The sequence below is a fragment of the Tauraco erythrolophus genome, chromosome 10, assembly GCF_009769465.1.
Source record: "Tauraco erythrolophus isolate bTauEry1 chromosome 10, bTauEry1.pri, whole genome shotgun sequence".
In the NCBI taxonomy this organism is placed as follows: domain Eukaryota; kingdom Metazoa; phylum Chordata; class Aves; order Musophagiformes; family Musophagidae; genus Tauraco; species Tauraco erythrolophus.
The window spans coordinates 26,990,265-28,143,697 of record NC_141474.1 but is presented as its reverse complement, the minus strand read 5'-3'; the positions used below and the strand labels follow the sequence as shown (position 1 = coordinate 28,143,697).

Genomic DNA, 1,153,433 nt, shown 5'->3' with positions numbered 1-1,153,433 from the left:
AGAGCCCGCACTCCTTCTGGTGAGCAGCAACCAGAAGATGTTCCTGTGCCTGCTTAGGCACTAGGTAGATATTGCCGGTGGAAGTGAGAGGGCTCGAACAGTCCTGTCTCCTGTGGATGTTCACGTTTTCAGTGCATTTATTTACATTAGGGTTGTTTGTGCTGTATTATGCCTGATTGAACCAAAGTCTCTTGGAGAGCAAAGCGCTTTTATTTTGGCATTTTCACATGGAAGTCAGCCATCACCCCTATAAGGAGAGTAAGCAAGATTTATGATGGGAATATTGATTTCCTTTATACTCTGTTATAAAATACATCTAAGCACAAAAGACAAGCTAGACCTCTTTGTTTGCTCCTTTTTGCCATCTGATGTCAGGACTTGCTGGATAATTTAAATCATAATGCAGTGAGGAAGGCAAGTTGGAATTGTCTATACATCTTTATATGTGTATTTAAAAACCTTAGAGGGTGAGAGCTTTGCAAGACTGAACAGAACTTCCAGCCTGCGGGAAAGGAGAGATGCCTTTCCATTGGTCCTGTGGTACCTGTCTGTAGTCACTCGCCTACACCAGCTCTTTAATCTGCCCTTAACATGTTGTCGAGGCCAGGGCAGGTGTCTCCAGTGAAGGGAAAGATGCCTGTGCTCCTCCATTCCAGTGCTGCGAGACTGGCCAGATCAGGGGTTTGGGGGACATGTTTTTGCCTCTCTACTTCTGTGCCTGCCATGAGGAAGCTGGAGCAAAGATGAAGCTCTCGGCTGTCGTTACCAGACCTATATCCCATCGAGGTGTAGCTGATCAGAACACAACACTTGGGTCTGTTTTCCCAAATGCTTTGTGTACGTGGTTTGTGTGAAGCGTTAGCAGTGGTCACGCTGAATCTGCGAGCCGTGTCTGGCTCCTGCCAACGTGACTGACGCAATGAGAACATGATCAGCCCGACAGCCAAAGGTTAGTGTGTGATTAAATCTTTCCAGGATTTGAGTCCTGGTAATTCTGTTCCTTCACCTTTTGCTGCATTTATTATGGGTCTGATTTTTTCCAGAGTTGAGTTCTTTGGGGTAGGGACAACATGGACACAAAGTCAAATAATGATGTTAATAATACGGTGACTTTTTGCCATTTGCCAATTTGCAAAAACTTACTGAACACATCTAAGATAGCTAGCATTAGTAATGCACAAAACCCACATTTTCTCTTCTTCTCTTTGGATCTCTCATTATACATACGGCTTGACCTTAAAAAAAGAATAAGTAGTTTTTTCTTGGAATGGAAAATCTTTCTACTCTGGGTTTAAACTGAAAATAGAAGCCAGCTCAAAAAACAGAAATTGAAATTAATGATTGTTTCAAATGTTTATGTGTCACGGAGTGCTACGTGCCTTATTATGTCTTATTAGAAACTGTCAACAAAAAATAGAAATATCAGTTAACCTTGGAGTAAATTAATTTGGGAACCTAAGTACGTCCTTTTGTGACTCTCCTTAGTTAATGTGTGTACTATGAATAGAAAAATAACAAAATCGGGAGGATATGATTACTATAAAGTAATCCCACTAGGGGGTGCAAGAGAGTAAATTATATCTTGCATGAAAATGTGTTAAACTTGCTGAGAATCAGAATTATTCCTTGTAACCGAGCCAGCTCCAAGAGTGACTGAAGCTCAAAATGTGAAATATTGTCTGCTTGCTACTCCTCGGTCATGAGGGCTAAGACATCAAGGCAATTCTTTTAGGAAGTAGGCACTACCTGAAATAAAGAGCTTTATTCTGAATTGTTCACTTATGGCCTTTCTAGAGAAGTTTATGTTCTGTGTGACAAGGGGAGGACAGAATTATCCATGTTTACTTATGAATTAGAAATGTATATAGTTTTCATATGGAACTATCAGATACGTATATTTTTCTGAGACAGACAGAGCTCTTCTAGTCTTTTTTTAATTTGGAGATGCTGTGAGTGGCAGACATATCAAGTAAGAGGCATTTGATGTTTCAGTTTCTTCCTGTTCTGTTTTTATCGTGCTTAATTTCCATGCTATGCTTTGATGCTGCGCACCCATTTTTTAGCTGTAAACGCAGATTTCACGTATTGCGTGTGTTCCAACACAGAAAGAGATTTACTGGTATCCCATGCAAAAAAAAATTAAATTAAAAAATCCAAATATAATTATGCAGTGGCATTCTATTTTAATGAAAGTTACAGATGGATACAGCTTCTGCTATCCAATAACAGCTGATGTGCAGCCAAGGTGTATACTGTACAAACATGCTAACAGTGCTCAACAATTTCTGTGAAAATTAGCTTTTTTTCCTGCAGCAGTTATCGGTAAAGTAAATCTTTCTATTTTTCCTTTTGTTATTATTCTGTGCTTAGAGAAAGTCAGTCTCATAACTACAGCAGGGTTCATATACAATTCAGCCAATATTTTCCGTATTTATGTCGAACAGTGCTATTTGGAAAACAGTGTATTAAAAATGCAAAAATACCCCTCAAAAAGCCATTTATAAGTGAAGCGACTTGCAAATGCTTGCTGGATTGACAAAATTATTGACTCTTTCTAATGGTGCAGTGTCAGTCCGAGCCAGGTGTTTTGGCTGCATGTTTGGTGCCAGGATTCCTTGGTCAAGGGCTGCAAAGGGGTTCTGCGTGGAAAAGAGCAGTTCTTGCAAGTCTTTCTGAATACAAATATTTAATGAGAATCATGCAGATAATTTTGTGATACAATAATTGATTGATGTGTGTATGTGCATGTTTATGTGCGTGTACATGAATAACAGTTTCTGAACCTCTAGCTTTGTATGCTGTCAGAGAAAAGATAAGTTGAAATAACATAAGGGTCTGGCGTAAATTGAAGAAATGTGGGAAACTCAGTTAAAGGCTGAAATGTCATCTTCAATTCACCCCTGCTGTACTTAGTTATTGCAGCACACTTGGTACATAAGGTCACCCACTGTTCAGAGTCTTGTCTAAGAGAAGGCATTATTATCTGTGATGCGCAGATACGAGAGGATAAGTGAAAGATGATTTTTTTTTGGCCCAACTTTGGAGCTTTCCTGATTTCATGCAGTTTAAATATGTCTTTTAATGTTACTTTGGCAGTTTTATCCTTAACTGAGTCTTCCTTTTGGATTTTTTTGTTTGTTTGTTTACACGAGTTTGCAAGCTTTTTATTTTGTGAGCTTATTACATCCATGTATTTATGAGTCTGGGTTATCAGAGTCATTCTGATGACCAGCCCCTAAGCACTATAGAAGGGCCATCCTTTCCCTGAAGTACTTTAATGAAGATTCAGAATAATCATGCAGCTGGAGTTTCCACTGTCATTTGAGCAGGTTGATCCATGCAATATTAGCTTCTCTGGTTTGTGTTTGGTATGTGAAAACTCCTTGCAGTCCACTCTGTTCGGCGGCTGCAAAGGCAAACATGATATGGTCCAGAGGGAGATCTTCTTTCATCCACAACTGCATAATGTCTGGTTGGGCCAAGGCCTTCTGACAGCATTCTTAAGAGTGGAGTTGCCAGGATCAGTTAAGGTGCTTGGAGATCTCAATTTCACCCTGAACCTTCACACTGACATATACAAATTCTTTCCTGATTGTATCACAGAAGACTTTGAAGAACTTTTGTCCTGTGATTCTGGAGGCTCTTAGTGATGGGCAGCTCTTCTTTAAAGGTCAGATTGGGGTTACTGACCTTGTTTCCCTTAATCGATGAGAAAGGAAAGGCCAGTGGCTGGGATAAATGCCATGCCCTTGCTCATAGCAGAAATGATCTGAGAAGCCAGTAGCTGCAGTAGAAAGCCCAGAAACAGCACTTCATACATGCCTGCAGAACGTCTGTGCTCAACACTAAGACTGTTAAATGATGTCTGCTTTATCATTTATCAATTTCACACTTGATAATTAGTTTATCTTTTCATTTCTGTTTTAAGAAAGCCTGGCCTCCCATGTTCCTGGCAGCCTCTGTTCTTTCATGCTCTCCCCCATTACTGTCCTTCAGTTAGAGAGAGGTCAGGGAGGCAGGTTTGGTGTGCCACATAACTGAGTAGTTAGAAGAGTGCAAGATGAGGAGTGGAATGGGAAGGTCCTAAAACAGATCTGCCGCCAGTGAAACACAACCTTTTTTCCTTTGTGATGTTCGTTTTTGGGGCCCACTGCCTCTTAAGCTTTGCTAGTTCAGCTGCATGTGGGCTTTTCAAAACAGGGACAGAAGCAAAACAAACCGAAACAAATAATATAATTACCATTTTTCCATACTGGTCACAGGTTATGCTTACAACTCAAAATTAATACCTCTGCTCTGTAATTAAAAAAGCTTGTCATTTCTGCATGTTGTCGTTGAGCCAAAGAGTGATTTCAGGGGAAGTCATAGAAATCTATGATCTTGAACCACCTGGTATTCCGAGTTTTCAAGCAACTAGTACTTCAGATGGCATATTGCTGTGCAGCTATCATGGTCAGAGCTAAAAAAAATCAGTTTGAAAGCTCTTCCAGCTTTTGGCACCTAAATCCTTTGGCATGTGGATTCATTTAGACTAAATTGACAGTCAGATCAGCAGACCCAATATGTGCTTCATTAAGTGTTTGACAAAGACATGTTAGGGAGTAATCGGTGCACGAGACTGTTGATGTTTTCTTAGTAGTAAGTAGTGCAATGTGGTACATGATACAGTGTTACTGGGCATCCCAAAAGGTTAACATCTGTTATCAGAATTACTGTACAGAATATCCCGCTGTAGATATTGGAGAGGCAGCTGCATTATCAGAGGGTGGGGAGGCACTGGAACAGGTTGCCCAGTGAAGTTGTAGGTGCCTCATCCCTGGAAGTGTTCAAGGCCAGGTTGGATGAGGCTTTGGGCAACCTGGTGTAGTGAAGGGTTTCCCTGCCCCATGGCAGGGGGGTTGGAACTAGATGATCTTTGAGGTCCCTTCCAACTCTAACCATTCTATGATTTTATGATTATTTGAAATGTGGCTGAGTGGTAACCAACGGCGTAAGCTTACTTTTTAGCAGAGGTCTTTGAAACAGCATGATGTGGCATGGAGCCAGCATGTTTGATTTTTGTGGATCTATATTCCTGTTGTAATAATGGTGCTCTGTGGTTATGTAGAAAGTGAACACAAGTATTGTGGCTCATCTTTCAAATTGCTTTGCTTGTCCATGAGAGAATTTTTCTTTATGTGAATACCTTTTGAGATCATGGGGAGCTTGTTTGCTCGTGGTCTGATTATGTACCCTCGGGATTTGAGGGGGCGATTTCTATGTCAGTCATCACTGAAACATAAACATCTCCAGAAGAGAGTATGGCAATGTATGGAATAGCTCATTTCACAGTGGAAATGCAGAAGAATTCAAAACATCTTTCAGTAGGTAAGCAAATCCCACCCTAACCAGAGACAGATAAAGTTTATACGCCTTTGCAAGTAACTAAGAATAGCCACATTTAAAAAACAGTGTTGGGACAAGTATTTTTTCAGTGATTTTTCATGAAATAAAAAGATGGGAAGAGGTTGAATTTTGACAATATATGAGAGCTGTATGGGCTATATCATAGATCTACTGGGACATCATTGTGCAGGATGGTCACTTGCAGCTATGACCTTGGCTTTGGGGGACTTGACTGTAACTCTTCTAGGCAGCATGTTCACCTCTTAAGGAAGGACATCTGAGCTAGACGTTTAGGGAAGTATTCTGTAGACACTCTAAATGCATGTCAGTAAAGCGTTTATAGGCCACTGTCTAGATAGTGTCCTCTGTGATCCATTTCTGTACTGAAACTGCACATAGGATCACTGAAGGGCAGGGAAGGGCTATTTATTAGATGTAGCATCTAAATAAGAAAACATTGCAGTTTTGAAGTTAAGTGCCTTGTATTGCCTATGATTTGTAGGACAAAGCCAAGGCACAGATGGAAGATAGACTTGGAGAAAAATTTTTGGGATGAAGAAGCCAGCTTTGTCTTGAATGAACTGCATGAAATGCTGTTTCCTCTGAGATAAAGTCTGGGACTAAACAGCTACTTTGCACTTCTGAGAACTCCTAGTTTACTTACATTGCAAAATTCTAACATTATTTAGGATTAGTATTATCAGATTATTTATTTTTTTTTAAATAAAAATCCTAGAAGATTTTTGTAGGTAAAGAACTCAGCTGTAGTAATTGGCAGTGGAAGCTCTTCATTAATTAGCAGATTTTTTTTTAATTCTTATGTTCCTAAGTATAGTATCAATTTTCAGGGAACACATGGCAATCATTTGTATGTTGACATTCCTAGAAAAATCAGTTGGATACAGTGTAAAAGGAACATTGTCTAATATGCAGAAAATTATTTGTGGTTCTCTAAAATTTTAGCCCATTCTCCTACTGCTCAATCTTTCTTCCTGTTTTTTTTTTGTTTTTCTTAAAAAATATCATTTAAAATACTCTCACGATACTGAGTTTATGTGGTCGGTGACAGTATAGAGTACAAATTTGCCTATTGTGGTGGTTTTTTGTAGTTCCTCCTAGGAGAGTGGCAAATGATTTGTTATCTCCACTGAGCAAAGGTTCTGGATTAGACGTGTGGCTGAGGTTCCTGACACGTTTGTTACAAGTGAAGAGAACCTCCTGTCACACCTGTGTGCAAACAATTGTGTGAAGAGGTGCTCAATAGTATCTAAATATCAATTTGGTCTGCCAGAAGTGCAGCGTGAATTGGCAAGTTGAGATAAGGAGAGGATGATTACGTATCTGGATGGAAACACACTGATTGACTTAGGAAAGCTGGCTTAGTTCAGGGAAATAATTGGCAGGTGTTTTGCCCTGTTTGCTGACTTGAACAATGTAAGAAATGTTGAGAGCTTGTGAGATACCTATAAAAAAATCTGTACGTCATGGACTCCATGACCAGCACTCAATTCAAAGATAAATAAGAAAATGGCTTAGATAGAAGAGCCTCTACGAGGGGTTGTTAAGGAAGAAAAGTAGTTCCTAACAGGAGGAAGAAACTGAAGAAGAAAATACAAGGCTGTGCTTGAGTACACAAAGATGAAATCAGATGAAATGCCACGTATGAACATTTGCAGGGTGACTGAAGGAAGCCCCATTCAGTCAGGAGTAGCAGGAAGGCTTTGTTGAGTGCCAAGTTCACTTGCTGGAAACCTGTACTGTGGGAAAATGAATATGAAGGAGAGACGAAGGGATGTTTTGGCCTTGTGATGACAGTATGCACATTTTAATTGTTTGAAAAATCGCATGTAAATCAAGAGAAGCGAAAGCGATATAGGCTCAGTTTCAAAAATTATCAGCTTCTGAAAATTAGGTCTTCACACCCAGAAATAGAAATCTAAGGCAGAGCCCATCGAAGCCAGTGCACAGGCTGTCAGCCCCGTCGTTCCATTTGGAACGCCTTTGAAAACGGGAAAATTGTGGTGGGGAAGCAATAAAGAGCTCAGTTATCAGCTGCCTTTCACTTTGTCTTGTTGCCTACGTAGATGCAGAATGCCAAATTTCTGCTGTTTCTCTGGCATTGGCTTGCGTGGGTACACCCACCGCTTCCTTTTGCTCAGGAGACCGTGGGACAGAGGAGAATTAGGCCCATGGCCGCTTTCGGGGTGCGCTGTGCACAGAGGGTGTCACACAGCAAACAGGGACGCGTGTCAGCAAAAGGCAGTGTCTGGCGCTCTGCAGAGCTGGGCGTTGTAGCAGAGAAGACCTCGTCAAATCAAGGATTTTGTTAAGTGAGAATGTTAAGTGAGCCAAAAGCTACAAGAACGTTGCTGTGGGCCCCATCTGGGAAAATGCCACAGATGAGATATTGTGGGAGTATGTAAGAGGATAAGTGGTAGGAAAAATGATATCTCAACATATATAAATCCTCAAAAATACATGAGGGTATAAAGACTTAATATTAATTTCAGTGATATTCAGGGAAATTTTTTAAAGTGGTACCTCTAGGGGCTGAAGTAAATAGTCCCCCTTAGTATAAACGTTTGATTGAATTCCCAGTGTGCCAAAGTCAGTGGGTATCACTAGTAGTCTAGAGTTACATGAACTGAAATAATGATTGGTGTAATTGAATCCAGACCAGCACTTCAAGGAACAAGCTGACCATTTCTGGACACCAGGAAGGAAATCTTGCTTAGTGGGTGAGGTGCGTTACGGAAAGTGTTTGTTTTGTTTTGTTTTTCTTTCACAGATGTTTCAGGGGTAGATACCAAGTCATGGACTCATCTGTTGATGGGGTTCATTACAAACAATCCTCAGGAGATCTTGCTAACGAAAAATTAATGAAAGAAGGTGAGAAAGTTCTCACCTGTGTTAGTTTCCTAAAAACTAGCTAAGGGCAACATTGCAGCTCAGCCTATATCCCTGGTCAAGGGAATAGGGGTGCACTAGAACCTCTCTCTGTTACACCTCCTCATGAAGTATTTGTACATCAACATCTGGGCATAACACAAGGCTGTCCAGACCAACCTCAGAGGACTAGAGGGGACCTTGGCTGAAACCTCTTCCTGGTTTGTGCTGTTGGACAGCAACCAGGAGCTTAAATTGGTATGGGCCAGCAATAAAGAAACATTTGGGGAAAAACAGGGAAGGAACTATGGCTCTGAGGCACTGTGTTTGGGCACTAATTTTTAATTAATACAGTAATTATATCAATTTAGTTAGGGGAGCTAGACTGTGGTGCATCAGTTGCACTGTAGTGACTTTTCCTGTTGCTTATGAAGGGCAGCTCCACTGGAGCTGTCCAGGCAGTGTGGAGCCGTTCTGTGCACTAAGAGCAGCCATGCAGGGAGATCGTGGCCATCTAATATATGTTCACATTATGCTTTCCTTTCTACTGATTTTCACAGAGAGCAAAACTTTGGAAACTAGTCTTGAAAATGCTGTAGACAGCTCAAGATGCTGACCCAACATGAGAGGTATTTCCTCAGGGTATCATAAAGGAAAAAATAAAGCCCTCTCTGAAAGCCTTGGCAAAGAGAAGGAGAAAGATCTGAGAGAAATGTATTTTGAAGAGACTCCCTGATTTTAGCACTGGAGTGTCACGTACATAATCCAGAAGGACATCTCTTGTACCCAAAAGGGCTTCACATTCCTCCTTTTTTAAAGTCACATTCTTAGGTGGGTTATTTACAGTCTTTGCCTCCATGAGTGACATTATTGATAAATTCCATAGCCACTGCCAGTGAGGAAATGTGTAAGTTAAGAGAAACATTTTACATGAAGCCATGAAAAACTGAAATATGAAACCTTTCCTCCCCCTCTTTTTTTAAACCAGCGGTACAGAATTCCTCAGGCACAGGTCTTCACTGGAAATTTTCCAGCCTGAGCCTCATTATATGGACCATTACTGCATTACTGTAAAATCTCCTATTGATTCCAGCCATTGTGATCTGCTGGGAAAAACACCCTGTTCAAGGTTTTAATCACAGCTGTAACCTCCGAGCAGACTGGAAAGGGACACGGAGACAGAGAAGAACACAGATCATCCACCTAAAATGATCCCATTAGCACAGTCGTACCAGGCGGATGGACAGCTACGTTTCCAGCCTTGAGCGCCTTTGAGGCAGGAGAGGGGTTTATAATGCTCGTTCCTGAGCCAGCTGGTGATCTGCGTTCCAGGAGAGTCGCAGCTTGCTAACACAAGAGGATTGCTGTTCTGGCTATTCTGAAATCAGTGTCAGGAAGTAGATACGTTTTAAGAAGTGACTTGTGCTCTTTCCTGAGCCTGTAATGAGAGCAATTGGAAGAGCAAGATGACTCGTCAGAAAACATGAACTGCTAGATGCTGAAGGAGCAAATCTAAGCCTTGAATTTTTTAATCTCAGTTACCTGAGATAGACAAACGGGTTAAATGCACTTGTAATGTAGTTGCCAGTTAAGTTTTTCACTCATTCTGAAGATGATTGGAAGTTTTCCAAATCTCCCTTGTTTAAATGTACATTTTAAGCAAAAATGACATTTCAGAGGGTATGAAGAGATGGACTCAGGACAGGCATGTGTTTGCCTATGATTTCTCAATCTGTAGATGCTGAAGAGTTTGTCAGCAGTGAAACCTATGGGTTGGAGGGTAGAAAAGACTACCCTCACCATTGTAATGTATAGAGTGAAGAAGAGGGATGTTACATCTGACTGGCTATGGACTCAGCTCTCAGCAAGTGCTTTTCTCAAGGAGTTTTGGTGCCTGGTTCACAGATTGTAGCTGTCATGGAGCACACATCACAAAACCATGCATTATGAATGTGTCTGTCTTTTAACTCGAGGCACAGGAGCAGCACAAAGACAAATTAGGTTCTCCCTAAATGAAGAAATGGATGACTTTCTAAAGTCATACAAGACAAATCTCAGGCACGCAAAGCACAGGCACAACCTCTGGTGAAAGGCATGTGGCCTCAGTCCCTGCACTGGCTTGTCTGGAAAATCCTGGAGCTGTATTGCAGACCTTTCTGCAGTTTTGACTATAAAGATGATATACTGCGAAGAAGTGGGACTTTTGCACTTCTGATATACGTAAGACACTCAGAGCGTGTGAATGCTCCTGAACGAGTCCAGAATCCAAGACCCACCTGCAAGCTGCCTTTTGCTAATGCAGCCTTAGCGTGAGCACACTGATGATTGAAACTACCAACCGGAGCAAACCTGAGAGCAAAGGTGGGAGGAGTACTAATATATCTGCAGAAAACAGCAGTTAATTAGCTGACTGTGGTTTCTGCAACTTCTAGTTGTTCTTAACCTGTAGCAGCCTTATGAGCCTTTCTCTTATTAAGGGGTGACAAGGCCATCACCCTTGTAGGTATTTAGATGCCGTGATTTCTGTGGGAGTTAGGTGGCTCAACACTTTTGAGGCTCTGAGTCATAGTGCCTTCAGTTAATGGATTTCAGCTGCAAACCTTCTAGTCTGTTGCGAATCAGATGGCTATGCTGGCATTGGTTATAAATGAAACGCCTCATCTTTGTCAAAAACAATGCTTTTCTTCAGGCGTAGTACCTCTAAAATCTACCTGTGGATTGTTCCTGTCCTTAAGTTATTTCTTCTGTACTTCAGGGCCTGTCACTTGGAGAAACATCCCTACTTCTATTAGTCGTGATGAGGAATAATTAAGTCTGTAGCAAAGAGTCGCACCGTTTTTGTGGGATTTTTTTTTGCAAGTCTAGAAAATGGTGAAATATATTCTTTCTAGGCTCAGAATAGGGCCTAGAATCTCAGTAACCTCTCAAATTTCAAAAGCATTTACCTTTGCTTAAACTCTAGATGTGACTTCAGTTTTAATAAGGTACTTACAGACCTAAAATGAAAGTAACATTACTGTGATTGTTGGCTTTTGTTTAAATCTCTATGGAATCACTCAGATGCTGAAAGATTCCCCTATAGTAAAGGACATGTCAGACATCATTTTGGTTTGCGGAAACCTGAAAGTGGTATTGACTGGAACCTATGTACAAACAAAGGTAACCTGTCTAATCAGGCCCATTTTAAGCCAAAAGAGAAACAAAAAGAAGACAGCTAATATGTTAATATTTTATTTTTAAGAGAAGTGTGTTATGCATAACTGATTTGATGTAAAAATAAATCACTTTTAACTTGAAATACTTCTATTTGCTTTTCTGTGACAGGTTCACCATTTGAGGAACAGAGGTTATAAACTCTGAGATGTTTTTTGTTCCGTGCTTGTATGGCAAAAGTACAAGGTAATGTTAGTCCGTAATTAAGGCTGTTATGTATGATGATAATATAATCTAATCTATTCCTCACAGAAGACAGTACATATAATACTGTGGGTATCACTACATGCTCTGTCATGTTAACAAAAGTAAGAAGACAAATTTTCATTCCCAAATTTTAGTGAAGCTGTCTTTAAAGCAGAAATAAACACAGATGTAAGATTTTCCTTGTAACCACAGGGTTTATTTATACACCAGGAAACTTGTTGCTGTTTAATATTTGTTCAAAATCTTCAGTAGTAATTTCTACCATCTAAAGCCACACAATTGACAAGGAGCAAAACTGAACTCAGCCAACAGGCAATTTATGACTCTATTCTGTGTTTCTGCTTTCCGCGGGTAATAGCAAATGTCAGTGTGGATACACTCAGGAAACTCATCACTTGACACCAGAAAGAAGGGTGACCTGCCCCTTAATGGAAACCCTCTCCTTGCTGCTGACAAGTGGTTCAAGAAGCCGCTGGACTTCATCTTGGCATTTCAAATGCGTTTACCTTTGCTCGAACGGTCGGGCCGGGAGGAGGGAGGTGATTGCCACAAGTCACCACACAATGCCGTATCTAACATGTTTGAAGGGGGGTGGTAAGGTTTTGTTCTTTGGGCAAGGAAGAATAAAGCTCCTTTGGCAGCAGAGGAGTTGAGGCTGGACAGTCTTATGAACAACTCGCCAGGGCACAAGGTAGGATCAAAATAAAGTGACTTCAGGGGCTTGAGTGCAGACATTGCTCTCCTGAAGTGAGACTGTTTGCCACTGATAGCTCCTGCTGCCTGCTGATGCTGCCAGGCCCCAGGCAAGAAGTATATTCATAAAAGAATGTAAATTGGATCTCTTGGTATATTCAAGTATTTAACTCACTGCCTGTGCTGGTCAAAGTCACAGGCTTGGGCAAGGACTACTAGGAACCGCTGCTTGAAAACACTTTCATATAAGAACACCGTAATAAGAGATTGCTCTTGTTAAGAATGTGAGTCTTGACTACACTTTTGGTTTGCGTGGATCTATTCAGAACCAGGACTGGCCTTGAGCAGCCTTCCAGGGGTGAGGGATCCAAGCTGGGGTCAAGTTTTAAGTGAGATAGACAGTGTTATTTGTGAATAGAAGTTGTTTTAAGCTGTTCTAAGGAGTTACAGGGAGTTCAAGGAAGAGTTAAGCTGTTTGCATACACATAGCTAGAGACAGGATTATGTAGTTCTTGAATGACTGGTTTGATCAGCAATGCTTTACTTTCATGTTCTTTTGCTTGTCTTTTTAGAGAACAGAACAAAATGCTTTTTAAACATTCTCTTAATATTTCTTGCAACATTTTTAAACTTGGCCTTTTTCAGTATTTGAACTTAAAAACCAAACTGAAGTACCATTTGGTTATAAACTTCACTGTATCACTTCACGGCTATGAGAAAACACTCCCTAAACATGAATACCAATTAGTCCGCAGTTGTTTATAAAGTGCGTAATGGCTGGAGTAGGTTAATACGTTCAACAAATAAATGATCCACAAGGCAACCTGGCAAATGTGGGATAAAGAAAATATGACAGTTCAGAGTCTTTATAGAGGCATAAACACCAACTCCCAACAAGATAATCATAAATAATAAACTTCTGATTTTAATAAAAATGTGGTTTTGGAGAGATAAGAAAATATATGAATTTATGTTAATGTTGCTTGTAGCAGACATCACTATGAATATTAAGAAAGCGCAGCTTATATTTTAATCACAGTTGTAATTTACATTCACAAAATATTTTGTTCCCTATGGTCAACTAGAAGGGTAAAGATGTTACTTTAATTTTTCTAAATAAATAACTGAAATGAAATGTGTTTGCAAATTGCTATGCTGTTGGTGTTCCTCTAGGAAGTATTACCATTTTCAGGTAATTTGCAGATTCTTGTCTGGAATGGTTATTTAGACACTCTGACATTCCTTCTGTGTCTGGCCATGCCTTGATATCAGGGGAATATTTTAGATTACAACTATCCAGGTGCTCTGCTCCAAGGCAGTACCTCTCACTCAAATCTTTCTTTCTGAAAGAACATTGCTGCTTCATGAAGGGTGCAAGGGAGATGGTGAAAACCTTATAAAACCTGATCTCTGAATCTTCACTGTATCCGCAGAGAAATTTTTCTTGACAGGCAGTTTCTTGGCATTGACTGGCTGTCAGCAGGAGCAGCATATCTCCTGAAAATGTGAGAGTCCGGTCCCTCACAAGGAGTGGAGGAGGCTGTACTGAGACTTCTTGCATGACATGCTATACAAATAGTTATGAATTCATTCTAAACCTGTTTTTAGTCAAAATATGCTGAGCATTGTAACAGGATGAACATAAAGGTCCAATTCAAGTAAGTATGAGGCAGTATGTGAAATTCGTTAAGTCCTTGCTGATCAAATAATCATTCATTCTTCCAAGCAAATCCTGATGAAGTTGGTTACTGGTCCAGAAGATGAAAGCCTGTGCTCCCCTTAGCTTCATGCCTATGAGTCCTAGAATCTTAGTTAGAAAAAAGAGAGAAAAGATAACTGGCAATCTGTTGCGTACCGTATCTTTTTAGGTTCACATCATCTTTTCCCATGTTTCTGACCCACTAAAACAAACTAAAATGAACATGCCAAGAATTACAAAATATTCAACTGCAGACAAGAAGAATATGTGCACATTTTTTGATTGTGTGGTTTCAACATGTGCTTAAGCACTTTGCTGAATTTTGACTTAAATATTTACTTGTGCAGTAATTGAAGTAATTTTTGTAAACTGATACTTTAATCACTCTACTGTAGGACCATTCTCTGCCTAGGCCAAACCATATGTCATTATTTCATGATACGATGGATTAAGACTTTTTCTTGTCCTGTTTAAATGTCCCCTCGACAGGCTATTAAGAGGAAGGACATATGGTTATTTAATTACTGATTTAAAGAAAAGAAGAGTCGTCTTTCCAGATATTTTGTGAAAGAAATTTACATTTATAACACTATCCCGACAATTCCTTTTGCAGGCCTAGTTGTCCCCAGGTGAGTTAGGCAGGCACATGCTTCTTTGGGACTAGCAGTGTGTCTAGGGTAGGAAATAGACAGTTTTTAGGGTGTCTGGAAGCAGATTAGGAGTTAAGGACAATAACATGCCACACTTATGGGATAGGTCCCAAAAGGGACTAGAGTTCTTGGTGCTCAGTGTTGCACTACTTAAAATTGTGTTCTCTGTTCTGGGAATAGAGTACAAAAGTAAAAGGCAGGTGCTTGAGTTTTCTGTACATGTGCTAAAGAAAGTTCAAACAAGAAGCATAGAGGGAACTTATACTAGGCAATATGCAGTGCCAGTGGAAACATCTGAAACTTTGTCTCTTTTGTATTTAAGCAGTTCTTTGAGGTCTGCAGTCAGTGAACTTGGTGAACAAGGTTGCAAAGATGATAATACTTCCTGCATTTAGAATGCGCAAGGGGCAGGGGAGGGAACAGGACATAGTAGCCAAAGGCTTGTGTTGAGAATGTTCCCAGAAAGAAGGAATTTAGGTTAAATCTTGCTCCAGCTGAGAAGATTCAAACATCCACCTCCAACCTTCAATGAGAATATTCTTCCTATCAGCAAATTGGCTATTTTACAGTGGTAGCAAGGGATACCTTCTACAGCTCCAACTGAAAGTGGGCCAATGTAAAACCAATTATGCAAAAGTCATGGGGACGGAGAGAGAACAAGCAAGAGGAAGTCCATGACCTGATGGTTCGAACTGAAAAAACGAACTGTAAGGACAATATTAGTGTTTGAAAGGGTGGCCACAGACATACGACTCATTTGCCACTTGACACACAGATGCCTAAAGTTTTGCATTGATATAATCAAATGCAATTCAAAAAGTATCAGGGTATGAGGATGCAATAAACGAAGTCATTCAGGCATAGTAGAGTAGAGTTATATTATCATAGTGATTAATTTTCTGGACGTCAAAAGAGACAACAGAAGAGCACAACCGAGGGGACTTTATTAACACAAATCTGCAAATATGTCCATAGGAGGACTATGCTCCAGAGTTCTCAACAACCCCAAATATGTATCAGGTAAGTCAAACCTATGCTTTCTGTGTGCCAGGGGAAGTCCAAAAGTTCCTGACCTCATTGCTGGAAGCAAGAACAAATAGGCACTGATTAGACTCAAGTTAAGTGTATTTCACCTGAGGGCTCATTAACTATAAGAGAAAGGGAATTGGGATACCTTTTGAATGTAATAAAACATGTACTGTGAAAAAATACTGCCTTGATGGCAAAAAATGTATATAATGAGTTTTGTGCTAAAATTATGAAGATACAGTTTAAGAAACAAATTTCCAACAATTAACAAGTAACAACTACAAGAGTTAATGTTAAGATTATGTTTGCGATTACTAATATGGATACCAGGAAATATAGTACAAAACAAAAATGTAGCATAGTTCCAATGTATAATTTAAAGTTATGCTATAATTTGGTGTGATGTTGAATATAATCAGATGTCTGATTAGCAGATACAGAGATACAAAAAAACCCGTAAGGATAAGGGGGAAATGTTACTAAATAAAGATAAAGCTTAATATTGATATTAGGTGACATAGACACAAACACGTAGACTTAGAGCAACAAGTTTTTACTTTGCAGGAGCAACAAGATAGACTTTCACGAGAGAAAAAAAGTGAAATGTCCATTCTCAGATAGAGCCACTTGACAAAAACAGGAGGCAAACCCCAGTAAGATCTTCTATTTGCAAACAAGTGGCCTTTGGCATTTTTTTCTTCTCAATATGTAATAAATTAGACATATTAGCAGTCACACTTATTTTATTAAATGATTTGAGGTAGCCATAAGAACAAGAAGTGCTCAGGAACAAGGTCAAACACTATAAAGGAATTCATAGAACTTAAGCATCATAACTCTGCAAAAATACAGATTAGTAAATATGTAGACCTGGAAGATCTGCTGGTATATTGCAGGGTTTCAAAATACCTGGCTGTGTGATGGAGGTACATAGTTTGGTGGCACAGGCATAGAAATGAAAGTTTTATCATTAAAATAGGGAAGAGCTACAGGCAAGACACTCTCTGGATGCCTTTCTGAAATGTTTAGGGCTCAAGTATCTTTCTTTTTCAGGAGGGCTCTTCTTCGGTTGGAAACTGAATATTTGGCAACTTTCCACACTTACAAATAGTTTTGAAACTCCTTCCAAATAAGGATGAACCAAATCAACCTCTCTCCTGAGTCAATCAAAAGTGGTATTTTCCACTAAGTCCTGGTGGAATTACAGACAAGAAAGCTTAAGCTGATGCAAACCAAACTGTGTTTTAGAACAAGAAGTCCCTTAGGTAAGTGTAAGAAAATTCCTCTGTGACATTTAGCACATTACAGAGTCTAAAAAAGAGGCTTATTCTCAATGTATAGGTATAGAGAAAGTGTTTTTCTTGGTGGAATCGCCGTGTTTATTCGGATGTTGGAGAAATATGAAAAATGCTTTCAGAATTAGCATATGAAACGATTTTCCTCATGCATTTGGTTCAAGTGTTCAAAAACAAGGAACAAGACAAGACTGTTCATTATAATTTGTTTAATTATTGAACCATTAGTGCCAAAGATTAGGGACACTGAAGAAGTTTAGTAAATAAATGTACTGGGAATAGACATTATATGCTGATTACTTCATGCTGGCTATACAAAATACCAATTTAATGTAATGGAAGCTTTCATTTGGGAACCAGTTTATAGACAATGCCTAAGTTTCAAAAGCAGATAGCTGCCTGCTGAAAGCAATGTCAAAAGGGCAGGATATATAGATATAAATACCAAAATAGAAGAGCTGTATGAGTTATCATATTAGGTTTATGTCATCAAATTTATCTGTAGTGATGTAAACAGATAGATGTTATCATAGATAGAATTAATATATTTTGCCTTAAGACCTGCATCCTTTTTCAGTGATTCCAACTTTTTTTTTCCCCAAGAAAATTAAAATGTTAATAAGTATTTTTTTTTTCTGTGGTCAGCAAGAAAAACAATAGAGACATTGGAATTGCATAGATCATTCATAGATCAGTCTGGAACTATAATGCATCGTTACTGGAGAGAATCTATTATGGATAAAAGCAGAATAGAGATGGGTGTATATTTCATGATAGAACCATATACCAGACTCTATTCCAAAATTATGGTCTTAAGAAAGTGCATTTAATAATTAGGCTTTCATGAGGTACAATGAAAAAAGAATCTTTGGCTGAAAAAAGAACATTTAGACTACTAAAATAAATAGAAAGATCTCTTCAGGGATGAATGATGCTGAAAATAAGGTATATTACATTAAAATGCATACACAATAAGTTAATACAGATTACTTGCTTATTTGAAACACTTCTGGAAGAAAATAGCAACAGTAACTGCATAAAAGCATTTCAGACATGGGATAACATTTTAGTAATTAAGATTATGTCTAGACCGTCTAGTTATGATTGTTTTTTTTTCAGAGGTAAACCACATTAAGCCATTTAGTTGTGAAGTGCAGATTGTAAATATGAAACAACAGGGAAAGACTAAAATGTAAAGAATGAAATGAGCAGAAGTAGGTGATAAATATTGGCTTTGCTACTAATCAGGTAGTGTAAGTTCTGTGCTGCCTGGTTCATAGAATATTTTTCTCTCTGTATAATAAAGTACATTTTGTTGTGTTGGATGTCTGTCTAAAATGCCAAACAAACTGTCTTTCAGAAAAATTATATGGCACTGTTGCATTTCAATGTGTACTGGAAATCTGACAGGAATAATAAAAATCCCTAAGACAGGGAACTCAGCTAGGTCTTAAAGGTGTGCAGTGGGAATTGGTGTGCGAACCAGATTTCAGTTGCCCTTTGTAGATAACCTCTTTTAAGCCTGAACCTGTGCCCTTTATTAGTGTTTTTACAATCCACTTAGAAAAAATAGTAAAATATCTAATAAGAGAGACTTCCAATTGTTTGGGTGTTAAAAAGAGTAAAAGTAATAATGTGTCTTGCCTAGGAAAACAAGACATCAACAAAAGAAGAAATTAAGATGATGCTACAGGCTGGTAATTAGAAGAAAAATAGTAGGAAGAAACGCACTTGTAAAGGAAGATCATTTAAATGTCCATCTTTTGTTGTCCATGCTTGTCCTGTCCCAAATGTCCTGCTCCCTGCCTTGCTGAAAATGTTCAGCTTTTCTCTGAAATCTAAATTCTCATGATGAAAGTGAAATATTAACTGTATAATTCAGCCATATTTTTTAATTTGTAGAAAAGCTTAGGTGTTTTCTCTGACAGTATCAGATAAATGTATGACCTTTTTTTTTTTTTTTTTGTACGAGTCCCAGTCACAGGAGGTTACAGTATATTTTCTGCCAAAGAGACAGCTTCAGAGACTATCTAAACTTGCCAACACAGGGAAAGGCCAGGGTAAACAAAAGTTTCATGAAAGCAAGTGTTCATTCAGTCCATGCGCATACTAATTCTGGGGAGGTCAAAATTTGACTTCTTCCTACATCGGCAGTATTTTTTTAATATCCAGCTGCAAGTGTCTTTTCAGCACTAAAATGATTTTTAATGTAATGTTTCCTACCCTGGATGAAAATAGTTTTTATAATCTAAAGTGGGACTTGAGCCCGGTGTCCCAATATATAAAGCCATTACATTAACCAGCTGAGATGCTCCGTCATAAAAAGATAACTACCTTTACATAAATAACTCCTGACTATGCAAGCAGGGCTTGTCTTTGAAGGTGAGAGAGAACATTGCAGTTTGTTGTACTATATGAATGATAAAAATGATATTTATAGACCAGACTACAATGACCCAAGTGATGAGCACTGGGAGATTTACACTTTAAGGGGAAAAAAACTTTTTAAGAACTGACATCATCATCAAACAATTTGTGTTTCTCGGTGAATCCACAAGCTGAGCCTGGTGTTTTAATGACTAGAAATCATGAATATTAAACTGGAGAAAAGTTGACAGTATTTAAATGAGCATCATTAAGAGACACATAAATTAACAGGATTTTTAGTTCTTGTGGAACCGCCATTTCAATGTTAATTAAACAACTGGAGTGCTCTTGTGCATTCCCAGCAAACTGTCCCTAATGTGTTCTGCTGAATATCATTATGGGTGGCTGCCTTGCTGTTTAATTATTTTCAAGCTGATTTTTTTTCCCCGTTGCTGCAGTGGTTTTATGCTTGTCTTGCATTCAGAAGGTGATGGGGCTTAATCCCAAAGGAGTCTGTCAGTTTGATCTACATGTGGTGCTTATACTGAAATACCCATTTTTGTAACTAATAAAACATGCACATATAGTGTTGCTGCCTCACCCTGCTGAAAAAGCCCCACTATTGCCTGCACTATCTTTGTATGTAACAACCATTTGATGACTTACTGGGATTTTAGCAGTAGTTCTCTATCACAGTGGTAATCATTATTTATTCCATTCTGCACACGCAGGTGGTAAAGAATATGAATTTAGATATAGAGAAGGGAAGCAAAATAAGCATGAGATCTAGTTATTTTATAAATGTGAAGAGAAATGCTGCACAGAGCGCTGTGTGCTGTGTCTGTTTAGCAAATTCACTGTTCAGCTGTTCCTTTGCTTCTATCTGCATTATGTACGTGCACATCAGGAATTTAAGTAATGTTTCTTTTCCATCTTGGACATTGACCTACCCATCTCAGTACCCTGTCTGTAGGGAGAGCAGACTGTCCTTGATTCTCCTTTAATAGACCTTGCCTTGCCAATCTCCTGTAACTTGCTCTGCATCCTTCCCTTCCCATGGAAGCCAGCCCTCTGCCTGCCTTGCAGGAGTGTCTGCACCATGCTTGAAGGAGACACTCCCTCAGACTTTCGCATCTGTCCAGGCTCCATGTTAGGCTGCCTGCTCACCCTAAGGCAGACCACAAGGCTGTATGGACTCTTAGAATCCAAGACCACCTCTGCTGCTTAGGTGTTTGTCCATGTTACCTCTTCTCTTGCCAAGTGGTTGCCCATACTGTCTGCTCTCTCCAAGGCCAGGCAGATTTCCACATCTATCTCATACAGGTAAACATCTCAGCTAAGCTTATCAGGGATATTACAGTGTGCACTCTAATTGTGATGCTAATGCAGTGCCAGGCATCTACATAGACTCCATATAAAGGGGCCACTGAGGATTGCTCCAGCTCCAACCTGCACAGTGAAGAGGATGTGGCTATTTTCTGCCCTTTCTGGACTGCCTACGCAGAGCAGAGCAAAGAGTACAAATATTAAGCAAATGTCTATTAAGTCACATGCTATTGCCCTGCTTCCTTCCCTGCTACCCTGCAGCATCATTAGCACCAGAGGACACTACCTTCAAGTTAGGGCTATGTATTACTGAAACCCACTAAATCTTTCCTTAGAGGCTTTTAATGCATTCCTACACCATTTAACCTCAATTGACCGACAGCCTGGCCTACAGAATAGAAACTTGGATGGTAACATGACAAATTGCTGGCTGGCTAGCCTGAGTATCAGAAAGGTCTTTTTAAATTTCTGAGTTGAGGGAAGAAAAAAAATTCCCAGTTTTCTGTTTGGGAGAAATCAGACTGTTGGTCATGCTTCCATACCCTGTCCTGTTACTCTGTAACTAAGTATGGCCAAGGAGTGCAAGTGTTAAAAAGGCTCCGCCATCCTACACATTTGTAATGTCAGCAACTGCATATACACACCTCTTACTGGTAGTGACGTTCTCTGTGGAATTCGGCAATCCAGAGAGATAAAATACTTAGTGTTACTGTGTTGAAGTTATGAGAAATAAAGTAGATGGAAATTAAAAGTATGATACAATGCTCTGCTTTAGGATTATCTTTTACTCTGAAGAAAAGCTTTTTTAGCCAGTTTTCTGGGAAATATGACTGAACATTTGTTGATAGGGGAAAAGTATTTTGCATCCAGACCTCAATTTAATTAACTAAAAGTTGTTTCTGAATGTTTTTCCTTCCTACCTACTTACTCACAGTTGCCTGTATTAATAGAAACAGTTGATAGATGTCTTCAGGGGAACTTCCTATCTAATTAGTAGATTTTTTCGTACTGCATCTTGCCAATAAAAACAAAATTAAAATAACCAAACAAAGCTAATTATGTGGTGCTTTGAAATACCTGTCACATAGTTGAATATACATTTCCTCCTCCCCTTATTGTGCATTACATCAGTTAATAGGTATTTATAGATGATGTATTTCACTTTTTGCTGGAATGCTGTTGTGACATGTTTGTTTAGGAGGTGATATTGAGGTCCTTTATGAACTGTTCCTAACTGGAGAAATGAAGTAGTTGCAGTTCACAGAGTAAGCAATCATGTCATGCAAACAAGTTCTTGGCTTTATTTGTTTAGTCTCATATCCTTGGGGTTCCTTCCCCTGTCCCAGATCTCAAATAGTTGGTGACTAGAGATGTGAGCATTGAATGTAGCTCTGAAATAGCAGTGGGTGTCTGGATGTGAGATCTAACCTGGGTTAGATTTGGTGTGTGATTTAACCTTACTCTGGTTTGAGGCGATGAGAAATGATGCTTTTCACATGTCATCTCTTAGAAGGTGTAAAATAGTCCTTGATTTAGGATTTCAGTACAGATTTAATAAAATGTATTTCCTATATTCTCTCCAGATTTGTTCCAGACTTAATCAAAATTTAATGCAATGTGATATTGTTTCAATTTGGCTCAAGTTAATAACAGAGTTTATTTGGAGGTAGACCAGCTCTTTGATGAGTCACCTACTTAATGAATTTTTACCAACTTTGACCATTTGCTTTGGATTTCCTGACTACAGAGAGGTGGTCAGAGACAGAAGTATGCACAGTTAGATTCTATATTACATCGGGTAGTATGAAGCTCATTGAATACATACTGGATATAGCTGCCAGAACAGGCAATTATATTTAAGCAATCTGTATTGTTTCAGATTATACACTACAAGAAGCTGGCAGAATTGCAGACAGTACTGTGTTTTATTATTTTGAAATACTTGTCAAAGGAGGGGTGCGTGTGTCAATTCCTATGGCTATTTACACCAGTAGGAAGTTGTAAATGCCAGCAGCAAGTGCAGGCAGTTGCATGATGCTGCTAGTGCAAAGGCAAATAGCACTGTACTGGATGAAAATCTTGGCTACAGGTTTCAGGAAAGAGAATGACAAACCTAACCAGACACAAAAGCTGCCGTCAGGTTAGCCAGCCAGCACACCCACAATAATGTAGTAATCAAAGCAGGAGGCAGGCTTTCCTTTACACAGAAGTTCGTAGGAGGAACAATTTAAAGTCCTTAAACTGAAAACGATGTCTCCAGGGTCATGCCAAATGCAAATTCCTCCCACTGTTGAAGGCTGCAACTTACTTATGTTGAAGGGCAACGATCTTCCTCATTTACATATATTACAATGGCCACAGTGATATGATTCTGATTCATTAAATCAAATTTTACTTTTGCCTCGTTGGATTTCTTGGAAATATCTAGTATAGTCTATAAATTCCTGCCTTTCTTTTGTATGAAAGAAGAAATATGAACCTTCAAAAATGCATTTCATAACGAAGATAACGTGTCATCTTATTCTTCCTCACTGACTCCCTTGTGTTTAACTTCCCTAGGAAGTACCACAGAGCACAAGCTCTTATTCCTGAACACAAAGCTATATAGAAAACAGTTATTTAATTTTGCTGGGCCTGTAGCCTAGGATCAAGTACTGTTGTTTAGATGCTAAGTGTTTTACAGAGATTTTTCAGTGTTTCTGTGCCGGTTAAGTACTGCAAATTGCAGCCACTCTCTTGTCAATAAGGCATTATACAGGTGACTGGCTTTGTAAAAGTCATCATGGTAACAAAGACATTTACATGCCTATGACTCCCTATTGTGGATTTTTTTCTTTGCTATCTTTGAAGCTTTACTTCACCACCTGCACCTGAAGATTGTTCTGAAGATGCCTACAGGTTTCCCAGAAGAATACCGTATCCTAATTCTTGCATCTGCAAAGCTAAGACCATGTATGTTTCTGCTACTTTCCCTTCAGTTGATGATATATTTGCTACCTGTAATCTTTAGGTGTTAAAAGTATGGAGAGATTTTAAATAGATATTCATTGTAGACAGATGCTTACACTACTGAGCTTTCTGGCTCTGTGACTATAATAGAGGTGTAATGAGTCCTGTGTTCAAAATCCTGAGCACTATTGCACACAAGGTCTGGGGATTAGCTTGGTGGATGAATCCTTCTCTGAGTAGCTTTTAAGACTGGCCGCCTTGCTTCAACCAGCTGCTGATACAAGTTTTGGTTACTGAACAGGGAAAGTCTGAGCTAGATTATCAGCCCCACAGTGTATCTGTTCATTCATATCCATATAAATTCTGATTTTATGTCCTATTTTACACTCTCCATTCAGGTGTCAGTGATGTAGCAAGGTGTTGAAAACGTGGCCTAAACTCACCATCTCTTTGACCTTCTCCAGCAGACTTTAACAAGGTAATAAAATCAGGTTTTGGTACTCTTACTCTTCTGAAAGGATCTGGGGTAGCGTGCCACAGGCAAAGTGGTCCCTGGACATCACCAGTTGCAGCTCCATGCAGTTTATGATGCACAGGTACAAGCTATGCATGCTCACTGTCTCTGGCACACTAAGCAAGCCAGGCCAAGTTTTCCTTGGTGTGTAGGAGGAAAGGAGAAGGTTGCAATTCCGTTACTTAGAAAGTTGTTGCAAGCCTGCAGTGCAGTGAGATGGAAAGCTGGGAATGCAAAACCAGAAAAGCCAGCAAGCAATACAAGGGCCTGAAGACAGGCTAAGGAACAGGAAGTGTCCTGGGGATAGGAAACCAGAGGCTCAGGCAAGAGCTGAACCCTTCCTGTAGTGCCTGGTTTTGCTGATCTCTACTTCTGGACATGAAAATCCTAGAACTAACTGCAAACTCAACTAAACTAAACACGTGTCCAAATCAAACCCATCTGGGGGACTTTTCCTTTGATATCTCACCTCTGAACTTCTTGCACTGACGTGCTAATGGCCTCATTGACGCAGGTGCACTTCTGCGTGGAGCTACACAACGGAGCCTGCAGTGCGCAGGGGCAGGTGGCACCTTTGGGGCGGCAGTGTCGGGAGCCTGCAGCGCTGGGTGCTGTGTATCCAGGAGAACTCTAGTCATTTGCAGGAGGTTTGTAATACTGTGTTTTGAGACAAAAGGCTCCTGAGCAGCAGCGTGTAGCCGGCTCTCTATCAACTGAAATTCAGGTTTTCAACCAGCGGTAACCTGATACTCTTTGCTTCTGCGATTCCGAGCTGCTCCAGCACGTGCATCAGAGCTGTGCACCCAAAATCAGATATAAACCAGCTTTTCAAAAATCTTTATTTGTTCAGAGCTTTTTATGTTTATTTTTCTTGTACACAATGACGATTCTAGTTAAAATAACATTGCATCATTTGGCTCAGGTTACTAGATAATTGGGGAGTCTTTAAAGCGGATTTTCAAGTTGAGAGTAATGGAGACAATTTATAGTGGAACAGATGGTTGGCCTTCATTTGCCTGTTGACAGGTAGCGTGTTGTCAGCACTTCAGGTTGTTATCATACAGAGAACAGCAGTTCAGAATCTTAATTGGGACCCAAAAGGATATACTCTACAGCTTTTTCTGGGCATTTACAGGCACAGGAAGATGTACAAAAGAAAATGGGGGGAATGAATGAAAGCTGATGTTTAAATATGATTCAACTGCAAAAACGCTGAGTTTGTGTGTGATGATTTCAACGTACAAACCTTTTGATGAGAAGAATACAAAAATTGAGAGGATAAAAGAGGTCAAACAGTACTTCTTCGCATGCATGAGGTATTGCTGGGGTGTTCGCATCCTCACACAAGTGCTTCCTGTTGTAGTAACAACAATTTGTTACAGCAGGCAGAATAAACTGTGCATGCAGCTATGCAGGACACCTGGAAGAAATTTGGGAAAATGGAGAGATTTCTGATTGAAATTTTCACACTGTGATTTGGATGTTCACTATATCAAGCAGGAAGCAGCTGAAATCGCGTTCTCTGACGCAGCAACATTGTGATTACTTATAATGTACTTGTCCTAGCAGGAAGAATGTACAACACAATCTGTAGCACTTTTTAAATAGCAAAGTTTAGGTCATAGGCTCATAGGCTTGTCAAGCTGGTGAAGAGGGCTTTAAACTAGTTACTAGAGGCGGGGAACCTTAATCCATCCCACTCCTACCAGTTTGATGGCAGTGCCAGTAATAGATGCCTAGAGTCTGGAGAAGAACCATAGGTCAGCAGGAGAGCACCTGAGGAGCAGCAGAAAAGAATTCCATCCAGTTCAGCCAATAAGTCAGCTTCATTGTGGGCCCAACTTAAACGCCTCTGTGCAGATGCACGTAGCATGGGGAATAAAAAAGAGGGCTAGAGATATGTGCATGCCTGCAGGGCTATGATCTTATTGGCATCATGGAGACGTGGTGGGATGAATCCTGTGACTGGAGTGTTGGAATGGAAGCATACAGGCTCTTTAGGAAGCACAGGCAGGAGAGACAAGGAGAAGGTGTCACCCTCTATGTCAATGACCAGCTGAAGCACATGGAGCTCCCCCTGGGGATGGATAAGGAGCTGATCAAAAGCTTATGGATCAGGATTAAAGGCAGGCGACATTATAGTGGGGGTCTGCTACAGGACACCCGACCAAGCGGATGAGGCCCTCTATAGACAGATAGGAGCAGCCTCATGTTCACGAGCCTTGGTCCTCATGGGGACCTTCAAACACCCCGATATCTGTTGGAGGGACAACACAGCAGGGCATAGGCAATCCAGGAGATTCTTGGAATGTGCTGATGATAATTTCCTTCTCCAAATGACAGAGGAGTCAATGAGGAGAGATGTTATGCTGGACCTTGTTCTCACCAACAAGGAGAGCCTGGTGCGGAATGTGAAGCTCAAGGGCAGCCTTGGCTACAGTGACCATGAAATGGTGGAGTTGAAGATCCTTAGGGCAGTGAGGAGGGAGCAGAGCAAGCTCATATCCTGGAGTTCAGGAGAGCAGACTTTGGCCTCTTCAGGGATCTACTTGGTATAGAACCATGAGATAAAGCCCTGGAGGGAAGAGAGGCCAAAGAAAGCTGGTTAATATTCAAGGATCACCTTCTCCAAGCCCAGGAGCAATGCATCTCAAAAAAGTGGAAGTCAGGCAAAAAACACCAGGAGGCCTGCATGGATGAATAAGGAGCTCCTGGACAACTCAAACACGAAAAGGAAGCCTACAGTGAGTGGAAGCAATGACAGGTAGCCTGAGAGGAATACAGAGAAATTGTCAGAGCAACCAGAGATCAGGTTAGGAAAGTTAAAGCTATGATAGAATTAAATCTAGCCAGGGACATCAAGGGCAACAAGAAAAGTTTCTATTGGTACATTGGTGATAAAGGAGGAATAGCAAAAATGTGGGCCCTGGAAAGAGAGGGAGACCTGATAACCCAGGATATGGAGAAGACTGAGGTACAAAATTACTTTTTTGTCTCACTGACAAGGGCTCTAACCAGACTGCCCAAGTTGGACAAGGCAAAGGCAGGGACTGGGAGAATAAAGAACCACCCACTGCATGAGAAGATCAAATTCAAGACCATCTAAGGAACCTAAAGTTGCACAAGTCCATAGGACCTGATGAGATGCATCTGTGAGTCCTGAGGGAACTGGCAGATGACGTTGCTAAGCCAGTATCCATGGCTCATCTAATATTTGAGATGTCGTGGCAGTCCAGTGAAGTTCATACTGTCTGAAAAAGTGGAAACATAGCCCCCAGTTTTAAAAAGGGAAAAAAGGAAAACCTGGGGAACTACGGGTCAATCAGTCTCACCTCTGTGCCTGGCAATATCATGGAGCAGATCCTCCTAGAAACCATGCTAGGGTACATGGAAAATAAGAAGATGATAAGTGACAGCCAACATGGCTTCACGAAGGGCAAATCATGCCTGACTAGTTTGGTGTCCCTCTACGATGGGGTTACAGCGTTGGCGGATAAGGGAAGAGCAACTGACATCATCTACCTGGACTTGTGCAAAACATTTGATACTGTCCCGCATGACATCCTTGTCTCTAAATTGGAGAGACACGGATTTGACAGATGGACCACTCAATGGATAAGGAATTGGCTGGATGGTTGCACTCAAAGAGTCAACAGCTGCCTGTGGTCAACAGCTCCATGTTCAAGTGGAGAGCAGTGACGAATGGTGTTCCTCAGGGGTAGGTATTGGGACTGATGTTGTTTAACATCTTTGTCAGTGACATGGACAGCAGGATTAAGTGCACCTTCATCAAGTTTGCTGATGACACCAGGCTGTGTGGAACACGCTGGAGGGAAAGGATACCACCCAGAGCAACCTTGATAGGCTTGAGAGATGGGCCTGTGCGAACCTCATGAGGTTCAACAATGCCAAGTGCAACGTCCTGCACATAGGTCAAGGCAATCCCAAGCACAAATACAGGCTGGGTGGAGAATAGAGTGAGAGCAGCCTTGAGGAGAAGGAGTTGGGGGTATTGGTTGATGAGGAGCTCAACACGAGCTGGCAGTTTGTGCTTGCAGCCCAGAAAGCCAACTGTACCTTGGGCTGCATCAAAAGAAGCATGGCCAGCAGGTTGGGGAAGGGGATTCTGCCCCTCTGCTTTCATGAGACCCCACCTGCAGTACTGTGTTCAGCTCTGGGGCCCACAACATGAGAAGGACATGGAGCTGCTGGAGCGGGTCCAGAGGAGGGCCATGAAAATGACCTGAGGGCTGGAGCACCTCTGCTATGAAGACAGGCTGAGAGAGTTGGAGCTGTTCATCCTGGAGAAGAGAAGGCTCCAGGGAGACCTTCTAGCAGCCTTCCAGTACCTAAAGGGGCTACAGGAAAGCTGGAGAGGGACTTTTCACAAGGGCATGTAGTGATAGGACAAGGGGCAATGGCTTTAAAGTGAAAGAGGGGAGATTTAGATTAGATGTAAGGAAGAGATTCTTCATTCTGAGGGTGGTAAGGCACTGGAACAGGTTGCCCAGAGAAGTTGTGGATGCCTCATCCCTGGAAGTGTTCAAGGCCAGGTTCGATGAGGCTTTGAGCAACATGATTTAGTGGAAGCTGTCCCTGCCCATGGCAGAGGGGTTGGAATTAGATGATCTTTAAGGTCCCTTCCAACCCAAATGATTCTATGATTCTAAGGTTTGCATTAAGTGTTACAAATCAATCTCTGGGTCTTTTGTCCTCATAGTTTATTTTATTACGTTTAATTGCTTTATTTTATTTGGTGTGCTAAACTCCTTCTGGGAGGCTGTATTTTCAAAAAGTCAGTGGTTCCAAAGGGTTGAAATAAGAAATGCTTGTTTGAATAACGGCTGGGAAACTAAAGTATGTGCTGGCAGCAAGAAAGCTGGTGGTATGGTCCATAAGGGACAAATTTGTCTCATACATGCTGTTTAGAGAGATTCCCCTGAAATAGTGCCGTTATCCCTAAGAATATTGTCAACCTTTGCTCTTCAAATATTCTTTACCTCACACATCCAGTTATGAACTCCTTTCACAACTCATTATTATTATTGAGGGCTAACACTGTGCTTGGCCCGAGTCAGTAACACGTAATTCCTGCCTAAAGGGCTAACAAGCTATGGTGGACTGCTCTCTTTCAGAAATGAAATCAAAATCTAGAAGCAGGTCGCATCCCAGTTGTGATATTTTCCCAAGGAAGGCAGCTCAGTTAAGCATACAGCCAAAGCGTGATCTCCATCTGAGGCACACGATGCTATATTATTTAGGAATGGAGTATTTTAAAAAGCCAAAATCAGTCTCTAGCAACTGCCTTTTCAAATCTTGAAACAAAAAAGAAAGCAAGCAAACACTTCTAACACAACTTTGTTTTTAAGAGTAATGAGACATCAGAGGAGATGCTATTATAAAACTATTTGAGATTCCATACAGCAGTACAACAAACACCTATTGCCGCAGAAATTTCAGGAACATGTGGGAGATGCACGCAAGCTGGATTAGAAACAGAATGTCCTCTAGCAAGCTTCTTTTTCTCTTTCTTTTTTTTTTTTTTTTTTTCAGCAAGCCACAAATGCTACTTTCATCCTCAAAAAGGAAAGGGGGAGAGAACTTTACATTGGCTGAGAAGTGTGAGAAATTCACACCGCTGTACCTTGCCTTGCAGATAAATCGCTGAGCTCTGCTTTCAGCAAGCACTGCTTCCTCGGCTGGGCAAAACGACTGGACTTTTTTGCATATTTGTTTTACAGCAAGGTTTGGACATTCTCTGTTTCACCCTTGCAAAAGATTATTTTGGCCAAATCATGATTAAAAGGATATTTTTAGCTGGCTTCTACAGACAAAATGTCAGAGGATTTGTTTCTGAGTCAGAGATACAGCTTCTGTTCAGAGCGTTTCTGGAGCACTTCTGAGTCTCTGCAATATTACAGTGCAGTGTTACTGAGTTTACCGTTCTGTGCAAAATTAAGTGGGTGCTAAATATTGGACTGAGAGCCATAGCATCCATGCATGGGATCAGTAACACTCAGCTTCAGGCAGATGAGATGTACCATGAAATTAGCAGGCTTACTCATGCTGAAAGCCGTGCATGCTTAGGTGCTTTGAAAGACTGGAACCAATGTTGTCTTTTGATGTGCAGTACAGGTGTAATACAGGTAACAACACTAACAACTGGTCTGCTCCTTCCCACTGCTGCATTCATGTGTGCACCTGGAAGCTCATGAACAGTTTAAAAGCACCATTTATTTGTTCTCTTTGCTCATTCAGATGTTGGAGAGTTTGCTGAACCTGAACTGCAGAAATTAGCTGAGCTCAGGTGATACAACAGGAAGCAAACGAAGGCCTCCTGACCATGCCTGTGAAAAACTGGGTCGAGATGAATTTCAAAACTGCTGTTGATTTTAGGGCCTTTATTGGCCTTTGTGCCGTCACTGCTCTCACTGGGTGTGCCTGATAATATTAACCTCCTACACAGTCCTCCCCATCTGACAGAAAACTGCGTGCTTTGCAATCTTTGCCAAAAACATATTTAATCTTAGGCATCTCTAACAACTGTACACACAATGTGATGAGGTGAACAGCTGTAGAAGTGAGATGTATGGGAAAAAGAGTAATTTCTCTTTTATGCTCAAGAATGGGCTGAAGGATCTGTGCTAACACTAAACATGGTTATACTAAACCTCTGTCTGCTTTGGCTGATCTTAAGCATTTATTCTCTATCTGGCATTTTATCCTTTAAATTAATCAGCCTCAGCTGCAGAGGTATGAGCAGATGCTTGAACACTACCTTGCTGAGAGGGATAAAAACACGGACCTGGTGATATTTGACAGATATTTCAAATTTATCTCACCAAAAGTGTACCATATTTGTTTGCTGCTGAACCTCAGGGAGAACACAGAGCTCACAAGTATGCCAGGGCCCCTCATTTTGTCAAGGATAGGATGATAATACCCTGTCTGTAACCATCCAGCCCCTCCCAGCCGGCGCACAAGGGCCCCTGGCTCCCAGCTTCCTTGGGGAGCAACGTATGGCATCTGCCAGGGATGTGTGGGATCAGAGAGCCAAGGGCAATGCTTCATATGCCCTTGTTTCCCATCCTGCACTCCAGGCGAGCCAGGCACATTCTGTCCACAATTATCCCCAATTAATAATTAAGCAGTTTTGTTGGTTTCTTTGTGTGTGTGTTGTTGTTTTTGTTGTTTGTTGTTTTGTTGTTTTTTTTTTTTAAAAAAGGTTTCTCTTTCCCTTCCATTTTCTTTCCTCACTGTAACATTTTCTTTTAATACTGGAAAGCATTTCTTCATTGTTTGGACTAATTTCCAAACAGATTAAAAACTGTTGTAGCAGTCAAGCTTCAGTTCCTTCGTTTATTAGATTCAGAAGACAGCAAATTCCTTAAAACACAGATATAAACAATTATGGTAATGCATTCTGATTTTATAATTAGTTTTCATCACATGAAATATATAAGTTTGGGCTTCAGATTTTTTTGTATCCTCCTCTACTCCCAGCTCTGAGTTTGAAGTTCATGCATTTCTGTTCTCAGCCTCGTTCCCAGTCCTTGGTGGGCCATGTAGTAAGGGATAGAAACTTAACTCTCAGAGACATCAAAACATAAGAGAGAAGGTCACAAATGCTGAAATAGGAAATATTTTACCGTAAAATTGCATGTAGTATATCTGGTCATTGTTTTCATCATTAAAAAAAAAAAGAAAATTGCAGAAACCTTGGGATACCTTCTCAATATTTCCATTCCCGTCTCACAGTGAGATCAGAAAAAGAACCAGGTAACTCACACAAGCATTCAGAATCCAGGTGAAATAATTCACAAATGGTACTAATCTCTGGAGTAGGGGAAAGTTGCTCTTTTCACAGTGAGAGACAGAGGGGAAGTTTTTGCCTACGGATATAAATATGAAACTCTCAGCTACTTCATGGTGAGCCTGACCTTGCCCAGCTAGAGTCAGTGAGATATTTTCCAGTGACTTTTTTGGGCACAGAACCAAGCTGTCGGAGCTTTGCTGAAAGCTGAATTTGGACCCTTGTTGTTATTACATACAACAAGAGCTTCTTAATTTTTGTTTTAATTACTTTTGTCTTGCATATCCAGAAGGACAGGAAATGAGTTTTATTAATACATTGAGAGTGTAATGATCATTAAAGAATAAAGAAAGGATTACAGTATTCTGGTGCAGTCCTCCCACACGGAACCCCGAAACCTAATTGTAGCCCTTGAGGGTTTGAGCATTGCCCTGCTTAATGATAATTTGTGTCACTGCTCCAAAAAAAGCAGTGGCTGTTAGGGCAGAAAAAAAGCTCTGATGAACAATAGGAGAGATTAAATTAACATGAATGGGCAGAAGCCCCATGTGTGATCACAGGATCCATTAAGAGAGGTATTTCCAGGAGAAAAAGGAAAGTATTAAGACCATTGTACAAAACGCTGATGAGTTTTGAACAATCTCATCTGTATAATTCTCATCACTTACCTTCAAGGAAAACAAAGTCAAGCTGAAACAGGTGCTGGAAAGGACAGTGGGGTGACAAGGGGGAACTGGAGAGCCTGCCTGACAAGTGGGGACGTATCTATTCTGTGTATTGAAGTACAGCAAAGAAAGCCTTGAGCTAGCACCTGCCCAAGATAGTACATCCAGATGGTGCACTCAAATGTGGAAATAGCAGCATCAGTGTAGCCCTGAACCTCAACTGAAGTACCCTGCAATGCAGCAGTGCTTCTTTGCTCAGGTGGAATGCTGTGAGGAAGCAACTTTACGTCTTTCTAGAACAGGAGGTGGCTCTCGTGGAGGACAGCTTGCACAGCTCTTCTCCTTGGGTTGTGGCATGTCCTAAAAGCTTGACAAACCTACTTGAGTCAAGACTGAATGGATATAATTTCTCTTTTTATGAGGATATATACTGAATTGTGTGCACATATGCTATGAGAAGGGTGAGTGAAGAAGAGAGAGAGAAGAACTAGTCAAACTTGGGGTAAGAACAACTGCAATTAAACTGATCATGAAAACAGTAGGAGCTCTAACTGGCAGAGGAACAGTTTTACAGTGGCTTTACATTAAAAGTATTGAATCTGATTCTTAGTAGATGTTTGCTGCCTTCATTAGCAAATTAAAGAATGCAGTGGCCAACAACTGAAGCTGCATAGGTTCTTTGACCTTCCAGTTTTGTACCCTTGCATTTGGATCTTTGCTAGATAAAATAGTCCACTTGGAGGTGAGAGTTGTTCAAAATATGTCATGTTTCCTTGGTAAATCCATGTTCCCAGTGAGTGCCGGAATGCTCAGTAACTTCCTTGGGGCCAAGAATTCACAGGGTCTCCTGGGTTGAATAGTGGGGTCTAATATAGCCATTTGTTTTTTCAACTAAACACAAGTAACACCTAGCTCTTTTTTAACATGTTTTATAAGTATATCTCAATACAGTCTAGAAAGGATATCAGCATCTTGTAGATAAGAGAAATATTTTAATCAGCAGTCATGGAGAAGTGAAATGACACAGCTGTGGTTGCAGAGCAGGCAGGGAACAAAGAGCATCCAAATGTCTTGTGTTCCAGTTACGAAAGGCCAGTTGAAGCCAGTGGCTGATTTACACCAACTGGTTCTTGAGAGGGTAAATAAGGGCGCTGCACATCTGTGCCTTTTAAACATGTGTCTGCACATGTAGGAGGCAACTACAGTATTACCAACTACAGTTATGTAATTACTTTGAAAGTAAGGATCTACCTAAAACTACAGTGTTTTGTAGACCAAGTTCCAATCACCAGACTATGGTTCTGTGGTACAAAGGTTGCTTCACACAGTCAATGCATATGGCAAAAAAATACAGTGTGAAATTCTAAAAGCTTCGTTGAATTTAGTCAATGCACAATGTTGCCACTGGCTGATGTCTGTTGATGCCCTGAGATCTGTGCTAGAGCACTGGTTCAGTATGAACTAAATTATCTCCTGTATGAGTATGAACTGAGCTCCTGTCTCTCAAGTCCTCACTGGTCCTTCGTCTGATCTTGATTCATTTGTGATGGATCTGAATAGAAGTTCTACAAGTACGGAACATGACAGCTCCTTATCCGTGGCAGTAGACAATCCTCCACAAATGGCTCTTAGTATAGCATTGCAAAGAGCTGAAGCTCAGCTCATACGAAAAACTCATGTACGCATGTGTAGGGCGAGGCTTACAAGGTGAGTCACTGTTGTGCTGATGTGCATGGGGCAGTGATCAGGCTGGGGGACAGGACCCATCTGAGATCAGTGTGAAGGTATGCTGAACGTATGCCGTGCATGCTTAAGCACTACGCCACAGGCAGTATATATACATTTGTTTATTTTACTCTTCAATGCTGTTTATACAGACTAGAAGAGACGGAGATAGCGGAGGTTAAATATTCGGGGTGGGGATTTAGCTGTGTGGATCCTGTTAAGGTTAGTAGAAGTTGTACCACTAAGTCCCTTTGTGACGTTCATGACTAGTCAGTAACCCTTGTACTATGTGTCTTAAAAAGAGTTTAGTCATAAACAGCAGCAGCACTAGAAATAAAACATTTGATAAGTTAAATTAAATTTTTATTTTAAGGACGGCAGGTTCTGTTGTAGTTGCTGTTACGTTCAGAAGCTGAGAGAAACAAAGAGTTAAGGAAGAGATTAAGGTTTTGTAAGAAGTAACTTCTGTTTTCCTATTTGAGATCCTTTTATAAGCTTTATGATGCATCGGTTCTCAGTGTTATCCCCATGAAGATGTCATCAAATTCTCATCCTGTCCTTTTCCAAATATCTCCTGAGAAATTTAAGCCACCTTATCTACATGTTGAGCCCTTGGAACTGGGCTGTGGTCAAAGCGCAGCCAAGATATGGCTTTAACCTTGGATGTAGTCCTCTGAGGTCTTAGACCTGAGATGCTGTTTCTGTAACATTGGAGTGCAAAGTATTCTGACACGTGTAGCAGTGCATGCTGAATAGTTTGATTTCTTTCTGGTACACCACAGTAGAAAACAGGAGGGCAGGGAAAGCCTGTCTTTTATGCCATAAATTGAATCTCACTGGGATGTAGTGAAGTTGCAGACATCCTTGATCGATTGAACAAATTTGAATCCTCCAACATTGGAGCACCTGTAATTCTCCTGAAAATGCTTCACATTATAAAACCCTCTCCACTCCAAAAGCGGCTTTTGGAGTCACTTTTCCAGCAACTCTGTTCACCTGAGACAAGATAAGAGTTAAAAAGCCTTTCTACCTCTAGGAGAAAACAGTAGATTATCAGCCTTGTCTTCCTCAGAAACATGCAGGATAGAGGTCAGCTGAACCTTTATGTGAGTCAGGACTCATTTTCTCTAATATAATCATATTTTTGGTGATGGATTCAAAGCAAATTGCGCAGTACTTGCAGGGTTAAATCACTAATAATGATGTTAGTAGTGATCCGGTTGGCAAAGTATAATTCCCCTGAGATCACTTTCTCCAAGAAACGCAGCAGTGTGCTGTGGTGTTTTTTGAGCGGAAGGCATTATACCCTGATTTCCATGTGGATTAGGTGACCGCTTTCGCATCTAACCCTTTTTTGACACTTAAAGTTCATACAGCTTATCAGTGAGGTGATAAGAGGGTGACATTCACTGTTGTCTGACCATCTTTTGTCTTTATTTGTCTTCATTACCAGCATTCGGTAACCTTGGAGAAACAAGTTACAGCAACTATCAGTCCAGATGACGAATTTGCAAGCAGGCCAGGGTGAGAGCTGAAGAATCTGTTCTGAGGTGAGTCCCTGTTCCTCTTGAGTAATGCACCTTCACACACTTCACTCTTCAGGATGATGTGGCGTAGCAAAAAGGTGTGAAACAGGGAAATCCAGACCCAGGTAATTCAGCTCACGTTTAAAAGGAGGTTTTGCTTGTTGATTAGGTAATCCTTCTCTAGGAAATGCACAGCACCAACTGCTTTTCATGCTAGATTAGTGCTCCTGTGGTCAATTTGCTTTTACTAATGTCAGGGCCCCACGGAGCAGGTTCATCTGTCGCATAGCAACTGCTTCAGCAGCAGTGGAGGTAGCCATGCATAAAAGATTACACATGATGGCAGGGCACAAGTGTGAAGATTTTCAAAATTAGATACAATCTCAGCATGAATATGAACTGCAGAATTGACATGGAAGGATTTTTCCAAGTCATCAAGTTTCCATATTTATCAGGAAAAGTGATTTAACTGCAGTGCATGTAAAACGAAGAAAATGCAGAGGGCAGTCATTTAGAAAAAGCAGCAAACAAGCCAGTGTCTGTATACCAACAAATGTAAACAGAAAGCCCCACACAGTTTCTGCCAACTGTGAGGCCGCCTTCGGTTTCATGCTACAGATGCCCTCAGGAGAGGAGAGATCTACAGTATTTTATGTATGTTTCAAAAGGTCACACTCTAAAATGTCTCACAATCACCAGTAAGAGCAGGTGAGATAACTTACGTGACTTCGTTTACAGTGGACCTCCGAGCAACCTGTAAAGGTCCCACACCCTGCTCCGGGACTCTGCCTCCATCGCTGCCTTGTTCAGAGGAGCAGGGACATTTTTAGCTTTTACTGTTTGCTTGAGATCTGGCTTCTGCTTTGTCACACAGCTCTTGGACATTTCTTTTCAGACTACATTCAATCTTTTCTCTTAAAAGATGGACAGAGAGAGATTGATCGATTAGTTATTTTAAAAGTTGTATGTCAAGGACTGTGTTTTGTTGCTAAACGAGGTTTTTCTTCTCTGTCTGTAAAATAAAGCAAAAAGGAGAATTCAAAGATCTTTGTATTTGAAGTGCCCTGCTAATTTGACAGAATACTTTTGCAGGGAAGGTTTGTTTTTGTTTCATACTCTTCTGTATTCCCTCTTACTGGGAGGACAAAAGGCTCGTCTCACACTGCAGAATACTGTGGCTGATCCTTTTGTATGCAGGACTAGCAGACTCGCCTGAAACAGGAACCTTGGAGGTAAATCAGGCTAATGAAGCAGCTCAGAGAGGCAATGTGCACTATTTTGTATCCCACAATGATTTCAAAGTCAACACACATACAGTACCAAGTATTTTGTAGCCTGAGATACCTGTAGGAGATCCAAGGGAAAGCCGTTCATCTAGTCTCCTCAGTGCTTTCGTTTAACTGATAGCAATTAACTCTCTTTTCATAGTGAGGAACATAGGAACCATTTCACTCTTCGGATAAATTTTATCTAGGCAAGAAATTATATTATGACAGTTGCTCTCTGTGATGCTAAAATGCTTTTATTAGGACAATTACAGCTCTTTTTACTCTAGGCTGAAAGAGAAAGTGAAGAGCTAGCTTTGCTAGAGAGGAAGCAGTTTGTTAGCAATGGCCTTTTGCTGCAAAGAGATCAAGGTCTTCTGGATTAATCTTCAGATTATATAGATTTTCCAAGGATAAGACAGCTAAGTCATCCTCCGTCTCTGAGGAAGACAGCATTGTAGCTGCTTTGGCTAATCTAAGACAACAGCTTTTCCCTTGGAGGGTGTCAGTAATCCAAAAGATTGGTAGATAAAATAATTGAAGTTCTCAGGGGTTAAGTTTAGAGACTGCAGCCATTTTTGCAAGAGCAGCAGCTTATTAAACTGACAAAGCCACACTTCAGTACCCACTGGCCCTCCCTCAGCTGCCATCACAGTGTTACTTCCTCAGCACGTGTTTGGGGCATTCTGAGCAGAAAGAAAGGCAGGAGGAAAAGGTCTGAGTCTTGTAACAGCCAAAATTCTTCCTTGCCACATGTAAGATTGATAATATTGTACAGTTCAGCTGTGTTTGCCTACCTGATATATCAAAGCACTCTCTAGGCTGTAATGATGATGGGTTATCCTACTCTACACAATAGGAATGCTTTACTGTCCTCGTTTGTAAGTGGGAAACTGAGGCACAGAGTATTTAGCTGTCATGCTTCCCATCATGCTATAGGTTAATGGCATAGGAGGGAGGAGAATCCCAAAACCTCATATTACACCTTATACCTCATATATATACCTTATATACCTCCATTTTATACCTTAACCAGCCACAGCATGTTCTCTAGGACCTAATGCAGGACCTCTAAGGTCAGTAGCTGAGATCACATCATAGGCAAGATGATGTCAGAGATATCAATAATTCAGGGTGAGCTTGTGCCCGTAGCCTGATACACGACATAAAGCACACTCAGCCCGTGGACCCAAGGGCCCTCCATCCCTCCCTGCATCACAGTCTTTATGAACGAGCATGCACAACTTTGTAAGCCACAGCAGCATTTCATGTGATGTCTCTGGTTCTTGGGCCTCCCCTTGCATGCATCTCCACAAGGCACGGAGCAATTGGGCTGGGAAATAGAAAACTATTACGAAATCAACACTTTATTTGGGTTTGGTCCCCTGAAAGATTAAAGAGACAGATTGACCCAGAGGCCACCCAACAATGAGTCTTTTTGTGTTTGAAGAGCCCCATCATCAGCCTCCACTGTTTGCAGATATCTAACACTTTCAGATGACATTTCTGATAAAATATATAAACTAATTTTCAGCCTCTATCTTGCACGTAGACTGTCAGCTTTATAAGACCAGCCCTAGCTTTACTTAGAGCACATGTGGCAACCCCTATTTTTTGAAGCAGTCAAGTCCTTCCCTGTAAGAGAGTGAGCAGAAGCCTGCTGCCATTTTTCTGGAACTATTAATAGGAGACAGATCATCATCCTTCTTCTCTGACAGGAAGAAGAAAGTAAGGAAAGGAGTCATGTCTTTCTGTCTAGATGTATTTAAGTTCGTAATAATTATATTTCCACAACTAAAATCAAGTGTTCCTTAAACATATATACTGTGTACGAATACACACATATGTGCAATTTTAGTATTTACAATATGGATGGATACTTCCATTCCTCTTTAAACTGTCCTTTATTCTCTTCTAAAAAACACACATGAAGAAGAAAAATAGAAACTGTCCAGTTTGACTAATATATGGATTTACATTGTCCAATCCTGCCTCTAACAACAATCTGTGCCAGTTCCTGCAGGCGAAGGTGCCGTTATGCTGGCACCATGGGATAACTGTGGCCAGTCTTCCTTTCCTATCAGTCCTGCTAGGTGAAGGTTGGTGCAGGCTCTGAAGCAAGGTGCTTCGAAACCAATTAAAAGATAAATAAATTACTACTGTCACCTTGTATATACTGTCTATTTACTGCAGTGCATCTTTGGAGCCTTGGTTAGATAGCAGTACCAGAGAAAGCAAAATTATCAAGTTAATGTTTTTGAATTTGCAACAGCTCAATCTCACTGTGTCTCCTTTGCACTTATGGAAGGACAAACATAATCACAAAGAACTGAGTAGGGCTGTTAATCTGCTTTTTTGACTTTTATCATAACCTCTCTTCATCTTTTTTTGATGTAAATAGTCGCAATATCTGCACTTTCTCTTTACATTCAATTTATGTTTCCACCCAGTAGAATCAAACCATTTTATGTTACCTTAAAAAAAATCAATAGACTGGGTATGGTGCAGACACTAATGTTAATGTTTTTTCCAGTATTTGTGACTACTCCTGTTTATCTGTGATTTTATGCTTCAGCAAAACTGTATTCAGCTTCCAAACTCTTCAGCTGCAATCTGGTGGGCTCTGATGGAATTAATTATGATTTTATCATCTTTATCTGTTCTTAAATATTTACCAGTACACCATAATCTCTTTTCTGTCAAATACTTTACTCAAGACTTTTTAAATTTTTTTTTCTGTGTTCTTTAAATGTCTGACTGTATTAAGAGCACTACATGATATTACTATCTTTTCCTTACAAATATTTCAGATATAATGGTATGATCACTGAATTCTAATTGTGCAACAACTTGTGTTTTTTGATCAGCCTGGTTCTTTTTTTTTAAATGAAGTCCAGGACAATTATGATCCTCTTGCATTTCATGCAGGTGATGTATAAAACCAATAGGTTCTGAAAGAGAGTGAGTTAATCAGAAAGTATGTTTTTACTATATTTACCAATTAATGCCAAAGTAGTTTTGAAAGTGTAAAACTTGATCATCCTCTTTGATACATTTTTTGTTATGTGGAAATGTATTTACATATTTATCTTCTGTTCTGGACATCTAGTTATACATATATCTCTCTTTCTACTTCTTTCTTCCCACATTCCCTTTTCCCTTTTCCATCCTACTTACGTTACTGCTGTGGAATCCATCACTTTTCTACAGATTTTTTGCTGCTTTGCTGGATTTCCATGATTTACTCCAGTCTATATTATTTTGGAAAATTAATATCGTTCATTTTTAGGCTTTTTAATGCAAAAAATATAATTCAAGCACTATACATATTGTATAAAATTTGTTTCAGTACAGAAAAAATAGTCTCCACTTAATTTTTTTATTGATAATAACATTTCCTTGCTGGAAGGAACAATCAGCCTTTCCATTTTCTCTTCCTTTCTTTTCCTCATTATACCTTTTCAGATTAATAGTATTTTGCTATCACCTACTTTCACCTGAGATTTGATGTTTCCATTCCACTGTATATCCAGGCCTACAATTAGCATTTGCTAATTAAACCCATCATATTTCACTGTTAATAGCCACTGTATCCTTTTCCTTTCTTTGTTCAGATACAGTTTATTTTTCTTAGTCTGCATTGTTTAAGTACCATGTCGGGACTGTCTCAATGCAGATTCGGAGCCTTCATCCATCAGTGACAAACTGAACTGTTTGTTCATCAAAAATTTTTGCTTAACTCTCAGATACCTGAATGACTATAAGTGAGCTTGAACTTTTTACCTTTCCCCATCATCCCTCACTTTACCTTGGGGATTTAAATCTTGTCTTCAATGCCATCTACCTGGTGTAAAATCTGGCCCCCACTTCTCTGTAGTTCCTGTTTTTTCTGTATGCTCAAGGACTCTAACATTCATTTCATAACTCAGAGGCATTGTGGTAACCATTGCCGAAAAGATACCCAGCACTGGGATTCAAGCCTAGTTAGATGTGAGGCTGCCAGTAGAGACAACGGGAAGAGAAAGGCACCTCCAGAGAGCAATTAATTTTACCTGTCTTAGGCACATGCCTTAAGATGGGCGTGAACCACTGCATTGGCAGTATCTCTTCGTCTCTCCAGTGACTGCCGCAGGAGCTGAAGTGACTAGCTTAGCGTTGGTGTCCTGCCTTACCTTAGACGGCTAAAGCTAGGTGAGATGAATCCCACCCTCAGGTTCAGAGCATGACATCCAGAGATGATCCTGAACATGTTGCCTCATAAATCAGTCCTGTTGGCAGGGAACTAGCTGGTCCATTTGAGAAACAGATATTTAGTCACTATGTAGGTATGAAAAGACGCAGGCAGTCCCATCTCGGAGTGGATATGATCAGAATTGAGCAATCTCTACTCACCCAGAAGACTTCTGCTAGTGAGAGAATTTGCTGCTGATGCTGTAGATGATCAAGCCTTTAGCTCCCACAGTTATGTTAGGTTATTCAAGGACTCTGTGTACCTCTACATTGTAGCACAAAGACTACTGCAGTTTCCAAATGCAGGCATCTCATGCAGCTAACTTGTGTACCACAGTGACCTGTGAGAATAGTGTATTTAATCCTGCATCCCTTATTTCTGGTCTGTCAAGAAACTTCAAATTGATCTTCAAGCTTAATTTTATAATAACCCATAGGTGGTTTAAATATTTCAGTCAGTTCACCTCCTAATCACCTTTCCTTGAGGCTAAATAATTCGCATTTCATCATTCTCTCAGCTACTGTGTTAGCCTTCTCCAGTACATTAATCATTTTGGTTGCCCTCTGCTGTACATTCTCCATTTTATCTGCATCTGTCTTCCACTCTTACGACCAAAATTAGACATTATATTCCAAATTTGGTCTACCACCACAGGGTCTTATAAAGTAAAAATGTAGTTTTATTGGCTTTGTTACAGATATACCTCTTAATGTATACTAGCATCTTACTAACCTTCTTCACTGCTGCTGCCTGTTGAACTGAGAGTGCGGGAGCTGGATCAGTCAAATACACCCAGGGCTTTTCCCTGTTTCACGTTAACTACTTCATTACCAGCTCATCTATTTTTAGTTTTAGTGCATCTCTCTGTTAATATCAGTATCATTTACCGTGTGTATACTGGTTTTCTGTGAAGAGGAAAGAAGAGGAGGTCATTAAAATATGCAGTGAAGATATTGGCACTAATCTGTGAAATTTTTCTTGAGAACCTGGATGATTTAATTGGAATTTGTCTTTTTCTCTTCTACTTTATATTTCATATTTCCTTTATGCCCTTTGCATTTCCATTAGTGCTACCAAAACTATTCTATAAACAGCTATATCCTTCTGAGTTTCAATGAGCAGCCCTATTTTAGTGTCATTTGTATTATTTAATAAATATAGAGAAAAACCTTAAAAGGGATAGTCTGCAAATAGCACAGTGGGGATATAGTGAATATTAAAAATCCTGACTAAATTGCTACTCTGATGTTCTCAAAGATACAAACTCATCTTTTCCTTAAAAAAAAAACAACAAAAAACAAACAGAATAAAATACTCCCGTAACAAACAAACAAAGCAACTTCCCCAAACCACCAATGCATGCAACCTTATAGACAGATTTAGAATTATGAACCTTATGATAAATCAAGACACTTTGGATCAGTGTCTTGTACATTTTTAATAACAGAGTAAAACAACAGAATCAAATATCATATTAGATAAACAGAGGGGAGAATGGGTATAGCATACCTTTTTTTTCTTAGATTTCTTATTATTTTAATGATAGATGATTCCCGTTGTTAGTTTGTCAGTTTGGGACTTTGGAAATTTCAGTTCAGTTTGAGTTCGATTGAGTTCTGTTTCAGGGCAAGTCATGTCATTTATCTTTGCCTCAGTTTCTCATTGTTGACAGGTTCTCTGTAAATGCTGAACACACTGGATACCACGGTCATAGAGACCATATAACTAAATAAAGGTCTCAAATGACAAACCCATGTTAATCCCATTTTACCAGAAGCAAGAACAGTTTTTTTATGCAGTAACTAAACTTAAGTTGTTAATGACCAAATCCTGGAATTTGGTCATTAATCCTGACTGGCTTTAAATATGCTGGAGGGAAGGACAGAGGTAGTTTCTGGAGCAGCCACACATCATTCAACTACTTTACTTTCTGCAGTTATCAGTAAGGTAAATGCGACATCCCGATTTCTCAGGAATCCTTGGAAACAAGTGCAGCCAGAATGGTACAAAAAGGATTTACAAATCTGGCCCCAAAAATGTGGGCCAGAATTCCGAGGAGATTTATATTACGACTAGACACTGTATCCTGAAAAAAATATCCCCTGTCCTCTGAGAACAAAACTACTTCTAAGATTCTCAGGAAAAAATATGCCTTTTGCCTTGAAATGTTCCAGGTTGGTGGGATAATTTAGTCACTTGAAAAAGTAGGAAAGATGCACATGCAAAGTTTCGTACTGTCCACCTAAGGTCTTCCTCTGCTCCTTTACAATGTTCAGACTGCACATTCTGCTTTTATTTTGACCTGGGTACCAACATGATGTCATTGAGAACTATTTTTAATAGATATTTAATAGTTACAGGTATTTAATAGTTATGGAACAATTGATGGAATATGATGCATGACAACATTCTGGTTAGAAAATACCTGAGAAGTCCTGAAATTCTCTCCGCCTAAAATATTAGCCAATATTTTAATAGATATAAACTCAAAAAATGGATGCAAATATATCTGAACAAGCAATGCCCATGAGAACTTGACTCCAGTGTTTAGAGTCAATACATATGATGGTAATTATTTTTTCCCAGAAGGCAGTCAGAGGTAGGATTTCCAAACACAAATTGTACTTGCGTAATCCATTTAGCTGGGATTTAAGGATTAAAAAAGGAGTAAGAGAACGGCTTGGATGCCCATGATGTAAATACGATTAGATAATGAATCATTTCCTAATGCGTTGAGAAAATAAGATTAGACTGTTGTTGGTCACATGAACAGTTTTTCACTGATGACCAAATCCAAGCCTCTGAAAATAATCCATTGCTTGTCCTCGTCTTTTGCATCATATCAGGAATGTGTCCTTAACAATCATAATTTTAGGCATCAAGTCTGAATACTGCAGTTTTGTGTGACTCTAGGATACAAGATGACAGAGAACTGGTGGTCCACAGTTTACTGCAATTTCTGTTGCTAAGTTTTTGTCATTAAAGTTAGTTTATGAAGGTTAGAAGCAAGCTGAGACCACAGGAAATCACAGAACTCTGCCACTAGTTTCAATGCAGCCAGAGTTTACTTGGGAGTTTCCATGTAGTGTCTGTCCACCAAATAAGGTGCTGGACTTGAACAATTTATTACGTGATAACAACTAATAGTCCCGGAAAACAGCACTCACATTAGCCATCAACTAAACCTGGTGAGCAGAACCAGCAAGTGCTTTATTCATTGGGCCCCCATCTTTTATCCTTTTCAGGTTTCAGCTGTCATCAAACCCTTTTTTACCAAAGTAGTTTTAAATTACCACATTAATTTCAAAATCAAGCTAAGTTCCTTAGTAAGTGAACCATTTTCATCAGTATCTGAAAGAATTCATTATAAAGTTGATTCACTAAGAGCTCTCAACTTACTACATCAAAAAAACACCATGATTTTCACAATTAATTATGTTCTTACAGTAGAGGTTCAAAATATTTATTGAGCTGCTGCTATTGGGGATTCATGTAAAACATTATAAAAGTATTGCTGATTTTTTTTGGTAGTAATTTTTCTTCCCAAATATACATATGGGGTCAGCATGCCATGGGAGATCCATATCCAGCTGTTGTAAATCAGTACAGCTCTATTGACCTCTTCCAAGCTACTCTAATTCATAGAGATCTGACCTATTAAAAATCTTTATTTCTGCTTTTGCATGTTTATATCCTAGTCGGTCTTCAGAGATGGGAAAGTTTGAGATAAAGGAGTAGATCGATGTGAGACCAATTGTTAAAATCTTGATTGTGTTCATTGGTAGAAATAATGTGTTACCGCAAGGTTTATATAACACATAGTGCAGTGGGGTACCGCAACACAAATAAAATACTTGCTTTTCTCATCTAGCAGTGGCAGGGAATAAAGGTGCAAGACTAACCATACAGGGGAGAAGGGAAACAAAAAGAGTTTAGACAATCGTTTACCTAAATCCTGAGGGCTGGGATGATGTGTTTGCATCAGCCCTCTTTTGCTGATTCCTTTGTATTATTCTTATTTGTAAACAAGTTTTGATGTAGCTTCAATAAACTGTATTTGGCAAAACCAAAAGTATATTCTACTGAGTAAACAGGGAGAAAAGTCTTAATACGGTCTTGTTGGGTAAATGAAATGAAGCATTCCCTTCAAGATGGTCGGTGTTTCCTACTGCATTGAGCCTCTTGTTAAAATAAACTAACAGTTTCTAAAAGTTAGAAAATTGTACTCAGATCTAGTGAGCAGTTATCAGGGAAACCTGATTTTATGTTTGACATGGCCAAGTGACTTCACCAAAATAACAAAATCACTGTACTGCCGATGTCACCTGTACTCTAATAGAACTTTACTATCAGAGAACAGATGGGAGATACCAGTCCCAGAGATAGCCTAGAGGCTCCAGGTTGTAAAGATATTGGTTTAGACCTCTAAATATCCTTTTTCATAGGGTTTTTATAGTGAGGAGCTATTGCTTGTTCCAGTCTTTATTGGTAGCATGTTCCATATGAATCATTCCTTTGCTTCTGAAAAGCATGGCTTAGGGAAAGTTTGTCAGAGAAGAATTTTGGAGTATTTAATTCCTGCAGAAATTCCTCTCCCAGAATTTTTTCCTCCTTCATTTTTCTCCACCTTCTTTTTTCTCCACCTTCATTTTCATGGAAAGAGATGTTTGGTTCCAACAACTCCAAAAGCAGATCAATATCTACAAAAGTAATAAAACACCTCAGCAGAAGAACAGCAAGTGCAATTCAAGAGCGACTTGCCCCTGCCAGGAGAGCCTATGGCAACAGAAGTCTTGGCGAGGTGGATCACAATGGCACAATATCACAAACTCAACATTGACAGAGCGCAAAGGACCAGAGAACGGGATGCAGTGTACGGTAAAAGGCCTGATTTGCAAAGAGGAGCCAGGATTAGAGCTATAAATACCTTGCCAAAAGTGGTGTTAAAACAAGAGTTAACGAATCACGTAAACTGTGTGAAAAAACATTAATGTTTTCTTTAGGGTACTTGTTGCTCATGTTCTCCAGAGCAGCATTGTATGCGGCAAAAGGAAGGCTTGGAAGTCAAGTGCCCATGGAGACGGTAGATGTTACTTCACCGAGGGGGCCCCTGGATCACCAGCATAACTAAGAATACATTTTATCTTCTAGAGGAACTAACGGTCCTAACAGTTGGTGTGCAACAAAAACTCCTGGGTGGTAAACAGTTCTTCCTGACGTCAGTGGTGTGCAGGAGCCTGAACGTTGAGATCTTTTTCAGTAATGTGGTAGTGCACATTCAACTATGACATCTATATGCAGGCAATGTATCAATGTGTTGATATTCTGCGGAAGAGAAGACTTTGGGGAATTTGTTTAACTACTTGATGCCTCTGGGTGCCTCACGTATCATTTGGGCACATTTGTGTGCTCTGGCACTGGGATATAAACTTATAAAAACTTTCAACTGTGAGAGCAGCGTTTGCTACTTTGCCTCCGTGACTAGCTGATGCTATGGGCAGCGGTGTCGGAGCCTCGTTTTAGAGAAATTACCAAAGAACTTTTGGGTTGTTCAGGCTGGAGAGATGAGTTGTTCTGTCACAGCACTTTGTGTGAGGAAGTCACACTGTGCAGCAGGTGTGTTGCTATTGTTACAAAATATATTTGGGATTATCCAGAGTTAGACTAGTATGGTTGATCTAGGAATTCATCAAAATGAGCTTGTACCTTCCATAAAGGTTAACTTTGACTTGTACAAAATGCATTAAAGATGAACAGTCTTCAGAACTACGCTCTTCAGAATTTTACAGTGAATGAGCTACATGTCATTGATTATTTACGGAGCACTCCACACCATAGTAATTCTGAAGTAATATCAAGACATATGTATCCTGAAGCTTGTTGAAATGGAAAAAGTGTTACCAGTGATATTTTGTAAAATAAGTACAGTATAAAGGTCATTGTGGGGAGGTGTAAAATTACAGGATATCTTGGCCATGAAATTCAGTTGAAATAAGTTCAGAAATTATTAATCTCTCCTTAGAGTGAAATGATGCATTGGCAAATCTGCAGTGAACTGAATTTCACTTAGGTTTTTGTTTTAAGTGGAAAACTGAAGGGAAGAGAAGCCCCAGCTGCACAAAGATTTTCGATTTCACCATGTTCCCACAGAAGAACTGCAGTTTTGACAGGACTTCAGCTTCAACTGGCAGCACGTCCCATAAGAGATTTTTTCCTTTCCTTTCTTATACAAAGACAGCGTTTAGTATTGTATCTCTGTGTGTTTGCCTGGAGCAATCTAAGGTACTATGGCTTTTCTAATAGCAATTCACATTTGATTTTCATATTAAGACTATTCAAGGTTTCCAGTAGTGTTTTAGTTTTAATTTGACAGAAATTAATAAGTATAAGGAAAAAGATATCATACATCAGCACCGTACAGCAGTATTGCCACACTTCCTAATTCATTAGACAATAAGAATAATCTACCACTTCCAATTTGAACTCAGTAAAATAAACACATGTATATTAATGATTTTAAAATATTTCTGTTCAGTCAAGCATGTCTTCTTTATGCAGAATAGCATCAGATCAATAATTAGTTGCCATGCATTTTAATAACGAGAGTTTTTGCTTAAGATTGTTTTTCATAATTTTGCATTTATGTTTGACAAGTTCAGGAACTTGTCTTATTTGAAAGAAAAAATATTAACGCAGAAATTACTTCTCATTGTATTATTGCTTGCCAAATCTAATATGTAAATACCCAGTAGAACTCATCTTATGTTAATGGAAAGAGGATCATAGAGATCTTGTAGACAGAGTCTATTTGTCCCACTTTGTTCCACACATTAGTATTCTCTATGGTACTTAATTATTCAGTGTTTTAATTTTAAATTAAAAATAAATACTGTACATGAATGATAATTTGAGTGAAATGATAGGAAAACATTGTCACAATGAAATGCAAGATAAGTTCCCTTACAGTCTTCTTCTGATCAAAAAAGTATCCTGAAGAGCTACTCCTTATATTTCTTAAATTTAACTCCCTGCCATCATTATGGGTCTAAAGAATATGTATCAGTGACCAGTTATAATGTGGAAAAGAAAGCCAGCTGAAACCGTTGTATAGCCAAAGGCATATTGAAATTTTTATTTAATACTGGATTTATTACTTCTGTGCACATTTTGCAGAGTGTGAGCATCGCCACCTTTAGGTACAAAATTCATGCCTGGCATAAGAAGTAAGTTTTATATATGGGTTCTCTTTTGTCCTAATGGCTTTTCTCAAAAGAATTCATTAACCACAGGCTTAGAGCTGACAATTTTGCCCAGATTTGGCTGACCTAGAAGGTTGCTCTGACTGTAGTTGTTGGGCACTGTGGTGGACTGTAATATCGGTCTGAAACAAGAGGAAACTTTATTTCCTGCACAGAAATGACTTCAGAAGTGACGTTCTTCTAGAAAATGGCTTTTCCATTTGCACTAAACACAGTGGTTGAAAACAGAAACAATTTTCTAGGGAAGACAAAATGCTATGGATATGTGAAAGACCTAAAAAGTGACTGACTCTTTTAATTTGATACCAGGATGGAAATAAAGCTTAATCTCAGGAATAAGGAGCCAGAAACATCTACTTTCTAATGCACTTTGTCCTTTTGGCATGATCGTCAGTGACAAGTGATGCTGATCACTACCATGAGGTTGTTGCACCAATACCTCCCTCCTAATTCTCCTGCTATCACAATTACAATGACTGAAATACAACATGATCTCAGTGACAAACTTTCTCATTTTCCGTATGTATACAGTGAGAGAAGCAGTGCCTTTGCACGTCTCTTTTGAACATAGTATTTAGGTAGTTGTAGCCTTCTGTGTTACACTGAAAAGAACATTGATTTGGGTCACCTTTTGCTTAGAAATTGTATTTTTAAAAGTATTAATAAATTATTATTGAAAATAAGAAGTATGCTGTAGTTGGGAATACAGATGAATGCAACCAGGTATTAAATTGTATTGAAATATCTTTAATTACTTGCTACTACATTTGAGAACATCTTAAAAGTATCTTGTAATATAAATAAGGCTACAACTAGAAGAGTCTTTATGGGTCACTGTCAGGATTTCAGAATATTCAGCTGTAAATTTAGAAGATTAATAGAGGTGCCGATTCCTTTTCAGAGTTACCACATGCTTATTCTACAAAACCACACTTGTGTTTAGGTGACAGCACTGTTACCCAAGGTACACAGCCACCACACAGAGCTACAAGTAATGATCTCTATGTTAAACTTCTTGCTTCCATCCTCCCTCAGACTGCAAACCTATACTCGTTTGTAGAAGCAAACCTTATTTCACAATTCCTTTATGTCACTTTCTCCCTCTCAGGTACCTGACTTCACTAGCAGGCTCCACCTGCAGATAAGTGTTTCGTGACCAGGGACCTCTCTCTTTCTCCCTCCCGGTTCTGTGACAGTTACTCCGGAATGCTGTGTTTTCCTTCTATATTATGTGTGAAGATACTTTTCTTTGCTGTCTTTAAATTAGGTGTCATCTGCATTTTGCTTTGCTGGGGTTGACATCCTTTGCTTTCCCAGACAAGTTTGGACCTGGGCTGAGCTGTGGTTCAGTCACTTTCCACCTCATTCCCCTTTAATACATTCCACTTCAACTGCATTTTAAAACTCAGCAGCTTGTTAGATGCTTTTGTACTCGTTGCATTAACTTTGGGGAGTTTGGAAGAGGCCCTCAGCTCCAGCAACATGGAAAACACGTAAAATTACACATTGTTACTGATACTATAGTTCAAGTGAAAGTCTGATTGTTGCATTGTTAATTCACAATGGAAACAAGCAGGAAGTCCAATCCCCTGTTGTTGCTGGTGCTCAAATCATATAATCCTGTACAGTTATATTAAGCTCCATCTTACAGGCAGCTGGATTTCTTTTTTTTTTTTTTTTTTCTGCACTACTCTTACTGGAAGCCTACCCTAGAACATGTTTGCTCTTATGATTAGAAACCTTCTAATTTCTAGCCTAAATTTATTCTATTTATACTTTTTCCTTTAGTGTCAGCAATCACCCGTAGCACAGATTTCTTTTTTCACTCTAAGGTGTTTTCCATGTTAAACTGTTCATTGACTGCAGTAATTTTCCCTCTTCATCTTGCTTTCACCCCTCATTCCTCGTCTCAATTGTCCTTCCTTGTACCTCTTCAAATTTTTCATTCTTGAATCTGAGGAGCAGAATTATTCAGACTATTTCAGAGGAGGTGATGAGAGTTCCTTGTGCAGTGGTGTAAATTCTTTGGAAATACCTTCCTGAATACATCCTAAAGTTGCATTTGTCTTTTTGACAAGTGCATTACACTGACACCTCACAGTATCCGCAGTCATGGGGGAGCATGGGCTGGTAAATTCAGCAGCTACTCTGAGTACGCTGGGCAGATGCTCGCTATGTGAAGGGTAGGGATGTGGATATTTTTTGTAATAAATCAACACTTAACTCTTCACTTTGAAAAAATATCTGTCAGTTCTAATTGGTAAATTTTAATAGTTTGTAGGCTATAATTTAATAATGAAGGACTGGGAATTCTAAATGAAACAGAAGACAAGAATCAAAGCAAAATTCATGATAGAAAAACGTTACTGCCGAAAGTCACATTATCCAAACATTATTTTATATTTTAAAAATATTACCTGTTTATTATATGAGACCTGTGGTTATCTAAATAAAGATTCTTCTTTCTGAGCCAATGAACAAAATGGAAGGGTGTACTTGAAATGTCGAAGCATGAGATACTGTGTTGTTTTTTGCCATCTTGTTAATGGAAACAAGATAATTCTCAGTATAGGAGAGCCACATTTCTTCACCTAGAGGACAATTCAATAAAGAAAGGGATAGAAATAAGTCACTTACCTTTGTAACATATTCCTGTTAACTGGGGCAGCAAATCAATACCACAGGACCACGGATACAGGACATTAATAATTTTTTTCTAGATGTTAAGACAAGAATAGCCTTTTCAGTGGTACCAAACCAGGGATATAGCTGTGTACTAATAGAAAGATACTTAAAATTAAGATTGGATCTATGTATAATAAATAAATTAATTCCTATTGCACAGAGAAACTGTAATCCGAATTACCAAGCAGGGTAGGATTTCAGTTAGTTTTAAAATGAGTTACAGAAATATATTGAAGTGAGCTAACCATGTGAAATGGTGAATTCAATTTTGACTTGGCAGCTGTACCTCAATCCTGTCATTAGCTAAATCATTGATCCTGTATGTTTCAATTCCTAGATATGAAACCTGGGTATGACACTTATCTTCCATAAGGTACTAACCGTTACAATCAGGCCTCATCTATGCGTAAGAAATTGAATCGCACAGATATTCCAGTACACTGTACAAATATGAATATGGTACACCAAAATAATTCGGTTACACCCTAATGTGACTTCATTCTGACAACAGTACTCATATAAAGTCTACCAGGGCAGATTATCTTGATGATTATCTTGATGAAGATTATCTATCTCTATTTAACATGGTCTGTAAGACCATTGACCACAACAGCCATGCCAGTTTTGCTACGTAGGTGTGATCTTACCTTTTACATAGCACTTTGGAGGTTTAGACCCTCCTTTGGCACAGCATTTAATTGTGGGCTTAAGATATGTTAGAGTTCAGTGGTAGGTTTGCATTTAGACATAGGCTTAAGACAATTGCTTTCTAGTACAGAAGCAATGGGGTGTTTTTTTCATATATAGTCCAGAAGAATGAGTGGCAAATGATACATCATCCCCGTGCATATCTAATATACCTAATATGAGGAACAGACTGGATTGATATTACAAACACATATATTGGAAATACATCTGTTTTTCTATGAAACAAGAGCTCTCCCGTGGTTGAGACCACTTGAAATTTTTTGGTCTAGCTTTTGGTTTGATATAAATAAACTGGAAATTCATGGGATTGCTTTGAAGGTTAAACTGTGTGGCAGGAACAACAGGGTGGTTCTTTGTGCATTGCATAGGTATTTCCGCTCCAAAACCTGGAAAGCTCCAAAACTCTGCACCTTTCTCGGGATGAGTATATTCAGAGACAGGGCTATGCAAATGTGGAGCCTCGTGCTTTAACTTGACTGTTTGATAAGTATATATTCTAGAGAATTGTTTTTCTCTCTGTCAACAAAAACCCCATTAGACCTCACAATATGCTCTTAAGCTCAGACCCCTACAAAGTCAAAATTACTATGGAGAAGTGGATGGATTGCCACATCCCTTCTGCAGTTTCAATTAAAAGGCCTGATCATCAAATGAAGTCACACTTTGGGCTTTGCAGTGGGTACTGAATTGTCATTCACTTGCTAATTATGCAGTCTGTGGTGTTGGTGATTAGGGAGGAGGAAATAAAGGCAGAGTTTGACTGTGGATCTGAAAGTGAGCTTTCAAAGGTGATGATTAGAGAAACCCTCTTTTGACTTGCAAACTTGACACAGAGTCAGAGAAAGATTAAATCTGGATCCAGGAGCTTTGTTTTGATTGAGGGACATTTCCAGCTGCAGCTATGCTTTGCACTGTTAGGTTTTAGCCCAATCAATATGCATAGAGGGTGGGCCATAAAGAACTGGTGATATCAACTGCTTACAGGGTTAGAAATTTGCTTTCTGATCAGACATGCACGTTAGGCTTCAGTAAATCTGCTGTACTGAATCTGTGAAGCAATGCTTTTCAAATAGGAGAGCTATTGAAGTCAATAAATATAAAGAAATAGTGTTATACTGTATAAAGGATAATAACAAATTTTGGCAATGCTCTACAATAAATGTTCTTATGATATTGTTCCATTTCAGGTATTTTTACTGAGAGGAAATTCTGAAATTTCAAAATGGTAAAGTCTTCCAGGTATGGAAACAGAGTGATCAACAGGAAGCCTAAGATCCAAAACTATGGAGGTAAAATGAGAATTGAAGCCAGCTTAGAACTTGCAAAAGAAGTTAAAACAAACAGTAGGGGGTTTAGCCGTCAAAATTAGATGGCAGCAAGGAAAATAACAGTGAGGTTGGCTTGAGGGAGAATGGGTTTAAGCTAAGCATAGATGCTTTCCAAAAATGACATGATTTTGTGCCTCAGTGTTCAATTTGGACAATGGCTCTGAACTTGGATGGGGAAAAAAATGGTTTTATGGGAGTGAATTTGGAAGGATGGAAATGATGCCTTTTGAGATAGAAGTAAAATTCAAGGAGCGCTGTTTCAGGGGATCTGCGTGACAGTAGTCCGAAGGAATTGGCATTTGGAACTGCGTTTCTGCTCGAAGGATATTTAGGATCTGTTGAAGTAGAAGTGGTATGAGAAATTTTATACATGATTCCTGTATTTAAGATAGGAAAAAAACTGTGATCTAGTTAAATGTAGGCATATTTGCAAGACGTCAGTAGTATACAAGGCATTAGAGTGCTTTCGGAAAGAAGAGTAATAGAGAGCATAGCAAATGGAAGAAGTAGGATAACACACGGAATAGGTTTACCGAAAGCGGATTTAGTAGATTAACTTGATAATCTTTCTTTAGATTATCCTGATCTTTTTAGACAAAGAAAATGGCAATTGATGTGGTGTATATACACTATGAGAGAAACATCTGACATAGAGCTACATGGAGACTGGAAAAGATGAAGATTAGACCCGGAGTTGTAAAATAAGTAGCAACTGGCTAAAAGAGATAATAACAAATGATGCTGAAAGAGGAAATACTAGGTTAGAGGGAGCTAAAAGTGGAGTTTCTGAAGGCATAGTCTGGGGACCAATATCACTTAATATTTTCATTAATCAACTAGGCACAAAAAGAATAAGAACCTGTTAGAGAAATGTGCTGAAGGCTGAAGGTGGGAGAGATTGTCAATAGCAAGGAGGCTCACAGCATACAGAAAAACAGAATATTCTCAGGGACTGGGGAGTTATAAATGGGATTACATTCAGCAGTTCAAGCAGCAAGGTCAGGCAGCTGAGAACCAATGACAATTTCTAATATAAGATAAGGCTTGTTGGTTGGATTGATACAGAAGAATTGGACATATATTTGGCACTATTTCAAAAGAAGCATTTCCAGTTGAAACAGGAAAAAAACAATGCCCTTTAGAAGGCTTTAGTAAGACTTTTTCAGGAATGTGGTAACCAGTTGTAGCCACCTGTGTTTGAAAGAAAGAAATTCAACCTAGAGCAGGAGCAGAGAAAGGTGAACAGTTTGATGGGGGGAACAGGGATTGTGCTTTAGCCTACTAAAGGCTGCAAAGAATCATCCATAAACATGATGGGAGTGAAGAGGATCTTTTTAAGTCCTGACAGTATTGTTACATAAACAAATAGCTGTAAACTAGTCATCAATAAACTACCCTGTATTTTAGAAGAGGATTTCTAATGAAAGATACTAGTTTCTGGAAAAGCCTTCCACAGCAGCAGTGGGGACAACACGCAACAAGTTCTGTGATGGAGATGGGTACATGTCTGAGGGGTTCAGCAGCATGTCTGCATGTTGTAGCAACAGACTGGGCTCCGCAATCAGTGGACTCTGTCCTGTGATCCTGTTCTCATTCGTTCTGGTGTCACATTCATATAAATCCATTTCAGCTTTTAACTGTGAGGTCACCTCAGGTGAGCCCCCAGCACCACTGATCCAGAGCAGGGTTATGACGCTTCTGCAGGTGGCAGGGAGATTCTCCAGCCTTGGGAAACTGGAGCAGGGAGAAATGTGTTGCCTATACCCACTCCTTTGGCACTGAGAAACAGAGTGGAGGGAAGCAGTCAACTTTAATGCATAAAGATCTGAAAAGGAGCTGCTCATAAATAAGAGGTGGGTTTCTCCAGTTATTCTTTTGCCTAGTGAGACTATTGTTATTTTAATCCAAAAAGTTCAGCTGAAAATATTATCTTCTCATTGACAAAATGAATATTGTCCCCTCCCCCAGCCATTAAGGTTTCTGGTTTCTGCTAATATCTTTTCCATTTTCCGTATTTAATTTGTCTAGCAGAATGAAATAAAAACATGCTGACATTTTCAAGGAAACCAGATACTTGCCATGAAAGTTTTGATGGAAAATTTTCAAAGAGCCCTGAGGCTCAGGAGCTGGTTGCATCGGGGTGTGGCCAGCTAAATCTGCTGCCTGAATCAGTGGGGGCAGCGCCTGAGCATCTCTTAGACCCTCCGGATTTTCAGGTGATCACTTCTAAGAGGAAAGCATCTTTTACAGCAAGCCACGTGCTCTGGATGGCACTGACTTTGCTCTCGCAGCAGTTCTGGCTGACCTTGATGTGAGTGGTGCAGAACGCCGAGACGCGGCTGCCTCCACCCTTCCCTTCCTCCCCCTCGCACTGCAGAGGCACGTGAAAACTGACCACAGTGTGGCCCTAAATGTTTTATTTTTAACTTTTGCCAGACAACTCGTGTATCTAAGGCCAAACAAAAAGAACCAGAGAATGGGGTGTAAGTGCTTGTCAATGTCAGACCCAATCATTGTCAAATAGGGGCTGGATTCTGCAGCTACGCTGCGTGCAGAGCTCCCGTTTCCTTCAGTGGTGCTCTGAAGCCACAGCGATGAATGCCTAGAGAGATGGATAAAGGCAGGCAGACATAGATACAGACTGACAGAATCAACCCCCAGATGGAGGTTGCTTGAATTTATCAGAAATTAAGATGCTGTACTGCTTAAGAAAGAGTTCCATGATCTCATTAAGTCTCTTTTATGTCTCCCTTTTTATTTTATCCTCTTACAAAAATATGCTTTGTGTTATTTGCAGATTGAATTAGAGGAAAATTGTCCATGGACTAAATAAAATGTTTGCATTCTTTTGTACTAGCAAAGTCCTTCATTGAAGGCTTGTGTTTTTTAAAGGAGAAGAAAATGCAGTAGGACATAATAATGTCGTATATTCCAACTTGCTCTTGCAAATCAGGACTTCTTAATATTTTCCTTTTAAATAAAAATGAAGTGTTAATGGAATCAACTCACGCACAAACTCGTGCATATATATATATATATATAAAATCTAAATGTAATATATACATTAAAAAAATCCTTGCTGCAGAGAATGATCAAGCACCTTGTCAGCAATCCATATTATATTTGTTAATTTGATTCCTGCCAAAAAATCACTTTGTGAGACCTTCTGATTTGTTTCTTTAACGCTTGAGGCTCCTTTCATCTAAGCAATGTTTATTAACCTATTTCTGAAAATCAGCATAAGCACAAGCTATATTTAATCTGTTCTTTTCATGTGCTTTGTTGGGTTTTTTTTTTATATGGATTTTGTTTTGTTTTTCATTCCAGTGTAAGAATAAGAAACTGAGCATTGGTCAGTATTAAAAAAACCCCATTAACTCAGATAGTGACAACTGAAATGATAAAAACTGAGGTTTATTATGTTCATCTGTGTTCTTTAGGGAAGACTGATTCTGGTTTAATTCCAGGACTAATCGTAATGACAGCAAGAAAAGTATATTCACCTGAAGAATAATACTGTGACCTGATGACTGAGGTTTGGGATACTGTGCTCTACCCCTAATCTTACCAGTGTCCCCTTCTGCTATCTCGGATGGCAAATCTCCTGCCTGCATGCCTCTGGGTCCCCATCAGAAAGGGGGGTGCCAGCTTACTGAACTCCTCAGTTAATTTGAAATCTGCAGATTAAAAGTGTTATATCACAGAATCATAGAATGTTTTGGGTTGGAAGGGACCTCCAAGATCATCTAGTTCCAATCCCCCTGCCATGGGCAGGACTAGATATTCTTGTTAATACTTTCACACCACAAATGGACTTAAAACCCCAGTAACTAATAAACTCTGTAACTCCCAGAAACTAGATCCAGTTTGGAGATGAACAATTGGGATAATTTTTACATTGCTGGCAGATACACCTATATACACCTATGAGAAATCCTAGTCCCATTCATATGAATGGGATTTTGCCACTGAGATGAATGCATCCAGGATTTCACTCATACTTTTTAATATCCAGGCTAGAATAAGGCAGTGTGGAGATACCCTCATTCACCAAATGCTCCACCTTTGACAATATTAGAGCTGGATTTTATCAGCTCCAAGGAGTTTCCCCTAACAGGTTATGTGGTGACAGGTTTTGTCCTTCTCACAGCTCTGCAGCCAAGGATAAAACACTTGTCAAACATAAACTATCTCTTGTAGAATTTAATGAGGCTCCTTTTACCTGAGGTAAGGTTGTGGCTACAGAAGGAGCCACATATGTAGGAAGGAGCACCCCTGATATTCCTACCAGGACGGATAAAGGTTATTTTCCAAGCTGCTGTAAGAAGATGATTGTGGTAGTGAGACAGTCCTTATGAAAATGGTAATCTGAGAGCTGAAGCAGAAAGATACCTAAAAGGAGCAGGTAAGAAAAAGTTATTTTGATTTTTACCCTATTTATTTAGCAGAGTGGTTGGCCTCTGGTCAGGAGATGACTTTGCATCCCTTAGAGGGTCCTTCGCCTTACCCATCAGGGAGACAGGGAAAGCAGTGGGATTAACTTCTTGAAACTTAGAGACTGAATCAATCTCAGATTCCCTGAGAACCCAAAATAAATAAGGTTTCTCGAGCCACTCAGTTCAAACACATTCCTGAAAGATGTTATACCTCAGAAGTATGACTTGCATTTGTATACATTGGGAAATAGAGTGAGTAATAAATCTTCTTACTATTTATTGCTCTGCCAATATGTATCTTGGCAATATTAAAATATATGCATGCATGCTTATGAATTTTATTTCTCTTCAAAGGAGTCAGCTCCTTGTACTAACAACCACAGCTATGACTTGATAGACTCCTCTTTACCTGGTATGCCTATAGAAATCTCTGGAGAATTAGAATTCTCATTAGGTGCACTGGAAAACAGAATTTAATAAAATGTATGCCAAAGCTCGCTGTTAAAAATATGCAACTATAAATTGCATTTCTCTAGAAGTTTTGCAGTCCTACAGTGACCATTGAAGTCTTTTTTATTTATTGTACCATGAATACAGAACAGATAAAATTAAATCCTCCATAATCAATGGCTCCAATTTACATACGTTACTTGTCAAAGTGACTTTCTCTGGTTCCCATAAAATGCTATATAATGTGACATCTCACAAGTCTTCAGGAACATCCTAAGATGAATCTGAAAGATAAATATTGCAGTTGTGAGTCTTTCTGTCATGACTCAAATAATTTTAAAATTGCAGAGATGTATTCCTCTAACAATGTTAAAATTGTTCTAATGCAGGATAAAATGGTAGTTTTAGTCTCTGTAATTTTTATAGCAGCTTGTAATTTCCATGCATTCGTTACAATTCTTAGATCAGGAAATATTACAGGGGAAAACATTTTCACTGGAAAATCTGCTCTGCTGCTCATCTCCCCTGTGAAGAATATACCCAGTATTTAGAATCTAGGCAGGCTTTTATGAGTTGTTTGATGCTGTAAGTGTCAAAATTAGACCATTTGATTTGGATTAACGTCATTGCTGGAGTCTGCTAAAGGCATAAGTGTGAGCCCACCTCCTGATTTCTCCCAAAACATACTTTTACAAACACTGATGCACTTATTTGTATCTATTCTGTTCAGGGCCACTCACCATCAGGCTGGGAGATGTTTGAGAAACGAAATATCAAGAGTGAAAATTCGTGTCCTTTGGTTCTGCTTTGAATTGGTTTTAAGTCCCCAAATTATAAGAGCTATAATTACCGCAGAGGGGGTTTTAGAAGAAGCACTTGAGCAGTTAAAACCCTCAAAATGCAGGTACCTTAAGTGTACCAAGGTCTGACGGAGTGCTGTTGACATGTGTGACTATCATTAAATACACTGCACTGGAAGTTTGAGCTTGATTGTTACTGTGTACCACAGTGATCTTTTCAGGCTGTCTTTGGGTTAGGGTGCTGTTGTGACTGTAGCTGTGGTGACATGACAGGAGAAAAGAAGGTACTTTCTAGATAAACTGATTAAGACCATCCTTTGGGCTCACGCACAGGTCGGAAGAGGAAGAGGACAAGTTAGTGTACAGAGAGACCACTGTGAGGTTGTTGCGACAAGTCACGTTGAGTTTGCATCATGAAAGTGTCTACCAATATTAATGCCATGTCAGGCTGCACACCTACAGGTGGTATATCAAAACCATGTTTTTCCTTTGATTGAGCTGCTAAGATACGTTTTGGAGAGGTAAAAGACAGCCCAGAGGAACTCCTGCATGTGGTTAGGTATAGCATTTTGGCATATATGAAGGATGGTGCACAATGGTATTGCTCCAGGGAAGAGTTTGGGCAGCTCAGGAAGGAAAAGTCCCTGTGGAGACCTACCAGCATGCAGGGGAAGATTTTGGCTTTATATCCAAGCAGACAAACAGACAAACTGTTTGCTTGTCATGGGACTGGGCCAGCAGCCCTGTACTTCTCTCTCTGTACCTTTGGGAATAGCCTGGGTTTCCTAGATGGTAAATGGGCAGCTATGCTTCATGTCAGTGGTTGGTAGAGAGTTGTCTATGCCTCTCTGCCATCTTACGCATCTCCCTAACAGTCAGGAAGATAACTTAGAGAGGATAAAGAGGTTGTCCACAAGGCAAAGAGAGAAGAATCCAGAGGGTAGAATAAGGGACCACAATGACACATCCTGTCCTGCATCCTTCAGGCTTGAATTAAGGGTAGATGTGGTATCGCTGGTTACACCCGGCTGGAGGGAACTGGAACTGGGGAGTGAGGATGTTTTTCGCATTGGTTAGGGGATAAACAATTAACACTAATTACTTACATTCGCCATTGGGAAACATTTTGTAGTGGTGAAGCAGATTTTAAGGGACTTTTTTTCCGAGAGGTTTTTTTTACTCTTGCAGTTTGTGACTATCCTGTGTGCTCAATCCTGTTCTGGTGCCTGAGCGAGGCTGGTGGGAGATGGAGTTAAGACCAGACTCTCCATGAAGTCTTTGGCCCTTTCTCATTCTCTGGCTGCCAGGACTGGCTCTGAGACACAGGCCCCTAAATCACAAGCCTGGAGAGGAACAAATCTGTCCTAAAGCTGCCTGTGCCTTTATACCCTCGACCCTCTTTGAAGCAGAGCCCAAATAAACACCTACATTTTTCAAAGGCAAATTGCTGGAGCAGCAGTGTTGTAGTACCCCAGAGGCCAGCTGGACTGAGTGCTCAGCACTAAACCCAGCCTTTCTGTATGGCATTGCATCTTTTTAACTCATTCTCCCCATTCTTAATGTCTGAAATGCCATAATTAAAAATTAAAACAATTGGAGAACACAGACTTTCGAGCTAGAAACTTATAAGCCTCCCTCCCCTCTTAACATATATATTTTGTTCTCATAAAGAGCTGTTGGATACAGCATCACCTCAATTATAATGAAACAGCAAAGAAATTCCACATTGGGAAAGGTTTTCTGAGGGTATATTCTCAGTGACTGCTGAAGATTAAAAATAACCTTCTCAAGCAATAAATTGGTTGAGACAGTAACAGGACCAAAATCACAGTGAAATCTAGTAATGAAATATTAATGCTACCATGTTAAACTGGGAAAATAATAAAAATTCATTTTGCAGAGCTGCATAGATCATATTACTAGTATCCTGAGCTGTCTGGGTTTTAGTGTGCAGAGCTTTTTACTTGTGTCCTGTTCCTATATACAATTCCTATTAGCAGAAAAGATGACCAAACTCTTAAGTCATGTAACTGCTTCAGGAAAGCAAAGAAGCCCTGTTGGAGTACATGGCAGTAGCTCTCTAGAATTAGAAGGCATGTTGCGAGAGGCACAAAGAGAGCTGTCAAGTACCTGTCGCTTTGCTTTACTGCTCCACTAAATGGCCATTGTAGAGCTGCGGCAGACGTATGGGGAAATTTTATTTCTAGGGCAACATTATTTTGCGTGAAACGGAAATTAGATAAAAACTAGACGTAGAGGTATGTTTGAATTTCAGTTACTGCTTGATCTTTGTATGCCAAAAGGACCTCCCTTGGATACTCAGTCTAGCTGTGGGCTTTCTTTCAGGTCCTGGAACCTGCAGCTTTCAGAAGTCAGGCCAATTTAAATTGTGTGGATTTTGCTGCTTTACATAACCTGTTTGAATTAGGTAGGTTTAAAAACCTGTGAGGTAAATAGGTACATTCTGTGCACGCTTGTCCTACTGGCTTAGGCGGTAGCTTTAATGTCACAAAATTCAACAAAGTGGCAAGAGGAAGCCTAGCGAGGTCTAGCCACGTGGCATTAACCGTGCGCAGTGCTTTCTGGAGCAGAAGGGGCGGCTGATTCACTGTCCAACCGAGGTAACTCCATTTTATCCGCGTCCCTCATCCTCCAGCTTGTGTCAGCTACAGTCCCTTTCTGACACACCACAGAGCAGCTTGTGCATTACTGGCAGGGGCCACAGCTCAGCTGGAGGCGACTGCATTAAGCTCATACGTGTAACAAGGACTCTGTACGTTGCATTTCATAGTCCTGGTTTCAGCTGGGGTAGAGTTGGTTTTCTTCTTAGTAGCTAGAATAGCGCTGTGTTTTGGATTTACTGTGGGATTTGGTATGAGAAGAATGTTGATAACATACTGGTTGTTTTATTTGTTGCTCAGGAAATCAAGGACTTTTCAGCTCCCCATGTTTTGCCAGTGCGCAGGTGCACAACAAGCTGGGAGGGAATATAGTCGGAGCAAAGGACCCACAACTCCTATCTTAGGATTTAAGCTTAGTTTTAGGATTGAGGCCCAAATTGGCCAATGAAATACTCCATATCATGCAACGTCGTGCTCAGTATATAGATGAGGATTGGCTGTGAAGTTTGCTCTTTTCAGATATCTCTCTCTTTGGATCTCTTTCTTCAGATCTCTTTCTTTGGATCTCTCTTCAGACCTCCTGCTCTGCCAGGACTGTGGTTTCGGGATCTCTCTTCTTTGCAATTGCTAGCCGGCGATGGGACGGGTGTTGGTCAGCAGGTGGGAAGTGATTGCACTGCACATCACTTGTTTATATATATTATTGTCATTTTATTATTATTTTTATCATTATTACTTTTAATTTAATTCTAATTCAATTATTAAATTGTTCTTATATCCACCCATGAGTATCCTTCCCGTTTCCCCTTCAAAAAACCATGACATTCGTACAGCAGGTTGGAAGGAGGGTTATGGTCCTTGCAGTCAGACTGGCTTCCCATGCACAAGAAAAATGACTCCCAGAGGCACACTTGAGCACACTGAGGTGCTGAACAGAAGAGCACCAGTAGCTTCTCTTGGAAAGAGATGGGCACCTCCAGGACTGAAATGGCAGCTGGAGCACAGCATCCACCCCTGGCATAGCTGAGATGGGATCTTCAAAGGGGCACCCAAACCCGCAGGGACTGACCTCATGCCCAGGACAGACACGAAGGCCGTAACCAAGCTGCTCTAAGGGGAAGGTATGTAAATACCAAAGGCTTTTCTCCTGCAGAAATCCTGCTCCTTGCCCTAGGCCAGGGTCTTTCCTGATGCCAGCCAGCCACTGAGTTTCAAGGCTGAATTATCTCCAGGACATCACTACTACGCATTTTTTTTTTCTCTAGTGCCTGAATACTGTAGAGGTTTGCTCCCCTTGACGTCTCAGAGGAAGGCTCAGCCAAATCAAATACAGAGCTGCTTTGCTGCCTGCGTGCCAAGGATAAGAGAGCTGAAAAAAAATAAATTGCAGTGTCTTCCTAGACCTGCCTGCCTGTAAGCATCACCTCACAGCTGGGTCCCTCGGTGCACAGACCTCACTGGCCTGAATTTTCCTGGCCCTTTGCAGCAGGCGTGAGCCTTGCAGACCTGCCGAGGGGACACTCCGGGGTGACTTTGCAGAGCTCTGGGCGCGTGTGCCCTGGGATAGTGCCTAGGCAGGCTGATCCCATAGGCTAAGTACCAAAATGGAGCAGAGAGCATAATCTGTTTTAATGGATCCTTCTACTGCTGCTGAATAACTCCCTAGTTCGGATTACTTTTGCTGCGGGCATGATTAGTCAGCAATTGACAGGGCAGGGGGTCTCGGTGGGGAGTCCGTAGCTAGCTAAGAGTAGGAGCCAAACAAACATTATTTTTTGGCTTATTGGGAGAAAAACCTGCAGAGAGCAGAAAGTTGGTCCCTCGCTGTTTTCCTGGGTAGGGGTGCAGTCTAGAAGGCGATTTGACAAACACTTGAGGATGGTTGATAGCACTGGAGTGCAGAATAAACAAGGAAATGATACTGGATCCCAAGGCACAGGCAAAAAAAGAGACCTGCTAAAGACAGCTTAGTATCAGAGAGAAGAAAAGCTCCCTGAAACTGTGTGAAGTCAGTAAAACAGGTGTCTGAAATGATACACAAATAGTTCTCACCTCCTTCCACCTGAAAGAATTGGGCATGTTCACAAGATGCTTCTTCAGTGTTTGCCTTTGAATAATGAAACAAATTATAATAGCCAGTAAAGTTAAGCCATTAAGAGTAAATCAGTTCTGTTTACATCGGAAAGCAGCCTGGATTACTCCGAAACGCTGAAGCCATCTGTGGTTCCCACATCGATTTTCTTCTCCGAGGCACCGAACATACAAAATCAGCAGGTGCTTTGAGTGGTCTCTCAGCCACATGGAGAAACTAGATAAAAGCCCTCTGGGCGTCCTGTGTGTCTATGTGCAACCTCACCTGTGTGACACCTGGCTGTGCCCAGCACAGAAATAAGCACAAGCAAGCTTGGCAGCCTGCTGAATCGGCATATTTGCTGTGGAGGAGAAAATACTGCCAGGAAGCAGTGACCTGCCTCTTTTCTGTAATGTGCCAGTGTGCAGCATCCCAACAGGAGCAGCTTTGTTTTGTGCCAAGCACCTCTGAGACAGAGGAGACTGTGCCCAATTTGGTGGAAATAAAAAGCAACCTCCTCTTTTTGTTATTTGCTGTTCTTGTGGAAACTCTGCTTCTCCTGATCCGCTGCAAAATGCTGTTTTTGCTTTTCAGGCAGCTACAATTTTGGCCTTTTCAAGAGAAAATACCTGGTTAAGTGCCTCTGAAAGCATGGCAGCTTCTTCACCATGCCTGATGTTTCGTTGCACTTGACCCTGCCTTGACCAGGCAATGCCACAGCGCTGGTTCCATCCGAGGCAGCTTTCAGCAGCTAGAAAACCCACTGGCTCCATTTTCTCAATCAAGCAAAGTGGCAGAGCAACACGTGGCAGTTCCTGTGTCCCTCCTTTAATTAGACACTCTGAGAAGTGAGAACAGCATCAAATAAGGCAAGGTCCCACTATTAATAACTAGCAAGTGACTGTATATTTAGATACTTAAAAAAAAATCCAAATAAAAACCTGTGAGCTTAAGATTAGAGACAGAAAGTGCCTTTTATCTTTCTGAGCTCATTTGAACTCTCAAGTCAGGGAATGAGTCCACTTCAGAGGACCTCAGAGCCATGCCAAAGCTGGCTCTAGCCTTTGCATTCAGCATTGCTGAGACTGGTCACAAAGCAGACTGCAGAAGAGCAGCTGCCCCTTTCCTTCATGGAGCATTTACTGTGTTGGTTGGCGCAGGAAGAACGGCAGCGTTGCTGCCACCAAGGCCCTGGGATTGCCCAAGAGCTTCAGCCCCAGTGTCCTGCAGAAAGCCACGAATGGCAGCGGAGGATGTGAAGCAGGAATTCAAAGGTTAGTGTATTTTTTCCTCTAAGCTCTAAAGGAAGGAATCACTACCTTCTGAGATGGATAGTATCATTATCAAACACTGAGAGTTCAGCCCCTTGTATGGTGCCAAATCATCTGGACTTTCATCTTCTTAGCCCTGCACAGAAGAGAAATCTGGGTCTGCTAGTGCTTGGGAAGGGGGGTGGGGAAAAAGTTATTAAGGGAAAATTTTTGAAGCATAAACAAAATTTCAGCGAAAGGTTGTTCCTGCCATGACACGATTATAAATGAGGTGATCATCCACAAAGAACATTGTTTTTTGTGGCTTTAGCAAAATGATGCTTCTGTTCTAAGGGTAGAAGTAAAAAATTTACAAGGAGAAGGAGAGGGTTCCTTTAAAAATTCCAGATATTTTAATTAATGCCAATAGCATTAAAATATTACGGCTTGAGATGCTTATGAAAAGTCTCTTTTATTCATTAAATTTCCCAGACCCAACATAATTAGAATTCTTAACATTCATGATCTCTCAGCATTGGCTTCCAAAATTAATGGTCTGAGTAATTTCTTACAGCAGATGAACTGAGTTTCAAAATAAGTGTGTTGCAGTAGCAAACATCAGCTTTCTGTAAAGTCAGGAGGCACCATTCAAAGACAACTTTCGAGAAGGAAAACACCCTCCATTCTCTCTCTCCTGGATTTTCATATTTGAAGAGCATAATGAAGGATTGTAATAGCCCGTACTCAAAATTTAGGGAATCCCTGAACAGAAGCTGACTGCACCACTTGTGCATGCAAATCGTGCTTCAGTTTTAATGCCACACGTTCTTTCTGTCACACTCCTTTTAGAAGAGGTTGGCACTCGGGGTGAATTAGAAGGTCAGGTTAGCAAGGGATGCTGGTTTCTGCAGGTCCCTGCTTCATTTGCTGTGGAAGTTGAGGGCTGTGATGAATGCAGCTGGGCACGGGACGCTGTCCTGGTTCAGCCATTGGAATGGTACCCTGCAGATCTGGGTTCTGCCAAAAGCCTGCTCCGGGAGCCTGGGGAGGTTGTTTAACCCAGACGTTTTGCATGGGGTTGCTAAATGTATGCTGTTCGTTTTGGCATCCGCTTTCCAGAGCGTGGAGCATTTCCAGCTGCAGCTCCTGCCGGTGGGCTGTGAACCCAGGAAGAGCCACGCCGAGCTAGGAGCTGTAAAACCTGCTGCTTCCGACCGGGCACGGTGGGATCTCACAGCTCTTTCTGGCAGCCTCCTGATGGTAAGACTCAGGATCCTGGATCCCGTTCTCAATCCTGGAAAGCTGGCAGCTCTGATGGGTGCAAATCACTCTGCCCTTTCCTCTACATCTCGTCCTTGTTCCAGTTCTGTCTTTTCTCACCCCACCGCTTTGCCTGGCTAGTCCCGGTCCTCCCTGTTTGGGTCCATTTCCTGAGGCTCAGTCTCCTGCTGTGTTTAGCACCAGGCTTCCCACAGCTGCACCATTGCTCAGTCCCACTGTCTTCGCCCAGTCCATCAGACTTGTCTAAATATCCCTGCCTCTCTGTATGGCTGCAGCTTCTCCAGGATCCTGGCCCAAGCCTCCTTTCTCCTGGGCCTGAATGCCAGAAAACAGGTGATGCACCCACAGCATAGCGATGAGGAGCTGTGACCGTAGGCAGTATCTTACTCTGATCCTTCAACCAGGTGTTGACACGTATGTGGCGCGGTGAGCGGTGGCGAGCGCGTGAGGCTGTGCCATGGTGAGAGCTGCAACGGGATTTAGCTGCTCCACGCTGGGGTGTGGGTGGGATGGGGCTACTCCGTTCTGGACAAGATGAAGGACAAGACAAGCCCAGCAGGACAGCATGCTCAGAGATTTTAGGATTCCCACTGAAAAAAATCTTTGCTGAAGAAGTCGGATTGGATTTTTTTTCAAATGCTTTCACTTGGCCACACTTGCATAGATTTTCATGGCAGTAATGAAAAGACACATCCGTAATACAAAGGTCACAAGTCGACTAAATTCCTACTCCTCTACCCAAACTGTGAGGAGCCGTGGTGCATCTTAAAGAAGAGGATGTCAGTTCTTTTTCTCTCTTACCATTACAAAACAGCGCATTGTTCCCCGGCCTTGCCCTTGGGAATAGCTATATTGTTTTGGCTGAAGCTTTCCAAAAAATTCAGTCTGAGGCAGATGTCCAGGATGGAAAATGACAAGTTAGTGGTCAAAATATGACAGTTATAAGCAGCTGAAAGTAGAGTCTTGTAATTGGAAATGTCAGATGGTCTTGACAGTAGGCCGTGCTACCAGCCCACCAACCTCGGGAAGTTTGCTCAGGATTTTATGTGTAGGTAGGGGCAGCACGTGCACCTCCTGGTAGTCTCAGTAATTTTATACATGGCACAAAAAGGAATAGCAAAGTTTTCTGGGTGTTAAAGCATGGCACGAACTACACTTCTGCTGTTGGCAGCTTTGTCGTTGATTTGGACACAAGCTGGAGAACCGCCACACCGGCTTAGCACAACCCTGACACTACCGCCTGCCTCTGAGGCCAGGGGAAAGGCTCTGGAAATAGAGCAAGGACTGAACCTCCATCCACACCTGAGTTTCCCTCTAACCATCACTTCCTGAGTGGAGTTGGATTCCCCAACACTTGAGTTGCTAAACTGAAGACTTCTGGGGCAATTTTGTGGGGAGGGAAGGCAGGTCTATGCCCGCCAGCCCCTGCAAGCACTGCTCATGGTCTCAACATCCATTGTTTGGAGGTGTGGTGGAGCATTGGAAGAGTTCTGAGTTTCTATTCATCTCTTGGTCTGCTACATGTGAGTGACTGGGTTTGATTCTTACAGCTCTCTGCCACCTTTATTACTCAGCTATTTGACTTCAGCTGAGGAAAACTTCAGAAATCTCCAGTTATCGCTTGCACTTGAACCAGCCGGTCACTACCTGCCTTTCAGACACCTTCCCTGGAGAGAAATTCACCTTTCCCTGGTGCAGGGGCAACCATCCAGCCCTGTAGTCAGTCACTGCAGTTTCATTAAGTTTTATATTTAACTTTCCCTCAGCACCTGGGACCGAAGGAGTGTGTTAGTGTCTCGGAGCTGGAACACTACATTGAATTACCTTGTTGGTTTATCAGGTCATAATAGCAAGAGAGATCCCAGTGCTATAGTTAAAGAGTCTGTCAGCATTTCCATTATAAACCTCTTATTCTCAAGAGGTTTCAACTTAGATGTAAAAATCTGTTCCACTGCACAAACTTAGTTTATAACATGGCATAGAACAATATTTTATCTTTTAATATTGAAAATACACACAGAGTCAGTTCGTATTGATATATATATGTGTGTATCCAAAGATGTGCTGGTTTTAGGCAGTGAAAAACCTGTTCAGCATCTTCTCTTCTTCTTAATTTAGCTGACATGGTGTTATTACTCTGGCTATTTTAATAGATAAGATACTGTGGTTTGACAATCTTTTCCATTACTGGCACATGAACTTCTGTAATACATGTTAATATGATCACTCACAACTGCAGCAGAGTCACACTGCGGAGGAAACGTGAGAGGTTTGGCACAAAAGCCGCTTGCCCTCCTTTTCCTTTTGTTCTAGACACTCATTCAAGGACACTTTGCTCATGCTCTGAAAAAGCAAAGCAAAAGCTTTGACCAGCTGCCTGGCAGGAATGATTTGGCAAATGTATCATCATGATTCTCTCTATTACGGTCTTCCGGGCAAGAAGGCACCAGCAACTGAGGAACAGCCTCCTCCAAGGACCCCTGTCCTGCCTGAACTGGTCCCCTCAGGCCTTTCCTCCCCACCACATCCTGTCTGCCAGGCAGTGTGGGCAGGTGGGATAAAGGCGGTGGAGAAGGCAGCAGCTACAGGCCCTGGCTCTCCAGCTCTCACCAGGGCTTCATCTGATATATTTTTTGTTTGTTTCTTTAACCATATGTTTCTTGATTTCCTAGCAGAAAGCAGCTGGGTCAGCATCCTTCAGAGAAGCTGTGGCTGTTCAACTCACCTAAAGATCCAACCAAAGGACAACATGTTTGGATGAGAGGGTTTGAACTCAATGACAAAAAACATCATTCCCATCTGGTGCACGTGGCCAGAGAGCAGGGCTGCTGCAGAGGGTCCCTGCAGGGCGCAGTGAATTGTTGCTGAGGTTTTTCTTTTCTCCAGACATAGGCTGACACAGGATGGAAGCTCCTGCTCCCAAAGCCTCCACCCCTCCTGAGAAGAGGTGAAGCTTGCAGGACACTGCGCAGGATGAGCCATGCAGAGAGCCTCCCCAGTGTCAAATAAAACATATCCCCTAGAAATCTAGCTTTATTTCTGGACAAATTGCTCTTTATGTGTTCAGGAAAAGCATGTTTTTTTTCCAGCCTCTCTGATTTTGAAAACTTATGTCAAGGCACTTCATGCCCTGGAGACCCAGCAGTGCTCCCATTTTCCTGGTGTGGCTGCAGTGGTGCTACAGTGACTTTGAGAATACAATTTTCTGTTATACAGACTGCCTGGCTGCTTTTGCTTTCCATCCCCACCCACATCACATGTTCCTCGTTTCTTTCTGCTCTTTCTTTGGTGATGCTGCTGAACTTCAGACGTGGTTTGCTCAAGTTGGGATCCACTTTCAGCTGCTGCCCGATTGGTTGTGTTCATTGGAGGTGGCTTCCAAGTGGATTCAGGATTTTCTCTCTCACAGCTTTCCTCTCTCTTTTTCAAAGATCCACTTGCTTTTTGACACTTACCTTTGGACTCCCTTCTCACACACACACTTTCGCCCCTTCGACAATGCTCATTTTTCAGGACAGAGATTACATTTCCCCTAAAAACGCTGGCAAACATAAGGGCCATACAGGTCTGTGGACCAGCTGATAGAAATTCATCTAAATTCCACACTGATGGCTTCCCCTTGATAGCCAAGGCTATGCAGGCATGGCTGCAAGGCCATGATTCAGCAACTTTAACTGATTAATCAAGTCGCTTGATTTTTTATGCATGCAAGTGTGCCCAAGGCAGCTGCGTGAAGTCGGCGTCTAGTCAGAGTGTCAGCAGTGCTGAGGATGTCAAAGGGGTTTGTGATATTGATATAAATACATATGCGCGTCGTTTCCTGGTTAGCCTGTGGTTTTAAATCGTCTTCAGTGGCATTCGCTCAGCTGATAGAATCCTTTCTGCAAATTTACATGCACGTTGCACCTCTGATGCTGCATTTCTTAATTACGGATGCACTTTATCTGAGTTAAACATGTAACAGGCCCCTTAGCATAAATTATAGTCGGGGGGGTGTGTGCTGAGAGGACTTCCGAGCTGCGTGAGGGGATAAATACATGTTAAAGAAGCGTGTGCATCTCAGAAGAGCTTTAGGTAATCTTTTCACTTTCTAAAAAAACCTGCTCAAATTCCTAAGAACAGCAACCCAGAGCGATTGGCTGAGGCAGAGGAATGCTGTATCTTGTATTTCCTGCACACCCTCATGGTTTTGGGGATGTGCACGTAGAATTTCAGATGCTGATGGGCTTGGTAGCGTGCTTTGAGACAGCACGTTTATGGCTCTTGTACTGATGAAATGAAGTAGTAACCAGAGCAAATGTCACCAAGTTTTCCTGGCACCCTATTTAAAAAATGAAAAAAAGAGAAGGGCATCTGTATTTCAGGCATCACTGGTGTGGCTTCAGTCATCCTAAGGCTGCAAAAGACAACTTTTTTGAGCTGTACAGCCAGGGAGAGTGTGAGGAGCAGGTCCTGGGCTCATCTACAGCCCACGGCCACCGGCGAGTGCTCGGCAGTCTCAGCTGTCCTGGGGGGACACGGAAAAGGCAGGGGCTGCAACTGTACAAAGCACCTTATTTCAGTCTGCGCCATCTTGCTCATAGGTAACCGCGCATTTCACTCGCATGTAAAAGGTCCAGCGATTTCATTGCCTTTCTTGGCTGTGAGGATCCATATCCATCTCCCCAGTACCAGAGATCAGGATACAGGACTCAGTATCGTGTGGTTCTGTTAGGTGTAAAATGAAGTGCCCTTTTCAAATCACTATGTTCCAAAGAAAAGAGGAGGCAAAATTAGAAAATGAGTGCTTGACTTGAGAGACTTCAAAGGGATACAGGTATTTCTGTGTTAGAGTTATTTTTCATGGCAGCAGTAGTTGTTGATGTTTATTTTTCTTCATTTCAGTAGAACAGTGTTTGTTAATAATTCTAATAATAAAACATCCACAATAATTGCCAGATTTGCTGATTTTTTTTCAAAACTGTGGCTAAATTGAGTATTTAGAAAAAGACATTTCTTGTGGTGTGGTGTTTTTATGTTGTTTCTTTTTTCCCTCTTTCTCCCTAAACATAGACGACCTGGCTTAACATGATGGAGCCTGTTGAGAGCACCTCCATCAATGACTTTTTTCTGGTCAGGAAAAGAGCTCCAATACACTTTGTGCAATTTGCATTGGGAGCTGCAACAATTATTGCAAATACACCAATATAAAAAAACAAAGCAAAAATCCAACCCTGCAAGAACTGACTCACAGATGGACAAATTTGTTATTGTTTTCATGATCTTTTGCAATGTGTTTGCAGGTTTCCACAGCCTTGTTTAAATTCAAGCAAGGACCTTTTTGCACCAACTTTGCAGGATTTCATTTGTGAGTTGTACATTTAATTCTCCACAGCAGATGGTGATGTGTGGGTGTACTGCTGTATATTTGCAACAGATTCCTTATCCTACAAAATTAATTAAGTGTCTCATGTGCCGATTTAAAATCAGAATTGTATTGTTTGTAAAAAGCTAATTCTTGCATATCATTTTGTCGAGACCCGTGCATTCCAACAAAACGTGAGGGAAGAAAAGTCTGAACGTCACTTTAAAGTAAATAGCTCGTGGCAGCTCCAGTCTGTCCTAACGTACAGATCGAAGAGCCAACGATCTTGTGTGTTTCAGTGTCATTTAAATAAAATTCAGTATTTTGGGCTGCAGCGTCAGGTTCCCCAGATGTTGCGGTGAAGAAGGGTGCTGGGAAGGTTCAGTGACCCACAGCACAGACGAGGCCTCCCATTTAAGCCCCTTTTCCTTTGGTGGGTTCCTTTCCTCATCAGGGATTTAGTTTTAAATTATTGCTCTTTCAGTGGCATTGCTTATGTTCATTTGCAACGTTTAGGGGATTTTTATTTTCCTTTCCTCCTATTTGATCAAGGCTTGTGTCTTTATGAAGGGTTTTAGCAGCCACCCCAGGCCGCACATCTGGGTCTTTGCTGAATGGAGAACTTCAGCGGAGGTCAGGCACTTCCAGGCGTGACAGCCTCACGTCACTGACCACTCTGGCATCTTTGTGTGACACAGAAAATGGGGCTTCATCCAGGATGGGGTTCACATCGGTGTCCTTGGAGCGGGGGAACCCAAGGTCTTAATGGTTGTGGGGTTAAGCAGGTGGTCAGGATGGGTAAAATGAGGCCAAATATAGCTGTTTGCCTGCTCCTCCTGCCCAAGTGATGGCTGCTGGGCTGCTATGAGATGGGGCTGGTTAACTAGAAAGAAAATTTAGGAAATTTAGTTCCTTACTTTAAGTAAAGGATTGATGCAGGTGGTGCTGTGCATCAAACGGACCAGGTAAGACAACAGCCTGGACAGAGGGTCCTCACTGTCCTTCCCTTGTGCCATGGGAGTTATTAACAAAGAACTAAATAAAACCCGTCCCTCTTTTTCTTCAGACGCTGGAGCAAGGCTGGGTGGGCAGGAGCACCCCATGGCACCCAGGGCTGGCCAGGAGCCATCCGCATAGCTGCTACACGAGGATGCCATGCCAGACGAGAGGGGCTGGGTGCAGGGGCTGCCGCCTGCAGTGGGGCTGCACAGTAGCATGAGGGATCTCGAGGCTGGTGGCTGAAGTGTTTGAGGACAAGACATTGTTTTTGGTGACAACGCACCAGGGTCTGTCTGCCCTTACGTCCACCTCAGAGCAATGTGCAATGTTGGGCGGGGGCTTCTGCACGATGGCATAATAATGCTCCGCTTATCACATTCACTTATCACATTGGTTTGCTTTATATTGGGGGTGGGAAGGAGCCAGCCTTGGGTTGCGTTTGCCTGTAAGTAGCTACAAACTGCACTGTTACAAGCCTGCAGGTTTATTGTGGAATGGATAGGATAGAGGTTTTAGGATTTTATTTTTTGCTGCTGCCCAAGAAATAATTTACATTAAATTGTAATATTTAAGTATTTAAAATCTGAATGAAATTCAAGATGAAGTATTTTAAAGTCCTTTAAAAATGCTGGACTGCTGTTTAAAAATATCAGTGATACCTTAGGGGTGCGGTACACAAAGCATCAAACCTGGCGTGAAGAGCAGCTGTTGAATTGTGTATGTGTGTATCCATGTCCCCAGCTTCCCAGTTACTTCTACTGAGAATTTCAGAAAATCGCTAATCTGAAAGAACCAGTCTGATTTCTTGTCTTCAATTGTGGGCGAGTCAAATCAGTTTGCCTTTGTCCTTTTTGGTCGCTTTACTTCCTACAGTCCTTTCATGTTCATCCCTGGCAGATTTACAGGAAACAGGCTTTTTGAAACACAGGTTTGGGGTTTACGGGAATAGAAACAATTTAAGCTCAGAGACTCTTTTTGTAGAGTATGTTTCCACTCTCCTGATCACCTTGGTACCTGACTGCACTGCATCCTATTTGAATTTGAGCACAACATCCCACAATGTTTCTGGGAAAGGCCTCAGAAGTGCCTGTCGCACCAACATACGTTTTCTCCTGGTTATTGAAGGTACTACCCTAGTGACCTGGGATGAAAATGATTTCCTTAGCAGGGGGCCTTGGGGCTGCGCTACAGCAATGCCCAGGAGTAGCATCCAGGGGGTGCACGTCTGTCTGTCTTTTGTGTGTGGTTGTTGCTTTTTGTTTCCATCCTGCAGAAGTTCCTGTTTGTCCCCAAGTGATTTGCCCCCTTACAAGTTACTGACTCTCGATTGGATTGGCTCTATCACAGCTTCTGGGTTTAAGGAGTCAGTTATTTTTACAAGAGAGATACCAGATTAGTCTGACATGTCAGAGCTTTCACAAAGTTATGCTGGATTTGATCTCCTTTCATTCTGCTCTGCATGTACAATGAATTACTTCTGTGTAATGAGCTCTATCTGCAAGATCTCCAGGGCAAGGAGCAGATCTTTTGTGTCATCACTCAAACACCAGGCTTTACCTTATCTATCCACGGTCATTCAAGTGAAATGTGTAAGTTAACAGCCTCACCTGGCTCCTGCTATAGGTGATAGAGAAAGGGGCTCCCCGGGGAACCTTCTGGGTGTGCCTCACCCTATTAATCATCCTGAGGTTAATTCAAGGCACCAGCTCCATGTGGTGCATCCAGGGCCCCTGCCCAACCACCCCAATGAAAACCATTAGCAGCAACACATTCATTGCTACAAATTCAGCCATCACTAGGTAAGCTGACTTCCCAGTTAAAGAGCAGCTCACTGGTGCCCTGACAATGCCAGCGTCATTTTCAACACGCTCTCCCTGCTCTGTTCATTCAAAGCCCATTACTGTGCCCAAGGTAGGCTGAAGTGGAATATAAAGTGAATGCACTTGAAAAACCCTCCCCCAGGTGATTTTCCATTTAGGCAGCAGGCTTGCTAATTGCAGAAAGAGTGATTACCCTTTCAGGAAAGAAATATAAAACTTGATTACTTTGAATGAGTGTTAGTGAAATTTGGTTCTGATCCCAGCTGGGCAGAAATTACATTTCAGTAAGCCTTTCTAAAAACTCTCACATGGGATCAGTGTAGCAAACCTGTGTAGCCTGTCTGTGACCACTTTTATCTAGCACACAGTTGTGACACTCTCAAAATAAGGACTGAGCTTTACAGACCAGATCCTTAAAACTGGCAGAGTCCTTTCTCTTGTGGCACACGTGTACATGAGCTTTCATACAGCTCACATCAGCTCACTAGCACAAGCAGTATGGAATGGAGAAATAGGCACCTTACATGAGATGCAGATGATCAGTAAAGAACCTTTAAGTGAAAGCAAGGAAGCAACTTGGATCAAAACTGCCCTCTCTGAAGTCAACAGCAAAATGCCAGTGTGTACAGTCACATTTGTGTCTTAAGAGCATCCAGAGTGCACGGTGATTTTCATCTCACTACTTTCCTGACAGTGCAAGGTACAGAGACAGGAAAAAAAAAAATCAGGCAAGGAACTTAAATGCTCTAATGTAGAGTGCTATTTTATAAACAAATGCTCTTAACTATGATTCTTTCTTAAATGGAAAGGGCAGTGGTTTTTTTTTTTTAAATGGGCTGGTGCATGTTACACTATGTTTTAAAGTGTATGTATATATACAATCAAAAATATGTGTATATACATATAGACAGAAGGATGTTTTTCAGTGCTGAGTCCTTAAACAGAGCAATAACTTGCGCATTTTACTATGGAATGGTCAAGTTGATTTAAGGATGAATTAAGCAAGCTGTACATTTAAGAAAAAACTCATTCTATGGCCTGAAATTAATTACTGTAACCAACATGGTAACTTAATCTCACAAAAACATGAGTTTATTAATAGGTGAAGGAGCTGAAGAACACACAGTCCATCCAGCCTTCTGATAGTTTTCCTAATCTCAGTTATGAAATTCAACGCTGCAGTTTTACAAGGTACATATTTCTCAATTAGGGAATGTTACAGAATATAAACATGAAGTGAATTTTTGTATTAATGGGATTCAAACAAGTCAACTGAAAGAAGTATCAACTCCACTTGTAATACATGGTGAAAAGAATCCAATTTGGAATGTGATCATATATACTGTTGTACAGCAGATATGTACACTGTTTCATATTGCATGACATTCATAGCATATTCATGGAAAAGTCAAACTTAATGATGGCTTAAAATTTGCTTGCTACTTTTAAGTGTCAATATTGACTGAGTTAATATTTTCATTGTGTAAATATACTGTATACAGTAGAAATCCTTCAGTATCTTCCACGTTCAAATAAATAAAGTTACAGTTTGGTAGTTGGTGTTCAACATCGTGAATCAAATGCCCGATTCTTTCTAACCTTCTGGTGGAAAACCAAAAAATGAATATCCTCAATCTGGTTTGACTAGCATGCTTCTCTCGAAGACCTTGCTTCTGAAGTCAGACTCTAACATCTACCTCATTTGAGGTGCAGCTGGGATTACTGAAACATCTGAACACGGTTAAAAAGGTGGAAAGTCCATAGCCATTCTACACACTTTCATTTATTGTCTGGACAATTAAAGTACAAATAATTCAAACACAACAAGGTTATGAAAAAAACATTTACAATACTTTCCCTCAGAAATGATCTAAACTAGCAAGGTTAACATGAAGTCATTCATTATAACTAAAGTATACAACTGCCTGGTCCTAAGAAAGATTTTTTAAATTATTATTATTATTCAGATAGTAAAACACATCGTAGAGAAAAGATTCTGACATGCCTTCCCCACTAATGCTTAGCAAATGCATCAAAACTTTCCCAGCAAACTGCGCTCATTCATAGCAGATGATGTATAAAGGTTTCCCTGAACATTGAATGAGTGTTCCTTTAAACTAAAATCTAACATTGTTAAAGTAAAAAACTGATAAAATTATGATGCAGCCTTTGCTTTAGTTATTTGTCTACTACAAAAGTTTGCCTCTTCAGTGTGAAAAAACAATACTTAGTCTACATGCAGTTAGTGGGTATAGCATGGAAAAAATGCACAAAATAAGCACAAGTTATAAATAACCATAACGTTTTATTACCATTAAGACTAAACTTGTATTGAAAAGATTTTATATAACAAGACAAGAAAAGCAATAGCAAATTTAACTATCAACTAGATTATGCATAGCGAGTAACTGTTTCTAGTACTCAGGGAAGAGCATGACCCTTTTTTGTTTTAAATATATAACCGTACAAAGCACAAACATACTAAAATGATCAGTGCACTGGACATGGGAGAGCACCCCCTCAGTCATTTTGTTCCCTTAGCTCTGTTTTCCCCAATCTGAATTACATTAAAATAAAGACCCAGTTGTTTTCTTTTCTACTGTGCAGTAAGAAAAAATATTCACAACAAACATGACAATATATCAAACAATATTTCTACACAAGTTACCTTGATACCTCTGTCACTTAAGTATCATAAGAAAACATTTTAAGACATATACAAACAAAACTAGCAAAGTGTTACAACTTATAATAAATTAACCAAAAGAAAAAATAACTTTATATATATATATATTTATATTATATATACACATACACACACAACAAAATGACACAATAATATGCTTCTTCCCATAGTTTAAGTAAACAAATAAGTAGACTAGCCAAACTAGCTATATTTGATTTTGGCCATATGCATCACATCGGCAATTAAATAAATAAGTGTTTCAAGCAACATAAACAGTGTTCCAAATGTGCCAACACAGCCCAATTATATTAGCTTGGGCTATAAAGTGAATTTGAAAATTCTTAACAAATTTAAAGCAAATGTATTTTTTCTAAACACATTACATTTAACTATGATACTAAGATATGTAAATAATTTTGTAGCACCTACTGCTCAAACCAAGGAAGTTTTTGATCAAAAAATTAATTTTTTTAACTTTTGTTCTGCTGATATCCCATACTGATGACTTAAAGAAAAACCGTCTTGCAACTCATCTCCTTGCTTTTGGGTTTTGACTGTGGGTAACTGCGTGCCTGGGAAGAACACTCTCCCGTACTGTATTTAATATTTTTATTACATGCTATGAAAAGATACGAAGATCATCTGTTTGTAGCCCATCCTTCAAAAAACAATCTACTAATCCAGTTTAAAACACACATCTTGATCTCTAAAAAGTTACCAGTGCAGTATGAACATGACAAAGTTGTCAATTTCCCCTAAATTAGCCAGTCAAAATATTTTTTTCTCAAATCCAGATTCTCTTGTAAAAATTCTTTATATTTTATAAAAATAGATTTTTCTTGAAACCCATTTTCAGCAAAGAGACCACCTCTTTGGCAACATTGTTAATGTTATTTAAATTGTTATGTCATCAGGTATCCCCCGTTACCCCATTCCCTAACAGAAGACTGTTTAGTTCACATGATACAAAAGAAAAAAGGAAAAATAAAAAAAGTTGCAAAATTATGTTCTTCTTTTTGCAATTTTTATTGTTCCTCTTTAATTTATGTGGGGGGTTTACCAATCTGATTCAATCAATGTTTTGAAAAAAAGAAAAGAAAACAAAAATCGTTTTTCTCGCTTTTAATCCCATTAGTTTGTAAAAATTGTTTTTTGTTTTATTATTTTTTCAAATGAGTGAATGGTCATCTTAAAAAGACCCACCTTCAAGGAAGGTAGTAAAACTAGCTGGCCGGGTAAAAATCCCTGCACATTGTTATCTATGTATATTATATTCAACAACGACAGCTATGAAAGAACATTCAATGCATCAAAGGTTTTTTTTTTTCTAAGCATTATAAAATCCTTTCCTGTTCCTCACAGGATATCCAATGTTTTAATACTTAGGCAACACTGGCTTATAAAGTCCATGGTTGAATATAAGCCTTGAAGAGTTTTTTTTTGTTTTGTTTTGTTCGTATATATATTTATATATATATATTTTAGTAAGTAAGGATATGAAATTCAGGATTTGTGGGTTTTATTGGTTTTAAAGGAAACTTGCAATACTCTGTCTCCTAAACGGTATCCATTAAGGCTGGCAATTGCCATGGCAGCTTCGTCGTAGTTGGTCATGGTGACAAAGCCAAATCCCTTGCACTTGTTGGTGTTGAAATCACGGATCACCTTGACATTATTGACTGCTCCAAAGGGACCAAACAACTGCCACAGCACACTCTCATCCGAGTCGGGAGACAAGTTGTAGACGAAGATGCACCATCCAGTCCCGGTGTGACCAGGGATATTCATTCCGACAAGGCTCGTCATACCATCAATTGTGATCGGAGAAAACCTACCAAGTAAAAAGAGTGGTCTATTCTAAATATATCTCTTGCCACAAGCTACATGGAACCAAGACTTTAAAATAAATAAGCCAATGTTCATGAAGGTTCTTGACCCTATCCCTGGAAGATGACTACATAGCCACCCCTGGTCTCTTAACTCCTACTTAAGTGGAGGGGAGCTATACTAAACCAGACCAAATGAGGGCATAAATGCATCTCCTTTCAAGGATAAGCCCTACTTAGATGTATACAAAGATCTAATAAAAGAAATGCTTAAGGACAATCTAAGTCAAAAAGGGCCTGCACATGCTGCTATGATCATGAGTTCATTTAAAAAGGCCACTTATTCCCATCACTAAAATAATACAGTTTCAGGGCAATGGAGATCTAATGATGTACCTCTTACTAGTTTGCAGTGGAAAAAACCAAACAATTTCAAGGCTTATTTTAAAGATTAATATGAAATGTCATTGTCAGGACTCAAACCTAACAGCAGCCTCTAAATCTAACAGTATTTTTAGCTAAGAAGAGATGTCTGGAAGTGCTAGATTTTAATTCTCCTCCTAACATAGTCTGTAATTGACATACATTGGGAAAAAACCCAGTCAATAAAGAAGTCCTAAAGCTGGCCACATATTAAAGAAGATTTATGCAGCAATTGCAGAGTAAGTAAAACAGTGCATAAATATAATTAACGAGCGTGCCAACTAATATCTTCATACTGTGAGACTGTGTCCATGACAGACTCTTAGGTTCTTTGGATAGTCAATGTGGAGAGACAAGCTCCTGGAAATCTAATATAGCACCCTAACTTCCCCCCTGCATAGTCTTTCGGGACCTGTTTTCCCAACTGGAACATATGGATTGGGAAGCTAAAGCCAGGTAGTAAGTATGTTTATGAACACAAACGCATCACAGACTAACAGGCTGGGCAGGATCTATGGATGTCATCTGATCAACCTCCTGCTCAAAGCAAGGCTAACTCCTCAAATTAGCTCCTCCTGAGCTCTGCAACTGCTCATGGCCTTGCAGAGGGAAGTTTTGAAAGTCTCCAAGGACAGGAACTTCACTCCTGTGGCCTCTGCTCCAGGGCTCCACAACCCTCACTGTTAATGATTTACACCCTTATACTCAACTGAATTTCTCCTGCTGCAACCTGTTACTGTTGAATCTTGTCCCTTTCCAGTCGACCTCTGAGAAGAGCTCGGCTTCGATCTTCTTTATAATGCCCCTTGTAGGCAGCTGAAGACAGCAACGAGGGGCTGAACTCTACATTTGCCTTTCCTGAATTTCACCATGTTCCTCCAGCTTGTTAAGGTCTCTCCAGTGCCAGCCACAGCCAACAGCACAGTGACTGCCCCTGCTCCCTCACCAATTCAGTGTCACCCGCTAATGCAAGGAGGGCGCGTTGCAGCCCATGACTCACGTTATTAATGAAGATGTTAAGCAGTATCAGCCCTCAGGATCAACGTAATTTTCCTTTCATCAGTTTGGAAAAAAAATGACATGCTTTCTGAAGCTACACTTTGGGATATGTTTTAAAATAACAACTGCACAGAGGAAACATCTTAATAAAAATCCAGTTTCACATGTACCTACAATATGATGAGTTTTAATACCAGAACTGAATAATAATTCTTCAGGATTTTCTAAGTAATGACTGAGGGAGTGAAGGGGGGGAGACTCGGAGTTGCTGAGTGAACTCCGGTGCTCTCCAGAAGTTCTCCTTTAACACTCGTAATACTTCCGCACACATTCAGCAATCTGCACAATATTATGCAGGGTATATTAAAATAACCATAAAAGAAACTGCACATTTGATGGCTGCTCACCAGTCTGTTGACTCCTGATGGCACTTTATATCTATATTCAAGGAAAAAAGAGACTTGGAATATACAACTTAAGCTGAGGAACACCACTGGGGTGTAGCTGTGCTATAAATGAGCAGTTCAAACACGCTCACAGTGTTGGATCCTCAGACATACACACAGGTTTGCAGACGGTTTATTAAAAATACGTGGCAATTTTCCAACTGAACTTCACTTCTGCAGATCCTGCTCTCAATATCTTCTAGTTTCTCCCCCGCATACTGAAACCAGTAACATTATCGTAACAGTTCAGTGTGGCTCTAACCCATGGTATTTCCCCAGCTGCTGAAAACAAAGACAGCAGGACAAGACCAATTTATACTGCTGCTTCCACCATACGCGGATTTATAATTAAGGTGGCCAGGGCTGAGAGCCTGTACAAGCCAACAGCTTCCACTTCTTTTGAAATTTGGAAGATGGGACTTTAAGCCCATTCCAGACAAGTGCCAACTGTGCTACTAATGTACATGAGCCGGCAAACCTTCCTCCTCTACAATGTTTAAATTTAACATGAATTACAACACTAATGTACACACCACCCTGTAAGTGATGTCATTGTACAATCTGTACAAAGCAGAGCTGTGCATGTCACAGTATGTTATAAAGTTCTGCATTTTTAAGGAATGCTGCACTGATATAAAAGGTTAAAGTTTCATATAGTTGACTGGAGAACAGCTTTTCCCTGGAAACCTTAGGAGCTATGCCACTTTCAACTCTTAATGCACCACAGGCACAGGAGCTGCTGCAAATCCAAGAAACTAGCACAAGCATATCCACACAAATACAAGGTAACCTATTGCATAAGCAGCTCTGCTACTAGCAAGTGATCCGAAATCAGTGTCAATAAAACCTTTTTTCCACATCAGCACATCTCATTTTTTAATAGTACCATGTAATTAACATGGGGAAAGAACAAACCGACCTCCAAACTCAGGAACGCTACACTATGGATATTTCAGAGGCAGTTTCAGAAATTATCAGTACAGTATTTTTTGTGTGACCCTACGCCTGTAAACACAGGGTTTGCTAGTGCAAGTACAACTTTGTGATTCACTAGGAGAAGACAACAACTAATTTAACATGCCTACAAAACTGCTGTGAGTTAAGACTAACACTGCAGACTCTGAACATGAAGAAAGTAGACGCATAAACTACAATGATGGGTAACTCTCCTCTTTCCCTCTGCAGGTCATAAGAAATCAGAGCTCAAACCCCCACGAGTCTGGACTAAGCCCTGTCTGTCCTGCACCACATGTCAGTTTGATTCCAAGGAAAGCAGCAGCAAACCCACGGAAAACTCTGGGAACAAACCCATCCTTCTGACACTGACGTGTTCCTGACAGGTACGTGAGGCTGAGAGTTTTGTCATGTTTTTGGCAATGTATCAAGAAACAAACCCGAGAGGAGAATGCAGGAGAAGCAGGGTGTGATAAAATCAGGTGGTAAGTTCTGACTCATCATATATCCACCACCACTAAGGCGATTGCAGATGTAACAAATGTAGTAATGAACAGCAGAAGTGGTGCTTCTGGGAAGATACACTGCCTCTGTTTTGACTATTGCTTTTGTAAGCAGTTTCAAGATTTGTGATCTGTATGATAGCTACCATAGCAGTAGTTGTAACCCATGTTACTGTCCACTACTAGCTAGTGTAAAGATATACTTACCATACCATTTACAGGATAAGCTTTAAAAAAGCTCAAATAATTTTCAAGTGTGGCGAGTAGAGCATTTCAGGAGATTAAGTAGTATTTTCTCATCTTAATTGTGGGGGATGGTTGGACATCCTAGAGTAACATCAGGAATAAGACTACACCTTTACTTTGCTGTAAGGTTCCCTTGCAGTGATGTGTGCCATTAGGAGAAACACTAACAACACGTCAGCTCGTTTTAGCTATCAGATGAAACATTGAGCGCGCTCATGAAACAGCAGAAACGTTTACACATCAGCTGAGCTTTGTCACACATGCGTGCACATACATACGAACACACAGAGCTATTTTAAACAAAAAACACGTCTCAAGCACTGAGAAAATTTCAAAGTATTAAACCTGTAACAAAAGAAACTTAGGGCTGATTGAGGTGCACACAGCTGTATTTGAGTCAAAGTTGTGAAGCCAGATGTAGGAGAAAGGAGGTCTTAGAACTGAGATTTACACAACAGCAGCATAATTCTGTTTGCGACTTAAGTCTTCCATTATTGTATCAGAATTTAATCAAAAACTTAAGTTTTAATAATTCTGGAAAAAGCACCATTTAGCCAGGCAACTGACATTTGAATGCTTGTAGCTGTGGCACCTAAACCATTAGAGAAGCCCACCTGTAAATAAAAAAAGGTTGAAAGAACCCACAGAATTTGCATGTGTGGCCTTTAAAGTAACAAAACCAACTGAAGTCCAAACTTAAAAAAGAATTTGACATGCTGGTGGAAGAAAATAAGGAATTAAAAAAAATAAAGTTAGTGAATTAAAAAAAATAAATTGTAGCACCAATCTGTGCCAACACGGACATCTGGCAATCTGTGGAATTCTAATTACCTCTTTACGCCATAGGCCATATTAAGCAAATTGTCCAGCCTGAAAAGAGAAGGAGGGTCTTTGGGTTAATGTCTCACAGATGGCAAGATCGCTCAATGGAACTATTATTAATAGCGTTCCATTTTCAAAGAAGAAACGTTCAACAAGTTTCCCACACATCTAAGGAGCCTAACAACTCCCGGCCTGCTTTGTTAAGTCTGGGGTTATGCTTAAGGTTCCACCGCAGCATATAAAGCCATTTTTAACCTGTCTTAGAGAAAACCTTCATTTCCAAGGTTTGGTTTTAGAAAATCCACTTCTGATTTGTCTTTTTCAGACAGTATTCGTATGAAATTTTTGCAAGTAATTCAACTGTTCGCTTTACATTTACAGTTAACTTGGAAATAAAGTGTTACAGTCCAAAATTGCTGGAACTGGAAAAGGTCTTGATTTTAACTGCTTTAACATAATACATTCTCCCTATTATTTTACATATTTTTAGTAGTAATCCTTCACAATACGTCAATCTAAATGACCACCAAAATTTGCAGAATATAATCATCTGCTTTCCATGGGAGCACAAAAAAATCCCTCTATCCATGGAATGATTCAGTGATAACTTCAATGGACACAGCTGTGTGCCGAAGACATAAAACCAAGTGTAAATTTAATGTAGCCGATGACTTTTTTTAATGATCTTAAATTCATCAGCACTTTTCATCACTGAAAAACTAACATTACTTTTGACTAAGTCTCTAAAGCCAGTATGCAACACAGTTATGCGAGTATGTCAAAGCTTTCTTTTCTGAAGGCAGGCTTTTTATTTGAATGCTAGGTTGCCTCAAAATTATTATCAAATATGAAAGTAATGAGAACATCATGTACTGCTAACTCTGGCTTATGTATCAGATGGAAGCAGTATATTCAGAATGCAAAGCATAAAACATCCCCGAAAGTATCTGAAGAATCACACCAAAGACTAACACAGGGTCTCTTTATACTAAGAGCAGATATCTCAGGCTAATAAATTTAATGATACTGCTGCTGACTGGAACAGACTCAGCTTTTTTCCTGCTACCAATCCACTATCATTAACATCAAAGTCTAAGCTGCATCAAAACTGTAATAATCTAGCAGAAAATAAAAGCATTACCAAAAAAATGAGAAAGAACAGGATAGTCACTGCTTATTTGATTATCAGTGTAACTCTATTCTGTCTTCCCTTTTTCTATGAGCCTTCATAAGATCTGATCATACAGTACTTCAGCTGTTTTAGTAAATACAACATGACTATTGCTGTCAGCAGATTTTCCTCCTCATTCTCCAGGAAAGAATATTTAATTTTACAAAGAAAATCAGGTCAGCCTACACAACTAAAGCATGTTTTCCTGTGCAGCACCTGCCCCACAGTGTTGCTGCTGGTGGAACTTGAGTTCTTTTCCAGGTAATTACCTGAATCTCTGAGCCTGGTGGTGAAGTGGTCCAGGGTAGCGTCTGTTGGGAGACTGATACAGCTGTGAAAGGAGTGCCTGGCTTGTTTTCTGGCTGGGGTTATTGGCAAACTTCACAGTAATTGGTTCTGTAGCACCACTAGGCTTCTGGCCATTTAGTCCCTTTATGGCTTCTTCTGCCTCTATTCTCTTATCAAAACGGATAAATCCCACACCTCGAGAAACCCCTGCAAAGTAAAAACACACCAACAGATGAGTATTTGCAGGAACAGCCTCATCTATGTAATGAGCAATGTTGGTTTTGACTTCACAGAACACATCGCTTGTAAATTAAGGCAAGTCCTATAAAGAAAAACACTCTTCCCTATCTGTGTTCTCCGAAATCAACCCCTACCATAGTTCCTGTAATGATTTCAAGTAAACAACATATTCTCTATTTTGAGATCTCTCATTAAAGCAGCAGCAGTTATGCCTCCGAACAGCTATGCTTATGAAAAACCAGGTTCTGCATTTTTACACTGAAAGTCACATTGTCTTAAAACCCAACGGCCAGCAAGCGTTTAAGATTTCGGTGTTTCCAGAAAAACATGCATATCTCAAGAAAAGTTTTCTTTTAACCTGTGACTTGATCAACCAGAATCCGTGAGGTGATGATGCGTCCATATTGTGAGAATAACTGCTCTAATTCCTTCTGGGTCATTGTTTTCGGAAGGCCGCTGACATACAAGTTCGCATCTCTGATCGATGCTGAACTTGGACGGGCATACGACACCTACGGATCAGAAAGAGGGAAAGGCAGATTAGTAAAATAGAGCCACTCTACATTTTAAATTGACAGATTACTTTCTGTTCTTTCACAAGCAATAACCCTCGAGTTCAGATGCTACCTGTTCTGCAAAACCAACAAAGCCAGGAAAGGCTGGAAGAACAAAGGAAGAGCTAAAGAGACCTTAAAAGCAGACACAAGGTTCTTTAAGTGCAGGCATAAAATAACTATTGTTCAGAGGTAGATTAATGTGTAACTTCCCACGCACAGCTTTGTAAATTTACCCCTATGGGTTGTGGGTGTATGGATGATTTACTGTAACCAACATGTAATAACCTTAGCACATACATAGCACCCTGACGTTCCAGTATGGGTCGTGTTTTTTAGGTGTTCCCCCCCCCCTTTTTCTTTCTTCCCCGCCCCCACCCCACCCCCCCCAAGCATCTGAAACAGATCAGGTTATTAGGTTATTCGCAAGGTGATCTTTTGTGCTATCCCTGCGTTTTGACCCTAAGCTGGCAAGATCTGTTCTGGATGAACAGCAGAGTGCTGGTGAAATTAGACTAAATGAACATCTGCTCAGGGAACCGTATACTGACACTCATTGTCGTATCTGCAATTCATCACGAGAAGTTCCCTTGCACTATAAGCCCAGAACCAGACCATAAAATAATATGACCAAGCCAACAAGAAAATCTAGCTGAAGCACTGCATGTATGCTGTTGGAAGATTATTAAATCAAGGCTCTCAACTGCTTTTCTGCCCATGAATCAGATTTATAATTATATGTGCATAAAAAGCCTACTGCACTTCTAAAGTAATATATACATCTAGAATACACGCATTCAACATAATAAAAATACTTCTTGGATAAAGTGTAATGGCAAGTATTCAGCACAGATCATGAAGAACTACTTTGCAGCACATCTGAAATAGCATCAGATCCAAACCTGAGTATTTTGCTCTTCATCTTGATTTATTTAAATATAAACAGATCAGTACATTCCTGCATTATGTCTTAAAACATGTCTTGAAAGGAAATGGGGGGGTCCCATCATGAATACAACGCATTCAACAATTGCATTCCCCTCTTCCTGTGCCTTAGCCCAAACACAAATGATGTCAAATGGATGTCTTTATGTGTTTTATGTGTCAAAGAGTTGTCTTTATGCACTCCACACCTAAAAATAGATGTTGACTCAACATGGAAAATGATGTGAATGACTAATATTTGCTTCCACAATCTTCTCTGCATAATAGCAGACAAACTCTAAAGATTCTAGATTTTAAGCTTTTTGGCAACTTCTTTATAACTTACATGTTTGTACATAACCTTTTAAATCTAACATTTACAGAGAAGGCTAGAGAGAGGAGGTGGAAAAATTTAGGGAAAGAAATGTGAAAATGAGGTTAGATAAAACATTTGCATCAACTGAGGCAAGCTCAGGCACCGCACAAACGCACAAGTTGACAAAACGAGCAGAGCACCTGACAGTGCTGAAAGGCAGAAGGATACTGGGGCAGAAACTATTCTGTGCCTCATCGATTTAAGACCTCAGAGCCCATGAGCTCCTGATGGGGTGCAGAGTTTAACTCAATCGCTGGTCCCAAACACCCCTCTGATGCTCCAGGACCAGAACACACACAGCACCGCTTGGCTTTTATGTAACTAAGATCAAGCCAGGCGCTTGGGGATACAGGGATAACCACATTGTGCTTTTACCTGCAGATACCATGCCAAAAAAAATCACTGGTTTTGACTATGCTTGGTTTGACACTCTTGTATCCATGGCTTCTCCCTTATACCTACACCAAGGCATTCGGAAAAGCCGACACTCTCCATGTTCTGCAAATGCCTTAAACCTTGAGAGGGTACTGGAAGGGTTCAGACACTTAGAGTTTAACCTACTTTAGGAATAACAGTTTAAAAAACACTTAAGAGCCCCTCTGGAGTGGGGGTAGGGACCTTACCTATTCCTCAAAACCGAGAGCTGCAAAATTAATAAAGTTCCTGGGAAAAGAGCCAGGGGTTTCCTTTGGGTTTTCTCACTCTGGTACATTCATTAACCAAATGCCACATTACAGGGAAGATGAAAAGTATGGGATATGCAAAAAACACAACTTCCTGGAGCACCAAGTGCTTGACAGTTTTTATATATATATACACACACCCCCCCTTCTACATATAGAAAATGCTCTGCTTTTGTAGGCCATGCAGACAGGCAGTGGAAGGAGAGACTGCACACACAAAGCCACCAACACACAACGCATGTACACACCTACCACCTAATTTTTATTTCCTCCTGCAATCAAACACTGAGGTTGCAGGGGAGCCTGGGCCAAAGAAAGAAGCTGCCAAAAGCAACTCAGCTGTCTTTAACATCAAGGAGAAAAGGTTGCAAGCTGAATGGACTCAAGGCTGGTCATGTCAATTATTTATCTGCTTTTGAATCTTTTTCATCTTCCCTCTCAGGTCAGCCAATGACAAATCGATCGGTTAGACCACGCCATCCTGCTTTCAAGCTACTATTCAGTTAGTACCGAGGACGAGATGTCTTCCCGTGTGTATTAGCTATCAAAGGAAGAAAATGCCTACCCTGACCTTCCATCAGACCAGAGGCTCCTTGTGCGGTGGAAGTTAAAATGGGAGCCAAAACCAGTTTCCATTATCACTGAAAACTGCAAAGCACTGGGTGAGGACGCTGTATTAAGTCTTTATATTCATACTTAAGAATGATACAAGTTTTTTTTGGCTCATGGCAGTGTTAGTACCCTATAATGAAACAGTGTCCTGAAAAAGAAAACATGGAAATCCAAACCACCACAAGAAATTCAAATAAATGAGCTGGAGAACACCAAACTACTGTTTGACCCAGGCATTTCTCAGCATTAAAATGTTTGTCCATTTGTATGACGGTTGGGGGTCGAACGACGGTGTTATATTTCACAGCTTAAGATCATTTAGGAGTTCTTCGGACAAATTTGCAAAGACGATAATAAAACATTGTACAATTTGTTTTATGGCTTGCTGGCCTCTGATGTTAGTTTCTATAAATATACATACACACTAACTGTGAAAAACATTTGCTAGGATATTTCTCATCTGACATTGAACATTAGCCTGAGTACCAGCTTCTCTTTAGTATAAACAGCCATCTCCTCCGAGTCTGCACCACTGCCTCCCAATGCTACTGCAGAGTCATAAGGTTCAGCATTTTGTATCTTCCATGGTAATAGGCATTTTTGTTCAGGAACACAGAAAATATTTCTAAGTTAAAGTAATTATCTTCCCTATTGATTTCTAATTCTTTTCCCCACATAGAAAACTTTTCAAAAAAATTCTAACCTCAAGACTCTTCAGAAGGTAAATTGCAGTGGCCTGGTCTTTCCAAGTCAGAGCCCACAGCAAAGGCACCCAGCAGCATGAACACAACCCATCTGTCTTACAAAGGCGAGGTGCTGAATGTGCAACAGCAGCCATTTAAGCACTGATGCTTAACCACTTCACTGCTGCTCATCGAAAGAGATGCCTTCAGCTCATCTGCTAGTCCTGGACTTCTCAAACATTAAGTCCATTTCTTGAAGCTGCTGCCTAAAATTATTATTTTTATGGAGCAAGTCAGAATAATCTCAACTCTCAGCTGCTCTGACGAGGAACAGCATCATCCTTCCCTGAAACGATGTGCTCCGCCAGCAGAGCCACCCTGCCCTGGTCAAAACACCTGTGACAAGCAATCTAGCATCTTACATCTTTCGAAAACAAAACTTCTCCAAGGAGATGTCTGTCTTGCTCTGCATCTAGTGTTACTCACCTGGGGAACGTGAGATTAGTCAGGAGACTTTAATGAGAGCACGCTGCATGGTAGCACAGGCATCCACAGGCCACTGCACCACCCCACCGATGGTACCTGCAATTCCTGGGACACCTCTCCAGCCACGAGCAGGTAAGGTGCACTTGGGATTAAGTGACTCCCTGGGCAGCTTTCAAAAAAAATGTTTGTGTAACATTCAAAAATACTAAACTTCCTGCAGACCTTAGTAATTCTGAAAGACTTTGCCTTTCTCTTGGCATGACATGCTCCAAGATGTAGGATTTCCTGTATGACTTTTGGGGCGAGTCACTTTGGTTTTTTTTCTGCCTGATGTCCAAACATGTAAAACAGGGACAACCCTTCCTTCACTCACTGCCTCTCACTCCCTTGGTATACACTTCAAGTGCTTTAACGTGACTGCTCAGAGAGCTTCACATGAGCAAACAAGCACAATCTCACTTGTTTCACACACGTACAAAACCCAAAGTAAAATCTGCTTAACACCAGAAGATGAGCTGTGGCCAGAAAAGATGTTTCCCCACAGCCACTTCCAGGCCCTCGTCCATGCCCTAGTTTTGTGCAAAAGCACAGATTTAAGAAACCCTCCTGTGAATGCTACGTGCTTTGTCAGAACAATAACACACAAAAACTCTGGTCCAGAGGCTGCAGACCAGAAGCGGAATATTTTCACATCCGCTGCTTGCACTGCTTTGTCCTTTCTCTTCTCCAAGCCTGTGGCTGGGGGGTGGAGGGGAGTGACGATGCACTTTACCATTGAGCAATTCGATGTCATTTTTCTGGGATTAATAATGATTGCAGGTAAGACACAATGGCCTATCCCCATCATTTCAGGAAAGACATCCATAGATAATAACCTGGAAGCACTCTGGCCATATCAAGATCAGGGCTAAGAAACAATTGCTCCAGCTCTGTGGAATGAAAAGGACTCATTGGCAAAACTGAAACAGTTAAAACAGAAATCCTGAGTAAGAGAAGATGCACAAAACTAAGAGGTAAAGACTCTTTGGTGCCTGCTGAAAGCAGCAGAGCCAAATCCAAACCTTCAAACACAGCACTGAAAGGTCCTTCGAGCCGCAGCATCACTACAGGTGCAAAGGGTGGAGGAAGACTTGTTAACGAGCACTACAGAGTCCAAAAGGTTATGCAGACAGAGGCTCCTGAAGAGTGAAAACGAAGTACACTAAAAACACCACAGACCTGAAAAGCCTCAGCCTGAGATACCACACAGCAGAACAACCCATCACCTTAATTTTAAAAGCAACTAGAGAACAACTACCCCCAAATCTGCAGCTTGCAAATGCCTGTAATCAGGGCAGGCATTTCAGGGAATGAAAGGGAAGGAAAGGAGCACGTACCTCTTTTATACCTCCACCCTCCACAAAGCTTTGCTGGAGCTCTGGGGGAGACACAGCCGAGCAGGTCTGACAGCAGCCCACGGCCGAGCACGAGGGGCACGGCACGCGCTGCATCCCCAGATGCAACAGGGGCCCAACGCAACCGCATACATGAGACAAACACAAATCCTTCTCTGCCACAGTCCAACATGCTTGGCTCCTCCCAGCATCTCCCACCCACCAGACCCTCCATCTCCTCTCCTTCACAGAGCCATGAAGCCCTCTCTGTGCCTCCCTCCTCGTATTTAATTTTGCCCAGCTCCCCCACAATTCAGTATCCCCAGTCTCTGTACATCCTCCCCTACCACCCAGCCTTGCACATCCCATGCCTCTGCTGGGAGAAGCGGCTGCAGGTGGTGGCTGGCCAGCTCGGCAGCAGGTAGCCCCTGGGAGGCTACAGGAGGAAAACACAGTGTTTTCAGCAGAGTATCCCACCAAGGGCACCCATCACCAGAGCTCTGCTACTGTAACTATCACCAAGCCAGTACTTTCTGGCTGCAACTCAAACTGTTGGGTTTAACTCCCCCTATCCCCAGTGTTTTGGGACAGGGTGCAGAGGACACAGCTCTTCCCCATCACTCACTCCTGCGGCTTCCTCCTCCTCCCCCCCTTGTGCTTCCCATGCCTCCTTCGCTCGCTGAGCACGACTCGAAGGCAATCTTTCTGACAAATGACTTTGTAGGACGGAGAAGTCTGAGGTTGCTGTTATTTGGTTACCCTACAGTGTCACGACGGTTTGTAGTTTTGCAGACAATTACAAGAATTAACATGGACAGATTTAGAGCCTGAAATTCGTAGAAATATCTGGCATTTCGAAAAATGACAGAGAAACCAAGATAAACAGCAGGACCTTTGAGCAGTAATGTTACTGCTTTACTTCCAGAAAACCCAGGATTACTTTCTCCCACAGCCCTATTCACTGTATTTTTATACTAGGACCATCCAGTCCTATCGATCAAAACAGGAGTGTAAAGCAGAAAAAATTTTTGAACAATATGAAGTGCCAAAATAGCAGTAGCTATATTCCATGTTATTTATCCATTTAGCTGAAAATTAAAATAACTAGAGAAAAATCTCTGACCACAGAGGAATGATCCTATCTGTTCAGTATTTCATCATCCAATAGATTTGATGGATTTAAAAACCAGACGGCATCAAGGGCTCAGAGAACCCAGATCCCTTCTCCCCTCGCTCAAGACGCCAGTCTCCACTCCAGCAGTGTCTCAGCATGTTACCTGCTCCTGCGAGGGAAAGAACAAACAAACCTATTTCTCAGGCAACAGAGAAAAAGAAGGAGAGTGGGACACAAGACTGCACTTCAGGGGGTCACCGGCTCTTTTTAGATTTCAAACTTCCTTTCAAAACCCTGTTCCGCCCTTGTTCCAGCATCCCCCAACACGAAGCCAGGACACCTGAATCCCCATGTAAATTCTATAACGCTTCCTTCACATCCTTTCAGACGCTGCGCTTTTTTCCAGGGCAAAGCAGCACGGTTTAAACAATCTGTACCCCATGCAGCACACATCCTATTTTCTTTCTGATATTTGATGCAACTGAATTGCCAGGCAATCTTCAGCAGCAGCAGTGACCTTTCATGTGCTTTTATGGATGGGCAAATTTAATTTCTAAAAATAGATTCAATTTCTGGAATATATATTTATTTCAACACATGCCGTATCTTCCCTCATTCTAAGCTGTTTTGTAGAATTATGTCAAGCTTTAGCTGTAAAAATAAAGTGAAGCCTTTCTCCCTCACAAGATGATGATGCTACGAAATGGCGTAAATAAAATATGCACTAGGATCAGCTGAGGAGGAACATAACATGTACAACCTCTTACCACCGAACGTGGAACACTTCCTTCAATGCTCTCCCCAAACAGATATTCTGTAAATAGTCACCTCTCGACTTTGACTTGAAAGGGCATCATTGACTTAAATAAAATGCACATAAATATTTTAGCTGCTGCGGTGAAAAGGGATTATTTATTGTAACGATGAAATAATAAAAAGAACATTTCTTCAGTTATTTTAGTCCGCACATCTGAGAGCAGACTGTGCCTCGCTGTTTTGCTGATCCTGCTATAAAACCAGTTCCTCCTGTGACTGCACGGCTGTTTCGCAAGGCATCAGGAGAAAGAGAACATTAAGCTGCTGCGGAAATGTTACAGAAGTGAAAAGAACAGGATTTGAGGACACATGCAGAAAAAATACATGCATTTTTAAAACAGGAATTAAGCCTTGTGGGGTCAAAAAATGAGTGCAAATATGACCCCAGAGCCAGCTCACGCCCAGTTGAGGTGCAAGGGACAGCGGAGCCCAGGACTTCTGAGCAAGAAGATGGGACACGGCCAGCAGGACCAAGGTGACCTTGGCATTTGGGAGTAATCTGCCCCTGTAAAAGGGTGTTCACAGATTATTCATTTCAACTCTCCATCAAAACAGCTCCCAAACGAAAGGTACCCAGAGAAATGCTACCTGCAGGGCTGTAGGCTACCTGGCATACGTGGGCAGAGACCAAGGTTCAGTCTATCCGTCAACAGGACATTAGATTCATTCTCAGGTACAAAAAACACTCACGAAGAAAACGGAATAAAGAAACGCTCAGTACTTTTCCAACTCAATGTTATTCTAGTATTTACTTAAATTTTTTTTAGCCTAAAAAACTACACGCCAAATTCCTTCCTGTATGTTCTTTTGGGACAGGCTTTAATGCACCAGAAGTGCATTTTTAATAACAGCAAAGGGCATCTAGCTAAAGTATTCAGCTCTGATAATTAAATATAGTATTTCTAGGAATTAAAATACTTCAACCTTAAAACGAATCAAAGCAAGATGCTGGAATGTGGGGTGTGGGGGCAACAGGCAAGCTAGGAGACAATCAGTGCCGAGTACAGTTACTTATCGCTTTGCAACCCTTTGCAAACAAGGGACAACACGGGCGCTGTCGGGAGCAGTAAAACCAAGATTCACCACTCAGCGTCAAGACCGGGAAGCCTCCATCCCCATTCCAGTATCAGGGAAGCAGGTTCAATTTATTAAGGTTTCTAAGAGCAAAACATAATTAAAAATACAGAAAAACCAAGGGGGTAAGGTGAAGTAATTGCATGCAATTCTGCAATTCAAAACTGGGTTGGAAACTGTCAATTAGATGTCCGTGTGTCCAAAGCTTGGCTATTTGAATAGAAGTCTACCTTGAGTTGGTTTTAGTCAACTGTATAAACACTTACTTGAAAACATTTTTTTTTTTTATTTTAAAAAGCCTACACATTTCTTCCCAATCACTGAAGAAATTACGTAGCTCCTGTGCATGTGGGTTAGGTCAATCTCTGCTTATTATTAAATTTCAGCAGCTTTCAAGATCCCAATAAAATATTCTGTATTCCATAAAAGTCTATTAGCTATTAACAAGCATGAAATAAACCCAAACCTAACAAACCACTTGTATTTGTAAAATTCGAAGTGAACTGAGAAAAAAAATAAAAATAAATTTTGCAAAGATAATTTCAGCATAGGGACTTCCTAGCTATACATGATAAAAAGGAAGGTAAAACAGTTAAATTTTGCATGTGAGAAATGTAAAATAGTGTTTGCAGTGGGTTTTTTTGTTGCTTATGTTTCCTTAACCCTGGTAGTGCTCTGACTCCCTAAATCAAGAAAACAGGCAAAGTGACCTAGGTACTTAGGACAAGAAATATAGCACCTCTGCTAATGATAAATAGTGTTCAAAATATGAAAGTGTGACATTAAAAACTGATCTAGATTTTTCAAGTTCCATTGAATTCTTAATAAAGTATTTAGAAGACAGGTTAGTACTTTCAAAGTACTATGTTTTTCCTGATAAGGTGCCTTTAAAAGCAATCTGGAGAGCAACTTACTGCTCAACTTTTCAATGTAAGCAGAAACTGCTGAGTCCGAGCATGTATTTCCACCTGCAGCAGTAGATAAGACGGTAGATTCTGCTGCTTTGCCTTACATATTCCTGTAAGATTTTCTATTTAACTCTACAAAACCATGCTGTGAGCATTTTGATATATGGCCCACGTACATATCTATGGGATGGAACCTCGTAGGTTTAAGGGAGGTTTGGAAGTAGCCTTCTCTGTAATCCATGCAGCTACTCCATCACTTTCGTAACCCTCAGCTCAGGATTTCTGCTCTTTGCTAATCAAACAGAGGAAGGAAAAATTTGCTTGAAACAAACCCTAGAGATGCACAGAAATTTAACAAATATTTTTTCTTTAGGGAATACCTCTTTGTCCAAATCAAAACCTTTAGTGAGAAAGGGTAAGTACAACTAGAGTACTGACCACACGGTATCTTTTTTGCAAGACATGAAATCACTGATATTATTTGTACCAATGTTTTCACAAATAAAAATTCTATTTTTATATTCTTTAACATTTGTGGCTTTGAAATATAAATTAAGTACAGAAGAAAAATTAAGAAAATGATACAAATCCAAAGCCAACATTCAAATACGATCAAAGTACTTTCAGATAATTTGAATCAGATCCGCTGTTTGTTCCCCTTCGATTTTTCGATTCACATTCCTTAAGCTGTACTGTTTGTCAGAATTTGGGATGCGGACATCTTCCACAAGCTGTTTCAAAAAAGCTTTATCAGCCATGCAGGAAAAAAATGTGACAGTGTAAAAACTTGCTTTTCTTGTGAGACCACTAAAGAAGGTCGTTAAATAACTAATGGTCTATTACAACAATGAAATGAGAGACTTGAGTGGGATCTCTAATCCCTCCAGCTTTTAAAAGAATAAATCAAACTAAGGATGGGGAAATTGAGAAAAAAAATAATTTTGAGAAAAACATTCTAACTTGAAAATCACATACTTTCAACTCCTGATAATGACACAAGTGTCACTAAAAGAAAGCTCCGTTTCAAGGTATTTCCCTTTAAAACACAAGAAAATATGTAACTTACTAATACACCATCACATACTTATCCATAAACAGAGGTGAACTGTACCACAACGGCTGTTTCATTCCACATTTAAGCCTCACTACAGTGCTTCAAGGAGCTTTCTGTACTTCCCCCAGTAACAGCAGCAATTTCAGAGAAGAGAGATTTCATCTTCTGCGTCTTCCCATTGTTCCAATGAGGAGCTCATTAGCTGAGTGCCCCTTACAACGGAGATTAAAATAGTGATGAAATGGCCAGAAGCCATTTCAACCACTTTCTCCACTTCCTGAACTGAGCAGAAGGTGTTTTATATCATCTTACCTTTATGGTTTTGGTCTGGAGTCTGAGTCCATTTAAAGTGTTAATGGCTTTCTCTGCATCCTTTGGATCAATATAGTTAACGAATCCATACCCTAAACTCTGCCCTGTTGAAACACAAGAAACAAAGAAAAAAGGGCTCAGTATTATTTTTTCAGCATAGGAACAGCTTCCAAGAGTGGGAAACAATTTTCTTACACTGTTAATTTCATCCCTGCTTTCCTCTATGGTCTTTACACCATTTCATTATGTCCTTAATACAGTGGAAGCCAGCACAAAAATTTTAAATTGCTGCTCTGAAGATCTTATTTCAAAAACAGGAAGCAAAACCCCACACCTTGCCTTCCCCAGGAGTTTACTGAAAAGCACACATGAGGCTTGGCAGCAGCAGAACCACATAACAGTTTTGTGCCGAGTTCTTAACAAACCTAACTGGCTGACCTGCCAGAGCAGTAACAAAGCCACCTCTTAAAAAAGATTAAAAAACCACACACACAGTTTTGCTACTGTTTATAAACGAGTTTGTAAGTGTTTTAAATGTAAAAATTAGGGAAATGTTTTAAGGCTAACCTTGAAGCAGCTGCCAGAAACAGCCAGCCACCTTCACATCTCGTGTTATTGCTCAGTGAGCAGCCGGTAAATAGGAGGAGAAAGGACAGAGCAAACTGCAGCAGGGTAAGAGACAGCAGCACGGCTTTCCTCCGAGTACCAGCGACGATGACAAAACCAAACCCGCTGCTGCACGCGGGATGGCAGGAGCCCGCTTCAGCAGCCAACAGCATCTCAACAGCTTCTGTTTCAACAGCCAGGTCTGCCTCTGCGTTTGCAGTGGAGAGGAGAGCTGGTTATCAGTGGGCTCAGTAAAAGGGAGCTGGAGAGGCCGTGCTGCCAGCGCCACGGATACTCCTGCACCAGCACGAGGACAGCGCCGTGGGTCTGTGCCGGGCTGTGAGAACCCGCTCCAGAGGCGCCTCTTCCCGACTACCAGTTTTGCAGCATCAATTCTATTAATGCGACGTGACAGACAGTCCCTTCCAGATCCCTTCCTCCTCGAGCCTCCTACTGAAGTTATTTTGCACGTTTGGAAAACACAGCAGTTCTGATGGAGTTTTTTTAAGGCACATACAGTTAAAAACATACAAGGATGATCAAATTTCAAGAACAAGCAAGCCCAAACAGGCAGGCAAGCAGTCCTGTATTTCAGCCAGGCTCTTTCTACAGCCCCTCCATGTCTCTGGAGAACAGCAAGCCCAAAAGACAGCCTGCCTCTGGGTGCAGACATGCAGTGGATCTGAGCGCTCCTGCTCACAGGCAGGAAAAAAGGAAGCAAAACGTGAAAACCCCTGCCAAGGAGAAGGACAGCACTTGTGTAAGAGCATTTCTATCTGCAAACAGTGACCCAGCTCCTGCTCACCAGGAGAAAGCGGAGGTTGGGGAAGCAGCTGCACACCAAGTGCCTTGATGTACCCTGGAGGCACGGATCCTGCCTCCCAAGCACAAAGCTTTGTTTCTTTGTCTCCTGGACTACAAAAAAGCATCTGTGTGTTTCTCAAAGTCAGACGCCACCAAAAATACAGCGTTTGCTGTAACACAAATACAGGGAGAGCTTCTGTCTTACGAAATCATATCAAAGCACTGAAAGCTGCTAACTATGCAATGGAAGACTTTAAAAATCCAAGGAAACACCACAGTTCATGCCTAAAATGCCCACATGCAGGCATAAGGGTAAGAAATGGCTGTTTTAAACTGCAATATATCCAGGGAGCAATTCCATCCAATCAATTTAACTTCAGAAAAAAGTATAACATACCCAGTCTTCCTGGAGAGCTGAATTAATCTCAACAATAATAGTCTTACCCAAGTTACATGACATTAACCAAGAACAAGCTGAAGCCTGACTGAGCAAGAAGCCTGGAGGAGAAATACTGTAAAGCTACTTTCCATGCCATGCCTTCCTCCTGCTCTTGTCTACCTAAGATATTTTAAACAGCCCCAATCCCTGTGCCTCTGAACACATCAAATCCTTAATACATTTAATCCTAGACGGTCTTAGGCAGAAGGAAGCCATTCTCTAGGAATCAAACCTCTTTTTATAGAGGATGGGACACAAGGATCAGGGCCTGGATAACCTGAGTTATGTGGGGGATATACGTGTGTGTATATACACATCCACACACACTTGTGCCTGCTTTTCCCATTAACCATGTATCAATCTTCAGGAGTACACAGATAACACAAGTAGTTGACACAAGGCCCTGAGATTTATGTCAGTCTGTCTGAACATGGTCTTCCATGTCCAGTTGCTGTTATTCTCAAGGCACATGGAATGACCAACCTCTAAAATATGTACAATGATTTTTAATCATCTCCAATACGAACATTCCTACTTCCACCAATACTTCTGCAAGGACAAAACTACTGATAAACTCAGACAATGTAAGTTGTAGGGAAAGGAAAAGAATGACATGAAAATTTCATAGACCATTCACTCCTTTCCTTCGACTTCTCTAGTGTATTCAGATTATTTAGATATCATCTCTGATTCTAACTACCAACTGGAAACATAAGTAAATATTTTCCCCAAGGTGAAGGATAAGGAGTACCAACACAAAGCTGTTTGTATGCATGCCTGCAGAACCTGGCTTAAAAAGCAATTATATGGTCATAAAATTTTGCTTAGAGTAACAGGTACACAGAAACACAATTTCGTCGTGGTAGTATATACTCCTGAACATCATGAAATAATATAGAACTTGAAATAGAATTTAAGGCCTGTTACTCATAAGCTATTGGTTGTGATTTCACATCAAGTATACTAATTCCTATATTGGCTGGATTATACTCTCACAAAAAAGTTAGGACAGGTCTACTCAGCATCCTGAGCATTGACTTTGTTAATTTAAAAAAAACTTATCTTGAAATCCCTCAAACTCCACTTCGCAGCCTACTGAAATCTTGGTGCAGCTGTTTCCTGCAAATTCCTGTTGCTGTTTTCCACCACACACTTCGCTTTATACCAGTGAAGCTTAAAGAACAAAATCTCTCTTAAGAGCTCGCCACTTCAGAGGTATATTTTGTTTAGTTTATCTTGTGTTTTCAAGCATCTCCCCTAAACACCAGCATTTAATGGAGACAGACACCCCCCCATTCTCAAGAAACTGAAGAGAAAATAAACCCAGAAAAAAATAATTTGTGAAAGCCTTTACGACTGCTAGCATACATCGTAAAGTTTTAGTGTGCTGAACATTTACAGCTAAGAAACAAAAAAGTTATGTATCCAGCTAAAAATATTATTTTCAAATTACTCTCAAGAGCTAATACACCTTATGTCAGGCAAAACACAGACTCTGAATATGAAAAAAAATTGTTACTGGCAGAGAAAGAGGAGAAGGATTTGTTCCAGAATACGGTGAAGCCGTATGAACTTGCTGTTTTTTTTCTCCACCATGTAGTCTTATTGCATGTACTCGAAAAGGGTAACATTTCTTTGGACGCAATCTGGCAGCACGAAGCAAGCAGCTGGACCTCTCAGTGGGATCCCACACAGACACTGAAGTTCATTCCCATGCTACATTTCCCAGGAACAGCACCGTAAATAGTAAATATTTTCTGTGATTTGGAATCCAATAGTTCATCACATGCTGCGATTCAGTAGGGCAGGCAAGAGATATTTCTAGATGATCCTAAAACAACACCTTGTTATATCACTATTACCATTGCTCTTTCTGAATGTTTCGTCTAGCTTGCAGAAAACGTGTAGTGGACCTCCTACGATCTGGTAAGGAACAGGTCTAAATGCAAGCAATAAAAGGGTTAAAAATTATCAAAGATTCTACAGTTAAAAATACAAGCCACATGCAAAGCCAAGCCCAAGCTGGTAATGTACATATTTCATATTTTAGAAGGTTCCATTTCACCGAGTTGAAAATCACAAAGATTAAAACAAAATACAAAAAAGAATATGGAAAAATCAATATATTCTGTTTATAACATCTATGCATGCTATCCAAAAGCCTGCAACTGTGAAAAAGGCTGTACCAGTTAAAGACCTGTACCTGACTTTACTCCCTTTGTAAACCAACCTACTTAGGCCAATTCCATACTTAAATTAGGAGATAAAGGCAAAACAGAGAAACCAATATAAATTAGAACAGAGAAATAGGAAACAAATGAAAAAAAAAAATATCGAGAAAGAAATCTCTGGCTAGTGAAGGTTAGAATAACAAAAGCTGCTTTTTTTTTGACTATGGAAAAAAGATCCCTTAACACTCATGCTGACTCATCAGCAGATAGTAACAGCACAGAGAAAACAGATGTGTTATGTACACCTGAAGAAGCTGTATGAAGTTCTAACTAGCAACCCAGGTGGATGTTAAACAGGAGCTCCTAAAATTATACATTTAAATGAGATGATCTGGACTGCTTGCCCAGAATAGACTCCAAAAAAGCGGCAAATGGCTCTCTTGTGATTTTCAGTAATTCTTGCAGCACTGAACAAGCTCCAAGAGCCTGAAAAGACAATTTTGCACTGAAATTCAAAAAGGGAGGACTGGATGACCCAAGCAACTACAGTCCATCAGTCTAATGCTGAGCAAGGCAAAATTACAGAACATTCGATACTGGACTCTAATAATAAAGAATTAGAGAGGGGTAATAAAATCAATGTCAATCAAATTAGGTCTATGGAAAACAGATTCTGTCAAACTAATGTGACATCCTTCTTGATGAGATTACAAGTTTGACTTAAATTTTAAGAATGTCAATTTAATAGTATTGATATACTTGGTCTTCTATAAAGTACTTTATTTGATACTGCTTATTAATTGACTAAAGCAAAATTAACATGGCACACATTAAATGAATTAAAAAAATAATCAGCCAACAGATCTTTAACTGGGGACTGTGAATAGGAAATCACCAGCAAGATGTTTTCCTACAGATCTCTCTCAGGAAATACATCTTGGCCCTAAACTGTTTATTTCCATCTATGAGTGGAAAAAAACCAAGCTCCTTGCTCCTGAAGAGCACTGACAGCAGAAAGATGGGATGAGAGGATAAGAACAAAGAGGACAGAAGGTGTAAAACAATTTAAGCTCCTCCGTAAACAAATACATACGTTTAGACAGCGCAAACCCAAGATTACGCCTCAACAAACCAAGAACTGTGGTATACTTTCCAAATGGGAAACAAAGGACTCGGATACAGGATAATCAACCACATCTCAACCCTGCAATGCTGCCAAAAGGGTTAAAACAATGCTTCTTGGCATAAAAGCCACACACTTGAAAAGGGGAAGAAAAAAAATCACAGCTTCTGAGCTGGCTGCATGCTTCAAGGCCAAAGAGCTGTGCCCAGTCCTGGTGCATGTGCTCCAAGAAAGATATCGATGCCTGGGCAGTGGTGCCCTAGGAGCAGACTACAGAACCGAAAAACTCTTTTTAGTTTAAAGATGGGGGGTCAATCTGTCTACCTGATCAAAAAAGTTTAAGCTGAACCTTAGCAGTACTACATTAGTACTCATCTGAAGTACAGATCCATTTTTTTAATGTTTATCCAGCAGATAAAATATGAAATTATGTATCTCAAGTCCCATTGCTTGGTGGTTGAAATAAGAGAAACCAGACTAAAACAACAAAGAAAACGCTATTTTTCTTGGGGAAGGCGTTTGTTCTGCTTTTGATGTTGAAGGTGATAGATTATTCTACCTACCTACCAACCATTTTGTCAGCTCTTCTACCACTGGAAATTCTGAAAGCTTAGATTTTTTTTTTTGACAGCCATGCTCTAGCTCAAGCAGGAATTAATCCAGGGAAGGTTTTGGCAAGATGTGTTAAATGCTCAATCTCTTCTACTCCAAAGCTCCACAGCTCCACTGTTCCTGCTGGTTGTTCTCCACACAGCTCCTACTGCTATCATTCCCACAAGGAAAGCAGAACTACTTTCTCAGACAAGTTTGAAGGCTTGCTATTGCTGGAAACTATTCTAAAAGCAACTTATAGAAGAGTATAACTTTGAACTGTGACCAGGTAAGTTAAAGTTTTTAAAACATCCCTTTTGCTTGAAAATAAATCACTCTGGAATGCAAAGTCACATTGAAGGACCTACAGTCCCCACTATAAACAGTCACTCATGAAAACAAGCACAGAATGGCACAGCAACAACACAAACTGCCTTAAATTGTGGTTTTGTTGTCTCTTGCCCAAACGTAAATCCAATTAAAGCTGCGCGCCTGACAGCCGTAGCACAGATGCAACTGAGCACTGATGCCTTTCTCCGACAATCCTTCCCTTCAGAAGTAGGCCACGTCTGACAGCTCATCTCCTATTAGCCAGGCAGAAGCCGTCAGACACTAACAGCCTTCAGTCAACTCTGGGTTTGGGACCAAAAGATAAAATAACACTCGCTGTGAGTTCTCGGAACCTCCCAGATCCAACTTTTGCCTCTTCCAACTTCAGCGAGCATTTCGGGAAGAAACTGGTGCCAGGGTGAGCTTCTCCCTACTTAAGCAGCTGAGCTTGCTGTCCATCTGTGACTCTTCCAAGCAGACCTACACACGCTCTTCAACCCTACCAAATGACTCTCAGGAATTGGGGATGCTCGTAACAAATATCACCTATGACCAGCTGGCAAGCAAAGCAGTCAGAGAGACAGGTAAGAGAAAGACTTGTCATGCTTTCCGTCTTCTAAACAACAGACACAGAAGAGTCTGACTGACACTCGAGATAAGCCCTGCTCCAGCTGGTAGTCCCATTTCAGAGCACAACCCTGTGAGCCTCCAAACCGTTTCATCAGCATTTTAAAGACGTTCCTGGAAGGACAAAGAATGACTGCAACTCGTATGAAAAGCTGTATTAAGCAAGGGCTTTTGGAGGTTACATCAATATCCTTGAGAAGATACAATCAAAACGTACAAAGAGGGTCAAGTAAATTCCAGCTTCATATTTTTGTTGTTTCCATGACAGTTACCAACAAATAGAGCTGTTTACCTGAAAAATGAGGTAAGCCATGAAGGGAACATTCAGATCAAGGCAAAATGAGATCTGATCATGAGACCAGTTCAAACCCTGCTCCTTGTCTGATGCTTTTTATACCAGTAACGTCAGTCTCATTCACCCTCCACCCCTTTATTATCAAGGAGAAGCACCTGCTGTCAGCCCAGCAATGCATGCTGCAGTCACAGCAGAAGCAAACCAGGAGGGAAGCAGCTTCTGCGCACAGTGCTCCTAAGACCCAACAATTAAGCTAAAGCTGTCATTGTCACAATTCACTGTAATCTAGCTATGAAGGTAACTTCTCCTGTGCTTCATGCAGTTCTTTATCACAGCATCCATTTAGTCTCCAGCTTATTTAGAATGACCTCTAATATTTGTACAGACTAGGGTTTAATACATGTTGTCCACAAAGAGCAAGAAAGCATCCTTCTGTTATTACAATACAACTACCACTTCTGCAAGAATCCGTAGAAAAACATGTAGTCTCTCTCAAAGCAAAAACAAGAGAAGGATGAGTGGTAAATAGTTTGGCTTTTGCCTTTTGCAGGAAGATGACTGGGTACAAGTTTTGTTTGGGAACTCTCCATCAAAACACTGTATTTTGAGTGTCCTTGTTAGTTCTTTTGAGAAGATCTCTCTTCTAGATTAGGACAAGTCAGCTGTATTCAAATACAATCCAATCTATAGCCCCAGATATTCTTTGATGCTACAGTGCACCAACAATTAAGGAGCACTACTTACCCTTGGTTAAGAACAGTCATCAGCAATATTTCAGCATCAGTATACCCTTCTTCTTAAGATCCTACCTGAGAGGAAAGCCAGGTTCCAGGCTTGCACTGGGATAACCTTATAGCAGATTCCCTCCTAAAAAACATGTTTGTAGTTCCATAAGGAATAAGGAAATCTGAACCCAAAGCTCAGGGAGAACCCCTCTGTGTTCCACAGGCTGAAGCCCAACTCTAGCCAGAGCACCTGTAAAGGCATACATGCAGACACAAACCTGCTCAGACAGAACTTGATTCCTCAAGCAAAAACTCTTACCCTAAGGCATCAGAGCCCTGGTCCCCAGATAGCAAAGGCTGGGCCCTCCCCATAGAAAGCCTGCAGAGAGAATTCCTACCACTGCCTTAATCCTGGCAATGCCAAAGAGACTCCAATAAACGCTCATTTGCACAGGAGACAGGCCTTTTTGGGGGCTCAAGGGGAGTCATGAGTTGCACAACGAGCTCCCACGGCAGCTCTACGCACACAGGATTTACTAAACTCCAGTCCAAGTGGAAGGAGCTTCTTCGCACCAAGCCTTCTCCAACAGAGATGCTGCTACGTGATTTAAAAAATCCCCCAAAGGAAGCCCTTGCAAACAGTGTGCTACATCCCACGTAAAGCTCTCCCTTGGGGAGAGGATAAGAGAGGAAAAATGAACGAGACATACAGACACCACTCACTCAATTTTAATATCTGAATGGGAAGTGCCAGATACCATGACAACAAGTCTAGAAAAATAAAAGGAATAAAAAAAGTGTTGCCCAAAATCTGAAACAAATCCTATAAACGTAGCTAAAGTGATTATGCTGGAGAGGTAACTGCGATCCCAGGACCTCCGCATCTCTGGAAAAGAACCACCACAGCCTCAACACAGAAACCTTAAAAACACAGTAAGACTCCCAAAAACCCCTTAAAAACACAGCAAGACCCCCAAAAACCAGCAGCAAAATCCCTACAACAGAAAGTCATGTCATTCAACCAGCACCTTGCCAAGTTAGGAAGCTTGGCTTCACCAGGCAGCGCCAGGAGATCATATGAATTTTGTCTTCCTCTGTACTTTTGACAAATCCCTTAATGCAAGGCTGTGTAATTTAATGTCTTGATTTTCAGAGATGCTGAAGCAGTAGCAAATCTCACACAAATTAAATACCAATTGACAGTGGCTGCTATCCTTCAAAATTAGACACAATAGTGATTCTCATTTTGGAATAGCCCCACACATCAACCCAAAACCAGAATGAGACGGACCACACTTTGACAGAACCTGCTGCTGCCCAGCACCACTAGATCCTTCCAAAAATATCCTACTACCACAGAAGTTTTGAGAGGACTTTCAAAAAACATGCAATTACTCTGTTTTAAACTTGACCATAACAGCAACATAAAACGTGCCTACTCTCGCAAACAGCGCCTCACAGTCTCTTAAAGGCTTCTAGCACTTCATATGTTCTGCATCTCACCTGAAACAAGACTTGGCTCTTCCCCACATACTACACAGTTTTAACAAAGTCAGCTGTGTAATTACTGTACTTGGGGACACAGACTAATCTGCATGCAAAGCTTAAGTGGCAGTTCGAGGCAGATGCTGCTGACTTGGCTGGAGTCTTCTGCCATTCCCATTACTGTAGCACGGAAGCGTTTTATCTCTGTAACACACCTTTCCTCACACACCACTGAGGAAAGCACTTTTATTCCTATTTTAGAGAAGAGAAACTGAAAGGCATCAAGATTCCCAGGGTGAACTTGGACAGAGTAAAACAGTCACTAGAACAGGGACCTAAAACTGCATCTTCCTCACCCTAAGACAGTAACCTTATTGAACCATTGTGAGTCATGCTGGGCTGGAGATACCTTGTAAACAACATACACGTTTCATGTTGCAGAATATATTATTCTCCTTTTTCAGTTTTGTTTTCCTGCTTTTATGAAGTTTCTTTAATTTAAAACTGGATTTTAAGCATGGGTGTTCATACTAGTTCAAGCAATTGATTAAGCATGTTTTCAGAAGCTACTGCTCCTGACATACATAAGACAATTGCATTCCATTTCTGAACAAATATTTGGATTTTCCCCACCCAGTTGACATCTCTTGCTTCCCCTCTTTTCATCTTCTCCTCCCCCTTCCTTCAAGGAGCACACAGCCTCTGAATTAGCAGCTGTTCGGAGAAGAGCAAGGCTGCACTCCTCCCCGCTTTGTCCCAGAACAGAACAAGGACTGTACTATAAAAATTCAGTGTTCTGGGGACAGGCATGAATGGACAAGAAACAGCCATGACTTGTCTATCTCAAACAGAAAATTCAACACTGAAGAGGAGACAAATTAAACACAAGAATGCAGACATTACAAGCAAACAGGCTAAGTTAAAATAATATTCAATAATAAGAAGTGAAAACAAATAGACCTAGGAAAAAAAAGAAATATATACCAGCACAAAAAAAACCAGTAAGCAGCAGTGTGGAAAGAAGTCTGCAACAGGAATTAAAGAAGTCACTGCATTAGATAAAGCATGCAATATGGGGTAAGAAGCCTTCCACATCCCAAATAGCTCAATGTCACATCATGGAGGGGAGATACAGCACTGCTGGACCAACGGTACATAAAGAATGGTAAAGACTGCACTCCACTGTAACAAGAAATGTACTGGAGATAACTAAAGCAACAAACTGAAGGCAAATTTCAGCAACCACCACATTTTTAAATCAAGAATGACTTCAGGCTTGAGAGTGACCTCAGATTCATGACTAGAAGCATCTCGTGTTAAAAAATTTAACCAAAGGATAATGTATTTTAATAGTGACTAAAAGGAGATGCAAAACCCTACAGATTCTTCAAATGTGTATAACTCGACATGAAATATTAAGAGTGTGCTACTTAACACTGTTACTCATAAGAAAAGATGAAATCGAGAGAGTAAAAAATTACACGGTCCAAAGCCAAAGAGAAAAGGCACTCCAGCAGAGTGAACCAGTAGGTCACGAAAGAGGTACATGCTTCATCACAGCAGACTTATTTTCCCTTCCTGCATCCCACTCCAAACACTAGAATTTCTGAAAATTAGATGAAAGTGGATGGCAACTAAAAAAACCTAATACTGAACAATGGAGTAGAAACTGAAAGCAAACCAAAAGAAAGTTATTTTTCCACTGGTCAGGCTTCAACCAAAGGGACACTAAGTTCAGATAACAGTGATTCCAGACTGTACCAAGTACACAATTTTGGTGCAAATGTACCAAGCTTTTGCGCAAAAGGGATGTCAGGCACCCAGAGTCAAGGCTTATGAGAAAACCCACTCCTCTAAAAAAATGATGGTACTGAGTGGTGGACTGATGGGGAGAAGAAAGGCAGAAAGACAGAAACCAGAAGAGAGCCTGTGCACTGATCAAGGTTCCCACTTTTGTAACGGGTCAGAGAAATGCACATGCAGAGTGAAAAGTCAGTCGTGGCTTGAAGAAGCAACTTGGTTTACAAGAGAGAGATTTTTGGTAGAAGGCCAAGAACATGCTCTGTCACTGAGGAGAGCTATGCACACAAGAGGAATCAGGACAGGAAAGGTACAGCCAAGATAAAAATCCAACCTGGAAGCATTTTATGTGGAAGCAGTGGCAGTAACGTTTCCAGTCTAAAGGAAATGAGAGCACATAAAACTGGAGAACAACAAGAGTTTGTTTTGCAAAACAAGAATATTAAGTAGGACATAACCATATACTGCAGCAGCAATATCTGAAATCTGGTTGACTGCAAACTCAAAAAGCCCTGGTAATTTTGTCATTAAATGATTTAATTCAGCAACATTTAAGGTTTTGTACCTCAGCCTCTGTCAAACAACAAAAAACAAAAGCCACCACAACACTAAGAAATTTCACAGTAATTCTGAACAATGACTCAGAATACCTATTCTGTCTCATAAACAGCCTACTAATTAAACTCTTTGAGCTCTACTAACCAGTTTTTCCAATGCACAGAGGAAAGTAATTTATTACAGACCGGAATACAAAATTTAATATTAACACAACCTGTGTCTGCAGCATTTTTAATCTGATCAGTGAAAACATAAATAAAAGTTGCAACCTGACAGCTAAGAAGGTTAATCTGTAATAGTTAGATTTACGTAGATTACTTCACACAGCATCTGGAAAGATGCTGAGAAAAGTAAAGCCACTTTATCTTATTCCAAAATGCACTACCTAAAAAAAGTTTGCTATCCATCAATACTTAAACTGCAGTGAGCCTACTTAGCAAATTTGCTTCAGCTTTAAGACAGAACTTTCAACTTTAGAACAAGAGCAAGAAATTAAGTATGTTTCAAATGTTTGTAACACTCCTTTTTAGGTACCTGCAGGTAATAGAAGTAACGAAAACTGCTTAAAGGAGAAAATATTATGACTTTGTGTGCACGCACTACTTAGTTCTCACTAAATTTCTTGATAATTTTGTTGAAGAGAGTATTAGTATGAATATGCTCCTCAATGAGTTTTCTCCAGACTGAAAAGCGAATCTTTTCCTTTTGAAGGTGACAGATTTCATCTGTATGAGCCAACACCTTCTGCTGTGACACTATTCACATGCATGGCTCTGGATGTACCACATGTAGATGTCACAACTACAAGCCATTCTTGCTCTAACCACCACCAAAACCAGCACAGGTTTTATTTAAAAAAAGCTTTTCACAATATTAAACATGTAGGTGGTAAAGAGAGGAGAGGGAAAACATACCTATTTTTCCCTTTGTTTCCAGTTTGGCAAAGTACCTAAACATACCTAACCTGGAGCAATTAAGTACACAATCCTACCAATAAACAAAAAACAAGTTAACAAAGCAGCTATTCCAATGTAGGAGAAAGCACACAGGGAAAAAAATGTTATCAGTCAAGCACCCAAGCTGTTCATGTTTGGGGTTGTTTTTTTTGGTTTAAGACAAAGTAGCTTTCAGAGCAGGGAAATATTTAAAGAAAAATTAGCTAAATGAGAGAAAGATGCATTGGGTAAATAGAAATAATAGAGCATGTAGGAGAACAAGGGAGTCTAAAAAAAGGAACTACTGGAGAACACTTCTTCCTTGTTACATGTCCTGTCTTCTCATGCCCTACCTACCATCCTCACAACAGGGAAAGTCAAAACATCCCCCACATCCAACCAACAGCATCCTAAGGAAGCGAAAGGCAGCCTCATTTTGTGAGTCCTCGAATGCTGTAGCAAGAAGCCGCCTGTTGATACCCAATTTAAGGTGCTTTAAAATGCATGTGAGCACAGAATTATCTGTATAGGGCAGCAGGCACATCAGACCTACTGCAGAAACAGCAGCCCCTCTAGTACAGCAACAATTAATCATACCAGCAATGCTGCCATTTGTTTGCTCGCAGGTGAGTATGACGCAGCTTTTTGTCCATCTGCTTTTGCAACACCCCTTAAAAACCATCTAACTGAAAAAAGACCAGTCTGGGCTCTTGTGAATAAAAATAATACAAGCATTCAGGTTTTTTTTTTCTCCCTCAAGCTGATATATTCCACTGATTAAACAGATGCTGTAAAAGTCCTAAGAACAGCAGTACTGGGTCAGAGCGGAGGTCTGCCTAGTCCAATATCCTGTCTCCAGCAGCACCTGCAAGTCAGTAACTGAAATTCCTAGCAAGGACACATAGAAGCATCTGCAAAGTCAGTGACAGATCCTGCCCAAAAAGACTGGAGAACAGCAGTTGTGTCCAAATCCCAGCAGTGAGTCAAACAAAGCAGAGTCAGCGAGCAAAGGCAAAGAAATGGACTCGAGCTTCAGTGACATGCTGCTTTCTTCCTCTTTCTCTACTCTTTAGAATAAAAATCTCAGAGATGAGAGGGACCACAAGACTGTGGCATCACAGAAATGGGAAACATGGCACCTGGGTAAAACCTGTCTAAGACAAGCAGGCAGAGATGCAGAAGGGCCTGAACAAGACTCAGGCTGCACCACCACAAATGGTCTAAAAAGTCAGGCTGTAGTAGCCCATCCACAACAGCTCCAGGGACAAAGCGCAGGACACGAAGCAGGGTGCTACGGAAATCCAAAGACGTATGCTCGTCTCTTGGCAAAGGCTGAGCATCAGAGCAACTTCCAATAGCTGACACATTACTGAGCAGGTTGGCAGTGCTGACTGTAAGCACACAATTGCCAGCAAGCTGCATACAAAGGTTGCTGGAATCCCAATTCAGGCAGCAAGAGAAACTACCTTTTAGGCAGGAGAAAAGACTGGATTGTGAGTATCATTAGGGACGTGCAGGTGCAGAACACAGTGGTAAATGCCCCTCTACATATATTCTTGTGCATAACAATATAAGCAGAAATTAACCCCTCTTAACTGTAAGCCAAATTAAGATGATAGTTTCAAAGCATTGGGATTGAACCTCTGAAGTTTTCTGGAAGCAAAGGAGAAGGAAAGGATTTAAAGCCAGGCGAGACCTCCATGCATTAGATATTCCAAAAGGAACTTTGCCCTCTACAGACTGCATTTCACTTGACAAAAAGATAGAAAAGAGGTTGGCTTGATCACATAAATGGGTTCTTGCTGACATCATAGTTAGAATAACCCTAAAACCAAAAGAGATCTGAAGGATGGAGTCCGAGTGGACAGAGTCTGAAGAACTACTTTGTTTCATCAGTATGGGGACTGCACATAAAACTGAGCTAGTAGAAAAAAATAGGAGTGCTAATTGGCAGCAGATCCCAATACTGATCTGAAGGTCTCAGGTTGACCATTCCCAGAAGTCAAGGTGAAGATCTTGCAGGGCTCTTCTGGCTGTAGAAAAAGGCACCTGCAAGCTAGAAAAATCAAGTGATGATGAATCAGCTCTGCAACAGAAAAGGGGCAAGAACTTCCTGGCTCACAGAGTCTGAGAAACAGTTACTGCAGTCAGTAATCAAATCAAATAATCCCAGTTATAAGTTAACTAAACACCATCTGAAAGCCAAAAAGAAACTTCCAAAGCAGTGTTGGTAAAAAGCAGTCTTGTGAAAAGGAAGGGCAGGAGGTAGGCCACTTTCAAAACCATTTAGACTGTTTTTTACACAGATCACTTCTGTTCTTGGACAAACTGTCTAGCAAGAGCAATGGGGAGATGGGCAGAGGTGATGGTCACAACACAGTCATGCTGCTTGGTATGGCTGAAGGGCAGGTGGTCTTGAGCAGCAGGGAACGGACAAATGCTGGGAAAGTCAGCCTCAGAGCCCTGTCAGGCATCCCCTGGAGTGCTGCCTACTGCTGCCCCAAAAGACCCCTGCCTCAGCTGGATGACAGTGCACCCTTAGTGGACACTGCTGCCAGTCTCCCAGAACTCTCTCATTCCTTTCCTCCCCTTTCTCCTTGTCCTCTTTAGGCTAAAAGGAAAGAAAAATGGTTAGGGACAGAAGCAGCCGTGCACGAGTGCTGAAGCAAAGGGTCTGTGCTTCTAGAGGGAAAGGCAGAACGAGAGAAAAAGGACAGACAACACACCAAGTTATAGGCTGAGTGTCTTCAGATGGAAGGGTTCCACCAGAGCCATTTCACCCAGCTGTTCCCTGACAGACAGTTATCGTCAATGCAGACGGAAGGACAAAAGGAAAGGAAAGAAGGACATTCTTAAGACTATCGAAGGACAGAAAGAAGTCTCAGGCTAGAGACTCCTTACCAGGCACACTAAAAAAGCCTCATAAATCACTTCATATTTGGAAGTCACGATTTCAGAGGTGTCGGTGTGCCTGCACTGTTGAGGAAAACCACACTGCTAATCTGTCCTCACTAGACTTGATGGGAAGGTGATGTTATTTACTCAAACCAAGCAGCTACAACCGTGAAGAACAAACTAAATATGCATTAAAGGCATTTAATACACTTCAGAACAAGCTCAGGATTGAAACCTCTGAAGTTAATTAGAAAGCTCTTTCACAGCACAAGGGTCATGCCTACTTGGTTTCTGCCTATTTGCCCCAACGCTCATTCCAATTGCTTTTTCCAATAATCAAGAAATCAAAATTCTTTTGTTCACCAGCAGAGTATGCACCAGATGACTGCAGAGAGGCGACAGAGAAAATGACGGATGCAAATTTGACCATTTTCTTTAGCATTTAGAATAGACAAATCATACCAACACGTTTTAGAAATCCAGCATTAAGGCACTTACTCCTATTTCTGTGTTCCCTCTCCCACAATGCTAATGAATTTAGTTCAGACACTTAATGCAAACATTGATTCAGATAATCAATATTTGGGGATTGTCTTGAATCTGCAGCCCTTAGAATAGGATATGCAACACTGAAATTAGGCTTATCTCTGCTCAAGAACAGAATATACTTCAGGAAATAAGAAGCTATAAAAATAACTAGGGCACTAAATTAAGATCAACTTATCAAAGGTCTTTAATAACATTCAGAGCCATATATTTTAGTCTTTTAGAAAATAATTCTAGATTTTAGGTTTAAAAAAACTCTGAAACATGTCTGCTTTTTCATGTCTTCTAATATTTTATTCTCTGCATGCAATTGGAGGTACCAAAGATTATAACCAAAAACTGAAGCATGCTCTGTATTCCATCTGATTCACAAATTTCTTTTTTTTTTTCCAGCCCTACCATGTTATTTTAGACTTCTGCTTTTCCAGGCACTTGACTTTCATTTGTGGTTACACTACTCTGACCACTCTTTCCTCACTGCATTTTGACCGTGCGCTTAACACAAAGAAGTAACTCCCATTCAAATCTCCTGTACCCACTAAAAATATAGTGAGGCCAATACACAAGTAGTTTCCTGAAAAACCTAAGGTAGTTCACTTAATTTAGCATTATTTTACTGACAAAAGAACTCTAGCAGAGTACTCTGCTGCATAAATATTTTTGCTATTTCAGCAAATACCAAGTCTTTTGCTTTCAAGGAAGTCAAATGCAGAAGACTGCACTGCTTCTTACAGAGGTTCCCTACACAGCCAGTTTGAGGGGCCCTACTAAATGTGGCCTTTAAATGGTGTCACACCAAACACCAGAATCATATTTGTTTTGTAAATAGTCAACACTACAGCACTTAAATTGAGGGCTGGTTTTTCTGTTCTGAAGGATTGTGTTAATTCTCATCTACTACTGAAGTAAAGCAACTGCTGCTTACACTCAGTCTAGTCTAACAAGATCTGTACCAAATAAGTGACCGGAGATCAGTGACTAGTTAGCACTCCTTTACAGAGAATTACTAAAAAACCCTTCCAAGTCAACAAGGGAATAAACTACCTCTACAAGGTATTTTTCTCCTAAACCCTGTTATTAGGTGGGCTTATGCCATGAGGCATGAGTGTTTACATACTTTCTAAACAGTTTATAAGTCTTATCTAACATAATCCCTACATTCTATAATCCTATCTGTTTAATATATTTTAAGTGGGGAAAACCGCTGGAACCAGTAATATCTCAAAATGGAAGGCACTTTCAAAGCACAATCAGTGAATTGGACATCCCATGTAAAAGTAGTTTATGCTCAGATTAGACTTTCAGTTACTTAGGATCAGGTAACTTCATGCTGGGTTTCACAGTAAGCTATATTTATCTGCATATGGGTCATTTTTTTTCTTCCAATAGGAAACACTTTTGCTACGTCCTTTTAAAAAATTCTCACAGAAAACAAAAACCACTGGTAGTCTTAGAACACGTATTCACTGGAAATTTCATGTACAATCTGCAGCTTCTAAACAGAAATAGCTGGGAACTATTTCCCTTGAATAAAAATAAGTATTTCTCCCCATGACAAAGCAGCACAGTTTTACTAATATTTCTGCAATTTCTAACCTGAGTCGTTCAAACACAGATTTAACTGTGCAACGGCTACCTATTGTCATGAACTATATTACCAAAAAGTCTCTTGCCTATGATTAAATTTAACCATTAATTCTGTTTTTGCTTTGTGTCTTTCCATTATGATGAGCTTTCAGAGTCCTCCTTTGACCCCAAGATGGGCACCATGACCCATAGCTCATCTACACTATCAGGTATCAAAACCTCCCATTAAAATACACGAAGCTTTGCTGTTGCCCACTGCAAACAGTGGGCTGATACTAGATGATGTCTGCTTACTAAAGGAAAGCTTAAATAGTGTTTTCCATAGAGCCATACTGTTGGGGTACATGATCATACCTGGCTTCCTTCCTTCCTGCCTCCTAGGGTCATAGTGTGCAATTAATAGCTTCTGCTCCTGAGGATACAGGCCTTCTCCATCCACTGCTTTCAAAACAGCTAACAATTCTAGATGCTGAAATTAAGGCTGCTTAATTAGACTCCCAATTTCAGGAAACTCCGAGCATGCAACCTCAGAACAGCACATTCCAGACAGAAACACTGGTTCATTGTCAGCATTCACTAAGCACTCTTGGTTAAATAAAATACAGGTCTTTGCTTTTTACAGCAGCACCTTTTCTGTATGTGCTGGTAAGCTGCTTGTTAGAGAGTTAGGAAAAAATTATTTTTATAGAGGGCAGACAAGATCAGCTTAACATAGTGTGGACATACTCCTGGACCAGAATGGGTTCATGATGGCTTGCTCAGAGCACAGGCTGAGCACCTGCCCCAGGTCAGGAATTTACCAGTTTCTATGGAGAAATGAGCATTGGACACTGCTCACACGGAAAATATCTTCCTGTACTCTCTCATCATGCTGCATTATTTCTGACTCTGCCATTTTGTTAGCTTTTGGTTTTTGGATCATACGGCTGAACATCTAAAGAGCGACAAATGGACAATTCATAACTTCTAGAGAGGATTACAGGTAAAACAGTCAATATTTCTTTCTCTTCTAAGATGTGAGAACACACAGATGCTACTACTCTGAGTTAGTAGCTTGCCTGTCCTGGATTTTCACTGGGATCATCAATATTCATATTACACTTACAATGCCACAACTATTTCTGAACTGCAGTTTAAATCTATTATAAATACCTGAAATTAAAATGAAAGACAGATCTTTGTGCATAATCTTAAAGGAATTGCAAATTCAAAAGGAACAATTCAAAAACAGTGTTGCATTTCGGGCAGAGGAGCAATGAAGTTCCTGATTATGCATGCAAAGAACATCAAATTGTACCACACCGCAGGAATATGCAAACTCTGTCATAAGTTAAGTGATGCACAGAAATCCTGCATCAATAAATATTCTGCTTTACAGTGCACCTGGATTGTTCCAAGACACAAAAGATTTGAGATGCAGATCATTTGAAGATTCGGAGATGTAAACTCCTGTGTAGATGACAGAGAAACAAAAATGTAACTCTTAAGAGCTCACCTAAGACTGCTAAATCAATTAAAAAAAATTAATAACAAACATCCCCTTCTCCCTCACACAATCCATGTCAACAAGGACAACACACTTGGCCAGCAGCAATTACAGTGTCTGACGGACACTATATTGACTGGACCTTTTGTTTTCAAACACAGGACAAAACAAGTTCAGCATTTCTTCTCTCAAAGTTTCCCGATTAATTCAAGCCCCCTCCTTCCCCAAGTCTCGAAGATATTTATCACTGGCTTTCTTTGGACAAAATAAGAATTAAAGAGTATCTGCAACATTATATAGCTTAGCATCAGTCGTAAGTGCCAAGCCTCACGTCCATCTGAAGCCGTAGTCTTCCTCCGTGAAGTCATGTCCCTTCATCTAGCACTGCTCTAAAATGTTTACACCATTTAGTTTTTTTTAACTCAAGTTCCTTCTCATTTTTTGAGAGCAGCTGATTAAACCTGAACGACTGGGTTGTTGGACGAAATATGCTGTAGCTATGAAATGGTACAGCAGGGACCAGTTTCACTGTTAATTTAAAATGCTAGAATTAATTAGGTAGTGTAAATGAAGAATTTAATAAGCACACTTTACAACCACAAGTTCTGCTTTTATTAAACAGCCCTGCCAAATGAAGGCAACTATCTTCAGTCTGTTTTTCCTTGTCTCATTCCCTTAAAATCTCTGTAGTGCAAAAAAACATTTTTTCTATTTCTATTGCAACCCCTCCCCCATAATTAAAATGTATGCCTGACTTCCATCTCTTCTTTCAAGTCATTAGCATTTTTTAAAAATGCTACTGTATATCCTGCCTGTTCCGAGAAGCTACCAAACAAAACCGAAGTTTACAGTTTTGGTTTTGAATACCAAATTAAAGGCTGTCTTAGAAGCTGTCATTTCTATTCAACTCAGTACAGTGTACTACCAAATTAGCATTTTTTTTAGTAAAGGAATATGCTTGTTTAAACATGTGTCTTTCCAAAGCGAGGGGTAACATCACGAATCAATTTTCTTAAAAAACCCTACTACTGTTTTAAGACTGCAAAAAGACTTGGAGCAGATGATTATTCCTGACATATTGTTTAATCCATTTTAAAATTAATAGAAGAGTTCAGATCAAATTCTCTCAAAAGGATCCTGTATGTTTAACAGACTTTGTTTAGCTTTCAACTCATTGAAAAAGGTATTCTGGGAGCCTAAACACTATTTCACAAAGTCTGTGCAATTCCTTAACAGGACAGGGGAAACAGTCTTTTACATGAACCAATTCAATCTTACCTAGCCTCAGAAATGTATCTGAAATTTTCTAATATAGTTTTGCCAGGGTAACTATTTAATGATGATTTGGTTTATGACCTATTTCTCTCAAAGCGTTCTCTTTCTGTAGCTGACTTTTTATTCTAGCTTTCCTTCGTTTACCTGATATTCTACCCTATCAAGAAGGAAAAACTTACTATCTATCAAGACAACTCCTATTATTAATGTAAAGAGCTCCAACACTTGTTTAGAGGCGTACTAAACCAGCTCACACTTAGCTGAGATTTATGAAAAACACACAATTTTGAACAGCAAAAAACGAAAAAAATCCAAGAGTAGACGAACCTGAATTTTTTCAAGCCTTCACTAATTCAGCAAGAATACCTCAATAATTTCCTGTTTCTTCTGCAATACAGCTTTCACTGTCAAAAACCTACACTGATTTTTAATGGGAAAAAAGCAGAGAAGCCCTGAAAAGCCAGCCATTCCCCTAACAGCCTACCGGCATACTTCCACCCCTTCCAAAAAACAAAAATCCAGAAAGCCTTATGAAGAACACACTTACATGACAATCCGGAAAGATGAGCTGGGTATGACCTCAGTGCATTTCCATTTTGTTACTCTCAATGTTCTAAGAACCTTTAAAAACACGGACTGCTTCTGGCAGAGGACTGCATTCGATTTACTAACTCTGAATTCAATGTGAGGAATGAACACGCATCCTAAAATTTAATAATGTTGCACAATGCCTTGATAACAGGCTTGAAAACCTTGGCAGATTAAATTCTGTTTTCAAAAATGGCACAGAGGCTTTGGAGGACAATTTTTTTGTGAATTTGGTTCTTTTGTACTTCTATCACTTCTTAAAAAAACAAAAACACATAGGCTCCTCAATCACTTATGGATAATGTCTTCAAAGCATCTGTGTAAGGTTTTAAGGAATGGTTCTTTTAAGTATTTTACTGATTATAAAGCTTTCTGTACTTCGCATGGAAAGAAAACGCATAGGCAAAAAAACTACCCAAGAATACATCAGAAGATCATATAGCAATTTTTCTCACATCTTCAAATGCAGAGACAGAAGCCTGGAGATGGAATAAAACAAAGAATACTGTTTCTAGCTGATGAAGTAATGGCTCTCTGTCCAAAGACAGCCAATTCTCTATTAAAACAACACTGAATATCTGAAGTCTTGAAATTTACATTGCAAGGAAATTACCATGGATTTGAAGGATATGGGAAGCAGAAAAGTTCCTGAAACATAGGATCTGCCATGATTAAAATACAAGCTAGGCACACTAGATTCCTGCAGAGGGTCAGGTATCCACTTCTGTCTGAAATAACTGAAGTAACCTGTAGTTTAATTTCTCAGATTTTTTTTCAGACTAAAAGAAAAATCAATGGTATGGAGCTAAACTGGTCTGGTGGTAGGTATCAAGGGTGATATGTCACACTGGAATACTGGGCCAGCTATGCTTATAAAAGAACAGGACTTTAGTTTTTTGCATGGAAATTTTTGGAGCCAGAGGTTATAAGCAATCTGTTTTTCTTAAAGTAGGAAAAAGTAAAGAATAAATAAAAGTCAATTCCATTTTTCAATCTTCTTCCTTTTAATACCCCTGAAGCTGTGGCCTAATCAGAAGATATATTGAAATAGATACATCATGGTCAACGTGCTAAAGAAAGCTCTGCTGGACTACTCTTCTGAGGACTTGAGCTGCCCTGCAGCTACTGCCATTTGTTATATGCCTTGTGTTCAATCAGAACATTGCTATATGTCAGGAAGTAAATAAAAAAGAAGCACTGCATGTTTAAAAGCACTAAGTAGATCATCCTAATGCTGTCGATACAATGGCTGCCAGGCTGTTGTGGAAGTAGGTAGGAAGATCTGCATTCTAATTCCTCATCTTTACATGGTGTGTCTTTCCACAGAGCGCACACCCAGGTTGCCAGGAGTGCCTGAGAGAGGAGATAGCTCCTTTTCTGGAACCCTTTCCTTCCAAGGCTGCTGCTCTCTGTGCTAAACATAACGGCGCTGGCGATGCACTAAACTGCAGTGAAATTTCAGCCGTTCCCCACCTATATAGTGCGAGTAGACACACAACCTATAAAACTAACCTATAAAGCAAGCTATAAAAGTTGATTGTTCATCCCATCATCTTCTTGTGCATCAGTGAATTCCTGGCTGCAGCAGCAAGGACACAGAGCCTGCTATGTGCTAGGTGCAGCTGCACCCACCCACATCTCCTCCAGCCACAGGACAGACATCTCTCTCCTCTGGGAGGTAATAACTCTAATGGGAGGTTTTTCTTATTCTGAAGGCACCTACTAATGGATGCCTCTCCACGCGGAAAAGGATCACAGCAAATTAAACAATTTTAGGCAATGTAATCTAGAGCAGTGCCTCCCAACTACAGATCACTGTAGCTGACCATTCCAAAATGCCATGGTGAACAAGGTGTGATGGGCATGGAGGACCATCTTGATCTTACAATGTTGTTAACAGGCAAAAGTTTGATGAAGGGTATGGTGAGGGTCAAAAGACAGTCAGAATTCAGAATGGTCAGTTGGCTCAAGCCATTTACACTGCCCTCCTACAACTTAAGTCAACATTAAATGAAACTCAGAACGATCAGGAAAGTAATGCCATCCGAGCTCTGCTGCAAGAAGCTGCAGTGTTACACGTGTGCAGACTGGCGATGTTTGTACTTCCCCTCAGATCTGCAGGAAGGCTGAAAGATGAGGGGCTTCTCATACAGTTCTTCTAGATCCAGTGTGCATCACTGAAAACTAAAGGTTTACTATTTGAAGAAGTTTACCATGGTATTTGCAGTATTCCCTGTGCTAAGCACTTGCAATGTACGCACTGAGGTTTTGCTGACCCCAAACGTAAACTGACCCTGATGCACGTCAAGTCAACAATGTGAAGGGCTTACCTGTAATTTTGTCTCTCACGAGCTTGCAGGATTCAATTTCACCAATGCTCCCGAAGAGACTCCTGAACTCCTCCTGGGTCATGTTCTGGGGTAAATAGTTGACTATGAGGTTGGTTTTGCTGTCATCTGTAGCAGCCCCTGTCTGCATGGGGGAAGGGCAGTTTCTACTGTTGCTGGAGGGTCCATTGGTTGTATTGGAAGTAGGGCCATTCGACACCTGAGGCTCCATGGTGCTAATTATCTACATGAAAATAAGAGAAGGGAAAAAATACACCCTTAAGTTTCATGGATACAATAGCTATTTTTAAAGATACTTACAAACGAATGAGTAGGTAGCATTCATGGCCAATTTAGATACTTCAACAAAAAAACCCGGCTTGATTCCTCTGTTATTGTTGCAAAGTAGGTCATGCTAGTCTTTGGCTGTGAGCATATACTAAGATGCAGTCAAAAAACCTTTTTTTGTTAATGCGAAGCTGATTCCTGCTTTCATCACGCAGTCGTTTTCACAAATGTAAATTTAAACCACATAAATTTAATTATAATTTAAGGTAATAATCATAATTAAAATTATAGTTCCATTAAATCAGATGAAGTAAGTGTATGGCTCTATATGAAAAGGTAAAATATTTTACCTATTTAATAACTGTATCACAGAGCGCAATGACAACAACATTAACCAGGCACAGTCAATCTGCAAAGTGTTGTCATTCGGATTGCCTTCAATTAATAAACTCAGTGTCCCCAGACATACCATTTACTGGTTCCAGTGATGACCTATATTCTCCAGTTATATTTTCCACTAATGAACTAACATCTCTTTAAATAATAAAGCCCTGGATTTGCAATCTTCAGAGATACAAAGGTCTTCAGATATTTACTGGAATCAAAAAGGTTTAATCAGAGAAAGGCTTATCAAGCACAGGTGCAAGGCTGGAATTTTAACAAGCACTTCCATCTTGAAATGCGAAACTCCAATTTTCACAGAAGAGACTCAAATAGACCTTTCCAAAAAATGACAAATAAGAACCCAGCCTAGCAAAATGCATGCAGGACAGTAGCTCCATTGTCACCAGTGCCACCAGTCACGTGAGTAAAGCTGCCTGCATGTTTATCTGCAGCCTGAGGACTGAAGAATGCAAGTTTTCATCCAAAAACTGCACAGGCAAACAAAGAAAGCAGAAAAACCTGGGTACTTCAAGCCTTTTCCATATAGGTATTCACCTCCACTACAGGTTCCAGCCCACCTTCACTGTCACCAGAGCTGACAGGAGACGGACATGGCCTTAGCCTGAAATCTGGATAAATTAAAGCAATGCAAATAGTGGCTTTTGCTGCCTACTGTGAAGTTTGTAATGTGCAGCTTCGTTAGTGTCTCAAAGAGCATCCCGCGGATGGGCTCAGCCTCCCTTCTTCAAAGACTCAGACTCAATGATGCTACTGCTGCCCCAGGCAAGAGACTCCACTGCCCAGGGACCAACGGAGGGAGAACCGAGGGCTGAGACACCGCTCTGAACCTTGTGCTCATCTGATCCTGTAATTACTATAATTACTCAAGACAATTTGCTTTCTTTTTTAAATCCAGGGAGGTACATGTTGTGACAAATTAGGCCTGTAATTCAGGAGAATGGGGGACACGAGAAAAGGTGTGTCTATTCTCTAAAAATCAACTGCATGAGGATGGCTCAGACTCTAAATAGGTTTTATTCTGCTCAGTTCTATTTTTATTTAATTTTTTAAAATGGAAATACTTTGGTGTTAGTTTAATGCCTCATTTAGGAAACAACTCTTATCAATGGAAATAAGTTTTGAATTACCATTATTTTATATTGCCAAGCCCAGGAACAGCTACTTGGTTTAGCAGTTTTTAAACAGAAAGAAGCCTTGCCACATCATGCTTCACAGGCAGGCCTTAAACTCCAAAACAGAATCATTCTGAAAATAAACTCCACAAAAGCAGTATCTTCCTGAAAGAAATCAGCAGGTCCGGAGCAGCATCCCCCTTCCCATCCCACCAGCCACATGGCACTGAGCACCACTGACACCCTCAGTAGGGCTGTACCAGCCCCACACGCTCCTCCTACAGGACTTTCCCTTTTGCCCGCTGTCAGCCATACTTCCTTTTTTCCAATCTGATTTCATACATGTATTTACTCACACACACTCCTAAACGCTTCAGATGCTGCTAAATCTGTTTAGCTCGGGATTCCAGCTGGAAGAGCATCCTTTGATCTCTGCATCCCCATAACCCCCAGCAAACACCGATGCCAGCTCTAAGCTTTGCCAACAGCCTGCTGTGGGCTCGGGGTGTCGCACCCCAAGGCAGACGTGCTTCAGCTGAGCACAGTGTGCTCACATATACTGTATGTGCATCGACTTCATTAAGAACAGGGGGAAAATTCCAGATCTGGCAGTAAGACAGTCAGAAGATGAGTGAAGCAGCCGACACGGTTAACTGCAGCTTTCTGTGTGCATTTAAGTCATCTGACCATATCCTTTCCAACATTAAAAACTCACAAGGTAAACTGCAATTTTAGGGATGGATCCTGCCCTTCTAAACCCGACAGGAATACCACACCGCTGGTTTCAGTTACAGCAGAAGCAGGACTTCAGCACAAAGCACTGAGGAAGGTACATCACCTATTATTAGCAACAGAAAAAGCTGTCTATAGTTCCCCACAATAAACAATAACCCTGCCATCTTTTAAACTCTGTGAAGGGAAACAAAATTCAAAACTGGCTGATGTCCTACTTACGCATTCTGCACTCTTTAGTTACATTTTCAGCACGCTTACCTTCCACACCAAGCAAACAAACAGAATTCAACTCGGATATTTAACACGGTCAGAACATCAAGAGTAAGCTGCTCTGTAAAAATCTGTTCTTGAACAAGTAGATCTCCACATATAATTCTTCATCAACACATCTTGGCACAAACTAATGCTGCACCAGGTGCCAGGTTTACTTCCTAGTAACCCTTGCTCAACTCCAATTAGGTTCTCCTTATTTTTCAATAGCAGAAAGGAAAAATCAAGGCACATTTTTGCCCTTCAAATTATTGCAAAGCTGTAGGTTACCAAAAATCGATTTGCCATATAAAAAAGAGATAATGGACAGAGAGAAGCGCTGAAGAATTATTAAAAATGTTTCTGAGAAAGTATTTCAGATGTAATTTTTTACTGCATAACTTGAAGTCTCCATTTACGGAGTGATTTCTGTGCAAAAGCAGTTATGTACCAGAGCCTGCACTTGAAGCTCTTACAGGGACAAAGGACACTACTTAGTTTAGCTGTACATACTGATTCACATCATTAGCAAAGACTTAAATTATTAATGGTAACAAAAAGGTAAGTTCTAGCTCTAGGTCTACCTCTCCTTTCCAAACTGTCCTCTCCCCTACATGTCTGTAGCTCAAATCCACTGTTCAGTGTGCATGTACCGGGGCAGTAATTGTTGATGACTGTTTTTAATATTACAAGTTGTTGATCCCACATCAGTCAGCACATTTTACATACGAGTAATATTATGTATTCTTTGAATAGATTTCAACAAGCCATTCGTCTTTTTTTCTTCTTGATCCACACAAGATTTAGATTTTTTTTTAATTCAATATTTATCTGTATCATAATAAGAACATTTTTGAAATAGATATTCTAATTTCCTGGGCGCACACATAGCTTTCATTATAGTTTTAATTACCAGTAATACCTTTTTTAAATACAAGAAAGTATTGGGCTATAATTCAATTCTACAAAAATATTAAAGGAGGTTGTAACTAAACTCATCAAGGGCTTATTTGGATGAGCAAAACAAATGTGGAAAATCCAGAAGTGACTTAAACCCAATGTTATTTTTTTAAACAAAATCTACTCTTGTCCCTTGAAGATTAGTTTTATGCCTCTATACGTGCCACTTCAAAATTAGCAACATATCCATGCTTCTGTAGACCTTCTCTGACCCAATTCAGACAACTACTACTGGTCTTGAAATAATACAGTAAAAACATCATGTGTGATGACATTCACATGCCACTGTTATAAAGAGGCATTTTGTCTTGGCTGATTGTTTTGTGTGGGTGTTTTTTTGGGGGGGTGGGGGCCAGGGGGCAGCAACTTGCCAGACTCCCAATACTGCAGCACCATGTTCTGTATACAGGATAACAGTATCTTTGAAGAAGAATAAATTGCAGTCACTGTTGATAGACATCAATAATTTAGCCACCGATAATTTGAATATTCTATCTTTAAACCCTGAAAAAATACTATCTGTGACAGAATTTGAAGACTGCAATTTTTTTAAGTTAAAGGCAACCCATATTTTAAATTCTGGATGTATTTCATCAGACTGCTGCTTTTAAAAACGACTTCTTGGTGTACTACTTTTCTCAGTATGGTAATGTATCAGCAAAGTACGAGGTATTTTAGTTTGACAGATTTCACAAATAAATGCTTTGCTGCTTGGAAAGACAGCATAAGCTTTACCAGTGTTTTGCAAAACACTGCTTACCAAAAGCCTTGGTATAACCCCTCCTACAAAATATCAGTGACAAATACCCATTATAACACTCCTACATTATGAATAATGTTTCAGAAATGCTTCTCTGTCATATCTTAATATTTTTTCAATTAAATTAATTTCAATTTATTCCTGCTGAAATATTAGCTCCAACAATAATGCAAAGAATACCTGTATGTATAAACACAACTATTACAATGCTTAAACAAGCTAGAGTAACTGACATTAATCTTCAGTTATTACAGTAAATGTGACATCCATCTACTATTAGAAAGCACAGCTAATGAATCATTTAGAAAACTACCCACAGACTAAGACGGTCTTATCTCCCTACTGCATGCATAAACAATAGCCAATGGCTCGATAAATGTAAATATACATGCTTTATATTTACAAAATTTGTTCTCAGCAGTCTAAAAGGTCTGCATAAGACTATCATGTAAGTACACTGAAGGAGCTTGTGTTCAGCAAATAATTAGCACCCATTCTTGTTATCTGAATTACTTATACTCCACAATAAACAGAAGTTAATTTGATATGTATGGAAAAACACAGGAACAATTAAGAATCTTAAGCATAAGTGTTATTTATAGGCACATATATATTTACTTTATTATAGAGAAGTATTTTCGAACATACCACAAGCAGTCTTTTCCTAAAGTAAAAATCTGAAAAAAAATCCTAAAAACTACAGAGAATTCACACAGACATATCCATTTTGAGGACTCCGAAGTCAAAAAAGTTATCTATGAATAATGAACTGTTCACAGCACCTAAATGCCAAGAAAAATGATCATGGTAAATTACACCTCATGAAGAATTCATGAGGTCTAATTTTATATTATTTCTAAGTGTTCATTAATGAACAAACTCAGAACATTCCCCCATAAAAAAGAATTTAGATAAATAATGCAAAGCTCTTACTTTATCTAAAAAAGCTCTTTAATTAGCATTGCAAGTTGTTTGCTTTTACAAGTGAAAACAAATGGTGCCATGGCAGAGGTCCCAAAGCCATCTCCTGAACTCGACAACAAAAGGAAAAACAAACACCACCTCTCAAAGAAAATAAACAGAGATTCACAAAGGTTTTCCTTCTATAATGAGAAATAGACTTTAACTCCTAGCATATCTGCTCGTCTGAACAGAAGTCAGCATGACAAGCCTCAGCTCCTCAAGAACTTTTCTGCAGGTGAGAGAAGCCCATTCACAGGAGCTGCCCACCTGATCCATCCACAGCCCTCCCATCCGCTGATGCATACATGAATACTCAGGCCAAAGCCAGAAGGATGGTCCACAGGTATGGAGTGGAACATGCATCCAAGACCAGGTTGCTCAGCCCCAGACCAGCAGCCGCATGCCCCCAGCCCACCGTCAGATGCAGCCACCACTACTCACTTCAGGGGGATTAAGCACAGCTCTGCATTTTTGCAGAATGAGGCACTGGATCATAAAGTCTTCAGGACGGATCATGTCTTTTTCCCATAGAAGCATTAAAAATAGTGCTTTTAAGTACTCATCAGTTCAAAACCACAACTCCAGCCAGAGTGAGAAGTAAGCACACCTGAACCTCACCCACACCTCAAGGGCTTCTCTCTCAAGCGACCTCAGGAGGCAAACGATGCTCTGAGTGCAGCTCTAGTACAGATTTTTTTCTCTGTAACACAACTGTCAAATTTCACTGTCAATTACATTTTTATTAAAAGCTTATGTACTGCACAACTAGACCTTGCTATTATTTACCTAATAAATACATCATGAACATGAAATAAAGGAGGAAAATGAAGCTTTTGAGTAAATCTGCCTGGAGGCAAATCCAATATCCCAGAAACAAATCATTATCTAACCCTCCCTGTTTTGACATGCTACCCGCTCTTATGCACTTTTACACGCTCCATGTTTACCTTCCTTTGAGTAAAAGTCATATTTAGTATTTTAAATATAGGTATAGCTGAAAGTCTCAGAAAACTAGTAGTGTCTGGCTCTTGTGGCAGGGATACAGTCTTCTTACAAAATCTTGGTTTTGGAGCGCACCGCGCTCAGGTTGAAATGGCATCGAAGCACTTTCAGCAAGTTCACATTTATGGGTGCCACAATAATTGTGCACAGCACACGAATGATCCAAACGGAGAAGACAACAAATGCATTCATTTTAAGAGGCAAGTTTCACTTCAAATAAAGAGGAAAATTATTTTCTTTAATAGCTAAATTTATCCTGATCTAGTCCTTTATAGGCTTTTGCGTGAATACACTAAAACAAAATACTGTCCCCAATCTGCAGTGAAACGAATGCAAAGTTTATTGGCAATATTACTTGTTACCACAGCAGTGCCTGAAGGATGTAACTGATATCAGCACCAAGGTGTGCTAGATGCTGTACAAATGGGTAGTAAGGGCAGCGACTGCCGCTGTAGCAACACAGTGACAAAACAATAGAAAGGCAAAACCTGTTATTTTTATTCCAAGTTTCGCAAAGGGAAAAAATCAAACCAGAGAGGAGTACCTAGGCAAACTGCTGAAGTTATACAGTAAGCTGTGACAGCTCCATAACACAACACTGTATCCTCAAACCTGGCCCAATGATACAGTCACCACTCCTAAAAATTATTTTCAAAAAGCAAAACAGCATTATGATGCACCAAATTGCCTTTTCTGTTTCAGATAAATGTCATCTGTTCCTATGAATTATGGGCTCTACAGTTTTGCATTTGATTTCAAGTACAAAAGGGAATGGGGCAAGGAAAAAAGCAGACACCAAAGTAAGCCACAACCACTTCAATGTCAATAACTACTCAGAAATACATGCCCACTAACCACACACAAGTGGAACAAAAGGCATTGTATGACAAGCTTTACACACATCTTACTCTTCCTGCAGGTACTCTGGGGATGAGAAATTGGAGGAGAACTACAATTAGCACACATACAGCACTCCCCAAAGCCCAGAGGAAACACACACGACTAGGGAGTAGATGCATGGACAAGCACTCCATACACAGTGATTTCTGGGAAGCATGACAGAAGTGCTACACTGCACATTTGGAAGGACAAAAACATTCTTCCAGAAGCAGAATATAGTTATAGCTCTATCGTATGTATTAGCTCAACTCACAGTATTTGAGGTTCTTTATGAACTTCTACTGGGCATCATTTTCAATCACCATTTCCAGCTTCTTCGCCTCTTGTGATGACTATGGAGAGACTATGCTTGTTTGAGACTTCAGAGGTGTTCAGCTCTATTCTCCAGTATTCTCCAAAGATCTTAAAAGTCCACAGCAAATGTGCTCAACAGCACTAACGAAACAGTAAATGGGGAAAACTAGTATAATAGCTGGTCACAGAAGCTTCCTGCTACTCCTGTGTCAGGGCTATCCTTTTCACTACAACAAACATTCTCAACAGCCAGCCAGCTATCCCTTCTTTATTTAGACTAGTTTCACTAGAATTTGTTTGTAATAATTCCTGCCATTAAATGTAATATACATATGTAGATATGGGAGAATACAGCCTTGACTTCACCGCATTCAAACAGCACTCTAGAAGACAGCTTTGGAGAGAAAGTCACCAAAGAAAACATCCAGAGAGGAAAAACTGGATACATCCCTAGTCTATTAGATGGGTTACACAATTAGCTCAGTTTAAAACCCCTTACAGTCCTTTGAGTCCCACACACCACAGACCATAACAAAGGCCGGTGGCAGGGATATGTCCTACTTCTGTGCCGCGACATGGCCATCAATGGCTCCTGCCCGTCCACATCCCCAGGGGTCACTGGCCACCTCCGCTCAGAGGTCCATATAGTTTTTAAACTCGAACAAAGGCAACACAGTCAGGCTCTGCCTTCTGAAGGAACATCTATTCCCTCTTCAATCACCCTTCTGCCAAATTTGAACCAGACAACTCTGTACCTAAAATTCTACAAGGGCTTTCTTTTATTTATTTCATCTTTCTGGATCGCTCCTTATTCCCTCCTGGTTTTTCATCTGGATCTACTACTTGTTCTTTCAAGATGGATATGAAGGCCAAAGGAGTCTGAAAAAACAAACAATCGCAACAATGAGATCTTAGATTGATGCTCCAAGCCAAAATTTGATGAAAACATTCTCTTTCTTCATGGATTGCATTTTATTAGGCAGATATCACAAAGACAAGAGGTCTCTCAGTGACTGTCTTGTCCCTCTTGAAAAAGAGATGGTGACTAACGAAAGCCATATTTAAAATCCATGCTAGCAGAGTGATTAAAAAAATAAACACCACTGAAAACATTAAGTGTGAAAGGTTAGAGAGGGTTTCTCAAAAACGCAGATACTAGAAAATAATAATACAAGAGCATGGCAGAGACCAACACCTAAGACATCCTCAGTCTAAAGGACATACAGCCTAAAAGTACACTGAAACAAAAGCAAAGGAAATTGATAAAGTATTTTCACGTTTATGGTTGCTTTCTGAATTTTATTTTTAGCTCAGAGTTTTGTTTCCTAATCATTACCTACTTGGTTAGTTTACTGACTATATTACTGAGTTATATATTACTAACCTATAACTGAATTATATTACTGACTTGAGAGCATGTATGCTGCGCTGTGTACTGACGCACAGATTCCCACGGGTACGTACATGTTCATTTAAGAAGCAGACAGCTGCAAGTCTTCAGCTACTGTAGACCTGTCACAATTCCACTTTATGTTTTTCCCCCTTAGAAAATAATCTAGAATCATTTGCAACCTGAGAGTTTAGACAGTATTACAAGCAATACTGAAATCTAAAAACATCTACTTACCAGAAGGCAAAGCAAAGCTAGGACAGAGCACGCTCTCTGATGCCTAGGAACATCCAACCCCCCCACCGCTGTTATTTCTACTGAAGTTCTAGAAACAAAAGCTACAATTTTCAGAAGCCCTTAAGCAATTTAAGATTCATTAATGTTCACTGCAATAGGATTTCAGCTCCTAAGCCGTAAGTTGTTCTTCTGAAAATGTTGCCCATACATTTTTCATGCAGAGACAGGCTTGTATTAGGCAGGAATGGATGGCTTAGCAAAACACATGCCACAGTGAAGATATTTTAATGCTCTGTCCTCAGTAGTACCTTAATGAAGACACACTGGTAAATGCAATTAGGGAACACTAATCAACATGTGTACATCTTAACCGCTGGCAACATCATCTCTATGGATACTGCTGCTTGCATGTCTACGAGAGATGGACCCCAAAATAGGACTTAGCTGAACATCAGTTTCTAACTCCATCATGAGAAATGTTAGCTCACTGCAACGTCACAGCGTATCTCAAAACTGAACTGGACTAGTAATGAACAAAAAATTTACAGTTTTTCTATGATCTACCTGTAAGCCTACAGCCCTGTACCACACTAATGCTGCTTATGAAAATAATCTTTTCACGAAATATAGGTATTCTTGCTTCTGTAACGTACCTACGGTAGACAAAGTTACAATCAATTAATTACTCCAAAGTAATATAGCAATCAACATCTTCAAGGCCATGAACAGACAGTAAGAATTGAAGACTTGAGAAAATTCTTGAAAAATGATCAGACATGACCTAGTATGCAGAGGCAGATATTTACTCTGATGGTCTCACAAAAGGAGTATCCACATAATGGCTTAAACAAGAGTCAAGTTTTAATGCACAGTATGGGATAAAATGTCTCAGTAATACTTAAATTCGAATGATCTAATGCATAAAAGCATCTATGCTAAGCTCAAAGACCCATTATCATAAATTAATAATGTATTATTCATCAGTAAAGGACAACTATCAAGTACACAGGCTTGTATCTGTCTCAGGTCAGGCTACCAGATCCTAATGGTTTATCCTGGACATCAACTCTGAACACCAAGAAAATACAAATCCTTCAAGATCCCTCTTAAAAACGAGTAGATCTCATGGCTAAGATACTCCTGGTTAAAACAGTTCTGCTGATGCACACAGCAGGAGCCTGGCCACCCCCAGCCCCTGCTCAGACACCAGGGCTTGGGGACAGGGTGGGACCCAGGCCATCCTGGCTTTGCTGACTCAGAACCCACATGTTACATTTTGCTTAGATGTCAAAAGGCAAACAGAAAAACAGGAGCATTAGAGATTACTAAGCAGAAATGTCCCAACAGCCTAAACACACAAGAACAGCTTACCTGAGTATTAAAGAAGTCAAAATAACCAAGTCATTGTCCCTTCTGTTGGCTAGCTTTCCCTTACAATCCTCAGCAGTCCTAAGTAGGCTTTTTAAACTTGGAGCTGGATTCGCTCCATCCATGCATTTCACCTCGAAGGAGGACAACTCACCATGACAGAAGTGACATTGTGCCATTATTGAAATCTAATGTATCACCTAAGCATCCCTGACCACAGGGGCATGCAACCTTGGTGTCCTGGTCCTGCCTGGTGTCAAAATGCTGGAGGAGAATATGGCTCCTCTATCAGCCGCAGCAGCCACATATAGCTGCAAAGCCTCTTGATAGCCACAAAGAACATCACACAAGTAAAGTTCATTTTTGCATATAGCAAAGACTAACAATGGAAATTAAGCTCAACAATTTCTACCCCAGTGAACATCTACATTTGTGAACACTTCTTTCAGTAGTTGGGTAATGACAAGCACAGACAATAAAAGAAGGATTCTAAAAATATACTACTCTTTCCTGGATTAGCGTGTCTACAGTTAAATATAAACTGTGCTCTATAAATTATCAAACACAATGTCAAATTCTGAAGTGCACTCTGGAATCTCTCATAGAGCACACGAAATACAGAAAATGATAATTTTATCCTGGCCCAGTTAGTCTAAAGAACAATACGCTGCTGTGCCAGATCATGGAGTTAGTTCCCATCAATGGTCACATTAAAACCAGCCACAGCCACGACCGTAGTTGCGCACTGAATTTTTCAGGACCCTCTGCATCAAGCAAAGAGATTAACTCCCTGAACAGCTGCTCTCACAGGAAGGGAATCAACAGCAACACTGCCACAGTATAGCTGGCACACGCACATTAGGAAGAACTTCCAGCATTCACGCTTTCTGCTAAAAATCAACTTCCCCCTACTCATCTACTGCCAGTAACTTCATTTGGAACAAAGATATACGGGGAACAGTATTAGAACTATTTTTATTTAAGAAGCATTTGTTTACATGCATTATTACTTCCACAGCATCGTGACTGTGCCTTCTGCTCTACAGAAATAACTGGATGAGTCTTTGCCCACAAGTTCTTCTGCACACAGTAAAGCAAAAAGTCACCGACCACCATTCAAAGACTACAGACGACCAGTAGAAGTAAATACAAGTACAGCAATTAACAGCCACATTTATAAACCTTTCAATCAAGATAGAAAAACTAAATACCCCAAATATCTCTGATGCCAAATGCAGAAAGCATTAACACAGTGTAGTGACTTAAACACTGGTTCTTCCATGCTGTTGAGTCATGAATTAAATATATTACCTAACATCAAATTGCTGATGGCTATGGGAGTCTGCCTGTCAGTTTAGAAGGACCGAGAAAAGGCATGGCCGCCTCCCTAGGTCAGCATTCGATTCAGTAAAAGCCTTCCTTATTATTTTGCCCATGGTTTACTATGACCACCTCAAACCAGAGCTACTATAGACAGGTTGATTTCACCACACCTTCAGCACATAAGACATCAAGAGTTTAAATTAATCCACATATTAAATGAAAAAAATGTCTAATGTGACATCTTCCAAGGAAGTTTAGTCTAGCAAAAACAAGTCTCAAAGTCAAACATCACTTTTGCTTTTAATAGCAGTAGAGAAACAGACTTCTGGCAACTGTCCCGATCTGTACCAGGAGAGACAAGGGGACAGAGTCAGTTCCTGGAATTCAACATCCTCACTGGGCAATTAGACACTAACGTTATTAGATGAGTCAGATCTATCTTAAATTATCTATCTTAAGCATTGCTGTCTTTGCTATTTTTCCAGTATGCAACAACAAGAAATTCCTAAGGTGAGGAAAAATAAGGAGGACAAGCTTCTTTCACCCCTCATGTCCCTGCAATAGCTTTTCAACAGCACTCAACCTGGGAGTAAATACTTCCTAGCACTCAGAAAAAAACAAATCAGCTACTCCAAACAAGCACACATGCAATTATAGGCCAACACACCGGGCCCAAGCGCAGTGCGGTTACCTGCTCCAGCAGCAGTCTTTTGGTCTCTACATGGAGGATCAGATGGGACGTTCTCACCAAACATCCCTCAGGAAACAAAAAACAGAGGGAGCTGTTTGGTTTTTCCTTCCATGGCTCGGTGAACACACCCGGGTACGCAGCGGAGTGGCTGGATCTGAAGGACTTACACTACTGGAAAGGCTCCAGTGGCATTGCTGCCCTCTGCCAACACCGAAAATCACTTACGTGGCCAGCGACGCACTACGCGTGGAACCTTCTTGAAGCACTGCGAATGACAGAACCACCTCCCATAGCCATTTGCGTCTGTTTTGAAACAAACATACATTATGGTACCGCCTTTACTTCCAGCGGTTCTGAACACTGAAATCCCATCTCACACCACCACCCCGATTCTGAAAATACTGGTGCATGGCTCCGGACCAGGAAAGATACCAACTGTAACATATGAGAGGTTTTATAGCAATAAAAAAATTAACATTAGAATAAAATTAATTAAACTAAGCTTTTTTTCCTAGAATTCAGGGACATAATTTCCCATCATAACAGCAACACTGACGCAACTGCGTGTGCCTTAGCAACAAAGGCATACTACACAATTTTATATACATCATGACTCTAAATACTGTCAAAGCCAGGCTTGTAATTCACTGTGCAACTAAACCACTTCCAGAGAGGATGCACAAAGGTTTTGCTACCTTTTTTTCATTATTTTTTATTAATATTCTATCTTTTCATCCCATTTAATTAATGATTCCTAACTGGTTCGCACAGCTTTACCAACTTTTACACATTTTCTTCACTGTTGAGGAAGTCCTCACATAAGACACAGTCAAGGGCAGTACAATAGGTAAGACAGACTCTCAGCTTCCTCCCTACTTTTTCGGGCCCTACAAAAGTGATAAAGCATTAGGAGCTTTGAAATGGTTCGCGAAAAGATTATAGTGACAGAAAATAAAAATCAACCTAACACCGGTTCTATTGAGCTCGTTGCTAATCAATTTATGCAAGCAATGTAAATGCTACAAATAAGACAATGTTAGGTGGTTGCAAAAATTAATTGCATTCTTATTATAATCGCATCTGAAAGTATTTCATTTCTAACACTGATGCTCCAATGCTACTGCAAACTCTGTCTGAATACTTAAATAAGTAAACAACAAACAAAAGGTCTCATCTTCAGTGCCCCAAGCTATCATCCAAAACTGGTTATAATTAAAGGCGTGAACAACAGAGTAACAAACCTGCAAAGTCAAGGTTCTGAGAAATTAATGGGCATCACACCACTGCACCAGTTCAAATTTATCACTCATTATCTCCCCGACTAGCACAGTGCTGTTTCACATACTTGTGCCTCCTCTTTCCTCCAAGCCTCTCCTGCCTTTTCTAGATGGCTAATTTTAGACAATTACTGCCTCTGACACATTGAGACCTTTTCTCCCTCCTTTCTTCTTCTTGCTGTAAAGCCAGTGACCTACAAAAGCCCCCTGCACCTAAAATATTCCAGTATTTTAGAAAGTAAAGATTGATTGTTTGAGGGGGAAAGCAAGCAAGCAGTCTTTGAATATTCGTTTCTCCAATGATGTCACTTTACGTTATCTCAAATGGTTAAATGTACTCAAATGCTAAGGCAAGGTACAGTCTCCATTAAACACTATTTTTATTAGAATTAAATCTGTTGTACTTGTTGAGTCGAAATGTTAGCCTCCTCTTTGCAAAATTATTTAGAAAAAGACAAATGCACCTTGCTTTTAAAGTTACTTGGAAGTCCTATGCTGCTGGTAACTGGACATTTACACAAACAATTGGCAAGTATTACATTATGCAAACGCCCTTTCCCTTCTCATACAAATCCAAGCATTTTCCCTAATATCCATTCAAATGAGAAGGGAAAATACACATGCATGAACACACACAGAAATACATGCATACCCATCTCTTCCTCCATCCTACTCGGAAAGAAAAAAGAGCAAGAGAGGGAGAGGAGTGAGATGGGGGAGGGGTGACTTTCCATCAGATTAGCAAATTTTGCAAAATCTGGCCTATCCTTTACAGAGGTCCCATGCTTTTTAACATCGCCTCACTTGCCGAAAGATTGTTTGCGCCCACTTCTCCCCAAAAACCCCAATGACATTGAAAAAATACTGCATTGCAGTATTTGCCAGTGCATCGGACTGTATCCAGTCAGCTGTCCCACAGACAAACAAATGTACATTTTAATGTGTCCAGGCATGTAAATGAGTTGTCTAGTGGACACAGACTGCCAAAACAGACAAGTGGATTTGTCAAGTTATCTGCATCTCTCTCCCTCTCACTGTAATATCCTCTGCCACTGCCCATTTCTTGCCTGGGGTGTTTGCTGAAATTGTTTTGGAAGTGCAAGTTCCCAAAGAAAACAACAAATTCCCCTGCCAGAACACAGCACACAATCATACTTTATTTCTTTTGAAAAACCTCAGGCTGTGGAGTGGCTCTAGGTTATATACCAACAGTATGACAATTACACATGGAAAATAACCTGCGTTTAATTAGTACACTCCCAGCATACCAAGTAGGAAGGTTGAAGAAAAAAATTCACTGTAACATAGAAGATATCATTTCAAAAAAATAATGCATTAAATATATGTAAGATTAATGCAACCGGATTTTCTTTCAATAGAGTCACAATATTTAATAGGACCAAATAAAAATGATGAAGACTATTCCAAACCCATTCAAATGGGATTTTTAAGTATACCCCTTCTAGCTCATTGTAACCATCCTTTGTCAAAACAGTTCCGGCTCACTTTGAGAGAGCTCAAAAACGCAAAATTAATCAAGAGGAAGAAAGCGAAGGAGGCAACCAAGCCAGTCAACAGTGGAGAAGCATCCCTGTATCTAACATGGGAACTCGATTAGTAGAGTACATGAGGCTGGATAGGATTTTAAACTGATGGCTGGTATTCACACTGCATCAATATCCAATTGTAAAATCTCATCCCTTCTCACTAGTAAGTTCACCAAGACAACAATTATTTTTTTGTCATGTCTGAAGACAACTACATTTTCTCCACCTTTTTGACTCAATAGAAAGAGGTTTTAACATTTTATCTATTATCCATAGCAGTCTGAATTAAATTTCACTAACTTAGTTATTTTTCTATACGAGGATCTACAATGCAATCCTTTATACGCAAAAAGAAAATGTCACTATGTACATGCAAGCTGTAATCATTAATATTATCTTAAAACAAAGAAAAAAGGAAGATCAGGGCAGGAACACGTGCGCCATACAACAAGGATTACATTATTTTTAAATCTTTGTAGAAACACCAAATTGAACAGAAAATGAAAATCTAACTACTAGCTGATGACTCTTAAACAATGCAGCTGTGTATAATAAAAGGCACCCTTATTTATTGTCGTGACTAAGTTAACAGATTTAGAACACAGTATCTCTGTTTTGGACAGAAGAAAAATTATTTTACTCTCACGTACAACTGCAATGCATGTCAGAATACATCTCTACACATGCACAGTCTGTAAAACACAGAATTTTACACACACACCCTCAAGATTCCCCCCTCACATTGTAAAGCAGTGCAGTTTTCAGAAGGCCATTCAATTACTTCTCCACAGAAAGGATTGCAGCAGAAGCAATACTTAAAACAAAGCAAATTAAAAGGGAGATTTAATTTCCTTTTATTCGTATTTAAACTAAGCACTACCATTCCTGCTTGAATTTGCATTCAAAGTAATCCTGCACTAGAGAAAGGAAGTAAAAAATCTGAAAATGTGAAGACAGAAAGAAAGGCGTGTTCTATATTCTTGCTTTGCTTCTCTTGTGCCTCCTGATGTGATAGATGAGCATTTTCTGAGCAACCACATTTTTATATCTTTTACGCTACCGTCTATCACTTACTAGTCTACTACGCTTTTTTAACACTTCTAGCACCAATAGCCTTGTTTAAAGATGCACTTCTGCTATTTCCCACTATTGTTTGCCACTACAATAAGAGATCATCACAATTAACCAAATATTCAGCTGCAGTTTAAAAAGTAAAGTTGCCACAAGGAGCCTGACACTGGAAGTGGGTATTGCTCCAGCAGATACATAATAGACTGTGGCTAAAGGTGGGGCTGGGGATGAAGGGAAGAATAATCTAATTATTTTCGTAAATTCCGCTCAGCGCATAAACCCTAGGATATGGTGAACTCCCCTGAACTGATTATTCTGCCATATAACCATCTGATTTTGTAAAAATACCAATATCACTTAACACAAAATCACTGCTTAGGGTAAATTCATTCTACCTACTGTTCTCATAGGGACATTTGCTGGAAAATTCTAAGAAATGATTTGCAGAAGCTATCAGCTGTGGGAGTTCACTATTATACCTCTGTCAACTTCATTCAATATAATTTACATTTTTTTTTATACTGCCTCACAGGATTCCTTGCAATTTTTTGCACGTACAATTTCACAGCAGGGAGGGGGAAGGAGGGAAAAAAAAGATAGATAACCCTCTTTTGCAGAGGAGAAAGAACAGATGCTTAAAACCAGATTTCTAGAAATCACTGTAAGCCTGAGCCAGAAATGTAATTAACACCTATTTATAAAGAATAATTAAAGTTGTGACTGCCACAAAGAACAGCAGAGATAATCGAGGTAGCCCCTGGTTTGGGTTTTTTTTAGATTTTTTTTTTTTTTTTACACTGTTTGCAGTATTCCCACATGATTGCCACCTGCTCCCCCACTCAGCTTCCCCTATGCTCGTTTCCCCGGCAACCTTTCATTGGCTTTTCCTCCCAGCTATCGCTTTCAGTTCGGCTGCTCAGTCTAATCTTATTTGTTTTACACCCATCAAAACAAGCAGCCAGACAAAGACAATCCTGTAAGAATGGGAAAAGACCGTCGCTTTGTTTCCCCGGTTATAATAAATATCCGCGGCAAAAGTCTGCAAAACGTTAAATTAAGGGGGAAAAAAAGGGAGGGGGTGGGGGACACCCACACCCCCACACCCCCCAGCATCCCGTGGGGCTGGCAGGAGGGATGGGTATTGTGCGGGTTCGGTCCCAGCCCCCACCCCGGGTCGCCCCGCTCGGCGCAGCCCCGTCCCCGGCAGTTGTATCCGATCATGCCATTTTGCACAATCTGTAAGGAAAGCACAAAAGAGGGGACGAGACGAGCACGTCCGGGCTCCTCTGCCAGGCGAATATAGGCTAAAAATAGAAATACTATTTTTCACATAAATGGCTTCGACTTCTCCCGGCATTTTAAAAAAGCACAAAACAACACGGCTCCCCCCCAGCCCCCACCCCGGCACGAAAAAACACACACCCTTCCTTCCATCCATCCACCCATCCATCCTCTACAGCACCGGCTCCATAGGAAACGCAATACCTGAATTTTAGAGGCGATTATTAGGTTTGTATTTAAGGCCGGTGCGATACAAACGGAGATTAAAAGGCATCATCGGCCGCCTGATCCAGGCACATGCGGTATCACGACACCGCGACTGTCAGCAGAGACCATCCTCGCTCGACTGAAACGCAACCTTCAATGGAAACGCCGTCAAGTGCCATCGCAGCTACATACGTTAAATAGATATACAGATGTACATGCACACACAGGCAGGCATATCCCATTAAAAAAATAAACAAGGCTCTCTAATTTTATTTTATGACTCACAATCTGCCGCCCCGAACAAAAGAAATTCGCGAGGCACGCGAGAAGCGAGACAAAACCCCACGAGCAGGCTCTCCCCGTTCACTTACCATTTTCAAGCCATTCCACTCCATCTGTGATCACAAAGATGGACCCTTACAGCCCCTCACAGAGTCAAAAGCAAAAAGAGCGTTATGTAAAAGCTGACATTCCTTCTTACAGCGCTGCTGCCCAACGATGCAACAAAATCGACATATACCAGGCGCTGCAACACATACAAGCCTCCTCCTCTTTTTATGAGGTCATGACAGGAAACTCTTTGAAATACAATATGCAGCATTTAGTGAAGCTCATATAAATCACCCTCTTTTAAAATTACCATACCTATTGCGCAGTCCACCAAAAGAAAATTACCAATCTCCAGGCTTTTTTTTTCACCCACCCCCCCATACCCGCCCCCCCTCCCCCCCCCAGGATTTTGCTCTGCATTTGTATCTCCAAAATGTCAATGTTGAAATTAACTCCCCCCCCCACCATTACTTAAAAAAAGCCTCTTCTTCCTTTCGCATTTCAGTTAGCCACATACCAGCCTTGCATTAGAAATGAGCTTTTTTCTTTATTCTGAGAGAAATCGCAATTACCTTAAAACGACAAAGTACATCCTTTATTAAAGGATACGCACACATTAAATATGAAAGAGAGAGGGGGGGAGAGAGAGAAAGGGAGAGGAGGGGAAAAAAAAGGAAGAGATCACGTACAAACAAATCAGTAGCAGAAAACTAAATTCATGTGAAAACACAGACTGAGAATGATGCAGATTCGGGGAAAAATCTGTATGTTAGCTTCTACATCTACCTCTACATCAACCCGCTACGATCAGATTTTAAATCTACTAATACCTACCATAACCATTCTTAATGGCAAATATTGGGTCTTGAAAGGCTTCAACTCTTCTACAGATTTGCTAAGGTTTCAGGGAATTATTTTTATTATTTTTTTTTCAAAGATCCACAAAGCACAGTGCTAGACGTTTGTGCAGCGAGAATAATAATAATTATAATAAATAAATATTTTTTTTGTTCTCTCTCTCGGATTTTTTTTTTAAGGATGAGGTCCCGCGGTCCCCGTGCGGCAGCCCCCGGCGGCGGGCGGAGCGGCGCTGCGCGGCGCGGAGCGGAGCCCCTGCTGGAACTGGCTGCCGGCGTCTCCCAGTTACATCCATTTATGGGACCATCTGTCAGCGGCGGGCGGGCGCTGATTGGCCGCGGCCGCGCGGGGAGGCGTTGCGACATCAGGTGCTATTGAAATTAGCCGCGGCCAGATTGACAATGTTAATGATTTGGTGACCTCTACAACAACAGAGACCAGATTTCTGAACTGCTGCTTGTGTCTAGTAATTAAGGCCCGGTTGAAGAAACAACACGCATCCCTGTATTTCTTTTTTTAAATTTTTTTTTAGTTTTTTTTTTTTTACCTCTTCCCACCCCACCGGCACAGGAGCCCTCGGCCGCGGCGATGTCATACCTCGGCCATGCTTCAGTGCCTACATCTTCTTACCTCCTGCACACCCGGCTCCCAGGTCCGGCATATTTTAACTACCTTATCTTTTTCGACAGTTGCTTTCCGGAGAAATGCATATTTAATGACCTGCCTCTAGGCTTAAAGGCACAACAAAAGCACTTCGACGTGCATTTAAAGCTGATTTTATTTTCAGGTACTATTGATTTTTATTATCAACTCATCTCTCCTTCGGCCCCTGTGAAATTTTTTTTTTAAATACATATTTTTAAAAATGGATTTGATATTGCTGCCACTTGACGCGGTCTAAGGCACAGCAGACATCTATTTACCACAGTGCTTCCCCCGAACGACAGTAGCATTTCAGAATTATTTCACCACCCCGCTTCACTTTTCTTCAGCTCTCCAGGAAATAAAACAACGGCGAACTTCAGGCATTTAAAAGATTTTTTTTTTTCCAGGCTTAGAGATGAACGTGCTTAACTTAACAATGCACACTCATTAATCCTCTGCTCACTGCCACTGACAAACTAACAAAACTTCCATTGCAAACGGCAATATTTTATCCTCTCCCGACCACGGCAAGTGTATTCAAAATTCTTGCAAGTTAGGAAGCATTCATTTCTTTCTTTTACTTGGAGTAATTTTCCTAGAGCATGTTCTGGCCAAAGTAACAAGGCATGGCATCCTGTAACTGCAACTAACCTTGCGTTTACATTCATCTCAACTAAAGCAACCAAGTACTACTCTATTAACATACGTAAGAATCATTTAATTCTACCACTCACATTCATTTCAACAGTCAAATAAGTTTTTAAAAATTTCAGTTAACATTGCAAGCATTTTTAAACAGAAGAGCTAAAAACGGAAAAAGCTAGGATGGGCCATGTTACCAGCTCACTTAGCTCTTGCCTGGAGAAAAAAAACCCAGCTACAAACCACCAAAACCATTTTCAAAAATATGTAATCAGATAATTATTGTTCTAGAAGTTTTATTTTTTTAAAAAGAATAAATATATCCTCCGAACTGCTAAGCTCTGAACTGACATTCTGTACATTTCAGATTTCTTTAAACCATAGACACGCTCAAACACACACACAGACTAAATACACCAGTAAAACACATGAAATGTAGTAAGCTTTAAAAATTTAGCTACAGACAGACTAAGCAAGGAGAAAAATCGCATTTAAAAGACACCATACAATCTATTTGTGGAATGAGTACTGAATTCAATTAAAATATGAACAATGTAAAAGGCTGTAGAGGATTTCTCTCACCACGCATCGTTTTGAGCACATTTGTAGCTTGGTAAAAACTAGTAAAGATTAAACTAGCTCATAAGATAGATTTCCTAACTCAAATATTAAGTGAGCTATTAGACTGAACACACAGGCACCAAAATGCTACAAGAGCCAGTGTATTACCATACATTCTCCTGCAAATACACACCAAACATTAAAGTTAGATTTGTAATGCAAATTTTTACTTAAGGTCTCTTCAGGGGTTAATAGCACCGAAGAAGGCATCCAGAAATTATTTTTAAGTCTTTTCAACTTCAGCCTACTTTGCTACTAGAAATTCGTTATGCACATCAAAAGATTCAGCCATTTTTCTGAAACAATAATTGCACGCTGCTCCTCTAAAAAAATTAGCTATCTTATCCATCTGTAAATCCAGGTACTCTGCACACTGACCACTTTCCCCCAAAGCACCCCACACATGCAGTCTTTACGAGGAAGACTAAAACAAACGCTCAAACGTCCTCAGAGGCCTCTCTGTAAAGACAAAGGCAGAATCCTATTGTTGAAAAAGTCAACCTTATTCTCGTGTTTCCAGTAGTACCATTTATCTTTCAGGGTAAGGGACTGACCACCACATCACGGTTGTGACACATTTGTAAAGCATCACATTCTCAACACAGTCTCTCCAGCACCAGCCAGCCAGCCCCTGAGCAAAGCACATTTTTAATGCAATCTTCCATCCCCACAAAAAGAAACTTGTCTTAAACAGCTAATCCAATATCAAAATGAAATCACAGGGTTGTTTCCCAGCCCCCCCCCCTCCCTCTCCTTACCATAAATGAGCAGTTTCTTGACTCATTAATGACAGTTTCCCTTAAAAGAAGTGATCTCATATCACTGAGCCCCTCTCCACCACGCATACATCCCAAAGGTTGCGGGTATCTTAGCATCAGTAGCCGCTAGCAAGCTCTCTCATACAGAGCCCAGATGGACTATACCAGAAGCCAATTCAGCGTTAATAACTACCTACTCTGTGCAGTTTAGAAGCCTTACGTGGCATAATGTCCTAGGCAACAGCAGCCGATTGAAACCGCAAATAAAAGACAACCCAATTCTCCAAAAGCATCAAAAGGAAAAAAGAAATTGAAGAATGATATTTTTTAAAAAAAGCTCTTACTTTCATAAGATGAAACTGAATCCTTCACAAACATATGAAAAAGGAGAAAAAACAGATGCTGCCCAGAAAAAGTGACAAAATATTACCTCATTATTTAACAAAGCAGCATTAAGCGTCCTGCTGATTTCAAACATCTTGCCACAGATTTTGGTTAAGAGAAACAGAGAGAATCCTTTGCAAGCCCTCTGTCTGCAAAGGGTTCTTCAATTTTCTTGCGCACAACAGAATAGTCAATATGTTATTTCCCTAGAGTTCGCACATTAAAACATCTAGTCAGTGAGCTGAATTTTCCCCTTATCACACTGTAGACTCCTGTTATATGTACTGCTCTCTTTGCAAGATTAGCCTGCCCCAAACATGGCTGTTGTTTAAACTATTCTTTAAAGTAACAGTTCACTCCATAACCACCAGGTGGGCAGTGTACACAGATTCAAGTAACCATCTTAAAGATTTTTCTTGGAATAGCTGCTGGTTGTGATATACAGCATAAACCCCCCCCTGCACTTAGCAAGCAGGTGGAAAAAAAAATATTTGTATTTTGCACTGCTTTGTGCCCTTTCCTCCCCAGAAGCAAGCCCACACACAAGAACTCTAAAATCACTTAACTTTTACCTTTGATTTTTTTTTTTAAAGGGACCTTAAATTTTATACAGGAGCATTTCATTCAGCAAAAATGAACTAAATGATAAAACCCAATCAGTTCTAAGAACACAATGTAATTAAAAGGGAAATCACACCCATAGAAATGGTCTGTACTGCAGAAAAAACAAAATTAGCATTAAGTTCAGCACAACAGTGTTCTTTCATGGAAACAGAAAATTCAGCATGTAAATAATTCACATGGGGGTAGAGCCTGTTGGAAAAAATGAACTATACCTTCAAGCAAATTTGAAGACAACTTGATAAGATACAGCTGTGACATATTTTGGCTTAAATATGCTTATGAAAACACTGTTGCACACGTCAGAGCACAAGACTGAAATACATGGAAAGGGTACAGTTTTCAACAGCACCTAAGTCTCTCAAGTTATCAAACTGTCTCCAGTCCTACATGTCTACAGCTATTTAGGGTTCTTTTTGCACTTTATTTAAGGTCAAATACCTCAAGGAATACTTTTACTACTATAAAAAAATTAATTCACTCAACACTCTCCAGCAACACCCAGAGGCCTGAATGAGACCAGGATCTGTGTGTCAGGTGCTGTACAAACATATTTGCGAAGTTATTTCATACCACAGGACTTAGAAACAATATTTACAAGACTGAAGCACAAAACAGAGGTGTGAGAAGGAACAATAAGCAAAGAGCATCACATAATGTCTTTACCAGCTGGGATGAAATGCTGGATAACTAAGGTATTTCTGGCAACTACCTGCACTGAGGCAGAACCTAAAAGGTTATTTACTGAAGTTAAAGAATAAAGGCATTATACAGACAAGGGTTTCTTCAGATTTATCACCTACAAAGTACCATCACCTAATTCTTTCATTTATAGCAATCCTTGCTGAGTAAGTATATGCAGAGTAGTGATTTTCTTTGTTGGCCTTTAACTAATATTAAAGTGATGCAGTAATGACTTAACCTTCTTGAATATGTATTGAGTTTCAAGTCATCCCTTTTTATATAAGGAGAAAGGTTATTTGCATCGATTTCTGTTTGCATGAAATAAGCTTATTTTCTCATTCACCATATGCCTTGAACACTAATTAAAAGTGTCACTTTCTTCTAATGTAAAAACGTAATCATTTAGTAAATAAGTACTCTTGGCTTTTTGGTCTTTGTGATAATTTATTTAAGGACTTTTTATGTCCAGGTAACTTCAGTGCTTTGATTACAACACACTCCTCTGATTTAAAGAGAAGTGTTTTGTAAATACACTTTTTTTTTTACTAAAAAGGAAAAAAAAAATCTAGAAGTGCATCTTTAAGGACCCACACTCCTCTTACCCCGAGGCAAATCCATCCAATCAATATGAAACCATTCACATGCCACCATCTGCCAAGCTGTAGAGCAATGTGGCTGGAACAGACCTCTTACAAAGCAGCAGTGGTCTCATTTTCAGTCTATTAGGGAAGCGCCAGAGCTCTCATGTGCAAGGACACAAAACTCCAGCTCAGACCCTCTCACACCAGTTTCTCTGTGCACTGCTGCAGAACTCCTGTAATTTTTGCTGCTTGAGTTTTCACACTAATCAGAGCAAGACAGAGGAGAAAATGATCAGTAACAGCCCTATTTCACCACAGTACAAAATAAAGAATTCAGTTTAATTCTACCCTAATATGATTATAGCAAACCATTTAAATGCTGCTGCCTGCAAACTACAACCTGGCATTTTCCATCACCTCATTTTCCACTCTTCCAGACGACTAAACATTTACACCTAGAACTGTGTTATTCTTTTCCAAGACATTTTTATCAAAGTTAATATTTAATTCTGATCAAAGAGTATTTTGGGTTTTGACAGATGGGAGCTTGCAGGAGGATGAGGAACAAAGGAGATGCATGTGAGAGTAAGAGATGGATTTGAACCACAAAATGATTTAATAGAAGACAATGGGCTGGGAAAGGACATTACACAATGCGAGCACTAGGGTTTGCCCTATGCAGTAATTCAAGAACCTCAACAAAAAGTCTCCAGTTCAAGATATCACACCAACACTATCTTTAACACTGAGCTCACACAGAGCCTTTTCATCAGCAGATCTCATAATAATTTGAGATATCCTCCACCATCTATACCACTGGCAAATTCACTGCATGACTAACTAAAAAAGAGCAACAGAAAAAGGGAACATGAAGGGGCACAAACCCCTTACGAATGTACAGAGAGAGAAGAAAAACTACTTTAAAGCCATCCACGAAATGACAAGATGTGAATAGCTAAACATGCAATTCAGCCATGCTGAAACTCACTCTCAAGTGGAAAAGCTAGAGACAAACTGTTCACAGCACCTAATCCAAGGTCAGATTTCAGGAAAGAGAAAAAGAAAAAAACAGTCCAATTAAGAAGACTGCCCTTCTTTGCACGTGTGCAGGAGATGGGATGGACCAGGGGAGCAGAGGGGAAAAACAATGGCTAAACAGGTTATTTACCTATACAGTAAGGGTTTTTCCACTGTTATTTGAACAGCTTACAATCAAGTGCATACATGAACAGCAACATAGCTTGTTTAGTTACTTGAATACTTTTAAAAAACAACCAGCAAAATAGAACACCCTACCAAGTGCCCTGTGGAAATCAAGCAGGAGTGGGTGGTCGAGACTAACATTGCATGACACTGAAAACATTCTTCTGGCAACTGCTCTTTAAGGCTAGTGAATTCATATATTTGAGGAAAAGAGTCATCAAATTTTTAAGGTTTCAACCCTACAACACACTACAGCCATGATAATCAAACCCTACCCACAGAAAAGGAAAGGTTGAAATACCATACAATTTTTGAGGAAGCAGTAGGTGAAAGATGACTGACATGGTTTGGAGCTTTTATTAGTTTCTTTTATTTGATGATCCTCTCAGGAACACAGAAACCTGTCCCTGCCTCCTCTTCTGCCCCTGCTGTGGACCCCACTGACCGACTGTGCGAGCTCTGCTGCTGCTGCAATGTACCTTCTGGTGTGCTGAGACTCCTCCTGATGCTGGGGAAGTTAAATATGCCACAGATCTACCTGGAAAAATTATCACCATTTTGATCTGTGCCCAGAAAGAAAAAAAATAATAAAATCTAACAAGAGTAGTTAGAGATCTAGTCCCTTAAAGAAGCCTGGAAAGAAAAGACACTAGATGCAAAGCCAGATAAAAACACCTCCTATATACTTAAAACCCTAAACGAGGAATTTAGACATATGAAGCTTAGGCATGTAGTCACAGTTCCCACAGAAATCACTTCAGTTGCTTTTGCACAAATATGTTATTTAATGTTGCTTGCCCACTTTCTTTTCATGCCTTATGAGATGTGTAATTCAGATGCTGCATAGCTGCTCTAAGTATCACACACCAATTTTCCGAAGATGAGTGTATCTGCAAATCCCACTAAGGATACTTATGTTTGAACACTGGGAGACTGGAACAAAACTCTCCAGGGCACACCAGATCACAGAGGTAACAAAATGAATAGATGTAAATAGCTCTGATGGAAAGAGAAGTCTTAGTGATAGGAACCACATGCACATTTTCAAAACTGAAAGCTGGGCACAGTTTTGAAAAAATCTGTGTCACTAAACACAGATTTAGGCACGTTTGTGTGTCAGTGAATAACCTCAAAGGTTTCCTGTCAATGTCAGGGTACAAGCCAACCAGGGAGGAGGTCCAGCATCTCTGCTAAGATGCAGGAAAGGTTTAGAGAAGATGATTCAGCAGCTTCCCAGGGTGCCCAAAGGCCAGCAATGTCCCTGGCACCTTGGCTCCTCACTAATGCTTTGCAAAACACATCATCCACTCAGTCACACAGTACCCTTTGTCTGGCCAACTTTCAATACATATTGAAGAACCTACAGTCAATATTGCAAGACTGAAAAGCAAAACGCAGCATATATGCTAGGCAAGCGTGTTAATACAGCAGTAAGAGACATCAGTAATTCTTCTCTCCTCTTCCCAGTTTTCATTTTTTGGCTCAGGAATGTACATTTCAATCCCCTGATTTTGTTTCCTTCCTTTTAAATTTAGAGATATTAAAACTTGTATTCAACATCAGACATTCTAAATTCTACAGCTGGCTTTCCTATCACTCCAGGCAGGATTCAGTCCTACCTACAGAGAGTTAAAACATTTCTACGTTGCTGTCAATTTTGTATAATACAGTTAGCAAAGTTTCAACTGAGCACAAATGAAGTTTTCAAAGATTTATGACTGCATTTTAAAATGTATTTACTTGTAAATAATGAAAGGACTTAGACAACTGAAGAAGTCTAGACTTACCAGAGAGATTTACATGAGTTCAGCCATTTTTAATGTGCCTATGTATAAGCACAAAAACCCTCGTAAGAAACACAGAGTCTTTCAACCTAATTTTAGAAAAGTAGATGGATTTGCTTTAAACCAATCTCTAATACAGTGTGCTATACGCCCTGCACTCAGGCCAAATAATATCAATAACAGGAACAAAGATAAAAACCTGAAAGAGGGATTAATGTGCTGATGTTTCCAAGCTTTGAGATAACAATCAGAAAAAGATCTGGGGAAGAGCGTGAGGTGGCTGGATCAGAAAAGAGGTACATAAGGAATCAAAGGAGACCAATGAGCAGCATGCAGAAGGGTTACATCTCCTGCAACTTGCAATTACACACAAAGGATGCAGAACCAGAGAAGATGCAAAAGGGAATAAAGACAATAAAAAGTGTCAAGAGCTATTAATTGTCCCCATTATTTTTCGTTAGAACATCTGGCACTTACAAAAAATATTTTAATAACAGTAGGCAGAATGTAAATAAGTATTACAATTTAATATATAAAAAATCCCTCACAATTACATCTGGGTCAACTCTATCATGCAACCTATCCCCAAAGCCAGAATGATTAAAAGGAGAAAAAGTTTAAAATGGCTTAACTAGATAAATCAAGGTTGCCTCACGTTGCAAAGCTTACGCTTGTATTTGCAAGTCTCAAGACTTCTGAGAAGCTTCCTGCACACATCTTTTATTCTACTGCTGCTGAAGGATACCCCAAAACTCAGGGACAAACAGCTCCCTCATGAACACACCTCATACCACTCTTCAGTGTACAATTTAGATTGCAGAAATTACAGTTTTATAACAAGGAGAACTAAGAAGGTAAAATACAGAAATGGTAAGAGGTAGAAAAAGCAGAAAAGATGCAACATTTAAGAAAGGACAATGCTAACTCCAAACTGACATATAAGCAGCAAGAGGCTAAAGTCAGACACCTACAAAAGTAATCTGTGGCTCCTCATCATGTTCTCTCTACAGTTCATGGAGCTAACCTTGGGATCTGGACAGCTCTGGTCAGGAAGCCCTAATGTTTTCCTACCCAATTCTCAGGTTTCCATGTGCATGTAGGGTTTTCTTTAAACTCCTCTTTGCAAAACTTCAGACATATCTTAGCAGATAATTTTTAGTTTCCTTTAAACTAGGGCTGATGAAAAGCAATGGGTATTTTTAGCTTTTTGTAAAAAAATAAACCCATTCAAAATATGTTAGTAGCTATAAAAAACTGTTTGAAGGCTAAACTTCCTAATAAATAACTTTGGTTACAATTACCAAGCAATACATACTTGGTGCTTTGGTTTCAAGGGATCTGTACAGCTGAGCTGGTCAGCACCCAAGAGCAAGTTTACTTCTGCTCTGAACTGCCTCTTCCACAGCCACGGGCAGTATTAATCACTACTTCAGACTGACTTTTAATAAAATGGGTAGTTAAGAGGTGAAGCAGTAGCCAAGATCCTTTTGTTTTTTTCCAGTCTGTGGCCAAAACACGGACATGAGAGGACAAGCTCTACCAGTCCTGGTGCAGCATGGATGAATTTACCTCACCTTATTTCCTTCAGTTTCTATTGCCTGGATATTTCACTTTCTTCAAAATATCAGATAGAATACAGGTGCGCACCATAAAATTATGTGGCTTGGTAATGGAAGTTTCAGTTCATGATCATTTAGGTTAATGGCACTATTTAAATTTAAGACAATTAAACTATTAACCAATTACTCCCACTGACCTCACTAGTAACTGGAATATGGTCAACATTGAGAATGAGGCCCATTATTTAGATGCTAACATCTGTTCAGGAAGCCACCTTCTTCCACTGGTTTCAGAGACTATCCCAGGCTGGTGGATGATGACATGGCTTTATCTATTCCTACCTGTGTCACTTCTCAGTTGCCATATGCTAAGGCACAAAGAATTTGATGCTTAGGAAACTGTTACTAGCAAAGAGCACGCCTCAGCAACCCAGATTTTACTTTGTACACACCAAATATTTTCTTTTGCTCTTTCCACTGGCATCAGCCAGGACTCAGTTCTAGACTCCCGCCTTCATCAAGAGCCACTATACACATGGCCTGTACCCATGACACCACAGACTACCAAAGCTTCCATGATAAAGACTGCAGCTCTGCACATGTTGCTGAGAAATGCAAAATTTCCAAGTACCCAACTCCTTGAATCTCTTCGCTTGCTGTTTCATGTGGAAAGCAGGGCCAACCTTTCCTTCTGTATCATAAGATCATAAGAGTATTTAAAAAAATCTGTCAAAGCTAGATGCTACTGCACATTTCATAAGCTTTTAAGTAATGAATGAAGCAAAAAACCATCTTGCACATACAGTCACATCAACTGCATAAACCAAAATAAGACCAGATATTAAAAACGAACATCGGGAAAAAATCAATGTGTAAGTGTACACAGTAATATCTTTTTCCAAATGCTTCCACAAGACCTTGAAAGAAGTAATTTTAAAACCACTGCAATCAAGCTTAATGAAGGCTTTACTTTATTCAGCTATTTAAGAAATCAGAAAAAACTTTGCAATTTCTACACAAGAGACTGCTTGTAAGGTTCAGATTAAGATGGACAGGCCAGATGCTCTGGTGTACCCAATTTGCTCATCAGCACTTTCTTATCCTGTCCACAAGCTCAGCCTCACCATTCTGTTAAAGCATGACTGCTGAGCATCAGAGCTGACAGATTAACAGAAAGGAGACAAAAAGGCCCATCAGCCAACGACAGTCCCATACCACAGGAAGATCCCAAACGCATCATTCAACACTACATAAGCAACATAACTTGGCAAAATTTCAAACAGGTTTCCAGGAGAATGATCTGCAGAGAGCAGCATGAGATCCAAGGAGTCATGCAAGGATAAAGACCTGGGGCCATGCCACTGCCAGGTGTGCTTCTGGGTCCTCAGAGCACTGATCTGTCCCACTTGCAGCTTCCACCCACACCCTTGGTCCAGGTGGTCCATTTAAGCTTAGGGCTGGGGCACAGAAGGGAAGAAAACCAGCCTCTCACTTTGTAAGCAGACTACTTCACCCTTGAGAATGTGGATGGAAAAACAAGCAGGCTACATATCTCCAGTTGTAATCTCCGATAATACACCTCTGAAGTATAGGGCTGGGATTTTTGACAGTTGTAAATATTTGTAGAACACCACTGGTTAGATGCACTGACATGCACAGACCCAAAAAGCGTGTGTCTGTACTACACACAGCATCACAGATGATTTAACTATGTAGTTCCATAAAGGGTAGTTAGTTCTGGGTGTTAATAACCCTGATTCAGAACTCTGATCAGCAATGTACTCATTAGCTAGACCATCTGCGTAAAGGGAACAACCTACACTGTCACAGCACACGGAGCCTGGGGCTGATCTTCCTATCTTCCCCCACATATCAGTAGAGGACAAGAGGAGAGAAGTCTGGCATCAGTTTCTTTCCTTTCAACTGCCAGAGGAAGGTACCTGCAATGGAAAACAAGCTTGTCACCCAGAAGACCCAATCACATTGCCAGCTGTGGGAAATGTGGAGAGGCAACTTCTCTTCCTCCTAAGGTCCCACCAGTGAAGTGAGAAATTTGGCTGTCCTGTTAGCATTAAGATGTCACAGGACTCTGACTTACTGGGAAGGAAAGGAGAGGCTTCACAAATCATGTGAAAGAGTAAAACCTCCTGATATTATTCACAGTCAGTGTAAGTTACTTGATGGACTGGAAAACACCCAGCATGACATGGAATCACATCTCAAATATACAGGATTTGTTGCTTTTGATCTTCTTGCTCCTTCCTCTGTAGCACACATCTCCTAAGACAAGCTGCTACACACTGCCCAGTGGACATTCCTGCAGGTTCTTCCCACCTACACACAGGTCCTACTCAAGACTGACATGCCTTAGCTGAATACTGCAGGAGCAACCCACACAGCAGATTAATGCAGGTCAGAGGGACAAGACAGCAAGGATACACCCCAGCACTGAGTGAAACATGCAGTCATGTCCAAGACATCTTTATGCAATTCAGGTTTAGTACCATCTTTTCTCTAGGCACACCATTCTTCCAGAATCTGCTTTTCTGGCCAAATACCACACACTCTCCTGAGAACAGAAAAAAATCAAAACAGACCACCCAAACCAAGCTGCTCAATGTCCTACTAACTTCAGGAAACACCATTTTTTCCTTCTCTACCCATCTCTTCATCTTTGGTTCCCTGACCACTTTCATCTATTCTATTTATTATTTCCTCTGGCTGCTGGCGTGTCAAAGTGCAGATGCAGAGAGCAAAACTGGTGCTGCTGCAAGCTCTCCGCTTACGTGAGAGCCTGAGAGGAGCTCCAGTGAGTCAAGTACAAACCATAGCACGGAGCACTGAGCGAGAGGAAACTCACAAGGATTGGGATTTGAATGACTCTTCCAAGACATAATTAAAGCTGATATTTTCCTTAAAGTGGTTAAATTCAGCAATGAGTACATTAACAGAAGGGCTGGTACTGCAAACACCAACAGACAACAGGCATCTCAATTCAACCAAAAAGTAAATTGCCTGGATTATGAGATGCTACCCAGGATGTCAGTAAGTGTATACAAAGTGCTTTATCTCTTCTCATCGTAGCATGGGAGAGATAATCTCACATATATCAAGGCTGCTAGCAGGAATCTTGTCCCATGGAAACAACAGTTCAAGATTTCAGCATTCAGTTTTGCTGCTGTGTGACCCCCTTCTATCTGAAAGGATGAGCTCAAATTAAGGCTTTTCTTGCATGTTTGATTTTGCAAAGCTTGTAGTAGTTCAGCATCTTTGAAACTTCCACCTTTTTGTCATCCATTCAAGACTTGCCAGTGGGTTAGAAAGCTATTAAGCAGGGAACACACAACCAAGGGACAAGCAGGATAGGATAAGGACTCTTCTTAGAGAAGCAGGAACAAAACCAACCAAAAGCTATTCACAAACACAACTACTTGAATGAAGAGCAATGACACAAAATTGTTGGCAAGTGACAGACCTGGGAACACGAGTCTGAGCATCAGACCAGCTTTATATCAAAAATTTTTAAGCAAAGCCTGCTAATCTCAGATCTAGAAACAGCAACAAACTCCAGCAAAGCCATGGGTGCTTACTACAGCTCTACAGCACAACCTGAACTGGAGCATGTCTGCACATCCCCCTGAGCAGCATAGCTGCCAGCGTCCTGCAAACCCATAGGAAACTGCTCACAGCCAGCCACTGGCTAACTAAACCCTTAACAAACCAAAGCAGATGAGCTGGGGTATTGTTCCTGCCATAATACGGCACACATAAAGAGGTGAGGCAAATCTTCTGTAACCTACAGCTAGCTCTACAGCAGAAGGTGGGCTTTAGGATCCTGTGCCTGGTAGAAGAATCCTTCCAGGAATATCAGATTTTGAAATTTTAGTGGGCAATGCACACAGGAGAGGGGCAAGTTTTCTTTGCCCCAAGGGTTCCAAGCCTTCTCTTTTGACCTAGAAAGCTCCTCCAATAAAAGTATTTCTATTAAACAATAACCATTTTTATATAGCTCAGAATTTAGGGTTCCATATTAGTGGAGAACAACAGCTTAGCCAAGAGGAGCTTTGCAGAGGTTACTGCAACTAAATAAGGTGACAAGGATGTCAAAACACATCAATTGTGGTGTAAAAACACTTACTAGGAGAAATTTGGAATTATGCATTTGTAAGAAAGTAAAGACAAAAGGATACACAGTGAACATGCTTGCTAGCAAGGTTAGAAAATCCACTGCTTTTATCTTACCCATAAGAAAGCATCAGCACATAGATATTTATTTCGTAGCAAGGCAGCATGCCTAACTGAAAAAGACCTAAAAACCAAGAGCAGACAAACTTGAATAACAAGCTGCAAAGACTCTTTAGCTATACATTGTATGGAAGTATGGAAGACAATGGTTCAAATAAAGTCAACTGTGTTGGAAATAGTGCATGAAATCCCAGAAGTGACAAAACTACTAGTCAGTGAAGAAAATGAAAGGAGCCAAGTGGAAGAAATCAATCAAGAAGAAAAAGTAAGCTTTTTTTACATAGGCAGGCAAGGGGCCAGACAACATAAGATGGACACACACGCAAAAAAAACCCACAGAGTAGTACGGCTTTAGCTAGAAGTACAGCAAGTGATAAGTTTGATAATAAACTAGGAAACAGGAACAGATTTGCTCCAAACTGCAGAATGACAGCAAGCAGCAAGGGGTGCAAACAATTTTTCTTGCACAGAAAAGAAAACCTTCTAATGCAAATGGATGAGCTGATTAACAAAGCTTGCAGAGACTGTTGTGAAAGACGGGTGAATGGAGAGAACCCGAGGGAGACACTAAGAGCATGTAAACCAAATCAGGGAGCAGCTGACTGCATTCAGAAGGAAGAGGCTATAGGAGCACTTAGACGAAAACAAGAGTATGACCTAGGCTGTATGAAGCGCCAGTAAACATACTGAAGTGGATGGCAATAGGAGGCATCTGTTCAATGTATTCTTAAACTGGAGAACTATCAGCAGTTCTACCAATAATACAAATTATTATTATTACTTTTTATAACCGGGGGAAGCACCAGAACTTTTATTTTCACTGAAGTCATACAAAACTCACATAGAAGCTACACTTGTTTTTCAGTACTAAAACCCAACTGTTGAAAGGTGAGAAAAATCCTTAATTTATGGAAATCCCAAACCCAATCTCCCACGCATTAACTTTAAATCATTTTGGAAACAAAGGCTGCATATTTTCTCATTGCAAGGATACAGAAGTACATCACTTTTTAAAAAATACTTTACTATGTCAATGAAATTGCAGATGCTTCTGTGCACTTTGGGGACTTCAAACACTGCATCAATTATCTGAATAAGTAATGAAAAGACATTGTGAATAAAATGGTTCACCAAGTCTGGTTCACAAGTCAATTGCTTTTTGAATCCAGAAATATAATGTAATATTTGACATGTTATTTCTTTTCACGAGAGGTTTAGAGTTTTCTGTTCTTCTATGCTATACTTGCTGCAAATAGTTTGGGGAGAAAAACAGTCAAATATAAAAGGCTGCAAGAAGTATAACATACATTTAGATTCTCCGTTATAACCCTCTTCCTGCACAAAAAAAAGCACTGAAACCAGAACTCTGAAGTCCCCCCCCCTTGAAGGGGAAACAAAAATCTCACCAGCAGTTCAGGCCAGTGATAAGCACTTTAATGCTTTAAAACTCAATCTTTGACAAACTGGACTGGGTCACAGCAGAACATGAAATGTCTGTTTGTTGAGCTATCGTTTCCAAAGAGTCTCTCTTACTGGCACCTGGAAACAGAGCAAGCATAAGGCTGATTATCATTTCCGTAACCCCCAAGGAAAACTATCATGCAAGATGTTTGAGTAAGAGCAACGCTGTTCGAAGGCAGCATTCATAAACAGAACAAAGACTAAACAAAAGGCTAAGCAAGTACATCATAATTAACAACTACAACCAAACTTTTAATTAAGATATGTAAGAAAAAAATCAAGGAGAGCTAATTAAAAAAAACACCAGCATATATACTTTCTTAGGAATATCTGAATCAGTACTACGAAGTAAACAGGCTAATTGGAAGTGACCACAACTATTTTGTCACTGTTTCCGAGTTCAGTCATCATTTTTCAGCCTGCTCTTTAATCCTACATCTTGCTTGCACTCCTTTGTTGCTTGAATGTAGGATTCTTCCACACAAATTCTTCTCAGTAAAACTGAAGACAATACTACAGATTTAACTTTGTATTACAGGCGCATTTTGTCATCAGTTTTGAGACACTCTTTTCTGCCCAGGACAACACTATTCTTACAGGGCCAGAATTATAATTATTAAACACTCCCCCTATACATCCTAAACAAATCTTCAGTTACTACAAATGAAACCCGACACATGACTACATAAAGAATGCTATACTCTGCATGTTTTTTCTTTTTTCCAGGCATCAAGACCAGTACAAAAAAAATATGATACTATTTCACACAGGTTTTACTGTTAGGTATGAACCTCCCCTTAAGGCCAAAAAGCAGTTACAGATAATAGGAATCTAACTGGCAGTATTAAGGTTTTACTTCTTTCCTCTTATATACTACCCTTCCATGAAAATACATCCATTCTCATTACTTTTGCCATTCTTCAAAACTGTTACCAGGCTGATTTGAACAGTAATAGTTAGTTAATGCTGAAAGAAACAAGCAAAGAAAAATGCTGACACAATCTAGAGTTATTTAAGAACTTATTTGCTACACACCTATTTCTAGAAAATTAATAAAAAGCTGCTGACTCACAGCTGTAATAACACCAGGTATACCTAAAGTGAAAGAAGTATAGGTAAAAAAGGAATTCCCACCCACAATCTCAGAAACAAAATGATTTGCAGTTAATAATTTCTGCCTCTGCCCAACACGGTGCTGGCACAAAACCCAATGTCCTATTGAGATACAAGTCAACTGCGTCTGGTTAGTAAAATCTTAACAGGAACCATCTTTCAGAAAGTTATTTCTGCAGCTATGGGGAAAACAAAATTCTATTTTAATAAAATATGCTCTTCCATTTAATAGAAATTTCAGCTATGTGAAACCAAAACTCTACTTGCTTTACAATATGCTCTTACATTTAATAGAAATTGACAGGTCTTTAAAAAAATACTGTGTTCTGGTGTATCACTACATATTAGCCCAACATAACCCTTAAAACTACCCAGGAAGAGTTCACTGCCCAAAGCAATATTTTTCCCATGTGTGTTTTTTAAAGTCAGAGGCTGCAGGGCAACCACTGGATTGCTGTCCTCCTTTCAGACCATGATGACTGGAGGCTGTCACCTTTTTTCCGCCACAAATCCAAGGTATCCTGAATCAGTAACACAGTCTTAACCAATGCCACAGCACACATCTTTAAAGTCATTAAACTCCTAAACTTGAGGCATTTCTTTCTTTGTACAGGGAAAAAAACCCTACACATTACAAGTCCTTCCTGTATATGGCCAAAAGAGTTAACTGTTGTTTCAAAAATCCTTTAAAATTTAGATTAAAGTGTACATGGCTGTGTCTTCTACCTCACTAGTAGTGCTGAATTGGAACAGTGCAGGAATCTCCAGTTATTCAGATCATTTCCAGGCTTCTCCAGTGCCAGAACTAGACATGCACTTTCTAGTCTACATTTTTTTGTTCAATAGGTGGAGTAAAGCAAAAGGCTTATTTCTGTGCAGAGGCTTCTTCCTCTGCATGGCAATAAGCCTCACATTGTAATTGATTTTTTTTTTAAAGTCTTTTTTTGGTATGATTTATCTTGACTTTTTCCTAAAACAGTTAAGAATATTAACAGCAAAATAAATGTAATAATACTCTAACATCTTCCAACATTACCTAACTTAAAAATTTCATGTACTTTTCATCGTTTAGGCTTCCTTACTATTTCATGTCACTCAGTGTGGATAGTAAAATTAGACTATCAACTTCATTTTTGCTTTGAATATGTTGCAGGTTCTGCTCCTCAACCACAAGAACAACATTCTCATTTAGGGCTTCCAATATTGTTCTAGAGCTTTTAAATAAAAAAAAGGAACCACTTCAATTTTATTAAAAAAATTCTCAACTGCTCTCCCTGGCCTTTTTTACAAGAAAAGGCCCAGTGTTGGCACAAAACTAAACCTCCAATGTACCTGTTAAATACCGTTATGTGGCCTTCTACTAATACAAAGAGACAAGAGAAGCCTTAAATGGTGCTGAGGGTGCCATTGTGTACAATGACCTTCCAACTAAGTCAGTGGGAGACCTGCTTAAGAACCGATAAACAAATTGAACAAGTAATGCAATACGAATTATCCCCCTCTTGCTTCGGTGAAATTTAAAACATGATTTATCACTGTAGGCAGCCCTACTTCCAAGTCTCCACAGGCAGGAGGAGTCTACCTCTTATTCAACATGTGGCATCACACTTAGAAAACACTCAAAGAAAATATTTAGAGAGATATATTAAAAACATGTTCACTGATAACGCTTTATGAATAGATTTTTTTTTGTATTATAGGGAACAACAATCAAACAGAAGTTTTAAGCGTATCAGAGTTACCCTTTTAATAGCTTGGAATACTTAATATTATCAGTCCACTGCAGGAAAAAAAAAAAACCAACATCGGCACAAAACCAGTACTAACTTCCATAGTAAGTATTACGCAATTAAAACTGCACTATCATGGGGAAAAATTTTAATTAAACACACCTCAGTTGTGCTAATCACAGCAAACTAGATTGAGCCTGAAACTCAAAATCGCCACCACGCATATAGATATTGAAATAACGTGAAGCCACTCGCACCGAGTCGTTACACCGGCGAATTTAAGCTTTTCTTTCTGGATCTTACACCTTTGACGCAATCACGCCCCTACAGCTACCCGGCCATTGAAGGCCGAGCGCTGCCCCCCCGCTCCCGCTGCCCAGCCCGGAGCGGGGCCTGGCAGGAGCGAAGCGGCACCGGGAGCGCACCGAGCTGGGAGCGAACCGCTGCGGGGACTGGGAACACGGGGCAAGTCCCGTGAATCCCTTTTCCTTCCCCAAACCGCTAGCTTACAAAACACCACGCCAAACTGCCGCTTTTTAAAATAAACATTTCTCCAGAGGCGGAAGAAGCGCGCCTGCGGCGGGGCGGGGCGGGAGCGCGGCGGGGCCGCGCCGCACGAACCCCCCGCCCCGGGCGGGCCCGAAGCTTCGCCGGGCGGAGACCCGCCGCTCGCGCCCGGCGCCGCTCGACGCCCGAGGATTCCCCCTCTGCCGCCCGAACGGCTGAGCGGGGGGGAGAAAGGGGGCAAAAGGCACCGGCGCCCGATCCCGGAAAACCACGTTTTCCCCCCTCGTTTCAGGAGCTGCCGGTGCCGCACGAACCTCGCTCCCGCGGGCCCCCCCGGCAGCGCTTCGCGGGGCGAAAAGGGGGGAGAGGGTGTTCGGGGGGGGAGGGGGGGGGTGTCTCCTCACCGCGCCTTGCACGCGCATCTTCCGCCCGGCGAGAAGCACGAAACGCGCGCGGCCCGAGCAGCGCGCGACGACGGCGGCAGCACGTGGCGGCGGCGGCCACGGGGTCTCCCGCGCAGCCGAACGGGGCGCGCCGCGGCACTACGGAGCGGCGTGAGGCGGCGCCGCCATCTTGGTAGAGGCAGCGCCCGGATGGAAAGGGACGGAGTGCCCGGGGAAGGGAATTTTATCTGACGGCGGGGCGCGTTGCGAAATCGGCAGCAGCTGGGGGAGTTCGTTGGGCAGGTCAGGTGGCGAGGGGCCACCTGTGTGGGCCGGCGAGCCCCACAGAGGGGTGCCCCCCGCGGGGGGGGTGGGTGGAGGAGAGCACCGGGGCCGGGGAACGTACCCGGCGGGTCTGCACAGCTCCGCTCCCTCCCGCGGCCGCGGCGCATCCAGGTGCCTCACGATTTGAAAACGAAAATAAATAAAGTGCAGCAATCAGGACGGGATTCGCAGTGATTTCCTGCTTGGAGGTGCTTCCTCTGGTTTTGACCAGGTCCGTGACCCTCTCCGATAAAGATACACGAAGGAGAATTTTTGAGTAGGTTAAAAAGCCTCTTTTTCAATCAATGCTCAAGGAAAGGATAAGATGATGTGACACAAATGTATGATCGTGTGCCACAAATAGAACATTGTGGGAAGCTTTCCCTTAAACATAAGCTTTGTCCTATATTTTTTGAAACAGTTTATTTCCTCACTGTGTAGGTCATTCTTAGCATTAGGCTAAATTTAGCTGAAGATGCACCAGCAGCAAAGACAGACTGTCTCAGAAAGCTGAATTAGACCCACAGTCGCAGCTGCATGGCCTGGTCAGGAGGCTGGATGTGAAACTATTTACATTTTTATTGGCTCTTTCTCAGGGATCTTGGTTAAAGGTAACAAAATCTCAGCCATTTAAATACCTTGTGTTTAGAGAATTAAAAGTTTATAGGGTGGTTTGCCTCTCGTGCTGCAAGCCACGTATACAACTTGCATTAATTTCAAGGGTATTTCTACCACAGAGTGAGGAAAGACTGTAGCCCTAACATCTCAAGCCTTTTGAAGATCTGTACCTGAAACTTCAAAACAGTGGTCTAATCTCTGCTTCCAGTAAGGACGGCACAATTTGTACTTGTTTATGCACTTTGATTTTCAGTTCTTTGTGTATAAATTTAGCTGTGGGTGGAGTATCCTCAGCCAGATTTCTCCCTATATGCTATACATACAGAATGAGAAAGACATACACGATTCTGTGTTAGATTGACAATGAATTACATTTGCTAGAAAATACTGGATCAGAGCCATCTGTTTCAGAAATTAGCATAGCAGCAATTTGTTTGTTTGGCTTCATCTGCCTATTAGTTTGGTCAAAATCCTCTTGTTTCAGAGACACTATCACACAGAGAATGGACCTGTGATATACTCTGTGCAGGCATCCCCTAAAATAAATTATTCTGAAAAGCAGAGATATGAAATGCAATTGTCAGAAATCTAGACAAAGCTAATTTTTTTTTTTCCTGGAAACAGGTTTGACTTTTTCAGTGCACTCTATCCTCTTATATTAAAAATCATCTACCCCTAAACAGTGTCCTGAGATCAAAATACTTTCCTCTGAACCAAAGTAGTGTCTGTGTACTTGTAGGTGTGCTGTATCTTTTCTTTCTGTATATAGTGGCAGAATTATGGAAATCCTTCCTGACTACAGCCTCTACAATTTTTTTTTTTAAGAGGCATTGATATTCTTAAAAATTGAGAAGTCAGGCTCCAAACAACAACAGTCAAGTAAAGGGCATCAATCCATTAAATGATAAGGTACCACCCCATTAGACAACAGCGTTTCTAAAAGCAGTTGACTTTGAAGCCCTGTATACTTAAAGAAAATGACATCTCTTGCATGGCTTTTTTTATTTGCAGTGTACTGAGTCTGCACTATTCAGTATTTCAGTTATTTGCCTTGATCTTTTTAGTTCTCTGGAAAAAAAAAAGATTTAAAAATTCTACTTAATACTACAAAAATTTGTATCTACCGTTTTATAGTTCCTACTGGGTCTGGTTACAGTGCAAATATTTCTCCACAGGCGTAGCAAAAAGTCTACGTTGTTGTACAACTAATGATCATTATGTGGCATTTGCTTGATGATGCAAGTTTAGATTCAGACGATATTCCTAACTGCTCTTTAAAAATGTAACTGAAAATAGTCATAGGAAAGTCTTCTGTGCTCTGGCAAAGTGTAAAGCCTGGTACTGGTATTCTGAAAAGAGAATTCTAGGTAGATCTGCTCAAATTTGAAATGTGAATGTTTCTTACAACCGAGTACTGCTAACGCATGGTTTAGATACGTACTACGCAAAGTAAAGGATTTAGTTCATTTTCATGTTACTGCATATCTTAGTTATGTGACAAAACCAACAACAAAAACGCCTTCTAAAATAAGAACTTACGTTTCTGCTTCAGAAAAATGAGTCGGATGTTGTAGGCAGTGAAGGTGATGTGAAGTCTCGACTCAAAGGATGTGAGTGCTCATTCTACACATGAATTAGAAAGGCACCTGTGTTGCTTTGTCTGTGTGCATCTGTCTCTACCTGAGCATCTAATTCACGTTACTCCTCCCACAATCCGCCCCATTTCTTTGTCTCATCTGAGCAACCAACAATAGGATCTCCAGAAGTTTAGAAACCTGGACTGAATGGGGGGGGCGTGATTGGCTGCTGAGAAGCGGCTCACCTAGTTCACTGTTAACATCGCAACACCTAAAGCAGAATTTTGCTTGTGTGAGCTTGCGGTGAAACAGCAGGACTGGCTAAAGTCAGATGGTGACAAAACCTGATAGCTTCACTGTGCTGTTAGAGCACAGTGATGAAATTGCCTCTCCAGAATATAGGATTCTGAATCAATATATTGTTAATGCATGCCACTGTTTTTAGAATAAATAGCAAATGTTGTCAGAGGTAAATATTTATGTATTTGTAACAATGGAAAGAGTATGAGAGCTTTTTCAAGGTAAGTGTAGAAAGCCATTACAAAGCTTATCTTCGCAACTGACCTATAAAAGCCATAAACACATCAAAGGCTTTGAGGACATCAGATACGGACTTTAATTCTTCATGCAGTCAAAACTCCCAAGAAGCCGGTGTCCAGGATCACAGCTCCAAGTATGCTCAGCAGTACTAATGGAACCCAGACTTACTTGGGCAGCTTCATGCAGAATTTTCCTTTAATTCATGTTACAATTTATTAAGTAGTGATTTCTTGTAGTGATTTTGTTGTGGGTTTTTTTTTTTAATTGCTGAACGTAAGGCAACAGAGTCTTTTAGAATAGGATTTCTTGGAGATTTTATTACTACAGAATAAAAAACTTTTAAAAAATGTAGCTGAAATGCTTCTGCTTCAAGACAGCAGCTTTTTGTTTACAGTTGGCAGGTTAAGAGGTTATACTTGTGTCACAAGTAAATACAGACAACATTTCTTCCAGGTAAAGATTCCAGGCTTTTGTTGCCATCTCAGATTTTAGCGGCAAGCAATTTTTCTTATCTTTTTGTCCAGCTCTGACCATGATGCATTTAGTCAGTCATAGTGCTATTAATTTTAGTTAATGTGTCTTTTTGATTTTTTTTTTTAATACAATGCAAAGATGTGCTTTACTATAAATACTTAACAAGTCATCCAGGTATCATAAGCTACCAAATACAGAGGGGATGAAAACACCGGCGGATCCCACTGAATGATTTAGCCTTAAGGCTCCTGCAGGTGTTATTTGGATTCAGAATAGTAGGAGTGGGGAGGAGGAGATAAATAAAACATTTGTTTCAGAAAGTAGGTGACACTGACAGAGCACTGATTTAAGACACAAAGACTCGCAGATTGGAAGAATGTTGTTCAGAAGGGAGGCTGGTGAGGAACACCCAACACCAGCCCCCCAAGTGGTGCTTCTCAGCACAGTTCTGCTTTTCTTTCAACTATTATTGCACCTTCTGTGAAGTGCTGTGCATAGTTTAGGCCGTGACTCCCACTGATGGATCACAGTCACTCACACATGTTTTTACACCACTCATTGAATATTTCGGTGAAGGTCTAATCTCATTTGGATTTATTACGATTTATCTTGGATTAAGCATTTATCTGCTAAGGATTATGACCTATACTACGAGGTACTGATGAACCATCGGAGTTCAGGAACATCTGTGCACATTAGAATGAATCAGCAGTATTATTTTTTGACACAGACTTCACACGTTATCTTTTTTCAATCAACTTTGCAACTTTCATACAGATAAGTATCTAATTTTCATTTAATACGGGCAGTAACCTGGAAAGCTTTTAGCATCCAGTAGCAGCAAAGCTGCATTTAATTAGCAGCAGCTTAAAAGATCAGGCCTCAGAGCCACATGACTTCGTATTTGCTCTGCCTTCCACAGTCACTATAACATCATTGATTTTTTTTAATACCAATTTAAATATCTTTCCTTCTTTTTGAAATGCATTTTAGTGAGTATTCCACTGCTACCCCAACTTTCTACTTTTTCTGATTTGCACAGCCAGGAGTGGAAAAAAAACAAGGAAAAAGAACAAGGATACATTGTTTTATTACTTTTCTGGACTTTTAAGATATTTTTCTTGTTTGAATAGGTTTAAACGGCCTCCTTTGTTGATATACATGGTGCTGCACCTCAGGAAGAGTATTGGATTTCTCATGTGATTAAAAGAAGTTGGTCTTTGGCTTTAGTTTGAGGCAAAGCCAGCAGTATACGCTATAGTTGCCCCCAAATAGGCACCTAGCTATTTTCATGCTCAATAATTTTGGATATTTATCATATCTTAGAAACCCCATTTTATGCCACTTCAGTTGCACAAAAGTTAGAGAACTCCAGTGGCCACTTTAATTTGTATGTTTGTAAGGTTTCCTTACAGCTTGAGTTTTTCCTTCATGATGATACAGCACAAAGAAGGTTTAAATACTTTAAGGCAGCCTTTCATAATAATTCATAGTTTCATAAGGACTTTGGCTATGAAACCGCACAATTTAATGTGCTTGCACACTCTTCCTAAAGGAATTAGGAAGAAAATACATGGTTCATTTCCAGTATACATTTCTACTATTTGCTAGATACTGTCACATTTAGAATGTGCAATCATGTAACAGATGACTACACTGTAGTATTATTGTTCATTTTGAGGATTGCCTGCAATGTCTCACTTACAGTAGGAAAGTAACTGTAAAGAGATGAACCTGAGGTTGTAAGAGGACGCTAGTTCCAGTATGTCTGACTTCATTAAATGGAGTAATGTAATTAAATTTTGGGCTTCGTGAGAACAGTTCAAAATTCATATTTCTTTACAGTGTTGGGATATAGCATGCTTTGTTACCAGTTTGCATCACAGTTTCTTATCCAATTAATGTCCAGGATCTGCAGACTTACGGACACAGCAATGCGTGTGAAACCATAGCTTGTTTTTCAGTTATGCAAGGAAAAGATTCAGCTCATGAAAAATTAGATGAAACAGAAGGCTGAGTAATGGATGAGCATAGAAAAGAATTGATCTACCATAACTAAAAACATTGCTGAATAAGCTGTAAAGAGACATAAAGATAAAATTATTTTTCAGTACCTTTTCTGTAAAATATCAAATAGAAAACCATCTAGATTCAGAAAAGAAAGGTTCCATGATACAAGGAAATTCTTCACCCACTTTCTCATGAGTACATGTGCAAGGAAGGAAAAACAGTAAAAGGTATTTTCTGGTAATAGGATACATTAACTCTGCAGTGGAATTGAGGATCAGCATGCACAGGATATCAATCTTAAACCTACTTCTGAGGTACAAGGATGAGGAGGACATGTTAATTTACTTTCTTTTGACATCAGCCCAGAACTACACATGTAAACTGAGAACCCTTAGGATAGGATGGATGGCAAAGTATAACTTTGAAAAGACTCGGAATCAGGGCATCATTCTGTTGGAAGGGACCTTAGTAGGCTTTCTAGTGCAAACTTGTGTTCAGAGCAGAGTCAACACTGAAATCACATCAATTTGTTTAGGACTTGGTGCAATGAAGTTTTGAAAACCTGCAAGGATGGAGTTTCCCCAGCCTCTCTTGGCAACCTGTTCCAGTACTTAATAGTTTTTTCCTTATATCCAGTTGCACCTCAGTAATGAGCCTAGCTCCATCTTTTTGGTAGCCTCCTTTGAAGTATGGGCAGGTTGGGTTTAGGTATTTTGGAAACTGTCTCTTCTCCAGACTAAACAAACCCTCTCCTCTCTGGCTGTCCTCAAAGAGCAAGTGCTCCAACCCTCTAAACACCTCCGTGCTTATCTGCTCAACGTTCTCAAGTTTACCAGCATCCTTCTTGTACAGGGGGCCCCAAAATTGCACATAATATTCGAGATACTACAATAGCCTGAAGAATACCGATTAAAAGGGGATGACTACATCTCTCAATCTACTGTCTATTCACCTGTCGATATAGCAGAATGTGCTGTTAGCTCTCATTGCTGCCAGCACGCACTGCTGGCTCGTTTCTAGTGTACAACATCACCAGGACCTCTATGTCCTTCTCAGCAGAGCTGCTCCTCGGCCAGTCAGTCTGATCCTGTACCATTGTAGGGGGTTGCTCTGTCCCTGGTGCAAGACTTTTCATGTGTCCTTGTTGAGTTTCATGAGGTTCCTGTCAGACCATTCCTCCAGCCTCTGTACATCCCTCTAAATGAAAATTCTGATCTTGACAGTGCTGATGGCATCTCCTTGTTTGGTGCCTTCTGCAAGCCTGACAACGTTGTGCCCTATCTTCTCCTCCAGGCCACTGATAAAGATATTCAAAGGTGTAGGTCTAAGGGTAGACTCCCAAGGAACACCACTTGTAACCAGCTGTCAGGTGGAGTATGAATCATTAGCCCGTTGTGCCTGTCAAGCTACATTTTCACCCATCTAGCAGTCTACCCGTCCACACTATGGTGTTCCAACTTGGATACAAGGGTGCTGTGGGATAGCGTGCTGAAAGCCTTGCTGAAGTCAAGGTAGGTGACATCTACTGCTCTCCCTTTGCCTGCACATCTTGCCATTTCATCACAGAAAGTAATTAGGCTTGGTCAAGCATGGCAAACCTTGGTAAATCCATGCTGGCTACTGTTTCTAATCACTTTTCTTTGCTTTCAGAAATGGCTCCCATGGACTTGCACCATTATTGTCCCAGAGAATAAGGAGACACTGACTGGCATGTAGTTCCCTGGATTGTCCTTCTCGCCTTTCTTTAGCATTATGGGCTTTTGAGTAGATTTAAGTGTGAAATCAGTCTGTCACTTCCCAGTTAAGAGATTTGACATAGTCCATAGTTATACACTCCCTCTAAACTGGGACTAAAAAGTCTATAAACAGTTACTGATCTCCACATGCTACTGGGGAAATTTTCCAAGATCAGTGACAGCTTGGGAATCACTGGCATTTTAAAATTATAGATCATTGCTTCACTTTTTTGGCATTTACAATATTGCATTATGGCAATGAACGTGCTAGATGTGTGTATAAAAAACCAAAATGCTTTTAGCATTTTAGTATTTTTTGTTTGAGCAATATTAAAGATGGAAATGTCCTGATACAATTCAAAATAATGGTTTTGTTTATTAAAGACATATACCCATTAAGATGAAGTTAGGGTGAGAAAAATGCTTGTTTGTGTGAAAATAGTATCTGCTTTCTCAACAACAGTATCTCCTGAGGTTTCTTTGATACATACCTGATTACTTTAATGACTAAACCAAGTTTTAACTCCTGTTAACACTGCAGAATGCAGACAGTTATAGAACAGTAAAAAGCATTTTGCCCTTCGAAGTCATTGTCAACATAACTCTGTTATTTTTTCATTCTGGAATTATTTACAGTGGAGAGGATTGATTCCAAGTCGTTGTTCTGTGTAGGGATTGTCAGAGCCTCTGTGGTCAGTCACTGAACTTCCATTATAATTCAGGAGGAGCTGGGTGCTTGCCTGCAAAAGGGCACAGGTACCTGAAAGGAAAAGGTGTGTTTATACGTGTTAGTTAACACGTGCTAAAATCACCTCTTTGCTGGAGAAGGCAAAATGTTTGGAAATCCCAAGCTTGTTTTATGCTGCCCGAGGCAGGACGGACCTCATGCTGTTAACACAATGATTCCTCCAGCTGATGAAGGATCTGCTCTGATGCATTCTGAAGGATGTTGCATATGCCTTGGCTGGAAAAATGATGTTTTCGATGTATTGGTCAAGGATAGAAAAGAAGGGGAAATGGTGGGAATGGTGACTCTGGTGATCTTTAGAGAAAAAAATAATGCAAATATGAATTGAAGATGAGTTCCATATACTTCTAGGTGTAAAACTAATTAGCAGTCACAGAGTTCAGAATTTATCAGATTTCTGCACTACAAAACCAGACATTTTAAAAAAGATTTAAAAATTTAGTAATAAAATTATCTAGCTGTTAATGTTTTAATGCAAAAAGTATGTCATACAAATATTGTTAAATCTGAATCTGGAAAGAAAAAGCAAACATAGCAAACGACAGGCTGATTTGAGCTAAGAACCTTGAATGCAAACTTAAATTATTCAAGATAGAACAGGTTTGTTTTGTTTCTATGACGGCATCATTTCATCCACAGTCTCTCATGACGTGAGTTACATAAAGGTACGTATTTTGCCTTCTCAGCCTCTTTCAGGGAATGATTTGTGATTACTTATCTAGGATTAGGAGTACAGAGACTATTTCAAACGTCTCTTAAAATATGTGGTATTGCAAACAACGGATATAAAATGAGATTCACACACAGAGCTTTGCTGGTGGCCAAGAACTGCGTTGCAATATGCCGGAAATCCAAACATCCTCCTACTCCCAGAGCCTTGCTGACAGATCTACAACAACTTCTTTCTCTTGAAAAAGCTACATACAGAATCAGAATAAGAAATAGAGAAGCCTCCTTATTCTGAGAAACTAATGTAATCTATAAAATAGAAGGCTGAAGATTCCTCATCAAGATGAAAATAAGATTCCTTTTTGAAAATTTTCCAGTTTCAAGTAACACTTCGACTATCTAAACTGCCCCCAAAACCAGAAAGAGAAAATCTTGTCATCCTTGAAAAAACAACAACAGCAAACCCTTAGGATTAGTGTCATTGTTTGCTTGTAGAGCCTTTTAGACCTACAAATCATTGGGCTTCCGCGTAAGTACCGGGGTGTGCATTAATGGAACTTGATACAGAAATAGAACCTTCGTTCAGCAGATCCTCCTTTGTTGAAAAACCAATTAAAAAAGCAAACACAAGGGAATAGAAAAAAACAAGCAACTTATACAGGGATGTATTTTTAAACAGAGCATACTTTGCAAGAAGGGCTGTATTAGATGCTACATATTTTAATTAGCTGTTTAGAAAATCAGGTTGACAGTGTCCTTTAATTAGTAGATATTGACTTATTCCACGTGTATTGTGGCATAGTGAATCTTATTAAGATAAATGTTTCTCTCTGAAGATATGAAAAAAATTCACTATCATTTGTTTGCTTACCAGATTGCTCACCATCAATACGGCTGCTATTTAAAATGATGAATTTTAGTCACATATTTAATTAGCTAATAGCTGATCTCACTGTAGGGTCTTGATCCTCCTTACATGTGTTCTTTCATCCTGAAAAAGTCTTTGGTTGTATCTTGTTTTTGAAGTCTTCGTTTGAAATTGTCCTTGCTAGCTTCGAATCTGAAATGCAGTAAATTACATTTTTAAAAGTAAAAATTATTGTGAAAACATTTAAGGTTTCGAGTATAGTTTTATAGCTACTGTTCATTATAATATATTGCTAGAGGCTATGAATTCAGAAAACACTAGAAGTTTTTTAGAGTTAGCTTTTCCACTCTTCCTGCAGATATTCCCCTATTGCAGCAGATATTTGGTTTGTGAGAAAATTATGTGGACTTTAACTGGGTATTAACTAGCTTAAGATGTCAGTGCGCGTGTGTACCACCGCTTGGTATGCAGCCTCCTCACAGAATTCAGGCCATTTGATGGCTGTAGTTGGAAAGTGCAGCAAATGCACTTGAGCCTACAGTGTGTCAAGGTAACTATTTGAAAACAAAGTGTCCTAATAATGTTCACATGAAAGACAGTAGAGCTCTCACGGACATGATTGACTTGGAAGAGGACTTCTTGGGGTATCCTTTAGCTGTTCACACTGCGTGACAAATGGTGCTTCTCAATCCCTGTGGATTACACCAATGCATAGAGCGATGTTCAAGGGAAAATACCACGCTCTCTTCGCAGAAGAGGTACTACATGCCTGGCCTCTTAACTTCTTATTTTCCTTACAATTTGCAGCTGAATGTCATTCCACCAGTACAAAGAAGATAAGCAAGAAGAAAGTTAATAAAGCAGAATTTTCTGTTGTGGAAACTGCATTTGAATGGATTGCAATGGCAGGTATGGTGTCGCCGAATGGAAACAATGCTGGAGATGCTGCAGAAGCTTGAGGCCTTCCTAGGAATAACACGGAGGCAATCTCGGGGGGTTAGGTGAACCCAGACTGCCATCCGTTGCACAACATCTGAAGAAGTTCTACAAGGTGCATTTGTCACTGAATTTGTAGCTACGTGAATGTGTGTGTACCTGTCATTTCATTTCTATTAGTTCGTCTCTCTCTATATATAAAAATATATAAATATCCCTGTTACTTGTAAGTGAACTTTCTTTAAAAGGACACTTTGAAATAATATATGGCCGATGATACGAGTTCCTTGGAAACTACTGTGGGCCAGATGGCTCAAAGTCAGAGAATTTGCTGTGTGAAAGCAAAGGGCGTGAGGGTGCCTAGAGCTCCACAGTGATGTGCCACCAAATAGGGTGGAATATCCATCAGGCTGTTTTTTCTACTTTCAGTCTCCTAACATATGCTGAACAGTGATCAAGCTTCAATCTCTATAGAAAACTGGCTGTGTTACTTAAAGAAAAAGTATTGTCTGACCTCTGGAGCATGTTATTACTAAAAGAAGGGCATAATTGACTTTTTGGATACACAGTTATTTGTTCTTGCTGTTGTTGTCCCATAACAGCATGGATTATAAACCTTATATCCTAGTCATGCAGGCAAAACTCTCTGTTACCTTAGCCCTGCTGTTTAATTAGCTTTTACAATTGGACATTGTTTATATCCCAATAAATGTTGCCTGAGTAAAGACCTCCCCTTAACCAATTATACCAGATGTTTTTCTGTGAAGGTCCTAATTAAATGGCATCTATTCTCGTGTTTGTTTTAAATCCTGCCTACCGTGTAAATCTCTGTAAGAGTGCAGTGCTGCACTGGGACACTTTACCAACATCTCTGACACTTTCTGGTTCACTGGCAGGTTGCAGCTGCTCCCTGCAAAAGTTCTTGCTTACTGTATGGGAGGGAGGTCCATATGGGTCAGCTTGAGACTTGGGAAACCGCGTCAGTGTCTTGCTCTACAGTGGCCTTCTCGAGCGATGCTAAGTCATGCATGACCCCATCAGGATGCTGTAACTTAAGGTGGCTGATGGGGTTACCACCGAAGTGTCCAATTCTGCAGTTTCCAGTACAGAATTTTAAGCAAAGGTGGAATTTACTTGGAAGTTCTCTTCTGTAGACATTGTTAAGTTGCAGATACTGTGTCTGGTTTGTGAGCAACTCTGCCACCCATTCTGATTTTGGCACAGTTTCAGGAATGGTCAAAGTTAGCTGTCCTAAACAGTGCTGTGCCCACTCCTTAATCAGACTCCCAGTATACTTGAACTTCAATTCTCCTGTATAACAGAACATTACTTTCTGGCAGGTAAGATTTTAAGTGCTTTTATATTCCAGGTGCTATTTCTAAGAGCTGATTCCTAAGTTGCCACCACTTTTGTGAGTGCTTAGAATATGAATTGGAAATCAGCTTCCTTTCTCTGGTACAGCAGCTGACATCCTAAAGCAACTCAATGAGTTCCCAAATGTCATATTTCAATGCCATGTAAAAAAGTAGAAGGAGTGAGAGATGTATTAATGGGAACACTGTCTCACTGTCAATCCTTATGGGCCAGAGGATTAAGAAATACAGTAAGCTCACCTGTGCTTCACCAAATACCCTCATTTAGAAGATAAGCATGGTATATAACTGCATTTTTTGCTGTTTACTCCCTTCATCCAAAATTCAAGTCATTCCGATTTCATATTAATGTCTTAATTTTGAAATTGTCCTTGATTTCAAGATGGATTAGGTAGTAATTACATTAAATTAGTTCTGCAGTTTCTGACCAAATACATATATACCTGCTCATTTCCTTAAGATCTTAACTGAAAGGATTTTTTTTCTTCTATAGGACTGCTAACTCTTGCAGGGAGGCGTAGAAAGTTTGCATGCTGTGAACGTCCCTGAAGCTCTAGAACGCAGAAGAAGATGTTATGGATGCAAACTTTGAAAAGTTCACCTAATTTTTTCTGCAGACTCTGTATTCCAGGTTGTGGACAGATAATCGGGTGTGATTATGTTTTACGGAATATCCAGTTCCCAGCATTGCTAGTTATAACGAGGGAAACAACTTTGGTAATCACTGTTCAGGAATACCTAGAATTTTGTATTACTTGGACAAAATATAGAGAAATTAAAGAAAAGATGCTGTGTGTTTCATGTCTTCAAAGACATAAAATAGTGATTTTAAAATGTTGTTATGAATGTGGTCTTGGTGTAACAATTCTCTAATGACTCTAAATCCAGATCTCTACCGGTCCCAGGATGGTCAAGCTGGAGTTTGCATGGGCTGCACTAATTCCTGATCATCTTCCTAAACATCGCCAGTTACAATGTTGTCCTCAGAGGTGTAACAACTTTCCTCACTTGAGTTCGCAGTATTTTGCCGTAGCAGACAGTATTTAGGACTAGATTCACCAAACAACGCTATTTCCTGTACTCTTGAGGGAAGGTGGTTGGCCTTGGTAGGCTTCATATTTTACTTTATTCTATACCCAGGATTCCACAGAGAATGGCTCTAACATGCTATTGTCCCTTTTCTAAGCTTTTAGAGTGCTGCTACGGGCTTGAGTTTTCCTCCTTGTACTGTTATTAAAGGCCAGTGTTGATAATATTTTGCATTCCAAGGACTTCTTTTGGTGGCTCTGCATGACTTATGGAATAACTGGCAAGCCAGCAGCGTTCCTGCACAAGTACAGTGCAAAAACAAAAATAAAGGTGAACTAGGACCTTGATGGCTGATAGTCTCAAACCATCTAGTGCATTGAATTTGAGCCCACATGTGAACTCAACTACCAAAGGCGATCTACCTGCAGTCTCTGAATTCATTCCTTGGATTCTCTTAAAAGGAAAAAAAAGATCATTGTTAATCCATGTGGCTTACATTGGCATAGATCTATTTCATTCCTGTCTGAGCACTCGTAGGCCTTGTCTATGATAGGAGAAAAAGATGGTTCCTTGCCACTTGACATGTGAAAAAAAATCCTAGGGAAGGCAAGTGCACATTGGGGTGAGCCAGCTGTTTCCCATGATCTGCTAACAAACGTGAAAACCAAAAATGGCCTTTCTGCACTGGGTTTTTATCGCGTATTAGTTGCCATGTGTTAGCTAACACAAGCTTATTGCAGTCTAAAGTAAATTCCTGCAATTTCAGTTTACCTCCTCTCTCCCAGCTGCACCATGTAGTGATTGTCTCTCAGTGATTTGCTGCTCCTTTTTCTGTGCCACTGGAACCTTGAGGAAATTTAACTGAAAACAAATCATGAATTTATTTTAAAAGTATGGAACTTAACATGGTTCCTAAATCCATTATGAATTCTCCTTTCCTCTAAAGAATTAAATTTCAGTTGAGGGCTCAATATCAGCTTCAAGACAGCAAAAATTTGCTCAGTTCATCCCAAATTAAGTTTTGATTCCACCTCCCTCATCTTTCCAGATGTTCAGTAGCTACATTTAAAGAATTGTAACAGAGTAGATGCTAAAAAAAGATTAAAAGGTAAAGCAGAATTATAGAGTTTATAGAATATTAAAATGCAACGAGTGAAATGTGTCTGTATATATAAATATAGGGCAGAGTCTGGAAAATGTCCATAATGATACAGAAATATTAATGAAAAACTAATACTTAAATAATTTCCAATCACTATATGAAAACATCACACAAGCATATATTTTAATTTCTAAGCACAGGTGTAGTAATCACTGCCACCAGGACTGTATCAGGGTCATGTAGACCTCTTGGATCCATCTGCAAAGTAACAGCATATTGAGCAGCTACACAATTAGAAACTGTTTGAAAGTGATTTTACCCCTGAGGGCTTCCAGGGAATTGCAGGGTTCCAGCGTAAAGGAGTTCTTTGGGTGCCTTCAGCCTGCCTCTGAATGGCACAGGACAGTTATTCTCACTTAGCATTACACCTCAGGTTTGAAATTCCTAAACTGTCTTGATCCACATGTTCAAATCCCAGGAGAACTGACTCAGCCTCTCATCTTTCCCAGATAAAAGTGCACTTTTACATGCGTATACCTTTCTGATGTGAACCTAAAAATGAAGGTTCTTTATTTTCTGTAAATGATTTTAAATACTAGTTTTGTAATAGCGCTTGCTCCTGTCCTTGGGCCACATTTCTTTTCCATTCTGCACCCAGGTGGCTGGCACTGATCTTTCCTTCCTTTCCTAGTCAAACGCAGGGCACAAGTGCACACTGGTGAGCCCTCACCAAAGCTCTGCCCTGCTTAAAGGAACAGCGAAAGAGCAACAAAGTGTGTCTGAGACAGTGCTACGTGTTGGCCATCCCCTGCTTTTACACGCTTAAAAGTGCTATGGAAGAGCGGAAAAGCAAGGCAGCATTCAAAATCCTGGAGTCACAAATTGCTCACCTTCTGTACTCAGTGTGGTTGTAGTTTACAGATTGGGTTCCTTCAGGCTGACAGGTTCTCTGTGCAATTACACAATATCGATGCACATCCGTGAGGACAAGTGTTAGGAACAAAGAGTTCAAAATATCCATAAAATGTAAAATTAAAAAAATATTTTCAGGAGTGAAATGAGATGATGCTTTGCCTGCATGGGAACAAATTGATCCAAGTTTTGTGATCACGGTGTCTCAGGTTTCATATCAGTTATCTCGGCATAACTTTTTGATTGTTTCTGAAGTCATGCACAGAATGAGGGGAGACACAATTGACCTTTCCAAACTTGCTGCATTTTAATTTTTCCTATGCTTAGAAAAATACAGGAAAACCCAAGAGGTAATATTATTTTTGTATAGAACATCTGAAGTTATCCTAGGCATGTTCAGAATACATTAAAGATACTGTCCTGACACAAGGAATTTACAATCCACTTTTAGACATTACATAAGTAATGAGAGCAGTAAATGCTGGCAGAAGAGAGAGAGTGGTTCAAGGTTACAATCATAAGATTACAGCATTCCTCCACTATGTACCATGTTTGAAAACTCACTTCAATTTTGCTACCTCGATCTAGGCTTTGGTTTTTCATTTTGGCTCTCTTTTTTCCTTTGTCAGATTTAATTTTCTGTCTGAATCCACCAGACATAACATCCTGGCTACAAACTCTGATCAGATTTTTTTTTCTTTTTCTTTTTCTTTTTTTTTTAATTTTTAATTTGGATTGTACCGACTCTGCTTGCACAGCCAACATGGATGGCCTGTTTGTAGCAGAAATATTGTCATGGCCTTTTCTCTGACAGCAGTCGAAGTTGAGGTACCAACAGAACATATACTTTATTGCACGCGCTACTTTATTCTACACAGGGAAAGTAATGCAAAAAAAAGTAACTATCTGATTTCTACATAATTAACACCTGGATTTTTAAATCCCCACTTTGAAGAACCACACCATACACCACACCACATAAGTGGTGTGTGAAACACATGCAAAACTCGGGTTAATACTCTATCTTCTCATTCTCATCCAGCCTTAACAGTCACTTAGAAATGATTTGTGAAAAATCAATAATGCACCTTACCGGCTTTTTTGTAATGTGTAAAAAAGGGTGGGCTCTGCCAATTTTTTAAACACACTGAAAATATCAGGATGGTAAAATCGGATTTTTATTGATTTTCTTGGAAGATCTTTGGGGTTTTGACAGATATGTATTGACAGCAGCCACCTCTAGTTGAATCGAAAGTATTGAATGTGTAATGCAAATCAGTCTATCTTCAACATATTTGAATTATACTCATGTTAAAAAAAAAAGTGATCAGAAATCTTTTTTCCTTTCAGTCTTTCCTCTTGTGGTATTATGCTTTCTCATGTTCTTTAGTCACCACACAGTCTTGCGGGCTGCAGATGAAAGATAAACAAACAAAAAATGGAGCATCTAATGTTTAAAATACAAGCATATATAAAAAAGTAAAACACACTCAAGTTCTTATAGATTATAAATACATAGAAAAATGGCACAAATATGTATTTAGAAAAATATTTTTTCTAATATTTGTAATAGAGTTGTCATTCACATTAATTTTTATGTAAATTTACCTAAGCTGATGATTCATAACTGAATTCTTGCCTAATCTTCCTGGTTTTGGCCAGCGTTTCCATTTTTATTTCCATTGCCTCAATTTATTTTTATTTGTTTATGTAATCGATTTCAAGAGTCTGCCCTAGAACCTGGAACTAACTGCGAAAAGAGAGGCCCTGCTTCAAGTCAGTTTCAGCCCAACACAAGAAGTGGATGAAAAAGACAGATCAGGATAAGACACCACGAGTCACCATGACAGACAGTAATCTTGGCACACAGCTGACTATTCATTATCATTCCTTCGGCAGACATCACAGCAGAGGAGATTTTTAGGGAGGGATTTGAAGGAGGAAAATTAGGTGAGTGGGAGTGAGAAGCAGCGGCGAGGGAAAGCAGGAAGGCGCTGGTTTGAAAATGTAACAAGTAGAGAGTTATTACTGAATGAAAAGTGTGGGGGAAGACGTCGATTTCTCTATAGGATCTGAAAAGCTGATAGGGTGGGAATAAGCTGTAAAGAGCTACAAAAGCGAAGCGGCTTTTGCTTGCTAAGATGCTGAAGGAGGTGGGGGACACACTGAGGCAAGGAACATGGCTGAAGCGACGACTGCGCAGATAGCCAGGGCAGCAGCGTTTTGCAATGGTGCTCTGTTATTCTTCGGAGTTTTGTGATGTCCAAAATTAGGTTATTAGCTTTGGAAGGGCAGGGACCAAAGATGTCTTTGTACTAAAGGGCATCCTAACGTATTTCCAGGTGCTCTAAAAATGCACAAATAAAAACGAGCAACTACTTCTCATGGATACTGTTTCCTTCGTTCTTCAGCCTTTATTCTTCAAGTTACTCCATTCAGTCATCTTTCTATTTTCAAAAGAACTTTCTATATGAACTTCCCAGTTCTCTCATGTCAAGTTATCTTACTGTTTTTGTAAAGACTGCACATCATCCATATTTAACACCATTTCAGCTTGGTGAGGTGACTGTAACATAGCATTAAACTCAGATTAAAAAAAAAAAAAAAAAGAGTGGCATTTCTAGGTTTTCTAAGTGTGCTAATTCAGAAGAGCTACTTTGACTGGGAAAAGTGCTTTCCCCCAGATGTCTTGGATTTCAATAGACCTTATTGCAGCTATCTGAGTTGAGTTAATAGAATGGCAGTTAGATGCAAAAGGCCTTTGGATTAGTATTTATGGTCACCATAGCAGTGAGTCTCAGAGAAATGTGAATAAAGATGTCACCCGAAGAACTGGAATGGAAGGTTTCTCCACAGGCACTTAATTCTTAGAAATTTACAGATGAAAAATGCTATATGAGTATTAATAGACAGGAATGAAATATGGATGAGGGGACACTGAAGCTGGAATAGCAAGTAGAACAAAGGGAATAAGGGGACGTGGGGACATGGTAAGAAACCAGACTAGAGCTGCAGACTTGGACAGAACTGTCGAAGATCTATATTAAAAAAAAAAAAAAAAAAGAAAACAGCAAAAAGGGGAAGTTTAGATAAAGGAATGAAGAGGTGAGTAATATGAGAAATTATTTGAAGGAGGGCTAGGATGCGACATGGCTATCAGGGAACCTAAAAGAAAGGGGTTGTAGCAGGATACAGGATAACCAGAAGCAAAAAAGCATCCTAGCTACTGATACAGATACAGTAACCTTTTCACAGAGGAAGAGAAAGTCAGACTTGGTAACGGGCTAGAAGTAAAAAGGAAAAGAAACAATCAGGTTTGGGTTTTGTGACAGAGAGACAGGTAGGAGGTACTGTAATGCACGTACACAGAGAGATTCCAGGAGAGAGTGGTTTTGTCTATGTTAAGCCTGAATCGGTGATGATGATGTTTCTCAATGGATGTGCAAGAACATTTAATGTAACAGTCAGCCATGAGATTTGAACGGACAGAAGAAAAAGATCAGAGTACATGCAGCATATAGCAAAAAGGGATGTCTCAGGGTCATTTGACCAGCAACAAACAAGGCAGAACACAGGGCTCGGGTGATCTGCTAGCCTGGAGAAAGAGTATGAGAGAAAGGACATGAGGGGTGTGTGTGGTGTGTGTGTGTGTACTTCCCGTAGTTCACTGTCAACAGCGAGACAAATCAGCCTTTGCTGTATGTTCGTGACCACCTATAGTTTATGAAGACTGCAGAGGGAATAGTATGGACAGTATTTTTCAGACCTTGGACGTAGATGGTCCTCGCTGAGCGAAGAACAGTGTCTGCCCTCCAGTACTCTGTGCAAGGGCGTATCTTCTAACCCCATGACAAAGCCCCCTTGGTATGCCACTTTAGACAGGTATTCCATCAAGTCATTGGCAGAGGAATGTGACTAAAGTAATACTGAATTAGCTTATATAATTCTAAAGTAAGATACTGTGAGTAAAGAGAAGTAGGTGGAGAGAGGCCTAAGTGCCACTGAAACAGAAACAGCAAAAGGGAGAGAAACCACGAAAATAGATGTTGCAAAAATAACTAGAGAACTATGAACTGAAAGAAGAATGGACAAGGCCACAAAAACCAGGGAGAAAGGAAGCAACTGACCCTACAGAAAAATCCAGGCGTGTAGAACCTGCAGGTATTATCCATGTGTGTCTTGTTGAGAGGAATTGAACTGGAGCAGAAAAGGCACATATCAGATAAGAAGATTAAGAGGTAAAGTGATGTTTAAAGAAGAGAACTTTAGATAGAGAAAGATAAAATTTCACCTGCCTTCTTTTTTAGGCTTGGTGTGTTTCGCTGACTAGTCATTGGTCACTTGGAAGTGGTTACATTATTTTACTAGCTATAAGGAAGCAAACAATCACACAGTCCTGTCCATTGCCATTGCTTAGCATTGCGTGCACACTCCCTGTTTCACAGTCTTAACAGCCACTCAATTTGGGGTGCATTCACCCTCATGTCTGCCTGTGTATGCAAATATACATGATTCGAGGTCTTGAAGCTTGTAACACTGTGCTTGTCCCATGGCTAGCCTCGCTTCTGAGAGCTTGGAGTTTGTTTGCATTAAGGACATGCAATGCAGCTTCCGTTGCAGCCTTGCATTAGTGGGACACGCATGATCAGCCCCAACCTGCTGGGTCTCTTGGGAAGCGTCCACATAATTACCCCCTTTGCACCAAAGACTTCACTGCTGTATTTGCCACATGGTGAGTGTCACCCAGCGGGCCCGCAAACACATGCGCACAGGAACCCTCCCGTCCCCACGAAGCATCGCTGTATTTGCCATATGGTCAGGCTCACCTGCTAGGTCTGGGAGAAGGAGACAGACGGGCAACACTCACGCACATAATGAAGCTCCCCACTGGGCTGCCTTAAGACATTAAAAACAAGAGTTGACATAAGTATCACATGATCAGACTCACCTGCTGGGTTTTGGGGCAGGGCGGGGTAGTCTCACACACACACACACACACACACACACACGCATTTGCCGCCTCTGCCCAAAGGGTACCTCCCTGTAACGCCTGTCCCCCATGTCGGTGCGTTAGGCTGGAAAGCAGAACAGGAGGGATTCACCCCCTTCCCCACCGGGGACACAGACCCCTACCCCGTCAGGCCTCCCTGCCCCAGCTCCCCTCCGGGCTGCAAGGCTGTGATTGCTCCCTGCTCTGGGTGGATGAGGACATCACCTCCATAACGAGCCTCTCCTCCCCGGGGGCCTGTGAATACCGCAGAGCCAGACGGGCCGCCCCGCGGGCGAGGAGCGAGGCCCGGGTGGGGGCTCAGGTAACCGGCGACTGCCCCGCTCCTCCGGGGCGCTGCTGCTGTGATTACCGCGGTAGAGACAGTCACCGGGGAGAAGATAACAAGCGCTCCTTCCCCGGGCAACCAGCGATCGTAAACACCAGCAGCGACCGGCGCTGCCGGGGAAGGCGCCGGCGGGTCCCGCCTCACGCACGGCCGATCCCGCCCCTCACGCAGCGCCGCCTGCCCGCCCGCACGGCCGCCCCGCCCGCGAGCACAGAGGCGGCCGCCGGGCTGGGCGAGGAGAAGAGCGGGCGCTGGGTGCCCCGCTGCTGAGTTCCGGGCCCAGCCAGGCTCCCTGGGGCGCCGGGAAGGCTCTTCCGGGGCGCCGTCCGTCAGCGGGGCGCTCCCGCCGCCTCCCTTCGCTGCGCCGCCATGGCGGCCTCAGGGAGGGAGGGAGGGAGGGCGGGGGGGGGCGCGCGCGGGACTCCCCTGGCGGTGACGTGTGTTGCCATGGCGACGCTCAGGCAGCGTCTCGCTCCGTGGGGGGGGTGGGGAGGGGGGAACGACAACAAATATGGCGGAGAGGAGCAGGACGGCAGAGACGGGTCAGTGCCAGTCGCAGTCGCCTGGGCGGGGGGAAAGGGGAAGAACCCCGCTTCTGCAGGGGCTTCTGGCAGTGGAGGGGGCCCGCCTCACGGCAGGGTGCGGAGGACGGAGCCCTTCTCCCAGGGGAAAGGGAGGGAAGCGCCTCCGGGCCGAGGGCACTGAGGTGGAGAAGGGGCCGGGGCAGGGGCCAGTGCCCAGGCTCCGGGCGGGAAGCCCCCGCGCAGAAGCCCTTCCCTGGGGGATGAGGAGCATCTTCCAGGGGGCGAGATGGCCGTGCGGAGTGCCCCCTCAGGCAGGGAGAGCGGGACGAGCCGCCAGGCACTCCCGCCCGGCTCGAGGGGGGATTGCTCCCTTGTGGGGAGGCAGGTGAGGCGGCGAGAGCCCGGCTCCGCCAGCGAGCAAAGCGCGGGGGAGAGCCCCGGTCGTGCCGAGGAAGGAAGCGGTGGTGAGGAAGGCTGCGCTGCGCGCCCGCCTCCCTGCGCAGGGGGCAAAGGTGGCGGCGGTGGTGCGCAGGGGTTCCCCTCACACACGGAACCATGGCCTGCTTTATTCGGGATGGAAAAATAACGTATGAAGTCACGCAGCTGGAATTAAAACCGCACCGCAAGGCCGACAGCTCGGGGGTGACCCGCGGGTGCTGCGTGACCTGTCCCGGGCGGTGCAAAGAGCCCGGCGGCTGCTCACCTCACACCCGGTGCCAGCGTTAGTTCTTCCTACTCAGGATGTATGAGCAATGGCTCTGGCTGTGTACGGGAAGATGTTTGTCTGTGAAACTAAAGTTTTGTGTTTCGTCATCAATGAGAAGGGTTCTGTAGGTACAGGGGTCTTTCCTACTGTAACAAAACACAGTCAAGGTCTTTTTCCAACTCACGTGAAAACAAAAGCCCCCCAGATATTGTGAAAATTAGGTATAATAACATTTGGAGGATGGAACAAAGATAATGTCAGTTTTCCTGAATATTTAATAACCCACAAAATCATACATAAATTATCTGGGTTCCTGGACCGAAAGTTCGTTTTCTTAGCCTGCTGTGTTAGCTGCTCTGCATGGCCTCAGAAGTGGCTCCAAATGAAGATGCATTATCCATAGAATTGATTTTGGGTTTTTGGGACACTTAAGGTGGAAAAAAATGATAAATATGTGCGGTGCTGTTGTGCTCTGGGAAGCAATACTGCGAAGGCTACATCTAAATGAGGTGGCCGTAAGATTCTTGAATTCCCCATGTTCAGCCATGCTGTTTATGAAGCCCTGAAACCACACTGTGAAGTTTATTATACATCGAACTTACCTGTGAGGCAGGTGATTGTTTTCATCCACTGTGTTATGCAGCACTACTAAACACGCCTGATCAGCTCTGCCTGCGCTGTGAGACGGGAAATGAATCTCAAAAGTGGAAAGAGTGGCCGCTTGGCTTTGTCAGCTTTCCTACCTGCTTCATCCACCTATGCCTGTGCTGCTGTCTGTAACTTCCTTTAACACACCACATAACTTTCCTACTATTTCCAGATTAGCGCATAATCTGACTCTCATAGTGTGTTCTCTGCTATATTGTTTAGATCTGCAGCCTTGCAGTATTTGCTTCTTATTCTTAACCTTTTCCAGAATTTTTTCCACATTTAACTGTTGCAGCTAACTAATCAGTGATTTTCTCATAAATGTTGTGTTTCGGCCTGTGTTGAAATCATGTTTTGTTGCATGTTCCTGATACATGTCCGCTGAAGTTTTGCAATGCCTGTTTGGCTGTTTCGCAAGTCTTAATTTGCAGGTCCTTCTTTTTCTGAGAAACGGTATGAGTTAAAAATGCAAAGAACCACAAAGATAGGAAAAAGACCCAAAACTTTCAGAGATCAGTGAGGCTTGGCAAGCAAGCTTGTGTTCTTTCTTGGCCCATTTTTAAGAAAGGACATGGAAAGTATTCTTCCTAAATATTATCTGATACTGTATTGTCTACATCTAAGATGCTTACAACCCCTCTGAACTCAGCTTTGAAAATATACTGTGTCAAGAGGTTTTGTATGTTAATTATACTTTATGGAAAACATACCTTTTTATAATAATTTTTCATTAAATTGATCTCCTAATTCTTCTAAGAAAGTAAATCTTTTAGTCTTTCTTACACTGGTACTCATAATTATTGTTTCCATATATAAAAATCTTTTTATATTTCCATTCCTTTTTCACGTAGATTTTTGTTTCTGTAGTAGTTTTTGCAAATTTTCAATTTTTTTTTTTTAATTTATTTTATTTGGGAGGGCGATAGGACACTCAGGATTGCACAAAATACTTCAGAAGAGGGACTACCACCAGCTTTTATTATACTGTTATGCTCAGCATTACTTTCTGTATCATGGTTTAAGCCAATCTGTGTGTTTCAAATGAGATTGAGACTTAACATGGGAGGTAGATTATCTCACATCTGTCTGCTGTGGAGTTCATAATTCTGGTGCTATCCTCTCTGGACTAGGCAGACATCTGGTCTAATCCATTAAAATAGTTTCTGTGTTCTGGTGTTTGGTTAGAGCGCTGCAAATCAGCTCGCTTTACGCTGGATTAATCAATCATTTTGCTCCTTAGTCCTAGCTGGTTTCTCAGAACTGCTCAAATCAGCTTTCTGCAATAACCTGTAAGTTTGCAGGCTTCCCTGGTTGGGTTTCCAGGCTGAAGCCTTCATGTCTCAAGGTGGCAATCCAAATTAAAGGCAATTTAAATCTTTACGAATGAAGTATGGAGGAGAATAAAAGTGATTAAGACTAGTTAAGTTACTTTCAGGAGCTTCTTGGTTGACTTCCAGTTGTTCTGCTCAGCTGACCTCGATGTCTCAAACCTGTGGAAGATACAGGATATAGCAAGATGGCCAGTTTAGTTAAGTTTCTTTAAAAACAGATCAGTGTTACTTTTCTAATTCTCTAGCAAAAGGACCTCATTAACTTGTCTAAGGAAGGTCTGGGAGTAGGTCAAGGTGACTACAGAACGCCTGTATTTGCTAATTTTTTGACCCATGAGCCAGATGAAAATGTTTAACTTTTCAGACATGGATCCAGCTAAAATTTCACTAGTTATCTCATTCTCCCCAGGTCACTCTTCTAGGGATCTATATTACCTTCAGAAGGCTTGCTTCCAGAGGCCTGAATGATCAAAGGGTGCAGGTTATCTCTGAGTTCTGTAATAGTTTTCTATCTGAGGCAGCTGCGTATTAGCCTGGATTGACAGTTCTAATATGTGTTATTCCACAGTTGCTAGTCATTTTGTGGATATTAGTATTTCTGGTATTTCATTGAGTCATTGTCACTGAAATCATAGTGAAAGCAGAAAAAGGCATTTACTCACAGTGCTGGACAGGATATAAATATATGTCTGTAGACCAAAGATCCTTGTTATCGGAACAAAGATTTCCTAGCTGAATGTGTAGTTTTTCATGTTTATTTACATGCCATGATAGATACCTTGCAGAGTGATATTAAGTCAGATTTCATGTTAAGAATGGTTAGAATTTTTGAAAGCATTTGCAGCTGGGCTGACCTGGCTTCAGGGCGGACAGCTTCAAACCACTGCTGATTGCTGAACTCCCACTCCAAGTTTGGGTAGTAATTAACATTTCTAAAATACTTAGTGCTGAGGTAATTATTTCAGAGATCTACATGTGGAGGGCCCAATTGAATAGCTGTGTAAATTCTGCAGTGTTTTCTAACTGATTTTAATACGATGGTGCAGAGCTGGACTGTTTTGAAAGATAGCTTTTGATTATTCTTTCAAAAAAGAATAGTTATTCTTTAAAAAATGTTTAATCACATATGACATTAACACATTCTAGTATCAGGAACATACTGCTTTCTTTTAGGTGGCCTTAGTTATTAAATAAAAAGCCGAATTAAATAAGACAACCTCATTTATTTGTCTCTGAATATAGGCCTTTTTGGTAACTGGAACTTCTCATTCACTGGCTTTATCATGAGGAAATTTAAAATAGGAGAAATCAGCTAATTACTCTAAAAATATTATTTAATCTTGGTCTTTAAAATAACACCGTATGTCAGTGGTGCCTCAGGTCTTCCAGGCAAATTTATTTTTTTCAATTGAATTGTCTTTTCTTAAATTATTTCTGAATTTTCAAGTATATATAAAAAATATATCTTATTTGCTGGTATGCACTACTGGCCTGTAAACATAGCTGAATTCTAGTGTTTGGGAAAAAACGTTGCAGTCTTCATGCGGAAAGGGATCTGCCCACTGTATCCTCCTGACAACATGCAGAGATTTCAAAAGTCAGTGGAAAACTTACAGTGCTGGGCCCAGACTTGCAGATATTTACACACCACAAAGAGCTATTTACAGTTGTTTAGAAAATGCTGCAGGATCTATTTGTAAACAAATTTAAAATGTGTTTTGTTCAACAAACACATTTGCCAGAACTTCCTGAGAGGTTGGTACATTTTAGCTTAAGCAGTTTGAAGTCCAGGGGATATTAGAGAAAGGTTTGTTAGTAAATTTGAAGCACTTTGTAAGACCATTAACTACTTCAGTTTTTACTACTTAAGTTGAAATTATATTTAGAAATTAGCTATAGTTGCTGCAGAAAAATATTATAATAATCATTATACTCTGTTGCCAGTAGGCTGATATTCAACTCATTTCCAACTTTTTCAGTTATCTAGCGGAAACAATCCCCACTAGAAGAAGAAATCACTGAAGCAGAGCTGCTACTAGATTTTTGGTACTTAGAGCTTTGATCATATTTCTGTTACATAATTTGCCATATAAGGAGACCTGAGAAATACTAATGAAGGCTTTATACAGCCAGAAGATGTAATTTCAGAAAAAGAAAGAGACAGGAATGTGTTGGATATTCCAGTTGCCACTTAATGGTTTACCATTTCCTAGCCATATTTCTAACATTTTTTTCTTTGACAAATAATCAAAGCTTTTGAAAGTTACTTACCTCAAGCCTCCCAATGTTTTTTCTTTCAGTGAAGTTCAAAGCACCCTACTAATTATTAGTGCTTGCGAGAGGAGGTTTTTGAATTTGTAAAAGGCAAAATGAGACATATTGAGAATTTTAATAGGTTTTATACTGAAATTTGTAAAACAGAAGTTCTTGCAAGTTTCTTTAGTGTTGCTGTCACTGTATTTAGTAGGCAGAAGTCTCATGCAAAAAAACAGATCAACCTCAGAATGCATTTCTGCTTTTTGAAGTTGAGCTTTATAGATCCAGTGCTCATTAAAATAATTTTTAAAGTCAGCTTCCTGTGTTAAAATGTAACTGGCTTGATCTCCACATGGGGCCACTAACATAACTGGGAAACTTAGATCTGCAGGAGAAGCCTGCTTTCCAGATGACACACCTAATGACAATAGCTGTTAGCTTTCACAGAAGAAATGGACAACTTGTCTACACTCAGAGATTTTCCTTCCTCCTGTGTTCTTCTCTCCTCCAGCAACACCTGTTTAGGGACAGAAGTAGTAGAGTGAAATGACTGCATAGTCATCTTTCCCCCTTTTTTTTTTTTTTTAATAAAGACCTAGGATACCCTGATAACAGAAAGCACCAACTCCTGGATAAACGAGGTGCTACAGGACGTGGAGAGGAGTTTTGTACAGGCATTTACTGCTAATGTCACTCAGATCCAGCAGTGCTGCTTCTGCTCAGCAGTGGTGCTGCTGGATGCAGCCTGGCTCCAGCAGACCCACCTAGGTGCATGCATTGTGCTGCGTCACTCTTGTTTGTGGAGGATTAATTGTGCTGCCCTTTTCCAGAACTATGTGATTCTATAGAAATCAGCTCAGGTTTCTCAAGTAATCCCCCAGAGTAGTTGGCATGCAGAACCTCGGTGCAGAATTGCCTTGTTTAGATCTCATTGTACCTGAGATAATAAGTTCTTCCAGGCTCAAGGTGTGTCTGCAATTAATCTACAACAGAAGTAAACCAATTTACAAGTAATCGAGAGTTGGTTATGGGTACGCATCTATGTGTGCCATATCCCGGCTTCCCTCTCACTGTCTTCCTGCAACTCATCATTTTCTTTACATTGCCACAGAGGCCAAGCCTGTCATTTAAGAAGTGCAGTATTTTTTAACCTTAGATTTTCAAATATGTTTTGGTTTTTTGAAGTAATTTTACTATTTGTATGTCAGAATGGTTGGGAAAACACTGCTCTACCAAAATAACAACTTCAATTTCATTTTGTCGCAGGCTGTGCAAATTCAAAGATGTGGACTTTAGTATTAAATCCAGGGCCCTGATCCTGCAAACGTTCGTAGATATGAAATTGCATTGAGTTTGATGTATGTATGTGTACAGTAAAATGTTTTCGTGATTGGTTCTATTTTAGAATAAGTAATGTGTTAAGGTTAGAGACTAAAGTCTATACAGTCTGATACATATGTTTTCTAATTTACGCAGGTATCCCTGTTCTCTCAATATGGTTAACTGGCTGATTTCATAGATTGATTGTGGCAAAAATCAAGTGTAGGAAAGGGGATGGAAGGAGAAAGTAGTTGTCTTAAATTATTGTTATTAAATAAATAAGCTATCTAGCTGTATTTCGTTTACTTGCTAATTCATAGAGATATTTACTTAGCAGTGGATCTCACAATCGTGAGTGAAAACTGGCAAGATTTTGCTTTTAGATACTGTTTCATAACTGCCTCGAAAAATGTATTGAGTTTCAATCTTCACAAAAGCAAGTGAAACGTCATTTTCTGTGAATCATCAGAGCAGAGCAGCAGGAATCCATTCCAAAGAAAGCCCAGCTGGATTCATTACAAGTCTACTGATATGTTTTCATTTGCAATAAGCAGCAAAGTTACTGTGCGATTACAGTGAAGTTTAGAGCTGGGCAGCACCTATCAATTCACTATCATGTTTGCATGCATATGTGATGCAGATGAGATAGTATGATGCACTTGATTAATGAAAAATTCCTCAAATAACCTATACAAATCCAAAGGAAGCAGCAGCATTATTTCAGGCAAACTGTCCATGTAAAACAGAATTGCAAGATAAACTTGTCCCTGTACTACTTACCTATACCTGAGCTCTGTAGTAGTGCAGAATAACAGATGCTTGGTAACTACACAGAATACCAATATATCTGCTGGTTATTTTATTTCTAAGCAGTAAAAATAATCAGTAATTTGATCTCAGAGTTTTCTGCATGTAAGCCTTCTTGTAGGTAGAAATTTGCCTTGTGTTCTGAATATTTGAAATACTTTGCATGTGTTTCATATTACTATAAATATTGTATCAACATTTGCTTAGTTAAAAGACTGCTGAATATGGTGTATTTTTGAGTGGTGTTCTCTGTAGTTAAATTCCTGTTACGTTGCTGATGCAAGAGAGTTAATAGACCAAGTTTGCTTTGATGACATTTTTATGTTAGAAAACAGGAATTCTGAAACAATACGTAAACCTTTTGCTATGCAGTACTTATACTTTGTGAATAAAATAAAACACGGCAATGATCTAATTATTTGACATGAAATACTAGGTTATGATAAAGTGTTCCTTAACTAAAGAGTAAATTCAGCAATGTGAGTGGGCAGTACTTGGGTGGAAGAAATTCTCGATGGCTTAAAATATTGCTTTTTGGAATGGACTGTTTTGGAAAGTAGGGGGAAAAATGCTGTTCTCCACTAGGAAGTTAAAGGAGTTGTTTCAATGAGTAATTATAATTATGGCAGTAATTAATAGTGTAATTGATTTCAGGAACCTCAAGGAACAAATTATTCCAGAAGTGGTATTAAAATCCCCAAATTATTTTAAATATGTAGTAGTCAAGAGGATTTTAACTCCTTAACTCCAAAGTGAAGAAATTAACTGCCTGAAACTACTGTTGACTTAAATTGACTGACAGAAGACATGCCTACCTCTAAACAAGAAGTAGATAGGAAGCAAGGGTAAATCTTTAAATTGCACATATTCAAGTGCCAAGGAAAAACAGAAGTTCAACGGAAAGAAGAATGCATGAATTACGGTGCGCAACATGCAGGATGTAAATCGTCAGTGAACTAATGTCGCCCAGTTTTCACACATCACACTCAGAACAATCCCCCAGGCAGTTGTGGCAGTGTGCAATTACCTCTCTTCCAATCTTTTGTGAAGTAAAGGGTGTTGAAGAGAAAGATGGTGCTATGCAAAACTGCTGCTGTGTTTCCCCACGGTGTTTTGTGCTCTGTGGAGCCCTCGTGGAAAGCCTAGTTTCCCATAGATAAGGATTCATTACCAGCATAAAGATGTTAGTGGTTGAGTCAGGAATTGAATTCGCGTCTCCTGAACACCAAAATTACTCAGTCATAATCAAATACGTCTTCTTGCTTTGTGCATCCACAGCGGATTTACAGTAGTCACCCTTCAGATGTCACAAAATCAGAATACCTCTGAATGGTGGGTGTGATGCAGTACCACAGCTGGCCTGTGTTGAGGCTCACCAGGCTGACTGCTTTTGGAGAATACCTGAGAATGAGCTAAAAGCCTGATCCAAATTAGAAGGCGCAGCTGTATTACCTCAGTGCTGAGCCTGAAATAATGTCCGTGATATAGCTTATTAGCTCAGCTGCAGCATCACAGCTGTAGCTGGCTCCCTTTGGCCTTGCTGGGATCACAGCAGATTAAGTTCATCTCTTCCAAAAGATGGCATAGACATCTCTTTAAATAAAGGTCTGCAAAGCCCCTGTTCAATCAGCAAACATATTAAGACATTAAAAGTACCAGGAATTCGACATGAAAGGGGTAGTTTTCATAAACAGAAAAAGCACTGTTTGTATGTTTCTTACTTGATCTTCCTGATACTCCCAAAAGACTTCCATAGTCCTTCATACTTAGTACTTTTAGGAGATGCCGTTTGTGGGCAAGCATTTTGAATGTGATAGTCAGGACTGGGGAGTAGGAAACTGAGGACAACTGAAATAAAGAAAGTCTTAGCCTTTTGAGAAAGCTGAAATAAACTTACTTCTCTGTTACATCAGGAAAAATTATTGCTTATTGAGTGTTTTTCAGTTCCCCAGCTGAGAATCATTTGGTCCTAAAGAAAAGAGACACACAATGTTGTGAACTTACAGAGACTTCAATTTTATTAGTCATTGAAGGCTACATAGTCATGAGTCAGGATCATTGCATTGGTTGCTACCTATCAGATGTTTTAGTTGCATTTAGCTTGCCTCCGTGTGTTATTTTTAATTTAGAAATTTATTCTGTCATGATTTCTTTCAGTTATGCTGCCATTAAACCAATTTTAATTATACTGTTCTTGTAGGATAAAGACCACCTGATTCACCTAGTGCTCGCTCCTGGTTGGGATATCATAATCTGACTGTTGCTTAATCATGTCTTGTGCTCTTAAATCAGAAAAAAATATTTATTCTAGAATATACAGTGCAGATTAAAAAAAAACAACATGCAGGAAGAAATGTTCTCCTGAAAACAGTTTTAGCAATAAAATATGATTTTACTGCCTAGGAGGGAAATGGTCAATGTAGTCTGTAGGCCAGATCTCTCTTGCTTTATCAGTGTAAGTATAGATTAAGTCCATCTGTTTCGTACCTTCTGTGTGAAACTGGGAGAATTACACATGGAAATTAAAGTTTGATCTGCACCAACTGTAACTAACTGAGTCAATATCCTTTGGCTGGTGCTATTTCTTGAGGTTGTTTGGAAATATCTCTTAGTAAGCGTTTTGCAGGTGATCATTCTGCATTTGAAAAGCTTGTCAAAGAAAGGTTTTTGAAAATACATAGTATATACATGTGTCTCATTAATATACCTGAAAGTTCAAGCTAGATACCCTGCTTTTGTTAAATCAATACTTCATACCTGAGGCAGCTGTTGAAACATGAATTATGCCGAGCATCCATATGTATATATGGATATATACATTGCATATACCCATGAACATTTCCATTCCCTTCCTCCCACTTTCTCCATCCTCCCCCACATATAATACAAAACCAGGTATATAAAAGCTTATTTGTTTCAGCATTAGGTGTCATGGGAAATACTTACAGCATTTTAAGATGGTACCAAGGAATACTAGCCAGTGACTTCAGCCACCAACCTCTTTTTCCAGTTTTGTGGGTAGAATCATGAGCTTTCGCCCTTACCTGACATTTTCTACCAACTACAAATCCAAACCCTGCAATTGTTTCCTTGTTTTGACTCGGTATTTTTTGCAGGTCACATGCACCCTGGTTTCAGCTGGCACAGAGCTAGTTTTCTTCTTAGCAGCTGGTACAGCGCTATGCTTTCGGATTTAGTGTGAGAACAGTACTGATACTGCACTGATGTTTTCAGCTGTTGCTCAGCAGTCAAGGACTTTCAGCTTCCCATGCTCTGCCACGTGCAGGGGAAGATGGGAGGGAGCACAGCCAGGACAGCTGGTGCAAACTGACCAAAGGAATATTCCATAGCATATAATGTCATGCTCAGTATATAAACTAGGGAAGTTGGCTGGGGCCGGCAGGATTGCTGCTCGGGAACGGGCTGGGCATTGGTCAGTGGGTGGTGAGGAATTGTGCATAACTTGTTTTCTATATTATTTTATTATTGTAGTTGTGGTTGTTGTTGTTATTCTTCTTTTCCTGTCCTATTAAACTGTCTTTATCTCAGCCTATGAGTTTTTTTTCTCCTCCCTATCCCATTGAGGTGGGGAGTGAGTGAGCAGCAACATGGTGCTTGGTTTCGTCTGGGATTAAACCATGACAACATGCACTCCTTGTCTTTGGGAAATCAGTTGCTTACAGATTTGAAAAACACATGGAACCCTATGACAGGAAGTTTTGCCCATTGAAGTTCTGTAGTACCACAGAAGAGATGTGCTTTAACTCTTCAGTTCTTTTCCTGCCTCAGAATCCCTAGGCACAGAATTTCCTCTTGCTTGGTAGGAAAACCCCTAAAAATCTTTTGCTGACCCAGAACTTGAATTCCTATGCACTCTTCAACTGGTGTTTCAGCATCTCCTGTTGTTCATATGCAGGCCTAATTCTCCGAGCCATCTCTTGTCTCCCAGGAAGGATGGGCTTGCTGATACAATTACATTTTGCAGATGCAACTCTGAGGACTAGTTATGCTCAGTAGCTATTATTTACTCTTTTCTCTTCTTCTTGGTGATGTATGTGATGCATCATATTTTTGTTCACAATTTATATGTTTTATGCTTTGTTTGATCTTTTTTTTGTTTAAAGAAGTATTGCTACTATAGCAACTGTTGCATCATGTGATATCTTTGATATATATCTTCAACAAAATACTTGTTCAAGGATAAATCTGTGTATCAGATGAAATTCACTGATTCTTATAACGTTTTTAAATAAGCATATTTTTAGTTATCATATTTGACACTACTATTATTTTCAGTATTTTTTTTTTCATTTCTGATGATGCATGTCTTGGTGGATAGATTAGAGATTTTAAGTACAGTAAAAAAGAAATGGATATTATTTTTTTATTGCTTACTGAGTTCAAAGCATTAATTGCTTTTTTAGTTACTTGAGGAAAAACTGTTCGTACTTTCTTGGATGTTCTGGGTTTCACTAAAGTGATACAAAAAATTCCATTGCTATTTGTTGCCTCTGACAGGAAGGTATACCCTTCGAGATAGCACATATTGAGATAATAGATAAATATTCTTGAAGTAAAGCTTGAAGTTATGCTTTTACATTAAAGGTTGGACACAAATATTGCATATGTAGAGAATATAAGTCAAGGCAAATTGACTTATTTTCTTTTCCTGTAAACTCATAAGTCAATGCAAGCAATCACTGTTCAGAGCAGTATTTGTCTGGCAGATATTGTCTTCAGTTCAATGTTCTTCACTATATTCTGAGAAGGAGCTATAATTGACCTTGGGTTGATAATTGTATCTCTGTCTGGATCTAGTTTTTTTGGAATGGACTGGGCAGTGGAGATTTCTCATAATCTTTTCATATGTGATCAGCCAGTAAGTTGATGGCTTGGTTTTGGGCTAAGAACTTTACATACTTTTTCATTCGTACTTATCTTTGGGCTGCCTGCTGTCTGCTCAATATCAGCATTCAAGCAAAGTGCTCTTTGTGGTACCACCAAGCCTTTTGTAGGGACTCATTATGCCATCATCACTGGTCATTTTGCTTTGACATGTTTACATACGAGAACAAGACTTTTTCCACTCTCAGCTTTGACTGAGACACACATGCAATACCTTGTGCTGGAGTAAATCAGTTTGGATATGTATATCTAAAGAAGTATGAGGTATTTGGGTGAACTTATGCCTTGTAACCCGAAAGAAAAAGCGGATGGTTCATTAGTCAAGGAATTGTGTTAGGAAGGTGGTGTCTTGCAGCTTCTATAGAAACAGTAACTTGTGCAGTAAAAGTAAAAAAAAAAATCCACCAAAACCCCCAAGAAATGACAATGTTTGTTTCCTGTTTATGCAATCTACCACAAGCTTTTTCAAGTCCATAGCAGTGAGCTTGCAGTTTATTTTTCCTGAGTACTTTCAGAACCTTTGCAAAGCTCAGAATTTACCTGATAATCTCTGCTAAACCTGTACTTGTCTTTTATTCTGCATGTTTTCTTGGATATGAATATCTTCTTGCAGTTCGGAGACAGACTCTTGACAACCAGTCTGTTGGTTGAACTGTAGGAGGAAAGTAATTGAAGAGACAATTACTTTAAAGATGCTTTATTTCAAATTGGATTTCTAAACAACAACACGACGTTACTATTTTTAAGAAACAGACCAAGCTGTATGAGAAAACTGTCTGTGATAATCATAATTTTCCTTGTTCTGCTTGACCTTTGAAATAGGTAGTGGTGACAGTATGGGCACAATACCTGAATGTGAGGCAACAGGTGTGGTTGATACCACCATGGGTATTTTCCCAGACCCTGGGATTTGTAGTCTTAACGTAATTTCTTCCGTTTCTTTTCAGATCACAGTGACTGTGAATTAAGTGCATTTCAGATTGACAACACTCTCTGCAGTATGTTTAGTTTCTCAGGGTCATGCCCAGTCCTTGCTGCAGGATATGTGTCTGTAACGATCAAAATGACAGTTGTGTTTTCTTCTTTTTCTTAGCATTTTTTTAAGCCAGTGGAGCTGGAATTCCAAGTTCCTGTCTGCTGCTGCCTGTAAGATTTTTAGAATGGCCATAGAGCATTCAGAGCTGATAGCAGAAATAACAAGTCTTCCTGAATATCAGTGCTGCTGAAGCCTAGGGACAGTGATGTAAAAGCTTTTGTTTAAAAAAAAAAAAAAAAAAAAAAAAAAGAACAAGAGAACATCATAAGCTATGAAGACTATAGGTTTCTGCAAATGCAACTATAAAAAAAATTTACCAAAATTACACAGTTTGCAGTTTTCTGATTGATGAAGAAGACACTGTTATTGGCATATTCTCCATAACTGTTACTGGTCCATGAAGTGAGTTGAGCGATGTTCATCTTGTTATATTTAGGAGCTAATAAGAGTTGCTGTTGGTCATCTGAATGAATTTCTGTTTATTGCAAACTTTGCTGAGAGTTCAAATTCACTTCTTTGTCTGGATTTACAATAACAGTGCTGCTCAAGGCTGATGAAGCTCTTTGCTGGTGTACTTGGAAACTTTTCTTGGCCTCTCGATGATGGGAATCTGGCCACTGTAGAAATTTTCAGTAACAAAATGTATCCTAATTTTGTTCTAAAATAAGGATCTCATAACAGAATAAGTTAAGAGGCATCTTGATGACTTCTGCAAAGTTCAGTTACAATTATTGTACCTTTTCATGTTACCTTACCTTTCTAATTGGCTCTCCTTGTTAGGCAATAAGTCTGATGATAAGAATAATGTACGTTTTCCAGGCAAACTCACCCTACATTTTTCTATGTCTGTTTTAATGCAGCTGTGCTGTCCTACCTAATGTAGCATGAGAGTAGCTGCCGGCTGCTAACTACGTGGATTCGGAAGTTTGTCACAGCTGGAAGCTGGGCTCGTTGTTTACCCATTTCAGAGAGTAACTATTATTTACTAAAGAGGTAGCTTCCTCTAGAAACTGCAGTTTTTAAAGAAAACGTACCTAAATTTGCATTATGTTTATGGTAGCAAATACTGATTTCATCTTTGCCTAAATGAAGAAAATGTTGGCTTTATTCTTTGAACTTAAGAACAGCAAGAAGCTCTGGAAGTTTCCAAACCCATCCTCCTAGGAATCCCAGTTCCCTGTAGCTGATTCTATTAATTTTCACTAGTTTGATGTGAAGTATATCCACGATGACAATAGTGATGAATGCAGATACCAGAAGACTCTGTCCAGGTTTTATTTCAAAATCTTATATACTTACAGAGATTTCAGACACCTACAGATTTTATACCTGATGGAAAATTACCATTAAAGTTTAACACTGTGGTAAAAGTAAATCCTAGGGATTTGCTGGAGTCTCCAGGAGTTTAAGCTATGAAGAATTAGAATAAAATAGCTGTGTGTCTTACAACCTGTAAGAAAAATAATTGACAAAATAAGACCTACAGTTTGAGAAAATGTCTTTGCTAAGTTACTTTTGCCTTTGCTTCTTATCTAACCTTTTTTCAGAGGAGAATCTGATCTCCTTAAGTGTAATGTGCAGGATGTACTTCAGTTAATTCTCTTCTTTCCCTTTCAGTTTGTTTCAGATTGAAGAACTATTTCCCTTCCCCACAAGGTTCTGTCATACGTCCTTGCCTTCAGTCAGGAAAACCTGCTTAGGGCTCCCCAGTTGTGAGGACAGTGTCTCTTCACTGGCCAGAGGACTTGAGGCACAGTGTAACGTAGTTCTCTCCCTCTGAAGATGGCAGTGTATTCTGAGCTACCCTCGCTGCACCTGCTGCACATGCAAGCGTGAAGCCACGTCTTGTAGTCTGGTCATACAGCAGTGCAGGCTCTGTGTCAGCCCGTAGTCTGGCCTTTTCTTCCTCACCCAAGGAGAACACGCCGGGAGGGACATAATGCTGTTGTGCTCCATGGTAACGTGACGTTCAAAGGCTGCAGTTTTGCATGTTTAGAGATTAACTAAGGATGAAACAACTCACAACATGACAACAGCACATTCTGAATATTCAAAGCACTGTATAACAAAGAACATGCAAGGAGAGGTTAATATTATTGAATGACTATGAATTATAGCCTATTTGATGATTTTATTCTCAGTCATGAATGGCCCCATTAGGCCAGGAGGAGCAGATGGAAACTTTTTGGTAGGACACAGTTACTTGGCAGCTTCCTTCTGCGTCACGTAAAGACTCCATTGGCAGATTTTCTAATTTGTCAGTGAGGTGGAAAGGGAGATGTAGCTCTGTCTTCTGCCTGCTTTTCCTACGCTGTCTTGTGGTGGCAGTGTTATGAATGTCATCTTTTCTAGTTTCTTCATCTTTATCCTAGCTGTGTTTCCCAGCTATCTTTTAAGAATTAAAAGAAGCCTATTACTTTTAGGCAAGACTTACAAGTGAGCGTTTACCAGGAGGGGTTAAATCTTCTTACTGCTCTACTCAGTTGACTCCCTGCCTCCCATTCTTTCGCTTTGGTCCCTGGCAGCTCATGCATTCATGGTGAGGATCTGCCAGTTTTCCCTGAATTTTTCTTTGTATCCTTGATTCCATGTATTGGATTACAAATGATTAACTTGACTACCTGCGACAGGTATATGGGGACTCTTAATCAAAGTGGCACTGAACTGAAACTGAGGAAATAGTTTTCCTGTGGCTGCTGTTCTCAATTACAGGTCGCATGATGCAGAGGGTGGAATTGCATCAAGTGACATGATCATGGCCATGCAGATGCACAGATGCCTCTTTCAGGTCTAGGTTTGCCTCTTGTGTTACGAGCCTTTAAGCGAATTGTATCCGTGTGCTGCCAAACTCTACAGGGTGAAAACCATCTAGCTAAAAATATAAGTAAGTAGTGATTTTACATTTAGAGAAAACAGTTTAAATGCTGCAGATTTCTATCTGTGGGTAATTAATCAGTCTAAACCAAATAACTTTGAGGTTGCAAATAGTAATTTTGCTAAAAAATAACAGCATGCATTATTTAATGTCTAACTTTTTGGATTATGATAAGAAAAGGTCTAAATTATCTTTGTTCTGTTGTAGTACTTCTCAAAGAGAAAAAGTTTCAAATTTCTTCCCTGGGAAGACTAGGGATTTATAGGCCAAGTGTTGACCTGGATATACATATTTTTTCATCTGGGATTTATACACCTCTGAAAATATGGGTATATAATAGAAAGCCTGACAGACCCTTTAACTGTGGTGTCGCTAACACATGGATATAATTTGTTACCTCAGCCAAGGTGTTTTGCCTCAAGAGGTGGAATACATTTATGTATGGAAAGGTCAGTTTTAATTAATAAGCTGTTTTCATCATTCAGGGCCAATATGAATTGCTTGTAACATTTGTGTGAAATAGTTTTCGATATAAAAATAAAACAAATTGAGCTTTTTGTCACATTCATCATCCCCCGTAACCCATTTAAATGTCAAAAAATCAGTACAGACCAAAAGTCTATTTCTAGAAGCCTTAGTAGCCCTATTCATCAGAGTGAAATAAGATATTATCATCCCATTATTCCATCACATGCCTTCCACACTTGAAGACATACACATTTCTTCTAGTTTTCTGTATCACAGGAGGTAGTTTTTCTGTTGTTAAATGTTTGTTGTCCAAACAGTAAATAGTGAAGAAAACGCTGAGCCAATGTCAGAAGAATAAACAGCCAGTTATACTATTGTGTATTCCTTTCACTATACTATAATATTAATAATTAATATCATATACAAATTTTAACTTTCTTGTACATTTCTCAAATAAAAAAAATCACTGTTCTTTCATCCCTGTTGGGAAACAAATTTTTGCATACCGCAATTTGTTAGACAGTATAATTTGACTGGAAGGACAAAACTTTCAATATATGCACTACTGATGTGTTTTGACAAAAATCATGCCATTGTATAGAAAATTTATGTCCTCATATATTTTATTATGAAATAAACCCCACATTTATTTTTTTTCTTTATTTAAGTTCCTTTTCTGAGTTTTGTTTCCTAAGCAAGCAAGGCTCAGATAATCACATGCCTCCATGAGTGTATGTCTCTCCCTTCCAATAATTTTCAAATTTCAAATATGAGTGGTACTTAACAGTCTCAAAGGTTCTAAGTTCGTTTAAGATGCATTAAAATAGGCAGTGGGATAGAGGAAAAAGATCCCATTAATGCCTATAGGGGGGAAGATGCTGCTGAGGATTATGATGAGGGAAGATGCTGCTGTGGAGTTCCATTCTGGGGAATCCATGCAGAATGCATGTTTTAGAGAGCTCCAGTCAAAAGAAGTGGATCACCTGAACATCAGACTAGTGCATATGAGAGTGTTCAGCCACAGGAAATGCTCGTGCAAGAAACCAGGCTGTGTGGTTTGTTACTTAGAGCAGCTTTAACACATGATGCCATTGTTATAACCAAATCCTAAAATAAACTTTGAAAAGAAAGAACTCATTTACTGGTGGATATGTTAAATGATGCAAATTTCATGTCGTGTAGAAAAGCAAGCGGAATATCATTCTGGTTTTTTTATAGTTTTCTGTTTTAGGCTCATGCTTTTTTTTTTTTTTTTTGCTTTTACTGTAACAGGTAGTGCCATAGGAAGTGATGATATCATAGCAGGGAACGTGAGCAAGTACACTGTTCTCCCAGCTGGTTATTGTGGACAGCCTAAAAAAGGCCATCTTGTATTTGATGCCTGTTTTGAAAGCGGTAAGCATTTTCAGCATTATTTTATGTTGCAGAATTGTCAATATATTAACACTTTTAACTGTATCATTCATCTTTATAAAAACCGTCTGAATTCTAAAGAGGACTTGCATTAAATAGTGCGAAACTCACTGATTCCCTTCAGTCAGAGCATGACATAAAATCAGACCGGTCCAATGTAAAAAGAGTTGTGAAGTTTGTTATTACCTGCGATATACATTTCATCAGGCCCATCTCTTACCACATGTAGACACGTAACTGGACTTTATTATATTATTATATACAGTATTTGTAGACTACTAATTGAAGATGTAGTATTTAAAATATGCTCTTTTAAAATTTAATTTGGAAGTTTACTGGGGGAGTCAAGCTCGTTAAGTGCCAAGCCCATGCTTGCACAGTTAGAAGATTTTACAAACATGTACATGCGGTCTTTAAATACATTTCTTTACGTTTCTTGTGGCCTAATTCTGTACTGCTGAGGTTAATGGAAGCTCTGCCTCTGATGTCAATTAAACTTTAGGAAGCTACTGCAAATTGAAAGATAAATTATTTTTACAAGAATTATAGGTAGCATATTAGTTTAACAACTGTTTTTAATCAGGTATGTTTATATGCATGAGGAGTATGTAGGTAAATAAATATATATATGTAGTGTTGTTTATATATATATGTAGCTGTGTGTCTCCAGATTTTTAGCTTAAATCTATTATTACTGGCTTACAGACCTACAGAGCACTGTTAAACACCATATGTACAAAAGGCATTTGGCAGAATAAACTATAGTTTTCAGCATGGTTTATGTGAGAGGTGCTGGTAATGCCAAAACTGCTACAGTGTCTTGTAAAATGAGATTTTTATGAAGAGTTGTGTCCCTCAGGGTAGAATACTGGCTGCCAGTTCCTGGGTAAATATTAAACTGAGTTATTTAAATCCTTTGATTACATTACATAAAAAGTGTAAATGATGCGGTCAATAATAAAGACTGTATTATTTTTAAGGTATGTCTCAAGGTTTAGACAATAGTTATGTATTTTTAAAAATACTTTGAATGCAATTTAAAAATAGTTATGGTTTTATGATTTTTTGTATGAGAAAATGGCTTATGAAATTAATCAGTTGGCCAAGCTGAGAAATTTACTTTATTGTGTTAAACTGCTCTGCAACGAAAAGGATCAGTAGCAGTCATCAAATTATTTGTGAAGTAGTATGAATCATTGCATGATGCCTTAATTCCAGTTTTTGAACAATAGAATTAATTATATTTTTAAATTAAAACGTTTACTCAGTTCAAAGGTAATGTTCATACTTTATATACTTTGACAATAACAGCATGTGAGAGAGGCAGATGCTCTTCGAAATACTGTGTTTATTTATATTGTAGCATGACGAGGCTGTGATGTTGCTTTGTGTGTTCAGACACCTTCAAAATACAAACATGGATAAAATTAATACCTTAATTTACTTTCTCATGATGACGATGTATTAGCAAGAATGATAATCATGTGTACACTCCATATGTGAATACACTGTGTCTTTTGTTATATGTCGGCCAAGTAATCGCTTAGAGTACCTTAACTGGTCAAAGCCAATTAACTGACTATTAGTTATTTTATGAAATTGTTACTAATGCCAAAATCTATCCCCTCCTACTATCCAAACCGTAGTATGCAACATTTATATAGCAGTGTACTGATGCTTTTTGAGTACCACCTTAAAATCAGCAATATCCTGTTAGAACTGCCTTTTTCAAAGAACAGGTTATAAAACTGATCCCACCTGGAGTACTGCATCCTGCCCTGGAGTCCCCACTACAAGAAATACACAGAGCTGCTCGAGTTGTCCAGAGGAGGGCTGTGAAAATGGTCAGAGGGCTGGAACACCTCTCCCATGAAAACGGACTGAGAATGGGGGTTGCTCAGCTGGAGAAGTTTCCAGGGAGACCTTATTGCAGCCTTTAAGTATGTAAAGGGGGCTTACAAGAAAGATGGAGAAAGACTTTTTACCAAGGCCTGTGGGGACAAGATAAGGAACCGTGGTTTTAAACTGAAAGAGGGTAGATTTAGATGGGTTATATGGAAGAAATTTTTTTCAATGAGGGTTGGTGAGACACTAGTATAGGTTGCCCAGAGAAGTTGTGGGTGCTCCATCATTAAAAGTGTTCAAGGTCAAGTTGGACCGAGCTTTGAGTAACCTGTTGTAGTGAAAGGTGTCCCTGCCTGTGGCAAGGGGGATGGACTGGATGATTTTTAAAGGTCCCTTCCTAGCCAAACCATTCTATGAAAACAGGTCACATATTAATTTTATAATAATTCCAAGTTAGTCTTATCTTATAGACCTAAATATACCTGAAGGAAATAAGCTATTGGGATATGATTTATAGATTTTTCTAAAACTTGTGCTTTATCTGTTATGATGATATTGTTACTAACATATGTTATTGAAATCCAAGATGCCTCATGTTTATGAGGTATTAAAGGTTCTTTACAGTTAAGTTCTGTAAGGATTTATTAAATCTTTAAAAATAAACCAATGCAATTGAAACTCACAATAGTTACACTATACAGTGATTATAACCCTATATCTAATGCAACTTTAGTAGAACTTTTGACGTTGGTTTATATAACATTTTCACTGCAAATGATCTTGGTCTTACTGAAGCTATGTTAGGAAGGAACAAAACTGGCTGGACAGTGATACCCATGGAGTACTCGTGGATGATTTACTTTCAAAATGGAAGTTGTGTTAAATGTGATTCCCTAAGTGGCTTTCCTCTCTTTGGTTGCATTCTTTATTTTCTTGAAAGATCTGGTTGATAAAACTGGAGGTTCCCTTCTAGACCTATTTTTCAATGACTATGATTTTATATTGTAGAAATGGAAGTAAATACCTGTCAGAACAGAGTATTAAACTTGTAGAAAGCAGGAAAAGGATTAACACATATAGAAAAAATGCGTTTTAATATGCTTACATTTTTGTAATGTTATTTTATTAAATAGTGTTGACAGCTATGAATTTGTTTGAGACAGACAGGTGTGTTTTTATGTAATCTGAAAACCAATGTCCAGTTTGCTGTTTCGAAGTGCCTTGCTTTCAAAAAATCTTAAAAAAATAGAATTGAAATGGGCATTGGGATTTCTTTTTAGTCCACTCTGTTGTTGAGAGCCAAAATACACTATTTTTACCATCCCTGACAGATATTTATCTACCTATCCGTTTCAGAGACTTTCAGTGAGGAAAGTTTCAATACGAGCAGCAATCCATTCTAAGACTGCAATTTGCTCAATATAGGAAACATTTTCTTCTATGTAGAAATGTTCTTACCAAAAATGCATTAATTCTTGCCCAGTCCTGTAAGCACAGAAAGCAGATTACTCCTTTCTTCTCTGACTTAATGGAAAGCTGCTATCATATCTTTCCTTGGCCTTTCCCTCCTCAGGTTAAATAACTGCTATTTTTTTTTTGAATAGTTCTTCAGTGATCGCATTTTCCAAATTTTCTACCATTCTTTATTTCCTCTGGTCTTTCTCCTTCTCCAGCTATTCCATGCCTTTCTTGACAGGCAACGATCCAAGGTGAACATGATACTCAGATAAGCTGGTGCCAATACTATGTAGAGTTTATTACATGACATGCCTTGCAATCTATTTGCTTCTGCTATGTGACAGTCCAGTCTTTTTCACAATAGCACAGTGCTGTTGACTTCTACAAAATTTATGATCCCTTATAATGTCCAGATCCTTTTCAGAAGAAGAGCTACCTAACCAGTTTGTAGCTTGCACTCAACTTACCTTTAGTGAATCTAATACTAATGAAAGAATCATTGCTGTAAAATAGATACAATTATTGAAAATGAAGAATGGTGGTTGAACCCTGTATCTTATAAATAACAGACAGAGGAGTGAAGGAGAGAGAGAATTATCAACTTGTGAGTATGTCAGGAATTTGAATTTGTGTTTCCTGTAGTTCAGCTAGTGTTCTAACTGGAATCTTCCTTGTTATTTTTATGAATATTTAAGAATATATACTGCCAAAAGAAACTTTTTACATTAATTTATCATTAGCAAAAAAGAAACTGATGAAAATCCAGATTTCTTGCATACCACAACATAATTTTTGGATAATGTCAATTTTTACAAGAAACATGACTTAGTTTCAGGAAAAAAATGGAAGCACAGTTGTCTACGCACAGAACCAATTTAAAGGAAATAAATGTCACATTTGAAAAGTAAACATTTGGTCAGTTGGAATTACTTTTCCTATTATTCATTAATGCATTAAATTATTAACACAGTTTCTGTTTAGTAGCAATGCAGTGCTGTTCACTTCTCATCCTGTCTGTTCTGGCAGGACTGGGAACTTTGCAGAATATAGTCTTTCAGGGAGAAGGATATATTCACTCTTGCCATACAGAGAGGTCCTTCCTGATTGAGTCAGACCCAGATGCTGATATAAAAATGTTCTTCAGGGAATCTGGTGTCTTATACTCAAGGTGAATTGGTATTTCAGGCGGCAGCCTCTTATGTGTTGTGGCTAAAATTTCTTTTTATTTGCTTAGTCATTTTTTCCTGTACCAGATGTTTTTAGAGATGATACCTCCAGTGCTGGAAAACATTTTTTATTCTGGGAACTTACATAATTGCAGAGCTTTGTTTCTGCATGAGGTAACAATTATTTTATTTATTAATTTTACATGATACACACGAACCCTTTCACATGTATTTTGCAAAGTGGACAAAGAAAACATAAGGCAAATGTCTCAATCCTTAAAAAGAGACCAGTATTTTTATGGCACTGATGCCAGTTCAACCCTTTATGCAGAGTGCCAGTCTAATCTTCTGGCTCTGCAAAAGGGAGGATGAATTTTGACAATGATCCAAAAGCATGGGAACTTCAAGGATTATGCAGGCTGCAAAAATGTCGTTTATGCCAGGATTCAGAGAAAATAAATATAGCTGACAGTTACATCACTTTTCTTCCAAGCCCAGAAGTATGGCTGAATAGGCTGGAACACAATGAGTTGTATCAGAAACACAATCACAGTTGTCCTGTAGCTCTGAAATGGACCACGAAACATCAGAAGCTCTTGGTCATGGATATTTTTCTTTGTTTTTGTGTAAAGATTGAAATCTACGGATTTGAGTTTATGCTGTCCTGTGAGAGCATTGGTGATTGACTAGATTCTCCGAGTGTTTGAAGCAGTTCGAGTTCAGGTTCCCTGCACACCCATCACACATAAATCCGGAGAAACCTCAAAGATACTGGATTCTTGTGGTAGTCTAGGGGGTGCTATCGGACAATACGGATGACTTGCTTTTTAAAATATCTCGTCTTGGACTGTCCAGAGTCCATCAACTACTGTTCTACCAGGATATGAAGCATGGCTCACACTGTTGTGCATTCAGACTGTGTTTCCACAACCACTACGGAAGTATACTGTGAAACAGTCTGTAAGCAGCACCTTCCACTCAGCAACATCTTCACTGCAGTGCTCATCGTGCTTTGAAAGGACCGGAATTCCTCTGAGCTCAGAATACACTTGTGCCTACAGAGGCATCCACACCTTTTTTCTCATTGTGCGAAGACTGTTTGCTGGGTGTAGCCACAAGTCGCCTTCATGGCTCCGTCACAGATGCCTTCGAGATGGGCTCGAAATGGCTATAGCTTTTGCCTCCCCAGGCTCTTGATGTAGAGAACTGGCATATGAAAAACTTCTACTGACACTGCTGGCTGTGGCTTCACTGAAGAAAAATGCAAGGGGATTTCAAATAGTGTTCCTTTTGTTTGGTATCTTCTGGCTTGTCAGTCACCACGGATGTATTGGTTGTTCACTCTGGCCTGTGCATACTTATGGATTAACCACAGTGCCCTCTGTCTTGCCTGGTAGGATGTCATAGGGAAGATGGGAGGAAGCTGGAGCGAGGTGGTAGACTGTGATGTGTTGTGAGGATGGTTAAAAATCCCAAGCTCGACAGTTTCTGCTGCGTGTGGCTCAAATTGCTTGTTTTGTAATTGCTTCTGAGGATTGAAGGAACAGCGTTGGCTCACAGAGGTTCACAAATCTCAGCATTTATACTGTTAAATACAGTGGCTTTTTATAAGGTTTTGAAAATACATATTTTGGCTTGCTAGTCAAATATAATGCTGTTTAAATGTTAAAAAATACTGTGTTTCTTGAAATTAGAAATGAAGCTGCCGTCTGCTTTTATTCTCGTTTCAACCAAAAAGTGGAACTCCGCCAAGAGTCATTAAATCTTCTATCCTTTGGATGAATTCTTATTTTTTTTATGAAAAATTGTTATGATTGGGTAATTTGTGTGTTGTGGTTTATGTTCAAAAGATTGTAATTAAAGTTTTGTAAAATTTTAAATTCAATTTCAATTACTGTAAATCTCATATTATTATGTTGACTGATGTACCACCACCTTGCAGTGAAGATGATTGACAAACATTAGTTTGTCTTTTCCTACAGAAAGAAATAGGTTTATAAAATATTTTGTATTAGAAACCTGATGAAAAAATTCAGTGCTGATAGCTTGCAAATGATATTAATCAGTTGGAAACAGTTAAGATTTACAATGTATTAAGAGATCTCATGTGACTGAGAAGTACTCTCGTATCATTTTTGTTAAGGTTTTAAATATCTTTCTGTATTTTAAAAATAGAATAATGTACTTATAAAACACTTTGTACAACACTCAAAATTGCAGTAAGTGATTGTAATTCCGCTGATCTCATTGTAACCACTTACAGGCGTGAAATAGGCCATTGAGCTTTACCATGAAAGATATCTTTGGAACAAAAGCAAAGATAATATAGGATGAATTGCCCTTTGGGGGTGCCTATGTCCCAGTTGCTAAGACTTGACGTGTAACTTCAGACAGCAAAAATTAGGTGAGATTAATCTTATTTATGATTAAAAAAATTGTGTAAAATTTGAGTAGCAAAACATTTTCTGAAATGGACATTTTTGTTTGTAAAAAGTTTAAAAATGGAAACTAAGATGATACAGCAGAACAATACCATTAGCATTATGTTCAAAGGAAAACTGAAATCCGCCCTAGGAAACAGTTGCATTTTGGCCATCTAATATGTAAGTGTAATATGCTTCTGAAAGTGTTAAACAAGCTGATCCTGCGTGTGTTTACATTCAGGTGAAGTACCCTTCTTCACCTTGGTTTCAGTGGTGTTACTATGATATCCTGGAACAGGAATAAAGCAATACAGGCGCATGTAGTAACAGCACATTCATAGAAATAAAAAGCGCACAAAATGTTTAAAGCTATTTTCTTCCAGTGTAAACACTTTTAGTTGTAGACTAAACTGTATTTTAGAGCAAAAACTAGTTGTTATTCTAAATTTCCTATATTATAATGTGCCATATACAGCTAGAATCACTAAGTCGGGTAGACTCTTTTGGCGTTCACTTCTATGAGAATGCTCATGTGCAATGTAGAAACAAAAGAAATGAAGTAAGTACATTGTTTCAGTAATGATGTCTGTTTTCAGCCTACTTTTATGCCACCAAGATGTGTCTGATTAACGAAACACCTTATTTTAGTTATTTCCTTATTTGTTGACAGTAATTTGTGCTGTATTTCATGTAAAGATATTAAGTGGTTATTGCCACCAGTAGGGATAATCTAACAAAGTTTCCTTTTCCTGAAAATGTCTGTTCCCAGTTCGGAGCAGCGTTATTCTATCAGAGTATCAATACCTTTACACTACTGCAAGTTAGAAGTCACCAAAAAATGAAGAACAAAAGATTGATTTTTTGTTTTGTTTTGTTTTTTAATGATGACCCTAGGCATAGATTAATGGATGTAGCATGCACAAAGTGGTATCAGTTAACATATATGACATTACTCAGATGTCTCAAACTCCGGAAAAAGCATGTGAATGATTTATGGAATTGATATTAATCTCTTTCCAGTAAATGCATTACTAAAGTTACATGGGAAATTGATGTTACTGCTGTAATGCCAAATTAATTTCTTTCTTGCTAGGTCAGCATTGCAAATGGAACTAAATATTAACCTTTTAAATATCTAAACAGAGTAGAGTATGGAAGACATTTTTAGGAATGGGGGAGTGCTTTGTGTTGATATGATACCAGTTGAAAAATACAGCATTAGTCAAGTATCTTAGCTTGTGGGAAATAGATATTGATGACTTACAGAGCTAATGACAATGCAAGAAGAATTAGTATAATAGCATCAGTAAAGAATTAGAATGTTAATTGTAGTTGACGTGCTGATTATAATTTTCACAGTCTGTTTATCTTCTGATTATCATGCTACCTTCTTCAAAACCTAGCCTTTCCCTCCTGCCTCTTACCACATGTTTGCATTTCCACAGCTAGTATACAAGCACTCATGTTGATTTGCTGTTTGAATGACCTGAAAGGGACTGGAATAAGCAACTGGAAATGGAAGCAGAGATGTCTTAGGCTGGATAATTTTAAGTTCAGAGCAGATTTTCAACAGCATCTGTGTGAGGAACAACAAAATAGAGTAGGAATCCTTAGTCTGGAAAAGAGACAACTGAGGAAGAATATATTAAGAGATCTGTAAATTCATGATTCTTAGTCAAAATGTCAATGAATATGAAACAGTGGTTCCCTGTCAGTTCTCTTTGTACAAAAAATAAGGGCCATCAAATGAGACTAGCAGTTGACACATTGAAAGCAAACAAAGGAGAATGGTTCCTCACATAGTGTTTAATTAAGCTGTGGAGTGTCTTCCTGCAGGATGCGGTGGATGCTAAAAATTTACATGTGTAATGCTTTCAAGCAAAAAGCCCAACTGACAAGACCAGGGAAGAAAAATCAGTTGAGAGCTACTAAACACGGACACCATCTCTGACTCAGAAGGTTCATAAACTGGACATTGTAAATTGAGGAGTTATTCTGGGGAGGTATCTTCAAACAATTGCTTTGTTCCCACACTCTTCTCTAGGGATCCACTTCTGGCAGGTACTGGGCTAGACCTTGATCTCGCCTAATAGATATATCTGGTTGAATGGTTAATCACTTTTAGTTCATATGATAATCTTTTAGTATTTTATAAAAATAGATTACAAGTTATAGTTACAAGCCAAAATTAACATCATGCAATAGGAAGGAAAATCTTACCTTTACTGTTTCCATTCCAACTAATTTTCTTAGGAAGATAGTGATTGAAGATGGTGTACTGTCATTAACAGCAGTTGTGCAGAAACACACCCAATGCAGATCTATCCTTAAGATTTTGCAGTGTCATTCCTGTTACTTACATTTCCATCAGACGTTCAGGTTTTGGTGGGTTTTTTGTAAGCTTGCTTTTTGACAGAGAAGGAATTTAAAAAAAAATCAACAACAAATACTTTATGCAAAGTTGTCTGAGGATTTTGCAAATATACCAGGTTCTGAGAAAAATTTTCCAGTTTCCATTTTTCTGTCTCTGTTCAAAATTTTCCATCTGGAAAAATGATAGAGGGAAATACAAGAAAGAATAGCAATGTCCTGGCCAGTGTGAAGGAACATTACATTACACTGAACAAATATCCTTATCTGAATGTACAATCACTGAAATAAATGCAGCTGTGTTTATTTCAGCATAATCAGATATATTTGAATATAAAATCATTGACATAAATGCAGCTGTGTTTATTTCAAACTGCACATGTTAATATGAACACCATTGTGACATCAGTTAATCACTCATGAATGTATAGAGGTATGTATAGGGGCACAACAGAGGCCTGTGACAGTTGAAAATATGAATATATGAAGAAAAAAATCCAGCTGAGTTTGTGCTTTACCTAAAAAAATTATCACAGCATTGGAAGTCACTGATGAAAAGATGCAAAATTCTTTTTACATAAAATCCCTGGATTTGAATAAATCTGTAGTTACTCTATAGTAACAAGTGACCTGTTCTTCAGTTACTGACTAAGGAAATAATTGCTTTGAATAATTGCTTCTTAAAATAGAGAATCATGTTAGTTTTCAGTGATTGATAGGTCCAGGTCAATCTTTTCTGATGGGCGCAGTGCAGACCTAAGCTTTACTTTTGGATTTTTTTCTGATTTTGAGCCTTAAATATAGCTGCCAACCACCCTTCCAGAATTTCATCTTGCTGGGTTCTCAAACCCAGGGAAAATACAGTGAAGAGCAGTGCCAGTAGAAAAATTTTGGTGTTTATTTTGTTAGGGATGCTTCTCCTTGCTGTTTCCCCAGAGTAGTTCTCTGCCTTCGCTGTCCGGTTTATATCCGTAACCTCTGTCTTTTTAAATCAGCCATTTGGAACTAGAAGAAATTGAGAAGTGTTCTTTACCCTGCTTATGCAGTTGGTGCTGTACAGATTATTAGAAGGAATGGCTGTACTCAGAATAACAGATGAAGTGGCATCAGAACAGTAAATATTTTGGAGCTAAGAGGTATTGGAAAGGTTTTATATTCATCTGGGAGAAGCTTGAAATATTCTGCTAAGACTAAATAGTGGTATTTTGTTCAGTTAGTTCAATAACCTGTAATATTATCCTTGTTTCGCAGAACAAAGCAGCACAAAAGACATGGGTCTTGACTGCCTAGCACCTTTTGTAGTGAATTTCAGCTGTGTGAAATGAGTGCAAAATGGCTGAGAAATGTTGAGAGTGCTTTGCATCAGTTTCATATGAACCAAATGATGAATGAAACTTAGGAAATTTCGTATCTTCTATTATGTCTACTAGATTTGATCAAACAGCGATGTTATAAAGAATAAGGGCACAGAAGGCAGGGGACTGAAGCAGAGGAAATACGTTTGAAACGTCTGCGTCAGGTGCTGCACTCAAAGGGCCGTTGGTTGTGTCGCCCAGCAGCGCGGTGCTGCTGCTTCTCTGTCACTGTGCGACGTGCAGAGTGTGGTGCTGCCGATTGCTCCGTGCATGGCTTGGGCAGCACTCACTGGCACAACAGTGTTTCTTTTACTTCCCTCTCAACTCCAGATAAATGAATACCTTTGCATGATCACATGTCAATATTTTTTTATTTTAAATGAGTTGAAGACAGGGGAACAGGCTGCCCAGAGAGGCTGTGGAGTCTCCATCCGTGGAGGTATTCAGAACCTGAGTACGCAGTATGGAGCAACCTCCTCTCCCTGACCCTGCTTTGCGTGGGGCGGGTGCACCAGACAATCTCCAGAGATCCCTTAGAAATCACTTAGAGGATTACCACTTTTTTTTTTTTTCCTCCCCCCTGAAATTAGAATACACTTCAGATAGATTCTGTTCTTGTCATTGTTCTCTAAATTGTTTTAAAATTCTGAACTGCCTGCTGTTCCAAAGTTAACAAGCCAAATTCAGATCTTTGTTTGTTTGAGCTGCCACTGTAATGCAAGAACAGACAAAACACTCCGAAATACATAATGGTCTGTACTTTTAAAAGAATACTGGTTGAAAAACATATTTCAGAAGAGGTGTTTCTGCATAAACTAAAAGTATGTTTTTTCTTGGTCTGATACTCTCTGATTTTAAGACAAAATATTTTAGAATATTTTGCTCAGTCTAACAGGAATTTGGATACAAGTTACTAAGTGGGAAACATGCAGAGCTTCATTTTGCATTTATTGATTCTGTTTACTAACCTAATTGCCTTCTAGGTTCAGCCTGTAGCATGCTAATTTTGATTTAGTGTTTGTATTTCTGAAAACAAACGGGGAACAAACCATATATTATCACTGTGTGTTCTTTAGACAGCTACTGGAATTCCAGGATCTACTACAATAACATAATGTGAAGGTAAATTACCATAATATGTTCAGGGTTATTACTGTATTCTAACAATTTGTGGTAGAACCACATCTCATTTTCTTTCGTCTGAAACTGTAAGATGACTTTTTGTTCATAAGAAGTATGATTTATTCTGTTTTTTTTAAAGTTATCTTTTAATGTTTATTGTTGCTACTGTACTATATTATGAATAATTATTTTTTTGCCAGGTTAAACCATGACAGTAGCCTTTTCTAAGACTGTAAATGAATGTCACATACCTGATGTGAGAACTTTTAGGTCTATTTCATGAATGCAGTATAAAAACATATAGACCTAAGGAATAATACGTCTAGATTTTTTTTTCCTTTCAGTATTTTGTTGGTCAGCTTAAGAAATTATGTTCCAAGTGAGTTTTGAAATTATTGACTAATTTTTTTTTGAACTTGTGTTCCTTTTTTGTCTTTCTTCTTATTTACAGTTTTTATTTACTTGTATTGTTTTATTTATGTAATGCTTTACGTATATTTTTCATAATACTGATAAGTTGTACAATGAAATATCTTCAGTGCTCTAGCGATCATATAAATGCACGTATACCTGCACTGAGCTGACAGCCACTTGTGTAGGGACAGTCAAATTGGATTGCAGCCTAAAATGTCTTGAGGCTGGATAAATACGGAGATGGCCAGTTTGCTCTGAGTTTTGTGCTGTTACAAATACATTGCTGTCAGAATAGCAGAGCTAGCTAATTTGTGCCTTAGCTGGGTAAGGTGACGTTTGATGATGCACTTATTCCTCTGAAATGCATTGTAGATGTACTCCCTACTAAACACTAAAGTTAAGACAAGGAATGGAACAGCAATGTTATAATTATTTTATGCTTTCGTCTGAAAAATAAAAGTTAATAGCAATTTGAAACTTGATTTTTGGTTATCACTGTATGTGTTTCCTGTGGTTCTTCTGTTTCAGTAGCTTCAGGATTGATCCATTCTCTCTTAACCAAAAGACTTGTCACCCTCCCACTTGATTATCACAATGTTATCCTGCCTGTTATTTCTCTTTCCTCTCTGCATTTTTGTAAATGTTGTTGCTGAAGTATCCTCTTTTGTATGTTGAGAGAATGTTGAACCCCACTTCTTGAGCCTGTACATTGAATGCTATATCAAATTAAACCCTGTTTTCCTCATCTCTAGGACTCTATGTTATCGGCCTTCCATTAGCATCTGTTTTATTTTTCATTATTCCCATCTGTGGGCTCTTCTTCATCCTTTTGGATTTAGTGATCCACTTATTTCCTTCCCTCATATTTGCATTTGCATTTTCATCAGTAAACATTTTGGTCCCTTTTATTCCAGTCATGGTTTCCCATTTTCGTGTGATTTCCTCTACAAATATCTGTACTATTCCTCCTTGAAAGATTTTCTTAAATCTGTCTTCCCAAAACTCTTTCTTTTTTTTTTCCAATTTATATATTTATTTATTGTTTAAAGGAACTGGAATCTGGAACTGTTGTCCTGATGTTTGATGATTATTTGTCCTTAATCAGTCTGCATGTTCTTTTTGACAGGAAATGTTTCTTACCAAAAAACTTCAACAGTGCACTTTAATTTTTCTCTCAAGCACAGGAGATCTATGTTGACAGTTGCCAAATCTTCAGTGCATGGTCCAGTGTGGAAATCAGTGGAAAAATTTCTGCAAAACTATGATTTCTGTTGGCTTTGGGTCAGATCATAAGCTTGTAAAACTTTCTATCAATTAACAGTTATGTGGCAATTGGGAAAATGTTCTGTTATTCAGCAGGCCAGAGGTCAGTAATAGTGAATGCTGGAAGAAAGATAACTGATTAGATGGCACGAAAATAAGAACATTCTGGGTGATTACAATCAAGTTCAGTTAAAAGTGTCTGTCCAATATGTCTGTAGTGTAACAATCGTTACGATGTCAATATACTTCTTAGGATGTGAATACATGGCTTCCAAGACATCTAATTTTATTTTTTTTTTAGAATATTTGCGTAGTTAATAATAGCTTATGCTTATAATGTCTTACTGCAGGAGATTGCCGTGTGCTTTACAAGGTGCTTTTGTTTTCATTTTATAGTTCAGAAATCTGAGGCTCCCAGAAGTTAAGAGCTTCAGTGTTGTACAGTGGAATCACCATTTGAAGCATTTTGACATTATCTCCTTTGAAGTACACTAATTGGATTTAAGCCCATACCTTTGATTACTCTTTAAAATTGAACAAAGTATGTGTCATCCTGAATCATGGTGGATAGGATGGACTTTTCTTTGTAGGGTGCTATTTCAAAGTCTGCCATGCTTCAACAGATATTAGGAATAATAGATATTATTTCAGATATAACATAACAATAACTGATATTATTTCAGCATCACAGGAAAACTTGAATACTGTTGGAGAAATTGTGTTAGGTTATCTCCACTGACTCAAACTAATGAAGAATGAACCAGCTGAGTAAAGAAAGAGTAGGGAGAACAAGCACTGTCTTTTACAACCTATTCGGTTTTGGCTAGTCTAACCTAGATGAGGAGATAAGGAATATTGTGTGCTTTGAGAGTCCTGTAACAAGCTGTGTTAACTGATAATAATAACTGGAAGACATTTGTTAAATTGTTGATTCGTATGAGAACGAATACTGAAATCAGAAAGTTGTGTTACTATAATTCAATAATTGTGATTTAGTCTTTATGTAGCTTCATAGAGATAGCAAATATAGGCTAGTATATTTTAGCAAAATAAAATTCCAAAGTGTATGAATTAGAAAATGTGGAGAAAGTTAAATATAGGCTGATCAATGCAATCCAGTGTAATTTTACTGTGGATGAAAGATATAGTTTATGAATTATTTCAAATCTTGCAGAAAGATTTCAAGACCAAGAAAATCTAAGCAAATAAAATAAACTTACTTATTGTTATTATTCTTAATTAACATGTTTTAGTCCTACATAATAATCTTGTCTTGCAGTAATACAGAAAAAAAAAATTATTAGCCAATCATTACTCCATTTTTATTATTGTTTGCCAGATGATAGCAGAAAAATGTTGTAATACAGTTTGTCTATCATTATGTCAAACGCTTTGCAGAGGAATGTGAAGACTCAGTTGCTTATAAGAATACTAGCCAGTGTAATTGTCCTGTAGTATGATACACACAGGTGGTGCTACCTTGAGCCATACAATTTTAGTGGAGTGTGTTCAGGCTAAGGTCTGCTTGCGTGGGTTCTGTTTCAGGTTGGGTTCTAGGCCTTATCAACAGTAAGATGCAGCAAGCAAATGCAAAAATAATAAACTATTTCCATCCTTAGAGTGGACAGTGGGTCTGCCATTTCTCTTGTGAGTCTGGGATGTTCAAAAGCAAAAGGTCCTTCTGTTGCTGACTTCCTTGCACATCAGCAGTAGGACAGAAAGTCATCTTTCAGTCACAGAGGTAATGCTTTCGTATCAGTCTGGTAAAAACATGAAAATGAAGACAAAGACTTTGTAAGTTCCTGGTTTTGAAGACTAGCTTTTGAAAAGTATGTCTATTTGTTTAAATCTTGTGACATATGTTAATAAAAAGTTTTTCACTATTGGTAGTAACATTTTAAAATTGTTCTACTAATACATTAAATATCTGCATTTTTATATCTAAGTAAATAAAAAAGTACATGTTATACAGTTGAAGAGCTAGAATATTATGAAAATTAGGAACGATGAATAATTACTTACTCTCTTAAGGTGATAGTTGTTATGCAACTACTTGCACAATGTTTCATAATGTGATAAATCTTTCTGACGCATTTAATAGAGAAAAAGATTTTGTATGTCGTAAGGAATGTGTTGTAAAGTGCATGCGTATAAATTCAAACTCAAAATTGAAATTAACCTTGGATGTATTTAAAGAAGTAATTTTAATTAACCCTTTTATCTCATAGTTAATATGCTTTATATGCTAAAAGACTTATATTAATATCCCAGCCGCTTTCTATATGAGAACAAAGACTAATTTTTAAGATTAGATTTAGGTACAAAATGACCTCGTTGTCGATTCATTGACAATGTGTACTATTAGAAGTACGACACAGTATATAATAAAAGTAGTGGGCTTTATTTTTATTTTTAATTGAAAAGATTTGGTATCTCTTTGGATTCTTAAGTAAATAGAGGTAAAGTGGCACCTCTTTTTAGAAATCCAGTAAGACTAATTCTGAATAGAAGTAGTGCTGCTAAATGTGTATGTATGTCACTGCTTTTGAATACTCAAAGGCTACATTTGAACTATGTAATTGACCAAGGTCACTCCACCTCCATGAGAAACAATGATACAGCTCAACAATCACTGTATTGTGATTTAAGTACCAATTGCTTTAAAAGTACTGATTTGTATTCTGGTTTTGTTGACATGATTGTAGGAAAATTTTGCCTGTTTTGAAAATCTACATCTTTTTTTTTTTGATTTTTGTTCTTTCAATTTGGAAAAATATGATCCTACCAAACACAGAGACAGTGAGAATAAATTTGGAGATACAGTCAAATAAAAAATATTCATTTTAATCCACCTAATTAGAATCCTAAATCAAGCTTAACTGGATATCTTGATAAAGTAGAAACTTCTGGATATCAAAGAATTACTAGAAGAGCAGAAAAACTATGTGATGTGATTGACCTTGTCTATTAATACAGGAACATGCAGACCATATTTTTATATAGCCCAAACCTCCCACTTAGCTCACCATCCAAGGTTTTGCAAATAGCTTATTGACTCAAATATGCCTCTGACTATACCGTGCACTTCAGCCTATATATAGACATGAGTAATATGAGAATAATTGATCTGCTCGTGTCTTACGATTTCTTTCTTAATGCAGAATAAACATCACAAAGGTCAAGGCAGCTCAGCTGAAGACCTGCTGAAGGGTAAAGATTATGTATCTCCTCATTAGGAACAAACTGGTATCTGTAAGACCAAGTGCTTCCTGTCTTCGCAGGTGGATGGAGATCAGACCTGCAGTATGACGGAAAGACTCAGAAAGAGAAGCAGAGAATGTGCCGATGAATAGCGAGGCCTCACTTCCTCTTCCAGAAGCTCCGGGTTTCCTGTTAGCCTAGTGAGAAGGAGCTTGCCCCTAGTTTGTGAATGTAGTCCTCCTCCTGTCTCCATGTCTTATATCCTTCCATCTGTCTCTGGGTTCTCTGGCTCCCATTAGTTGCCTGCTAATATAGCTGCAATGTAAAGAGCTGTTTCAGGATGTTTCAGCTGTAGTAATTCCCAGTTTCGACAGTCAGAAAGGCACTGGTTGTGTTAAGACTCAGTTGGCAGAGGTGCCTTTTTTTTTTTTTCCACTGTAGTGGCAGCATTTGGTTGAGAATTTGGTTAAGGAGAAATGAGACTTAAAATAATAGTTATGTTTCATAGGACTTTTAAAGTCACAGTTTCCTCTGGGTTTTGTGTGTTGAAGATAAAGGTGAAAAGTAATAGCAAAAGTAAAAGAGAAGGTATGAGATTTTGTTGGCATGGGGGAAAAGGGAAGATCTGAAATCGTTGGTTACAAAGGCTCTCCTTTGGTATCCTCTCTCCCTTTCATGAGGAGTTGTGAAGGAGCTGAATACTAAGGGCGTGCTGAGAAGGATCTACCTGGTATTGTGAGTTATTTGATTGACTGTAGCACTTAAAGTGTCCCCACATGGATGTTTGTGAGAATCAGGAGATGTTAGGGAGAATCAGAGAGGAAGTTTGGAGATGTCTTTTACAATGTTGACTTGATGAAGTTGCAGTTTTCTGTTTAAACACATTGAAAGAGATGTTGTTTCATTTGTGCCCTGTCTGAAGGGGAACCACAGAGCAAAGTGGAACTGTCTAGAGGGAGGGGAGATTTAGCCCTCTGTTGCAAGCTGCTAAGCCTGCTCAGAAGGGAGATGCTTTCAGAGCACAAAGCGGCACGGGCAGGCAAGTGAGGGTGAGGGTGCAGCAAGCAGGGAGGCTGGAGAGCCTGGAGACTGCAAAACTGTTGAGAAGTACAAGGAACAGATACAGGGTTGGCCATAGTGGTGATGGTATTTTCTCGGGGATCCAGTGGAGGCTCTCTAGAATTTGTTTCAATTCTAGCAAGTTCACTGAGTGGGAATAAAGGCAGTTGTGGGAACAGTACCTGCTTGCAGGGTCGCAGTGGATAGGGGAAATCTGTTTTGATTTTTTTTTCTTCATAGTCCTTTTGAGTTTTCTTTATTTAAATCCAATAAATCTAGATTATTATATAGTAAAAAACTCTGCTTCTTGCTTAAAAGCTTTATTGGCTGTTTGGAGTACTCACTTATAAGAAAAAGATCTGGGCAGTTCAATTTCAATAATATGTCTGACTCAGATTCTCATCCCATCCATCTTAAATCCATTTGCTTTCTTTAATCATAGAATCATAGAACGGTTTGGGTTGGAAGGGACCTTACAGACCATCTAGTTCCAACCCCCTGCCATGGGCAGGGACACCTTCTGCTTAATCACCTGCATGCCCTCGTCACAGTTCCCAGGCTCGGTTTGCTTGTAGTTTGCGATTTGCACTTTTGGGATACCGTATGTCTGAAATTACATTCCTCTTGTGACTCGAGAACAGGTGGCTGTATCCAAGAGGACACTCACTTGTGTCCTCGCTACCTTTTAACCAACTCGAGAAGTTTACTGTTAGTGAACTACAGTGTGAGACTGTACAAGGATGGAGAAAATGCATTTGTCACACTAATGCTCTTCAGTCTGTTGCTTAGCAGACCAATTTTCGTATGTCTCCTAAATATGCGGAATCAAATTACTTATGATCATTGTATAATTAATGAAACCTGAGATTTTGGGAACATATGACAGACATGTAACGACTCACGCCCTCCAACCGAGCCATCACTTTGAAAGTAGTTTGGTGTTTACATGGCTGGAGACATGACTTCAGCAGCTTGGTTCTGCAGAGAAAAAAAATGTTAGAAAACGAAAGCTCGTAAAGGAAAACTGCACATTTTTAATGTACATAGTAATGTATTTGAAGGTAGAAATATATCCAAATGTCTACACATCTATGTGTACTTTAGGGATATAAATGTGTGTTTTCATGAAAATTCCTGTTTGTATGGATGTAGCTATTTTACAAATAACACTCAGCTGATAAATATTTAAAATTAGCATTTAATGTTAGCATAATACATTGAATTGTAAAGAGTATGTCTGTTGCAGAGTATGTATTTTCGTTGCCGACTGCCTCTTTGTAACAGTCTTCTCCTCGACTTCCTACCTTGCCCTCTCCTTGCCCTCCACTCTTCCCATGTTGTAGACATCATTTGCTGGTGAAATCCTCACTTTGTGTTAACACAGGGAGTAAAATAATATGTTGATAGCTTGGATTCCTGTTGGCATTCTGATGGTCCCTGAGTAGAGAGAGTGATGTGCTGTCACTCTTGCCATAACTGTCCAAGGTTGAGAATTTTATTACGTCTTTCAAATTGTCTTTTTTCTTTCATCTGAAAATGAAAATAAGTTGAATAAAATCCAGTTTACGTTTGAGCTGGGCTGCATGGTCACTTATGTATATAAAATTAAACTTGATTTCTTTTTCTTCCCACTTCATGATAATTGTCATATATGACTTTTTTTCCTCTCTCTCTTTTTTTTTCTTTTTTTTTTTTTTTTTACTGCCACAGTTTGGAGGGAGAGCATTAAGTTAAATTAATTTGACTTTGGTTGGCAAACGGTAATAGTGGTACTTTAACAGCTGTTTGCTTTCCTGAATCGTCCTTGGTGCTGGAATTGCTTTTGTGTCTAAACAGCAAAATGTGTTTATAGAGCTACGGAATATGGAGATAAATTCCGCCTGTCAAGCAGATATTGGGGCTTTTTTGTGCTGTGCTTCTGGGAGTGGATCCTGACCACAGTGCTTTAATTCCAAGCTGCGTGTGCCTTTGGACATCTTACAAGACTGTTCATGGAGCTTTTCTGTTTGATTTATGACCTTGCCTGTATGGGCTTCTGATCAGATTTTATTCTCATTTAGTGAAAGAGGGGCTAATTATGAAAGTGACAAAGATTCTTTCATTGTGCTAAAGCTTTTTGAATGACAAAAAGGGGGCTTTAAATTAAAATGAACTTTAACAAGGCATTTTCATATTGAAGTGATACACACTCTACTACTGATAGAGTAATTCATTTTCAACCCCTTCTGATTCTATAAACACATTGTCTCACAAGATCAGTAATTTTTTACCTCTCAGACTAATGAAGAGTGGATGGTAGACCAATGAATTATCTTTTTGCAGAACTGTTTCGTCATTCTTAATTTTTTCTTAAATATCAAAGAAAGGACAAAAGGCTGTGATTTTATTGCATTAATATTAATAATCATTTATCTGCCAGAAAAACATTTAAATATCACTTGACATTTGCAGAGGAAGATTAATGTTTAATTTACTACAAACATAGAAATACTTTGAAATAAAAGGAAATGCTTCTGAATTTGGCAGAATGAAAAAAACCAACAAAATTAAGACAGACATTCAGATATAATAAAATATTCTAACCGTAGCAGAAGAAAAAGACATGTTGGTGCCGTCTAAAATGTCAATATTTAAATTATCACTTCTGATTGAAAAAATAACATCAACTAGATAGTTTTTTAAGGTCTAATTTAAGCTTTAAGTAAACAAAGATAAACGAGGGTAAGCAGTTTTCTGTTATATCCATGTGAGTACAGTGAAGAAGTCCTGCTATAAAGTCTATCAGTCTTATAAAAGCAAACCAATGTAAGGTATTTCCTTGGTACTGTGTAATTATGTGTCGTGTATTGGAGTAAAGCTAGGATATAACCAGTATTGACATTTTGTAGCTATTGGTAAGACTGGAAGTCAAGGAGGGCTTCCAGAATAGGCTGGTGGCTGGAGGAAGGGAAATAGCGAGGCGCAGCCGTCAGAAAATTGTATAAGTAAAAATACAGGAACAAGTTCCATTACCTACAGACGGATCAACATGCTGTATAATAAAGAAAAAAGTACGGAAATCGCCTTGTTCTACAAAAGCACGTCCGACTAGGAACTACAGCAGAGGAGCAGGTGAACAGTGAAGTTGTGTATCAGTCTAATCTGATGGAATAGCTAAAAACGTACCCAGGCTGCCTGAAAGTCTATCTGCAAATTTTATCATGGAGATGGTAAGATTTCACTTCTAGGCAATGAAATAACGGGATTAATGTATTGAATGCGAATAACGTTTCTAGCCCCCAAACTGTCTTTGTGACTAGATTGATAGTGGCATAGAGAACCAAATTCGGTTTCATAATAAACTAAAATAAGACTGTTTCTTCTGCAAAAGCTGTATATAGGACAGATATTATTCAGATCCAGTATTTGTTCTGAAAGTCTATCCTTACAGTACTGTTGTTCGTGGAAATTTTTGTATAAGATACAGAAGGAAAGTTTTAGCTATAAAATCAGAAATTTATTAGTTAAAGAAGGTTTCATCAGGATCCATTTCAAAGAGCAAGATTGCTTTCTAAGACAATACCTGGAGCCTTTCCATTAATACTCTTCTTTTTCTTTATGATAAAAAACCCCAAATTTAGTTACAGCTCTAGTGACTTTGGAGAGGTCCTTGAGAATGTAATTTAACTATAGGTCTCCAGACTGATTGAGGTTTCCATCAATTAATTTTCCTTAAGTAGCAGTTTGTCGTTATGCTATTCAAAGATTCCCCTGGAAAAATGGTGATTCTGTGTAGCAGGCAGCAGACTAGGCCAAAGGCAGAATTGCAGCGTTACCCTGTAGTCATAAATCAACTGGAATATCCTCACTTGTAAGATGAAATGACTGTGTTGCCTTTTGCATTACAAGAATTCTTAGGGTCTTTGCAAAACAGTGACTGTATTGAGTAGGAAGCATTACATAAGTAGGGCTACTGTAGTGTGCTTAGGAGTAAAGAATATGCAGCTTTTAACATTTTTAACCTTTGCAGAGTGTTGCTTGCACACCCGTGATGTCTAGGCAGCAGGTAAACAGAAGAAAGTTTTACTTTAGAGGCTACAGGTAGCAATGAATTCAGTGCTGTACATTGAGCACGAGGCCCTCTCAAAGTAGGTATTAGAGACACGTTTCTCCCTGTTACACACCAGTCATGGTACATCCCACCGTTGCTTATATTCCCTGATCTGCCTTGGTGGTTGCTTCCGTGGTTAAGGCTGCAGACGTTGTTATAATTTATTTATTAACTTATTAATTATTTATTTAGGATCGCAACCATTATATGCTAAGTGACTTCCAAACAGAAATTTCCCCAAATGCTTTTTCTTTAAGAGCTTTGCTTTGAAAAATGAGATAAATACACAGTCGTGAGATACCCATTTTGATAGCATGTATTCTTTAAAGAAAGCCGAGTTTCGTGACACTAATGCAAAACCTCTTTGTATTCTGATTTTCCTTTAACAAAGGTTCACTGCCACGGATAAATAACTGCCCATCTGTCATTGGAGGCCTTTGGGGAATTGATGAAGAGGGAGCAGAGAAATCAGTAGTCGACTGTTTTTGTGGGGATTTGGTGGTTTTGGTGTAGTGGGTGTGCAATGGCCATCTTAGGACATGGGCCTCTGATTTTTAAGCGTTCTTGACACTCCCTACTAAGTTGATGCATTGCTACTTTACTGCTGCCAGTGTCTGTATTTACATGATTTTGTGACTTTCTTTGGAGAATTTATCCTGCAGCCTTGGACTTTACTGGTATTTTTGTAACTCATAAGAATCTCACAGGTGAGGGAGAAGGAGTCAAGAGACTGACTCCATGTTTTCCATCCTTTGAAATTTCCCTACAGAGTGAAAATTGACATTTTATTCTTCACAGCTCCAGGTTTTTAGGTCCTTTAAATGAAAGCATCAGTATTTATTGATAAGGGCAATTTTGAAATAAGGCTCTTTGGCCACAAGTGATTAAGTATCAATCTCATTTGATCAAAACTATTGAATTCCTTCAGCAAGATTTTATTATATAATTTCTTTATACATGTGTAAGCCTGCTGTTTACACACTGATATTTGTAGCATATTGGGATATCTGTTGCTTGTGTATTGTGCTATTTTGCTCATTTGTGGCAATGATGATCACTAAATCTTTAGGATTACTTGTGGCTGGTTTTCATTGTGCTCTAAACTGGGATCACCATTAAGACTGCTCCTCTTAATGAACATAAAAAGACATAAAAACATCACAGTTCTTCCAGTTGCTTGTGTTGTCTTTCTAAATGTTATTGTTTACTCTTCCAGATTATCTTTAAAGGGAAGTTGCAAGTGATGTAAGTAGGTGGCCTTTGGGATTAACACATGCTAGAACTTTAAAATTATTTATACTGTGAAATCTGTAATAGTATCCTTATTGCAGGAGGAGGCTCAAAAATACTGCTCAATAAACTTTAATCCCTGTATTCCTCTTCCGCCTTGCCCAGACATTCAAACACCAGTGACCAAGAAAAGTATTTTTTTTTTCTGAAAGGAAGAGCTCATCCTAAAAGTATCCATTGGTGGCACTGTCCAGACTACTAAAATATGAGAATATTTTTGTAACTGTTTTTAGTAAAAGAAAATGAATCACAGCATTGCCCCCCTCAGCTTTCTTGTCTTCTACGTTCAGCTAATAAATTTAAGCTGGTTTATGCCTCTTTCCTTTTTCAATCGATCCTTCTTTCTTAAAGGTTTCCAGTTCCCTTCATTTTCTGTGTGAAAGAGAATTCTTTGGCTTCCTTAGAAATGGCCTTGTACCTTTTGCTTCATTCAGAGGCTATTCCCACAACTTTCTTTTAATCTAATGATTCAGATTAGCTGCTGTGGGTGATAAATTCTGCCTCCTACACTAATTCAGATAAAAGTTTTAATTTATAAAACTCCTGTGGGTGTTTTAGTCTAGGCCACACTGTTCATTAATTTTTCTGCAATTTAACTCAAAACAAAGGAATTATAAATTTATTCATTACACTTGTTTGAGACCACTGAGAAACAGATAACTATGGGCAGAATGTCCTTAGGAAGCAGGTCTAGTGCACCTTACGTACATCACCTGTGAGGACAAATACTGGAAAGAGTGAAACTGAGACTGTGATCCTGAAAAGGTGTGGGAAATCAGATTGTGCTCTTGTTGTTATGAATTAGAAGCAAGACCATTAAAATCAATATTGTGACACCAAAAGAAATAGGATAGTTGGAAAGGATGAGAACATTTATAAGTTTTGGATTCACTGCTGTACTCCATGTCATTGCTGAATCATTTGGTAGTGAAATGAACAAACAAATGGAGACCCATAACTCTTATCTAGCCAAAAGATGAATACAGTTTATTTTAATGCTATATTCACAGATAAACAAGAAAACTTTTCAAGCTAGAATTTTCAGGTCCTGCCAGTCACAATTAGATTTTGTCACATTATCTAATTACAATAAAAGCTCAATCAGAATGCTCAGCCTCTATAAGTTACGCGTTAATATGTAAACCTCAGTTCACCCTTTCCAGTGATGGGAGCTGGCCTTTTACCAATTGCTGCTAAGAGCTAAGATAGTCCTGGTTCCTGTACAATCTTTTTCACAAAAGCTACTGATTTACTGGCCTTTGGATGTTACCTTTGGTAAAAACTTAAAACATAATGGAAATACAGCAATTTCAACTTGCTTATTTGAGAAGGGAGGATAGAAAAGAGACTACGAATACCAGTCTGAAGCATCCAGCTTCTCAAGCCATGTACTTTTGAAGTGCTTTGCCTGTTTGATAGTCTGGAACATTTCTTAAAAGTGATTTGGGTTTTGACTGAAAGATGAGTCATAGGCATTGCTATTGTTTTAACGGAAACATCAGGTTCTTAAAAGAATATTATATTGTTGAAGAGTATTGAGGTTTTTTTCCAAAACCTTGATTTAATTGTAGCAATATAGATATTACTTTGTATTGCAGAGCTTAATCATGTGTAATTTTAATAATTTGAAGTATAGTTTAATTTACAAGGTGTCCTATATGTGTTTTTTATGGTATTGTCTTTTTATTCAAACCGTGTGCTTTGCAGTTTCGGGAATCCTGATTTGACATATGCTTTGGGCAAAGGGCCAGAAGATGATGCAAAAACAGTCACAGGATTTCAGAGATCATCACTATTTCATTAGATTTTTCCTATTTAAAAATCAAATGCTATTTTGAAGTTGTTTAGGACTTCTCACCAAACTATTTCTTATAAATTCTTTCCACAGACAAAGACCATAAAGCCAGTGGGATTTACAACTGACATTCTTAGATGCGCTTCTTTCAGAAGATATCTAATCTTTCACTCAGGAGAAGTTTTTGCAGATCTCGGTCCCTGTAGTTCCTGTTCCATTTAGAATGTATCAATAAAATTTCTTTGCAATATCGTCTCACAGTGTTTTGTGATCTTTAAGGATGAATTCCATTGAGGGTATTCCATATTCTACATTTCATCTTATTTTGCGAAATACAGAATTGCATGAAATATAGATTAATACTGTTTGGCCATCTTGGACTTGATCCCAGGTTCAACTGGTGAAAATGATGTATATTCCAATCTGTTCCTTGGTTGTTTTTGTTTAAAGAATTTGTATAGATTGAAATGCAGCTGCAAGTGTATTAGTGATTTTCTATTGCTTACTTGTCAAGATTTTTATTGTGTGGATGAAAAATAGTATTTCAAAACCTGGCAGCATATTGACAAAAACAGAAGAGCACTTTGTGTAATTCTCTTTTGAAAAACTACCTCTTTTAGAGACAGAGATTGCTTCAGCTACTTCCATTCATATGTATCTTGATCAATAGATTTATTGATAGCTTTTAGCCAAGATTTAATTCTTTTTTCTCCTCAGTTCACCATGGTGCTCACTTTTCTGAATTAAGAAAGTAGAATTAGGCTGCTGTAAGCAAGGCATACAATATGCAAGTGCTCTAGGTGTAAAAGGAGGCATTTGACCTTTTGTTGCTAATCTGTGACAGGTGCAGGCTATTTTCTTCCAAATGGTGTTAATTTTCATGTGCAAATCCACCCCCTGAAACCTGCATTCTATGTATCCACCACAGGGGAATTGGTGGTCATCATGAGTACTGTAATGGACAGCTGAGGGGGATAATCACTGATAGTTCAGCACATTCATGCTCGCGACTCAGTCGTTTTTAGTGCACTTCTGTTTTCACTGCTTATTAGGGAGGCTGAAGTTAGTTATTCATCGCTGGACAAAAAAAGTGTCTGAGAAAGTTCATGTGCAGGGAACAGCACATTGTTACAAATTAGTTTCCTTTACCATTTCTGGCAAACTCATTACAAAGTAATCGCGCCCCGCGCTGAAGTGCACTTCCTCTGGGACCAATAACTGTAAATAAGGAGGGCTGCAAGCTGGCTGATAAGTTGTTGTTCTGAAGATAACGGTCCTTTTTAGCAGAGTGTTTGACCTTTTTCTTTATATTGCCTCAGGCTTGTCTAAGACCCTCAAGGTCTATTTTTCATCTTAAAATTCTCTGTAGGAAAGCACAATGTGTGGTTTAAGAAGATTTTAGGATTGCTTAACATATCTATATTTTCTTTTCTATCGTTTTTATGATAATTGTTAGAATGCTTAGTCAGTTTAGCTAGCATTCTCTTAAGCAGGTTTTCTTTCTTTGTGTAAAGTACACTTTTTATTGATGTAGGAGCAATATGCATTAATATTTTATGAAGACTAAGTGTATGTTGCATGATTAATAAAAGAGTAACATTGGGCTTTTTTCTGACTTTTAAAGAAACTTGAAACATGCTATTGACCCCTTTCTCTATTCACATTTTGAGAGTATTGCACTAAATATTATTCTATAAAGCAGTTTAAGCAAATATAATTAAGAATTTCAGCTTGAATGATTAAAGAATACTATGTCTCTTCTCAGTATGCTGAGAGTATTGAACAGAACTGTGACTGAAAATTGAGCGTGTCTTAAAAACAAACCCCAAGGCTGAGTGAAAGTTGGTTTATAGACATTTGGGAATTTGATTTGTTCACATCTTCCCATCAGTTTAAAAAGATCTGTGCTAGTATTTCTGTAAAGTAAAATAATAATAGAAAAAAAACCCACAACTAATTTCAGACTGCAGAGGAGAAAAAATCCGTAATGTTTTGTAAAGTGCTGGCTACTCTAATAAATTGCTTCTTTTACTTTCAAGATATAGTCAGAAAGCCATTTGGCAACCAAACGGGCACCCAAACTGTAAAAACCAAAATTTAAACAAGAAATGTCTGAGAATGCTAGTAGGTTCAGATCTTACTGCTCATAATGTTGTTGGGCTTTTTCCCTTTGCAGATCACATTACTCAATCAGTTCATTAATTTTACATGTACCTTAAATAACACTATTAATATCTCATGTTTTATAATGTTAACCCCCAAATAAGATGCTAATTGAAAAGTTATGGAGTGATAATGCTTTAAAAAATGTTGTATAATCTCCTAGATACAACTTCTATATTTATTGAATGGAATGGTGATGATTTCATGCGGGCATGAACCCAAAGTAAAATAAAGCAAAGCTGATGTTTTAGTAGCGTGAGACTTTTTTTCTCTGATTTTCTAAAAATGTGCTTAACTGATATGGTTATGAACAGACTCACTGATATCACAAGTTACCAGACTAGCAATGTGCACAGAATAAAAACTATGCACGGAAAGGTTTTTACAGGAGTTGCTTCAAGACTGGAGACTATTGGTAGGTACATTATGCAAAATTGGTGCTATCTAGCTTTCTCTTCAGTTTATCATTATTTCAGCATAGAAACTGTCCACCTCAGGTACTGTAAAGCAGAGTCCATGTATTGTGTAATTGCACAAAGGTTTGTGTGACATAGGAGGAACTTACTGTTTAACCATTCGTTAAACGGTTTTCTCTCTTGCTATGCATTTAACAAAAAAAAAGGAAAAAAGACATTTTAAGAAACCTTATAGAACTATTAAAATAAAAGCAGTTTAGAAGTTGTTTGTACTTAAGAAAAAATACTTATTTTGAGTGTTAAAATATTAAAATGGTATAATTGCTCAATGGAATAGTGTAATCAATGCTTTAATTCCTGTTTCATAGTTTCTAATGGATTTCACTGTGTTACCTGTGGTATTGGAATATAATTCTCACTCATTAGAATAAATCTATTTCCTATTATTGTAGCAACATGAAGGCAGTATGTAGAATTGTTAACTTTGTTTATGAGATTAACATTGGGAAGCTTATATCCTCTTGTGGACACCAAAAAATGTTTTTCAGTGGCATTATCAGTTTTCTACAAAGCATCTCTTGAAGCAAGGAAGTGTTTTGTTCTTACAGTTCTAGGCTTCTTTGTACCAAAATTGCTGTCTTGTTTAATGACATTGCTATGTGGGTTGAAATTAGGCTGACAGATTGTGAGCAAAGGCTGTGATATTACAAACAATAGTCTATTGAGCATGAGGAACTTGTTGAATTGGTTACCGAAGGCATTAGTGTTTGGTCCAGACTATTTAGCATCTGGAAGACAGAGAAGGAATAGTGTGCGAATGAAATGTACAAATGATACTAAACTGCACATGGCTGCAGGTGAGTATGGCAGCTGATGTGTACTATGAAGGAGCCCAGTAAGAGGCAGTTCTGTAGGCAAAAAGTAATAAAGTGAGACACAATTCACAAAAGGAGAAAATACTGCATCAGGAGGGAGGTGAGTATTCAAATCAAGTATTACAGATAAAGAGAGAAAAGAGTATTGGGAGTCCCTGGGAATCATGTACGCAATGATTAAATTGTTAAGAGTTCTGCTGTATTTGAGATGGGTTTATAGGTTTCCCAGAGCAGACTGGCTTGGAGTGGTTCCAGCGTACAAGCTCTTCACCATCAGTGGTTTCACTAACATTGGTACAATTCTCCAGTGCTAGTTTAGGGATTCTGTGGACACTGTAAAGTAGTTCCGAGTGGACTATCTGTCCCCTATACAGTTCAGAACAGTTTGATGTTGAAAAAGAAGCTGAAATGTGCAATATGTCAGAAATCAAGGTCTTTTTTTTCCTTGTTTTTGTTTATTCACTTAATAATATTTTAGTTTCCTTTGCCTTGCAGTACAACTTTTTCATGATCTTTGAACTTAAAATACAAATTCAATCGAAATTTGCACCTCTGGTCTGTGCTGCAGATAACTTAATCCATATCTGGAATTGCTGGGATCATTGGGAGGCATGTATACCTGTCAAGCTGGATCTGGTCCACAGTCTATGTTCATCCAGCCTGCTGCTGTCTCTCTGGACAAAGCTTAATGTGTGGACACTAAGAGTCACTTCAGCCTGAGCTGTGCATGTGATGCTGGTGAATCATCCAGAGAGACCTTAAACTGTAACCTGTGAGGCAACTGGAATCCAATTTATGCAGCTGAACAACTTGGACCACCTAAATTCTGAAATACATTAGAAATATTATTTTCCCAACAATGTCATATGTTCATGACATTTAATGAAAAATACAGTAAACCCAAGTCCTATAATTAAGTGTATTATAAAGCAATAGCTTGATTTTACCACTCTTATTTACTTTAGATAATAATCTGTAGGAAATAATAGTTGAAGATTCAAGTTCTGTTGTTGTGAATAGCAGTGATAGATTTGACCTCCGTGGCAGAAGGTGCATTTAGATGAGTAGAGGACTTAACCTAAAGTCAGGCAGATGTGGTGGGTTGGTCTTGGCCGGCTGCTAGATGCCCACCCAACAGCTCTCTCACTTCCCCTTCTCAACAGGACGGGGGGAGAAAATAAGATGAAAAAGCTCATGGGTTGAAATAAAGACAAGGAGATCGCTCAGAGCGTGCCATCACAGGTGAAACAGACTCGACGAGGAGAAAACTAGTCTATTGCCAGTTAAAGTAGGTTTGGATAGTAAGAAACAAAGAGAAATTAAAGCAACACTTTCTTCCCACCCTTCTGTGTTTCCCAGGATCAGCTCCACTCCCCCCACAAGGAGCAGCACAGTGGGGGCTGTGGTTGGTCTGTAGCCATCCCTCCCTGCCTCTCCTCCCTCCACACACTGTTCCCCTGCTCCAGCCAGGGCCCTTCCCACCGTCTGCAGTTCCCGTCAGGAGAGCCAGCTCCAGCACAGGTCCTCTGCTGGGTACTGGTCCCTCAGGAAACACCCACCTGCTCCAGCCTCGCTCCGCAGGCTGCGGAGGAGTCTCCGCCCTGGCACCCGGAGCACCCTTTTCCCTCCTTCTCCTCCAACCCTGGTTCTCCTCAGACTTCCTCACTTCTCACTGCTCGTATGACGGTTTCGCCCTTCCTCAGACACGTTTTCACTGAGGTGCCACCACCTCCGCTGAGGGGCTCAGCCATGCCCAGCGGGGGGGCTGTGGCGAAGCCGGCTGGAACCGGCGGGAACGGGTGGGAACTGGCACGGGGTTGCGCTCTCCTCAGAGAGCTCCGCGCTGCAGCCCCCCCTCAGCCACCAGCACCTGGGCACAGGCACCCCTTCGAGCAGATGACATTATTTATCTTGGCAAAGGTATTCTAGCTGTACAATATTACTGGTGGGTTTTTTTTTGTGTGTTTTTTTTCCCCCTTAATATTTCAGATGCCAAACGTATCCTTCAGGCAAGTGTGTAGGAACAGATTGTTAGCACGAAGCGCTTTTCTGCAGAGGGAATCAGTGAGGAGAATTTTCTTCTGAAAAGAAGAATGTGGGTAGGAAAGTAGAGGATAACATTAAAAATAGGGAAGATTAAAAACGTTCAATGAGTAAAGCCAGAAACAATTTAGGATAAAGAAGAAATCCTGCAAATATAAGAGTCGAAAGTGGTTTTCTGCTTCTTTTCCACCGCAGAACGGCAGATCAGCCGAATTTTGCTGCTTGTGCTTGAACTGAGTAGCAAGTGACCGATGAACAGTCGTATTGACTGAAATGGGACTTGCTGAGGGAATTGTTTAGCTCAGATAGCGTTATAAATAACTACTTAAACCCAACAGTATATATCCAACCCAAAAATATATATCTAAACCCAAAAATATATCTGAAACCATAAAACCAGGTCATCTTACAGTGCTATTTTTTTGATAAGTGTAATCTAGCATGTAAGCTAAAGCATGGTCCTGTCTTACAAGATCTGATGAGATGGGTTTTGGGTTGGATCAGGAAAACGTGAAGTCTTATTTTTGTGTTGTATAAATGAAATGGACAGTCTAAACCCCATCTTTAAAAATCTTGGCACGCTTCAAAGGAAAAATACCAATTTAGCAATTTAAAAGCACTTAGCAAGTTTTCCCAGTGCTGAACTTCATTTCTATAGCTAGTGTGGTGGTTGCTTGCTGAATAATGCCATAGGGGACAATGTAGCTCTGACTATATTTAAAAATATTATTCCATGAAATTCACCAGGAAAAAGCTGAGGCGAAATCTTACAGCCTCACTTGTGTCTTTGGAAGGAGTTGATAGTGGCTGCAAATGGTAAAGTATGAAGATAGCTTTTGAATCACAAAGGAAATGAAGGCTGGGCCATCTCTGGGGAGAGAGGGTCGCTCTGAGCACCAGCCAGAGGGGCCAGGTGGAAATCTGGGGACTTTTTAATCTTAGAGGTGCTTGAACATGAGCAGCAAATGGAAAGAAAGGAATCCATACGAGTGGGGGCTAAAAGGGGTGCGGAGACACTATCAGAAAAGTAAAAAAAAAAAGAAAAAAAGGAAACAAAAGGATATTAGGACACTTAACTGGAATAGTCAGATAAGAGAAGACAAAAAGTCAATTTGATTGAGTAATAAAAATCCATTTTGTCTTCTTTTTGGTGTATTCGTATGCATGCAGCTTTCTAGTATGTGTTTTATTTTGTAACTATGATTAAGTCTTTTAAAAATAATTCTGAACTGTTGTGAGGCTTATTATACTTATATGTTTAAACCAACAGAGGTAGAAGTTTTAAAAACTCTTTTTTTGTGTAGCTCCTGAAGAGTTTATCAGCTATTCATTAAAAAGCTTTCTTTTTCTTGGTAGGTAACCTTGGGCGGGTGGACCACATCACAGAGTTTGAGTATGACCTGTTCATTCGACCAGATACCTGTAACCCACGCTTTCGAGTTTGGTTCAACTTCACTGTTGAAAATGTAAAAGAGTCACAGGTAAGTGATACTAAATTAGATAGTGTGATAGCTTTAAAAATTGCTTACTCCACAATATATTTTCTTAAACAAAAAAGATGACATCCAGGGTTTGTAAGTAAAAATTTGCTGTAAAATGTATTTTTGTTATTTGAATTTTTATAAGTAAAAGCAGGACCAGCATGACTGGATATCACCACGTTTTTCAGCTATCCAAGACAGGAAGTAATTACAAAGACAGTATAATGTTTGCCAGCTAACAGGAGTTGTATTAGAAATGGCTGCTATATATTGTGTTAACACATACAAACCAAATATATGTGTTAATTTATGAAATAGAAGTCCATCATAGCTGTTGAAATATTATCACTCAAGCCTTCGTTTAATACATGTAGAACAATGAGGTATTGTTGCATACAGGCGTTACTCTAGTGACTTGTAGTCGAGAAGGAGTTGCCTGCCAATGCGTCCTTTGTGAAAGAGAAGGTCTTAAAGTAAGCCAAAAAAAAAGTTATATACTAACTTTCACATTGTCAAATCAAAATAGATTGAATTTCACTTTTTACATATACTTTGCATTTTATTCTAATGTTCTGTCTTAGTTTATCATAATCAGACTGTCATTTTCACTTAATGGAAAGAAAACATACTTAGTAAGAGAAAAAAATGCAGAAGCTTGATATTTGTATTCCTAAGAGACTAATATTTTAATATCCACCACTGTGCCGTTCCTGTTACAACTAGAAATCATGAAATTGTTTATCTATCTTCCTGGAGCCTGATGCTTTATCAGACAGACCCTTTCCCCTGCTGTGCCTTACTCAACATTGATCAAATTATATAGTCATGAGATGAATGGGAATCTGTCTCAAGGAGGCAAAGAGATCTGGTAGAAAGATACAATATATATCTAGTGCTTACAGGATATTTGTTTTCATGGTTGTCTACATGAAAGAGAATGGTTTCACTATTAAGTTTGACTTGTGAGGTCTGCTTTTATAATGTGTGTTTCTATAATCTTTTCTTCTCATCTCTCCAATTTCCGTTAAAATGAGACCTGCACGAACGTAATCTAGTCTGGAACCTTTTTTAGGTCTTTGTACTAGCGGATGTGGGCAATATTAGTCATTGCAGCTCAGCTATATTAAATGAATGTTAGAAATTGCTACATCAAACATACTGTGTAATCTGGTTTGTGCATTTTGATTATTTTCTTTTATGTTTTACTAGAAAATAATAACAAGGAAACCCATACTGTTCAGTATTACTTAAAAATGTAGCACTAAACCACAAGTAACTTTGACGACTTTATGTGTAAAAGTAGATATTTTAATAACTCTACGTAGATAATTACTTGTATAATAGTGTATTTATTTTTGATGTATCATACAGGTGATGTGGGAGCAAGGCAAATCTATGCATTTATATATCCTAGGTCTGGTTTCAGCCATTTGGATGAGGACTCAAAAGGAGCAGCTACTTTTATTAGTTTTATATATTGTCTGTATCTCATTGTTCCTTCAAATTCTTAAACGGCTTTATTTACTTAGATTTGAAAATATGTTGAAGATTTTCTTCTTACTGTAAGGATATCTCCAGTTTTGCTTCTAAAACTTTCTTCCAGTTTTTCACACTAAAGCCTTTACTCACAAAGAAATTTATTTCAATAGTATCATGAGAAAAAAAGAAACCTCCTTTCTTTACCTGAATTAGAAATCGTCCATTTTGTTTTTTTCCTGTTGCATCAGACCAATAGTTGACACCCAACGGTAGACAAAAGGATAAAAAACTGAATGAAACACACAGTGTAAAAACAGCAGCCATACAAATACCAGGAACACGTAATTGTGCTGTTTGTATTTAAGATTTAGGTTTCAGTCCTACTACTGGATAGTAGTGCAGTTTTTACAATATGTTTAGTGTAGTGTTTTGTGTTAGTAATCTAGTGATAAATGAAAAGAGAGACCTCTTAGACATTCCTGCCAGTTCCATGCATTATTGTTCTGCAGAAAACAGTTCTTTTACATTCCACTTTTCATTTTCTTAAGACACAGAGCTTCACTTCCTATGTCTCAAAACTGTTCTATAGACTCATCTCACTTACAATGTTGCTTGTTTTTTAGCCTAAAGATTTCCTTTCTTTAATCCCACTATTCCCAGTTACAATTCTGCTTAGTAATAGCCCCTCTTGGTGCAAATAAATCCTCATCATCCTTGGCTAACATTTATATTTCTGTAAATTATAACATTCCTCATCATTTGTGGCTCAATCTAGCTATCATGTTTGGTTCTTTCGTCCCTATATCCATACAGTACTTTACCTTTAAGTATTTTTCTGCTTTGGGGCCTTTGGACTTTCATCGTTAAGTGAATCTTTCCAGCCCTTTGATAATTAGCCTAGTTTCCCGGGGAAAAAAAGCTTATATGATCACACTGTCTACTCGCTAGCCTAGGCTTTTGTGTGGCTGCTAATCTTTCTCATCTCCTTTCTCCATCAATAACCTCTTAACTCTGGCCAGTTTCAACAATAGTGAACAGGAATTCCTCTAAGTTTCAGCAAAGCAGGCTGCCAGATGGGCAAGAGACTCATCTGTGTTCCCACTGGCAGAAAGGCTCTAGGAAGAGAACATTTCTTATTAAACATCAGAGAATCCACAGAGGAGATACACAGCAGAAAGTACTCATTGGAATTCGCATTTTTAAGATACCAGAGAATCCAACCATGAAATTCAAATCCATAGCACTTAGTACTTTTGTTTCTTACATAACTTCTTTTTTTAATTATTATTATTATTCCTCTTCCAGTTCCTTCAATATTTCCTGTACAGTGTGGAACTAAAGCTTAATGGACAGTTCTGAGTACGCTACCATCCTAACTTACAGAGAAGGGACTCTGGTCCTTTTGCTCTGTTACTGTCTCAGTATAGACAGCTGAAAATTGCAGCAGCCTTTTGTTGCTCTATCACTGTGGAAGCTCGTGCCTAATTTGTTGTTCACTATCCTACACAAGTCTTTTTCAGAATTATGGCTTCCTTCCTCTTGTTGTGTACATCTTAGGTTGCTGTTGTGCTTTAGTAGCAAGGGCAGGTAATAGAGCTAAGTTCTGCAGCATAGCAGTGAGAGCCCTAATCTTTTCAGAATCATTTTTAGAATTTTATGATAAACTTAGTTTTTTTTCTGATATTCACTTCCCTGTGTTAGAGTAGAACCAGTAGATTTATTTATTTTTTTACTTGGAATTTGGTGAATTAACTTGTTCCTCTTTATGAATTGGACCTCTACGTCAGACATTTTGTGTTGTCAGTTTTATTTTATATTTCTTTAGCATGGAAAAAAATCAAAAGAAATGGCTAATGGATTATGTTTATGGGAAAAAGAACCATCATATCAGATACCTGTAAGAAGAAAAATTTGGTCTTTTGGTCTCCGTATAGGATTTCTGACATGCAAATCAGTTGGTCTGATAAGATCTGAGCTGTGGATTTTTTTTTGTCGTTTGTTCAGTGGATTCACTTAACACCAATATTGGAAAAAAACAAAAAGAAACTGATATGTTATATGGAAGGACTATAATCATGCAATGATTGCACTTACAATAATCATGAAAGGGAGAATGAAGGAAATAGGATTTGCTGTGGAACACATGGTCTCATGGGCAAAGCCTCCAATTTCTCTAATTATATACGTGTCACAGGCTGCTGTCTATTTCTGGATAATGGTCTTTATTGGGCAGGGTTTGTTTCCTATTAACTTCAACCATGGCCCTTACAACTATTCACAATTTTGCTAAATTCCTTCTCTGTGGAACCGGAAATTGGATGAACAAATGTCATCTCCAAGTTGCATTTCAAGTATTTTAAACAGACAGTGCTTCAGGTGCATGATTACTTCTGAGCTAGAATGTCTTTAAAGGTGTTAGTAGCAGCAGTGATTCATTTGAGATTTGGGGGGAAAAAAGAAATGCATGATAAATTATAAAAATATGCTAGTAGAGCAATATTAGAGGATTTTACAGGTGAAAAGAAGAATTTTTTCTCTTGGGGGCCATAGCCAGAAATTCTATTTAAGTAGTTGACACTCACTGTTCCACATACTGTAGCCACACTAGAAAAAAGATTATCTTTATCCTGGAAAATTTACTTTTGAGGAATGTGAGACAAGATAAGAGTTGAATGCAACAAAGTGATGAAAGGATTAAAAATATCTGTAAGGATTTTAATTACTCTAACAAATAGCAACCATGTTATACTAATAAGTTATGCACATCTAAGCAGCATGCTATATTCTGTATATATATGTACCCTGAACTACTTTGCTGTCTGATGAATCATGTTCAGAAATGGTATTTTCACTGAGATTAAAAAAAGAATTTCCAACAGAAGCGGTTTCCTAATAGTGCCAAAGTTTGTTCTGTAAGTGTTGATAAACGCATTTGGAGTTCTTCATCACAAAGGTACTGACAAAATACACCAAGAAGGACAGAGGAGAAGAATGGCTGTTTGGCAGCTGGGATCTGGTCATTACTTACAGTTAATAAATCCGCCCAGATTGAGGTTATAATCAAAGAACCAAATGTTATTTACTTCAAAGGCATTCTCTCTGTTACTTCAGTTGCAGTTGGACTGAGGCTAGAACTTTGACTCGAGATTTTTATTTGTTGTTTTTTTTTTTTTTTTTTTGTTGTGTATGTATATGGATCAGGAAAAAGAATAGCCTATTCAGAAATTTTAAGAGGATGCTAAGGTAAGAGATAATATCATAGGTGGACATTATTATGAATGTATGGAGCTATCATTATAGAGTTTTCTCTTTTTTGTCCTAAACTATTTTGTAAAATAAAAAAGGCTGTAAAATCTCTGCTGTCTTTAATCGATTAGATTTTCAGAAACTATTTATTTTTGGGAATGAATTTTATGGTTTGTTCAGGCCTCTTATTACTGTCCTAAAACAACCTGATCATCCTTAGCGGACAACTGCTTCTTTGTGATGTTACAGCTGAGATGATTGTTCAAATGTGTGAATGATATGTGTACAGGGTGAAATAATGTTTTTTTTTATACCAGTTAATAAATTCTGGAGAAGCAAGGATGAAGAAAAGAAAACAGGCATGATTGAGGTACTCAACCTCTTTTTATGGCCTAAGAACTCATTTTCTGTAGTCAATTCCTGCAGAAGCTGCCTCCAAAGTAAGATGGAGTAAGGATGACACCCAAAGCAGTCTAAAGCTGGAAACAGGCTACCTTTTTACTTTCTTCTTCTTAAGCAGACCTTCTTTACTGTCATTTGGTAATTTAAGTTACTGGTATCAAGATGCTCTATAACATCTTACAGTCTCTCCAGTTTCTTGTTTTAGAAGACAGATATTTTCTTTCCTGTGCGTTAAAGGCTCTATTGCATTTACCTAGCTCTAGAAAAACACATATAAAAGTGCATATGTTTTTATGAAGGAGTACAGTTCTGAAATTTTGAAGACTTCCGTAAGGCTTTTTTTGACTTGCAGTATTTTGTAACCAATCTGAAATACATATTTTCTGTAGTGTGTTTCATTACACATACCTTCTTGCTAAATTAGGCATGTCATTCATTGTTGAGTAGTTAGCATTAATAATTTATTAATCCTCTTCTGGTCAGCTCCTGTAATCTCTCTAAATAGCTCTTTATAATAATTTATGAGGAGAATCACTGGATTATTTGAATTTTGACTGTTTAGGGAGCCCCCAGCTGTTACTCATCTTTATGTGATCTTTTTGTGTTAGTTTTCAGTGTGATAGAAAGATACCTCTACCTCTTCCTGTATTTTGCTATTTTATTCACCCTTTACACAGGTAGACAAAATCTAATCTTTTTCATGTACCCGGGTTTTTTTTTTGTCATACAAATTTATTTTTTCCTACCTTCTGATACTTTTCTTGAAAATGATCTAATTTTAAGAGGTTCAAGTTACCTATGCACTGCCTATTCAGGCACGTTTAATGAATCAAAATTTAGAAATTTTAAATTTGGCAGTTTTTTGATTTTTATCCTCCTTACAACCATTGCAGTGTAACACAGCAGAATCTTACTGGGATTCAGATTAATAGTGGTGTGATATTGTTTGGTTCAAATGAGAATCTTTAAAGCATAAGACAAGGCCTGTGTTGCTGGAAAGATAAGCTTTAAATTTATATTGTTCTTATAAATCTTACATTCTTAAATTCTTAAATCTAAATTCTTATGTTCTTATATTCTTAAAGAAGGATTTTGGTTAGTGTTTAAAAGAAGCTTAGTATCTAGCATACTATAGAGTTTATTGTACAAAAAGGTACAGTGTTTTTAAATTTGCTATTTATAGAAAATGTACACACGTGCCTAATTCCTTTTCTCTCTTTTTATGTGCTTGTTAAGTAATAGACAACTAAAATTAAATTTAATTTTGTATGAAAACTTTGTGGCAGAAATGTATATCTATTGCTGTTACTGCCAGTAATGTAAAACATGGATGTAGACATAAAAGAAAAACTTCATGCAAATAAACATGGGGTAAAATAAATGTAAGAACTCACCAAAATGAGTGAGGTGTAAATTTATCTCTGCTGCTGAGTAATCTACTACTGAAGAAAATTAAATATTTATATTTAAATTTCATGCAAACTTTTATAGGTGGGTAGTTTAAAGCTTTTTTTTTTTTTTTTTTTTGGCAGGAATAAAATTCTCCAATATTAAAAAGAAAATGTGTCTTAAGACTAGAAAGCTTTGAGATTTGAGCATTTGACTTCTCGAAGCTTTTGTCTAAGTGACTTTATCCTGTCAAAAGACAGAAACTGTTGTAAAACAAGTATCAGGTGACTAGTGATGTAGGCAAATCTCTGCGATTGATTCCTTTTCGTTCTGCAATAGTCTCATGAATTAGGAATCTGAGTAGAATGCATTTTGTTTAGCACAGAAGGTATGAAAATATCAAGAAATACATGTAAATCCAGAAAACCAGAGGTTTTGTGGATAACTTTCTGTACCAGCCCCTATATCAGAACAGTATCACTCTGAGCCTGAATTTGGTGTTTTTTTTTTTCTTTCCTCCCTAGGGTTTTTACTTCTCTAAATAAAAATAATGATTCTATCTAGCAGTTCCCAAATAGGCATCTATTTGTCAGTATTTGTTTAAGTTTCTGTTCCTCAGTGATATTTTGAGTATCTGGTATCTCTGAGAAACACTGTGGATACTCTTCACTTTTACATCTGCTATGACTTTATGTATGGCAACTGGAGGGGAGATATTAAATGACAGTTTTCCAAGAAATCTGGCCCTATTCCACAGATATCAAAGTCTAGCCTAAGTATCAAGCTGACTTTGTTTGAATTAGCAGGCTCTGTCTTCGTGTTGCTGTCTGTCTATTTGGTTGAGTAAAATGAAATTAATTTTAATTTGTTCGTTGGCTCTCAGTGATGAAAGGTCTCAGCTCCTCTTTCTTCAAGTTCGAGTTTCTGTGCTTTTTTTGCTAGCTCATGTGTTTGAAATTGAGGTCCTTCAGTGGATAATGACATCCAAATTTGCATCTGTGTCTTAAAAGCACTTGGGCCATTCCCCAAAAGCCATAAAGGATTGAATGGCTTTTGTCATCCCACATTTCCAGCTCACATTGCCATTTTGACTTTAAGATGAAACTGTAAGTAGCATCACTGCTATAGCTTTTAATTCACTGCTTACCATAATTGTAGTATTGATTTAGTTAGATCAGTATCAAAGTTTTATTTATTTCAGATGAGAGTGATGTTTTTCCTTTGTTCTTAGATACCAAATAGTGGGTTTCAGTTCTTGTGGGTGCACTTGGTCAAGGTTTAAATTTTGATAGTCATCTAAGGCCACTGGGTTTATCAGTGATTATCATTCAGTTTTATTTTGCCTTGGAGAAAGGCATATACTGCAGAAGTGTTGAAGTTCTTTTTTTTTAAGCAAGATTAAAAAGGAAGTGAAGCTTTCTTGAAACATTTTCATCAGGAAAAAAACAGTTTCTTATGCAGATAAATAAGTTTAATCTGAATTAGAGAATGCGTTCACTGAAAACTCTCTAGTGTTTACTAGCAAATATGACAACAGTTGAGGCAAAATAAGAGTTATGTGTTTGTGTCCTTTGGGATGTATATTTCAGAATCTAGAAGCAGCAAAAATTGAATTTTCTGTTAGTTCTTGCTTAGTTTGATGACATCACTGTATTCTACGATGTTGCACTGAATATACTGCACTAGCCAGGTTTCTCAAAGATATACTTGAGTGTATATATGTATTTTATACATACATGTGTGCATACATATGTATCTCTCTGTCTTGAAAACACAAGAGGCTGAGTTGAGTGCGTTTGGACAGTGTCTTTTAAGTAACTGTAGTTAATACAGGGCAAACAGACCATTTTTTTTTAATATATCATATGCCATTCATCTTGAAAAAAAGGGAAGAAATAATGGTTGAGCCAGATTCATGATGCAAATTATGTAAGATCTTACGGTACCATAGCATGGGGTAATATGGATTGATTACTTTTTATAAGAGAAGGGCTCGAATTATCTGATGTGTATTCGAAGCCATAATGGATTATTTCAAAGGAGCTTCTGAACTTTTTAAAAGTAGTTTCACTCATCTCTGTGTTGAAAAGTGGTACAATTTTGTTGTAAGTCAAAAGTGTGTAGGGTTAGATGATACGTATAGTGATTGCAGTAATTATTTATTTACTGAGGAAGCCATATGAAATGTTAATTAAATAAGAAACAAAGTGATGACATTTAAAATAGATTGCATGTTCTTCTCAACATTTAAAAAAAGAAAAATCAATTGAACATACTGCAGATTTGAAGAAAAATAATTTTGCCATTTTGGAAACTTGTGTCTATATTGGTCATGTATAAAATTAGGTTTAGAAATGATGATTCTTCCAAGTTGGAATCCTTTCAAGTACATATAATTTTATTTTGGATCGATAATTCAGTTGTGCTTGGAATAGATTGAAGGTGCATGTGAAGCTTTGGTAAGTGCAATATAGTGTGCATCTCCATGAAATTATCCAAAGCTGTCATGACATGTATCATCCTTGAAAAAGTAATGAATACAGATAGTTTAGTAAACATAGACAATATTCAATGTTAGCAAAACAACTGCTGCCCTGATGAAATATTCTCCCTTGGCAAGACAGTGTTAAATTCACAAACTTTTTCTGTTCCAAATGTCTCTAAGAACATTTTAAATGTCAGTGTTTGGTAATTATTGCATGCGTACTGTACGTTTCCGATTTAACCCTGGCTTTTGCTTACAGGAAACTAATGGCCAGGTGTGTTTGATTTCCTATTATGGTGGCATCTGTCACTCAAAGTGTCAAAAATACGTTATAAATGCCATAAACAAAATCAGCACTCTGATGATCTTGATGTCAGTGATGTGACATGCTTGCTTTTCTTTCAATTTAAAAACTTTTTTATTTATAATTAAATACCCCCTTTTTTAGTTTCAGTGTTAATTTTCTTTCTTGAAAATTTGGTTTTGTTCTCCTTTTACTACTGAAAAGCCGTTACATCAAAATGTAGAAGCACAGAACTAAAGTAAAAGAAAAAAAAATTCACATTGAAGAGATGAAGATGAAATATTTTCAACTTTCCTGCTTTTAGATTTATTTTTTTTTTATCTTATGCAGAATATTCTATATTTCAGCCATGATAGGTTGAGATACAGTGCAGAAATTGTTGGAACCTGAAGATAATAACAAGTTGAAATAATTATCAGTTAATTCATGTTACTGAGGGAGGGAAACTATTTGCTTTTTAAATGACAGGGCAGAAAAAGTGAAGCTAGTGCTGAAAAATTGTAGAAAGTTGTGGTTTTTCTTGCCACCGAGGAATTCTAAGAATGAAAGAGTAGTGATATTTCATAAGAGGTAATTAATTTGGAATAAGTTGGGAAAGAGCAGTGAAGAAGCCAGTATTCTGTCTGCTGGTTGTGGTTGAGTGTATTAAGCATATGGCTCCAGTAATCCCCTATTCTGCTATGAACTGGTGGTGGTGGAACTAAAGAGCTAGATCTTGGAACTCGTTTCCTTCATCGTTGTTGTATCCTGCCTGTGATTTTAATGTATGAAGCCACTATGAACCTATTATTGGGTCATTGTGCATAGAGTGTCTCTAAGTATCTGATACCTTACAATAAGTGAAAGAAAAAGCAAACTTGAATTTTGATGGTGCAAATGAGAACCAGAAAATAGGAAATTTAGTATTGAGAGGATAAACAAATTCCTGAAGGTTACCGTTGTGCTGTATTATAGGCAATAAGACCCTTCTGCTTTGCTTCTGTGGAAGCTGATGATGGAGCAAAGGAGCTGTGAAGAATAGTAAATCTTTCACGGATTTCAAGCGCCTGTAACCTCCATCAGAATCAGACATCGAGTGCCACAAAGATGTGGGATTATTGTGTGTTGTTGAAAAGATTACGCGTTTGAGAAACTCTTAGGCAGCGTGGATTTGTTCTTGTGTTTACCGACTAACAACTCGTTCTTAATCCCAGCCTTCAGCACATTGTTCAGTGAATTTCTTGGACATCTAAATGTAACTCAGGGCTTGCCAGTCCAAACCGTGTTGTTCTTGGGTTGTCCAGGAGAATCATGAGTGGCTCTTAACTGAGCTAGCCCGCCTTGGTGAAAGGTAGAAACTTATCTTCTTTAAAGCATATAGTGTCACAATACTGTTTATTCCAGGAGATAGCCAGTGGCTCCAGAACATGGAACTGGAACTGTCCTGTGACCCTGAAGGGGACTAGTCTGATAATGAAAAGATGGTGAAAAAGCAATTCGCTATCATTCTTGCTGTGACTGCCCTCTATCTGGGATCCTCATTTGTTCTTCCCATTCTCCCATCAACAGTCGCTGAACTGGAGCCCATCTTCTCACTTAGGGCATTGTCCTGGTTTTGGCTTTACTGTAAAAGTAAAGAGGTGGCACAGCAGGTCTGACGAAGGTGCTTTCTAGTCTGGTATCCTAATCTACACAGTGGCCAGTAGCTGATGCTTAAAAATATGTTAGTAATAACTAGGAAAGTATAGAATAATCCTTACTTTTAGTTCCCGTGTCAATGGTAGAGGCAGAACTGACCTATGCATGCTGCACAAGTGACAGGAAAACCCTCATGCCCTGCAGGCCAGCCTCACACACTGCCGTGTTCTGGTACCACAGAACTGTGAGTTCCCACCAGTTTAAATCAGGTACAGGCTGTCAGAAGTCACCAGGTTCATTGTAGTAGTTGCCTCCAGATTGCTGGTTTTAACAGTAATAGGTGGACTCTATGAATTGTATCATCGTGGTCTAATCTGACCATACTTTTTGTGATCTTGCAGCACTGAGTTATGCAGCTTAATTACACAGTTTGTATAAAAAGTACTTGTCTTTTTTAAAAAATATGCTGGTTAATATTTGATATAATTTTTGTGTTATGAGAAATAATGAATAATTTTTATTTGCTCACTTGATTTGTGATTTTATAAACTTCATATTTCCCCTTAGTCATACAGTTTATCCAAGTTAGTGAATTTTGGTCTATTTAGTTTCGGTTTCTACACTCCTCTCATCTCTGCCTAGAGAAGCTTTAAAAAACCTGGATATGCCTTATAGTTACCAGTAATTTTGAAAGGCAGATAAAGATATTTTCTAGGAAAAAACAGATGTACAATGGCCTATCAAATTTAGTTCTGTACAAAAGGTTTGGGTTTTTTTATTTTTATTTTTGCCTTTAGGATCTGAAAATAGTGTTTGTCTGGTTTATGGCAGAATGAGATAGCATATCGCCCATTGATGTTTCGAGGGAGCAAAGTTCCTACAATGTTAAATGCCCCAGAAAATCTGATCCTAATCTCAGTTACATATGCTGTTCTATTGCTATACTCCTTATAAGTATATGCTTAATTTATAGAATTTTGGCGGTATCACGCATTAATATACACATTTTTGTTTTTTTAAGGGAGCAAAGAAAATTAAAAAGCCATGGTTTGTAGAAAATTCTTCAGCACTGTGTAGGTGACCCGAGATATTACAGTATGTATAGTTAAATCATTGCGTTTCCTCTAGCAAAAAAGATTTTAATCTTTCAATTGAAGAGGCTGTGAAACGCTCTGTAAAATTAGTGTGCAATTTGAGAAATTAAGAAAAGCAACGCAGGGTTTATAGATTGACCCTCAAAAAAGAGCTGCTGTATTTTTTGTACATAACAGCAGGATAAACTGTGCACAGTTACAATAATTGAGCACAGTTACACCAGTTTGGGATCTGGCCTGTAAACCTTAGGTAGGCAATATCTGCTGTTACACCACAGCTCATGATGGCTCTGATAATTTTATTTTGTATTGAGAAGCTCCATGAAAGCTTCTAATTTTCATAGTAGCACTGCCGTGATGAACTGTAGCTCATTACTGTAAACCGATGGCAGCTGTTAATACTATTACAGGCAGATACTTTTTATTTAAGGGAAACATTAGCCAGTAACTGATAGATTTCTGACACAGTATTACATAAAGCTTCCTGTTAGGAAGGAGAGCAAAGAGAAATGGATTTGAACCCATTAGTATCAGAATTACGTGTCAAAAAGCTAGAGCAGAGTTCAATTTATTTCTGCAATAAAGTGTAAGCTAGAGATTGACTTGACAATTATTTTACCTTACATTGCTCCGGTTGTTCTGAGATGACTATTCCAACATCAAATCATCTTGTTTGGACATCTTTTACTGAACAGCATGCTAGTCTAAATATGCATTATGTTATGTAGGAGCTAAAACTAGGAAGGTTTTTTAAGTAGAAATGAGTTTTTTATTACTGTTTTTACTAAAGGATGCATATACAGTGGAACATATTCAGTATGGATTTAAAACAACTGTGTGTGTTTCTGCTAAACCCGGTGTATGTTGTTGAATGGGGTTTACATTGTCATTGAAAGGATAATCTTTTTGAAGCATTTAGTAGCTTGCTATAAACAATATAAATAATCTGCCCCAAAAGATTTGTCTTCTCTAAGCCAGTTGTTGCTTCTGTTTATCGGTCTATTTTTTCCCTAACAATTTTCTGAGATAAGTGTCAACAAATGAGACAACCATTTCTGTATAATTTTAAACTTAGAGAAGAACATTTTTGTCAACATTTTTGCCCATTTCATATATATAGCCTCCAACTGAACACTGAGGTCCGTGAATTCAGATCCTTAACCTTGGTCATGGTAACAGACTTTTATCGAAATGGCATATCGACTATATTTTTCTTGTCTTGAAATGATGATTCCCTACAAAACGCCTATTTAAATTTCTAGTTGTGTAGCATAATTTTTTCGAAGGGGGTTGTGTTCATTGTCCTTGTATTACCCTCTGAAAACTCACATGAAGCTTCACAGAAAACATTTAATAAAACGTTTATAAGTAATGTATTACACCAGCGTGCAGATTCTCCTAGCAGGTTTTCATACGTCTTCGCACACTTTAATGCAAGACCATGTCCGACTCAGGGGTGATGCAGGGAAGCTGAATGCTGCTTGTGTTGCGTCTTGCTGTTTGTTCGTATTCCGGTCTTCTGTGAACTCTGTGGGCAAAACTAATCCCAACATCAGAGGACTACAGAGTATTGTGGGATGCATGATAGGACATGATTGCCCCTGGAAATTTGACATTGATGCCAAGTACCTCCAGTGTTAGATTTAGAATCGCCTCAATAGCCAGATTAAATAGAATATCCTTCCTGGCAGGCATGTGGAATGGCAATTCCATGGGTTTGGAATAGCCAGGATAAAACTACAATAACTGTTCCCTGTGGGTTGTCTCTATCCTATGGCTGCAAAAGGACCAAACAAATTCCTTTGAAGCAGAGGTTAATACAGCTACCTACCTAGGTAAATTGCTATTTTACATGGATTCTAGCTGGTTTTATCACAAAACTAATTCTAGTAATATATATTTATTCTATTGATTTAAAACCTGCTCATTATAAAAATCAGCCTATAAAAAGAGGCCTTCTATATGCAGAAAGAGAATTTCTTTTTGCCAGGAATTTCTCATGCATAAATACAAATGAATATTCTAAATGTAAATGTTTGGCTAGATTATTCTTCAGAGACACATATTGATTTCAGTTGTCACCCTTCAGTGAGATTTAGTGTAGATTACTAGGAAATCTTTTCAAAGCACATACTAAAAAAATGTAAAATATGATTTCTTTGACAGTCAGTGAAAAGAAACAGAGTATATGTTAACAGAGTAACTGTGTTTACTCCATCTTCACCAGTGTAAGAGTCTCCCAGCTTTTATAAAACTAGCTCATTTGATGCTTTTAGTATATGGGTCCATATTGTGCTTGATGTGGTAGAAATGATGTTTTCAAATTCATAGTTTAGCAAAAAGCGAAGCTTTGCATTTCCTGATTTTTCTTTACTGATCTAAATGTGGAGTTGTGGCTTTCTCACCGCAGTGGGAAGTACTGCATAATTTTGCAGTTTAGACTTGTAATGCAAGTAGTGTGAGTCTCATGGTAAGTTGTGTGTGATGACCAAGTTTAATCCTAAAATATGTTCCATTCAGCTTTCTAATAAACCTGAAATTCATAAATTGTTGAATGTTTACAGTGGGTTTGGTAATTATGGATTGTAATAATTTAATACTTCAGTGGTTAAATCCAAATATTGTTCTATGTATAAGATATTTTTCCCTTTTTTTTCCCTTTCTTAATTAGAAGGAATAAAATATATTTCAACAATTCAGTCAGACTGGAGGGTAACCTATGAAGAATTTCTTTTCACAAACTATATAATTTTCTAACTATCTAAGAAAGTGTCAAGACTGTTAAATCTTAACCACTTCTGTTTGTACAGGAGATTAGAGAATAAGAGAATGTTCTTAGATTAATTGGAAAGAACTTTGCAAAACATGAGTATCTGGCAGAGCAGTTTTTTTCCCAAATAGTTGTCAGAAGATTTAGTTAAATTCATTTGAATTAAAACAAAGACGACCCATGCAGTCGCAAACATTTTGATTAATAGTCTTTCACCTCTCAGTTCTGCTAGTCACGGTCGCTTGTGTAGTCAGTCTGTTTAGTTTGCAAGTAACTCATAGGGTTTTATATAAGAATTGCAATAAATAAAATACAGTCATTCTTAAGTGAAGGTAAGAACTAAAAATATGTGACACAACCGGGTAAATGCAATATCCCATATCAGAAAATAAGACAGAAAACAGCTATAATATGCTTAAAACGAATGCTGCTCTTTGTAGGTCGGCTGTATTTTTAAATGGTGCTAATCATGTGAGAAGAAATTAAAGAAGCTATTTTAAAACTTACATAATATTTTTATGTCTTGTAAGCACTGTTAGTTATCAGTGTTGAACTACTTGATATAGATGAGTGATAATAAATATCAAAATAATCTGAGAATCCGTAACAAATTATATGAAACAGCTACAAAATCTGAACAATTTTTGTTTTCTTGGCAGTGTGGTATTGTTAACCTGCATTAATTTGTTTTGTAAATGGCTTAAAAACTATTAATGTCATCTTTACTTATAAAGTACTGTCAATAAATGTTTCATTTAAGAAATATGCTTTAATATACAGGAGATGACACTAAAATATTGCTGTACATTACTGTACTATAATAAGATTTAAATAATCATTTCTATCTACTGCTTTGCTTGTTCTGTAGGTAATAATAAACATATAGACTTGGAAGCAAAACTTGGCTTCTGTTCTTTCAAGGGAACAGTGACGTTTGTGGTTGCATATGGTTAGTAGTAAAGTTAAAAATATTAAAATGATACACCTATGTATTTGTATTTTCTCAAAACATTTGGGACCATTTGCAATTCGTATATTTTTATGATCTCCCTGCGATGTACTTTAAGGAAACAAAGCAGAAAGACTTTGGGAAAAATACTAATCTTTGTGGTGAAACTGGCTTTATAAAAAGCCAAACAAGCAGAGGCATTTTGACGTAATTTTCTCCTGCCTTAAACAATCCTAATTTTATCACTTTGCCAAACTGTATTCCTTTGCATGAAGTATGTGCATGAGATACTTCTGAATTTGCATTTTCATTAGATTTTGCATTCAGCACCTAATGCCATAAATTTGTTTTTGAAACTCTTTAATTCCCCTGAGTGTTCCAACATATTGAATGCTATTTGCTTTGTATTATGTTGGCAGCAAATCTGCAGTGAAAATGCTGTCAATATATATTCATAGCTAACATTGTTAACTAAAAGCAATATTGTTTTTCTATTGTAAGCTGTCACAAATGTTTGGCACCCTGTTGTGTAAGCCAAAAAAATGTCAAAGAAAGGAATGAATGTTTTTGAAGAAAAGTGCAGTGATAGTGTCAAGTTTTCCGTATTAAAACACGTTCCTGTTTGTACAGACCTTTACAATTTGTAAAACTGTGTTTTGTAGTAATGTAAAGTTAGAATATGTGAGAACATGCAGGCTGTTACAGATATTATGTTAGATGGTAGGAGCGCAGTAAGCGATACAGCCATTTTACTTTCCAATGTAATGTAATGCTTATCAGGTTGTAAAATGTATTCTACCAAACCAAAAGATTATTTCATTAGAAGATGTACTATATATGTGGAAAATTAATGAAAAATATTCTGCATTTTTGCCTGTTTTTGAAGATGAAGTGTGTAATTAACAAGAACAAATGCAGCTTTTAACATTCTCCTAGGGACTATCCTTATCTTTCTGTAAGTCACACTGATTTTGTTTATTTAAATTTATGTATTCCTTTTGCCAGTCATTCATTCTTTTCTAATGAAACTGTTATATTTTTATATCTGCATGCTATTATAAGAATGTCTCAGAACAAAGTATTTCAGAGAACTTCTGTGGGGAGAAATGTATGTAAGAACAAAAAGAAAAAATCTCTCTACCACACAAATAACCCTGTTAGTGCTACTAAAAATGCCCATAAGTTAAAATAAGACAAATGGCAATCTTTTGTGATACTATTGCAAACAAGTTAAGCCAGAAAACTTTTGACTTAAGCAACGTAAATAGAAACTTCTAGATGAGGCAGTCAAAACAGGCACAATGAAGTTCCCTTGCCACAAGATGACTTTGGTCTCAGTACAGAATTCAGCTGATAGCAACGGAGGGCACTGTGAAGGCCTCAGCCCTGTGAATGGCTCTCACTGAAGTATCAGAGCTTCACAAGATACACATTTTCCTAGTACCCTCATCTGTCCAAGGTAACAGTTCTCTGTATTCACTTAGGTGAAAAGACAAACCCATTTATAGTGCAATACTGGAAAACCCAGAAATATTGTCATTTGTGACACTTTGTGTCAATCTTTAGAAAACTGCTGGTTTATGAACTTAGTGAATCATAACATGTTAAATTTAGGAAACGTTTTTGGGAAGACTTTAATGTCTTGGATGTTCAGTGTAATGTCCAGAAAGAAACTTAAGTATTCTAATCCACTGCTCAAATACAATAATCGATAAACCTGGTTGACCACATTTTTTTATCCAGCAGTATATTGGTGGTGTACTTTGGTGATCCATATTAATGTGCATTATCTTCTATGATTTTGCACATATCCCAAATACATACCAACTGATCATACTACACGCTGCCAATAATAATTTAGTTTTTTGTTGCAGCTGATTTCACCCCTCTGCGTCATAATAACCTTTTCTGCTCTCTGCACTGATAAATTCGCTGCTAGGGGAATACAGGTGCCACAAGTGACCAAGAGTACTGTGTTCAGCTCTGGGGACCCCAACATAAAAAGGACATGGACCTGTTGGAGCAAATCCAGAGGAGGGCTACGAAGATGATCAGAGGGCTGGAGCACCTCTCCTATGAAGACAGGCTGAGAGAGTTGGGGTTGTTCAGCCTGGAGAAGAGGAGGCTCCGGGGAGACCTTCTAGCAGCCTTCCAGTACCTAAAGGGGGCCTACAAGAAAGCTGAAAAGGGACTTTTTACAAAGGCATGTAGTGACAGGACAAGGGGCAATGGCATTAAACTGAAAGAGGGGAGATTTAGAATAGATAGAAGAAAGAAATTCTTCGCTCTAAGGGTGTTGAGGCACTGGAACAGGTTGCCCAGAGACATTGTGGATGCCCCATCCATAGCAGCGTTCAAGGCCAGGTTGGATGGGACTTTGAGCAATCCGGTCTAGTGGCAGGGTGTTGGAACTAGATGAGCTTTAAGGTTCCTTCCAACCCAAACCATTCTATAATTCTAATTCACAAAGTCTCTGTTATGGACTCATTATTTTCAAACATTTTCTGAGAAGTGCAAAATGATCCAAGTTTCTGTCGACTTTAGTGAGATTTTGGAAGAATTAGCACCTTGGAAAATTGGCCCTTATATTCCCTTGCACCAATCTCTATACATTCTCTAATGGACTTTCAAATAAGATTGTGTAAAAATCCAGAGATTCCTGCAGTGATAATGAAATGATTTATGGTGGTATATGGAATATGGAACGATAAGACAGTGTCATAATTGTAGTATATGCTACAAACATCTGAACATTATGAAGCATTTCAATGTAAGTATCTTTGACACTGTTTTTCTTTTTATTGTCTCCAGTGAAGAAGTAGGAGAGACATTCTTTCTGTTCCTGTTTAGAGCCTAGCTCTCTGGAGTTACCTTCCTGTGTCCATTCTGAGAATACACAGGGGAGTCATCACCCATAAATGCAGTACTTTTCTTTTGTGTTCCTCCCAGGAGAAGAGCTTCTGTCAGTCATTACTTTTTCTTTCAGAAACTGTAAATACAATAGATGCCTTAACACAAGTAATGTGAGGCACAAGTGACAGAAATATCGAAGAATAAAGGCACATACTGATGGCTCCCTTCTAGCTGATGTTCATGCCTTAGTTTTACAAACAGGGTTTTGGATATGTGCCAAGTACTTTGAAAGATTTTCTAGTGAAAGAGATAATATTTCTTATTCACTGCGTATGGAAAATGTTATTGCTTTATGTGTCTGTTTTTACGCTGGATGTATTAGACATGTCTTTTACTCCCTTCACATCCAAAAGTCATTCTAGATGAAAAACAAAACCAGTCGAATCCTGACATGGACTAAGGGGACAACTCGTCTATCCTGTGAGATTCACGTTAATCACTAGAACAGTGTAAATGACAAGATCAAGAAACAAGGCTCAATTGCAACACAAGCAAGGAAGACAAAGATGGTTTCATATCCACAGTTTTTATGGTCTTACTAAGTGTGATGAGTAGCAAATACTAGACAGTTTTTAGAGAGTACATCTAAAGTGAATATGCTACATCTGTCATGAAAATCAGAAACAGGAGAACCCAGCATTCTGTTAAGATGGTAAAGTACAAAACCCTGAGTGTGCCATTTCTGCTAATATACTTTTGCCTGTTCTAATAGCCAGTGTGGTCTAACTTGGAGACAGAGAAGTCAAACTTGGACTCATGCTTCACTAATGGGAATGTGAAACTTAGAGAGGAATTCTACTGATGATTCCTAAAGGTGGACATCTACAGTGTCCTCTCAATAAAGAAAGTAAGAAAGGGTAGATTCTGATTTTTCTCAAAAGTAAGAATGTCATTAACTATACAAAAGAGACTGATCTAAAATTAAGAAAGTGACACCTTTGCATAGCCACTTTCATTACCAGAGCACGAATATAAAAAATCCAGAAAAATATTTTCCTTTTCAGAAGTTATTCAGCACTTGGAATATGAAGTTAGTGCTGAGAGCCTGTCCCACTTTAGAAAAAAGAAAACAGATTTTTAAATCACTTAAAACCTTGGCATATCATTTCTAATGAATATGTTTGGGTACTATGGTAGTAAAGAGGCTGAACTAGCTGTAGGCATTTCGGACTCATTATACCTCATGTTCTACACAGCTTTAGCTAGGTAACGTGGTTTTCCTGAGTTCCCCACTAATGTGCAAATTACGTTTTTTTGCCTTTTGACTCCCATATTCATCCTTAATTATCATAAATAATAAAAAAAAAAGCTGAAATACACTAGATTGGAGGTATTGCTTTCTGAATCATTGATTGGCATTACCTAATAAGGTCAGGGATATTTATAAATATTTTAGGTGAACGTCCAGCACATGCAAGTCTTAGAGAGAACATCTTGCTCCTGTATTCAGGATTTTCTAGATTATTCCAAGAACTATAGAGTGATTGATTCTAATGTGCATTAGAGGCAATTCTAATGTGCGTTGAGAGGCGATATTCTTGGACAATTACATTCACAGGTGAATAGTATTTTTTAATACAATGAAAAGCTTTAATATTTTCAAAATAACTCACTAGATAGGGATTGCTACTATTGAACAGGAGATAGTACTGCATCATACGGACAATTGACAAAATGGACGAGTGGTTTTCATCCTTAATTTGACTCTTTCTAGCATTGTTTGTCTTAGTTTGACACAACAGATTTAATCATGAATATATCCATTTTCCACAAAGTGTCTTGTGTATTGAATCATAAAATGTTTAGCTCTTGTACAGGTGTGGAATAACTGCGCAGCTCATCCTACTGGAAAGCTTTGGTTTTTTGTGCATCATTGAGGAATGCACCTTTGTAGAGTTTTCAAAAGTGTTTTTTGAAGCTTTAGAAAATGATGTGTCATTTTAGTTAGATATTTATAATTTCTTGCTATTGTTAGAGTTCTTTTTCATTATTTACTTTAACATGTACTATGCAGGAGAACCTTCTTTGCCATTTTACCTTTTTTTTTTGCTGTTGCTTTGTCAGATATGCATTTGATGCTGCAGGAAGAATGAAGATGTGTAAAGCGAGTTATTAATCAGGCACAAATCTTTGTTTCTTTGGCATTTGCACATGTGGTTGTGTAAACACTTTTTTTCCTTCTGTTACCCTTATATGAAATAGAATTGTTTCTTTTTTGTGCTTGTGCATTTAGACTTTATAGATGATGAAGGCCTGTTGTTTGTGCTCCTTTGAAGAAGTGCTGTCACAGAAAGGAACAAGGTATTTTTTAACTTTTTCTGTTAGCCAGAATTATGCTTACCCCTGCTGAGGAATTTATATGGAGGACTCCTCCAAGATGTGTTACCCATTTTTTCTACTAGAAGGAATGACTCAGAACTCTCCCGTGGGTGGCTATTGTAACAGTGGAGCATGAAGACTGGGAAATTAATAAAGTAAATAAGAAAGACAGTAAATATAGACCAAAACATCCTCATTTACTGTTAGAAATAAGAGAGGAACAGTATTAAGGTACATAGATGAAACAAACCAGCACTTATCCGTGGTGAAATCTATAAAATGTCTTCGATTGCTCAAGGGATCTTTAGACATAGCATTACTTTCTCTATCTTATGGATGACTTGACCACCTTCACTATGAATTTTTCATGATTTTCCTGACCCAGCAGCTCTTGCCTGTGGAGAGAGTAATACAGTATTGATTTGGGTGTTAGGTTTCTGCCTTTTTTGCCACAACAGGATTTTTGTAGCCTAGAAACCTCAATCCCTGATTACTCATTAGAGACTTGAACAACTTTTCTTAGATCTGGAATGTAAAAGGAGAATCACTTGGTTACTTTTGTCATAGGTAGCCTTTGTAGTGGAATTTCAGCTCATCTCAATGATAGGTGGTGTTCTTAGACTTGCCTGACTGAATGGGCACTGCTAGGCCTTCAAATTGCAATCAAGATGTAGTCTGTTTAACAATTAGTGTGTTTGCAGCCGAATTATACTGGTGGATGTGCTTATTTTGAAGCAAAACAGTAGAATAAGTAGGGGTGTGTCCTCCTGCATTCATCTGGCATCGATGTCTTAGTGCCTTACTTTCTGCGCCTCTCAGGTGTATTAGAAAATTGAAGGGAGGCTATGATGTTGCTATTTCTCATTTAAACTTTTTTTTTAAATAAAAAAATCCATATCTTACATCCTCTGAAAACTTACTCTCAACATTGCCATGGAAACAAGATTTTTAAAAGGAACTTAACTGAAATTTAGTAGCAGTTTTTATTTCTTTGTGATTCATACTTCATAAAAATGCAAATGTCATACTAATGCATGTTTTACCTTAATATTTTATACTACCATTTAGTCTTAATTGGTCTAATGTTTTCCTTAATTAAATTCTGAGCTTCTTTGAATGATTTTAAAACTGTACTATGGACCTATCAAGCTTTAAATTTTGACTCTGTGACACACAATTTAAGATACTGTCACAGAGGAAAATCAATCATTTCAACCTGTAATCACAAGCACAACAAAAGATTTAAAAATCCTTTTGTACTGACTGGAAATTTTTTGGCCTTTATAATCTTTGTTTCTGGTGAAGTATCCCAGCAAAAAGCATTTTATCATTTTTATTTCTTTGTTTTTCACTAACTATGTGAAGTTGTTTAGGCAATAAATTATACTGCCCTCCTAAATAAAGCTTTTATTCATAGTTCTCTTAAGAAGGATATTTTGATTATCCAAAGCCACAGTGTGTGCATCGGTATGCACATAGCTTTATATCAACAGGTGTGAATAAACTACATTCATTTAACATTTTATTTGCATATAAACATGCAGCTGTTCATAATATTAGTTCAAAAACAAAAAGATACCTGGTATTCTCATCTGAGTCCTTATTTGGTCAGACGTCACATAACATATAGCATTTTGCCTTTTGAAAATGGAAATTAAGACTGTCAGAGAAGGGATCTCATTGATCAAGACTGAAATACAGGGGTAATGTCGAAAGGCGAGCTTACATGACTCGTTTTCAGTGTGCTCAGCTGAAAGAATGCTGAGGTACAGCCTGAGTATAGCTGTACTTGTTTAACTTTAGCTGGCTTAAAAAAGGAATTCAGTTAAACCAGTATACAAACTTGTGTTGACAATCTGATTTAAAAATCTGAGTTTTATTTATATAATTTAATAAAGACCTGATTTATATCAGGCATAAATTCAATTAAGAATTTCCACATAAGGCTTTGTATTTTTAAAAAAAGCTTTATAGTCTTGCTTTTATGTAAAACACCGTAGTCTTCAATATAAACAAGGTCCATCTTTGTTGAAATCATATAAATTCTTCCAAGACAACCTGAGCATTACATATCATGTTCTTGTATTAGGAACTTACCTGATCAGGAGTACTTGAAACATCCTGAGTGTTTATTGCATCATTCTAAATATATTGGGGAAAAGCTAGATGTTTATTTCAGGATTCATTGTTGTAATAAGGTGACTTTTTAAAATCTATTTTATTACCATTATTGAGCAGTTCACTTGGAAAAATATGAATAATATTTGGAGTAAGGAGAAAAATCAAAATGCACATGCTGTGGTCACCTTCAATGTGTAAACTTTTTTCATGATGAAAAATAAGAATCCTAAATTTTGCAAAAAAAAAAAAAGCTTCCTTCTAAAAAGGAAAAAATGTATTAAGTTAGAAGATGGTCGCAGCTATATCTCCTGTTTTTAAAGAAATATGCTGTTCCATTTGAAGGAGATTTATATAATCCTTGAAAATATTGCCACAAAGTGTTTTGAATTTAATCTTTGGTTTTGAAAATACAGTTATCAAAAGTTTTCCAACAATGCTTTTTTTCACTGAAGGGAATTTTAGATTGTTGTTAATGATTCTCATGGATAGAGAATCAGCATCGTATTTGTGAAAAGTTAGGAAGCCAATGACTTTCTTTATTCTGTTTTGGCTGTTAAAAGAATTAAGGAATTATATATTGGAGCCTTATACAGTAAGCATCGAGTACTTTCATATTTTTTAAACACCTTTGTATACATTCTATTCTATATTTACATGAGCAAAATTTTGAAGTTTATAGAAGGTGGAAATCAATGCCTTTAGCTCTTCGTTACATACCATCTTGTGTTGTCCACGCAAAGTAACTGCTGAGTTGTAGCTACTGATTCTTTGCTGGTGTAATGAGAATCAGCCCACTGTACCATGTTGTTGTAAGCAAGAAAATTTGTATCATTAAGAAAACATATTGTTACTGCCCTTCACTTTCAACTACAGCTCCATGTTAACTGTTTTAGGCAATGAGGTGCTGGCAAGACATCCAGTTAAAGCCAGTGTCTTTTTTACAACTGTACTCTCACCTGTGAAGCCACTGTAGCTTGTGTCCCTGGCATTAGAAAGAAAAAAATGATGTGCACCATGTGCACTAATGGCCTCATTCAAAAATTGTTACGGCTTCCAGCTTGAGCAGTATGGATGATAGATCCATCGGCACTGAACTGTAAATGAACTGCATTTTCACTTTTTATTGTGTTTTTATGTATGTTTGGAACATGTAAGGCAAGCAGAACAAGATTCATGTAAAATTATGCTTTACTGTAGAAAAAGAAATGTAGACACAGAGAAAATGCAGAAATGTAAGATGACTTCCACCTTGATGACTTCATTTTTATTAAGAAACTATTCTTAAATATTTTTACACCCTTTATCTTCTTTGTACATGCTCAAGACTTACAGACACGTGTTGTCCACCCTCTGCAAGCACCTTATTCTGATTAAAAGGGTCATGGATGTATTTAGAATGATGAAAAGAGTCTGAAACTATATTTGAAGCTAAAATTTATGCAAATTTTCACTGAGATTAAGAAACATTAAATATTTATAAAAAACTTCTGGGTAAGAGATAAGTTTTCCCATCAGGCAGTGGTTGTATGAATTCGACCACTCGGTAGAGTCCATGGAAAAATGTTTTAGATACATTTGTAGTGTTTAGTGAAAGTGAAAAACAAGTATGTTTATTGCTGAAACTGTCAATTATTTAAATACATTAACATATTAAACAAATATATCATCACTGCCTATACTGCAAATGCGTTTAAAAGCTTAGAAACATTTTGGTCAGGTTCCCAGGGCTGCCCACTCAGATTTAGACGAGTGTGTATAAAAGCTTTCTTTTGTAAACATAGCAAGTCCTGCCGTTTGAGCAGCGTGTTTGCCCATTTTTGCATGCTCAGCTCAAGTGTATCTTTCTGAAGACTAATGCTTGACACTCTGGATCGGTTGTACTTAACACAAGAAAAGACAAAATTCTTCAAAACAGCACAATATTGAGGAGCATGCACACACGCGTGCACTTACGGAAACAGTAGTGGAGAGCCAAAACACTGTATTTGAAAAGTAATCTGATCTGAGTTTTGTATTGGAGCAAACAAATAGAAATGTTTCACAATGTCTTTCTCTACAAATACCAGTATTAGTATATTAATACACTAATAACCCCACCTAACTGACACTATCCCTATGTAAGTTACGTGTACTGTGCTACTTGCAATGTTCAGTTTTTAATTTTTTTAAGTCACTCTTATTCCTCTCTCTCTCTAAAGATAAGGAATATTTTTCCAAGTTAATGAGATTCCTATTGTACTTAAATAAGATACATATTCACTATCTTTCTGTTGTTTTAAAATATAATTGCTATGGATGTGTTCAACAGTTTGACTTGAGTTCTTCATCCTGTACTCCCTAATTGAGTGAATAAATTAAAAATTGGTGTTTGCCCATAAAAGAGTGAATGACCAGACCCAGTGCTTGATGTCAGAAATAAAACTGTAAATGAACATAATTATGTTTCACCTTCCTATTTACTTATTTGTGTGGGCATAATCATCTAGTTAGTCGTATGCAATATAGTGTTTTAAACAGTTTAATTTGCACTTTGGTTTTTAAGAAGAGAGGAAGGCTAAAAGAAACATTAATGACAATGTTCAATTTGCAGAACATCAGGATAGAAAACACATTTCTGACAGTTTTTTGGTAGCTGTACTTTATTTAGAAAGAACTTCTCAACACAGAAAAAGAGAGATCATTTTGACTTTAGGTGGCGGGGTGTTATTCCTACATACATTTATGGTATAGTATAACAGTTGTAATGATGGTGTATGTATGGTATAGTATAACAGCATGATATGCAAAGGTATCTTCTGTCTGTATTGTTCAATACACTTCTTTAAAAACAACAAACACTGATGATGGCTACCATTTTTTTTAAAATAAGGCATATTATAGAGTTAAAATAACTTGCCTTTTTTTTCCTTAAATTTACATAATGAACACAATACTCTTCTATTTTGACTGCTAACTGCATGGAAAACGGAATGCAGTTCATCCAGCACATTGCTTGTTATAATTTTGCATTTTGCAGGATTGTTTTTCTTATCCCTAGAGTAAATCAGCATTATATTCATGATTTGGGTAGGCTTATTGAACAGTAAGCAGTTGCTTTATCTCCATGAGGGATTCTACTATCCAACAGCAAGATCAGATAGGAGAATAATTTGGCATTTCTACACAGGAACATTGTATTGCTACTGAATCAAAAGAAAACTTATGTGATTACAGACTGTTTTGATATACATCAAACAAAAAAGTGCTAACTGTGGAGAAGAATGTTGTATCAATTCATTCTAAGCTGAATCAAATTAAACAGAATGATGAACAGAGAGGTGTGCAACAGAAGATTTTGATTTTAAAAGGTTAACATTTGAGAAAGCAGGGAAAGTAGGACATAATGAGAACTTACTTAGTGGTCAGTGGTTGAGCATCCCATCACCAGGCTGCCCCCTGCATCAAATATACAGAAGTAAGACAGTGCTGGGCAGGAAAAGAGCTGAATTGTTTGTTATCACAAATTCCCAGATTTAGCCAGCTAACCTTTAAAGTGAAGTATCCCTTTGGGAAACCTGTTCCAGATGCTAGTCCTCTGAAAGTTAGAGGCCCTCTAATTTCTTAACTAAATGTATTTATAACCACTTAATACTCGTTTGTTCTTTTGTCAGTATTATTGAGATTCACCAGCAATTCTGCCTTCCTACTGCTTCTTTCTTCTATGCATTTATGAAGCACAGTCATATCCATTTCCAGACTTCCTTTTTCCCTGCCAGAAAGTCAGGCCTTTCAATCCACTCTAAAGATATATGCCTTCTTCTTTCCTGCTTACACACTTGCATTCATAATTTCTTTTTTCTCTTTGAATCATTCTATCTTGAGCATGCATGACAAGAAAGGAGACAGTTATTTTTTTATATTTGGTCTGAGTCTTTCGCAATTTTTTTTCTCCTTCCTTTAGATGCAAGTTTCTGATATTGTTTCACTTTTAAGTTAAAGATATAGGAAGTCTTTTGAATATTTGAACTGATAAGCTCTTCAGTAAAGCTGACCTCAGTAATTATTTTCCATAATTTCTCAGCATATGCGCTTTTGAAATAAAAGAGGCTGGTTGCTAATCTGTTTTCACATATCTTTCTGCTTACTCTGAATGGAAGTAACTTATGATTACTTTCCTTAAGGTATTTTTGTGACCACTCTTCTGTAATACATCGTTTACAAAATACATTTCTGTACCTGTATAGATTTCCTACTTCTGCTTCTACCAGTATTGTTATTCATACTTCTGCTGTTCATTTAGTACTTATTATATTCATGTTTACATGATATTCCTATGCCTTACAACCAGGCCTGCCGTAGTTTTAAATTATAGCTCTTTTTATCAGCTATTTGGTCTCAGAAAGTTTGCACTTTTGGAGCTCACATGATGTCATTCCCACTTCAGATACCCTGTCTATGAATATCTAACTGATATCCCGAAACTTCCCTCAAAATACCAGCCTTTGAATCATATTTAATGTTTTGTCACTCTTCTTGTGGTGACTAAAATAATTCCATTGTAGATCACTTTGTGTCTGCTTCTTCAACTTCTTTTTTCTTGTCTGGTGGATTTTGCTGCGATATATCCTTGCAAGGAGGAGGCAGTGTTACTGCCCCTGACATGAAGAATAGTCAGTGGAATTTTCCCCATATCCAGCAGAGTTCACTTTGCCCTGTGTCCAGCCACCGTTGTTCCCAGTATGCAGACAATTTCTCCTGTCTTGCTCCACTTTGAGGACAAACTCTTGCTCCACAGTTAGTTCTTTCCAGTAAGAACCCCTGTTTGCACAGTACATCCTCATTCTACAATTGATGTCAGACTCGGGATCTGACTTCTCTGATTTCAGGTGTTTGAATTAGTTTTTATTTTTATTGTTGTACTTTGACTATCATCCTCATTCCTTGCTTGATACACATACTCTTCATTTCAAATTATTTTAACATTTAGTTTTTTAATGAAAGTAATGAATAAACATATAATGACTATTACTCCTAAATGTTGTAGAAATTAAAGGAGTTACCAGAATACTGAAAACAAGAAATGTTACACCAAAAAAGATTATATCTGAAAGCGAGTGATCTTATTTTGGCAGTACCCATATAGTCCCACAAGTCCACTAGTTCAGGTTTGTTTGTATGCATTTACTGGCTCACATAAAATAGGTGTAAATTTGCAGTTTCTTAAACTACCTTAAAGCACAAGAATTCTACTTCAAAGTTGAAATACAGTGTCAGGACTGTACAAAGAATTGTCTCTGCCAAATATTTACTTTAGTTTGATCAACATGTTAATTCTTTACTTCCATTAATATCAAGTATAGTCTCAAAATCATAAGACATAAATGAGAATGTAATGTGCGTAAATTGTGACCTCTTATTTTCCTTGGATAACCCCTGAGCATTGAAGCACTGGAAGAAAAAGAGCTATAAGGTTGGTTGCCACAGAAGTGTTATTTCAGGTCTCAGGTTATTACTCAGCAGGAATTTTATCAAACATGGGAAATCTGTGGAATGTGTTTCTTTCTCATAATATTAAGTTTTAGGTGAAATTCTCTGTGTGAATCCTTTGGGACAACATAGATGCATTTTAAGCATTAACTATTATTAATCTTCTACTAAAATTCCTCAAAGTCTCTTTCTTTTTATACTGTAGTGCAAAGCAATTCACTAGTACTGTGCAGAAAGGTGACCTGAGTAACTCATAAAAGGTTGAGCGTGGTAATGTTATAACGACTGCCAGCATTTTCCATTTGGTGGTTAACAGCTTGTCATGGATTAATAAGTAGAATATTGATAGTCAAAGGTGAATATCATAGCAGATGCATGAATATAAAATATAAATAGATGTGCTATATATTTATATAAATCTAAATAGCAGTGCTTGTTTAGCTGCAGTATTAGACAATGAAAAATATTTTTTAATGACATGGGACACAAAACACAAAAAAAGTAAAGATATCACAGTCTGAAAACTGGTATTTCTGCCTACCCTGTAATTGTGAAGGCTGTATTCCTTCAAGATTTTTAGTCCTAAGGACAATTTAAAGAGTTTTAGAAGATAGATACCTTGTGAAAATATGCACTGCTGCCCAAGGATACGATATGTTTAATGAGTCTATATGGTGTGCTTGGGAAAGGGTGTATCAAAAATGTGCTAAAGGTAAAAAACTTGACTGCCCAGAACTGTTAGCGAAGTTTCAACTGTGTTCTATTAATAAAGATTTAAATTTTGTTATAAATGTAGCTATTATTTGCATGACCTTTAAAGTTTCTTAGAATAATAATAACCAAAGATAAAAAAAGACATATTAAGTGATTTTTTTTCCAAAGAGCCAATGGAAATGACCACCTCTCATCAGAGCCAAACATACCTATAACAAAACAGAATCAAAACAAGAGAGAAAACTCCAGTTTGTGCAGCAGCAGCTCTACGCTTGATAGTAACATTATACCATGCTGAAATGTTGCATGTTTCTGGTATCATCCATCTTATTTCCTCCAAGACTGAAACTCAGTTTCAGTTTGTTAATCATAGAATCATAGAACGGTTTGGGTTGGAAGGGACCTCAAAGATCATCTAGTTCCAACCCCCCTGCCATGGGCAGGGACACCCTCCACCACACCAGGTTGCTCAAAGCCTCATCCAGCCTGGCCTTCAACACTTCCAATTGTCTCTCCAATTTAGAGACAAGAATGATATGTTAATGATAGCATTCAGTGATATGTTGACGATTATTTTGCCAGGTGGTTTTTTTTAACAGCTTTTTTATTTTTTTAAGCTAATGGTAGAGTTCAGAAATTCCAAAATTCTGTACTGCAAAGGAAATATTAATTATTTTAGCTGTAATTTCACTGGTAAAAAATAGATGTTTTGCAATAATGAGTTGTACCAAAATGATTTGAAATCTACATTGTTCTTTATTTTAAATAGTTCCTTTAATGTAATATTTATTTAATGATTAAAATGTGAAATAAATTTCTTTTGCAACAGCAATGGCAGGAATTTCATCAAATTCACAAGATTTTCGTAAATTTAGCCCACAGCATCTCTGCTTGTGAATGGCAGATCTGGTTTTGCCGTATGAACAGAGTGCAAGATGCCATGTAAGGGTTACAGACTTTCTATTTAGAAAAAAGGAATTTTTCAGGAATATAAAAATAGATTTTATTGCAGGTTATCATTTCTTCAGGAAGGAGATTCTTATAATTTCTGAAAAGGTGGATTTTCAGCACAAAGGACTTAATCATATTTGGTCCAATGAAATTTAATGTTACGGTTGAATTTATAATTTGATTTTCATAATAAAATAAAGCTAAAGAAAACCCTAAGGAAAGCAGTAGCATTTTAATACTAATTGTTAGGAAGGAGCAAGAGTGGGATGCTCCCTATGGGCTGGGGACCTGGGAACTGAGGATGGCAAGAGAAGCAGGAGCAGAGATCTCGTTGATGAGGGTGGCAGGGCAGGCCTGGGGATGGTAGCCAGGTTCAGTCAAGTGTCCAAATTACCGTCCAAATCCATGGTGACAAGCCCATGACAAGCCTGAGAGTCACCACCATGGGTCAGGGGCCAGGTCAGTGAGGTACGTGGCCAGGCACGGATGTGGACGTCGTGCAGCTCAGGCGAAGGACAAGGTCGGGAGCACGAGCTCCCATGCAGCTCCGGAGCAGTGCAGGCCACGTCCCTGCATCTTACAGCCCTTTCCCCAGCAGGCTGAAGTGAGGTTGCACAGCAGCACCGCATCAGGTCTGGCCTTGCCCGTGGGCAGCTAAAACCTTTCACAGGAGCACAGGGGTGCGTTTTGGGCCCCACCAGTAAGGTTTTACTCTTAACTAGGGAACAATGTCAGAAAAAGTAGTGCATAAGCAACAATACCTTTTTTTTAATTTGTCTTTACTCAGCTTGGAAAAAGCATTCAGAATCTTAATGTTACGGACTGAGTAGTTGAGAATAATTGTAGTTTTTATTTTTTCTAATGCTGAAGGATTTTTACTGTCATGTACTAAGGGGCCGTATAACTATATTATTAGAAAAAAGTAAATTAACCCTATTATTGGGGAAATAAGGAAATGAATTCCATCCTTTTAAAAAGGCTGACTTTATTCTTTCCTGTTTAGATCAGCAGAAAGTGGAAAAATGAAGTAGTGGTTTTGGTAAAACTGTTTGCAGAAGCTTTGGAAAGACACACTTAAATCCAGAAGTGTATGCTAGTTGGATATGACAGCTTTAATGGCAATTAATAAATATACTTGTGAAAATTTCAGCATTTTTTTCTAAAAAAAAACAAGTCAGGAAAGTGCCAGAAAATATGAAACAACAATCCCTGTAAACAGAGTAGTAAAATAAGGGTAAGAGGATAACCTTAGTAAGCATCCTGGAAAGCATTATAAAATAATGGAACAAAGTTCAAGGAGACAGTGTGTGTATCAGTAAGGAAACACGGACCAGTAGGAACAGCGATTATACACTTCTTAGTGAACAAGTGTAGCTACCGTTTAGTTCCTGTTGCAATAATTAGCAGACAAAAGCAGCAACAGTAATAACAAAACAGCTAAGAAAATATGGCCAAGCACTTTACTAGGTGCTTTCATAATATTATTTATTTCTTCCAATTTTTATATAGGTATAAAACAATATATGTAATGTAGTACATAGAAACTCCAAAGTGAAAACAGAAAACATGTATGATTTCCAATGGGTAAATATAAAAAGTTAAAATAGTTTGCAGGATATAGAATGAAAAATTACTGATCATCCACAAACAAAAAATAATTACAAGCAAGATAAAACTGCTCATTAAAGAACTGCCAGGTTTGGTGATAAGTCTAATTTTATTTGGCAATTTTATAAATGATGTGGGGGAGGAATAGACCTTGAATTACATTCTTGCATTGTACTAAGTTGGAAAGTGCTGTATATTAATGGGGGCAATAATACTTCAAAGGTACTGCAAGATTTTAGGAATGTGAATATAAGTAATAACATTATTCTAGTTTGGATAGAACATGAGAGTATAAAAATTAAAAGCCCTTAAAAGAAAATTAAACCATAAAGAAAATGTTGACCATATATTTAAAAGCTGAAAAATGGAGACTTTAGAAACAAACACCAAGTGATATTTTTGCTGAACTTAAGCTACTGATAACTTAAAAGACAGGGATATATTACTTTTCAAGGTTGCATCCCTTTTGAAACTCTTCTTCCATTCTAATAAACAATATTCCCTGGAATTTAAAAAATATTTATTAGATGACACTGTGTTTCATGATGCAAATTACCGAGGTATATATGACATTACAAGGTGAATTTTTCTCCAAATTTGATGGGTTGTTTATATCTGCAAAATTGTATTCCTGGACAGTGATACTATCCTGTCTTTGATTCTGTAGGGATTTGTACCTTGATTAATTTTAAAATAAGCAAGTCTACTCCAGGTAAATAATGAAAACTTAGGAAGTATGTATGCCTTTGTAGGATCGCCTTTGCAGACTACTGTCTGCAAAAAATAGACCTGTACTTTATACCTGCAAAACTATGAGTGTACTAAGTTTTATGGAGTGCAAGCTGACTTCATTTTTGCAGAATTTTAAGCAATGCCTGCATGTATGAACTTTTCCAATTTTCCTTTTAGAAGGTGTAGAAAGAGTGGGCAGACTATAGGATGACATTGTAAAATCCTCTAAGATTCTTGTAATGGGAAATAAAACATTTTTTAATATGAAATGAACTGATTTGTGAAGCTTGCATTTCAGCCCTATGTCGCATAAGTAATCATTTAAGAAACATTTATTAATTAAAAAAATTAAAAGAAATTTAGCTAAAAGATTAAATAATACCAAATTGCATACTACATTTCAATTTTCAATTTACTCAATTGAAATATAGTATTACATTCTGCTTTTATTAAAGGAACACATGTATTATTGGTTTACTTCTTTTATTGTTCTGAACATTTACTACTCTAAATATATTATCTTACAAAATTTTTTTTCTTCTACCTGCCTCTCATTTTCCTGTTGTATTTTGTTGCTTTTAAGGTCTTTGTATTTTCCACTACTGAACAGTGTTACATTTTTTAATTCAACTCACATATTGCAGGATATTCTGAGATTGCAAGAATTTTACACAGTGATCCTGATCCTGCAAACCACAATATATGTGGGTGACTCAAGGATGAGAGATTCATAGAATCATGGAATCATAGAATGGTTTGGGTTGGAAGGGACCTTAAAGATCATCTAGTTCCAACCCCCCTGCCATGGGCAAGGGTATTCTCCACTAGATCAGGTTGCCCAAAGCCTCATCCAGCCTGGCCTTGAACACTTCCAGGGATGGGGCATCCACAACTTCTCTGGGCAACCTGTTCCAGTGCCTCAACACCCTCTGAGTGAAAAATTGCTTTGTATTTTGCAATTAATTTATTCAGTGGCCCAGCCTATCTTACACAAAATGACTGATGCTTTCTTTACCTAAATCCATAAATTGTAAAGAAATTGTCCCAGTTGCAAAGAAGTTGTTTTAGTTGATAATTATCTTCATTAACAGAAAGTTCCTTATTTCTTCTGTGTATTTGTCTAGTTTCAGCTTACCATTGGGTATCATCATGTCTTCTTCCGTTAGAGAAAATAGCTGTTTATAACTGTGTGGCATTTTCTAAAAAACTTCAGCCACAACATCCATTCTGTTTTAATAAAAATAAAATTGCTTCAATCTCTTTTTAATTCCTTTATTCCTTGTTTGATTAGTAAAGAAGATGGAAAACTTGCTACTCATATTGTGCTGTCACAATTCCAGAAAAATTCCAGTCTCTATGCAAGAATTGTGACTGTATAGCTACACTTCTGACTTTCGAAAACAGAAATGCACATTTGCTTTCGTGCAGTTGGGCACCTTTACTGAGTCTTTACTCCTTGGGCAGAAAGTATACAGTGCCCTCATAACATTATAAAAAATTCTTATCGTCTCACAGTTTTGGATCATATTTATATCACATGACCTAAAATTTAAGGAAAGATTTTGAAACATAATTATATTTCCATTTGCATATTACATGTGTTTACAGATATCTATATTGTGTTTTCCACCAAATGGCACTAAAGTTATCATGGCTTAGTGAATTGGGATTTTAGAATTGCAGGACTATTCATTCCAAGGCAGTTTTGTGTGAATTCTTTTATATTCCAGCTCATGTTGGTAGATCAGTAGATTATTATTTAATTAGTACTGCCAGAAAGACTGCTGATGGAGATATTATTCTCTGAAGGTGCAAATGAAGTCAGGATTCTGATCACTGGTGAACATGAAAGCTTCTGAGACTCTCTTCAAAGATAAAAGTATTGACTAAATGTATTGACTAAATATATTGACTAAATTACATTTTGGTTTTTGTTTCTCATCTTACGGTTTCCTACTGTTGTTAGATAATGTAGGTTGTATTTCATCTGCTAAACACATACATTAGTAGTGGTGGACTACTACAGTTGTAACGCTAGGCTCAAAATACATGTCAGTCAGACCTTTTATGAAACAATTGACACTTAATTTTGTGGGGCTTAATTAGGTTCCTGTGTTTCACAGTCTAGAGTTATATACAGCATTTTAGCCAGAAGACAGCTTTGTCCAGGATAATGGCACATGAAACCCCCTTCCAACCATGTGTTTGGAATACTCTCATGATTGCCTGTCTTGTCTGAGTATTCTTTAACTATATTACCATTCACTTTAATTTCACAGGAAGAAGGCTCTCTATTTGAGAGTCCTTCTCTCTCTGCTCCCTCGTGTTATGTAAACCATATACATATAAAATGTAAAATTACAGAAGATTTGGTTCTAGAAAAGATGGATGTTCTAATTAATGCAATTCTCAACAAAAACAGAGTTCTCCTTTTGTGTTATGTAGTTTAACTCGAAGTGTATGCGTGCTTGTGAATATATAGCTGAGAATTACATGTACCAATAATCGGCGTGTAAAACAAATAATGAAAGCACTAAAAATTTACTTTTCAAAAGGTTTTATTTCATGTCTTTAACTTCCTTAGCAGCAATTTCTTTCAAAATCCCAGTACACTGTAGTGATTATCACAGAATGTTCTCAACTAGTAGAAAAATTTGTGGAAAATCTCCCATGAAAAAGAATGCCTCCCAAATGCCAGGTCTTTGCCACCACCAGAGACAGTCTCCAAGACTGGTGTACTTGAAATAATGAGGAAGTGCACATTAAATAATTGTGGATTGAGATATTGATGTAAAAATTACTGGCAGAGCAAAAGCGATTTCTGTTTGTTTATACAAACAGTCACAAAAATGTTAACTGTGGAAAGGCAGCTCAGAATACATAACTAGTACACGTATTGCAGGCAGTTGGTAGAATTACTACTTCAGTTACAAACAGGCATACGAGGGGAAGTAGAGTCTTCTTTTTTCAGTCCACTGAATGTGTCCAACACTGAAGCTGAAAACTTTTCCTTTCGTTAGTAGAAACAGCAGCTCACATGTTCTTTTCTCTTTAGGCCCGTATCTGTTAGAAGAAACCAAATAATATTTAGTTATAGACATAAAGAGAATGCCAGGCAACCTAGCATTCACAGGGTAGGAAATTCCATAATTAAGGAGTTCAGGAGAGGAGGATGTCCATAAGACTAAGCAGGCAGAGCTAGCATGCCTGTGGGACTTGCTTTCAGGACGTGCTTTGGAAAGGTGTGCTTCTGCAAAAGGTTATGCATATACGTTACGTACTACTAGTAGTCCCACTGAAGTCAGTATAGAGGGTAATAAGGCTCTGCCCAGTCTGTAGAGTTAATCAAGTATATAAAACAGTGATTTACTTACTCAAGCACTAAATACATGTAAGAAAAGAAAGAAGGAGGCTGGGATGCAACATAGGTTATGGTTTACAGTTGCTTAGTCTTACTTCTTGTACCTTTCTAGAGTCTTTTGTTCTTCTTTAGCATTTTCCTCTTAAATGATCCTTTTTCTTTGCTCTTTTCTGTTTACAGTGTAATCCATTTCATTTTCACTTTTCTTCCCTCGAGCACTTCTGAGCTCTCTTCTACCTTTGTCCTCTTTGACCTGGTCTAACAACTGTGTCCTAGCCTATTTCCCAGCTAAGTGAGGCTCAAGGGTATTTGAATTCGATTTAGGCCCATCTCTACTCCAACTACAATGTTGCTACAGTAATACCATTACGTCGCTAAGATACTGTATAAGGCAGCAGAACATGGCTAATAAACGTTATTTCTTTTCTGGACAAAGTAACTTGTGCATTGTTGTAACTGAAGTTCAAGGAAAGTACTCTGTAATTTGTAGATTCCAAGCACTGTGTCATATGCTGTAAAATGATCATTTGACTGTTCTTTTTCAAAATTGATTCCCTGTAAGGGGAGAAGGTGTGGTGGTTTTGGTGGTTTGGTGTTGGGGTTTTTTTTAATGATTCATTTAAACTTGACACATCTTCGTGAATGCTGATGCACTAGGGATGGTATTTTTTCCCCATCTATGTTCTTGCCAGACATCTTTTGTTTGTCTCTGAAGAGGAAAGATTCCTCACAGCAAACTGTAAAAGCACTGTGATTCTTCTTGTTTAACAAAAGAAAGTGTTAGGATGCTTTTTAAGTTTTTCTTACAGTTAAGAAGTAGATGGCTTAACTTTACTCTTTATACAAAACAATTCTGAAGTGAAACTGTTGTGTGAAATTCAGTGGAAAATGAGGTATAAATTCAACAGCAAAGTCTCTACAGTTGTAAAAAAAAAATAAATTATAAGTTTTATGATCGGAGAGGAAACAGTAGATGCAGTATAATTTTGATTTAGCAGAGCTTTTGTCCCTTTTAGTAATAATATTATCATGACCAAAATGTAGAAGTACAGTATAGATGAGATTGTATTACAGCTGGTACAATATCGCTTTGAAAGCTTTCCAGAGAGTGGTTGTTAATGGTTCAGTCAAAACTGTGAAGAAAGTATAGGGTGGGATTATGTGGCATTCTATTCCTCATTAGACTTAGATGACAGAATTATATTTCTATGTGATGACACCACTCTAGGAAAGATTATGAGAGACAAAAACAGAAGTCAAAATGATCTTACACGTGGAGAGTGGAAACAGCATCCTGGGATGCATAAGCAGAAGCATAGCCTACAACACGTATGGAGTAATTTTTCAGCTCTTCATAGCATGAATGAGGCCAAACTGTAATCTGTTTTGCATATTTCACTTCAAGGAAACTGCGGATTGACTGGAGGCAGCTGAAAGAAAAGCAAAGAGAATGATCAGAAATATAGTAGGTGATCTGCAAGGAAGAATGGAAGAACCTAAGGTTGTTAGGAAAGAATACTGGGATAAAACAACAATTTTGAAGTATGTGTTGTCACTTGTGGTTGGGACATTCAGTAACGGACTTGAACTGTTGCAGCACATTGGAAGCGCTGAAGGAGGATTCGGAATAGGTATTAGGTAAAGGCATTCAGCTGTAACGGCAGTGAATCACCAGAATGGCCTGCCTAGGAAAATTATAGTGTCCATCATTAGATATCTGAGACATAAATTAGACAAGAACCTGTCCAGAGTGGCAGAGGTAGACCTGGTTCTTCAGAATGGTAGTGGGATGAAGCGAATGACATCTGAAGTAATTTGCCTTCGAACAATGCCTATTTTCTTGGTAAATCAGACTTTAATTCATGTTACATTTGTACTAGCAGGAAAGAAGCTGAATCTTGATTTACATCTTGATTACCTCCTTTACCTTCTCATTACCTAAGGGAAATTAAATAGTTTGCATTAAAATTGGCTTGCATATCGAACAGTGTAAAATATTCACAATGAAATATGTACAAACAGGAAACTGCAACCATACTTGCATTCAAATTAGCACAGTTTCACATACTCCTGTTGACAAATGATAATAAGGATTAGTTTATGAACCTTAATCCACATGTGGAAACCTGATTTATGCAAGTAGTTAGAATCATAGAATCATAGAATGGTTAGGGCTGGAAGGGACCTTCAAAGGTCATCTAGTCCAACCCCCCTGCAAGGAACAGGGATATCTCCAACTAGATCAGGTTGCTCAGGGCCTCGTCCAACCTGGCCTTGAACGTCTCCAGGGATGGAGCATCCACCACCTCTCTGGGCAACCTGTTCCAGTGTTCTACAACTCTCATGGTAAAAAATTTTTTCCTAATATCCAATCTGAATCTACCTCCCTCTATTTTAAAACCATTACCCCTTGTCCTATCACAACAGGCCCTCCTGAACAGCCTCTGCCCATCTTTCCTGTAGGCCCCCTTGAGGTACTGGAAGACTGGAGTGAAACTACTTGCTTTTGGGATAACTAATAAGTTCCAGGATTAGGATATGTTTGGAAGCAATGCTGCTAAACTTTGGGGCCCACTCAGCAAGGAATTTGAGCTTATGCTTAACTGTGCCCAACATCAGCGTAAGTCTGTTGTGTTGAAAATGATGAGTATACTTTACTGGGTAAAGGCCAGAATATGCATCATCCTGGTTGAACTCTGTCTCATTTGACCAAGAGCTTCGTTTGTTATTTTCTAAATATGAAAATCATGATGTATATTAAGATTTGAGATAAACAAAGCATATCAATTTCTTGAAAAAATGGTGCTTGGCATGTGAGCCCAGAAGTTGGGAATAAGGAAATTCAGTACCTCAGTTTCACTGATAATAAAAAGAAGACAGTAGTACATACTGTGTTCTGTAAGTATCATACACATGCCTGTGAAATAGTACATGTACCATAGATGTTGCTATTAGTAACTGTTAACTTATGTTGCTATTTCTTAACTGCTACTTCTTTTGCACAAATAACTCTAATTTGGAACTGTTAGTGCTGCTTCTTTCTGATTAGATTTGAGGTAATAACCATGATGATGTAATATACCTAAGTTCTGGGGTTTTTTTTTGGTGAAATATAACAACTTACTGAAGGTCAGTTGAAGAAATATTGGTATTTGTTGCATTTAACATAAAAGGAACAAAATAGTCTCACGACTGTAAGCGTCTAAATTAAGCCCATTGGCAGAGAGATGAAGGTTGAGAACATACATGTATATCTATTGATTTAAATGGCTCTTACTGCCAAGGCATTACAAATGAGACTGTCAGGGTAGCAGCAGAGTACGTCAGCAATATCAGGCAGAGCAAGGAGACTGGGACAAAATTATTAATGGACAAATCTTATTTAAGAGCTAATGTAACTCAGTTTTCTTTCAGTGTTAAAGAATGAAAATATGCAACCTATAATTTTGAGTAAACATGATATAGTCTTTTTAAACTGTCGCTAAAAATGAATCAAATTTGGGGAATATTGTTTCTTGGGTAAATATGTTGCTATTACATAGATCATTTTTTAAAAATGTTTTTTTGGAGGCCTCTGCCAAAAAGACGTGTTCTACTTATATTAAAGTCAGTAAGAAATGTGTTTGTCCAACTTAGAATAAAATCTATGCCTTTGCCTTCAGTTTCTTATGCCTATTTTTTTTTTTGTTTCTCTCTGTTTTCAGGACTCATCTTCCTTCCTTCAATCAGTCCTTCTAGATTCAAACCCCTCCTTTTCCTCCCTATCTTTCTCTTTGCTTTTAGATCTGTTTAGTTCTCTCTCTTTTGCTTTTTCCCCACTACTACCAAGTTATATAGGTTTTTAAGTTGCAGTAGCGTAAAACCTAATTGCTTTCTATTTAAAAGAAAAGGAAAAAAAAAGAGAAAAATTCTAAAGCAAATCCACTAGCCTTGAAATAATTTTCTGAAACACACAAGCCGTTATGTTTTTAGCCATACAATAATAGACATACTTTCATTACGGATGATGCTAAATTCTAAGGGCTGTGCTTGAACTATTTTTGTGAACTAGGTTTTTATCTTTAGATTTTTTCCTTTAAAAATGGGATTTTGTTCTCAGTTCATGAGATTGGAAGTATTAAACTACACTTGTCCTTGATTCAGATTGCTGCTTCTTCATGGTCCAAATTGCCCTTCATGCAGAGCTGAGCTTGTAATATGTACTCTAGATGCTGAGTAAATGCTTTCACTGGCTGTCCCTGGCTTACTTACTCAGCCAGTCTGAGTCACCTTCAAAACATCAAGATTATGTGTATATACACTGTAATAAATAACCACCTGCACTGAGGTAATGCAAATTGAATTTGGTGAAATATGGCCTATTATATTAAAATTTATGTTTCTATTATAATTTTTATTGTATGAAACAAATTTGTCCTGTATAAAATTACTGAGAAAGAAGAACTGTATCCATATATAGGAAAGCTTATCTTTTCTTGGGAACTATTTAATAATAGATTCTTACCGTGCGCATATCTTCTAAGTGCCTATTTTCTTCTGCCTCCTCTTAAAAATGCATAGCTGGATTTTGTCGTTCTTAAAACAGGTCAAAGAACTTAATCATAATGTACTCGTGAACATATTCTAAATATAGACGGTTAGAGAATTGGGTTCCTTTTGTACTTGAGCCAGTTATTTTATAAATAATATCAACAGATCAGAAATACACCCAAAACATATACATTAAAGGAATTCCATGACAAAATTCAGCTGTTGGAGTATTTTAATTCTGGATCTGTATGAATGGTGACATGCTGAGAATGAAGGTGAGATACAGCGAGAACAAAAGGACTTTGTAATGCACAGTTTTGAAGTTCACACACCTTTAGTGCTGCTACTGGACTGGAACAAGTTACTTAGTGAACTGCATAACAAACAGTCATTTTCCTGACTGAAAGAATAAACATTAAAGAAGAAAATTTGAAATCAATTGGTAAATATGCAGGCACTAAATTAGCCTTATTTCATGCTAATTCAGCGTTATTGAATTCATATTGCCATCCATAAAAGCTGCCTCTGCTGTTCAAAGTAGCATCCAGAATATCTCAATTAGCAATGTGTTAACCTTTCGTCCAGGTTGGCTAGCAGAGTGAAGCTAAATAGATTAACTATCAAAAAAGGGAAATAAAAATCTAAGAACAAAAAGAGAAGTTAAGAATATTTTCATTTTTGATAGTAATTTAAAAAATGTCAGTAGAATGGACAAAACAACGTTAAACCATGAGCATTCCTAAGTCTGATAGTATATGTATTTGTTTTTTAAATGTTGGAACTAGTCGCGATATTGGAAGAATTTTAAAAATGTTTGGAATAACAATAGGCCATACTTGGTCTTTGGCAGTGTCGCCTTCTTAGTTTTAACAGAGAAACAATATATATGAAGAGGATAAAATGCTATTCCAGTAGACAAATGGGAATTTTAACAGTTTATTCTGGTCAGTGTTTCAAGGTGACTTAAATAAGCAAAATACAGCGATGGTCCGTTGTCATATGCTGTGTCATAAAGTTATTACTAATAGAATGTAGTTTTAAATGAAACCGTGTAATGACAAGCAAAATTAATGTTATAATCTGGAGTAGTTACCTGAAGAGGCTAGAAAGAATTATTTTCCCTTTTTAATGCATATTTTGTCTTCTACATCATTATTTTTCCCTCTCTCTGACACTCTCAGCTAGGCTGATGTCTTCGTTTCTGTAACATGTTCAAAGTACTCCAGGTTAAAGTGGTCACGAGATTTAGGGGCCAGAAGTAGTTTCTCCTCGGGCTATATTGGCAAAGGGTTTTTTGTTTTTTCTTTCTAACTTTTGTGTAGTTAATATGGTGCACTTGCTAATAGAATTTTGGCATTTTTACCTCTTGCTCTTAGAGACCTAAAAGACCACCTTTGTGTTCTTATTCTTTCTTTTGCTTGTGGCTTGTTACAGCATGTGGTCTTTAGAATTTTAGACTATAGACTTTAAGGTTTCTGTTGGGTATTAAGAAGTGTTTTGAGGCCCATATGATGTGCTGAGTACTTAATACGTGGGTTATTTTGCATTTAATATCTAGGATTGCCAGCCACTGAAAGGAATTAGAATCTATGATCTGAACCTTCATTTCTATAAGAGTGGCAACATTTTTCTACTTAGTTAAAATTCTAATTCAAATCACATTTGATTAGTTAATAAAATGAATCCTTCTGGTGATATAGTTTATAAAAGCTAGGGCTAAAAGTAATGATCACTCATGTTTTTAGTCTTTTAGTTGTGATTTTTAATCTTTTGGGTTGGGACACTAACTCTCTGGATTTGAACTCCTTTTATCTTTTCTTCTGTATTTTGTGAGTTAATCAATTCAATACTGAGATGTTCTTTTTTTAGTAATTGTTCTCAGCTGGATTCAAATATAAGAAACTATGTGTTTGGGGTTTTTTTATCACATGTAAAAAGCACAACAGGAAAGACAATCTTTGAGGTTCCAACAACATATGCAACAGATGCATATTATAGTGTATTTAAACCTGATTTTCTTGTTAAATATAGCCTAATACCTGTACTAAGTATTTTAGTAGTTTATGTACTAAAAATATACTATATGTCATACAAGATAGGTGATGTTTCAGTTATTGCCGCTATTGATACCTTCACTCTTGAATCCCAAATTTTGTTTCAGGCTTTTTCTGGTGCAATCTGAATATGACATTACCATTTCTTTTCTCCTTTACTCACTGATAGAAATTGTGACCATCATGAATGGAGGGACCATATGCTGCTTTGAAAAGGCAGCAGGGACCATGGAGGCAGTTTATAAATGACCTGAGTAAGGCACGAACAGAGACCAATTAAGCTAGTTAGGAGGCTGAAGGTTTTGGACAGTGAGGATGCTAAATTTGATTCTCTTTGAAAACGATAGAGGATAGAACTAAAAATTAGTACAATTATTTTCTGTCTTTTCGCCTAGCAACTCCTTCTTCCCTTGCAACAAAAGTATGGTTTGTTTTTTCTTTTTAATATGGGACAAGGATTTTGACAATGGAAGTCAAAAAAAAAGCCGGGATGGGACTAGTGGCCACTCACAATATGGCTTTTGTCAAAGAGGAAAGTCTGTGCACTAAATAATGTATGTGCAATTACCACATTAATCAGGCTGGTCAAAACAGGTGATCCAGTGAATATCGTTGTGCCCACTGTCATTTAATGCTATTCACCCACGTATCTATTGTAGCTATTCATTTAACACCACAGGTGTGCCAAGTGCTTCGCAGATAACGTGGAGATGAAGGCTCCTTTCGTAGAGAATTTGAATTCAAAGTATCCGGAATACAGACTGGATGCTAATAAAATGCAGGAAAATCTGAGTGGCTTTTTTTAAAATGATACTTTAGTTAATTTCTTGATCTTTATTTAGCTTTTGAGAGCTACTTTGGGAATATGTTTTAGGCTTTTTTGAGTCTCTGGAAAGTATCCAATTAGTGAGAGAAGACGATGCAGCCAAGGAAGGGTTTCCAGATGTAAAGGGTGGAATGAAAAATGCCACAGAAGAGAGCAAAGGGACAATTTGAATACAAAAAGCATGCAGATGAAGACACAAATGGCTTCTTATAGTTACTATTATTTCTTTTATAAATGCCAAAAAGAAATAGTAAATTCAGTATTCTCTCTCTATTAATTATATACAGTGACAAGAAAGGGAAAGATATAGTGCTGACTTAAATGCAAAGGGAAAAATCGTATTTACAGTTAGGAAGACATGTATTTTAAAATAAAGAAAGCTCCAGGAATAAAAAAAGAAGTATTTCTGCTAGGGAACATCTGAGTTCTCTTAGAGAGCCTTAGGCATACCATAACAACTATCTTTATAAAGAAAATAAAGTTTTGATTCCACAGACAACTACCTTAAACTTCATACTGCCATGTGTGAATAGGGTTTATTAATTGATTGACTGCTTAGTGGTTGCGGTTGTGGAATTAACCCATTATTCTCTTTTCCTGTTCTGTAAAACTGTTTTTGCCCCCTCTACACAAAGTATGAAACAAGGTGACAAGGGCTAGGCTGCTGGTGTATGGACACCATGCAGTCATTCAGGCTGACTGGCATCTTACCGTTTCCTTGTGCTTTCCCGTATGTCTGCCTCTATCCGTTGTCTTGTGTCCTTAATGCTAAAAGGACCTTTGACCAACGCCATTTCTTACTCTTGATTTTGAGCAGCACCCAGGAAAAATAAGAGATGCTGATCAAGGTCCGAAACTCCTAGACATTAAGATAATATCAGCAATACACAACAGTAGCAAAATAATGTGAAGAATGTAGATTTCTGCTTTACCTAGATAAATGAAACAACAAAACATGGTGTATCTGAAGTGTACTGCACGTCTAAGTATCTCAACACACTTCACAGATTATAGTGATTCATTGTAATTGCATCATGATATTGCCATTATATTGCAGTCATGTTATCACTTCTGTAATAAACATTTATCTTAGGAATGTTTGTGTGCACCACATAATTAGCTCTAGAATAAAGAGTGCTAAACATGAGGTGTGATTCATTAGAAGAATGATAGAATTTGATTTTTAAATTCTAGCAATTTATTTTAACTGTTACTTGTTAAAAGTGAAAACAAACAGTGAAGTTTTCCTAATTGCAAAACTGATATAAAACAAGCTTAAGTAATGATTGAAAGCTAGTATTTGTTTAAATATTAGCACAATTAGTTATTGTTGAGTTTTTAATTTCATATCACTGAGAAATGTAATTAGTAGGTCTAGATCTGCTATATTTATGATTCCAAGTAGGACTGTTTGATCTAAAGTCTTAAATAAGAAAGCCCTTTATTCATCAAAAAATAACCTAGAATAACAATTTTAGCCATTATCTTCTTACCTGAATCTGACCTTTAATATCATTCCAAAAGTAGTTTTGCTATAAAGTATTCTAAAATTAAAAAAAAAAAAATCCAACCTGCTAACAAGACACCAGCCATACAAAAGGAAGCTGAAAAATCTTTATAAAAAAATCACTGTAGCTTAAAAGCAAAATATACTGTGTATCATAAGCTAATCACTTCATTTTTCTATTCTGCACAACTTTTGCCTTCTGAGGTTTGTCTGCATAAGCCAGTGTTCTTACTCTAACTTAATTAGCTTGGTTACTAGAAGAAATATAATCATATTAGCTCCAAGAATGTTTATATAGCACTGACTTAGGCTGTGAGGACAGCACCCATGGCTTCTGAGACTTGGGGTGTCGTTGATATATAAAACCAAAACAAACAAACAAACGAACCCCTACAAAGAACAGGAAGACAGAAGTAAATGAAAACTATTAGGCTTGCTTTGCTCCCGGCACCTGAGAACTTCAGAAAAGTGCGTATAATGTGAGTCTCGTGATGCAGTACAAGAATATAAAGACTAAATAATATTCAAACATTCATCTTATAAAAATAAGAATAGCAGGATGAAGATCCAGATCGAATTTGTACCTAAATCTCCAGGCTTACCATGTTAACCTTCAAGGAGCCTGTGGAGTCAGGGATATTCTGACAGTGATTGGGAGAGTCGCAAGTCTAAGAACAAGACTTCAGTAGGAAATAAGCTGCAGATGACCCGTAATATCTGCACAAATACAGGCAAACTTCTACGTGACAAAGGATAGGCATACATCACTGAACAAAAATTCATAATTTTGGGAATTGCTACTAGAATTCGTAAGTAAACAGTCTTGGAAGCTAACCACCACGACAGTGATCCTAGTTCACCAGCACTGAAAAGATGCTCTTGCTGTTCTCTTTAGTAGGAAGAAGGTGGATTTGCATCTGTGTAGGCTTGAATAGAAAGTGTACTCAGGCATCTCCTTTTTTGTTGAACATTTAGCAGGTATTATGCAGGGAATTGTTGACATTACCTGCTCAATGTCTAATTACAGTTTAAAATCAAGGCCTCTGTATCAAAGGCCTGATCCTCTACCTGCATGATATTTAGTAAGGCCGCTTGGAGGTTTTAGGTACTGTTCACCTCGTTTCTGACACCAGGTTACTTGGATCAGAGCTGGTTATCCAGATTCTTGGGCAAAGCAGTCCTGGGAGTTTGTACATTGAGAACATTCAGGTCCCTAGAGAACTTTTCAGTCAAAAAGGTGTGTCTAACAAGTTTCAATAGCTTGTATTTCCTCTGAATTGGATTTTAGATTAAAATGTGGACTTGAGCATCAAAGTCTGCCTAAGTACTTTTTATACGTTTTTGGGGATCTGGGCCTAAACCACTCCTGTTATAAACTGGCTTAAATGAGCAGATGTTTTTACAAAAGTGTACTGTGGATTCCTCAAAGGGTCAAAAAATATTTTAGATAACATAGTACTTCCAGTTTATTTCTGAAGCTCGGGCATATTTATCCTGACCCAAATTACTTCTTCACAGATATATAACCATGAGAAGGAGTAGCCTCAAGGTTACTTCAATTATATTCATAGTACACTTACTCAAAAAAAAAAAAAAAAAAAGGTTATGAAGCCTGTAGAACTTATTAATGTTTCAGACCAAATACATAATTTCATATTAATCCAATAGAACCACATGTTCTTAACTCATCACACAAATTTCTTCTTTGGGAAGCTGACAGTGTTAAAAGTGTCATTTTTGTGATCTCAGGTTTTTGAAATCAGTGCAAGTGATTGTAGATTGAACAAATTAATTTACATGCCTTTTTTTCTGTGCAGCTTTTGGCACTATTTCTGAATGGTGTGAAAGTTGGAGTATACTTACTCTTTGGTTATACAGTGTCCTATTTGGTACACTGGTGCTGAGCTGCCTGAATTTCATATCAGTTTGGTGGCAACTGCTGAATTAAGTGTAATTATATACAAAATGTTTTCCATCAATAAGAATATTTTAGAGCGAGGCAGGGGAGGGGAAATATTAATACATATGTAATATCATATTGTGCTGTATATTTCTGTAATTAGCTATTTTTTTCATTATGTACATACATGTTTTCAGAATATGATTTCATAGAAAAGCCACACACTTTCAAGTTCTAATGTTATGCAGAACAAAATATTTATTTTTTAAGATAGTTTGATAAGAAAAGAAATTTTAAGCTTAAACCCTAAGTTCAAGGTAAGATTATTTTGAAGAAGATTTAATCTTGTTATTAACGGGGTTTGTGTGGTTGAATTGTGTACAAACGATGAAATCCCAAGAAAGTTAATTAGAAAGAAGTAGTACAACCACAGCATCTAGACTGATAGATTCTGAGAAACATTTAAATAATGATATTATAGTTATACATTATAAAAGATTCCTGCAACTCTGCATTAGTATGTATATATACTAACATATAAACTAGTATATAGTATATATACACGCATATACTAATTCCTAATATATCTATCTACTACTAATATATATACGTAGCATTTAGATTAGTTTGCACTAGGGAGAATATTTTTGTAGATGGTGAATCACAACTGAGCTTCATTCCACTTTTGCCTGATCAAAATATAACGCTCGTAATGAGTACATTTCCAGATCTCAGTTTGCATAGCAAGAATGATAGCTTGTGTTTACAAAGACTTTTAAGGATAGAAAGGATCTACAGGGAATGCAAGAAAATGACCTAGTTACTTTCAACACCTACAAAAGGCATCAAATAATGGCCGGCTTTTTGCAAAGAAAGTTCTTTTCAAAATTAACACCTATCAGCAATAACATTTTTCTACAGTGCTTTTAGTCATTGTAGTATTTATCTGCAGGTTTTAAAATTGGTAGTCAAAATTGAGTACTCTGTGGCTTTATAGGAAAAATAACTATCAGCTCTTTACCAGTTATTATAGGTTAGTCACACTAGAACTGAATATATATCAGAAATCTGACCAGGAAGTGACCTATCCAAATAATTTTTGTCTGAGTGTAAGTCTATCCTGTATTTAATTTAAAACTCTACCCACTTTTCTGAAAAGATGAGATCATATATTCTTCAAAGCGATAAATAGTTGTTTACTCTAGGTAACAGCAGGGTTTATTTCTCATAATATTTTTTAGCATGAAATGACACATGGTCATAATGCTAACTGTCGTCTTTCGTCAAAGATTTTCAATGTTATGTTCTCCAAGTAAATCATTAATTTAAAACTTAACTGCTAGAGACTACTAGGTCTCTAGTTTTTAATTTTGCGTTTTTCAAATGAGTCCTACACTTAAGACTAAATTTTCGTTACTATGTATATGCTTAAGTACCATAGGAATCTTGGGTTTAGTTCGAAATTATCTTACACTTGTTGCAGGAGCAGCACTAGCAATCAGACTACTGATTTGAGGTCTTGGGCCTTTACGTGACAGCTTGTACTGTTTCAGCGTAGCTTGCTACGGAATGTAACTGCTGCCATTTCTAACTCTTTGCAATTAATTTAAAAATTCTTTTGCTGTTAATGCAAATAATCACTTACTCTCGATCCCCTTGGCAGAGGAGAACATTCTCAAAAGTATCTGCACTTATTTTGGCTTTGCCTCGTGCACTTTTAATACAGAGGGCCAGACTGTGCCAGATGAGTATTCTCTTCTTTCCTATGGTCCATGTAAATTACATTTTCTGTATCCTTCTTGTCTTGTTAACATAGTATCTGCTTTTATGGAGACAGAAGGAAATAAGGGGCAAAGATAGAAGAACTCTGTGTTGCGTCAGCCAAAATAAATAGATTTGATATAGAGGAGGGAAAATGCCACAATTCCTGTGAGGTTATCTCCTATTTTGATTCATTTAAGTCTAGAGAAGAGTGGAAATTGTGAAAAAACATATCTGAATCATCAAGTTGGCAACGAATAAGAAATAATGGTCAATGGCCAGTACGTATTTATCAAAAAACTATCTAGAGAGTCCAGGGTCAGAATTATATCTTAAACTCACCAAATTTCATGCTGAAAGAAAATAAACTCATGAAACTGACTTAAAGTGTTTAGTCTTTATATCAGACTGGTAAATCTTTTGGCATGTTTGAAAAATAGAATATTAATCTATTAATTAATAGATTAATTAGTCTATTAATCTAATTAATATCTGTAAAGCTGCAGTTATTAATACGTATTGTAGCATAGTAGTCACACAGGTGATGATAAAAAGCTTGCTAGGTTTGAAATCAAGTGTTACTGCTCTGGTGGTTTTGTGGTGTTGTTTTTGTTTGTGTTTTTTTGTTGTTGGTGCTGTTGTTGTTTGTTGTTTTCTTTTTTTTTTTAAGAAGAAAATAACCTCATCTTCTTTGGAATTGGTGTCTGACTCTGAAGATATTTTTCCCCGAGGAAATTTTTACTAACATGTGAGTTAGTCACTGGAAGTAGTACTCAAAGCTTTGAATATAGACCTTATATAGTTTTGTTTTCTTTATATATCTCTCTCAATGTCTGAATGACTTCAGCAAAGAACAGCTTTCTCAAGTGGTAGGTAATTTTTGAGCTTTTAGATCTGTAGTGTTGAACATTATTATTGTGATTTGAAAGGAAACATAAAACACAGATGAAGATCACAGTGACAAAGAACATAACAAGTAATAAATAATGAAAAGGATAGGTGTTCATGTCCAGCGAGATGGGGAAACTTTGGCATAGGAAGAAAGACCCTGAAAAAAAACCAGGGTTGAATCAGGTTGCTTTATGAACTGAATATGTATATAAAGTCAAGAAGGATCTGGATAAATTGGAAATGCTCTAGAGAAGAGCCACAAGAATGAGTAAAAGATTAGAAAACAAGCTTTGATAATGAGCTTTTCAGTTCAGTAAATAAAAGTATAAATAGAGTGACTGGAAATTGAAGCTGAGATGAATTCAGAATAGAAATTATTTATGACTGTTAGGTTAATTAGTGTTGGAATGATTTACCATAGACTGGTTTGTTCTCCATCACTGGCAACTGATGGATGTTTTCGTCCTAAAACATATGCTTTAATTCAAAAAAGAATTAGTACATGCCTGTATTATACAAAAGGTTAGATTAGATGATCACAATGATCCCCTCAGGCCTTTAATCTATAAATTTATGAAATTCTCCAGCTGCTTTGGTTGTTCCATTGCACTAGGTCCCTGCTGTTGGCCACTGCATCTAAATGTATTGCAGTATGGCTCCACTTATGTGTAGCTGCCAAGGGTGTGAATCTATTGGAACATATATCTAGAGCTTATCTCTGTTATAAACTCTTGTTTAAATTGTTTTTCTTCCAGTAAGATAAACAAAAAGGCTTCTTTCAGGAAAGAAACTCATGATTAGGTAACCTATCAAGTATTGTCAAGGTGAAGAGATACGCCTGGAAATTCTGAGAAGTCATTCGCCACACCAGACTATATTCCTTCCTGAGATAAAGTACATATATGACTAGAAAGCCTATCCTAGGCAAATGCCAAAAATAAAAATGTGTCATTATGTGAATACAATGGAAACGAAGCTTGCAGGACTATAAGCTCTCAAATTTGAGAATATAGTAGTACTTGATCAGCAGAAAGTCAGAAGACATATTTATTGTGTTAGGTTCCTTCTCTAGAGTTTTATGTCTATTCCTTTAAAGCAGCTTGTATTAGCCCCTTTCTAGGGGTCCGGACTGGAGAGACTGAAAATGGAATAAATTAAACTGAATTGTAGTTTCAGGCTGACTAGTATCATTTTCTCTTTTTTTTTGACACTTCAGCAAGAGCCTCACTACTGTGTGTAGGACATTACAATACCATACCCATCTTCCCCATAACTATGTGAGTCCTCTTCCGAGTTCCAGGGGCCATGTTCATCTTAGTCATTTGTCTTGCTCTTCGTCCTGGTAGCAATCCCTTTGCAGACCCACTTATAGTCTCTGTCATCTCATCTGGATCATTGTCTTACTCTAAGGTTTAGTTTCCATTTTTAGCCATTCCCATTCAATCCTCACCAACCTCACATCTCCTGTCTTCCATGCAGTTCCTTCTCTCAACTTATAGCAACATTCTCCCTTGCTAACAACATTTGTTTGCCCAGGTGGTTCCACTTGCCTTCATGGATTATGGCCTTTTGTATCCTCTTTCAGTATATCTCTTGCTCATGGACTTCCACTTCAGGTCTCACTGCTCAACCACACCTAATCTCCTCACCTTGGTTCTCATCCAATATCCATCTTCCAGGTTATCACCCTCTAACTTCCTCCCCTGGTTGTACTGCTGCAGCTTCCACTGTGTTGCAATTCTCTGATTCCTGTACTAAATTACTACTTTGGTAGTCAAGTTCAGGTCATGTTTTCTGTGTTTAGCCTTTGGAGCTTCCCTGTAGACAGAAGAGGGAGCTTGGAAAGCACAAGAAAAAGCACTGTCTTTTTCCAAGCAACAGTGCTTGGACCTGGACAAGTGCACTTTACCTATGATGTGCTAGAGCATCCTGCAGAGAAGGTCTTGTGCATGGCTGGCGTATGATTTTGGCTTTTCTTTTGTTGATCCTATTTGGACTGTTATTTTTACACCTATGACCTGCCCAGTTTGGGGTAGCTTTTAAAGGGCATGGCAAAAGGTGATTCTCTGAACGAGGGATTCTTTGTGTCTCCGCCTCTGACCTCACTACCTCACTGTAATAGCAAATATCAAAGGAGACATCGCTGAATGTTTTATAGGACTTCAGTGTTCCTCTCTAGCCCCTTCCACAGGAATGTTTAAAATATTTTGCCTACAATTGGCAAAAAAAGTAGCCCCATTTAAACTCAATGTTTTAATTTAGTTAGAGTTGTAGGCAACTCCAAAGCTGCTTGAAGAAAGAGAATTAGAATTGAGTAATTAACAGCACTACCTATCCCACCAGTATATCAATATATGCACGCTATTAGAAAAATATTATTCTCATGATTGAGAAAATACTGAAGCTATTCAGAAGAATTTTTTTTTTTTTTAAAGTGGGAGCAACTCCAGTAAGATACTGCATATCTGGTGGTGGTGATTTGTTATTGTTGACACTTGCATTCAGAAACAGCATATGCTTTCTTAAACCTAGCAATTTTTTGCAAGAGCAGCCCTACTGTAGGAGGCTCTTCAGTCTTTATTTGTTGCAAATCAGCCAAGGAATAAATCAAACTCACTTGCACAGAGCTGGAACTCTTCTTTCAGATGTCTCTTCAGTTCTTTTACCCGAGTTATACTTGGCAGTTTTATTCAGCAGAGACTCTAGTATTTGAGAGTAGTTTTCCACGAATGGAAACAAAGTCCAGTCATCTTACATGGATCTTTTTGGTTAAATGTTCACTTACAGACCTTGTGACACACGCTCATTTTTATTATACTAAAACCACTTAGAGCACTTGCTTCCTATTGCATTAAAAATTGTAAGCTTTATACACATCAGCATGCAGATGAAGAAGTTTATAGAGTTGATTTTGACTTCTTTCGTGTCCTAACTTGTAACTTAGTTTGAACCTGCTTTGTGAAGTTGACATGAAAACGTTCCAGCCTGGGCATAAATTCACTCATCAGCATTTTACCATGATGATTGATGGTAATGGACAAGACTAATGATAATTTACTTGCCCGTCAAAAGAATTTCTCACTTCAGGCAAACGGGCAATTAGAACTTTGCAAGGCTGACTTAACCTTAGTTATTTGCGAATTGGTTCACTTTTTAATGTTCTATGATAGCGTTTGTCTTATTTTTAAAAAACCTATGTTTGCAACAATTGCTGCATTTGAAAATTGCATTTCTCTGTAGTTGTTTCTGTCTTTTGAATAGGAGCTATTGCTTTCTGTATTAACGTCCTACTGAACACATTAAGAATATTTTTCAAGACTCTTCAAGTTACTAGGAAAATATCCATGGAAAATGGATAATTTCTTCTTTTTAATACCCTTCTGAACATACAGTTTTGGAAAACTTCTATGTTTTTTGTTCAGTCATTTAATACAACACTGTTTGACAGCACTAAACCAAGAGAAAACTGTAGAACTTGTTGGCTGATGTATCTGATCTATAATGGCTGTAATATACAAGTGTTACTACTCTTATATTAGTAAAAACTCACATTCTGAAAATTTGGCCCTAAGTTTAATGCCATGTGGTGAAATAGTGATTCGTTACAGGGTCACTGGCATTGAAGTGATGAAAATGTTCTCATGCTTCCTTTCTACAGAGATTTCATTTTCACACAGTTTTATTTCATAACTAGCTGTGTTCTTGAATATGGATGAAATATCCATACTGGTGGTTGGTGGTGGCTGGATTGGAAATATCAATTTTGACCGCAGGAATACGCCTGTCAAAGTTGCTTGGATCTTTTTATTAAATGTCCTTGGTAGTCCTAAAACTTGTCCTACTTAAATGCCTCAGTCCAAAGTTTAGACTTCCATTCTGGACGAGCTGTCCAAGCACTCTCTGTACATCACACTCCCTGCCCCTCTAAGTCTCTCTGGAAGGCTATGCATCCCATTTTAAAACAGTTTCTGAGAGGGAATGGAGCAATGGATGACCCTACAGAAATGCCTGTCTCTCTCCACTCCTCCAACCCTGTACTTTTGATCACATCTCTCACCCTGGCCCTTTATTCAGACTGTATCCAAGTCTTGCCATTTCTTCCTGTGGCACCTGTCACAGATGTTCTTTCCCCTGTACATGCTCTTAAAACTTTCATGCCACATTCTTTCCAACTGAACTGCTGTAGTTTGAGTATATGGAAGATGAAGGCTGAATTTAAGAAGCCACACTGTTGTGTGTACACACCTTATATGAATTTATACAACCAAGATGTACCCTAAACAGAACCCTAGTGGATCCACTGCTCTGTGGACATTCCCATATTGCATGCCCTAGGAGAGACCATACCAGTGTTCTGCTTTGTCTTCTGTCACTTGTTCATGTTTAATCTGAGTGAGGAATTAAACTCCTCTTCCCTGAGCCAATCTTGCAAGAGTCTGGCCATATCTTAGCCAATAAGAGCACATTTTTATTTACGTGCCTGGTGTCACAGTCTGAACAACTTGGAAGGACTAAAATATCTCCTCAAACCCTCAGATACAAATCTTGCAATAATAAAAATTCCCCAAAGTATGAATGCTACAGAAAGGAAGTTAGTCATTTTGCTATTAAGTGCTATATGTAAAGGACAGAAGACTGACTTTCCGGGAGGACTAACATCTTCTTGACAGATACAATTGGCTGATTTTGTCTATTCCCTACCTTAATGGATGACACCTGTAAAAAAAGTAAATCTATTTTTAATGGGATAGTCTGCCTAAATGACCCAATTTCAGGAAGAGTGCACTTTCATGAATATTTATTTAATATGAAAACACTAAAGTAAACTCGAAACTACATTCTATAAATAAAAACAGCCCAGAGGGTCAAACGGTGATAGACTGTATGATATGAAAGCTAATTTAGTACTGCTTTATGTACTATGCTAGCAAAACAGATCCCAGTGTGTAGCTGCTGCTCCCAACAGCAGTCAAGAGGCCTTCTGTTACCTTTGCAGAGGCAGCAGCAGCTTCTGGGTACCAAGGAGTGGCTGAAGCAGATATCATGTTTTAAACATGTGTTGTCACAGTTTGCTGTGAAAAAAAAACATTTTTTTTTCATCCTTCTACATAATTCTTAACATCCGTTGTTAGTATGGATTGCCTTTCCAGTTCTGAATATGTTCAGACAGGAGGTGCTTTTCAGAGGGCATGTAGAGACAAGTCCCTGGTCAACCTCCAGATTCTCGTTAGTCAGTTTAATTCTATCTCGATGTTCCTATTTAGTGCAGACTCTTTGCTGTGGAAAAACAATAAGCAGTGTCCTATAAGGTGTCCTTAGGAGGTGAAATTAATAGCATTCAGCAGCATTTGGGGATATGCAATTATCATGTTCCACATACCTATGACTGTATTGACAAAACAACTGCCGTAGTGAATCTGGTCTTACTCAGCTCCCACCACAATCAAATGAGTTACGCTGGCCTATCACATCATGTTTATATTTTCTTAGACTGGACATTTTTGTGTGCAGTTTATTTCTAAATATATTATAGCTGTAAGATCTGAATGTTAGAAGGATCTAGGGCTGGGCCACTAACAACTGTCATAATATGCACTAGAACTAGGTATGTCCCCTTGTGTCTGTTACGCTTACACAGGAGAGGAAGTGATATAGATAATGAGAAGATCAGCATTAGAGCAGAGCAAAGAATCCTACTCAGATATTTATATCTCTTTCAAATCAGTGTACAGAATCATTTAAAATAACAATTATTTAAATAATTTTTATCATAAATCTGTATGATGTATTGTAGCCAGAGAGCCAACGTATCTAAAGTCTTTATCTTCGCTCAGATTATAAACAATTATATTTATCACAGTGATTCCTCTAAAATTTCATAATTTTTTAATGTAAGGTAGGCTCTTTTTTATATGTAAGTGCCAACATACCTCATACATGACCAATGTTGAATTTGAAGCTTTATTCATTCAATCACATGTAGTTAATCTTAAGATTTCTCTGCTGTCTTTCCATACAGTAATATACCTCCAATATGGAATACTCAGCATTTGAGGCTAGGCAACATGTGATATCACTTCTTTTTTTATTTAAGCAACACCAAATCATCACTTTTTTGGATTTAAAAAATACCAGTTTGAATGACAACATTTATAGGAAGTGTGTGAGAACTGCTTTCCTACATAGAGACAAGCTATAGCCAAACCATCTGGTTCCAGTGAGACAGTAGCTCCTGAACCCACTAAATTCTTGTAGGTTCTGTGTAGCTGACTGGCCTGGGAGCCTTTCCTTGCAGAAAACCAAGATATTGCCAATTAGGTTATCGTTGGTAACTTACTGCACGCAAGCTAAAGCCCTTCATAGTATTTGTGGGAACTTGTCAGCTGCTGGAGCCACTTTCTCACGGGAGACTGCTGAACAGATTCATTTTGTCCTTCTCAAGCACCAGTTCTAGCTCAAGCTATTTCATTATCCTCATAAAGTAGCAAATCTCATCGTTTTTGTCTTACCTTGAGGATGAAGAATATTTTACACACTGTTGTTCCCCACATTTTAAAAATTGCAGGAGGTACAGGAAGAAGACACAAACATTTTGAGAGCTGGAGAAAATGCTTTATAGTGGGAGATTTAAATAGCTCAATCTGTTTATCTTATCAAAAGAATATTGATAGGTAGCATGATTACAGTGTGCAAGTAAATTCACAGGAAGAGAATACTGGATATTAAAAAGCTTTTTTTTTTTTTTTTTTTATGAAAGCACAGAAGCTTGGTAGAAACTAATGCTGGCATCTTAGACCAGAAAAAAACAAGTTGGAGTGAGGTGCAAATTCTTACTGGTAGGTATCATTACCTACTGGAGCAAACTCTTAAATTGGGACTCCATGTCTTGTAGTATCTCTGAAATCGGATTCTATACGCACTGGCAAAAGCCATGTTGCTGTACTCAATCAGAAGGTGAGTGGCATGCTTACTGACCTACGAGCTGCAGGAAGCTAGCCTAAACATTTTACGAATACTTCTGGCCTTACCCTTTAGGAAATCTATGAGATGCCAAAATTCTCTTCTGTTGGAGACGTACTGAGACCACATACTGAGTTTGTAAAAACACTTATGCACATGCTGAACCTTAGTGGGTTCCAAGATACTTAAAACTGGGGGGGGGGGAAAAAAAAAAGGAATTTATTATTTGCCAGGACTTTTAATATAATTTTCACATGACATTTTGCAGCTAAGATTCTCTTGCTGAGGTTCACTGCGAGTCTGCTCACCTCTTGCAGCTGGTCATTTGCAGAGGGTCTTGTTTCTTTGTTTTCCCCTAGCGACATGCATTAAAAGAAAAGACAAAATACTCTTTGACTCCACTGAAGCCAAAGACACTGCTCCAGCAAGCTGTAACAGGGCGAAGATTTCACCCTAATATTTAGCTAATGTTTTTGTCTGGATATACACTATGCCTGTACTTCTCACAAAGATTTTAAGATTTTATTGGTTTGCAGGTGGAAGGCCTTGGAGTCCACAGTTGTGAATGAAAGGAAGGGTAGATGATGAGATTATCTCTTTGAATACAAGAGGGATTGCTATGAAAAATATTATGGAATCTTATTTTGTAGCATGCGATAGTTTACTTATTGTTTTATTGTTGTAAAGTCATGGCAGCACATTATAATGTGGGACTTTGTAAGAATAAACTGTGTGTGGGAGCATCTGGTATGTCTCTATACATCTTATGAATATTTTTATTTAAAAAATCAATAAAACAAGATAGTGACTCTTTCTTATTTTACCAGTGTGCAGCTTTTTCCTACATTGCTGCCAGTTTTTGATTTTCAAGTCCCTTTTCTGCATCCTTTCTGTCATACATCCTAATCTCCCTTTTTATAACACCGTCTCAGAGTGATTCATTTGTGACAGTCACAGAAGCATGCACTCCAACACCCACATGCAGGTAAATCTGCTGCGGTGATATATTTTAATTACAGATTTAGTCAGAAGTAATTAAGGTTTTATGTCACAGGGATAGCGGAGAGTTTTAAAAATTCATGTGGTTTCAGTCTTTGTGAGCGCGCAGTTTGTGACACAATGGCTTGCAAAACAGGAACGACCCCTTAGTGCTGTTAGATTAATTAATAGAAAGAGAATAAACTTAATGGAGCTAGAAAAGTGCAAAAAATTGTGTTTTTTCCACTGTATATCACACAGATGGAATGGTCGTCCTGGGATTGCGGCGGGGGACAGTAATTGCATTTTAATTACAGTGCTGATGGCTTCTGCTTCCTACCAGATGGAAGGGCCTTTTAAAATAGAGGCACAATAGCAAGCCTCTGCTTATTTTCTCTTCTGATGCTGGCTAACATAAAGTGACACGAGACAAAAGCTATTATGGTATGGTTTGATCAGAAAGACTTTATTCAGGGCTATAATACTTTCTAGTATGAAGAAAATCCATTCTTTGCCAGTATTAAAAAGACTTTTCTTCTGTCTAGAAACTAAAATGAAAATATGCAGGGAACTACCTACTACTTTTATTAGTAACAATCACAGTTAATCACGTTGTTGCTAGGTTGACAATACTTGCAGAAGGAAGGATAGACAACTGAGACTTCCTTTGTTTAGAACGTTTAGCGGAGATGGTTCTCAGGGTGGCACTATACAGAGCAAGGTGTGGGTAACACTGAAGGTAACAGCTGCAAAGTTTATTCTATGATGTCCTTTATTTTACAAATATTGTTGGGAGTTAGCAAACATGAAAGTGCTGATTATTGAGAAACTGATGTTGCAGAGAAGGGTCAGATCTGTAAATAGTGTGAAAATTACATTCAAAGCCATTAAATTGCATTAAGAAGCATACCTTTGTAGATGCACATACAGTATTCATAAGTGAATAAATGAATTATATTTAATAATATTTCACCTTTTTGTCATAGTCTAACTGCTTTATATATTAGTTTTCTTCAGCAAGATGCCCTTCCACTGTCATTGAGACTACTTTGAGACTACAGCCTCTGTTATTTTTTATTGTAAAGACATATATGAGAATCTTTTATCTATGCTTTGAGTCTTAAAGAAGTGCAGGTAGCAATAAATAAATTTGCTTCATAGTTAATGTATAACTGATTTATTAAACCGCTTCTTTGTGCCAAGAGTCCCTCTCTGTAATTTGTATGTAAGAAATGCAGTGGGTACCAGGCAATAATAGTAATATTATTTAATACTTGTAATAATTAATAAAAATTAGACCATTGCAGCTCAGAAAGATATGACTTTTAGTGCTATGCTGCCAGCAACTCAGCTGCCTCCCGGGCAGTTTCCAATTAACCCACTGGAGTCATCTCCATATTGTCAAGGATTTATGCTCAGAAAAGACACTGAGCAGGCTGCCCAAGTTGCATGCTTGGAGAATGTGAAAATGGAGAGAACTGGGGTTCATTTTATCCGTTCTCTAGCTCTGTGGGATTTGAATGCAGTAATAGTGGAGAATGTCCAGTTGGATTGTTTTTGATAAAAATATGTTTGCGTAAGCGTTTTTACAACCAGTATTTTTGCAGGCCATTAATACACTCATCATTTTCTTCCATAACAAATTCATGTCTAAGTTTTCACTACTACAGTCCAAAAGGTCACTTTGAGTATTACATGAAAGGTTCAAAAAATGAATTAAAGAAAAGCCAGTGAAAACCAAGTAAAACATTTAGTGCTTTCCTCACTTTGGTCTTCATGAAATTGTAATCAGTTAATTTTTTGTAATTAGTTAAAGTGGAAGGGCTTGCATGCCTTTTGGAAGAAGGTCTCAGAATTCTGAGTGGTCTTGACAAAACTGCAGGAATGGTTCAGTAACTACAAGACTTTGTTGTTAACTAAATGTTAACAACAAAGTTAATGTTAACTAAATGTTACTTTTAGGAGGGTGAGATAAGTCTTGAGTACAAAATGTAAAGTCACTGGGAGTTGTGCCATGTGAAAGGAGGAGGGCGACAGAGAAATAAAAGCTGAAATTGAGTTATTGTAATTGAATGGCAAAACCAGGAGAAATTTTTCTGCAACGTGTAACTAGGAGTGTTGTGTTTAAGATATGAGATAATTATTACAATCGACCTCAGGCTGGTGATGTTGAAATGGACATCTCTTGCTCTGGGTTTACTTCAAGGAAGATACAGGTAACTTGATGAAGGAGAGCAGTCTAAAGATAAAGTAATCAATGTTTTTTCAGATCTTCATGTCATAGGATTTTACTCGTAGCAAAAGATTTAAATTGGATTGTAAAGGGTTTTTCTAACTACAGGGATAATTAGTGAATGGAACAGACTGTCTAGGTTGTGAAGCCTCTTTCATTAGAGACTTTCAAGATATTCTCATAATCTAACGATGTGTGGTCAAGATGAAATCACAGTGATGTGAGTGTGTGGGGTAAATATCTGTAAAGAGTAGTTTTGGTCTATGTCAGTGTATACTTTGTCAGTGTTTATTATTATCTCTAACGGTTCCATAATTACCTCTTGTGGTCCTTTACTGCTCTGCATTCCTTATGGTTCTTGCTTATTTGGTCTTGTGTTCTTCCTCTAATTACCTCTACATTTTTAAATTTCTGTAAAAATGTAAAACAATGACAACAAAAACATGCTTCATAGGAGATAAAAAGCATGCCTTATATGAGATATGATATTTTCCAGTATTGAAAATGGTATTTCCATTGGGAGTTTGTGAAAGTAGTATAAAATGTGAGTTTCGTGCTCAAACAGCTTAAAATGCGCACACAAATTTTTTTGTACTTCACATTAAATTCAGAAAAACACTGGTGTGTTGAAGAAATCAAGAGAAAAACTACAAAAGTAATAAGGAGATGGCAAATAATTATTTGCTGTAATAGAGTGAAAGGTCTGAGGCTGTGGTACAGCAAAAGAAAACACTCTGAAAGGTAGAAATAGTTAAGCTGCCATTAAGGTTAGCGCATCGTTTGGTTAAATGCTCCCCTGGGTAAGAATTAGTCAAATAATATCTAAGATTGGGAAAGGTACATGGTGATACCCTGTAAATATTTAAAAGCTAAAAACCGCCAAAAACATAAGGGAAAGAATTTTGAGACAGTATAGGAAACTATTAAAATCTAATGGAGTGAAAGAAAATACTACCTTTGTGCAATATCAGGAAGTTAAAAATATCCAATTACATTTGAGGATGAAGATTTGATCATGAGATCAATAGACTTCAGAACAGTTTTCCAAGAGTAGTGGTGCATAAAAACATAAAGGTCATAGTACGAGGTCAGAATAAATGTCCATCTATAACAGTCTCTTGTGGCCGTCAGCAGATGTTTATGTTGGAAATTAAAAACAAGATGAGAAGAAATAGAAGCTACACTGCTTAACATTTAAAAATCAAATCCAAACATTAGTGGAAAAAATATTGGAAAAACAATGCAGCACTACTTGTGACAATGGGGTACACCATCTAACTGTTTTTTCGTTCTCCAATTTCAAAACGCCAGTCTTAAGACATGTGATTTCAGCTTAAAAATACTTGAGTGAAACATGTACTCTAGAATGCTCTAAGAATTGTTTTGGGGAGTCATCATGTTAGTATTGGGTGGTAGAGAAGACCACAACAGAGATTATTGCTCATTATTCCAGTATCTATGCCTATTTTTTACTTTTATTTGTAGATCTGCAGTTAAATACATCGTGCAGCTTCTCTGGAAACAACAGTAAAAGTATTTGCTAAGTTTAGACTTTTTACAAAAGAACAAATAACAGTAATTATTAGTATAAGATGAAATTTAGGGTAGTCCTGTATAGGAATAATTCAATAAAATGCATAGTAGTTATTATGTTTTTTCATTGTGAAATTGAGGTTTGCAGTGTTATTTGCAAAGATCTGAAATGACTAAGACCTTCCTAATATCAAGCTCCTTATCTAAAGACATTTTTACCAGTACATTATTTCTGATATTAAAATTACAAAATTCTATCACACATTATGCACAGACTAGGGGACGAAGATGGCTTTAAACATTGAAGAATTAATGTACAGTTCTTTATGTGAAATTTGCTCCTAACCATCACAACACTCATAAGTGCTTCGTACGATAAATGTCTTGTGTTTTCAGATATATGCTTTTATACCGAAATAATTATGATGCTCTGGCCTCCTAGATTTCAAACTATAAAATTGTCAGTTTCTTTTTATTCCAGGATAGAGTGCAATTGCAGAAGAAATATTTAGATCTCAAAGGACCATTGCAATATTAGCAGAGATGCTGGACATTTGTATTGAATATCTATTTAAATTGTTCATATTATGTTTAAGTTATAAATAATAGAAGATTCTTCTAGATACCGCAGAAATAGGTGCTATAGGAATTAGTAAAAAGAAACAAATATTTGACATGTGCATATCCATATTTAGGCAAATTGATGATTTCTGGCACTGTTATAAACTTCTACATTGCAGAGAAAGTTTGCCAGCAAGGAACAGAAGGAGTATTGACTTTTCCTATAATGACATTTCTGTCAATTATAAACTTGGGAAATATTAATCTAATTGAAATAATACCGCTAAAAGAAAAATACAGTTAGTGGTTTTTTTTTTTTCTGACAGTTTAATGGTTCACAAAAAGTGAAGGACTTAAAACACAACAGTATTACAGAAATTAATTGCTAATATTATAATAATTCACATGAATATTGTTGAAAAGTATTAAAAATATCTATTTACCTGTTTAAGCTTCATCTGACAGCTGTAGAAGTAATTTATTTTTTACTACTAAGAAAGTAATATAAATAAATTATAGCGAAATATATGTATGATACTTATTAATTTATTATCAAAACACATGTCGATCAGCAATCTATCATATTCAAAATTTTGTCACAACACAATAAAAATGGCAGTAACCAAATTAAAATGGGATTCACCTTCCTGTCATGTTAGGATTTGCCAAATGGAAGAAGGAGCATTCTAAAATAGATTACAGTATTTAAATTGCTGTTGCTGTTTAAATTCCTGTTGCTTTGAGATGTTGTGAAAGGGCGGAAGGTGGGGGGAAGCCGGGGATGCTCAGCACCTGGGAAGCGCAGGATTTCGGTGCAGAAGGCCGCTAACGAGCGGTGACAAAGGGCGGTGCTTTGCGCCTTGTTTGGCCTCTGCCGAGATAACGACCTGATGTTGATGCTTTTTCTTTGCAGACACAGAAATGAACTTTGGGGCATCTGAAAAATGTCCTACCGAGTGCTCTTCGCCCGAAAGGGCTCCCTTCAGCATTCGCGGGTTACATTTTCGTAGCGGTCTGCGAAACGACGCCACAAAGGCTTTATCGCCTTCTTTTGTACTGATTGTCTGAGTAATGGTCGCGCACAGACTGGGAGAGACTGTCCTTTAGGCTGAGTTCAGTGAGTGGCTGGTTCTTCAGTCAGGTAGTTACTTATGTAAACTGGTAGCTTACTTGGTCTTTAAGAGAGCTGTTAACCTCTAAACGACACGGAATTATCTTTATTGTTTTGCCTAATGCCTTGCACGATTTACTGAAGATTTCTTGGGGGATAGACTGAAGTCTTCTTTCTCTGCACCGCGAGAAAATCGCAGAGCTCCTTAATGACTGCATATTCATTTCCATACAAGCCACGCACGTTAGGTCGCACGTTTGTAAGAGGACTAGCTTGTGCGCCGCAGCACTCAGTTTCAGTCCCAGCATTGCTCCTCTTGGTTTACCTTCCTTCTTGGACGCTCACAGGAAAAAGAGAGGAGCATGAGAAGGAAGCCTCCTGGAAGCATAGGGCGCTAAGGTCAGCGCAACAGGGTGTCCAAACCTGGATCCTTCTCCTGCGTCAGGGCACCTCTGCATTCATGAAGGGAGACACAAGTTCCATTTTAAACAGCTGCTGGATGTGGTGAGCATTAACAGTTCATACTTTTCCTGACAAGTGATCTGAAAATAGGTTGAAGTGTAACGTCTTAATGTCTAAATATTACTAACAGCGCCTGACTTTTGCTCGAGGCTGCTTTGGACCCAAGAAACTGGTTGGCTGACTCTTAAATATTAGGATGGGCTTTCTGTGCTGTAACTGTATTAGATTCAAGGGAGGGCTGAGGTGTCTAAAGCTTGATCAATTTCTCTGGAGGTTCTGGATCTGACCGTGTGACAAAAATTGTACCAATAGTGAAAGATTTACAAGGAAGAAAAATATTTGGTGCTGCTTTAGTATTTACAACTTTCTCTTGAGAAACGGGTAGCATTCGCAGGCAAAAAAATGCTTTTTCTCCCTGTGGGCGGGTGGGTAATACCGATGGAATTTGGGTCTTGTTGTTAACTATAAAATAAAATTACCCCCACTCCAAATTCTTTGCCATATCCCATAGCTGGATGTTGGAAGCAGAGCTCTTTTGCAAGTGGCACGCTGTGATTAAGATCTGCACACACCCTTTACCATGAGTCTTGCTGTTAATCTGGGTTTTCTGAAAATATCGATATGCTTGATTATCTGTCCCTGTTCGGGAGTTACTTTTCTGTAGGTTTTTCTAAAGTGCAGTTCTTACTCCGCGCTCTGAAAGAACTTTGTGTAAGGATGTGTGAAATATGTTCGTTTGATTCGTGTCAATATGGGACAATGGATGGATGTGCAAATAGGTGGCAAGGAGTAGGGTGTGCTTATTCAAGATAAGTGATTGTCTTAGTTTAAGATCTCTGTGAAATGCAAAAACGTAAACCTGCGAAATGCCTCATGATGCTACTAACCAGGAGCCCCAATTGTGAAATGTGTTCACCTGATACATGGCAATATAAAACAATGTTAGGGTCGCATAGTGAAATATGACCTTTTTTGTATATGTAACCTTTAACCATTCTGTTCGTTCTTGTATAACCGTAGTCCTAGAGAAAGCAGAATGGTATGTATATAGTTCTCGCTTCTTGCAAAAGCCACCTAACGTTTTGGTTTTTTTTTTTTCTCTTCTTCTTTTGCTTTACTGCCAGTTGCAAGGTGTTAGACAAGAGGGGCCTAGGGGCCTGTATGCGCTTAATCTCTAATCTCGCTTAACCACTTTTAAATTAGCTTGCTCAAGCCATGTATCTGTAAGTTGCATAACCCTTGTGTAAGATAAGCAGGAGCCAAGATGGACAACAAGGATGGTCCTGATGACTTCGCAGAGCAGAGTCACGATGACTTCGCTAGTTTTCTGGGGAGGTGAAAAAGTCATCACGAGGAAGACATACAGCCTTCATCCCTGAGACCCCTACTCACGACCACCAGGAGACACTGCGCACGCGCAACTGGGGGGGTTAGGGGTGGAGACTATGGAGATGACTTCTCTGAGCCCATTGTAATAAGACCACCTTTTCTCGGAAATAATTAAGAATATGTATTAGTAAAAGGAATATAAACCAGAAATAAGAACTATATGGTGTGCGTCTTGGTGGAGCCGAGACTCCCGGCGCACCCATCGCTGTTTGCTTGCTTTTATTCGCCTAATAAATTGTAAACTTTAATTGGAGTTCTGTTTGGGACTCACTCATTTATCACAGATGCAAAGAATATTAGAAGAGAATAGTTTTAAAAGAACTGGTACTTCTGAGTGGTATGTTATAGAGAACTGTGTTCCACTTGTAATGGCAGCATTAACTCCACTCTTGCATCAAACACTTGTGCTTTTGGTATAAAAGCATTATAAATTTGTTTTTCCCCTTGTCTGTGTAAAACGTATTACTGTGCTATGGCTACATGTTGTTTGTCTTTATTATCTTTATCACATAGTAAAGATAGTATAGCAGTTACACAGAACTGTCTCTCTTTTCCAGAAATGTGTTTATTTAGGTATTCGTTTACAAGTTCTCCATATGTTGATTCATCACTGAGGCAGGCAACTCTTCTGTAAAGGAGGCCTACATAAATAATACTGTAAATATATAAAAGACATTTATCAGAGAGTAGCTAAATGAACCCTGCATAATAAGAAAATGATAAACTACTTTGTATTAATTGCTAAAAGCAGTGATTCTATTTGACAGAGCACTGAACTGAGACTCAGCAGATCACATTCACTGGCTAGAGCAAATTTGCGTATCAGCTTGCCTCATTTTCCACATCTATATAATGGGAAAAATGTTATTGACTTTGTAAAGCAGTTTTAAGATTTAATGCTGAATAATGCCATATAGGAGATATGTATTGTTTACAATCTACTGAACAGAGAAATACAAAACCAAAGTGATGCTTTGTGTCTAGAACTTGTAAGAATTTGCAAACCTTCAGGAGAGTGCATTCCAGATTTACGGCCTTTAAAAAGCACTGATAGAAATTTTTAGTGCATAGACCGAGGAATCAACAATAACAGGGACCTCATAGCTATGATGTTCATGATAGGACACAGAGAGAGGACCATAGCTCTGTGCCAGTGCTCTGAATTGCTTTCAATTTATTCTTCAGTCCAAAAAAGAACTGTTCCGTTACATAAATCATGTTTAACTTCTGAGAGCTTCTGAAAGTTTTAAGTGTTGGCTACATTTTAATGTGGTTGACCTATGGCAAAGAATTAAGATGTGCATGTCTGTATATTAAGCACAGTGGTTATATTGCTTATTTGAGAAATAAAGTAGTCAGTACATAGGTAAAACTGCTTAAGAAGATATTAAAGCTTCTTACTTCATTGTTTACTATTGGTACTCTGATCCCTCATTACGTTGCGCAGGATGAGTATGACTGTGTGTGAATCCTCTTACAGTATCTTCTCCAGCATTACAGGTGCAATATGTCATTCTCTTTTCCAACAATTCTACATAGATTTGGTTCCAAAAGCCTATTCCCTGAACAGACCATCAGGTCCATACCAGTCATTCCCATGTCCTAGCCCATTCAGTCAGGGTGGTTATTTAGAACACCTTCCACAGCACATCTCAATGAGCTTGATGAGCACAGATGAAATAGAAATTATGATTATGAAAGGCCATGTAAGATTTCTTTCATGCGCACAACAGCTTCATTACACTTTGACACTTCCTGTTTGAATTCTTATCTTCCTGAGTCACTTTCTAGACCAATCCATCATCAATAGCTTTCTGGTGTGATTGCCTGAAGATGTGTACACGTAGGTTAGCTTCTTGAAACACAAAATTTGAGAAATATAAGTAAAATGAAGTCTGATTAAAGTTCCTCTTAAAACCAAGTGTGCTAATTTAGATAACACTCTCCCTACTTTCAGAGTACATGCCTCTTTCAATTTTTGTTTTGGTTGATTAATCAATGTCTTCTTAGAAAGATCAATTACTCTTAAAGGAATATGTTTTATTAAAGACAATTCCTAAGGAAAAGGTCTAATAATTCCTTACAGAGAAGCCTCTTTTCAGTCACACTTTTTGTGCACAGAACTATCTGTTTTTATCTCAAAGGCTGTGCATGCATTTACACTACATGGCCAGAGTATTTCTTTATGCTTCTGCTTCTGTTCTTGAGTATCTCAAAATCTTCCCATCAAATAATATTGACATGAATGCTTACAGAGGACCTATTCAGCTGTGTACGTGAACTCATGAAGATTATGCAGAAAAATCCACTGCATAGTCGTATTAGAAACAATAGAGATCTGGGTCTTGTGCTCCAACCAGTAGGACGTATTTCCTCATTTAGCTTATGAAGGTACTAGGATTATTTAAATCAATGACTTGGCATCTCAGTCTGAAGGCTGGGAACAAGGATGTCTCAGCTGTGTCTGTAGACTCTGTCACTGGATTGCCATAAACCTTTTTCTGCTTCTATTTTTTTTTGAGGCCCAATAAGTTAATGCTTCTAGTCTTGAAAAATTTTAAACAGTAATGTACCACTGGTTTAGTATATAAATAGTATGTATTGGGTGTGTGTGTGTTTGTGCCAATTGATGTGTTATATGGAACATCAGCAGGCCGCACAAAGTGGTTTAGCACTCGCTCTTAAGAAGTACCAATTGCTATTGGTTATCACACAGTGAAGCGCAGCACTTTCCCTCTATGCTTAGTTTTGACACTGAAGTAGAGAACAAGACAACAGTTCTGAGAGAAACATGTCAGAGAACATGTCGGAGAACTTCTGACAACATGTCACAAGTTGGCTGTGTAATTCACTAGAGAGAGAGGCACAGAGAGAGAAGGTTTCCTCTCGTTTTCGGAGCTTGTACCTATGTGACCATGTTGGCACCTGAGCCTGGGTTTAAGTTCAGACTTAGGCCTAGCGCTACTGAGTCTCCACCAGCATGGGGAGGAGAGCTGCGCTGTCTCTTTCTGCATGGTGCATCATTGACAAAAGCGATTAGAAAGTTCAACTGCAAACTTTTTTTTTGGTGTTTCAGATGCAGCCAGGAAGAACACAACTTGTCATTCAGACTTCTAGAAGGCTATGTTCACATGGCTAGCAGTAAGGGTAATTATGTCTTTAACAGTGATGTAAATGGTTAGATATGGGCATCACTGAAAGACAATAAACATGGTACTCTACAATGCTCTATTTGCCGCCGTTTTTTACTGTGCAGCCATACCCTGAAAGCCACCAGAAGACTGCTTATAGCAATCAAGAGTTACTCTTCACATTGTAAAACATTGGAGAAAAAATTTAAAGCAAAGTTGTTTCGTTGAAACAAAGTGGGAGTGCGAAGGAGGAAACTTCCTGTTGCTTCAAGATGTTGTGAAATACATTACATTTCAAAATACTGCCATCTTTTTCATATTTTAAACCTACTGAAAAAAAAGAACACTGAAGTTGGAGTATCTCACATTTAGAAGTTAGACTTCCTGCAGTTTTAATTTAACTGTGTGACGGGATACTGCTTTGTCCTACCAAGGAGGAAAAGGTTAAACCATTGTTTTTCAGAGATGATTATTTGAAAGCCTTAACAAGACTGAGAAAGTAGGGATTTACAATCAGGTGTTTGGTGGGGAAGGCAGAGGATTAAAATTGTATGGTGTTCTACTTTTAGAGTTCTTACAGTGAAGGGTTAGTCAAGTCTTTGAGACTGTGAGGGCTTGATGATGGTGGGAACTCTTGTAGAGATAGGAGAGTTTTCTGTCTTGTTAGTGGTGAGTCACTTTAGAGTTACCATAAAAGACCATAATTGGTAAAAGGAAAAGATACACAAAATGGAGGTAGGACAAATACTGGATATGGACTGCACCTCTGAAAAACACGAGGACTAGTTGTGAGCTGCTGTGAAACTGGAGGGGTTGCTGTGCTGTGGGTTGCCCATGCAGCCTTCCTGTGAGCATACATTGTTGTATAATCTTAATCTCACACTGCTTTCACATAGAAGATCAGAATTTAATGAGTAGTGATCCAGAATTTTGTTTTATCATGTTCGATGTGTGGTCCCAGGCTGCAAGATACACTGTTTACTATACGCTATTTAAATGCTGTGCTGAAGGCAGAGCAATTAACTTCCTTAAGGGCTTTTCTGTAGCATTCCTTGTGGTAAGATTGGAGGGTCTTACCATGTGAAATAAATTGCCACCTTAATGCATGTTTGTTGAGGAGGGACTTTTTCTGCTCTCAATAGACAAACGTCAGGCATATTGCATATGTCTAGTTTGAAACATCTGAGACTTGATTTCTTTGAGTACTCACCAGTAGACAATACTTCATTTGGTATAAAGTTCCTATTTTCTTCAGATGCAGCTGAGACTATTCGGCCATTCTGCAAATCTCAAACTGAAGAGCTGACATAAATAGGGAGCACCTGTGAGAATCTCCTGTTTAAGTTGTTTTCACTGTGTTTGCAGTTTCTGGTAGAGAAAAGCATTATGTGTAACTGTGCTTTATAAAAGTAGGATCTTGCGCACTCCTGCTGTCATGTTTAGGCTCAGATTTAGAATGCTCTGAGGAGGCAAATGTTTAGAATTATTTATGACCTTTTCAAAGTTGGGGCAGGTGATTAAAATTATGGAAAAACTTTCAAACTTGCTTAACAATGTAGAAGCCCAACAAACAATGTAGAAGCCCAACACCCATTTTCAAAAGCACATAAATTGCTTATGAGCTCAGGAGCTTTCAGAAAATTACTTTCTCTTTTATTCTGCAATAAAGATGATGAAATAACATATATATCATTGTTGAAGGACAAAAATTCTAATTTGAAAGTTATCTGCATGTAATTTCTAACAATACTTCAAAATTTAGTTGAAAGCTATTAAAGAAACATAGCTGAATTAAATAAAAGCAATATATCTGCCTTGTGAACAATATATATTTTTTTATCTATTATGTAACAAAATTGAATCTTTAGAAAAAGTGAATACTTTTCAAGACAACATCATTAACTTTACTGCTGCTAACACCATTAAGAAATTTTCGGGTTTATATTCTTACCTAAATGCTAAAATAAATCAGCTTGTCTGAGAGAGACGAATAGTTACTTGACTTGGAAAAATAACTTTGCAACTTGTAAGTGTAAATGAACACCTCGTACCATTTAAAACTCTATTGAATGTATTACAGGCAAAGGTGTACCTGGCGAAGACCTATTAGTACAGGCCACCCTGAGTATAACAACACAGCAGAGTTTCAAACTGATTATTTCTTAAATGGCTGCATGTAATTTAGTGTATTAATATCGATTACTAGTAACAGCTTAATATAAAGAAAATATATAAATTGCTTCTCAAAACCGCACAGCAAAGCATGAAATAGTACAGGCAATATCAGTCGTGAAGCTGAAGAACATTTTCTTAATTAGTAACTAATTCATGTGATGCATAATGTAAAAATGTGCTTGATTTTAAATCTCTTTCTATATTTTTTTATATATTCCAGATTTCATATGCTTGTCATTGCCTTTAAGTACTTCTGTTTGCTGTAGTAATGCTTCTCTGAGGTATTTGAAGAATATGCTAATATAGAGTAAAGTGTAATGTTTTATCATGAAATAATAAATTCCATTAGCATAATGCTTAGTTTGAACCACCTTTTGACTGTGAATTGACCTGAGATCTCCAAACTCCCTTTTGCAGTATCTTTCTGAGATTGTGGTACTGATCTGACTACTTTTGTACTTTTAGTCTCTTTTAAGTTTTGAAATGCAATCAGTAAATCAGCTATACAACGTAGCTGTAACTAAAGCTTTTCAGAAAAATGTAACAGAGCCTGATTCATCTGGTCTGCCTTCTTACATGATGTCAGTCTTGCATTTTATCTGTTAATGATAAACTGATTAACCAAAATGTATCATCTCTTGAAAAAGTATCTGATCGTGATATCAATCAAGATATCAATCAACAGAGGAAATTATTACTAGATCTGGTAATTTCTTTCAACCTTTGCTTATTAAAATAAAAAAAAAAGATTCAGTTTCCTAAGAACTGTTTGGCTTCAGTTTCGGATACTTTTCTATCAATTGCTTAGAACAAAGTATTTATTTTTCCTTTGGAAAGGTTTAATATGCTGTATTTGAGTCACTTTTCTGCCCTTGCCTATACTGACAAAGTTGTGCGTGATAAGCCAGAGAGCAATTTCATTGTAAAGCAGCACTAACTCCCTGTAAGAGCTGTGCTTAAAGCAGATACCTTATGCCTGTTCCATAGTGGAAGAAGCTATGTTGGATAAAGGCCAGAGTATAATGTAAAACCGTTTGTGCGCGGAGCTAATGCACTGTAATTCACACTCTGTGAAATGACACTTTAGCAGTAGGGTGACTTCTTGCTCTATGCTTGTGTTTAGTCTCTTTTAAATCAGAAGTACTGAGCTCCGACAGTTTTAGTGTAAGGTACTTCTAACTTCCAAATTACTTTGGGAATTCAGTTTCCAGCACGCACTTCAAAAAAGGAACACTAGAATTCTGTACACAGCACAAATATTGGGCTTTCCAGTGTCTTATATAGAATTAAAGGTGTAGCTCTTCTTTTATTCTTTATTTACCTGTCAAGAGTCAAATTTGCCCCTTTGCAATGCTGTACAGAGTTCTAATGTTAAACTTTTCATCCAGTACAAACTCTCAGTGTTTCCTGGGTCTCCAGTTTCGATGCTAAGACATATATAGCAAAAAGTTTGTGTTCCTTATGAATTTTTATACAGATAAAACATTATGTAATTTGATATAGGCACATGAGCCAAAATAGATGATTCAGTTCACTTTTGTAGCTGTCCTGTCCTTCGATTTATTTGTTTGTGTAACCTGTGAATTTTATTAGCAGATGTATGGTGAGTGTGTTCACCATCAGGTTGTACATCAATCCTTCCAACGCCTCTCTGAAACTGCTGAGAGGTTTCCCAGAGTGTTTACCAATTGGGAATCACTATCAAGTTAGCAGGTTCCTAGCACATCTAATATATGATTTACTGATACTCTGTAAGACCAATTTTAAAGTTAGTTTCATGCAGTATGAATTGAAATAGTTTTAAAAAGTGTAAGCATATTACATGTGAGATTAACACAATCAACCACACTTTCAGATTAAAATAATAAAATCATTTTGGACAAGTCTCGTTTTTCATAAAATTAACTGACATATTATTTATGTTCTCTCATTTAATTCTTTATCAATTGAATCCCTTCTCAGCTTTTTCCTCTAACCTACTCAGGATTGATGGAGTCAACCTGGGTCATCTGCCTTGCCCTTTATAAATATCTTCATGGTCTTCTAAGACTGTAAGAATTTAATTCCCCCCCCTCCCCCAAACTTCCAGATTTATTAAAAGCAGCATCCAGTGGTAGAAAACTCCAGCATCTCTTTAAGTCTACTGATTTTTATGAGTAACTGACTGAAAGGATATTTATCCGGAGTAATTATGGTTTAACACTCTGAAGCACAAAAGGTGAATCAGTTAGATTTAGTTCAGTTAGATTTAGGCACTTCAGTTAGATTTTCAGTTCAGTTAGATTTAGGCAAAACTATACAAACCCCAAGACTGATTTCAGATTGTCTGGTCATCATGGATTGTACCGTGTTCTTTTCAGCAGTATCTTCTGTCACATTCAGAACTGATTGCAGACCTGAATTTCCTTATAGTTCTCTCTACTACAGGATAATAGAGTGACTTCCAGCAACTCCATCTAAGATAACAAATTCCTGTCACATGTTCTGCAATCTCTAAATCTGCATTTACAAGATTTATAATAGGCAATTGTTAATTTTGTTTGCTGCAGCCAGCTTGCTGAAGAGAAATGGGAAGAAAGAAAATAAATTCAGCATTTGTTACAGGGGGAAGAAAGTGAAGGAAAGTACACTTTGACTAGTCTTTTATCATTGAGTCTGCTGTGCTTTGGCCTTAGCATCATTCATTCTCGTCCTGAAAGCGATCAATCTTCTTTTTGGACGCCATTAAATTCATCATGTCTTTTGCTCCTTGCAGACCATTAGGAAATTACTATAGAAATATAGTTTATAACATTACTTACCCATGCAATCCCTGCAATAAAGTTATCTTCATACACAGGATGAACATCTTGACTCTGTGTTAATGGCAAAATCATAATTTCATTTAAGTAGGGAACGTTTTTTTCTCAAAATCTTAATTCATTGCCAGGCCCTTCAGTTTTCAAGGAAGAAGAGAAGATTGTCCCCTAATGAAACTGAACTGACTTTTTTTTCTTCTTCAGATGGAAATTGTAGTTGCCACTGACCAGTCTTGAGCATACTTATTTTTCTAAAGCCTTCACAATTCACTGGGAAAAGTGTTGCTGCAGCAACATTGTGTCTCCCTAAGGTAAGGTTAGGGAGCCAGACTGCAGAGGAAGCCAAACAAGAATTCCAGCCCTAACTCTTGACTTCCCCTTTCATGACTTCTTTATTTTGTGTTTGTACCTCAGCCTTGACAGAAAATTGATCCAGCCTGTTAGCCCATGGCAGTGGGCAGATTTCAGTCAGATGTGGAACATATAGGGGGGAAAAAGTGTGGGAAAAATTACAGTGGCAGAGTTGTATTGCTAGGTTTTGATATAGAAAATTTGAATATCAGCAGGTGGCAATTCATGTATTATTCTCATTGGAAAAAAGTTGAATTAATCAATTTATCTCAGGTGTAATCACTGATTTCTCATTACGACCAGGCGTATTACACTCTCAGGGCTGAAACACTTTATCTCTTCTCTGAAAAGATTAGTTTTTTTTTTTTTAATGGAAAAAAAGACATGTATGCCATATCAGGTGCCGGATGTGTATTATAGTACATTTAGAAGAGAACATAATTTTATTTTAAACAATGCCTTTCTTAAAATGATTTTGCAAACATTAGAGGCCCTTAATGAGTTAAGTGCTGGAGTTAAGTACTGCGCAAGTGCTCTGAGTCACTTTGTGTATCTTGGCAAGAGCTCAGGCAGAATGCTGATTATCAGAACTGCGCTGAGACAAGGGATGCTTTTTAATGCTAAGACACAAGTTTAAACTCCTATTACCATTTAAAAAATGTTGAACTATCTTTAAACACACCTGAGGAGTCACCTTCCTAAGCTAGGATTCAAATTGCATTGTAGTCAAGTCTGTTTTTTACGATACTGTGTGCATGTGCTTTTTCTCTCTGTTCTTCCCCCCCCCTCCACTTTTCCACTATGCATGTTTCTGTTTTATTTTGGCATTAATTCCGCAGTACTACTCAGACATGCTCATAGGAGCCCACGCAATGTGGGGTAGGCACTGCAAATTGCACAATCAAGTCCATTAAATAGAATTGCACTTCCATAACAAAATATGACAGCTGTCATTTAAAATCAAGAATTCCTTTTCCCAACAAGCATATTTTATTCTGAGACAACATCAAAGAAGATCTCTCATCAAAAAAAGAAAGATAGAGAATATAATGGAGGTTATTTTAATCTAGTTTAATCACCTGAACAAATAAAAGGCTTGGGTATGAATTGATTTGTATGTTTGGTGCCACAAAGGGAAGGAAGACAGTTCCTAGCAACTGACCCACACTTCTGTGGCGTTAAATTTGAAAAGTAAAATGGGCTTTAGAATTTTATTTTAATTATTCCATCTGGTTTGTACAGAAACTCTTCTAGACTAAAAACTCTGTACAGCATAGGCTTAAACTTCTACATGACCATTTGTGCTGTGTTTGGATTATTGACACATATTCCGGCACTGAGCTGTGCCTGATTATCTGCCAGAAAATCTAAGATAATCATAGGTAGAACTCAGAAAGTGAGCTTTCCTCTGCATTTTGGCCTTTTCATAAATAAAGTAATTCTGAAGCTCGTACAGCAAAACTCATAGGTGGACTTCCAAGAATAGTCAGTGGCACTTTTATTCCTTCCTATGTCTTTTATTAATAGCTGTTATGAAATGCGGATTATATTGGTAATTTTGCATAGGTCTATATGCTTTTGATGGAAGGCAGCAGTCTAAAATTTTAGTGGTGAGATTATGTGAAAGAAATTAATACATGTGTAACTCTGGCAAGTTTGATAGGAATAATATAATATAGTAGGCCAAAAGGATATATGGGTGCAACTTGCTAAAATGGTAAAAAAATTAACAGTAAAACCTCCTCAGACAGAAGCAGAAAACCTGTCAGACGGTCTGTAGGACTGAAAAATATTGGTGGTATAAAGAGATAAGATGTTAATAGAGAAGCCAAAAAAAGTTCACGATGAAGGAGGTTGCAAAGTTACCACACCAGAATCTACGGGACTCTCAAGCTGAAGTTTCTGTAAGCTAAGTTTTAAAAGAGATCCGTAAAATAGGTAGTAATATTTTGTCAGAGATGATGGAAAGGGATATGTCAGATGTCTGTTAAATTGTGAGTGGCACAGATAGTTTTACTGAATTCTGACCATTCTTTTATCCAGCAGCGTATTTCACAGAGCAAACAAAGATCCTGGGGAATGTGTTGCTACAACTTGTTTGAAAGTGGGTTTTTGAAATGATTAGACAAATTAATAGAGGACAAAGCTTTCCTGGGCTATGAATAAGGTTGTCTACGTGTACCCACTTGCCTCATGAAGTTCCCAAAGTGCTGACTACTGGAAGCGTACCTGGATAAATACCATTCTATACCTGCCCCAAAATACCGTTTCCATAACACCCCCTGACAGAGAGGATGCCATGGTAGATGGACATCAGTTTGATTCTGTCCTGCTCCTGCTGTGTTATGTTTACAAAGAACCCGTGTTACAATGAGAAAAGTGTGTTTGAAAGACTTCAAATTCTGAGCAATGAGTTACTGAGTCCGGTGGGGTTTCTGGTGTGTTATTACTAGCAAGACTGTGAGTTAAGATGTTTGATAAGACTACATGTAATGTTCTGAAATGAGTAGGGAATTCGGAATAAAATATGCAGATGATAATAAGTTATGAGAAATTGAAACTGCCAGTGAGGGCCATGGCTTATTCCAAAGATCTTGAGGTCTAGTCTGAGGTCTTCAAGCAAATCTCCCACTGGACGACTTTTTGGGATGTATTCCACAAAAAAATGACATTATTTCTTCAGCTCTTAAAAGTTTACCCCGAAACTGTCAAGTAAAACTGGTCTGATTTAATTGTATTAACTTCAGTGGGATATTTGCCCGTGTGAGAACTGTGCTATACAGATCAACTCTGTTAAGAGAAGGACATTAGTTATTCGACTTTCAGAATCATGATGGACTTGAATGTCTATTTGAATCTCTCTGAACAAAAGACAAGGTGCATGTACTGCTGCTACATCTCAACCTGTCTATTTAAGAGCTTTGTTTTACTGAGGCTTGCTCTGGTCGTCTGTGCTGGGGTAATTTTTACGTGAGTATGTGAAGAAAAGTTTTATCATAGGTTATGCATAGAACTGGCTCACAGTAGCAGAGTTCATACCCTTAGTGGCCAGGGTCTGATATGAAAATTGGAATATGAATTGACAAGTCTTAGGAGAGAAATATTTAAGTTATAGAATTTAAAGAACCTTTAGCTTTCTTAAGTAATAATTTATGTAATTATAAAACATCAACTGGCTGAGATTAGGAAGAAACATTTTGATTTAGTTTATTTTTTGAGATATTCACTTCATAGAGCTACATAGTTGTTTTTGTCACTCTCCTCAGTATTAAATTACATGTCTCTAAATGGTGTGAGTTGGTTGCATTTTCCTCAGCCAGGGCCTTTAATGTGGATGTTATTGATTCATGCTAAAAGAAGGAAACAATGGAAGGCTTCTTCAGGATACTTGAAATCTGATCAATTTTTTGCTTTTAAATTGGAAATACAATATACCTATTACTCTAGGATATGCGTCTCTAAGTGCAAGCGGTTGGAGCATACATTATAATTTCCTGTTTTATTTGAATGTACAGGCTCAGCATCCATATTTTATATTTTATGGATGCTGAGGCCCTCAAGTTCAGTGGGCTAACATGGCAGTTTTGAGGTAGTAATTTATGTTGCAAGTAAGGCATTACTGAAGCTAAATAAGCGTTTCACTACTAAGTTTATCATGCATATTTTTAAAATTAAGTACAGTTCTAGCACATGACGAGTTTTTAGAGCTTGGTCTGAATTCCTATAACTTTCTGTCCAATATTAATGATATCCTTGTGCATATGATTAATATGCATATAATTAATAGGTAAGTGACAATAGAAGAAGAAGGCAAACAAAAATTGATTTCTTCAGACACTGTCTTAGGACTGTTGGAACGTATTTCTACCTTTGTTTTGATTCAATTTTAACCACTAGGGGAAAGAACATTTTTTTAAAAAAACATCTTTATAATAAACAGCTTTATTATGTGTCATGCGGGTAATGAAGTGGGGAGAAATATATAGTCAATACTGAAGTATTCAACTCTAAATTTCTGCTTTCTCTGAGTCATCACCTTCTCATACTCATGTCTATAGGATAAAATGAGATATGCTTATTTTCTTTTCCACAGTTACTTCTTTTTTACACTGAAAGCATGAATAGAAATCCATAAAGATTTTGTGAGGGTAGAAAAAGATATTTAGATTTCAGTTATTTTTTTGAGTAACAGACTGCAGGTAGAACTAGCAGTTACAAATGACCAAAGGGAAGCGAAGAATGAGGAGTGCTCAAGTGCCGAAATACATAGCTGCTTCTGCCTGCCAGGAATTAGGAAGTAGGTAGGATTTTCTTAATCTTGCATCCTATAAGCAACTAAAAACTGAAAGTTGTTGTTGGCTTTTGCTACTGTGGGTACTGGCTGGGGGCCTTTGTAGACTTTTGGTACACCTCCTTTGGTTGCAGGTTCTGGCTGGTGTTACAGGAAGGGGTATGTATGTGTCTTTTAGGAGTCTAGTGCCCTGCCGCACTGGGAAGAGTGATCATTCTCAGGAGGGAAAACACTAGTTCTTGTCTTGGTTCTCAGAGTCCCATGTTTTACAGATTGCTACTCAAGGTGCCATATTTCATTCATCGTAGCTTGAGAATGTTCAAGGTATAATATAAGTGAAATAAATAATGTGTATCTTTCGTTGTATCACAAGGATAGCATGCATTTCATTGCATGTTCCTACTCATTCTATAAATTTCTGCTGATCTTTGTTTAACTGCTTCCTTTATCTGTTTCCACACAGCTGCCAACCTTCTTTCATGCTGTTCCCTGTGCTTGTTTCATACTCATCCTCTCTGTTAACTCCCTGCATAACCATTGTTCTGGTCCTCCCAAGCAATGACACAATCCCTGCTGGGGAAAGTTGCACTTAGTCCTGAAAGCTGGACAGCCACCCTCCTTGCTTCGTTAATAGGCTTACAGGTTTTTATAATCACTTTAGTAATAAAGAGGAATTTTAATTTTCCTTTAAAATACAAAAACCATAAATGATTAAATATTAAGCAAAGAAATTATTTTTAGACAGGTTTTTCGTCACACAAAACCTAGAGTTCGTTATTCACATTAATTAATGACACTATTAGTACCTAAAAAGGATTGTAAAGACTATAGCATCCGATTCTGTTTTGGATTCTAAAGTGATATCATCCAAATATTGAAAGGGGAGCACAGACTTGTGTGAGTGACTATAAGTCAATTCATCTTAAAGCACGTCTCTTATTAAACTTTCAACAGGAACACTAGTAATTTGTACTAATAACTTCTATTTGTATTAGAGATGACCAAACTGCGTAAATTAGGAAGTAAATGAATAAATGGAATAAATAATTTGGAGATATTGCATTTGGTTGTGTACTTTATTCTGTAATTGAAAAGGGTATTTTAACTTAATCGATGATGATCATGCACCAGAATGTGTTTTGGAGTGCACCTTGTAAGAGATAGGATACCTGAACAACAGGAGCACAACCTTCCTACAGCACAAACGGGCAGGGCAAGGACCATTTTTTGATCTTTGTGACTTTCAGGATATGTAGATTACAAAATCTGAAAAAAGAAGAATCTCTTATCCTAAGACTCGTTTGTTCTTTTGCAATTTACATCTTCCTTCTCCCCAGTTAAATCTACCAAAATCTTCTCACCAGGCTTTTACCTTTTTGTTTCTGTTTCCATCGCTTGAATTGACAACGATTTGGTTAGAATCACTGCCAGTGTTTGGACCTCAGAGGTGTAGGATGCTTTAACTTCATTTGCAGATTTATACCTCCGTCTCCATTTTACCTTGTGCCAGAGACATCTTTCCCTCCCTCAAAAACGTTTAGCTAGACTTGTCTACCAACAAAATGTACTTATATCTTGAACAATGCAACATCAAAATATATGGAAGCCAGTTCTACTCTCAGTACCACTGTGGGAATAACTGAGTGACTTTATTGAGGACAAAAGTGCCGATCTACTGTCATGAACTGAGGGCAGGATTTGGCTTTTTTGTCTTCTGTTTCTTCGGTTTTGGAACTTTTATTGAAAGTATTCCCTGTTACATTGCCAAAGTAACAAAAAGAGGTGCAGTTTATAACTTTCACCCTGGTTAACTTAGATTTTTAAAAATTTTGTTCTGCCAACGTGTGCTTTGTACAGCAATGTGATGTATTCTAGGACTTTTGCCGATATAATATACGAATGACTTAATTTTTTAAACTTTACTTGTGTTTGTAGTTGAAATAACTGCAGTAGCAGGAACCCAGCATCAGACAGATAAGTTGTTCAATGAGTCCTTTGTCCAATTTATGTAATTTTTTCCATTTTCCCAAAGCCTCTCCATTCACTGCACTCTGGTATGTATTTGCACTAATTTCTATGTAGCAAGTTCCCTTTTTAAATAAGACAACTCAGCAGTTTAATCAGCACCTTATTTCATAAGTTTGCTTCCCTGAGTGAGGAGAGTTATTTCTTTTAAACACAGCAAACATTTGTAATTTTTTTCTAGAATAACTACGATTTCTGTCGAACTCATGTGTTAGCCATGTATGTACAAAATTCTGTCCACGAGCCACAGAACTGTCTGAGCAATAGTTATTTTAAACAAATAATTTGTTCCATTATATTTTCTATTTTCACCTTCTTTTGCATGATTGTTTTATTCTGCCACTTTATTTTTTGCTGGAAAAGAAACTATAGTGATAGAATTCCAACTGTCAGCTATGCATACTTTAGCAAAAATAGTCAACATTAAACTTCTTTCAAAATTTTCCTTCTGAGAGAAATAATGTATCTAAGTCCCACAACGACATTTCAGCTTCTTACCATGTGGCTGACACAATGAGTCTTATCTAAGAAGAAGAAAAGCTGTAAAAAACACTGTAGAGTTTTCTTTGTTCATGTTTGTGTTTTGAATAATAGGTGGCAAGACATGTTTGACATAAGACTGCGGAATGATTAGACTGAGGATTTGGAGCGCAGCTGCACTGACGATACTTGGCAGCCTTATTGACACATTCTATTGCCTCAGGCTAATGATTCTTTCAGTTTTTCAGTCATTTCTTGCCGTCTGTTTAGGGGGAAAGGACTTACTTGGACCTACTTTTGAGCTGGGTTTGTGGTGAACCCAAGCGAATGGCTGCAGAGTTGACCAGCCTGCTTCTGGCAGCGAGGAGAAACTCTTTCTCGCAGAGCCAAAGGCCGTACGCTTGCGACCTGCCTGAGGTTTAACAGATGGATTATTTACCAGGTGGTCGGTAGCTGCTTTTTGCTTTTTCCACATTTGACTCAAGTCATCCAAGAGTGTGTTGTATCTGCCAGTTTTACTACAGCGCCTCAACCGCTATTTATGAGATATGCTCAGGAATGCAGAATTATCAAATATTTGCCCACCCACATTATCAAATGCTAAGGATACTTACTTTTTTCCTCTTAGCTGATTATTTTCTTTGCCCTTTCTGTGATTTCGGTTTTATTTCAACTGGACTAAGGTAATCTCTTTAACTGCCTCGCTTTTGCATAATGTGATAACTTGCTGCTTCTAACATATCCTGAAATAATATTTCTGGTAACCCTTATCTTGGAGAGGAGGAATACAAGAGCCCACAGTGGGCCTCTTTTTACTGCTTTGCATTAGGATAAGTTGTTATTAGGTCAAATATCATATTTCTATACAAAATAACCAGATTTTCATTTCAGTGAATCATTTTCCTTCACAACCATTCTCCAAATCTCATTGAAATTCAAATTAAATGAAAGAACATATTTGAGGTGTAAGAAGCATTGTTCTGCCAAGATACGGTTATTGAGATCATTGTGCTAAAGTACTTATAACCTTTGCAGCCCAAATGCTAATGCAGTCCATCAAAGGTGTGACTTGCCTGGGACAATTTCAGGAAGCTGTATTCCCTACATCTCTATTCGATGCCTTTCTGTCAGTGTAGCCGAGCACAGCAAGTGCTATTGCTTCATAACGTGGTTATGGTCAGGCCTCCCATCCTGGTCATCTGGACACGACGCAAATAATGTTGAACTAATATTTCTAAGAGTAATTGCTAATTAATAAATTGTTTAATGGATTATTAATTATTTTCCACTGTTAACTTTTCTGGCTGTCTGACATACCTTGTCCACGTGAATTTTATAATCTGGACACTGTCTTTGGTACCTGAGATACCTTCTGGGTAGGCAATCAGCCTGTGTTTGCATTTGTGATACCTGTGGCTATGCTGATCGCGAGGCCACTGCTGAACCAGGGAGAGCACTCTTAAAAATAGTTGTCTTATGCCACGGGGCACACGCATATGACATGTTCAATAGAAATCACAACAACTTGAGAAACTGCTATTGCTGGAAGAAATGCAACTGTTCCTGAGGTAAGCTTGTGTCATTAGATATGTAACTCGTATTAAACATCTCATCATTGCTGTTCTGTAAAATGATTTTTACTCAGCGGTCACAAATAGAAATGTCAGCTTTGCAGGAGTTTGAAGCTTTTTCATTCTCTTAACTTTGCGCCACTTACTTAACCTAAATGTTTGATCTAAGTCCTGACTTTTATGAGCAATTTCGAGGCCATTTGGTCTAATCTGAATTTTAGAGAGGCAGCTGTGCACTGTTGTGTGACAGTTCTCACTGAGCTTTCCTGCCTCCCTGAAATGTTGCCATCTTTAACGTCTGTAACTGTGCAGTCATCTGTGACTGAAACTTTACCTGTCCCTCTTCAGTGACGTGGGTTATCCTTTAGCTTGGGAATAATTACACTGGAGGTAATTTTGTTTTTCTGCGTGTAACACTAAGTATTTGAAGATTCTCTTACAGAATTTTCGGAGGCTCAGACTTTTTTTGATAACTTCTTCAGGTGAATTCAATCAAACTTGGATTGTTTAAAAGCAAAACTTCTTTTTCTGATATAATCAAAGTATAAAATTATCTTTCAGAAACATTTCAAATCCAGATTTCAAGATGTGAATTCATCTGTAAAGTAACCTTAGGGATTTTTTTTTTTTTAAGGAAATTGTTTTCATTGTTGTAAGTATCTTCCAGAGAGAAATTAAAAGAATGAAGACAGAGAGTTTTATACTTCTGCTTTTAACATATTAAAGCTAAGAAAAATATTTTAATTTTTTTGAAACAATGAAACAGACTTGTTTTTCATAAATTACATGAACCTTTTTGTGGTTGTAGAGGGGTTAACACTTGAGAGCAGAGACTTTTATTCGTGTACCTAGCATTTGAAGGTCTCGGAAGTCTAACATGGCTTCGAGTTTCAAACAGTTTTAGTTAGAAGCAGCAGCACTTTGTGTATAGAAATCATGCTACAGCTGGTTTACCTGTTTCTAACAAAAGGTAATGACACGAAGACTAGTGTTATCCGCTGGTCAGCTCTTGGAAAACAATCACAACAAAAAGCATTTTTCTTCTTCCTACCTATTGCTTGGAGGAGTGAGAGGACTGAAAGAGAGTCTCTGTTACCCTCGCCCTTTCCAATCACGAAAGAAGGAAGGAGAAGTTGGACAGATGTAGGAATTGAAGAGCTTTATTGGGCTTTATAGCTCTATTGAGAAATAGAAGTGATGATCTTTGAGTGAAGTCGCTTCTCCGCTCTCTTCTTGTATATAGACTGGGAACTGTGGGAGTACAGCTTAGGTTTCAAATACCTTTTCATTGATGCATTCACACACCAGAGATACCTATGTTATCTACAGGTATGGCAATTTCAGTAACTGTAGCAGGATTGATAATCTGGTCATACCATGCATGCTTTGCATTTGCCTAATAAAAACCCTGTTCATTCATCAACAAATACTGTCAAGGGTAACAAACAAACTAGATTTTTCAAGATTTCCAACACTTTTATACAACTCATCTTACAGCAATATTATTGAATTCAGTCATTTACAAAGAATCCCAAAGTGGAGATGTTTCATACAAAACAAGTGACGTGCATATAACTATTACACCTACTTTTGAAAGAGGAGTCTGCCTTTTTTTGTTGCTGTTGTTGTAAATACCTTCACTTGTTTGCTCAGAAGTATCTGACAGTACATATTACAAACCCTGAAATGTCAAATTTTTGATGCATCACTTCCTACTTTTAGATATTGTTATTAGCTGCTGTTAAATAAGATAAATTTTCAAATTGGGTGTTTGCTTCCTCTCCCCTCAATCTTAATAAATGAGGTCAATAGTTGAATAGTGAGAAATACTTTCTTTCCATTGTCATGTTTTCTTATTGTTACCAGTCACTGAAGAATATGTAATGAACTAAGTGTGTATGAAGAAAAAGCCTCACCTTTAGTTGATATCAGCAGGAATCCTGTTGGCTTAAGCCAGAGTTGTGTTTCATCTGATGTATCTTAAGGATTGCAAAGGGAAGTTTGTTTGTCAATATTGATTTTATTTGAGGTTTAAAACATGTTTTAAGTTCCCTAACACAAATATGATCTTGGAAAGTTTAAACTTAACTTGCCTGACAACCTTTTAAAGATATCTCCACATTTTTATACTTCAATCAAAAAGTTTCCATGGTTCCTTTATTTTCCAGATATAAGATTTATCTTCATATTATAGCCTTGCCCCAGTGAAATTGTAAAGACTTGGGAGTATCTGCTGCAGAGCATTTTGTCACTTTTGTAGCTATATAGCTAATTGTAACAGGCGAAGAAATGTTAGGTGACTTATTTTCACATCATTTATTCCTCAAATTGCAGCTAAACAGTGCCTCATACATAAAAAACCCAAACCAAACCAAAACCAGAAAAAAAGCTAAAATAATATATATTTAGATGCAAATTAAAAATCCATTTCCTAATTAGAAATCAACTTTCTGGTCAAATGACATTTATTATATTACATTACATTAAAAGATTAAAAACCTGCCTCAGTTTCTTCCTCATGTGGTTGAAAACAGAGTTAGTGGAAGCACCCTTGCCATGAACATTCCTTTTTCTAGCAGTCAGTCTCCTTTGAGGAATTAGATGTAAGATTAATTAGATTTAAGGTTAAGAAATCATCTAGTGTAAGACATTCACAGAGCAGAAGCCTGCCACATTATAGAAGAGATTAATTTAGCCAATTTTACTTTATTTGGTAGAAAAAACCTTTTCTCAGTACATTGTTTGGAATAAATTTGTTTCAGCATTTGAAGAAATGAGAATTATTGTTTGAAGAAAGGAGAATTATTCCATCTCAAATCTTGAGAAGATATAACTCAATTAAAATAAATTTATTATGTAACAGGATTACCTAGGGGCCGAAATGTAATCTCTTTAATTATTTTCCTTTTCGTATCTCATATCCCTTCTTGTATTATTTAACATGTGAAGTGGCATAGACTGTTGCATTTTTTTTTTCAGAACTAAACAAAAAAATTATACCTTGATTTGCACTGACTATAGCATGTCATTTAATGAGTTTAGGATATTTAAACTTTTAGAAATTATCATTACAATGATAGCTTCAAAGAAGTAGCTAAATATTAAATCTCACTAAACAGAATTAAATTAAGTCCTTTTAATACAACACAAAATATTAGTTAACTTGAAATTAATGATCTGAACCAATCATAATATATTGACTAAACTGAGAAGAGAGAGGGTTTTTTCCTACCATTGAACGATGGATGTGCCAGAGCCACTGTAATTATATGTTGAAACTAAAGCTGTGCTGAGATTTGAAACCACATGTGTTTTGTTACAATAGGGCATGAAGAACTTCCGTGGAAATAGTTTATATAAAAGTCTCATGTACTTTTACAACAGTGGAAACTTTAAAAACTATGTACTGTGCTGACAGGAGTAAAAACTTTGCAGATGTGTATCTTCCACAAGAAAGTCCTATATTGCTGGGGTTTTGACCAGTTAATTATTTGTAAAATATTTTTTTTAATGTTTACTTAAGATAAATAGCCTTATTTTAAAATCCTCAGTCAGTAGTGTGCTATGATCCTTCAGGGCACCGTGTGTGGTGTTACTCACAAATACTTTTCTGCGCTTCCACAGTGAAATTATTGGTAATTTCTGGTTTCGTATTTCTTTTATGGGACAAAAAAAGAGCATTGCAACATGCTTTTTAAGAGATTAATGCTTTTATTCAGTAATGGCCATATCCTTGAGTCCTCAGTAACTGAGATAGAAGAAGGGAGGACTACAAGATTTGTTTGCTGTGTGAAGTTGCATAATTATTGTGTGACTAATGGGAAGAATTGTGCTCAGTAGGACTCATTTCACAAAAATTGGACTTTTGTACAGTTTATTTACTCAAACTGAGTTAACTTGCCCTGGCTTTAATGTTTGCCTGAAAAGCTATTATGTCTCATCTTTGCAGTGCAAGTTACTATATTACAGTTGATACAACATGTGCTTTATGTATTTTTATGATGTCAGTCAATGTTATGGAAAGTTATCTGGAAAGATTTTAAACCTAGAGGATTCTGCCTGAGGGATTGTAGGAAGGCTACTGATGGCAATACATTTGGAAGGTCATTAAGAGGATTTCAAGGATTAAACCCCCTCTTTTTGTCTGGGTGGAGATTAGTGGAGGAACCCGAACCAGTGGGCATTTGGTGTAATCGAACCTGACCATGGAGTTCCCATTGTGTTGTGAAGGCAGCTGGACAAAAGGGAGCTTAGTGCCGAGCCTGCCTTGGCTATACTGGGCCTGACCCAGCCACAACAGGCTGCGTACAGGCGGGGCTCATGAACACTGGAAAAACCCCCAGGGCTTGGGGACGGAAGTATGAAGTCAAGGAAGAGACAAAAGAAGGCATTATTATATGCAGATTAGAAGCCAAAGCTTGTAAGGAAAGACAGAGGATATGTATATATGGATTAAAAATAGGTTTAGTTAATTTTCCTCAAATGCCCTTCTCATTTGTACCTTTCCCATTTTGCAAATCCAAATTCAAGGTAAACAGGACAGAACATGTTGCAATTACATGAACAGTACAGGAGAAGCCATAGAAGCAAATGAGATACTCTGGTTCTTGTGGTTATTGACTCAGTAAGTACCAAAATTCATTTCCTCATGTTAAAGATCATCTGTGATGGGTGGAGAGATGGAGAAAGTTTGCCAAATCAGGAGTTTCACAAAGGAAACTACTGAGGGAAGTGCTAGAGAGTCATGGAAAGGTATTTGAAACCAGAATATTCTGGAAATAAAAACATCAACTATGATATTGAACACAAATGGCTGAATATGGCTGTAGAATCATAGAATGGTTTGGGTTGGAAGGGACCTTTAAAGATCATCTAGTTCCAACCTCCCTGCCGTGGGGAGGGATGTCACGGACTGCCTGTATCTTCTCACAGTGGGTCACAACCAAATGGCTGTTGCAACCACAACGTATCTCACAATCAGAAGGCTGATCCAAACTCGCTGCTATCTCAATCCAACAGAGAGCTCCAACTCACACTCTCTCAGGGGATCCTACCACTCCAGTCTCCAGAAAGGAACTGCCCCACTCCCTCTTGGGAGTGCCCCACCTTTAAGCCTCTCATGAGTCACGTGGTCTCCGGCTGACCACCGTGACTCGCAGCACCTGTCTCAACAAGGCACAGGTGCTTCCCATGTAGCAGCCAGGAACTCCCCCGACAGAGGGACACCCTCCTCTAGACTACATTGCTCATCTCCAGTGGTGATCTCCAGTGGTGGGAGTTAAACAGAGAGGATCAAGCTATTTAGGATGCTCTGCAGTAGCCTGTGCACCTGGAGATGTATTTTTTAGGTAGTCTTTTGGTTCTCCTTGTGATCTCTGGCTATCAGTGAACATATCTATCAGAGAGAACAGAAAAAGGACCTCTCCCTTCCAAAGTCGTCTTCCCAAACTGTAGCTGTGTACAGGTTTTGCATAAAAGTTCATTTCAGAAAAAAAGGTTGAGTATCTCAAGTTTTTCACCAATATAAGTTAGTCTGAAATATCCTTCCCTTCAGTCTCTCTTCCCCCTTCAAATTGAACTGAAACAGTTTGAATAGTTTTTTATTTAACATCCTAATAAAATGTTCCCTTTTGGAATTTGTAGATTAAACCTCTGTCATCTTCTTGCTTTCAGATTTTTAAAATTCACAATGTTCACTGTGAATTTAAGATGGGCAGTCCCTCAGACTTCTGTATCTGGGGCACTCAGATATTTTTTTTCAACAAGGAAGTCCGGTGTATCTGGATTATTGGGACAGTGATGTAGCTGTCATCATTTGCTGACTCTTTATCAGCACATTTTGTGTGTCTCCTGCTGCTGAAACTTTATCTAAAGCTTAGACACATCCTAAAAAGGACAAAATTTTAAATGGAGTATAGCTTCACCTTCTTGCTTAAGCTGGATCAGTGAAATTACGGTACTGGCCATTTAGCTGAAGGCTACACTGTAGAATGCGAAGAACTGTAGGCACTGATGTAAATATAGTAGATGTTAGTATATTCATATGTTAGTATGTATTTATCATCTTGTCTTTTTAAACTGTCCAGAACAGACCAGCCTGGCTGCTGGTGTTGTGTTCTGACATGGAGTGAAAACTTTAGCAAATTTCATGTGAAATTCTGTAGACTTTGTGACTGTGAAGGAATTCTTAAATATCTTCTACCTGGAAATGTTTTTTTTTTAAAATGCATTGTAAAAAAAACCCTTGCTTTGAGAAAACTGTTTTGTGAAAATACTGAAAACCTAAACTGATACTTGTAATGGTACTGATAATACTTAACACTATTACAGATAAATTCAGCCATTTCTAGAATAAATGTGTTTTTTCCATGAGTCTTCTCTCCAATTATACGTGTAGTTTCAGCTCATATTACAACAATCAAAGTTACTGTGAAAGGCTATCAAAGGTGACAGATCTGTTCACATGATTTTCTAATTGAAATCAATATAATCTTTTGGTATGCGCTGTTGGTAACGTTCAATGAAAAATATCCTGACTTAGGTTGGACGAGTAAATAACTAAGATTCTCAAACATTCCTCATTTTAGAGTATGCATTTTTCTTTGTTTGCTTAATACTAAAATCTATCAGCTAAACAATCACTCCAAACAAATGCTGTTTATTTTTTCTCTCTTTTTTCCTACTGTTTCCTGATATTTATGTATATGAAGCTGTACTACTATCAAAAAACTCGTAACCTACAAAACTAATGAAAATGGAAAAATTCTCAGGGGGTAGAAAAAAGCTTCTGTAGGAGAAATAACATGTATTTGCTTTTGGAATTTGGCATCCAAGTTCACTGCCATCATATTGCTGTTCTATATGTTTAAAGTGAATTTGTTATAAAATATGAAAACTGTTAATTGTTACTTTCACAGTCAGACCTTGACATTTACGAAATAGTGAACTCTAATTTAGAATGGATGAAGATGTTAAACTGTGAATGTTTCTTCTTCAGATATCACTTTTTTTAATTCTATATAAAAGAATATGTAAGCATTGTTTATTGAAAAGACTTTCAATGAAACATAGTGACATTGAAATTAAAGTGTAAGGAAACTATTGTTTCATCTGTACCAGTCCTGTATTATTGCAGGACTTCAGCTTTGTCTTATGGAGGCAGTACGTTGTTAAACTTCATTTTGAAACTGGTTAGTTTTTTTTTTTTTGCCACCTATACTTTTATTGGAAGGCTGTTCCAGATCTTGACTTATTTGAAAATTAGGACTTTTGAAAATTTTCGTATGAATGGTTTACATTAATATATTCTTAAGCAGTTCTTGATAATGACTTCTGTGGTGTATGCATGAACAGAATTATAGAAAAGTTAGGTTCCTCTGGAGATCCCTAAAGCAGCTTCCTATCCAAGACAGGACTAACTTCAAACTTGGGCCAAGTTGCTTGGTGCCTTGTCCCACAGAGTTCTGAAGACATCCGAAGACGGAAGTCCACAGCCATGACCTGTACTAGTGCTTCAGTACTCTCATTTTTGGAGACTTTTCCTTTATATCTGGCTGGAATTTCCCTTGGTGGTGTAACCTGTGACAGTTGTCCTTAGAGCACACGTAGTTTGATAGTTCCTCTTTCACCATAAGTAGTTACACCTATTTCAGCCGGTTTAGTACTTGTAGGATGTGACACAAAACTATCTGATGATGATATACACAGATTGATCGAGTTTACAAGAAATGTTGTCTCTCCATTATACCTCTCTTAATCCAGCGTTACGGAATGGCAATTGGTATTTGTCTGTGTTTTGCTAGTAAAAAGCTTGAAATGCGAGGGCTTTTTCTCTAATTAGTAAAGATGTGAGTACCCCTTATGCATTTAAGAGGGTAGTTTGACTTTGAACTAGCTCACAAAATAAAAATCTAAGTATTTTACACAAGCCATACTGAGATGTGTGAAACTAAAGGATTGTCTGTTACATCCAAAAACTTGATGAGGATTTCAAACAGAATTGACGCAGAACTATTGTTTTAAAATAGCAATGATGCCTTGACAAGCAGCCTAGAAAACGTAATGGATTTTAGAACAACCCTAGTCTGTTGATGTATTGATTTTTTTATTATTATTTTCTAAGGCTTTGTAATTTATATATTGAATGGAAATCAAGTATTCTCAATGATATTAGTATGACTTTAGCCATTTTAGGTTTACTTTTTCTTTTCCTATGCAATAGGTAAAAACATTTTAAAGGGAAATAAATATTAGAGAAACAAAAGTCTTTCATACAGTAGGATTACACCAAAGTGCCTGCTAGAAGAATGAAACAATTTAAGACATAATTGAAAAATAAAAATGAAAGACACTTTCCATAGAATAGTTAGGAAATAATGTTCATGGCTTTGGAGTATACGAAGCAATAAACGGCTTTCACGGGTGATTAAATGCTGAAACGAAGCTAAGATGTTTGATCACCGTGCAAGTAATTTATTTCAACACTATGAAACATGATTCCTATTATAAGACGAGATAAAAGAAGATACAACAATATTTTTCTTCTCTTGTGAAGGTCGGTTAGAACAATTAATAATGGGGAAACCAGACGGCTCAAGGAACAGGCAATGGGCTCAAGACTGCTCTTTTAAAAGTGGAATATATCAATAGTAAATAGCCATTAGCATCATCTGTTTTTCTACCATATGCAAAGCCAGTTTTATCAGTCCGTTTCTCATGGAAAGTGTTTGCAGCCTCAGAAGTCACCATTGTGGTTGGCACATTTGGTCCTGTTTCAGCAAAAAGACTAAAAAATACATTGACAGTGTCAACTGAGAGTGAAGTAAATTAATTTATAAACTCAGATTTGTGGAATTAGGTGTGCACAGTTGCCCACATATATTTGCAGACTAACAGACCATGTGTAAACACAGATGTATTCCAGGCTTCAGTTCATCTCACTTAAAAATTTTGGCTCGTATCCTGTTTTCTTTTGGGGATTTAACTGTTTGAAAGTACTCTTTTATACAATTGAGTATCCAAATACCTGAGTAGTGTAATACAATAATAACCACGAAACTTCAGCACCATAAACCACATAGCTTAAGATTGACAGAGAGATATATACCTTTATAAGGAAACCTAATTGGGGGGGATGTAAATCAAACAGTAAAAAGGTTAAACTTAAAATTCCAAAGCCTTTTGCCATTATAGATGCTGACAATAATTTAAGAAATATCTTAATACTGTGTATTTTATATGATTTATATTACTGAAGAACTCTTCTGTTGAACTTTCAAAATTACAGGAATCTCTCCCATGCAAGTAATCAGGACTGTGTGTGGAATCTTAATGGGCAATTTTTTACACAGTCATGTTACTACTCTGTACTGGTAATTATTCTACCATATTTGCATACATAAATATCTCTAGTCAGTAGGAATGTTCTTTTACAGGAAAATGTATTAGAAGGACTAACAGATTTCCTCCACCTAATACTTTCATGGTGCAAAGGAATAATTTGTCTTGTTTTTGTGTAATTTATTGTCTTTTAGTTTGCTTTTATTTTAAATATGAAATTTCTTTATGCCTCCTTTACTTGTACTTTAGTTGCAGAGATCCCAAGGTTATAAATATTGTGTGTTGTGTTTATTGCTATGACTTTTCTAATCAGTTGAGGAGGGACTAGGATTTTGTATGTCAAAACCAAAAGTTTTTTTTTAAAGGGGGATTTTCTCCAAAGCAACAAGTTTTGACACTGACAGTGAGTAGCATTTAGCAAAAAATTGATTCCGTAGTCCAGAAACCCTTTTATTCTGCAGATTAGATGTTTCATTATAACGGGAAAGACAAGTTTTGCTTAACCCATAGGTCTGTATTTGGAGTGACTCCTACTTTGTTCATTTACCTTATCCTGATAAGTATCAGAGCCCAAACTGTTGGAAATAATTTCTTGCATCTTTTCTGTTCTAAAACTTAGAGTTACTTAACATTGACAATGCAGATAATAAAGCTATGAGTGTTATAGGTGAGACATAGAGTAAAAACCTTTGATGTGGAATACGGACTGCTTCTGAGCATGAGATCCAATCTGTCCTCAAAGACAAAGAATAAGTATGATAAAGGGAATAAAAGCAGAAATAAGCTTAAAAAAATTAAATCCCTACAATGTCTTCCTCTCATCATCTATTCTCTTCCTCTATAACATTCTAGATGTAAACAAGTACGTGGCTCAACCTTAACCTCAGCAGGCCAAAGTGATTTATTTTGTTTGTCTTTTCAGGTATACTTAGTGCTTTTCATTGTGTTCGTATAGTTCTTAATTTTCTGTCATCTCTGGCCTTGACAATTTATCTGTATGTTGTATAGCAATGACAGATTCTCTCGTTAGGTTAGTGCAGGATTTCACCTTATTACATCTCAGTGATTTGATCTTTCTTTTTTTTTGTTTTTCTGGATTAAATGACATCAAGTGAAAGATGTTGGAGTAGGGAATGTAGGCTTACCTATATGGTATGCAGAAATATTAACAAATTCTAGGAGTGTGCTTCTACTACAGGTTTTGAATTGTGTAACTCTGGTATTCACCAAGAGGGAATGTACAAAGCACTACCTCTGTAATACTTGTAAAATATTAAACAAACTTAACCGTATGAAAATATTCAAAATACTTGCAATAAGTTTACTGAAAGTTTTAAAACCATCTTTAATCCAATTCTCACTTGTTCTCAAGGCTGAGATAAAAGTAGAAGCAGCAGTTTTCTAGATTCAGTTCATATGACAACAAATTTCTACCTAAAGTGTCTCTTAGTGCAGCTAGTGATTGCAGGCAAGTTAATATGTAGGCAATTGGTCATGGATTGGGAAGGTATACTTGCATCCCCTACAGAGAGATGTGTCATTTGCACAAAAACCTTAGAAAGAGCAGTGGGCCACTCAGACACTTACACTAGTTTCCTCGAGCCCAGACTTTCACAGGGTCCTGGAGCGGAGCATCAGGGAAGATATTGTAGAAGAAGGGAATCCTCATTGGCAAAATGCTGGTGGGAAAGAGCAAACATTTAGGCTGTGTGTAGCATTTGACAGTTTGATTGTGTTGTATTTGCAATTGCCTGACACTAATTTCTACTGGGAATCTCAGCACTGCAAGAGCGTAGCGTTGCCACACGCAGAGCAGGGCTTTCAGCGAAGCAGCTGCTCCTGGAACGCTGTTGTGCCCCAGTTCTGGTTTGGTGGGACTGGGCTCTAACGCTGTGTTCAGGTTCCCGCGGCAGATTAGCATCTCAGCTAGTTTTAGTGCTCACGGACACCTCAGCTTTCAATTCTTCCCTCTAGCCTCTAAACAAAGATGACATTCATACTTGAGGAGCTCTGACATTCAGATTTATTATGAAATTCTAATTGGTAATGACTATTTCTTAAGAAAAAGTAAAATCCACCAAAGAAATAAGTAAAGAGGATAATAGTGCAGCGCTGTGATGGTTTAATTAATGTTGGGCTAACCTTAGGATGTCGTAAATGTCATTTTCTGTTGGCTACATTCAGGCTGAGCTGGGGTTTTAGCCCACAGCTATGTGCAGCTGGCGGGTGGGCAGAGCACTGAGACTGTTCTGCCCGAGGATCGTACCGCAGGACTCCAGTGCGCCGCCTTCTTTTCCCAACGCCCTGTGGCTCAATAGACGTTTTATTTTCTTCTTTTGTACTCGTGCTGTTTCCCAGTAGCTGCCCATGGCTAATGCAGAAGCTGGCAGATAGGCATGCTAACGAGTCTGAGTATCTGATAGAAGTAGGTATGTTTAGTTATAATATCTAGGTTAGCTGGTGGTGTTTTTTTTTGTTTTTTATTTTTCCTGTCTTACAGAGCTCTTCATATATTTGGTACCTAATAATAATACTTACTGTTACAGCATTTACATTTTTCACAGCACTGTACAAACATTGTCTAATTTATCCTTTCTGTCTCCTGCAATACATATATTGAAGTGGCAGTTCACGTGAAAGTTTGGGTCCTCAGGGCCTTCCCTTATGCTTTACTGCTTGCCCTCAGAGAGCTGTATTTACCAGAATCCCCCATGAATCCAGTACTTCTCGTTTTAAAAAATGCTGAGCTGAAAACTGAGATCGTGCACAAATATTCTTATTTTCCCATCTTTATCCTGCTGTTTTACATGCTCTACGATACGCTTTTTCTCCAGTCTTTATTTCTGATGCATCTTCCCACATGAAACCCAGACCTAATCTCTAGTATTCCTAGTTGATACTGCATCAGTCAAAATTGCCCCAACCTGGATTAATCTTTGCATGAACTCTAAACTTTGAGTTAATGCAAAAACCTGCACAATATTTCTTCTGGTGTAGCATTGCCTATGAGACACGGAGAGGATGACAAGGCTTTTTTTTTTTTTTTTTTCTGGATGAAGGCAAGCTGCCATAAGAATCTCTGTGGATCAATAAAGCACAATTTATGTAAATCGCAACAGCTGTCTCCCTTAAATTAAACAAATGGACCTGGTCCAGCAGCCAGTGCTTTAGCAGCCCTTTCTATTTCGGGTCTGCAGTAAGTTTCTCTGAGCAATTGAGAACTATACTCTCGCTTCACCTTCAGACTCTGGCAAGTTAAGAAATGCAATTGCCTGTTTTTTCTAGTTATCTGTGGCTTAGGTCAAAAAGTACCTTCTGCAGTATCATTTGGATTAATCCATTCACATTTTCCTGTGCTGTTTTGCCATCTTATCCATAAACCAGGTCTCCAAACTACAGTAAAAGTTAATACAAATGCATGCCATTTCACTTTCATTACTGTTAGGGACAATACTAGACAGACCCATCATATTTGCAGCTCTTGTACATATGTTCAGTTTGAAATTTCAGATTTGATTTTAAGATAATTGTATTTTCATGAAAGTGCTCACAACTTCAGTTCCATTTTTGCAGTAAAATTATTTATTGTACTGTTATTGGAATAGGGATTATTGTAATAGCACTGAAAACCTACCAGCTAACAAACAGTGAATCTTTGAGGTATTCAGTCATTTTACATAATATGCAGAAGTAAATTTATGTAGCGTTTTCTTGCAAATTGTAGTAGTTTTCCAATTATTTTCTCCCCAACTGTTTCAGAAAAGTATTTTAAAGTTTTTATGAAATGCTAAAAAAGCCTTTAATGTTAGAATAGAAAAAATTTAAAGCCTTACTTTACCATGCCTTTTCTTAGGTAAGTGGAATACAAAGAAGAATGTTTGTGATATGACTGGAGAAAACTTGAAAATGTTAAGTCTGTTACTTAAATACCAGGTGCCTAAAGCTTTCTAGTCTTTCTGAAATTAATGAGAAGTAAGAATATTCATCCTCCTGAGGAGAGACGACCTTGTAAGAGTAGTAGGTTTGTGAGAGGGGGAGAAATCAGGTTGTTTGCTTTGGTTTTGTTCTTAGCACATCATACTGCAATGTTTTATTTCCCTGAAGTGAAGAAGACTATGTTAGACCACTGCCAACATGAAAGCTCAGTAGGAATTTGAAGGTACAGAATGGTGACTTCCAAAGAAAGATTTGTCAAACTCAAAAATTTCCAAAGAAGACTAAGACAGGACACACTAATTGCCTTCCAGGGTTGGTAAAAACAGTATCAGAATTTATGATTTCTCTGCTGAATTATGAAATACTTCTGTCATCTGACAGCTGAAAAATAAAATCAGTATTTTGTGAAAACACAAATTAAGTCCAGCCCATTTTGTAGCACTAACCATTCCTGGAATCTGAGCTCTGTCCACATCAAAGCAGCCTATGCCATCTGTAGCATCAAGAGATTGGCGCTCTCGCTTTCTGAAATAGAAGTAACAAACCAGTTTTCCTTTAACTGAGGCTGATGAGGGTTGCTCCCTGCTACTGTACTCCTACTGTACTCCTAGAGTTGTGACAAAGACCTAAACAAGGAAAGTCTCTCCATTCCAGGTTCCCGGTGACTGTCTTGGCTTTTCTGAGGTTGGAAGCCAACCTTACTCCTTTCTTTTTTTCCCCTTTTCCTTTTTTTTCTGGTGACATGTTTCTGTATCAGATCACATCTAGTGATGCTCTTTATAGTCAAGCAGTGTTTAGTTTACTATATCTTATACATGAGGCCGTTCTTGGAGTCTCTTTGAACAGTTATGTACTCATTACTGTTAATTTATAGGTTTCAGACCCAAAAAGGACTAAGGATATATGTAAAACTGACATTACGATCTTCTTGAGCTGGCACTCCTCAACTCAACTCGAAAATCTCTGCACTGTCTCCTAGTAACAGCTTGTTTGGAGCTCAGAAGACTTGCTGAATTCAGGATCTGAGATAAACCTTTCTCGTAGCCCATTCTTTCTTGCCCTGTACGGGCAAGATCCTGTAATTAGAAACGCATTGGGAAGCAGGAATGAGTTTGCTTCTCCCTCCTGACGCAGACTATTTCTAAGAAGCAATGTGAATGTTCTTCTGTAGCTATCGATAAAGACATAGATGAGATGACTTGTGTCTAAGCATGAGTAAGGGTGACCTTGAAAGTCAGTCTTATATGACACAGTAGATATATGTTAAAATAACTAAGGAATATATATATTTAAATAACTAAGGAATATATATATTAAAATAACTAAGGAATATATATATTAAAATAGTAAGGAATATGTTACAGAGGATGAGAAGCTTGGTATGTCTTGAAAACAACCTTCAAAAATGCAAAAAACATAGGAAAAAAGAAAGACAGAAATCACATAAGACACAGAATCTAGGGCTCTGCTATTGCAGGAAACATCATAAAACTTTTAAACTCCATCTTAAAATAAACTGAGATTTTTCAAATAATTGCTTAGAGTGTATATTTTTGTGCTTTCAGAACAGAATCGTATGAATAATGAAACAGAAAAATGTGGAAATATTATTAAAGCTAACAGTAAAATTGCATGTATGCTTAATATAAAAATATGTCGACAAAGAAAAAAACATTGATTATTCTTATACAATCTTAAATAGTTATTAAGGTGCTCAACCTTTTAATAAAGAACTAGACTATTTTTAGAGCTGATGCAAAGTAACAAAACCCTTTAACAAATTATTCTTAGGAGATTGTTAGAGTTTTAATCGGTTTCTTGTACTTAAACTCATTTTCCCAGCATGGTGTACACTATCTGTGGGAGCTTTTCATAAGAAATTCACACTATGATTAAGGCACCAGCTATTTCAAGTAAAAACATTGTGAAATGTTACTATTGTTTGGGCAGTTGGAACTGAAATGATTGAGTGAAGGATGATAGTTATGCTGCAGGCTAATTACATGGCTAATGTCTTTACTTTACATATCAATAGATGCTTCTAGAGATGAGCAATAACTGAGACTCCATTATCAGTCCAATACAATGCACTTAAATTAGCCGCCATCTATGAATTCTATTAAAATAAGAGCTGGCTGGTGCTGAGTGATGTTGCACTTGACACGTTTTTTGTTGTCAGTCTGTAGATGGTGCATATGGCATACTAGGGAGTTTTGACACAGCCAGAGAAAATGTTTTTACAATATTTTGCTGTTAACTACGTATTGATTAAAATTACAGAATTTTTCACTGAAGTATAAGATCAAAAAAGACCATCAGAACAATGGAAAAAGGCATTAGAGTGGAATGTTACCTTTGCAAATGCAGTAAACTAGCAAGGCGTTAACGCTGCTGACCAAATTTTCAGCTTTAAAGTCAAAATGGAAGAGGTCATCCAATATCTGAAAGTGCTTGCCATAAGTTTTTATAGATGCTTCAGGAGTTATTTTACTTGAGTAAAAGATTTAACACAGATTTTACATTCCGTAAGATATTGTCCCTTTGGCATTGCCACTGATTTCAGTGTGTGTGGGAAAAATACACAGGAATGTCATACACGCAATACATAGATTAAAAAGAATTAGGTTTTGCTGACAATGTGCTGCTCCTAAGTGGCAGCTTAACTGTTTAAAAGCAAAGATTAAATAGGTGGGATTAATTATTAATTTCTATTAATCACAGAGTTCTTATTAGACTATCGTTTTTGCCCCTGCCTTCTCTGCATTTGGACAGCACAGTGCTTATCATGTGGGATACTTCACATCTTTTGACAGTAATGTTGAAGCCAATGGTGATATCCAGAACTGATGAATATCTGGTGACAGCAGGCTTTTGTCACCTACTTACACAACACCTAGTCTCTGATAATATAAAATTTATAGACCAAACTACCAGTCTTCAATACAAATATAGTTTTTGCTGTGTAGTATAGCTGTGTAAGCTAGAAAAAGCATGAAGTATACAGTCAAATTTCAAAATGCTTTCTAAAGCAAACACTCAGGAAAATAGTATCTAATTAAGTGGAATCAATTTACAGCAAATGCTGAAATTCGTTAGACTTCAACCCCTTGCCTTAAAAGTGAATAAAAAGATGATGGAAGTATCTCAGATGTGTTTGAAGAATGAAGTCTGAGTGTTTCCCTTGCTACTCATGATATTGTGCAGAAAAAGGAGCATGTAAGAAAAACCAATCAAAATAATTCCTCCATGGAACTGCACAAAGCAAGGAAAGGTATATAGAGTGAGGATACACAAATGATAGACAATTATCATGAACCTTTCCTTAAGGAAAAAACCTGAATGCTACGTGCAAGAGAAGAACTACTGTATGTGCAGTTTATACATTATTGTTTAGCTGAAATCTTCACGTAAGACTGCTGGAGCTGAATGATGGTTAAATTATCTTTTTAAATATATATTATGATTAATTCTTGCACTGTGTTTTTGCTTTTAATGCTATAATAGAGATGCTTCAAGCAGAAAGGCTTCAGTGATGTTAAACATTTGTCTGTTAAATATTTGCAGTTATGATCATCTTGTTTCACTTATGTGAGTTGATATTAATATCAATTGATTTCATTCTGTTGCTTCACATCAGTTGTATTTAAGAGATTGATTTTGTTTTTAATCAGCCTTGTGTCATACTTATAGATAAATATGGCCTGTTCATGTAAGCTTCCTTGCCAACCAGGATGCCCAGAGCACAGCAACTTCTCTTGAATACAAAATTGCAAGCATATGTTGCATCCTTTACACTGTGCCTAAGTCTCAGGTAGCAGGTAAATGTGAATAACTTGCAGTATAAATGTCAATGCAGGAGTAAATGCAGAAATATTCCTTATCTGTCTGTATTTTTGTAGGCATAAAACTGCATGCATAAGTCTGAATTGAGTTACTTTTTTCAGTTTTGTCTAAAAATCTATGCAAAGGCAAAGCTTTCTGGTTTTATTTTGCTTGTTAAGAAGGGTAGAGCAAATTTTTGGACTTCCTATGATTGCATTCCTAGCAAAGACTATCAATACATTTTTTCCAACAGCTCAAGTAGAAGTATTCCAGCTTGCCACCAAGTTGGAAAAGATCTCAGTAACAGAATGAGAACAATTTTCCAACTTACATATTCCAGAGGGAAAAAAAAAATTGTGCCACTCTGGCAGAAATGATTATACAGTAATTTATTCAACAAATACTGTGATTGATTTACCAGAAGAGCTAAACAGTAGACTAAACAAACCTTCTCTGAGAAGATACTACAGTATCTCCTTCAGTCAAGATTGGTATGCCTTCTCAATACTTGTTAATTTTTGTTAGAAAATCACTTTCCTAAAATACAGCAGCGTGCCCTTCAACCTACAGCTATTAAAACTTGCGCGTCAGCTGCTCTTTCATAACACAAAGGTGTCGTACGTCTTGTCCAGTTGCATGTTGAAAAGTTGCTCTTAAGTTCTATTTTGCCTTTAGAGCAAGATTTGCATCTGGATTTGCCTCTTCATTTCACTGGTTCGTCTGGGAAGTGCATAGCAGAGGTGCTCCAGCCCTTGGATCATCTTTGTGGCCCTCCTCTGGGCTCTCTCCAACAGCTCCTTGTCCTTCTTATGTTGGGACCCCAGAGCTGAACTCAGTATTCCAGGTGGGGTCTCACAAGAGCAGAGCAGAGGGGCAGAATGACCTCCCTCGACCTGCTGCCCATGCTTCTTTTGATGCAGCCCAGGACACGGTTGGCTTTCTGGGCTGCCAGCACACATTGCCGGCTCATGTTGAGCTTCTCATTCACCAGCACTCCCAATTCCTTTTCCTCCATGCTGCTCTCAATCCATTCTCTGCCCAGCCTGTACTTGTGCTTGAGACTGCTGTGACCCATGTGCAGGACCTTGCACTTGGCCTTGTTGAATCTAATGAAGTTCACATGGGTCCACCTCTCAAGCCTGTCAAGGTTCCTCTGGATGGCATCCCTTCCCTCCAGCGTGTCCACAACACCACACAGCTTGGTATTGTCAGCAAACTTGCTGAGAGTGCACTCGATCCCATTGTCCATGTCACTGACAAAGATGTTGAACGGCACTGGTCACAACGCAGACCTCTGAGGAATGCCACTCGTCACTGGTCTCTGCTTGGACATGAAGCTGTTGACTGCAGCTCTTTGAGTGTGACCATCCAGCCAATTCCTTATCCATTGCGTGGTCCGTCTGTCAAATCTGTGTCTCTCCAGTTTAGAGACAAAGATGTCGTGTGGGACAGTGTCAAATGCTTTGGGCAAGTCAAGGTAGATGATGTCTCTTATCTACCAATGCTGTAACCCTGTTGCAGAAGGCCACCAAATTTGTCAGGCACGATTTGCCCTTAGTGAAGCCATTTGCCCTTAGTTGAAGCCAAACACATTCCTGTCTGTTCCTTTCCACACCTAAGTAAATTGTCACCACCAACCTGTTATACAGCTGTGAGCAAATTCCTGGCATGGATAAGAGTTTTGGATTATCTGAAATATTTTTGAAAGGTAATGAATTCAATATGAGGCTTAAATTCGTCTGAATTGATTTTCTGACAACATTACCAACGATGTGCATTATATAAGTTTTAAGTTACCATTTTGTTGTTGTCCTTTCCACGTCACGCATAGCTGGACAGTATTATTGTTGCTACTCTGGTAAGCAATTATTAGTGCTCATTTTTTTAAAGGGTGCTATACTTTAAATTTAAGAACAGATTAAATTTTGCACGTACAAAAAATTTATGCGCTATATTATAGCCTTCAGATATTGTCATCCAAGCTACCAAGAACAAACATCCTCATCATAGTGGTGACTATCCTCATTCTATGCATGTAGCAAAACTCTTCAAATTCATGGAAGAAAAAGTCGTGGTGTTCCAGATCAGAGGTGACTGCAGCTAGCACAGTTTACATCCGCCAGTCTAGTAGAGAATTTGCTGGTTTTGTCAAGAGCTGCCCAGATACCAGAATTCTCATGCTTTGTCTAACAACTTTGAGGATCACTTCTGTTTTTTCCCAGTTCCATTGCCACTGGGCAATATAAGATTACCTTAGCCAGTAGCTGAATATCCATCGCAACATCCCAACTCAAGGGATTTTCTCAGAACAGTTTACTGTGATAAAAGATTCAATCTTTGCTGTGTCTCAGAGCAATAGAGATAGCTCCTGGCCAGTTTCTGGTTAAAGCATCCATTTAATGACAGACAACAGCATAGCAGTGTTTTGCATGAACAAGCCAGGAAGTGTCACATCAGCTCCTTAATGCAAAGGGGTGATTTGTCGAGGGAAATAGTGCATTTTCTCACAGAATAACAATATCTGTGATTCATCTCCTGTGCTTTAGAAATACATTGGCAGGTCATGTGGGCAAACATTTCTCACAAAGTCTAAAATAGACAGTCAAGGATTTGATCTTTATGTCTGTGTCTGATCAATGGAATTGGCTATTTAAATGCCATAAAGATCTTTCTTGCATTTCTTACATTTGTAATGCTCCAGAGCAAGAAAAAGTATACGTTTTTAGGGACATACTTTTCTAGCACCATTTTCAGTAGAATTAAGATCTGTCAAGGCATGGCTTTTGTCAATGTTAGCTGCAATTTTGGTGTGGCAGAGTTCTTGCTCACTGCTCTCGGTCCTCTAGGCTGAACAAACCCAAGTCTCTCAATGTTTCTTCATATGTTAAGTTCTCCAACTCCTTAATCATCCTGGTGGCCCTCCATTGGACCTTCTGCAGGTTCTCAGTGTCTCTCATGAGCTGGTGGGGACCAAAACTAAACATGTTATTTCTGGTGTGGCTGAACAAGTGCTGAGCAGAGTGGGACGTTTATTTTTCATCTAATTACACATTTTTAAGAATCCTGTTTGTTGGCTAAAGCTGTGTATACTGACTAGCTCTATTATAAACACTTGTCATCAGTAAATGTTGAAGGTGCTTATGTTATAAGAAATATTGTTACTGCTTTACAGACGGGAAGCTGAGGCATACCATGGTGAAATGATTTTTAAAGGTCATCTCACACATCGAGTCTGGGAAGCATGCAGGTAGTGGATCTCTCTAAAGTGTCACACAGAAAAAGTACTAAATCATATGAAAAATCAACCAGTCTTGTGATTCTTTATAAAATAATTTCTTTTTAAAAATATCTGATGCAGATGTTCACTGCAGAATAGCCTGAGATCACAAGTTGATCCTTTTGCTTCTGGTGCAAGTTACTATATGAGTTGCTATCATATCAGATTTACTTTGTCTGGCCTCTGTACTTACAAACCCACTATTTAAAAAATTTTAGCAAAGTATCATCTCTCTCAAAACATGTTATTCTAGTATCTAAGAAATCAATTGTGACAATTTAACAGTTGCTGCAGCCTTACCTGTGTCTTAAGGATGTATACAGTGTATTCCACAAACTGCATTGATTCAAGGTTAGAATCTACTTTTATAATATACTGAGATATGAAAAAAAAAAAAAGAAATATCTACATACAGTTCTTCATATGATTGACTGTAAAACTTTACTTGGAATTACCAGTGTCAGTTGGGTGAATTAATTCACTTAAAATAGAAACAAGTCACGTGGATTATAATAAGATTCTGAATGCTTTGGAGACAAGTGCTGAATGGAGCTTCACCCTACAGAAATATACTTGTCTACCAAGAAATAATTAGTTTCTGACTGACCAGAACTCAGCCTTCTGGACTGCAGTGCTATGCAGCATGTGAAAATGAGCGCTGAACATACGTAAAACCTCAGATGTAACTCTACAATATGTTTAATTCATTGTAGCCTATTTCTATGGACTGTGAGCCACATCCTCTTGCTTCCTAATCTGGTAAAACATAAACACCAAAACCAGTGTCTGTGAATTTCTGCCTTGCCTTTCTTTTTCCCATTGTATTATTCCCAGTGAATCATAAATGATGTAAATTGGTAACGTGGATGAGTGGCTGTAGTTTACAATGCTCTTTTAGAAGTCTTTCCCTAGGTCTTCTCTCTATGTTTTTTGTCTCCTTTCCAAGCACTGATGGGCAAGAGGCATAAAATGTCCACTCAGCTCCATTTTTAAGCTGAACCATGTTTTCTGATGTACACATAATTGTGGTCGTCATCATCGTCATCATCAAGAGGAGCTCTTCTTCTCACAAACAACACAAAAAGTTGTTCCATTCCTAATGGAAAAACTATTGTAACTGTGATGAGAGCCCATGACCATCATGTCTGAAAGGCCAGATGACTACTTACTTAAGCAAATTGAACAGAATTTCGATTAAGGAGAGGAGAAAAACAATAGAAAGTTACTATTGAGGGTGATCACATGTGAAAAAATACTCCATTTGGTGAAAATTATTTTCATTACATATAAATGTATCAGACTCAGTAAGATGTGTATAACGCTTCAGAAATTAAGTCAGCTTGCAATGATTGAAACAAATAAATAAAAATTAGTATGCCTTTCCTATTAATTAAATTCAAATGAAAAATGAATAGTTATAAAAGTGAACATTTTTTAAAAATCTATGTTGTTAAAGAAAATTTTATCTGAACAGACTACAGACATAGGAAGTTTGCTTTCAAAACATGATACTATTTTTTGCATTTCAAGTTTATTGGAACTGATTCCTGGAGGAAAACTCTTTCTTGGCTGTTTGTTGTTCACTTGCTCCAAAATAATCCGTTTGTTTTAGGTTATGAAGGTCAAAGAAATTATTGAGGAGAGGACGTGAGGTGTGCCTTATTCAGCTGTCGTAGGGTGCTCTGACAGTCTCATTTACATGGAGAATTCATCTTCCAAGCAGGTTAGGGATTGTTTTCTTTTTTTAACAGATGTACTGATACAATTGGTGTAGGAGGGAATAAACAAACTATTAAGCATGAAAGGGTTTTGGGGCTCAAAAACTTGTTTATGTCCCACCCAGATACACCACTTAGCTTAACAATATATGTCATCTCTTTCTTCAGGGCTTGTCTTACACTCTTAGACCATCACAACAACAGCAGTCCTAGGAATGTGCTCTTTGTGCCTTCCCCCCTAGCTCAAATTATGGAATAATTTAAAATCATTAAATGAGTTAATTTAGTCTTAAAATGCGGAATTCATGTGATAAACCCTGACAACACGCCCCCCCTGCTGCCCTAGGGCAAAGGCTGCAGCAGCCATCTCCCATTTAAATGTAGCGTGATTACTTCTACTTAGACAACATTATCTTAAATCTCTACAATCTCTTTAGAGTTATTTAAAAACACTTTGAACACAACCATCACATATATGCCTAGTGCCAGCTATTATTAAGAATCTATTAAAATAAGAATCATATTGATTAATAATTACTTTCTTGATTCATAGTTACAAGATCTGGTTCCGAGTATGATACTGCTGCTTACTAGATCCTAGGAAGCAAGCTCTCCTCTCTTAGGTTTCAAGGGGAGTCCTGACCCTCTGATTTACTGTCTTTTGGCTGCCAGAGGCAGCCCTGAGGGCAACACCACCTCCCCAGACAGATCACATTTACCTGTAATCTCAGGCTTTAGCCCAAGAGTCAGGCTTGTTGTTCTCAGGGTGTTGGTACAGCCATAAGTGCAGGTGCTTCTTCTGAAGAAGTGACGTTAAGTAGATGAAAGAAGGACTATGGAGACAGGTTTTGTGTGGGCAGGTTGCAAAATGACTGCATCATTGGCAGAATGTGCCAAAGGTATTATTTTATTCATTTAAAAAAACAAAAAAGAAAGCAGCCCAATGCTATCTTCAAAAAGAAGTACAGAGATTAAAGGAAAAAGAAAGTCTTTTCATTTTGCCATTACAGGGTTATATGCAACTGTTTTGTCAGAAAACCTCTATTATATTTTGTATTATGGTACATATGTCTATGTGTTATAAACAAAGGACAGTCATGTGGCTTTTCCATACTCAAAACAGGGATAAAATCATTAGTCCATACTCATATTTCTACACTCTAAAATCTTACTAAAAAACTCTACTTCAGAAATATATTTCGACCGGACGAAATTATAATATAATTATCAATTTGTCTCTTTACGACTATTTATATTATCCTGTCTTTCAGCCTGAAAAATCCATGTGTTTCAAGGGATTTAGGTCTTCAGGGATGTCAGTTGTGACTGGAGCTTAAAGAGATATCTATCTGTGTTTAATTGCCTTACTGTTAGGCTTTAATATATGACTACTGCAGGACAGGACACTAACTAGAAATTGATTTATTTCTTTCCATAAATAAAAAATGCAAGGTGTTTTGATATTTTTGGTTTTGCTTTGCCCAGTAATACAGAAAAGATGAACACTTGTGCAAAACAGCATAGAAGACCAGCTCAGAGGCAGGAGGAAGGATGTAATACTATACATAGTGCTCATTAGCAGTATTGATAATTAGTTCCTTACTGAGTATTGTGTTCAGCACTTAAGTATGTGAGAATATTGTTTCCCAATTTTTTATTAGAATAACGATATTTTGTACTAAACCATCTCTTTTCATCCAGTATTTCAGAGGACTTTACAAAGGCAGGTGACTTATTCCCTTTTCACAAACAGTAGATTAGGAAATGTGTCTCTGGCTTCCCTCTTACCTACTGTTTTTACAAGAGAAAGATCTTTTCTTAAACTTAAGTGTACAGTAACATGCCATGACCTACTTTTAAGGGATGCTATAACTTTAAAGCCTGTATAAACTGATGAGAGCACGTAAAAAGAATTTCCATGATTTTTTTTTGGAGTGACTAATCTTTCCAGGAAAGTGAAGTGAATTTGTGTGTCTTGTCGTTTTGCGCAGCAGAGAGGACTTTATGGCATAATATTTCAAGAATTTTCCTGCTAAAAATATTTCTGCTCATTGTTATAGTAAATAGTGAAATAAACAGTGTTCAAATGGAATGTCTTCAATTACAGAGTACATTCCTTAGTTGCTTTTGTGCAATTTTCGTGTATGTGTAGAACTGTTTAAAAACAAAGAGGTTACATTTATGGTACTCTGTATGGAGAGAAAGGCTTTCGTAAGAGGAAAGACACTTCTGTAATGAAAAGCATAACTCCTGAACATTTAAAATGTTCCTCTGTTTAATGTCTGAACTGACGTGCGTGCGTAAAATTAATAATTACTTGAATTTTGAACAATGAACATACAGAGAAAATTACAACATAACAATGGAAAACCATGCAAGCAAAAGTATCAGCTAGAAGAATAATAGCTTTATTTGACAGTGTTTTGACATCATTGATGTGCTGTTGTCACTAGAGACCTTCCTTTCTGTGTTTATGATATACTATTTCAATCCATATTATCCCAATAGAATCACAAACATTGAAAAGATCTGATGTGTGATAGTCTCTCGCTAACGTGTGAGTTGACATGTTGATTGTTCTTTCATAGCTGGGACTTGTGAGAATTCTGCTTAAATAGTGTTCACCAACACTAAAAACAGATGCACAGTTGACAGAGGGGATACAGGTGTTTTGCAAGTGGTTAGCATGTAAAGAAGCAAAGTGGCTTATCTACTCCATTTTGTACAAAATGAACAAAACCAAGTGCAAGATTAAATGTACTTACAGCAGTTCCTGTGTTAAACTAATGACAAGTTTATCATCACAGTTTAATAGACTGATAAGACAAATCTGTGTCCAAGAGACCTCTTGTAATCTAAAACTTGAAGGTTTCTCTTTTGAGAAATGCACGTAATGGTTATAATTGTGCCTAATTTTTATAGAGCTATATGAATGGATTTTTTTCCCCACAAGACAGACACTCATCAGAACAAGCTGGTTTGGAAAATGGGAAACAGGGAAGCAGGGGAAAAATATTCCTTGGGAAAAGGTAAAAAAATTGGTGGCTACTGCAACTGTCAACCAAATGGACTAATCTCTCTAGGAAATCTATTTCTTGGCAAGCCTACAGGTTCGAACTGGTAGTATGTTGTGGTCTGCAGTTCAGGTCTGCTTATGAGAGATAACACGCAGGGGAAGGAATCTTCCTCTACTGTCTCTCTGTGCCACTTCCATTTTCCTTTGGCTTGTTGGCTGTGTGCAGCAGTTTCCTCCTCATAGTAGGCAGACTGGGACACCGTGTAACAGCTGTATCAGGCTTGTTAAGATTTCTCTTATCACCACATTAGTAACTTTACAGGTTTAGGTCTGGGTACAGTGTAGTGCAGGAGGCTCTTGGAGAAACACGGGCTGGACAGGAGGGAAACTGCCAAGACCAGATCAGCTTCCACACAGGTGCCACCTAAAAAAGCAGTGAGAAGCAGCATATATTATTGGTGGAACAATTCAGTGTAGAATGACCCCTGAAAACAGACTATTAGTCTTTTGCTAATCTCTTCTGCTGTCATCTGTAATCTCATCTCAGGAGCCCAAAAGCACTATGATGAGAGAAAGCAGTGAGGAAAGATGAAGTGTTCTTTCTTTCCTACGAAGCCTAATGAGTAAGGACTCTTCAAGTTTATTATACAGCATTGGTTGAATGCAAGAAAACACGGGTTTCGGTTTGCCAACTGCACACTTATAGGAATTTCCATATGCAGTGATAAATTTTGCAGGAGTTTCTTTCTTGGAACAAATGTGTATCTCCAGTTTGTAAAGAAATATACTTCTTAAAGCTGCTGTGTCTTGGCTTTATTTTAGATACTTTTCTTCATCTGCCAAATGCTTCTTCTTTAGCTTACCAGCATGGATTAAAGGTATCAGTATATCTGAGGAGGAAGGAGATGATTTGGTGTGCTAGCTACATATTGTCTCTGGAAAATGGGCTCCATTTCTTCATTTAGTTCACTAGTTACTATGTTTCTGGTAAATATTTCAATCCTAGGCATAAAGCAGCAGATGGGAATAAAAATTGTGGGTGCCAGGATGTGTGGGAGAGGAAAGGACTGTTAAATTATGAAAGAGAATGCAGTTTTCAAAAGGAATAGTCTTTGTGGGGAAAGAGGTAGACTGGACAAAATCGAGGGCAGGAGTTAGAGTGCATAATGAGAGAAAAGAAAGATATGAAAGAAGTGGGAAGAAAGAGGGAATAGCAGACTCCAAAAATCAGTTAGAAAGGTTCTCCATAATGCTATGGAGGAAAGAGGACACACAGTGCAGACGAGAAAGCAAACAGTGGGTGGAGAGCTGTGCTAATGCTCCTAATCTGCTTCTCATGTCCTTGTTTGTTCTCAGCGAGCTTGTATCTTTGACACTGTACCATGGAGACATACATAAAAATGTTTTTTTTTTTTCAGAGACTGAGCCTCATAGATTATTACGGGTTAGGTAATAACCCAACAGTCATAGTAAACCAGGTTTCCACAACTTCACTTCTCAGATGGTTAGAAATAGTCATCTAATTCTCAGCCTAAATTTATTCATGGCTGTTTTCTACCTATTCTTGCTTTGAGATTTTCTTTAGTGTAAACCTTTGTTGCCTTCCTTGATTGCCAATTTCCCTGATATATTAATATACGTACAGTTTTTAATTCCTCATTTTTCTAGTCTGAGCAAGTCATGCTGAACTCCGTGTGAAAGTGGCTGTGCTCGGCTGCCACCCTGGGTGCTGTAATGACCCACCGTTTCACGGTTGCTCTGTAAGAGCTCCCTTAATGGCAAGCAGTGCGAGTTCAATCCTGATCCGCTGCCTTTACATGGCCTCTCCCTTGGTAAAGCTCTTACTCCTGACACTTCCTGACATCCTATATATAATAGAAATATAACAGGAGCTGACAGTTCATGGCATTATAAATAAATACCTCATACTGTGAGTGGTACGCAAATGTTGTATTCCTTTAAATTGCAGAAGATGAGGCTTTTAGAGTATGTTACCACTGGTATTTTATCCTGTAACAAGGGGCTTAGACTGCAGGCTAGGGAATGTTAAATAAATTTCTCAAGCTCTAATGACATCTGTTTTTTTTTAAACAATGTTGAATTGCAACTGGTGACCTTGTCTTTGCAGTCAGTGCAAAATTTATTTTACAGTTTCCTTTACCAGCATTAGTAAAGAATATGTTGTGAAGAGGGAATAAAATATGCAGCCATCAGTGTTTAATTTAAATATATATATGTTTATCACGAGTCTAATGAAGATAACTTCAACACTCAAGAACCATTTAAGTGACAATAAACAAAATAGTATCTGATAATATGCCTTTCTGTTCATTGACATCAGCAGAGCTAAATCATATTTTAAAAAGTACCAAACAGAATTACCTATGCAGGCTAATTTTAGTCTGCAACGCCAAAATTTTCCTCTCTTTTTTTTTTTAATGACAACCTCTTATTCTTCTCAGAGTATTACTGCAAGCTACTTTAAGCACCCTATCATTAATCCTGAAATATGTATACATCTTCCTGTATTGTTAGTCAGATGAATGTGCTGTAGCTCTTATGATCACCTGAAGAAAATTACAACTTTGAGAGAAATATTTATATTGTAAATTTGCAAAATCTTAGATGATCTCAAGTACAAATATATAATTGCCTCCTATTACAGATAAAAGGATGTGATTTTCAAAAAATACCTCCAGGAACTGGTGAACAAATGGTACCAAAGTTTGGATTTGGGTTTATGCACCTAATTTGTGTAGTCCTTGAAATCCCTCCAGCCATTAGGGGTCTGAAGTCTGGTAGGTACCCGAGGTTTTGCCACTAAGGTTCTTTCTGTGCCTTCAGTTCAGTGCATGCCCAGAGCTGCCTAAGTCATGTGCAAAGATGTCCGTTCCCGGCTTCTCTAAGTTCAACTCATATTCCGAAAACAAGCGCTCTTTCAGTGATTCTTTCATTGAATTTAAAATGGAGGCATGTATCTTCTCTGAGCTCCAGCTCAGCACTAAGTGATCCTAGGGGAAGGCATGTCCTTTCAATACTGCCAATGTTTAAAGTTGGCTCTTGTTTCTACGCTTCCCTGGTTTCACTATGGACTCCTTGCTGAGAATTGCTAAGGCACGTAGCCTTTCCCAAGATTTTTTTAGGCAACCGTGTCTTCTACCTGAGGTTCATGTCTCCGCTCCTTTGGTATGGCAACTCTAATTTCATAGCATCAAAGTCTCTTGGTGGTCTCAAACTTCAATTGCATTTTGAATTTCAGGGCAAATTGTGTGCCCAGCTTTCCTAGGTGTCTTCCAGTATCTCAGACATTACAACAGGGGCTCCTAGGCAACAGTTGCATCTAGCAGTGCTTTACATTTGTAGCTGCTAAACTGAATTAGAAAAGACCATTTTAATTGTATTCAGTACTCTCCAAATATCCTTTTCCCACATGAGCAGATGCTAAAATTATTCTGTGGCTATCTTGTAAATCACTTTTCTCAATCTCGGTCTCTTCTGTAAATGATAAATAAAACTTGTACCTGAAAATTACCCTTGATGCTTTAAAAAATCCCCAAGCACATATGCATAACTTCAATAAGTAAATACTCTGATACTTATTCTACTATATATTTCAGTGTTACAAGATGTGGTGATGCTATTTTTATTAATTTGATAAGGAATCCTAGTAACTTGTTGGGAAAAAAGCATATTACAGTTTTAGCTTTTCTCTTCTCTATGATGCAATAGATCTGTTCAGCTCTAGCAGATTTTTTTATAGTTTTTATTGAGACAAATCCTGAAATCTTCATTCTTTCCTTCCTCAGGACAATCTCCTTTTAACTTCAATGAGATAATGAGAATTATGCTGCTTTGTAAAGTACTTTGAGATCTATGGTGAACAAGATTTAAATATTATTGAAAGGGAAATTTGGTTGAGTTTAAATTAAATAAGGAACTTCAGGATTCAGTTTATGGATATTGCTAATTTTTTTTTTTGCCGTGCACTTCTTTATGCATTCGTAAACTCTTCATAGTTTTGTTACAGTGTGTAGCGAATTACCCTGCCTTCATATAGAAAAGTGTAGGAGTGATAGTTGTGGCTGGCCCTGGATCAGGGGCTATCCTCCTGCTCTTGTACACAATCTGGCACTTAATGGATATATTTGCTTGCAGAAGTACTTGTTTAAATAATTTACTCTGACATGCGGCTGCAGTATTACAAGTAAAATACAGATTCTTTATTTCATCTTAAGTAAAAGCTGCCTTGAATAACAGTTTATTCTATTAGCTGGGGCCAGCTAGGTCGGAGCTTTAATGGAGAAGCCCAATAAGGCAGCTTACATGACATTTTCAGTTTATGAACTTGGTCAAATTTATGAAACATGAATAATGTTGCTTATACAAATAATAATTTCATAAAAATACAGGCATGTATTTTGAGAGAAAATAATATATGAAATGGAAATAAACATGGAAAAAATGTAATCATATCAGTTACTTATTGATTTTTATTGAATTAGTCATATCCACTACTTAAGCATTTTGTAATCCACTAGAAATGCTTTTATAGTGTAGAAATTTCATTTTATGAGTTCGACATAATGCAATCAAAGCATTTAGGCTAACATCTTCATACTAAGAAATTTCATCCTCATATTATTTTACAATTCTTTTTGATTAAGGGTTATCTTTCTAATGTAGCCATGTAGTTATACAGAAGTATCTTGACAGAAAATACCAGTTATGTAATAGCATAGTATTTATCATTTACCAGTGTTCTGGGACTAGAAAATAAACTTGTGAAAGAATATGCTAAATTTAAGTTAGCATTGGAATATGTCTTGACACAAAGAGGATCTACTGTCACTTCCTTTGAAGTTCATGGAATTCTTATCATTGACTTAAAGTAAAATCAGTTTGGCACTGAAACAAATTGTATGAGTTATTTATGCTTCTCTCTCTCTCTCTCTCCCCCTCCCCCCCCCCCCCCCCCCAAAACAAAAAAGAAGAGGGAACTAGAGAATTAGGGCCAGCCAGATCTGGATCATACCTTACAAGAAATTTCATACTGTCAACTATTTAGGAGAGGAGGAGGAAAGTGGGTGTACGGGTAGGGTGGGCTGGTAGCTGTAGGGATGTGTGTGATTCAGGTCTGAGTGCAGCAGCCAAAGAGCTCTGCTGTAACTGAGGAGGAAAAGGATGCACTAGTAACACAGTGACGTGTAAGTTCTGTTTTCAAACTTATTTTCTCTAGCATTGTTGAGAGGATTTCCTCATGTAGGCTAAGGCAATATCATTTCTTTTATGTCTGTTATACTGATATTGCACTGTCAGCTACTTATTGTACAGTCATTTCAGACTGAATGAGGTGGACTGAAAAGGAAAAATTGGCTTCTTTTGAAACAGTTGAAACGGGTTTTCTTCAGTGTTGCCTTAATGTCAAAATAGTTAAATTTAATACGTGATGCAATAATTGATTGCATTGGGTTACATAGACCAAGGCTGGAAGACACTCCAAAACCTGTTTGCAACTGCCCACCTGTTGGCAGAAACCTTCCATTTCTGCTCTCTAGCACAGCTCCTTTAGGGAGTGATGGTCTGAAGAGCTGGGCTTTCAGGTACAATAATTCTTGTAAATGTACATTTGAAAATTTCTAGATACTTAATGTGTTTAACATTTCAAACTGTATGTTTGCAATATTTGTGGAGGCTGTAATTCAAAGTGTATTGGATTCCTGTGTGCTTATTTGCAAGAATTTGATTAAGGATTGCTTCAACGTCTAACTTGCAGGCCTGTAAATTATATAAGACACTTTATTTCTGTCTGTCACTGCATCTATCACAGATACGGTTGACTGGGTCAGAATTCCTCCTCTAGCCATTGACAGAGAAGCTGCGTTTTGGCTACTACGGCAGATCTCTGTGTACTTAATTTCGAAGCTATTGTGTCCCAGTTGCAACTTTTATGTAGGGGAAAGCATCTGGTTTCTTAAAATGTTCTGGGCCCACTTATCTGTGTGATGACTCTTTGGAGGTCAGATGCAAGTATCAAAGAGATCTTTCCTCTTTCTTGTTTTTTTTTTTTTTTTTTTTTTATATATCTGCTTTGAATAAAACAAAAGGTGTAAGATGTCAATATTTAATGAAAAAGAAGGAACACTCAGTCAGTGTTGTCAAGGAACAACATTTTGTAAAAGGAAAAATATGGCTTCATGGGGTAAACACCACCTTTTATAGGTTTGAAGGATCTAGTGACAGTGGGAGCTTTGCATAGAGGTACTTAATATTTGCAGGACAGAAAGCTTGGTCTGCAAAGTCTCTATGCATGTCTTCAGTCACTTGAGAGCAAAATAGGAAACAAATAATCTGAAGTACATGTAATTACAGTTATCCTAAAATTCATCTTTTTGTGTAGAGAAACAGAGGCAAAGATATTGTTCGAGAACTAAGGCTAGTGTAACTTTGTGAGGGCTGTTCTATATTGCATTCAAAAGTAATGCCTCTCCATCTCTTTCATTAATATATATTTCAGCATTATATTTAAATACTATTTTAAAATTTAAATAATTAACATACTTGAATAAATTTAAATCCAAATATTTGTACTTTAATATCTTTATTTGCTCAACCTGTGTTTTATCTCAAATTTTAGGAAATCTATTTAGCCCTCAAGAAATTAATTTCCTGTTCCTCAAAGTCTTCCATCTAAAATGAATGCAAATAGGAAATCATCTTGAAATGAGAGAAGGTTTACCTTCATGTACCCAAGGCAGCCAGTACTTTATGCTCAAATAGATTTTTTACATCAACACAGCAGGTAGCTGAGTGTACAAACGAGCAGTTACCTGGCATCTAATCAGTTGCTGTGTTGAATTTCTGGAATCCGAAGTTTTAACAGGTCAGCACACACTAAATACAACTTCAAAAATTTTCTTTATGTTTCAACTTAGGAGGTCCGGGGCACAATACAGGTTCTACATGTAAAACCACATAAACTTTATTCCAGAGCTTGATAAAATGAGGGCAAGTCTTTCCATTGGCTTGGATGGACTTTGGATTGAGCTCAAAATGGGTATTTTTGTTTAAATAAACAAGAAACATATGGTAGACAGCTGATTCTCTTTCTGTTGTTTGTTCAGTTAACAGCTTCTTTAGAGTCACTATATTTGTTATTGGAGTATATAGATTAGGGATGAAATTAAATAGTCGTCAAATTGCCCACCCAAATTTGTTCAATTCTTCGAGTAAATTAATCCCTTAGATTGATGACCAATATATCTTCATTCAGAATATTCATCCTTCCACATCTAGGCTACTTTCCAGAGAGTAGGGCATTTTATTTTCCATTAATAAATTCAGCTACTGAATCATTAGAGGTATTTAAAAAGAACTGTTAAAAATTCAAAAATCTAATTGCACATTATGTGTTATTTAGCAAATATTTATTTAGCTCCTACCAGCACAATTCCTTTTTTTTTTTATATAGTTTGCTGCAGGTGGGATATATCTCTTTTTCTTTTATCTACAAAACATGGAAGACTTTTCTCTATGAAGAATGCTTATTTCTTATTCTTTTCTTGCCTATGGGTGCTATGACAATATGGTGTTGGTCGCTGATAGTCTTCTTCTGAAATATATTCTCATTTGCTCAAATATTTCCACGTCTACCAGAATATTTAATCACACAACACGTCTCCAGTGATAGTGGCTGTAGGCCACTGTGTTTTACTAGGTGGATATTTTTCTACATGGAGAAGGTGGCAGCTGTTGTCCTCCTCCAACCTGGTATGGCACTTTAACTGTGCCAGCAGCAGACTGAGGCCTGCTCTTAACCATCTTTATTCACTTTTTTGCATTTGTGCTGTCGGGACATTTTTGTTTTGTTTGTAGAACTACTTCATAACTCAGTCAGCTTTGCTTTCTCTTCTCTTGCGTTCTTCTCTGTTGATGTTTTTCATGTATTTTTTTCTCGATCATTTCTTTCTAGTCTCCATTTCATTTCAGCAGCTCAATGCCATTTAGAAAGACGCTGCACCTTTTGTCTGTGTATGTCATACCAGCTAAACCTATTGTCTGTTTAACTTCTTCATCTTCAGTTTCCCTTGTCCCTTTTCATTCTTTCTTGTCCTAACGCTTCTGTCTTCCTTCCCCCTCTCTTCCAGCCTCTCGGACATGTTGCATTTCTGGCTGCGCATTTCATACTGCATGCAGAGACAGCCGACCTCTGCTTGCCACAGCTTGCAGCACCACGTGGCTCCCCTTTTGTGATCACTTCAGAAAACCAAGCACTCTTTGATGTATCGGGGGGGGGAAGTTTTACTGAAATTCCTTTAAACATGCAGACATCCTTACTGTCTTCCATCACTGCTATTTATCATATTGCTGACACATGGATGGAAGCGTTTTCCTTTTATGTTAAGCCTGGGCTATGCAAAGACACTGGAAGGCGATATATACACCGCTGCAGCTTATGTCAACAGTGAGGTATTTTTTACAAGTTTGAGATATTACCACTGTTAAATAAACCAGGATAGTGATGAGGATGAATAAAGTGAAAGATGTGACAGCAGCTGTGCATTTTGATAAGGAAAAAGATAACACAGGAATTCTGTCTTACAACTTAATGAGGTAAAATGTGTATAGCTATAATGTCTGATGCCATGGTTGAGATTGGACACCATGGTACATTACTTTGCAATGTATACATTTACCAACCTATAGAAAGTCTTTGCTTTGTCTTCGCCTTGTCAAAGGCATTTGTGACATATGTCTGCATAAAGAGGTTTTAGACAGGAATAATGCACAGGAAGCTGCCAAAGACTGTGCAAATAGTAAAGCTAAAGCATTCATCTACTTGTATTTTGGTGTTATCCTCCAGTATGACTTTGGTGTTGATATTTATGGCAGCAGGATGATTTGTGCTGATATTGCTTCAGCCTGAGACAAGATGAGGGGCTTAGACTGAAGGAGAAACATAAATGAGTATAAATTGGGTTATGGTTTTCGATTTGTTTGTAAATATGTTAATGATCTAATTCAGCGAATACATCGTGACTAAAAATGATGCCTACACATAGATTCCTCCTGACAGCCACAGTTCATGTTTGTATCTGCAAAGTGTACACCCCTGTCTGGACCAGTAATTATCCTTTTTTGAACTTCTCAGAGCTGAAACACGAGTGCTAATTTAAATACTTATACTGCTTTGTTTTCCTCTTAAGATCACACCCACTTGAAGAAGAGTTGGGCTATGACTGTTGAGAATCTGCTATATCAAGCAGTGTAAATTTTTAAGGGATGTATGTTTTGCCTTTCACTAATAGAGGCAAGTTACCAAATTTACTGGAATGTAGATAATTTTAAGAGATGAGGGGTATGTTTCTCTCCCTCCTATACCTATATTGATTTATTGAATCTATAAACACTCTTTCTTTGTTGAAAAACGAATATAACTCGTCTGTATCTATTATCGGCAACAATACAAAGACAAGCAGAGGCAAAGTGCTCATAGCCAGGTGGAAGTCAAAACAAAACTGTCCGGCAAAATGAGGCAGCTCGTACCGCTCATCAGCAAGCTTGACCCCTGGGCAGCCTGAGAGGCAAGTTCGTCAAGAGCTCACTTAGGTGCAGCTGACAGGCTGCTGGAGATGTGACTGAGCAGTCTCTGGGGACACCTCTGTCATGGTTCCTGCAAGGTATTTGCTAGAGTATGGGTCCTGCAGCTGCCAGATGGGCTGTCTAAGGTTATGTGGACATGGACCTTGGTGTTAGAGCAACAATAGAAAGAAGGTAACCTCACTGGTTTCCCTAAGAATCCACACAAACAGCAGATTAAACAGATTAAATAGCAGATGAAACCTTAATGTTTACATTATTATCCATTTTTTTTTGGTCATTTCATCAATGTTTTTCTTCTGCCAGAGTGATTTGAGTCTGAATTTCAAGCTATGCTTTTGTTAACAGCACTGATATAGGTATAAATCTTGGATTGATACAAGTGCATACTCCTGTATACATTTTATAATCTTCTAACATATTTCTAAAGCTTTAAATATGTGTTTAAATGAGATTATGAGAATTTGTCAGCAAGTGGAGTTTCTCCAAGTGAAAGTAGTGGTTATTCTGTGTATGTTTTGCTACGAATTTTTATTCAGAGATAACCTGAGAGTTTGGAGAGAAGAAAAGGAGAGAGTTCAGTTTAAAATAAAGAAATACGTGGCAAGTCATTGATGTATTCCAGTGGCTTAGGAGAGTTGTATCTCCCTTAAACCTTGCTTTTCTGTGATGCCTATTTAAAACCTGATAAGTGTTCTGCTTCGACTACTGCCTACCACGATGATCACAATCATCTTGTCACCTTCTCTACCTCTCCATCTGTCTATATTCCTCTGTTGTCTTGCAGATGGTAAGCTGTCTAGGGCAGGATCTATGGTTTTTTTCCTATGCTTACACAGCATCTAGTGTATAGCACTTGGGACAATGGAGTCCTGGTCAATGACAAAAACTATAAAGTTTTATGATGATATGGCAAGTATTATTGTCAACTTCTTATCTGTCAGAAAGTTCAGTTATGTAAATAACTAGTTTCCCCACGAGTTTTATCAAATATTTTACGTTGTTGAATTATTTATATTAAACACATTGTCTTACTTACCGCTCAGCATAAATTTAAAAGATAATTTTAGCAAGGAAAGAAAATATTTATGAAGAGAAACCAGAGGCAGAAATAAAAGTGATAAATTAATGAAAATATCCTGATTGTGGCAACAGTCTAGATGAGAATTATCTCTTATGTGAGAGGTTATTTGATACTGTAAGGATGATGTTGTGTCCGTATACATTATTGGTTTGCCCATCTTTGCGATCCATGGTACAGCCTGGGAATACTGGAGGACAAGGGTGTTCTGAAAAGATTTTGAGGGAAAATTACCTTAAAGTTCAATAACCGGTGAGGAACAGGAATATAGTAGTGCTGCTGAGAGGTGTTAATATCATTTCAAGTTTCACTGGGGACTGTAAGAGCAAGAGGGAAGAAATCAGGGGCATTTAGGATGTAATAACAAGGAATAACCTTTAAAGAATTGCTGCAAGATAGAGGTAGCAGAAGCAAACAGAAGAGTCCATGGGCCTGAAGCAAAGGGCTGTTCATAGCAAGGGGTGCCATTTTTGACTGCAGAAAACTATAGACTTGCCTCAGGGAGAGGTCCCTCATGGGACAGGAAAAGGTTGTAACAGGTTATTTCCATACTGTAAATATCATATGTCAACTCTGTGTTGGATCTGTCCTCTGCTAGTTTATGTAGAGTAAAATGTAAAATGTCAACAACACACTTCCACACAGTTTTATGTCACTTTCACAAAAGCAACTATTTGTAATAGTTAGATTGGTAAGAAAAACTGAATTATAAATGCTTAGCTAACAGTGATCCAGAAGATTATTACCATGGCCGTGTCCCTGGAATCTTATTTTTAGTGTGGATATAATTTTATTCTGATGTTATAGAAAATACTAGGAACTTCTGTATTTTACAAAAAAGATTTATGACACAAATTGTATACTCATCTTTATATGGTAATATTTTGGAAATTAATATGGGAGAAAATAAAGTGGTACTGATCAAGTAGAAAACATAGAGAATGTGTTTGTGTGAATCATGAGGAATTGTCAATAAGCAGAATTACCTTAAAAACGTTGTCAGTATGGACACATAGCTTTGGTGTGTCATTCTGTACAGCTCCCAAGTCCTGTATCCTACTCGACTATGAAAAGTGGTCGTGCTTTTATGTCATTATCCCAGATTCTTGCATGAGTTTTCTATCTGTTGACTTAGACACTAGTTAAAACAAAATAAGAGGCCCCAGCATTGAATATGGTCATGAAGGCTTTTGGCTTAGAAGAGTGTTGTCCAAAAGGCAGGATCATCTTTAGTCTTCATAGGAGCTGTTCCAGACAGTCTTGCTTCTGGGTGGGACATGGAAGACTTCACAGAATTGATGACCTCATGACGTCATTCTTGCATACTCTACAAATCTGACTGGAGTCTTGTGATCAAGCATATTTATTTTTGTGTGTGCTTCTTGTTCTCTCCTCTCTTTTCTGATTGTTTTCACAACTACAGACAGAGCACAGTTAAAAACATTAATTACTTACAGTGGCAGACGTGAAGAAGAAGTTGGATAATATACTAGATATTGCTATATTTCAATTATGAAACTTAAGTTAAAGATGGCAAATAGGTGAAAAACTCAGGAATGCTATACAAGGCCTTTGCATAGCTCTTAGGCTTTTAAAAAAAAACCAAAACACAACAACTTTTCCTACAAGGCCTTTGAGGAGATCTTAGACTTTTGTCAAAGGCAAACATCAAGACTACACTGATGAAAAGCGATGATTCCATCAAGTTCCTTGATATATGTATATAGCATTTACTGCACAACGTTTGAGAAAAAAACAAACCTGGCAAACTCAAAATCTGCTTACCACAGACACAAACATAAAGCAGAAGCAAATGTTCATATTGTAGCAGATAACTGGTCAAAAAAGATGGAAGAACTTCAACATGCTTCTGTTCGAAAAAATCTGAAAGCTCCTGAGACAGCTTGAAAACAGTCTCTGGCTGTAAAATTAGTGGTGTTATACCATTCTGTAGTGAAGACGGTCAAATGCTGTCAAACTACATGAGAAGAAAATCCTCTGTCACTGGCACAAACACTTCAACAGTTGTACGCTGTCTGCCTGAAGCTCTAAATGAAGTTCTGCTGCTCCCCACATAGGAGCAGCACTAACTTCCACAGCAGTTTCTTAATGCTCTTGTGTAGACATCACAAGGTGAAGCATCAGTCCTCAGTGATATTCCTCCTGAAACACTCAAATGCAGAAGGCAATGCCTGGTCTAAAAGAAGGAGAAAAAATAATAAAGTTACATTTTTTATCCAGCTTATAGGGTAAGAAGAAAATTTGTAAAGAGTTCAAAGACACAGAGAAAACGTCTGCCTCTGGAAACAAATGAAAAAGACCACTTGGTGCTGTTTGAGTCATAAAAATATCTTTTTCTCTAGCTGCTGGACAAAGTTCTTTCCTTAGCAACGCCAGGCATGCTATTGAGTTTGCTGCATTTCCAGTCAAATTAGCTTTTGATCTAGGTAAGGCGCAGTCCAGATTACTTTTTGCAATCAAATATATCTTAAAGTGAGTGCAACGGACACACTACAGCTTTATAAAATTTGTTTCAGGAGGTTTCTGCACAAATTACACTATCAAGATAGATACCTGAATGCTGCTGGGTTTTTTCCTTTTTTTTTCATCTTATTTCTCAGCGGAGTGGTAGCAAATATTTTGGCCAAGATGAAATGGCAGGAATTTTCACTGTCCAAATGGCAAGTGCCATGTCTTTCTATCACTCTCATCGAACTCCTGTGCTGTTAACAACTGCGTGATTCCTCTGGAGACAGCAGAAAGCAGTCGATTGTGGAGTTTCCCACTCTGACACCTGAATATTGAAGGCCACGAATTTGCTGTCCTGCATTCTGCTCATTGCCAGCGATTGCAAATTCTTGGTGTGCAGAGACTCTTGGTGGCATGCACACTTGAGAACATGGAGTGTGTTATTGCTGTCAAGTTTCTTGGTCTGATGCTGGCACAGCGAAACAGTAGCTCTGTTCCAGCTTTGCTCTGGTGAAAAGCAGGTGAAATTAAAATTGGGAACTGACAAAGCAATACTGCAATCTCCCGACAAATTCTGCTGCTGCTTTGGTAATACGCTGTCCGACGCTGTACCTTTCTAATCTTTTTACACATCCAGGATATTTGGGACATGATTTGGAGAAATCTGCCAAGAGCCAATTCCTTTGGTCATTTAATGTACAGTGAATATCACAGAGCAGTGAAACTTGGTAAGGATGCTCTTCATATACAGGAGCAAAGAAATCTCCACCAAGATATTTAAACTATAAGGAATTACTGGACCTCAACGATAAACACTAATAGGAGAGCAGAGAGGGTTTTAAATATTGGTCCATGGATGTGTCTAGGTTCTAGGCATCACTCCAGGCTGCTCTGGATTTTGCTTCTTGATTCACAGGAATCTCAGTTGTCACAAGAGGCTGCTGAAGCATTCATAGGCGATATTTATTTTCTTGTAGGGCTTGTATTTTTGCTCTTTAAATGAATAGGCTGCCCAGGGAGGTGGTTGAGTCCCCATCCCTGGATGTGTTTAAGAATAGGGTGGATGATCTACTTAGGGATATGGTTTAATGGGGATTAGGGACAGTTGGACTCGATGATCTCTAAGGTCTTTTCCAACCTAGAAATCTATGAATCTATGAAAAAAATAGAAAAGGCATTACACTCATGCTTCACTTTTTCCATCAGTGAATTGCAGAAGTCCTAAGAAAGAAGCATAAAGAAAGAAGTCCTAAGAAAGAAGCATTTGTATCTGGGATGGTTTGATGATTTGTTTGGAAGTTGTGTTATGATTAATGTAAATGATCTGTACAATTCCTCTATTGTTGAGGAACTGTTCAGAAATTTTCAGTCATAGAAACTGGCAGCCAGGACCAATCTGATTATTATGTTTATTTCTATGCTATATCTACCCAGCATTGTTTTTCAGAAACGTTCCTGAAGTGTCTCTGGTTAGAGGCAGAGATCTGGAGAAGACAATGTTCTTTGGAACTGAAGGAATAGATTCTGTTTAGGATATCTCCTAACACAAAAGAAAGAAGATGACTTGGAGTTCTTGAGGTCCTACTGCTTTTATCTATCCTTCAAATTAAGGATGTTAACTTTTGTTAGATTTATGGAAAGACCTGAGCTGCATATGGAGATATCTTTTTCTCTAATCCTCTGCCAAGTAATGCCAAAGGAATATATCCATCATTAAGCACTAAAAAATGTTTTCAGATCATCATCAGGTAAAAGATTTGGAGAAACCTGGAATGTACTAATGGTCAGAGCTCAAGTGTTGGTGCAACTTTACTGTTAATTTGAAGAGAGATTGGTCAAGTGGTAACAAACAACACTATATGCCAGATTTATAAAGGAAAGAAAGAGTATGCATAGTTGCTTCTTCTCATTGTGAAGAAGCAGTTCAGCTATGAAAGCAACACATTTAGAAGTGGATATCTCATGCTTCAACTATCTAGAAGATGCATTGCTCTTCTCAAATTATACAAGGAAGCAGTATTTTCATCAGGCCCCAAATTGATGGTCAAATGAATTCAGTTAAAGTGACTGTTCAAATAGATATCCCAAGCACCCAAATGGACATTAAAGGAATAGAGTCATCCATCATTAAACCATTTGCATCAGAGAAACATAAAAATTGATTGTTTGGGGCCTCTCTTGCATACTTGCATACCCAGTATTCTGGGTCTTTTTCTAGGTAGGCTGATTCATTCACCAGCTCAGTTCACACCCGGTTGCTGGCTGTGAGCCACTAATAATGGATTACCTATGCAGTAGCCCTCAAAGAGAAAACGAAGATAAATTTTTATCACCAAAGCAATTTTGACCCTGCTGTGAGTATGTATTTTATGATCTTTTGTTCCATGCTAGAGCAGAATCCTTTCTCACATGGAGGTTGTAGTAATGAAGACATGTTAGGCAAGTAGGACTGCTGTGGGCTTTTCCCCCCTAAATATGACATCATCTCCATGGATGATGAGGGCCAAAATACTCTGAACTTAAAATCTGAAGATCTAATTTTACTGTATAGGAGGTTATAAATCTCTTCCAAAAATGGTCGAAATTGACCCCAAAGAGGATGCCATATAGATTCGTTGAATAAATCTATTCGTGCTCTTTCTTCCTTCTTCTCTACCTCTGATGATATTTCAAAATAAAAGCTACCAAGTACAGCCTATTCACATGGCATCAAATCAACATATCAGGAAATCGGAAAATATGTATTTTACTTCCAAATTACTAGTCCTCTATGATTTCTTTCATGCTCAAACTTTGCAAATAACGCAAAATAATTTGTATTTTTTTCACATGTAGCTACTTACAAGTTTCCTCTGAGAGGCAAGGCAGCCCCCCCAATATATTGCTTTTTGTTGTTCCTGAAATCACTCAGTGCTCTGACTTCACCTTCAAAATGGGTTAGCGCAGTCTTCCTGAAAGTGATGGTGTGATTAAATTTCCAAAATATTTTTTCTGTTCCTGACAACTGTTAATGAGAAACAACCATTAATGAGAAATCTGAGTCCAAACTGGGACCACAGGTGACTATTCTCTCTCACTTACAGTACACTGCTAGCTAAGGAAAAGTTATTTAATTGGTTCCTAAGCACCTCATTTTTATGAGTGGGGCTTAAGTGCTGAAATATAGGAACATACATTTCCTTGTGCTTGCTATCAGCACAGTAGCATATAAATGTAGTTTAGAGAAAATCCTAGAAAGCTTCCTAAATTCTTCCTTCTTTGAAAAATGGAAGGCATTATCCTGTAATCTTTATTTTTATCAGAGAAAAAAGTTTTTTTAGGAAAAGCACAGTACTAATTTCTCGTTTCCTTTAGTGGGAGCTTCACATAGGTGTGAAGGAAGAATATGTGATTTTTCTAGGGAGGGGTTGTGAAAATAATGCTTAAAAACTCAGGAGATGTGAGTGCTGGGGTCTAATATATAGTGATACTTCTTAAAGAGTAGTGTAGGAAACTGAATTGATATTGTATTCCTGTCATGTTCATCTTGATACTTGTAATCCTCATATCATTACAGTTTTTATTTCTCAAAAGAAAAAAAAAGAGTAAATTGGAATATCTAGATAAAAAGTATATTAATGATTGCATGTATTTAATACAGATATTATAAAAAATCCATGCAAATTTTATTTAATGTTTCTAATGGTTTAGCATAATATCCTGAAAAACATGTTTTTTCTTCTTCTAAAGGACAGTTTATCAGAGGAAAGAGCCACAGTGAACATTCTGTGTTTTAACACTAGTAACTGAACTTTTGATAGCGTAGAATTGAGCATAGCATATGATGTAGTTTCTGTTACTAAGAGATGAGAATCCTCTTCCTGGCAGCTGGCTTCTTGAGGAAAACCCACTGGGTATTTAACTCTGCTTCCTCTCTCCGTATAACGGCCTATCTTACAAGTAATCTTTCTCCTTTTATAATTATTTGTTTAGTTTATTTAGAAAAAAAACCTTCTGAAGTCCATTGATACTCAATAAGCCTGCACTATCCTACAAAACAAGTGGGAACATAGTTCTTTTGGAAACTCCTATTTACGTATTTTTAGGGATTAAATACAGATCACCTGGAATTTCTGGGGAATAGTACTTATTGTAGTGTGTACTGTCTGTCTTCTAAAACTTCTTCATAAGTTTTAGAATCATAGAATTTTTTAGATTGGAAGAGACCTTGAATATCATCAAGTCCAACCGTTAACCTAGTGCTGCCAAGGCCACCACTAAACCATGTCCCTAAGCACCACACCTACACATCTTTTAAGTACTTGAGAGAGTTGAGTTTGTTTAGTCTGGAAAAGAGAAGGCTTCAGGGAGACCTTCTAGCAGCCTTCCAGTACCTAAAGGGGGCCTACAAGAAAGCTGGAGAGGGACTTTTCGCAAGGGCATGTAGCGATAGGACAAGGGGTAATGGTTTTAAACTGAAAGAGGGGAGATTTAGATTAGATGGAAGGAAGAAATTCTTCACTCTGAGGGTGGTGAGGCACTGGAACAGGTTGCCCCATCCCTGGAAGTGTTCAAGGCCATGTTGGATGGAGCTTTGAGCAACCTGGTCTAGTGGAATGTGTCCCTGCCCATGGCAGGAACGTTGGAACTAGGTAATCTTGAAGGTCTCTTCCCACTCTAACCAATATATGATTCTATGATTCTTGCTCCAGGAATGGTGACTCAGCTTGTTCCAATGCTTGACAACCCTTTCTGTGAAGAAATTTTTCCTAATATCCAATCTAAACCTCCTCCCGTGCAACCTGAACCCGTTTCCTCTTGTCCTATCGCTTGTTACTTGGGAGAAGAGACTGACCCTCACAAGTTTCTCTCTGCAAGTCTTCTTTGGTCTCTACCTGCAGCCCTTCTGGAGTATAGGTACACAGACCAAAAGCCAATCCAAATATTTAAGACTTCGTCAGCTTTCAGCAGCAGTGGCCATACTTGTTCTTGACATTCCCCACTGCTTCAGACACATTTTGGGCCCATAAGGTGTATCTGTGTCGTCAATTAAGGGATACTGCAGAGCACATTTCAGTATTCAGTTCTTTGTGCTGTCAGTGATGGTACTGTTTGAAACAGGAATCGTCTGAAGATGTAAGAAGAGCAAGGTTTAGAGGGACAGGTGATATGTCAGAACAATATAGCTGGAAAAAAACACACAAGCTGTCTGACATACAACTGTCTTGCTTTTAAAATTAGATATAAAAATAGTTGTGTTACATAATACAGTTAAGGTGGGGAATCTCCGAAAAGGCAGAAAATTCAAAGTGAAGGCTGACGTTCTGTCATTACTTTGTCCTCCTGTATGTGTCTTTTTCACTATAATGTAAGTAAGTGGAGTATGAAGTGTCATCCTCCACTTTGAATTTTTTTACTTCCGTCAGGTTCTGTCACAACTCTACTGTATCAGGTGTTCTTGTTGTGGGAGTGCAGGAAGAACAAATGGCAGAAGACCTATATAGCAATTCTGAAACACATCTGTGTGAATTGTACAATGACACTTAGGCTTGACGAGGAGAGTAAAGAGATCAGGTTGTAGAACAGAGTTCGATAAGGAGAAATTATTCTGTCCAAGCACTTCCTCCTTTGAAAAGATCTTAAAAGGACTTTTAGGGAGGAAGAAAGTGAATTGATGCCCACAGGGAAGATACAGGCTCTTAAATTCTTTAAAACTGTAATCATCCTTTTATTAGGAGTTGGACTGCTGTGATAGGATCCTAACCCATGGTTCAGTCTTGGTGGCGTGACTGCAGCACAGATACTTCTAGTAACAATAATCAGATTTGTGGAAGGCACTGTGGTAAAAAAATTCCTCCTCCTAAAGAAGATGAAATAAGTGATAAAAATAAAGTATTAAACAAAGGAAAATTATGGTGTTCTAGTCACATGAACAAACCAAAGAGATCAAAAATAAAACTGTGAAATCAATGAGACTTTGTCCTTTCATAACATTAGTTTTGTACTGATGAAATTTTACTGCCTTCTGGATAGTTCTTAAACTTGTATAATTTTAAAAATGTGAGAAAATGGGTCTTTTTTTCACTTTGATTTATATGTTTTGGTTTATGTTTTAGGGACCATTTTTTAAAACATATTTGACACAATTTGTCTTTCACATGCTGCTTTGTTAATGGTAGTCTTTAAAATGTGACAATGCTTGCATTTAAGGTTCCAAACATGTGCTTTGTATACTGAAGTCAAATGGGAGATGATTCCATCTACCATTGATGGGAGCTGGTATCTAGATGTCCTCATCAATAGCAGTCGAAATAAAGACGAGATTATGGCTTACAATAAAAGCTTATGCTAATGAATGAACTTCGGTACTCTAAGGTGCTAAATCTACTTGCCAAAAAAGGTGTCATAAACCTCTTCTTCTTCCAGCCAAAGAGAAATGATAGAACAAGTGAAAATTAACCATTGTATTTTAAAAGCACTTTATCCACCACACACACACTACACATAAAAGTAACTGCACAAATAATTTAAATGTTGTATCTATTAAATGGCTGTGTATCTATGGCACAATTTTCTTTCTAAAAAGCAGGAAAAGCCCACAAGCCTTTGGCAAGGTATTTTAGCTCCTGATTCTTTCTCTCTTAGGCTTATGTAGCTTGATCTGCCTCAAAGGTCTTGTTCACTTAAGTGTATGCTGTGAATTATTCTCTTCCTATGTGGTGTGTGTGTACCATGTCTCACCCACTCAAAGGAAGAAAAAAATGTTTCCTCAGGAATCAGTATTTTCTTCAAAATGGTCATTTTCGTACTTTACACACCAAAAAAGGCTATAATACCTTCTTACAAATACAGTAATTTTTTGTAATTTTAAAAGAGAGAAAAATAAACTCTGGGTGCCATCTGGTAGGGTACAGGAGCTGCAGGTAAGCCCACTAATAATACTTAATGCTCTCATAACATGCTGTGTTTTCAGCACTGTAGGCATCAAGCGATGAATTTTCAGAACATTTCCTGTGCTCAAGGTAAATGTTGCTAATCTCTTTAAGGAATCTTCTTGGTCTTGCTGAGAATAATACCTGTGTGCTTGCCAGCCCTGGAACCCCTAAAATCAGCTTAATATTGCATTTGCTGAAGTTTGTTCTTTCTTTGTCCACTCCTCCTTTTTCCTGCCCTTTTGACGAGCTCCGACTCTGCTTCTTCAGACAACCCTCAGTGCAAAAAGCAGTTGAGTTAGTGGTTTATTTTTTCTGAGAGATCTGAATGAACACAAGGAAATGATAAGGTCTCGTCATGGCAGCTTTCCTTACAACTGTCCAGACATTGCCCTGTGGAAATACTAAATAGTATTCCATGCAGTTTGTTATGGTAGTAAATATACATACATATTTGACAGACTGGAGTCCCAGTGTGTGGCTAAGTTCACATTAGCTAAAAGAGACAGGCAGCAGTAAGTGTAATATATTGTTAAAATTGATGTTCTAGCCTGTGACCGTGTTTAATTAATTATTTGTATCACACTAGCAGTATGTTTAGTGTATAATTAATTACCCTGGAAGCAGAAGAGTGAGGAAGAACAACTTGAAAACTGGTGGTGAGAAGGTTCCTGGCATATGATAGTTAGGCTGATTCATTCTGTCTGTCTTCATCGTGGAATCTCTTTCAGGGTTTTTGATTTTAAATAAACAAAATGAATCGCTATGTGTTTGCTAAAACAAATTCAATGCATCCCTTGCTCTATGTGGGACATTGCATTAGTCCCAAGTTAGTGCAAGATGGATAACACGAGTGCATGAAGTTTTTTTGATCTCTGCGTTACCTCTTAGGCAGGAAAAAGATCAGCTCGTATTCAGTATCTGTCAACGCTCCAAGCGGATGTGTTACATTTTTCTCACTTCCCAGTATGACAGACACTGGGACTGTGGCTGTGTCTTGGTCTTTCTAGTTCTGGCAGCTGAATTCTAATACTTGCTCGGGGCTTTCTCTGACAAGTACGCTCTTTGGTAGGGATGCAAGGAGCTTCCTCTGCCTTTGTGCTTAAAAGCGCTGCAGAGGCAGCTCTGTTGCTGCTCCCTGGGGCACATGGACAGCGGAGCAGCCAGGAGGGAAGGCAGGCTATGCCCTTGCCTCTCTTTCTCTCCCTTGATCTTTGTGTCAATTGACTAAAGTTGGTGTAATTAGGGGAGCAGGGTGCACCCTTTCCGGAGACGTCAGCCAGTGCACACTCAGTGGAAAGACCTGCAGGGGAAATCAGCGTAGCGCGGCGTTGACGTTTCCTCCAGGAGTGCTGAACACACACTGTGCGATCTGGAAGACATGAACCTGCCGCCTGACACGTGCCTGCTGAGGTATTAGGAGAGTAAGTATGGGAAAACAGACCCTTGTGGAAAGATACGTATTGCAAAATACACGTATGCTGGAAACGAAAAAAGGATGACTTGAACATCCATGCTCAGTCTAGCAGGACTACTGGAGTCAAGGAAAAATACCACTTTAAAATGTGCTGTTAAATTTTTTTTTTCTATTAACAATAGGATCCAAGTAAATTAAACGTTGATTTTGCTTATCCCATTGTTTTTCACTGGGTTTACCTAGCTTGCAAATCAGTGTCAACACTGGGTGAATGAGTCTATGGTGATGACGAATCACCACACACACATAAAACGTGACATAAGAGCAATGTGGTATGTAAGATTCCTACTGGTAAATGCTGCCTAGTTTTGTCACTTGCTTAATGCTACTGAAATCAGAGCAGTAGCATTAACAAGTCAAGTCAGGCATAAGTTTTTCTCTCTCTGAATAAAGATCCCTACAATGCTTACACTCTCTAAATACAGGTAATTAGAGGCTGTGGTATAATTCTTTTCTCCCTCGACCTAAAAGCAGTCACAAGTCACTGAAGCAATTGGTTACTGTCACATAAAACTAATAAAATGTGTTGAGCCTATAGTGAGATTCTTATCTTGAATACCCTTGCATTTATTTGAGTGGCCAGATCTTTACCTTAGTTCTTAGTCTTTTTTTAAAAAAATTTTTTCCTTAAATGGCATAGTATCATGGCACCTGTTATTTGGAGGTGAACATCAGCAGGTGAAGGGAACAGTTGTAATAATGTCTAGAGAGTAGGCAGGAGTGGGACACTAATGCCATATTTTAAGAGGTGGGGTTTTTTTTCTCTGTTTTTTTTTTAATTGTTTGGAGAATAAAGGAATCTATGCTATTTCCTTTGCTTATAATTCACTCAAATGGGTCAATGCTTGAGCTAGTTGTTGCTCTGAAATTACAATGACTGACTATAATTAAGAACTAATTTGTAGTCATAAAAAAGCCAGATAAGGGGCTATCCACTTCATGAGAGATGAATATAATCAGGATAACTGGCACAGCTGGTGGCCATAGTCTGTCCTCAGTGAGCACACACAATTCCTGTAATTTGTTACAGGACTTATGTATCTGCCTCAGAAGGTGAATACTTAAGAATATTTCCTTTAGATCAATGATTTGAAGGATTTAAGCTTACAGAGTGTGGGAGTGGGGCATGGGGAACATAGTGCAACCATTTATTAATTATACAGCATTAGCATTCTGACGGATGTCATGTAAATTAATCAGGTAGATGTGTTTTGGTCTGCTAGAAAAAGTCAAGTTTGTTTCAGAGGAATATCTCAATGCTGAATGTGCCATTTTATACATGCAAGCAGGAATTGACTTTCGGCTCAAGCCATTCTTCAGTCGTATTTTAATTTCTGGACTTATTTTCCTTGCTATCAAAGGCAGACCTAGAAGCAATACCCTGCAACCTTTTCATCTGTGATATTCAACTAACTTCTGTATGAAAACAGTCAGCTTTGGTTTTATTGCAGAAAATATATCTATAAAACCCTGTTAACTGTTTTCCTTATGCAAAACAGCAATTATGACCTCTTTGACTTAGCACTTATTCTACAGAAATAAGCAATTGCCATTTGGCTCTATTCATTTTGTACTTTGTTTCACGCTTTCTTAAGATGTATCAGCAGACTTTTAATTATCCTGCAAATGATTCTATTAAGCATTCTCCTTGCATATTAAATGCGGAAGACATTGTTTTGAGCTTCCTTTGCCTCCTGTGAATAGAATGTGGGCAGACATAGAAAAATCAAATTATTTTACTAAATGAAAACAACCTGAGCAGAAGAAATCATTTTGAATAATGACAGCTTGGGTGAGAGTGTCACCATTTTCTATCAGTTTGCTCTGCATCACATAGGAGCTCACTTGATGGAATGTTAAAAAAAAATGTGTCTAGTAAAAATAAGCTGTGACAGTCTCTAAGTAAATGTAATAAATCAGGAGGATTTTCAAAGGGAATAAAAAGTGTCATTTATGATGGTTACAGCTCATACGCCCACTATGATTCCTGTACTGGTACAGTTTATACTCTCCCATGGTAGATAAAATTATTACTTGATCTGTCAAAATGGAGTGACAAAATTTTTGTGGGTAGACAGCTTATTTAAGAATAGTAAAGTTCTATTGTGTGTTTGCTATTCTAACTCAAAGTACTGTAGAAAACAAGAAATGAGGGAAAGCAATCATTGTTCAGAAAGTTGATATAAAACTGGGAAAAAAGTTTAATAGCAAAAATCTTAATGTTTTACCCATAGGAATGTGGAGAAATAGTAAACATATTTTCATCTGAAAAGTTATTATTTCAGTAGCCTGTGAGACCTAAATTCTAGCATATTTCCTGTAATATAACGAATTGATAATTCTCAGAAAAAGTTTTCACTCAGCAGGAAGTGAGCTGGATTAATCTCTCTGTTCCAGGTGTTCACAACTGGATTAGATCCAAGAACTAACTGTGATTGCATAGTGCTAGCTTGGATTTGCCAGACACCCATACGTGATCAGGACATTCAGAGGTTGGAATATTTATGCAACCTCAACAGTAAATGCATGGACTGGTGCACTTCCTTGCAGTTCCAGTGAAACTTGCACATAGGCAGAAAACTGTCTGCTCTGAAACTTGAAAGTGTGGGCATAAAATGGACTCCCCATCATTTTGTTAAAGACCAAAGCTTGCTTCGCTTCCAAGAGTGTTTAGAGAGATCATACGTTAGATTTACAAATCATTGTCATTTACAGAAGTTCTGCTTTTCTGCTTTTTTGAACACATAATCAAAAAGTAACCAAGTTCTCGTGTTTAACTGTTCATGCAATTAAAGGCATCCAATACCCGCAGGCTCTTAAGGCAACTTGAAAGTATCTTATGGCTAGAACTGAAGTCAGAAAGGTATCAAAAGAAAATGAAGTGGGGAGGAATACTCAGACTTTGGGATGGGTTGTGAAGGAACATAATGAATCTGCCATGATTTAGAGCCTTTACATTCTGATTAGGTGTCTCAACTCCTTGAACCCACCATGAACTACAGCTGAAGTCCAAATAAAGGCCAGACATACTCTTCTGTACCCTTTTTTCTCTGCTTGCACATTTCAAAAGAAATGTTATGGAGTTACACTTCCTGTGCTAAATGTGGAGTTGAAGTTCTGTGCTCTCTTGGAAAAGGCATTTAAAAGATGAATGCATTTGCATATTTTCTGAAGAAATGATCACAGTTGAAAGGAAAAGATGATTCTGACATGAGGAGTAAGCCCCACATTTCAAGCTTGTTACTAATTCCTCATTACCAGATCCCACCAGTTCCCACAGGACAACTTAAACCCCAAGTACTCTGGAAGGAACATGGTTTTAAAAATTTTATAGTGACTGATCTGTAGTGAATAGAAGTGTATCTTCACTTACAAACCAGCTGCTTTCTCTCTGGCATGGCTAGTTATTGAAGCTACTTGCCATTCACACAGCTACATATAGCATTCACATGGCTTTGGTAAGGGAAAAGGGGAGTCGAGAGAGAGGAAACAATCTGAATTGTGAAACTATTCCCTTTTCTTCAGATGAAAGACAAGCTGTAAAGAGAGTATCTGGCTTTCCAAAATGACTAGTGAGACATGGCTTTGGGGCTACCTGTAGCAAAATGAGCTGATTTTCGGGGACTTCAGCTTGCTTCTGCTGCTTTTGTAGCTGCAAGAATATTTGTTACAGTGCCTGTGGCAAGTACAGTCAAATTGGACCTTTCTCCATGAAAAAAACAGTCATTCTAGGAAAAAAAAAAAGTTTCGTTGTACCAACAGAAAAGTCAGCATATTGTAGTCTCACTAGGTGAACAGCAAAATTCATGACAAAAGTAAGCAGAGGACATCAAACACACCATAGATTTTTTTTTCCCAAGAGCAGAGTCTTCTAAATATAGATTATAGTAATTTACTTTCAAACAACTCATTTTCAGCATCTGACATATTCATTAACCCCAGGTAGAAAAATTATTGTGGTGCATTAATTTTTCACCAATGAAGACATTAGTCATATTTGCAAGTATCATTAGTGTCTGCTACCGAGGTGGAAAAGTCTTACTGTCTCTCTCCAAATGGAGGATGCATTAGAATGTTAACTAGGGTCTGCTGAGTTCTGTGGGTTATCAACCCTTGCACACTTTTATGCATTGAATTTTAATTAGACTTTTCTAAAAGTACGTCATTAAGAGACATGTTTTATAAGTGAGTAGGACAGATATGTAATCCTTTAGTAAAATAAGGTAAAATGTACAAGGATTTAGTGTAAGTAGATAGTTCTTCTGACAATATGAAGGGTACAAGTTCATATATTAAACTGCATGTGTGCTCAGCAATTATAAGAAGGAAATGAGATCAGAGGTGTTATAGTCCATCGAGGGGGCAAGGGAAGAGGGTGTCACAGGTGCCAACAGCAGCAGGTATCTAGAGGGAAGTGAAGTCAGAGGGACTTGGATGTTTTTCTTCCCACAGTGTTATGATAAATCCTTTACACAGTACGTTCCTAAAATAAAGACTAAGTATTGGAAAGTGTCTCAGAACGATTGGGTCCTATCTTTCTTAGATGCTTTTCTGTACATTCTTTCTACTATATGCTCATTAAGTCTTTTATTTTATCAAATCTTTATTTAAATTATTTTGCTTTGGATTTATCTATGACCTATTTTTTTAATCCTTCGTGAAATATAATAGTCCTTCTTCTAGCTTTTATTAAAGACATGATGAAAAGGAGAACAAATTGAAGCAATGTTGCTCTACTTATACTTTTCCACATTAAAACAATGCTCAAATTTTATTCACTGATGTATAAGATTGTATATCTCTACGGTGGCTAATCTTTCAGAAGTTTTTTTTATTTGTAGAAAGGTGAATGCTTGTATTCCTGATATGACTAAATATTAGTGAGGAGCCAAAGGGACCTGGCATTCCTTTTAGTAATGCTTGAAAAAAAATTTGAATCAATTATTCTGTTTCCCCAGCTCCTTCCCATTTTACTTGCAATGTCCAATTTCCACTTAAGTCAAAGAGAGCATGGAATAGCTCGATGCAGAACCTGCTGAGGACAGTCAGCAAGTTCACTAACTTCACTTCAACATAACCACACAATGGAAACCGTACCTGACAGATGTATCAAAGATGTGACTCCAGGTCGAGTTGGAAGGAATTAGTTGGATAGAGCTTATGTTGAGAATTTTGGACAAGGGTTCTTAATGTTTATTTACATTGGATAAACAAAGAGAAAAGCTAGGTCACAAGTAGATGTGAGTATTTTTTACTGTATCATCATTTCTGCTTTTGTATTTAATTTCACACTAAGATGACGGTGCCTCTGTGGAAACTACATAAACCATGACAGCTTTTGAGGCTACCTGTTCTGAAGAACAGTAAGGGAGTGAATCTCTATGTTTAAATGTTAGAATTGGTAATACGATTGGGAAGTGAGGCAGAAATGCCGTTTAAGCTTCATATATTAAAATAAGAATAATCTTTTTAGGGCTTTGTTGCATTTCTTATGGGCTTGCCTTGATTGTAAAAACTCAGTTTAACTGGTATTTAATTTTTAAATTTTTAATTAATTAATTTAATCCTAATTTTTTTTTTTTAATAATAGTAATAAATCTCATTACTGATTATATTAGTAAGGGAAACTTTGGTCCAAGCTTGCTTGGTTCAAAATCCTGTTAAGTTTTGTACATATGAATGATTACTTGATCTCGTAATTACGTGATGTTCATACAGAATGAATAGTTGAATAGTTTCAGATGTTACATGTCTAATTTCAGTATTGTAATTTGGATGTTTTGGATATAATAATAAGTCCATATATGAAGTATTTATATAAATATTTTTATAATGCAGTTTTTCCCATGAAAAAAACTTTTTGGGTACTAGAAAGCTAGTTGAATACTTAACCATTGTACAATTTAATTACACCTAATGTTGTTTTTCTGGCTTTTACACAATACAAAATCTATGTATTGCATTTTCATTTGTTTGTCTTTGAGCTCAGCCGTGAAAAGTTATTCTCATCTCTAGATAGTTATATTATTTAAGCACTTTTTGTTTTGATGGAAATTACTTTTGTAGGAAGAAATTTACCGCTTTGACTGCGATCAGGGCCACAGCTCAGTCTGTAACATTCACTGCTGACATGCCTATTTCCTACCTGTCAGAATGAAATACTAATGGTAGGTCCTATCAATTCTGACATTGCTTTCTTATTTTTTAGAACCAAGGTCACTTTGCTTCAAGTTTACATTTGGCATGCAAATAGAAATGAAACTATAAAAAGGATTATTATTTTTTTTCCAGCAAATTTGTGCTGATCGTGTCTTATTTTAATATTTTTTATTTCAAGGAATAAAACATTTGAAAAATTAAGGTGATATATAAGGCATTTACCAGCTGGAAAACCGCAAAAAGGTGCTTTTTCATTTTTATTATTAAATACACATGCAAAATCAAGCTGGCTAATCAGCTGGTTCTTTTCTCAGCGTCTATGTTATTGCATTCATATTTAAATGAAGCATTTGAAAGGTGTTTAAGGACTATTGTCTAACCCTTACAAAATATCTGTTCACAAAGAGTCTAAAGAAAGCTTTAGTCTCTGTAGGAAAGGGAAACGATGGTCTTTTAGGGAAAAAGACATTGCATTTCTCTTGAACACACCAAGGGAGGCTTGCATTTCAATTCCCAAGGCCCGTTTTTCTCCGAATCTTTGTTCTTTAATCATAATTTTCATTATTGTCTGCTTAGTATCATGTCCTCTTTTTTTATACTCAGAAGTGAGAAGCCTTGTTTATGCTTCTGAAGACTGGAAGAAGAGCACCATGGGAAACCGATGTCCTCGTTTTATCTGCCTGCTTAGCTGTAGTACAGGCAAAGCTTCTAACATTACACTGCCAATGACCTCTATCATATTTTAATGGACTCTCTCTTTGGGTAGCCCGAGAGAACTAATTTAGCCTACTTGAAGTTGTTATTTTGGGGGAGAGCTTTCTGGCAGTTCTGTGTTTCCAATTGCAAGTCTCATGAACTTATACAGAGATCAGTGTTTCATTTAGATGATTTTGTATATGATTTTTCTAGGGTTTCTTTGTTTGTTTCTTCTACAAATTAAAATTCTGAATCTTTAGCCAACCGAAATAAGGCTACTTTAGCACTGCTGTAACAAAGACTGCCTTGTCATAAATTGGGCAATATAAAGGTTTTCTATAACAACCTTTTTATTTATTGCGAAACTATGAAACATTGTATTTCTGTTGTTTAGAAACATCAATAAAAGGAGTAGTTTTCATGGTATCAAACAAGCTGCTCTTGTGATGGAAATTAAACATCACAGCACTTGGAATTAGAGTCTCTGGAGCATCAGGATGACCTTAATAATAGGCACTCCTATGTAGGTTTTGCAAGGGAAGGGAGTGGCTTCTAGACTTTATGCAGTGTGCTCAAGTTTAGATCTATTCCAGTTTGCAATGGTAAATTGATAGAAAGCTGCAGAACACCACTCTGTTTGGGATATTCAGAAAGAAATAGGTTTTGTAAACTAATTGTCTTTCATGCTGGATAGGACCATACATACGTGTTCCTCAGTTATGCTCTTTGCAGAGCCACCACATCCTTATCAGCTTCTCATAGGAAGTAGAACTATTTAAAAACTTTCCAGAATATAGGTGGTAAGTTTGGTCTGGTGGTCACCTGTCTATTCGTTATTCATTTGTTTCGTCTGTCATCATGCTGCTGCTACATGCAGTGTTTGATACTGGTCGTGTTGCTTATTGCATTAATGTAATTCTGATTTTACTGTACTTGCTAGTCTCCTCCCTCTTCTGCCACTAGATTATATGTGTCAAAGCAGGGCTATATTTCGGAAGGGTTAAATGTGTTAAATATTATTTATTTTTTATTTTTGCCAGTAACAAACAACAAGTAATAATGCATAAACATAGGCAAAACTGTTAAGTTGTATTTACCTTACTACTTATACCATCTTATATGCAATCTGAGCAGTTCCCCCTCCCATGGAGTAGGAATATAAATGCATTCCTACATTGTAGAGCATTGATGAGTAAGTCAATACCTATAAGACCTTTAAAATGCTCATAGGGAAGGTTCAGAAAAAATGCAAATGATTAAATAATTTAATAATGAGTATTACTACTACTGCAGACTGTATGTCTTGCTTGAGTAAAATGTAAAACAAGCCAGGATTTTTCAGTAACACTGAATTCATACAGACCCATATCATCACGTTTTTTGCCTGTTTATTGAATAAAACCAGGCAAAACCTCCACTTTGGGGGCAATTTTTGTTACACTCAGGATGCTGATGTGTGGCATAATTTCTGCAATTTCATCCTTATTGCAGAAATTTCTGCATTAAATTTTGACTTGCGCTTTATTTTTGTTAGTATCAAAGGAGATTTCCTGGGCCGGAGAAGGCAGAACAAGAAATACCTGTTATCATCATCGCTTTCGTTTTTAACAGTCAGTGGGACTTTGTGCTGCTTTATGAAATCGGCTTTGCAATACCGTAGAAGTCTGGTTGCCAGAGTAGACAGGGTATTTCAGCAGACATTTGGGTCTAGAAAACAGCCTGACTACTTCAAAATCTCAGATTTTTCTTTGTTATACTGAGATTTTTCTGATCTCAGGAATGGGAGAAAGTACGCAGGGGTGTAAGGATGCAATGTTGGGTGAGGCCTGCCCTTAGCACCTGGTATTTGAAAACCCTTCAGAAAGATGCTTAGTGCCTCCATCCTTCAGTGTCCCACCTCAGAAAGAATATTTCAGAATTCTGGAAGACACTGAATTCCTACAATAGGACATACAAAAATGTATTTTGTTTTTAGGGAAAACTGATACAGCTCATGGTCTTTTCTGTGCTATTTCGTTATGCACAATTTTTTTTTTTTTTATATGAACTCAGTGTTATTCAGTGGCAGTAGGCTTGCAGGATGAGAGAATCCGTGGAAGTCATGTAAAGGACCTTTTTCCATTTTGTTGCTAAAGAAAAGGTCTCAGATTGTTCCCCTCTTGGGTAATAAGCCAAAAGCTTCTATTGTGACGGGTGTACTTGGCATTGTATCTTTTCCCTTTCAGACAGAAAGGAGTAGACTTATTTATCTAATCTGTCAATCTAACCTATGCATTTCTGATGTACACATTTACTAGAGGTCTGAACACTGTTTAGGCTGCTCTGATTTATGGAGAGTTCTCGCTGATATATGGCCTTGATGTTCCTCCTCTTCTGTAGTTTAGCTGTCGGTGGCTCTCTTTTGACTGTTATTTGTTAAGTCTTGTTACTACTAGGCTCTAATTATAGCTCCCATTATTTTTAGGAAAATGCTGAAATACAAGCTCAAAAAGGGTTTTAGAAGTGCATAAAAGAGAATTAGAGATGTGATAAGCACTCATCAATAGGCTACTGGGGCTTTTCACTTACCATCATTCAAATAATAATTAGAATATTTAGATGCTAAGTACAGATCTGAGGGAGAAAATCAAATAGACTTTTTTAATGTATGTATAAAAAAATATAATAAAGATTTTCACTTGTGTAGGTTCATACACAGTATGGAGTTATGTATGTTTTACTTTTGTTTTGCAGAACTGTTCTTTACAGGAAGTAATGCTTTTTATAGTAAATGAAACTGCTAAATATGGATAATGTAGGAGTCGAATTGGTAAAAGACCTGCAGAAAGCTTGTGTATTTAGCTGCAAAAAGGAAAGGGACAATCTAAATCCTTATGGTAGGGACAGTCTAAATCATTATTTCAAACTGATTTTGACCATAGACAACTGTCAGGGAGAACTTTTAGAAACGGCATAAAAGAGAGGCAATTTAGTAATGAAAATAGAGTAGACTACAGTGGTGAATAAATACTAAATAAAAAGTTAAATTAACATTTTCCAGAAATATCTGGGGCAGTCACCATTATGCACCATGAAAGCCCATGTTTCAGGATCGGGAAGGTTGCATGAAAGTTATGCAGTTAACTGTGGTTGCAAAAGTTCTAACTTTGCAAGGATGAATCCAATTCTCTTGCAATTTCTTCACAAATATTCCAAGCAGCAGACATGCCACTGCTGTATTGGTGGTAAGACCCAACAATTTACTATGAGATGTTTTAAATTCCTCTCTTACAAAGCATTTGATTTTTATAACTGAAGCCTTGCTCTCTCATGACTGTTGACTCTCCATGAGGCTAATTCTGCAGTAAATATTTTTTCCTTTACCAATATAAACGTTTCTGATTTCCTATATATCTCGCCCCCCTCTCTATATGCCTAGTGATCTTCCCTATAGATCCCTTCTGTTTGGATAACTGTGTGCATCAGATGGCAAATAGTTGGCTGCTGGTTTACACGTTGCAGGGATCAATCCTCCACTGATAGGGCGAAGGACTGGATGACCTAAGATATGTCTTTCATCTTTATTTTATCACTGCAAAATGCAAGTGGGCGTGCAAATCCTAGCTCTTTGCCAAAGCCATCTGCTCAAAAATATTATACAAACAGACAAGGAAGGTTTAAACTAATTACAACTTTTGTCTGTTTATGAAAATTATTTGCTACTGCAATCATATATCTGGACTTTCCCTAGTTGTGTCATCTTTTTAAATCAAAAGATCTAATCTAGGCACAATTTGAAGATTGTGAGTATTTTTCAGTGATTTGTGGATGTCCCCCAGTCAGGCAGGAACACCAGCAGATTTTCTGATGGCCAATCAGTTCAAAGTACTCTGCACAAAGACTGCCCGTGTTTTTCCATAGAACATCATAGACGGCAATATGGAAGCCCTACGTTAGATTTTTTATTATACTGTTGCCCTTGACTTGCTTTTACACTTTAAAAGGCTGATCTCTAGGGAAGAGCTAGGATTCACACTGATATACAATTTTATCTGTGGCCTAGGAAACTCTTTACATGCACAAAATGTATTTTATCTGTGTTGAGAAGAACAGTTCGTTCCGTGTGAGCTGAAGAAATGTTACTGAGCACAGCATACTTCCAGGGGTTCTCAGCAAACCAGAGCAGAATGGTCCTTTTGCACTGCTGTGATCTCTTTCTCCCAAGTGCTCCCTCTGTCCCGTGGGCTGTCCGATCTCCTGATTTACCAAGAAATGCTTATGCAGTGAAGTGTATGATCTCCTTAACTGGGATGAGTTGTCCACTCTCTTGCATTGCTGATCTGTGCTGGAAAGCCATACTCCATCCTCAACATTGTAGAAGCCGGATAAGGACTGCTGCCTGCCTCCATCCATCAGGTCACAGCTCAGCCTGAGGCTGTACCATATTATTGCTGGCTTTTTGGGTGACAGATGGAAAGCCATAAGCTTTGTCACTAAGTGTTGCCTGAGCCAGTAACAGTTGTATGTGCAGTTCAGGGTGTTGGTGTGTTCAAAGTTTTATTTGTGTGTTTTTGTTATGTTTGTGTGATATTGTAAAAAGAAAAAAAAATCAGTCTCTTCACTGGTTAGAGAGAGGTCCCTTTAAAAAATGGTGTAGAGGGAAAAAGCAAGCTGTTTACATTGTATTTTTTGTTGACAGGCAGTTTCAGTTTCAGGTTTTTTTCTTTATAAGCTTTTGACCAATTCTTTATGCCTTTTATCTCTGCAAGTGGTAACTGCAAAAATATTTTTAGCCATATATTGTTTTAGAGGTACCAGCTCTGCCGAAACTGTCCTCTGTATCTACATAAAAGGCAGATTGTTTGCTCACAGTGTGTGAGCTGAGAATTTGATCTCACTTTTAAGACTCTCTAAAGTAACTACATCAGTTTTCTGTTCCATCAGTCTTTATTTCAGCATGTAGAAATCTTCTGCTTTCACAAGTTTTATATAATGGTGAAACTACTTATTCTGATTTATGTGTATGCGTGCTGCCGTTTACTTAGTCCTTAGTCTCATAGAGGCTAAACTGATGAGCAGTGCTAAAGGCTGAGCTGAGTCCAGGAGATGAGAATATTTCCTTAGAATGTGTGAGGTTGGTTCATTACAGAAAAAAACCTGCCATATTTAAGTAATTATTGGATTTTTTTTAGCATTGTATTAGTGTATAATTAACAATTTTCAACTAGCTTAATAAACAAATAACAATTAAACTTCCACATATAGCTTCCTTTGCAAAGTTACCCTGTCACACATAACTAGTGGGTTTGCTACCACATGCTAGGAATAACGCTGCTACAAGTTTAATGAAGCTAATGGTTTGTCTGTCGCAAGAACAACATACCATTCATATAGATACCAAATACGGTGTTGGCTACAGATACAGATGCAGTCCTGCATTGCCTTTTACCAGACTAGGACAAGTAAGACACATTACATTGAGATTTACAGAGAATTTTAGAGTTGGTGAGCGCTTTTGTCTTAAAGTCTAATGAGGAGTATTAACTGAATTTGGAGAGGAGTCACTGCGCTGCTTTGGCATCTTAGTAATAATAATGATGTATCATCCTTATCTTCTGCAGGTTTCATGTAAGTCAAATATTATTCAGCCTGGACGTTCAAAAGTTCTAAGCAGCAGCTTAGGTTTCCTTGGCTGTAAACAGTTTTAAGAGCTCCAGACTAGTGTGGCTGAAATGGCACTGTGGGCAGGGCTGTTTGTTAGTATTCATATTATGAACTGGTGAAGCCAGCTAGGCACAGGGAATGTTTTCTGCTTGCATTGGCGCAGTTATGATGGCCAAGTAGACGTGAATCTACTTGAGGAAGGAGCAGAAATTTCACTCACTGAAGCCGTTGTAGGCAAAGACTATATTCTACACAAGTTTTTCCTGAGCTAGTGCTACCCAAGGAATCCTCTCCCTAGGTGAGACAAATTATAAGGCTGGCCACACCATTTTGTGAATGAGCAGTCCCTGGTACTCCTTGCATGCAATGCATTGATTTCCAAAATTGCAGTTCTGTCTGGAATTTGCAGCTGCTGAGATTGTAAGCTGGGGAAAGCAAAGGAGGGGAAGCCCAGGAGCCAGCTGTGAGACCGCTGCAATGCTGCAGTCATGGCTGAGTGAAACTGCATTTGTGTGCGTTTCATGGTAGTAACACAAAGGACTGCTGCACTAAGAACCCTGAAATTAAGGTATTTATCTGGCTTTATTCTCTTTTTAATTATAACTAAATAAATTCAGAAGCTTATGTAGATACTTGCACAGACTTTAATGCATTGGAAATGCATTTTGATGGATGTTTCCTTAATAAACTGATGATAATAACTTTTTTATCTGACATCAATGTTTTCTCACCTTTACTGTTCTTAAAAAAATTGAATTATTTTGGAAAGAGAAGCTTTTCATGATGGTTTTCAACACAAATTGTCTGTATTATTTCATGTGCAAACTTCAGCTTTACCTTTTTGACTTCCCTGTACTATTTTATGCCTTATGACATTTGTGTCAGATCTATTTTTGTTTCACAATGCAGGCTATATTCTTGTACACTTCAAACTGTATGTCATCCTTCTATGTTAAAGAGAACTGGGCAGAGGTTAGGATGCTATCATTTTCAGGCTAATTAAGTTCCAGCATAATCATTATACATAGCCTATATTTGCTTATTAAATATAAAACTTACTTTGAGCAGGAGCTTGGATGAGATAACCTCCCAAGGTTCTTCTGACCTGAATTTTTCTGATTCTATGAAAACAAAGTTGAAGGTGTGTGTTTATTGTAGAATGAAAGGTTTCATTGCCTAAAATTCTGTTTCTGAGAAGTCAGAGTTCATTGTAGAACATTTTGACTCCTGGTAACAGAAAATGAGATTTCCCAGAAGAAAACTGTGACTCTAACATGGGCACAACTAAATACTACATGCTTAAAATTCCCATTATCCAGCATCTAGGACCTCCATCCTGCAGAAAACACCTGTTCTTTTCAAGGCCATGTAGTCCACAGAAGGCAAACTTGTTTTTCTCAAACGCAGTCCTATCCTTTTTAAAAAAAGATTGAATTGAAGTGGAAGACTATAATTTAAAAATAAAAGTCCCCACAGTTGCAGGTTGTGGAGAACTCATGCTGTATAAATTTTTTAGAACACAAATATTTCAGTGGCTGAGTTGATGGATGAACTTGGCAGCCTGTCCTCAAACGATCTGGGATTTTTAGAAAAACAAAAAACAACACCCTTAATGCCAGGCTCTAAACTATATTTAATAAAAAATAGAGCTGCATGCAATGTGCTTATTTTGCTGTTTTGCTATGAGGCCCATTCCTGCATTCAGCCATTAGCTTCTACCTCATTCCGTCAATATCCAGGATAGGAGAGCCAATAAGCCACCCGGGCTGCCTTCAGGAAGATGCATAGGAAGGAGAGAAAAACAACTACAACTCAGCCATGACTGTCTTAACTCTTTTTCCTCTGGGTTGGCAGATCATGGCTATTCTCTCATTTGATCTAGAGAGCCTAAAAACTAAGTCAAACATCATCAAAACTCTCAAGACAGCAGCCTAGCACAGGGCTACTATGAACGTGGTATTTGTATCCAGCTGTCAATGAAGAGAGAGGAGCTTGCATCCGAGGTGGATAAAAGGTTTGTGGTCGTTCTATGCTTAACCTCCTCTATGCGAAGTCCAGGTAGGTCATCCTGACCACGTAGGCAGGAAGGGCAAAGGAATACAAACAAGCTGGGAAGATAAAATGGCCTCTGTTCTTCATAGAATCATTTGTATCTTGTTTTCTAAAGCCTCCAAAGGTGCACGTCACCTGGCATCTATGTTTGAGGGAATATATACAGAGAGTCTCTGCCTCTGCATCCAAGCCCTTGCCCAATAACATAATTTATTGTTTTCCGTACATGAGATTCCACAGAACTGACTATATGAGAACTATTAAAGGTCCATCTAAAATGGTATAGTGCAATTTAGGATAAGATTATAACTATTGAACTTCAGAGTCTTCTCCTGCATTTTCTATTGCTTTTAAGATCGGGAGATAATAGAGAACAGTGCATGAAGCAATGCTTTAGTAAATATGCAGGAAATTTAAAGTCTGGAAACTGGTCCTTTATTATGAATCCAGCTGTGCAATAGTTTACTGACTTGGTTTCCTCCTTTCTTAAATTGGTCTGTGCCACAGGCAGTTTCAATATAAAAACATACACAGCTGGCAATAAATGAACATGCTTTCTTCACTGCACCAGTTACAATATGTCAAATTTTGTGCAGTCAATCAAATAATGTAAGTTACATAGCTTTGTTTACTGGAGAGTAATATGAACTAGTGCTCCATGTCATTACTCAAAAATAATTAGAAAAAAATAGTTTGGCAGGGGCTTGGGGTAAGAAGAAAGCAATTTAATTTCTCTACAGCTTAGAGTTCGTGCTCAGTTAATTACAGAATCATGGAATCACAGAATAATTGAGGTTTGAAAGAACCTCAGGAGATCTGTAGTCCAACCTCCATCTCAAAGCAGAGCCGGCTCTGAAATCAAACCAAGTTGCTCGGGGCTTTATCCAGTCGAATCTTGAAAACCTCCAAGGATCGCAATGGCATGACCTCTCTGTGCAGCCTGCCCCACTGCTTGGCTGTCCTCATGGGGAAAAAGTTTCTCCTTCTATGCAGTCAGATCTGCTGTAATTTCAATGTATGTCAGCTGTTGCTCATCCTCCTGGGATATACCACTGTGAAGACCATGGTCTCACTTCTGCAAAATGTCTTTGTTGGCACAGAAGTCTTCAAGGGTCCCCATGAAGCTATCTCTTCTCCAGGCTGAACAAGCCCGGCTCCCCCAGCCTGTCCTGGAGCAAATGCTCCAGCCCTCGATCGTCCTGGTGCCCCTCTGCTGAACTTGCTCCAGGTGATCCATATCTTTCTTGTGTTGGAGAGGCCAAAACTGGACAAGGGTTGAGTAGAGAGGGAAAATTGTTTCTCTAGATCTTCAGGCCACGCTCCTGATCCTATGGCCAAGATGCTATTCTTTGCTGCTTAGAGACATGGCTGGCTCGTATGAAGCTTGGTTTCTCCGCAGTCAGTCAGTTCCCAGCCTGTGTCATTGCAAGGGGTTGTAGGACTTTGCATTTCTTCTTGCTGAGTTTCGTAAGGCTCTTGTCTGCCCATTCCTCCAGCCTGAATGGCAGCCCTGCCCTTAGATATGTTGACTGGTCCCTCAGGTTTGGTCCCCTCCATCTGCAAAATATTGCTATGCATTTCCAATGCAGCCACATCTGCTATATTTAGTATGGTAGGAATAAACTAACACAATATAGTCTCAGTTTTTTGACTGTATATATATATATTGGTTGTGTAGTTGTAAAGATATGGAGCAGAAAGCTTAATAAAACTAAACTAAATCATGCCTACATCTGACATACGTAACAAATATCTTTGTGCGTCAAATATCTATTTTGTTTGGGTTAAATTCTAATTCTTCCATCATGCTGGCCACATTCAATTACATTAGGACCCCTCTGCATTAGACATGCTGTTGGAAAAAGGTAGATACACTACTATCTGTTTCCTGAGTATGTTACTAAGTCAGTACATTGGCTGTAAAATGTATGATGATGTCCATTTTACAAATGAGTATGAAAACTCAAAAAATAGTGGTTTGGTGCAGAGTCCCATGGGGCTGGAAAGGGAAGCCAAGTCACAAGTCCTATTCCACCGCTCAGGCGTTAGATTAATCTTTTTTCTGGCAGCTATTTAATTCAGAATAGATTTAGATCAGAACTTTTGTTTGAACACAGTGGCCGTTTAATCATGCCAAAATGTTTCCACTGTTCCCATTTTTTCTTTCATTACATTGTGTGCTAAAGAAATTACAATCAGCAAAGCACTAGAACTATCACCTGGCTATCCTGAATCATAATGAAGTACTGTGTGGCATTTTACTGTTCCAATTCCTGATTTGTGGTTAAGTTTGATATGCAGCATACTGAATTCACATTATTGTGTAAATATTCTCATTATAAGCTATAATTTGCTTTTGATCTGAAAAGGTCATAAACATGCCATCGGTTATTTCAAAGTAGTATATAACGATTCATTGTTTTTTTCTCCACTTAGAATGGGAGGTATCTGCAGTAACTGTATGGTAATGGCTGGCAAATGTTGACTTTTATCAATGGCTCGTGTTCGCTTCACGTCTTCAGCTCCTACGCATTATAGCAGTGATTGCTGTTTCTGTTTTATTCTATGGTGGTTTAGTATTATGCCAGATATGGTACTTTGCATAATGTTATCAAATTCCTACTATTAGGCCTTGGAAAATATTCAGCTCAGATTCCAAACTACTTTGAAATAATGGTAAGTTTAAATCTAATTTGCAGTCAATCGTTCAAGGTCCATAAATGATTGTCAACCATCAATTTCATGTATCTTTAATTCTGTTCTGAAAAACAAACATTTGCGTTTTATCTGCTTCCTGTCCTATCCCAAAGTCCGTTTTTCACTTTTTCTTGTTTTACTATTCCTTCTGGTTCTGTCACAATCTCTCCATGAAAACAGAGTAATGACTGGTACAGAGGCTTTTATGAGAAAGCGATTTAGCATCTTATGAGCCTGAGAGGAGGAATTTGTACTCATACTGAGCCAGCAAGTGAAAGAAGTAACAGGTGACTCCTGTGTCACATAAAATCTTGATGATGGGGGGGTACTGAGGCAGCAAGAACAGAAAATAGTATTTTTGTTATTTTGGTTCAAGCTTGCAAATTATAGGTAAATACTGCTTGGAATTGTCCCAAATCTGAATGCATACTCTATGATAAAATAGAAATGAAGAACAGGATTTTTGGGGACATGGCAGAAGCATGAATCTTTTGTTTGGACTACTTAGTTCAGTTTAATTAGCCACCCACATCGCATGTCTATGCTGAGACCTATGAGATTAACCAAAAATTAGCCACTGGCTAGGACTGCTGAAACCTACCTACAATTCAGGATTTTGCACTACTGCAAGCAGAATGCATTTCACTATTTGAGCTCGCAGAGAGGAAGCACTTGTACTTTGGGTTCTTCCCTGAACTGCTATGGAAATGGAAATACCAGATGGCAGAGAGCAGAAGCCCATGCAGAGCCAGCAAGCTGTGATGGGAATCTGAACCCCAGTGCAATGTGTGTGCATTAAGTGATACCTCTGAGTCAAACTTCTAAGTGAGTCTGTGCAACTCATGGCTTTCTTTTTTTTTATGGGCCTCTTCAGGCTGCATGTTAGCTGTCAACCTTTTCATTTTGGTGTTGTTGTCAGTACTTTATTGGAGCAATTCGCAGGAACAAATGCACTACATAATTCAGAATTAAGAGGTTTGATGATTAACTTGGAGTTTAATTTTGTGACTTTGCTGTCCTGCTGGTGAAGTCCATCCTCTATATTTAAAGAGTTTTTCTGAAGACCATAACATGATACGGCATTTATTAATTGCATTATAGGAGTATCAATAAACCCAAATCATAAATGAGGAATGACCTTACTGATGTCTGATGTTGGTGTCTCAAATCCAGTTGAGTTGTCATGTTAGCTGAATACACTGGTGCTATCTTACAAATCTTCTACTCAGACATTTCATTATATGCCTCTCAAAATGTATAGGGAGGTGATGAGCAAGGATTTTGGTGTTATTTGAACTCTCTTCATACACAGCGGCAATTGACGGATGCATTTTTCTCCACCATTGTATGCAGAAAGGAGCAACGCTCCCTTTCCTTTTCCAGAGTATGCTGAACAACAGGTTTTGTGGCTTAAGACAACTACTTTTATGCAGGTTTCTCCTGCAGCTTCAGAATTTTGATGGAGTCTTCAGGACACTGAATTTACTCCAGCCAAAGATGTTTTAAAATCAGAAGCAAATCTATATCTAAGAAAAGTGCCTCACTAATTGTTCCTTCATCAATTGAAGAAAAAATATTCAGGATTTCTTTCACTGCATCCTCAACATTTCGATGATAGAGGAATGGGTGTATTTACTACGTAAGTTAGAATCATAGAATCATAGAATGGTTAGGGCTGGAAGGGACCTTCAAAGGTCATCTAGTCCAACCCCCCTGCAAGGAACAGGGATATCTCCAACTAGATCAGGTTGCTCAGGGCCTTGTCCAACCTGGCCTTGAACGTCTCCAGGGATGGAGCATCCACCACCTCTCTGGGCAACCTGTTCCAGTGTTCTACCACTCTCATAGTAAAAAATTTTTTCCTAATATCCAACCTGAACCTACCTCCCTCTATTTTAAAACCATTACCCCTTGTCCTATCATAACTGGCCCTCCTGAACAGCCTCTCCCCATCTTTCCTGTAGGCCCCCTTGAGGTACTGGAAGACCGCTATAAGGTCACCCCGGAGCCTCCTCTTCTCCAGGCTGAACAGCCCCAACTCTTTCAGCCTGTCCTCATAGGAAAGGTGCTCCAGTCCTCTTATCATCTTCTTGGCCCTCCTCTGGACCCTCTCCAACTGGTCCATGTCCTTCTTATGTTGGGGGCTCCAGAACTGGACGCAGTACTCCAAGTGAGGTCTCACAAGGGCAGAGTAGAGGGGGAGAATCACCTCCCTCGACCTGCTGGCCACACTCCTCTTGATGCAGCCCAGGACGCGGTTGGCCTTCTGGGCCGCAAGAGCACATTGCCGGCTCATATTGAGCTTCTCGTCCACCAGTACTCCCAAGTCCTTCTCCTCAGGGCTGCTCTCGATCCAATCACCACCCAGTCTGTATTTATGCCTGGGATTGCCACGACCCAGATGTAGGACCTTGCATTTGGCCTGGTTAAACTTCATGAGGTTGGTACGGGCCCACCTCTCCAGCCTGTCAAGGTCCCTCTGGATGGCATCCCTCCCTTCCAGCGTGTCGACGGCACCACACAGCTTGGTGTCATCGGCGAACTTGCTGAGGGTGCACTCCATGCCACTGTCCACGTCACCGACAAAGATGTTGAAGAGGGCCGGGCCCAACACGGACCCCTGAGGGACGCCACTCGTGACCGGTCTCCACTTGGACATTGAGCCGTTGACCACTACTCTCTGAGTGCGGCCATTGAGCCAATTCCTTATCCACCGAGTGGTCCATCCATCAAACCCATGACTCTCTAATTTAGAGAGAAGAATGTCGTGCGGGACAGTGTCAAAAGCTTTGCACAAGTCCAGGTAGATGACATCCATTGGTCGACCCTTGTCCGCCGATGCTGTCACCCCATCGTAAAAGGCCACCAAGTTGGTCAGGCACGATCTGCCTTTGGTGAAGCCATGTTGGCTGTCACCCACCACCTCCTTGCTCTCCATGTGCCTTAGCATGGTTCCCAGGAGAATCTGCTCCATGACCTTGCCAGGCACAGAGGTGAGGCTGACCGGTCTGTAGTTGCCCGGGTCCTCCTTGTTCCCCTTTTTAAAAATGGGGGTTATGTTCCCTCTCTTCCAGTCATCGGGGACCTCGCCAGACCGCCACGACTTCTCGAATACAATAGCCAGTGGCTTGGCAACTTCATCCGCCAGTTCCTTCAGGACCCGCGGATGGATCTCATCAGGTCCCATGGACTTGTGCACCTTCAAGTTCCTCAGATGTTCTCGAACCTGGTCTTCAAGTACGGTGGGCGGTGGTTCATCCTCACAGTCCCTGCTAGTTCTTTCCACAGCTTGGGTGGTAAGACAAGAGGCTTTACCATTGAAGACTGAGGCAAAAAATTCATTGAGTACCTCAGCCTTCTCTATGTCCCGGGTAACCAGAGCACCAGTATCCTTCCGGAGGGGGCCTACATTCTCTTTGGACTTCCTTTTGTCCCCTACATACCTATAGAAGCATTTCTTGTTGCTTTTTATATCCCTTGCCAAATTCAATTCCTTCAGGGCTTTAGCCTTCCTCACTTGATCCCTGGTCACTCTTACAGCTTCTCTGTATTCCTCCCAGGCTATCTGTCTCCGCTTCCACCCTCTGTAGGCTAACCTCTTCATTTTCAGTTGGTCCAGGAGCTCCTTGCTCATCCACGCCGGCCTCCGAAGTTATAGCTGAAATTTCTAGACTCTATTTGCTGAGCGTTGTCCAGGATTTTAGTAATAGTGGAGATCAAGCAGAGAAAGCCCAAATTATTCTGGCAGACTACTCTTGGCATCAGTTATTCTGGAAAATCTTCATATGGCTCATAAAAATCCATTTATTTCCACTATTGTCTCACGTGATAGAAAAATCCACATAACATCCTTACCCTCAGATGTTCCTTATATATCCGGCTAAGAAAGTCTGGTAGTTCCTTGTGACTGTTCATTATTTCTACCTCGACATAGAAGTCAGTTAACAAAGAACATTCACTTTTTGCCTTACTTTCAGAAAAAGAAACAAATTATCTCCCTCATTTACATTTATATTTAATTCATGAGAGATCTTGTCTTTTTTCTGAGGACCAGGGAACAGATTTGTGTCCAGATAGATAGTTTACCAGTGTCTGCCTTTGAAGGCCTATTAATAAAAATGTGGATATATGCCTTCCTAAGTCTGTTTGAATATGCCTTAAATATGTCTTAATCTGAAGATTTACACTTTTACTTTTAGACCAACAGCATACAAAAATAATGAAAATAGTAATTTGTAAGACAATTTGCTAGTAAAGGAAAAGAGTTTTGTATAATTAACAAAGAACACAGGAACCGTCAATTTTTAAAACTTTTGCCTACAAATGCTTCTTGGTAATTGCATAACACTGAAGAGAAGCATATTAGTAAAATGGATTGCGGGGTTTTTTTTGCTATTTATCGTTAATGATAGATCTATATGTAGACATCCTTTATATGCCAAGCTATTTCTAAAACAAGTGCTTGCTTTTGTAGGAAAGACACATGATGCCCAGGGCTGAGGAGCAGGATCATGTCAAAATATCCCAAAGTCAGCAGGAAATTCTTTTCTAGTTAGAGAGCCTGCACAAAGCTCAACATTTCAGTAGTGCCTCATTTAATTCATGATACAAATGAGGATTGAATACTGCCTGGAACTACACGTAGAGCTTGCAAAGTCCAAGAAGAGGGAGAATCAGAAAAAAAGGTTTTGTATAAGCATAAAATTGAAGCTGAGAGTAAGTTCCTGTCATGGTTTGATGTGGAGGGGGGGTGGTTCTGGTGGCAGGAGAGGGGTTTTGCTCCCTGTGACCTCCCTGGTTTTGGAACCGGGTTAGGCTTAGTTCTGGCCACCGGATCAGACTGCCATCCCCCTCGGGGTTGAGCCAATAGGGCGCCTCTGCGAATTGCCCTATTTAAGTCAGGACAAAGGAACCGGAAAAGGTGCTTTGCCCAGGATCGAGCAGAGAAGTGAGGAGGGCACTGCCCCCGCTCCCTGGCTCCCAGCCGGGCAGCTGCCTGCGTCGGGCCGGCGCCGCCCGCGGAGAATGGCGGCGGCGGAGCCAGCTGGGGAACTCGGGGGCACCCCACTCCCGGGGTGCCCACTGGGCTGAGTTCACCTGGAGAGGACTGAGATCTGAGAGAAACAGCTGCATCGACAGCAGGTCAGTGAGGATGGAGCGGGAGGAGGTGTGCCAGAGCCGAGTTTCCCCTGCGGCTGATGGTGAGATAGCAGGCGGCCCCCCTGCAACCAGGACGGCCTCGGTGGAGCAGAGACCCACTCGCAGCCCGTGGGGAGAAGATGCCTGAGCCTGAGGATGGTCGTGTTGGGGTGCACGACAAGGCAGAGAGGCATCTGGAGTCTGCGTGACGACCCACGCTGAAGCGAGTGGCTACAGCTCCCTAAGTACCCGAGACTGTGGTAAAGCCCACACCGGAGCAATCTGTGGGGAAGGATTGTTTCCAGTGGGCTGGACTCACGCTGGAGAAGTTTGTGGATTTTTCCTCGTGGGTAGGGGATCCATTGGAGCAGGGGAAAAGGTGTAAGGACTCCTTCTCCTTTAAGAAAGCAGCAGCAGTAACAGCACGGAATGAACTGACCTGCACTCCCCCAGTCCCTGCCCCCTGTGCTGCTCGGGGGGGAGGTAGAGCCGGGAGGAAAAGCGGGGGGGGGGGGGGGGGGGGGGGGGGGGGGGGGGGAAGGTGTCGGTTTTAAGATCTGGTTTTGTTTCTTTCTGTCCTCTCGAGTAATCGGTTTTTTGTTTCCCTTTGTCCTTCTAAGTAATCATTAATAAACTGTTTTGCTTTGAGAAAGCCCTGTCTGTTTTGCCCAGGACCATGGTTGGTGGGTGCTCCCTCTGTTCTTGTCTCAACCCTCAGTCCCTTTGGGTTTTTTTTTCCTCTCTACTTTACTGGAGAAGGAGAGACTGTGTGAGTTTAGTTGCTGGATCAGCCTAAAACCACGACAGTTCCCTAACATTCAGGATAGAAGAAGGTGGTAAAATTTGTTAAAAAAAGCCCTCTTTCTTTATGCTTAAACATGCTGGTTAATATTCTAGCCTGACTGAAGTCAGGAACAAGCTCCCACTGACATCAGTGGAGCCGGGATTTCACACTCTGGCTGAGGGAAGCCGTAGATCTTCTTTATTTCCATCTTTCTTTAGAACTCTGACTCCAAGGAGCTATTTGCTTTGCATTTGACTTTGCCCACGGGAGATCTGCTTTTCAGTTCAGTAGATGTAGATCAGTCCCTTCCTGCCACTGCCTCACATGAAGCTAGGAGGCTTCCCCTGTGTGCGTGTGTGTGTGTGCAGGTGCACCCGAGAAATGGCAATTTTTTCTTTTATCTTTCATGATTACGTCAAGGGGAGATGTTTATAAATGTGCTATTTTATTTTTTTTTTTTAAAGATGTGGTGTTCTGAACCAATATGTCTATTTTAACATTAGTCACCATCCTACAGATAGTACTGCCAAGTGACTACAGCCTATGACAGAGCCCAGCAGAAACCACCACTGTTGGGAGCCTGTGGTGGTTGGCCTTTATGCTCAAGAGCCACAGAAGAAAGTGGTACGGGAGCAAAACTCTAGGTTTTGGTTAATTGATTATATGAATGATTTATAAAAAAACGTTCATGAAGGTTAACCCCCTGAAAGTGTTCAAGGGACTGCCAATATCTTTCAAGGCAATATTTGTCCTAATAACAAATGAAGAAAAAAAAGTAAATCTGCACTTACCAAACTTTCCTTCCCCGTCTTTTCTGCCTTTCTCTTGCTTTCTTGCTTTTTGCCTTTCCTCCCCTTCCTGCTCTTTCTGTTTTCACAATGGCAAATTCCTTTTTTTTTTTTTTTTGTAATTCCTCATTTAACATTTTGTTTGTGCATGATGTTGCCTTTCTGTTTAGGAAATACGAAACAGTCAGTATTCCACAGCTGCAAAGTTACTACTGTCTTGAGGCTGACACAGAAACAGATACGGAGCTATAGTCTGTTTAAATGGAGATTAAAATTTTATGTAGCAGTTAATGGTTAACTGGGGGTAAACGATCCAAAATTACCCAGCAGGGTCTTTGTTGAACAGAAACACTGCTTAATGTCCCTTGTTTACTAACAATCTGATGATGAGCGAGAAGACATTTCTTCTTGTATACTGTTAGGTCTACAGAGAAGCTAGGATGTGCTACTTCGGTGCAGTGGCAGAAGATGAGGGCTATTGTAAGGTGCCCTGGACACAGATTTACTCTCCTTACTACACCATATTAATATTCAGAATCTATGACCACGCAGTGAATCACAGAATCACAGAATCACAGAATGTTAGGGATTGGAAGGGACCTCAAAGGATCATCTAGTCCAATCCCCCTGCCGGAGCACCACTGGAAAGTGCTTAACCTTCCAGCTGATAGAGACCTAATAAAGCTGTGATAATTGCAATATAATGCAGCCTTCAAAATGTCAGCTCCCCGACTCCTGCACACTGCATGAAATGTATGAAGACCCACACTTTCGTTTGCTAGTTTGATCACTCAGAAAAATTACCTTCCTGCCCACAAATGTTCATCCACATTCTGGACATCAAAACCAATGCAGATACTGCTTTAACGATAGGAGGTTGGGAATGGGCTCCTGGTTTGGGGAAAAATTTCTTATGGCCCTCCCTCCATGCCTTTGGAGTAGGAAAGTCTGGAGGCTGCATCCTGGTGCTGCAGCTGTTGGAATGAAAGAAAGATGAGAAAAGGACTGGGAAGATGTGGTAGCAAACTGCATCTCCTGGATTTGAAGGAGAGAGGTTGACATGAAGAAATGATCTTTAAAGCAAGCTGATTTGTTTTGAAAATTTTACATTAATGGGCACTTATGAATTAAGGTTATTGTAGTTATCTAACTATGGTCCAATTTAGACACCTTTTTAAGGACATTATTTCCCACATAGCTTATGGAGCTTAGTATCGGCACTATAATATCGGGAAGAGGTAAGTATTGCCAGAAAGTACTCCAGAGCACCTAGGTCAAATGTTTACAGTTAGAGATGGTGATGAGCTGTTTGCCATTTACTATTTTCTCTAAATGAGAGGTGTTTTGTCCACCTCTGAAGATTAAATACAGTCTGTGACTGGAGTACAGCATATGAAATAGTAAGATTTTTCCCCTACTTTCCACGGCAATCCTCCTAAGTTATCCACAATATAAGACTTCAAGCAAACGAGTAGCAGTTAAATAATCTGCTATGCATTAAATGTACAGATACTGAAAATTAAAATCCTTCTTGCAGCATGCATCCCACAAGGTTTAAAGATTGTTCTGTAGGGAAGAGTGGGAAGGCAAATGTCTATCAATGCATTTTATATATGCTACCTGTGACAAATGTTTCATAGAATTGAGGAATAGAAGGAAAAAGAATCATGGGGAGTGAAGTGAAGTGCTGCTTGATTTCCATGCTTGTAGATCAATTTAAAAATTAAAATGGGGAATATCTGACAAGTGCTTTAGTTTATGTGATAATAACTACCAGAATTTTCTGTAAAATTAGATTCATAACGTACACAAGTATTCTGAAAACTTGGTAAAAAATTACAAATAGCCACTGATAAAAAATTCAAGCGTGGGCAGATTACATTTCAAGGCGACAAGCCATTTTGCATTTGCTGGCAGGAGCTGGCATCTGTTTTTAGATGTAACATCTCAGTGTAGCTGAAGAGCCTCTCAGAAAGAACGTTGCTGGGAAGAGCTCCAAGCGAAGACAAAGCCAGGTTTGCAAGATGTGGAAGTGAGCTAGCATTAGACTTCCACCACTCAGCACGACCTACTATGTGTGTAGTGAGCTCAGCGAGGTACAGAACTAGTTCATATTTGGCAGAAACAAAAGTCACTTGAGCTTGAGGTTGTCATGATCTTTTCCAAATAGCTCATTACATTTGCAGTTTCCAGGTGGGCTGGATTAGTCTTTAGTCTTTATTACTGCTTCTTGGATGACTGGGATTTTCCCCTGATGTTCCTCAGCTTGACAGTGTGTGACAGTTCTGGCATTGTCTTGGCAAAATCGAGATCTGGCAGAGAAGTGCCTGAGCTAAGGAATCGGAACTCATGCTACATGGTGTCTTTACTGACACCACACTGTTAAACTGCTCAGAAAGACAAGATAACACTTTCTTTTTCTTGGCCTTGTTGCCTTGATCCAGTACTCACATGCTGAGGTGGGACTGTCAGAGCCCTGACAGCTGGCGTGATGACACACATACATGCATCTCTAGAGCTTGTTTTTCAAGCTAACTCCTCAAAGGGGTGAGGATGTGAATGACAGTGTCTGCCAGGCTCCACTGTACCTGAGTCAGCACCAGCTGTCTCCAGCCAGAAAGCTATCGGTGATCGTTTGTTCTTCTACAGGCTTTTCCAGGTGCAGTATGTGGTCTTCCACCTTGTGCCTATGTCCTGGGAGAGCCAGGTCATGAACCAGCATAGTTTGGAAACAAAATTGTTGGTGTATTATATTTGCTGAATATTCAACTGGTAATAAACCTACCTTAGTCCTTGAGAGATATTCATTAAGAAGACTCTTTGGAATGATCTTGTTTAAATAATGTGTCGTTCATACAAATGCAAAGGAGATGTAGAAGGCATCTTACTAATCACATCGTAGTCAGCAGCCAGTTACAGCAACAGCATAGTGTAGACAAGATCCTCCCTGACAACGGTATACAATTATCTCGTCTGGTATCTCATCTTTCATTATTTGAACATGTCCAGGAAGGCATGTTCCAATTGTGTGTCACCTGCTGAAGGCCAGTCATGCATAACCAACCCAGAACATGAAGTCTTTAATGGCTAAGTGAAAAGAGAGCCCGAACTGTTGATATTCCAAAGATTAACACACATGCTAGCGGTCATTTTCTGGTTTTAGCATGACTACTGTTCACAGGCAACCTTGTCAATTTGCCTGGAATTGTAGTATTTAAAAGCAGAAGAAGCTGGAGGAGTATTTATAATGGGAAGGATGATACTGAAATTCTAGCAAGCACATCGCTGACCCAAAGTCCAGGTACTCAGCTAGAGGTGTTCATGCTTTCTCAGTGATGCAGATTTCTTTGAGAGAGGAGCTTTCTGATGGCACCTGTTGTATCTAACATCCGTAGTCTTCAGACTCTTGCACAGCTCTCGACGTGGCTGATGTGAAAGTCTGACTATGTTGTGAGCTTAGTCTTTCCTTTGATGCATTTATAAGCTTACACAGATGCTGTTTCAGTATGCTTTTTTTGGCTGATATACGCTAACCAAACACAACAATCCTTTAAGGAATGTTGAATTTCTGTGTTTGTTTGGTTTTTTTTTTTCCAGCCATTTCTAGCTCAGCTAGAAGTTATTATAATTTTTTTTCCTCTTGGATTTTGTCTACCAAGATCCAAAGAGGGACATATTCTCATGCCAATTAGATTTTTTGTCATTACAGCAATTAATAAAAAGACTGCAACTAAAAACATTGATCAGTTGGTTCATCAAAGTGATAGGTGGCTGAGACTCCTACGATCTCAGACTTCAGTATCCAAACAGTAAAAAAGTAGCTCAGACAGGCTTTACAGAAAAAAGCAAATTTAGTTCAAGTGTTTTTCATATCCTTGTGAAGCACTGTTATCTGTTCTTATAAAATAGCTTATTGAGAATAATATCTCATTTATACCCTATAGAATGTGATGAAGGCAATTTGTTAGTTGTAGTGTAGTGGGACTCTACTGAAATAAATCCACCGTATCATATATCCTGATTACTTTTGTTTTAAGTGTGTTTCCAAAGAGTACTTTTTAAAAAAGTTACTTAAAAGCATGCAAGTGATCAATGTTTCTTTGATTCTAGCTGCCAGATAGTGAGTTAGGCAGTTATTTTTTATCTAAAGTTTTCAATCTGCCCATACAACCTAGAAAATGGTGTTTGTGATCAGGGAGTTTCACCTTGGAAATAAAAAGCAGTCTACAACAATACTGGAACACATTTGCTGAGCTGCAAGAATTCTTTACTGGCTATAGACTGTCCATAAGAAAGTATCTAATTGTACTAGACACACTTTGGAAACTTTCCCAGAGGAATAATAGATAAGTTAACGGAGCACTTTTTAATTTTGCAAAGTGCACTCTTCCTTATAATTTACTTAATATAGAAATTTAATGTACTGCAGTTTACTGAACAAATTACATTTTAAAGTATTTCAGAGTTAGCTTGAAAGCTCTGCTTTGGTAGCCAGTTGGACTTATTATTTGATTATCCAGATAAGGACAAACAGTAACAAAGTTCTCTGTCTTAAGTGGTTTCCAGGGATTATCTCTCAACCATTACCACTGTTAAATGCAGAATTCAAATTCCCAGAGAAAAAAATAAAGCAATACAGTAGTGCTTTCCTGCCTCTGCGCTAGTTAATGCTTAGTTTTATTTGACCTAAGTCTGAGAGGATTTCTTATTTGTTCCATAACAGCTTTCATAAATGAGCTATACCTTTATGAATAAAACTTAAAGGTGTAGGAAAATCTAGGAATGCTAGAAATTACTATGGCCAGAGTCAAATGTCCTCTTTGCATGGACTGCAGTCCAGCCGACTGAGAGTTTTTCCATTTATTTGCATGAAACATCACCAGAAAGCACAAGTCTGGACTGGAACATATATATAACTTGTTTTCATTAACCATTGTCATAGACACATGATTCATCATAAGTGATACTTCTGCCCGCCCTCCTGTACAGCAATCATGTAATTTAAAAATCCCCACAATTTGTTTTTAAAATTATGTTATGGTTTTGTTGTCAAACAAGAGGTCAAATGAGTGTTTGTACTTGGAATGACACAGACTGGGGCATAAATCATCGTAGGCTCCAAAGGAGCTCATTAAATTCCTTCATCTGTTACATGAAGGAGGTGTACCCTTCTTCAGTGTCAGAAGTAGAATTGTGGGTAAAAATCCTTATTATGGAGGTTTTGCTGACTTTTAGATGCCCTGGGATGGGTGAAGAGATCACTTGGGGGAGAGACTTATTTAAACTTTATGAGAAGCCAATGCAGAGAGCAGAATGTGAAGTGTTCTTGAAATCTTAGCGGCTAAGAAGATGCACTGCTGCGTACTTCACTGTTTGACGTTTCCTGTGAATGGTTTCTGTAACAGGAGGAGTCCTAGAAAAGACAGGGCATCAAACAAAAGGAAGTATGCCTGAACCTTTTGGTGTCTGCTACTGTTGCCTTCTGCAAATGGGAGTTTGAAGTTGCGCAGTGGTGGCAGCACCTGGGAAGAAGTTCATGGGATGTGGGAGAGGACAGCACGAGGGCTGGGTGAGTGCAGTACATGACAGAAGACTGCAGTTAGCAGGCATAATATTAAACAAGCTATTTTTTTCTTGAAGCAGAAAAGGAATGTTGTCAAATTGGGCCAAAGGAGGATTGTTACTCCTACAGCTCTTTTACCAACTAGCAGAGCGGAGAGGAAACTACTAAGAATGAACCATGTTTAATGTTTTCTGTGACGCAAAGATGTTGAATTCTTAGAGTGAAATCAAGTTATTCCTGGCTGGGAGAGGGGTGTTGCTCATGTACTAATAAGTATTCCAAATGCACGTGATCACTGAAGTAGGTAGGCAGGTTTTCTTCAGCACTCAGAACTGGGCAGTGCTGCTGTCTGCGGATAGATGATGGTACGCTTCAGAGTGTGAATAGCTCTTTGGTGTGAGACTTGATGGCTGTAGATGAAGAATTAGATTTTCTTCATCTGGCATATAGCTCGAGATAATCTCAGAAAAGTATTTTATGTTTCTGCTTCTTTGAAAACGTATATGTGCTGTTTGCTTTTAGCTGAAACATATAATGGATAAATCAGTAATGGCCTCATGAGATTAACATTCAATTAATGGATGATTTCCTCTATACAGAGATTTTTATTAGCATTATAATTACTGAGAATAATTAGTCATAGAAGTCTATACTATCATCAAGTTGAAGAACATGACCTGGATCTAATTAAAGCTAATGTGAAGAATTGGGTTTTGCGTTTTGACTAGGATGGCAATGCAAAACTCCATGCTCTTGTGAAGTATGCGCTTCAGTGACATCATGTGGTCAGGACACACTTTGTTTCATTGAACGAAAGCGTTTTCAAAATCTAAGGAATGAAGACATACTGCTTTTCTGAAACATATGTATGTGAAATGTGAAGACATACCCTATGGCTATGGCATGCCAATCTGCAGACATCAAAGATCACTCAACGACACGGACCTCCTGGAAACCTTCTGGTGAGAAATTAGAGAGAAGCTGAAAAAAACATTTTTGTCTCCTAATGTGGTTCTTCAATTCAAGTAGAAACTAAAACTCTTCTTCTAGACCAGGGAATGGCCAGCTGGAGAAAAGCAGCAGTCTATTTCCTAATAGTTCTTCAGAAATGTGATTTTATAATTGGAATATTGGAAGTAATTTCTGCCTACATTTGTGGATTGAGTTAAAAACATAGTTAGATACAGCAAGTTGTTATTACTCACAGACACGAAGAAGATATTAAGGTAAAGATCATCATTAATTTCCCTGTAATGACTAATGCTTTTTATTCCCAGAGGTCTACCACTTCTTTGATGAAATACCTGCCAAGCTTTGGCTCACTCAGGGTTTCTGCCATCTCAATGAAGCTATGCTTGTACTTCTTTCAGGGAAAAAAAATCGTGATTGTGTTGATACAATGCACATGAAGTTGTTACAAAGGAAGTAAGATGAACAGATACATATAGTTCAGATAAAATCACTGTCCACAGTTGAAACTAAACCTTTTTTTTTGAGGAGTTTTATTCTTTACCTCTATTTATTTTTTACCTCTAGCAAATGTTGTAAGAGACAGTCTTCAGCCTGTGGGAAGTAACAAGAGATTCATGGAGAATGATCTCACAAATAATCCAGTATGTAGATTTAGTAGGCAGATTGACTTTTTGTTTAGCAGCTCACATTCCAAGCCGTTATGCCCACTGAAGTTGATTGCAAGGAAATTAATATATCCCATATTATAGTGGTATATATAGAAAAATTGTCTTAGTGTTTGTTGCTTCTTTCAGTTTTTTTCTTTTGATGTGCACGTATTTGATACAGACTATCAATTGTTTTCATAGATGAATGGTGGAATGAAACCAACTTTAAGTCTTTCAAAGATAATCACTTTTACATCCAGAGAAGGTTGACTTCTATCTTTAACTTTTATATTAGCATTTTTCTTTGAATTTGAGGATATAATGTTGGGACTGGCAATTTGAATGAATTTTGTATCATTCTGTGTAGGTTGCTACTGCCGCGGGGTGTTAGCAAGTGTATCACATATCCATTTAGAAGTTTTGAGAAATTGAATTTTAAACATTTTGTCTCTTTTCTAAACAACAATTGTTACCATCAGCTATTTTTTCTGCTGTGTTTTTCTCACAGATCTCTAAGGAAAAATTAAGATTTTCAACTTCTGTGTATCAAGACAGAAAGGTCTGAAAGACAGACTTAGATGTCTAGAAATACCACTCATGAGTATTTGATATTAAAATCTACATGGAAGTGGTGGAATGAGGGGTGAACAGATTTGAAAGCTCACAACCCAGTAAATTCTAAAAATCTGTTCTTTCTTTGTTTAGATGGAAATTTCAGAGACTTGATAACACATCAACTACGAGATAAGCTGGAGGTGTGAAACAGTTCAGTCTATTTCCTTTCCTTTTTTTTTTTTTTTTTACAACTCCTCCTTATTTATTCAGGTGCATTTGCAGTCAGAAGCCTCTTATCAAATGTGTGCTTATAGTTGAAAATGACACACCTGCCCAGTATCTATGGTAACAAAGGCTCTCTTCAATCTCAGACTTCTTGGTGCTTTTTCTGCCTTTTTATGCCCTGGAAGAATAGGTAATAACAAATATTTTTAACAGTTTGTTTTAATTTCTGTTGTCATTTCTTTGTAAATTTTCAGCAATAATCCGAGCGTCTTGCCACTGTAAGCTTTCTCCAGTGATTATAGTGGTTTGGTCTTTTATGATGATGCATAGATCGGGTTTTGTCCTTGAAAATCTGAATAAAAATGCAAGAAATGGTAAAATAAACATTGTCTTTTTAGAAAAGAAGAATGCCAATAAAAGAGTTATTATAACATGTATACTACCTATAAGAGCATCAAAGAATTCTGCTCTGATTCTGATAAGAAACTGCAGATCTATAGAGAAATTGCTTTAATCAGAATGATAAATAAACTTTAGTCCATTTTTTATTACGGACAACTGATCCAATGTACTAAGCTCTTTCCTCCTGTTGAAATTAATGAAAAGGAGGGTTTAGTATCTCACAATCTCAGTTAGCTTGGATCATTCTGCAGTGAATCCACACACCATGGAAAATAATCGAATTAATAACTTTCTCTTTATTTATAAACCCTGACAATTAAAAAACATTGAAAACATAAGGTCTGTTTTCCTCTTAAAACCTCTCTCACTCTTTTCAGAGTTGTAAGTACAGCTAGTATTAGCTAAAGGAAAGGGCTTCAGTACCATCTGTTTTGCCTGTTTCTGAGATTCTTTCAGCAAAATCAGAAGACAGCCTGGGCATATTTTGAGTTTAAGTGGTATTGTTTGTACGTTCTTTTAAATCAAGGTGAAGAGACAGGTCCCCCTGTGGAGTTCAAGAATCACTTAGCAAACCAAATCCTTGTCAGAAAACATAACAATATTCTTTCTTTATAGTGCACTCTATTCAAGGCTGCCTTTCGTAGGACTACCTATGACACAAGGCTGCTGTTCTTCAGTTCCTCCTGCTCTCCTATTTCTCATTTGACAAGCACTTTCCAGCAAGTGCAAAATCCTTCACTTCTAAGAACAGTCTTTCTACTAAAATGTGACATAATCCTCATCTATTTCCTACTTATGAAACCCACAGACCTAATATACTTCACAAAGGTCTATGGGTCAGATTTTGTCCCTAAGAACAGTCATGTAAATCTCAGTAAGTTCACTGAAGTCACTGTAGATTTACACTTGTGTAGCAGAGCAGTGGTCTGCTCTTTTTGGGACATAATTCTTTAACCACTACATCATTTTAATACTGTAGTTAGGAATGTGGTGATTTATTATTTTGTTCTCAATATAGCTCATCAAATTTGGATACACAATATGCTGGGATTTGCATAATGTTTTAAGGAGGGAAGAGTTTCTGAAACAAAATTACTGAAATGTATGGTTTAATCTGAGCCTATAAAGAGTTTTGCAGATGAAGGTGAATAACTTGGTGCAGCTGTGAAAAGAAAATCAGTAGAGGGATCCAAAGAGTAATATGGACAAAATAGCTGGCTGGGAGAACAAACTTTGCAGCAGTTTCTTGAACAGCTATGAACTGAGCAAGGATATACTCAGAAAGGTCTGATAAGGGGTACTGGGACATTAGAAATGCAAAATTATGACTGAGGGGATTCACATCTGCAAATAGCCTCTAGCCTAGCACCTTAGACACTCAGCTGAGAGATGGAAGGAAAATTTGGAATCTCTTCCCCATGTGACTTCAGGGCAGATGGAGATACCCAATGAAGATTTTCCTGAGATTTCCCAAGTTCTAGGACCAAGATCGAATAGACTTTAGTTAGTTAGTTAGTTTCTTAAGGCTAAAGAAAACTACTTTGAAAACAACAGACCTTCTAACCTACTTTTGTTCAGCTATCTGGTTGGAAAATCAATTATTTGCACATCTCTGTCGCACATACTAGGTTTTTATTTCTTTTCTACTGCTGAATCAGCCTTCCCCATTGTAACTTGTTTTTCGAGCATGTGCATGGTTTTCAATTGTATGCAATGACTATGGGGAGAAAGATTAGGGCTGGACTGTGCTTGCATGGAGTTGGGTGTGCCTGCACCTGGACCTTCTGGAGGAAATCCTTAGCTGGAAGGCAAAAATTGGACTTCATGATGTCAAGGTTGTAGCACTGTCTTTAGTGATGCTGCTTCTCTTTCTCTGGTGAGCAATTTAGGTCATGCCGTGGCTGTTGAAGGCAGAATAGCTCAAGCAGGGGAGCATGGGTATTTTGTTTGTCACCTATGAGGAAACGTCTCTGTTCTTCTATCCAGCCTGTTCTTCTTCAGACGTGAACAACATTGATTACCACCTGATGTTTAACACCTGGGATTTGCTGATCTTCAATGCTTGACCTTTGTGTGAAAGTTGACCTTCAGGATTGTAGAACAGAGATAGTTTGTGCAAATAGTTGTAGGTGAACGTGCGTATGTGCGTATGCACAAATATGTATATATTGAGTCTGTATATATTTTTGTATCTATATATATATGGACTGCACTTTGTCACTCTTGTTTAGTTTCTACTTTTGTATTACAGAGTCCATGAAGGGTAGGGATAGCAGGGAGCAGAGGTCAAATATATTAATGGGATTGTTTAATGTTATAAAAGGATTACGTTTTTCAAGGTTATTCTAATATCCTAGTCATAGTATCATCACGGTGTCTTCATGTAATCAAGTTATGCTTAATAAATATAGTGCTGAATACTCAAAATTAAAATGAAGATGGAATAGGAGAGGAAGATTGTGATAAAGAAAGTAAAGTTGTCATCATTATTTTATCAAATAATTTATACTGAACAATGGTGAGGCTCCACACAGGCTCAGTGGCCTTGTGCACAGAGGTCATCCAGAGATAACACGTCCTTCTCTATCACTTTCTTTCAATTATCGGATTGTTTTCAATTTTCTTACGGAGCTGATACGCATTTTAGAAGCTGTGGGGCTTACTGCTTGGAGGAAGATGAATTGTCTTTATTCAAAATATGGAGTAATAGAATAGCCCACGTTGGAAGGGATCTTGAAAGATCATCTGGTCCAACCTTTCGTGGGAAAGGGAGCTTATGAGATTATCTAGCACCTTGTTCAATTGCATCTTGAAAACCTCCAGTGATGGGAACTCTACCGTGTCACTGGGGAGGAAATAAAACATGAAGAGCTATCCAGTATTCCCCAGCTCTGAAGTGTGGGTGTAAATATTCTTTCTTGAAAAAGCTGCTTGAGAGAAACTCCTCCATTCTTACTCAGTCCTTTTCTATAACCAGACAAGACAGCAATCCACAAAGAAATTTGTAAGGAAGATGAAAATGAGTGGGGAGAAGCTGAAGGCTGAGAGAACAAAGGAAATGATATTTCTAAGGGAAGAGAATGTGATTGCTTGGGAAATAATTAGACTTGTTACTTAATAAATAGTGTTTCTTCTATTTATTATGCAGTTAGAGCTTGTTTGGTGTCTATGAGGAAATAATTGATTTGACTTTTAACAGACACTTAATGAGTTATAGAATAGCTTAGAAATCTTCACGCTGTGAATAGAATTGTTTTCACAGCTGATTTGTGAAATTTGTGAAGACAGGCCCAGAGTTCAAAACCAAAAGTGAACTCCTCCTACATGGAAGGTTTATTTGGATCATTCTTCATGCTCAGCCCACTTGTAGCAATTGGATTAAACCTTCAAGATTAAATTTTTCTTCCTAAGCTTAGGGTGTTTGAGCCCGAGGTGCTGTTGTGAGTTTCCCTTTGAAATTTTGTTTTACAAGTAGTTTCATGGTGATTGACAATATCATATCCTGTTGCACAGAAGAAAACGAGAGCACGCTAGCTGTGTGTGGTGCACACTAAATTTCCGATGGATGCAGAGAGCCATGAATTTAAGCTTTGCTATATAAATTTATCTTGGATTATTAACATGTTAATAGCACATAGAGTACAGGGTTTTTTTAATTACATGGAGACTACAACATGCAATGAATACTTTTGCTGCATTTCTACTCCTCTTTCGGCCTCGTTACTTTAAACAGGAGGAGTGAAAAATCTGTTTTGCAGGCTCGAGGGCTTAAATTTCACTGGGGAGAAATGTGACTGTGGCCATTTACCAGGCTGTGAGTAAATGCTGTTTCATTTAAAAGTAAAAGGAAATAATATTTTCTCCCTAACTCCAAATACAAGGGAAAAATTGGATATACAGTCTTTAAAGGAAAAGTTGGGGTTTTTTTAGCCCCTCCTCCAAATTGATCGACACTGATTTGTAACTGATTTGACTGTAAATGTTGGGAAATGCCTATAAAGACTGGTTGCTTTTGCAGCATTTGATAAGAGACTGGTGAAAAGATAAATGAGAATATTATTTTTTCTATCATTATCCGGTATTAATATGTTGCACATGATTTTGTAAATGTTACACGTCTCTATAAATATATACTTTTAACCATGAGAACAGATTTTGCCAATAAAAGGCAATCTCTTTCTAATGGAACTAACAGATTGAAATATGGGGTTTTTTGTTCCCTCCATTTTAAAGGAAGCCAAACATAATGCAAGCGAGGGATACGCAGAGTTGAAGAGGCTGACGGAAGGCACCGGTGTTTTCAGAACGCATACGACGACTATAAATACCATAAATGCCAGTTTTACTCACTGTGATTTATTACTTTTATTGCTGTAGCATTCAAGAACCTGAAGACCATTGTGCCCAACGCTGCTCAGACTCGTGGAGGGTATTTGCATAGGCTGGAGACAGCTCACATCTTGGGTCTCCAGTCACCGAAGGCATAGGGGTATCCAGTGAGTGGGAACAAATCCAGACCGTAGAAAGGAAGCACACATTTGCAGCAGGTGGGGCACATTCAACATATCTGGAACAACTGACTTAGGAAATAATGGACTTCTTCATCATTTGAAGCCTTTCATAAACCTAATATCTTTTGTAAAGATACAGTATTCCATCAAAAATTTCAGGTTTGATCAGAGTTATGGGGTGATATGTGTGCCGTGGAAGGCTAGGTAATCTTTTTTACTGCAAAGCCAAACATACAATTTCTATTGTGTTTGCAATCTGAATATATCACTTAGTCACCCTTCTGTAACTGTTCTTCTCTTCAGAATAACCAAAATTTTCTTTTGGGTAAGATGAGGGCCAGAATAAATGTAGTGGTCCAGCTGGTGGGTTACAGATAACACGATCATAAAAATTAAAGTTATACTTCAGGTAATTAGGAAGTTTGCTTATTCTATCATTAATTGTGCAGCTGTTTAATTTAAATATAATCTGATTCAAGATGTTAAAGTTTACTCCAAGCTGAACGCTACTGTTTTCCCTGCAGTCTGCAGCATTTTGTCAGGGAAATATAAAATCTGGAAATAAAAGGAAAACACTATTTTTTGTTCACAAAATTACATGTTATGCCTATCCGTAATTTTTTTTAATAAAAGGAACTTGAAGTAATGCAATTATTTCTACTGGGAAAACCCCTCAGGAGCAAGTTGTACACAGTAATTATGATTTTAGACTGAGCTGACATCTTTACTAAGTTCTGCGTTATCTTACCCTATATTAAGTATGTTCAGTTTTTGAAGTGGGTGTTTCAAATGTCTTCTCTTAATTATCACTGTGTAACTGAAGAAAAGTACAAACTTACAGCCCCGTAAATGTGAAGACTGTTGATTTGGTTTGTTTTGATGTTGTTTTTCACATATAAATCATATAGACACATCTGCGACTGAAATGGGGAGAAGCCCCCTGGTGTTATCTTATTTCTTAATTGTAGGCTCTCATTTTCTGAGGCGTGTGTTGACTTGGTCCTTTCCTTGTCGTGCCCTCCTCTGTTGTTTACTTGCTTATTTACTGGCAAAGCTGCTTATATTTAAACCTATTTAGGCAGAGCAAGCTTTAAAATGTATGTCAGATTTGTTTTAATTCAAGAAAACATTTTCTTTAACGGCACATGTAGGCTTGCTCAATTTTATATTTTTTTACCTTTTTCACACTAGAGTCATAGAAATGCCTCCTCCGGATAACAGAGGGAGGCAGGTGTTACTGAGAATAGTCTTTGTGAAAAAGTGGAGCCATTATTAAAAATATTTCAGATAAATGCCAGTCTTTATACTTTCTGATATTTAACACACATTTCAACTTTTTCTACTCGAGCATCTGTGGTGTGAAGGGGCTCTTTGAAACGAGCCAGTAGGATACAATCCAGAGCTGCTTCTGCTGTTATGCTACTAGTCCTGAAGTCCCAGACTGAGAAGCCCTTGAAGGATTTTGGATCTAAGTTGCATATTTTTCACCCCGCTATCACAATATTAGGAATAAAATCCTGTTGCACCGCTTGTGGTTGGATGCTCTTTCACCTTAGCACTTAGTAGTTTTTCAGAGCTTTCCCCTTGATCATTGCACAATACCGTGTGTGCCACTTCATTTGCAAATATACTTCCAAGTTTATGAAGTAGATACATTTTTACCACTGGCGGAAAAAGTGAAAAAACAGTGTGGTTAAAGCAGGAAGGACTAATGAGAGCAACGGGAGAAAGCTGATGCATTGGCAATGAAGCTGCTCTTCCCTCTCTTTTGATTTTCTTTCCTGTTTATCCATTATCAGGGATAGAAGAGTAATTGCATTTATAAATAATGTTCCATTTGATGATCGCAGCATTTTACAGATATTAATTAGTTAAGACTAATAATAACAACCTGGGAAGACAAGTTAGTGCTACTATTTTTGGTTTGCAGATGAAAAGTGAGGTGTACAGAGGTCGTATGATTTGCCACAAGGTTACAGAATGCATCAGTGTCAGAATGGGGACTGAAAGATGGGACCCAACACTGCCCCTTTGATAGTGCCCAGTGACAAACCAGCCTCAGCTCTGTGTCACGAGTTTGAGAAAACATTTTTCCTGCCATGGTATCTTGATTAATCGACTCTTGCTTGGCAGTGCATGGATAGCGGTGTCTCAGAGTCCCGGTATCCTGTTTTGTGAACCTTTTAAAGGTCGTCTTCTCCATTTTGCACAGTTGTCATATCCTGTCATGGTTATTTCGTGACTAAGTAGAAAGTATGTTTTGCATCTTGTTTAAATGCACCAAATAAAATGGTGAAGTGTGAAATGCAGGTGAATGAAAAGTGAAGGTTGAACATCGTACATAGAGCTGAAGAGAATCTTCCAGATGTGATAAATTCGTGTCTTTAGATGATTTATGTTGCAGTTAGCTGTGCATCCAGGCAGAGAAAAATTAATAGAACAGAACCTCAAAGTTTTGGAAAACAAACAGGAGCTAAAAGTATTTGGAAACACAGAAACTGTTTTCCAACACAACAGTAATTTTAAACAATTCAGTCCTGATGATCAAAAATATTATAAGAAAGCAAATTCAGAATACTCCAGACCTAAAGAAGCCGCAGGAATTTCCAGAGGTTTAAAAGGATCATCTTCTCCAAATATTTCTAAATATGTTTCTAGATAAATTTATAGTAAATTATGATTTTTAAAAATTAATCTTAACACATATATAGGATGAGAGAGTCATATAAGAATCATATGATCTGTGAGTTTCTGAATAATCTAAAAATATGTTGTTAAAGGATAAATAGAACTTTCAGAAATAGAAGTCAGAGTACAGTGCTTTCAATTTTAAGGCGTATGACTGTGCTATAGACACCAAATTCAGAGATGCATTCTGCCTGATTTCAGAAACACTTAGAAACATTATGGTGCATGCTGCTGTGTATCTGCTAGACAAGCTACCACAAATATGTAATGAAGTTTGTGAAATGTTGAATACTGTGAATTTTCTCATTCTTCTTGCATCTGCAAAGTCATTTAGTGCATCTCTTGCATTATTTAGAATTACTCATATCTGCTTTTTTCCAGTTTTGATTTGTGAAGCTTTTGGGGGGAGGGGGGGGGAAGATAAGACTGGACAATGTGCAAAGAACATCTCAGTTTACTGACTAGTTCATGAATAATGACACCCCCCCCCCCCCCCCCCCCCCCCCCCCCCCACCCCCCCCCCCCCCCCCCCCCCCCCCCCCCCCCCCGTATTATTTTTTTTAATATTTGTCTTTCTAATTAATGTAGATAAAAAATTAAAACCAACCTTTCCCTTATAGATAGAAATATTAGACTGGCATACTTAATTTTCTGCATTTATAGGCATTCTTTTCATACAGTCTTCTCTGTGAGTAATGTTGTGGTCACTCCATGGGATTTACATTGTGAAGACTGCACTTTAAAACGGATCAAATATATTTCACTATCTGATATTTTAATGTGCTCTTCTGCAAGCCATTTTGCTTTATCTGAAAATTTAGTACTATTTAAAAGTTTGTATGAAAAAAGAGAGTCTGTCCCAGTGGCGATGGGATGGTTAAACGAAGAATTAGCAAGAATTAACAAAGCATTACCTGACCAAGCACAAAAAGCTTGCCTTTGGCTGCATAGTGCAGGCAGAAATCTGTAGGCAGACATCTCGATGCACAGTCAGGTTTCACTCCTCCTCCTCTTGGACCCCAGGACTGTGTGAATCAAACTGCCTCGTGCCTTTTTTCTAGACAGAGAGTTTTACCTGGGTTTATTCAAGGAGCTTTTCCTCAGGCCTCCTGGTACTTACAGCAACGATACTCTCGAGCCTGCAGCCATACAGAATCTGTAATAAAAAGAATGAGACACTAGGTATGGCCCTGGGAATTTCCCACACTGTAAAACCGTACAGGCAGATAGTTGTAAACCCTTGAGAAAACACTTGTGGAGGTTTCTGCAAATGAATCCTACAGGCTTTGTGCCACTGTACTTAAAACTTACCACTGGGAATAACACCGGAACTGGTGTTTTCACCCAGACTGGAAACCACCATTTAAAGTGTCATAGTACATCCTTTTTCTTGGTAGCACCTTGAGCTGTTTATATTTCTTTGAATTTGTTTGTTTTCATGCTGCTGCAGACATTAATTTAAAAAAGTATTAACAGTTGCTGGGGTTGAGGAAGGGTTGAGGAAGCCGGGTTCTTCGTGGCTTGAAGGATGCAAGGTTGTTTTTTGACTGTAAGGTAAATTTGCTGGATGTTTGTGCTCAAATTATCCACAGTGAAACAGTTAATAATAGTAACATCAGGGAGATAAAAAGTGCAGTTCTCGGACCTTAGAGTTATCACCTCTACTCATTTGCAGACCGGGAGGATTTAACAGTGTGTTGGATTGTGCTCTCTTCATATTGTTGTTAAAAGTCACAAAGGAGGAATACTTCACTGTGGTCCTGCTGATTTTGTAGCAAAGGGGTAGAATCACAGAGCGCCTAAACACCGAGGCCAGGGCAAGAACGACAGATTGAGTGAACTGGAGTGAAAACCAGACTGTAACACATCTCCCTCTCCCACATGTTTCCCTTCTCCCTGCTTCTGGGTAACTTTATGAGAGTATTTTTAAGGTAATTTAGGAATGTGCCTGAGTCCTGCCTTTTTGGAGTAAAAGTTTTGCAGCACTTCATACAATGCTGGACCCCTTACCATGGGACTCCCATTTACATCTTTATATTGTCTTACAGATATGGCTAAACCTATTTTTTCATTAATTAGCTTGTAAGCTTCTGTGGCAGGGACCAACTCATTGTTATGTTTCTGTACAATGATTAGTCCAATGGGATCATTGCTTATTACTCATATCAGAGCCAGCTTAAGTTCACAGCAAAATTGAATTTTGTTGCCCCTGGGAGAGCTCGCAGGGTCAGTAAGGTTTTTGAGGGGATATGGTGTAGGGGACATGGAGGGCTTTCAGTGTTTGGAGTGTCAATATGTTTGAAACGATGATGAGATATTTGGGGATGCTGCAGAATAAGGCTGGATTATTTCACCTATTTATTTCTCCACCTCCCTTCAGCTTGCCCTCTCCTGCTGAAAAGCAGGGGCCTTACTTGATGCCCTTTGGCTCACAGAGGCAATTTGAGGCCAGACGTAGAGATGCTGAACGCTGGCCCCTTCTTTGGCTGGCTGGTGAGGATGAAAACACCCCATGTGTGATGTCATCCACAGAACTGATGCTTTCTAAGCACAGGAATGTAAGCAAGGCACAGAAATATGTCACACACCACACTGACACACAAACTCTTGAAACCTACATGAGGGTCTTCGTAGTATTGTTACTGCTCCTTTTTGGGCGTCTGTAACTTTGCACAAACCAGCTCTGCAAGCAGCGCATGCATGGCCTAAAAGGATAAAGTAACTATTTGTTGTCCAACAGATGCACAAAATGGCTACGATTTAATGAGATACAAGGCTACTACGCATTAGCATGCTCACTGCTTAGAAGGGTCTTTCCTGGGCAGCAAAATCTCTGCAAAAGCCAGGGAAAGCCTCTGTGGCTTGTTGGACCTCCTCCTCGGTGTTGCTGAGTTGCCATCTTCCACCTGCCCAGTGTGGACACACCATCAATGACAGCTCTTGACTCTCAGCTCGCCCAGTGACCAGAGTACTCCTGACTAAACCCTCTATTTTCTTTTCTTTTTTTTTTTTTTTTCATTTTAATTTTTTATACCTTTCCCTACTGGTGTTTTTCTGTAATTTTATCGTTCTACAGACTTTCTTATTGCTCTGTCTCATGACTGCAGCAGTTTCCTGAGGAACTGGATGGCGACAGGAGCTGAGGCGGCTGCAGACAGTACTTGAGCTTGGCTGGTCTCTAGCGTGGGCTGTATCACAGCGTCACACAAGTGTAGAAATGAGAGCTGTGTTGTGTGGGTCAGCGAGTTGTGGAGTGAAATGAAGGTGGAGGAGGAATGGAAACACGGCAATGTGAGCCTGTGTCATGTTTTGCAGACTCACAGGGAGGGCCCAGCAAGTGTGGCATCTCGTCCTACATGTCACACTCCTTGACAGTATAACAGCAAATAGGGACTGTGAGATGAAAGCCAAAGCAGAAACAGTATGGATCATACATATAATTCTAGTGGAGCTTCCAAAACTACAACTCTTTCAACTTTTTTGTTGCTAAGGAGTACAAAACTATGACAAATGTTAAGGTGACTGCGGCAAACTGCGTTATCCATAGTCATTCAGATAGGTCACTTGATTGTGAAAGAAAAGATATTGTCTTTCAAGATTTAACCGAGCTAAAATAATACATCTGGATAGGAAACATTATTGCCAAAAATATGCGAGCTCCTTTCTTTTGTTCGGGAAAAAAATATTTAAAAGCTTAGATGAAAAGGTATATGCTTCTCCATGGCTACTGATATTTCAAAACTACAATATCAAATGTATTTAATACTTTTTCATCCCTATATAGTTATTTCATTGTTTTAAGAAGAAAGTGAGACTGTCTTAGAAATATCTGGTAATGTAAAATGTAGAGTATGACCAAGTGTTTTGAACTTTGAGAGTGTGTTATCCTGTCCAGCTGATAATGATAGTATGAACTTACAGGGGCACCAGTCTGACTGAAGATTAACAGAAAACAAAAATAAATATTTGCTTTCACTTATTGCTCTTTTCATAATAGTCTGCATAATATAGCAAGATAATCGTTACTTATAGGCATGTAACCAGAATCTCAATCATTTTTCTTGCAATAATACTGATGTCTCAGTTGGTCAGCCTTTGAAACATGAAGATGATGAGGCATGTCCATGGGATAATTATCTTTATATCCTGCAGTAGAAAGGATCTTAAAAAATGTTCCATCTATAATATTTTTTTGTTGTAGGTTAAGTGAGAACTGCCCAATTTTAATCTTATAATTCTCTGAGAAGAAGAAGACGGGTATTATTCAGAGTTGATTAACTGTTGCTTAGGATTCTATCACAATGCTTCGAAACTTTTTCTGTCTCTGATGCTGTTTAAAATCTGATCATTGCTTAACTTTGACATAATTCCTTAATTAAAGGATAGGTTACAACAAGATATTACAATAAGTTTTTCTGTCAAAAATGTAACTCATCTGAAAACAAATCCTGACAGAGTGTAATGGAAGGAAAAGGGTTGTATTCAGTAACAAGTGTTGGATTTCAGAAAAGAAAATTACCATGGCATGTAGATTTCCATGCATACTTTTGGAGTCTTCAACTAGGGAACTGTCAATCTTCAATTCTTTTTTTTTTTTTTTCCTCCATTTCTTAAAGTTTGTGGAATTTATGTCCATTTATATCTTCAAATACATCAAGAGAAAAAATAGCTCATTCAGTAATGCATGTAAAAAACTTTACGGATTTATTAAAAGAAAAGATAGATTAGAAAGTTTTCCAAATGATCATAAATCTGATTTAAATAACATATTCAAGCTTAAGGTAACTAAATTTAATACCTGATAGTAGTAGAAATGCACATCTTAGAGAAAACATGACATGGTAAGTAAAATCCTGTTTACTGGAATTATTAGATGTTACAAATTTTTCTTCTCGTGTCTCCTTCAAGTCACTACCCAACAGGGTGGCCTCTTACCTCTCCACATGTAGAAACCTTGCAAGTTCTGCGTACTCAAAACTGTGACCTCCATTTCTACTAATGAGGCATTGCTCTTCACAAACTAATGTTCTAGCTGTCATTATTTTAGTTGTCACTCCTCATTTGTTTTTATGAACATGACTCAACAAGTCCCAAGCAATGTACTTGTGCAAAATGGTGCCAAAATGTAATTGAAACATGGCAGGGTGTAGTAGAACAACACAGCTTCCAAGATGCTATAATTAACTTTGACATGCTAATAGTTATTTAACATAGAAAATGTTCTCTTTCTGATATAAAAAAATAATTTGGAGAGGGGTGGAGGATGACAGAAAAAAGATGACCTTTTCTAAAGGCACCCACTCTCATCTTGCAAATTTGAAACTATAGTAAGTTGCAAATGTTCCCTGCTTCATAAAGGGAACTTGTGAGGAAGAAGCATTAAAGCATTAATTTCTACCTAAATATAAGGCGTGTTACGTAGAATATAACCAGGAAAAACTCTTGGTAAATGTGAGCCTTTTGTCTGGCTAGAGCATATTAATGGGTTAAAGGGAAAATATGCTGAGCCTGGGATTTTGGGGAAATTGTAGCTAATTTGGCTTTGTTTGAGTTTCATCGGGTTTCCTTGGAAGACTGTCTACACAGTAGTTTGTGCATAAATGTCTCGTGGAGTGGTAGGGGTTTTGCTTTTACTTTTGGAAATACCTTGCAAACTCAGCTTGTTGCACATTTTAATTATCAGTATCTAATTGATTACATGCATGAAGAGAATACGCAATTTCTTTTTCTCTCTCCTTCCCTCTCATTTTTTAGTACAATTTAGGCAGATATCCATACGTAAGATCTGTTTTCAGACTATGTATTTTTAAGAAAACACAACTACCAATAAAAAGTCTACATTCCTACAAGTTGGAAGATAGTGTTAGAATCACGTTATATAATGATAGAAAGGGTTTATGCAGCATTTATTTATACATATGTCTGGATCTTACTTTGTATGAGAAAAATAACTGAATGCATTGGAAGTAAACGAGTATCTAATTAAGTATGGTTCAAACTTCTCTGGTGAGAAGCTGATTCTCTTTATAGTGGTGCTTAAACCCTTATCTCTGCTCTATGACGTCGGACGTTGCCTTCTAGTTGGCAGCAAATGAGAAATTTCAGAGTAAACAGCTCCAAGCAGGCAAACATGGTAGACAAACTCAGTTGCTGCTGCAGTTCTTCTGTGTAAAAGCTTCTGAGATGTGATTAAAGTTGAAACCTGAATGGAGATAAAACAAATAGGCCTAAGCTCAGTCTAAAAGGTAAAGCAGAAGAGGTTTATTTATTTTTAGGTAATGAGATTACTGCTTAAATTGCATTTCGTCTCATTATGGGACTGTTAACGTCTGTTACTCTTTTTCTGACATTAAGTTACCATATACTGCAGATTCCAGCTAATGACTTTTTGAGGGAGACATTTAGGACATTTCCTAGGAGAGGTTATATTAATTTTTCTACTGCAGAAAAAGATGGAAAGTTTTTGTGAACATACCAGTGAGTTAATTTATCTGATTAAGGATTAATTATGATAACACGATCTCAATGATTAGCTACCTTCAATGTAAAGTTTGACTTCATATATTACCGATCTCTAGATTCAATAGCTTGACCTGGTATTGACCTGATGTTTTGAAAGTACATTTTTTTTGACCAAAGTGGGGGCAATTTTATTTGGGGCCAAATTCTCAACTTCGATTCATGCTGAGTTGTATTTTTTTTTTCAGTTAAATTTTTTATAAAGTGAATATGACTGTTGGTGTACAAAACCATAATTTACCAGTAAAAGTGGTCTAATCCCTATGTGCAAATTTTATGTTGAAGAGCATGTTTTGCTCACAGATGGACGATTTTTTTTTTTTTTTTTTTAATTTAAGAAAAGAAATCTTTTATACATTGAAGTTCATAAAAAGTGAACTGACCTTTTGGCCCTTTTTATGGGAGTGAACCATACAGCTTGAACACTTATTAATCCCTTTGTAAGTGATATGACAGAAATCTGTCACAAGAGGTCGAAGCATGAAAGTAAATTAACGTTTACACCAGATGAAACCATTCCTGGTTTCCTGATGGGTACTTCAGTCTAGCAGACAGCTTACCTTTCATATAAATAAAAATACATATCATATGATAGGACCGTCAAAATATTCTGACAAATCCAGTGGTTATAGCAGAATGTCATGCCAAGGCACTGAGCTGAATTTTGACATTACAGCCCAGATTTTGTTTTTATGGAAAGCAGGAGTTTCTATTTTTTTCTGTAGTTTATTTCTTTCCTTTGGATTTACTCATAGACAATCATTCCATAATAAAATGATTATCCATTAGTAAAGCTGAGGGAAACAAGACAATGCTGAGACAATAGCAAATTTGTTAATAACCCCCGCAAAATCTGTATTAAGTGTCTAGTGAGTTAAACACTTTCTATTTAAGAGAAACAGAACACAGCTTCTTGACATAAGAAGTGCATTTAAAGGAAAAAATGTCAAGGAGGAAATCTCTATGTTAATATGACCCCATTTAAACGCACCACTTTCATCTCTGTAAATTCTAAACCACCAATAAGTTGCAAATTTTCATGCTTCCTAATAGGACTTGTGAGGGAGTAACATTATTTCTACTCATGGGTATCTAACTGATCAAGAAAAACTACTGGTAAACATAAGCCTTTTGTCTGAGTTGGGTATTAACGGGTTAGAGGAAAAATGATTATGCTCTATTTAAGATTTTTGGACAGTGGAGTTTTTTGGTTTGTTTGAATTTAATGTTAATGGCAATGATGATGATATCTGGTAATGATTTCCTTGAGCGTACTGAATCTATATTTTTCAGGATTGACCATACAGTCTAAGATGGAATAGACTTTCATTTAGCCGAGGACATGTAGCCCCGTGTACCGAGCCGAGCAGATATGATATCTAATTGAAAAGAACAGCTATGTGGCTGAGAGTAATGGAGATTAATTGGATTGGTGTTATTGCTAGAGAATTGTTTGTGATAAATTTTGCAGTTATTTTGAATACAATAGGAATATGAGTCTGGATTATAATTGGCATGGGGTTGAAGGATGTCCCAGTTTATTTCTCTCACTATTGCATTTTTCCTCCCTAAATTGTTTGTGCGGTGTTGGGTTTTTTTGTTTGTTTGTTTTTCTTACCCCAGACCAGCTGTTTCTTTCTGTACTTAGTTTTAGGAATTATTTAAATACTTGACATCGACTTCTGTCAATGTGTAAAGAGGTTTAATGCTGCTTAGTAAAATTTTCCCCTATGTATACTAGAGCTGCAACTGGCTGGCCAAATAAGATTTGCTCAAGTAAGGATTTCAACCTGGAACAAAAATGCAGCTTTAGCATCTTCCCCAACAAAATCACATTTAATATCCTTAAATGATTCTCTTATGTCAGTTTTGATTATACTACAACTACCACACAGTTTGAAATATGGGTACAATAATAATATGTTATATTCATAAAATATTAGAAATTATCTGTAATTAGTTCTATTTGTAATTTAAAATATTAAGAGAATAAAACAGTGGATTTTTTTTTTTGAGCAAATTACATGTAAAGAATGACTGCAGCAATATCATTAAAAGGCAGGAAGCTATATCATTGCTAATCAATCTAGAGAGCTCTCTGTCTCTTACAGATGTCAATACAAATTAAGTGCTAAAATAATTGTAGTGTAGGCTTTCTCATAATTACTGTTGTTCATTTGGTATGTTGTGCAAAAAAAGAAAAGAGGAATTCGCTTTGCAGTCAGCAGCCGCAAATCTCTAAGGAGAAGGAAAGAAGATAGCAGAAGGCTGATAGTCATCCATCATTCCTGACAATTTCACAGCCTAGAATAACTTGACAGAGACCCAGAACAAAATGTTGTTGAGAATTGAATGCTGCTAAGCTGAGTGAATTGACTTTCTGATGTCAAAGCAGGACCTGCTTGAAGTGGCTGATGATTTTTCTTTTCTGATTTCAGAAACGTTGATGTTTAAACTGCCTTGTGGTACGAATGCTCTGAGCAGATTTGGAAACTGAAGAACTGTTTTAAAACTTTCTCTCTCGATCTTTCCAAGGACTTTATAGGATAATATGATTCCTGTCAGGGTGGTGGGTTTGAATCACACTTATATTAAAGAGGATTTGATCTGTGCATCCTCTTCCTCCAGACAGTCAGAAGCAGGCGTAAGGAATCAGAATTGTTCCTAACATGTCTTGAAACGAGAAATTTTTGACCCTGGCTCACGTCATCGCAATTTGTCTTTGGGGCTGTACTAACCACTCTTTTACTAGCCTTGGGAAGGTGGGTGCGGTTTGTCTCTGTGCAGAACATGGGAAGGAATTGACCATATTTGAATCTCCTTTTTTTTTTTTATTTTTAAATGAAACATTCTTGCATTGTGTTTAGAATAGGTGCAAAATATCTTTGTTATAACATTAGAAGGATGTTAGTTGTTACATAGTTTTTAAGTAGCATTAGTATACAAAGGGAGAATTTTCCAGCTACTTATTTAGAAAAAAACATGATATGGAAATGTTCCTAAATTATTATAATTAGACATTTATTTACCAATAAATATTGCCAGTTTTATCTACTATTCAAAGACTAACCTTCTAAATTGCTTGCAACCATTAAAATTCATGAAGAACACAAACTGCAGGGTTTAAATGGAAAAAGCTCTTCTTTATAAAAGACGTGCTATATCTTAAAGTGTAAAAGGAATGGAATGTAAATAGGACGTGTGGGCTAAGCACGCCATCACTGATCAATAATGCAAAAGGTTTAGCAGGTTTATTTGTAAACCTAACAGCACAGATTTAGTCAGAATGGGGCCTTGTACTGTACACGCAGGTATTTAAAGGTTAGGAACAAGGAATTTCATTAGCCTGGCACATCCTTTGCTGTCATTCTCCAATCTCTTTGAATTTTTTCCAAATGTGTTCTAACATTTCCGTTGTACTTAATTTTTTTTTTTTTTTAACTAATGGATGTGTTAGTGCAGTACTAGTACGGTGCTTCATTGCTAATTGAACTTCACTATAAATTGTCGTAAGGAACAGACATTTTCAAAATGCCTTGATTCCCAGTGATGATATTATGGCAACTATCTTTATGTTAATACAGTTATAGCCAGTATAAAAAGGTTATAGTATCAAGCCTACTAGCCTGCAACATTTTGCCCGTTTCCAGTTTCCTTAAAAAAAGTACCGCATGATGCCTAATAGACTGAGGCATAGATCTAGTATTTTATGGCATCCACTGCAACCTTAAAGCAGCACTGAGAGACATAAAACTGAAAATTGGCAAGCTAGTTTTATTGTATCTTGGTGCTAAAATAGAAAAAAACAACACCACCTTATGTAGCCTGATGTGGTCCCTTCCCTCTCCCTCCTCCGTCCCTTTCCTTCCTCTCACCGCAAGAAAGAAAAAAAAAAACTTAAGCTTTGCTGAGAGTTAAAGAATAACAATTAATAGAGAAAAAAGCTAGACGTTCTCTCATTTGAAAGGATAATTGCATTCTGCATTTGTCTAGAGGTCTTACCTAATCAATATAGTCTACCCAAGAAGAGGTTTCTAGGGATAAAATGACTGTCATTGTCACATACTCATCAAAAGTTATTTCTTTAAATGATATCAAATATTTTGTCTCTCATTTATTCTCTTCTTTTTCAATAAACTGGATCTGAGAGCTTCACTGAAGGCTGTTTTGACTGAAACTCTTGTATCTGATTTACTGACAGTTATGTTGTAACTAGGTAGTTATAAGCATTTCTGTGATGTAGAAACTTGCAATAATATTTTTTTACAGGGACGAAATATTTAAAAGAATGGATATATTTGAATTTTTATATGGATGTCAAAAAGAATATTTGTGTTTTTAATAATTCATTATTTTCATGTACTTTTTGGGTTTAGGTTGTAAACCAGAACTTTTCATATTTCAGAGTTTTACAAATGCTTTTCAAGGGATCTGAAGTTGTCATCTGTCTGACAAAGATATTTTGTTCAAGATATTCATCATTTTGTGACGTTTGTGTTTTGTTTACACTGCTTCAGTAATTCACTTCTGGGACTAAAACTTGCTTTTGAGGTTTAGGCACACTGCAGGATGCCAAAAAAGCATCAGGTTCTTCTGCATTTGAGAGCTTTTGGGCCATCAAGAGATCAAAAGCTGCCAGAATCAAACCTGAGATCTGCCATTATAAATAAGGCACTGACAATTCTTATTGTGAGAGTCATCCCAGGGGTGAAAGAAGCGAAGAGAACTGAATTACCCTGACTTTTTTCATAAGAAAAATCTGTATATGTAATGGTCTTTGGGAAACTTGTGTACATATAATAAAACGAAGTCTTCCATAACACATTCTGGTGCTGAAGTGACCATTTTATCTCACTTAAGCATCTATCAAGATTAAAACAAATCTTAGAAGCCAGTCGTTGTCAGCAATACCAAATTCTCAGGACAAGAGCTGCCCTGGTTTTTGACTATAATTTACTCAGCTAATCTTGTATTTACATACAGAAATTTATGAGATGCAAAGAAAATATTTTTATAAACATTCAAACAGATCTTTTAAATTTATCAGACTGTTTCTTTGGTTTCCATTGCATGCAGATACAGAGGATAATAATTTTTAACCAATTCTAATAAGTGACACAGGTTGTCTTAGCAAAAGTAAGTAACTAGAGTAATTCTAGTGGTTATGTTTGTAATAAGAAACTCTTCCTTTTCCCTGCATTTTAGAAGAGTTTTTAAAATAATAAAGCTGTTAATGTGATTAAAACCCTGAAGCTATTTACGGAATTCTTCATATATGTTTATATCTGAATGCCTTTCAGTTTTTCTGCTTTTTTTGCTGTTGGTAAGGACATAATGCAAAACTACTATAGTTATGACGTTAAAACTTAGCAATAAGATCATCCAAGCAAATGTCTAGAACAATGTTATTTCAAAACGATCTATAAGAATTGTTCAATAAAGAAAATGTTCCTTATATGTATAATTCAGCTTTATCTTTATTGATTTGTTCATATCTTTAATAGGTTTTAGAATCGTCAGTGTTCTAGTAAAATATGTAATCTGGTTTATGGTTAGGGTAATAGAGTTACAAACTTGGACAAAATTTTAATCTATTCTGCAAGATTGTCTTTTTTTTTTTTTTTGTCCTATAGGCATGCATTTTTCAGTCAATTACTTGAGGAAGAAAAGTCTTAAAGCATGAACTGTGAGGAACAATGTGAGAAAGGGAATTGTTCTCTCCAAAAGAGGGTACCTGACTGCCATACAGTTTTGGAAGATGGGCAATTTTTAGTAGAGAAAAATCTTCCTGGTCGCATTTCTATGTCAGTGGTTCATAAAAGTTTCCATGGTATAGACAAATAATATTAAACTGCTTTTATACATAAAGAAGCACAAGTGCTATTTGATGTGAATAGATGATTTATCTACAGATATTAATCTAGTTTGTGGTGTGGACAGGTTCTGCTTGTTGTGCTGTAATTGTCACCTGAGGAAAGAAGGTCCACATTCGGGGAGTCTTTGGTGATGAAGTTTGCAATCCGTGCTGTCACAGAGGGCGAATGACTCAGCTTTCCCACTCTGGGGATCTTAGCAGCTGGGGTGAGAGTGTACTATTTAGATCGCTTTGATTTATGCCAAGAAAATCCCTAATGATCCAGAAGTAGGGCAGTGCTAAGCCATGTATTTTAGCCTCTTGAGACATGCTGTGAGCTCCTCTTGCAGCTGACACCCCAAATCTGAATCACCATTTTATTTCTCACAGTCACATTTACAGCTTAAGTCTTCATTCCTGGCGTATCTAAAATTCCTCTTGAATTCAGTGCCAAGTGCATAGGAGCATAGAGGAGCATTCTCCTGTTCAATGGGTATTTGTGTTTTGTTGACAGAGTGCTGGCCCAATTTTGTGGGAAATCTCTTGTTATTTTCAGAGCTCGTATTAGAATTTCTATTTGTTGGAAGTCTTCTACTCATGCCACTGCATACACTTCTTTTTGTTCGTGTTTCCCTGTCTCCCTTTTGATGAGCGAGTTCCTCCTCATGCTTTGCCACCAAAGCAGTTCTTGCGGACTTTTGACTTTGTGATACATAGTTAAGGCTGGCTGTTGGAGCAGTGTTTATGATGCGATAACTATAGATTTAAGTAAAATCAAAGGAAGACTTGTCATATGCATTGCAGTAAAAAAAAGTGTGAACTGCATTAGTGTTTTGGGAAGCTATGCTTAAAGTTTAAATGATACTCTGGAAAGCTAAAGATGATCAGCTGTGATTACTATGTAGGAAAACTGAGAAAAGTATCTTCAGATGCAAATTCTTTTGCTAATAGTTTGTATTTTCTGCTGTTACGATTTTAAAAGTCTAAGAAATCTGAAAGGAATTATGTTTACATATTGTTTCCAAAAAACCTCTTGAGTCTTTTCCAACAGGAAAAAATTGAACAACATAAAGTGTGAAAGATCTTTTGCAGCATTATGGTTAATATTGAGATGTTGTATTAAAATACTATGTTATGAAGCAATGTTATCGATTTTCACATTTCCCCAGAAGGGTTTTCAGCAACTTTGAGTATTCCATCAAACCAGCATCGTAAAGAGTGCAGAATTTACCTGTTAAAATGCACATGCATTTGTAGGAGCCTCATAGCTGTAGTCTACTGTTATTGTTGCTTTGCAGAAGAATAAGCAACCATTAGAGATGATGTTTTCTCTACCAAGAGGGCACTTTGAAGCAGATTTCCACACTAGCTTTTGGAAGTGAGCTGAAGTAAAATCAAATCTGTAAGATATTGAAAGGGGCTCTGGTCATATATGATATGATTTATTTAGAGAAGATGTTCAGCACTGTACCATATTTATCTCCTTTTGGAGGCTCATTTTGGTGGAAAATTACCAGAGTTTGTGCTGAGACTTGCTCAGTATCTGAGCAATGTTTCTTATAACTTAATATAAAATAATAGTTTCAGCAAAGTACCTTATACTCAGTACTTCAAAGCCAATAAAGATGAGCGATCCATTTTCACATTCCTTTTATTCATATAGCATTTCAAATTGATTTACATAAACTAACAAAACAATATTACACTTAAAGTTGATCTGTAACGGTAATAAAAATGTTCCTGCATCCCAAAGTTGCAGAAATGTCACTTCCAATCTGCAGTGATCAGTTGCTAAGGATAATTGTGCCTATGGGATTTTGGCAAACCCAGCATCTATTTCCCATACTGCTAGACTGTCTTAAATCCTGAATCGGAAATCCACCCTTATTCAGGGAGGAAGTGTGAATGTTCGCTTAACTTTGAGCCTCTAGGAACACTTAAAAGAGAGGCTAAATATTTATGTGTTTGAGAGTTTTTCTGAATACGAATGTTCTTTTATCCATGTTTAAATCTCAGTCAGGAAAAAAGACGTGAGTTTTACCTTGGCATTTGAAAACGAAAGGACCTGGCTGGCTGGACTGCAGTTATACTGCATTCCCCCGTGGTGATGCATTATTGTTGTTTCCCCCCCCGCCCCCCCCCTCAAGTTGGGGTCAGTGCCAGGGAGGAATGACACTGGTGTTGCACAAATACTGCACAGGGCACGTGGCTTCAAGACACTTAACTTTCCTGTTGAAATTCTCCTAGTTCTTCTGTTTTAGCTGTTCTGTTCATGACACTGCCAAAACGTGTTTATTTCCCACGTCAATCACCTTTGCAAACAAACAAAGATCATCCTTTAAACCTACCATTCAGCATTTCAGCCTCAGAATGGGATTTTCAAAGCTGTGAGGACATCTCATATACACTGTTCTGGTTGGTGAAGGCAGTTCTGAGATCTCATTCTATGTGTCAAATAGAGGAAAATAGCAGGAACTATATCGGGTTTTCTTCTCCTTACCCTTGGGTTTTCTGTTGAAGCTCAAAACTTTGAATAGTCTGTTAGTACATGAGTTGGACACTTGGAGTGGAATTCAAGGTAGTGAAAATTGAACATACAAGAAATAGTGCTGAAGTACTGTAGAAATCATAAGCAGTTTTTTCAAATCAATACCGCAAGCTACTGGTTGTCAATGTTAAGGTTCCCATGTACACTAACATATCGATTACGTTTTCTTCTAGAAATCGGTGAATTATGTGAATGTTGCAGTATTGCTAAAGGATGCAGCTAGAAAGAGCAGAAAAAAGTGTTTAAATTCTGCGGTAAAAATAGAAGGGATTATTAATTTTGCAAAGGAAAACAAGAGCATATATGCTATAGCAATATCCCTTAATTTAATAAAATTTGTAACATATAGTTTATATTTTCCCACAAAAATCTTTTTTGGGATGTTTTTTTCATCAGCACTGCAGCTACTCTGGTAAGAATCTAATTCCAATTCTGTCTAAATATAAGGGAACCTTAGTATGGGGAAACCTTTATTCCATTACTATTCATAACCATGCATGGAAGGCCATAGAAGGTTCAAAGGTTTTGTTGTAATAGCAACCAAAATGCTTGAATAAAAAAAAAAAAAAAAAGAGAAAATCAAGGGCCTCCGTGAATAACCTGGACACAAAGCCCATCTGTGCTTAGTTAGTGGGGAAGTAAACAGTGAGGTTTTACATGTTTGTAAGGCTGTGATCCCAGTAACGTAACCAGGACCGCTGGTAGCTATAGCTAGTGGTTGTACACATCAAAATGTCTTTGTTTTTGCAACCCATCAGAGAACACTGAGACAAATATATTGGTGCTGATTTTGAACTCTCCATATATTTTGTCTTTCTTTCTATGTTATCATCTCCTTCTTTTCCCCCATAGGTTTTTCCCACAAGCTCCATACAAACAATAGCTTTTAACTGAGAAAAATGCCAGCTGCAAAATCCAAAGTAAACAATTGCTGGAAAAGCTTCATCCAAATCTCTCCCTTAACAGGGCTTTCTTTATCTTCCTTTTGCTTCTCACAAGGACCTACACTTGAAAAGGCTTTCTCATTCTCATCTTCCAGCCTGAGTATCAGATGGATTGCTGCCTTTGTGTTTACATGCTATTTTAAATGGTGATTATTACCTTCTGTGTTTTCAAGGGTTGACCAAAATCATGATCCGTACAAATATCACTGCCACTCTTTCATTCTTAGTGCCACTCTCACCTGCTGTCTCGCAGTATTTCTGTGAGAGTGTCCAGTATTCAGCACTCCACCTGCATGCTTTAAGCTTGAGTAATTACGGTTGTACATCACTTTGGTATCCATCATAAATGTCTAATTTGTGGTAAGTGTATCTCATGCCGGTAAGGGGGGCTTTGACTCCAGATCATAGGCTGACCGTTGTGCTTCATGAAGGGCCTAGAAAAATAGACTTTACAGAGAAAAAATGGGTGAGCAGAACACCTCCCACAGAACTTAGTGAGTGCTTGCCACTTCATTCTCTGGTCTTTAAGAGGCATACTTTATGTCAGTGCTCATAAACATGGGCTTTTTTTTTTTTTTTGCAATGGTTCCCTATAACCATGATGTGGTAAACCTTTCCCAGTCGTTTTTCCCCTCTTTCCAGGTTCCTCTCATAGTTTAGAAGCCTCCTGCGGCCCTAACCTTTGAACAGGATTTGAGCCAGAAGACGTAGGTGATAGCATTATCTTTTTGAACCACTAAGAATATGTAATGATTCTTACCATTTTAGAGCCTACCAAACTTTGCAGCATTCCTTCTCACTGGCTAAATAATTTTATTAGGAAATGGAAAACTTAAGTCTTTTCAGCTGCTTCCTACTTGAGGGATGTAAGATATCAGCAAATTTTGCTAACACGTTCCAGAACAGCCAGCTGTTACTATCCACCTGCAGCCATAATATTGATTGAAAAGAATATAGAACCTAAACATGCATAGCTTCTGTAATTATGTAGAAAGAGTTTATACATGACTCTACTTCAAATGTCATCTGGCAATGGCTGTAACATGGCATGGAATATATTAGGAAATAATTCAGGTAGCTGAGAAAGTCGCAGTGAAAGACCATGCACTGTTTCCTTATTTTATGTTTCAACTGATTCCTGAAAATGTTGCCCATGCATATGGAGAAAGTCGATGACACTACCAACAGGGTTCAGACATCCTGTCAAATATAAAACAAAGAGTTGCTCACATGTTGCTGTAGCTCTGCAATTTCCTGGCAATGTAACTACAAGTGGCTCTTTTGCCAAAGACTGCGTATGTATGAAAAGATAGGAAACAGAAATTAAAAGTACCTTTTTTTTTTTTTTTCCCCCCAGAGCTGATTAAATAAAGATGCCTTTTTTGGCAAATATTTTGACCTTTTGCTACAGAGAATGGAGAAACTTTGGCAAGAATCTTTCAGCTTAAAACCTGTTTTAAATTCTCTGTAGCCTGGTTATAGGCCTTGTCAGGACCTTTACTATTTTCTTTTTGATGAATCGACACAATACAATATGTGCCTTCTGACAGATTTGCAGTTCTGTTGGAGATTTGGCCCAAGGCAGCAAGGAACGTGAGTCTGTCTAATTACACCACTGCTGGCTTTCTAAACAGACATTTTTGAGTTTCCGGTTGAACGTTTCAGATTGTTGATGTTCATGTGAAAAGTAAAAACTTTAATAGAAAGTTAAATTCTGATGCACGGGAGGGTGTTGAACAACAAATTTGCCATCTTTCCAAGAACAGTTGAATGGGAAATTTGGAGTGACTCTTGCCTCACCATGTTTAAGTCCAACACATCATGCACGGAAGCTGGATTAGCGGTCAGTCCATGGCATGACACTGAACAGGGAATAGCAATTCCTCTGTAGATCCCTTTGAAAGCTTTCTGCTAGAAGATGGCCTCTCCACAGTATCCCCCCACCCTAGACCTAAGTGAGATAACGCTGATGCTGACAGTAAAATTCCAAATGGGAAACATTGCTTTACACAGGTGTTAACATCTCCTGTGGATTTGTGCTTAAGCACATTGGTTTGGAGGCAAAGAAAGAAAAGCTAAGCAGAGCAGATGCCTAAATTGGTAATTATTTACAAAAGTATTTTTTTGTCATTAAGATACGGTTACACCCCGTTAACTGAAAAACACTAAAACAGCTTATAGGTGCTGGGCTAGCGTGAACACCAAGAGTATCTCAAATACACAGACAAATACCAGGATAAATGCTAAGCTCATTTTATAGTTAGCATAGCAGCATATCAGAGGTTTACTGGATTAAAATCCTTTGAGTCTTATTTTAATGCTGCTCTTTGTAACATCCCAGACTTTAGCATTCCTCTCTCTTAAGTAACTAAATGAAGAGCTCTACCAAGGGAAAAAAAAATCCTCTAATTCACAATCTGCAGACCATTTTCTGCATCACTTTCCAAAGACTTCGTTACCTTTTAAAGACTTGACAATTTCCAGTTAACAAGACACAGGTGCAACCGATTAGCAAGTCTGGTGGAGCTCTGGATGGTCCCTGACATCCTCTCTCGGTAGGTGAGGATTTATTTTCCCCTCCTGAGCATCAGCAGGTTTCAAAACTCCTTAGCGGAAAAGAAAAAGGCTAAACGCTATCAATATTAAAAACTTTTTCCATTTGGAAGGACATGTGTTGCTACAAAGGAAAAATAAAATATGGGTTATTTTAAAATGTTAGCAGTAATGAATGATTTAGATTTTAAAAGGTCAGAAAAATGAGATTTGTGAGTTTTCATTGGGGATTTTGCACAGACCTCACTGTTATATTTCTTTTTTCCTTCAGCATTGGTAACAGTTGCAGGTGACACTTTTCCCTCTCCATTTTGAAGTACCTTCAGTATAATTTATTTTTGTATGGCTTTTGCGTAAGGTGCTTTGTCAGGAAAGATCCAAAGACCTTCTGACACAAATACCAAAATGCAGCACTTTTTTTTTTGTGAGAAGGCAGCGATCCCACGTTGCCAGTTTCTCACATTCAGAAATGGTGACTCAAAATCTCACAAGTCGTGAGAAGTTAATTTTTCTTTTCTTTGTAGGTTTGTTTTTTTTTTTTAATGGGATGCAATTCTAAAATAGATCTGCCCTTTAAAGGGATGAAAACTTACATTTGTAAGAGAAAGGATTTTTTTAATGGGAAGGGAGGGAGGAAGGAAGGAAGGAAAGGCTAAACAAGATTTTTAGCAAAGGCCAGAACCCAGCTCACAAAAAGCTGCAGGTTTCAGGAATTCACGGAACACTAATATCTGAAGTATGAGCAGGAGAGGAAATAGAGACATCAAGCACTGAAAGTGAAACAAAGCCCCATGGTATCCAGGACCTTAGGATCTTTAATGCTCACTCAGAGCACAAGAGCTGAGCCTTAATTTCAGCTGAAAGGTCTTGGTATCGCTACTTAGTGCCCAGTTCTCTTACTTTGGCTGGTTAAATGATGGAATTTTTCCTGCCTGACTTCAAACAGTTGATCCCCAGGTACTTTTGCAGCTCATAGTGAAGTTTGTATCGTACTTGTAGCATGCAGCATTATGCCCTGAATTGCCATTATTGTGCTATTATATGTTAAATACATTATATAATTGTTAATATTTAATGTGCATGCTACATCAATATTAAGAATGCCTGACACTTCCTACTGAAAACTCTATTTTCAGTTAGTTTAACTTCTCATACTTGTAATGATTTGACACAAAATTTTCTGTGCCAGCTGTCTGCCTCAGGCGGAATTTTGTGGTGTTCTTTGGTTTGTTTGTGTTTTTTTTTTTCTCTTTTAATGTCAGCCAAAGCAGCTCAGCTATTCCTGAGATATCAGCTAGGGAAAACCATGCAAAATAAACCCGGCGGTCTCCCTGAAGGGGCCTAGTGTGTCCTTATCCTGGGAGAAGGCACTTAACGTTTGGCAAAGGTGTGACTTTTTTTTCGGATCCCTGCTTCAGTTGGTGGGTTCAGATGGAAAACCTGCCAGAATGTGGGTGAACAATGGATGTTTAAGAGATCACAGTTCACCCTGTGCTCACACAGACCTGTGGAATATGATGTCCGATAGGACCAGCCATGCTCAATGCCTTCAGCTCCAATCCAAAACCACCCTGATGTGTGTTTGCCTCCCAAAACTAACAGCTATTTCCGCCCTAAACTTCTGGTGATAAGGTAAAACACGTGGCACGTTTCAGCCGTCTTTTCCCCTTGTGTTCAAGGTTCATCTTTACCTTGCTCATGCTAAAAACACCGGGCATCCCTTAACATCCTAATATGTTTTTAACTCCTGAATAATTTTGCAAAGAACTATTGGGAAAAGCAGATTCGATCAGCAAAATTTAAGAGTAAAGACAGGACCAAGCCTTTCCTCACTTTTCTGTCTGAAGGATTTGGCAGCAAGATGCCTCCAAGTGCATACTTACTGCACACATTATGGAAAGAGGACATCTTCCTTCTTCTCTCAGTAGGCATGACATACTTGCCTTGTCTCGTATTCTCCAACATCTGTCTCAGATCTGGCAGTCCATGTACAGAGCCTGAGACTGTAGCAGTTGTCTTCCCTCATGGTGTGAAGCCACAATACATCCTGATGCATCCCCCCAAACACTATGGTTTGACCTTGGTGGTGTCCTGAGAAGCTTTTCTGCACTGTGCCTCTTCCACCTACCCAGAAGCTGCAGATCAGTCTGTCACAATAATACAGTAGATGGAAAATGTGTCATAACCGAAGTGAAATCACACAATTATCATTTTGGATACAGCATTAGTTTGAATATTGCTTATTTCAGTGGTACTCCTACCCTCCAAAATGCATGTAAGTATTGTTATTGTAAAGATTTCTGCCATTTTCCTCTGGATTGATGCTCTGGAGACCAGAGCAATTTCTAGGGAATTTGTAAGTATGTTTCATCTAGTTTTATTTTCTTAACTGCACACTTCTTAAAAAAAAAAAAAAAATTCCTAGTTTTTTTCTTCAGTTTTGAGTATCTAAATTATATTTCTCATTAAATGCCACCAATTGTACATCTCTATAATTCATAAAAAGATACAGAATAGTGATAATTTTATTAAAGAAGTGTTTTAATGTGCATAGCGTATATCTAGTCCTGTTGCTCTTTTCAGTTTATAGCTGCTGCATTAAAGAATGTCAGTATAGACAAAATTAGACTGAAAATGAGATTTGTTCAGCAAATGTTTGATTGCTGTATCACAACCTTTTTATGGTCGCATTCAGTTCAAAGATGTTTGCATACCTTATGGAGCAAGCTGCATGATTTTCTGGCTAAGGTGTGTATACTGTAGCCATTACATTTTTGCACACTTCACTGACCGAGCAGCATGGACTACTGTAGCTATCACCAGGAATTCCTGACTGAGTTCAGCAGCTTATTTGAGTGCTTCGGTTTGTGTACGTTATTACTTCAGTGGCGTGTGTTGATAAAGTTCTGTTCTGTGCTGTTAAATTTTTGGTTCTGCCAATCTAGCTACATACCATGCTGAGAGAACTGCACGGATTGCTGAAGTGCTTTCCTCCGCTCACTCAACATGAGTGGTTGAAATGTTAGAATCTGCAGTGTTTTGTTAAATGAGCTGCATATTTTTGTTTTTATATACGTTGCTTACCCAGTTGTGTACATTTGCCCGACTCATTATACAAAATAAGCTTGATTGGATAAGAACATTCTCTACCAGCTGTCTGCTCTGAGTCACTGTGTAACAAAATTAGCAACTTTCTCTTTCCAACAGTGGCATGATTGCATCCAAAGTTTAAGGCAATTGGTTTGGAGATCTTTTTGTTTCATTCACTCCATGCGAACATCAAGATTAACAAACCAATTTGTTGCAACTTAATTTGTTTTCACAATATGAATGGAGTTAAGTAACAGAGGAAAAACTCAGTGTTCTAATACAGGAAAATGCTTCCATGTAAGAGTATGGGATATAGGCACTTTACACATAGACCTAAATATAATTATCTGACTTAGAGCCATACGTTTTAAACATGAGAAGACAGAAAATAACAAGAGACCTCCCAAGATGGATATTTGATCAGATAAGCAATATCCTAAATACTTAAAACTGCACATATAACATTTGTAAATGAAGTTCATGTTCTCATCAAAGTTGTAAAAATAAGCTCGTCTCATGACCATTTGAAAATCTCAAAATACTCCATAGACAAATACATGAAAACTTGTTGCGGACTACTGGCGTCTCAATCTTCGGGGATCACAACCCAGAAGGTTGTTGTGATCTTCCTCGTATATCAGAAGGCTTTGTCACACTCACTCCAAAGGTCCTTGTCACAACTAAAGGCTTCCAACAGAGAGCTTCAAGATGCTGCTCTCCAGGGGCTCCTATCACTCCAGTCTCCAGGAGGGAACTGCCCCACTCCCTCTTGGGAGTGCCCCACCTTTATTCATCCATGAGTCACGTGGTTTCCGGCTGACCAACGTGACTCACAGCACCTGTCCTAACGAGGCACAGGTGCTTTCTATTGTAGCAGCCAGGAACTCCCCCAACAAAAACTCATGTACAGAGATATGCAGTTTGCTCATTAACGTTCATACAAACTTGGATTAATATCTTTAAGAAAGCATTTTTCTCAATTTACTAGTTTTTTGAGTCACTTCCAGTAAAACCTACAAGTTATTCTTAGATTTTGTTTGACTAATTTGCAGAGTTTGCATACGTAGCAGCTTGTGCTCCTGTTTACAAAATCTTCAGCACTACCTCACCTCGAAAAAACTTTCTTAATTTTTTCTTGAGTACAGAGGTACTTAATTAGGGCTATATAGTTTACCTGGCTTCCTACCTGCCCCACATATAAAGGTAAATGTACCTGGCTCCTGTCGTCAGTGTCCCACTGCTGGTTGCTTTCTCTTTGGTGTTATAATTCACCGTTATCTGAGCAGACTGCCTAGAAGGTTGAGATTTGTTTTTGCAAAATTTTACATATGAAGCTTAATTGATCTTATTGCTCTAGTCAAAATTGTTTGATTTCATACAGTGGCCATTTAATTGTCAGACGTCTTATGATGAACCATTATTTAAGAGTGTAAACATTACAATAGTTTGCTCTAAAACCAAACGTGAATACTTAGGGGCAAATATCATTTTTAGTGGTCTGTCTTCAGTGATACCTATGGAAAAGAAATTTAAAGAGAGCGATACAAATGGAATGTATTAGTATATCCTGGAACATTATATAAAAATTAATTTAGTCCTCATATTTTGTTGTTTTCTGTGTACATTAATGTTGAGTATGAAAGAGTATGAGAAACCAGATATAGTGGATTTAAATTCTGAAAAGTAAATGTGCTACATGAGATGAACTAGATCAACCTAGACTTTCTTAGCAGAAACAGAATAAGTAATTTGCATAAAATTACTTACAGCAGACAGATGGTAAGGAAGAAAGTTTTATCTCTGTTTTCTCTTTTCTTCCCCCAGCATGAATTTACTTTTATATCAGTCCATTATCAGTAAGGATCTAGATTTTGCTCTTCCTTTGAACTGCTAAATATCAACTGCAGTTTCCCAAAGTTATTAGTGTAAACTAAGATGAGAGTTGGACTCTTTTCTTCTTCTCTATCATATTCAAATGAACAATGGTTATGTGCAATTCCTGCTGTGTATGTATCCTGTACAGTTTTTGCAAAGGAAAGTTCTTCCTTTTGCCAAGAGAAATGAAGAGAAATATTTTTTTCTTTGGGGAAAGAAAATCAGAAACCTTTATTTCTTCCTGCTGCTGTGTGAGGCCTAAGCATGTTGAAGACGCAGCTAAGAAGCTTTAAGAGATGAAGCTGTTCGAAGGTTTTCAGGAGGATTGCTACTCTGTCTCCCAGCTTTCCACCAACCTCTCTAACACTAACTTAGCAAACTGGACTTGCTTTTGTGTTTTCAGATCTGAGTAACCTGTTTCTTTGTATGGCTAGGATACCTACTGAAAAATCCGCATACTAAATTCAAAACATGCATTTCAAGTATATCACTGCAGTGGAAAACAATATGGACTATTAAAATACTAGGAATAGACAAGATATCCATTATCTGAAAACTATGGAGAGTAACAGCAATTCATAAGATATGCATCTGTTCCATATATTTTCTGTGTATATTTTTATGCAACTAGTATATGCAATGCACATATAAACGCTTTCAAAATTTATACTTGACTTTTTTTTTCCTTTTTTTTTCCCCAGAGAGTGATTTTCAATGTTGTCAACTTCAGTAAAACAAAAAGCCTCTATAGAGATGGCATGGCTCCAATGGTGAAATCCACAAGCAGACCAAAATGGTAAGTTATCTGTCAAGTCTTGCTTAATGAGATAAAAGTGTTTTACTTGGCATTTTCTTGTAGCGAAGACCTCATGGCTCAGGTGCGCTTTTTGGTAAGAGTAGGAGAGAACTTTTATGCAAAAGCAGTGTTGTGAGGATAAGTTCTCTTTGAAGGAGATGGACAGGATGAACTCCGGAGGCCCCTTCCAGCCTTGCTCTGGTGGTGTGCTGTAGTGTAGCATGACTGAAGTGATGTCCATTCAAGCAAACGGAACTTTGGCTTGGGTCAAACTATTTTTCAGTGACAATCTTACCATCCAGCTGTTAGCACAGTCCTCTGGCCCAGTTTTGGCCTGTGTCAGCTAGCAGTCTCCCAAACAAAGGCTGCATATGAGAGAGGGAATGGGCCTGGAATGGTTCCGAATGGCTTTTTGCATTTGTTCTCCCTGTTTTGGGGTGGTTGGAGTTTAGTGGAAGAATGTGACCTCTGCCATGTGAATTGACCTCATGTACATCAGCAGTGTCTTGTCTGCTTTATCTGAGACAGAAGAAGCCCAAACAACCTGGTCACAAGCCACACAATATATACAGCACGGAAGGGCATGCACATATGAAACACATGAATACCCGTATAGATGGTACACTTTCTCAAAGCAAATGTAATGAAACATCTACTGTGAATAATAATATGTAAATCTAATGAGTTCTGATGCTTGCAGGACTCCCAAGAACTGTATGATTCGCTTTTCACTAGGAGGCTTGTTTAAATATGGATAGTAAGGTTAGGCCATAAGTGTACTGTAATGTATTCTTGTAAGCCTTTGCAGCTGCTACTTTTTATTGGTTAATTAATAATACATTTGATCAATCTGCACATTATCTGAGCCTTTTAAATATATCTTTCCTGAATACTTCAACTGTAACAAAATTTCCATCCACAAGATGTTAATTTTTGGTGGTCATAGGGTCATTGTTATTGTATGGCTTCCTCTTCATATGACCAACAGACAGCCATTTGGCTTTTTATCTAGATAGTCAGGTCATATGGACAGAACTGTCTCACAACACAGTTAGTAGATGGAGTCAATTCCAGCTCAAGAGGAGCATGTAATAACATTGAAAATTAATTGAAAAATCCATTGTGTTTAGTGTTTTTGTAGCAAAAGTCATGTTAATTCTGTGTTTACTATTTAACTTCAGAAAAATCTTTTGGAGCATTTCAGGGCCACATTTATCAAGCATACTTTAATCATCTTTCCAAACCTTTTCCTTCTCTCACTGGGGTCTGGTATTTGCAGCTAAGTATATGTGTGTTAAGTTTATCTATAAATCAGATATTGCTTTCATACAAATTTTATGCCTTACTTTAGTTTCAAATTAAAGTGTAAATCTTACAAAACAATGCAAAATGGGCTTTTTCTAGAACATATAGGCTCCTTCACTATTTTTAAAACAGATTTCTCTTGCATTTCCCTGGAGATCTATTTATTTTTGTGTTTTATATTTTTAGGGGCTGTATTTTGTTCCCATGAAAGTGAGGAATGAATAACATTGCCTGAAGGCAGGCACAGTGTAGGCAGCAGGTGCTGAGCAGCTTCCTTGTACAGGGCCACCGCCATACTTTAATCCTGTTTCAGAAGTTCTAGCAGTATTTTTTTTTTCTTTAAAAAGATCATTATTCTATTAAGGTATTTTTAATTTTTTTTTAATAGTCTGTGTGTGAAACCATCTTGCTGTACTTTGAAGGTGCACATTAATTCATACTGTTATCAGAGACCTTAGTGATGTTGGGGTCTACTCAGTATAATTTTCTGTCTTGATGTTAATAGGAGTTATGCATGTGTTTTCCAAGTGGGAAAACACATACACTATTTTTGGATATATGCTTTTTATTAGAGCTGTCTTCCATTTGGATTATGCCTTTTGCAATTACCTTTGTATCTGTTTCCATGGCATTCTAGTGAAACCTGCAAACAGAATTTTCTCTTTCTCTGTTTGCTAAAATAGGATTTTCTGGTACTTGCACTTCCACATGCAGCATACAGGTAGTTGTGGTCCTTGAACATGAACAGGGCAGTATCCAGCTGCATCGATCTGATCCAGTTTGATGCTTTGTGTGAATTAGTCTAGTAAGCAATACCAAATCATTCAATGCTGCAAAAGTGCTGAGGTTTACACGAGGGTACTGGGGATTCAGAGTTGTGGAAGAAGACTGTTGCAACTCCCCACCTTGCATTAAGATTAAAGTCAGCATAGCAGGTTAGTGGGTATAATGTAGTTAAATTAGAAAATGATATATTAATTACAAAAAGTTGAAGAAACACAACAGGTTTTAAAATCAAATTAGAAGGAAGAAGATTACCAGGAGCCATGGTCTGCAAATATTCTGTAACAGAGATCAGTCCTTCATCTCTGAACTCTTCTGTACTAAATATTTGAGGAACTCATTATTATGTGCCTGCCTGTGGAGGCACGTGATCCATACTGATCCATCCATCCCAACTTCCTCTGGCCACGCTGATAGAAGCAATGCTGTGTAACACATAACTATTCCACTCTGTTTTTATACAATCAGGTTTCAGTTTTAGGGTGATAAAGTGTCTGTTTTCCCTTTTGCACTTGAGAGATGGAGGTACATTATTCCTCTTAATAACAGATATTCAAGCCTGAGTTATGCCCTTTTGAATTGAATGAGAAAGTTCTCACTGTATTCAAGATAGAATTTGACCATACCGCTTGCAAAATCCTGCATATAAAAAGTAGATTGGCCTCCAACAACTGCGAATTTTAATGTTTGTTTTGAATGAGGTTACGTGAACATGGCTTCGAGCTTTGCAACATTTTGTGAGTTTGATTCTTGACTGTGGAACAAATCATTGCCAAGTGCTCTTGAAGTAGAGAGTGTGTCAAACACAGATCAACGTTTTTGACCTGTATTCTCTTGCCCTGTGGGGTAAGATCTTTAAATGCAGTCAGCATCAAGGTTCAGCTCAGTGTTACTGATGTAAATGGAGTATATCACTGTCATCAAAGCAGTCTGTGTGGACACAGATGTTCTGGTGTTGACATATTCTTCTCTTTTGAAGTAAGGCCAAACATTTCCAATAATGAGCTACTTAAAAAGAGGAAGCAGTATGCTGAAGGATAAAGAAAAAACAGATTTCATGCTAAAGATTATTTTTTAAAAAGAAAAAAAAACCCAGAAAAATAAATTCTGCTTAAAATGATATTTATTTTCTTCATACATGGTAATGGATTTACTGAATATTCTTTGTCAGAGGGATAGAGCAAAATAAAAAGCATGAAGTGGGTTAAGTTCTGAGTCCCTCTACCCATTTTTTCTGCATTTTTATTGTCGTACTATGTTGACACTAAACAGTATAGGGTTATGTCAGTTGCATCAGTCAAATTTCACTGCAGTGAATCACAGCTCATATGTAGAAAAGCAATGTTGTGTCACGTCATGTAACATCAGTTGCACTCTATAGAAAACTGGACAAGATGAAACTCAAGATTTATTTCTAGCCAGTGGAATGTGCTGCATCTGATCACTTAGCATTTTTCCTTAAAATTAGCTCATTATTTGGAAGTATTACACCAAGATCTAGAGAATTAGTGTTTTTTTTCTCAATAATGACTACTATAAATATAAAACCCCTTAATTACTATGATAGAGACCTGTTCCGTTTTCACTGGGTCTTCTTCCTTTGTCTCATTTGTGGAGGTGAAGAATTTGAGGGGAGATAGACTTGAGGAAATTAAATTTTTGCTATGTTTCTACCGTAGTCGTCTTTTTCTTTGCTGCTTCATTTAAGTGAAACCAAATTTTGTTGCAGTTTCTTAATCATGATTTCACACTAAAAGCTCTGTCCTTGTAAGGTATTCATAAAGCCTTCCATGTGAGCAGAGCAGTGGAAGACCATGTAAGTACGTATACCGTACTGTTATATTGATTGCACGAAGTTTTTCCAAGTTTCTCAAAGTGAAATAGAAGAGTGAGTTGTTTGAGAGGCAGCAGATTTTCCAAATGATAAAGTGAGCAAATATTCCCTTTGGGCAGAGAACAGCTATAACTCTTGATTATTCAGTGAGAGCATGGCCTCATTGGGGACATTAGTTTTTCAAATTGTGCTAATCTTTAAAAAGTAACAACTGGCCACTCATCACCTTAGGTATTTCAGCAAGATCATGTGCAAAACTCTAATTAGTATTTATAGAACAGCAACTCCTCCCCGTAGAATAGTAGCAGTAGCTGGCAAATATCTGGTTGACACCTGTTAAGTCTTCAGACATCCATTGTGTTTTATTCTGCATTTCAAATGAGCAGAGAGCAGCAGGTGAAGTCCCCATAATTAAGGGATAAAGGATAACAAATAACATGGCTCTTGAGTGGATGAGCACAAGGTTAAAGGCTGTTCTGCGGTTGTGATGCTGTATTTCAGGAATTGTTTGTTTGTAAGTAATAATACTAGCTAAAATATTATGGAGCCTTCAGCATATGAGAGAGGATTTATGTCTAGATTTACATGTGTTTTGTTTATTATGTCAGATTTCAAACTGCTTCTTGGCAAAACAGCTATTTTCTTCCATGTCTTTTATCTCTCTGAGCATTGATGGCTTTTAACTGGGTAGCTGCCTTCCCCAGCAAGCACTCCACTACCTCTGTTGCTATAACATCTACTGTTAAATACTCACAACACATTGCTTCCGAAGCGTTTTTCTTTTCCAGTAAACCTGGGAGTAGAGAAAAACTTCTAAGTAATTAATTCAAATTTGAATCTATATGTATCTTGGTAAATATTGTCATGATGAGGAATTTTGGTAGACATCGAGAAAAGCAATGCAAGTTTTATGAACAATACTCCCATATGTTCCATTCATCAGAAGAGGACAAGACTGAGAAAATCTGAATTTTGAGTAGCTAAAATGTGATGATTCTTGCCAAGTTTCTTTAACATTTGTGTCTACAATGCAGTGTTACAATCACTACCATGTCTACCAGGCTGCATTATACATTCAGAGACTTTCAGCAGCATTTTTAGTATGTATTATATATTTTTAGCCATAAGATAAGCTGTTTGTGAAATGAGCTGTCATTTGTGGTGAAACAGTTTGAGAATAAAGCACTAAATATATATATAGCTTGCTAATCTGAAAGACTAGAATTGTTTACTATAAAATAAATACCAGGCTTGGGTTAGTGATAACATCACCTGAATTTAGGTAAAGAGGATGAACAAGATGTTATCATTACCTGATTCCTTCCTTGGCTTATTTTACAACTTTGGCTACTCTCTGAAGTTTGCTCCTTTGCCAGTTTTATAATGTGATATGTGCTTGTGCTTGCTTTCCTGAGGGATCTGGTGAGAATGCTTTTCAAAGTTCAGAAGTATTTCCCGTGGCACAGGTGCGTGTTGATGCACTCTTTGCCAGGTGCAGATCTGGCTTCTCAGAGCTGCTCCCTCCCTTGTGCCAGTACAACTCTGCGTAGGACAACCAGTCTAGGAGCTGGCCCAGGTTAAGAGCAAACTTTAAAGGAAGAGAAAGGCGAGTTAGTCTTGGTCTAGTTCATCACATGGATCCAAAACAAGAGGGAGGTGGGACTAAGTGGCCGGAGAAAGGTCAAGGGAATGAGGATAGCAGGTGCCAGGAAAATGCCTAGAGAATTGTCTGTGGAACCACAGCCTCCATTTCAATAACTTGTAGCATTTTATTTGGAGAAAATAGAGAAAAAGACATTGCAGCATTGACCTTTTAAAATCCCACATTGAGTGATAAGCAGGAGTAGTTTTGTCTTGGTCTTACTGCAGCTCTTTGGAAGAAAATAAGATGTTTTTAGACAGTTTTGAGGTTGGCACATGTATGAAAGTAAAATAGCTGCCTCTGAAGTCAGTCTTTGGGTAGATTAATGTTTGTGTGAATCTTGTGAAATAACAAAAGAAACAGACCTAACCACTCTGCAAACTCATTAAAAAATGCACTTTCTTCCCCTTTCCTAGTCCAGCAAAGGTAGTTATTCCTGGGAATATAGAGTAGGTTACATGTCACTCTTCCCAGCAACAGCTTTTGTGGAAATAGAGAAGAGGTTATATTCTGCTGACACAAAGCATGAACTAGATCCCCAAACTAATGTGTTTGTGGTGCAAACTAAATGGGATTAGTTTGTGGCAAGAAAGTTAAATTTTATTGACTAGATACTTTACTGGAAATTTAATTCATGGAATTATGTTGGAGAAAATTAGTAACTAGGAAATTTAAATAACATAAAAGGCAAATGAATTTTAGGATTTGAAAAGAAAGTAATGAAGAAGATCCAAAGGACTGCTAAGCCATCATTTAAAAACACCAGCTATTTTATATGTATGTTTCCTCATGATATTTCTGGCTGATCTCCTATAAATCAATTTATTTAGATTACAGCAGAGTCAAAAGGCTCCAGCCAGGATCAAGACTCATTGTGCTTAGTGCTGTGGAAACAGACAAACAGACAAAGTCCTTTTTCCAAAGTTGTGAAAATTTTATGATTGATTTCAGTAAGAGCAAAGTTAGGCCAATACTGAGCACTTCTGAAAATTCCATCCTTAAAGATTTATTCCAAGCAGTAACTGTTTAAAAAATGACATACTGCTTACATAAGAGTCTAAATATTTGATGGTTATAGTATTTACATCTGAAACACCAGAGGCTATGTGCTTTAATACCTCAATCTGTTTCCCATATACTCTGTCAACATGAGTTCCCTGCATTGATTGAGGGCGCTCTGTGATCCCTAAGGTTGTATTCATGAAAGGTTACCCTTGGTACTACTTTATTCATGAAAGGTTTGAAGCACATAGGAAATGAATGGGTCTGTTCCTGCTGACTATGTTTTTGTTATCTATAAATACTTAATTACTGGGATGCTGATAAGAAATTCAAAATCTTAAAAGATGCTGTTGCCTGAAAATAGTTCTCTCGTCACCCAGGCAAATCACACTGAAATTTGCAGTTGGGAGGTTTTGGGGCAGTTTAAAACAACTGAATTGTAGTTTTTCCTGCTATAGTCTATGGTATTGAGTTTAACGGCGTCAAAATATGATCAGAGCTGTGCATTGCATCCCATCGTGAAACAGGTCATTCTCTTTCCTCAGGTGATGGGCATTTGGTGGAACTGATTGCATGAAAAGCGTTCACAGAACTGGGTCCCTAACCTTGGCAGGTTTTAAAAAAAGTGTATAAAATTGAGGCTTTTTCCCCCAAAATGAGTCTGTAAGTTAGATAAATATGGGCAGCACTGAACTCAAAGCAGAGTCAAACGACCAAGAGGACATTGCAGCTTTTCATTGCAATTTTGTACTTTGAACTAATGGAGCGAAACAGAATGAAAATCACCTCTGTTAAGAATGGCATTTATCAGCCCTAAGTGCTTAGTACTAAGAGCCCTACACAGACAAAGCTGAGTGTCACCAAATGTACTTGAAAATCAGAGTGTTAACACAAGACTACACAAATAAGAGCCAAAAACTGTAATCAGAAAATGCAACATCTCTTTAAGAATGTTTTAATAGTCTGAAGAGTGCTAGAGAAGTCGAATTTAACCAGATGTAATAACCTATGACATAATGTAATTGAGAATGCACCAAGACGCAGCACAGTCAGGTTAAATTTTGGCTTTCCTTCATTTAGACTTGCAACTTTAAAGATCTTTCAACATACGATTTTAAAAATACATAGTACTGTTTAAATTTACATATGACATAAAAGCATAGGATGCGCAAATATCAGAAATATAATTCTAAGTAAAGTTAGGACTCAAGTATCCAGCCTAATATTTTTAAATGTTTGTTTGAATCACTAACAACAACTTTTTCATTCATTCATTTTCTGTGAAGAAACAATATTCAGTGCAGAGGAAAAAGTAATAGGAAGTATTTATTTTGAGCTTCTGATGAAAGTGAGACGGTTATCAGGCACCTGCCTTATATTTGAAGTGCAAAATGGTAAAAGCCAAAGCAATGAGTTCAATTTCTCTTTTAATAGAACATAAAATAGAAGACAAAAGCATTTTGCTGTACTGTGGAAATTGAGAATTGTAGAGAAAACAAGCAGTAAATAAGTATGGCAGGTGGTAATGCAGGAACAGAACATTAAAATAATAGGTGCCACATCTTGAACTTTGTCTCATGGGATTGGACAGTTGTGTACAAACTCAAAATACAAAATCCTAATTTTTATGCTGTGATTACTAGGATTAGGTTATGAATTAACTTCTGTATCATATGTCACTGGCTTGAGAGAATTAAAATTTAACCATAATAGAATAGAGATAAGATCTTTCCTGCATCTCTAGATGCTGAAGCAGTGGCTAAAGTTTGTTTTTCAACTACTTCAGGTAGGATTTTTGAATTCTGGCTTGAAAGTGAAACTTCGTCTTCCTGCCTCACTATATTAAGCATCTCTGAGATTGAAAACCTAGCAAGAGCTCTGCTAGCATGATTAGAAAATATCCAATATTTTTGGCAGCAAATACTAATTCCAATCTTTCTGTCTAGTACTGCTCAGGCAGCACAAGGATAACTGGCTGTCAGATGCTTTGGGTAATGTAAAGGTGAGGCTTCAGGCTCCCAGTGGAAAGCTGGCAGCTTTGCTGCCAGTTCCCTGCCTCTTGAAAATAAGAACTGTGCCAGGGAGGGTAAGAGCTGTGCTGGGTAAGAGGGTACGGTGTGCTGGCTCTTGGCTGGAGCATCAGCCCTTTGGAAACTGTGAACCGTTAGTACAAGTTTGAACAATACAGCACTTTCATGACTGCTCTTAAACATTCGAGTTTCTCTACACATTTCCTCTCTGTTGCTTAGTAGAATCATAGAATTGCCTGGGTTGGAAGGGACCTCAAAGATCATCTAGTTCCAGCCCCCCTGCCATGGACAGGGACACCCTCCACTACACCAGGTTGCCCAAAGCCTCATCCAATCTGGCCTTGAACACTTCCAGGGATGGGGCATCCACAACTTCTCTGGGCAACCTGTTCCAGTACCTCACCACCCTCTGAGTGAAAAATTTCTTCCTTATATCTAACCTAAATCTGCCCTCTTTCAGTTCAAATCCATTGCCCCTTGTCCTATCACTACATGCCCTTGTAAAAAGTCCCTCTCCAGCTTTCTTGTAGGCCCTTTAGGTACTGGAAAGCTGCGATAAGATCACCCCGGAGCCTTCTCTTCTCCAGGCTGAACAGCCCCAACTCTCTCAGCCTGTCTTCATAGCAGAGGTGCTCCAGCCCTCAGATCATCTTCATGGCCCTCCTCTGGACTCGCTCCAGCAGCTCCATGTCCTTCTTGTGCTGGGGACTCCAGAGCTCTGTTGGTGGACTTTAGGGCTAGTACTTACCTGCCCCGGGTCTCAGGGCAGCCGGGCTGAAGAGCCTCCCAGCACCTGTAACGGAGCCCCCAGCCCCGGGGCTTACCACAGCGGGTTGTGCAGAGGGGCTGCAGGTGAGCGGTGCAGCCCAGGCGCAGCTGCGCGCCCTCAGGGCGTTACGTTTCCTGCAGGTGTGCAGGTGGTTGTTAAAGAGGCGCTTGTGGCCGCCCCTCTCCCCCAGGCAGCGGGCAGGCTCCTAGGCGGGCGGTGGGCTCCGTTTTCTCTGCCTGGTAAGTGCTTCTTCCACCTTCCAAACCCTGACAGCATGTGAGCTCTTTAACTGATTTTTATACTTTTAACGGTGAGTTGTGCATGGCAATTGTTAAACATGATGACAAAGAAGCAATAAAACATTTATTTCAGCTGAACTGCTTCATTTGAAGCAAGATGCCCTGTGTGGGCCCCGGGGTGAGGGCGAGGGGCTGCTCTCCCTCAGGCACTGCCTTTCCCGCCATGTGCTGCTTAAGCTTTGCCTGGTGCCATTTTGCTGCTTTTTTTCCCATTTTGTGCACTTGCACAGCCACTTCTCTGCAAAGCTCCCGAGCTGGGAGAGAAAAGGGTGGGTGCTGGTGAGAAGAGGGCCCGGGGTTTGCTGGTGTGCCCCGTCCCCGTGGAGGCGCCAGCAGGTGTGTCAGTGGGTTGTGGGTGTTTGCTCAGGGGCCGTCTGCCCCCGGACATTGTGGTTGAGGGAATTGTGTTGTGAGAAACACAGCAATGAGTGGGGAAAAAAAAAAAAGTGTCCTATCAGCAGCTCAAGAATTAGATTTTTGTTTGACATTAGTTGTGTGCTTTTTAAGGAATTGCGCTGGCAATCTGAACTTGCACTGAAATGATTTCAAGTGGCAAAATTAGTAACTTCCAAAACTGAGAATTGCTGTTGGGATTGAGGAAGAAAATTGTCTTTGTGTTAGCTTTTTTTTGGAGACTTCACTGTTGTTCAGCCTTTTTCAGGTGGTGTTGTAAAACATGCCGTATTCATTCTGTGAAGAGTTTTGCAAAATAGTTTATTGGAAATGTGCGATACCCTTCAGCAAACTTACAGGAAAGGCAATTGCAGCTCAAGACAAAAAGAGATTTCACTTAAAAGTATAAATTCACCATAAAAAGAAATGGAGGAATATCCAAGTTAAAAAAACTTACCATGTCTTTCAATAATTGATAAAATACTCTCCTAATATTTTTCTCACCATAGTTAAAAAGCACTAGTACCTCATAGCTTTGAGACCAGCAGTGATATAATAATTCAGCTTTGATAAAGAAAAGATTTTTTTCCCTACCTGATATTCTACTGTATAGTTTAATGCTCTTATGGTTTTCTTTTAAATGTTGTTCCATCAGTGGAGGGGAGTCATGCAGCATATGTGTGTTTATGTGTAGTTTTTTATTAAACATAATTCCCTGGGCTCTCCTGAGGGACTGTTGCTATCCTGGGGCTGCTGCTGGATGAGCTTGTGATGCAAATCCTGCTCAGAAAGTGTTTGGCTCCTTTGGGCTAGGTGAACTTGAGGAATGACTCAGCAAGGGGAAAAGTGCGGCTGCAGGTGCAGTCAGAAGGGCTTCACCTTCACAAGCAGCTTCTGTAGCTAAAAGCAAAGTGAGTCAAGGTAAGCAGGGAAGGAAACGTATTCAGATTCCTTAGGTGTTAATCCCTGCAGGAAAAAGCTCCATGCTTTTGTTAAAGGGAGGAAAGAAGGGAAAATACTGTTTGTGTACCTGGTTAAATGAAGGGAGCATTGATTCAGGTGGGAGTCATGGATATAAATATCCTTTTCTAAGTAAAAAAAAAAAAAAAAGCCTTGTGTTGTAGTGCTGTATGTCACACTTCTTCAGCATATGTGGTTGTGTTAACTGCTACATATATGTCTGAAAAATACATAGGCTTTAAAGCCAGTAAATGACATGCAATCTTGGCCTTTAATCATGTACTGAGAATGATCACCTGGAGGAAATTTCCATTGCTGTGCAGTTGCCAACTAAGAGTCTTACTTGGAGTACAGAAACAAGGGGAGAAAAGGTATGAGGCATCAGTTACATAGAAGAAAAGATGAATAGCTTTTCTTTTGAAAGCATTTAACAGATAGATGTAATCCTGCTTTCCTGCCATTATCTCTATGAGTAAGCACGGATCTGGACATTTGTGCATCAGTCTGAAAGGGAGCACTAAACTGCTGGTCTGCTGGTAAAGAGGCCAGGTGCAAAGGGTAGAGTGCATGTCAATATTCAAGATGTCTTAAAGCAGCACGTAGGAGTCAGTCATTGTGCTTTTCTATTTCTGTAACTGGGATCTACTGAGAGTCCTTCTCTCAGACCCACTCGAAAGCATTCCCTCCTGCCTCCCCTGTATGAGATACCTGTACACCAGGAGTTAGCACCTGATCTGTGGCTATATTCTTTGACGAGAGTCTCGCAACACAGTGAAAATGAACAGAGCATTCTGGATTTGTCATTTCTAGTAGTCGTCAACTTGCATCTGTGTATATGAAAGTATAGAAACCAATAACTTAGATGAATCATAAATGTCTGGGATGTGTGTGTGCGTATATGTTTGTGCGGGGGATGCTCCTTCAGTTTGTTTTATTTTCCTTCTATTTTGGCAAAGAATTTCAAGCTTACGCTAAGAGGCTGGGCTTCAAAAACATATCTGAATAGAGGAAATGAAAGAGTGGATAAAAATGGAGAGAAAATAGTAGCCCAGAGTGAAATGTGTGACTAACTCTGTGTTTGAGGCTTCTGGATACTAAAATTACAGAAGGAAATAAATTACATGTCGACTGCATGTTTTCCTTCTACTCTTAGAGCAATAGAAACCAGGATGTCTTCTATATTAAGTAACAGTGAACCATAACCAAGTACGGGAAACTATACTTCAGTTCTTCAAAGACTCTTTTCTCACTGCACAATAGAGCACAGCATTTACATTCACAGTACTGCCACTGTGTGGTTTCCCCTGAAATTCTGCAGGTAAGGAAAGCCATTCTCTACCAAACCATCAAGATGCTCAAAGCAGTGTGTAGGTGTGGGAAGGAAGGGGATGGCAGTGAAAATTGCATGGATGCATTTCAAAAAACTTATTCTCTTGTTGTGTTTTTGGTTTTAGTTTTGGCTTGCTGTTGTTGAAGGAGAGAGGGATTTCACACTTGTGAAGTTTCTGCCCTCCAAATATATGTCGCCAGCACAACCTAGCATTTCAATACCTTAATGCTTACGGTTGAAACTGAAGGTTTCTACTTTGTGTTTCAAAAGTTGGTACACAATTTCAGGTTCAAGCCAAACTTGTTATTAGAGTTTCTTTTTAAGGTTTTAGTTCTTTGAAAGCAACAGTGCAATGAAATAAAGATATATGTCCACTGACAGAATCTTGTGCTAACATAAATAAAGGCTGTTTATAGCTTTAATTTAACAGATAATTAATAAAAGCTATTACTCTTAAAGGCACCAGAAATGTGGATTAAGGTTTAGAAAACTGAGATACTTTATGGCATACGCACCAGTGGTGTGTATTTTCAGACAACACTTACGAGTATCACTAATACGTTCTGCCTGACAGCGTAAGCCATGTGCATCAGTAGTTAATGGTCACTAATGCCTCAATAAAAGCTATTTATTGGAATATCTTTTTTAAGAATCACCTTTAAGTACAGATATTTGTTATTTTGAATTCTAACTTCAAAATGCACTTCCGTACTTCTTATTTTGGTATCCAAACACTTTTGGTTTGAGGGAGGTGGGGGGGGAGGGGGAAATAATTAAAATGTCACAAAACCCTCTGGCACTTAGTAACACAATGCAGTTATTGAAGTCAAGTTTAAAGAGTTTTAAAAAATACTTGAGGTCAATTTTATTAAAATATAGCATCTTTTTACTGTACTAGTGGTAAATGAGACCCAAACCTGGAGTTATTGAACTGTACTTATTTTTTTTACCTCCACTTTCTGCAAAGTTGTGCTGGATGTCTTCCATCTTAGTTTCAAACTAAACAGCCATGTTTTTTGAGGTTATAGTAAATTAGTCTTTTTTAATATTTAAAGCTGGAAAACAGTGAAACATAAATTTATCTTAAATTTTTGTGGCATATCTGAATGTGACTACATAGGCCAGAGTCAGAAAATCTGGAAACTAACGACAACAGCTGCATGTTTGACATTGTTTGGCTTCTACTCTCCTCCTCCTATTTTGTGTTGTATTTCCTTGAATATAAGATACGAATGTCAGAACACAGTCCCTTGAAAACAAGTACGGTATGTTACAGATGTGGAAATTCAGCAGTACTCAGAAGTTGAAGTCATGTATTCAGTTGCCCAGTAATAATAAGCTAATTGTGAAGTTTTTAATTGCAAAGGAGGAAACTCTTCTTACTTGGCTTAGAAAACTTCTATAAGAAATAGAGGAAGGGAGAAAAGAAAGACTGCTGCTTCAAGTGATGGTACCACGCTTGGATTGCACAACAGGGCTGAACCTCTGGCAGTGCTCCCCAGCCAAATAGCTAATAGCTGCCTAGAACAGGCGTACAGATGAAAATGATTGCCCCGAGTGGATAAAATGAAAGTCAACTGAGGCAGAAGGGGGACTTTAAAAGTAAATAATGAGACCTTGGCAGGTTTTGAAGAGATGGGGTGATTCTGCTTGGGTTGTGTGGGGCGTAGAGTGTGAGAAGGCTAATTTCAGGAATTCATTCGGCTCAGCCAAGGCAGTTATAATGTTTCGTTGTCTTCTGCTCCGAGTCTGATCCCAAGATAGAAATATAATGCTTAACTAGTGTTTATTATCTCATTTTGCAGGAGGAGAGATAAAGGCAAAGGATAATAGATTTTTTTCAAGGTCATTGTAAGGATCAGCTTTGGAGCAAACTCAGAATTTTTTTGTTCTACTTCCTTCTCAGTTCAGTGATCTGAAAGCAACAAAAATCTACTACCAAATTTACTACATTATACTGTTATATTGTTACCTTAAAATTTCATCTGGCACATAGCCTGGCTGTAAGCAGGTCCAACCTGGGTTTGGGTATTTACATATAATTTTTTTTTTTAAGTTTTAGAGAAAATTTGAAAGATTCCAGGCCTCTAGAGTGCAGAATATTGTTTGCTTTGTTTCAGAAGTGTGTTACTGTTCCTAGCAGAATTTAGCACACCTTTTTAGTTACGAAGGAATATTTGTATTCACATATTCTTATCTGAGAGCCTCTCGTGATATTTATATGAAAGTTATCCACTGCTAGATTACTGAAAAATATCACCCTTCTATCACCTCAGAATACTTGCATGACTCTTTTTGGTGTGTTTTAAAGCTGTCTAAAAATATACACAGACACTCCAAAGAAAGCAACAAAAAGGCTTCCCATAAGCTCCAGAACAATTAAACTCAGCGCTCCTTTCTAAATAAACCATGTGCTGGGTCAGCAGACCCCACAAGAGGCAGCCTCTTTAGACCCACTGTTTGCACGATTTTCTGCTGTAGACCTTCTGCACAGATTTGGAAGCTTGTCTCTGCTCTAACTGCCTAGAAAACCTGCATGGTAGTGTTAGATTTAACTTTCAGAAGTTTTCCAACTAGGTTTGAACCCCTGAAATGAAGGTTTGTAACACAAAGGTTGTCATACCCTTTGTTGAAATGGTGCCCCTATAATGTGGCATATTAAATATTTAACATAGTTTGCAGCAGATAAAAAGCAATTTTGTTTAATTTTTCCTAAATATTAATGCTATCATGCACCTTAATCCTTTCATTATAATAAAAATTTGTTCAAGCTCATTCTTATTAAACAATCTCTAATTTAGAAGGATATGGATGTTTTGCTTCTGATCCTAATAAGTAATAAGGCCAAAATGCCATTGCGAAGAAAAAGAGTGAGAGCTGGGAGAGTGTCTTCGGTATTATATAGGGAAGAATTATAGGCTAGAGATTTTTATTTATTTATTTTACCCAAGGACACCAAAGACAATGCCTCTCTCCCAAGTAACCCAGCTCAAAGTTTTGGGTCAGTTGTCAAGAAATGAAATGAAATACCTGCAAAACACTCAGTGAAATGACCTGGAAAATAATTTATAAAGAGGTTGCCACTCATTTCTTAGGACTATTTTTTTCCTCTGGTTCTCTGATCTGCAGGGGGAAAAAAATAAGAAAAAAATATTTCTCTATTGGAATTAGTTTCAAAGAAACTTTTCTCTACATCCTAGAACAAAAATGTAGTTGTTGATTATTTGTAATGCTAATTAAAGATGTGTTCCTCCAAACACTTACAGTTAATAAGGTTACTGGAAGCAATAAGCCCTTGATACAATAACAGATGTTTCCCATAACCCAAATATCTACATCCAAAGATAGCAGTGAGGTATGCTACACATATGAACATTAACAATGAAAAAGAAACAACTTTAAGGCAAGTTTGTTTAGAATTTTGATATACTTGGGTAATATTATACTCAGTCCAAGTACATTCATGTGGCTTCATTAATTGCAGTAAAACTACAGCTGACAACAGGGGTGGGTCTGGCTTATTTTTGTACTGGATCCAATGTCTCTGTTTTGAAAATTCTTGGCACTTCTTATCCTTCTTTCTCTTATCTAATTCTAATTTACACACACAAAAAGAAATTTCATGCATTTGCTTCAAAACTGTTTTCATTATTATGCAGCTTCTCTCATGGAATGTCTGTTTTTTATTTCTAGTGTCCACAGCCCTTCAGTTGCACAGCAAAAAATATTGCTAATTTGCTTGTATACAAAGAACTTTATTGCACTTGCAGTAGATGCATTTTTTTTGTTTTAAAAAAAGTTTCTTTTAATTATTAATCTGATTAAGAGAGTCTTTGCATACTTCTTAGGCCTGCTGAATCCCATGTTCGTTGATTTTCTGAGGCAATACAACTCATGCGCAGAGCAATTGTGTAGATGTTTCTGTTGAGAAAGCAAAGAATGAACCTGCTATATAAAGAACTGAGTATAGTAGTTGTGGGGATTGTGAATACAGTAGTTCAGTACTTGTTTTCATGCCAGTGTAAATCTGGAGAAACCTAAATCTGGAGTTATTTTAGATTTACATCTCTGTAAGATAGGCTGCTTACCTCTGCTTCATTATGTTATAGGATATTGTGGTCTCAATCCAGTGAAGTGCTTGCTTAATCTCGAAAATGTAAGTAGTTTACTGAAGTCAAAGTTGAGCACAAGTTCCAGTGCCTTGCTGGATGTAGGTTTTTCCTCTTAAATGCCAGTGATGTACAGATAGTCATCAACTGTATGTCCTACTTGCTTCTAATCCAAATACCTGCATCTTAGATATCCACTGCCCAGGTGAGGTCAGCACCCATGTGAAGAGCAGCTGGCTGAGGCCAATCTAAAAGCAGATAGAGATGGGATTGGACATAGTGTCAAATACTCCAAGTATGGGAAAGTACTTCTAGTTTAGAAAATGCTTCTGGATGGTGGGCTGCGTGTTAAAAAACACCTCAGTTTGCTTTCTTCCTTCACTGAACATCTAGAAGACTGTACTCACTTCTCTGGTTGCGTATCTGCCAAGGAAGGTTGTTAGTACCTTCGCAGCTTCTTTGGCTGTACCAAATGCTGAAAATACTGTTATGCTCCTTTCCTTGTGTCCTCAGAAAATACCATGAAATTCTAGGCTTAATCTTACAGGCCAAACAGTGCTGATGGTAGTCTTAAAAGTTTGCCATGTGTCTTGACCTAAGATAATAAACTGAGACAGTCTTTTGCAATTGTCAAATTGACAGTTCTCATATCTTATGTGGTCAGAAGAAGCAACGCTCAAGCTGATAGAAGATGGTTTCTCAGCAGGGTTTGTAGTTTTGATCACTTCTAGTGGAACAGATGAGATGAGTGAGTAATCTTACTGTCCTCTATAGCGAAATGGAGAACTTCTGTCAGCAAACATGATGAAAACCGGTAAAAACTGAGTGGAGAAAGAACACAAAGTAAAAAGACTTGTAATAGTAGGAGAAAGACGGCAATATTGTAACAAATCATCAGTCCTAACAGAAGCATGATGCAAACCAGAAGGCCAGCCTCTGTGAAAATGCATATTTGTTCTTTAGGATCCATAGCAGTCTCTTGTGATGGATAGTCAAATTCCCTCTGAAATCAATAGGGAGATTGTTTTTTGTCTAGTTCTGAGAAAAAGAACAACTATGTGTCCTTCATCTAAGTGGAAAATGCAAAGAGTGACTTGAAGTACCTGTAGATGAGGCTTATGAAGGTAATTCATGATTGTCAGAGATACTAAGGAATAGTAACAAACTGATTTAATGAGGCAATCCTAGAAATCCCATGCTGGATTTCTTATTGTAAGTTCTCAAAGTAAAAATTCTCAGCAATGAGATGTATTAGCCTGAATGGTCTGGCAAGGGAAGTGGTAGGTGTCTCACGATGTAGAAGATCTGATGAAACACTGCAAAGTGGGATGTAAGGAGGAATCTTACAAAGACAATGAGAGAGACTCCCACAGCTTTAACCTTTGTCCACGTGTAATTCTCTCCAGTTGTTCAGCTTTACGCTGGTGTGAATATAGGAGGTTTTCATCCTAGTCTAGACCTCTGTGCAGCAAAACACACTTTCCTTGAAAGATGCTATTAAGGGCTTCAGGAGATTATTCATTTCCTTAAGGTCATACGCTACACTTTGGCCAAGTGCTCTGCTAGATCAGTGACGAAGCTGTGTGCGTTTTGTCTGTAAGTGTAGGAGATGATTAGCCATGATAACTAGTTTCTTAGTCAAATTAAAAAGGGATGATTTCAAGTAAAACTGCAAATGGTCATGCGGGCTGTGTCCTTCTGAAGAAGTCTTCTGCCATTTCATATCAACAAAACTCAGTCTACCTTTTGCTGAAATCAATGTATGTTTTAGCCAGCAATCAATGATTGTAAAATTCCTCAAATAAGAGCTGCAATAGAAATGCTGCTGCTTTTGCAGTGCTTGTAATATTCTAGAATGCTTTTACACAAGAAAGAATGGAAGGATATTGTTCTGTGTAGCCCACAGTAATGACAGACAAATGAAGAGAAATACAACATATTAATAGTATAGTGAAACTAAGGATTTGAATCTAAAAGTGAAATTAAGATTTTTTTTTTGTTTGTTTGTTTAATGACCTAACTAAATAATTATGGTATATCCTTCTTTTTGGCATTCATAGTTTAAATCCTGTACCAGAGATTGAATCTGGTAAATCTCAGAGGCTTCCCAACTGTCAGAAGATACCTGGCAAGATTAGAAGAGAAAGATGGCAGTAAAGAGGAAGAAATAAGTTGACTTTAATGTTACATGCACACATACTAACTTGACTTAGAGTAGATATGGAAATTTGGGCCTAAGATATCTCTCAATATCATTAGAGAAGGGAGATTTTTAATGTTTTTCAAATAAAAAAATGTTCTTTGTTCTTTAAGTTCATGAAGATTTACAAAAGCATGGCTGTGCTCTGCTTATAATGGAAACATGAATTTCACAAACCTTTCAGTGGAATGGTAGAATGTCTCTTATATGCATGCCTTTCTTCACAAATATCAAGTTTAAAGGAATTTTTCTTGAACCTTTAAAGATCTCCTGAGTCACAGAAAAATAGGTAGCTACAAAACTCACAGCTTAGTACATGAAAAATTTTGAAGTTTTTTTTGAGTATTACTTGGCATATCAAAAACTTTGCACTGGTAATTGCATTGTCAATCATGTAGTGTCCCATTGCTAAAGAAATAATAGGTTAAAATCTAGCCATTCTTTTCTTCTTTTTTTTTTCCCAAGGGATACAAAATTGAGTTTATAATGAGAAAATAATACAAATGATTCCTCACAAGAATTAAACATTGCATATCACACAACAAAATTACCATAAGTAACAGTTAAACCCTGAATTGTGCTTGAAATATCTGCATTTTCCAGCTTCCTACAGTCTTTTTTTTTAACTCTTTTAGCTACGCTAATGCCCACTGCATATAACTTGAAACCTGCAGAAGGATTATCGCTGGTACAAGCTGATGCGCTGTTGATGATCTCAGTTTGCAAGCTGTTTAATGTTAAAAGTTCTACTGAAACTGTCAGTAGAAAGTCTATGAATAATTTCAAAGGCCCTCCCAAGCTTATCTGTTCTCTTGCTTCCAGCATGCTGCTTTTAGTAATGAATCTACCAGATTTGTAGTGGCTGCTTGGCTAGTGGAAAAGTGACTTGGAATCAGTTTCACCACAGCTGTGTAAGATGGAGAGAGATGCTTCTCCTTTTCGCTGCTGGAACAACTACCACTCATTCCTAGTAGTGCTGAGACTCGTATTTCAATAGACAGTGGTGGGAAAAACATGTTCTACGTGTATGTGTGAATGTGGCATGGTCCCCAGATTTCGATCTCATTGAAGAAATCAACGTTTCTTCCTGGAGCCTAGTTGACTTGCATGGTTGCTACAACCCCCAGGGTGTATTTGGGTGTGCTTCTATGTATGTGTGCATACCTGTGCTGCTTTAAAAAAAATCTGGTGATTCTTTGTGGAGTACGTAAAGACTAAAATAATTCATTAGCTGTTTGTTTGTAAAACTTATTTAGTACTAAGAGTATACATGGAAGTGGACTTTCTGCTTTATTCAGACATCATGTGGTTGGATGCTTTATGCTTTTCAGTCTGAAATAGGGAATTTCTTTGCAGAAAGATTGTGTGATGGCAGTGGTTGGCCCAGACTTTTAACTTTTTTTTTATGGAAGTTTTTAAATACCAGTTGATCTCCTAAGATATTTGCAAAAGTAGCTTGCAAAAATCCTTGTGCTTTTCTTAATCTGTTCTCATCCAAACTTGAAATAGATGGTAGGTTTGTTCTAGTATTGAGGAGAGTTTAGCAAGAAAACAAGAGTGTGATGATTAGGATTCAGTATTTCCCATAACAAGTCATTACTTACCTGATGTTCAAATCTATTTGGTTTTTGTGGGTTTTGTTTGGTTCCCCCTCCCACCTTCTAGGAAAAGAAATGATATCTAATGAAGGTTATTATTGAAAAGAGTTCTTTGAAATCACTCTTACCTTGTTGGGAAATGTCTCAGTCAATGGAAGACTTCAATTAAGAAAAAAGTGAAAAGTATGAATGGGCAAATATTTTTAGCAGGCTTTTTAGGGTTTTAGGTGATACTCCAGTAACAAAGAACTAAAAAAACCCAACTCCTGTAGTTCTTGGTGTGCAAAATTCTTGTTAGCTTAAAAGAGTTAGGTCTACAAGTGTAAAATAAGCATTTTAAGTAAGATTTGTAGGAGCATTACTCAGTATTGAGGCAGACTGTTTCCTTTTTAGTAAAAGGGTGGTGCAGTAAAAGGTGATCTACTGTTGTAGAGCCTTTACTTCTGGTACTTACTATGGCACCATGGCAACATCGGAATTAGACACAGAAAATGGGGCAAGCAGCCCAGTAGAATATAATGAAGAGTACGCAAACAATGTGTACAGAAGAAATTATTAACAAGCAAATACTGTAGGATTCTGGGGAGAAAGTGGGAACACTGTGGAGCTCTTCTGGGAACAGATCAAGTATGGGATTTGTCAGTAGGAAATGCAGTACCTATTGAAGAAAGAATACATTATCCAGGTTGGTAAGAGGAGTGGGAACGCTAAACTGCTACTGCAGAGTAAGTGACACTTGTAGGTTGGGAAGAGTTAGAGACCAGATAACTTTTAGAATCCATGAAAGCTGCAATTTCTTCTAGATATAGAGAAACAATAATTCACTACTGCTCTGCCTGTATGTTTAATCAGCTGTGTCCTAATTAGGTCCTTTCATTTATTTTTGTGCATCTGTCTGAAAGAAGAGGCGGTTACTCACCAGTGTTTGGATTGCAGAAATGCATAGGTACCTTGATTTTGACAGACTGCAACTATGAGGGATAAAACAGTGACTATACAATTCCAAATTAAAAACACCTGATGAATAGTGATCTGAGACACCATGATCATATCTGAGAATTCTGCAGTCTCAGGTTATGAAACTATTATGGGAAATGAGATTAATGCAAAATCATAGGCATGCTTGCGTAGGAGAAGTAAAATAATGAAGATCACAGCAGACTGTTGTATTTTCATTTTTGACCGTGTTTTTTTCTCACAGGAGGCATTTATGTGCCTTGTTTCAAAGGGTTTGTGTACACCTTGCAAATTTACTTCAACAATGTTGTTGATTTTTGTTCCCCAGCTGTTCTGGGTAGCATGGGTATCTTTGTACCACCTGTGCAGCTGGAGATCCTTACTTCAGCTGATTGCAGATTGCAGGTTTAGATGGTATCAAATTAACCCTATGAACTGCTTTGGTTATTCTCAAATCAACCTTATGACATGCATGTCAAAATTGTTGCAGCTGAACGTGTATGAGCATGTGAGGATTAAGGTGTTGAGAATGCTTTCCTACCATTTAATCTCAAAACCAGCCTGGAAGACATTGATTATGAAATTGATTGATCCCTCTGGTGTGAGGAAGTGATAAGGTGGTGAGACACAGACAGCATAACAAGTTTTGTGCATGGCAAATATGTTAAGCTTACTGCCCACTCCTACACTGTGAGAATTGTATTGCTGGTGTGACAGCACTCTCGGTGCAGGCCTGGATTTGATTCTGCAGTTGATCATCTCATTTTCATTGCATTTTTTGCCTCAGTCTTCTCTGAGAAGGTGTCTTAAGCCTCTGGGACCTGTTTAGAGACAGGGTTCAAGGACAGCTTCCAGCAGTGGATGAAGATTCAGGTGGGGATTACTTGAGGGAACTCAACCCATTCAGGGCCATGGGGGCAGATGGGCAGCCTCCAGGGTGCTCAGGGAGCTGGCTGATGTCCTATAGAAGCCACTGTCTGTCACCTTTTAAAGATCATGACAGTGGGGAAGGTTCTTGGTAACTGGAGAAAGACAAATATTGTATCCATCTTCAGAAACAGCCAAGAGGTCTACATGGGGAAGCACTGGCCAGCTGACCTCACTTTGGTGGACCCTGGGAAAATCATGGAACAGGTTCTCTCCCAACATATTTCTGGGCGTGTGAAGGGGAAGGTGTTTGGATGCTTAACCAATCTGACTGCCTTCTATGATAAAATAAAGGGATTTGTGGATAATGGGGAAGTGGTTATTGGCTTCAACTTTAATAAGACTTTTGGTATGGTCTTTCAGAATATTTTTCTAAGTTAGAATGCTTTGTTCTGAGTATTTAGACAATTAGATAATCTACAGGCACTAACTCAGGTATTTGAATGTAGAACAGACTCCTAAAATATCTAAGGGAATTCAGTCAGTAGTCTCCAGAGAATGATTCCAAATTCTTCAGAATGTTTTCAAGCGATAAAGTCAGCTACTCTTTGCAAGGCTGCAAAGCATAAACAGTACTTGAATTTTATTTATTAGCAAGGCCATACAATTTCATTTTTACACATGGTATTCAAGCCAACAGAAGATAATGAAGAGTATGTATTAGAACTACAATAATTGTGTTTGTTTAATGGTAACACTGTAACATTAAAACTCCTACTGATTATCCCTCTTTATTAATAAATAATTACTGGGTTTGTTGTTTGTTTATGGTAATACCCACTATATGCTAGGAGGTCATCAAACACTGAAAATGACAATCCCTTTGTTCATGAGGAAATTCAGAGCTATGGCTGAGGCTCTACTACACTCCTTTGTTACTCTCAACAGCTTATTTTCAGTATACTGATATTATACTGTAAGGATAACTATGCATTAAAATGCTATACAATATATATCTGAACCAAACTTTAGATTCTTAACGTAAGCTTAGGTGGTGACCTTTTGTTCTTAGTATATAGCCTCCTAAGCCTTCCCAACGTTTCTTTCTCAGTCTTCTAGGGAATTGTGTGGTTAAACACACAGCCCAGGAAGTCAGAAATTTGCTCTGTTTGCAGTAGTGAGAGTGTACGGATGTATATTAGCAAAAAAAGACAATAACACTTCTTGCTATTACTTTGCTTTTAATTGACATTGATAGGTGACTAGCCTATGAACTGAGATGTCCAGAGGGCTAGAGGAGAAGGAAGTCTTCTTTGAATCTGGAGCACATGCTCTTGTCCTCCTTAAGGAAGTGGGCAGGGGCCAACTGGGAAGGTGCCAGACACTGTTGGTCTGTTCAGATGTCCCACCTCCCTATACAATAGCTCCTGAAATATACTTTCTGCACAGGCTTTCTGCCACATCAGTCTGTTGCAACCAGTTGTTTCTGATAAACTGCATTCCATGGGGATGAGGATCAAGTCAGACAAGTATCAAAACAACTTCATTCTTACCTTTTCCTGGAACTTATGGGTGCAGGGCATCATTAAAGGGCAGCTATGCAGTTAGCAACTCTGTCCTCTAAAGCTGACATACCAGCACGTTTACAGAAACATTCTAGAGCGCACAGAGCTGTTGTAAGGACTTACAAGCAATAATGCTGGAGAGGGTTTTAGGTTTGGATTGGGAATTTGTAAACTTCCATTTACTTTTTCTTTCTGTTTTTCATCATGCTTATCAGAGCACTGGTAATGAGAACAAACTTGGGGTGACTTTACTGTGTTACAGTGCTGTATTTTTGCCTTACAAATAGTTGCACTTGGGTAACAGAGGATATAATAGCGAGCAGAACTTGACCTGACCTAAGACAATAATTCCTGGGGAGTTGCACTAAAAGCAGTTCCATATAAATCAAGACATGGTTGGATCCGGTTAGAAAATAACTTTTTGTTATCTGATTTCACATGCTAGATGGATTAAAAAAAAATGGTGATTTGCTGAACCTGACAAATATTGGTGAACATTGCACTCTCTTGCCTTAAAAGGCAAGAGCAGGGGAATCAAACCATGAGAAGAGCAGGCAATGTTTTGGAAGGGTTTAAAGTCCAGAAGGGGTTACACTGGAACCATACTGGAATATGTATGTGTGTGTATGTGCTGAGTCATTGACGGAGGAGTTGGTGAACATCTACTGCTGCCCACTTCAGGGACTGCTTCAGCCCCTGCCAGAGCTCTCTCCAGCCCTGGGGCTGTCAGTCATTCCAGCCACCCAACCCTGCTCCGCTCGCTCTGCTTGTGGTTCACAGCTGCTCAGTGTAGCGTGTGGAATCGGTACCTGACAAGTGCAAACAGCCGTGCTCGGATGGCAGGGCCTGGGGGTGTTGGGGGAGATGGAATCCTCATTACGTAAAACTGTGTTTCTTTTTGCACGTGTCCAGTGCCGTTTCTTAGCTTTCTGTCAGTTTGGTTTTTGACTGTATTCATCATGTCGTTACATGTTTTGGTCTAGTGTGTGTGTTGTCTGTGTGTGAGTTTGAGTTTGAATGTATTTTGAGATGTTTCAGCATGAAAGGTTCTGCATAAATACAGAACTTAAAATGGAAAGCTGCATGAATATAAGATGTTAAAATTTTATAAATGAATTATGTTGAAATAGACGAAGAGAAAAGGTGTCATACAGCCAAAGCATATAGTATGAATGAAGGCGCAACCCCTACCTCTGCATTTGTGTGTGAGCTGTTACAATTTGATTTTTTTCCTTTTTTCCTTTTTCAAATTGCGTTAGCAATTCCAGATAAACACTTAGTCTCAAAAGAAAGGCCCTTGACATTAAACGTACTGAAAGGTCATTGAACAGTCATAGCTTTCTTTTAATTTTAAATGCATTTATCCAAGAGAACTCAGCACTGATGCAACATCTGCTTTTCAAAGAGACTCTGTCTTCTCGCTGAGCTGACCGAGGTTTACAGAGGTCAACTGAAATGCCTAAGGTCACCCAGAGTGTCAGAGTAAGGGGTGGGTATCTGGAAAACATACTGAAAAAGAAGCCTAGTTTTTTTTTCCCAGAAATTACAGGATTCTCCTTTAAACTTCTAGGTAAACACCAATGTTGTTCAGAAAAAAAAGATAGGAATGTTAAAGATGGCGACTCCTGCTGTGTTGATTACTATTGATACTGCGAGTTATTTGTAGAGGATTCTAAAAATTCCTGTCTAGAAAAATGAGCAAGTTATATATTGCAGAAGCAACAAACACTGTTAAGGCTGACGACTGTGGTTACACACTGCTTTTTCAAATTTGTTTCTTAATACTTTTCCAGTGATTGACTTCAGTTAAATTACACTGTCTAAACTAGCTGATGAGCACACTTATAAAATCATAGCTATTTTAGGAATGAAAGATCCTTTACCCCGTCATTCAGCAGTGAAGTAGTATGCAGTGACGACTATGATTAGCAGAATACATGCATTCCCACAAGGAAAAAATGTTACACTGAGAATGAAATACAATTTTAGCTTTGGAAACCTGTACAAAAACGTTCGCAATATTGTCGTGATATCTTTTTCTTTCATGGTTTTTACAAAATTTTACAGTCAGAGGTTTAAAGTTTCACTCAGTTCAGCAAAGTAAAATGAAGAAAATACAAGAGGTTGTTTTAGATGAGTATTTTGCAGAAGTAAGTTCTGCTGAGGAAATGTGTAGTCTGTACAGTACGTTTGTGGTAAAGAACTCTGAAGAATTGCTGTGGATTAAAAGTAATTAATGGATGATGAATTTTATTCTGTATTCTGCACATGCCGCAAACTCCCATTGACTTCCATCGATGTGGAATGTTGAGATGTACAAGGAATGCAAGTTATAAAACTTAGTGTCAAGGGAAAAAAAAAAGAAGGAAACTAAGTGGTGAGTTACAAGAAGTAATCTTGACTATTAGCAAATAGGGTTGCTAAGGGTAAAAGCAAGGAACTGTCTTCCAAGTAGTACAGTTGAAAGAGCATGACTATATTTCACCTTCATTGTTGACAAAACAAGCATTACTGTACTCTGACAGAAGTGTAAGAATGCATAGATGGTGTCTTTTTAAGGTCATCTGGAAAGAGACAACATGAGGAAGTATACATGGGAAGTACTGGTATGCTTCTATTGCAGCACACCAAAGAATGATCTTTTGAAATGTGACCTTTTCTGAAGGTGACTGATGCATCCATTGCTGGCTTTAACTTATTCTGCCAATTTTCTGATGTTTCATTTGCCATTCAATCCAAAAAAGTTTTGATTTGCCAGAGAAAACAGAATGGTTACTAGAAATCTTGTGATGTGTGTGTGGTGTGTTGTGTGTGTTTGGTTTTTTTTGCCCCTGGAAAGTTTGTTACCATGCAACCCTGAGTACTGGAGTACAGGGGTGAAACCCCCCCCCATTATTTCTCAGAAGCATTCTAATGTTACTTGGTGGGATGTTTTACAATCTTGTTAAACATTGCAGTTCTGCTCTGTATTTTTTCTGCTTTGTCCAGTAAAAGGCTTGGCTCAAATCTTTTTCTTCTGCTTTCGAACTGCATGTATGTGTTTGAAAAACAATTTTGCTGAAGTAAAATACAAACTGATCAATCATACAAACAAGACAAAACTCCCACAGAGCACATGGGGAAAAGAACAAAGATAATTTTTGTCTGTCTAGTTAGAATTTTGCATATGCTTGATTATATCTGACAGGTTGTTTGTGCCTTTTAGAAGATGAAAAAAGATAAATAAATATATATAAAAGGATGGAGAGAGAGAAAGAAAGAGGTGCTGATGAGTACAATAGCAGTGCTGATTTTCATACATTTGGGGTGCTGACACAATTCATGAGTGGCAAAGCAAAGCAGGCTAAGTTGTGTTATGTTGTTCCCTGCAAATGAAGATAAATGCCTTGTTCTTTATCACTCTGGCTTATGTTCCCGAGAGAAGGATTTTAAAAATGAATTTTTAACTTTCTACTCTTTTTTTATTTGTATATGTATTTAAAACATAAAGGAAGTATTTGAGGATTGCAGTTAGTTGTAATGCACAAAACTTTGTTGGGCTCCAGCTATGTAATTCTCTGAAATACTGTGACTATCCTGGAAAAGACAAAAAAAATAATAAAAAAAAGCTATTCTTTCTGTAATATGTAGACCTATAGGGATGGTGAAATTTCTGCAGAATGTGAATCTAACATGCTTATGGGAGCAAAATCATAAAAAGATTTGTCTTCCTTTGCTGTAGTTAAGATTTGTAAGAAGACAGAAAATAAGTTTCAGTACCTGATTTACCATATGGAATTACACTGCTAGATTTCTTCTGTCTCCACTGAAAATTATACCCACTTACCATGGCTTCCGTAGTAGCGAACCTCCTTCATTATATTCGATTTCTGTGTTCCCGTGAAAACCTTTTCTATTTTGGTTATGTCTTTGTTTGAATGTATACCCATTAAAAACAATGGAGAGTCCAAATTTTAAGCAAGTACAAAGAAATATTGAGTAGGTGTGCTAGGAACAACTGAAATATCATATGAATTTTCCTGAACAGTTATGTATGAAAACCCATCCTGAAATCTTATCCAAAGCTCAAAGCAAAGCTACTAAAAAACCCCAAACTATCTAGATATAATGGTCTACTACTCTGCCCATCCACCTCAGTCTAGATCTGTGAAACACTTCATTTTACACTGTATTCTAAACCTCGAAGTACCTGAAGTTTAAAGAAAAGATAATTCTTGATGGAAAGTAGGAATAAGTTGAGAGAATTCCATGTATATTGATGCCTTATTAGGATGTGTTAAAGGAGCAGACTGTGAGTGAGGCTTCACTACAGGAATATATCCAGAGAGCTCAAAAGGACTGACTGAGTGGTCTCTGGGGAAGGGAGAGCAGATCCATGTAGTTTACTGAAAAGGAAAGATCTGAAGTGAGAAGGAAGACATGTAGAGTTCTGTTCTTAGATATAGAAAGATAGATTGAAGAGAGTTGTGTGGAAGCACGTGTTTTGTGGTGGAGGGTAGTCATGAGAAGAATTGCACAAGCATTTGACCAATGGTTGGGTGTTAACTCTGAATGTCAAACCTGTTCACGAATGCCTAATGAAATGAGTTTTATATTCAAAAGAAATTGCTCAGACTTGTTAATATTTGATGGTAGGAATCCATCCATGTCTAAGTTCATGTGTGGCCCACTTTGTATGCTTTAGGGGAACATATATGGTAAGGCCAACAAATCATAGAATCTTAGAACGGATTGGGTTGGAAGGGACTGTCATGGGTTGGGCCGCTCCGGCAACAAAACCCAGAGAAGTTGTGGATGTCCCATCCCTGGCAGTGTTCAAGGCCAGGCTGGACGAGGCTTTGGGCAACCTGGTGTAGTGGAGGGTTTCCCTGCCCATGGCAGGGGGGTTGGAACTAGATGATCTTTAAGGTCCCTTCCAACCCTAACCATTCTATGATTCTAACGAAACCCTACACAGTTGCTCACTCCTCCACCCCCAGGGATGAGGGAGAGAATCAAAGAAGAAAAAGAAGAGACCTGGGGGTTGAGATAAGAACAATTTACTACTACTGCTACCAATATATATGTACGGATATGTACAAGGGTAAATATATACAAATGAGTGTTGTACGGTGTAATTGCTCACCACCCCTTGACTGAGGCCCGTCTCTTCCTGAAGCTGCAATCCCGAAACAGATAAATCCCGATACCGCAATTCCAGATGAACGGGAGGCTCAAAAATAGCGAGAGAGAGAGAGAGAGAGAAAGCACTTCAGAGTCTGAAAGTGAGAGTCCCGGAAGGGCAAAAAGCCCATCTTTACGGCTGTCCCTCACTTTTATACTGGGCATGACATTGCATGATATGGAATACGAATTGGCCAGTTTGGCCTCAATCCTAAGTCCAAGTACAAATCACAAGGGGAATCGTGGCCCCCTTGTCCCAGCCATGCTCCCCCCTTATCCTATTGTGCTCCTGCACACTGGCAAGAACACGGCAAGCTGAAAAGTCCTTGAGACCCCAGTGCCAACCACAAACATCAGCTTGCTATCAACATTCTTGTCAGAGCGAGCCTCTGAGTAAAACCAAAACACGGAGCTCTTCTAGCTGCTAAAAAGAAGAGCTAACTCTGTCCCAGCTAAAACCAGGACAGGGACCTTAAAGATCATCTAGTTCCAACCCTTCTGCTATGGGCAGAGACACCTTCCTCTAGATTAAGTTGCTCAAAGCCTCATCCAACCTGGCCTTGAATGTGGATCCCTTGGATGTGGTATCCACAACTTCCCTGGACAGGTTGCACGTGGTTCTTCTCATTAGTGTATGCACTGAATTTCTGCAGCTTGGTGAAACACATTTTTTTCTCTTCTGTATGTGATTCTAGGGATATAGCCGTTAAACTTTTCTGCTTCCCTGAGATTTATGTTGGTCCTACCATCCAACAGGGTCAGTAAGTGTCCCTGTGCCCTCACTGTAGCTGCAGAAGTTCTGCCCCTCCCTGCCCCAGAGGAGACTTGCAGCATTAGATGGTTCCTTGCCAGTATGTGTATCCAGGGTGCTCTTCAAAGAGAAGTTGCCAGTGCAGATGAAAAAAACAAGTACTGCTTGTGGGAGTATTCATCCCCCTCTTGCTTTAGGAGGGAATGTTTGGCAGTGTACTTGCCCTGTGCCCATGGCCAAACTCCTCCCAACTGCAAATCTTCAGACCTGCAGAGAACCTTCTGCACAGTCCAGCTGTCTGAGCTGCAGGACAGCTACCTTTTATTCCTGTGCAGAGATGGAGAGATCTGGGTGCAGAGACTCCTCGTCTTCTAGAGATCAGTATGATTTAGAACTAGCACATCTGTGGCAAATAAATTACTCTATATACAATAACCTTTGGTTTTGTAGAGCCAGCTAAAACACAGGCAATTGAATGTGAAAGAAACTAATTAAGAGACAGTAGACCGAAGTAGTCATCACTGTAATTTCTTTGGCTTCAGTAAGCTTATTGCATGGATGAGTTTTATTGGAGTTCTTATTACTAATACAGAAAGTATGGGCAAAGTTAGGAGCTATGAAGTCAAAGCTGTATTATACCTGGGAATACTGTTTGGGATTTTCACCAAAGGCTTAAAAGAGTTAAACATAAAACTTCTCTTTTATTTCTTTTACATTTGGGGACTGAATCTTCTTGAACTTTAAAAAATATCCTGGTTAGTCAAGTAAGCCAGTCACTCAGCTTCTGAGAAGACAGAGTTCTCGGACTGCTAGGTGGTATACTGAGGAAGCTCTCATGTTAGTGTTTCTCTGAATGTTAAGTAATCTACATTTTTAGCCTACTTGCTCAGTCAGAAAAGGATGGAAGAAGCTGTTTTGTGCAGCTGTTTCTATTACTGCACTTTACATTTAAGCGACACTGGAGAGTTCATACCTTCCTCACACTGAGGAGGCAGAGTTCTTCTTTTCAGGTTAACTGGTTTGCCTCTCCTTTTGGTTTTCCATCTAACTGAATCTGTTTATAGTATTCCAGAAATGTATTTTGTGGATGCCTCACAAACAGAGCGTTAAACTCTGCGCATGAGCTGTTCTTCTGTGCTGTGAGCCTGAATCTTGATTTCCCAGACCTCTAGTCTAACTGAGGGGATGCATCCCTCCCATATCAACAGAAGACCAGACTCCCATAGTGACATGCATTGGGACAGATAGGATAGTCTTGGTATTGACAGGTTTCACTTGGGTCAGATCTGGCAAGTTTAATTAGAGTTTAGTCAGTTTGGAAGCCTAAATGATGTTGAAAACCTTGGAAATTTGATGTTTAATTACCGTTTGGGGTTCTGGGACTGAGTGATTTACTTAAGGTCACAAATAGAGTAGAAACAAGAACTGAGCAGAGAATTCTCAAATCCCAGTCCAGTGCCTTTACCATTAATCCTTATCTAATCTGGTATCCTGTGATCTAGGTTTCCTTCAGCCAGCTGCTTTCATCAAGTTGTTAGTGTCATCCTACACTGGGACAGCTGGCCAGAGTTTAATGCATAAGTGTCATCTGCATACTTCTCTCATTTATACCCATGGCCTTATGTGATACCCACTAGCAGCTCCACATAAATACAGATTAAAAAAATGGGAGAACGGTGTCTGTGGACCTCAAAGAAAAGAGAAAGTTTCTGATCAGAGGTTTCAGCTTGAAAGACAGAATCAAACTTGCCAGAGTTAAGTGCTGTTTATTTAGATAATAAGAAATTATCTAAGTTTCCTATTATCAGGAATCAGTAGAAGTCAGAGTTTAATATCTCACAAAACATCTGTGTTTCATTGTTATATGTGCTATGGAGAGATACAGGTGAATGAATTAAGGTACTTGTCCATAGATCATTACTGACCTGTGTGATTTCTGTGCTATTTGTAAATTTTAGCTTGGCTAGGGAAGGCTCAGGATAATTTGCAAGGAAGTAATTTTAAAGTGATGTTTTGAGTAATGGGATGTAAAAAAAATTAAAATCAAAAGTATCAAAAGAATGTCTTTTAAATACTTAAAATCCAACCCTGGTATTTGAAAAGAAAATGCTAAGCAATAAAGGGGATGAATTTCCACACAACATATTGCACAGGAAATTTGCACACACAACCTTTTATTTGTTTAATGGATTTTCTGTGAACATCTCCCATTAAATGTTTGTAAAACTTCAGCCCAAGAAATTTAGCTATGGAAGGGAAAGCATTTATATTCATTAGATGAGAGCAGACTTTTTGCTCATGATTTGGGTGGAATTTTAAACGATTAATGCAGCTTAAAGTAGTTAGGTGATAGGAATTTTCTAAAACATTTTATCTGAATCTAATAAGCCCTCTTGGGGATACAAGAGCTTATGATGCATATAAGGAAATGTAGAACCAGTTTATTAAAAACACATTTCCACTTACTTTAATGATGATCTTCTATTGTATCTTAAGATTGCCAGGTATTTTACCATCTACTGCAGCCAGTCTGTAGAGACGAGAACCATATGAACCTCTTTATCTGAGAGGCCCATTCCTTTATCATAGAGATTGGAGCTGCAGTTTACAAAAGATGGAATGAATTCAGGAATGTATTGTAGCCAAAGTTCAGGAAATCCTTCATGGAAACTTAAATTGAATTTGTCTACTGAGGAGCATTTTCTTAGGAAGTATTATATAAAATTTTAAATGAAACCAAAAACATTTCAGTTAAATTGTAGTTTCAAAATTAAAAATGAAGCATTTTTTACGACTTTGATAAGGTAACTATATGAATGCTGAAGGTAGCTGTTTACTGAAATTTTTCAGAGAAGAGAAATTCAGACTTGAGATTTGTCTAAAATTAAATCAAGGATTTTTCCAATTTTTCACTCGACTTTGTAGTCTTAGAAATATCATTGTGGATGACGAACAAATCCTTTACTGTGTTTATAGTGGAAACTAAAGTGGTACACTTGCTTCTTTAGATCATTAGTAAATCAGACTTTGCGGAGTCACTATCACATTATTCAAAGCCAAGCTCTCTCCTGGATGGAAAAATAGTACAGTAGAGTCTCAATTATCCTGGGGTAAATTATCCAGCTGACGGATGGGAAATAGGCTGCAGGTACGGAGATGTTCAGTCCTGGTCTCAGTGAGTCAGTCTGGCACTGCTGTGTGCAGCGATGACACCGGCTCAGGTGCCAGCTGGGGGAGGTCTGATTCAGCATTGCTGCTGACCTCTCGTCACTGTTTTATTCCTACTGTGTCATTCTGCAGCCCGATAGACAGTAAGGCAGCAAGATAAGCATTTGTTCATCTAAAGTTGGTTGAATATCTTTCAACGTCACATTTACTGTGCATTTCTGACCTGCCGGGTATCACTTGAATGAATTTATTTGAAGAACAGATTTTATTGAGTTCAAGAGAAGCTGAAATTTTAAAATTAAAAGACAAAAAGCATGAATTTGGTGAATAACTATTCCACAGATGTTTATACAATGAATTAGTCTCTAGTTTAGTGTACTAGGTCTATGTATATAGTAGAAACTCATTCCCAGGATAACATTACAGTGGACTTGTGGCACTCTGCGTTGGTGTGTAAGATTTAAATGATGAGTATGCTGGAAACTCTTCCCATAGCAGGTAATTTTTCAGTGATTTAACCAGTTCTTATCCATGACCATTACCACTATGCTGGTAGAAACCTGTAGCCTTGACATAGCCTGAAACTATGTAGAATCATAGAACAGTTTGGGTTGGAAGGGACCTCAAAGATCATCTAGTTCCAACCCCCCTGCCATGGGCAGGGAAACCCTCCACTACACCAGGTTGCCCAAAGCCTCGTCCAACCTGGCCTTGAACACTTCCAGGGATGGGGCATTTACAACTTCTCTGAGCAACCTGTTCCAGTGCCTCACCACCCTCTGAGTGAAAAATTTCTTCCTTATATCTAATCTAAATTTCCCCTCTTTCAATTTAAATCCATTGCCCCTTGTCCTATCACTATATGCCCTTGCAAAAAGTCCCTCTCCAGCTTTCCTGTAGCCCCTTTAAGTACTGGAATGCTGCAATAAGATCACCCCGAAGCCTTCTGTTCTCCAGGCTGAACAGTCCCAACTCCCTCAGCCTGTCTTCATAGCAGAGGTGTTTCAGCCCTCGGATCATTTTCGTGGCCCTTCTCTGGACCTGCTCCAGTAGGTCCATGTCCTTCTTGTGTTGGGGACTCCAGAGCTGAACACAGTATTCCAGGTGGGGTCTCACAAGAGCAGAGTAGAGGGGCAGAATCACCTCCCTCGACCTGCTGGCCACGCTTCTTTGGATGCAGCCCAGGATACGGTTGGCTTTCTGGGCTGGCAGTGCAGATTGCCGGCTCATGTTGAGCTTCTCATCAACCAACACTCCCAAGTTCTTTTGCTCTGTGCTGCTCTCCATCCATTCTCTGCCTAGCCTGTACTTATGCTTGGGATTGCCCCAACCCACATGCAGGACCTTGCACTTGGCCTTGTTGAACTTCATGAGGTTCTCACAGGCCCATCTGTCTAGCCTGTCAAGGTCCCTCTGGATGGCATCCCTTCCCTCCAGCGTGTCCACAACACCACTGTTGTGGAATAATAATCACCTCTCTTCTTCCAGCCAGTCTCTTTCTGGTCACAAGGATTTGCTTTAATGTGGCTGTAAATTTTTTGAAGGAACATTGAGCTGAATGCCACAGAAAATAAACCTCTGATACAATGCAGTTATGCTTTGTTTCTCAAAGAATATGCTTTAGATCAGAAACTAGAATAATTTCTTCTTTGTTAACGTGCTCTATGATCAAGACAGGAGAAACAAGACCAACATTTTGGGCTTTTAAATTTAACTGCCAGTCGCATCAGGAGAGAATAGGAAGGAATTTGCAAGGTGACATGATCCTGTTGTTGAGCCTCCATATTTCAGATCTGCATGTTGTGGTGAAGCAATCCTGTGCCCAACGATCTGCTGCTTGAGGCGGCATTCGGTGATGCTCACCTTGCTGCATTGACTCCCCCGGTTGGTACGGTGATGACGTACGGCTGGCAGCACGGTGCGTCTGCTGAGGCAGCTGTGGAGGCAGATGTTGGGATGTGACAAAGTCTCAAATTCTTCTGGACCTGTCATAACAAGGATGGATGTTTATAGGCAGGATACACAGAAAAAGTGAACTTTTTTTGATGGGAGAGGGTGGGGTAGGAGGGATAGGCTCCGAATACTTGTTTGAGGAAGTACCCCTCTACTTATTCAGTCAAAATACTGAAATAGCAATTTTCAGGTAATCCCTTTTCAGTTGCTATTTATTTGGGTTTGAGTTGCCTGCTTTGTAGGCATAGCATGTGTTTAACAGGTAACCCATGCAGAGCAGAATTGTTCTTCAGTTTAAAATCAAGGGCAAGGGGTGTTTTGTGTTGGTGCTGCCCCCTCCGCCCTCTTTAAAACTTTATTGAAAGGCCATCCACTCTTTGGATGGAGAGATTTCTGCCGATTTTTCGCTGTCAAACTGTGTGATTCTAAATGTCTCCTTGAAATATACTCTGAGTATTTTTTCGTAGGTGCAGATGCTTTTAAAAACTGCCTTAAAATAAGTGCAGAATGAAGAAATTGTCTGCCACCAGATGAGTGAGACTTGGCTGGGCTTCTCTCTTCCGTTCATCTACATACGCACACTTCTACAGTCATCATAAAACCATCATTTCTATGGCTTGCAAGCACCTACTGCTACTCACAAAAATGCCTTGCTATTGTGAGGCCGTGGTGAATCTTTATAGCCACATAGGGTGTGCTGTGTTTAGTTCTGCTTCTGGTGGGGATATCTGTGCAGGCAGCCTGAAGGAGAAAGGCTGAACCAAAATTCACCTACACTAATCTCCTGGCATGCTGAACAGAAGGATGTTGTTGCGAAAACTATTGATATGGAGGCAGAGGAAAGGTTTGCTTATCCTTAAGAATGAGGCAATGAACTATGTTCAGGAGCCAGCAAAGTCTGCCTTTAGGTAGGGGATGGTAATTTATGGCAATTCTATAGCTTGATAGCAAATTGAAGAAAAGAACCTGAAAGAGGTTTGGTTGACGATTCCTGATTCTCGCTTTATGAAGTCACATGAAATAAATATGCTCATTTGAAGAAGTGATGAACCCATAGAAGTAGAAACAATATGCACCATACAAGATCCAGATTCACAACTCCAAATGCTCCTTTTCTTTACATTCCAGCATCCCAGATGGCAGATCCTCTTAGGATGGTTTAAATCTTTCAGCATGCTTACTGAATTGGTTTATATTTTTTTTGGTCTTCCCTTCACCATCTCCTTCTCACTTAAAACCCCTTCATTTAATGAGTATCTACAGGGTCACAATGGAGAATGAGCTGACAGGATGAATGACAGTGAACATGTACAGCGTAAGAGACTCAACTTCAGTTTGCAGCCTTGTTAGCATACAGTCCATAGCATCTCTAATAAAAAGTCATTATAGCTCTCCAGGTTTTTCAATTAGTGTTTTAATTTCTTGCTCTACTTATTACTTTATCACAGCACGAGATGTTACTCTGATTATCTTTATTGTAGCATATTTAATAATAAAAACCAATGCCTTAAATTCTATTCTGTAGAACAACTAAAATAGCTAAAGAGGGAAAAGTGTACTTTTTGTGGGTTTTAACTGATAGTTCCACTCGTCTTGATTCAAATAGAACAAGCAGAGGGTCAGTTCAGGTGATCTAGGACCTACCAGTCTGTTTTTATCAGATAAAATGGTTGTATTTTTTCAGTCTCAGAAATAATTAGTGATTTCATCAAATCTAATCAAAAGGCAGCATTTATTTTAACTGAGGAAGGATTTAGTTGTTTCATACAAACACAAGAATACCTGTCACCATTTACTTTCAGGTATACTTGACACTTAGACCAAGGGCATCTTGCTTTGTTTCTTGGAAAGTCAGCAATGTGTACAAGCTTTTTCACTTAAATATCTCAAGGTTCATTTCTCACAAGTAAGAGTTATCTAGTCCTAGTGTTCTGGCCGCGTTCCAAGCCAGCTAATTATATTCTTCCAAAAATTTCCCTCAAAGTTCCAATTAATTATCTTCACTTCCTCTTCTGAAGTACTGTCATGTCATGATGTTTCTATGAAATGCCTGATAGTGTCTTGCATCTAAAGTGGCTGTGTTTTGCTTATGAATGAAGAGTTGCTGTAGATAAACGGTCATATCCACCACTAGCATGTGTCAGCGTGATCTGCTAATTATAGGGAAGGTATTTTAAATAGCAATAGTGAAACCCAGTCTAAATATTCATGCTTAGAGTATAAAATGAGATGTGAGGCTTTTCCTCTTTTCACCAGACTATTTTGTATATTAATCTACGCTCTAAAAACTACGTTCTTGTTCCTTACTCATTGTGAGTATCTTCACTAATAGTAGAGAAAAGCAGGAAAAAACCTTCTATAGTAAGGTAATTGATACCAGCATATTTATTGCTTTTACACTTAAAAAAATGTGGTTTTGATACACCATTAAAATACATCCCTGCTAATCAAGTATTCTGATGTTGCCAAGGTTCCCATTCCTCTCAGCTACTGTTGAAATACAGGGGTTATGAACTTTTAAAAAGGCAATAATGAGAAGCGTGGGTTTTTTTTCTTCCTTTAGAAAAATGGTTAAAACACTTCTGATTAAAGAAAAAAAGGTTCAGAAGTTTGATATATTAGCTACTTAAAAATCCTTCAAAATGCGGCTTTGTAGGAATTATTAGGTAGATTTTAAGCAATATTACAAATATTTTCCTGGACGTTCTGTTTGTGCCCATAGCTACTTCCAAAGGATGACAAAATGCGAGTGATGGAGAAGATAAAAATACTGGGATGCTGGAAACCCTCTGTAGCTTTAGGAAATTATTTCACAGAATCAATATTGCATTGTGTTGAAAACGTACTGGAAAGTGAGTCAGCATCTTGAATTTCAAATGTTAGAACAATAAACTATAAAAATCAGAATATAGCATAGATGTATCTCTTTTTCTACAAACCACAAGTGGAGATACATGTCATTTCAAGGTGTTGATGTGTTGAGTAGGTATAGTTTCTTATCGCATCGGCTCTACATTAGCGCAGTCCTGAGCAATATTTTGTGACGTGAGTGTATGTTTAGTTGAAAGAATGAGTGGAGAAGAGAGGTTGTTGGAGGGAGATACTCTTCGCTGTCTTTCACCTGCATATTGATAAGCTGGCTTGGAGGTATCTTTCCTGTTTGTTTGCAATTGCATATTCTTACTAAATTGTTAAATTGCAGCAGAACATCTTGTGTTGCATTTTATAAATTCACAGCCGCTCTACTTAAATACAGTTCTCACCCACACAGAGTTTCATTTGCACAAAAGTCATAGCAGCAGAACATCAGCAGTTCCCACGGAAATGACAGCCCAAGCCTTTAGTTCATAATATTGAAAAATTTCCCGAACTTGCAACGTTTCTTGAGGGAATGTCAGAGTTGGCATACATTTCTGCCGCTTTTCTCTAATTTTTAACCTGTTATTACAAATGAAATCTTGTAGGGCTTTTTAACAGGTGGTTTTTGCCTGAGAGTACATGACAGAAGTAGAAAGCCAGGGAACTGTGATAAAAATTAAACTCAGCAAATCTACCCAGTCCTGGTGAGAATGCAGCAGGGAATAACAAATCCTCAGTGAAAAGAGCTAAAGATTGCTTAATTAAACAGGGTTGCAGAATTAGATTTAACTTTAAACTTGAAATTTAATGAATTTCTTTGGTGAGGAAACTGTGATGACTTCTTGAATGTCATCCTAGAATTTTTTTTCCAGAGCTGGCATGAAATGTCATTGTGTTTTGCTTTAAATCAAAGAAGTAATTGCTTATTTCACACAGAAGGCTTCAAATTCTTGGGGAATAGGTTTTTACCCTTACATTTTGAAATTGTCTCAAAAAGAAATATTAATTGGTGATTAGAGACTGTAACCCACGATGAAAACACATAACAGAAAAGGAATTAACATCTTTGTGGGTTGTGAGTACTCAGTTGCTGCACTGATTTGAGCTGGCAATATTTAACATAATTGGTTTCCAAAACCTGATGTAACAGCAAATTTCACAGAAGATTTTGGAGACCCTCGAAATCAATGACCGAGATTTTATAAAAAACAGTTTAAACCAGTGGAAGTACTATTAGGGAAAGAGAGAGAAACTCCTTGAAGACAGGTTTGGTGCAAGTATTTGAAAGTAAATTTGGTTCCTCTTGTCCAAGAGGTTGGATCTATGATTTGTTGTCCCTTTTGCAACTCAGGAACTGTAGATTCCCTTACAAATAATAATTCTAATAATAATTCTACCACTTTATAGCCTATCTGGTAGAGTTTAGAAATGGATCAAATTGTGTTAATTGAATTTTCATGAATTAACCCAATGGCTTTATGGTTAAACATCAGAAGATATACCACGTGTAGGAGGTAAGCAGGGTTAAGTCAGCTTTTAATATCTTGTCACTGTCACCGGAATGCCCTTGACAATTGTCACCTCTCCAAATTTTTATGAACGTGAATCTCTACTTCATTTTTCTCAAAGACCGTGACAAAAAGTTTTAATGCTTTGGAATTCATGGTTTCAGAGGTCCTTGGCATAGATCCTCCAGCAAAGGGCCCTGAGGCACTTTATATGAAAATGCAAAAGTGGTGCTGACTGGGGATGTGGCAAGGCCAAGGTGCCTTAGGGAAACGATGGTTCAGTGCTTCAGCAGGACAACTTCCCTTGGATGATGCCAGTTAAGCTGTAGCTGTCGTTTAAAGTTGCCATCCTCTGGATTGCACAAGCAGGAATCAATCAGTTTCTTGTTTTGCATTATAAATAAAAATGGATGTTGGTGGTTGTGTAAATGTGCAAAGAAATTCCCCCAAACCCAAAACAACATGTAGACAATGTTGCTTGTTTCCAATAGTGGCAATTATTTCTTGGGCTGTTTCAGGCAGTCGCCTCAGAAGTTCCATGTACCAGATGAGTTAAACTAAAGCCACCACTTTAAAACCTTTATAGGGCTGTGAAATATTTTTAAATTAAGGCAGTATCATATCAATAAACAAGCGTGTAAAAAGCTATAGTGTAATCAGGTTTATTGTTTCATAATAGGTTTATACAAATTATGAATACCAGAGTTTTATTAATGGGACTTTTAATTATCCACTATAGTGAAGAGTGATGTAAAATATCTAACAGCTCTGCTAATTAATATGGGGATTCAATGGCTGTTAATTAAGGGCAAATGGGACAGGGCTAACACAATCCGCTTTTGACTATGATGAATAAAAAGTCAAACCAATAGCTTATTTCCAAATTAACATGATTGATAAAAAGTCAACTTGGAGCACAAGTCATTCATCCTAAGGGAGCTGCAATTTTAATGTTTAGATAAAACAAAAAAGATGATGTCTGTGGGCCTTGAAATAAAAATAAAAGCTGCAAAAAGCTTCAAAGGGCTAAAATACAGATTTGTAGACTTGCTTTTAAATATATAACTTTGCAAAGATTTTAAACACAAGTTTCAAATGGTTGACCACATGCAGGAAAGCAAGTAATGAACAGACAGCAATTAGAAGAGAATTGACTGCTATGATCACAGAGAGACTGATAAACCAGTTGCTGGCAAGTTGCTTCTCCGCTATAACCTGTCTTGTCTTTTTTTTTTTTTAATGTAAAGTGCTGTTAAGAATATCTGATATATAGGGGAAAAAAAAGTCAAATAATGGATAACTTTGCTAGAATATATTAGAAATTGCTCTTCATTCATATGTCAGCTTTATTTAAGTCTACGAGAAAGGAAAGTGATCTGAAAAGACTCATTGTGCACAAAGTTAAATCTGGGTATGTACATCCAGAAAAAAAAGCCTCTGAGATAGAATCTGGAGTTTTTGGTGGTGTGCTTACGTGGCGTAGGCAGTGTATGAGGCTGCTGAGGCAGTTCAGCGACGGGTATAAAATAGCATGCATATCCCTGAAAATAGCTGTTCTGGGAGCCCCTGGTCAGAGATTCACGGGCAGTTGTCCGGGATCAGTAGTAATTCTGAGCATAGCTGTGGGACTTAAATCTTTTTCTCTCCACCTGTTCTTTTTGCCACCTTGCCTAGGACAATGGGGAGCCAGTGCCACCTGCTCAGCTTCCACAGTTGGTAGCCATCTCTAGATATCTCGTGCCTCCTATCTCCTCTGAGCTGACCCGTTTAAAAAGCTGGGATGCTTTTTGTATGTATTAACTTAGATACGTTCGTGTGGGATGGACCAAGAGTTTTCATGTAGCAAGTAAGGTCTCGAGTTTTATTTGCCTTTTGCTTAAGGAAGTTAAAACTTGTATTTCCCACCACGAATATCTTACTACCAAGGTAAAGGCTACTTTGTTTTGGGATTGCTTCCTGCTGCCTTTTTACAGAAGTGGTGTGTAATAGGAGCAGTAAGTACTTAGGACAAGAAGTCAGTCAGATGTCTAAACAGGGTTTCCTGAGCAAATACTTAGGGCAAATTTGAGCCTATTAAGAAAAAAAAATACAAAAGCGTTCAAGGTTATAATTGAAACATGCAGGAAAATCAGCTACAGGAAAACAGGAAAATATTCTATCTTTGAGAAACAGAGAGAGGTGTATGTACGCTGTTTGATGTAGAGTGAGCATAGTTTGCATAGCTGAATAAGAACTTGTATTGGAAGAAATCTCCTGAAACATACTGCCTGGTCCACTTCTATCTCAGGCAATTATTTCACATAACCTTTTCACAATCTACCACATTCCAGATTAAATGTAGGCTTTTTTTTTCCTACCTTGGGAGGTTGTTTCTGTGCTCTAATTCTCTGATGGTTAGAAACCTTCTAATCTCTAGGCTAAACTTATCCATGATCCGTTTATTCTGATTTTGTTCATGGCTGTTTGTTTCTGGACCAGCACTGACTTTTAGGTTGATTTCCTCCCTTGAACAAATGTTTTTATCTGCAGGCTTTTTTTGACTTTTCTAAACAAAACAGTTGGTACAGGTTCCTTTCATTTGATAATATGTCCTTGTAATGTGCTTCTCTGCATCTTTTCCAATTCACTTTTGAACCCAGGGGTTCAGATAGGGCCTGGTCAGTGCTTTATGCGGTCCTAAGAGTATTTTCTTAATCTCCTCTGGAAATGTACATGTTGACACATCCTACCTGTGATCATATTTGCTATTTTTGGAAGTTTATCTGTATCACTCTATATTGTCTTTTTCTTCCTTGCCTTTTCAGTTTGCTATAATTCTGGCTTGTAATAGAATTTTTTACCAGTGTCTAGCTGCGTAGCCTTCACTGCATTGAATTTCATCATACGTCTATTACTTTACTTCTTGAGGTTTTCTCATTATTTACTTGTGATAACCCAGTCTTATGTGTTGACATTTTCTCCTTTTAGTTGTTATGAAATTCCATTGTGTTTTTACCTTTTTTTTCAGTGAATATCATTATGTGAAAAGCTTGATTGTTCTAATAACTTTCATTTTGATAATGGTACAGCAAACTTTTAAATTTTATCACTTAGTAAAATTTAACTGTGGGCAGTGGGCTTAATGTCATAACAAGCATACATTTGCTGAGTCAATAGTTGCTATGGTATTGTGAAAAGATACTGTTCATCATACAGGCCAGGAAGTATGTATGAGCCGTTTGGTTTTTTAAATGTCTAGCTTTTATTATTGCCAATACATAACAGTACATATATGGAAAGCTATATTGGCAATAACATTTTCTTTAATTAATTTTTCCATGAATGAATTCTTATTAGAAATTCATTCTTACTACATTGTATTATGTTGTGATGCACTTTGGTGAAATTAACTCGAAGAGCTGCTCTTTGCAATTTCAATATTCCACTGGGTTTTCCATTCTAGAAAACTCATTATTATACATGTACAAAGCTGAAAAGAAACAAGAGAGGCATATTGTGTGAATAACAGTCAGGGAAAAGAGACAGCTGGCATGATAATTTTCTAATAAAGCTTAGAAAAGGCTGCTGTGTCTTGAAAAAATGAAAGAGTTTTAATTTGAGTATTCCTTTTGTTTGGATTTGCTTTGTACTAAAAAGTTCTGAATCCTATTCACACCTTTTATGAATATTAACTGAAAAACAAATATATCTTGTCAAGTCCTTCTACTTGGTAGGTGCAAAAGAATCAGTGGTGTGTGTCCAGAGGGGGATGGTGTTTCTTGTTCTTCTTATCTGCTCTTATTCTCCTCCAACCAGACTGTACAGTTTGAATCTTGATAAATAGAGATCTTCTGAATCATGGACAACTTATTAACACATGGAGGCTTTAACTATCTATGTGCCAAACTGCAGCCTCTAATAAATGTTTGTAAAATTCTTAATTCATTCCACGTCTAAGATTGTGACCTTTGGAGGCTGTGTCCAAAAGCCCACCATGAGGGAGCCTGTGGCACTGGGCTTTGTTTTAAGAAGATATTAGACAGCAGTCATAGGAATTAACATTTCACCTGTGACCTTCCAAGTCACATAAATCTTGTTATTTGTTTTTTTTCCAGATATGAAACTTTGAACGCTAGGTGTTACCTTCTTATAAGCTTTAAACCAGATTTTTTTTTATAGAAGTATTTACATTTAATTACAAAACTCACACTCACAGTTTAGAAGGCAAATTAAGGTGAAATTTAAAATTAATATGAAGGAGAAAAGTAATCTGTTAAAGTGAAATTTGAAACACCAAATTCTGTGCTCACTGCTACTTTTCAGCAGTGGATTGCCAAGACATTAGGTAGCATTCACTGAACTGCATTTGTGGCTGATCTTGCATTTTGTGAAGCTTTTAGAAACGTAATGAATACAGTTTTGAACACATTTTTATAACAACATTTTTAAAATGTGTTAGTCCAATCAGATATTTTTTCTGTTATTCCTTAGCTTGATATATTGTTCTAATGTGTTACCCTGATACTAGATTGTCCGAACTCTTCTCTGGTTTAATCCATTCATCCTTTTTATACAATATAATGTTATTGACATTAATGAAGTTACTGCTAATTTATGCCAGTGAGAGAGAAAGGAATCAGGCTCATTATATCTGGTACCGCGGTTCATGAGCAAATCAGTTAATTGCATTCCATTAGCAATTAACATAGAGGAATATGAAATACTAATGTTTTGTAAACTGCACATTTAATAGCCCTTATTCTCAGTAACCATAGGACTGCAGGTGACAGAAACAAAGGTCTCCACCTATAGATGGAACTTTTGCTCCTGTTAAAAAATACACTGACAGGGTTTTTGAAAACCACAGTACATAGTCACAGAGTATGTGTCATTGATATGAAACTCAAGATATTTATCTGACATTTAGTTTAGTGATTAAAATGAATTATTAATTGTTCCCTTTTTTCCTCTTTCATTAAAACATAGGTAGGATAGGGTTGGCTGGTTAACTTGTTGTTTTATTACATTTTAACTCATTTTTCTGTTCAAACTCCTTTCATGAGCTGTATGTATTGCAGTGGGTTGCTGTTGCTGGGTTCAGGTTCTGGAACCCTAATAGACCCAGGGTTGTTTCAGCAGATTCAGTGCTACAGGTGAGAGGATATACCAAGAGGGTCAATCATAACTACATGCCTGCTCCACTGGAGGCAGAGATTGAGTGACCCAGCAGGAAGAAATCCTAATGATACAGTCAAGAGAGTTCAAGTTAAGAAATCTTTCAATTTCAATCAAACACTACGGGCTCTGTTCTGTTGGAGCTGGTTGGAAGCTCCCTGCTTAGAACTGGAGTCAGAAAACACTGGTATACAAGGTAAACAAACACTGGTTCTATTTTTTCTTGTCTTGGTCTGCAGGACTAATGCATACAGCTTCTCCATGTAGACAAAGAACTTTTCGTTACATTTAAAAATGCCATTTATACATTTTTTAGATTTTTTTTTTAGCTACATCTATTCCTTCATTTCATTCTATCTACTGGCACAAAGATTTTAGTTGGGCTGTGATTATACCAACTTTTATGGTATTGCGAAAGACATGAGTTTCACTTGCAAGAACATACGGTATTTGAATACAAGTCTGCTAGGGGGGTGGCTTTTCTAGAAAGCCATGTCTGGGGGACTGTCTTTGAGAGAATTTTCTTTTTGCATACTCATTGTGTCAGTAAACTTCATGTGAGAACATGCTTTGTGGCTGTTTTTGAATAGGTATGTTTCTAAGCCTCCTATTCATTTGATGTTGAGATGTCTGTCAGCCCTAGAGCCATTTCCCTATCCATTTATTTCTCTGTTTTTCATGGTCAACAATTTCTTCATTGCTGCACAAAACGAATCCTCAGACATGTAGTGTGCGTTGAAATCATAGAATGGTTTAGGTTGGAAAGAACCTTGAAGATCATCTAGTTTCAACCCCCCTGCCACAGGCAGGGACACCTTGCACTACATCAGGTTGCTCAAAGCCCCATCCAACCTGGCCTTGAACACTTCCAGGGATGGGGCATCCATGACTTCTCTGGGCAACCTGTTCCAGTGCCTCACCACCCTCAGAGTGAAAAATTTCTTCCTTTTATCTGATCTAAATCTGCCCTCTTTCAGTTTAAAGCCACTGTCCCTTGTCTTATCACTAAATACCCCTGTAAAAAGTCCTGCTTCTTTCTCATGAGCCCCCTGGAAGGCTGCTAGAAGGTCTCTCTGGAGCCTTCAAGTCTCCAGGCTTAACAGCCCCAACTCTCTGAGCCTGTCTTCATAGGAGAGGTGCTCCAACCCTCTGATCATTTTTCTGGCCCCTTGTCTGGACTGCTCAAACAGGTCCATGTTCTTCTTGTGTTGGAAGTGTGTGCTGAATGCAGCACTGCAGGTGGGGTCTCATGAAAGTGGAGTAGAGGGGGAAAATCCCCTCCCTCGACCTGCTGGTTATGCTGCTTTGGATGTGGCTCAGGACGTGGTTGGCTTTCTGGGCTGTGGGTGCACACTGCTGGCTCATGTTGAGCTTCTCATCAACCAACACCCCCAAGCTGATTCACCCGCTAATAGGTGATACAGTTTTAAATTACAGTGTATACAATGCATTTGTGAAATGCAGGGTGTTTTTCAAGATCAGTGAGCTTTTAAATTTCAGTTGTTTCCCAGTGGTGAATATGTAGAGATCCTTTGAATCTCAGAATGCATTAAAAAAACCCAAACGGGTTTATAGAAGGATCTGTTCCACTCAATCAAGATGAAACAAATTAACCCGTTAGTCCTAGGCCTTTTTCCTGGAGTATGTGTTTGAGTAAAGTATCACATAACTGACATTACCTCTGTGTCATCTCCCATTGATAGGTGAAATAAACTGCCTTACACAGGAAGGTTGGAAACGCAGTGGGTATGAAACTGCTGTGACATCTAGTTCTGGGATCATTTTGGTTATTCCAATTGTTTTCATGAACTTACAGTGGTGCGGGGTCGTGGCTGCGACATATTTGAAATATGGGGGACTCCTAGCTTCCCTCTTAGAGAATTCTCATCTGGGAAACATCTTCATGTAAAACAAGTACAAGCTTTTCTCCAGTGTCCCCCTTGAATGACAGTGGATGAGGCTAGGCCAAGAAAGAAAAGTCACGGCTGAACATTGAATGGTGCTTGACACTTCACAGAAAGCACTTGTAGCTGAAGTAATGGTGTACCCAACGTATTTCCTCCTCACTTCATGGCTTTGCTATTTATTGCTACCCTAAAATCAGGGTGTGAAATGTGTATTTAAACAGTGTTCCTTTTTTTTCCCCCAACTAATTTTGGTCTTTGACTTTGAATGACAGTTTATCTGTAAATTAAGAACAAGTGTGAGCAAGAAGGAACGGATAGCCCAGGTGACAGGTAGCAGATACATAGTCTTTCATTTGTAGCTTGCCAGTTCAAATTTGGCTCGGGTCTTTATTGACAGAAATTCATTATCATCTGATGGTTGTTTGGGAGTCTGTGTGAAGGGAACTGATGGTATTCACGTTCAGAAAAACAACAACAAAAAACAAAACCTGTCACAATTACATTCTTTTTTGGCAGCCTCTGTGAGCATGAGGATCAACTTCCCTCTGACATCTTAAAGCAGTCTTTCCAGATTAGGCTTCAGGCGAATTGGCAGGATGATGTGGAAATTTGCAGACACTGTCCAAGTTTTATCTCTCCTTTGTCTAATCAAAGGACCTTAAGCCTGTAAATGATTAGAAACAGAAGTGGCTTTTCTGTGGCCTCTATCTCTTGCTTTTTCAGGTGCCCAAAGTACAATTGCTGTCCTGTAATTACCAGAGAATACAAAGCATTCGCGGCAGCTGAAAACAGATAATTTGGATGAGCCACTCTAGCTTCAAAAATATTCATCTGAGAGATTTGCTTTTGGGCAAATGTGAGTCCGTTCAGGCAGACAGAAATGTAATGGAGTCATTTTTGTCCCTCAACCTTGTCTACAGTTTGGTAAATTTAACTGCCAAATGCCAACAAACTGCCTAAATCTTGTAGCAAAGGTAGAGACCAAATATCTCAGCAAAGCATTTTCTGAGTGTGGTGATATTTAACTTAATTGGGAAAGTGCAGTATGTCAATACGAGCTTCTCCCACCCCACTCCTCTGTCAGGCAGTCATACCATTTTAGCAATACAGAAACCTTCAACCACTGAAGGATGTGCCAGCCAGAAACCATCACTGCCAACAATTATATGCTAGATGTGTGTGGGCAATAACATATGCATTTAAAAGTCCTGAAAAGAAGGTATGCATGGTTCTTAGCATTTTATCTTGTCTTGAGTTTCAGTGTCTCCCTAAAATTAGAATTAATTTCAAACAGCAAAAAATCTCTGGGAACAGAACATGTAGGAGCCCTGTGATGAGCCGGGAGATTTTTCAGACCACAATTTTCTTACTCTTACAAGGGAATGCATAAGCAGAATTGTCCTCATTACTCCTTTAAATAATTAATGCTTTCAGTATATTTCAGGCATTGATTATCTGACTAGTTGTTAATGGACAAAGCTAGAGTGTCTTATGCTATTTTTCTTTTATTTGTACTTGAATTCTCTAATAACCTGAGCATATGTTGATACACATGTAGGTACCAGAAGTAGGATTTTAGTGGTGACTGGAGTGTGACATGACTCATCTCCAACATATAAAATATAGACAAGATGTGTATTATAAAGGCAGTTTTAATGCAAAAAAAAAAAAGAAGAGAAATAGTGACAGTGTGCAGGATATTTTTATGCTTGTAAAGGAATGAAAGTGAGGAGATTCAAAAGGTTATTGTCTTTGATCTACTTCAGCATTTTTCTATTGTATTTCTAAGAATGTATTTCATTTGTGGTCCAGCCATTCAAGATCTAGTTTAAATATATTTTTGCTCTTCAGTAGCTCCCACCTCAGGTTGCTTAGGTTACTAGACAGAGCCGCCCTTTAAATTAGTACTGAGGCCAGGATAGGAGGAGTGAAATATCATAGGCCCAATTTGCAATTTATACAAATGAACAAAATCTTATTACTCTTGTTATATACATGTATACACTTAGTTTGGCTTTTGTGGATCAGATGACTGACTCACTCTTTGGAACTATTGTATACTATACCCATTGAAGGAGGTAGATTGGCTTGATGTCACTCATACGAAGAAGGTAAATTTGTCCATGCATTGCCTTGTCTTTCTGGTCTGAGTACTGAAAAAGGCATTCTCCAGGCTGAACTGGGTTATACAATGTAGTCATTAAAAGCAAAGGATACTCTGTGGACTACTGTGTATGTTTTTACCATCTACTTTCTTAAAAGGTGACTGCCCTTAGCACAGGTGCAGAGAAGGTCAGGGAAGAAAAGAAGAATCATACCACAAGAGCTTAGTTTGTTTATTCTAATAAAATGAAGTCTGAGGGTGAATTTTACCCTATAAACATATTGTAAGATTGATGTCCAAGAGGGAAAGTCGTCATAAAACTAAAAACAAATAGGTAACACGGTCAATGGTTGAATTTGGAAGTTCCTTAGAAGAAGGTTTTTGAACACTGGAGGAGAGAGGTTTCGAAAGAGCCTTCCAGTAACAGGGGAAATAATTCTACCTTGCTTTTTGTTTGAGACAGTTGCAAAATGGTGTAGATAATTGTTAACTTCAGTCATTGAAACTTGACTTAATAAGTCAGTGAGATTTCTAGTCAGAAGGTCTATAGGCCCAGGATGGGAGAACAGCTACTGCGTTCTGACTCCTGTCTTCTAGCTGAACAGCTTGATCAACAGGTGCTTATTTTTTCTTTCATGGGTTTTACTCCTTATTCTGGTGTGAATCTTAAATACAAATTTCTAAGATCTTGTCACAAGACAAGTTCCTTTCAGTCTCAGTTGTTCTGTGGGCAGAAACAGTATTTGCTATCTTGCTCTGGCTGTGGCTGTACTTGGGTTCCCCAGCTGCAGAACTTGCAGGTCTTTGGGACCAGATTTCCATCAGGAGCATCGCAGGTCCTGTGACCAGAGCTTCTGTGGTGCTGGTGTAGCTATTGGCCGCTTGTTTGTTGTGAAGTGCTAGGTGTAGATGTGGCCGTTCTGTCTGTTTTTCCTTCTCCCTTTCCTATCGTAATCAAACAAGTACTGTGCTGTTTTTAAGGAATATCTATTTGCTTGGGTTTAGCTCTGGTTTTAATGCCAGAGTCATTTTTAGCTACATGCATAGCAAAGAATCCAAATTAATAATCAATTAATAATCAGCATTCAAATGCTATGTAATTATCTATCGTGTTTAAAGGTTTTGCATGTGCTGTAGATGTTCTACATTTTAAATGTAATATTTTTTTGTTTTCTGTTTTTTTGTGTGTTTTTTTTTTCCCCTCCTTCCCTGAACTTTTTGGATAATGCTAATGTGCACTAAACTGAGATTTTTACATCTCACATTTGCTTTTATTCTACAGTTGTGCCATATGTTTGCAAAAGAAAAGTCTACCTTTGGAACTCACATAAATATGACAGATTAATAAACTTCATATATGGCTTGCTATTGGAGCTGTAAATTAAAACCAAATTATATTCAGATTGTGTCTGTATATTACTGTTTGAAAGAATCATTTTGCCAAATATGTTACAAATTATGCAATTTGTTCTGTTGCTAGTAAAACTGCAGCTACAAATACATTCCTTGAACATTTGACTTTTAAAGCCAGTGTATTAAGAGGTTTGTTAGTATCATTTATGGATAACACTGAGCATCAGCCACATAACTGGGAGTTATTGATAAACATCTAAACCTGTAAATAAAATGCGCCTGCTGTTCTACTCTGCTGGCTTTGATTGGAGGCACAGCATTTCTCCAAAAGATTGCCTACTTGATTTTACACCACTGGATCAGATCATTCAGTCAGTCACAAGCTCTCTAGTATTCCTTTGTGGTGGGCAAACAATAGGCATTTGAAAGCAGGTCTAGTAAAATGGCAAAGCTGTATCAATTTCGTCATGGTATTCATTGGAAAACTAATGTTTATATGTGTCTCATTTTATGTAAAAGTCATTTTTAACGATGGGGTCTGATCAGTATGTTATAGTGATCTTTTTATTACCTAGATCTTTATTATCAGGATTGCATATGAGATTTAATCAGAAAAATATAATTCCTGTTTGCTCCTAACTTCACCTAAAGGTGTCACAGAGTCATCACTTTATACTTACAAACAAGTGATCACAGTTTGCACTTCTTACATGAACAATCCTAATGAAATCCATCTGAGACCACTGAGTAGGTGCAAGGACTTCCATCTATTCAAATGTGATTTAACGTAGGGTATAATGAATTTTGGTTGTTGACAATTGCAGTAAGTTTTCCCACTCTATATGATTGTATTTGTGCAGGAACTAGTTTAAAAGCTATATGAGCAAAACTTGAAACCTTTTAATGTTTGTTTTTTTTTTTTTCTTGAGAGAAGATTTAGTTTTTACTAAATCTTTACTCACTCACTGGTCAACACAAGCCCTTCTGCTAGTACTGATAGTATGGAAACCTCTCAGCTTTCTTGTCCCGGAAAAATGAAACTCTGTCGGTTGGGTGCTGCAAGATTGGACCATGTACTAAGCCCTGTGAGAGGGGCAGTGATGTTAGTTTGCAGGTGGGGCATGGCCTGTTTAGTGGGTCTATTGCTTGTTGAGGTGACACATCCCCAGCTGCGAATGGAGAACCCGGAGCCTCCCTCTGGTTCCGTGACTTTGGCTTTGCTGTCATAGATAAGTAGTTATTTCGGCGTTAGCGCAGACGGCTGAAGAATCAGCTTAGCCATCTGTGACTCGTGTGTTCGGTTACATATTCAAGTTTGATAAAATCTTGTCATTCTTGCCTTTAAATGTAGTTAGCTGAAAGTATTGAAGTAGTTTTGTCTTGTTCTATATTGACCACAAGGTCATGGACAGCAAGATGTTAGCTAAGTTGATTCCTCCTAGTTGTGGCCAGATATTTTACAATTTTGTAGTTAAACAAATCTGACTAGAGAGAAAGGGAAGATCATTTCCACACTTTCATTCCATGGGGACCTTTTAGTCCTTTGTCCTGCTGATTTCTATTTTGAAAATAAATTGGAAAAGTCTTTTAGAGGGAAGACTTTAGAATATAAAGCCTTTGGGACTTTCCAGTTTGAGAGAAGCGTAGCTTTATTTGCCTTTAAATAATAAAGTTTATTTTTTTCTGTTTAAGTATTTATAACTAGTGAGACTGGGGTTTACAGTATGTAGTGCAGAATTCCATTTTCCAGAATGTCCTATTACTTTTTAATTGCTTTATGCTTTTAAAATGTGATAATATAGAATGCTTAATCATTCAGATTAATGAAACAATATTTGTAGAACAGGCAACAGCTTTCTGTGAAGGTTGGTTTATATGTTGTGTATCTGACTAGCAGCTGTGCGTCTCATGGCTAACCCTTTATCCTGCAAATTGAAGAGGGAAATAAAAACTGTATTAACTGAATAAAGAAATACACTTCTTCCTCTGAATTTTCACAGTGGAGCTTTCCTCCTTGTCTGATAATGTTTGTGAACATTTTTTCATTGATGGTACTTTTCGTCTTAATCTAGCAGTCTCAAAGCACTTTATTAAGTTTAATTAAATTTTTATATTACCTTAAAAAGTGAGTTTTGAAAAATGTTATTTGGGGAGTACTGTAACCAAGAGGTCATTTCACAAGATTATTACCACTCTGAAGCACTGCTGAGATTTGGCTTTCGGTTCCTCTACCTTTGGTTCAAATGTAGGAGATGGAAAAATAAAACCAAACAATTTGAAATGTCAGAAATCAAAATAAGTTACTGGAACTAGCAGAGTTCAAAAATACAATAATATATTTGCAGTCTCACAAAACATCATAATGTCGATCCATTTTTTAAAGGAGTGTTATACTGTGAGAAGTCCAAAACACTTAGTTGAATTGAGTTTTTCAGTGTCAGTACATGAAGTTGTTTTGCTGATACACAGATGTGTAAATCTATCTTGTCTGCCCAGTGGGCAACTGTGGATAAAAATAAGTCCCAAAATACAGGGAATAAAATAGGTGAATCTTGAGTCCAAGTGATTTCCTCACAAAATTAGCATATAGTCTCGGGGCGGGGGGGGAGGGAAGAGAAGTTGCATTCTGGATGTTGAGTGCTTCATTACCTTTTTTTTTCCCCTTCCCCTAGTCTCCTGTTCTGATTTGCACTCTTATTCCCTGATCTGTATCTTGTTTCTCAGGTAGCGAAGTTGGAATCACAGTTACAGGGTCTCCATACAGCCAGTGTCCATACAGCAGCAAACACTAGGTCTGGATAACCGAATGTATCACTTGTGACTCATCTATTTTAATGCAAAGGTGATTATTGATGAGAAGTTCTTGGCTAGTAATTTGATTAAAGCTTACTCATTATACACACATCCATCCTCCTGACTGGGCCCAAAAAATGTTTCAGTTGGCGGCTTAAGCCAAGCTCTGCTCTGTTATTGCACTGATGCTATGTGTGTGGGATGGAGTTTTAAAACCATATCTGTATGATTAATGATACAAAGGAAACCAAATCACTGTCAGTGTCGATTTAAGCCACTGAGTCACCTGATCTCCTCCCTTGGACTCCAGAACAAGTTCATAGTTATCATCTTCTTGAGCTAAGAAATAATAAATAATTTTATTACTGTTTTAATGGGGGCTTAAACTTTTTGAAGGTGGAATGCCCAGCTGTGTGGTGATTTTTTTTTTTTTTATTTTTTTTCCCCTCTTTATTCTACCCACCTCCAGAAGTGACATGTGCCAGGAGGCACTCAGTGTGGGGTTACCCCTCAACCTCATGGTTAGTGTCTCTGTTTAGCTCCTTATTCGTGCTGAACTCAGATTCTGGTGGGAGCTGCTAACTCCCAGAGATGCTACACCTACCTGCTCCTTGTCCTGCTGTTGTTCAGGGTCCTCCCATGTACTGGCGTGGGTGCGTGGGGCACAGACTGCACATCCCTGATTTAAAACCTGATGGAGTTTTCATTAGTGCTTTTCAGACAGAATATCTTGAATGTTTCTAGACCTCAAGCCTGAGGTCCGGAATGAAACGGTTTTCTGAAAGTCTAGTCCTAACTTTGTCAGTGTTTGTCCTTTATCAGAAGACACCACCTCGATTATCATGCGGTTCGGAAGGGACCTGGGACTTGCGTGACGCGAGCGGCGTGATTCAGACGGCACACGGCGGGTGCCGCGCGCGGCGCTTCCGCAGCGCCTGCCTGCAGCGGGGAGAAGAGCCTCGCTGCAGAGAGAACAGATGCGTTTCAGAGCCGCCCGCCAAAGGGAGTATATTATGCTCCCTTTTTAAACTTTCCCAAACACACACCATCTGTTTCACACTAGATACTTACAGGGTTTGATCAAATTAGAAGTCATGCTGAAAGGGAAAACTAAGGTTAGCATGGACAGCTTTCTTAAAGCTACAGGAGTCACAGCTCTGTTGCATTAAACCTTGAATATTAACGTCAGTAAACTGGATGAAACATTGCAGCTTAGTGACATTGCCATTTGCATGTGTCAACTACAATCTCAATTGGAGTAATATTTGTAAAAGTAAAATGGAGAAAATGTCCTACAAAGTGACAGCAGGAGAAAACAAGCCTGGTGGACAGTATGAGTGGCTGATAAAAATGAGGTAAAAGTACCGAAGCAGATGTTGACTAGTTCAGAATAGCTGCCGTTAGATATGCCTGACTGCAGAAACAGCCTCTGAAAACACGAGTTCAAAAATCTTCCTGCTGGCACAGAACAGTAGGACCTAGTCCCAAAAGCGGCGCTGGGGAAGTCACCTAGCAATCATATGACAGTGACATGAATGAAACCGGGACAAGCAGAGGAACTTCAATATATTGCAGTCAAATAAGAATAGTTTTTGTGGTTGGAAATGAAGAGAAGAGGTGGAGGCTTTCAAAGTCAGCAAGGCAGCAATCTTGCACCTGTTTCAGTTCTGAGGCTCTGATTTAGTTATTGCCTTGTTCAGCATTACAAAATGTGGCTTGCATCGCTAAGGTGGTGAGACTCTAGGAAAATTCATCACCTCGGAATGTAAAGCTTGGCTCCTTTGGGTGTGTTTCTTTTTAATAGCTGTGCTTGAGTTTAGGTGCAAGATCTTAAAGTGAAGTGTCTTGAGCCAAATCCAAAGTGAGTTTCCTGCCTGTCCTTAACCCCTGCTCCGTGTTTGCTGGCAGGGGCTGGATGCCAGTGCATAAACCCTGTGGGCAAACAAAGTTTTACCTCAGCTTCAGTGTTTTGCACACAAGCTGCTGTGATGCCATAGACTGTGGATGAGCTTGGTAGGCATTGCAAAGCTGGGAGGAACCCTGCTCAGCACTCCTAAGAACCTGGGCCTCAACCCTTTGAGGTGAAAAGAACCTGGTACGAGTCATCTCCGTTTCCTGAGGCTAAATGGTGTGAAACCTCAGATATAACTGAAGAAAGCACCATCAAAAAAACTTCGGTTTTGCTGCGTTAGAATTGTTGTAGTTAAATCTGAGGCATAATCACAAAGAACATATGTCACAAATTATCATGTTTTAAAGTGTTGTGTGGTGTATTTGAGACAATTCTAAAATAGAATTATAGACATATAAAACACTTCTAAAATGCCATGGAAAAGGCTGTGTTGAAGACTTTTCTGAGCCATCTAACAGTGGGAAGTAGATGGATTTTTTTTCTCTTTTGAGCATCCAAGATCCAGTTATCTCAAAAATGTTTATCTTGCATCAAAATAAAGTCTCTACTTATATGATGGTCCTAGAGTTAACTGCCAGATGTGGATATTTATTTAAACCAAACTTCCAAACTCTGTAAAGCTCATTCATAAATTCTCATTGCAACCATTCATTTAATGCTTATTTTAGTAAAAAAACCTCCTAGTTTAAGATATGCTTTTAAACCATAAATGTTTATATTGGCCCCTTGGGCATGAGTGGGACACAGCTGGTAGGGCATATTGGGAATAATATTTTGATTTGTTACTCTATTAGAATATTGCTTGCTTCTTTCTTTTCCCCCCAAAAAGACGGGCACAAGACATCTTGCAAGTTTTTTTTTTTTTAAATTACATACCTAAAACGTTTTAACTAAAACAGGTAGATACAAAGGAGATTGTTTTTCTGTTCACTACACTTTTTGAAACTAGGAGGCATTGCAATTTTCCATGCAACATCATGATTATGTTCCTTTAGAAGATAGCGTTTTTCTAAAAATTAATTTGCTTTTTAAAGATCATTTCACAAGCCTACACTGACATTCCACGTAAGTTAGATACTGCCAAACCAGATAATCTATATCACGAAGTCTCTATAATATCTGCTCATAGGACTTTGAAAGCAGAGCTGCTGGAGTTATTTCTGGCCTATGGGCTAAAGGAATTTGGACTAGCAATGTTGTCAGGATAGTCTTTGCTGATTAGAAATTAATTTTCATCTCTTTCCCATGATAAATTTTGTACACTTTCACATAGGCATGATCTAGAATGTGTAAATGTTATAGTGACGTGATGGAAAAAGAGATTGGTGAAAGAACCGCACTCTTCTGTCAAATTTTTATCTTTACCTTGAATTATTTTTGAATTAACCTTTCTTTTAATCTACAAGCTTCTTGCTTGAGGCAAAACAGTCTTTACTTCACAAAGCCATCTGCCTGGTTTCAAGACTTTCATATCAATGGACAGACCTAGAATAAGGCACCATGTAGCTATAGGCGATTTGACAGGAGCTTTGACAAATTGGAGATAAATTACATGAACATAAAGAACATACCATTGAGTGCTGAGTAATATACTAATTATATTTTTGTGCCTTATAAGTGAGAGACAGATAAGACAGAAGGCAAAGTCACCAGTCACACTAGTTGGGAGATGCACTGAGAACATTGCATACTTCATCGTACATTCTGGAAGTTTGAGTTTAAAGCTTTAAGAAAAAAAAAAGGTGTTTATCAGGCTAAAACTTTGTCTTGAATTTTTGTATACATCAGATAAAATAAACAGATGGAGGTTAAAGCAGGTTCTCTCTCAGGCAGCAGTACCTGCATAATAAAGTGTAGTCCTATTGTTGATATTGTTATCACTTAATTTTTAATACTACTAAAACTAAGATCAGCTAGCTTGTGCAGCAGTAAAACCTGACCTTGAATCTAGTGCAAAATATGTCAATTGTTCCTAACATTTTTGTATGTCTTAGGAGTGAGTGTGTGCCCTAGAATCTGTTTCTGAAGGGTGGGGGAGAAAATACGTGTGTTGTTATCAGAGCTAAATAGGAGACAAGCCCCCCCAGTCTTCCTTCAGAACAAGTGCAGTGTTAGTGGGGTCAAACACAATGGGTCAGTGTGAGCTGTTGTGGTACCACTGGTGGGTTCAGTAGGACATTAGAAGTAGCTGGTATGAGATGGGAAGTGTCTGAACTGAAAAATGTTAAGATAAAGATTGCAATACAAATGTAAACAGAGCATATCTGTGATCTTCACATCACCCATCCTTTGTAGCTGGGCAAGTCTTGTTGTGTGTTTATACAGCACCTTGCACAGTGAGGCCTGAGTCTGTAACGGCAGCTTCTAAGTGCACATAAATAGCAGTAAGCATTTCTGTTCCTTGCTGAGCAAATTTAACTAAGAATGCTTTCTTCAGAAACGCAATATTGAGTGAACAGACCATGAAAAGTGTCACTGGGACTTTTTCTGTCATCTATCAGGTTTTAAGTGCTGTTCCTATAGTACTGGGTTTGGTTGTAATGTCTCACAGGGGCACTTTTCAAAGATACACCCTGTTTTTATTTGCAATTAGAGCTGTTATCACTCTCCTTAAATAATGCATTTCATAATTTAAAGCACACAGGGAAAACTACACAAACATGAACTAAAGTGTATCTCTACAACGCTCCTGCAAGGAAGCTTAAAATGATGATATTATTATTACTTTCATTGCTAAATCAATGTACCAAATACAGTAATCAAATTTTAGATAGGGGTTACCAAAAGAGTGTTCACTGAAAATTGCAGTGTTTGACATTGAGTTTGTTTATTATTTGCTAAGCAGTTGGCAAAACATTAAAAATACACCTATTTTTACAATGCCTTCCAAATAGTATACTTTTACAAGATCTGTAAATTTTGCAAGCCACTCTTACTAATTTTTAGGACAAAATATAGTGATGGAGTAAAATGGAAAGAGAATGAAGACTCCTAAGCACAAGTACAGTAAACATGGTATCCAGGTCCTTATCCAAAGGTTGCTAGGGACAAGGAGTGTTCTTTCACTGTTTTCATAGGGATTCAGATTTTACCTGCTGAGAAAAGTTAGAAACTCTTTATTTAGAAATGGTGCAACATCTTACAAAGCATAAAAGAAGAAAAGCATGCGTTGGGATCCTATCTATCTCCTGGGCACAATGAAGGCCTTTTAACAAAACATTGCTTTTTAAATGCCAAAGACTTTTGAAAAAGTGCAAATTTGGATGCAAATAGTCTGAAAAGCTTCTTACTTGTCTTGATGGCAATTCCACGTATAACCTTGTCTTAGAGGGGGGAGAATACAAACAGCAGCATTATTCAAATATGAATAAAATATCAGAAGCTAGACTGTTCATCTCTTCACAAGTGTCTCACCTTTGTTAAAAAGAATTTAACTTCTATTCCAAGATGTGTTTTGTAATATATTGAGTCAGCGCCTAATTTTGTAATGCTTACCTGAACCTCATTTCCACACTCAATGTTCAGTAATTTTAAGCAGCCTTTTTTTTTTTTTTTAACTTGAAAAAGACTTTTGATGCTTGGCATGGAACTTGCTTTCTAAGATTCTATGAAATATATTGAACTGATCAGAGTTCCCTCAAGGCAACATTTCAAATACTGTTTTGAAAAGCATTCGTAACAGCAGACAGACCTCACGTATTTCAGTTCCCATAATTTGTTTCCTTCCTTAGTACTTGCCCCTCGGATCTTACAGCTTCCATGCAAAATCTGAAGGTGCTTTAACGGCCATCACTGTCAGTGCTTTCCATGGACTTCCGTTGTGTTAGGTTAAGCTACGTTTACCTATTTTGCAAACAAATTATATACTGCTCAGTGCATATTTATCTGGTATTTCTTGTACTTACATAAATAGATCAATTAATAGAATAAGAAGTCCCAGAATTCCTGTTCCTTGAGGAAATATATCCTGACTTGCTGAAATATATTCTCACCTTCTCAACAACCAAAGCAGTTTAATTAGCCAAATGAGTGTAACTGCCTTCAAGAGCATAAAGAAAGGACTTAAACCAGAATTTGGGCAAACTTCATACTGGAGTCAGTGAACTTGGTTTTAGTAACTGCTGTGTAACAAGGATGTGGGAAAGGAGCTTAGGGTTCAATTCCATATGTGACAAAAATTTGTGCTAAATTATCATACATAAATATTGCATTGCTAGCAAACCTAGATTATTGCAATATATGGGAGTCGTAAACACCTGTTTGGTAGTTAAGCTTTTTAAAGCTATTTCCCTTTCGTTCTTTTAAAGTTAATGTGATCACAATGTTCTTATCTGCTCTGGCAATAGCGTTCCAATCTAGATCTGCATTTCGCTGCCATGGATTGTACTTAGGAATGTCTATTTCCATCGCTCTTCAGCCTGTCAGTGTTATTCACTGCCGTGGCCTCTCATTAGGCAAACCCAGCATCTGCTGGCCCCAGATGCTGATCTCTAGGAAGAATTTTTCTGATGGTAGCATATGGACTTCAGAATCCCTGTCTGCTTTACTTCCTCCTTGGGGTGTCTGCCTCTACTTCTTTACAAGAAGCTGATACAATATTAGTGTTTTCCCAGTGACTGCTTGTCCCATTAGTTTCTCCTTATATGTACCAGCCTATGCTTTCTTTATACTGCTACTTATGAACGAATAGAGAGGTGGTTAGTGGTCGGAAATGTTCTAGCAAAAACTACAGGGTCTTCATAGTAAACCACACCTAGTACCGTGTGTTACTGTTCTCTTACAGCATCCTAGGATGTTGACTCTGGCAAAATAGAACGCTCTTTTCTTCGTCATGACACTGGAATAGCTGGGCAGTCTGACAGAGGATCTATAACAAAAGGAACTGATGTAAAAATTACTCCACGGATCTGAATGTTGAAAAATAAAATTCCGACTAATATGCTGCTAAATTAGTGAAGTCATAATAGAAGAATAAGAGATGTGTGAAAGGTACTGTCGATTTATACTGAAGGATGCTAGAGAGCAATTTTTCTAGAATAATTTGTTTTATGGAAAGTTTTGCTGAGTTCAGGCTGATTCCTTTGTAACTGCCATCATTACCACTGCAGTGCTGTATTTTAACAACTCTCGGTTTTGTTACGGCTGCGAACCTTTCACAGATTCTTTGTCCTTAGGATGTTAGACATGAAAGGGAGGCAGTGTCATGCTGTTCATGAATTCTGGGTGCCTTGATCCTTGATCACTTTCTTAAATCATTAGGGGGAGGTCCCTCTGGGAATTATCGAAAGTCTCTGAAGAGTCACTTATGAAAACGAACGTACCTCTCACTGAACATACATCACTTCCAATCCTGTCTAGAGTCAGGCTTCTCTCTGAAATGTTTCTGAAAGTTAATCAGTAATCAGGGCACAGATTGGCACATGCTGCTGGGCTTTGAAGCTATTCCTGTCATACGATTTGTCACATCCTTAGTAATACTTTGAATGATTTTCATACATACCCTATTAGGCTTTCTTGCTTAAGGACTTTAGATTTCAGCAAAACACTTGACAGCACCCAACTGTTGGATGTTTTTGAGAGTTTCACATTAGTGAAGTACAAGGTTACCAGGTGCCACTTGACAGCTCCAATTGACTGGAGGATGGAGAAGCGGGTTACACTGCTTGTCTCTGTGGTAATATCACTGTTGGGTAGCTTTTCCAAACATCGGTGCATGGCTGGATGCTGTTAGATTGCACCCCAGCTAATCTTTCCCTTTGCTTGACAGGAGACATCTCAGTCTCCTATGCCATGTAGACCTCAGTACAGTCGCTGCCCCGGAGTGGGCAACTAGTTTTATTATGATGTAGTGAATTTTCTTCCCCAAATGAACGGATGTAAATCACAAGAGCAGTTTATTATTAGATTTGGTTGATGTTTCTTGATGAAATGATTTTTCTTGAAAAAGAAAGGAGGATTTTTTTAAATGAGTGTTTTCATCTATATGAAAGAATCTACCACCTTTTTCAAGAAAAGTTGTTAAATTTTAATGAATATTTTTAGAGCCTTACAAATTTGATTGCTCATTGTCTGTAAAAATAAATTTATAATGCTTTTATTTTTAAGTAAATTTTGCAAGGAATGATGGATATATTTTAAACTGCTTAAGGAAAAATTTAAATACCTTTAAAATTAGAAAAATAATTTCCTCTGATCTAGTTATAGTCATTCATCTTGGGTAGATTCTGTGCAGGCTTTTTTGCTACTTTTTTTTTTTAATTTCAACTCTAATTTAGAAAAGAATCTAAATAAAAATTATAAATTATTCTAATGAGAAGTCCAGTGTTCCTGTATGTTTAGTTCTTGAATGATAGTCTTGGAATGAGTAAAGGAGTCCTACACTAACTGGAAAATCTAAGTAGTACTGACTGGGGAGAAGGTTTCCTCTGGGTACAGTGAATGAAGGGGGGAAACATACTGAGAACTCATCTGAATGTAATTCTGTGATTAAGACTAGTTTTTTAATCATGTAATGCAAGAAGCAAACTGGGATGGGATGAGAAAACAGAAAATTTCCCTTGAATGATTCTAAATATTATCCTTCTACCTCACCTCTTCCTTAAAGAGACCAGAAGTTGTTTAGGATTCTTAAGATGTCAAATAAAAATGTAGCTAAGGAAAGCAAAGTGGAAAATAACACAGCTTCAGCACAAAGATTTAGTGGGGTAGATGGGTGTTTATCCTCCTGCAAAATTTGTTACAATATATGTTAGCAGTACAAAACAGGGGCTGATACCCAGACTACAGTAAACCATTTATTTAAGAAATAGGTTCCAATTCAAATACAAATAAGTAAACAACCTCATTCCTTGTGGTCCTAACTCTATGCTGGAAAAATAAAGTTTCAGCAGTATTCTTTTGAAATTTCAATTTTAACATTTCCACGTTTGTTTTAGACTTTTATGTCCATTTTTAACAACATAAAATTGAAGGAGCAGTTGAGACTACCAGCTGTATATTAGTGTACGTGATGATTCTAACATAACTGAGAAATCAAATTAGATTTTAGCAAACTCCAAAGTTTTAGCCATTTTTCACTGTATTTACTGCAATCATCTACTCTCACTTGCTGTGTATACATGTATGGGGTTTCAAACTATTTCTGGCAATAGAAACTGAAATTTTTTGTCATTAATACAACTACTTGTCTGAAATAAATTACAAATACCATTACTAAGTGGCAGGGGAAATGTTAAATATTGATTAGATAGTGTTTGATCATTTAAGGGGTCAGTATAAATAATAATAAAATAGTAAAAATGGCTATATCTTGCGGATAAATTTGAATGAATTTTTGGATCTGTTCTAACATGTATAATGTATCACTCATTTACATCCACTGTGAAAACATCTGGAGAATTTCTTAAAATATTTTAAAGAAATTTATAGCTAGATCTGAATTTACTGGCCACTGAACTGATCTGATCTAGCATGCTCTGTTATTCTAGTCCTTTTGCCACTTTGGGAGGAAAACTCTCTGATGGGTTCCTCTCTGGTCAACCCCTGCAGGAATGTGAATGAATATTATAGAAAGAGAAAATATAGAAGCATCTGCAGTGGGGTTAGCTGAGCTCTTATTGAGAAGCACATTTTTGTGCCAGACAAGCCAGAAGTTGAAAAGGGAATATGTGGTACCGTTTCGTATCACACTCAGATAAGGAGATTGCCTTCCACAGTTGTGTAAGATGCGTTTACTGAAGAAATTATTCTGTAAGGAAATAACTAATGGGAAACAGACCTGCAGTGGACATAAGAAATATCTAAAGATGCTCTTGGGAGGAACTTTCAGCTATGCAATCCTAGCAGATACAATTATAGAGGATTGTGAAACCACATCTGCCAACTGAAATAACTGGCAGTGAACAAAAGACAATGAGTGAAAGAAAATAACCATTGGCATGGTTGTGAAACGCATTATCTAGTCATTTCCAGCATCTGTAACAGCAAGAGCATTCCTGTTTTATTTGTGGAAGCACATGCAAGGTTCAAATTTGATGGTACAGCAGTGAATGAATTTGTAAAGTTTGATATTATAACTTTACAATATTGTAAGATATCTGAAAAGAAAAAAAAAACCACAGATGTGTTTTGTGTAGTGTCTAGAGTCACAAAAAAAGACTTGTGTACTCTGAAACGGGTTTTCATTTCTCGTTCATTCCCTGGAGTGTATATAGAAGAATGATGACTGGTGCAGAATTTTACATCACTGGTTAAATCTGACCTGACCTTGTCAAACTGCCAGGGTCACTTTCTCTGCTAGAAGAACCAGCTTCCTCACAAATAATAATAATAAAAAAAAAAACCACAAACCCAAACAACCCTTCCAGTAACACCTTACCTGTGAGCACATTAGTTTTCCTTGTCTTAAATGACATACTGTAGCCTGAGATGAACAGGACTACTGGTAATACAGGTTTTCTGGAAACACTAACCACAGGTGTGTTGGTGGGGAAACCAACCTGATTTGCTTGCACCACAGTGACCTTCATAGGCAATTGTATTGGAGCAGCACACATATGACAAAAAAAGAATTGAGGAAGGCCACATCAGTTCATCAATCAGAGAGTGTCTCCAAGAATTGGGACCATTTCTCTGAGTGTTCTACCTGCAAATGCATCTATGTCTTATGCTAACTACTTGCCACTAGCAGGCCAGGTAAGTCAGTATTTAAAGATGATTTATGACATCAGAAGCAAACACGTGCTAGGAAAAAGAGGTTCTCTGCTAGGCTACAGCTTAATCTCATGAGTGTGTCTGTCTTTCACAGAGAAGTGAAACACGTGAGCAAGCTCTCCTAAATTACAGGCTAATCTACTTTCCAGTGACTCTAAAATTTATTACTGAAGTACAGATAGCTGTCAGCTATTAACTAATTAAAATGTTGGGATTAACCTAAGGTATGCTGTTGCCCAAGCTTTCAGCGAATGAGAAAGACATAGAAGAAATAAAATGGACGTTTAGCTGGTACTGATCTAGAATGGAGTTCTCAATTTAGGTAAAATATCTGATGACTTTACATGACACACTTAACTTCTGAAAGCTTCTAACTATTGCATATGAAATCAATTCCTTCACTATAAGTAAAATTAGTGTACCACCTTATCTGAAGTAATGATGTTCTTAGCAGGTGGAGTGGGGATCTGATTCTTCTGACTTATAAAAGCAAAAGTAATTTACAATATCCTGTTTTTTACCAGCGTCAGTAGGTGAGGATTGCTTCACCCCCACCCAATAGATATGGAATAGTTATTTAATTTAATGTACTGTATATATGTGTATATCTAAAAATATAACTACACATCAATCTATAAAAAGGGAACATTATGAAGGCAGCACAATCACCTCTGTGTAAACAATCAGAGTTAAAGATGTTGGATGATCTTGATCTGGACATCCCGTTGCGTACAGGCATAATATCAGACTTTTGATTCCTACCTGGCTCATGAGCAGATCAAAGGCACTTTCATTTGACTGGCAGCACGGTGCTTCTGAGGCAGGGATTGTGGGTATCTGAATGCCCGTCTCTGAGACACAGATATGCAGGGGCTGAAGTTGCTAAGCCATTCTGGTATCTGGCTGCAAACCCAGTTTGGATGTTTCACGGTGGAGTGAAATGGCTATGCGGCCATTGTCCCTGACTGGCCTTAAAGGGCAATCTCCTATCTTTAAACTGTTTCTTGGCTAGCTGGCCTGTTTCCCTTTTTCTTTTTTTTTTCCTTTAATGCTTTAGGTCTGGCTCTTGTGTTCTACCTTCAAAAGGCTTCCTCTTCCACAGTGCTTCATCATTGGGAAGAGAGAAATCAGGAGCATGGGAGAAGCAGCTTTTGACTTATTTTCCAGATCAGCAAGTGAACCTAAGAGGAAAGCGTGACTCTGACAAATTGGAACATGAATCTTTGGGGAGTTTAGTTTAGGTTTTAGCAAACTTGTGCAGAGATAAACAAACTGTGATTTTTATGAGAGTGTGTAATCTGGTCTGAATTCAAACAGCAGTCAAATGAGCATCTCTCAGGCTGAACATTCATTGCAGGAAGTTTTGGCTTAAATTGTTAACTTCAATATAATTTCAACAACTGAAAACCACTCTTAGTGGGTAAGGATTCAAGAAGTTTGAAAAGAAGATGCTGTCAATCATACCTTTAATTCAGCTAGTTTTGCAGCAAGGTAGAAACTAGCATAGTACATTTTAAAATTAATTATTTTCTCTCATTTAATGGTTGAGTCTATTGCCCGTTCAGTGCTTTTAGCACTGCAATATATAGCTATCACATTTTTTTAATACTAAAACAAGATTTTGGTATTTTAATCTTGAAAAGATGAAATGTTTGTTCTCTATTTCTGACTTGATGTCATCATGCTTCATTGATAATATAACTAATTTCTACAGAGAGTAAAAACTAAAACATAATGCTTTCAAATTAAGGCACAAGGAGAGGAACAAATGAAATTCTTAAAAACAAAGGGCTTCCAAAAAACATATGCAAGAAAATACCAAAACCTGGGTTTTATATAAACAATCATTCTAACTAAAATACTACTTAGACTTTTCCATTACGTTCAAGTGAGTCTTTAAATTTCATGTGCTAATTGATATTCCTGGATCCATGTGGCAAAAAGTAATTGGCTAGTAACATATTAGCATCTGGAATGGAATGCATTTAGGAAAACTGGCAGCCCCTCGTCGTGTGTCTGAGGGGTGTTGTAAAACAAAGTTGAAGTTCTACATTTTGCCTAGAAAGATGGGCAATTGAACTTCACTTTAAACTATTGTATTAATACCGCAGTGGAACTGTCAGTCAGCCAGCCAGACATATTAACCAAGTAAGCCATAAATTCCACAAGAACTTGCAATTGTACTTTTCAGCTTTTTACTTGTAGATTTCTTAAAAGTTATTGCTCTTCTACTGGCGTCTTCCCATGTACATAAAGGTTCTGTCAGCTTTGACCTTCAAAGTGGAATTTTTCCAGATGCTTTCTATCACTTTCTGAAGCTACTGTGCATATCATGTGCACAGTGCAGCCATCATCTATCAAACTCGTGTCACTATGCATTGTTCCCATCTACTGCCCAGTGTCATCCTGGCACTGAAGTTTTAAAAAAAATACACATTCGACTTCCATTGACCTGAGTTTCAAATTCATATCTAGAAAAAGCCCTGGTACGAATTAGTCATTGTGATTGTTGGCATTTCCATGACATGAAGGATTTTGTCACCACTAGCCACCCTCACTGCTCTGCTTTCTGGAAGTGGTGAGTCTGTTGACCGGATAGACTGCATGGCCAAGTAGGGAAAGGGCTTGTGCTTACTGCTTCTTCATATTACCAGACATACACCTGCTGCCATGGCTTCTGAGGTCTCTGTTACAGGGCTGGTGAAGGAAGGTTGTTACAGGCCTCCAGTATGTGTGAAACAACTGATTTTCTGTACCGTGTTACATGACTATGTCTTCTAAGGAGCTTCTTGTAAGGTGGAAATAGACTATATTAATACTAAAGCAGAAAAATGTACCATACTATTATTACCAGTCATGGTGTGCACAGGTCATGAGCCAGCCTTTCAAAAAACCCCATAATATTGGCTGAAGAATCATGAGACTGAAATTGTAATAATTCCATGATGAGAAGGGCTTGATGCTAAGGGGAAGGTGGGTTTATGGAGAGCCCCCAAAGGGAGATACAACTTCCGGAATGACAGGCCCATCCACAGCGTGCCATCACTGCTGAGCCTTCCCACCAGTTCCCAACCACCGAAGTTCTTGCTTGATCTTGGATCTCTCCTCAAAATCCAATTAGCTCTCTTTCTTACTTCCTTACTCTCCGAAAAGGAAAGGGAATTGATAACTTAAATTCAGCTAAGGTTAAGGGCTTAGTGCCTAACTCAGTGCCCCAGGTGTGTGTTAGCCTTTCCTTGTAACCTTGCGTATGAGAAGCCATACTGAATTTTGGTACTTAATACCCCTGTTTCCACCCCAAAACTTCTGTGCTGCTGTTGTCCTTCCTTCTGCGCTGCTGCTATGGAGTAGTTTAGTGTTTAGAACACTTCCTCTGAATATAGGAGACCTGGCTTCAGTTCCCATTTGTATTTGAAAGGATTTAAGATCTCATTCCTGGATGAGGTCTCCATCTAGAGCTTATTTTGGAATAGAAGGGAGAATAACCTTCTTGCCTATCAGAGCTTCTCACTTTTTTCCACGAAGTGAGTGAACACATCCCTTGTCACTCTATGTTGCTGTAGAGTAGTAGAATGGCTTAGTTTCCAGTGGTTTTGTTCTGATTTAATGACCTTTCAGTGCAAAATGCAAAAGAGTCTTTGGGAGCAGGTAGTGGGATATAGATCCTCATTGTAGGTGAGTGCTGTCCCAATGACTAGCTCTGAGAAACTTTGTTTCCATTTTCTTTTCTCCCCCTTCTTGTAACTGAATCAACAGAAAACTGAGTCTCTTCTCCCTGTTATGTTACCCTATAAGTGGCTAATGTCCTTTGAGGTGTGGGTTGAGGTCTCTTTGGACAGGTGGGATTTGGAAGCAAGCCTTGCATGTCCTGGGTGTGAATGCTGTAGCTACGGTGCCTTTCCTCTTGATGAATTTTGTGGGAAAGGGCTTGTTTGGGGATCACAGGAAAGAATGCCAACACAGGAGGCTGATACTGTGCAACTCAGAGCTCAGAGCCTGGCTTCTGGGCTTGGCCTCCCCTCTTCCTACCGCGTTTGGTGTTGGCAGTCGATGTGCTTCACTCCTCGTGTTAGCAAGTGGTAACGCTGTTCTTGAGCACCAAAACCCTTGGATAAGATCCTCTTTCTAGGCTTTTGCTGTAGATCTGTAACACCTACTTCTTTTTTGGTTTAGTCTGTGTTTAAAATAGAAATTTTATTGCTGAAGAACAAGTCTTGTGTGACTGCGTTCTGCTACCCAGACACTCGTTTGAGCATTTCTGTAGTAGAATGTAAATTTGGAACACACATGCGTAAGCAATAACACATTAGTAATTGCTTAATAACTTATTAGAGTTGAGCTTCTGTTGGGGCACTGGGGAGAAGCTACAGCCAATTAGTAGTAGGAGGGCGGTGGAACAAAGTTAAACTTTAAATTATTGCTGGAAAGGTGAGCTGATAAACTTTAGTCTAAACTAGTGTATTAGCATTACAATGGAACTATTAACTCCGTTTAAAACATTAGTATGACAAATTAGTGCTTTGATCGTGTTAGATATAACCATATTCATTTGTTTAATTAAACAATTTCAGCTTCTCGTGGTGTGGGTCATTTTAAAAAATGTTTAAAATAAAATTAAACACATAATTAAGCTGACAAGAGATAAAGACCCTTGTGCAGCAAGTTGAAGGCAGTTAATTTATAAGGAGCCTGGTCCCTGAAGGCTGTGTAGTTTATTAAAGTTACTGAGGCAGAGATGTGATAAAATATTTTATGTAGTGCTTTAAAGGCTAAATTGCTCTGACACTTTTAAAGTCCATGGGATACAGTCAATTAGGATGTCTTGTTATCATGTTTTTCCCTCATAAAGTAATCTAAACAAAATCTGTGGTTAAACTGATAATTTCTTAAAGTTTCCACAGTAACTTTTTCAAATATTTCACTGTGATATGTGTAATGGCCCTCATGGGTCAATCTAGTCGTAATAAAGCTCATCTGAAATATTTCGTCTGTCCTAAAATGACAAGGTAGAGATGGTAAACTAACCAGGAGACGGAGTGAGGTTGGAAATCGGGTCAAAACTTAAACCCACCTGGTCCTGCAGGTTTCCAGGTACAATCCTCTCCAAATGTTCTTGGAGTTACCAAAGCAAAGACCTGTAAAGGTGCTGTAGGAGGGGCAAATAGACTTGTCTTGCCTTAGATGTCTGGAGCTGGAAGAATACTGGTTAGGTATTTTATAATATTTTAGTCTGGAATTGAAAATAAAGTGTGCTAAAATGCCTATGAGAAAACATGCGTTAGATAATTAGATAAATAGTTACATCAATAATGTAATTTCTTTTTACTAGCTGAAGAATCTGTTCACAAATTTGCAATCTGCTTTCTTGTAGGGTTAGAAATATAATTGATAAGGTATTTGCAGTACTGAAATAGTTACTTTTTATGTTTGAGAGTAGGCAAATGTATCAGTTTTCTCTCTGCTATTTCTGAGGACTGAAGGGGTTATTTCTCCTGTCCCTTTTAATGGGATATTTCCAATTTCTGTTGCTACTGCCTTTTAGCAGTTTTATGTCAAGTCTATCCTTGATCTTTATCAAGGTCACAGGAGCAGCTACTAAACTTCTACTGGACTTCAGAGAGTTTTTTATATAACCCTCAGCTTCTAAAATAAACAGGAAGGGGAAAAAAACAAAGTAACAAGCCATATTGAGGAGAAAGGTAAAGAAAGCCACAATAGAATGAGGAGAAAGGGACTTAAACAAACAAAACAAACCCCTTCAAATGTATCCTTGTTTTAAATGGACAAAGATTTCCAAAAGATGTATCACTTCAAGAGAAATTGAGTGAGGTCAATCCTTAGCTGCCACACTCCTGGTCATCTCCCCTCCTCAATGTGTTTCTTTTTCATCTGACAAAAGTTCTCGAAATTCCAAGTCCTGTCTTTGTCATGCAGTGTGGTGTGATATAGGGTCCCCATTTACAATTTACTGAAGCATGGGGCATGCTTCCTTTTTTATTATATGCATAAATGGCAAAAAAAAATTAACACAAGTATATTTGCGAGCATCTTTATCAAAAACATCTGATCAAATAGAGATTTTTCCCTGGATTTTTGCATTGTCTGTGTCCTAGAAGCACGATTTAAATTGAAGCTGTAAATTTCTGGGAGTTTAACCACTTGTCTATAACAGTGAGGTTTGCAACTGTCAAAGCCACGTTGAAGAACTGCAGCCAAATGCTCCATTATAAAATATCCTTATACAGAGAGAGGGAGTGTTGTGGGTTAGGCCGCTCCGGCAACCAAACCACACCCCCCCCACACCCCCCCCCAAGTCGTTGACTCACCCTCCCCCAGTCCCAGGGATGAGGGAGAGAGTTAAAGGATAAATGGGAAACCCATGCGTTGAGATAAGAACAATTTAATACAGATGATTTAATACACAGTGTAGATGCTCACCACCCCCTCGTATGCGAAGCCCGTCTCGTCCCGAAGCTGCAATCCCGGACGAATGCGAGGCCCCGAGATAGAGAGGGGCAGAGAGAGAGAGAGTACTCTGAGAGTGGGAGTACTGGGAGAGAGGGGGGGAAAAAGGCAATAGAGCAAAAGTGCAGCAAGTGCAAAAGAGCAGAAGTGGCGAAAGAGCCAAAACGCAAAAGCCCTTCTGTCCGGCTGACCCTCACTTTTATACTGGGCATGACGCTGCGTGATATGGAATACTAATTGGCCAGTTTGGCCCTCAATCTTAAGTTCCACCACAAATCACGAGGAGAATTGTGTCCCTCTTGTCCTGGCTATGCTCCCCCCTTATCCCGCCGTGCTTCTGCACTCCGGCACACTGAAAAGTCCTTGGAGTCTCACATCCAACCACAAACATCAGCTTGCTATCAACATTCTTCTCAGAGCGAGCCTCTGAGTAAAACCAAAACACGGAGCTCTTCTAGCTGCTAAAAAGAAGAGCTAACTCTGTCCCAGCTAAAACCAGGACAGGCAGCGACAGGGTTCGACTGCTCAGAGACGGGTTATTGTTTGTTCTGTGAGCAATGAACCAAAGCAATGTATAGTTCTACATCTTTTTCTGAAAATTTTCATGCTTTGTGTTTTAAAACTAATATCAGATCAAGAGTGCCCAAAATTTGCTACTGCATAGAGGCTCAAGATTTGCTTCTTTTACATGTTTTAGGGCAGGCCTGTCCAACACTGAGAGGAGAAAGGGATACATAATTGTGTGCTAATCTTTTAGGGGCAAGAAGACAACATGCAAATGGATTGACAATATTAACGTAGAGCTCCTGCCAGGTCTTGTAGCCTGTCTTATTCCAGATTTTGGAGATCTGCATTGCAGATCTGAGGACCAGTCTTAGATCACAGAAAAATAACTAGCAATAAGTGATTCCCAAATGAATTTTTGCTGTGTCTTCACATTATTCAGCTTTCTAAATTTCTATTACGTTTGACTGTAGGTCAGTTTTGATTTATCATTTCAACTACAGTTTCTATGTGAATGTAAAAAGAATAACAAATTTTCTTCTTTGTTATTTCAGCGTGATAAAGAAAAAACTCCTTTTGACTGAAAATTTCTCACTAGTTAATTATTTTCAAGTACTCTGTGAGGTTGTATCCACTAACCCATAAACCAATATTTATGAAAAAGATTATTATACCATACTTAAAAAAGATGTATGCAGGACAAACAAATTGTTATGAGTAAATTTCTTTTTGTTTAGCACAAGAATTTTGAAAGCATTGGAAGTTCATACTTCAATGCTTCTGTGTTTTTTCATAAAAATTGCTATTGCAGATGAAACTAAATATTCAATGTCTGAAAGTAAAGGGAGAAATTTTGTTCACTGTGGGATAATGAAAACTGAAAAACAATTATGCTTCTGCAATCAAGATCTCAGCTACAAATAACTAATTTCACTTCTTTTCCACTGCTCAAAAATATACTGCTTATTGTTCTTAAAATATTTATATGTCTTTGAATTATTTACTGAGCAAAGGACGCTTGCACTCCTTTAACATAGAATGAGATGAAAGATTATTTCGTGTCAACATAACAGGAGACAATAATAAATCCATAATGCAAATAATATGCCTCAGAAAAGAGCTGTGTATTGTTGGTATGTGACTAGATTGCAGCTGGGCTCTACTTTACGGAAATACTTTTTCTAGCAGAGTGGAAACAATTGCTTCAAGTGAACAAAGTAATCAGAAAAGTCTTTTCTGCATTTAGGTTCTTTTGAAGATACTTGAGATAGTCACCTTGCACTAGTTGTCCATTTGATTGCTGAGAAGATGTGAGGATATGGAAACCAGCTAACGATGAATAAAATTTAATTCCCCCCCCCCCCCATTTCCAAAGATGTGGATTTGTAATATTAATGTGAGCAGTGCGAATTCTGACCTTTTCTGTCGTTCTGTTTGGGAATAGTAGCTGAGCTTTCCCATTCCTGTCTGGCCATGGGCCATTGTTCTTTCCTTCTAATTTTCTTCACTTCATAAATTTTCACAGATACTGTCTGCTTTAATTTAAAAATATTGAGGAAAAACAGCAACAATGAAAACCATTCCTAGGGGAAAAATTAAAATAGAATCAAGATACTTTTATGTGGAAGTACTTGTGGTGAAAAAAATTTTCTTTTCCATGTTTTTCCCTTCCTTGTTTCCATATGATGTGCACACTCTTCTTGCTCCAGCTTTGTCCTGGCCTGTGATACTCATTTTCTGAATGGGAAGAGCTCAGCACGCAGGCAGTCCTAGACTCACGTATTTGCAAAAACGTTTACTATCAGGATGTTGCAACTGAAGATTTCATTTTCCTCTTTGCCTTTAAACTGCCATATATCTGAATGTCATTAAATACAAATGGGAATCAAACTGTTGCTGTATATGCCTTGGAAAGTCCCTCCGAATTTTAGAGGCTGTATAGAATTGTCTTCATGAGAACGTGAGAATTATTGAATTGTCTGCAGTCTCAACCAAAGGCAAACAACTACACTTTGGCTCTGATTTTGCAAAACTCTAAGTTTTAGAAGTAACTCCTCTTCCTCTTGTTTATTTTCAGTGAACGTGTGAATGGCCATACAGTCTTCCATAGGTATCTATTTGAATTATTTTTGTGATGGAATAGTGGATAACACTGTTACAGAATTCAGTTTGGTATGCTGAGAGTATGGCTTGGCCTTACCTATTGGCCTTGCAGCACTTCCTTCCATGATAATCTAACCCAGTTAATCTAATGTTTTTACATCTCCAGGCTCATATATGAAAAGTTAGCTATATTTTTAATGCAAAACCTAAATATAATTCTGTATGTCTTTCAAAACATTGAACCATATCCAACATAGAAGTTAATGCTGTGGAATAGAGCGGGAGTCCAGCCAGGCAGCTGTCTCTCAGAGCTGGCCATTTAAAGTCATTCGTAGGTGCCCAAAGAATATGTTTTCCACATGGCAGTTTCCTTCTAACCTGAGTAATGACGATTAACTACTAAAATTTTGAAATATGGGGCAAAACAAAATGCAAGAAAAAATTATTATAGAGAGAGGGTAATGGTCATAAATGTTTTCCTTGTGTTTCCTCCAGAAAGGCCCATGAATGGAGCCTCAGACTACATCCTGCTGTCACTGAAACCAATTAGATTTTTTGCATTAACTTCAGTAAGAGCAAATGCAGGCCCCTGGAGATGAAGATTTCTGTCAATATAGTATAAAAACTGTTTCATTTCAGGTCATAATGGAGACAGAGATAGGATTCTGTCTTCTAATCTGGTGTAGGATTTATATAATGGAAGGAGAAAGGCACTTTAATCTGTGGGTTAAAATGATTATATTTTGTGTCTTCTAAAAAAAATCACATGGGAATTGTTCATTATAAAACTATTGAGATTCTTTCCTGTACTAAAAGAACAATCATATGATCTTTGCAATTACTGATTTGTGTAGTCAAAGAGTAGCTGAAGCATGTTTTTTCTTTTCTATTGTAAGAAGAACAGACACTTTAATGATGCTGCCAAAAAGTTTTAGCTTTTTTGGGGGGATCTGAAATTTGAAATGCAATAGACCTACACTACAGTCCTTCATCATTCAAGTTGCCCTTTTAAATCAGTGTGAGTAAAGATCATCTGCATAAATTAGAATAGCAAGATATGGCAGACCTATGAGAAAAGATCTACGTGGAAATCATAAGAAAGCTTAGTAGTCTGGGCTTTTCTGCTGTGGTTCTCACCCGTAAAAGTAGGTATGTTGAATATTTTTAAATATTAACAAAAAATAGATGATGCTCTGAAAACAGATGTTTTCGAATTCCAATATAGCTGAAGCATTTTGTGCAACAAATATGCTAAGCTTTTTAAAATTCAAATATGCTCTAGAAATATTTGAATTTGTGATGTTTTTCTGTGTGGATTTTTTCACTATTCTCTTATTATGGGAATCTAAACAACATTTGCGTTGTTGATTTAATTTTTTTATGGGAAACCATCAAGCAGCTGATTATTCAAGTGTAAAATTCTTCATATGGCAATGAAACAATTCATTAGAGAATTGAAAGGTGTGTATGGATAGTAATATTTTCCCTCTGAAGAAATAGTTACCGTTACGAACATATAAATAAGTTATTGCCCTGCAGAAATAAATCTGAAGTTTTTATTCTGTCTGTTGACAACTTAAAGAATTTGGGTTTAGATATCCTCCTAATTTTGTGATTTATTAAATAATATACGTCTTTAACATCTGTGAACTTGAAGAAAAAAAAATCATGTGAAGATAGCAGGAATGTAAATAAAAGTTCACAAAAGTTATTTCCTCTCTTTCAGCACAAATTGTGCATGGTAGAGGTTATGCAAAAATTTAATTCTGCAAAAGCTTTTCAAGTTTTCCTTGCCTATTTTTCCTCTCAAATCAGGAGCAAAATTAGGAAAAAAAACAACCTCACAACCCAAATATTTATGTTCAATAAAAATTCTACGTTGCTTTTCAAAGATAATAAAGCTTTTTTTTCAGAGAGGAAATAGGTACTCTGCAGCAAGGCCTTGGCAGCTCCCTGTAACTGCAACCAGAAAGTAGTAAAGTTCTTATTAGTGGTGCTGATGCTATTTGTTAGTGGACAACCAACTGATCAGTCTGTTAAAACAATTTCTTAAATTAAATAAATAAGGAAAACTGGAAAGAATTGTCAACTTTGTTCTTCAGTTGCCAGAGTTTCCAACCCCCTTGGCTCCGTAGCAGCCAAACAGGCTGCCAGTAGACCTTCAGCTGTTGTCTGGTTAAAGAGAGACTGAAACCTGGAAGCCCTAGAGAATGTCAGAATCCTGCTGACCTGGGAGAAACCAGCACTATGAGCTAGTAGCAAAAAAAACCCTGATCTTTGGAGTCGGTAGATGGGCAAGAGTCCACTAGAATGCTACCTGAATTTTGCTGAATGTTTAGAAATTGAACAATTTCAGTAAAGTGCCTGTAACTCTATGTTCAATTAAAAACATATCTGAGATTTTTCTGAGCAGCTCTACTTTGATGTATGCTGAAGCACTAGAAGTAGGGATGTAGTACGGTGGAGTATCTTATAAGGATGTTATTTTTATGAAATAAGCTGTAATAAATCCCTGCTGGATCCTCTGTGGACAGGTGGGGCAAAAACCTTAACACACAGAGGAGCAATTTCTATTGTCCAAAGCTGATGGGAAAAACTTGAGTCCATTTTGAAAAATGTGTCTAGAGGATGCTGATAGTGTACGCTGGCAATCTGCCTGGTTTTGCTTGTCAGATGAAAAACAGATACAGTGAGTGACTGTAGAATAAAAGAACAGACAAATTCAATATAGGTAAATTTCAGCTGATGGACATGAGAAAAAACATAAAATCCTAACTTCATGTAGCTGTGATGATGTCTTCTGATCTTATCCAGAATGTTGTGGAGTAAGGTGTTACAGTAGGTAAGTCTCTGAGGGTGTCAGTTCAGAGCTCCATCATGGTTAGAAGGCAAATAAAATGTTAGAAATCAGTAGAAATGGAAAAATAACAAAATGCAGAATATCATTACGGTATTAGTTGGAAATCCACAATCTGCCTGAACCTAGACAATGAGCAGTTTTCGCCACCCCAGCAGTCTCCAAAAGGCTGTAATAGAACTGAAAAGGGTTCTGTGGAAGGTCTAAAAAGATAAGCAAAATGTGGAAGAGTTGCTGTATTAGAAATGATTAAATAAATGAGGATCTCTGTCTGGAAAAGAGAAGACCAATGGAGGTTATGATAGTAGCCTATAAAATCATATAGAGTGCAGATAAGGCTCATTCTCTTTGTGGTATCTTGTTCAAGAGCCAGGAGAAATCAAATGAAAGTAGTAGGAGCCAGATGAAAAACAAATAAAAAGACGTGGATTTCACGTAGTGGGGAGTTGATCTTGCCAAAAGAATGATGGATGCTAAAATTTTATATTGGTCTAAGAGGACACTGGGCAAGTTGATGGTGGAGAAATTCACTAAAGGTTAACTAAACACACAAATATCATAGCTGGTTCAAGAAGTCCTTATGTTGAAAATAAGTGGAGCCTGGGTGAATATTAGGGGAAATATAATTTACACAGAATGTTAGGGATTGGAAGGGACCTCAAAGGATCATCTAGTCCAATCCCCATGCTGGAGCAGGACCACCTAGATCAGATCTCACAAGAATTTATACCTGTCTTGTTTTTGTACTCTTCCCTACTTATCCACTTATGGCCATTCCTGGAGATAGAATACTGTGCTTGAAGGGTCTTTAGTCTCACTCACTTATGCTCTTAACTGCTTTGCAAATTTACCTGAATTTGAGAAAATGTGTACTCTGTCTCCTAAAAAAAGGTGTTAAGTACTTCAGACTTGGAATCTGAAGTCTAAGCCCAAAATGCAATTTCTGACCTTGATGTGAGCTTTTAAAATATGGATGGGAACAAAAATTCCCCAGTGGTAAAGATAGATCATTATAATCAAATCAAAACTGCCTGAAGGTGCAAAATATAGGAATATAACTGCAAAACAATTCAACACTGATTTCCCTTTGCCAGTTCTACTGTGGTCGTTTGCAACACATTTTCAAGAACCCTATATAGAATGAAGAGAAGGGACATTTTATGTGATGCAACTTTTTAGTTCAGAATTGTCCTGTAAAGAAGTCACAGAAATGCGCTGTAGATTAATGAGCAGAAAATCTGCAATTTATGTCAATGATGTGTCAAGTCAAGTATACACTGCAAGGCATGTGGACACAGACACGTATTTCACCGTATCTGGTGGGCCAGGTGCCTGTAGGAAACTTTGGAATAGGGTACTGCTTCCATTAACTTTATTGTTTCCTTCCATGGTATGTGTGTGGTTTGTTGGTTTTTTTTTTTTTTTTTTTTTTTCCTTAAGCTTTTAAAAAAAAAAAAAAGCTCAAAAATGCTCACAAAAGTAAACCTGGATCTTGACGTTATTCTGATGATTTGACACAGGAAAAAAGTGGAGTCTAGGAGAGGGGAATTATTGGTTATAATCCTCGTGGTGGGTTTTGTAAATTGGTTATGCTTGTTTTGTAATTGCATTATACGAAGTTCAGAAATTATTTTTATAACTACTTAAGAACTGAAAGTTATTGACAACGAAGAATACCTGAATGTTAAGCAATATATGTTATTGTAAACAGGAAAATTGGAATTCCAAATGAATCTGAGGGCCAAAAAAAGCTTTTCCAAAGCTGCTTTATTATTAAAACACAGGATGTAGGAAGTAAAACATGGATCTTGGGTTCTCATCATGTGCAATGTGTTAGTGCTATACTGGATATAGCCAGTATGTGAATGTGGAGCTGGCCATGCAGCCATGAAACCCCTGCTGAGAGACTCCAGGAGTCTTCCTAGCTGGAGATCGCAGCAGTGGTTGCAGGTGGTCTGTAAGGAGCTGGTCACGACCCCTCTCTATTGCCCATCTCTTCTGGCCAGAGACTTTAGATTCTCTTAAGCACAGTTTTAAAAACGAGTACAGGGAGAGTGTTGGTTTTCCCTGAAAGCAAGTGCAGCGTATTCTGCAAGAATGGTGTGGACTACGGAGAGCAGAAAGGAAAAAATATGTGTGATCAGGAGTGGAATGGGCCATCTGTGAAACAACATCTCTTATTAAAATAACTTTCTTTTCTTAAGGCACGAGGCTTGAATTCATGAAACAACCACTGCCATCTTGCAGTGCATCCTGGGCAGACACCACACGATCTGTCTGCTCCTGCTGGCAAGTCAGGAGAGACCAGGCTCTTGGTTAAGACAGACCCATGTGGGAGCCATCATACTAGATCTGGGATAATTTTGTGAAGGGAAAGGTGGCATAGTCTATGGTTCTTGTTGCAGGTTTTTATAGAAACTGCTATGCCAGGAAATAAAACCATAAATATTTCCCATGTCTTTAATTCATAGCTTGCTACTTATTTCCCTGTTATTCTCTGAGGTTGGATGATCATAAGGTAAAGAATCACTATATAATCCTATTGTATCCACAGTTTCTTTCAACAATCCCTGTTTTAGACAGTTGTGTAATGACTTTCCATTCATTTCCACTGCTTATTAGGGAAACCTTTTCTTTCGACATCCTTGAAGCATGGCATGCTGTAGGTATGATGGGATATCTTGTGCTGAGAATCATTTTCCCCTGTAAAACTTTTGAAGCATTATAGAATCTAATTTTTTCTAATCAGCACTCTAGTTTCTTGTGGGCTAAAATTAGGCTTCCTGTCTCTGGCATGCGAGGCGTCAGCCTGTGTGACCTTCAAGCTGCCATCCGGCCTTGAAGTGCAATTTTTGCATCGGGAAATCTCGAGGCAGCAGCTTTACCCTTATTTGCAGTAGCAGCAAGATCATCAGAAACAGTCAACTGAGCAGCAACGGCAGGCGTATCGCTCACGGGAAGCCATGTTACCGTGGTGCACAGAAAGCTCTCCAGTGCTGAAGTGCCAGCGTGAAACAGGGCTGATCCTCCACTGCTCCGTGTGCTCTTGCAAGGTGACCAGCCCGGAGGGTCTGCATGAATATTAATGGGTAAACTATAGAATGATGAAGAATCAATAGCTTCATCTGCATAAGGATAATACGCATTCCTTATGCATTGTAGAGCTGCTGCACTACAGCGTCTGAATTTTACTTACACACTAAACTCATCTACAAGCTCTCTCCTTTTGAATTATGCATATATTACACAGCCTGTTGCCTACAACAGATTTATGACAATCTCATTGCACCTATGCAAATCCTTTTTGGTTTTAAGCATCAAGCGTTTAATATCTTTTCTCTACTGAGGGAGAAAAATTGTTGTGCAGAAATGGGTACAAAAAGGTTTTATTACTCGCACTATACGCTGCTCTTACTAACTTTCTATCAGTTCCACATTGTATCTGGTCGGTTGAATGACTGTTTTTGCGACACTCTCGGCACTTTGTTCTCTGCTGCTGCAAAATAATATTCTTTGTCCTCGTTTTCTTTCACATACCAAGCACAGCAGCTGATAATAACAGAACTGAATTTACAGCTTGGTATTCAGCATTTTAGGTGATTTTAATTATGATGGATGAAGAAGAAAAATGGCCAAAACATGCTTTCAGTAGTGCTGAGCAAATATGACATGGAAATGATACACAGAGCTTATATTACAGATCTGTCAAATTACCCAAGGATAATTTGAGTAGCTGGCAGATTCCCAGCTCATCAGTTCAGTAGCACAGGCAACACATGCTGGTTAGTTTTGCTTGGGCTTGACGTATAAATGCCTGACCATCACCAGAGCAGCTTAATTGATAATGGACATCTGATTTGAAAATAGGTGTGTACCCCTTTAAATGGTAGCTGTCGCATCACATCACGTCACATCACATATGTCATGTCATGTTCCATTAAATCGCATTATATGCTGGCATGATGCAAGATGACATGATGAGGGGCTAATGTAACGTGACAGCTAATACCTGCGAACAATTGGAGTGGTGGGTATCGGATCCGAACGTGTGCCGGGCTTCAGCTGAGTGTCCGTGCGAGCGAGCAAAGTCTTTACCCAAGGATCGAGCTTTTCTTCAAAGAAAAGCTGCTGCTTCAACTTTAGCAGCTGCCCGGCTCCATATTTATAACCACTAGTGGTATATTTTATTTTTTATAGAGTGACTTATGGCGCCTTAAGGGACGTGCAGAGGGAGAGATTAAGGTCTGTCAGAAAACGTGCAGAAGTTTGACATATATGGCCTTCGTTTCTCAGCTCCTGGCTCATTTTAGGTGTCAAAGTACTCTGGTGATTTGCCTAATATGAAAACTTAATTTATGGGTCAGATGAAGCCTTGCTTAATGCAAGAAAGTTTAGCTGAGTGATCTACTAGAAAACGTTCAGTGATCTGCAGAATGTGCCGCACTGTTTTAACGATGGAGTCGAGTTTTCACACGGTGTTTGTGCAGCACCCTCGGGGACCTCCGCAGGTGAAATTACGGAATATGCAAGAGTGAGTTATGACTCGAGCAAAGGCAGCGGGGAAAGCACAGGACGTGCAGCTTCCATTTTTCATTGCCTGCACTACATTTGCAGCAATGTCAGTAACATAGACCTTGGGGAATCGGAGTCATTGCTGAATCACAAGGGAAATTTCTCGTGTAGCTCTTCCCAAATATTGATTGTTAGGCAATCTTTGAAACCTGCTATGTAAAGAACTTTTTTTTTCTTGTAGACTGCAGGGATGCAAAGGTTTCCGAGTTAAACATAATGCAAGATAAAAAGTCTCCTAATTGGTGAGGTTTTGCCTCAGGATTCTTGTTGTTGCTTTCTGCACTAAGTCTCATTAAAACCCTGAATAATTCCTATGTCGTGCATTATATATTTAAAGAACTGATTGGGTTGCGGTGTGTGATTTTGTGGTTTTTTTTTTTTTGTCCCCAGTCCATTCTTTCTGGACCTTAATTTAATGGGAAAAAAGAACAGTCATTTTCTGGAACTGCCATGGCAAGATCATTTAGAGTATAATTTAAAAACTTGGAAAAGTCTGCATCAATCATGCATGTACAGTAATTGCTGTGATAACTGTTTCTGGGCGCTTAATTATTATGAAACATTAGGACTGTATGTCCTTTTGTAATCCTTCTTGATAGCCTTTTAGCTTGCACCATATCTATGTCATATCCTCCACTTCATAGAGTGTGTCAGTCTCTGAACAGGTAAGTCCTTTCGAATGCTCTTAAATTCTAGTTTCCTTGGGTACTTTAGGAACAGCAGAGTGGTCATTATACTGAGAATAACCATTTTTCAACTAATTAGATTGATTCTGATAACTCTCAAAATGTCAAGACTTCAGCTTTCTTGAGTCGCCTATGGGAGATGCTATAAATTGACAGTGATCATTAATTACAGATTTTCACCCCTTGCTGGGGTTTACTGTAATGGGGTCTCCTTAGGATTATCTTTGAGTTACTTGGGGTCTGCAGCTTGTGCAGAGTGCAGCAGGCCCTGCTTCGTGCTGTACGTTAGGCTGAATGTGTGTTTGTCTTGAGTAAATTCTGTGTGAAATTTTAGACTCGTTACTTGTGTAATCTTTTCCTTGTTGGCTGTGCAAGATTAGGCTCACGAGTTACTATTGCACAGCTTAGGAGATGTACTAATTTTAGAGTTACTGAACTCCAGCCTCTCTTAAAATCAATGCAACTTGATGGGGGAGCGAGAGGAGGGGTATTCCAGGTGCTGCCTTTGGGCAGTAAGATGAGAACAGCATTGATGTTTTAGGATATCGATGTGCAGGAAACTAAGACTTTCTTCCTGTATCGTTGCAATGATGGAAATCAATTGAGGTGCTTCCTTGCTGCTACGTTCAGAGGGGGTAAATTCTACTGAAGAGTCTGGTTCTTGTGTTACCATTTGACTTAGCAGCCCTGAAAGCCTGGAGCCAGTGAAGATTGGACTCTTTTCCGGTGGTTCATTAATTCAAATGTTTTTATTCTATTGAGCGTGACTGGTATAATTTGTTAATTTAATCCATTTATTTATTTATTTTCACTTTTAATTTGTTGTGTTCCTAGAGACTATGGTTTGTGGATGCATCAAATAACTGAAAATATGTTATCACAGCTGTTGCGTTACAGCATAAACAAAGAATGAGAGAACGGTGGCTTGTTATTTTGAATATTCAATAATTTTAAAATATATTTAATTTTAAATGTTCAATTAGCATAAATACCAATAAATCCCTTCCAGGCTGTAATGCAGGACATACAGGCTGTATAGTATTTGAGTTTACCAGTAGAGATACTGACATGCTGTTCTGGTTCATATCACCAGCTATGTATTATCTGTCCAGTCTCCGGTACATATTTCTTCTTAGTCACCACAACTCTACGAAAGCTTGCCATCCCTCATTTCCACTCTTATCTGCTACTGTACAACTAGATCTTGCTTCTTGCTGTGAATCAGATTTGTGTCTGGACCATCATCCTTCTCTGCAGACACTCTGAAATAACTGGTTTATGATTGTCACTTCAGTTCTGGCTTTTATGCGTTTTCTATTCGAATGGACTTCTCCCTGATCTGTATGTTCTAATTCTGCCTATTAAAATAAGGCAGTCACCTGAATATCTTATTTTCTTTCAACCTCTACTGGGCCCTCTAAAATGCATTTCAAGTTTTTCTTATTCTGCAAACCAGTATACGTAGCATATAGATAGAGGTGCAAAATCCAGTTGGAGGCTGTTCATAAGTGGTGTTCCCCAGGACTTAGTACTGGGGCCAGTTCTGTTTAATATCTTTATCGATAATTTGAACAAGGGGATTGAGTGCACCCTTAGTAAGTTTGCAGATGACACCAAACTGGGCAGGAGTGTCGATCTGCTTGAGGGCAGGAAAGCTCTACAGAGGGATCTGGACAGGCTGGATTGATGGGCCAAGGCCAATTGTATGGTATTCAACAAGGACAAGTGCTGGGTCCTGCACTTGGGTCATGACAACCCCATGCAATGCTACACGCTTGGGGAAGAGTGGCTGGAAAGCTACCTGGTAGAAAAGGGCCTCAGGGGTGTTGGTTGATAGTCAGCTGAACATGCGCCAGTAGCATGTTCACTTGGCCAAGAAGGCCAAGAGCGTCTTGACTTGTATCTTCTTCCCAGCAGAACTAGGGAAGTGATTGTCCCCTGTACTCAGCACTGGTGATGCCACACATCAAATATTGTGTTCATTGGGCCCCTCACTTCAAGAGACACTGGGATGCTGGAGCGTGTCTAAAGAAGGGCAATGAAGCTGGTGAAGGGTCTAGAGCACAAGTCTTACGAGGAGTGGCTGAGGGAACTGGGGTTGTTTAGCCTGGAGAAAAGGAGGCTGAGGGGAGACCTTATCACTCTCTATAGCTACCTGAAAGGAGGTTGTAGCAAGGTGGGTGTCAGTCTCTTCTCCCAAGTAACAAGCAGGAGGACAAGAGGCAACGGCCTCAAGTTGCACCAGGGGAGGTTTAGATTGGATATGAGGAAAAATTTCTTTACTGAAAGGTTTGTCAAGCATTGGAACAGGCTGCCGAAGGAAGTGTGGCAGCCACCATCCCCAGAGGTATTTAGAAGACATGTAGCTGTGGTGCTTAGGGACATGGTTTGGCGGTGGACTTGCCAGTGCTAGGGTAACAGTGGGACTTGATGATCTTTAAGGTCTTTTCCAACCTAAACGATTCTATGATTGTACAATAGACAGTAATATGTGGAACTTAACTGTTGAATGAAAGATGACACTGTAAGTGATGTACCGAGCTAAATTCTACTGCTGTTGACATGCATGCGAAATAATAATGCAAAATGATTCTCTTTGTTTCAGTGGAATTACATTACCCTCTGGGTAGGGAGGGCTGAAGTTGGCCTACTGAATTATTTTAATAGAATTGTTTTAAAGACTGTCTCTTCTACCTCCAAGTCAGTAGTCTGCGAGTGGAACTCCATCTATGCTGTTAACTGACTTCACCGTGTCATGGTTTTGTTATTTTGCCTTCCATGTATTGTGTTCCTACAATAGCCTGAGCTCCAGTTCAGAAGGGAGTTTGCTTTGTCAGTCTGTATGTTGACATAAGAATTCAGAAAGCGAGCACTTTGGGCCAAATGGTCTTTTCCTGTTCTGATGTTGTTTCATGTTCTTCATCTCAATTACAGTAGGTCCTATGGAGATAACTGTGCAGAGGATCGCAGAAGCAGTGGGATAATGATGAATGCGAACGGCTGCCAGTAGTAAAAGCCCCAGGTGATGGGGATTTGTGCAGTCTACAAGTGTTCTGTTTCTAGACAGTAACATTTATACCAGTGATTACCAGGAACTCAGGTGCTTTGCTATGACTGTTTATAACTCCAAAATTATTAGCAAAAGAGTGCAATATCTAAGCATTGTAATTTTTAACTACTTCTGTACTTCAGTTCTAAAGCACAAAATCGTAGCGTTCATGCTTTCTTCGTCGTTAGTTTCATAGTTTGTTACAGTGTAGTTTGCAATTATCTCTTTTTTTTTCCTACTTGAGACATGTAAGGTCATAAATGAGTTACAGAACTGTTGTTCCTAAATTGAAGGCATGGATGTGTCGTTGTTCAGCAACTTAAGAGGTCTGTTCTAGCAGCATCAGTATGACACTGGATTTTTTCATGAGATGTATCATTTCATCGTAAAGGACTTCAGTCTAAAATATGATACAGCTTCCAATGTTAGTTACAATTTACTTTGCAAAAGCATTTTCTGTATTGGCTGAAGGCTCAGTAAGAGAGGGGAAAAAAACTCAGAATGATGCATCAAATTACAACATAATTAACTGAAAGTGGAGTTATGCAATGTATTACATTTTATATCTTTTACAGTAATGTTACTGCTTTTAACCGTGAAAAACATCAACCTAAATGCTATTATTTTTCCCTTAAAATAAGGCTTTTTATTTGAACCACATTAACAAATGTAAGTGATCTATAAGTGTCCTAGTGCGTTAGTATTTTTGGTGTAAGGCCTTAAAATTCACCACAGAATGCATAAAGATTTGTGTTTTGTCATCCTGACAGGAAGTGGCTTAGGCTTGATCTAATTATTTATTTGGAAAAAACTGTCTTTTTACATTCTCTGCATATCCCAGACAATGCTATTCTTGCATCTCTCCTTTCCTACCCCTGGAGGAACACTTGCCACCTCGCCAGGTGCGTAAAAGGACTGACTGGGAACAGTGGTTTTACCTGCTCTGGAGCTGCAGATTCAGGGCACATCCAGCTTTGCCCATGTAGCCCTAGGTGGATATGGCTGGTAACCAGGCGGGGAAGTTGTACTTCTCTCGTCGGGAGGAGGAGTAGCTCCATCTTACCACCACTTCCCCAGTATGCTGGGGAGGTGTGGGCTGCCTTTGATGAAGTCGTGCACAAATTTGCTGATTGTCCCTTCCGTACAGTTCATGGGAAGTCAGGAGGCCACGTGTTGAGCGATAAGGAGAAAGCAAAGTATAGACGAGCTGCTCATTCATACCGCGTCCTGCCTTCTGTTGTCTCAATGTTGCTTGAAAGCTGTGGAGAAAATAAGCAATGAGGATTTCACTATGTAATGAAAATTTAATTATTTTGCGTATGCAGAAAGGGGATAGGTTAAAGACTTAAACATTCGAGTATTTAATTTTGCAAACTTGCTGCTATTTTGACATTTCCTTTATTTTTCTACCCATTGTGCTTGTCCATGGTTTCCCATGTGCTCTCTATGGTACACAGCCTGTCCAGAATGGTACTAGGCATCTGTGCAAAATTGCAGACACTTAAACACAGCTGCTGGAGTGTTTCCAGCTTCTATTATTGGTCACATGCAGAGAATGACAGTAGCAGACAAAGCACCTCATGCAATCTTTCGTTGATTCACACAAATGTATGTTAAATGTTTCTCTTCAAATGCTAACTTTTTGTTAACTGGAACACAAGCATCCTCCTAGAATTATGTATATGTAGTCAAAATCAAGAACATCCTGAGAAATAGCAATTTATTCCTGTGCTGCTTTTTATGTTTCAGCTGTAACACTCTGGCTGTGATGCTAATGCTTGTACACGTGTCATGGTACAACACGAAATTGCTGTAAGATACTATGTCAGTTTAAGTTGTTTAAATGAGCTAGTAGTAGGGACTGTGTAATGAGCTGATCCACAAAAACTGAAAGTATAAACACAAACAAGTTAAAGAACCTTTCTTACATTGTCTACTCAGCGATATAGTGCAGCATGTATACAAACGTGTTCATACACGAACAAAACTTTTAACAGAAAGTGATTAAAAAATCTAAGTTTATAATGAGGCCTGAGAATTGTTCCTTTGTTAGGGATGTCAAGGAAGTTGCTTCTGCTTTTAAAATGAAGCAAATGCGAAGTTAAGTGTAGGGAGGAATACTTGACAATTCTGCTGCCACCTTTTGATCATATCCTGTAGTTACAAGTAGTAGTTAAAAATCATTTAATCCAGAGTATTAAAGCTGGAAAAAGTATATACCTCTATAGGGGAATAATTATTTAATCTTTTGAGGCAAGAATTTTAACTAAGCAGGTGGCCATCTTGGACACTGCACTTGATATATGGCTTTATTAAGCAGTTTTACTCAAATTGTGTAATAACTTATGTGTTTAAAATGATAGGACTGATAAAAATGATAAATAAGTAATGAATTGCAGCTATGTTCTATTCATTTTCTCAACTTATCAGGTCTTTACTGTAATACATTTTTATTAAATATAGCTGAAATCAGGGTTGCCCACCTTCTCTGTCATTGAACGGATCTGGTGCTCTTGCTCTCTGCTTTCCTTGAGGTTGCTTGGAGATTCCTCAAGTGGTTGCAAGTCATCTCTTGGGACTAGCATGTCAGCATCGCCTCTCGTATTATATGTGAATGTCCTGTATATCAAGACTGCATATGTGTGTCAAATTGTGTGATGAGGCTTCTTCTTGGATGGACACACATCCCAGTCTGGGGAGAACGTCTCCTTTTTAAGCAGACGACTTGTGCATATCCAAGCCTATGATGGTGTGTAGTACTAGTGTGCTGTGCTAAAGCATTAGATAGCTCACCCATCCCAGAAATTTGAGCCCCCAGTGGCCTACTCAGTTTGTCAGAGCTTGATGTGAGGTTGGACATAGTGCCCACTAAATTATGGGTGGGTTGGTTGGTTTTTATTTTTTGTTTGTTCGGTTGGGGTTTTTTTAGGTTTTTCGAGGCTTCTGAAAAAAACAGATTCTGAACTTAATTCAGATAGCAGGTATTGACTGCCAGGTCTGGTACTCGTTTCTTGGTTAATCTTTAGTGTTTTTCTAAATTGCCAATCCATAAAGCATAGCGTGTTGTGCCAGAAAGATGTTTTATAATTAGTTCTTCAGGGACTAAATAGTCTAATGCTATGGTGATGGAGGCCATGTAAATAACTAGCTATATTAAAGAAAAATATTTTAAAAAACGTTCATTTGAAGAATGATTTGAATATTTGGATCTGTTGCCAGTAGGGAGATATTATATTATTATACTATAAAGATAATTTTGTAATAAATGAACAATCTTCTTCACAGTAAAATTCCTTGATATGAGAATATGGATCTATGCTTCACTGAATCACAGGCCAAACTCTCTGCTACTATGCAAGACAGGGTTATCCTGGCAGTACAGATGTTTAAACTTGCTAGAGAGCTACTATATCTTTTTCAATTTTAAATTTATACAGGATTAGATCAACGAACAGGTTAATGTTGAGATTAATCATCTCCTTGGGTTTAGATCAGTGTTTAGAGTAGAGGGTAGGTGTGAGCCACAGCTGTTTCAGAATAGTATGGTTACAGGAAAGGTTTGAGGGGCTGCTGGCAAGGAGGATCGTGGCAGGAGCAGAAGCTGCCTGAGAGACCTGTGTTTGAATCAGTGACCCATGCTTGAAATGTTTGTTAGTACGTTAACAGGCAGAAATGTGTGTTTTCCAATTCCTGCTAAGAATGGGAAGTAAGAACCTTGGAACACTGGAAGTTATTTGTCAGGAGCGATTAGCAAGAGCTGAGACTTTATAGGAAAATCATTTGAGAGGGAAGCCATGGTCCCCCCTGCAGACAGGTCAATTATGGAACACTACAGCAGCAGCAGCATTACAGAGATGGTTGTGTGGAGCCCAGGATTCATCACTGTGGTTAGCATTATGGGTAAATAGTGTTGTTACTAACGAATGTAAACCTCTCGTCAAAGCTAAGGATTGCCAGTGCGGGCGAAATGCAGGGAGGGAGCTCTGGAACAAGCTGGAGCACTCTGAGAAAGAGAGGTGGAATCTGGTTCAGAAGGGCTTTTGTTTTCAGGGCACATTTTCGCCACAGTGCATGAGAAATCAAGTTTGTAATTCCCGATAATGGGTTATGCACCTGATTGGTAATAGTGCAAGCAAAAATATAAAGCACAGAAGTGCTCAAAGTGCTCAATTATTTCATAAGACCGCCTCGAGAACAGATTTTGCTCATTTGCAGCTGAGTTGTTTGTGCTTGTGTTTATCTCAGATACCCATTACACTTTCATTTACACTGTGACAGTGTTTGGCTGTGTCTGATTCTCACCAACTAAAGGCAATTAAAACTGCTGGCCCAGTGTCACTTGTCTCAAAACATGCTCAAGCATAGTATGATTGCTACATCCTTGTTCTAAGACTGAAATGTGTGTATGTTTAATGGTTTCAGCTACAGTCTGGAATAGGCTGATTACAAAAGAGCTAGCTAAGTGGAAGTGTTGAAAACAAGATGAAAAATTAAGCGTGATGTTATCATCTGGCTGTAATGATACCTGCACAGAGATTTCTAGAGATGAAATAATATAGAACTCATTACGGTGAAGTGTTGACCCAAATGATGTACATGCATCTGATTTCAACACATCTTCACCCCCTGGTAGTTGTCCCCTCATGATGGAACAAATGCCTTAAAAGCCAGCAAGGTAAGCTGCTAAAACTCCTAAGTACCAGTAACTAGACTGTGAATGCACGGTGATATTTTATTTGTCACAAAGAGATGATGAGATGGAATTTGAATGATGAAGCTGAGACACGAATGTATTGAGTCTGGATTATTTTTGTTTTTATTGAAGAATAATGTGTCTCTAAGTGAGTGTCGTGGGTTAGGCTGAGTTCGGCAACCAAACCCACGCAGCTCTCCCAGTCCAGTAAAATGGAGAGGAGAGAAAAATGTAATAAAAGAGCTGAGGATCGAGACAGGAACAGAGGAGCACCCACCAACCACGGTCCCGGGCAAAAGAGGCTTTTTCTTAATGCAGAACTATTTATTGACAGCTACCTAGAAAGAGAAAAAGCACACAAAAACGGTTACTTAAGAGAATAACGAGAAAACAAGGCCAGGTCTTAAAAACACCACCACTCCCCCCTCTTTGCCGCCTTCTTCCCGGCTCTACCTCCTCCCCCCAGCGGCGCAGGGGGGCAGGGAATGGGGGAGTGCAGGTCAGTTCATTCCAAGTTGTTACTGCCGCTTCTCTTAAAGGAAAAGGAGTCCTTACACCATTGTCCCTTGCTCCAGTGGATCCCCTACTCACGGCGAAAGCGTGAATCCTGCCCGCTGGGGGGCAAATCCTTACCCCATCGGATTTGCCCCAAGTGCGGGCTTTACCAGCCCTGGGCTTTTAAGGAGCTGTGGCCACTCGCTCTGGCGTGGGTCATCAATAAACTTTAAATGTGCTCCGGCGTGGGTCGTCATGTCGACCTTAAATGCGTCTCCGTACAGACTCTGAATGCGTAAAACGCGTAAAATGTGTCTCTACCTGTGCCCATGATTCACAATAGTCTCAGGCTCAGGCATCTCTTCCCGACGTGGGTCATCCACTGGTTGCGAGTGGGTCTCTGCTTGCTCCACCGAGGACTTGTTTGAAAAGGGGCTGCTGCTGGCAAGGGGGACTCAGCCGCGGCACACGTTGTTCCGTTCCATCTTCACTGACCTCTTATCTGTGTGGCCGTTTCTCTTAGATTTCAGTCCTGTCTGGGTGAACTCGGCCCGGTGGGCGCCCCGGCAGCGGGGCTCTCCCCGAGTTCCCCAAGCGGCTCCGCCGCCGCCATCCTCGACGGAGCGAGCCCGGCCCGGCCCAGGCCGCCGGGAGCGGGGGCCGTGCCCCCCTCTCCGTCTCCTTGCTCCTGGGCACCGGCACACACCTTTCCGGTTCCTTTGTCCGACGTAAATAGGGCAATTCGCAGAGGCGCCGATTGGCTCAAGCCCCGAGGGGGACGGGAGTCCGGTCTGATGGGCAGCTTCTGCCACCCGGACCTCCCCCCCCACTTCAAACCATAACACTGAGAAATGAATGACACAGCCCAGAAACGTTCAAGGTAAACTAGGCCAGCTGGGAGAAACCCTGATCATGAGGCACCTTTTACCACTTCCTCCTTCTGTACTCCTTTTTAATGTTTTTGGCTTGTGCCATTCTGCTCGTTTTCTGTTGTTGTTGACCCATTTCTCACATGTTAATTTATTTTCTAGTGACAGGACTGAATGGGCTCAGACCAGTTTGGGATGGGGGAAGGAGAATACAACATGCCTAGATCCTATGATAGAGCATAACTGCAAGGCCTACCAGCAGGATAATGGTATCCCCAAAAGTTCGCCTGCAGCACTTGAATTATGATCTGCAATTTCCAAAAGGCCATGCCTTAAAAAGAAACGTTGCTTTGCCTCACCTGCTCCAAAATGACAGTTGGGTGCCAAATATATACTGCTTTTAAACTGTCATTGGTGCTGGTGCAGCTTTGGCACCTACACCAACTGCTTTGCTATTGCTAAGAAAGGGTAAAAGTCGATAACCTGCTACAGCAAGAGTTGAGGGGGTGAGATAACTGTTGACATAAAATTTTATAGCCACAACTATGAATACATTGGTCTTTTCGGAGTCTTCCCTTGATGTTCCTGTTCATCAAAACTTGTAGGAATATGGTTAACTTGATAAGCGTGCATTTAAATCCCAATGTGATTTAAATATGTTTGTTCTATTGTGCAGAGTTGGATTGAAAAGTGACGTGTATTTTGTTATGCAGGCTCAATTTAACAAAGTACTTAAGTATGCCAAACAGCCAGCATCTGGCCTGTGCTTGCACTACTTTAGTAGCTGCCCCAAATGAATGATTTGGGGCATTCCAAACCTCTGGCATTCAGTACAAACTTCAAATACCAGTGAGACCAGACTGGGTTGACTATAAAACAGCCTGGACTATAATTGTCTAGCTTTAATGAAACGATCAGAACTCTTACTTGTGGGTGACAAAGGTTTTCTTTTTTCTTTAATGAGTAAAAGTGTCCACTAAAATACCTTGGTCATGGTATTTCTTAGTTGTGACCCTTTATTCTTTCAATGTATTCGTAAAGATGAACAGAGCAGGGGTAAATGCACTGCCTGAACCAACTTCCTTATTATCTTTGAAACTGTTTTTTTTCCATTCCAACTCTGTATTTAATACCAAAATTTTATTTCTGGTTATTTAATGTTAGTACATATAACTTATTTTTTCTACAGCCGATTTTGCTTTACCTGTCTTTATGCACTGACATTAGGAATGTTTCTCCCACGTGTTCGTTAATGAAAGCTCTCACAGCCTTCACATTGAAATTATTTAGCTCAATAGATGATGACTCAGATGTATAAACCACTTGTTTCTTTCCTTGCAATTACCCAGCTGCCAGGCCATAATAGGATCATTCCCTGGGATGTTTCATCTTAGCTTTATACCCTACTTTGGCAAAATAGCCATATCGCTTACACTATACTTAATTTCTGAGAATGCAGCTACTAGATGAGTCATTATAAACTGAAAGTCTTGCTTTAGGGCCTCTATAACTCTTGCCAAATCTTTTTTTTTTTTTTTTGGATATGAGTGTGTGTAATCCAGTGAGCCAATCTATCAGCTGCTTCAGATGACGTAACTACCTCAATGTTAAGGCTGAGCTTTTGAATCCGTTCTTCATCATGAAATTTCTTTTTATTATGAAGTATTAGAATAGGCTCACAGTAGAAATCTCTTCTGAGCAGGGCAGCACAGCTTCAGTCATATCAGATGTTCCCAGCCATGTATGTCATACTCATCATTAGTCACCTCCACAAGCTCCTGCTTGTAGACAATAGCTAAGTTACTGAGCTCTTAGTATCAGAGACATCTTGCTCAGCTTGGGAAAGAGTTGAAAGTTGTATCACTCTCCACTGTCTCAGCTTCTTTAAGAATCTTCTCCCCAGTTCACCCCAGCTTGGTCTGTCTGCTCCTCCATCACCAAGGAAGCAGGAGGTCTCAAGTGAATTCTGGAAATTGCATGCTTGCTCCCAAACGCCTCATCTCCTGTTACACATCCTCATTTTCAAGTGCCAAAGACATGTATTCTGAGAGAGGCAACTGTGTCTCAAAGTCCACAGCCTCATTAGGTGATGGCAGAAATTTGTAATGGAAGCTGCCTCTCTAATATCCCTGGGTAGTGTAATATGATTCTGCCGAAGCTTTGACTTGTTGCTTTTTCAGAGTAAGATTTGATATACTTGCTGGATGAGATGTGATCAAAATATTTTTTTCTCTTACTCTAGTAATCTAATTGTCGAAATGTAACATGACTCCTTTTTCTGGAGCATAACATCCAAATTGGCATAATCCGTTTGAATAGAAACTACCAGTTATTTCATATAAGGCACAAGGAACTTATGACTCCAATTTTATTGATTAGGGAGATAAATATCTACTTTAATATGTTCTTGGAAATTTTGTTTAAATTATATGCTTGGCAAGCCAGCATTTTATTGTTATCATTTTAAACTACGTACTAACCCATAGAGAAACGTGGAGGTAGTTGCACATTATTCTCAAACGTCCCTGTGAATTTTCACACATAAAAAAGGGCAGAGATTTGTGAACTGCAAATCTATATGATTTGTCTGGTGTTTGTAAATGAAAAACAAGACAAATGATGATCTCCTGGATTCTTTAATTTTCTGTTGTAAGTTACATGCGGAATACATTTAAATATAGAAATATGAGGGGAAAGGATGAATTATTTGAATACCTTTAAAATGGCTACAGTGGCAATAGTTTTGCACAGTGTCTGTATAACTAGATATGACAAAGGCCATGTATAATGTATAACCTGTTGGGGGTTTTCATCTACAGACTGCTGGTGCAAAAAAGTGATTTGCTTGCTTTTCTTTCTTGCGTGAAACTGTTGTTGGCTTCTGTCTTATGATTTGGGAGCTTTAATTTTCATTTGTTCTTCCCAGCAGTGCCTTCCATGCTATTGCTTGAACGGACCATGGCAAATACTGCAGAAGCACTTGTGAGATTTTCTCTATTTCTGTCTTTCATTTTGGCCCACTGTCAAGGTTAAAATCCTGATTTCATCAGGGCCAGGATAATATTTTACCACGCGTGATTTGGCAAGGTGAACGTGCTTTTTAGAGAGCTTTACATTTAACTAACAGTGGTAACTATGGCTTTGTATTCTTTTGTCATGGTTAATTCAGGAACCGGTTATTAGCTTGGCCAGAGGAGGAGACCGCTTAGGACAGACTGCTTAGCTAGCAGGTCACGCTGTGGCTGTCATGTAAATAAACCCTAATGGTATCTTCACACGTATAATTTTGTAAATAAAGGCTGTAGCACAATGGATGGATATAAGGGTGCTGAGCTGATTTCTTCCCTTTTCAGTGTTCAACTTTTCCAAGTTGATGCTTTTATGAAAGGGGTGTTAGGAAGACAATGTGCAGTTGGGAGATATGAAATGCATCTAAATAAAAAACTTGTTATTACTTCTGTTTGCAAACCAGTGACTTAAGGTATGAAATCTCGTGATTTTGTCTTTGTATGGCAGAGATTGCAATACCAGTAGTAGTTCATAGTATAGTTTTCCCACTAAAGCTAGCAGCTGTGTTATCCACCTCTCCTAGTCTCAGTGAGCAGCAATAAAGTGTCCCCTTGCTTAGAGATAGCAGAAGCAGTAGAAGCCACTGCAGGGAATGGCCTAGGCTGGACCTTACAAAGCCTGAGTCAATACCGTAAGATGGGTTTTCCTGAGAATGGCGGAAGCCAGAGTTCCCTGTTAAAACTGTCTGTACAGGCAGCTACAAACAAGGAGCTACACAAAGAATGGAGAACATCTTCATGTAGACTCGAGGTGATCTGTAAGTGGTTCCAGAGTGCCCGCCTGGAAAGGGGACCTATCTTCTGCTTAATGTGAAAAATTAGAATTAGTATTGGCTTTAGATGATGCAGAACGTGTCAGTAACTAGAAAGAGGCAACTGGAATCTGTTTATTACACACGATTTTGGCATTATGATATTAAAAAGTGTATTATCATTGCTATGTTGATGGAAGTCTGTGAGCAGTCAACATCACTGATTATCAACAGTTTCGGGGCATAAATATATGCCTGAAATAAAAATTTGCCCTCGTTGGATGGGACACTAAAATTATGTTGAGCACTAGTGGCATTGTTGCCTTTGCAGTTTGCTCCCAGCAAGCAGCGGAGAAAATCAGGACTACCTATATGTTAGCAAAAGGTGAAATGCTGACCAGCTGTTATCGCCATTTGCAGGGCTGACTTCTGAATAAGGAATGAGTGGGAAAACCACCAGTTAATGGGGCGGGCTGGACATGTGATTAAAAGAACTGTGGGAATGTGTTGGTCAAATAAGTATGGATGGGTGGTATAGGTATGAGAACATATAGTTTAGTTGCTACCATACATTCAAGGTGCACCATATGCTTTCTCTAGATGTTTAGCCAAGTATGCTGGCACAGCTTTAAAAAGAACATGAATACATGGACAAGGGTTCATGTGTAGGTTGTAGATGGGATCACAGACAGCAGCTCCTGTGGCATCCTGCTGCTCGTGTGCATGTCAGGCTCATGAAGAGTCACTGAAATGAAGACTTCCCCCATTAAGACGGTGCTGGATGCCTCTGTGAGACAAATTGGTTTGACCTCACCCTTGCTGTTTGCTGACCAGCTCCAGTGTGGGGTTTAAAGCAGTTTTGATCAGCTTCTGCTTGCTCTTTGCATCTCAGGTAGACTTCCTTGCTTATTTCTCTGGTCATTTTACGTTCTCATAAAACAACAGCACCTTAAATTGAGAGCGCCTGCCTCCTCTGAAGCAATAAAAGTATGCGAAGGAAGGAAGTGTGTTGTAAAAGAAACTCAACAATTCTTCCTCCTAACAGCAGCACTAACGGTTGTTGCTGTAATTAAGAAAATGGCATAGTCTGTTTTTGTACAATAATAATCTCCTGCTGCTGTATAAGTGTTCGAGAATTTATTTTCTAAGCAGGAGACATTGATCTTGTGGCAATGTTCTGTTGCCATAACTTTGTTTACATCATAAAGGAAAAATGATAGATGTAATAATTTAATTTATGGCACTAAGCAGTGTCAATTGCTCACTCTACCAGTATTGATCTACGGCATTCTGACTGGCTTATGCATCAGACCTCTTAAAGTTTCAAATAATCAGAGACCAAAGTCAAAGTAGAGTTTGGTGAGTTGTCGCGCTTCCCGATTGCAGTTGACTCATTGATTGCACTTTTTAATAAAACGGTGTGACCAATGAGTAACTAGTCACTGTGAAGTTAGTTTTTAACAGACATCACATGGTGTAAGAACCTAGCTTTTAAAATAATAATTAATAAAATATTGGAGTGTGTGACTGCAATTCTTCCCAACAGTTCTTTTAAATTGGATGTGCTTGGATTCTCTTTAGTTGCAAATATCCATATGGGAAGATTAATTTTCAGAAATAAGATCTTTGAGTTATTTTTATTTTTTACATTTTAGTTTGTATGTATGTTTTTATACATATAATCAAGGACTTCTCTTGAGGCTATGTGGATATCCATGATCTATTGAGAAGGAAAAATAATTAACGCTAAAAGAATATGCAATCTTACAATAAGCAAGAGTTATAAAGCATGAAAAAGGAAGTGTAAACCTTTTTAAGGATTTCAAAGGAGTAGTCTTCAGTATTTGTAAATTCAAATTAGTAGGTTCTAAAATTAGTGAAAACACTATTCAGATAAAGTTTGTGTTTGAATGCAGCTGTGTGGGAGCATTAACCTTCATGAAGTTTTAAATATATTTGAAAAGAAAACCCACCAAAACTAATTATACACCATTTTACTTCCCACCAGCTTCCCTGAAGAATGAAGAAATTGCCCTCTTAAGGTCCTTTCCTACAGTTTATTCCATTAAAAATAGATCTTTCTTCTGCACAACAGGAAACACTGAAAGCCTGGTTTAAATTTTCAGGAAACTCCCTTTATTTTTGATCCTTTGAAATTGTAATGTTAATACATTTTCAATTAAATATGAACAACTCTCTGTGCATCTCAGCATGAAACACAAAGGGATTTTGGGACCCTTTCAATTACTAAAGCTTGAAGATTTTTCTTAATTATTTAACTTTTACAGTATTTCTTTTTATTTAAAATAAAAGTTGTGCTGTTAGACTCTTTCTAACACAAAGACGAATATGACAGTGTTCTTTTGCCCTGTCAAATAATTTGTAATATAAAGTATGGATGGAATTTTAAGACATATCTTTTTACTGTAATGATCTTTTGATATTGCTTTTAGTATCTGCATTGCTGTCCAAGATTAAAGCTTTTGTTTGTTCCTGAAAAAAGGATGAGGACTGAATCAAAACTAATAAATATATGTTGAGTTATGTCATCTGTAAATGAATACATTCATTTGGTTGCCACAAAATGACTTGGACGTCTAACCAACCAATTTGGGTAGTCAGGATCCTTTGTACAATGTCCTGTCTAGATCTGACACTGTAATACAAAGTGTTGATGAGCGAGAAAAAGGTGTTTTATGTGCTGCAATGTCTAAATATGACTTTATGTGACAACGGTTCAGAGATAACCTCAGGTTGACAGACAGTGGCTATATGTTGTTCCCCATCTGTGAACAGCAGAGCATAGAGAGAGCAGATAATACTTAAATACAGGTGACAGCATCCGTAACAAATCATTATATTTGATGGATACCATTTAACAGTTACAGCTTTCTAACAGTCACATGGAAGACACAACGCACTAATAACACCTCATATGGATTTTTCACTTCATGCTCTTAAAATGCTGTTTCATTAAATAGCTGTCACCTATATAGCTGAGTAAAGCTGGAAGTTCAGGGTGCTGCATCCACCTAATTTTTACTTCTCAGGTTGTGGCAGGTGTTGCAGAACAGCCCTCTGTGGATGGATTGTGCGGATTTCTGCCTCCCATTTTTGGAATTATTTTCCTACAAATGGGAAAATAAAATGCTTTTGCTCTCCTTGTTTTGTTTTCTCCTCTTAAGAAACATATTCTGTTGCGCTACAGAGATGACCAGAATTCAGTTTTACTCATGCTGGTGACAAGTGTGTCCATGCCTCTGAAAAGGGTATCAGTTACTGCAACATCAGTGCAAAACATCATGTAGATTAGTTTTGATCTTTCATAACAAAATGTCTGAGAGGTTCTATTTGTCATTTTCTCATACATTAATTTAAAAAAAAAAATAATCCAAGACCCTGAAGAATAACATAGACATATAAAACAGTGATATCTAATGTTGTTCCCAATACTATTCATCCCCACTTTTTTTTATGTAGCATTACGTCCAAGACGGTCCTGGGACTGCATCACCTTGTTAACCACGGTTTAATTAAGAATAGAGGTAAATTGCTCCAATCTTGGATTTCTTAACTGTTACTTTAAAGCTGCATATACAGCCAGTAGCAAGGAATTTGATTTTCAATTAGAAAGCTGCATTTCTTGTGCTGAAATCAGTTTTCAAAATCTGTAGGTGTTCTGTAAAGGATTTATCTTTCTGATCTTAGAGGACTAGGGGTGACAATCATGACAGTGGTATTGGAGCTTTGAAGTTTTTCAGATTTTAATTGATATCTGTTGTTTTAGGGATTCTCAGTAAAAGTCTGTTTATCACATTTAGTAGTAAACTTTATTACCATACATATCCCATTCTCAGAACATGGAAAATACTGTAGATCTGTTTCACAAAGACAAATGTTACTGATATTTTAATATAGCCTTTTTTTTTGTTTGTTTCATTTAATGGAAAAAGTACAGAGCTGGCAAACAATTCACTGTGGAATTGAGAGTTTTTGTTTCCTGGTTCAACAGCATGTTTCATGTTGTCTTAACTTTTAACTAAATGAAAGTGACAGTATCTGAATTATGGGTTGGTTGATTGTGGAGTATGTGGATTTTGTGGTCGGATATTCTGTCCTGCCCAGATCTGTACGCTGCTCCCATTAACAAGCATTTGAGGTTTTCGCCAAGTATAAAAGGTTGTTAAGCGAGGTACGCAGTCAAAGTAAAAATTACATCATACTTGTTTGCTTCCTCTGTTTCAACTTGTGGGAATAAAAATCCATTTGTCTCCTGCTTTCATAAAGGTGGTATTACGCTAAGCAGGATTGAATATCTTCATTCCTCACCCAGCTGTACAGCAACAAGTTGCGTGGTTCTGTCCCAGCGATCAGAAAGTCACAGTATTTACGTGTGATTTGTTAAACGTGTTTCACTGCTCTTCAGGAACACACCCGTTGGAGACAGAGGGAGCACAGAGGGCATAGCGGCTCCTTGGTGTAGTCCACCAAGGGTTGTGAGAATAAAAGACCCTATTTGATACTTCATAGACGGCTCATGGAACAAGCAACGTGAAGATATGGTGTGTTTTTGTTGAACTGCAGTACTGGGTCAATGCGACAGCCATGGGATGCATCGTTATGCTTTGTATGATACTTTTTAAAAAAGAGTTTATTCTGCTTTCTAATAGCCCAGTCTTCAGATAACGATTTTTTTGGTGTGCATGGCTGAGGTCAGGTAGTTTCTGGAAAAGATGCAACTTATGGCTGGAAGCGGACTGTAAAATATGTTGTTTGTTATTTTAGCTGTGTAGGTCTGCAGGAAATCTAGAGGGACATATAGGCCCCGGGCTTGAAAATGCACATCTATTTCAGTATTCGAATGGGCTTCTGGAAATAGGAGCACCTACCCTAAGAAAAGTAATCTCATGGAAATGCTTGTAGATAGAAGTGTTTAGGGGTTACCTTAATAGCATGAAAATATGATTTGTGGTATTTTCTAGTTACTTTTACACTCGACTCAACAACAGTTTATTTTTCTAAAAGTTTACAATCTTTTTTTTTTTGCCACTGAAGAAGTAATTTTTGAAGTTAAACTTCAAATAAGCAGTTTTGAAGACGTTTTAAAGATAAGACAAAAATAAATACTAAATGCAAATGTCCTGTGAAGGCTGTGGTCCTTAATTAAACGTTCTACCTTAAGTGGTGTTTTTTAAAGATTGGTTACTGTACTTTTATAGATCACATGTGCTGAATATCCTTGAGTTACTCTTGAGAGCTTTCATTGATGACAGTTTGGTTTAATTTAGCTACCACTACAAAGAGATTAGGTTGTCAAGAAGATACCGTTGGAGGCTTAGGGATTGCTGAAATCCTTCTGAAATGAAAAGTAATATACACTGTAACTTTCTTTGATAGTTCTTTCACGAAGAAACTGGATGAAAATCAACCACAAGGGAACTTCTGTTTTCTGGACAAAAGAGAGAAAAAAATTCTTCTCATGTTTAGTAGTTAATGAAAACTATAAAAAAAAAAAAAAAAAAATCCCCCAAACCCCCAACCTAAAAAAACCCAACACCCAACTCCCCCAAAAAACCTAAAAAGAAAGAAGAGGGGGCAGGGTAGGAAGCTGCAGCTACTAACTTAACTCTTTAATGCTGCAAGGTACAATTTTTCTTTTTCTTTCTACTGTAATAGGCCACTCAGACTTCTGTTACTGTAGACTGAGAGTTGCAGTCTCTTATCTAAATATCATTTTGCTCATTTCTGTCTACACAGGTGTGACCGTCCAGGTCTTTGCTCAATTAATTTCTTTGAATTGTTTTTCAGTCGCTGATGCAATGTAGTCATTGATATCAAGTCAAGCCTAAACCACAGAAGCGTATTGTTTAAGGAAAAGGTTTTTCTGTTCTGTTTAATGTAGCCTACATTTTGCCAAAGATGAGAAAATATGAAGCTTGTACAAATATTTTTGTGTGTCTGCTTTGCAAAACACATCCATAAAATAAATCACACAAGTAGTCAATGTACAAAGCTGAAATGTAATCTGCATCTTTGCTACTGCTGCAAATGCCACTGGCTTGATTCTTCTTTTAGATGTAATGTGAGTTTAGAGAGTATGAACAAGGAGGAGTTGGTAGCTTGAGAAATGTTGTTTCATAGAGGAGAGGAAAAAAGTGCAAGACAGAAGGCCTTCCCGAAGTGTCTGGTCAGTATTGACCACTTCTCTGGTAGAGGAAGACCCTTGCTAGAAGATAGAGTCTATCCTCTAAACCCATTTAATGTGGGACTCTGCAGAAAGCTAACACTTTTCCCAGCTAATGTTGATGATTTTGATAGGACAGAGACAGTCAAGGTAAAAAAATGTAACCGTTTTATTATTAAATTGACTTAAATGAGGGAACCCAACACCGAAATACTCTATATAGTTTCATTTTCTAGGTCTCCTTTTAACCAACATGATTCATCTGATTCATCTGCATGTGTAACTGAGCACGCTTTAACAGGTATGGTCACCTCACTTTATTTGGGCGCTCTCAGTTGCCAGTGGGAATGTGCCAGGAAAAGCTGTGAAACGTAAAACTTTCTATAATTTTGAGAAAGAGATTGTCAGTGGTATATATTTCTGTCCTATTACTAAAAACATTTTTAAAAGGTTAATGTCATATTTCTAAGGCAAAACTTTTAATATTTGTTAGTTCTAGCTACAGTAATTGTAAATAATGAGTATAACTGAATTTTCCCTTTTAGTTTTGTTTTCGCTGCTTATATTTTTCTGAAGAAGTCTGAGTCATTGTCCTAGTGCTAAAATAAGCATAATCCTTGTTCTCTCATAAAGTGTCTTGGATTCAAAATAATCTATTTTAGATTTTTGTTTGATATTAATTACTCTTCCACAAAGTAGTTTATTCTGTTTTTCCACCTCAAATGACTTTTTATTGTACTGTATATGAATTCAGAATAGTTGCAGTTTTCCAATATACAAACCTTAATCGCAGACGGTTGTAATTAGTTTGACCTCACAGGTTGACCTTGTGCTGTGCCCGGACCATCTTCGGAAGTGGCAAATATGAAAACTGGGCTCCTTGTTCACGTAGACAGAGTATTGTTTTGGATGCAATTGTAGAAACACAGTGGACGGTTGGAGGGTTACTGAAAGTATGAACTTGCAATTTCTGACAATTTTTTGTAATCTCTAGTGGTTTTATCTGTCTTGGGCAGTGTTTTAAAAGCTGTTTCACAGAAAATTGTTTACAGCACTCTGTATCTTTTTTCCTGAATAGCTGCGAATCTTTAGTTGTATGTGCTGTTAGCCATCTTGTGCAGTGAGCTGCATTATCTTGTAAACATTTTGCCTTTATCCTGTGAATTTCGGCAGATTGGTACCAAGCAGCTATAATTCAGCTGGCACAGTTTCAAGTGAACTGAATCATAAATGACTATGGAGAGTTTTCATTTTCTGTAAGAATGTGTGGAATTTGCCCACATAATCCCAATAACCTAATCTTCTCCTGCCATAATTCTTTTGCTCCTTTGTCTCAAAAGGAGCTCACATGCTTGGAAAAAGCAACAAAAAAGGACAGTAGTCCTCCTTAAGTATTCAAGGTAGTATAGAAATGCCAATATATTAGCCATCTATAGAGAGGTAGCTAGTTCTGTCCTTGACTTTGACAGTTCTCTTCTTATGATTAATTCTGAGATTATTTTGTTTTGGTCCTTTTCAGAGACTGGCTTAGATGGGTGACTTATTTATGCTATGCCAGGCAAGAACAGCCAAATGCTGGAATACCAGTTTGTAGATAATATTTTTCCAGGTGAGGAACTGCACTTTGTATTTGTCTGTGGATCAAAGAAAAGCATCAGAATGCAGGTTTATTTAAAAGTAGCAGCGTTGAGCTTGAAAAAGTAAACTTGACCCATCATAGGGCTACGTTTTTAGCTCTCTGACTGATTTACTGTAAAACCGAACAGCCTCTAAGTTTACTAACCTGTAAAACGGCATGGTGTAGTTTAAGCCTGCGTTTTCCAGCACGATGTTTGATCTTGATCTGTTCACCTGAGCAGTAGCATTTGAAGTCTCTGTGGGCTGCAATTCGTATTAAAACGTATGGGGGGCTGGAGGAAACACTGTAGGATGCAGTGGCTGGTGCGGTAGCTGTCTCGATTTTAAACCCCTGAACAACACGGGAGGTGCTTGAGAAATTCTTTATTGTAACTGCAACATAAAATGAGCCTTCCTCCTACATAAGGCAAATCCCAAATCTCTCTGGAACTGTAATTGACTCAGAATGTGATTAATGTAACTTAATTGTCTTGACTGTACATACATCAGGCACATCACCACCATCTGAGTCCGGGGTGCATTGGATCGCTGTCTAATTTCCAAAGGTGCTTTAAAGCATTTCAACCTCTTTGTCTAGACACTGACACCTTTTAAGATGAGGAATACCATGTTCAGCAGGAAGACAGAAGCCCTTGTTGCACCTTGTTTATACCAAAGATCTGATTGCTGCCTACAATACTTTAGGCACATCAGAATGGCATTTTCATTCATCGGCTCCTATCTGAACTGTCACTTGCAGAAAAATTGAAGAGACTGAAAAAACCTTCTTCATTTTTAACCTGAAATGAAAAATATATTAAAAAAATTGTCCATTAATGGACAGCAGCACATGGCAATAAATTGCAAAGCTACTCTCTGATACAATCTTAAAGAATAAAGCAGAGGTACAGTTGATTCACTTAGTATTTCTTTGTGTAAGCTCAGCCATAAAGTTTGAAACTGAAAGTCATTTTTCAATAACTAGTGATTTAGTTGCCTGTCCCTCCCTCTTCCAGGTCATTAAGTAGGTGGCGATGTGTTTTTGTTTGGTTTTAATATGTCTGTGCAATAAGAATATAGTAGATTTCAATCTTTTATCAGTTTGCTCCTGAAATGGAGTATAAATACTTTGCACTGTGAGATACAGAACAGTATAGGGATTCAAAGAGGTGACAATATAGGCATATGAATTCAAATGTATACACGTGTATAGATTTAAAAGAACATTTGAATTTTGACAGACAGCATTAAAGACATGAAATTCATGGTTACAAGTGAAATGTACCATATGTCCTCCAGCACTTAGACACAAAGAGCACATTAACAGAGTAATTAAAGGGCACCCCGTTGTGGCTAGGTGGTGGAGGACATATGGTGTTATCATGACTAACCATGAATTTTGAAGTTCATATTGGTTTTGATCATAACCTTGCTCTTTGTATGTAATATACTGTCATTTCTGTGCATTAGTAGATGTTTCAGTTGAGTTGGATGTCTCGATTTCAGTACAGAGTTCTGAAATTGCTAGCCTGACAAATGCATGTTATTTGACAATCTCCAATTTTAATCTAAAATGACTTAAAACATTAGGGTCACAGAACATGGACTATCTGATAAAGGGACAGCACATGTATTTGTAGGTTTCTTCTGTTTCACACTTGTACTTCCTTATTACTGGTGCAAAAGGCAACATGACACGGAGACACTTGGAAAACGCAGATTGTTGCGGCCAGATTCCGCAGATTCCACCTCCTCTTGAAAACAGAGCAACTCTTTTTGTCTCTGCCTCTTTTGTCACTCATAGCAAATATCATGCAGCCAAAATTCAGCTGAGAATTTTGTTCATGATGTATAAAGTAAAATGGGATCTACTTTGCATGACTTCGGGTGAAAGATATGCAGCTGGAACATGACAAAAACCTTGATTTATCTGGGGACTCAGAGTTGTTTAGGACACTTTATTTACACAGTTGAATTTCTAAATATAGCCATCCTCTGGAAATGTAAGTATCTAATAGAGATATGAAATCTGTGTATAAATAAGCCTTTTGTCTTTAAGCAAGCAGAACAACTCTGAAAGTTTTATTCTTAGACAGCAAAATCAAATCACTGTCTCAACATGAACTAATAGTTGAAAGCACACATTTGCTGTGTTTTTTCACCTGGATGTAGCTGATCAATGTGAAACTTGAAACTGACCTTGGGGAAACTACAATGAGGTGATGAGTACCTGGCTAGATTTAGGTCTACCAAGATTTAGGTCTTAAGACACTATTTGCGGCTGAGATCCTTGAAACTCATGGGTAATGATAGAGGCACTAATCCAGTGCCAATTCTGGAGGCACCAGTTTCCACTGACAGACTCCTAACACCTGTATTTTTGATGTGCATGAACACACTGAGCCAGTTTGTGACAATAGTAAAAGAAATTCTTGTCAGGTGTTAGTTTGGCAAATGTCCTTGAACCACTTCCAACCCTATAGTAAAGCACTATTTTTCTCCCTCTTTTTCCCTAATATCTCAGAAATTAAAGCTCTCGGAATGTAGGAAGATGAGAATCTTTTTTTCACTCCTCCTCCCAGAGTTCTTTGAAGTCCTAAGTAATCTATTTTCAAAACAAAGTTCCACTTTTTATCAAATGCTTAAACTTTCGTAGTATCAGAGACATCAGCTGACCCACAATATTTCTTTTCATCCAGTGAAGATCTCTTGTAAAATATACTTACATTGCAGGGAATGGAGTCTGGAAACTCACTTTTAGTCATCAGGCTGGAGGCAGGGAGTTACTCATTCTCTGAGGACATAGAAAATACAGATTTGGTTCCCTCAGACTGTTCAGAGCTTTGAATCTAGTGCCTCCTACTCCCAGTGTGAGTAATCCAACAATTACACTGCTATAGAAAAGTGGAGCATCAGCACCAAAGAATACAGTCCTGACCATATTCGACTTTTCAAGTGTCTCTGGGAGACTTTAGAGAGGTTCAGGTAGTTTTATGGTAAAATTAGAACATGGAGGTCCGGCTCAGGACATCTCATGTCTAACTGCAGAACTTTGAGTTGTCCAATAGTTTTTGGTGTCTTCAAGGTTAGGTAGCCCAGAAAAATCAGTGGACTGGAGAGTTGCTGAGCACTCTGGTGGGCTTCAGATGCATAAATGAATCGGATTTTGTCTTCATAGCCCAATTCCTTCCTGCTCCATTTGGGCAGAGTTCTTAGCACTCATTGCAGCGGGGGATGAGAGCAACTTACCCCAAAAGATAACCTGTGTCTGGAGAGGTGGAAGATTTGAATTGAGATACACTCAGGCAAAGAAAGTAATTGAAAATGCGTTTGACACTCTACATGTCCTGTACTCCATTGAGTAGAAGGTGAAACTTCATCCTTAAGTTTATTCTCATTTCAATTTTGACTAATAAAGGTGGTGTTAGGTGCCCAATTCCAGAACATGTCTAACCATTACTGCATTAATTGTTCAGGAACAAAAGAAGATAGAAAGATATCTCATATTTTTGAAATGCTAAACCAATTTTCTCTATGCAGTGTACTTCTGCGTTTGGTAGTGCTGTCAGCTTCATGCTGTGTCTCATGATGGGAACTGAACTAACAAGTTTTCAAACTGTTATGTTGCTATTAATCCAGTTTTCAGTCTTTTATCTGAGTGGGTGTTAAACTCACCATCTTACATACAAAAATGTTTAATTTAGCTGTGGGATATTTTTTTGTAGAAGTTAGAAACTTGCCTAGGCCTAGAACAATTATAGTCTGTAATATCTGGGTAAGGCAAAGTAGCCAACTGTAACCTTTAATTAGGTTTGGCTTCAGAACATTGCCAAGTTAGAATCTGAATTCAGACAAGTGTCCAGATCTCCTTCTTGGCACCATCTTTTAATATCTGTGAAAGCTTATTTTCAGCTTGTTATGCTGTTAGCCCTACATGCTCCGTTACTGTTAGCAGAAGTTGTACAGGCAGGATTCATTTCTAAAGGGTTGTTTTAGAAACTAACTTTGCTGGAATCAAAATTTCCTCAGTCACCAATTTTTATTGATTTCGTCTTCAAGGCTAATAAAAAGAAACGTGCATGTTAAAAAAAAAAAAAAAAAGCTATTGTTATTAAGCCTTCCAAATGAGGGGGAAGACTTTTCTTGGTCTTTATGATGTCTCATCCTTCTTGGATTTTCATATACAAAAATTAAAAAGTAAGCTCTTCTGGGCTTGGAGATAGTTATTTCTGTCTGTGCAGTGTTACACTGTGTTTCTATCTGAAAAGAGCATATCTTGAAAAGAGAAGAACTACTTCATGAAGTGTTTTAAAAATAGAAGAGAGGTTTTTCTAAACCTGGATTTTATTGTTGGTTTTTAGGAAATATTTCTACAAGGTTTCACTAGCTCAAAATTTCCTAGGTTGAGAATGGACTTCTGGCAAGCAGATTCATATCCCAGGGACTGGTTGTTGAAAATAAGGAAGACGTTGACTCAAATACTTTGTTAGCGTTATTACAGCTGGGATATCGGACCAGAGCCTGTTCTGCCACATGTGGGAGTACCCATTGCCAGGCTCTTGGCTCTTTTGGGAATGTCTCTCATGCTGGTTCCCCAGAGAGGATTTGTTTAAATAGGTATTCTATTCATTTGGTGGGAGTGTGACTTAAGTCTCTCTGCACTTTCGAGCCATTGAGCAATGAGCTTCTCTTGTATGTTTCCCTCCACCTTTGTTTCCTGTGGAAAAAAAAAAAGAAATTGAAATGTCTTGGCTCATGCATAGGTTTAATGGAAAGTGCAGCTTTTCAAAAGTCAAAGAAACAATTTCATATTTTGTCATAGAAATGACCTCTTAAAATGTTTGTATTTCTGTCAAACTACATGCCTTTTGTTCCTTAGTATTCATAGCTCTTTTCTTCAGAAGTGATTTTTTATTTTATTTTTTCCTACTATTGTTACATTGCATTGAGCTTTTTTTTGTGGACAGTAATACATCTTTGATAACCAATATGGACCAATATTCTTCCGATCCAGAAACTGGCTAGGACGTAATGTCTGTTTTGTACCTTCTATCCTGGCTGTACTTGACATAAACACTCTGACATCAGGTGTTGTCTTATTCTCTTGCTCTTTCTGGTTTTTGCCTCCCACCTTCCAATTACTCAAGCCTGTACTGAGTTTTCTGAAAGATTTTTGCTGATTTTCATTTTTTGTATAGAAAATTAGGAGTAAAATGTAGTATTCTACAGCAAATCAGCAGTGATTCATTTGTAAATTATTTGTGTAGTTGACAGTCTAAACACATAAAAATGGAAAAACTGACATAGATAACTTCAGGGAAAACGCTATGTAGAAAACAGCTCCCTGTTGAATGTGCAAGGCAGTGGTCAAGGTTATGCTAGTTGCGTATTTTGCTGATCCCAGGGTCTAGCCAGGCAGAAATAAAGCACAAGGATATCTTCAGGATGCCCCTTTGATTTAATGCAGAAATATGCTGATGCTCTGCAATGTTTCATCTTTGGGATTTAATCAAGGACATGAAATCTGAAAAACAAATAATGTTTTGTTTAGGGAAGTTTATTTTAGAAGCTACATTTTTTTTGCTTTAAAAAGGCCGTTGTTTTTTTTCCTTCTACTTTTCCTTTTTGTTGAAAATGGTTGTGGGGGTAAGTCAAAATCTTATGGGAAAAATAATCATGCTGAAACGACAAAAAAGCCTGGTTTCCTCTGGTCGTGGTGGCTTTTAACAAGTAGGGCAAATTTCAGCACTACTGAATTCTGATGCTGACTTTACTTTTTTCCTGATCTCTGTTTAGGGAAGTATGAGAGACTGTTTTCATTTAGTAATGAGATGTGATTGAAAAAAGTAGCCTTGTTAGATTATTATCACTGGAAGATACAAAAAAAAAAAAATAATGGAAGTGTTCATATCTTTTGTTTCATTTCTTTTTGTGCAGTTACTCAATTGCAGTATTCAACCTACTTGCAAATGCAAGGAAGTCTATGTCAGAAAATTCAACCCTTTTACACATAAGTTCATTCTCCCCCCGACCCCGTTCCATTTAAATTAGTGCCTGAAAGTTATTTTTAAGTCCTTTGTATCCTTTGGAGTATTTATGTAAGCTGTCAGGGAACCACCAGCATTAGAGAAACAAAATGACTCCTGCTTTGAACAGAATCCTAAAAATCCAACAGAAACTTTACAATTGCTGTTAAGTATTCAAATACGGTTGTTTAATGAAGATGTTAGCAAGTGATTTTTTTTAAGCAATGTGTCACTTTAACATCACTTCTCTCAAGGTAACTGTTTTTACAAAAAGGAAAAAAAGGAGTTGTAAATCAAAATCTATTTGATAAAGTACGCGTCAATGGGAATTGAGGACACACTGGCCCAAATTTTACAGCTCAGGTGCCTGGACTCTTTCTTAGAGATATGTTCTGTTAAAAGCAAGGATCTGATCCCAAATATCATACTGAAGCTGCGTCAGGAGTTCTGTGAAAGGTATCAAGTCTCATGTGCTGGCAAGTGTCCAACACGTTTACCTTCACACATGGGTCCTTATTTTGCAGCGAGGGTTCAGAGAGTTCCCAGTGAGGCGAAATACCTGGACGCAGCTATAATTTTACTTTAGGCTTCTGACTTTTTTTGCTTATGTTTTTTGAAAGTCCAAGTGGGAGAAGTGGTGATGTACTAATAGCCCTAACTGTCTTGTAGAACCGAGCTATGGGCCTGCTACTATATTTCTTTAATTTTTGTGGATATCAAAATATGAAACACTGTTGAGGGGATATAGGTAGGGATATATTTAACATTGGAGGGGATACAGGAAGCTCTGCTACGTTCATACTGATATAGGATAGTTTACCCAAATCTGCACATTCCTGTGTTTGCATTCAGTATTTGAAGGTGCTGGTAGTGTATCCAGCTTCTCCCCGTCTGAGGATTTGCCACTGAGGCATCAAATCACATCCTTTTAAAAGCAGGGCTGTATGGTAAGACCCGGTTGCATGTTGTACAAACGTATCGCACCGGCACTATCATAGTGACACGTGGGGCATTAGGAGACTAACGTTTTCTCACTTTTTTTCTCTCACATCCTGACAACCTCAGCTCAGTTTAAACCTTTGTTTATGTAACTCCATCATCTATCTCAGATATCTCAGCAAGTGAAGCTCACGTTCACAGTATGTTGTCAATAGGACTCTGATAATACATATTGAGGATTGAAGACATAGGCGGCATTTAGGAAAGCTGTGACTGAATCCAGGCAATGTTCAAGATTATTTTCAGCCTAACGTTGAATTTTTCCCCTCCAAGTCAGGGTTTACACAGCCCTACATATTAATTTCATTGCGTATATTTGGGAAGCAAGTCAGATACTGCAAGTGAGCAATGAGGGTGAAATATTGGAATAACAGTGATATACCATTTTTTTTTTTTTTAAAACATCTATTTATAGAATGCTTTCTTCTCTAAGGATTAGGGGAATAGAAACTGGGATTTCTTCCTGCTCCTTGATGAGTGTTAGTGAAGCATGTTTGCTAACACAGTTTGACATACAATATATTTCAGTGTTTATGGTACCTTATGGTATGGTACTCCTGGTACAGCACCTTATGGCATTTTATTTAATGTTTGTGAAGTTTTCTGATTGCTTCCCAGATAATTTATTTTTATAGGCAGCTAGCTTTGTGCACTTGTATGGAAATGAAGCTGAAGCAGGATGGCTTTTTACATCTATAGAATTTCCGAAGTGTTTAAAAGTAATAATACATTGTTTAGCTGCTCTTTGCTAACAGACATGCCTTTAATTTGTTGAAAAGTTGGAAAATTCTCATCTAGAATAGTTATGTGCTTTTAAAGGAACATAAACCCAATAAAATACCATAGACATTTTCTTAGCTAGAAATTTTAAGAATTTGATGTTCTCACAGTCATTTTCAGTCCATGTTTCCAAAATAACATTTTCTTTTTCCTATTTAAGCCATGAAAGGTGGTCTCGACACAAGATATAAATGTTCTTTCTTGCTATGCATCGGTAAAATGTTTCGTAGTTGTCTTTCTGGCTTTTGTTTATATGTGTCTGTTGGTCTTAGTGTACAGTTCACCCCTGTAATTCCTATTCGTTTGCTGCCAAGTAAAATTGTGATTCCCAGAGCCATCAGCACCTCTGGCTTTATAGAACCTTATTTAAACCTCAGTTAAAATCAAATATGAAGGAACACTGTTTTGTGTTCTGTGGTTTTTTTTTTAATCTTTCCCACATACAAATTTCACCATAGTTAACCCTATTTTAATTTAGAAAGTACTTGCAGCATTGCAAGTAGGATTATTAAGATTGTCCTTTAACTGAAAACATCCTATAAAGGTGTAAAGCATAGTACAGCCTTTTTTTCAGCAGATGTTTTGCTGTTTCATCACTGATTTTAATTAAAAAGCATGTGCCTAGCTATTGTATTTTGTATGGTCCTGTCATGAATACAAGTCACTTTTTAAACTCCTTCACCCCTGAGGAGCAGATGGTTTCAAAAGCAAGCCTTAGTGCGACAGCATCCAACATCTCACTGCTTTCATTGTTCAGAGCCTGCCCTTGTTTCTTGTGGCATGCTCCCAGTGCTCCACCCAGCCAACTTTTCATTTCCTTAATTAGAGTAATTTCTTTTGCTCGTCTTGGGAAAGTATATTGGAAACCACATCAGAAATCATATTGAGCTAGCTTAGCTTAGTGCTAAAATATTGCTTCCTGTTTATTTTTCAAAAATTATTGCTATTCCTGTTTTTCCTTTGCTCCAAAGGAAAAGATTCTTTAGTAATTATCAATTTTATTCATTATATTCCAAATTATCGGCAAGATTCATAGTGAGTCTCAAGAGGTAGAAGATGGTAAATGTAGGTGAACAGACAGGAAAGGCAAAAAAGGGGAACTAAAACTAGTAATCCCAAAAGTAATAAAATGAGTCTCTCAGAGACAATAGGTTAGACGTTGGAATACAAAGAAGTATCTTACGTTTCCCTCATTCCAAACATACTTCGAATGGCAAAATAATCTCCTCTTCTATCCTTACAAACTGATTCCAATTTGTTAGTCAAAGACTGTAATGAAATAACACAAAACACAGTCTTGTTCCACTAAGCAGTTTGCTACAGTGTTATTTTATTAATTGTATTCAGACTGCATGAACTTGTCAGAATGTTAAAATTCCTAAGGATAGTTTGCCAACATCTATCACTGGATTAGAAACAGCTCTGCAAAACCTTCAGCAAAGCAGATAATATTCCATCATAAAATCAATAAAACTAAGCATTGTCAGCATAGTGCTGACAGTTCCAGCTAAAACAATTTATAATTTTTAAAGAAGATATATTGTAAATAGAAGATAAGAGGCTTTTTTCTCTTGGTCTGGCTCAAAAGATACAGCCAGTAAACAGAACCCAGATGTAAATATTTTGCTACTGTTTTTTGATCAAGCCCTGCTTGGTCTCTCTCTCTGTACCCAAATATTCCCTACCCCAATTTTGAGTTGCGTGGATAGAGCTTATCTTTTGTGAACGGTGCAGCACGCTATACCGATCACCTTGCGAATTCCATTGACTGCACAGAAGAAAGAGTCCAAGGGCCTATTTCCTCTCCTCCTTCACTGGAATAACTACTTCTAGGAAGACTGAGAAATATCAGGGGAATAAAACAATATCTGCACTCATAAGAATGCAGAAAGTGCTGCTCTCCTAGACACTAAGAATATCATGTACCACTGTGGTCATCTGGTATTGCTTCTCACAGAGAACAGATTTGAGAGTAATACTCCCATAAATTCGCAGTGAGTCTGAAATGTCGGTCTGGGTTGTAGTGTATCTTCAAGAAAGACTTCCAGTCTTGATTTACAGATGTCAGGTAATAGAGGGGGGAATAACTAAATCTCTTGGGATTTATTTGTTTGATTGTTTTGGGTTTTTTTGTTTGTTTGGTTGGTTTTTTTTTTCTGATGGTCTATAATCATGTTTGAAAATGTTCACCCTGGTCTTTGTTTGAAATAGCTTAGTTTTAACTTCCAGTCTCTGTCCTTTGTTAGCCTTTACTCAGTTACAGTTAAGTTACGAATGAAGCCTTCTTCTAAATGGGGTAATGTAACTCCTAGGCACCTTTTTGGTAAACTAAACAGACTGTTTCTTTTGCAGATGTGTCTAACAGTAGCTACTGCAGACTACATAGAACTACCCGTGTATGTGGGCGAGCTAGCTTGGGTACTTTTAGTAATGTGTCCACTTGGGCAGTCCGTGTGAGCTCCTAGGACACCCATAAATCTGGATAGCTTCTTGGGCTTTTACTGCTGCCTGAGCATGACTAGGCTATTTACCAGTGTGCAAAGCTAAAGCCAATTTGTGCATGTGTACACTCTCCAGTATCAGCAAGGGCTGTGCTGTAGACATGCCCTTTCAGTGAGAGACATATGAAATACAATTTTCTTTTGAAATTTTTTATTCTTTCAACATCTATTTTTGAAAGGTGGCTATCCAAAGTTTGTTCTGTCTGGTGGTGAAGACCTGAACTCATTACCTGTATGTGATATCTATTCTTTTTTTGCCATTCCTTGTTTGTCCATTGAAGATCTTAGTACCACAGTTCTTTCGTCCTGCTCAGTATCTCCTTATTCTAGAGTAAAATAACTTCTGTGTAATTTACTGTTTCTTCTTAGGTCTAAGATGTTGCATTTAATATTAAAATCCACAGTTTTGTCCTGCAGAACTGGTGTTTCCAACATTCAGAGACAGAGTTTTGAGCTAGATGGACCACTGACCTAACACAATGACATATTGTGTTTTAAAAAATACACGTACCAGCGATTTCTCCATATCATTACTCTCAAAGTTTGGTATCTTCTGCAGATGTTACCAAGCACATTACGATGTTTTCTTCTAGTTTATTGGTAAAGCTGCCAAAGAAGAGTAAATTTCTATGGGACCCACACTAGAAATATTTCACAGAGTAATTCTTCACATACAGAAACTTTTCTGGCTCCATCAATGTAGTCAATTTAATTAAAGAAAATGGAGATTCATGACATTTGTATAGTTCTGTTTTCTTTCCAAACATTATGTGAGAGGAAGCCAAATACAGCACGTTGATAGAGTGCTTGTCTTTGCCCCATGAAGGATACATCCTCACACCAGGACATACCCAACTAGCTGCAGAAAGGAATGCAGTACAGTTACTTCCATGTGGAGCTGTCCCTAACCTCTAGCCTTCCTGAGAGGTGGAATTTACTCTTTTACTCTGGTCAGTACTTTGGTCAGGCACACTGTTTCCAGCACCCAAGTTAGGATCTCTGTAGCCGTAATTGTTACCTCAGGGATCTCTTAGATGTTTTGTGTAGATGCCCTTAAATTACCTGTGCTCTGCAAATTGTATTATTCACTAGAAATTATCACATTGCTTTCTCCCTTCCTGATTTTTGCATATCTACTGTATGTTTATCTGTGGATTGTACATGAGAAGTAAAGGTCAGTTGCTCAAATCTTTTTGCACTTCAACTCTTTTCATAATACTTTTATTGACAGTGTTATAAGTATCCTCAGAACCTGTTCCTGTTCGTTATTAGTGATTGGACACTAGTTGGGCAATTTGGGTGAACCTGTGGTCTGTTCTAATGCAGCAGCTCTTACACAAACATATACTTGCTCAGCGTCTTTTTTTTTTATCTGTAGTTCATGCCATTGGATATTTGGCCCATCTGGAAGACTAAATATTTGTAACTGTGTTACACCTTGAAGATTCAACCAGATTCTAGAAAGAAGTGTGATGAGTCACTCAGTGAGAAATCCATCCTCTTGTTTGGATTTTGACCATAACTGTGTGCAGTTGTAATAATTTTCTTCTGCAACTTAAAGGCTTATTTTTCAAAGCATCTTCGAACAAACAGTTGGGAGCAATGATTTGCCAAACTGTAATTAAAAGGAAATAGACTCATTCGGAGAAGTGTAAACAATGTGCTAAAGATAATAAAAATAGGCTCCTTAAACTGATCAGTCTTGAACCCTGAACAGAACCTGAGTTTGCAAAGAATTTAATTGCCGGGGTGAGACCCAGCATCTCACAGGACTATGCATTTAGTGTCCTGCAGTACCGTGCAGTTTCTATGGGTTTGCCAACAAATTCATGGATTTTTTTTGTCCTCAGCTGTATCAGCTCCCTGTTGCTCGTTAAGATACTTTGCCAGGAAATTCATGGCATTTTTAGGTCTTCAACTGTGTATTAATCAACTCCCTGTCGCTTGTTAACGTACCTTCTTTTTTTCCTATCTATGATCACAATTTTTTCTTTACAAATAAAATTTGGAAGTAAAATCTTAGCCTACCCAAAACTAATGTCAAAACACACTTTTTCTTAAAAGCAAAGCAATAATTGAAGCGGTGGATTTCTTCTAACACTGTTCTCAGAACAACTTTGCAGAAGCTGTTATCTGGAACCTGAGAACTGGGGGTCTGTATTTTCATAGTGAACCCTCATCTCATGTTTTCCAGTTGTCTTCTCTGATCTAAATTCTTTGTTAACAGCTTCCAGTAGTTTCATGTATTTTCGTTCATCTAAGTAACCCCATCAGATGCAAGTAGCGTATCGGAAGAATAGAAATACTTTCCAAGCATGCAGGAATGAGTTTAGGAAAACCAAGGCCCGTCTGGGGCTGAATCTGTTGAGGGACATAAAGGGCAGCTGGAGGTGATCCTTCTTTTCTGCTAAGCACTGGTGAAACACACCCAGAGTGCTTTGTCTAATTCTGGGCTCCCCAGTACAAAGACAGACATAGACAGCTCATTCTCACAAAGATGATTAAAGGACTGAAGCATTTCTCATGAGAAGAGGCTGATACAGCTCAGACTCTGGTGGGGAGAAAAGAAGGCTTGGGGTGTGGGGGAGGTGGATCTTAGAAATGTCTATAACTACCTGGTGACAGAGACTAGAGAAGACAGAGCCAGATTTCTCGTATTGGTACCTAATGGCAGGACAAGAGGCAACAGGGCCACAAAGGGAAATTCAGGAAATTCTATGAAATTCCGTGTAAGTATAGGAAACAGCTTTTTTTAATGGCTAGGGTGGTCAAACACTGAAACAGGTTGCCCAGAAAGGTTGTGGAGTCTCCATTCTTGGAGATATTTAAACCCCACTGGACATATTTCTGAGCAACCTGCAAAGCTGACCCTGCTCTGAGGAGGAGGTTGAACAAGATGATCTCCAAAAGTCCCTTCCAACCTCAACCATTCTGTATTTCTTTAAAATCTAGGAAGAAAAAAGAATGAGAAGGAGAAGATTTTCTTGGTTAGACTAACAGCTTGCTATTTAACTTAAAATATGTACAGTCATTTTTCTCTGAATCACTTTTATAATTATTTTGATATATTTTGTCATGTATTATCATTTTGAAATATTGGCTCATTCAGAGACAATTTTTTTGTTTAAAAAAATATGTCTCTTTGTTATATTTCCAAGATGTGTAATGAAAACATGAAAGAGAAAATTTGCCTATGTAGTTTCTAAATATCTTTTTTATTTTCTCGCGATAGGGAAGAAATCTAACTATCTTATAAGGAAATATCTATCAATAGGTTATTTTTTCTGAGTAAAACTGTCAGACACCTATGAGGCTTTTATCTCATAATTTATTTCTATATTTAATTTTTTATTTTGTACATTTGTTAAACATGAATGCTGGGCTTTACAGAAATTTTTAAATTCAAATGCACTAATGTAGGAATATTAAAAATTGAAATATTTCTGTAGGCGTACTTTTGACATAGACTTTATAGGATTTTATAATAGGATAGAAGTTTCAACACGTTATTTAGGAAACTGTACACTTTTGACTGGAAATGAAACTTTTGTGGTCAATTGCTGGATAGGCACAGGTGTAGTTTCCCACTGGGTTTCTCTACAGGCCAAACCTGTTTGAGATGCTCTTTTAGCGATTCACCACCTTCCTGCCAGTATGTTTCCGCTCTTCTCTGTTTCTGCACATATTTTTGAGATGAGGTTATAAACTGACAACTGAGGTAGTTTAAGGGGTACTTTTAGGTGTTTTTTTGGGGTGTGGTTTTTTTAATTATTTGTTTGGTTTTAAGCTCTAGATCACTTTACTGGTTAGTTTGAAGTCCAGTCCTACAAACAGATGGAGGAAGGATGTGGTTAGAGCACCTTAACTTGACTGTATAGCTTGATAACTCAAGTCATAGATCACACTTTAATATGATTTTTTTCGGGTTTTTTTTCCCTGTAAACTGTATGACCCTGTGTGCGTGTGTGTATAAATCTCTTGATAATCTTATCTGAAGAAGAAAAAAACGTATTTCAATTTTTCATTTTTATTGATGTCCATCATCCAAGCTCAAGTCTGCGATTTGTTAATGATGTTGAATTGAAGTGACCGTGGAAAGTGCTAGGCGATGGTCAAGCCTCATTAAAGTCTGGAAGTTTAGCACTCAGTGTAAATGGCACCCTTTATTCAGGGAATCAAGCTTTTTCTATTTATTTTTATATTCTTGTTTCTGTCTGTCAGTTAGTAGTAAAACTACTTGAATTTCCTTCTGTAAGACGTTTTTTTTGGTGGAAAATAATGTGGATTAAATATTGTCACTTGCTGACTAGGAAACATGAAATGAAAGGGATACTTTCCCTTTAATATCCGCTCAAGATAAAATTTTGGTTTTCTACATCATCTCGTTTTGATAGAAGATACTACTAGTTGTCCTTTTGACATTTCTGATTTAGAATTTGTGTGATTTTTTTTTCATTTTTATCAGAATTTTTGTTTCAACTTTGTTCTAAAAAAGAGCAGAAACTTTAGTCAATATATTAACCTTCTTAGTTAATAATTATGTTCTTATAGAGTTATTACTGACTGTATAATTGAAACAGTGTCGAAAACTGACAAGAAACCTGATCTCACCATCAGAGAATTCCCCTTGAACTCCCCTTGTACAGCCTTCTGTCTCATGAAGAAGAAAGGCCATTCAGGGCATTCTTTCTTTTTATAATTTATTCATCTATTTATAAATTCTAAATGTCATTGCTTGGAGACCAGCTTTAGGATTTGGTGGATTTGTTTTGTAAACCTTGACACTTCAAGGTTTGCATTACTTTGGTGGGGGAAATGTATTTGGCAAGATTGGTGGTAACAGTATTTTCTAATCACAGTGTTACAGAAATTGCAGTTTTCCAAATTCTTTTGCTTACAATGCAATAATTGCTTATCTTGCTATGATGCACTGCGGTACCATATGTGTAATGCAAACACAAGACTGTATCATGGAAGAAATCCTTGTAGCGTGAGCTATCTAAGTAGCAGGAGAACTTGGTTTCTGCCTTAGACTGTGTTGGATTTTGTTCTGCTACAGCAATGAATTGCTTTCTGCAGTCTTGGTGTGAGGATAATATTTCTGAAAGTATTTCCTTGCACTGTATTTGATTATCCTATTTCAGTTCTTCAGAAATTCATAAAATAAAAATTCTACATCTTTGATATAAGCATATTCTAACCCTGTAGAACTACTTTCTCCTGCAGGTTGAACACAACCATGAGGTCCACAATCTCTGTTTTCAGGAAAACACTGATAAAAGAAAGATGAGCAACAACATCTACCGTTATTACTGATTATTGTTATTCACACCTGCAAGCCTTCTGAGTTTGTGAAGGTGACTTAGGTGGAACTGAAGTAATTTTTGGAGCATATTAATGCGGAGTGTTACTATCTGTATTCTTTTCCGGGTCACTGTCTAAGTCATTCCAAATACCTTCAGAATGTCTGGATTTGCCTACTAATTAGTCCGAATCCAATATTCATCACATCCGTCTTGATGGGATTGGTTGAAAATCTGATTAACCTTCAAGTGGCGCAGTTACTAAACATGGATTCTTTTCTGGCTGATGGGGTAATTTCCCTGCTATATATATTTCTTGTTGCTTCAACATAGAATTATTCCAATGAGATACCCAGTCTCAGGCTTCTTTGACCTTAGTTAGGCACATTATAAAAATCTAAAATAAAAGTAAAACTATCATTTTTAATAGAAGAAAGAATATTATTAAACAAAAGGAAGACTTTTGTTCTTTTGAGGGAAGATATGAGGCTGTAAAAATGCTTGAAGGTTTTTTTGTGTCTTGTTCTTATAAACCTATTAATATGGTTCACTAAGATTCATCTTTGAAGGGTCTGATCATGCTATAATAGAAAACCAGCTGGAAGTAAAAGTGAGTTTGCACACGGTGTATGGGGGTAGCAGGACATTTCCATTAAGCACACTGAGGCCCATTGAAAGCACAGTCACTGCGCTACAGTTGGACCTTTCAGTAAAATCCATGACTAAAGTTACTGGAATATTCTGTTCAAATATTCAAAACTGGAAAAATACTCAGAGCAAAGATGAGGATAAGGTCTCTTGTATGTTCCTGAGCAGACAAATATGAGTTCTGTAAAGCTTAACAAAACTCGAGTGACAATGCACAGCTCGTTCAATAAAATCACTACAAATATTGTAGTAGTGTAACGGCAACATGCACTTACCAAGAAATGTTCCTAAAACAATAAGCTGCTTTCAATAAACGAGTCTTTAATATCTCTAAGCATTAGAATATTTAATTTCAATTTTGGTGTTGTGATGGGGAAAGTAAATTAACTTGTGAAATTAATCATTTTATTTTTAATGAAAAAATATAAATACAGAAGCAATTTTCTATCTATAATATTACTTGAGGGGATGATGATTTATATTAAAAATACTATTCTGCTGGAATTTCTGCTGCTATTTGAGATGATTTAATTTGTGTCATTTGCATATGAAAATATTCAGTGAACTAGCAGCGAAATAACCTTTATGCAATTCTATAATAGCATAAAATACAGTACATTACACTTTCAGTTTTTAAGAATAAAATACTCCATCTAATTTTGCAAAGAAAATGCTTCATATAGGTTTTTTTTTAAAAAAATGTTCCAATACACTATAAGAACCTGTATCAGATCTTCTGTGGCTTTTTAAATTAGCTTCCAGAGGCAGAGGTGCATCCTGTATTTTGTATGCTTTCCAGTAAGGTTGTCTTCACAGCAGCTCACATGATCTACTGGGGATGGACACGGTAGAATGGCTCCAACCTCTGTGTTATACTCCTATTGCATGTTTCTGTGCTCTTATTGAATAGACATTTTCTCTAAGGACAGTTCTTCACTGTCAAAGGAATGTCTCCCTAATAAATCAACAGGCAGCGTTCTTCCTTAACGCTCTCTCTGTTCTATCATTGAGGGCTCTCATTGAGAGCTGATTAGTGCCATTAGCTGCAGAAAGGGTGGGCTCAGTCTCTCTTTCATCTTTAGTTTATCTTCACTAGGGGCACCTCCCTTGTGGTAAATGGATTCAGAGTGTAAGACTTCCCTTGGAGTGGGCCAAGAAAGGGGTTCAAGGGGTGGGGGGAAGCTGCTGGAAATACTGAGGAATGCCCTTTCCTGTCTGATCCTTATATGAATTGGGCATGTTATTGTAGATCCCTAAATAACTCTTAAGAGTTGTTCTAAAGCTTTTCCTGAAATGATTCCTACTTAAATGTACTATATAATGTGTGGGTTTTATGGATGTATTTCAGTCTGCTCTTTCATCCCTGGTGCATTAAGCAAATGATCCTGGGTCACCCAATGTTCGCAGTGGTATTCTAGCCGATGTGCTGTTTTTCCTTCTAGTTTAAAAAATATTCCTAAAAAGAGTATTTCTGCATTCTGAGAACTAGCGGCTTTAATCATTCCAAAATTGTATTTCCTATTTTCTGTAGTCTCTACGCTGGTAACAGAACCCAGGCCTATCATGTTGAGTCAGATCATGCACTGGCTGGATCTTACTGTCTCATCTTCAGAAAGCTGCTGTAGGTTTCTGACCTCCCTCAGCAGTCTGTCATGTAGTCCTTCCCCATCATGTTTATTAAAAACATCCACTTTCCAAAAAGTTGGCACTCTCTTCCTGTGTTTACAGAAATTTTCCCTAAGCATTTGGCCTGCATTTTAATTGGCTTCTGGAAGGTTTTGTACGTCGTTCCGAGGTGCTATAGCAGCATCTTTTCCTTAGTGACAGCAGTGAAATTTTGGTGAAGGCCAAGATGAAACAGTGTGAGATGAGGAATTCGTTCCTGCTCCTCTGGCTCTTTGAGCATGACTATCTCAGGACAAGTGGCTCAAAGCAGCAGAGAAAAGCTTCCTCCTTCTTTGACCTCATTGCCCTTTGTCTGTGAGGGCTGGCACATCACCCAAATCTGTGCTGAACCCGTGGGGTGAGCTTTGGCTGCCATCACTGACTTCCTGAAATTGCTGTGAGTTCCCGTGGGAAGTCAGCAGCTATCCCTTGACCACTGTCCCCACCTTACAGTAATGTTTTTTGTTCTATTTAAGTAACCCCCAAAAGAGTAACTGTCCTGTCCTTGTAAGTTCTCTTTTCCCCCTCTGCACACTTTGTAGCCTTGAAATGGCTCCATTCCTCCTTTTGGAGCTGCTCTAAGTTCACTTGCAATATGCAGTATGTGTGATCTCCTCCTTTGACAGTGCCAAGCATTAGGTCTTCTCAAGGGCCTGCTAGTCTTCATTACCTTGCAAGTTTGCCCAGGACTATGCTTAGAAATAGAACTTTATGCACAATTTTATTCCTGTTGCTTACTTTTAAAATGCTTATATTTTCTTTTTAGATAGTTATGTCTTGAGAAATTAAATCTTGATACATTTCAAAACTAGTTGTTGTTTTAGCGTTTTATTCTGAATAAGTCACAACTAAGTGTTTCTTCTGTGCTAATTCTTCCTTATCTTTATGTTGCCTTCTGAATAAAATCTATTTTGAGTAGTTTAAGTCATTCTGAAGTTGCATTTTTACGTAAGCACACTTACAGCCCAACTGTATATAAAAATTATACAGTTTTAGTTGAGTGCCTCATAGCACTTACTGCCTTTATTAACAGCTATCTGCTTCGTATTCTCTCTATTCTGTAAGTTCTCCTTCACAGTAGAATGAAGAACAGCATTCAAGAAGCAAGCACCGTGAACCCAAGAGTTTTTAAAAAAGAATAATCTTGAAAGACTGGACAGACACATATGCAAATGAATTATAAGGAAAAGTACTTATTTTTTTCCTTCAACTGTCAGGATAAAATGCAAGAAGAGATATGGTAGCTCTATTCCGATGTTGATTTTATCTTACAGAAGGGTTTAGCTTTGTGGCACAGACAGTTTACCCTCTGCATAGAGAAACGGATCAAGAAGCCTTCTCCTTTCTCAGCTTTTGACAAACGAGAAATCAAATCAAAAGATCTATTAAAAGACTAATTAGCTTGATTCACCTGTACTTTCTCAGAAAAGACACATACGCACAACAAAAATGTATTATCGCTTTCAAAAAATATAAAAAATGAGTGTTTGTCTTCTAAAAATAAAAGTTAAAGTGCCATCTTCTGTACTGACTTTGTGGAAGTACTAGACTTTCAGTACACGAGTAATACAGTTCTGTGTGGGATCACATCCGTCTACTATTGTTGCTGGTAGAAGAAACCTTACTTTATAAAGTACTTTGTACAGCATCAAAACGTCTTCAGTGTGTCAGCGAACCCAGAGTCGTTGTGTTTCCCTCTCAAGAGTGACTTGTATCAATTTCACAGATTAGTCATGAGTGAGGTAGAAAAATTATCCTTGAGAGGGCCTAGAGGAGACAAAAACCTCTTACCAGCTTTATCTGGCGTGCCTATAGTAAAACCTGAACTAGCCTGAAGAGTTCAGATTAGAAGTCTGAAGAGTCTGCTGAGAAGAATGAGTAGTTTTACAGCCAGTCGCAAAGTTGACACCTCTTGAGAAAACTCTCAGGACCCAACTGCCCCTTGTATCAGTATCGCCTTGTGATTTTAGACAGGCTCTAGACAGAAGACTTTTCTTACCCCCTAGACAAGTGGCCTTTGGAGGGCCCAAGATGTCCTCAAGGCTCCTCTCTAGCAAGCTTAGAAATCAAATTATTTGTTTTTCTCTGAGTTGTCCCCACCTTGATGTTCATTGCCTTACAAGCCAGTACTGCAATTTCATAGATTTATTGGTCTGAGTGTATAAAGCTCCGTGTGTGTGTGTGTGATTGCCAGATCCAGCACCTGAGAGTTCCCTTTTTTTATAAGAAAGGCTTACCTGTTCTTTCTTCTTCATGCCTCGGGTATAACATTTTCTTCTCATCTAAGTCTTATGGATTTCTGTAAGATATGTGTTTTGTTTTAATACTTATTGTGACTCTCTTTTGTGTATTGATCTTTATATCTTTACGTGTATGTTTTGGAATTACTGTGACTAGCAGATTTCCTGAGGACAAAATCTGAAATCCAGGTTTATGTGCCAGAATCATAGTCTTGGCCTCCAGAGTGTAAGCACGCGCAAATCTTTTATCTGAACTGTAATAGGGCCCACAGATCTCACTGTAAAAGTCAACTTTTTGTAATATCCTGCTTAGTCAGACGAGGGAAAGTGGGCCCTTTTTGATAAAAATACAAAAAAGCAACATGTAGCTACTTGAGAGAGAACATCAGCAGGCCAATGCTTTTTATTACCCTTGTTTTCTTTAAGACTGGCATTAGGCAGAAGGATTCAACAAGGTTGCCAATAGTTCTGGAATGATTTCCATCTGTGGAACTTACTCAGTGGCCAGATGCTGATAGCCAGAGCAGTGCGGTTGTGAATGCTGAATGTTCGCTGTGTTTTTAGTGACAGTGGAGCCGTTTGAGAGGAGATGACAAAACATAACTGGTGTATCCTGAAAGGCTTGCATCAGACAGATACTTTCAGTGTCACATATCTGGCATTTGCTGGAATACCTTTTCTAATGGGTGTCACTCACCATCTATCGTGTGTGTCACTGAGCGACTCTTTATGCCAGTTCTGTTCCAAAAGCTGTTGCCTGCTGCTCTAGTCTGGATGATGGTAGGAAAGAGAACATTTTAATGCTACTGGAAAGGGAGGTACAATTATTTTTTGCCATGGGATAGTGTTTATTTCTGTAGAAATTCCAGGTAGATTAAAACCTTCCAACTCCTGATGGCAGGCCAAATCTGTTACTTGTTTACTGTCTAAATACACATTATGCAGGGACTTTATGCCCCTTGAAGAATGGGACACCAAGCTATCCTTTGTTTTCTCAGGAACACTGAGATGGTGGGATGACCAGGCCAGGAGAAGGTACCACACTGGGTCAGTTCAGCAAACAACTCAAGACTCAGAGACCAGAAGCTGTGTGTGTGGGTGTCCTTCCTCATAGACATAGTACAATATTGCTTGCATTCTCACTGCATAGAGCATGTTACACGTGCTTGCTACTCGTCAGCGCAGGCAGATTGGAAGGTAAAAGGCGTTTTCCAATCCAGTGGAGGCTACTGTGTTTATGGTTCGAGGGTCTTGAGGACAGTCCCAAAAGCAATAGGTTCAGCCCTCCTTGTGTCCTGGCTGGCGTTGCTGCTTTTCTGCAGCCTCGGCCCTTCAAGTAAAATAAAGGAATCTGGCCATCTGTATTTACACCCGTTCTCTCCAGTTCCCAGAAAGCTCTTATATTGCTTATATATACAGTACTTTAATTATATGGAAATTCACTAGTCACAACTCCAATGAACAACTTTTCTTATATTCAAATGAATAAGATGCTGATGGCTGTTTCTTTGTACACAGCAAATGGTACTTATAAAAGCCGTAGCAAATCAATGGTATAAGCTGATCTAATTACTAATTTGTTGCAACGGCTATTCCCGTACCTGTCATAACACTGTGTATTTAATTATTTTTTACCCTAATGCAGGTGTGTTTTTTGGGTCTTACCTCTAGGTAGGAAAACTGTTTTTGAATTTTTCTGTTTGTTTTGTTTGTTTTTTTTTTTTTTTTTCTGTTGTTGCAGGGATTGGTGGTTCTTTTTTCTTTTCTTTTTCCTTTGCAGCTGGTAAAACTAGCAGCGACTAGCATGTGTCTAGTGATTAAGACTTTTTCTCTTTGTAATTGTCAGATTGATTGGGACAATTGAATGATAATGAAAAACAGCTTGTTCCCTCATTTCCAGAGGTGACACTTTCTGCATAATACTGCAAAATATAACAAAAGGGTTTTCTTGGACGCTGCTTAAAGTTAATTGACAGCATCTGTTGTTTGGAACAACGGAGAGAAATAGCATTCCCTTGGCTCTCGGGCACGTTACTCAGGATTAGGCACTGTCACGCCAGCTGATATCTGAATACACTGTATCTATCCACAGGGTCTTAGCTGGGCTTCCTCTTATATCAGGATTCCTCTTTATACACAGCTGAGTTGAAAAAAATATTTGCAGTTCATTAAATTAACGATAAATATCCTGAAAAATGTATGGTCTTCATTAAAAAACAATGGATAAGTCAAATTATAATAAACAGTGGGGTATGATAATAATATAATAGTTACAAACTGTCTTTTTAGAAGCATCTTCTATTTCAAAAATCTAACAACAGACTTCCACTGCCATTTTATAACTGCTTGGGGTCTACGTATCTAGAACAGCAGTAATCACTGCAGGCGCAACGTTTGTTTATTCTGGCAGATAAAATTCTAAATAGTTTTGAGAGCATGTGAAAGAAATTTTCATTCTGCGTTTCTCACCAAAAAAAAGATATCACTTAATTTTACTCTTAGATTGGCTGTACGTGTCCTGAGAGCCTGAATATCATTAAATATGTACATCATTTTATCTTCGGGCAAACTGTTACTTCCATTGCTGCTCTTTAGTCAGATGTGCATTTTTCTTTATGAGATTTAATATTTCTCTTTTAAAACATTGATCAGTGTCCAAAGTCACTTAAGACCAGTGGAAAAATCAATAACTAACGCCGATTGGCTGACTTGGAGGCTGCTGCTGCAGCTGATCACCAAGAAAGCGGTGATTTGATTTGATTTTGCATTTTCAAGTCATTCCCTTTCTCTATACTGTCTGTCAGTAAACTTCAAAATTGCCAATTTGAAAATAAATGAACATGTTTTACTGTTTGCATCTGTTTCTTTTACTTTTTTTGGTGCTTGACACAAAATGGCATACACAAATATTAGCCTTATTATGGCTTAGATGGCTGCAGGTGTGTGGCGAACTCCAAGCTGAACTCAAGGTCAGATACTTTATGATGTAAACTCTTGAAGTCAAGATTTGTGTTTACACGGAGGGTTCATCAATCAGAATATGTTAATGAGCCAGTTTTGTCATGCAGTTCTGGCAAGTAATTTGATGTTTTGCTGTATTACTCTTATAGTGAGCTCAGTATCATCGACAGTCAGATACTGAACTGATTGTAATCGGAACCAAGAAAGTTTTTCATATTTGTGCTGTAACATACAATGTGCTGTAAAGTAAGATGTTCTCTATAGTGTATAAATTGCCTTTTTTCTTTTTCTAGTCTCTTTAGATATTGGTACAATTAACTGCATTGAAACAGAACTAGCTTTTTGCTGAGATTTATTATTCTGTTCTCTTTAACTTTGGTGATACACTGCATTTTATCGTTTGTGTGTAAAAATAGTGCTTTGGAGAGGAAAGGGACTAAAAATGCTAAATATAATAAAAGGCTAGTCATACTGTGTTAAATTAGTTGACTTTAAATATGTCTGATTTTATGTATTTATATGTCTACACATGTGGCTGCTCCTGCATAGTGTATATGATAAACCTTATACTAATGCTTATTTCGTATTTATAAATAGGAATAGCTATACTTGAACTGTGCTGTGTTCTGCTTCAGAATTAAGCAAAGCTACACATGTGAGGATTGTGTTCTTTTCAATATCAACTGAATTTTAACACTTGTTGTAATATAAATGATGCAATATGCACATCTCTATTCACTCTACAGCAATGGATCTAAATGATGTTTTAAAAAGAAACTGTAAAGATATTAAAGACTTATACTATGTTGATGATGCTACTACAATATTGAGAAATATAGATTTAGAATTATATAATTTGAAAGTCCTTGATGTAGTTGAAAAATATCTTAGTGCCATAAATACTGATATGAAAGTTCAGGAAATATGTTTCTCCCATAATACTTTCTCTTCTCTTTTGGACCAGTTAGGGCTGATCTCAGCAGTGTCAGTAATTATTATTCTGATGACTTGCCCCTGAAAGGCATTCACTTGTACCTGTGGGGACAGAGAATCCATTTGCCTGGCGCCGGGGAGTCGGAGGCACAGGCTGGCGCCAGTGAAGAGAAGGGAAAGATGATTAATATGTCTTATAGATTCACTGCCTCTTCACTTGTCCTAGACCTGCCAGTAATTCCACTCCCCTGTGGTTCCACCTTGATCACAGATAATGGAGGCAGATTGAAAGTTTGAAGACACAAGCCTTTCTCTCCTCCTGAACTGACATTACTCACCCAGGCTAAATGAGCTGTACAACCACCGGCACCTGCCTATGGGAAGGCATCTCAGGGCACTTAGCAGTAATGCTGCAATAAAGCAGCAACTGTACTCTAATTAACCAGGTTTCTTTTCTTCCCTTTTTTTCTCCCTTCCTCTTTTCTTTTTTAACTGCACAGTAGGCTGCCATTAGCAAGGCTATGATATTGCAATGGAAACAGTAACACAAGTGTTCCTTCACCTCTGCAATTTATTATAACATACCTTTTCCTTTTTATTTCTTTACAGAAATAGTATAATGCAAGGTTATTTTGTACCAGCAAGGTAGCTGTAGCATTCTAAGAAGTGAAATTATGAATGCCAATGAAAAAAATAACTCTGTAAAGAAAATCTGTTAAAAGTATTCTTACACAGGTGTATATTTTTAAAGCTAAACCCCTGTTATTTAACAATTTATTAAGCTACACTGGACTTTGTAGTACCAATGTCAAAGTATAGCCTCAGAAGACCATCTTTGCAAAACAGCTTCTAGCAGAAGTATATATTTGAATGTTGGTAAGAAAATTAGCTTTATTTTAGAGACAGTACAGCAATAGCAGAAAACAGGGTAGTTAGTTTCTAGGGGTGTTTTTTAGGTGATGTGACAGCATACAGGAAAATACCACATACATGTATATATGCCCCGTTTGCATCTTACTTTTAGATAAATGCCTTATTCTGAATCAGATTGTTAGAGATAAAATGGCCTTTTTTCTTTCCGAAACCAGACTGAACAGAACATATAAAAAGGTTTTGCAGTGGGAAAAGACATTGTCTTATAAAGTCTCCAGAGAGATAAGTCGTAACAAGAACCTCTGAACATAAGCTTTTTTGTGTGTGTGTCCACAAAGTATTTTGCTGTGTAGTTCTCTGTGTCTGAGGGATTGAGCGTTTTACAAAAGATATCTGGTGTTTTAAAAACTCTTTTATTTCTTGGGAGAAAGCCTGACAATTCTTAATGGACACAGTAATTTCTGTACACCTTTGGCTTGTTCTGATTTTGAAGGTTTGTAAAAGCAAATCTCTGTTGTGTAGGCAGTGCATAACCATTTCCATCAAGTTAAGCAGCGTGTTGGATGTAATTGCACTTCTAATACACATGCTCTAAGAATCTGTACACAGTAAAATGCATTCCAGTTAAAAGAATAGATCCATATCTTCTAAATGCTGAAGAAGACTAAGTCTAGCTAGAGAAGTAAATTCCAGAACTCAGCAGATAGTCCTCTTTCATATAAGAAAAGTGATACGATTTTTAAGTATCTAGGGTACTATTATGAGTAAGGAAGAGAAGAGGAATAAATAAACAGAGTAGTCCAATATATTTTCAAATGCAGTGCAACCAGGAGTATAGATCTCAAGAGTAAGGTTTCTTTAGCAGAATAACTACTAGATACTGTATAAAATAGGAAATGTTTACATATTACAGGGTCATAGAGAGTAATTTTGTCAGCAGCAGAGAATGCTAAATCTATTAAAAAAAAAAAAAAAAGCAATTCTCTATGTCATTGCTCATCTTATGTTGCCACTGGGGAGATATCAGTTTGAGAGTGACCTTTGAACTTCCAATTCCTGGTCCTGCTAGCTGGCTTCTCGAAAGGATTATCTAATGCAGCACCAGGGGCAACCATATTAACAAGGAGAGAGAATTGGGGTTATTGTGAGAAAAAACATGGGTCATTCAGATGGAAATTCTGGGCTCAGAAGTTGTAAAGGTCACCAAGCTGATTATGGGTAAAGGTTGATTTATCATAACAAATAATGGGGGAAAGTTGTAATGATTTTTCAGGGGAAAAATCCTAGTAGTTTTGTTTTTCTTTTTTTTTTTTTTAAAAAGGCATGGCATATTAGAGTTTTGTTATTAGTTTATGCCCATTAAGAACTTCAGACAGGTATAAGACAACTTTCACTGGTCTCCTAGGATCAAGGATTCTATGCCCTAAAGATTCACACGAGAGTCTTCAGTAAATTACAGAACCTGTAAAAAAGGCTGTTATCTTTTTAAAATCAAAACAAAAGGAAGCACCTGCTCCTTTTGAAATTAAGATTTTTTGTTGTTGTTACAGAAGCAGTTCCCCGATGAACTTGTAATTTTAAATATAATAGGTGAGATAATATATCTGGTTTAAGTTATCTTAAGAGATGGAGGTGTTATCATTTAAAAGGAGGAGATCAAGACCTGGAAAGATGAAATTATTTTCAAAATGCCATGAAAGCAGCACATGAGTAGAGCTCAAGACTGAAAACAGGTCTTCTAAAGTCCATTCTATGACTGCAGCTTTGCCTTTTCAGCAGGATCAGGTGTGTGAAAGATGCTCAGAAATGCAGTCACCGATTCGCAATGGTCGACCTGCAAATACCCGTGAGCTATTGAGAAACAACCTGTGCTTTGCTCGTCACGTTTGGTACAGAGGCTTGTGTGAGGGTGGGTTTTTTTGGTGTGGGAACCATCTGCACAGGGTGCACTGTAGGCTAATGAGCTATTTTAACCAAAGGAAGATCATTTCATGATTAGCTGTTTCAGTTGCCAAAAAAAGCAAGGATATTTCTCAATTTTGGAGTAATGGAGAAGTGTCATTTTTCTGTTTAACCAGGCCTATGCATTCTTGGAAAAGAAAATAAAGCAATGTACACATTTAAGTCTAAAAAAAAATTGTTTAATTTATTATTTACTATTTTTTTTTCTAATATTAAAGTATTATTTTGAAGTTCTTAATTAGTTCTTTATTACGGAGCAAAAAGAACAACTGATGATCATCGTTGTAACTGAAAGTACTGATCTAGAAAAGGATGGTAAATCCCACAAACTAGCTGGAAAAGTAGGGTTTGTTACTGCATACTTAAAAATCGTTTACAAAAGGTCAAAAAAATCCGCAGGATGGAGCAATATACTTATTCAGTATGTCTAATTTATTTCTTACTGAGTTGGAGGAATGGGCTTCCATTTCCTCATTGGATCTATATAGAGCACACGTGAAAAAGAGAAAAGCCAAATATGTTTCTAGAATCTACATAAATTTTCACAGTATAGTTTGGCATTTTATTACTGATATATTTAGAAAAAGCATAGTATGTCATTTTTTGTGCTGGCAACTATAAACTCTTACTTCTGGGCATAATGCTTACTGCCATGAGCAGTCTCTCTGATTTACTACGGCATGCAGTTCTTTTAGATCAGCACTGCTAATGATAGCAAGCATTGCACCTGCTGGTAAATGTTTTCAGATTTGGAATTTTTAATAATGTTGGATATTAGAAGACTAGATGTTAAGTTTAGATGTATAATTTTGTACACAGTGCCACCTGGAGAATTTGGGAATAAGGTTTCAAATATTGGTTTATTTTTGCTTCAGTTTTGCCTCATATTTATTCAAACTATGTGGGCTTGTTAATGAGCTTTCTCAAAGTCCTCTGTGTGTTGGTACTGTTATCATTTGGTATGTTAACGTTTTGCCAGTTGCCTGGTCTAGAAGTTGTATCTTCACAAGGATTCTTGTGTGAGAATCCTGCCTGATTCCAGTTCTTGAAATGCAAGTATAGAAGTGAAGCTGTCAAAGTCTCTTTGGAGCTGCTGTCTAGCTTTGTAAGTTTGCAAATGTTTATGGTTTATAAGATCCTATGTTTTGACTTCTGAATTTCCTGGGTGCTTGAAGATCTATGACTGGATTTGTCCAATGTGCTTCAGTCATGGTAATGTCAGTAGCCAAGTCCTATACAATGGGTCCTGGCAAGACCTGTCAATTGAGCGTTCTTCAGCCTGTTGTGGGTGGTGCCTGGTTTGATGAGTTTGATCAGAGTACGGAGAACTTTCTAAGTTTTCCAGAAAAAAAGTATTTATATGGTAGAGAGAGAACAGTATCAAGATCTCCCAGTGCAGGTGACCTGCACTGGGCTGCTGAGTCCTTTGTTACCCAACAAATCTAATTGCTTTTAGTAAAATAGAAGCATGTATATAAGAATAAAGGCTGTTCCTGTCCAAGCTGAGCCAACAGTAGATCGATTCATTCCCCCCCTGAAAGTAGACCTTTTAGACAGAGATGAGAATCATAAGAGGTCTCCTTCAAGTAGGATGAGTGTCCTAACTACTAACATAACTACTTACATAATGCGTAAATGTGGCACTGCCACTCTCTCCGGTGTCTGCATGTTGGAAGAAAGGAATATTCTCCAAGTCTCTGCTTTGGGTTTGAAGTCTTAATCCCATTCAACCTTTTAGGGCCACGAATCCTACAAGGCAGGAGGTAACTCCTTGCAACACCAAGGTTTACTGTCCTCATGGTGCAAACACTGAAAAAGGCTGCCTAAAGAGGTTGTACAATCTCCATCCCTAGAGTTTTTCAAGACCTGACTGGTTAAAGCTCGGAACAACCTGGTTCGATCTCAGAGCTGACCCTGATGTGAGCAGGAAGTTAGATCTGACAACCTCTTGAGATCCCTTCCAACCTGAATTATCTTCTGGTCCTGAGGAGGAAACCAGATGAAATGCCCCTATCCTTGGCATTTTCTGCTGCCTCCTGTTCAGAGATGCCTGACTGTTTTTATATAATAGACAGGGAGCAGGTAACATTCATTCAGATTCCAGAATTTTTTGTAGAATTAATGTTTTGATAAGAATCTCTCATACAAAACCGCTTTGATCTTACAGCTGTACGAAGTACAATGGAAGAAAAAGTAATTGTAAGCTTTCCTGCTTCATTGCAACTCTGGGTAGATTTGTGGAAGCCTTCAAGAATATCTGTCCCTGCATTGAGCAAATGTAGGCCTAGATTTTAGGGAAGACTTGTTCTGTTTACGGTTTACGTCAAGGTCATAAGGAATGTTTGAGCTATGCATATATTCAGCATGAATTGTTATGGTTTTGAACGATTGTTGTTTTGAGAGTTTGACTTTTTGACTTTATACTTACACAAATATTTTGTAGTGGTGACGTTCTCAGGTCAAAATCTCTAATTTTAGAAGGATATTATGGTAACATGAAACCGCAATAAACAAATACAAAGCAGTAAGAAAAATAAATGTTTTTATTATTTTTCAATCTTTTTTTTTTTTCTTAATTTAAAAGATAGTTTTTAAAGGTTCTGCAGGTGATTCACTCTCACACCATAAACAAGATACTCAGGGAATTTTTGTATTCTTAGTAGTTATCATCTTGGTATTCAGCTTTGTCCATAAAATTTTATCATTCTGCAAGAGTACTCTAGAGTAGACCAAAGTTGGTGAGGCTTTCATAATACAGTGTTACCATTAGATGGTCCTATTTTTTAAATATAGTTGTAATCAAGGAGCTGGTAGATAACTTGGTGTTTGAAAAAGATGAAACTTAGTCAGTATAATGCACGCTTTCCTTTGATGATGATAAAATGCACCAAAAGCCCTTCTCATTCCCTCCATGGAGCAAGTTGGGGCAATTTCTGTGGTCTCTAGGTTCTCAGTACAATAGGATTCTATTGACCAGGGATGAGAGAAAAAAAAGAGAATGAAAGTAGGTTTCAAAATAACATATATAAACTAAACTACCCCTTTCTTTGTAAATTTGCACACCTACCAGAAATGTCATGAGCAAGTATGAGGATTTTTAAATTGCTTTTTATTTTTAATGTTTGCTATACTGAGAAAAAAAGTTTCATTGACTTAAATAACGGTTTTCCAAAGTACAGTAAGAGCCATCTCTTAAATAGAGAGACTTGTCAGGATTTTCTCCAGCCCCACTTATCCCGGTCTAGCTGTCTACTCACAGAGTAACTGAACTGATAAGTGTGCTGCCTGGGTAAAAAGGCTGGGCTGTTACCCCAGAAGTGAGCTTCCTTCATCTCCCAGTGTTGCCAACTTCCTTTATGCCAACACAATTTCCCCTGAAAGAATGTTCTGCTGATATCTGCAGGATCCTCTCACAAAGTCGTTTGTTCTCTTCATTTCTGGGATGTGAGGCAAGAAGGGGAACACAGAGAAGAGCAGGCAAAAATTAGCATTCCCTCTTTCTCACCATGCACATGGGTTATGAGGGCAAGGTAGAACTTACCTGTGTCTGTAATCCTTGTGTGGATTCGTTTGTTTCTGTCTGTGGTTTTTACGCAGAAGGGGAACATATGGTCCTAGCTCCCTCACTTGTTCGGAGAAGAATGGCAAAGCAGAAAATTTAAACTGCTTCAAGTCAAAGCCTTTCATAAATTAAGGCTTTTATATTCTACTTCTCTGACTGGCATAGCATTTTTCTTTCTGTATGTTGTTTTGGTGTGTTTAGTGGCTACATGTGAGAGCGGTGACATTTATATAAAGTGAATCTATTAAATTCTTTATAATGAATAGCATGTAACTGTAAAACATATACGGTTTTCTCATTTTGCCCTCCTCTGGGAGACTACGACAACATTTTGGCAAGTAGGAGTAAACAGCTTTGTGTTGGCACGCAGTAAATTAAACTGAGTAATTAAAATCAATAGCAAAACACTAGCTAGGCAGAAAGGTCATATAACACAACAGAAAACTGTTGGGTAGCATATTGCAGGAAATCAAAATAAATTTCTGAACTTTTCATTATTCTTTACACGCCTGAAACTGGTCTTAAAAAGCTGGTGAGATACAGCAAGCTATTGATAGAGACAGGATCATTCTCTGAGTTGGAATAAAAATATTTAAATGCTAATATATGAGTGTTTTCAGGCTACAAGGCTGCCAGACGCAATGGAATACAGGAAAGAGTTTAATTTTACTACTATTATATAAACGTTCGTTTAGGTTGGCTTAGTGTTTTGCTTAGTAGCACCTGTAAGTACTGAAGTCAGGTTTGCCAAGCACCAGTCACTGTCAGTACAAGCATCACCTGTAAGGTGTTTCATGTGCTCCTCTTTCAGTTCGGGTGGGGGACATGAGAATCAAAATCTTCAGATCCCAACCAGCAATAGTCCCAAAGTGAACAACTACCAAGGACCGTGCCCTAGCAATTTAGGGGATACGCCAAGTTTTAAGCTACACATAAGGTCTTCGCTCTGATTGTGAGGTTTGAGTAAATGGATAATGCTTCTGATTTTAGGATGCTCTTCTCAGTTGTTGCACTTCTCTTATGGCCATGTCTTCCAAAAGAGAGTTTGCGGAAGGACTTTGCTTTTTTTGCTGAAGAAATGTGTTACGGTGGCGGAAGGAAGTGGGAGGAAATCATGAGACACGACTCTGGAAAAAGTGGAGATGTAAGATGAGTCGTTTAGGAGTGTTTGCTTGGGAGAGACTGAAAAAGAATCAAAGGCACAGCTAACCTCCAACAAGTATGCTCAGTTGTGAAGTGGATTATGGATTAAAGGTGGTATGTTTTACAAAATGAACTGGTTGAGTTGGGAAAAGCAGAAGGCTTTAAAGCCCTTGAGCTCTTCTGGCTGACTTGTTTGCTTTTTCCATCTATTGTTCTAACGGGCAATGTTACTCTGCCTTTCTTATCTCTCTTGAATTTGCCAGCTCCATTAGCTCTCTCTCAGGCAACTGTCAGAGAGACCTTGTGTGTCATCATGCAGGAGGTATGAAATTTTGCCTTTGTAAGCCTTTCCTTAGGTCTTTGTGTTTGGATTTCTGCAACACGGTTTTGAGGAGCTTACCCTGATTGTGCAAATCCTGGGACACTATGTGGCTGTAACAGCTCTCAGCTGATCAGTGTTTTTTGTGGGGTAAATGGTGAGTTACAGTGTATTTATCTGACAAGTCAGAGCCTTCAGGCACTGGACAGATAGTTGTGAAACAAAAGCTCTGGGTTATTGGTGTGTGCTCTTCCTGAGGTCATTTAATTTCCTGTCCAATTTTGTAATTTTAATTTAAAACAATACTTTTTGGTGTGGGTTGTTGTTTTTTGTTTTTTGTTTTTTTTTTTTTACTGCATCCATTTATATTGTCCGTTTTGAATTTAATCCCAGTAATTTTAAACAGTGATAGGCAGTTTTTGTACTGGTTGTCTGTGAGATATCTGTGTCCTGTCGTTTAAAGCCACACTGTATTCTAATAAATGAATGCTAGAAACTGGTTGAGAGCAGCAACTGTGCAAACTGATCTATCATTTAAAGTTGTGCTCAGATTCGGTTTGCTTGAGTTATGGGAATGGCTTGGCCTTTTACCCTATTCCCTTGAGAACATGTGTCCACATCCTACAATCAACACAGGACGAACACAAACCAGGCGCTCTCGTCTCCTGATGGGAGACTTCAACGATCTGGAGAGCAGGAATACTGCAGGTTCACATTATCTGCATTAGCATTACTGTGTGTGGAACATGTGTTATATCTGCTGTAAATGGTTTAACTAGCCAGGCCCTCAGAGTTAATGAACATCAAGTTTAATGTTTCTGAGACAGAGATTCAGAAAGGAATATGATCATGATCAGATGCAGTTGAAAATGCTATAAGACATGATATCTATCATATTTTTTCCCAGTTCTAATCCAGGTAAATGTCTTTAAAGAGCTTTTATTTTGATTATATTTTCGTTTTTAGAGGTATGGGACTTGAAATAGTACATGTAGATATTTTTGTGTAAATACTGTATGAAAATACATACAAATAATTATTGTTCTTCTGTTTTCATATGTTTTAATGTAGCATGTGAGATCATTTTTTTAAAGGTAGCTGTTAACTTTTAAGACCTTTCAGTATATATTTTTCCTATGCTTCAATTTTTATAGTCATTAATGGAATAGGAAATGGCATCTACCTTCCTGTCTGCTAATGCTTAACCCTAATTTATGAATCCTATTTAAAACTGTAGTTCCCGTTCAGCAGGACTGTGCATCTGCGTAAAGCTAAGATGACGTACAACCATAGGCTAAATGAGATGGATGCAGTCTTCTACGAACGTTTCAAACCATTCTTTAACAGTATGTTAAGTAATTGCTTGATGTAATTTTTTTAATTAAGTGCATGTATATGTGTATCAAATTTTCTCTGTTATTACAGTGAAAATACCTTACCTTTTATCTTGCTTCACTGTTACAAGGCTAACTTTCCTAAAATGCTAGCCATAATAGCTAACACACACGTATACGTATACATAACACCTCAGTACATTCTTGTCCCATTTAAAGACCAGAGGGACAATGTTCGATACATGATATAGCCTGAAAAAGCAACAGCTATGAAATTGTGACTCCTGCTTGAAAGCCTTTAAATATTTAAGGTTATTACAACCTACGTTTTCACCATTTGTGTGTTTAACTTGATAGCTGTATAAATTATATGTCAAGTACTCTTGCAAACATTTTCTACAAGTGTATTGACAAATGTCCTGTCATTCTCCTGGAAATACACAGTATATGGAGCATTTTGAAAACAATTTGCTTATAAAAGTTTTTGTATCCCGTATGTTGTTTTCTCTTATTTGCATCTGCCTTTTTATTTATCTAAGCATAAATATTACTGCTTCTTGACACTATTAATAAGATTTTTAGATGCTTTCTTTCAAAATCTCAGTCTTATTGCAATATAGACTCTTATTTTTAATGTGAGTGCCAGTCCTACAAAGCCTTGTCTAGAATGGAAGCTAGCATTTGGGGCAAAGCTACAGAAATGTGAAAAAGCTGAATTCCTGAGACACATGTAAAATAATCCTCTGGAAACCCTACCTCAAATAAAAGTCAAATGTTGTGACAGTCCTACTGGCTTCTCTGTAGGTTAGTATTTTGTATGCAGGGTGGTCTAACCTGCTGAGGGTAGTAGTAGCGTAAAAGCCTGAAACAAACTGAGGAGCATTATTGCTACCTACTAGTATTTCGTTTGCAAAACAGAAAGACAAAGCTGATAGAATTGATAGTATTTTGGTTTACATAGAGTTTTCACTGAAGTCTTCTATATATGACTTGATATTTAAATTACGTTTTAGTTAGTGCTTATCAGTGAAGGAAATTTTGAGAAACACGGAAGGCTATCCCAACATCTTGGGATCTTTTCTGTATTCACCATTGGAGATGGTGACCTAAGACTCTCTTTTAGGGTTTAGTCTGTCCACTTTTTCCTCATCTGAAATCTTACGGCATCGCGCTTGTTTCACAGTATTAGAAATATGTGATTGTGGGCCTGGACAAGCAACTGGTGAAGCATCTGCTTAGATAATCTCATTGATTAGGCTCTGGCAATGCAAACATTTGAACAGTGATTTTAAGAGTAACCTCTCTGGAGCCTTACAGTGTGTGTGCCTAGAAATCGTTGAAGGCATATTTTTTGCGAGTGCATATATGTCACCTGGAGCTCAAACTGCTGAAGATTTGCTCGGAGAATCTTTGAGGGGCAAAAAGGGGGAAGGATCTCCTATTGTTTAAGCTGATATAAATTTCCCAAGAGCACAGAACATTTTTTTTTTCAAGACATAAAGTTGTGCATTGCATTAGCGATCGCTGACTTGTATAATGTGAGTCCCGTTGCATTTACCGTTCATACTGCACTCTCACGGTGTATCAGCCTCTCTGCTGACCTGTGAGCAGTGTGTACATTCTCTCGCTATGTTTTATAACAGTCTAAAGATGAAGGAAAGTGTTTAGAACTTTGTCATTACAAGAGAATGTGAAAAGTCTTTCAAGGCTAAACAAAACTTTGTGTAATTTAACAAAATGTCCTACATTTCCCTTCCCTTCACCATCATGTCTGGTTATATTGCAGAGGAGGGTAAAGGAGGTAATGTTTTTGTAGTCTAAACAAACTCAGCACGGTGAAATGGGACAGTACTTTAAAATATGCATAAGGATTGCAGTTGCTCCATTTTGTGACACTGACTGTTCAGGTAGGGAAAAAAAAAAAAACAAAACAACAAAAACAAACCACAGACTTTTCCTAAAATGAATATATTTTTAAAGGGCTATCAAGAAAAATGATGCTGGAACTATTATTGTGAAAAATTGGAGTGGCCTGGTTGATATCGCGCATACAGTTTGGAAAAACAAGATTAGTGCAACACATACCATTTTTCATTTTCTCCTACCTTCAACAGCACCGATCATTGCAGCATCTCATTTTTTAACTTTGTGTTTAGGATGAGAAATCCCATGTGTGTACAATCACTTCTGGCTGCCTGGTCCCCCTGTTCCTAGCTTTTTCCCTCTGCTTGCATGTTTCCGTGTATACTGTAAATAAGTGACTGAGGGGGCAGGATACTTAGCCTCTTCTTAGACCAATACTACTCCGTGGGTCAGCAACTAGGAATGTTTGAAACGAGGGAAGGAGGGAATTGTGTTTTATTTCCCCTGTAGACTGAGGCCAACACCTTTGCATGGGGTTCATCTCTATTACCCAGGGAAGAAAGCCTGCGTACGTTAGTTCTGAGTCAGTAGGAGCTGGCAAAAAGACCTCTGTGAATGAGATAGCAAAAATTTAAGTAATAGGAAAAATCTTGGATTCCCCCCCATACCCCCCTCATTAAAACAAGAATTTTAATGCCTAGGTGGCCACCTGTGTGTACTTTTCTTGGGGCTGGGCTCAGTGGGGAGAGAGATCAAGATGGGAGTTGGGGGCCCAGGGTATATGCAAAGCGGTAGCGCTTGGCCTGTGTGGCCGAGTACTCAGGTCCTGTTGTACACGGGCATTCGCTTCCATCTTTCGAGAGAGGGGCTTCCCATATTTGTTGTTCTTCTTTTAGCTAAGAAAACCGAGATGTTTCCTTCCAGGCTTCTCTTCCCACCAGCCCGGTGTTTAATATGATAGCTCTGAGTGCTGTCCCTGAAAGGGATAAATGAAGGACACAAAAGGCAGGTCTGCCCAGCACAATGGAAGTTGAGCTCTGGAAATGCAGTGCTGCCATTGCAAACAGGCCACATGCTGATGTGGGGAATAAATAGGAGACCTACATGCTCTCCGGGTAGCAGGAGAAATGCAAGCATGCTTGGAGATAGTTACTCTGCAACACCCTCAAGAATAGGGGGATGTGATAAAGTAGTTTTTTTAACGGAGGAAGGTGGAAGGAGGAAATATGGAAGAGCTCATGGAGGACAATACAGAAAAAACTTGCGTATGTGCGAGAAGTGTAGCCTGGGGAAAAAATAAAAAGTTTCCAATGCTCAATTTAAATTATTTGCCCTCACGTTGTTGCATCTTGTACATGTTTTAAAATTATGTGCTTTCATGCAAAGAAATCAGGTGATTCTACATTATAAATCAGTCTTTATAGCAAACAAGGTTCTGGAGGTACCTATCAGGCTTGTTCTTGTCTGGGAATAAAGGTGAGGTGCTATCAGAGATTGAGAAGATGGGGCAAATTGATTAATTAAAAACTAGTAAATCATCAGCCTCACATGATTTATGCATAAAAGAATTCTGAAGAAGCTTAGAAATGAATTAGCTGAACTGCTAACAAAGGTATGCCTCTCATTAAAACCAAGCTCTGTTCCAGAGGGTTGGCGAGTATCTGGGGTTTATCCTATATTTAGACCAGTAAGCATTACATCTGCACACTGCAAATGGTCGAAACAGGAATTTAAAAGGGAATAATAAAACACCTGGAAGATCACTATGTGAGAGGCTTTAATGAGAACAGCTTCAAGAAGGAAAAAATCGTGTCTCACTACATTGCTTAGAAGTCTGAATCTGCCCATGAAAAGAAATAGGAATGGCCATACCAGATCAGAGCAAAAGTCCCTCTAGCCCAGCACTCTGCCTCTGACAGTGCCTGGTCACAGCCCTGTGGGAAAGAGAGGAGAACAATAAGGATAAGAGAACCCTGTTTCCCTGGACTTGATTGACAGCGATAAGAGCCAGGTTTGAATTTGAGGGGGTCACTGCAAACATGCTGGCATCGTCGCTTTCCCAGAAACCTGGGAAGCCAGTCCTGAGCTTACCAGTGCTCAGAGAATTTTCCCCACTCACAAAAAGGTATCAGATGGTAAAATAAGCAATGTTTTCATAAAAAGGAGAAAAGAGGAGTCTGAGAAGCTAGATGCTCAAAGTAACAATCACCAGTTCCTGAGGTATGATTGTAACAATAGTCTTTTCATCTAACAGGGCCGCCAGGTTGTTTTCACCTGCTTTCCTTCACAGTTTGAGATTAACAGGTACTGCTGGCTGGCGAAACCCTTCTGAGGCTGTGCTAACCTGATGTGATGTGGTTTTGTTAGCTGCTCCTCGCTCCTCCAGCCATGTGTTTCCCTGCAACCACACATACTGCTTCTGCTAGCCCCGACTCCGGGTGCTCTGCAGTCTGGGGTGCTCTCACCCGCTGTTCCCGTTAGCTCCTGCCCCTCAGTTTTGTCGTTTCAGCCTTTGGAAGAGTAAACACAGTGCTGAGAACCTGGCATAGGCTCTCAGTTCATAGGAGAGGCTTACGCAGCTTCTGATGCTCACGCGTCTTGCAAAAGGCTTTAACTCAAACCTCCTTTTATTCCTCTTTTTTATTATTATTATTTATTTATTTTTAAGGTGTAACCTTTGTATTTTGGTGCTAAATTGCTCTTCCTGGGTTGACTAGTTAGTTGGCCTGGACTTTCCTACATACTTTCCACATGATGAATTAACTCCCTTTGTAACAGAAATGTCCTTTAAAAATATAGTTGCTCTGTGTGCCAGAAGATGTTGTTTCTGGTTTGGCCACCAGTCTTTTCTGGTTTTCTCCTTTCGATTCCTTCAGATGCTAAGGTGCCCTTCCCTTGGGAATTCCTGGGAATGTTTTCTCACCTTTAGGTTTTAGCTACCAGGCTCATGAAGCGAGCTGCCTGACGTAATGTATTTTGACTTTTTAAAAGCTTGTGACAAAGTCTGTCACAAGACACGGCTACAAAGGCTAAGTAGTCACATATGGTGCCAGGGCAAGTATCATCATAGATCAAAAATCGACAAGGAAACAAAAGGACAGAGGGCTAAGTGGTCAGTTTTCATCACAGTAAAAGGCTAACAGCTGCATTCCTTGAAGTTACCTATCAGGTCATATGCTAAATATATTTATTAATGATCTGGGGAGAAAGGTGAAGAATTAGGTGGTAACACTTACAAATGATGTAATTACTTCAGTAATTTAAGCCTGTAGCACACTGTTAGAAACTTCTGAGTGATCTAAACAAGTCACTCAGATGGATAAAGAAGGCTCAGTCCTGATAAATGAGAAGCTAATATGTGGAAGAAACCACACAAAAATCTTATCCTCTAACTGAAGGGAAAAAACTTGAACATTGCTGTTGGCAACTCCATAGCAGAAGCGATTCGAGATGCTGTTATGGTAGAAAAAGTGAACAAGGTGCTAGAAGGCGTAAGAAATGGGACATTAAAAATGAATTACTGAACTCAGTCTTCATTGTATGGAGACAGAGGATAGGATAAAGCATAATATTATGGGTAAGTTTGCCCAACTAACAAAGTCTGATCCATGATGACAATTTCCTGTTTTCTTTTGTCTTTACCCTGCTCATACATCATCTACTATCAGAGATGCTCTGATCTTTATCAGGAATAATATACGTTGGGAAGGCTAAGGCTTCCAGAGGGTTTCACATCTTACTACGGACAGCTCAGTATCAACCAAGCCACAAGTGGAAAAATCTATTTCATGTCCGTTCTCCTGCCTTTGGTAGTTAGTTAAATTACACATCAAAATGACATAAATTAGCAATCTCAACTTTGTATTTAGACTCTGAAATCATCAACATTTTAAACATGGATTTCAGAATTCAGATGTTACTGAAATAGTTCCTCAAGTTGGGGCTCTTATGAGACTTATAAATTATTCTTGCATACAGAAGTCACCTGAGACTAACCTAAATGAAGTTAACATAGATTTTAAAAATTATTCTTGCAGAAGAACAGGGAGTGGTGGGAATAGATGAACAGATGGGAAAGGGAGAAGAGGAGAGTGAAGAAAAGGCTAATTAGGTAATTGAGGCTAAGAGGCTATTAGAGCTGACCCAGTGGTCTACTGGTAGTGCAGTTCAGGGACTTGAATTTGGGATTGAGGTTCTCTCATTCCCAGGCCGACATGTGCTCCAAACGTTACAAGGACTCAATTTTATAGCCTGTATGATCCTGTAAGTATGTGCTTCTGGTCAACATAATCTGGAGGGATTGTATGTCAGATTATAGTGGAGACAGGAAAGAACAATGGAGTAAAATGCTGAATTTGGACATGAAGACATTAAAATATTATGCCAATGGGTAAATTGTTTAGTGAAATTCTTTTGAATTCCTTTGAACTGGCTGTTGGAGAAAAATCTGACTGAAATAAATGTATTTTGAAGAGATTCTGAATAGGAATAAACTTTTTCTCACTGGGCAGCCTTTCCTAAAATTTGTTCAGTAAACGATTCTCTCAAGCATGTGGGATTTTAGCACAGATAGTAGATAAGGGAAGGCCCTAAAAGGTCATTTATTCGAAGTCATTCCCTTTTCTTGTTTCTGGCGAATTTGAAGCTGGTATTCTTGTGGTGTGCCAGTCTTGTTTCCTTCTTTCAGTCTCCTAACCTATCTTCCTTTCTGATTCAGTCAGTGATATGCTTTCTTCTGCTTTTTATATGCTTATTTTCTCTCTGATGTCAGTATATCCAAACTTTCTTCTGAAGTTGTCAGTAGACTTGTTCTATTATGGGCAGAGAGGCTGGCATGTGTCAAAGCTCGGACAAGCATTGCTATGTGGTTTTCAGATTTATATGCTGAGGTGGAGCGTTTCTTGTCCTCACCTCTTTCTAGTACAACGTTATTCATGCTGACTTAATTCATTTAAATCTCTCCACTTCTTTAACAGCATTTGTGGCTACTCTTTCTTAATGCTTCTGTAAAACCCCTTACTTTTCTGCATGTTCCAAACTTTGGAACTGCAGTATTGTAATGTTCTGAGACACAGTTTCTTCCCTCTTTCCTTAGCTTGCCCAGTGTTTCTTATCACAAATTCTCATTTGCCAATGTAAGTTGTTGTTGTTGTTGGGTTTTTTTTAATTTTCTTGACCCTATGTTTTGGTTTTCCTCCTAGTAGCTGCAGTTCAGGACAGAAATGCTGACTCCTGCATCCTTCTCTTGCATTCATGACATCTTCAGAGAATCACAACACATGCATGGCTAACTTTAATGTTTTCTTTTCTTGTTCTAGTATTTTCATGGAAAGTCAGCTTTTCTTCCTCTCTTTCTCCTTTCCTTTATAAGTGCTGCATAGAGATGTTGCTATTGAAGCATTACATGGCTGGAACACCTGTGGTCAGTAGGCAAATCATATTTCGACAGCAGAAGAAATCAGCACCATTCATTATCCCTGCAGTTTAAAAGAGAGTTTCTGTAGAATAATTGCAGTATTGGAACTGTGGCTTCAGCGGAAAGTCACTGGAGCTTGAGATTTAGCGACTGGACAGAACAAGCAAAAGATGGAGGAAGGAGTATAGCTTTGGTAGACAGGAGGGAGAAAAGAAGGTAAATTGGCTGCTTGTCCGCTGGAGACTCTACTTGTACTTGCTGTTGCAAAAGATTTTGGATTTTGATATCAGCTGGCAGCTCCCCTAAGACGTATTAAAGTGTTTTGTCAGAAGAGGGCACTGTGCCAAATCTGGACCTTTGTGAACATGGTTTATGTTTCAGGGAGATAGATGAGTGTTGAGTGATGGACAATATTGAATCAAACCTCCTCCCACAAAAACATATTGATGTTTGGAGAATCCAAAACGACGTTCCTCTCCATTTGGTGGAAGTAGTGTTGCCCTGTCTTATATGAAGCTGCTTAAAAAGTTGTTCAGTCATTAAAAAATTTATTTCTTCTCAGCTCATGATTCAGCAGCCCTCTTCTTCATAATGTTATGCTTATTCTGGTGAATTGAAGGATGATGATTTCATTTCTGCCAGCAGAACCCAGGACCAGGTTTTCAGCATTGCTTTATATCTCATAATCATGAGATAATCATACTAGTAGAGACCTTTCCATACTGCTTCACTGTGCTTCCCACGTGGTATGGCCTTTCCTCAGCACTTCTTGTCACTTTTAGGAGCAGTGGCTTCCACCAGTTCCCTCTGGTTTCAGGTAGAATGGTTTCATTACATTTTTGTTGTTGATATTATCACAGGACCTAGAAGACTGGCCCGTGGGCAAGGACCACATTTCTGTGAGGTATTTTGCAAACATAGGACAAAGGACATCTCTCGCTGCAATGTTCTATTTATTGTTTCTCCTCACTACTGAATTTTACTTGTCAGAACACTGCACTCTGTTGAAGATACAGTTTTGTTGAAAACCTTTCTTAGCAAGTTCCCTCTGAATGTATCCAAGCACATAAGAAATGTGGAGAATTATTCTCATAATGTTTGCACATGCAAAACTGTTTCTAGGTTTTGGCTATCAAGTTCTAAACCAATACCATTGTACTTTCAGGGTATCTTTGTTATCTTAGTATCAGCTGATGGGACTGATTCTTCTGGTATGTAGGTCTCAAAAAAAGTTAGACTAGCACTGATGCAGGTACCCAGTACTCATGAAGTTTTACCATGTTTATTGCCAACATTTAAAATGCAGATTTAAAAAAAAATGTTTAAATGTGCCTTTTCATTGATTAAATATTTGATTACTTTTTAGAGAAAAAATAATAAAAAATCCAGTGTTTTCCTCTTGCATTTGTAGAGAATGCAGAGAGCGTACAAGCAATCTTTGAACAGTTCACTATTATTTCAATTCCCTAGCAATCTTTATAGAGGTTACTTTGTTATTTCAATTAACATTAGCCCTTAGAAGATGTATGCTTAATGTGTAGATTTCCTGATTTTTACTGAAGACATTGAATTACGCAATATTTTTATTTTTGTACTTAAGAAGAAGAAAACGGGTATTGGCAGAGGTGGAAAACCCTGAGGTGTGTAATGGACTGCTAAAAACAATAAAAATATTTGGAGAACATTCTAATACATATTAGCAAGAGTAAAAGCAGGACTTATTTTGCAGTGTCTGAAACTGAGTTGGCTGTGCCAAAACCCATTCAGTTATCTGTAAACAATATTTAACACCATCTGACATATTCACTGTCACTCCATGCTCTGTGAATCAAATATAAAATTATGTGCAAGAAAAAACCCTACAAACTTATTTTGTCACAAGTAAGCTAGGAATTTTGAAGATGGTCAGCTCCACTTGTCAACGAGAATAAGGAAGAAGAAAAGTAATGGCTTAGACTAACAGAAAAACAAGTCAGGAAGGCCTTCAATTTGGAAGTGCTGCCTCCCAGAAGAGGAGTTTGCAGTGCATGATTAACTTCCTTATATTTTCTCTAGAGTTTGTTGGATTTCTCACGGTTAATAAATAGGGACATCCAGCTTTAAGAAAAAGGATTGAACACTCAGAGCAGCTAGATCTAGTATTTTGGGTAGTGTCAATAAATACCTGAAGGTTATTTCCCAAAGTTGAATCGGAATCAGGTTTTGTGCTTCAAATGTTTTTGAAATTTAGGCTTAATTTCCTCTGAGGTTGTTCCTCGGTCCCACCCCTTTGAATCACATATGCAAGCTTGGAAATTTGTAACATTGTTATGTCCCTCCATCTGCAAATTGATGGCAATCGAAAATGATCACCACCGTGTGTCACCACAGCTACCACTACATGGAAATCAGATTCACTTGAGCATTTCTCTACAAGTCAGATCACCTAATTTTTCTTTTGGCCATTGATCGTTTACAGCACCTGCAGCTTTTTGTTTTTCCTCCAAAGATCATCATTTTACTTTGGAGTCTACTGATTGTGATATGTCTAACCCAGTCCCGTAGAGGCAAGGAACTGAATAATTACTTTACGAGTGCCATATTAAAAGCGGTCCAAGGACTGTTTAGGCTGCTCATTAAAGTCATTGGGAATTTGGCTGGACGAGAGCTCCCTGATTTGGTCATGCGACAGGGGATGGAAAGTGCTCCAAAGATTGTTATTTTCTAATTATTTGTGTTGTGCTACCACAAAAGGGTTTGATTAGCACCCTTATGTGTTTAAAACTTAAAGAACAGATGCCACACAGCAGCACCCCTGCCATCCCCCCAGTGTTTTTTCCCCAAAGTCTTGATTAACTTCCAGTTTTCAGAGAGAAATAAGGTAGCAGAGAAAAAAGCAGAACAGATAATAAAGTTTGCCTTTAAGATCAAAATTATGGCCAAGCTAGAGTTGAAATTAAAATTATGTTCAAAATAAAAGTGTAGTTCGGATAAAATTTTCAAAGCTCAGCTATGTGTAATACACCCCACTGCTTGTTGTAGTAGCAAAGAGTAAAATCCTGGGGCCTCTGAAGTTATTAGTTTTTTGACACTAGATGAGGATTCCAATTTTCTTTTTTTTTTTCTTTTTTTTTTTTTTTTTTTTTTTGACTGGCAAATTTGATCTTATTGCATTCTGCCAAAACAGACTAAATGCCCTGACTCCAGACAGCAACGTAGCAGATGTATAGGAACAGACAAGCGCGTGTACGTTCACACTTGGAGTAACAAATCTGCTGGGCTGGGAGTGCTACCTTGTCAGATAGGAGAAGACACTCGAGCCCACTGGCTCCAGCCTTTGACTAGCACTGGAGAGTCAAAATAGAGAGAAAATCTTCACTTCTGTGCTTCCTTCTTCCTTTGACAGAAAGAATTTTGCGTTTATCCTTAAGACTAGGCAGACTGAATTTGTTTTAAAATTATGTAAAGTATCAAGCTTCGTTTCTGTAAATATATTTCTAAAAACAGACTGGAAATTATTTACTTGCACGTTATGCTTTCCGGCTGTACTTAGAATTGGCGTGGTTCTCCTTTAAATAACCATTCAGGAGCACTGAAATCCAGGCAGTTGTGTATCAATTAGCAGGGTGCATTTCTTGGTGTGAGCTGCCTGGAAACGCAAAATGACAAATCTGAGCATTAAGCTTTCTACCATCGTTTTCTTTCCTACCTCTAACTACAAATCAGCTTCATTGTGACTTACAGTGTAAGAAGTTGGTGCGTTTCTGCAGATCCATGATAAGATATTTTTCTTTAGGAAGAAATGCAGTTAGGCTGTGCCTTCTGAATCTGTCCCTGCCAGGCCCTAGATGCATTAGTATTCCACTGGCAGCTGCCTGTAGGTAGGAATATTGTTTTTGTCCATAACCAGAGGGAACAATCAGACTAAGCCGTTCCCCGGCTATAAACCAGCCAAAGTAATTTGGTTTAATTTTAATTTTTGTAATAGCTTTAAATTAATAGGAGCAGCTGCTGCCACAGTGTGTGGGTGTCCTTTTCCAGAAGGCATAGAACAAAAAAGGGAAAGAGTAAACAATAGTGCGTCTAGGACACAAAGGTTAATTCAAGAACTGAGCAATGTCTTTTCGTTATCAAAAACTCAGTTGGTGATATCTAGCACTGTGTCTCTTTTCTTTCTTTTTCCTATCCCTTTTTTTCCTTTTTTCTTTAATTCCCTGATAAGATCTCAATCTGATTAAGCCCCTGTGTGTAAAGATGTGTTGTTGGTATCTAAACACTAACTCTCTTTCTCTATATGACTCACAAATAGATTAGCAGTGACAAAGTGCTAGGAGAGATAAAAATAGATTAGCAGTGACAGGAGTACTATTATAATTATTTTTGGAAGATACGGTTTGAATTAAGAGTTTGGGCACTTTCTGCCCTGAGAGGGTGAATTTAAACCTAGGAACTGAGGATGGTTTCTGCTGTTGTGTCAGACACCAGATAGTGAAATGTCAATACCAGATGTCCTAGACATCAAGATTAGCCATAATAGCCAAATGCAGCCATAAAGTGATGTGTCAAAGTGGATAATAAAACAGATGCTTAGCTTCTATAATGAAGGGGAAAGGGAATGAAATATCAAAAGTGCCTTTAATACATTAACAAAGTTGTCTTCAACTTGCTTAAAAGTAGAAAGTTATTGAACCAAGGAGAACTATGTGTCATTTAAACATTAACTATCAGCAGATGAATTTCAATTAGCATTAGCGTTTCTAAAATCCCGAATTTCCTCCTATTGGTCTCATTTTACATGAATTTTTTATGGCATAAAGTGAGGCTTTCCCTTTATTATTTCTCCCATGCTAATTTGGAAACAAATAAAGTTCAACAACTCAGCAACATACTGTTTAAACTTGCATTACGGTTTGAGGACTGGGAGCTAGAATACATTTACCCACTGCCATATCATCTGCTTGATTTGAGATCAAATGAGGGATGTCCTATAGCACTCCAGAGTAAGGGCGAATGATAGAAACTTGTTAAGATGCTGGAGAAACCGATTAGGCTAGGGTACTGCATGCAGACGGCTGGTGGCAATTTTTCCCTGCTGATACTTTTTAAAAACACTAAAATAATTGTTTTTCTGCCCTTCACGTTTGTGGCTTGAAGATAATTTTCAGATCTTTGTGATAAGCAAGCACCTTATTTAACAAAAAAACCCTGAAGTAAATTCTTGAAGCCCTGAATGTTCAAGAACCAGGGCAATAAAAGGGGCAAATAAAATCTTATTTCAAGTCTAATTAACTGCATCACTGGCTCTTTATTGTACTTTTTCAAGAACATCTCAATTCCTTTCTGTTTCTCTTTGTAGCTCCTGAGTCTTGCTGATCAGAGTCCTTAACTGCTGCTAATTGGCAAACATGTACTTCTGCATAATGAGAGGGTTTTGTCCTCTATTTCATATTAGCAATGAAAGGCCAAAACTGATGCTCTGCAGTAGACCAGCTTCTCGGAACGATTACAAAGAGGCACATTGCTACTGCTATGTCTGTAAATCTTATTATGCTTTCCCTCACCACGATCCTAGTTTAGCTGAGATCTGCTCCAATCATTAGATGAGATCTGTTTATAATGTTGTGTAATTGAATCAGTTAGAGTCTGCAGGACCATAGTGTTTTGTTGCCAAACATGACTGGTAAGTTAGTTACATCAAATTACGAGTGCATGGCATGACTAGAGAATCTCCTGTCTAAATAAAGCTGGAAAATCCATCTATGAAATGAAAGAAGAGTACAAACAGAAATATTGAACGTCTCTAGTCCATAGAACAAGTGTTTGACCCACCTGTGAAATGTTACTCGTTTCTGTTGAGAAATAACAGAATAATTGAAGTTGGGTGAAAGATGTCAGGCAGACATTTGTTATTCCTTAAACAGATACCAGCTTGATAACAATGACATAAATGTCTGTATTATAATTATTTACCACCACGTATATTCATTTTTATCTTGTCAGCACTATAAGCCAGAACTCTCGAGGAGGACAGCAATCCAATTTGGAACGGGACCAAATACCCTTTTCTCCTTTTGCTTTCTAATTTAAGACCAGGTTATTTTTCCATACATGAAGTTTTTTGTTTGTTTTTTTTGCGTTTTATTTTTTATCCTCAGGAATTTATCTTTTCCTCCATTCATCGGCTAGGTGTTGATATATCCCCTGACTATTAAGGATAACAAAAATAACAAGATGTCCTGAATTTTGGTAACAGGTCTGTCAATGTTGCCTTATACCGACATTCCTTCATTAATTACGCCTTGCCTCTGTGCTGGTGAATTAGGCCCCTATGAAAGGATGTAGCCACACTCCAGCCAGAGGTTTGACTGGTGCCTGTGTAGTGGTGTGAGATTGCACCAGCTTGATAGCGAAGCAGAGGATAACTTGACCGCCTGTGCATCCTTTTCACTTCCTGGGAGTGGGTTTCTTGAGTTGTGTGATGCTCTCCCGTGCTATGGTGACTCTACCAGCTTGGGCACCTGAGAGCGCTGCAGTCCCTGTGGGGACAGGTGCAGCGGCACAGGAGCTGTGCCGTGGAGGTGGTCTGCATAAGTGCTCTGAAATGCAGGCTCTGGGATCTGCTCGCCGGCTCCTGAGCTATTCAAGCTGTTGCACTTCATTTGCTTTAGAGGAAATGTGAATCTCACATAGCCTTTTTGTTCAGATTTCTTATGCCAATGTATATATATGTCAACATAAATATATGGCAATGTGTATATATGTTGTTTTTGGTTTTTTTTAGGCAAAGAATACCCTCTAAAAACGTGTATTACTATCGCTGCCCAGACCACAGGAAGAACTATGTCATGTCGTTCGCTTTTTGCTTTGACCGTGAGGATGACACTTACCAATTTGCTTACTGCTACCCCTACACCTATACTCGCCTTCAGCACTATCTTGACAACCTACAAAGGAGGAACATGGACTACTTCTGCAGAGAATTGCTAGGACTCAGTGTGGTAAGTCATAGGCATGCTTGCCAACTAGCAGGCTTCGTTATGAATGTCTACCCTTAAAGGCTTAGAGGGTATAATTCATCATCCCTGCTGAAGTACGCACACGCACATATTTGTTTTGCTGCCAGCAATGACACGTGGGGTAGAGTACCTGTATGCTGAAATACAGACAAATGCTAATTTAATTTCACATAAAATATTTCCTTTGCAATATGCAAGGCCATGCTAAATTCCCATTTAGGATCAATTCACCTGTAAAGACATTAAAGGATGAAACTGAAACAGCTTTATTGAAGAAATGTGGGTTTTGGACTACTCTGTCCATTTGTCTTTCTGGAAGAGCTTTTCTGTTTGGAAGGTAATACATGTCTTTGGAACTAGAATATAGCTTTTCTTGGTAAAATAATGTAACACATACACAAACTATCATGTTTACTCTTAAAATGTCTGGTTTGGAGATTTGAAATTTAGAGGGGTTTAGAGGTCTCAGCATAGATCCTAGTGGCTACATGAAGATGAAATGTGATAGTTCTGGTGCAGGAAGGAGGGTTAGTGGTAAGGCTGAATTTCTACTCCTTTTGCTATAACCTTTCTCTGAAATGTTGTCTGTCCTGAGGATTTGGAAAGCCTGGTTCAGCCACACCCGTATCAACTCAGAAAATAACTGAAGTCTTGGGTTGTTTGTTGTTTTTTTTTTCCCCCTTTTACATTTTCAGACTTTATACTGCACTTGTCCCACATTCTTAATCTCTTCTCTGAGATTCAATTTGATCTAAACTTGTAGTCTGTATGTGTCAGAAAAAGAAAGCTGCGATTCCTATGAAGGCTGATCCCAGCAGCTGGGGCTTTAAAAAGAATCCCAGTGTATATTGTGAAAATCAGAATAAAATCATATGAATAGCCTGCACAGGAATAAATAAAAGGTTTCTAGCATTAGAGCACGCCTTTGAGATCCCTATGATGGCGTAAAACTTGGAGGAAATATTAATTTATGGTGAAAATATTAATTTATGGAGAAGAGTAAAAACAGAATTAACAAAAGAAAGTGTATTTAACCCTTTTATCAGTGTTTTTTAACCCTTTTGTCAGTTAAGTGCAGTAGTTGTTCTGAAGATAACAATTACATATTCCTGAAACAGCATTAATTATTAATCATTCCAATTAGAGGGACAAACAATTATAAGGGAAAGGGGTATTCAAAAAATAAAAAAGTAAAATCTTCAGAGGGTGGGAGGAAGGAGCACTATCATTTTAATGTGTGTAGAGTTTTAATTATTAATCTCAGAGGACAGAGCTGTCATTAATGCCATAATGAAACTGAATTTGTTTCCTTTCACTCCGAAAATAGTGTATAAACAGTCACATTTGCATATTCATCAAAACCCTGATCTGACTGATTAAAACACTGAGATAGAAGGATTTGTCTTTTATCTGCATTTTGACAGACAGAGCTATACGCTTAAATCTTGTTAACAATGTGTTACCAGTAGTTGCTAAATAATATTTTTCATATTTTAGTGAACTAAACAAACAGATGCCATTCAAAATGTGGCAGGAAATGTGCTGTGTATAAGTCCTGATTTTAAATCTATATGTACACACACAGTATGTTTTGCAGAAATTGGTATGGTAACATTTTGCAGCTCACCATGCTGATCTGTATAAAAAGCTTCTGAATCAGGCTCATGCTGCAATCTTTCTAAGTAACGTTACGATCTCAGAGCGTTTCTGGCTTTTCTCCACACACAACTGTCCTAGAAATAGCTTGGTAATTTAATGTCTTTGCTGAGCTTGAATAGACAATTTCCATAAGTTCTCGGTGAGTTAAATATTTTAACATAGAGCTTTGTTGCTATCATACATCTTTAAATGGTGAAAAACAGGATCCTTCAGTCTTCACTGCACAGTGCTTCATCAAAGCAGAAGCTGGCTGTACTTTAGAGAATTGCGTGCCATACAGGATAGACTTAGAGCTGAGAAAGCGAGCTCTGGCCCTGCTCTGGCCCCTTATGTAAGATAAGAGGAATCAGATTGGCATAAAGAGGTCCTTAAAAGCTCTATTCTTGGCGAAGGGATGATACCCCTGGTAGCGCATGGCGAAAGGTAACTTAAAGGTGCCGTCTGAGGACAAACTCTGAAGTCTTCATGCTGAGCAGGGAGCTGAGGCAGAGGAGCATGCCAGGAGAAGGCTGCGAAGTGTCTGTCGAGCTGCCATGCAGCCACCGATGCCCTCAGGTTCATTCCAGGGGAATTTTACAGCTCCTTGCAGCAGTTTGTGATTGCGAGGATGGAGAACGGTTTGAAACAATTTCACTTCTCCGGAATTACGAAGTTTTGAGCCGTGCCTCTTGGAGACAACAGCATCTCGCCACAGATCTTTGGGGTTTTTTATTTTTCTTTGTAGTGGGACAGTAAAATGCAAGTCAAAAGAAACGATGCTTAGATGATTACTCCTGAAGGCTTTCTGAGTGCACATTTTGCTGCATGTAATGTTTTCAAGGCAATCTAATTTCTAATCTAATTTCATATTTTCTCTAAAGAAAGTACTATGCCTCCATTAACTCCTTGAATACTTTCACTAATTCTATGAAAATTGAAAGCGAAATATCAGTATGGGACATGTAATTGTCATTAGGATGCAGAATGGCAAAGCGATTCAGAGCCAAATGGCAAAGATTCCCATTGCCAGTGTGAATGGATAACTTAGCTGTTCTATTTCTGACCTTTTAATGTTTATATTCTTTACTTCAGAGAGCTATCCCAAAATCTAGATGTGCCAAATGATCTTGAAAATAGTCTCTCCTGCAAGCTAGCTATGATGGTCACCCAGGTATTGTTTAAAATGCTGTTTTCATTCTGCCGTTTTTGGCCTTAGGTAACTTCAGACTTTCTATGGTTTGTCCCAACAGATCACAAGTTAGAAATCTGAGAGCATTTTTTACAATTGTAAAATTAGTTTTTTGCATGTGTGTGTCGTCTTGGCATATATTATGCAGTATTTTACAGCATCATATAATGAATATTTTGTTTATATTTCTATGAAAATATAACCACAGACTCAATTTACATTTACAGTACCTATTTTATGATACTTACACAGTTTCCTATATAGTAACAGTTATGTGTTTCATTATAAATGATATTTCAGAGTTGGCAAAATTTTTGAGTGTGTTGTCATTTGAAGGTGGTAGTCTAAATTAGCTGCGTGTGCTTGAAGTGTGTGGACAGTTGATGAGAGCTGTAGCCCTGCTAGTATTCCACTATCACACACAATAAATTAAAGGAGTTTCAGTGAGCCTGGCTCAGCTCCTACAGCCCTCTTTACAAATCGCCACTGGCTTGGCAATATTTTCATTACTCACTCAAAAGAGAGCCAGGATTAATTGCAGACAGATACTTCCTTTCACCCCATTAGGCAATGGTGCTTCCAAATTACACTTGAGGAGAATTGCAACTGCACATACAAACCACAAGCCTCAAAGGGACTTCCACAGTACACAGAGACTGGAATATGGAATTCTGTTAAATTAAATATTAAACATACATATTTTAAAACAAGAAGGCAATATGTCTAATGTAGAGCTCTGTAAGCGAGCCAATGTCTTAAGTCAGACATGAGATACTGAGTGAAACAGATTGGAACACAAGGTGCTTCGTTCTGACTCCATGCCACTTTGGTGTATGCTTTGAATTTATGTAAGCTACTCCTCGTTTATGCTGGTATCAGAGAGATCAGAATGAGGTCCTAAGACTGAAACTGCACACCAGATGTCACATTGCTGGTTCATTGATCAAATATCCCTTATTTACCATCTCAATAACTGGATACCCCAGTAAAAATAGTTGATGAGTTCTACTGATATCTACTGGTTCATTTTTAACTGCTCAGTTATGACTGTTTTAAAGCAAGAAGCAAAGAAAATAGACAATTTTTCTAAGGTTAAATTGCCCATTTCTATGTTCAGCGTTAGGTTATGTAATAACAGTTCTATAAAAGAAAAGTATACTCTTTGTCTTCAAAAAAAAAAAAAGAAGTTACAGCCTTCAGTGTGATGTATCATACCTTTGAAATCATGTTGGTATCAGATTCTGCACTTTCCAATGGATCCGACTGCAACTAGGTTGGAATGTCATCTAAATGCAATTTGTGGCAGTATACTTGGTCTGAAAAAGGCCACAGAAATAATGCTTTAAAAAAGTAAACCAAACTCCTCATTTCTTTAAAATGTAAAAGTGCACCTACGTGTATGTTCAGGGTACATTCTCTTTATTCAGTGGTGTATCTATTTACTCCTATAGGACTGCTGTTTCTGTAGCATTCATAATGTGGATGTCATCCCAAAACTGAATGTGAGATTTTAAATGTTCCTACGGCTATTTTCTTAGCTGGGTTGGAGATCAGCCGAAGCAGAGTTGAGCCTAAAAATAGCACCGCCAACAGTACTTTTTGCAATAAAATACAATTTATAGTATATAATAGCACAGTATGCTACCAGGGAAATTATATAAATAACATGAAAAATAACAGGGAACTATTCTATGCCATCACTTTTAAGGAAAATGTCTTTGTTAGAATTTAAAGGAAGCTCTGGGAGATAAACTGGCTTGTGGGAATCATAGACAAGGAAAGATGGGCCAAACTATGTTCCTGTTGAAAGTTGCCATCTGTCTGTAGGATATATACAAGTGTTTATGGTAAAAACAAGAAATACTTTGGTTTAAGTTGGCAGCAATATATATTTTTAGAAAAAAACACAAACTTAAAATCATTATTTACAGTTGATATTATAAAGTATCTGCTTCTTAAATTCCAGGAAGAGCACTGCTACAAATAGTAAAGTAATTTTTAGAAAGATTTGCATAAATTCTTGTTTATCTAACTATGAGTAAAAGGTTCAAATCTTAAGTCAGTTTTGCAGCTCACATTTTATAACTATCCTTGTCAATTTAAAAACTCTTAGGGGTAAAAAATGCTTGGAACTTCACAAAAAAGAAGCTTTGAGCATAAAGAATCCATTGAGTTAAGAAATCACCTGCAGAAAAACTGTTATGATCGACTTTATAAGAAGAAAACCTGCTGAAAGGAATGACAGTAATTGAATTATACGTGGTGGTGTTAGTCTACACAAACCATTTTCCTGCATAGGTCTCAAGTTTCAGCCTTTCATCCTATAGCCACACGGGGAAACCTTTGGAAAGTCAGAGACCCTTCTGAAGTTTTCACTGGACTTTCTGTATCTGTGCAGGATGGCCTTTTGCTTCACTGCTCTTCCGTTTCCATGTCAGGCTCTTCATCTCGCCTTTGCTCCGCACTTGTCCTTCATCTGGCATGCCCTTTTTTTGCCTCAATCTAACCTTCCTTTTTCTTTCTGTTTAGTTTATACTTCCCTAAGCTCACGGCGAGAAAGAAGTTGTGGCATTTGTTTGCTGCTCTTATGTTACTTACTCTGCTTTGTTCTTTCCCATTCATTCCCCTTATTTGAGTTCTGAAGGGAAAATCTGAAATAGCTGTTAAGTCTTTTAAATACCAGGACTGCACAAGGTCATGTTCTCTTCTGTGCACTCGATATCCCCAACTCAGTGCCATTTAATGTAACTTCATATCGTGGTCTATGACCTGTCTTCCCTGTTTTTATGTTTTTTGTGGTCCTTATTTGTTCCGTCCTCTAATATGTACACCTGCATTTCCAGAGAAGCTGACATAATATGTGACTTATCCACACTTCAAACTGGAGATAAAACATTAATGATCCAGTCAGTTGTTCTGACATACCTGAAATAGCACCCAAGTGCAGGAAGGTATTTTGGGGTCTGAACCCTTGTTTCATGGCAATGCCAAACTTCAGGTAAGAGGCAGATTTTACTCATTCCTCAGCGCTGTCTACAGCTTGGCTGGATCCCACACAGATCAGCGTAATAGCTGTAATCCCAATAGGAAACAAACTGGTTTTCTCCACGCAGTCAGTTCAGCCTTCAGATCTGGGAAAACTGCCTTTGATTACTGCACCCTAAGCTTTTGGAGACAGGGAGCACCTATTTTGCTTTCTGTCTCTAGTGCCTTGGTCACTGGAACTCCTTTTTTCGGTTGGTGCTTGGGAAATAACATAGTACAACCAATTACATTAAAAAAAGCAAGTCAGAGGTCCTGTATATACACCAATGTAAAGTTTTTTATGGTTTTAAAATTCACCCGGTTGCCCTGAAGGACATGCAGATGTTTTCAAGATATGAATGGCCCTTAGAAACCAGCGAAAACCTTAGAATGCATTCATTCTTCTTTCACTTTCATTTACAGAAATCTGTTTTCCCTCTCTAGTAGCACAGCATTAAGCAATAATTACCATGTTGATAGTGATGCTGAATGTACTTGCATGTAGGGGAAATCGTGCTATGTGGAGCTATTAGCTACATTTGCCCCGCAGCACTTTACTGCATTGACTCTGCTGGGATTTTGACTATGTTTGAGTTGGTTTCTTTTTAGCTCTGCTGAGTGGTGACTGTGTAAGGCATCTGTGGGGCTGGAGTTGTATTTTAATCTGTATTCTTTGACTGTAGACCCAGAAGATGGTTAGCCTGGCCCAAATTACCTGTAGGGCTGAGACCTTGGGTTTGAATGCTTATCTAACAATTTTGAAATCTGCTCAGTCCAAAGGATTTAGATTCATGCCTTTTAACTTAACCAAAGAGCGAGCTATTTATTGATTTAACTTTATACTAACTATATAATGTAAATATAATGTATTAAAATCTCTAAATACCTTAGGCAAAATCTCATTTACATAATTTGTGTAACCGAGCATTGTGGCTCTGATCCAGCAAAACACTTAAGTGTAGATTTAAACTTAAGCATGTTAAATAGTCCTGTTGAAGTCACTGGCACAGTTCACGGAATCAGGTTAAATGTGTGTAAAAATGCCTTTAACCTCCAAAGTCAGAACAATCAACGCTTTGCAAAATCAAGGCCTGGTGCCCTAATGTTTTGCCGTTATCTTGTACTACCACTGTAACAACATGACTACACAATAAAAAATAATAAAAAAAAAATCCTAGACTTTAAGCCCAGATTCTCAGTGTTTCCATCCAAATCTACTTACAAAGTAAAGAGGAGTAATAATGTTTTCAGTCTTATATGAAGGTAAATGGATCTGGTTATTGGTTGACTTATATTTCAGTTCTTTTTAAATATTTCTTTTAATAAGCTCCCAGGGGCTTGCTTGTCTAACATTTCACATTTACCTGCAGCACACTGACATCACTGAAGCTGAAAGCTAAATTAGATATCTGGTTTTGGATATGGAAAGAATTTACTTGCCAGTCATTGATAGCCAATGGATTTGGCTGGTGACTTCATTCACTACTTGTAGTGTAAGAATAAAACAAATTCCCAATGAGGTAGATATGGTTTCAAATAGCTTTCCAGTACTACAAAATTCCCGCCAGACAAGATTTTTAAGACCTATGTGTAGGACTGCAAGCCATTTACTCCTGCTTTAAACATAATGTAACAAATAAAACATTCAAATATAAACAAACAAAAATATTTGTCATGTTTGGTCAGGGTTTGACTGAACCTTTCTACGTACCTTCTTCCACCCTCCCTTCAGATTCATCTTCCCTCTTGCAATGGTATATAACTAATAAATAATACCAAAATAATTCAACGAATGGAAAGAAGTGTCAAATTTGATTTAAGGAAGCATTTATTTGTCTGTCACCTCATTTTTGTATTTTTCATTGCTTGTCCACGTCTAGTTGGAGGAGCTGGTTCAGGTAATGTATTCTGAATCTTTTTTGCAGTTCTCTATAAATATGTGGAATGTCTGTGTATAAAGTGAATACCACCACTGCTCTGCAGTCTATTTTGTAGTGTAAGAGTAAAGGTGTGTACTTGAGGCCTTCTGCATAAGAGATCCATGCTAATCCTGGAGTTCTCTGTCCTCGCCAGACGCGTGTTCAGTAAGACTTTATCTCTGCTGTCCTTAAGCCGTGAAAGCAGAAAGACTCTAAAAATAAAGACTTCAGCTTGTATGGCAGAAGGGAGTCTGGGATATATCTTTATATCACATAGGAATGAGAAAATAAAGAAATAAGAGAAGGTTTTGATGCAGATTGTAAGATAATGTAGATCAAGGAAGTGTATTTCAGGTGGCCCAAGCTGGCTAAGTGCATCCTTACTGTTGACCCCAAGTATTTGAAATATGTACTTGAAGAGAAGAACTAAGGCTCATGACAAACTAATGGATTTCTGGAATGCATGACTGGGAGATATTGTACGTAGGCTGTGATCCGTTCTTGATTGCAGTGTGGTTTTAGTGGCCCTTACTTTTCTGCACTGATAGGGAAGTATTTTTGAATCAGAATAGTGCAATGAAGAAGGACATCAAACTTACATGTAACGGAGGCTAGTGCCATCCTTGTTTTAAGACATTGTGTTATGTTCAAACATATTTTAAGATCATAAGATCATAATAGTACTGAAAAAATAGAAAGAGTGTGTTTCTAGAAAATGCTAGCTCCTGTTGAAGTGCTGCTGTTATCCACAAATACCGAAAGCAGTATTTATCTTTGTTTTGAAGACAAAATAGCATACAAATAACATGAGGAGACAGGAGCTTTTTGATGTGAAGCAGTAGGCACTTAATTGGAAACTGTTTTTTCTCTTCGTAGGAAATATACAGCTTATTTAAAAGAGATCTTACATGGCAACTAATCATATTGGTATGTGGAAAGAACTGCATTCTCTGATAAAGATCCTTTTTTTCATGTTTTCAAACAGCAGCTGAGCACCATACTGTGGCAGCAGAGAACAATCTGAGAAAATGAACACAGATTGAAAAGGTCTCAGTTACATGAAATTTTCAGTGGAAAAATAGTCAGCCCTAGGCCCACAGTCAGAAGTTTTCACTCAGATTTCCTTGAATTGTGGGCATACCTTTCTATAGAAAGCGTTTGTTTTTCTGAACTACTTTATCTGATGTTTTAATAAATGTGTAACATGGAGGATGACAAAGGAGATACAATCCATTTCAGAAATTTTTCATAAGTATGCACAAAAGAAAAATAAATTTCAGAAATCAGTTTTCTCTCTTTATTTTGAAATTCCCATTAATTGCATCCCATTTTGCACTTAGTCGTAATTAGACAAATTTAAAGACTGTTACTTTTACAAAATCTAAAGACTTCAGGATTTTATAATACGTATATTTCTTTTCCATTTAGTTTTTCTGCATTAAGATAGATTATAATAATACATTAATATTCATCACGATGTTTTGAATCGGCTTCTTAGTCAATAAGTAACAGTTACACATTTTTAAAGGATTGTTATTTTGTGTTTTTTTTTTTTTTAATGGAAGTTGCTTAGAATTAAAATATTAACTAGTAGTCTTCATATGTATAAAAGCTGCACATTTGCAGCATAGAATGAGGGGAATGTCTTATGCTTATCATTAAAGAAAACTCAGCTTTTTAAAGAAATTTTACTCTGATAACCTCCAAAATATTGCATAAATGTCACTGAGTTAAGGTTCAGAACATTGTTCTGACTGTAGTGTCATTTTATAGGGAAGGAGACTATTGCAGAAACCTGGATCATTTAGAAGCAGTTTGTGGTAACGACTTTGCTCGTTTTCCGAGCTCAGCCACACCGAACAGAATTAGTTTGTGGAGAATTTCATGTCAACATTGAGGCACCAACTCGCTGCAGGACCATGGGCAGTTCACGTGATTTGTCTCCTCGAGGCGCTCACACAACAATGTTTTCACGTAGTTTTGAGAAGCTGAAAATACAAACTTGGTGCGTTTTTTTTCAGAATCCTCGATACACAAAATTGAAGCCCAACTTTTGACAGTTACATATCAAAAAGAAGTTTAATGTTTCAGAAACTAGGCCCCATTTGTGACTGCTGAGCTCTTCAAAGTATGGCCCACAGTGTTCAAGAAAATAATTAGAAATGGAGTCTGCTATTTTGCACAGTTCATGTGATTCAAGACCTCAGGTCTGTTTTTCTTATTTGCCTCCTGAGAATGAAAAATGGCCAGTAAGGTGTTATGTCTGATGGAAAATTTATAGGAATGTCAGAGATGACTGATTAAGGGCACTTTATACGTTAACAGATGAAGACTAAAACAGAGGTTGACTGTACTGTGTTGGAAAAATAGGAGATATTTTGGCAATACAGCAAGGCATGTCAAGGTTTGTCTTAGACCTGGCCAAAGATGTTAATCCTAGCAATGAATATTTCAAAATCTGAAAGGTAATGGGTAGAAAAAGAATAGTATTACTGCTTCCAACAGGGTGCTCAAAAGTATTGCATCTTCTTTGGCTACAGCGAGTGGAAAAGCGTATCCTCCATATTGCCCTGCAGTCCTCTCTAGTCCTCCATATTCCTCTCTAAAGCTTAAGGGAATGGTCTAGATCTTTAGCATGATCCAGGCAATCAAGTTATCAGCATAAAGTACTTTGGTGTCTTCTGCATGAAGACTCTCTCTTCTGATAAGAATTTATGACATTGTAAGGTCCCAGAGAACTCATAAAACTGGTGGGTTTTTTTTTTGTTTAATCGTGGTGGCCTCTTCATCTTTACGAAGAATCCAGAGAGTATATATCCTCACTCCCAAGAGAACAAACTGCTCAGAACGCAGATTCTGGCAAAAAGAGTATGTGTTTCAAAGGGGTACTTTTCTGCTGTTTTAATCATCCTTACAAGATACTGTGGCAGCACCAGATTTGCCTTCAGCTCCAGCTGATTTGGAAATCCTTCAGAGCTTTAGGAATAAAACGGCACATGTCCTCTAGATTTCTTTTATAGAAATAGATAAGATTTTGTAACAGCAAATAACACTGCAGAGCTGAACAAAATTGTCCTTCCCATGAATGAGACTTGGATGCACTCAGACCAAATAACATTGTGGACTCATACTACACAGGCTTGTAGAAAGGAAAAGGAAAAGATACTATATTCTTCATGGTCAAATAGAATTCCTATACGTCCATCTTGGCTGAAATTCTCATTAGCCATGGCAACCAATGAGAGAAACACACAGCAACAGATAACATCTAATTTAATGCTGACAAAGAGGTCGGATGCATTGATCTGTTTGGCAGAAAACTTCATTCTTTTTCATTCCTATAATTCGGATTTTCTCATTACTGGACACAGATGGCAAAACATAGTTTTATTAACTATAACCATTTGTTTTGCAGTTCATCAATTAAATTCCAAAGAGTACAGAGACTAGTTTGTACTGGCCGTTAACAAAAACGAGTTAGTAGCTAGAGCTATACTACAAATGGCTATAGATGTTGCATATAGTGCTTGAAGATCATTTGTTGCTATGACAATAACAAAGCAGAATAGCTGTGGTCTCTGAAATCTCAGATTTTTCATCTTCCTAGAGAAATACAGGTAAACAAAAAGTCTTAGAGAGCTGGAGTTCCTTTAGAACTACAATGAATTTATGTATGTATGTTATAAAATAAGTAAGCCACTCTCTGCTCTTTTGAAAGTTAAGTGAGAAAAAGGAAAAATGAATGGATTGCAAAGCTCCTGGACAACTACCACCTCTCCTGTTATCTACTGGCAATGTCAATATGAACTACCAAGTAACTACCAAGAAAAATAAACTGATGGTTCCTGTATACTTACCAACCATCTCCAAAACCTCCAGTATCAGCAAAGCATGATTTTGGTAGAAGAGAATGAGGACTGCATGTCAAAATCTTTTCCTGATCTCATGTATTTTTCCTTTACCTAGTAAGAAGTGCACCTGTGTATGGCTATCACCCAGCTGGCTTGAACTGGTAATTACCTAATTAAGATTTAGGCCCTGCCTACAAAAGGTGGGCCATTTCCTCCTGGCTGTGGGAGATGTAACAACATCTTTGGGGTGCAGCCTGGCCTGGTGAGCAACACCTGTGTTCATTTTTTAACATCTAGGGAACAAATTGAATTCTGGAAATTATTTCCACCTTAGTTTCATGTATTTCCAAATAATGGCACAAATTTCCTGACATGCTTCGTCTGAAAACTTACTGTGAAAGGAAGGAAGTTCTCTCCTGCAACGATTGCCCACAGAGTAGTTGTTCCACAAACCCTTTTCGTAAATAACCTAGAGGAGTGACCGTTTTTTATATCTATATATTTTTAAAAATGCAGATAACTCTCTTTTCTTTCATACTGTCACAAATTATTAACTTTACCTTCTATAGTGCTGTATCACAACAAAAGATTTACAAAGATCATGGACTGGTGGTGATTAACATCCCTAAACTACTAGCTCACAAACAATAACTTCTTTGATTAGTTTCAGAAGTTGCTGAATGTGGTTTGAAATCTGCTCCATGTGCTAGGATGCAGGATAGCCTGTACTCTTGCCAACAGCACACAGTACATAAGCTATGGGAAAACATCAGAGAGGTGTCTTTAACAGAACAGGGAGCCCAAACGCACAAACAGGACAATTCAGAACACTGGGCTTCTCTGGGAATTATCATCACACACCAATTTACTAGAAATAACAAAAGTGTTTGCATTTTGAACATTTTCTTTCTTCGATTCAAAAATACTCCATAGTGATTATAAGGCAATGATCAGAGTCTACTGCATAAAAGTAATGTGTTGTGATAGTAAACTGCTAGAACTGGTGACCTGTCATCAGATCTCACTGACCACACTTAACTTGCCAGTATACCACTGATGGCAGATGTATTTCAACAATGATTATGGATAGAATTCCTTACAGCAGCTTCATACTATATTCTGTATGCTGAGAATACCCATCTGCACTCCTGTTTGCAGCCAACACGAATATGAAATTTTACAGCTTTTGTTCCAGGGACAGTCTGAGTTAAATCTCTCTAGGAGACACTTTCACCACGTCACAGTCGGGTAAACTGATTCTATGTTGTTTACTCGAATCATCCCGGATGCCAAGAGAATAAAACAATTCTCACGTTAATAGATAACTATAGCTGTGATTTCTTCTTTTCAGATGTCTGTTGTATTTTTTATCTCATTCTAACATAGAAGAAAATTGTTTCATGCCCATCTTATTCTTTTGCATCTTAAAGCATTACATGTAGATGTATCCTGATTTCGGAAGGTCATTTGTTACAAGTTTAAAGATGCTATCTAACAATAAATGGCATCTACTAGAATGGCATGAATTTCTATAAGGAAAAATACGTTATAATTTTCACATTTTCTGTCTTCCAATCAATACTATTTGAACTATTTATTGTTGCTAATATTAGAAAACGTCTCCTCTGCTTTCCTTTTTCCTTTTTCCTTTTATTTTTTTTAAATCCATAGGGTATCTGAAAGTGTCACAGTCAAACTGAGTATTTCATAATATTGAATTCAGTTTCTATAAAATTATTTGTCAAATAATTTTAAGTTATTTCACTATTATCAAAACTACCTCTGTTGTTTCTTTCATTTCTCATGACATCTACACTGAAGCGTTGGTTACAGTCTCATTACTCTCTCTCCATCAAAGTTACCTTCCTTCTGAGTATAGTGTCTGTTACAGAGGCAGCAGTGCAAGGAGATCTGATATCTGACCTCTCCTGTGCTGTGTTTCATTACAACAAAGGTTCTCCTAGATTACATCTAAAATGTTTTCCCAAAGTTGTTCCAGAATTCACCAAATTATTTAATTATCTGATTCTTTTCCTAAGCTTCTGGCTAGTTTTGAGAGTACCATTCACTTCAAAGATTCTAGAAAGGCTTTAGACTTCTGCTTTTGCAGAACTAAATTCTTCAGGTATCAACTTGATTTATTATCTGATTACGTGATTTCAACACAGATCTCTACACTTAATACCAAAAAAATCGAGAGAGAGAGAGACACAAAAGGCTTCAGTAGCACTTTGTAGATACATGCTGCCTATCAGTTGGGTAAATCCGTCGGGGACCTACTGGAGTATTTTATGTGCGTTGTGTGGTGTTAGGATTGGCTTCTGTTCTGATTTCTTTGGACAGAAAAGTTCTGACGTATTTTGTTTTTCAGCAGAGTAACCATTCATTTGTTTTTACTTACTATTTGGGAGTTTCTCAGAGTGGCGTGTGTACAGAGGCAACCCCGCATAAGAAATGTTAAGGTTGTGTAGAAAGAAATGCCTATTTCCTGTAAAATCACTATGCACCTTACTGCACCTCGAGTTCATATGATTTGATATGGCAGAGAAAACAGGAGCTCCAGAGCCATGGGCAGGAGTAAAGAGCAGGGAAAAGCTGGACTTAAGTCTTTGAGAAAAATAGATGAGGTCACCCAGTTACCATAAGATATGTGTAGATATTTTCAGTAGCTGTTTGTCTTTCAGTGTCACAAATGAGCTCATGATGACATACAGCCTTTGAGCTTGCTTAGCATTCAGGAGACACTTATGACAAATAGGGTCACGTAATGATGATGCTTACCAGATTTGGGAATACGTATTGCTACCATTACTTCAGAGGTCAGTTTTAGCCTTTTGAACTTCAAATTAGGGTCCAATCATCTTCAATCGCACTGTAAATTTTGGGAAAGTGTCTGTGATGAATGAAAGATAGGGAAGACTGTTTTTTGGTTTGTTTTGTTTTTTCCCCCCTATATATTGGTAACGTTGGAGCTAAGGTTATTCCTTTTCTTTATAGACAATGAACGACTGTGAAATACAAGGGCCTTAGAACAACCGTGCATATCAAAACTTGCATGTGACCATGTTGGTGTTAAACAGGATTGAAATATGCAATACTTATCTTGATTCTGAGACTAGATACTAATACAGGTCAATCATATTTCATGGCAATAGTTTCAAAGGCAATTTTTAATATTTTAATGTCTATAATCCTCTGCAACTTAGCTAAGAAATGCACTCAGGAGTGTCTTTGTTCTGCTTGAAGTCATCTGCAAGTTCCTAGTACACTTAGTGAACTTTCACAAGAAAGGTGATGCTTGAAATCTTGCAAAATTTTTATATAGTGGGGCATTTCCAGAATGGATATGCAGTTCCTAATAATTTGTAGTTTATTAGTTTAAGGCATCTGTTTTAATAAGTCCCAAACCAGAATTATTTTTCTCATCCTGATCTGTATTGAAGACCTCCAAGCATGTCCCTTGGAAGAAATAAAAACAGAAAAAAGCAACTATTGGAATTCAGGGATGCTAGAAAGGGGAAATATCTTACAGTCACATAATTCAAATACCTGAAAAACCTCACTTAAATCTAGCTGCCATTGTTAAATTTCTGTGCTCCTTGCAAGTACATAGTTGTTCTGGAAAGAGAAGTGCGTGCATTTGGTTTCATCCATCACAGAGCTCAGAGACAGAATAATGTTCATTCATGATGTTAATCTCAGCACAAGAGTTTATGTTGAAATGACTCTATAGAGGATCTATTCTCTCATCTATGCAGGTGCATAATTCTTTTAATGGGTGGTGCATATACTGTTGTAAAAGACCAGACCCCTTTGTATTAAAATTACATGCCTGGGATTTTAACATAAAAACTGAAAAATCCCACTGTGCAAAACTGACTTAAACTCAATTTCTCTCTCCCCCTTTTACAATGTCAAGATGCCTGAGTGCTCAAGTGACTGAATAAGTACTAAATATTTAATGCATGGAGGTTACATTAACTGAGTCTTTGATCTGAAACTTCTTAAAAACATTTTAAAAGCCCTTCAAAAATGGGTTAGTATTTCATTACAGTCACTTAAAATAGATTTATTTTATCAAAACATCCTGTCAGAAACCCCAAAGCTGTGATTAATAACCTACAGCATTTTGAGTAAAGCATCTCCTAATAATGGTTTCTCAGTGTATCAACAGATTGTCTGTTGTGGGTGAGAAATAGCTGGTCCTGTTGCCTCTGCCTGGCACTTGCATGTATGCCAAGTTTCTCTGCTGAGAATTTGAGCAGGTATATACTTTAGAATCCACAGAGGATTTGATTCTATTCAAACAGAACATGTCTCATTTAATTCTAAGATTAAATTAATTTTTTTCTTAATGGAATAAATTTAGTAGGGTAGTTTTGTACAGATGTTTTTGTATAGTAATATTTACAAGAATTTGGGCAAGAGGATCAATAATTAATATTATCTTGGGAAAATCCTGCTTGTTTTTAATTTGTACAGCGTAATTTGAGAGCATCTCTGGCTGTGTCATGAGTCTGTCCTTTAGAATTTTTTCATTGTTCAAGGACAACAAACTACAGTATGATAATATTGTGTGAGTATCTGCTAGATGTGTACAAGACAGAAGCATACGCAGACAGGTCTTTGTAAGATGAATTTCTACTGCTTCCAGCAGACCTCTCGTGAGAGAACTTGGCCTACCCAAATCTATCCTCCCTCCTCCTTGCAGATTTCCTTCTCCTTGGCTTTGTGCACCTCTGGATTCCACTCTGAAATTCTTACTGTTGTTTTTGCAACACAACACATTGTGTCCTAACACAACACGAACACACAACTTCGAATCTTAAATGGCTACTCACAAACCACTTGGTCACTCTGGTGATGAATTTTGAAATGTAGTTCTGAGTTGTGAGATTTTAGCTCATGCCCATCATTTCTGCTTCCTAATTCATATCTGCTTAACTGATGAAAAGGAAGCTGAAAAGATCAATTTAGGAACTGGTCTGTTACTGTCTCCTCAGGAATTAGCAGACTAAAGCAAAATGTTATGTGTATTCTAGGATAATAAAGGAAATTAAACACTAGATTCTGAGCTTAGTGTAGGATCATATGTAGTCATACACCATTTTTTCTCAAAGCAAAACTTAAGGGTTTCTTCTCGAGTCTCCCACAATACTAGTGAAAGGTGCATGGCTACACCCTCAGGAACCACTCTGAAAATACATTCCTTGTTTCTTAAGGGAAATGCGCCTTTGTCAGTGTATGGCTTGTGTCGAAGATGTTTTGCATATAAAAACCACGTGTAGATTGAATCCTGTTCTATAAAGCAAAGCTGGTTTTCTGTGGAGTTCTTTTGTAGTACCAACATTAAAAGGGTTGTTATAAATAAAAGTGGAATATAATTATAAATGCCCTTCTGAGGAAAAAAAAATCCTTGATTACCTTTGAATTCTTTTGCCCTTTAAAAAGGTTATATTTAACTGGTTCAGTTTCTTACTTGATGTTTCAGTTCCCAAGGGAAATCAACCTCCAGTACGAACTGTTTCAATTGGGTTACACGACTTTACTTTGTGTCTTGCATTTGTTAACAGACAGGTTATATAACACTGCAGGCTAAATATACATTGCTCTGTTTTCAGCTGCCATTGGTACTCCTGCATTTGGAGGGATGACCAGAGAAGTGAGAAATGCTTTTCAAAAGTTCTGTCAGACTTAACCCCTCCTGATAATAGCAGAAGTTGCTTGGAAGTAGAAACTTCAGGAGCAGTGTGAGGCTATAAATCTTTAACTATAAAAATATATTTAATATTTTGATGTGCTACCTATCATCCATGGTTTTTTTTTTTTTTTTTATGACCAAATAGAAGTGGGTCAAATTCTGCCTTATTCCCCATGGCATAAAATCTGTGGAAGCGCTATTGACTGGAACAGAATTTCTTTGAGTTACCGATGTTGGAACTGTGAAAGTAATTGGAGCAAGTGTGTGCTGCCTCGCTGAAATGCAGGAGGCTGAATTCTAGGGGGATACTTTCTATTTCTAGGTAGTTTGGTGTTGAACAGCTTTAGATTCATTATTCTTATATTTCCATCAAGTAATGCTTTCCTGATAGAGGAGGAGATGAAAGGACCTTTTAAAAAAATATCAATAACAAAAAAGAAAGGAAAGAAAAAGGGATTTCATTCAGGCTTTTTTTTTTTTAGTCACTGATCAATAGCCCCACGAGAGTGCCATATTTAGAGAAGAAAGGCAAGCAAGCAAGAATCTTAACTAACTAGCAGGAAGTAGCTGGTGGTGTTCAGGCAACTGATAAGAGAGGAGGAAACATTTATGCTGAGAATCAGCAAAAACAGGAACATGCTTTACCACTTGGCTTATTTCATTTCACAAGTCCAACATACTTTACATGGGCTCTGGAGATATATTTAGACTAGTTTTGTTAATTGCATGGCATAACATTTGGAACGGAATGGACAGTGAGATATAGCAAATGATATTTTGATTCAGTGTACTCTAGTGTTTGTATTTGAGATGATATATTCGTGGCAGAAATAAGTTTAAATTATTGTAGAGATTGGCAACAATCTGTATGTCCCTTGTGCTGTAAGGTGACACACTGGAGGTATTCATCCATTGTTGTTCTGGCAGATAATTCCTTCCAACAGGCAATGATGTACATTTTACTATCATTTTTGCCTATATAAATTCAGAGAGCGCAGCTAAAGCTTGTTATGTTTCATTGTTGGTACAGCTTATGTGAATAAAAAAGGACGTAGGATAAGGCAACATGCTTGTATTGCAGAGCTGGAGAAAACTTGAGGGCCTTATTTCTGTGTTGACTTGATTTTTTAATTTTGTTTTTTATTTATTAAAAATGCACATTCTACCCAGAATGATTCCTACAGATTTTTGGAGCACTGCTGAATAAGAGAAACTACCTATAGATTTCTTTAAAGTCACCGGTGCTCTTGGCAGTCACCGGTAGTTTTGCAGTCACCAGTAGTTTTACAGTCACTTAGTGATTGCAATTTTCAAATAAAGATTTTTTTAGTGACTTTTTAGTGTTTGATTTAAAAAAACCCAAAACAATTACATTGAATTTCAATATTTCATAAAAGAACAGTATTAAAAAAAATTCTTCTAGAAGACTTTTTTTTGTCTTCGATCCCACAAGTTTATTCCTTTTATTCACTGAGCATGTCTTTTCTTGACTTGCTGAATAAACTGTTGTACCAAATCTTCTGTGTGAAACCCATACAGGGACAGATTTATATTACTTAACTCTATCAAAAGCTTTTTTTAAGTATTAGTGTAAATTGTTTACATGCCTCTTTCTGTAAATTAAGTTTATTTAACGTTGCTTAAGAGGCAGAAATAAATCTGTCTCTACCTTCTCCATCCTGATTTACTGTATGCCTGAAGTTATTCTATGTTCAGTGGTTAGTGGTTAGACAGTGAAGTTAGACTTCCAAGAGAGTCAGGAATTTTGAATTAAATTTGCAGTTCTGGACTTGTGTGTATTTTTAGTAAGACAATGGCATGCTTTGTAGGATTTTTTAATGTGATTCTGTTAATATTTACAAGGGAAGTTTGAATTAGAATTATGAAATGTTCACTCTGAGGCACAATGGTGTAATCCCCTTCACAGCCACAAAAGTTGGGTTTTGTTGCTCATGCTGCTTTGCATATGACCATGTATCATGCAATAAATTGATTTTCCTGTCTACTATTCCCATTTTCTTAAGCCTTCGTATTCCTGCAGAGTTGATTCTGCTGTTCCTTACTTGTCCTATATTAATTTCTTTGTCATGACTAACTTTAGGTACGACACATTTTTTAATTCTTAGCTTAACCATTGTTACATTTTAAAATGTGGTAGCTCAAAACCCTTCTTGATTACTTTTTTTCCTTTAGGGAAATTATTTTAGCTCTTTAGGTTCTGAGTGTTTTTTTTTTATTCAACAAACTGTTGTAACAACTGTCTTTGTCAAAGAAACTTTTCAACCTTCGAAAGATGGGCCTGTAATCTTTTATGCAGGACTGTAGCAGCATCCAAACTCTTTATTGCCTTTAGCTTCTCCCCCAGCTTTCTGCCGTGCCAGCCAGTGTTTACAAGTTATCCTTTCTACTATTCAGCATCACCCAAAATCAATGTTGCCTGCTTATTCCCCACTTGGATTTGCTGCCTTAGCAGACCATGCATCCTGATATGCAAATTACTTCTTTGGTTTTCGTCAAGCTTTTGTGTTTGGAAGCAGAATTCTGCAATTTATTTCAGAAGTAACTAGTACAATTTGCTTTTGTTCTACTTTGCTTAAAATTGTTTGATGCTATTCAGGGCAGTAACTTGGGAACAGGAGCTCTTACCCATTTTTATTCTTCATCATCTTAGTTAATATTGCTCTAACATTCAACCCAGCGTGTATACTCTGTGGTTTCAATGCTCTTTGCATCAATGTCAAGTTTGTGTGTGTGGAAAAGATCTCCTAAACTTCCTAATGCAAAATGATTTTATTTGTGGGCATATGGGAGTTAAACTTTCTTTCCCTTACAGTTTTCATTAGAGAGAGGCTTACTGGTACCATGGCAGAATGCTCAAATAAGCATTTTAATGTTGAATAAAGGTCAACACACTGGATTTTGAAACCATTAATCCTTTTGCTCTTAAAACAGGCAGAACTTTTACAGACTAAATAACGCATTAAATAGTGGACTCTTAAAGTTCTGAAGAGAAGAAACATACCTTCAAATTACCAATTTAGATTTCTATAACTTTTTATTTTCTGTTGTTTTAAGCTAAAAAAAAACCCCAGTTCTAGTGGGAAAGGATGTTTCTGAGTTCATAGAGCTATGGAAAAAGAGTCCCCAGTGTATGAAAAGACCAGGTACACTGGAGACAGTGCCAGTACTTTCAGGCTGCAATAATTATACCAGTCTATGGGTGTAGAGGCCCTCCTGTTCAGAGGAAAAGAAGTTCAGGCTCACTTTAAATGTATTTCTGGACTTTGAACAGTTGTGGCAGCCCTGTAGGATGTCACAGACTGTTAAATTAAACTGATATTGCCTTGTGTTGAACTTTTAACCTATGTATGACTGAAGCCTGTCTTTTGGGAAGGCATCCAGTCTTGATTTCAAGGCATCAGGAAACAGAGTACCTACTGCTTCCTTTGGTAATTTGTTCCAGTGTCTGATTGCTCTTACTGTTAAAAACATAAATCTAATTTTTGAGTTGGATTAATCTGGGATTATATATTTATTTGTTTTCCTCTGGAAGCTATTTTTTTTACTACAAGATTAACAAATCTTTTTTTTTTTTTTTAATGGGAGGGCAGGGAGAGGAAGTTGATGGTAATGCAACAGACTCTTGCTTCAAGATACCTTATTCATCCCTCATGTATTTTCTGTGGCTTCTTACTGTGTCTATTTCAATTTTTAAAAATCTTTTTAAAAATAAAGGTTCTAGATTTCCATAATTTTATTCAGCTTTACAAATACTATATTTGGAAAAAAAAATGAAATATTTAATCCTATTCACTGCTCCCTGAACAGAACATGCAACGATCTCATTGCTGGCACATTTCAGTGGGGCTCATGGAATCGCAGGAGTGAGAAGGACCTTTGGGGAATCTTGATCACCTTTCCTGCATGGCAGGATCAGCACTTATTCTGGACGGATTTCTGTGTTATTTCTGACAGCTTTTTCCAGGAGTATTCCAGAACTTCCACAGACAATCTGTCTTCTCTACACTTCAGTGCTTCTTAGTACTTGACATTTTTTTTCGTAAAATCTAGTCTCAGTCTCCCTGGCTGCTCTTTAAGGCATTTATGTCTTGCCCTATCTAACATCAGCACAAAGAGCAATTCGGCAATTTTGTGGTTTTTTTGTGGATTTTTTTGGGGGGAGGGATTTCTTTTAATTTGTTCTGGTTCTTTGTGTTTTTTCTTTGTTGGTTTTTTTTTTTTTTCTTTTCTTTTTAGCAACCTGTTACTTATATCCATATTTCTTTTTCTTCTTTAACAACCCTAATTCCTACTTATAGTGATATTTTCTAGGCTATAAATTTCTTCTGGATTATCACTAGTCAGTCATCATTTTTTGGAGGTGCAGTTCCTCAGACTGGATGAAATAATGCAGCTGCATCTTACCAGTGTCAAGTAGAAGGATTCTTCTGTGACTTGCAAGCTATACTTAATTTACTCGTTGCAGTAGGGCATTTGTCTTTTCTGGAGCAGCATGATATTGTTGATTGATTATCCAGCTTGTGATCCACAGCAACTTCTAATTTTCTGCAAAATGGCTACCAAGTCAGTGGTTCTCCATCCCAAGCAGTTAATTATTCTTGGCTAAATACAATACTTTGCATTTATCTCTACTGAACAAGCACTATGGCTTCCAAATCAGATCTTTAAATTCACTAAGGTTATTCTGAATTCTCTTGTCCAACGAATTTATAATGCCTCCAAGGAGGATATTGTTACAGCAAGTATGTTTGTAGTGCTATTTTCTAGGTCATTAATCAAAATACTAAATGCTACCAGACCTAGGAGAGTCTCACAGAGATTCTCAATTTGAGATATACTTTCATGTTGATAGGAACATTGCTAACCACTTCCTGAGTATGATTTTCTGAATCAGTGTTGCACCCACTTTGTACTATTTTCCTCTGAATCATGATTCTATGGTTTGCTTAGAAGATTGTTATGTGGAAGAGGATCAAAAATAGTCCTAAGTACACGTGACATCTGATGCTTTTCCTCTGTCCACAAGGCCTGTTACCCTATCAGGGAAGAAAATTAGATTGCTTTGATGTGATTGTTCTTGACAAATCTATGTTGGATGTTATACATGTTCTCATTACCTTCCAGGCGCTTACAACTAGTTTGGCTATTTGTTTCAGTATTTTTCCATGACTCGAAGATAAGCCGATTGACCTACAATTGTCAGGCTTGCCTTATTTTTTTTTTAAATCCTTTTTAAAGATAGATGTTACACTTGCCCTTTTTTGGTCTTCCAGTTTCTCCATTGTTCATTTTAAGTTCTCAAAGGTAAGCCTTAGTGACTTTGAGATTCTTAGCTAGCCCTTTAAGTACTGTTGGATGAAGTTCGTTAGACTCAGCCTGTTTAAAAACATCCACCTTACCTAACTACTCCCAATATGGTACCTTCTGTATTCGAGGCTCAAGTCTGGCACTCTGTCAGTGATCTTAGTTGTGATAGCTGCGTGATTGCAATCGACTTTATAATAAAGACCAAGGTGCAAAAAAAGATATTCCTTGGTCTTTTTTGGCATCATCCATCATGTTTCAGTCCTTTCTTAAGGAAGGAGTGGACTAGCCTTTTCCTTGATTTCTCTTTTACTGGGGTATCAATAAGATGATTTTTATTATCCTTCATGTCTCTTTGATGTTTTCATCTCATCTTATGCATACTCATTTGGATTTTTCACATTTATCCCTACCAAATGCATGGTTCCTTGCTGCTGCTATGTCAGTCCTTGTTCTGTAGGTACAGTCTGTGTTTTTATTTATAAATGTATAATTTCGTATTTCCTTGCATCTAAATCACACAGGGTTGGAACTGGCCCAAATAACATAGTGACCCAGTTTCTCTTATTAACCTGCCCCTCATCATCATTCAACTCTCCAGCTGTCTGTCTCATCCATAGATGTCAGCTGTAGTACATCCACCTTTCCTTCTAAATCCTCAATTAAAAGATCGGACAGTGCTAGGGTAATACCTGTTTTTATGGATTTCTATCAAAAACATCTGCATTACATGTTAATTCTTTAATTACTAATTCTGTGGAATTTCCTTTAATTAGCTCTTCATGCATCAAACGTAAGTGTTATTGAATTTATGGAATTCCCAGTTTTTAAATCCTAGTGACATTTTGAAGTAAGTCAAAAGCTTCATGAAATTATTTCTGCAGAAATCAGTGGCATATTTTTGTCTACACTGAGATTTTTAGTTTTACAGAAATGGGAATTAGCTTTCCAGAAAGAGAAGTGACAAAAAGGTAGGACAGAAAGACTAGATTAGGATGAGTAAATGAGTAATACAGTGATACATGAGAACTTCCATTTTAACCATAAGAGAATATAGAACTTTATTTGTGAAATGGGTAAAAACCAAAGAGAGAACAAGAAAAAGACCCCTGCATGATCAGCTTCCTTTCAGAAGCAGATTTCCTTAACGTCTGCTCTGCTAGTTTTCCTGTTCTTTAGGCTTCTCTGATACAGACATGCAAGGTTCCACCAAATGAATGTCCTTAAGCTTACATCTGCAGATTGCCACAGGAAAACCCCTAAACCCACGGAGCTCAGCTTATTCCTAACCTTTGAATCTGATCAGTGCTTTGGATGGTGGCTTCCATTGTTTCAGTGACCACACTTCATAATGCAGTACTATTGCTTTTGACGTTTGTATTGAATGAAGGGCAGACTCACAAAGGTCTATGATTGCTCATGGATCCAAGCCGGATTTGCGAGCCGTCACCAGCCCTGTCCAATACAATGGTATGCATTGACAATTATGATACTAAGTGCAATGTGATTGTTTATAGATCATTTCTTGATTTAACCAATTGAAGTAGATTAGATGTAATACAACAAATAGAAAGAGAGAAGAAAAGATTTGATTAATATGGTGAACTAATAAGGTAGGCCGTTTGCTTACAAGGAAACCTGAAGGTTAATCATTCATACTCTAACAAAAAAAATCAGACTTTGTGAGGTCATATTATAGTTAATTGGAGAAGGCAAATTCCAAGTATGAGAGTCATTTATTACTTATGTGTAGCCTTGTTTATTATATGACTAGATCTGACTTGCCAGTTAGGATTTCCTCATGTAGAAATGCATTTCGCTCCATATTTGGAGGATGGCAGTGAATGTGGCTCTGTCACATTTCATTACTTTAGACTTTACTCTGTTTCATTTCAGTCTGCAGTAGGACTGCTTCTGAAATGGGATTATTGACCCCTACCATTGATCATGCTGCCCCGGTGCGTGTGTGTGTGTGCAGTTAGTACTACTATCAAAATATGAACATCTGAAGGTAAAAATAATACATGATCTGCAGTGTAAATAATATCTATGGATCTTTCCTTTCTCTTTCTTTTTTATCCTCCTTTTTTTCTGAGACTAGCTTAGTCTGTCAGCAGGATGAAAGGAAAAATTGCTACACTTGTGCTAAATTTCCCCTGGGAAAGTAAATTATGGACAAGCCTCCAAGGACAACCCAGAAAGAAAGGGATAAGATATTGATGCGCACTGTACCTCTCACTCTTTCTTCCTTGTCCCACAATTGAGCACTCCTTCAATGAAAAGTTACGAGTTCCTTGTTAAATTGAATTTCTCTCCTCCTTGTCTCACAATTTATTGTGATGCTGAAAATTTTATAACTTGGTAAAAACTGGCAGCAGCCTCATTTGTCCCCACAAAAGGCTATCCGGGTTTGAATAGGTTTTGAAAAAGAGCAATGAATGCTCACGCTTAAAGACCGATAGTCATGTCAGTTCCCAGTTTATAGGAACTTTTTTAGTTACTGTGTTTTTTCATCCATTTTAACTGTTGTGCTTTTGAGGATGGGCAGATTGGGGAGGGAAGGCAGTTGAAAGAAGACTGGTAGGGAAGAAGAAAATTTTGAATGGTGAGTGAGTATCATTGTACCACTATCACTGTAAGCATTGTTTGCTGATTTGTTTAAAGAGGTACTGACAAACTTTGCCTCCTAAATTTCATGCTGCAACATTTTGGTGGCCACCAGAACCTCAAGGGACAGATTTAAAAAGAGGTTTTGAGGATTCATTTTTGAGTATTTTCATGGATGTTTTGGTTGATGATTCCCACGTTGATAAGCATCCTTCTTGTTTTTACTCCACTAAGTAAGGCCATGTATCTTTTTCTCTGTCTGTGTTTCAATAGAGGATAGAAGATGGGAGATGTTAGATTTAAATTTTGGTTCATTTGATAGTGATCTCTTTCTTCACGGAGCCAAAACCCATGAAATGCTGGAATTGTTCCACCGAAAAAGATGGGGAGGGAGGGATGGATTGGTCTGGTTTCATTTCCGTATACTTTGATCCATCAGCATTTGACTCCATGATGTCCTGGAGCTCCCATAACTTTGCTTGTAGCGTGGCTCCTTGTGCCATGTTTGTTACTGCTTTCAGATTTTCTAAAGATTTCCAGGCTTTTCTTGAGGGTTCTCAGATGAACTAATGAGAACTGACTGGTGTTTTAATTGTCCACTACATTCTCCATCTGTCTTTGGAAGATTTGCTCGGGGTACTGATGAATTTCAGCCTTCACTGACCTTTCACAGTATGGTGGGGTGTGGCTGCATGTTGGTCTGAGACATAGCAAAGATGAGTGCTGTGAAAGGACTGCTCTTCTGAATGTGCAGCTGGAAGTGAGATGATGAGATTTCCTCAACCTGTTGGGCCCAATACCATGGATGGCCAGGAGCAGTGATCAGTAGACTGTTTGGCCATTAGAAACAAGGCTGAGTCTCTCAAAATAGAGACATCTTTTGAGACTGACATCTGATAGCTTTAGATGTTCAGCCCTTGGTGTGGTGTGGTTCCTGCTGTGATGTCATGCAAGCCACAGTGAAGTTTTGAATGAAAAAAGAGCTTCTAATGATTTGTGAAGATACACAGTGAATGGCATCTCTTGTATCAAATCTAAATGTTGGAAAGGAATCGCCTTGTTTTTTTTCTCTGGTAGCTTTCTCTGCAGTCACGCAGGGTGCTTGATTCCATTGAAAGTGAAAGCAGAAAGACTGATATGCTGCATGACATTCCAGTTATAGAAGAAAAAAAAATGTAGCAGATTGACAGGCCAATAAAAACACACAGAAGGTTTTTCTCCTTTCCAAGGATACATATGCAGCAATGAGGAAAAGGCTGAGGAGGGTGAAATATACATGATTACATATAGACACACGCATGTATATGCATATGCATGTTTGTATGTGGCTATTGCACAGACAAACATTAAATCAACAGGTAATGATGTGTGTTCAAAGCATCCTTTTTGCTCATGTTAGCCAAAATATCGGGATTTTCCCTGTTCGTCACCATACTTTAAGGTAGGCCTCCCACTGGTGTGACGAATGGAGCAGAATTTCTTCTGTGTGAGTTGTTGTAAAGGAGAGAAGCCCAAGCTTGTTGAGCAGAAATATGAGTGACATTTTGTTTCTGTTTCTGTATCCTACAGTTGTAGGATAAAAAGACTGGGAATGGGAGAACACAACGAGTTTAAGTTATGAAAAGAGTAAATACTTCTAAATGTTTAAGATGGAGTTATGCATATTAATCAAAAAGTTTATATAAGATGGTGAAAATGATCTTGACTTTGGCAGTTAAATGATAGAATACTTTACATTGTATTTTGGATTCGATGTGGTAGTTTGAGCTCATCACATGAAAAAGGCAGTGGTGGTTTGGATGAATTGACCCTCCTGAGGATGGCTGCTTGTCTGAGGTTGCAAAGATTTGAGAAAACGATGCCGGTCTCAAGTTAAGTTGTGGCTTGCTTTCATATGGCAGAAGATTGAGGATTGGGTCATTTTTTTTTGCCACAGAGGTAGTTCCACCATTTGCATGGTCCTGAAGGCCCATTTGATATTTTTGTAAGAACATGCAGTCTGGCCTGTGAGAAACTACTCAATGTGCACGTACAAATCAGCAAGTTCAGATATTTCCGATAGCACTTTCTCAGGCATTTTTCTTAATCATCTGTTTTCTGTGTTGGATGTTAACCAAACGGTTTATTGCAGTCAAGATGAAGCACTCTAACCAAGATGCAGTGGCTATGGTTGTTTTCTCTGTTCGTATAGCACTGTCCCTCTCTTCAGTCTCCTCACCAGCTTCTTATCCTTATTGCTATCTAATCCAGCTCTGCCTTTCCCTCTTTCTGCACCAGGGCTCCTCAGTCACATCACTGATCTCTCTTACTGATTGTGCCTGACTTATTTTCTACTCTGACCTGAGTCCAAAGTGGTAACTTAGTTGGTGATTGTCTTACTCCTGGCCTCCTCGATGCCTGCAGAGCCTCTGCAGGTAAGCAGAGGAACAGAACCAGGACAAGTCCCAGCAACTCTAACACCATTTGGGGTAAATAATGAGAATGTAGGAAAACCACACTGGGAAGGAAGACAAAACAGCTCTGCCTTTGGTACATAACACGATTTGTAGCTTTCCCGTAAATCAGTTATTTGCACAGTTTCCCTTGTGACATGTAACAGAATGGAGGCACCAAGGGAAATGTCACCCGGTTGCTGTGTATCCTCTCCCTTCTCTTCTGTCTTTTATGCTCTCTTTTCCTCAGGAAGTTACTTCATTGCCTGTAGTCCTGTGAATAATGTAATATTTACCTGTAGGCAATAGAGAAAAGAGGAGGAGGGGTGAATAATGGAATGTCTTTGCTGGTATTTGAGTGCAGAGTATTTTTGAGACTAGAAAAACTGGAGTGGACAGTTCGCTAAAGGGTTGGAATAGCCAGGTTTAAGAGAGGTTGGAATATGGAATGTGTGTGCATTATGAGAGAGGCATGAGGCATAACTGTTAGAAAAGACAATTTTGAGAATAGTGCCTTAAATTATTAGAAATAGCACTTCTGGGTGGAGCCTGTAAATAATAGCAAGACAACCTTTAAAATTGCTGAATACTCTGTCCAAACATTCTTTCTAAACATGCTTGGAAATGTTGGACTGCCAATAACAAATAGTAAATACCCCTAGTGATACATGCGTTATGATTGCTTCTTCCAGTTAAAGACTACATTCATCTTTACATTAAAAGGATGAAAGTTTTAGTTATTACAATATGAAACTCTGTATTTCATATTTGATACATTAGACACATCTATACCTTGTATGTCTGTACAAGTATTTTACCATGAGTAAAGATAAAATAAGTATTTGGATTCTACTGCCACATGTTTGGGTTTTTTTTTAGACGACGTTGACTCTGGGAGTACCTTTCAAACAACACTTTACTTTGCTAAGAAAAAATATACCTCTGTGTGTTTTCTGTCTCCTACGAGAAAGAAAGGAGATGACAAAGATCATGTATCTGCTCTGGCATTATACAACTATAATACAAGTAAAAGGTTTTTGCTCTCTGTATTTGCCACAGCTTTTCTTGCCCAGCAGTTAAATCACCCTTTTTTCTTACTTTTTTTTCTTTCTAAAAAGGACAATTATTGTATCTTCTATTTTCTTTATTCTTCACTGTTGTTTGTGAGCCAGGGAGTTATTATTATGCAACAAAAAGTACACGTTTCCAGCACTGAGATTAAATAAGCACGAGAGAAATAATAATTGATGCATAAACATAAGTTCTGTTTATTAGCTAAACCCATCTTTAAAGACTTTGAAATACTTTAATTCATACTTTTTCTACAATTGTTGTGTTGAAATGTTGATAGTTTATCAAGAAAGTCTTTGAAGATGATGTATTTTATATTCATACGTAGAGCCACACTGTGCATATCTGTATGTGCACAGCCAAGCACCTGGGAGGGAAGGTCCTGGATGTAGGTGGAGCAGGGATCACCTGAGCCTGCTGCCTTCTAAGTTTCTTAACTGGATTTGGAAGAACTTTTAATTGCTCTCCCACTTTGATACTTTTGGGAGAGCAATCCTTCCTGGCTTTATTCAGTCAGTGTGGTTAGTGTGGTTAGTCAAGGAATGACATTTAGTCTATAATACTCTTTAATATTCCCTGCAGTGTTGAGGGTGTATATGTGAACAAGCTTGAAGGAGAAAGAAATATAACAGTTCTTGCTCAAAACGTGTTGTTCATAAGTACCTTCTCAGCCCTTTTCCTAGTGCTTCTCCCTCAGAACACTTGATGGATTTCTAGGGAGGTGGAGGTTGAGAAGAAATGATGCTGTGTGATGTGCAATTTTTCATTATGCTAATAGGACTTCTTTGCTTCAAGGTACTTGTGTGCCATGTCAAAGAGCTCAGTAGCTGCTTTTCAGTGTTTGACTGTATGCACACTTACAGAATTGTGTTCATCTGAATGCTACATCTCAGAGAAGAACAGTGAAGTTAAATAACTTTTTCTTTCCTTTTTTTTTTTTTTTAACAAATCTTTTACACTGTTAAAGTGAATAAGTTTTGTCATTGACTTCAAAAGAATTGCCAGATATCAGCTTCCAGACTTGCCTATGGATGAAGGTGGTGTGATTTATTTTGCTTTGTTTGCTTTTACATTTGTCTACAGAATTCAGAGTCAAACAAGAAATACTGTCCTGTGACTAAGTTCTAAGGAAACAGCAGATGTCAGTTTTCCCAATACTATTCTGTTGACACCCAATCTGAAACCTGCAATATAATTTGCCAAATTGTCAGGTATTCTCAGCTATACTGGACTTTCCCAGAAGCTGCAAATATTTAGCATCATCAGACCTGGAGACAGTTGTCTCCAATGAGCTCCTGAAAGGTGAGAAAATAGCGACGAAGTTCGAGTACGTTGTGACTGACAGTTTTCGGTTTGCTTTCTAAGTCCCTACGTCTGCAAAAATATATGTGTGCACAAACATTTACTTAGGTTTTGTGTATTGCACCAATGTGTTCCAGGAAGCGGATAGAAATACATCATAATACAGACGTAATGTCATCCTGGGCTACTTAAGCATCAAAGTCAACGTCTGGTACTGTTGCGTGCATAGAGAAGCCAAGGTCTCAAATGCAACAGTCAAGTCATTTTGCTAATTATTAGAATTGGTCTGTTTCAGCCAATCAAAAAATGGATTTCATTCTCCAAAACCTATTTTCTTTGTCATCAGCAGTGCCAAGTCTCCTTTTGCCTGACTGGGTTAAGAGCCAAGCCGCTCAGCTCTGTCAAAACTCCGGCAATTCTGTGCGGGTGCCAAAGCAGAACTTGCTAGTCTCCAGTCAGCTTTACAGCCACAAAATGCCGAATGAACGGGATGCAAGTGGCAGCTGAGGTTCACAACTCAGGATCGCAGCTACTGAAATTCCTCCTGATTTCAATTTTATACCTTCAAGTCCCTTTTTAGACAGAGTCCCCAGCGATGTAGCTGATGCTGCTGTCAGAGTATAAGCTCTGTTAAGCCGAGGTTGTTTCTTTCCTCACTTAAAATGGCACGTACCTATGCGACGCCATAGTCTGAACAGGTTACTTCTGTGAGGACTTTCTCAGGGTCCTATACGATCATTCATCTTTTAAACAATAACAGTGTGAATATTTGTTCTCAAAGGATGCCTGCACTGTACAACCTGCATACCTTTCTGATTTCTGAGCAAATTTTGGAGTACATCACATACTGCATGCAATGTGACTGCTGTAACATAGTTTACATTCGGTATCCAAATGCGATCCTTGGAGCCAACTTCTCTGTGCTTCATTGTCCTGTGGCACATACTGTCTGTGTCAAATCCTTTGTTGGGCTGCAGTCTCTTAGGCTGCACAATTTGGCAGCCTGGGAATCCCTAGGAGCAGAGGAATATCTGAGCGACTTATCTGGCTTGTGCCTCCATTCCCTCTGCTGCGTGTAGTCATACACTAAATATTTCCAATGCTTACAGTGGCTCAAGAGTCTGCCAGAAGCTGAGCCAGACCCATAGCGTGTCCCAGGATTGTGCTTATAAGACTAAAGGAGAGCCCAGGAGAAGGTAGTGTCTGTTTCCCTCATTGTCAGGTGAATTGTATATGCCACTACCAGCATCTTGAAAATAGTCCATTTAAATTTTAGTTGCCAAATCAGGTGGGTGTCAGTGTAATCAGCTCTGTGTTTACCCTAAACAGTGTGCGTCCTTATTAGTGCCTTTTCAGTCCCCTCAGACATGCTGATATTGATTGAATAAACACTAACGATAATCTCAATCAGCCATAAGGCATGATACGCACACATACTGTAACCTCGGTGTTACTGTCAATAACGCTGGAAGATTTCATTTGCATCGGTATAAACATCACAGTGTGGTTTTCTTAATCTGTCTCAATATCTCCTTTAGTGCAGTGCATGTTCTGATCATGTTCTTCTCTGTAGAAGTCAGGTATCTGTCCTTTGTATTTCTGTTGTTCGTTTCACAAAAGTATCTCAAAGCACCGTGTGACTGAGCAGCCGTTGAGCCGCACGCAGCCACACCGCTCTGGTCAGGACAGAACGTACAGTATTTTATATCCAGATGAAATTGCAGGAGCGAGTTGAGATCGGCAGAAAGTACCAGACTGTGAGTTTGGCTTCATCACGTTCCTATTACAAAAACAGCCTGGGCATCTTTAATTACAAGAACGGTCAGGACTATGATTCTTGGATTGCAGATGAAAGATAATGTCTTGTACTTTCTAACACCGTTTCACAGATGTAGTTCTGACTCATAATAGTGATTGGAAAACAGTGACCTGCTGAGTCAGAAGCGTCTTTAAAGACAAGTTTATTTACTCGTGTTTCCAGTTCCGTTATGTTTATATTGCACTATTAGAAGGCTGCGTGTGAACAAATAAGATTGCAGCTTTGGTCAAAAGATGTTAGAAGCTAAGGGAAAGGCTCAAATAAAATGCGTCCATATTTTCTTTACTTAAAATGTCTTTTTTTTTTTTTTTTTTCTGGAACAGCGCACAAAATGCCTGTGCTTTAAACGCCGAACAGAGCATGTGAGCTCTGTTCCCTTCTTCCTGATGTGGGAAGTGCTCCCATCCATGTATGACCAAGTGTATAAGAAAAGCAGAAAGACAGAGCAAACATGATCGGTTTTCTTCAACTTCACTGTTTGCTATCTGCCTGCCTTTCATCGTTTCTTTATGCAAGCAAAAATATTTTGTGAAGCATAAAGCCCTGTGGCAAATGCTAATCTAACCAACAATCAAGAGAATAATTGTTTTGCAGGGAATATTCTCATTCTGTAATAGAGAGTAAAAGCCTTGCAATTAAGACAACAGAACATTAATAACACACATTTATCATTCTATATGAGCTTATTATTTCCATTCCTTTGCAAATAGTTCTAATTTATATAACATTTCTTACAAAGCTGTATGTTAATGTGATCTGTATTGCTGTGTTAGTTTCTAGAAATATTTTTAGCATCTTGCAGTATATACTTCTTTTCTCTGGATTCTTTGAAGGACAGAGCGCAACCTTGAAATCTGTGAAACGTACTCTTAACTGAGTCTTTCTAGCTTGATACTCTACTACGCTCTTCCTTAAGTCTAAGAGCTGGATTATAGTTTCCCTTTAAAATAAATCGAATCCATTCATTTTCAACTCAGTGTTAACAGGCTTCTTCCTCCTACACATCTCTTTTTGTCCTTCATTCTCAGCCTTGTTTCTTGCCCCCAGCTGGCTGTTTATGCTTAGCTGTTCTGGCAGTCCCATGCTCTTACAGGAGAATCTGCGCCTTTCCAACACCGTCCCATATGTCTGGGCTATTTTTCCTTTCTTGGTCAATCCAGCTAAGTTTCCATACTTAGTTCTCAGGCATAATCCCAATGTTGCTTTCTCCTTTGCTCTCTGAGACAGATGAATTTACTGGGAACGAAGCCATGGCTTCATACTGGTGTGTCGGCTAACAAGCCACTGGCTGAATTCAGAAAGGAGAATCAATTGCATATGTTAAAATGCCATTGCTGCTAGTTTGCAGATGTGAGTACTTAATACAGAATTCTTCCCAAAAAGTTGGCTTGGTTTCGTTTTACTACACTCCTTATGCATTGCTCCAGTATAAAACTTGTGGAGTTACCACCGTTCCTCAATATGTATTTTGGGCATAGAAAGCTGAATGGTGGTGGAATGGTTAAAATACTGATGGATTTTATTCTTAATAATCTTTTTAGCAAAATATATTTTTTGTTATGTAAATACTGAAGACTTGAGTGTCAAAATATTACTTAAAAATATTGTAAATCATGTATGTGAATGTGGTCAGCATGTAACTGATTTTTGTGTCTCTGTAGCTGTTGCAGTTTGATGCAATTCTCTGACTGAGATTAAGGGAATGAGCATGTGAATAAATTACTGATATTTAAACAGAGGTGTTGATTTGCAATGCATGAGCTGCTCCATAGTAACTGCTTATGTGCATGCTCTGACCTGGTGATAAATGGAAGATACCGTCAGCTACTTTACATCAGTTAAAGTTCGTTCAAAAGAACAACTCTTCTTCAGAATGACTTGTCTTTTCCCCTTAGAGGGTATTTGCAGTGAGCTCCTCATGCAGCAGTGCTGTTAGAAACAATATAAAAGATAATCAAAGACAAAAAATTGAGTTAGAAGTGTGAGAAAAATATTTGCTTATTGGATCTAGAATTACAGTCATCATAAATTGAATAACTTTCTCAACATGGTTATTGGCTTTGCAGAGTGAAAAGTGTGCAACATCTCTGAGATCAAGCCTTTCTATTTGATCTTTCTTCCACCTGTTTAACTCCACTTTTTTGGCATTGTTTGAGATAACATTCAATTGTTCAGAAGTGTTTTCTAGCGCTGCTTTAGATAACCGTGAGTATCTGAGGCATTCGCTTTGGGCTAGCAAATATGGCAGAGATCTACGGAAGACTAACATCCTTCCAAAATGGCAGTGGGAGGCTCTTGCAGTTATGCTAAATTCCTACATTTGGGAACTAAAAATAATCCTGGCTGCATAAAATGCAAATTTATCCTCTATATATCTCTTGAACTTGTGACACATTCAGACTGCTTTGAGGCTTTGGATATCTATTGGTCTTTCAAACTAAAATGGAAAAACAATTTGAAATAATTAATCTGAAATATATTAACTTGTATCAGAAAAACATTCTATCAGAATTTTTTCACCGGTTTTACTCTGTTCACTTAGTTGGTTTATTCAGTTACCAGTGGATCTGAAGAATTCGCTGCTTTTCTTAACCAGTGTTTGTCAGCCCTCTATAGACTGCGGATACAGGCAACAGTCTTTAAGAAACAGTTCTTAAAGTAAAAAGTACTTTCTAACAATCACTAGTAACCTCCTTTTAGTGTTCTATCTTAGATTCCCAGACCAGTTTTTCTAATTTCAGTCTCTGTGTAAAGCCTTTCGCCAGGGTGCAGAGTGAATTATAGGTGGTTCAGTAGACTTTCCTTCGCAATTAGAATTATTTATCCAGGTGTCCTGTCCTGGTTTCTATTGCTTATCACTAACTATGCACATATTCATTATTTCATACATTCTTATGGTAAAATAATGTGGAATTTAGATGTCATCCCACAACAGAATTTGAAAAGAATGAAGATATGCAAGGAAAAAAAGATGTCAGAACACAGTGTTAAATTTTTATCAATATAACCATTTAAAGGAAAAAAATTAACTCAAAGAATAAAGGATTATGCCTCTAGACATGCAAGTGCTATATCAATATAGAGACTGAAAGAAGAGGACAGGAGCAAGGGGTGTGTATAGTTTTCTTTCATTCGTTTTTGGTTTTTGTATCTTCAGAAGCCTGAGTTCAAATTTGGGTTTGACAGTGAGATAAATATAGCAAATATATTTTTTACTTTCCTTTCCGAAACCAAAACAAATGTTTTGCTCCAGGGTATTTTTTGGAATGTACAATAAATCAGTAGTAAAAAGAAAAAAATATTTAAACGCTATCAAAGTGTTCTTAAACATCCTTTGCCATAGTATAATGGTATTCTAATGCTGGCACATAATGTGGAAGGAAAATAGGACACTTAGGGAAAGTAGCTTCTGAGATAAATTTGATGTATTTATTTTGGAGGGAAGAGAGAGAGGGTCTTATGAGATTGTTTTATTTTAATGATTTGAATTTATGATGACAAATAATATTATTATTATACAAATGTGATGTGAGACAGTTATTTTTTGTGCCCCTCAGAAGCAAATGATGAAACTCGTGTGGAGACAGATCCTTCCTCTGTTGAACCAATGGAGGGTTTTTGCAAATGAAGCAATGGGATTTTGGCCTTTTTTTTTTCTTTTTTTTTTTTAATTAGAGTGGTGTCAAGGACTCATTAGACAACTATAAGTAATTTCATTCAATCCGATGCCAGTCTAACCAAAATGTAGATAAAAGTGTTTTGGGTTCTGTGTTTTTCCACTCATTTTTTATTTGAGCGGTTGAAAATTTTTTGATATTGCAGGCACATCTCTAATTTGGTCTGTTGTTATAACCACCACATTTCTGGCTAAAGGAAACAGAAAAAGCTTCACTAGGAGCTTACATACTGTTGGGATCTGGAATCATTGCAAATTAAATGGTGTTATATAAGTTTGCCCTTCAGAAATTTGCTTTGGGAATTTCTAAATCCAAATAAAAAAGTCCTTTGTTGCCAGTTAATGGAAAAGTTGCCACCAAATGATATAACGTACATGCTGTTAGGTATTAGTGCACAGTCTCCACAATGTTACTAGGGGGCTCGAAAAGCTGGATTAGCTATCTTTTGGGAATTAATTTGTTTATATCACTAAGTACGTGGTCAACCATACAGCCGTGTGATTAGCTGCCATGGATTTCTGTTGGCACAGTATCACTTGTACTCTGTCATGTAATTATCGCGTTTTAGACAGGTTAGCAAAGGAGAATTCTTATCCTGTTGTTACTTATTCTCCACTATCTTGGAAAAAAAATTACCTCTCACCACTTTATATAATCTCCCATTACAGAAAGTGTTCTCTATCTCAGAAAATACATAAAGACCGGATTTTGCCCTCTGGACGCCTGCAACTTAGTGGTCAATCTGTAAAGCTCCTGTTAAGTAACAGAGTGACTTCTCAGTATTTCTTTGTTCTTCATTTCTGTTCCATTTTAAGGATCTAAGTATCTGAGTAGAAGCAAAATGAACTACAAAATGAGCCATTGCTGATACTTTCATTCTCTGAAGTCTGGATTATTATAACTTTGTTTGGTTTTCTCACGTATTATGGGCAATTTGTCAAGTAGATAACATTAGCAGAACTGTAGTTTTAAAACACTTCTGATCACAATCTATTTGGCTGCAGTAGGAATGTGGAAAAAAAAATTTAAATTGGTTATTACCCTGAGTGCAATTTCCATATAAAAAATTCCTCTTAAAGTCAGACAGAAAAATGAGAACTTAAATCAATGAGAAGGTGTGTGCTGACTATACAAACATGAGGTCTCGTTGGTTTCTGTGTTATTTTCTGTGGAGGGTAAGAAGGATCACAGCCCATTCCCTTGCAAAATAATTGGTTCCAAATTACTGAACCTGCTCTGTCCCAGTGTATGAACTGCCTGCAGAAGCCTGGGGCTTGTTTCCTGCAGCAGGAGGAGGGAAAGCAAGGACAAAATTGGCATTGGTGATTGGCCAAACTCTCATCCCTATCTACATAGTGTCAGGAAGACCATGTTTGAAACTAAAGCTTTATATACATCTGTGTTGACCTTGCCACCTGTTTTGCATAAAACGAAGTCCTCTCAAGTGTGAATTGCAATCTTCTTTAAAAGGACAAGGTGACGTCTAAAGAACAAAGATATGGACTTTAATGTAGGACCTACGCATTCAGCTATTTGCTAATTGCACTGATCACAGGAGTATCCCGAATATATGGTGTCCAGGGCTGCCTGAATTCTATAGCATATTGTGTGTACAGTATTCTGCACAGCCTGGCAAATGTTAGTGAATTCAGTAGCACTTCTGTGGCAGTAATGACATGTAACCATCTGTGATTTTGCACCTGCAGAAGCCAGTGTCAGCTGTTGAAGTTCAGCAGCCCTGGCTTTGCATGAATTTATTGCCAAAAAACTCACTCATTTACTAGCCATGGAATTCAGATAACCCTTTCAGTGAACTTAAAGGTCTTACATATTATATAGCAAAACAGCACTCCAGAGAGAAAATCTCTACCAGGCTGCCTTTCTTAATAAATCCTGTTTGTACACTGTAGTGCTTTCATAGAGTAAATAAGAAGTTTATATAAAACTAATAGCACTGCTGGTACTGGGACACTGGTTAGTGCTCCCACTGGTACTGGGGCCTTTTCGTGCAGGCGTGGTATGAATGCAGGCAGGGAGACAAGCTTGCCTTTAAAATGTAGAAGAGGGAAAAGGTAAACAGAGGCACAGAATGGTGAGCTGGCTTTACGGGCTGTACTGCAGCACCATGGGGAATCCAGGAGCAAAATCTCTCTCTTGATTTTCCCACCAGTGCTTTAAACACTGCTTCATACCATCTGTCATGAAAATGAACAGGATAGGCTGGCTTTCTCCAGCTTGAGACTGTGGTAACGGGCACTCACATTAAATGATTTTATATAACTAACCTCAGAACAAATACAAACTTTGTTTATTCTGCTAACAAGAGAAGTAGTTCTATGAAATGGGAACAGATCTCAGCTGTTTCTTACCATAATGTGTGCTGAGCTTGGTATTTCTCACATGACCACTCTGATTCATCACAGATGTCATTGCATTGTTTTCTATATCCTTTCACAAAAGACTTTTGTGGAGATATGCAGGCTTTATGGTTGGCGCAAACACCATCATCCTTTTTGCTTAAGTCTTACTGCGTAGGAAAACATGCTTTAACGAGATGAAAAGGATGGTGGGACTGTGGAACGTGTGACCTGGCACATCATTCAGTCTCTGTGCCATAAATATTCAGTATCATAAAACCTGCTCTCTGTAGAGAGATACATAATTATAATTTTTAGTTTTCTATAATGAACATGACCCAATTCGTTATTTGTTAAGTTCTAGCTCATGGGACAAGAGCTTTAGATTTTAAGGTGGACAAAGTAGTAAAAATGTTTTCAAGGTCTTGCTAACATTTCCAGTCTTCAAAACACATGGGAAGTGTCAGAAAAAAATGTCTAGAAAAGATTTTCTGGGAGGAACAGACGTAAGAGGTTATTTTAAACCAAGATATTCCCATATTTCGAGTTCTTCCAACATGCTAATAAAGTCACATGAGATACAATACAAATCTTATTTTTTTCACATTTTTCTTTCAGTGGGACAATTAAAAGGTTCAAAGACAATTATGATTTTTTGAGTAGTGAATGAATCAAAAAATATCAGTTGCAAAAATTGGCCTGATATAATGGCAGCTTCCTACACGATAACAAATGTAATAGCTTTGCCGGACTTACTGACATCAGATAAATGATCATTTTTCCTAATTCTTGCATTATGTGATTTAAAGAAGAAACATACATTGCCAAGAACACACAAAATGAATGAATGATTTTCTTTATCATAGAGGCTGGGGGGAAATCAATTTGTTTAATAATAGCTTGGTAAAAAATGATAATGGTTTAAATGATGTTAGCCTTTGAAGCTGTGCTATTTCAGCTGCAGAACAGGAAATGATCTATAGCCATTGGAGGAACAAACAATGTAGAAAGGAAGAGCTGAGAGAAAGCCACAACTCTGCACTGGGAAGACTCATGGAAAGTTCATTATGAAGAATTCACATAACTTATTTTAAATCTGTCTCTGTTCCTTAAGCCCTAATTAGATTGTTTGCAGTGCAAGATATTAGGCATAGAACTATTAAAATATAAAGGGTTTTGTAAATCTATCAAAAGAGGAACAGCCCCCTCAGTTTTTAGAATAAGAAAAGTCAGTCCCTCTCCTTGTATGCCATAGTATCAGTGCACTTACATAAAGTATGTTCACAGACTCACAAGATTGGAGGCTTAATTAGTAGTCAACCTTATTGATGAAAAAACTCTTGTTACTAGCAGTTAAGAACTGGATCCTACTGATGATTTGTTTCTAGTTATAACAAAAACTTTTTTGTGTAGTTATTAGACAGCTTCTTCTCTACTTTGCGAAGTAAAGATCCTAATGGATGCGATGAGTATTTATAGATTAAACAATAACAGTGCATAACTCTGGGATCAATGTACTTAAGGAAAATCAATAACAATAGTGAAATCTCAATATGGCAGCATTTAACTGGTAGCTGGTAGGGCCGGTGTCTGCCACACGGAACATCTTCAAGACCAAACAGAATTTTTTCTATGCTTACGGTATGGCGGCCATTGTTTTGCAAGTGGCTATAGGGTAAAATGAAAACCACACTGTGGTATTGTAAATGTATTTATTTGGTAAGAATGACATTATGACTTTCAATACTACATGGTCTTGTGCTGCATTTAGCATATTGAAACCATGTGCAAAAGCCCAAGATCTCTACTGCGTGAGGGAAGTCAAAAGTCTATGTAGCTTGCTTTCTGAACACAACTTTCTTATGATAATTTAAATTTTTAGTGAAGGCTGGAACAATATGGTTTTAAGTACTTCAGCGGTCTTAGTGTTTGCTGCTAGTTTTTCTTCTGTATGCAGTAGTGGACAGTGTTTTCTTGATCTGTTTCTTCTGTTAAACAAGTTAGAGAATGTTTTGGTATAGAGCTTTCTGGACCAGCCTTGCTGTATTTCACTTTGTTTGCTGGTCTTTTTGTTTGTTTCTTTTTATTCTCCATAGCCCACTTTACTTATTATCTTTTGTAATCTGGTGTCCTTTTCATGTTCTGTACCATTTCTTACTGTGTTTTAGGTCATTGAAGTGCTCATGATTTCATCAAGTTTGTCTCTTACTAAAATGAGCTTACTTCTTTCATGCTGGGATAAATTGTACTCGTGTCCTAAATAGTTTTTTTCAACTATCTTGAATGTCTTTCCTCTTTACGCTTGCTTTCAACACTATCTAACCCTGCATTTCACTGAAGTTATTGGTCTTGAAAGTAGGCCTTTGTCTTTATTTTACTCTTCTCTGACTTTCCTTTCTCAAGACTTGTTAGCTGTCCCCTTTCACTGCTCTCTTCTTTCTTGTAGGTCATAATCAAAACCCAACTAGCCTTTCTCTGCTTAATCTCTCCTAGTCCTGCTCCTTAACAAAGCTATTTTGTGAGGTTTCCATTAGTTGACTAAGATTTCTTATTCCTCGTGCTTATTTCCTTTAAGTCTTCCGTTAGTACACACATGCATCTCAGACTGATGTGCTGTTTTCTCTTTTGGCTATCGTGGGACTCCTGGAAAGAAAACCATCTGAGTGCCTGATTCTTTTCTGTTAGCTCCTAGACTTTCATGTCACTTGACATGATTACACGATTGGCAGAGGCTAGGAAATAAGGTTAGATTTGGGAGTTCTCATTTTTCACGATGAATATGCACAATAATTGAAGTAACCTAATTGAAACGGACAAAGAAGAAATAAGATGTTGGGCATTTTTTTTTAATAGGCAAAAAAACCTTAGTTGCTGACTAGCTATCTAATGCCAGTGTAAGCATTGTCTCCTAGATGTAGCTCTGTTTTAGGTAGCAATTTCATCCCCTCTTCCTCTTGTATCTCCTACAATGGTTTTTGTGTAACAAGATCAATGGTCAAGTTAAATCAATTATTACCCACTTCTTGTCCATTCCTTAAACACTTCTTAGTCATTTGTTTTGACAAGGAAGTCAACAGGCAAATAGCTGAATTTATTCTTAGATGCCATGTAACAATTGGAGGGTAAATCTTTTGCTCATATTTTAAGCTTTCCTCAGTCCTTTACCACAGGACAGAATTATGGTCATTCTCTGAGTCATAGTTATTTTAGATGAATAGTGCTCAAATAGAATATAAAAATAACACTCTGAGAGATAATGAGGTAATTGGAAAAAGTTAATGCAATGCATTTGAAACAAGTGATCCACAAAATATGGACAAAATTGTTTCTTGACATGAGTCGTGCAACTCATCAGACTGCTAAATATCTAGGTTTCCTTTTAAACATCTTCCGAATTTACTAAAACAAAATTATTATATTTTTAACTAAGACATGTGCATCATTACTGTAATACAAACCTAGCAAAATAAATTCAGCTGGCCAGTCGCAGGGCAGAATCACGAACTACCTTTTATTTATTGCCTACACAAGTTTTTAATGTATCTGCTAAGTAAGGTTTTCAACAAGAAGGTGTGGTGAGAAGAGGCTGAGATATACCCCCAAAAAATGCTTTCTTCCATAACGCTGTCAACATGCACTCCCAATGAACACCAAAATACATAGTTTTATGAAACCTTTCAATTTTTTAATAAGTCAAAATACACTTTTCTGACAGTATAATTGCTTTTCATAGTGGGCCTTAAATCTGCACTACTATAAAAGAATAATGCTACAGTAGATCATTTGTGAAAACTTAATGAAAACTGAGTTAGTGAACCTTGGAGTCAGTAGACCTTGAAATTCACTTTCAAAAACTAATTTGCAGTAAATGTATGAGAAACATATTTAGACATGATAAACTTTCACTCATCTCTTAGCTAGGTGCAGAATTTTATCTTGATTAACTGATTTTTCTTTTAATTAATCATTCATGTAGGTAGCCAGGATGTTGTGAGTTACACTTCCATTAGTGACATTCATCCAACAAGAGCAAAATTATTATTTTTTTCTTAGCTTGCATAAATAATGTAATATGCCAAATCATAGTATTTCTTCGGTAGCCTTCACTTTGTGTATTTTATCTATCAATAAAGATCCATGGGCTACTCTGATTATGATTAGAGCAAGTGAAAAAACATAAAATGTGTTGCCAAACATAACTATTTAAAAGCTCTAATATTAATTTTATGTGAACGTAAGTGCTTCACACTTCTAGCAATATGTACGTGAAATGTAACAAACACACTCGAGATGTCTCATGCTCTTGCTTCATCCTCCTGCTTCCTCTGTGTAATTTATGTAGATATAAGTTAGTTGCAACAGTTCAGCCCGTGTTGAAAGGAAATGAGAAGGGAGTTGCGCTGATTTCAATGGGAGATCCATGATAAAGAACAGCACTATTTGGTGATACCAATCTATTTTCCATTAAACAAGAACAGGTTAGCCCAGAAATGTTTGGGTTTATGAGTTATGCAGCAATGCACCCTCTTAAATTTGAGTTTCCTACCTCAGAAAGTGAACACTCAGAAGTGTTTATTTAAAAACATAGTGAAATATGCAATTTAAATTCTTTTATCTCAGCTTGCTAGAGCACAAGGCAAAATACTCTGGAGCTTAGTTCTCTGAGTGGCAACTGGACACAAGTCTTCTGTATTTCCTTCTAACTGCTAATTCCTCAGCTCTTTCCAGGACTTCCATCAGTTGCCCCTGCAAATTGCAAAGCATGGCATGAAGGTTTTGCTAGTGTCAGTGTGGTTTATCTCTGGTTCACTATGAACAGGTTGCAGACGTGTTACATGGGTTTTAACACTATGAAGTCACTGTTCTTGAAATAAGAATAATGTTTAAAAGGTACCAGGCTGATTATTTATTTATTTCAGCTTTCAAAATCTCTTTTGTAGTATATGAAAGAAATTTAAGCTCATAAGACACTGGAACTCCAGGCTTACAGTCCAATAGATGTCCATGGCAAACTTTCTGTGCAGTCTTTTTCTCAATAGCGTTTGTAAATGTAGGAGGGTGCAATCATTGGATTACCAAAGAGAGAAAGAGAAGGAAGGCACAGATATGTTAGTTCTGTTACAACAAAATCAAGTTCAATTTAGCTTGGCTCACTGATAAATAGAAACAACTAGATTTTTATTTTATTATCTGATCCATTGCAAAGCTTTCACTTCTGATAATAATAAATAATAGTGAACAGTTACACAGCCATCGTTATCAATAACTCAGCCCTGCTTGAAGTTGGATAATATATATTTAGCCTGATATTAAAGATGGAGTAAATGAGATGAATGCCTTTCCCATAGTCACAAAGGAAGATAGTATAAAGACTATGCTGTTTCTTAGACCCATTCTTCATCCACAAAGGCTTCATGAATTTCTTGGTTAAAGCAGAAATATGTTCTAACGTACTCTGGCAGACCCAGACACAACAGGTAATTTTCTGTTCTGCCATGATTCCATGCATCTGAATCAGTTATCTTGAAATCTACTGATAGAACCTAAACTTTTGATAACCGTCTTCTAATTCATAGTGTCTTAAATTTCCACTTGGAAATTTCTTTTTAGATGCTGACTGACAGTTCTTCCACTAGTTGATGTAGTAATGCACTCTGATCAACGAGTGTCTTGTGCCCCTGTTTCATCACAGTTCTGGGAGAGTGGTTTGTAGCCCTGTGGTCCACTCCTGTTCCCATTGAAGTCAGTGACAAAATTCCCTTGTACTGACAGGCAACAAGACTCGATCGCTGGGTCCAGGCACACAAAAAGGTGAAGGTGTTTACCTGTAAAGTACTTCCTACCTGTCACTTCCTGCCTTTAAGGAAGTGAAGAGCAGCTAGTTTACTGAAATGAGATTGAATCATCACTGAGTAAAGTAGTTTAATATTTACACAGATAAAACAATACAGATGCAAGTCTTTGCTTTGTAATTATAAAGAAAAAATCAGGTGCACACAAATACATTACTGGCCAAATCATTTAAGTGTTGAGTGTTTCTTTTTCTTAATTGGATAGATAATGCCCTAATCTGTTTGGTATTGTTTCACTTCTCCCTATCAGTCTTTTAAAAATACTGAAATGAGGTTATCGCAGAATTCCAGATTTGCCCAGCTTTGTAGTCCAAATATAAATTGCTTAATAAGAGTGCTTTTCCAATCATTGTTCTTTAATTGGCTCAAGTGGAAATAAATGACTCATGTCAGTCGCAGTCATTGTAAAACGTTTCAACATAAGGTATGACAGGGTGATAAAGTGTGTATTATTGAGCAGGATATGTTTTAAATGTCAGGTATCAGCAGGAGACCCAAGTGGAATCCCTTCACAGGCTGCCATGGAACTCTTCACCCGCTATTGCTCACAATTACCAGTATGACCCAAAACTATTTGTCCTATGAACTTCTTTGGGTGAATATTAGAGCTTTCTTGTTTTCTTAATTACTTGGTAAAATAATAATTAAAAGAATTGCTAAGCTTTTTATCTCTTGAAAAATCTAGTTGCGAAAGAAGTACTACTTTCTCATGAACTGAAGTTAATGAAGAGGCCTTCCCATTTGATTAAAAAAAAAGAAATTAACTTTCTCATAGGGTACTGATTTATCTCAAAATACTTTTTTTGTAATGCTTACATATTATAAGCAATTCTTAATTAATTATTGTGATTATATCTATTAATATTTAGATAGCACATCATAAATGTATGTATCAATCATTGAAACATCTAGAACCCTTCAAGCTTTACAAAGCTGAAGACACACTTCCCTTGGCTGGTTGCTGCTGCACCCAGCTGGAGTCTCTTATGTGAATCCCAGGAAAGAACCAGTCCTTGACCTTGACATCTCTGCTTCTAGAAGCACATGGAAGAGAACACCTTCTCAGCATGCACACAATGAAGCAAATTCAAAACCTGATGGGATGAAAATAATGTCTTTTATCAATTTCATCTATTTAAACATAGTTTCAAAATACAAAATAAAAACTAGTTAATTATTTGGTCTCCAATACATCACAGCAAAGAAATGGGATTATAGCCTTAATCATAGAGGTGTTTGCTGTCATGAACCGGGGTAAATTGCAGAATGTGAAGTGAAGAAGGAGTTTTTTCCTATGAGGAATATTGGTTGGCACCTTCCTTGTAGGCACAGGGGAGGGATAGTGCAATATGTATTGGTTTTTAATCTTTCCATTTTTAAAAGAGCAACAATCCTGGCATTTGTACAGCACTATTAAATTGCAGTTGGAGAGCTTATCAAACAGTTGAATATGCAAAGCATCCTTTTACGGCTACCTACTTCTCCTGCTGTCTCAACTTTAGAGTTATTGAGAAGCCACCTGAAGTACAGGGCGTTTTTACTGGGTTCTTTGACACAAGTAATACTGACACATCCTGGAAATCCTTCTGGACAGTGTCAGCCGCAACATGCAAAACTGGCCTTTAGCTGGTTTCTCTTGCTATTTGATCTGGAATTTAAAGCCTTTATATGTGGCATATCTCAGAGTTAGAATAAAAGAACAGGGTAGCACTCAGTGGGACTAGCAATAGGGAGGAAAGCAGTTTCCTGAGAAGTAATGAGTGCACTCGGATCCAAACTATGTCGGTGTGATTCTGGATATAAATACTTTCAGTCCTAACTTAAGCTGTCTGAATCATCCCTCTAGATCCAGGAGCCTAGGTTGCAGGTGTGGAAATTAAGCAGCTTGGTTCTTAAAATAGGATGTGTGAATATGGCCTAAGTGCCTTAAAGGCAACTCATTTTTGTTCGTCACTGCTAATTGCTAAGTGAATTTCAAGGTTCTTCGTTGTGTTAATTACAGGATACTAAGAAATCCTGGAATGAATCTCTGTGAATTCAGAGAGCATTGCTATCACTGTATACTTCAGTCTTTAATTATGATAAATTTACAATGGGGTTGCCTAATTTTAAAACTTCAGTTTTTAAGGGGAAAGAATATAGAGCCAGCTCCTGTCCCTTATACAGCAGTAAAGAAAGCTATTACAGTATGCCAGCGTTATACCAGCCTGACTCATCCTTCAGATGATCAGCTTCATTACAGATGAGGACAGATGAATCTAGTGTGGAGGTGGTGTTTGGCTCACATAAGAGTCCCACACCGCTGCAGAACGTCTTCTCTCTGTGCCCTACATCCACTGATGTACATAAATAGGTGGCTAACTCATATTTCAGGATTAGTTCTACTGGAGTTGGAAAACACAAAAGTACTCAGTTTTCTCTGCTGCAAGAACCAGACATTGAAGAACGGTTTTGGAAGACAATCTGCTTTGTCTTGGGATGGAGGGAATCATAAATTTTAATTACTGTGGAGAAGACATTTCCAAGAATTCACCGAAATGGTCTGTGGCCGTTCGTTCCTAAAGACACATGTACAAACAGAATCAAGTAAGATAAATAAAATGCTGACCAGCGATATTACTGACATTGCAAGTTTTCTTCCAAGTCGTTCAAGGACCTTTCTTATCTAGAAAGTCTCAGCTACATTTCTCAGTAAGTCTGTAGGCCTGTGGGTCAATTAAAATTATGTCATTAAGCTACTGTGGCAAAGGAAAAGGATCACTGCAAAATAAAGCCAGATTCTAGCATATTCCGTGATAATAATGAGGCCTGATCTTTATTCCCTGTTTTGAGCAGCTGAGTAATAAACCTTGTTGAGACTTTGCTTGATTGATAGATGGCTTCTATCCAGTGACTCCAGATAAGACAGTAGGGGAAAAGCAGCACAAAAACAAAAGAGGAAAAAAATAAAACTGATCTCAGGCTGTTATGGTCTGATGGCTCAATGTGCCACTTCGTGTCTGCCAGCATATTGATTCTTTGCATTCGATAGCACTAAACTGGCACTTTTACCGACTGAAAGGGCAAGATCAGGAATGACAGAGCAGACGGAGTTGGTGCCTAGTTTCTGTAGCTCGGAGGCAAACAAATAGCATGGCAATGGTTTACTTTTGATAGGGATAAAAGAAACTGGTGAAGTTGATCATTGGTTACTAACCTTGTGTTTTACAGGAAAACCTTTGAATGATTTTCTGCTTGTTGTTATTCAGCTCTACAGAGATATTATAATGCAGAATGAACTTACAGGGTTCTCTGTGTGAGCGTTATCGGCAAGTTTACCAGATGTGTGTGTGCATGTGGTGGTGTTAGGGCAGAGAAAAGTGTTGTAAATCAGTATTTTCGTATAAAAATAAAACACAATTAACAGTATATTCTGCACAGATTAGTCATTGTGTTTGAAAGGACAAAGAATGTAGGAGAAAAACAATTAATGCTTTACCAAGTAAAACACAATTTACAGGAAGAATCATGTTTGAAGTTCTACATGATTAATATGGATTCAGTCTCCCTACATATACAAACTCCTCTTCCTATCACTAGATGTCCCATGCATGGAGAGAGAGAGCAGAATATTATTGAGAGGATCTGCCATGTAAATGACACCTCGTTTTATGTTCAGGAGTTGTAGATGTGAGTGGAACACTTGAATAACTTTATTTTGATTTGTATTGGGTTTTTTGTGTGTGATTTTAATTGGATGAATGTTGATTGGAAAATGTGTTTAGATGGCTTATACTAGAAACTGTGCTGTATTATTTACAAGAGATGATTCCTATTCCTGGATTTTGAAAGGAAATGCCTTTATCTTCCAGTTACACATAATGATTAACATTCTCTCTAAAGATCTTTGAATTCTTCCCAGCTTTCCCCATGAATAGTTTAGTGTGCTGCTTAGAAATGTAGTAAACTCTTGAATGTGTAGTTGTGGAAGATGTAATCAGGGCTGAGATACATACACATGTCTGAAAAAAAAACATTCCTCAGATGTTGCAAGCAGTCAGATTTTACTATAAATGAGCAATATTTAGCAGTGTGCAGGGAATAATGTGGGAACATTACAGAAGGCTGTATTTCCTGTGTGTGGGTTAGTTAAAAATTTAATGCTTTATGTAAGATGAAAGGCACTGTAGGTTTCTGAAAGGTTATATGCATTCACTGAGCCAGAGAATAATTATAGCACAGTGAGTTATAAAATTGATGTTTCTATGTTCAGTTTCATTGTCTTCTTGTAGCCTGTGTCTTAATGGATTAATTAGCCCTCCATTAGTGTGTTTACTCTGGGAGGTGGAGTAGTACCTGCTTTCATTTATCTGACTTGTTTTTTAACTCTTTTATGAAACTTGTTTTTCATGCAGTCATTTGATTGTGAAATTTCCATTTCCTAAATGGGTAAAAGGTGAGGGGAAGAAGGAATAGGTATGTCATAGTATTTCGGATTTGGTTTGTATCCAGTTTGCACTGGATCTCTTCAGAAGTCAGAATTTTGTAGAGTTGCCGATGCGGATATTTAAAAATTAGCTTGTATTTTATAACAAGGAATAGATATATGTAAATTGGTTTACATTTTTGCTACAAGCGCTACCTTTATTTATCTTGCCACACTCTTTCTCTCACTGACTTAGTCACCTAATGTTGCTTATGACTACCAGCTGCCGGGTTTCGTATGTTGATCTCGGGAAGTTGGTATCTGCTGTTTCAGTCTATTTCTGCCTTGGAAACCTTTGAGGACTTTGGACCTTGTTGAGATGATTGCTTTTTCCCCTCTGTCCGTCCTTCCAGGAGAAATATCATCAGAGTGAAATTATCAAAACAGCTGCCTGAGTATTGATTCAACAAATACAGCCAAGGCTTTAAATGAGCTGTAAGAGTAGCAGATCTAAAAACCTCCAGCGCTGGTCTGCTTGTACAGCGGCACCGTCTCCACTCCTTTTTCTGTATAAATATGCTCGGTAAAAAGATGCAAAGAATTCCAGTCTCTTCTCAGTGATTTCGTCTATTTATTTGTATGTGCTCTTTCTGGTTTTTATTTCTGGTTGCTGATAATATTTAGTGTTGATGTCAAAGTCAGTCTGTGAATCCTACAGCAACTAAAATTTCCTTTCCTTCATGGGATGAAATAAAGACTCGCAATAAGCTCTTGCTGTACCAGTTGCTCGAAACCAAGTCTAGGTTTTCTGCACACAGTTCTAACATACTGCACTTACAACTTTCATAATATTGACATTAATTTTGTGGATTTCAGTTGTGTGCTAAAATAAGAGGTTTGAGGCAAGACTAGATCATGTAAGGGCTGATTACACAAGGAGAAGCATTGATTGCTTTTACAAGCTTTCATTTCTGCCGGGGAGTGAATCTTCTGTACTTGCTATACATCAGAAGCAGCATTACTTGTCCTGTGGATAGGTAATGGCCATAACATGGTTCACTGTGTGACTGGTAGAGCAAGGATGAGTGATGCCTCTTGCACTTTTCCAGGCACTCTTTGGAGGAACACACGAATCAGCTGGACTCCTTTGTGGGACTTCTGGGACCTTTCTCTCCTTTTCTGCACATCCCAACATTTTGCAGATACGATCAGTGTACAGTGTGAAGGAAGCTATAATATTGTATTTGTTTTAATCATATATCAATATTCCTCCTTTAAAGTAGACAGGCTGTTGATAAAGAAAGAAGCATGTATTCCATTATTTCTTTAAATAACAAGAATGAACTCTTCAGCACAAGTGAAAACAGACCATATGCCTTCCCTTTGGGTATCCCTTGGCACTGAGGTTCTGGCATCACTCTCCTTCATGTAGAAGCCAGCAAAAGATGTTTAATGGCTTTCAGACTCCGAAATGAGTTCTGCGGCCATGTGTGTCCCTCTCCAGTTGTCTGAGGAGATGAGCTTGAATTACAGCTCAGCCACTGCTGCCAAGCACTCTCCATTATTCCAGCAGACCAGGTTGCCAAGCAGGATTTATGGTCCTTTTAACTCAATATCAGGCGATGGAGCAGCATTGTGTGATATAGACTGTATACCAGAGATTCTTATCAATGGAACAGGACTGTTTAAAATCAGGGAGATAATCAAGTCTGTAACTATTATATTGGTAATTGGCACCACTCAGAACATAGTTAAACATAAAAGTACGAACTAGGAATGTAGAAGAAATGACTTTGTTTTCACTATAGATTAACGCGTTATGCAGATCATACAAATTGCTTTCACATTAAGATTTTCTAACCTCCTTCTTTGCCCTCTGTTCATGAAGTTTTGAATATGCCTGCAATACAGTAGCTCTTGTGATTGGGTGCAATCTTGATAATTACAATTGACTATTATTTTTAATCAGTTGCGATCTGAGGGAAAGCAGGCTTGTCTGTTGCTAATAGCGATGAAGCTCTGAATATATTAAGCTTTATTTTTCATTCCTGTGAACAAAGAGATAGTTATACTATAGAAGTAAACATTTACTTTCAGGTCTAAATGAAAAATTGTTTTCTTCTGTGATATTCATAGTTTAAGATTCAGTTTTAGCTTGAACCAGAAGTCTATCTTTTCAGTTATTTATAGCCAGGAAAAAAAAAGAGCAAATCATTTTAGAGTGGTCTACATATATTTGCAGAAAAGATAAGCTATATAACTGCCTATGCTGTTGTATCTCTACTAATTTGAATATAATGAGCAAACTCTCACCTCACAAAGATTGGGTCCTGGGGGTTAACATATTAGCTCTATCTACAGTGCTATAAAAAATGTCATTGCCATGCAGCTAATTATATTAAATGGTTACAGATATAAAATACATTGGAATAGTTATTTAATAGGCAGGAAAAATTAAACGGCATTGCAGTTATAATTTTCTTGATTTGTTTTTTCAAAATATTACCGATTTCTGAGATTTTTTGAATGCACTTGCCAGCGATACAAATAGCACCATTGACCTTTAGTGCAAGCTCAAAAATACCGGCTGTAAAACACAGGTAAATTAGAACATAGCTTATGTCAGTATGATTACAGTATCTTTGTACAACCCAATAAAAATTAGAAACAATAAAACAAAAAACAAAATTTGCTCTTTACTGTTCTCCAGAAAGTATTCAAGCAAATTATTATTTTGTGATAAATAACTGCTGGTGGATTTACTGGGTGTTGGACTCAGCTTCGAAAAACAGCTTATCCAGTGAATCCTTTAAAAATCTCTTTCTTTTCCTGTGCCTGTGCTAGATACAGGCTCTAATACTTTTTATGTTGTATATGAACCTGCTCAGATTTTTGGTAAGAACTCCTATCTTGTCTTGACTATCATGAATACATGTATGTTTTTCCTCTTCTATTTCATCTTGTTGCTTGAGAACAAAGGCATTGCATTTACATTACGAGGCAATCTAACTAACGGCTAAATTAGTGGTATTCAGAGGATATCAACTAAAGCTAAATTTGTATTGATGTTTACAATTTCCATTAAATTTCTGGATGACTAAAGAAACCAATTATTAAGCTGAAATAATGAGACCTGATATTCTTGTCTTATTCTACCATCTCAGACTGTGCTGAGAGAAATACTATAGAAGTCATCCCAAGTTATGGAAAAAAAAAAAATAAATCAGTGGAAAATACGTTCCCAGCTGTACTAAACTCTTAGATAAATAAAACATGACTTGAACGAACCTATACTGGAACTGCTTTCTCACAGCATTTTTAGTCAGTCTTCATAGTGTGTTCATGGTTTGCTAGTAACTCCATTTTAAAATCTGTCCCTTTGGTTAGTTTTAGCTGGATTTAAACTTGAACAAACCCTAAAATAACCTGCAAAGAAAGACCATTTTTCCTTCACTTTATTAGGAAGGGCCTCAGAGCTGCTCCTTTCTCTTTGCACTTTTCCTTATGCCAGTGACAAGTTGTCATCTATTAGGTTCAATTCGATGTTTGCCACCGTATCTGTAGGTAGCGGGTGCCTCGGACATTTGTCCATCCTAAATTGGATCCATTTGGCTGATTTGTTGGTATTTTTATTTGAAGCAGTAGGAAAATCAGATTCTTGGACTGTACACTTGAGCTGAAGACGAATATTTTCCCTGAGGAACTCTTTCAGGGATTTTCCTGTTTGGAGGGAGTGGGATTTGTTCCTCTATGGCAGCACTTCTTGGAGATGTAGGGCTTCATTTCTAAGTTTCAGATAGCCATTTTGGTCCTTTATGCCAGCTTTAATTTCCTTTCCACAGAAGTCTTAGTGGGTGAAGGATGCTATGTTAAAGGTGAACAGGCTGAGATTATACAACCTGTCTATAGATTTTGGAAAGTGATACAAATTTCTGCCGGGTGGTTTTCTTCTAGTTCCTCCTACACCTTCCAGCACATGGAGTGCAAGTGTCTGGAGTGCCTGCAAGTGCCTGGAGCACTGATGTTCAGCATGGGGATTGCAGGGGGTGGGATTATCCCCATCCTGGTGCTGATTCACTGGCAGAGATCCTTACGCGAGAGGATTTCCATCGCCGCCGCAGGCAGATCTGTGGGAAGACTTAGACCTGTGGAGATCTCTGGCTTTGTGCACACTATTCATTGTGCTCCTTTGACTTAAAGGCTGCTTTGGTTTGTGTAATTTTACAAGCTACTGAAGCAGGACCTATTGATATTTAAAAAAGAATTAAAACAGTCAGAGTATTGAGTATTAAAATGCTGTCTTTATGCAGTATCTACTTTTCATATTACAGCATAAGATTTTCACTCTACTTATGAATCCATTACATGTAAATGAATGAATACTATTGTTAATAACCATTTACAGCATACAGTGTAACAGCTCCAAAGGAGCTATTAGAGTTTACTGTATGCTGTGAATATATATGAAGAACAATACACAGACCTCAGCTAAATTGTAATGAGTGCATTGACATAACATCAGCTCTGAAAAGAATCTAAGACTCCATAGTATGTGAATGGCAAAACAAAGAAATTCAAAGTCCAGACTCTTCCTCTTTAAATCACCCAGCTACAGTGCCGTGTTATGGGTATCATTACTGGGAACAGTTCTGTCGTGTTGCTTGTAATGGAGTGGACAATGATTACGTCTTGTAGTAGGGATGGCAGTGTTTAGTTCACAGTGTCACCTGCTGTAGGGCTGGGACAGCCCTCACGTTTGGTTTATCTTGCATGTCAGCATGCAGTGAATATGGGGAGGTTCACAACTTTACATGTTTGATTTGGAGTATTTTAGGTAGAACGCAGCCTGGGCTTTGTGTAGGGTGTAGGTATGCGCACTTGTGCCAGAAAAGCATTACGAGAAAATGTTTGTTACACGTGTGTGCATGTCTCTATAGTAATGTTAGAGTTTTTGCAAAACCTTCAGTACAGATGCTGATCTGAGCAAGTGCAAACATGAAATAGGTTTGATCCAAACCATTGCAATATAAATTTCTTCTGCAATATAATAATACAAATCTGGAGATAATTTTTTAGAGGTGAAATACATTTGTCTCCTTGCTAACTTGATTCTAACACTCTTGTGACACACTTTATGGTCTGCTGCCTCGTCACTCGTGTGTTAGGGGACTGCTCACATGGAACTCAACAAGTGCTCACAAATTGCTTTAGCTGCTACATCCATTAGGCTGACCAAGGACTTGCGGTTCCTACTTTTTCAATTATCTTTTGTGTTTTAGTTTATTGCTTTTGCTTGTAGCTTTAATCTGTTCTGCAGGAAATGTACTGAAATTCTTCAATTTTCATTGACCTCACTTAGGAAATAGCAGAAATTGAAACCGAAATGACTGTCCAAATTTGGTGCTAATATTGATACCCTTGGTTTTTATTTTCATTTTCAGAGCTTTTCTTCCTGGTGATGTTCAACTGACTTTCCCAAATATGAACCAGATCATTGCTAGCTGCCACAGAGCTGCATGAGGAAGGTCACTAAGGTCATCCTTTAATTTTAGTTTCCTCTGAGCCAGTTGTAGCTCCTGAAACTTTCCTGAGAGCCAGGAGTGCTCTCTAACAAGCAATCCTTGTGATGCTTTCTTTTCTGAAATGTAGGTGGAAGGCAAGATAGAAAGCAAAGTTTTGATCTTTGGAGTCCAGACACAATTCTCAAAATGTAGACAGCTCCACAGGGTGATGTTGCCCACAGCTTTCTCACTGTCCATGGCTGTGTGTCCTGCAGAACACAGTCCTGAGCTCTCGTGGCTCAGTGAAGTCGATGGCAAAATGACGTTTAAAGTTTTAAGTAGAAATGATTTTCTGTCACATGGAAAAGGTGAAATTCTGCCTCTCATGAAGTCAGAACATGAATTAAACCGTTTAAGCCAAAGAAAGGAAAACAGAAGGCCCATATCAAGGGGAAAAAAAAAAAAAAAAGCAAATATCCCTCTGGTGCCAGGGATTAACTTCTTCAGGCCAGAATGTGAGTGAAATAAAGCAGCCTTGCAACAAAATTCTTGGCATAGGCAAACCCACACTTTTCAGTTTGGATGCCAGTTGAAAAGAAAAAGGTAAAAAATGTGCAGACAGAAACTTGCCATATTAGGCATTGTTTTTGTATCTCTGAGAGGCATCTCTAAAACATCTAAATAGTAAATTAATGATAAATCTGTTCTATGTATTTTCCTCAAATACATCGAAGGAGATAAATTAAAACTTCTCATCTCTTTAGCATATATTTCTGATAGAAAAGTATACGCTCATACCTTCATGCATTGTTGGTAAAGTTAAACTTTTTGACATGTACTTAAGGGTCAGCAGTCAAGGGCACTGATAAAGACCGACAGCATTATGAAATAGTATTGCCTCCATGGCCTTTCAACCAATGTTGGCATTGTACTGTGCTGGTACCCACAGAGTTTTAACAAATAGGCTGCCTGACAACATCAGAAAATCAACACCTTAAAACTTATACTCTATCTTCATAGCTCCTCATATCTAATCCCAAACTAGTCAGCTGTTATTTTAATATCTGTTTTCTAAGCACATCTCCTTTAATTAGGTCCTGTGCACTTCTTAGATTTGTTTTGTTGCCAATACTAAACTGTTTTCTGTATAGCAAGCAGATTCCGAGGCAGATGTCCAATCCTTTTGGATTTTGCTTACTGATTGTAACAAATTTATTACTTCTTTCGTGCAAACATAGAGCTAAATTCTTTTGTTGAGCAACAGACCTACACTAAGTATCTGTAAAACCGCATCAACACAGCAGGAGCTCAGAAGTGTTAGTGGTAATAACTTCCTTGGTACGGCATTTCTGTGCATTTTATTTCAGGTTTCTATTTTTTTCTCTCTTCTCTCTCTTTGGCCAAGAATTTGGCTCAAGCTTAAACTTCACTTCATTATATGTGCTTTATTCAAAAAGGCTCAAGGAAAATTGTTCAGGAGGCTTCTAAAACAAACCAAATACCCATTTGGAGTGTAAATCAAGTAGATATCAACAGAGAGTTAGAACTAGCAAAGGGAAGAGGTAGTGTATGAGAAGACTGGATTAACTTGGAGAGTAGTCTTTCAACAGATTTACTAGTAGATACTACTAGATACTAGATTATTGTAATCGTCAGCTGTCTGTATTATAAGGTCACAATCTACATCCATCATAAAAGATGTTAGGCAAACTTCCTATTTTGGGAGGAATCTACAACTTTTCTAAATAGCTAGAACCATTGTGAAAATCAGCTACAATTTATACTTATGCACCGTAAGCCTATACTGACTCTGTCAGACTAACTGCACATCCACAGAGTCATTCCCAATGCACATGCAGTGATTTGACTGGCTCTGTTTCAGGCTGGAGAGGCTCAGGAGCAGCCCAGTTCCCAGGGGTCACCACACTCCTTAGCACTGACTGTGCTCGAAGGGTTCATTGTCCGAACAGGTGAACTCAGCGAGCCTGTTGAATGCATATAGTTGTGCATGGGGTGTTTGTAATGTTGGGACCGTACTGAGCCCAGTCAGGTTGTGTTGCTGCCAAGCAAGTAACTTCCCCAAAGAGATAAAGAAGAAATGTGTCTTTTAGGCCATTCTGTGTGTTGTTTGTACATACTGGGAAGGAGGACAAAGCACATGCTTTTAACAGATACCAGGAAGAGTATTTGTTTGTTTTCACTTTGTCCCTATTAAGACACTCTCAACATGCCAGAGCTGAGAACCTTTAATTTATCACCTTCCTGTGCTTGGGGCTTTATTGCACTCATTGCTTAAGCTAATGCAGGTGCTTCTGCCTTGCTTTGCAGCTGGTTTTGCTATTACTGATGGTTGCAGTTTACATTTTTTTGCTCTGCCCCTGTTTCTTAGACACAGAAATTGTTCCTTCAGTTTATTTTGTTTGCATTTATCCATTCTTTATCATTTTATTGCCACTTCTCTGCTGTGACTCTGAAGCAAGAACAATTTTTATTCCCTCTGTCCAGCAAGCTTTAAAACTGATTCTCTGCATTACAGTTGTTCTTTGTTTCTTTATAATGCTGCATCGTCTGTTGTTTACAGTGTATTTACAAGCAGCAGAGAATTGATGCCTTTTGGAATGAAAGGCCTTAGTTCTTCCTAAAAGTCTCCTTATGCTTTTGTAAAGCAGTGAGTATCCTGATGATGTTAAAAAAAGGGAACATGATTATGAGCATGATGGAGAGGAAGAAAGCTGTCAGTCTAAAAATGCTTCCTCTTACTCAGCAAATCCTCTCTCCGTGTTCTGAATCGTCGTCTGATGGTAGTGACACAGAAGACTTCTAGTAATCTTCATTACACCTGTGAGTACTGCAGAGTCCATATAACTCTGAGAGCACAAGCTGGATTTTACTTTGACTCACATGTTTTGGTATCTACAGCTTCAATCTGGAAAGAATCTTATGCATGTAGGGAACAACTTTAATTATCAGTTAAGTATTTTCAGACATGTCTAAGGTAGCTCAGGAACCAAAATCTCTTGGCATTTTCACATCAATGGGATTTTATGGAGTTTTCCTTTGAAGACAGTAATCATAGTCATGGTGAATGTATGTTGTTTACAAACAATGCATATAGGATTGAGGCCAGGTATTGGATATTAGGAAAAAAATTTTTACCATGAGAGTTGTAGAACACTGGAACAGGTTGCCCAGAGAGGTGGTGACGCTCCATCCCTGGAGACGTTCAAGGCCAAGTTGGACGAGGCCCTGAGCAACCTGATCTAGTTGGAGATGTCCCTGTTCCTTGCAGGGAGGTTGGACTAGATGACCTTTGAAGGTCCCTTCCAGCCCTAACCATTCTATGATTCTATGATTCTATAACAGAAATTGTGTAGTGGACATTAACAGTGGACATTATGGTATAGATTCACGTTAAATTACATTGAATAAAGTAACATCAAGTTCCAGCCATTCTCATACAAATATATGAAGGGTAAAATTAAAATTTTACTGAAAATAATATGCTAATATGGAAATTAAGGTCATAAAATGAAAGGAAGTATGAAGAAACAAAACAATCAACTTAATATTAATTTTTTTAATAGTTAAAGTTACAGCTTGAAGACTCAAAGGGCTTTTCAGAGATGGAATGTGAGCTGCTTGCATTTTCATGAGGCCAACTTTAAAACAACGTCCTTCCTGATTAGCACAGTGAGCATCATTGCATTTAATTGGGTAATGACCTCTGCTTAGTGAATGTTATAAACTAGAGTGAAATTTGAAAAGAGGTACAATAGCAAGCTGCAGTAATCATGTTTCTATTGGTATTGCCAATTGAAGATCATGAAAGATAAACATTAAACCACAACATGTAAACAGTTTTTTCCCTGCAGAATTTGGGCTCAGACTGATCACTTGTCTCTCTTAATATGATTTGTCCTGGCTATTGAAAACAAGGACTCCTCCCTCCCCCTATATCTCTTCTAATGTAATTAGCATCTAGTCAATAATGTTCAGCATTTCATTTTACCGCTTTAATTAACAAATTCAATTTGTTCAAACCGCTGTGAAAACAAATTAAAAGCCCAGTGAATAAAAACCTCTAGTGCCAGAGATGTGTCTAAGGTGTTCACCAACTCTTCCTCTATTAAAAGACCATCTTTTGTACATTTTTCCCTTGTGACAATAACTGGGATTTTCAAAACTTATTCTGATTTTTGTTCCGCTGGAGCAAATTCAGATTCATCATGGCGGGGCTTGTCTGGATTTTTAATACTGAAAGAGATGGTTTCACACCCAAAATCTCAAGTCCAAGGAGCCGAGCGAGGCTGTCTTGTTGTGGTGCATGAGCTGTGCATGTTGAGCGTTTACTTTTAAGCCTTCCCAAAGGTTCATCTCTGCTCTTCAGCTCGCCTCTTGCTGGGCCTCCCTCCCAGTCCGCACCAACAAGTTGCAACATGGTTTTTTGGTGTAAACGCAGCAGAGTCTGTACTGGCCGCAGCCTCCTCCGCCGAGACAGAGCTGCTGCTTTCCGCTTTAAGCGTTTAAAAAGTGGGGTCTCCTGAGGCTGCAGCACCAGACACCTGCGCTGGTCTCACACCGCTCCCTGCGCATATGGACCGACTGAGGCTGCGAGCACCTCCCTGTCCAACATTGTCATCCTTTCATTTTATCCCCCCACCCCACCCCACTCGTTTTCTTTTGTAGATGAGAGCATTTACTGTACAAACATTAGCAGAGCTCTGGAAAGGTTGAAACAATACAGATCGGGTTTAATAACTCCTGTAAATGTCCCGCAAACTTGGTCAACAGACCGGAGTGTGTTTCTATGCACGATAAACACAAACACGCGCAGCCCCCGTACGGCTGTTCGGAGGTCAGCCTTCCCTTCCCAAAGAAGGTCACTGGCAACTGTGGGCTTTCTGCCAACATGCAGCATTTAGCTTTGCAATATTCATGCGATGGGTTTTTAATATTTACAGCTTTAGATTTGACACAGCTCTCCTTACGTATTCTGATTGCTTTGGCTTTTTCTGAGACCTTCCTGAGGTGGCTGTTCGAGAAACACGTTTAAGAGATTAAATGTTAGCTACTGAGCAGGGCTGGGGCTGGAAATCGAGGCTGCTGAGGTGAGTGTCACATCTCCACCAGCCGTGGAGGCCTCGTAGAAATTAGTTGGTTGCGATTTGTTTTGCAGATCAATGTGGAAACAGTGGACTATGCACGCCGAGTCCCTGCGGCGTTCCTTTGTTTGGATGCTGTGGTGTGTGACGCCACCGCCAAGTTTACGTTGTGAGTTTTCCCTCAGCTGGGGATCTAGTTTGAGTGTCCCTCCTTTATCTGTCTCTGTATAACTCATGTAACTGCAATATCAGTCAGAGACCTTTGAGAAATTTATTTAAAATTGGCTGGTGGGTACAGTGGTGTGGAGAAGGCTGACAGATTACAGGGGATATTTACATACATACAGTCACTTCTTCAGGAAGCCAGGCTGAAAAAGAACCTCGTTTTGCTGTTTCCCTTTGTAGTGCCCTGTGCATGATTTGCCATGTCTCAGTTTGAGAATGTGGAGCTCTTACTACTTAACTGAGTTCCTCTCCACTTCTAGCTGCTCTGAAATTCAGGAAACTGCACTTGAACATTTGAAATCTTTGTAATATGATCACTTCTAAGAGTGATCTAGTGTTAGCTAGAGATTTACCTGCTCTGTCACTGTACAAGAAAAAATGGTAGTATTTACTTCAAGCTGAAGTCCTGGAGGAAGCAAACCGCTAAACCCCAAGGTCTTATGATGAACCAGAATATGAAGTGAAAAGCATGATCATGTATTAATGTAAATGAATGCAAGAGCTTTCTGAGATCCTCAGTTGGGGGCTTTTAGAAAATTATTGTTCATATTGTCCACCGATCCCTATCTTTCCTTTAAAATTGCCGTTATAATATTTATTTATAATATTTAGTGACACATACTGGTGGTGTTGCCTGAGCAAATCTGTGTCCAAAATGATCTCTGCTTAGATATGTATAGCTCATGTCTGTCTGTCTCTCTCGGTTTCTTTTCTTTTCTCTTCTCTTCTTTTTTTTCCAAATGTAACTGCATGCCAAATGGTATAAATTATCCAACCATCTGTCCCCCTTCTTCAAAACCCCAAGGGAAAATAGATCTGAAGCGTAGCTCATTTTCACCAAAAATGCCAGTTGTAATCGATCCTCACTTTTGCATCCACTCAGCTTGTAACTGGCGGGAAATCCCATAGCCTTAAAATTTTTGGTAGCTATCTTGGACTCTTTAATTAGCAGGTGGCAGTTTCGCCTCTATTCAGCAATGGGCAGCAGCTCCTGGACCTTCTGGTCTTTCTTTCACCTCTGACCAGTGGAGGAGCTCCCCCTGCCTGTTACTTCTACAGCGTTTTTAAGAATTAGCTGAACTGTTCACATTTTCCTGATATTTTCTTTGAGATTTAAATAATTTCATCTAATTATATATCCCCCCCTTAATTTTCTGTCTTGTAAAATAATAATAAGGAAGCTGATTTTGCCGCATGAGACAATTTGCAAATCAAGCAGCCTTTACGTTATTTCTTGTCTGCTGAGTTTCTGCGCCGGGTGCCACTGTCTCACATATAGGTTTCCCCTACTCTGTCTTTCTGACGTGTCAGCTGAAGCTGAAATGCTAATTGAAATCGAATCGGCTTGTCAGTGTGGTGCCACCGTGCTGCTCTCCCTCCGGTGTGCTTAGCTGGTGTGTTCACTGACTGGGAGTTAGGAGCCTTTAATGTTGAGGGGTCAAAAGTACAGGTGAGATACTCTTTTTCCTACCACTGCTATGACATCGTGCCATGAGCCAAACTGGTTGAACCTTGTGGTCATGTGTAAACTTACTGTACTGGAGGCATCCTCCAGAGCCATGTCCATAGATCAATGTTGTGCTTCCCAATATGGTGAATGAGCATGAACAAAGGCAGCTGACCTGGGGACAGTTCTGAACTCCTGGAAATTTCTTCTTTTTAGCTAAGTTGTTATTAAATGGGGAACTCATCAGCTATGTTTCCACAGTGCTCTCTAATATATTACCTGCTCTTCTGATTTGAAGAGATATAGAGAATCAGATCTGAGATTAGAAGAGCTTCAAATGCAAAGATCCTTCAAAGATACCTAGCCCTGGTGGCATGACAATTTGTATATTATCACTAGAGCTCTACAGTTGAGGTGAAATGAAGTACATAGTCTTCCATACCTCATATATAAAAAGCTTTTTATCTTTCGAAGGGATCCATATGACTCATACCAGTATTCAAAATCTATAGAAGGTTGAAAAGTGTCCATGTTACGTTTGCAAAGTCACATTATACTTCTTGTATCACTTCAGGAATAAGGTAAAGCAAATAATTTATTTCCACACATTAGTAATAGCACTCATATTAGGTGAGAGCTTTTTTTACTGGGACTGCAGCCAGTATTTCCTCATTGTTGTGTTAATTTTATGTAGCAGTACATGAATAATACACCAACCACAGTACACGCTGCAAATTTGCTGTGGTCAGTAAGATCTGTCCTGACTGAACTCAAGGGTCTTAATAAACCATGTAATTCTGGCTTGTCCCCAGGGTGTACATCCCAGCCAGAGTTTTCATCAGTTTGAGGCTCATCTATTCACATTCCTGCATGGCTACATTTATGCCTACAGTCATCAAGCAAAGTATCCTTGCAGTTATGCACACAAATGCATACTGAGATGTTTTTTGAATTTGACTTCTGTTAGGTTGACACTGTGATAGGAGCTCAGTCATGATAAACACAAGTATATAACCAGACATAGAGAAATTCATATGCGTTTTGGTATGTGAACCTCTAGTATCCTTTGAAAATATTTTGACTCTGTAGAAAGTAGGTTAGCTGGAACTGTTTACCTTGCTACAGGAAGAATTTCCAGATAGCAATTTTTAGTAAAACTGTGGTCTTCGAGCTTATCTCAGTGTGACAGCTCTTCCATTTCAGTCAGATTATGATCTTTTCCAAAGTACACTGGATTGGTGGCTATCCAAGCATATGTCATTAGGCAAAAATGAAGGATAGATATTGAAAGGTGTATTTTAGCACTCAGGTGTTTGATGTTCTTTTCTAAAGAACTGATTCTGAAATAAATTTTATATATTAACCAAGCACACATAGTTACTGTTTTAGCGGAACTATTTAACTCTGGTATCCTGCAGATCAGGGGAGTTTGAACTAGATGATCTTTAAGGTCTCTTCCAACTCAAACCATTCTGTGATCCTATGACCTGTATCCTGTGCCCACTAACCCCACCGTGATAACCCAAATTCTTCCCCTCTATCCAAAATGTGCCTTGTGAGGTCTCCCAGGCAAAATAAAACAAACTTTGGCTTGTCTTGAGTTTTATGTTCATGATGGCTATCAGGCATTGTTGCCAAACAAAAGATCTGGAAAATGTAGAACTTGTTATCAGAGAGACACTATGTTGAATCTTTGCTTTCACTAACCTCCAGACTTCAGGAGGAAATTACCAATTATTAAGACTTAAGTTCTTTCAGATGTCACTGACCATCAAGTTCAAAAGCAGTTTCATAGGATCATGATTACACTGACAGATGAACTGATAATTTTGCCTTGCTTCCACAAAAGGCCAGCATTTCCTACAAAGACTGAATTTAAAATGTTCTCCAAGTGTTAGTCTAGCAAAATGTTTAGAATCTCTTTGCCTTCTGTTTGCTATCTGTGAAACAAAGATAATGGTACACCTCAAAGGTTTTTTGTCAGGCTTAATCCATTAATTTTTATAAAGTTACTTCCAGCTTCTGAGATAGGCACTAGAACAATGTAAAGTATTATTCATACTACTGTTATTTTATGAGTCATGGCAAGATGTTTCTTCCTCTTGATAAGAATTCCAATAAGATCTCATTTCTTTATTGCACAGAAATGATGTTTTAAGTTTTCATATTTCCTGAGGAGCAAACTACAATTGTTGAAGGGCCAGTGCATTTTAAAGGAAAGGTTCAATGTCCAATTCCTTTTTTGTTCTTTAACTGTGTTGATATATAATTCTAATCTGACAGGCACCCGAAGATTGATACCTTCCAATTACCTGTAGATTGCAATGTTAACTTAGTAATTTTGCATTTCTACAAGCTCAGGTTAATAACTACTGTGCTGAAGCTGAATAATTTATGAATTTTTTGGTCTTCCAACTTTGGAGAGATCTGTAATGACGCATTTCAGAAAAAAAAAAAAGAAAGAACTGATTACCTCTAATTGCTGTTTTATGAAGGTATCCATTCTAATAACTTCAACCTGGGTACAAAACGACTCAACAGGCACGTTAGATAAACAAGGACAGATGAGGGGTTGTATGGGCAAGATGATAATTCTAAACCAAATGCATTAGCATAAATGCAGAAATCTTAGCTTGCTGCTCGCCTAACCAGTGCCAGATTGGAGTGACTTGTAGCTATCACTCAGAGGCTGAGGAAGGTGTTAAGAACATGTTTAAATGAGAAGACGATGGCAGCTCTACAAATTTTGACAGTCAGTTTATCTGAGGCACAAGTTCCTTGCTCTTTGTTCTTCACCAGTTCCCGAAGGGCTTGATTTTCAGAAGTGCTGAGCACTTGCAGCTTCTATTGACTTCAAGTGGAGTTTTAAGTGTTCTGCACTTGTGAAAATCATGCCCAACTGGATTAGCACAAAGAGGTTTTTCTTTCAACATCAGCCAGAAATCTCTTTTCTTCCTACCTGACTTTTCCAGCAAAATACAGTTACTGTTTCCTAACAGGCAAAATTGTATTATTCTATTATGTATTTCAGTTCCTCAGTGTCTTAGTGAATATGCTTTGGACTTTTATTATGCATTTGTACCATTTCTCACAGAGTCAAAGAAATAAGAGATGGAAAAGACCTGCTAGGTCAGCTACTCCATGTCTCCAGTAGTACAGCATTGTTCCTTTCAATCCGTTTTCTTGTGTTTTGTCCCTCCTAAATACTGGAGACATCCTCATTTGAGGTTATAGTGACAAAGGCTGCACAACAGTTTATCTATCTTTCAAAAATGATACACATATTTGGAAGGAAAAGAAAGCAGAATATTTTTAATCCTCCCTCCAAATTGAGAAGAGTATTCCTTTTATTCTACAGGCAGTTTTCCTTTTCATATCGTCATCAGAGGCAGCTGGTGTCATTAGAAACAGAGGTGTAAACGAAGGATTCTTTGCAGATTATATTTTGATTTTTAAAAATAAGAATGCATAACAAAGGTGACCTTTATCTGTCTTTATTTCTGCTCTTTTGCTGTTTCATGTCCTTTCTCTCTCATGATTTCTGGATACTTCTCCACTTTGGCATGAGACCAGGGATGCAAAATACCCTAAACAATGCATTCAACAATGTGTTTTAGTTCCACATTCAAATGTATCTTTGGCCACCATGTTCCAGAGAAGTCGTTGCAATAGACCTAATGGGCCATAATTCTGCCATTAAATCCAGGCTGATGGTAGGAAGAAGTGTAGTCATTCCAGTAATAAAACTGACTGCCCAGTTCAATATAGGCTTTCTCCCTCCCCCATCTGCATTAAATATAATTATTGGAAGAACAATCTCTGGATACATTTCAATAAAATACTTTCCCATAGTACTGTTCTCTAGGGCAAAATCATTTGTTGTCTGTTTTAAAAGCCCTTAAAAAATAATTGTCTTTTGAAATTTTTGTAATTTACATGATGAATCTCTCTAAAGAAGTTTTCTCATAGTAAGATAATATTCACGTTCTTTAAATTTTCATTGTTGTGTCTATTTAATATATAGTACCTGAAGATTTTTTGCTTTTGTTATTATTAAAATGACTGACTAAAAACTGAAGGAGGAAGGTAACCTTTAATTTATACTCCTGCTCAAGCAGAGGTCTCTTTATAGTTACATTCAGGTCATTTTTTTTTTCCTGTGGATCATCTATACTATTAAATGGGTTTTTATTCCAATTTAGGAGACACTTCGTCTTTAAACCTGTACTACATTAACTTTTGTACATGGTTGCCCAGGCAACAATGTAATTGCATGAAACAATGGCATTCTCCTATGTACCATTTATGGCAAGTTTGCATTTGAAAAAACTTCTTGTCTTATCATCAAAGCAGAATTTGTAACCTTCTGACAGCTGAAGGAATGTTCAGGGGCCTTGATTCATATTCATTTTCCCTTGTAATTTTAATGGGTACCGTCACCTTTCATTTTCAGGGTATTTCTTTTTTCCCCCTGTGGTAGTTACTGTTTTACATGAAAATTCTGGAGCAGGCAGAAGAAACTGATTAAAAAATAGCTCCAAGAAAAGGCTGCAAGTACCATTCTTCTAGCTTGTAGCCTGTGAAATTGCCACTGTTTAATTGATCTTCTATAAGCTTATCTTTCCAGTGAGATGTACCATTATTGTACATTAATCAGTGCCTCCAGACATTATCACTGAGGTAACCAAGAGCTAATCAAGCAAGAATGGAGCTGGCAGACGCCAAGATGTCACGGATGCCTTGCTGTGTACGAAGTCTGTCAGAGTTTCAGCTTCCAAAGGAACCTGTTTTCGCAGGGCTGCAGACTTTGTATAACCTTGTCATAGCAATGGAAGAAGGGGCGAGCGCCCTGAATGTCAAATAGGCGTGCCACGCGGGGAGCCAACGCTCCTGGAACCCTCTAGATGGCAAACAACAAAGTGACACTGTAATAATAATAATGAATGATGCTATTTAAGAATAAACAAAATGTTGACATGTTGATTAGTTTTTACTAAATAGCAGTTTCCAAGGGAAGAGAATCAAGCAAAGCAAATTTACAGTGGAAAGTGTTCAAAATATATTAATCAGTCATTGTGAAGTGCCACTAGAAATTGCATTCCCACTTTTTAATTGATTTTATTTTATATATGCTCGTATAGAAAGAAACCCACAAACCTCTGAATTTTCCTGAATGTTATTTCTGGCAGCTAGATACCATTTTGGGAAAATAACAGAATAGAAAACCAATAAAGAAGTGTAGCAGATTCATTTAATCAATTTAACTAAAACTATGCTTATTCTTGCAGAAAGATCTATGTGACACTTTATCGTCAATTGACAGGATCTGTAATTCGGGATAGAACGGAGCCTAAATTGCGAAGGGAAGCAGCTGAATCCTTGTGTCGTAGGTTCTGTCATGTGACAACAGTTTCAACTGCTGGCATGTCTGAGCTGCTTCTTTCTTGTTGGCATGTTGATGCCTCGATGTCATCCTTCACATGTTTCTTCCTGCCATCTTTCTGGTGGTAGTGGAGAAGCAACTCCAGCCCTGGCATCAGCGAAGTGAGACTGTATTGGTGCAGGCTTGTTGGCTGCTCTGCTAGTGGCATTCATTTGTAGGATTTACCAAAAAGATATCCAAGGACTTGGGACCTACAACTGTACCTTAATTGTACCTTTTATTAGAGTCACAAATGATGCAATCGAGTGAGAACAAGGCTTTCCTCTTAAACAAGAGGATAAAAAGCGTGGCCTGTGCTTGGCTAGCCAGAGCTTCAAAGTTTGGTGTCTCTGACCTCCCTTTCTGCCACCTCAAGAAGCAGCCAGGTTTTCTCCCCACACATTTGTAACCCACTGATTTTCACGCAACTGCCAGGTGCGCTGGAGGAAGAGAGTCACTTCTGGCAGACAGAGCAAAAAACTCGCTGACACACAGTTTGACTTCTGAGGCTTTTTTTTTTTTTCAGATTTTAAAAAGTCACTGTTTTGTATGCTGGTTTTTTTAGTCAACTACCAAGAATTGTAAATTAAAGAAACATACTGTGAGAGCATTAATAAGCAGATTTTGCATAGTTTTCACTTTGTAATTCCACTGACTTCTGTTGATGTATTCAAAGTATAAACAGGTAACAGATCAAAATTTGCCCACTGAATGCATATACAGTAAATGTAAAACACTGAACGAAATTGCCTGCTGGCGTGCATCCACTGACAAAAAGGAGTTTTGCCAGAAGGTAGTTTGGCTCATTATAGCTAGTAATTTGATTATTAATAAGTGGAAAAATATTACTAATAGTTGCTAAGCTTTATTGATGACATTCTCAAAACTCTATTACTTCCATGGAGTGAATCTGTCAGTACTGCTTTACACCTCTGCTTGACTTCTGTGAGGGTCATATATTCATGATGGTTTGCAAGACCAAGGTCATTAATGAAGATGTTTTCTGTTGAGTGGGAGGGAAGGATTGGTTTTGTTTAATTAAAAAACCCCATGAAACCGAAATACTGCAGAGGGATAAATGTTTCCCTTTCTGAGTATAAACATCTTGGCATCACCTCACTGTTTATTTTCAAAAACTGCCTAAGTTTTGCTTCCATATTTATCTAACAGCAGGGGATCATTATCCTGTGACAAAGTTCTATTCCACTGACATTATCTCTTCATTAGAATTCATCCTTTTCTAGTTCTACGTAGTCAGCCTGTAGTTCCCACAAGTCCCATAAAGCAATGCACATTTTTAGAGGCAGAGGGAAGAGGGAAGGTCTCACAGACCGTTAAGAGCTGCTTAATAAGCAGCCTGGTGTGGAAAAGGCCGCTATTATTCTACATGGGCATATCTATGCAGAATTGCTGACGAGAGCCAGCCTCTGCCCTCCCTTACATCGTGCCAACTGACTCTAAGTGATGTGCCAGGCCAGGAGGGAGGGCACTGGTACGGTCAGGAAAATAAATTGCTTGTCTTCCTTAGGAGACGAGGAGAGGAATCGGCTTAGGGCTGTAATCACGCTACACTTGGAAGGTAGCGGGGCAGATAGAGGTAAAGAGCAACCTTGTAAGGTGCTCTGCAAAGCGTAGTGAATGTGCACGGGGATCATAGTCATGAATGGCATCATTTCTGCTGCTACGGTTGGTCACGCTGGTCTCCCACGACTCCTCTTTCAGAGGCGAAGGCACTCGCAGCTACTAATGCGTCTTTCCCTTCTCTCAGGAAGCATGAGCAGCATTATTCTGTTAGCCCCTTCACAACGGCAGATAAGCAGCCTGACCCCAGAAGTATATGTTTGGGTGTGTAAAACAAAAAACAACAGACATAATAATGTAGAGATGTTAAGGCCTTTGCTTTTGCATCATGACTTTCAGTAATCTATTGCAGTGAGACTTAGGCATCACTAAAAACGTTTTAATGTCTGAGCAGTGAGCATTAAGTGAGAATATTAAAGCAGATGTTTCAAACAGATATTAATAGCTCCATTTCCATGTCCTGGGTTTCAGTAGATAGAAATGTGAATAATCCTTCCTGCTGGTGTCGGGACATACTACATCTTCTGAACTAACTGGCATCTCTTACCCAAGGTCTGCCTGCAAGAGTAAGAGAGTTACATAGCTTGGCAAAGATGGTGGAACACTCAGCAGCTGTTATAAAACATCTTTTCCTTTATGTACTGCATTTCAAGAAAAATCACAGCAAATAGACGTAAATCTAGGAAAAATAATAGTTACGTGTTGGCAAGAATAGTGCCTGCTACTGGAATAATACCCATGTAAAATCCAAAGTGAAACTCCTAGCCATCAGGTGTAACAGAGACCGAAAGTACAGAAACACTCCCCTAAGATCAGAGCCTTGAATGCACATCAAGAAAAAGTAGAGTTCTAATTGTCTAACAAGTTTCAGATAATAAAGCATATGCTTCAGCATTAAATTATTTCATTTTAGGGATTAAGAGGAGACCAAAGGGACTAAACTTACCTGAACAGCTGTGTAAAGTAAGACTTCGGGAGTTTTTCCCATTTTGTTCCAAAATAAATGCCATTAGACATTGTTAAGGAAAGAACAATGAGAAAGATTGGTCCATGAGATTCATTAATTGTGTCAATTCCTACACTGGCATGATTTTTTTGAAATGGTTTCCTGATAATGTTTTGCCATGAAGTAGCGCATGAGGATGAAAGAAAATTCCCTTAAAAGTCCCTAGTCTGTAAATTAGCCCGTGTATAATTTCACTTAACGTTTTAAAGTGATGTTCCCAGTTCTGCTTTTCACATTGTTAGTATCTTCACTGTAAATTTGTTCAGATGTTCAAACCCTTTCTCTGTCCAGAGCTGCAAAAAAAGAAAAAATGGCAAAAGATACAAAAGCAAACTATTAGCAAGTTTATTAAATCCGGAAAGTGGTGTCTAATTGAAAAGTTTGCTAAATTTATTTAATGATGTGGGGCTACTGAGAGCCGTTATAACTTTATTGTATTGAATTATGCAATATCATACTCCATTGTCAAATGTTTCCTTGATTCTCATTAAGGCTATGATTCATGCTAATATTATATCATTTAGACAGGTTCCTCAAGCAGTGTTTTATTATTATTTGTTAATTTATGAAGCATAGTTTCAGTGTATCATCGTACTTTATAATATTAAGGAAGGCTAGAATATTAAACATCCAAATGCATCCAGACACTCAGGGATAAGTCAGCTTTTGTGAGACAGCGTGTGTGAAGAGACAAAGGAGATATATTACATGCCCCTCAGGAACATCTGACAGTTTTCCTAAGTGGTGCCTTTACTTTTACATGGGATCACATTCCTTTCAATTCTAGCCTGCATTTCAGCAAAACTATTGAATTTAGCTCCTTTCTCTAACAAAACTATGCGAAACAGGCATTTTGCAAAACTTATGTTGCCAAGGGTGGATTTGCTGATTTCTCAGTTTCTGGTGATCTTGTTCCAATCTTGACACTTCTAAATTGACTTCACAATAATTTCTGGATGCAGTAAATCTATGTATCTTTTTAAATTCGCTGCTACTATAAGCTATTCTTGGAACACAGATGTTATGCTACATGGATACAACCATGCTTTTACAGTGAAAGTTCAGATGGAAACTTTTGGGGACCTGGTTAAGCATAGGCACGCACACAATTTTCCGAATTTTTCCAATGTGGCATCTAGGACTTGTGTTCAGTGTTCATTTCACAGACTAAGTACAGAAACGTTTTGCTGATCAGTCAGCCCCTCCTTTAGCGGTGTCCCATACCCTGCTTGAGTTTCACTTGTACACGAGAACTTTTCTGAAGGATTGCATCCATCTTCAGTCTTCTCACGGTTAGTCTGACCTGCTAGAATTATAGTGGTTTCTCTCCTTCCCGAGGAGGACAGGCTTTCTTTTTCCTTTGGCATATGGTTAAGAGGTGGGATAGAGTCTTGAGGCTAAGTAGGCTGTCAAAGCTCTGTCCAGTTCATAAAATATAATTAGATGCTGAAAAAATATTAGTATTCAAATCCTGACATAAATACGGTGTGTGTTCTCCTATTGTTCCCTCTGGTTGTGTTCGTAATGTGTTTGCTGTGTTACGGAAGGTGTTTCAATGCTATTGTCTTCCGACAGCCATTGGTATGTTGTTGCCAGGTATTTACCGGGAGGGCTTGCATCTTCATTAGAGTTCTGAGACCCCCAGCCCCACTGAAAGGCACCACCTTGCCTCTGCGGAGTGCATCCTGTCATCCTGCAAACTTCAAGGAATCTTCAGCTGTCCTGGGTATTTGATTACCTGTGGCTTCTGGTCAACAAGTCAATTTGCTGAGCTACGAATCTCTGTTGGACTATTCCAGTTAACCCAGTTGTGGTTCTGACCCAGTGGTGTATTTATTTGTTTGCAGAAAGAGCATGCAGGAATGCAAGAGCAGGCCTGGACCTGGTCTGACAGGGAGAAATGGTAGGATGGTGACACATGAATTTGTGTCACAGGACTCTGCTTCTCATTCTCTGGTGTGACTGGGATGACTGGGAAGAGCAAGGCCCTCTGAGTTCCTGCTGGAGACACCCTTAGAGAGCCTAAAGCTCCACTGCCAAATGTGTATTTCCACTGCTTTGCAGCTGAGAAAGCAATTTGCAGTGCGGAACTGTTTAGCTAAAGTTTGGTGCATTTTCTGTGATTTCTGAAGAAAGGCATGAATTCCTGACTGCAGGCACATAGGAAGTCACTTGCCCTGCTCTGCATGTGTCTTTCTCTATTTTCTCACTGAATTTAAATCAAGATATATTTTTGGAGAAGCATAATTACAGAACAATGTGTAACTTGGTCAAATTTTTGAAAAAAAAATAAATCTTATGAATAGAAGGAACCAATTGACTTGAAACCTAACCACCTCACTGTCATAGAAATATTCATATTATATTCATAAATTGAAAATTTTTATTAAAATAATATATAAAATAGTATAGCACAAAAATGTTTTTCTCATAAAAAAACTTAATGGATCTTCCAAGGAAAGATCTGTACCGGCTTTGATCTTGTATGATGCATTTTCCTTTCATTTAAGGAAGGGAAATCTAAGTTTCTCTGCAAGTATTTGAGATCTTTGACTCTGTATTCATCACACAATGCCAAACAGTAAAGTGCTTCCAGAACGTACTGCACTGAACATAGTGATATTTGTCTTCCTTCAAACGCTGACTGTTCCTAAATTCTTCCAATTCCATTTGCTATGAAAGAGAAGTATTAAAAGCACAGATATTTTTTTTTTTTTTTTCTGTTTTCAAGTTCCCCATTAGTGGTCATTATTTTCCTGCTTTTGTCCTTTTTTTCCCCCTTGCAATTTTGCTGTGAGTGATTCTCTCTGTCATCTTGCCGTAAATTGATTAATACTGCCCACTGATGCAGTGCACCACATGGCTAATATATCAGTTAAATGGAAACAGCAAACACCACCTGCTCCTTCAGGCAAATGGCACTTTGGAAAATGGAATGTGTAATCAATAGAATTAAACCTTAAGCAAAGCACTGCAAACAAATCCAGGGGCAAGGTCTTCTTAACTCTGTGGTATGAAAGATTTTTCCTTTTTTTTTTTTATTTTTTCCCCAATGATCTGTTTGTCTTTCTTTCAGTTTATCAATTATTTTCCTTGTGATGATATATAGTATTTTCACTATAACTGTGATCATACAATTTGGTATTTCTTGGATCAAAGGTGATTTTTTTATTTGAAAAGTTTTAGGTGGCTCTGCTTCCCTTTATATGTCAGAGATTTACAGGACCAATTCTTGTCAATGGCAGTGATAGGTAATAGGATAAATCCTTCCCATTGATGGGGAGATGAATGCTGCTTGAATTTAACTTTCAAATCTGCTAGAGACTGCTTAGCATTTAGGCATTTGCCTTGTTGTGAGCACTTTAAAGATTAAGGATTTGAAGAGCAGATGCAAAAACCACAGAACTTTTCAGCTGATGTCAGAATGATCTTCCCCTAACAAATATTTTTTAGAAATAACAAAACTGATCAGCTTTACTTTCCCAGTGAAAGAGTAAAATTTTAAAACAGGTTTCTAAAGGGAAGGGAAATAAATACACAGGACAGAGTAAGAGCAGAGAACTCTTGCAATTTGCATAGAAGGAGAGAAAAGGATAATCTGTGCCTCAGATAATTTGTAAGTAACTTTCAGCTCCTTCAGGAAGGCAAATCATTGCTTGGGAACTTTGGGCTTCCTAACGCAGAATGTCTGGTAACTGTTTTGATTCAGCAAACAGTTAAGGAAAATGAACTTTGCCCTTATACATAACCTCCCACGGATGAGAGAAGGCTCTCGGGATACCTTCCATGATCAAGTAGCGCCAATGACTCCAGACACTTCATAAATCTGTAGATGAAAGCTCATGTAAAGCTCCTCTGATGCCATATTCCATACCTGTAAATTGCTACCCTTGGCAGATCTGCGGTTTATTTAGAGATATATTTTTGTCTCAGATAAAGCTTGTTAAAAACCCGAATAAGGCCAATGATCAGTACGTACCGAGTGACAAACAAGAAGTCAGCTCCGGTTACATGAGAATAGCCCGGGTCTGTCTCACGGCTGCTTCTAACAACTCACAGCAGACTCTATTCTCTGTTTGTGGTGTACAAGTAATTACGTTCTCGCTGGCAGGATTTAGCGTTTGGTTGCCAGGGCCCAAGCACCATGTAGCAAGTGTTTTGGTAATGAATAAAGACGGCAATCAGCAGCAACCTGAGAGCTGGCTGAATGAGACAATCTGGCGGGCACTGAGGGGGTCCTGCTGGCTTGCTCAGATGGGCAGCAGGCAGGGATGAGATAATTGATAGGAAAGGGTAATGAAAGGAAAGGAAGTGGGAGGGGGCGAGAGGAGAGAACAGATTTAGAAAATAGACAAAGATTTTGACCTTAAAGCTAATAGGCTACTTAGGATATTATTTTATAAAGACCAGGATAAAATGAGCTGGCAGCTGAATGTCAGCATAAAATAATCCTTTGTGTGTGTGTGAGTGCGCACGCACATGCGCTTGCGGTGGGCTGGGGAGGGAGGAAATCCCCATCTGCAGATCTTAGATGATTTCTAGGAAATAATAGAAAAGACAGGAACGGTTATTTGTAGAATGTATAGTATTGCAATGTTCTCTTACCTACGCAGCCTGCTAAAACACATCAAGCAGGTTTTGAAGTCAGGAGCTTAGAGGGGAGAAATTCAGGGCAAGAGAAAGATATGACTAAGACAAATTCATGCAAATATGGAAGTGTTTTGTATTTCGGAAATTTCAGTCCTCATTCAAGACATATTGAATTCAATAAAAAGAGTTCCACTGGTTTTTAAACACCTTGAACTATTCTGACTTTGAAAAACTAAGTGGATATTTGTCTTGCTATCACCAAAATGGTGAAAAAAACCCTACAGAAAGCAGCACATTTTCAATTGTGTGACCTGGAAAATGGGAGATTTTAAGAGTAACAAATGAAGCTGTATATACATTTCTTTGCAAATAAATCACTTTCTTGGACTGAACTCTTGCAACATAATTACTCTTTTAGCCTTCACAGGTATGGGAAAAAAAAAGAAAAATAAAAATCCCCAGATGAAATCTTTAGTTTCAGAAGTCAAACTCCTCCCAAGACACAATGACAGGTTTTGTGGAAGGAAGCTCTTTTCCTATAATTTTGCATCCTTCTGACACCAGGTGTGCTTTCTTGCAGCCTTGTGGCCATAGGAAAAGACTAATGTTTTTGCATTGCTGTTTCATTGGAGTTAAACATTTTATTTTTTTTTAAGAAAGAGCACAGAAGTCAAGACAAACAGGTAGGAATATGGCAGTGTGAACCAATTGGAGATATTTTATACTTGGCTTTGTTTAGATCTTCTTACAGACTTTTAGGATATATTTTTGCTTACTATTGACAAGCCCATCAGAGCCAGGCCCTTAAAGAGTTCTCTTCAGCAATCTGTTTCATTGTTTATTATTTTTGGTTTACTTTTTTTAACACATTATAGATTTTAATACAAGTATCTTCCCCTGACTTTCAGGTATTAGGTAGATTTCAAGAGGGTTTTTGGTAGCTTGATGACTCTCTATTCAACACTATGATTTTTTGTGTCATCAGGGCTGGAATCTTTCCAAACCTGGTAAGTCAGATTATCTTGATCTGAGGTAGCACTTCAATAGGAAACGTCAGTATAGGACATGGATTTTGATTCTGTAATTCATGCTCCTCTTCTGAACTTTAAATAAGCTGTTACAAAGTGCAGAGCAGTGCTAGAAGTTCTTGTCTTAGGGCAGAGGTACATCGGCACATCGAGATGTTTAGTATAGAAAATGTACTATACTAGATAGAGCTTAGCCACAAACGCACTTTTTCCTGCCCAAATTGCAAACAGAAGTGCTATCCTTCACTTTCTGAGATTTTGAAAAATTTCATAATGTGCTACTGTGTAGAGTTTATAGTGCACTGTTTTCTCAGAAATATGGAAACGTGGTAGTGATAAAAGAAATTATTCCATGTAGAGTTTTACAAAGTGCTTTGGGATTCTTTTAGATAAAAGATACTATATCAAACATTATGATAGGTAGTAGTTATCAATACCTGTCATATTGTGACTTTCTCAATCACTTCTGTTCTGCTTGGAGCAGTCTCAGGAAACTGTCTTTTAACCAATTTACCATAATTGTGATGTGACCCACATTGTACTCTCCTTTTTCCAAGACCTTTTGAAATATGTTATAGATGCTCTCAATGACCTTTCCTAAAAGCTTTTTAATTGAAATGTTGTCATACAGCTTCCATATTTAAGATAATTTCATATTTTGATGGCCTTCAAACACGAGTTGGAAGTATATTACAAATAGAGAGGAGGATAACGGAGTTGGTTTTTATGTGGGCTCTATCTAGTGCTTTGCTGGACCTGTCAGAATGCTGCATGGTCTAAGACACATGCCAGATTCACCTCCGTCTTTCAGTTTTACAAAATAAACACTGAGACTGCAATGACTTCCTGCAAACACTACAGCTCAAATTATACACAGAGAGGTGACTCGTTACCATACAGTATTATAAAGCATATTTGTATCAACTGCATCTTTACTCCATCGCGTGCTTGGATAGAGGGCTACTCTTTGCTGTCAGAGATGTAGTAGAAGTTTTGACTGGACTTACTGGATTATTGTTTTTCTGGAAGGACACTGTTGCCTTGGTTTGTATTTGTGTAGTGCTTAGCATAGGAGAGTACTGTCTTCTTGTTAGGACATTATGGTACTATAAATTATTGTTAAAAATAATAATTGTGGCCTGGGAAAATGAGTTCTATGACTTAATTAAAACTACCGTCCAAATGTTTATATCTGGTTGAGTGAATGCCTGTGTAGAGGCTTTTGAACTCCAGAAATACTTAACGTTATAAGCTGTAAGGTAGTTCAAATATATTTTCTTAGAAATGTGGATCCAGGAATATCAGTCAGGGCTCCAGATTGTGTAATTCAGATTCAAACAAGAGGAGAGGAAGCAACACACTTAGCAGTGGCTTCACCTCAAAATAAACATTCAAGCTTCTTCCTTTTGCACATAATACAGAGGACTATAAAAATCAGCGCAATAAGTAGGCAAGTTAGGAAAGTTATCTCCTCTGTTCTGAACTGTAAGTAGCTTGTAAGATAGTAAATTACAATATCGCTCCATGACAAAATATCCAAACTTCACTAAATTCAGAAAATATAGTTATTTATTATACTAGGGCAAAATGCTATATTACAGTCCAGAAATGAATTTATTCTTTCTGCAGATTTCTGGTTTATAATATTTGCAGTTTCCACCAGCTACATCTTTTGACCTTCCACATGTGAAGAAGCACAGAATAAGCAGCAAAGATCAGTCACTGCAGATAAAAAATCTGCACTGTTGATTAGACAAGAGAATTATTCATTGGGCCAGATTCTCTGTGGTGTAATTTCACTTAGCTGTATTGAGTTCATTGACTGATCTTTATTGACCTTATTTCTTTGACTTCATCGTGGGTATTCCGATTTACATCGGCTGAGGATCTGGCTCTCAGTATTTAATTTGCACTATAAATGATAGAAAGTCTTTTGAAATGGAATCTGCAGTGTAATTAATGAGAACTGATGCTTAACGTTGGATCCTTTCCCAATAGCCTGTTATGCGGCACTAAGCAGTATGGGCCAAGTACTGATTTCACATTTTTACGCCAAATTCCTATTGACCTCAACAGGAGTTTCATGTGAGAAATGATAGCAGGATATATCCTATTATTTCTTGAAAAGGTCAGTGTTCTGATAAAAGTGGATGAAGCTGTCTTTTTCATAGCTGTCAAGCAACTTGGCTTAATGTAGTCATGGAATCTCACCATGATAATAGGAATCTGGCATGCTTGCCTTGATACACCACACTGTAGCTAACCACGAGTCCTTGTGCTTGCTTTACATGATGGCTGAAATTCAGACTTTCTGAATTGGGTATTAGTTACTGGAAATGTGAGCAGCTCCAGTTGGAGGAAAATGTATGCCTCTCTCACCAACACTTATTAATCATTTATGTTAATTCTTTGCTGAGTTCCTACTCTTGGATTTCTTGTTCCGTGCATGAAGAAGGAAATCCTTGGGTAGATTTTTGGCTCTCAGATAATAGTAACGTAAAAACTACAATTCAGACACTGAACAGCATTAACTTGCAGAGAAAAATCAATCCATTTCTGCTCACACAACATTACTTCTACATCTGGCAAAGACTAATCAAAATATTCTCTGAATTTGCTATCGCTGATATTTACCATTACTACAGGTTTGTGGCACCTCCATCTTCTGTCTGTGATTTTTGTCTGCCTCTTGATCTCCCACATTTCTTTTAAGTGTGCTCAGATAAAGCTGTTTTGACTGTTTTCTGGTCTCTGCAAGGGGACTGCTTGTCCTTATAAACCACCAGAGGAGGGTAGAAGAGTACAGAATCAGAGCCACGAGAAGATATTTTGTGCCGTTTTTTCCCCTGCAGAGTGTTCAATGTGCTGACCTAGCCTAGAAGAGCACTAACCCCATCTACTCCAGCTTATAGCTTTCTCTATAGGAACTGATTTGAAGCTCAAACTCCTTCAGGCTCAGAGGCTGAGATATCTCTATGCTTTCTTCATCCCCTGACTTTCCATTTTGTCTTTCAGCTGCCAGGCTCTCACCTCCTGAGCCTGAGCCCATTGCTTGTTCTCCCTGCTACTGTGGGTCTCCAGGTTCTCCTCTTGCAGCAGTTGGTAAGGGCTCAGGCTTATTTGTCCCCATTTGGTGTCTTTTTGCCCCAGTTTCATTAGGACTCTGTATAAAAGCCTACTTGTTTTCTAAACCATTTTTTACGCATGCACTTTGGGTACACTTTGTGTGTTCCTTCTTAAGGTGTTTGGTCTTGCTTGAAGCTGAAGTCGTTTTGTTCTCTGCACATTAAAAGATAAGGATTCAGTGACTTCATAGCATTCCCAGTTGCTTCCCAAATCCTGTTTTAGGGAGAAGATTCAGGTGCTTCAATCCTATGGTTCTTGGTCTCCTTTAGTTTGCAATTCAGCTTCAAAGCTTCTGTGTCGAGAAAACCCTCCACATGAGCTCTTGGGAGAATGACGTACATCACGTGTAGAAAGGGCTGTGGGTTACTTCCTATGGCATTTAGAATTCTTGCCTTTCCTAAGAAAAACTCAAAAAGAAGTTTGTTGCATTATATCCAGAAAGACAGGAAAGGTCAGAAATTTTAAAACAATATTTAAGGGGTGTGGGGTTTTTTGGGTTTTGTTTGGTTTTTGGGGTTTTTTTTCGTTTTGGTTTTTTTTTTTTTTTTTTTGTAAGTATACATTCTGGGATGAAATAAATCACTTCTGGGGAAAAATGTCATTAATCTTAGTATCTCAGTTTGAGAATTGGAGAAGTGATGACCGATTTTGTATATTGTCTTCCAAACAGAATTGACACTGTGTGTTGTTGTGTGTTTGAACAGCTGATATATGCTACAAGCACAATTTCCCTAATATAAGTGGCTGGTTGATGAGGAACGCCATGGTGGAATCCTGGACTCAGGCTCATCTTGTCCACGTCACCAACACTGTACTGGGTCATTACATTACATAATATATTTCCCCGTTTGCCATTCATAGACGAAAAAATATGAATAGAAATGGCTAAATGGGAAGCCTTCCTGTGTTGTTATCATTTGAGAATGGAAGAAGGGAGGTGAGTTTAAGCTGGTTTTGTCCTGCATCTTCACTGGAAGTCCTTTGCATACTTTGACCTTCTTTATAGAACGTGGGTGCAAAATGGGAGTACATATTGTTAGTGAGCATATTGTGTTGCGATCTCTACCGGCTTTCTGGTTTGGGTTAAGGTATTGGTCTGCCTCTGTGAATGTTTACAGTCCTAACCAACCCTTTTTTTGGCATTTTGCGGAGATTTGCTCCAAGCTAGGAGCTTGATCTGGAGCTTTCTCAGTAATCGGTGAAGAAAAAGACACTACCAAAGTGAATTTGATCTTAGGTAAGCTCAAATGCTTTCTGGAGGTGTCTGTCTCTCCTTCTTAGCTGTGTAGGTTGCATAGGGTGACTTCACTCCTCAATAAGGTGCACCAATTCAACCACAAAAGAATGTGTCCTCCTTAACCTAATCTTGAGATGAGTGGATCTAAAGCACTATAAAAGAGAGGGAGCTGTTGGCAGGGTATTTCCTGGAAAGGAAGCCTGATTTTGGAAAAAGCTTCTGTCATCCGAAATAGCCTGGGATGTTTGAGGAGTGGTATTGTTTGGGTAAGACTTGATTTCTGACAAGCCATGGTACTTAGTGAATTTGTATTGCTTTATTATTATAAAAGCAGACTGCTGTAGTGAATAGCACAGAGGTTTCTGTATGGATGTCTTTTCTGGGAAACAATGATCCCATCAACTTGCCAGTATGACTCATGCTAAGTGTTTGAATCATTTTTATTATACTGCTGCTGATGGCTTGGAAAAGTCAAGTTTTGGTCATCATTTATTCTACATCTTTTATATTGACTGACTCTTGTATATCAGAAACATGGTCATTTAGACGTTTTTATGAGTTCAGGGAAAGATGTTCTGTGTAAATAACATCTGGTCAGGAATGGAAAGCAAAATGTGCACATATGACCTGATAATGTATAAGTATGATGGCTTTAAAGCTGTATTTGGTTTGTAGTATACTAAATCAGAGAACTGGATAAAAAGATTGCTCAGCTGACAGAAATACACATTATGATGTTAAAGGACTGAAAAGTTTTATTTTTATGCAGAGCTAGCTAGGTCCCAAAACACAGCTGAGAACTAACTGTTACAGGGTGAAAAAACAGTATAGCAAAAAAACTCCTCCAAGCAGGCAACCCCCCCTCTCCCTTTTTCTATTTCTTTTCTGTCATGAATTGTTTTCCAAATATTTCCATCTTGGTTATACAAAAGGTTAGGGGGTGAAAAATCAATTAGATTATTTTAAAGTAAGTTATTAATAGCCTGGCATTGGTTATATGTATATTGCTTAGGTAGCATAGCTGCACTGTGGTTTTTCAGGATTTATTTTTCACTTTACAGCTCTTTCTTTGTGCCATATTGCAACTATTTAACACCTCTTTCTCCAGGTATCCTCATAATTTATTTTATAAGTCTCAGCTATGCCTTAAAACTCAGGCTTCCTTTACCTTGAAGCTACAGCTAAGAAGGTTTGAGAATATTAGGCAAATGTGGGTTCGGAAGCTGAGAAGAAAATGGAGTGATTTCCCCAAATACTTGTTTTGCAGATGCTCTTGTGACCTGCTAAGGGTACACATCATAGAGACCTTGGTGTGGACTGAGCACCACTTCACAGGCAAAGTGTAAGCAAAAAGAAGAACTAATGAAGGAACTGATGATTTCCCCCCGCCTCCCATCAACACTCTGAATTCCAAATAATCCTGTTAAAAAGCAAAAAGTGGAAAAATTTGTCAGTTTACACCTGAAAGATCACATGGCTTTTGCAAAAGGATGCTATAATACATTATATTTAAACACTTCAAGTACCTATATATAAATACTAGCTTCAAAATAGCCAGAAGCATTTGAGCCTTTTTATCTCAGCATAAGCTAAATATCATAATGTCTCCTCTTTCCAATGAAGAAGGGTTTTTTTCACTTCAGTGGTACTTTAACCACTGCATTAGACTGCGTTTGAAAAACTCAATAATACACGTGAAGAAAAAAAAATCCAAGAAAACCCTACAGTAGATACTGTGTAGGTTTATCTTATTTCACGTTAGTTAAGGGTAAGGCTTGCATGTAGTCCCATTACAATCAGTGGGACTACTCCCCTTAGTACAGCAAGCAGGATTTGGCCCTTTGTTTGCGATTACACATTCTCTGCCTGGTCTGTTAGGCTGAAGGGTATAATAAAATTAAACTATTGGATTAGAATGGTAATTTCCAAACACAAATCAGCAAGGGAACATGATTACATTTGCTCTTGGAGGATAAAGTGAAACATTCCTATTTCTCTCTTGGTTTTTCTAGGCTGCTTAATGGAAAGAATTGTGCGTATCTGGAATAAAAATGTAAAAAATACAGAAATATGGACAGAAAAACGTGTTCCTAAAAAGAAGAAAAAAAGCCCACAGATTCTTGTAATCCTTCTTGACATTTAAATCAGAAACCATATTTAAAACCTACCAAAACTGTTAAGGCCTGCTCCTGAACAGATTTCATCTGTCTGGGATTAGGAATATCTTTTCTGCACAAATAGGTCTCTCTATCCAAAAAAGAAGCCACATTTTCTTTTCTTGATTAACTAGGATTGTGACTATAACACAATGTGTTCTGGAAGGGGAAATGAATTCCAGTTTCAGTTAGGCTATAGCTGTTAGGAACTTAAAAGTTCATCCATCCCTGTTTATCTTCGGAAGATGATGAGAGCATGGTTTACAAAACAAATGTTATTATTCAGTGGTTCCCTGTTAAAGCTGGTGTGCAGTAGTAAGAGCTAGCTTTTACAGGGCATCAGCCAAACTCTTGGAAATTATTGAAAATTGCCCTATTGAGTTATGCACATTTTGGATCCATCTCACAGCAATTTGCATTTCAGCTTCTACAAAATTCTTTGAAACATAACAAATTAATCTTCTGTGTTTTCTGTCAGGATAAATAGCATAAACCTCATTTAACAGACAAGCAGAACTAAGGCCACAAATGATTCATGCACTTCCATCTGCAGTTGGATATCTACCACCATTTCAGCCCTATGAAAACCATTTCCCCACTGTATTTCTGGTTCCTGTTCTTCTCACCACTGGTCCCTGACATTTCAGAGTCATTTGAACCATAATAGACTCTCGTATACTTTCTTTGCAACCCGTAGAAATATATCATACTACATTTTTTGCACAACTTTCCTTTTTAAAAAAAAAAACAACCCCAACTCTACCATGTATAAGTGTAACCTGCACATCTTTCAGAGCATATTCACTTCTGCAGAGCAATATAAAACCATCAGAAATGCCCTACTGAGTCAGACAGTGGTCTAACTCAATGTTCTGCCTCCCACAGTGGCAGCAAGAGATGCTGTATAGAGAGCGGATGAGCCTGGCCAGTACCTGCAGTTACTTCCCTTCTCGATCGTTTGGCAGCCACAAGCATTGGGTTAGGGATATGAGGGAATAAATCCCTGCCTATTCCCTTTAGGATCTCTTTACGGACCTGCTGTCCCTGAATCGTCTAATCTCTTTCTGAACTTGCCGATACTATCTGCCTCTATAGCCTCCTGTGGCCAAAAATTCAAGAAGTTCAGTGCCTGCTGTTTAAAAAATACACTTTTATCTGTTTTAACCCTGTGTTTCACTAGTTTCAGTAAGAATGATGGTTCCTGGTTTTAACTGTAAACTTGGTGAGTAACAGCTCTGTATTCTGAATTCATCTTACCCACTACCTCCAGGATAAACCTCGATCACATCTCACAGCCTTCTCTTCTCTGAGTGGAAAAATCCCAGCATTTTCAGAATGCCCTTATTAGGCAGCTTCTCCATCATCTTACTCGTTTGCAACCCTTCGCTGTACCTTCTCTTACTCTCCTATGTCCTTCTTAGGATGCAGAGAGCAAACACAGTACTCAAAACATGCACATTCACAAGGGTGTGTATTAGCAGCAAAATCGTTCTGGCTTGTATGCAATAGCTTTTCTTCTGGTTCCCAACATCCTGTTGGGGTTTTTTTGGCTGCCATTGTAGCAAATACAAGTGGGAACTGAATATTTGACATGGTTTTTCATAACATGCAGGGAGAGGAATGGAAAGAAGTAGTTTACTTAAGCTCTAAATTTTTCAGGATGAAGTCTTTAAATAATCATTTGAACACAAGCTGCAAACTGAGCCATTTGACATTTTTCTTGTTTTTTTACAGGTCAGGGATTTTCTCTGTTCACAGTTTAAGAAAGCAACAACAGCGTAGTGCCGATGGTGATTAGGATGGTTTATGGTTAATGCCAGTGGTTTATGGTTAGGAATGAACAAGAGAGTAGATTGTCTTAAAGAAGACTGCTTAAAGTAGCTTCTTTGCAGTTTATTCTTGTTGTTTTTCAAATTAACTGATATTGAAACTGGACTAAGATTTCAGAAAAGGAACAGAGAACGAGTAGAAAAATGTATACTCAGTTACAACGATACCCAAATGTTTTAAATACTGTCATTCTGGCAGCCTATGGAGGCCATATCAAACTCCTTGCAGACCAAATATAATTATAAAAATCTTCCCTTTGTCTGATACGCTGTAGCTGTTGTAGCCTTTTGGTGTGATTTACTTACAAGACAGGACATTTCGTTAAGGCAGACAGACACAGTAATGACTACAGCATTAACTAGAGATGTGGGTGGAATAGAGGGGACTGTGCACCAGCTCTTGCCCAGACATGAAGTCAGGACATGGCCACGACGTGCACCTGGATCTGGGAGACCCTTCTGGGCCTTGCGCAGAGATGGGCCCAGAGACGGACGAGGAGATATGGGGTCCATCGTGGTGAGCGTACGCTGGCCTTCCTGCAACAACTGGCAGTCGTGTTTGCTTCATCCTACACGCAGCTCAAGCTCATGCTTCTTGCCTGACCTAAGGAAGTGGGTTTAGGTGCCGAACAGACGCAGACTAAAAAGACAATCTTTGTCTCTTAGTAGTTTACAGAGTGTATTAAATGGGATGACAACATTTCTCAACCTCTCAGGCAACTGTGAAAGCAGAATTGCCCAGAGATCCACATACCACCATAATGGAGCTTTATATGTACTGAAAAGGATGGATACCTGGGTAGAAATTGCTGTTCCAGTCTCCCTTCAAAACTGAACAAACTAAATTTTATGGCAAATTTATAACATAAAGAATACTGAAAGTATATTTTAATAATCTAATATGTTACTAAGAAAATAAAAGGGATCTATTCATAAATGCATTTTCATGGCAACCCCTTTTAGATCATCAAGTGTCTTCCAGTGAAGCTGTACAAAAGAGACATACAATTGTCTCCCACACTTGCTAATGACCCCCAGTGAGATTCATCCTTCAATTTCTTTGTCATTAAAACAAGTAGGTAGTTTGTAATTAAATGCTTCAAAAAAAGAACAAGAAAGGAAAAAATTATTTAAGGCTTAAGTGAAGCTTATTTAACTGAATACATGAGTAATACTGTAGGAAGGAAACGCATACTTGATATACAGGAAAGTACCTGCGGAGTTTGCTGTACTAAAGACTCAACCTAATACAAGGGATGGTGGTGAAGTAAACAGATATGGTTTATCTAACAAGAACACAGCCTTTAGAAATCGGTGGGGTTTGTTCTCATTAGGTCTCTGGAATGTACAGCAACGTCCTTTTAAACACATCATGATGAAACTTACATTTCCACATAGTGTGTTAGGTTGAAAAGTTATATCATTATGTTCAGGAAATGGAATAGGCCTTGAAAGTCTTTTAAAAGCACATTGGGAAGACATTTTGTTGTTGTATGTAACAGCAATTCAAGTAAAGGTAACTGATTCAAACAAGGTATAAAGCAATCCTCTTACCTAGCTATAACCTACGGCATTCCTTAAGTCCTTCTGGAAAAAGAGTCAATAGTATGGGAAATACTTTTTATTTATTTGATACAGACAAATTTAGAAATCTCCCAGAAAAAGCCTATCTGCCACGTTTTCAAATTGCATGGTAATAAAGTTCCGAGCAAGGCAGTGCTCTCTGAGCCCCATTGCTGCAGTTGTGTAGTTAGGGGCATGATGAAGCACAACCTTATGTTCATCTACAGAAAAGAGTATTTGCTCAGCTCTGTCTGACAAACAGACCTGCCAAATGCAAACTGCCACGATACTTCAGTCCAGCAAGGCATCAGTGGAGTTAATGCATTCCAGCTGCAAAAACTGCAAATATATATAATGTGGCACATATAGAAAGGCCACTGAATCTTTAAAGGGAAACAGGCAGAGCTAATAGGTTTCTTTGAATATAAACATCAGTATATATTTTTGTGACTCAACTCAGCATATTCTATATGGGTTGTAATTTTAAAATTAGTGGTTGGAGGGAGAGATAAGCACCATCAATAAATTAAACTGTAACCCAGCGGTTTAGTCATGAAAGGTTAAAATAAACTTGCTTGATTGATTATGAATTTTAAACAGTTTTTCTTCAATGTAATCAGTGCTCTACCAATGTCATTGCTCATTAAAGAAAAGATTTTCATTCCAACGTTTGATTGAGGATGTTTTTTCTCATTTGCATTTTGCTTTCTACCGAGTAAGCATCTTGCCTTCAGAATTATTAGATTTTTCCCCCCCTTGTCTGTCCATAAAAGCCGTAAAGTGGGACGGAGCAGTGATTTAGAGGGATACTACATAAAGATTGAATGAAGATATTGACTACCATGCCCTAATGCAAACAGGGCTGCCTGATGGACTGCCTTTGACAGAATGATGGAAGGGGGCCTTGTGGCCTACTTAGCTGCCCTTCTAATTGGCCTTTATGAATATTTAATGAAATCAAGATGAAATTCAATCAGAGCTTTTACCTGCTGAATCTTCGGGAAAAAAAAAAAAACCAGATATTATTAGATTTTCCTAGCCCTTGTATACAATAAAACTGTACTGAAATGTCTGTGTGTTAGTCAGGTGGCTGAGATATGCCTTTTATCCAGGGACTTGGTTTCTTCCAAAGGAATTAACCTTTTTACCACAAAAAGCAGCACAATTTTCCATTTGCATGCATCACTGGTATTTTATTACTGGCACAGTATAACGTTTAAGCCATAAACAAGCAACAGCTATTCCCTTTGAAAACATACCCTTAGCAAATTCTTAGTCTATGCCAATTTGAAGCCTTTTAGGGAACTTTGAGGTCATATAATAGTTTCAGAACTACATAATGTTGTAGTCTAATATTTTGTGCCACATTGGTTGATGTACGAGAGAGCATTTGCACGATCTCATTTCTCAAATATAATCTAGGTTGCATCAATAATATTACATTATAGCAATGAGGTATAAAACAGTCTGACAGGCTCCTGCTGTAGTACACACTTACATTCATTTAAATGTAGATTTTGTTTTTCTGAGTGGAATGCCAGAAAAGCTTTTCATAGAAGCACAATGGACAGATTAATCTATAAATGGTAAATTCAACAGTGAAGAAGGTTTTCCCCACTTTTACTATTGTGAATTCTATCTTTCTCCCCCAAGATAAGCTGTTTATTCACAGTATGTTGCTTTTATGCATTTTCAATATCATTTTTTGGACAGAAAGGAGTTTGGTACTCAGAGATAAACACAGCGTGTTAATACTAGGCAATTCAAGAGTAAAATCTTACAGATGTGACTAAATAAGAACAGTTCAATACCATTATTTAAAGGCTTGATTTCTTTTAAAAATATTACTTATGTGGGCAAAAGTAATGCTCCCTTGGGTCTTTAATGCTGATGTCACCATGTATATAACACATTCTTGAGCAAGAGATAGGTGTATGGCATTATTAGGTGGGACATGGATGAATGGATACCTAATTTCCCTCAATTTTTAGATATGTGTAACTATTTCTTCCTTAACACATATACTAATGGTAATGTTATTAGAATTATTTATACAGGGCTGTGCATGGAGACTGTGTGATGAGCTCCCAGATCCTGTGAGAAGCTTTAGCCTGGTGCTTTACTTCTGTGTCTCTGGGCGGATATTAGGATTAATAGTAAATAATGAAATAGCATCCATTCTGGGGGAGGCCACGCGACTGTATATTCCAGCTTCTGGCTCCCACAGTGCTCAGTGGCAAATACTCGGGAGAAAGTTATCGGAGTGTATCCCTGATCCCAATGGGCTTCCAAGTTCTGAGCAATTTATGCCAGTAGGTGTTCCAGTCTCCATCATGGAGGCCTCCACAGGGCCTCTATGAGTTGCTGTAGGAGCTAGATATAGTCAGAATGTAAACCAAAAAAAAGTATAAAAAAAGAGAGTGATACTTGTTCCAGCGAAACCGAACAAAGTGGCAGCACTGGTGTTTCGGTTGGTGTTTCACTGAGCTGCACCTGTATTTATCTGGCGCTACTGTGGAGACCTGGGCTGAGCTGACGCTAAACACACTTGGCCACGAAGAGCCCTGGGGCAATGAGGACGCTGCTACAAAAGCACGAGGTTAACAAAAAGGTGTCAGCACTTTCCTGTTCAGCTCTTTCACTGACACTTCATCTTCTAATTGTATTTTTTCTTCTCCTTTTCAGTGGTGTGTGAATTGTAAAGCTTAGGAGTTGGGAATTCCTGAGCAAAGTCTGAATTCACACAGGAAAAGCAGTTCTCCCCAAAGCTCTGTTCCTTTAGGTAGCTCTTTACCCAGGGGACAGTCATCTAGTGTAAACAGCAGCCTACACCCTGATGACTAAAACCATTTTAGAAGCAAACTAAATGAAGTTATATCAGCATGTTTTGCTTTTTTGAGTCTTTTCAGTGTACACAAAAAAATGAAGGATGGATAAGAGAGTGAATGCTCATGCATGTATCTGCATTGATGAATGCTGAGCTAGGAAAAATAAACACTTGACAGTCTTTCAGAGGCTAAAGACTGTATAAACTCAGGTACAGAACTGGCAATGAAAGCATAAGGCTCTCTACATCAACCTTAGTTTGGCTTTACATGAACTGTAAAGATGAGACATTTGAGCCCAGCGGTAAGAGTAGTGTGTTCTTTGCATCTTATTGCCTGAAGTCCTTTAGTAATCTATCCATATGGAAGCTGTAGATAGCATGTATCTTTTCATACATCTGTGAAAAGAGTATGCACCAGACACTGAAACACGAAAATACTTACTGCAGTATTTTTCAAACTACTCAAATATTTTTTTGTGAAGCTTTGTTTAAATGGACTGTGAATAGTTATGCAGTGGATTTCCACATAGAGACTGGATTGCTTATTTAAACACAAGTTTTACTGATTATATTAAAAATAAAAGTAAAGTTTTGCATAAACAGGGTCAAAGCAAAGTGAATTTTGATGCATATACAGAGCACTACTTGGAAAGATAAGTCTACTTGCTTTCTCAGAAACTATATCCAAGATACCAGTAGCCTTCTGACTATGAAAGCCATTACAGTGAATGATAATTTTTGAATGTTTAAGAATTCTTTTTTTTTTCATCCCTCTGTTAAAATCAAAATTTATTTAACATCTCACTTTAGCGTCTCAGTAGTCTGCACTTGATGCCTTGGAGTTTCATCCAGCTTTCACTCTCGCCTGAACCCTTAACAGTGACCTCAGCAGTACTAAGGCAGAATATAATATACCAAGTGATTGATGTGGTATGAGGCTGATAATGAAGTTTATGTTCAAGTCAAATTCGGCTATTCATGGGAGATGCATTCCTTCTGATGTTGATCAGAAATGAAAGCAGATGCTTTAGATTTGGAGAGGATTGCTGATGGTACTGGAGGTGATGCGAAGGTGGTAAAGTACACCAGTGACTCTTCTAATATCCCAAAAGGTCTGAGATGAGTGAAATGTGTCCTGATTTAGGCTTAACACATTTCAAATAGAAAATTCATTTGTGGTGTATCTCTATGTATTTCTTCTCTCATTACTTCTTGGCAGAAACTTCTGTAGCTTTAGAAACCAGTGGTATCTACAAATCACGGATTTGATCTGAATCTCTAGTCACCCTGGGCAGAAGATCAAGTTGCTAATTGCTTCGTGGCTAGTTACCAATATGTGAACACGCAATAGAAATCAGAAGGGGTATTAGCTGATATTCTAGAAAGTGAATATTTGCTAACATTTCTGAAATCGTACACATTTAAAAAGAAATCGGTATTACTTGTTTCTTCATTTACAGATTTAGTGACTGAGGAGAACCAGGGAGTTACTTTAGAGGCCTTGGCAATGCTAAGAGTGGGCTCTGAGGCAAGAAGTTAATATGACTATCCTCTTTCTCTCCGTTCATCATGGAGCTGGAGGAAGACGTTTTAGGGCTCAGACCATGAAGGAAGGACTAGGTGGAGTCACCAAACAAGCAAGGGCAATTTATTTCCCAGGACAAGAAGCAGCAACAGCAGGTGCAGAGGTGGTAGAAGGCACCTCTCAGTAGCCAATGCAAGAGCCAGATGTGCTTTTAACAGCTTGTTTCACTGAGCCTAAACCACTTCCAGCACAGCTTTGACTGCAAAACAGTTATGATACTAACTTGTATCAATGTTTAGTTCAGTATCCTGTATCTAATCATGGACTCTAACAAGCAGAATGATAAATTAAGAGAATATATATGTATTCAGATAATAAATGCTTCATCCTTCCAAAGGTAATATGCCTTTTTTTCTATTAAAGAGGTCTTTGCTCCTTTATTTACAGAACTGAGGGGTGACTAGTGTCAAATTCTTAGCTATTGGACCCAAGATACTGAGATCTGCTCCCAGTTGTGTAACCGATTTTCTCTGTCGTCTTAGGTATACCACTCTTACCTCACTCCAAACATTTCTAAAACAGTAACCACACCAAATCAGATCGACAGTTCACTTCATCCTGTAACAAACACATCACTGGGAGTTCCCATAGTGGGCACTTATGGAATAACATATCTATAGCCAAATTTCTTCCTAAAAATATCAGAAAATGGTTAAAGTCTTACTTGAAGCATAGAGCTAATTCATCTATTTCTTTCTACCCAAAAGTAAACCTGAATGTTCTCATTAGATGTACAGGAATCAAATAATTCTTAAATCATACAAAGTTTTTCTTTACTGAATTGTGTTAGTGTGTTTCAGAGATTAGCTATGCATATTGTAAGAATTATTCATACAATGTTTTAAATGGTCAGCCCTTCTGTCTCATTGAGCTATCCTTGTCTCTCACCATTTAATAGTGGAAAACGGCAGTCAACTTCCTTCTTTCATACCATTACTTGCTGTCTGTCCTTTTTCCCCTCTAGATTAGGAGGCCCCAGTCTTTGATATATGCTTTGTTGATATAGAGCTATATGTTCACAACACTTGTTTCATCTGTTTCAAATAGTTAACGTGCTTTGAGATATAGTGACCAGAACTTAATGCAGCAGGTAAAGGAACATTTATAACGTCTGAAGTAGTATTCCTGTCTGATAATCAACTCATATCTTTATGCTTTACAGAACTGTGGTGTAGTTCACTATATGTAATACATTCTCAGATCATTTGAGGATAAATGCTACCTAGAAGCAAAGTACTGTGACGGTATTATCTGGTGCTTTGTGTGCCTAAGAAGAAAATTCCATTTCCTGGATCAGACAGAAATGAAGCCAATATCCGAGCCACTGTATTATCTATATACAAATTCAGAATACTCTGATCTCTCACCCTCAGAACATGACACAAGATCTTTCCTCAACTGATGTGGTATTAAGTTGATTAGAGATATTTTATCTAAGACTATCTTTGGACTCCAAAGCTCAGCAGTTAGAGCTTGTGCCCAATTTAGTTTAGTTTAATCCTGCCATTCCAGTAGAACTTCACCAGAGGGTCTTCTTTTTTTCACATTTTGTAGAAAATAGAGCTGTGCTGTAAAACAATATTTAATCCCAGCAATTCAATCCCAATCCAATTCATTTGATTCCGGTCAGAATTGCATTCAACAATGATCAGCAAACATTTCTAAAAACAAAGCAGTACGCAGCAAATACGTGATGCCAATAAAGAGGATGCTTTCACTGTGCATCGGATCTGAGACCTTTACAGAATTAAACTTCCTGGGTAGGTTATACATACACCTGTCTTCAGCAAACAAGGGAAAAAAGAAAGAATATCACAACTTCACAAACGGAAGGGATCAAGTTGACGTATTATCCCAAAAGCACAAGAGCTGAAGTGAAACACAGTTTGAAATGAAATATGAGACCTTCAGCTGGTATAAATCAGCTGATAACACCTGAAGAGTTGCCCCAACATCCTTGGACTGGGATAGGCCAAAAAATTTTGTGCAGAATTTCTGGCAAATTGGATTCTTTCACAGTAGCTATTATTACGAAGAGAAAAGGACAATTAAAGGGGAGGAGTGGCATGTTAATATTAATAATATAATATGAAACAATCAATATAAATTAATCCCAGAATATAGGGTATAAATGTTTCATTGTTATGAGTCTAAGAAGTAGGATGCAATTCAACTAGACTGCATAGGAAAAACAATTACACAGATGCATGTACGTTATTGCATTGCAAGGAAATAAATGAAAACCTTAAATTATTACTAAATAGCTACAATTCTTTCCCCTCCTTTTTTTTGTTTTTTCAGGAATAATGACTATGTTTACTTGCCAAAGGAAGGCAAATATGTATTAGACAGACTGCTGGTTCGGGACTGAAGCCTATGACAGTATCTTTAATAATATACAGTCTATTTAATATCCGCTTTTTTGTGTCCTGCACAACTTATAATTATTGCCAGCAGGCAAAAAAGGGAACAGTAGGGGAAAAGAATACAGCGGAAAAATCTTTCCTGATCACTAACAAATGGTATGAGAAAGATAGGCAGAACATATTAGAGACAGTGTTTGGATTCAAGTGAGTGGAATGAATTGTACATCTACTGTGAAGCAGTTAAACCTTCAAAAGGTTACACAAAACCTCCATTACATCACATGAGATGGAGGGTTTGTAAGATCTGAAAACCTAAAGCAAAACCAGTTTCAGCCTGCAGGCCCCTTTGGAGTCTGAACTGTGCAATTACAGGTGCTGCAGATGGTGGAAAGCTGAAGGCGCTATTTATTTTTTGGTGGCAGACCAAAAGTACTCACATGGATTTTTAAAAAATGCTTCCTATTTGCTTTAGTCTCTGTGTGCCCTCAGCAGCGCATTCTGTGGTTGCTTAGAAATGGACAGGTTTTCACAAAACTGACTCCAAGTTCAAGGGCCAAATTCTCCGCTGGCACAACTCCACCAACACTAACGGTGTTAAGCCAGCAGAAAATTTGGCTCCAAATGTTGTCTGATTGGATAGTCTGTCCATAGAATCCAAGAAATTTTCAGTACAGTTTAACTCAGGGTAGCTAGAACAGAGTCTGAGTGTGGGCTGTGTTTTTCATAGTAAAATCAGGACTAGAGATGCTCTAGGGTATGGAGTGGAAACACAACATTTATCTGTGTTACTCACCATTCACGTTTGGAGGACTTGGCTCAAATTTGTAGGAGCTCTGGAGTCAGGAGTTTGGCCGCCAAGTATTATTTCTACTCCCTTAATATAGACACCAGAAAATAACCGTACCGGGGTCTCATGATTCCACTGTGGAAGACTCCTCACATGACATTCCCAGCTGGTGAAAACTGAGACATAGTGACAGTGCTGTGATAGGGTGGGCAATCTGCAGTAGTGGCCTGTCTGTTCCGTGTTACATATATCCAGACCAATTTATTTCAGAAATACTGTTTATCTATTTTTTTTTAATTATTTTCTAAGGACAATGTATGTTGGCTCTCCATGCCATTACGTGCTTCAACAATTGATATTTACAATTTTTGAGTGCTTTTTGTTTCCTTTCCGACATGTATAATGAGATTTGATCTCTCAATATTGTCAAGTGATTTTGGGTGCTAGATATTTGTAGGAATTAGGATTAATGTTTAAACTGTGTTTAACTGAGCTAAGAAACTGAAATCTTGCTTCATAGAAGTTCAGACCACTTTATAAAGACTTAGGCTGCTAGATGAGCTCAGCATCTTCAAAACCTTGTTAGCTTTCATTTTAATTTGATAGTCATAACATGTACTTCTTACAGAACTAAAATAAAAATTGACAAAGATATTAAAATATTACCATTTATAAATTTATAGACAGTAACTGGAAGCAATTTAAGTGGCTGACATTGCCTATTTTAGCTCGCTGGATGCAAATGGGTGTGAACCTCTTTAATGTAGAGTAAATAAGTCCTCCAGTATAACTGACATTCAATATTTACTTGGAGAGACGTTTTGATTCCAAAATTAATCTCTACAAATACAGTTGCATCCATGGGTGGCTGTGAGTTGCAACCCATACTGTTTATTTTATTGTGCCTACAAGTCTTGTTAATGAGTTTGGCCCTATCTAGACTTATAATCTTGTCCCAGACCATTTAGAGAAATTCCGTTTCCTTTTCTCGCTTTAGTCCTGTACAGCTTTTCACTTCTGTCTACTGTTTCTGTGAAATTTCTCATCTCTGATTTCACAGAAGCAGAATAAATAGAGATATTTTGTTATTAATTTTTTTTTTTCACTGCTAGAGCAAAAAGCTCAGAAAATAATTTACAGAAATGTGGTAACCCTCTCTCCAACTAAAATCAGACACTTCTTCCCTCACAGTGTTCATACCAATGTGGACATAAACTCCAAAGGCGTCTTTAAAAGGACTGAAGTGAGAAAAGAAAACGCAGTGGTTTTCACAAGCAAGCCAGAGCTCGCTGGCACGCCCCCAGCAAATGCTTTCACTGGCACTGGTGCCCCATAAGCACTGAATTTGTTTGCTGATACCAGGCTGTTTATGCTTCTCATGTGAGGCATGACAGTAGCTCCTCTTCCTCACAGGACAAAAAAACAGGGCAAGACCAGTGCTAACACTGAGCATGTTGTTACCGTTACTCAGTACTAGATTTATTGGCATCGTATCTTTCAAAGTAACAGGAGGTAGCTCTAAACCATCCTCTACAGCAGCTGTTTAATAAAACTTCTCTCCACTATTTGCTTTCATATTTTAATCCCAAATCAATCAGATTAGGGAAAAAGAGCAGAAGCAGCACTACAGGGAATAGAGAACCACATAGACAGCAATGAGATGGAGAGCTGATTTCATACCTTTCAGCTATCGCCAATGTTGTTGACGCGCTGTCTAGCACTATGGGGTTCCAATTCTCCATTCCCTTCCTCAGCCAAGTCTGCTCTTTATTTTTCAAACATATCTGTGACTCCAGGAGAACATGCTAATCTGATTTTTTTATTGGGAAGAATTCTTCTCTCCTAACTTTATCGTTTAGATTTAAGCATTTAATACAAGCTTGTTGTCTAGATTTCTTCAGTAATACCTGGAGAAAAAAATGAGCATATCTATAGGGCAATATTTTCCATCCTGAGCTTGGTGTTTACGCTAGATAAGACTAATTGACCTTTGGAGGTGCCTGTTTCTCTTATTTCAAAAGAATCCTAGTTGACCAGTTTAGTTTTGATGCATACCCTTTAAAGAGGAGTGAGATGGATCCCATAAACTCAACAGACTGCCATTTTCAAAACACATCTCTAAAGAGAAAGTTCTCCTACAAGCTAACTGTTTGAGAGACTGTAGATGGCCCAGTAATTTTTTGTATGTTTTCCCTTCAGGTATTTATCTACCTATGCCTCTAGTTACAGGAGTTACAATTAGTTTTGTTCTACTATTTTTAATTTACTGATATCTAGTACTTCCTCACTTACTTTTGTAGTATTTCTTCTTCTTAGTACACTGACATGACAGACATTAATATCAATTCCTACACTAAAACTGCATGATAAAGTTACAGAACATTTGGGTGAAAATAAGGGAATTTGAGGGAATTATTTGAAACTCCTATTCACAACAATGAAGTCACTTCATGACACTGTCATTTCTTGCAGGGGCTTCATTTGCAAAGAGGCTTCCCCATCCCAACAATTACGTGGAAAAAATTAACATTGTCCCTGCTGTTTCTGACATGAAGTGCTTCCATGCAGATGGGGTTTTTTATATACAAGAGCAAGTATAACTGACATCAGGCACATCTAATTCTACTACAGTCTAGTTGTGTTTTAGTTTTCATCTGTCTCTGGAAGCTGGAGGTATGTGTGTGTGTGTGTACATATATATATATATTTATTTGGGGTTTTTTTTGTGGTGTACTTGTCCCTCATTGGTCAATTATGACTGTTCAGTAAGATGTAGCTATTTTATATTACCTTCTTTGTCTTTGTGTTTGTGAAAGCAGAACAATCGGTGAGGAACAGGTATAGTAACAAGTTGAGCATGTGTGGACCTGATGACTAGAAGGTTATAGTTCATTCTGTCAGAGTTTACTTCCCTCTGCCGTGTTCTCCAGCGTGGCTGAAGGTTTTTCCCCCAAAGCTGCGAAAACATCATGACAGATTTACCTGCATGCATCGTTGCCAAAAGTTTTTCCCAGTTAATGAGCTTACAAACTTTTGGTAACGGTGTTTTTAACACAGCTGTATTCAAGTACAGTAGGCTGCTTTTTTTCCTTCATCTTGTTCGGGATTTTTTTCTTTTTAAAACACAAACAACCTGGTTGCGCAAGACCTGCTCATGCATCTCAACTTTTCTGCTCGACTGTGCGACTAGTGCAACACAAATGAGCCCCTAACCTCAATGCTGAGCAGGGTGCTACAACATAGAGCCCCTGCAATTGTTATATGCTAGTACTAATGAATACAGGTGTCTGGCACAGGCAGCAGTGGTGGATTTCAAGCTACTGGAGGTGACGACTTTAGAGGCACAGAGAGAAGATCAGAAATTACAAAAAAAATTCATTCCAGACTGTTGGGAAGGACTCTTGTTTCTTTCATGACTAATTCAAAGAATTTGCCCTGTTGGATGTGCAGCAATGTTTGTATCAAGAGTTCTTCCTGTTCCTTCAGGAGTCTTGATCTCTTGCATTTCTTCAGATGTGTTCTTCAAGCTTTGTCTTCTCAAATAACTGAAGTTAATTGGATTTCAGAGAATAAACAGAGCAAAATGTGTTCAACCCTTAACCTCCTTTCCTTTTGCTATATCTCAATAGAAGTTATGTCCATTAATGCTAACTGGCTTTCTGATTCAGAAAACCATCCTTGTAGAATGGTATTACTTACGAGGTTATATTTAGTGCCATTTGAAATTAATCTCGCTTGTTTTGCTTGTTATTTCTGCTTATGTAATGTGATTTAAGTATTTCAAAAGTCTTTTTCCTATTTTTGGATTTTTCTTATTCTATAGCATCTCTTACTAAAGAGACTTAAACTAGAAATGAAAGTTTCTGCCTCCTTTTCTTTACTACTCCGTGGAGAATCTTCCTACCAAGATTAAGTTTAGAATACCTAATCCAGAAAGAAGCATCAGCAAACAGATGCTTCAGGGAAGTAGCTGCCCCCATGTGCCTTCCAGTCTTTACAAACTTTGGGGTGAAATTAATTTCACCGGATGACAAACCATAGTTGAGACCTTGTTCAAGCCACCAATTAGGACTCTTTTTTTAATGGCTAGTGTGTGAAAGGAAGCTCTAAAAGATGATTCATTCTCTTCTAAGACATTTGTCTGAGAGAAGTGAAAAGATTCATCCTATAGAAGTGATTTTCTCCCTTCATTGATAATAAAGAGAGCCAAGATGACTAGCTTGCACTGGATGACTAGTTTCTAAGAATCCAAGGTTGTGAAATCAGTCAGTCTTATGAAACATGGAATACTCACATGCAGTCTTACAAAAATTACACACAACCTTATCCAAATAATAATCCAAATTATTTCTGAGCAAGAAATATAGCTAAACTTGATTTAGGCAGCCTTAATAATACTCCAAGTTGTCAATGGCTCTGGCATGGCAGCATCTTTTTTGAGTGAGAAGACCAAGTGGTCCCCTTATCCCAAGCTTAGTCTCCAATGAACAGTTATCACTTGTTCAGCATAGCTTTCCAGATGGATTACAATGTGCTCACTATAAAGATGCGGGGTGGGGGGGGGGGGGGGAAAAGTGTTGTTTCCTGAACACGACTGAAGAATCTTGGCACTTGGGGGGCTGCCCTGACAGTCACACTGAGGCATGTAAGTCAAGAGGCTGGTCACCTTAGGATGACTTTAGAGTGCTGATAGTCGCCCAGAGCAGGAGCCTCACATGTGTGTTCTGAATTGCCCTCTGGATCAGTCTGTCTTTACACTGCTAAAAAGGGAGACTAGCCAGCTAATAAAAGCTCCTAAATTGAGTACCTAAATTTAGATACCGTCAATACAGCAGTACAGCTGAACTCAAGTTTCAACCGTGCAGGGATTCATCATTTTGTGTTCTGAAATTGCTTGCAATTTACGATCTAGGGATACAAACATTGAGACTTTGTGGGTCTTGATTCTAGTCGTTTTCTGAAGATGCAGATCTAGAACCATTATGTCAAGTGAGAATTTCTCCTGCAGTCTTTAAAGACGTATAAAAACAATTTATGAAATGTTTGTTAAAAATAGGTGCTATTTTTTCCATTTTATGCCCAAGAAACTTCTTATTGTTCAATTTCTTTGAGTAAGTATTTTAAAAATATCTGGTTGTAATATATTTTATGTGTACTTGGGATCAAATGCAATTTCTTCTTGGAGATTTATATGCAATTATTTTATCCAGGCTCCTTCCCGCTTTAGCCATCTTAACAGTGCCCAAGGTTACTTTAGACCAACATTGATAAAATTCTTTCTCTGATTAAAAAAAACAAAGTCTGATATCAAAACTCTACGTACACTGTAGACTTTCATTGTTATAGAGTCTTTATTCTTTTGGGTTCATAGGCTGCAGTCCTTGAAATATTGAATCATTCTACAGGTTTCAATATGTTGCTCACCAGCCTGGGTTGCGGCACCAAGGACGCTGTTGCATCTTCCGCAGCCAGGAGGAAATGGCCTGCCTCTTGTAGGCAGGATCGGTACCTTGAGTTGAGTAGTTAATTAGTAGTTCATTAGCTCAACTCAGTCCAGCTGGATAAGAATGATTGGTGCCATAATTCCCCCTTTTTGTTTTACCATTTTTTGTTTTCACAAAGACTTTATGGGTGAGCAGAGACCCAGCCCATTCATCCAACTCCAGCAGCTTCCCTCCCGCAAATACCACGTTGGGGCTTGCAGCTTTACCTTCTTCTCCGAAGGACTCTCGCTCGAGCTCCCGGCTCCGGCTCTTTTGGCTCGGGCTCCTTTGCAGCCAGGGCTCTCGGCTTGGCGAGGGAGTTGGGGCTTCCCAGGGTCTCATCGATGTATCATGTCGGGGTCACCAGTTGTCGCAGCTGGAAGGCTTCAGGCGGCTCCAAGCAGACCAATGTTCTAATGCAAAGGCTTTAGGCTCTACTCTAAGGAAGGCCCACACTCCTCCAAGGCTCAGGAGGAAATGCCTCACCCTTAGGAGTAAACGCCCTGCCTTAAATAGTCAGGAGTCACATGGTTTGCTAGATGGGTCAAGGCTATTGGTCACTTGACCATCCATCTCCCAGAGTGATTGGCTGAATGCTACAGCACCTGTTTCAAGGTAACTTTCCCAGTGTAACGAGCTACAGGTGTTTTAGTTAGCCTGCATAGGGAAAGAACTTTCACAGGATGCTGCAGCAGCCAAAAGGTTTCTCCACATCAATATTCTCTTTTCCTCTCTGCATTTTAAAAAGTGTTCCTATATGATCATTTATGGATGCCATTTGAATACCAACAAATTTGCAAATTATTCTAAAAGAAGTGGATGACAGGAGTACAACTATTGCTCAAAAGACTTCCTTGAAATTTTTCTGACTGTTATTTAAAAAAAAAAAAAAAAAGCTACCGTGGGTTTTGGAATCACCTCTACTTTAAAATATTTTGAAATATCCTACTATATATTATTGTCATTATCCGTATTAAGGAAATCATAGAACGTCTAGAACAGGTAGAGCACAGTGTGAGGTTTAGGTGGGAAACTAATAACTTACTGAAGATTACACAAGTAGTTTATGGCAAAACCAACAATAGATAACTGATATTTTAGACATGGTAACATCCACTTCTGATATAAGAAGTCCAAAGTATCTTGTGAAGGAAGAAGGAGTATTGCTCTGCAGTGAAAAAAAAAAAAAGCAGCAACAAGGATTGTTTCTGTTATTTTATGTCACTAAATCAGGGTTCTATTCAGGCTACATTGTTAGTAAAATTAAACAAAACGAATTATCAAAATCTGCATGACTTTTTTTTTCAGGAATTTAATGAAGTATCACCTAACCAGCCCCACCCACGACAAATCAACCATTATTTTAACAAAGCTGGGAAGCAGACGGTCAAATGATATGACATATTTAAAGTACAGGATTGAAATTGCAGACCTAGAATTTTAGCAGATTTCAGCACCGCTAATACATTTACTGGTATTCAATGTGTGAGCACGCTAAAGACAGAATATACAAAAGAATAATTCTGTCTCAAAGAAAAGGACCAAATAAAAATTACCAAAAAGATGTTGAATTTCTTAATTGGACAGTCTCTGCTGAGCTCCTTGTTGAACTGTTGAAGTAGACCATAGAAGATTCCCTTTCTAAGACAACGCTCCTGGTGGGGGAACTGAAAACTTGTGGCAAAGTGTTTTGCTGCCACTGGACAAGTTCAGGGAGGAGGAATTAAATGTTCAATGCATTGAGAAAGGGACTGCCAGCTGGGCCAGTCGCAGCGTGCCTGATTGTTCAGTAGGGCCTTCCCCAAGCCCTTGGCACCAAAACTCCTTCTAGGAAACGAGTAGGCATGCAGGAAGAGAGGGGTGCGGGAAAAACATTAAACACAATTTGTAACATGCAGAAGAGCTGAGAAAAGCAGGCAACTATTGTTAGGGAATGGAGCAGTGACAGTCAGCAGGAGACTGAGAAACACTGATCACTGCTAAATCTCTGGAAGATGTCCCCACTAAGCAGAATTGCCACCCCTGCTAACCGGTAGCAATTGACATTAAATATTGTGGAGCTGGGCTCAGTTCTCTCAGAGGTGTGCTGATTAAAAATGCCCTGATGAAATGGTGTGTACTGTAAGAAGTGGTACTTAGAATTTTGTCTTCATAATACTTTAAATTGCACTATATCCCTGCACGGTGTTTTGCCATTCTCCATTAAAAATAGGCAACTGACTTTCAAGTACAGAACAGCTGCAATACTCAACTGACTTCGTTTTGGGTTTGAGGATGCTCAGATATTTTGAAAAAGGCCCTGAGTTTTCACTGTTTGCTAGGTAATAATGAATTGTTTTTCTTTACTGTACCTGTTTTCAAACCTCGTCAGCATCTCTAAGCCATCTTCTTGTCTAACATAGATTAAAAGTTACGAAAAAGGCCAGAAACTGTTTCTCCCACGTCAGTGCAAGATATTATGGTTCATTTTTTTGACCATGCTGATTTATGATTTCACAGCAGTAGCTCCATTAAGGTCTAAAACGGGTTTTCACATCAAAAAAGCACAATGTTTAAAAATTCTTTGTATTTAAGGACAATTTAATGAAGTAGTTAAAAATTATTCCAGACTAAAAATGCTTTATGAAATCAAGAGAAAAAAAAAAAGGTAAAATAGAGGAAAACAAGGGGAAAAAAAATCAAAAGAACTCCTGATCATAGAAAGATGCTTCTGAAAAAGAAGAGCTCAGGGGGAGAGTTTTCCTTTTTCTGCCCTATTCGCCCAAATGGTTATGATGTGCCCTGCACTAAAATCACTTTCTTTGTACATTGGGGGATTTTTAGGGGAAATTGAAAAATACATAAATAATGATCTCTTTATTACTGAAGAAGGTCATATTTTGATTTTTTTACAGGAATTCAATAGAATCTTCCCCAATTCAGTAAAATTTACTACAGAAATAGAAGGAAAACATCAAATCCTGCTCTTGCATGAGCAGAGATCTTCTCTGCTTGTTGTGTCCTACAGTGCTCATGTGGAATGACCATGTCTTTTTCTGCTTCCTCTTCACTATGGTTTCTGAAGAGAAAAAAGCTACATACAAGGCTTAGACATCATCCTTCTGAGTTTTTATCTTGTCTTATCCCAGCCTTCCTTTTAAACTATGCACCTTTGGAGTAGGAATTTGTATTTGTCTTCTGCAGCCCCAGGGGTATGCTCTTTACTTACCGATTCAGATGAGGTTTAAATACTGTACGGTTAGCAAAGTGAATGAAACATATAGGACTGCATTGCCCTTAAGGAATTGTTTGAGATGACGGGAATTTCACGCTGCTCTCTCCTTGCAGTGTACTCTGATGTGTGGAAAAGAAAGGGTTAAGAGGGTGAAAGGAGGGGGAAAACAGTAGTTGAGGAGGGCAGGCAGGATTTACCCATGGAACAGGCTATAGAAGAGGTACCTGATCCTGCAGCGCTCTTGTGGAGTGCCGCAGGAGGCGAGTGGCTACCTGTGCTGTTTGGATGGAGACCATCTACTTAGGCCTGGCAAATATTTTGCAGTAGTATCTGTCAAGGACTGCTCCTTGTCCCAAACACTTGAGAGTTTTTATCCAGCATTGCAGTATCTGAACATCTTCTGCGTGAAGTTAATATCAGCAGCAATACCCATAATTTACTTGAGGGAAACAAAGATTTTTGCTTTTCAGGGAAAAGTAGTCTTCATGGGCTAAGATGCTGGGGATGATCTTCTGTGTTGTTTCTTTTATTGTTATTAATATATGAGATTCGGGAAAGAAGCTTGTGGAATCCTTCAGGGGCTGAAGGGGTCATCCAGATCCTGGTATAAAATTTCTCCTTTGAATAGTCCAAGAAAAACCTCAAAAACCCAAAGCAGTATTGACAGTCCTAAGAAAGAGTTGTCTTCAAAGCCATATGTGTTTTGTTTCTCTTGAATCTGTAGAGAACCCCCTGAGGCTTCAAAAGAGAAGCACAGTAGTGGAAAACATCCCTCATCCTCTCCATCACTTGACTAACTCACAGTGTTATATAGAGAAAGAAGGCTGCCTCGGGAAGAGGAGTGCTGGAAATCAATATTTGATCAGATCTACTTGTTTATTGACATAAAAGAATATTTCGTAGAATCATTGAGGTTGGAAGGGACCTTGGGAGATCATCTAATGGATGCTTAATGTCAGTAAGTGTTTTCTAATCTGATTGGTCCTTTTCCATGTACAAAAATGGTCAGAAGGTACTTCTGCCTCCAGGCAATGACACCAGCTACTGAGAGACTTAAGTCAGCTGCTTTCAGTGGCAGCTGAGAGAGAAGCACTGGTTGGCAAGCACAGTACCCACATCGAGACTGGTATAACTGGTTTTACATCTAAATTTCCTGGATGTTACATGATACTCCTGTATGGTACACAGCAGAATTCTTCTGCCCTAATACTGAGGTTTGTCCTAACAGTTGGCAATGCAGAGAATAATTGCCCGTGAAATGAGTCAAGGTGAAGTATGGCATTATTCCTGTGAGAAGTGAAATATTGGTAAAATGTGCACTAATCTTCAAGGTGGTTATTATCACATTAATTTAGTGTAAGACCTTTCTCCAGCTCTGGAATTCTTGTGCAGTTGGTATCAAAGTTCACAGGTTACAAACACCCAGTTCAGTAACTGAATGTTGGAAAAACATCTCTACTCTTGGAAAAAAAAAAAAAAATAATCATTATTTATTTATTATTGCTAATTGGAGATCCTGTTCCACAAGAGAGAGATGCATAGGTCCACCCCCCGCCATGATTTTGCTATTTTGAGGGCTTGTTGATATGCAGTTTGCTAGTGGCTTAGGTAACTCATGTAGAGTGTTTCTTATCTCTCAAGAAAAGGCTGGTGGCTCCTAAACTGCATCCCTCATTTTGGCTGAATCCCTCATATGACTGCTAGACCACACTGTTGCTGCAGTATGACCTTTGATTCTAGTGTAACCATTTATTTTTTTTTTGGGGGGGGGGTCTTGCAAACCCAGTCATAACTACTATGCTCTAACTTGGAGTAATGTCCTCTGTTTTGAGATATAATACTTGGGACCAGAAATTTATAAGCCCTGAAGGTACATAATTAGGTATTTTTTTCTTTTTAGAGCTTTATCGTGTTTCTTGTCACTGCAATATATATTTGCTTACAAGTAATAGTTAACTATAGTAGATAGTAATAGATAGTCCTTCTGTAATAGCCAGTCATACTCTAGGCATATTTCTCTACAAGTATATTACACATTATTCTCTGAATATATCTTCTCTGCAGTCAAAGCTGCACTATCAACTTGGGTAGAAATACCCAGTCTAGTTTTAAACTTTCTTGAGTATATATCAACAGGAAAGTAGCTGGAGCAGAATGGATCTCAGAATGGACTGGAAAACTTGCTAATGTCAGTATAGCATTTTCTCCAACAGGTTACAAATTATACTGTTCTTATGCTGTTGAGAATGGGGAATAATACATCTCAGAGCTATCACTGCGTATTTGTTATCAAGTATTGCTGTAGATAGGTGATTTCCATAACCCTATTCACACCCCATGGAGTCGAAAACTAGTTTATCAATGCATCTGTAATGAATATGTGAATGCTGTGGGGAGGGGCGAAACAGGACAGTGCTGAAAAGAAAGGAAAAAAAGACAAATACTCTAAGCTTTGGATGGTAAAATGCCAAATGATAACAGAATATTACATGTTTTGTTAACTGTGGTTTTCTATGAGTTGTTTAATATTGGGGAATAGAATAGATAAGCATATGTGAGGGAATAAGGATGAGGGGTAAAAAAGTGGGAAGAAAAAAAGAACAGGTTTGAAGAAGCAGGAAGTTGCTTGAAAATTGACTGTATAACATATGTATTAAAAGATCAAAATGGCTGTTGAAAGTGAAGCTGTAAATAGGAATCTTTAAGGGGGATTTTTTACATGCCCAGATTTTCATGGCTGTTTTCTCATTTCTGTGCCATCGCTCAGAAAAGACTGTTGGGTGTCTGGACATTCAGACAAGGTTGCTGTGCATGCACAGTAAATCCAAAATGTCTGACATGCATTGCTCTGACTGCAGGGAAATAACTGTACATTACAGGCTGGTTTGGAGGATGGGATTGCTTTTTTTCCAATTCATTGAACAAATGTGTTAAAGAACTAAAATGTGATGCTTTTGTGTTTCGCCAAAACTGCAGGGAAATCACATTTTTTCCCTTTCTTGTCATCAACACATTTTCTTTATTCATGTAACAGTAGGTGTCATTTTTCTTTAATTATGCCCAGCTATCATATGTTGCTTTTATTTGTTGAGGATGTTAGTTTCAGGGAAAATAATTTAGACAGTTCCATTTTTCAGGCAACAATACACTAAATCCTGTGCTTACAAATTGCAATTAGATAAGAGTTCTTCTTTCCACAATCAAATGTGGCAGTTTCTTACTGGAAAGTAATGATGAATCAAACTTATAGTGTAAAATAGGAAGATCAAAGCATTCGACGAAAATGTAATGAAGAAAATACACTTTTATGGCTTGGCATTTTAAATGTCCTCTGTTATATATCACCGTGGCAGCATACAATAGTGTAAGTCTTTCTTTGGAAATGAATACAGATTAACGCAGCCTCATTTTCTGTGTCAGAATTTACTTCTTACTGTGATGATATTTCTTCCCTCCCCACTTACCCCTCTCTTCCCACCCTCAGACCGTAAAAGTACTTTAAACATGTTTAGCCTGTCAACAAGCCTGCCTTTGCTAAAGGGTTTTGTAGCCTTTGGTAATGACTTCTAATTTACGTGACTAATTATCCCGGGATAAATAGAGATGAGGTGCTTTAGGATAAGGCTAATCTGCATGTCTGCTGGAAGCTTGAATAGAGCATTTTATAAAGATACAAAACTCAGCAATTCAATGAAATTAAGGTTGTGATAAAAGGCAGGCAAATTCAAAATGAAGGCAAATACTTCTCTTCCTAAGCTGCTGCAGTTGGATGTGAGAAAGATGCTTATGGCATGGCATGAAAAGAAGCATCAGCCCTGATTCTGGAGCTTGTTTGGATCTATACTGAAGCTTGAACATATTTTCCCTATGCTTTACACAGATATATCTTCATAAAGAATTGCATCATGATTTGCCTGTCTCTACCATCCATCTTGTCCCAGTTGTGTTGCCTGATTCTTTCAAACATAGTGGACATCCATCTACGACCACCTCGCTTCTGATTTATGCCACAAGCAGTGATGTATGTAATCATGTATAGACATTCAGCAAAGAACAACCTGAGCACAAAAAAATTTAGTCTAATGTCTCAACGCTGCAAGATGTTACCCCAGATAGAATGAACTTATCCTGGTAACAGAGGAAGAGAACGAAAGAAAGGAAGCATAATGCCCTTTCTGCTGAGCTGAGTGATTCAGTTTTCAGAAGAACTCTTCAATTTAGGACTTGACCTCCACAACACTATGCAGAGCAACGCACGAGTACTTCAAGAAGTCTAGTCTCATTTTCAAAAGCGATTTAAGGTTGCAGACTTCTCAGGATGCTTTTACAAAGTCAGTTGCAGATAGGTCTAGCATTGCTCTAAGCTAGTGGGACTCAGTTCAGCACTGTTCTGCACGTTTTATAGATCTGTTAGCAGCTCCTTCCCGTGCACGCATTTCTGCGTGACTTTACAACCGTAGTCGGTTGTCACCTGCAAGCTTAGAGGTGGGCAGTGCTAGACTGTATCTCATCAGGTGGACATGCCTTTAATTCTTACTGTGCACGCTGTTAAGGTCAGCGGCTTTAGCCACCTCATTTCTCAGCCTAAGATGTTAAAAAAGGCTGAACTTCCAGGATGTGCGAAATGGAAAAGTCAGACTTGTGTTTAGGTACGTACCCAAAATGTTGTCTTACTTGCTGAAATTGCTTTTGAAAACATGATGTCTAACTCTTTTAGGAGCCTACAATGCAGTGCTTAAGACATCTAGAGCTAACTCGCCCACAGCAGGGAGAATGACAGATTACTCAATTCCCTTTTCAATTACTTAACCACAGGATCATCACTCTACTTCACTCAAATTGTGGTATATTGATTTCTGTTGTGACTCAAAAGATTTTAATTTTTAATAAAAATGTAGCATGATATTCTCTTTATGTATATAAATCCAGAATAATCTGCCTTTTGCAGACAGGGTATTTAAATTGAAAGACTCTGTAATACCTGTAATGTTTATAAGGAGCTCTTCCTGAGTTCACTTAACCAGTACCCCCTTGCTTAGTTTCCCCACAGGACAGCAGTAATGGAAAAGCCTTTGAGGCCTAGATGAGAGAATTGTAACATAATGAACTTTTAAATTTCAATAACCCTTAACAAAAACTGCTAAAAAAGCTCCCATGGTACAGAATCAGAGTTTCAGAAAATCAGACGATGTAAATTACAGGGAAGTAAAAGAAAAAAGTTAACCAAAGCCTTTCACTCTTTCCTATCCAAGGCCAAATTAATAGTAACAGGTATCAGTTTTGGTACAGGTAAATACTAAAGAACTTGCCCTAAATTGCTTTTAGGCTCAGCATATTGACCCCAAACTCCATTGTACTGAGAAATGTAGTAACAACTCAGGTGAACAGATTTCCTTTGGAAATCCCAGCCCTGAGTTAACTGAGAAGTCAGGTGTAGCACGTTTGCTAATGCAACTCAGGCCACTGCTCCTTCCCAAGTGATCAGCATCTCTTAGAAACCCTGTGTCCAGGTAAAAGCTTTTATACCAGCAGTCCTAATAGTGGTGAAAAATTTCTAGATGTTTTTCCATTTGATAGCTTAACTCCAACCCTGAGCTTCCATGGAAAAGCAACACGGTGCAACTTGGCCTGAGTATTAAAAGGAAATTTCTTGGGGACCCTCTGTACTTTCTGGCACGCTTCCCAGGAAAGGACTAATCAGTAAAAGCCATTCTTCACTCTTACTCTTTGGCCTGTCCTCTGTGATCTATTTTCTTGACTAATCCTGTGATTTTTATCCCAGTCAATACCAAATTGCCTCTGTTTCTGGCTGCTCCTGGCCAGCCCTATAACGCTTAGCTCCCAGCAACATGTTGGGGTGAAAAGTGGAATTCTGAGCAGTTTCTGTTGTTCCAGGGGTCTCTGCTGAATCAAAGGACATTATAAGTAACTCAAAATACAATAGCGGCAGCTTCCTCTGTATTGGTAAATGAAGACTTTTGTGCAGATGAGGTCCTGCCTGAAAGATAAAATGCAGTAAGGTCAGTCTGTGCTATTGGTGTTGAGGTTTGTAGTCCTAAAGCGAAGAACCCCTTGTGACAAGATTTACAGTGACGATCTGTGAAGCTTTTTTTCGTTGCCAAAAGAGGGAGCTCTCACAGAATTATAGATGCTCTTGGTGATGTCCTTGCTTTTGCGATCTGCTCTTTAAAAAGCTCTGATTTTATTTTTTGTCTTACAAAACTTGGGGCCTTTTTGGTTTAGAAGAAAATAAATTTGTGACACAGATAACGTGAGCTGTGAGTTTTGTCCTCTCCAAGTTCATGATGACCTCAGGTCATAAAGAAAGAAAACAAGCTTTTCGTTTTCAGTTATACAGCTGGCTGCTATTAAGTATATGGTGTGATTTCATTAAATACCATATTTTAGAAATACCAAATTTAGAAATACTGGTGTCAGAAATAATGATCCTGCAAACTGGACAATACTGATTGCGCACTGAACTTCTTTTAAACGATACATGATTTTGTGTGTTGTAATTTGGGTTCCGTGCTGCTTTCTGTTTATGGGAGCTGGAATTATTATTTATGGGATCTGATTCACCTCTTAGCTATCCCAGAATGATTTTTTTTTCTACTGAAAGACAGTGTTTGAGAAGGATGCATAGGATCTTTCCAGTTTGTCTGATGATATAAGGGGTAAACTAGTGCTGGGTTTATTTGTAATCGCTTGTAGGGAGTCATTCAATAAATTTTGGAAGGACTTTGAGAATTACACAGCTTGTTACTGACTTTTACCAGTGGATTACGTTCAAAGCAATGAGAAAATACAGGCACTTTTATTAGTGTTTATCTTTAGGGAGAAAGCCTTTGTCTCGGGTTCTGCAACAGAGACTGCAACAAATAATGTTTACCAGAGAGACACTGTAAGTGTTGATTCATGGTTCACCCTTACCTCCTTCTGAGCTTGAACTGGTTAAAGGAATCTCTGGCCAAGAGAAATTACAAGTATTTTAGCTGATCTCTGCCGTTTTTTCTAAACCAGCACTGTTCCCCAGACTAGTTCCCTTTTGAAGAATTTCTTTTCAACCTAATGGCCTCTATGACTCTGTGGCTCCAATACCCCATTTGGTATTTTCTCTGTTTTGCACTGTAGCTCTCTTTTCCATTGGGATGTAGTTTGAGTGGATATGACAGCCCAGAGTTTCTTATCTTCACCCAAATCAAAGCAAAACTTACAAAATAGCTTAACTTCATGGGACTTCAAAGCCAATAATTGGGCAGTAGGATTTGAAAAATACTTTTATTTGATCATTTGAAATATTTTGCCTTACTATTTTTAAATGCAAATTTGGAGGCTCCAGCATGACCTGTTTTAGTGAGATTTTGGTGCTTAGGACCAGATTCTCAAAAAATTAAGGCATTTAAAAGACATTTGGGTGCCTAATTCACTCCTAGGTCGGCTGTTCTTGAAAATGTCACGTCCTAGCTCTTGGCAAGACTGGAGCTTTATATAGCAGGATTGTTGCATCAGAGTAAAATGCTGTTTAGAGATGCATATTGATGATTCGTTGTTAATAGATATTGTGTGAAAATTGCTGTGTGATTATTGTACCATAATAGCGGGGAGATTCAGAATAAGTGCAAGGAGTATCTTGGCTGAGATAGGAAGGATCACATTTAGATGATAACTTTTCTTTCTCTTTTCCATTATGTTCTTGTTGCCTTTTTGAACGCTATTAGTATTCTCAGTGCTGTACAGAAACATACGGGAGACTTAGGGCAGGAGCTAAGTCGACTGCAATAAAACTACATGATAAAACAGGAAAATCAACCCCAAAATAATATTATGCATTTTCTTTAAAAGAAGAACATTCAGAGTTAAGACTGAAATGGCCAAAATGGGTGTTTCTGACATTTTATGGATGTTCTGCATAGGTAGTGTGCCTCCAAATATTGGATGCTTCTATATACCATATGTGCTGCAATTCCTAAGCAATACAGCAGATGTTTTAGGTGATCAATTCAGAACTCACTGGCTTTGTTTAGATCTCCCCATTCCCAATTTTATGTGATGTGAATGTGCCTGTCATCATAAGTAGAGGAACAGTTCCATATTTAAAAATCTGTGCATAATTCAAAGTTGACACAGTAGCAACACTAAAACACTCCCCAACCTAGAAAATCTCATGTTCCTCAGAGTCCAAAACACCTAGTTAGGAAAAGCTGTGGCCCATAAAAGTTAGCTTTCTGTGGCTTGAATCAAAACTTAACTATTTTTTTGAGTTTAGGTTTATTGTATGAGGAAGATGAAAGCTGACAGTTCTGATTTCTTTGCTGATCAGAGGGCCGAGTGAGCTGGTTTGTTTGCTTATTTGTTTTAAGAAAATCTTCATCTTATTTCTATGTAGTCTTCTCCAAAGCTAGCTTCTTAATGACACCTTTTTATCTTCAGTCTCTTAACACTTTCTTCACTGCTGCCCCTTGCTTTGCCAGCTCCTGGTATACAAAATGTCTTTTCTGCCCTAAGATCATATTGTCTTTTTGTTGTTGTCGTCATTTTTTGTTTTCTTTTTTCAAGGAGCTTTTTAACAGTAATCCCCAATGATTTTACTTAGTTTTCCTATCATGTGGGCTGGAAATCTGTTCAGGCTTCATTAAAAAGCTCATTTGAAAATACTGATTCTATTGTATTGTCTGAACTGTTTTGCTTATTTATTTGAGGATCTAAAAAGACTCAAACTCTCATCTTTTTTTCCAGTTGTAAATGAGCACAGATAGGTATCTGATGGCTAACACAGTAGAGAGACACTCTTCTGGAACGGTCTGTGGGGAATAAACTAGCGGCACGGGCAGGCTGTGCTCCTGTGCCAGCCCCGCTCCTCTTCCACAACCTGAACCCGCAGGACCACGGCGGAGTGAGCTACATTTCAAAAGAAAAAATGTCCTCTGTCTTCAATGTCCAAAAGAAAAATTTAAGCTCACTGGGAACAGGAGTGAATCTGACATCTAATTTTGCCACTATAAATTGAAACATTTACATTTGTGTTGGTTTAAAAAATAAATAAAGAAAGAAAAATCCTGAAATATAGCTGTCTGACACAATAGAGTTCAGGGTAAGAACAAGTATAAATCTTCCTCACCTGTTCACCAATGGAAACTTTGTTCACCTTTACTGCAACTGTGAAATTGGTTTGAAATGATGGACTGATACTTCCTCACAAGTTACTCTTGACATACCAAAGCTCTTTTGCTAACTTAAAAGTAGGTACTCTTTGGGAAGCAAAATGCTTTTCCAAATGCAGTATGTAAATGTTGTTGTTAACATGTAGATAATTCATTCTTAAGGCTGGTATTCAATGGATGTTTGGAAACCTCTTGAATTTCTTCTAATAGATAAAGAACATAAATAAGGGCAATAGAAGCAGTTTAAACACAGAACTCTGTTTCTGAAAACTGGGAGTTTCAGAGTGACTCACAAATCACAGGTAAACATCCACATTTCAAAAATCCAAATTATCCAGATAAATGTATTTTCTCTAAAACCCAAAGAACAACTGCTTGACAGTAGCTTCATGACATAGTTACTACATTCCCAGTTAAATGTTTGTTACATGTACATAAGTAAATCTCAACTTTTGTCTTCTGGAGATCTGATCCTGAGAGACATGATCTGCCTCCTCTGACCGTCTCAGCAAGGGGAAGGGGGAAACTCAGCCTTTGGTTGGACTGAACCCTGAAGCAAATGCACATTCGTGATGCCAAATTAGCAGTTTCATATCAAAATTGGTTAATAGGGGATTTGATTCCCTTCTCTCTTAAGTCTCCATGCTTTGGGTGCTTCTCAAAACAGTCTTGTATTTGTCAGGCAACACGTAGATTTTTCACAAGTGTTTGTTCTGTGGTTTCTATCCACTATTTGATAGATATCAGATTGCAGGTCCCCAATGAATTGCTGATAGAACAACTGTAAAAGAGCGATAATTTGAAACAGTTAGTAACAAGGATAATGAAAAGAGGATTTCAGACCTCTTATCACTGTTCAGTGTATGGGACAAATGTTATTCCTTATTTTATTAGTCAGAATAACCTGACACGGGCTGAAGAGAGGAACAAAATAGTAATATTTGGATGGCCTCGTTTTCTTACGCAGATCTCCATTTGAGGCTGCTCTCAGGCAAGCTAATTCAGCTCAGTGATTTTGATGAACCTAACTTTTATTTTCTCCTTAAATATAACATGACGTATTATAGATGATGTATATCACTCTCTTCAACTGCTGTGAATAAAATTGCCTTTGGAATGGTTCTCGCAGTTTAAAGCACCTGGGAGAAAGCTTTGGGTTCAAATGCCAAATTTCAAAAGTGAGATAAAAACATTCAAATTTGGCTTCATTCCAGTAGCCTCCATTTTATTATTAACAACTCTAGAGACACCACCCATAGATTAAACATGAACAGAGAGCGTACAAAGGCAGGGTGAGCTTCGAAGTGGCTGTAAGGAGTCCCAGCACTGCCCTGTTAGTCTTTGGGAGTTTTGGTACAGGTTGCAGCCTGAGTAGACCATGGTCCAAGTTCTGTGGCTTAAGATGTTCTGAGCTAGGGATTTAGGAATGACTTTAGCATGCACCATAGAAAACTACAACAAAATTGCTTGAGAAAGTGTTGAGTCTATTTGGAAATTAAGAGTGTTCTTTTTACCTCCAGGATAGCTTGTGCTCATTGCTGCCATTTGCCTTCTCCAGACAGTGCTTTCCTGGGCTGTAATTAAATATGCAGGTTTTAGAAGAATGAAGATTGGGATGCTCTGAATCATTTGTTAAGTGACTATGACAAGCAGTGGCCTGTTTTGTAAAAAAACAATATTTTTTTTGAGCAATAGAAAAACTAACTCTCTGCCATGGATTATGAAAGGAAACAGACTCAAACTGAAATTAGATGAAAGCTTAAAATTAGATGAGATCACAAGAGTTGGATATATACATTTATATATTTGTCTGTACATACCAGATTCTAATTTAACTTTTCACTATTAATTTGAACACGTCTTGCCTGATACACAGTAAACGAGGAACTTTGCACAGTATGAGGGGAAAGATTTTCAGATAAAGTAATCCTCCTAAATTAAATATGAGAAAACACAATTTTTTCCCACTTCCGTCCTGCCAGTCCCTATTGCAGAAAAGTCTTTGGCTGTAATGATGCCTCGACAGCCAAAGCAGAACTTGGAAGGGTGGAGTTAGTTGCCTCCTTGCTGCAAATGAAAAAATACTGATTTTGTCCAGCTGTTGTGCAAGTCTTTGGAATTGGATGTTACCTCTCCTATTAGTTTGCATTCCCATAATATTAGCAGTTGGAAAATGCAGATGAAACTGGGCTATAGCACTTTGGCTGGATGGAGGAAATGAGGAAATAGGGAACAAGAGAGGAAAAGTGAATGTGACGGGACTGGAGGGCCAGTGCATTTAGAGCTGAAGATTAAAAAAGGAAATCGTCCAGCCTGGTGCATTGGAAATCTGTTCCATTGACTCCCTTCACACCGATTTCCTTTGGCTCCTTAAAGAGATGCTGCTTTAACTAGGAAATGTGTGTGCTGCCATGTTTCTACTGGTGACAAAATGCTAGCTTGGTCTTGGATAGGTGTGATGATTTTGAGTATTTTCTAGGTTTTTCTTCTGCATTTACAATACATAGCCTGTGTCAATTCCTTGTCTGTGAGCGTGGCACATGTATGCAGTTTTATAAATGTTCACTCCTCTCTGTGCAATGCAGAAGTCAACAGACGCACCTCTATATATACACACACAAGTGTTTATTTGTCTGTGGTTGTATATACATACGTGCAATGTATTTATGTGTGTACATATATACAATTATAGTAATGGTAAGTGCAAAACTAACTTTCAGAACAGAACAAATGCTGCCTTTTCCTTTTGAACGCTTGGACACACAGAGTTGTAGGTTTGAGACTGGTAGCTTTGGAATCAAATGGTAATGGCATAAATGGAAATCACTACAGAAAGATTTTGGACATGATATAGCCTGTAGATCTCATGCACACTATGCAGTCATAAAGTTCTCCCAACATTTACTTTGCTTTGTGTTACACAGAAAGTCCAGCTACTTGGGCTTATAGACAAAATGTTCTGTTTGCTTGTAGAGCTGAAATATGCTCTGTTGAATGTTTACATTTCTGAGATGTTTGAATGTGAGATACTAGAAATACAACCTATTATTGAGGCTTTCTTCTAAATAAAATGACATGCATTACCATTGCCTAGAAGTCACTCAGTTGCCTTGAAGTGTTGCCATCTTTGAGTGGAAAGGGAATGTATTTTGAGCATTTGCAGAATACCTTCAACCACTGGAACTGTGATCTGGGAATTGCTGTGCCGGGTTCTCACACAGCTCACCTGCATCTCAGGTGAACTCCAGAACCTTCAGCGAAAATAGCACCTGAGATAAACACGACCAGATAATTCCCACAAAATCAGAAGTAAAGGTAGGGAGCTCTTGGAGGGGGAGAGATTTGGGGTCTAGGGAATCAGAGAAAATGGCAACTAGAGAAGTTGTATTCTGTCTTGTTCGTTTTCAATGTGTTGCTTAATCACAGGAACTTTTAAACACACAATTCATAAGTTTTATGCATGAAAATGCAACCATTTTGGGGAAATTTTATATTCAGAAGGAATTTACTCGTGTTGCATCTTTTATATGTCTCTCTTCCTTGCATTTGTATTGCTGTCCTTATGGTGTGAAACCACAGGAGTCCTGTTTCTTAAAAGTTTATCAAAGATGTGTTTCTTCTGACTGGGCTCAGGTGTATTAGGAAGTGGATCATGTCAGTGCTGTAATTCAGAGCCTTGTTTTCCAGTTAGCTGCTGTCCTCAGCAGAATTCTAATACAGAGCAGGAGCCAAACTCAGTGCATACGTGCTGCTCCCCAAACAAGAAGTTATTTAACTTCTTGCAAAGAAGAGCTCTTCTAGTGAAGATTTCTTTTGTTTCAGAAAACTTCCCAGTAATTCCCTCAGAATTCTTGGTGGTTTTTTTTTTCTTTTTTCATAGAACGACATTTTTTTTCAAACCAGTATTTTCTTTGAAGCCGAGTGAGCTTCTCACGATCAATGTACTGGCTATTCTGGCATGATGACAGTTTGTTAAATTTAGTATTAGTTGACATGGAGAGAGTAGGACAAGTGCTGCTAGCTGGTAGGTAAACTACTCGAGTCAGATGCAGACATTGGAACTTAAGTTCCAGTTTCAATAAGTATTTAGTTAGTTATACACAGGCAAAGAAAGTTTGGGAGAAATGATCTGCTTGTCAGAGCACTCGTAGCTGGATGTAAGCAGCTGAAGTTCAGTCTCAAGGTCCAGATGGGGCAGAGCAGGGATCTGTAAACCTCTGGATTTGTGCCTCCCTTATTGTGTGATCAGAGGCTCCTACAATGCATGTTGTTTTAAAATCGCACATGTTGGGGGTTAATCTGTCTTGTCTGTTATCTAAAACAGCCCATAAACAATGGCTAGTTAGTCAATATCTCATTACTGGTATAGGTAGATATGCTTTGTTTCTAATTAAACATTCATTGAATGCTGTTGTGTACCCCCCTCAACAAATGGTGGACTTTCAAAGTTCATAATTGCTTTCACTAATGCTGCTCCTTTCCTTCGTGAGACCTTCAGTCAGACAGGAATTCACAACTAAAGAATGGCTGTGCAATGCCTAAAGCGATCTGCATCATGTATAGATTTTGGTTGTTAATGGCACTGCATGTGGTCTGTACAGATTTTCCTGCCCCTGTTTTCTATTTTTTTTCAAAATAAATAAATTTTAAAGAGAACAGTTTATTAGCTCCTGCTGCTTACTGTGTACTTTGAGACATAATCCACTGTTTGTGGCATTACAGTAATCTCTATAGGCATTAAGTAATTGATGTCACAAGCACAGGATTATAACCACGGCTCTGCAATTTACATAATAATACACCAAACTATGAAAAACCTGCATGGCGGTTTGTTACCAAAACAGACCCTTTAAAATGCTGAGTTAAACTGTGGAATGAGTAGATCCCGAACCCTTGTTGTGTAAGTACATGTGCTTCACTTCAAACCTGCAGGTAGCCACAGCCACTTTTTGTTAGTGGAACTACAAAGAGGCTTGATAACAACCGGATGTGGGGTCAGACCATGGAGAAATGGGGCTTATACTCTTCCTTCATTTCTTGCAGACCCAAAGTTTTTGGGGAAGAGCAGAACGAAACACAGACAAGGTATTGGCTATATCATCTTCTCCCCTCCCCCCCCCCCCGGCCCCAGTCTTCACTGGGGCAGAAACACCAGTGTTTGTGTATGTACTCCCTATACTCACACACTCTGCACAGGCTGCAGAGTGACTAGAGCACTGACTATCTCTGCATTAATTTGTCTCAACATTTCAGGCTTGAATTAACAAGGAGGATATTGGGACCTCTGAGTCAAGTTGCCAGTTGGGTTCAATAAAGTGATTGGATTTTCTTGCCATGTTTTGTCTTGGGTTACAAAGAGATTGCTGTTAACTAATCAAGGATGTCCTCTTACATGCACATCTGAGCAGATGCACTATATGTGCATAGTATACATCACCAAACCATAAAGTTGCTACGGATGTACCTTTGTGTTGCTTCACTGAGATGCTTGAGGATGCTTGTTATTTTACAGATGCAAAGGACAGAAAACTTAAGAGCCTTTTTCTCATCATAACTCTCATTGGCAAAGTTAAGGATCAGTTCTTTCCAAAGCAGTTTGTTCCTCCTCTCCTTCCTTCCACAGATAAGATAGTCTTTATGACTTTTCGTTGTGATTGTAAATATTTATAGTGAACTGATAAGATTTTTTTTTGGTTCCTAGTGGTTCACTAAGAATCTGGATACTATCTTTATGAGTGTTCCATATATAAATAAGGCAACTATAGACATAGCACCAGTAGTTGTCACTCAAGAATACGTGGAACAAACAGACTGTGAATTTGTGTGACCAATAAAACTGAGCATGCACGTTGCAAATGGCCTTCACTGTGCAGTAGCTCAGGTTGCTCAGCCTCCCATGGCTGTCGCTTTGGGCAGTGATCTGCTGCTTTTGGTAGTAATCTGCTCACTGAGGCTTTGGGGCTGTGACCTGCTACTGCCATAGGTACTACAGAGTGTTTGTCTGTGTTCCCAAAGATACCTCGCAAGCCTTTTCAATCCTTCCTTAACCTTCATTGTGTTAAAGTTCTTTCTAAATAGCTTTTGAGCACAACAAGACTGTAAGAACATTACGCCTGAGTGTTGTATTCTTGAGATAAATAGTTGAAGGGAGGAGAAGGAGAGGTCTTAGCTGCATGTTTGGCAGCATTTCTGAAAAATAGCCAAGTACCACGTATCCTTGCCACTTAGGTTTTGGGAAAGAAATACGCAGGTGTCAGATATTAAGTAGAAGAATATGTGAACTGGAGGGATGAGTATGGTAGTTTAATGGTTTGGTGCTGCCTTTCGTCATTTGGACTTGGTTTTGACTCTAAACTGGAATCGAGTTACCAGACATTGCAACAATCCAATGTCTGTAGAGGTCATTGTTAAAATGGTTTAAAATGCTCATTATAGCTCTTAGCATGAGCGATAATATATCCCAAACCACTTTATAAATGTTCTCCCACACCTATATTATCAATAATTGATTCCACAGAGTAGGCTACAGCAGATGCAATTTACTGAAATCCCAGTCAAGTGTCAACAAGCTGACTGGTTCATTTTACCATTATACCAGGAAACTTCAGCAGCTAATCGTAAAGGAAGTACAAAATGTGAGATCTTGCTTCATTATATGAACAAAAGTCTATGATTTCTGGATGGAAGGAAAATATTATTGCTTGGCATACGTGATTTAAAAACAAAAATTAAAAAAGAAGCTTTAAATCATCAAATTTTCCATGTTAACAGGATTTGAATAAGGAGCTTATTGAGGTCATTACTTAAATTGAGAGTTTCTCTTTGGGCATAAGTCTTGCACCCTGAAGGGAAGGAGGGTACAAATAGTGAAACTTGCATTTGAGAAATTGGACAGATGTGAAATGCTCAATGAGTAATAGCTACTTTTTTCTAACACCTTCCTTTATCAAAGCCTTCATTAGAAAGTTTTTCAACATATCGATTAGCCCTGAATATTTCTTAAACTGTCCAACAACAAACAACTAAAAGAAAGTTTACATTCCTCTGTCACAGAAGTTTATTTGCATAGGAGCAAAACACAGCGAGGTGCACAGGTAGCAATGCGAAAGGATGGGACACAGCCTTTAACCTCGCCCTCTCTGCATCCTCTCCCTCCTTCCTCCCCTCTACTGTAAATCCTTCCAGTGCAAAACCAAGGAAGCTTATGGTGATGCTTGTGGGCAGCCCTGTTGTGCTGTTCACACCATGCCAAGTTGCACACTTGAGATCTCTTTGATCTTTTTCTGAACTTTTGGGTTCTTTTGTGATACGATGTTAGAGAATAGCTTTCAAAAGCATTGACATCACTGAGCATGGCAATAATAAAGGCCATAGAAATGTGAAACTCACCCTTCAGTACATACTCAGATTTTTTTTATGAGAAGATGCACTGGTTTCAGTTACTCTTGTGTCAACACAGTCAGTTTATAGAAGAAAAGTGATAATTTAGATGTTAAAAGGAAAAAACACAATTAGTAACAAATTGTAGCAAAGCTTCCAGGGGAAAGAAAAAGTAAAAATCATGCACTTAATATCAATTTTAAACCCTCTGAATTGCATAATAGATTGAAGGTGGTAGGGAGAGACACCTGCTCAAACCACGTTAAAATTAGGTGGAAGAGATCAATAGCAGAGACCAGGCTGGGGAAAATACGTTTAGGAAGACAGTGTTCTCCTGTGGTCCCAGAGAGTCAATTCCAGCTTCTTGTGGGTGGACTATGGCAGGAGATGTTGGTGAGATGGGCTGCATGCCCATGTGGGTTCACAGCTGCAGAAAATACTGCCCGCAGAGTGAAGGCCATGAAACGATGTAAACCCCACAGGAGCTTTCTAAAGCTGAAGTTGATCTCAGCTCTGGGCTTAGGAGTTTTATATGGAGCTTCAGAGCAAAGCAGGTATAGATGCCCTTGCTGGCTAGAGAAACACCTGCTGGAGCGCACCGTCTCCTGGGAAACCGTCTCCATATCTGATTACCAGCTCTGCTGGATGTTGGGGGCTTGGAGATGATGTGCTGGGACAGAAGGCAGGGGTAAGGATATCTTTCGGATCCTGACTGGAGGAGGAGTGTGGGAGTAGGAAGATGACTTTATAATTGCTTTTTTTTTATCACTCTTTCTGACTATATTGACTTTCTACTTGACACAGCTTTGGCTGGCAAGTGAGGCCCAGATACATTCAGAATTAGATATGACTAGGCTCATTCTTACATGAGAAGAAAATCATCGGTTGCTACAGAAACAGCTCCATATCAGTCTCATGGGGCATCTTTGCATCTGGCTTTTTTTCCTTCTCTTTTGCTAATCTGTAGATAAGAGTCAAAGCAAGTGCAGCACATCCCACATCTATATAAAAGGTTGGAGGAACTCTGCAGAGAGCAAAGTGTGAAAGAACATCTTGTAGATAAGCTAAACTTAAATGAATGAGTTAATTTACACCCCCCTACAATTTTGTTTCTAGTTTTGCAAGTCTCACTGAATTAATTGAGGTGAAAATTAAATGACACCAGTTAGCAAATATTGTAAAGACCACCAACATCAAGGAGAGAAAGGAGACTCTCAGAAAGGGAGTTACTAAGAAAAATTTAGGAAACAGTCCGAGGGGTGAGTTAGAATCTGTGTTGAGAAAATTGCATATTGCGATGGAATAATAATCCAGACTCACTTTCAGGCAAGTTGTTTAACTTGACAAATGAAGGAATTAGTTAAAAATAAGTGTATATTATGGGTGAACAGGGACCATTCTGCACACTTCAGACCAGCTCACCAGTGAGGTTTTTCAACTGGTTTTCTAAAATGTAATGAATTCTTGATGCTTAGTAGATTAATATTTATCGAGTGAATTAATGCTTAATTTATTAAAAATTTGCCTTCCTTGTATTTTAATATGATTTATTACTCATCAGTGCTTATTGCATTAATTAAATACTGTGTTAATTTCGTGGAAGTGAGCGCTGCGGAGCCCTAACGTGCTGTAGGGACTGTGCCTTTGGGTAGTACCCAAACTGGGCGAGGTGGGCATGAATCACCAACGGCCTCTTCCTGCCTTTGTGCTTTCAAATAGCCAGCAAAGTGGAAATGGGGATGCTGCCCCTTAAGGGTAGGACAGGATTATAGCAGTAGAGATACTGCAGTAATACTGGGAATCTTGCTGTTTGCCTCTGATAAATGATGGCTGACGCTGTGGAAATCATTTTTGTGTTTCTCATGGAATGCCTTTTTGTCAACGTAGGTGAAATTCAGCCTTAGCGATATGGGAAACTGTCACCTCTCGCCCGACCAGGGACGATAGTCATTACATTTCAGTGCTCAGGTCGTAAGTAATTCTTGAGACAGTAGGTTGCCTGAAGATTTGGATAGTCCCAAGCATCTCTGCGGGGGCAGGTGTTTAAGAAGTGGAAAATTACTAAAGGCAGAACAAAAAGAGCCAGACGTCTTGTGAGATGAGACTTTCAAGAAATCTGTCAAAACAGGGAGAGGGTGATCATGCTAGAGGGGGGCAACAGCTGCAATTTGCATCTTTCAGCACTGAAGGGAGAAGCGAATATATATAAAGCCCCACAGCCATGATACTTCCGATGCAATTATTTTATTAATCTTTGTGACACTTGTAATGTCTCTCTCTTTAAATTCAAATTCTACTGCTTTTATAGCTACTCATAAGTGTGTCTGTATGTTTTTTTAAAAAAATCCATCTAGTTACTAGACTGCTTGCATCCAGCTGAGCCCTGGAAACAGCAGAGTGCTAGCCCCTGAGATCCAAGAGCAGGCTTGAATTTCTGGAAAGTGACTGGATCTGTAATCAGTGCATTTTTGCATGTTTAAACGCACAAATCTGGAATGCACTTTGCTGTTTCCTCCTCTCCAGGGCTTGGGTGAGCGTGCACAAACTTCCCTTGCCGAGCTAAATTAGAGAAACCTCTTCAAGGTCCGCTGAAGGTCAGAGCAGAGAAATTTTTTCTGTCTCAGTGCACTGGTCAGGCAGCAGCCACCGTGCTCCAGCCCAGAGCGTTCGGGTGGAGCCAGTGCCAAGAACCTGGTGGCATTTCAAATCCCTTGCAGCAGTTAGGTGTTAGATGCAAAAGATCAGTGCTGCTCCACTTGAAGTCAGAGAAATATCTTGAGCTTAAAGTTCAACACGTACACAAAGATTTCCTGGACCTGGAGTTAATTTGTTTTTTTCCAAGGCCAGCTTGAAGGCAGCGTCCAAACAAGAAAAAAGCTACAAACTGAACATCTGGTTTGTAATAATCTCGTTGTATTTCCCATTTTGTTTAGCCTATTCTATATGCCTTTTTTTTTTTCTGCACTATCAAGTTAAGTTATTTAGGTTTTTATCTAATGTTTATTTTTACTCTAGTTAATAGACTCCAGTGCCGCTTGGGCTGCATGTCTTTCTCTCTTTTCCAAATCTCTACATTTTGCAGCCTTCTTTGATGCAGGATATTTATATTCCACCTTTTTTCCCAGTAGAGAAGCTTTCACAGAGTATAGGCTTTGGATATATATTTTCTGCTCTAGCTGTTCATTAGATATACAGCATTTGGAGTTCCAGTTGTGCTGAGAAATGTAAGCAAAGCTTTTGGCCCAGTGGGTGCTAAGCCCTGGCATTTCATAGCTTTGTACATATGAATCAGGATTAAGGCACAGAATCTATATAAAATTTAGCTCATTAGGAGAGGTTTCGTCTTACGGCTCCCAATGGGGAGGTGGGTTCTTTGCTTACACTATCGCTTACTTTGCTTTATCTCTCCCTGGGAAAGGCACATGGGGTGAGCAGACCCCAGCAGAGCAGGGACTGCATTTCTGAATGGTTCTTGTGGAGGCGACGCAGGGCAGCAGCAGGATCTTCTCCTCCCTTTTACAATTACCCTGGCACACCTGGAAAAAAGTCTTGGCAGAGGTTTGCCTTAGTATTTGATAATAAAGCAAATGTGATCAAGCACACCATTAAGGTCATACTCGGAATGACTTGTCGGAGTTAAGAGAACAAGGAGTACCTATGAAAGCCGACAGGAATGAATTTTCTCACAAATATGATTTGCATTGTATGAGTTAAGGTACGAAAGGCCAGGAAGGTTTCAGAAAATGTGTTTTTTCAGCCTGACACCCCACTCAGCTTCCCAGCAAGCCACATTCACCTTTGGGCCTATAGCTCAGGTATATTGAGTGGATGATCAACTGTGTCCATACACTTTGGCCAGTGAAGCTTTACTTACAGAGAAATGAAGGGTTTAGAAAGGCATTTCATCAGTCATAATTTCCAAGGAAGAGCGTTCACGGTAGGGAATACCAAGTCAATGTTTCCTCCTCAAGGACTTTCAGCTGTCACCCAGGGAATACAGTGAATGCAGTGATGAGAATTAGATTAGAAAAAGATCAATAGGGCTGACAATAAATGAAAGTAACACAGACATTATTGAGCAAATTAGGAGAGAGAAATTAAACTGGACAGTATAAATCTTCAATGCCAGCTAGACACACTAATGTTGGGTAAAGTTACAAAGAGAAAGCCCTGATGGCAATGGGAAGCTCTTATCCCACAGAAAGGTGGAAAAGGATAATAATGGTCCAGGAGCATAAGGCTTTCAGTGGCAAGCCACAGAGAAGCAATGGTGGGAGGTAATCTAAGGCTGTGAATGCGAAGTAGGCAATAGCCTTGGCTACATGTTACAGGGGAAAGGCAAACTCAAACACACCCCAGCATCACCAGGGCATTAGTGGAATAGCTTGTTCCAGGCAAAAATATTTCCTAACCTTCTTGTAGTACAGGTTGGTTTACCCTGTGGAGGTTTGCAGCCCTTCCAGAAACATTCTTCTGTTTAAGCTTGATTATTTGCCATAATAACTCCCTGTATTTTGCTATCTGTACAAATATCCAGTGATGATCAAGTCTGGCAAGCTTTTGGGGTGAGGGATACCTGGTGGCAATGAGATCCATGGGCTGACTGCGCTCAGCATGAAAAGCAGCTTTCCTTTTATCAGTGTTGAGTTTGTCTAGATCCTCTCACATGTCTTTGAAAGGTTCACCCCAAGGCAATATAATTGTGTTTGATCACATACAGGCTATGAGTCAGTGATTGATATGAGTAAAGAACTTAGAGCTTCTTGTCTTGGTTCCTTGTCTTCTTCCCTGTGGAATCAGAAATCACTTTTATAAATATATCGGTCCATCTGTGCTTCTAGCTATCCATTTCAAGTATATGTTCCAAAAAAGAAATAGTAACACTTTATAAGTGCAAATAAAAACACATTAAAAGGACTGAGCAAGGGTGGTTTTTTTCTTCCTCATAAAGTACATGTGGATCTCATCCAAAAGAGTTACTGTGAGCCATGTAACTTGTAATTAATTCTGCTATAAATGTCAGAACACTTACTTTGCAGGTCTAAGCTGACCCACTAAAATTAGTCCCCTTTTAACAATTCCTTTTATAATTTGTTTTTCAGCAGAAACGGCAGCTTGACCTCCTGACAATAACCAGCCCTGGTAAGTGAGCTCTGCCGCACGGCTCTCTTCTCTTTTCTTAAAGAGATGGTTGTCTAAATGTGTTTTTTTCCCCGTCTCTGACATGCAAAATGAAAAACACTGTTCCCCAGAAAATCTTTCACGTAATAACAAGTGACAGCTATATTGTGCTTGGCAAAGCCCCGGGCAGTTATCCGTTCAGAGAGCTGCCTCTTCAGACCTTTACTCTATGAATTTGAGTGCTGATATTTCTTTATGCCTCCTGGGGTTACAGTTAGCGGTATGTCTGCAGGGCAGATGCCCTCAAATTCACAATGTGTGTTCCAGTATCACAGAAATGCAAGTTTGACTTTCCTTGGTGGCAAACATGAGCAGTTCGGGGAGTAAGGAGATGGTGGCCCTCTGTGCATGTGGTGGGAGACAGGAGGTCCAGGCTTAGGTATGGAGAACCAAGTGAGTCACGAAATAGTTAGGTAAAATTAAAATGCTCTAAACGATCTGCTTTATAATGGCTTTTGTCATTTGCCTATTAACAGGATAAACTACAACCTGTTACCCTGGCAAAGTGTTGGGTTCTTTGGCACAGTGAGTTTTGAAGGTCTCAGCGCTGTGATTGAAATGTAGGTCGTTTGAATAGTGCTTCTCTTTGATCTCAGCTCATAAGGCTGGATGGCTTTTAATTTATTGCTGTTTTTCTGGCTCAGTTTCTTTCCATTAGCTGCTACAGAAGTTTGCTGCCCACCAGCTTCAGATGTTCACTGTGCTTGAGTGGTGCTACCTTTTGCTTAACTTTTCCAGATTTTCAGGTGTATGTACATATTAAGCTTTCAATTTGGCTTTAACTGGGACTAATGAGTTCTGGCTTTAACTGGGAATAACGTGTTAGCACAATGAACAGGTGTTATGGGAAGTGAACAAAACATGACACACAGTTGCTTGGATAACAGTTTTGCATCAATAATTGTTCTGACACTCTAAATGTAGATATCATCTGTGACATGGTTTCTCCTTCACTAACCTTGTTAAAATAATAAGAATTAAAATAAGGAGGAGGAACACTTTGTTGGGACAGATGTTTGAGGCTATTGGCAATTGCATCACATTTTTGCATGTTCACTTTTCATGCAGTTTGCAATTATGTTAATGTATGCTCAGGGCACTTGCTGATAAAAGCAACAATACAGCGTGATACAGCCATTGTCGCTATTCTGACTGTAACTTCAAGGACGAACATGGCATAGTTTTCATTTTTCATATCTTCAGCATTCCCTATTTCTGGAGGAAAAAGAAAAAAGTTCTCCAAAGGTCTTAATCGTAATAAACATTCAGATTTTGGATAAGGGCATCAAAGTATACAGACTTTTTTTAATAGGGTTGAGGAATAACTTAATATGAGACTTCTCTGTAAAATGAATTTATGATACTTTCCTCATAATTTCAGATACAGTATTCACTGGAACAATGAAAGGGTTGACTAAGTTGAATTTGTGCATAGATGTGATCACAGTAAGTAGCTATCGCTTCAGATCTCTCAGTTTAATACAGCAATCTACTAAATCAACAGAGCAATTCGTTTGAAGGATCAAAACAGCTAAATACTAAACCAGCTTTCATTAACTGCGTAGGTAGACGTACTGCACTAAAAGCAGGGGGGGGGGAGCTTTCTTTATCATGCATTTTTTCTCAAATACAAGTTTCACCCTTCGATATTTAGCCAGTGAATTACAATAATTGCCTTATAGGAAAGAATTTAATATTTGTGCCCTGATTATATATTTGAGTTCCTACAGTTTTGCTTTCAGTAAAGGCATTTTGAAAAGAAGCCTGATGCTGGATCAGGCAAAACTTACCTAAGAGCCTAAAGCTGAGTTTTTTCAAAGACTTCGAAAGAGTTAGGCACTTAATTCCTAGTAGGAAAATGTCAACCTGTGGATTAAAGGGTCTAGTTTTGGCCCTATAAATACAAAACTAAAATAAAATAGATCATAGTCTTGAGGCTTTTCTCTGTCTTCAGAGATTCCAACTTTTAAATATTTCATCCTTTGAGTCCTAACTCTAAGATCTGACATCAACAGTCTGCTTTTACAAAGTCGCGATACTGTTTATGACGGCTGCGATCAGCCATAATCACTGTCATCCCTTAATTTACTGATTCAAATTAGGGACTGGGCTATTTATTTGCAGCTGTTAATCCTTTGGGACTCGTTCCTGTGCTCCACCTTGCCGCAGGCTGCCTGCCTTCATTTGCGGAGGAGGTCCCTCAGCCTTATTTATAGTACAAAAGTCCTCTGTGTCTCACAAGCAGTATCAGCCCACCAAAGCCTTATGGCTTAATTGTAAGAGCAGACAAAGGACTTCAAAACCAAAGGCGACCTCTGTGATTTGCACTCCTGTCATGACGAACATCATCTTTCTTTTGTGTGTGCGTGTGAAATTCTCAAACCAGTTTTTGTATGTTTAGTGAAGAATCGCTTGGCGATCCCTTGCAGGTATTACAACAGCTCTTCCCCGTGTGCCACTAAAAACATTTCCAACAATTGATCAGCCAATTAATGAGGTTAATTGCAATATAAAATAGTGCCATTAATGTCAATAAAGGGCTGTTGAGACACACGTGTCAAAACATTCAAAAGAGAGTTTGTGGGATCACAGAAACCTTAGTGTTACCTCTTGGCAGTCGCACTGTTCCCCTTGGCCATGGCTGTTGCACGATTTCGCAGGAAACACCGATGGGTAGGAATTGGTGCCCATTCCTCGTGCCCTGAATCCTCACCCTGCTCACGCTGTGCCCAGCCCACACTGCGAGGGTGACCCACCACTGCCTCTTGCCTTGCTCCAGGCAGATCCCAAACACCGAGCGATGCGCGCATGGCTCTGCAAAACCTGGCTGAACAGGTGCTTAACTTTAAAGCACATTTGTGTGTTAAACTGAACAGGTATAGATCATTAATTTGGAAACTGGACTGAGGGCACTCTCATGGGAAAAAAAAAAAAAAGAAGAAAAAGGCAGAAATGCAGAGAGTGAGAGCTGCAGCTCCAGCTACACATTTTGTATGCAACATACAGAGCTGACCTATTCCAGTGCTCCTAAGAAAACAGCTACGAAAAGCTCCATGATGCACCCCAAACTGGAGGAAGTCTTTGCTTTGCTGTGGGTCTCCAGAAACAGCCAGACACAAATGATGTATAAGCTGGGAGCGAGCCAGACTCCCTCATGCTCAAATATATTCCTTTGAAGCAACTGACACCCATGTAAAGCATGGAGGGGAGTTCACTGCTCTGCCTTACTGCTGAGGAGCTGGAGGAATGTTAAGTTGAATTTATCAGTGCTCTCACCACGCTCCTTTCTTCTTGCCCCTTGACATGTGAGTTACAATTAGACTGTAACGTGCTGTATGGTTCAGGGTGCCAGAGTCAGAGACGATGTGCGCAGTGGGGTGGGGGAAAGATGTTAAAAATTCATTAGTAGCTGGCAGGAACGTGCTGGCAGGGAGTGGGACATAATGAGGTGTAAGTTTTGGTAATTTAAATTTTCTTTAGACTTAGTTTTACCTCCGAATTTGATTCAAAATATTTCTTATAGCTGACTTTGAGTTTTAGGACAAAATCTTGAAGTGGTTTAATTTGGCCTTGCTGCACAAAGGAGCTGAAGATCTGCCCTTAATTTCAACACGATCATGTTCTGGTAACACTTTGAACAGGCATACACAGTCATATCATATTTTGTTGTAACCACCTGGTAATTGCAAATAAGATATCCCTGTTTCCATAGCTTTTCCATGGAGACAAAGCTTTTTGCATCTCCTGTGTTTACGATAATAATACAGCTTTCCCATTTCTCTTCTCAGTAAGGTAAGTTCATCTCCCACTGAAGTATTTTTTAATTATTGATACCATAAATGGAAGTGTGTTGAAAACTATTGGCTTTGAAAATAGCTAACATGTGATATTATCCAAGAACCATCAGGAAAATTCTTTTGAAATTCTCTTTGATTCAGCCATCCTCAGGGCTTTATCCTTCTCTACCAGTCTCTCTACTGCCAATTTAAAATAACATTCTCTTGAAATCAGTGCAATGTCAGGAGAAATTCATCAGCACCGTAGGTGCATGTTTCCCTGATGTATATAAACCTACTACATTTGGCAGCAGTAAATTGATTGCATTTAAAAAACCTGGGGTAGTTGAATATTCCATAGTGCCCAGCTTGGCTACAGCTCGGAATATAAAGTATTTCGAGTTTCTTTCAGCTCTGTTTTAGGTGAAATAAAGTAAAAGCTGACTCCATAATTCTTTCCTTTTGATTTACTCAGATTATCCTCTGACCACATTGGAGGTTTACATGCAGGGACGGAGTAAAATATTCCCAATCTCTATGGAGCGGCACTGAGATTTGATCAGAACTGTTAATGACTTTGTGTGTACTTCCGCCTAATATCGAAGCTCTTACACTTTTAAACAGGGGAAAAAGCTTGATTTTAAAAGTCTTTATCAGACTGATCTATGCGGTGAAATATTCTCCTCTCTTTAATATCGCCAGTGCTGCGTGCTCTAAAAATGTCTCCATTTCATTAATTTGTGATACACTGCTACACTGAATTCTTTTAAGGTGGCTTTAGTTTCTGCCATACATATTTTACTGTTTTAAATTATAGATACAGGACTGTTGCCTAGTTAATTTTCTCTGGTTAGGAAAATATATTTCTACTCTCCTGGCATTGCATAAAGTGATATGTGAGATTTGCTATATTTTTTAGCTGATTAAGTTTTGCATTTCTGCATATTACTGCTTATGAGACCTCAAGTAAAACTACGTAAAGGAAGGATAAGTTTTATGGTATATTTGAAAGTTTCATATAACTATAAATTCCACCACTAAGCCCCCCTACAAGACTTTTCCATTACCTTCCTGGATAGTCTGGCTATCTGCTTCTTTCTAATTGAAGCATGAAAATAATATGAACTCAAAGTCATGAAGCTATAAGACAGGTATTAGTAAAAATGACACAGAGTAATAAAACGTGACAGAAAGTTGTTTGCTGCTATAACTCAGGTACTATTTTTGCTAGTCCTTATTAATTAATAGTACATTGATTTTGGTCTAAGTATGTGTCAAGGGATAGCGTCTGAGTTTTTAAACAGCCTAACATAATTACTGTTCGTGTTTGTTAGTGAAGCTTCACGTGTTATTTTATTTGGAAAGGTGGTGGAGGAAAGAAATTACTTATCTTACCAGTAATAGTTGAGTCTTTTAATGCTCAGTGACGGATAGGAGTGAAACTATTTCTCATATCACTAAGACACTGGGCATTAGTCCACCCATTTGCCCATAGTGATGTAAAACAACCTGAGGGGACAGCACCTTATTGCTCAGCAAGGCAATAAACCCCAAATGGTTTGTTTGAACCCACAGTACAAGAATTTTTCCACCATACAAATAAAATATATATAAAGTCTTAGCTCAAAGTGAAATTCCCGTGTTGTTAGTCTTAGCTGAACCCTAAAACTACAGGAAGAAGTTTGTTCCAGACTTGAAACTTCAGCAAGATGATGTACTAACAGAGAACAGATAGAAAATATGGACTTTTTTTTTTTTGTGCCATGGGGTTGGTTTGAGTTGTCCTGAGGCTAATTAGGAAATTTGACTGTACCCAGTTCCTCATCTTCACTGCATCTGAAGAGCTGTAAGAATTTCCATTTGCTGTGATAAGGAGAAGTAATATTGTTGTTTGTAATTACTTTTTCCTGTAGATCAGTACCTTCCTAATTCTTACTTATACCTCTCCAGTTGCCGGAATAACGGCTGCAGGAATGCTACATACTCACTGCAAGGTTGTTGTTATTCCCACCATCTTCTCCCTGCACAGACAGTCTTCTCTCACAATGTGTCCCAAGAGAATAAGTTCACCCTGATCTTTCTGACTGTCTCCTGACCTATCCCCATCTGTCTCCCCAAACACCATCTATATCCATCTCAAATATCAGTTTTGAGATCTACTGAAATTACAGGGGTTTTTATCCAATAATGAAACTGGATTTTTTTTTCCATTTAGTTGCAAAATATTTACTTTTAGTAAGACTGTTTCATCCCACCTTTGCATTTTTAAAAAATGACCTTTTTTTGGATACATGTAGAATAAGTGATATTTGCGAAGTCAAAATAAGACTGCAGAGAAGATATTCTAAAGGCTAATCCATTACTTTTGAAGGAAAATATCAAGCTTTTCCACAATACCTTCTTATTATTCTGGGTCACCATGATGTTTCCATGCACCTTGGCATGTCCCTTTAATTGGATCCTTACATAGGAAGGTCCGGCATAGTTGCATTGAAAGCTGACATTTCTAACTAACTGACCTTTTCAGGCCCAGTGATACTCCTATAATGATTATCCTCTAGCATTGTTTGGACACAATACCACATACTTCACAGCACATAAAGAATATGTTCTTTGAGAACTATTCAAAATGCCCAATCTCAAGTTAGCAAAATGAGAAAATTGGGTGCAAACATTCATCAGAGTGTTATTGTGCAGGTATCGATTTGAATGCCCTTTCATTTCTCTGGGAAAAAGTGTTGTATTATAGAGCTCTAAATTAACTTCTGTTCTGTTTTTTTTTCCCCAGTAAGTATAAAAAGGTCAAATTCATTCATAAGGCTGAATAGATTTGCAGGATATAAGCAATAAGATAGCAATCAACCTTCAAATAACCTTTAAAGAGACAGTATCTTTTCTTATGAACGGTAATTGATCTGCTCATTAAGTCTCTGCATACTCTTTGGGGCTCACCTAGGCGAAAACGTGTAAGACCCGTGACGAAAGGATGTCAGTTAGAACAAAACAGGAATAAATCCTCATGTGGAAATATAAATATTTTACTGGTTTGGGGGGGCGTAAAGTTGATGAAAGGGCTGACATTGTGATGTTAATTCCTTGATTTGGCTGTTATAAGGCTGAGTGAAAAAGACGTAGGAAAGACCTCAAAGTGTGAATTTGGTATTAGGGAGGATGACGATGATAGCGTGTTCATACATGCCTGAAACCTGAATACGTCTTCACCTTCCCTTCTGGATTTAGTAGCTGATGTGGGAGGGTGACCACTTCAGCACGCCTCTGGTCAGCGTATGTACAGAGGGGTGTATGTATAGGCGAACTTCTGCAAGGGACCCTGCTACACATCGCAGCTGGCTTACCACCGTGTGTTGCAGTCCCTCTTTTAAGGAAAGCCAGATTGTCAAGCAGTGGCTTTCTTTGCACCCTGAGTGCTTTTTGGATGTATGGGGGCGTTAATCACCTCTGCTTACGCAGAAAGGAGACCTGTGTCCAGCTTGTACCGCTGATTCCCCGACGGCAGCCTGCTGTGACCTTCACAGGGTCCGGGGCCGTGTCTCTGCAGCTCCTCTTGTGTAAGCGAGAGTGGTTCAAGGGCTGCTGGAAATTTTTTCAAGGAAGCACTATCTAGCCACAGACTTGCTTAAAGAACAAGGATTGTCAGTTTAAGATACCAATCGGAAGATTAGTGTTCTGTCCATGTCCATATTTCATTTCTGCATGTAAATCTGTGTTATGTTTTTAGTATTATTTTTATGAATTGCACATACACTGAGGACTATCTGTGCATAATTGATTACAAGGAGTTGTCTTGGTTTTTATCTTTGATCAGAATTTTCAGAAGCAGCAAGTATCCCAGGTGACGAGGCTTTTATGCTGTAAATGTTTGCACATAATGCTTTCTGTTTTACTTCACAATGTGAGAATGAGCGTGTGGCTCATTTAGAGAGACTGAAAATGAGCAATTCTGTGCACAGGTGTATTGTGGTCCTTCTCTGTTTTACGTAAGCTTGAGGAAAACTTAAAATCACCTCTTTTTTTTCCTCAAAAAAACCCACCATCCTTTCTTGAATATCAGATATTTTAGAGAGAATGGAAAGCTTTCTTCCTTTTTAATGACATTTTAATTTGCAAGTGCATCTGTATGGAAACAGTCTCTTCACTTATGATTTTTTTTTTTAATTTATTTAATTCTTTGCTGAGTGACCTGAACAAGACTTAGTGAAAATCAGTGTATTAAACATCTAGAAGACAGGAACGGATTATATTGACACTGCAAAATGGAGTACAGTGCAGAAATGCATGAGCTAGCAGAGATCTGAATAGCAGAGCTCTTCAGCTTGCAGCAGACGCACCAGTGTGGGTCCAGATGCCAACAAGCCGTATTATTTGGGTGCTATGCCTGAGATTAATAAGCCCTACCAATCATTTTCTTTTTTTTTTTTTTTTCTTGGTCTTAGGGTGCTGTCATTCTTGTGCTGCTGAATTGCACCTGCGCCTGAACCTTTGCTTGTGACTTTTTTTTTTTTAACAGTCAGGTGCATACAGTTAACTGCTTCATTTCTATTTTAGTAGTACCCACGTATCCCAGTCCATGAGGATGTCATTGTGCTGGATGCACACAGGGTGACACCAAGCTGCCCCTGAATAGCTGGGGACTTAAAAAGATAATGCAAGGGGCAGTGGGCAGGAAACATGGAAAAAGAGTGTCAAAAATAAAATATTATTTTAATAGAATTGCATTTTATTTTGAGAAGCAGCCCGCTACTCTTTGTTGCCTTCTAGACTACCGTGCCTCTTTGCTACCTCTTTCCTCCAACCTCTGATGTTACAGAAAATAGCAAAACAGTGATGATTATACAGCTGCAACAGATGGGACTGAGGAAGAGGAGAGCTGGAACTGCACAAAGGACTTTTCTTTAGCTCATTTGTTTCTAAGAATTGCCAGTGGGCTCATTTTTTTGGTATGCAGAACATTTTCTGTAAAAGCAGTCAGCCAAGGTCACTGGGAAACCCACAAGAAAGGATAACCTAAAGCCTTTTTTATTATTTTGAGCTTGTAATATGAAGGCACAGAGGAATTTTTAGGAGAGATTTGAACGGGGAAGGTGTGATGGTTTTGTGAATTCAGACTGAAAATGCAGGATAGCCCATGGTGGAAAAGTGACTTGTTCATCACACAGCTCGGTGCAGTATTGAAGGGAGTTATCCGAGACGCTGCTAAGTGAGATAACGTGAGTACTGTTAGGCAGTAGTCTCACTGCAGTGTCCTTAAAAAGCAGGTTAAAGGAAGGTGAAATACTGTTTTAACACCACAGTCTGCTTCTGACGTCTCAGCTAGCTGTGGTGTCTGTACAAGACGCTGCACTGGACCGTGTAGACGCCGTGAGTGCCAGGACAGAGAGTGCTGGCAGAGGAGCGAGGCACGGGAGGTGAAGGCACACAAGGCAGCATGGGGTAAAGTCTGCAGTGGGGCCTGGGGAGGGCAACATAAACCAGAAAGTCATATTTGCTGGGCCATATGAATCAAAATGAAAATAAGCGTGTTTGAAACATGTAGGAGACAGCAGGAGATTATATTATTCTTGATGTTTTTATTATATTATGTGCCCTGTTACACAGCTGCATCCATGGTCCTTATCCTCTGGGGACAACTAGAAGGAAGGAAGAATTATCTGTAGAGACCCTGATTTTCCTGCCCATCCTCTGGGTAGCCTCAGAGCCGTGCTAACCTCAGTCATGCTGCTGCCATCTCCTACGCTAAACCCACCTGCTTGCCGTTCCTCCCAAGGACTGTGAGAGTATAGGGCCCATGGTTGGATGTAAAAGGAATCCTCATCCAGTCACTTAGACCTGCTGCAAAATCTGCTTTGGGATCTGACCCAGAGCACTTAAGTTGCCTCTTAATGGGACCAAACCCCTAATTGTTGTCAAAGGTTTGACAAACCTGGCACCGAGAGCAACTTCACACACTGCGTTAGTGTGTGATCCTGAACTGAGCCCCCTTGCTCCAGCGAGTGAGCTTGAATTTGGCTATTCAAGCACTAAACCAGCTTCTGTCCTACTAGAAAAATTTGTCTGAATGGTCTAGTTCGAGTACCTGGGGCAGCTGCTTCCAGCTCTGGGCTGGACCACAGCCAGCAGCACAGCCAGAGACGTTGCCATCCCTCTCCCACCGGCACCCAGGCGCAGGTGGTCACCTCCGCCTAGCGTTGGCTTTCCCACCGGCTGCGTGGACACTTGTGGCATCTCAACAAATGCCTCTGGAAGCAGGAGCCGTGGTGCTGCGCGCGTTTGTACCTTGCACAAATAGAGATGCTATATAATAGTGCTGCTACTAATAAATATAAACCGTATAGATGTCAGGTTGCCCCGAGAATGTATTCTCCCCACAAACCAGGCGGCTCTACCACGGTGTTCAGGAATTAACTGCAGGAGTATTACTCTCTTAAGGCTTTGTGTTATAGTTCTGTTTTCTTCACCTTTAACCCCACAATGGATTATGACCATACTTTCTCTTATAACTAAATGCTCTTCTGTCCTTTGACAAAACAGATTTGTGTCTTTTCATAGCTTTCTGTAGAGGGCTAATAATACATGGGAAAGCTTTACTGCCCACAGGAGACTTTGCCTGGCTGTAATAATAAGAAATGCTGTTGAAAAGTCATGATCAATGTTAATTCAGTTATTTTTCATTTTCTTTTTTTATAATGAAATCTTCTACTTTGTGCATTTTATCCAGTGCTACCCTATGAATTGCTCGTTGGAGAGAAGGGTCATTGGTTATAAAAATGAGTTCTCGTTGTTTGTCCTCATACAAAAATAACTGCAGTATTTTTAAATGATGAATTTAAGGGAGAAAAAGAAGTGGAATCTTGGATGTACAAAAGATGTAAATATTGTTTTCCAGGTTTTATGGTTCCCAGATGCCTCCTCTAATTGCATAGCTAACCCTGAGTTTATTAAGTTATTTTCCAGAGTCAAACTCATTTGTAAACATGTCAGAAGAAAAACTAAATTTAAAAAACCAAAACCTTTGGATTAGAATTCTGGAGTGATAAACAAACTAATTTAGAATGTATTTGCATGTAATTTACATGTGCCAAAATAGGATTGCATGTGGTTTGTAAATACAGGTCTTGAATCTATTTAACATTACAGAATAGGACAGAAGAAATTAATTGTAGCTTGAAAAAAAAGGTTAAAATAATAAAAAGATGGCTCAAAATGGCCCATGTTTGAATGTGATTCAATGTGCAGAAACTGGTGAGGAGAGATAAGCACGCAGAGAAAGCTGTAAATTCTAGCAGCAACATCTGTAGTAGTTAGAATACTATGTTTTATAGCAATCCCTTACCTCCCCCCATGGACATTACTATGACATGCACTATATTTATTATTCACTTCCTGCAAGAGATGTTTTCCTAGTACAGCCTTAAAAATAAGGTCTGTTTCCTTTCTTTTAATGTTCAGACTTGTTCAAAGACAATGTCATCAACTTCCAGTTGAAGCATCTTGGCCTGTTTTTCCTGTACACTTTGGCACAAGAGAACAATTTGTAATTATCCTTCTTGTTACAGTGGTACCAAAGGATCCATCAGCAGGTAAATCTCCACTTTGCTAGGTGCAGTCTCCATCTGGAGAAGACCTGTTGGTCACTGATGCCTGTGAATCTTCCAACCTTAGTAGACAAGGCAACTTTAGAGAGGGAGGAGAAGGTCATGTAAACCAATGAGGAGCGTTGGTGATGAGACTTCTAGAGCGATGCTGAACAGAGGCAACACTGAGGGAGTATGAGGCTTGGAGCAATGACCACATGGAGCTGGCAAGGTCTTGTCAGGAGTGTCACAGGTTCTCAGGGTGCAAGAAGATTCATGTGCTGGTTATTTCTGTTGTTGCACCTGCCAGAAGGAGGCTTTGACTGAATCCTCCACATTTTTCCACCAAAAATACTATATGTCAAGAGACAGGACAGAGGATACCATCTATGCCTGCTGCTTCAGAAATATGCAGGACAGAGGGAAAAACCATCTGTAGAGATCTGAGGTAGAGGGAATGACATGAGCCATGATAGATAGCAGGTCTTGTTTTGGCTACTTGGCTTCTGCTAGTGCTCTCAATGCTGAAATGAACTCTTGGCCTTGGGATTAAAGCAGATGTGGTTTTGAGGGAAAAGGAAATGCTCTTTGGACAGAAAGGGATTGAGTAAATCTGAATTGTAAGGATGGAATTTAGTAGTACTGAAATGCACTGCTGAAGTTACAGGGAAAGGATGCTTTACTGACTTTTAAAAAAATAAAATAAAAACGTTATGCAGGTTTTCAGGTTTATCTTCAAATACCAAGGAATATTTTCTTCAATATTCATAGCCTTCCAGCCCAGACTTCAGAGATGTCAGCAAAGCAGTCCTGCAATACTTAGAATGGTTAGGGTTGGAAGGGACCTTAAAGATCATCTAGTTCCAACCCCCCTGCCATGGGCAGAGAAATCCTCCACTACACCAGGTTGCCCAAAGCCTCATCCAACCTGGCCTTGAACACTTGCAGGGATGGGGCATCCACAACTTCTCTGGGCAACCTCTTCCAGTGCCTCAGCACCCTCACTGTAAAAAATTTCTTCCTTATATCTAATCGAAATCTGCCCTTTTTCAGTTTGAATCCATTGCCCCTTGTCCTATCACTACACACCCTCGTAAAAAGTCCCTCTCCAGCTTTCCTGTAGGCCCCCTTTAGGTACTGGAAAGCTTCTATAAGATCACCCTGGAGCCTTCTCTTCTCCAGGCTCAACAGCCCCAACTCTCTCAGCCTGTCTTCATAGCAGAGGTGCTCCAGCCCTCGGATCATCTTTGTGGCCTCCTCTGGACCCACTCCAGTAGCTCCATGTCCTTCTTGTGTTGGGGACTCCAGAGCTGAACACAGTATTCCAGGTGGGGTCTCACAAGAGCAGAGTAGAGGGGCAGAATCACTTCCCTCAACCTGCTGGCCACACTTCTTTTGATTCAGACCAGGATACGATTTGCTTTCTGGGCTGGCAGTGCAGATTGCCGGCTCATGTTGAGCTTCTCATCCACCAGCACTCCCAAGTCCTTTTCCTCAGGGCTGCTCTCCATCCATTCTCCGCTCAGCCTGTGCTTATGCTTGAGATTGCCCCAACCCACATGCAGGACCTTGCACTTGGCCTTGTTGAACTTCATGAGGTTCTCACAGGCCCACCTCTCCAGCCTGTCAAGGTCCCTCTGTTACTTGATGTAACAGGGTCCGTAGATCTCATCTGTGTCAAATCTCACTCGTTTTCAGACTTTGTTGAGAATAAGTAGAGATGTAAGGATTTCCCCTATGAATCCTGTGATTTTTTTTTTTTCTACACTGCCTTCATTTCAAACATTGTCTTTACTTTTTAGACAAGAGGGAGAAAAAAAAATAGGGGTGGAGGGGGGAAAAGCAAACTTCTTGAAGTAGGAGACAGAGCTTTACTGTGTATTTGCTACTCAGCATTTTGCTTGAGTACCATGGAAGAATATTTATTATCAAGGAGGAGTAGATGTCAGGAACCTTTCCATAATCTTTTCAGGTCATAATACTTCTATTTCAATATGCAGATAAACGTCTCTAAATATTTTCTTGTACTTCTTATCATTTCATCTTGGGAAGAAATTAATTGTAGCTTTAAAAAAAAAGTTTATTTCCCATTTGGCTATGAGCCATTTTGTATATCTGCTTTAAATGTTAATTATTAATTAGGATATAATCTATTTAAGTCTCTTTAGCTGTCCATTTCTTCTGAACAAGGCAGCTGAATGAAATAAGAACTAGATGCATCACTATATAGATGATAAATTAGCCTTTTATCCCAGGAGAAGACAATTTCTCAACACCAAGGTTGAGATATACCAGGGGCTGGAATGGAGGAGTCTCCCGGCTTCTGGCCACTTGGTGTTTGATACATAGCATAAATCTACTAAAATGGCTTTTATGCTTAAATCATTGGTAGTGGTGAAGCGTTGTTCCCATGGCCTCCATTCTACCAGAGTTATTGTTGCTGGTGAATGGACTTAGTGGGAGGTTGGTGGTAGGTTTTGTGGTTTTTTGTTTGTTGCATTTGAAAGTGAGGAGTTAGAAAAACAGTAGCAGGTGATATTAAAAAAATAAATAAATCCGACAAGTAATGAAAAGCTTTTGCACATATCCCAAGTGGAGCAAACCTCTTAAATGAAGATCAATTAAGCTGCAGCACTGGTATGTCTTGCAAAATCTGCTGACTTGAATTTGTTATTTTGGATTTTTTTAACATATCGTTATACAAATAAATGGCCTCTTGACAGAAAATATGTCATGGTTACCTTTATCAACTGAGTCCTCAGATGAAGCATGAGCCTGACAATTAGCACCAATGACCAGCTGTGAAAACAAGAGTTTATCTCATTTATTTAAATTTTTTTCCCAAATATTTACATATTTTATCTTTTATTTATTGCAAACTTTATTATTGTTTTCAACAGTAAAGGAGGCACTTTGGATTAAAATTTTGTGTAGTGTATATTTAGCTCTTTCTTTATTTGCCAAGTTAAATGCAAAAAAGAGCCCTTGTTTATATGAACAGTATCTGTATGGACTTATCTATACGAACAGTTGAAAAGCTGGGCATTAGATTGCACAGCTCATCAGTCTAGCTTCAAACCTTCTCCAGCAAACAGCTGAATGACTTTGGAAATCTGTAGTGTGTTCCTGAAACTTTAAATGATACCATTGTGTTGCCTGATGCAGCTTAGTGGTTCACAGATCAATGGCTGGTGAAGCCAGAACATTTTCTTCTGTGTTTTATCTGTATCCATTGTTCATAGACAATCAGTTCAAGAAAGAAACACTGTGTCCGTGCTGATATTACCTCCAAAAAGTTCGCCCACTGGAGCACAGACACTCAGTCCAATTCAGAGGCACGTGCCAATGTTGTAGAATTAAATTACAGATAGGTTTGTAATACTGCGAATAATATGGCGTGATTTCTTTTATTGTAACTTAAATGGTCCTGTGCTGTTGTGACATTGCTGAGAAGAAACATGCAGAAGACAGACACAATTGAACTTTTGTTCTCTCCAGGACTTGGGCAGGCAGCTCAGGCAGATGGTTCATTTGGAATCCAGAGCCAGAATACTTGCATGCTCCTGATTTCCTTAAAATGTGGCTGGCAAGAGTGATGTTCATCTGCAATGGGCTTACCTTGAATGATGAGATCCAGAAAGCAAGTCACTGCTCCCAGGATTATATTTCATTATACAGAAGCAAAAAGCTCCTTAAGATAAATGGATGCACTGCCCCAAAATTCTTAGGCAGTAGCATTGACCTAGCTTTTACCCCCAGGAGTGACATCTCAGAGTCATCGCAAATGTCTGCTCAGAGCACAGCAGCAGTCAGAAATGCAAAGAGTATTTGAGAATTTTAGGAAAATAAAGGACAAATAACATGTAACAATACACTGCTCTCAAAATTCGTGGCAGAACTAACAAAAGTACTGTGAAAGACAACAAGGATGATCAGTAAAATGACTTCCATCTGAAAAGAAATCAAGCAGAAATGTGATTTTTCTGGAGGCTCTGCCACTAGCGTAAATGGAGCTTGAACTGAGTTTGTAAAGTTCATGGGGTTTTTTGTAGTTAAAAAATGCTGCAGCCACTGCTTCATAACTGTGTTTTGAACCACATTATGATGGATAAATATAGCAATAAATGCAAGTTACTACTAGCCCACGGATCATAACAAGTTTATTTTCATTAAGGATGAAGAGAAAAGGACTGCAACCTGTACTATGGCTTGCTTGAGAAGGACTAAATTCCCACAGCTGTAGAAATTCTTAGCATATATTTGAACAGAAAATGTGCTTTTGTTCTTTTTTTCTTTAAAGATTATGTATTAATTGTCTACCTCCAAAACCACATCCCTTGACATGAAAGCAAACAACTTTAGCTAAAAATTCATTCTCATTCAGTGATACAATGAAGAGAGCATTGAAAAATGAAACTCAAATATTTAGCCCTAATGGGAATAGGGGACATGAATGACTGTCAAGTGTAAATAGAAGAAAGAGAAAAGAAAATAAAGGAAAAAAAAAGGAAACAAAAAGCATGAAGGAAAAATCTACATGGGCAAAACTAAAAGTTCTAGTTTTAGTATATTTGTTAGGATCTTTTTTACTCTAAATAGACTAAATCTTTACAGGTTTTAGTTTGTAATGATGATGCAGAAAAGGCAGAGGCATTCAGGTTTCTGTCACCTTGGGATGAAATGCTTTCAAGTCCAGTAATAACAGAAAAGGATGTTATTCTAATATCTATTAGGGATAAACACTCTTCAATCAGCAGGCTGAGACAGACCCAATGCCATTGCTAGTGAATGTATCTTGGAACATGGGGGGATGCCATTTTATTGTGCAAATACTCAAAAAGGAAACTAGTGTGACTCAGGTGAGCACAGAGTGGTATTTTGACAACAACCCCCAGGAAACTAATTGAAAGACTGATGGAAGTTTAGTTAGCAAAAGTTAAACACTAGTGAAAGGCAGTCAGCGTTTCATGAGAAAGAGGATTTGTCAAACAATTCATTTCAGCCTTTGAGTGTGTTATAAATTTGGTTGATATAGTTAGCTGCATAATATTTTTAAGGTGTTTGATATAGTGCCTTACAACTTTTAAAAAATATAGAATGTATTAGATTAAAGATCAGTCAACTGACACATCTCACAAATCACTCATCATGGGAGAATCTCACTTGAATAGGGCTCTTTTTAATGGGTTTCTTTTCACGGTAGTGGGCCCAATGCTATTTCTAATGATGATTTGTCGATGATTAAAACATCACTGTTGAGTGGTAAAGACAGATGTAGAGAGGTTAGTCGTACAGTGCAACCTTGATCTGGATCCACTCACACAATACGCATTTCAATAGAGCAAAAAACAGATTTCTGCTTCTTAAAGCCAGAAATGCAGCCAAAGCCTGCTTAATAGAGCAGTATTGACTGAAAGAATTTGGGACTGTGTTTGTCAAGTAATAACCTGGATGTAGCCTCTAAAGTTATACACCAAACCTAGTAACATTTGGGATTTTTTTTTTTCTGAGTATACAGAATATACACAGGGAAGCAGAATGGATCAGAATGTCAAACCTGTATCTCAAAATATTTTGTACCTCAATGTATGCTATTCTGGTGTCCACTTTAGAACGAAGGCATTGAAGTATTGGAAAGTTGAGAAAACACTTCAAAATATAAGACTTTAAACTCTGTTTAGCTTATCAAAAGGGAGACCTGGAAGATGATGCGATAAGCATTTGAAGGTAGGCTCTGAGTCTACTGATAGCATGTGTGTGTTTGGTCTTTCATACAGACAACTGATCTAAATTACTTTTTTACTCATATGTGGTTTACCTTTTTTATAGCAGCCTTTCATGCATGTATGTGTTCATGGAGCATAAATGAAAGATATACTCAAAGGCTTTAATGGAAGTTATGTCCCTGTGTACAGACAAAATAAGAGGTAAATTTACAAGCAAGAACATATTTATGGTAAAGAATTGTCAAAGATATTTTGTGTATCTCTCATAATCAGGACCAGAATTCCATAGCAACAGGCAAAAGTCTTTTGTACAGCATGATATGGACTTTACAGTGCAGTACCTACAGTAATAACTACACCGGATGGCACATGAGCTGGACTGGTGTTCTCCAAGGCTGGCTGAAATGATATGAACTTGCTTACTATCGAGGGATGAAGTCATTGCTTGCCTGAGTTTAGACTGAAGTAGGTAAATAATTTACAGCTTTGTTTTGCTCTGAACCTCCATATAATGCTCAGAAGATGTCAAAATGGGCAGAGTATCTGAGATAGATTTCTGGGAAGATATGCCCTTTAGTCAAAGGAGATAAACATATTTGAGTGTTACTAGGGTGTGATCAAAGTGAAAAGTTATTATGCTAGCAGAGAGCAGTATAGTTAGAAACGCTACCAAGGAGAAGTGGTAACAGCCAGAGTTTAACAGAATATGTGAAGTTTTGCTGTGGTTTCAGCACAAGAGTATAGCTCAGAAGTAAGCCCTCAAAAACTTGGTGTATTTTTTCCTGACTTCTGGGTGACCAATTGCACCACATAAACTAGTAAAAATATTTCATGGTGTGTTAAGTAAGGAAGACGTAAACAAGAGAGCAACATGGGAGTGAAGCATAATAATTTGCTGCTGAAGTACTGTGATGTTAATAGCGTTATATGGACAAATGGCAAGATGCATAGAAAATCAAAAATGGCTGGATCAGGCATAGCATTGAGCAGTCTATCAAAACTGACATTTCCGTTGCACTGCCTTCCTCTTCCACTTTGAACAAAGCGTTCAATGTGGTGAACTACAGCTGGAAATCTTTGGGCTGTGTTGCAATGTCCAAGAAAAGAAAAAGCTGTTGAAAGCATGCAGAGTAAGGAGTGAACAGAGCAGGCATGCTTCCGAAACAAAACCATCTTGCTCTTATTTCAGATCTGGAACCCTGACAGCATCTCACAAAAGTTAAGGATCAAACTAGAAGTGGGGAGCTCACATGGCTAAACTAATAACATGGAAGAAAAATGGTTGTTGTAAAATGTGTAAAATGAAGTTGAACGTTACTTTGCTGCCTTACAGGGCCTTTTTATTTGGGTGGTTGGAAGTTTGTGTTTCCCCTTAACAAGGCAAAAGAATTTAATGGCTTTATATTGTTTGGAGTTGAGTGAGTGCCTGCGGGCTTGTTTGATGAGAAAAGTGACGTCCTGAGGAAAGGTACAGCAAATTGCAAACAAAATCCTTATTAGTAGTGGCAGTTACCTCCTGGAGTAGGATTGATTTGGAATTCCTGTAAGGATAGTGCTCTCCTTGCTCAGCCAACTTGACAAATAGGAGTGTTTCTTAGTTCATACTCAAGTTGTGCTGCTGGTAATAGAATTTAAGTTTCAGATTCAAAACCATTAAAGCAAGGTACTGAATGTCACTATGCCTGAGAGATTCGCTTTAATCCCGACTCATGTTGCTCAAGCTCTGTTTAGATTAGCAAATTGCATGGACTCTCAGAAGTGGATTTTTGGAGCAGAGCAGTTGGTGCTAAAGACATCATGTCTATTCCATACATTTCTAAGGATTTTATGTTGGACCAGCCCTAGTCTGCTCTTGTGACTTGAATGCTTCTTGGTGGTTAGAGCACATCTTCTAATTTAATTTCCTCTGAGGGGAATCCATTTTGTGTGCTCCAGGATTGCTCTGTGATGTGAACCATAGCATGAGAAGGGCAGGTAATCAGGAGACTGGCTTCAAAATTTAAAATGCTTAGGATGTCATATGGAGGAACTAAATGTCTCGTTAACTTACTAGTTGTCAAATATATTTCTACCAAATTCCTTTTTAACTTAGGGCATCACTAAAATGCTCTCAAATTGAATTGGGTTTATTATTGTTTAATTTAGTGAGAGAAAAATCACTGTTAACAAAGTAAAATAACAGCTGTTACTGTAATGCGTCATGTGGAAAGGCAAGCGTCTTAAGTATTTGATATTTTATGTTTTGAACAATATTTAGTAGCTATTATCTCTGTTGCTGGAAGGTTGGACTCCTGCACTTGATAAACAAAATGGTGTTGATCTTCAGATGTGAAACCATTCAGAAACGCTATTAGAAAACTGTTAATGAAATATGCACTCATATTTGGAATTTCTTCACCTTGAAGTATAATTTACAGTTTTTAAAGGACCATTAATAATCAAAAAGAACCAGTTTTACCAGAATTAGGAGCTCACTAGCCGTCTAAGAATTCATACATTGCTACTCTGCAATTTGGCTGCAAGCCTTGAAAGTTGAATACAATATTTAAGACATCAGCCAACCATGAGATTTGCTACATGTATAAGTAGGTGTTCTGCAGCATCTCCCTACATTTCATCTTCTGTATGGTAATAACCTGCTGTGGGTGGATTCTTGAGCATCTGGAAACAGTCTCCCCTCTTAAAACTGGCAAAACAAGAATCTTAAGTCTTTCAGTTTTCTGACTGAATTAATATTGCACTTGTATATGCTGTGTTTTCTATAGCCCAGGAGGAAAACCATGAAGCATTGTCACATTTCATGCATCAGGGCTTGATGCACAGGGTATCCCAGCACATTGTGAGGCTCCATCGCCAAATGTATTTTTCTTCTCAGGAAGCGATTGACATTGATTGGTGCTGGAAATGAGGCAGTAGGTTAGCTGGTCGCCAGTCTGTTCCTCTAATGATAATGCTTTGTTTTTGAGGAACTCTCAGTAATCAGCTGATCTCACTTCAAGAAGGGTTTGATAAGTATCATTGACACTATCTTCTATGTATCTTTTGAGTTTTTCTACACGAATTATTTTTAGAGGTTTCCCTTTTATGAAGCACTTTTTTCTCTTCTACCTTTGAACTTCTATGACTTCTTATTGAACAGTATTAAGATTGTTTTTTAATTTGGCAGCAGTGAGATAAACAGTCAAAAATTTGATCCTGGAGTGGACTGAATACAATTAAAAGGTTTTTTGTGCTTTGTTATTCATTCGCCTGGTAAATTTTGATTCCTTAAATGGTCTGTAAGGAGGGAATTTATTTGATAGAATTCTGAAGTAAAGCCAAATAAGAGACTGATTTACTCCAGAAATACTATTCTTTTTAGCAGATTTGTTTGTACGACTTCTCACTTGGTAGCAATCATTTTCTAGTTAGTATAAACATGGTCCACCTTCCAGGGTTACTCTTCTCTTGTAGGTCTCTAGTCTTTTACACACTAGATATCAGCTTTAACAGTGTGAAGACCTTATTCAATGACACACCAAAGTCACTACCTTCTGAAAAAGCTGTTACATTAAAAATGTCTGAGAACATTTCTTCAGTTTCATCACAGCATTGGTCTTTTCTTCTCAGTGGCAGACTTGAAAAATTTGACAGGGTAACCTAACACTTCCAGACGGTGTTAGAAGAAAGATGCTCCTGTGCATAAGAAGGAGAAATAACATTACATAAACCATACTTTGTATCCATAAGCCTTTCAAGGTCTGGGTTATTTTTTGAATTTTAATGGAGAGTATGCTGAATGCTGACAAATAATTATTGCTAGCTTTGTAATGTCTTTTCTAGGGTCTATTTGTAAATCACACCACTCTTCTCGTATGTGAATGAATTTGCAGAAAATAAGGTAGACCAGAAATTTCCAGCAGTGGTGTTGGTTGTGTTCATTCCCAGAGCAGACAATACGAGGCCCTGGCAGGCCAAGCTGTGTTCCAGTGTGCCCCAACTGTTCCTCTGAAGGAGAAAAGCTAGAGGAGGAAGAGGGCAATCCAGTCTTTATGCCGTTCAGCCCCTGGCCTCTTCCCCTGAGGCCATCAGCAAGAGTGTTAGTTAGTGTCAATTGTGACATCGAGGAATGGGACTGGTGCCACAGATGCATTTGCTAAACTAGTCTGCCAGCAAACACTCCGCAGGTGGATATGACTTTCATTCACCATCAGCTTGGGCTGTGATGTAATGGCAGACCCAAAGGTAAAAGTTGTCTAATTTATTGCTGTTCCCTGTGGAGTCTGCACTCCTCCCGTATTCCTTTGTACTAAAAGAAATGGCGGAAGGCTGCGGTTCAAATGTTCCATTTTCCAATTTATTTCTTTCCCTCACTGTGATAGACTGCTCTGTAATAATTCGATATTGATGAGGATATTTTCTCAAAGGCATCTGAGGCTTCTGTTTTTCAGGGATCAAAGTAAGGAATAATCTGGATTTTTGCAAATAGATACATGACAACATTGATGTTGTATCTTCAGTGAATTGCAGAGTTAATGTGCTCCATCTGCTCCAGAGGCTATTCTGATACTAATGTGCTTTCACGCCTTAAAAAAGTTCGTGACCCAAATACAAACAAGAAATACAGTATGATTTTCCCATTTAGTTGTTGAGACATGCAAGGTTTTCTGGCCTACCCTAGATGTTCATGCCCTAGTTTAGCTTCACTCTTGTCCATTTTTTTCTTTTCACTCTTTTCTGCAGTCTCTGGCATTATTGCTTCAATCCATTGATTCTTTGGCTCTGGGATCACCAGATACTAAGGTCTCGTTTGTACTCCTCTCCACCTGTTTGAATGGCAATCAGAGACCTCAGCTGCCAAGCTCTGCAATATTTTGCTCAGTTGAGGATTGTGGTTGGCATCACTGCAGATTTCATTTAGTTATGCTGGCAGCTTTCACGCTACTGCTGGGCTTGCTATAGGTGCAGACACAGTGTCTTGGTCACTTTTTCTTTATACATAGTCTAGAAACATGTAAAAAATGTGCCCAGGCAAGTTATTCCTTCATCCAAATTTGCTTTATTAAACAGGCATGCCATTTTCAAGGTGGAGGCATGCAATTGCACTTTTCACTTGGCACCACGTTCTCATGCTGGCGGAGATGTTTGTGCTGCCCTTGGCATTCCTCCTCTATGTTTTTCTCTATCACTCTTGGGGTGGCTTTGGCAGCTGCACTGGCCAGATGCAAAGCTCTTGCCTCTTTTCCAGCAGAGGCATGTGAGGTCTGTGTAAAAAGCTTTCTGGCAGAGACTCTGCATTTTGCCTGGCTCTGCTTTGCTTCCCCAAGATTTGCTCTTCATCCCATAGATGTACTATTATCTGACCCACAAAGAAGCGTGAGGAATTCAGTCCTGTGGGGTGGGTGTTTGGAGAGAAAGCAGCTTACCTAAAGCACACAAAAAGCCCTACTAGTGCCTGTGTCTGTTCCATTTCTGATTTATAAACAGTTGCTTTGACATTTAATGAATTTGTCATCTTATAGCTTGGAAGCACAACAATACCATGCTCCCCTTTAGAAAAAGTGGTTCTGTTAGCAGAAAGATTAATGCCTGCTTGCAAGTACAGATTTTCTGATCTTTAATAAGTAGCGAGCTCATACTACAGATTTTCCCCTGATGAAGACACTTTAATAGTCTCTCTCTCCTTGGATGATCTGCCTGTTCTCGTAAAAAATGAAGGAACTTCTTATTTCACAGGATACTACCCTTTGTCTAATAGTTTGAAATTGTTCAACAAGTTCAAGAGTTACTGTAAGCATGCACACTCCAGGCAAAAAAAAAGGAGATACAGTTTTCTTCAGTCTGTGGAAATAGCCAAGACAAATTCAAGCAGGAATGTTATTACTGAGCTCTGCCAAGCTGACATTGTCCTGGAGCATTTCTGCTGGCAACAAGCAATATGCCTCGATAATTTCTCTCCAAAGTTAATTATCGTTAAGTGTGCCTTTTGTTAACAAATAATAAATATCCACTTTTGGAAGATTTTGAGCAAGTTAGTGAATTTGGTTGCCTAACACTTTACTTCAGGATATTTTAAATAACCAGGAAAAATTCTGGCTTCAGTCACTGTACTTGTAGGATAGAATAGTGAAATCTTGCACTCCTGCTAGAACATAGAACTTAAAACATTTTTATATGGAGCCACACAACAGTGGCAAAGGAGATACAACTGGGCAGCAGGTCCCCTAGCCTCACATGGGGAGAGCATTTGGAAAAGCAGGAAATATTCTGCGAGCCTGATGGTTATTTCTCTTTTGAGCACGAGAAAGACTTGATGGTTGTTCTCCTCAGTCTGTAAAATGACTTACTGTTTTGACACTCGGGATTTGGGTTGGAAATCTTTTGATGTTGAAGTTGGTTATTCACGAATGCTAATGGTGGTAATATTAGCAGTATACTTTGTAACTTGTCACTTTATAATCTCTGTTTTTATGTAAGAATCACTTGGGGTTTTTTTCACCTCTGATGATTAACAGGCAGAGATACATGACTCGTATGATGTGATTCAGTGTCAGACTCGGGGATAGCCTGTGGGAGTCACAGCCTCTGTCCTGGGCCTCTACCTAGTAAACTGCTACAGAAGTCTGTTTCTGCTCTTTCCATTTCCATTTTCCTAAATATTTTTGCTCTACCTTACCCATTGTGTTTTTATAGATGCAGACATTTATAGGGTGCCCATCACAGAAGCATTCAAGCTTCTGTGTAACAACATGTATGAATTACAACATGTAATGTAACAACATCATGAAAGGCAAAACCTTAACTCTAAATAAATAGTGCATACTCAACACCGTCTGCTTTACCTGTAAAAATGTTGCTCATACTGAAGTTTTGATGTAAAATTGTTTGATTTTTCTAAAGAAGATTCCTGAGGAAATCACTACTGCTGTCATAGAAAAGCCAAATCCGAGATGCCTCACCTAATGAAACCCAGAGAGGATGTTCATGTTCTGATGGACCATTAGGTGGAGCACTGTGTCCAGAGACCTTCACCAGTAAGGTGAAGCCAGAAGGCTGCCGCTGAGGATGCTGGGCACTTGGGATGGTGATTAAGGAATATTTCAGTTCACTCAATAGTTCTACTGTATATAAAGATCACAAGAGAATCGAGCTGTTGTGTTTGACGTTCTGAGGTCGTTGAGTTGCTAGATCACCAAGGGCTTCATAGTTAATAACCAGCACTTCAGTTTGCACCTGGAACGAGACTGGCAGTCAGCAGGAGCCCAAGAGCAGGTGCAATATGCTCTTGTCCATTTACTCATCCTCTATGGCAGACAGCCACGTCCTGCACCAGCTGAAGCTGCCAGATGTCCTTCGGGTCAGTCCCACATCACACGCATTGCAGTAGTCAAGAGTTTTACTTGCTATTTGCTTTTGTTGACTGTCCCTGCCAGTGTCGCTGCCTTAGCCTGTCAGTATAAAACTCCTGGTATAAGTCTGCATGTCTCCTGGGGAATACCCTTGGGATGAAGGGGACTTGTTCGGAGGTGGAAGTCTCCTATTGCATGTTGAATTTTTAGTTTTTTTCCATCTGATCAGAGAGCACGTTAGCTATCACTGAGGTCTTTTTAGATTATTATCTTCGGTGAATCACTTGCTCATCCTGCATTTTATCCATAGGAACAGTAAATTTCCTTTTATCAAGAAATTCCCTTAAGTCCCTTCAAAATGATATGTTACATTTTGTAATTAACTCCTTATCTTCTTTTTTCTTAAGCACCAAACTCAGTAGTGGTCCCTTTCAAGCTGAATTGGCAGAACTTGCTGTACTATTGTCATTCAGTTCAGGCTTTTTCTCTAATGGCAGCAGTCAGCCGAAGTAACATTTCAGCCCCAGCTGACTGTAAGGGTAGGTTATAATTTTCTGAACGACTTCTGATTGCGCTGTTTGCCTGCTTCATGAGACAGTGAAGAACATCAAACATGTCTTCATAAACATCATCAATTTCTATTTACAATTCTAATTGAGGTACCTGTTTAAAACTTTTGTGGGTAGGAAGCAGTATTGATCACTGGTTGACATTTTGAAGAAAAACTATGACTGCAAAACGGAATCGTTCACTCTCCTTAAACCAAACAAATTGGAATAGTGTTTGTTTATAAGAAACAAAGGAAAGACTGGAGATTATTTGGTGACCAATTTTATATTCATATTCTACGACTTTTGCTTTATTTTTTTGTCACAGTAATCCTGCATATCCTGATTTCTAATGATTTGCCTTTTTTATTTTGACTGTTTTTCAAATTGTTACTAAAAGGGCAGAGTTAAGGTTGTTTCTCCTGCTTTATTGTGTGGCTGTGTAGTTCCCTTCTAGTTGCAGCCCTAACTTGTTTTTTTTCTGGGCTTTTATTACTTGATTTTGGGGTGGGTTTTTGGTTTGTTGGGGTGTTGGTTTGGGTTTTTTTTGTTGTTGTTGGTTTTAATTGCTTGGGAGGTTGGTTTGTTTGTTTTAATAGCTCTGCAAAGTCTTGCAGGGTTTGTTTGTTTAGCCTTAATTTGCTGATATACACTCTTAAAGTCTACTGCTTTTTTCTCTATGAGAATATGAAGCCTTTGCTCTGATGGCAACAATGCCCTTTTTTCTGTAGTCTCAGGTTTAAAGTGTAACAAGCTCGAGTGCATTTGTTTGTACTTTAATAATATGCACATCCCCTATGTGCATGTGCTGCTGTTTCCCTGATGGTAACCAGGAGTGCTGTGAATCCTCATTCACCAATCTTTCTTTTCTCTTAAATGTCATAGCTGTCAGCAAAGGAGTGATGTGAAAAATATTAGAACAACATTTTCTAGATTCTTCTGTGATCTGCTGCTACTTTCTCTCATGCAGCGAGTGATGGGAATCATTCAGCAGGGACAGCTTAGAAAATGATAGCAGCTGAGTAAACCTGACTCATAGAATTAAATATCATGGATCAAATGGGCTTGTGCCAAACTTTCCCACTGGATTTAATGTAAGACTCTGACCCTTGCGGTATTACAAAAGTGGGTCACAATTTCTGTGCTTGTACAGTAGGTCTTTTGACATTTTGCCAGTGCCGGTATGTGCTATCAAAGGTTTTATCATCAGCTGCCAAAGAGATAACTACAAGTTTTGAATTCCAATAAAGAGCGTAATTGAATGGACTATGTCTCAAGAAAATAACAGAGGAGGAATGGATCATGGTGGGTGTTACGCCTCTGTGTTGCCATGAGGAAATTTGGCACCGAGGCTCAGCTGGAGACTAGATAGCAAAGTTGTCAACATCAGAACAGAGAGAATTTTATCCTTACATTTTGGAAGACATTTCAGTGCCCCTCTCAGACCTTTGCAATCACCAGTTTGAGGCCATTCTGTTGTGTCCGAGAGGTGCAGGTGGGCTACACTGGAAACATGGTTCATGGCTCAAAAGGGAGTCTTTCTTCTCTATTTTCTTCCCTTAAGTACTAGCAGCCTAGTCCTAGTCTTGATCATTTACCCCTCACTCTCCTAATTTTAATACAAAGATGTTGTGATCCTTCTGTTTCTTTCCTTTCTATTGGTTGTTCACAGTCCTCAGCCCTAAAGACCCGATGCCCATTTTTCTCAAAGTAATAATGGGGCTCTTCTCCACAAGCCCTCTGGTGAGGTAGAGCTGATGAATTTTTTTTTTTTTTCTGCAGTCTACATTTCATCTGTCTGTGAGACTGTAGCTTTGCATCTTTCCCATCTTGTCCACTTTGCTCTTCCATGGGCGTCTCACAAGTCGGTGAACCTGGAGCTCTCAGTGCAGTCACTTTTTCCCCTTCCCATATTAGTGGCATGGCAGCTTGTCATCATGGAAGTATTTATAGCGTTGCTAACTGCTTCACAGCCTCAGGTGGGGGATAAGAGAACTGAGAGCTAAGGATAAACCAGTGTTGGATGTCCATCATCCACAGCAGGTCTCAGTTCATCCAAGGCAAGAGTGAAATGATGCCAGAGGTACAGGGCCGTTTAATGGTGTGACAGCCAACATTGCAATTGGAGAAGCTTGACTTTTGTCCAAAATGAAACAAAATCGAGTCTTCTAAAATGGCGATAATCCTCCTGATATTACCAGGGTGATCCTGGAGGGGATCATTTGTCTGTGGGCGTGCTGCGTAACCTCAGACTGGTTGCACGCCAGACCCAGCCTCCCTTGCAGTTCCTATAACTCTTAATTCTGGCAGCACAGAAGTTAATAGTTTAGGAAAATTTTGCTTTTTTTATAATTAAGTCTGTGGAAGGTAGAAATCAACAGTACAGTGCGTTTTCCCAGCAGAGACCGTAAATTAATTAGGAGCAATTTGCTGTCAGAAACAATTTCCATAATTTTAAGTAAAAAAGCAGAAACCTCGTTTTTATCCTGAAGTGATTTAACTCCTGTGAAGATGAATTATGTGAAACTCTGATTTACCTGCTCCTGGCTCCTGGTACCCAGAATGATGTGGATGACGGTTCAGGTGGTGGTTACTACTGCTGGGGCAGAATTTCTGAGAGTGATGCTCTCTCCCCCCGCCGCTCAGATCTTGACCTTTTCATAACAGAATTGTCTTTGACACTTGCAAATTCCTGTCAGGAGATAATGAACAAATTGCAGTGCTAATCGAACACAGGCCTTTTCTAGGCTTTTGCCTGATAGTCACGCAGCAAAGGTCACAGTCTAACTAATGAGGGCTTTGGGTGATACCTACACAATATGTGGGCTTTTCTGAAAGGCCAAAATTTATGGGTGCCACTTGGGGACAATTCAGCTATCACAAGCATCTTAGAAGTACAGGAAGGGATGATCCATCCATCACTAAAGCCCCATTATTGAACTTAAACACTCAGCCTCATATGCATAATTGCCAGACCTTGGGCTCCTCAAAAGGCCTCAGTGTCATTATGATAGATCCTCCTCCCTGTTTACCAGGAAGAATGAACATGAGATGGTCCATTGTGGCATTTAGTATTTCGGCCCATCAGTATTTTAGGGTGATTTGCAGATATCAAGTCACTGGGATGCTGATTTAAATGAAGGGAACATTTGCAGAGTCATAAATTTGTCCTGTGAAGTCTATTATGTGGATACCTTTCTGCAGCTGATAAGCATTAAAAAATTTACTGCTTCACACTTGCGTTTTCTCCTTTTTTTTGGTAGCCTTTTCAGGTACAAATATATTTATTAGCCCTTTCTTTCTTTGCTGGTGTACAATTAAAGCAGTCTGACCTCTAGCTGCCAAAGGGTTCACCAAAATACATTTTAGAAACTGCGTTTTCCAGAGGATAAAATCTGCTGTATCATTAGTTCTTGCTTTAAAGTGACATGTACACTTTATTAAAACTGTTTCCAAATATGTAGGAATTATAGGCTAGAGATGAAAAGGCACTGGAAGATAAATTAGGGTACTATCCTCAAAATCTGCAAGTTACCTGCAGAATATTAAACCAGCCCAGGGAATGGTAATGCAGCAATGGTGCTCAGCTACTCTCTCAGTGCGCTAGCACCAGATTGTAATGTGAGCAATTACGTTTGGGCTGGTCCCGATCCGTTTCCATTGCATGCGGTCCGACGCTGTTTCCTCTCACAAAAAGGCCTGTAGGATTGCCATCTGCAGTTCAACAGCTCCTGCATTTCAGCGGCGGGTGAAGCGATCTCTGCGTATAGTTGATATATCAGTTTGCTCGAGCTCTCGGATGCTGTGGGATGTAAGGTGTGACATAAACCGATGTTATATAAATATTTTTGAGTTCTAGAAACGCAGACTATAGCAGAAGCTTGGATTAGAATTGACAGCATAATCAGAATCTACATTTCACACGACAGGGATGGTGCCTTGTACCATACAGTCTGCTAAGTACCACCCGGCGTTACTGTACGCTTCCACATCTTCAGAGGAATTACAAGATGTGAGTTTTGTTAGTCTGTGCACCTTTTCTTTCATATTTAATTAAAAATAGCTTCTTTCCATGTTTTTTTTTTCTCCCTTCAAATCATTACCTTGAAACTGTCTGTTTACATACCGACAGATTCAAAACCACCACCAGCTGAGGGTTTCTGTTTCAGCAGTGCAACACTTGTGAAATGTCTTAGCTCATAGAACTGCTGAAAGGCAATGAAGACACCCTCTCCTGGTCATCCACTGAATGCACCAATTTATTTTTAAATGAGCTCGCAAGTCCTATTTGTTTGCGTTTGTGTGTGTGTCTGTTTATTTAAAAACATGTTTGGAAATTAGTGCTCATTTGAACTCGGGCTGTGAGACAGTGACGTGAGACAGCTCTTTGAAACTCGCATCACTACGTGCGTCAAATGCCGGCTCCAGGTAAGTTGTGCTGGATATGATAAGCTGGATACACTGGTCCATGCAGTGAGAAGCATCCTGTGTAACAGGTTTGAACATTGCCGTCAAGACCAAAAACTGAGTGACTCCAGGGTTTATCTGTCCTTCAAGTCTTGTTTTAGGTTGTTTTGTTGTTTTTTTTTCATTCAGCGTAAGGTACCTTAAGCCAGCGAGATTTCGTTTTGAGTGCCTGTGCAATCTCCTCTCCAAGTAAATCCCATGGCCATTGCTCTTCCAGCTCACAGAGACAGCACCTGAAAGACCAGGTGTAACGTTTGTAGAATGATGGGCATGTCTGGGTTGTAGCAGCAGGTAAAAAGAAAAAGATCAGAGATACTTCTGCGCTTTGCTTTACTAATATCTTCTACTTTGTGGAACCCTGCACTTCTGAGGGAAATTGTCTGCCATGGACTACGCAGCTCATTTCAAAGGACATAGTCTGCTCTTTCCCATGCAACATCTGGCATAAACCCTCAGAATTGCTGTTGTGTGTATAACTCACCCTGAGTCAGACAGAATCAGCTGTTATTTTGGCACTGGCCATCCCATGATCTTGTTTGAAAATAAATACATAAAACCAAAATGAAAGCATGAAAAATCCGTGTGTCATACGTAGCAGGAGTGTATTAGTTCTGAGAAGACATTTCCAAGAATATATACGTTTTCGAAAAATGTATATACACAGTGTTGGGCACATAACGCGTTGCTGATTATACTTCTGACCACTTAGGCATTGCTCAGATATAATCTCTTTAGCTCTTCAAAGCATTCAGCATGTAAAAACCAGTTTAATAGTAAAACCTCCCTCATCTGCACATAGCCTCCACTTGAAGGTCTTCTTTTCAGTCTTCCAAGTGTATGTACTACTCTAGAGCTGCTGTTAGATCAACAAGTTTTGGTTTTAATTTAAATTTCCTGTTAGAGATTTCTTCAGCCAGAACGGGTTGAACTACAAAACATTAGATCAGTAGGGGACCTAGGATAAAAGGTTTGATATCTTTTTGCAAGAATCGCATGAGGATTTGGAAAATTCCTGGCGGTTCAGACCTGCCCTTTGCAAATGGCCGTTTCCTCGTTCTTGTCATGCTCCTGGTCCTGGACATAAGGACAGCTGCACCCTCTGGGGTTCACTGGGCTGCTTGTGGCTTTCTTCGTTAATTTGAACGGAACGTATTTGAGCTACAACCTTGCTACTAACCCCAAATGCTTCACTTACCTGTAAGCACAGACTCCTATATTTATTCCATTTGAACAGTGACTTCTTTGTGCGAGATGTTTTGATGCATCCTAATCTGGATATATTCTCCATATAATGTTCCTGCAGCCTTTTAGTAAACTTTTGCTAAACTCTTTCAGAGAAAACTTTTAGGAGGTTTGTCAAGGCACAGTCCAGAGCATATCAATGGACAGCATGGGTAAATCAGTGCTAGAAATCAGGACTGACAGACAATTCCGTGACTAAGAAAGTCATAAAACTCGTCTCCACAGTTGCTAATCCTCTTTCTGGTAGGTTGGCTTTTTGGTTGGGTTTGGCTTTTTTTTCCGTTCTACGTAAATCTTACTTGTTATTAAGCAATTTTAAGTGTTTTTGCCATGGGAAAGGAGAAAGCTTCACACCTCAGGCCACTAGGAACACACTGATCTCTTCCTGCAGATGTATGGGAGGAAATGTGTGAACTCTTGCAACGTGAAGGTGTTAAACTTTATCAAATGGACTCTCCTGTAACCTCTTGGAGACCTGCTGCTACCCATTATAACTGAAAAAATTTCCATCTGATTTTTCAAGTGGTTGCTGCTGGTGGGATTTAAATAGTAGGGCCCTCTGATGGTTCCATTTGAATTTGCTTTGAAATACCAGGTGGGTATTGGATTCTTATACGGACTGTACTTTTGTGTATAATAATGTTAAATATAGTGTGTTCTTAGCTTTGTCATATAATTAAGAATGGTATTTAGTTAAAACAGTTCCCAAACTGGGAAGATCATTGTAACTGAGAACGTGTGCAGCTGGGAGAGAGACTCAGTGAGGGCAAATCATGCACTTAGCAGTGTCCTATATATTAAACGTTTTGTGAAAGATTGGAGCTGGGGGAACAAATAATCCAAGTAAATGAGTAAAATTCCTTGTGCTGTTTGGGGGAGGAGATACTGTTTGGCTTGAATCCAAGAAAGTGCTGAGAAGCGTGTTAAACTTTAATGAGGTAAATAGTCTCATCTCTGTGGTGCAGAGCATTTAGGCTTAATTTTAGGCACAAGCTTAAGTTCTTTGCCAAATTGGGGTCTATAAAAGAGTTATGCTTTTGCATTTGAGAAGCAGGGATGATATCACATGACTTCTATATTTAATCACAACTACTGAAGGCAGCTGGGATTTTGAATACAGAATACTTAAAGCAAACTGTTCTTGATCAATCCATAGAGAAATACTCAGAGGGAGAAAAAAATATATACAGTAAATTTCAATAATGAACAATTTTGAGGAAATTGCAATCTGCTTGCAGACATTTGGAGAGCAGAAAGGAGGCTAAATTTGTTGAGTAAGTTACTTGCTGTGATCTATTCTCTGGGCTCTAATTAGAGGGAAGTGAGCAGTAAGGGAACCCAGAAAATGAGACTGTTGTGGACTGAAGTGCCCAAAGAGAAGACTTGACGTTGGAAGGAGTTTTTTTGAGTGGATTATTTTTCCCCAAGTATTCTTTAAATAGGAGGGGAAAAAAGTGGTGCTTTGAAGTGTTGGTTTGAAAGAAATGCTAACTGCATCAACAAACAGCATCGATGCTTGACAATTTTGACAGAAAACATTTGTGTTTGCTTTGGAATCTAAATCTAAACGTTTCCTATAAGAGTTAACCATAGTAGTGAATAGCTGACAACTTTGTAATTTTTTAACGTTAAGGTTTATTACTATATTACCTAAGTATTTTCATTGGCTACTTCAGCTCAGACTTGCTCACTGGTTGCATTTAGTTTACAGCACAGCAGATCGTTCTGCCTTTGAACACCTCACGTGACTGACAGCTGCCATGTGAAATATTAAAATGTAACAACTGCCGCTATTGTTTCTTCTGAACAAAGCTTCCTGCCGTCAAATGCGGGGTCATACCTGGAAACTATTCAATTCAAACATTTCCCTGATGAGGCCACCCCTCACCTCGTAAGAGATCCACAGCGACAGTCTCTTCACACTCAAAACTTGCTCTTCATAGTGACAGCAGAAACTCACTCATGGAGAGCAGAACTTTCTCAGGTTGGTGGTGAAAAAAAAAAATCTGTAGGAACACAAAACTCACATATCCTTCTGCTCCAAGCTCAAGGCATATTTCTTTAGCCTTATTTTCTTCAATACAAAGTACGGAACAGTAGTGTATGCTTATTAAAGAAACACACTACGAACTAATGAAAAGAGTAAATGAAACCTCTTCTCTCTTGTCACCAGTACTAGCAATCCAACGTAACCCATAAGCAGACAAGATGGCTCTTAGACACAGTTTTTCATGTCTGTGGCACCAGACTCAGGAGCTCCTACTTTACAGCTACAATGTGCTTGTATTTGCAAGCTACTTTATGCTTATTTTTAAAAAAGATAAATTATTTGTATTATTTTTTAAAATCTTTCCTATGCACTTAAAGCGTATGTGGTGGGCTGGCTGAGTGGTTTTTATTGTTTCCATGTCTCCTTGTAAATATAACTTTCATTCCCAATTTCCATAGTTTGTAGTGCTTCTTTTTGTGATTAGTACATCACCACTTTGAATTCTCTTATGGAAGCTCTTCTTAGACACAATTAATTGGACATAATTTCAGTACTTGTATCTTAATACTGCAGCTGGGCAAAAATGCAACTGAAACAGTTTCTCCCCCATGCAGGTATAAATCAAAAATAATTTGTCTGGAATTACTAGAGTTACTTCAGATTTTTCACAAGCAAAACTGATAGACTTCAGTCCAATAGTTCTCTGTTAATCAACTTGTAACAGAGGAAGTGGTGCCCGTTCTAGCTTGAACAGTCTTAGGCAGTGAACATCAGGACCTCATTCCTTCCTATTTCCTCTCTCTACCAATGACATTCTTGTTCGTGCCACTCACATCCATGTTTTTTCCTCTTGATTTCATTCATTGTATTGTAGCCTTGCAGGATTGTTCTCAGGGTAGAACAGCTTGTTGAAAGGTGTTTATAGTAACAATTACACTTACTCCAATCACTAAAGTGTAATCTTTATCTTAATAAAAAAAAAAAAAGGAGGGGGGGCAGAAGAAAAAATATACATCACAAACTACTCCAAAGTTCTGCTTGAGTTATTTTTCAATTACAGCAGGTGAAGCAGAACAAAATTGTTACAGCCATTTATTGATTGTGTTACTATCCATTAAGGTACAACAGAAGAAGTCCATCATATTGTGTAACAACTTAACTATTTAAAATAACAAAGGCTTCCTATTGTTTCCCTTTTTGCCATTATCCTGACAAATACCTTCTAGTTCTGTGCTGGAAATCAAATTCAGGAATCATAATGAAGAAATTCTGCATTCAAGTTGACATTATTTCTTTCCCTAGCTATTGAAATTCTTCAGCTTTTTCGTTGAAAAATAACTGAAGCAGAACAAAGGTAATGAAATATATTAATTATAGTAATAATGTTTTACTGAAACTGGCTGCTTCCCAAAGAGAGTGCATATATAATCATAAGAAGAGATTCTATCAATAGGTAGACGATTAACAGGTAATACTGTCACAGTAGTAATTTTAGCAGCTATGAACTATTCAGCCATCTAACTGACAAACCGTTTGGAGTTTTATGATAAAGAGCAAAGCTTATCATGTCTGCTAAGGTGGGTGGGTGCTCTTTGCTAGGGAGGAAGCCAGTGGAGTTGTATAATGAATGGCAGATTTACTGGCTGATATTGTAGCATTGAGCTGTCGGTAACAGCACACTAGAGGTGTGCTCTCAATTCAGCAGCAGAGAGGTTCATAAACCAGGTGTTAAACTGGAGCTTGTAGGGGTTGTTGTTCCTGATGGCTGGATACCGGCACCCAAAAGCAATCAATAATGATATATCATTGCAACTAAAATGCAGTTGTTATTGCTTAGTCTGCCTTGAGTCTGATGAAGAAACACAAGGTCTTGAGCTGGCTGCTAAAAGTTCCCTGTACATTTATTTTTGTGTACACGTGTATGCATTTAGTAAGCATCTCTACATCTTCCTGGCAGCCCAATGGGAAAGAGTTTCCAGACCTGTTTGCGTCTATGGTAAAAATGGGTCCCCCCAGAGAGAGGAGGTTTTCCCCATGTGACAAGGACAAGTCTCACTCCTAGCAATGCTGGTCATCACTGCTTAGAGAGAGGGGTGGGAGAACAGGGCTGCGTGCAGTGTTACCTCTTCCTGCAGGCTCTAGCAGTTTTTGCTGCATAGGATCAAAACACAATATATCAGACCTCTGTGGTGTTCAGTTTGTTTCATGTTTATTTTCATGAATTCTTACATTCACCCATGTACCAGCTTAAATTTCCTACTCATAAAAAAAAAAAAAAATCTTAAGAAAATGAAGATGACAAATAAGATCCCTATTCTACTTCTACCAATGCTAGTAAAGAAATTATTAGGACAAGAGCCAGAGTCCTTTTCTCCATAGTATTGACCATGTCTTAACCTCGTTGCCACCTCTCTTCCCATTTTCAGTTGTCAGACCATTCTTCCCTAGCACTGCAAATCTTGCAGTGTTGTGACAACTGCTAACATAAAATATCCATTGCCTGTTGCCGTAACCACGACTTCTCTGTTTGAACATACTCACTACACATAAACTTCAAGTTTCTTGTACCTACCTTCAAGTAAATTAGACTTTCTATTTTAAATGTCCCTTTAAAGACAAAGTGAAGTTGGCATTCAGACTAGAGCATGGCTTTGTTGTACAGTTATTTCTGTCTTAAAATCCCTAATGATCATTCTTGGGTTTGCAATCGTTGGGAAGTTTTGTTGCCAATTCTGGCGTCCTGCCCTGCTGTCACTGCATGTCTGTGCTCTTGTAGCTTTTGAATGTCTTTTATTTGACTTGTACAGTAAATACCTGTCAACCCCTGAAGTTGTTTCATCAAAAACCCCCTCGATCTCCATAATTGATGCTGAAACACTCGATATGAATACCAGTTGTGTGTGTCAATGTTCTTTAGGATCGGCTCAAGAAATGTTTGTGTAGGGGAATGCCTCCTGCATTTGTGCAGCTTGGCTGAAGATACACTGAACAAACATGAGTCAGGACTGGGTCAACACTTGCTGCCCTTTGTGCTTTGAGATCTTTGGGGTATTCTTTCTGAGCATATAAAGAGGTTGAAAAATAAACACAAAACACCTTAAAACATTATTGTGCATATATGTCTTATTTCTTAACATACTTCCATAGATGTTTGGCAAAATGGCACCTGTGCAACCGTCTTTGAGCCCAATTTGGGTCTTCCATTACTGCAGTTCCACTGACTGCAGTGCAAGTATTGCTGATTTACTTAGTGATGAGGTAATAGGTCATATATAACTTTGTTTCGCTGAACTAACAGATACCATGCAAATGTGACGTGTGATTACCCATCAGGGGTTAATTTTGTTCTCAAAGCACATTTGGGAATGTGTTCAGGCAGCACACAAAACGAAGGCTGAGAATCAAAGCAAGCAGGCTATCTCTTCCCACAGATCTCACAGCAAAATTTAGGAGCTGAACGATGCAACATGTGCATAAAAGCTTGATAATGTTGTTAAAACATATCACTTGAAATATGTTAACGCATATGTTGCTTCATTTAGAACTCTTTCAAAATACATAATTTGGCCCTTTAGCTTTACTCCCACCCAGCTCATTATGGCTCATACACCTAGAAAAACCTGTTCGAAATTCTCTGCTGCTCTTTCCCCAACACCAGTGTGACCTTTCTTTTCCACTTATGCCTTGTAAAGTCCTTTCCCTCTCTTTGTGTCTTACCCTCCAGCTCTTTCAATGCCCTTTCCAGTCTAGTGGTGGTTTATCCCACCAGCATTTGCAAGGGTGGCAGCCAGCTGCAGTCTGCCCGAGGCAGGATTCAGCCCGCTTTCATTTAAAACGTCTAAAGGTTTCCCATGGTTCAAATTTGCTTGATTGTCTATCTGTGAATAATTGGTTCTTTTTAAGCAGCAGGTTAGGTTGTTTGGGTTTTTTAATTATTTGTATCAAGATTAGATAAACATGATAACCGAACGCCATTGTGACAGAAATTGTTGGTCAAACAGGTAAATCAAATTTTCATATTAGTTTTACAAAAAGGTTTAAATTCAGGTAAGAGTGTACACACACATGCACACAAGCTGTATATGAAGACCAGTCTAATTTCTCAGTCCTAGTAGGATAATGAGCCAGTAGGTAGAATGGTATTTTCATTTGAATACTGGAGGAGAAGGAGATAAATCATTGCTCAGAAGTTCCTCAGATAAGGCAAAGTAACTCTTTTCGTACCATATTTTCAGTTAAATAAATATGACCTTTACACGGCGCTGTAAATTGGCCTTGAGCACACCTCTAGGTGGAATTACCTTCGATTCCCAAGTATCACATGCTGCAGGCTTCCACTCAGCCCTTTGTGCATGCAGACATATTACAATACCAATTTTGTAAAGTCTCCAGTTACTCAGATGTATGACCTGACCAAATCAGACTCTTTCCTGATTTCTGAGTTTCATATAATTTTGATCTTGCTAGTTCCCTTTCAAGGTCAAAAGCAATCTCTGTGCTTCTGGGAATGTTCTAGTTGCAGAAATTTTTTATGCTACTGCAGTTCGTAATTTTTACTAGAAATTCATTTGTCTCACCAGATATGGGGTGACTAGATGATATTGAACAATACCTGCAGGGAACAGTGTTCTCCATCAGTCTCATTTTGTGTAAAGCAGGGTAGAAACTTGTGGTTTAGTTATCACTACTAGACAGATTCCATGTGCAGTAGGGCCATGAAGCCTGAGTCACGAAATTTCGAAATACCAGATGCTGATCGTGGTGAAAGGAACTAAGATGCTCACTTGCTCTCTTGAACATCTGAGAGTGCCTATCAATGTGACCTGGTACAGAAATGTGAGAATACAGGGAAGAAAGAAAAAACACCTGTTACTACACTTTTCTGCCAAAGTCTGGCATTGAAAAGTTGAAAATTGGGTTGAAACAGGAAAGACGCTTCCACATGAAATCTTTTTTTGTGTTTTAGCAGTCTGTTTTCAGAGTTCGAACCTTGCTGGTTTAGCCTTTCCTTTTGTTTCCAATTCAACAATGTGGATGGATTGGATCTATTTACAACATTTCCCCACTTCTCTTTCTTGCTCCTCATCTTTGTAGTCTATAGTCTAACAGTATGTGAACAGCTAGAGAATACAAATAATATTTTAGTGTGAACTACAGCTCCATTTCTAATGCCTGGCAAACTTTTCATTTCTAACCCTACTTTCTGTATGCTGTTTAAACTAAAATACAGATAATACCTCAATTCTTGAAGTAAATTAAGTCTATATTTTGATAAGCCAGTAAGCACGACAGCTTATTCTTCATTTCCCCCACAACATATGGGGCCTTCTGTTTATTGTCTTTCACTAATTTTCAGTATTTTCCTTTGAGCTTTTGTCAGCAAAGGCATACACTTCCCTCTGCGGTTTGTATTTCTTCAGAAAAACACTAGGTGAATTTGAGTAATTTCCTCTTGCAAGAATGTATTTGGTTTGCGAGTTGAGGTGAATTATACTCTGCTGATTAGTGAAGCAAGTGCTGTGCTCCATCTGCTAGAGAATGGGAATGGGATATTTGTAACGTGATGGATGTTACTGTTGGGTGGATTTGTAGTGCTTTGGTATGACTAAGCTGTTCACCGGGGTTGTAGGCTGCTTCGTTGGGTTTGTTTTAAAGAGGACGCACTGACTTGGGGATAGGGAGCGTTGCTGCAGAATTATGGCTTCGTATGAGAACTGCAATTAATGTATTCAGCAGCAGGAACAAAGTTAAGGCATACTACCCTTATAACAAGATATTTGGAAAAACAAATGCAGAGAAATAGGGACTGATAAACACAGAATATGATTTCTCAGTTATACTTGAATATTCAATGCTAGATTTTTTTTCTCCTCAGAGAATTAGAGAAGGTGAAGATGAAATATCTTTTGCGCTTGTTGTGCAGTGTCTAACAGGATGTATCTATTGTCTTAGTTTGCTCAGAATTACCCATCTACAGTTTTAGAAGTCTTCTAGAATTTACACGTTCACTCATCCCAGGAACAGATAGGTATTTCAGAGCTGCAGAAATGCTCTGTGGCATTGTTAGGGCGGCTCTAGCGAATGCGTTCATTTATTTCGATAAGTGGAATGAACACCTGAAAACGTTACCATTCATTTCTTAACATACTTTCCCTTCCAACATGACCAGAGTGACTGTTTTTCAGCTTATTGAGATGACATAGTTATAACAAACTAAGAAGTCTCATAAAGACTTCCAAACCTAGGAAAACAAATTACAGTAGAATGGTGCAAGGACATCTTAGTAGTGAACCATGTTGAAATCTGCTGCTCTTTAGAAGTCAAAGGGACATATTCTGCTCTGAAGTAAGGCACTTGTTTTTCTTAAGGTCATACAAAACAAAACATTTTTTGAACAAATGTCAGAATAATACATCTGTAATGAAATGCAGTATTTACTCACTTCCAGCATTTGAATGTGACAAATCTGGAAAGGAAATCAACAGCTACTGCTCTTGTTAAATAGTCCTTTTGATATTACAAGTAAGTTTTCATTGCTGGACCCATATGTACTTTAATGATTCCTGGAAGTACTATGACTTGGCCCAAAGGAAAGCACAAACTTAATACTTTACTATGTGTGAATTAAATGCAGCTAATTAAAGTGAAGGAAAATTGAAAATAATTAGGCGAAATAAAAGCACTACTGTAAAGCTTTTATTAAATGCTTACATAGTGAATAAAGAATGTGCAGGAAAAAACAAACCTCTCATTCATTTACCTGAAAGCTGCTTACTCCAGCCTCCTGGTCGTCGAGCGAGGCACAGTCTTCTGTACCTTATATCTCCTGAACAAGAGCTCGCACGGGTCTGGTCCCTGTGTCATCCAGAAAGGTATCATGTATGAAATGACCAAATCTGAAAATGGGATTCCACTTGCCACGCCACAGAATGATCTCCTGCATGGATGCAACAAGTTACCTATTGAAAATGTTATGGATAACACATGTGCTCTGCCAGTTTAGTGAATGCTCAATGAACGCTTGTTTTCTTCTCTATGGAAGGTAAGAACTTATAACCTGCCCAGCTCCCACTGAGGTGAGTGAAAACAGGAATACATCCTACATGGGAGTAATAACTAAATAAAGACACACAATGCCAGAGAACTTGATGATGATTAAACCTCCAAGCAGAAGAGGTTAAACTTTGCTCACTCTGAATTTTTAAAAGATATTTGTGTTCATCATTTATTTCTGAGGACTAATGGCTGATGTATTTTCTTAGAAAAGTATTTTTAAGAAGTTATTTGCATGAAGAGTGTGTGGGTAGAGTTTCATGCTCAGATTAAGAGCAGGCAAGAAGTTGATTGACAGATGTGCATGGAGTCTAAAAGATCAGGAAGACAGGTGACCTCCTGGGTAAGAGCAGCATACGGGATAGCATTGTTGGGAGTCAAACATCATAGTTTGAATTTGATGTCAAGAAACTTCATTCAGAAGTCAGATGTTACCTAATAACCAGGTGAGACTTTTTATTTTGACAGAAATGTGAGAGTAAAAGCTAGGAGGAGACAGTAAACAGGCAAAACCGAGGCCAAGAATGTTGATTTTGAAGGCTTTGTGGCACTTGGGATGGACAGTTGCTTTCATGGTAGCTACTAGGAGAGATAGAAGGGAAAATTTTATTAAAAATTACTGTCATCTGTTCCTCTGAGGAACAGAGAAAGGCTAAAGAAAAGGGAGAGAGGAAGTACCAGTGTCTGGGGGAAACTGTATAAAAGACAAAGCAGACACATAGGGTAAGAGGAGTTACAGTAGATGAAACAAAAGTTGACTTGATGAAATTGAGACAAAACATGGAATTACGCTAAGTTTGAAATCATTTTTTGATTATATAAAACCTAAATATTTCAGTTTTTGAAAACAAAATCTGCTATTATTGTCCTCAGGACACCTCAACTTTTTTTTTTTTTTTCCTTATTTGTTTGTTCTGACTTGGAAATAAAATACTTGCAATGGCAACATTTCATATCCTGGATGGTATCCAGCTTTTGCTGCTTTTATTGTATTGTAGGTCCCACAGAAGGACTATATTGCTCTTCCAACAAATTACAGTGTGTTTTTTTCTGAACAAAACTTCCCTCTCCTGGCTTTGTTAGTGAGTCAGGGTTTTTACCCTAAGTGACCAACTGTTCTGTATATACCCAGCAGAACTCAGCGTTGCTTGTGATGAGGGTGACGGCTCTGAAGAGGGCTAATGCCAGGGATAACAATCTGCAAGAGTGGGCTTGGTGCTCACAGTGAAACACACACCGGGAAATATCACTAAATGCACTAGTTTTATATATTTAGGTTCATTTTCTGTTCTTACTTATGCCTTCATATCTCTTATTTTCAGGTCATTTAAATAAAAGACATGTGGTGGGACTCTATCATTTAAGCAGAATTGGTATTCTGCCATCCATGAAATTGCACGGACACCTTCAACTTATCCCGAAGTGCAAATTATGTGTATTTCTCTCCTTTAAAAAGTCAATGTGAATAAATGCTTAAAAATATGGGTCACAAAAAACATTAAAAAGGATCTTTTTTTTTCCCCTCCAGGGTTCATTTTATTATTTTGAGCTTTCCTCTCCCCCCTTCACAGCAAATACATTGAGTTGGATTGTTGTTGACTAAATAACAGGAGTATTTGACACACCTGCCATCAACTTATTGTTTCAGTCCTGCTATTTACTTCTGCTGGAGAAGCTTCTTTCATCTAAGCTACATCTGTACTTCCTAGCCTGTCCGAGGGAGCACGCCCAGGATGATGGCTTGATGTGTTCCAAGCCCATGACCAGTGTGACCACACAGCTACGTAGTGTCTTCAACTCTGCTGCCTGTAAACCCCAGCCGTGTCCGAAGGAGCCTGTTTGACTTCTCTGCCTGATGGTTATGTGACAGTATTCTTCCATGCTGCAGGATGCACATGGCCATGCTGCATTTGGGTTTACTGTAGGTAAAACACAGGAGGAAATATCTCACTATCACACTTCTTGTCTCCCCTAACATGCCAGGTGCCTGGATTCAAACGGGCTCAGGAATATACAGTGTAATTCTTGGGTTTTGCAGGACCAGAATAGTTCGACTGTTTACTGTAAGTTGTTTCCTTTATGTTAGCACCTAGCCAGCGATCGTGCCACAAAGTCTTTGTCAGTCATCCCAGGAGATTCCTGGAGTCGTCAGCTGGTCCAATACCCAACTTGAGCCAGGGAAACCTGTACTATGCTTGAGGGATGTTTCCCTAACCTTGAGGGACAGAGATTCCCCATTCTTTGTAGCAAGTAGCCATGGTATCTTGCAGCCTCAGGTCAGAGCAGTCTACTGATGTCTAAACTAAATAGATCTTGCTGAAATAAGAAGTCCGTTGCTTCTGCCCTCTCCGCTACAGAGAATAAATCGTTTCTTTCCTTTTTCAGAACAGACTTTTAAATGTCTAAGTTTGCTTTTCTTGAGACCGAACAACCTCACTCCTTCCAGCTGTTCACTGTGTGTCACCTCTGTAAACTTCCTTGCTCTCTCTTGGACTCCTTGCAGAATTCTTTCCTCGGTGCTCCAACTAAGGCCTTATAAATGCTGAACAAAGTGAGCAGATGAAATCCCACATTTGATATTTGCCTCATTTGTAAAGTTTGATGTCGTTGACTTGTGTTGAGTTTCTGATTTAAAGTATGCCACAGTTTTTCTTACAAAATCTCTCTCTCAAGTTGTCTTCTAGCCCATATTTGTTCAGTTAGTTATTCCTTATGTATAACCTTGTCCTTATTGATCTGTCACCATTTTTTCATCAGGCTCTTTCTCCAATTTGTCATGCTCATTCTGAATTTTAATCCTGTCCTACAATATTTTTGTGGTCTTTTCAGCTTGCTACCAATGACAGAGTGCCCGAAAATGATGAAAGGGGAGGAACAGGATACTCAGTCTGGATAACTTATTTCCTAATTCTGTCATTTATTATGAATTGTTTGGTATCTATGAAATGCTGTTAGTAAGCTGATGCCCATAGTATCAGTAAGATGTATGTATAGCTATTATTTCTTAAGGTACATTTTTTATGAAATATTGAACTGTTATGAAAAATTATGAAACACTGAAGCTGAAGGTGACAAACAATGGCAAAATACCAGTGTGGATAGATATTCTGGATTCAGCAATCTGAGCAATCAGAGTAATGCTGGCTGTTTGCAAGCCTGGAGTGCAGAGAGAGCAGTTAAAGCCTACAGAAAGGTTAGTCCCCAACTTCAAATTTACATTACTGTTTCAAAGATGGTGAACATTTGCAATTTAATCTGGAGTAACAGCAGCTTGGCTTCTCAAGATAAGAAGATAGTGATTCAATTAGCTAATGTGTGTGCCTACACTTAGAAATACTAGCCTAGCTTTTAATGATGTAACACCTTCCTCCACTTCTCCATGTAAGGTGACTTGCAGACATGCTTCTGCCTGCGGGGTTAGGATGTAAAATGGGATCTTTTAATAATCCCCAATGGCAGGACCTGTCTGCTCTGTGTCATCTAGGAAAGCTTGATTTGCTCTTCTGGGCCTGCTCCAGGTCTTGAAGATGGTGCAAGTTGGATTAGATTTTAACAAGGTAGAATAAGATGAATACATAACAAGACCTGATCCCATCCTTGTGTCGTCTGAATGTGCTAGAGTTGTTCCAAGCCTACTTGCTTCATCGGCTTTTCAAACTGCTGTTCACATACTGTTGGCTAAAAATGAACGAGGCAAAATTCATTTCCTTACTGGTTCTGCCTGAATTTATGACTATTGAGCCTCCAACTTTCAGTTATGATCTGTCTCATATATGTAATACCACATTTTCTGCAGGTGATAAGGTTTCTGTAACTTGTGATGAACTGCAGGCAGTAGTTTGGTTTATTTTGTAATGCTTCTTTGTGTGTACCTGAAAATGGGTCATTTTTCTCCTGCAAGAATCACAACAGGTATCTCTGCAGGGGGACAGTCAGCAGTTGAACTGCATAGGGAAGGAGAGATGCTGTCGTTAGGTTTACTCTGATTAAACTATTGCAGTAGCTGGAACGAACCTACCCAGATGCAGGCTCTAAGCTTGCCAGGTGAAAATTGTTCCTGAGAATAAATAAAAATGATGATGATGAAGATTGCCTCTTTAACACATATAGTGGAGGGAATGGAAATTTGTCGGTTGTGGGATCTGGTTTGGGGACTGCAGAGATCATTTCCTTGCCTGACCTTCATAACAAGAAGTGCCAGACTTCATCTTGTATGTATCAGACTGGCATTGGATATTAATCCTGATGGAAAAGGATTATGTGATTTTCACAGGCACTGAGATAGATTATCCTTTTTGGCCTGGCTGGAAGGTAGTGAGAGTCTCTTTTGGCAGATGCTGGCAGGGAGCAGTGTTCCTGGGAGAGCAGTAACCGGAAAAACCGAGCACAAACAGCAGCTCTGACTTGAACTGCCTTTTCACTTTCCAGCCGTTTCTGTTGTTCCAATGTGCTGCTTTTGAGGACTTGCTTCCTTGAGCAGGGGCAGTGGCGTGGATCGCAGTGGTACAGGCTTTGAGAACTCTGTTACCAAGCTCTTTGAAACACTGAGTAAAAACACCTCAGTGTTTTTCTCAGGAACTTTTGAGATAACATAGCCTTTAAAAAGTAGGCCTTTCACCTTGTTCCTAGCTGCCCATTTGAATGTTTTGGCCCAGTATTTTGATAAATGATGTTTTGTCCTTAGGTCTGGACACAACTGATGTTTGATGTTTTGCAGTATCATGTTAAGCCCTAGTAACTCTGCTGGGGTTCACACTGGATAATAAGACAACGAGTCATGTTTTTGCTGGTTTGCTATTCACTTCTCACCTCCATCTATCCTAGGGATCATGTCCCATCCTTTCACCTCCTCTGAGCTGCCTCCCTGAACTTCCCTGGTCTGTTCCACAGAAAATGCTGCTTCCAGGAAGGGGCAAGAATGGCTGTTCTTGCTGCCACAAGCTATTATCACACCATTGCTTCAGGGGCTGAGAGGTCTTGACCACCTACGTGAAAGATGTTTGCTATATAAGAGCTGGTCCTCATCTCCTCCAGGGTAGAGCAGTGGTTTGGGTAAGGGGTTCAAGGGTTGGATCCTGCTCAGTGCTCACCAGCTGCACTGTGCTGTACTGGAGTAATGATATGGTATAGATCTGTGTGGGGTAAACTGGTGTTGCTTCAGCCACTTCCTGGTGTATCAATTCAAAATAATTGAGTCATTCTAACTACAAATATGCTGTTGTGTTTTGTTTGGTTTTTGGTTTAAATTACAATAAAAATTTCAGTTGTACAAAAAACCTGCTGGAGAACTAGACTAAACCCATGGGCTTCCACTGGGACACTGCAGCCTGGAACTCCTTGCTGAAGGCCATGTAATTTGCATCACTTTCTTTCTTCTTTGAGTTTGTAGACTTAAGCAGTAAAAAAATAAATGAGCAAGTATGGAAGTTTTTTAAAAGTATATTTTAAGCTCTTCTATATTTGCCTTCTGACTAAGAAATTTCATACAGAGAGTATTTTTTCAGACCTTCCAGAGAGCAACTTACTCTTTCCTACAGTAGGTAAGATCAGTTTCTCCCCAGAAATGTACATTTTTCCCTGGTGCCATGGCGGGAACCTCACAGACTGGACACCTAGCTTTCAGACAGCCAGAGCAAAGAAAAATGAGAAAAAAAATCCCTCTCTCCCTGATGTGAAAGCAGAAATGTTTGTGTGCTATGTCAGTTGCTTCTGCTCGTTAGACCTGCAAACTGCCCAGTGAAAAATGATCTGAAAATAAATGTGCAGTGAGTCATTTTTTCCTTCCCTGAGTTATACCTTTAATTAATCTCAATCAGTTTACAAAATCCATTTTTACTCAGATTTAAAAAGCATGCACTTTGACAAATAAATCTAGTAGCATGTGTACAGTATTTGTGATTGTTGCTGCTTAAGACCTGTCAGCAAATATATCAATATTAATTGCCCAAGTTTCAATGAATTAAAACACTATAGTTTTATGTTGAGGGAGTTGAGCTCTTAAATTACTGTATTAGCTTTAAGCTGCTTTAGTGCAGTACACGGAGGCATGTCAGTTTAAATTCAAAAGTAAGAATTCAAAAAGTAGACAATAATTGAAGACAGCATACATAGGGTTATCTATTTTAACCCAGTTAGGCTTGCTCTTTGATTTGGTTTGGTTTTGGTTTTTCCCTGTATCTCCAAATCCCTTATGGCCCTAAGAGACTAGTACATAAGCAGCAGGTGAAGGTCATTAAAAAAATTAATCTATTTACTTCAGTGAAACCCAGGCTCAACTGAGGATATCACCTGCAAATTACAAACAAAACCAAAAACCAACTCGGTGACAGAAATGTGAACCAAGTTATGTATTTTATTACAAGAAGTGCAACCATTCTGCCTCCCTTGTCTCTGTAGTAGTGCTTTGTATTTCATGATATAAGCTTGCTGGGAGCTCTCCACATTTGTTACCTAGTTGTATTCTGACTCATTGCTGTTCCTGGTTTGTACCCATCGTCCCCATGTTTATGCAAGTTTGTGTTGCTGCAAAGAAGTGAAGAGTAAAACCCCTCTAGCTTGCATTGCTGCAATCATCGTGAACCCACTTAAGATCTCATTTAATCTCTTCCTTTCTCATTTAGTTTAGTCTTTACAAAAATTTGGAGCACACGTGTACATTTCTTCTCTTAATAGGGACATCTTTGTGACTTCAAGTTGTATTTTGCAGTACTCTAAAAATATTTTTCTCTCTGTTTTTGCATCTTTGCTAGCCATACTTCTGTTTGATGTTTCATCTAAAAGTTTCAGTGCGTAGACTCTGTAACCCCAAAGACCCATATCTCTCAGTAAGGTACTAATAGCTTTTTTTAAAAAAAAAAAAATCGCTTTGGGAAATATGAGATTTTCAGAATAATGTAGCTAATATTTACATAGCATGCTACTGAAAGTGTATCTTTAATGTTCAACAGGCAGTAATGAATTCTGGAAAACTAAGGTAAAGGCAGCTCAGCGTGCTGCCGCGCTGTTGGGAAGGCTCTTGTTCACACTGAGCATACCAAGAGCCTTAACTCAAACCTTAAATTAGTCAGCAGCCCCTTTCTCAGTTACACAGCACTGTAAAAATAGTCACCCAGACTAGCAACCAGCAATTCGACCTTATAATGCGCTACGCTAAAGCTAGTCATTGTTACAATGATCTCACTTTCTTGCTTTATTCTGTTCCCAGATTGTTGCGTGATAGCGATGACTTTTCAGGGAGATTTTTATTGCATGTGGAAGAAGGCGAGTTGGATAATACCCAGAGACTGTAGCAAGAACTCTCCCTAAACTCAGGTCTTTACTCATACAAGGGCATTGCTTTCTTTTGGGTGGGGATGAAAAGAGATTGATTTTAACATTGTGGATGTTTATCACTGGAAATGATTTTTAATGTGTCTTAGAATTCTTACCTGTCCATAAAATAGAAATTACACAATGTAAATAAAAGGTAACAAATATTCAGGCCATGCTATTGCTGAATGACAGTGGATGCTTTCAGTGGATTTTATGAATCCATCAGTGATAACCTGCAAATAATTTACTATAGTGTGCCTTCTGAAACTATGAGACTTTGTTAAGTAACATCCAATTAATGAGATAGCACACCTTAGGCAAAACATCTACAACATGTGCCACTCATCAATCGCAAAGACTGAAATCAGTCTCTAAAAATGAGACAAGTGAAAGGCAGTTACATGTTGTACGAGGGAATAGCATACTCCTTTCTATTCAAGGGCATTTCATCTCAGGGTGCTCGCTACATGAGCTACTTAGATATGGTATTTGTAAGGTTGCTTCATTGCATGACTTACACTACACACTCACTTGCCAAAATAGGCACACAAATCAGAAATCAGTCTAGCAGTCTGTCTTTTCTGTTATCAGGGAGTTTTATCACATTTTTTTGTGGACGTTACCTTCTGTATCCTGGCTTGGGACCAACAGCTACTAACAAAGTGCAGCAGATTGACTAAGAATCACTTCTCCTGCGGCTCACAACTAAACCTCTTGCTCTTTGAATCCTTTTATTGCTTCCCCGTCTTGCTTATATTAGCACTGAGCCTTCTGTCCCTGCTGTCTAAGTCCCACGTAATCCAAATCTTGTCTTCGGTACATCTCTGCTATTATCTCCTGTATCCCTTCTGCTTCGTATACTCCTCTCATCTCAACTTCATCATCATCATCATCATCATCATCATAACATAACCACCTGATGCCTTCCTGATACAGCTTTCCAAATTTTGTTTTCCTTCTTTAAGCTTATTTCTGAGGGGAGCCACTACCTGTTCCTGTGTCTCTTGCCTGCGTCATCTCACAGCCAGCCTGCTGTCCTGGGCTGTTTAAGTCTGAAAGTGTCAGCCCTCTAAATCTCAGCCTGAAAAGCACAGTGAGATGGAAAATGTGGCCTGAATATCTTTGTTAGTCATATATGTGAATCAGAGCTTTTTGTCCCAGCCATGTGAGTTTCTGGTAGCTTCAGTGGGCTTACTCATGATAGCAAATGCTACATTCAATAGTAAGCATTTGCAGGATCATCCTCTATGATTGTAATCCCTTTTAGATAGGGAATGTGTCAGCATTTTATAAAGGGATGTAAAGATGCGTGTAGCCCATGCAAACTCTCTGAAATTAATGTTGCTCCATCAGTGGATTACAGGAATTTATAGATTGCACTATCATGATACAACAGTGTTGGAGTTTAGAATTCATGAAGAAAGGATAGGAAGAATAAAAGGAGGAACGTCGTGTCAAATGTTTCTTGATACGGCATGATACGTCAGCTCTTTCTGTGCATATAATGTCCATTTGTTTAGAAATACTCTTGACAATAGAGATATCTCTGTGGTTTCTGTCCCAAATTCTAACCACTGCTTCTGTCTCAGACTTGTATCTCCCCAGTCTGTGTATTTGGGGTTTATAAGCATAGAGAACCTTTGCCTGTAAATTCCTTCAGGTGTTTCCCTGTGAACTTTAAGCAAGCATCAAATTGTTGAATTGTTTGACAGATTGAAAGAAACAGAACGAAGCTCAAAGGACAACAGTTCTCCCTTATGCAACCTAGAAAACAATACTATAAAATATTACATCAGCTGCTGGCAGCTATAGGTTTGCCTGCCCGCTAATTTACTATCACAACTGTTCCAGAAGCCTTTGTAATCCAGCCATTGCTATTTATATTCGTAATGATTCATTTAAGGACTCTGTACACGTCAGCAAAAAGTCACCAAAAAAAGCAAAATGAAGATTAGTTGGCTGAAAGTGCATAGAACAGAGAAGAATAACCCAACAATGGAGTTGAGATTAAGTTTATACACAGTAAATAACCAAAAAAAAAAAAAAAAAAAAAAGGAGGGAATGGGGAATAGTTTTCTTTTCAACTCATCATCTAGGAGCTAGAGCCTCTGATTTTGGCACTAGGCAGTTCCCATCAGAGGATATTAAGAGCAGGGGAACAGGTGTCTGGTGGCCAGGGAAGGAAATGAGAAGCCCTGACACCTGAATTGAGATCACAGACCTGCTCCTGCCTTTGTGTCTGGAGAAAAGGTATTAACGGCTTAATGCCTCAGTTCCTTTGCTGGCTGCAGTGGCACCCAATTCTCAGCTGTTAAAACTTTTTGCTTATTTATAAGGTGATTTTTCTATAGAGAACTGTAATGATGCAAGGCAACTTTATTATGTTCTGTGGAAAATGCTAAGTTAAGAAAAAACGATGAAGGATTGTGTAGTGGAGCGCAACACTTTTTAGCGTTGAGTCTCTAGGTCATTCTGAAGCAGGGATTTGAGTGGTGTCCCTTAGGATTTGCTGTTATACATGCTGAAATGATCAATCAAGGATAAAAAATGGACTGTTCTCATCTCATAGATCATTTCACAGTGAAACAGTTAAACTCCTGGCTGCTTTCTGAAAAACAGAGATCTGCATTAATAAGGTGACCTTATCAGAGCCACCCCTGGGGGGAAGGGAGGGAGAAGAAAGGTTGTGGAAAGAAAGTGAATCCTATTGTTAATCTTTTTTCAGGGAGATTTGGATTCCTGAATGCAAATTACTTTATATTTAAATTGTGTGAAAGCACAAAAGGTTCGTGTCTACAATTGACAGTTATTTCATTAGCTGACTCATGGAGCCTTGCAAATGGTTTCTAGTGTTAACTTTCCTTGGATTTGTTTTCTTTGTTCTTAGCAGATCTTGCGACGGTGATCATTTTGATTAATGTATTCAACGCTCTGTTTTACTCCCGATTCATGTTTTTTGCAGCAGTCAGCGTTCAGGCCCGGGTAAGGTGAGACTACAAGATGGCTTTAGTCTTTCTCCAGTAGTGCCGATCTGATGGGCTGGCTTCCAGCTGGAGATGAGAGAAGCATGGAGGCCACTGTAATGTATTTTGCATGGTAGTGACCCAAACACAACTTAAAACAGATTTTCATCATCAGATGTAGGATTGTCTCAGCCACATCCCTCTGTGACAGCAGACGGGCGCTGCGTGGGCTCTGTGCTGCTAGAATATCATCTTTGTTTTGCTGAGAGCCTCTCAGGGCTAGGTACGCTGGTTTGAGCCTCTGTTCAGATAGGTTTGTGGTTCACTGCATCCCAAAACTAGAGTTTGTGTGCTTGTCTCTCTAAAAAAGCTAGCATATTAATGGAGGTATTAATTTTGAGGGGAAGGAGAATGCGTAGGTTAAAGTTCATCCTATCTTGCTTCAGGCCCACCAATAGTAGGTGTCCAGCCCATGCTACATATTGAGGAACCAAGAATCAGTTTAGGAGAGAGTGGTTCTTCCTATCCCTAAATTGATGGGTGGTCTTTCCTCTGGAGGTGGTGGCCCTCCATTGGCCCCAAAGATGAGCTTCAATGAGCTGCTCAAGTTTTAGTATGCTGAAGTTTAGGGTAGATGCTGTCAACCCAACCTACTGAACTAGACTGAATAGCATCATCAAAGTTTATGCATCAATGTAACAAAATTGATGGAAATTGCTTGATTAATTGCCCCAGACACACGTTGATATGCAGACAAGTTGCTGGAGGCCTGCAAGCTCTTAGTGTCCTTTCCGTTTCTTCTTGATTTCTTTTACTCAGCACTACGTTATTGTTCTTTTCAGAACTTTTTGGCATTTGTTGTTGCAATCAATCTGCCGTTCCCTGCTGACACTTCTTATTGCATTGGTTTTTCAAAATCTTTCATCAGCACCTCAAGCATTACATTGTTCTTCAATCTGCATCAAGCTCCCAGTCCTAAAATACAAAGATCTCAGGGGCTGGGGCCTCAGTGTCTTCACAAGTCACTCGTCTCCATTACCCTTCCAGAGAGTTGCAGCTTCAGGAATCTTATCATGGAAAGAGTCCAGGACAAAACGCTTGAGATACAAAGGCAGAGCCTCAGCAATAGAATCAGAAAACGTTCAGACCTAATCACCTCTGTATATCATCACTTTGAAACTGTTGTTCATACGCAGGGGAGATGAACTCATGAGACAACTTTCTCGTGAAAATTTTCAAGCTATTTTCCATTTTTATAGGAAACTCAACATATAAAGGGTTTTCTAAGGTTTTTGGAAATAGGAAACTTGGTTTTTTTCAGGTTCAGAGCCTCGATTTTTTTTGTCCTAATTTTACATGGTCAACTGCAAAAAAAAAGGAAGAAAAGGTTCTGAGTGTGTCCTGGTTTCAGCTGGGACAGAGTTAGTTTTTCTATATATATTATAGACTATAAGGGAGGCTCTGAGAGAAAGCAGTGGAAAGGTAAGTTATTTTTTGCTTCACAAGTCTAAGTATTTTTCCCTATTCTCACTTCTGATTCACAACAACAAATATAAAATTATTTTTTCAGCCTTTTTTTTAGTAGACGTTTACATTAAAAAAGTGAAAGAGAAAAGCAAGGATAGATGGGAATGAGTATCAGAGAAGTATAATAGTTGATGGGCACTTGAGACTCAAGGGGAAGAGAATAACAGAATGACTCAAGCTTTGCCAATTCAAACGAAACAGCCTTGTTCATTTTCTTTTAAACTGTATTTTGAAGCAAAAAACTTTAAGCAAATATTCTTAGATAAAACCCCATCAAACTGCTTTTTCACACAAGATTTTCACAAAACATGAGCTTGGTTCATAACTGGATAGCTCTTCCAGCTGATCTGGAAATATTATTCTGATCTCTTTGTCCAAGATAATCAGTAACACTGAAAGCATACAGAGGTTCAACACACAAAATATTAAAGAGAAAAAAATACTTTATTCTGCTTAATTTTTGCTTTAAATATTTTTATGTCAAATGGTACACTTTTTGAACACTGTGACAGAGAGCTGTTACTTGTGAACAACAATTTCAATGTTTTTGGTTGAGCTTTAGCTTAACGTGTGAATTCCACGTCCTTGCTGTCACGAAATCTCCATTTTACCACTTTTGCTATATTGCTGGCATATGTCTCCAGCTGTCTGTTGCTGACATGGAATTGCTTGTGATTATCTGATGCTGAGCTGTTCTGCTCTGTTTTTGTGTTTTTAATCTCTCCAACAATACCTGAACATGCTGTGCAGATCGTGATTATTGGGGCAGAATACAGTCATCGTTGAAATTCACTGTCCCACAGAGAACATGGGAAATTCTTATGATCTTCATATCCAGCTTGAATGTGAACTAGATTTCTTTCTGATTTCATAATTTAACATTGCAGACTGTTGACTTATTGACTATAATGTTAGCATTTTCCAGATTGGCAGACAAATTGCCTTGTAGGAGTGTCTATGTGTATTTATATATCATCCAAAGGTTAAACTATAGAATATATTTTAATTGCCTAGAGATAAATTGGTAAATTATATCGCTAGGACCAAAACTTCTACACTTAGAAGACGAAAGTTAGGTACCAAAACCTGTTACTTTCCAAGTAACTAAACCACTCAGCAATACCGATTACTGATGTTCATTAAATTGCATCCCAAAGAAATAGCTGCAACTTTAAAAGAATTTTTAAGACAGAGAAATTCTAATATTCTTCTAAGCCTTCCTAAGCATGGAGTTTACATTGATCTTGCTATTTCAGCAAGTATCACAATTAAAAAAACCTTAAACATAAAACAATTAAAATGGGGCATTCATATATAAACTTTTTTTTTTTACTGTCCTAAACTCTGAAGGTGTAAAAACTAAAATCCCAAACAAGCCAAAACATGTAACGCACCGTAAGAGCAGCAAGTATGCTCGCTGAGAATATTTTGTCAAAGGAAACATAACCTTGGAGCTATTTGAGGCATTTAAGAGTAAGCCTAATTGTTACTTACATTTCATACTTCCCACTTCAGCAACACTTCTCCCTCTAGAATACAGACCCCTAAATAAATTACTGAGGAATAACAGCTTTCCCACAAATCAGCTGATTTACAGTAACTGCCCACTTATGTGCTTTTACAATTGGTAAACATGAGTTAATTCAAAGTAGTTTGCTCTCAGTGGAAGAAATACATTACCCTGCAGTAGCCTGGTCACCTACGAGTGGTGAGTAAGAAGTCAACTGGAGTATAACATGTTGAGCCTGAGACTGGGAGACCAATGCGTTCCTTTCCTGGGGGTTTTGATTTGGGGAAATTATGTGTGTCTAGATGAAGAAAGGGAATTTTACAACTGCAGACGCAGAGCAGGGGTCTGAACCCCTTCAGACAGATGGAGGAACCAAAGCCAGGCATCTCACTTGCCAGGCAAGGGCCCCAGTGAGAAGGTAATCAATAAAAGATGGGAGACATCACTGTGGTGTCCTCCTGGCCTTGCTGGCCAATTTTGAAAGCAGTCTCTCTTGGCCTGTGTTCTGAAAGGTGGTTTACATATGCCTACCTTCAGGTGAGAATTTCAGGCTATTAAAGAAAGAAGATGGAGGTATCCTTTTTCACTCTTGGCTCCAGGGAAGGATGGGAGCTACAGTGCTCTGTGCTATACAGTTTCTGTGGATGGGATTTTGGCAGCTTCCACACTAAGCACAGATGGTATTTGAGATCTTGTTCTGAGACAGCCCTGCAGGGTAAGCAATAACTCTGTGGGATTTCTTGGATTGTAAAGCTGCACATAGGTATTTGAGGTCCATTGGAGTCCTTTCTAGGTCCAACCTCTCTTTTAGTCCACTTCACAACAGAAGGTGTGAGCAAGAATGGTTACTGTCTTGTTCTTTTTGATTAACAGAGTTTGTTTAAAAATACTGTGATAGTTATCAGGAGTGATTTCAGCCAGTTTTGGAGAGACCATGTAAAATCAAAATATTTTGTGTCATGTGCAGTGTGTGAAATCAGTGAAAAGCCTCTGTGGGCAGTAGCTGATCAGGAAGGTATATATAGAAGCCCCAGTGTAATGAAATTGGTCTCTCTCACTTTTGTTAAATTATAATTGGTGTCCTTGTCAGTCATCACACTACGGGATTAAAGGCTGCCTTGCCCTTGGAGACTGACTATGCCTTTCATTGTAGACATAGACCCTCCAGGTCAGAGGCAAGACAGATAATGGCATCTACTTAAATGTCCTTACTTGTTAAGAAATCTGTCAATTCATCACTTTTCATAGCTGAAAATTTATCTAAACCGTTATTAGCTTACTTCCCAACCAGTTAACTCTTTCAAACAGTATCCTGAGCTACGGCACTGTGCTGCTTCTGAACAAAATTCAGACTTCTGTTGTGCTGTGGTCTTCTCTCTATTGTGTTTTTGGATAAAAACTGTGGGTATGCTTATTTATGTTCACTAAATACTGTGATATATTCTCAGTAGTGGCACCTTTTGCTTGTAATATAATCCCTGTTGTCTCTTCACATATCTTATCTTTTCTATTTTATTACCTTTTATATGTACTGGGAGATAAAAAGGGAACAAATTTGGAAAATATGGGCCATTCGGAAGAAATTCTGTGTGTATCATACCAGAGGATCTGAAAGATTATGGAAATATTTACACCTCCCTAAGATTCAACCTATACACCAAGACTGAATTTAGGGATGGACACAAGCCCTATTTACTCCAGCTGTTCTTAAAAGACTAGTTTTGCAGTACTTTCTGTCCTCTGAATAGTAAAACTAGTTTTGATGAATTTAGCAAAGTCTGTATGCTGCAGTGCCCCAGACACTTTATTTTCATTGACATTATTTTTTCATCAGTTTGGACTGTGTAGTATCTGCAGATGGTGTATGTTCAAAGTATTGGATTGCTGTGGTTTTGCATACAAACCTTATAAAGGAAAAGAAATACCAGACTGCGTGTACAAGCATCAAGATTTGATTATATGCAGGATCTAATCTTAATATCACACCATCCTCACTGAAAAGCGTTGTGAGAATATTCCAATTCATATTCTGAATGGTGTGTTTCTCTGCAGTCATCTTGCAGAATTCTTATTCCTACCAGGAGAATATCAGTATATTGAACTGAATAAAAATGTATACATTAAATTGCTTATTCAAATGTCCAGCTCTGATGTTGGTAGAGAGTTTAAGCAGGAGGCAATATAACCTGAGCTTTGTTTTATTGATACGAGATGCTAATGTGAGCTACAAAACAGGAAGGAATGAGAAGTTGTATAATACGCTGGAAACGTGAAAAAAATGCAGATTTTGGTTATTAGCTTTCACAGCTGTATTTGCATAGAAATATACTAACGGCTGGATGACATTTCATGTGTGAACTTGATAGAGCGTCCTTAAACATATTCATGTTAGAAGCGTACTTAAAGGGAACTTCGAACTCAAAAATTCCCGTCTTTGTTTAAAAAAACCCAAAACTATAGTTTCCCCAGGGTATTCTAGTACAAGATATTTCTTTATGAAACAAAGCTTGCTTTGTTATGAGCAATACTGTGACAGCCTATGAAGGGTCCTCCTTTCTGATCACACTTTAAAAAAGATCCTGATTCCCCTGAATGTTAAATGTTATTGCTCAATGGATGTTGCTCAGGTTTTTGTGGAAAATGCTAGCAAAGCATGAAGCCCCTTGAGGTTTCAAACACCTCTTGGGTTATCAGTTTCCTATGCCATTTTCTATTTTGAGGGAACACCTTCCTTGTAAGTGGGACAAAGACGAATGCCTGTTTTCTATGCTGTGTGAGACAAAAGGAATTACTCTTCCTTGAAGAACTAGATGAATTCCTGGTAGGGTCTGTCACAATTATCCCACGGTATGAATTTTGGGAAGTTGGGTGACAGCAACTCCTTCCAGTCAACATTTGCTTGTTGTGTGGTTGACTTTTTTTAAATTCACCTACTAGTGCAGACCAAGCGCAACTTCATTTGTAACTCATAAACGCTAAACACGTCTGGGTTTAGCAGAAGTGGGGAGGTTCAGAGTATAGTGAAGGGTTTTATATCAGTGAGCATTTGCACTTTCAGTTCCCAGCAGTTTCAGCATTCAGTTTGCCAACTATGAAGAATTGTGTTCTTTTAATTTAAATGTGATTATTAACAAGACACAGCTGAGAAAGGCACTTTTTTGAAATATTCTGAGGAATATTGCTGCTCCGTTACCTTCCATTCACCTTCCACAACAGGATTTTATGAGCTCACATTAGTTGATGTTCTTCAGAAGAGCTGCTGGTCCATCTCTGATCGTGACTTTCATCAGAAGTAGAAAACTCAGCCTTCTGAGGTGGGGAGATGTGAGCACTAATTCCTGGGAATATTTTCTAAAAACTCACTTTATACTGAAATATAGCCAGCCCTGAAAGGGATTAGGAAGAGTATGACAAGAGTACGAATTAGAAAGCACTGGGGTGTGAAAACACATTTATCTCTTCCCTCACTTACGCAATCCCATTCCTGCTGCTCATAATTGTCAAGAACCATCCAAAACAGCAAGAACCAACTCTAGAGCCTGTCCAGCTTCCCACTGAAATCAGGCAAGTGGCAATGTGAGAATGTGGAGGTACCATTCTGGAAAAAATGCTGCAGAATGGCTGCAGGATCATTTTCCCAGTCAGTATGAGATATAAATGCCAGTTCAAGACAGAATAGTGCTATGCAGGTGTGAGAATAGAAAACCAAAATGGAAATATTATGAAAAAGGGTCATTAATACCATCTTACTCAGAAGTTCTGTCTAAAGCATACCATAATCACAGGCAGTGTCTAGTAATGACATTTTTCACTGAAGCCCAAAGGTTACAAAAAGACTTTAGTCTTTGCCAAAGGAAAGTCACTTTGTCATCTAAGGTACAGAAGGAATCAAATTCTTGCAGTGGTGCAAAATCTACGTATGTAAAGCTACTTTTAGAGTCATATTAGTAAAATGTCTGTCAAAAGTTAGGGAAAAGTCTGGTTTAAAAATAAGAAGGGGAGAATCTTACATCAGATTTCCAGACAGAGTAAAAATGTATAGGCTGAAGCCATCAGTGGATGGTAGCAACAATACAGATCATTTGTGCTGCAACAGCAATATTGTCTTCAGAGCAGTTCTTGAAGATGGTTGCAGTACAAAAAGGACATGTTTTAAAGGTGAGTCCACGTGTGAGTCAGCTCAAAGAAAACGCCTTTCCTACTTTCCTCTCAGGCAAGAAGTTTATAGCATGGAAAACAGCATACTGCCTGAGTGCAGAAGACGGTATTTAGCAAGATTTTGAATGGTATACAGCAGGGTGGGAGCTGAAAGTCATGATGATTTGAGAGCCATTTGCAGCTCCCAGACAACCCAGCTTCGGGCTCCTGCTGAGCGAAGGACTGGGTGAGAGTGGGGAGGACGACTGCCTCACACCCAGGCAAGACAGCGCCTACTAGCAGCGCCTCCTAATTCCTGTTGACTTTCTGTGGGCACATTTAACCTGTAATTTGGAAAAGGAAAATACAGTCTGGCACAAATTCTTGAAGGGTTGCCAGTCCCAGATCTATCCATTGCATAGCCTGCCAGAATGGGAAAGATAAGTATCTTGCAGGCCAGTATCCACAGCAACAGACACTGGAATTTTATCTTTTCAATACATATGAAAACCCAAAGAAAATAATTACTTTTTCATTTTCCAGTTTTATAATAGTGATGATGACGTTTAGGTCAGGAATTTTCAGCAGTTAATGACTGTCTGGCTTTTTCTTTGGCCTTTGGAGAAACCCTCCAGCCAGTCATTAACAGCAAGGAAAGTGCCTTCTCCAGTGGTCACTTTGGCTTAATCATTATCTTTTCATGCTACAGAATATACCAGCTGGGAAATAAGTGTCTCCTATGCGAATGGACCCATAAACTTTTCCTTAGGTTTCATTTCATTGAAAGAATATTATGTTAGGATGTGAGAGTTTACTGTAAAAGATGATTGAGTGTTATCCTCAGCCTCAAGAAAGGCTGGATCACTCTCAGGAATTGGGACTATATAGCTTTGCAGTGATGCCTTTCCTCTTCTGAGGATGGTTTAAGGCCATAGATTTCAAAAGATTAAATCTTAAGAATTTATCTATGTAATCTAGGTTCCCTTACTATTCTCTTGTTACTGGAGTGCTTTGGCAGTTGTATGTGGACACAAATATCTCCTCATCCATCTTCTAGGATCATACAGGAACTGGACCTCTTTGTTTGTTTGTTTGTTTGAATTTTATATGTAATCATTGTGACGCTGAAAGCAGAGTGTGGTAACAGTGTCTTGAGAGTTAAAAAATATTTTAAAATCTAAAGGGTAACAACCTTCTGGAATGCCTGCCCTGCTCTGTTTGTCTCGCTAGCAGATTTTCCCCTTCCAACCACCCTCTATCTCAAAACACCTAGAAGCTTGTTCAGAGGAAGATTCATTTATAGCTGGAAATTATTTTATCTTGCATTTTATCAGAAGATAAATGAGAAAGTATGGAACAGAGGTATCTTCTGACTAGTCTACTGATCATATTATTGGTAAAAATTAACCAGATTATGAGTAGATCGTGTATGTGTACATACATAAACCTTTGAACAGTCTTCAGTTCTTGTGCATTGTTATTTGAGTTATTCTTTAAGCTTTATGACTTTAAATGCCACTGTTAAAATACAGTGTTACCTAAAAAAATAGTGACTATATCTTTCCTTCAGGGTGTATTTGAGCTTGAAAACAATTGTGTAAGAAACGCGCTACTTGGAGGATAAATAAATTCACAGGAATACACCAGAGTTTTCTAAGCCGCGTATCGAACGCGTAGGGATTCCTAGATGTAGTCCAGCGTACCGTGCTTGCTGAGTAAGTCAGGTAGCAGTGAAGCTCCTCCACTTGAATGGTAGAAGAGAATGGGAATTTCTTCATCAGTAGATTTAAAATCAATACGGTGTCCCTCGGGAGTTTGGTATTAAACATGGAAGTAACGTGACTGATGAGCCTAATTTTAATGTTTTGCTGTGAAGAGATTTAGCACCTGCATAACTATTATTGGTACTATTAGCTTCTCATTTTGTGTCTTCAAGTGAAAACACAGAGTGCACATCAAAACAGCAGGCATCAGCTTTTGCTTTAACACTTTTTTTACTTTTCAAGAGAAATAACAGCAGCAAAATATAGGTAGTGTTCCAGGAAACGGCCACGCAGGAATCCCACAAGGGCTGGGACTGTGCCTTGTGGTTTCCTGACTCTTGGGAGTGACACTTTTACTTTTCAAGCTGAAGCCTTATTTTTTTTTTTGAAAGTATGACAATCTACTTCTCAGCAGGGCTGTGTCGTTTCTAAAAGGGTGGACTTGCTACAGGATCTAAATCCAGTGAGGATCCAGTAATTCCCTTAACAATGAATTTTAAAATCTACACCTTTAAAACAGCTCTACATATTTAAACCTCAAGATAACCTCAGTGATAAACAGCTGGCTAACCACTAGTAAAAATCAGAACCGTCCAAAAGAAAGAGTGCCAATACTTGTGTTTCATTTTGTGGTTAAATGGATGTTTTCCTCAGCTTCACAGCTAACCAGTGCAGAGTATTTAGAGATTTTACAGCCAGAAGTTAACACCGTTCCTTGTAGGCAGCAAAGAAATGTATGAGATCGTTATTAATTCTTTAGCATTATAATGCCTTCTGGCTCGACGTGTGTGCTAGGGACCAAGTGTAAACACGCATTTATCATCCCGACCCTTAATCTGTTCCCAAAAACGTCCTTCAGTGGAGAACTGTGGAACAGCTTTTCTAAAGGATTTGAGACCTTTTATTGCTACTGATACAAAAATCTTTACAGCCTTTGCTGTAATTGAACCTTCAAATGCAAAATGCTGCAAATACCAGTTTAGAGTGTTTCTTTTAAAAAAAAAAAATCCGAAAAACAAACAAACAAAAAAAAACCACTATGACACTAGTTGCCTTCACGTGAAGTCTTTCAGTTTTCTTTCACTGGGGCAAATTACCCAGGCCTCCTTGGTACCTGAAGAGATCTTTCCCCTTCCAAGTCAAGGAAATTTTTGAGTCCTTAGCTTCTCTTCGGTTCCCCTGTTATTTCTAGTTTCTCCATTTTTCTGTGTTCCTTTCCCTCGACAGCAGTCTTAGATGTTGCTAATAGAATTCAGCTGTGGAGGAAATACAATCCTGGTAAGAGTCAGTGTACCGAATCCCTCACTAACCACTGAACTTAGTGGGACAAAATTGTAATTTTAACAGTGTCCGTGGAGTAATTCCAGCTATCAGCCCGTCCTGTCGCCTTTCCGCAGCTCCTTCTACCTCCATTGTAACATGAGATAGAGGAGAGAGGAGCACTACAGCAGCTGTTACTGTTTGATCAGCGACACAATCTTTGCTGGAATTTCATTTCCCTTGCATCCTAGCTACTAGAATACATTTGTCATCCATACTTTGTAGCAGACTTGGATTTGCCTGTAATTACACACCAGTCTGGCAATACTTCATTGTTAACATGAAGTACTGCCATTTAAATCCCCAATCTTGAACTGAAGTATTTGCAAAACTCTGTAATTGCTAAAATAATAAAGCTGCCATTATTGTATGGGAAGTTTACAGCTTGTTAACTTTAATAGCTTAACTATACCTGTATGCATTCCTTATGTTTTCAAGTGTTGCTTAAGAGACAGACAGACAGACAGACAGACTTCTGCTGGGCATCACTGTAAGTTTCTGATACTTTCACAGAATAGCTGACGCTGGAAGTGACCTCAGGAGGTCTCGAGCAGCCCCCTGCTCAAGAAGAGCCACTGGGAGCAGGTTGCTCAGGACCATATTCAGATGGCTTTAGGGTTGTCTCCAAGAACGCAAAACTCCACAAGCTCTCTGGGCAATCTGTGCCAGTGCTCAGTCAAAACTTTCTTTCAGGTTTTCCAGCGTGCGGTCTGTTCCCACGTACTAAGAAGTCTATAAAAGATAACTAGAAAAACCAAGTTCAGCGTGGCAAAATCCAATGCAATGGGTACAGGTGGTATTGCAAACACCTAGGGACGTGCAAACCAGAAAGGATAATATATTTTGGTTTCATTTTGTGTTGGCTTTTGTTGTGTAACCCAGCCACTCGCTCACCCTCCCCGACCCCCAGGGAATGGAGAAGAGAAATAAGTGGGAAAAAGGAAGGAGACTCATGAGTTAAGAACAATTTAATAGTAATATAAAGTTAAAAGTAATAATGACAAAATAATAATATGTGAATATATATATAATGATAATAACATATGCAAACAAGTGATGCACAGTATAATTGCTCAGTACCAGGTGACCAACACCTGTCCTGTCCCCACAAACAATCCCAAAAGAGGTAAGTCCTGACACCACAATTCTGGACGAGTAAGAGGCAGGAAAAAGAGGAAGAGAGAGAGAGACCTCGGAAGAGCATTCCTGGAAGACCAAGAAGTTCTTCCTGGTCAACCCTCATCTATATACCAGGCATGACATTGCATGATACGGATACTCCATTGGCCAGTGTGGCCCTTGATCCTAGGTCTAAGCTCAAATCCTAAGTTAGGAGCTGTGGGTCCTTTGTCCTGGCCACACTCCCCCCCTAGCCTGTTGTGCTCCTGCACACTGGCAAAAGCACGGGACACTGAAAAGTCCTTGATATCTCAGCACTAACTATAAACATCAATGTGCTATCAAGATTCTTCTCACAACAAATCACAGAATCAATCCAGAACACAGAGCTCTTCTGGCTGTTAAAAACTAACTCTGTCCTAGTCAAAACCGGGAGAACTTTTTGCAAACAGAAAACCAGTGATGCTTCTTTCTTGCTGTTTATTACTTGTTCTGCGAGTTATTTTCTTTTTTTTTTTTTGCCATTAAACAATTCTCCACATACTATGAGTAAAACCGACCTCAGCACTAGGAACCTGGGTAAGAGTTTGCACTGAACCACACGCAATGTTGCCACATTATTATTTTTTCACACAGGAAACTCAAAACATCCATACTCAGTAGTACACAGGTGTCTCCAAAAGCTTTGGAATTTGTGCTGAAAGTGGCACTGCCTCCAACCCTTGTTCTCACACACCTCTGCAGAATTTCACACCTCTCCGTGCTCTCTTGGGGGAGCACTGGGAAAGCTTTGAGTTCTTATAGCGTCACCACTGGACACTGCCTTTGGGCGCAGGTGGTTCCACGTTACCCTGATGAACTTCAGGTCAAGATGGTACTCGGATTCTGTGGGTACTTGGCGGATGAGCGTGGGGCTGTGTGTCGCGTTTGGATCTGCTCTCCTCCTCCTCCATGGCCACCGGCTCTCAGGGGCCTCTCCGACCCCTCCTCTCGGCACTGGCGGGCACTGCCCCGGCCTCGGAGCCAACTCCCGGTGTGTCACCCCCGCACAAGTCGGAGGCGACCTGTTTCTCTGGAACAGGTGTACGGAGTTTTGAACCTGGAAAAAAAGAGCTTCCCGGTGCCTTTACTAGGGACGAGCTTGAGCACTAGACCCCGGCGGGTGAGCGCCTCTGCCAGGACCCCGTCAGCCTGCCAGGCCGGGCGACGCCACGGCGGAGGCCCGGGGGCGGGAGCTGTCCCGCCGACACCGGTGCCTGGCGAGTACGAGCCGACGCCCCGCCCGGCCGTGCCCTCGAAAGCCGCTCGCACGGAGGCGGCCGCCCGCCCGCGCCAGCACCCTCCGCGCCGGAGGTGCGAGGCCGCTCCCGGGGAGCCGGGGCAGGCCCGGGCCTGCGGGCGGCGCCCCGCGGAGGGGCCGGGCGGCGCCCGGGGCCGCCGGAAGGGGTGTTCCCGCGCGGGCCCCGCGCGCGGGGCTGCGGCGGGGGCTGCTCCTCGCGTGGGCCGCCGCCTCCCGCCCCTCGCCGCTCGGCAGCCCGACTCGCGTCGCTCCGCGTTGGATTGCTCGCGCCTGCCCGGGGCTGGCGGCCGCCCGGCTGGCGGCGCGGCCAGGCGAGCTCAGCCGAGCGCAGAGGCGGATTTTGAGGAACAATAACAGCGCGGGGAGCGCGGGACCGGCGCGGCCGCCCCGCCCGCCCGCCTTCCCTCCCTCCCGCCGCACCATGTACGCCTTTGTGCGGTTCCTGGAGGACAACGTCTGCTACGCGCTGCCCGTCTCCTGCGTGCAGGACTTCAGCCCCACGTCCCAGCTCGACTTCGACAACCAGAAGGTCTACACGGTGTACCGCAACCCCGAGGAGGCGGAGGAGGACGACGAGAGCCCCGGCGAGTGGGGCGACCGCTTGCTGCTCCACAAGGCCCAGATCCTGGCGCTGGCAGGTGAGGGCGGGCCGGGCCGGGCCGCGGGGGAAGGAGGGGGGGGGAGGCGGGCCCGGGGAAGCCCCAAATGCCGCCCCCTCCCCGCTGAGGTGGGGGAGGGAAGGCGAGAGGGGGAGGGGAGGGGGCGGCATCGCGCCGACACATGCTCAGAGCCCGGGCGGCACATGGCGGGCGGGGGGGACGGAGATCCTGGGGGTGGAGGGGGGGGCTTCTCCCGCCGCTTCCCGCGGCACGGCGGGGCCCGGGCGGCCCCGGGCTCGGGTGGGGCGCGGTGGCGGGGATGGGGGGGGATCCTGCGGGGCGGGGGGGCCCAGCCGGGCAGCGCCGCGCTCCTGCGTGAACTCTTGGGCGCGGCGGAGGTTTGTTTTTGTTTTTTTTCCCCCCAAGTTTCTGATTTCATCCCCCGCCGCCGTGTACACGGCGGCGGGGATGAAATCAGAAACTTGGGGGGAAAAAAAAAAAAAGTTAAGGTTTTCATACGCGCTGTATTTATAGAGCCGTTTATGTACCTTTGCAGTTGAGCAGCACGTTGCCAAATTAGAAGGGTCCTGGTTTATATCCACTTTGTTAGTTTCTAAGTGACTTCACAAATTAGAAGGCAACAGTGTAGCCAGACCCTTAGATACCGCGCTCATTAAGCCTGGTTTTGCTACATTTGTTTCTTTTCATGCTTAATTTACGAATGTCTCTCCAGCTAACAGGACCAATTAAAGCGTATATTAAGACAGAAACCTGTATTTTGGCCATTTAAGTGAGTTCGGCCCTTGTGACATAGTAATTCTGCTATGTGTCCCCTCAAATGATGACTTTTTGGCAGCATGTTGCCTTGAAGATTTTGTATAGTTTCTTTGCAGCCACAGAAAGCATGCTGCCATAGTCAGAGTTGACATAGAAAGGAAGTTTGGTGTGTTTTGGAGCAAGTGGCCTTGCCCTATCGGCTGCTGAAAGACAGCGATGACCATTTGAAACATCAGTCTGGGTAGCAGAGAGGACATTGGGTTCTGATTCTGACTTTTCCACTTGGGGAGAAATACTGGTTGCGCCTATGTCCCCAGATATGTAATGGGCTTAAAAACTGTGCTGCTGCTCTCGAGTTCCGAGAAGGCAATGCTGAGTTTTGGTCTCTAAACAGAGTAACTTTTTAAATTTTATTTTTGTTTTTGAAAATAATAGTTCCTAAACCAGTTCAGCCTGGTCCATTTAGTCCTTGACTCAGAGAGGGATGTTTACCATTATCCAGTTTCCAGTAGTGGCCATAAATGGATACTTGGAAAGAACAAGAAACAGACAAACGGGTATGTTGCTTCCCTGTAAAGCTCTTCCAATTTCTGAATATTCACAACTCCAGGAGTTCAGGAGAACTAATAAGATATCCTACCAGAGGAGTGGATTCTCCTATTGTGTTTTTGTTGTCCTATGCCAGCCAGTGTTTTGTCAGTCCTGTCTACAGCAGAGTAGAACTGGTATATGAAGTACTTCTTGCAAGCTACCCGTCACATCCATGGAAGACGGCGCTGCCAGCTTTCAGGGTTTGCTTGGCCTCTTCTCAAAGACATCCCAGTTGGACTTCACCTTCCCCTTTCTCACTGGGGAACTGCAGCAGCAGTACCCTGTCTGTTCCTCATGTTCATCCCAACATAACTGAAGTGTTTCAGACAAATATTAATAGGCGTTTTGCTCACATTTTGAGCCTACCAGGTTGCCTCAGTTTTCCAGCAGAAAGCACACCTACTTTGTCAGTTCCCTTGTTCCAGGCAGAGTCTGTATGTACCTGAGAAGTGCTCTTCTGTACAGTTTCCCTTTGTTTCATCTCTCTTGAACCAGAACAAACCAATATATGCTGTTTCCTCCAGAGAGCAAGACTTGTTACCTGTCTTAGTGATTTGCACTAATTGCTCCCCAGAGATTTTAATTTCTACAGGAAATTCTCCTGCTGAGCCAGGTACACAAAGAAGCACACAGCCATCTTTATTACATCTGTCACATCTCAATATATCTGACTAGATCTGTGATTTGCATGCTTGGGAAGCTTCTCACCTGAACACCAAATGAATCCTTACTTCTGTTCTTCTTTCCACCCTGCACCATGTAAAAATACCACAATTGAATTAATCATTTGTATACAACGTATGTTTGCTTACTTTTAAAGTTGTCACTTCTTCCTCTCCAGAGTTTTAATTTGGATGTTTGTTTTTATGGTGGTTAAAATCTTCGGGAGAAAAGTTGGTGCTACGTGAAGACATCTTAGCACAACTTTCAGTTTACAATGACCAACTGTATTTTTACAGATTATGACAACTTTTTGTGGCAAACATTACAAGTCTGATGTTATGCAGACTGCTTGTTTAGTTTAAAAAATAATTTTACAAGTCTGCAGTAATGTTTTGCATACTAGTATAGGACTTTTCATTCTAAAGGATTCCAACCTACCTTAGTAGTAATGTAAATAACATGTATAAAGTTGGTTTTATATATAAAAATATACATAGTAAGTTGACTTTGAAGTTTTGGAAGTTACCCTTGCCTGCACAAGTTAGTACATCAGTGACTTTAAGGATTTACTGCTTCGGTCCAAGGATTCCCCATTAGGAACACGCTTCAGGACCAACATGGTAAAGATATTAAATTAAAAAAACAAACAACAAAAAGGAATAAGAAGGGAAAAGTCGTTTTTTTGAGCCTGCACAGTATTATTCTACAGTTTGAATGGTTCCCAGTTTTTGTACACTGATTTAAGAAGACTGCTCAAGTAAGCAAAGTCGTGCCTATTTATATATATTTTCATGATCAAACGGTGTCCGTGCAGTGGGTGTTAATCATAGTCTGAGAAACAGATCCACTTGGTTTGCCTTTCTAGCGACCTAAAAACCAGGAAGGAGTAGAGGAAGAACACAGATAAAAGACCCATATTAGCATCACAATTTTTTCTTTTGAAAAGAGTTTTCTTCTCCTATTTTGTTTAAAGAAATTTAGATACTTTTCACACTTTTAGCCTTGTGAAGCAGGAGTTCGCACAGGGATAAATACATGTCCGTGCCCATAGTACAAAGTTTTATTGGAGCGTTGGTTGTGTAAAGAGCTCAGGAAACGATTGTCCTCATTTGAGAGAGGCTTGCTCTTGAGAGAAGCAATGCTTTGATCCTTTGTGGCGCGGTTGGATGGTTGGAAGCCTGCACACTTGTGAGGAGTATTATTGTTGCTGCAGAGGAGAGAGCACTGCTGTAAAGGTATCACAAATTTTAAAAGGGAAAAAAAGAAGGAAGTGTTTTGGGCGTGCTCAGAACATCAAGTAATAATGATAGACCTGGTGTGTTGAGGAGATAAATACTGTTGTCTTTTAAACACTTCAGTAAGCAGTGATATGTAGTAGTATTACAGCAGAGTGGTAGGTGAACTCTGAGCAGCTGTACGCTTTTCTTGTGTCTGCGTGTAGTTGGGAACTGCTGATAGTGGTGGTGTATGTTGGTCTGGGAACCTTTGACTTCTTCAAAAGAACCCCTGACTTAGACAGTTGTAGACCTTTGAGCCATAGAAGGCATATTAAAAAGAATGTTTTGTGTCATAACAGGTGACTGATATTGTGTAGTAATAAAGGAATCATTTTTTTTTACCTCTTGAATGGAAAATACAGCTCAACAGACTAGAGTTTCACTATATAGCAGCTTTTTGAGGTGACATGTTAACGATTTGTCTTGTTGAGAATACAAAAATAGTAGACAGCTTTTCAGGAAGAGTTTGTGTCTGTCTTTCTCATCATCCACAACCTTCCTTTTTCCTTCTTTTGTATCCTTTCCTCAAAATGCTGGAAAGCTGTCTTTCCGGTCTCTCTTCTGGAAATGTGTGTGCTACTTGCAACTTTTTCACTCTTTTCCGATATAGTCACTAGCAGAATTTTGTCTATAAGCACGTGCACCTTATAGGAGCTAGCACGATCCTTAGGTGACCCTGCTGGAGCCTGTTCATGGTTTGCAAAGTGATGAGTATGAGGTGGAACGAACTGAGGTTCAGGGACTTTTTAAAGTTCACTACTTCGGGCTATGTTTGTTAACAAGTTAATAATGACTGTCTTCTAGTTGGAGGCACTTTCCTGACTGCAGTAAATAATTGTTCTCCCTAGCTGCTCTCCTCGAGGTTTCCCACCCACACAATCAAAATAAACACATCTCCATCAGGTTCTCACGGCAATTCCCTAGCTGCCACAGCAGACGTATTGCATCCATATTCTTCTTCTTCTTCTTTATAAAATGCTACGCTCCACTTCTTATTAATATAGGTTATGTAGGTTTTTTTAATCTTTAAAAGCCTTTACAGCTCATGGTGAGATAATTTTCTGTGTATTTCAAAAGGATGTAAAAGCTCTGTTCCCAGAACAATTTTGAATTAAATGATTCTAGGACTGAGTTTTGAGTAAGGTTGAGGGTTGATACACACTAAGACAACGAAACAGACTTCTGTGCTATGGATAGCTAATGGAGGAAAGACCCTTTTGTCAAGTGTTGGAATAAGTGAAAATTTACAAGATGAAATCTTGGATTGTATCAAGAATGTCGAAAATTTAGGTCGGGAAGTGGTCTTGATGTGTAACAATCACGTAAAGCTTTTGTTGGTATTTCTGTAGTCTCGTGCTTTGCTGCTTTGTGCATTTTTCCTTCTTGCGCTCTTCAGGCAGGAGTCAGAGTATGTAGAGCAGGTCCTAGCTGTGGCCAGTGTACCCGTGCTCTTTCCCATGTTCAAACATAGCGCACGTCACGTTCCCTTTCCCAGGGCGGTCTGTAGACTCAATGAAGTATTGTGGTAGGGACAGCATTTGCTAGCTCTTTGTTCCTAGAAAGCTCTAGGTCTGTCTTCCATCATGACATGTAACTTGTATGGTGTGTGACAGGGACCTGGGGAGAAATGGCATCAGGAAAAAAAATCGAAACACTTGCAGCTGCTTCTTGGGTGATCACAAGCGTTGCCTGAGCAAAGAAGTGCCAGGAGGAGGTTGTAGGAAACCTTCTAGTAGCAGTAGTGGTTCCTCACAGACTCTCTTTAGTTTGTTTGATTTGTATTCTTTTTTCCTGGTATAGTTCTGGAGTACCTGTGGATGAGCTTGTGAGTTGCTGCCCTTGAGCAGCAAGTCCAGCTCTTCCTGACCGTGCATCTGGTCTTGCCATGGGAATGGCCCTCTGCAGTCATTGAGAGAAAGTAAACCCAGCAGGTTAGGCAGAGCTGAAGTAACCTTGTTCGAAATATGATTATTTTATTTTATTTTTAAACTCTCTTCTGTGAAGTTTGAGGTGCATGGCCTACTTTGTCAGATACTTAACTGGCATGCTACTGCTGTGTTACCTTTTCACCAGGTGAAAGATCTGGCTGTATGCAGAGGTTCACCAAACCATTTTGTGTAACAGAGTAACTACATCACGCTCTTAATGTGGTCCTGAATACAAGTGTGGCAGTACTCATTGTCCTGGTTTAGCCCAGCCTGGAACTAAATGCCACACAGCCACTCACTCACCCTCCCCCACACCCGGGGAATGGGGAACAGAATTAAAGGGGAAAAAGGAAGAAGACTTGTGGGTTGAGATAAAAACAATTTAACAATAACATTAAAAGTAATAATGATAATATATGACTATATGTATAATGATAATAATCTATACAAACAAGTGATGCACAGTGTAATTGCTCACCACCTGGTGACTGACACCTGTCCCATCCTGGCAAGTGATCCTGAAACAGATAAGTCCTGACACCATGACCCGGGACAAGCGAGAGACCCAAAAAGATAAAGAAGGAGATAGCACTCCAAGAGTCCGAGAGAGAGAGAGCCCTCGGAAGAGCAGGAACGCTTCTTAACCAGTCAGCCGTCATCTATATACTGGGCATGATGTTGCATGAGATGGAATACTCCATTGGCCAATTTGTCCCTCAACCCTAAGTTCAAATCATAAGTTAGGAGTTGTGGGTCCTATGTCCCAAACATGCTCTCTCCCAGCCTGTTGTGTCCCTGCACACTGGCAAAAACACGGGAAGCTGAAAAGTCCATGATGTCTCAGCACCAACTGTAACATCAGTGGGCTACTAACGTTCTTCTCATAGCAAATCCTAAACTGAAATCGAAGCACAGAGCTCTTCCGCTGTTAAAAACTAACTGTCCTAGTCAAAACCAGGACATTCATAAACAATATTTAAAGCTAAATTTCACACTCATTTTGTGTTTGATCTAGGTCTGCTTTATTTTTAACTCTTTTAAAATGAAAGGTGGGTTCTTCCCTTCTAAATTCTCCTGTAGGTGCATATCTGAGATATGAAGGGCTTATACAAAGGCACAATTTTTGTGGTTTTTTTGTGTCATTTCTGTTTGGTGAGCATTGAAGTCTTAATGTGGCACATTCGTGCAAATCTTAAATAGCAGCAGCAAAAAAATTTTGGAACTTTTAAAACTGTAGCTGGTAAGTAGTAGCTTGGAGTAACCCTTACGATAGTGGTGATGGTTGTACGTCATCAGCAGGATAAAATACCAGTAAAAAGGTTTGAAAAAGCCGGGAATTATCTGTGCAAGAAGATTTTACCCTTATATTTAGTCTTCTCTTTTATTGTATCACTGTGCTTCTTTTCTGGAAAGAAATATCTTTTTTTGGTTAAACCCTTCTCAACTGACCTGCTTGTTCCTAAGTCGTATTTGCTTTTCACTTTATCCTAATAGTCAGAAGTTGCTCACTTACTTATTTTTATGACATAAAGACATACATATAACCTACATTGTTGATACTTCTCCTCGTCTTAGTACACACATTGCACCACATAGCACCAGTTATGCTTGTAAATGCTGTATAAGCTTAACTACGATACAGTATGAGCATGTATTTCAGGATTTAAATAAAATTGACTTCAAAGATAGTATGGTTATGGTAGCTATGGTAACTAACACTTACTAATTAAAATATGCTAAAATTTGCAGGGGAGCGAGAAGGGGAAAAAATGTAAGGTAATGTTTTTGTTTTCATAATTTAACAGTAAAACATTTTCTTTCCCAGTGGATTGCCTAAGTACCAGTCAGTCAATTATTTGCTTTTTTTAGAGAAACCCTTTAAAAATAGTAGAGGCTGAACCACATTGTAATTTTTGTATGTGAACTAAAAAAATGCATCAATCTGCCCACTATTTCTGTAGCAAGCTCGTTCTTTGGGCAGAGATAGTTGTGGAAGCTTCCTGGAGTGTTCCCTGTAGGCTGCTGCTTTATCTGCTGAGTAGCAGGTAGGCAATATCTCTGTGGCTTTGTGGCCTTTGTGATCGTGAAATCATACTCAGGGCTTGGTCCCAATATAATTTTACAGTATGATGCAGACGGACTGGTCAGGGCAGCCAGATTGACAAATTGTAGCTGTCATTGAGATTGATGGTCTCTTTAAATGAACTTTTGAACTTATAAAGAAAGAAATAGCTTTTATTATAAGTAGTTTTTTGTAAAATATTTATCATGTTCAAACTTTTGAAAAGTAAATCCCATAGTTGAGTTTCATATGTATGTACAGATGAAAGATTCAAAGGACAGCATTTTAATATCCCACTTGTTTTCAGGGTTTTTTCTTTTTAATCTAATGGTAATATTGTATTTGTTTCAGAAAGGATTAAGAGGGTTGTTCCATAATAGCTGTAATCCTTTGTGTTTGACATGTTCAGAGTATTGTACAAATATTAACAAATCTGCACAACACTTCAGTGGGGTAGATGGGGACAGTAGGATGGAAAGGTTGAGTCATTCAAGGTCAATATTTAAGTAAATATTGGATCCAGGATTAAAACTGTCCTCAGTCTTGTAAAGAGCATGATTTCCTGTTTCTCAGTGTAATGTCTTGTCTGTACTTGATCTTCCAACTCCGTCAGTTTCTACTGCAGACAAACACTCTTCTAATACCACTTAAAGTTAAATGGAAGAGAGAGTTTTGCTGACAAAGAATAATAATTATTTCTAGCAGAGCTTTAGTTTTGAATCGTGTTGCTTTTGGTTAATTATTTTTGCAGAGACTTTGTATTAACTTTTGAATTAAGAAATAGATTTCGTATTGATAATGGAAATTAGGAAAGAAGATATATTTGAGTTTTTCTTGCAGCACAAGTCTGACTTACATCTGGTCTAACACTCAGTGAATCTGAACAATCCGCTGATAAATGAGCGCATGCAGAAGGAGCATGTCACAAAATATGTGAATGTCTTCATGTACATTAGAAGTTTGACTACAAATGGGGGTCCACATCAATAACTGTCATTCCTAGCAATATTAAACTGAATATCTGTGTTGTTCCACTAGAGGAAAGAGTGTGCATTCAGATTTCAGCATTTGTTACTTCGGTAGCTGGCATGGTAGATTTGTTTTTGTGAGAGCAGCAGCAGGTCCATGTTTCATGAATTTACTTGTATCGTTGTATGGAATATTAATGAGGGAGAGCCCGTCTTGATGTAGGATTTCAGACGGAACTTAGAGGTAGAAGTTGTTTATATAATCTTTCCTCCTTTTGTAGGATAGGCTGCCCAGGGAGGTGATTGAGTCCCCATCCCTGGATGTGTTTAAGAAAAGGGTGGATGAACTACTTAGGGATATGGCTTAATGGGAGATTAGGGACGGTTGGACTGGATGATCTCTAAGGTCTTTTCCAACCTAGAAAATCTATGAAATCTATGAGTTTGGCTCCTTAATCTTTCTCTTCCTTCTTTAGTGCATTTGTACAGAGCAGATGTGGCCTCTTCTCTATGGTCCGGTCTTGATTCAGGCCTCTGGCACATTGTCCTTCCTACCTATCATCTCTAAACCTGTCAAGTGGTAGTTTAAGACCTTTCTATCTTGCTTTTTCCCAACTTGATTAAGAATTATTTTCACTCTGTTTGCTATTCTTTACTCTTAATTGAAATTCCCTTCACAAGATTTAACAACCTTTTTGGCCAGTTCCTCAGTAGCTCATCTTCACCTTCACGTGCTTATTGGCCCTGCCTGTCACAGCCTTACTTGATATGTTGTTCTCCCCTGACTTCTTTGCTCACTCTTCTTTTTGCTCTGAAGACATTCTTCTAGGCACTTGTTTGTGTGTCATTGTCATTTTCTCTTTCTGGGGAAGTGCTGCAGGACTATTTATTTTCTTAAATTTTTGAGAGTGATACTAGTCCAGATGATGGCAACTCTCAGCTCTACCTTTTTATTCCTAACTTTTCTCACTTGTATTTATTAATAATCATCTTCCCTTCCGGATCTCCTTACACAGAAATCTTTTTCAGCTTACATTTAAGATGGCTCAACATACTTTGGTCCATTTCTCTTGATTCCCGCCCCTCACTCTAAAATCATCTTTTCTGTCATTCCCAACCCGAAGTCCTCCTGTCTCTTACGCTTCATTCGCTTTGTTGCTTACACCCAGCTTCACCTTTCTGTCCAACTAAATACACTTCATGTAGTGTTTTCACTGTACCCTATGCTTATTTCTGTAATCTCTTTTTCTCTAGCCTTCCTACAAAGCCCTCCTCTAGTTTGCAAAAAAAAATGGAAAACAATATCATAAATATTATCCAAATCCTGAATTGATGGTGCCAGCCCCTAGTTGACTCCTCTTTTGCACACACCTCCCCTCAGTTGCATCAAGTTTGGTGGCACCTGTCCTCTTCAAGTAGATTTTGCATTTATGCTGCTGTCTGTTATCTGATGTTGTCTGTTACTGTCATTCTGAATTTCTTCTTCTTAGGTGGTGGTCTTACTCTCGTGTGCTACTGGCTGAGAGATGTTTTATGTGACACAAGAGTTTCTTCCTCTGTATCCTGAATATCTCCTCAGCCTGCAGGATCGTTACGTTTTCTGAAATCTCTTCTATTCTTCCTGTTAAAGTCTTTCTTTAACGTATGCATTAAATTAGAAAGTAATTTATTATTCTTTTTTTCCAGTTTCAAGTAAACTACCTGGCTTTTTTGTTGTTGTTGTTCTTTGTACTATCATGCTGTTTTCCTTCTCAGTCACAGCAATATTGATTATTGTTTATTTATGTTTAAGTGGCACTTAGGAATCCGTGCCTTGTGGTGCTCGGTGTGTGGATTTGTTTTGCAGCACCAAGTATACCTTTGGTTGTGGGTTTTTTTTGCTGTGGTTCTCGAGTGTCTTTTGCTTCATGAAGTGTAAGCAACATACAGGCTGCTGAGGCAGGTGACGTTACCTGCTCGGTAGAAGCAACCTGGCTAACCCAGTAGTGAAGCACTTCAGTGCAGCAGTGTGGGGGGAGTTTTGTACAGGTGTTGCCCATATGTGTTGGGTATATGCCTGGAAATGGGAAGGATGATGGTAAATTTTTTCGTCTGTCAGTATATCATTTTTCACAAGGGGTGGAATTTTTTTGAGGGCTTAGACGAAGGACGAATTTTGCTCAAGGTTCTTTCGTTTTATTACTGTGAGATTTATAGCATTGCCAAGCCCCTTATTTGGACTGATCCCAGACCTGCCATCCCTCATCCATTTGGAGTGCAGAGCTCTCTTCCTCTATTTTTCCAGCTTTTACTCCAAAGGTTGGAAAAAAAAAAATCAGCATTTGAACTGTTTTCTGAAGTAATTACTCTGTTCAGTCCGTCCTTCTAAATTAGAAAGTAAGGAATGTTTTGAAAAGACTTTGAGATTTCTATAGTTTTATTCTACATCCCACAATAGGGTTTTCATTTTGGAGCACTAACTTATTTCTACTTTAATTTCACGAACTCGCTTCCTGCCCTGTTAAAGTCACTTTGTCTGCCTCGGTTCCCTGCCCCTCTAGACTTAAAGCTGTTATGTTTTGGCCTGGATCCACCCATCCTGACACTGAAACGAAGCCCTGACTGAAGAAAACATTCCAGGAACAGTTTATCCTTTGCTAGTTGATATGGGTTCTCTAATGCAGGATTGCTTTTTTGGCTTTTCTTTCTTTCAGCACTGCTGAGGCCAAACGTCTTCCCAGCCGCTCTGAAATTTCTCAGCAGTTCACTTTCTTCTTACTACCCGAACAGCTTTGGTAGGTGGCTGCGTGGGGAGAGGTGCTATCGTGTGCTCAAGAGCCCCGTGCTTCAGTACCTTGTGGGGTTGACTGGCAAGATCTCTCCAAGTCTGACCTTTTCCTGGAGTACAGTTATTCCAGCATGCTTTATTCTGTATATCAAATCACAGAATACCGTGCTCTCTGTCTGGCATTATGGCTACTGTGCACAAAAGCAATTTTTCCAAATTTACCTGTGTCTTCCAGAATGTCCCTTTTTAAAGAACAGAATCAATGCCGTCCGTTCTTGCATCCTGCCTCTGCTCTGCATATTTTGTTACAAGTGCCTAATTAGGTGTGTTAGTGCTGGTTCCCAGTAGCGGGTATCGCGGAACCACTTACTGCACATAAAGGAGAAACAATAGACACAACTTTGTGACAATGTGTTCATGGCCACCTCAGGAAGGGTATGATTTTTAACTGGAAGCAAGATTTAAATGTCTAGAGACAAAGTTCAAACAAATGTTTCGGGTCATTACAAAACGATGCTTTGAGCTACAACGTTTCTGGGGCTGCCCTTCTCTCTCTCAGCCTGTCCAGTAGCTTCAGGCACTGAATTGCAGCTTGTCTAGCTGTTTGCTTCGTATCCTGGTTTTCTTCTGGCTCAAAATCGTGCGTGTTTTGCCTTTTGCTGGATTCTTCTTTTGTAGGCTCACATAACAACAGACGGAGAGTCCTAAGGACTGCTCTAAATGCACGTCCATGTTTCTCCTACTCCTCCCCCTGGTCTCCTCTCTCTCTCTCCCACCCCTTCCCAAATTCCATTAATATTTACAGAACACGAGCCAGTACTCCAGCATTAGCCTCAAATTCAGATTGAGATTTTTCTGGCTCTATCTGCAGCTAATGCAGAAGACAACAGAGATTAGAAATGTTCTTTTTTTTTTTAAAAAAAAAGGCCTTTTCATATCCAACACACTGGACAAATTGTGCTAGGTATAAATAGGCCTACAAAGACCAGAGCATATGTAAGAAAAATATTATATGTATTGCTGTTGGAAGGCAGTCAATTTGCTCATTGACTAAATTAAAAATTCCTGAACTTTAATTTATATAAAAGTAATTTTCACAGTTGTTCCTTCAAATTTTGTGTGGGGAGAAAAGACTTCCTTTCTTTAACTTACTGGTTCATTACAGAATAAGCAGTAAAATCAAAAATTCAGACAAAAAGATTTGCCGAACGTGAAAGTGAACCGTGTTGATAGTTGCTCTCCAACAATGTACAAGCTCAGCATTTGCAAGGAGGTATATAAACAAACGTTCACCTTCAGTCCACCAGTGAAGTTTCGCAAACATAAATTTCATAGGCAAGCTGAGAAATTGAGAGGGGATTGGAGAGAATAAAGAATTCAGATGATTTGTGTTGTTTTCTTTGACCCCAAACTAAGTTGTTTTTTTGTTTTTCATTTCTGTTCTTCAGTGCATAAAATGTGTTCTTAACCTTTACACATTGACTTTAAAATAAAAAGCCAAAATCAAAAGATAAATATTTCTGTTCTTCCAAATTGTTTTTATTTTAATGTTATTTTATTTGTTGGAAAGTATTTGCTGTCTTCCATAGTTTGCACATGCACTTACCCTTTTCCATGAGTGTTTCAAGACTTGTTTTTCCCTGGCCATGGGAAGGATGGCTAGTGTCCGTTTCCAGTTTGCATGGGATTCTGGCTACTGGTGACCTCAGCTTGTTGTCAGCAGATAATTTTTTGAACCATGTGAAGTAATTGGATTTAGTCCATCGTGTTGTGAGGCCAAGGGTTACTTTGGAGCATAGAAACTGATCTGCATTCTTCAAATGTAGGAGGAGTTCATCTGCACGTTCTGTGGAAGATGAATGGGCAGAGCAGCCTAGAGAAGCTGGCCCTGCGGTCTGCGTGTGCTGCTCTTCCTCTAAGGAATTGTGAGAATATATTTTAGCAGAGGATTCCTCAATCTACTGGATACCCCAAAATACAGAGTCACAGAAATGGTTGTGTTGTTTTGTTTTGTTTTGTTTTTTCATTCAATATGGATTTATTTATTCTTACATTTCTGTCCTTCCAAGAAGATACCAATACCCATCAGTCTGTCCTTTTGTCTGTAAATGTGTATTTTTTTTTTCTAAGAGCAGCTCTCTTATTTTGTTCTCTGCTCTCTGACAGTAGAATTGGGTTATCTCACTTTTCTGATGAACCTACATTTTCCAGATAAATGAAAACGTAGGGGTTTATTTTTCAAAACTGAAACAGTTGGATTGTCTTTTTGTTTTACTGGGATAAGCATCCGTGATGCTCTGGGGAATGGAGAATGATCTAAAATAAGCCTAGCTGTTTTCTGTTGTTTATCTGTTTCTTTTTGCATCTGTCTTAGTATTTATTGCTACCATCTGCATTTCATTTCAGGTTGTCTAATGTCTTATTCTGCATGTTTTGTGCCTGTTCTCTTTACATAGCCTTGGGCTGTAATATCACCATTTGCCTACCAGAGATCCATTTCTATCTGTAACAAAATGAATTGCATTCATCTGTGTAATTCATTTCTAATGAATGCCTTGCTCCTCATTAAACAGTGATTTACCTTTGTTTCCCTCTTCTACACTGTCAACACTAACCATTTTGAGGTCCTGTGGAGAGATGCTAATTTGAGAAAGCAAAAGTCAATGCAACTAGGCACTCACAAATGCCATCCTCGTTGGCACTTTCGAAAATATTCATGGGACGCTTTGTGAAATACAGTTTGCAGGTGGATAAGAGGACTCAAAATGTTTTCTTACTCATAAGCTTTCAATGTACAAATACAACACTTCAGAATTTAAATGCATTTTTCCTTGTCAGTGTCTTGAACAGGTAGCCAAGCTTGTCAATCTTTTAAGACCTTGTTGGCTTTGCAGGAATTTTACAGATCACAGGCACGGTTCGGGAGGCTATGCTCTTGCTACCCTGTCCCCTCTTCGCCTTTTCAGGAACATTAAAATATTTCAAACTCATTTTCAGAATAATTTTTTGAAATACTGAATTTTGAGATATGTTGGAATGTTTCAGACTTGAAAATACTTCTTTTTTTTTGCGAAATTCAAATATTAATGTAAGCATTTATTGGCTTTGTGTATCTAAAGGAAAAGGAATAGTACCATTAACTAATGAAATAGGGATCATATAGTGATTTTGTTACAGATTTGGTCCATATGCAACTTTTCTGTAATGCCCTTTCAACCCGTCCTGCAGCATCCCCGTTTCCAGCCCTCCTGCGCTTCGCAGAACAGCAGAATCTGCTGTGCGTGCACATAGATCTGTCCTGCTGATGGGTGGTGGTTAGAGTATAGGATGAACTACCAAGTTCATTTTCAGTTTAAACCTAAGCAGAGTTTGAACCGCAGCAACAGGTTATGAATATGAAAATACTGTTGGTAAGCGTAATTTAAAGCAATACAGATGTTTTTTTAGGAAGTTGTTTTATTTACAGCATCTTTAACTCTTATTTTTGTGATGGCACAAGCTACTCCTTGACACTTTTGATCACTCACACGAATTTAGCTTGGCATTTTACAATATTTATTCTTGTGTTTGGCCGGGTTGATCCTCTGTTGAAACTGCAGAATTGTCAGTGTGCATCAGTTGAGTTACACCATGGATTAATTTGATCATAGTATTATGAGGGGATTGAAGCATGAGAGGCTTTTTTTGGTTTGTTTTGGTTTTATTTTTTTTAACTGGTGCTGCCTAAGTCATGTAGTATTTGGAAGTAAGAACACTGATTAATGTAACAAAATTTTATCTTTAATATACATTTTAGAGGACAAAACTGACCTTGAGAACAGTGTGATGCAGAAGAAAATTAAAATCCCCAAACTCTCTCTCAATCACGTAGAAGAAGCTGGGGAGGTTACAGATTATGGGGAAGAAGATGTGGAGCTTAGACACAGTAAGGTACTGAAGTCTTTCCTTTTTTTTTTTTTCTTTTTTTTTTATTTCTCATCTTTCCTTTTTTTTTTTTTTTTTTTTTTTTGGAAGTGCTTGGGGCATATACAGATGTCATAGCTTAAGAATTCCAGGCCTGCTTTTGATCCCCTTGAAACACTGTGTTTGGTGAAATTGGGTCAAATTTTGTGTGGGGGTGGGGAACGGGTTTTCAAAACCTGGTTTATGTGCAATCGAACAGTTTCCTATTTATATTGTCTGCACAGTTTACTTTCCATTTGAGATTTTTGGAACAATGCTCTTCCACTTCGGCCCAGAACGCTTTAAAAGTCACCAGTTATATGAATGTCAAGCAGCTGTTCTCGGTGGCACTTGTGACCTATTGTGTGCTACTAGTTTGGAATTGGAAGGGGTGCTCTGAGGCTTCCCAACTACAGCAGTGGATGAGAAGACAAATGAACAGGACTACATCCCTCCATTATAACTGCCAGTTGTCGTTTTAGGTCCAGATGCCAGAAACCCACTATGTAAATGTATTTATTTTTTGATATCAAATGATTTCTTTAGAAGTCTGCTAACCTTCAGAATAAAATACTGCTCTGTGGCTTCATGTGTTTTGCAGCTGCAGGAATGATACTAGTACATTTCTTTATGGTGGGCCAGCAGTTTGGTTTGTTTTGGTTTGGTTTTATTTTTTTTGTTGTTTTGAACATACATGGAGCAGGCGTAACATCAAATAATCTAATTTTCTGCCACATTACGCATGGATATTGTGGTGTGGGAATTGATAGTGTCAGCTTCTTGTCTCTAACCTATGCGCTACATTTGCTTTCCTTGCAGTTGCTTGGAAGTTCAAATGCTTTTTCTAAATTTGGCCAATAAAACTTAGTGACTTTTTGCCCATACTGTCACATTTTAATACTGCTATGCAGGCCCCAGAAAATATGTGTGCTTTGATTTTTAGGGTTTGTGCAGATGACAAGGTAAATTCTGCTGAGGGTTCAAAGGACATGAAGCCTCTGCAATGCAGTACTGATACAGAAGGAATCAATTGATGAGGGATATAAGGCTGGACGATACATTCTGTCTCCAACTTCGGTGTTTTCAATTCCCTTTCAATGTTTGCTGGTAGTGTGAACTCAGTCACGAGCAACAGGCAGTTGGGTGAACGTGCTAGAGGAATAGTCAGAGAAGGTTTTGTCTCTCAAAGTGTGGGAAGGACAAGCCCTCTGTTCACAAAGCAGCTCTGTATGGTCTGCCGCTTTCATCTCTGATGTCCTTACAGGTGACAAACACAGCACATAGTTGATTATTTCTCTTAGTTATCAGAAAATCAGTTGCTGTCGGAAATCTAAATGTTAGGGGTAAACTTTGAAGGAAAAGAGATTCAGATCCAAATTTTTTAAAAAATAAATTATCTTTGTGTGAGGAATCAAGTGACCTATATACACTCGGCTTGCAAGTGTTGCACAAATGCAGAAAAAAGGCCTTTAGCTGCCTCAGAAGTTTGTATGTGCATTTAGCCGAATTACGTGTACGTGATAGTTATGATATATAACCACAAGAATCTGTTAGGCAAAACATTTCTGCAGGCACACTTTGTCTTGCTGTTTTTGGAAAACAGGAATGTTAACAGTTCCCAAGTCTGTAGAATTTTAATTTGTATTACATCTTGCTGCTTGCCTAATTTATTTGTTTTTTTTATTGTAACATGCAGAGACAAGATGGGAGAAAACAAAGTGAAGGTACACACAAAAGCATTGAAGCAGTTGTTGCTCGGCTTGAAAAACAGAATGGGATGAGTCTCAGTAGTACTTCCAGCCCTGAGGAGGCTTTTATGGAGACTTCGGAAGGCATGAACAACATGGACGATGCTGTAGTTCCTCGGATTTTATATGAAGAATTGCTGAGGAGTTACCAACAGCAACAAGAGGAAATGAGACACATTCAACAGGAGCTCGAGAGAACGCGGAGACAGCTTGTGCAACAGGCAAAGAAGCTGAAGGAGTATGGGGCACTCGTGTCAGAAATGAAAGAGCTCAGAGACTTGAACAGGAGACTCCAGGATGTACTGCTTCTAAGACTAGGTAGTGGTAAGTGCTGGACTTAAATGGGACTAGTTTTAATGAATTTTGCAAGTGTGATCAATAGTAGCGGAAACGTATTTGAAGAATAGCAGTGGTTGTTAAACTGGACATGGAATGTTAAAAGGGTTTTCTGCTGTGGCTGTACAATATGTGTCGAATTTGTATGCTATGTACGTCTGGGTTTTTCTTTAATGATAGTAGAGGTCTTTGTGCTGGTGGGGCTGAATCGGAGTTCCATTTTAAGCAGCTGTATTTTAAAGCGTCTCTGACCTTCCAGTATATGCTGAAAAATATAATAAAGCATCATCTGCAAAATATACCAATATGTTCCAGTTTGAAGAAAAAAAAAAAAAGAAGATAGAAAAGGCAGTGGAGTGCATATTTGGGCTAAAACTATTTCATTCTTTTCAGTTAGGGATTTTGCTTATTGTTATGTAAGTGACTGTGTTGCCTTCCGTTTTCTGCCCCCTCTTCCCATTAGTAGCTCATTAGAATGTGATATATTCCTGAACTTCTTAGCAGTGGCTTTAAACAGCCATGCTATTTGGAAAATAATGGATTGTTAAAGAATAATGAAAAAACTTTTTATATTAGTGTCCCGTTTATCAATACTTGTTACAAAATGCAGGTTTGTGTAATTTGGATTTAAATTTCAAATATCTTGAGTCAATTGCTGATTCGTTTTGGTTTACAATTATTTAACCATTATGTTGGAATAAATGGGAAAAAAAAACAAAAAACAAATAAAAAGTTCATCCTTTTCATTGGAGATGGTAATCTTGGAATACCTTCGACTATTTTATTAATTTATATTTATTTGCTATTAGAATGTGGTATTGCTATGTTGAAGATTTGCTTGGTGACTGAAACTTGGTTGAAATTTGTGCATCCAAACTTAGCATGCTGGTTTTTATGTCTGCCTTTGTGTATCTGGAAATTCTTGCATGTAAATTGGATATTGGCTCTTCTACTTGACTTGAACGAGTGCATGCAACTTGCATGTGGGTCCGAGTTACATTCACGTGCAGACCTGAACCCGAGGGCGCATGTGCCTGTGCAGCAGCATGTGTTAAGGTGTGCCCGCAAGTTTGGAGCCAGGTTCTTGAAGTAGCATCTGACGATCTAAACTGGGTGTTTGATTGTGAATGCTCGTCATTGTTACACTGTGCTTAATTGCAATGTCATTACTTATTATAAACGTTCTAGTTAACTTTTTAAATAAAGCTAAATAGGCAAGGTTTCCGCAGTCTGGAAAACGCGATGCGGTGCGCAGTAGATTCCACTGAGCTTTCTAAAATTTTCCTTGGATGGAAAGATGTTTCTTCATCTGCAAGTAGTTAGCTGGAATTTATGTGAATGGAGCACCAGCCAGATGTTAGTAAGCAATGGGGCTGAACAGCGTAAAATACCAATTTAGTTAGTAGACTTGACAGCAGTTTGAGTGGTGAGACCAGCAATGAAATGAAGACAGCTTCTGAATTCTGTCTCATTTCTTTCACTTTAAGAAAGAAGGGATGCACTTTTTTACTTGAGCCGGATCAAGAAAGCTTGGGAGGAAAAGAAAAAAAAAAGAAAAAAGAAACAAAACCTGAAACCTCTTTGAAAAAAAATGCTGAATCTTCTTTAAATACTGGGCTTGAATTTCCGTTGTATTAGTTTGGCACCTGCTTTACCACTGAAAATAAATCTCAATTACACTGAAGATGAGTTCTTCTAAATTAATCACGTACTTGGACAAATATTAATTACAGTTAACTTCCAAAAATTCCCTTGTTGTTATTACTTGTATGGAACATTTTGTGGATGACAAAGGTATTTGAATTTGGCCCTACGGGCTGTGTCCTTCACAGGGTTTGCGTTTTCTAAGACTCAGTGTATTAACCACTGATTACTCTTGGTTTTCCTTGCAGCCTCATTCACGGTAGAGAATTGAGCAGATTCTAAAAAGATGAGTACAAAATTAGTGAATTACTGGAAGGGGAGACCTCTTCAGCAATTTATAAATTAGGGAGTCTGATGACAGTATGAAAAAGTGCTACTTTTAATCAAGAAATAGATGTGTAAAGACTTCTTTAGTTGTCTTTACTTTTCTAGCTTCTAAATGAGGTATGTTTGGATATGTGAATAATCTGTGAAAATTGTTCAGAGAATAGATTACATCCTGAATTCATCTTGTTTCAGCGATCTCGTAAACCTAGAGCTTCAAATTACATGTAATTTGTGTTACATTGCATTTCTAGCAGGCTGGACTTAATGCAAACTAATTGCATTTCTGTTTCACCTTAGAGACTTGTGATTTCTTTGCATGAGATGACAGCTGTTTTGTGCTGATGAATTGCAGCTGTGGGAAACGTGTGCCTGTTGCCATTTTAAACTCGCAGATCAGATGTAGAACAGCCTCTCAAGCTAACATTCAGTCAAGTATTCAGTCTGCTAATTTCCCATCAATATGTTGATTTCAATGAGCAGCCAGAAGTCAATGTATTCTGCTTTAGACCTAGGCCTTCGTCTCTGCTACTAAACTTGAGCCACTCTTGTGGGAAGAGTGAGGTTCCTCATCTTCCACCTTCCACATGATGACACCGAATTGCTCTTTGTTTTAAAAGAGCCTTGAAAGCGGATACGGCAAATGACAGCAGTGAAATCAGTACTGATCCATGGGGATATACTGAAGCTTTTGTATGATTTGGGTATGCTGTTGCTCAACAGGTCCCCTCCTGGAGGAGGCAGGCAATTGACCAGGGCTCTAGGGACCAAAGCAGTGGGGGAACATGATGACTGTCATGGAAGAAGTTATGGTATCTCTCATCTGAGCTCCTGGAAGAATGTGTGCAGCCAAAGCCTCTTTTTCCTTGCCTACTTTGGTATCAGGAAGCCCTGGGATTGTAGGTCTTTGCAGTTTATCTTTGTTCTGTTGTATCTGAAAACATGCTTGCTAATTTGCCCTGGTTTTATCAGTGGACAGTAAGGTGATTTTTAGAGAATTAAATCACTGACTCTTCCCTGTAGGGTTAATTTTAAATAGTCCTTGGATTGCAAAAGATAAGCATTTTGATAACTTTTTCAAAAGTAGTTGTCTCCAGGGTAAGATCTGTGCAGTTTGTTATGGTTGTGTATGGCCAGAAGTAGTGAAGTTGTATCAGGGATAATGTTTGGATGGTGTTTGGTCCCTGATAAATACCACGTTTTCATGTTGCATTGCTAAGAACTAGTGTTGTTGTAGAGTCAGTATATCCACCTTCGTTCATTTGTGTTCGTTCATTAACACGCACACACACAGCCCCCCAAGTGGTTATTTTTAATCCCAGTTTAATTTCAGTGATCCAGTTTACAGTGTCTTGGGATTGACACCAGGATAGGGAGAAGTGGTATTTGTGTCTTACCACGTGTAAGGAATTACTCTTAGTCACCTTTTCTAGTTTTGTTTGACTTTTTGATGTAGAAGTCATCCAAGATTTCTATCAAGTACCTGTACAAGAAGTAACATATATACAATATTACCACTTCTCAGACTCCTGTTTTCATTCAAATTTTGGTAGACCATGTGGAAAACAGCTTGCTGCTTGCAAATGTATATTGACCACTTTATCAGTTAATTTATTTTGGCTTATTTACTAATTTTTGAGTAGTGTGTAGGCTAAGATGTATTTTCGAGAAAAAGAGGTGATGAAGGGAAGCCTCCTAGCTCTTCATCCTGCATATGAAGTTGCTGGCCTCTCAGTTATTGTGGAAACTTTACAGTCAGAAGGAGAAAGATTTTTGCAATAAAACATGTTTTCTTTTTGCATTCCGAAGAATTGTCTTTATTTTTTTTATGATCCTTATAACGTAAGTACTATCGTTGTTAAGCATTTAGATAGTGGCATATACGTTTGTATGTCCTGTTCGTCATCTTTAAAATAAGATGCGGAGCATGAGAGCTACAGAGAGGGGAAACTCTTACAGTATGGTGCTTGGCACACAGCTCTCATCGTTACGGACACGCAACTCCCATTAGCAGTGGAGGAATCATGTGGGTTGCATGCCTGATTCACAACATGCCAGGCTGAGAAATACAGTCTTTAGTAGGTGGTGAAAGTAGCTGCAAAGACTGCTTAGATTTCTGTTCAGGAAGAAAAAATTAGTAGAATTAAAAGAAGACATTTTAAAGTTTCTGTTGGTGACTTCTAAGCAAGCAAGCGAGTCAAGCATGAATTGCACTAGAGGTTTTTCTGACCTGCATAGAGCTATGGTTATTGTGGACTTTGATCAGCTGTTTTTCTTGAGGGAACTCCCAGAAACCAAATCCCATCTGTGTCAATATATTACTATAAACAAAACAGTAAAAGACTAGTAAAAGCATTTAAACTCAGATAAAGGTTCCCTTCTAGGAAGAAGGTGGTTTTACTTAGGTGTGACTTTCAAAGTGTAAGAAATCTCAAAATAGCATTTTATTGGAGAATGGGTTCTTATAACAGCTAAAAGTTCACTTCTTAAGTTCACACTGGCAATTAGGTCACTGCATCTCCTTGTCAGGTGTACCCCCACCAAGATGCGTGCAGGCTTCAGGTGGTTTAATGAATCCAGGTTTTTCCCCCAACCTGAATCAGTTTAGCAGTCTCGAGTTTAAAAAGCTTAGTTTGTCTTGGCTGTCCCATTGTGTATGCATGATAGTAGAGGTGCTTATTAGGATTACTGTGAAATGATATCACAAATGATATGTTTTTTCTGCTTTCTCTATTTGTGCCATGCTTGCGTTGCATATGAGTCTTAAGGCACTCTGTTGGTGGCACTTGAGGGTGGGGTTATATGAGTTGCCAAGACAACTTGTAGTTGTTGCTGAGTGCCAAGTGGCAGTCAGCTGAGAATATTTAGCTAGCTACGTAGGTGTAGAATAAGTTATAGGATAAATGTCAAACGCTGACAATGGAGGAAATGCTGATATCACTGTATAATAATCTGTAAAACAAGCTTCACAAAGGAGAAGGAATGAATGCTTGACTTGTTCCAGGTACAGGAACTGTTAAAGATTCGTGAGCTCTGGTGCCAGCTTGACTCGCAGGGTTAGATCAATGGAGGGCTTGGTCTGTGCGTACAAACACTGAGGAGGGTTGATGAACCCTGACAGTGACCTGATCATTGAATTGTCGTTTGTTGGAGATGTCAGGGTTGGGCTACCGAGTGCTGCAGGGCACTCAGCTCCAGCCTGGTACAATGTAGTTCTTACAGGTGGGTGAGTTTATCCTTGTAGTTCTTGGAAGGGGCTGATGACCGTGGTGTCCCGGGTCTCAGCTGGCAACTTTGCAGTGTTAACGAACCACCGTCCCTGCGTGGAACTTCGGTGACTGCTGGAGATTCTTGTGAGCCTAGAAACAGCCATCCATGATAGGCTCAGGGTCATAGCCTGTTCCTAGACTTCTGATGTAACTGCTGCAATGGCTGGAATAATGAAATACAGTTCACAAATTATTTTGTTTTGTTGTTCTGCCTTTTTAGGAACACTTTATAAATTTGATTGGGAAAAGCTGGTGACTGACAAAATAATTATCCTCCCTTGAAGCCTTAAACATATGCTTAGTAGTACTCTGTTGTTTAATCTGTGCTTAATTTTTGTTGATCACATTAAAAATAAAAATCCGCGTGTTGGATGGATCGGACAATCAAAATTCTAATTTATGTGTTTTTTCTTAACCTTGGATACTCTTTCAATGCATGATACTTTAGCATAAGTAGCGTAAGTCTGTTTCCTTTATAGCGTTTCTGTAGATCCTTGCTGTTTTTAATATACCTCTGTTACATCTAAAGAGATTTCAAATTTCTATAAAATTTTTAATTCTATATGGAGAATTTATATAATTATCCCAGTAATTTATGCAGGTTTCCTGCAACTATATAGTAATTCTTATGTGAAGATTTACTATGGTTACTTTTGTTTATAATTTCAGTGTCATTTTAACATAATTTCCGTAGTGTGCATTGAAGCAATCGTACCCGTCTCTGTAATTGTCCGTATGCTTTAAGAATAAAATTAAACATTTAAATTAAAATCAAAAATTTTAATGTTTATAAAGCAGAGTTACTTATCCTGCTTTTATTTATTGATGTTCAGAGGTAGATTTTGGTTTATACTCTTTCTGACTTTAAAATGAACATGACTGTTGTGTTATTTTATGCTAACCATGGATGATGAAGTGATTGATTCCATGTTCTCTGGGATGGCAGACAGCTCTCTTTTCTTAACTGTCTAGGACCTGCCATTGAGCTTGAAAAAGTAAAACCAGAATCAATTGAGCCTGAACCTGAGGTACAGAAGACCTTCAGTGAGGAAGCAAATACATCAACGTACTATCCTGCCCCCGTTCCAGTAATGGACAAGTATATTCTCGAGAATGGAAAGGTATTTTAAATTAAATATAGCATGAATAGTTTGTAAATGTCCATCAGGTGATTTTCATGTGGAATTTTCATGATATGGAGGGGTTTGCATGGTAGCAGCTTATATAAGCTTCCTCAGCTTTCATAAAGGTATGCTATTATGCTGAGGAAAATTATGAAATTACACAAATGTGAACAGCATAGAAAATTATCCTCGGTGATGAGAGCATCGAATGCTGTGCAACGCAAGGACTGTAATTGTTAAATATGCATGCACAAGCACATTGGCACAGTCTCCATTTGGTGACATACAGAAACCCACGGAGTGTAGACCGAGGTCAGTAACCCACATTATAAAGTCACGTTAGTCTATTTAACAAATTCTTTTTCCTGAGAGGTCTTTAATGTTGTTAATGTGCTGTAGTCATATTGCAGAGAAGCCTTCGTGTTTTGATTGGAGTCCAGTAGATAATTTCATGAACCCTGAAATGAAAACGGGCTCCCTTGAACCTGGTAGGAGCGTTGCCACTGATTTGAGCTGATGTAATACTACGTTACAGATACTTTCATACAGTTGGTGAAATACCATCTAGCTACAGTTTGCCAGAACTCGACTGATAGTGTTTCAGACTTCAGCATGTTTAACACATTGTCTGCTGATGTACCTAGGCCTGAGTTTGTACCTGCTGCCGTTATCATTGAATGAACATTATATTTCTTTTACAAAACTGTATGTCCCTCAGAATCGCCTATGCGGAGCCTGTTTCTTAGGATATGTATGCCTTCAGTACCAGAATCTGAGGACCTTTTAGGAGGAAATGTCCGTTTCAGCTTCGGCATGCAGTGGAATAGCATGAAATATTACATTTTCAGATTTATGTTACAAGATTGACTGCACAAGTGTCTGTCATTCTTGAAGATGAACTCGACATAATTGTTGAGGACAAAATGTACGTGAAAAATAGTATAATCTTGGCAGTTTGACAGGTATTTGGTTCAGATAGCTTTTCTTGCCTAATATCTTTAACGTATGTGTTTGCTTGTGTATTTTGTGTACATTTGTGCAATGAAAACTTAGCATATATTACCGTGAGAGTTTGATTTACCTCCTTTTTTTCTGCTTAAGGTCTGTGGGATAGGGCCTTTAGTATTTGTATGCAGCTTTTCCTGCACCTTCATGTCATCTGCCAGCTCCTTGGCATTTCTGTTGCTCAAGTTCTCTCTGTCTTTATAGATATTAATATCTCTTTGACTTTCTTTTTGTAGTTTTGGTATTTCTTTAAGTTTGCCTATTTACTGGGGCTTCAGCCAGCTCAGATGCAAGAAACATGAACTAATAATGTATTTAGAGCGTTGGAGGGTGGATTTTTCAGTATTCCTTATTTATGCCTTTTTTTCATTACTCCTTTATTGACTTGCACCACTGGAGTAGTTGAAGTACTTTTAGAAATCGTGCCTTTTGTGGCATCGGATTTGATCTTCGTAGGATTCTTTCAAAGCAGATAAATCTGTCCCCTCCAGAGGGAGAACGGAGTTTCCGAAAGAGCACCTATGGCATTCATTTAAAGAGGAGAATAGAAGAAGAAGAAGAAAAAAAAAAAAGAAAAGCAAAAAAAGAGTTCATCTTCTGAGATACGTTTTAGATATATTGCACCTGTTAGCACAGTTACAGTGGTGAGCATTGCTTTGAGTTTGCTGTTGTTTCTGTTGCATTGTGCTTGAAGGGCGATCCTGCAGTTGCTGAAATTGGGGGTAAAGTTCTCATTGATTTCATCAAGCCCAAGGGTCTGGCCCATGGGACAGCTCTTCCAGCAGGAAAGAAATGGCTTCTGAGTCTGGAGTACAGCAAGCTTCCCGCAGCTTTGGGAGAATAGGAAACAGTACCGAGCCTGTTTTACAGAGAGGTAAACTGAGACATGGGCAGATTAAATTCCTTGCCGTAACAGTGCTAGAAATAGAAAAAGAAAGACATAAGATTTCTGTATCTGTGGCTGTCTGTCACGTAGTTGCTGTTACCAAAGGTGTTTCATACCAGTGATAACTTTTTTGATAAATCAAGCATGTTCAAAAGCAGGTGATCTGTCTGAAACATAAACATTGACAGTTTTTGTTGTAACTTGTGTTCTTTTAAATAACTTAAAGCTAATGAATAATGTAGTACCTTCAGAGACTAAAGAATTTTTAGCAAAGACAAACCCTACTTTTGGCAGAGGGGAATCAGATTTTTGATTGAATACAGCAAGCTCTACAACGAATATAATACAGACATCCAAAATTTGGCTTGTCACAACATTCCTAATCTTAGATTTTTTTCTAAGTAACTTATACTAATTTTTACAGATAAGTTTTCCAAGACTGAAGCAAAAATAACTGGATCATAACTGTAATGTGATTGTTTTCTTAGCACAGACTACTCACTCTGATTGAAGTTGTCTTACAAAATATATAGAGAGCACCAAAAGAGTATGAATTTTTTTAGAGCAATTATGAAGAGGCTCGTCAACAGAGAAGGAAGGAAGGAAGGAAAAAAAGAAGTGTTCATGTTGTGGTTATTACTAGTTCCATTTCTGTCCGTTACGAAATCTAAATACCATGCGGACTTGTGAAAAGCTTCTTAGAATCCCTTTAGTGTAGAAGATTCTGCAGCAGAGTCAGCTTGCTTTTTATAGTTTTGTACTTTGGGGAAGTTAGACTTTTCATTTGGTTTTTATAACGTAGCTGGTAGCCAAACCATTCATATTTTTCTATTTAAGTTTTTAAACAACTAGTTGCTGTTGAAGGATGATGTTGTAATAAAAAAATTCTTCGGGTTATAGCCCTCATTAATAATTAAAGCAGGTTTCCATTTAAAGGAAGAATGGTATTTGGTTGAATACAGGCAGTAAAATTATGGGTATATAAAATTTTACAGTAGCTTTGTCCAATTTTCATTGCATTTAATGAGACTTATGTGATACTGTTCAGATCTGTATGGGTAGCAGGCACAGTTTATGTAATGCCACATGAAAGGAGTAAAAATATGAAAAACTAAGAGCAAAACAGTTAGGGCAAACAGAGTCTCCTAGTATAGTTTTGCCATAGAATTTTACTTGCAGGATTTTTTTTTTTAATCATTAGGAGGCAGTTAGTGTTTATTAAAGTGTTAGTGCTACAGAAGGAACCTCCATTAGATTTTATGAAACCTAAATTTTGGATGTAACAATCCAATTGATAACATATTTTTGGTATTTTGCACTTTTAGAGATTATCTGGAAGTGACTTCTATCTTTTTTCTTTCCAGTGAGTGAACTCTTACCAGTCATTAGAATAGCTAGGTCACGCATTAGCTCGTTATGGACGATGTGCAAATGTGGGTCCAACTGAAGGAAGTTCATCACCATGTGAACAAAGCTTTCTGTGTGCAGAGGCAGTTCAGGTGTCTGCACTGTCGTCTTAGGAGCATAGACACACAATTACAAAATGTTCTCCGTGGTTCCACACAGAGCCAGCATTTGCGTCCTGGTTGCACTTGTGTCAGACCTGTGCTGATGCCAGTGGAGTCATTTTCCTTGCTGTTGATTGACGGTGTCCTGGTTATCAGGATGATCAGCTCCAACACACACAGTGGCAGCCTAAAGATAACACTCGGATTCTCATCCTGCATTCATCTTAAGTCTGGAGCTCTGGGAATCTTGGAGCAGAGATACGGTATAGCTCTGTGGGAGTCAACCCAGCATAGTCCATGCTGAGCAAGACTAATAAGCACAAGTAGACTTGAGCAGCTTCCTTTTGGAGACTCTACAATGACTTCACACTGCATTTCCCAGTCCCCATATTATCCTGCTTTACTACTTCAGTGAAATATCTCTACTCCCTGTTGTCTGGATAATGGAAAGCTTGTGATGTTGCAGCAGTGGGTCATTGCCTCACCATAAAACAGTATTCACCTGGATAGATTGGTCGTACATGATAGGCAAACTTCATGATAGAATTGAAAGTTTTACAAATCGTCCAAACTCTCTTGGCTTCTGTTGAAATTGGAGCTCTCAAAATCCCTTCTCCCCCTTCTAGTTACTTCAAACAAGCAGGGTGAATTTTGCCAACAGATACAGGATACAGCTTAGGAAGTATTTCCCTCTCTACTGCCTCCGAAATATGCTTTGGTTAAAATCTGTTTAAGCCTAAGGGAAGCTTTCATATTGAAGACAATGTTTCAGCTTGCTCCTGAGTTAGGCTGGTGCAACTGCTTGGTTTATATGCTGTGCATACCTTTGTAATAGGATGTGTTTACTGTTTCCTCCTTCTATCTCTGTTCCTGACCATAGTCTTTTAGGACATAGGCTATGGCGGGGGGAGGGAAATAGAGAGTAAGAAGAATTGAATACAAAAAGGGAACTATATTATATGAGGTTGACTTGAACTCCCTGACCCACAAAGTTGGAAAAGTTTCAGAATTAGGGAAAATGGATTTGTTCAGCCCTAATTACTGTTATTATAGTATCTAATATTAATGTTCCTACAGCACTTGGATACTGTTGTGTGCTACATACCATAGATAAGTTGTTATTATTACTACCTTCTAGGTCCATCTTGGCAGTGGAATTTGGGTAGATGAGGAGAAATGGCACCAGCTGCAAGTAACACAAGGAGATTCAAAGTATACAAAAAATCTAGCGGTTATGATTTGGGGAACAGATGTTCTCAAGAACAGAAGTGTCACAGGAGTTGCAACCAAAAAAAAGAAAGATGCCGTTCCCAAGCCACCTCTCTCACCTCACAAATTAAGCATTGTCAGAGGTAGGTTATTTGAAAACTTTTGCTTCCTGCTTTGGAGTTTAACCATTAATCTCTGAGTTGAAAGATGCTTCTTTTCAGCTCATATAAAATTAACTGATTAAAAACTGTAATTCAAATTGCTATTGCATTGTGGAATGCATACGTATCCAGGAAAAGTAAAACACATTGCAATAGCTGTGCACAGCGCAGGCCTTCACAGCTGAAGAGTTGTTCATTGACTTCAGTAAGGTTCAAGAAGATCATCACTTTAAACCACTTGCAGGACAGGACTCTCAGCCTGGAGAGCAACACATTGTTTTGGAATTCATTTATTACATAATGATTTTTAAAATGCATATATTCCTTTTAGCAAGCCTGAGAGTAGCTTTGCCACATTCTTTCATCCAGAATGTAACCAACTCTGGCATGAGACACAGAAACCATTATAGCTGTGACTATAAAAATACGCATACTTTCAAAGGCAAGAAAGAATAGCGTTACCCTTTTAAGTGGAGAAAATGGAAATAGTACAAATTAATTGTTGCACTTGAATTGGAATTTGAACAGGAAGTGTAAATCTCTGACCTATCTGGCAGGAAAAATTGCAATGACACTTTCAGTAATTGCAAGCCTGAGTCCGTGTGTGTAGTACTTTGAGAGAGAGAAGGCCTTCTCCTTTTTTTAAAATGAATAGTGAATTTCAGTCCCTTTGTATCATCATACTTGTGTTTTGCATTCATTTCTGTCTCTTGGTATTTCAGTCTTCTTTTTAAGTCAGAACTGAGTCGGTTCCTCATGGAATACGTACTGAAATGGAATTTTTAGGTTTTGTGTCCATACTAAATTATAATAGGGCTGAAAGAAATCTCCGTATTTGATTTAGCTTCATTATTCTGCATTTTCGGTTCTTAGTTGCTATGTGCTCTTAACTACGAACTCTTTAGGAGCTGTGGTCATCTGCCTTGCAAGTACCATGTTTTGGAAGTAAGAAATATGATTCCTCTGAGTGTGTGTGTGTGTCTGTGCCTGTGTTGTGTGGAGAAAAGTTGGAAACTGATCTTCATACCGTCATCGTTTTGTATTCTGTAAGAAATGAGTAAAAGACATGGGATTTTTTTTTTTTAGTAATCTGCTTCAAGAATATAAGTGGAAGTGCAAGCTGTTCCATACTGATTTTCTAGTTCTGGCTGGGACCTTTTGGTACAATCCTAACGTGTGTAGCAAAGAATGGTGTACTGGCCGCGTAAGGAATCCACTCTGTGGCTGTGGCTGCCCTCGTCGCCTCCTAATGGGAGCTGGTTACCCGGATGCACGCTTACAAACACGCAGTAAAACTGAGTTATTTTCCACTGGCCCATCACAAAGAGCTTTCTGGTTTCCCTGCTGGAGGCTGTTGTTCCTCAGCTTTGCTGGCAAGGTTACTTACGTGAGGATTTCCTCTTCTGCTTCAATCAGGGCCAGTCTGTGTTGCTTGAGCCATTTAAATGATAGATTTCTTCCAGCTCCCCTTGGTTTGACTACAGTGAGTTTGGGAGTATGCTCCAACAGAAGCATTGTTAGAGGGAGATGAGGCCCTTCCCTTTCTTCTTTTCCATACCTTTACACTGTCCAGCAATTCAGCTCTTCCCTATTTCCTTGTTTTTCTGTTTTCTGTCATAGTTTTGCTTCCAACCTCTACCCACACTTGAGTTCTACCGTTCCATGCCCTGGTTTTCCATGTTTCTCTTTCCAGTGTTTATTTCACCTTGTCTTTGACTCCCTTTTTGTTACTCAAGACTGTACCATCTCCACTTGAACCAGTTAAACTGCATGGCCGATGTTTTAGGTGGCAGCAGACAGACTTTCTATATCAGCGATACTGGGTAGCACGTAACCATGGCTTTCCACGTCGTTGTGTCCTTTGCATTTGCGTCAATGTTAGCAGGTCTTGCCCCATCATGCCAGCAGTGTTTCCTGGAAAGCTGGAAATGATCAGATAAGTTATTACATTATGGATAAATGGACAAGAGACAAAAACAAAATAAAACAAATCACTAGCAAGTGGACAAATGGTAAAATGCGAGGAAGCTAGCGTTTACGTGGCCGATGACTTGAATCAGGCATCACGGATGGAAATAAAGCTCCTTGTTAGTCTTTGAGGTCTACTTGAACCTTTAGGCCAGTCAGAAATACGAAGGGGTGTCTGTATGCTTCACTAAAGCCAAAAGACAAAGAAGCAACAGAACCCCAAGATCACTCTTCGGAGTCCCTGAGCCAGTGTCCTTTTGTGGCTACTAAACTGCTATTTCTGCAGCCCCTCATAGAAATGGAAGAGAAAGAAGAAGAAAAAATGTGAGGATCATGAATCTGTCTGGGTCACACTGACTTTGAGAATCACAGCTGATGAATTAGTTTTGTCAAGTGATTCTTTGTTTGACATTGTGGCTAAACTAATAACATAGCCTGTTTGTTACTGGAAGTTCACCTTTCTAGGTGTATCTGCCGCAACCTGGGAGTATTCCTGAGATTGTTGTAGTACAAGTTCATGTCCTACAAACACACTGGGTTTCTTCAGGTTCTCTGACATGCCTCTTCTTGGGTGTCACATTTCAAACCATAGTTCACTGATGATCAGCGTTTCAGCTGCCAGGCTGCATACTGATTCATTTTATTTATCTTATATTCAGTACATCTTGCAACATAAAATTCATATTGTTTTGGATGTTGTCATCATTCTGTGGACACAAACTAACTTATTGAAAATAGATTTTTGAACGACAGCATTAACTCTTAATGTGTCCAATATCTCTAGCTTCTTAAAACTCCCTACTGCGTAGTATGTAATAAAGAAATTATAAAAAGTATTATGCATAAGCACTGTTATAAACCTTGCTAATGCAAAATAACCTTTTATAAAACTTCTGATGGGTTTCAAAAGGAACTACAAAGCGTGCATAGTACTTAATTTTCATAACTTTTTAATACGACGCATTAGAAATGTTATAAACCGTGTTAATTAAGCGATAATCTCTGTGGCTCTCTGTAGATGAAGCAATAAACGGCTACTGGAATAGATTACTCGGCAAAGCAGAAGGGAGTTTGTTTAATCAGTCTGGGAAGCCTACACAACAAAATCCATTGTCTTGGTTATGAAAACAAAAAACCAAACCTGCCTGTCACTAAGGAGTCAGATGTTTTGCACCACCTCCGATTTCAGTAATCTCTGCAGGATTCTGGCACCGAACTACCGACTCCGTGGAGCAGAATTGTCTCAACTCTCATTGCCCTCGTTGCTTTTGCAGTTATTACTATTGCCTGCGTTTTGTATTCGAGTGAAGTTCACAAAGTGTATTGTGCAAACATGCAAGAAGATGGTTCTCGCCCTGAATAGTCTACTGATAAAAGCAAAATACACCCAGAGTCAGGACGTCTGATAAAAATGCAGACATTAATGTATGTTGAACAGATTTTAAAAATAAAATAAATCAGTTAATGTCTTCTCCTGCTGGTTACTGTTGCTCTTCCTAACCATTATCATTTACCTACTGTCCTGAAGGTGTGATGGTAGCAGTGACTCACAGGGAACTGTAGATAACAACAGTTCTAGTGAGACTGTTCACCTGGGAGAAGATCCTAAATCTGCTGTGGAGATCTGGACAAATACAAGAGTTAGGCAGGCAAGACTGGCACTGTAAAAGGTTGCATTTAGTGGTATTTTTGTATAGAAAGCCTATTAATGTAGTCACAGCATAACTGGAAGTTGGTCATGCCAAAGATTCAAGCCTGGTAAAAAATCTTGTCTTTAACAAGATGGCCAGTGAATCAATGGGATATTCTGTTGTCTTGCAACAAATATGCACAGTGCTTACTCAGTGCTCTCTTGAGTAGTAGCCCAACACAGGGCTATATTCTTCTCTAAAAATGTCCTAATGGCTCTTTCCTTTTTTTTTTTCTCCCCAGAATGTTTGTATGATAGAATAGCACAAGAAACTGTGGATGAAACTGAAATTGCACAGAGACTCTCCAAAGTCAACAAGTACATCTGTGAAAAAATCATGGATATCAATAAATCCTGTAAAAATGAAGAAAGGAGGGAAAGTGCAAAGTACAACTTGCAATAAATTTTGGATTTTTAATAAAGTCTTAGTGTTTTACTTAAGTGTTGGTTTTTGATTTGTGTGACATTTTTGCTGATGGGAGAAGCTGACTTCAAGCATTACTCTCCTCCAGTAACTGATTCATTTTTTGAACAGTTCTGTCAAAAGCCTTTCTATGGTGTAACCTGCTTTAAAATAATGTAAGATATATCGTAAGTCCACTCACAATGAAACAGTGAATTTTCAAAGGTTTTTCCAATGAGTTGCAGTATGTTACCTGCAGTTCTGTATATAGGCTGTATTTCTGCGAACACCAACCGTTTTTGCCTACATTTTTGTTTTACTGGAGTTAGTGGATCTCGGCTGCAGTAAACATCTGCAGATGCTAGAAAGAACTGTACAAAATCCACTTTGCTATTGAAAAGAGTTTTATTGTATTTTACAAAGTGTTTTTCTGAACTGAAATTTTAATCATTTGTTTTTATAAATCTTTGTTTTGATCTCTAACAATATATTTGGTCGAAAACACACAAAGAATGCTTCTTTTTCACTTATTATCTTGTAAATAGATCACAGTTGCCATCACAGTTAAAGAAAACAAACAAAAAAACAAACGAAAAAACAAAGAACTCAAAGCTGAAAGTTGTAAAATCACAATAATTTATTTAAAAAAAAATCTAAAAGTAGTTCTTTTTCAGGCAGCGAAGTACTTTTCAGATTTCTGGTTATGGTACAAAGCTCTTCAGTATGTCCATATTACTGTTCTTGAAACACTGTCTGTTTAGTGTATATGTAGTTTAAAATGATTTAAAGGTTGCTGCACAACAAGATTATGTGTAATAGAAAATTTAGTACTGTTTCCTTTGAGTCCATAGTTTAACAATGGACACTTTTATAGCACAAAATTAAAATAATTTTCTACATTGAAGTTAGATTAGGAATAATTTGTTGTGGGTCTGAGTTATGCCTTATTGTCTGTAAGCGGAAGAAAATAACATGAAGTCTTGTTACAAACCTTGTAAGGTTTGTAAAGATAGCTTAGGGCCTGGACTGATCAATTTTGAGGGTTTGTTATATTAGTGATCTCAGTTAACCTTTCTTTTATTTCGTGCATATGGATGTGATTATCTACCTTTCAGGCTGTGTGTTCCTGAGTATCAGCATTTGTGTTTTTTTCCTACCACTGCACTTCAGCTTCCTTTGGATTTGAAACACTTAACCATTTAATATCATCTTCATGTAGCACTGGTATACCCTAATGGTAAACCTATTTCAGTGTCTTGTATGCACAGATAATTTGAACAGCGATGCAAGGATTCTTTAAAGGGCTGAGGTGGATGGAAGAAAGAGGGGAAGGGGGAGGAGGAGGCATGCTAGAACTGCAGTGCCTGTTTTGGAAGAGATGGACACCACGTTGTCTCTTCCTGAGCACCCCATGTGCTTAAGTGATGTCTTAATTCAGGGCATAAGTATGTGGTTTGCGCTCCCTAAAGTGCAATTTCATGATTGGCTTGTGCCAACCTAAGCACTCCGTGCTGCCGGAAGAGTGCACCCCGCTTTGACTGCTCGTGTCCCTGCGTTCCCGTCCCTTCAACTGGTACTTGTGGTTGCGCAGATGTGTCTGATCTCACTGATTTTCATGGTTCAGTTCATAAGGGCTGGTGCCAATAGGATGGAGTCAGGGAGCCTTCATAGCAAGGGACAGGAGGAGGAGGAGGAGTGTCTTTTTACAGTGGCTTATGCGTATTCTGAAACTGCATTTAACAGCCTAGCTTGTCTCCTCTTAATCTCAAAGTGTTCTTAGCTAGTGTTTAATGAAGTGCATAAATGTTTCTGCTTCCAAATTTGGGATGCTAAATAGCAAATTAGTGTTTATAATGGCAGTGTATGTATCCTTTTATTAATTAAAGAACAAAACAGAGATAACACTGAAGAAACACTTAAACGGCAAGTTCCCACTTTTCAAGCAGGCTTGTGAATGTACAGGTTTTTTTAAAGTGATACTAGGACAATCCACTAGTTTGGGGGAAAATGTCCCTGATTTCCTCAGTCTTTTATGGCTTTAGTACTAATGTGTTTTCATTGTAATAGATTCTTTAATGAGAAGATCATGCTGTACTTCTTAGAAGGTAAGCCTATTTGAGACAGCATTTTATGAAACCTCAGAAAAGCAGATTAGAATTTAATTAGAGTTAGGACTCCATCCTGGCCCCAAAAATCAGAGATTCTAAGTCTTTTCACAAAACCAGCATCATTCTAAGGCTTCTCCTTGACAGACTTGTCCCATCAGATGTTAATGCTGCATATTGCTGAAGAATTTCAGTTTTCTCTTTGGGGAAGGTATTTTGGAAGTCTTCATTCATTTGTTCCTGGAGTTTCTCTCAGCTCAGGTCCAGCAGGTAGTATTTAGCAGAGTTCAACAGGCGTATTTGGGTGGCACAAAAAGGTTCACTTCCCTTTGAAGTGTGATGTTGTTGGGACCTAATGCTGTGTCCTTTGGACTGTGCCACTGACATTTAATGTGAGCATCACTTGAAGCTTTACTGAGTTATAGTAAAGGAATAGGATGTATTAAAAGTAATGTACTTCTTTATTGTATTATAACTTGAACTAAATGTTTGGATTTCTGGAAATAAGCATTTGCTAATAATAAGCCAGGTTTGTGCACAGTAGTTGTAAGGCAGTATGCGGAGGGCTCCGTCATGGATAACAGATGTGTACGAATAGTATCTTTGCACTTATGTTTGGTCATTACTCTTGTCTTTTCCCTTCCCATGAACCCATATGAAGACCATGCAAGTCTTTTCCAGTGTGTGTGTTTCAAGTAGGCAAACGGGCCTACAGTTCTCGTGTGTTCCAGCATTACCCAAGAAAAATACGGATTTTAATGGGGTATGCTTTTCTGCATTGAAATACTGATTGATAAATTAACTGTGAATTTTATTTCACTACATTATACTGCATTTATGGCCAGTGCTGTTCTTGTTGGTACACTAATTCTTCCCTAATTGTGCCTGCTTGTACATAGCGTCGCTTTGTTCTTAATGCGTCTGCCATGAAGCCACCATAGGAGATTTTATGTGACAATGGCACCTACTAACTTTTCCCTCCTCTAGCTTAACTTCATACCTGTACATCATGTGAAACAGGACAGAATTTTGACATAAAATGAAGTAGGTTTTATTACACCCTGTAATACCCCTCGTTCATCATTCTAAGGTTTGTGCTGTGCTGTTACTTCATACTGTAAACCTGGATTTGTAAGTATCAGAAAAACACAAGTTTAAGAGGAACTGACTTTTTGTCCTGAGAGATCAGTGCATACTATTTACTTCTCTTTTTTTGATAAAAGAAGGAAGAAGGTGTTACGTGAATAATCTGATCGTTTGTTGCCACACATTGCTGCTGTAATTTGTGATACTCATGTCCTGAGCCATATTAAAGTGCTTCTGGCACTCTTGAAAGGGAGGAAGATGAGTTAACAAAAAGGGCTTTATTTTCTATTAATGATTTTATAATGGAAATGAGCTGTTATATTAAAGGAAGGAATCCTACCGGAGATTTTAATACCTCAGTCAAGATGTCTAGCCACTCAATTACAAGAAGAAAGCTAGTATTTGTTAGGGAAAAAAAAAAAAAAGTTCTGCTGTTACAGAACAGGTTTGAATTTAGTGATGCTTTATAGAGATGGGAGATTTGGTTTTGGTTTTGTTTTGGTTTTTTTTTAAATACAGCCAGACTAAAATACTTCTTTAGTCATGTCAAAGTTGAACTATAAGTAGAAGGAATTTAAGGTTGCATTTGATTAGCTGTTGAGCATTACTGTCGAAAGAAGGTGCAATCTCCCTGTGGGAGGTCATTTCTTGACACCGTACCTTTGATGCTGTGTCTGATAGATTACTACAATGCTGCTTTGTTGTCTTAAGCATAGATTATTGTCCTCTTGAAGTTTTAAGTAGCAGTAAATTTAACTTTTTTGGATTTAGTGGAATTGTAAAGATAATTCAGCTTCACACTTCCAGAGTGTATAGATCTTTAAAAATAAAGCTAAGTGCAGGTCATTGTTAAAATAATACTATTTTGATGCAAAACCTCAAAGGAGTGGGAATGTTCTGATTTGAGAACATTCTGTATTAGCTGTAGCCTCACTGTGCATTAGCTGCATTTGTAACTCTTGAGAAACCCAAACTTGGACTGTTTCTGAAAGGGAAAGCAAGGTTGTGTCATAATGAGCCATACTGAGGATTATGTCAATATTCCATCTTTTGGTGTGACAATGGCCAATCTTCTGAAAGGTATAAAGATGAAACTTGTGCTTCTTCAGAAGGAGGTGGTAGTTTTCGCAGTAGCCTTGAAAATATTTGTCGTTCTGTGCATGCCTTTAGTCTCGGATTGATGAAGTCATAACATCAATTGCTTAGACTTTATTGGTGTCATTTTTTTCATCGTAACATTATGGAACTGTGAAGTGATTCATACAACGCTGAGGCAATAAAAATGTTATGAAGTGCAATCATTGCATGTTTCATGCTCAGTAGCTAATTTTTAATTTCACCATCTTGGACACTTTTTCATCCCCTCAGGTTTCTGAAATAGGAAAGGAGAATCATTTGGTCTTGGAAAATGGGACCAGTGATTCAAGAAGGAATTAATTTACTTGATTGTTTATTTGCTTTACTTTTGCAATTATTGCTGCTGTTTATGTTTGAACAATAACTTTCATTCTGTGCATCAAATACCCACTTGTTCAGTCCTGCAGTGAAATCAGTCCTGTGGTTGTGATATCATTTGTTGACCATAAAGAGAAAAATACCTCACCTGTGACATCAGATTAAGTTGCACTGTGTCTGGATCAGAACAGTTGAAAGTGAGCCTGGGAGGAGAGGAAGAAGCTGAGCCTAAAGGATTTTTTTCTGTGCTGTCTTCTCACTAGAAAACTTCTTCCTACAAAGGAATTTATTTCCTCCACGTTTGGCAGAATAGCAACTTTATGTCCTTGTTTATTGATAGTAAAACCTTAACGGAACTAAACTCTTTATTAGTATGTGTATTCAATGCATTGGCCTACCTACTTTTATATAAATTTAGTCTTCAGTGATTTGAAATTAAAGAGTCATAGAAAATTTACTGAACACCCTAGAGACGGGTAGACTGGGGGTGATTTAGCCTTTATTGTAGTATAACAATTGCTAGAAGTCCTGTGAAATACAAGATAAGAAATTCTGCTTGTTGGTGCTTACGTGTCCTTTATAGTTAGCATGAGCTTTCATGCCTTTGGAGTGGAGAAAGATGTAGGTTTCATGGGATAGGCTGATTATCAGAAGAATTGACTGTGAACACCCTTTGGTGTTCACCCTGCTGTGTGTGAAGGATGTACTGGGACAGCAGTAGAGGGAATATGTCTTGATAGTGCCGTATCACACTGGTACCAGCCCCTTCCACATGAGACTCAGATGAATGAAAAAGCTTGCTTGGGAGAGTTTCATGTTCTTTCTTTCATACTCAAATATATCTTTAAAGTCTTCTGAAATGTTTATGTAAATCTTACTGAATTGTAGTTTAGGGTGTTTTTTTTTTAAAAAAAAAAATAATGTATTTTCATGTGTTTTCTATTTTTCTTGTATTAGCAGAATAAAGTTTCATGGGAGACATCTTTCTTCATGTTCAAGTTGGGATGTTAGCCCACTGATACTTGAAAACAGTCCATTTGGACATTTTACATCTGTGAGCCAGATACACCATGGTCTTCCCTTTCCATATGGAGCCCTCTGCAAGATTTATGGAGGTGCCTTTAGAAAATAATTCTCAAAATACGCAGGATTGGAGGAGGATAGGACAAAGCAGCTGTCTCTAAGTCAGTCTTCTGTATTTTCATTTCTTGAGGAGTCTTAGACTATGAAAAACTTAAACTCCTGATTTTCCATTTTTTCCTGCATTGTGTATTAAAATGTCTTGACACTTGCAGGTTTCTTTGCGTTTCCAAGGACAATTTCATCCTTCCAGGACCAATGTACACCGTAAGTTCTGCATTTCGCTGTACATCCTTACAGGAGTAAGCAATTGAGGATGTAGAATTTGGGGCTAAGCAAGGATGAAGGTGATGTTGTAGCATCACCTCTGCTTTGGAGGACAGTGCAAAGAACCACCCTCCTTGTTAGGACAGGATAGGTGTCTTTTCTACAGGTATAGTCCCCTAAAGGCAACTCATCCAACAAAGGTTCTTTATTGCCATGTTGGTAAATATGTGCCACTTCCACTCTGTGACTTTCCTAAACTTAAAAGGAAACTAAGATCCACTCAGCAGCAGTCGAATGTGGAGGAGGACCCTATATCTTGATGGTACAGGGAGCCTGAGAACAGGTTGTGGAGGGGTCACATAGCCCTTCTCACATTCCCACAGAGAATTAATACGTGCAATTTAGATGAAGTCAGTAACCAAACAGCAAAATCTCAAGCAGCTTGACTGGCATTTAAGGTTTCAATCAGTGAGAAGTTTTATTAATTAAAAAAGTCCAATTGCTCTTGCGTGCCAAGAATTTAACCTTTAACAAGTAGAATAATCAGCGTTTTCTTCTGCAGCCAGGGATCTCTATCCAGTGTGCTTACACAGCTGGATGTTTACAGATGTAATGTACCATTATTCTGTATAAATCTTTCCCTTCCATGTAAATCCACAAACTGATAATTTTCCTGATGTTAGCCAGCCCTGTCTGTTCTCCTGGTCTTCCTTTTGCATTTCTGTTTCTTCTGCAAGCGGAAGGCAATCTTCTGTGCTTGCCTTAAAGGTAAGGAGTCGGAAGCCTTTCACAATTCCTGCCTTGCAAGTTGCCAGCAGGGTTCTGAAGTGCCTGCTTGTTGTTCTCGGAGATAAGTGACACAGAGCTAGAGCGTTTCCTTAGGAGATCCGGTCGTGCTGCTGTCACCGTAAGGCAGTCTTTGCAGCTCAGGGACTTCATATAGCAGCGTTTTCTCTTTCTTCCTGCTGTGCCAAAGCATAGATTGTAGCAAAGAAAGTTTTACTCTTATATGAAGGTCTCAAAGAGGTAAGATGGAAGAAGTAGATCCTTCAGCAGTATCTCTTGAAAACATTTATTTCTCAAAACTGCGATGCCCTGCTTTTTCAGAGGCTCTGTGGCCTGGAAGCTTCCTACCTAATGGCGGTGCCTCGGTTTGGATTGTCATTTCCATTGGATGAGCAATGGAAAGCATTAGGCACTTTGACAGATTATACTGTTTTATGACTCTGAATTGCCTTCTGGGACTCCCTTTTTCCATTTACTGTATGAAAAACAGCCACCAGTTGATCTCAGAAAGAAAGAGCTATTTCAAAATTCTGTGATCTGAGTACAGTTCTTGAGAAGGACATTCTTAGCTGTCGAGTTCCATGCCTACAGGTGGGTGGAAAGACTGCAGGCTGTGGTGCATCTGCTGGTGGGTCATGCGACGAGATGCTGTGGTCCCCTGCAGAACACATCAGAAGGCTTCGCTCGGTCGCTACTTTGAAGAGAAACTTTGGCTGGACCACAGCATGCTGCTTAGAAAAACAAGCAATCTTGAGAAAGCATCGAAGTGTTAAATCCGTCTTTTCCTTGAGTACTTTATTCCAGGGGGTAACTACCCTTGGTGCTCAACTTGTGCCTTATTGCTCTGTGAATTATTTTGGCTTAACTTCTCTGTGAATTTTTCTGGCTTAACTTCTCATTCCTAGTTCTTGATTTGTCTGTCTGAATATTCCCTTGCCTCCTCAGAATTTGTCCTCCACAAGAACATCTCAGTAGACTAGGTGTCTTCAGTCTTCCACTACCACACATTTTCTAGGTCACAACTTGTTTTTGTAGTATTTTTCCCTTTATGTCTACCCAAATTTATTTTAGTTTTATGGAAACACTTTCTATGGAGGAGTTCTTGATATTCTCTTAAGTACGGTATTAGTTACATTGATACAATCTCATGTTTTGGGACACATCACTTTTTGTTAGAATGTCATATACAATAGTCGTAATTTCATTTTGTGGGGCAAACTTAATTTGCCTCTGTAGAAAAAAAAATATTTAATTGTTTTTTGAGCAATTAATGTTCCAGTGTAATTGCCTTTTTACTATATTATTAAGTATAGCTCTGTCAGGGAAATATTTTTCGTAAAATGAGTATTTATATGTCTTATGCTTTCCTCTTTGATTTGCTACTATGCTTGTGCCAACAACGAGACAGAGCACGTTCCTCCTGCTTGCCAAACTGCTTATTCATGTATTCACAGCTCCGCTGGGCAGGTGGGTGACGGTGTCCAACAGAGCTGCAAAGAGCAACAGGTGAGCAGTTTCACAGAAAAGAGGTCACTGAAATAATGTATCTTTGAAGAAAGAGAAGCCACAGTCGTTTTAATATTGTTGAATTTTGTACCATCTTCAAGACAGTGATGGAGTTTTCTTGGTTGATGATACTGGTACATTGCCAAAGAATGGTGAAGAGCTGCTATCATTGTGCTGTTATACGTACACACAACGAAGGGAGGGTATCCTTAGAGAGAGAGGGCATCTTTTGCGGAATTATTTCATTCTGGAGCCTCCATCCAAACCCTGTAAAGGAATTGGACCTGACAGGAGAAGATCTCGCTATACATCAACCCTTGCTGTGTCTACTTTGATAAATTAAAGGTTACTTTGGATAGGACTTACACATACTTTGTTTGACCATGCCTGCTAAATAATTAATATTCTCAGTTAACCTCAGAGACAAAATAAGGAACTGCCAACTTCCTCCACTGAGGTGGTTTAATGAAAATTGTTCTTTGCCAGAATTTTGAAGGTCAAAGCCGGCTGAAATATGTAAACAGAAATTATATCAAGGTAAAGCAAAAAAACCTTGTAATTAATCTTTTTTTAAGAAGTCCCTTCCTTCCTTTGAGAATTGCAAATAGTGTCAGACAAGGTTCTTCTAAATTTCCTTCATCATCTCTCTGAAGATTCCCTGTTAATTAACTTAGTAGTTTTATAAATGTTATGAAATCATGTTATTCACTTACTTCTGTTTGTAAAGGCATCAGGAAATTTGTGTACTGCACCTTTTGAAAAGTAATTAATGTTTCACTCTGAAATGCCAATTGATATTTTTGTATTTCCTATTGATTTGAAATTAATACCTCTGCCAATGTAAAGCCCACGTGCTGGTTCATTCAGGTTTCATTTACACAGAACAGACAGGACAGCATCCTTGAGCTGATCCAGTTAGAACGATGACCCTCATCTGATGAGCTGAAGAAAAAAATACTTGTTCTGCCCAATCCGTGCTTCCTCCCTCTCTGGGGGTGACTGAAGGTGGCCCTTTCCCACATGATTTGGGAGGGGCTGGGTAGGTTTTAACTAACTAGGAGCTTAATGATGGGAGGGGTAAGATCGGAGCAGTTCAGGTGTGTGTTGTAATACTGAGGGCAGAAACAAGTTGATTCTCTTATGATCCCACCCTGGTGCTGCTGTATTATTAAACACTCTGGGCAAGGCCTCGGTGATGTTTTGCAGGGTTATGGGTGGTGCAGAAGTTGCTCTCATGGTCTCCCTGCTTACCTGACTGATCCAGTCTCCTGTTCTGGAGGTCAGGTGGAACCAGTACCTGAGATATTTCAACTTTGTGGTGCAAGATGTTGCCATTTTTTCATCCTCTTTGGATAGGGGGCTTACTGTCTCATCATAATCTGACATGTGGTGGGATCCACAAAGTATCACTTGATCCACTACCTGTGGCAGCTCGGCTGGCTTTGCTAGGGGGAGAAAGGCAACACAGCTAGTCAAGAGGAGGACTGCTGTGCCCTCCCAACCTCTCATGTTCCACGGGTGAGCGTGCGAGCTTCTTACAGCTGACACAATTTTAGTGTCTTTCTGTATCGGGTTTGATTTGGATCTTCAGTACTTCCATGCTGTGTTGTCTACCACTGCACTGTCTGCTCATAGCATTTAAGACTCACCTGTTTAATATGAAAGTTGATGGTCGTCAAGTTATTGTAGCTTGTGTGGCATTAACAGTGAGCGAGTCTGCAACTAGGGAATAGCCTGCACCACTCAGGCTGTAGACTTTGGTATATGCACGTAGGGGTGGGTTTCTCCCGAGCTGATACTTTGTGAGAAGTTCCTCTAGCTCACTCCTCAGTGAACTTGTGTGGCACCTCTTCTCCTTGATCAAGGGATATACAGGCAGTTCTGCAAAAGTTGGGAATCTTTTGTTGCTGGCTAACAATTAAACTATTTTCTGGTCTGAGAAATAAACTTTAGTAGGGCTTTTTTAGCAGAAGGATGTCTTGTTGGCCAGTGTTTCCTCTACTCTGCATATGAGAATTACCTATTGGTACTGTCAGGTACCTCAAACGCAATTACTGGAAGAATCAGATCCAGTGCGATTAAAGGAATTAATATTTGTTATTCAAGGGTTTTCTCTTTATTAAATGCTTCAACAAAATTTCAGTAACCAGTGACCTCTTTTGAGAAGAGACTCATTGCCTTTTAAAGGCTTTATAACCAAGTCATCCCCTCTTGTCAGAGACACGGAAGATGAATAGATGGTTCTTGCCTGTGATTTCCAGTCTCAGGGGAAGTCCCTTTTCGCTGCCTGTGGTGATGCTCAGCTGCATCAGTGCTTTTAATTGCCTCCAGGCTCCTGCAGGACTTTGTGTGTCCCCTCTGGCATGACCTACATCCTTGCAGAACCTTGAATCCCTGAGCACTGGTTAGTGGAGTCTGAGCTCAGGACAGAAAGTCCTGTTGTTGCTAATCCCTAGCTGTCTTGCAATGCTGTAAGCTATGTGCCAATCTCTTTCTTGTGTCCTTAAATTCATCTGGAGTTATTTTGCCTGTAGAAGGATACAAATGGATTTTCTGTATTGAAGACGATGGTAGAGAATGTGAGTGCTGTCTTGAGCATAATGGATGCTGGGTGCGTTATTACACTGAAGACCAGAGAAGGATATATTAAGTAGAGCACAAGTACCTTATCAAGTCAGAAGTTCATACGTAGTAATATATATGTATTTTTTTCCCGTGAAATAACGATCCCAGCTGTAGGCCGAGTTGCACTGCTGCAGTTCAAATCCAAGACAAGTGTATCAATGTGTCAGATAATTCAGTTTAGTTTGAAAGGCTTAGGTTAATGGAGGAATAAGATGATGATGTTTAGGGTGAATTAAAGTAAACACTAGTCTGTTGTGGAAAGGAAACATTTATACAATATAAGATCAACTTATTAATTTTGGGAAGTATAGAACTCTTCTCTAAGAATGTCTCTTCCACCATTCTGTGGCACAGAAGGTGTGTGGACCTGCTGCTGGACTTTGTTACACAGGATTGACGTTACTCGACCCGTACCTTTGAAGGCCCAACATTACACAGGTCCATCAGCTCCTGTTTTGCTCTTTCTAGACGTAAGTAGATCTTATCGGTAGATAAGCCTAGAACATTGTGCTTCGGGACTGGATTGTTTTCCCCCCTGCCCCCAGCTTCCAGTTCGAATTTACTCATGAGCAGCTTTTTTAATGTCTTCAAAGAGTTTATGAGAGATCATATCCACTCTACCTTTGTTAGACCGAACTGTCTTTTAAATTTCACTGGAGAGATACACTCACCGATTCATCTGCTCTTATCCTGGTCGGCTTCTTCTGTACTTGTCTGATCTTTCTTGATCAGTGATGCTTTGTACTGAATTTTATCTGGGGTGGTAACAGTACGTTATACAGTGACGTTATCTTTCTAGAAATGCCTTTCTCTAGAAATATCTTCTGTGCTTTTCTTGGCTTTGTCATGCTGAGGGCTCATAATTCAGCAGTAATTGATGGCTCTGCTGAGGTTGTTATCCTTTCTTCGAGTTCCTAACGTATACCAGACTTCCTGCCAGTCTGTAGGAACTTGTATTTATGCTGTCAAACTTAATCTCACCTCCATTATTCCACTTGTGACAGTCATCTTGACGGATCTTTTCTTCCCGTCTGATATTCCTCCTCTGCTGCATCATACTGGTGTTACCTTCCAGTATGGTCCCATTAGTAGGGGTTTCTGGGGTCTATGCTTAAACAGTGCTTGTATGAAAACTACTTTTCCTTTTATGTGGATTTGTACCTGTTCTGAAACTCTTTGTAAACGTTCAATGAAGCCTCAGATCATCCCAGTGGGGCAGGTAGTTTTCCCAACAGTAAATGACTGGTAACAATCAAAAAGAGGGAGCTGGTGACTTGTTCAGCATCGTGCCTTAAAGTCAGAAATGAGCACTGATGACATAATCCCTAAGTCCTCTGCTCTAAAAGTCAAATAACACTGTATGCTTTCTATCAGGAGACTATCCAAAGGCTTTTGGAAAATGTGGTATATGTCAGTGCAAACTTGAGGCTGGGATCTGGAAAGTCATCTGGAAGATAAATTTAATGGGAACTGAGTTTTCAAAGCTTCAAAAAGTGAAGCCTGGATGGTTTAGCCACTGATATTTTGATGGCTATGCTTTCTTGGGTTACCATTTCTGTATTTTCTTGGGCGCTGTTACAATACCAGGCTGAGCTTCACCATTGTTTCTATTTATGTGTTTATTAAAGATGGATAGCTGAGGTGAGCCGATAGTACGTAATGCCACGCTGGTCTGTATTTGCTGTTTCAGCAGCACTTATCTTAAGGACTTTCTGCAGGATTCTTTTGAAAATTTCCAACTCTTGAACTGCACAGGTAATATTTCTGAAAAAAAACCCCAAATATCCGTGTTTATCCCTGGTGCCCCCAATTCTGTTTGTCATTGTTATGTTTTATTATGCAGATTAATCTCGAAGCATGGAGTGATCGTGAGCTTAAGTAACAATGCAGAGTGAAATCTCCTAAGTAACCGAGTCACAAGGAGTGCTCTCATGAAAAAATGAATACTAAGCTTCGCACCCAGCTGTGTAACATGGCACCTCCCTTGCAGCTTGGGTTAGCATAATTTCCTCTGCTGCCTCGGCACCGCCTTGACTTGCTTCATTTCTCCAGAATCCAAACATGTTTCCGTAGAAGTTGCCACTTTGGGATTTGCACGCAGCTTTACCTGTCCATCCTCTGAAGCCACCACCCTCCTGCCTCTGATCCAGGGAGAAAGCACTCCAACTTGAAAAAAAAAATTAAAAAATTATGCAAATTACATTTTTTGTTTGTTTTGAGTACAGAGTAAGACTCCCCCCCCCCCCAGTGGTTTACAAAGGTTGAGAATAGCGTTTATCCCTACATAGGATAATCTTTTGATGGCAACGGTTCAGATTTGCAATTAAATTGCTGCAGCTTAGCAAATTGTAGCTTTGTGTAACTGTTTCTGTACGGGTGTATTTGGTCTACAGCCGGCACAAGCTTGAACCTCTTCTCTGCAAGCCAATGAAAGTCAAACTACTTCAGGGTTTTGCCGTGGAAATGCCCACATGGAGGGTACTGCGGCTCCCAACACGGGGTAAGAACAGGAGTCTGAGTGCTGCTGTGGATGAGGTGGATGCCTAGGGTTCGAGTAAATTGTGTTATTGGAATCCCACTGGAAAAAAAGGATTTTTTTTCCCCCAGTTCTCACCATTTCCCTTGAAACCAGAATGACCCCAAATTAGTTTTGTTTGTAAGAGTTTCCTGTTACACAGAACCACAGCCCTGTGCTTGTTCACAGGTCCTAGGGTGACACAAATCTAAAGAAAAGAGCGTATCTTTTGGTTTTTAACTGTCTGGATCGAATTCCAAAGACGGAATCTGCTCCTAAAGCCCCAAGTCTGACGATCTTGTCGTGTTCCCTCATCTCTTCACGTTCAGAGCAGTTCGGCCGCAGCCCCGACGCCCTCGACGTGGGACGTGGTGCGGAGCAGCACCGCATGCCTATTACAGTCAATGGGAACCTTTCCAATGGGTTACAAACCAACACTGCGGAGAAGGAATCTGCCTTCTTAAGGGACGCACGGTAGCAACTGCATTGCTCAAGCTCAGAGCAGATGCAGCGACTCCGAGGTGGCCTTGGGAGGAGACTGCTTTGGTGAGATTTCCTAGTATGGTATGTTTACATTGCTGGGCATTGTGAAGAGGATTTCATACGAGCAGCTTTTAATCTTCTCCGATGTGGAGCGCAAACACTGTTCTGACATCAATCATGCTAGCAACACATTTGTACACAGAATAACAGTCACCTTTTAAACACAGGAATCGCAAATACACATTAACAGAAAAATGTATTTAAGCAGTTTCAAGCCTGTGCTGTAATAAGTAAACCAGCCATTGTATTCCACAGAGCTGTGTGTTTTAAATGCCTTAAAGAGAAAACAAATCCTAAAGTGAATCACAGTAATAGAGAAGGAAGTGTTTACATATCTCAAAACCTTCTGTACAATAATCATTCCTTCTTTTTAAATTTAATTTCAGCAAATTTGAATCCAAACGAGGTGACGTTTGAAACGTAAAGCTTTCATGGTAAGGTAAAATCCAGCGTATAATTTTTTGCAGGTGGCTGTTACTCGTTTATTATTTGTATTTCCATATTGCTTAGCAACCCCAGTCCTGGACCAGGACCTCGGTGCTGTAAGTGCTCTGCTAACATTGATGGAACGGATGGTCGCTGCCTCGGAGAATGCACTATTTTGTATTGAAGCCAAAAGTAAACAAACAATTTCTCATTCTGTCCTCTCTGAATGAGAAAAAATGAAGGCCAACTGATATTTAGTTTTGTGATTATCAGTGTGTCTCTTGAATTACTGAATCAACACAAATATTTGGGGGCCTGTCAAGCATGCAGGCTCAAATGTGTGTAGTTTTTCCAGATTTCATGTCCTGATGGCTTAAACGGGGAACATGGGGTGCAGGCCAGGTTGCTTCTCTCTGAATAACCGCTTGCTGACAGAGCTGCTCATGCAAGCAAATAACTGCTGATGCTTTGTGTGACCCTGCAATTAAAGATAAACAGCCTATCCCCCATTGCCGAGCACTTACTAATACTTACTCTGCAAGTGGCACAGCACCTGTATCCTTCAGACAACCCTCGCACGCTACACTACGTACATTTGCTTGAGAAGTTATGTAAGGCAACATTCACGAATCTGTATCCAGGTCCTCATTTAACCTCTTAAGTGGAAATGTCCTGATTTTTTACAGGAAGTAGGGTTTGTAGAGAGCGATAATACCTTCACTCGAGAGCTAGGAAGTTGGAAAAAGTAGACAAACTTTTGGTCTCAAAGTCGTTTTCATCAGTAAATTCCAGGCTAAACGCAGCTCAGACGTAACTGCGGTTGAGCGCTTGGGAGTAGAGGTTGCTGCTGCGAGGCAGAGAGGAGCGACTGAACGTTGGCACCTTCTACTCGTCAATGACAACCAGCCTCTCAATTGGTGAGATTCTCACCTCTGCTTCAAACCTCCCCTCTCACTCCGGCAGCAGCCCTGCCCGTGTCAGGCAGCTCAGTGCCATTGCCGTACCACAGCTGCGAGCAGGATACAGCGCAACACCACTGTAGAGAGGAAACGTGATTGTCTTACACTAGAAGAGAGCTTGGACGCTAAAGCAATAAGAACTAAAGCTTGAACACTGTCAAAACGCACCGGGGGGTCCTCCAAGGTGTTGCTGTTTCCAGCACAGCACTGGAATGTGTTTGGCTCAGAAATGGTGAGAATAATTTGCTGGTTCTGTGATAGTGCCCAAATGTCACATGGGACCAGGCCGTGGCCAAGCACCTCTGGACAGCTATCTCAGGACGTCGGTGGTTTGCATATGGTGGCTTATTTGAATAGCAAGTTCTTATGCATGGAGGTCATACAGAGCAGCCTTGTAAAATGCCTTTGAATCAAGAGGTTAAAAACAACTTATGTTAATTCTGGATTCCAGCCAAAGTTCCCCAGCTGTTTGGCTGAGAGTGGGAGCTGACAGACCAAAAAAGGAAACACACAATTAAAATGTCTCTCTGGAGAGAGAGAGGTGGCCATCAATGAAACAAGAGTGAGGCAGGCTTGACTGCAGCAAATGGCTTGGGAGGAGGTGGCCAGTGTGTGAACACTGTGGGCAGATGAGTGTGTGAGCACTCTGAGAGATGAGAACCACCTTCCCGCAGTGTAATGGTGGGTACTGGGATGCTCGTGGTAACGAGAGACTTCGTAAGCTTTAGCTTCTGTAGCTGTGTGTCACTGGCTGCAGTGTCACTAAATGAACTTAACATTGGTGACTAAGGATGACAAGTACCTTATGTAGAATTTACCTTCATTGAGGGCAGGAGGTGGCAAATAAAAAATTTTTTTAAATGTTCAATGTCTTGTCGTTCCCAAAGCCGTAAGCTTCTATGTTTCATTTCACCAGCTGTGAGTACTGATTTACTAGTCTGTAACTGCCATTTTGTAGACAGCCATTATTAATTTCTAAATAGTGACCTATTTGCAGGTCAATTCTTGCTCTGTAAATGCCAAATATTTGGACTCTGAATGCAATGGCCCATGCTTCTAGTTTGAGTTTTCTCCAGCTTTACTGTCCCTTCCTCCTTTCGGCCCACATAAATCATGTTGCCTGCATGAGAGCACATTTCGTTGTGTACTTCCCCTTCCAGTGGTTTAACAAGTTGAGCAGACTTAGTTGTCACTACTCAAACACAAAGAAATTCATCTGAACGCTCTGAACTTTCCCAGCAGAAATGGGGAAGCCAGCGAAATAGCCAGTTTGGATCAGTCAAGTCTCCTCTGTCAATAAACCATTGTGCCGAGAGCTTTCCGATGCCTGGCTGCGCTGGTGGTGGTTTTCACAGCAGCTGTGACATATACAAATGCTCTGTTAATAAACTGACATCTTTTCAGCCTTGAAGTCATCGCTCAGCGGACATGTTGCATGCTGCTTAAAAATCCAAAAGGCCTCTCTTTTCCTGTGTTTTCTGAGTTGGCCTAACTTTGTTCTCGCTGATATGGCACTAGATAGCATGATGCTTGGCTGGAATACAAATGAAATGCTGTCATATTCAAGCCAGTCCATAAGGTCTAAGGGAGAAAAGTTTGATACCAGTTTAGGGGAAAAAAACAACAAACATAATTTCATTTGCTATCTTTATAGGCCTAGAAATCATCCGTGATAGTGATGTAAAACAGCAGACATCAATCTTTTCCCTACCAAAAAAGAAACATAGGTTGTCAAAACTAATTTACCCTTTTAAAGGATCTTGAGGTGTGAAAACATTGAGTCCTTTAAATAGGAGTGGAGCCGAACAAAGGGTAGGTAATGTTTTTCATGGATGCCTGATGAACTCTGGTTCTTTGTAGCCTCATCACATGTTTTCAATGAGAAAAGCAGGGTAATTTCAGTCTCCGAATCCAACTTGGCGGTGAATTGAGGAAAAAAACATCGTATGCATCTTTCCAAAAGAGAGAAGGGGGAAAAAAAATCTTACTATAATCTTCCTGTAAAATAATCTAAAACTGAAGCTTATTCTGGGCCGTTGTGCCCATAACTCACAAAACCCTTTCAGAGGAGAGCTTGCCTGCTCTGCGTCAGGGACTTGGAATGGAGATGTTATGTGGCAAAGGTTTCTTAAACTCATTGCCTTGGTTGCTTTCAGAGGTATGAATCTTAATCCTCCTTCTTCCCCATGTAGTTTCCTGTGGAAAAAATCTGATCTATTATATACACAGCCTGCATTGGTACTTTCCTCCTTCAGACTGTTTCATTCATCTTAAAAATGCTTGTCCTCACTTGCTGACTGGGGTACTGTCCCATCTGCCTCGTGCCTTTCAACTCTAAACTCGTTGTGTGATCCTTCCACCTTATTGCATCCTAGGTCACCTTGATGTGACTTCTGTCCTCGTGTCACTGAAATTTCTTCTGTACTTGGTCTCTTCTGGTTTTCCTTCTCCTCTCCTTTTGTTTCTTTAGCTTATTTCCTGAAGGATGCCACCTTCCCTTGTTGGAGTATTAGGAGACTCCAGAGGTCTCTTTCTTTAATTTTCTTCACTCTGTCTCTTTAGGTAAATTAGATTGCTGCCTTTATGGGCTCAGACATCTGCTTGTCTCTGACAGACATGTCTTTCTTTCCAAAATAGATTAGAAGTTGTCCATAGTACCTCCATAGGTAGCTGGCTGTCCAACTTGAGGTTGATTAAAAGTAAGCGATGAAAGAGGGAACTGAGGGTTTTATGGGATAAGACTAGTGAATGCGAATGGGATGTGCATGGCATACTGCAGGGGGGTCTTGAGAGACACAGGACAGTGAATGGAGTAGTGAGAAAAGCAGCTGGGGATGTTGGGTGAGGAGAAGCTATTGGGAGGACATTGTACTGCGTGGATAAAGGTCGAACCTGGACTGTTGGAGAAGGCTTGAAAAAAGAACTGTTGGCAGGCAGGTGGACGGTGTGAGACCTGAATTGCTGAAAATGAGGCTTTGTTCGTTGTGCTGCACATGGAAAAACTTGTTATAGCTGTGAGATTAATGAATGAAGAAAGAATTGCCTGCAGACATGAGACATAATTTTGCAAAGGCAGATCAGGGCTGGTGAGGGAAGAAAGGCGGGCAGATATGTGACTCTGAACCCTTTTGCTGAGGTTTATAGATGCTGGGGCTAGTTGGTGGACAATGATGGAAACCCTGTGGATAAAACTGCCTTGTGAAGGGGCAAGGCAAGAAAAGTTGCAAGAAAAGGGCCAGAAGAAATGGCAGGAAAACCCACTGAGTGTCCACGTGCAGCAGAGCAAGTATGTGGGCACAGGAGAAGAGCATTTACAGGATCAGAAGATTAAAGTGGTGCCTCTTCCCTTGTCAACAACACAACCTCTTCTGCAGTTGTGCCAGTGGCAGGAGGGAATTGCCCTCCCCAGGCCCGGCCTCTCTTCTCCAGCATGGACACAACCAACTTCATGTATTTTCCAGTGGCTCTTCTCACCTCGAACAGAGACTCTGCCGCTGTTTTCAAAAGGGTGTTAATGCAGGCTGCTCGCTGAGCTGGAAGCAGGAAGAATTTTTTTTCTCAGTGCTGATGACTTAGGAGGAGAAGGTCTAAACCTTAAAATGTTTGTAAGGTGGTATGAAATAACGAGCCTGACCGCTACTTTATTTGCTGTAGGTTAAAAAAAAAAAAAAAAAATCAGGTAGGCTCCTGCTAATTTATTTCTAATTATTAGGAACAATTAGACAGTTTTAAGGCTAGAAAGAATCATTGTCTTTCTTCATAACCTCACCCTTTGATTTCCACAGCCCACCTATTGCTCTGTTTGAGCTATGGCATCTCTGCTTCGATACAGCCCTCTCGATCCTGCCTGCCCGGGCTGGGGCAGTGACACGGTGATCTCAGCCTGACCTAATGACCGATGCGGCAGTTTTCCGCTTCTTGCCTTCTCGTGCCTTGCTGTACACTGCGAGTAACGTGTGCATAGGTGCCACGTGGAGACCATTGCATTTAGCAAACCAGAGACTTAAACCACATGTTGGTTTAAAACCTGGAGCAGAGCCTTTTCGACCCTACCTGAAACACTAAAAGCAAATGTCTGTTTTGGTTTTTTAAAATAGTATTGTTATTTTTATTATTAGAAATTAAAGCATTAGCCCTAGATTTAGATTTTTCTTTTTTTTTTCCCCCAACAAGCATCCATTCTGCACAACGCTTTCTCCTATTATGTTGTAAGATTAATAAAATCCCCTGGAACCTTCAATTACCGCAATTTGTGGAGGTTTCTGGTTTTCTGTAGGTCTGGAATCGCAAGAGACAGACGTTTCTGCCTTTGTATGTAGGAGAGCATATGACTGGATTCAGAAGCCGATCAGTCTAATGTCATCTGACAATGGGCGTGTGGGATTTTCCAGCACAGAAATCAGTGAACTATTCAAAGTTGCTGCACCAGCCTCTGTGTTTCTTTCTCAAATTAGGGCTTACAAATTTAAAAAAAAACCATCACGCAAGTTGGGAAATGCCTCCCAGAGAGGCGAGGTGCTGCCAGTCTTCCCAGGTTTGCGCCTCTGCAGTTTGGCAGCTCTTGGCTTTGGCTGGATCCAGAGCCAGGGAGGGAGCGGAGGATGGAGGCAGCTGCAGCTTTTGCTGCTCTGTGGCTCCCAGCTTTGCCTCACTGCCGGTCACGTCTCTCAGGGTATTATTTTTTGCACCTGTGCTGCAGGTTGTTGCAGATTTGCCTGATGTGAGGCCGAGGAGCTCCCATGTTGTCAGCTGTGGGACTGGAGATGACTCTCTTATTGACACTATGCTGGCTCTTGTGTTGTTTTGCCCAGGCGTAGAGCAGAGATAATACTTCTGCCTTGCACGGTACTGTGAGAATGGCTGTCTCCTTGCATGCTGCTTGGGAAACAGAAGGCTCAGTAAATATACTAAACTGTGGGGTTTTCATGCTCTCTCTCGCAATAGTCTTGGCATGTTATTTCTCATATTAGCAAGAATTTTTGTAGTATGCCTTTATCTCAGCATTGTGCCTTTAGACAAGGCCTTTTGAATTCGGAGATAACTTGGGTGGTGATCTGTGTGACAAATACTGGCTGGATGGAGGAACCATAGCTACAACAGGCTCGTTCTGGCTTGTTCAAACTCTAAAGAGCGTGCAGGGAAAAACTTTTTTGCCTTTCATTCTCTGTGTAGCCTTTTGATATTAGCAGCTGACAGACTTCCACTTCTTAGCATTTGTTATCTGCTTTGTATATGCCATTTGTTATCTCCTTTGTATATGACAACAGCGTAAGGCTTTTGTTGTACATATTTTTAATAAAGCCGAAATGTTTGAAAGCTAAAACGGATATTAGTTTTCTCGTAGAGCACGCAGCCTTCTTTTGATAGCCTAAACCTTCGATAAAGAGTTGTAAGCGAGGCACTGTATTTAGAAAGCATTTAAATGTTTGGGGGTGAGCCTGTTTCCTTTTCAACAGACTTGCATTTTGCTCTCGGAGACGCAGCGACAGTTATAATTATAGATAGTGCTGAGACGTGACATTCAGCCTTTGATTCAGAGCTGAACTCTTTCAAAAATCACGTTGCTTGGATTTGGTGTCTGGCTTCACTCTGCCAGAGGGATTGGGGGGGCAAATCAGCAATAGGAGGCGTAAACTCTCAGCTGTACTGGGATAGCGGCTCATCCAGCGTCACTACAGCCATGAGAGAGCCCTGCCCTTTATCCAGGATCCTGGCATGCCAGGAGCTGAGAAAATACCTATTGAAAGACCTGCTGTTGCTGCAAAGGTTTTGCAATCTGCTTGTGAGATACAGCACACGAGACAGAAGAAGGAAGCCTCCCCACCAGGAAGCCACAAGACGGGGTTGTCTTGTGATCAAAGCCATCAGCAGCTGTTTCAGTGCTCCGACAGCCAAACCGCCGGCAACGTTTTTGGAGGTCTCCTGGGAGTTTCGAAAGGCTTTGAAAGGGAAGGCACGACCCTGACGTTTGATGCTGTAGGGAAGGGCAAACCAAACCAGTGCGCTGTTGTATGCTGAACTCTTGCGAACTCTTCTTTCTCACTCTGATGTTTGTCTTAGAGGCCTTGGGCTAGAATATCTCCGTGGCATTTCACCTCCTGGCCCAGAGCCCATCGCAGTGGCAGCGCAGCAGTGCCTACCCTTGCATAACTGCACCTTGTTACGAATGATTGGAGATGATGAGATGATGCCATTACATATCTGCTTTTGCCAGGGGGCACTCCCCGAAAAAAACCCACAACACCACCCTCTACCTAAAAAAAATAGGCACAGCATGAATTCTCCCATCTTCAGCACACTGATATTACAGCAAGATCCAGTGCTGCACGTGACCCACTTCACAGTTTGAAAAAAATTTCAGTTTGGCTTTTTTCATGTAGAGGTCTGCACTTTCCCTCGTGTTGTCCTTTTTTTAAGTCCATTGATTAAAACACATTTTTTAAAAAAGGCAAATAAAAGAAGACTTCTCTGTAGCTGTGGCGTGTCCTCCCATAAATCCATGTATCGTTGCGATTTTCACACCAGCTGGTTCTTGCATGTCTTTGTTCTCTTGCCTTTCTGTGGGATATTCCCTGTTCTCACACTTGCTGTCCTGAGCAGTCAAGGTGAATCTAATGTGCATCCATCTTAGTGCACCCCGTCTCTCTCTTTCATTGCTGATGATCTGCGGATCATGCGTGAAAGTGCCCTTATATTGCAGAAAGAAAATAATGAACAGGAAGGAAATAATGAAGTTAAAAGGCAAAGTGCTGAAGCTGCTGGTAGTGAAAGTCCTTCCAGCAGAGCAGTGTAGATTGAACCACAGCAACAGGAACAAACTGTCAGTGGGAGAGCTAGAAAGTGTTCTTCCTTTGTAAATAAACTGCAGAAACTCCTCTCCGCAATGTGTTTATGCCCTCTGTGAGAGATAGGCATCTGTTCGTGTAACCCTTGGCGCTAATGGGAAAATCCCAATCTGCTTATCGGCTCTGCCCTTGTGGCACTCACCCGCCTGCTTGCGCTTGGCTCCTCCGGCACCTCCGCTGCCTGGTTGGGGTGGTTGGACAGGAGGAGCAGGGCGCACCGTGGAGCAGCGCCAGGCGCTCGCTGAGAACATCGAGCATTTTGTCTGGGTTTGCTGCTGGAGACTTTCAAGGCAACATGGGATCCCCTTCCTGGAGCTTGTTCCCATGAGAACCTGCCCCCTGGGCTGTGTAACAGCTGGGGGGTGGTTCCTGTGCCTCGGATGGGTCCAGTTGAGTCATGGCAGACTAGTCCCTGCACTTTGGTTGAGTGTAATAGCTACGGGTAGCTGCAACTTGGTGAAACTTTCCCATATCTCACAGTGTTGCTCCTGAACGAGATGATGTACCACTGAAACAACCCCCTCCCACATGCACTTTTTTAGAACAAGACGGTCATTTTCTTTCACGTCTTTTAAACTTCAGGTAGTATGGCCTTAGCGAGATTTAACACACACATCACATGCGCTGAATGACTTAGAGCACGGGATGTAATCTAAGTGCTGCGTATCAAATTACGAATTTGCCAATTAGCACCTATCCTTGGCATGGACTTCTGGTTAGTGAGGAAATTTCGTAACCTTTCTGCCTGGAATTGCTCTTTAAAACAGGGATACTAATCTTTATGGACCTGATGAGTATGCTGTGCCGATTCACTAGTTAATATTTTCAAAGCACTTTGAAGATGAAAAATGCTGAGTATTATTGGCCTTTTATCTAAAAAGACATTTTAAAACATGAAGCTAGGGAAAGATCTGCATAAATTAATGCATGTGTTGATTATGTTCTATCTTTCCTTTTCATCTGAATGTATTAAGTAGCAAGAGAACTGTGAGAATTTGTATCTTTCCTTTTCATCTGAATTTATTAAACAGTAAAAGGACTCTGAATTGGTAATCTAATTTGAACATCAAACCAAAGGCAAAATTCTTCCTAATCCATCTGGCTGATCTCTCATCACCAGTAGAGATTTCTTGCATATCTCAGGTTAAAGAATGACATTTCGGGCTCAGATTTTGATGCTTTCTACATTGATGAGACTTCACTAAAGAATTATTTTTCCAGTTCAACCTGGAAGGTCAGTAACCACTCTCTTCTTTGTAGTCAAAAAAATAAGGAGCATCAGTCAAAACTAAGTTGCTAACACAAATCAGTGATTTTGAACCAGCTAGTTTTCACTGATTTCAGGAGGGAGCTCTGCTTTATAAACTCTTACAGTTTTTCTGGTTGTTTAACAGAGTAACATTAGTTCAATCATTTGAACTTTTTTCTTCAGTAAATGTGCATGATAATGACAACTTTTTGCACTTTGTGAGATTTAATTCACACTTGCAAATTCTTTTCAATTCTTAAATGCAAGATAATATCCCAGTGAGATTTGTTAATTTTTTGCTTCGTTAATGTGAATTTCTAGAGAAACGGATGTTGCTAATTTTGATAGAGAAAATATAGCACAAAAACTAGTGAAGGATTCTGTCTTGGTGTTATAATTTCAGACATGTTGCACCCTCCGGTTTCAAATCTCAAGGTAGGGGAGAGTTACAGGCGTTTGGTGAAATTCTTTGAGGAATTTCAAAATTTCTCAGTGACTATACCAAGACGTGGTGAATGGAGACAAGCTCTTGATGGGTTGGCAAAAGAAAGGTGAATTCCCAGCAGCTTTGGGAAAAGTCTCAGAAGTTAGGATCTCTCCGGCTTGATGCTGATTTCAGCAGTAGATATATATTTGATTTTATGTAGCCAGCAAATGAAATGAGGAAAATGAAAATGTTGTAGTTATCTGGTTTGCTGCTTTTGTTCTGAAGTGCTGCAGATTTTTTTTACCATTTAAAACAAAAACTAATCTTCGAAGTGGTAAAACATTCACTTACCAATAAACTTTTACCCAGATATTGTTGCCACTGGTTTCCCCGGTGCCAGGAGGAATGGCTGCAGAAATGGTCTCTGTAATAGTCCCTTAGGATAAGGGTCTTCGACAAGCAAGACTTGGAAGAGGTATTCATATACATTTGCTGTGCTGTGAATTGCTTCTTCTGTTTCAACTGATTTCCTCTTTGTACTATGGCAAAATGTACTGGATGGATGTACCTCCATACCATGGAATAAAAATTAAACTGCATCTTTTCACAAAAATGAAAGTCCTTGGTAGCCACCGGAGTAGCTCTAAAGCTCATCTACCAGTCAATTTAGTGTCCAAGTAATTAAAGAGGTCAGGCACAACAATATCTTGTACCTGGAGCTTTGCCAGCCTCTTTTTCCCATCTCTTATCATGCTTGTCCATTTGGGATTCTTCCACAAGCTTTGTTATATTCATCGTGTAGATTAACGGTCTGCAACTATTAACAACAAACTTTGATGCTACAGAGTGGGAATTGCTTGAATAAACAATTTCACAAGTAAATGGAGTCACAGCTCTGAACCAAGAGAGCTCCAAACTTGTTTTAATTTACAGAGGTCAAAAAGTAAATGGGATTGTTGCTTGGGGAGGTAACTTGAGGAGAACGCGCAGCATTCACTTACAACAAAGAGATGGAGGGTGAAAAATTTGATTGACTTCTGGAGTTTGATTTTAATTGCCTTTATTCCTACCATTACCAGTGCACCAGACAACCATCGCAAGCAGAAGAGAGGTGCTGGTAGGTAAAGGTACATTTTTTTTTTGCCTTTTGTTATTGGTTCAAAGCAGTTCAGTATCAATCCTCCACGAGGGACAAGCAGGTGAGAGTTTGCTCCAGCAAACAGGGGACGGGCAGTGGGGTAGGAGCGGCTGAGGCGAGCGAGCCCGGGGCACTCGTTTCTGCTTGGGTTTGCTGAGCATCCTTCTTCCAGATGCCTCACAGCTGCTTGCGAGGAAGCATTTTTTGTTGTTGTTTTCTTGTAGCCTGAGTTATTTGTGCAGAGGAGTGGAATGCCGTTTCCAGACATTTTTAATTGCAGGAGACTGTCACTTCCAGTGCATAGGCAGTAGAGTTTATTGAGTATTTCCTGAGAGATTTAACAGGATATTAGGAGATCAGCTAAGTATCTGTAAAACATCTGACCTAGCCCTGTTCACTCTGGATTTAGTCACAGTTGTCCTCAGTTGCCTATGGTGACGGGGCTGTTCCTGCCTGTTTGTCAGCCCCTTCCATCCTGCCTCAGCTGTCCCTCGCTGTGGGACAGGGCAGCCAGCCAGCGCGTGTCCGATGGGGGCATGGGACAAGGGCTCAGGAGTAACGTGGAGAAGGCCGAGGGGTGTTTTGGGGAAGGGGGTCACAGAGCACAGGCGTACCAGGATTACTGGAGGGTCACAGGGGAAGTACAGCAAGCACAGACCAGGCTTTTTTCAAGCTCAGCTGCTGGTGAAATCGTTTACCCTCCGCCTTATTTTCTGCTCAGAGCTGTCAGGAATAATGGGAAAGGCTGTTGCTGACTTTCCTCCCAACCCGGCCAGCTTCCCACCGTTTTGATTCATCCAACTTCAACGCATGAGTCAGTGGTCAGAAACTTTAGTGTAGTTCCTGACAGTTTTGCATAAAGCTCCTCTTCTTCCATACTTTGTGTTTGCTGATAGAGAGACTTTGGCTCCATGTCCCAACATGCAGCCTCCCCTTTTTATCTTTACAGAGTGCACGGCAATAGCTCTTCTCCCTGCACCTGAGAGTAAGCCAACACCTAATCTAGGGTGTTAATGATCATCACCCTCACCAGCCGGTGGATCCCAGGGGCAGGTGCAGGTTTTGGGCACAAAGCCTCAGCTTTTGGCTGCCAATGTAGAGGCTGTGCCTGTCCCTGTAACGCCGCTGGGCACCTCCTGCTGGACTTTCTGGTGGCCACACTTTCCCCTTACCCTCGACACAAGAAGAGCTCCTCAGACACACGCGCTGACCCGGTGCCGGTGTTCTGTTTTCTCAATGAGTTGTGAAATATTGTGCCTGCTCTTCCTATTGATAATTAAAAGAGACGCAGATGGTGATGCCGGCGATGTTTTCTTTCAGTCACAACGCATAACAGAAAATGAAGTGATAGTTTTAGGTGGTGGCACATGTAGCTTGAGGTGTTTGTTTAATATTCAGCGTTCATGCTCGGAGAGAGCTGGGACATGCTTTTAAACGTTACTCCGTGTCTGTGCATTGCTGCACGTTTTTTCTTGTTTTTTTCCTTTTCAGGGCCTGACAGATGGTGATGTTTAGATTAAAAGCAATTTCTTTATTAAGCCAACGCCCATGTTGTCAGTGAATTTTAACATGAGCTTCATTTGTTGAAACAAGACAGTTGTGTAGTTGAAGTGTCTGAAATGGATGGTGGGCTTTAGACAGACACATAGGAGAAATTCGGTGTACTGAAGAGGAGATAGCGATGGTCACATCCTGGGGCTGGGAGATCCAGCTTCCGTGTCTTCAGTGTGGTGAGTGAGACCTCAGGGACATAATGAAGCCTTCTTTTCCAAAGATCTCTGATTTTTGCAGGGATCCAGCAATTTCCAATGGTAATCCTGGACAGGGTGAAAATAGACTATTTTTCTATACTCTTTTTCACCCAGATATTTCACTGTACTGGCCAGGGATACATCATAGGAAATAGGTGCTATAGGCAGCTTATTGCACTGAGTCAAGGCCAGACCACTGAAGTACCTAATTTCAGTCTGAGAATTGGGCCAGCTTCTGACGTGGGCTTCCTGGGGAAGGACTGTGACCAAATTTGGGGAGCTTTGGTGTGCCTAAACCCTGTCCCTCAACAAACAGGGATGCCTGGTAGGTGACTGATGAGCAGAAATGTTAAGAGCGGATCGCTGTCCGTTACAGTGCAATCCAATGCATGTGGAGTAAATGACAGCCTGTAACAAGCCATGGATGCAGTCCTCAGAGACACTTCTGCCACTAGTTGGTTCCTTTCATTACTGTCATCGCATCTAATAGTTGTTTGACTAGTTCCTGGAGGAAACCAAAACGCCCTGTAGGTCCCATCCCCAATGGGCCACCACTGTCAAAGATGGTCTTCTACAATAACGTGGTCTAACAATATAGACTGCTGCTCCAGGTTGGGTTTGGGTTTCTGTAGAAGGGAGATGGGTATTAGAAGACTCTACAGCCTACTCGTATCGTCAAACCCATTTTATGGATTAAAACCAGTATCTAGTTAGTTAGCTTTACGTTTTCCACACAGTATTATGATGTAACTTGTTCTTCTTGGGAATAAAAATGTCCATTAAAGGAAAACAAATTTTAATTCTGGCACTGAAAGCCACGCTTTTTTTTTTTTTTCCTTTAAGTTCCTATGGGAAGGTAGATAAACCTTCAAAAAATGAAAATACACTCTCACTCAAATTATTCTGCTTTTGGGGTCACATTTTAATCAAAACCATACCTGCCTTCAGGAAAAAAAAGTAGTAAAACTGATTGAATTTAATAACTAAAAGAACATAAACTGTCTGCTTTGAAATGTATAATCTCACATGACATTTATTTCATAATGTGATCAAATCATATATGTTGTTATGGGGACAATCTTTATTAAAAATGCCATTTATTTTAACAAGCGCAATAAAAAGAAACCCATACTTTTTTATTGTAGTAGAGAAAAAAAATGCTATTAAGCTGCTTTCAGCAAAATGAAAACATCTTTCAAGATTTGTTCTAAAATATTTAAATAAAGTGCTATGGAATTTATTCATTTGCTGCCTTCCAGCATGAATAGAAACCCATTAAATTATCTTGAATACAATAAATGATATAGAAGAATTTGTTTTGGTTAGGAATATCCTTTGCTGATGAAGAATAAGATCATTTAAATATAACATTTTAATATGGGCCTGTAATTATGTCATTGAAACCCAGTTTCAAGCACAGCAGAGTACTGAGCAGGCTCTCCAGCTGCAGCCAGAGCTTTCAAAAGGCACCTAAGGGGAACTGCCAGTCCACGTCCCCATTAAAAAGGGAATCATTGAGAGACTATGAAGCACGTATGGCTTCAGTGAGGCAAAATGCGTGGCCTGTCACTGCACAGTGAATGTGAATATCATAAAATTGCAGAATGTTTTGGGCTGGAAGGAACCTTAAAGATAATCTAGTCTCAACCCCCCTGACATGGGCAGGGGTACTTTCCACTAGATAGGTTGCTCAAAGCCTCATCCAACCTGGCCTTGAACACTTCCAGGGATGAGGCATCCACAGCTTCTCTGGGCAACCCGTTCCAGTGCTTCACCACCCTCAGAGTGAAGACTTTCTTATTTATATCTAATCTAAATCTACCCTCTTTGAGTTTAAGGCCATTTTCTTTGAAACCAAACTGGCAAACTCTTTTTCTCCAGGTGTTTGCCCCTGATTCTTAAGGAAAAAGTGCCAGAAAGCTGCAGAAAGAATGAGTAATAGAGGTGGGGAGGAGGATGAATATGGTTCCTTGTTCTTCCACTGGAGTTCCCGTAGCAGACGCCTCATTGACAGGAGCATGTTGTACTGTGAGAGCCAGATGTGTCCGAAGAAGGGTGATATTGCTTTGCTTGTGCTTCCCTCTGTGCTTCCCAGGAGCAGAACGTTTCCACAGCGGCTCCAACATGGTGGCCCTGTGCCACAGTTTGCCCTGCCGCGTCTGAGTCGCCTGATTTCCCACTCATGGTGGATCAGAACTAGAAGAGAAACATACTGAATGAGTGCTCTTCAGCCAAACAAGGCATAGGCCGGAAAACACATCACAGTGTCTGGAACATGTCTGACCTGGAAGACTAGGCAGGTCAGAACCTGGCAGCCCTCAGCTGGGAGAGCTCCTGGGAGTAGCGGGGCTGGGGTGCCTCCCGTCATCATGTCCCACTGGAAGCCCTTCTCTCTGCCTTGCAGACTTGCTCTTCTCCCCTGTTACCCCAGCCTGAATAATACCAGAACCAGTGGCCAAATTTGCAATATTGCTTAATTACAGCTGTCAAATTTGCAGATACAAGTTAAGTAAAGATGGCCTTCCATTATTTCAAATTCCAGGAGCCAGACTAAAAGGAAATAAATATAACTTGGTTCATTTTGGAAACAATTCTCACGTGAAAACATTTAAGATATTCCCTTTCCTTGCCTCACTGGACTTTATAAGGAAACAGGGCTGTACTGTGATGGAGTTAGACTTTATTCTCCATCTGACAAGTAAAACTTATGGGCATAACATACTGATAATTAGCCTAATACCACAAGAAGCATTGAGAAGCTAAAATGTGTGCAACGCCCTAATAGGATGAAGGCTTTTGTTACAAGCCAGACGAGGCAGTTTAAATTCTGTGGGAAAAAAGCCACCTCTATTATTCATTCTTTCTGCAGCTTTCTGGCACTTTTTCCTTAAGAAGCAGGGGCAAACACCTGGAAAAAAAGGCAATTTGTCAGTTTAGTTTCAAAGAAAACTCACTTTATGGTATATGGACAGCGGAGGACATGTGAATGTGCTTTATCTGTGATGTTTTCTTGAAGAAGTGTTTGAAGTTTCTAGCCATGTGACTTATAGCTATGTGGCTTGTATCTACAGCTGTTAAAGAAAGGAGCAGTTGTGCAATTGGGTCAGCTTGTTTGGGTTTCGTATGGAAAGCCACAAAACTCTTTGCTGCACAGGAGGTCATGATGCTGCAGTAAATAAAATTAAGCTGTACTGCTGGGCATAAAAAGAGAAAGTAGGAAATGTACCTCATTTCCTTAAGTCTGATACTCCCTGTGCTGATTCTCAGTGCATAGCGGAAGGCGGAGGGGAGCTGCACCCAGTTTGTATCAGGTCCTTTAGGGTGCACAGTCCCAGTGATGGGTGGGAACTGCAGGTCTCTGCGCAGGAGCTGCGGTGGGGCAGAGAGCTGTGGGGCTCTGCGAGGCTTTTCTCAGAGCTGCTGCCTGCGACAGGCCCAACGGCAGTAGAGGTTCCTGCTCCACATCTGTGTGGATATCTCATGGACTTAGCTGAGCTTACGCAGAGATGCTGTGTGGGCTTGTGGGTGCTGGCCTGTGGGGTGCTCACAAAACCCTCTGCCCCTTCCTGTCGGTCTCTTCTAGGTCACGTTATTTGACCATTCATAGAACCTGAAGCACCCACAGACAGCAGGTTTTATCTCTCCCCACAATGCTTCCCTGGAAGCATATGCTCATGGTTTTTTGTGTATTTCCATGTGTGGGTTTTTTTTCTGGATTTGGAGTTGGATTTTTTCTTTGTTCTTTTTGGTGGGGCTGCTTTATCCACTGTAATGTTTATGCTGTTCCAAAAGTAACAGAGCTCAGCTTGGCTTTTCAGTGACTTCCCTGGGACACCTCTAGCAATGTCTCATGAGGTTTACTCTGACAGTCCCTGCAGTCTCCTGGAGCACAGAGGGGCATTGATTCATGGCAAGGAGATTCACTGTAAAAGGCATTAGGGACTTCAGGATGAAATGCCACAACGAAGCTTCTTTTTGAAGTATCTAAGAAAACGCTGAACTGTAGTTTGGGCCTGAAAGTCAATGAATAGTTAATGCAGTTTCTTGACAGCAAATGATGTTAAGGTCAACAGTGTTCAACCAGACAAAAATGGGACACTCTCTCTCTTATGAAAATCCAGAGGCTTAAGGATCCATCTTAGGTAAGTATTGTTCTCAGTGATGAAGACTGACTCAATAACTAGCTAGCACTCTGATCACAACCTTGCAGATCTGTTACAGGTGGAGAACTAGGTCTAGGTACGATAACCAAATTTGTGTTTACAGCCACACACACAAAGCTCATCCTGTTTCTCAAGAGGAAACAAAGATTCTTGGTCATCAAAGAGGAGGTATTTGCTATATTTTATCTATACAAGTCTGCTTCAAGAAATAAAAAGCATAGTAGAAATAATCGTTGAAAATATAAAGGTGCCAGTGAGGCAGAATAATGCTCTTCAGTGGAAATGTTTTAGAGTGAATCATGGTTGTGCAACTAGTTTACCTAAACTCGTTTTAAATCAGAAGAGTGACAGGTCCAGAACACTAAGTGATGGAGGATTGCTCCGTGATGCTGTTCGAGGCACCGGGTTGGGCTCCGTGCAATCATTTCCGTCTAAATTGCTTGTAGTCCCCTTTCAAATTGTCAGAGTAGTTTTCTTCTGCTTCGATGCACTTGAGAAGCAGGTAGACGGCAAGCTGCTCAGCCTCGTTTGATCCACACGCTGTTGTTCAATGGATAGAGCAAATCAAACTGGAAAGGCTTTCGGGTACGGCTGTAGCGCTGCCTGTTCCGTGGCCAGATTAACAACAGGAAGCTGCCTGCGATTCAGACAGGAGGAGATCTCTAATTTTGTCTTTCTTGGGACGTATTACAGAAGACAATGATAAATTTAGCTCCTTGGTGTCGAGAATGGCAAGTGTCAGTGTGACACTTGACTGTAAAATATGCAAACTCAGGTCATCACTGCATGACGTATCGATTTATGGGTTTTGGAGCACAGAGTGGTCTAATTCCTGAAGTACAGGAGGTTTCATTTGATCTAGCTCCCAGATCACTTTGGGAGTTTACATAGGCCTCCTGTCCCACCTCTCCCTCAGGTTCACCCATCTGAAAAAGGAGGGAAGAGAATAACTTGGCAGGGTTGTGGGGCACAATTCATGGAAGTCTGCAAAATCTTTTGAATGTCTTGCGTGCAGTATGAAGGAAAGGGACAGCTTTTGTCAATATGTTCCCGTGCTTTCTTGCTGCACTATGCAATAAAACATAAGATGCCAACGTGCTCTACACTTTTGTTTCCAATAGAGATTCCTTTGCAACTATGAGAGCTGGCTTATTTGAAAATTCACCTGAGGTTTAGGCCATAAGTTGTGAAACAAAATGAGAATGGAAAGAGAACATTTCTTGTCAAATGGATTTGTGTTGTCTCATAATGAGAAATCAGCATCCTGCAAAATGAATTTGCAGAGAAATTCCTCGGAGCTGTTCCCTACCTTGATCCTAGCAAAAGCTTAGTCTGATTCAAGAAAAGGACGCCCAGGCAGTAATTTGAAGAGCACCTCTGCAAGTCAGCTTTCATCTCTGGCTCTTACGGGTTGCCTCAAAGTAATGACATGAGTTGTACAAAGCATCCAGGCGTATCAAGAGTGGCCATGCAGACTGGATGGCGGTATCTCTGAGGCTTCTTGAATGGGCTTGTCTCTGTAGACAATAAACTCTTCCTGCCTTTGAAAGAACCATACAGAAACCTGGCTCCTCTCATTTATCTCCTCTTTCTCTGTAACAACTTGGCACAAAAAGTTTCTTAAGCGTCTAGATGATGCTTAACAGGATGACCTTTGAGGTCCCTTCCAACCCTAACCTAACCATCTCTGTGCTTCAGGAGATCAGCAGACTGGGATTACTTGTGTGCATACACATCATACTCTATTTTATTTATTTTTTTTTATATACACTCTGTTATTTCTGCTGTGAATCTTTGCCTGATGCGGATTTTTCGCACGCATGGTTTGCCTGCACAAGGCACACTTGGTTAAGAAAAGAACAGGCAGTGCAATTGCCCTCTGGGTTTATATACTCCCCAGCTCCAGTACAAACTGTGTAATCATCTTCTAATTTTGAATGTACTTTCCTTAACGGCGCGGTGTGCTTGGAGACGGATGTATGTGCTGGAGGACTCGGATGCAACGTCTGGAGGAGCAGGGAGGTCAGCTTCATCAGCAGGAGCTGACACAATGATGGAGGAGGAAGAGATGACATAGCAGCATGGAGAGAGAGGAAGTGGAGGCCGGGGGACTTTCACAGCACCTGCTCTGCGGCATGATGATGCTGAAAAAGACCAGGTGTTTGGAGATGAGAGGAAAGCGTTTGTGTGTGTGTGTCAGGGGGAGAGCTTGTGCTTTCAGAGGAGGCTGAGAATTGCTCCTTGCTGTCAGGCTCGCAGCCTGATGCTGGTGGCTCAGAAGCTGCCCTGAGACTGGAGGATGGAAAGGGTGGTGGCACACAGCCCAAGCGCTCCTCGGCGCAGTGAGGGGTCTCCCAGCTTTTCTCCTAGGAGCCACGTGCTGGGGAAGCAGCTCCGCGGGGGACCGACAGCAGATCCATCCCTGGGAGAAGAGGCAACTGCAAAAGGCCGGAGGACGAGTGCCACCGCAGGCAGGGCGTAACGTTGTGTCTTATCGAGATGGTTTTCAAGTGTGCACTGGGTATACGTGGAACCACAGCCCTGCTGCGCTGCTGCTGCTTCACTCTGGGCTCTCTGTTAATTCCACCTCCAGCAACCGCACTTGGACACCCAGTTACTGCTGTGACTGAGAGGCAGCGTGGTGGGACCCATAAAATCATTTAGATCTAAAAAGACCCTTAATATCATCACGCCCAACCTTAAACCTAACACTGCCAAGTGCATAAACCCATAGAGCTCCTGTGCCCAAGAGAGAGACAGAGCTGGTCTGAGCCAAATCTTCAGGACACATAGTTTGTCCCTGTGTCCACAACCCCAGGTACCACTGTGCACACATACAGAGAAGTCAAACCCTTGGGAGACTGCTTCCCCATCACAGCAGGGTGGAGAGCCCCAGCTTGGAAATGGTCACTGAAACTTGCTGGCTTGAAAAAGGAGGCTCCGAATCTAGTTAATTTGGGTTGTGTCATGTCAGTGCCAGTTCGTAAAGCTTTCCACTGCTCTGCAGCGCTGGGATTTTCTCATGCTGTTTCCTGGTGGTGGCCTTCCCTGATGAGGCTTTCTTTCTCTAACACTTTATACAAATATAAAATGCGGGGAAGAAACAAAATGACACGTAATTCTTGACACAGAATAGAATAAGGCTGGATTTTTCATTTAGAATCCCTCTACCCACAGATACTGTGAATTGCAATGGCACAAAATTGTTAAATTGCTTTACATTTGGGAAAACTCAGTTCATAAAAAATTGCTAACAATTTATTTTTGTACTACATGGTTGACATCACTCTCTCTCTCTTTCTTCTCTCACTCTCTCTGCTGGTTATATGCTGTTTTTTTCACTGCATGTCTGCTGAGATTCCAAGAAAAACCCAAGTGTGTCATACAACATTGCTTTCTGATTTGCAAGTTAAATAGTTTACATAGGCAAAAATGTGGAGCAATTGGAATACTCCCTACCCAAACACTTAGGGATTCAAACTGCACATTTTAGCCTGGCAGGCCTCCACTGATATTTTTAGTTAGGAAAAAAAAACATTTTGAAGTAACAAGGAAAGACAGATCAAATCTAGAAAAAAAAATGAAGTTAAACCACTATTGGGCATTTTTGTGAATGGTGTACTTTGGTGCTAGTATGCATTTTGCCCTGTGTACACTGGAGAGCAGCACACGTAGACTTTGAAAGTTTAGGCCCTTCTGAAAGGAATGTTCCCGAGATGGGGTTAGCCTTCTTGCTGATTGATTTAGTCTTTTGGAAATGGGCAAACCATCAGGAGCTTTCTGCTCAGAAAGATTAGTATGCATAGCCTGCTGTTTTTTAATTAAAAAAGGGTTGGGGTTTCTGCCAGCAACCATTAAAAATACCTGTTTTGTAATTATCCCCCAACCCCTTTTTTCTATTGAATTCTTTCTTTTTTCTTTTTTTTTTCTTTTTGTTTCTCTTAAATTCTTGACAGATTCTCCCTGTTTCATCTACCTGCTCTTGTGGCATTGTACCTCCTGCTAAGGTTAGCAGCTGGCTGTAAATCTCATGCCAACCCTGCTGCAAGCAGCTGGCAGGAGGCACGGGAAGGATGTGCTCAGCATCTGTTTTCCAGCGACTGAGTTTATCCTCTGCCTCCTGTTCGGAAGATTAGGGGCACAAGCTGAGCTCTGCCACGACTGTGGAGCTGTGTTGGGGACATGGGACCTCAGGGGCATCATCCCACCAGGAATTCCCCCAATGTAAATATGTCATCATTTGCACATGCAGGAAGGGCACATGCCATAAGTGGGATGTACCCTGGGAAGAAACTTAAATAGATATTAGCTATTTAGTATGCCAGGTGGTCAATACGTCTTAGCTGTGCTGTGTGTATCTCTGCTTGTGTCTCTTACTTGTAGGCAGTTGCACTAACAACCTTACTGGGGCAGAGCCTCTGTTCATGTAGGGCTTGGTGCTTCCATCCACTATACCTGTGCCATATTTATTGCTATAGATATGTGGTTAGAGTTTGGGCATAATATGCTCATTAAAAAGGAGGTGACCAAAGACATTAACCTGAGTGGTGACTGCTTTCTGACTTCCTTCTGAGAAATTTACACCTAATGATTTTTGTGTTCTTAATTATGCTTGAACTTTGACCTTGAACTAGTGCAGAAGCCCCAACCCACAATGAGTGTCTTCATCCAGCAGCCCTGTTTGCAAAGAGCTTCTAAGATCTTTACTATTCTGCAGCAGTGTATGGGGACTTGTAAGTCAAAGGATGGAGAGACAATCCCTGTTTTGGTATCTGAGGGATGACTGGCAAGATCTGGGCAACTGATGTGGAAGCTGATCACTGAACCCAGCCCAGCCTCCTGCTCTTCTCGGAGCTGACGCTTGAGTTAGGGGTGCCGAATGTCCTTGACTACATTCGGCTCTTCCCTGAAAATATCCTGCTGTTGCTGAAGCATCAGCACGCCTCCTTAGAGGGTGTTTTATTACTGATAACTCAGTGCAGCCGGCTTCAAGCCTGTCAAACCACGAAAGCAAAATAATTAGTGACTGGCTTGTATTGGTGCCACAAAAGGAGTAGAGAAAGTTCAGGTTTGGAGCCCATCAATATAAACAAAAGGTCACCCTCTTTGCGACTGCCTCACTTTCCTGGCTACTGTGAGCTCCCTGTGCTGCCTTATCCTTCTCCCACTTCTGCAGTCCTCCAGTTTGGCGTTACTGCTTTGAAAAGTCCATGTAATGATAGTGTTTTTGGCAAAATATTCCACAGTTGGGAACAATTCCTTGGGGCACACTGTTGATGTTAGATTGAAGATCTAACCTCCTCCTGCAGGTATTTAAGACAGGAATGATCTCAATTTCATCTGGCTGAAAACATCTCACTTCAGACCTCAAATTGCATGAAACTTTTCCCCCAATAAATTCAGAACGTTGTGTTCTACACAAATCGATAGCTCAATAAAGGACCAGATGCCAGCCCCTCATTTGCTTTTAAATGCCTACATCTTCTAGGTTTCCCTTTAATTTTCTGATGCTAGTTTTCAGTTGTATTCTTCAAATGAAAATGATCCACGTGTTATTTTACAAATATGCAAATTCCATTCTCGTCTAACTTACTGACTGCACAAAAGCTTAGTAAAAAAGTGTTGGAGAAATATATAAATGTCTCTATTCAAATCAGTGCTTAAAATTAGCTTTAATTTGTGGTTGAAATGCAGTCAGACTAGAGCAGAATACTTTTGAAATGCCACTTGGAGTGAAGTGATTATATAAGTTATGAGATATCTACCATGCAACACAAAGCCGATGAAGATGTTTTAGTACCAGGGGGGTTTCTTTTTGAACCAGTATTTCCCCTGCCCATGTAGAGCAGTGGTATCAAACATCAGATTGCACTTGCAGCACAAAAGCCAACAAAACATCATATTAAAACCCCCCGAACATTGATTTTCTTGTTTATATTTCCAATTTCTCTTCACAGACACTAACTGGACGAGTGCAAACTCTTAACTTTAAGGTTGTGGAGGCATTAGTGCAATTGCAAGGCAGGACCAACCAAGGCCAGTGTGCCCGACTCACGAGGAGCACTCTAGGTCCCATGAATTTTTCCCTGGAAAGGTGTCTTCCTACGGCGCTCTCCCACTCCCTCTGCAAAGCTAAGGATAACAGCAACCTCCTTCCTCCCTCGATTTACTTCTACTGGTAGAAAGAGTGCCTCTATCTAGACCTCTCTGAGAGAGCAGCTGGCAACATGGCAGGTTTCCACATCAGCCTGTGCCTCACCACCCAGTCCAGAAATGCCTGAAGAAAGTTTGTGTTTGGCTAGTGACATCCAAACCACCTAGCTATGATGTAGGAGGGACTCCAGCAGTGTCTTGGAAGCAGTGTCTGCTTCCATCTCTTGGGCATCTATAGAGAGTGGCCATTCACACGTTAACCCAAAAGGCCACATGCCAGTGGCGGACCTTCAAAACACGATATAGACACATACAACACTCACTTCTTCAGTACCCAGTGAGCAGATTTTCTAAGTGGCTGAATTCTCCTACCAGATCAGGCTTTCTGGTGCTGAGGAGACACATAGCAAAAGTTTGCTCCTGTCTCAGTAAAGGTTAGTCTTGGTCTTGCTGTTAGCTGCAACCAGGAGTAAGATCTGCTTTCTGACAACAAATTCTGCAACTAACCTAACTGCGAAGTGGGGATTTTGACTCACGATTCAGAGTTTACAGGAAGAGCCGTGCCTGCCACATCATACTTAAAAATACTTTAAAAAAAGGATTAAAGCGGCTGGAACGGGTCTTAAGGTTCTTTATTCTTCGTACTATTTTGCTGTCAGGAAACAGCCATGAAAGCCAGTAGCAAAGTATACATCTGATCTCATCTCCTTTCGGAGCTGATTCTCAGATAGGATGAAGGCTTTTTGCTGCTTTTGGTTACTAGATAAGCTCACATGCTGAGAGCTCTAGGTGGATCTGAAGGATCAAACCCTGTTTATAATTCATCTGTGCTCAAGGTGAGGCTATGTGATAGAATTTCCATTTTTATAAGTTTGCTTTAAAAAAAAAAGAAAAAAGAAATGGAAATACACCAAAGAGCTTTGTTCAAAGAGCTCCACCTTAGGAAATGGCAGAATGAAGTTGGTTTTGGTCTCTTTTCTGAACTCTTGCAGGATGGTGTTAATAACCTTCTTTTAATGTAGATTTTGAGCGTGCAAAACATGCAGAGAGAGGAGTGCGCTGTGCTTTACACGTCTGTAAAACAGATCTCAAAGAGTGCAAAAGTCAGACTTGTGTGGGCTGAGAATAGCTGAAATCCTCTTCTTTCTTTATGTCATTTACATTTCGAGTCAGGGTTTTCGTACAGTTTTTCAGATGTTTACAGAACCACTTTATTAATTTTGTCATGCAAAATGCAATGTTGATCTTTCTATGACAGGTGCCATTTGAAGGGGACCTTTGGTTGGACCGAGAGAAGAAGCAGCTCTTGAGATGTTGCCAATGTTTCCTCTCTTAGTCTGGGGTGTTCTAGACACAAACATGTCGTGGGATTGCCATCTAGGTCTGGAGAAAGCCCAGATGGCCCATAAGGAGTGAGAGATGGTAAAGCATTGTGTTTTATTATGCCGAACAGAAGATACTCATGAAAAATAATGCACCAGTGTCAGATCTCAGCACCTTGGGGAAGATCCTGTCACCATCCAAGTGATTTTCCTGTGCAACAAAAGTCTGGGGAAAGTTGCCAACGCCTGTTATATTGAACAATGTAATATATGCACTCTTTTTTTTTCTCACTGCAAACGTTTTTGTGTAATGCAAGATGCCGAACTGTCTGAAAGCTATTGATAGGTTCAATGCTTCCTCATGGGAGAAGAGGGTGAGGAGTGAACTGAAGCAGTTTTTTAAGTGATCTAGTTATATAATGTCTTTATTTAAAAACATAAAAATCTAACTGCCTTAACACTCTACCACATAATTCTGCAGGACATGTGAAACCCAGCACACTAGCGCACTTAGTCTGCGAAGGATTCCCTTGTCACTGTCAAAATTGTTTTAGAAGTCTAAATTAATGCATAGCACTGCATTTATTAAAATGTGAAATAATCATAAATTTTTCATTCTTTGTACACTTAAGCTAATTTTCACATAAATGAAGCACTTGGCAGTTGAAATTCCACATATGGTTGACAGTGATGTTTGATGTCAGAACAATGCCCTGAGCTCCATGCAAATTAAACATATTTTAATTATTCTGGATATCCATTCTTCCTTTACAGTGTATCTAAGCAGAATATTAAAAGGAATTTTAAGTGTAATTTATTGTCAGCAACTGACTCCAAGAGCTGAGGTGAATCCTCTCGCTTCTTCTGCTGCTGAAAGGGAGGTGACCCAAATCGAAAATTATAAAGGGCACGAGAGAAAGCAAAACTTTTCTTATCTGGCTTAATGGGAACATACTGAAACTCCTCCTCCAGCAGCGACCTTTGTGGTCGTTGGACCAAGCGGCAGAGGCTCTCAAGGGGAAGGAGCCAAGCCAGATGTTCATGTGTCACATTTGGAATGGGAACTTGGGCTCTCGCTGTTGCTTCCCAGGCACCAAGTTTCAGTACTCTATGATGAAAACACTGGGTTTCTGTGGTGGTGACGATGCCCTGATTTTGCTTGGGCAATTCCATGGGAAGCAGCAATAGCAATCTCAGGCGTGATCCTGGCATGCTGGGCAAGGATCTGGAACTATCCATTTTTCTCACTGTTTTGCAGCAGTTTTTAAGAAATCTGGAGCTGGGCATCCCTGATATTCAGTTTCTCTTTTGGCACTGCCTTGTTGTGTGATCAGCATGTTTATGGCAAACAGGTTTCTACAGTTGACTAAAGGCAAGTAACTAGACCCTGAATTCATATGCATGTTTAGATGTCTTTAGTTTCTCTCAAGAAAAGAAAAGGAATTCAAGAATCTTAAAAATGCCTCTTTCTATGTCTCTTTAAAAATGCTTAAACATGAATTGAAAAAATCTAGCCTGCTACATCTAGACCATGGTTTGAAGGTTACCCCAGCCCTTCTCTCCCTCTGGAACTAATGGATGTTAGTCTGAGGTCCAAGTTAAATGACTGATTTCTAAGTGACAAAGGTGCTTTTAGGAAAAAAAAAGAAACAACAAAAACTCGTAGGCTCCAGTTCCGGCAAATAAAAAATTTTTCTTAACTTTAGCTAAGTGCTAACACACTAACTGGAGTGGAGAGACTTTCTGAAACTGAGATCATGCATAACCCCAATAAAATGGAAATAACACCTGTTTTTTAAGAGTATTGTGCAGATGATTTGGGTCAACTCTGTGTAGTGATCTGAAGTCCTAAGACAATACAAGCAATATTGAATTCTTTATCACATCTGTTGTTGTAGGATTGCTTATGAACACTGATTACTGTTTATGAACATTGCTTTGCTAGTCTGCTTAGAATTTATTTGTAACTTTAGTAGCACTTATGATTATTTTTAGGCATAAATACATTGATTTTAAGAAGTTGGAAGCAAATAAACATGTAGCAAGGACTTATGGTCTTTGATTATTGATTCTTCCAAAATAAAAATTTTAGTTTGAAAGAGAAAAAAAAAAATCACCCTGAATGGAAATTAAAAGGATGTTCCAAAATGCTGAGGAATTTTTGCTGAATTTCAGCAGAAGCCATTGATTGTGCCCTCTACCTTTTTTAATAGTGGATGGCTTAAAAAATTAAATGGACTTCCAGTTTCTTTTGGGTTACTTTTCCTTGTTTGTAAATGAAAACCTGATCCTTTTCCTAACTATGATCTTTGTAAAACTTGCCTGTAGGCTCAGTTGCTTTTTTTCCTGAAGTTGGAAGGATCCTATTGTCATGATAAGAGGTATTTGACTTAGCAGTTGTTCTTGAAACAGGGACAACTGGTGTTGCTTTGAACCTTGCTTGTTGTTTCTGGGGTTTTTTTTGCATTGTCTGCCATTTGGGTGAATTTAAATCTCTGCCCCCCTCTAGCTGCTGGATAGAAGAGCTCCTTGTCTCCTTTCCTTCCTCCTCTCTGCTGCGGAGATGAAGGGTGAAGTTCTGAGGAGGTCAAAATGTGGTGGGATCTGCATCTCTAAGCTGTCTCCTGTCCTACTGGACTTGCTCTGCCCCCACCGCAACCACTTCACACCTCCAGTTCTGCCCCCTATATCTGTTTGTCGTGCTCTTGGTGGCAAAATAGGAGTCTTGGTGGTTCAGTGTGCCCTAGAAAAGCTCAAAAAGGAATTATTACTGCATTTGCCTAGGTATGTTAATCTCTGGTAATTTTAATCTACTAGTTCTTGTTGTTTCACTGTTCATTTCTGAAGTTTCAAGCCACTATTTAAGCAGTAGATGGCTGCAGGAAGAATAAAGATTTTTGGCCCCAAGGAAGACGTCAGGAGACAAGATTGAAGGCATGAAACCAGTGAACCTTAATGGCTCAAGAGTCAAAAAGTAGCTAATAAGCTTCTAGACTATATGGAGGAGAGGATTCTTGCAGTTTTTCAATCAGTATCTTATTTTCTGTGGACAGGCTTTTAGTTTTTGAAATGTGGATGTAAGCACTCCAGTAAGTTCTGGCTCCCTAAACCTTGCTGCTGTGGGTTTCCTGTGGAGGAGCAGCTGTTAAAAATGTACTGAGGCACCATTAAAGATGAGAAGTAAAATTTCTGACACTGTAAAAGTATTTTTTTCTTCTCTTAACTTTCCCTGTTTCAGCTTGAGGAATGAAAGCTTCAGTGCACTTATTAACTTCCCAGTTAATGAGATCTTGAAATGAGGAGGTTTTGCTTTGCTTTCCTCTGGCTCATCACACTGCCTTCTCTTTGGAGAGTGGCCACAGAGTGAAGACAAGGAAAGAAGAGTGCGAGACTCATTTACGTGCTTGACGGTTGTTGTGAGCAGATAGATACTAAATTGGCTTTTTTTCAACTCAGTCCTTCCCCTGTGTGTGTTTCAGGCTTGCTTTTTTGGCACCTTCAGATGTAGCAAATACTGGTGGGTAGTGTACTGTTCACAGGCAAAATATGCTTGAAACTTTTGCCAGGCACCTCAAAATGCAGATATAAAACTCTTGGAGATTGTCTCTGTGCCCTTTCTCATTTTAAGAAGCTCTGTCACCCTCTCTGTTTGTGCTCCTACAATAAGGCATATAGCTAGGAAATCATATGGAGCATCAGATTAGGTTCTAGAAGTTTACAGTTTTATAATGTTGACAAGTGTCCCATATAGGACATGACATGAAAACTAGGTAGGACTAAAGGAGAACAGTTATTTCTTGTTGATGCCTGTGGAATTTCCAATGGGTGATGAGATTGGACTGGAATACAATGTGTGGGAACAATAACCTTCAGTTTTGGGAGCAAGGTGAGATTTAAAGGCATTCAGACAGAGACAATGATCTTGCTTAAACTGACAGAAGATGGAAATATTTCAGAATAACTGAGCATTGGGCAGGGCTGCAAAAATATTGAGTAGCCCTATTTCTGCTCAGTGGGGTAGTTAATATATTTCCATTTATAAAGTGAACTGTTCCTCTAATATCCATCAATGCCCTAGAATTAGATGTGTACTAGGTTAGTTTGTGTGTGCGTGCACGTGTACCATTCTTTTTCAAGGTACAGAGCGTGAATACAATTTTAGAGACAAGCTGATCCAAGTTAGTGTGACAACAGAGACAGTTTCATAGAAGACGTGGCAGAAAGACAACTGAAGGAATTGTGCATTTGTCTGAGTTTTAGGAGAAATTAAAGCTATGGGCTGTGTTTGGATACAGAATTAACCCTGGGTCCATGCAAAGGCAGAGCTCTGAAAGGAGAGGGAGAAGCTTAGTGAGTTGGTCCTTTAGTGGATAAAAGAGCAAAGTGAAGCCAAACAGAACAACTTCACAGGGCGGCAGGACCCAAAGAAATCAGAAACTCTTCAATCCCTCTCCTCTGAAAAAAACCCCAACAAACTGAACCTGGTGCTTCCTCATGTCAGGAGATGGAGTCCACTTTGAATGTAGTCACAGGGCTGATGGGCGTACGCCCTGCCAGCAGCCAGGGAATGGCCAGGCCAGCGCGGCCGAAAGGTGTTTCTCCCTTTTCCACACACTCCTGCCACGCACTGATCACTTCCATCCAAAGCAGATGTTTAAGCAAATAAACAACCCTTTTGCTGTGCTTAAAGGTTAACAAGGTTAATGCTGGGAAACAATGAGCCTTGAGAAAAATGGTTCCGTATTGACTCGCTACCTTGTAAGTATTTAACAGGCTGCTTTGCAGAGGCAGCGGGGAGACAGGCTGGTGGCTATTACTTAGTAGATTGTGTCAGTCTAATGGATTGGTGATCACAGCAGATATTGTTGAGGATGTGGCATCTAAAGATGGATGGGATTGCATCCCTGGGTTTTCCTTGCTTTGGTTGCATTCCTCCTCTTTCTGCTCCTGCTGCATGTTGCTGATTGTTCCACTGCAGTTAAGAACAGCGTCCTGAAATTAAAGAAAGATCTGTAAACTTGGTAGGAAAACGCCTACTCTCCCTTGGCTCCTCACTTCCAGTGAGAACTAGTCAAGTGATCTGGAGAAAACTGGGGAATAGATTTCAAGTGTTGAAGGGAGATTCTTCTTCTCCTGTTGCTTTTGTTACTTCTAGGAGGGGTGAAAACGAACAGCAGAGAGGTCAGTGTATGTAGGAATAGCAAACATGAGTTTTCATTGCATGTTCTCATCAGCTGAAATACAAACTCCTGTATTGACTGGTTGAAAAGCCATGTGAAGGCGCTGAGAAATGGGACTACATGCTGGATAGGCTAGCAGGGAGCCTATACTCAGATGAAAAAAGACCTTGTGAAAAACGACCTTTAACTGTCTCCTCATAAACATTTGTACAAGTAGGGAGGGAATTTTGCTTACCTAGGAGGAAAAAAGAAAAAGAAAAAAAGGGAAGTTCTGGGAAGCATCAGACACCAACTGGACAGTTTAGCATATTTTTTTAAAAATATCTTTGTTATTATACAAAACTAAACAAAACATTTTTGTTGCCTTAATAGGGAAACAAGCAAGGTCCTGGATGTCGTGTTCTTGGGAGTAGACAGTGGCAGCAACAGGGACTGCTGCAGTCATAGTTATCCTTCAAAAATAGACAAAAGGCATCCTGTCTTTTGGTTTTGTCAAACCCACCACTGTCTGGCTGTTTTGCTAAAATGAATGAAATACCTCCCTTGGTGGCCTTCTGACTGCTGCTCAACAGGACTAAAATGGAATTGGGATTCTTCTAAGAGAAGGTCTGGAACCAATTGCAGTATTGATGCTCTTCCAGAACAGAGCGAGTCAGCGTGTATTCAATAACCCTCAAATACTGACCAGTGCCTTTCACTGCCCAGTGCATTACTGCGTGCCAAGGTGGAAGGGTCTTATCTCTTCAACAGGCAGCTGAAACAGGTAGTGTGCCGGGGGTCCGCCAGGTGCTGCGGGCTATGGACCCCATCTTGCAAATACAGGGGCAGGGACTCAGTGCTGGATGCTGGTTTTTACTGGAGTTTCCTACAGCAAGAGTTGGGACTAGATTAACCACAGTCCAGTTGAAAGGACTGGTAGCTTTTTTCTTTTTATTTATTTAAGTCAATCATGGTGCTGCCGTTTGTATGGATTACTTCAGGAAGTTTAGGAAGTTATGAAGCAACTAGATTTTCATTCCAATCAGAAAAGAAAACGAAATTATTCATCCAGTCGGGGAGATTGAAAGAAGGAGAGCAGTTGATAAACTTTGCCATGCTACCCTTTAGTTGCAGAAAAGAACATTTAGATAAAGGTCTTAGCCACTTTTGGGGTAAATCATGGACGATAAATGTGCATATGATTAATTTAATCTTTAATGAGATCTATGAGGGCAAATTTATTCTAAGCTCCAAGCTAAATTTTTTTTTAAAAATACTTTTTTTTACTTGTCTAGATTTTTAATTAATCTTTCTTCTCATAGTCTTCTGTCATCTCCACAACACTTAAATATATTGTGTGAATGAGTCTTCATGTTCAATGTAGCTCGTTTAAGAGTTCGGATTTGCCTGTGCAGACAATGCTTGCAGATACGGAGACTGAAGGACTGATCCAGGTAAAGCAACTTAGCTGTCTGAAAATTTAGTCTGTGAGTGCTTTGTCAAACTTTCAAAGGCCCTAACACAGCTGAGTCAAATAGTGTCATGGTTTGATGTGGAGGGGGGATGGTTCTGGTGGCAGGAGAGGGGTTTTGCTCCCTGTGACCTCCCCGGTTTTGGAACCGGGTCAGGCTTTGTTCTGGCCACCAGATCAGACTGCCATCGTTGAGCCAATAGGGCGCCTCTGCGAATTGCCCTATTTAAGTCAGGACAAAGGAACCGGAAAAGGTGCTTCACCCAGGATCAAGCAGAGAAGGGAGGAGGGCACTGCCCCCGCTCCCTGGCTCCCAGCCGGGCAGCTGCCTGCGTCGGGCCGGCGCTGCCCGCGGAGAATGGCGGCGGCGGAGCCAGCTGGGGAACTCGGGGGCACCCCACTCCCAGGGTGCCCACTGGGCTGAGTTCACCTGGAGAGGACTGAGATCTGAGAGAAACAGCCGCATCGACAGCAGGTCAGTGAGGATGGAGCCGGAGGAGATGTGCCGGAGCCGAGTTTCCCCTGCGGCTGATGGTGAGATAGCAGGCTGCCCCCCTGCAACCAGGACGGCCTCGGTGGAGCAGAGACCCACTCGCAGCCCGTGGGGAGAAGATGCCTGAGCCTGAGGATGGTCGTGTTGGGGTGCACGACAAGGCAGAGAGGCATTTGGAGTCTGCGTGACGACCCACGCCGGAGCGAGTGGCTACAGCTCCCTAAGTACCCGAGACTGTGGTAAAGCCCACACCGGAGCAATCTGTGGGGAAGGATTGTTTCCAGTGGGCTGGACTCACGCTGGAGAAGTTTGTGGATTTTTCTTCGTGGGTAGGGGATCCATTGGAGCAGGGGAAAAGGGTGTAAGGACTCCTTCTCCTTTAAGAAAGAAGCAGCAGTAACAGCACGGAATGAACTGACCTGCACTCCCCCAGTCCCTGCCCCCTGTGCTGCTGGGGGGAGGAGGTAGAGCCGGGAGGAAAAGGAAAGGGGGGGGGGAAGGTGTCGGTTTTAAGATCTGGTTTTGTTTCTTTCTGTCCTCTCGAGTAATCGGTTTTGTTTCCCTTTGTCCTTCTAAGTAATCATTAATAAACTCTTTTGCTTTGAGAAAGCCCTGTCTGTTTTGCCCAGGACCATGGTTGGTGGGTGCTCCCTCTGTTCTTGTCTCAACCCTCAGTCCCTTTGGTTTTTTTTCTCTCCTCTCTACCTTACTGGAGAAGGAGAGACTGTGTGAGTTTTAGTTGCTGGATCAGCCTAAAACCACGACAAATAGTAACTAGGTGACCTGGAAAATCTCCCCTGGTCCCTGCTTGCGTCCTTAGGTCTGTGAGAAACTTTAAATGTTTTGAGATCTGAACCAAAATGTCTGTGGAAGTCTAAAGCAAATACCCATTAACTTCTGTGGCTTGGATCAGATGTCAGACAACTGTAGGAGGAGTTAGGAAGCACACATGTGTGTGGAAAGGACATGCTGTAGGCTGCGTAGATGCGTCACCTGAGTCAAGGAATATCGAACCAGAATATGGTTAAAAACCAGAACTTGAAACTAGAATATGAATATGAAAATCTTCGTTTTCAGTATAAAATGTTAGGATGAGCTGGCTGAGAGAGGAGATTAAACAGGCTGAGACCTCCCCAAAACCTTGTAGCTTAGGTGGCAGCCATGTTTTCAGAAGGTGGAGCATTCCCTTTGCAAGGGGTTGGTGTCTCCCTGGCCCCTAGGGGAGATATCTAGGGATCTTTTTGTTGAAATTATAGAACACTCGTTGTATCTTCATCTGTATATGTATCAAAAACTTTCTGGAAAATAGGTAACGTTCAGCACTTAGACCAGGTACCTGGGCTGGGTACAAAAGCTGCCTGCTTTGAGATGTTTCTCCACTGTATTAGCACTGAGATTCCTTGGCACTGCTATGTTTTTTTTACCATCACTAATGTTGATGTAGGACAATTTACAGTGCCTTTCAGGATGGCAATTAAAGAAGCCAACAACTACACAGTCAATTAGTGGGGAAAAACAATCAATATAGCATACAATGAACCCTAACTAGCAGGAAGACAATTAAGACAGTGGAGATAAAACAGTGACCAGTGACAAATGCTAAATCTCTTGCCAGGAGAGTAGGTGAGAGGAATAAACTTGGTATATCTAGGTTCTTTCCTCAGCCTTGCTAGCGAATCAGCCCATCGCCTTTACCGTATCTATTAAGTCCTAAATTATTTGCGTCATAGTATTAGTCTCCTTCAGGAACTGAAATAGCACTGTGAGTTTGGGCCTTCACATTTCTTGCAAGCTCCATTTTGATTTTGTAGGTGCTGACTGGTCAACCTCCTGGTCCAAGTGGTTATTCTCACCAGCCCTCAAGGGCATTTAAAATCCCTTTTTGGGTGTGAACTTCAAAAACCATGGGACTGATTTTCCAAGATGTGAAGCTTTTTGGATTGCTGGTTTTGGCCCAATTAATTATTATTAGTTTAATGTGAATAATACAGTGGCAGGGTTAAGGAAGGCCATTGCTCCAAATTTCGTTGGGCTTGCAAAGTTCATGCCTCAGTGCTGGCATCAGGCCACCACAGCCCTGGACTCTGGAGAGACAAGTGCTTCATGTTGAGTCTGACAGTGCTCATAAGTATTTGAGGAAACAGGAATCATACAACAAGTTATGCAAGTATACCCGAGATTAAAAGATCTAATGCGCTCTGTGTCTGCCAAAGACATCTAAGACCCAGCGGGGGTAGTGATGAATCGAGGGCCGATCTTTTAACAGTGATATCCATGTCTGCTTGACTGATCTGCTATAGTCTTGAAGAGCGATATACAGGTCTAATGTGCAACAGCACCAGAACGATGTTTCCTTTCTCTTTGGTGCATTAGTAGTGTCATTCATAAGTGTTCCCGTGTTGCCCTGCCATACTGTAGGAGTGAAAAGTGCAGAAGTTCATGAATAAGTTATAACCTGTACCCTATTAATAGTCCCACTGATGATATGTTATGGCAATCCTCTAGCTTCTTCCCATCCTCCAGCTTAACTCTTACTCTGCCTGTCAGGAACTGCGCTGTGAAACGCCTTCCCAATCATGCTGCAAAAGCTGATTGCTCTTCTAGTTGATGTTGGTGAGCTGCAGTCTGGACATGTTTGATGTCTGCTTTGTTCTTCTTTAAAAGAAAGTATCTCTAGATGTTGTCAGAGTAACTGGTGTTCATTCAGAGCCAGCAAAGGTGGGATTTTCCAAGGCAGAACCACCATTTTTCATTCTTACTACTGCTGAAAGACAGCTGGTGCTGTGTTTCCTTAGTCTCAGCTGGGACGGTAACGGTGTTTTTAAAGCCATTATGATAATCGGGCAGGTGTCAGAGGGTGTTGGTGGAGCTATTAAAAGCAAGATAGCTTAGAAAAATGCTACCTGGCCTTGCAGAAGTGCTTCCCCCAAGATTACAGGGAGAGCTTTCATTGTGTGATGGTTAATGCCAGTGTGACATGTACAAGCTATTCTTTGCTGTTGACTTGAGCTTCTGGGCTGACAAAGTCTTTCCACCTCTCTTCAGACTACAACAAATAACTCTCCACTCCTGCTCAAGGAAAATAGTTCCTCGTTCCCTCTGCAGGCATATGTTTTACTCCCCCATCCCTGCTCCAACTGGATCACTTATTTCTCCATTCTATCTGCAAGAGGAAATCCTTCAGATGAGTCAAGAATAAGGCTTCATAAATGATTGCAAACTAGATCTTCGTGTTTATCCATGTCAGGAGAATTGCATAAAACTAGAGTGTAAATTTCTTGACTGCTACTTACTCCATTCTCGCTAACCTCAGTCCAAATGTATGGCTTTGCCAGCAGGATTACAGTTCAGCTGGTCACAACTGTGATGTAACTCAGCAAAATAATGAAATATTAGTGATACTGGTTTTGATCTTGAACAACTTTGTGAAACTTTTAGAGAAAATATTTTTGAAGGCCACTCTTAGAGGTGGGAACTGAAGTTTTCCATATACCATGTGCACCAGACCAGAAGTCTTCAGCAGTTCTAAAATGATCCTTAATGTCATTACTGAAAAGAGCACTGACATTGCTGTGTGTCTGTGCCATGCTGGAGTCACATCAGAGCAATGGTTAGATTTGCAAACAGGTGACCTTTGTGGAAGCTGTAGTGAACTGACATGAAATAAGAAATTTTCATGGAAAAGTTTACGAAAGAGTGACGATCCTAAACTACCAAAACCCTCTAAAAATCAGGTTACAATAACTCTCAAAGTACTTTCTATATGTAACCTCAGACTTCCCAATTGCATATGTTGTGAGTGTGGACAAAATTGAACTTTGTTCCTTCCTATTAATATAAAAAAGGATTAATTCTAGCTTTATGTTCATTAATGATAGAGGTTGCATTAAGACTCTATCTAGCATTATGGAAGGGAAAGTGGGGAATTTATCCCATATTTAAAAATGTATGCCCCACAGATTTTCCAGCACTGTGAAGAAAAGCTTTATAAGCTAGCCCAGATAGATGGAAGGCTGTGATAGGTCTTCAGCTGAAGACATCGCTGAGATATTACAGTGATAGTCATGTTAGAAAAGATGATAGATTAGATGCAGCCTCACTGGGGGGGCATGTGTGCACAGACTACTGAGTGCTCTGTGCACATAGAGATACAGCTTTGGAGCCATCACTTAGCAGCTCTGAAATGTCTGTACAATTTTTTATGCTGTAATTTTGTATTGTTCATAAATATTCATAAGTACTGCTGCTTTTCTTGATCTCATTTTAGCGAAGCAGCATAGTCTGTTGGTTAGGAAAGGGAACTTGGAGCCAGTCACAGCTCCAAACTTCCGCCCAAATGCCGCTGGATTCCCGGGTGGCTGTAAACTAGGCACTTAACCTCGTCATGCTCCGATTTTCCTATCTGTAGATTAGCTATCGCATTAATAAGTGTCTTCCTTGCAGGGGAGTGGAAGGGATTAATTAATGTTTGCAGAGTGACTGGAGCCCCTCTGTTGAAAGGTGCTCCACAAGTGCAAATGGATTATTGTTATTACGATGCTTTTCCATACCAAGCCATACTGAAGTGAAATGCTCGACTTTCATTAACTATCCTGGGGCTGGATCAACATGGGTGGTAAGACTTCTCCGCGTTTGGGAAGCGGTTTTCCCATTCCCTGCATTTTGGACAGGTTCCACCTTGTTAAACCCAGCAAAGGTGGAGATCAGAGCATCAGCTAGTTAAAGTAAAGGGGGGAAGGGCAAGAAGAGTGGAAGTCCCATGCTTTTGAGGAAAATCGGCATTGAAGTCCTGGGGACATTATGTTAATGGCATTACTCAATTTCTGGAAGCAATGCTGATTAAATATTCATTGACTTTGATTATACTGAAATTAGGACTAAAGCGTGAACTCAAATTGAGTGGAATAATGGCAGTGTAAATAATGCATACTTTCTAAATTGAAAACACCAGCTTGTGCTCTGCTCCCCCTCTCCCCGCCCCCTCGGTTTGTCATTGTGCCATTTGTTTAGGAGATGATTATACTGATGTGTGCATATCTAGCTATCATTTTTACCAGCTGGGAAAAAATGTGAAATTAAAGGTTTTCTACATTGTTTGCTTTTCCATAGCATTGGAAAACAGAAGTAAATACAGTGCAACAAAGACTAAGCTAGTTTCATGAGAAGAGGTTAGAAGCTGCTGCTCAGCATCAGTCCTCTATAACTTTCCTAGAGGATGAGAAACGTTGATGGCAATTGGGCCCTCCGAGGAAGAGATCAGGAAGCAATCGATGTCAGAGATCGCAGGACACAAGCTAGAGGAGGGTTGCTGTAGGTGTAAGGGTGACAGCTGGGGACTTGGTTCAGTTCTCTGGTCCACCAGAGGCTCCACATGTAACCTGGGGGACAATATCCTGTCCTCGGTGTGTGCCAGAGAGTGAACCATGACTGTTCATGGAGATCAGGCTTTGAGAGTGTGTGACAGGGGCAGTGAGATGTCTTTTCCATGCAGGTAGCACTGAACTCTAGCATTTTCCTCTGGATGAAGCTGGGTCTTGCAGAGCCTACCAGTTTCTCTTGCAGTATGCTCGTTGCATTGGAGAATACTCAGCCACCTCCCTGCAACCAGCTGTGCAGGATCTCCCTCAGGAACATCCCTCCTTCCAGTCCTATCTCTACAGAGGGGTAAGAGCAGAGGCTGGGCCTGATCCTCCACTTCCATTGGCTCCGATGGACCCTCCACTCCCCCTTGATCCCATTGGACTCCGGGGCTGCGTATGCACAGATGTGCCATACTGCCCAGTTGCAGACTTTTTTTGCTTCTGTTTCTGTTTCTAAAAAATGCATCTTTTTAGCTTTCCGGAAGGTGATGTGCCAAATAGCATCTTTGTTAAGAACTCTTTTTAAAATCAGAAGCGTATTATTTTTAATACAATACATAATGTGGAAATTGTGCAGAGGCTCCTGATGCCGGCTCGCCAATCAGGCGGCTCACGTGCTGGGAGCGGGGAGCCATGTGGGCTCCATGGTTCCAGGACTACGCACTCAAGAAACCAAACCGGTGGTTTTTTCAAAGTTCACATGCTGATTGCAAAGAAAAAGCCCATTAAAGAGCAAATCGTTTAAGGCACAGCCTTCCTTCAAGCCCCGGGGAACCCGCTTTCTGCGACAGCGTAATGGAAGGGTTTCTTATTCAGACTTGGCTTTTCCCTACGCAGCAGGGCTCGTCACTACCTGAGATTTACTCTATTGTGAAATTCTCACCGGAACATAGCAGGGGTGGGAATGCTCACTAGATCTGCCTTTTCTCCTGGCAGGCTGTGCGGTGCCTGCTCCAGGAGCGCGTTTGGGAGGGGAGGGAGCCGGGGTGACACTCGAGGAAGATGCTGCTGCGACTGCAAACACCCATCCAAGAGTGTTTCTGCTCTTCCTTTTACCTTGGCGTGTGTCGTCTTCCCCACCACCCAAGGCGTTCAAGCTACTGGGACTGTTACTTGCAGTTCCCAGAGGAACAAATCTGCTCCTTTCTTGCTCTTCTCCCAGAGCAGCTCATTTCCCTCTGGCTTTTGGACAAGCTGAGATTTATCCTTGGTCCATGTTTCTGCAGCGTTTGGTGTGGATCAAGGCTCTTTCTGAGGCTGTGGTATCACTCCAAGGTTTAAACCACGACCTTTACTACTTGTGTGACGCATGTGCATTTCTGTTCCTAAATCTCTCCCTCTTCTGAGATCGTGTTTGTGCAGACGTGGGCTGTCACCCCATGCAGCTCCTCTCTGGGCGCTGAAATGGTGGCTCATCTGCATTCCAGTGCTGGGGGTTAGGAGGGGTCACTTGTGTCACTTTGTCCTCCAGCCGCTCAGAGGGGATCGTGCGGGTCAGGCAGGGACCCTTCCCTTCCTGGCTGCAGCCTGGTCCGTGGTCCAGGCTGGGAAGGTCCACCTGTGCAGCCGCAGTTGCCTGATCCTGGTGGATGAGGAGGCATCCCCTCCATCTATTATGGTAAATTTATGCCTGGAGTGATTTACTTAACCCATCTGTGACAGCATGAAAGCAGCTGTGAGAAGAAACTGGGTGCCCTGCGAAGCCTCATGGACTCCTACGTTTTTTCCCTCCTAACCTGTGAGGTTGTGATGAGATTTTTAGAGTCACTCCAATTAGATTATTGTTTTTCAGTCCCTTTTTCTAAGGACTTTTTTTTTTGTCCTCTCCTCTGACCTCTGACTCATGTTTTCATTGCTGCAGATTAGGTGGGTGGTGATGGTTCTGCTTTTGGATTTACTTTTTTTTAATGACCAGAAACTCCCAGTCAGAGGAGGTGGCTTTGGGGCATTCTTCTGTTCTGTGAAATATCTTTTATTAAAACTGTTATTCACAAATCAAAGCAAAGTTGCCACCTGATTAAAACTTGACAGGATTAATTTCTTTCCAGGCAGAATTAATTTAATGACTTAAGCTTAAAAATTTGTCTTTTTCCTCCTTAGGAATTTTTTTTTTTTTTGATTTCACCACTGCAGCAAAGTAAGATGCCAGCACCATTTCTTATAAACATCTGGACTTGTAGAAAGTTAGCAAAATGATTTTTGGTATGCAGAATGATAAGTAAATGCAAAAGAATTTGCACAGATGCAAACCAGAGATTTATATTTCAGATTGAGTGGTTGGACAGTGGCTACGTTTTTCTGATTTCTATAAACTGGCAGAATTTTATCCGTAGCCTTAGGACTGTCTTAGGCTCATTTGAATTTTTTTTAATGAAATATTCAAAATGAGATCATCCCACCTGAATAGCTGCCCAGGTTCTATGTTGCCATTTAGCAGTAAGTATCAGACTTGTCTGTTAAAGTATATTGAGGCGAATCTCCAAGAATTACTTGATCTTAGGAGAAGATGACAAATTTTAGACAGATGTTGCTGTGGGCTTTTTAATAAAAAGGGGAGAAACGTGTGTTTCCCCCAGAGTACAGTCTGCTTGAGGAACTCATGGCTGTGCTTTGAAATGGGTTGGGTATTTGACAAATGTCTCTCTGAAGACTTGGCTATTCCTAAGTTTTCTCCTGATCCCAGTTAGCACCTCGGGGGACGCGTTGCATGGAGAGCAGGTGAACAGTCATTGCAGAACTGCCTGCATTACATGATGTTTCCCAGCCGTCATGCACTCCTGCGTGGCATTTTGTTAGGCTTATAGCTAAACACGACTTTCCTTGATTGACGTGTTGACATTAGAGTTTCCTTTCCCTACAGTAGCTTACAGCCAAACTAGGAAGTTATAACATTTCCAGTAATGCTCTGGATCAAGTCTGTGCTCTGAGCCAACGTACCAACAGCCTTGATGCAAAGTGCTCGGTCACAGGATATGGAAACGCTTGGATGCTCGTTTTCAAGAAGTTCAGAGTCGGTTTCTTCCCTTTTCTTTTTAAAAATCTCTTTGCAGCCTGGCACAGCACACACGTACTTAATAATCTAGGCCTGTCTCCGTGTAAATAATTAATCAGAAAGGGAAAATAATATAAATCCTAGCTATCATATTGCTATTAAAATTGCAGAAGCATTAGTGCATTCAATAAGTATTGTTTCTGTAATTAGATAACCTTTCTGGGCTGTATCAGCACTCAGAATAGGGAACATATGACCATCTGCTTGGAGGCACCCCTGGTAGGAAGGAGGAAGCTTTGTTTCATTCGGAGACATGAAACAAAGCAGAGATTTCCTTGCAGAGGAAGCGTATAAGCCTAGCACAGGAGTGGAGATAACTTATGCCTCTCGTATTCAGTCCCTGGCTCAAGCAAAGTCATTTCTCCGAAAGCTGCCCTAATGTGAGGTGGTGGAAGTCTTCCTGAGCTAATCCAAGGTCAGGATCACCAGGAGCCAAGATAGCACCAGCTTTGCATGTCCATGCATCACCCCGGGTGGTTAATGTCCCAGCTTTGCCCCACCTCTGCTGTGTTCTGCATGTGGGCAGAGACCCAGAGCTGGGCAGCGATCACATCCCCAGTATGGGTTTCCATTGCTGCATAGGTATAAAGCTGTTTTCAGCCCAAAGGAGGTGTCCTCTGGACTTCTTCTTGACCTGGAATAATCATTTCCACAGACCAACAAGGTGAAACAGTGGGGATGGATAGTTGAGCTGAATAACTGGGGACCTGGCAAGTCTTTTCTCCAGATTTCGATTTTTTTTTTTCCCTTGATTGCAGAGCTTTCAGTCTGCAGGAAAATGAGGAGGTGAGGGAATACGTTGCAATCACTAGATTCTTGCCTGTGACAAACTCACGTTCTGTTGGGCAAAGATGGGCAAATATTCACTGTTTCCCCAGCTGTGTCTCCTGCATCTCTTCTTTCAGGCTGCAGCATGTCTATTCACAGCATCTTAGCATTGAAAGGACATAAATTCATAAGTATGATTTTTTTTTTTTTGCATAAATGATACATCCTTTTTGTTGAAATGCTGATAAAATCCCATCAAGACACTGCTGAATTTCTGTAAGAATGGCATTCTCAGTAATACCAAATAATTCAGGTTTTTGCTCACAGTTTGAAGTCTTAGTGCTCATGGCAGACAAGCAGGCTTTCTTATCTGGATACAATACTATAAAATAATTATTCAGAGAACTCATCCTACTGAAGGAGATGTGTAAGAGTTTTTTACAATGTGTTTTCTAGGCAACTTGGGCTCTCCCTGCAGGACATACATGAGCTGTACCTGGCTTTCTCCTCTGGAGAGACCTGGGTTTAATTCTGTCTCACTCTACATACAGAAAGGGATCTGGCTCTGTCACCACTCTCATTACTGCATCTTTTTCCCATATGGCAAAGCTAGCATATGGTTAGTGGAAATCAGGATATTTCTATTGTCCAGGTCCAGGACTGGATTAGAACAGATGATGTTGTCCAGGACAGAGACATATGGACAGATGCTTTAGGAGCATCTTATTTAACACTCATCAGATTTATAAGGCATAAGAGTCAATTCTACTAACTTGCAGTCCCGAAAGTGCGAAGCTTCTCCACAGATTAATTTAAACTGGATTTTTCAGGGGAATCTAAACAGATTAGGTATCAATTCCATTACATTTTAATGGGAACTGGACACTTTTCTTTATTAGGTTCTTTTGAAAATCTATCACTTAGAAATCAATTAGTGGAATAATTGAAATTGGACCATATCTTAGTTGCAAACAATTAGTTGAGGTTTGGGGCTTTTTTCAAGTGTTTAAATCACTCTTAAATGATTTGAAAAAAGCCTGTGCCTGTGCTGGCTTAGTGTGTGAGTTTCACAGCTCCTGCTCTCATTCAGATGTAACTACTAGAGACAGTTAAAAGCCCAAATAAACTAAACCTCTGCAGAAAAGAAGGTTGTTTCCCTTTCGCTTTCCTTGGGAACAATGATCGCAAAATTCTGCTTTTGATGGAAATTCTCAAACCAGCCAAACCACCCCATCACTGATGATGGGTTGATCACAGGATGATCCATGTTTCCTCTCTTCTTTCACTACTGTTTGAAAGTTTGAGGCTTGTACTTCTGTAGGGCTGCTGGGCAGCTGTCTTTTGTCCATGCTTAACTCTTTTGAAGCTTTCTAAACTGGCCAGGTCTTGGTTTTTTTTTCCCTCTGACCTTTCATTTGCAAACATCCATGTGTGCGTGCATTTTTTTTGCTGTAACAAATGAAGACTGAAGAAAAAGTGTTTCCTCTCCTCTAGGCAAATAAGCAAAAGCGGAAAAAAATCTGCCTATAGCAACAATTCTGAAGGGGCTTTATTTTTCTTTGAAGCATCTGATGGATGAAGCTGGTCAATCATGCAGAAGCTAGTTAAAGTTGTTATACAGGATGAGGACTCCAAATCAAAAATAAATTATCCTGCAGCTGCTTCTGAGTTCTCCAGCATGTCCTATGACAAGGATGCTCGTTGTACAAATGTTTCTATGGGCAGCACGTGTTGTTCTGATAGCTACTCATTAGCTCTCTGCATGGCAAGCTCAGTGCTTCTGCGAGGCAGGTTAATGCTGAGTTATGAGACTCTCCTCTCCTACAGGGACAGTGCAGTGGGTAGCCTGTCCCATTGATGTGTGTATTTTTCAATTGTAGAACACTACAACTCTGTCACACGAGGCACAGCCACAAATGCATTGTAAAGGAATACGTGCTGGATATGAGCTATTGAAATAATTTAGTCATTTGTTCACATTAGTTGATGAACTGATTTTCAACATGGAAATCCATACATACGTGGGTTTTGATTTGCTGTTAGTAAATGTTTCCTCTATATTGATGTTCAAAATAAAATTACAACTAATATTGGTTGGAGGTGATAACGATTGAATTACGTTACAAGAAGAAATGAACTATGGCAAGTAATCTGTTGAAGTTAAAATAAAGTCGTATGTGCTAATTTTACATTGCTACCAATTTTTAAATTGTAATACACCTTTCCAAATTGCTGTTTTCAATGACTCTTGATTCCAAACCTGAAAATTTTGATTTGTTCATCTCTTGATCTTCTATCTATTGATTTTTGCCTTCTGAGGTTGTGGTTCTATACTTTTCCTTATTTTTCCTGCTCCTAATCTCAGAGTGAATGTTTTTTAGCTGAACGTAAGAAGCCAATTCTAAAACACACATTTGAATTTATTTTTTTTTTAGATGTGTAGTTGACATATCACAAGAGTAAAGGGGCCTTTAAGTAAAAAAACATGCAGGAAATCAGGTGTTAGTTTGCCACACCTGTGACTCTTTAGTAGCATGTGTTGCTGATTTTCGTTTTGCTCTGCCAATTTACTCAAGGACTTAAATGGGTAGCTGAAGGCTGTGGCACTCAAGTATGGTAGAAAAAGGAAGAAGAGGTTAGCTGGTGTGTGTGTTTGGAGTTGGAATATGGTGCCATCTGCGTGGGCTTTCTAACTGTTAAGTTGTACAATTTGCTAAGAGGAAAATTTGCCTGTTTGTTGGCTAAAAGCTGCTAATGTGGGACTTTGCCCTGGAACCAGAGACATCTCTGTAACCTCTCTGCCAGCGAGGAGCTCTGACCCCAGTGCTTTGATACAGGCCCTGGGGTTTCTGCAAAATCTTCTGGTTGCAGAAACAGCATTTTCACTGTGTGTGACTCTGCAGGTAAGTGTGAGTATCATTTGTCAAAAGCAAGTTGTGGAACAGTGGTGTAGAACTTGCTAAGTAATGTTTGCATCTAATTTTAAAGTAATCTCTTTTGGTGGTAAAAAGGCTTGTCCTCCAGCATGTGTGGAGGAAGGTGGCCTTGGCTACAATCATCCTGACTTTTGTCTGCAAAGGTGCTCTGTTTCTTTATATGGCTAAGGGCACCTAGGAGATGTTTTAAAGAGAGCAGGGCTGGTCTAAAGTTGCTTATGTTGAAGGTGAGAGGAGCAGATAAGCTAAATGGGAATAACTTTGGAAAGTCTTACTCTATGGAGGAGTGCTATGGGAGTGGATGCACTATGAAATACCCAGTACCCAGAGGAGCACTGGGGGGGCCTGCTCTGGGAGATTCTTGTATGCATATATATTTTTGTATTTATGTGTATAATCTGCTTATTGAAGTTTATGTGTTAGAAGTAGCATGGTCTGTAGCTGGTGGTTTGAGCCTGGTATGAGCAGCTGCCTCTGGAGATGGAGCAAGGACCAAGCACTTCATCAGGACTGACCTGGCCCTGGTGTGTCCTCAGGGGGACCTGTCCTGTCTCCATCTCTTCTTACTCAGACGAGGTTTTGTGAAGTGAGCCAGGAGAAATCTGGCTGCACAGACACTGACCAGCATTAATGCTGCAGGGTACTCTGGCAGGTAAAATTCACCTGGGGAATCACTTGTGTTGGAAAGTAAGAGGTGTGTAGAGTTGTGCCCCTGATCAGAGGGTTCATGTGTAGCCCTGATGGCTTTGTGCCTGTTAACAATAGTGTGTGGCCATCTGGGATGATATTGGAGATATCTACGTAGACTGTAGAGGTGCTCATATGTATAACCTGGTGGGTTGCAGGGCAGTGGAACCAGGCTGAGTAGCTCAGCTCCTGGCAGAGGGAGGGAGGTATGGACATCCGGTGCCACTGCCCAACAGTAGGTTTGGCCATAAGTCCTGTCACTCCCTCGCAGCAGTATGGACTCAGCCAGAGTGTGATGTGTGTTGGTGCACTGCAGTTTGCATCAGATCAATGTATATGTGTATTTGTCCTGTTCAGCGCATGCATATTTGTGCACATACTCATTTAAGCAGAGCAGTGTGTCATACTGACATGTGCAGGGACTCCAGCATTGCACAGAACCACTGCCACAGTGCTGATGTGTGAACGTGAGCTGGGGTCCTGCTGGTGAGCAGATCTGCATTTTCCTATCTCGAATTCTCTGATGTCTATTAGCCTTGAACCTCTTCCTCCCTCACCCCTCCTGTTTTCCACTGTACAATGCAGGCAGTCCTTCATCATGACACTGAGAATTATTTTCTTGTTTTAAATCTCAGTTTGAAAATGTCAAAGTTCAGATTTTGGAGAGAGAAGTCTGGGTGCTAAAGGCAAGAATGTTCTTTTTAATTAGAGTTATGCCCTCGAGCAGTGAGAAACCATTATGTTTTTATTCTTCTTCTGTACTTGTTCCAAAACCTTTTACATGATCAAAACCTTTTACATGATCAGACTAAAAGGTAAGTGCAAATGAGTAAGCAGCTAAAGGAGTAAAGCAGATTCATTAAAAAAAAACTAGGGAGAACTGCAAGTCTTGCTATTTTATATTTATGAAATAACTGACATTTTAGACTATGCTGCTGTTTCTAGAGACAAGATGTTTGAAAAGAGTATTTCCCTCCTAGAACATTGTGCTTTGGGTTGTGTGTGTGAAGTTGAGTGCTGTTTGTATGACATCTTTTGTAACATTTTCAGTAACTTGATATGATAGGTGACATGATGCTTTAGCTAGGGAGGCTGAAGATGCAGATCTCAGTTACCAAGTCCTGATCCAGCTGTGTGTGCACCAGTGGGAGTGATGCCCCTGTATTTGTCCCGGGCTTCTCCCCCTTGCAGCACAACCAGAGAGAAATCACTTACTCCTTGTCTTAGTTTACTGCTGACTGGGCTTTAAACCTTAATGATCATAATGAATTTTGGGAATGAAAGACACTACATTACTAGCGTAAGTTAATGGACTACAAAAAATGAGACATTTGGGAGGGAGAGGAATAGATATTTTAAAAAACAGAATACCAAACCCCCAAAACGCCAATGCTGTTTTTTCTAAAATATTAGCGGAATCTGATATTTTTATTTTTATGGTGGATGCTGTGATACACACAGTAGTGACAGAGTCCTTCTGGTGAATGGATGGTAAATGTATTCGCATTTACAGATTTCCACCATGGGTCTGTATCCCTTTTGGCACTGGGGACACACATGACTGACCTGGATACTCCAGGACTCTGCTGTGTTCAAAGGTTCTCAGCTGTAGCTGAGGGTGACAAACACCATGTGCTTGTATGAGCCTGGGCACTAATGCTCAGTTCATGTCACACAGTTGTGCTGTTCCTTCCCAAATCGTTGTCTGCTCTCTGCCTGGGCACTGCGAGCCCAGCTCTAGGGAAGTACCAGTCTGAGAAGACTAACCGAGCTTTCCCCCATACTCATCAAATCTAACTGCTCTATATAAGCTGTTTGCCCTGGGATGTGCCTGTATGCGTGCACAAGATAGAGCAAAAGGGGAAAGGCCTTATTTTCAAATATCTTGGGGCTTATTTTCTTTTAGGTATTTGTTTTAATGCAGGCTGGTGCATGGCTCCGTGTTGGGCTGCTTTGTGGGGCTCATAACCCTCAGGCTGGGAGTGGCACTTGCTGTTAAATTATTCTGCAAATCCTGAAACAGAGGAGGAGGTGAAAGCTGCAGCTGTGCATTTATCTTTGAGTGTATTGAGTGGTGAGAAATCAAATCCAGGGCTAGATACCCTTGAATATGAGTCAAATGTATGGCAGAGCTAGTCGGGTCACTTGTGCGGGCAGCCTGTTTGCTGGGACACCTGAGCGCAGGAGGAGCCCATGGCATGTTGGAGACCCAACTGGGACAGATGCCTCTGGGCACTGCTGTCATACCCACCATAATGCAAAGTGGTGGAATTCTTGCTGGAGTACCTATTTGCGGAGGCAAACTGGCTGGAGGCTGCCGGCATATTCTAGCCATAAATCAATATTGCTTTTGGAATATCCTTGCAGTGTTAAGGAGACCTACGGGTAGTCCCCGGTGAATGGAAGCTGAGTTCATGCTGACTTTTGGGCTTTCTCTGAGCCCCAGGAGCGTGGTGCCAGGACATGACTGGGATGGACCTGGCCCTGCCACTTGCTGCCTCAGCTTGGGCTTTGCTGCTGCTACAGCAAACAGCTGAGAGCAGGTTTCTGGGTTATGGTAGCTGCTTTTCCAGCATCCACTAAACTAAATCATCTCGTTAGAGGGATGCCCAGAAAAGATGCATCATGGCTGTAGTTATGTTTTGGACCTGTGGTTTGAACAACAGATGTCTTGTATGCAGAAGCCTGTGGGTGTCTGAGACCAGATTTTTCCTCTTATGGGTGAGAATACAGGAGGATGAAAGGGACCATGAGGAGGGTGATTTAATGGAGTACTGATAAAGTCTGACTAAAGAAAACAGACTTCTGTGTTTTGTTTTGTTTTTCTCTTGCTTTTGCTGGTTCATTAAAAAACGCTTTATTTACTTTAAAGGTTTTGTATTTATTCCCACCACAGAGGATGGAGTGAGGAAGGGTAGAGAAATCAAAAAGAAACATTTTGATAGCAGTTGCTGTCTGTCTAGATGCCAGCTTTCTTCAGGGAAAATCTTAACTGGCATGCTAGCTTGTTGAGTCTTGAATAATAAATAATGAGGTGCAAGGTGGACAGATGGGTGATGGATGAGTTTTGCAAGGCTCAAAGGGAGGAGAATTTCCTTTTCTTTTACTGATTTTTTTTTTCAGCCTGATTCAAACAAGAGAACTAGATTATCAGCTGGAAAAATCCACATCCTTCCATTTAAATAGAATTTCATTTTGATTAGGTTGAAGAAAACAAAGTTTGCCTTATTTAAAGTAATTGTGTCTCCAGGGCAGCAGTGCTAGTGATCCCTGGGCTGTCCCAGGGGCTGGGTTTGTGTTATTCCTCCAGGCATTGAAACATGAAACAGAGGGTGTTCACACAAGATGCTCTCCCTTAGTGAAACTATCTTCATTTGTTTTGGTCTGTGCCTCTTAATAATGAAACATTTGAGTCTGGGCTGTGTATGGCAGTGCAGCAATGAGTGGAAATGTGGACTGGTTTGTTTTGACAGGGACCATCTCTTGCAAAGGTGTTTATTGTTGGTTCCTGCTTTCCAGTGTGTTGGCATCGCCTCTGTTCTCTCTAGGCATATGTCAGCATTTTACAGCCTGGATTTTTGTATTCCTTATTTTTAAAGTGATTGAAGGATGTTCCTGACAAGTCAGTCTGAAGGGCTGGATATTTTCTGTGACATCGAAATGACTAAAAAAGACATGATGTGGTACCTGTGTAGGGCTGAGTGCATGTCCCTGCATCCCTCCACCAGCTGAGTTTCCCAGCTCTCTGCCAGGACATGGGGCAGCTGTGGAATGCCAGGAACAGTTGAGCTGAGAGGTGAATGTTGTGGGATGAAGCTGCTCTGCTCCTGTTCTTCATTTGGAAGATTCTAAAACTATCTCCTGGCCCTTTTCCACTGGGCAGCAGTGTTGGAGTGTTTAGTGATTCCCTGGGGGATTACAGGAGTCAAAGATAGGTTAACTGAATGAAATTTGGCCTAAAGAGACTTGAACTGCATGATCAAAGTCTCTCTAATGCTGCTGCTGACAACTTGTCCTCTCCACTCTCTCCCGAGTCAAGTCAATCCTCTTCCCCAGGCAGTAACTTCAGTTCTCACCAGCAGATCAGCTGGCTCTCTCCTTGAAACTTTTCCCTGGAGACTCATCCCTGGCCTTCTGTCTGAGCCACAGCCTGGGGCTCGGCTGCCTTCATCTGTGCCCTTAACCTGCAAGCTGGTCCCACTGCACCGGTGCCAGAAAGCACAAGCCACCTGGGAAATGAAGATGAGGATGTCTTTGGAAGAACATTCTGTTACTGAGATATTTGTGTAGCCCTCTACCACAAAGCTTGGAGTGCACCTGATTGCAACAGTGTGCTTGACTGAACTCTTTATTGGCACATGTTGACCTGGTGATGGTGAGAGACTCTGGCTTGTCCTCTCCCCATGCTAGTGACCCCTGCCAATTCCATCCCTGGGGTTGTCAGAGTATTAAAATACCTGGATTCTGGATGATTTTTCTGAAATGCTGTCTCATGCAAACTGCATAAGAGAAATTCTAATCTTTCAATTAAAAAGCCATCTATAGAAGAGGCTGTCTCAGCTGCTCTGCCTTGATAAGAAGGGAAAGCTTTACAACTCGCTGTCAAGTCATAACTCCTTCCTGCACGCAAAGGTCTATACCTAAAGCGGGCAGAACTGCAGAAAGAAAACCTCCCATCAGTTTCATCTCTTTATTGAAAACTATCTTGTCTGACAGTGAGTCTTTTGAAGGTAGATGTTTCCCACCTGTAGAACTCACCTAGGACTGACAACATCGCACCACTGTTGCCTGAGGTCTTCCCTGCACTCCCTTGCTGAGTCTCACAATCTGAGATTCCCTCTCAGCTCCTGCCTGTGGAAATATGGAGGGGGGAAAAAAAAAAATTGAACACAGACCTAGAGAGCACAGGTCTGCCTGTTAATCTCAAGCACATTGGTGTCTAGGCATCAAAAGCTTAATCATCCACTATTTATCCACTGCTGGGGGAATGTGGTGTTTAAGTTGATGGCAACAGAATTCCTACAAGTGTTTCTCCACTTGTAAACATTTAGGACGAAGGGAAGTAAGTGCCTTAGGTTAAAATAAACTTGCCTTGGACTCCTGGGTTACCGATCGGGAATTTCTATGATTTGAGCAATGCTTCTAATCAGCTGAAATAGCAAGTGCTGTGTCAGAGGATTATTCTAGGAAATGAGTATTACATTTGATTGTAACATTGATTTCGCACTTATTAAATCCTAGCCAAAGAAGGTGTCGAAGAATATTATTTCTATCCAAAAGTGTTTTGTTACAGGCAGCGTTTGTGCTTGCTAAGCCTTCTCTTAAGCTTGTGGTTATCCTTTAAGAACAGTGTTCATTGACTGATGTGTGGGCACGGATACAATTTGCTGAAAAGAGGGAAGCCCAGACATTTAAAAAAGCTTTTCTTTGCTTCTGAGGGGAGCCTGTGCACAGGTACCTGCACACATCTGCCTTTAATGGGGGTGATGCTCCAAGTGCCAGAATGCCTGGTGACATGAGTCACATTTATTTCAGTTGATTGGGGCTTTGGAAAACTTCCATCATTGTTAAACAATCTCTCCTAGTAAACAAAGAGGGAGTAAAGACCTGATTCCCAGATCTTAGTATGTCTGCCCTCAAGCATAGAAGCCTCTTGGTGTGTTTGAGCCTGGTGGTCTGAGACAGGCTCAGCATGGGGGAATGGGGAGAAGCAGTGTTCCCAGAGGAACAGGGTATCTGGTGGAAAGGAAAAAGTCAGTATCACAAGTTTAAATAAACAGCTAGACACAGTTTCTTTGATATTATTTGTAGAAATGGAGGATGATTACTGTTAAGGTTATTTAACAGTTAGAAGAGACTGCTGTGAGTAAGTCTCCTTGCCAGCACCTCTGTGAATGTCACTCAGTGGCTAATTCCCTACATCACCAAATGAATCATAACTTTAGCTTGGGCCTAGGTTTTTCTGCTGGGAAGATACCAAATCTTGCATATGAAGTAAATCTGTAAATTGGTTCTCATTCTGTAAAGGAGAGTATCCATGTCAACGTATGCACTGTATAGTGGTTGGATGGGTGGGCATGAATGATGACAAATACGTTAGAAGGCTCAGTGGTTGAGTATATATTTATTCTGAAATTCCACCAAATGACCATGATAATGCCACTGATGATCAGTGTCCTGTAGAGTTCAGTCTATTAGAGATGCCTGCTGCAGGCTGTGACCAGGGCACCACACAACACCTAAACCTCAGTACCAGCCCAGGTGTGTGCTCTTTGCCCATGGCAAGTGGAAGGTGATGCAATTTCATATCTAGTGATGATATAAAGGAGGTTTAGGAAATGGTGACTGTCCTAATCATAATGCACATCTGTGGGGTTATTACTAGTGTGCTGCTTGTGACCTGAGTGGTTCACAGCAACCTGTAAAATCCTGGACACTAAAAGGTTAATTATCTCCTTCCTAACCACCAACTGAAGACTATGTGCTGTAAGAAAGGGACACCAGAAACCTGGAATGTGGTGGTCTCCTGAGTCAGATAATCTATAAACATTAATCTATTATGCCAATTAAATGCTTAGAGAAGGTGAAGCACTATGTAAGTGCCAGGTGTTATGGGAAGCCTGGGTCATTGCAATGCCAAAGGTGCCATCTGATGGATGGGAGATTAAACAGAGGTCTCCACTACAACTGCTCATTAATGATTCTGTAGTGTTTTTTTGTGACGGATATCTTCTCTGGGTATTGAAGGTGAACTCCAGATCAAGGTCTGAGCTTATTTTTTTCAGTTTCTGGTCAGTAAAAATTGGATGCAATGCTGAAAACCAGTATGAACTATGAAAAACACTAACCTGAAGGTAACAGATGGTAAAAAAATAATGATGGATCCAGTCAACAATTTCCTGTCCTATAATTTCTGCTGGCTGTGGCATTATGCTGCAAGCTGAAAGGCTGAGCTGGTTTCTGGACTGTACAGTCTTTCTGTATGATGTGAGATCAGATCATATAGGTCCATGCTCCTCATTTTGGATGCCCGGCTTGATTCCCCTGAGATAATTTTGAGCTGATTGTTCTTCCAGTGTTTGCACTGACTGTGCCTTGGGGCTGGATGTGGTCCTGGGGCTTTGCAGAGGGCTTGTAGCTCTGCTTGCCAGCAGCCAGCTCAGCAGTGCCGAGCAATGCCCAAGTGCTCTGAAGGTCGGAATCCTGTGCAATTTGAGTACAACACAAAGATATCCTGAGCCAAATACCTCTCTAGGTCTAGGCTAGTTCCTAGCCAGAGAGACAGACTTCCAGTCAAACCAGTGCCTGGCCTCTAAAAGTGGAGGCATCCATGGAATCAAAATTCCAGAATATCCAGAGTGAACACATTTTGTTGAACACTGGAAAGGGAATGAAAACCAGCCTCCTTCAGGGCAGCGTAATATGGCCAAGTTGTTAATGTTTATTAGGTGATGATGAGCTGAACTATTGAAATGCCTGTAAATAAGCAAACCATCTACAGATGGCCACTTAATAGGCTCTGCTACCAGGTTGTAATACCTGACCCCATGCACAGATGTTGCTTTCCTCCAGCAGCTGTGTGGTGCAGGTCTGCTTTCAGCCAAGGAAACCTTCCCTACCTTCTCCAGCTGAATTTCAGCTTCTCAAAGTCTATGTGCTTCCTCTCCCCTCCTACCCCAACTCTGTTCCCAAGGTATTATCATTTCCACAGTTTGTTGTTTGGAAAAGCAGGCTGTGGTGCCTGTCACCCTTTGTGTGTGCTTTGTCTGTGTGCCAGCTCGCATCCCGAGGAACTGCAAAGTGGCACCCGCGTACTCTGTCTCGCAGCAGGCATGTTTTGCATTTACTGACACATGGGGAGTGACTGACTAATACTAACATGAAAACAATTCTGACAGAACAAGGGCTGGATGCAGAGGGGGGAAAGAAAAAAATCCAGGAAAACAGAGCGTGTTCAGCATATGCTATTGCTCTCACCAGTTCAATAAATATTTATTGTATTTCTTATAATTGAGTTTCTCCAATGTAAACAGAAGTGGAAGAGAGTGTAAGGAGAAGTTTAGGCAGATGACCCTTTTTTTAAAAAAAGCAAACAAAAATAAAACAAGATCCCCCATCCAAGCACACCAGCAGAGGTTTCTCACAATACAAATGAGAAAATATTCCAAAAGAGAATTCTCCCTGCATGCAGATAAGTGGGGGGAAAAAACCCAACAATAGAAAAAGCAGAGGAAATGCAGCCCCTACAGCCTCCTCTGTGCTCATTTGGGACTTGGGATGTGTGTGGGGAGCCTTCATCCAGCAAATCTTGATAATAGGTGAAACCTTTCATCATCAGAGCTTTTAGACACTTTAAAAAAGAAAGTCTGTGGTTAGGAAAAGGTAGTAACTGAGACCATAGTAACAGGCGATCTGTATCCACTAAAGAAAAAATGATAGAAAAGATACTTGATCTGGTGGGAATAAATCTAAAAATCCATAGGTTGTATGTTGACTGGTTATTCTGCAGGATGGCTTTTTCCTGGTCACCTCTCCTTTGCTTCTGCAGCTGACTGTTGGACCTGATTCTCTTTTTTTTGGTCTACCCAGTCTGCTTGCCTTGGTTGAGCTGTTAAAGCCCTGCTCCTTGGATTTAACGACAGTCTTCAGGCTGTTTGGAATTTGTCATTTTTAATGCTGCTTTTTGGCAGAGGCATCCATGTTCTGTGACATTTTCCTTTAATTTAGAGCCACTTTGGAGCATCTGTAAATGGTCATGAGATAGGAATTTTAATTGTTTTAATTATATTTCTGTCTTTCCCAACCCCCTTCTCTCCAGTGGACCTTTTTACATTACATCAGAGAGAATTTTCTTCCCCCCCATACATTTTTCAGATACTGACATCTGGAGACATTCATCAAAGAATAACTTCTACTAGAAACCAAAAATCCATTAATGAAGCTGGAACTATTTGCATAGTAGAAATTATACTTAATAACCTTTAAGGGGAAAACTCATGTGATTGATGTAGAATACAATTATAGTTAATGGTCAGGGTGCAGGGGTGTTAAAGCCTGTTGTATTTCAGATCCACTCTTCAATCTGTGGCACACTGGGGCCAGTGCTCCTTTGCAGGGCATGGGAGCTGGAGGAGGGGGCTGTTCCCAATAATCCCCCTGAAGGGCATCATCTGGTGTGTGTGTTGTGCCTGAAAGCTGTCCTGCCAAGGGGGGGAGGCAGAGAGTAAAGCCGGCTTGTAGCAACTGAGCTTTTCACCAAGGCTTGTAGAAATACAACAGCACCCAAGAAATGCTATCTAGAGGGATAGCTGCAGTAGGAAAAGGGAGAAAAATGAGGCTTGATTCAGCCCTGAGTGCCTAACACCTGGCTGCATTTGTTTCCTTCTATGTGAAGGGCACAGGGAGGGTCTAGGAGGAAAATGTCACCTGTAGCAGCTGTGGATGTGGTAGGATATTTTTTGAAAAGTTCAGGTATTTCACATGTCCTGTGAAGATGGGTTAATGGAGCAAGCAGGCACCAGCCCAGAAGGTTGCTGGAAGAGGAAACGTGCAAAGCTGAAGCAGATGCTGATCATGTGCTCTGCAGGGGAGCTGCCTAGAGCAAGTCAGGGCTAATGCTGTTGAAATAAATTATTTTGCACCAGCATGGAGGAGATAGCTGGGAACTGGACCTCTCTGTCTGCTGCCCCTGTGATTCAGAAGGGAGCCTGATTTGCTCTCCTGCAGTTGAATAGCTGCCCCAGTCCCAATGGGAGCCCACTGGAAAGGGTCAGCTAACCTGTTTCAGCTCCCAGCTGGGGAAGGGTGAGACCCAGCACATAGCTTGGTGAGTCTCTGTAGCTTGGCTATGTCTGTGTGCCTTTGTAATCAAGGGAGCAAATTGTGCTCTGGATTCATAGATTTTGATCTTTTGTGCTGCAGTAGGTAGTATTTCTGCAACTTGGAGCTTCTTGTATCCAGGGCATACTGCTAGTGTTAGTTCTGTGGTGCCAGCTTCCAAAAAGGGGATCTGTAGCAAAGTCCTTTAAAGTATTATCTCAGGACAAGTAACTATGTTTCCACAGAGCTTTGCCTCTGTCATCTCTGTGCTTTCTGCTCTTGGGCACTGTCCTTTTGTTTCCATTCTCCAGCACTTGGGTCCTGGCCTTTGGCCAAATAAAAAAAAAAAACCAACCAAAAAAGTTATTTTAATTCAACATAAAGGCCATCTCCTGCATTTGAGGTGAAGGGCTGAGCTCTGGAGAAGAAACAAGTGGATTTTTTAGAGTCTATGTGCCCTGCAAACAAAACACAATGAGGAAAAAACCAAACCTGTATAGAAAAGCCGGAACTGTTGAAGGGACCTCTTGTTTGGTAGAGCTGGCCACTCAGTCCTCTCTGTTTCTGGCAGAGAAATATCAATCCGAAATTCCCCTTATTTTAAATATGCAAAGCAGCAAGCAAGCTGTGAGGATTGCTATGCCCTCTGAGCGGGGCTGGAGAGCAAAGTCCTCCCTCTTGCATAGGATGGAGAAGGGAGAAGACACCTGTGTTTCACCACCTGCCCGTGCTGGGCCGGGGGCTGCAATGCTGCAGAGGAGGGGTGCGGTGGCTCTGCATGCATCTCATGGCTGCGGTGTCGCACTGAAGGTGCTGTGTAGGAGGATGCTAAAGTTCTGTATTCCTCTAAGGATTTCTGGATTACAGAGTTTGTTTTTCTGTTTTTAAAGGGATCAAAGTTTCTAAGCTGATTTTCATTCAGATGTCTAACTGATAGTGGTGACAGCAGAGGAAATCAAAGGAGGGAATTATTGTCTGTGCATCTCAGTCATTCTTGTGGCTGCCTTTATCTGCAAGAACGTTTCTGTTCCTTAAAGCCACACTTAACATAAACATAAAACCTTTTTGGCAGGTGGGCTCTGTGCTGGTACTTGGATTTTTGGATTTCTCTGTGACAGATGGAGTCTTTGTCCCTTTCAGATCTGGGGCTTTGCACTTGCATTCTGTTTTCAACTGCCTTTTTATTTATTACTCATCAAAGGGAAACAACATAAAGGAAGCAGGAAAAAAAAAGTATTTGGTATTTTTTGAGTGAAAAAGGACTTAAATGAAGACACTTCATCAATACTTTGCGAGCTTAAGGTCATCTTTATGTTTTTGCAAGCTGATTTCCTTTAACCAGAGCATGATTCACTCTCACATGCAGACTTGCAATTTAGAGTTGCTGGATTCCTTGTGCCAAAGAATTTTCCCTGAGAAATTATAGTTGCTAATGATGGAGGACAATGGCTTTGCATCCTTATAGACGGTGACTATGGTATTTAAAACTCAAGTAGTGCCAGTCCTTACCTACCCGTAGTATGATCTGATAAGATCTCCTGGTACAGACCAGCCCAAGCATATAAGCAAGTGTTTCAAAGAGAAGAGCTCCTTGCTGCACAGCCTGTTTGCCACCATGTGCTCTTTAGTCGTGCCTGTAATTGGGCTGCAAACACTCTGTGCCGGACTCACCAGCCTTAGATGAATGTGAGGGCTGGAGGGGCCACTTGACATCCAGACTCTTCATAACTCTGCAAATTCAGACTTGAAGCTTAGGGCACGGCATGGCCGTCCGCAGGAGGCAGCTGCGAAGAAACAGGCGATGCCTGTAGCTCTGGTTGAATCAAAAAAGTGTGAAAAAGGCAGGGCACAGCTCTTGCTCCTGCTCTCCCTCCCTCTCTGCGGCAGACCTGGTTTCATATTCCAGGCATCCCTGCACCTGATGCCTCCGCAGTGGGAGTGGGAGTTCAGTGAGGAAGTTAGAGCAGCCTTGTCCAGGAGGCAGTGAGCCCACCTTGGACAAGGAAACATCCCCTCCTTCCCCAGATACCTGGCTGTTCTGGTTTTGTTAGCCACCCACTTAAAAAACAAATAAACCCTAAAATTTGCTGGCCAGTTCAGTCAGGAGTGCAGATCTCTCTGAGAAAGCAAATCAGCTCACCTGCTGAAGGCTCTGAGATGGATGATAAGGTGCTTAAATCAAGATCCTATTCAAAACTAAGTCTGTGTGTGATTATTCTTTGTCTTACCACTCCTTGAGGATGTTTAGAGGATGTTAATGACTTGTCTTTCACTGGGAGATCCCAGAGCAAATCGTAGGTTGTACACAGTACGATACATCTATTCCACAGTCAAAGGCATGCCTGGACCAGTCTGAGGTGTGTTTTGTTTGTTTTACAGTGCCATTAGGTGGCATAAAAGAAGAATAATTTGTCAGCCTTCCATTTTGCTCTGCACTTGAGCTAACCCATGAGCCTGGTGCGGGCTACTGCGCTTCACCCTGAGCAGCAGGGGCTGGGCAGCCTAAGCAGAGCTATAGGTTAGACCTACTCTAGGTGTGTGTGTGATTCAAACCTATATGTGATGCTGGGGTATGGCTATCACCCAGCTGGCTTGAATTGGTAATTATCTAATAAAGGTTTAGGCCCTGCCTACAAAAGGTGGGCCATTTCCTCCTGGCTGTGGGAGATGCAATGACATGCTTGGAACCGCAGCCTGGGCTGGTAACACTGGGGTACAGCTATCTATGGAGTGGTTGTTTCAGCCAGTGCCAAAATGCAGCCATGTCTGGGGTGAAATGTACAGGTTAGCTTTTCAACCAAATTGCTTAGGATTAGTGGCAACAAGTTTGCATTTGGTAGAGATTAGCAAAGGAAATTAAAATTACTTACACAGGAGTTATTCTCTGGTGTTAAATTCTTTCTCTTGCAGAAACTGTCCTGGAAATAACTGATTAAGGCTTTAGTCTTGAGTCTTCTCTAAAATATTATCTATCAATTTCCCCTTTCTTTTCCAATCTGATCAGCAGAGTAGGTTGTAAAGTGATGTTGGTGAAGTGACTCTGGTTTGGGGAGAAGCTCTTTCTCTCTGAGAAGCAGCAACACCGTTTTCCATGGAGTCCAAGTTTGAGTTGGAGTTTCCATGGAGTTTCATTGACAGTCTCCAATTGTAGTACTGATCCAGGTAGATGACTTAGCCGCTGAGGTCTGGTGGGATCACAAGCAGAGACAGCGAGAGGAACAAGTGGATTGAGTATTACGGTTTCCACAAAACAAATCTCACAACCATGGATAATTGAATAGATCTTCTCTGTGCTTATTCCAGTTTTGTGAGCTCAAGAGACACACTTTAAAGTGCTTCATTTTACCCCCAATTAACTTTAATTCATCTTGTCTTGAGCTCTTGAGAATGGAAACCCTGCCAGATTGGTTGTCTTAAGTCCTTTTTAAAAAAAGGCAAAAATGTGAGGTTCACACTGATTGCACCAAATTCTTTCAAATAAGAGCGATCGAGTGAACTATTAAATTTTCACCTCTATGGAAATAAGGTTCTATGTGTGAAGCATAGAGCCTGACAAGTGATTATTACTTTCTGTGCAACATAATGGCCTTGAAGTACCACAGGAAAAAAAAACTATCACTCTTACTCATTCACTTGGTAGAGTCTAATAAGTAATATTAAATGCAGCTACCAGAAAAATCAACATTTTGGGGTAAGCCACTGCCATCCTATTTTGCATTAAGGCTAGGATGTGTTACATATGACTGCAGTTCTAGTTTGCCACAAAAATCATAAAACTTGCTTTGGAATGGCAAGAGGGGAAGGAAATAACAATTTCTGTGGGACTGAACATGACCTAAGTGATGCCATTTTGCATAAAGACTCCGTTTTGTATAAATGAACAGTTTGCATGCTGCATTTTCTTTTTCTTACTCCCCCCACTTTTCAATACACAGAGATGCCAGTTTGATCAGACCTTTGACTGCTGCAGAGGGCTTCAGTAGGTAAGTAAGGGTGAGACATAAAATAATAGCAGGAATAATGCTAAGGAAAAACAAGAAACAAGGCACTGCAGGGTGTGGAGCTTCTCAGGAAACGAGATAAAGCAGACAGAAACCTGTTGAACTTGAATTCTTCCATCACATGAATCTTAAGTATAGTCAACTAAGCAGTAGTACAGTTTGGAAGTACAAATGCAGTAAAAATGAGATTGAGCATAAACGAGCAAGAAACTGAAAAACTATTAAGTTACAGAAGTTCCCCTTGTCTTTGAAACCCTTGCAGTAAACTTGTGAGCAGAAAGTTATTCTTATTTCTTTGTTACTCTAATCTGGCAATAAAGTCTCTGATATAACAAGAACGCTTATTATCACTGCCTGACCACCTAAAATTGCAGTGCAACAAGAGAACTCCTAATAGCCAATGTGTTATCCTCATGGAAGGAAATGATCCATTAGCAAAATGCTATAAACTGGCAGGCAGGAGGGCAGCTAAGCATTTTGACCCTATTAGCCTGGAGATAGGAAACCTAGTAATCCTAAATGTGATTGCCTCAGAGATAAGTTTAATTACTGAAAATGCTAGAACTGCAGAAAGCCTGCAAAAATCCATCTTTCTTTGGGAGAAAAAGGAAGCAATGAGGTAGTCTAGTATCTAGAAAAGAGGACAAAGAGCCCCATAATTAGTCCACTTCATCCTTATGTAATACTAACATGTAAAATATACCAAGTCTTTCCAAGGGTTTATGGAATTCCCTATTGAATAAGTATTTCTACAGCATCTTTATTTCCTTTTAGTGCTTTTCTTTAGCATTGAGATGATGCTCTCACTTCTGAAATTGTGTGTGCATCGAGGTACGTTGTGGTGCATCCTTCTAGTTAGAAGGGTCCAGAGAAAGTGTTCACAGGGCTCTTTGTTACCACAAAGAAGTTAATTTCATGAGCATAAGAACTCCATAGTGCTATTAATTGTGGCTATCACAGGAAAACACAGAAGCTATGTTGTGTGAGGTGGAAAACCTCTTGGGAACCAAAGGATTGTTCTATGGAAAGTTTTAATATCAAATATAATAACTATGAATTCAATCAAGCACTAAAGTGGGGAAGTGAAATGCTGCTGTGTTCTTTGTTGCGCGCATTTGGAGGTTTGCTCTGTGCCATTTCTTCAACAGTTAATACTTCTGGGAATAAAGGTCTAAGAAGGTAACTTGTTCTGCAGCTGAAAGCTGGAGACAATAGTACCAAGTGACAGTCAGTTATGTTGTCCAAGTCCTGTGTCCTCAGATCTGTTTCAGTGGCAGTGAAGAGTATCTCAACCATGTGACTACACAAATCATAAATAGCTATGTCTATATCCAGTTGTAGACTTATGGAATATTTTTTTTACAGCACTATCCAACTCTCTTCTGTTTATCTATGAAAGCAGTGGTAGTAGTATTCCAGATTATCATTATTAGGTCCTTGCTGATGGTAGTTGATCAGTAGCTGTTGGCTACTTTTATTTATAAAAGTGCTATTTACATTCCTTGAAGTTGTTATAAGAAATTCCTCCATCAATAGTTAAGGGAAGTTCCAAGACAGACAAAAGTTTAGCTAGGTATAAGCCCAAACAGCAATACATCTATATCTTGGCATGACTGCCTGCCTTTAGCCTGTGGCTGTTTAAGTGTCTGAGTCTATAGAATAGTTGAAGTTATGTCAGTGAAGCCTTAATCTCCATCATGTCTCTGAAGTCAAAAGACTAACCTAAAGAGAAGTCTCCTGCTAGGAGCATGGCCATTGATAGAGGTAGAAGGAAATAGTTGACATCAAGAGGAGCTGAAGATAAGTGGTGATTCCAGCCTTTTTTCTGGGCATTCTCAGGAATAAAATTAAGAGCTAGAATTCAGAGGTTAGCTGCATCAAATAACATCCTGTTCAATGCCAGTTGTACTGTGGTGTGCTTTGGGAAATAATAATCTCTTTTCTGGAAGGGTTTGGCACATTCAGTATGGGTCCCATGTGTTCGGTCGCTAGTATGAGGAGATGGTTATTAGCTTTCTGAAACTACCTGTTGTGCGAAATAGTGAGAACCCTGAGTGGAGAGCTTCGTATCTATTGCAGTATATTAAAGCATCAACCCAAGGAAGCAGCTCAGGAGTTCCCCGGATATGTCCTCAGAGCCTTATTAGTTTAATGCTTTAAACCATTCTGGCTAACCCATGTGAAACAAAGCAATGACTGTAACCACAGGTGGGGGGCTCAGGCAACCTGAGCCAGCAAAAGGCCATCTTCCCTCGCTGGGGCAGAAAACACTGTGATCCTGGAAGCCTCATCTGCAGTCTCAGGGGCTGGAAACAAAACCAGCTCCTCTGCTTAGCTGAAAGCCAGTGAGGACCTTGCAATTGTAATTTCAAACATGGTCAGATGGGCAGGAAAAGTTAAACTTCAAGGTATGGTTGTGCATGTTACTTGACTCAAATGATTTACAAAATATTCTCCATGATTGAGGAGAAATAATTGTGCTCTTTAACCTCTTGATAGCAGAGTATATCGATCATGTGGAAAAAACCCTACCCAGACTGCTAATTGGAACAGCAGTTGATTAGCAGTGGATGCAGCACCCGTTGCTGTGGCAGGGAAACAAGTTGTTAAGGAATCACTTGTGAAGGACTGGCATGGCTGATGAGCTTAAGGAAGAGCCATGCCCTTATGCCTCTACAGGAGATGAACTGAGACTAAAAGAGGAGGCAGATGACGCCCATGGATGGTGGAAGGGCAGCAGCCTTCACCTGGTGGCTTGCTTTCTTGTCCCTAGGCTTTGGTGTGCGGTTGTGTGGGGCTACTTCAAAAGGCCTCCAGCAAGTCTTAGACTTCAAAAGACCGGATGTGAGAATTTCATTTTAATGCACTAACACTGAGCCCGGGGTCGTTGGTAATATCTCAAAGTAACAAGCATTTGTGTAAATACGTGTCCTCCAGCCATCTGTTTCTGTTAGACAGTGCTGGGTATTTTATCACAAATTAATCATGCATTCTGACAGTAGCTGGAGTGGCATTTTCTGCTAAACTTATCCCTTTAATTAAATGTAGATGCTCCATCTTCAGGCTGACAGTCTCGGGACACTTGTTTAATTTTTTAATTGGGGCCAATGATTTGCCTGTTCATCGTGCTTCTCCTTTTTGCATCTTCTCATCCCCACACACGTTTGAAAAATGTACCAAGCGGCGCTACAGACACTGAACAGGACAGACTGGGCTGACAGCTAAGGTCACTTCTGCAAAGAACTGGAGCACTCATGTGCTTGAACTGAGAAGGCTGCTGTGTCTGTTAAATGCAGATTGACAGAAGTGTCCAAGGGACAACCTTTCTTTTCTATAGGAAGCATTTAATTACTGCTTTGCATTCAGTGGAAATGCTCACAAGTTTCTGCACTCAGATCTCCCTGAATCATGATGCTTCTGATCAGTTTTCTTTCTCTTCCATCTAGCTTGCTTAAAATGTGTTTGAGAGATTTTGTGGGGGATTTGGACCATTAAAATGGCCTTTTGATTCTCTCAATCCCAAAATGAGTAGATGAGCTGCTTTTTCTTGGGAGAATCTAGATGTATCTGCCCTTGCCATGCGTGTTTTCAAAAGGCTAGCTTGGAAATATTGTCTTGATTAGTGATTATGTTCTGAATTGAGTGTTTTATGCTTCATTCCTTTAAATGGAGGATTTTGCTTTTTCTTTTCATTCATAGTGCTTTTCTGAAGTCAAAGATATTTTTATTATTATTTTTAAGCAATACACTTGGCATTTCCAGTGCCATTCCATCTAAGGATCTTCGAAGATTTCACAGATTGTAATTAAGCTGTACATCACTTGGTCTGGTTTTCTGCAGGGGTGCCTTGCCCCGTGAGATACTGCTGGTAGCATCCTTTTGTGGAAGAGACTGAAGAGTCTTCATGGCCTTCCAGCTCTCTGAAGACACAGTTCTTAGTAAATATCTTTTCTGGGTGTTTCAGTTCAGTAAGGAAGACAACCAGAGCTCTTTCTGCTCATCTTGTACCTGTTTCTACAGAGCAATTTGCAAAGTAACAGCTGTCAGATGGCTCCTTCTGGAAATAAGGCCTGGAATAATATCCCACTTATTCAATTGACTTAGGTCAGTGTGTACCAGGGCTGTTCGTATGGCTAATTCACATCGCTGTACCTTGCACCCCGGTCATGTGGCTGATGTCTCAGGCTGTGGCAGGAAATCCTCCCTGGAACAAAGTAACTTCATGTTGCTGGTGTTTTGTATGATGTAAGAACTGTTCAGAATCCGTCCTGATTACCTCATGTGTGGCAGCCTGCCAGCTGCAAGCCCATGCTATATTGCATCATATTTGGTTCACCTTCCCTTGTGTAAGGGCACTCTGGATTTCCCCACGGGCAACTTAATGCGATGCTGCTTTTCTCTCCTGATGCTGGCACTAAGATCAAGGGTTGTCTCTTCTTTTTAATTGTGATAATTAGTTGTGAACTGCAGGAATACCTGTATTTTATAGTTTTTTGTGGACTTTGCTATCTTATTGAAGCACTCATGTTTGACTTACCTGGACTGGACTCACTGGTACTGCAGGGTTTTACTAAAGTCAAAGGTCTGGACATGAAATCGTGCACAAAAGGTGTGTTTCAGGCACATACAGCCCATATCCAGACTCAGGTTGGAGAGATGGGAAATCTTTTGGTGACTGTCAAAGGACAGGACCGGAGAGGGCTGTTGAAGAGGAGACAGATGGGACTGCAGTGAGGGAGGGACTTCCAGGCACTTTATTGTTAGATGGAAGTTGGAAAATGGAGGGGTAAGGATCTCCCTGGGAGTTATTCTCAACTTTGCAAAAGATTCTGCTGCTGAAATACAGCAGGTCTGACAATGGGCAAAGAGTCTCTCCCTTGCTGCTCCTCTCCTCCCCACAGTCTTTTAAGCAGTACCCTTGGGAGCAGAGGGTTGCTACTGATACAGTGGCATGGTGCCTGGAGACGTGGCTTTCCCAGCTGTGCTTAGGCTCTGCGTGCTTCCTGGGAGAGGAGACTTTGTATTCAGTGCCCTACCATGTTCAGAAGTTCATTTATTTACAGCTAGCTGTTTTCTTTTTTTATTCTGCCATTTAAGATTGTTTTAAAACAGTTATGTACTCCAGGATGTTTGGGCTCTGTCTTCAAGTCCTCCCTTCCACAAAAAGGCTTGACAAGGAAGAGAAACTTGGCTTCTTTCATAGAAACATGCATTAACAAATATCAGAGTGGGACACTAATCCTCTTTGGTTCCTTTCTGTATTGTTTTTGTTGTTTTTTTTTTTCCCCAACATGCAGCACAGAGTGAACTCAGTGGGGCTAGAGAGGAGACAGAAAGAGGCAATTGGTGCTTCCGACTTGACAGAGCAAGGCTGAGAGCACTGCGCTGGGTGAGAATCTCTGAATATGAAGAGTTAGGAACAGAAATGATGTCCTGAAGCTGAAATATTACCCAAACTTGACAAGTTTTGGTGAAATGCAAAACCTGACAGATGCTGATACTTGCTTGAAGCACTAATGACCGCATCCAGGTGCTGTGCTGACTGTCAGATTTTAGAAGTCTCCAGAGCAAAGAAAACTCAAATAGCTCTGACTTGAGTGTTCCTTACGTACAATTGTCTGGATATTGCTTGTATGCCTTTCTCTCCAGGGCTGGACTTTGTGCTGGTGTAGACGCAACACAGTGATCCAAAAAGATTCTTATACTGCCTCTGGATCTTTCTATCCTGATTCAGACCACTGAACCAGTGCACTGTAAGAACAATATACAGAGCCACTCCCAAGTCTGGCGCTCATGGCAGGCTTTGATGTGGAGGTTCATGCTAAAAACCTACTGTTTAAGAAATATTTTCCCTTTTCGCTTCTCTTCTGGGATTCGCCCAGAAATAACTGGTGTCTGATAGCCTCATAGCATTTGTGAATGAGTTGGTCAGAGTCCAATCCTTAATAGCCATCTGTATTTCGGTGTCAGACTGCAGTCCAGCTCAGTTGGTCTGATTAGCACAGCCCCAGAGAGGCCACTGGCTAAATATCACAGTGAGTAAACCTTCGCCTCCGGCTCTTGGCTGGGTCCATCATGCCAAGAGGTAAAAGGATTCTTTTTTTAGCCACTGATGACACTGGTCGGAGTCTGTTTCTGATCCAAAACCTTTTGGGCCAGGTTCTGATTCTCTTAACTCTGGCTTCATAGTAACTTAATTTGCCCATAGCTATACTAGTGAAAATAATTAAAGAGAAAAGGATTATTTGGTGTGGAGAAAGGTGGAAGAATTGGACCCTTGATTAAAGCACTAAAAATAGAGAAATAGAGTTTCAAAGAAGATGTAATTCTTTTATCTGGCCAGCTCTTATTATTTGTGAAAGTTACTGGCTGTTTCTTGGTGTGTTTTCAGACCTGTGACTTGATTGCATATTGCAGAGTCTTTTATGTGGCTCCTGAACATTGCAGCAATCTCTGCTTAAACAAATGTAACAATGGTAGTCAGATACCTATTGCATTTGCTATTTTTGTCCTGTCAACTCATCCTTTCAAAAGACACAATCTGAAATCAGTTTCTTCCATATTTATTCTCCATCAGTGAACTCCCAGATCAGATTTGCTCAGATTTAAAGTCAAAACAAGGTTTCTGTACCTGCCAGTGCTGAATGCTCAGCCTGGCATCTAAAACTCAAGCTGTGTTCTTCTTGCCGTGCATGTCACCCTGTCAGCAGTCATGGCTCTGGAACCAGCCCTTTGCTGGCAATTTTGCTGGAGGTGCAGGAGGTGAAAAAAATTTTGCTTGCCAGCCTACACAAATTTTGTTTTCATCAGAAAACTAAACACGCATAAAGCCAAACTTTTCTCTTCTGCAATGGGCTAATGGATGTTTCCGGAGCTGCTCCAAGATTGTGCAGGTGCTGTAGAGGAGAGAGAGTGGGACCATAGACTTGGAACAGGCTTTGAAGGCAGTGATGGGTGGCACCACAGTGTCTTTTAACTGATGTCACCCTTCTGCATATAAGCAAACAAAGAAATACCTCCTTCAGTTTATAGTCTTTATTGTTTCCTGATGCAGCCCATTAAAGAGACAAATGGGTTTACAGTAGCCTGCAGTACTGTCCAATGTGCTGTGGTTGATGTATAAATGACAGCTTGACAATTTCCTGTGTGTTTTCTCAGCAAGGCTCTTTTTAATTGTTGGAAGGTTTTCTCTTCTTCATCCATTAGTGTGATGTCATTATACTGCAGCTCATGGGATTTTACACTAAATATTTCATGTTGGGAAGCAGAAGTACTTTCATTTTTGCTTGTCATGGTTTTGATTAGGAATTCCACTGATCCCTGTCCAGAAGAGCCCTTACCAAAATGTAGCTAGGGAATTAGTAAGTGAAAAGTGCGTGAAAACTTTTTGTCAGTTTGGGCAATAAGCATTCCTACAGCTTCTTAGTCTTCTCTGTGTGTCTCTCAGCCCTCTTAGCCTGATCAGAGAGACAAATTAATATTCTATTAAGAAAGAAAATTTTGCTTTCTTCTTGCTGAGTAGGTTTCAGCTCAAATATCCTGCTGTGTGCCTGGGAAGTTATAGATACTGGGAGGAATAAACTGTGCTTTGGATATTCAGGAGTGTTCTTGAGTTTCTGTTCATTACAATATCTTTTTTCCTCTTCAAGCTTTAGTATTTTGGAACTAGTTGGAAGCCCTTTGGCAGAGGCAGAATGACAGTTAGAAAGTCAATTCTATTTTTTTGAAAATATAAAATGAGTTAAGGAAACTGCACTGATATTTGGACTTGAGTTCTTAGTTGGGTTAGTTGGATAATCTACTTTTTTCCCTGCTTAAGATTTAATCAAACAATGCCTATTTGTATCAAAGGAAATATGTTCCCCCAATTCTTTCCTCTGGGGCTAGACTTGAAGTATGCAATCTATGGGAGGCTAGCTGCCAGTGCAAAGAACGTGAGCAGAAATGTCTTTCCCTTAATGAATGAGTTTACTTGCCATTAATATTGTTGATTTGGTTTCATGACAAAATATTGCAGTGCAAAACAGACCTGCCTTGTCTTCCATCGAGGACCTACTTATCAGCTTTGACATTACAAGCTTCTTCATTGGATGTTTTCAGAGGATTGTGAAATTTCTTAAAGCAAGAGGCAAAAGGTGATTTTCTTTGTTTCTTCAAGCCTGTGCATGCCAAAGTCTTGACAAGGTGAAGCCCTGTGTAGTGTATTTGTTGGCATATTTCCTTGCCCTTCTGAAAGTCTGTTTTGATTTTCTTGGTTTTCTGCTTTGTACCTTCAAGCAACAATTCGACTTTAACAATGCATGTGAAAAACTCTGCAAAGAGTTACTTTTATGTGATGGTTGGCTCAGAAACAACTCTTTTCTGTGACTTACATCCCTACTTCCAGCTGCCAACTGAGACATATAGTGCTTGCTCCCCTAAATAGTGGTTATACAAATTGTACCTGAGTGAGCAGCACCTGTCAAGTCCTCAACCTAAGTACTCAACTCAGAGTCCTTAAGACTTTATTCCCATGATTTGTTTTTATTCCTTCCCTCTGTAGTGTGTTGTTGTAACTTCTGGAGCCACTGATTGCTATCAGCTAACCAAATCTGACAGAAAAATGGTAGTCTCAAAGACGAGTTTCTAAAAATCTTTGTGGAATGTAGTTGATGAGGCACTTCTATGACAGTCTCCTCTGCCCATATTGAAAATGGCAGCATGTGCTTAGCTGCTCTTACATGAGAGAACTCACATGGGAGAGCTCTCAGGAAGCCCTGGCTGCAGGAGGGATTTCGGATGAAGGTTGTATCATCTTGGTTGCCCACTTTGATCAGTGATGAGATATGAGTCTGGGAAGAAGAATCTCATCCTACGCTCACAAATGTCCCTGTGTGACCTGCAGTGTGCTGGACTGAGCAGGATGCATGCTTTGCTCTGTGCAGATATAAGTTCAGCTGCTGAGGTCTTACCATGTTGGTGGTGGGCTTGCTCAGACCTTTCCTGGAACTTTAACTTCTCTCTTCTCTCAAGTAGCTCAAAGTTTCCCACACAGGTCTTGTTAGCAGCAGCAGACAAAGGTTGACAGACTTGGAGGGTTGATTCAGCTGCTGTGCAGAAGTGTAAGTCCTAATTCAAGCCATACTAAGCACTTAGATCTGAAGAATTGGGCTGGGAGCAGTGGGGTGGACAGACTGCTCCGCATGCGAGTTTCCCAGCCTCTAAAGCTGTTGCCTACACCCTGAGGGCTGTGGCTTGGAGCAAGGACTGGTGAGCCAAAAGTTGAGCAGTGCAGAGGGAAGGGCAAGGGGAGAGCAGGAGGCTTTCTCAAATGCCTGAACCTTCTGTTCAGGGTTGGTTCCCAGCAGTTTTCCTGTCTTTCTCTTTACATTTAAATTTTAAAATATTGGGAAACATTGGTTAGGGAAATGGTGTGGTTTTTCCTTTGGAAATGTAATTGAAGTCTAATGTAATCCTCAGCTGTTATGTCTGATGGTATGGTTGATGATGGTAACAGGAAACCTGGATGAAGCTGTACTTTGATGCCAAGGTGAGGGGTGTTTGTCATGTCTTTTCAAGGAGTTTGATAATTGCTGTCCTACATCATTCCTACTGATTAAGTAAGCCATTAACCGTCTTCATCTCTAAATAAGCCTTGTTCCCTTCTCCCTGTCCAACCCATCTCCATCTTCTCTGTGCTGAAATGTATCCACATCAGCATCCTCCAAAACCTTTGATTTTACAAGTGCTACAAAACCTGTAGCCTCTGCACTGTTTGGATACAATAAGAGAAACCTCATGTGATGGTTCACCTGGTTGTGGCTGATATCATAGCACAGATTTCCTTGAGATCTATCTTGGCATGCCCCCATACTTAATTGGATCATCTGAGATTAAATCTGTTTTCACTTCATAAAATGACACTAAAACATGGACACAAACAAAAGCGCAAACAAATGCAGAATTGATTGCACTACGTGTTTTTCACCTCTTTGAGTGGATGAATTTGTAGCTTTCCTAATGATGTTTGGCTGGTGTCTGAGTGAGGCCGAGGTGACAGATTGCCCAAAGCGTTGTGACTGATGAGCTGGGAGCTGAGAGGTTCCACATCCTTGTCGGGGAAAAGAAGGTCTTGGCAGGCACCACATCCCACCTTCTAATGTCCTTGGCTTCAGGAATTCTTCATTTCTGTAGCAGAGAAGCCCAGTCAGACCCAGCACGCCATGAAACAAATCCACTGAAGATGAAAATGGCATGCTTGTTTCTTAACAGATCGCATTTAAGTGGCAGCATGAGCCTAGATATCATCTGCTGTGTGTACTCTTTGTTCTGAGCTCGTGCAGACGGGTCATTTGCATGGCCATCGTTTCCAGAAGTGTCATCTGCCTCAGACCAGATGTTCATCCTTCCTCCACTGAGACTCTGCTCTTTTCTTGTTCCTTTTGAAACAAATCTCTTGTAGACATTATCATCAAGATTGAAACTATGCAGCCTCCCTTTGAATGACAGGCATCCAGCTAATATCAGTGAAGTTAATTGTGCTAAGCCCTCCCCAGGACAACTGTTGGTGTTCTTGCCACCAGTCCTTCCTAATATATTTTTTTCAGGCCTTTACATTCCTAGGCATAAGATGGAGGTAAGACCCACCTCACAATAACCCCCAGCTAAAGCAGCGTTCAATGTGAAGGTTGGCATCCTGTGGGAAATACCCTTTCTCACTCCCAGATCAGAGTGGAGGCTTGCAAAGATCAGCAGTTGACTGACTAGAGGGTCTCAGGATTGCAGAAGCCCTCATAAAACTAATGGTGGGGTGTTATGTGACCAGAGCTGGACACTGGTATGATCATGTGGTCGTAGGTTTTGAGGATGAGGTTTAGGATGAAATCTATTTTATACTGTGACACATGAAAACAAGTTCCTGGCTGTATAATAGCTTATGTCTTTGGCTATCCTGGTACCAAAAAAGCGTCTCCAGTTTTTGTTGCTTGGGTTACTTTTCCTGCGTTCGTTTCTGCCTCTGGAGTTCCTAACTCTTCTTGCAATAAGTGAAACAAACAATCATTCATTGAGAAAAGACTCTGAGATCTTGAATTGCAAAAACAAGTACAACGTGATGCACAGTAAAAGAAAATTATTTTCATCTTTTCTGTTCCCCTTTCTTACTTCCCCACTATACCCACCAAGTGTTTCTATACTGTAAAGATAATTTTGGACAAATTTCCTTTCTAAATTTTCTTCCTTCGGCTGAAAAGGGCACGTAATCCCTACAGTAGGATTACTTTAGCTTACGATGATGCCTTTGAAGATTTATTGTTCTTTAAATATTCCTTGGGTGCTGCTTTTGAATTGGATCCATTTTTACAGATAGCAAGAATCCTGTCCATTGCTTTTGTGCTTCCCTTTCTGTAATATGAGTCAAATGATGCAACTAATTATAGGGAAATGAAACATTGCCCAGTGTTTGAGGCCCTGACAGTGTGGTCTGTGCCTCACAAAACAGGAAATCACAGGCCCTGCTTCAGTGCTCTCATGAGCTAAGCAGGGCAGTGGATATTACATCCAAGCAAGCAATGTCTGGGATGAATCAGATCAAAGCTTGATCTTAAAGTGCTACACAGCTTTTTCTTACAATATGTTGGTGAATTTGTTTGAAAGGTCTCACTGAAGCCATGTCTCTGCAAAGACATGAATGGCAGAAGTGTGGTCAGACATGTAAGAAATACTTTTATGCATGGATGGAAGGTGAGACTTTCAAAGGGTGAGGGTGAGCAAAAGACAGAAGCTGGTTGGGAATCTTGAAAGGAACACAGGGAGTAAAGTGCGGGGAGGATGAGTTGTTGGGGAGATGTGAGTAGGGAGCAAGAAGCTTGGATTTAGAGCAGTAGGTGAAACAAAGCCAGTGGTGGAATTAAAAAATGGGATTAGCATAAGCCAATGCAGGACAAGAACAGAATGGTAGACGGAAGCACATTGGGCAGATGAAGCAAGCAAGAGGCAGAAAGCAGCAAGGTTGGACCATGAACGGACAGTGAATACAAATTAGATTGGACCTAGATCTCTGAAGACCAAACTCAAGGTTAGACTGAGCAAATACGAAGTGAGCACAAGCAGATGGCAGGGAAGTTTGAGTCTCTGAAGATAAACAGGAGAGCTCAGTGTTTAGCAACTTCAGTATTCCCAAGAAAGTGTTAAATAACTATCTTTCAAACTGTTTTTTTTCCGCTTCTAGTTTTGGAGTGCAAAGTGTTCCTGGGTTTTCAGAGGTGGACTTGGACCTGACCTGGGAGGGTAGAGCTGGGATGGTGGTCAGCACAAACATGACAGGTGGAGGCTGCTGTTCCAGTGTTGCTAACAGCATGGGTTGGGTGTTGGAGTCCCTCTCAGCTCCCCTTTCCTCAGTATGCAGGTACCTGCCCTTAATCCTGAGTAAATAAAACAGGAGCAGAGGAAAATGGAGAGCCGGTGCAAAGACTGCAACCTGTTTTGCAGGAGCTTGGATACAACTCCTGCATGGGGCTGGCAGCTGAGGCTGCGCTCGACAGGGTGACGCCTGCTGAGATTATAGTTTCCTCTTTTCTATTTGCATTTTCTTAGAGGTTGATTTACATAATGTGATGCAGTAATGGGATGCTGACATGTGGCATGATTGAGTTAAACTCTGGAATGGCTTATTTGCATTAATGCCAATCAGTTGGTGCTGGCAACTGGCTTTTTTATTTAAAAAGAGAATCTCCTAGGTCTCCTTGCTACACCTGCCAGCTAGTCAGTGGGAGATGGGACATCAGATTCCCTGGCTTGTCTTACAGTGTCTCCGGGTTAAGACTCAGAGATGGTAATGCTCAGGAGAAGCAGACACTGCAACCCAGCTGGATAATTTTCCTATCTGCTTGTTGATGTGTTTTTCAAATGGCTTCAGTGTCAATGAAGTGAGCTGATGTATGTGCCAAATTCCTGTTGAACTCACCCTGTTCCTTCCTTCCTAGCACAAATTTCCACCCACCATCCAACGCTTTGTGCCGTGTGTAACGAGGCCCTCTCCTAATGCTGTTCATTGTAGTGCTCGTGCAATTCCTCTCTCTGATGGTTTCATGGGTTTTCTGCCTCCCATGCAGCTGATGAAGACAGTGCTGAAGTTTCCATTCCTTTTTGTCCAGCTGACCGTTTGGTCCTGCCAGCCCCTCAAAGGACAGTCTTTAGAGGTTGTTGTGTATGTTGGTATGTGCTGGACCAATGATGATGAGCAGCATATTCAACTGTAGCTATGAAACCAGAAAACAGTGCTGCCTGCCAAGCCTGGAAAGGATTTTCTCAAACTACTGAAGTGTAGAGCTTCGGTTTGCACAGCTAAGAGTGCCAGGTAAACTATGAATTAATGTGTAAAAAGCTAATAACTTTAATCCTCCTTTAAGCTTTACTTCCCCCCCATCTTGATTTTTGTTGTTTTTCTCTGCTCCTTCATTCCCCAGCACTGTAACCACACCTCTGTGTATTTTTTTCTTGTACACTGTAAGCTAAATAATAGGGACAAGTTTTATAGCTTCTGAGATTAAATGAGCCCTTCTGGAGTATTTCAAGAAGGACTAGGCCCCTTGAGCAGCTTGGAAAGGGCCCAGGCTTGCATATGGGCAGCAGGCTCTGAGTTGAGACCGAGGGATGGATTGCCCACCCCTCACAGCGGGAGCAACGTATCAGCTGCCTGCAAGTGGTTATAAACTAATCCGCCACAGATTGGGGAAAAGGTTACAAACATATGGAATCGTTCGTTTGGCTATCTTTGAGCTTGAAAAGAAAATAGATGTATGGAAATTTACCCAAAATGTGTAGGATACAATGTCATTTTTTGGAGGCCTGTTTTAGAGTCTGGTGCGAGGGAAGGATGCATGGAGGCACTCTCAGATGAAGCTCCAGCTAGTTTCTGCACTCCCAAGGTGACTGTGATGTAAATAATCTGCTGCCTGGAAATAATTTTTTTCTTTGCACAGGAAGGAGAGTAAAAAAACAGAAGGTGCAGTAGGTGATTATGGGAGAACAGTCACACTTTGAAATCATTTGCTAGCTGAGTACTGTCTTGAGTCCTGATTGCCTCAGGTTGGAATTCTCCATGTAAATCTGCTGGACTTTCTTCCCTAAAAAGTGGGACGGCAGCAGTCTGCGTCTCTGAAGATGGCACTTCTTCCTCTTGGGTTGAATTGCCAAGATTCAAGATCATGGGTGAGGGCTTTCCCTTTATTGTGAGCAGAACCATGAGTTCATGGTGTGGTTCTACTTAGTCGCAAATAATCATAGAATGGTTAGGGGTTGGAAGGGACCTTAAAGATCATCTAGTTCCAACCCTCCTGCCATGGGCAGAGAAATCCTCCACTACACCAGGTTGCCCAAAGCCTCATCCAACCTGGCCTTGAACACTTCCAGGGATGGGGCATCCTCAACTTCTCTGGGCAACCTGTTCTACTGCCTCACCACCCTCAATGTAAAAAAATTTTTCTTTATATCTAATTGAAATCTCCCCTCTTTCAGTTTAAACCCATTGCCCCTTGTCCTATCACTACACACCCTTGTAAAAAGTCCCTCTCCAGCTTTCCTGTAGCCCCTTTAGGTACTGGAAAGCTGCTATAAGATCACCCCGGAGCCTTCTCTTCTCCAGGCTGAACAGCCCCAACTCTCTCAGCCTGCCTTCATAGCAGAGGTGTTCCAGCCCTCGAATCATCTTCATAATGTGTTATCCTGGTCTGCTGAATGTTGCTCACTGCTGGTTTTTGAGCTGCCTTTCCAGACACAGTCTGACTTGAGGAGCTGTTTCTCAGGAGCTTCCCTGCCTATGCCTCATGACTGTTTGGTTTCTGCCCTGCCTGCAATGGTTTGCAGGTCTGGGCACTGCCTCAGCTCACTGGACTTGGTGTTTCATCAGAAGATAAGCATGCTGCCTTCATGGTTTTTTGTTATATGAAGGGACAATACTTGACTATTCAGACAACCTAAATGACAGATGAGCATTATCCTGATTATCTTTTTCTAGCTACACTTGTATGGTACTCTTGGGTTGTGGGACACACACAATTGCCGTTAGTGGGGATGTGTGTCCACTAAAATGTAAAAAAGACTAGATTTTTAAGCCTGCACTTTGGGTTTTATGGTAGATGTGTCAGACTCAATGCCCTTTTCCATGAGGCTTTGCCTGTCTGTCGTGGGTGACGATGCTCTTTGTACATGGTCCTTGGTATTTAGTTGCTGGTGGACACCTGCCAGTTTGGTATCAGAGATGGCACACCTCTGGCAGATGGAAAATCCTTTGAGAAGGAGCAGAGAGGCAAGGAGGCACATGAAGGGGCAGAGAAGAAAGGGGGAAGGCAGATATCAGGAAGTGCCTGTTTCATCCTGACATTTCTTACATGATTGTCTGGGGTGGAAGAGGGAACTGATCCAAGCAGTCCCTTCCAGTCCTTGAACAGTGCTGGCTAATTTGCAATTGCTTTTTGCAATTGCCACTCTAAAATGGATATTTGCATAAACAGGCATGAGCTGGACCAAAACAATCATGAAAGAAGCTGGACTGTATTGGAAGCTATTTCTAGTAGCACTGTCTGCAAACAAAACAAGATGTGCAGCACAAAACCTATTAACTCGATTTGCTATATTTATGCTTTGTGTATTCAAGAACAGCATGTTGCTATGGGCCATCATGTAATCCAAATTGCCTTGTAGGGACTCAGAGGTTTAAGCGGTTCCAGAAGCTTCACAGCACTTTCTTCCCTCCAGAGGACACCTGGCAGCACTGCAGGTTTCCACATGTGACTTTCATCTAAGATCTTCCCTAGCTGCATATAAATCATGGTAGCAAAATTATCTGAGGATGCTAGTAACTTTGAAAAAAAAGCCCTTTGGGGCTGGGATGTAAACAGGTCTTTCCTGATGGGATTTAATTTGTTTTATTGGGGCTAAACTCTTCCCTTGGATCCACTATGTGGTTCTTAAAATAAATGGCTTAAAACTGGTTTTGGGATGCTGTATAAATGTTCTTTCATGTCTGAGCGAACCTGGATCAGATCTGCCTGAAAGGCTGATGATGTATTTCAAGTATTACAGTGAAAGGACCTATTGATGTTTTATTTGTGACAGTGGCCTGACACAGCGAGTGCCTGACAAGTCTTCATGTGGTTACCCTGAGGAGGGGGAAATGGTGGCTTGTCTGGCTGATGACACAAAATAGGGAACTTCCTTCATAACAGGACTTTGGGGCCACCACCGCACTTTGGACATATCTGAGATTAACAGGCACTACTAGTTTAGCTAAAAATTAGGAAGTTACAAAGGTGCTACTCGTGCAGCACTTAGTCCTGCTAGAACGTCTCCATTTAAAAACAACAGCAAAGTCAATGTTCACTGATGAAAGAGGCTAAGCATGGCTCTTCTGCCTTGTGAGAAGATGACCCAGTTTGAAGAAAGGCCATCTAGATTCCTTTTCCCATCCTTGCGCAGGAGAAGGATGTGAAATAACTATATTCTCTCCTCTGGCAGAGAACCCACCTTACCCAGAGCAGGCAATGTGTGGGACCTGTTGCTCTCTGCAGGGTTTCCCAGGGTGCTGTTGTCTGATTCACCTCCTTGGGCATTACATGGGGAGCCTCTGTTTACAGCCTGGAGCTGGGGTTCCCCTCTGGAGGGGCTAGGGAGGAACAGTTGTCAGTCTATCAGCTTTGGGGATGCCTTTGTATGGATCAGAAGGCTCTGAAGCTGTTTAGGTACTCGCAGATTGAAATGGAAGTCTGTGAAGACTGTGGGAGTAGAAGCTGTGTATTCCCTAAGGGCCTTCCAATGACATCATAAAATACAACATTAATTAGCAATTTATGTCCACTGAAGTCCATAAGAGACTCTAGTGCCTTTGTGAAGCTTTGGATTTCTTTTCCCTTTTATTTTTCCTCCAACACTTACAGTAAATGACAGTCTGTTGTGGTAAAATGACTTGTCCTACTTGGTGCAGTAAGACATGGGAAGTATGTTACCCTCTGGGGGAAAGTAGAAGAGGAGGAATCCAGGTGCTAAAACTGCCAGTGTAAAGACCCTGCCATCAATGCAGACATTCAGGAGCTAAAGGCTAACTGTCTTCCTCAGTGGCTGTTGCTTCCACAGTCATCCTCTGCACATCCAGGCAAGACATCCCTGGTGTCTCTACTGTGCACAGTCTGCCATGAGTGGAGGCAAGCAAAAAATACAAAGTTATGTAGAAGCAAGTTTCTACTATATCTGGGCAAAACATGCCACAGGAGAAACTTTTTCAGTGCTAGGAGAAAGGTGGTGGCAAAAGAATTCCAGCTGTGGACAGGGTGCAGCTACTTTTCAGGTACATTTGGATTATGTGGTGTTAATGGAAATGTGGTGGCTTTCCTTTTTTTTTGAGCTTTCAGATGGAGTCAGCGATTTCTCCTGCCCTGGGCTGCTGTGGCTAACTATGCTGTTGCTACCCTGGCTAACAGAATAGGTGCATGTGCAATTAGTCATGAGAAAACATGAAAACTGTTATTTTGTTAGCATTGGCTCAGATGTTGTGGACCTGGGACTAACAGACATTCAGCAGAATTTGGCATAACTGCAGAGTTTTCGGCCCAGATCTTGTACTTCATTACCATAGAGCTCTGGAGAAATCTTTCAGTAAGCAGCTATTTCTAATATCCAGTACCTAAGACTAGTTGCTAATCAAAGGTTCTATTTATTTTTAATTTTTTTTCTTCAAGTACTAAAACTAGTTTTATTTGTGTTGTCTGATATCAACAGCAGGTAGAAGCAATTAATTTATTCTGATCTAAGCAGGCTTTAAAATATGTACAAAAATGCAGCAGGTGCTGATGCAGTGCTGTTACATCTTCCCTTTAATGTAGGAAAGTGGAATGTAATTGCATGAAGTAGCAGTTTTGAAATATCAGATGTCCATTAGTGCATAATTAGCAAGTTAATGATGTGTTGCCAAACATGTGATGACCTTTTTTTCTCCGCCAAACTTCTAAACAGTGTTACTTATTGTGTTATTTCTTGGAAAATATGCACTGGTGGCGGTATGCTGAGTGGTGGGTTCTCCTAAGGCTCATCTGGCCTAGGCCCATCTACATGTAATACTGGAAGTGGACTGAAGGTCTTTGTAATGCTGAACATGCATGAAAATGCCATCCTTAATTTTTGTGGTTTTCCTGAGTACATCTGGGCTATCTTAAAAGATGAAGAGTATAACAAAACCAAAAGGTCATCAATAAAATGGGAAATCCTGAGTGGTGCATGAGTAGAAGCGAGTCAAATTCTTACGAAGTTTACTCCAGTGGGATGGAAGGACCTGAGACTGGGGTCTAGCACTCAGTTCTTTTACATGCTTTTCTGTGGTACATGCATAGTATAGGGTTGTCTGAAGGAATAATTAATTACAGATTTACCTTGATCTCCTATTCACATAAGGCTTTACTAGCTTAGGAGAGACAAATTATTCACCAAAGTCAGTCTCTTGCAATAAGTTTGAATCCAAATATGGACATTTTAATTGAAAATGGTTGCTGATTAGAAAGGAATGTTCTTTTGTTCATTTCTGACATAGTCTATTTTGTTAGGTCAAGTTCCTTTTGGCTCATATTAATAAGATGACTGCACTGATGATTAAAATAATAATTAAAAAATTGCTCTCTTTAGCTACAAAATCTCTATCTGTTTGGACAGCGAGTGTTGTCCAGGGTGAACAATTGCATGTTCCATCAGAATCAATTTTGGCATTTGATTATGGCCTGACAAATAGCTTTGTGTGCATTGTAATATGATTCCAAGAATTATACTGGCTTTCGAAGTTCATCATGCTAAATGGAAGATTCAGTGCACATTTCAGTGGGCAAAATAAAATATTTTTTCAAATTTCTAAATTGTAGCTGACAAATTATAAGGAGACTTGCCTATTTTTTTAAAATAGTCAGGTGAACTTTTGAATACAAGAATCTTTTATTGTCCCAAACCAAGCTTGGATTATCTTTACCTGTAAGCGTCCAGCATATCTCTTTATTCCTGAGCTCCTTTTTGCCATGTTCATGTGTTCAGATTATAACATCTCCCTTGTTTTGATCACCAACTCTCATCGTCATGCCTTCTTCCATGCTAGCTTTCACAAAGATCTGCCTCCATCTCTTGAAAATTGTGATCTATCTCTTTTCCTGTTCTTTTTGGCTATAGTTAGTTTTCCCCATGAAAAATGATGCTTGTCTCCTAATAAAGATAAGTTGTGTTGTGTACTTCTCTGGACAGTCTTCTGATGTTACCTTTAAAATGTTGCATTTGCTAGAGTTGTTTTAAGGTTTATAGCTAAACAAGATATATCTCTTGCTTTGTTCGTCTCAATCTGAAAGGTTCTGTTTTGTAGAGTGCTACACAGGCAGCTGCTCATGGTAAATATATATTTGGCCAAAATATTGGGTTGTGTAACTGCATACTCTATATGTTTACCTTGCTTCAACCATGTTTTTATTTATTTTATCTTACTACTCACAGCATCAAACTTCTTTACGTCAAATTGTAGAGTGATTCAGAGTTCTTCGGAATTTGCTGAGGAAGTCAGGCTTGTAACCAATTTCACCACCTCTGAAACTTACTCTCTGTGCTGAGCACAATCTAATCATGGATAAATAGAACAGAAAACTTTTACAATTATTCTCCTCTGCTTGAGATTTGGGGGGGGTGGGAATATTCTTAAAAAAATGAAAAGTTAGTCTTTCATATGGGCTGCTAGTTGCTGCTCCGCTCTGGAAAATGAATGTGTTGATATTCTGCACACCAAGTACAGCTGTTAAATAAGGTCCTACCAAACAGGATCACTGAATCCTGTGTTCTCAGCTATGTAAATAATAGTAGTCTCCAAATAACACATTTATATCTCATCACAGAATGTTAGCGATTGGTTGAAAACAAGAGAGGAAAGCTACAAAAACAACTTTCTGCAGCGTGAAATCTTTCTTTCCGTGCTAGATCACTTGATTTGGGGACCTAAAATTGCATGGGAATGAGACACACCTTGACTTAACTAAACCCAACTTTGAAGTTAGCCCTTCTTGGGTAGTGGATTGGACTAGAGACAGCCAGAGGTCTTTTTCTACCTTAATTCTTCTATGGTTCCTCTACCAGTTCCAGCAGAAAATGTAGGATTTCCTCCAATAATGTTAGCTTGAGTGATTTCTATTGTGTTGTGAAGAAATATCTTTCCTGTGAGAGTGCATTTCCATATATTCTCCTTTTGTTTTGATATTTATTTGAGGTGGTGGAGGGGACAGACAATGTCAGGAACTGATGAATTTAAAGAAAGCTAAAAGAAATATCATGAAAACTAGGAAGAAAGTGGTTGTCACCATTTGACAATTTAAGAGCTTAGAAATCTTTCCCATTTTGAGCTGGATGAAGCTCTGAAATGACAAGAAATCAGGGTTTTTTGAGTTGAGCTAGGAGAGAGGATTTTTTGTAACCTTGTTTGAGAACAAGTAGATTAAAACATCTAATTTTTTAACCCCATCCCCCCCTTCCCCACTTTAACTGTAAACTTGTCAAAAACATGAAGTTATCTAGAAAATGCAGATACGATAGACATGAACAGCTAGAAAAAACTGGGAAGACTACCTTAACTTTGAAATTCAAACTGTATTAAAAGTAATATTCTCTAGTGAAACACTTGTTTGAATTAATTAGTGTGCTGTTTGATTTTATTTTCCCAGATAATACCGTTTATTTTAAGCGTCCTATTTGTTTAAAGGCCTTATCTTTGATCAATGGCTTGGATATTCCATAAGTAAGCAGTTGTTTTTTTTTTTCTGAGGTGAAATATATGTCTAGAAAGCATAGTAAAGAAAATCAAGGAATCATACCTTTACCTGCTCTTTAAAATACAATTTTTAATCTTGACATCCTAAATAACTGTTTAAATCATCTACAAGAAGAAATATATCAGTACCATGATCTTATATTAAAAAAACCCCACCAGATGTGACTGGCAGAGTATGTGTATTTATAGCTTCTCTATTGCTGCTGTAATCTACATTCATTTCTCTGTGACTCCAGAGTTGTACAAGCGAGACTGCATCTCTTAAAAGCATTTGAATGATTACTTGTTCATGTCAGTGTGTGTAGTGAGGCGAAGGAAAATTCTTTTCCTTTCCTCCACTAATATACTCTGTAAATAAATACTGTTAAAAATTATCACCTACTTGTTTGGTCTGCATCATGCATACTAATTCTGTAGAAAATCTGTCATCTTTTATGGCCTTGAATGAACTACTTCTCTTTTTTATTATTTTTCCTAGCAGTCTTTAGAAATGGAAAATTCACTTCAAGTTTTCTGTAGCAAAAGATGCTGTCAAGTATTGTAAGCAATTCAATTAGAATATGCTTATTTTAGAAGGTTGCATAAATGAGACTTAACGGTAGGAAAAATTGGTGCTAGCTCTGCTTTTTAGAAGTGGCGCACCTGGGTTCTGGTACATTATGCTCATGTGAAGAGGACAGGACTGGGTCTTTTTGGAGCACTCATTTAGCTGTCGGCAAGTGATTAAGTGGTACTCGAATAGGTTCTGCAATATGTGGAAAAGTCTGATCTCTCGCTTCTTAAACTAGAAACTGCAAAGTAATAATGAAGGAAAGAAATATGTGGAATGTAGTTAACGTTTTGGTTTTCCCCTTTTCCCACTCTTTATTTTAGACTGAAAACAAACTATGTCTTTAGTGAACTGAAATGATCAGCTACCTAGAGATATACCCATTAAAGGTTTCTACTGCAATATTATAGCAACTTTTTTAGTTTTCTTCAGAATGAAAATGTGCTGACAGTCACAGAGAAAAAAATTCATTCTCCACTATGTTTTCCCAGAGGATTATTTTTGTTGCTGATATACATGAATTATAGTAGGATGCAGTAGCTAGATCAGGCATTAATACAACCCTTCAGTGTAACATTTCAGCCCTGAGATTAATCTAAATCTACCCAGGCATTTAAAAGCACATGAGAGGAAGTAGGAAATGAAGGCAGAAAAAGAAGGGGAAGAGGAGGTCTATCTTGGGAGAATGATTTATATAATTTTCCAGGATTATACTGTGATCTGTGAGCACTGAAATGCAGACTCTGGATGCTGTAGAAATACAAAACAAAATATTACTTCAGGTTCCAAAAAGTCTTTTCTGCCAGCGGAGTGGGGTTTGTGTTCTACTAAAACATGCCAGTGATGTGCTTGTTCTTCAACTGCTTTTGCAAGGCACGTAGATGATATACTAGACAAGAAGCCTGAGCACTGTCATTTTTTTATCATAGAATTATAGAATGGTTTGGGTTGGAAAGGACCTTAAAGATCATCTAGTTTCAACCCCCTGCCATGGGCAGGGACACTTTTACTAGATTAGGTTGCTCAAAACTCCATTCAACCTGGCCTTGAACACCTCCAGGGATGGGGCATCCCCAACTTCTCTGGGCAACCTGTTCCAGTGCCTCACCACCTTCAGAGTGAAGAATTTCTTCCTTATATCTAATCTAAATCTCTGCTCTTTCAGTTTAAAGCCATTGCCTCTTGTCCTGTTGCTACATACCCTTGTAAATAGTCCCTCTCCAGCTTTCCTGTAGGCCCCCTTTAAGCACTGGGAGGCTGCTAGAAGGTCTCTCTGGACCCTTCTCTTCTCCAGACTGAACAACCCCAACTTTCTCAGCCTGTCTTCATAGGAGAGGTGTTCCAGCCCTCAGATCAACCTGTGGCTCTCCGCTGGACCACTCTAACAGGCCCACATCCGAATCATATTATCATGTTGGGGACCTCAGAGCTGAACGCAGTACTGCAGGGTGGGGTCTCATGAGAGCAGAATCACTTCCCTCAACCTGCTGGCCACGCTGCTTTGGATGCAGCCCAGGACACGGTTGGCTTTCTGGGCTGCTAGTGCACATTGCTTGCTCATGTTGAGCTTCTCATCAACCAACACCCCAAGTTTTTTTCAGGGCTGCTCTCAATCCATTCTCTGCCCAGCCTATACTTGTGCTTGGGATTGCCCCAACCCACGTGCAGGGCTTTGCATTTGGCCTTGTTGATCTTCATGAGTTTGGGGAACTCTTGTTGAAGTTCACATATCTGTAAAGACAATGCTGACTAAGTGGGGAAGGGTGAGATGTTGAGGTCACTAAAACTCGACTTCCCTGCTCATCTTATTAATTGATGAGACTGTATCTTTAATCGTCTCTCAGCTTTCCTCTTCTCTTCCCCCTCTATGCTTTTGAAAACATCTGATAAACTAATTTTTTTTAGGTTTTGGTGTTTTAGAGGGCTATTACAGTCCAGGGACTGGAACCCTGAGGCCAGCTCCTACTGGTCTGAGCTCATTCTTCCTCCTGCTTATGCTGGCAGGGGACATTGGCACTGCCTTTCCCTCCACAAACATGCAGAGCTTACTACAAGAGTCTCTCTCTCATTGGGGGCCTCCACACACTAATAAGGAATAAAGATGATTGTTACAATTTTTTGGAATAGTAACAGCTGAACAAATAGATTCCTACCATGCTTTAAAATGTAATTAAAAAAAAACTCAACAGTTTTAAAGCCAAAATTAGCCACACAGCACCCACCCTGATTTTTTTTAAGTAGCACATCTCTTTGCTGATGCTTGACTGCAGTGACTCATCATAGGAGGCTAAATCAGCCGTGTAACATAATGCAGTGTGACTGATTCAACCAGCTCTGATGCAGCATGATGAGAGTCACTTGCACCAGGAAATTTCAGCTCCTTCCCCCTCCTCTCCAAGACTAAGAACAAAGGGAAAGTTAAACATCTTTCCAGCAGTTAAGTATTTTGCTTAGGGGAGAAGCTTTTTGCTTGTTTGTTTTCTGTCAGCTAAGCAGCTTGTGTTTGAGAAACAAGCATTAAGACCTTGAACTAGAGCTGTTGAGGGATCTGTAGGCAGAACTTGCTAAAAACATCTGAGTATAACAAGCCTTTAGTGCATCCATCACCTCAGACACTTACCCAAATGTGCAGCGAGGACTTCCGAGGATAATTCCTTAAAGTATCCCCTTGTGCTGTACACTACACATTGCAGATACACTTATATATGCTCATGCACATGTAGCAGCTGAAAAAGTGTATGCATTTAAGATACCTGGCTAAACTGTGTCTGCTCATCCAGTTACCCTGCACCAGCTGAGCCATGCTGGGGCAGTTCTCATGCTGCTCTGCTCAGAACCTGCACCATCATTCTGCCTAAACACCTTTTGCCAAGATTTAAGCTAAAATAATTTACTTCCCAAGCTTAGTGTGCTGAACCACAGGAGCAGTCTCAGCTGATAGGTGGTAGCTTCTCAGGCCTCAACAATTTGACTGAGCTTTTATTCTTGAATGCTCTGTTTCTGCTGATGTGAGTGAAGCTGACTTCGCACACCTGCCACTGAAATTCAAACCAGGCTATGTTGCAAAAAGTCAAGCAAGTGGTGGCATTTTGAGAAGAATTGGAGGAGGAGCAGGTTCAGAGGCAAAGGGTGAGTGAGGGTCCTCCTGTCTGTGCTGTATATTTTCATTTACTGGAAAATCAAGTGGATGCTATTATTACTGAACAGAATTGGCCATGTTTTGCAAAGGGAAAATATACCCAAATAATCCTATTTGAGGTCAGAAAATATAATTGGGTTGTATATGAAATAAACAGAATCATTTTGAACTGGATCCTAAAATGTAAGAGCAGAAAGTAGAGAGGTACGAAGAAGCAGCTTTTCTAAACGTTTGTGTTTCTCCAGATGTTTGGCTGAACCATGACAGAAAAGTGAATTACTTTTACTGCTCTTTCCAAATTTAGGTATTAGAGTAATGATGAGAAACTCTGCTTACACAGTCCTTTCCCCCTTGAATATATTCTCACATCTTTTCTTACTGAGTATCATTGATTTAGGAGTCTTGCAACACAGATTTGGTTTTTTGTGCAGGTACTCTTTCAATCAGTTTGAAGTGCTGGCCTCTGTGTGTGTGTGTATATATAAAATATATATTCTTTTCCTGGTAAGGCAAGAGATGCACCGGAGAAAATGGGTTTGACTTGACAATTGCCTTAAATACTACCTGGAGTCAGCTTCTGAGGCCAGAAAAATCAATTGTCAACCCTTAGTCCAACAGAACATCCTGAGACACTGCATCTGATTTTTAAGTTTTCTAATATTTTCAAGAGTTTTGATTTGAAACAAGATATTTCAACCTCAGAGAATTCAGCAAATAAGCTCCTCCACCTTAGAGTGAAAAGAAAATTTCATTATAATGTATACAGATATTTTTTTCTCCCTATTGGTGTCCTGTGAAGGGTAGATGAGTGTCAACACCAGTCTGTAGACAACAAATGCTAGCTCAGATCCCTGTCTTGTGCTGTTTCCCATGTATCAGTTTTGAAATATTTATTGATTGCACGTTTTCTCAAGGTTTGTTTCACAGTACCACCTAAAGATTTTTAAATATTAGGATAATGATGATTGTGATCTACAAATTGCTATACATCCTGAAGAATATCAATGCTATGCATAACGAGAAACCCTTCAGCTGAACTGGATCTTGTTAGATATGATAGTCAGCCAGCATGGCTGGGTTCAGTCTTCTATGTTTATGGGGGACAAAATTATTTATTTTCCTGACAATTTTGTGTGAGACCCATGATGTGTCCTTAAAGCACTCAAAAAAAAAAAACAGTCATGAATTCTGATTTTTTTTAATTGTATATGATCAAAAAAGTAGGAGTAAGTGGAAAGCAGAGTTGTGTAGTGCATGGTGAGGAACACAGGCATATTATCCATTCACTTGAAGTCAGTCTTTGTCATGCTTGCTGACTACGCACCTACAAAATCTGTATTGAATCTGAAAGAAATATCTGAAACTGGCTCTTTGTGCTGAAGGGTAGAGTTCAATAGCTATGTTTAATAGTAAGTGTATGAACTTAAGACAAGAAAATGGGATGACATAACCAATGCACTGACAGAGAGGGCAGGAAGAGAAAGTAATTGTTGTGTGGGTTGAGTTTCTGGTCACAAGAGAGGGGTTTTTGTGGACACAAGATGAGAAAAATGTTAGGTATAGGAGGGCAGATGCTCAGGAACTGCATGACGCAGAATTGCAGCTTCTTCAGAACTTCAGCAATTTCCTTATTAAACGAAGCCGTATTCAAATAAGCTCCACTGATTTTTGTCATTCATTTAATATTTTGTATATTTTCTTGAACTTGTATTTCTGCACATACTTAAAATGTTACTTTCCTGTAAAACTGCTTTAAAATTTGGTTTATCTCAGATTTTAACGTCTTACTCCGATTTAGTTTTGAAGTTTAAACAGCACTTTATTCAGCAGTTCAATTGTCTTCATCACAAAACCACTAAATATTTTTACATATTCATGTAGGACTTCTGCCAATACCTGCCAGGTACTTTTCAAACATACCTAGCTCATGAGAAGTAACTTAAATATTAAGCACAAATTTAAGAAATTATTACTGTGTACAAGCTAAATGACAGTTCTGTGCTTTTTTCTAGTATTAACCCTAATTGTTTCGTGTTAATGATGCAGAATGTAATAGACCACAGTACACAAACACTGAGTTTGTTTCCATTCCAGTCCTTTCTCTATCTAGAAGTTAACAGTGAATGGTGGTGTTCAGTGTCTTGCTCTTCAGTGGAAGTCCTATAATTCATGCTTGTTCCCAGGGGCCTGGAGTTAGATCTGGGGTTTAACTCTATTGGGGGGTGACCGATGATCTGTTGTTGTCTTCAGCAGGAACCAATTTAAGCCCTAAATTCTTGTTAGGCCCATTCTCTCCAGCATTCAACATAATGTCTTTCCAGCCTGAGGCCATCTTCCTGTCCTCTTCTGCTCCTGTAGGATGTATGAATTTTATTTTGAAACTCAGTATGATTTTCTTTAATAATTGTGTGAAGGTGCTTACAAAGCTATTTCAAGTGAGGAGTGACATGCTTGCACAGCGTAGCATAGAAGAGTGTAGGTTGGAGGTGTTCTCTGGAGGTCACCTACCCTGCTCCCCAGCCAAGGCTGGGTTCAGTTACCAGCTCCATGGCTCATGAACTCTGCCCTTGGATAAGCTGTTGAACACTCTGTGTCCTCCTGTGTGTATGAGAATGCTTATCTCACAGGTAGGATTAATCAATGTTCAAAAAGTAATTTGAGATCCTTAATGAAAGCCACTGCGTAAGAAGGAAATGTGACTGCACAGTAGCATCTCAGATTATGATCACCACCGTTTCCTTTCTTGAACTTAAGGGAAAGTAATGAGAGAGTTTGTAAAGGAGAGGGAAACACACTTCTCTGTATGGTATTTATTTATAACACAAAGCACCAGCTACCCCTAAAACCCATGTGTGTGTATCTTGCATATGTGGTTATGTGGTTTCAGTTATCTTTGCAAGAAAATGACTATTCTTGCTCCTGAGACCTATTTAAGTGATTATGACCTAAGTCAGTTCACAACAACCATCTTTTACAGTGCTTAATCAATAAACCCTGAAAGCAAACTAATCTTCATTTGTTTTCAGAAGCAACTGCAGGAAAAGGAGAATTGTCAGATAAAGCTGGGGATCAGCATTCCTACTTCAAGGCCAAGGGTCAGATATTAGTACACACAGAGACTGTAAATATAGTTTGGTCTAACAGATGCTAAAATAAGGACAAGATATAGCAGAAGATTACACCTCCGGGGGACAACACTTTAACGCATGCAATAAATTATAAGATAAGCTTCTTTATTACCAGAAGAATGAATTTAAAAACCATGTATAATTTGTCTTCATGCTTAGGGGAGTGAGGGAAGAGTGGGGACTATTAGGTGGAGATAAGTGGGTCGTTGGAATATTGTGTTTTCTGAGGATATTAGGTACATTAAGGGAGGGGTGGGAGGCAGGGTACCTCAGCTAAAACACAAATCAGCTGAATGTGTTGTATGGTTTGTTTCCTATTATGGAAAGTTTTCTTCATACAAACTTGATTGCTGGTATGGAGTTGTTAGTAATTAAATGTGAAAGGGGGAGTGAATACTGCATCATGGATTACTACCCTGCATGACGTAAATGGGCAAAGCTCTATAGATGGCTTCCCAGCATCACTGCAGAATCTGTCTCCTAGCTTTAGAAATGGAATCTTTTGAAGTATACACATCTCCACATGAACAAACAGGCATGGCAGGTTAAAGGATCTGCGTTCGAAAAATAAACTTTGTACGTGTTCACAATAAAGAGAAGGCTAATGGTAGTGACTGTATTTTGTGATGAGGAATCTTAACCCCACTGTTTGACTTCTTACACTTTGTTTTTTTAATTACATCATTCTTCTTACTACTTTTAAATTGTGAAGCATTTGAATGAGGAAACGATGTTGTAACTGTATTTGTATTTTGTATATCTGGCCTCTAGGATAATAAATACAGTTTCCTGTAAAATGTCAGTACTGCTGTGTTAGTACTACTACTCTGTTAGTAGTTTCTTCCTTGTTTTCTGTTTGTTTCTAAATGAAAGTGATGGTGGATATGCATTACCTTTAGTGCTAGCAGAGAGAATATTTGTCGTTTGACCAGAAAGAAGGTGGATGCTGGAATGCAGGTTTTTATGTGTGTTTCTAAAAATAGTATCAGAATTTGCTTACTGTACCCAGTGTGTGTGTATGTTGAAGCAAATGCCAAAACTTCAAATTACTGTGCTTGAATGTTGTAATTTCTTGGCAATCTTAATGGGCAAAACCTCCTGATTTTCTCTGAAACAGCTCTATATGATCTTGTGTTGTACACACTCCTTTTGAAAATTGAGAATAACCTCCTTATTAATTATGAGAAAACTTGACATAGTGAAATTGATGACTCAGTAGTAATTTAATACTGTTTGTATATAATTTTGAATGTACTGCCTGCAAATATCCTGTTTGTCCACCTTCTTGTTTGACTGGGACACCACTTCACTGCAATTCCCTGCCAGAAAAAATCACTAGATGGAGAGATTTCATGCAGCTTTTCATTGGGGGAATAATTGAGTTGCTAGAAGACCTATCTGATTTGAAGGCCAAAACTTTCTTGTAATACAGACTGTATAAAAGTAGTATAAATCACAGTGAGAGATGAAACAATGTATTTAAATGCACTCCAAGAAAGAAACTGCAGTATAGTCAAGTCTTTTGATTATTTGCTAGCCAATTACACATGTTATTTAGGAATCATCTTGATCTTAATCTTTTCAAAAAGCTTTTTTATATTGATGATCTCATTCTACTTAACTCCACCTTTCAAAAATGTATATCCCAAACACAGTGACTGCTTTGTCCAATTTAAATGTATTTCACCTTATCAATTTCTTTTGCTGTGCCAACTTTCTGTTATTTCCTCTTCTCATCCCAGTACTGTGGATAATTGGCAATTGATGATAAGCTTTACAGAGGAGATTGATAACACTTTCATTAGGCTGGAGTGATATGGAAGTGCTAGTCATGGATAAGACAGTGGTACAACTCTTGTCCTGCAGAATGCGTAGTGTGAGGGGTCACCAAAAGGCTATACGTAAAAGCCAAAAGATAAATATATTTCTGTAAGATTATGTAAATTTAAATTATTTTCAACCAGTTATCCCAACCTGACAAAACTACTTTGGCTGATGTAGAGTTACTTACCACTATACCATTCTTATCTTCTTGGTCCTTCCTCTTCTCTCTCCTCTGCTGTAAGCACATTTTTTTAACATCAGACTAGATGGTCTTGGTCTTTCTGTGCATTTATTTTGGAAACAATCATCTTGAAAATAGGAAAACACTTTGCAAGAAGTAGTGAGACAGCCACAAAGGTTTGAGCAGTAAAATACTGAGACATCTCTGTCTCCGAGGAAGTTGTTCTTAGAGATCTTTGATTCTGAAAGTTTACTGTCCCCATCTTTATCCGCTACCTGGAGGGTTCAAACTGATCAGATTTTAGGTTTAGATTATTAGGGGTCACTATTATTGTCTGCATCCTGTATTCTATTAAATGCCATAGGCATAGGCTGTTTTGACTATTTATATTGTATCATTTCATTGAAAACAGTCAAAAAGATAAAACAGTTAAACTTTCAGGATTAGCTCTTGATTTTCTGGAAAGTGAAAGTCAGTATACTGAGGCCTGGACTGCTGTTGTGCAAGTTCTCTAAATATTTGTTGAGATGTTTTTTATGCTAAATTAACAACCCACAATTGATAACTGTGTATGCTGTCATTTTGAACCATCCGAGTAGATTACTCAAAAAAAAAAAAACCCGCCAAAAAACAAAATTTCCCAACAACCTGAAAAGAAATATGAAACATAAGAGATCATGAAATCAGTAAGGGCTTTTTAAGTATATGCCTATAGCAGTGGTGCCAGTGAGAATGAAAATGTCATGAGCTGGCAGATCTATCTAAACGGTCTCCAGTTATTCTAACGGGAAATTCAACTGAGTTTGGGCCTTAAAAGCTAAAGATAGTTTTATTTTACCTCAATTCTCTGGACATAAATGGAATATCGGGCAGTTTTAAATCTCTGCAAAAAGCCTTAGAGAGCAAAAATGTTTTTACAATGGTAAATGTTGATGTAAGAAACCTTTGGGTGCTGGTGTAGATCATGAAATGGGTATGAGTACTTGACTCGAGCTCTTTGCATATAGATTATGGGTTGGAGTGATTTGTTTGGTTTTGGGGGTTGTTTTGGGTTTTTTTGAGCTAGTGTCATGGCTGCTACGGGTGACTGATCTCTTGGATCCAGCTGTCCTGTGTGACTAGAACAATCCCTATCTCCTGGAAAACATTTTTTTTGTGACCAGCTTTAGGAAGTTGATTATCGAGGTTCTGCAACTGGGGAATCAAACCTGGGAAGAGTTTATGAAGTTATAATTAGGTTTCTGTCTGAACTTCAAATTATACATCTTTCATGGATATATATGTAGTACATTTTGCCTGGTTTCAAACTCCTGCCAAGTTCTTGCCTCAAATTTAAGATGTCTATAGGTAGAAAGAGACAGCAGAGCATTTTAACTTAGACAAGGGAAAACTTATTACAGGAGACATATTTCTACTGTCAAAAGCTCAGCCACCAGTCATCTGTAACCAGATTCCCCTTGGTCACCATTGAACAAGGTCATCACATCTTAGAAATGGTGAAAGGCATGGAGGTATTTTTTTTCAGTTGATCTTGTTCTCAGTGGTATTTTCCTCATAATTTTAGTCTGAGTAAGACAATGACTAAATAAAATGTTCATGGGTGTTCAGTGGATTTAATGTGCTGGATTTTCACCCATTGAGACTCACCTTCAAATACTAGTCTGACTTTCAGATGAAAATGAGCTTGCTACCTGACTGCTCCGATACTGCATTTTGTACCTTCAATAAAAATGCTGCAAGTTTTGCCTTGACTGACTGCTGGCAGGCTTACAAAGGCAGATATACTGCTGTTCAGGTGTTTGCAATGATAGATGCTGTATCAGTATTGGTCAGGAGTAAGGTGAAATGTCAGTGTCAATCTGTTTTAGAAAAAGCCACTTTGAGAGGGGCTGGCTCACACATTGAATTTTTAACACATTCTCCTTTCCCTTCTCCAAATGTAAACACAGCTTTATTTTTAACCAACTGGGAGAAGTTCTCTTGTCCCCCATTTCACCTAGCTTTGTCCTCTTAGGTGCATGTTAGTCATTGGCTGGCATACTCCTGCGAAGAGTAGCAGGACAAGGAAGTCTAGGCAAACTGCATTTTCAGTAGTATAACATATTGCACCTTTTTTGTAACTGCAGTGTTGAAGCTGTGTTTATAACTGCATACACAAAGAATGGAAACCTCTTCTCTATTCTTATTTCAAGCTGATGACCAATGCCCAAAATTGTCTGAACAGACACTCCATGTTGTTCCAAGACGCTGTGTTCCCAAGTCAATGTTGAGACCTAGATAGTGTGTTCCTTTTTTTTCCACCTTTTGCAGCAGTGCAGACTCGCATCCGTTGTGGGCCAATAACATCACAGCTTAGGAACAGGTCTCATTTACAAGTTTGAGATCCAGTTTGAGTTAAATGTTTGGGTTTTTTTTTTTAGTGGACCCAAGAGATCTCCTTGAGCTCAGGTAATCTGAGCCTGTCTTTTTAGGTTTGGGAACTGAGAACTCTTTCCTCTGACAGTCTGTCAACAAATGGCACCCAGCAGTGCCTGCAGATATGACTGTTTCAGAAAGGAAGGGAAGAGATTCCTTACTGAGCCTGCAAAAAGGAATCATCCATCTTTATCTACAGAGAATGTGATGAGAAAACTGTACTGTGCTCTGATAATTCACCTCCAAATTACCCACAGGCTTGAAGTGACCTTCTCTTGATCTGACTTTCTTCACCAAATCCTTGGGCCAGCATCAGGAGATGTGCGAGCCTAACATAGAGCTTGACATGTTCATATACAAGTAACCCCTTAACTGACAAAGTTACGTAGCACTTCCATTGTCCTTCCTTCTGCTAGCTAGAATAATCCATCTGGGATTATCCATCAGGATAGCTCATGCAAGGGACAGGCCTGTGGAAGGGATGGGGTGGTTGTGTCATCTACTGTATGATAGCAGTGTGTATGAAGATTGCTTTTTGCCAGGATCTGTCACCTCATTTCCATTAACACGGAGTTACATTTCAACAGCAGGCAAATTGTGTTTACCATGGTAGTACTTGCCCTGTTGACAGTGCTGAGTGATTCTTAAGTGTTCAGTAAATCAGTGAAATTTTCTGAACAGTGGGAAGTTTGGATGTCATTAACAAAAGATGCATGTTAACTAGCAGCTGCAAATTAATTAGAAAAATATAGTAGAAATAGCTTCTTTTTTCTTTCTACTGTACACTGTGTAAAACTCTCAGACTACAGCAGGGATGGCCAGTGCTCCAAAATGTCCATAGCATTCAGGATCTGAATACTCGGATTTTCCAAACATTGACTTAACTTATGTCCTGCACTGACTGCTCCCAGAATGTTATGGGTCAGAGCGTTGCCTGCCTTACAACCCTCTTCCCTGACAGTTTTCATCTGATGCTTACCTGGGGAGTGTGTGGACACCTTTTAGTTCTGCGTTAGCTAGGACAACCATGTGTCTGTCTCTGATCGGGGTGCAGTCTTGCCAAATGGCTTCTTTTGTGCTGAGGCTACTGTCCAAAAACAGGCAAATGGCATGAGGGGAAGGCAAGGCAAACAGCATTAAATGTGTAATTATACCAATTAATGAGTGCTTGCCTCATGTTTTGGAACATGGGAAACCATTTCACAAACCTGCTAGGGTTGTGTTTAAACAATAACTGCCTGCTTTCTTTTAAAAGGAAACAATCCTACTTTATTTCAGTTTGCTGCTTCTAACAGTGTCAGCTTCTTTAATTATTGCTATTTAATTATATCTTAGCATTTGAACTCTCCTCATTAACCTTCATCAGAGTGAGACACCTAGGAGAATGCAGTGGCAAAGTCAACATCTTGTGTAATATTTTTCCTCTCTCCACTCCCTTCCCAAATCTCCGGAATTCATTAATTGAATGTTAGAGCATCTGGGCCACTTAAGTATTCGAATCATGCAGCAACATGGGTAGTGTTAGCCAGCTATGGCTCAATAAACCTCTCATTCTCTTGTTCACGGTTCATTTAAATTTTGCAGAAAACTCTGGAAAAAAAAAATGAGGCATTCAAATAAAAATGCTGCAGATAATGGTAGGAGGAGATGAAGAACTCAGACAAATGTTTACTCTAAGTACTGTGTGTATGTGGTACTGTCATCCGTCTAATTGAAAAAGGGAATGGGCTTTAGAGCAGAAACCCACAAGCCGGAGTACCCAGGCTCTATTCCTGTGTGACCTTCAGCTGTCACTGTAGCTGTCCTTTCTATCTGAAAGCCAGAGTTTTTATTTTATGCTGCTAAAGTAGCAGAGCCTAATTTCTTATTTGACAAGTGCTCTAAGATCCTGAGAGGAAAGGTATAATAAAAGTGCAAAATAAAACTATATGTGGCAGTATTACTCCTGATTCTAATGGATTTTAGTAGGATATTTAATCCCTTTATCTACCATGAATAGATGTATCGTCTATAAAAGAAACTTTAAGCTGTTTCACTTCACTTTGGTAACACCTTGGTAATGCAAATATGCCTTTGGAGTGTGCCTCATGACAGTGGAAAATGAAAGTGCAGGAGTAAAGTGTAATGACTGTAATGGGGATTCTGTAATGCAATTGCTGGACCTAGGCAGGACTTCTGTAGTCTTCCTCCGGTTCTTTGTGCTCCACACCAAACAAGCATGGCTTATTCTACCTTTTGTCCCACCACAGCGTATTCCCAAGGCCTGGCTTGGATTAGGCTGTCATGGAATAAAACGTAGGCTGTGTTATACCTAAAAGAACTATAACTGTGAATTGATCTGAGGTTTTACTTGAATCTCTCAACTGTAAAACTCCTTTGTAAAGCAGAATCAGGATGATGCTTTCACACAGAGAATTGCTTATGGTAAGTATGGATGTGCTAGCAATAGGAAAGGGCTGATCTTTATTTCACAGAGGAAGAAAGGGGGAGAGACTAAACTACAAATGCGTGGTAGCTAAATATGTGCGTTTACCTGAGCTGCCCAGGTTGGAGACTCCATTCTTGCTTTGCAGTCAGTGCAAAGAGACTGGAAGCTGCAGTAAGTGCCTGGTCCTACTAATGCCTGCCTTGCCCTCTGGAGGTGGCTGGCTCTTTACTTAAACACTTAAAGCCAGGTGGGATGAATCCTGGTTGAAAGCCAGGGTACAAGAAGGCAGTTAGGTGCCTGACTCCTCCTTTATCATCTAAATCCCATGGCTTCAAAAAGGACAGAGGTTTTCGAGTATCTTCTTGGATGTGTTCCTGCCTAATCTCTTCCCTGCAGCCTGAGGACTTCGTTTGTCAGGCTTTGCTCCCCTGTATTTTTCCAGGGAGCCAGAGGAACTCTCCATTCCTCTGCCTGAGGCTGTGAGAGACCTTTTTTCCATGTAATGTTTGTTGCTAGTGCTGGAAAAGGGACTTTCACATCAGCTTGGCTCTGTGCTGTTTGACTGCTGGGACCGATGTACAAACCTCGCTGTTGTCAGCACACTAAAGATATCCAAGCTTTCTACCTGTAAAAGTCAAGCTGAATGGGAGGGGATAGTTTTTATTTCAGTTTAGGATCTGCAGCACTGTGCCTGACCCAGATGTGGTTATGGGTTGCTCTGTTGTGCAGTGAAGCTTTTCTTCAGGGGAAAATAGTTGTTGTGTCTTTCAGCGGTCTCATCAGGCTGGTTGATGCTGTGCTGGCATTCCTTCAGCTCATCCCTGCTGCAGGAGACTCTCACTGTTTTGTTTTGGCTGCTTGTTATTTCTCGCTGAACTTGGTGATGCTTTGGATTTTTCAAGGACAGGTATCTGTCTCCCAGCACTTGATCATTAGGAGTCTGGAATAGATGCTTATTTTGTCTCTTCTTTACTGCTTGCATCCTGCATTTGTTGAGCTTCAGTTAGACTCACTCTCCATCCACAGGTAACAGAGTGAAACCTCCCCTCTAGAAACCTTTGACCTTGTCTCTACAAAGAGATCTTGCATTACCCTGAACGAGGCTGTCCAAAACCAGGCTATTTCACTGCTTTCCTTCTGTTAAGAACTTGATTCCCTCCCTTCATGCAGAAGCAAATAGTTTTCTTATCTTATATTTCTTTCCTCTTTCCTTGTCTGAAACCGAAGTGGAAAAGAGGAGTGGAAGAGCCATAAGTAGTGTAAAGAAAATGACAGACTGCTCTGTGCCAACAACTCTGCAGAACAGGTCACTGGTCAGAGACATTAGCCTCTTATTGCCCATGCTCAGTGTTTCATACCTTTCATTTGTCTTTACTGTTATTTATCCGATGTAGACATGCATTTTTTTGGCAATCAGCAGCCAATAATTCCACATTTGTCAAAGAGAAAATGAGATAATCATCGTGTGGCCTGGTATTACTGAAAGGGCAGATTAGATTTGCTCAAAAACAGTGGCATTTTATGGTTACTTTTATGTTCTGTAAATAGAGGAAGAGACAGATTGAAGAGATTACTTTACAAAAAATTCCATTTCAAGTCACTGGGGAAGCAGGTAACCTTCAAATCTGAGCTTTGCATGAGAATGCAGTGGAAGAGAGGATTTGTATTAACACTGCCAACTTGTTTCAAAATATACTGTCTGCCACTCTGCATCAACCTTTCTTCCTGCCTGTTTTCTCTTTTCCACCCACCTTGTCCCCTGGCAGTGCCATTAGGGATGAGCCAGTGACTCAGGGCAGTTCCTTAGCTGAGGCAAGTAGTCATAGTTCCATTGCCTTCAACGGAGCAGTAACAATTCATGCTGGTTGAAGGATGGTCCCTTGTGATTTGAACCTGACCCAGTGTGGTTTTTTTCTACAGTTCTGGGATTTTTGTTTGGTTCTCTGTAGTGACACAGATCACTTGTAAAGTTTTCACCTGTATCTAAAGTTTGGGCCTGTTCATGACTGGAGTATTAATGTTTTTTCCAAACGGTTATGAATCCAAAGTTGGGAAAACTGTTTTGAGTAGACAGTAAGTCTGGCTTGTGATAGAAAAATCTGAGAGTATTTTAAAGCAAACAAACAATTAAAAAAAAAAGCCTAGTTGTCAGAATCTGGGAGGGAATGGCTGGGGAAGGATCTCTTGTGTACCATGTTCTGTTCTTATTCCATAGGTATTCAATAGTGACTATTGCTGGAGACAAAGCAAGGAGGCTAGATGGACCTTTGTGTCTTATCCAGATCATGTGTCATCAAATTAGATTTTTTTATTCTCCTGCTTGGATTGTGGAAGAATGGAAATATTCTGCCAGTTTTGTGACAGCATTTGAGGAAGGATTGCATTGTTATGCAGAGCGTAACCCAGTGAATGTCTCATTTCTTTAGTGAGGAGCCAGAACTGCCACTGTAAAAGTGCTCTGATAATATTGATTGCTTTCATGCAAAACCAAAAAAGTTCTCTTGTGACTATTTGCATACTTTTGGGTGACAGTTGAGAAAAATAGGAACTTCTGGATGCTTGTTAATCCAAACATCAAAACTGTTTATCTTTGCACTTGAGCTGTCCACCTGCACGGGACTATTCAAGGGCAATAAATGAAATCGGATCATGGCCTGTGATGCTTGCCTGTACCCACCACAAAAAATAAATACATGCAGTTAGGTTAAAATAGCTGTCTTAAGCTCAGATGTCTTCCTATCAAACTATCCACCAAACAATATGTTTATTTGAATTAAGATTCAAGGATGATGTTTCATCACTGTTTTAATTAGGTTTAAATAAAAATTAGGTTTTTATGAACAGGAGCCACAGATGGAACACTTATTTTCCAAATACTTCAGGTGATTGCCCATGTTCCCCAAATTTGTCATGTTTAACTTATTTCTGCTAAGCTTTTTAGCCTTCTGAAATGAGTCACCAGTTTCCTTGACACTGATTGCCTACCTGGTGCAGCAAGCTATGTGAATTCCCAATAGAAATTTGTGTTTACCTTATTGTTAGTCACAGAAACTTCAAGCAGGAAGATACTCTGCCATACTGGCTAGTCTTATAAGCACGCAGGGGAATCATGAATCTATTGAAGTCAGTGGTAGAGTTATCTTTTTGTCCACAATTTCATGCTTAGGGAGAAATACTACTTACCTGAAAAGGCCTGAGAATGTAAATAGGCAAGACAGGCAGCTAAATATGGGAAAGAGAAAGGGAATTGAAAGGTCAAAATAGGCTATTGTTTGGGCTGTGATGAAACTCTGGGGCTGAAACATGTTGAAACCTACACCAAGTCCATCAGCCAGTTATGAGGAACTATCTTTTCATTACAGTCCTTTTAGACTCTCTCTTTTTGTCGAGGTTGTCTCGTATCAGAAAAAGGACATGATCCTTTTCCTTGTTTGTGGTGGCATCTGAGTTCCCTGTTATCTACACCACCTTGCATGAACAAACCCTCTATAGTGTTAGCTGTCCAAATATGAGATAAGCAGTGGATCTCATGAGAAGTCACGTATTTGTTTCTGGACTACCCTCTTCAGCTGTCACTGTTTTTTCATATAATTCCTCAGCGTTGTTGTTGTTGTTGTAGGTAACTTCTTATAGGGTTTGCATTTTTGTAACTGATCTGTCTCATAAGTAAAAAAAATACCCTTTTTTTTTAATTGAGGAAATTTAACTTTGTATGAGCTCTGCACACAGAGCTACTGCTGTAGCTTATGTCTACTGTTGAGCTTGTCAGCCCTGGCAGTGTCCTATTGAGACGCCTCCTGGTGTCAAGTGCACTTTCTGTCTCAATATGAAAAAGAATTTATATTTAATGAATATTCATACAATAAAGACATGGGTGATTCACAGATAAAACAAAGGTTTTTATCCTCACAAAAGCAGTACTGTGAGAATTAATATGAAGAGAATCCTATATCACACAAATCAGTCTTTCTCATCACAGGAACCAACGGGTGCAATTCTGCCCAAATTGATGGAGTGGTTTTCATTTACCCCAACAGTGAATTTGTTACCTACCCAGCCAGACCTAATACTTTTCGACATGAATAGATGAGAGGGTCAGTCCATTAATGCAGAAGACTTAGTAGCTATTTGATGAATTTTTGCCATCTTTGATGTTTCAGAATGGAGCTTAATGATGCAGCAGTTTAGCATAAACAACCTGACTGCATAGGGACATTTCTTTTCCTCTTTCTGCTACCTTCTCCAGGCTTGGCATTCTCAGTGTATATGTGACTTGGGACAGTAGGGTCCCTTTTCGAGTGCACCTACAGACTCTGCTATGGCTGTTGAGATTTCTTCTTGAAGCAGGAGTTCTACAAGGGCACAGGTTAGTCAGTTTTTCGAAGCTTAAAATAATCCCGTTTCCCTGGTTCCTCAGAAGATGTTGTGTTTAAAAAAATAAAATAAAAAAATTACACACTTTAATAGAAATACTTTTCCTTCATTAAATTAAATCTCTAAAGCCCAATAGCATTTTCAGTGCTTATATGAAAATGCCAGTGGGGATTTGAGATTAAAAGCGGTATTTTTGTACAAGTCAATGAAGATCTCAATAGGAAAGAACACTCTTCAAATATAAATTCCTCCAGTATCAAGAAAGACAGATTTTCTACTTAGGTCCTTGATAATACTTCTCCCAGCCTTGTTATGAATTTCTGTTTTCACATATCTGATATAAGGCTGTAACACGTTAGCTCTCCATTTAATGAAATCTTATTAATGGTGCCTTTTTTATTAGAGATATGCCAAACTACTCAGATTTAATTCATGTTTAACAGTAAACATGAGGTGCTGTGACCCATTTGTATGCAGCTCAGGTTCTCTTTTTCTATACAAAAAAAGGATTAAATGGCATAGTAAAAATAAGAGGAAAATATATCTACTGTTGACTTATATTGGTATAATCTGGACATACATTGCCATGAAAGGCCACTTACATGTGCGTGACCCACAGCTAGAGGAGTAGGAAAAGAATATATTTAAAACCAAATTCTCAAGAAAGGTTTGTTGGTGGTTTTGTTGTGTGGGTTTTTTCCTCCTCTTCTGATGTCTCCTATCCATTCAAGCAAAAAACCCTAACAACCTGAAGTCTGCATTTTTGTAGATAAAATACTGCATGATCAAGCTGCAGATTTTGGGAAAGTGCTTTCCAGATTGTTTCCCAGTGAAGGGAAGAAAAAAGCCTAAGCTGTTTTTAGTAATAAATGCATGCAGATGTAAAGTTTTTTTGCATTCAAGGATCTCAAAGCAATGTATAAAACCAGGTAATCATTACTAGTGTTTTTAAAATGGAGGAAAATAAATCAAGAGTTGTGAAAATGAAAGTCAAAAAAAGTAGTGTGGGTGCACATAGCCCCTGTGCCAATTTTGAAAGCATCTGATCTGCTGCTTACAAGAATCATCAGCCCTTCGGTAGTCATCTGTGCTCCCAGGAGAAGCACAGAATAAGATTCAGGAAAACATTCAACTCAAGATACTCAAGTACAGCATGCTGAAGAACAGATGTTGTATTCTGTCTGTATCTTAAATTCTCTTGTTTTGTCAGCACTGAGAAGGTGCTCTTACTCTGGATTGTCTCCTGGAGTTAGGCAAGTCACAGGATGACTGGGAAAGAGAAACAACATTTGGACACAACCACTGCAATTCTAGGTTGTACAAACTGTGTCCTCTAAATTTGAGCCTTCAGAGAGGGCACATCCTCAGGTTTGGGGTATAGGAAGAGGCTCTTCATACTGAAGCTACTTTTCTTTGTCATCCAAGTCAATACTCGCTGGGTTAGCAGTTCAGCAAGAGCAATCGTGATCCTGTAGTCTAATATTCAGGGTGTCAATGTGGAAGGTGGGAAAACAGGATTCTAGTCCGTATGCTATTTAATGCTATGCGCTTAAAAAAAAATCCTGCAATAGAATGTGTTTAGGGCACTCATGGAAGTGCAAATGTAGCCTTCAGGCTGAGATGGGGTTTTGTCTGGGGACTACCCACACACTGTGTAAGTCTGCTGAGGCTATAAGTATTGAAAAATCGAGGATTGTTGCCCCTGCTTTTTTACCACTGTCTTTTTGTGGAGCTCTTCCAGTAGGTACAATTTGGAAACACCTGTTAAAATGAAATGCCTGTTAAAACTAGTGGGAGAGGCAGAGGTCTGTGCATCTCTGAGGCACTTGGCCAAAAGGAGAACTCTGGTTGCCTATGGATACTGACATCTCCTGAACTAGATGACAGCTGAATGTGGTTTTTGAAGATCTAAACTGTGGTCTTAAAGGGGATTTAGGCTACTTTAGTTGCTAAATCTGTTTGTGGATTTATTCTTGAGTGTCTTTTGAAAGGTTACTCATCAGTTCAGTGGAAGAGCAACAAAAAGAACACAGGATTTTTGACTTTTCTCCTCGCATTCAGACAATGCTACCTCGTGTTTGATAGAGAACAATGACTTTCAAAAACTTTTCCATCATTTTTAGAAGCTTTCTCAAAATTAGGACAGTGGTCTAGGCTCAGCCTTGGCAACTTCTGAAGAGTCTCTTCAGAGTTTGGTTCTAAATGTCATCAGTGTGGCCACATCTGGTTTGAAAGTTAAAATTCTGCAATGATAAAATCTGCTTGAACTTAATGGCATGGAAGCTTTATTTTTCCTTTTCTGCCTTGGAAATGTTCAGGACTGCATTACACCAGCACTCTGGAAACAAAACTGCTTAAATCCACTCTGACTTTTGTATGCTGTCTGTATGGTAATAATTGTGGCTAATGGGAAGATAGCTTCTACAATTATTATAATCAATAGATCAGGAACGCAAAGATAAAGCAAATTAGGAGTAATCTGATCTCTCTTCTAAATCGGTTCGTAAACTGAGAAGACAGTTGCAAGTGCTGATCTAGCTCTTCATTCAAATCAAGTGTTGTGATTTAACCTCAGCTAGCTACTAAGCCCCACGCAGCCAGTTGCTCACTCCCTCGCAATGGGATAGGGGAGAGAATCATAGAATGGTTTGGGTTGGAAGGGACCTCAAAGATCATCTAGTTCCAACACCCTGCCACAGGCAGGGACACCCTCCACTACACCAGGTTGCTGGAATCAGCAGAGTAAAAGTGAGAATTTGTGGGTTGAGATGATAAAGACAATTTAATAAGTAAAGTAAAAGCCACTCATGCAAAGCAAAACAGGGAATTCATTCACTCCTTCCCATCCGCAGGCAGATGTTCAACCATCTCCAGGAAAGCAACGCTCCATCATGTGCAAATCTTCCTTGGGAAGACAAATGCTCTCACTCTGAATGTCTCCTGCTTCCTTCTCCTTCCTCCCTCAACTTCTTATTTCTAAGCATGACACCACATATTACAGAATATCTCTGGTCAGTTGAGGTCGGCTATCTCAGCTGTGTCCCCTCACAGTGTCTTGTACACACCCAGCCCACTTGCTGGTGGGGTGAGAGGCAGAAAAGGCCTTGACAGTGTAAGCACTGCTCAGCAATAACTAAAACATCTCTTTATTATCAACACTGTTTTCAGCACAAATCTGAAACATAACCCTATAATAGCTACTGTGAAGAAAATTAATTCTATCCCAGCCAAAACCAGCACATCAAGCTCTTGTGTCATTTACTGGTAAGGCCAGCAGAGTTAAGTCAGTGTTGTTTTTCCACTTGTCTGGAATATCTACGTTAATTTTGCTCATCTGAAATGGCTCCAAATCTCTCAAATATTTTTGACTGGAGAACAGTATGGTTGGATAATGCAGCTTCCATCAGAGATGTGGGTCAGATCAAGCAAGGACTGTTCCCACAGCCTGATGGGTACAGGGAGGTGTGGGGAGATAGGAGTGCAGATGTTTTGCTGGCAGTTATGACAATGATTTAGTAGCCTGTGTTGGTTGAGCTGTTTAACCCATCTTTGTTTCAAGTATTCATCACTTGAATGGGATTGAAATTGCTTTTCTTTTACTGACAATGTGCTATTTGAAAAATACCTATGCTATAGCCTGAGGGATATTTGGGAGGGATTATCAACTCCTGTGCAAATGGGGGACACTTAGCATAAGCAGGGATGTATGTGGCCATGTTGTGTTCACTGTTTTTTTTTTTTAACTCCACAAGGAACCCCAAGGTCGACTGTTTGCTCTGAAGTCTACCTTTGATAAAGTGAAGCAGTGTTGGATTCCAGCTCGGCTGAAGGTCATTAGCATTCTCCTGCTGTATTACATGCAGATTTTCCTGGCTCACAAGAATAGCATTACATGGAGCATGCATTCTATATCAGCAAAAGAAATGCATACATGCAGAGATATAGCCAGGGTTTATAGGCTTATTAGAAGACATGTAAACACTCCTCTCCTCCATCTCCTCTGTCCTTATTTCCTGCTGACATTCCCCCTGGCTGTGTTTTCCCTTCCTCACCCTTACACACTTTCAACAGATTGGGGTGAGAAGGGTTGTTTTTACTTTAAATAACGTAAAATCAACAGCATAGTCTTTGATCTATCACCACCCTATATTGGCTGACCTTTGGGTGCACTGAGTATGTGGGGGTAAATATAAACTCAGTTCTGTAACCTTGGCTCAGGAATTCAAATGCCAGGCAGCAAAATTCCTTATAGTGAGGGGATGTGGATACAGCCCCCCTTCAAATAGGAAGGCTTGAGCAGCCAAAATTATATCAAATGACATAGCCATGCATGTTGAAATTTGTCCTATATTTGTTCAGGAACTTCTGTACCATGTAGCATATGTAAACTGAGCCCTATTGGCACCAGGGTAATTTGGCTTTGCATGGGATGGTGTGAAGGATATGTGTGGAGGAACACGGGGAAATGGATTAATCTTCTCCTCCCTTTAATTAATCTGTATATTCCTTTTTAAACAGAGTGGAGGGCAGACAGGGAGAAATAGAGATGCTTCTACAGATGTAGTGAGATGTTTGCAAAGAAAATTCTGTTCCTCAAGAATAGAGAAGTCCATCTCATTCAATTGTAGGCTATTGACTGTGGTATCCAAATACAGTCTCAATTATATCAGCAATCGGCTGGCTGATGGCCAGCAGTCTGCACTAAATGGGACAACACTCCCACAACCCTGGGTGGTGCGGTCCTGCAAGGAACTCTCCGTGTTTCTGGAGTCATTTTCACAGCAATCATTGCCCCTTTGTTTTGAAAAGCTGTTGAGGGATCCAACCACTTTCGATGCTGTCCTTCAGATGTTCTTCAGATGTTCCTTGTTCAGCCATTTTCATAGGTCTTGTAGAGTCTGTAAAGCATATGCAGCTGGCATCTTTGATAGTGTTGGATGGACAAACATACCACAAGCAAATTGCAAGCGGCAAAGTCCTAGGCTTTATGGTTCTTTTGGTATTGAGTAGCTCCTTGAGTTCAAGCCACTTAAAGACTGGTCAACAATGTGTCAATGCTGATGGAAGCGATGAGACCATCTCAGGCTGTGGTATCTCTCTGTGATGTCAACTTTTTTCCTCCCCTCTTAATTTTTTTGGTGAATAACCCCATTCTGCACACTGACTCACACTTTGTATTAATGAGAAATGTAAGGCTTTAAAAAAACAATTGCGCTGTAGCCTCATTAGTATGAAAAATCCATTACATGGAAGTCATTTGTCAAAGCCAACTGTTTAGTTGCTGTAATTTACATATTTATCAAGTTTGATTGGAATGTAATGGCTTTGACTTTCTTCATTTTTTTAACCTTTGTAACCCTCTTTCCATGAAGAAGGTGGTGGGGTTTTTTTTCTTTATGGGAAAGGGCAAAACAATTCTATTTAAATTCACTAATAAATATCCATATTAACATTTCAAATAATTTCTTTTTTTATATTGGAAATGAGTTACATTTCCATGTTTTTGCATGGAAATTGGTGTTGGATCTTATCAATCCATGAAGTTTTTGTCTCTGCTAAGGGATCTGGCTGGCAAAAAATAGACAGCACAAGACTCTGTAAATGAGATAATGAGTGTCAAGATATGCAGTTAATATTGGATCGCCATAATTCTTGTAGTTGAAGGATCAGACACGCACGGGTTTCCAGCATAATCACATGATTTATTATGGATGATTACTTTCATTTGCATCTGATACTGGGAGATTTGTGACAGAGCACCAACTAGAAGCATTATATTCCCTTGAATACAGGGCTGGAGACCCAGGAGACTGCTGAGGACCCTGATCCAGCTGAGCATCTTGCACCCCAGTGAGCTGTTACAAGACAGACAGGCAGAGGTGATGAGAGCTCGCTGTAGCAGCTGATACTGGGAGTTGTTAAGGCTAAGCAATGTGGCACTGCTTGTTTGCAACTGGCCTCAAGTGAAGAAATCCCTTCCCCCTGCTATGGAAAAGGCTAGAAAATATGATATAGTGGCTGCAAGAATGACAAGTGAAGAGCAGAATGCCAGGTCTCATCTGAGCACTGAAACTTTCTCTATGAAAAGATTGTAAGGACATGAGAATTGAGAACTGTGGTGTGCCTGTGTGCAAGGGTTCATCTGAAGGGGTCGGTTAGTTCCTCTGGAATAGTCTATGGCCTGAGCAAAAGCTAAAACAATGCATATAAAACTAAGGCATTTTTAAAAAAGTATAAACACTGAGGGAAGAAGGAAGTGAGAAATAGATTGAAATTCAGCGAAAGAAATTGCTGGCTGAATACCAAGAAAAATATCCTCAGGGTGAGACAATGGAATAGTTTTCCCCATAAATTGGGTGCTGGCCAGATAAGGATGGTCTCGATGAGCTAAAAGGTCCTTCCCAGATCAAATGTGAAAGGGAATACAGGTATTTCAGTGACTAACCTTGAGAGGCAGTGAATATTAAGCAGCAGGTGGCCAGCCACAAATATAACCTACGTGACAAAAAATGATCTGCTACAGAAGCTGTGGCATCCAGTCTGTCAGCCCCTTTTCTGTCCTCTGCTGCTTCACAGCATCTCCCACTTGACATTCCTATCTTTGACGTGTCCCATCCTTTAAATAAATGATGACTGAGAGTGATCCCCTTGAGCTTCAACTTGGAGTGTGTTTTTATTAATTTATTTCTTGCTGTGCTAGATTTCTCCCCCTCCACTTTTAAAGGCTCCTTTGACTTTAATTAAAATTCTCCGTAGGCTTATTGCCTTGAGAGAGAGAGTGTGCGTGTGTGTATAAATTGGTTTTAACAGTTTGCTGACTAGATACGTTTTAGAAAGCTCACGCAGCCTTCCAGCGCGTGTGTATGCAGACAACAAAATGTGTTTTACATACACACCATGCTATATTGATTACCTGTGTCTCTGAAATTTATTGCTAAATAGTGATGGGACAAAAAGGACAATTAAGATTGGTAGACACTTGTGTGCACGTGAAGTTCATGTGGTCCTTACAGAGATCTTGGAGAAGAACCACGTTTACAAGAGGAACTGTTCTTGGTTTGATGCAAGGCAGGGGACAGACACGGCTGGTTAGTTAGAGCACGAGAAGGTTTTATGTCCAGGTGGAATATAAACATCTTTGTGATAATTGCTTTAGCAACAGAGGGGAAAATGTCATAAGCAGCATCTGAATAAGAACGGCAGCTTACTTAATTCTTGGCCCTTAATGAGGATGGAAAGTGCCCTGTCTCTGGGCAGGTTTCTCACCATTTTCTTTTGAAGGAAAGGACAAGGGTGTGACAAGACTTTCTCCTGCCAGACTGTGGGATATGTGGTGTAGGTCAAATATTCTTAGTACACTTCTGTCTGAGGTCGTGTCTGTGACACTTGCTCATGCTGGAGTCATAGTCAAAAGTGAGTGGAATACACGCACCTAAGTGAAGCTGATTTAGGACTGTTGAGACTCCTCTCAAGCCACAGACTCCCTGGCATCATGTCGCTGTGATTAGAAACTGTGAAGAATCATTGAATAAAAGCAGGGGCCTGGCAATGTGTCCAGGAGAGGTCACCCCACTTTTTGGTGAGAAGAGGATGCTTTCCACCCATCTTTGCCATCCCCCCTTACATTAAAAAGATCCTGTTTCTCATCCTGATTTGAAACCAATGTCTAAAATACAGGAAAGAAGGACTTGCTTCTGGCTGGTTTAGGGATGTGTGAGTGTTTCGCTCTGAGAGACTGCATCCCCCATCTTGCTGAAACATTTAAAATTTTGAATTCAGTGTGTAAGAACCTCTACTGAGCATCTTAATTTTTGGTGCTGCATGTTCAGGTCCAAATTCTGATTTCAGGCAAGCTGTGAATGTGAAGAGAGAGGCTATTCATTGGTGTCTATTTCTTGTCTTGCGGGCTCAAGCCTCTCTCCAAAGAGTGTTGGTGCTTCCTGGAGAGGTCAGTGTCACGTTCCAAGGAGCACTGCTCTTCATGAATCTCATTTCAGCAGGTTGCTTTTTATTGACCGCTAGCTCAGCTACCAAAGAACACACTGTCATAGTTCAGTAAAGGCCAAAACCTCTTGCAGAACACCTTACACATCCTGCCTGGGATGACTGCATTCAAGCCAGGTCTTGTACACTGAAGGCTTTATTCTGCTTAACCCTGTCAATCCCTTTCCTTCTTCCTAGGGAGGGTCTGGTGCAGGGGAAAAAAAAAAAAAATCATCTATGTCTTGCAATTGAGCATGGGTTGTCCCCACTTATTTATAATTAATGTTTTGGGAAGAAGGAGAGAGAAGGGTTCATGCTGTTCAAGTCAGTGTCTAAAAGGTGGAATACCGGAGATGAATCCAGTGACAGTGTTGGTGGTATTGTTTCACTGCTCCCCCATGTTTGAGCCTTTAGCCCAGCTGGATGAAGCCTTGGTTGATTTTCACCTATTTTCTTCCTCCCAGAACAAGACCTGACCCTACTTAGAACAAGATACCTGAGTAGGTATCTATCTAGCTTTGTCCACTATTTCATGCCTCTCCACCTTTTTTTCAATTCTGCTTCTGTTGTACTTTTTGCCTTTTTAAATGAAGAATATGAGGCACAGCCCCAGTAAGCAAAGTTTTTTCAAGTTACGGCTTCCCAGAAACATCTTTCCTGATTTCTGCATTTTGTCTTGCAGCTTGTTCTTTCCCTATTATTTTTATCCATTGGCTTTGAGAGGTTAGAGACGCTGAACTGGGAGATTGTGGAGTTGCATCTTGTGGTAGTGTTAGATGTCCTTTTTGGTACTGCCTTCCTTGGAAGGATCCATGGTGAGCGCAAGGAGGTCGCTCTGCATCTCAGAAAAACTAGAAGAGTTTTGAGTATAGCTGTGCTGGGACTCTCAGTTCTATTCTGAAGTGCACATGGTTTTGCTCAATTTTTATATGAGAAAACCTAAGCACTGAAGTTAATGACAGGCAAATCCACAGCAAAACTGGAAAGAACACAACAAAGGTGTCCTGGCAGCTCCTGTAACTGCTGGACTACTGAGTGGTTGGTAATTCCCTCTTTGCTATCTTGGCTGAAATTCTGACATAAATTATTCTCTTATCTTTCTGCCCATGCATACTTGTAGCAAAAAAAACATAGCCTTAGCCCTCTCCACTGGAGAGAGCTGATAGAGAATTGCTTTATAACAGGCCCTAGCAATATCTTTTGAATCCCTGGAATTTAAAGACAAACTGAAAAGATACCCATGTAACTGTAGTACTGCAGGTAGAAATGTCTTGCATCTGAATATTTTATTTCTATCCCTTTGTATAAAGTGAAGGCTACCGGGGTGGTGAGCATTTCTAGAGGGATGTTAGCTGTGAAAAGAGAGCAAGATAGGTACTAGTTAGTATTGATTCCTTCCCTAAAGATGAGGCCCTCTTCCTTTGTGGCTGCAGGCAGCTCCTTAGTGTTTCTACCTTATCTTCACTGATGTGGGGTTGCAGAGCTCAGTTAAGAGAACTCTGTGGAATGGCTGAAGATCTTTATTACTGTCACTGGGGGTAACTGGAGCAGTGCTGCTACGTATATAAGCTATTGCGTTTCTATCTAGTCTAAAATTTTTGGAGAGAGAGATATAAATAGGATGTGTTCTGGTTTGTTTAGTTTGTAATTTAATATCAACCATTGCTAGGAAAAAAAAAGTATTGTGGATCAGAGTTCACGTATTTAAATACAGATGGGTGAGTTCTGCTTCTGTGGAATTTAAGGAAACAGCATTGAAAGATACTCAAGTAAAATGAAGACTTTGAGCAAATCGTGGCTAGAATGCTTTTGGCTTGGTGGTTTTTTTTTTCTTTTCCCTGTAGGTAAACTTTACTTTCTTGTTCTATATCATCTGAAGGACACATGCATTTTCTGGGATTTTGGGAATGATTTCTGGGGTTCTGGGATTAGACATCAAATTTAACAAGATGATATATAGCTTTGAGGAGACACATTTGATGTACCACTTAGCCTTCCCATAATTTACTGCCTGTCTTTGGTCTCTGGAGGGCAAGGGGTTTATCTACACTCCAACCTGACTTTATAAATAGCAAAGCAGGAGAGGGAAAAAGAAAGCAGGCTGGGGACCTGCCTGCTAAACTGTTATGATATGACGGTGATGCAGGTAGGTGACATTAAATGCTACTGTCTGCATCCTTAATTGTGAGTTGTTGTCACCTTGGCCGTTTGAGGATGAAAATGTGCTGTTCATATTCCAGATTTCTATTCTTATTCATAGGACTGTATGTTCTAATGTTCAAATGCATATGTATAATTTAAAAACAAAACCTTGGGTTTTTTGGGAGGTTTTTTTTAGTGGAGACAAGGAGGGAGGAAAGATGCGAGAGTACCTTGACTGGTTTTGCATGCAGTTAATTTTCCTGCCTCGGAAGCGTAGCAAGCTGACAGTATCAGAAAGCCCAAATGGAAAAATGGTTGTTTCCAAAACGTAATGAAGATTAAAAACAAACAAGTGGGGCTGGGAGGTAAGGGCGGGGGGGGATCTTGCTCTGGAGTCTTTTGCCATTTCTGATTTTGCAAATAGCTCTGCAATGTCGTTTGATCTACGCTTCAGCATAATTTTACCAGGAGATATTTCTGGCCTTTTGCTTTATAGTCAGATCGCTTTGCTGGACTATTAGGTTGAAAATGCAGTCAAGTATTAGCATCGAAACTGTTTATATAACCTCCCACTGCATGGAACCCCTCCAAAATACCCCGGAAGAGGGAGGGAAGGGGAAGGAGAGGATGAAAAACAAGAGCTGGATAGAAATAATGCCTGCTCTGGGATTTAAATAGGTCAACTCATTTCAGTAAATAGAAGTTAGTCTGTTGATATATACCCATCTACTTAAACTGTCGTCAAAGAAGTTCACTCAGCTGCATTCCAGCAGAGATGGTTGGCCATTAGAGAGATGTGAAAGGCATTGTTACAGAGGACTTGGAAAAGGAAGGAGGAACAAAGAAATAGCCAGACAAGGAGATCATACAAGTATTACACTTTCAGATTCCTGGTGGCACTGGCAAGCGTTGATAACTCTTTCAGCATCTACCTTCAGAATACTGAGTCTCACTTTCCTACCCTACCCCTCTGTTTGTCTCTATAGGATGCTTACGTATGGCACAGTTTAAATGTTCCTTTTTTTTCCTTTTCTGCTGTAATATATTTAATTTGCTTTGAACAAGAGCAAGCCCAAATCCCAAGGCCTCTGAATAAGGGGGAGTTATGGAGGGGGGAATACAATGAATGTCTTAATCCTGTGTCACCCTGTCTTTGAGACACTGTGCTACATTAAATTGATTTTGCAAATGAAAGCTAAAAGCTAAGCAAAAGCCACCAATCTATTTTGCCTAAAGATGATTTTAGTGCTCTTTATGTTCCCCTAAATGACAAACCAATTTGTTACCTGCCTACATAAACATTTGCCTATATTAGCACCAGAAATGTTTTATTTTTATTAGCCCAAACTTTATCTTTTTATGAAGACACAGGGGCCCAATAAAATTAGTGTGCAAATATAATACCCAATTTGCATTTTTCCATGGTCAGCAGAAAAGCTAAGCAAAACCAATTTGATATTAGGTCAGCATATACATCAATAAAGCATACACACGCAGAGGACCATTGTAATGGTCCCTGTAATTTCTACACTGCCAGAGTAAAGAGATTAAATAATACTAAATGCTCCAAAATAGCTTTGCTTTTAAGGGGAATGTAAAAAGAAAGAGAGACTTTGGCATAAAATGGGCAATAAAGGATAATAGTTGCACAATCTCCAACTTAAAAACATTGTGACGATTTCAGAGGCAGGCTGCCTGCTAAATGGCCCCAATTCAGCAAAGCTCTCATGCGAACGCTTACATTTTAGCACATTTTTAAACACAACAGAAGTCCATCAAACAAATCACGTGCTTAAGCACCTGTCAGAGCCAGGCCAGAACCTGAATGACAATCCAGAACCTGAGAGGTTTGATCCAGTTTTGAGCATTACATGCAGGACCATTGCTGGGTAGAAGTTCCATGCACAAGTGAGGTTTTGCTAAAAAAAACTCCTCTGTGCTCCAGACGAGGCTATCTGAACATGGTGGTAGGTGAGGTCATTCCATGAGCAATGAGGGCACCTTGTAGCAGTGCTCCCTCTGCACAGAACCAGCCTCCCATGGATTCTGCATGGGAGACAAGATACTGCTGCCTCGCTTTCCAGGTAAAGGTACGTAGGAATAGGTGTCTGACTTTCAAAAACTACGGTCCAGTCTTTGCTCACCTCTCTGTGGTACAAATGGCATTGTTTTTACTTTCTGTGCCACTTAGTTTGCTCGAGCAGTACAAAGAAACTATAAGAAGGCAAGAAAGAAAAGCGTGTGTTTATCTGACCTCACCAAGTCTAGTGGGATTTGGTAGTGACCAAAAATGGTGTTCTTTTGTACTCTCTGTTGCTGAGATGTGCATTCTTACCTGAAATGACATTTGTGACCAGAAATAACAAAAATAAATGGAATTAGGTGCTAATCTGGACTCTTAGGAAAAGCCAGAGTACAGTAAATGCTGCTTAGATTTGATTTGCTAAAGCAGAGACTAGGCAGGACAGCAACGACATCAGTGTTCACTTTCAAAGCAGATGTTACAGTTCTGTTGGCCACAGACAAGCCGAGACAGCACAGTGAAGTGTAATGCAATAGAGTTCTTCTGATTTCCTCCGTGGAGCCTTTAACTGACAGGGCTTGGAATATGAAATGCTGGCAACAGTCCACATCGTACCGCAAAGTAGATGAGACAGGAAGAAAATACAGAATTTATTTGCATAAACATATTTCATGAAAATATATACGAGTATTTAAATCAAATTATTTTTTGGGCATATGCTTTTAGGGTGATAGATTTCTTCTGATTAGAATCTTATGGCCTTCTACAGATGGAGTGAAATGTGAGAGGTGAGAAAGGCAAGGTTTTCCTAGTACCTTGCCCCAGATTTGGAATTCTCTGCAAAGGAATGGAATTCGCTTCCAAGTTCTTCTTACTGGTGCCAGTTAAAGGCTTTTTGAAGTAGACTTCTAGGGTCAGACTTGCTCATCCTTTGTAATTAGTACTAATTTGTGAACTCGTATCACTATCGTGTCATGGCTATAAATAAGACTTAAAGAAACTGCAAATCTGCAATTCCTATGTAGTCTGTTTCTGGTCTGGATGTGGTAGCAGGAAAGATCCTGGATGATCCTGAATCAAAGTTCTATCTCAATTCTGTTACAGCACTTCATTTTGGTAGTGCAAATGAGATTCCATAAATTTAACCTTTCTGCATGAAATTTCTAGATACTTATTATTAAGGTACTACATACAAATACTGTCATTTTCATGTTTTTATAGTAGTGTAAAAATTGGATTAAAGTGGCTAAGTGAATTTGCCTTCCCGTGAAGGTTTAGATTTTGATCTGACTTTTTTTTTCAGTAGAAAATGTTTTCTGCGGGACTGTTTCAGTTGCACTAGTGTAATATGTAACCAAGAATGGAAATTGCTGTTTCCTGGGTGAGAGCTGGGGGATTGTTGCCAGTGGGATTACTTTAAGTGGTTGGCTTGAACATGCTATAGCATTAGAGAAGAAGGAACATGAGTTGAGGGCTAAACAGTGCAGGTGATATTCAGAATGAGAGACTTCAGCTGCTTGCTTGCAGCTAACTGGCTTTCTTTTCAGTATGACATTTGCTTGGTGTTTATCAACATTGTGGTAGCTTTAGAACCACAATAGGTAGAGGTTAGTGTTGTTTATTCTGACTAGCATCTTAGATCTTCATAGCTTTGTCCAAGAGAGTTCTATGTGGCAAAGCAACAGGATGGTGGTGGGTGTGTAGCAAGCTATGAGGGCATAACATGCAGTGGCAGATTGTTTGGGTCCCAGTCAGAATCTTAAGACAAATATTATCAATGATGATGGTAGTGGTAGCCTTCAGAGGGAAAAGAAAATATTTACTTCAATCTTCAAGATACTTTCTGGAAGAGAAAATGAAACAGAAATAATTCCAGAAATCCATAAATTTCTTCCCTTGGAAAACTTTTTCTTCAAAAAGTTTTATCTCTAAGGTTCACTGCTATGGCAGTGGGAAGGATAGAAAGGGTACCACAACAGAATATGTCTCTGCATTTTTGTATCTGGCAAAGTTCTGGCTAAATAGAGCGTGCCTTTCTGTCATTTTGCTTAAGTGGTTTTGGCATCTACTGAGCAAAGCTATACACTTCTAATCTTTGTAATTTTGATTGATCTTTTCAATCCTGAAGTAGGAAACAGGATGCACTTTCAATGTAACGTTTAAATTAAAACATGAAATGTTGTTCTGTAGTTGTTGTATCCATTATTGGTTTGGTGGATTAACCTTGGCCAGATGCCCACCCAGCTGCTCCCTCTTCTACAGGACAGGGGGAGAAATTACGATGAAAAGGCTTGTGGGTCAAGATAAAGACAGGGATATCACCTACCAATTATCATCATGGGCAAAGCAGACTTGACTTTTGGGAAAATTATTCAGATTTATCACCAGTTAAAATAGACTTGTATAGTGAGAATCACAGAGAAAAGTTAAAACAACACATTCCCCCCTGCCCTATTTTCTGAGGAATGATTTCACTCCCAACTCCTCCAATCCCTGCTCCTTCTGTGTCCCTAGTGGTGCCGGGGATGGATAACGGGGTTGTGGACAGTCCAAGCTGCTGCTCCTTCGTCCTCACGCTTTCCCCTGTTCCAGCCTGGGCCCTTCCTGTGATCCTTCAGGATGATGTGTTCTGGCACAGGGTCCTTCACAGGTGGTGGTGTGGGTATTTGTTCCAGCCTGGTGTCTCCAAGGGGCTGCAGAGGGTTCTCTGTCCTGGTGCCTGGAGTGCCACCTCCCCTCCTCCCCTGCTGGTGCTCGTAGGGCTGTTTCTCGTGTTGTTGCTCCCACTCCTCACTGCCCGTGCGGTAGTTTTGCCCGTCCTTACATGCACTTCCAAGGAAGTGCCCCCACCGTGGCTGAGGGGCTGAGCCGTGCCCTGTGCCCAGGCTGTTGCGGAGACGGATGGAACCAGCCAGAACCAGCTGCGAGTGGCGCGGGGTGGCGCCAGCTCTCCTCAGGGAGCTCAGCCCCGCAGCCCCCATGCCAGCACCTGGGCACGGGCACCTGCTGCAACTGGTGAAGAAAAAAGAACAGAAAATATCTTTTTTTTTTTTTAAATCCTGACTTCTGTAGCTTGATCATAGTTACCCTTTTTTTGTCTATTCTTTCATTTTTAGGCTATACGTAAAACCATGGAGAGGACAGCACTGTTGCTGTTTGGGCTTAGGGGAGTGTTTGGAGGAGCGTGTGTGTATGTACGTGTTTGCCTTTCCTTTTATCACGGGATGTTGTGCAGACCAAGGCGAGCTTGCAAGGCTGAACGTAGGATTCCCAAGAGCGCCTGTGGAATGTCCAGTTGGATGGGCTAAACGTGCTGGTGCTGGGTGAGGGCGCAGGCCATTAGCCCAGCCTGTGAATGGCACGTGCCCCGAAACGGCCGGGCTCACAGTCCCCACCGCAAACCCTTAGGTGTTAGGGCATTCAGCATGAACTTGTCTTTGGTTGGAAGCCCTTGGTGCCATGGGCTGGCTAATGGGCATCCATGTTGCCTCATATGTCCCCTTTTTAGCAGTGTTCTTAAAGCAGCTGAACTGAGATTGCAGAGGACGGGCAGAACTGAAAGCTTGTCTACCAGTTGAGTTTCTTCCCCTATGTTCACAAAGCCTGGTATTTAAGCAGAGACTTTACTCACCAAAGCAACTTTTACCAGATTCACTCACATTTAGAAGGCGCTACTGATTTTTCTAGGCTTTCCAAGCTGCATTAAAGATATATGTTTTCCAAAATGTTAGTAGAAACACTTAAATGTTTATGTGCTCGTGCAGATGCACACATTATGAAATCCAAACACAGAAAATGAAAATGACTCTCTAAAAAATGTTAACGAGTCACATTATTTCATCCAGCCCAAATACCAGAAAGAAATACACGAGCATAGTCACACATGCCATTTGTTTTATTGTTTCTGTATGAATAATCCAGGATATTGCTTAAAGAAGATTTATAAAGGTATTGTTTGGCTTGACAAACTTGGAGAAAGTGTCTGCTCCATGAAGATGGGCAGCCAGCTGTGCCTGTGCTCCTTTTGAGCGATGCATGTCTAGGAGGCTGGGTACTATGGAGGGGTCTGTACATTGCGGGCTGGAAAGTGAGCAATGCATTGGGGATTGTCAGCCAAGGTAGAATGAAGTTGCTTGGCACTGAGTGCAGGGTGGTAATTTTGTGCTCTTCCATCCCCTAAGGAAGTGGGTAAGGAAAGTCCTGGTTTGCACCCAGTGTCACATCTCCCATTGACTCCAAGTAGCTTTGCACTGAGCCCTGAATTGGGAAAGTTTTCTTAAGTTCCAGAGGAGAATGAACTGACTAATGATTTTAATAACTGTTATGAAGGGTAAAGCATAAATAAAAAAAAATGTGGTAATTAAAAACAAACAAAACCAAAGCCACAAAACCCCCCAAACTAATCATCTGTCCAAAAGATTTCCTAACCAAGGAGCTGTTTCAGCTCCAAACAGTGGCAGTCATGTTGCTGAGCATTGCTTCTGTGCTGAGCTACTGCCCCTTTAATGTAATGTTGTTTTTCCAAGAGAGGAGGAAAACTCTTCTCCTCTTGCAAAAGTGATTCCAGCCTTTTCCTTTTGCTCGTTAAAGTTGGTTTGCTGATTTATCTTTCCCTCCCACACTACTTAATGCAAATGATGTGGGGTGGTCATCAACTTCTAGCTGATGGTGTTGTGTTCCTTTTTGCTGCCTCCCACTTTTCTTCTGTAGACAGAATTGACCCCACCAGCTGCTACTTTGTCAGAGACATTCTTTCTTATATTTCTTTGCCTCTGGGGCTCAGAAACACCAGAGTGGTGAAGCTGGAGTATGAAAGAACAAATGAATGGCTGAGTTACAGGGTGAGCAGCTGTAGGACATTAAGAGAGACCAAGGAAATAAAAAAGAAACCTGCTGAGATTGTCTCCTGAGAACAACCAAAAATATACCGATTATTCCTGTGGTGCTGTTAGGTGTGATTTACCATTGGAGAAACTGAATATTTCTAAGAATTTAGGAAACTAAAAAAATAACTCAGGTATAGTCTCAAGGACTCCCAAACACCTTTGAAATTAAAAGTCTATGTTTGGGTATATATGCAATGTATCTACCTAATTAAAAAAATAAAAGCTTGGATTTAGTTTCCAGTCTCCTTTCAGTGTGTAAACTTTTTATTTCAAAACAAAGATTTAAACAGTCTGTAGCAGTTGGATCCTGCTGAGTTTAGTAATACCCCTGCTGCGTGTTCAGATCTAGATAAGACATATAACTGAGGTCCTGACCTCTTACGGTCTTTAAACCATAAGACCCCATTTCGAAAGAGCATAATTTTTATCTCCTGTTTATTAAACGCAGTCGCTGCACAAATAGAAAAGATCCTGCTTGACCCATGCAGTTTATGGCTGAAGCAAGTGGCCAAATTAGTGTGGTTTCGGTACTAGGGGATTAACCCGTGTTAAATCCAGTGTAGCTGGGATCTAAGTCTCCCTTCAATCTATCTGTGATTTGAAGGGAACTCACTGGAGGAGGTTGCTGGATTCAGTCCTGGTCTCTTTTCCATACTTTATTGTTTTTGAACATTTCTTTCAGTCAAGGCAGATGCAGTCCCAAATAGTTAAGAGATAAAAAAAAAAAAACCTCCCAAAATCGTCCGGAGCAAAGCCTATTAAATGTCATTTGTTAGCACTTTACCATCGTTTGGTGCTGTTAAGGCTTGTACCAAGTTTAACGCAGGGAGCAATTGGCTTTACGTTGTGAATGGACCCCCACTGTTCTTCTTGTCGCCCCAGGGGGGCATTTATCACAAGCGAGAGAGCAATTACAGTGCAGTTAAACTCACTGTAGTAAATCCTGGTTTTTAAAAAGAGAGCTAACTTTGTTGTTGCAGGTTGGGCTGCATGTCATTAGTTTTGCAGCCCTTGTGCAGTCTGCTATATGGCCTGGTATGGAGACCCAGTGACACGCTCTCCTTTAATTATAGATTGTGCTTATTTATAATGTATGACTAATTTTAATAAAAGGATATGCTTTAATATTAATGGCCCTTTGTGTCCTGCATATGGGACCCAGTTTAAGGATCTTTATCTCTCTTTCTTCCTCTGTCCCCTGCCACCCCCTTCTGCAGCGAACCTGCGTCCAGGGGCTGAACAGAAAGTGGTGTTCATCACTGCACGAGTCCACCCTGGGGAAACACCATCTTCCTTCGTGTGCCAAGGTGAGTGTCTGCATGAAGATGGCAGATCTGATGGATCTGATTTCCTGTTGATGTGCATATTGGATCTGCGTAGCTTTGAATCTGATAGAATCATAGAATGGTTATAGAAGCCCAAGTTCACAGGACTTTTTTTTCCACAGTGAGAATATTAGCAGCATCTCACCTCTATCCAGCTACCTGTTGTCTTGTGGGCAGTAGGAATATTTTATCTCTGAGTCTTGTGAATTTTTGCTCAATCTGGTCAGAATTGGACAGTGGGCTCTGAAGCTATTCAGGAAGACTCAACAGTCACTTTCATACATGTGCAATGTGATCATGTAAGGCTCCTTTTCTTAGGAAAAGAGGCTGGAAAAGCTCAGGGAGTGCTCCTCTGTTAAGTACTTGTGTTTTCTTGTTGTCTGCTATCTTAGGCTTCTTTTCCACCGCAAAGCAGTGACTCTAGTTCTCCAGTTTAATTCTAAGAGACTTCTATGTGTCTGAAGCTGCTGTTCTGAGGAGCACAGATCCCAGTGGCTGACAGCTGTTCTCTGTACAAAGCATTCCTGCTAAAAATAGAAAGCAAATTGCCCAGCTCATATTTATAAAGAACTGTAAATCTCAGGCTTGTGGGTACAAATAAATAAATAATCCTGACTTGTGTTCATATAACTTCATTGTGTAGGTCTGAAATATTGTACTTATGGTATGTGACTTTCTGTGGTGGTAAATTGTTGACGGTGTAAATCAATGTAACTTCCCTGAAGCCAAGGCAATGTGCTCATTTACTACATCAGCTTGGATCTGGCCCTGCCTAGGCAATGAGTTGCATCAATCAAGCATATGCAGAGTTTATTACGTTGGCTGCTTGTAATGCTGCAGATTGGTTTGTGACTGGCCCTGTTGGTACCTAAAGACCTCGGCAGGAAAGGTCTGGCACAGTTTTGTGGTCTTCTCTGTGTGCTCCTCATCCTGGCAAGGTTCTTGTCTGGCACTTTTTGAAGGCAAAAGGTCAACAGCTGTCACTTCGGCTGTCCCAGCCTGATGGGTTAACAGGACACTGGGCCTCTTCTTGCTGGCCTGTGTAGCAAAGGTAAAACTCCTCCTCTGATAAAACAGTGCTTTGGATTAAGAGCAGGAAAACTCAGCAAGTTTCCCATCTCCTGTGGTGGCATAGTCAATACAGGGCATTATAGCACACATGATGTTTGTTAATGAATATGGATTTTTAATTGGATACTTTGATTCTGTTTACGACTGCTGGCAGAGCCATGTGAAATGAGAGCTGAGGCGTGCTGCTGAGGTGGTACTTTGTATATGACGTTACTTTATTTTGATAATGGAGAGTTTATTCAAAAGGGAAAAAAAGGGAATGTGAAAAGTGGATGGCATACTTAGCCTGATTAAACAACTGGATGGAAGTCATGCTCTGATTGTTTCAGAGAAACTTTGTGTTTTGTAGGAAAAATCAAAACCAAAAAGGAAGGGAGAGGGAAATAAGAAAAAGAAAAAGGAGGGATCAGTCTTGGAGAAACACATCCAGAAACTTGCTGTGACTGCAGTTATAATGCACGCTTGACTCGCTTGGAAATGCACGGATCTGAAGGCACTGAGCTCCGCTGCGCATTGAGCCATTCTGCCCAGTGCAGATGAAGCTGCCTTGTGTGTATAATTAGTGTCAAGACAAGTAGAAGTGGCAAACATTTCAAGGCCATTGCAGTGTTGTTTCTAACATTGCCAAACGTGAAACAGGATGCTTGCTCCATCTTTGGAAACTTTTGTGCGGGACAGTCAAGGGATAAAAAGGATCCCTTTGGCAGTCAAGTTGAGGGTACAACAAGGAGCTGTATTTCTGGAGTCTTGGGAAGCATTTTGGCAGTCAGGTGTTGCAGATTTAATATCCAAATGCCAGACCATGGAACATGCCAGGATTTTTTTTTTTGGTAAAGAGATTTCTTCTTGAATGTTTGATTATACTCACCTCCTGAAGTATTAAGATATGGAAGTTAATCCCAAAGGTTTCCCAGGTGCAAGCAGCATCTCGTATATGGAAGAGCAGAATTGTGACTGCTGAGGCCTGGAGAATCAGCCAATAGGGGAAAAGATAATGCATTACAGGTTCCTTTTTTTTTGATCTTCATCTTTTTTTGGGTTTCATTCAGTTCAGGCCCTGCCTTTCTCTTTAAAGCTCTAAGCTTATAACTAGCTCCTTACTCATTTTTCTACCTGTCTTTGAGCTAGCCGAGTCTCTTCCTACCTTCTTTGGCTTACTCTCTGCTAAGGATATAGAACTATGTGTAGTCCAAACACCAGCTTCCTGGGGCCTGACAGGAACTCCCTGTTACATCTTACATTTTTTGATTAGGCAAAATACCCTGAGGAGCTGCAAGTTGTCTAGCCTTGATATATTAGGACTTACTTGGTCCTGTCTATTGGTCCGTTGTGCCTCAATTTTACCTGTGGATTAAATCTAAGCAAGAATCTTTGTGTTCTTTTTGGAAAAGACCCTAAGGTCATCTACCCATTCAGAGCTGTATTGCTTCAGTGTCATCCTTCTTCATAGTCCATTATGAAGAATTCACTTAAAACTGAATTTTGGCTACAAATACCCTGTATTCCTGCAGATGTACAAGTATTATAAACTTGGATGTACACCTCTGTCTCACTACAGCTGTGGAGTGCTTGCAGCAGTACCCAAACCTCCCCAGAATCATTAGGCACCTCATCCAGCAGTCAAAACCAAGTGCTGTAATATTTCACACATGGCACAGCTGGTGAGCTGTAGCTCACTTCCTTGTAAGGCAGACAAAACCCCAGAGGGGCCTCTTCATAGAGAGATGGATTAAGAACCTTTTGTTTCCGTTTTGGTCTTTCAAGAGTTATTACAATGCTTCAGGTTAGCCTTTTTAGGAAGTTTTCCCAATAGTTCTTAACTGCTTGTAGTGAAGTTCAAGGACAGAGATGGAGAGTTAGTCACCAGAGAGTACGTTTGCGTGAGTACCCTTTACATCCAAAGGTAGGATGGTACAGTCCTCCTCGGGCTGTGACGGTCATCATGAGCATTGATGCTGGTGTCATGTTTGAGGATGAGTAAGTAAAAGTAGCGTCTAGAATGAAGAGGACTCTGTTGTTTTCACTTTGCTCTTATAGACCATTTTCTAACCAACTGGAGTCACCGCTGCCCCTGAAGGGCTTTTATAGTGCAACGCAAAACAGTGAATTCATCTTACAGCTTGAACTCATCTCTCATGGGTGGTTTAGATTTTTTTGAGACGTTCTTCTGAAGTTGTGGTTTTAGAGTCTTTTCCTTTCTTAGATATTTTTCCTCATTTTCTTACCCCCCAGTATTTTTATTTAAGAAAATTTATGCTATTTTGTCTTCCACATTATGCTGTTAAGGCAAGTGAATTATTAATTCTTACAGATAGGGTCAGATGTCAGATAATGCTTATATATGTATGTAGTATGCACAAATGTGTGTAAAATGTGTACAAATTCCTACCCTCTAAACACTGGTGATAAGTCAGCTTTCCAAAGGCTTGGATTTTATACAAGACCTGGCAATAGGAATGTTTTACCCAATACTCTTACAGTCTTATTTTCTGTCCTTTGCCTGCTAAATTTTATTTTCTTTGTGGGGGATAAACCACTGTCCCTCACCTACTCATGTGCATGGAAAGTTGTAGGAGACATGAGGTGACTACCATGTTTGTTTGCCCTGTATGCTTTGGTTTCTGTCAACAGTCAGGAATTCCAAGCCTAAGCATGTCTAGATGTACTTAAACATATACTTTCCTCATAGACTTAGCACGTTCCATTAGTAGGATGTCATTTGTCGTCTTTCTAGCACATTTGCCAGTGTGGCATCCACCATGCCATCTAAATGCAAAAATGAAAATGTGTACCCTGAGCATTTTACTCTTATATAGTTTGCCAAGCTGGGAGCCCAGAATGGAAGACCCAGTGCAAGAGGGGAGGAAGAGAGCACAGCTGAGTTTGCAGATGCTGAGCATCTTGTGCTAAGTGTAATTTGACCTGAAGCTGACCTTGAAGCTTATGGGCTGAATAGGGAACAGCCATTAAAAAGAAAATATAAGGAAAACAGACACCTGGGACTCTTTTCCATAAGAAATGGAGCAAAAATGACTTTTCAATCAATCTTTTTTCATTACAGCTGCTTAAATGAATGCTCCCTCTTGCTTCACCTTAAATCAGGTGATATGAAATGGAAAACCAGACTACACTGGGCAATGTCTCTTGGTTTTCTGTTAACATTCTTGATCTGTGTTTTTAATCCCCAGCCTCTTGCCAGCAGAGGGCAGGAAAAAAAGTCTGAAAACTCTTGTACAAATTTTGATTCAATGTTCAAAGAATGGGATAGAAGGGAACAGACTGCCTGAAAACAAGTCTCCCACCAGCTGTCTCAGGAGTCCTGCTGTTACACAATAACTCACTGGACTACTGGGTGATTGAACTTGCTCTCTATGTGACCAAGGTGCTCCGCATGCTATGAAGGATTTTATTCTTGGACAGATTCCAAGATGACCTCTTAAAAGCAGTGGTAGTTTTCTAGTTCACTTCACGGAGGCCAGTGCCTTCAAATTCTTTGAATTCGATCCTGCAGGATCCCGGAAGGAGTTAGCAAGAGAGTGAAGTTGCTATAACATGATTGGAACTTGGGATTTTTGGGGGGTTTGTTTCGGTTTTTGCTTGTGGGAATGGCAGTTGTATGTATGAGAACAGTAATTTTGAAACTTGTTGCTCCTACTTGGAATTTTAGCCAACCTCTGTCTTTTATTATGAAGAAAGAGGAGGGATAAACTGTCAGAGTTAAAAGCTGCTTTTCTGCTTCCTTCATTAAACATAAATAATCTGAGCATTAGGGCATAAATGATAGTAGCAGAAAGACAGGACAGGGCATGTTTTAAACGTAAGAGTAAATCAGCTAATGAAACCTTTACATGTGAAGAGAATATTTCTGAAGTAACAGAGGTGATGACCTTGCTTAGCTGTTTCCAGGGGATAAATTTCTCCTAAAGAAATTGAGTTCTCTAGGCATTGGTACAGGATGCTTTGGTAACAGCAGCTGTACTGGAGTAAAACACTGAGCCCAGAAAGTGCCTGTTGTGGTGATGACGATGGAGCCCTCAGAATCTTAAGAATGTTATCTGCCAGACTTCATATCAGACTAAATTTGCATCGGAATGGGTTGCATCGGTTCTGACCTCCTTCTAGGTACTTAATCTGTTGTACTCTTCCTTCTAGAAAGTCAATTCATCTTTATTTCTCAGCTGTATTTCTTACCAGAGGAGAAAATGAAATAGGATTCCATAAAGAGTGCGGATGTTACTTGTGCATGTTTGTTACATTACTGTCAAGTCTCAGTTCTACCTTCTCCGCCAAATGAAAGAGACTGGAAGCAAATGCTTATGCTCTCCTGGCTACTTCTGGACGGAAAGTAAGCACCTCTCTCTCTATATATATAAAGGCTTAGTTTCTCACGCATCTTTGGATGAGGAGCGTGCTCTGCCTTAACCATGATGCAAGCCTGTGAGTGCCCTCTGATGCAGGAGTGCCCTTTGTGGGGGCTGTTTGCAGCGTTTCAGTTTGTGGGCTGCATTGCTAATACTGAACAGAACTGAACTAAACAGATGCTCCGCTGGTAGGGAGTTTTATACTCTCTTGCCACCACAAAGATACAAAGACACAGAGCTTCCATTCCCTTTCAATACTTGTGTCCTTTGCAAACCTCCTCTTCTGGCTGCAATCCATAGGCACATGCACCTGGTACTGCACTGCTCACCCTAGAGGTGACTGGTCCTGGTCAAAAAAAAAAGAGCAAAATCTTTCTATAAAATGAATGGTATTCTGCATGCACAAGATGATATGCATAAGTTGTGGCAGGAGAGGACGGGAACACTCTCCTGTTCATTTAGGCAGACACAGCTTAGCACATAAAGTAGTGAGGGAACATGGTGAACAAGCTGCAGTTCATGGTCTCTTTTACAGGGGTTCAGGAAACCAAACGATGAGAAGCAAAGACAACAGAATTCATCAGCCTAACCATAAAATGAGCTGCAGGGCTCTCTTAAAGTTGTTAGGTTTCATTCATCCTTCTCACTAAGATTTTTTTTTTCCTCTAAGTGCACAGTTCCTAAGCTTCAATACAAAGGGAAACACACTCTCCTTGACTTCTGAAGCAACATGAAAAACACTATTGTCTGTCCCTTGTAAATCTCCTGGATGGGATTTTAGTGTGAAGTATCCCAGGAGAGAGAGAGGTTGTTCTGAGAATATAAAGTCTCCATATTGGAGTAAGGGAAATAAAAGCTCCTCTTAAAATTGTGTTGATGTAAATAGACTGTTAGAAGAATTTCTGCTACTCAAAGTGATGTTAGCTGTTACAAGATACCACAGGTTTTCAGTCAATTCACTATGGTGTCAGGCAGGTATGAGAGGTTATACACCTGATTTCCTGAGCTGGAGGAAATTTACCATGAGGTTAAATTTCTCTGGCTCTATAGTTGTGAGTCACTTGTTTACCACATGCATTCTGAATGTGCCAGAGAACCCCTGCACAGAAAAGGAGGTGTGATGGTGGCATGGGTGGGTAGAGGGGCTGTGCAGGGGCTGTGCAGAGCCTGGGACCTGTGGTGTGCAAAGGGAAGAAGGAATCCCCAGAGCTGTAGAGACCTGGGCTGCCTCTGAGGGAGGAGTTGTCATCTGTGGAGAAGGCTGTTGCGTGGCTGAGACCCCTTCCCACCAACAGCAGAAGTTGGTGCCTCATCTCTTCCGTACTATCAGTAGTAGCAGGAAGAGAAAATTGGACATGCCAGGCAGGCTCACCCCACAAGCCTAGCCTTGCATGTTCACCTTGTGTCTTCCAGTATGAGCAATGGATCAGTCCTAACTCCTCATCCCTGGGACAACAAGGTCAGCTTTGCCTATGCAGCTAAGAAATGTCAAGTGGCAATGTTTGATTGTTTGCCCTTTGCCCAGGGCAGGCCTTTGACTACCTCTGCTTAACTGATCCTCTTTATAATAATCAGAGATCTAAAGGAGCCCTTGGTCTTCAAAAGAGAAAATTGAGAAAGACTTCACTATACAACAGCAGGCAAATTTATTTTGTCTCCAGGTACGATTGCCCAATTAATCTCTTAAACATACTGCTTTTGCAATGTTTCTTGACTCCTCATACTTTTGAATAACATTAGCTAAAAGATCATTTCCTTCCAGCCTTAACCAACCTATCTCTAGGGCAAAGCACATTGTCTTTGTAACAGCATGCTGCGGCACTTTGCTGATGTCTGAGGGTAGGAAAAAGAAAATAGTGATTCAGCTGAACTTCATGGTCACTTGTCTTCTCTTAATACGGCCTGGTTTCCCACTGGAAATCACAGTCCAAGTGGATTTCAAAGGTGCTTATTCATGTCTTCCCAGTTATCAATTAGGTCAGAGTTGTTTTCTATGTATATTGCTCTGTTTGGCCATGGGCAACAGGTCCTGCACTTCTAGGGAGCAAGATTATGCCCATGCAACAGATCTTCTCTGGGCCTACATGGGAGAGCAGGCCCTCTGGAAGTGTTAGCTAGCGCATTGCTTGTGGCACTTTCTGCTGAGGCTGTGGCTGTGCAGCAGTCTGACTGGCCAAGAGCATCCAGCGTACCATGCATGCATGCAGGTTTCCCCAAACTGGACTTCGCGTGCATGGGTCAAATCATGCTGGAGCATCTAGTGGTGAAATCCCAGGCAGAAATCTTAAAATCCTGTCCCAATGGAATTAGACCAGGGCATCAATATGCAAAAGTCAGAACAGGCCTGTAGAGACCAAAGGAAGTTTGGAGTTGTCTTTAGATCTCATTTGTACGGCTCTCTTGTTAATGAAAAAAGAAATGGCTCCTAGCGAGCGACCATCATGAATTTCAAGGACTCTGAGTTGTTAGAGGAAACCCTTTCTCTAAGTGCAGCAGTGTGAGATCTGTACTGATCAAGTTGCAGGCTTCACAATTATGAATCTCTTCTAGTTTTTCTTTAAGCCTTTTCTATTCTCCTTCAGTAGTGTCCCCAGCTCTTCCTCACAACTGATATTAATCTTGCTGGTCTATTGTTTCCAGCTTTGTCTTCTGACCCTTTGTTCTTTGCCTGCCCTGCCTCAGTTCAGCTGAATTGATTTTTTTTGTTGTTGTTTTCATTTTATTTTCAGTTCCTTTTGTCTCCGAGGTGCCCTGCACTTGCCTTTTTGCTCCTTCTGCATTGCTATAGCTGCTGCTCTGAGGAGCCAGCATTCATGTATGACTAGGACTTGGCCGCTGGAAACTTTTCTTTGACACGAGGGCACGTGGGTGAAATTCTTCCTCTGCCCCTGCACAGATTGTTCACGTGCTCTGTGTGTGTCTGTTGCAAGGTATTGTGTACATGTTTATAAAAGGCATGTCTCCTTGACTTCTGCAGGTTACAGAGAAAAGGGCTCAAAGCTTGTTTGGAGGGTAAGAAGAGGGGACTTGGGATGAAAGAAGGCTCCTGCCCCAGACAATAGCCCTTTAGAGGTTGTCTTTGCTCTTTCAATGCAGTCTTGATTCTCTGGACTCTGAGGATGGAGAGTTCACCAGGGCCTCCACCTACCCAAAAGGAGCTATTTCTAGCATCACTGAAAGATTTCAGTTTTCATGGTTATTAAATTTCTACTGCTGTGGTGGCTTTTGTACGGCACTAATCACTGTTGTGGCCAGTCCCCTTCCAAATACCAGTGCTTGGTGTCCTAACAGCAGAGGGAGAACAGGAGGGTGGCTGATTCCCTGGTACAGGAGCAGCCATTCAGCCTTGCTGAGCTTTAACCATCTTCTGTCAAGCAGGAGACTGTCACAGAATCAAGAGTAGAGTTGAAAAATGCTGTGGCCCAGCTTTCTCCCACGTACCACCTTTCCAAAGTCGGGTCTTACTCCTGGGGAGGAGTGAGGAATACCAAGCGGTACTTTCCTGGGCAGAACTGGAAACTCCTTGGAACTGAACCCCCAATTCCCTGCGGGCCAGTTGCCTACCCTGCATGGGAGACAGCAGCGGGGAAGTGACTGCCACCACTCTTAGCTAACAGACCCCTCTAGTGGCTTCGAAACAAACCCTTTTGCAGTGTGCCTGTCAGTCTGCGGCCTCAGTCTGTCCGACGTGCTCAGGGCACCTCTCCCTTCTGATGCCTGCATCTTTCACGCAGTAAAAGAGTCTGTTTGTTAAAGTTAAATTTGCCTTTAAGATGTTAAAATTCAACCTGACTATTCGAAGTAGAAAGTTAGACAGTCTTCGCCCCTGGTTTCATGTGAACTTGATGGGTTTTTTTCTTCCTGGCAATGTTCCTAATGGCCAAGGATAGGAGGGAAATAGCACCTTGACATTAGCTTATGTGGTCACAGTGCTGCCAGAGTTTAAACCCATTGCTGCAAAGTGCTTGGGGAGAGCTTCTGTCTGAGGGCTTGGAGGCACTTGAGAATTCATTTGCATCTGAGGCAGGCTGTGAACTTAGAGTGCAATAGAACATTTCTTGAGCAATTCCTATTCTGGAACAAGAGCATCTTATTCCTCCTTAGTTTAATATGCTTCAAAGTAGATTCTGCAATAATACCATCTCCAAACTGAATTCTTTAGGAAATGGTGTTTTTTCTTCTTCCTAAAACATCAACAACAAAACTGTCTCAATGCTTAGAGGAGCCCTGAAAGTTATATCCTTCTACCTTCCTCTCTTGCGTTCTTCACATGGAAACATGTACTTTATACCCTCTTGAAGTATTTTACCTCTTCACAAGCAGAGATGTCAGTTGCTTGTGGCAGCCCTACTCACGTGAGGACAGTTTTCTCTCTGAATATTCCCTTTTCAGTGCTAATTACCATCACCTTTAGGATCTGCCGTGCAGCTCCCTTTTCACAGCAAGATATCCTCTGGAGGGGGAGGTGGGGGCTTATGGCATATTTTGCTGTTTAGCAGCCAGGAGCACATCTGTACAGACAAGGAGTGACCCTAATTTATTTCTGTGGAACTTATTCTTGTCTGGATATCATGCAGTGTAAACAAAAGAACAGATCTGTCTCCACTGGTGAGGGGCAGAGCTTTTGCATTTTTTTTCCTCATGTAGAGACATGGTCATTTTTGTTATTTTTTCTTTGAGACAAATAAACCACAGGAAAAAAAGCTTTTTCCTGCTGGAGCCCAGTGCAAGTAGCTATTCAACAAGTCCCCTCCAGCACCGCTGGAAGCAACTTGCAGATACATAACTTTCATCTCAGATTCAAGGGGAGAAAATTCAGATGCAGCCAGCATTTTCTTGGCCATTGGATCTTCCCAGAGGATTAAGATTTTTTGCTTAATTAAGTCACTCCTCTTCTTTTTTTTTGTTTCCTCCTCTCTTCCTGCCCCCCCACCCCATGTCTGGTCAGCTTATGAGTCACCCAGAAGTAGTTCAGGTGTTGCATATGATCCTTGCTTTCATTGTCTGCCAAGACTGAAGTTACAGACTTTACTGTGCAAATGGACTTCCGTGTTTCATTTCAGTTTGGACTGTTCTTTGCTGATTAGAACTGCTCAGGCTCTACTACCAGCTTGCGTGTTTCAAGGGGGAAATGGCTACAGATCTACTTTTGTTTCACACACTGCTGGTTTTGCTCGTGAGGCACTTCTAGATGTCTTTGAGGTGCAAAGCAGAGAGCTCACACTAGCTCCAGGGGAAAAAGGTAGCCACCTCTTGGGAAGAGCAAGGCGGCTGTGATGCCACTCTCGCCTTCCTCATGACCAGAAGGCAACCACAGGAAAGCATAAAGTAGCTCTTTATTGAATTAATAGGACTCTCTTGTTATGTTTCTGGAATCTGATGGTTCTTCATTTTAGAAGTGCTGCTTTACTGGGTGACACCAGCATGGCACAGTGCCTGTGGACTTTGTGCCTCACTTTACTACAGAAGTCTTTCAAGTGACTTTGCCTGAGTGGAAACAGGCAAGCTGCCTTGCACCTTTTTAGTTGATTTGAATAGAAGGACAGGAAAATCCTGTAAAAGCGAAACAGTATAATTTGAAAACCTAGTGAAGTGAAATCAAAGAAGCAGCCAAAAGATGCCCTTACACTTGTTCGTACAGGGAGAATGAGGGTGAATAGTTGTCCAGGTTTCCTATGGGGCAGGCTGTCAGCTGCCATTGTTAGGATCCAGGGCATGTATGTATGTGCCAACTTTGTATAGGAATAGCAAAGCAGCGGTTCCTGTAGAGATGAACAGCTGAGGTTCAGTCCTGAGGAGCAGACATCTCAACTCTTCTCTTCAGCTGAGTGGACTAAACTTCTGAGCTGGAGTACAAGAAAATGCAATGCATGCTTCTCCCTGAGTTCCTCTCAGCTCAGATTCCCACTTTGTTCTGAATCTTGTATGCGTATCTCCTTAAAAGACCCAGGAGCATTAGGTCACCGCATCACCCGTGGGGGCACCTTCTTCCCCCTGCGCTCTTGCTCCTTTCCAGCAATACGTGTTTGCTTTCACACTGCCAGTGGGTCGCACCAGGAGTCTGTCTAGCTGAACAGCCCACTTGTGATAGTGGCCAATAGCAAGTGTCTACAGGGTATTAAAGGTCAAGACAAATTAAAAGGGATAGTCCCTAATGTAAAACTTGTAAAATTCTGCAGTTGAAGGAAACTGGAAAGCATAGTTGCGAATGACCGACCTTCTGCAGTGCCCCTCTGGTCTCTGTATCACACAGCTTTGCGTGCTTGCCTGGTTCATACCTATTGCTTCTGGGTCTCTGCTTGACTGAGCAACCCATTTGCAGATGTTGGAAACCATTTTTAGAATGTATTTAAAAATACATATTTTTCATTCCTTCCCTAGCATTATTTATGTAATGCTTTTTTCTTTTTTCACTGTGTATTAGATTTTCATATGTAAATGTATTCTCCGTCTCCCTCCAGAGAAATCTACCTTTTGCCTTCTTGGTCTTTGCTTGGGCTGATCTGTCCTTTTTAAGACTTTCATAGTTATTATTATTATTGCTACCACAGTTAATGCCATAAGTCTAAGAGCACAACGCAGCTGTTTGCTTGTGCTTACTGAACCTGCAAAACAGCTCTATATGACAAGCCCCCAAGGGAGGTGTTAGGCCAAACTAATCCGTCCCTCCATTCCCAGTGCCCACCTTTGTTAAACTAAGCACACTGAAAACCCGAAAGTTCCTGGTCCCCAGAGAAAGGCATTGCTGCCAGATTGTGAAAAGGTAACTCTGGGCATAGGGAGTCCTGGTCAGACAACTCAGCAAAAGGCTTGAAAGGAGAAGTGTTGTCATATTTGGCTATTCCTTGTAATCCAGCAACCTTTAGTGGTTTCCCAGTTAGAACAAAGCCTGCTTAGTCCTCCCTGGGTCCATAAAGAGTTTTTTTTTGTGACTTATAAAGCTCTGCTGGGAATCTTTTCCCTGGTGACAGCAACTTTGAACACTTTAGACTTGTAGTGCAGTCTGCTTGCTGGCCCTGGAAGAGTTTTGAACTTCCACATTCTAGTTTTCATGGAGCGGAAGAGAACAGTCATCTTCCAGGCTCTGAGGACCTCAGCCTGGTCCAGGATGGAGAAGCAATAACATAATGATCCAGATTCTTTTTTCCCTGCAAGACCCTTATAGCTCTAAATAGAAAACTGGAGAACAAAGAGGTTTTCTGTTACTTTTTCCCCTCTTTGCTAGTGCTGTGTGAGCCACTGGTGTGCAGCTGAAACTCCCCTTTAGGGCCATGGTGAAAAGGCTGATGTCTTTTAAGTCGACAAGGACAGCAGGAAACAATGCAAGGATGCCTGAGTTAATTCTGCCAAGGTACAACCTGCTTAACTCTGGTTCATCCATTCAGGGTCTTTCTACTCTTTTGTCTATTTTTCTCCTCTTTGCAATCAAGCCACTTTTCTCTTATCTTGCACTTCAGGGAAGGTGAGATCTGCGTATTTCTGTTCAATTCTAAGGCTTAAATCTTAGCTGTATTTAACATTAGTTAATTCTGTAAAAATTGAGGGCCATAATCCAGCGAATGTTTTTAGAGCTGTCTGGAGGACTTGCACTCTTGGGAAGGACAGAATTTGAATAATAATGACCAAACACATCATTTTCTGAAGCAACATCTTTAGAATGATTCTGATAAATCCCAAGTAATTCATTAATAAAGCAAGATCATCTGATCCCTGCAGTGTTTCTTCAGGAACCCTTTTGTTTCTTCTCAGGAGGAAGAGAGAGGCATCATCTAAGGGGTATTGGTAGGCTCATTTTGATGCAGAGAGAACTCCAAGCTCCTTACAGCATATTAGGAAAATGAAAGAAAACAAAACCAAGCAACAAAGCCACCCACTCAGTCTGTGCTGTGCACTGAATTTATGAACCCTTTGGGCAATCCTGCAACAGCTGTACACTCCTGCCGATATGTCCTATCTCTGATAGCCTGACACGTTATTTCAAGTCAATTCTGCAGGTCTTTGCTGTTGTGCCAGTACTGCTGGAGAACTGCATGACTGCCCTCTGGGCCTGGGGGAGATTAGTTTGTAGTTAAGCAAGCTACATCAGCCATCAGGGTAATTAAGTGGCTGAGGTATGGGCTTATCACTGCAGAGATCAGAAGGTAGTCGGCTCCCCTCTGTTCAGTCTTGTACTTTTTACCAGACAAATCCAGCCTTGGCCTCATTCTGCTCTCCTACACTGGTATAATTTTTTGAAGCTAGTGGGAATTCCATTGCTGTAAGGAACAGGAGAGCCAGATACCATGAAATAACGGGAGAAATTAACCTGATGTACCACCTGGACTCACGGGGAGTACCAAGTGCTACTAGAGAGAGTGTTCAAGTCCCATGTGCTCAGAGCTGCAGTGGGATGAGGTAGATGATGCCACTAACACCCTGCTGCTTCTCTGATCAAGTGTTCAAGCAGCCTGCTGCTGCTGCTATGAACCCCTATGTTTGAAGATATTGAGAATCTAGCTTTATTTCTTGTTCTGTGTCTTTTTTTTTAATTTCTGAAAAGACCCACAACCCGAATCAATGGCATCGAAATGAGTCCTGAGGCCATAAATTGCTGGATGCAACAAATGAGAGAAAGGGTCAAACTGCTAGGTTCCTTGGGGGTCTCCAGCTGTTAAGCTGCCAAAGCATCAGAGCGAGTCTTAAGGCATGCTAGAAGACTGTTTTATCAGAACAACATTACATAAATATGACCTAGGCAGTCTTTTGTAATGAGATAATTCTTGTGGTCTCATCTCATCTACTGAGGCCTGTTTAGTAATGTTATTTTTTTTAAGGCAGGACCAGGTGTTGGCTGGAGTAAAGTATGTGGAGAACTTTAAAGTAGGAACTAGACTTGCCCTCACAAAATGCTTAATTGTCTCTTTTTTTGGTTGATGATTTTAACAGGCAAAACTTAAATACTGCATTTTACCCTGCCAGGTGATCCTGGGAGGTGCTGAGCACCACTTATGGCTTGTGGAACAGTTTCAGCACTCCTTGATTTTTGTTTGGAAGAAAAGACAGCAGAGCTGAAAGTACTCAAGCCTGCATTTCTGAAGTGACCAGCAATACCGGTTGTCTGTGTTGCTAAAAGTCTTTCCGTCGTAGCAACTTGCCAAAAATCAGCAGTGCTAGAGACCAAGATTAAGCATTCTGGCTCCCAGTCCCACACTCTAGTCACTGGGAATGCCAACTTTAATTATGTTTTACTGGCAATGTATATCTGTATCTTTTCAGTACTTAGTCAGGATGTTGTGCTCCAGCCCAGTACCAGCAGTCACATATCCTCCAAAGCAGATGTGAATCTTTTTATGAGGAGAGAGCCACAGCTCATAAAAATACATCGGAAATCCCAGACACTCATCACTTACAACATTTTGCACTGAATTGATTCTACTTCAAGACTGCTGTTTTGTGGCTGACTCTATTCCAGTCATCCGTTTCTCTGTGTAGTCTCCTTGCTTGAAACACATCCAGAGTAGGATGGTCTGGAATTCTTCAGGATTTTGAAGCAAAGTTTGCACGATCCGAATGTAGACATCTAGCAAAAAGAGTGGGATAGTGCACATGAAAGGTAGATGGTGTAAGTGTACCTCTTTGGTGTGGAAACAAGGAGTATCCATGTAAGGAAACAAATTCGCAGTGTGCTTTCCATCCCAGTGTGTCCCATCCATTCTTAATCAGCAGACATTAACCAAGAAGGTCTGCATAGCAGCATCATATGGTCCATCTTACTACCCAATACTCCTAGAATGTTTTACTATTGCAAGATATTCCCAAATCTTCATTGAATTTGCACTTTTAATGTAATTTGGGGCTATAATGGCAGAAATGTATCCATACAATAGCGTGAGAAGGATTTTTATAACTTTATTGGGTGTCCTGGAAAGCAGTTGAAATGTTTGATTACCAAAACATCCAGTGTCTTATTTCATTATAGAACCGTGATGCAGTAACACAGCTGCAACTCACTGTCCTCACAAACTATGATCTGCTAATCTGTTTAGAGACCCCTGCACACACTTGTGGTCCTCCAGCAGAGACCTCAGTCCCCTCAGTTAAATCGTTACATGCAAAAGAATATATCTGAGAAACCTGGTGGGGTGGAGATGTGAGGGGTTGGGATGTTCTGATTCAGGTCAGCCACTGACAGAGCAGTTTTCCAATCTTTCTTATGTCGGCAGAACGCGTTTGGGAGGCTCTTGACTGCTTTTCCCAGCTCTTGCTTCTTTCACACAGGTCTGTGTCTCAGCCACGCTGAATGCCAGATTAATTATTTGTGGAACCCTGTGCTAACTGGAGGAGAGAGGGAGGGAGGAGAGGTCAGGAACAATAATTTTTTAAATGTTCTTTAAATCAATTGCTCTCTGTGCTTACCATGCACATTAAAACTTGAGTTAAAATCCACAGTGCCTTGCTCTGCCATTTTAAGTATTTGTTGCTCGGTGTTATCAATTCCTTTGCACGCAGCCCCTACAGCGAAGCGCGGTTTTCTCTGGAGCTGACATTAGCACTGTTTCACTGGGCTGGCAAAACGCAGCGAGCTAGTGCATTCCCTGGGAGAATGGCTGTTTTCCATTTATTTCACTGCTCTGGAAACAGGCCTAGCTGTAATGGCCTAACATATCTTAAAACAGGGAAATTACTAATTCAAGTCAGTGAGCATATTTTCATTTTAAGAGAGTAACAAATTAAATAAACTCCCTGCATTTTGCATTTGAGACCTCAGTGTTTCATCTGCTGTAATCTAATTCACCCATTCATTTCCTGCACATTCATTTTATCCCATTATTCGAGATTTCCTTTGCTTTTAATCCTGTGTTTTGAAGAGACATAGAGTCACAGCAGAGAATAGATCAGAGCATAAACGGTAAATAAAAGAACAAATATGCCATAATATAGCTTGATGCGCTCCTAGTCAATCTGCTTATCACAGCTGAATTCTTAAAGTTAGGTGTGCAACTTTTCAGTCTCAAGTTGATTAAAACTTATTCAAAAATAGGTGATGTGGGGCCATGTGCACAATCCTCTGGGGATTTAACTGTTGCTTTTTTCTTATTTTCCTTTTTCCACTGACAAGAGCAGTGATAGCTGCAGAAAAATAAAACAACTGAAATGACCACAGGGGCCTAAAAACTTCTTGGGGTGCTTTTAACCAACCACATTCAACTAATGAGATCTTACTCAGCACGGAAATATTACTTGTCTAGTTGGGGACACTTGAGATGAACCATAACCAGGAATGTAGCTAGTTTACCTACCACATCCTTCCCAATGCATCTCACCTGCCTTGGTTGGCTCCTATCTGTTTTGTCATGGGTAATTGTGATGTTTACCTGTTGTCTCCATTGAGAGCTTCCTGTCTGTGGGAACCACTGGGAAAAACTAACTTCTCTGCATTTTGTAAGAACTTGATTGGTTTTCACCATGTGGAACCCGCAGGCCTGTGCAGGCCCCCTCTGAGCCTGTCCTGAGGGGCAGTTAGATGGAATTTGAGCATCAGCATAGAGCAAACAGGAGGAGCAGAGGCTGAGCTGAAAAGTAAGATCCAATGAATACTCACTAAGGGTTTGTGCATGGTACTGGTTTCAGCTGGGATAAAATTAGCTCTCCGTGTAGCTAGAGTAGTGCTGTGTTTTGGATTTAGTATGGATTAGGGATGAGAAGAATGTTTTTAGTTGTTGTGTGTGCCAGTCTCATAATCTGAAGGTTGTGAGTTTGATCCTCACACGAGGCAGCAGTGGTTTCCTCTTTTTTTTTTTTAAAAAAAAAGTCTTGCAGTTTTAACCCGGCTGGCAACCAAACACCACGCAGCTGCTTGCTCACCCTCCGCTGCCGCCAGAAGATGGGGGAGACAAACAGAGGGGTAAAGGCAAGGAGACTCGTGAGTTGAGATAAGAACAATTTAAAAATAGAAATAAAATTAAAAAAAATTATAGGATATACTGGCAAGTGATGCATAGTGCAATTGCTCACCATCCACTGATCAATGCCCAGCCTGTCCCTGTCTAGCGATCCTGAAGGAGAGATCCAAAACTGCAATCCTGGAAAAGAGAACAAGCTTCCTGGCCAACCCTCAGTTATACGTTGAACAGGACATGTCATGGTATGGAATATCCCATTGGCCAGTTTGGGTCAGTTGGCTATGCTCCCTCCCAGCTCCTTTCCAGATACACACTAGCAAAGCATGGCAAGTTGAAAAGTCCTTGATTTCTCAGCAACAACTGAAAACATGAGTGTATTATCAACATTTTTCTCATATCAAATCCCATACTAAATCCAAACCAGAGTGCTATTCTAGCTACTAAGAGGAGAACTAACTCTATCTCAGCTGAAACCAGAACAGTACTGCATCTCTCTCTGAGTGCAAGCAATTCCCTTGCACTTTGTGTCTACGGAGGATGACCAGAGAGGGAGTTAATGAAAAACAGCCAGTGTTCTGGATCTTCCCACTCTCACTTAATCGCAGTGACTACTCAGAGGCATATTCACGCAGACATACATCAGGTTTGGCAACTGAAAACTGTTGACTGATATACTTCAGGCAACAGATTTTCCTTTATCTAGCACTGTAGCCAGGTGCCTGTTTTAGTTTTGCAGTATTCCTTCATCACTCGTATTATTTTTATAATTTTGATGAGATAAGCTTTGGTTTTGCCATGGATTCCAAAGGGACCTTTGGAAAAAACAAGGAAACCAATTAACACAGCATTCCAAATCTATAAATTCCTTCTGCATCAATGTTAGAGAATCAATGTGCACCCCCTCGTGCACCCCCTCAATAAACATGTTTCTAAAAAGTGTAAAATAGCTTCAGTTTGTCTGTTTTTACACATTAAGAGGAGGAGAAGCACTGTAAGAAGCAGCGGAGTCAGCATCTGCAATGATCTTGTGCTTTTGGATCACTCCATGCGATGATCTTTTGCAGGGATCATTTCAGTGCCAGCATGATGTTAGATCATATCAATAACCCTGCTGTGAGTCAGCTCTGCTCATTTATCACCATTCACATGTGCTTTTTTTTCCTTGCTGTGTTGAATATTGGAAACGTTTCAGGCTAAGATGTTCCTGGATCATTTCTGTCTGTTGGCCTGTGCTGGGGGCTGCACTGAAAGCACAGGTATGTGGTATGTGCCAGACCATGCTGGCACAGCATTGCTGTGACCTGTGCTGAGCACAGGGTTCAGTATGAGTGTGACACCTTTCCCACTGTGCTGAGATGGAGAGAAGTGTCTATCTGTCTCATTCATATTTTGTTGTTTTTTTTTTTCTGCAGCCCCATGAGAAAGGGCAAAGGCTGAACAGACAAGAACCCCTTTGCCAAAAGAGCGTTCCTTCAGACAAATGGTGGCACAGCAGCATCTTGCTATTGTTTACTGCTTGTGCTGTACGTGTTCTGTAGAGACAGAACATTGCAGCTGCTTGGGCCTATCATCTGATATTTTTTTTTTCCACCATCATATCAAACATCACATTCACCTTTCCAAAAAGCCCAACACCACGTTTTTGCTTTCCTACTCTCCCCAAAAGTGTAACAGTGTCTTTCACATGGGTTTCACTTTCCTTTAACAGAACGTTTAAATAGTTTTATATAAGCATTCAAAACTTCCTTGTATTTGTTTTCCGATTAATATATCCTATTGTTGTTAGAGCTTAATTGTTACATTCTCTTTATCTTGCAGGCCATGGTGAGCTGACTGCGGGATACCAGCAGCTATTCAGTGTTAGGAAATGGGCCTGAAAATATAAATCACTTCCTTCTTGGCACGTACTAGACACGGTCCAGGATACGTTTGCATTAGCAGTTGCCATATTGCATTAGGATCTGTGGTGATTAGATTTTCAGTAATAGGAGCAGAGCAAATGTATTATATAGTTATACAATTAACCATACTCTCAGACTGACAGTGAAAGGATGTAGTAATGGAGCAATGGGATAAAACAGGCTTTTCTTTGGAAGTAGCAAATGTGGAGAGGTCATGTCAGAGATGACAGGAAGTTCAAACAGAGTTTAAGGCAGTTGCTTGAGGAAACACCCAGACAGAACAGTGGAAATCATGTGAGCAGAGGTTTCTTTGACACGTTGCTGGAGAGAGAACAATCAGCTTGCTTGTGAAGCACCAGTAGATAATTTGAGCTGGATTAGGGTGGGCAGAGATATGCCACAGGATCCGGTGTTGAAGTAGGTGAGAGGTGCTGAGCTGCAGAAGGCAAGAGAAATCTGAGAAAGTGTGTTTAGCCTTGAGAAAGAATAACAACAGAGAAGTGACTTGGACTAGAGGAGATTTGGTCCTGATTTAGTACAGTTTCTGTGAAGCTGTGTTTACCAAAGAAGACTGGTAAAAAACTGCTAAAATTTTTGGAGCTATTGTGACTGTGTCTCTAACGACTCACAGTTGCCAGCATAGTTTTTGTTTTCCCTTCTTCTTGATTCTTTTTTCCATTCCCTCACAACTATGAAAAGCTCCTTGATGTTAATGTAAAGACTGCTTGATTTTTAGTGGTCTATGGATAAGCCGCCTCTTATGTCATGGCTAAATGCTGATTTCTGAGCTGTTTCAGTTCCAGGCAGCATCTGTAATTCCATGTTATTATTTGAAAAATAATTATTTTAATTACTTTCCAGAAAAGATGATACAAAAATAATCTATATTGTTTTACTTCTGTTAATTAGAGAACTTTTCTATACTGTAATGTGCCTGAGTAGGCCCATTCCATCATGTTATCCATTTTATTTTAAAGTCACTTGAAGAGCTAATAATGAGTATTTAGTTATTGGGCTATTTTCCTTGATCTCCAGCCACAGAGATTTGTTTTTAAATAATACTTGTCTTATTTTTCATAACCGATGTGACTGATTCAGATTGGATTATTTCATTTGACCCAAACTGGGGCTGAGGTTCGAAGATCCAACCAATCTGTGGGCAGCTCTTTTTTTTTCTTTAATAGCAGACTAATTGGCAGACCAATTAATCTGCTCATCTGTGAAGAGAAAATTTATAGCAATAAGTAGTTCTATTTCCAGAAGTCATTCTCTAAAGTAACATTACAGTGGCCGTGTTTACTTCATGCCCTGCAACACGATCCAGTGCTTCAACAGTAGCACAGGTCAATTAGTGGACAAATTAAGCAATTATTAGCCACTAACAAGGGTGACTGGCATCATTACCCTTCCTGTTTACCAGCAAACTGTTATTTTAATACAAAGATCAACAAATAAATTAGGGCATCTGTTGTATTGCCATGTCTGCCTTGAAGTAAATGATATTAAATGGGCTTTGGTTGCTGCCAAATTCTTAACCCCAGCCTAATGAGATACACTGATATGTCTCTTGCTGATTATAGAAGCTGTAAAATCTAGTTTGTATTGATTTATTAACAGGAGACCAAGTTCTCTGCAATGGTATTTTTTTAATAGTCTAATATCTATCTTTTTACTTTAAATGTTATTGATCCAGAGACTATTGGGTTCCTCTGAAAGACAAAGCTATTTGTTAATTGTATTGATTATTTGGATGCTTACAACGATTTTATCGTGAGGTTTGTGTACATAGATGTATGCTTTCATCTGATGGTTCTCTTATGTTCCTTGGAACTGCCTTTACTTCCAGGTTAGACTTCTGTGAGTCAGTTATTTTTAACTCTTGTCGTGTATTTTTATCATGAGGTAAGACTTCAGATTTAATTAACTGTCTCCTAAATAAGAGAATACAGCAAATCTCTCTGGATTGGGTGAACTTGGCTGCATTACCCTCTAACAGATTGTGGTATCTTGGGAAATGCTGGGTCTCGTTTGCTACCAAGCTGCTGGGTGCCCAAGGTCAGTCTCTTCCTTTTAGCCTGGTGTGCATGGTGCAACAGTGAATCATGCAGAGCAGAGGGTCGCCCATTACGTGTTTATACACAGCCTTCCACATCATAGCATGTTCTCAGTTAGGGAACAATAATTCCCTGCGTGAAGCTGAAAACTGTAGCTTCTAGTTGCCAAGATGCCTTTGCCAAGCTTTGTGAGTGAGGCTGCATCAATAATAGCAGCAAAATGAGCAGAACCTGGACAAGCCTATTCCCTGGCGCAGTTACAGCCGGAGCAAAGCTCTCAGAGTTTGGGCTCTTGTGTTACTTCTCGGAAGAAAAGCAGTCATGATATCCCCGAGGTATTTGTGGTCCTCCCTGCTGCATGAAGGGTTGTCACAATTAGACGCTTGGTGCAGTGCCAGATCTCATGGCAAAACAGTTCCACCAAAGTCTTTGGTGGTGCGGTGATCGTGTACACAATGCAGTATTTATGCCACATTTATTGTGACTGCTGTCAAAGTTCATACCTGACCTAGGATAAAGTATGTTTTGGACATACTGATTTCTGGATAGTTAAGTCTTCGAAGTATTTTAGAAAACACAGACTGATGTGATGTTTTGAGTCTAGTTGCAGGCTCTTTAAAAAGAACACCACCATAGTGTCTCCAGAAGCCACGGACTAAGAGTGGGATTGTATCCCTTTAAGTAGTTTTGAGCCCTCCAGGTGTGTGTACTGTGGATTATGTTTTAGACACTGCCAGAAAACAGTTAGAGCAGCAGTTTAACACAACTAAGCCTTTCATGTTTGCATACAGTTAGGAAACGTGGTTATTCAGGATCCAACTGTGTCCCTGTCGTTTCTTCATGTTCTTGCTGTTGTGTAATGAACAAAAGACACAACACCAGCCAAAAAGCAGATCGATGTTCAGTTTCCTTCGTTGGGAGGAGGTAATTGCAGAAACATTTCCTGAGCAATATAATTATGTATATGCTAATTTGCCTCAGAAACTCAGGTTTAGTCTCTTCTCAAGTGGAAGACCTAGTTACAGAAATGGACTTGTTCTTCAGGGTTAGTTGCTAATAGATGAAAAAATTGCTGATGTTTAGAGTCAATTATACCTCGATCGTCTTAGATGTTTCAGAAGCTTCATTTTTCCCCATGTGCCTCAGCAAATTAGAATTCATTCCAACAGCAGCATAGGTTCAGATTTGGTAGTATTTGAAATACAAAATAGACCTTAGGAAAGAGGCTAAATGTAGGAATTCCACAGAACGTGAGATTTTGGTCCCATCTTTTAATGTATGTTTCAGTCAAGCTATAAACAAGTGTGTTTAACCTGGCATGTACCTGGGTTTTAGTTTGTTTGTTTTTAAAGATTTTGATTGCATCACAAAAAAAATCAGGTCTAGAGTCAGCTTTTTTGAAGTCAGCTAGTTAGACCATGCTATCTCTTCTATGCTGAATTGTTGCTTGTTATATCTATTTCCTAGGGCTTTGCCCTGTCCAGCACTAAACGTTTCTGATGACAGGGTTCCACTCTTCCCCTGGAGAGACAATTCTACAGTCTAATAGAGCTTGCCATTAGTGAAATTTTACTGATGATCAGTCTTAATTTTTCTCTGCTTAATTTTTTCCTGTTACTAGAGCGTAGTGATTGATTTATTCTGGGGAAATTCAGTAAATGGTTCCTGCTTCACAGGATGGACCTTACAATAAATAGCAAATTGTCATGACCTGTCTGTGGGTGTCCTGAGATTACACAGGAACTCAATTTATCTCGACATTCATTCCCTGGAAGCTATTTCTGTTGATACCAACTCAGTGGAGGAATGAGCAATGAATTTAACTGCCAGACTGTCTGCCTCCTGCCTTGGAGCAAGGAGATGTTTAGTCACTCCCTGAGCACAAGGCCCAGAGGCCAGAGCTCCTGCAGGGTCCACTGCTGTGACTGTGCCTGAAGGAAGGGCATTTAGGATCTGGTTCCTCCGTCACTTGTCTTGGTTCCATGTTAAAGGATCTTCACTGATAAGAGGGAGTTACTCCTGGTTTTTATGGGTGTAAAATGAAGAATTCGGCCTTACAAATTCCAGTATATCAGTCCTGCACTTTTCCTGTGCCTGTTAGAGTTTAATATAACACTCTCAGTTTTAGTGAGACATTTTATATCTCTTTATACATGCAAATGATCTGAAGTCTGCGTTCATGCCAAAGGTAGGTCTGGGCATATGTTCAAACAAATTTGGGGTGCCTCAGCTCAACAAATTGCCACTCGTGAGCTGAGCTGTAGTATGTGCCCATGTATGCATGCTGGGTATATAAGGCGCTATGCTTAAACAAGTAGGTTTTACTTCATCTCACCATTTAGGAGGACAAATGTTTTGTTATTGTGGCTCAGCTGATGAGCAGTAACTTCTCCCTCTGTAGAAGCTTGACAGTGTCTGGTAATGTAGCCATATTGTCCCTGTATTATGGGGATGGACTAAGGTATTTATCCTTAAAGTTCTTATTTCTGGAGTTTTTAGAAGGTGGCAGGCACTACATGATTGCAAGCAGTTGATTCTGTTGGAAGCAGGAGCAGTGCCCGGAACCAAGAGGAATGATCATTCCTAATCTTTTATATGTGAAATTTCAGATAGATACCTGGAAGTCATTGATGTCACAAACTCCCCTCTTCAAACTCTTCTTTCGTTTTTCTCAGGTATAATTGATTTCCTTGTGAGCCAGCATCCTGTTGCGAAAGTACTGAGAGACCACCTGGTCTTCAAGATTGCACCCATGCTCAATCCTGATGGAGTATACCTAGGAAATTACAGGTATGGTGTGAGTATGAACCTTCATATTTTTCTATCTACCTTATACACCCTGCACTGTTTTGTAACTGAATCTTATATGGCTTATTTCAGTTCATTACTCTTAAACTGGAGGTTGTCGTGGCCATATGCTTCCCAAACTTCCCATCGAGGAAGAGGGGTCAATGGCAAGTTTGCTTGCTTCAGAAGGTAGCGAGCAACTCTCCATGCTAGCAGGGTATCTGCTCTGCAAACCTCTTCTAGGTGTGAGAGTTAGCTTAGAGTGAGACCTTAGCTGTGTTTTATAAATGCATTCATTATGCTGCTCATCAGCCTCTATGTAAATGTGTCAGTCAATCACAGTTCCCTTCAACTACCCAGATCATCCATTAAAGTCACAGATTTCAGTCTATTATTGTACTGTAATAGATAGGGATACATGGAATGGAATAATCATTCCACCCTATGCTAATTTTGCTTCATTTTAGTATTTGAATTACTGCTTTACCACCTCCTCTTTGGAGAACGTATTCAGATAATCTTTTGTTTTTCCTAAAACTGTTTGCTCTTAATGCATTTATTTACAAAATAAATGTGCTGCTGGAGGTGATAATGAAAAGCAGTTGATTAGTTGATGATTTGTTTGTGGGGGCAATTACATGTGCCACACAGTTCTCTGGAGAAGCCCCTGAGAAATGTAATATACTGTATGTGGTTTTGCTTACAGCGCAAGACTAAATAACATGATACACTCTGTAGCCAGGCTAACTCGAGCTTTGATCTAATTAAGTATTGCATTGCTAAGCAGAATAAGACTGGTTTATTGTGTGGATGAGGAGACCACTGAGGAAGAAGCCAGAAGTTGCGGAAAATGGTGTTGCTGGCTCTAATCTTTGTTTTGATATGTGCTTCTTAGCCCTCCTGTGCTTTGCTACTTACTAAACCGAAATAGCAGGGAATTGCATCGGTGATTTCAACAGTGCTTATACACGTTTTATAAGTGAAACTTCCAAGGACACGTGGTCGTCTTCCAGCTGCACTGATACTCCTTCAACTCTTGGCAAATCCAGAACTAGAGAGCGATGTTGCAGCAGTGGCGTCTGACAGCGCCAGGAATTTATCCTAATGGTTAAGTCACCTTGCAGGATTAAAGCCCTAAAATGGCTCTAGAATCTGATACTCTGTTCCAGCTGCCCTGCACATCGGCAACTCTAGTCGCAGTTAAGTAGGTTTCATTTCCCCCCATGAATTCACTTGCCCTGTAAGTTTTGCCCCTGCACTACTATTTGTACTTTTTGAGAGGCATGCAGCTTTACTGACACACATGTAGCTCATAGCTTGAAAAGCCGTTTGGGATCCCAGATAGTATGAAAGGGCATGCGAATTCATTTGGAATTGCTGAGCCTGATGGTATGCTATTGTTTCAGCTTTTCGTGATATGCAGAATTTTCAACCCTCCTGAACTAAAGAGTCTTTTAATGAGGTAGTTTGGAAAGCATTTGATTTCTTGCAAGTCTTCACTTTATTTACAAAAGACCTAATGTAACTAATAACTTAAAAATGAGAGTAATAAGCAAAATGCTACCTATTATCTTGAGAAGAATATTAAAAAACCTAGTAATGTGCCGGTATTGTAGTTAACTAGTGCTGAGTGAATAATTTACAGCAAACACTTTATTTTCTGCTCGTACAAAATCCACAAGCACATCACAATTTATTTGCTTGAATTTACTGGGTGAATTTTTAAAAAAATCTCCAAGGATCAATTGCTGGTATTTGAAAATTTAACTCTGAAGCTTCTCTGCGATTGGCTAGATAAGTCTGTTTCATCTCTTTTGGTCTCTTTTCAGATTAGCACATAAATAGGACTTTCAGAAGTCTTCCATGTAGCATGGTATAACACAGATCTATTCGCTGGGGACGATCCCTCCGCTTTTGCAAAGATATGGTGGCATATGCAGCAAGAGCAGTTTTAGGCATTTGAACTTCTACTTCCTGTTATCTCCCTTTCTCAAAGCAGCAGCTAGTGACTGTTTCTTTGGTTCATTGAAGGTTCACATTCAGCGCTATGCAAGCTAGGATAATGAAATGGGTAATTAAACCTCATGCTTGAGTTTGTAAATTGATCTCCTGCCAGTGTGTGAGAGATTTTTTTTTTTGCCCCCACCAGTACACAGCTTTGTACAATTGGCAAAGTATACTGTCGGATGCACTTCACTGTCCTCTGAAATCTCAGGCGCAGTGGGCACCATTAAAAGCCCGAGTATGTCAGCAGTTTTTGTAGAAGGGACGGGATATACTAGTTCTCCTGTGATCAAAACAGGAGCTAACCACTCATTTACCCAGGATACTATGGTAACAGGTGACGAATGAGATTTTCTTCATTGTTGTTTTTAGGGATGCAGGACTTTCATTGAGGGTGTAGGTCCTGTGTTCTTCACCAAAATCCTGGTTCCTTTGTTCTGAGTGCTCGTGAACTGAGGTTTAGTAGTTCAAGCCAAAACTGCAACAACAATGCCAAGAATTGTCTGTTATCTAAAAACTGTTGCTCATTCTCAAGAGAACAGACCAAATGGATTGTGACTCTAAAGGGACTTTCTGGTGGTGAATTGTTCATAACCAGCAACAAGAGAGTTTAATATCGCAGCTATAAACTATAAGGGCTCACAGCACAGACACATTCTATGAGGAAGGTTGGTTATTTGTTGCATGTGCATTCAGTCAGCTCTAAATGAAATGGTCATGGAAATGAACGTCAATGCCCCATGCATCAGGATACATGGAAACAGGTTGCTAAACTTTACTGATTTATTCAAGTGTATGAAAGAGTTTAACAAGTGTGTTTGTGGACCGATACAGTTAGGAATGAAGAGACAAGGTGCCTTATGTGACTTAAAGGGATGATTAAATATCTTGTCTAATTTTGAATGTTTGGAAGGTCTATACACAATTTTTAAAAGTTTTTTAAAAATAAATGGATAAATGTTGCAATTTGCTTGTCATCTTAGAGCATAAATCTTAATAGTAAGTGAGCTGGTTCTATCTCTTAAGAGCTATTACTTATGTGCATAAATCAAGAGAGTTGGTGAAACTACCTGTCCTGGTTTTAGCTGGGACAGAGTTTAGCTGGGGGGTTTGGTTGCCGGAGCAGCCTAACCCACGACACTACCTCTACTAGACTTTATTTCCAGTTAAATTTCTGACTGACAGTTTAGAAATCGGAATGTTTAATTTTTACTGTCACCTGTTTCTTTCTGAAAAGAGCTGAGAAATGAAGTCATGGGCAAACCACACTACAATAGGTCAGATTCGACTGGGTACAAGTGTCGGAGGAGTTAGGCACAGAGAAGTGGAGCCCTCAGAGTGCAAATTCACCTGCAAGCCAAAGTACTGAATGGCTAATTGGGATTGTGCCTGCTTGCAGTGCTAGCTGTTGTTTGCTGGTTTGCTAACATCATACCCTTCTGTGAAGATGACTACTACACTACACTCTTCAGTGAAAAAAAAAAAACCCTCCACAGTTCTGTTCTTGCCACATGACTATACTCTGCTCTTTCTAACATACAGGGTAATGATAGGTACCTGCTGTTTACTGTGGTCGAGGATGTAAGATCTCTCTCTCAAAACAGGAAGACAGGCTCCATCCGTTTCTGGAAGTCTTTAAAGCCTGAGAATAGTGTACTTCTAATTGTAACCAGCTTTGCAGTTACAGTGTGTAGAAATGTTATGCCACGTGGACTTGGTAATTAAATTGCCAAAATAGTGGGTGTTCAGCATAACTTGCCCTCTGTTCTGGCTGGTAACTTGTCCTCAGTTCCCACCTGAATTGAAAGACCCTTTTTGCCGGAGATGGTGCTTGACTTTATCTTTAGCTTTGTGGAAGAACGTGGCAAAAAATAAAAATATTTATGAGTTTCTCCATAACACTAATCTCACCCTCTCTGACGGATTAAACTGTGAAACAGTTTTAGGAAATAAAGGAAAACTAGTGCTGGGAAGGGAGATTTCTTGACTTCTCTCTCTCTGTTTGCGGTATAGCATTATCATCTTCTGAACCTATTACTGTCCCCAGGGAAGTAGAGTTAGACTAAGAAAAAAACGTGTTCTTGATTTAAAAGTCGTGCATCCCCAGGCTTGGCCTGAACTTTCCTTTATCGAGAGCTTGTTCTTAAACTGGCATTCTGCAGCTGAATGATGAAATGTGTCCCTGCAGGCAAGATGACTGTACCACACTGTCTTAGATTAGTTCCAATTTGTCAGCCTCACCTTCCAGAGATGAAACCCTATACTGGCACCAAAAGGGGTGTGTTTCTTAGTCTGGGCAGCTCTTCGCTGAGGTGTCCCAGAAATGCCATGACAAGGCAGTTGAAATACCCTGACCGTTCTCTAAAGGCTTTGTTGCATGACCCACAAAGTCTTCCCGTTCCTTGCCATTTCTGTGTTGCCTTCAGTTGGTTAACCATGACAGTATCAATCCAACCTTCAGTAAATTAAAGCCATGAATTGGCTGAAATGTTCTGAACTGTCATCACTACAATATCCTCTAGCTTGATCGTAGGGACTGCAAGAATTTGTCTGAATGGGGAGAAGAGGGCACACGCTGATTCTAATCCTTTACTGTTTCACTGTCAGGTATGATATTTTTGAAGTAAACACAATCTTTACTGCTTGATTATGTGAGGGGTTAACAAGGCAATTTGTTGGACAGAAAGGACGCTGGACTGCCAAATTCACCATAAAGAGTGTCAGGGTCCATATTTCAATGAAAGCTCTGTTGGGATGAAATGTTTTGGACAAACGGTATCTTTTTTTTGCTCCAGAAACGCAGTTTTAAAAGAACTGAAGTGGTTTGTGGAAGTGAGTTGAATTTGGCAAATTGTCTCAAGTGAAGCAAGGGATCTGGGAAGGCTTGAGAAACATGTAAAATTATTCATATCAGCATTTTATAAAGGACAATCTTCTCTTGTTTTTGTTTGTTAATGGTATGATTTGTTTAAAAACTGGGCTTTTTTTTAAAGATCACTTTTGAAGAGTCTGACATACAAACAGAAAACTAGACTTTGTTTCTGATGAAATATTTCAGATTTATCCTGAACAGGTTTTTGTGGGCTTTATTTCTATAGAAGTTCGACATTTGTATTCACATGTCATTTATGATGGGTCTTTTGGCAGTAAAAGCATATGTGGACTTTATCCAAATTATTTTAGCTCTAAATCAGAGCTATATGTTGTAAAATTGAGGAGTGCTGATTTTGATCTTTGATATAATATCACTTTGGCGGATACACCTATAGCTGCACACAAACATACATGAGTATATTTGTGTTCACAGCGACTGGATATGTTATATGGTTCTTCCTATCACTTGTGAGACATGGCTACTCGTGTGTATCCTGTCATCTGCATAATACCTCTTGATTATTTTTCACTTATTTTTCTGATGCGGAAGATTTTTTTCTTAGCGTCACTTAATGGATGAGAAATTCTTGCATTGCCTTGAATTGAAAACAGAGTATCCATCTCAGATGACAAGTGAAGCTCTCGATGGAGTTTATTTTTCCTAATTAGGTGTTTGTCATTGTGTATTCTATATAACAACATATAAGTAAACAATCATGGACCTTTTGAATAAATTTATTGGTTTTATTTATGTTACTGGGCATAAAAAAATCTATAATTACCAGGTACAGCCGTAATATAACTGGTATTTAATGACAATTACTTTTTGTTACCATAGAAATGAGTCCAAAGTAGTTACCTATAATTTCTCATTCCCAAACCTCACACATGTTGTATTGCAGTATTACCATAGTAATTGCCTATTAGTCATCATAAAATAAGCAGCTACCCAGAAGATATCAGGATAGTGTGAAATTTCTCATCTCCTTCAAAACTTGCAGCACATGCCGCTTCTCGTCTTCCTTTAGTGGGATTTTTGCCTGAACAAAAGAACGTCCGTTGTACATTAACCCAAGGGAAGAAGGGATATGACTGAGAGAATTGTACTCTAAAAATACACTAAGTCAGGAAAAGTATGTTCTATCCCTTGAAAATATAGAACTAATTCTTGTTATTGAAAAACAGGGATTTTTTTTCAATCCCACTAGAAGGAGGTTTGTTCCTTGCTGTGTATTTCCTTTTTTTTTTTTTCCAGTTCAGTTGTGACCAAAGCAGAGGCCATACATCTGTGAGAGCAGCCATGCTGTGTCAGACCTCACAAGCCCAATACCCACTAATGCAGCAGTGGACAGTGCCACTCTCCTCGTAAGAGCAAGAGATGCTCATAAGATGCTTTCTCCTAAGTACTTTCCCTGCTTCCAGTGACTTTCGTGTCAGACGTTTCCTGAACTCATGGGATTTCTGTCTGCCTAGTAATGTGCAGTGGATTTGTCTTCCTAGCACTTGTCCAGTTTGCCCCCAGAAGGTGTGTGTTAGCTCCCTGTCTCCTCTGGCCTGAGGCTGTTCAGCCCCTGCCCCAGTGCAGGAAGCACCACCCACCTCCACCTGCTGAGAGCTTCATGGGCTTCTCCTCGGTGGCCCCTCTTGCACCTCGTTTGTTGTTGTAATTTAGATTGCATGTTACTGAGGCCAGTGAGCCTCTCTCTGTGCCTGCCTACATCACATTTCATGTCAGCTGGGGGTTGGTGCCTTATGTGGAGGCAAATGCTGCTCCCTTTCGTAGCTGGGATTGCAGAAGAGACAAGCCGTAGGCACCGGGTGCGTTACTGACCCCCCCTGGTAGAGTGGTGGCAACAAGAGCTCTTCTCTTCTGCTTCCTTTCCAATTTCAAAATTGGAAATCCAAGGTGGCTTTCCAATGCTTCAGTGTCTTTTCATAGCCTGTTGGATTAAAGACTTAGCTGTGGTCAAGGCCAACCACTCTGATAATGGTGAAAAAACAAACGGAAAGGGACCTGCCATGGTGAGGGAATGGCCATTTCCCTGTATTGCCGTCTCCTATATGGCTGGAGGAGAGGATGAGACATGGCAGAAGTTTTCTCCTCCCCTCAGCTCTTGTTTGGCATTGAGAGCAGGGCAGGAATTTTCTGTGTTGTCTTCCTCCTGTGTCCTGCAAGTGTTTGTGTCTGGTTTGGATCTCCCAGTTCATGCAGAGTGCCAGATTGGGGCCCTGGAAAGCAAAGCCTGGGATGGATCTGCAGCTGTGGCACAGGTGCACTTTGGCAGCAGCGATGGAAAAGACCAGGGAAGTAAACGAGCAGCAGAGGTTTTCTCTGGCCCATAACATTGCCATTTCTTTCCTGCTTGGAAGTTTTCTTTCCATTGTGGCTTTTATTGCCCAGAGAGTGCTGTGATCATACAACAGTTACAGTGGCTGCTGTTTTGCTCACCATTACATAAAAAAAGCTCCCTTGTAAAAAAGTTGTCATCCTTTATCTTAAAACAAATACTAGGTTTGCAAAAGGGTTCCTATCTACTGCCATTGAAAATGCTCTTTATATTGACGTGGTAACTGCTCATTTAAACCATATTACAGCTCCTGAGTATTTTTCAGTTGCTATTGATGTGACAAATTCTCTTGCACAGAGGACTGCACCAATCAATAGAGTCAGTATATGTGCTTTAACAACAAAGCCACATGCCTTGGGGTTCCAGTTGAATCTGAACCTTTTAGTAGCATTAAATAAAGCTATATTTATTTTGCTTTTGGTGCAAGAAAAAAAAATCTGAAGCCAACCTAATTTAATACTTGTTGGAAGGGTTTGAAGGCAGTGTTATGGGGCCATTTTCACATGTGATGAATACGTAACTAGTGTCAGAGCTGCTATTTTGTTGTTGTAAGCGAACCCTTCTCTTTTAGTTAGATTGATCTGGGATACAGAGTAGCCTTTTATTTTTAGATGAGAAGGGAGAGAAGTCATAATGAGAAATATTGAAATCATAGCTTTTTTTATATCTGCCATTATTCCACTGAGAATGAGGCATGATGTCCTTAAAGAGACAGGGCTATTTAGTTTCCATTTAAATAGCACCATTTGTGATTATTACCTTTGAGCTGTTATACTGAGAATAAGCACCCAACTCATGAATCCCAGCCAAGTGAATCAAAGTTTTGCACATAAGTGCCATTTATGTCTGTGAGTTGCTGTAGGAGCCTATTCTTGACCTTCACCGACTTTATTTTTTGCATGTTTTTGTCTTCTAAAATGTATTTGTAATTAACGGGTATCTTAATGTCAGTTTGGTCGCAATGTGTGTTTCTCTTCCTCTGCTCCTGAATAGCTGATCTTAGGTCTGAATAATCCCATCTAGATTTCTTAGCTTTACTTTATGTAACTAAATGTGTTGGGCTTTCTTCCCTTTCCCCTGCCTCCCCCTCTTTTTAAGTCTAGCTTATATCTCTGGTGGTTTGAGTTCTTGTTCATAGCAGTGAATAAAGGAGCAAAGTTTCCAGTGGTCGGTTTCTTTGGGTTTGGGTTTTGATTGTTGTGGGTTGGTTTGTTTGTTTTATTTCTGCAAATGACTTGCAGTAAGCTTCAGCCAATTTGCTGTAGGTCTTTGTTTTGGTTTACCCATCTGCAATTTAGGAATAATTAGGTCTCATATATCTAAGTTAGCTGTGGAGCTACATTTGTTAGCATGTGTAAAAAAGTGTTGCATTCCTTGGCTTTGAGGCACTAGGTAGGTACCAAGCAGTTACTGTTTAGAAAAAGAGTATCTTTAAATATACCCATGCAGCCAAAGCAGCGCTTTACTGTGAGTTCTGCAAGTGAGAGAAGGGAGAAACACACTGAGTTGGTCTCTGTCTAATGTCGTAACGAGCTGAGCTCGACTTGTCGATCAGCGGTTGCCAGGCCGCAATCCGCGGCATTTAAGAGCTGATGCGAAAGACTGGAGGGCTGCTCCGAAAAGGCTATTTGCCAGACGCAGGAAATCATGGCTGTGACGCAGGCCAAGAAATACGCCACGTATTCACAAGTGCCATCTGCTGGTACAGTTTATCAAGCTATTTCCAGAGACAGGTGCAAGGCATCCCTTTAACTGGCTTTTTTTTATTGGTGGTCTTCAGGCAGCTGCCTGCTTACATGGCACATGTTATTAGCTTCTGACAGACGTCGCACCTCCTGCAGGTGCACCAAAGCGACCCTCCCGCCCTGGCATTTGCTGTGAGGGTGTTGTGCTGAAGTGCCTTGAAAGAGGGCAGGTGTCAGCGCAGTAGCAATGGCCAGGAGAGGTGTCCATGGGGCGCTTAGCCTAAGAGAAGATGGTCTGTGGTATGGAAAGTGTTTGTGTAGCTGTCAGTGACAGAACGATCTAGCTTCCAATTCCCAATGCTTTGTGTCCACCCTTCCCCTAAATGAAATTTATGTTACGTTTGCTTTGCTGAAGGTCTAGTTCAGGGAAGTGCTCAGAAGTGTCTCTTGCAATCAGGGCTGTGACTCAGGAGTGTGTTGATTCTCTGTGGGCTTTTCCCCTCCTGCCCTTGCCCTTTGTTTAGTTTTCCCTTCTTAACACAATCATCAACCCAAACAAAAGGTGTGGTTCCTTGCAGAAATCAAGAGCAGCCTAAGAGCAGTGTGAACTGTGCTGCCTTTATCTGCATTATATTTGCCTTGCCAGCAGAAGCACTGAGTTGTCGACTCATTTGGGAGGAAATCCCAGAACCTGAAGTGTTGATGAGGTTGAGCTCAGCTCCAGCTTGTATTTTCCTCTCCTGGGGTATAAGAGCTGCATCCAGCCCTGTAGCCAGCCAGGCAGTTGAGACTATAAATGAGAGTTCATGCTGTCCTTGTGCTATCAGTTATTGAGTGGGGCTGTTCCCTAACTAGGCTCTTCCATTCTTCCCCTGCTTTGGGAGTTACTTTGGAAGAGACTCCTTTGTCCTGACTCCTGGCTAGTGTGGAGTTACTGTAGTACTTGTCAGTACTCTTCCGACTATCAAGTAGAACCGAGACCCTCCTGTCTGTTGGTCCAGGGGACAGAGACAGGCTACATTTGCATTTCACCTTTGTAGGTTACGCTTGAGCACTGGTTCATGTCAGCAGGGTTTGTCTTTGCAAAAATAAAGAGAAAAATGTAAACTACAAGTGAAGAGGATAAATGTTTTCCTTAACTGCACAAATGACCAATTAGAGGTCAAATACTGCCTTAGAGCACCTATTGTTCTTTCCAGATGAAAAACCTAAAGAGGGAGAGCTAGGGAGGCGTTTTGCCTCCTATCTGAGCATAGGAAGGCTCAGCATGTGATTAGTCTGTGTCCCAGTTTTGGATTTTTCCACCCCAAACAGCATTTCAGAATCTTTTCCAGTGTAACTAACATTCCTTTCCCCGCTTCCACCTGCCATTTAAGCAACATCTGCTCACCTAGACCTACCGGTTCACCAGCTGTCAGGGAAGGCAGCTGAGGGATTAATTCTTTATGAAGAGCTTTCTTAACAGAGATCTTGGGATTTTCTGAACTTGCGCCCGTTTACACAAGATCACCAGCAACTAGTGATCACTCCCATGGTCTTTGCAAGAGTCCCCTTCCTTGCAGTCAAGTTTTGTCATGTTATATAAGCAACGGATTCAGTACCTGCCTTCAGTTCACCAGGGAAGGATTTATCACCTATCAATAGAAAAGTCCTTTATGTACCAACTGCCACTGTGTGGGTTGGGAGGGGGAAATCCTGTCCAAGTTATTAGGAAAACAATAGTAGCCTAAGGGAATGTTTGTTTAGGTTGTTTTTCTGTTGTTTTCTTTTCCTGGGTGACAGCTGTTCTTTTTTCTTTTTTCTTTTTTTTTTAAATTGCAGCACTTAAAATGATGGCAGCTTGCTGTATAATTTATAATATTAGTCCTAAGGGCAGTGTTGTGTAACATGAAAACAATCCTGAGACAAATCTAAATAATAAACATCCATTATCTAAAACAATATTGTATTAATAAACCAACATTAAATAATCTGAGGATGTACATCGCTTCTGGGGAGAGTAAGGGCAGACACCTGCCCAAAGTTCCCACTTGCGTGTCTTGGTCAGCATGTTGACTCCCAGACATGGTAATCTCTTTGTGACTTAGAAGAATCTTGTTTTCACTATTTGCAGTTAAGTATCAGTAAGTGGCTCAGAGCTGTGGTGCTTCCTCTTCTCTTTTTGGAGAAGATACCTTTTTTCTTGGGTTAATTCTCATAGGTGAAGTTTCCCAAAAGAAACATGACTAAGTGTTGAGTTTCAGGAGCTTGCAAAGTGTTGAGCTCTTGAAAACAAGTCCTGATGCTCATTTGAAAATTTAGGTTGTGGCTGTAAAGAAAACCTTTTCTTTAGCTACTAGTACACAAGCCTTTTCTGCTGAAGCAGAAAGATCGGAGACTGCTGTTTCACAGCTGCTTTGACCTAAGGAAAGTGCGTGCTGATACCCAAAAGGGCAGCTTGGTTCTGTTTTCCCTCCTGGCTGTGCATCCCTGCCATCTCCTTTTTGCCAAGACTGGTGCTTGTGTGGCAGTGCTGTGAGCCAGAAAAGGAGCGATCCTGCAGCCTGACAAAACAGATCTCGCATGGCTCCCTGTGTAGCTAGAAAAATGGGACCAAGACAGGAGGGAGGAATGAGCAGAGAGGGATCCCTTTTTAGCAGCACCTTGGGTGTAGGTAGTCTTAAAGCAATTTTGAAGTCAGAGCCCAAGATCTAGGTGGCTGTTATGCAGTTATTCCAGGGATCTTGGAAATGAAAGAGTAGTAACCAGTGATTTCATGAATGATTGTTGGCATGTTCAAATGCAACTACGCCTATATGATCTCTTCCTTAGGGTTATTATTTGCTAACAGCAGCAAATGATTACTTGTACTACCTGGTAACAAGTTGGACGACTTGACATGTCTGTTCAGGAAAACAGAGGCTTTATGGCAATGAGCTGTTTCCATGAGACTGTTATACCTCGTTACGTACACACGGTGAAAAACTATCCACAAAATCCTTTTCTCTCTCCAATCCCTGTAAATACAGAAGGAAGCCATCATAGCTGTGCTAACATGACAGAGAGAGCAATTAATCTCATTGCAGATTACTTCTCTGCTGCCCCTGGCACCAGGCAGAGGGGAGATGTCAGGGTAGTCTGGGAGGAGGTAGATGTGACAGCTGATTGACAGCTGATGGCTTTGCCTGGTTGGTACCTAAGAGCTGGAGGAAGAGTGCTCTGCCAACATGGAGGAGCTGGGATGAGAAAAGGGATATGACACTTCTGGACACACAGTGTCAAGCCACAAAAACATTAGCTGTCTCTGCCAGTGTGAGAGGGACAGGTATTCTGCCTCTTCTTCCCCTCCCAGATTGGAAAGGATGTATATTAATAGAAGTATATGCGACTTAACGTGCAGCTACTCGGTGTTAACCCATGTCCCCGGGGAAGAGAAGTGCTTATTTCGGGTTGCGCAGATCATAAAACCTGCTGCCTTGTGCGGAGCGTGTGCTCTGAATACTGATGCTCCCTTTCGCTTTGCTTTACTGGCACGGCCGTTGAGCTGATGAATTGTACAGATTATACAATGATAATGGATGGGGAAGGGGAATTTCATCTGTCTCTTTAGCCAAAATATGAACAGTAAATCCTGCCTGTTTGCAGAGAACAGCTGGATTTCTAATAACACTGGAATGTTGTAGTGGTGAGTGGGCTTAGCTGCCCAACCCCCCTCTCATCACTGCCATTCAGACATCCAAACGCTTGCAAAAGGACTGGAGCTTTCCAACACCCTGAGGCTAATGCAGCAGTTATCCTGGGAGTCTGCCAGCTCTGTTGGATCTAGGAAAAACCTGAACCCCCTCCATGGTGCCTCTGCACCATGCCCAGGGGAAGAAAGGGAGGCAGGAGCCTTGCATTTGATTCTTCAAGTAACAGCTGGGTGAGAGAATGGATTTTTCTTGTAAACAAGACCAGTCTCTTTTCATAGAGTGGGCTGAGCTGTGATCTGATTCTTTGCAAAGCAGCAAGTGAGCTGCATTGTGGAAGGGCTTATGGTAAGGTTGTGTGTATCTTTGGGAATCTCAAACGAAAGAAAGATGTCACCGAAATGTGCAAAGCCTCTCAGGCTGGTCACATTTTGTATTATTTGTAATAAATCTTGTATATTAATTTGAATTGAAACAGGTTAGCAAGGGAGCATGAATGTCCAGATGATTGATAGTGCATTGACACTGCAGTGTTGACCAGAAGCCACAATCCTGTTCTGCTAGGTGCTGTGCAAGTACATCATAAATGATCCTCGCTTTCCCAAAGTGCTTTCAGAACTAAAAGAGTGTGGCACAGCAGGTGGACAAGGCAATCAAGTAAGCTGTTACAGCAGGGGAAGACAGGGTACTAAATATAGTAGGATGAATAGTGTTAGCTTTTTTCCTTTTTTTTTTTTTTTTTTCACCCCTCTGGTTGGTGGCAGGAAACACAATAGCTAACTATAGGATCAGGCTGAATAACCTTCATACATCAACTGATAGTAGGACTACTCTAAATTTGGTGAACCCAGGGAAGGAGCTTTTAGTGACAAAATACACTTGCAAAGGAAGTTTGACCCAAAAGGTGTGTTTCTTCAGGATGGATTACTTTTAAATGTACTTTTGTTCTCCTATTCTTTACTCCTTGGGCAAAACTGTGGAGCTCTACTCAGCTCCCAGTTTAAGCATCAGTTAAATTCTAGCACTAGGATTTCATTGTTCTGTTGCAGCTGAGCAGCATTACGGTTCTACCTATTGTTTTACATCTGGATTAAATTGTTGTTTTGTGCATCTGGAGGTAGGTTTGTTCAGTAGATTTTGAAAAATCCACAGATATTCAAGGCCCAGTCAATCTTTTGGCAATGTTTGCTGGTAAGGAAGCTGCACAGTGAGAATATCTATTCCATGCAAGCACTCCCAGCAAGTTTTGTACCCCAGCAGTTGTCCTTGGATAAATCTTCTGTCTGCTCTTCCAAGACTGAAAAGAATCAATTGACAAACTGCCAGTCTATCTCCTTTACTTTCTGCTATGCCTTTGCTAATCTTCTGTGCATTTTCAGCTGTTAAAATCTTTTTTGTTTTTAATTCTTTCAGCAGGGTTTACTTTTGCTCCTGCTGTTGATCTGCAAAGAGGAACTGATGCTGGTGTAAATTTGTTCTTGACATCTCCATCTTCCTGATGCTTTGCTAACTAGTGTAAGAGAAAGACAGTTTCATATCCAGGAGATATGCTGGTATTGGTACGAGTGAGAGGCAAGTGCAATCCTAGCAGACAGTTCTTATTCCTTACATTGGTCACCTTTTCAATTACAGATCTGATCTGCTAAAGTCTTGTCATTCTCATTCTTGCTTCTGTTAATGAAATGCATTTAACTGTCAGCTCTTGTTAACAGTAACAACACAGCTGAGGATTCATAAATTCCCATGGAAGTCAAATGATTGCTACCTTAGAAGAAGTCAGTCAAGTCCTTTTTCATCTTGAAGCTGGAGGAGGAGACAATCACAGCTTTCTTGATCCAGGCAACCAGAATATTTTGAACCATTCATCTATCTCAGACATTTCTTTCTGGTTCCTATCTGAAAAGGTCGAGATAAATATTTTGTTTCTAAGAATCCTGGGGTTTTGAGTCCATGTCATCACTCAGTTGTGCCCTTTGTATCTTGGATTTATCTCAAATTATTGCTTGTTACTGGGAAGATTCAGAAATTCAACTTTTCAAAAGCCAGTCAGACAAGTGAAGTCCATAGATGTGTAAACAGTTGTTTGGCACAGACTTGACCTGTTCTGAAGAAGTACAAGAATGAGAAGAGAATTAGAAAAATTGCCATGTCACAAGTCAGTCCCAGAGCTTAGTTTGTTTAGATTAACAGGCAGCAGACAAAGGAATGAATGACATGATCTGAGACTATATGTGGGGACTCCTCAGTCCATGATCTGAGTCTGAGTACATACATAAGGAATATACTAACATGGAGTAACATTAAAGTTGTTTTTCAGTATAATAGAGGAGGGCATAAAAAAGCAGTGTCTTGACACTGATGTTCAAGAAATGAAGATTCATGTCCTTGAGGGGGAGGGTTAAAGACTGTGGTATATTTTCCCTGATGGACTGTTTTGAAATCAAAATATTTTCGTGAAAGATCTGTTTGGGGTTTTGTTTTTGTGGGTGTTTTTTTCAGTGGGTTTCAAGTGAGGTTTTTGTGTGTGAATGGTAGATCAGTAAAGATGATCACAGTAGCCTCTTTCTGGCTTTAAAATGCATGATTTTCAAATTATTGTACAGCGCTGATAGTTTTCTTTTGCAAGAAGCCCATACACCCAATGATCTCTTGGTGTGTCTTAGAATTATTGGTTTGACTGGAAAAATTTGGCACACTGCATATAAATTTAGATCATTCAATCTAATTGAAGTATTCTATGAATTCTGGAGAGAACTTCTTCCTTTCAAATGACAAATTCCATTAGAAACCGTGGAAGCTAGAGGCATTTTCTTTCAACTGTCTGATGCAAAGGGGTTTATGTATAAGCTTAAGTGTTTTATAGTGTAAGCTTAATAGGGTAAAGAAGAAACATCCCAAAATAAAATTCATAATTTCTCAGAAAATCCAGTTAACTTTTGCTGATGCCTCCCTCAATACTTGCCTTAAACAGAAGCTGTTGGGCTGAAGCTGTGTAAGCTCTGTAGTTGTTCCAGGTCTGCAGAAGCAGGAGAAAGGTCAACCTTGACCATTTGATCATTGCTGGCATGATCAGAAATGGTTTATACCTGCATATTCCTCAATGACAGTTAAGTTCGTTACAGACACGGTGCTTTGTTTTAAATCACACACGAAAAAAAATTTTTTTTTAATTGAAAAGGTACAATCTCTAACCTGTAAAATAAAAGGCTAGAACATGGAACTGGGAACAACTAAGTAAATTGAAAGTAGGCCACGGCTTAGGTGTTGGCATGAACAAAGGAAATAATGTAGCCACATTCTTTATAAATATAGATCTCAAATAATCCACATGTCTTATTTAGTCCTGGAAACAACACTATATTTTCCTGTATCTGGGAACATAAATTGTGTTAAACTCTGAGCTCTTAAACGGTCTCAGTGCGACTTTGGCCAGTGGTCTACGTGAAAGCTGGTATTTAGTTCTATTAAGAACAGAATATTTTGTCGTTCGTCATCTTTAATTGAAGTGATCACCTAAATTTCTCCTTGTATATGTGTTCATACTACCATTTAATTACTTGAAGTTATCTTGCAAATCAGAATTACTGCCAATGATAAATTGATAAATTACAGTAGAAATGCCAAGTGTTCATTTACGTGATTGGAACTATAATATAACTGGTTGATAATAAGAGCTTTGTTTTATCCCACTCCATATTTCTTAACCAGTACTTTAAGAAAACTGCAAGGGAAATAGAGTCTGGACATCAGTTCTGTGCTCTTCACGTGCTCCTGTGCCTTTGTCACTATGTCCTGTTGGAGCAGAATGGTGTGCAGGTACCCAGCTGGCCAGTCCTGTTCTACTCATGAGGAAAGCCTTAGGTCTGCACTGGATTTGAAGGCTTGTCCTCAGGTCTTCACAAGCAGCTGGTGGTTCTCAGGTGCTGAAGTTTTAGTTGCTGACCCTGTGATATGTCAAAGATTCTGGAGGAAGTGTTTAGCACGCTTTAAAAATACAGGCCCTTATATAGCATGTTGCAGATGAGACATCTAAATAGTCAATCTTGAAATTTTTGGCTTTGGAATTTAAACAGTAGTTCCCTCTTGATCCCATGGAAAGGCTCTGTGGATATTTGTGTTGCAAATACAATAGAGGCAAATGGAATAGAGAGGCAAATGAATTTTCAGATGTATGAAACTTTCTCCTTTGATTCCTGTTTTATTGCCTGTTTCCATTTGGATGGAGAAGTATTGGTGGCATATGTGGCATTTCTCATCTCCCACAAGCCAGACACCCAGTTCTGACCCACAAGTGGTGATAACAGCTTGGCTTCCTAACACAGCTACTGCCACCGGATTTTGTTCCTTTGCACAAATAAGTCCAGAAGTGGGCCTAAGCCAGCAGCAAGTAAAATTTCCCAAGGGATTGCCTGGAGGCATAAATGCATCAGTGTGGGACCAGAGCAGCTGCCTCTGTCCTGTTCGCTAAGGATTTGTTTTGGGGCAGGATGGGGCATCTCAGGACACACAGCATATGAGGAATGGAATTTGGAGGAGAGTGTTCAACTGCAGGACAGAATTATGCCTTACTGTACTCCTTTTTTTTTTCCTCTTGAGGCTGATAAACTTCTCCCAAGAACAGCTCAAATCCTGAGCTTCTATATCTATTGGAAAAAAAAAGGAAAAAAGTCAGAAATATTTGACATATATAGTCTGAAATGTTTTTCCTTTGTCTAAAATTTTGTTTAATAAATAAGACTTTTCTAGATGCTTCTGGGTTATCAATTAAAAAAATAACAACAAACCAACAAAAAAAAACCCAGCAAAGGGAGTTCTGGTAAAGGACAGATTGCTAGAACTAGCTCTGTAGTTCTCCTTCTGCACGTAAGTGGATGTATTTTTACATGAAGTTGTATTTCTGGAAGCAATTGATGCTATTGCAACAAGATCCTGGTTGTCACTTCAAGAAATGATTGGATCTGTAAGTAACAAGAACATAACAGCTGCATGTTTCAAGGTTCCACTGGAGACTATTTCCAATGATCCTAAAAGATCAACATGCTTTGAGTTGTTTTCAGAACTCTTTATCCCATGTTAAAAAAAAAAAAGTCCTTCAGAGGCTTTATCATTAAATGTGCATCTGCCTATATAACAGACCTCTGCAACTACAGTATGTAGGAAACTCAGTCTTCTAATCTCCTGAAAATTTAGTATGGAACGGGCCTTTAGTATACAGACTTGAACAGGAGGGAAAGTGCTGTCGTCTGCTTTTTCGTTTCTTTAAAATACAGAATCCTCTGTCCAGAGATTAGAAGCGAAGGTCTGGCTTTAGAGCTGTAATGCCTAATTGAATTATGAGCCTAGGTGTAGTCCTGAGAGAGGACTTAGCGCAAATTCTTGTACTGATTTTGGCACTTAAATTACCTTTCAACCAATGAAACTTGCTTTAATCTGAGTACCTGGGCTGCAGCTACTCGGCATATTTTTAAAAGTAATCTGTGCCTAATTCCTATTGATTCCAGTAACATGTCATGGGACAGGACCTGTTAACAAGACATTAAGAATTAGCTACCTTATAACTGGCAGACAAGGACCTGACATCTACCACCCACAAGACATACCAAATGTGAGCACCAGTAGGAAGTGACAGAAGATTGCCATTACTGAAAATTTCTGTGGCAGTCCTCGACTTGAGTGGAGAGATGGTTCAGGAGACTTTTGGGAATGACTGTGGGGAGCGGTATCCATTGATACTCTGTTTTATGCCTGAGCATAAACAGAGCCGGAATGTAAGAGCTAAAATCTGCTCTGAGCATGGCTGATTATTTGCTAAGGAGGAGAGAGGTGTTTTCTCTCTCCTTGCTTGTTGTCTATGTTAGTGTCATTTGCTTGATGGTTTCTTGTACCAGGCTGACATGCCATTGCCACTATTGTGTTTGCCGCTATTTGATGGGGAAATACTGAGTGGAGCGACTGTTGTATACCTTTAACTAGCCTGGGCTTGTGTGACATCCTCCTGAGAGTTCAGGGAAGCTTATATGCATATCGGCTACTCTGACATACAGACAGAGCTCGAATGAGTCACAGGGCTAATCCTGTGCTCTCACCTAGGAAATACGCCTTGTCGCACTGACTCTGCTTTGGGAGGTTTAAAATGGGAGAGTGGAAAAGAGAGGCAAAGATCTATCTGAGGTGTGGGAACTGTATCTTATAGTGCAAGACAAAGGAGATAATTCTATTTAATATAGGAAGCTGATACCACCATCATGCACGCAGTCAGAGGCATGTGCTGAAAACTTTAGCAGAGGAGGATATGACAAAAATATTTGGAGTGAACTTTCAAATTGGAAAGTAAATGTTTCAAACGGGGAAACAAGCTTCCAAGGCAAGTAGCAGATTATCTCACGAGGCCTGCAGATGAAGACCAAACTTTTTCCTCCCTTATGGCTGTGTCTGTAGAAGCTTGGTGTCATTGAATGGTCTGTTCTTTAGAAAAGTCAGCCTATATGAACCTAAGGGTCTACCTTTGGCTTTTCAGAGTATGTGAATATTTGAAGTTCATCACAGTTTTCAGGGCTCCTCAAAGTCTAGTTTTCTGGTCCAGTTCTGCATAGCTTTCTAGAAATCCTCTGGAGGAGCATGCTCTACTCCCCAAAAGATGAACAGCATTTTGCAGCACTTGCCACCCTGCTGTCCAGGGCTTCATTCTATATAAAAACACATTAAGTAGAAATGGAAAATGTATTGAGAGAATGATACAAAATTGCAGATGCAATAATTACACTCCTCCTATCAGAGCACTGTTATAACAAGAAATAATAATGAAACAACATTTACTTTATCCTTTTTCATGGGCTAATAAAGGATAATGTGACCATATTCAAAAAGAATCTTTTCTTAAATGTTCCATATTGCCTTCATTAACATTTGTTTTTCATTTCTTATTATATAAGCCTTTTAACTGAAAGGAGAGGGAAGCATAAGAAGGACACATTTTGGAGGAATGATGACTAAGAAAAGTTTCCTCATAAGTATTATTTCTTTCCCTACGATATCAAGAATGCTGCTGCCACTATGCAGCACCTTGGATCAGAGATTTCATTAAAATTTTTTCTGAAGGGCTTTTCACACAAAGTTTTTCTTTGGAAGTCTCATTTCATCCAATTAACTTTTCTGTATCTTTGAAGTTCAGCCAAGATCAGTGAGACAGTGACTGCTTCTACCTGGGAAGCGACCTATTGTAGCACAGAAGTCATATAGGGTAATAAAGCTCTTTTTATTTTTTTTTTTTTACTGCAAAAGAGGTAGGGAGGATTTGAGAACCCTTCAGCTTCGGACATCTTTTGTCAATCTTGAGTTCATTGATTTGAGTGCTGTGGGAAGTGACTAGCCACTTGGGTGCTTTTTCGATGATTTTTGCTGTGTCCGTGAATTCAGCTGCCAGATCTTTGCAGCTATTAATGTGCTTTTAGATTTATTCACTATGCAGTGGTGCTGTGTGTATTTGCATTTTTAAAGAGGGATGAAAGTATCTTTGTATACAAATACCTTGGATATAGAGCAGCATCCAATGGAGAACAGAACTGATACAAGAGAAGACAAGTCAGTGAGCCAAAGCTTTCCTTGTCTGCCTCAAAGGGCAGACTCCCAAAGTTAACCTAATTAAGGAGGGCACTTAGGCCATGGGGTTAACAGCTGTTCAGGAGGCAACAGAGAGCTCCTTTAGGAGTTGAGGTTAGACTTTGGAAATAGTTCCTCATGGGAGTACACAGGAAAATTGCTGTGCACGTGCATGTGTATGTGTGCAGAATTCAGAATGAAGGGTTTAGATGCAGCAGCACCGACAAGGATGGAAATAGGTCAGTCAGTTGTTTAAGTGCTTTATACATGTTCCTTCTCTGTGACAGCTCTGAGTAGCAGTTGGAAGACAGCCTGGGATTTCATTTAGAAGCGTGAACCAGAAGGAAAAGAAAGAGAGAAAGGAGGGGGTCATTTTGCTTGTTTTGATGCCCACGTGTCCCATTTTCAACTATCCCTCTCATCCACTCTCACTGGGATGCAGTGAGATGCCTACAAATGAGCCATGAGAGAATTTCAAAGGTTTGGATGCTCCATTCGGAAAACTCAGTTAAAAAAACTGTGCATCTCTGGGTTTTGAAACTTGACTTGAAATTGCTTGAGGACAAAGTTTCCCTTGGGGTTTTAGTATCTTGAAAAGCCTGAAGGACTTTGTGTACCTGATTAGGGGATTACTGTCTTCATGTTGTCAGTTCTTGCCCTATAGATTCTGGACTTTGGTTGGTAGGTATAACCTACAATTTAAATACAATTTTAATAACGCAAGTTGGATTAATTTTGTTTAGTTCTTAGCTATCTAAAAGTTACTCATCTACTCTAGTCTGGTGTCTTAGAGCTGCCTGTGGTCAGCGGGGCATTCCGAGGAAGTGATTTGTATCGTCTGCCATAAGTGGGCTGAACTGCCATATGGACAGATTTCTCTAAATCTGTTAACTTACGGGAGCTGAGGGGGCTGGGGTTAGTGAGATTTGTCTTGCCTTTCTTAAGCTGTGTAACATGAGTGAGAAGATGCTCTCCAGCTGCCATAAATTTACTGATATCCATGCATACAGTTATCAACAGAGTTGTAGCGATTTACATTGTGGATCTAGCCCACTGGATTGTTTTTTATTACTATTTATTGTTTTAAAAAAGTATATTACCAGATGTTGCTATCACTGCATTCTAATTCTGACTCAGTAACCATACATGAGTGGTCAGTCTGACCATACATGAGTGGTCAGTCTGATTTTTTTTTTTTTATTGACACTGAAGTGTTTTCTAAAAACATGGAAACTGCTACAGAAGATTAAACCAACAGTTTGTTTATTTAAGTATGTTTGTGACAAGCTAGTGCCATGTGCTGGCATTGATATACTGGTCTCAGTAATGTGTTTAAGTATCCTAGGATTCTTTTTTTAATCTTTCTTTATAGCTTCCTCCTTCAGTCTTCCTTTTCATTTTGAGACAATTACAAACACAACTTTATCTGTTTGTCACATTTTTGCCTGGGAATCCTGTATGCGTTATGATGGAAACAACTACATTTGTGGTCTGAGTTTGGATAATGCTCTAGAAATAGATCCAGAAGCCAACTTTGTGATTGCTCCCATTCTTCATATGTCATAAACAGTGACACAGTAACCTCTGGCCAGTTCGAATATCTGTCTTCTGGCTAGGCACTCTCCTCTTTTTGTAACTGGCTGTGTGCTCAGCTCCTCCTCCCTTCCACCTTTATCCCTTTTATTCTCACCCTGCTTTTTATCGCTTTCTTATCTTTTAGTCTCCTCAGTCCTTAGTTTCTTATCCTGATGACTGATCTACTGCTTTTGTACATCTTCCCTATCATGGCCATCTGTCTCCTTGAACTGTCAATCTAACACGTTTGCTGCCATTTGTCATAGTGCTTTTGCATCATCTCCCTTCTCCCCAACTTTGCTCACGACTGTCTAGTCTTACTATATTTTGTTTAGGGCAGATTACTACTGTGTAGTTACTCTCTTCAATCTCTTAAATTTAAAAGTTTCTCTTCTTTTCCAAAGTTCTTGACATCTGCTCAAATATTAGAGCAAGCAGCATGGCACAGTGGAGAAAGAAGCAAACAGGGCTAAAGAGCTTTTGTGGTGTCAGGCTATGTCTCAAAATGTCCCTTTCTTGCAACAGAGGACAAATACAAGCCAAATACTCCCTGTTTGCAGTAGGACTTTGGGTTTTTGCAATGTTAATTTTTATTTTTCAGCTTAGGTTGATGATCCGAGTTTGCTGAGCACTACAGCCACAGAGGTGGCTGCAGAGCACGTTTTGTGCCGGTGCAGAGAATGCCGGTGTTGGCAAACTGAAGTCCTGACTTAAAATTCAAGCGGTCAGAAGAGCTATGAATAAAAATTTGGAGAGATATTTTTTTGTTTGAGAATTGTCCTGATTGTGCTGATTGCCTCAGGTAAGCCATCTTTCAGTTTTCAATGATATTTGTTGTGTATTGTTCATTGCTAGGAAGCAGTTTCAAATATTTCACAAGGAGAAAAAAGTTGGTAATTGGCCTTTTTCTGCTTTACATCTGTCTCTGAACCTCCATCTGATAGTCATCTTGTCAAAACTGTCAAGAGAAGTAAAAAGCAAACAGCCTTTTTAGCCCAAATAATATATTTTAAGTTTTCCAGTTAAGCTTAAATATTGCATTCTCGGGAGTGGGGAGGTATCTGTAGTGCTTTGGTCAAGCAGAGCTCTTTGAGTTTGTTCATTTCTCCTCCATAAACACCATTTAAGCAGTTCTGCTACATTGGAGAGAGAAATATCAACACTAACTCGTTTTTAGCTTGGCTAAAGTTGCCCGTCCCAGTCTAGGGCAAGTTGTTTTTTCATATCTGAAAATAATTTTTCCAGTCTGGCATATTTAACTGTCCTGTGTCCATGTGGTGAATGTAATTTGCTGTTTATTCCTGCCTCGATAATTACCCATAAGAAAACATGAGTAAACACGGAGCTGGGGTTCTATTCAGATCAATAAGGCTTATTGAGCATCTCAAATCTTTATACCAGTATCTTGGCTCTTAAACATTCAGATTAAGTTCTTGTGAGAATGTGGTTTTTGCACACATTACTTATGGCTGAAGGCTTGCCTGGACTTTCTCTGGGAATGACCTTGACTGGAACAGCGATACTTCATTTCCTGGCTGTAACCCAGAAGCACGGAAGGATGCATGCAATTAAAACTAACCAAATATTTTGCTGCTTCTTCCAGGGAGGGAGGTGATTTATTTACTTTTTGCAGAGTCCTAATTTCTATTTTTGACTGTCAGACAAGTCCAGAATGATCTTGGATGATTCACTCAATTCCCCTCTTTCTCAGTCGTCTTAGTTGCAAAGTAAGACTAAAGCTATGTGCCTGCCTCGCTGAAGCGTTGGAGGACGTTTCATTAATGCCTATGAAATACTCCAGGAACTGCAGTGAAAAGCAAATCAGAGATGTTTGAATTTTAGGGGCTTTGATTTGGCTTTTAAAGTACAAGATCTTTGCTTCTGGAAACCAAGAGAACTGTGTAGCATTGTAACGTCTGAATGCAGAATCTCCATCCCCAATTACAAGTTATGTGAAATTGTTCATAGTTTGACCTGAGCTTCACTCTATTAACGGTGGATACCTAGAAATAAATCACACAGCCATGGCATGCTATGAAACAGTCTATCTTTTCCATAAGGTATTGCCTTCTTGTGACCTAAGGGGATCACAACACATCAGTGAACTTGTAACTAAAGCATGGATCTCTAGGAGTGTGGGGAAAACAGAGAGAGCAAGCTGCTGGACATTATTACAATAACCAGAATGGTGAGGATGCTATGCATTCATGCTTTCTACTGGACTGGAATTTAATGCAGGACGAATTCTTCTTAAGATAATTTGGACTTCTGTAGATGTATTTAAATTCTTTTTTTCCTCCTCTCTCCTACTGACAAATATTTCTTCAGATTTTTTTTTTGTTATGTATTAGAACATGTTATTTTTGCCTCTGGCACTAACACATGGATTTTTTTATTTGCGTGACAAACAGATAGCAGTTTACTTAGGAATTTTTGTTCCACCTGTTGCTCAAGATCCTCAACTTTAAATCTCACTCTTTAGCTGGCAATGTTTTCAGGCATCTACTGTGACACTTGATGATGTTACAAAAAATGTAAAAATTCAGCATGTGAGCTGCATAATTTCAAGTGGCTGTCCAGATATCAGATCTTTCTTTTCTGTGGATTTTTCTATCACCTTGCATTGTGCTAAACAATAATACTAATCCATTCAATCACCTTGAATATTTCGCTAATCTGTACTTATCCTGTGAAGCTATCTTCGGTATTTAGATAGGAAATGCAAACTGAGGCCAGGGAAATACAGAGTGATTGTGATATTGTTTCTCTTTTGAAGGAACCATTTGATGTCATCTCTTAAATGCACATGCTTTCCGATTTGGTCTCATGTTATTCATAATCATGGACTATTTCTGTGCACTGCTTTCATTTAGGAGCCTTTACAAAGCAATCTTATGAATCTTGCTTTCTTTGCCATGTGGCAGTGGCATTAGCATGTATGTTTCTTTGCTGTGTGTCAATGACACTAGCATGTTATTTTTGTATTTAACCTGCTTTTTTGGGATGCTTTGCTCAGAATGTTGTGTGGTGTTTTATCCTATGGGTTTTACTATGGTGTTATTTATGCTGGTTCATGTATTTTTTGTTGCATTATTATAATATATTTAGAAAATAAAGGGAATAAATGAAATAAGGCACCTGTCCTTCATTTGAACAAAACACAGGTTTGTACAAGAAGTTAATCAGAAACCACGTAGGAACTTGACCTAATTTTTGAAAGGATGTTTGGAAAAAAATTGTGTTTTCTTCCTCCACTTGAATTTTCATTTTCTTTCTCATCATTTCTAATCCTCTTGCCAAAATTGCTTTCTCAACTTTAAAATCTTTCTGGAATTAAGTGGCTTCTGGATCTTGACAATGCAACATTTTGATGCATGTGTTTGTCACATCCTGATTAGATTGGTATAACTCCTGCTCTCTCAGGTCCCTCTCAAAACTCAATTCATAAACCAGAGTTTCATACAAGATGCTACCACTAGGGTGATGAAACAGAGAAATTCAATCATACCACACATAGGTTATCCATTTTCCAGAGGCTGAAGGGAGAGATTGGATTTTCAGAACTCTTCTGGGCTGTTTTGTTTTGGTTTTTTTCTTTGCTTCTGTTCTTGTTTCCCTGGCTTCAATAGATTTTCTTTTAAAGTGGAGAAAGTCATCTTCATCTCCTCTTTTCCTGGCCGTGAAACATTCTTTCCATGTGCTTTCATTACTGGTGAGCCACTTAATTTTGTAAGCATCAGATTTGCTTACCTCCATCTTCTCTTTCAAGCACATGCACGGTAAGGGTGTGACCTGTTTCGCTACTGTCAAAGTTTGTTTTATTTTATTAATTCTGCCCTGTAAGTTTCAGACAGGGATACCACAAAGTTCTTGGCAGGCATTCAGGTCAAGTTGGTGTAGAGGAATGGTTTGATTTTGAAGGCAGTAAATTGCTCTCTTCTCTACACGCCTTCAGTAATCCCAATTCTTGAGCTTTAAAAACATGTTGCTTTTTTTTTTCTTTTTGTCAGGAGGCAAGAACAAGAGTCAGCTTCTGAAATACTTGAAGGTGAGAGTACTAACTACCAAAATCAAAGAACTAAATCAGTCCACAGTGGAAGCCACATCACTCAGATCCTAGTCTTAGCTGGAACAAACCAAGAATCAGGACTGTTAAATAGTTTTGTCTTGCCTGCCAAATATTAAAGTACTTCTCAGGGCAAAGTATAGCTGAAGGGACTGATTCTGGAACCCCATCAGAAAGATGACATTGTGGCATGAGTTAGGAAAACAAGGGCTGACACTTTGCTTCATCATATCAGAAGCAGGGATTTTAGAGGCTTAGGGGTTCAGTCTGAATTAGTGTTACTCCTTATTGTCAGTGATGTTTTGAAACGGACTTACCATGGGAAGTGCAGGTGTTGAAGCAGTGAGCAGCAACCTACACAGTTAAACATTGCTTTTACTACTGTGGGAAACAGCAAGCTAATGGGCGAATCAACTGGGAAGATGAACTTTCTTTGTTTGTCCATTTACATCTCAAATGTCTGCAAGAATTTGTAACAGAAGCAAGCCATCTCCCTAATCACTTCATAATCACTACAAGATCACTGCACTGTCTGTCAACTAAAAGGTGCAGAAATGGGACCCCATCTCAGATGAGTATTTTGAGTTTTAGTCCCATGTCAGCCTGGATACAGGCAGAGGATGAATTTATGAAAAATAAAAGAGGGGAAAATATAAAATTCAAATAGACTTTGCAGGCTTTTAAAGAGACTTAGCTCAGTGAGAGTTCTTTAGAAGCTATTTCTGTGGCTTTCTAGAGAAAGTTATTAGACTGTTCTTATTTTTTCAAAATCTGTTCACCGAAAATTTTAACTGAGATTTTAAAAGGTCATATTGGTTAAGCAGAAAGTAACATTTGGCAAAGCTAGCTGATTTTTGACAATCTAGGGGATAGCAGTCTATGAAGAGAATTGTTGTTACAGCCCCAGTGTATGAATCAGGCAAGCTTCATCTTTTCTTCTAACTTTCCTAAGGCTTTAAACAGTTTTTGAAATGTTCTCTTCGCTCCAGGCTCCCTAGTTCTGTCTCCCTGTGTGTCTAAAGGACAGTGTCAATAACCCCCTCCTACCTCCATATTCTGAGGATGAATTGTTTCATGTTTGTTTATGCTAAGCCATGAAAGCTTGAAATTGGAATCTGTTTGCTCCTTCACTTCTCACTCATATATGTTCTCATTCATTGTACATTTTTGCTATAGGATTTTATCTCAAGGGTGCTGAACTGTGTGAGGCTGCAAAAATGCATAAAGAAAAATAAGTCATTCCACAAGCCTGTGAAGTCTGCTGTCCCACAGCTCGGTTCTCTGGTGTCTACTGAGGTATGAGCAGCAATTGAAACTTTCATTGTATTTGAGACTTTTGTAGAATTATAGGAAAAAGATTAATGCAGACCTCTGGAGGTCTTCAGTCCAAGTCCTTCTCAAAGAAGGGCTGACTTCAGTGTTACATTGGTTACTTAGGGCTTTTTACAGTCAAGTTTTGAAAATCTCCATAGATAAGTCATATAATGGAAGGTTTTTTTTCCCTATGTAGATTGTCTGTTGCCTAATAAAGATCAACTTCATTATATAACAATTTTTTCAGTGGAGATGTTCATAGGAGCTTCCTCTTTCCCTTCTGCCTAGCTGCCTGTATTCATAGAAATTACAGGAACAGAGAATCTTTGGTGTTATTGTCAAATTTGATTGAAGTTCACCAGTTGACCTGAAAGTTACTGAAATGTAGCACAGGCACAAACAGCATGACCTAATCAGCCTTGTTTCCTTTAACTATAAGGAGATAAGTCAAATGGTAAGTCTTTCCCCTCCGGTGCTCTAGGACAGGATTTAGAACATTATGTGCTGTGATCTCTAAATTCCTCTCTAGTTTCATCTGACATGGTAAAGCTCAACCCTCTTAAAGTAACAGCTTTGGTGGAAACGAGTGCAGCAATCTCCTGTGAGGAGTCTGAATCCTGGGACGGAAGGAAACGATTTCTAGTGCCAGGCATATCTGTTGGAATTTCTTTTAAACAAAAAGCAGAAAACTCCTCTCAAGATTCCAGTTTCTCTGACATCTGTACATTGCTGATTGTCTGTAGGGACTGCTTCTCATGGCACTGCCATGTCACTGTACTTCATTTCTCATCCATTTAGAGGTCCACAGGGAGCCAGATGAAGAGCAGAGCTCAGGCCTGGATGAATTTACAAAAGAGCTTTAAGTGCATCTCCCTTCCTAAGCCTGACCTTTTCCCCTTATGCACACATGCATTTTATATGTACATTTAAGCCTCTACCATTATGTCCTCTTCCATGAAATTTAGTGAAAACTGGCCAGTGGGTTTAAAATTTAGATGGGGTACAGGTAGAGAACGACAGACAGGCAAAACCATACTTTTGCGCACGATCAGTATGGTTATTCAAGTCTTCTGTCTTAAGAAGGCAGATTGAAAAGTAGAACTTCTGTTGCTGTTAAGGAAGATGTGGTGAGGAAAAGGAACTCTGACAACATTCACCATGGAAAAGCAAAAGGTATTGAGTGCTGCAGCATGCACAAGCATACGACCATTTGTACTTCTTAACCTTGAGATGATCTTAACACTGCATTTCCTTCCGCTGCCGTGGCATCTTTAGTTTCACATGTAATGTGCCTAAGAGAACAGGTATCACATTCACCATCTCAACAGGGGATGACATAGGCTGACTCTTGCACTTGTGATGCTGACAGTGTCAGTATAAGAATTTCTCAGAGGTGTTACTGGAATAAATATAATTTTCGTTATAAAATTTGGCTAAAGTAATATTGAACTTGTGCTCTACCTATTCACTTTACTTTTTGAGTGACAATGGACAAGGTTGCTGGTGAACAAATACATGCTTGAGCTCTTTTGTTTCAATTTGCTTACTTGATGATTTTAATGTACCTGTGTATCTTACCACTTTAATATTCATCAGTAACTTCCGGCTAATTGAAAGGAGGGTTCACTAGAAAATTCACGTAGACCATAATGCCAGGGACATACAAGTTAGTCTGAAAGATGTACTCTTGTCTTTGACAATTATGAATGAGAAGAGATGCATAAAGCCAAGTCCAGTGGCATGTCATAATTTCACATTGGATGATGTCTCAAAGGATTACATAAGAAAATAAGATCAGTTCTGCATCACAAGTTTAATTCAAGAAATTGGACTGCCAAGAAATCTTTAATTAATGAATATTTAGGACTAAAAAAAGGCTTTTTTTAGTAAGCTAAATGTATGGAGTGGGATAAGAAGGGTACAAAGATCATCTTCTACCTGAACTCTTTCCTGGTCTGCCTGTATTACTGTTACATGAAGATTTAGTTTGGCATCCTTATCTCCTTTCTTCAACTTTTACACATCTTCAGTAATTGTTGCATTCTTCTATGCACTACAGAAAAGGGCATAATAATAACATGTTATATTAACTAGTAGACAAAAATTGCTTTTCTGAACATTTTTACTCCTAAGTGTCTATTTTTGAGAGATAACAAAAATTAAAAAGCTTCAAATACCTGAAGGTTTAAATTTTTCAGATTTAACATTCTCATCAGCATTCTCAAACTAATCTTTCATTGTACCATTATTTATTGCAACAAGATGTTCCAGTGCTCTGGAATCAAAATCTGTAGTTTCAGCTTGACTTGGTATCAAATCATATTCTGCTGGTGCATTGCAGTGATTGATAGAAGTTACAGTTTGAGTGCTTTACATTCCCATTCTTCTACATCGGACAAGCATCTGTATCAGACAACTGACCCATATCTCATGTGATGGCACCAAATCCTCTCATATGTTGTTTTGAGTTAGTAAAAGGAGATGACATGGAGTATTATGAGAAATATATCTTTGCCAGGTAGCTTACCTTCTAGGGCGTATAGCAAGCTTAACTCATGGGATTGGTGGAAAATATAAAGCCTAAGTGATTTGAGGTAGAAATTGGTAATGGAACTGAGACCACCATGCTGTCAAGTAGTTCCTCCTTCTCTGTGTTGTTTGAGCTGAGGCAATACATGCAGTGAAGCTCAGATGGCAAAACTCTGCCCCTTAAATTAACAAGTGATTGGAAAAGATCTGAGCCTGATTTAACTCTCTTGGAAAGCATCTGGGCTTTTTGTTGATTGCAATCAGAGACAGATCAGGACTTTATAGCTTGCCTGCCTGCCATCTTCTGAAATGTTATGTGACAAACAAGACACTGGTATTACTTCTGCTATGAAATGTTTGAAATGTATGAAATCATTTTATCATAGCAGTGATTATGGGAAGAACATTTGCATCATGCTCAGAGTTTCTAGTGGACTTTCCAAACATGAAATGATCTGGGTTTCTTTGGTGTGTTTTTTTTTTTTGCTTGGGTTTTGGTGGTGGTTGGTTTTTTTAACTGGCTTGGCCACATTGTCCCTTTGCTAATGCAGAGTAGTCAGCTGGCAGGTACTAAAACAATCTAATAGAATAAGGTTAATTTTCTCTCTTTAATTAGACAGCAATATGTAAGACACTCAGTGGGCCAGATGACCTTGAAAATTAAAGTGAGAACAGACACACATTTGAGAGGAAGATATCTTTAGTTACAAGTGGTTGGGGGTAGAAGAAACAGGAGGAAATGTTCACTAATATAACAAAACAACCCCATACAATCCCCCTTCTCCACCCAAACTGTCAGAGAATTTATTTCATAAAATGGTCTGGGATATCTTATTGCTCTTACAGGCATTTCAGAAGTGTGTGTGAAGTAGTGCAATCTTGTCGGAAGTGAACGTCACCAAAATTCAGCGTCTGTCAGAAAACCTTTCCATAAATCACTTAATCTCTATCTTTAGAGCCTAATACATCCCTGTCACTGTAGCACCAAAGAAATTCGTAATCCTTCGTGTATTTCCTCTCAAAACACCACGGAGGGTTGATAATATAATTATCTTTACAAAAGAAGAACTGAGGCATTGCAATTTTTCCCTAGGTTGCATAAGAGGTCTTAACAGTATTGTGTCGTCACCCTAAGTGAACCACTGCATCATTTCCCCCTCTGGGAAAATGAGACCTGGGGTTTTGTTCAGGACTTTCCATAGGATTGTAAGTTTTTCACTTAGTAGTGGTAAAGGGACTTTGTATTGGAGTGCCTGGCTAACGGACATATCCCTGACTCTAACTTTTGGTGAAATTATACATGCCAACTAATGAAGCAGGGACAGGTGGCTCACAGGCAATGTGTACGGGTTGAGTAACACTGTGCTGACACAATAAAAGGGGCTGTCATGGTTTAGCCCCAGCCAGCAGCAAAGCACCACACAGCCGCTTGCTCATCTCCCCCAGCAGTGGGAGGAGAGAATCAGAGAAAAAAAAAAAAGGTAAGAAAACTAGTGTGTTGAAACAAGAACAGTTTAATGATTGAAATAAAATAGTAATTATTTGTAATGAAAAGGAAAACAACAAAAAAAAACTAAAGCAAAACCCAAGGGAAAAAAGGTAATGCCACTGCTCACCACCCACTGACTGATGCCCAGCTAGTTCCCGAGCAGTGATTGCTGCCTCTGGTCAACTCCCCCTACCTCATATACTGAGTGTGATGTCTTGTGGTATGGAAGTTTGTGGTATTGGCCAGTTTGTGTCAGCTGTCTTGTCTGTGTCCCCTCCCAGCTTCTTATGGAGAAGAAACTGGGAGGGCAGGAACAATATGAGAAGCTGAAGAAGTCCTTGGCTTAATGGAGGCATTGCTTGGCAACAACTAAAACATAAGTGTGTTATCAACACAATTCTCAGCACAAATCCAAAATGTAGACTCATGCTAGCTACTATGAAGAAAATTAACTCTATCCCAGCCAAATCCAGCACAGGGGCTTTCTCTCTCACCAATCCAGAATAGATGGATATTTATGCACCCGAAACGTCATTTGTAAGCTGAGTGAGTTACAGGTGGGACAAGACTATGAAGGAGTACAAGCGGTATTCTGGTTGTATAGGAGTGAATCTAAACTTTTAGAGCCAGTTAGCAAACACAGTTATAAAAGGCAGGCAGCAATCCACCGCTCTGGTGCTGGGCAGTTAAGCCTTGCTAGTTAGTATTCAGCCAGCAGTTTGCCAGTCCTGTGTTGCTTTTCTGTTTACTCATCAGAGTAGCGCACTCCCTGATGGTTTTGGTATCAAGTTAAACCCTTGCTTCAGGATATCAAAGAGGAAAAGGCCTTTGTGATGATGGAGGTGGACTTCTGGCTGAGTTCTGTCATGACCTATCAAGAATGTGTGCAGCATCACTGCCTTTGCATAAGTGATGATCTGGATGCAAATAGACTGGTAGCCTGTAATCTAGTGGAGTAATAATTTAATCCTATTCAGGAGAGTAAATGCAATATCAGGTCCAGTGCTAACCCTAACTACCATGTATTAGACCAGGTTCTCAGCCACACTTGAATATAGCAGTACTGGGATTCAAAGCCAAGCAAAATGGACGAATTAAGGCATAACTGAAAAAACATCCAAAACTCATTCATAATCCAGTAATGTTGTACTGTTTTATAGTAACCTCTGACTGTTCTCATTCCACAAACTTTGATGTTTCTAATGTTCTATCCGCTCATGTTGCCATTTTTGGGTCATATTTGAAGAAGCCTTGAGTACAATCAGCCTCAGCTCAAAGCAGAGTAAGTTAGATGCTGAACGTGCAACATACTATATAAATCTATGTTCTCTTAAAAATCCTGTCCTTGGCCTCTCAGATACGGTGGCCCAAATTAGCAGGTGTCTCTTATGTAAGTCACTTTTTGTCCCAATTGCTCTTTTATGAATTGAGGACAATGTGGTCTCCTCTTGTACCAGTGCTGTTGGGAAAATTAGCCCATCAGTGTTTATAAAGCAGTCGTCTCCTGCAGTGCTAAGCACTTTAGAAAAGCCATGAAGAACTGAATAGCTCTATCCTCAGAGCAGGCTTTGAGTAGCTTGCAGTAAGCAGGAGCCTAGGGCTGCTTATTGTACAATAAGAAAAAGCCAAAATATTGAATAATCTGCTCACTAATGAACAGTGGTGATCCTGTGCACAGGATAAAGCAAGGGCCCTGTGGAAAAACACCCTGTGCTCGTGTACTTAAAGGCTGTGTCATAATAATGACAGGCACAGGGCTGAATGAAGGTTGTATGTGTCAGTGCAGCTGTGGCATATCCAAACTTTTAAGAGCTCATCTTTGTGACATTAAAGTTGGCTCCTTCGACCGCAGGTTTGTGTGCAGTAGGTGTGATAGAGCTGAACGATCTTTTGGAGGTGTTCATTTAATGCCAGTCTAGAGGGAACATGACACTCCTTTTTCCTCTTGCATGAAGGCAAGCACGTTAAGCAAGACTGCTAAGAAGCATGTGAAATGTACGTTGTAGTGTGGGGGAATGTCATTCTACAGCAGCTGGAGTATTCACTAATAATTATGAGGTATGTTGTGTATCAGATTAGTTGCATTGTCTGAGGAGAGGCAGAAGTGGGAACAAAAACAAAATTCAAGATTAACCGTTTCTCTAGAAATGCTTATGTGTATATTAGCTGTTTTCTGTGAACTGCTGCCATGAGTTTACCTTATCTCCATCAGACTTTCACCTCCAGGAATGTAGTACGACAAAGAAATACAAGTAATTTAAAGAAGGTCTGCCTGTCTGAATGGAAGGGTTTGTAAGGGGACAGGGTATTGTGTGGAAGTGTCAGGTAGACTGGGCAGGAGGGCCTAGAGGAGCTTGACCTGTTGACAGCACTCATAGAGCTGGGAGTCCAGTAAATTAAGCACATGTGAAGTTAAAATTCTCTTTCTCAGTGATTTACAGCTTGTGATCCATGGGTTGCAGGTGACTTTTCGACTATATCAGGAAAGAAAGTTCGTAGAATCATAGAATGGTTTGGGCAAGGACACCTTCCAAGTTCATATAATACTGCATTATGGTTTATGTGTGTGAAATTTCTGAAGGGACAATGCCTGCAGTGGAAATTTTTTGGGATCCAGAAGTTGGAAAAAAAACCACTGTCTGCTGTGTTCCTCTCACTAAGTCAATGATACGTTTGGTTTTGAAAAGGCCAAACAATGAATCAGGCTTTAAAATGGAAGAACTGTAGGTGTTCTTAGTAACATGGATAAAGCATCTGGGAGTGCAAGATTGATGTGCAAGTGTGACTCAGCCTGCAGCTGGGAGTGGGAGTCCTGAGAACACCTTCCAGGGGCAGGACAGATGAGACCTGTTCTTGCAAGGCGTTCGTTTAGAGAGATCCATATATGGGGCCAGACTTGCACTTCCTACGGGAGAACTTTGCTAAACTGTGATTTGCCTCCAAGGAGAACCACTGGAAACCCTGTCCTTTGAAAAACTGAAAATTGGACTGGGCATCATGCAGGAAGATACACGGGGGGGGCGGGGAGGGGGCTGAGTCCCACACTAGCTGCAGGGAGGAGCTGCACTAGTGATAGGATCTTACCACCTTACATCCCAGACATGCTCACAGGGTGTGATTCTCCTAACTGCGGGATGGGTTTTTATTTTTGACATTCTGCTTCGTGCCCAGGAATCCTTCTGGCAATACTGAGGACCCGAGGTGTGTAGGGGGGGGTTAAGTACTGGAATTGAGATGTATCCTGAAGATCAGAGAAGGGAGTCTGCCTGTGTCAGGAGGGGATGCGTGTTCTCCTTGGTGCGTATGTCTATAACGCCTATTACCAGCTTGGAGAAATGCATGTATTCATCAGAAGGAGAAAACATCCCTTTGTGTTTATTCTTATTTAACATTGTTTACACAGAAAATGGAGAAACACATCTTTAACCGTCATGTACTATTTAAAACTATGTCAGTACACCATGCAGTGCTCATTCTGTAAACATCTACTCCACCATGTGGTCTCCTGGAGCTAATGCTGTTCTGCTCTGTATGGCCACTTGTGTTCTGCCTGGAGCACACTGCAGTGGTTATGTTAAATAGCCTTTGTGAAGGTTTCCAGAGCTTTCAATTAAAAATGCAGAAAGCTGGGGAGGGGGAGAGAGGGTTGGGAGCAGGGATTCTCTGTAGCTGGAGTGTTAGGATGTCTTGTTACCTAATTGCCGTAGAACATGTGGGCTTGAATGAATCCTCTTTAATGAATAATAGGCAAATGCCTAAATCGCAAACCCCAAGCACCCAAACGGTGAAATGCACACTAATGAAGACTCTGACTTCAACGACGGCAGGTGTAGGGTTGATTTGTAAAATGTTGTGAATATAACAGGTTTAAAATGATATATTTATTAAAAGAAGCAAGTCTTCCATGTGTTCCCCTTGTATTCACTCTCTCATACTGCACACCTACTCTTCCTGCACGTTATTGCAGGCTGCAGTCTCACTGCAGTTTCTTGCTCCGAAGAAGTGCAACAATAGAGACCAATTACCCTCTGTCTCCACTCTTATTGCCATAAGCCTGAAGAAAAAAAAAAAGTGAGTGCACCCCCTCCCCCCACTACCTTTTCAATTTCAAATCCTACCCCTGTTGGTAGTGCCATTTGTGGATTTGAACTCCCCGGCTTTGTGTGCGGTATTATCTAGAGATTCACCTGGTACTGATCCAATGAACCAATGCAACCTTACAAAGCTGAAGGGAAGAGTGTCGAGTACTCTTTGTAATAAATCATATGCCATGAAAAAGGATTTCTTTAACTCCTTTCCTCCATTATTCTCCATATCTCACCTTGTGGAAATGGGTCTGTTAGTCAGAGACTTAGACTCATATAGTAGGAAAAATGAACAGGGGAGGGAGAACTGAAATGAAAGGAAGGCAGAGTTCCTGAAGGTTTCTATAACTTTGGAGATTCCAGAAAGAAGAGGCACAACTTGAAAGAATAGGAAGCAGCCCTAAAAATAAACCCAGCAGAGGTCTTGGTACTAAACCTTCCTCAGTTCTAGAAAGGGATAAGGATGTTTTCATTAAAGCCGCTGCATAAGATATCCTTAAAACTAGTGATGACTTGAGCCCTCAGAGTCAAGGAGGTTCTGTCCAGATAGTTGCCCAGCAGGCCGAATGCTGGTCTGAACATCTTTGGATTTACTGAATTGAGCTGGTGTAACTTCTTAAGATCTGGCTGTCTCCCAAGCAGGGAGAGATGAATACTGCAAAATGTTTCAGTTTCCATTTCAATTTTGAAACTCATTTGCTTTGACTGAATTTGCATTGTGTTTATGTAAATTTATAAACACTGTAATAAATTTATCTACTTATAGAAAACAGAAATTTTAGAAAAAGACTGGAAAGCATTTCTGAAGTGCAAATTCTAATTCAACAAGTATAATCACAGAACCTGATTTAAACGTACATTCAATCACAAAGCAGAAACATAGTATGTGATCTGTGTATCTAGCAAACTTTAAGAAGCATAATCCAAAATTCAAACAATTGTTAAGGGCTTTAATGTTTTAAATTACATACATGTCACTTTTTGTGATGGCAATGACTATGTGACACACAACCCAGGTTTTCACCGTACGAATGAAAACCATGATCAGGTAATAGTAGCAGTTTTCCACTTTGCTTGCTGTAGAAAGCTCACCTACTTCTGTTTATACCTTTTTTCTAACCTATGAGAGTCTGTGCCAGCACATCTGGGTCCATGCTGATATTACCTGCCACGTTCATAAGAGCATTCATGGGTATGGCCATTAAACCTCATGGAATGGTGTATTCTCCAGTGCACTTACTCTGGAAATATTCACCTGTTCCAACTCTCACTGATATTGAAACTTCTTTTGTCTTCCCTTGCACCTCGGAGGCTGTAATGTCTCTTGTTTTGCTCTCTTCCACATCCCCTTTCAAAGGTCATCCTTAAACAGTGCTTTGATAATAATTTAGAGTTTTTTCCCCTTGTTAATTTTGTATTGAACGCATTAATTTATTTACTGCACAAAATAAACTCAGTCTGTATAGGACAGATGTAAAGGCTGTTTCTAAGTCTAAGGAACATTTATAGTCACGTGAGGAATCGAACTGAAGCCAGTTAACGCTTGTGGTCTGAGTAAGAGAGCTGGTCTGGGATATTGAAGGATCCTGTACTATACTGGAATATAGTTGCTCCCCATTATAGAGCTGCTGTTTCCAGAGTATACCTACATTTCTACTTTGCCTACCCAATGCTTTAAGCAGCAAGTAAACAGTTAAGCAATGGAAGGAGCAAGCAATGTGTATTAGAAATGAGCTGGTTTAAGATTGGTAGGGGAATTAAGAAGCAGTGCAAGATGCAATTTCTTAGTTATCCTGTTCAAATTCTTGCATTGGAGGTATTAGCCACAAGGGAGATCCCATCGTCTGGGAGCAAGAGAATGTAACAAATGCAGGATCTGCAATAGGCATGTGGGAGACTCTTACCGTAAGTTTTGGTCATGTCCTGATATACGTGAGCTTTGGGAGACAGTTCTACATGTAATAGAGTCAATAATCAAATCTGAAGTGCCAAGGAACGCAGCCTGATGTTACCTTAGAGAGACCACAAGTTTGCAACAACTGAATATAGAGAGAATGTGGTAGATACAAATTTGTCTTTAGGCAAAAAGGGAAGAAAAAAGATTTAAAAACGGGAAAAAAAGAAAACTTTACACTGTTCCTAGACTGGAAAGAAATAGTAATGCCTACATCAGAAATTTAATTAATTGTTGTTACATTGATAAAGATGTGATATACCACATCAAAGACTAGCTAAATGATATTTGGAAATTAATTTGGGTTCCTATTAAATAGAGCTCAGAGGAGCTTCTCAAATGAATAATTTGTTTGTCAAGCATTGATTCCTTCTGTTTATAAAGTCTTCTCAAGTAAAGACAACTATTTTCAACTGTTCTTGTTGCTTGAAATGAATTGAGATTCATCACTACGGAAATGTACATGGCAAATTCAAATATTGCAAATTGCAATGCTTTGTTATCTTACAAAAATGAGATATTTCTTACTTCTGTTCCCTATAGAGATGACTTAAAACCAAATTTCTAAAACCCCAAATTTAATATTTACAATCCATGTTTGAATTTAAAATTTACTTTTGGTGCTCTATAGCTTGTCCGCTTCAATGCGCTTTGGATATGAACATAGCGGAATCAAAATATGCTTGTTTTCTGTAGTGTTATTGAGTTTTAAATATTCTTAAACCAAAATGTAAATGGGACAAATTAACACTAAAAGAGAATATTATTTGAAGTTTTGATCACTTAAGAAAGTTATCCTGTAGAAAGAGCGTGCTGTTTTCATGGGAACTTTGCCAAAATGCAATAAGATTTGTGATGATCACCACAGTTTCTATGTTTGTTAAAGGAAAAACTCATTTCTGTGATTCTGCTTGTATACCAGCTTTATCCAAGTGTCATTCCACTTATGTGTCTGGAAGTACTTCTGATTTTATATTAATGTCTGTGTATTCAAAAGAAGATAGGATTTAGTAGAACTGAGTGGAAAGTTTATGTGAAGATAAAAAAAAGTAATCTTATATAACGTGTTTTGCTTTATATTGAAATGGAGACAACTGTCAGAGTTGTCTGGAATTGTAGCTGTAGGACTGTCCAAAGAAATCTGTCTGCTCTCTAGACAAGCAGACGAGTGACCACCAAGACAAGGAGGTGGCTTTCTCCACCACAGCGATCATCCGGCTCGCCTGTACACCAAGTCAGCAGTGATGGAGTTGCAGAGCTGGCAGCTGGGTGTTTGAACTCCCAGGCAGCCGGATGGTTGGGTTGTCTAAGGCCAAGGAGCACACGAGCTTCTGCCTGCTTAGCTTCCCAAAAGAATTTTTTTTTCAAAAAAACGTCCCATTAACTTTGTATTTTTTGGTTCATAGGAAAACATTCATTCATCATTTTTGGAAATGAATTTAATCCTCTGGCCTTATCCCCTCACTTTTCTTAGCATTTCACCTCTCTGTCTTAGTTTTTATTTGGGTTTAATATATACAATCATTTGCTTCAGCTGTTAAAGAAGTGAGGCATTTTACTTTCTTTTTCCAATTAAACTTAGTTTTTCGGTCTTCAAATTCTTAAATTTTTTGTCAAAGGATAATGCTACTGGAGTAAATCTCTATTGTTTGCATAGGTGTGTTTAAAAGATTAAGGCTGAACAGACATTCTCATAGTAAATTCTCGCAATGAAAGCTCTTCTTTTCTCAAGAAGCTTTAACCTCTAGCTGGGAGGTTGATTTTTTTGTTTGTTTTGAATGTAGAGGAAGTTGCATTTCTGCCTGGGCTTTTATTATTTGTGTGGTCTTTCATAGAATTCCTGAGCAAGATCTACCCAAGGTCCACTGCTCCCAAGCTCTACTTGAGATGACAGATGGGACTTTTCTTCCTGCTTGTATCAGTGGCCACAGATTTTCTAGGTGATCTCTGTGGTAGGCAAGGGACATGATTTCCCCCTCCTATTTGTGCCACTTCAAGCTTTTTGATGTCTTCTGTGTTCAATCTGCCAACAGCCACTGAGTTTTAATTGGACTTCACAAAGAATGGGATATTACTCTGTGGGACAGGGAGCAGCAGAATCAAACTCAAGACAACGTACTGTGACGGATATGAGTCAGGGCAGGAAGGAGAAGCCAAGGTGGCATATATGCTTCAATGCCCACAAGATTTGACTGCCAATAAGCATTTTAACTTAGTGTCTCGGTCAGCTAACTTTTGTGTAGGCGATTGCAGGAGGGGAAGAGACTGAGGCCCTGGGTTAGTGGAACAGTTACATTCATGCTTTCAATCCTTTAAGCACATACTTAATGGCCATTGATTTCAATGCTCTTACCAGCTTTGCTGAGTCAAGGTCTGACTTAGGACAAAGTAAAGGCCTGGCAATGCAATTCATGAATCACCCTCGTAGCTGTAAGCCCTCAGCTACAGCATTGAAGAGAAAAGAACCTTGAAGGCCAAGCAGGCTCTTCCAGTGCCAGCGTGGCAAACTGGCATAAGGCAAAGGACAGACTGAGCATTATGTATTGTGGAGGGGAAGAAGGCTGAATGACCAAAGATGTTTCAGTCAATGCTCTGCTGATTATGTTATTTCTAAAAGTGGCCATTGCTGCAGGGTTTCCTCATCCTTGGGGGAGAATTTGCTTTTTTTTTTTTTCCATGAGAATAACGTGTTTAACTGCATAAGATGCAGAATACAGCCATAATTCTGCACCTGAAGCAAAAAGAGGCTGCAGCCCATACATGTCCTTTGTTTTTTCATGTGTACAGGTGCTCCCTGTTGGGGTTTGATTTAAACCGACACTGGGCGAATCCATCTCCTTGGGCTCATCCCACACTGCATGGAGTGAAACAGCTCATCATTGAGATGTACAACAATCCGGTAAGTGGGGAAAGGTGATGCCAGAACAGCCACTTGCTGAGGTACCGACTCTCTCCCGCTGCGGGCTTGTGCAAGATGCCACTGACTCTGATGTGGTTTAACCCAGCGGCAAAGCAAAATAAGAGAGAAGTAAGCTAACACCACTTCCACTGCATGAGATCAGGGAACGTTCGTGTCTTTTGTCACAGGAAGCATCAGTGTGGAGAGAGCAAGCAAAACGAAGTTCAGCTCAGATTAAACATGGAATAATTCTGAAAGCAGGGCCTAAATTCAATCGAGCTGCTCTCGTGATGTCCTGAGCTGGATTCAGAACAGCAGGCCCCTCAAATTGAATTACTGCATGGCATTGATGTTTAATCCAGTGCTCCGGCAGGGGTTGCTATGTAGCGTGCAGAGCAGAAGGGGGATAATATTTGCAAATATTATATAAATACACACGCACGCACTCATGCTCATTCAGAGAAGCAGAGGTGTTCTTGAAGGTGAAATCTTAGCTAATCAGAGGAGATGGATTGCAGAGAATATGGAGAAGAAGAGGAGTGGGAGGGAGGCAGACAGCTATTGAATGTTTGACATCAAAGCGCAGAAGGATTATTGAACGTGGCACCTAAGAAAAACTGCTGAACAAAGATGGAGATGGGTAGAAAAAAATCACTACCAAAAAAAGAGGATTATTATTTTTGCTGTATGGAATTCCTGGTATTTGTCTTTTCTTTTTATTTCTCATTATGGAGATGGCATTTGGATCTTTAATTCCCTGTAGTTTCGCTAAATATTTTTTTTTCTTTTTGTTAGTGTGAAAAAGGACCTGGTTTGCCTTGCTAATAAAGAATGAGGATTCTTACCCCTGGCTACTTCATGCATAGGATAAGAGCTCCTTTAATTTAACTCCTGGTTCTCCCAGTACATCTTAATTGGACTTTTTATCTTCCAGCTAGTAGTAATACCTGTGCGGAAGGGGTTTTAGGTACAAGGAAGATAGGTTAATAGATAAAGTCCTTGCATATGAAGTGGAATCCAATTGCACTGAAAATATTTTCTTAGACTGCTAATTGTTTGGCACAGAATTTGTCTTCCTATTCTGTTTGTGCAGCACCTAGTATTGTGCCTGTGACCAAGTCTCCTAAGCCCTGCTGTATTAGAGTGATGATGATGATGGAAAGTAAAGAAAGCAGCTTTACAGCCAGGCTGTTTTTTCCTGTTTCCTACCCCAAATAGCAAGACAATTTTCCTTCTAGATGATGGAGAGAGCATGCAGGCTGCTTTGTCTGAGAAGAAAGTTTTTTCTTCCGAGAATAAAGAGGTCCTTAAACATTACAAGAAAGTTAAGTGTGTAGGGGAATGCTTCTAGCTAGTAAAGCAACAAATCCTGGCACTATTAAAAGTCACTGTCAATAAAATAAAGCTATTCTTGGGTAGAAAAAAATTCTTTTCAGCTTTGTCCCATTTCTGTGAAGCTTTGAAAAACTGGTAGTTTACAGCTGCCTTATGTGTGAGGAACAAATTCATTCGCTGTGGTGGCTAAAATAAAAAACCAAAAGAAGTGTTTGGTCAGAGTTGGAATGAAATGGAAATCTTTTTTTCCCCTCCATCTCTCTGCTTCCCACCCCTCCCTAGTGATCAACCTGAGATGAACCAGTTCCAGTCCATTTCCTTCTGAGGGAAAGAAAAAGGAGCCTTTCAAATACAAATGCAACATTTCATTTTCCGAGTTACTTAATTATTTTTTTAAAAATCGTATTTAGGAACGTTTTTTGGGATTAAACTACCAGCACAGTTCAGGTGTTTCTTCAGAGTTTCATTTCTCAGTGAATTAGCTACTCACCAAAAAATCTCGTCTGGTTTTATCATGCCCTAGTTAATACCAGCCTTTCTGACAGCTTTAGAGACTCTCAGCAATACAATGCAGTATAAAGGATTATTGTTTTTTTTCAGGCATTACCAGATTCTTAGTCCCTCTGATCCTAGTAATATTTGTATGAACAGACCATATCCAAAGTTCTGGGGCAAAAGGGAAAGACAAGCCAGCTGCCTCAGAGAGAGGAGTACGGGACTGTACACGTGCCGTCCTGCTTTAGTAGTGACTGGTTTTATTAAGTACTTGAGATTAAAAAACCTCCCACCCCTCCCCTCCTGACAGAGTGCCAGAATAAAAACCTGCTTTGAATCACTTCAGGCTGCTAAAGATTTTAAGTACTGTCCAGGTGCAGAGTGTAACTTCTAGATGAGTAACACATGATAGATGGTTGGCTGCATGCGTAGGTGAACCAGTTGCAGGGGAGCTGTTGTCAAACTGCCACAGATCAGGGATTATGCATTTGAACGTGTCTGTTCTGCCACCCTCTCCTCACCTGGACTCTCCCCCCACTGGAGAGTATGAAATTAAATAAAATGCAAAGTAAGGTTCCTTGCAAAATGGTGTAATAAAAAATAACCTTCATCCCTCCCATTCTAGATAAGGTCTGCTGTAAGGAGCTGCCCACAAGAGATTGGATTGTTTAAAGCAGAGGTAGTTCAGCTTTGTGTTGCTATTGCAGAATGGCTCAGTGCAGGCCTTTTAGATGTATGCATTCCTTTAAATCATTTAAGGAAAATTAGCTGCCATAAGAGCATAAAACCACATACTAAATATTGCTGTACAGAAGGATTTTTTTTTTTTGCTGCTGCTGCAGTATGGAAGATAAGCTGTTGCCTTTGAAAAAAGTTCATTCTGGAGGGAGGAGGATGACTGATACAGAAATAAGTGAAATGGGTATGAGGCACAGGAACAATGCCATAGCTACAGTGATTCCAGCACTGAGTGGTCCAAGACTAAGTGTTTACTGTAGCTGCTGTGTAAATATAAACCAAAGCACCTATGGTTCTCTGCTCTTCTGGGTTTTACAAAGTATGCTTATTTTATTTTTAGAGTGTTTCAAATTCCAGAATGACCATAACATCTTTAGGAGGATGTGGTTGCGTCAAGAAATCAGAGAACAATAGGAAGCTTTTGATCTGTATCACTGATTTTGAAACAATCACTGCTGATGGCAAGTCACTGTCATTGTGTTGGCCTATGTGAAGGGAAGGGATGTTTTCATCTGTTTCTAGTTGTGTCAGTCTTGCAGATGAGACTGAAGTGACAGACTTGCTCTTCTAGATCATGTGTTGTTGATTGAAGGTATTTCTGTTCTGAAGCACCTTTCCCTGGCTATATGCCAGACATTACTGCCTTCTCACCTCTCCACCAGATGGTATGTGTAGATGTTTACCCTGTCTATGCTGGAGCACATTAGTGCAATTAGCTGAGAACACAAACGTATTTTTTAAACCAACGCAGCTGACTTTAGTCTGAAGTACATCAAATGATGTTGATATGAGGTGTTTCACCAGCCAAACTGTGAGGCCGGGACATTCAGCTTGGGCATGATAACACACTTCACGTAGAGAGCTGTTTGGAGAATGAATGTCTAGGTAAGGATTCTAATAAAGTGCATATAAGCAGCTAGATTTAAAGACGTGAACAATCTGATTGAATTCAGCAGTGTTCCTTGTGTGCTTACAATTAAGCAGGTGCTTAAATATTTAGGACTGAGGATCAAGTGCTCAGCACTGGCAAGCTCAGGATATGGATGGTCTATGGAGATCAAACTGTCCTTATCTCTGGGATAACATGAAGCCACAGAGACAGAGCAGTAGGATTGCCCGATTGTTGGACAGGTTTTGTGTGGCCATCCAGCACTTTTTCCAACAAGCAAATGCACTCTTTAAAACAGATTTAATGAGTGAACTTAGGTAGTGTGTTCAGTGTCAGCGCAGTCCCCTTGGGTATGTGCATTGTGACATGGTCTTTAATCATAGGGGCTCATGTTATTCTCTCAGCTAGACCCTGCCTCACTGAGTTCTCCAAATGGAAAACTTTCACATAATAAGCAGCTATTCAGCGTTTTGTTTTAGCTTCAGTGTTCATTGTGCAGCCCTGTCCTGTATTTACTGTGTGCTATTCATATCCTGCTCTGAGAATAGAATTGTTAATCTCGTGGGCTTTTTTGTTTTGCTCATTGCTTTACCCTTGGAGCGTTTCAGAAGCGTTAATTATTTTTTGGAGGACCCCTGTGAGAGACAGACACGTTAGCTTTGTATGGATAGGAAACAGAGGCAGAAACAGTTATGATCAGAAGTACCTATTTATTTGAGATAGGTAATTTAAGATGCCTGGGATCAGATTTGTTTCATGTCATTCACCAAGTTCACTGTCTCATTTCAACCCTTTTCTTCTCCACAGAAGATTGAGATAGACTATTTCTGTCATTTGGAATTCATAGGACCTAGAAAAGAAGGAATAGACAGCAACTGACTGCTTGAGAAGAATCTGTTTCAGGTGATTTGCCTCCCTCAAATGCAAATGCAGAGATGGGATACAGTGTGCCCAGGGAATCTCGTTGCAACACTGTACTTTGTCTTCTTGCATCCATCTTCTATTCTCTCTGTTTTCTACATCCTGTTGTTATTGAATCTGGAGTCCTCCATGCAAATGATTCCTATGTTAGACATTATTCACTCTGTGTCCCGAGTGAGCTGGAGACCTGACAAAAAAAGAAAAGAAAACAAAAAGCCACCCACCTGGGATGTGTTCATTAATTATCATCTCCTTTGTCATGCACACATATACTGAAGTCTTAAATTATTGCTACAGAGTCAACTTTTCTGTTTCCATTCCTGACTTTGGAGTGCTTGATGTTGCAGCCTTTACATTCTGTTAATACTATTCTGGGTGAAAGTTTTCATTGATTCAAAGCAAAACATACAGCTGAAATGAAGTCCCAGCGTGCTGAAATCTGAGTCATCTGCTGGGCTGGAACCTTTAGATCCACCACACAGACATCTGCCACAAGAGCTGATGAATTAACTGATAGAGGATGGCAATCTGCTATTGCTGTGGACTGGCATGAGGGAGGGAAAGAGACACTTTGCCTGTGGGCTTTGTGGGTATCTGCTGACGACAGAATTAATAAGAAGAGAGGATGAGTAAACATAATACTGTAGGCACGGACGGGGGGATATTTCAGGTTGAATGACACCTTTTATTTTTTTGAGAAGTTTTTGGAGATCCCATGTACAGGCTTAGGCTTGAACAAAAGCATATGTTTCCAATCTTCCTGTCTCTGAGGGGGCCTTGTTTTTGATCCAGCTTGAGTGTGTAAGCAGTAAGACTACAGAGGAATTATAATTTGTCTGATAAATCAATGTAACTCTGGATTCTTCACCAGATGACTATGTTCCCCTCCATACAGAGAATATTTCTACTTCCAAACGTACTGAACATACACTCTTCTGGTTCTGTGTTATCATCGATCTATAGACCCTTCTTCAGAGGCAGATGAAAATCCTTCACTAGGGTTGGCTCCCCTCAGTACATCATGCACCTTTACTGCAGGAAGGCAGTAGAGACAGCTCAGCCTGGGGAAAAGGCCTGAGCTGATCTCTGAGTTCCAGCTTGTTGCTTTCTCTGCTGATAAACCCAGATACTAGAAAGCAGATGAGGTTGAATGTTGAGTGGTGTGTGAAGCAGGTTAGCATAGCCAGTGGAAAGGAAACACGTTCTCTCCCTGACAATCTGTAACTCACTAGATTTGACTCTGTTGCTCAGCTAAGTGGTTTCTTCATTATCCCAAACTTTTGTAGTGATGGAAATCAGGATCTTTTCTTTCGTAGTGTCCCTCATTATAAAGGCAGTGCTGTGCTTTGAGGGAAGCATTCTCATTCCATGGAAAACTAGGTCACAAAATGAAGATTTAGAAACCTGTAGCTGATATTTTACAGCTTGCAACTATCCCTAATGGCAGCGTTGCTTTAGTGACCTCCCATCCCCTCTGCCTTTGGCAGTGCTACATTCTTCACCAGATGACTCCACATTAAGAAAAACGCAGCTGGTCTCCAAGATGCATGTGCCTTGCTGGAGCGTGACATAAATTTTATTTTTGTCAGTCCTGTAAATTGTGTCCATCTTGGAGGCTGTCCTTCCACTTATCTAGCGAAATGATGTTATTAGTATTATCATCAGTGTGATACTGGATAGTTGACAAATAAAGTATAATAACAGATTTTGCAAGGGTTTCACATCAAAATTATACACTTAGGCTTCTTATACTATAAGCCCACAAGTAGTATTATCTAATCTAACATTTGAATGACTGGAAACAATTGTTTTCACTTCAAAAATTCTTCTCTTCCCTCATCGTCTCCCCTGCTCCTGTCATAAATTGAAGCAGCAAAGTGGAATATATTTCACTTGAAAATTATAAGCTTATTCTCATTCCAGCTGAAGCCAGTTTGGATGTTAACAAATGTTTGGAAAGGCTGTGGGTTGGGGTTTGGTATTGCTCAGAAATCACTGAAAGCCAAACAAATCAGCTGAGGTCTGCATCATCTGGTACATGGAGCCATAACAGATTAACAGAGGGTAATGAGATCTGTAGCATAACACGCTACCTGGCTCCGTTTTGCTGTTAGCAGAGCTCTTAGACTTCCTTCCTCAGCTAAACAACACAATAGTAATGAATAATGACTGATAACACAATATTGAATTTTAACAACCTACTAGGAAGCGATGTTCAGATAGTCCCTCAGATATCCTGAGTTGTCATTTGTACCTGATGGTTTTCACTCAGACATCAAAACAGCTATCATCAGGCATCATTATTTGCCAATAACTCTCAGCCTAATACAGAGCATGTATTCTGAGTTCTTCTCAGGTAAAATGGCCAGCATGCTGCCTCGTATCTCTCTCCTCCTGAAATTAGAACAGATGTTACCTCTTATTTTGCAGTATATGTTCAACTATGATAACCCTGTGGCTGCTTTCTGTGGTAATGTTTGTTTTTGAGCCAGTTTGTTGACATTGTAGAAATGCCCTGTACCGCTTCTATCTTGCAAGTCCCTATTGACTGAAGTGCAATTTTTTAATATTGCAAATATATTCTTACTTCATTTCTCTGTCCAACAAAACGGTAGTAAGGGCAACCTTCGTTTCACTGGTGCTAGGGTGTAATTCAGTCATGTGATGTGCAGATCAGTGTCTGATTCTGTAGCTTTTGCTACTAGGTGCTTAGGATTTTGACTTTATTTCCCACTTTACTGTTGAGCGAGCTAGCATAGTAAGAGTTACTAATGCTCTAACTAACATTATGCTTCATGTAGACAGTTTAAAAGTACTCCCACTAAACTCTTCCCATTGTTAAATATGAATACGTTGCGTATCTGCTGACAGAAATTAATATGATGCGTATGATTAGTTTGTTACCTGTGGTATTTTCTGGTAAGCAATCTCGTGAGAGTGGGAGCAACAGTTGAGAAGAATGCCTCCATTTCACGCAGTTTTAACAAATCTACTTTTTTTCTGGAGTAAACATTCTTCCTTGATCTACCAAGATGGTTTATATTTCTGCTAGGTAAAGCAGCTTCTGATTTTAGCATCTTCCTTCCCATGGTCCTTTAAATGCACACAATATTATGAGAAACTTGCTAGCAGCACAGCTAGTTTTGAACTAGAATAGATTATTTATGGAAGATGCTGAATCTTTACCATTGGAGGGTTTTATGACAGTTGTTTATTGAGAAAAGTTTAGATAGAGTTAATTCCCTTTTGAAGCAGTCAAATAGACTCAATAACCTCTACAAATTCCCGTCACATCTCCAATTAATCTATGATCTTTGCCTCTTCTCTTTGGTTTGTTTTCAACATGGAAACTGCCTCCATGTGTATCTTCGCATATATATAAAAAGAATATATAATTTCTCTGGTAACATCTTAGGAATCACTGACACTATTAGATTAAGTCCCACCTGGACCTGTGAACTCCTCCTTAAAGTGACAGTCATGGAAGGGGAGTGCTGTTCTAGCCACCTTCTGCTAATAGCCTTATTTTTTCCAAAGACTCTGGAAGTACAAGCCACGTTTCATCTCAACTAGACAGGCTTTTTGGTTGCTTTTGTTTGATCTCGCTGACATATTCATAATCTAGCTCTGAATGATGCTTCACTATACTTTTGTCAAGTACTTCAGACTCTCCAGGGAATGTGTCTACAGCTACCAAATTTCCCTCTCTTTGTACTCAATGTGCTCATCATATCCCCACAATGGTAAACCTCTGACACAGGTTGGGGTTTCTTTGGTTGATTGGTTGGGGTTTTTTGCTATCCCCATTTAGAAATGTTTGTATCGAGAATGGGAACAGTTTCAGCTAAAATTAATCTCCCAAAGAAGAATGAAGCATTTTAATCCCAGAGACTAAAGCCAACATAGTGTTGTTTCAACACTATGATGGTCAGTTTTAGTTTGTACCTAAGCCGCTGTTCTCCATTACACTCAAACACTTACTTGAAGCACTGTAGACAAATTAGTGTGTGGTTCATTATCATATGTCTAGATAAGTACCCCTTTAGTTAACTCTTTCAGTTTCTCAAACGTATTAATATTTGCTTCCTGCAATTTGGGATATCTGGGGAATTTGCAGGTTGCTGCTCTAAACATCTAAATCAGGCACGTTTGTTTTTTTCCGTAGTTCACCATTCTGAGAAATCTTTGTACTGCTGGTTTTTGTTTGGGGCAGACATGTTAGTTATGACCTCCACTTTGCAGTGATCTACTGTACACCTTATATTTTCTTCCAGGTGTTTTATTTCTATTACACGGGACTTGCATTTGTTGCTTTCTTAGTTTTAGCTCAGCGTCTCTGTCTCCTTCCACAGCTTTTTCGGGCCTTTAGTCAAACTCCTCTTTTTTATAGTCAAACTCCTCTTTTTTACCGTGGATCAAAATATTATCCATCAAAGCTTTAGTATCCTCTCTACCATCAAAACATGGTTGTATATTCCTGGGACATGCCTAGGGCGCTGAACACAACTCAAATATCCCTCTGAGGAAATAGTGTCTCCTAAAATAGTTTTTTGAAGATGTACGGCCATGTTCTCTATTTTTCTAGGGGCATCTGCCAGCACCCTGCTGATGAATCAGAGCCATCTCTTCAAAGAATTTACCCCTCGTCAACAGAGGAAAATATTCCCTTTATATAATACACACATGTGTTTTCTTGGTCTGAGTGTACAAGAGAGTTTCGGTATGGATTCTTTTCTTGCTCTCTTGCATCTTCTTTCTGCTCCTACTTTCTGTGATTCTCACAGCTGTGATGTTATCAAATTCCTCTTTTAGTATTTGCATTGGGCACAGAGGTTTGTTTTTTTTATATTATTTTAAGTAGCATTAATCAGGGAGTGGTTGACATGTTCAGTGCTGTGTTGAGAGTTTCCCTAAGTATGTGAGATGTGTTTAAGCTCCTCCTCAGTAATTCTGTTTTCATGTTTCTCCTCCCTCTCTTTGTTTTTCAGTGAGACACAGGATTTGAGATGGGGTTTTTTTTAGCCACTTATGAAAAATTCCCCCTTTGCTTCTGCTCCTCCCCCAAGTGCTTCTGTACACTGAATTAGAGTCAAGGTCACTGACAAGTCTGCTTCAGTCAATGGTTGCATTTGAACTGATGAGCACTGAGGAGAATGATCTCCTGAGCGATACAGCAGTCAATCCCAGCTGGCTCTTGCCAGAGTTTCTTAGAGATGGGTCTTCTCACAGGATGCAAACGAAAATGCCTAGAATGAGCTGATCCATTTTATTTCTCCTACTTCAGACAGCATTGGGAACATGCCCTTTGTTCATGTAGCTCAATTTTCCGCCTGGGATTGCATTTGCCTTTTAAGATGCAGGGGCAAAGTCACTGCCAGGGCTTTTTTATTTAATACAAAAGAGCTCTTAGTATTCAAAAATGATTTACAGACAGCTGGCCAAGTGTTTGACCTAACTACGCCTGTTCGTACTATTCTACTGGTGCAAGATAGCTGTAATAGAGGCTTACCCAGTCAGTGGACAATTAGTACAATGTATGCAATGAAGATGGGTAAAGTGAAACGCTGATTTTAAATGAGAATATTGACATAATAACATCTCAATCAGTGAGCACTGGAATAGCAGTGTAAAATTACTCACAAATAGCAGAGGAAACCAAGCCAGTGGAGAAGTGACATTATAGTTAAAAGAAAGCTCAGAAGCAAAAAAGGGAAAGGGGAAAAAAAAAAAAAAAAAGAGGAAGGGGTGGAATCATATCAAGTACTGAACAATCTTGCAACCTCTAGGCATTAAAATTTTACACCAAAATGAGATGGTAACAGTAAGCATCTTTACAATGGCATGCTCAGACTAATCAGAGAAGAAATAAGAACTTATAGCATGTAATGATGGGGATTGATTAAATGTTATGATCAAATGTGATATAGAAACTGCATTTATATATTTTAAAATGGTGTCTTTTTGAAGAAATCAGCTCAAATAAGAAGACTTATTTTTTATTTATCCCTGAGCAAGGATTATGTCTTGATTGAAGATGTAACTGTTAAAGAATCATTCTGTAATAATAAACATAAACATGCTCAAATTTATCATTCCTGGTGGAATACAAAAGCCAAAAAGTCCTTAGATTAGCGCACACTTCTGAAAAGGGACCAACATAAAATGGAAAGAAAGCTAAAAGCGATAAGTAAAAGGGGAAAACAGAACAAAATAACACCTTCAGATGACATGGCAGCTATGTAAAATCACTGTTGCAGGAATGCATTTTTGCAGCTTTACCATTAGAGAGTAAGCATATTACCCTATTTGAAAAACCCCGCAACTTTATAAAAGGTCGCATGAGAAGTTAGCAAAGGGGATTATTAGACTGAAGAAGGCCATTAGCATTAAAAGGACACCCTTTGAAGTCTTGCCCAAATGAACTAAGGAAAAGAACCCAGTACACTCTGGCAAGTTAAATGCAAAACCTTAATAACAGAGGACAAAAACAATTTTGAAGAATAACTTGCTAAAGGCATAAAAACTAATAATAAAAACTTTTCAAACACATCAGAGGCAAGAAGCCTGCCTGAAGGTCTATAAGGTTGATAGATGATCAAGATGTAAAAGAAGTGCTCACGGAAAATAAGGTCTTTGCAGAAAAGCTAAATGAATTATTTGCTTTGGTGTTCACTGTAAGGAGCCTAGAGGGAATTCCCGAATTAGAGCCTCGCTTTATGAGGGAGAAGTCAGATAATGTGGACAACAGTGGTTTAATGGTACGTATCATTTTGGAAGAGGAATTTGCACCTCATACATCTATTAGCTTTTTTTGGATGAATTGACAAACTTGAAGATAAATGCAATCTTCTACCTGTTGCACATTTTGAATGCCTTAAAAGCTTTGATAAAGTTGCTAACCAAATTATTTTGAAGACATTAAGAATCCAAATTGTGATTGGATATGTCATCCAATCCTTCTTTAGGATTGAAGACAAATGAAGTTAAAAGTGAGTTTTCACATCAGGTGGAAGTTACATGTGTAGATTGCTTGAGACTATTCAAAATATTCATAAATTGTTCAGGAAAATGAGTGAATGGATTTTTCTGATGGTATGCAATTATTTCATATAGTTAAAGTTGCACCACAGAAAGTATCTTATGATACTTAGTGACAAAATGGCAGATGAAGTCCAGTGTCAATAAATGCAAAGACACTTGGGTGTCTTTGTATTGAAGAGGAAGAGAAGTCAAGACAAAGAAGCAGACAATAAAAAGTCCAGTGTCAGTTAATAATATAATACCACTTGCGACAGAATCTTGTGACATGGCTTTCGAAAGACCCTATTAATGATTAGTTGTGCTCAAGAAGGCAAAGGCCGTGTTAGATTCATCACTGTGGTACTTCATGTTTACCTGCATCTTGGGAAAAGGGTACAATTCTGACAACTTTATCTCCGATACACTGAAGAAGGATTTTTCTAGAGAAAGGCAAAGAAGAAAGAAGACAAGAAGCTTGATATTATTTGTGTATGACAAGTTTAAATAGCATTAGTCTTTCAGCTTGGACAAGATATTTGAGGAGGGATAAATTTGGTTTTTTTTTAAAAAAAGAGTCAAATATATGAAAGTTATCAAAAACAGAGAAAAAAGTAGTAATCTATCAAAGGCTATTACTGCTGTCCCTGGAGTTGGGAGATCTAGAAGCTGCTGAATATAGAGATGCTATTACTTGGGGAAGTGTTGCTCATATTTGTGACTTTTCTTGCATAGTTTTCTTAAACATTCTGTGCTGCTCACATCCATGGATCTCTGTATGGCCACTCTTATATGAGTTCCTGTGTGGCAAAGAGCACAGCTTCTGCTATGCCCTCTGCCAGTCTCTTGTACTATTCCCAGAATGAATTAGAAGGAGGTGACTGTATGACGGCTGGATTGGGACTATCAGTTTTATGGACAAACAATAGTATTTGTTCTGTCTAAAAGAAAACTGTTCCTCCCTTCTGATTATCCTGTGTACCTCTGCATTCCTATAATTATGGTGCTTGAGCCTACCTGAACCTTCATGGAGAGAGTGTGCTGTGCCATACAGTAGAACTAAATTGCCCAAAAAAAAAGTGAAACTGTATTTTGAATGGGAAGAGGAAAGCCTACAAACTATATGATTTCCCTAGATAGAAGAGAATTATCCTCAGTGGAGGCTATTATATTGTCTTTGAGATCATACAGGAAGGTATAGGTTAGATCCCTTGATTCTTGGCATATCTCATTACAAAATAGTAATCCCTAATAATCCTGTAGATCAGGTTCTGCACTTCTTATTTTCATCTTCTGCCTGTTTTACTGTGTCATCCAGAGCCTGGGCCTGAGAACAGGAATCCTGTGAGAAGAGCACAGCAGCTGTCTAACAGCTTAAAGAAAGGTATAGTACCTAATGGATCCAATGGGGATATTTTAGGCAGATAGGCTTTAGTTACGGAGTGGATGACTAGAGCTGAACGAATAATACGCTGCTCTTTTGAAAAGTATAATAGATATCCTTTATGATTTCAAGTTTCCAGTATCTTTGCCTTTTTTAAAACTCATCCTATGAGAATTATAATGAAGCAGAGCTGCTTCCAGAGTTATTATTTTTCTTAAAGCTGAAAAACTGCACTTTTAGACTTACAGCCATCAAAAATAGCTTAATGCCGGTAGCATTACTAGCTGGATTTTGCAGGCAGAAACCCTGCAGTCTTGCATATGTTTTCTTGATCTAGAGCCCAGTTTAAGCTGTTGAAGAGGATCTGTGTCTATGATGTTCCCTAAGTGCTATTATGCAAAGAGATTGCTTATTTGAATCATTAACCAGTCTCTGGATGGCTGCAAATTCTTATATTTCATGGCTGGTTTTCATGATGTATGTGACCTATTCACAGTGTTGCTCAAGCAGCACTGGAACAAGACTTAAATCCTATTCTTGTTAAAGCTTTTCTGCTGACTATCTTCACTAGTATATGCTTAGAAACTATCCCAAAACCAGAGGATCACTATGTGCAAAATTGCTGGAAAGGTTCCTCAGACAAGGAAACTATATTAGTAGCTTAATTCTAAAGTCAGAGTCAGCATGATAGATCGTTGTTTCCTATACGGATGCATTCAGTCATCTTTTCAGAATCTGATTACTATATGTCTGGTGAAAAATCCAATTACAATTAATGTATTAATTAGCAGAAGTTTAATTTTCTTCTTGTCAGGAGATACATCGTGATGTTGGAATTTTACAGCATCAAAGTTAAGAACAGTCCCCATCTTATAAGTATTTTGAAAGCTTCTACTTGCTATCTTATGCAGTGCTGACACCAGTGGATCAATAGGTTTTTAAACCAGACAGGAATCATCGTGATAATCTAGTCTGATTTACAAAGTACTAAATATCATCCATCATGGTTTTCCTAAATGGGCATCAAAGTCTGAGCTTCTCCAACTTCTGGTGGCTTAGCTGTTAGAGAGAATGACTGATCGTAAAGAGCTTAGAGGGTTTATCTCACAAAAGCATCTGGAATATCAAATCTTTCTCCAAATATCTTCAAAACCCCATCCCTGTGCTGGTAAGGTTTTAAGCTCGTCTTTTTTTTTTAATTATTTTTTCTTTTTTTTTTCTTTTTCTTTCTTAAATGAATTATTTCCTTTTCTCTTCAGTATTTCTACCTTCTTGGAATTGGCATATAAAAAACTGCAATGTGGAGCAGAGTTACTGAGTTGGGTCACTTTGATGGCCTGAGCTGCAGAATCTTCATGCAGTCAGTCTGTCTGAGTGTGCAGAAAGCCAGAGGTACTCTTAACATGTGAGATGTGTCTTCATTTCTGTTGGGGTTTGTCATGTTCCACGGTGGCTCCTTTAGAGACAGTGCTGATAATTATTTCTCAAACACGGTAAGAAGAAGAGGAAGGGTTGCATTATGAGGATTGATAACCCTTGGTTCACGTAGATGCATGTCTAAGAGAAACATAGGGTTGCCTGAGCGTAAACAGCAAAATCTAACTTAAAGTGAACACACGCTATGGAGCGTTTGCAGCAGGGAGGAGAAGTGAACAATGCACTTAATATTGCTGAAAAGGGAACTCTGCAAAATAATTTGCATGCAAAGTTTGTAAACCGAGTACAGCTTTCTCCCTCCTTTATCATGGCATTTTGGTCTGGTTTGTCCTTTTTATGTGTTGATGGGTAGAATTTGATGGGGTGTTTTGGTGCTTTTACTCAATAACACTGTAAAAAAATGTATTGTTATTAATGCCACTGTTTTATTGTGTTAAATAAGCTGTTGCTTTAAATGTTTTTATTTATGGACTGTCCCCTAAAGACAATTCTCTTATTCTGTTAGAATATCTTGCCTTTAGGTTTGGATTTTCAAAAGCACCTTCTAAAATAGGATCCCGTGTTGTCCTCATTATAACTTAAATCCCAAAGTTCCAAAGTTTAAAAGCAAGTTAGGAATCAGTTTATGCCAACTGAAACGTAGTCACCTCTGGAAAAGAGGCCATCAGCAGAGCACTGTTTGAAGGCTGTTTACTTAGATGTACATCAAGAAAAATATTTTTCTGTTCTGAGTTCAGCTAATTTATTGTTTTGTATTTTTTTTAAATAAACTGCCTTCATCTTAGTATTGGTCTTCTGCTAGGGAATTCGTGGTGGTTTATGACTTCCCCCAAAAAGGGTACTCACTATAGAATTAAATCTCAGCAGTAGATTTAATCCTCCCTGATGACTTGTAGTCTATGGAAACATTATTGCCTGTGCTTAGTTGGTGAGTCTGCCCTTCAGGATCTGGATGTTCTCCTCTTGCTGCAGTTAACTCATGCAATAGAGACAGCTTTTTATTCTGTTTATGTCCCTTGATAATGGCTGTATTGATCTGCCCTGATGTAAGCAAAGGTTCACAGTTCACCAAATGTTGCTAAGGGTACCAGACTATTACTGCCACCAGCAGACGCATTCCATCATCCCTCAACCTCAGTGTGTGAAAGCCAGAGCAGCAGGAAAATGGCATGTGTCAGTATTTGGCATATGTCAGACTTGGATGCTTCTAAAGTTAGAAAGAGTATGGTTTTTTGTCATGTTTGTTTGCCTGCCAAGCAATGCAGGAACATTTAAAGGTTAGCCTAATTTTCAGTGATTTGGAAATGAAAGCCACAATGACAGTGCTGCGCAAGAACACCTATGAATTTTGTTTTCAATAAGCTGTGCATTCCTTCCTTGAAAAAATATAAAAATTGCTGAAACTGACCTGAGCTGGGAATAAGAACGATGAGGAAGGTGGGCTATTGTCCAGCCTGGCAGCTCTAGGCAAATGACTTAATTATGTCCTTGTTTGCTCAGTTCAACAAGGAATAGAAGGCAAAAGCTACGAGAAAAGGTTTTGAGCCTAAATTCTTACTTGCAGCAACTCAAAGCAGAGCTGTAGAAGTGAGAACTGCTGAATCTCCTAATGGTGCTTGGGGGATTTGGTTCTTTGTTTAGAAAACCATTTAAATCTGTTTACCTGGTTTTCCTAGCACAAAATCCCGGTTGTCCTTTCAAATAAGAACTATTCTAGCTCTGTGATGATTAATATGTCTCACCAAAACAGAATAATTTGACAGATTTTAGACCATTTTTAAAAGCAAGAGGCCTGAGACTATAGTTGGAAAGGGACGGTGGTGAGCAAACAGGACTAGCTATTAGATTATTAGGTTGATTTTTTCCCAGAGTCCAAGGTGGAGGAGAGATTAGCTGATTTAAAGGGCAAACTGTTTTCACTTTTTTTCTTCTCCTTGAGAGCTGAAAAATGCTGATTGCTTGATCCCATCTCGTCCTGGTTCTAGTCTGTTAATTCCAAAGATCATTCTCCAAGTGGCACGGTTACCCTCTAACAAGATTAGAGGGAGAGAGGCAGTGAACTGCTCAGTTGCACTCTAGAGACCCTTGGAAAGTGTGATTTGGAGTGAGCTGGCTAGAGAGTAGTGCAAAGAGACCCATCCGACCTAACGTGTTATTGCAAGGATTTTACATCTGTCACAATAGTGGATTGTTCTCTGCAAAACCAAATATTTAGCAATTATTGGCTGTGTTAGTCAAACTGATATATACCACTGTTGTATACGGTGCTATTCAGTACAGAGTGTTTGCAAACGACTTTGATTTCTGCAGTATTGTAATAGCAAAGGGCAATGAAAATTTATATCATAACACACATCAGGATTTTATGTTATTAGTAAAAATAACTTCAAATGCAGTTCGCTAAACCTGACACACAAATTCGTCCAAGTGAAATATTATTTTAGCTTTCAGTCTTGTTTTGAGAGTGCCAGTACCTTCAACTGAAGTCGGTGGAAGCTGTAAATGATTACTGTGGCTGCTTTTAGCCATTCAGATTGATTTATCATCTGAACTCGCTAATATCTGTGCACTGACAGCAGTAGGCAAAGCGTATGTGTCCATACATATATTACACCTATAGTGTGCTTTATGCGTTGTTTTCATGTTGATTATGTATTTTGCAAAGGTATTTATCTGCATCTCTTCCCTGTGGAGTTCAGAAGTACAATTGGATCTAGCTATGCTGCAGGTCAGGAAGAGATCGGAGCACTTGGAGTAAAGCTTGGGAGCCATTTACCAGGCCATTACAAAAGCTGTGGTTTGCACCAGGTACCCAGGCCCAAAATGCCAAGGAGAAGCTGCCATCTGGCTTTGCAGGCTGGCCAGCATCAAAAGATCCGTGCTAATTGGAGCACAGCTCCTCAGTTAGCTGTAGGGAGCCATCCTGCAGGAACTTGGAGACCAGACGGATGACCTGATAGGAATTTTCCTTCTCTAACTTGTGTGATGAGAGTTGGCTGTAGTGCACTGCCAGCTGCCACCTTCTTTCAGGACCCTGTAGAGAGGATAAAGCTGAACTTTGGCTAACTAGCTCTGTTCCCTTGCTAACTTTGTTGATAATGAAGTCAATGCCCTCTGGAACCACACTGGGACCTGATGGGGTATTTAGTTTGGTTTTTTTTTTATCCTTTGGACTGGAATTGCTAGAACAGACTGCAGACAGAACAAGATTAAATTATCCCTAAGTACCGTTTTTACTTGGCCATTGTTTTCTTCAGCATTGTATAGTAGTTGTAGTAATACATAGGTGAAGCTCAAAAAGTTTGCTCAGGAAATTGTTGCATTTCACAAAGAGTGGGCAGAGCGAGACTGATGCAAATGTTTAGTCATCCTGAAATCAGTACTCACCTCTCTATGTGCTTTGAAAACCCCTCAGACTAGTGCTTGTCAGCTGTTCAGACTGAGTGTGGGAGTTCTCAACATCATGTCTTGAGTTTAACCAAGCCTCTACCCAGCCCTCAGCCCTGCAGCTTGCCCACTTTCCCTCAGTCTTCAAGGCAGGGACTTGTCTGGAGCATCAGTTCCTAGCTCTGATTCAGGAGGCTTTAACCCCTTGGTCCTCAGATAAGGGAGGTATGCACATGGGATCTTTCAATGCACAATGTAGTCTCCCTGTCCCTGGAAATGGCCCTCTCGTACCTTCTGCACCCAAATTCCTGGTAATGAAATGATCTTGGAAGCAGTTAAACTCCCTAGGAAGACTCCTAGGAGAAGTTTACTTGAGGAACAATGTAGTCTGTAGGTGGCTTTTGTCATGGCCTGTAAAATGAGAGGTAAATAGGGAAGTACAAGTTGGGGGAAAAATTATTTCCAAAGCTGTCTCTAAATACAGACTTGCTTATTTATGCATATGTATGTTTGGGTCAAATTTCTCTGCTCTAGTTGTCTAGAAAGCATCTCTACATCTATACTGAAGCTTTGAAAGACAAACAGCATGATTTCCATCAGTCCTGGGCATGGGAAGGTACACTTGATTTCTGAACATCTGAAAATTGGGCTGCTTTGAATGTCACTTTCATAAACTAAATAGCTAGTTCTGGTATGCAAGCATGTGCGTGCTGCTGCAGCTTTCTGTGAGCTTTATTATTTCAGTACCAGTAAACTCCATTTATTTTAACTTTCCTCTGCTCATCTGAACTAATTATGTTACGTAGTCCTTACTTTTATCATGGTGCTACTCAGTCCTTGTGCATTAAAATTAAAGGAAGAGAGAACGGTAACACACAAAAATTCAGAGTGTAAAGTGACTTATGTCTAAAAACTAAGAATATGGAAAGGGCTAATTTAGTTGTAAGAGTTTGACATCAGAAACTGTATTTGCAAAAGGAGAATATTGCTAAGATCTGCTTTTTTTCTCCCCTCACAGTATCTTTAAAAATGCATCTGGGTAATGGCCTTGAGGATTGTAGCTTTCAGAAACAATTCTCAGACAGGATATGTATGAGGAATCTCGCTGAAATTTCACTGAAAGTACAAAAGGACAAATAGTCAGACAAGTGGAGACAGAAGGGCAGAGAGAGAATGTTAGCTTTCCCCTGAACTTCTTGTAGCACTAGGCATTTTAAAGTAATTTTGAATAACCTCATGGAATATGAGAGAAACAGCTTTACTGTACATTGGGCAATAACTGAGCAGGCTTGACATATTTTGCAAGGTGCCACCTTGGATGTAATAAAGTGGATGGATTGAATTTAGTGGCAAAACAAATAACACACAGGTTATTAAACTCCCCATGTTATTCATGACCATATTGCATTCAGCAAAACTTTCCATTCTTAAATCTGCTGCAAGCTGCCATGGAAAATCTAGTCTGTCCCAGGGGAACAATGCAGGATTCCAGGGAATGCCACAGCAGGCACACAGCCAGTTTGTTTTAGAGCGTACAGAGCCTTGCTGATGATTAAGGTGATGTGTTAAGAGAATAAAACCTTCTAAGAAACAGTTCATTAGACTTCACATGAGAGTTGCTAACTATTCTTATAGTATTACAGGCGGGGGTGATCCACTTGTCTCCTTTGAAGACTTGTTCTCCTATCCAATGTTCAGCCAAATTAGGAATCTTGAGACAAAATCTCCACTGGGATATTTTTAAAATTGTGTCAGAAAGGAAAATTAGTCACAAATTTTGCTAGAGGGGCGGCCTGGTGCCAAGTGGCCTTCAGGTGTTCAGTTGCCTGGCAGTGGCACTTCACCGCTTGAAGGAATCTTAGAGCTATGTGTGAGGGATAGATAAGAGTGCTTGGGAAGAAATGGCATTTATTTAGAATAAAGATGCACCTGCAGCCTCCCTACCGGAATATAATCCTTGCAGTTCTGGGGTTATTTCAATCAACCTTAGAAAACCACTTCTCAAATCTGGCCATCATTCCAATGGATTTGCCCTCTGCAGTGGTACTGCGCCACAACCAGCTGTGGAGCATGCTGCTATCCCCACCGCAGGAAGATAATGCATTAATTTCTTTGTTAAGCTGCACCTACAGAGCTAAAGGAAAAAAGAACGGGAAGATAGGCCTGATTTGAGGGGGAAAGAGAGGTAAGTCAGGAATCAAATGACGCATGGACCTTTGCTAGAAGTTATTGGGCCATAAGCATGTCACGACTGGCTGAGTCCATGCAAGGAAAACTAATCATTGTTGTTGCCAAACTTGCCTATTTTGTTATCTGATCAAATTCTATCCCGTCGTGAATGTATGTAAAGTTCACACCTTATAGTTGACACGTTTGGGCAAAGAGACCATTACAGTTTTCCACTTTCTCCTTTCTAAGCAACTGATGTTTTAAAAGTTAGATCTTCAGTTTCATGTCCGTCTCATACTGGGTCAGGTGCCAGGTTCACCCACCCAAGGTCCATTTGTAAACCCTGCCAGCAGGAACCGGAAGGTGGAGGTGCTCTCATTCTCCCTGTGGGGAGCATCATTTGGCATAGGAAGGAGCTGATCCCTTTTGCTGTAGGTTGTTCACAGGCTTGCAAATGGCTTTTTACTGGTGCAACAAATGTTTCACTTTGTGCCAGGAACTGGCCTGTCCCTTTGGACAGTGAATGAGCAGATGCCTAATTAGCCTATTATTTACCATGGTTGAGATAGCTGAATTTTGATGAAAGAGACTTTACTTTAATCATTGATTCATGACACAGATGCTCATATTGTGCATTAGGCTGTTTAACCTTCCGCAAATATAGTTGCCCCATGCACCCTTTCATAAATACCCTGCCAACTGCTCTGTCTTCCTTCATTCTCCGTGAGGGGGAAGCTTGGGAGCCCCCAAATTGGTCTTTAGTGCCGGTAATGCATGTATCAAATGCAAGCAGAAGACACTGAACGGCACTGGGCCACTGTGTGGCTTAGGCATACTGCTAGCTTTCAGGGGGAGGAAGGGATCCCTGTGCTTGCTGTGAATCCTGCCATGCGCTGCCTGAGTTTGGAAAGACGAGCTGGGGCATCCCGGAGAACAGGTGTCTCAGGAGATCCCTGTATTTTTTGGGCAGGAGTGCAGCTGTCAACTCAGGCAGAGAGTTAGGTGGAGATGAGGTAGTTCCAGGTTTCCCTTCCACTGCTCCCAGTGTGATTGTGATTCAGCTCCACCCTATCTTTTTTCTTCTGGTCTCCACTCCTGGGCCGATCATGCTTTATTATCAGAAGTGCTAAGAAGAAAATGAGAAATTTCTGTTAGAGAAAAGTTCGGCTGTGGTGATGAGCAAGGCTGAGTGTTGGACTGGGCTGCACCGTGCAGATTGTCACAGCCCATTCCATGGTGGTTTCACAGCTGGAGGGACTCCTTAAAAACCAGCCACATCTGTTTTAAGCAGGTGCCAAACTTCTGTAGGAAGCACAGCAGAACAATTACCTGACGCTTTCTAAAAGCTTGAAAATTTCTTTCACAGAATCCTCTTCCTCAATAATGACAGGCTTCCCTAGGTATGATCCTGAATTCAGGAGAGGATTGTCACAAATATCATTCCAATGGGCTAGGTGTCAGTAGGAAAGCAGACCTTTTTAAAAGGCCTTTTCAAATGCATTTTTTTATCCACCCCTTCTCATCCATCTCCCCAAGACACATTGGTTCTCTCTGTTTTATCAGTTGTCTACTGCACATCCAGTGGCTGGAGAAGCGAGGAGCCCAAAGAGGCAGAGTTGAGAAAAGAAGCTGGATAAGCATCGATTGTGTTTTAAAATCTGAATAATTGTTGGGTCTGTACTGTTGGGAAGAGAGAAGGAGTTAAAGATTTGCTCTGTTTGGTGTGATAAATGGCACGTTCTGTGTAATACCAATGATGGATGCAGCCTGAAAGGTCAGGGGAATTCCCAGCACAGGGTCTGACCTTTATTTTACTCAGTTCTCTGCACTGAGTTTAGAATAAATTCACCGGTTAGAAAGAATCTACAACTGGACATTTTCTCTTTGTATTTTATTTTTGAATGAACTCTTTCACTTTAAATTATTCTCAGGGTTTTTTATTTTTTGTGGGGTTTTTTGATTGTTTGTTTGGAGTTTGTGGTTTTGGTGGGTTTCTTAGTAGCAGGAGGTGGCAAAGAGAAGGGAACGTTTTTTAAAAATATTTGGAAGATTTCAGAGGCCAAACAAATATGAGAAGCTTTCTTTTTTTGGAGCTTTGAGATTAGTCATGCTGCTGTCTGTTTTGGAAAAGTGTTGATATAATAGAAAGCCCAATCTTGTGTTAATATGTATGGACTGATATAGCCTACTCTATGCTGCAGAAATCCTTCCAGCTGTAATAAATTGGAAACCCTTTATTCTGAGAAGAACAATTATCGGAATCCAGCATATTTCTCCCCCTCCCTATCACCCAACTTTGTGCTCTCTTCTAGATTTTTTCACTTGCATAAGCGCCAAAGAGAAAAGGATTTATTTAGTGTTGACGAAAGATTTAGCTGTGTAAGTTAACAGGAATAAGTGAAGGGGAAAACTTCCCTTACTATCGGTTCTATTACACTGCTGGAGCAGTGTCCCAGTTAAAACAGAAAAAGAGGGTCATTTTCAAAGTGATTGAAAACTGGCACAGAGAAATTCTTTGGCTATCTGCTGTGTCAGGACCATGACCCACTGTTTAGTAGTTCTGTGGAAATCACTAAGATGGTATTTGTACACGATCCTGAATAAGAGGATATGCGCTGGTGGAGGATATGATACTGGAGCAACTCAAATACTTCTGGAGGTGGGCCCATGCCTCCAAAGGTATCCACTGTGAGCTGGATGAATAATGTTATGTCAATATTTCTAATCAGGAAGCTAAATTAGTGAGAGACTTAGAAACTGCACTGGATTCTCTGAAAATGGATACACAGCAGCAGTGGAAGTCCCTAGGAGAAGACAGAAAGGTAGCATTAAGCTGAAAATGGTGCTCGCCCAGGAAAATGACTGCAATTTTGTGGGTTGAATTAAGAGCAGCCCGTTCTCAGGCCAGTAAGTGATGCAGCATGGCATAGAAACCAACTAACTGTCTTCTGCCCTGCAAACTATTGCACAGTTCTGTGTTCATCACCTGCAGTTTCTTTTTTACATTTTCATGAGGCAATTTCACAGATTTGTTGGGACTACAAGTGAAGATTTCTGGGAGATGTGAGGGCGTTCTTGTGGGATTAGGTGTAATGTTACTGTGGCCACCACGGTTTCAGAACATAAAAGAAGCAAGGCTTTTAGGAGAAGAGATAATTTTTCTTAGCTCAGTTGGTATTGTTGGACAAGGAGGACAAGTTTGTCATTGTTTTGTGATGCAGACATTCTGCCAGCAAGTTGCACCTTATGCATCACATCTGGTCCCTGGAGAGATGGGCTGGGTTTTCATCTGCGAAATACAGGCTCCTAAAATTCTATTTAAATTATGGTTTTGTGGGCTTTATAACCAGGTGTTCGTAACAATTTGTTCCACAATTTTGAGGTCTACTGAGAATAACTTACATCTTTCTCACACAGTGTGGTGTTTGGGAAATATGGATGGAGGGATCACTTTTCTGTTCTAAAAAAGTCCTGTAGGTGGCAAAGGTCAGGAGCCTGTAATATCTGCTGGACGTTGTTGGCTGTTGTCCTCTGACTGATCCTGATTCACCTGAGGGAACTGTGGTTTCTCTATCCCAGTCTCATCCCAAGGAGTTTCTAATAATTCAAAGCCTCTGAACATATTAAACACACCCAGAAGAGCAACCCAGCCCTAGCGATAAGGTTTCCCTTACCAGTTTTGAACCAGTCATAATGGAGATCTTTCTTTTTTGATTTAAAGTTTAGGATTCTGTAACTGCATGTTAAATCATTCCAAACTTAGGAGAGCAGATCTTTCCTGAGAAACTCCCACCATAATCCCACTGAAAAGCAAGTATCTGAAAACCAGTGAGAACTGCAAAATATCACTTTTCTTTTGATTAATTTCCTACTTATGTTTCAAATTACATCAAAAATACCTGCATTTCAAAGCTGAAATTCAGGATAGCACTTGCAATACAGAAGCTTTTGTGTTTCTGAATTTGAGTATGTTGCATAAATTGGAGGATATTTTTTGAATGCTCATTTGACTTGTTCAGCAATTGAAGTAGATTCCCGTCTGAGCACTGCTGAAGGTACCATCTTCAGTTTGTTCCATCTAACAGACATCATTTGCAGAAGACGCTTAGTAGGTCTATTTCTAAAAAAAAAAAAAAACTGTATTGAAAACATGATAGAAGAAATACATTTTTAAAAATCAAATGAATAGATTTCTGCCTTTTTCATATACCAATTCCTGAAAAGAATTAACTTTGACCGGTTAATCAGTACTAGCATTTATTACTCAAAATGTTATCCCTTTTCATCTGACAGGCTTGTTTTGGATAATTTGTTAAAGATGACAAAAAGGCTCATATGCCTCTCATTCGTTTTGACCTTTCTTACTATTAGGAAATTAATTTCAGAATTGAAACAAATGTATTAGTGTTGTCATTTAAAAAAAAAATAAAAGATGAATACCTTGCCTTCAAGCTGTTTCTTCATATTAATCCATCACACTGTAACATGATCACTTTTTGACACATAACATCTTACCAAGATTCTTTCAACATTCACTCCAGCTCTTATTAAATACTGCACAGAAATTCCAAGTGCTGGGATTTATTGATAGAATAGGGTGAATAACAGGAAGTATACATACAGGAAACAGATGGAGGGGAGAAAGGTTTTCTTTAGTGGAAAGGTTTATCAGGTCTGGATATCTGGTTTTACGATTGTCAAGGGTAAAAACAAGCAAATACTCAGTTTTTCCCTTGATAATGTTTTATTTTGTAACTCACAAAGCAGGAATCAAGAAGTACTTCCAATCAGTAGCTTTCTTGCTAAGAATTTTTGCATTTTCTTTCAGTTTTACTTAGTGGAAGCAAGTTTTGATCCAGTCAGATTTCAAAGCCTGGAACTGCATTTTCTTCCTGTTGTTGTAGCAATGTTTGTTTTCCTTTATTTCGTTTCAATATTTACTGCTGTTTACCCATAAGTCCCACCACATCCTCCCCCTTAATTGCCTGTAGCTCTCAGAAACATTCCTTACTGAGTAACAGTCATGAGCGATCCCTTTCATCCTTTTCAGTTGGGTATCAAAGCAAGCGTTTGAGCTATATGGACAAATTAAATGATGCACTATTCCAAGACATAAAGAACTACGGACTAGCTGGGCACTGGTGGCTATCAAGCATAGTCGCTGGGTAATGTTGAATTGGACTCACAGTTGCTAATGAGGGTTTAAGCCTGGCGGGTTTTGAAGTTCAGGTGGAATCTGAATAAACACTCAAACATCTGGATGCTTGTTCAGAAGAAATTTTATTTACTCTTTGTACTGATGTGTCTGTAAATTTACACTTCACAGGTCTGGAAAACTTCAGTAAGGGTCATGATGTAGGAAAGTGAGAATTACACTAAAGTATCGTTGAGATGTCTTTTTATCCCATGCACTTAGCATGCAATGGGCTCTGGCTTTACAGTTATGTTCATCATGTAACCATATTATTGAACCTTAGCAGCCTCTTTGATTTGGGAATTCCGCCTTTCCAGGATATCCACTTTTAATATGTAGGTTTTATATCTATGGTTCATGGGTAGACTAGAGCAGTAGGCTTACATCAGCTTAATTTTAAATACCATGTAGATAAATCAATCAAGTATTATCACATCAGAACAGCAACACCTATTATTTTGCAAAGATCAGTTCAGCAAAGTGCCAGTGGCACCATGGACATTTTATGCAGCTGCCAGCAGTTGCTGTTTTCCATTTTCATAGCTTAAATGGAAGGCAGACTCCTGAAACTAACACATTTTGTTACTGTTGATGCTGCTGTTTTCTCGTACCATGAGATCAAAGTAAAGAAAACGTTGAGAATGATTATTAGTGAGAGGGGATATACAACCTAGATAAAGGGAAGGGAGTTGCATAGGGGCGGAGCATCTGTTTGAACTGGGATATGACAACAGGGAAGGATGTGCGTGCCAGGCCGTATGTTTCAGCTCCTGTGGCCACCACCGCCTCCCTGTTCCCTCTCCCTGCCCTCCTGCTCCGTTCCTAGTAACTTGGTGTTGGACTTGAATCATGATGTTGACCTTAAATTCAAAATCCAGGGTCCTAGGAGGGGCATATTGAGATGTATATGGTAAGGGAAGACATATGTTCATTACGTTACTGTTTCCTGGCTATTTGAAAACATGTCAAATAAAAGCAGTTATGCTAAGGTTAAGGGGAAAAATGGACCCTCTCCCACCCTTTCCATTCCTGTTTCAGACAGTGAACAAGAGATAATGGTTTTTCCTGGAGTATCATTTGAGGAGCAAAGGTAACTTTTCAGAAGTGAGAGAGAGCTCTGAAAAAAAAAAAATAAATAAAGCCATAGAGTCCAAATACATGTTTAGAAGGCTTTGTGCAGGGGAAGGACACGATGTCTGCTAGGAAGGAAGGAAAGACCATGTGCCATAAAGAGCTGATCAGTTAGAGCTCAGCTAGAGAATTAGTCAAAGGCAAGTCTTGGCTGTACATAGATCATCGCAGCCAGGAAGCCTCTCCTCGCTGAGCGTCTCTGTTTGCTGCGGAGTGGGTTAGCTCATAAACTTGGTTTCTGGAGTTTGAACTTGTTTTTGAAGTATGAAACATAAGGAAGAAGAAATATCTGAATAAATGTATTAGTAACTGGAAACTACGATTCACTCTCTTTATATTCTTTGTGTTGTGCTCAAAAGAGTTGAAACTGTTTTTCTTTGAAGTTTTGTTTTGTTTTGCTTTGCTTTAAAATATCCTTTCTGGCATGTAAGCAAGCAGGAGAAAAATGTAGAGCAAACCAAATATAGAAGAAATTTACAAACTCTAAGGATGGACTGAAAAGCTGAAAAAATGGTGGTCATAGCTGAAAGCACCATCTCAACCAAAAATATAGTATCACATACATAATACTAGAATACCTTGATATTTTTTTTTTATTATCCTGAATATATTTACTAAATTGGCTAAGTGAAATAACTTAGATTTTAGAGATTTCCTGTCTCTCTCATCTCACCTCACTGAAATTATGTGCAAATACCTGTGCTCTGGCTAATATTTCAACAGAAAAAGTGACTAGATATATTGTTGAAAAATTTGCTGGTGGTTTGCTATGTGTTTGTGAGACCAAATGTGCATTGCGCTCGGTGTACTTTGTGAAGGATAACGTCAGTGTGAGTTGTGGGTACACATTGCTTTCTGCAACTAGACCCCATCTGATGTTCAATCACATCATCACAATCAAGGGGCATGCTTGTGAAATGCAGATAATTGTGAGTCACCTGTACTGGCTTTCTGGTAGATTTGTCATTTCTGTAGCAACTTGGAAGACAGAGACGGGAACAATCTACTAGATTAACCAGTCCACCCCCACAGACAGCCAAGTTGTTTCTTACTCTCCTATGTTTTTTTAAAAAAAACAACTTTGCTCTGTTCTAACAGTTCTTTTCTTTACTGTTATGAAGAAACCCCTATCATGTTGAAGTTGCATTCACTCAAATCCTACAATGATCACAAAGGGACAATTCTGTGCAGCATGTAGGGTGCTTCGTATTACATATATGAAAATGGCCATTTTAAAGCAACATTAGGAGAGTTCTGTTTCTAGATTTTTTTTTGTTATTTGTAAAGCTTGTGACATGCTTTAGTCTCTATTAAAATGAATTCTCTGTGTGATATTTAGATTAAACATAGTTTAAGGATTTATTTTGGTGGGGCATAAGAACAGAAAAATACATTTTTGTGCAAAGCACTCCCTTCTAGACAAAAAGTTTATTTTTTCCTGAAAAACTATGTGCTCTGTCATAGGGTTTTTTTCAGCTGGAAAGACTCAGGCAGTAACACTTTGGCCAGCTCAACTCACTTCTTTTGGAGGATATGGGCTGCTTGCACCTACTCCCTCTGTCAGAATAAGAATTCCAGTTGGTTCCAGTAAAAATGTGATTATCATCTTGTTTTCTGGTAGGCTTTCTATGTGGGTAAGTAGAGGCACTTGCATACTGTTGAACACACTGCTAAAATGTCAGCTGAGCTTGACTCCCCATCCAGCTAACTGGTGAGCCACCAACTCAGTGAGTCAGAGTAATGGACTGATTGAGAAAAATGATGGACTTTGCAATGTGATTGGTATGCCACTGAGTTCCATGAAAAGCATGTGATCATTACACACAGTGTCCTAGTTTTATGGATTACTCTGTGACATTTCTTGGGATCTCAGTTTTCTCTTATCATCACTAAGATACTAAGGGATATTTCAGGAATGTAAGAACATTTAAACTCAATAAAATAAGCTGTCTCTTTTCTCATGCCACAGGTCCATAGTGGTAGAGAATAAGTGGGGGATTGAGTTGAAATGAATCTCATTCTCATCAAATTTTCACAGGACATTCACAATTTTTTGAGGATCTTTGGTTAAAGGAATGGAAAAGGATGACAGCACTTTGGTCTCAGGAGAGAGTTTGTTGGTAGGGAAAGGTAAAGCTGGTAGAAGAGATCTGAAAACCAAACTAACTAGTTGATTCCAGTCCAGCTGATGGCCTATGGCTGGATTTAGCCAGCAGGATCCTTCCATATTCTCTGATCTCATCCTACTGTGAACAGGAAACACCCCAGCAAATAAATTCCACCTCTTGGACTTGTGCTTACAGTTGGGGCTTGTTGCATCCACAGTGATGGAAGAAGTGAGAGTAGTATAAGGACCACTGATATTCAAGGTAAGGACGGACAGGTGGCCCAACTACAGACATGCCTCCGGCTGGGGCTGGGGCACCTCTCCCGCCTTACCTTGAGTACCACCAGTTCTTGTGCTGCCGGTGGCACAGCAGGCATGCAATGGGGGACAAGGAGCACCTGCTGTGTTGATGAGACTCTGAATTCTGCTTCTCTGCAGCTCTTATGGGGGAACTGTCTGGGCTTTTCATCCAGCTGCACTCAAAGGTTCTGCGTGCGTTACTCCTTGAAGTTTCTTGGACAGGGCCTGTGACTGTCTACCCATTACCTCCTTAAATCACTTCTGACTATCCTGAAGAGGGAGAGCCTGTTTCCATCCCAAAAGTAATATTTTTCTTTCCCATTCCCCAACAGCACAAAGTTGGGGAGTTTTGAGGTTGGAGTCTAGACCCAAAGTCCTTGCTCAGCCCCTCATCCTGCTCTCTAGAAATAGGACATATTATTAAAATAACTCCTCAACTACACACATACCCTTCATGCAGGTGGTTTCTGTACTTGCACTGAGCAAGCAGCTGCGATGTTTAGCCCCCCAAGCCACAGAAAATGCTAACTGTTCCTTTAAAACATCTGTACAGTGACTTTCCCTTTCCCTTGATCCTACTTCTCACTGCCATTTTCCTAACAAGGGAGTTGTTACCCAAAGACTTGTTATCCCTCTCTCTGCTGATGACTCGCCTGACAGCTCTGTCTGTATGTAAATTAACTTTTTTCTGTTGTTTTATTTTTTATCCAGAGGCATCTCAGTTTTGGCAGTCTCATCAAAAAAGCATATTCTGCTTTAAATTGCCCCCAGTTCTCCAAAATGCCTCCCATACCACACTTAAAAATCATTCTTTCTTCTTCTGATTGGGAATTTCAGCAACACTTAAGTCTTAAAATAAATAGCTTGTTTGTGGTTGGATGCTTCCCACACACGACAACTTTTGTTATCAATATCTGCACATCTGTTTGCTTAATTATTTGATCTTCTGCGTGAAACTGAAAGCCATAATTTTTTTAGAAATTTGTGTGAGCTGATCAAAGAAAATCTCATTTGGGGGTCACAGCAGCTTTCCTGCCTTCGCCTTTTGGGCAGCAGTCCAATGTCAGTCACTTATCATAAATAATCAGTTTCATCAGGTTACTGCAGAGATTCAGCCAATTGCAGACACGCAGAGGGTAAATCTGGCCTTAACTCCAGGCTGAAAGTGGCCTTTCAAAACTAATTTGGGGATTTACAAGACGACAGACAGGCTCTCCTTGTGTGCTGAGTTGCCTGCTCGTTGTTGTTGCTGCTTGGGTGTTTTTTTTTAATTGCCTAGTTAATATAATCTGACACACTTCTAATAGCCCGCTGGTGAGTTCAATAGGGTAGTCGTTTATATCAGGTGCTGGTAATAGGGTAAAGGAGCTTGGTTTAAAACCTGTTAAAGAGGCAGTAATCTTTTTTAAAAGCTCACTGTTAGCAGCTCTTCTGGAGCCTGTGCTAAAGGATAGTAATATCAGGAGTTGCTTTGCTACCCTAGGATCAAGCTGAGTTCTGCGTGCTCTTGTATACGTTTGGTAAGTAGGAGATTGCCAGAACCTTGTGACAAATCCTAGAGTGGGGCTTTGGGATGCAGAATTTGCAGCTGAGTCTGGGGCAGAATAAACTAGGTCCCGGGAGAAAAACCCACTTAGAGTTGCAGAAACACCCAAGGGCTCAGCCTATGAAGTCCAAGTCCCGATCTGAGAGCAGGGACAGATCTGTTCCTGGTTCTATCTCTTTGTGGACAGATTGTTGAGGGAAGAAAATCTCCATTTTTGAAGAGCACGGAGGAGATGAGAGAACCACTAGAAAGCCGTAGGCCATATGTTTGGAAGATTGGGTAGGAACTAACCAAGAGTACTGTGTCCTTCTGAGCCCTACTTGAGTATTGTGTCCTGTGCCATGAGCATTTAAAGTATTGAAACATTCACTGTTTCCCCTAATAGAGTACGATCTACTTAAACACTGCTGCAAAGAAATGAACACTTTTAAACTCCCTGAATGCCCCAGCAGCCATTCTTGACACTATTTCTCATCAAAGAGGAGCTTGTAATGAGGGGGTGAAAAGTATAAAGCCCCAGAGAAAAAGGTTTTTTTACACTATGGTTTCTTGCTGAAATATGTTGCCTCTTCCAAAACATTAGACAGACTGCTAGACCTGAGAAGGTTTCCCATTTGTGCACGCTTTTAATTTCCTATTCTGCATTTTGCCTTCATTCATGTTGTGTCTTTGTTTAAGATTTGTTAAAATTTCTTCTGCTTAGCAGTCCTGTTTTGGAGTGAGGACCTGCAATAAGTCTTCCTTGCCCCTTGCTGTGAACTTGCCTTCTCACGTACCTGAAGGGAGGCAAACCTAGCTAGCTGTCAGCCCTTTGCAAATAGGGATGGATCAAAGCTGTGGGTTGACTTAGTTTCAAAACATACGCAGTTTGGATACAGGCTGGAACCTGAACTTTGAAGCACAAGCTCACGTCTAATTGCAAACCACTCCAGCTTTATTGAGGTGGTCAGTGCTATTTCATCAGAGCCTTTGATTTTCATGGTTTCTTGGCACATGTATTAGTAACTGAACTACGGTGTGTGCTCTCTGACCTATGCCTTGCCTTTGCTACACAGTCTCTACTTTTTCTGCCTGAGGGTCTTTGATTGACATCATGAGCTAAGGGACCCATAGCATGAAGTATGATGTGGAGTTTAGCCCTCTGCATTTTCATTGCAGATGGACCACACATACTGCACATGAAGTTTTATCCACATAACAACCTCGGGGGGGGGGGGGGGGGGGGGCGGGCGGCGCGGAGAGAAGAAAAAGTCAGGGCTGTAGCTTACAAATGGTAAAAGGAGAGAGGACGTTTGAACAGGTTCTTTCGTAAGTTTTTCTGTGCTGGTGTGAGTGTCTTCCTGCCACGTCCACTCACACCCCTGTCACAGCAACAGGCACACTGCAAAGGGCATCAAAGCAATTGCAAATGTAATATTTTCATTTTGCGAGGGGTCTGGGCTGTGGGGAACTCCTGAGGATGGTTGTGCACACAGTGAGCTCTAGGACTGCCCCATCTACTCTGGGACAGTCGAGGTCCGAAGGACAAAGATGCCAGTTTTCCTTGGTATTGAGAGTGCATTGTTTTCCTCTTCTGTTTTGTATTGTGGCTGAGATGGGAAAGCCTTGCTTGTGCCCTCATATCACGTTGCTATCCCTTTTATTTTCTTTGTGATCACCGCTAGAAATTTTGTCCGATTAGAAGAAACTTTTACCTCTATTAAGCCCCTGAATCTCCATCAAGCGCCTGATAGACTGGGCCCTAACGGCAGCCGCTTTACTTCTTTTCAGGCACCATCCATCAGGCTGACAGTGACTGCCGATGGGCCAGTCATATTGTCTATATTTCATACACAAACATCAGGCCTGCTGACAGCACTTTGCACACTCGGAAATTGCTTTTGCTGTGAGCTGAATTTCAACTAGAGCTTTTTTGCTGGCTCCATCTCTCAGTGTTTATGACCCTCAGGAGCAGAGGAACTGCTGTGAATAGATAATGCTGAAAGCACTCTTGTAGCACAGAAGGTTTCATGTCTGAAGTATTTAATGTTTACAGCAAATTTGGTGTTTGTTAATTTGCATTTTTATTCTTTCCTTAAAGAACTGTCACCTTATTCTTCTGCTTGTCCTTTGTGCAGATGTGTGGCAACTTGTGCTGGGAGGACAGTGCTGGATGGGGCTGGGGGAAAGAGGAGAGGAGGTGTTAAGGGGTGGGAAGAAGGCTGGGTAGAGTGACAAAATGCTCTGTGGCTTAGGCAGGATTCTGAATAATGCCGCTTTGGAAGATGGGGAAGGAAAGGCTTCTAAGCAGTGTGGAGCTACTCCTCTGCTCTAAGTCAGAGTAATTTTGATAGATAACCCAGCATCGTTTTAAAAATCAAATGCATTAGCATATAGGAAAAAGACTGTATCATAGAACGAATAGTATCTGCTTGTCCTTTACTCTTAGAGAGCAAACAAATTATTTTCATCACTGGAAAGGACAGTTCCCTGCTAATAATACACCCCTCCCAGTAGCTGAATTGTATTTCTTGTTGGTATAGAAATACTTCTGCTGGAGTGTAATTATGATGTTTGTACATGTATGTGGGTTTTCACTTGGACTGGTACACAAGGGACTGTGTGTTTGTGGGCAGGCCTGAGTCTTTGTCTGTACCACTGTGCATGTTTTTACAGGAAGAAACATGTTTGTGTTCACCTCTGTGTTTGTTTCCAGCTATCCTTGAGAAAGTGTGTGCATGGGAATCACTCGGAAACTGTAGAGTGGATGAGGAGGAAATAAAGATGAAAGTTTAGAAAGTTGTGTAGCAGTTTCAGATGAACTATGGAGGTCATGCAGATTAACCTATCCCTACCAAATGTTCCCCAGGCAATCAGAGAGCTCTGGCTGGCCAGGCAGTTTTATAAGGACTGTAAAGAACGTAGAGAGACATATCCCTATAAAACCATCTCTTACCTGAAAGCTCAATGAACCATCAAATTCGGGAAAAGAACAGCCATTTCTTGGGAAAATGTAATGTTAAGTGTCCCAGAATTAAACTCCAAGCCAGTATATTTTGATGTGCAACTAGAGTAATCTATGTTCAAGTAACATTAAAGAGAAATTGTCAGAGTAAAAATCCCATGTTAACAGAAAAAAAAAAATCTCAGACTTTTCCCCTGGTATCAGGAACAGCTTATTATATGTAGTTGAAACAGAAAGATTTTTGAAGTTATATTTATTCTTTCAGTTGTCTTAATGTTTTGTTGTGGTGGTTTGTTTTTTTTTCTTTGGTCATTCTTTCAGCCTGGAGAGAGCTGGAGACTTGACTAGTTGGTTTGTCTGCATATGTGCGATAGACTTTATTGTCATACTCTAGCTCAGTGATCTTCTGTTTGGATTGCAAACTACAAAGGGTAACATTTAATCTCTGTGTTCTTTTTTGCCAGGCCTGACTGACATTTGTATTACTGATTCTTGATTTTTTTTTGCTTTTTTCCCCTACCTTTTTACGCTTTGATTTTTAAATGGAAGCTGAATGTTGTGCCTATAACTTCCTAACAGGGTTAAAGAATGACACTTCTATTTCAAAAATAATTTGACTATATGAAAACTGTACAGCAAAACTGATTTTCAAGAGACAGTATTTTATTGGTGATATATTGTATGACCTTTTGCATCATTATTGTTGAGACATGGGAATAGAAGGAGTATTTCCTGCACTGATTTAACCTGAGGTACAAAACATTAAATACAAAGTAAGGGAGATTTCTTAAGTAAACAGCACTTTTTCAAATGACAGGTTACCTGAGTGTTCCTATTACCATAACTCTTGTGCTTCCATCCTGAAGCACAGTGAAAGGGAGCTGTGTTTAGGTCTGTGTAATCGCAGGTTATTTGTAGTACAGCACTTCCTGGGAGCTCCTCTTCTGATCAGCATCCCATTGAATTTGGGCTACTATACACTATGAGAAAAGTGTCTTCCATGAAGAGGTGATGATTTATGAAGATTAGACAGACTGACATTCTGCAGTCCCCATTATAAGAGTGAGAGCTGCGAAGAACTGAATGACTTGTTGAAGGTCAAATGCAAAGCCCAGGTCAGAACTGAGAAACCAATGCACGTATGATTTCATGATATGGAGGCTTTCTGCCCCTTCCATTTCTGCTGGCTTGGAAAGAGTGGAGGCAGGGCCTCCTGAAGCTAGCATTGTAGCAGGAGTATTGGGAAACAACAATCTTCAGTGTGTGATAAATGAGCATGGTGACTTGGAAACCAACCACAGAAATCCGCAAAATATCAGAGCACTGGGACTTGTGCTTCCAGGTAGCTGACACTGCATCCTTACCTCCAGTCAAGTGGAACAGAGCCAAAATTCTGTGTTCATATCAGAATACTTCTTTATATCTCTACCTCAAAACAAAGGAAACAAGGTTCACATTGTAAAAGTGCAGAAAGTAGCAAGGATGTGTAATAGTTTCACTGAAAAGCAGCTTCTTTCTATCTCCTTTGCCCACATTCATTAGTGGTAGAAACTGGATTCAACTATGAAGACTTCCGGTCTCCCCTAAATTAAATACTGATCTAGAAAAAGTAGGAAAGAGATTAGAAGCCCTCTACCTCCATGCAATTTTTTCAGTTACAACCTCCACCTTTGCTCTACTTGAAAACAGGATCTAACATAAAAAATGTTTTTGTTCAATACCTGCAGCTTCTACATACCACTTCAAAACACATAAGAGCAGCAGCATAATGGACAGAAACTGAAAACATTGGTTGACTTTTTCTAACATCCTGCATGACCTTGGGCAAGTTGTTTTACCTCTGGGCTTCAGTTTGCCAAGCTGCAATGTGACACCGATAACTTTAAGTTAATTGGCGAAGTGTTTTAAGACCTGCTAAAGATTAAAAGTGCCACAGGGAGCACAGGCATATTGAACAGCAGCCACAGTTATCTGCGATGCTTATTGAGACTCGTTCCATTAGGAACACGGCGGTGGTGGCTGTAGTGCATGAAACAGTAGATTAATAGATTGGGAATCTATCATGGGACCATCTCTATAATTTCACTACAGGAAATCTGACAGCATTCCTGAGCTTTATCTAGCCGCAGTGTGAAGGAAGAGGAAGGACGCATAGCTATTACACAATGTAAGTTACGATGGGCTTGACTAAGGGAGAAAAAGAATGCAACCACTTTACTCTTCTCTTTGACAAATCTGCACACAGCTGTTAGAATATAAACAGTTGTGAAGCAGTGAAATAAGTGCTTGATGATGGTTTTTATCAACTTCCAATCTCCTCGTAGAGCAATAGGTGACTTTTGGGAGTCATGGGGACTTTCAGAAGCGGCTATCTACCATACTAGACAGAACGATAGTCTAAGGCAATAAAATATCCTCCAGATCTCCTTTGATGTAGAGGAAGTGTGGCAGGTTCCACCTTGACAGGGAATCTCATTAGGTGTTGCTGGAAGGAAGTGACACAGTCAAGAAGCTACTCGACCTCCCTCTTTTCTCTCTTATCATGTTAGCCATTGGGAACAATTTTTCTTTGTTGTTTTGTGATCCTTAGAGATGAAATTATGATCACAGCCTTATTCTCTCCGTAAGGAGAAAAGGTTTTGAGGGTTTTCCCGCTCTTTCCTGGTATTTGAAAACTGTTTTCCCAGGCGGTGTTTTGATAATACCAGTATCTATAATATGTATCTGAATCATCAGGAAGTCCCACACAAACAAGCTGTGTTCTGTTAAGGAACACTGAAATCTTATGTCTCTCTTTCCCCTCCACACATGTATGTGTGCATACAGTTAATCTTTAGCATTAAAAATAACATTTTATATCTCCTGGGAAAATTTCAGTGATCCTTTCAGGTCACTCACTGTAAGACTTCCATTTTAGTTCAATAATTTCTAATCAGCTGAGATTGCTTAGCAAATACACGTAGGGAATTTTTTTTTTCCTGTAGATAAAACATAAGAATTTATTTCCATGTCAAAGGGTCAGTAAATGTTGCCACATCATTGCTAATCTTTGTATTTTCTTGATGATTCTACAATATATGATAATAAGTTTGTTACAGAAGGGAGATCTAAAAGCTGTGTAATTCCTATGATTTGTTCCCCAGGAGCATTCCTGATTATTGATACATTCTGTCAGTTAAGATTTACATCATCGATTAGTGTGATTTAGTGTGTCACGGCTTCACATTCTTCCAGCCTTTCTAGCAAAGTAAGCAACTTAAAGTTGTTGCATGTGATACAAGATTTCAAAGCAGTAATTCAGGTGCAGTGTTATGTTTGATCCAGCATTTACTGCCTGCCTACTATAACAACTGGCAGCTTATAAACTTAGAGATTAAAATGATGCGAGCTTTAGAAACTCATATAACAAAAATCAAGTAGTGTGTGAATGCCTGTGATTTCTTTTTTCCTGCAGTTTTCCCCAGCATGCTCAGGTATTTGGCAGATGTGGGGAATGTTCACAGATGTGTGCCCAATCCATGAAGTGCAGATCAGCTGTCATACTCAATCAAGCCAGACAGAGTTCAGAGTTGGAGGGTGTGTTCATGTCTGTCTCCCAGATAATTTTATGCAATCTGCATATCTGCCTATCTGCAATACATCTCTGCTTAAACTGTGAAAGTGAACTGCATTTTTTATTTCCTTCAAGCCTCATAGTTACTTAGATTATCACTGGATGTTGTATTGTCTAGGCTTTAACAGTGCCACAAATTATCACAGGCAGAAACAAGACACTGAAGTGGATGGACTTTAGGTCAGATTGTGTCAAGAAATCTTTAAATTCCAAACTATGTCCATGCTGTTCAGGAACAGAACTGGACATCTCTGATTCTGCCAGTGGATTCAGATTTTTCATAGCCCTGATTTTTCATAGTGGAAGTTGTTTAAAGATTGTCTCAGCTGGAGCTATACTTTGGCTTATCAGATATTACATTACTGCTGTTCCCAGAGAACTAAAATTTCCCCAGGTCCTTTCATGCAGTCTATCTGTAACATACCTGTTGACATGAAAACAGAAGTTTAAAAAATGTAATTCATAAGAAAAGTCTAATTATTTGTGACATTTCATCCATCATGTCCTAAGCTTCTCCAGAGGAAAGTAGTAACATTTCGTCTCCTTGACAGCAAACAACACACTGACGAACTGAAAAATGTTCTGCTATATTTCAAACTGCAGCATTTATGAGTAAAGAGCAACTGCAAAATAAATAGCAAGAGTAAAGAGCAGGAACCCACATAAGCAGGGGGCAGAAGCTTGGAGAGCTTTCTAAAAGCTTTCTCTTGGGTTAAAAAACAAAACAATCCTTCAAAATAACCAGAATGTTTCAGGGTAAGCAATCTGTTGGATGGAAGCTATAGCAATGCTACTCAGCCCGATCTACATTGACTTTCCTAAGCACTCCTTCGAGGAGATGCCTCGGGTGGATGCGGCACCATAGCACAGTTCATGGACAGCTACAGGACCTGACTGATGACAGGCTGGAAACAAGTTTTTAGGGTATCCCCCAACTCCCCACCGCCCAACACTTCAGGGCTGCAGCAGCAGTGCTTCTATCATCTAAAACAAAGAGAAGCACAGAAAGACTATGAAGCATGCCCTCCTAATTTTTTCTTTTTGAGAATGATACCTAAGCACCTGAAGCATTGTTGTTAGTTCATACCAAAACTGACTTTGATTCTGAATGCTCTCTCTGTGACATCCCAAGTTAGGTAATTTCCCATACTGGCATTCTGTCTCTCTCTCATATTACTGTTAGGCTTCGATCAAGTTTTGGTGACCATCTGTTCCTGGATGACCCATCTCTTTCTGTATGGCTCTTGCAGTCCTGATTTCAGATCTAGATGCCTCTGCTCCGGAACCTGTGGGTCTCTCCCACTTCAGCAACATGAGAATCTCTGTTAGTAACCCAGATTCCTACAGACATTCAGATTTTTAACTCCCACTGTTCTTCCTTGGTACTCAGAGATCTCATGCCTGTGAAATGTACTGTTTCCATTCATTAGTGGAGTGTGAAGGTCATCTATGTTGGCATGCAAATACAGCTTTTCAGCTGTTTTTCAGACCCTTTATGGTATCCTGTTGGAAGATCTTATGCTCTCCAAACCTTGTCATTTAAACAAACTTTTAAACAAAGAAGAGTGCAAAATCCCAAAGTAGATTATCAATCAAACCTTCCGTTTGGGAAGTCTAATGAAGAATAATAATGAGTGGGAGAATTTTTGAGTCCTTTGGATGTTCTTTCTTTTCTGAACTCTTAGAAGAAATCCCTACATGCAGAAGCTATAGCACAATATTTTTCTTTTTAACTCTGAAAGGCTGAGATTATTCTTTGAGGAAAATACAAGTTTATGCAGCCATTCCTAATCTTTCACAGGGTGGAGGCTCTTTTATTTCCATTCTTTTTCTTTTTTTCTTTTCTGTTATGCACACACACAAACTCAGGAGTACATCATGAACCAAGCTGTATTTTCTGTTTATTGCCACCAGGTTAATAACAGTAATGGTGCGAGGAGAAAATGAAGTGTTATGTAAAATCCTGCATTGCAGATTTTGGTGCTGATGCAAAGAGCTCTATAAAGTGTAACACTTTAATCATGGAGATAAAAATCACACAGCAGCTTCACAGTCTTCCAAGATGCAGAGCCTTAAGACAAAATAGAAGTGAGAGAGAAAGAGAAACCAACAATATTATTGAGTCCTAGAAAAGTTAGGAGAGAAAACAATGCACTCTCTTTTCTTGTGATGCTTTGATTTAGTATTTGTATTCACAAGGTAAACAACTGAAAATGTGTGTATATGAATTTCCTAGTATTAGAAAGAGCAAAATGCCACAGCCTTATACACAACTTAATGACATTTACAGGAACCTGGAAACCTTTAAAAAAAAAAAGCAAACAATTCCATGCCTGGGAAAAGAAAAAAAAAAAAACAAACAAACAAACAAACCCCACACAACCAAAAAAACCCTCCATCACAAACAAATAACCCACCACCAGAACTACCCCCTAGCAAGGTATGATGATATGTACCTTTTTTTTCAAGTAGATGAGCAGCCCAGAACAGTTTTAGCTATCGTAGTCTTGAGTACAAATTCAGCATGCTAGCACAGAAGAGGACTTGCATTTGGATGGTGCTTATACTCTGCATCTCTTCACTGGTACTGAGTTTGTGTCTCTGCTTCCCATCTGCAGTTTAAGATTATAGTCTTGTCAAGTGGCTGTACATAAAGTTGTAGGATGTTGGCTTGTGGGTTATTTTTGGGAAGGTGGGAGGAGGAGGAAGAGTTATGTGAAGAAGATCTGTACTGTACGGGGAAATTTGTGGATGTAATGACATGAAGCACCGTGCTAAGAAGCTGGGACAGTGCTAAGGACTGTCTATCTTTGAGCTGGACCAGTTGCTGTGACACACCTGACTGCAGATGTGTGCTAAGTTTGTTGTTCTTTGAAAAATGTTTCCCAAAAAGTCCCTTTCCCCACAACTTGGCTATTGAAAAGAATTTAAGGATATTTGGAACAAACCCAAAAAAACGCAGAAATACCTAGTTCAGGGCCAAGAAGAATGCTGCAGGTAACTTAGAAAAAGTTCACGTATCTTTACTTCTAGTATCTGGAAACAGAGTAGCTGAATATATAGAGGGAATCTCTATTGCAAAGCCCAGTGATCACCCAGCCACCTCAGAAGATGTTTCTTCACACCAGGGTGGTGCAGTTCCAGCAGAGAAGCCATTCTAGAGAAGTTACATATTCAGCATGAAATGTAATTCAGTTTTAGTTGGCGCCTGGCCCTTTGGGAATCAGTTGTCATCACTTAAAGGAGCACAGCAGCCTGTTGAGCCGAATTGTCTAGTGTTTGGACAAGCAGAAGGAAAGGGGCAGTACCTTACCTTTATTGTGGGGTTTCCATTGGCCCCATTCTGTCCCAATGCTTACATGTTTGCAGCCAGTTAGCAATGCTTAATTCCACTTACTGCACAGTTATTCCCTTCGGTAAGATTCAAGGTTAATTCAAGGGCATGCTGAACCTCACTGGGACTTGAAGGTAACCCAGAAGGTTTAATGTTTCCACCAGCTGTGATAACCATGTGTTTAAGTTTGGGACCACTGATTGAAAAACTCCTACAGAGACAGAATCAGGTATGTGTATTAGTGACTTCTGGTATCTGATCAACTCTGTCATCACTGCTTATCCATGATATGCCTATCATAAAGAGTGCCTGATTACATGGCTGGCTTAATCCATATAGCATGAAAGCTGACATTTTACATTACTTTATATCCTCTTGTCCAGCTGAGTTCACTTGTGTGGAATTAACAGATGTCAGATTTGGCCGTTATGGGCATGGGTGCCACAAGAAATGTGTGTAAATAAACCAACCCTTGTGTAGTATTGTTAGAACAGGTCATGATAAGAGATGGCAAAGAAAGGGTGTGTTTCACAGGACCCTGTAATATTTTCTTGGTGGATTTTCAGGAGAGCTGAGGGGTGAATCAAGTTGATACCACTTTGGAAACTAAAATCTTATCCTAAGGGTTGTCTGAAGTAAAAGCCTCCTGCTTTTTTGCTGAGAGATGTCTGTGTGCACGAACAGCATCTGTTTCCCCATGGTGTGTTAAAACATTAATTACAGCAAGTCTAGTAATGCCATAGTGATCTCAAGATTATCTTAGTTCATATTTGGGGTAAAGAACCAGCATGTCTTGAAAGACAGAATATCTAGTAGCTTTGAGCTTATCCATAAAATTGAAGGGACAGTGGTTCTGGGAAACCTGCCACATTGCGTCAACAGGCCTTGTTTGCTTTTAAAGATTTCAGGCAACTGGATGGATTTGAAAAGCTGCCTTTTTAAGGACAGAAAAAAAAATAAAACCAAGTTGCTGCGTATGCTAAGAAAAAAACCCTCTGTGCAGGCTGTGCTCTGCAGGGCAGGCCTTTGCCCAGATAGGGGATACATCTGGAGCCTCTGCGCATATGCCTGGGTGTCCTCGAATGGAAGCCAGGAGCATGGGAGGAAACCACCTACCTTTCCCTGGACTAGAGTGGCATTCTCTGAGCACGTTGCTTCCAAGTGTACCTGTTTGATAGACCCCCTGGTTAGAATCAGTACTAATTTTCCTTGCCAGGAAGAAGATAAGAAAAAAAAATTGAAAAGTAAGATAATCAATCGCAAGCTTTAAGGGTCATCACAGTATTTTTTCCCCTGCCATTCTTTTGCAATGGCTTTAATTCTGCACAATTACGGACTTGTTTTAAGTCACCTCATTTTCTCTTACAAGCAGACTACCTCACATTTTAAACATCTGCAGTAGTTCCAATGAAACCAGGGCTATTGTAACACTGATATCTTTAAAATTGCAGTGATTTTCAGTTGGATAGTGATCCACTGTACATCTGGAAATGTAGGTGTTGCCCTCGGGGAGCTGTATTTGGCATAATTTCCTCCTTGGGAACAGGACACAATGAGATCACAGCTTCTCCTGGTCTCAGCTGTTGAGCAAATCCCTGTCAGACCTAATAGCCAGTGCTCTTATCCCCTTGATCAGCTCGGCTTTGGTCATTGCTGAGTTGGACATTGTTCACTAAATGAATAGCTTCTAGAATGAAAACTTCACCTGTTAGCCTTCCATTTAGGAAAATTGAGAGTTTTTAGTCCTTTGTACACTGCATTCAAGAGATGAGAGGGAAAAAAAAAAACACCTAAAATGCCTCCATTTAAATGTAAATTTTGACTTTTCACGTCTGACAATGTAGGGTGTTGGTTATTATAAACAATATATATATATATAAATAAAAGCTATGGAAATGAAAGAACAAAACTCTCCTCTTGTTGATATTGATATACTTTCCACATAGTAATCTTTGCTCTCATCATTTTAGGTATTTTTCTGTTTCTTTTGACTTTAAAACTAATTTTGCTGTGAGAACAAGAACAGGAGATCATTACGAGGAAATACTCTGGCGCTGCCTTGTGTAGAGAAAACATGCCATCTGCCTAATGTGTTTCATCTTGTGTCAGTCTAAGATGTGTTGTTTGGATTTAACATGCCAGTCACTAGCCTAGAAAGCGTGCAGGCAGCAGCTCTGGCACATATCCTGGCTGGGGCTCCAGATCCTTCCTGCTTTTCAGAGACTATGTGCCCTATGAAATAGGCCACAAGACTTTGGGCAGAAGGTATGGTTCTCATCACCTACTGTGTCCTCGCATTAGTCCGAGAGGCATTTGTGCAAGGAACTGAAGTGGTGTGGGATAGATTTTTAGTCTTCATCGGATCACGCTGTTAAGAAGCAAAAGCAAAGCCCCAGCCTGAAAGTGGGTTATTTCAAAGAGGTCTGGCTGGTGGGTCTGAGAGGCTGGTGGTTGAGGATGTGGTGGTGTCTCCCCAGCAGCAACTCCACTCTAAAAACTTCACCCTTCTCTGCTGTGTTAGGGAAGAGCTGGAGAAGCCATTTTGCACAGCGTCACTCAGAAACATGTGCTTGAGTCTCAGATGCATAATAGTGATGCAGTGGAGCCCTTATTGCTCTGAACTGGCAGATCTCTCCTGTCTGTCTGTTTGGAGGTGGGTCAGAACGAGCTCAGCGTCTGTCCCTGCTCCACTGAGCAGTGTGGACTCAGCTGCCTGCAGGGACGGGACACGTTCTGGGGCTCAGCGCTGTGGTCAGGACCCATCAGTGGCCAGGTTTCAGAACTGGGACCACCTTCTTTATCAGACCTTTCTTCTTTCTGTCACAGAATTCTTGTCTGATAAAAGGATGGCACGTCTCAACTGGGTAAATGTAGCTGGTCATATTTTGTTACATTGTGTGTAATAAAGACTTTAGCTTATTTTTTTATTAAGAAGAGAAGTTGGCAGACAGCTTTAAATGTCTGCCTAAGGACAAAACGAACTGAGTTTTGTAGATAGCTGCTTTTTTCGTAATAAATAAATAAATGGAAAGATTTTTATGTTGATAATAAAAATAACTAATGCAGAGCTTTTTCCACTAGTGCCTGGAGACATGGACAGATGTGGGAGTTTGAAGGGATAAAGAATTGAAATCTGTTGGCAGGTAGTTGCTATAAAAATGACTACCCTTCCTGCCTCTTATTACAGACCAACATTCAACAAATGAAGAGTCTCTGAGAAAGCTAATGATGGCAGGATCAGGTTCCAACCATCAGAGATAGCAGAAACATCCTCCCTTCAGAGAAATCTACAGTTAAAAGGAAGTGGTTGGGAAAGCTGGGAGCTTTATTTCGGACTTTCTCCAATGCACAATGGCATGTGTGGGAGTGTGGAGGGGAGAAAACTGCCAGGGAAACTATGAAAAAACAGAGCAAGTTCACAAAAAGTTTGGTTTGCCCATGAGTTGTATGCCAAAGTTTTCTGTGATAACTTTCTGCCTCCAGAGAACTTTCACTGTGCTGCTGTCGCATGTAGTTGGTTTCTGTCTTGTTGTGTGGTCTGTTGTTGGAATAAGAGGGTAAACCTTGTTTTCTCACTTTTACCCTTCCACTTCTCTCCCTCCTTCCACTGTGGGGGGAGCGAGTGAGTGGCTGTGTGGGGCTTAGCTATCTACCAGGGTTAAATCACAACAATATTGCTTCGCAGTGTAATCATATTGTAGGGCCAATGTCCTGAAGCAGTCAGGACCGCGTACCGTAGAATTGGCCAGTCACTGTAGTGTTTGGTGACTCAGTCTTTGCTTAGGAGAGTAAAGATCAAATGTTTATCTGATATACTTACAATTCAGAGCAAATTGCTTTGTTGTCCATTAATGACAGCTGTAACAGTTACAGCGGAGAAGCATGAAAGCAAGTTTAAACTATTTCTTTGTATTTAAAGATGCATTTTTTACATGTGTGCACTTGTAAAGGTGTATAGATACACACATAGAAGAAAACACAGGCAAAAACTGCCTAAATCTCTCAGTTGACCATTGTCAGTGTGGGTCAGCTGCTGCTGTCTAGGGTGGGATATATCCTTCCTCAGAGTTCTACTATAACTTTGTTTAGTTATGCCCTGGTGAATCCTCTTGAGATTGTCACTCGGATTATTTCTTATATCACTGTGCTGAATCTTGGGTCTCTGATGTTCTGCAAGACCTGAATATTCCTTCCGTAGGAAACGGTAAAAAAAAAAAAAAAAGGTCCCTAATATGTACTAATATGACTTTACTTACAGGTACAGTTAGCTGTCCTGTTGTTCAGTCTAACAGGCAGAACACAAGGTGATATTGCCTGCTGCAATATGTTTGCCTGCTGGCCAGAGTGGGTAAGGGAATATTGGAGAAAAAAAGTTTCAGATACAACTGATGCTGATAAGTGCCTTGCAAAAGGCATGATATATTGTGCTTTCAGTTGTAAAAGCAGATCCTTCCAAAATGACCATTACATTTTAGCTTTTATAGCACTGTACAGATAATAAATGCTGCCAGATGTAAAGCACAGAGAAAACATTCTGCAGTTTGGTTCAAAACACTATGCTGATCTGACTCTGAGTAGGTCAAACCCAAGAAAACTTATTCTTCCAGTTGTGGATGAATATTGGATCAATGACAGAATATCAGAGACAAATCTGTTTTTTATTTGTTAGCATGCTATCCCTCCCCTCAGTAGCTATGTCTGATGTATAGTTCGTAATTCCTCTCAGTGTCCTTTTGTTCCTGTTTGTCAACTTTCACTTTTACCTCTTACTTGGATATGCTTGTTGCCTGCACTGAGTACAAGGAAGGAAGATACAACTTGCAAAGGAACAGGATAAGACTAATGACCATGGATAACTTCTGCTTGTGGCAAGGCTGCGCCAGGAAGATGAAGAGAAAGAGTTAGTTTGCTTTTCAGCTGTCAATCACTAGTAAAGCACGTGCACAGTGTCCATCCACAGCCTTCCTGTCTTCCCAAGCAAGTAGGTGGTCACATAACTCTTGAATAACACATTTAGTACTGTTTCCTTCCACCTAGCTGGGCAGGTTTTCAGTTTGCATGCAGGTATGTTAATTTCTTTCTTACTCCACATGAATCTATATAAAATAAGAACAACCACTGCAGGTCCTCTCATAGGTTCAACTAATCAGATTTTCTGGATACATCATTAGTCGGCAGAAAAAGACTTTCACGGGTCTGTATAAGAAATTTTACGTGTGTAAAGTGAACCTTTACCTTTGATGTCCAGCTAGTAGTTCTCATTGGTTTAGGGGCTTCTTGAGCTGAAAGCTTTATTCAGAGCAGGATCTATTTTATAGTAATTTGTCTAATCTCTTTTTGAAGTAGACAGTTTAAATTGTAGAAATATGCATATTTTTCACCACCAATCAACACCATAACTTTTTAGGAACTACAAAAGTCTCATCCTGTGACATAAATTAAGGTCTCATTGGAAAATAAGGACAGCATTGCTACATCAAACTCAAAGTCTATTTGGCTCAGTATCCAATGACCTGTTGCAGATGCTAATGGATAGGCTAAGAACAGGGCAAAGCTTCTGGCAATGTGTAATTTGGGGATTTTCTGATCAAGAAATTGTATCCACTTCTTTATGTGCAATAACATAATAGAATCTTTTTCTTTGAATTTATCTAATTGATCTTTGAGTTCATCTGTATTTTGGCCAAAATCTGGTGGCAGTGAGTTCTGCAGTATAAGCTAATTTAAAAAGCACTTTATTTTGTTTGCCTTAGGTCTTCTGCCCGATGACTTTATATTCTGCCAGCTGTTACTTATTTAGTAAGAAATAGTGAATAATGCCATATATTATTTGAGAGACTAGACAAACTGGTTGTTACAGAGTTCGATTTGACTACACACAATTTGTCCAACTGGAATAATTCCTAGGAAATTAGGGGACAGGGAGTCATAACTCCTAGCCATTGTTTTAGAATCTACCACTCTTTGCCTTTGTAATTGGAGGAGAGGCAGGCAACGACTTTGGGCCTTATTTATGTATTTGCAATGTAAACACTGTGTACCTTGGTCAGAAGGTTCTGCAGAGATATAATTAAAAGTTATTGATAAAATGCAGAATATTAATACTGCTATGAAGTGAGTAGTTGAACAGGAAGTCTTGAGCTGAATATAGTTTCAGGTGTATAAGCAGCAATTAATGATGCCTGAAGACATTAAATGACCTGCGTACAGTTGCACAGCAAGCAACTGACTGTGTAAGGAAGAGTACCAAGGAGTGCTAAAACCCTCAATACAGCTACTGGGACCATTTCAGCTGAGCAAACTTTCAGAACCAGACCAGAGCCAAATTGAATTATCTGGTGAAAACATGATCATTTAGATATTTCTGTTTCATAACCTAATTTTCTTGCTTTAATTATCAGAATAAGGAACAGTTATGGCCTCAGCTTCTTTTCCCTTTCTTTTCCCTTTCTCCCTTTTTTATTTTTTTGGCAGTAGAGTTCCTTCCCTCTCCCAAAAAGCTGTTGATTCTTTTATCACAATTCTCCCCTCTCTTCTCTGAAAAGCCCTCTTTCTGTAGAGCAGTGCTGTTTGGTAGCAGACGAGTGAGCAAGGTAGGATGTACAGAGCTTGTTCTGCGGGGTGCATGGTGGGGACATGCAAGTGAGGTCAGAGATGGGCAGAGCCAAGTGAGATCAGCAAAGTTTAGGGTGAGATAATGCCCCAAGGACCAGTTTGATCCCAGTGCTTTATTCTAATTATTCAGACAACAAAAGACTTCAGAGCTTACAAGGTCAGAACCCATGTTGCTGAGTGTATGTGCATGTTAACTCCTATATGAGGGAGAGCAAAATGATGAGACAGAACAATGACTGTCCTTGTTCAGATTCACTCTTCTAGTTTTGGCTTGGGGTCAGGCCCAAAATCGAAAAGAGTGTATTTCCTGGTTCCTATTCATTTCGGGTAAAAATTATACAAGAATTTTCCATGCAGCTGACCCAAAAGTCTTGCTTAAACTTGATCTGGGTCTTAACATTGTCTCTTTGGCCCCTCTCTGATTTAATATGCGTTTGAACAGAAGTGGCTTCTTGATAGAGCCTTTCACCTCCAGGTCACCCTTTCAAATCCAATTCAGGCCTGTCGTGACCAAATGTTACTACCATCTGACGGCTCTTCTGTGTCCTGTGTGAATTGTTGGCTTCAGTCCAGTAGCTGGTGGACAGGTGCCTGAATTGCAAAAACTGCCAGAGCTGACACTAACTGGATGTCTCTGCAGAGGGGTCAAAGAGTGAATCAGCCCGGCAGATGAATTAATACTTAACTTGTATGCACTGTGATGCTTTATGTCTTCAAAGTGCTTTACAAACGTCAGCTAATCCTCAGGAGGTGTTGTTATCTGCACTGGCAGGTGAGAGAAGCAAGCACATAAAGAATCAGGATCAGAATATGCATGTTGCTGACCTCTCACTCTGAGGCCAAAATTATGAGTTTAGCTCCTTTCAGGGGTGCTGATGGGCACACCAGAGCAGGGTTCAAGCTCATTGAAGGGGGTCCCATGCTATTCTATGAATAAAAGCATCCCTTACTTTATAAGACAGGCAGGAAAGCAATGTTGATGAACATACCGTCCTTTTGCTGTATGAATCCATGGAACCAAAAGAAGTCTCTTCTCCATCCTCTTTGAGTCATGTCAGATTATGCCTATCATTATTTAGACTGAGGACTTGACATGTAACCAGATCAGTAAATAATTACTTTTGAATGGCAACTAGGTTGTAGTGGTTCATTCCAAAACACAACAGCTTTTGAAACGTCATTGAAATAATCTGAAAAAAAAAAAAAAGGATAAAGTGTTATGAAGAACTGCTCAAAGGTTATGCAGAGTTAATGGTACATCAGTGTTTGCAAACTGCTTCTTCAGGAACACTTAAAAGATATTGTCAGATTGTGTAAAAGTGTCTACAGGAATAAGGAGACATTGGCTTCTGTGCCTCATGTCAGTGAGAATAAGAGTGGTTCTAAACTGACATTTTCCTTTCGCTGGAAGCAAGATGAGGAAACTTTTTTTCTTTAAGGTTTCTAACCTTTAGAAGGCTTTAAAAAATATTAAACTACTTTTCTACTATTAATCTCTTATGTAAATAATTGTTGTTGCCATGGTGTTTACAAAGGTGAATGGATTATGTGGTCCATGAAATGATGGATAGAAGGAGAAAGGTGTACCTATGATTACAAAGGGGTAGTGGCATATCTCTGAAATGGTGCCTCTAATAAGGTGTGTCTTACATAATCGGCAAAACTGGAGATGACACTGTAGGACTGACTTGTCAGAGGTTATAAAGAATGGCAGAGGAAAACATTCTTGGAAGTATTTGACTGTTGTTTGGGGTTTTTTTTTAAGTGAGGGTTTATGATGGCCCTTTCAAATTTGGGGGAAAAAATATGTGGGGAGAAAGTAGATATAAGAAAAGTGATTTGGGTAAAATTCACCTTACTGGGCATCCAAATCCAGGTATTTCAAGGGAAGTTTGAAAATGCGAACCATTTCCAGACAATTTGAATTCTGTCTAGTGTTCCCTTGTATAGTTGGAAGGACACAAGTGTTGTGCATCCCTAAAGAGTGATTCAAGGCACTGGGCAGAGTTCCCTGGAGCTGAAAGGGCCAGGACTGGTGCTCTCTAGCTGAATGTAGACTGCTGAACATGTGATGCTGAGTGGTCAGTTTTCCTTTATTTTGCGTATTAACACATTGTGCTTGTGTTTTCTGGTGTCACCACTGTAGGTGTTGCCAAAACAGCTAAGCATGGGGTACAGAGTGTATGTCAAAATGGATGTCTTTGAGACCTATGCAGAATTTTCTTTTGAGAGATTCTGAACCTGAGGAAGCATCAAAGAGCCAGTCTTCTGGGAATTTCTGAATCTTTTTCAAACCAAAAGGGGCAAACTCCTTATACTGTGTCAACTGTCATAGGTCCGTTTGTTTCAAACAGTGGCTTAGCAGTAAGAGTGCAAAGTCTGCCTGGAGGCTGTTATGTTCTCTACCACTAATGACAAGCCATGGTTTTAGTGGCTTGTATAAAACATTGCAAGGAGTTTATCCCATCCCCTCTATGAAAAATTGGACTGAAGAAGGCTTTTTGGATGCTTTCTCTCTAAACCAACTGCTATGCCCAAGAATTAATAAAATCCATATTGATGTGACAGCTGGTGGACAGAGCTGGCTTCTTCCTGCATCACTTGTCTCTCTAGTGGCTCATGTTCTGGGCTCAATGCACGTTTATCCTTTTATTACAGCATTTATTGATTTTTATTTATTTATTTTTAAAATCTCTGTTTCCTTGAGAATCATAATTGCACTGTTCAAAATCTAACTTTGGTCATACCAGCACTAGCTATTAACATCATTCTTTCCTTTTGCTCTTTAATTACTGACCTTCATAAGGCATTCAGCTAATGAAATAACAATGCAGACAAGTGAGAATATATTTTCTCAAAACTTTACATGACATCGTGAACCAGTTTCTGTGCTACTTTGACTATTTCATATCTTGACAATGTATGTGAGCTTCTATTTTTTATCTATTATTTCTTTCATTTTTCTCCCTAATTTATATGTATATTTCTCAAGCTGCCAGAAACTTTAGACTGACTCAGGAGAACAGTGGAAAGCGTGTGTCACAAAGGCAGGGATTCAAATGAACTTTAGAGCAGAAATTCATTTGCTTATTTATTTATTCTGTTCTTATGTGGTAAGTGGCAAGAAGAGGCAAAGACCATTCTTTTCAAGGGGGAGAATGTTAACTGCTGTTTTCTAGGAAGTGAGTTCAATCATTGTCTCTGTCAGTCTAGTGAGTGATTTCTGTTTTGACACACAGAGAAAAGAAAGACCAAGTCTGCCTTTGTTTTCTCCAACTCTGTAAGCTGGGTCATCCAGGTAATTACAGCCTTACTTATGAAAGAGGGTGTGAGAGAGAAAACCTCTGCTGCTGCTTGTAAGCACAAAGAAAAGACACTTGAGGGAATTAAATTGCATGATGATTTTTATAAGGCATCTGAATCATTTTGCATTCCACCTCTAAAGCAGAAAATGATGAGTTTAATATCATATTGTAGGATGTAACTTGTAAGTGTCTCAGAAGGCAGCTATGGCATCCAGAGATGTTTGAGCCTGGTTATTCATTATTCTCTGCTTAAAGGCTGAAGCAAATGTGACTATGAGACTTTGAGCCACCTCTAAATTTATTCCCATGCTTCCTTGTAGATGCTACTGCATTAGAAGCTATAACTGGCATGGGTTCTACTGTGTGAATACTGACAGATACCCCTGTGGTTTAGCAGCAGATAGGATTCATTTATGTTTTAAGTGTGTTTGTACGTGCTCATGTAAATGCACACATACATTTATCAACTTCATTCTCCCATTAAAATTCTCCCTATCTCAAAGAGAAACAATTTCAGAAGGTCAGCTCTCTGCTGATTTTTCTGAAATTCCCATCAGTAGGTGACATTATATATTTAATAAAATGTTAATTCTGTGATCCTGTCTAAATTGAAGGAAATCAGTAATTATGTCAAAATCTTCCAGAGAACCTCAACTGAAATGTGAAACTTTATTCCCTAGCTTAAATTTGTAGTGTGGCAGTGGGTGAAACAGTTCCTACACCTAAAATACTTATGAATATGTATGACTCTAAAGAGAGAGAAGAAATGCCATTATTGTTCAGGAACTTATCTTAATTCTTTTGCGAAACTTGTCTGCAAACAAATTGTCTGCTACTTGGGGCATGAGGCAGTAAACTTTGAGTTTGATGTCCCAGTGACTGGGCTGTTATTGTCCATTTTAAGGACACGATATCTTTGTGAATAAAGAGAATTTTTCCACTAAGAACTCATGTGTTATATTAACACACTGAATTATTTCGTTCTGTAATGGAGAATGCTCAAGATGTTTCCCTTTGATAAAATAATGAATGTGATGAGAAGAAAAGAAATGGGAAACACTGATATACTGTTCTGCTCACACGCAGCAATGTCTGGGAATAGTACATCTAACTGGCAATTACTCTAGCAATGTTTAACAGCTTACTGAATAGGATGAACAATTGCAAATGTGGACTATATTTAGTGGGCAGGAATATGTGAAATAGTGTTTTTTATACATTCGGCAGCAGGGCAGGGAGCAAGGACCAGAAAAAACAGTTGAATGGTCATTGTGGGCTGACTTAGGAAATTACTTTTGAAATACGTTACAATGGGGACTGGATAAATGTTTTAAAATACTTGTCTAGGTGACGAGCTATCTGTTGAATGTCATGGTTTCCAAATAAGCGATCTGGAAGCTTAATCTTTAGCTGAAGGTGGTATATGTGAAGGACATTGTTCCCTCACAAATAACACTTGTAACTAGACTATTTGAAAATGGTTTTGATGATCAAGAAAGATCTTCAAAGAAATTTCAGCACCCCGATAAATTCTATAAAATTCTCTGGAATAGTTTTATCAGCTTTCTTTTTTTTAGCAAGAATCCTACGAGAGTTTAGAAAATATTCTCTAGTGATACTGTGTTAGACTGCATGACTTGATCAATTGAATATTAAGCTGAGGCTCAGGTCACTCATGTTCTGCAGGTGAATTTCTTGCTAGAGAGCCTATGGAAAGCTATCTTAGTTATCTGTGCCTCTGTGTCCCTGTTTGTAGACACCTTCTTTTAGAAACGACTTGATAACTATGGATGAACAAGTACAGTGTGACACAGCAGAAACCATATAGTTTATGCCAGCACCTTTTTTTTGTGTTCTTTAAAACACAAATGATATTAGTCTATTGTTTTTATATATATATATATATACACACACTGTGCTTCTCGGTGATTTTATATTAGGAAATATGTCCCTATAAAGAATTCTGTCTAGTTGTTCTAAAATAAGTATGACTTAGGTCACTGACTTCTATGTGAAGGACATTCATGCTTTACAAATATCCAGTTGAACTAGATTATCTCCTCACTTCATCATCAAATCACTGTTTTGAGACTGTACAACATGTTCTGTTTTATGGTGATATGCCAGTGTGCATCTGATCTCATCAAATTCTGTTTCTGATGGGGAAATTATCTTATGGAAAATAATATTACTCAATCTTGTTTTTAATTTCTGTATGCTTGGAGAGGAAGAAAATCCTATGTGGTATTTCATCCTGTCAATGCTAATCTTTCTCCTCAGTGCTATATCTCTAAATAGCAGATGTGTGCTTTATTGCAGCGTTGGTCCTCTATAGCACAGCATAATGCTTTGGCAGGAGCAAACAATTTATTGTATTAGAGTCAAATACAATCAAATGTTCCTTTTCCTATGAAGCGTGGTCAGATATTCATATTGCATTAGCTAACATTTTAACATAGGAGAGGCTTAATAAGATACAGTATGACTCTCTCTAGGCTGTTTAATTAAACAGTCACTGTGTATTGTACATTGGTTTTCTGCCAGGGGAAAGTAAATCTGTATCATATTAGTTTTGCATACCGAATGATGTTCTCCCCCATCAGAGACTCTCTAAAAGAGCTGACACTGCTGTCACATGAACTGCATAATACAAACTGCGTTTGTATTACATTGGACCGTCTTGTAGCTCAGTATTCTCCAGCAGCCTAAGCAAGCTTTGTGTGCAGATGAGACGTGGCTGGAGAGCTACACGTTGTATTTTACTGGCCAGGGTCCCTATTTGCTGCCAAGGGGTACAGGTCTAAGCATCGTGGTCGCTGTGCTGTTAACAGGGCTCTTCTCTGTCCACCTGTTGGGGCAGGGAGATCCGAACTGTAACCCTCTGGTCAACGGGAATATTATAACTGGCTCCATCGTGGCCAGGTGACAGTGGAGAGTTTGTCACTGTCTAGTCACAAAGCACCGTTTGTTCAAGACCAGAAGTTGCAAGAGCTGGAGGAAACTCTGGGTAATCTGGTGGCATCTGCTCTGGTAGCACTTTTTAGTACTGGATGTTGCCTTCTCACTGCCATCAACAGCACTGTACATGGTGATCAAGGTGAACATTCACTCCTTGCCACTGATGGCAGGGGAAGTACTATCACGTATGCACAATGTGAGGAAAAAGATGTCTCCTTGGACTGGAGACTTGAGCAGCGTTTTCATACAGAGCCTTTTGACGCTGAATTGCCAGTCCAGGAAGCGTGTGGGGAGAGCAGGCACTTCTGTGTTAGGGTGTCCTGGTTCTTCTGAAACAAGAGTTAATGCAGAATTACGTGGGAAGCTACAAGCAGAGAGACATTCAAGGCACTTGCTTTTGGGAGTTGTTCTGTTGAATTATTATTACCAAGCAGAGCAAGACAAAAACATTTGTGGTGTTTCTCCCTACAAACTGAAATAAACCGCACAGGAAATACTGAAGTCTCTTTTTACACAGTTTTGAGCCTGTCTTTCCTGGCAGAAGGGTACATCTGCCTGTTGTGATGCAAAACTGTGCAGAGATGGCAAAGCTATGTTTGAACAGTCATGCTTTAGAACTGGAAGATGCTTATTTTTATCAGTGGCACTGAGCCTTGTATCAAAGCAAAGGATAATGCTTTCGCTCTGTTTTGCACAGTGTCCTGTGCTGAATAAATGTTCCACTCTTCTCAGAACTGGTGAAGAAATGTCTATCATGTCCTGTGTTGCATCTCACATGCAGCCACAGAGGCATGAATGGCTGGGTGCATCAAAGCAATGTCTTTAGCATGGCTCTCGGACACTGGCACCATGCTCAGATTCAAGGATGGCAGTATAGGATTTATGGGAGGCTTCACCTACATAACACAGTTATGATTTATCTCATGCTGAATGTTTTTTGTTGTTGTTGTTTTCCCTCAACAGAAGATTAACCTGGAGTTCTATATTGACATCCATGCCCACTCCACCATGATGAATGGCTTCATGTATGGGAACATCTTTGAAGACGAGGAAAGATTTCAGCGACAGGCTGTTTTTCCCAAGCTACTCTGTCAGAATGCTGAAGACTTCTCTTATGTAAGCAATGTTTCTCTTAATTAATTTTTTCCTAATTTACTTTTTTTAATGATAAATCTCTGGCCTAATTGGATTGTGTGAACTTTATTTTAATATGAATAGAAGGCTACTTAAAATTTTTGTCATTATTAGCTACTATCTTCCCTCTTGTACTTACCTTATACAAAAGTGGTAAGTTGTGATCTTAATTATTGTCATTAGACACATGAAGAGAAGCAGGTTCTTCATCTTTCATATTATAACCTTTGGTTCTGAATTATTGGAATACTTAATTTTTATCAGATCATCTCCTGTCTTTTAATCAACTGAATCATCTTTATTGTTTCATTGTTTATATTACATTGGCTTTTTTTTCACTTGTACACTTTAAATAATAATATAATAGCAAATAGAAGTAAAAATAATAACCTTGAAAGAAAAAGTTAGATAATTTTCTGTTGAAAGTTGTGACAAAAGCAACCTGTTCTTTTGAAATTCTTTGATATTACCACAAAAACAAAACCAAAAACAACCAAACTGTTCTGCAAGAAAATCTGCAATTGCTCAATACATTTCTTGTAACTTGGAAGAAAGTTATGCATGTAGGTATCTCTGGATATTGGAAATAAATGATAAACTGCTGTAAATGAGTTGGAAAGGGGTATATGTTTTTAAAGAAAGTTTCAAATAGAGTAGAACAGATTCTTAGTACACTTTGGTTGCAGTGGCTCTGCAGGAGCCAGTAGATTTAAGACTCTGGTCCAGGGTGTTGCAAATTTGTGTCCAAGTATAATATCCTGACCCTTTCCATAGCCTCTTTTGTGGATCAGTTTTCCTTGAAAGCTGTGCAAGCGGAACAAACACCATCCAAGCTCACCTGCAACTGCTTGCTTGTTTCTCCTGGCCCACTTTACACACCTGTGGAGCTGCCAGCTAAGCTAGCTCCATACAGCTACCCCTTGCTCTGTTTCAATCTGTGCGCTCCAGGTTTGCCTAAGTGGACAGTCTTTAAAGTGAGAGGTGTTTGGTGTCCCATTTTGCTTTGACTGAGATAAGGAATACTCAGAAATGCATCTCAGCCAAGGCAGAGGGAACTTCCAGCCATGAGCTGCGAGGAGGGAAGGCTGTGGATGACATTTGGCAGCTATATAATAGGAACAGGCTCAATTAAAAATGACTACGGAATCCTGCACCAAGCAGAGAAGAGCAGAAGAACCTATTGTTTGGATGCTAATTTTGTGTCTATTATATTCTTAACTATCTTTGTTACACACTATACATTTTCCCCAGTCTCTGTTGTCTCCTTTTTCGTTCTACTTCATCCTCCTGGTACTGAAGATAAACTAGGGACAGCTGGGGCATGGTGCCTGCTTCCTCTGCAGTGCCATCCCAACCAGCTCGTTGCAGAGGTGGTGGGTGGAGGAGGATAGGGACCCTGCAGCATTCCGTGTGTTTAGCTCTAGAGAAACAAAATCTAAAAACAGACACAGAAGCAGACAAGTCTGCAGAGCGAAAGAAACTGTAATTGGAAAAAAAGACCATTTTCATCATGGCAAGAATGCTAGCCTAAAGCTTTCTCATCAAGATGCAGCAGAGATTTTTTTTTTTTTTTTGTCTTGTGTTTGTGCATATTGCGCTGTGGAGTTTGAGTGGGAAGTGGTATAGAAATGGAATTGTGCCACTGTTTTCTTGACAGATCTGTTCCAGCAAAAGTAAGGAGGAATTGAAAGCTCCTGATTCCTGTCTGTTTCTCTATTCTATGGTAGTTTGTTTTATGCAAGAGTGGGAAAAAGTTTGGATCAGTCTCACTTTTCTAAGGCTAGGTAGAAGACATCCTTTCCTTTTCTATTCCCAGGAGGGGAACTTCTAGTAGACCAAACATTTTGCTGCTCTTGGGATCAGCAGTGGCAGCTGGCTGGGTAATGCCTGGGAGGGTGTGTGGCTGCTGTTGCTTCCTCTGTTGCCTCATAGTAATGTTTAACTACTGTCAGTATTGTTTAACCATTGTCTATATGTTTTGGGGGTTCCGGAGGCTGCTGCAGTGTGAAGCTTCCTGCAGTCAACCTCTGCAAGGGCTTCTCAGAAAACTGTCCAGAGTGCAGAAGACCGAATCAGTACCAAATGAGGAGGGACAGCAGCTGCATCTGTTCCCAGCTGTTTGGAGCCTAGGAAAGAGGGAGTTGGGTTCAAGGAACAGCCTGTTCTTGTCCGAGAAGACCTCAGTGATTGAGTTTCTTATCTGCACCTGGGTGTTTCAAAAACACATTATAGATAAGGGGACATTCACAGATCATAGCAATGAACACCTGCAATTGATAGGAGTTGAGAAATTTTGTGCTCAAGTGTGGGATTTCTCTCTGTTACTGTGGGAGATTAAGTGTTCCTCTTAGCGCAAGGCTCAGTTGACAAAGGGAAAATCTTTGAGAAAATGACGTAGGGAATAGAAGCCAAAAGCTAAATAACCAGCACAATCTCTCCCCTTTGACTCTCAATCTCTTTTCTGTAGAAGCTGGCAGTCAGATATATATGTTGGCATCCAGCCCACCACCGTTTGACCTAGGTGCTGCTGGCACTCAGTACATCGGGCTTTCAACTCACATCCTACAGATCTCTTGAGATTAGAAGCTTTTCCCAGCCATCCATCCAAGCCATTCTTCTCAGGGCAGCTGAGGGGATAGAAGTGTTGGAAAAGGAGACAGCCACAAAGTGTCTGACTTGTGTGAAGCAAGAGGAGTGAATATTACTTCTGTCTCAAAGTGGGAAAGTCTCTGTCCTCTTGTTTTCAGCTCCAGCCATGTGGGTTATGTGACTGGTTGGAAATATCGGGGGTGAAGTTTGCTGCTCAAAAGAGAGGAAAGGAATGCAGAGCTTCCTGCATTTAAAAGGGAGGAAAAAAAGTGTTGAAGATTAAAAATAGTGTATGTAAATATGCCCTATTGACTGCTCAAAGGGAAGGGGGGAAGTGCATCGTTAACATTACCAGGCTGGTGTTTGAAAGTGTGGGAATGGACCACTGTTGTTACTAATTAATTTTCCAAAGCTTCAGGAGGTCTCATTTACATTGTATGCCGCTGTGGCCATTTGTTGGGATTATAATACTTCAACAGCAGCACTTCAAGTGAAAACTGGCGGCTGCATGAAGTGTTGTCCATAATTGACTAGCTCCATGTCTTCACACAGCACAGAGACAATGTTCCATTATGTTATCCATTGACAGTATCATTGAAAAGATTACTCTCCTTAAAGCATCTGTCAACCTTGATTGATTTACAAGGGACAAAGAACTGAAAGGTTTGAAGTGCGGGTACAATTTTTGCCACCGTTTAGCATACATAATGGTTCTCCTTTGATGTCAAAAGCTCATCTTCTATTAATAATGCAGAGGGCTTTTGAATGCAGGCTACTCGTATGGAGTTCCACACTAATAACCTACTTGCTGTGAAATGGGATTCACTTTGGAGAAGCAGTCATTTGTCTGGGTTTTACATGTTCGGAATGAATCCCGACTCAAAGGGATTTCTTTCAGTGCTCTGCATGACTGCAGCTGAGCCCGGCACGGGTTGGGGAAAGCAGGCAAATCCTAGCCTGCTCCTCCAGCCGAGAATCTGGCAGAAATCACGCAGCCAGATGCAAAGGAGCATGAAAAACAAGCCTAAGATGATGCGATCAAATGCCTTGCGCCGTTTTGTCTGGCAACCTTCTATTAATATACTTTAGAGTGCATTTCATGCCTGGACTGCTTTCTTCACCTGTCATTTCCAATAGGCATTTTTATTTAAATGACAGCATCCAAGGGAGATTGGTGATTAGGGTAGGGGATGGATAGGGGATTTGTGCCTGCATGCCTGTTGGAGGACCAGAGGCAAGTCACCCGATGTCTCTGCACCCTATCTGCTGAGCAGAACACTTAACCTCACAGTACTCTGGAAGGCTGACTGCAGGTAAAAGTTGTGAAAGGGACCAGAAATTCCTCATTTGTATATGACTTCAGAAACAGAGGCCTGCCTTTGGCTTAGCTGTCAGCACGTGAAGAGGAAAGTAGAAGAAAGAAGAGCTAGGAAGTTTTGCTCCCGAATAAACACAAGGGAGTTTGTTTGGGGTTTTTTTCGGGCAGCTGTCTGAGGTAAAAGGACAAATCTATAAGGAAAACATTTTATGTTTTCAAGGTTTAAGAAGGATATTTTTAAACATTGGAGAGTAAATATAATCTGTATGAAAGCTCTAACAGTGAGAGCTGACAAGATCTTTTGAAAGGCTGACTCATTGGGTTTTAGGAGCAGCTGTTGACACCATGTCTGAGTGCATTACACATCAGCCGTGGCTAGGAGTTGTTGCAGTATTTGGAGGGGTGTTCTTCATTTGACCTTTCTTGTTCTGGAGACTGGATTAGTCACAACGACCAGACACAAGCACTTGAGCATTTCAAGAACCTGCCTAGTCTTAGGGGTGGCTAATTTTGACCTTTGTGACAGTAGGAGAGGAGACCATCTGTTCTCTCTGGTTCATTTAAAAGAAACAGCCACAGCCATTCTTGGATGGTTTTATCACCACATAAAGATTGCTTTTCTTTGCAGTTAAAGGATAAAGATTGGCCAGAGGTACTTGGCTTAATCTTCTTGAGTTTTTTTTTCCTTTGGACTCGGAACTGGTGGTACTTGGGATACCTTTGAGTTCTAATTTAATTTTCTTGTATTCAAACTCCTAGCAGAGCACCTTCCTTAGAAATATTGTTCGTCATTCTTTGTGTGCCGTGGTTAGCCTGATAAAAACTTGGGGTCGTGTTACATTGGGCACTGGGTAACTACTGGGAAAGTCCACAACCCCAAGAGCTGGGAAAGAGGCAGAGAGCGGGTGAGAAGTGACTTGCTTGAGGAAATTGGAGAATAAAACTCAGGTCTCCGAAGTGCCAGGCTGGTGACTTTGTCAGCAGTTCCCTATGTTTTATATCACGCTGTGCACTCAACAGGGAAGTCTTTGAACAACCACCCACCCAGTTTCCCTTAGAGAAACATGTTGTTAACCCCAGTGCCATAACACTGTGACCTAAAACGTATTTTTGAAACTATCATTGTCTCAGCAATATGAGAAAATTCAGATAGGGAGTGATTTGCCCTAGTACTTTCTGTTGTGGTTTTTTTGTTTGTCTCATTTTGACTGATTTAGCCTGGATATCTAAAATTGAGCAACCAAATAAAAGATTTTAATTTATCTATATTTTCTATTGTTCTCCTTTCTCCACATACTCCAGGTCAGTTCTTCTCATTTGCACAGTACCTCCCTCATCCATTCAAGTTTTCTTAGGGATGATGCGTTCCTTCTGGCAAACCATTTGCCCATGGCAGACTTTCTGGGCTGTTACCATTTAACCCGGCTGGACATTTCCCTCTTTGTCTTGTGATCCCTATTGCTAATTCCAGTGTGTTTTGGGTCGTGTCTGAAGGAAGTGCTGGCACAAGTACCAGAGGGAGTAATAACAGCTCATGAACATTGAATGAATAAATCCCAATAATCTGTTCTGAAATAAGGAAGAACCAGCTTGTGTTGCATGTGGCTGGGTAGGGAAAGGGGAGCAGCGAGAAAGTCGCTCAGACCTAGAATTCATCCCGAAGTAAAATCCATACTCACTTTCACCATTGTCTCCAAAGTACCTCTCTGCTGTTTTGGCAAAAAAAGACCCTTGTCCCAGAAAGGCAAAAGCTGTTGCATTCAGGTAGGTTTTGTTAACATCATGTGAGCTTAACAGATCTACACAGAAATCTCTTAAAACCTGAGCACAACAAATGATCCTACCTGCTTTTTTGTTGTCTTGTACCAGGGCATTTCCAGGAAGACAAATAGAGCTATTATATGCTTTAGCACCCCTCTGGGATGCATTTCCACTCTCTGCTGCTTGGACATGTTGCTCCTAAGTTCATTTATTTATTTATTTATTTATCCTGAAGGCTGGGTGAGGGGAGAGAGAAAACGTGTTTCTGGTGGCACAGGGAACAGATTGTAAAGCTTGTGCTTCTAAGTATTACAGGTTTGGGTCTCACAAGAACTCTGACCTCTGGAGAGTCGCAGCTAAATGAAAGTGCTCCATGGTATCGTGCTGAACCAATCCACCTCTCTTTTAATACAGAGGGTTGAATTAATTTGTCTTGCAAAGAAAAGGAGGAGTGGGAAAGTGTTTGAGTAAATGGATTTTCTTTCAGTACCTTCTTGCTGTGTTGTTTGTGCATACGGGTGTTGACAGTCCCTTCTCCATCCCTACACTGGTAGAAATTTTGAATATCCACAGAAGAAAGAAGTTTTCTTAGCAATTTTATAGTGTATTTTCAAAGACCATCATCACTGTTACCTATTGTCAACAAGCTGGGAGCAGGTGACAGCCTCCCAGAGTAGCACAAATGACAGGAGCTCCTTTACGTTCAAATGCAAGCTACTTCTCTTACAGAGCGCTGCAAATTTCACTCAATTGGGACAAACTGTGTCATGAAGGAGTAGGCAGTTGGTTAAGAACTGGACATCTGTCCCTCTCCCAGCATCTCTTTCTGGATATTACCTCTTTAACTATGTCATATTTTAACATATGTAGAATACAAGTATGATTCAGAGAACTGTTCCAGAGCAGCGAGAGAGACCAGGAGGAGTTTGAGCAATAGGCTGTACTGGGTTGCTCTGGGAGGAGTGGAGAGCATGCTGTCCCTCCTTAGGAGGGGTTTTAATCTCCTGATTTAGACCTACAAGTGAGCAGAACATCTCTTTGCCACAGAGAAAACTACTTTTTCTGTGCAGACTATTCAAAGCAACCACATGCATGATGGTTGTATTTCCACTCCTGCTTCTCATTGTCCTAAGTTTCTGTCATTTGTATAAATGATTACGAAAGTGCTCCCAGGAGACCGCACACACGCTCATAAAACTGTTGTAAAGAGAAGCATTGCAGGCTATTGCTAGAGGCTATTTTATTGTATATTTTGAGGAAATGTCTCATTTTCTACTGACAAATAGGGAAACTGAGAACGCCAGAGACACAAGTTATTTTCTAAACGGTGTGATTATTCTGTAAAGCTCAGACTAGGAAACGCCAGCTTTGACATCTTTGGGGAAGAATGTGCTCTGAGAAGCAGAGGTTGCTATTAGTAAAAAACAGGAGGGGGAAAGCAGATCTTTTCTTTGCTATTACCCTGAAGCATTTGCAGATCCCTTATTTGCGTGTATCACTGGTCACAGAATGGGCTGGCTCTTCAAAGGGAGATGAGTTCCAGACTAATTCTCTGGTTTATGGGCAATGGGTTTGTGCATAGGTTATGGTTGAGTAGGTGGCATTCTCAGGTGTGGCTGAGTGCACTTCTGTTGACAGGAAGAAGCAAGGCTCACTGAAGAAGGAGCTGAGAGGACCTGAGGAAGAGTGTTTTGGGAGACAGCGTGTATGTGTGTTGTGTTTGCATGTGTGTTTGCACGCATGTGTGTGTGTCTGTTCAGGGTGGCAGTATCGAGTAGCAAGAGGAGCTTCAACCGAGGTTTGCTAAAAGGATGGTGTCAAATCTACCACCTCCTCTTGCCTTTTCTGAGTAGGTTGTTATGGGCTGCTCAGCTCTGCAGGGGAGCCCTTGATTGACTTTGTGAAGGTATCAAGTAAGGCCGCTGCCACCCCACTTAGTTTGGTTGCAGGGTGGTGATGTTTAAGCAGTTCTCTCAGAAGAGCTGCTGTTTTGATTTGGATTCCAGTTGCATAAGCTGTTATCATGAAGCCAGTGAACTCAACAAGCATCTCTGGTGCTGTGGCACTTGGGGGAGTGGGAGCTGTGAGTACAGCCAATTTCAGTGCATGTGAGCATGAATTATGGGGAATGTGAAATGTGGGCCAAATCTCTGCACTGTTGTTGCCATTGTCCAGGGTGCAGAGATGAGTAGCGGACTGTGGAGACCTCCATCAGTCCTGGAGCTGTACGGAGCAGAGCAGATATTAATGAGCAGTGAAAAGAAAAGTGCAGCTAATGTAGTTCTCACAGGTGAACAGCTGAAACCCTGAAGCGTGAAACTCAGTTGCTTTTCTAACCATGGTTTCCAAAAGAGAGCTCAATTTGGTAGTTTTGGTTTTGAGGCATAAACTGAGAGCTCATAAAGCTCCCAATCCCTCTGCTAATGACCATGCAAATATGTGTTTTTATCAGCAAACTTAAGCAGGCATGGCTGAAAGACACTTGGGAGGGGAGAGGGAAAGATCCGATGCTTCTTCACTACGCATTAATGGGATAATGAAGCCCCTCAGGGAGCATATATGTGTGTGTGGTGACAAAGTACCTTTTAACTGTTATTTCTCCGAGGAGAATTGCACTTTAAAGCCTGACAATGTGGTGCTAGGTGGGTTGTGTTCAAGGTACTCCTACAATGTGATGCTGCCTTTACAAAAGGGCATCCACTGCTTTCCACAGAGCAGTAGGAAGAAGGCAAAAAGAGGAAGGTAGTAGAATGGAGAAAATCTCATAGGATTTGAGGCTATTTGGTCTCCAGGTTTCAGTCTCAGGCTTTTCTCTCTCACATTCTTAGGACAGGTCAAACAGTTTCAGATCTCCTCTGCATGCCTTTTCTCAGATTTCTGCAAATCAAATTTTAGTTCAGAGAATATTTCGTTGTTAAACCCAAAGTTTGCTGCCCACCTCGGTGTTTCCTACCAGGCACAGAAGTTATGAAACAAAATGTTGCCAACTGCAGACACGTTAGTGAGAGCCCTTTTCTTGAGGATATCAGTCCAATCTGGCTGTCCCTAAAGGATCTGGAAAAATCTTCAAGTAATGGAATCCCTCTTTGAAATGATCCTGAACTTTTCAAATCCTCCTCTTTCCAAATTTCAGTAGTCACAAATGATTTTGAGATGAAATACGTTTTCCTCCTGTGCATCAGAAACACGGCAAAGCTGCAAGGTGAGATGAGTCAGGGAGTAATTTTGAGCTGTCCCCATTTCATCACGTCTCTGCTACCAGAATCCTTCCTCTTCGACGACTATCTCCTTCAGATCAGATTTCTGCCTTTGGGATTATACTTTTTTTCTTTTTCTTTTCTTTGTTTTGTTGTGGGTTTGGTTTGTTTTGTTGTTTTTTTTTTTTTTAAAAATAATCCCATCTACATTTCAGATGCTGGCTACAGCCAGTTTATAAAACAAATGGAAAGAAGGCTGCCTGACAGCAGCCTCCCAAATGTCATGATTTCCAAGTCTCCAGACCCAGTTGGCATGGAGCTGATAGTCTATCACAAAAAAACACTAACACATATGCTTTCCAGTCTATTAAGAGAGTTAATGGAGCTGGTGAGAGGTGGGTGTGAGGAGAGAGTTAAGTTGGCTTTTGAAGTGAGAAGTTTCCTCAGTACTTCTAGAGAAATGAGGAGATAAGATTTGCTTGTAAGATAGCTCCATAGGCTACCAGCTGCAAGAATGGCAGGGTCAAAGCAGTGACTGCTGGGCACACCATGGCAGTAATTAGGTCTAGCCATATGAGGAAAGTGAGCTGACAGTAGCACCCCTCTTATAGCACCCTGCGGAGCGACAAACAGAAGAGTCGCAGTTTGTAATATTGCTATTTACAATCTTCTGTGGCAAAGATTTCAAAGCCAGTGTATTTCTGTGCTCTCTTTCTAACTTCTGCAGACTTCAATAAAACGTTCTAGAAAATGAGAGTGAGTGAGTTATGGCTGATACCGTAAAACTCTTCACCAAGATGGATTTGACATTATCTGGGCTCCGGTCCATTTCCCAATGGCACGTCTATTCTTCCTTGATGACAAGTGTGTCATTCCTTTTTTCTAGAGCACTAACTACTAACTTTTTATTATCACTTTTTTGCTACACCGAGGCAGTGAGCTGAGGGCTCATAGAGGTCAGACCTGCTTTAGAAAAAAACCTTGCTCTTCAGCTACAAGAGCAGCATCAGCTGATAACTCTGGTGAGGTTGTAATTGAGTCCTGATTACACTTGGCCATTGCTGATGCTGCTAAGTGAAGAAGCTGGAGCAAGTCGTATGCATAATCCCAGTTTACTCCAGTAGGTAAAGTGCTTATTGCTCAACTACAGAATGAGCTAAATGTGTGCAGTTTTTCTGGTTTTGGGCTTTTTCTTTAGGAATAGTTAGCCTCGGTTGTGAAATACAGCTTACTTCTCAAATGGAAATGGCATAGGGTGATCCAGCATATTTTTAATTATATGTTGTAACATGAAATCATTCTCTAATTATGAATCCTCTTAGTGTTTATGTCTCTGCTCTTCTCCAGGAAGGATTTCTAACATGATTCTCTGATTTTTGTGAGCATATAGTTGAACATGCTGCATCCTTTTGTAAAACACTTTCTGGACCTACATCATCTATCTATATTAGCAAATGGGAAGATCTCTTTATTATGAGTTTCATGCAAATACTCTGTGAGGACAAATGATCTTCTGGGAAATGTTAATGTGCACACTAGAGCTCAAGTTTCTGAAGATACATGCAGTTTGCTACTTCCTTCCATGGGCACATAATCAATTGTGTTGCAGTAGATGTGAACAGCTGGTAAAATCTATCTGTTGGATTGCAGAAACCTCCTAGACCTTACTACATCAGAAATCCATCTTTTTCAATCTGTCAAAGCCTATGACCAGATTTATATCTGGTTGATGATTTCTTTCCTAATTACTTTCTGGGTCATTCATACCTTGTAGATTCCTTTCTTGCTGGGTTGGAGAAGCACCTTAGGATTGATCATAAGTGATGTGCAGACTATACCCTGGTTCCCATGCTAGGAGCCTGGCAAGGTCTGACTTGCACTGTGGTCATACCCTGCTCCTTTTTCTCCCCAATGTGTTGAGCAATTTCAGCAGGCGACAAGGATTCACATAACAAGTTGTGTATGTGAAAGTACCCTTTTGTGCCCTGTGTCTTTGCCCTGCCACCAGTGAAAGGTAGAACTGAAGCTCCCATTCGTCACTGGCTGGACACTGAGCTTGCTTGACATTTCAGCCCTTTTGAGCATCTCTTCTTCCACTGAAACAGTGCACATAGATTTTTCTGGGGTTTGCCTCCAGTTTTTCCTTTTGTGCAACCTGGGGTTTTCTGATGCTGTAGCAAGCAAGCATACACTGAGGGGGAGATTGCACCAGTGGAAGCTCCCACCAAGCAGAACCACTGAGATTCCAAGTCCATCAGGATGCCAAAGGGTGGACTTGGGCAAATTCAGTCTCAGATGTGTGAGAAACGTGCTCTTCTCTGTCTTTCGGAGCCCCTCTTGTGATAGATTGATACAGGCATGCAGAGGCAATCAGTAAACTGCCTGCCCTTACTCCGTGAATACGAACTGCTCAGGACATTCATTCCAGTAACTGTTAGCAGGACAATGGAGCAGTGCTGAGAAACCAAGAGCATCCCTCAGCCATATGGGATCTGCCTAAGCTGTTGACCTTGTAAGTCAGCTCTACCAGGGGGCTGAACTCACTGAGGAGAGACACTGTGTGGTAGAGAGTGTCCTTACCAGCCAAGAGGCAAGACTGCCCTGGAGACAGGGGTTCCAGCACATTGAGAAGGTGTGACCAAGGGCCAAGATTTTTTTTTTTTTCTGCTTTGAGACCAATTCAGAAAGGATTTGCATGCAGTTTGTTTTTTTTTTTTTTTCTTATTTCCTTCTACACATCTCTCTGCTGCGATGTCTGAATAAGATCCAATTGGTTTACGAATTTCTTTGTTCTGCCTGGCTGTTCACTGTCATTCCCAATGGGAAAACTGGTCATACAGAAGATATTCAGTGAAGCATGGGAAGGAATGAAATGAAATCTGGCAGGAAGGCCTGGGGAAGCTGCCGCTAATGCCTGAGATGTAGAGAGAGGGTCAGCATACCTTGAGACTCCCAAGTGTGCCTGAATTCCAGGTGTAGTTTTCTGATGGATTTCTTCCCACCAGAAAGTGGGGAATCCTTCACTATTCCTGCCCTGCTCTTTTAACACTGGAGTCTTGTTGCTTGGTACCTCCTAATCCTGTAGATAGGTATTTGTTCACTGAATTTTCTCGCATAAGCTGGGAATCCGAGTCCTTCTGTGGTCTTTAATGTACCTGTGTGTTTTAATAACAAATTACTGTTGATTTTATACAATATCCCTGTTAAAGAACTTCAAAGTCTTTGGTGTTTCCCCCCATCCTCCAGACTTTATACTTTTTGCTGCTGCTGTTTTTGACACTCCCATGTGATTCAGCCTTGGAAAAATAAATATTTGTATAGCTGTTCCCCTGCTGTGCCTGCTCAGTGCATTTGCTTAATGATGACTTCAGTTCAGCTTTGCAAGGGTTTTAGGGCAATGGATTCTCCCAGAAAAACAGGAGACTCATTTGCAGACAACCTTACTCATGTTCTTTCCTCCCTATTGCCCTCTCCCACACTCCTTTTTCTCAGATCAGAGTCTGATTAAATAAAAGTGTATGCAAAAGGCTCTTTCTTTGCCATGATAACACATGGCTTTTCATAGCCTTTGTTTCAGCATTATCAGTTGCCAAGATCAGTTCTGGTGATGAGTCAAAGTTTTGCCTGGTTACTTCTCCACTCCATTTATCTGGACTTGAAACAGTGAGTAGAAGGTTGAACCCAAGTAAGTACCTGCTGCCCTTCCTTGTCATTAGTTGAATTTTCTTGAATCTCCAATTTTCTTCTTTTCATATAAAACATCAGATCACATTCTGGCTTATAACATTTGCTCTAGAGCCAAGCCCAAGCCACTGTTTCAAAACCTGCATGTGTTCATATTTGAAGGATTTATGTTATTTTTTCTCTACTTCAACTTTCTTGAGTCAAATCAGACATTTTTCTTTTTACTCAAGACATCAAGTCGGTCTATGCTATCAGATTTTTTCAAAATGAGGACAAAGTTAACCTTCAAAATCTACATTTATGCATCTAAATGAAGGCTCAGCATTTTTTTTTATTCCTGGAAATGTAGTAATACCTGGCAAAGTAATGAACAGGTGATTTTATTAATGCCATTGCCATTTCAAGTAAAAAAATCCTGAAACCCCAAACCCCAGGAAATAGCATTATAAAAATTCAAACTCTGGAAAGATTCAATTTTTTTTTTCTTTTTTTGGCCATTTACAAAACCTTCTTCAAATTATTTAAACTACTTATGCTTTGCTTCTGAAATATGTCAAGTATAATTTTGCCAATAACTAGATCCACCTTCTGGGCTATTTTCTACCAGAAAGCAAAAATCACTTCAGTGAAGTAATGCATCAGACTCTCTCTTCATCTATTTCCAGCTGATGAGGTTTCAGATTACAGCAGAGATTGTTTTATATTAGGTGCTGAGTACATGACCTGGTACTTGTGCAGCTGAGTTTCATCTGACTACTATCACTACGGTCCTCAAAGTCATCTCACCGTTTTTTTTTTTGTATGATATTCAGAGCCTCCTCCATAATGACGATTCATTCCACAGTGTGTCATCATCAAATATTTTGGCATGGTCCTCCTTTACCATGCCAAGAACTGTGAGGAAAATATTATGTAAGATTTATCTCAAGAATCATGTATGAGGATTTCAACTCATAACCTTCCTCTAGCCTGACTGAAATAATGGGAAATAAAGCTGAAAAGAACCTCAAGTCCAAGCTGTATCCCAAAAACATGAACTGTACTCAGCAGATACTTGTCCAATTTGTTCTTAAACATAGTTGATGAGATTCCATAATCTTCATAGATACTCTATCAGTAGCTAAGTCTCCTAATTACTGGAGTACTTCCGTCCCTGAATCACTTCTCCAACATTTTCCTTGTTTTCACTGTGCCAAATGCAGCCATAGAATTAGCTCATTCCCCTTGTGAGTGATGCTTCTGCTCACAAACCACAATACCATATTCTGATGCATTTGTTGTCTTCTTCCTTTGAGCTGGCTCCATACACCCATATTCATCAGCTGATGCTTTTGTGCGTTAAAAGTTACACCATCAGCATTCATTTGAACATGAAGCACTCTCCATTGACTTATGAAGCAATCCCCAAAGCATGATCATCTTTCTTTATGTTTCTGAATTTTAGCTGAAGACAAAGCTTCCCTCAGTTTCAGGATCTCAGTAGTCTTTTGAAGGCTTCTTTTGCAAGAAATCAGAGAACATTCTCTCTTGTTGACCTCCTTAAGTGGTCATGTATCAAAATAACAATAATTTCCCTATCAGTCCTTATGAGCACTTCACCTATCTGTCCCATGGGCATCCAGAATATCCTCAAGGTTTCTACCATGTAATTTGGAGGAAACTATATAATCTTTACATGGCAGAATACATTCTGTATACAATTTACCACATAGCTAATTATTATGTTACCACAAAGACAACAAGTTGCATTTGCAAACTCCTATATATAATGCTAATAAGAAACCCAATTCCATCTTAAGATAATTAATGTGGAAAGCCTTTCTTTTTATAATATGAGAGAGACTTCAAAAGATTCACAATGTTAACAAACCACAGGTGTTTCCATTCTTGATATCTTCTGGTATTCTGGTAATCATTGCTCATTTCAGTATTAGTCTGATTTTCTCAGTCTAGAGAAGTTTAACATTTTGAACCATTGCATCTAATTTTTTTAAATAAGAAAGAAATCTTATTTTCCCTGGTTTTGATAAGAGAATGAGTTGATAAATATGAACATTGTGATAGCAAGAAAAGATACCAGCCTTAAGGTTCAATAGAAGGACCCTGTTTAGTTCAAAGAATTCACCATGGGCACAGTGACTGAACAGTAACCTACGTTAAGGGTCCTGTATGTTTAACTGGCAATGTAAAAGTCTTAAAGCAGGAGATATTAAGGCCTTTTTTGCAATGGATCCAAGTTGGATCTACTAAGAGCTTTTTTTTTTCCTTTTTCTTTTTTTTTTTTTTTTGGTGGTGGTCTCTAGCTTGTGCTGAACCCAGATTGACTCAGTCTAATGGTTATGAGGTTGATCAACAGAGTCTGATAACCAAAATGAAATCAGAATCCATTTTTCTGTCTAGGTGGTAGGAACAAGCTCTGAGACTTCAGTCAATCTGAAGACGAACTCTCCTTTAGTCTCCAGGTGTTATGCCTTCAAAGAAGAGCTAAAACTCATTTATGGGAATACCTGGCATCCTTCTCTCCACCCCTCAAATGAATAGTCATAAAGCTGTAGGGTTCTTAAAGCCAGATCTTAAGTAATAGCACAAAATACTGCCTTTTATACTGTGCTGCTAATGCTGTAAAATAGTGCAGTATATTCTTCCACCCAGAGAGCAACACCCAGTTAACATTTAAGTTAGTGAAGTGGAAATTTGTGCGACCTAATTTAAGAACCAGTCAAATGTCTTAGGTGAGAGAGTTTCACTAAAACATAAATGGCACTGCACAGTCCAGCTTAACTTTTGAGAATGGAGGGTCTGGAAGGTTCACTTTCAACTCATGCACACAACAGACTGACTTCGTTATCCAAAAGGGGAGGAGAAAACCTGATGTTACTAGTGAACTGAGATTAATTTTGTGAAAGTCTGCAAGGCATTATTTATAGTCTGTGTGCCAGAACTGTGTTTCCATTAATAGCCTCTCCAAACCATGCTCGAAAAATAGTGCAGTCTCAAATAGTGTAAATGAGATCTGGCAATGTGAATTTAGCAGTTTTCTCTTTTAACAGACTCCTTCTCAACATCTCCCTTATTCCACTCATGAACTCCCTTCATGTCTTTGTGTTCTTCCTCCTGCAGTCCAGTACATCGTTCAACAGAGATGCTGTGAAAGCAGGGACAGGCCGGCGCTTTCTTGGGGGGCTGTTAAATGATACATCCTACTGCTACACTCTGGAAGTCTCGTTCTACAGCTACATATTGGGTGGACCTAATTCTGCTGTCCCCTACACAGAAGAAGCGTGTATCCTTTTGAAATCCTTCCTTCCCTTGCAGCACACGTGAACTGGGCACTTAAGGTAAATACTTCTATCTCAATAAGTGTTTGCTGAGATAGGAACACACAAGTGGAAATGTGAGTCTGCTCCTGATGCTTTAATTTCCCTCATATTGATTCTCCATACTGTGGAAATTCAAGAAGAGAAAGGCATATTAGATCAAATAAGCCATTTGCCTCTTGTAGGAGATTGTCTCACACCCTTAATATAGAAACTAGTCCTGGAGAGCCTGTGATCCATTCCCTTCCATAGTCTTCCATTTCTTTCTTCGTTTCTCTCCGTATTCTCTCATTATCCCTGTGTTTGTACTATTGTTTTAATAGCAAGTTGAAAGTGCATCTTTGGTACTGAGTTAAAATATCTTCTCCGCCTTTGAACTGCAGCCAAAAGGCTCTTATAGGATCCATGAGGTTCTGCAGCTGCCTCAGAGCCAGTCTTTGATACCGGTTGACAAAGAAGTGGAAAGCGAGTTCCACAAACAAAACCGACAGAGTTGTTTGCATTTTTGAGCGCTCAAATAGAAGCAGTGTCTCATTCCTCAAAAAACACACATCCATCTGGCTGTCTCAATGTATCAACAATTTGTAGAATTGTTCTGACTGGTCTTATGATCTGTTTTTATGTTTTTCTTTTTCTTTTTGTCACCATGCTCAATCAAATAACCAGTGCCCATACTTCAAGCTTGGGTGCATTGTTTCATTTCGTCATTCTATCTTGGTACCTTTTGAAATTTCCACTGGTTTAGAAACACTGCAGAGGGAGCAAGATCAGATGTGATTGCCTATTTACCCCTCCACTGCATTTTGGAAGTTGCGGAAGGTTTACTGCTTTAGTATAGCGAGGGGAAAATTTTCATATGAGACATAATTCTTCACCACCCATACATGTGTGCACACTGTGTGGGAATGAGGGTGAGAAACAGAGAGCAGAGAAAGTAATTCTTAATCATTTGGGGCTTTGTGGTTCGGCTTCTCCACTGAAAGTGAAATCTGGGGGAAGGAGGGAGATAAATATATTAAGGTGACTTATCAGACTCGAGTGTTTGGAATACAATCTCTTTTTTGCCTGGTGAGGCTAACTTTCCAAGGAATAGCTTCTTGCAACATACGAATACGTAGTGTATCTTGCCACTGAGGAAAAAAAATGTCATTACTGTTAGATTTAAGTATTTATTTGCTTATATTGGTGTTTTGGCATTTTAAGAACATGTACCTTAGTTTCACCTTTAATTTTCCTCCTCACCTAGTACTCATTGTACTGAAAACTGCTTATTTATCTTTGTTATTTATCAAGAACAGTTTTTGTAGTGAGAAGTGGGAAGAGTCCCTATACAAATGAGATCATGATTTCCTTGAATATGTTTTTCTTCAGGACTTGTAGGTCATGCTGGCTTAGTTTCCTTTTCCATAAAGATTTTTGTTTTGTGCTTCACATTACAGAGGCTTCAGATGTGGGGGTCTAACGTCTCTGTCTATTTGCTGGGCTTGTCTTCTGCAGGCAGAGCTGCATCACTGTGACCCTCATAGCTAGAGCACAGAAAGCAGGTCCTCGATCACAGAGATCCTTCTTGGTGATGACGCATGGAAAGCTCAAGCAGCAACTTGATTTCTGCAGTTAGAGTTTCACCTAGCTGAGTGAAAAAGGAGGAGAAGCTGGTTTTGACTGGTCTGGCAGACAGCAAGCAGGGAAGGCTCTTTGCCCACGTAGCACACTTCACTGGCATTTTGCCCTGGTAGGTTTTATTATTTCCTTTTCAATGGAGGGATTCTGTCAAGAGTGCTGCTTATAACAGCTCTTCCTCATGTGTGCAGTTTCCTAGTAGAGAAAGAAATGGAGCTGCTTGAAGCAGTCTGTAGGCTGGTCTGCTCTCACACAGGAGTGACTGGATTTATGCGCATCCCGTCCTGGCGGGGGAGAAGTTTCATGTCACCGAAGTGCCTGGGACTAAAAGTAAAACAATTGCAGAACATTCCAATTTAGCCTGAACAGCTCTTCCAAGCTATTTGCAAGTCAGTGATTAATTAATGCTCAGATTTTTTAATGGACCTGAACCAAAGACACAGACAGTCAGTTCCTATTGGCCTCCAAGGACAGGCGTGCTTCTATTAACTGTCTAGCTACATGCAGGCAGCAAGTCAAGCAAATAAATGAAGAAAATACAGTGAGCCCAAAACCCGTGAACTAACAGGGCAAGTATTCAGGAAATCTGCCTTCAAAGATGTATTTCTTAGGACTTTGCTCATGCCATTGTGATGTTATTGGGTTGTGGGTTTTTTTGTTTTGTTTTTTTAATCAAAACAGGGTCAGAGAGGCTGGAATTGTTCAAAGCTTCTACTGTTGGATTAAGAACTACAGACTGAGACTCAGTCTCAAATTCAGGGAACTCATGGCCTTGAACAGAAACTACAATGCAGATCACACCCCACACTCAGAAATGAGCCGTACTGGCTCCATGTAAATATCAAAACAAATGAGTATCTCCAGGTTCTACAAAAATATTAGTTTAGCCTAATGTTGTTCCTGTTGACAGGTGAGAAAATGGAACAAGCTCTGAATAGTTTGCATTGGTGGTATGTAATTCTGCCTGTCAACATCTTTACAGCATTCGTGGCAAATAAGATCATAGTACTAGTCCCTTTTATGCCGTTATGTAAGCAGGCTAGGTTTGTTGATTTTCTCTTTTGCATCTCTTCATGTTCCTCAGGACTTACGTGCTAACTCTTGACCTATACCTATGTGAGCCTGTGGTAGATATATTTCTACATTGGGAAAGAGTATGCTTTTTGTTCAGACTTGTGTGACTGAAAAATATTTTGTAATTATCAAGAAAAACGGATATCTTGCATGCATGAAAATGGGAGACAGACTTTCAGTCTGATAAGTATTATTTGAATTCTGACATTGTTAGTGTGCACAGTAACTTTTCTCAACAAGAAAAGTAAGAAAATTTTTAAAAAGCAAGGGAGGCTATCATTAAAAGTGAAAATATGTTACAAATTACTCCAGTTAGTATGACTGAATGTATTTCCCAAAATGAAATACCTCAAAGACTCAGAATTTAGAGGATTATGCCTGGTATGTTCTATAAAACAAATTTGCCCATGAGGCTACACTATTTAAATGAAGCCCAGGAGTGAAGGATGTTCCATCAGTCTGTGCAAGGGGTATATGTTTGGGACATACACGGTGGCATAACAGCATCCTGTGGACTGTTGAATTTCTGGTCTCTTCTAACAGAGAGTTAACATGGCTGCATGAATGTCTCAGGTCTCAATTAGCATTACGTCAGTAATGGTTACTGCTGAAGTGTCTCTTGTATTTTCATCCTACAAATAAAGCACTGCATCAGGTGTAGCTTCCTGAACGTCCTGTTATACATTCCTTCAGAGGTGAGTGCCTGGTAGGTCTGTGTCTAACTGATATGTACCTGGTGTACGAGAAACATTAGGGATATGTTCCATAAGCCTGGCTCTGCAGAATACCCTACGATAACGTGTGCTGTAGATAACAGTGAACGGACTCTGTTTCGAAGGCATAATAAGAGGATTGTAGGCGTGTCGGTTAGTTGCCTGGAAGTGGACACAGAAATGTTTAAAACCCTTCTCACATGCACACACATTTGGTGGTTACTGATTAAAAAGGCAGCTCAGCACCAGGTAAAGAAGCTTTAAAATGAGCTGATACGCTTCCATTAAATACCATGTTTTACTAGGCATTTACAGGGCTTACGACACAAGGCGTGTAAACTGCTCTGTAACATTCACCCCCAGCAGCTCAACTGCTGAGCTATCTAGATACACACCAGCCTCATAGCTGGGCAGGGAACAAAGGATAAAAGAGGGGGAGGAAGGATGAATCCCCAGCTGTAGGACTCTGAGCGCTGCTCTGATAGCACACCCGGAATTGCTTTCCACTACAGCTGCTCATCAGCAGCTGTCACAGCCTGACCTGAGAGTAGCCAGTAAAGGAGTCTCACATCAACAGTTTTAAAATCTATTTGGTTCATTTTTTAGAGTGTTTGAACTGGATCCCTGCTGCACAGCAGGCAGCCCATAAGAAAGCATAAAAGGTTTTACTCTTCCAAAGACTAGCCAAGACTAGGCAAGAACTGGTATGATTGTAGTCTGGTAGCTGTAGGGGAGAATAATCATCAGGATGGATGGGCACCACAATTGTCAGTGTGTCCATGGCTTTTTTGTGTGTTTTAATCTTAACTTTAAGCTTCCTCTTGGTTGGGAATGCCCTCATTCAACGATGGGCATTTAGTCATCTATATGTATGGCTTTGCTCAGCTGAAATCACTTCCGAGTGGAACTGGCGACTGGAACCCTGGACTGAGGGCCTGGTGGAACGGGTCTTCTTTTGTGTGGCTTTTCTAAGCACATCACTTCACCTCTTTGATTTAAAGTCCTCAGTATAAAGAATGAATTTAATTAAACTTCTTTTGGAAAAAAAGAAAAAGAACAAATAAAAAAAATATAAAAAATAAACATTTTTGGAAGCCATGGGTGAAGAACACAGAAGAGACATTACTAATATTACCACAAGGTAAGTCTTTTCACATTACAAACAGCTGAGAAATCATCTCAATATTTCAAAACAGCATAGCTGAACCAGCTTGCAAAGGTATCACTTGCTATTTTCCATTTTCCTGAATGTGTTGAATTGGAAGCTTTGCATCTCTTAAACAGAGTGTAGTTGCACTGCTGAACTCTCTCCCCTGTTTATAGACATTAAAAATGTATTTATGTGGCTACAGACACAGAACGAAAGCTTGGATTGACTAGAGTCTCTTCAGGTGCCTAACAGGAACTTGCATCTTGAACTCTTGGCACAGTTGGGACCACTGGGTTCACTCTTACTCTTAACTTCAAACAATATCAGCCTGCTGCTTGACTGGGGACTTGAGAAGTTAAATCCCCTGGAGGAAAGAGTCATTTGCTTATATCCAGATTCTTTTTAAAGAGTACTTGAATCTCAGTAAATGCCTGTCCTGGGGAAAAGAAATCTGTATGCAAACTACAATTCCAGTAAAAGCATCTATAACTTTTAGAGCTTCATGGACCTGCCAGTTCTCTAGGGCAAATGTACTTGGTTATTTTGGGCTTTTTTATACTTCTTTTTTTTGGCAACTGCCTGTCCTGATCCTCCTTACTCTGATAGTGATATCCTTAAAAGAAGATCCTCATGAGCCAGATTATGGCCCTTGCAGGTTTATTCCCACCAGTAAAAGCAACATTACTAGCAAAAGCCAATGAGGTATGAAAGGCTGTGCTGGTAAAACTGAGGGAGCTCTGCAGAGGTTATCCGCTGTGGCTTATGTTTGAACTTGAGTTGGAGCTTGTTGCAAAGATGATTTCAAAGTAAATCAGACACATACTCAGGAAAAGACCTCCAGAGGTCTACATCTTCATCCTTCTTCAGCTAAACTCCTAGAGACAGGCTCCTTTCTGTGTGTTGCAAAAAGTGGCATTAATCCTAATCCTGCAGATTTTCCTAAGAGTGACCTCCTTGCACATCATCTCTCCAGTATCTGGCAATTTCTCAGTACCATGTTTTGCGCTGTCTTTGAGGAAAGAAAACAAAATCCTCTTTCAACTCCCCAGTCTGTGTGAAAGTGTCAAGGTTTACAGCCACAATTCCAAATGCTCGTAATATTACTGGAAGCATAGAGTTAAATTATAGAGTTGTAAAGTTACTTTATAGTGATAATGCTGTCAAGCATCAATATCTCTGCCCCAGGGCACCATGGAAACTCAGTTAATGATATAAGAAGCTGATATTTTTCAGGGTTGCAGCTGTTGGCTCACACCCAGAAGGAATCTGTGTGTTTGTTCATATTGGGTATATACAAGGAGACTTGCTCAAAGAAAATTAAGAAACAGTGGAACCCTGTTTAATGAAGTGCAGTGGAATGAAAGTGCAAACCAGTACATGTGTTGCAGTATGCACTCCTCTTTCCCTTACAGAGTTCAATACAGTGGACAGTGCTGTAGAAAAATACTTATTTTGCTGTAAGAGAGGGTGTTTGTGGTGGAGAGTGTATATTTGTATGTAGATTTGTTTATCTAGTTGCCTGTAGCACTGACTGCATCAATCTATGCAGTCACTGTCTGCGAGTATCAGTAAAGAAATGGAAATTAAGGCAACTGACTACAGTCAACCTAGGAATATCTATAATTTTTGTAATGGATTTCTTAGCATCTGTATCCCAAAGTGCTTTGATAGCCTCAGATGAAAGATGCTATAAAAGTGCAAAGTGTTATTATAAAGGTGTTTTTTTCTTTTAAAGATTTTTTTTTTTTTCCTGAAATGTAGAATATCAGTCTTGGAAGGTATCTTCAAAGTATTTCCTGAGGATTTAACTGTATGATTCCGGTTACCTTTTGGCTAAGAACCAGGTATCAAATACAAGGCATGTGAGTGGGGAAATGGTCTTGCAGTTAACTGCCACAGCAAGAGAGGTCTTGAGTAACTGGTTCATTTCCCTGCATGCCCAGGTGCTTTGCATGCCGCCTGTTTGGTAAGCATTCTCAAGGCTTTCTGTGGGGAAGCAGGGAGAGCAGGTCAGACTCATGGGCCTGTTTTAGGTAGAAATAAAAGCTAGTGTGTAAGCTGAAGATCTAGTCTTGACAGGAATGAAGCATCAAATATTCTGAGAGTCTACCTCAGAGTCTACCTCTGTCCTATCAGATTTTAAGGCACAAATTAGACTGAGCACCATGGTTGTGTTGTCTGGCGTGTTGTAGAGGAGGACTCCATGAGGGTGTAGATTAATTTCCTTGCTCTTGTGTACACAGGTTTCTTTCTGAGCTATACTAAGGTACAGGGAAGAGAAGAGATGATTGTTGTGGGAACAGAATGTAAGCAGGGTGCATATCCAGACCCAGAAGCTTAGAAATGCTGTCAAGTCAGTTTTAGACATAAACGCAGGAGGTTGTCTGCTTTGAAGAGCAGAAAGAAAGCAAGCTGTGAGTCTGGACTAGGGAATTTGCACAGGTTAACTTGAGAGCTGTCAATATTTACAACCTTATTTGGGAACAGGGACCTTGTGAACAGTGGGAGCATAAGCATCTTACAGAGGCACATGTGCAAATATGGTCCCTGCTTCCCGCCAGCTGTCTTCAACTGAGTGCTGGGGGGAACATGTGCTCTTTGGCGTAACTAGGGCTGTATCCAGTAAGATGGGAAGATTGATCCGTATAAGCCAGGCAAGATGAGTAAGTCCAGCTCCAAAAACGATCTTATATCCAATGCAGCCTTTGGGGTTTCTGCTGAGACACTGCCTGCTAACTGGTGCCAAACTGTCACTGAGGTTTTATTGATTGAAATCCTCATCAGCGCTTTCCATTCAAGCTATCAATGACTTACGTTTGCTACCAGGCCAGCTAAATCAGTGGCCTGCAAGCACAGAACTCTCTAATTCAAAATGGTTTTGATGGTGGTATAAAAAAATAAGAAATTTTGCCAGTTAACAATAAAAATTTTTACATTTTCCTATTAGTATTTCTTTTATACACAGGAGAAAATAACTTAGACCAAGCATAAGTGATGCTTTTGCTGAATGATTGGAAGATGAAGTTGATTATATTAGCGTGTCACAATCACAATCACACAAGTGATTGCAGAGTTGTGGCTAATATAAACAAGGGGGAAAGTTTCCTTCAGGCACTGCTATCCCTCTTGGAACTGGCTTCCACGGTCTTGAATGCCTCTCTTATGAACTGGCTTTTCTATAAACTTGTATTTTTCCTTTGTCTTATAAGCAACTTAGACAAAACTGAGCATATGGAACTGATAGTGAGGCTCTTGGGTGCTCAGAACACCATACAAATGCTATTAGACCCATAGTTAAAATAATTCTTTGGTAAATGTTAAATTCCTATTAGTAACACTTGCTAAACTTAAGTGCAAAGGAAAGGGCAAGGCTAATCTGAAAGGCAATGGACAGCAGGGTTTAAAAGATATTAACAATTTGTTAGAAATGTCTGAGGGGAGTGGTTAATATGACTAAAGAGTAACGTCTGTGGGTTGAAGATTTAGGTTGCAAGAGGGCTTTAGCCAGCGCTGTGCTTTGGAGCTTTCACAAATGTCAGAGAAAAAAGCCATTCAGAATGTGGCGTTTTTCAAAAAGCAATAAACAGAAAAATTGCAGTGTCTCTGCTTTTCTGCCAGCTTGTAGTGGTGTTCGTGAGCCTCCATGTTTGTCATCTTTTTCTTCTTCTCTGTGTCTCTCTGCTTCTGGCTGAGTCTTTTCCCCTGCGTCTGCCTGTCTTGTGTCTGTATTCTCACCATCTTGTTTGCAGTTTTAGGTCATTACCCCTGCCCCATATCTTTCTGTCATCTCATCTGATTTTTGCAGATGTTTTTTCATTAACCAGACACACCCAGTCTCTGCTTTTTGTTCACTTAGTGCTGTCTTTCACCTAAACTATTCCTTTTTTCTTTTTTATTTTGCCATCTGAAGGCTCAGCAGGGCTTTTTGGTCATTAAAGGGAACTCTAGGGTGGGAATGGAAGTTATTTTTTAACTACTACTTCTTTAGTCCCGAATACCAATATCCTGAAAGGAAATCAGAGACATTTCTTAGGAAACTCAGCAAAGAAATGAGTGTTGCTCTGTCTATGTGTCTGTCTTTCTCAGCTGCTTCATCAATTGCAACTGAATTTGACAGTGATGAAGGTCTCAGAGATATTACATTGCTATAAGTTTTGTGAAAAATAGCTGGCTGAATGAGTAGAGAGACCAAAATTAACCTCTCCAGTAGGGACAGCTGCATCTCTATTGTTAGAAACCAGAGGAGACCAGTAGGCATGAAAATCACAGGAAACAGATATCCTATCTGCTTGCCTTCCTTGTTACTGGTTAGTAGAGACTTACTTCACTTCCCTTTTCTCTACAAACTTTTACCATAACATATCTGCAAAGCTTAACAAAGGATATCTCATGGCATCCTGAAAAGCAGATTGCACCCTCTCTATCAGGTCACTGTTGAAAGAGGCCAGAAACCTGGCAGGCACAGTTCACAGGTGAAGAGAATACCCATTCAAGCCAAGTCCAATACATACCCATCCCAAGCCAGCAGCATTCCTTGTCACTTAGAGGTGAAACTCTCTCCAGGGATCAGAGCAACAAAGTCTGCACGTCTCAGGCAGAAACTAAAGATAATCTGCAGCTTTGATCTAGTTTTCAGAAACCTCTCTGTTTCAATAAGAGCAGGATGGATCTGATTCTCCCACGTCTCATCTCTTAACGGAAGAACAGCCAAATCATCTCAGATCAAAACCAGTCCTCTGCAGTGTCTTGTCTCTGACAGAGGCCAAAAGCAGATGCCTGAGAATATAATAATAGAATAAGTGTATAACAATATGTCCCCTGAATATTCTTCCAGCTTCCAGCAGTTAGTGGTTTGAGGATCCTGGAGCCAGAGATGTTGGCTATATCTGTAGTAACACTGGATGGATTTGTCTCCCATGAACCTGTATACATTTTTAGCATCCACAGTGTTCTTTGCTAGGGATTTCCACAGCTTAATAATATCTTGTTTGTTTTAAGCCTACCACCTGCAAGCTTTATTTTGTGATTCCTAATTGTTACAGTGGAAGCAGCATCGATCCCCATCTGCCTTCCCCATGGCACTCATATCAGCTGCCTTTTTTTCACATTTGAAGTCTTCTAACCTACCTAGTTATTCACTGTCTGAGTATTTATCCTGTACAACACAAGCGGAAAAATATTACCAGATCAGAATCATTCCTTCATTTCTAGAGTTGGTATGGTATAGCATCTTACACTTTCTTTCTAGGTATACACAACTCTTTGAGTTGCCAAACAATGGAGAATCAACTCCAGTGACTCTAATGGCAGAGCCTGTATTCACTGTGCATTGTGATTTTCACTTGCACTCAGGACAAATCCTGCCCTGGTCACGCAAGCAGCAGGTATAAGCACCAACATGAGAAATATGGCTCTCAGTATCAGAGTGCACACTGTAATCATCCTGTGTTCAGCTCCTCATGCATTTAACTGTGTGTGTTCTGCTGTACTCTTCCCTGGAACTTAGTAGGAGTTCAAAGCTTGTTAAAATAATTGAATTTCTGTTCAGCATAGGCTGGAGTTTTGGTTATCTGACTAAAAGAGCCTAGAAACCAACTCCTGCTGGAGGAAAACATGATTTTTGAAAACTGCAACATCCAAAATACCTTGCTTTCTGTCATTATGATTGGTGTGCATCACTTTTCCTCAGAAAACCATCTTCTTGATAACATGGTCCCACAGTCAGGTTGCATTCATGATTCTGTCAGGCCAGTTACTTCTTTTTCTAAAACTAAACAATCCTTATTAAACCAGCAGCTGTCATATGGTGCCACAAAAGACCAAATGATAGGTGACAATCCATTCATCTTTTCTTCATCTGCCAGTCCCTCAAGAAATCCAGTATGTAGATTAACTACTCAAGACCTCTTGTGTAGCAAAGAGGGATCTGCAGGGCAGTGGAAGGTCACGTGTAGCAAAAGCTCACATTGGGCTGGTTTCTGCAGACATTTGGCTGAAGCAATGTTAGAGAACCACATGCAAAGTGACATCTCTTTCCACCATATCAATACATGACAAATCTCAAGCTTCCTTTCAATAAATCATTAACAGGCTGTTCAAGTGGAACATAGTTGGTTTAATCAAGGTAGGGGATGGAAATGGCTCAGAGGATCCAGTTGTCTTCCTGGTGACTTTCTATTGGAGAGACAGCAGAACTGCTAACACTCCTACGTGGTGGAACCAGAACTGCATGGTTCTGACAGCCCAAGGGGAGAGGGTCTACAATACTTCAGTCTCGTTATTCCTGTTTTCAAGCATTTTCATCTTGGAGTTTCTGTGGATTTCTTCAAGGCCTGGTAAGTGGCTGGTTCTGTTGGCAGACTACAGCTTTAAGCTCCTTGTCTCTTACCGTGCAGCAGTAATACCTCATCTTGAGAAGATGTCCATGATCATGCCTGTTAGGAGTCTCGCAATCTCATATTCTTGCTGTGATACTGTGAAGATTTGAGACTGGGCTATTTCTGGGCCAACAGTGTTATCATCCTAGTGTCCCTTCTTCCTTGCTTTAATGATTCCTGTTTGCACAGCATCCGTCACGTGTTTGCCGAGTAGAATTTGTTGCATTGACTTTCTTTCCAAAGCCTGTCCAGAAGGACAGCTTTCCTTCAACCAGGACACAGAAAGGGCCTGTGTCTCCAGAACCATCAATATTTTTCTTGAGATGATAAATGAACTGCCAATAAACCGAGGCAGCTGCCAGATCCATCTGAGAAACAGACCTTCAGACCCAATTTATCCGTGCTTGGTTTATTTATGTGTCTGGAAACTTTTGAGATGCAAACAGAGGACTAACCACTCTGAGGCAGCCATTGAGAATTAGATGATATAGATAAATGCAGAGGGAGTATATGGACTGGTTCAGATATATTAGCTATTACTCTGTGCTCGCCTGTGTCAAACAAGACAATGGCTTGAGATTCATCGTAGGGAACACCACAGAAAGGAAACAAAACTTCCAAAGCCAGACCTTAATTCTCATACTTGCTGTATCATTCAGAGGTTTTTTTCTCCATCTCTTCTGGTCTCTCTTGCCTATAATTCAGGTTTTTGCATAATCTTTTGACATTTGTGTTGTCAAGATTTTTCTAAGGAGACAAGGCATAGTTGATCATGTTGTGCCTGGAGGGATGACACTAGTGTATGTGCTTCAAAAAGTAAGGTTTGTAGGGAGACCAATCTGGTTTTGAACCAGCTGATGCAGCTGGAAAAAGCAGACAGTCTTTCTGTTCAGGGTTCTTTTGCTGGGCAGCAGACGTGTGTGTGTGTTTCAGATACATTTACCCTGAAACTTCTGAGCCTATTTTTTTGTTTCCAACCAGATAAAGTTCTCAGAGGTACTAAGTCTGGGCAAGTTTTATGAAAACAGGCAGCTGAGCAAAGGACACAGACTCAACTAATTCCTCTGCTGGGGGAAAGGCTGGAGCGAGTTTAAATGTTATTATACTCCAGAGGGTCTGTGTAGGGGAGCTGCTCTAAAATGCTCCAGCGCAGGGAGAATGTCAGCTGGCACACAATCCATACTGCTGGACGAACCAGGGGTAAGGACTGGGTCTCAGTAGTTGTGCTGTTGGTGGGACGATTACGTTCTATTTCAGAAGACGCCTGGTGCCTGAGCCAGGAGCACAAGCCTGAGCTCTTTGCTGATGGCGGGGCAGGGGGGGTCTTGAGCAAGTCCAAGGTAGCAAAACCAGTGACGATGAGCACTCAGCGTCAGCTCTTAGGAGGAGGGCGGAGGCCCAGCAACCTGGTGCCTCTCTGCACCCCTGTAGTTATTTCCCAGTGTAAGGCTGCGGCTAAAGCAGCGATTTCCCCCTCCCCACCCTGCCTGGGTCAGCACCAGGCAGCGCAGCTCACGCTTGCCTGTGGTTCAAGTGCCCTCTTCTGGCACGAAACGTTTCATTCCTCAATGGCAGTCGATTGACGAGAAGTGGATGTTTTTCTGACGGTTGCTGAAAACAAGAACAAAGCAGGTTTTCTCTTCCTCTGCTTCCCCTCTGTGTCCCGGCCTGTCTTGGCAGGCCATAGCAGTGAGAGAAGAAGGAGCCTTCCCATTGTATCAGCCTGGCTAAGTCAAAGCTTTTCTGTGGGACAGTACTATGATGATTTTGTTTGTATCTGAGGTCATTAAAGATGCTTTTTTTAAATCTTTTTTCTTTTTTTTTTTTTTTTGCCTGCCTTGTCTGATATAAATCTGTAGCTGTCTTGATTTGCGCTAGCTCAGCATTTGGTGGCCCTTTCCTGCTTGTTTTCTGCTCTCTGTTGTATAAATCATCTTGGCCATTCTTGACCTGTTGATGTCAATAGTTTTCACTGTGAATCCCAATGGGATCCAGATTTTGACCTCTATTGATTAGCAGGGAATGCTTGGTGATGAAATGTGGGGAGAGGAGAACGTGCAGCAGCTGTCAGAGAAGTTCCCATACTAAGCACGCAGTTGGAAAAGGAAAGTTTTGATGCACTTGTTAATGTGAATTCAAGGTTAGCAGCACACAGCACAGCAACTGCATCTGTCTGCAGAAGGATTTGAAACCAGCCTTTAATAAGAAAAAGGAGTTTCCTGCACTGCTTTATCACATCAGTTACCATCAGAGGCCTTTGCACGTGCTTTGGATTTTTCTCTATATTTAAGGAGCATTTCAAGCTATAATTGATTATAGCTGAATTTGTGTACAAAGCAGGGAACAGCAGGTCAGGACATTTATGCTATGAGACGAGACTGAGCCGGATTCCCATTTAGATCCTTTATAGCAGAAGGGGTAGTGTTTTTTCCCCTGGTAACAAGCAATGTCTCAGCTACTGAGTACAACGCTATACTAATAATTCTGTACTTATTGTAGGCTCTCTGAATGCAAATCCCTCGCACACAAGCTGGATTGGCATAAACCAGTTTAGAAAGCACACGTGCAATTTGTACTCCCCTCCACTGGCTTTATGAGAAGTAAAAGGAGCTGGAGTCAGGATTGCCAGGTTTTGCAAAGTGCCAAGCTAGAAGTGAAAATCCAGCTTCTCCCTTCAAGGTGAAAAGGACATAGGAGATTCTGGTGCTTTTGATCTGCCTGAGGATCTTCCTGCAGTGGTCACTGCTCTGTTATATGCACTTTAGAACTGTGATATGCTGACGTTGTTTTTTCCTGGTCACTTCATTATTAGTGAAATAAGGTCTCAGGACTGAAGTTCAGGAAATGTGGCTTCTAATAATGTGATTTTATTACATTATGTGAAACTCCGTACCTGTGTTTCATCTTGTATTCCTTCTCAGTCCTGGGTACTTAGACGTTTTTCACGCAGAGATGGTCTGTGGCTGAGGGTAAGTACAGCACCCTCTTAGTGTTACCACATCAGGGACAGGTAGGTTCACATGCCAAGAACTGAGATGAGACAAGATAAGAGTTTCCAAGCCAATACAAGTTGAGATATTAAAGTAGTTAATATGAACAGACATCATCGAAGATAATAGACAATACTCAAAATTTACTTTATGATATTCAAAGTGATTATCCCAAATATGATACAAGGATAAAATGAACATAGGCATCTTCTAACATTTCACTTTAAGGCTGCTGCTCTGCACAGGAAAATATATATGTGTGAGTTTGTGCATACCTTATATATGCCTATACACCAGAATTTTTTTCTTTTTTTCCTAAGCATGTTCTCAAGATTAACGTAGGAAATGAATTATGACAGAGGGAGAAACTCTCAGGAGCTGGGATTGTTCAGCCTTGAAAAGAGAAGACTTCGGGGGGACCTAATACTGCCTTCCAATACCTGAAGGGAACTTACAGGAAGGCTGGGGAGGGACTTTTTACAAGAGTGTCCACTGATAGGACAAGGGGAAATGTGTTTAAGTTGAAGGAGAATAGATTTAGATTAGATCTTAGGAAGAAATTCTTCAGTACGAGGGTGGTAAGACTTTGGAATAAATTGCCCAGAGAAGTTGTGGATTCCCCCTCCCTGGAGGTGTTCAAGGCCAGGTTGGATGGAGCCTTGAGTAGCATGGTCTAGTTGAGAGGCGTCCCTGCCCATGACAGGGAGGTTGGATTAGATGATCTCTGAGGTCCCTTCCAGCCTATGTCATTCTATGATTCTCAGGCCTCTCTTTGTGCTGGGGAGCTCCAAGCCACCACTGCAGTGAACAAAGATGCCCCTCTATCAGTCCTCTGCAGACAGCCCTGGAACTGGAGCAGCCTGGAGTAATGGTGCTGAGAGGTTGATACGATAACAAGGCAAAGCAAAGTATAGCCTAACAGGATGACAGCGCAAGGCAGCAAAAATAGGTGGCTTTTGTATGACTATAATAGCACCACCTGCTTTCAGAACGTTAGTCATCCCGTAAACGTGGCCATTCCAGCGAATATCCTTGAGGGAGCTGACACAGAAATCCATAGAAACGAGGCACTGAATCTGAGCAGAGAAAAGGGAGAAGAGCAGGGACTCGCCAGGCTGAAAGGAGCCTGCTGACGGGGGGAAGAGAAGCAGCCTGGAAATGTGGGGGTGTGTATGGGGTAACAGAGAAGTATGTATGCATCTCGAAGGGAAGAATTTGCTTCCTTTTCATCAAACCTCAGCCCCTGCTGCTTTCTTTGATTTTCCTCTAAAAAGGCCAATCTAGGCACTCAGTAATGATAAATAACCCAGTATTACAAGGTGACATGCACAGTGACATGATAATACGGAGAGAAAGAGAAGAACCCAAAGAGACAGAGTTTCTGTGCAATTTCTTTATTTCCCAAGTGTGCTCTGCAGAGCAGGTGGTTTGGGAACCCCGTCCCGCTGGCTCCTGCTACAGCCCAGTGGGGGCTCTTAGGGGAGCCTGACAAACCTCAAACGTTGCTAGTATAAACAGTCTCCCCCAAAAGCTGTATTTTTCCTGGTGAGCTTTGTTTGCAGTGACCTTGGTAGGATGTTTCAGCCTGGTTTTGATCAAGGGCATTTTGGGACCTTGTGTTTGATCTGCAGTTAAGGGGTAGCTCTGCGTGTCAGGATACCTGCCTTGGCTGTGAGCTCCATCGCTGATTCCTTGCCTGGCCTCAGGCAAGTCGCACAATTCTCCTCCCTGCGTTTCCTGGTTAGCAGGCTTTCAGCTTTACCATCCTAACGTGGTTTTTTTCACATTGAATTTGTGTGCAATTTCCTGGATTTTGTCAAAGCAAACTGAGAGCTGAAGTGTTGTTGTGCTGACAGGCACAGTACATCAGCAGGGCTGAGCCTTCAGCTTCACTGAGCAGGATGCTGCTGCTTGGGCTAACAGAACAGCAAGTTGTCGTTCTCTGTTGGACCAACATAAGGAAAGAAAAAAAAGTACATTTGCCAGAGGGTTTCCTGGCCGTTTACTGACGACTTGGTGATCCGAATTCTGTTTGTGGCTCTGTAAAGAGCTTGCAGACTTGGTGCCTGTCCTTTCCTCTCCCAGCCTTTTCTTGGATGAAAACACAGAACAGGAGACATGGTGTTGTCTAGACGATGACACAGGGCTAGGACACAGTCTAGTGAGATAAAAGGAGAATGGAATAGGGATACAGAGCCAAGTGATTTGCCTAAGTCTGCACAACCAGATCTCCTGACTCCTTCACTCTCTGTCCTGTGGCTTCTCCTGAGGAGATGAACTTGATTGATTGAAATTGCCCTTTTTACTGATTACCATTTTAATAATCTAACCAGTAATGTCAGAAATCCAGCATGAGAGGTGGTTTTTTTGGTGCAATCTGTTTGTTACTTGCATTTCTTTCAGGTGGGGCACCAAAATCGGACTAGTTGGCTTCTGTTTTTATTTACATTTGGGTTTGTGGTCTTGTCGTCCAGGTATAGCATAGTGTTACTGCTGCAGCTGCATTCTCACATGACAGGGGAGTATTCTTATTACAAGGAAGTGAAAATTAAAACAAAAACACATGCCCCCACCCCCACCCCCAGATAAATCAATCTGCAAAAATAAATCTTGATTTCATAGGTCTTGGGAAAATCTCTTTGTGTAACCATGCATGCTTCATCTCCTTGGCAATTGTCATCTTGTGTACAATTCCTGTTTTCTGAGTGTGGGATGAAAACTACTGCTGTCTTCTGCTTTGACACTTCTGTCTCCTCACAGCCTCTTTTACCTGTTCTCAGTTGTATCTCGTGCCACATCTGACGAGTCTTCAGTGCTGACAGAGAGTCTCTGCCTTGGAGTCTTGCATGCATGTAACTGACCACCCAGTTCCTTCCAGATTTTAAGTAGGTGAATAATACCCAGCTTCATGCCCCAGGGTTTTGATTCTTGATGGGTTTTCCCACATGCTGTCAACTTGCAAATAAATAATACCTGCAAGAAAAAGGGACTAAAATCATCTTGGCTCTTTTTTGCTGAGAGCCAAACAGACCAGCGGCTGGAATGCAAGAGGAAAGGATACTCCTGTTGCCCGCTCATTTGGCTGGCAGCATAATCACTCAGAGTAATAAATCTTCATTGGAAACTGAGATGAAAATGGAAGGGGAACGAGAGTGCTTTCAGAGAAGAAGCTGGGAGGGGGCTTGTGTGTCTGCAACGCCCAGCCCCAGAGGGAGAGCAAAAGGGCTACAGAAGTGCCCTTGCTGCTGGGTCCAAAACAGCCCTTAGTGGCCGTGCTGTGCCATCCCCCTGGCCCCGGCTATCCCCCTGGCCCACGCCCTCTGCTCCCCACAGCCCCAGCCACAAAGAACAGGGGCTAAGCGGGTCCTGTAGTGGCCTTAATATGCACCTGAGCAACTGCAGGGGCCTGAACAGGGGCCAGGAATAAATTGCAGAGATCTAGAGCAGCTGGCTACCTGCTGTGCTAGCTCTTTAACCCTTCAGGAGCTAGCGCTTTCCCACAGCCTCAAGAGCAAACAAGGACAAAAAAAAGTAACCGCAGAGCTGAAACATTATATTTCCCCTACTGGGCCTGCCAATTAACCCTGTCAGGAGCTGGAAAACCACACTGGGCGCATCAACAGAAAACGAGCTGAGGAGGGAGAGTGTTTGAGGAAGGCAGTGCAGAGATCTAATCAGCTCTCCATATTCCCTGGAAGAGCTGAGCTGTGGCACAGGGACAGCAGGAGTGAGTTTGCAAACACCTCTGTGCTTCAGAAACCACTGCAGGACAAAGGGAGGCCAGCTCCTGGTGGGAGTCTGCCTCCAAGCTATTTGGCTGCTGTGTGTCTGTCCCTTTGCAAATGCCACTGTTCATGCCCACCCCCTGGTCGCTGTATTATCCGTGCTGGCTTTGCAGTGTGTTTGGGGAGTTTGACGAAGGCTGGAGGGAAGAAGGAGGGAACAAAGGCCTCCCCATTCCAAGAGCTGAAACTCCCCATCTGGGACTCATCCTGCTCTCAGTCTGCTTCAGTGCTTGGCTCTGTGTTTTTCCTGCAGCATTAGGTGAGCTGATTGCCTCTTCCTTTGCTGCAAGTAGCAGAAAGTTTGAGCTGGGCTGAAAATAAGGGTAACTGGATGAGTTGGATGAAGCACGGATCACCCAGGATGTATTTTGTTTGTTCCCCTTTGACAAGCACACCAGATGATGTGTAAAGAGCAGAGTAAAGACAAGAGTGGGTAGAGCAGGGCATTGGGCTTGATGTCTCCCAAAGGGAAGGCTTGGTCCCTTCACTGTGAGGATGATGAGGAACTGATTGTACATTGGGGCTGTTGGGCATCTCGGGTGCGAGTTTGTTGAAGTAAGTTGGCTAATTTCCTGCAGCATCAGCCTGCTGTGTTTCTGTCAAAATCATCCAAGTGACACCAAAGATGAAATTTGTCTCACAGTCAACTCTGTAGCTTTTGGATCAACGATGCACATGGAGCCAAAGCAGAGAGGCAGGCACAGTGTTTAATTAGCATTGCTTTTATTCATTTCTGTAGAAAGCAATCTTTCTTTCTACTTGTTACTTTCTTTGGGAACAAAAATCAGGTGTTGTCCCATCTGCTGTGGGACCTTCTGACTGGCAGAATGGTCCCACCTGCAGTTATGGGTGAGCCTAGACCAGCCCTGCAAGCCCACTTGCCTCCCTGGCCTCTCGCCGCACCACGCGTACTTCACTACTCCCTGATCCTCTCACTGCTAATTGCTTTTCTAGTGCCTCTTGGATGCTGGTGAGCTGGGAGGGAGTGACATGCAGCACTCTCCCAGCCTCGGCAGAAAAAGGTGGGATGGCTTTGGCTGTGAAGAATAGCACAAATGGAAAAAGGGACTGTTTTGGAATTGAGTGATACAGAGTTAATATTCTGACTCTCAGGCCATGAAATCGATCTTCTAGGTGAATTTGTGGTCTCTCAAATTCATTTTGGCCACGACACACACCTCAAATGGAACCGGCTGCGGCTCTTGACGTCAGTAAATGCTTTCTTCCCTTCAAAAGAACACAGCTTGGATTTCATCTTGTTTTTACACCTTCACTTCTCCTTGTAAGGCTCATTGTCACCACTGGCTCTGGTGTCATCCAACTGCAGCAGTGAGACCAACACTCTATGCTGCAGAAATTCCCAGAGCACAACACTCGGCAGCTGCCAAAGCTTTCTGCTGGCACCTGCTCAAGGCAAGAGAGAGAGAGAAATATCATTTTGCGAGCCTGCCTTCATTGCTGCCCACCAGCAAACCAGCATGGACAGCACTTTGCTCCTCTGCTTGAGGGATGTGCAGGTTAGATGACCGAGGCGGACACCTTGAGCCTTTTTGACCTTTTCAACAACCCATGTCCCCATTGTTCCATCCCACTCTTTTCTGGTCGGAGTGCTGCTGGCGCATATCACTGCTCTCTAGAAGGCTGGCAGGGAACAGCATTTTGCTGTGCTTTTCTTCTGCTGTTTTCCACCTGCCAAAGTCCTTTGTTTAAATGGCATGAGTCTAATTATTTTGGGCATGAGAGCTGGTGATGGCTGCGTTTGGGCAAACAATGAAAGGATACTTTCAGCAAGGCAGCTTTGAGGGAGGTCGGACATTTCTGATGGTTGTAGGGACAACTCTTCTCTCACTAACTTCTCCAATCGGCTTCGTTCCCTTCTGACTCATGGGTGGCTTCTGTCTCCTTGTCTTTCCATCTAAATTGTGGTGATATTATATGTACTAAATCCCTTCTTTGTGGAAGAAATTCTGCAAGTTGAGAATGTCAGCTCTTGTGCCTCTTGCTTTTCCAGCTAGCTCAGCTCTGAGCAGCGGAGCAGCCAGTTTGAATGACAAGAGGAGGCATCCTAAGTTCAGAAAGTACAAGGTGCACATGTGAGAGAAAAAGTGAATTTAGTGCTTGTAACAGCTCTGCAATGAACAGTACAAAACGGGCTGCAGGTACAGAAAAGGCACGGTGAAGGTGGTGTGCTGACCTTTGCCTATCTGGAGCTATCTGGGGCCTTTCTCTGAAACTGCCAACAACGGGGTGGGTGTGTTTGTATTTGTCAAGTGCTGATTTGGTGGGTGTTGTGCTGGTTTGGGAACCTGACAGGGGCACACAGTGTGTGCACAGTTCCCTGTCAGCAAGGTCATCTTTTCCCTAGTCCTCCACCAAGCAGCAGAAGAAAAAGCAGGATGGTACTCAGCCTGCAAAGCTGGCCATGATGCTTTCCTCTTCCCTCTTGCAGCACCAAACTCCCAGGGTGACCTGAGAAAGTCCTCAAGGTGCATACGTTTATTGGTGAGCCGTGCAATTTCTTGTCCACTGTCTTCCCTTAAACCTGCTTCTCCTCATTCCCCACTGATCACCTTGTGTTCTCCCCTGGTCCACAGGCTGAAGCATGTTTCCAAGATCTGTCTCTGCCACCTTTTGAATCTGACCATGCTCTTAACATCTGTGATATTTGGTAGCAAGGATTTCCACAGGTCACCAGTATATATGGGAAATTCGGTGTCCTGAGCAAGCCCTTCATACAAGGTCAAGACCCACCTGGTCTGGCCTCTATATAGCAATGCTATACACTTTAGCAAAGCTTCTGCTTGACTGAACAGATACAAAACTGAATTAAACTGGAAGATGTATAACTATATTACCCCAAAATGGCTTTAAAATCTCTAGATATAGTATGAAGAAATATTTTGTTATATTTATTTTGAATTGTATTAGGGAAAAGATGTGTTAGAGACTGTATAGAAATGGGACATAAATGTTCTTTTCCAGTGCAGAGAATGTAGCCACACCAGGCAGCTGGTGTGCAGCAGAAAATTCAGGCAACAAGACTACCCAGACTTGTTCCCATGTCCCACTAGGATGAAATGCACAAAAATGTAATAAAAGGAATCATGATTTAACAGTTAAGAGTGAATCAGGTAAAAAAATTTTTCTTCCTGGTGCTATTTGCAGCACAAGGCAGGAATACATGGACGTTAATTATATTTCAAAATCAGTGTTCTTTAGAGATGGGCCAGTTTATTAGGAGAGGCTGGAATTGTTACAGACAGATTTTCTATGCATCAGAACAGCTCATATGAAGCTCAAGACTTGGCTGATCTGACCTCAGGCAACACTATGCACTTTGATAAAGCTTTTAGTGGCAATAAAGTTTTACTGAATAGTACTAAAGATGAAACAAACTGGGAGACATAAGGCAGAGGAAACTGAAGTGTTCACCCAGTTTTTGCAATCAGGGCATCAAGAACTTCCTGATCCTGAGGATGCATCGGGCCATCATCTTTAGCAGTCACTAATCTATTTGTGAATCCAAATTTAGTGTCTAAATATTAGTTATAGCAGTGGCTCAAAGATTAAGAATATGTAAAGAACATTAAAATGTAAGAAGATACAATAGCTTAAAAGTAAACAAAAGAGTATTTTTTTCCCCGAGCTTGTTCTGTAAGAGAAGGGCAAGAAATTAATTTACAAACAATAAAAAGAACACTATTTCTTCACCACTCCTGTCTTGACGTAATATGGGAGGCTTACTCAGTAAAATGAACACTCAAGATCTAGTGTGATTCCTCCAGCCCTGCACTGGTAATGCAGCATTGCTACCCCTCTCCAGATTCAGAATGCCACTGGATGGGTGAAATCGATACCGGTACCATGACCATTCCCCAGCCACACTTATGCCCTGGCACAGGGCAAATGCTCCCCAATGTTGGACTACAGCTTTGTGTGGGAATTTTTCAGATTCTGTGTGTCCTGTAGTAGAGGTACATGCATCCCCTTGTGACTAAATGTGTGACACTGCATCAAGAAAAAGTTGAGTGATTTGCAAAATGCAGAGCATCAGTTTTTTGAGTGTACATTTGGAAATGACTGGGATCAACTTTAGACAGGCTAGTGTGTAGAAATGGGGACTCTCTGATAAGCTTGTTAATGTTACCCCAAGAATGGTAAAGTAAATTAGGATGTTAAAATACGTTGGTTAACTAATGGTAAAGTACAATGCCTGTCATTCATCCTTTTTCTTTTTTCCAGTGTGGGCTTGCTTGTTGCTTTGCGATTGAATTGTGTTAGGGAAAAAATCTTCCCATGCCTCTTTGGATGTCTATCAGGCTGCAAGGCATGCTTGTGTGCAAATCATCTCAATTGCTCTATAAACTTTGGGGAGTAGAAACTTCTGACAGTGGAAGAGGGAGTTTTGTACCATTATGTAGGTTCTGTGGTCCAGAGGTATTTAGCTTAGGGTGAGAAATACATGTTATGCTAAAGGAGATGCATTCATAAAAAGGTTCAAAATGGAGTTCAACTACACAACCGTAACACCTTGACAATGTTGCAAGCATTTAACTTAGAGTAGCTAATACAATAGTGTAACACATAGTGATTGAAAGACTACTCAAAAAAAAGGGCAAGTCAGGTGTTCTCACTACGTAGATTGTGTTCTGTGTATTTTTGGCCTGATGCAATGTCCATTGATGTCAGGAGCAAAATTGCTATGAACTGAACGTTGAAAGATCAAATTTTTGTGAAGATTAGATCCCAAATCTATATTGAGTAAACCTGTTTTTTATTGTCCCTGAAAGTTGTATAAGCTCATGGAAGACGACAGGAGTGGCTCTGAATTCCTCTTTTTGTCCATTTTGTGGTTGCTCTGAACTGAGGGGGAAAAAATGAGACGTTTCCTTGGCTACAGCACTTGTGATGTCATCTGCATTGTATTTTTTATTCTCTCCCTTTTAGGTTCCTTTCAGAACTCGTCCTCATCTGCTCTCCCTTTATAGCCTACAGTAGTCCTATAGGTTTTCCCGCTGCTCATTTCACTATTACAGCTTGTATCACTTTGTTGTATCTAGGTCAGTCCCTTCACACACCCTGTACAGTGTATTTGTCAAAGCATTGGGCAGTTTGGTTTTAACATCTGAATTGAACAATAGTATTCCAAATGGTTACCTTCTATTGCTTTTTATGAAGATAGATAACAGTCCGGGAAGTTTTGTTTTTAAAATAAGTTGATTCTGCTTCTTTTTCAGTTTTAGGCTTGATATCTCTAGCCTGCCCTATGCTGCAGCGTCATCAGTTGGCTATGCTGGAGTAGACAGTGTTAGAACCTGCGTGATGGTTCTGCAAAATTGTCCTCTCACTGCCTCATCCGCTAACAGCTTTCAAGTCCTGATTGTTTGGAAGAAGCTGTCCTTGTACACATTTGGGTAGGAGGCGTTGGAATCAGTCTTGAGGTGATGGCCAAGTTTCCCTAAAAACGCTTTCTCTCAAAGGCTTCATTTTCATTTTGGAGCTCATCATTTTTGTACTCTGGGACTGCTAGTGTAACATAGGACTGAAATTTCTAAGCAACGTAGAAAGCAGCCCTACCCAGAAGTAACGCTATCCCCTTTCAATCACTCAAAGGTTACTGCATTCACCTATATCAGGGTTCTGCCTATGCTCAGGCTTTGCAGAGTATTAGCTATGCTGGTTTTTTGCCAGTTAAAGACTTTGCTGTAAAGATGTAATAATAGATGCAGGTCCATTTTGTTGCTTTTTGGGGGTTATCTTTAAGCAACCTGAATGTTGTTGCTCTTTTTTTGTTGTTGTTCACTTTGATTCTTTTCTTAGCTTAAAAATGAAATATATGGCTGTGCCATTGGCCTTTGTGAGAAAAGGCTACTGTCTTTCTGCTGGAGCCATTTTAGCCTCCCCTTGCTGAAGTCCAAGGCAATTCCCATTTTGTCCTGAGATCTTGCAAATAAATTGTATTGCTTTTGCATTTGTCAACATTAAGAGTTATTTGCTGCACCTTGTCCAAATTACCTCGCAAAGCTAAGGACTCTGTAGAATTTCTTTGCGTGCTTTTTTTCTTTCCCCTCCATGTCCACTTCCCCAATTTTGTGTTGTCAGCAGGCTTAACCAGTTTGTAGTCAGCTTCTCTGAGCCATTTATATAAATTAGGCTTAGCAGGGGTTCCAAGGATCGTGTGGTGATGAACATTACTTTGCATTTGTTGACTTTAATTTTCTTTTGCCGTATGTTGACCCAGTTCTAGAGTAGATCTAAATTGTTGGATATTTCTTGGCTGCTTTTCTCACGTCCATTATATGGCCCCACTGGCAACTGCAGGAACTCTGAAAGCAACCTCGCTAGAAGTCGTTTGCACAACCTAAAACTACAGCAGGAAGGAGCATTTTCACTGACCTAATTCATCGGGTCTCATCATTTAGGTCTCTTAATTAACGATGACTCTGTTTTCCTGTTCTGTAGCCTGATCACTATCTGTTCTCATTTGCTAAAAATTTCTGCTGAATTTGCAGCTTTTCATGGAGTATTTAGCCAAGTTGCCTGAATAATCCACAATGAATTGTATGATGTATACCTTGCTCTTTGATTTACTCCCGTCTCCTTCCAAGCCAAGGAATCTTTCAAAAGCTTTTGTCATCACTTCTCAGCCTTAAAAAATTAAAGCACTTGGATGGAGATCAGAAGCCTGTACTTGTCTTCAAACTACTTACAGTGACTTGATAGTAGCAAGAAATACTTTACACCATGATTTCTAGAATCCTATGTGCAGATCCATCTCTCAAAGGACAAGCCCTCTGTGGGGGCAGCAGCCCATGCCACCCATAGTCACTGGGCCCTCTGGAAGCCCCTCTAGATTAAGAAGAACTCACAACCCCTCCTTTCGCCTTGTCTGGTCTCGGAATGGGTTTAGGAAGGCTACAGGGAACTTGTCACAAACTAACCTCTGCCTTTCACATCCCTGCCCAAAAGGAGAAAGATGATCGTTAAAACGGTTGCTTTTAGGGCTCATTTACCCTGTTGTTTGCAACACGTGCTGTGGTGCTTATGACTGCTCCAAGGCTGTGTCTAGCAGAGCTCCCAGGAGAGAGAACATCATGGTTGCGCCCCCAGGTCTGCTGTAAATTTGACTGAGTTGATCACATCTCATTTTTTTACAGCTTGTCCAGGACATTTAATGCTTTAACTTAATAAGAACGGACTGGTCTCATGCTCTCAGCTTCGGGGCCTTTACTCACTATCAGTTTGGAACAGCTGCAATTATTTGCTTCTGGGTTTAGGGGAGAGAAAACCCCTCTTGGACCTCTCCATGGGATTGAATATTTCCATGTAAATTGTATCTGAGGGCATTGTTTGGCCCAGTGATTTTAAGGACAGTATGTTGAAATTAGACCTGTGTGATGTTTTTAGAAAGGCATGTAGATACTACAGCATCTTTCCATCCTGCCTCCCTGTTCCAGCTGTTGAGTGGGCAGGAGAGCAAGAGAGATTCCTGCTTTTAGAGACACCATTGTCTAACCTGTGGATGCCACAGCATTCACCTGTTGTTTGCCAGCCCTGCCATATCTCCAGTAAGGATTTGTAATCTGCACGCAACTCAAGTAAAGCAAAGTAACAGAGCTGCAGCACTTGTTTTGCTGCAGTGTGGGATTATGACTTTGTCTACCCAGCACCTGAAAACAAGAATTCTGTCCTTATTCTTCCAGGCAAAATAGTTCACATAGGTTCATTCTTCTCCAAGGCACCTCCAGACAGGAAAGGCAGACTGCCTGCCCTCCTCCTATGCACCCTGAAACTGGGTTTCCAATGAGACAATCAGCTTGTTTCATTTCTCCAGGGAAAGGACAGCCAGGGCAGTATTTCAATACATCAGGAGCCTCTTGAAAAGGTGAGGCCCTTTCTGTTAGTGCTGTAATGGAAGCAAAGCCTAAAGAGAAGAAATGTGACCATTTCAGGGGCACAAAGTCATCGCATTTGTGCTGTTACATTCTGGGAACAAAAATAGCAGGGACAGGTCCCAGCTGCCGGCCACAGTGTGTTTGAAAAGGTTATCAAGACATTATAGCATGTAAACAGCAGAGCTATTAGCTCTGAGCTGTGAAAAGTTTCTAACCTTCACCGCGAAAACCTTAAATTATTTTTGAAGCGTTAATGAAAGTCAGCTCTCCAAAGATGGATGTGAAGCATGGAATTGCATTAGACAAATGGCAGTAACATTTTAATAGTTATTGCTTTGAAAGCCCCCCTCTGAGAGGATTCAAGGGGGTTGGAGACCAGGCACTTTCATGAGCCTCTTTTTAAGGGGGGTAAAAATGCATGGTTTATATTGAGCTATTTAGAAGAGCACACAGACATTGTGGTTTTGTTTAGTTTGTGTTTGGGTCCCTGTTTTTACCTTCTCCAAACTCTCAGAAATGTTTAGTGGCTCAAGGATGTTTAACATGGTTTTAAAGCTGGCATTACCCACTCAGCTCAGGAGTGGCTCAAGGGAGCCTGAGTCTGGCCCTGCAGGTATTGATATGTAGGTGTAGGCAGCCCATTACGGAGCGGCCTCTGGGCAACAGCCACAGGCAGAGCCCGGGTGCCATCCAAGCTGGTTAGCAAACTCCCACCCACTTCACTGAGGTCAAAGTTTCCTCTTGTGTCTTTATTTTCTGTGTACGTGCCACTGCACAAATATGAAAGACACATACTAGTGCATGGTACTTATCTATGTATATGCGTGTCTTTTGTGCAATTGTATATAATTCAATTACTTAATTGCTAATTAACTCTAATAGGCACCCAGAGAGAAAGGCTGCACAGGGTGTGCCCTTCACCCTCAAGCGCCTGCCTTAGATGCTTCCTTTCCACTGCACAAGCAGTCAGACTTCAACACTACTCCATCAACCCCGGTCTGCCTCAAACAGCACAAAATGCTGTCTAAATCACAGGTATTCAGCAGGCAATGCTTAGGGTGAGAGAGAGGAGCCTCTAAAGATCAAGGTGTCTTGACCTCATACAGTGGTTCTCTACTACCCTCAGTTGTATCTTGACTGTGTGCATGTATTTTTATGATTTAGTTTATATTAGGAAAGATGAGTCTTGCTGAGACCTTTTGATCTCATGAGGAACTTTTACAAATGCCTCATTTGGGACACAGGGTATAGTGAGTACATAATTCTCTGGAGGAGCCAGGGAGAGCATGGTTTTGCTGTGTTGTGCCCTGGAGTACCTGCTGATGTTTCATATTAGAAGATCAAGAAAAGAGGTAAACGTGCAGACAGTGGCTGTATTTAAACACTGGGTTATCCGTAAGCAGAGATGGATTTTAGCAAAGTCCACTGCACTGCACAGCACCGAGTCTTGTTGAGGTTCTCATCTCATCTTTTGGGCTCCTTCTCTGAGATCCATTTGGTGCTTTTGCTTCCCTTACACATTTTTGCAGGTAGAGCCAATTTTACATAAAAGACTTATCTTTCAGTCACTTTTTATTGTCAGGTCAGATATTTCCCCTCTCCTCCCCTTTTTGCAACAAGGGGGAAAAACAGCCCTTTCACCAGCTCCATAACCATTTCATGCATAATAACGTTTTAGGCTTTTATTACTCTGTTGAGACAAAGCAGGCTCTGATGAATTTCAATTCAGCACAGAATCGACCATGCTACAGTGTCTAGTCATACAGAGAAGAAAACCTCTCTCTGATTCTGGAACAGGTTGAAAGACCAGCAACTGTGATTATAATACCAGAGTCAATAAAGCTTAAAGCTCTGTCTGGCTTCTTCACTAAGGAAGGTGAAACAAAATCTTCCTACCCCCCACAAATCAATTTTAAAGCCATTGCACGGTGATGACGTTCATCAGCATTTTCATTGCATACAATGTGGGCTCAGTTTTGCGCTGAGTGTGTTCAGTTAAAGGGACCCTGGCAGCCCAGGCAGGTTTTGTAAATGAGCTAATTTCTGGCACTGCATCTTTGTTTTTGAACTTTTACAATTATGTTCTCCTCTTCATTTTTTTTTTCTTTAAATTCTCTCTTCTCTTTCCCTGTACATGCAAGAAAAGCTCAAAGTACAAGGGAATGTGCCAGTGAAGCTGGAATCTAGCGTTGCCAGGTGTATTTGGGAGTCTTTTAAATTTTTTGAGTCTATTTTTAGGTCTGCATACAGTTGCATTATTAAGCTTTTCTCTCCAGCTGTGAAGCCTACAATTGCATTTTTAAATGAATGCTGGGGAAACCTCAAATAATCCTATGGCTCCCAGAGCCTGGACTTTTAAAGAAAATACTGTAGATGTGAAAAAAACTGCAATTCTTTGCAAGCCTAGCTGCATAGCCTGGGAGAAAGGGGAGATGGATGAGGGTGGCAGCTCTCTTTTCAATTGTGTGCTCTGCTCGAGAGCTCAGACTTCTGAGCCAAACGGGCAATGTCCCAGCCACACAAGTCCCCTCGTGGACACTGTCACCATGCAGTTCCCACATCTCTCTGGTTGTCAGAGACAACATCACACAGATGGCAAGGCGACCCACACGGTCCTCTTGCAAGGCCATAGTAGCTCAGGCTCGGGAGATGAGGCAGAGGAATGGAAAGGGACACTGATAACTTTAGGTAGCTTATTTGTATTTTCCATTTACTACTTAAGCAAACAAAAGGTGAATTTGGTCTTCAAGGTAACTCTTCTACAGTGCTTGCCTGTTTGTGAGTGCAGGAAGAGATACTTTGCTGATTCACTGGATGGTGCAGTTCCATATCTAGTGTGAGGATAAGGCAACCAGCTGGGTACAGCTGTCTTGTACTTCAGGCTTCTCTTTCTGCAGAGGAGTTTATCCAGCTCTTCCCTGGATTTGGCCCACCTTTGCAGTATTTGGTTCAGTGATGGATGTTTTTGCATGCTTGCTGATCCCCCATGTACTCACATCGTTCCAGTGCATTTTCCTTCTCTGTGGAAAGCATTGGACCAGTTTGCCAATGTACCTCCGTGAAATCAGATGTTGCACAGAATAGAGAGAGATTGCTTTGATCAGCCAGGCATTAGACTTACGCACAGGCTAAGCAAAACCCTCTCTGTATTATTATTCTTGGAATTTGAAGTTAAGGTAACATCTTTCAAAATAAAGTGGCATGGAAAACCTTTGTAAAAGTGACTCAGGCAAACAGCAGCAGGAGCTTTGAATTTGAATTGTCTGGAAAGACTCCTACGGCTACTTGGAGTATCACATAAGCTTCCAAGGAGAAAGATTTTGGGGAAATTCAGTGGAAGCTTCAAATTTTTTGGACAGCAGCTGAATAGAAACCGTATGCTTAAGACACTTCATAGACTCACTTTGAGCCTTTTTCTTGTGAAATTTAACCATGGTTAGCATGGGATGAGTTCTCCTCCTCACCAATAGTTATGTAGAGAATTTTCTGCCCCTTGGCACTCTCATGAAAGTTGACTAACGTGTTTCAGAAAATGTCATAGCACACTTCTGAGACAGGAGATGATGCTTATTACTGAACTGAAAATAGGTGAACTGGGGCAAAAGATGGGCGAAGGTTTTTAGAGGCATTTAAAATGCAGAAAAGTTTCTCCCAAGACTTTGTAAAACATCTAGGGTTTGAAGCCCTTTTAGTTTTAGTGTCTTGGGAATTCTCATTGCATCTTAACTGCATGTGGTGATTTTAGCTCTGTGCACCTGGCCTGAAGGGATCCATGGCAAAACATTTTAGGGTCAAAAAAACTCATGTGGGCAACCCAGACATCCGGGTAATGTATCTATTGCTTTTGAGTACTGTGTAGACCCTAGCAGCCTTTTTCTTATTTATTCTGTGCCATGCAAAGCGAAGGCAGCAGGACAGGAGGTTAGCTGTGCCTCTCCATCTTCCTTTCAGTTAAGGTCTTTGGCTCTGTGGCAGCAGGAAGATTTGAGGCCCTGAGACCCTGAACCCTCTCTGTTGCCAGGAAAAGTTGTTTTTTTGCAGGGCAAGTACTTGATTCAGAGCCTTGTGCAGACACCTTGTCAGTTCAAATTGAGCTAAGAGTGCTTCAGCTGATGAGAATTTGGCCCCACCATGGCTTCTTCCAGTGCATTATTTCATATTTACTGTTTGGAGTGGGGAGAGAAAAAGATGTTAAGAAATTAAATTAAAAGAATAATAAAATTACATAGAAGTTGCCTGAGGGGCTTAAATATCCTGCTTTTGGCAACATGGCTTCATTTTCTGTATAATCCGTGCTTTACAGCTTTTGCAAGGGGTAAAATCTATCCCTCGGGGTAAATTTTCCACCCCACTTGTATCCAAACCTCTTGACTCTATTGACATTCATGTCTTCAATTCAAGCCCAAATTACAGCAGCATAAGCCTCCATTTAGTGATGGTGAAGCTAAAAAGGCTTTGGGATTTGGTTTAGCTTAGCTGAAACATATCAAACCTTCTCCCAACCGATTAGTTCAGGAGCTCCTCAGGAGAACATGGTTTCTTAAGGAAAGTTTGTGTCACTGTGTTTTCATTAATTTCAGAAATGTCTTAAATCTCACCCCCTCATTTTATACATTTTTGTAGTTTGCTTTTTTCTTTTTTTTTTTTTAGCTTTGTCCTTGGCAAGTGCCTTACTTTTCTTCCTTTGTTTTCTGACATCAGTACGGATGCGCAAAGTCACTTTGCTAAATATGAAACACAACTGAATGTTTTCAGACTTGGTAATTCTTGAGAAAGAAAAAATGGGAGAAGAATGAGAATGAAGGAGCTGTTCTGATGATTAAGCCAAAGCAACTCTAGCAAAGGATGCTCCACTTCTGAATGTGAAGCGTGTGCTTTTGGCAGATCCTGGCCCCGACACCTGGGCAACTGGTGGTTTGTAGATCTGAACTGGTTTAGTGAACCAGTTTGGTGAACTCCCAAAACAGTTGGCTCACACCTCCCAGTTTTGTTGGAGTCAGACATATCTGTGCTGACTTGTAGCATCCTACGTAATCAATGCTGTTCAAAGCCATAGTTGGTCTTTCAGCCCAAAGTATTGCCACAAATCTGTTTACCAGTGTAATTTGTTCTGAAATGCTAGAGAACCCAATGAAACAGTGCTGCTGAAACACTGGAAAGTGGCCTGGGGACAAATGTGGCTTAGTAGAGCCATATTGTGATTGTGTCATAATGACATCACTAACAACATTGTGTGGTCTCAGTCTTGACCCATCAGCTTGTGATTTTGTGCTGTGTTATTCCTATTACCTGCCTCCTTTCCCTCCCTGTTTCTGCCTCCATACTGCAGTCTCCAGCTCTTTGGAGGAATGGCCTGTGCTTGGCAGCGTTTCATCATACTCCCTGACCCCCACCTCCTTCCTTTGGATCACCAGGTTAAAGCAGCATGTATTAGAATCATTAAGGTATTAATATTTAACAGCATTAGACCTGGAAACAAAACCACCATTGGACTGTAGGTTTTTTCATCTGCGAGTAATAAATCATCATCAACCTCTTTGTTTGTGTTTCCATAGTGAGATGGGAGCATTGTGAAAACAAATTCAAAAGCTTTGGTTTGTTTTTATTTCACATGCTAGGGACTTGCTTGCGAAAGGTAGTGTCAATGCAGTGGGGGATCCCCAATGCAATCAGGAAGCCTCACTGAGTCCAGGAGGGGGTCTGATTATAAGGCACCAGAACCCAGAGGAAGCCTGGAGTCTTCCAGATATTATAGTGGCACTTGATGTGTCTGCTTCTGCTGCTCTCCGTGGATAGAAAGTATGGCAGAGCAGAAATTGCCCTGGAAAGTAATTATTAAATGGTTTCCGCTGATCCAGCTGAACAGCACCATTTACTCTAAGCGAGTCACGGTGGGAGGACTAACTCAAGGACTTCCTCTGCCAGTGGTTAACTCTCCTGTCAAGCAGATAAGAGAGTCACTGGAAGTATGGTGTCCTGCCCACTCTTCGCATGGCTGCCTTTGGATCATCTATCTGGATGCATCTGTCACTGCAGAAAGTTGTCTGCTTTACCGTCCGGCAATGTAAGCAGACATCCTCTTGAATCCAGTCCCTTGTTGTTGCAGATATTTTTGAGATTCTTTCTCTAACTTGGGTCACCTCACCCTGCTTGGAACTGTGTACTTTCACATTGTCCATCCAGCATGGCTGTGTGTGTCAGTCCAGGATTGTGGAGGAGTTCCTTTCCGAGACTGGCCATAATATTCTCTCGGGTATGGACAATCCCTGTTTGGGCCCCAGAGCACAAGGTTACCAACTAGATTACTTTTGTCCTCCAAGTTATCTCAATGGCCTTAAAAGGAAATGTAGACTGATAGCCTGCCAAGATGCACGCCTCCTGGATGCCTCTCCGATGACCGCAATGAGGAGACTAAAGGGATGAGCTTATTACCTGTGGTCTGCTAGCACTGCCCTATCACTATAGCCCACGAGAGTGTGTTTACGCTAAGCAAGCCAATTGTAGAATGTAGTCGTGTCACGCCACGTTCCGCTATATAACCTGTGTGTTGTTTGTAATAAACGGAGCATGATTTTCTAACCATATTGGTGTATGGTCATGACTCTGGGCCGTCCACAGAAGGGCTCTGCAACACAGGATGTTTCACCTCTTCTTCCCAGGAGGAAAAGTGCTTCTCATACACAGTGCATATCGGAAGAATTTCATCGCCCAATGAATAACCACATCATCTGTTTGAAATCTGGAAGGTGTCCTGGAGGTTAAAAAGACTGGACACCTTCCCCACTTTTTGACAACGGCAACTGTGATCTTTGTTTTATTCGGAACAGTTTTTCTAGCTGGCAGTGCAAAAGCACTGAGCTGTCTGTCTAACCATCACTCCGAGCCCGGTTAAATTAATATTAGCTCTGAGAAATAGGTAATTATTTTCCCTGTTTATTTGGTTGCACCTATAATTATTGCTTTACCTGGTGGGAGCCATAAGCTGTTGTAATTATGCTTCGTTAAAATGCTGATTAATAACGCCTTGCTTCTGAAAGGTGTGCTTAGGGACCTACTTTTCCCTGGCTAGGCTTATTAATTGCAATGTAGATCTATGTACCTATCTATTAACTCTGAGCTAATATACATAGAAATGATGCTAAGATCATATTTCAGCACCTGACAGACTCACTAACACTAGGAAGTCCAGATCTCAAGATATTTTTGCTGGTCAAACAAAGGTTCTTTGTTGCTATGTATCTATTGCACATTTCCAAACACATATAGAATGGACAAGGTGAAAAACTGATAGTAAACGTGGCCTACATAAAGAGTACTTCTGACCTCCTAAATAAGAGCCTTTATGTTCATGAATTTTAGAGTACTTTAGAAAAGAAGGCAAATATTCTTTCCATTTTATGCATCAGGAACATGAGGTCTGGAAAATAATTCACTGGACTACAAGATATGTAGAGCGTATGTGTGTGTTGAAGAGCACAGGCTTTGTCATAGTTTAGTTAGCCAAACAGTAAGAATGCACCTTACTGCTTCATCTTCAGCGAGGCAGCGAAGCAGGATTTCAGCTAAAACCTAACTTCACCAGCTACCTGCTAACTTTTGCAGTGTTATTTTGAGATAACTGCTCCTACCTCTTCATTCTCTTTTATCCATGAGCTCTGTTATCAAGCTGGAGCAGGAGGTGAAAAATGTTGAACTATCTTGATCAAAATATCACTTTCTCCTTTGAGGCAGAACCAGAAGGTGCCTTGAATCGTCTGATAGCAATTGTTCTTAACACAATAGCAGAACAACAGTTGAAGTGCCACATAGTTTGAATACTTAATGCTCGGAAGTTGAGTTGTTTTCCCAAAGTTTTTTCAATGTTTGAATTCCATCTGTCACCTGTATATGTATGTGCTGCAGAGTGTCCTGCCTTAGCGTCAGCTTAGCTGAAGGGTACTGAGATTTAGGATATGTTTGGGGGAAGAGTTAAGCATCGGTGTTCCTAGTGTTATTGAGTGATTTAGTGGCTCTGGGATTCAGTACTTTTAAAGAAATAGTATAAATGTTCCTATGATATTACCCTCTTTACCAAGGATACCTGCCTTTGAGGATGGAATCCTGCAAGACTGGGAAGCTTTTTGACTTGTGTTAACCAGCAATGAATATAGATTCCTTCTTTCTCCTTTTTTAAAACCTATTCTGTTGTGAAAATAATGCAGGCAGACTTTGATTTGAGAATTCCTTAGTCCTGGAACAGTGAAGGAATTCATAGCTAAGGTTCCCATTTGGGCCATTTCTAATAACATGCATTAATCAAGCATACTGTTCAGAGACATTTTTTGCTTTGTCTGGACTTCCTAAAGGTCTTCGTTCTCCTAGTTTTTCTTGAGTAAATAACAACAGCTCAACCCAACCAGTACAGAGTCCAGTCACAACAACATGCCCTTTAATAATTATCCATTCTTTATAGACTGTATCACAATCCGCAGCATATGAAGATCTCTGTGTAGGACAAAAGAAGCACTTGATGCCAATGAGTGTGTTAAGGATGATTGAGTGGGCAAGAGCAGCCAGAGCTTAATATAAGTGAGGCAAAGATTCAGCCTATGAGTCCATGAGATTGAGTCTATATATCTTCATTAGTGCTTTATGCCTTAAAACATGGTAATGGTTTCAAGAGTGAACACTGTATTTCTGCATTAACTTTTTCACCTCTGAATACCTTTTTTATACCTACTTTGCCTGGACTAGAACTGATACTGGAATCATTTACTGGGCTCACATAGAGAGTGGTCCCAGCTTTTGTATGTTCCCTGTTCTTGACTTCAGTCAGATTTGGCCATGCACTGAACTTATTATAGAGCCTGTTCTACTCATGGGTTGTCTTGTTCAATGCAATCTTATTAAGTGCAGTTGTATGGCAGGTCCAATACAGGAGCTAGAAATTAGGACTAGGGAGGGCAAAGGTTTGCTCCTGTCATGAAGAATCTGTTTTCTGACTGCTTGATCTTGTTTTGATTCGAGTCCATTTGCTTTCAGGATTTGTCACTCTTTTTCCAGCCGTGAAGGGAGGATACTACAGGTAGGACCATCTACTTTGTAGTGAGCATTTCACTCCCAGCCTTTTCTAAGCATAGACTCCATTTTGTGACTAGACTAAAAGCATCCAGAACTGTGAAGCCTTCAGCTACCTCCGCAGTAGAAATGCTGGTGATTTGGAAGACAGCTATGTACCCAACGGGAAATGGAGCAGAAAGGCCCTCTTGTGAGGAGGTATAGGTCACTGCATGCATATGCTGGAAGGAAAAAGCATCGTTACATAGTTGGATCACTGGGTTTTCCAGGTGCAGGCTATACTGAACAGCTCAGTTCTGCACAGAGGTTGGTTAAAGTAAATCTGTGATTTACCATTGTTATTTTGAAACGTCTTTGTCATAACTCCCTCACTTGTCATGCTCATAGAATATAATGGTTTGATTCCAGAACTCAGGTAACACTTTGGATTTTTTTTAAATGTGCCAACTTTATTGTATCTCTGTGCATCCCTTTGGAGTGAAGTCTGGAACTACTTAGCACTGGTTTAAAATCAGGGAAACTGAGGCACAAGTAACTTGCAAGGTCGTGTTATAGGCCAGAGCAAGGATTAGGCGCAAGGCATCCCAGTCTGGTGCTGGGGAAAGTATAGTGTGAAATTCAAGCCTTTAAATTTGAAATAAGGTAAGTTCAGCGGAAGGCCAAAAGACTGCGATATGATTCTATGTTTTTATCTGAACAAGCAGAGACATTTGGGTGTTGCAGATAGGTCTTCAAATCTTAATTTTGTAACTTGAGTTCTGTAGCCGAGACAAGAACAGTGATCCCAACAGCAGTGCTGAGTGCTCCTCCATTCCCATCCCACTAGAAAAACTGGGGTTTCAGAAATGTGAGTGACGTTGCAAGATATGTGGTAAACTTTGGGATTGCCAGGAACTTTGGGGATCAAATCCTTGGATAATGTGCAATTGACTGTGATGAGGAGGTAACAGTGTCTGTCCGCTGAGAGTCTTGCCCATCTTGTGTGTTTCCTGCATAAAAGGAAGGCTGGTAAGAAAGAGATGGCTTCATTCAAACATACTTCCTCCCTCCGTTTCTAAGAAAATGTTCATTATCAGCCAACACATCTAACTGCAGGCCAGCTACATCACTTGTGTGGCTGGCTCTACTGTCCTATTAATCTCTTAAAAACTAGCAAAAACCCCTCAGCCTGCTGGCTCGGTTTTGGGAAGAACATAGTGTTATTCACAATCATTTCCAGTTGCGGTATAAATTATTTGGAAAAATTGATGCTGCATATTTTAAGGAGCTAGGTTTCTCTGTTCCTTTTTGTCCCCTTCCCCCCCCCCCCCCCCTTTTTTTTTTGTTCTGATTAGGCAAATGAATCATGCAAGCGAGTGTTCCCTGCAATGCCACTAATTGATGGAATGCTATACAATTGCATTGCAATAACAAAACACTTTCAGCCTCTGAGAGATTAGTTGCATTGGCCTGGGATTAAGAAACCTTTGAAATCCTGAATCTAAATTACCATTCTTTTGACTGCTGTTTGTGACGCTAATTAGCTGTGTTAATTGGATGTTTTGATACTTGAAGAGCAGAGCAATCCAAATCTTTTTTTTTTGGAAAGCCAAAATTATTAATGAGTTTGGCAAGGGAGCCAGAGTTTATTTTAATGCTGTGCACTTCCATATTCCCATTTTTGTTTTAGGATGGTATTTTTGTTGTTTTTTAATGTTGCTATTATTATTTTTTTAAGCACTCCAAGTGAGTAATCAGCGTAGGAGTGAATAGTAAATGTTTGAATGTGCTTTCCAACAGAGAGCTCCGATGCATCGCTGTCTCCAAATTATTGAACTGCTGGAGAGAAAATATGTCCAAGCCAACATCATTTGTATTGTTGGAGAAGTGGGGACATAAAGGGGGGGAAGTGTGAAACAGATGAAGAAAATTAACGTGAAGCCATTTAGATGGCGGAGCTTCCTTTATAATCGCACGGTAGGCGACCTGAAAGGAGCTCAAATTTAGTTTCTTCTGGATTGTCATGTACTAGTTTGCTATTCTTGCATCAGGCGTCATGCTGGCTCCCCAGGTTCTGGACTCATAGAAATGAATTAGTGTAAATAGTCGCATGGGTGTTCAGGAAGGGGTAGAAATCCTTTGCCTTGTAGGATCAAAATTCAGTATTTGCTTCCAACTACTCTTCCTATCTACACAACTTTATGGTCTCGATTCAGTTCTGACACACAGGCCTTCTTGACAATGGCCTTCTCTTATTTCTGAGTTTAAAGAAACAAACAAGCCCCCCAAACCAAACAGTAACAACCTCTGTCAACTTCTAGAGGAACTGCATCACATATTACTTTGAACCCAGGCCATGCTGGCTTGGTATTTTGGAAGCAAAGACATACCTGGGCTGTGCCTTACAGTTCAGATATAGTGGGTGACTCCATGCCTGTGCCTAAACACTTCCATCTGGTAAGGTCTCTGGAGCCTGTACATCATGTGTGGCACATCATGGAGGCCCTTGCTGTTGCCATAGGTCAGCCTATAGGATAACTGCGGGAGCAGTGGTACAGGAGTTGGTGTGGTTTGTGGTGGAAAGGCAGCGGAGGACATCTGCAGTGTTGATGCCTGCATCTACTCTGCAAAACACAGGATCCGAAGTTAGGATCTAGGAAAGGACTTGGGTACCCAAAACAAAATCCATAGGGACTTCTGGCGTATCATTCAAAAATAATGTTCAAAATTACCTACTTTTTAAATGGCACCTTTTAGAGCCCATCTTTTAAAGCACTGATGACACCTCCCTTTTTTATGCCAGTCTTGTCTAAGCGCCTGGATCAACACCTGTGCCCTGTGCAGCTGCCTTGGAGCCTCACCCTCACCGAAACCCCAGAGCGGTGCAGCAAAGGGCCCGCTCTGACCCACACCCTCCCAACAGGTGCCACCCAATGACCAGATGGAGATCTCCCCAAAATGAGATGTAACTGCTTTGTTCTGAAAATGGTGATAGGTAGCACCTTTTGCGGAATCATCTTTCAGACAAATACCTAGCCCTAAAGCAAGACATCCCAATTAATGTCATTCCCAACCCAAGAAAAGCACATTCTTGGCCTGTTTTCCCTGGTGATGGTTTGGGTAGGAGCATCTTTCTAATCTGTGCTCCCTCGTAGAAAGGAGTGGAAGAGCTGCAGGATCAGGAGGAGGGGGAGAGACCTCGAGGCTGTGGAGCTCAGCAGGGAAAGATGTCCCTCAGGCAGGAGGGAGCTTGGAGGAAGCATCTGTCTTTTGAGGCTTGTACATGGGATTTCTGTTAAAGCATCCTGACATATAAGTGGAAATGAATCCAAGGACAAGGGCCTGTGAGGATGAAGGAGCCTTCTGTCCCACCTTGCTTCAGGCAACACAGAGCAGGAGCATTTACTGCGCTCACTTGTGCCTGCTCTTTCCTTCAGGCTCCTTCTGGGAGGCTCCTGCTCAGCATGCACATCACTTCTGTCACCTCCCAGGGCACCAGCCTCTCTTCTTGTGCCCTGTAAGGAGTGGAGGGGCCAGATCCTGACCCTTAGGTGCCACCTGGGCTCTGGCCACCAAGAGTCAGGTCTGTGTGTCTCTTATGGATACCTGAGGGCTTTAGGGGATTTGGCTCTTTTTCTCCCACCTTCTTGGCAGCTGCATTTCTTTCACAGGAACAGAATTCACTCAGTTACATTTGTTGTTGTTGTTGGGTTTTTAGTTCAAGTTTGAAAAGTGTTGTCTGAAGATTTGCATTCAGTTGGAGCACCATCTGGATGGGACAGGCCAGAGAGACTCAGCTGCCGCTAAAAAAAGCCCAGAAAAACATTCCAAATCTTAATGTGTAATTACAGTGTGAAACAACAAAACCCTGTCTCAGCCAACTTCTTGGCAGCTTTGTGCTTTAGCCCTAGGGAGATTCATCTTCCAGGGAAACTTAGGGAGTCAGTTCCTGGGCGAGCAAGAGGACTGAGACATGGTGGGAAGCTGATGGATTTGATCTCTAGGGCAGGACTGTTTTTTCATGACTTTCAGTCTCCATCTGTCTGTGGATTCATGTGCTGACATTGACGACTACTTTAGAGGAAGCAGCACCTCCTGGCTTGGTGGCAGCCTGCTAGTGGGAGGGCGGAGGACAGGGCTGTGTGTGTCTGTGAGTATGTCTCCAGGGGAGGCTGGAAGCCACACAGAAGTGAAATGGAGCCAGGTTCAGATGTCTGCAGCCGGTACACTTCCAAAGCAGAATAAACAACACAACATTTCAGCTTTTCACCATGAACAATAATCAGCTTTCTGTTTTCAAACAGTTTTCTAAAAACAACACTAATGCAGGAAGGGCATCAAAACTGTTCTACAAATGTTGAGCTTACATGGGAAATTCTTTTGCAAAATGCTTTTTAGCAACCACTTCTTCCATCTCTCTTATGTCAGCTCTGGCAGCTAAGGCAGCAGTGGGCTCCGTGAGGGACTAATTCTTCTGAGGGTCAACTGGAAATATGTCGAGAGTGAAGGGCTATATTTGCTTGGGGAACTCTTGATCAGTCTGGCCTTCCTAACCCTTTATAATTCTAAAGGACATTCCCTTAATAACGTCATTGTGATTTAAGGAGGTATAATTGCTCACACCTTACCCAGGCAGTCCAACTTGCTTATTCCCAGCATCAGTGTAGACCAAGTTTGGCCACACATGCCAAGGAACCCAGCAACAGAGCCCTGAACAATTTTCCAGCTCAGCTTGAGTTGTTCAAATGCCAGCTCAGGGGTCTGTGATGTTTCAGAGGGCTCAGCCCTTGCAGACATTGCGGCCCTTGTTTCTGACACTTGGTATTTTGGATGAATGCATCACCTACAATTTATAGAGTAAGAAGCAACAGCATCCAAAAACCTATCCTCCTTGTCTGTAGGAATATCCTGTGCGGGATTTTGAAAATGATGCCCTACAGTGCATTCATTTTCAATCAGACCTTGCTTTGCAAATGGTGCTGCATCTAAAATCCACGGAACGCACTTGATGCAAACATTTGCAAGCCTGGCTTTCTCCTGAGAAGAATATGCCTTCCTCTAATTACGGCTGGTTGTCTACCCGGCTATTCCCACTGCTGGCTGCCAGCAATAATGCCCATTGTAGTGTGGGTGGAAAATGTGCAGTTTTCAAATCTCATTTATTCCATACAGTATTACATTCTCTCATGAACAGGCTGCTCATTCTCTGTGAAAAAAACAAGCCAAAATGCTCCTGGAGCAGCGTGGTCTCTGCCCACACTTACGGATAATATGAGGAGACGTTTACCTCAGCATCCCTTTTCTTCTACAAGCTCTACTGCTTCTGACTCCCACGGTCTGCACCTTTTCTCCTAATAGTTTCCCTATCCCCAGTCATCCCTCCATATCTGATTTGGTGGATTATTTCACTGTGCGGGTTATCTGAGGATTTATTTTCCCAGGCTGGTACTCTTAAATGGGTGTGAATTATCTGATATGGGGATTAAACACATGAACATAAAGTAAAGGCTGACATGGGGCATCCCAGCCCACTCTGAAATGCTGTCTGTACACATGATGATTATTAGCAACTCATTTCACAGTGGCCCCTTCAAACCATCATCATTGATTCAAACTAATGATCTAAGAAGAAGTGTCACTGGCATTTCCTGAGACCAGTCTGTCCCAGCAATGGCTGAGGTTTTCATATAAAACATCTGAACATCAGTTAGCAGATCCATGTCTTTTACTGTCCCATGGTGAGAGAGTGTGATTATTTGGTGAGCAAGAAGGATCAGAACACCCAGATTAAAAATTTCAAGCAATTGATCATTACTCTAAATGCCTGGCTAAGTCTTATGCCTAACCAGTATTTTGAAACATGTTTTTTTCCTCTAAGCCTTAATGTGCTAGAAAGAGTTGGCAGAGATTCCTCCTCAAACAGAGGATGGACTGCACTTGCAGCTGATTTGACTGATATGCAGGGCATCAACCTTGCTAAAATATGGGATTCTAATAAAAGAAGATCCTTCACTAAGAAGCCATTCTTTCTGGTGCTTTACACCACGGCATTGGTTGTGGATATTGTTAAGATATTGCTGTTTTCCGGGAAAGCAGATGACAAAAGCTGTGTCATAACCTTAGCTCTGATTAGAAATGGACACACACTTTCAGGAGCAGTGACAGAAGCTGCAGACTGGGAATAATCAATAATTGCTCTTTTGGCAAATAGATGACCCTGTGGACTCACAGAAAAGATTTATGGAAGGCAATGTGTTTTTCTTATGAAAAAGAACAATAAGGGATAAAATGTCTGTTCCAGAACTGTCGTCAGTATATAACAGTGGCTGATTTAAACTGAAATTCTGTTCCTTCCTTGTGGTATGTTCGCATTGAATGTGATGAAAAGGCTGGCTAAAAGTGCTGTGAATAGAGTACGCATGCACCACATCAAACAATAGGTTCAGTGATGCTGTGACAGCTGCCAGTGTGTCTCGTTGTACAGGATGCGTAGGCACATCAACTGGTTAGTGAGTGGAGATTAGCACAGAGAGAGTAAAGGGAGGAACAGATATTAGGGATAAAGTAGCAAAGGGACGTGATGGGAGACTTGAGTTTTAGACCTTTCTTTAGCCCTGACTGAGATGTTATAGAAGGAAAAAAAAAAAAAGTAACACCACTCTGAAAACACTAGGCAGTTGTCTTTGCTAAAACTGGTGTGGTCTGAGGAGAAAGAAGCTTCCACTTTTCTTTTGGTATTGAATTCAGAAGTCGGACTGTCTTAACAGATACAGCTGAATCATCTGGTATTATTCCTCAACTGGAAATGTTAGACAACCCATTGCAGGGAACACTGAAATGCTGTGACTTTTGAACCATGAAATGTGGATCACTTGAACACACGCTGAAGTACTGAAGGTGGGTGAAAATGTCCAGAGCAAAGGCTTGTAAAATGTGAACAAATATTCCTGGGCATTTGTTTGCATTACCCTCTGATGTCTGTGAAGAAGCCCTTTAAATTTCATTTTGAGATGCTCTGGCAGTGTGGTGAATACCTGTGCTTTAATTTAGTTTGCTTTAGCTGCTAGGAAGCTCTATTTCCAATAGTGATTTGAACTCCAAATCCTGGCCTGATTGATCTTGTCTCACCTGACAAGTCACAGTTGCTATTGTTTTAGCGCCTGGCTTGGTGCCCAAAAACGTACGTATTTGTACAGGGGTATGACTTGCCATTCTACCAAATGAAGCAATACAAATAATAATAGTTTTCACTCTGAAAGAGCTTTATAGCCATCTCTGATTTCAGCCTCACGCTGGCTCTGTGCAGCGTACTGCAAGGATTTATTACTGTTTGGTTCATGTTGAAAGACCCAGATTTTCCTGTGTAAATCGGAGCCCCCTTGTGCTAGGGACGTTACTGGTGCTCAGGGATGAAGTTTGAGAGGCAGCACAAAAAAGGGGAGTAAAAAAAGGGTTTAATGCTTTGATTTACAAGGTTAGGGAATAGAACACATAGACAAAAAAGTATTTGTCAATGGGACCATATGCCCTCTCACAAGATGGGTCCTATACGTCAAGCTGCAGTGGGAGCTCCTTTCAGAGCAATGGCAAAGCCTGATGTTGGAGAGGATAGGACAAACTCATGCTCCATGACCCTGCATGTGAGAGACACCACAGGGAGACTTTGCAAATACATCACTGGTGAGCCTAATTGACCCTGATTTAGACTAGCTTTACAGAAAAGCAATTGATCGTATCTTTAACTCTGTTTCCTTCATCACTGCCGCACATGTAACAATATATTGCAGAGATGACTGTTTAGTTAGTTGAGTGTGCTGTGAGCTGGTGGATGAGCTGAGATGAGGTGATACCAAGAACCAGGTATTTACTGTATCTCCACCGTGTGCACAGCCCCCTTTGGAAGTCAGGCCCTGCATGACATGCCTGAGGTCACCTGGGAAGTGTGTGACAATGACAGGAACCAAACCCAATTTACTCGAGTGTCCCAGGTTACTGTCCTGCCCCTGCACTAGTTTCTGTTTTAAGCATGACCTCATGCCCAGAGATGGAAAAGAAAGTGTTCTCATCTATTTATTTATACCAGTGTAATCCAAAACATATTTAGCACGTGTATAACTTGAAATAGTAACGCTATTCCGTGCAGGAGTGTATTGATTTGCAGAGAAGGAATGGCACTGTCAGAATATGGAGCTTTTATCCCATGGACTTATTTTCTGCAGGATGTCAGTCTGTGTAATCCTGCAAAGCTACAAGCCTGGCTGCCATTGGAGAAGGCTGACAGTTTTTCAGCAGTTTTTTAAGCTCTACCATCCCCCACGAGCATTTGTTCTCTCTGTGTGCAGGTGGATTGATTGCTAGGTAGCTCAGTAAATAGGTTGGGAAAATAATACTTAATTGACTTGATATTACAGGTGACTTGAAGGAGTTGGGAAAACAATGTCAATTAAACAGTGCAAACATATATATATATGTATGTTTGTGGATAATGTTTTAAAGCGCTTTTGGAAGCGGAAACTCCTATAATTTGAAATGTTATTCAGCTCTGTAATGTATTTAATTGTTTGTGTGTGTGTGTGAGTGGTAAACGGAGCTAAAGCTGTAGCTTAATCAATAGCTTTTCCATAAATCTCATCTAAAATAGAGTCCAGCTCAGCAGATGTTGATGGCTGAATTTCTAAGACATAAAGATCTCTGTCAGACATTACCTGTGATTCTGGATCTGTTGTGTGCTCAGATTTCTGTATGCAACAGCTCACCAATGAATACAGCAAAGTATGCTTTCTAATACCAGCAGTTCTTCGAATCACTTCAGTTGATTGAATATTGCATGAGACAGCTCCTGAAAATATCCTGGGCATCTTTATAGTATTTTCTTAGAACTGCCTGGGCTGTAGTAGAGCTCTCTAATCCAAATAATACGGCAGTCTGGCTGTCCACAAAACATCTATCATTTGCTCCTTACTAAATATATATTCATGTTAATTTAACCTTCATGACATCTCATAACAGACCAGGATCCCACTGTGCTAACTGTTGTCTGAATGCAGAGCAAAATCTGTGCCCTGCAGAGCCTGCAGTCCAAGTCTCCATTATTACGAGTGAAGATGCCTTTACTGGTGACAGCAAACTAAGTATGCCCATTTGTTTTTAGTATAGTTTGTGCTACAATGTTAGCTCCTAGTTTTGGTTAATAAATCATTCGTAATTGAACACCTACTTGTTATTTATCAGTATTTGCTGAGTGGTCTGAACAAAAAATTACCAACATCCAGCTTGTTAGAGAGCTGCTCTAACAGTTGACGCTTTGTTGTGTAATGGAGCAAAATAGTCGTATGACGTATCTGTTCTCCCATCTGCACAGTGTTAGTTCCATTACAGCCTTTTTTTTAGGCAGAATAATCAAGCTTTTTGCTCTTCTTAATTGCTTGACTTACAATACTGCTCAAGACTCAAGAGGACACAGGAGCTCTATTGAATGATGCCAGTTACAAACACTAAGAGAAAGACCATCCTTGCCGAGAAGGCTGTAAAATTTAGATGGACAATGTATTATGGGAGAAGAAAAAGGTATGCGCAAAGTGAGATAGGAAATAAATTGCAGAGCTGAGAACAGAACTTGTGCCTGCCAAGTCAGTGCCACTTCTTCCCAGCCACAGTTTGGAATCTGAAATCTCAGCTGCTGCATGCAGGAATGCACTGACCCTATGCATTATGAAGAAGAAAAAAAAAAAAAAAAAAGACAAAATCCTTGTAAGCTAGCAAAAGTAACCTGAAGCTTGCAATTGAGAACATAATGACCACTCAGATTTGTTCATATGCGTTTTAGTGAGCTCTACCTGGTAATTCAATTAGTGAAGGAAGAACTGAAAAATAAGAACTCCTTTGGTAGTTCTCCTCGTACCAACTACTGCCCATAACTCATGGAGAACATGAACCCTTGTGTGATTTTAAAAGATTTGTTGACCTCTGACCCTGTTGTTGCCTATTCTTTTCATGAGGAGGTGAAAGGCCTGATATGAGAACAAATCTATCTCTAGGCTCATCAGATAGTATTCATGTAGAATTGTATGCGTGTTTAGATTAAACAGATATGTTTTAGGGATGCTTACCTGATTAATCAATATTTTTAGTATCATCTGAGTTTCTCTCATCTGCAAGAACACAGCACATTCTATAGAAAAACATCGTCTCTTTTGTGGAAATCAAAACAGCAAGTAGTATTTTCTCAGCATACCAAATAATGATGGGTTGCATTTGCCCATTGCTTATTAAATGGTAAAGCTTCAAGTTGGCCTCAAGTTATCCCACCTGCTCCTTGGTATAAATCAACACTGCAATAAGTTACTCTCATACTGATAAAAAAAATAAAAAGTCCCTGCTTCTGAGGCTTCTCTGAAAGAAAAGAAAGTATTCGCTCTGAAAATGGCTGGTTACAACCAGATTGAGTGAAAATTGGAGTATAATAAAATACCTGAAATTACATCTTCCTTGCTTCCTTTTATGCATGCCACTAGCAAGTCAACACACTGTATTTGCTGGGTTCTTTTCCTGTCTCTGTCATTCCAGTGATATGTTAGAGAGATGAGGACAGAGAGATTTTTAGCCGCTATACAGTATGATGCTAAAGCTACTGAAATAACACAAGAAGTTTTTCCCGAGTGCCTACACTAAGCAATAGAAGTAAATATCAGTCAAAATTGCTCCAAGGACCATTGACTTTGTATACCCCAAGTGTAAACCAAATGTTTTGTTGAGTTCAAAATATCTGCATAACATCCTTTCGTTGCTGAAAGTGAGACATTGAAAGAGCTGTCTTTTTAGGAGTTTCCGTGAACCCAAACTGTTGAGTGAAGTCCATGCTTTCACTTCTCTAGATCCCTCCATTAAGCAATTCTGAATGCACAGAATTCAGTCTATGCTTGTTGAACTAACTGTCTGTCTGTTTTCCACTGGCTCAGAGGATATAAAAACAATGCCATGATGCTTTTGAAAAAAAATCCATATGCCCTTGGAGTATATGATATATAATACGAAAGGCTGACATTAGTGTTTGGTGTTCTAGAAGCTCTTTATCTTAGCCACACTGTGATGCAGATGTAATGATCTTTTATCTCTCTGAACTTCTTGTGCATACTCGTTGCTCTTCTTCCTTGTGTTAAAGTATTTTTAATGTTACTGTATGCTGTTAAGCAGTTACTTATATTTTAATACAAAGGTAGCTCTTTGTTAGTGCTGAGTAGTAGAAGTCTAGAACATTTTGGATCCTTTGGGGAAGGAAATATTAGTGCTGTTTTGTAAGATTATTCCAGTTCATATGTTTTTATTGGAGGAAAAAGGAGTATAAAATGGAAGGTAGGTATCGAATTTCAGAGCATGCTGTGAAATTTAGAGGCATCACTAATTAAAAGGAAAACATGTCTAAATCCCCATACCAAATCCTATAAAACTGTTGTCAAGCTATTGAGAGACTTGCTTTAGGCCCAAAGAGAGTGGTATCTAAATGAAGAAACTTAAACATTCTGTATTTAGAGAGAGCTATCAGTTTAATTACATTAGTCAAAATTTTGTCTTTCTTTTTCCTTATTCATTTTAGTTTTATATAACTGTTTTTCTAAAATCACTAATTAGCTACTGTTCTACCTTTGGCATTTATTAGAAGAATTTAGTGTCTCTTTCCCTCCAAGAGTAAACTATGCTTGTTTAGTGGACCATCTGTCTCTATTTTGACTTAATGCTAGCGAAGGGGTTAAATACCAGGATTTGGATACCAAGATGAGCAGCTCAGGTCTGTCTACCAGAGGCCTCATACTTCTTAGCATCTTTTTTATTTAGCCATTAAAATTCAGTACTACTTTTATACCTGAATTTCTCCTCCTGTATCTGTGCAGATATCACCCTTGAGTGAAGCCAAGCACTTTGACAGGAAGTCTTTCTGTCCAAGCATGTCTAGTATTTCCTTATTGTTATCCCTTTTATTGGGGGATTGCTAGTGCTTCTTGATTGTACAGGCAGCCTGGCTGGGGAACCCTGCTAGTTCAAAATGTACAGTTTGCACAGCGCAGCGTCTGTGCTTAGAGTACGGCTGGTAAGGAAAGAATTGGCTTTGTTTTGCTATCTGGACCGAGAGAAGAAAAAGTGATGAAGCCATTTCTGTAATGCAGAGTGCTTCTCCAACAGAGTCCAAATTGAAGTTTGCAAGAATCAAATGCACCGTGGAAGGTTCTCACTGAGAATGTTTTCATCAGAGGTGTTTTGAAAGTGGTAGTAACTGTTTCCTCTTTCCCTTGGCTCACTTAGCTCACAAAAATAAAAGATTTCACTTAATTGCTGGCAGAGGTGGAGCTGGCAGATCCGTGTCTCCATGCTTTCCCATAAGACGTGTAAAGCTTGCAGTCAAATGTGGCTTGAAGGACAGGCAAGGCTTGACCTGATGGATCTTGTGGAATGATGCAGGTGAGCTATCTGGCAAGGAAAAAGTGGTAATTGCTAAGAGGCTTCCAACTGTATTTGCATATTTGGTGTATGAGGCAATAGCTTTGGACACAGGTGCCTAAAACTTTCCTGATTCGTCTTCACCTGGGGCAAGGTGGGTGGGTTCAGTGGCTGAGAGGAGTTTTAAACTCATAAGGCTTAAACTTCCTTGTAGAAGGAAGTCTGGAAGAAGAAGCTGAAGAAAAGATGGTACCTCTCGATTCAGCGTCACTGTGCTAATATTTATATTACAAATAGCCCTGAAGTGGTTATCTTTAGTCCACACTAAAGTGCGGTATCACTGGGTCTCTGCCTACACGTACTGTCAAACCATGGGTGTATCATGCAATAAATATCAAAGGGAACTGAGCAGTATTAGGAAGTAGGTATTGTCTTTAGGGGGTCCATCAGTCTGTCCCAGTCTGGCAGCAGATGCGTTCCCAGGGTCCTGCTGACTGTTTGACACGTACATTCACTCTGAGGTGTTTATTCATGCATTGTGTGGAAACTTAAATAGAGCTTTAGTTTTTCTCCATTTCAGTGCTAGTCTACTACAAGCACAAAATATTGAGAGGTGCATTTCCTCTCTCTTTTGGGTTCACAGTTCTTCGTGCATCATAGATGCAGACAAACAGGAGAGTGAGTGGGGAGCTTCTGACTGTATTTTTCCATTGGACATGCTCTACAGTTGTACTTTTCTTCTCTATGATTAGAATTAATTACTGCTGCTTCCCCTATGCAGCATGAAAGAGAAGCAAGCTGAAGATATCTGTCAATGGTGGTGGAAAATGAAATGAGAAAACAGAGTAAAGAGGACAGAATTGCTTTTTGAGGCCAATGGATGTTGAGTGAGTAGTTATGCTACTTGCTAAAGAAGTACGTGTCAGATCTGTATGTCCTGCTTCTCCCAAAATCAATAACATATCAACCAGTCGGTCTCCTGAGATGTACAGTGTGCATACAGAATGGAGATAAAAGCAGATAAGAAACTACTTTTCCATGGAAAGTAAATGCGTGGGAAGTTTTTGATATGTTTGTAAATTCAGTCCCATTGGCTTTATTTATTTATTTACTTTATCTTTTTATTTTTGCACGTAATAGTTTTTCTTTTCCCCAGATTGCTTCAGCATGCCCTGCAATGCAGTGCCACTTTTGTCCCAGTGAGCTGCTATTTCCATATAAAAAGTAGAGTGTTTTACAGTCAAGCATATATTTTTAACACTGGGGAATTTAAACTACACCATGTATTTGCAGAGGCTGCTCAGTGCAAGAGCTTCCACTTGAGAAGATCAAACAAATTGGAGAAATGTTCTGAAAAAAAATTAAAGGGAGGGAGGATGCAATTCAGTGGAAGCCAAGGCAGGAATTTATACATAGGCAGGAAGAATCAGCTGTGAAGATTGAGACAGGTGACAAACCAGTTATGAAAATGGTTTGGGAACTGTGGATCACCAGCGTGCCATAAATTCTGTTGTGGAGGGAAACCAGCAGTGTCCCTTGGAAATAGGTACTGGAATGACCCCTCTGCTTTTCTCAGGGTTAGTTAGATCACAGCCAGAGCACTGTGGCTAGTTCTGGGTGCGTTTTGATTTGGGTTTGTTTGTTTTGTTGTTTTTTTTTTTTTCACAAAAACGTGGGTCAGGAGAAAAAGAGCTACAGAAACAATTGCAGATCTGTAAAACAGGATTTGAGAGGAAAGGTCAAAAGAACTCAGGATTGTTTAGCTCAGGAAAGAGCTGGATAGAGGGAAAACATGTACAGTCTTTAAACATCTGCAAGGCTACAAAGAGGAGGGGAATAATCTGTTCTCCATGGCCATGGTAGTTAAGAGTAGGAGTTATGGGCTTCAGTAGGGGTGATTTGTCTGAGACATGAAGAAAGCAGTAGGGATGTGATAGCAAGGTCTGCGTTTAAGCACTGGGGTGGGAGGCTCAGAGATCCTCATTGCTGCTTTCAGAACAAAGGGGGCACCCATCTGCCAGCAGCTGCCAGAGCAACTTAGGGCAGATAGAGAAGCTGGATAACCTCAGACAGTCCTTTCCTAGAAGTCTCTGTGTTTGAATTTCATTTTAACAGGTCCATTTGCTCTTCAGCCTCTCTGCTAGGCTGCAGATGTAGGCCCAGCGGCCATGAGATCACTAGTGTGACTCAGAGAAGCTCTGTGACAGTCAATTTACTTCCTTGGATCACCCACCCACGCCCAGCTGGAGGGTTAGCTATCCGATAAAAGAGCTGTGCATCTCAGAGTGTCCGTTCCAATCTTGTCATGGATAACACTGCTCAGTTTGTTCTTATAACCCTTCCTCAAAAGCAAATGGGTAGAATTCATTGAAGATCCTCCATGCTGAAATATGTCAGCCTAAAGCAACATCTTACTGTCCAAAAAAAACCATTGCAGGACACTTAACTGGCTTTATATTGGCCAACAGGTGGAAAAGACAACTATAGCCAGATTCTGTCTAGAAACCAACAGGTAAAACTGACTCCCTCTCTTTTTCTCTTGTCTAGCCAGTTCTTATTTGCACTTTTCTTGTTCCCCATTGCCAGCTTTTGAGGTTAGGCCACAAACAGTTAACCTGGGAGATCTAGGAACAGCAAATCCAAAAGGAGGTGTAAAGAATGTTGAACTACTTTGTTGTGTTGTTTTGCAGAAAGATTTTGTTATCCAATGACCGAGGGAGGAAAAAAAGTAACCTTGCTCGTTACTTCCAGCTGAAATGAATCCAAAGGAGAAAATATTCATACAGCAACAGTCTCTAGATCCCAAAGTCTGTAATTTTTCAATGCCTTCAATTCACTTTTCTTTCAGAAATACAGGGAAGCATCCTTAGCACTGTGCTGCAGAGGAAAAAAAAATCTTATTAGTCTTTGCCTCTTCTACAAGTCACCTTTTAGCCCCATGAAGAGAACTGCTCAGGATGGAAAATTCACCCATGGAAAGTTTTGAAGTTTGTAACCTCTGAAATGTGGTCTCTAACCTCTTTCCGTTTTCTGGAGCATTAGATACTGAGTTATGATTCTTGAAGACTAGTGTGACTGGCGTGCCAAAAGCCCCAAACGATGATTCCAGATAACAGAGTTTGCTTAAATTCCATACTGGTGTAGTAACCAGCAAGCACATTTGGGTCTCTTTATTGGTTTATATCCTTTCTGCAGTTATTTCACTGACAATTTTATCCTTCTCTTCCTGTTTTTCATTTGGGGAGTCTTGCCTGGATTACAGAGTATCACACATTCCAGTGCTCAGAATGCAACATTTCAGCATCATGATTCTTGCAAAAAGCCCCAGGGAATCATCCAGAACAGGAAAAGAAGGCCTGGAAAATATTGTTGTGAAAAATATGGTCAGAAGCATATTTAACTGCCATGTACCCTAAGTGATGGGATCAATTCAGGACCTGTAGCAGAGGGAGAGAACTGTTTGTCGAAACTCCAGCACCACCTTGTACAGCTGACTGGGCCTGGGAGGTTTCCCATGCAGCTCCTCACCAGGCAAGGCTCTGCTTCATGCGTAAGAGTTGATGGATTCACAGCTCAAATTGCTGGCTCTGTTTATCTCTCTGAGTGTGGCACAAACCCTAGTTATTAAAAATCAAGAACAGAAAATCCAATTCTAGATGTAATATCAGTCCAGGTCCAATTTTGAGTAGGTGAAATTAACTTCAGACACCAATGGACAGTTGACTGCTGCACAGTAACACAACGCAATTTAGTACAATTTTCCACAGTTGACATATGTTGATCAATATAGGACTCAGAATTTAACAGGCATAGAATTTCAATTAAACTGAATTACAGAAGAGTATAGTCATCACCATGCTAGGAAAGAGGTGTTTTAGCAAATGAGAAAGACAACCCCCTTTCTGCATGCTGTGCTGCAGCTGGTCTGCGAATTAAAAGGTGGGCTTTAGCTTTCAAATTTTCATCAACACTTAATTCTTAATCAAACCATATCATTAAGGTAAATTGTGGGGTTTTTTTCCCTTTCTTTCCTTTTTCTTTCTCACCTTTTCCATTACTATTGGGATTTTGGAAAGGGTAAGAACTGATTGTCTCTAAACTCACAGGCACTTTGTTCCACGAGTGGGCATGAAGCAAGACAAGCAAACACAAGCCCAGGTGGGTCAGTTCCGTTTTGATCACATTGGTCAGCAGCTGTGGTACGCTCAGCCAAGGCAAGGGGTGGCACAGCCACTGCATGTACATATGTATGAAAAACCTTGTGGATGTGCATGACAGGTTTGATGCTTACTGAAATGCACTGGTGTGAATGTGCATGTTTCAAATGCCCTCCTGTTTGTTGCTCTTCAGGGAGACACTGTTGGCTTGAGCTCAGAAGGCCTCCCTTCATGGTTTTGTCTGTCCCAGCGTCCACTGACTGTGTCATGAAACAGTTGCAAACATTGACAGAGAGAACGTCGCTGTTGTCACTCAGTGGTGTTTCTATTCTTTACAGAAAATAGCAAGAAGGAATCTACTCATGTCAATGAGGTAGATGAGTGGATTTTGACTAAGGTTAAGAGGTAGGAGTAGAGCAACACAGTCACAAGTGACTAAATTCCTAGCTCAGGAAATTTGCATCGTCAACCCAGTCTTCCAGCCTTGGCAGAGTTGTTTGCCCAAGTTGAACGAGAATGTAGCGCAGCAAGACAGATCGCTATTTACCGTGCTGCAGCTGGGTGTTCCAAAGGGATCTCTCCCAGGTACCAGGAGGCAGGTCTAGGTTTCCCTGAAGAAGCAAGGCTTTCAGCTGCCTCTGGCTTGTTTTGCTCTGGAGAACTGTTGAGTGCAGGTCGTCTTTTTCACAGCACAATGCTCTAAAATGCAGTCGGTGTGAGACAGTTTCTGTGTTTCTGGGCTCTTCCCTGAAACATCCATTACCAGCCAGGCCACCAGGGTGTAGAGAAGGGCTAGTAACTGCATTCAAGGATAACCCAGTGTCTTTAAGTCTTGGTAGGTCTGACCGTGCTGTATTTGAATGCTCCAGAGAGTGGCTGTGAGATACTGTGAATGGTGTGACATATACAAGGAATTGCTTTTATATCTTCTGATGAAAATGTTGTGCATGTGTGTGAATTCAGTGCTGAATTAACAGCCCAGAAAAATGTATCTATGAGAGACCTTACCCATGCCACTGTGTCTTAGCCCTCATCTGGAGGGACGAGATTTAGAGGTGAAAAGTAAAGACCTCTCAATAGCCCACTGAGCACTTTGTTTCTCTATGAAAATATGCAACAAGGGTGCCAACCCTGGCAGCAGGTTTTGTCTTGTGAACATATTTCCACTGGCAAATAGACCTAAGACCACCACACTCCCTTCAGCTGCATGATGCGCACAAGGGATATGCTTTCCTAAATGATTATCTGCTCCAAGCTGACCTTCTCCAGTGTTTTGCAGGTGCCCACCTGAACTTCTTGCCCCCTCTAAAGCCCAGACCCAGTCCATATGAAAGCTCATGACACAACTGGTGAGATGTGTTTATCAGCTTCTGGCCATGGCAAGTGCAGATTTAAAATGCCTGTCCCTCTCCATTTGGAGACAGACCATCTTCACCTGCCAACCTCCAGTGTTTTATGGAAAGTTGGACTTGAGTTTCTCTCTTTGGGTGCAGGTGAGCACACTGGAGCTCTAGCACCTCCTCTCCCTTTGTTTCTTGGTGTTGGTCATCTGGAAGGAAATACTGTGCCGGTCTTTAAGGTGGTCTTTGGGATATCTCTGCTTCCTTTTCATTTACAGCCTCCAGTAGCCTCAGATACTGACAGTAGCTGTACTTTAGATAACTGTGCTGTCTTTTCTCTCTCACATGCTTTCTCAATGGGCTCCTCCTCTTTGAATATTCAGGGGCTGATTCTTCTCATTTAGAGGGTAATTGACATTTCCATCATGCTGTACTTGTAGCTCGTCCTACTAAATGTCATTAAATTCACTTCTCTGTGGGCTAAGGATACCTCTTATTTACACAAGAGACCAAACATCTCTGCATTTGCAAACACAGTAATTACATATTGTTTTTCTGTTAGCTCTGGCAGGTTTGGAGCCTAAGGAACGGCACAGTGGACAGTGGCTGCAGTGCTCTGCAGAGTATCTCACTTGAGTCTCACCTGCTCAGGCTGCAGAAGCAGCACAAATTTTAAGCCAGGCTGGGTACTCTTGTATTCATTCCTCTTGCAGGCCTTATATATTCTATGGTTTTGTGAGGTAGTGGAATCTATTTGAATCCTTCTCTGATTTGAAAATCAGATTTTTTAAAAGTATCTATGACTACTGTGAGAGTGGTAAACCTTTTTGGACAGGGAACTAGTGAAATCTTTCTGGATTTCATAGTGGTCTCCTGGCATCAAACCACATTGAGGTCACATACAACTCAGGCAAGCTGTGGTTTCTGTCTGTTGAGGACACTTCACAGCACCACTGGTGGGCCACAGGTTTAATGGTGGTGGTCCTCAGGTGCCATCTGGTAGGTCTGTACTGCAGTGGAGTCATGGCTCTAGCCAAGGTCAGATCACTCAGAGCAACTGAAGCTTTGGAATATGTAGAGATTAAAACATTTGCACATTTGTACTCTAGTTGAGGGAAGAGAAGTATAAAACAATCATCCACGTATATAACGTATATACTGATTCTCCAAAAGTCTATTTTTCCTGGTGCGGTATGGGGACATTCATTAGTGAGACTGGGCATGATCAGTGTAAATCTCCCGTGCTTCAGTGGAAGGATTAATTGCATTTATATGACGTCTCAAAGAAGATGGTTCTAGTACAGATCAAATACTGTCTGGGCCAAACAGGGCCTTGCTTATTTTACAGGCTGCCTATAAACAGAGACTGTTAAGAGTTTGGGTTATTTTTGTTGTGTGTTGTTTTTTTTTTTTAATTATTCTTTCAGGAATTACTATTACTTCTTTTGCTGTCACTAACACTTCTGTCTGTGTGAAACAAATAGAAAGAAAATACAGTCCCTCTCTACAGCATTGCTCTTTTCTTGCTTTCTGCAGTACCTGCTAATTAAATGGTTTGTTTGTTACATCTCCTCTCTTGTATGAAATGTATTCGTGAAAAAAAAAAAAACAAAACCACAACAGCCTGACTGCAAAGACACAAACCCAAACCCTTGCTGAAAGAGTCAGAGGCATGTAGCCTGCTGGAGATTGCATCGTTTGAGTTTCAAATTTAAGATCTTCCTTTCCCTCAGAAGTGCAGGAGGTCACATCCAGTACTTGAGTTGGAGACGGCTAACCCCAGAAATAATGTTGTCAGGCAGGAAAGGAGCTGAGCTGCTGGCAGACCAGCACCAGGGTTAACACTTGTGAATGATTCTCTGCCCCGTGCTAGCTCCAAAGATTACAACAGCTATTCCTTTTCAAGTAATTACTACCTGCTTAGAAGCCTGATCCAGGTCCTTCTGGACACAGAGGAAGGCTTCCCACCAGGCTGGGATTTGGATCTCTTCATCCTTTTGCTCAGGAGTGTCTATTAATGGAGCGCTTGTTAAAAGGGCAGTTGATCTCCAGTTACCAAATAGAGAAATTGTCGATTGGTGGCCATCAGGAACCTCTGGGAATAGAGTTGTGTAGGGCCAGTAAAAGTTAACTCTTGTTGACAGCCACCAGCTCTGAAGATGATTTTTGGTAATGTTGGGGATAGTCAAGAAGGCTGGACAGGTCGTGGCACGTCAGCACACTGGAAATGGTTATTGTTGCTTTTGTCTGAAGACTGACAATAAATAACAAGAAGGTTTGACTTTTTAAAAGGAATGTTAAAACTGAATTGAGCTGCAGCCCTGTACAAATTTTGTGTTTGCACGCATTTGACAAAGCCAGAGGTTGTGACCTGAGGTCACTGCAAGCTGATGAGAGGGGAGCTTGCCTTGGGGAGTGCTTCTCTGTTCTTGCAGTTGCAGAAACCCACGGATGAGGTGAAAGGAAGGGATCGAACATGTTTATGCTTAAATCTGTGATCTTTGAATGAAGGTTATATAAACATCTAGGAAAATAAAACTGGAGAGGAACTATGTATTTACTGAAATAGAAGAAGAAACAGTTTTGTATAGAGAGGGTGAATAGTTCAAACAAACCTATATTGTCCCTAAAAATATCATCCGCACTTCTCTAAATGCTGTTGCTGGTTAAGTCTTGCCTGGTAATTTTTCAGAGATGCATCCTCAGGAAGTACTCCTTAGGAACCTGTCCTGCCTTCCTGAAGCACCAGTCTGTCCCTTCTGTTTTCTGCAAAGGGCTAATAGAAAAGAAGGGTCCAATTTCTGCCTGACACCTTTGTCCAACTTGAGGATATCCTTGGACATAACTGAGTTTTGAAATATTTTGATGATAAAAATTAAATGAAGGTGGGCGCTAAATCTTATTTCCCTCTGTTCCTGCTTTTGCTCATCTCTGACACCAGTGTTTGATGTATGTAATCAGCTGATCTGTGCTGGAAAGGTTAGAAGTGAAGGATGTTCCTGTCTGTTACAGATTAGCAAAACATTAGAGTAGCTTTGGCCTTATGAGACTTGAGGTAAATTGGCTTAAGCCACATAAGTGCAAACTCACAGTTCGCTGGACAGGTTATAGCCATGGACAGAGAAGGAGAAGTTTCTTTTGGATCATGTTTTGCTATATAGACTTGAAAGGAAACTAAAGCACAGGATAGATTTTAAACTGCATGCTGCCAAAATGTCTTTAGGTTTTGGCAAGTAATCTGGCAAAAATCAGATTACTTCACAGGATTTCCGTCATCTCGCACTGCAGAAATCTTGTACGACTGCAAATTCTCTCAAGTTTTTCCTCAATCTTGAGCTCCCAGGTATAGGATTAAGCTGAAAGCTGATTTCAGTGCCAGGATCTTGCTGGCCACGGATAGCATGAAAATCAGAGAGACGTTCATACTGCAGATTTGAATCCAGTTCTCTTCCTCCCTTCTCCCCAGTAGCCCTATCTCTATTCCTTGCACAAGTAGGCATAGACTTACAAAGAGAAATGTTTTATTAGATGCTCATGATCTCCCTTAAACTGTGGACTGTTGCCTTTTTTCCAGTTATTACTGGTTTTGTAAGATAGAAATGTGAGTTTGCCCAGGGGTGTGTTCAGTTGCTCCAGGCAATCTGGATATGCAGAATGTGTCTGTCAGGATTTGAGGGTCAAGTGAGTGCGTCACATGAAAGGTGGCTTCTCCTAAATTGCCATCTGTCTCCAGATTGATCTTGCTGGGCCTTCAGCAGCAGATGGATTGCCCCAACACACCCCAGCAACTTGTGGTTTTTTTCCTCAGCACAGTCCTGCAGTAAGAGTCATCGCTCAGGAAGAACAACTTTGCCTGTTAAGAAGCAAAACTTCAAGGAGGTAGATACAAGTAGGAAGTATTCACCTAACCAGTGGATGTCTTCTAGGTTCAACCGATGACTTTGCTTCACCAGTTCCGTTTCACTCCTCCTGTGAAACCCATCCTGTATCCCTGCATCCTAATTTCAGTCTCCGTAGTCTCCACTACCTCCTCTGTAGTTAGATTTCCACATGAATTAGAGCAGTTCTAGTTAGCACAAGTTTCCTCGCATTAAGTGACTGGGGTTTTTTGGCTTCTACCTCTCTCCCATGTTTGTCGTTTGCTCCCAGCCTCTCACGCCCTGGCTTGCGGGCTGTTCAGAAGGGCTGCCTTTGGTTTTATGAGTCCTACATCCAATCAACCAATATTGATCCATCTTTTACTCTTCTACATGAAGAAGATGGGAGGAGAGACAGAGTTTTGCTGGGAACAAATGTGCTAGTAATATCCTTTCACCTGAAAAGCATCAGAGAGCTGCCACCAATGGCTGATGATGAGAGGCAGATTCAGAGTCAAACTAGTCTGTTATTATTATCATGGGGAAACTGAGTCAGAGATATTACAGCCAGTATTTCACCTGAGAAATCTGGCTGTCTTTTTAAGAGCCTTCATTTGGATTTAGGAGCCAGGGGCAATGTCCATATCTGAATATTTTGGTTTCTCTGCTGTCCTCACTTGATACCAAGCTGGATCATCTGGACATAAGAGCAGAGTGTCTCAACACCCAGGCCTGTGCTTTGTCGGTTGTGGTGTCTCCCATCTCATGAGATTTCATGGAAATCACCCATCTCCACTGTGCCTCAGTTTCCTTGCTTGTAAAATGGGGAGTCTGCTCACTTTGGAGAGAGAGTGCAGAAGCAGTGAGTAACTTAGGGCTTGATGGTGAGACAGGAAACTGTGGAGGTGACTCTAGTTACTGGCTGTGCAGCCTGCGTGACCTTTACTTTTAACAGTGCCAGAGGACATGTCCCTTTGCAAAGCCCCAGAGTCAGTCGGCACAGCCTTCTATCACCTGGACCCTGTGAGATCTGATCCATCTCCAGGCAAGATCCTCATCATTCACTGAGCTTTTAATTCCTTAGAGAGGCAGAAGAGACAATATTCAGCAGCTGGTTATTTCTTCCTTTCCCTCAGTCCCTCACACAGAGTGTCAGTTAAAAAAAAAAATGGCAGAGAACTGGCCATTAGCAAGGAAAACAGTTTAGGGAAGAGACGAAATAAAAATGCAATCAATTATCTCTTGCCGTGCCCAGGTGTGTGGGTGCAGTCAATTTTCAAAGTCATCGAGAATTTTAGATGAGAAAAGGGAAGCTGTTCATGGCAAATTGCAAGTGTTGGGGGAAGGGGGAGGGAGAAGGAGAGAGAAAGCAGAGAGGGGAGAGAAGGAGAGATTAATTTCCCTCTTGAGCGAGAAGTGTGTTTGAGACAGACAGATGGGCTGTAAATACTCCATACCAAGGACAGGAGCTGAGGCAAGGGAGAGGCTGGTGATTGAAGTGTGACTGTGATGGAGGTAGTACATTTCCCGGCCAAGGTGACTGGTTTTGTTCTGAAAGGGGGAGATTTCTGAGATGTGGCTGCCGCACTTCACATCAACCTGGACCAGGACAGCATATTTAGACTTGATAAGTGATATCCAGGTCCCAGTGGGGTTTTCCTTAAGGGTCAGCGTCAACTGCCTGCCTTGTAAGGGAAATCTGAAGGGGGAGAGGGGAGGGGAAGGAAGAAAGAAAAAAGGGGAGGGGGAGGGGAAGGGAGGAAGGAAGGAAGAGAAAGACGCTCTTCTTTCCTCGTTAAAATTATTGAGCTGTCTACAAGTGGTGAGCGAGGGGACCATGTGACCGGCAGTTAATCACATTGCTGTGAAATGTGACTGCTGCTGATAATAGGATCTTTCCTTCAGTAGAATTTGTTTCAGAAGTAGTGATTTTCACAAAGAAAAGAGGTTGAGGGAGATATCATTTCAGATCTAACAGCCTGTGTACGTTTTCTTTAGGGAGAAAATCCTCCTTTTTCCTTTTCCGTTCAGCGTCCCTGTTTGTATTATTATTATCATCATCAATTTTTCATTTTCACAGCCCAAACTCACTGAGTACAAATGTAACCCAGCTCCAGCCTGTCTGCTAGCAGATTAGCTCCCATTTAGTCATAAAGTTAACCAACCTTGTTCCAATCAATTAATCCTTAGAACCTTTAATTTATTGATGCCCCAGTCTATGCTAGTCGTCGAAAAGATGAACATCCTGCTTCAAAATGAACTGGTCTATCTTTCCTCCAAGATACAGGAATTATAAGAGGATAGTAGTAAATAAGCATTTAGAAATCCCTTCTGTACAATCAAAGGCAACAGCAGCACAGAGCAGAATAAAGGGGATTTTAGCATGCATGAAAAACAGTGCAATAAATGAATCAAGCTCTTGGGACAGGAATAGCAGGGCTGTGGAGCCACTGTGGGCTCGGCTGAATTGGCTCCTTCTGTCATAAATTGTTCTAATGTATGTCAGGTTACTGCAGGAGTCACAGGCAAGTGAAAGGGTGCTGATCTGCACACCGTCTCACCTTCAGATTTTGCTTACTAGACTCTCTTCACTCCTTTTTGGAGGGCCTGAACTACTTTCACCCTTGTTCTCTAGGTTTTTGACTGGATTTACTGGTTAATCCAACATGAAACTTCTCCAAAGCATGCTGAAATAAGTAGGATTCTCTCTGTTGGGTTCCCTGGCTTGTAGGTCAGGTGTTGCTAAAGCAGATGCTTTAGTCAGAACTAATTAGAGTTGATCTGGTTGCATAAGAGAGAAAAAATTGTAGCAACGAAAGCATTGAAATACTGAGGTTGTTTCCACGTTACAAGACTGGAAAGGGCCTATTTTAAATTTTCTCTCCATGTTTTAAATAGTAGTTGTTATTAACACATGTTCTTTTCTGAAAAGACTCGATTTGGAAAACAAAAAGCACCTATAATTATTTTGACATTAAAATAAATTAAAACTCCTCAAAATTGCAATCAGCTCAAGTGTTTCTGGAAAAGCAAAAAAGTGCAGGTTGAGGTTCTCAGAAGGGCCTAAATAAAGGCCAGGTCTCGGCTCTTGTGCCCTTTCAGCAACAGGACACACTGTGGCTCCTCTGACAGCTTTTGCCTTCTCCGATCAGCCCGGCATACTCTTCCACTTGACAAACGATCTGCAAACAGACCCGCATTTTCTCAGCTACATCAGCTCAAAATTACTTTGCCAAGCAATTCTTGGGTTGTTCAATTGCAAGCCGTTCTTCATGGGAGCTATGTTTTGACAGGCGATCTGCTTCAAGTGGGCTCTCCTCTCCCATAATTTTTCCCTTGCGCCTGCATTGGCTGAACGTGGGTGAAGCATCACTTTGTGGATGTGAGAGGTGAGCCAGCAGAACACTTATTTCTTGCAAACGGTGAGAAAGGCAATGTACAGCAAGCACGAATGTAGCTGGAGCAAAGGGATTTTCCCTTAGAAAATATTTGTGGAAATATTTTTGATGCTATGGCCTTCTTGGTCTCCTCACCAGACAATGTGTCTAGGCTGTCTCCTTACATGCAAGAATCAGCTTGACCAAGGACAGGCATGTTCTTATGGACCAAGTCAAGTACATGCATGTGCCTATGGACCAAGTAAGGAAATTGTTTCTTTTCTCCTTTCTGCTGCTGCATTTCCTTGGTGGGGTTGGAAACATCATATCTCCGTTGGCACCTTGGTTTTAATCTACAAATGGAGGAGCCTGGCAGCCTTTGAAAGGTTTTGACTATTGGCCGGTATTGTTTTATTTGTTGTGACCAGTTCTTTATGCCTCATAAGTTCTGCTTTAATTTTTGCATTTGAGACCACTTAAAAGAATGTGCTACAGCAAATGAGGATTCCCAGCTGGGTATTTGAAGTTGTGCCTGTGTGGTGTCTCCTTTGGTACTTGGTAGGCTTTCCTGGCAAAGAGAAGGGGAAATTAGTCCTGAAAATGGCTGAGCCATGTTTGTCCAGTCCTGTGCCCAAGTTAATTGGGGCAGTTAACCAATCTGCTCAGCTCAGGAACAGCACCTTGCTGAGGTAGCGATGCTGCGGCTCCTCATACCAGAAGAAGGGTCTCGTCACTTGGAGTATACCTTATATTCTCCCTTTGAACACTGGCTGGTGACAAAGACAGGCTGTTGGAGTAGGTTTGGTTTTATCTGACCTGGTTTGGTATTCCTTGTGAGAGAATCCTTTATTCTGTCTCTCTGTGTGTTTTTCTAGACAGGCCAGAAATCCCCTGTCCTTTCTGCTTTCTCTGCCCTTTGTCTGCTAGAATAGCTCAGCTATATTTCTCTGTTAGCTGCTTCAGTCCCTGCAAAGTCATACACAGAGCGAGGACCAATTTCCTGTACCTTCTTACTAAACTGAATGATTATTCTACCAGAACACAGTCCCAAATGCATCAACTCTCCCAACCACTGCCAGGTCCTTACAGTGTGGTCCAGATGCCTTTCCTTCAGGTTTCCAGCACGCTCAAGGTAGGCCTAAGGGCCCTATTTGAATGCAGTTCAAGATACATAGTTCTGCCTCATTTCCAGCCTCACAGCTTCATTCTCTAACCTGTCGTCCCTCGTCTCCTTTTCCTATACCCTACAGCACTGCAGCCCTGCTTGCATATGCTTCTTGCTTCCCCTTGATTGCTTTTTGCACTTCCTCCCTTTGCCCGTACCGGCTTGCTTTCGCAGGCAGTGTATTTATTGCTAGCTGGCAAACGCAAGCGCTTGGACATACATTCAATTATCTTTGAACAATTTCCATTTACTCTGTTTTTGCTTTTTCCCTTTCAGTTTCGCTGAACGCTGCCTGTATTTTCTCAGAGGTTGTTCTACTGCAATACAGTCTGCTTCTGTTCTCCCTACTTTTCTTTTTTTTCTTTCTTTTTTTCTTTCCACATTTTCCATGTTTTCATTAAGCTCCCTTACTAAACTCCAGTGAATATTTCTCCACTGCTGCCCTTTCTGTACATTTGCACTGAGAAGGGTCCAGGTTTAGCCTCAGTGTGTTAAATGCTCCCTTCACCTGGAAGGAAATCAATGGTACAGGCAGATTGGGGTTTTATCTACTCCCCCACACCAAAATGTCTTTCTTTTTGATGTACCGTAATCTCCCCCTCCCTTATGGTTTCACTCTTATCTGTTTTTCCATTAAAAGTTGACTTATGCTTTACTTTTACCCCAATGGAATGCACTGTTGAGATGATAAGGGTCACTTCTGCCTACTGTTCAGCTGAAGGTGTGTTTTTGATCTTCAGATCAGTTCTCAAGTACGTAATCTTCCCTGAGACCTTGGCTACCCTCAGAGTTGCTGCTTTCCATTGCTTGTTCTCCCTTCCCTCTGGCTGGTAAAACATGACTGTATTTGGACCAACTCTTTCATAACATCTCTTATGTTTTTGTAAGAGAGACGTTTTGATTCAATATCTACAAAGAGATGGGATATTGGAAAAAAAGGAAAGTGATTTGATTGTCCGAGTTGCTTTCGTCAAAATCTTCAGGAGCAGGGAAATATCTGTAGCACAGAGGTACTCAAGCTGTCTTTAAACAAGCTGGCTTAGGCACAGAAGAAACAGCATGAGGTGGGCTGTGCAGAGTGTCGTGGGTTACGCCGCTCCAGCAACCGAACCCCACACAGCCGGTCACTCACCCTCCCCCACCCCCAGGAAGGAGGGAGAGAATTAAAGCAGAAACGGGAAACCCGTGGGTTGAGATAAGAACAATTTAATACAGATGATTTAATACACAGTGTAGGTGCTCACCACCCCCTCTTATCTGCAGCCCGTCTCGTCCCGAAGCTGCAATCCCGGACGAATGCAAGGCCCCGAAACAGAGAGGGGCAGAGAGAGAGAGAGTACTCTGAGAGTGGGAGTACTGGGAGAGAGAGGGGAAAAAAAAGGCAATAGAGCAAAAATGCAGCAAGTGCAAAAGAGCAGAAGCGGCGAAAGAGCAAAGCACAAAAGCCCTTCTGTCCGGCTGACCCTCACTTTTATACTGGGCATGACGCTGCGTGATATGGAATACTAATTGGCCAGTTTGGCCCTCAATCTTAAGTTCCGCCACAAATCACAAGGGGAATGGTGGCCCCCTTGTCCCGGCTAAGCTCCCCCCTTATCCCGCCGTGCTTCTGCACTCCGGCACACTGAAAAGTCCTTGGAGTCTCACGTCCAACCACAAACATCAGCTTGCTATCAACGTTCTTCTCAGAGCGAGCCTCTGAGTAAAACCAAAACACGGAGCTCTTCTAGCTGCTAAAAAGAAGAGCTAACTCTGTCCCAGCTAAAACCAGGACACAGAGACACACGATGCTGTAGTTTGAGTGCTTCTAACGATAGTTCAAGTAGCACTGTAATATGCCATGTTTTTTGTGACTGCAGCATAGAGATACGAGCCTGTCAAACAGCAAAGGACTCCTCACCACCAGTGGAGCAATCTGTACTGGTATCCCTTGGCTTAATCAAATTCTGGTCATCGAGATTGTCCTGGTTTTAGCTGGGACAGAGCGAGCAGCTGTGTGGAGATTAGGTGCCAGAGCGGCCTAAACCACGACATGGGTAAGAACCTGTGGAGATATCCAAAAGATGGGATTCATGAAATTTATGAAAGTAGATGGCAGATGGCGATCTACCACTGTGTGAACACGAGCCACTTGTCTGAGCTGTCCTTCTCCACAACTCCATTAGCAACATTAGCTAGTGATGGGAGCTATCATGATGGTATCTCCTTTAAACACTCTTCTTCCACCCACCCACCCCAACAGTTTGCAGTTCCTGGTGACTACAGCCACGAGATAGAGGCCTTTAGCCTTTCACCCGTAAGTAGTTGGGTATCACTTACTTATTGGGCATGGAGCTAATTGAAGGGTAGTTAATGCCATCAAGCATTGGGATGTATTTATATTTTTAACTACATGTAAGTGATTATCAACATTATAAATAATTACAGTCTGCCTCCCAGCCCCTCTGCTCCATTCCACCCTGCTAATTGCAATGCTTAGATCTCAATGAGCTCATTATGTTTTGTCGATATTCAGCTCTTTGGCTTGCTCGCTTAGTAGGGACCAGGGGGACGCAAATGGGAGCTAAAGATTGAAAATGCCAGGCTCCCAGGGATTCGAGTTAGCGATCATCACCGCTTCATCTCTATGCACAATTTATTCATCACTCCACCTTCCCTAATAAATTATAGATCCCTCAAAGGGAAGCTTTGCCAAGGGATGGGCAATTGCCTTACTCGCAGGGGAGCCCATTCTGTGCGGTATCGAGCATCTTTGACATCTGGTCCTCGCAGGATTGGATCCCTCCTGCCCTTCCCCTCCGCCCGTCTCTTCCACCCCTTTTGGGAAGCATTAACCTTTTCAATGTGATATATGCGAAAGGGCGACAGTCAGCAGTGGCAGTTCCTAATGGATTCTGTTTGTTTGGTTGTTTGTTTGTCTGAACTGCCTGCAATGCTGTCCCGGCCTCTTGGAAAAGCAAGCCAGAGAGCAACCAGTATTTTAATTAGCAGCAAAAAGCGGCGAAGCTTTTAAAGAAGAACAGTGTTTGAATTCAGAAGTAAGGAGCTGATGAACATGGGGCAGGGGACTTGGGATTCAGTCCAGCTGAAGGCGGTAGCAAACAGTGCCTTTAAGGATGAACTAAATTTTCAGTCGCAAGCCGTAGTGGTGAGTGGTGAGATGGTTATGGTGGTCTTTTGGGGCTTGTGGACTACAAAGGGGTGAATTTTGTGCCCCTTATTCTTCTTCCTGGCAGTGAAAAAGGAGCAGAGACTTGTCATATCTGCCTTGCCAAGGACTGAGAAAAAGCCCGGTGGAGAGTGCTGCTATACAACAAGATCTGAGCCTAAGGAATGGAGTTACTTTGCCCCCCCTTCTCCTCAAACAGAATCAGTTCTACTTTCCCCTCTCCTGATAACTGTTTTCCTAATTCTGTCTTAAGATGGGGATGCCGCAGCCTCCCCAGGAGATGTTTCTCTTGTGCTTCACTAGTCTTATTGCTGGAAAGCTTCCCCCAAAATCTAATCACAGTCTCTTTTATTGTAAATTAAGGCCATTGTTTCTTGTCCTATTACCAGCAGATGCAGAAAAGTTTATGCTGTTCTACACCAGCCTTTACTTATTTGTACGCTCTCTCTCTTCACTATTCTGTGGTCCAAAGTCCACAAATCTTTTCATTTTTTCCACCTCGGGCTTTCTGGACTTCTGGTCATGCTTTCTAAAGCCCTTAAAGTCCCCAGACAATTAAGCTGAAATTAAACCAACTTTAGTAGTGATAGAGTCAAACTCAGATTTGTGACTACACAGTCAAATGCGGCTTCTTGCAAAAGCCTGGGACACAGCTGGGAGCTCAGCCATCGACTTTGCAGTGACCAGAGATGGCTGCTCAGGGAAGAGTCAGTCAATCTCAGCCCTCTGCATCAGGGTCAACAGCTGCAGCAAACACCCTTTGGCACCCACAGGTGAATATTCCCTGATGATTCAGTGTGAACACCAGTGTCAGAAGCGGATCTGAGAAGGAGGGGCTCTCTCTGGGTCATGCAGAGTTTGGTGCTGCTGCATCACCTGAGCTGTGAATCAGTAAGAATTCTCCAGGACGATACTGGAACTTGTTAATAGAGGCAAATAGGGCTCCTGGAATAGTAACATGGAGATTGAGATAGGTAACACAAGCAGACAGTGAGACTGTGCCAATAGCAAAACAGGATGCCGCCTCAAAAATACAAAGATTTAATAGGAAAAAAGTCATATAAAATAATTGCGTTTACAAAAAAAATCCAAACCAAAACAAACCCAAACCAACAACCTCCTATACTTGTTATCTTTATCCACTGGGACTGTTATTTAGTCTAGCCTCTCATTTTGTTGCACAGGCACTGTGTACAGAGCAGTGCAGCAGAGAGGCCTCACCACTATAAGGAGAGTTTGAAGGGGAAGTGATTTTTACAGCCAGAAGTGACACTCTGGAAAATGGAGAGCTGCGAAGTTGCTGCTTAGGTCTCTCATAAACTCCAGAGGCTGCTAGTTAAATTATGGTCACAAGCATGTTGTTATGAAAGCCCTTTTCATCACAGAAAGCAGTGACTCTAAAGCTCATCAGTTAATGCTGAATCCCCTCGCAAATACTTGCTTTGAGATGCCCCTTTTACAAATCAAGGGCCACTCCTACATGGACTGTGCAGCGGTGTACTTCCAGCCACTTCAGCAAAGTTGCCTGCCGTTTCAAGGAGAGGAGTCAGTGGATCTGAAGTTCGGCAATAGTTTATTCCCACCCCATCAGAGGAGTGAGGGGAAGAGACAAGCAGTGGAGAAGGGGAGAGCTGCAGACCTTTCCAGCATCTTTATCCGGACACAGACCTGCTGCTGCCAGCAGCCCTTCCCTGGGGGACATGATGTAGGAAAACAAGCTGGCTTGAGTGAGTAGCTTTTTTAGCAAGGGCTTTGTGACAGCAGGCAGAAGAGTGTTATTTGTGGCAGGGACTATATATAACTATATTTGTGTGTATGTGTAGATTAAATATATATATATATATGTAGTGCCTTATCACTGCATTCCAGCTTGAATTTAAAACATAAAGGAAAAATCAAAGGTTTTAGAAAAAGCTAAATTTATCTCAGAATGGGAATTATAATAGCATAGAGGCAATTAATTGTGGGTGTGTGTGGAGATTATAGTAATATCTTATTCCTTCCCTACAAAGACAAAAATAGTGTTAGTTTCTCTACCTACTAGTAACAGCTCTAATTCTCTCCTTCCTGTTCTCCAACACCACTCTGCAGTGACCACCTACAGATGAGGTGCGTCCAGCTGATGTGAAGAGAGCTTTGGCCCACCTCATGTGTGTCCCTACTTTGGGGAGGAAACCCCCCCTACAGAAGACAGCCTGAGATAAAGTGTAGCATTGACCCTTGAGTCTGAATCAGCAACGTAGGTGGAAATGAGGTCTTGGCATTCATGAGCTGATGCCCTTTCCTTCTCATTTTACTTCACTTAACTCTGGTTGTCCTAACATCCTTTAGTGCCACTCAATCTCAAGCAAAGCACCGAAAGACGCCTTCATCATTGATTCATCCCTTGAGCTGGACCCTCTCTGCCACCCCAGCCCAGCCTAGTCCTTGCAGAGAAGGCAGGTGCCCTGTCTCTGGTTTGGCCAGACATAGTTCCCATGGCAAAACCAACCCCCAGATCTTTTTTGTGCTCTGACAGCCCTGGAAATCTGCCACTCCCAGCAGAGCTTTCTGCTGCCTGCAGCCTACACCACAGTGCCTTCTGAATCAATACTTGCAGATACTGGAGATAACTCAGGGAGAGAAATACATTAATGTAGCTAAAGAAACAAAGATAATGATATTTTTTCTTCCTTTTTTTTAGTTCCCTCCCTTCTCTCACAGAATAAAATTCTCATTTCTTCTCCCTCCTCCATCCTCATCTCTATAATCTGCACTTAGCAGGGCTCCAGACTCTTGAATTATTTCCCACTTTTCAATAAGGCCTTAAATCTTTTTTAAAAACTGCTTGTTTTAATTGAAAAATTTCAATCAATCAATTTGCCCCTTCTCTACCCTCTTGCCTTCCTCCCCTCCCCCAAACAGACCCATTTGCAGTAAATAATCTGTAGCCGGACTTTCTGCTCTAAAGAAATAAATAATTCTGAATTTGCTGAATCCTGCCTGATCTCCCAGCTTTAAATCACTGCACTTTGTACTGAGCTCAGCTGAAATGTTGAGCACACTGAAGCATGACAATTACTTGGAGACTGCAAGTGTTTTTAAAGGTACAGCCTCTGAGGCTGTGGCCCTTTCTCCTCCCAGGACAGTCTGAGAGAGCAGCTAAGCAAAGTCCTGAAGATAAATTGTCTCTTCCCTGCATTTTGCCCCCTACAAATGCAGATGTTGCCTTGTCTTGAAGGGACTTATCAAAGACTGAAAGCAGAAGTCCAGTGGTTCTTTTAGCAAGTCCTTAAGAAGAGGCACCTTGACTGAAACCATCTACTAGCCACTGGACTGAGTTCTTTTTCAGATGGATGATCTGAGGTAGGTTCCAGGAGGTCCTCTGCATCTGCTCAAACACTGGAGAGCAGTGCCCATGCTCCCAAGTGCAAATAGTGGCACTTGAACACAGAAGAGCCTGGGGTATCCCAGCCAGGGGAGGAAGGTCCCCCAGAATCATTGTGAGTCTTGCAACCGCTGTTAGCATTCTGCAATTCTCTGTATCTTTCCTCTATTCAAAAACTTGTTAATCAGTTATATGCAGGTTTATGTCACAAGGGAATGCAATCTCATATTTCTTCACGTTTCTTATTCAATTCTTCACGTTTCTTATTCAATCATATTTCTTAATTTCTTCTCCTTAGGATTATTCTTGTCAAAGCTATTGACTATGAAAATGAAAGCCCTGTCTGAAAATGCAAGCTGCAGCTGAAGAGGGAAAATGCAGCATGCAACAGACTACTGATGCCTAGTTATGATTTACACAACTCATGAGCTTCCAACAATTTAGAGAAGAAAAATGGTTTATCCACACTCTGGTGTGTTGAAACACTCTTTCTACCATTTATCTCAAAACCAATTTTGTTTGCATGGTGGTGAATGTTATGCACAAAGCCATGAGTGGAATGGCCAATGGGAACTATCAGACGTGGAACAATGGATGTCGTCATGCTTCTGGGCTGAGATGTGATGGACCAAGAGGATCCTCCAAAAGTTCAGCTCATTATTTTCTAGTGTATTTTGGGGGGTTTAATTAGAATTGGAAATTCTACTGTTTTTGCAGTTCCAACCAAACTGAAAACAAGAACAGTTAAGACTTAAGTTTTCAGGCTGTTTTTCCCTTGTGTGAACATTCGTCAGTAATAGGAGAAGATTGTGAATGCTGGATTTTTCACTTGGAAATTGCTTCTTCTCTCCTCATTCCTTTTCAGTATATCAGAGAGAATCAGCTCTGTAATTTTCATTGACTCTGTAAAGAGCTGAGGTCAGCTAATCCACAAGGGCTCCTTCCCAGATTTGGCAAGTGACCAGAATTAAACAATACAAAAGATCAGAAACGTTAAAATCACAAAAAGAGACTCATCCTAGCATTTTCCAGATACTCTGATTAAAGATCCCTTAGACATTAATGTGAGATCAGTAAATGCAAGCCCAAATTAATTTTGGGACAATTTGATAGAAACTGTTCTAATCAGGTTTTAAGTACATAATTTTTAAAGTATACCAACATAAAGAGCAATGCTGATGCAACATTTTCATGAACTAAATTCTACTGGTGCTGAAACTCACCCTTTCTGGGTTTTTCTTTTTCAGCTGTGAGCTTGATTCTGACCTCTGTCCCTTAGCTAACCTCACCAGGAGGCCACGCTGCCACAATATTAAATAAACCATTTTCTTTTGTCATTTTATAGTTTAGGCCAGATTACCATTTACAGGAGGGCCCATCTCCATCGCCCACTGGTGTAGAGAGACTGTAAGATGGATAAAATGTAACTTACACGGAGCAATGTGAAGACAGCATTAGGATAATGGAGCAGCAGTCAGAGGTGTCCCTGCAAAATCACGCTCATAGTGCTGGTAAATGGCATGTGGATTCAGAGGTAAAAATGAGCAGTGGCCCTGTTGTGTTTCCAGTGTCACTTCGGTGGTGCCTGAGACATCTCGCTCCTCTCTGTTTCTGTGCTTGCTCTGGACAGCCTGATTTTGCTTTCTCTGTCTGTGTGTCTCGAATCCCATGTTAAATGAAGCACTCCCTTTTCATGGCCACATGTGGTAGCAGCTCTGCAGCTCAGTGTTGCACAGAGGTTTTCATCAGTAGCAACACGTGTTCAGCTGTGTGGCTCCTTTGCTGGTGCTGCTGTGTTGCAGAGGGGGAGTTAGGGTACACAGGCACTCCACCGTGCTCCCCTCTGCTCCCCTGGCTTCTCTGCCGCCCTTCAGTGGCAGCACCCTGACACGGTCAGGGGTGCTGAGCTCTATCCTGGCACTGTCTCCCATGCAGCACCTCCACCTTCTTGCCTTTTTCTCTCTCTCCCTCGAGATCCCTCTGTTCCCCATGTCCAGGTGTTAGTTGGGATCTGCTTGTTTCAGTTTAGTTCACGAAAAGGGCAGGAGTAATAGCTGATATTGAAATAAGTTCAAGGGAAATACAGTGTGGTTCCTGTGGCACAGTCCTTCTGGCAGAGATAAAACTGTGCTCTCTGAGATACCTGTTCTCCAACTATCTCCTTTGATAATGATTTTGAAATATGTAACCAGATATACTAGACATTGTGAACCTTGTTTCCCTGGAGTGACAGTCTCAGGGAAAGATGCATCATCAACCCCCAGAGTTTCACTCTGTTAAACGCTGCTGAAAAGCCGTAGAATATCCGCTCTCACCCTCACCCTCTACGCCTTCCCCCCCTCAAGTCTCTATATCGCCCCAATTACACTTTGCTTGAAGTGGGTCCCCCAGTTAGATGTGATATGGGCAGCATCTCTCACAAGAAAACAGTGTCAGCCCTGTGAAACAAAAGTAAGTAACTGGTGAAAACAGCTCTGCTAAAATAGGGGACTAGTTCTGATCAGGATGGGTGTGATACAATATGGTGGTTTAAAGCTGTGTAACGCCATTTTCCATGAGAGCTCTTGTTTGAGTCAGGAAGGGGTTTGATCCATTGATGGAAGCTGTTATAAACAGACAAGAAAACCTCATCCATATTTCTCTTGAGATTGTATGAAGCTGACAGTATGCTAGCTGACCACAGTCATCTGGGACTCTCCCACACAAAATAACCCCCTTTTCATAAATAACAGGATTGTTGTTGTGGTGGACTGAGATTTGCTGTAGAATTCAGTTTGGTCGAACAAAGAGCTTCTGGGTTTTAATTTGAGCTATTAAAAAGATTAATCTTTCTTTTTGTGTCTCATTTTCCTTCTTCTTTTTCTCCTTCAGCTATTTTTTTTTTCTTCCTGTCTGTCTTTAGGATAACTTAAAGCTGTTTGTCTGAAACAAAAGACTTGCATGGGTCTGCTCAGCGGTGCCTTTGGATTGAATGGTCACGATTTCAAATCCTGCTTAGGACTAAACTTGGAAGAATTCCATAAGCTAATAACCCAGTGCAGTGTTTCAAATTGATGGAGGTGCCGTCCTCTAGATGAGACATAAAACCAGAGATCCAATCTGCTTGGCAGAGACCCCACAGGACTTATCAAAGATGAGTGGGGGCTGCTAACTGTTTTGCCCTTGTCAAATCCTTACCACTACCACGGCTTCTCTTCCTGTTCCAAAGCAATGACACTGGACCTTATGAAAATGAGATGGTGAACTTGAAGGAGCCATCCTTTTTCTAATTATTTAAAGCAGTTTGCAGTGTCTGGCAAGAGAGGGAAAGAGAGATAATCCACTCACTTGAAAGCGGAATGACCCTGAATTTCAAAAAGCAAAACAAAAGCGAGCAAATGGTGCCACCATGCTCTGCAGCAGTGACATTATTAAATGATCAGTGAGCTATTAAAGCAGCAACATTTAGTACCTCCCCTAATGACTTGTACTGCTAACTGGTTTCCAAATTGAGATTTTTATTGCCTCTACGCACAGACAGAACAAGGCTGTGTGTGTGCTTCTAGAAACTCCAGCTTAAGCAGACTCTTCACAATAGGACCGATGAATCTTCTCAGTTGAAAACTAGTAATGGTTTATGAGATTCTCCACTCCTCTGTCCTCTTTTTCTTACCAGGGCTGGAAGCTTTGGGGTATGAGGCATGGTAGGAATCATAAATACGGGGGATTTTGCACAGAGCCCAGCACGATTCTTGAACTTCCTAACATCTGTGAAATTTGGCAGAGTTGCGCATAAACAGAGTGTCCTGAAATCTCCCCAAAACCATTGATGCCATTCAAAGAGTAAATGCTGCGAGAATGGCATTTCGAGGAGGGGCCTTGGGCACGCTGTTTTCCACTTCCAGATAGAAATATGGAGCATGGAGGAACAAATCTATGGAGGAGGAAGGGAGAGGAAAGGGAATTGCAGACGCTTGTGAAGGTGAAGATTCACCCAGACGTTTCCACCATGATTCTCCCAAATGGACTTCTACTGTCTTATGCGAGCTGAGCTCCAATGATGGGAACAGCTGGGAAATGGCCTTCTATCAAGTGCAGATCAAGCTAGGTAGGGAGCTCCTGTGGGCAAAGGCACAGCATGTGTGATTGCAGAAAGGGAGCTGGTTTAAAACCAAACCAACCAATCAACCACCCAGCAAAAGTGGGTTCTGGCTGCAGTTGCATTTATGTATGTGCTCATGATATACGGCAGGCCAAAGTGGAGTCCGGGTCTTCCGTGCATCTGAAATAAATTCAAATGTTATTGCTTTGATTTGTTTTTCTCCATCAGTTCTGCAAACGTGTGCCACCTGCACTTGCTGCATGAGTCAGGCCATCTCTCGCCCAGGCTAGGCAGTCATGGAGAGAGACTGCTTTCTGGTTTTATGCATCAGGCGCCCGATGCCCATGACAGAAACCGCTCATCCTTCACGGAGGCAGCAGGCAGAGCAGTGGGGGTAGGACAGCCTGAGAGACTGTATTAGAACATGCACATTTTTTTATCCGATGCTGGTCTGAGTCTCTCTGCATCGGCGCAGACTGCAAGTCATTCCTATTTTGTGACCTTTTGGTGGCTGCACGTGGCACAGGTTTGCATTTCCAGTTTCTTCAGTGTCCATCTACTTGTGTGTCCATTTTCCACAAAATGCCTTTGCCTTTCCTGCGAATCTTAGCAAACAGGAGGTCTGTGTGGGCTGCGTGTTGAAATTTTCTACATGTTCAGACCTGTAGAAAACTGGGGTGAAAGGCCCTTAGAGGCCCTTCTATACTTCTTTTCCTGAACTTCATACATGACCAGTTAGACATAAACCATTCCTGTCTGCTCTGGGTTTAACCTGTTCTTGAAGACTTCTAGATTGGAGATTTCCAGATGTTCTAAGGCAGATTATTCCAGCGGATAACTGCCCTTACCTTTAGAAAGCTGTTACAAGGACCTAAGTTCAGCAGTAGAACTGGATTCTTCCAGGTCAGGGTTAAGGCAGAGTTGTAATGCACCACGTAGGAGTGCATAGGAACCACTTCCTTGGCTGCACCCAATCTCATCTAAGGGCTTCCTCCCCCAGGACAACAGGTCAGGTGTTTCCCACCGTGCAAACACAAGCGATGTAGAGAGACAAAGAAAAGGGCAGCAGAGCCATTTCTGGCAGTGGAGCCTTCTGAGATTGGCACTGACAAAATGTCCTAGAGACTTTACTGAGTCCAATTACCACTTTATGTCTTTAAAGTGCTGAGTAAATGAAAGAAACTACAAGATCAAGCCATGTTAGTCTTCTCAATCCCTTAAATGTTTGACAGCCCTCTCCCCTTCTTTCAAGCTTTCTCAGACTACTTCGAACTCTTAACCTTTGCCGCTGCTTTGAGTTCACATCTGCAGAAACCAAACTACCCCCAGCCATCCCCAAATTCCGGTAACAATCACGAAAACACTTTCAAAGCAATGCTGCCCTCCCTCGAATTGATAAACTTTAAGCTGTCTCCAACTTTCTGAACTTCCACGCACGTACGGCTAGTCTCGCCCGTCAGCGCTGGCAGGCTGCAGGGAAGCTTGCTGGGCACTGCAGCAGCCGTGGAACAGCCGGTGCTGTTTCACACAACCAGCTATCCCTGTCCACGCAGACAACAGCCCTGAACACCAGCTGTTCGGGCTGTGCCGTACTGCTGGGCAGAAGAATATAGATTCCCGCAGCACATATGGTATTAGGATGGCAATGAGCATATCATGATAGATCCTGAAACAGAGAGATCCATGTCACCATCCCCAGGCACAGCAGTGGGAACTGGAAAGGTGGGACCAGATCACTGGAGAGAAAAGCAGTGTCAGGAGTCATCCTTAGGGTTGTCAGCCACTGGAATAGGCTGCCCAGGGAGGTGGTTGAGTCCCCATCCCTGGATGTGTTTAAGAATAGGGTGGATGAACTACTTAGGGATATGGTTTAATGGGGATTAGGGATGGTTGGACTGGATGATCTCTAAGGTCTTTTCCAACCTAGAAATCTATGAAATCCTCAGCCACTAGACCTGGCCTTGACTGCAGTGCTAGCAGAGCTGGTAGCTGTTTTTTTTGTAGAACTAGAGCTAAAGACTGAATCACATCAGTTAGACCTCCCCTTTAAGTAAATAAATAAATAAATGACACACAGAGATCTCGCAGTGATGCCTGAACCTGATGTCTCATGCTCACTTGTTTTGATGTGTCTAATGTAAGTGGGCGGGTAATAAAAGATTCATTTAGAAGCCAGCGTCTTCACAGGCGCTGCTGGAAGCCCCTGGGACACTGCACTTCTGGAATTTTCCTCTAATGGAAACATCAGCAGATAACTATCGATAAAGTAGAACACGCACACGAAACAACCCAGCAACGGTTTATTTTCCTGGACTGCTGGGTGTCAGATGCAGAGGTGTATTTAGATTTCCCAGGTTATGTACCCACCTCAGCTACCACATCAGCACTCCTGAAATGGCCATTACAATGTCCATTTGGGGCAGTGCCCTGGAGAAGTATGTGGTTACTGTAGCATGGGTAGGCATCAGTTCAAAATAGGCAACTAAAGGAGTTCTCAACCCCTATAATACAGCTGTGGATAATGGCATCAACTGCATTTCTCGCAGTTGGACATCACTCTGTAGATGATAAGTCTGCTCTGTAAGAGTCAGACCTAGTGCTGACATTTCACACGAGCAGGAGACTCAGCCCACAGACATGTTGTCTAGCATATTATTTTTTCAATGCATTTGCAGGTTGTTCAGCTTCTTTTTAGGCAACTGAGTCTTCAGGAAGGTCTGGTTCCTCTGCTTGCAGGGTCTCTGTGGCAGCTCTGATGTGCAGCACCTGCCTAGTGTTGGGCTCAGCGTTAGCTGAAGGAGGAATCATGGCTAGAGAGGAGAGAAGAGCCCTCAGAGTTCCTGCTGAGCTATTTAAGGTAATCTGCTGTCCTTCCAGCTCAGTGCTAAAATCTCCGTTTCAGGTCCTGAATACAACACAATTAAAGAAGAGTATATTCTCCCAGGACAGTGTGGGAGTCAGTGCTAAAAGTTTGGAGGGCTACAGCTTTAATCCCAACCTTGTGTTTGTACACTGGTCCATGGCTGTTCATACCACGACATTATTGACCTTGTTTTCTGGATACAAGCACAGAAATACTGCTTGTATCCAAGCACTTTTAGGTAATATCTTCCCTGCACATGGAAACTGGAAGTCCCCTTTTGTCTAGCGTATTACTTTGTGACCACCACAGGGATCTGCAATCAGGCGTGGGGGAAAAGGGCGATTGTTTCCTCCTGTCTGTGGTTTTATGTAGCATCTGCCTGTGAAAACAAGAAGGAAACAAGATGACCCCCACTTTATCTGCTTGCGTAAGTCATTTTGCCTGAAGCTTGAGCACTGTGGGATGGTTAATGTAAAAATTGCTCATGCATCAAATAGCAGTAATTTACCTTTAGAGTCTGCTTTTCTATTATTATTAATAATTTTTATTTTTATTTTTAATTATTTTTTTAAATGCTCCTTAATTAAAGACTCACAGATATGAAGCTTGGAAGAAACGTGGCCAGGACGTTCTTGGATTACTACAGGCTGAACTCCTTGGTGGAGAGACCACTAGCACCCACTCCTAAAACTAGGTAGGTCAGAAAGCAATTTCTCTTGCTTTAGCAGGACTGCTTTTTTAATACCTTTCATGACTAAACTTCAGTGCTACTGCATTATGGCTTTATAATAAGCGTGCTAGTCTAACCGTGCTTATTTTACTGAAATTCCATTCGGAAATAAAGCATTTATGATCAGGAAAGATACCTGGTTTATGTCTGAAAAAATATTCAGGGGATTTTGGAGATATCGATATCTTTCCTGAATTTTGTCTGCTGTACACCAATCTCACACCAGTATCTTTAATGGACTTACCCTTCATTTATCTCCCAAGAGTGAGAGGAGAATCAGACCCACTTTATTTTGAAAAGTTTTAATTCTGGAAGTGAAAACTTTTTCAGTGCTTCAGGAAATTACTGGCAAGCCTGTGCTAAAGGCAGGGTTCTCCATCTCCCCTTGGACCTGCCGCAGTGCTGGCAGCGAGATGGCAGGTTCCTTCTGCCAGTCCAACTGGGACCCCTTACCTGGGGGTCCCCTCTCAGCATAAGTCCTTACTTCAGCTTTACAACCAGTTCAGTGGATGTTTGTCAAAAGGAAGTTGTTTTGGACATGAAGTAAGGCACTGTTGAACAATGCACAAAGACGTGAACAGAGGGCTTGAAACGTCCAGGCTTGAATCCCTGCAGTGCTGCTGACCCTCTGTCCGGTGTTGGCCAACTGGTGTCCTTTCAGTGTCTCTTAGCTTGTGTGAGGAGCAGGGGAGATACCACTGGAGCATTTGTTGAGAACCAGCATTCCTTGAACAGGTTAAGCTGTGTAATAATGTGAGGAGGGGATCAGAGCAGGAACCAGAGCTCCTGTTTCATAGGAAACACCGTATTCAGAATTTGCCTCTGTTCTGAGAAAACAGCAGTAATGCCTCCAAACTCAAAATTTCCACTTAAATGCTTTTGGGCCCATTGGAATGTTAAATTTGTGTTTCAACTCTTAATAGCACAACCAAATACAATTTATATTTTGCAGTGGAAAGGCCAGTTCCAAATTGGCAACGGAGGCAGCTGAGCCTTGAAATTCACTCTCTTCTTCTCCCCACTTTCTTCCTCCTTAAAAAAGTACCAGTGGGAACAGTTGCTTGTTTGCAATGGAACACTTTGCTACTGAAGATTTTCTAGTGATGTATAAGATGGATGTTACAAATATCAGCCAGGACCAGAGAGCAATTGCTGGAGTTCCTTCTGCAGCCTTTAAAAATCTTCTCAATGTGGCCATTCTGGCAGTTCGTTATATACGTGGTCAGAGCCAGCCTGACTGCGTTAGGTGTTTAAATGCTCTGCTTTGAGTCCATCTCCCTTTCTCTGTTCATGATCTTGACACACAACAGTTTAGGCTGGCTCAAGGAGGATTGTCAGCCCTGCAGTTCCAAATGTTCTTATCTGCAGGGACCTGCAGGGTTAGTAGAGAAAAGCATCCAGCATCTTCCTCTCCTCTGGAAATTGAATGTATCATTTCTCTCAGACCCCCAGAGGCCACAGCCTCCAAGGCTAAAAACCCACAACTATTACTGAACCTAATTACCACCTGACAGCAAAGTGCTTTTCCGTAGCATCATTCAGTTACCTCATCAAAAGGAATGTTTGTTTGCTTTCTTCATTTTAAATTAAAGAACCACTGACAGTGGTAACTGAAGCATTTTAATCTCGTCAAATATCCATGTCCATCTCTATAGAGACAGCCATGCCAGCAGGGAAAGATACACATCTATAATCGGGTTGCACAGAGCAAATTTTCCTCGTTCCCCATCAGAACTTAATGGGGTGAGGGATCTTTTGTTTGGGGAGTGCTACCTCGCAGTAAAATCCTCAGTATGGTAAATGTTCAGCCCAAAGCCAACAGATGTTTAAGGAATAGATTTTTAAAGATTCATGTTGTTAATTTCCTGATAGCTTTCGAACAGTGGCTTTTCCCTGTAAGTAGACAAATGCCTTCTATTTGTATCCTGGGTTTTGTCACCTGACATTTGATGAGAGCCTGTATATGTGTGTGTATATATATATATACACATATATAAAATGTACATCAGTGAAACGAAATTGTTCTTTGAAGCTGTCGTGCTAACTGCAAACCTGTCCAAAAGAAAACCCTACAAACTGCTGGGAGAAGGGAGACGGCTGTGGTTTTAAATGTGTTAAATGTGCTAGGCAGTGGCACTAGGAAAGGATTGGAATATGTAAAATGATACTAAATATCTGTGTAATCAGGACTAATTATATGGCATGGTTATTAGCTTGAAACAGGACATGTTGTGCCCACAGTTTATGAAAATATATTAAAACATTACCAGATTCCACATACTCGTTGAAAGAAAGCTGCAGAGTTAATAAACGTGTAAGGGACAACTAATTGGCTGCTTTGTCCCAGCCTACTCCAGGCAGAACAATTTCTGTTTGAGGGAATTAGCGCAGCAAAAATGTGTTATAACAATAGCCCTGGAAATAGCAACAACCTGCAACTCTTCCAGAGCACATCTGAAAGATCTTCAAGCAGGAAATGTTTATGTTGGTATCACCGTGTTGCAGAGCAGTAAACTGAGGCACGGTAAAGGGTCCTGAGAGTCAGAAATGTGGCTAGTACCTAAATTCAGGAACCTGTTCAGAGTTTAGTCCACATGGTCTGACTGTCTGACAACAGCCACCCCAGAGTACAGGCAAGGCAGGCAGTTCAGTGGGAACTGAATTAGGATCATCTGGAGCAAGAGGCAAGAACTGATGTAACAGCTCTGGTTACAGAACCAAGACTGAGGCTGGGGCTAGCTTACCCTCTGCTGTCCTCTATACTTGTGCAGCTTAAATATTTCAAGAGGTAAAGAGAAATAGCTGTATCTGTATAAGGTGCTTATGTGCCTGTAAGTGAATCCAACTGGTTGGCTGGACCTGTGGTTAAATTCCACCTGCCCTTGTCTACAGAAGCCCCTGGGACAAGCGTCACCTGTAGGTGGGGCCATCAGTTCCTGGCTGTGGAACTGTGCCCACCGCCCTCCCAGGAGTCAGGCTTCACCGGCTTCCGGAGAGGCCACTGTGACCGTGAGGGTAAGGGCTGGAGCCCCCAAGCATTCGCCGTGCTCGCTGGTGGGGAGGGCAGTAGGGGTGCTGCGTTTTGTTCCTGAGTGGCTGGTTGCTAGAAATTAACATCAAACCCACTGTTGGGGTGGTGGTCTCTGAAGGGTTGGGGTGAGTTTTGGTGCACGTAACTCTGCACTGGGCAATCCTGTTCCCTCCCAACATGTTCTCACCAATGAGAGAAGGTGTTAACAGCTGCAGGCCATAGACACCAAGTGTAGAAGCTTCTGCTCCCTCTGTAAGTAAAGGAAACTCTGGGCAATCCTCAAGTCCCCAGGTAGCTTGGATCCCTGAAAAGACCTCTGGACTGCATTAACTCTGTAGAGAGGCCAGAAATGAAAATGAAATGCTTAAAGTGTTTTTTTGGCACTGTCTTTACTTCTTAGATGGTTCTTTATTTATACGCTCCTTATCCAGCGTAGTTATTCTCCCGTGCACCCTACCTCCCCCCACAGCTCATCCAGTCCCTCCCAGAACGCTTCAGCCCCTTCCTTCTGGCTGAGCTTCCTCCAGCCTTCCCCGGTTCCCCCGGGAGTCCAGCCCTATGGCCATTCAGGGTTTCCCACAGCCTGCAAGGGAAGGTCAGGACTTGTTTAAAACAGTAACCCCAATGTGTCCTGCAGTCCTCATCGTGAGACGACCCTGTGATCCCAAACAAATGCCCAGTTCAGAAAGATAATGTCTGTTGTTATCAGCATACTAAGCAATTATTTTCCTGAAGGTGATGTGTCTGCGGCAAGATAGGAAAGCATCAATGACTCAGCTGGGGAGGGCAGGAAGGTTAGAATATTTTCCCATGCGAACTAATGAATTAAAAGCCTTGCTGAAAATGCTGGATGTTTTCTGGAGTGACAAGCTGGTAGCCCTATGAATTTCTAACAGAGTAAAAGAGACCTCTGTGCTGCCTTCAGAAGCTGCTGGAGAAGAGAGCACTGGCCACTTAGACATGCTTCAGAGAGGCTCAGGAAAGTCTGTCTTGGACACAAAGACATCTTTCTAAGGTTGGGTTAAGTGGGCATGGAGCAGAAGAGCACAGTGCAGAAAGGGGCTGTCGGGTTGGCAATGAAGGTTCATGCCCTTCCACTCCTCTTGTTACTGTCCTTTTTTAAGCTGCTTGGTGACCAGCAAATTCTGCTCCCACTGCACTCACTGGAAAGCATTTGAATAGGGCTCCCTCTGATCCTGCTGGTGGCACAGGGGGCTCCTTTGAGTCTCTGTCCCGCACTCACCTCCTTCCTACTTGTACCAGAATAAAGGTTAAGGTTGCTTGGGTCGAAAGTGAGAAATGTCCTCCACTGATATCTTGGTAAAAGGTGAAAAAATCATAAGAGATTATAAGAGAAAGCAGAGCACAGCTGTTACAGACAATGGTTAAGGTAGGAAAACAGAACTTTTGCTGAAAAATTTGCAAATGCCAGTCACCTTGCACTGCCTTAAGTCCACCCCTTTGCTCATATCAGTGGCGCTCTGTTCTTTCACTCTGGCACATTGACTGTGCAGCAGAGCCCTGCTCCAGCACAGCATCAGCAGAGGAGCTGTTGCCCCTTTAAACCACAGACTTTCTTTCTCTGAGAGCCACCATTTCCATGTTTCTCATTTTCTGTACACACTGGAGTTCAAATTGTAGAAGTGCTGAGTGGTTACAGCTCTGGCTGAGGTTAGGGGAGCTGGGCTTTAATAGACACAATGTGAGTACCCTGAAAAATCCCACCTGAGCCTCGCTAGTGGAGCATTTTACAACTCATGTCTTCATCATATTTCCCTGTAGGTAAAACTCAGGCTTTCTGCTCACAGGGGTGTTGGAAGAGAAATTCCTTCCTACATGGGATGTTTCCAGTTGCTGCACTGAAACATGTAAGAGAAAAGTCCAGGAGAAGATGAATAATTGTGTCTTAGAGCAAGGATTTGATGGCATCCAGCAAATAATGCCTGGGGCCACACACTTTAAAAGAAAAGGACAGAACAGAATATTGACTGGCCTTGCATTAATTGCCGTCTGTCCACCATGCCCTGAATGAAACAGCAGTCTTGCTGAAGAAAAAGTAGGCTGTGATGAGGTAATTAAAGCCGCATCAGAAGGCATATCCGCCAGGAGGTTGAATTAAAATTGCTCTGACAGCCTTTATTCTGGCAATTCCTCCTTTTGCTGCTTGACTTTGCAGGCTTAATGATGATGTATGAGTTCACAGCTGCGTATCCAACAGACTGGGTGGGCCCACGGGACTGTCCCGTCATCCTCAGACGTGATGGGCACCGTCATCTGCATCACACTGGGTGAAGCTGGGGAATGACTTCCTCTGTATAGGCACAGTCTGATGGGAGCAATTCTGCCAGGACAACTCAGTCTTTCAAGTTTTGAGACCTATCTTGGCATGAAAGAGCTATGTCCAGAGGCTGTGTGGTCTTACGGGCTCAGATTGATGCCATCCCAGGGATTTGCTGCTTTCTGGCATGTGCTGTGTCCCACAGGGATGTTCTTCCCAGTCGACCTCTTGCTGTCTTTCAGAAAAATTCTTCTCTACGCTTTTAAGATCTGCCTTCAGGATTTTTGAGGTTTCACCTACATCTGTTAGTGCTTTCTTTGACCTGGCCATGACTGAGATGCCAACTGAGATGACAGCTGAGAGTGACGTGAGCTGGGAGCAAAGCCACCTGTCTGCTTTATGTAGATGGCTGCTTCTTGTCATTCTCTAGGGGCTCTGTCTGCTGCCATCCCCAGATCACTCTCCCAGACCTAAATCACTGTCTTGTCAATCTTTTTCCTCACCATTTTCAGTGCTTAAGAAGAGAGCGGTGTCTAATAAACAGCAAAAAAAAAAAGTGGATGACCTAGCAAGAGTTATGAATTTTGTCAGGGTAACAATACTCTAGACCAAATTTGATCTCAGTGCAACTGAAATCTGAAATACTCCACAGCTTCCAGGGCACAGTAGCACTGCAATGCTGTGAAAGTGCGAGAAAGGAAAATCTGGCACCTTTTCTTTTCTCATGACTTTGCTCGCAGGAAAGGAGATGTTGCTGGCAATCTTTGAGCCATTCATTCCTTGGGCTCTGGTGACAGGGCATAGGCGTATGTTACTACAGGAAAATAGAGCCCAGTTGGCAAACTGGTTTGAATGAAACATCTGTGCAGGCCAAACGAACTACACGTTCTCTGACACGGGCAAGGAAACAGCTCAGATTTCAACCACACGTTTTGGCCACACTGAGAGGCGACCACTGCTACTAAGAGCAAGTTCAGTGTCTCCACGTTTTTTTTTTAATTATTGCAAAAATAGAACTGACTTAGGTCTTCAAGAAGTTTCCCCAGAACGATCCTGAAGCCATTTGTGAGTCTGGCCATTCCTCTTGCCCACAGACAACACACGCAGGCTCTTCACCTCCCGAGGCGACTTGTAACATTGGCAGCTCACCTTTCTACACCCCAAGGGGGTGAAGGGACTCCTAGAAGTCCCAAGGCAGCAGAATGGTGCCAGTATCATAAAAGCTACTGTCAACGCCTCCTGAATTGTGCAGACACAGCAGAGTGGTTTGTTCCCGTTTCCCGCACACTGTCTTACCTGGCTCCCTGCGTGTTCAACCAGTGCAAAGTTCATATAAGCGTTTAAAAAAACCCTTGCTTTATGCTCCCACATTGGCCGGTGCTCCTTTAAAAGGAAAATAAAAAAAAACAAAAAACAAAAAACTGCTGAGGAGTCAAAGAACTTCAATCTGATTTCTAGGGCTGTAAATTGCATTAATAATGGGAGCACTACTATGGTTTAAAGGCAAATTACATGTTTTGCCTCAAAAATTAATTTTTGTTTTTTCCTCCCTTCTCTATTGGTAATTATAATCTGTCAGCTCACTCCCACACAAGTCTGCACGTTTTATGCAACTCTTGATACTTGTAGCTGTCGTGAAAGAAAACCTCTCAGGCTTTAAACGAACGGTGACACATTTGCGTGGGTTCAATGAAAAGGATCCGTTTGCAGTTTGGGGAGATTTGCAGTGCTTGGCCAGCTCCCAGCGGAGGGCTCACCAAAATACCACATTACAACAAGCACCTTGTCAAGCGTTTGGGAACCGGAACGCCGGCTGGAAGGATTTTACCCTGGATTTAAGCGCGCACACACTAAAGCACATGCAAACAGCCAAATACACCTGCGGCTTGGTCCTGCTTTTAGACAGTTCCTGAGCAGAGTGTGTGTGAAAATACTTCAGCACTGGGCCAGGGAGCCAGTGTGCCTGATGGGTGGCCCAGCAGGAGAAAATAATCTACATTACTGTATGAGGCAGATTGGGTCCACGTTAACAATCCCTTTCAAAATGAAGGTGCTGTCAGCTGGTTTAATTTAATTTACTCTACCCTTAATTTACTTTTGGAAATGAGCTAAATGAATAAATTGAATTATGGCTACTTTAACTCTGAAGGAGCATTTCCACATAGGAGCTTACTGTGGTTTCACTAATCAGCTTTACATTTACACCCTAAATGTATTTGGATTAGCTCTCACAGGCATCCTTATGTAGATACGCCTGGAGATACCCACCTGCTTTCCTTTTTCTTCCTTGGGCTTGTTGCTCTGAGGAAGCCAGGGCTCAGTAAGCAGATTTACAGCATCTGTGCCATTTCGTGCTTCACCCCTGTCTGGACTCTCCCTGTATTTCTAAAGAGCTGTATGTACATGTCTGATGTACATACCACGTTAATCTCAGTATCACATTGCTAACTCAAACAAGCTCAAGAGATGGCTGTTTTCTGCTAGCGTCTCATCAGGTAAGTGCAGTCTGTTATTCTCCTGCTGCTCCATTGGAAATACAAGGATGAGAAACAAGACAAAACCTGTTCCCATCCTCTCTGCAGCTTCCTGGTCCAGGGTCAGTAAAGATATGCAAGGATGGCTGGGTCTGAGCCACATGTGTTGCTTGTAATTGTGGCTACTTCTTCTTCTTCTTCTCTTGATTGATAACGTGATTCTAGTTACAAGTTAATAATTCCTGCCTCTGTGCACTATCTTGTTGGTGAAGCTAGTGTGCATGGCTGCAGTGAGCTGGGGAAGGATGGCAGGAACCGAGGGATGGACGATAAGTAGCAGGATCCCTTCTGTGGCAGAGGGAGACATCCACAAACTCTCCTGGGGAGCAGGTTCTAGTATGTTGTCTTCTCTATAAGCAGCATGGACCAGCCCCTGCATTCAGAAAGGTAGGGCCACAGGGCATGGACCTGATGAGATTTCCAGATAGTGCTGGGATTTTCCATGCACTGCATTAGTGGGGTTTGTATGGCCCAGAAATCATAATGCGTTGTAACAGGTGGGTGGTCATCTCACAAGTGTGAATTTGTGCTCGCTTTCTGGAAATAGGCACTGGTGACCGCTTGCAAAAAAGAACAAAAAAAAATCAACCCTGTTGTAATGGCTGAGGATTTCTGACCTTTGCTCTAACGTTTTAAATTTGTTTTTATTGCTTCTAATTGGCCTTGCTTTGGAGCACGCACATTATCTAACTGCCAGGGCACTGGCTGTCATTATCTGCTGGGCCATTTGATTTGTGTTTTTTACGTTTGAAACTTGTCAGACATTCCCAGAAAATACTGTGCTCCCCTCGCAGTGTCAAATATGGGCCTGGTTAATTGCGCATCCCTGAGAGCGAAGCGTTTGAAGTAATCAGGCATTGATTGTTTAGCTGCGATGGCTGCAATGGAAACGCGTCTCATCTGTGTGGAGGGGAGAGTGTAAAAATTAGATCAGCAGATACACGACAGCAGCTAGATTTCGTGGTTTCAGGGATCAGAGGTTAGCCATTTTCCAGCCTTGATGATTCATTTTTGATCCCACTCATGTGCCTCGGATAACTTTGTTTCTCCTCTCTTTGCAATTTAAACACAGAATTCTCTTCTGGTGTGGCCCTCTTTAATATACCGGCTGCAAAGTCACTAATTCAAATCTACTGCTCCCCACTTCAACTTGCTTCATGGGACGGAAACAAAAGTCAGGAAATGTGTGTGAGGAAGAGCTCAAAATGCCACAGTGGCACAAGCATGTTTATGGCAGTGGCTTTGTGAAGCTCAGCTCATCTAAAACATTAGCCTGCTTTGTAAATTCGCTCATTCATTTTAAGACCTTTAAGGTTTAAGGTTTCCTAACCGTTAGAAATCCAGATACAGTTGTTTTAGATGTGAACATGTACACTACATTTGGAGTAGATGTATATAGGGCTTGTCTTCCTGCAGACAGGCTGAGCACGCTACGGGAAGCAAGAGGATTACCCCCATTTTGCAGATGTGAAAAAGAACATTGCTGGAAACACCGAGATGTTAGACCTCCATGTGAATTATGCATCTGCTGTATTTTGATAGAAGCAATTTTGCTGTTGAAATTAGAGGTTGGCATTTTTTTCCCATGGGGTTCTGTAACTCAAAATTGTGTTGAGATCAAGCATGTAGTGGATTTTTTTTTAGCTGTAAAGGTAAATGTATTCAGATTATTCAAGTGGTGATTTTTTGGATGTACAATTAGTTGACTGAGAGATGTGGTATAAATTTGGTATTGTAATTGCTATGCCTCTGAGATTTCAATTTGCAAAACAGTTTGCATGGCTGCAAGATTAACTGTTGTACGTGTGATGAGCACGCAGCAGAGTTGTGATTTGATCGTGACTGTCTGTCAGCTGGCTGTACGTCAAAAAAACATCACTTTGTCACAAGTACCTGATGTGAACAGAGTGGCTGATACTCACGATGCTTCAGTTCAGTGGATGCCTGGATGGCTGCTAAAGAAGGCCAGCGTCAAAACTTCCCGCCTGTAAGTGCTCTTGGTTAGACAGGATTTCCTTTCATGTGTTACCCAAATCATGAAAAAAGAAGGAGGTTTAAGACCCACTTTTATCCTCTTTGCCTGTTTTGTATTATATTGTTTCCTTCACTCGCAGAGAGGAGAATAGGGATGATGCTCAGCAGCATTGCTCCAGTGGACTGGCCAAGCGGGCACGGAGAAATGAGTGTCTGTGCAGGAGAGCCAGGCTTGGCGCAGACAGGATCCCAACCCTGCCTGCCCGGGGAGAGCCAGGCTCGGCACAAGTAGGAGCCCAGCCCTGCCTGCCCGCCCAGCACCAGCTCTGCCTGGGAGCAGGCAGGCTGTCAGCGGTGGCACGGGCAGCGCTGATGCGGCCCCAGGGCAGGGGATGCATTGACTGGCTGGTTTTCCTATGTTTTTCAGGATTCTCCGTTTGGTCCACAGCTGCTGCTGTGTTCGGGTCTCCAGTGTTGTCTAGGAACATGTCAATGTAATTATACACAAAACAAGAGAAACTGCTTGTTCTCACTTGACTGTGCTCTCAGGTCTCCCTCCCAGGGTCCTAATTTATTTATTTTTGTCTCAGTGTTTATCTCTTCCAAATACCACTGTGCCTTAGGTTGGTGATTGAACTGTGGAGATGCAGTAGATACTGAACTGGTGGCAGCTGTGACTGCAATGGGGAGGGGAGGCCTGGTGGAGGTAAAGCCCTCTAAGCCCAGTGCCCCATTGGCCCCTACATTATTTCAGTTCTTTTAAAACGTATTTTGAAACCTCCTTCTGCAAATAAAAGCAGAAGCACTGACAAACACAACACCCGCCTGGTGGGGAAGGCAGATTTCCCCGAGTCGCTATAGCAGGTGGGTTTAGAGGGGCCCAATTGCTCAGGGGTGAGTCAGGGTGGAGGGATCAGGAAACCTGGGTTTCCATCTCAGCTCTTTTCCTTTCAGTTCTCCCCAAGTCTGCATCGTGGCCTTTGGTAAGTCACTTCACTTTCGGTGACATGGCTATGTGAATGGAGAGGTCCTCCCCTTCGTAGTGTTTGTGTCTCAGTAGGAACTGGTAGAGCACCAACATCAGCTTGGCTTGGTCTCCAGCCGGGTAGAGAATACAGATAACTGATACCAGAGAGAGTGGACTGAGTGCTTAGAGAGTGGATCAGGCACAAGCAGAGGATCCTCCCCGTTTGGGTCCTGCCATAGCAGTGGGGGGTGAATGAACTAAATTGGCAGGGCATGGCGGGTATTGGGAGGGTCAGGAGCAGTCTGAGTGGGCACCCTGAAGGCTCACTGGAGCCCCTTGGCTGGTGTGAGCAAGACAGACAGCGCGGTTTGATTTCCTTCCTCAGGATGGGAATGAATAGTCAGGTTTTGCCACTTTTACAAAAGAGAAGCCAACAGAAGTTGTATCTGCTTTTACAGTTGCAGCACAGCCAGCTTGGCGAGGGGAGGTAATTTACATTCTGCCTACATAAGTGGGAGATCCGGCACCATGGGGCTGGAGCTTGGTACACGCAGGGGATGGATGATGATGGCTGCTGAGCTGGAGCTGCTTGGGATGAGTGTGGAGGGACCCCACTCTCCGCCAGCAGTCCGCAGGCAGGGTTGTAGAGCTGTCTTGGCTGGTTCCTCTGGCTCCTGGTCTCAGTGTTTGAATCAGAGGCACCTTTGCAGTTCCAGTGTGAGCTGTCAGTGCTGGTGGGGGTTTGAGGTGAAGCTCCCTGCTCCAGGATGGCCCAGTGCTGGCTGAGTCTCCCTGAGCAGCGAGGGACAGTGCTGCAGGACACACCCCTTGTCGCTCAGTCTCTCGTCAAAGCGACGTCTCTGGGTACAACGGTGTTTTTCCAGGCCTGGCTCTGCCCAGCAGCTGGACAGACCTGGGCTGAGGTTCTCCAGTTGCATGTGCCCGTCTCGCCATGAAACATAAGTGTGTCGGCAGCCAGAGGGAGGAGTGATGGCGCGCGCTGCGCTGTGAGATGGAGGGGATTAATTGAGGTCTCTAAGCAAAGAGGTCGTGCAAGTAAATAGAATAGAAACATTACAGACTTCACTGTAATAAAGGATGGAGATTTACTTTTCCTTAAAGTAGCAGACATTCATCACAGACACCGTAAACGCACACCCAGCAGCACTTCATCTGGGAAACCAGTAGTGAGACTTACCAGGAACCAAAGCCTTACAAAGTAGGTCTATTCCCCTGGACAAGCTGCGGGAAGTCGAGGAGCTGCTTCTGTGGTGCTGAGTTGTGAGGAGCTTAGTTCTTAGCCTGTGAACTCCTGGGGCATCACTGCAAAAGTACTTTGTATTTAGCACAGCTCTGCTGCTTTGGAGGTCAGTATTTAAACTCCCACTGCTCTGCTACGACTGCAGCCTGAAAGGTGCGCTGGAAACACCACGCTCCAAACTTACAGTGACGACTGAGGTTTTGCATGAGTGCTAGATAACTGGAGTGAACAGGCACAGTGACATAGCAGTATCACATCAGGCTCTCTGACGGCACAGCTCTGGATGCTGGAAGCACTGGTGTCGCGTGTTGGGCGATGGGTGTTCACCGGCCACGCAGCAGGAGCCTGTCACTAGAGTTTGGCCCCAGCTGGGAACACCCCTGGCAGCGGGGGCAATCCAGTGGTGAGCAGACCCGTGAACCCAGCTGTCCTGTGAATGGTATATGCCCCAGAAGGAAACATTCACAGTGATACGAAGGCTGTTAATGAGCAGAAATGAAGTGAAACGTCTCAGGCATGCGAGGGCTGCAATGGGGAGACAAGAGCAGTAAGCGCATTAGCCCAAAGGGAAGCAGTGAGGCCCTTCCCTTGGAGAGATCAGAGCTAGCACAAAGCCCTTGAAGTCTCCTGGAAGGACTAACCCTGCTCTGGCCAGAGGAGGATGGGACCAGCTGGTCTTTAACCACCTCTAATTTGTCTCAAGCTGCCAAAGCCTTCCTTACAGATGCACTTCAATGTGAGACTTCACACACGGCTTCTCCTCGGAGCACCATCCCACACGCAGCTCACCTGCTGCTGGAACACCGCAGCATTTTACCATACCTGTCCTGTCTCTCTCTTTTCTTTTGACAGGAAAGAAAAACTGCCGGTTTTTAAATGCACCACCCAGAGGGGCCAAGGGAACAGCTATGCTGGCGGCAAGCCAGAGAAGAGGAGCCAGGTGCATCTGAAGGACCAGTCTCGCTCCACACGATGAGAGGAGAGAAGAGGAGAGGAGACGGGGTGGAGGAGCACGTCTAGGTCTGGAACCAACGATGTTTCTCTTTTTTTCCCAGACAAGTATTTCTGAGATAACAAATAGTTCAGGGAGAAAAGGAGGAGAGGGAAATTAGCTAGAAATTTTACTATTGATTCTTTTTTTATTTATAGATGGTAAATCAATTTCAGGGCTCTTTTTTCCTTTTTTTTTTGGTCTCATCTCTGGGGAAAAAAAAAAGAGTGACTCAATAGATTTACAGAAATCATTTGTGGTGCCTGAAAAGCTATTTGTTAAAATGAGAAAGCCTCCCCTTCCTCCACCAGCCTCTCTCTCTCTCTAAAGGGGTAATCCATACGATGAGCTAACGAGGGAGTCCTGGCTCCCCTGCTGCCCCATGGGATGTCTCCTCTTTTAGTGTCAGGCTCAGAAGCTCTTATGCCAATTGCATGTGCTAGCCCTGTTAGCTTGCATTAAGAGAGCCTGATAAATAGCTTCTGGGAGTCAGGCAGGCGCTCCTCAGTGTGCCGTTTATCATCCGCTGCATGGTCAGGTGTTTTGCTCTTCTATCAGATCATTTGAGGAAAGGAGTCATGAAAAATGTTACTGTCAGGCTACAGGCATGAAACACACTGCAAGACCTGTCTAACAGGCAGGAACCATGGTCCTCCAGCAAAAACTGGTTGGGGTCTAGAAAGACTGGACTTCCCAACCAATGTATGACTGAGGCAGTGTGAGCCGGGGTAGTGCTGAAAGGTATGAACAAACAGTGTTGTGCCACTACTGTAACAAATCCCAAGTAAAACCTCACCACCTTCCCATTACATGGATGGTTCGTGAAATCTCTGCTCGAAGCCACCATCACAAGGCAGCCTTGTCTCTTGTCTTGTGTGACTAATTGAAACAGCTGCCAGCGATGTGGATTTGAAGCGCGAGGCCAGTGATTCTCAAACAGGAAAGTAAATGAGGGTGACCCTGAGGGGAGACCGAGAGTCTCTCGGGATGGGAAGGGAGAGCGCACTTAGAAGTGCCTCTTGCCAACCCATCAGAAGCCTTGGGAAGCAGTTTCTCTTCACTATCTTCTGCTAGGAGTTGGGCTGCAATAGTGGCTTGGAGAAGAGAAGGTGCCAAGACCCAGTGGATAGAGAGATAAAGGATAAACCAGACTGAAGGTGAAGACAGACATGTGAAACACGACTGAATGAGCCCTTCTTGCTGTGGGGTGGCCCTGAAGAAGTAGTAGCCCCAGACACTCCATTCTGTAGTAAAAGAACTGGGTTGGTTGCTCCTCTCCTTTTTCCCAGGATTTGAGCACCATGATCTAGGAACAGAGTCAGACTCAGCTGGGTCCTCATGGTGGCCTGTGTGTGAGAAGAATGGATCCTGGGGGTAAATGAAAAGGTATGAGAAAAACTGAGAATTATAGCCTAAAATAGACCTTCCAGGTAACTTAAATTTACTGTCTCTTGTGAAAATACTCTGATTCTTCAGCAATGGAGACCTGGCTGCAAGGCCTGAGCATGACCAACACTGAACCAAGGTGTGATCCTAGGAAGAACTGAAAGAAGCTTGGGTTGCATTTATGCAGCCAGGAAGCTAATAGGCCCTCATATGTGCTTATCTGTCTTTGAATCCAGTTTCCATATCTGTGTCTCGACGGACAGAAGGGAGCTCTGTGTAAGGTCCTTGAGCTCCTTTCCATACAAGTAAACACAAAGCATGCAGAGTCAAGGCTGAGGTCTGCGCTCTGTGTCTCAGGAACTCACACGCCCTTCCGGACCCCCATCACAAAAGACCTCTTGGGAGCAACTGGCACATGGTTTCCATCCAGGTAGCATTACAGCAGCCAGAAAGAGTGAGCAGGTACAAGTCAGGACAAAAATTTGGCTTTGCATGCCTCTGAAAAAGGAAAAGCTACTCAGGATCTGACAAAACTTGAGCTGATTGTCTCTGTGCATTAGCCACTCGTTAGCTGGGCTTTCATTAGTTAGTTTCTCTCTGATAAGGGGAACTTGGTTGAAAACAAGAAAGAGATATCCTACTGGAAGGAAAATGGCTTAAAACACCAAGCAAACCTGATATTGTCAGTATTTCAAGGTGAGGGAGTTAAACTGTGCACATTTTTAAGGAGAATAAAATGCCTTCATATGATGAATTCCAAGGCATCCAAAAGGCACAGTGCTGGCTCCCTGTCTCCAAAAGCAGAGTAATGAATAGCAGTGACAATGTGATAATTAAAATGACCTCTTGGAGATATGGATTAGAAGGTATGCAGAGGGGGATAAGTTCTCCTTTGAATTAATCTAGTGTTAATTTATGACTATCATTGGGTTTTATAGGTTTTTAGTGGAAGACTTTCAAAGTTGGTTTACTGGGGTGATAATGTTCCTTCTGCATATTCATTGGAAAAACACTTGCAGAATTCCTCATTATTTCTTTTGAATGGCTCTATATATATCTATCTATATCTATATATAATGAGAGAGTTTCAGGTATTTGCTTAGTTGCTAAAGAATCTACTTCAGAAATATGAATAAAGTTACAGAAGCATCTGTGGAATGAGTGTATTGTTTCATTTTCATTCCTTCCTCCTCACAGGCCCTCAGAGTCACTTCAAAACCAAGACGTGGACAATCTGGTTCTGGGAAGCCCTTGTGCTGCCCTGCTCTTAGTTTTGAGAGGCTCCTGCTACCTGACTTGTAAAAGTTGGTCTGTTACGTTTAGATTTAATAACTGGATCTTCCTGGAAATCGCTGTCTCCACTTCTTGTCTCCTGCCATCTGTATCTGCCCCACAACCTGCAATTTCCAGGTCTTAGTAGATGTAGACTGCTCATCTCTGCCAGAAATGCTTCCTTTCTGCTGAGATATCCCAAGCTTTTAGTTGGATAGAAAGGACAGATTGGAGATAGTTACCCATATGGGAAATGATGACATCCCATTTGTCAACTCCCATGCTGGTAACTTTCTTCCCATCCTCTCCACCTGCCTAGCAATACCATAACATCCAAACATAAGGTTATCTGCCGAGAGCATCTGCCTACCTCCTCAGTCAGGCAGCACGTCTCTTCTGGAGCCCACCCTCCCCATCCTTGTTCCAGCACATCATGTTCAAACTCTTTGCTCTTGCCTCCTATTTCACGTCTATTTCTGTTTGCCTCTGGCACCTTCTGGTCCACCCACACCCACAGCTGCCCCTATCCTTTTTTTCCACTCTAAACCTAATCACGTCTCCTCTGAACCCTGTAGGCAGAGTTGACTCTATAGTGCTTTCTCCAGAGACCCACCTCTGCTTTTGGGGTTCACCAATAAACCTTGTTTCTTGAAAGCTCTCGCTGACCAGCTGGGCATGGGAGCTGGAGCCTTTCACTGCAGGCTCTTTACTAGCTTGTATGATGAGCGCTTACACTTTGGTGTAGCACAGTACGTGTGATGCACACACACCATTTCACAAACGCTTGGGGACGGTATCAAGGGAGCTGAAAATATGAGACCTTTTGCTCCCAGTGTCTAGTCCTCTTTCGTCCAACATGAGCACTGAGGTCCCTCTCCTCCATCTGAGCAGGCAGATCCTGCTTCAGAGCCTACTTCTGGCCAGCCAAGAGCCTCTTCTTCCTGGAGAAGGTGATCTGTGTCTCAGATGTAAGTAGTAAACATTGTACTCTCAACAAGTAATTCTTTGCTAGTCACTTGTGTCAGATTCAAAGTAAGGCAACGCCAGGGACTTTGAAAGGTCCAGAAGCCAGTATGGGTCCAAACCTGGGTGTCCAATTTGACAGGATGGTATTTACTCTTAAGAACAAAGGCACGTGTTTACCCGAGCACAAGTCAAGGGCTCTTCTTGTGGGGAGACCAGAGCCCCATTGCATTGCCCTGTTTGTTTCCATTCTCTGCTTGGGAAGCTGGAGGGCTCTCCCTTGGAGCAGTAGCAATGTATTTACCTCTCTTTGTACAGGACTGGGTGATGAATATTAAAATGCCGAAATTAACTTGTTTTCTGTGCATTCTGCTCTCCTGACAAGAAAATCCCACTACAACCCCCTGCGCAGGCAGTCTAACTGCGCTGAATTGGACCCTCGCTGTGAGGGGATTATATATTCTGATTGGGGCTGCATTTGCAATTATTTTCTCTGCCACACCAAAGACCTTTACTGCAGAGCTGCAAACCAGTTATAGGAACATGAAATGCTTTGACTTCTTCACTAGGGAAACATTAATCCAATCACAGGTTATGTCCATTACAGACTATGGCAATATTGTATACAGGAATTCCCGGGAGAAGGTTCTACAAAAATTGGAATCTCTCTATAACCATGTTATGAGATTTACTGGTATGGATAAAATGGGCAGAGTTAAAATTACCAGGCTGGCTATCTCTAAAAGACAGGTGAAGTCTGCTGGCTATCATTGCTTCATAATATTACAAATGGAAAAGCCCTGAAGTAATTGAATAACACATCTGCTGAAAAAAAACCTTGTGAACTGCTACAACCTAAAGATAAACTGCAAGGAAACAATGTATGTACAGCGCCCGGTTAAAAGGAAAAAGATGCTTTCCTTACCTGGCATAGGGAGATATCGCAAATGCAGATACAGATTCTCTCTTTGCCTCCTAGATTATATGTGCGTGTGCTTTATATATATGTGTGTGTCTGTCTGTGTCTATCTACCTCCGTTCGTATAAAAATAAGTAAAATCAGTTTCCTCAGCAGCCTGAGGCATAGTTGCTAAAATCATTCGACATGGCTTGCAAAGGAGCTGATTTCTGTCCCCTTAAAGTCTCTCTGTCCCTGCGCAGAAAAAGATTTCAAAGCACTTTGCAAGAGTTGATTAAGGTTTTTCCCTGTGCTTAGTTTCAATATTCAGTGGTCCATAGCCCCAGTTTAATAGAGAGCAACTTCACTGGGTCTCCGCAATCCCAGGGCTACAAGGAAGATGTGTATGGATGTAGCTGCTGCAGCCACGGCCAGGAGCCGCCTGTCCGTGTAAGTGCGTGCACCCTGCACGCACCATTCCGAGGGGCAGGAGGGTCCCAGACCGCCGACTGCCACACCACCTCCCTGTAAACACAACCGGGTCACCTCCAGGCACGGAAGAGCCAGGCTCCATGAAGCCACACGTTCCAGACCCAGTTGAGCTGACCAACCATCGTCTCATCCGTTCTCTGGAGGTAAGTGCGCTACGGACTGGACTGTGGTGTGTGAGGGGACTTCAGATCCGATCAGACACAAGACATCCTACTGTGGTTCTGCCTGGGCCTGCAGGGGCACTTCTCATCACTCATGTTCTTCCCCATCTGGTAGCTCCGAGCAGAGATCCAAGGGCACCTGATGTGCACCGCATTGCAGCAGCATGGCAGTCAGGGGTTGTCATTGCTGGTTAATACAAGGAGGTGTGATTTATTTCTCATTTCATGCACCTCTCCATGGCAGACTAGCACACACAGACGGAAGATACGCTTTGGAGAGTGCGATCCTGGAGGGGTTTGAATCCTCCTGTGGAAGGAACACAAAAGAGGCCAAGACCATGAGTACTGATGAGCAAGGTATGTAAAAGAACTCAGAAATCAGAGTCCTTTTTTTTATTTTATGAAGTTGTTCATTAAAGAAGTTATTTATCATGGAAAACATTAAAAAAATATCCATAGTTACAAAATACAAAAATGCTGCTTTTACAGGAAGTCTTGAAATTTACTGTCAGGAAGCAGTGGGAACAGAAGCCAGCCAACTCTAACTTAAGCTGCAGTTATCAATAGCCTGGGTATACGAAGGAATATTTTCTTACCAGCTAGTGTTTGGAAGAAAAATAAAGTACTGGAGCAGGTTTTTCCACTGGGGATGAAGTCTTTCTCACAGTCATAAGGGAGCCGATATCCTACTGTGATTCCCTGTTACACACACAAAATTATACCAAGTATAAAAAGCCCCCTGTTCCTTTTGCACATTTAGGGCTGTTACCCCTGGTACTCTCAGCCAAAGCAGCCTGAACAAATGCTGAGGATTTGTACACATTTCCCCTCGGTGCCAGGCGAAGGTGGGGAGCTTTTCTGGGTTTGTTCCCTGTGCGTACCACTAAGATTACCGGGACTTGTTCTGTAGCTTTTATGACCCGTTTTAAGGCTGGATGAAGAAATTTCTAGAGGTGTAATTTATTTTAGGCACTGAGTGGAAAATACAGAGCATGTCCAGGGAGGCTTGACTAAGAAGTAGGAGGAAAGAGGAGAAAAAAAGATGGAGAAGCACGATTTAACTTCAGCTCAGGAAACCGGTTAGAGCAGAGAGGTGCTCTTTAGCATGGGGTGCCTCTTGCAGAGCTTGTGGTTCAGCACTGAGGATTGGGTGAAACTTTTGGTCCTTTTAGGTGAAGGAGAGTTTTGCTATTCTTCTAAATAAAGCCAGGACATCACCCTGGAAATCTTGAATGCAACTCTCAGCTCTCCTGTGGATCTGATGTTGTAAGATTTAGGATAAGGTGAGGAATGTTTCTTTCTGTGATTCACCTCTACCATTCAAAACCCCACGATAATTCTACCTCATACTAATAAATACCTTTTTTCCATGTGAGGAAACACCCATTTCTCACATGGTGGCCCAAGACTCAGGCAGCTGAAGCGAGCTGAAGCAGGAGAGAAGTGGGTCACAGAGTCAACGAGGGAGGTCCCTGGTGTAAGCAGAGTAGCAACAACTCTCAGGTGTTTTTCTAATCCCTTACTCTTAAATGCACGTAGGCCAAAATCCTCTGTTACTGTGAGTCCTCTGGGTGAACAGCTGTAGGTGAGTCGCTACGAACAGTAATGATGATCACAAGCATACGTATCAGCAGTGGCACAGACTAGCCCCGTGTTTTCTGCGCTTGGGAAGGAGAAGCACAGCCAACATAGTCAGCCCTTGGCTGCCCCAAAGCATTTTCTCGTGCTGTTGGGATGATGTGAGCGCTGTGTGTTTCTGGAAAAGGCATCAATCGGTGGAGCTAAACACCACTAGCCCCTTGTTACTGCCCGCCACAAACTTACCCAAACCTAACCGAAAGAAGGAAGCGATCCCTGGTGTAAGAACAGATGGCAGCCTGCCCTTGCCCGCGGAGACCACGCACCCAGACAGGGACAGGGCTGCTCACTGGGAATCGGGTCTGTCCCAATCCCAGCTGGGCCAGCTCTGGCATCACAAAAACAGTTCAGCCCCAAACGAAGCCACGAGGCTAATCATTCATCAGCACAACCGCGCTGATGCCAGTGCAGAATAGCAGGAGAGACTCTATCCCCGCGTACTTTTAAATCATCAAGCTAATAAGTACCCTGGATGATAAGATGTAATCTTTTAAATGCAGTATGGATTTCTTCCTCTGAATTATGTATGATAACATCTTTAGGCATGAGCTTTATTTTTTTTACTGAAGGAGCTGTCTGGTGGTGGTGGTAGTGGTAATCACCGTATTTTACAATTCCGCAGGCAGGCCCGGGAAGGCTCCCTATCGCTAGACTCTGCTAACTTCCTAGGAGTGTTGGGCCCTAGGATGGTGCTAGAGCATCTCCAGGAGATGTGAGGCTGTTAACCCACTGGTTCAATAAGTTGCTACCTGTCTCCAAGCAAAAGTAGCCAAATCTCACATTGAGAGAGATTAACAGGGAAAAAGGGAATGAACACGAGGATTTCAAAGGTGGCCGGACAAATTCACATCAAATCTGGTCACGTGAAGTCCCCATCTGGGGCTTGTTGGTTGCACAGGGGTGTATGGGGACCACATGTTACACAAGAGGCAACAAGCACCAATTAAAACAAACACATGAAATTCCATCTGAATCCAAGAAAACACTCTTTAACTGTGAGGGTGGTCAAACACTGGAACAGGGTGCCCAGAGAGGCTATGGAGTCTCCATCCCTGATGATACTCAAAACCTAGCTGGACATAGCCCAGGGCAACCTGCTCTAGCTGACCCAGCCTGAGCAGAGGGGATGGACAAGATTATCTCAAGATCCTTTCCAATGTCGTTCATTCTGTGATTCTTATACCCATTTCTGAAATATTACTGGTCATTTTGCAGCAAGCAGAGTAATAATACCAATATTTACCTCTTTTGCAGCATTTTTCACTCCTTGATCTATAATGCCTTTAATGAGGTTTGTAGTTCATCATCTCTTTTTAACAGCCAGGGGAACCAGGGCAGTAAGAAAACAAGTGATTTGCTTAAAGATATTGAGGAAGACAGAGCCAGAGGGACTCAATTTCCTGAGTGTCACCTCCTGTTCCCGGACCAGCACTGCAGCTGCAACGCCTGTGCAAGTGGTATTTCGAGAGAGGTGCCTGGTGTGTCCAGCACCCCGTGACGGCAGAGGCTGAAGCGCTGGATGCAGCACTCTATCCACGGATGCAGCCCTTGGACCGTAAATCACAGCAAAGGCGAAACGCTTCCGTGCTTTGCCAGGGAGACAATGGCGCAGGCAGCTCCGCTCCGGCGAGCTCAGCTGAACCACGCACAAGCAAGCTGGTGCTTTAATGAAGGCGTATTTGCAACTGGTAAAAACAGCCTTTACCCACCAGTGCTTCGAACTACAGGTCTAGTTTCTGTGTATCACGATTTATTTTTTTTTCTCCCAGTGCTTCTACTGCAGGTCTCACATTTGGCCAAGTTGCAACGCGTAAGAACAGAAATATTCTTTATTAATAACAGTAGTATTATCAATCCTTAGAGACTGATGTTTCTAATATCATAAAAATTCCTTAATTAAAGCTCTCATTACAGTGATTTGGCAACTCAATGTATTTTGATCTATTGACAAAACATCTTTATAAAAAACATTCTGATTTTTCTCATGAATATTGAAAATCAGACAGAAGAGCAGATGTGCGTGCAAGTCTACAGACACAAAAGCACAGAGCCCCCACTTTAAGCACTTGCTTTAAGCCCGGATCCTGACAAATAGGAATGATCTGCGTGTTACTCTTTGGTGAGCTGAATAAATACGTGGACCGTGCGTGTACGGAGCAGAGGAAGCAAGCAATGGCCATTTATGGAGGATTAATCACAGCCATGTATTCTTTATTTCCTATTTATGGGCGATACAGTGGGCTGAATTTTAATGAGCTCTCACTATGGTGGGTTTTCATGTTTCTGCTTTCAGCAGTTAACACTTTAGAGATACCAGAAAAGGAAACAAGTGGGATGGATACGGACTGGGATCACTCTCTGGTTTTGGCGATAACTTCGGTTACTGTCTTCAGAGAAGGAACAAAATCATATCTCGTGAGTGTGGGCTTCTGGGAAGGTAACTTGGAAATGGGTGCAGTTAATGATAACATCACATAACAGTCAATAGAACCAGTGAGCCGAGTTCAACCAAAACCAGCTCTGAGCTCAGATTTCCACTGTCTCTACCTAATGCAGTTATTAAACTAAGGCAAAACGGGGAACAAAATGCTACCACTGGTGTGCAGTGAACATTTGTGTCTGGAGGGGCTTTACAGCTGTTCAAGTGGGATAGTCGTAAGCAAGTGGAAAAGGGAGGCTCCGGCCTCGTGCCCCACTGAGTCAGTGATTCCTCTGGCAGCACGAACATCTACAAATGAACATGGGGGTTTAATGTTGTCTGAAATTGTTATTTGCTAGACAAAGCTGGCTTTTCTTAATGGCCAGAGCTGGGAGCTACCCCTGCCCGGGGGGCAACACGGTCCTCCCTGGCCTCTGACTCTGGTACACTTGTAGCTGGAAAGACTGGCAGAGCAAGGGTGGTAAGATTTCAGGTAGAGCTCAGCAAGGCTCACTTAAGTATTATTGCGGGAATGGCTCCTTTGTTCTTCCTTAAGTTAAATATGCAGTACAGCAGAACGCCCTTGGCAGAGACACAATCTTCATCCCTTTGTTCAAGGAGTGGAGAGAAGAATAATTAACAGGGCCCTTACCTCTTCTCCTTGGATGATGCTCAGTTTGACCTTTACAGTACTAAAGTGGTATTAAGATAAGAATCACGGACTGTATCCTGACCTCAGTTACACCATGGCATACCTGGATGTGGACTCAGACCACTAAAGAAATCAGAACTGACTGGGACGGAGACTGGTATTCGATATTTCTGGCATTTCTAGTCCAGCCAGTTGGCAGGATCTGTTACGTCACCCCACACCTGCCCCACGCCCGCCGCTCACAACGCGTTTATTACGCGTGTCACTAATCGCACAGCAGGCGATTAAAATGGAGAGCGTTTTAAAAGTCAAATTGGCCTTTTGCATCACCTAATTTGGGATGGGGGCCAGATTGCTCTGGATGATTTAGATACCTAACTCAATCAATGAGTATGAGACATCGCAGTGCCTTTGGAAAAAAACCTGCAGCCCCTAATCTTTAAATTTCATCTTTAATTTTAGAGTGAAATTGGTGCTTAGAAAATATAGCTCAGGGAGGGCAGGGAAAGAAGAGTCCAGTGAGCAAAACTGAAATCTCGCTGAGCCAGGGACTGTTGTCAGCCAAGGAGGAGATAGGAAATTAGCAGGCAGCGCGGGCTGGCTCGCTCACAGGAATACATTGACAAAATTGATGTGGGGAGATGACGCCATCCAGCCCCTACAAACCTCCCGTCCTTTAAAACGAGGGCCCCTGGGTGACAGATACTTTTCCAGGCATTAACACTCTGGAAGCCTAACCAAAGGACAAGATCAAGAAAGTAAATTTGAAGGAGTTACTTTATTACAGATAGCGCTGCCTTTTCCAGATAGCCACGCTTCAGTTAAACCCACTGAACCAAACGCCACGTTGCAATTCAGTCGGCAAAAGCAGCTTGCCCCAAGATATGATACAGGACAAGCAAAATTAATAATTTTGAAACATATAATCACAGGAAGAATGTGAGGAATTTTTCTTTTTATCGGGACTCTTGAGATTCTCCTCCTGGGCTACTACTTAGAGCCCAACTTTGTTTGTGCTGTTGGGATCCAGTTTTCATACCCTAGCATAAAAACAGGCCTTGGAAAAGAAAGCAGCGTTATATTCTGCCATACACAGTGGGCCAAGTGGAGAAGAGCAACTTCACCAATGGGTGTTACTCAATGATGGGAAGAATTTAAGTGATTTTTGTGAAATGAAGTTTTAGCCCACAAAGGGGCTTAGGGACCATGGAGACTTTAGAGATTTGAAGGCAAAACGATAGAGCTTTGCTTCAAAGTCAGCCTGAGATGGCACAAAACCACTCTGAAATTACCCACCAGCTTCAGGTTATCCTTTGTGTTGGGAAGAGGATGCTTTGGCTGTCTTTTCTGGCGCTCGAGAAAGATCTCAGGCTTCAGAGCTGCCAATATTCCAGTGCTGGAGGTGTGTGTAAGTTGTGACAAATAAGATGGGACTTACAGAGGACGGAGCGCTGTGCAAGTACAGTGATGGAGACAATATAGAGTTTCCTCCTGGATGCACAAACGCTTTTGGGATTTCTCAGGGTCTTACCAGCCCAGTTTGAGAAGAGAAGAACATTGCTCGTTTGGGTGCATATGTCTGAGTGTTCGTGCAAGAGCACACACACGTGCACAGGCAGTCTGGTGTTAACAAAACATTTCTATCAATTCTCAAGCACGGTCAGTTTGTCCTCTGCTACACCTAGAAAGCGTGAGCAGCATGGAAATGAAGATCTACTTCTCAGGAGTAATAATTTAGCTCTTTTATGTAACATATTTATTAAAGCTGCCTTCACAATTTCCAAGTGCAATTCTTTTTTATTTTATTAGGAATTAAACTTTCAGATCCCACGTGTGGCTTTGAAAATCTCAGCTTTTTCTGTAGGTCAGAAACACCACAGAGATTTGTAACAACTTACTCCTTGCCATAGGCTTTGTCCACAAACGGACACAGATCAATGGAGTGGGACTCAAACAATGGATGCAGCCCAATGACCAACACCTTGTACCTTCCAAGCCCCGGGACCACAACACAATGTATGTGGGAACCACAGCAGAGGATCCAGCTGGCAGAACACGCACAGGCCAATCTTACTGCATGAAAGATTCATCCAGTTGCTCTTGTTATCCCGTGGCTTCCAGGGAATACTATTAGAGCAGTGATTTGATCTTCAAGGGTAGGACCATGCAAGATGCAAAGTAAGTCAGCACAATTCCTCTTCAACACTCAAGCAAAGGAATATTAAATTCAGGTGAGTATTTGATTGACCAATGTGGGGGGCAGAGGGCTCAACCATGGGGGATGTTGGAGACGGCCTTTACAGCATCAGCAGAGGTTATGAGGATCCCTATACTAATTTCCTTCTCTGACCTCTAAAGTAAATCTTTTTTTTTTTTCAGTTTCTATATAGATCAACATTTAAAGACACAGAAACTAGTGAAAAATAGACTAAAATCTGAGCTAGAGTCCAAGCCAACAGGTCAATGAAGACATAGTTCAAGACGGCAGCATCATTCAATCACCTGTGGCCATGTGTCAGCTGAAAAGGAGTCAGAGAAGGATTGCGCCTTCAGTCTGCTGGTTTTTGTCCTCCATCAGGCCTTTGCAAGTCACGCCAGTAAGCGTGCTCCCAAAACCCCAACAGTTCAGAAGAGAATGCTATTCCCAGGGCGTCTTCTTGGAAGCGGCAAAGTTGCAGCTTTAGATTGATGTTCATTTTTATTTTGTGATCATAGCTAATTAAAAGAAATTAATAGAAACATAGCCAGATCCAAAAGTTTATTAGAAAAGAAGCATTGTAGTTTAATTATGGCACTATGTTGTGTATGACACAAAGCCCACTGAAATCTGAATACTTGATGATCTTTGGAATTTGACTAAGAGCTCTTCGGCCTTAGGGAGAAACTTGACAATTACTAATCTACATATGCTGACAATCTCTACATATCAGGGGCCCCATGAGGGTCTTTAATTGCTCTGTAAACTTCAAACTGGAGTGTTCTTCAGCAGGAAAAAACAAGATGCTGCATTCGAGCTAAAGAAGAGTGGTAGTTGACGTGTTTATTAAATACCCCCGGGCCCCAAAGGATTTCAGGGTGGAAGGTTCTCTGGGTAGATGTGATAAATGCAGCATCAGATTTATTCAAGGCAGAACAATTATGCGTGAATGCTCAGGTGCCACTACAGCACGATGGATCCAGGAAAACTTTCTGCAAAAGCGTTTCCGCAATTCCAAACCGTGTTTCTATCCTCTCATTTGCGCAGCCCTTCTTGCCATGTTTGCTTGAGCTTTATGACTGCGCACACAAAATGTCTGCACACTTTGAAGGGAAATGGGCAGTGGATTTTATAAAGTGCAGAAGACCTGAGCTTTTCCAAAAGCAGAATCTGTGACGTTTGCCTTACTGTTGCATAATTGTAGGCAGTGAGTTTTGTCAACGTATTTGGAAGGGGAGGGACATCTCCAAGATACCTTCAATACAGACTTGAATTTATGCCTGAAATGTTAGTAGCTCTGGCTCAAAAGGTAGCTGCAGGAAAACTGATAGTTTCATAAGAGAACTGATGGCTTCATATTCCTTCCCTTTAATTTACAGTTTGACACAAGCTCAGACTCTGACAATGAAGGTTACTCATGTGTTATGGACAGCGCAGAACGTTATTCTGGCTCATTCTCCTGTTGCTGTATTGACTTGATGTCACCTTTGATGTTTACCTTGTACGTGGTCGACATAATTGGCAAGCAAATTCTGATTGCTCCATTTCTCATTTTATTTCTTTGTATTTCAGGAACTTCTAGTTATCCTCCCGCTGCCATGAGGGTTCACCAGCCCTACTGAACTGGCCACAGCGCACGGAGAAAGAAATAACACTAGCCCTCCAGAAGCCACCTGACACAGCAGCATCGGTCTCAGCAAGGGGTTTTACAAAGTGCTTTATCATTTCTGGGGAGCAAAAGGAGTGGACAGAGCTTGGACTCCATCCGATGGGATCTGCATGACTCGCCATCCGGAGAACACCTTGCCTTGCAATGAAGTTGATCAAGAAATAATTGGAGGGAATAAATCTGGAAACTGCTAGTGCCAGCTTCATTCTGGGCTCTAACGACACAATCCAAACCTTTGAATTTGGGGAGTGAGAGTGTTATCGACGCAACACGTTAAACAACCTTAACTCCAGTGAGCAATGGCACCACGATAACACTTGTTTATTAGCAAAATGCATCTGATCTCAAAGGCCTGCATGACAAGTTCATTACATATCAATTTAATTAGCTGATTTACATTTAATTTACATTTCAATTAATGTCTTTAGCAACAAAACGTTGCCTTAATAGGGTAATTGCCTGTTAGGCAATATGTAAAAGAATAAATAGTCACATTCTGGGGAAGAATTCCTATTTTCAATTTTTTATTACCATAAATAACCTAAATAATTATTGCTCTTAAGGGGCCACGTCCCAGTTCCCTTCTGGGCCTAATTATAAAGACTTAGTACCTCATTAAGCAAAATGGTTTTGGAGTCACAGAAAAGCATTACTCTAATCGTGACTCATTAGTTTCAACAAAAGAGGGGAAAACTGCAAAAGTCGGCACATTTTGCCATATTATTCTTGTGGTTCACAAGCAGCAGCACATTTCAGAAGTGGCCGCTACAGCTGTGTAGGCGTTTCTGTCACGAAGCCCTGTTTTCAGAGGGGTTTTTTTGTGTAACTTTGGTCATTAAAAGAGAGTCACGTCCGACTGGAAAAGCTGGCACACGCGCCCCCGGCATGGAGCAAGAAGCTTGAGCAAACTTTTGGTTTTCTGCTCCCTGAGAGCTCATCTTTCCCCCATGCGGCCACATGCACGGAGGCTCGGTTTGAGGCTCTGATGTAGGATCCAGCTTCTTCTACCATGCCAGAAGGGTTGCTTTCATCGCCATAATATATCTTAGCGCATAGAAAACAGAAATATCTTTTAGGCTTTGTTTGAATTCGATGATGCTTTATCACAGTGCTCCTTCCTTGTAACTAGACAGCAAGAATTGACTGCAGGCTTGGGTGTGAGCAGACTGCCACTTTGAGGCTCTTAGTGTTGGATCCAAACCACTGTGGCAATCTGACGGAGAACACTGCTCTCAGAGACACTCACTCTGCTGGTTTAAATCTGTTCAAAAACCCGTGGAAGGTTTGGCGCGGCGCTGGCGGGCTTTATGCTACGTTAGGCATTGACTCTCTGTGCTAGTTGAACGTTACGCTGAATCCGGCATCGCCTGTCCTTTGGCAGCCAGCGCAAAGCCGATGGGAAAGCACTAAGCTGGGAAAACTCTGTGTCAGGAGCTCTGGCTGATTTGATGTACGTGTCTGCACTTTGTTTGAAGTTTGTTCTCCTGGCGATCCAGTGGAGCAGGGATCCAGAACTCATGACAGGAGCTACGGCACTGATTGCATTTGCTTAAAATAACGTCATGCAAAGGAAAAAAAAAAAGGACTGATAAAGATTTTGTTTAGTAAATAACAAATTCATAATATTCTAGGAATATATAGAGCTCTTAAAAAGAAACTGTTTAACTAATGAGAAAACAACCTTTTCATATAGTGTTAGTTTGCTCATTAACCTCTAATGATGATTCATATGTAAAAGAAACCTAAACTCAAACACCATGCTATTCTTTCTTACACTGCAGATAAAACCAAAGCTAGAAATAGGATTTTTTAATGATAGTATTGTGCAGCTTCTAAGAACAGACAATTGAGTTTTTTCTTTTAATTTTTTTTTTTTTTTTTTTTGTGACTCAGTGTTACTGTCCTCTTTTTACAGGTAAATTGGCAGCACAGAAATGTTAAGTGATGTTTCAGATCTCAGAGCTGTAAGGAGAACCCCTACCCTCCCAGTCCAGCCATCCTGCTCTGATGTTTACTGAAGTCAACGATGGCTTTAGTGGATTTTGGAACTCATCTTCAACCCCAGCGTCTTCAGACAACCTGACACTGTGATGCAAACAGTGCCCAGTATGCTGTGCCAGATTCTCACCTGGTGTAACTCACCCAACTCCAGAGGGAATTTGTCTGGACTCTGTGCCTGGGTAAATTTATTGCCAGAAACCAGAAAAGTTCTAGTTCCTTAGTGCTTAAACTTCCTATAACAGGGTGCTGTATGTATATACCATTAAGACAGTGAAAAAGAGATCAGGTAGGAGCTACTTTCTTCTAATACTAAACACACCCTTTCAGTGGGATAAGGAAAATAGTGCTGTCTTTAGAAAGAAAAAGACAGAGAATCTTCTCCTTCAAAAAAAACCATCTCATAACCTTCAGAAGTTAATTGCTTAGGACTCAGATGTAACTCCTGGTATTCTGCATTTTATTTTTGCTCCTACACTTGATGGATCTGGAATTCTCTTCCGAGCTGCTAACTCAATTTTTGCTTTTTAAAGCTCATTTAAAACCTTTCCTACTTTCCTGTGTCTGTGATTAACACTAATCCACTCTACCCTTTCTTTTCCTACAGCTTCTTACATTCGCCCCTTGCTGCAGCCTGCAAGAATTCTAATTGGTATCTGCTCTTCTTTTTGGG

The 1,153,433-nt window shown here is 39.7% G+C and overlaps 3 protein-coding genes across 7 annotated transcripts; 2 read left to right on the top strand and 1 right to left on the bottom strand.

Moving 5' to 3' along the window:
* Positions 1-78,679: 78,679 nt before the first annotated feature.
* Positions 78,680-141,287, bottom strand: ELAVL4 (ELAV like RNA binding protein 4). Of its 3 annotated transcripts, none has more exons than XM_086617933.1 (7): positions 141,171-141,287; positions 119,260-119,500; positions 96,064-96,167; positions 85,453-85,606; positions 84,836-85,061; positions 83,405-83,443; positions 78,680-79,028 (listed from the first exon to the last, which is right to left on the bottom strand). In XM_086617933.1, exons 1-7 carry the CDS (start codon positions 141,285-141,287, stop codon positions 78,680-78,682), a joined length of 1,230 nt encoding a protein of 409 aa, XP_086474059.1. The 3 variants fall into 3 exon arrangements, with proteins under 3 accessions (XP_086474059.1, XP_086474060.1, XP_086474061.1); XM_086617934.1 differs by having other exon boundaries at positions 78,680-79,007; XM_086617935.1 differs by lacking the exon at positions 141,171-141,287 and adding an exon at positions 124,996-125,004 and having other exon boundaries at positions 78,680-79,007.
* Positions 141,288-195,428: 54,141 nt separating this feature from the next.
* AGBL4 (AGBL carboxypeptidase 4) lies at positions 195,429-1,137,000 on the top strand. Its single transcript, XM_086617760.1, has 13 exons — positions 195,429-195,603; positions 195,826-195,948; positions 227,671-227,795; positions 419,482-419,576; positions 567,759-567,975; positions 689,884-689,923; positions 914,730-914,819; positions 938,782-938,896; positions 978,871-978,982; positions 1,032,765-1,032,917; positions 1,048,605-1,048,767; positions 1,123,847-1,123,943; positions 1,136,877-1,137,000. The coding sequence occupies exons 1-13, from the start codon at positions 195,429-195,431 to the stop codon at positions 1,136,998-1,137,000; spliced, it is 1,629 nt and encodes a 542-aa protein (XP_086473886.1).
* BEND5 (BEN domain containing 5) lies at positions 753,034-785,521 on the top strand. Of its 3 annotated transcripts, none has more exons than XM_086617124.1 (6): positions 753,034-753,272; positions 768,063-768,196; positions 769,905-770,274; positions 776,502-776,650; positions 781,191-781,404; positions 785,323-785,521. In XM_086617124.1, exons 1-6 carry the CDS (start codon positions 753,056-753,058, stop codon positions 785,481-785,483), a joined length of 1,245 nt encoding a protein of 414 aa, XP_086473250.1. In that variant the 5' UTR covers positions 753,034-753,055; the 3' UTR covers positions 785,484-785,521. The 3 variants fall into 3 exon arrangements, with proteins under 3 accessions (XP_086473250.1, XP_086473249.1, XP_086473251.1); XM_086617123.1 differs by having other exon boundaries at positions 769,905-770,280; XM_086617125.1 differs by lacking the exon at positions 768,063-768,196 and having other exon boundaries at positions 753,240-753,272; positions 769,905-770,280.
* Positions 1,137,001-1,153,433: the final 16,433 nt, after the last annotated feature.

Bases quoted from the DNA above. Each gene is read 5' to 3' on its own strand.
- ELAVL4 (XM_086617933.1), bottom strand. From the start codon at position 141,287: ATGCTAAGATACCCGCAACCTTTGGGATGTATGCGTGGTGGAGAGGGG. The intron at 83,444-84,835 runs GTAATTACCTGG...TTCTCTTTTCAG, and splicing joins CACCAGGCTCAGAGATTCAG to GCTGGACAATTTGCTTAATA. The intron at 79,029-83,404 runs GTAATTAGAATT...TATTTAGAATAG, and splicing joins ATGGCCTATGGCGTAAAGAG to ACCACTCTTTTTACTTGGTA.
- AGBL4 (XM_086617760.1), top strand. From the start codon at position 195,429: ATGCTGCTGAGGATTATGATGAGGGAAGATGCTGCTGTGGAGTTCCAT. The intron at 195,604-195,825 runs GTGTGGTTTGTT...TTACTGTAACAG, and splicing joins CTCGTGCAAGAAACCAGGCT to GTAGTGCCATAGGAAGTGAT. The intron at 914,820-938,781 runs GTGAGTGTCTGC...CGTTTTTCTCAG, and splicing joins ATCTTCCTTCGTGTGCCAAG to GTATAATTGATTTCCTTGTG.
- BEND5 (XM_086617123.1), top strand. From the start codon at position 753,056: ATGTACGCCTTTGTGCGGTTCCTGGAGGACAACGTCTGCTACGCGCTG. The intron at 768,197-769,904 runs GTACTGAAGTCT...TGTAACATGCAG, and splicing joins TGGAGCTTAGACACAGTAAG to AGACAAGATGGGAGAAAACA. The intron at 781,405-785,322 runs GTAGGTTATTTG...TTTTCTCCCCAG, and splicing joins CAAATTAAGCATTGTCAGAG to AATGTTTGTATGATAGAATA.